Raw genomic sequence first — 1,076,923 nt, 5'->3', positions numbered from 1 at the left:
AATCGCAAAGGAGATGTCACCCATTGAATAACATTGGTCCGAGTGCAATCCAATTTTTTATCGGAATGCACTGGTCCGTTTTTCTCTCAAGTGAGTATGAGCCCTTAGAGACATATGACAGTGCAATATATAGTAGAGCCCTTATTACTGATATATGGCACTTGGAACAACAAATTAGAATGAGTCATCCTGAGCCAATCTATGTAACTGCAGGAAGTTTCTTACTGGGTGGATACGAAATTCTCTACATTCTTCTTTAATGAAGTGCTCAGGCACAGAAAACATTTTTTGTGTGAAAGCATACTTACATCTATGATAACTATAGTGTTCAGTGATACTGTTAAATAGTTGTACAGCTGAGAGCAACTATTGCTTCAGGCCACAGCAAATATGCCAGGCTACTACATGTGATTTTTTGTAGTGATCATACTGTTGTTTTGTTGTTTTCCTTACAGAAAATTACAGAGGCAAAAAAAAGGCACTTTTGCATATGAGGGTATTGTAACCCTATGAACACCCTAATTCCTGATGTGAATCACAAATGTGATATGAACATAAAGTAGCAGAAAAAAGATGTGCTGGATACTTTGTATTTTGGAATTGTCTATGACTCAGTATGATATCTTGTACATAAGAGAGAACATTATTCAGCTAGGTGGGAAGCATACATACCATATGGAGGTGTGAGTTCATACCTAGGACAAAATGCCAGCAACTAACTAAGCAATGGCAGATATACCGTAATTTGATTTGATCACAATAGTATGATAATTGAACAGAAGAAGGTCAAATTCTGTGAAGGAGATAAGAGTTAGTATATACGGTATCTGGTAAATGTTGTCACACCGAGGTCTCTAGCTTAGGCTACTTTCACACATCAGGTTTTTGCCGTCAGGCACAATCCGGCGAATTTTGAAAAAAAACGGATCAGGTTTTTTTTCCACCGGATCCGGTTTTTTCTCATAGAGTTGCATTAGCGCCGGATTGCGCCTGATGGCCACACTTTTCATCCGTTTTTTGCCGGATCCGTCAAAAATGATTTTTCCAGCGGACGGACAAAACGTACAGAGGAACGTTTTTTCTGTCCGGCGAAAAAAAAACGCACAGCGACGGTTCCAGCGATAAACGGATGAAACGTGTGGTGAAATGAGTTAATCCGGCTACCGATTCCGGTATTTTTACACTGAGCATGCCCCATAGCTTTGCATTCCATTTTGGAGTCCCTCTCCCTTTCCCTCTCTCTCCCCCCCGGAACAGGAAGTCCAAACTCTATGTCCAGTAAACAAAAACGGTTCCAGCAAACAAAAGACGGATCCGGCGCATCGGTTTTTCACAATTTGCACTGGATCCGTTTTTTAAATTCGCCGGATTATGCCTGAAGGCAAAAAACTGATGTGTGAAAGTAGCCTTAAAGGGAACCTGTCAGCAGTTTTGGCCGATATAAGATACGGCCACTGCCTTTTAGGGCTTATCTACAGCATTCTATAATTCTGTAGATAGATAAGCCACCGGTCTGGCCTGAAGGATAAGAAAAATAAATTTTATTATACTCACTTGGGGGGGGGGGCGGTCTGGTCGAATGGGTGTCGCAGGTCTGGGTCCTGCGCCTCCCATCTTCTTGCGATGCCACCCTCTTGTTGCTTCATCGCTCTCCAGCATCGCGCTCCTGCGCAGGTGTACTTATCGGAGCCCACCTCAAAGTGGGGAAGTCTACCTGCTGACGTACTATCCCGTCAGCTGGCAGAAAGGGGTTAATGCTGGAAAGGAAGCTAAGTCGACATAATGTGTGTTCCTTGTGCTGGCGCCAGGAAAGGTCAGAGAGGCTTATCTTTCAGGGTACATTGAGGGCTTATCTACAGCATTATAGAATGCTGTAGATAAGGCCTTGATGCCAGTGGCCGCAGCTCATTCTCGAATTTTGGGGTGACAGACTCCCTTTAAGCCCTTAATGACCACCATTACATCTTTTTATTGACCTACGATATAAGAGACTAGCATTCCCTGACGGGTGATAATCCGGCAGCTGTCAGCTATACAATATACATGACAACTTGCTGCATCAGCCACGATCAGTGTTGGCACCGACCATGGCCGTTTAACCCCTTAGATGCTGCTGTCAATAGTGACTACAGCATCTAAATGGTTAACAGAATGCGGAAGCTACCTCTTTAACCCCATTTGCAATCTGAGATCATGATTGTGTTGTTCTGATGTTTGCCATGGCAGTTCATGGCCAAATAACGACATTAGCGTCTGCCAGCTATAGAGCGCCCTGTGAGGTTGTCAAAATTTAGATGGCAAAATAAACTTTTTTTGCATTGATTCCTGAAAACAGCTGAAGGGTTAATGAAATACTTGAAAGCAAGGGGTGCAATTTTTGAAATTGTATCAATTTTGGGGGTTTCCAATATATAGAACCCCCAAGGTCACTTCAAAACTGAACAGGTCTCTATAAAAAATTTGTTTTGTAAATTTCCTTAAAAAAATGAAAAGTTACTGCTACATTTTTAAACCTTCTAAAATGCTATCAAAATAAAACATTTTACAAATGGTGCTGATGTAAAGCAGACATGACGGAAATACTATTTTTTAATGTTTTTGTGTGGTATGACGATCTGGATTTTAAGGGATAAATAACTCAAAGTTTGAAAATTGCAAATTATTTAAAATTTTGGCCAAATTTTGGATATTTATATAAATAAACGCAAAACATATCAGCCTAATTTTACCATTATCATGAAATATAATGTGTCATGAAAAAAACAATCTCAAAATCAATGGGATATATAGAAACATTCCAGAGTTATTACTACATATAGTGACACTCATCAGATTAAAAAAAAATTGGCCCGATCACTAAGGCATTAAAACCAAGTGTTCCTGGGTCTGCCTTTGGGAGCAGCTGAGTGAGCCGACCTGCCACACAACCAAGTCTGGCTGTATGCTTTTTACACACAACTGGTGCAGTGTAAATGGCATATAATATTTCACTCCTGAAAAAGCTTTGCAGAATTACTATTGAAGGAAAATTGTCCCACCTCAGATGGACCTGATACAGTGCAGTAGCAATATAGCGATGATGTTGCTAACCTACCAAGGCTGTTTGTATGCTTATGACTGGCTCAATATAAATTGCGTATAATATTAATATTTCCCTGCTCAGAACAATTTGTATGATTAAGAGCAAAAAGAATATTATTAGCCCTGAGAAGGACTTTTGGTATGAGTTGCAGTAGAAAGGACGTGAAATTAACCTTATCCTGTCCTATACTATCCCTTCAGCATAATCTCTCCCTAAGTTATGCTAACAGCAGTATGAATATTGATTATAATTAGCCCTAATAAGGGCTGTTATTGCAGTTGAAAGAAATAATGATGTCTAATCCCTGCCTATATGCATCTAAAACTCTGCTTCTAGCTAAGCAGCCAGCACCTTTTCCAGTTCTGCCTGTGTCTGTTAGCACACTCTGCTGAGCATGACATCACGGGTCTTTTATAGACCCAATGATACTATGCGGCCAGCCAATCACAGTAATGCCACAGCCATGATGGCTACGGCATTACAGTGACTGGTAGGCAATCCCCACATGTTTACTGGATGTCTAACAAGCGCCAAACGTGTGTGGCGGGGACTTGAGATTGCAGATGAGCATTCAAAAATACTCACCGAGTAACGAGCATCTTGCTCATCACTGCCTCTGATATTTTCCATGGTTGCTCTTCCGTGGACTGCAGTAGGCAAAAGATTTTAGGTGGATATAAATTATGAAACGTGGCACAGGGCATTAGCCATGGGCGAGATACTAGTTTTCCACACCCCAGCATGCTACTTGAAAATGGTTATCCTGGCTGGGTGTGTGGACTATGACTATCTCGGCGATTCGCCACTGCAGACCGCATGGTGCGGTTGTACTCGGCTGGCCAGAACTGGGTCCGGTTGTTGCGGAATAAATCGAGGAAGACCATAGTTAATAAATTAGCATCTTTTTATTGAAGAATAATTTAGTAGGAACTATGCGCAGAAGATAGTAGGTAAAAATCTTCATGGACATTTCATTAGTAACACACAACATCACACACGTTTACTTCCTTTCTGAAATAGTTCTGGGACACCATTTTGGAAACTGGACCTCTCGGGGAACTGATCTAGATATGTGGTGAGCACATTGAACCCTCAAGTGCTTCACTAAAGTTTATAATGTTGAGCCAGAAAGATAAAAAAATAAAAACACATTTTTCCCACAAAAATGTTATTTTAGCCAGAAATTTTGAATTTTCATAAGGGCAACAGGAGAAATTGCATCAAACAATTTGTCGTGCAATTTCTCCTGTGTATGCCGATACCTCATATGTGGGAGAAAACTACTGTTTGGGTGCACGGCAGTGTTGGAAGGGAAGGAGCGTCATTTGACTTTTTGAATGTAAAATTTGCTGGAATCATTAGCAGACGTCATGTCCCATTTAGAGAGCCCCTTATGTTCCTAAACAATAGAAACCCCCCACAAGTGAACCCATTTTGGAAACTAGACCCCTCAAGGAATGCATTTAGATGTGTGATGAGCACTTTGAACCCCCAAGTGCTTCACAGAAGAGTTTATAACATTGAGCCATGAAAATAAAAAAATCATATTTTCCCCACAAAAATGTTATATTAGCCACAAATTTTGCATTTTCACAAGGGTAACAGGAAAAATTGCACCATGCAATTTGTTTTGCAATTTCTCCTGAGTGCGTAAATACCCCAAATGTGGTGGAATACTACTTTTGAGGCACAGTGCAAAGCTCAGAAAGGAAGAGGCTCCATATTGGAGTTCAGATTTAGCTGGAATGGTTTGAGAGCGCCATTGGCAGAGCCCCTGAGGTGAACTCATTTTACAAACTACACTCCCCAATGAATTCATCTAGGGGTGCAGTGATCATATTGACACTACATGTGCCTCACAGAATTTTATATCATTGAGCTGTGAATTACACTTTTAACAATAAAATGTTGTTTTAGCTCCAAGTTTTTAATTTTTCTAAGAGCTAATAAGAATTTTTATTACAACACACTGAGGTCCAATTTTTCCTGAGTGCACCAATACCCTACATGTAAGGCTACTTTCACACTAGCGTGGTTTTGCCTACGTCGCAATGCGTCGTTTAGGAGAAAAAACGCATCCTGCAAAGTTGTCTGCAGGATGCGTTTTTTCCCCATAGACTTACATTAGCGACGCATTGCGACGTATGGCCACACTTTGCATCCGTCGTGCGACGGATGCGTCATGTTTTGGCGGACCGTCAGCACAAAAAACGTTACATGTAACTTTTTTTGTGCGTCGTGTCTGCCATTTCCGACCGCACATGCGCGGCCGGAACTCCGCTCCCTCCTCCCCGGACATTACAATGGGGCAGCAGATGCCTTGAAAAACTGCATCTGCTGCCACCGTTGTGCTTTTATTTCACAGCATGCATCGGTACGTCGGGCCGACGCATGGCAACGGCCCCGTACCTACGCTAGTGTGAAAGTAACTTTTAATTGCCAGTGGGACACTATTCGCCAGATTCTTACCAAACATTGGCCCATCCTCCAAACTGATCCGATCTTGAGGAAAGAAATTTCCACAAGACCATTGATCACGGCTAGGAGAAGTAAAAACCTTAAGGATCAATTGGTGAAGAGCCACTATGTGGTTCCCCAGAAAAGTCCCTTTGGCAATTCAAAACAAAGGTGGGGATGTTTCACTTGTGGGAATTGTTTGGCGTGCAATTTGCACAACATCATAAGGGCTAAAACCTTTACAAATATGGATGGTACTCGGGAATACACTAATAACCATTATATCTCCTGTACCACTTCATATGTGATTTATTTTGCGCAGTGTCCCTGCTCTAAGGTCTATATTGGCCTAACTTCCAGGGAACTGCGCATTAGGGTAAGGGAGCACGTCAGGGACATACTCGCGGCAAAGGAGGTGGAGGACCTTTTGCTGCTGAAGACCCTGCCCAAACACTTTAGGCTATGCCACAACTCTGACCCACATGGCCTTAAAGTGAAGGGAATCGATAGAATACATGGGGGCATAAGAGGTGGAAATCTGAAGCAAATGCTAGCACAGGCCGAAACCAGATGGATCGTGGAGCTTGGCACTATGTCCCCCAGTGGCTTAAACGAGAAACTGAGCTTTGCCCCGTACCTGTAATCCCTGCTTGTTTTTAATTTTGTTGTGTCTTTAGCTAATGTGTTTTATTGTTGTATTTTTTTATTTTAGTAATCCAATTATATGAAACCTCATACTTTGCTATGGCTTGAGATATGGTTCCCCTATGATGATTAAGATCTTGCACTCACTGACAACCTTTGAAGATCGTATGAAATCCGACTTGGTTGCACCATATGTTTGAAGAATCCCCCGAACTAACCTGGAGGCTATAAATCTGTGTTTGTTTATTTAGATTATATATGATCTTTCTCGCTTTTGAATGCCCCTTGATCATTGTGTGATATATCACTGCTTGTATTTATTTATTTATTTTTTGAACATTTAAATGATCTAAATATAGGGGAAGCGTAGGGAGATATGCGATCCTTCTCATTAGTATGCACGGGTTAGGGCGGGATATCTGCATTATCCTAATCCATCAAGAGAAAGGGCTGCGCACTCGCGCATTACAGTAGAGGCTGGTGTGTGGGATAGTTGGACTTCAACAAAATGGCGACGCGCATGTGCACCACACCCCGGGATCCGACATCTTTTTGAAGGCCTCTTTAACTCTGGCGTGCAGATATGACGTCACGGGGGATTTCCTCCCTGCACGCAGAAGCTGAGTGCCAGCATTAGATGCACCTGGGACCCGGGGGCGGCGGCGCCGTGTGCGACACACTACTGGGCAATAGGTGAGTGGGGATAATATATAAGCCAGCAACTATGTAGACATGACATGCACAATCATCTTTTTCTCCCTTGAGAAAGCGGAAGACGCGAAACGTACATCGGGACGTGTGTGATACTAAGGACGGGCTCACCATATGGGTATGTGTCAGGCATTCTATATGTGTTTAATTGGACCGGGAACTTGGCACTATGCACTTTAGGTCTATTTAGACTAGGGCTTATATATTTGGGATGCCCATATGTTATGACACGGACTATATGATCCCAGAAGCCTGTATACTATTTCCTGTATCACTTTTTTGTGCTTTAAACTTGGGTACTCATCCTTTCCTCTTAATGAATATGAGATTTTGGTATTTTCTGTGTTTTTAATAATAAAATTTGTTAATTTTTCTAAACACTTTTTGCGAGAGTGGTGTGTTTGGGTACTTGATACCCGGTTGTTAGATTATGCTAGTGTGAAAGTAGCCTAATCTGGATATATTTTTCAGGCACAGTGCAAAGCTCAGAAGGGAAGGAGCGCCATATTACAGTGCAGATTTTACTGTTATGGTTCATGGGTGCCATGACCCACTGGGAGAACCTCTGCAGTGACAGCACAGCAGAACCCCCCATAAGTGACCCCATTTTACAAACTACACCTCAATAAATTCATTTAGGGGTGCAGTGATCATATTGACACCACGGGTGTGTCACAGTATTTTATACTATTGGGCAGTGAAGAAAAAATAATTATGGTTCATTTTTAACACCAAAATGTTGTTTTAGCCCCAAATTTTATATTTTCACACAAGACGTAGGTAAAAATGGCACCATAATTTGTCCCACAATTTCTCCTGAATGTAGAAATACCCCAAATGTGGCTGTACAGTAGTGCTTTGCCAAACGGAGAGACTTAGGAGGCACGGAGCGCTATTTGCCTCCTTGAGCGCATATTTTCCTAGACTAGTTTGCGGACACCAGATACAGAGACACTAATTGATAGAGCAGAATTCTCCCCCAAGTGACTCATTTTGGAAATTATGCCCCTTTGGGAATTTATCTACAGGTGTAGTGACGATTTTGATTCCATGGTGTTTTCCAGAAACAAGCAGCAATGAATGTTGCAGAGTAAAAATTGCAAACTGCTGTTGTAGTGACCAGTACGTTGTAGTGACCAGTACGTTGCAGTGACCAGTACGTTATGCCCTACTCATGCTTCTGGAGACATGCACCCGTAAATTAGGCGGGCTCTCATTGCTTCAGAAGTGCCAAACATCTGGACGCTATATGTGGTTTAGGTACACTGTGGGGCTCAGAAGGGAGGGGGCATTTGAATTTGGGAGCACAGAATTTGCAGAATTTCTTTTGTGGGCAGAGGAGCCATTTAGCTTTTCCAGAGCCTTTGTACTACCAGTAAAGTGGAAGTCCCCTATATTTCCGTTAACAGATGACTGACCTGAGTGAGGACTTGCTTTTTTTGTGGATTGAGTTGAAGCTTTTATTGGGAACATTTTACCTAACGTTTGGGATCACATTTATCCGCTGCTCTACGATGAGCAGTTACATCGAAGTTTACTTCTAAATATCTAAATGATGTGATTCATATGGAACCCCCGAGGGATCCATTCACTGTAATGAGGCAGCAGAGTTACTCTGGATTCTGTGTGGCCTCTGTTCAGCATCCACAAGTGCACAAAACTGTGGCCAACTGCACTTTTACGCAATCTTAAAAAGACAGATAGCGTCGGATCATAGGTCCTATGGCGCCCACTGTGCCTCCATCTGCCTCATTATAGGGAATCTTCCAAAAGGGGGTTCCGTATAAATCACGTATTTCAGATATTTGCACGGAAACCCCAGTGTAAATTTTCAGCGCTTGAGAGGCAGAATGAACAAAATAGCAAGAATTTGTTTTATTGTTTACTTTGCTCCTCGTGTTTTACAATTGATTAGATTACTTTATTCTTCGGGTCGGTGCGATCACAATGATACCAGATTTATATTGGGATTTTATGTTTGGCAGCTGTTACACACTAAAACATGCTTTTTATTGCAAAATCTAGTTTTTGCATCACCATATTTTGAGAGCTATAATTTTTCCATATTTTGGCCCACAGAGTCATGTAAGGGATTGTTTTTTTGCGGGCGAGTTGACGTTTTTATTGGTACCATTATCAGACGCATGACATTTTTCGATTGTTTTTTATTCTGATTTTTGAGAGGCAAAATTAACAAAAAACAGCAATTCAGCAATTTTTTTTATGCCATCCTGCGCGTAATAAAATTGATGAGGCAGCTTTATTCTTTAGGTCAGTACGATAACACTGATACCACATTTATACAGTTTTTTTTATGTTTTGGTGGTTTTACACAATAAAAACTTTTATAGAAAAAATTATTATTTTTACATCGCTTTCTTCTGAGAGCCATAACGTTTTTATTTTTCTGGTGCTGGAGCTGTATGGCAGCTTGTTTTTTGTGGGACAAGATGATGTTTTCAGCTATACCAAGTTAAGATATATTCTTCTTTTTGATCGCGTTTTATTCCACCTTTTGTTTGATGGTATGATGATAAAACATTGTTTTTTGCCTTGTTTTTATTTTTTTACGGTGTTCACTAAAGAGGTTAACTGGTGGACAGTTTCATAGGTCGGGTCGTTCTGGATGCGGCGATATCAAATATGTGTACTGTTATTGTTCATATTTTTTTTCATTAAAATATTTATGGGTACAATATATATTATTTTTTAAATATTTGCATAATTTTTAAAAAAATGTTTTCTATTTTTTTTTTTACTTTTTTACTTTGTACCTCTATGGGATTTTCATTTTTTGCAGGCTGATCATTTGTATAGCATGGGGATGCCAACTGTCACTGCTGCAGTGACAAAGTTGCTGATCATGCTCTGAGCATGATCAAGCAACTTTGCTACCTCTGGTGACCCGGATGTCGTCATGACGACATTGAGCCACCATGGCAATGATCAGGTCCCCACAATGACGTCGTGTGGTCTCTGATCCAAAGGCAGAGTTGCTGTTTCTTGCTGTTGTTTATGTTAGGAGCATTGAAGGGGTTGTCCAAGTTTGTGAAGGGTCTGCAGTCATTCTATGTGACTTCAGACTTCTGAATTCTGAGGGGATGTGTCCACGTTCAGGAAACGCTGCGTTTTTGATGCTGCGTTTTTCCGCAGCGTCAAAAACGCAGCGTCCAGATGTTACAGCATAGTGGAGGGGATTTCATGAAATCCCGACTCCACTATGCATTAAAAAACGCATGCGTTTTTGCCGCGAAAACGCATGCGCGGTGCGTTTTTTCAAAACGCAGCATGTTGCTACAATGAGCAAAACACGCAGGCACACCTCAGGTGACCTGCCAGTGACCTCAGGTGCAGTTTTGGTCAGGATTTTACCTGCATAAAATCCTGACCAAAGCCTGAAGCAATCCTGAACGTGGACACATACCCTTATAGTGCACGCTGTCAGGATTCTCTGGTGCCTGCGATTTGCATACATGTAGTCACATGCCGACCAGACATTCGAGGCCTCGCTAATTGAAAATGAACTGAGTGATGCCGGACCCGTCTAGTAGGGTATGTTTCCACGTTCAGGAAACGCTGCGTGTTTGATGCTGTGCAGAGCCGCAGCGTCAAACACGCAGCGTCCAGATGTTACAGCATAGTGGAGGGGATTTTATCAAATCCCGTCTCCACTATGCGTGGTAACACGCACCCGGCGGCCCTGCGATAACGGACATGCTGCGCGTCTTTTTAGATCGCAGCATGTCCGTATACCTTGCGATGACGCTGCACAATTTTCAAACTTTTTTTTTTTTTTTTAATTTATGAATACCATCAAAACGAATAATTAAATGCACAATATGGATGTAATCATGGTGCAGCGCAGGTGCCGCCGGTGGTGCCTGCCTGCAGAAGGGGATTTAAAAAAAAAAGTATATATAATATTCATTATGTAGACTAGAGAGCAGGTCAGTGAGGGATCAGTGACCTGTCAGAAGCCATACTGGTTAATACCTAATCAGAGCACCACATGAAGACCCCCACAGGCCGCCCCGGAGCACGAGCATATCATTATCTCAAAACTGAAAATAAAGATTAAGCAACAACCACAAGACGGATTTAATCAACTCAGGTATCATTTTAATCAGAATAATGGCGTCAACCTGACACTGTGTGTAGGTTACTGTGCACAATCCTGCTGACAGGTTCCCTTTAATGAACGACTATCACCTACTTGTTTCTTGATTGGCAGTCGTTTACATCAGCCTGTTTAAACTGGCAGATCATGCGACAGATGCGCACTGAGCGATCTGTCATAGATCATTTCGTTTGCTGCCTTTGTTCTTGTTTACACAGACTGAGGTGCTGCCGAGAACAATGGATCTTTTATGTAGCCCTAAAGATCATTTCACCTTAGGGTACCGTCACACATTGAAATTTCCATCGCTACGACGTTACGATTCGTGACGTTCTAGCGATATCGTTACGATATCGCTGTGTCTGACACGCTACTGCGATCAGACACCCTGCTGAGAATCGTACGTCGTAGCAGATCGTTTGGAACTTTCTTTCGTCGCTTGATCACCCGCTGACATCGCTGGATCGTTGTGTGTGACAGAGATCCAGCGATGTCTTCGCTTGTAACCAGGGTAAACATCGGGTAACTAAGCGCAGGGTCGCGCTTAGTAACCCGATGTTTACCCTGGTTACCAGCGTAAACGTAAAAAAACAAACCGTACATACTCACCCGTCGGTGTCCTTCAGGTCCCTTGCCGTCTGCTTCCTGCTCTGAGTGCCGGCCGGAAAGTGAGAGCAGATCACAGCGGTGCTGCGCTCTGCGCCTCTCACTGTACGGCTGCACTCAGTCAGAGCAGGAAGCAGACGGCAAGGGACCTGAAGGACACCGACGGGTGAGTATGTACTGTTTGTTTTTTTACGTTTACGCTGGTTACCCGGGGACTTCGGCATCGCTCCAGCGCCGTGATTGCAACGTGTGACCGCAGTCTACGACGCTGGAGCGATGATTATACGACGCTGCGACGTCACGAATCGTGCCGTCGCAGCGATGAAAATTTCAATGTGTGACGGTACCCTTATTACGACCAAGCACTTCACTAATCGTCTGGTGATCGGCAGCCTGTTTAGACTCTATAGGAGTATTTGTGCACCAATAATCCTGCAGTGTATGAAATCTGGTGTTGACTCAGGGGGGCTGAATACAAATATACGTCATAAATAAAAATATATATATATATATATATATATATTTAGAAAACCATGTATCATTTTCTTTATACTTTACAAATACTTGCTACTTTGTGTTGGTATATCACAGAAAATTCCAATAAAATTAATGTAAATTTGTGGGTATAATATGAAAACATTTTGGAAAAGTTCACTGAATACTTTTTCAAGGCACTTTATATAGAACAATGCATCTGCCATCCCTCTGCATCGTGCTATATAGGACTGAAGTCTTACCTCCCGATGAACCTCATATCCAGAGGTATTTTCTATCTATGATCATATACTGTATGCTATCTTGTTTCTTAGGCTATGTGCACACGTTCAGGTTTTTTCGTGTTTTTTTCGGGATAAAAACGCTATAAAAACTCATTAAAAACGCATACATTATGCATCCTATCATTTAGAATGCATTCTGCATGTTTTGTGCACATGGTGCGTTTTTTTCAACGAAAAAAATGCATCGCTGTAAAAAAAGCAGCATGTTCATTAATTTTGCGGATTTTCCGCGTTTTTCCCGCAATTTTATGCATTTGGAAAAAAACGCACAAAAAACGCGTCAAAAACGCATGAAAAAACGCAAAAAAAACGCATGCGGATTTCTGGCAGAAATGTCCGTTTTTTGTCAGGAAAATTTCTGCAAGAAATCCTGACGTGTGCACATACCCTTATTCCCATAGCTTTATCAATAGGTTATTTGTTAAATTGATCTAATATATAATTGCCTAAGGGTCACTTCCGTCTTTCTGTCTGTCTGTATGTCCTTCTGTCTGTCACGGATATTCATTGGTCGCGGCCTCTGTCAGTCATGGAAATCCAAGTCGCTGATTGGTCGTGGCAAAACAGCCTCGACCAATCACTGCCCGGCGCCCGCATACACCCCTCCGGTCACCGCTCACACAGGGTTAATGCCGGCGGTAACGGACCGCGTTATGCCGCGGGTAACGCACTCCGTTACCGCCGCTATTAACCCTGTATGACCAAGTTTTTTACTATTGATGCAGCCTATGCAGCATCAATAGTAAAAACATCTAATGTTAAAAATTATTTAAAAAAATAAAAAATCATTATATACTCACCTACGCCGCCTTTCCCGCTCCTCGCGATGCTCCGGCCGGTCCATGCAAGCGGCACGTTCCGGTGGTAAGGATGGTCTGGCAGAAGGACCTGCCATGACGTCACAGTCATGTGACCGCGACACGGTCATGTGACCGCGACATCATCACAGGTCCTGCGCGAGAAGGACCTGCCGTGACGTCACGGTCATGTGACCGCGACACGGTCACGTGACCGCGACGTCATCACACCCTGGGACCGGAAGCTGCCGCCTGCACCCCACACATGCGACAGAGCTACAACGCGCCTGCGGAAGGTGAGTATATGTTTATTTTTTATTTTTTTAACCTGTGACATACGTGGCTGGGCAATATACTACATGGGCTGTGCAATATACTACGTGGCTGCGCATTATACTACGTGGCTCTGTGCTGTATACTACGTCACTGGGCAATATACAATGTAACTGGGCAATATACTACGTGACTGGGCAATATACAACGTGACTGGGCAATACACAACGTAACTAGGCAATATACTACGTGACTGGGCAATATACAACGTAACTAGGCAATATACTACGTCACTGGGCAATATACAATGTAACTGGGCAATATACTACGTCGCTGGGCGATATACTACGTAACTGGGCAATATACAATGTAACTGGGCAATATACAATGTAACTGGGCAATATACTACGTGGCTGGGCAATATACTACGTGGCTCTGTGCTGTATACTACGTCACTGGGCAATATACAACGTAACTAGGCAATATACTACGTCACTGGGCAATATACAACGTAACTAGGCAATATACTATGTCACTGGGCAATATACTACGTCACTGGGCAATATACTATGTCACTGGGCAATATACTATGTCACTGGGCAATATACTACGTCACTGGGCAATATACTACGTCAGAAGAAAAAAAAAAAAATGAGACAAAACCAGCTCACCTACTAGGCATTTGTTGTGGGGAAGCCCGGATGACGTGCAGTCTTCACGTGAGGCAATAGAACAAATAGAGGAGAAAATCCAGCTTCCAAAAATATCAAAATTTATTAAAGATAAAATCCAAAGTCCAAAAACATGGTTCACAGGAGAAGAAATAGCAGCAAGCTACATGTTTCGAACAATAAGTTCTTTTTGAAAAAGAACTTATTGTTCGAAACATGTAGCTTGCTGCTATTTCTTCTCCTGTGAACCATGTTTTTGGACTTTGGATTTTATCTTTAATAAATTTTGATATTTTTGGAAGCTGGATTTTCTCCTCTATTTGTTCAATATACTACGTCACTGGGCAATATACAACGTAACTAGGCAATATACTACGTCACTGGGCAATATACTACGTGGCTGGGCAATATACTACATCACTGGACAATATACTACGTCACTGGGCAATATACAATGTAACTGGACAATATACTATGTCGCTGGGCTATATACTACGTAACTGGGCAATATACTACGTGGCTGGGCAATATACTACATCACTGGACAATATACTACGTCACTGGGCAATATACAATGTAACTGGGCAATATACTACGTGGCTGGGCAATATACTATGTCACTGGGCAATATACTACGTCACTGGGCAATATACAATGTAACTGGGCAATATACTACATCGCTGGGCAATATACTACGTCACTGGGCAATATACTACGTAACTGGGCAATATACTACGTGGCTGGGCAATATACTACTTTACTGGGAAATATACTACGTCAATGGGAAATATACTACGTAACTGGGCAATATACAGGTCCTTCTCAAAAAATTAGCATATAGTGTTAAATTTCATTATTTACCATAATGTAATGATTACAATTAAACTTTCATATATTATAGATTCATTATCCACCAACTGAAATTTGTCAGGTCTTTTATTGTTATAATACTGATGATTTTGGCCTACAACTCCTGATAACCCAAAAAACCTGTCTCAATAAATTAGCATATCAAGAAAAGGTTCTCTAAATGACCTATTACCCTAATCTTCTGAATCAACTAATTAACTCTAAACACATGCAAAAGATACCTGAGGCTTTTAAAAACTCCCTGCCTGGTTCATTACTCAAAACCCCCATCATGGGTAAGACTAGCGACCTGACAGATGTCAAGAAGGCCATCATTGACACCCTCAAGCAAGAGGGTAAGACCCAGAAAGAAATTTCTCAACAAATAGGCTGTTCCCAGAGTGCTGTATCAAGGCACCTCAATGGTAAGTCTGTTGGAAGGAAACAATGTGGCAGAAAACGCTGTACAACGAGAAGAGGTGACCGGACCCTGAGGAAGATTGTGGAGAAGGACCGATTCCAGACCTTGGGGAACCTGAGGAAGCAGTTGACTGAGTCTGGTGTGGAAAGGCGTGTGCAGGAAATGGGCTACAGGTGCCGCATTCCCCAGGTAAAGCCACTTTTGAACCATAAACAGCGGCAGAAGCGCCTGACCTGGGCTACAGAGAAGCAGCACTGGACTGTTGCTAAGTGGTCCCAAGTACTTTTTTCTGATGAAAGCAAATTTTGCATGTCATTCGGAAATCAAGCTGCCAGAGTCTGGAGGAAGACTGGGGAGAAGGAAATGCCAAAATGCCTGAAGTCCAGTGTCAAGTACCCACAGTCAGTGATGGTGTGGGGTGCCATGTCAGCTGCTGGTGTTGGTCCACTGTGTTTCATCAAGGGCAGGGTCAATGCAGCTAGCTATCAGGAGATTTTGGAGCACTTCATGCTTCCATCGGCTGAAATGCTTTATGGAGATGAAGATTTCATTTTTCAGCACGACCTGGCACCTGCTCACAGTGCCAAAACCACTGGTAAATGGTTTACTGACCATGGTATTAATGTGCTCAATTGGCCTGCCAACTCTCCTGACCTGAACCCCATAGAGAATCTGTGGGATATTGTGAAGAGAAAGTTGAGAGACGCAAGACCCAACACTCTGGATGAGCTTAAGGCCGCTATTGAAGCATCCTGGGCCTCCATAACATCTCAGCAGTGTCACAGGCTGATTGCCTCCATGCCACGCCGCATTGAAGCAGTCATTTCTGCCAAAGGATTCCCGACAAAGTATTGAGTGCATAACTGAACATTATTATTTGATGGTTTTTTTGTTTGTTATTAAAAAACACTTTTATTTGATTGGACGGGTGAAATATGCTAATTTATTGAGACAGGTTTTTTGGGTTATCAGGAGTTGTAGGCCAAAATCATCAGTATTAAAACAATAAAAGACCTGACAAATTTCAGTTGGTGGATAATGAATCTATAATATATAAAAGTTTAATTGTAATCATTACATTATGGTAAATAATGAAATTTAACACTATATGCTAATTTTTTGAGAAGGACCTGTACTACGTGGCTAGGCAATATACTACGTGGTTGGGCAATATACTACGTGGCTGGGCAATATACTACGTCACTGGGCAATATACTACGTGGCTGGGCAATATACTACGTGGACATACATATTCTAGAATACCCGATGCGTTAGAATCGGGCCACCATCTAGTTTACTGATATTTTGCCTTTTCTATCCTTTAGGTGCCTTTTTAAGGAATAATAAGGCTATGTGCACAGGTTCAGGTTTTTTTCGCGTTTTTTCGCGATAAAAACGCTATAAAAATTCATTAAAAACGCATACATTATGCATCCTATCATTTAGAATGCATTCTGCATGTTTTGTGCACATGGTGCATTTTTTTCCGCAAAAAAAACGCATCGCGGTAAAAAAAGCAGCATGTTCATTAATTTTGCGGATTTTCTGCATTTTTCCCGCAATTCTATGCATTTGGGAAAAAAATGCGTCAAAAACGCATGAAAAACCGCAAAAAAAACGCATGCGGATTTCTGGCAGAAATGTCCGGTTTTTGTCAGGAAAATTTCTGCAAGAAATCCTGACGTGTGCACATTCCCTAAGGCTAAGCAAAAGTTTAGCAGGGATGCCATTATGCAATTTTTGGGGTAATAACTTCCGCGGCTCAGGTAGGGGTTTAGTATTAGGGTCTTACAGGGATACAATAGGCGCCCTCTCCCCTTCCTACTCTATTGTTTTTGCAGGGTCCTCTTGTTCTCCCTCTTTATATGTCTAGTTTTATGGTGCTATTTGTCTATGTAATAACAAATTTACTAATGTTTAAAGGGGTAATTTTTCTATTGCTATAGAAAATGTATTTGGCCTATATTTTTGGATGTTATAAATATGGATGTCATACAGATGGAAATTGGACCATCCGTTTTTTCATATGGCCATCTGAACGTGACCAAGAGTTTGAAGAATATGTATGTGATCAATTTATTTTTCACAGCATAATACGTGAACAAGTGTAATGTAATCCATTTCATAAAAAGAGCCTACTAATTACATCTAGACCTACACCGAATTCTAACAGTATCATTGATGAAAGACTGCTATCTAACTTCACTACTTTTAGAGTCTATTAAAACATACAAAAAGGAAGCTCATAACCACTGCAAAGAAGCTTCTCATTACACCATTCTTTTGTACTACTAAATTAGATCAATCCTTTGTCTAGAATCATGACAGTGCGAACCCTTCTGAGTCATCTGTTTGATTTTCTATTATGTAGGAGCAGCACACAATAATGAATCACTGAAAAGTAATGAGATGCTTAGAGCAGCGCACCCATACCGGGATCACCAGAATATAAAATCTATCTATGAGCACACCAGTCTGTGGCTTCCTGGTGGTTTTCCTCATAAGACAATCATTTATACACTGGAAAATGATGGGGAATTACACAGTATATTGCCATACATATATTAAATAAGTGTCTTTTTTCACTAATTTTGGGGTGCTGGTGGTTTACATTTTAAAGTTTCATAACTAGCCATGTCAAACAAATGAGTAGTGGCTAGGTATGGAAGCAGCACTCCAACATTTTCCAGTGAAGAGGCAGTTGTCTATTCTCACATGAAAAGTTTCAGCTTAACTCAATGATGCCTTTGTCAAGCATACATTCTTCTCAATGAAATATACAGTTGTGTTCAAGAGTTTACATACCCCAGCAGAATGTTTGCTTTCTTGGCCTGCTGTTCAATCTAGGAATGGGGCATCAGGGCTATGAGAAGGGGTAGGCAGGGTAGGCACCTACTTAGGGTGACACCTTCTGCCTACACGAGGGGGTGCACTTTGGAAAAAAAAATTCTGATTGTCTGTGGTTGCTGCAGACATTCAGCACAGTGACGGCCGGGCGCCGGCATGGAGGTAAGCGATGACACCACTCATGCCTCTCTCTGTCCTTCTCCCCAGTCATTGCTCCCTCCCTGCATTCAATTGCATTTGCGTCTATCCCATGCGAATGCAATTACTGTGGTCACCGCCCAGGACAGTATCAGAGGAGCTGTCATCTTGCCCACTCCGCCAGGATCTCCGGCAAGAGGCAGGCCACTTCCGGCCTGCACCTAGTTGGAGAAGGCACACGCAGGGTGATGTTAGATGGCAGGGTGCAGTGACATCATTGTTCCATCCAATGCCCACTGCTGCACGGGGGAGTAAGTGGACGAGAACCAGGATTATGTGAGTATGACGTTTTTTTCATATTACTGTGCAGGGTTGCATAAAATGAGGGGAGTGGCTGTGCTGAGGAGGGAATTAAAAGGAGGGGAGGGGCTGTGATGATGGGGGAATAAAATGAGGTGAGGAGCTGTGCTGATGAGGGAAATAAACTGATGGGCTATGCAGATGAGGGGATAAAATGAGGGGCTGTACAGATGGGAGGAATAAGCTGAGGGGTTGTGCTGATGGGAGGATAAACTGTTGGACAGAGGTAGAGGGTGGAACTAAGGGCTCTGCAGATGTTGGCGAATAAACTGACAGGTTGTGTAGATGTGGGAGTATAAACTGACAGGCTGTGCAGATGGGGGAATAAGCTGAGGGGCTGTGCAGATGGGGGAATAAGCTAAGGGGCTCTGCAGATAGGGTAATAAAATACGGGACTGTGCAGATGGGGGGAATAAGCTGAGGGGCTGTGCAGAGGGGGGAATAAAATGAAAAGCTGTGCGAAGGGGGAAGAAAATGAGATGTGCAGATGGGGTGAACAAAATGAGAGGCTGTGCAGATGGGAGAATAAACTGACGAGCAGTGCAGATGAGGGCAAATAAACTGACGAGCTGTGCAAATTGGGGGGGAATAAAATGAGTAGCTGTGCAGAGGGGGATAAAATGTGAGGCTGTGCAGATGCAATTCATTAAGGGGCTGTGTAGATGGTAGAATAAGCTGAGGGGCTGTGCAGATGGGGAATATAATAAGGGGCTGTGCAGATGAAGGGAATAAGCTGAGGGGTTGTGTAGAGTGGGAATAAAATGAGGGGCTATGCAGATGGGGAGCATAAACAGCGAGATGCAGACTCGCGACCGAGCCAGAGTTGTGGCTGAGCTACTCAGCTGTATACCTCTGGGTTCACACCAAGTGGGATCTACAACCTCGTCATCATCCTCTCTGTTCTCACACTCCTCACGCTGAAAATCACCCTTCTCTTCCTGCCCTGACACTACACTACAGTACAGTCCACGTGCATGTCTGGTATCTCGTTAGGATCACCTCCAACCCCAGTGGTCTGGTGATGAGGGTCTGGATTCTGCTCAGACCCTACTTCGTCCAACCCCGGATCCAACATGAAAAAAATTTGGGCATCGGTGCAGATGCTTTCCTCTTCTGGATTCTGTGAATCTTTGGAGCAGACCTCTGATGCCCATAGACTAGAATGTATGAACAGTTCTGCAGATTGTCCCATATGTGGTTCCCCACAGTCAGTTGGTCATTTGGAAACGGGTGATTGGGGTGCCAACTTTGAAGATTGTACTGTGTGTGATGTTAAGGTGGAGGAAGAAGAGGAGAGGCTACTTGATGCAGCGCTTGCCATCCACTGTAGCACATGCTGTTTCTGAGCCTCATCTACAAGGCGTACCGCTGTGCGGCTGCCAAGAAGAGGAGTGGAGTAGCCCGTCCAGTAACAGATGATGTCAGTGGTCTTTGGATAGGATGAGATGGTGTTCGTTCAGTTGACCTTTCATTAGCATGAACACCTAACCCACATACATGTCAAACACCAAGCCTATTCCCCCTTCCACCACGACCTCGCTTTTTCCCCATTCATGTAGTATGTACCCTTCCCCTCTTTTAACCTGCTGTTTCACAACCTTAGGCCCACACCTCTCAGTCACCTGTCACTAAATTAACATTCACTATTAATTTTCTTAGATAGTGTGTCTGAACAACACTCTTATACCTAACGATTTTTAACAGGAAATGTAGCCTCCTGATTCCTCACTGCAACACAGTTTTATCCAAAACTATTTGAATTAGCAAATAGGGTCTCCTGGCTGAAAACCAATATTAGGCCTAACAATTTTGAAGAGGAAATGTGTCCTCCTAATTCCTCACTGCAACATAGATTTATCACAAACGATTTGGATTAGAAAATAGGAACTCCTGGCTGAACGCCTATATTGGCCTAACGCTTTCTAAGAGGAAATGGGACCTCCTCATTCCTCACTGCAACACAGTCTTTACCCAAATGAATCGATTAGCAAATGGGGCCTCCTGAAACTGAAACACAGTTTTAGTTAGATGCTGGAAGATCGATTTCACACAGGAGAGGATACTATCTAGCTAACTGGCATATTCACTTTAAGCAGCAGCAGCAGTAGAAGGAGCAGCTCTCTGCACTGTGACACTAAGAAAATGGCGACAGCAAAACAAGATGTAGACAAGGACATGTGACTTCGGCAGCCAATCATAGAAGACTTTGTGTCATGACGACATGGATGGTTTCTGCACCCTGATTTTGCTGCCCTAAGGTACACACATTAAGTTATTAACCCCTTTACCCCTAGGGTGGTTTGTATGTTAATGACCAAGCCAATTTTTACAATTCTGACCACTGTCCATTTTTAAGGTAATAAGTCTGGAACGCTTCAATGTATCCCGGTAATTCTGACACTGTTTTATCATGACACATTGTACTTCATGTTAGTGGTAAAAAAATGTTTTATATGACTTGCGATTATTTGTGAAAAAACTGAAAATTGGCAAAAATTTAGAAAATTTTGCAATTTTCCAACTTTGAATTTTCATGCCCTTAAATCACAGAGATATGTTACACAAAATACTTAATAAGTAACATTTCCCACATGTCTACTTTACATCACAATTTTGGAACCCAATTTTTTTTGTTAGCTATAAGATTTAAAAGTTAAACAGCGATTTCTTATTTTTACAACACCATTTTGTTTAAGGACCACCTCACATTTGAAATCACTTTGAGCGGTCTATATGACAGAAAATACCCAAAAGTGAGACCATTCTAAAAACTGCACCCCTCAAGGTGCTCAAAACCACATTCAAGATGTTTATTAACCCTTCAGGTGCTTCACAGGAATTTTTGGAATGTTTAAAAAAATGAACATTTAATTTGTTTTCACAAAAAATTTAATTCAGACCATTTTTTTTTATTTTAGCAAGGGTAACAGGAGAAATTGGACCCCAAAAGTTGCTGTGCAATTTGTTCTGAGTATGCCCACTGTTTGGACGCATGGTAGAGCTTGGAAGGGTAGGAGAACCATTTTACTTTTTCAAAGCAAAATTGGCTGGAATTAAGATCGTAGAAAAAGAGAGTGGGCACTCACCATCTGCTAATATTCAGTCTTTATTATGACCACATGTCATTAAACCAAGGAAGAAATGAAAACTCGTCTGACGGAGAATCAATGGACAACCCTGGATAAGAAATTGGATTGCCACCATCTTGTTATCCAATCAGATATTAAACAACGTAAACGCGACAAGTTTATACGCGATAAAGCAGACTTTGACCAAGGATTGGTGTTTTCTTCGAATAAAAATAGAAACACACAAAACCATCAAAGATTTCCTACATATAGATTCAAGAATAACAGACATGGAAAGAAAACCATTAAAAGAGACTATTTAACTACAGATTCAGATTCCAGTAACACAGAGGAACCCGTGGCAACAACCAGCATGGTTTCCCAAGATCCTCCTCCGGTACCAGCAGTCCCTTTAGACGCAGGACGCGCCAAGGGGGTAGGGGGTACAGATCAAGAGAATTCAAGAAAAAGGAAACAAGTATCGTGGAAACGACCCTCTCAGCATATGCACCGTTAACTACAATCATTAATTTGTCTTCCCACGAACTTAATGCAGCACTCCAGTCACTCTTATCAAAAGGGTTAAATTTTTGTTTACCAGAAAAATTTGACATTGTTGAGTTTAGGATTGATTTGTTTAAGGCTGTAAGAAAAATCCATGTGTTCAAATTTTTTGCCACCCAACCGGGTACAGAAAAAGAGGTACACCCGGGGGAAGTTCCCTGTACAGTGGGCCCTTTGGGGTTTATGGTAGATTATAATACAGATAAGAATATAAATAAAGATGCGCAATTGTTACTAAGATTAACTGATTCCAACATAACAACGTGTGCACCTGCATCTAAAACAAATATCCCGTTTACAGGGGGAGTACAATCGACATATATGCCTCCTGTGACTCCCGGTAACCTTATAGATGTTTTTGAGAGACAAGTCCTACAAGAGGTAGAAGCCCTTATTTATCGTGAATCAACTCCCAATTTGACTCAAACAGAGCAGAGGGCATTAATGGACATAAAAAGTTGGTCGGATGTGGTAATCCGTACGGCGGATAAGGCTACTTTCACACTAGCGTCGTGCACTGCACATCGCTATGCGTCGTTTTGTAGAAAAAACGCATCCTGAAATAGTGCTTGCAGGATGCGTTTTTTCTCCATAGACTTGTATTAGCGACGGATCGCGACGGATTGCCACACGTCACAACCGTTGTGCGACGGTTGCGTCGTGTTGCGTCGGTCCGTCGCTACCAAAAAACGTTGCATGTAACGTTTTTTGGTGTGTCGTGTCCAGCATTTCCGACCGCGCATGTGCGGTCGGAACTCCGCCCCCGCCTCCCCGCACCTCACAATGGGGCAGCGGATGCGTTGAAAAACTGCATCCACTGCCCCCGTTGTGCAACGCTTGCACAGTATGCGTCGGAACGTCGCATTGCGACGTGCGTCGTACGACGCTAGTGTGAAAGTAGCCTTCGTGGGGAAATACAGTTCTCCTTCCAAAGGAGATGTATATGATAGAAGCCAATAAGCAATTACTGCAAACAAAAACGTATCAGCAGTTAAAAAATGACCCCACAACTAAATATAAAAATGAGCTACGCTCTTTGCTGAGGACACAGGTAGAGACGGGAACCTTATCTAAAACACAGGCAGAAAAACTTCTTCCTGAGTACCCCCAAAAACCCCTGGGGTATCACGTCCCGAAAGTCCACAAATCATTAACAGAGCCGCTTGGCCGTCCTATAGTGTCAGGGATAGGCTCTATAACAGAGCCTCTGCCACGCTATTTAGATTGGTTACTCCACCCTTTGCTTCTCGATATCCCTTCCTATATAAAGGACACAAAACATTTTTTGGAGCTGCTTAGGGAATTCACATGGCAAGAGGGCTTCAACTTAACATCAATAGATGTAGAGAGTTTATATACCCGTATACCACAACAATTGGCAGTAGAAGCTGTGGAAGAAATCTTGTCGTACACAACAACAGATGAGAATACAGTGAGGTTCATTAAGGATGCCCTTTTTTTTGTACTCACACACAATGCGTTCCGGTTTGACTCCAGGTGGTACCTTCAAATAGAGGGTACCGTCATGGGGACACCTGTCGCATGTACATTAGCTAACTTGTTCCTGGCGGTTTTTGAAAACCGGTTTGTCTACACAGAAAGCAATCCTTTTTTAAAACATATAAAATTATACCTCCGTTTTGTGGATGACGTGTTTATAATATGGGACAGAGATAGCAATTCTTTCAATAAATTTGTTGAGCACTTGGGACAGATTAACAATATGAACATGAAATTTACCTCAGTTTTTGGGGGGTTAAATTTGGAATTTCTGGACGTCAAGGTTAGTGCAGAAGAAGGGAGGCTACACACAGAAATCTTTTGTAAGATTACAGCAACTCCCTATTACATTATGGGAGTGCACATCCATATTACATGAAGAATTCCCTCCCCTTTAGTCAGTTCTAAAGGGTAAAACGGGTAAATAGTGATGAGAAGAAATGCAGGCAACAGACGCGTGTAACGCCCACAGGGCGTGGGGAAATATAGTGGACTCACTAGACCACTGATGGAGCAGTGGTAGCTGTATACCCGGTACACAAGAGACAGGAGAATGTGCTTCCAAAAAGCAAAGGTATTTATTTAAATGAAAAACAAACAGAAAGAGCTGCCTGAGAGAAGAACCCTCTGGACCACAACACAGAACCATGTAGTGGAGCACCGGGCAAGGTGTACCCCTATACAGGGATTCCCCCGTCACAACACCAGATGGCCAAAATGCCGCAGTACCCGGACCAGAGGGACGACCCGTACAGACCGTTTAAACAAGATGGTGGAACTCAGGCTCAGTCAATGAAGAGGATCCTGGAAGCTCTGTGAAGTTTTTGGAAAGGCTGATCCAGCCGGCAGCCAAATCTGGATGGTTCAGTGAGGAGCAGCTTAGCCAGCCAGGAGTGGAAACCGGAGAGTCCAGGAGGATCCAGAATAGAGAACTGCCAGCGGAGGATACTGAGGAGACAGAGGGATTAGCAACCAGAATTAAAACTATACTTAGCAGAGCAGAGCACAGCAGAGTGTGGCCTGAGCAGAAGGCCACAAACAATGGAATGAACACATTGCCCAAGCACCTCCCTTAAGGGGAGGGTGCTTTTTATACACAGAGCATCACAACACAGACAGCCCTAATAACGAACAGGTGTCCTGCTGTTTCAAGTATGTGCAGGAAGCAGGGCGCGGCTCCTAAGAGCATTTCCAGGAGACCTGCCAAGAGGATGCAGGTTCCTAGCAGAGAAAGAAGCCGCTGATCGTCTGGAGCCACGGACAGGGTGAGTAAGGCTGTGTGATAGGCGCCGGTCTCCCTGCACAGCGGAGACTGGACCTGCGGCTGAGGGCATGACAACGCGTGAGTTATATGACAGATTTAGAGCTATAGGTTACCCCCGGTCAACACTAGATAAAGCCTTAACTAGGGCCTGTGAATCGGGAGCTCAACCTCCCCAGGGAGTACAAAGAGAGAATGCACAGAAAAGATTCACTTTTAGCTTTACCTTCGGACCCTAAGCGTATGTGCACACGTTGCGGATTTTGCTGCGGATCCGCAGCGTTTCTGCAGCTGCGGGTCCGCAGCAGTTTCCTATGAGTTTACAGTTCAATGTAAACCTATGGGAAACCGAAAACGCTGTGCACATGCTGCGGAAAAAAACGCGCGGGAACGCAGCGGTTTACAATCCGCAGCATGTCACTTCTTTGTGCGGAATCGCGGCGATTCTGCACACATAGGAATGCATTGATCCACTTACTTCCCGCATGGGGCTATGCCCACCATGTGGGAAGTAAGCGGATCATGTGCGGATGGTACCCGGGGTGGAGGAGAGGAGACTCTCTTCCAGGCCCTGGGAACCATATTTGTGTAAAAAAAAAAAGAATTAAAATAAAAAATAATGATATACTCACCGCTCAGCACTGCACGCGGCCGTCCGGTCGCAGGGTTGCTATGCGAGCATGACCTGCGATGACGTCACAGTCACATGATCGTTACGTCACGAAGGTCCTTCTCGCGTAGCATCTTTGGAACCGGACCGCCACATGCAGCGCCGAGGAGATCGGGATGTCGGAGGGTGAGTATAACCATTTTTTTTTATTATTTTTAACATTACTATTGATGCTGCATATGCAGTATCAATAGTAAAACAAGTGCAGGAGTAAACCCGCAGTGGAAACTGAAAGACAAACCGCGATAAATCTGCAGGGATAACTGTCATGAATCCACACCGCTGCCACCAATTTGTCACGATTCCCACCGTGACCGTCACCCCTACGTCACGGATCGGAGTGACTTTAGGCCAACAGATGGCTATCACATGTGCAGGGGCTTATCTTATGTATCCCTCCACTGCTACAATGTGATGAAAAAAAACACACACAAGGCTATTGACCTCCTAGTTTACAGCAGGGGCTTATTTTAGGTATCCCACTGCTCTTCAATATACCACGAACTGCAGGGATTTATGTATATCCCGCTTTCAGTTCCACTTGAAACTTGCAGCTCTCTGGCCCCCCCTTACTCTCAGGTCAGATTAGGTACTGCACCTAGGGTAATTAGTCGCCAGAAAGGCTGCCTGCTATGTACTGGCTATTGGGCACGCTGCAGGAGGCGATATAACTACTCCCACTCAGGCAGGAACAATAATTATCAACGCCGCAGTCGCTACGATTCCCAACTACCCGGTACAAAGGTATGCTGCCACCAGCTTCGATTAAACGGGTCCGAAGCTAACCCAAAACAGTAGCGTAATTCCCTTCAGAAGGCGTAAGGTACGTTTTAGAAGAGGAAGCACGAACTAGTAATTTATATATTTTACTCCGAAAGTTTAAGGCAGTGTTTACAAAAAGGCATATAAAGATGTTACAATATGAGACAATTGACAATGTGCAAGGTAATTATAAAATAAAGGGATCAAATGAGAAAAGGTAACACTCACATGTTCTCAGGACATTGCAGGCAACCAGGCTAGTGGGTGGAGTTCCATATGTCCCAATGCATCAGGACTGGCAGTCAGGACTCCTCAGATAAGACTCAGACCGACTCTCACAGACTCTGAAGCCTGGGTAAAGTGGAGTCACTTAAATAACCACAGCCTTGTGTCATCACTAACAGGGCTGGTTTCCTTAGCCCCTCCTATCTCTTCAGTCTTAGGAAATTTAACACAAGTTTGTCTAATGCCTGTATCTCCGCTATAGAACATGTCAGAATCATAACACACCCAGCATTCATCTTGTATTAACATTGGCGTTCTAATGAGACCAAATTTGTGCTATTTGTGACGCACAGTTCCAGAGAAATCCATACTCTGTTCCTGTTGGAACTAGAAGCCCGCGTTTACCGTGGCCGATAGATCCGCCGATGGAGATTCACAAACTGGACGTAGTATTTTCCTAGCCTCAACCGTTGGTCCAATATCTCACTATAATGGAACAAAAGACTTCTCATGGATTTTGGAGAACTTCTATACCAGTTCTAGCTGGAGGAAAGTTTGAGCCAACACAAGCGATCGTAAATATTCTTTTGGGAGGGGCATGAAGAGTAAGTTGCTCAAAGTCTGGAATTTACAGCCAGAGCAATAAAAGCTCTTCTACCCCCATTGAAAAGAAAAGCTAAATCCTGAAGTAAAAGGGGGGTCAACGCCCACCCTATAGGTGCTGGCAATGGGAGACTAAAACTTATATTATATTTCATACAATATCGTGACAATAACCGCAGCGGTTTTGCCCTGCAGATTTATCAAATCCGCTGCGGGAGAACCCGCAGAGGACCCTTCCTACGTGTGCACATAGCCTTAGATTCGGCAATAAGAGTGGCTGTCAGGAAGAACTGGCATTTACTAGAAAAAGATCCTGCCTTAACAGAAGTGACCAGTAGGGGTCCCTTATTTGCATGCCGTCGGGGAAAAAATTTAAAAGACATTTTAGTTCATAACAATATCAGCACCACCCGATCTACTTGGCTACAAGAGGGGACTCCCCAGGGTAACTATAAGTGTGGTCACTATAACTTTTGCGGATATCATATGATCGACAAATTAATAAAGTTGGGTCCAGTTACCCATAAGGTGAGGCAATTAATTTCATGCAGGACTACGTACACAGTATATGCCTTGTTCTGCCTGTGTGGATTTTACTACATCGGGAAAACTATTAGACCATTGTTCGTGAGGTTCAGGGAACATTTTAATTCGATCAGCACTGGTAAGGGTGTTCCCCGATTAATATCGCACACATACATACACACCATGGAGGGGACGCGTCAGTATTGAGATTTGCTGGATTAGAAAGGGTGGCTTTACCTGAACGAGGAGGGGACCACAATAAATTACTTTAAAGGAGAGAGGGGAGGTGGATCATGAGGGTTGATGCTACGGGACCCATGGGGTTAAACGAGAGGTTGGATATGTCCATATATTTATAAAAGGGGATTTCGCAATATAATGTGTTGTTAGTTTCAAGATTTTGTGTTTAAAATTCTGTATTGATACGAGGTACTCATTCTCAATTTGTTTTTAACATTTTCAAGTTTTTATTGAATTAGTAGGTATTGTGATGATGCAGGTGAAGGGGTGTTAACCTAGTGGTGATTTCCGCTATATGGAGTCCACCCACTCACTATCTGCATCAAGACCCGTAGAAGCGCGGCAGCGCGAAACGGCCGTCGTCTTGTGATATCACGTTTCTCCCTGCTGTTTCTGCAATTGACATGTGGTCATAATAAAGACTGAATATTAGCAGATGGTGAGTGCCCACTCTCTTTTTCTACGATTTTGCAATTCATGGACTTTTTTCTGTGGTGGCACCTGATTTCTGCAATTGGCACATACGCTGGTTATCTGACATACATGGGTGTAGGTGCATCCACTAGCAGTTGGTGCGGCAATCTGTTTTTCTCCTCTTGGGCCAATTGGCTGGAATTAAGATCGAACGCCATGTCGTATTTGGAAAGCCCCTGATGTAACTAAACAATGGAAACTCCCCACAAGTGACACCATTTTGGAAACTAGACCCCCAAGGAACTTATCTAGATGTATGGTGAGCACTTTGAACCCCCAAGTGCTTCACAAAAGCTTATAACGTAGAGCCGTAAAAATAAAAAAATCATATTTTTTCACAAAAATGATCTTTTCGCCTCCAATTTTTTTATTTTCCCAAGGGTAATGGAGAAGCATCTATAAGACACCTAGCCATTACTAATCCTATAGTTGTATGGTAAATAAAGCTTTTTATTGTTATTTCCACATGTGGCCACACGATCCTGTGCTTCTGTCTGCCATCAACCGTCCAGGGTGAGCTGGTTTTCTCTTTATTTATGAGCAGCTATGTGGGCCAGATTGCACCAAAGATTGAAATCTTAGGTGCATACAGATAGGAGATCAGAAGAAGCCTGAGAGCCTGCCAATCACTTGTCGGCATGGAGTTAATGCAGGGCTGGCCGTTTGGGCAGAGATAGCTCTGAAGAAAACCAAATCATGGTACAGTCTGTCCAATATGGGGGGCTGTATGATTGGTATACAGGATTCAGACCCTTTAGATTTCCAAAGTTAACTGTTCCTTAAAGAGGATGTCCACAACTAGGATAACCCCTTCTCGATCTGAATGTTTGCCTCGTTAAAATAAAAACACTTATACTCACCTCCGGTGCCTTCGCTGTTCCAGTGGTGTCAGCACTCGTGTTCTCAGCACTCACATGAGGTTGTTACGTCATATGAGCCCTGCGCCTAATCAGCGCTGGCGTCAATGTCCCCGCCTTCGAACGTATAAGTAGTCAAGAGGAAGTGAGTGTCCATCTGCAGCTCTCACTACCTCTTGATTACTTCTTCAATTCCTAATTCCAAATTCTTCATCTTTATTCCCCCCAATCTGCACATCTTAAGGCTGGGTCAGTCACTTCAGCGCTAATTGAGTGAAGGGCTCACTTGACATAACATCACATCACAACGTGAGTCCCGGGAACGCAAGTGCCAACACCGCTGGAGCAGCACCAGCATGGGAGGTGAGTATAGGTGTTTTAACCTTAATAGGGGCAAACATTCAGATCAAGAAGGGGTTGTCCTTGTAGTGGACAACCCCTTTAAAGCGAACATTTCACCAGGTTTGGCCGATATGAGATACGGCCACCACCTTTCAGGCCTGATATACAGCATTCTTTAATGCTGTATATCTGCCCCAACCCAACCTGAAAGAGTTGAAAAAGACCTTTTATTATACTCACCTGCGGGGCGATCCATTCCTAAGGGTGTCGCTCTTCTTGGTCTGGCGCCTACCTCTTTCTTGCGATACCATCCTCCTTGTTGCTTCAGGTGGATGATGCGTCCCTATGTCGTCCACACAGTCTCTCTAGCAATGCGCTCCTCTTTTTTTTCTCCTCTTGGGCCAATTGGCTGGAATTAAGATCGAACGCCATGTCGTATTTGGAAAGCCCCTGATGTAACTAAACAATGGAAACTCCCCACAAGTGACACCATTTTGGAAACTAGACCCCCAAGGAACTTATCTAGATGTATGGTGAGCACTTTGAACCCCCAAGTGCTTCACAAAAGTTTATAACGTAGAGCCGTAAAAATAAAAAATCATATTTTTTCACAAAAATGATCTTTTCGCCTCCAATTTTTTTATTTTCCCAAGGGTAATGGAGAAGCATCTATAAGACACCTAGCCATTACTAATCCTATAGTTGTATGGTAAATAAAGCTTTTTATTGTTATTTCCACATGTGGCCACACGATCCTGTGCTTCTGTCTGCCATCAACCGTCCAGGGTGAGCTGGTTTTCTCTTTATTTATGAGCAGCTATGTGGGCCAGATTGCACCAAAGATTGAAATCTTAGGTGCATACAGATAGGAGATCAGAAGAAGCCTGAGAGCCTGCCAATCACTTGTCGGCATGGAGTTAATGCAGGGCTGGCCGTTTGGGCAGAGATAGCTCTGAAGAAAACCAAATCATGGTACAGTCTGTCCAATATGGGGGGCTGTATGATTGGTATACAGGATTCAGACCCTTTAGATTTCCAAAGTTAACTGTTCCTTAAAGAGGATGTCCACAACTAGGATAACCCCTTCTCGATCTGAATGTTTGCCTCGTTAAAATAAAAACACTTATACTCACCTCCGGTGCCTTCGCTGTTCCAGTGGTGTCAGCACTCGTGTTCTCAGCACTCACATGAGGTTGTTACGTCATATGAGCCCTGCGCCTAATCAGCGCTGGCGTCAATGTCCCCGCCTTCGAACGTATAAGTAGTCAAGAGGAAGTGAGTGTCCATCTGCAGCTCTCACTACCTCTTGATTACTTCTTCAATTCCTAATTCCAAATTCTTCATCTTTATTCCCCCCAATCTGCACATCTTAAGGCTGGGTCAGTCACTTCAGCGCTAATTGAGTGAAGGGCTCACTTGACATAACATCACTTCACAACGTGAGTCCCGGGAACGCAAGTGCCAACACCGCTGGAGCAGCACCAGCATGGGAGGTGAGTATAGGTGTTTTAACCTTAATAGGGGCAAACATTCAGATCAAGAAGGGGTTGTCCTTGTAGTGGACAACCCCTTTAAAGCGAACATTTCACCAGGTTTGGCCGATATGAGATACGGCCACCACCTTTCAGGCCTGATATACAGCATTCTTTAATGCTGTATATCTGCCCCAACCCAACCTGAAAGAGTTGAAAAAGACCTTTTATTATACTCACCTGCGGGGCGATCCATTCCTAAGGGTGTCGCTCTTCTTGGTCTGGCGCCTACCTCTTTCTTGCGATACCATCCTCCTTGTTGCTTCAGGTGGATGATGCGTCCCTATGTCGTCCACACAGTCTCCCTAGCAATGCGCTCCTGTGCAGGCGTACTGCTCTGCCCTGAATAGGGCAGAATAAAGTACTGCAGTGCGCAGATGCCAGGAATGGTCAAAGAGCCCCAGCATCTGCGTGCTGCAGTACTTTACTCTGCCCTTTTGAGGGCAAAGAAGTAGGCCTGCACAGGAGCATGTGCACAAGAACACTGTGTGGATTATGTAGGGACACGTCATCCACACAAAACAGCCACCGGTCTGAACTTCCTGCCCAAGAGGTAGTACCTAAGAGAGTCCAACGCACACTTGATGGCTAAACATTCCTTCTCTATGTAGTAGTTTTTCTCGCAGGATGACAACTTTTGGCTGAGATACATTATGGGGTGCTCTTCCCCATTCACCTCTTGAGACAAGACAGGTCCCAGCCCGATATCCAATGCGTCCATCTGGAAACAAACTCTTTGGAGAAATCCGGTGCAATCAGCACTGGCTGTTTGCACAGGGCCAGCTTCAGTTCCTGGAAGGCCGTCTCAGCTTTTGGAGACCACTTCACCATAGCCAACTTTGTCCCTTTAAGGAGGTCTGTCAGAGAGGCAGACATTCTCTGCACCGATATCAGACTTGGCCTGCAAACAAGGAGCTTCCACGGGTTCTCTGTCCTGCCACAATTTGATGAGGTTCACGTGGTAAACCTGGTAGCGCTTCCGCTTCCCCGGTTGGTGCATTTTATAGTTGACCTCACCAACTTCCTCCACTACCTCATAGGGACCCTGCCACTTGCCAAGAATTTGGTCTCCACCGTGGGCACCAGCACAAGTACTCGATCCCCTGGGTAGAACTGTCTTATCCTGGCGGACATATTATACACTCTGGACTGGGCTTCATGAGCTTTGAGTAGGTGCTCCTTCACAATGGGCATCACGCTGGCAATCTTCTGTTGCATCTGGGTGACATGCCACTTCCAGGAGCCCTCAAGGGTGTCATCTATAGAGCAGTTCGAATGGGGAGAAGCCAGTGGAAGCTTGGGTGACTTCCCGGATGGAGCACAACAGGTAAGGAAGCAGACAGTCCCAGTCTCAGCCATCCTTCACTGCTTTTTTTAAGATGGCCATCAAGGTTTTATTGAACCATTCTACCAAGCCATCTGTCTGTGGATGGTAGACCGAGGTCCTGAGTTGTGTGATTTGTGGGGATTTGCACAACTCCTTCATCACCTTTGACATACAGTAAACAGGGTCAGCTTCTTCCCCTGTTCAGCGGTCACTGGTACTGCTCATTAAAGTTATGAATATGGACTCCACTCCCATAGGGGTGAAGCCGCATATTCATTACTGTAATGAGCGGTACCATGTGACCGCTCACTACAGGAAAAAGCTCCACTCCCGGAGACATGGGACATGTGGGGACCACATTAAGATCACAGATTTTTCGTAAACCCACAAGTACGAATAGTTTACTTAGATGGGAGAGACACCATCCAAAGGCTCTAAAAAGTGGCATTCCTAAAGGCCAGTTCTTGAGGCTAAGGAGGAACTGCTCTGACATGGATGTCTTCCTTAAACAAGCGGTGGATATGAAGAAAAGGTTCACCGAAAGGGGGTACCCAAGAGGTATCATTGAGAAGGCTTATAATCATGCTCTTGTACAAGATAGAAATTCTCTGTTACAGACACAATCTCGGAACCATGAGGAAAGTCTAACTCCAACTAAAACTAGAATCATTGGAACATTGTTTGTCAGAATAACAGGATAATGAAAATTCTCTCCAAACATTGGGACATACTAACAGCTGACCTTGTGGGCCCCCGGCCGCTTATAACATATAGAAGGGGTCGCTCACTTAGGGACAAACTAGTACGCAGTAATTTCAAGAGATCAGCCCCGATGGGCACTTGGTTGGATCGTAGAACCTGTGGCTTTTTCAGATGTGGAGATTGTGTCAATTGTAAATATATGCGGCCGTGTAGATCGATTAAGAGTGTATCTAATGGTAGAGAATACTACCTGCGTGACTTCTCTAATTGTAAAACCAGTGGTGTGGTATGGTATGTGGCCACATGTGGGTGCCCCAAAAACTATGTGGGGAAAACAAGAAGAGAGATGAGGAGGAGGGTGGGTGAGCACATTGGGGATATTAGACATAAACGTGATACCCCCATCGCCAGACACATGAATGAGATACATGGTGGCAATGTGAGTGATATCTCATTCAGTATCATTGAAACATTTACCCCGAATCCCCGAGGTGGGAATTTCAACAGGCTGCTGTTACAGAAAGAATGTGCCTGGATTTACCGCTTTAACTGTATTACCCCAAGGGGTTTGAATGAATATACATCATATGCGTGTTTTCTGTAAAGGAAACATTACACTGGGGAACACAATTTTTTAAGAGTTAGGTCAGACAACTGTTCTTAATTAATTTTTGGATGCTGAATTGGAGCGCCCCCACACCGCCGCAGGGCCGAGGGGTACCCGGAGCCGGGCCTCTAGGTCTCAGTCCTGGGGTTGTCACGGTGGCTAGACCCGGTCCGTGGCCCTGTCTGTCAGTGGGGGACGTCCGGTGCAATAAGTGATGTTATAGCGGTGCAGTTGTGGGGTGCAGGTCGCGGTAAATAACGAGGACACCAGGTTGCAGTCTCTTTACCTCTTTACTGAAGCTCTCTGGGTCCTCAGTCCGGAATACGGCTCACCAGGCTGCGCAAGTCCGGCCGGTCCAATGGCACTTCCAGAGCTCTCCTTGCAGGTGGAAATCGGTGCCTTCCTTCTAGCGCTATGTGTTGCAGTCCTTCCCTGCTGTGCTTACGGAAAGTACCCCACAACTGTTGTGTCTGTTTCTCGTGTTCCCTCACAACAACTTAATTCGCAATGATCTTCCTCGTCCCTCCAGATACTATGGTAGGAACGCACCCGTATGACGGGGAGGCTCGGAGATCTTCCGGGACTCTATCTGCGCCCCTCTCCTGTTGGTACCCCCCTTTGCCTTCCTGGGTGATGCGTGAGACAGTCCGCCTCAAGCTAACTGCCCTGCCGTAGGTCTGAGGTATGGCTTGAAACTCTTTACCTCCTCGGCGTTCCGGCCACCGGTAGTGCGCCTCAGTAAGGTGCTGCCTCTTTCAGCACAACCCTCACTGGTATCTCCTTTCGCTTGATTTCGTTTCTCACTCAGCACAATCTATCTCGCTTCTTAGTCCTTCCTTGGGCACCGCCGCTATGCTGAGCAGGCACGGTCCCTTTACGTTCTTTCCATGCCAAGCCTCTGCCAGGATCCCACCCCTGGCAGAGACCCTACAGTCTCTCCCTTCACAACACCCTCTGCCACCAGGTGTTGCTCCGTTCAATCCCGTCAGCGTTCTCTCTAACTTCCTGCCTGACCCCCAGTTTACCCACTATGGTGGGGAGTGGCCTAATGAATAGCACCCTTAGCTCCCCCCGGAGGCCCAGCTGTGAAATGTATTGGTGACTGTGATACCTGCTCAGAGAACTCCTTCCGTGCCATCGAACGCAGCATGGCCCCCCTTAGTGGCTGAACCATGCTACTGCAACAACCAGGACTCTGGGGCGCTGCACTCCCCCCTGGTTAAACACAGTACTCCGGGACTGGGAAGAAAAACAACAATACAGGTTAGCAAAAAGACATACAATTTTGTTGAGTGCAAATAACAATAAGTATACTTAAGTAGGCTTCCCTTTATGGGAGGTGAGGACACTTGTAACGTTACAAACATAATTAACCTTATAATTTACAGAGTATAAATAACTTCTGTTACCCAACCGGGTATTCTATTTAGTGCAATTTTTTGAAATAATAACTTAACATTGCCTTTAAGAAACTCACACTCTTAGTCTATCAAAGGCCTTCCTATAATCACATTATAAGGCATTTCAACTTTACATTCTCCTTCTTGTGAACCTGCAGGACCGCCTGTCCCTACGGCACCAGGCCTACTGCCTCTCCTTTCTTCTACAGGACCGCCCTGTTCAGCCAGGGCCTACTGCCTTTCGCTACTATACACAGTATAGACATAACATTCCTTTCGGTGGAAGAACTCTGAGCCAGCTCTACTCGGCCCCTTTAAGGACTCACTCTCTAACCCCTACGGGTTCACTCTCTGTCCTTAGCAATAAAGTAACTTTTCAATGGGGACGCAGGGTTTACCTTCTATCCTCACCCTCATTATTACTTCTCTTACTTTCAACTATGCAGACCTCTACTTCTACCCCTACGGGCTCTCTGCATCTTTTCTCTCTGCAAAACATTATTTAGACATTTCAACAAATTCAACACATATAACTTAGCATGTAAAACAGTTACATTTCTTTTCAAGGCATCATTATGGCATTACTGTTCTGCAACAGTATCTCTCTCAAGTTCAGTTTCTCACATCCCCTTTAAGAGGAGACCAAGTCTTTCTAAGGTAGCTCGTCTCCTCAGCCTACCGGCCCAGGCAAAGGTTCCGGTATGGTATCTTCGCAAAGTGTCTTTAACTAGAACCGGTAGGAAAGGTATCTTCACAAAGTGTCTTTGGCTCAAACCAATAGGGAGCACCTTTAAGAAGGTGCAAACTATTTACAAGAAAGTTCAAATCATGCACAGTCCATGATTTCGCAGTTTTTATAACATTGTGGAACAAAAAGCAAAAATGAAAGTGAAAGCAAAAATAAAAAGCAATAGGGATCCCGGGTAAACAAAGGGATCCCTTTAAGAGTTAACCCAGGACGGGTTTTAGCAGCACAACAGCAAGGAAATAAACAATTAACTATTTACAGTTTCAGGTTTCCGAGGCTTAGTTGGACGGCTTCCAGGGCTGCACCTGGCACTTAACCCTTCCTGGCCTGGGCAAAGTGAGGTCCAGGGTTACACCCAGTGCTGGACAAACGCCGTTAATCCGTCTTTCATGTACGATTAAATCATGCGCAGCGATGGAGGTCTGCGCAGCTTGAGTATGGGCATCTGCTGCAGCAGAGGTAGCGGCTGCTGCAAGATCAGTCACTGGAACGGAGTCAGCAGCTGTGGCACTAGCAGTCGCTGGGGTGGTGTCGGTCGTCAGGGCAGGGTGGCTCTTCATACCTGCTTCAGATGCGGTTCCTCCGGTGCCGGTCTGCTCCGTCTCCGCTGGGGACTGGAACGCTGGCTGCAGGGCCTTGTTCTGCGACACTGTCATCTCTGCTTGCAGCACCTCGCTTTCCGGCAGGGCCTTGCTTTCCAGCTTCGGAGCGCTGGGACTTCTTCCCTGCTCCGGACCAGATGAGGCTGCCGACAGATGTCCGGTGAGGCTCCTGATGATGGCCTTCTTCCACCCGGCCTCGGTGCTCAGCTGCGTCCGCCGGGGTCGGTCGCTGAGCTCGTCCACTCCGGCCTGCAGGAATTCAGCATCAGCGGTGGAGGCCTGGTTGCGGTGCCCCTCCGGGTGGCTGGGGGAGTCCTCTGCTCCGACCCCACGCTCCGGCTCCGGGTGGCTCGCCATGGCGTCCTCCTTGTCGCTCGCTCCTTCTTCCTGGTCCTTTTCCCGCTCTCTTCTTCGTGGGCGGTTTCGTTTTCGTTGTCTCTGCCCACCATTAAGGATCAGGAGGCGGATCTCGGCTGCTGACGGACACGTCCTCAAGGGGCCGAGATATTTAGACTGGGCGGCCATTGTCTTTCGCGCTCTTCAGCTCGGCTACGCCCACTCCACGCCCCTCTTCTCTTCCTGCGCTCTCCTCAGCGCTGCAATGGCGGCGGATTTTGGCGGCAAATGGCACAGCACACAGTCTTGCAATAAAGTACAGTCCAAGCACAGTAAATCACAGTCTCTAGGCACACATGACCTGATTCTTCAGGCTTAAGTAGATCCTGTTCATGACGCCAAATTGGAGCGCCCCCACACCGCCGCAGGGCCGAGGGGTACCCGGAGCCGGGCCTCTAGGTCTCAGTCCTGGGGTTGTCACGGTGGCTAGACCCGGTCCGTGGCCCTGTCTGTCAGTGGGGGACGTCCGGTGCAATAAGTGATGTTATAGCGGTGCAGTTGTGGGGTGCAGGTCGCGGTAAATAACGAGGACACCAGGTTGCAGTCTCTTTACCTCTTTACTGAAGCTCTCTGGGTCCTCAGTCCGGAATACGGCTCACCAGGCTGCGCAAGTCCGGCCGGTCCAATGGCACTTCCAGAGCTCTCCTTGCAGGTGGAAATCGGTGCCTTCCTTCTAGCGCTATGTGTTGCAGTCCTTCCCTGCTGTGCTTACGGAAAGTACCCCACAACTGTTGTGTCTGTTTCTCGTGTTCCCTCACAACAACTTAATTCGCAATGATCTTCCTCGTCCCTCCAGATACTATGGTAGGAACGCACCCGTATGACGGGGAGGCTCGGAGATCTTCCGGGACTCTATCTGCGCCCCTCTCCTGTTGGTACCCCCCTTTGCCTTCCTGGGTGATGCGTGAGACAGTCCGCCTCAAGCTAACTGCCCTGCCGTAGGTCTGAGGTATGGCTTGAAACTCTTTACCTCCTCGGCGTTCCGGCCACCGGTAGTGCGCCTCAGTAAGGTGCTGCCTCTTTCAGCACAACCCTCACTGGTATCTCCTTTCGCTTGATTTCGTTTCTCACTCAGCACAATCTATCTCGCTTCTTAGTCCTTCCTTGGGCACCGCCGCTATGCTGAGCAGGCACGGTCCCTTTACGTTCTTTCCATGCCAAGCCTCTGCCAGGATCCCACCCCTGGCAGAGACCCTACAGTCTCTCCCTTCACAACACCCTCTGCCACCAGGTGTTGCTCCGTTCAATCCCGTCAGCGTTCTCTCTAACTTCCTGCCTGACCCCCAGTTTACCCACTATGGTGGGGAGTGGCCTAATGAATAGCACCCTTAGCTCCCCCCGGAGGCCCAGCTGTGAAATGTATTGGTGACTGTGATACCTGCTCAGAGAACTCCTTCCGTGCCATCGAACGCAGCATGGCCCCCCTTAGTGGCTGAACCATGCTACTGCAACAACCAGGACTCTGGGGCGCTGCAGAATCTAGAAATGATCTGTTTTTCTCTATCACGTCAAGTTTTTGAACTATAGGATTTTTGTCTTCTCAAAAATATGTAAACTACTGTACCTAAAAAGTGTTGTTTTTTTTTTAGATAGTACAAATATGAACAAAAAATGAAATATATAAGAAATAGGCATGACAAATATGTTTTTTAACACTATCATGTTTTTTTTTACAAAGGATATTTTTAAGGTAAAAATGTACATTTTTAGCTTTTTCTGGAGTGTTTAACTTGAGGACAATCACGTTTGATGCTCCAGCAATAGTCAGCCATCATATGTACATCCCATCTACCCTGGTAACGGTCTTCCATAACCTTCAAATCTTGGTGAAATCGTTCACCTTGCTCATCGCTAACAGCACCAAGATTTTATAAAAGATTTTTCATAAAAGATATATAAATTACAACTAAGCGCCCAATGTAAAGAAAAGCTATCACAAATCCTATTTATTCCTACTATGATGAATTTTTTGTGCAAAGATATTGATAATTATGACGTATTGGGAGCTGCACACACCTCTCACCACACTGTCTCAGTTGTGACTACTCTTACAAGTTGCCACGTAGCTCTATATGAGTCGAATTGTAATCAGATAACAAGTCTTATTACAGATATCAGTGCAATTGTGCTTCTCTGGCAGGTAAGTTGTGGAGGAAAAACTTGACGTGCTAGAAAAAAAGTGACTACATTTTTGGAATCAGCATGCCAATTTTAGTATAAATCAGCTCAAAAACCTAACTCAACAGAAATTTTTTTTCAAATTGTTCCCCAGTGTTATTGATACTGATGTTCTTTTCTCTCTGAGGTCAAGCTGAAAAATATGATGAATTTAGTATGCCCAATTTTGTCATGAGAATTATAGAATGCTGTGTGCTTAAAGCCTGTTTTTGTGCCTCTTGAATAACCAATCTTGTATTACGAGGGGATTCCTGTATAATATGTATAACTGTGCTTGTCGTGTGATAGCTTTCTATCCCATTAATTATAGGACTCACAAATTATTGTGTTTTATCAACTGGAATCAAAGATGACAGATCATTAGTGTTGAAGATCAACTTAGGGTACCGTCACACAGTACCATTTACATCGCTACGACGGCACGATTCGTGACGTCGCAGCGATCGTATGATTATCGCTCCAGCGTCGTAGACTGCGGTCACACGTTGCAATCACGGCGATGGAGCGATGCCGAAGTCCCCGGGTAACCAGGGTAAACATCGGGTAACTAAGCGCAGGGCCGCGCTTAGTAACCCGATGTTTACCCTGGTTACCAGCGTAAACGTAAAAAAAACAAACAGTACATACTTACATTCCGGTGTCTGTCCTCCGGCGTCTCAGCTTCTCTGCACAGACGTCACCGCTGTGCTCGCTTTCTGGCTGGCCGGCGCTCACAGTGCAGAGAAGCTGAGACGCCGGAGGACAGACACCGAAATGTGAGTATGTACTGTTTGTTTTTTTTACGTTTACGCTGGTAACCACGGTAAACATCGGGTTACTAAGCGCGGCCCTGCGCTTAGTTACCCGATGTTTACCCTGGTTACAAGCGAACACATCGCTGGATCGCTGTCACACACAACGATCCAGCGATGTCAGCGGGTGATCAAGCGACGAAAGAAAGTTCCATACGATCTGCTACGACGTACGATTCTCAGCAGGGTCCCTGATCACTGCTGCGTGTCAGACACTGCGATATCGTATGGATATCGCTAGAACGTCACGAATCGTACCGTCGTAGCAATCAAAATGGCACTGTGTGACGGTACCCTTAGGATAATTGATATAAGTGGTGCACCCCTGCACAACAAATGGAGATGGGGTGCAAAACCTGGTCAGTAAATGAAACACTATAAACACAAAAGAAAAAAGACTCGACCAATAATGGTATGCACACCCATAAAATATGTGAAAATATAAAAAAATGTTTAATTACACCTCAAAGAACATGACAAACATATAAAACCATTTAAAAAGGTCTGAATACAGAACCATGAGTCACCACCCCTAAGCACAAATATCATGAAATAACAACACTACATGGATAAAGTGCTATATATGTACAAAATGTATCCTGTCTAAACATGTAACGTTCCAATATGACATACATGAATATATAAAGGCCGAAACAAATGCATACGTAAACCTGTAGTCGTACACTGACAGATAATCTAGCAATAAAATTACTGCAATTCAGTGTTTGGTATATAACAGTATAAAGTGTTACATCAGCATGCTGTTTAGCCAAGATGATGGCAGTACCAAGATAGGTATATACATGCGGGCTACAAGCATGTGCTAAAAAGCCTCTAGTATGACATACATGAATATATAAAGGCCGAAACAAATGCATACGTAAACCTGTAGTCGTATACTGACAGATAATCTAGCAATAAAATTACTGCAATTCAGTGTTTGGTATGTAACAATATAAAATGATATATCAGCATGCTGTTTAGCCAAGATGATAGCAATACCAAGATAGGTATATAGATGCGGGCTACAAGCATGTGCCCGAAAGCCTCAAATAGGCATACACTGGTACTCCCCTACAATCAAATAATAACCCAATGGGTGCCAAGATGTAAGAAAAGATGGGGGGAGTAAAGAGAGGAAAAAATATTCCAAAGGAACGGCATGAACTCTGAACAATGGTATACCATGAGCCCAGATACCTAATGGAGACAGGAAACAGGCTTAAGGGGTGAGGCGAGAGCCCCACGCGAACCATTGTTCAGAGTTCATGCCGTTCCTTTGCAATATTTTTTCCTCTCTTTACTCCCCCCATTTTCTCTTACATCTTGGCACCCATTGGGTTATTATTTGATTGTAGGGGAGTACCAGTGTATGCCTATTTGAGGCTTTCGGGCACATGCTTGTAGCCCGCATCTATATACCTATCTTGGTATTGCTATCATCTTGGCTAAACAGCATGCTGATATATCATTTTATATTGTTACATACCAAACACTGAATTGCAGTAATTTTATTGCTAGATTATCTGTCAGTGTACGACTACAGGTTTACGTATGCATTTGTTTCGGCCTTTATATATTCATGTATGTCATATTGGAACGTTACATGTTTAGACAGGATACATTTTGTACATATATAGCACTTTATCCATGTAGTGTTGTTATTTCATGATATTTTTGCTTATAGGTGGTGACTCGTGGTTCTGTATTCAGACCTTTTTAAATGGTTTTATATGTTTGTCATGTTCTTTGAGGTGTAATTAAACATTTTTTGATATTTTCACATATTTTATGGGTGTGCATACCATTATTGGTCGAGTCTTTTTTCTTTTGTGCTTATAGTGTTGAAGATCTACTTAAACACCCATTTGTCAATCTATATTGTTGAGATATATCGCTGATTAATATGCGTGGTAATAATACAATGAAATGAGCCCCTCCTCCTCTCTGCACCTTCCCCCGTTTGCTCCATTCTCGGTATGGTACATCTAGTAATAGGAGTGCCTGTATATCAAGGCCCTTGTGTATATGGGTCTATTCTCATCGCAGGTAAAATGGTTGCTGGCATACATCTGGACATGCGCGATATGAGCCATCAAAACTGCCCTTCGGCAAGATGGCGTCTAGATTACCCCCGGACATGCGCATTATACAATCCTCGGCAATATGGCCGCGGGAATAGAAGCGGACATGCGCAATAATCTGGGCCATTCGAGCTCCAGGAAAATGGCCTCGAAAGTACTTCCGGATTTGCGCAATGCCGTCCATACACGGACCAGCTTACCATGTGCGATGGACGCCGGATCTATTTCCGGTGTAGTGGAGCCTGTGTACATCTGCCTATCTGCCGCGGGGTATCGGTGAGTCATTGATTACAATTTTTTAGGGGTTTAAGCAACCACGTTTTAATAGAATGCCATATACACACAGTGGTCCCTCTTTGGTGAGGCTCTGGTTTTACCTCTAGTGGCCAGGGTGCCCTCTCCCGATTGGTATAGGGTCCACCATTATAATCTATAAATAGTAGTGACATGGGTGGTCACCATGCAGCATCTGTCTATCCAAGCCTCCTGATGATCCAGATTGGTGAAACGCTTTGAGGCATGAGGCACTGGTCCTCAAGAACACCGTATATGATGAGTACCTCATTGCTATAACTGGCATTTTTTCTATATCATGGTCTGGGTGTGCGGCGTGTTATGTATACTGCATAAATCCCAAATTGATCCTACCTTTAATCAATGATTGTTATTTTATATGTACCTATTATGCTATACATCTAAGAGCCAATGGTCCAGTAATAGGGTCACCGTTAGGGTGAGCCTTCGTGGAGTGTGGGCGCCGTTTCCGCTGTACAGTAGGGTGCCAACCCCCACAGTTAGGTAGGCTGTTACAGAACAGGGAACAGTTCTAGAGAGGTACTCCCTGTGTGTATTATGCACTTTTTTGCACTTTAGGGAATTTTGTTATTCACTCTGCCTCACACTGTCTATTGAATGCTATATTAGGCAATCACTGTCTTTTTCAATTTTCCTGTCATGTGAGATTGGGGTATAATTGCATCACATTACTCAGACCGACCGCATAGGAGTAAGAGGGTCAGCCGTCGTGGAGCGGGGGCGCCTTTCTCGAATCAATCTTAGGGTGCCAACCTCCGCTGCCTAGGCAGGAAAAATTTAGTGTACAAACAGTGTGAGGGACAGTTGCAGTTGAGCACGGTTGTCTGTATTGTGTTGTGTGGTTAATGGTTATAAAATATGTATAATAAAAACTAGTTTTATCTACTATTATCCGTTAGGGTACAAGGTTTCTCTTTAATGTTTTTTCTTGGATTTCTATAACCTTGGTGGTTTATCCAAATTTTCTAGTTTGGACTTCCCGGATGGAGAACAACAGGTAAGGAAGCAGACAGTCCCAGTCTCAACCGTCCTTCACTGCTTTTTTTAAGATGGCCATCAAGGTTTTATTGAACCATTCTACCAAGCCATCTGTCTGTGGATGGTAGACCGAGGTCCTGAGTTGTGTAATTTGTGGGGCTTTGCACAACTCCTTCATCACCTTTGACATACAGTAAACAGGGTCCCTTGGTCCATCAGGATCTCTTTAGGCAACCCTGTTCTAGAGAAGACATGGACCAACTCACAGGCAATATACTGTATATACTCGAGTATAAGCCGAGATTTTCAGCCCAAAAAAATGGGCTGAAAGTGCCCCTCTCGGCTTATACTTGAGTCATGGAAGGCAGGGGGGTCGGCAGGTGAAGGGGAGCAATGCCTGTCACATACTCACCTGCTCCCAGCGCGGTCCCTGCATGTCCCACCGTCTTCGGGCATGGCAGCTTCTTTCCCTGTTCAGCGGTCACTGGTACCGCTCATTAAAGTTATGAATATGGACTCCATTCCCATAGGGGTGGAGCCGCATATTCATTACTGTAATGAGCGGTACCATGTGACTTCTCACTACAGGAAGAAGCTGCCACTCCCGGAGACATGGGGCATGCGGGGACCGCGTCAGGAGCGCCGGGAGCAGGTGAGTATGTCATATTCACCTTTCCACGTTCCACCGCCGCCTCGTCCTCCGCGTCCTCTGCAGTGACTGCTCAGGTCAGAGGGCACGATGATGTATTAGGTGCGTGCCGCCCTCTGCCTGAACAGTCCATGCGGAAAGACGGGACGCTGAGGAGCAGCAGGCAGCGACGAGAGATGAGTATGTCATTTTTTTTTTTTTTAGTGCAGCAGCAGCATTACATGTGGCACAATGTTATATGGAGCGTCTATGGGGCCCTAAAGAACTGCATGGAGCATTATATGGGGCATCTATGGGGCCAAAACTGCATGGAGCATTATATGGGGCATCTATTGGGCCATAAAGTACTGCATGGAGCATTATATGGGGCACCTATGTGGCCGTGAAGAACTGCATGGAGCATTATATGGGGCATCTATGGGGCCATAAAGAACTGCATCGAGCATTATATGGGGCATCTATGGGGCCATGAAGAACTGCATGGAGCATTATATGGGGCATCCATGGGGCCATAAAAAACTGCATGGAGCATTGTATGGGGCATCTATGGGGCCATGAAGAACTGCATGGAGCATTATATGGGGCATCTATGGGGCCATAAAAAACTGCATGGAGCATTATATGGATCATCTATGGGGCCATAAAGAACTGCATGGAGCATTATATGGGGCATTTATGGGGTCATAAAGAACTGCATGGAGCATTATATGGGGCATCTATGGGGCCATAAAGAACTGAATGGAGCATTATATGGGACATATTTGTATATGGAGCATCTTATGGGGCCATAATGAACTGTATGGAGCATTATATGGGGCCTATTTTGTATGGAGCATCTTATGAAGCCATAATGAACTGTATGGAGCATTATATGGGGCCTATTTTGTATGGAGCATCTTATGGGGCTATAATGAACTGTATGGAGCATTATATGGGGCCTATTTTGTATGGAGCATCTTATGGGGCCATAATGAACAGTATGGAGCATTATATGGGGCTCCTGATTCAATATGGATATTCAAAAACACTTAACCTACTGATGTCTCAATTAATTTTACTTTTATTGGTATCTATTTTTATTTTTGACATTTACCGGTAGCTGCTGCATTTTCCACCCTAGGCTTATACTCGAGTCAATAAGTTTTCCCAGGTTTTTGTTGCAAAATTATGGGGGTCGGCTTATACTTGGGTTGGCTTATACTCGAGTATATATGGTACTTGGCAGAGGAGTTACGTAGTGGAATGGCCTCTGGATATCGCATATCATAGTCCAGTATCACCAGGATATACTGATGTCCTCTGGCTGACTTGACCAGGGGTCCCACTAGATCCATGGCTATGCGATCACACGGTACCTCAATAATGGACAACGGCACCAAGGGGCTACAGAAACGGGCCACTGGGGAAGTCAGCTGGCAGGTGGGACAGGACCTACAGAAATTCACAATATCATGGTGACACCCGGGCCAGTAGAACATCTGGAGGATCCGTTCCTGGGTTTTCTCTACGCCCAGGTGACCATCTAACACATGTCTATGGGCCATGTCTAACACTCTGCATCTGTATGGTCCTGGCACCAGTAACTGCTCAGTTACCTCCCCTCTCAGCTTGGTGACCCGATATAGTAATTCCCCATTCACGGCAAACTGTGAGTAGCGAATATCCGCCCCCAGCTTTTGAGCAACCCCATAAAGTACCGTTACATTCTCAAATGCCCCTTTTAGGGTAAAATCCCTGAGTTGGGAGGTCCCGAAGTTTCCCCCGGACACCTCCAGCTCAGGGACGTTGGCCTCAGTGGATGATGCCTCATCCCCATCGCCAACAAGCACACAAAACGGAAACCAGTCATCCGCAACCTGCGATGAGGTTTCTTTGGGAGCACCCTGGCTGTTGTCCGGAAAACCAGACGTCCTTCCTTTTCCCCACAAGTCCCAAAATAACACAAAGTCCCGCCCTATTATGATAGGGTGCAATAGGTCCTTGACCATGCCGACCTCATGGGACTCGGTGCCACAGTTTGTTTTTATGACTACCTGGGCCACAGGGTAGTCCTTCATGTCGCCATGGATACAGCAGACGCCCAGCCTCTTTCCAGGAATCAGCCAATATGGAATTGTGGCCCTCACTAGGGTTACCAAACTTCCTGAGTCCAGCAAACAAGTCACTTGCACCCTGTTTACTGTCACGGGGCATGCCTACAGCCCTGCTCCCGCTTGGGGAATGGCACTGCAGGTCAGATAGGCAAAATACGAGCAGCGCTGTCCTGGGCTGCAGTCCATTGGCTCAGTGGTCATGGGACAACGGGTGGCTATGTGGCCAGGGCTATGACTCCTCCATCACACTACACTATGGGAAGGGACCTTGGGCACTACCTCCGGTACTTGGTCGCCCCCAGGTGTGACTCTAGTTCCCCTTGTTTGGGTGTCTGCCCCGCTTTGGGAACCCCAGTATGGAGATGCCCTGCCCCCTTGCTTTCCCAAGGACCTCTCAACCAATTGGTACCTCTCCACAAAGCTCACTAGGTCATCAGCATTACAGGGATCTCCCTGGGCAACCCGGTATTGCACTGGCCTGGGTAGAGAGTGTATCAGCCTGTCCATAACAACTTTCTCCACCATGTGTGCTGGGGCAGAGAATTCTGGTTGTAACCATTTTTGGACCAGGTGCAGGAGATCGAACATTTGGGACCAGGTAGGGTTCGTCACTGTGATATGCCCACTCATGCACCCATTGCGCCCTGACAGTCAAAGTCACTCCTTGGCGTGCCAAGATCTCAGCCTTTAACTTGGCATATTCTTTTGCGTCATGCAACGCCAAGTCATAATACGCCTTCTGCAGTTCACAGGTCAAATATGGCGCCAGAACCTCAGCCTACAGCTCCAGATACAATTTCTCCCGCTCCACCACCCTCTCGAAAACAGTCAGAAACACCTTAACGTCATCCCCCGGGGTCATCTTTTGCAATGCCTTTCTTCCCCTCTTCCGGACATGGGCGTCATCAACCGGGCCTGGGTTTGGGGCGCTCGTCCTGCCCTGGAAGGCGGTTAGCACAAGCTGCATCTGCCCCAACACTAACCCTAATGGAAAAAAATACATTTTTTTATTTTATTATTTTTACCTAACTAAGGGGGTGATAAAGGGGGGTTTGATTTACTATTTTTTTTATTTTGATCACTGTGATAGGGTCTATCACAGTGATCAAAATGAACCAATAGGAAAAATCTCCTAATGTTGCCAGGTGCCGACCAGCAGATCTCAGCATGCACCCGTCATTTTCTTCCTGGAAGAAGACGTCGAGGGCCGGGGGATAGAGCTGGAGAGTCTAGGGGTACTGGAGGTATCGGGGGAGTTTCGGGGGACCCCATTTCTCTCTCCTCTGGTTTGCTAGATGATATCAGAGGAGAGAGAAATGAATGGGAAATCGGACCTTTTTTTTTTTAAGATCGCGAGACTGGGGATGGTAAAAAAGACCCGAATCATTTTCTGATGCTGGGGGGTGCTATAACCTTATTTCTCAGTGCCCTTAAAAAGCAGCACTGAGAAATAAGTACCCTTAACTGCTGCCGTTTAAAAGGCGTATCAGTGGTAGTTAATGAGTTCATTTTTTTGTTTTCATTTTGTGATTTGTTTTTAAATAGTCTTAGCAATTTTTTTTAACTTTTTATAACTTTTTTACTTCATTCTTGTATGGGATTTCAATTTTTATTTCTCTGATGGCTGGTCTCATGCATTGCAGTACATATGTATTGCAATGCATGATACCTGTTACCTTTACACTGGCATATCACCTGTTAGACCCTGCTGGTGGCTGAGTCTAGCAGGCCACTGTCGATGGCAGACTCGGAGGTCATCATGTGACCTAAGGCTGCCATGACAACCCTCGGTGCCAAAGAGGTAAAGAGAAGGAGCCCACTCCCTCTCATAAATCCCACGATCGCTATTGATTGTGGCCTCTAGACGATAACATGGGGCTAATATCATTGGTTGAAATAATTGTTTTTTCAGCACAACTTTTTTGACAACGGATTGCTTCTGGATCCGTTCTAATGGATGATTACTGGACATATGAACATAGTGGTAATAATACAGCTCTGCTAATCAACAGATCTGTCACTCAAAGAGTAGTGCGCCCCCTGCCAGAAATTAGGAAGTGAGGAGTGCAGAATTTTGAGCTACTCAAGAGACAACTTAAGAATATTCCTTTAACTAACATGAGTTTACAGCACTGAGTATTGGAGCCTTCAGATGACACTGAAGAAATTCCACCCTTGGCAGCAGTATTTGTGTCATGAGTTCAGCAGATTGTGACGCTTCAGATGCCAGGGAACTTCGGGGTTACAGAATTACATGGAAACTTGGATTTCGATTGAAAGGTTATTTTCTCATGTCATAAACCAACAAAACAACTTTACCAGGTAATAGAAAAAAAAGTATGTAGTGAGATGGATATATTAATCTTCTGACACGGTCTGTGTAACCAGTCCAGAAAGGCTCACATCACTACAAGATGTATTTATAGAGATGCTGCCTTCGATTTATAGCAACTGTTACACAATAATTAGCCTAATTTCTGCCATATGGCAAAGCTCAGGGGTCTCCATGGTGTTGCTCCCCTGTAGCCTTGGGCCAAGCTAAAGCCTCTTTATTGCAATCTACAAACTGCTTACGATTTGGAAAAGAGTGAAGTTGATGGTCTGTAGCATGCTGATGGGATTTTAGAGTAATTATTAGGTACTCTTATTTTCTGAGACCGTTCTTATTTATAATCAAAGTTCACAATAACTGTACATGACAGAGTGTTCCATAGTTCTACTTACTGAATGTATACAGTGGTGGTCAGTGTTGCCTGTATTAGGCTGCCATCACACTAGCAGTATTTGGTCAGTATTTTATATCAGTATTTGTAAGCCAAAACCAGGAGTGGGTGATAAATGCAGAAGTGGTGATGTGCTTCTATTATACTTTTCCTCTATTTGTTCCACTCCTGGTTTTGGCTTACAAATACTGATGTAAAATACTGACCAAATACTGCTAGTGTGACGGCAGCCTTAGGCTGTATCTGAGATACCTTACACAGGCCAACATTAGCAATGAGAGCCTTATAACTGTCTACACTGTGCTCGTTCTTCAGCTTAACCCCATTTTAGTGAATGCAACATGAAGCACAGATCACGGACTGCAGTAATTTTATTTCAGCACCTAAAGCTGACTTTTATACATTCTAATACTGCTCATTTAAAAGGGCTCTGTCAGGACAGATTAACTGTTTAACCAAGCAGCTAAGAAGGTGTATATAAAGGTTTGACCCCGCTGTGAAGAACTGAGGTTCTACTTGGTTTGAACAGTCATTCTGTGCTGACAGGAGTCCCTTTAAATATACTTTCCCACCTGATCTTTTTCCCGTAAATCTCCTCCCACCCCTTTTCCTTGATTGACAGCTCTGGCTTCATAGAGCCAGATAAGAGTGAAGATACTGTAGATGGAAAGCAAGTAGGTGGGAAGGTGTATGGAAATGACTGACCACATCATGATGCACAGAGCGCCTGTACTTGGTTTGAACAGTCATTCTGCGCTGACAGAATCCCTTTAATCGGTGTCACGTTAGTGTATTGCATATTGCATATTGCAGCAACTCTGGGCTGGGCTGCACAAAGTATTAACAAATCTACACCAGTGTTACCCAAACTCCAATCATCATGGACTCCCAAATTGTCATGTTTTCAGGATTTCCTGAGTATTGCACAAAAGATGGATTTCTTATCAAGGCATACGGAATTGACACAGATTCCCTCACCTGACTAATATTAATAAAATCTTAAAATCATGATCTGTTGTTGGAGGATTGAGGGCAGGGGTCATGAGGGCTGGAGTTTGGGAAACACTGATATACACCATACATTTTTAAAGGGGTTCTCTGGGAATAGAAAAAAAAATTGAATGGCATTATGAATTAATTCATGCCTAACTTTCTTTAGAACGAAAATCACTATAAACCACCATTTTGTTATGACAGGAACCAGTTCTAGGATGTCTGGATGGGAACCTGTCAGCATGTGTAGTAAGAAGCTCTGCTTCCCCTTCATGTGATCAAGAGTAAGATGTGAGTCCAGTGGATATTCTAATCTAATAATGGTGATACCAGGGGTTCTGAGGTAAGAAGACACCGCTCCCACTGCTCTCCATCCTGTCTATCTGATCTAATGGTGGAGATACCAGGAGTCCTAAGGGAAGAAGAGGCTGCTCTCGCTGCTGTCCACTAAATCTATCTGATCTAATAATGGAAATACCAGTAATACAGAGGTAAGAATAAGCCGCTCACACTGCTGTACACCTTGTCTATCTGATCTAATAGTGGAGAAACCAAGGGTGCTGAAGTAAGAAGAGACTGCTCACGCTGCTGTCCACCAAGTTTATCTGATTTAACACTTGTCACACTAGCAGTCTTGGGGTAAGAAGAGGATGCTCACACTGCTGTCAACCTTATCTAATACTGGAGACACCTTGGGTGCTTAGGTAATAAGAAAAAACACATTCTGCTGTCCACCCCGCCTATCTGATCTAATATTGAGCTGAGATAAGAAGATATTTCTCACACTGCTGTCCACTCTATGTATCTGATTTACTACTGGAGATATCAGTGGTACAGAGGCAAGAAGAGGCTGCTCACACTGCTGTCCACCCTGTCTCTCTGATCTTATACTGATGAAACAAGGAATACTGAGGTAAGAAGAGTTTCCTTTTACTGCTGTCCACCTTATGTACCTGATTTAATGCTGGAGATACCAGTAGTTCAGAGATAAGAAGAGGCCGCTTACATTGCTGTCCACCCTGTCTTTTTGACCTAACACTAGATATCAGAAGTGCTAAGGAAAGAAGCTACTCACACTACTGTCCACCACCTCTTGAATGCCGAATGGCTGCTGTGACCCGGAAATATCCTATACCACATAATGTCCAGCTATGTCCCGGTCACAGCAGTGGATCTTTGTACACTTTTATTGGTGAACCCATTTAATTAGCAAGGGGGAGTACACCTGTCTTGGCTTTTGTATCAATAGGACATTATTCCATCTTGTCCATGCTTAGTAAGCTCTCCCATCTACTGTATAACATATTTACGATCCATTATCAATTTGATGAGCAGTCGATCAAGTCCAAGGGTATTTGTCTGAAATTCGCATTTTTACTTGCGCTCAAACATTTTGAGATTCGATTCATTATTCGCAAAAAAAATAAAAATTGCTGAGAACTATTTCCCACACTGCATCACTGCATCCATCAGAGACCGTTCGTCATTTTGCATTGACCCATGGGCCTCCCCATAATGCCCTGCCGCTATAACATCTTCCAGATTAAAGATGACACTTTACCATGATGTCCCACCCTGGGACAAAGTAAAAAAGTAAAAAAATATATATTTACATGTGAAAAAAAAAAAAATCATGAATAAATAAAAATAAATATTGTTCCAATAAATAAATTTCTTTATGTAAGTAAAAAAAAATAAAATAAAAGTACACATATTTAGTATCGCCGCGTCTGTAACAACCCGACCTATAAAACTGTCCCACTAGTTAACCCCTTCAGTGAACACCGTAAAAAAAACCAAAAACTAGGCAAAAGACAATGCTTTACCATCATACCGTCGAACAAAAAGTGGAATAACATGCGATCAAAAAGACGGATATAAATAAACATTGTACTGCCGAAGACGTCATCTTGTCCTGCAAAAATGAGCTGCAAAACAGCGTCATCAGCGAAAAAATTAAAAAAGTTATAGCCCTTGGAATAAAGCGATGCAAAAATAATTATTTTTTCTATAAAATAGTTTTTATTGTATAAAAGCGCCAAAACATAAAAAAAGATATAAATGAGGTATCGCTGTAATCGTACTGACCTGAAGAATAAAACTGCTTTATCAATTTTATCAAACGCATAACGGTATAAATGCCCTCCCCCAAAAGAAATTCACAAATTGCTGGTTTTTGTTAATTCTGCCTAACAAAAATTGGAATAAAAAGCAATCAAAAAATGTCACGTGCCCGAAAATGAAACCAATAAAGATGTCAACTCGTCCCACAAAAAACAAGACCTCACATGACTTTGTGGACCAAAATATGGAAAAATTATAGCTCTCAGAATGTGGTAACGTAAAAAATATTTTTTGCAATAAAAAGCGTCTTTCAGTGTGTGACAGCTGCCAAACATAAAAGCCCGCTTTAAAAACCCACTATAAATAGTAAATCAAACCCCCTGTTATCACCGCCTTAGTTAGGGAAAAATAATAATAAAATAAAAAAATGTATTTATTTCCATTTTCCCATTAGGGTTAGGGTTGGGGCTAAAGTTGGGATTGGGGCTAAAGTTAGGGTTAGGGTTGGTGCTAAAGTTAAGGTTGGAGCTAAAGTTAAGGTTAGGGTTGGGGCTAAAGTTAGGGTTGGGGCTAAAGTTAGGGTTGGGGCTAGAGTTGGGTTTAGGGTTTGGATTATATTTATGGTTGGGTTAGGGGTGTGTTTGGGTTAGGGGTATGGTTAGGGTTGGGATCAGGGTTAGGGGTGTGTTGGGGTGAGAGGTGTGTTGGGGTTAGGGGTGTGGTTAGGGTTAGGATTAGGCTTAGGGGTGTGTTGAGGTTAGGGTCGGAGTTAGAATTGGGAGGTTTCCACTGTTTAGGCACACCAGGGGCTCTGCAAACGCAACATGACGTCCGATCTCAATCCATACAATTCTGCGTTGAAAAAGTAAAATGGTTCTCTTTCCCTTCCGAGCTCTGCCGTGCGCCCAAACAGTGGTTTACCCCCACATATGGGGTATCAGCGTACTCAGGACAAATTGGACAACAATGTTTGACATTCAATTTCTCCTGTTACCCTTGGGAAAATACAAAACTGGGGGCTAAAATATCATTTTTGTGAAAAAAAAAGATTTTTTATTTTCACGGCTCTGCATTATAAACTTTAGTGAAACACTTGGGGGTTCAAAGTGCTCACCACATATCTAGATAAGTTCCTTGGGGGGTCTAGTTTCCAAAATGGGGTCACTTGTGGGGGTTTCTGCTGTTTAGGTACATCAGGGGCTCTGCAAACTCAACGTGACACCCACAGACCATTCCATCAAAGTCTCCATTCCAAAACACCACTTCTTCCTTTCTGAGCTCTGCCATGCGCCAAAACAGTAGTTTTCTCCCACATATGGGGTATCAGCATACTCAGGACAAATTGCACAACTTTTGGGGTCCAATTTCTCCAGATACCCTTGGGAAAATACAAAATTGGGTGCTAAAAGACCATTTTTGTGGGGAAAAAAAGATTATTTAATTTTCATGGCTTTACATTATAAACTTCTGTGAAGCACTTGGGCGTTCCTTAGGGGGTCAACTTTCCAAAATGGGGTCACTTTTGGGGGGTTTCCAATGCTTAGGCACATCAGGGGCTCTCCAAACGAGACATGGCGTCCCATCTCAATTCCAGCCAATTTTGCATGGAAAAGTCAAATGGCGCTCCTTCCCTTCTGAGCTCTGCCATGCGCCCAAACAGTGGTTTACCCACAAATAAGGGGTTTCTGCGTACGCAGGACAAACTGCACAACAATGTTTGGGGTCCAATTTCTCCTGTTACCCTTGGGAAACTAAAAAATTGGGGGCGAAAATGCATTTTTGTGAAATAAATAGGATTTTTTATTTTTACGGCTCTACATTATAAACTTCTGTGAATCACTTGAGGGTTCAAGGTGCTCATCACACATCTAGATACGTTCCTTAGGGGGTCTACTTTCCAAAATGGTGTCACTTTAGGGGGATTTCCACTGTTTAGGCACATCAGGGGCTCTCCAAATGCGACATGGCGTCCTATCTCAATTCCAGCTAATTTTGCATTGAAAAGTCAAATGGCCCTCCTTTCCTTCTGAGATGTTCTATGCGCCCAAACAGTGGTTTACCCCCACAATATGGGGTATCGGCATACTCAGGACAAATTGTACAACAACCTTTGCAGTCCAATTTCTCCTGCTACCCTTGGTAAAATAAAACAAATTGGATCAGAAGTAATTTTTTTGTGAAAAAAAGTTAAATGTTCATTTTTTTAAACATTCCAAAAATTCCTGTGAAACACCAGAAGGGTTAATAAACTTCTTGAATGTGGTTTTGAGCACCTTGAGGGGTGCAGTTTTTAGAATGGTGTCACACTTGGGTATTTTCTATCATACAGACCCCTCAAAGAGACTTCAAATGTGATGTGGTCCCTAAAAAATAAATGGTGTTGTAAAAATGAGAAATTGCTGATCAACTTTTAACTCTTCTAACTCCCTAACAAAACTAAATTTTGGTTCCAAAATTGTGCTGATGTAAAGTAGACATGTGGGAAATGTTACTTATTAAGTTTTTTGTGTGACATATTTCTGTGATTTAAGGGCATAAAAATTCAAAGTTGGAAAATTGCGAAATTTTCAAAATTGTCTCCAGATTTCCGTTTTTATCACAAATAAACTCAAGTAATGTCATGGAAATTTTACCACTATCATGAAGTACAATATGTCACAAGAAAACATTCAGAATCACCGGGATCTGTTGAAGCGTTCCAGAGTTATAACCTCATAAAGGTAGGGATAATGGTGTGCACTCAGGTTAGGGACAAGGAGGTGCTGGTAAAACAGACCGTGTGGTCCAGTCAATCATATGGAGAAAATTAAGTAATTTTCTCCATATGATAACCTCATAAAGGGACAGTGGTCAGAATTGTAAAAATTGGCCCGTTCATTAACATGCAAACCACCGTTTGGGATAAAGGGGTTAAACTGTGTTTGCGACTTGTATCCTAATTAATCATGTGATCCCATTTAATTATATGTTCTGAATAATTGCTCCTTAAATTTCATTGGTTGGTGTTCCTTTGTATACCTACTCCTGCCCACAGTTTGTATACTGCCACCTGATGAAGACGGAGCTGTTCCGTCAAAATGCGTTGTGGATTTTAATAAACAAAGAAACTTTTAATCTCTTCATCTGTGTCCTGTGCGCTCCCATGAGACCGGAGTATCCTGCAATTCAAACTTTACCAATCTGACATTATGTGTCCCCAGGGGTGCGAAGCATCACATTGGTACAAGTGGGGAGACCTTACCACATGATCTCGCTAACATGATATTAATGTCACGTGGGGTGGCAAGTTATGGATCATTCACAAGTAGTGGCAGCGGTGAGATTCTGCATGATCTCTCTGGTGCCATCCTTCACAGGTATCTACCTTATTCTCATTAGTTGTTGATTGGAGCTGCACAGTGATTTTACCATAAATCAACACAGTATCTATACATGAAAGGATGGCTGTGAAATGCTGGCACATAGCATTTTTGCTGACTGAGGACTTGCTATGAGGCTTCAAAATTGGCCAAGTAGGCTTCAGCTTTATGCATACATTGTTACGTCGGCCCCTTGCACGCCTTCTAAGTGCTGCCCTACTCATTGTGTGTTTCGCTCTGCTTCATCCAGTATCTGATCATCACTCTAAGTTGCCCTGTGCTGGTGGTGAGTCATGGGGAGGGGCGCATCGGAACTCTGCAGGAATTTGAATCCACTCTTCCCTGCAGAGATTTGCTTCCACAGCCTATCACCTGCTAGCAGGTGATAGATCAGACGACCCCACCCTCCATTCCTCGTGCAAATGTTGATTCCTAGTCTGCTAGCACCTTGTTTAAGCATATCGCCATATTTTATCCCCTGTAATCTACCCAGCCCATTTACCCGTTCTGTTTGACTTCTCCATCCCTGACTCAGGCTTTGAATCTATGAACCTGTGCTGCCTGCCCCAACCTTGGGCCATCTGACCACGCTTTTATCTCATCCTCCTCTACCTCGTACCTGTGTCTCTGACCCTCCGGATGGCTGCAGAAGACCCAGGGACTGCCGTGGAGTGGAGAGCTATGTGGAAGCTGCTGAATGTCCAGGGAAACTTTTCCTTCTCGTATCATTCGCAAACCAATGGGCAAGTAGAATGGGTTAATCATATTCTTGAAAACTACCTTTGCCAGTTTAACTCTTCCTATCAGGATGAATGGGTATAACTACTCTCCTGAGAGGAGTTTTCCTACAATAACCACGTCGTAAAGTCTTCCGGAGCATCTCCATTCTTTGTGGTATACATATCCCAGCATCCTCAAATGCCTTCTCCTATATCTGTTTCATCTGGGGTACCAGCAGCTGATGCCTCGTACAGTGACTTTCTACAGATCAGCAACTCAGGTTTTACATACACCCAAAATTGTTGGTACCTTTCTGTTAAAGTAAGAAAAACTCACAATGGTTACTGAACTAACTTAAAACTGACAAAAGTAATTTTTATTTTCAATTCATGAAAATCAGACATTGCTTTTGAATTGTGCTTTAACTGAAACCCCCCCCCCAAAACTATGGAAAATAGCCTGGATAAAATGATGGTATTCCCAGAAAAGATTGATAACAATTTAACCATACGGACATGTTAGACCAAGGTGTGTCCTGTAATTACCATCACAGATGTCTACAAACTTGTAATCAGTTAGGCTGCCTATTTATAGTGTGAAAAATAGTCACTGTCCTGTTTGGTGTTCCTGTTACTACAGTTGCACATTTTATTCAAAACCTGCCTGGATGTGGGAAGGTTGATGACTAACTGAAGAGCTAAGAGCCCAGAACAACTTCCAAAGAGATTTGAGATGATCTCGAAGGTTAAATTACATTAGTGTCAGATCGCAGCATCCATTTCTGTCTTGGTCAAAGTGCACTTTATGAAAGACGACTGAGGAGGAATCCACCGTTGAAAGCAAATCATGAAAAAGCAAGAATGAATTTTGCCAGAATGCAGTTTGACAAGCCACAAATCTTCTGGGAGAATGTCCATCGGACAGATGGGAAAAAGTAGAACTTTTTGGCAAGTCACATCAGATCTGTGACACTTGTAAGTGCAGCACCCCAGAGTCCTGGTTGTTGCAGTGCTGTGGCTCCGCCACTACGGGGAGCTATGGTGCGTCTGATTGCACTAGGGAGTTTCTCTGATCAGGTACGCTCACACCACACTTCACACTCCGGCCACCAGGGGGGGTGGTCCTATCTAGTAGGCCACTCCTCACAACTCTGGTAAAACTGGGGGTTGGACAGGAAGACAGGGAGAAGTAGCTGGGAAGAGCTAGTGAGAGGACCTGTCAGGGATGGGATCCTGGCAGACTCCTCAGAGCAGAACTAACCAGTAAACAACGGGAATACAGAAAAGGAGAAATACCAGAAGGGGTCTTGCTGTTAGACCGAGGCAACATCCTTCTGAGGCGCAAACAGTCGGTGGCCGGAACGCCGAGCAAGTAAGAGACTTTAAGTACATTGCAAACCACGGCAGGGCAGCTAACTACAGGTTGGCTGTCTCACTTAACACCTAAGCAGACAACGGAGGCAGCTGTGGGAGAGGGGCGACTCTAGGGTCCCGGAAGAACTCCAGGCCTACCCCGTCATACGGGTGCGTCCTACCATATCACCTGGAGGACGGAGAAGGAACAGTAGAGACAGAAAGAAACAGTTGTGAGGACTATCCCGGGAGCTCAGCAGGGAAGAACTACAACACACAGCGCTAGAAGGTAGATACTGATTCCCACCTGTAAAGAGAGCTCCTGATGTGTCGTTGGACCGGCCGGTCTCTGAAAACCCAGTTAACAGCGCTCTGGACTGAGGTCTCCCACATCTTCAGTAAAGAGGTAAAGAGACTGCAACCTGGTGTCCTCGTTATTTACCGCGACCTGCACCCCACAACTGCACCGCTATACCACCGTTAACAGCACCTATCTGCAACGGACGTCCCCCACTGACAGACAGGGCCACGGACCGGGTCTAGCCACCGTGACAACCCCAGGACTGAGACCCAGAGGCCCGGCCCCGGGTACCCCTAGGCCCTGCGGCGGTGTGGGGGCGCTCCAATTTGGCGTCACGAACAGGATCTACTTAAGCCTGAAGAATCAGGTCATGTGTGCCTAGAGACTGTGATTTACTGTACTTGAACTGTACTTTATTGAGAGAACTGTGTGCTACTGCTTGCCGCGGAAAGTTACCGCCAAAATTTGCCATTGCCGCGCGCAGAGGGAGGAGCCTTAGCTACGTGGGCGGAATCGGCCAAAAGAAGCGCGGAACGGAAAGCGCGGTGAGACGCCAATCCCGGAAGAGGAACTCCGACCTCCAGCAGGTTAGTGGGAGGAAGGGACGGCCATGTCCGAGTCGGGAGGAGAGGAGGTGGCGGTCGCAGCCGCGGACGCAGGGGCAGCTCCGGTCCCCGCAGCGGGCGAATCCGCGGCCCTAATACCGCCACTGGCTGCCGCAGAGCCCGCTGCCCCCATCAGCCAGTCGGACACCGCCGCTAACGCAAAAGCCATAATGCCCTTCTCCATGCCCTACCTGCCCGGAGCGACCTGGCTCCCACGATACTCTGGGGAGGCGCATACATTCACTGACTTTAAAGAAGGGCTCTGCAGCCTACTCGAGTTCTATCCCCTAACCGAGCCTCAGAAGGTCCATATGATAACCGGTCAACTCTTTGGGGCGGCTCTGAGAGAAGTGAAATCCTGGCCCGCTGAGGATAAAGGAACTGCACAACAGATTTTCGCCAAGCTTAAAGCCACCTTTGATACTCGCACTGCCACAGAGATTAAACTGACTTTCTATGGATGCAAACAGAGGTCGCAGGATAGCTTACGGGACTATGCCCTTAATCTCCAGGAAGCGATGCGGGCCATTAAGCAGAGTGACCCCGGCAGCATGCAGGATGAGGATAAAACCCTGAAGGAGCGGTTCATCGAGGGGCTCCTGTGCAGTCACCAGCGGGGCCAATTGCACTTCCTGGCCATGCAAAATCCAGACTTGACTTTTGCGCAGTTTAAAGATAAAGCTATCCAGGCATTGCAGGAGCGGCAGCCCAGCCGCGCAGTGCCACCCAGGCGCCCCGCTCTCACCTACCACCAGGAGGTGGCATCGGATACCCCAGTTGCCGCGGAGGCCGACGCCCAGAGCTTCGAGGACGACTCCCCTGCAGGACTCCGTCTCCAGATGCAAGAGCTAACCAAGAGCGTTGCTGCCCTGGCCCGGACGGTGCAGTCCCTACAGGAGGCCCCCAAAGAGAAGATCCAGTTGGCTTCCAGCCCGGAGGATGTCCCTTGGATGCGACGGAGGAGGACTCCGCCGACCAGGAGCCGGCCCGACGATCGCTTCCACCAGGATGGACGACCCATCTGCCGCCGCTGTCATCAGGTGGGCCATCTTGCAAGGTACTGTCCTTTAAACGAGCAACCCCTGGGGCAAAGGGCCAACCCCCAGGAGTAGGACGGTCAGGCCCGCAGCATTGGAGAACCAAGTATATTGGAGGACGACCAGTTCTCCCTGTAGTGATTGATGGAATCCCCTTGAATGCTTTGCTGGACACCGGTTCTCAGGTGACGACTATACCTTACGTGCTCTACAAACGGTATTGGGAGGACGCTGATATTACTCGTGGCCCTGACGATGATTTCACCATAATCGCCAGTAATGGTCAGCCGTTGCCACAAGTGGGGTATAAGGAGGTCACCATCAAAGTGGGGCGGGTGGAATTGAAAGCCCAAGGGATTGTGATTGTAGATATTGATCGTCGAGAATGTAATCCCATGATGACTCTTGGTACTAATGTTATAGAAAATTGTCTTGCAGAAGTGATTGTTTTGTTGCAACAGGTGGCAGAAAACGCTGGCCACAGTGAGCAACGTGCCCTGCAGAAGGAAATCAGAGCTCTGATGCAGAGACAGCAGGTAGAGCTGACTGGTGGTGAGATTGGTCGTGTCACTGTAAGTGATTCAAACCCCATCGCGATACCTCCCAAGAGTGAAATGTTAATATGGTGTCGAGCAGCCATAGGCCTCAGGGGTAAGGACTACCAGGCCTTGGTGGAACCTGTATATTCAGACAATAGGCCTACTGTTCTGACAGCCCGGGGGGTGGTTGACGTCTGACAGGGGAGAGTGCCCGTACGTGTCCTCAATTGTGGGGAGGAAGAGGTCCACCTAACCATGTATACCACGCTCGCCAAATTGTTCACTGTCAATAATAGTGTAATACAGACACCTGAACCCTTGGTCCCGTCAAACGTGGCGGAGAACAAAGGTTCTGCAGAGCACTCGAAAGACTGGTGTCGGGAACTGCATGTGGGCACTGACTCCACCCCGTCTCATCAAATACAGGGGGCTTACAGGGTGGTACACGAGTACGAGCAGGTATTCAGCAAACACCCCTCAGATTTTGGGCAGGTGAAAGGGATCCAACATCACATCCCCACGGGAGATCATCGACCCATAAAAGAGAGATATCGCCCTGTACCCCCAGCTCATTACCAGTGTGCCAAGGACATGTTGCGGGAAATGAAGGAGGCTGGGGTGGTGAGAGACAGCTGTAGCCCCTGGGCAGCTCCGTTAGTCCTCGTTAAAAAGAAAGATGGTACAATGAGGATGTGTGTTGATTACAGGCAGTTGAATCGCATTACACATAAGGACGCATACCCACTGCCCAGGATAGAGGAATCTCTGGCTGCTTTAAAATCTGCTAACTACTTCTCTACCTTAGATCTCACGAGTGGGTACTGGCAGGTTCCTGTAGCAGAGGCGGACAAGGAGAAGACGGCCTTCACGACACCAATGGGTCTCTGCGAGTTCAACTACATGCCCTTCGGACTGTGCAATGCTCCAGGAACGTTCCAGAGGATGATGGAGTGCTGCCTAGGACACATGAACTTTGAAACTGTGCTGCTGTATTTGGATGATGTCATTGTCTTCTCTAAGACCTACGAAGACCATCTGAAGCACCTGGCCTAGGTGTTCGAAGCCCTGTCCAAATTCGGCTTAAAGGTGAAACCGTCCAAGTGTCATCTGCTCAAACCTAAAGTGCAGTACCTGGGCCATGTGGTGAGCGCTGAAGGAGTGGCCCCAGACCCCGACAAGGTCACAGTGATCAAGGACTGGCCAAAGCCTAGTGACCTCCACGAAGTCCGGCAGTTCCTCGGGTTGGTAGGTTACTATCGGAGATTCATTAAGGATTTCACCAAGAAGGCCGCACCCTTGCAAAATCTGCTGGTGGGCCAACCAAAGAAGACCAAGGGGAGGAAAACCACCTTTGATTGGAACGAAGAGCTGGAGGAATCCTTCACCTGTTTGAAGTCGGCACTGACGGGAGAAGAGATACTGGCTTACCCCGAATACGATCAACCGTTTGTGCTGTACACAGATGCCAGTAATGTGGGATTAGGAGCCGTGCTGTCCCAGGTTCAGAACGGCAAAGAAAGGGTGATCGCTTACGCCAGCAGGAAACTCCGTCCCACGGAAAGGAACCCTGACAACTATAGTTCCTTTAAGCTGGAATTCCTGGCCCTCGTCTGGGCAGTGACAGAGAGGTTTAAGCACTACCTGGCCTCCGCGAAATTCACCGTCTTCACGGACAACAATCCGCTAACGCATCTGGGTACTGCCAAACTCGGGGCTTTGGAACAGCGGTGGATGGCCCGGCTGTCCAACTATGATTTCACCATCAAATATCGGGCAGGACACCAGAATGCCAATGCCGATGCTCTGTCCCGAATGCCCAATCTACCAGAAGTGGGAGAAGACCCGGAGGCACTTGAAGAGGTGGAGCTGCCTGCCTTCCATCGCCCCAAAGCCACTCAGAACTCTCACCATGTGAAGAACAGGCACAAGAACCAACCGGATGCCACGCTGAATCCCCTGCCCCACCACGGATGGGCAGAAACCCAGGATAGTGACCCCGCGGTCCGTCAGGTGAAGGAACTCTTGACGCAGGCTGGGTTGCACCCTGGCCCAGATGATCCACAAGAAACTCAACAGCTGTGGAAGGGGAGAAGCAAACTGTTTATCCATGATGGCAAGTTGTGCAGGAGGAGCATCGACCCACGTACTCATGAATTGGTGTGGCAGATAGTGGTGCCAAGGCGAGATGCGCCCATGGTTCTGGGAGCCTACCATGATGGAGCCGGACACTTCGGATGGAGGAAGCTGGAGAAGCTGCTCCGAGGGAGGTTCTATTGGATTGGCATGAAGAGAACCATTGAGAAGTGGTGTCAAGAGTGTGGTCCGTGTAGTCTGCGAAGGAAGGACCGTGACAGTCAACGGGCTCCCCTGCGGCCTATCATCACCAAACGGCCGCTCGAACTGGTCGCGCTGGATCATGTGAAGCTGACGCCTAGCCGGTCGGGCTATATCTACGCCCTTACCATCGTGGACCACTACTCCAGGTTTTTGGTGGTTGTGCCTGTCAAGGATCTAACAGCTAGGACTGCCGCCAGGGCCTTCCAGCAGCACTTTTGTAGACCCCATGGCTACCCAGAGAAAGTACTGACCGATCAGGGGCCTGCATTCGAAGCGGAAGTGTTCCAAGAATTCTGCCAGTTGTACGGGTGTAAGAAGATCAGAACTACACCGTACCACCCCCAAACCAACGGGATGTGCGAGAAGATGAACCAGGTAGTAATCGATTTATTGAAGACCTTGCCTGTGGAGGAACGGAACCTGTGGCCGACAAAGTTGCCTGACTTGGTGGATATGTACAACCACATCCCAGTAAGTTCCACTAACTGTACTCCAGCGTACCTGATGCGAGGAAGGTCTAGTCGGTTACCCGTTGATCTGGACATGGGGGTCCTAGTACCCGAAGATACCTCGCCGGCGGCAGATTGGGATACAGAAAGGCAGCGAAGATACCGCGAAGTACAGGAGTGTGTGGAGAGAAGTCTCGCCCAGGCTAGGCAGAAACAAGAAAGGGACTACAATCAACACGCTCCTGCGATTCCCCTGTCACCTGGTGAGCAAGTGCTTAAACGAAAGAGGAGGTTACACAAGCTTGATGACCAATGGGAAGCGGAACCGTATACCATCTTGCCATCCGACTTCGACAACACTAAGGTCTGTCTCATCAGCAAGGACAGAGGGGAGACCTCGACAGCGGTATCCAGGGATCACCTTAAGGTCTGCCCCGATAAGTTGAAAGAGAGGGGCACGGCCCCAGAAATCTCCCCGCCGGTGGAAAAGGAGAAGATGTTCCATACTGTCCTTGGTGATTTTCCCCAGTCCTGGACTCAGATAAATCAGGCCATCGCGGTACCTGTTCTAACGTTTCCACAGCCGGACCCACCAGAAACAATGGTGGTACCAGATCATCCGGTCCCGCAACCTCAACAAGCCTTGCCTGAAGAAGCCATGCCAACCGTTGAACCGGCAAATCCTCCCTCTGCTATCAGTGAGCCTGCCGTACCCACTGTTGATAGCAGCAGCTCTGAGAGCCCCAACCTGCCAGTGCTACCCAGACTCACTAGAAGTGTAGTTAGAAAACAGCGCACTACACCAGCGGTAGCAAGCATAGCGGGCCCTGTTAGACCAATAGCAACCCCTGCGCTGCGAAGGTCCACACGCAGCACTCAAAATCAAACTCCCCTCCGCTACAAAACTTGGAGGTATTGATAGGGCTGCTATGTAATTGAAAATGTTTGTATGCATATCCTTTTGTTACAGGTTTTTAAATGGACACTAGAGTAATGGACGGTGAATTGCTCAAAAACTTCCACAAGGGGGGCCCCCTTTGTTTACCCGGGGTCCCCGCTGTTTCAACCACTGAACTGAGAGTCATAAACTGTGCATGACCAAACTTTCGCAACGTTCAAGAATCCTCACCTCCCGTAAAGGGAAGCTCTGTTATGTTCAATTGTTATGCTATTTCAAAAATTTGTGTGTTTTCTGTTAACATGTATTATTGTTCTTGTTTTCCCAGTCCCGGAGTACTGGATTTAACCGGGGGGGAGTGCAGCACCCCAGAGTCCTGGTTGTTGCAGTGCTGTGGCTCCGCCACTACGGGGAGCTATGGTGCGTCTGATTGCACTAGGGAGTTTCTCTGATCAGGTACGCTCACACCACACTTCACACTCCGGCCACCAGGGGGGGTGGTCCTATCTAGTAGGCCACTCCTCACAACTCTGGTAAAACTGGGGGTTGGACAGGAAGACAGGGAGAAGTAGCTGGGAAGAGCTAGTGAGAGGACCTGTCAGGGATGGGATCCTGGCAGACTCCTCAGAGCAGAACTAACCAGTAAACAACGGGAATACAGAAAAGGAGAAATACCAGAAGGGGTCTTGCTGTTAGACCGAGGCAACATCCTTCTGAGGCGCAAACAGTCGGTGGCCGGAACGCCGAGCAAGTAAGAGACTTTAAGTACATTGCAAACCACGGCAGGGCAGCTAACTACAGGTTGGCTGTCTCACTTAACACCTAAGCAGACAACGGAGGCAGCTGTGGGAGAGGGGCGACTCTAGGGTCCCGGAAGAACTCCAGGCCTACCCCGTCATACGGGTGCGTCCTACCATATCACCTGGAGGACGGAGAAGGAACAGTAGAGACAGAAAGAAACAGTTGTGAGGACTATCCCGGGAGCTCAGCAGGGAAGAACTACAACACACAGCGCTAGAAGGTAGATACTGATTCCCACCTGTAAAGAGAGCTCCTGATGTGTCGTTGGACCGGCCGGTCTCTGAAAACCCAGTTAACAGCGCTCTGGACTGAGGTCTCCCACATCTTCAGTAAAGAGGTAAAGAGACTGCAACCTGGTGTCCTCGTTATTTACCGCGACCTGCACCCCACAACTGCACCGCTATACCACCGTTAACAGCACCTATCTGCAACGGACGTCCCCCACTGACAGACAGGGCCACGGACCGGGTCTAGCCACCGTGACAACCCCAGGACTGAGACCCAGAGGCCCGGCCCCGGGTACCCCTAGGCCCTGCGGCGGTGTGGGGGCGCTCCATAAGCATCACTTCTCACAGACAAGCCGTAAGGCAGGGGAGTCAAGAAGTCCTGGGTCAAATACTAAGAGAGTATGTCATAAACAGAGGGGCAAAACAAAGGAGTAAACAGGTCACAGTTCAAGATCAGAATTCCGGGGAGGTAGCGGATCGAGACAAACGGGCTAGGAAAATGGATGTCACACACAGCTAAAAACATCAAAGAATGGCTAAGAGCAAAGCATTGGACTTATTCCAAAGTGCCAACACTGTAAATGAAAATGGGGTTTCTAAAGTGGACAACCCCTTTATTTCTATCTGCACAGTGAATGTACAGGTCCTTCTCAAAAAATTAGCATATAGTGTTAAATTTCATTATTTACCATAATGTAATGATTACAATTAAACTTTCATATATTATAGATTCATTATCCACCAACTGAAATTTGTCAGGTCTTTTATTGTTTTAATACTGATGATTTTGGCCTACAACTCCTGATAACCCAAAAAACCTGTCTCAATAAATTAGCATATTTCACCCGTCCAATCAAATAAAAGTGTTTTTTAATAACAAACAAAAAAAACATCAAATAATAATGTTCAGTTATGCACTCAATACTTTGTCGGGAATCCTTTGGCAGAAATGACTGCTTCAATGCGGCGTGGCATGGAGGCAATCAGCCTGTGACACTGCTGAGATGTTATGGAGGCCCAGGATGCTTCAATAGCGGCCTTAAGCTCATCCAGAGTGTCGGGTCTTGCGTCTCTCAACTTTCTCTTCACAATATCCCACAGATTCTCTATGGGGTTCAGGTCAGGAGAGTTGGCAGGCCAATTGAGCACAGTAATACCATGGTCAGTAAACCATTTACCAGTGGTTTTGGCACTGTGAGCAGGTGCCAGGTCGTGCTGAAAAATGAAATCTTCATCTCCATAAAGCATTTCAGCCGATGGAAGCATGAAGTGCTCCAAAATCTCCTGATAGCTAGCTGCATTGACCCTGCCCTTGATGAAACACAGTGGACCAACACCAGCAGCTGACATGGCACCCCACACCATCACTGACTGTGGGTACTTGACACTGGACTTCAGGCATTTTGGCATTTCCTTCTCCCCAGTCTTCCTCCAGACTCTGGCACCTTGATTTCCGAATGACATGCAAAATTTGCTTTCATCAGAAAAAAGTACTTGGGACCACTTAGCAACAGTCCAGTGCTGCTTCTCTGTAGCCCAGGTCAGGCGCTTCTGCCGCTGTTTATGGTTCAAAAGTGGCTTTACCTGGGGAATGCGGCACCTGTAGCCCATTTCCTGCACACGCCTGTGCACGGTGGCTCTGGATGTTTCCACACCAGACTCAGTCCACTGCTTCCTCAGGTTCCCCAAGGTCTGGAATCGGTCCTTCTCCACAATCTTCCTCAGGGTCCGGTCACCTCTTCTCGTTGTACAGCGTTTTCTGCCACATTGTTTCCTTCCAACAGACTTACCATTGAGGTGCCTTGATACAGCACTCTGGGAACAGCCTATTTGTTGAGAAATTTCTTTCTGGGTCTTACCCTCTTGCTTGAGGGTGTCAATGATGGCCTTCTTGACATCTGTCAGGTCGCTAGTCTTACCCATGATGGGGGTTTTGAGTAATGAACCAGGCAGGGAGTTTTTAAAAGCCTCAGGTATCTTTTGCATGTGTTTAGAGTTAATTAGTTGATTCAGAAGATTAGGGTAATAGGTCATTTAAGGCCCCGTCTCACATAGCGAGATCGCTAGCGAGATCGCTGCTGAGTCACAAGTTTTGTGACGCAACAGCGACCTCAGTAGCGATCTCGCTATGTGTGACACGTACCAGCGATCAGGCCCCTGCTGCGAGATCGCTGGTCGTGTCAGAATGGCCTGGACCTTTTTTTGGTCGTTGAGGTCCCGCTGACATCGCTGAATCGGTGTGTGTGACACCGATCCAGCGATGTCTTCACTGGTAACCAGGGTAAACATCGGGTTACTAAGCGCAGGGCCGCGCTTAGTAACCCGATGTTTACCCTGGTTACCAGCGTAAATGTAAAAAAAAACAAACAGTACATACTCACCATCTGTTGCCCGTCAGGTCCCTTGGCGTCTGCTTCCTGCTCTGACTGCCGCCGTAAAGTGAGAGCACAGCAGTGACGTCACCGCTGCGCTCTGCTCTCAGTGTACGGCGGCACTCAGTCAGAGCGGGAAGCGGACGGCAAGGGACCTGACGGGCAACAGATGGTGAGTATGTAGTGTTTGTTTTTTTTGGTAACCAGGGTAAACATCGGGTTACTAAGCGCGGCCCTGCGCTTAGTAACCCGATGTTTACCCTGGTTACCCGGGTGCTGCAGGGGGACTTCGGCATCGTTGAAGACAGTTTCAACGATGCCGAAGTCGTTCCCCTGATCCTTGGTCGCTGGAGACTGTCTGTGTGACAGCTCCCCAGCGACCACACAGCGACAAAACAGCGACGCTGCAGCGATCAGCATCGTTGTCTGTATCGCTGCAGCGTCGCTGTGTGAGACGGGGCCTTTAGAGAACCTTTTCTTGATATGCTAATTTATTGAGACAGGTTTTTTGGGTTATCAGGAGTTGTAGGCCAAAATCATCAGTATTAAAACAATAAAAGACCTGACAAATTTCAGTTGGTGGATAATGAATCTATAATATATGAAAGTTTAATTGTAATCATTACATTATGGTAAATAATGAAATTTAACACTATATGCTAATTTTTTGAGAAGGACCTGTATTGTAGCAAAGGGGGAAAAAAAGGTTTGTTAGCACTAACCACAGGGAGCAATCACACTCAGACAAACATCCCATTATGGTACAGGCCTTAAAGGTAAGGTACCGCGTTTGTAGATCATTAATAAAAAACTGTAATGTAGCATAACATGCTGCTATAACCAAGTTTTAAATGCATGTGAAACAGATTTTGTGTGTTATATGTGTTTAAAGAAGGAACTGGGGGCTGACATCTTGGTTTTGCAGCAGTAGCAGGGCACTAACAGTGTTATTTTACAGCACCCCATGGACATAGGAGATAATAGACCGGCGCTGACCCTATCTTTAACATTGGAGAGGCGTTAGCAGTGAGCTGGGCACGCCTCTGTGGGCTGCACAACTCACTGCTGTAGGTGTGACTAGCAGCCATTTTATTATAGCCCAGTGCTCTCTGCCCAGCTCCACTTACTCTCTATCACAGGAGCTCCATTCACTCCATTAAGCTGCATTCCCAGCGTGCAGAGAGAGGTGACACCTGACACCTCTCTCTGCCATACAATGTATCTCTCCCCTCCCTCCACAATGCCTGGCCATTCACTGCAGACCTGGAGCTCCTTCTTATCTTACTGAGGGATGAGTCACAGACAGCTCTGCACAGACAATGCTGCTGTATGTGGACACACCACATAAACTAACTGTGCTTCTGATGCAGTAACTGCTGGTGATAGCAGATCACAGGGCAGTCACACACAAAATGGCTCTGCCCTGTGATGCTGCTCTTCATTCTGCCCCAGGGATATTAGACCACCCAAAAGGGGAGGGAAATGCTGATGTCAGCAGTTACTGCCCAGATTTTCCAGCTAACAGTAAAGCTGGTAAGTCTTACTATAGCTGCTTGAGGTCTAAAACGGAAAATGCTCCCCCTAGTGGTCAATATATATATTTGTAAGAAAATATATAATATTTCTCACATAGAAATGTTTGCAAACAGTGCAAACATTGCATTAGTACATTTTATTTACTATTTTAAGCTTAATTTCACAAAAAAACAAACTACAAGAAAACTGGTGGCACCTTCCCTTTAAGGAAGTGTATTCACATGGGAAATGGTCATATGTCATTCTGGAAAGCTACTCTTCCCATGTACCTGCTATCCATGAATAATAAAATGAATGGACATATGACTGTTTCCATGGATTACATTTTCTGAAATTAGATGATAGTGTGTATTATGTTCAAAAATCTATGAATAATAATAAAAAAAACCTGCACTGTCATACTGATTATAAATTTGTGCAGATCTAATATGTGAGCAATAGAATCACACATAACTGGGTGTAGAATGTATTTACTATTACTTCCACTAGATGGTGACAGAACACAACATTCATTACTATTTCTGTATTACTATTGATGGAAATGGAGGTGAGATCTGTAAAAGGCTGGACTCACACATGCAGTTTTCTGGGCATTTCTTATGCTGTTTTTCAAACCAAGTACAGGGTTGAACCTCAAAATGAGTAAACATGTATTTAGTTCTAAAAAAACGTAATCAAAAGGCTCCTGGTATTATCTGAAATCACCGTGGATTAATTTCACTGCACTAATTTCAAAACAAAGAGCGATATTCACCGCAATCAGTTACTAGGAGAATGAATGGTAACATTAACACTGTGTTCACAGGCAGCATAAATGCTGCATTTTTTTCTGCTGTTTTTTATCCACTTGTTTTCTGCATATGTCCACACCATAATAAACCTCTTATCTAATTATTGCATTTTTGCTTCTTTTTTTCCTCTTTATTTGATGTTCTTAAAAAAGCAATTGTATTTTTTCCGAGTTGTTTTTTTTTCAGGCTCCAAATATGGGCATACAGAGATAAACAACAGAAAAACAAAACACACACAAAGTTCAACAGCATCTTCAGATGCAACAGTGAGCATGAGTTTTCAGGAAATCACATCTACCTTGTTTGGAGGCTTAGGCCACGTTCACACGTTCAGTATTTTTGTTGGCAGCGGATTAATCTGTACTGTTAAGCCGTTCAACAGTGAATATATTATATATTTATACAGGAACAAAGATAACAACACTTACAACTGGTATTATAGTTTAGGATTTTAGTACCTGTCAGCTTGCAAAGTGAAAGTAAAGTGTGCTCTAGTTACACACACAGTGAGCAGGAACTTCCTGTTTGTTTTTTTTCTAACAATGTAAGCAATATAGCACTATTGCTGGAGGCAGAAACTCATGCACTATTAAATAGTAGTTGTTACAATATATACAATAATCAGTGTTATTCCAACAATTTTACCTCAGTATTTGTAATCCAAAACCAGGAGTCTGATTTACAATTTCTCTCTCCTCTTATATGATCTAGCATATCAGAGAAGGGGGAAATGGGGTCCCCCCTTGGGTACCTCCTCCATCCTCGGGCCCTCCTGTTCCATCCCCTGGCCCTCCGCATCATCTTCCTGGAAGAAAATGGTGGGTGCATGCGCAGTGCACCTGCCCAGATCTGCCATCCGGTACCCGGCAACAATAGGAAATTTTTCCTATTGGTTCATTTTGATCACTGTAATAGATCCTATCACAGTGATCAAAATAAACAAAAAATAGTAAATCAAACCCCCTTTGTCACCCACTTTGATACATAAAATAAAATAATTGTATAAAAATAATGCTGATTTTTTTTTGTTAATTTTCCATTCTTTCCAGTTAGTCTTAGGGTTGGGGTTAGGGCTGTGGTTAGGGTTGGGGTTGTGGTTAGGGTTGTGCTGGCTGTTATGACCCCAATGGCAGAGGGTCTCAGGAATCAATACCAAGTCTGCAAACACAAAAAACCAGCTCATAGGGCAGTGGTAACTGGGCTGACCATATATCTAATCCTAGCACCACAAATAGAAGTAGCTGGGGAACGTGCCTACGTTGGTTCTAGACGTCTCGCGCCAGCCGGAGAACTAACTAACCCTAGAAGGGAAAAGAAAGACCTTTCTTGCCTCCAGAGAAAAGACCCCAAAAGTTGGATACAAGCCCCCAACAAATAATGATGGTGAGGTAAGAGGAAAAGACAAACATAAGAATGAGCTAGGTATTTAGCAAAGAGAGGCCCACTAGCTAATAGCAGAATATAGTAAGATGACTTATATGGTCAGCAAAAACCCTATTAAAATATCCACGCTGGATATTCAATAACCCCCGAACCGTCTAACGGCCGGGGGGAGAACACCAGCCCCCTAGAGCTTCCAGCAAGGTCAGAAATCACATTTAGTACAAGCTGGACAAAAATAGTAGCAAAGCAAGTAACTCAAAAAACAAAGAAGCAAGACTTAGCTTAATTTTGCAAGAGCCAGGACCAGCAGACAGGAGCAACAGAAGGATCTGATTACAACGATGCCAGGCACTGGACTAAGGATCCAGGAAGTTAATATAGCGACACCCCTGGACTAACGACCCAGGTGAGTGCCAAACAGAAAAAAGACAATCCCAGAGTCATACCACTAGTGACCACAAGAGGGAGCCAAAAAGTCTAATTCACAACAGTACCCCCCCCTTAAGGAGGGGTCACCGAACCCTCACCAAGACCACCAGGGCGATCAGGATGAGCAACGTGAAAGGCACGAACTAAATCGGCCGCATGTACATCAGAGGCAACCACCCAGGAATTATCCTCCTGACCATAGCCCTTCCACTTGACCAGATACTGAAGCCTCCGCCTGGAGAGACGAGAATCCAAGATCTTCTCCACCACGTACTCCAACTCGCCCTCAACCAACACTGGAGCAGGAGGCTCAACAGAAGGAACCACAGGTACAACGTACCGCCGCAACAAAGACCTATGGAACACGTTGTGAATGGCAAACGACACAGGAAGATCCAAGCGAAAGGACACAGGATTAAGGATTTCCAATATCTTGTAAGGACCGATGAAGCGAGGCTTAAATTTAGGAGAGGAGACCTTCATAGGAACAAATCGAGAAGACAGCCATACCAAATCCCCAACACGAAGTCGGGGACCCACACCGCGGCGGCGGTTGGCAAAACGCTGAGCCTTCTCTTGTGACAACTTTAAGTTGTCCACCACATGATTCCAGATCTGCTGCAACCTATCCACCACAGAATCTACCCCAGGACAGTCAGAAGGCTCCACATGTCCCGAGGAAAAACGAGGATGGAAACCAGAGTTGCAGAAAAATGGCGAAACCAATGTAGCGGAACTAGCCCGATTATTAAGGGCAAACTCAGCCAACGGCAAGAAGGTCACCCAATCATCCTGATCAGCAGAAACAAAACCCCTCAAATAAGCCTCCAGAGTCTGATTAGTTCGCTCCGTTTGTCCATTAGTCTGAGGATGAAAGGCAGACGAAAACGACAACTCAATGCCCATCCTAGCACAAAAGGATCGCCAGAACCTGGAAACAAACTGGGATCCTCTGTCAAACACAATATTCTCAGGAATGCCGTGTAAACGAACCACATTCTGAAAGAACACAGGAACCAGATCGGAAGAGGAAGGCAGCTTAGGCAAAGGTACCAAATGGACCATCTTAGAAAAGCGATCACATACCACCCAGATGACAGACATGCCCTGAGACACCGGGAGATCTGAAATGAAATCCATGGAAATGTGTGTCCAAGGCCTCTTCAGGACAGGCAGGGGCAAGAGCAACCTGCTGGCACGCGAACAGCAAGGCTTAGCTCGAGCACAAGTCCCACAGGACTGCACAAACGACCGCACATCCCGTGACAAGGAAGGCCACCAAAAGGACCTAGCCACCAGATCTCTGGTGCCAAAAATTCCCGGATGCCCTGCCAACACCGAGGAATAAACCTCGGAAATGACTCTGCTGGTCCACTTATCAGGAACAAACAGTCTGTCAGGTGGACAAGAGTCAGGTCTACCAGCCTGAAATCTCTGCAACACACGTCGCAAATCCGGAGAAATGGCTGACAAGATAACTCCCTCTTTAAGAATACCAACAGGTTCTGCGACTCCCGGAGAGTCAGGCACAAAGCTCCTTGAAAGAGCATCAGCCTTCACATTCTTTGAACCTGGTAAATACGAGACCACAAAGTCAAAACGGGAGAAAAACAATGACCAGCGGGCCTGTCTAGGATTCAGGCGTTTAGCAGACTCGAGATACATCAAATTTTTGTGATCAGTCAAGACCACCACACGATGCTTAGCACCCTCGAGCCAATGACGCCACTCCTCAAATGCCCACTTCATGGCCAACAACTCCCGATTGCCACATCATAATTCCGCTCAGCAGGCGAAAACTTCCTCGAGAAAAAGGCACAAGGTCTCATCACAGAGCAACCAGGGCCTCTCTGCGACAAAACGGCCCCTGCCCCAATCTCAGAAGCATCCACTTCAACCTGAAAGGGAAGTGAGACATCAGGCTGGCACAAAACAGGCGCCGAAGTAAACCGGCGATTCAACTCCTGGAAAGCCTCCACGGCTGCAGGAGCCCAGTTAGCAACATCAGAACCTTTCTTGGTCATATCCGTCAAAGGTTTAGCAATGCTAGAAAAATTAGCAATACAACGACGGTAGAAGTTAGCAAAACCCAAGAACTTCTGAAGACTCTTAACTGACGTGGGTTGAGTCCAATCATGAATAGCACGGACCTTGACTGGGTCCATCTCCACCGCAGAAGGGGAAAAAATAAACCCCAAAAAGGGAACCTTCTGTACTCCAAAGAGACACTTTGAGCCCTTAACAAATAAAGCATTCTCACGCAAAACCTGAAACACCATCCTGACCTGCTCTACATGCGAGTCCCAGTCATCAGAAAAAAACAGAATATCATCCAGATAAACGATCATAAATTTATCCAGATACTTCCGGAAAATATCATGCATAAAGGACTGAAACACTGAAGGAGCATTAGAGAGCCCAAAAGGCATCACCAAGTACTCAAAATGACCTTTGGGCGTATTAAACGCGGTTTTCCATTCATCTCCTCGCTTAATGCGCACAAGGTTGTACGCACCACGAAGATCTATCTTGGTGAACCACTTGGCACCTTTAATTCGGGCAAACAAGTCTGACAACAGAGGCAAAGGATACTGAAATTTAACAGTGATTTTATTCAAAAGCCGATAGTCAATACAAGGTCTCAAAGATCCGTCCTTCTTGGCCACAAAAAAGAATCCCGCACCAAGAGGGGAAGAGGAAGGACGGATATGCCCCTTCTCCAGAGATTCCTTGATATACGAACGCATTGCGGTATGCTCAGGTACAGACAGATTAAATAGTCTTCCCTTAGGAAATTTGCTACCTGGAATCAAATCTATGGCACAGTCACAGTCCCTATGAGGAGGCAGAACACTGGACCTGGACTCGCTGAACACATCCTGATAATCAGACAAATACTCAGGAACTTCCGAAGGAGTAGAGGAAGCAATAGACACCGGCGGGGAATCACCATGAATACCCTGACAGCCCCAACTTGACACAGACATTGCCTTCCAATCCAAGACTGGATTATGAGTCTGTAACCATGGCAAACCCAAAACGACCAAATCATGCATTTTATGCAGAACAAGAAAACGAATCACCTCCCGATGTTCAGGAGTCATGCACATGGTTACCTGTGTCCAAAACTGCGGCTCATTTTCCGCCAATGGCGTAGCATCAATACCCCTCAGAGGGATAAGATTAACCAACGGCTCAAGAACAAAACCACAGCGCTTGGCAAATGACAGATCCATAAGACTCAGGGCAGCACCTGAATCCACAAACGCCATAACAGGGTAAGAGGACAATGAGCAAATTAAAGTCACAGACAAAATAAATTTAGGTTGCAAATTACCAATGGCGACAGGACTAACAACCCTTGTAAGGCGTTTAGAGCATGCTGATATAACATGTGTAGAATCACCACAGTAAAAACACAACCCATTCTGACGTCTATGATTTTTCCGCTCATTTCTGGTCTGAATTCTATCACATTGCATCAAATCAGGTGTTTGTTTAGACAACACCACCAGAGGATTAGCGGTTTTGCGCTCCCGCAAACGCCGGTCAATTTGAATAGCCAGCGCCATGGAATCATTCAGACTTGTAGGAATGGAGAAACCCACCATCACATTCTTAATGGCTTCAGAAAGGCCATTTCTGAAGTTTGCGGCCAGAGCACACTCATTCCACTGAGTAAGCACGGACCATTTCCGAAATTTTTGGCAATACACTTCAGCTTCATCCTGGCCCTGAGAAATAGCCAGCAAGGCTTTTTCTGCCTGAACCTCAAGATTGGGTTCCTCGTAAAGCAATCCGAGCGCCAGAAAAAACGCATCAATATTTGCCAATGCCGGATCTCCTGGCGCTAGCGAGAAAGCCCAATCCTGAGGGTCGCCCCGTAAAAAAGAGATAACAATTTTAACTTGCTGAACTGAGTCTCCAGATGAACGGGGTCTCAGAGATAGAAACAATTTACAATTATCCCTGAAATTCCTATAGAAACAATTTACAATTATCCCTGAAATTCCTAAACTTAAATCGGTCTCCAGAAAACAGTTCAGGAATAGGTATTTTAGGTTCAGACATAGGACCACTGGTAACAAAATCTTGTATTCTTTGCACACGAGCAGCAAGCTGGTCCACACTTGTAATCAAGGTCTGGACATTCATGTCTGCAGCAAGCTCAAGCCACTCAGAGGTAAAGGGGAGGAAGAAAGAAAAAAAAAAAAATTCAGAATTTCCTTTCTTATATCCCACTTCTGCAATGCATTAAACATTCAATGTTGGCCTGGCATACTGTTATGACCCCAATGGCAGAGGGTCTCAGGAATCAATACCAAGTCTGCAAACACAAAAAACCAGCTCATAGGGCAGTGGTAACTGGGCTGACCATATATCTAATCCTAGCACTACCAAATAGAAGTAGCCGGGGAACGTGCCTACGTTGGTTCTAGACGTCTCGCGCCAGCCGGAGAACTAACTAACCCTAGAAGGGAAAAGAAAGACCTTTCTTGCCTCCAGAGAAAAGACCCCAAAAGTTGGATACAAGCCCCCAACAAATAATAACGGTGAGGTAAGAGGAAAAGACAAACATAAGAATGAGCTAGGTATTTAGCAAAGAGAGGCCCACTAGCTAATAGCAGAATATAGTAAGATGACTTATATGGTCAGCAAAAACCCTATTAAAATATCCACGCTGGATATTCAAGAACCCCTGAACCGTCTAACGGCCGGGGGGAGAACACCAGCCCCCTAGAGCTTCCAGCAAGGTCAGAAATCACATTTAGTACAAGCTGGACAAAAATAGTAGCAAAGCAAGTAACTCAAAAAACAAAGAAGCAAGACTTAGCTTAATTTTGCAAGAGCCAGGACCAGCAGACAGGAGCAACAGAAGGATCTGATTACAACGATGCCAGGCACTGGACTAAGGATCCAGGAAGTTAATATAGCGACACCCCTGGACTAACGACCCAGGTGAGTGCCAAACAGAAAAAAGACAATCCCAGAGTCATACCACTAGTGACCACAAGAGGGAGCCAAAAAGTCTAATTCACAACAGCTGGCATTAGTGTTAGAGTTGGAGCTATAATTGGGGTTTTTTCGAAAGTAAAAAAAAAGTGATAACGATGTGATGGCTAGTGTTGAGCACAAGTGTTCATTACTCAAGTTTGCATTGGATGCTCTGGTATACACCGAGTATCGCAGATCCCCACATGGTTTTTTTGGGGTGTCTAACAGCCACAAAACATGCGGGGGTCGGGACTCAAATATGTCACTCACACCTGCGATATTCGATGCATACCTGAGAGCCTGATGCAAACTGGAGTAGCGAGTACTTGCACTCAATACTATTAATGACATATTCAGTATGATGACCTAATGTTATCAAAATCTGTGTCATACCTGTGGGTTCAAAATGCTCACCATACCCCTGGATAAAATCCTTGAGGGTTGTAGTTTCCAAAACAGGGTCAATTGTGGGGGGTTTCCACTGTTTAGGCATATCGGGGGCTCTCCAAAAGCAACATGGCACCCGCCATTGATTACAGAAAATTTTGCTTTTAAAAAGTCAAACGGTACTCCTTAAATTCTGAGCTCTGCCGTGCCCCCAAATAGTGGTATTCAACCACATATGGGATATCAGCGTACTCAGGAGAAATTGCAAAACAAATTTTGTGGTCCATTTTCTCCTGATACCCTTGTGAAAATAAAAAAAATTGGGGTCTAAAGTAAATTTTTTGTGAAAAAGTTACGTTTTTTTTTTCTTTCCACATCCCTTCTTTTCCTGTGAAGCACCTGCAGGGTTAATAAACTTCTTGAATGTGGTTTTGAGCACCTTGAAGGGTGCAGTTTTTAGAATGGTGTCACTTTTGGGTACTTTCTGTCGTATAGACCCCTCAAACTCACTTGAAATGTGAGGTGGTCCCTAAAAAAATTGGTTTTGTAAATTTTGTTGGAAAAATTAGTAATCGCTGGTCCACTTTTAACTCTTATAACATCCTAACAAAAAATTATGTTTCCAAAATTGTCCTCATGTAAAGTTGACGTGTGGGAAATGTTATTTCTGAACTATTTTGACATATCTCTCTAAATTTAAGGGCACAAAAATTAAAAATTTAAAAATTGCTAAATTTTAAAATTTTGACAAATTTCCATTTTTTTCATAAATAAGTGCAAGTCATATCAATTAAATTTTACCACTGTCATGAAGAACAATATGTTATGAAATAGCAGTCTCAGGCCATGTGCACAAGTTCAGTATTTTTCGCGGTTTTTTTCGCTATAAAAACGAGAAAAAAACGCGAAAAAAACGCTTACATATGCCTCCCATTATTTTATGTGTATTCCACATTTCTTGTGCAAATGTTGAATTTTTTTCCGCAAAAAAATTGCATCGCGGAAAAAAAACCAACATGTTCATTAAATTTGCGGAATTGCAAATTCCGCACACCTAGGAATGCATTGATTTGCTTACTTTCCGCATGTGGCTGTGCACACCATGCGGGAAGTAAGCAGATCCTGTGCGGTTGGTACCCAGGGTGGAGGAGAGGAGACTCTCCTCCATGGACTGGGCACCATATAATTGGTAAAAAAAAAGAATTAAAATAAAAAATAGTCATATACTCACCTTCGATGGCCCCCGGAGTCTTCCCGCCTCACAGCGGTGCATGCTGCCGCTTCCGTTCCTATAGATGGTGTGTGTGAAGGACCTGCGATGACGTCGCGGTCACGTGACCGCGACGTCATCGAAGGTCCTGCACACACACACCATCCATAGGAACGGAAGCCGCTGAGGAGATCGGCTGTCTGCAGGTGAGTATAACCATTTTTTTTATTATTTTTAAACTTTCTATCTTTTACTATTGATGCTGCATAGGCTGCATCTATAGTAAAAAGTTGGTCACACTTGTCAAACACTATGTTTGACAAGTGTGACCAACCTGTCAATCAGTTTTCCAAGCGATGCTACAGATCGCTTGGAAAACTTTAGCATTCTGCAAGCTAATTACGCTTGCAAAATGCTAAAAAAAACGCAAAAAAAAAAAGATGATTTCTTGCAGAAAATTTCCGGGTTTCTTCAGGAAATTTCTGCAAGAAATCCTGATGTGTGCACATACCCTCAGAATCAGTGGACTACATTGAAGCGTTCCAGAGTTATTACCACATAAAGTGACAATGGTCAGAGTCGTAAAAATTGGCTTGGACATTAAGGGGTTTACAGACAAAATCTTGAGTAAAAACAATTAGTAATTACCCTGCACTAAGTAAAGAGTATTAGCACATGTACATAGCATAGCGTACTTAGCTCACACTATTTTGATAAAAAAAAGTATAAAAGTAATCCCACCTTCACAAAGTATACATGTACACTATGTTCCAAATTATTATGCAAATTACATTTTTATCAGATTTTCCTAAATGGTCGGTGCAAATGACAGTCAGTCTAATAAAAGTCATCACCCGTTAGATTATACATTGAATTTTATTGAAGAAACCTCCCAATGATAACAGTATAATCTCCAAAATGAATAAAAACTCAAAATGCAGTGTTCCAAATTATTATGCACAGTAGAATTTCTAAACATTTGATATGTTTTAAAGAACTGAAAATGCTCATTTGTGGAATTTGCAGCATTAGGAGGTCACATTCACTGAACAAAAAAGCTATTTAATGGCAAAACATCCCAACAGGCCAAGTTACATGTTAACATAGGACCCTTCTTTGATGTCACCTTCACAATTCTTGCATCCATTGAACTTGTGAGTTTTTGGAGAGTTTCTGCTTGTATTTCTTTGCATGAAGTTAGAATAGCCTCCCAGAGCTGCTGTTTGGATGTGAACTGCCTCCCACCCTCATAGATCTTTTGCTTGATGATCCTCTAAAGGTTCTCTATAGGGTTGAGGTCAGGGGAAGATGGTGGCCACACCATGAGTTTATCTCCTTTTATGCCCATAGCAGCCAATGACTCAGAGGTATTCTTTGCAGCATGAGATGGGGCATTGTCAGCATGAAGATGATTTTGCTCCTGAAGGCACGTTTCTGCTTTTTAGACCATAGAAGAAAGCTGTCAGTCAGAAACTCTATATACTTTGCAGAGGTAATTTTCACACCTTCAGGAACCTTAAAGGGCCCTACCAGCTGTTTCCCCATGAGTCCGGCCCAAAACATGACTCCTCCACCTCCTCGCTGACGTTGCAGCCTTGTTGGGACATGGTGGCCATCCACCAACCATCCACTACTCCATCCATCTGGACCATCCAGGGTTGCTCAACACTTATCAGTAAACAAGACTGTTTGGAAATTAGTATTCATGTATGTGTGGGCCCAATACAATCATTTCTGCTTGTGAACACTGTTTAAGGGTGGCCGAATAGTAGGTTTATGCACCACAGCAAGCCTTTGAAGGAGCCTACACCTTGAGGTTCGAGGGACTCCAGAGGCACCAGCAGCTTCAAATATCTGTTTGCTGCTTTGTAATGGCTTTTTAGCAGCTGCTCTCTTAATCCGATGAACTTGCCTGGCAGAAATCTTCCTCATTATGCCTTTATCAGCACAAACACATCTGTGCTCAGATACAGCCACAAATCTCTTAACAGTACGATGATCACGCTTATGTTTTTGGAAAATTTCTAATGTTTTCATCCCTTCACCAAGGCATTGCACTATTTGATGCTTTTCAGCAGCAGAGAGATCCTTTTTCTTTCCCATGTTACTTGAAAACTGTGACCTGCTTAATAATGTGGAACATCATTTTTAAGTAGTTTTCCTTTAATTAGAATCACCTGGAAAACCAATTATCACATGTGTTTAAGATTGATTTCAGTGATCCATTGAGCCCTGAGACACAATACCATCCATGAGTTTATTTGAAAAACAAAACAATTAAATCTTTATGACACAAATCCAATTTGCATAATAATTTGGAACACAGTGTATTACTGCTATTTATTACTTACTGCAGTGTATTTGTTTATTGTTTTTATTCTAGATTTTTTTCTGTCAATGCTCACAGTATGCACCTACACATTGCACAGATTAATAATAATAATAATAAGAAGAATTTTATTTATATAGCGCCAACATATTCCGCAACGCTGTACAAATTATAGAGGGGATTTGTACAAACAACAGACATTACAGCAACAACAAAATCACAGTTCAAAACAGATACCAAGAGGATTGAGGGCCCTGCTCGCAAGCTTACAAACTATAGGAAAAAGGGAGACATGAGAGGTGGATAGTAACAATTGCTTTCGTTGTTCGGACCAGCCATAGTGTAAGGAGCGGGTATTCATGTAAAGCTGCATGAACCAGTTAGCAGCCTCAGTATGTAACAGTACAGACACAAAGGGCTATTAACTGCATGAAGTGTATGAGAACATCATGTGAGGAACCTGGTTATGTTTTTGTTTTTTAATGGGCCACACAGGGATAGTTAGGTTAATGTGCTGAGGCGGTAGGCCAGTCTGAACAAATGCGCTTTTAGGCCACGCTTAAAACTGTGGGGATTGGGGATTAATCTTATTAACCTGGGTAGTGCATTCCAAAGAATTGGCGAAGCACGTGAAAAGTCTTGGAGACGGGAGTGGGAGGTTCTGATTATTGACAATGCTAACCTCAGGTCATTAGCAGAACGGAGAGCACGGGTAGGGTGGTAGACTGAGACCAGGAAGGAGATATAGGGTGGTGCTGAGCCATGGAGTGCTTTGTGGATGAGGGTAATAGTTTTGTACTGGATTCTGGATTGGATGGGTAACCAGTGTAATGACTGGCACAAGGTAGAGGCATCAGTGTAACGGTTGGTGAGGAATATAATCCTGGCACTTATTGCACTTATACCAACAGGTGTGCCAGCCCATTTCCTTGGTTTTGCTTTAGTTCCTTGTAGTCTGTATGGATCGCCCCCCAGGGCTAGGGGTTACTTGGCACCAGGTCCTTCGGTTCGCAGTGGGGATGTCACGGTGGCTGACCCGGTCCATGGCCCTAGGGACATCCGTATTAAAAGGGAAAGGTCTTTAAAGGGATAGTGTTCGTGATGCCACCTGTGGTATTCGGTCAGGGTGACCGACGCTGCTTAGGGGTCCGCTGGGGTGATGTTATGGCAGCTAGATGGTATACCTTCCCACAGGTGAAGTATGTCCCCAGGGCTTCCCAGAGTGTAGATGGTGGATGGTGTGCAGTGAATAACGAGGACACAAGGTTGCAGTATCTTTACCTTTTACTGAAGGCTTCGGTGTCCACAGTCCAGGGCACCGGATCACAGGGTAGGCAGAGTCCGGCCAGTCTGGAGGCAAATCCAGAGTCCCCTTGTCCAGGTGGAATGCAATAGTCTTCCTATGCGCCCAGTAACACAGTAGGTTCCCACTTGCATAAGCTCTAACGAGGTCCTCACTGTTATTACTCCTCTCACTGTTCCCCGTAGTCGGATAGAACAAAACCCGTATGACTGATGGCCTGAGGCTTGTTTATAGGGACCCTAGAGACGCCCCGACCCCCACAAGTTGCCACCGTGTCTTCTTAGGTATTAAGGTCGGTCAGCCAACTTGGAATTGACTGTCCTGCCAGTCTCTGAAGCAAGGCGTAGAGCACTTTACTCCCTCGGTATTCTGGCCACCGGATCGCGCACCAGAAGGATGCCGCTTCTCTTCGGTCACTATCCTCTCTGGTATCCACTTGTTGCTATGCCTTTGTTTCTCACTCGCTGCAATACACTTCCTTTCAATGTCTGTTTCTTTGGATGCTGCCACACGTGGGGCAGGCGCAGCTCTGTGGACCCTCGTCCTCCTCAGACCGCAGTCTGGATCTGACTGGACCTCGCTCCAGCCAGCTTGGTCTGGAGACCTTTCGCTCTCAGTCTCCAGCCAGGAACTCCCTAACTTTCCCTCCAACTACCAGTTTTACCTAACTGTGTGGAGTGGCCTAGTAGATAGAACCTTTGCTCCCCCTGGTGGCTGGAGTGTGAAGTGTGGTGTGTGGTTGTGATATCTGGACAGAAGATCTCCTTTATTGCCATCAGACGTAATATCACTCCCCCTGGTGGAAGAATGACATTACTGCAACGACCAGGACTCTGGGGCGCTACATGTACATATAGGGGTGTTAACTCCATTTTTAGACTGGGCATCTTGTCTATATAGCTTTCCACGTGTAGATGCAAAACAGTCAGGCCTGGGTCCTGCTCTGCTCCCATTTTTTGAGGCCTGCTGGCACATAGACAGGTGAAATACTAGAGATAGTACTATTTGACTGGGGTACACCTTTTTGTGGTGGGATTATGCTTTTTTGATCAAAAGAGTGTTAACTAAGTGCCCTATGTTATTTTTATGTTCTATTACTATTTACTGACTTATTCCAGGGTGTTCAGTTTATCTTCTGTCCTTAAAATGGTGGAGGAGCATGTGACCAGACCTGTTCATTTGCCTCTAATAAAAAATTGTCTCTCATGGGAAATCTGCTTTTCTATAACAGGAGGGTAATTAGCAAGTGGGACCAAATGCTTCAGTAACTTTTGGCAAATGGTTCTGTGACATCTAGAGATTACTGGAGAACATGCCAGAGGAGTGTACCTGCAGTAACCAGTAGATGAAGCCAAAACATCTCATTAATGCAAAGAAAATCGGAACTATTGCTTGGGGCATAGCTGGGGTACATTGTGTAGCTTGCATACAGGGGAACAGTCAGGAGCTAGCTGTAGCGCAGCATCTGGTGGGGACAGTAGGCCACCTGAGCAGTGTCAGGAAGCTGTAAAGGAGGGAGACAGGCTGTGACTGCTCCTAGGAGACGGTTGACAGGCTGAGCGGCAACGCACAGAAAGAGACTGTGTATAGGACAGTGAGAATCTGACACCAGGGACTTCTCGATAAAGAGAACATGTACAAGCTGCAGTGCTGGAAAAGAGGACAGCTGTCATACATCTGCCTCGGCTTGGCAGGGCTTCATCACCTTAACCTATGGCTGCAGTCCCCTTCTGTAGTCCACTCTGGGTTTAACAAATGGCCAGCCATGCTCCCATGTGATTATCTGCCTAGGCCAGTATAAGGCCCACAAAAACACACACCTGCTTCTGGGTATTAATACTCTTAGTTATGTTTGTTCCACTGTGCTCCACTACCTGCTCCTGTGCTGACCCTGCCTGCCTGAGGCTTCCAGTGCTTAAAGCAGTCACTATTGCATCAATGCCGTGAACCTGGGCTTAGAGGATCCACCTCACAAGGTGAGCCCTATAAGAGCACTCTCAGAAGTCGTAACTAGTGATGAGCGAGTGTACTCGTTGCTCCGGTTTTCCCAAGCATGCTCGGGTGTTCTCCCAATTATTTGTGAGAGCACGGATATTTAGTTTCTATCTCCGCAGCTGTATGATTTGCGGCCTATAGACAGCTTGAATACATGTGAGGATTTCCTAACAAACCAGGCAGCAGCAAATCCTGCAGCTACAGAGACAGAAACGAAATCTCCGAGCACTCACAAATACTCGGAGACCACCCGAGCATGCTCAGAAAACCCGAGCAACGAGTACATCACTAGTCGTAACTACAAGACCAGGAGGACCTACATCCACCATCTCTGACTGAAAGTATACCAAGTTCAAAGGGAATCTGTCACCTCATTTTGGCCCTATAAACTGCGGCCACTGTCATCAGGGGCTTATCTACAGCATTCCGTAATGCTGTAGATAAGCCCCCGATGTAACCTGAAAGAGAAGAAAAACAAGTTAGACTATACTCACCCAGGGGCGGTCCTGGTTCAGGTCTGATGGGCGTCGCAGGTCCGTGTCCGGCGCCCCCATCTTCATACAATGTCGTCATCCTCCTTGCTTCTGTTGCGGCTCTTGCGCAGGTGTACTGATTTGCCCTGTTGAGGGCAGCGTAAAGTATTGCAGTGCGCTGGCGCCGGGCCTCTCTGACCTTTCCCGGCACCTGCGAGAATTTCGTCTGCACAGGAGCCACGACAGAAGCAAGGAAGAAGACGTCATCGCATGAAGATGGGAGGTGCCGGACCAGGACCTGCGACGCGACCTCCCCAGGGTGAGTATAGTCTAAAGGTACCGTCACACTCAGTGACGCTGCAGCGATATAGACAACGAGCCGATCGCTGCAGCATCACTGTTTAGGTCGCTGGGGAGCTGTCACACAGACAGCTCTCTCCAGCGACCAACGATCAGGGGAACGACTTCGGCATCATTGAAACTGTCTTCAACGATGCCGAAGTCCCCCTGCAGCACCCGGGTTACTAAGTGCAGGGCCGCGCTTAGTAACCCGATATTTACCCTGGTTACCATTGTAAAAGTAAAAAAAAAAACACTACATACTCACCTTCTGATGTCTGTCACATCCCCCGGCGTCCGCGCTGCTGGTCAGAGCTTCCTTCACTGAATGTGTCAGGGCCGCCAGAGCACAGCGGTGATGTCACCGCTGTGCTCGGCTTTACGGCCGGCACTGACACATTCAGTGCAGGAAGCTCTGAGCAGCAGTGCGGACGCCGGGGGACGTGACAGACATCAGAAGGTGAGTATGTACTGTTTTTTTTTTACTTTTACAATGGTAACCAGGGTAAATATCGGGTTACTAAGCGTGGCCCTGCGCTTAGTAACCCGATATTTACTCTGGTTACCATTGTAAAACATTGCTGGCATCGTTGCTTTTGCTGTCAAACATGACGATACACACCGACCTAACGACGAAATAAGGTGCTGGCCTTCTAGCTCCGACCAACGATATCACAGCGGGATCCAGATCGCTGCTGCATGTCAAACACGATATCGCTATCCAGGACGCTGCAACGTCACGGATCGTTGTCGTTCTCGTTGGAAAGTTGTTCAGTGTGAAGGTACCTTAAGGGTACTGTCACACAGTGGCACTTTTGTCGCTACGACGGTACGATCCGTGACGTTCCAGCGATATCCATACGATATCTCTGTGTCTGACACGCAGCAGCGATCAGGGACCCTGCTGAGAATCGTACGTCGTAGCAGATCGTTTGGAACTTTCTTTCGTCGCTGGATCTCCCGCTGTCATTGTTGGATCGGTGTGTGTGACACCGATCCAACGATGCGTTCGCTTGTAACCAGGGTAAACATCGGGTTACTAAGTGCAGGGCCGCGCTTAGTAACCCGATGTTTACCCTGGTTACCATCGTAAAAGTAAAAAAAAACAGTACATACTCACATTCCGGTGTCCTTCAGGGTCCCTTGCCGTCTGCTTCCCGCTCTGACTGACTGCCGGACGGAAAGTAAGCAGAGCACAGCGGTGACGTCACCGCTGTGATCTGCTTTCACTTTACGGCGGCACTCAGTCAGAGCGGGAAGCAGACTGCGAGGGACCCTGACGGACACCGGAATGTGAGTATGTACTGTTTGTTTTTTTTTACTTTTACGACGGTAACCAGGGTAAACATCGGGTTACTAAGCGCGGCCCTGCGCTTAGTAACCCGATGTTTACCCTGGTTACCCGGGGCCTTCGGCATCGTTGGTCGCTGGAGAGCTGTCTGTGTGACAGCTCCCCAGCGACCACACAACGACTTTCCAACGATCACGGCCAGGTCGTATCGCTGGTCGTGATCGTTGGAAAGTTGCAGAGTGTGACAGTACCCTAACTTGTTTTTCTTATCTTTCAGGTTACATCAGGGGCTTATCTACAGCATTACAGAATGCTGTAGATAAGCCCCTGATGGCGGTGGCTGCAGTTTATAGGGCCAATATGAGGTGACGTTCTCTGTAATATTGTAGGTCCGTGGCACCTATTCTGAACCCATCCAATTAAAGATACTTTGAAGATAACTTTGCTATTTTCGGTTTTGACGATGATTACTGTAATTTTCTCTGATCTCAGATCTGATGCTATTGCCGCCTGTCCATCTGCATCTTACACGCTTCCACCAGCAGCCATTGTAGAAACAAAAGTGCTTTGAAGTCTGTGAAGGAAATTGTACAAAGAAGATAGTGGCCAATCCCCTCCAGGCATTCTTTGCCTCTCTACCCTCATGATGCAATTGCGATGTGCCATTGGGTTGCCATGGCAGCCATAGTCCTGCTGAAGGCCCCCATTGCTGATATCTTGGTGCTTGAAGATTGTGATTTTGATTTTATACTGCAATATTGAAACATAAATGTAAATAATACATGGGACCAAATGTCCACAGGTTTAAGTTCTCTGGCGAACAAATAAAAAAATAAAAAGGAATAAATTTTTTTTTTACAATTTTAAAAACTATTAGAAACATAAGTTTCAATAATCCCCTTTCCCCTTTTCCTGTCCCAAAGTATTTTAAACATTAAGCATACAGCCATGTTCTGATCTATCAAGTCTGATCTATCTTAATATTAAATTATTTAACTCTTGAGGTAAAAAAATCAAAACGCCAAAATTGCTGTTTTTGGTTTACAGTACCTCACAAAAAAATGCAATAAAATCCAGTCAACTGGTACCGATAAAAACTACCGCTCTGCACTTTTAAAAAAACAAGCTCTCAGACAGATCTACTGTTGAAAAATTCAAGTTTTCGGAAAGTGGTTACTACACAAACCAAGTGTTTTTATTTTATTTTATTTATTTATGTTTTTTACAAAAGTTCAGATTTTTTTAATCCCCTAATCACCACCGGTATTTGGCTTTGCAAAACCTTCACTCCTGACGAATTCCTTCTTCATTTGTCAACAATCTACAGATACAGGAGAATATTATAATTGCAAGAGAGGCATGTTGTATTCCACATGTCAACGAGTGGCCAAGAAAGGTTGTGCTCATCCGTATAGAGTCGCTGGCCTTCAGGAATTCAAAGGGACTGATCAAGAGAAAAGAATTTGTTATTGTCAGTAGTTTCAGACCTTTATTGCTGAAAAAGATAACATATTGGATTACATATGGTACTTTGATGAAGGCTGGTTTCACCTATGTAGCTATGTCAATTAAACCCCCCCGTATTTGGGCAGTTGACAATCACCCACGCGCTTCATGCAACACTACTTCATCCAGAAAGATTACAGTGTAATCTCCAAGGGACTGTGGCCACCAAGATCACTTGATGTAACACCGCTGGATTTTTTCCTTTGGGGCCAATTGAAAGGTCGGGTGTACAGTAACAAGCCACGAACATTGCAGGAACTCTGAGAGAACATACAGCGAGAAATTCAGGCTATGACCCCAGATGTCCTGTGGAATACATTCAACAATACGGAATGGTGTGTGCAGGCTTGGATGCGAACTGTGGAAATTTTCAACACCTGCTTTAAATCATCAGTTTCTCATGAACCAAGGTATGTACAGTCTAAACTTCAGTATGATAGGTCTTCTCTTTTAGAAGTTACAGCAATTTTTCTGGGTAAAGTAGAGAGTGAATCACCCTTTACTATATACTGCATAATGACAGTTGACTGCGGTGTTTAAGTAATTAAAGGGGTATTCCCATCTCCATGATTCTATCCAAATATCTGGTAGGTGTAATAATATTAATACTAGCAAATACCTCCTATAAGAAATGTAGGATAGTTCTTCTGATTTGCTATGTTGCTTACCCCATTTTCAGGGCACTGCAGTAGGTTAAGTACCCATTGTTACAACCACTCATATAGTGATAGTTAGCTGTTAGTGGTTATAATAATGGATACCTAAGCAACTGAAATGCCCTGCACATGAGGTAAGAGACATAGCGAATCAGAAGAACTATACTGAGCGCACTGTTACTGGACACAAATCTCTACAAAGACCAGGATTTATATTAGTACCATATGGCAACCATATAGTGGTAGATACCAGTCCTGCAGAACATATAAAATTACAGTACAGTTATAGATGACCTTTATCTTATGGAGTCATTCACTTTTCCCATCTTTTCCATCTGGTCCAGACAGACATGACAACTTCTCCAGCCAGGACTTGTATGCAGAGATTACAACAAAGACGTATTTGACTTCTCATATTTTCAGCACATCACCATCTATTCCCAACCTGTACAAATTCCTCATCCTACTTATACCGCAACACTGAGCCGCTGCTGCAGTATATGTGCCTATTACTGCACCTGCTGTTGTTTGCAGGAATACCTACTCTATAGCAATCGTATCAGACCAGCAAAAACGCAGTCACAGACACACTTTGCGCTAGCCACCACTGCTACGCAAGTCCTTTACAGAGCCCTTATGCTACCTATGGCCTAATGCCTACCAGAGAGAGTGAACCCCTACAATACATCATGATGGGCCCACAGCTCCCCTGTACATAGTATAATTCACCAACAGCTCCTCTTTAAACAAATTAATGTTCCCACAACTGTCCTCTACACAGCATAATGGGCCCACAGCTCACATGTAAACAGTATGGTGGTCCTGCAGCTCTGCTATACACAGTATTGTGAGCCCGCATCTTCCCTATACACAGTGCAATGGGTCCACAGCTCCACTAAACATAGAATAATTACCCCACAGTAGCCCTCAGACTGTATAATGGCCCCCACATTAGTTCCCAAATAGTATTATGGTCCACACATTAGTCCCAAACTGTATAATGGTCCCACACATTAGCTCCTACACTGTATAATGGCCCCTACATTAGTCCCTAAACTGCATAATGGCTCTTGCATTAGTCACCTAACTATATAATGGCCTTTGCATTAGTCCCCAAGCTGTATAATGGCACCCACTTTAGTCCATAAGCTGTATAATGGCCCCCACATTGGTCCCAAGCTCTATAATGGTTCCTGTATTAGTCTCCAAGCTGTATAATGGCCAACCACAATGTTTCTGGCTCTCCCCCAACTATGTATAATGGTTCCACACTGTTTATGATGCCCTCACATCACACCACAAGCTTTAATAAAAAAAAAATCACAAGTTCACCTAATTCAGGATCCTGATGAGTCCAGTGGCAAGGCAACATGCTGTCTTAGCTCCGATGCATGCACAGAACATCAGAATCCCGGCCTAAAAGTGGAGCACCCCGGCCAGGGCCGTGGGGTACTTGGTACCGGGTCCTGCGGTTCACAGGGGGATGTCACGGTGGCGACCCGGTCCGTGGCCCTGGGCGCCCATGTAATAGGGAAAGGTCTTTAAAAGGAATAAAGTTTATGTTCGTGATGACACCTGTGGTATTCTGTCAGTGGGGACCGACGCTGCTTTAAGGGGTCCACTGGGGTGATGTTAAGGCAGCTAGATGGTATAACTTCCCACAGGTGAAGTATATCCCCAGGGCTCCCGGTGTGTAGATGGAGGATGGTCAAAGGCGCAGAAAAAAATGAGGACACAGGTTTGCAGTCTCTTTACCTTGTTTACTGTCAACTTCAGGCAGCCACAGTCCAGGGCACCAGATCACAGGGCAGGCAGGGTCCGGCCGGCTTGGAGACAAGTTAGGAGTCCCCTTATCCAGGTGGAAATCAAAAGCCTTCCTCTAGCGCCGTGGTGTTGTAGTCCCTTACTGCCTAGGGCTTCACATAAGGTCCTCAAATATGTTATCTCTCTCTGTCCCCCGGATAGGATAGGACATAACCCGTATGACTGGTGGCTTGAGGCTGTTTAGAGGGACTCTAGCACGGCCCAGCCTCTGAGGGATGCCACCGTGCCTCCTGGGTGTTAGGTCGGACAGGTAACGTAGAGTTCAGCTGTCCTGTCGGTCTCTGATGTAAGTCATAGAGGTCCTTACAACCTCGGTTTTCCGGCTACCGGTCTCTGCGCATCAGAAAGAGGCAGCCTGCTCGGGGCTGGTCTCCCCCTGGTATTCTCTCTTGTGCTTTGCTCTCCTGTATGCTCTCTGCAATGTATTCGGCTTTCTGAATGTCTCTTTCCAGGAACTGCTGCACTGCAGCTACACAGCTCCATAAAACCCTCCTCTGCCTCAGACTGATCCAGTCTGTTTCCTGGCAAGAACTCACTGAACAATGTTCTTTCCTTCTCAGTTTTCTCTTTCTCCTATCGTACCAGCTTCGTCTCAGCTGATGTTCCACGACAAGCTCCCTTCTGGCAATCTCTCTCTCTAGCACATCTTTCTGCTTCCTTTCCCTCTGTCTCTCTGACAGGAACTGACTAAAATTGAAACTAACTTTCCCTCCAAACTACCAGTTATATATGTATGTATATATATATATATATATATATATATATATATATATATATATATATATATATATACAGTTAGGTCCATATATATTTGGACAGAGACAACGTTTTTCTAATTTTGGTTATAGACATTACCACAATGAATTTTAAACAAAACAATTCAGATGCAGTTGAAGTTCAGACTTTCAGCTTTCATTTGAGGGTATCCACATTAAAATTGGATGAAAGGTTTAGGAGTTTCAGATCCTTAACATGTGCCACCCTGTTTTTAAAAGAGACCAAAAGTAATTGGACAGATTAAATAATTTTAAATAAAATGTTCATTTCTAGTACTTGGTTGAAAACCCTTTGTTGGCAATGGCGGCCTGAAGTCTTGAACTCATGGACATCACCAGATGCTGTGTTTCCTCCTTTTTGATGCTCTGCCAGGCCTTCACTGCGGTGGTTTTCAGTTGATGTTTGTTTGTGGGGCTTTCTGTCTGAAGTTTAGTCTTTAACAAGTGAAATGCATGCTCAATTGGGTTGAGATCAGGTGACTGACTTGGCCATTCAAGAATATTCCCCTTCTTTGCTTTAATAAACTCCTGGGTTGCTTTGGCTTTATCTTTTGGGTCATTGTCCATCTGTAGTATGAAATGACGACCAATCAGTTTGGCTGCATTTGGCTGGATCTGAGCACACAGTATGTCTCTAAATACCTCAGAATTCATTTGGCTGCTTCTGTCCTGTGTCATATCATCAATAAACACTAGTGACCCAGTGCCACTGGCAGCCATGCATGCCCAAGCCACCACACTGCCTCCGCCGTGTATTACAGATGATGTGGTATGCTTTGGATCATGAGCTGTACCACGCCTTCGCCATACTTTTCTCTTTCCATCATTCTGGTAGAGGTTGATCTTGGTTTCATCTGTCCAAAGAATGTTCTTCCAGAACTGTGCTGGCTTTTTTAGATGTTTTATAGCAAAGTCCAGTCTAGCCTTTTTATTCTTGATGCTTATGAGTGGCTTGCACCGTGCAGTGAACCCTCTGTATTTACTTTCATGCAGTCTTCTCTTTATGATAGATTTGGATATTGATACGCCGACCTCCTGGAGAGTGTTGTTCACTTGGTTGGCTGTTGTGAAGGGGTTTCTCTTCACCATGGAGATTATTCTGCGACCATCCACCACTGTTGTCTTCCTTGGGTGCCCAGGTCTTTTTGCATTAATGAGTTCACCAGTGCTTTCTTTCTCTCTCGGGATGTACCAAACTGTAGATTTTGCCTCTACTAATATTGTAGCAATTTCTCGGATGGGCTTTTTCTGTTTTCGCAGCTCAAGGATGGCTTGTTTCACCTGCATGGAGAGCTCCTTTGACCGCATGTTTACTTCACAACAAAACGTTCCAAATGCAAGCACCACACCTCAAATCAACTCCAGGCCTTTTATCTGCTTAATTGAGAATGACATAACAAAGGGATTACCCACACCTGTCCATGAAATAGCCTTGGAGTCAATTGTCCAATTACTTTTGGTCCCTTCAAAAACAGGGTGGCACATGTTAAGGAGCTGAAACTCCTAAACCCTTCATCCAATTTTAATGTGGATACCCTCAAATGAAAGCTGAAAGTCTGAACTTCAACTGCATCTAAATTGTTTTGTTTAAAATTCATTGTGGTAATGTCTATAACCAAAATTAGAAAAATGTTGTCTCTGTCCAAATATATATGGACCTAACTGTATATATATATATAGTGAGTCACCTAGTAAATAGGATCAAAAGCTCCCCCTTGCGGCCTGGAGTGTGAATGTGTTGCATGTTTGTGTTACCTGGTTACAGTTATCCCTTCTTGCCTTCAAGCGTAACATCACTCTCCCCGTGAGGAAAGCGATGCTACTGTGATGACCAGGACCGTGGGGCACCACAAAAGCACCACGCTGAGACTTTGATGTCCAGTGCTTGCACCGACGCCTCAGCAATTCTGTAGACTGCACGCTTAAAGCGACCTCCAGTCCACAGAATGGAGGACAGTAGTGCAGGGAGATAATGTCTCCCTGCTTTACCGCAGGGCTTAACTGTATAGGCATGCTGCGCATACCGATACAGTTAAATGTAGCACCCCTTCTGCACCCCTGGTAACTATGCTGCCAGCTGAGAGGATTCTGAAGTCTGCATTTATTTAGAGTAACTGCAGACTTGTCATTTTAGCTCTGAAAGCTGTAGTGACAGATGACTGCAATGCAACACAGCCTACGACTGCCTTATATGAAGTCTCAGCTCCTTCCTTCACGAGGGAACATCACACTGGTCCTACTCCTAGCATTATGTTCTGGAGTTGCATAATCTACAGTGGCCGGAACCCTCTGGTCTTCAGTGAACAGGTGCATGGCCACATTGATTTTGTCATGGAACCAGTGGCACGGCTATTTTTCCAAAATGTTCTATTAATAGTCCAATTGTGTTACAACCCTGCCGGCATCACTGCATGGCCTTCCATCCCCCACCTGCCTGTGCCATGCTTTGAGATCTGTCTGCTACCGGCTCCATGCCGTGTGCTTCATGGCCGCTTGCTCTGTGTACACTTCCTGGCTGTGTGCATAGGGGGCAGCACTGGCAAATCCGGATTTTTAATGAGACTGTGTACACCTCCCTATGGTGTCCCCAGCCAATTGCCTAGAGGCCTCTGATACTTAAGGCATCCTTACACATTGGAGGATGCCTAAGAAAACTATTTCCCTCAGTTAGTATTTGCTACTGAGCTGCCAGGTCGTGTTCTGTCTCTGAGGGCTGCAATACACAGGCCTATATCCGTGTTCTGTTTGTGTATCTGTGTCTGTTCTTGCCTGAATTCTGGTTTATGTCTGTTCCTGTTCCTTCTTTGTTTGTTTGCCATTCCCATTCTGTTGTGTGTACCTCTGCCTTACCTCTCTGCTCTGTTTGCCACTACCAGTGGCTCTGCACCTCTTAGCTCTGCTTTCCACAATTAGTGGCTCTGTGCTTCTCTGCTGTGTTCGCCACTGCCGGTGGCTCTGTGCTTCTCTGCTTTGAATTTCAAACAAAAAAAGAAAAAAGCCAGCTCACCGATAGATGTAAGAGGCACGGAACTTCGTCCTGACACGACGTAGTAGAATCCCAAAAACAAAGAAAAGTTGTTCCAGCTTCTTGATAAAATTTTGTTTTTAATCCAACATATTAAAATCAAAAAGGACACACTCCTGGGACAATGCCATAACACATGTGAAGAGAGCTATGCGTTTCGACCTGACGGTCTTTGTCACAGCTGTGACAAGCTGTGACAAGCTGTGACAAAGACCGTCAGGTCGAACCCGTAGCTCTCTTTTTGATTTTAATATGTTGGATTAAAAACTAAATTTTATCAAGAAGCTGGAACAACTTTTCTTTGTTTTTGGGCTTCTCTGCTTTGCTTGCCACAACCTGTGGCTCTGTGCTTCTCTGCTTTGCTCGCAACGACCTGTGGCTCTCCGCCTTCTGGCTTTTGGTTCTACCTCCTGCAGTTCTGGCTCTTGGGTCTGCCTCCTGCGGTTCTGGCTCTTGGCTCTGCCCCAGCGTCTCTGCTCTTGGCTCTGCCCCCAGCGTCTCTGCTTTTGGCTCTGCCCCCAGCGACTCTGCTCTTGGCTCTGCCCCCAGCGTCTCTGCTCTTGGCTCTGCCCCCAGCGTCTCCGCTCTTGGCTCTGCCCCCAGCGTCTCTGCTCTTGGCTCTGCCCTCAGCAACTCCGCTCTTGGCTCTGCCCCCAGCGTCTCCGCTCTTGGCTCTGCCCCCAGCGTCTCCGCTCTTGGCTCTGCCCCCAGCGTCTCCGCTCTTGGCTCTGCCCCCAGCGTCTCCGCTCTTGTCTCTGCCCCAGCATCTCCACTCTTGGCTCTGCCCCCAGCGTCTCCGCTCTTGGCTCTGCCCCCAGCGTGTCCGCTCTTGGCTCTGCCCCCAGCGTCTCCGCTCTTGGCTCTGCCCCAGCATCTCTGCTCTTGGCTCTGCCCCCAGCATCTCTGCTCTTGGCTCTGCCCCCAGAGTCTCCGCTCTTGGCTCTGCCCCCAGAGTCTCCACTCTTGGCTCTGCCCCAGAGTCTCCACTCTTGGCTCTGCCCCCAGAGTCTCCGCTCTTGGCTCTGCCCCCAGCATCTCCGCTCTTGGCTCTGTTCCCAGCGTCTCTGCTCTTGGCTCTGCCCCCAGCGTCTCCGCTCTTGGCTCTGCCCCCAGCGTCTAGGTAAGCTACTTAGTTACGCCCCTTCCAGGGTAATCTGGTCAGTGGTCCAGTGAGGCCACACCCCCGGACGCCCACGCCAACCAGTCAGCGCAAGCGTTACAGATTGCTCAGGCCATGGTCCCCGCTGAGTCCCATGAGCCGTCGCTCTCGGAGGGAGATGAACTTTCTTCTAGTCAGCATAGGCGAAGGAAAAAAGTTTTTACCCGATCAGGATTCGAGACTGTTTATGCAGTATATCGATTCGTAGTCTCTTGGCTCTGCCCCCAGCATCTCCGCTCTTGGCTCTGCCCCCAGCGTCTCTGCTCTTGGCTCTGCCCCCAGCGTTTCCGCTCTTGGCTCTGCCCCCAGCGTCTCCGCTCTTGGCTCTGCCCTAGCGTCCCCGCTCTTGGCTCTGCCCCCAGCGTCTCCGCTCTTGGCTCTGCCCCCAGCGTCTCCGCTCTTGGCTCTGCCCCCAGCGTCTCCGCTCTTGGCTTTGCCCCCAGCGTCTCCGCTCTTAGCTTTGCCCCCAGCGTCTCCGCTCTTGGCTCTGCCCCCAGCGTCTCCACTCTTGGCTCTGCCCGCAGCGTCTCTGCTCTTGGCTCTGCCCCCAGCATCTCCGCTCTTGGCTCTGCCCCCAGCGTCTCCGCTCTTGGCTCTGCCCCCAACGTCTCCGCTCTTGGCTGTGCCCCCAGCATCTCCACTCTTGGCTCTGCCCCCAACGTTTCTGCTCTTGGCTCTGCCCCCAGCATCTCCGCTCTTGGCTCTGCCCCCAGCTTCTCCGCTCTTGGCTCTGCCCCCAGAGTCTCCGCTCTTGGCTCTGCCCCAGAGTCTCCCTCTTGGCTCTGCCCCCAGAGTCTCCGCTCTTGACTCTGCCCCCAGCATCTCTGCTCTTGGCTCTGCCCCCAGTGTCTCCGCTCTTGGCTCTGCCCCCAGTGTCTCCGCTCTTGGCTCTGCCCCCAGCGTCTCCGCTCTTGGCTCTGTCCCAGCATCTCTGCTCTTGGCTCTGCCCCCGTTCAGCAACTAGCCATACAGGTCCCTACCTGTTTCAAGATACCCTCCAGTCTGAATAGGTTCTTACCTTTTTCCATACACCCGCCTGTATATCAGTTCCTACCAGAGTATAAGCCATGTCCATCTAACAAGCCAGCCGTGCCTGTCTGCCAGAGTGCCGGCCGTGCCTGCCTGCCTGTGTCTCCATCAAGCCCGTCTGCCCATCAGGGCCTCTGCTGTACCCATAAGCCAGCCAGTGTCACAGCTGTGCCTGCCTGTGTTCTGTCCCCTGGTGGGATCAGCATCCGCAGCCAGACACCACCCTGGAGTGGTAGCTACCTGCCGCACAAGTCTGATCTCACCATCAGAGGCTCCAGCGAACACCTAGGAAGCTACTTAGTTACGCCCCTTCCAGGGTAATCTGGTCAGCGGTCCAGTGGGGCCACACCCCCGGACGCCCGCGCCAACCAGTCGGCGCAAGCATTACAGATTGCTCAGGCCATGGTCCCCGCTGAGTCCCATGAGCCGTCGCTCTCGGAGGGAGATGAACTTTCTTCTAGCCAGCATAGGCGAATGAAAAAAGTTTCTACCCGATCAGGATTCCAGACTGTTTATGCAGTAGATCGATTCATAGTCTCTGATGAAATGTATAATCAGCTTGTGGCTTATGAAAAACTCCTTCCGAAGCCTCCGCCAAGATTCTTTGGGGATCCAGAGGAGTGCATGGAGTTCCTGGAGCATAGCTTGCTGTATATCGAAGCGAATGCTTCCGATTTCACCTTTGATCGGGCCAAGGTGGGATTCCTAATGTCCTACCTAGCAGGAGATGCATTGAGTTGGATTAACCCCTTCTGGGAAGCAAGGGATCCTATCCTCTCAGACCTTGAGGCCTTCCTGATGGTCTTCCTTAAAGCCTTCAAAGTGCGTAAGAAAGCTCCTCCTGCAAAGTCTTCCCTCACTAGATCCTAGAGGCAGTCCAGACGAGCGAATCCCCAAAAGAAACCGCCACATCAGACCAAGTCCGTCCAAAACCCGCCTGTTCCTCTATTTGTCCCAGCAGCAACCCAAGCAAAACCCAAGAAGGCTGATAAAAGTGGGCTGGTGAAGCAGCAGCCCAAATCCAGCCACAAGAAGGGAACGCGGTATCGCTGCAGTTGCAAGGAACATCCAAACGGTCTCTGCCCTGTGGATCTTAAACTCCAAAACCCTGGGCGAGCAGGAGAGGCTGCCCTGTTGTGAATTTGGTTTCTGGGCTCCACCGGTGGTCACTGGTGGTACTGAACTTGTGTGCTTCATCCCCTCTGTTCACCTGTTTCCATCAGGATGTGGGAGTTGTCTATTTAGCCTTGCTCCTCAGTCATTTCTATGCCGGCCATCAATGTTACCAGAAGCCTTTCTGTTGCATGTTCCTGCTCCTAGACTACTATCAGCTAAGTTGGACTTGTAGTCCTAAGTTTGTTTTGCATTTTTGTTCCAGTTCTCTGTGATTGTTTATTTCTGAGGCTGGAAGCTCTTGTGAGCTGGAATTGCCACTCTGGTGTCATGAGTTGATATTAGAGTCTTAAAGTAATTCCAGGATGGTGTTTTGAAAGGGTTTTCAGCTGACTGTGAAGTTCCCTTTTCTGTCTTCCTACTATCTAGTAAGCGGACCTCAATTTGCTAAACCTATCTTCATACTTCGTATGTCAATTTCCTTTGAAATCACCAACAATATATGTGGGGGCTACTGTCTGCCTTTTGGGGAAAATTTCTCTAGAGGTAAGCCAGGTCTGTATTTTCCTCTGCTAGGGTGAGTCAGTTCTCCGGCTGGCGCTGGGCGTCTAGGGATAAAACGTAGGCACGCTACCCGGCCACTGTTATTTGTGCGGTAGGTTTAGCTCACAGTCAGCTCGAGTTCCCATCTTCCAAGAGCTAGTCCTTTTTGTATGCTTTACTACGTTCTCTTGCCATTGAGAACCATGACAGTTTGGCCGGCCAAGGGTTAAAATTATTGGCAGAAGAAAGGAGAGAAAAGAAGTCTGCAGAGAATTTTTTTTTTTTTTTTTTTTTCTGGGTTTGCTCATTAGTTGATTCACTAGCTTCTCTGCTTACTGCAGCCTTCGTCTCTCTCTCCTTCTAATCCTTGAATGGTTCTGACTTCACCTGATGAAAATGGATCCTCAGGGTTTAGCTACAGGTCTGAACAATCTCGCTATGAAGGTTCAAGGTTTACAGGATTTTGTAATTCATGCTCCTATATCTGAACCTAGAGTACCTTTGCCTGAATTTTTCTCCGGGGATAGATCTCGCTTCCAGAATTTCAAACATAATTGTAAATTATTTTTGTCTCTGAGATCTCGCTCCGCTGGAGATCCTGCACAGCAGGTCAGGATTGTAATATCCTTGCTCCGGGGCGACCCTCAGGATTGGGCATTTGCTTTGGCACCAGGGGATCCTGTGTTGCTCAATGTGGATGCGTTTTTCCTGGCTTTGGGGTTGCTTTATGAGGAACCTCATTTAGAGATTCAGGCTGAAAAGGCCTTGATGGCCCTGTCTCAAGGGCAAGATGAGGCTGAAATATACTGCCAAAAATTTCGTAAGTGGTCTGTGCTTACTCAGTGGAATGAGTGCGCCCTGGCGGCGAATTTCAGAGAGGGTCTCTCTGATGCCATTAAAGATGTTATGGTGGGGTTCCCTGTGCCTGCAGGTCTGAATGAGTCCATGACAATGGCTATTCAGATTGATCGGCGTTTGCGGGAGCGCAAACCTGTGCACCATTTGGCGGTGTCTACTGAGAAGGCGCCAGAGATTATGCAATGTGATAGAATTCTGTCCAGAAGCGAACGACAGAATTTTAGGCGAAAAAATGGGTTATGCTTCTATGGTGGCGATTCAACTCATGTTATATCAGCATGCTCTAAACGTACTAAGAAGGTTGATAAGTCTGTTTCAATTGGTACTTTACAGTCTAAGTTTATTCTATCTGTGACCCTGATTTGCTCTTTATCGTCTATTACCGCGGACGCCTATGTCGACTCTGGCGCCGCTTTGAGTCTTATGGATTGGTCCTTTGCCAAACGCTGTGGGTTTAATTTAGAGCCTCTGGAAGTTCCTATACCTCTGAAGGGTATTGACTAAACGCCATTGGCTAGTAATAAACCACAATACTGGACACAAGTAACTATGCGTATTAATCCGGATCACCAGGAGATTATTCGCTTCCTTGTGTTGTATAATCTACATGATGTGTTGGTGCTTGGATTGCCATGGCTGCAATCTCATAACCCAGTCCTCGACTGGAAAGCTATGTCTGTGTTAAGCTGGGGATGTCAGGGGACTCATGAGGACGTACCTTTGGTTTCCATTTCGTCATCTATTCCCTCTGAGATTCCGGAATTTTTATCTGATTATCGTGACGTTTTTGAGGAGCCTAAACTTGGTTCACTACCTCCGCACAGAGATTGCGATTGTACAATAGATCTGATTCCGGGTAGTAAGTTTCCAAAGGGTCGTTTATTTAATCTATCTGTGCCTGAACACGCTGCTATGCGGGAATATATTAAGGAGTCCTTGGAAAAGGGACATATTCGTCCTTCGTCATCTCCCTTAGGAGCCGGTTTTTTCTTTGTATCTAAAAAAGATGGCTCTTTGAGGCCGTGTATTGATTATCGGCTTTTGAATAAAATCACGGTTAAATATCAGTATCCTTTGCCACTGCTTACTGATTTGTTTGCTCGAATAAAGGGGGCCAAGTGGTTCTCTAAGATTGATCTTCGTGGGGCGTATAATTTAGTGCGAATTAAGCAGGGGGATGAGTGGAAAACCGCATTTAATACGCCTGAGGGCCATTTTGAGTATTTAGTAATGCCTTTTGGTCTTTCAAATGCCCCTTCAGTCTTTCAGTCTTTTATGCATGACATTTTCCGTGAATATTTGGATAAATTTATGATTGTGTATCTGGATGATATTTTGATTTTTTCGGACGACTGGGACTCTCATGTCCAACAGGTCAGGAGGGTTTTTCAGGTTTTGCGCTCTAATTCCTTGTGTGTAAAGGGTTCTAAGTGCGTTTTTGGGGTTCAAAAGATTTCGTTTTTGGGGTACATTTTTTCCCCCTCTTCCATTGAGATGGACCCTGTCAAGGTTCAGGCTATTTGTGATTGGACGCAACCCTCTTCTCTTAAGAGCCTTCAGAAGTTTTTGGGCTTTGCTAATTTTTATCGTCGATTTATAACTGGTTTTTCTGATGTTGCTAAACCGTTGACTGATTTGACTAAGAAGGGTGCTGATGTTGCTGATTGGTCCCCTGCTGCTGTGGAGGCCTTTCGGGAGCTTAAGCGCCGCTTTTCTTCCGCCCCTGTATTGCGTCAGCCTGATGTTACTCTTCCTTTTCAGGTTGAGGTCGACGCTTCAGAAATCGGAGCTGGGGCGGTTTTGTCGCAGAAAAGTTCCGACTGCTCCGTGATGAGACCTTGCGCGTTCTTTTCTCGTAAATTTTCGCCCGCTGAGCGAAATTATGATATTGGTAATCGGGAGCTCTTGGCTATGAAGTGGGCTTTTGAGGAGTGGCGTCATTGGCTTGAGGGGGCTAGACATCAGGTGGTGGTATTGACTGACCACAAGAATTTGATTTATCTTGAGTCTGCCAGGCGCCTGAATCCTAGACAGGCGCGCTGGTCGTTATTTTTCTCTCGGTTTAATTTTGTGGTTTCTTACCTACCGGGTTCTAAAAATGTGAAGGCGGATGCCCTTTCTAGGAGTTTTGAGCCTGATTCCCCGGGTAATTCTGAACCTACAGGTATCCTTAAGGATGGAGTGATATTATCTGCTGTTTCCCCAGACTTGCGTCGGGTCTTGCAGGAGTTTCAGGCGGATAGACCTGATCGTTGCCCGCCTGGTAGAATGTTTGTTCCTGATGATTGGACCCGTAGAGTCATATCGGAGGTCCATTCTTCTGCGTTAGCTGGTCATCCTGGAATCTTTGGTACCAGGGATTTGGTGGCTAGGTCCTTCTGGTGGCCTTCCCTGTCGCGAGATGTGCGAGGTTTTGTGCAGTCTTGTGATGTTTGTGCTCGGGCCAAGCCTTGTTGTTCTCAGGCTAGTGGATTGTTGTTATCTTTGCCTATTCCGAAGAGGCCTTGGACTCACATCTCCATGGATTTTATTTCTGATCTCCCTGTTTCTCAGAAGATGTCTGTCATCTGGGTGGTGTGTGACCGTTTCTCTAAGATGGTTCCATTTGGTCCCCTTGCCTAAATTGCCTTCCTCATCCGAGTTGGTTCCTCTGTTTTTTCAAAATGTGGTTCGCTTGCATGGTATTCTGGAGAATATCGTGTCTGACCGGGGAACCCAATTCGTGTCTATTCGTATTTGGCGAGCGTTCTGTGCTAGGATGGGCATTGATTTGTCTTTTTCGTCTGCTTTCTATCCTCAGACTAATGGCCAGACCGAGCGAACTAATCAGACCTTGGAGACTTATTTGAGGTGTTTTGTGTCTGCGGATCAGGATGATTGGGTTGCCTTTTTGCCCTTGGCGGAGTTTGCCCTCAATAATCGGGCTAGTTCTGCCACCTTGGTTTCTCCTTTCTTCTGTAATTCGGGGTTTCATCCTCGTTTCTCTTCCGGTCAGGTGGAGTCTTCGGATTGTCCTGGAGTGGATGCTGTGGTGGAGAGGTTGCATCAGATTTGGGGGCATGTGGTGGACAATTTGAAGTTGTCCCAGGAGAAGACTCAGCATTTTGCCAACCGCCGTCGTTGTGTTGGTCCTCGTCTTTGTGTTGGGGACTTGGTGTGGTTGTCTTCTCGTTTTGTCCCTATGAAGGTTTCTTCTCCTAAGTTTAAGCCTCGGTTCATCGGCCCGTACAAGATATTGGAGATTCTTAACCCTGTGTCCTTTCGTTTGGACCTCCCTGCATCTTTTTCTATTCATAATGTCTTCCATCGGTCATTGTTGCGCAGGTATGAGGTACCGGTTGTGCCTTCCGTTGAGCCTCCTGCTCCGGTGTTGGTTGAGGGTGAGTTGGAGTACGTTGTCGAGAAGATCTTGGACTCCCGTGTTTCCAGACGGAGACTTCAGTATCTGGTCAAGTGGAAGGGCTACGGTCAGGAGGATAATTCTTGGGTGACAGCCTCTGATGTTCATGCCTCCGATTTGGTCCGTGCCTTTCATAGGGCTCATCCTGATCGCCCTGGTGGTTCTGGTGAGGGTTCGGTGCCCCCTCCTTGAGGGGGGGGTACTGTTGTGAATTTGGTTTCTGGGCTCCCTTGGTGGTCACTGGTGGTACTGAACTTGTGTGCTTCATCCCCTCTGTTCACCTGTTTCCATCAGGATGTGGGAGTTGTCTATTTAGCCTTGCTCCTCAGTCATTTCTATGCCGGCCATCAATGTTACCAGAAGCCTTTCTGTTGCATGTTCCTGCTCCTAGACTACTATCAGCTAAGTTGGACTTGTAGTCCTAAGTTTGTTTTGCATTTTTGTTCCAGTTCTCTGTGATTGTTTATTTCTGAGGCTGGAAGCTCTTGTGAGCTGGAATTGCCACTCTGGTGTCATGAGTTGATATTAGAGTCTTAAAGTAATTCCAGGATGGTGTTTTGAAAGGGTTTTCAGCTGACTGTGAAGTTCCCTTTTCTGTCTTCCTACTATCTAGTAAGCGGACCTCAATTTGCTAAACCTATCTTCATACTTCGTATGTCAATTTCCTTTGAAATCACCGACAATATATGTGGGGGCTACTGTCTGCCTTTTGGGGAAAATTTCTCTAGAGGTAAGCCAGGTCTGTATTTTCCTCTGCTAGGGTCAGTCAGTTCTCCGGCTGGCGCTGGGCGTCTAGGGATAAAACGTAGGCACGCTACCCGGCCACTGTTATTTGTGCGGTAGGTTTAGCTCACAGTCAGCTCGAGTTCCCATCTTCCAAGAGCTAGTCCTTTTTGTATGCTTTACTACGTTCTCTTGCCATTGAGAACCATGACACTGCCCTAGGCGAGAGTACTTCTTCTCCATCAAAATCAAAGACTGTGTCTCTGTTTTCCAGGAGCTTTGGCGTGGTAAAGTCGTCAGCCATTTGGAGTTGGTGTGTGGTCTCCATCATACAGCTCCAAAACCCGGTGAGGGCGATGTCTGAAGATGGTCAAGCCCTATTCAAGAACAGTCTAGTCCTTCAAGGACAAATACAGCTCCAGGTTGGAGCCTTGTATTCGAAGACATTTGTCTTCCGTATGCTGTCTATTATGCCCATGGGTCATTCTGAGTCAAGGACTCTACCACCTGCTCTGGTCAAGAGTTCCAGCAAAATGCTCCGTTTGAATTTACCCAGTCGCGAGAAGTGTCTGGTTCCCATACGTCAAAGACAGTCAACTGTGTCATCTTCTTCTTCTAAAGCTGGTCAGCTAGTCGTTGAGTCAAGGTGTGCTGACGTCACCAAAGATGGGGAAGCGGTGACTATCTCTCCAGTGACTATATCAGTAATTTGTTAGTCGTCAAGTCAAGGTGTGCTGACGTCACCAAAGATGGGGAAGCGGTGACTATCTCTCCAGTGACTATATCAGTAATTTGTTAGTCGTCAAGTCAAGGTGTGCTGACGTCGCAAAAGATGGGAAAGTGGTGACAATCTCTCCACACAACTCCAAAGACTATACCTATAACCTGTTCATGGAAACATCCTGCCTGATGCATCAACTTACTCACCCTGTGCCATGCTGTGAGATCTGTCTGCTGCCAGCTCCATGCCATGTGCTTCATGGCCGCTTGCTCTGTGCCCCTTTTTGAAGAAGCATCTGGCGAAATGGCATCGTCGGGGTGGTGGCACCTAAATCTTTTACCTCATTAGCTCTCAGGCACTTTATGTGAGTATCTACACGTACTGTATGTTTCACTTTTGTCCTGTTCAGTGAGTGCAAACCTCTCTGTTTTTGTGTAGTGTTAGACACAAGGAAGCCCTATCACTGCTTTGCACATGCATTTTATATGGTAATTATGGGTGGTACCTAGACACACTAAAAAGGACTATGAGTGATATTTTTCATTAAACCTATGAGCTGATGTCCACTTGGATTAATTATATATGGTGTTTTTTTATTGGTATGTGTCACTGTATATTAGTCCTGCTTGAATTTTTAAATCTGTTTTAATATTTGAAATAAATACTTGTTATTTTATTTTTGAATGTACCCTCTTTTTCCCTATTTTTATTAGGGAAGGTGTAGATTCTATAGAAACCAGATTGCAATGTGTCTGTTCTTTTTTAAGATAATTGAATAGTGAAATAGAAGGCTATAGCGGAATCACAGCTTTAGCTACCATCAACCATCAAGTATTCTGGTTGAAATGGTAGAGCTAGAAAATGGATTTACTCTTTACCCTGGAGAATGAATATAAGATCTTTGCAAATTGGAACATTAGGGTAAACAGCACAAAGGTCAGACCCACTAACCTCAATTTTTGGTAATCCCCTCTGATCACTAGCCTATAAAACTAACAGATCCCTAGCACTCCCACATTCACACGTACATATGAATACAATTTCCAAAAAGTCCAACGACTCCAACATGTTTGGAAAATTAGGCTAGGAGTATATTCATGTAGGAGTTGAGAACCCATTCTATGTTTTTCATTCTAGTCAACTCAAAGATTCTGAATCTTTACAAAAAAAGAAATGACCATCAGCATCTGGAAATGACCCAAACTGAATCAATCATGTTAATCTTTATCAACACATCTAATCTCAAGAACATATAAGCATTTACAAATGGAACAATCAGTCCCCCCTTTGATGAATAGGGAAATATGGGTTACAGTAACGAATAGAAAGTGTAGCTCTACCTTCATAGCAACATAGAGGGTCCACACAGGTATTTACCAGCAAAAACTGAATAACAAAATACTTAGATGTTATGTTGTCCTAGGTATTTTCTCAATGTATAGATCAGGCTACATTTCTTAAATTTTGGGCATGTCTACTGATTCAATTGTTTTGGATAGAAGTGATTTATATAATAAATACTTGTTTGAAAATGGAGAACCCCGATGTATCTTTACTTTCCATTTTCCCATATCACAAACAACAAACTTAATTGTGATCTTGCTTTTGGTAGTCAGAAGTACCGTGTCTTTCGGTTCGGGGGATGTCACGGTGGCCCGACCCGGTCCGTGGCCCTTTGAGGGACGTCCAATAAAAGGAAAAGTTTGTATAATGTTCGTGACGCCACCTGTGGTATTCGGTCAGGGTGACCGACGCTGCTTAGGGGTCCGCTGGGGTGATGTGATGGCAGCTAGATGGTATACCTTCCCACAGGTGAAGTGTATCCCCAGAGCTTCCCAGAGTGTAGATGGTGATGGTGGTTGATGTAAGGCACAGTGAATAACGAGGACACAAGGTTGCAGTCTCTTTACCTTTACTGAAGACTTCAGCATCCACAGTCCAGGGTACAGACCACAGGGTAGGCAGAGTCCAGCCGGTCCGAAAGCAAATCCAGAGTCCCCTTATCCAGGTGGAAATCAGTAGCCTTCCTCTAGCGCCTGTGTGTTGTAGTACTTCCCTGCTGAGCTTCTCGGTAAGGTTCTGGCAACTGTTGTAGATGTTCTAGATGTTATTTCTCTCTCTGTCCCCCAGATGGTATGGATAGGACAAACCCATATGACTGGTGGCCTGAGGCTTTTTACAGGGACCCTAGACACGCTCCAGCCTCCACAAGTTGCCACCGTGCCTCCTGGGTATATGGTCGGGCAGCCAAAGTGGAATTAACTGTCCTGCCAGTCTCTGAAGTAAAGCGTAGAGACTATTACTCCCTCGGTGTTCCGGCTACCGGCTTCTGTGCATCAGAAGGAGGCAGCCTCTTACAGGGCAGAACTCCTTCTGGTTATATCTCCTTGTGCTAAGACTTCGTTTCTCACCTGCTACAATACACTTCTCTTCGTGTCCTTTCTTAGGATGCTGCCGCATGTGGGGCAGGCGCAGCTCTGTGGCTTTCTGTCTAGGCCTCTGACAGGATCCCACCCCTGTCAGGGACCTCTCTGTCTGCAGCTCTGTGATGTTCCTCCTTCCCCTCTGTCTGCCTGACAGGGTGCTGCCTGGGTGAAGCCCAGTCAGCTCCTGACCCGATGTTACCTGGGCGAAGCCCAGTCAGCTTCTGTCTAACTTTCTATCCAGCCCACCAGTTTTACCTAATTGTGAGGAGTGCCCTAGTGAATAGGAGCAAAGCTCCCCCTGGTGTTCTGGAGTGTGAAGTGTGGTGTATGGTTTGTGATACCTGGTAGGAAGATCTCCTTGATTGTCATCAGACGTAATATAACTCCCCCTGGTGGAAGAATAACATTACTACAACGACCAGGACTCTGGGGCGCTGCAGTAGCCATTATGATCCTCACCCAACATAATTTCCTTAGCAGGCTCTGGTGTATCACCCATAAAATATTAGTGATGGCACTAAAACCAAAATGGACTTTCTTTTGGTATGTGTCAGGTGAATGGAGCCATATGAATAAATCTATAGGCCAGTGCATTCACCAGAACATACTCTACAAACATATCATGAATGTTCCATAGCCTATAATTTATTGATATCAGTAGGAGTACTTTGGGGTATTCAGTTTTGTTGATCAGTCTGCTCTACTTCTGTTGTAGGCCATGCTGTGAACCTATAGTTACTGTGGTAGATCGGCTCACTCGGCTTCACATAGAGGTAGACACAGGAACACTGTCTTTTTAAATCTTCCACTGGATTATTCTGGTACTGCATAAACCAATGCAGAATTAGCAATGTAAAAACGACCTTTCTGGCTAACGGGAAAACAAAAAAACAAAAAGCACATTCCGCTGCACAGATCCACCTACTCAGGAAACAAAACAAAGCAATGTGCTTGGTTTGAACAGTCATTTTGAACAAACAAACTCAGTTTAACCCCTTAGAGACAGAGCCAATTTGGTACTTAATGACCAGGCCAATTTTTACAATTCTGACCCACTGTCACTTTATGAGGTTATAACTCTGGAACGCTTTAATGGATTCTGAGATTGTTTTTTCATGACATATTGTACATCATGTTAATGGTAAAAATTCTTCGATATTACTTGCGATTATTTATGAAAAAAAGGGAAATATGGCGAAAATTTTTAGCAATTTTCAAACTTTGAATTTTTATGCCCTTAAATCAGGGAGATATGTCACACAAAATAGTTAATAAATAACATTTCCCACATATCTACTTTACATCAGCACAATTTTGGAAACAATTTTTTTTTGTTAGGAAGTTATAAGGGTTAAAAGTTGACCAGCGATTTCTCATTTTTACAACAAAATTTACAAAACCATTTTATTTGGGGACCATCTCACATTTAAAGTCACTTTGAGGGGTGTACATGACAGAAAATACCCAAACTTGACACCATTCTAAAAACTACACCCCTCAAAGTGCTCAAAACCACATTCAAGAAGTTTATTAACCCTTGACGTGCTTCACAGCAACTGAAACAATGTGGAAGGAAAAAATGAACATTTAACTTTTTTTTGCAAACATTTTACTTCAGAACCAATTTTTTTTATTTTCACAAGGGTAAAAAGAGAAAGTGAACCCCAAAATATGTTGTGCAATTTCTCCTGAATATGCCGATACCACATATGTGGGGGTAAACCACTGTTTGGGCGCACGGCAGGGCTTGGAAGAGAAGGAGCGCCATTTGACTTTTTCAATGCAGAATTGGCTGGAATTGAGATCGGACGCCATGTTGCGTTTGGAGAGCCCCTTATGTGCCTAAACAGTGGAAACCCCCCACAAGTGACACCACTTTGGAAACTAGACCCCTTAAGGAACTTATCTAGATGTGTGGTGAGCACTTTGAACCCCCAAGTGCTTCACAGAAGTTTATAACAAAGAGCCGTGAAAATAAAAAAAATCGCATTTTTTACACAAAAATGATCTTTTCGCCCACATATTTTTATTTTCACAAGGGTAAGATGAGAAATTAGACCATGAAAGTTGTTTTGCAATTTCTCCTGAGTACGTCCATACCCCATATGTGGGGGTAAACTGCTGTTTGGGCGCACGGCAGAGCTTGGAACAGAAGGAGCACCGTTTGACTTTTTCAATGCAGAATTGGCTGGAATTGAGATGGGATGCCATGTCGTGTTTGGAGAGCCCCTGATGTGCCTAAACAGTACAAACCCCCCACAAGTGACACCATTTTGGAAACTAAACCCAATAGGGAACTTATCTAGATGTGTGGTGAGCACTTTTAACCTCCAAGTGCTTCACAGAAATTTACAACATAGAGCCGTGAAAATAAAAAATCCTTTTTTTTCCCTCAAAAATGAATTTTAGCTCACAATTTTTTATTTTCTCAAGGGTAACCGGAGAAATTGGACCCCAAAATTTGTTGTCCAGTTTGTCCTGAGTACGCTGATACCCCATATGTGGGGGGAGACCACTGTTTGCGTACACATCGGGACTTGGAAGGGAAGTAGTGACGTTTTAAAATGCAGACTTTGATGGAATGGTCTACGGGCGTCATGTTGCATTTGCAGAGCTCCTGATGTACCTAAACAGTAGAAACCCCCCACAATAGACCCCATTTTGGAAACTAGACCCCCCAAGAAACTTATCTAGATGTGTGGTGAGCACTTTGAACGCCCAAGTACTTCACAGAACTTTATAATGCAGAGCAGTGAAAATAAAAAAAATCCTTTTTTTTTTCCTCAAAAATTTTTTAGCTCACAATTTTTTATTTTCTCAAGGGTAAGAGGAGAAATTGGACCCCAAAATTTGTTGTCCAGTTTGTCCTGAGTACGCTGATACCCCATATGTGGGGGGAGACCACTGTTTGCGTACACATCGGGACTTGGAAGGGAAGTAGTGACGTTTTAAAATGCAGACTTTGATGGAATGGTCTACGGGCGTCATGTTGCATTTGCAGAGCTCCTGCTGTACCTAAACAGTAGAAACCCCCCACAAGTGACCCCATTTTAGAAACTAGACCCCCCCAAAGAGCTTTTCTAGATGTGTGGTGAGCACTATGAACCCCCAACTGCTTCACAGAAGTTTATAATGTAGAGCCATGAAAATAAAAAAACATATTTTTTCCACAAAAATTATTTTTCACCCCCAGATTTTTACTTTCACAAGGGTAACAGGAAAAATTGGACCCCAAAATGTATTGTTCAATTTATCCTGAGTACACTGATACCTCATATGTTGGGAGGACCACTGTTTGGGTGCATGGCAGAGCTCGGAAGGGAAGGCGCGCCGTTTTGGAATGCAGACTTTGATGGAATGGTCTGCGGGTGTCACATTACGTTTGCAGAGCCCCTGAAGTATCTAAACAGTAGAAACCCCCCACAAGTGACCCCATTTTGGAAAATAGACCCCCCAAGGAACTTATCTAGATGTGTGGTGAGCACTTTGAACGCCCAAGTGCTTCACAGAAGTTTATAATGCAGAGTCGTGAAAATATATATTTTTTTTTCCACAAATATGTTTTTTTATCCCCCAATTTTTTATTTTCCCAAGGGTAACAGGAGAAATTGGACCCCCAAAATTTTTTGTAGAATTTGTTCTGAGTACGCTGATACCCCATATATGGGGGGGACCACTGTTTGGGCACACATCAGGGCTCGGAAGGGAAGTAGTGACATTTTAAAATGCAGACTTTGATGGAATGGTCTACAGGTGTCATGTTGCATTTTCAGAGCCCCTGATGTACCTAAACAGTAGAAACCCCCACAAGTGACCCTATTTTGGAAATTAGACCCCCCAAGGAACTTATCTAGATATGTCGTGAGCATTTTGAATACCCAAGTGCTTCACAGAAGTTTGACGCAGAGCCATGAAAATAATAAATCATTTTTTTCCGCACAAAAATGATTTTTTAGCCCCCAATTCCCAATTTTTTTTTATTTTGGCAAGGGTAACAGGAGAAACTGGACCCCAAAAGTTGTTTTCCAATCAGTCCTGAGTAAGCTGATACCCCATATGTGGGGGTAAACCACTGTTTTAGCGCACGGCAGAGCTCAGAAGGGAGGTAGCACCAATTGACTTTTTGAACGCAAAATTGGCTGTCACGTTTGGAGACCCCCTGATGTATGTAAACAGTGGAAACCCCCCAATTCTGACTCCAACCATAACCACAGCACACCCCTAACGCTAATCCCAACCCAATCCATAACCCTAATCAAAACCCTAACCCAAAACACCCCTAACCCTATGGCATAACCCTAATCACAACCCTAACGCCAAAACACCCCTAACCCTAATCCCAACACTAACCCATATCAAATCCCTAAGCCCAACATACCCCTAATCATAATCTCAACCCTAACCTCAAACCTAACCCTAACCCCAACCCCAACCTTAAAGGGAACCTGTCACCCCCCCCAGGCGTTTGAAACTAAAAGAGCCTCCTTGTGAATAAATCAGAAGACACTGCGGGGCTGGGATTCACAGGCAGGGCGGCTGCACAGGCGCAGTCAGCTAGACTGCATATGAGGACAGAGGACGGGCAGCGCTCACTGCGCCTGCCCAAGGCATGACAAAAGAGCACAGGCGCCAGCTGATTTCAAAACAGCGCTGAGGAGGCGGCGCCCGGCACCAAAAAGACTTGAGTGACGGCTGTGTGGCGTCTGCAGCAGGGGGGGAAAGGCCTGCCTCCAGGACTGAAGAAAGGTATTTAGGACAAATTACAAAACGGATTATTTCTGCAGTTACAGCACCAATAACTAAAAGAGCCACCTTGTCAGAATGCAGCATTACTGCTGCACAAGGTGGCTCTTTTAGTTTCAAACGCCTGGGGGGGTGACAGGTTCCCTTTAACCCTAATCCCAAACCTAACCCTAATCATACAAAACATAACCCTAATGCCAACCTTAGCCCTAATACCAACCCTAACCCTAATCCAAACCCTAATCCCAACCCTAACCCTAACTTTAGCCCCAACCCTAACTTTAGCCCCAACCCTAACCCTAACTTTAGCCCCAACCCTATGCCTAACCCTAACTTTAGCACCAACCCTAATCCTAACTTTAGCCCTAACCCTAACTTTAGCTCCAACCCTAACCCTAACTTTAGCCCCAACCCTAACCCTAGCCCTAACCCTAACCCTAGCCCTAACCCTAACTCTAAAAGGAAAACAGAAATACATACTTTTTTATTTTATCATTTTTTCCTAACTAAGGGGGTGATAAAGGGGGGGTTATTTACTTTTTTTTATTTTGATCACTGTGATAGGATCTCACAGTGACCAAAATAAAACAAGAGGAAGAATCTTCTTCTGCCTGCCGGCACATCAAAGCGGGCGCACTGCACATGCACCCGCCATTTTCTTCCCGGAGGAAGAAGCCGGCGGCCAGAATGGGATGGAGGAGGACCCAGGGACACCGGTAAGTATAATAGGGTCCCCGAATCCCCCTATTTCTCTGTCCTCTGATGTGCGATCACATCAGAGGACAGAGAATGACACGCAGCTTTTTTTGCGTTCGCCGGTGAACGGTTAATTACAGGCGATCGCAAAACAGGGGTCGGTAAAAACCAACCCCGGTCATGTTCTTTGTGGTCTCGGCTACCCCCGGCAGCCGAGACCCCAAATATCTGATAGGGTGCCGGAAAAAGATGGCGGTGCCCATCGGGAGCCACAAGGAGCATCGAGGGAGACGGGTGAGTATCGGGGGGCTATTGGGGACCCCATTTCTCTGTCCTCTGATGTGCCATCACATCGGAGGACAGAGAAATTAAATGGGAAATCGCGGTTTGTTTGTTTTTATGCGGCCGCCGGTAAACGGTTAATTACCGGCGGTTGCAACCCGGGGTCGGTTAAAACCCCCCGAATCATGTTCTCTGGGGTTTCAACTACCCTTGGCAACCGAGACCCCAGAGAAAATCTGACTCTGGGGGGCGCTATTCACTTTTTCCACGGCACCGTTAATTAACGGCGCTGTGGTTTAAGTATCCTTAACTGCCGCCGTTAAAAGGCGTATCGGTGGTCGTTAAGGGGTTAAGCAGTTGGATATTATGAATTTTAATGCAATAGTTTTTAGAATGTTCACATTATGCTCTAATAAAATATTTTAAGTCCCTGGAGAATTGTCAGTAAGTGCCTGAGACTGACAGCTTGTTTAGTGGTAGAAAAACTACGATGTGACTTTGAAGAACAGATGAGATAATTGGGCATTAACCTTAAAGACTGTGATAGTGTTATTGTAGTGCTATTATTGTTACATTTGCAGCTCATGTTATATAACAGTAGCAACAGACACGGCAAACACTAATACCACATTCTCAACCATAGACAGAATGGTGTTTGCTGCTGATCATGTCACAGGCTCACTGTTTACTAATGCTAATATATTATTACAGTGTATTAAAATATATTGCAGCTGCATAATCTATATTCATAGCTTATTGTCAAACCTTGCATTGGTCTAAACACAAACAGAGCAGAAATCCTCCTAATGTCATGTGATTAAGTAGTGTAATGAGCCAATAAGTAATGCAATCAGATAGACAGAAATAGAAGAGCTTATCACTGCGAACCATCTCTTGCAGTCAGAAACAAAAAGCATTTAGTCACTAGAACTGACCAACATTTCCACATACTGAGAAATGGTAAGAGAATGTGGAACATAGTGACTTATTATCATTATAGCACTTAATCAGATGATGCCGCCAGAGCATATCACATGTGATGAGAACAGTATGCCCAGCCAACAACTTTCCATAGCCGTTAGTGTTCTTAGAATGATGTAGTACTAATTGCATTATCTGTTCATGTGTTTTATTCTTTTAAATTAAAATAAACCCTCTAGATCAGTGGTTAGCACTGCAGTCTTGAAGTGCTGGGGTCCTAGGTTCAAATCCCACCAAGGACAACATCTGCAAGGAGTATGTATGTTCGCCCAATGTTTGCATGGGTTTCTTCCCACGCTCCAAAAACATACTGATAGGGAATCTATATTGTGAGCCCCATTGGGGACAGTGTCAATAATTTTTGTAGAGTGCTGTGGAATTAATAGCACTATATAAAAGAGTAAAATAAATAAATAAAATAAATAGATCAGGGGTGGGCAGTTTATTTTCCCAAGGGACCACATGAGAGACCATGACTGTTGTGGAAGGCCAAACCAATGCATTCAAATTCGGTTCAACTTTGTCATTAACATATTATTATTATTATTATTTCATATTAATATTATTGCTTATTATTGAACAGATCAAAACCATATTATTATTATTATTATTTATTTATATAGCACCATTGATTCCATGGTGCTGTACATGAGAAGGAGTTACATACAAATTACAGATATCACTTACAGTGAGCAAACTAACAATGACAGACTGGTACAGAGGGGAGAGGACCCTGCCCTTGCAAGCTTACATTCTAGGAAAGAAGAGAAATCCAGCTCCGGAAGGAAAATAAAAAATTCTTTAATTCAAAATTTTAAAACAAAAAAAATAGTTTTTAAAATTTTGAATTAAAGAATTTTTTATTTTACTTCCGGAGCTGGATTTCTCTTCTTTCCTGTTATGGCAGTCAGCGTGTAGCAGAGACGCTTGTCCATGCTCGAATCTCTTTCAAGGACTATGAAAGCATCAAAAGGGGTGAGCTGATTTTTCCTTCTTTCTCACAGAGCTTACATTCTACAGGATGGTGGGGAAGGAGACAATAGGTTGAGGGTTGCAGCAGTTCCGGTGTTGGTGAGGCGGTACCTCCGGTAGTGGTGAGGAGGCAGGGAGGTCAGTGCAGGCTGTAACTTTCCTGAAGAGGTGGGTTTTCAGATTCCGTCTGAAGGATCCGAATGTGGTTGATAGTCGGATGTGTTGGGGCAAAGAATTCCAGATGATTGGGGATATTCAGGAGAAGTCTTGGAGGCAGTTGAGTGAGGAGTGAATAAGTGTGGAGGAGAGAAGGAGGTCTTGGGAGGACCGGAGATTACGTGAGGGAAGATATCGGGAGATTAGTTTAGAGATATATGGAGGAGAAAGGTTATGGATGGCTTTGTAGGTCAGTATTAGTAATTTGAACTGGATACACTGAGGGAATGGGAGCCAGTGAAGAGATTTACAGAGGGGGGAAGTGGAGGAGTAGCGAGGAAAGAGATGAATTGGGCAGCAGAGTTCATGTCTAGCTTGAGTTCATATGAGTTTATGCCACCAGGGGGCGCATCACCGCAAGTCTACGAAGCTACGTTCCCCTGCATCCCATTCATTCTCCAGTTTTTACAGCCAGGGGCAGCTACATTAGCAGGCTCCTGGTTGTAAAATTATTTAACCCCTTCAGATGGATTTACATCATTGGACATGACTGTACGGCGGACAGGTATGAGATATTGTTGCTTTTTTATTTTCCCTTTTTTTCAGATGACAAGGGTTGTGAGTTGGATTGAGAGGACAATAAAGATGTTAAAACCCCATGTGTATTTATTTCATTAAAATACTTTATTCATAATGTTTGTGTGATTTTTTTTAACTAACCCTTTATTACTATTGGATTAATAATGGATAGGTGTCTTATTGACATCTCCCATTATTAACCAGGCTTAATGCCACCTTACATTAGCAAGGTGACATTAACCCTTTATTATCCCATATCCCACCGCTACTCGGGAGTGGGAAGAGAATGGCTAAGTGCCAGAATAGGCGCATCTTACAGCTGTGCCTTTTCTGGGGTGGCTGGGGGCAGACTTTTTAGCCAGGGGGGGGGACAATAACCATGGTCCCTCTCTAGGCTATTAATATCTGCCCTCAGTCACTGGCTTTCCCACTCTGGCAGAAAAAATTGCGCGGGAGCCCATAACAGTTTTTTCTGTGATTCAACCCTTTATTTTAACACCTAGAGCTCCCAAATTTTGCACAGAGACACTTCTTACATTATTAATGAGGAATATGTAAAAAAATAAGGGATATGAAATGGTTTACTATATGTAAACCATGTGTCATATCCTGTCGGGTTTGAGAAGGAGATAGCAAAAGCAAGCAATTGCATTAACGGCTTTTCTGCTATCTAGCTCTGTATTAAATATATATATATATATATATATATATATATATATATATATATATATATATATATATATATATATATATATATATATATATATATATATATATACAGTACCGATCAAAAGTTTGGACACACCTTCTCATTTAAAGATTTTTCTGTATTTTCATGACTATGAAAATTGTAAATTCACACTGAAGGCATCAAAACTATGATTTAACACATGTGGGATTATATACTTAACAAAAAAGTGTGAAATAACTGAAAATATGTCTTATATTCTAGGTTCTTCAAAGTAGCCACCTTTTGCTTTGATGACTGCTTTGCACACTCTTGGCATTCTCTTGATGAGATTCAAGAGGTAGTCACCGGAAATGGTCTTCCAACAATCTTGAAGGAGTTCCCAGAGATGCTTAGCACATGTTGGCCCTTTTGCCTTCACTCTGTGGTCCAGCTCACCCCAAACCATCTCGATTGGGTTCAGGTCTGGTGACTGTGGAGGCCAGGTCATCTGGCGTAGTACCCCATCACTCTCCTTCTTGGTCAAATAGCCCATACACAGCCTGGAGGTGTGCTTGGGGTCATTGTCCTGTTGAAAAATAAATGATGGTCCAACTAAACGCAAACCAGATGGAATAGCATGCCGCTGCAAGATGCTGTGGTAGCCATGCTGGTTCAGTACGCCTTCAATTTTGAATAAATCCCCAACAGTGTCACCAGCAAAGCACCCCCACACCATCACACCTCCTCCTCCATGCTTCATGGTGGGAACCAGGCATGTAGAGTCCATCCGTTCACCTTTTCTGTGTTGCACAAAGACACTGTGGTTGGAACCAAAGATCTCAAATTTGGACTCATCAGAGCAAAGCACAGATTTCCACTGGTCTAATGTCCATTCATTGTGTTCTTTAGCCCAAACAAGTCTCTTCTGCTTGTTGCCTGTCCTTAGCAGTGGTTTTCTAGCAGCTATTTTACAATGAAGGCCTGCTGCACAAAGTCTCCTCTTAACAGTTGTTTTAGAGATGTATCTGCTGCTAGAACTCTGTGTGGCATTGACCTGGTCTCTAATCTGAGCTGCTGTTAACCTGCGATTTCTGAGGCTGGTGACTCGGATAAACTTATCCTCAGAAGCAGAGGTTACTCTTGGTCTTCCTTTCCTGGGGCGGTCCTCATGTGAGCCAGTTTCTTTGTAGCGCTTGATGGTTTTTGCAACTGCACTTGGGGACACTTTCAAAGTTTTCCCAATTTTTCGGACTGACTGACCTTCATTTCTTAAGGTAATGATGGCCACTCATTTTTCTTTACTTAGCTGCTTTTTCTTGCCATAATACAAATTCTAACAGTCTATTCAGTAGGACTATCAGCTGTGTATCCACCAGACTTCTGCTCAACACAACTGATGGTCCCAACCCCATTTATAAGGCAAGAAATCCCACTTATTAAACCTGACAGGACACACCTGTGAAGTGAAAACCATTTCCGGTGACTACCTCTTGAAGCTCATCAAGAGAATGCCAAGAGTGTGCAAAGCAGTCATCAAAGCAAAAGGTGGCTACTTTGAAGAACCTAGAATATAAGACATATTTTCAGTTGTTTCACACTTCTTTGTTAAGTATGTAATTCCACATGTGTCAATTCATAGTTTTGATGCCTTCAGTGTGAATTTACAATTTTCATAGTCATGAAAATACAGAAAAATCTTTAACCCCTTAATCCCATATGACGTACTATCCCGTCAAGGTGACCTGGGACTTAACTCCCAGTGACGTGATAGTACGTCATATGCAATCGGCCGCGCTCACGGGGGGAGCGTGGCCGATCGCGGTTGGGTTGTCACTGACCGCTCCTAGCACATTAACCCCTGAAACACTGCGATCAAAAATGATCGCAGCGTTCCGGGGGCATAGGGAAGCATCGCCCTGCGGGCTTCCCTGAGACCCTCGGTACAAGGCGATGTGCTCACCTTGTACCGAGCGACTCCTCCCTGCAGGCCCTGGATCCAAAATGGCCACGGGGCTACTTCCGGGCCCTGCAGGGAGGTGGCTTACAAGCGCCTGCACGGAGCAGGCGCTGGTAAGCCTGCAGCCCTTCTTGTCAGATCGCTGATCTGACACAGTGCTGTGCAAAGTGTCAGATCAGCGATCTGACCCTATAGTGTGATGTCCCCCCTGGGACAATGTTGTAAAGTAAAAAAAAAAAATATTTAGATGTGTAAAAAAAAAAATTAAAAAAATCCTAAATGAATAAAAAAAAAATATTGTTCCCATAAATACATTTCTCTATCTAAATAATATAAAAAAATAAAAGTACACATATTTTTATCGGCGCGTCTGTAACGACCCCACCTATAAAACTGTCCCACCAGTTAACCCCTTCAGTGAACGCCGTAAAACAAACCAACGAGGCAAAAAAACAACGCTTTATTATCATACCGCCGAAAAAAGTGGAATAATACGCAATCAAAAAGACAGATATAAATAAACATAGTACCAATGAAAACATTATCTTGTCCCACAAAAAAAGAGCCGCCATACAGCATCATCAGCAAAAAAATAAAAAAGTTACAGTCCTCAGAATAAAGCGATGCAAAAATAATAATTTTTTCTATAAATTAGTTTTTATCATATAAAAGTGCCAAAACATAAAATAATATATAAATGAGGTATCGCTGTAATTGTACTAACCCGAAGAATAAAACTGCTTGATCAATTTTATCAAACGCGGAACGGTATAAACGCCCCCCCCAAAAAAAGAAATTCATGAATAGCTGTTTTTTGGTCATTCTGCCTCACAAAAATCAGAATAAAAAGCAATCAAAAAACGTCACGTGCCTGAAAATGATACCAATAAAAACATCAACTCGTCCTGCAAAAAACAAGACCTCACATGACTCTGTAGACCAAAATATGGAAAAATTATAGCTCTCAAAATGTGGAGATGCAAAATCAATTTTTTGCAATGAACAGCGTCTTTTAGTGTGTGACAGCTGCCAATCAAAAAAATCCGCTAAAATACCCGCTATAAATAGTAAATCAAATCCCCCTCCATCACCCCCTTAGTTAGGGAAAAATAATAACATTTAAAAAATGTATTTATTTCCATTTTCCTATTAGGGTTAGGGTTAGGGCTAGGGCTAGAGTTAGGGTTAGGGTTCGGGTTAGGACTAGGGTTAGGGCTAGGGTTAAGGCTAGAGCTAGGGTTAGGGCTAGAATTAGGGTTGGGGCTAGGGTCAGGGCTAGGGTTAGGGTTGGGGTAAAGTTAGGGTTAGGGTTGGGGCTAAAGTTAGGGTTAGAGCTACAGTTAGGGTTGGGGCTATAGTTAGGGTTAGGGTTGGGGCTAAAGTTAGGGTTAGGGTTGGGGCTAAACTTAGGGTTAGGGCTACAGTTAGGGTTGGGGCTAAAGTTAGGGTTTGGATTACATTTACAGTTGGGATTAGGGTTAGGGGTGTGTCACGGTTAAGGGTGTTCAGGGTTAGGGGTGTCATTAGGGTTGGGATTAGGGTTAGGGGTGTGTTGGGGCTAGGGATGTGGTTGGGGTTAGGGGTGTGGTTGGGGTTAGGGGTGTGGTTGGGATTAGGGGTGTGGTTGGGATTAGGGGTGTGGTTGAGTTAGGGTTTCAGTTAGAATTGGGGGTTTCCACTGTTTAGGCACATCAGGGCTCTCCAAATGCGACATTCCTTCCTTCCCTTCCGAGCTCTCCCGTGTGTTCAAACAGGGGTTTACCCCAACATATGGGGTATCAGCGTACTGAGGACAAATTGGACAACTTTTGGGGTCCAATTTCTCTTGTTACCCTTGGGAAAATACAAATTTTGGGGGCTAAAAAACATTTTTGTGGGAAAAAAATGATTTTTTATTTTCACGGCTCTGCGTTATAAACTGTAGTGAAACACTTGGGGGTTCAAAGTTCTCACAACACAAATCTAGATAAGTTCCTTGGGGGTCTAGTTTCCAATATGGGGTCACTTGTGGGGGGTTTCTACTGTTTAGGTACATTAGGGGCTCTGCAAACGCAATGTGACGCCTGCAGACCATTCCATCTAAGTCTGCATTCCAAACGGCGCTCCTTCCTTTCCGAGCTCTGCCATGCGCCCAAACGGTGGTTCCCCCCACATATGGGGTATCAGCGTACTCAGGACAAATTGGACAACAACTTTTGGGGTCTAATTTCTCCTGTTACCCTTGAGAAAATACAAAACTGGGGGCTAAAAAATCATTTTTGTGAAAAAACATGATTTTTATTTTTACGGCTCTGCATTATAAACTTCTGTGAAGCACTTGGTGGGTCAAAGTGCTCACCACACATCTAGATAAGTTGCTTAGGGGGCCTACTTTGCAAAATGGTGTCATTTGTGGGGGGTTTCAATGTTTAGCCACATCAGTGGCTCTCCAAACGCAACATGGCATCCCATCTCAATTCCAGTCAATTTTGCTTCAAAAATGGCACTTCTTCCCTTCCGATCTCTGCCATGCGCCCAAACAGTGGTTTACCCCCACATGTGGGGTATCAGCGTACTCAGGACAAATTGTACAAATTCTTTTGGGGTCCATTTTCTCCTGTTACCCTTGGTAAAATAAAACAAATTGGAGCTGAAGTAAATTTTTTGTGAAAAAAAGTTAAATGTTATTTTTTTTTTAAACATTCCAAAAATTCCTGTGAAACACCTGAAGTATTAATAAACTTCTTGAATGCGGTTTCGAGCACCTTGAGGGGTGAAGTTTTTAGAATGGTGTCACACTTGGTTATTTTCTATCATATAGACTCCTCAAAATGACTTCAAATGTGATGTGGTCCTTAAAAAAAAATGGTGTTGTAAAAAAGAGAAATTGCTGGTCAACTTTTAACTCTTATAACTCCATAACAAAAAAAAAATGTTGGTTCCAAAATTGTGCTGATGTAAAGTAGACATGTGGGAAATGTTACTTATTAAGTATTTTATGTGACATATCTCTGTGATTTAAGGGCATAAAAATTCAAAGTTGGAAAATTGCAAAATTTTCAAAAGTGTCGCCAAATTTCTGTTTTTTTCACAAATAAACACAGGTAATATCAAATAAATTTTACCACTTTCATGAAGTACAATATGTCATGAGAAAATAATGTCAGAATCATCAGGATCCGATGAAGAATTCCAGAGTTATAACCTCATAAATGGACAGTGGTCAGAATTGTAAAAATTGGCCTGGTCATTAACGTGAAAACCACCCTTGGGGCTTAAGGGGTTAAATGAGAAGATGTGTCCAAACTTTTGATCTGTACTGTACACTGTGTTCCAAATTATTATGCAAATTGGATTTCAGTGTCGTAAAGATTTAATTGTTTTGTTTTTCAAATAAACTCGTGGATGGTATTGTGTCTCAGGGCTCAATGGATCACTGAAATCAATCTGAAACACATGTGATAATTAGTTTTCCAGGTGATTCTAATTAAAGTAAAACTACTTAAAAATGATGTTCCACATTATTAAGCAGGTCACAGGTTTCAAGCAATATCGGAAATAAAAAGGATCTCTCTCTTCCTGAAAAGCATCAAATAGTGCAATGCCTTGGTCAAGGGATGAAAACAATAGATATTTCCCGAAAACTTAAGCGTGATCATCATACTGTGAAGAGATTTGTGGCTGAATCTGAGCACAGACGTGTTCGTGCTGATAAAGGCAGAATGAGGAAGGTTTTTGCCAGTCAAGTTGATCGGATTAAGAGAGCAGCTGTTAAAAAGCCATTACAAACCAGCAAACAGATATTTGAAGCTGCTGGTGCCTCTGGAGTCCCTCGAACTTCAAGGTGTAGGATCCTTCAAAGGCTTGCTGTGGTGCATAAACGTACTATTCGGCCACCGCTAAACAGTTTTCACAAGCAGAAATGGTTTTAGTGGGCCCAGACATACATGAAGACTAATTTTCCAACAGTCTTGTTTACTGATAAGTGTCGAGCAACTGTGGATGGTCCAGATGGATGGAGTAGTGGATGGCCACCATGTCCCAACAAGGCTGCGACGTCAGCAAGGAGTGGAGGAGTCATGTTTTGGGCCGGAATCATGGGGAAACAGCTGGTAGGGCCCTTTAAGGTTCCTAAAGGTGTGAAATTGACCTCTGCAAAGTACATAAAGTTTCTGACTGACAACTTTCTTCCATGGTATAAAAAGGAGAAACGTGCCTTCAGGAGCAAAATCTTCTTCATGCATGACAACGCACCATCTGAAGCTGCAAAGAAAACCTCTGAGTCATTGGCTGCTATGGGCATAAAAGGAGATAAACTCATGGTGTGGCCACCATCTTCCCCTGACCTCAACCCTATAGAGAACCTTTGGAGTATCATCAAGCAAAAGATCTATGAGGGTGGGAGGCAGTTCACACCAAAACAGCAGCTCTGGGAGGCAATTCTGACTTCATGCAAAGAAATACAAGCAGAAACTCTCCAAAAATTCACAAGTTTAATGGATCCAAGAATTGTGAAGGTGATATCAATGAAGGGGTCCTATGTTAACATGTAACTTGGCCTGTTAGGATGTTTTGGAGTTAAATAGCTTTTTTGTTCAGTGAATGTGACCTCCTAATGCTGCAAATTCCACAATTGAGCATTTTCAGTTCTTTAAAACATATCAAATGTTTAGAAATTCTACTGTGCATAATAATTTGGAACAGTGCATTTTGAGTTTTTATTCATTTTGGAGATTATACTGTTATCATTGGGAGGTTTCTCAATAAAATTCAATGTATAATCTAATGGGTGATGACTTTTATTAGACTGACTGTCATTTGCCCCGACCTTTTAGGAAAATCTGAGAAAAATGTAATTTGCATAATAATTTGGAACATAGTGTATATGTGTGTGTCAATGACATATATATATATATACCTATTCTATGTGTAGACATTTATCTTATCTGTTCTATTCTAACCTATCAGTGTGATTTTAATGTACACCGCACTGAATTACCGGCTTTTCTATAGAACACCGGTGCGTATTTCTCACAAGTCACAAGCATGGTCCGTGTGTAATCCGTATTTTTCTTGCCCCATAGACTTTAATTGGCGGATTTTTTTGCGCAATACGCTGACAAACGCATGCTGCTATTTTCTCAGCCCGTAAAACATGGCCGAGAAATATACGGCAGATAGGAGCTGCCCCATAGAGAAACATTGGTCCATGTGCAATGCGTTGTTTTTGCGCCTCTCATATGTCCGTATTCCTCTCTAGTGTGACCCTGGCCTAACTGTTTGGGGTTGTAGGATAGGGAAGATACAAGGGTTGTGAAGTAGGCCTGTTTAGCAGAGGTGAGAGCAGATCTGAAAGCAAGTGTTGCCTGTTTGAATGCAGTGAAGTCGTCTTGCGAATGTGTTTTCTTCCAACACCGCTCTGCAACCCTGGACACTTGCTGGAGCTTTTTAGTGGTGTTATTGTGCTAGGTTTGTCTGTTGATATGTCGCACTCTGCCATGAACAAGAGAGGCAACCGCGTCAATAGCTGAAGCGAAAGTGGCATTGTGGAAAGCCGTAGCACTGTCTGTGTCATGGTGTGAGGATATGGATGCCAGTGGTAGGACAGAGTCAGAGAGTGTGTGGGTGTCTAGGTGTGCAAGGTTTCTGCGGGGGTGCGCATGTTGTTGGACATGGGTGACAGGTGAGGAGGACAGGGATGAGAAAGTGAGTAGATGGTGGTCGGATAGAGGGAGAGGGGAGATGGTCAAGTTAGATAGAGAGCAGAGACGGGTGAAGACCAGGTCTATTGTATGTCCATCTGTGTGGGTGGCTGAGGAAGACCACTGAGAAAGTCCAAAAGATGAAGTAAGGGACAGGAGTTTGGAGGCTGTTGACTGAAGGGTATCAGTGGGGATGTCGAAGTCACCTATGATGATAGTGGGAATGACAGTGGAAAGAAAGTGAAGAGGCCAGGTAGAGAATTAATAATTTATTGATTTTTGTAAAGCTTTTAAAATGCAGCAAATCATACAGCTCCTGATTTTTGGCCCTAGTGCTATGATGAAGAGCTTCCACCAAAGCAGATAGCAATGAAATTGAGATGTCGGGTTAAAGTGTGGAGGGCAGCCGTGGCATGCGACCTGCGAGTCACTGCTTTAATCCCTTTTGCTGTCTCCTTCCGTGGGCTTGATAGGAACAGCCAAAGGGCCATATGTGGCCCCCCCAGGCTGTAGTTTGTTCAGGTCTGCTCTAGATCATATTTACCACCTGGTTTTCCCAAGAAATGCACAAAATGCTAAAGCAAAATTATCACGAAAGCATCGAATGTTTCACCGTTCTGTTGCTGTTAGGATAAGTCTACACGAGCGCATAAAAAATCATCCGAGTTTCATCCCAAGACAATAGTCAATTTTCATCTGAAATGTCATCTGTATGGCATCCATCTATACATCAGCAGTTATTAAAATATAGAAAACCAAATACAGTCACCTTAGGGGAAAAAAATGCAAAGAGTCCATAAAAATCGCATCATATACGGTCGCTCCTCAGTGGATTGTGTCACACAGGATGGAATTAGATACACAGACTTTATCAAATGCTGGGTTTAGATTCATGTGGTGCATCACACATGGCATTAGATACATATACTGTATCACGTGCTGGAATTAGATTTACAGAGTGTATTACACAAGACGTGATTAGATACACGGAGTGTACCACACAGGATAAGGTTAGATACAGGGCTCAGTGTAGTACATCACATGATGGGAATAGATACAGGGCTCAGCAGAGTGTATCACAGAGGAAGGGATTAGATACCCGGAATGTATGATGCGGTGGGATTAGATACACGTAGTGTATCACACAGGATGGGATTAGATACATACAGTGTATCACACATGTATGGGTTAGATACGCAGAGTGTATCAAACAGGATTGGTTTAGAAACACAGAATGTATCACATGGGATGAAATTAGATACAGAGAGTGTATCACACAGGATTAGATACAGTGGGTGCGGAAAGTATTCCGACCCCTTTACATTTTTCATTTTTTGTTTCATTGCAGCCATTTGGTAAATTCAAAAAAGTTTTCACATTAATGTACACTCTTCACCCCATCTTGACTGGAAAAAAAAACAGAAATGTAGACATTTTTGCAAATTTATTAAAAAAGAAAAACCGAAATATCACATGGTCATAAGTATTCAGACCCTTTGCTCAGATACTCATATTTAAGTCACATGCTGTCCATTTCCTTGTGATCCTCCTTGAGATGGTTTTACTCCTTCATTGGAGTCCAGCTGTGTTTAATTAAATTGATAGGACTTGATTTGGAAAGGCACACACCTGTCTATATAAGACCTCACAGCTCACAGTGCATGTCATACCAAATGAGAATCATGAGGTCAAAGGAACTGGCCAAGGAGCTCAGAGACAGAATAATGGCAAGGCACAGATCTGGCCAAGGTTACAAAAGAATTTCTGCAGTACTCAAGGTTCCTAAGAGCACAGTGGCCTCCATAATCTTTAAATGGAAGCAGTTTGTGACCACCAGAAGTCTTCCTAGACCTGACCGTCCATCCAAACTGAGCAATCATGGGAGAAGGGCCTTGGTGAGAGAGGTAAAGAAGAACCCTAAGATCACTGTGGCTAAGCTCCAGAGATGCAGTAGGGAGATGGGAGAAAGTTCCACAAAGTCAACTATCACTGCAGCCCTCCACCAGTCGGGCCGTTATGGCAGAGTGTCCCAACGGAAGCCTCTCCTCCGTGCAAGACATATGAAAGCCCACATAGAGTTTGCTAAAAAACACATGAAGGACTCCCAGACTATGATAAATAAGATTCTCTGGTCTGATGAGACAAAGATAGACCTTTTTGGTGAAAAATCTAAGCAGTATTTGTGGAGAAAACCAAGCGCTGCTCATCACCTGCCCAATGCAATCCCAACAGTGAAACGTGGTTCACCTTCCAACAAGACAATGACCCTAAGCACACAGCTAAAATAACAAAAGAGTGGCTTCAGAACAACTCTGTGACCATTCTTTACTGGCCCAGCCAAAGCCCTGACCTAAACCCAATCGAGCATCTCTGGAGAGACCTGAAAATGGCTGTCCATCAATGTTCACCATCTAACCAGATGGAACTGGAGTAGATCTGCAAGGAAGAATGGCAGAGGATCCCCAAATCCAGGTGTGAAAAACTTGTTTCATCATTCCCAAGAAGACTCATGGCTGTACTAGCTCACAAGGGTGCTTCTATGTAACACCCCAGGTTCCTGGTTGTTACAGTGGCATTGCTTTCCTCATGGGGAGAGTGATGTCATGCTTGGAAGCGAGGAAGGATTCCTTTTATCAGGTATTCACAAACGTGCAACATGTTCTTAATCCAGGCCAGAAGGGGAAGCTCTGATCCAGTTTGTGGGTGGCTCCCCTATATATATTCTGGCTGGAGGGAAAGTAGTCAGTCTGTGAGAGAGACAGAGGAGTCAGGAAGGCTGAAGGGGCCGTGCAGCCACGTGAGGTGCTGCAGCCCCTGGAAGGGAGAGAAGGACGGAATAAGTTGTAGAGAGCGTGAAAGAGGCACAAGAGGGTGAAGAACTGGAGAGAGAAGCTGCAACTGGGCTTCCTCCATGCGGAGCGCAGATACCGGTAGCCGGAAGACTGAGGTTGTGGGGGTAACTCTATGCCCCACGGCAGAAACCGGCGGACAGCAGACTGCAAGTTACCTGTCCACCATTAACGCTCAAGGACACAGTAGCAAGTAGAGCCCGGGTCGTGATAGAGATCCTGTAAAAAGGCTACCTGTTGCATGGGTAGTGTCCTACCAACAAGGGGGACAGAGAGAACACGTGAGGACCTTGTGTGAGGCCTAAGGCAGCAAGGGACTACAACACCACAGCGCTAGAGGTAAGGCTTCCAACCCCACCTGGTAAGGGGGATTCCAGATTCGCTTCCAAGCCATACCTGTACCTGTGATCCGGTACCCTGGACTGAGGCTGCCCGAATTCATCAGTAAAGAGGTAAAGAGACTGCAACCCTGTGTCCTCCATTTCTTTCTATACCACCTACCAGCTGTCCCAACTACCCCGGGAGCCCTGGGGACCTAGCTTCACCTGCTGCCATAACATCACCCCAGAGGACCCCTTTAAGCAGCGTTGGTCACCCCTGACCGAGTACCACAGGTGGCGTCACAAACTTTTATTATTTCACAAACCCCTTTTAAAGACCGTCCCTTTCACTTGGGCGCCCAGGGCCATGAACCGGGTCACCGCTGCCGTGACACAACCCTTTAAGTACCGGACCCGGTAACGAGTACCCCACAGCCCTGGTGGGCATTCAATCTACTCAATACTGAGCAAAGGGACTGAATACTTATGACCATGAGATATTTCAATTTTTCTTTTTTAATAAATTTGCAAAAATTTCTATATTTCTGTTTTTTTCAATCAAGATGGGATGAAGAGTGTACAATAATGAGAAAAAAAAATGAACTTTTTTGAATTTACCAAATGGCTGCAATGAAACAAAGAATGAAAAATTGAAAGGGGTCTGAATACTTTCCGTACCCACTGTACATGGAGTGTATCACAGGGCTCAGCATAGTGTATCATTTGATGGGATTAGAGACATTTCACACACAGCCAAGTGGACAGTGTCACACATGAATGTACTGGATGTACAGATCAGCGGACAGTGTTACACATGACATGATGGGTCTCAGGGGCGGACACTGACAGCTTGGGGCCCCTGTGCAAAAAATATGTCTGAGACCCCCTTCCTGCCTGGCATATCGCTTGCGATGAGGGGAATCTGGTTATGGAACCCACCGGAGCTTCGGGCTCTGAGCAACAGGCCAGATTGCCCTCATTATCACAGTTCACACGGCACCATAACAGTTCTATTTGGGCTGTCACACCTCAAAAAAAATATATATATATTGTTACTGAGCTGGAGATTTATATCTCTGTTAGGATTTGGTTCTGCTGAGCCCAACCATGTATATATAATATTATATGTTTGGTATGTATACCATCTGGTGTCTGATAAAGGGTTATTCCCCAAATAAATCAAGTTATCCTTCAGTCCCGATGATAAGGGATAACTTACTGACTTTTGGAGGACTGACCACTGGGACCCCCAGCAATCCTGAGAACAGGACTGCAGCTCAGCCATGAATAGATTGTAGGTGTGCATTCTTCACTTCTGATCTATTCATTGTCAATGGCACTGATGGAAACAGCTGAGCGAATCGCTCAGCATCTCAGGATGAGTCGGCAGACCCCTGTTCTCAGAATCCCAGAGGGAGAGGCAGTGGTTGGATCCTATGGATCAGAGAAAACTTGATTGTTTGGTGACTAACCATTTAAAGAGCTAGGTTGATTTCCCTATTCTTTACAATTACAGTATCATACAAGAACCAAAAACAAATATGTTCACATACACAAACACATACACACGTGTATATACATAAACATACATACATACATGCACACACACTCATATACACATAGATACACACACACACACATATTATAAACACATACATACACATATGCATACACATACATTCATAAACAGAGACGTACATGAACATACATGTATAAACACATACATACACATGTATAAACATACATACACATGTACAGACAGTCACACAGGGCCGGCTCCAGGTTTTCATGAGCCCCGGAGGAAAGAGTCTCAGTGGGCCCCTTTAACACATACCACGATTCATAATGCACAGATAAGAAATATAGGTATAGTACAATGCCAAAGATTTCACTTACTTCTTACATTAGATGAGCGATATCTAGTGTAAATTCTATAATAGCTCAGAAACCGAACAGTGTAGTCCTCCATACAGTATTTTGGGCACCACATAGTCCTCCATACAGAATAACAAGCCTCATATATTGCTCCATACAGTATAATAAGTCCCATATATTGCTCCATACAGAATAATGGGCCCCATATATTGCTCCTTACAGTATAATAAGCTCCATATATTGCTCCATACAGAATAATGAGCCCCATATATTATGTCATACAGTATAATGAGCCCGATATAATGCTCCATACAGAATAATGGGCCTCATATATTGTTAAATACAGTATTATGGGCCATATGTATTGCTCCATGCAGAATAATGGACCCATACACAGTATTGCTCCATCTACTATATAATTGTCTAAGGGTCACTTCCGTCTTTCTGTCCTTCTGTCTTTCTGTCTGTCACGGATATTCATTGATCGCGGCCTCTGTCTGTCATGGAATCCAAGTCGCTGATTGGTCTCGCCAGCTGCCTGTCATGGCTGCCGCGACCAATCAGCGACGGCCACAGTCCGATTAGTCCCTCCCTACTCCCCTGCAGTCAGTGCCCGGCACCTGCTCTATACTCCCCGCTTTCACCGCTCACACAGGGTTAATGCCAGCGGTAAAGGACCGCATTATGCCACAGGTAACTCACTCCGTTACCGCCGCTATTAACCCTGTGTGACCAAGTTTTTACTATTGATGCTGCCTATGCAGCGTCAATAGTAAAAAGATCTAATGTTAAAAATAATTAAAAAAAATAAAAAATCATTATATACTCACCTTCCGCCGCCTTTCCCGCTCCTCGCGATGCTCCGGTGACCGCTCCATGCAAGCGGCAGGTTCCGGTGGCAAGGATGGTATGCGAGAAGGACCTGCCATGACGTCACGGTTATCACAGGTCCTGCGCTCATACCAACCCTGGGACCGGAAGCTGCCACGTACACCGCACACAGGGCCAGGACTTCAAAGGGCCTTCAGAAGGTGAGTATATGTTTATTTTTTATTTTAAGTCTGTATACTACATGGCTCTGTGCTGTATACTACGTCGCTGTGCAATATACTACGTGACTGGGCAATATACTACGTGGCTGGGCAATATACTACGTCGCTGGGCAATATACTACGTTACTGGGCAATATACTACATGGCTGGGCAATATACTACGTCGCTCTGCAATATACTACGTGGCTGGGCAATATACTACGTGGCTGGGCAATATACTACGTAGCTGGGCAATATACTACGTTACTGGGCAATATACTACGTGGCTGGGCAATATACTACGTGGCTGGGCAATATACTACGTCACTGGGCAATATACTACGTCGTTGGGCAATATACTACGTGACTGGGCAATATACTACGTGGCTTGGCAATTTACTACGTGGCTGGGCAATATACTACGTAGCTGGGCAATATACTACGTGGCTGGCAATATACTACATGACTGGGCAATATACTACGTGGCTGGGCAATATACTACGTGACTGGGCAATATACTACTGTACGTGGCTGGGCAATATACTACGTGGCTGGGCAATATACTATGTGGCTGGGCAATATACTAAGTGGCTGGGCAATATACTACGTGGACATGCATATTCTAGAATACCCGATGCGTTAGAATCGGGCCACCATCTAGTAGAGAATAATGAGCCCCATAAATTGATCCATATAGCATTAAGGGCCTCATATATTGATTCATACAGTATAATGGACCACATATAATATTGCATGGGGAATAATAGGCACCGTGTATTGCTCCATACAATATAATGGACCTCATATAATGCTCCATACAGAATAACGGGCCCCATATAATGCTCCATACAGAGTAATGGACCTCTTATAATGCTCCATACAGAATAATGTGCCCCATATAATGCTCCATACAGTATAATGGACCTCATATAATGCTCTATACAGAATAATGGATCCCATGTAGCACTTCATACAGAATAATGGACCTCATATAATGCTTCATACAGAATAATGGATCTCATATAATGCTCCTTGCAGAATAATGGGCCCCATATACAGTTGTGGCCAAAAGTATTGACACCCCTGCAATTCTGTCAGCTAATACTCAGTTTCTTCCTGAAAATGATTGCAATCACAAATTCTTTGGTATTATTATCTTCATTTAATTTGTCTTAAATGAAAAAACACAAAAGGGAATGAAGCAAAAAGCAAAACATTGATCATTTCACACAAAACTCCAAAAATGGGCCAGACTAAAGTATTGGCACCCTCAGCCTAATACTTGGTTGCACAACCTTTAGCCAAAATAACTGCGACCAACCGCTTTCAGTAACCATCAATGAGTTTCTTACAATGCTCTGCTGGAATTTTAGACCATTCTTCTTTGGCAAACTGCTCCAGGTCCCTGATATTTGAAGGGTGCCTTTTCCAAACTGCCATTTTTAGATCTCTCCACAGGTTTTCTATGGGATTCAGGTCTGGACTCATTGCTGGCCACTTTAGAAGTCTCCAGTGCTTTCTCTCAAACCATTTTCTAGTGCTTTTTGAAGTGTGTTTTGGGTCATTGTCCTGCTGAAAGACCCATGACCTCCGAGGGAGACCAAGCTTTCTCACACTGGGCCCTACATTATGCTGCAAAATTTGTTGGTAGTCTTAAGACTTCACAATGCCATGCACACGGTCAAGCAGTCCAGTGCCAGAGGCAGCAAAGCAACCCCAAAACATCAGGGAACCTCTGCCATGTTTGACTGTAGGGACCGTGTTCTTTTCATTGAATGCCTCTTTTTTTCTCCTGTAAACTCTATGTTGATGCATTTGCCCAAAAAGCTCTACTTTTGTCTCATCTGACCAGAGAACATTCTTCCAAAACGTTTTAGGCTTTTTCAGGTAAGTTTTGGCAAACTCCAGCCTGGATTTTTTATGTCTCGGGGTAAGAAGTGGGGTCTTCCTGGGTCTCCTACCATACAGTCCCTTTTCATTCAGACGCCGACGGATAGTACAGGTTGACACTGTTGTACCCTCGGACTGCAGGGCAGGTTGGACTTGTTTGGATGTTAGTCGAGGTTCTTTATCCAACATCCGCACAATCTTGCGTTGAAATCTCTTGTCAATTTTTCTTTTCCGTCCACATCTAGGGAGGTTAGCCACAGTGCCATGGGCTTTAAACTTCTTGATGACACTGCGCACGGTAGATACAGGAACATTCAGGTCTTTGGAGATGGACTTGTAGCCTTGAGATTGCTCATGCTTCTTCACAATTTGGTTTCTCAAGTCCTCAGACAGTTCTTTGGTCTTCTTTCTTTTCTCCATGCTCAATGTGGTACACACAAGGACACAGGACAGAGGTTGAGTCAACTTTAATCCATGTCAACTGGCTGCAAGTGTGATTTAGTTATTGCCAACACCTGTTAGGTGCCACAGGTAAGTTACAGGTGCTGTTAATTACACAAATTAGAGAAGCATCACATGATTTTTCGAACAGTGCCAATACTTTTGTCCACCCCCTTTTTTATGTTTGGTGTGGCATTATATCCAATTTGGCTTTAGGACAATTCTTTTTGTGTTTTTTCATTTAAGACAAATTAAATGAAGATAATAATAACAAAGAATTAGTGTTTGCAATTATTTTCAGGAAGAAACTGAGTATTATCTGACAGAATTGCAGGGGTGTCAATTCTTTTGGCCACAACTGTAATGCTCCATACATAAAAAAAATATATAATCAAATACTTACCTCTCTCTCTTCCCCTGCTGTTCCAGGCTCCGTTGCTCCGGGCTTCTCAGCATCTTCTCTGCCGTGCACAGTACAGAGGGCGCGCTGTAGTGAAGTCATCACGCGTTCTGCCCTGAGACACCAGAGAGTCATGGACACTGGAGCTGCAGAGGAACAGGGAGAGGTAAGTATTTCAGTTTATAGCAATGGGGGCCCGGTGCCAGCGCCCACACAGGGCCCTCCCGACTCATGGGCCCCATAGCGTGCTGGTGTCCTTGACGTTCCCAGGGCCTGCAACGCCATTCCTCCACCACCACAGAACTGATGCATGCATGCCGATGCCAAATCGCATAATGACACAGCACAGCCACACCCATGATGTTCTTCTCAGCCCCACCCATTCCAGGGTGGGGTCGCTTCCAGTCGCTCCTCCTATTACTTTTCGAGTCACTTCAGTAGGCATAGGGGTAAATTTCTTTGGTGCCTCCTCTGGAGGCGTCGCTCAAAGGATCTTCATGCCACTTTAGCGCACTCACACCCACGACAGGTACAATTACAGTTATAGTCCTTTTTGGCACCACTCACTGCCATCTTGGTCACCATCTTTGCTGTGTCAGTCCTTAGTAAATTTATGGTAATATCCAAGTTTTCTGCCATCTCCAGGGCATCCATACCTTCTGAAGTTGCGGTGTTAGTCATGTCCAAATATTTTCTTCTTTCTTCATCGCCGCAGCGGCTTCACCACCATAAGGGGCAGTGAGATCCTGCCGACTACGCCAATTGTAGGGGTCGGGGGCCAGAGCAGCAGCCATGGCCATCAGCAATCCCTGTATCACTCTCTGGCCCCCTTCCCGCATCAATCCACATTTCTCTGCTATGTTACCTCTGTGCTGTTTCTCTGCGCTATCTGGACTTGCCCGGTAGGGGGATGTATTCCTCACAGACAGTTCCAAAATAAAGGAGACACACTCCGGCTTAACTTCAATATGAACTTGTTTACTCAGCACAACTTGCTCCGATACAGGCACTTCGGGTATCACAGTCAGTACCTCCTTTTCTGCCCGTGCTCTGTCCTCTTCTTCTCTATATTCAGCCCCGGGTCGGACCATATCTTCCGGTCCCACAGAATCTATTCCATCCAGAATTCTTGCCTCACATGGGGGAGTCCTACACCGCTTTGCACGGTTCTAAGAACTGCTGCCTAGGCAAAGATCTGCCACATCTTGCTGGTGCTCCCCGGCTGAACAAACTTCTCTCTCTCTATGGGGACAGACTCCTTTCAGCTGCATCCGCAGCACTGCCACACTTCTTCCTCCTAGAGAAACCTTTCTGTGCAAGCTGCTCTATGCTGGGCCCCTCTCTTGTAACGTTGCGGGGCACAGCGACTTCTGACCAGGCAGCCCTGTGAGCTGCACCGGCGCCCAGGCCCTGACTGACTAAACTAGGAAGCTTACACTATTTTAATGCCACTGTGCCCCTCCTACTCCAACCATATGCTACAGTGCCCCCCTCTAATGGCCAACTATGGACACTATGCCCCTAACACTATACTGGGCCCGGGGACAACTTTCCCTACAAACTATATGTGCATGGAATATATAGAGCAATATACAGACAGTATAGCAATGCTCTTGTACACGGTGGTAATACACTTTATGTGTAGTAGTACCACCTTGTACAAACACATTAATAACACACATATATATATATACAGTATATACAGTATATATACAGTACAGACAAAAAGTTTGGACACACCTTCTCATTTAAAGATTTTTCTGTATTTTCATGACTATGAAAATTGTAAATTCACACTGAAGGCATCAAAACTATGAATTAACACATGTGGAATTATATACTTAACAAAAAAGTGTGAAACAACTGAAACTATGTCTTGTATTCTAGGTTCTTCAAAGTAGCCACCTTTTGCTTTGATGACTGCCTTGCACACTCTTGGCATTCTCTTGATGAACTTCAAGAGGTAGTCACCGGAAATGGTTTTCACTTCAAAGGTGTGGCCTGTCAGGTTTAATAAGTGGGATTTCTTGCCTTATAAATGGGGTTGGGACCATCAGTTGTGTTGAGCAGAAGTCTGGTGGATACACAGCTAATAGTCCTACTGAATAGACTGTTAGAATTTGTATTATGGCAAGAAAAAAGCAGCTGAGTAAAGGAAAACGAGTCACCATCATTACTTTAAGAAATGATGGTCAAGCAGTCCGAAAAATTGGGAAAACTTTGAAAGTGTCCCCAAGTGCAGTTGCAAAAACCATCAAGCGCTACAAAGAAACTGGCTTACATGAGGACCACCCCAGGAAATGAAGACCAAGAATCACCTCTGCTTCTGATGACAAGTTTATCCGAGTCATCAGCCTCAAAAATCGCAGGTTAACTGCAGCTCAGATTAGAGACCAGGTCAATGCCACACAGAGTTCTAGCAGCAGACACATCTCTACAACAACTGTTAAGAGGAGACTTCATGCAGCAGACCTTCATGGTAAAATAGCTGCTAGGAAACCACTGCTAAGGACAGGCAACAAGCAGAAGAGACTTGTTTGGGCTAAAGAACACAATGAATGGACATTAGACCAGTGGAAATCTGTGCTTTGCTCTGATGAGTCCAAATTTGAGATCTTTGGTTCCAACCACCGTGTCTTTGTGCAACGCAGAAAAGGTGAACGGATGGACTCTACATGCCTGGTTCCCACCATGAATCATGGAGGAGGTGTGATGGTGTGGGGGTGCTTTGCTGGTGACACTGTTGGGGATTTATTCAAAATTGAAGGCATACTGAACCGGCATGGCTACCACAGCATCTTGCAGCGGCATGCTATTCCATCCAGTTTGCATTTAGTTGGACCATCATTTATTTTTCAACAGGACAATGACCACAAACACACCTCCAGGCTGTGTAAGGGCTATTTTACCAAGAAGGAGAGTGATGGGGTGCTACGCCAGATGACCTGGCCTCCACAGTCACCAGACCTGAACCCAATCGAGATGGTTTGGGGTGAGCTGGACCCAGAGTGAAGGCAAAAGGGCCAACAAGAGCTAAGCATCTCTGGGAACTCCTTCAAGATTGTTGGAAGACCATTACCGGTGACTACCTCTTGAAGCTCATCAAGATAATGCCAAGAGTGTGCAAAGCCGTCATCAAAGCAAAAGGTGGCTTGTTATGGTTCTCAATGGCAAGAGAACATAGCCCAGCAAACATGAGTACTAGCTCTTGGAAGGATGGAAACTAAACTGACCATGAACTAAACCTGCCGCACAACTAACAGTAGCCGGGTAGCGTTGCCTACGTTTTTATCCCTAGACGCCCAGCGCCGGCCGGAGGACTAACTAATCCTGGCAGAGGAAAATATAGTCCTGGCTCACCTCTAGAGAAATTTCCCCGATAGGCTGACAGAGGCCCCCACATATATTGGCGGTGATTTAAGATGAAATGACAAACGTAGTATGAAAATAGGTTTAGCAAAATTGAGGTCCGCTTACTAGATAGCAGGAAGACAGAAAGGACACTTTCATGGTCAGCTGAAAACCCTATCAAAATACCATCCTGAAATTACTTTAAGACTCTAGTATTAACTCATAACATCAGAGTGGCAATTTCAGATCACAAGAGCTTTCCAGACACAGAAACGAAACTACAGCTGTGAACTGGAACAAAATGCAAAAACAAACGAGGACAAAAGTCCAACTTAGCTGGGAGTTGTCTAGTAGCAGGAACATGCACAGAAAGGCTTCTGATTACAATGTTGACCGGCATGGAAGTGACAGAGGAGCAAGGTTAAATAGCGACTCCCACATCCTGATGGAAACAGGTGAACAGAGGGGATGATGCACACCAGTTCAATTCCACCAGTGGCCACCGGGGGAGCCCAAAATCCAATTTCACAACAGTACCCCCCCCTCAAGGAGGGGGCACCGAACCCTCACCAGAACCACCAGGGCGATCAGGATGAGCCCTATGAAAGGCACGGACCAGATCGGAGGCATGAACATCAGAGGCAGTCACCCAAGAATTATCCTCCTGACCGTATCCCTTCCATTTGACCAGATACTGGAGTTTCCGTCTGGAAACACGGGAGTCCAAGATTTTTTCCACAACGTACTCCAACTCGCCCTCAACCAACACCGGAGCAGGAGGCTCAACGGAAGGCACAACCGGTACCTCATACCTGCGCAACAATGACCGATGAAAAACATTATGAATAGAAAAAGATGCAGGGAGGTCCAAACGGAAGGACACAGGGTTAAGAATCTCCAATATCTTGTACGGGCCGATGAACCGAGGCTTAAACTTAGGAGAAGAAACCCTCATAGGGACAAAACGAGAAGACAACCACACCAAGTCCCCAACACAAAGCCGAGGACCAACCCGACGCCGGCGGTTGGCAAAAAGCTGAGTCTTCTCCTGGGACAACTTCAAATTGTCCACTACCTGCCCCCAAATCTGATGCAACCTCTCCACCACAGCATCCACTCCAGGACAATCCGAAGATTCCACCTGACCAGAAGAAAATCGAGGATGAAACCCCGAATTACAGAAAAAAGGAGACACCAAGGTGGCAGAGCTGGCCCGATTATTGAGGGCAAACTCTGCTAAAGGCAAAAAAGCAACCCAATCATCCTGATCTGCAGACACAAAACACCTCAAATATGTCTCCAAGGTCTGATTCGTCCGCTCGGTCTGGCCATTTGTCTGAGGATGGAAAGCAGACGAGAAAGACAAATCTATGCCCATCCTAGCACAGAATGCTCGCCAAAATCTAGACACGAATTGGGTTCCTCTGTCAGAAACGATATTCTCCGGAATACCATGCAAACGGACCACATTTTGAAAAAACAGAGGAACCAACTCGGAAGAAGAAGGCAACTTAGGCAGGGGAACCAAATGGACCATCTTAGAGAAACGGTCACACACCACCCAGATGACAGACATCTTCTGAGAAACAGGAAGATCCGAAATAAAATCCATCGAGATGTGCGTCCAGGGCCTCTTCGGGATAGGCAAGGGCAACAACAATCCACTAGCCCGAGAACAACAAGGCTTGGCCCGAGCACAAACGTCACAAGACTGCACAAAGCCTCGCACATCTCGAGACAGGGAAGGCCACCAAAAGGACCTTGCCACCAAATCCCTGGTACCAAAGATTCCAGGATGACCTGTCAACGCAGAAGAATGAACCTCAGAAATGACTTTACTGGTCCAATCATCAGGAACAAACAGTCTACCAGGTGGGCAACGATCAGGTCTATCCGCCTGAAACTCCTGCAAGGCCCGCCGCAGGTCTGGAGAAACGGCAGACAATATCACTCCATCCTTAAGGATACCTGTAGGTTCAGAGTTACCAGGGGAGTCAGGCTCAAAACTCCTAGAAAGGGCATCCGCCTTAACATTCTTAGAACCCGGCAGGTAGGACACCACAAAATTAAACCGAGAGAAAAACAACGACCAGCGCGCCTGTCTAGGATTCAGGCGTCTGGCGGACTCAAGATAAATTAGATTTTTGTGGTCAGTCAATACCACCACCTGATGTCTAGCCCCCTCAAGCCAATGACGCCACTCCTCAAAAGCCCACTTCATGGCCAAAAGCTCCCGATTCCCAACATCATAATTCCGCTCGGCGGGCGAAAATTTACGCGAGAAAAAGGCACAAGGTCTCATCACGGAACAATCGGAACTACTCTGCGACAAAACTGCCCCAGCTCCGATTTCAGAAGCGTCGACCTCAACCTGAAAAGGAAGAGCAACATCAGGCTGACGCAACACAGGGGCGGAAGAAAAGCGGCGCTTAAGCTCCCGAAAGGCCTCCACAGCAGCAGGGGACCAATCAGCAACATCAGCACCCTTCTTAGTCAAATCAGTCAATGGTTTAACAACATCAGAAAAACCAGCAATAAATCGACGATAAAAGTTAGCAAAGCCCAAAAATTTCTGAAGACTCTTAAGAGAAGAGGGTTGCGTCCAATCACAAATAGCCTGAACCTTGACAGGATCCATCTCGATGGAAGAGGGGGAAAAAATATATCCCAAAAAGGAAATCTTTTGAACCCCAAAAACGCACTTAGAACCCTTCACACACAAGGAATTAGACCGCAAAACCTGAAAAACCCTCCTGACCTGCTGGACATGAGAGTCCCAGTCATCCGAAAAAATCAAAATATCATCCAGATACACAATCATAAATTTATCCAAATAATCACGGAAAATGTCATGCATAAAGGACTGAAAGACTGAAGGGGCATTTGAAAGACCAAAAGGCATCACCAAATACTCAAAGTGGCCCTCGGGCGTATTAAATGCGGTCTTCCACTCATCCCCCTGCTTAATTCGCACCAAATTATACGCCCCACGGAGATCTATCTTAGAGAACCACTTGGCCCCCTTTATGCGAGCAAACAAATCAGTCAGCAGTGGCAACGGATATTGATATTTAACCGTGATTTTATTCAAAAGCCGATAATCAATACACGGTCTCAAAGAGCCATCTTTCTTAGCCACAAAGAAAAAACCGGCTCCTAAGGGAGATGACGAAGGACGAATATGTCCCTTTTCCAGGGACTCCTTTATATATTCTCGCATAGCAGCATGTTCAGGCACAGACAGATTAAATAAACGACCCTTAGGGTATTTACTACCCGGAATCAAATCTATGGCACAATCGCACTCGGAGGTAATGAACCAAGCTTAGGTTCTTCAAAAACGTCACGATATTCAGTCAAGAATTCAGGAATCTCAGAGGAAATAGATGATGAAATGGAAACCACAGGTACGTCCCCATGCGTCCCCTTACATCCCCAGCTTAACACAGACATAGCTTTCCAGTCAAGGACTGGGTTATGAGATTGCAGCCATGGCAATCCAAGCACCAACACATCATGTAGGTTATACAGCACAAGAAAGCGAATAATCTCCTGATGATCCGGATTAATCCGCATAGTTACTTGTGTCCAGTATTGTGGTTTATTACTAGCCAATGGGGTGGAGTCAATCCCCTTCAGGGGTATAGGAGTTTCAAGAGGCTCCAAATCATACCCACAGCGTTTGGCAAAGGACCAATCCATAAGACTCAAAGCGGCGCCAGAGTCGACATAGGCATCCGCGGTAATAGATGATAAAGAACAAATCAGGGTCACAGATAGAATAAACTTAGACTGTAAAGTGCCAATTAAAACAGACTTATCAAGCTTCTTAGTACGCTTAGAGCATGCTGATATAACATGAGTTGAATCACCGCAATAGAAGCACAACCCATTTTTTCGTCTTAAATTCTGCCGTTCACTTCTGGACAGAATTCTATCACATTGCATATTCTCTGGCGTCTTCTCAGTAGACACCGCCAAATGGTGCACAGGTTTGCGCTCCCGCAGACGCCTATCGATCTGGATAGCCATTGTCATGGACTCATTCAGACCCGCAGGCACAGGGAACCCCACCATAACATCCTTAATGGCATCAGAGAGACCCTCTCTGAAATTCGCCGCCAGGGCGCACTCATTCCACTGAGTAAGCACAGCCCATTTACGGAATTTCTGGCAGTATATTTCAGCTTCGTCTTGCCCCTGAGATAGGGACATCAAGGCCTTTTCCGCCTGAAGCTCTAACTGAGGTTCCTCATAAAGCAACCCCAAGGCCAGAAAAAACGCATCCACATTGAGCAACGCAGGATCCCCTGGAGCCAATGCAAAAGCCCAATCCTGAGGGTCGCCCCGGAGCAAGGAAATCACAATCCTGACCTGCTGAGCAGGATCTCCAGCAGAGCGAGATTTCAGGGACAAAAACAACTTGCAATTATTTTTGAAATTTTGAAAGCAAGATCTATTCCCCGAGAAAAATTCAGGCAAAGGAATTCTAGGTTCAGATATAGGAACATGAACAACAAAATCTTGTAAATTTTGAACTTTCGTGTTGAGATTATTCAAACCTGCAGCTAAACTCTGAATATCCATTTTAAACAGGTGAACACAGAGCCATTCCAGGATTAGAAGGAGAGAGAGAGAGAGAAAGGCTGCAATATAGGCAGACTTGCAAGAGATTCAATTACAAGCACACTCAGAACTAAAGGGAAGGGAAAAAAAAAAAAAAAATCTTCAGCAGACTTCTCTTTTCTCTCCTTTCTCTGTCAATTAATTTAACCCTTTTTGGCCGGTCAAACTGTTATGGTTCTCAATGGCAAGAGAACATAGCCCAGCAAACATGAGTACTAGCTCTTGGAAGGATGGAAACTAAACTGACCATGAACTAAACCTGCCGCACAACTAACAGTAGCCGGGTAGCGTTGCCTACGTTTTTATCCCTAGACGCCCAGCGCCGGCCGGAGGACTAACTAATCCTGGCAGAGGAAAATATAGTCCTGGCTCACCTCTAGAGAAATTTCCCCGATAGGCTGACAGAGGCCCCCACATATATTGGCGGTGATTTAAGATGAAATGACAAACGTAGTATGAAAATAGGTTTAGCAAAATTGAGGTCCGCTTACTAGATAGCAGGAAGACAGAAAGGACACTTTCATGGTCAGCTGAAAACCCTATCAAAATACCATCCTGAAATTACTTTAAGACTCTAGTATTAACTCATAACATCAGAGTGGCAATTTCAGATCACAAGAGCTTTCCAGACACAGAAACGAAACTACAGCTGTGAACTGGAACAAAATGCAAAAACAAACGAGGACAAAAGTCCAACTTAGCTGGGAGTTGTCTAGTAGCAGGAACATGCACAGAAAGGCTTCTGATTACAATGTTGACCGGCATGGAAGTGACAGAGGAGCAAGGTTAAATAGCGACTCCCACATCCTGATGGAAACAGGTGAACAGAGGGGATGATGCACACCAGTTCAATTCCACCAGTGGCCACCGGGGGAGCCCAAAATCCAATTTCACAACAGTGGCTACTTTGAAGAACCTAGAATATAAGACATATTTTCAGTTGTGTCACACTTTTTTGTTAAGTATATAATTCCACATGTGTTAATTCATAGTTTTGATGCCTTCAGTGTGAATTTACAATTTTCATAGTCATGAAAATACAGAAAAATCCTTAAATGAGAAGGTGTGTCCAAACTTTTTGTCTGTTCTGTATATATATATATATATATATATATATATATATATATATATATATATATATATATACACATATATATATACTCTTAAAGGGGTCGGGGAGAACAAGGGAACAAAACATATCTACATCCCCTACATACCTACGCTTACCTTAATTGACTTGTTTGGTTTTTGATTGTTTCCCATTCTTCTTTTTTTTGGGTCCGCCACTTGGATTATTGGTTTTATACATGTAATCTTATCATTTTATTTTATTTTTTATTTTGTATATCTCGCCCCAGTACGTGCACATTTTTATACAGTACTACTGTTTGCCACTATCATTGAATATAGGTATATCTTTTAATCGAATATTGCTTGTCTGGACTTTCATGGCTATCCATTGTCTTTGGGTGTTTCGATTGGTTACAGTGTCAACCATGATGGGACTGGATGCACAGCTCAGTGGACAGTGTCACACATGAATGGACTGGATGCATGGCTCAGTGGACAGTGTCACACGTGAAGGGACTGGATGCATAGCCCAGTGGACAGTGTCACGCATGATGGGACTGGATGCATGGCTAATCTGGCCACGACACACATCATGGGACTGTTTGCACAGCCCAATTGGACAGTGTTACACATGATAGGACAAGATGCATGGCCCAACAGACCATGTCACATATGACATGATGGGATTAGATGGATGGCTCTTCTCAGTGCAACACCTTATTCAGATGTATGTAATGCTGGGACATCTGAATTAGGCTTTACTTCTGACTTCTGATGCGCTTTGCCAATGTAGCAGTAAAGCCTCATTCAGATGTCCCTGCACACACAGACATCTGACTGAAGTGTTACAGTGACTGAGCATAGCCAAGTCAGCTTACACTGCTCTGCTCTGAACACTGTGTTAACAGCAACGGTGAGCACAGGCTGACAACATACTACTAATACCAGGCTACCAAGCTGTTTTCACAGCTGGAGCTCCTTAAACTGCCACAGCTCATCCTGGACACGCCGGCTCCACAACATCACTGTATCCATAGCTCCCAGTCCCAACTGTTCCTCATTGTGCGTGACAGTCCTGGTTTTGATGCTTTTCCCCGCTGTCCTGCACGGGACACTCTGCTTCTCACAGACAACAGGAGAAGCAGCCGTCACATGCCCCCTTGTGTTAGGCCAAGCCCCTTCCTTATGTTCCTGAGTCTTCCAGTGTGCGTGTGCGGTACAGTTCAGAGAGGGAGGGAGAGAGAGGGGGCACTTCTTTGACGTACATAACACAGTTACCACCTCACCAGGGCTTACCTGCCGAACACAGCCTGGGTGCCGCAATGTAAGCAGACCAGTGGGCTGGAGCTAATGCCTGGCTAGTAATCCTGCGTGGAATGAGTGGGGCTGAGCAGGGTGGGATAGACACTCACACAGCCTCCTCTGTTTGCCTTGGCTGCTCAGTGCTGTGATTGCAAAATGACAGATGATCACCAGTAGTCAATGTCACAGACGACACCAGTGCATTGCAGAGGAGGAGCAGCTGCAGCTCCCTGGGAGAGGGCGACGACGCTAGGTAATCAATGTGGCTGCTATTTTTCCCCACGCATAAAGGGCTAAGCCTGTGACACTGTATCATCATGTGCTTATAATGAGACAGCAAATCATGGCACAATTCAATTGCTCAACACAAAAATTATAAGCAGCTCCGCTCGGTACACACACACATGCGGCTCCACTCGGTACACTTTGTACACACACACGCGGCTCCGCTCGGTACACCTCGTACACACACACATGGCCGAGTGTGTATGAGGTGTATGGAGCGGAGCTGAATGTGTACAAGGTGTACGGAGCGGAGCCGTGTGTGTATGAGGTGTATGGAGCGGAGCTGAATGTGTAGGAGGTGTACGGAACGGAGCTGTGTGTGTATGAGGTGTACGGAGTGGAGCCGTGTGTATGAGGTGTATGCAGTGCAGCTAAATGTGTATGAGGTGTACGGAGTGGAGCCACGAGTGTACGAGGTGTACGAAGCGGAGCCGCGTGTGTGCAAGGTGTATGGAGCGGAGTGCATGTGTACGGAGCGGAGCCATGTGTGCAAAGTGTACGGAGCGCAGCCGCATGTGTAGGAGTAGCTATGTGTGGCCATTATACGGTATGGAGCATCATGTGTGGTCATTACACAGTATGGAGCATCATGTGTAGCCATTATACAGTATGGAGCATCATGTGCAGCCATTATACAGTATGGAGCACTATGTGTGGCCATTATACAGTATGCAGCATCATGTGTGGTCATTATACAGTATGGAGCATCATGTGTGGCCATTATATAGTATGCAGCATCATGTGTGGCCATTATACAGTATGGAGCATCATGTGTGGTCATTATACAGTATGGAGCATCATGTGCGGCCATTATACAGTATGGAGCATCATGTGCGGTCATTATACAGTATGGAGCATTATGTGTGGCCATTATACAATATGGAGCATCATGTGTGGCCATTATACAGTATGGAGCATCATGTGTGGCCATTATACAGTATGGAGCATCATGTGTGGCCATTATACCGTATGGAGCATCATATGCAGTCATTATACAGTATGGAGCATTGTGGGGCCATTATACAGTATGGAGCATCATGTGTGGCCATTATACAGTATGGAGCACTGTGTGGCCATATTTTTTTGTTTATAATTATTCTTTATGAAACAGTGTGATCAGTAGTGCTAAATGGGTGTGGTTGGGACGTGGATATGGGTGTGACTAGTTATGAATGGGTGTGGTCAGTGGCGTGGCCTAAAATTAAAACGTTATCCCTCTTTCCCATCTTCAAAAGTTGGGAGGTATGCTGTATCACCACATCTCCTGTTAATCCTCGGTGACAGGGGGAAGTTGTATTTCAAAGCACCGCTCTGAACTGCTCTAAAATGGTGCCTGGCTCCTTACACAGATGTGTACTGGACAGCCAAGGGACCATGCTCAGTACACAGAGAGATGCAGTCACTAGGAGATGTGGTCACACACTGACTGCATTCTTCTATGTACAGCAGACACTTACACATCAGCAAATAAACGTGGCAGCCCCCTGCAGGTGCAGAAAAAAAATAGTGCAGGATAAATGTGATCCCAAATGTTATGTAAAATGTTCCCAATAAAAGCTTCAACTCAACCCACAAAAATAGCAAGTCCCCACTCTGGTGACACTGATCTGAGTGGTAAAATTTGGCCTGATACAAACAGGCTTGGGAGATAAAGGGGTTAAAACAAAATGATACAGTTAGAATCCGAACATTGTGGCTGTGTATATGTGGCTAGTCTGAAAATTGCAAGATTTCTATTTTTTATTTTCAACACAGACTGTGATATGTAAAATAAAAATTGCCTAAAGTAAAAAAAATACACTTAACTTAAAATCCAAATTTAAATAGGTCATTTTCTGATGATGGCTTCCCTTTAAACAACTTGTGAGCAGCCGCAATACACATTTTTTGAAAGTGAACTACAACAATACAGTAGCATACTCTGCAAGTGAATGTAACAAATGCTCCATACCATAAGTATAATAAAAATATTGGCATGAAAACATCCAAAAGCAGTCACTCCACTTGTGTGTTATACAGGTAAGGGAGCAGCTGACTAACTGCAACTGCCGGCGATCACGTGTGCCACTACTTAAGAAAAATGAATATTCACCGCATTCCACTCCCATGGGTGTGGAATGTGGTGAATATTCATTCCCGCTAGTAACGGCACATGTGATGGCCTGCAGTTGCAGGAAGTTGGCGGCTTACACTGTGCGCGCTACTGAAGAGCAATGAATACTTACTGCTCAGCGCACACACAGTCTCGGCGTGCAGAGCAGTGAGTATACTGGCAGCTGCCCTTCGGCTTGCAAGCAGCGTATGACATCCCTGCCATGTGCTGCTTACACGCACAAAGCAGCTGCTGGCGTCAGAACAAGATGCCGTGAGGGAGTGCCGGAAGGTAAGTGTAATGGTTTGGGTTTTTTTTTTAAAGTTTTCTGATGGAGCCATGCCTACCAGGATGGGGGTGGGGGCCAAACATACCAGGATAAGGATGGGGCCATGCATACCAGGGCAGGAATGGGGGCCAATCATACCAGGATGCTAAAGACAAATGAATATTCATTGCCCTCCACGCCCATGGGCGTGGAATGCAGTGAATATTCATTTCTCTTTAGCAGTGGGCACAGGAGTTAGCAGCAGCAGCCGGCTCCTGCATCTTTGATCAGCTGCTCTGCCACTCCACATTTTTGGAAGAAAAAAGTGCGTCTAAATAGTCCAAAAAATACGTAACCTATAGACACTTATATGTGCACATGTGCAGTTTCAGCATCCTGTGATACATAGAAATCTTTAATTTAATATCCGCCATTCCCGAGCTGAGTACCCCACCAGCCGCTTGTTTCCCTCACTGCGGCAATGATTCATATGCCATATGAACGATCATTGTCATATATATGGACATACTGTCATTTCTGTACAGGACATTTAATTTCTGAGTTACTTTTCAGCTCTCTTTTTGATAACTATATTACCACCTTCATTTTTAACATGAAATTCAACACCTACAGACAATATCTAGAGAAAATAATATGGTAATGCAATTACAGAGAGACTGCAGAGTCGGGAATGGGTGATGACAGATGACTGTGCTGTACATTGCATAGGGAAATTGTGTTTGACCCCTTGAAAGGTTTTCTAAGTTCAAGAGCATTTATTTTATAGTTAATATGCTTCTTAATGGGCTCCTGTAACACAGTGTAAGTATTAACTACTATTAATAAGATGAACTTCAGCATTCATATGAGCAGCTCTATAAGGAGCTTTAAAGCGATGGAAGAGGAAATGATCTGTAAGATTTCCTTACATTTTCTCCCCATATACTTATGCATAAACACTGGTTATTTAAAGGGAACCTGTCAGCACAGAATGACTGTTCAAACCAAGTACAGGTGCTCGATGCATCGCGGCAGAGCCAAACATATATGTACACCATCCCATCTGCTTGTTTTCCCTCAACCTCCTCCCTTTTCTGGCTCTATGAAGCCAGAGCTGTCAATCAAAGAAGGAGGGAGGATGGAGAAGAAGTACAACAAGCAGGAGGGAATTTAAAGATAGGCCCACAACCAGGGCCGGACTGGCCATCGGGCACTTCTGGCAAATGCCAGAAGGGCCGGTGCCAGTAGTGGGCCGCTGCACTGTTCCTCCCCCTCCCCCCCCGCCAGTGCCGCCAGTGCCGCCGCCGCATTTAACTATACCGGCGCTATGACGCCGGTATAGTTCAATGCAATGATCGAGGAGAGAGCGTCACCTGACGCCCCCTCTCCCATCATTCCCCGCTCTGCCTCTGACACTGCGGGTGCGCGATGACGTCATATCATCGCGCACCTGCTGTGTCCCGGGCAGACTGCAGCCGCCGAGACAGGAGACAGGAGCCAGGAGCAGCGCGCAGCGCGGGCAAAAGGAAAGGTGAGGAGAGTGTTTTGGTTTTTTTAACTGGACTGTGGGGCCATTATTGGGGGGGGGGGGGGTGACGAGATGTGGACTCTGCTGTATATACCCCTGTGTGGGCTCTGCTATATACACCCCTGTGTGGGCTCTGCTGTATACACCCCTGTGTGGGCTCTGCTGTATACTGTGTGGGCTCTGCTGTATACTGTGTGGGCTCTGCTGTATACACCCCTGTGTGGGCTCTGCTGTATACTGTGTGGGCTCTGCTGTATACTTTGTGGGCTCTGCTGTATATACCCCTGTGTGGGCTCTGCTGTATACTGTGTGGGCTCTGCTGTATACTGTGTGGGCTCTGCTGTATATACCCCTGTGTGGGCTCTGCTGTATACTGTGTGGGCTCTGCTGTATATACCCCTGTGTGGGCTCTGCTGTATACTGTGTGGGCTCTGCTGTATATACCCCTGTGTGGGCTCTGCTGTATACTGTGTGGGCTCTGCTGTATACTGTGTGGGCTCTGCTGTATATACCCCTGTGTGGGCTCTGCTGTATACTGTGTGGGCTCTGCTGTATATACCCCTGTGTGGGCTCTGCTGTATATACCCCTGTGTGGGCTCTGCTGTATATACCCCTGTGTGGGCTGGGCTGTATATACCCCTGTGTGGGCTGGGCTGTATATATCCCTGTGTGGGCTGGGCTGTATATACCCCTGTGTGGGCTGGGCTGTATATACCCCTGTGTGGGCTGGGCTGTATATACCCCTGTGTGGGCTGGGCTGTATATACCCCTGTGTGGGCTGGGCTGTATATACCCCTGTGTGGGCTGGGCTGTAAATACCCCTGTGTGGGCTGTGCTGTATATACCCCTATGTGGGCTGGGCTGTATATACCCCTATGTGGGCTGGGCTGTATATACCCCTATGTGGGCTGGGCTGTATATACCCCTATGTGGGCTGGGCTGTATATACCCCTATGTGGGCTGGGCTGTATATACCCCTATGTGGGCTGGGCTGTATATACCCCTGTGTGGGCTGGGCTGTGCTGTATATACCCCTGTGTGGGCTGTGCTCTATATATCCCTGTGCGGGCTGTGCTGTATATACCCCTGTGCGGGCTGTGCTCTATATACCTGTCATGATTCCCAATGGCAAGGGAACGTAAGAAACATATAAGTAACGAACGAGCTCTCGGGTGATGGAAACTCGAGTTGACCGTGAGCTAAATCTACCACACAACTAACAGTAGCCAGGGAGCATACCTACGGCTTCCTATATGCCACGCGCCAGCCGGAGGACTAACTACGCCTGGTAGAGGAAGAAACAGACCTGGCTTACCTCTAGGGAAATACCCCAAAAGATGATAGCAGCCCCCCACATGTAATAACGGTGAATTAAGAGGAAAAGACATACACAGTATGAAAGTAGATTTAGCAAAGAGAGGTCCACTTACTAGATAGCAGAAGGATACAAAAGAGGACTTCACGGTCAACTGAAAACCCTTTCAAAAACCATCCTGAAATTACTTTAAGACTCCTGTGTCAACTCATGACACAGGAGTGGCAATTTCAGCCTGCAAGAGCTTCCAGCTACAGAGAATTACAAAAACTGCAAACTGGACAAAAGGTACAAAACAAAAGGACAAAGTCCACTTAGCTGATCAGCAGACTAGTAGCAGGAAAATGCAACCAAAGGCTCTGGTTACAATGATGACCGGCAAGGAAATGACTGGAGAGCAAGGCTAAATAGGAAACTCCCAAACACTGATGGAAGCAGGTGAACAGAAGCAGCAAAGTGCAAACAAGTCACCAGTACCACCAGCAACCACCAGGGGAGCCCAAAAAGCGGATACACAACAGTACCCTCCCCTTAAGGAGGGGGCACCGAACCCTCACAAGAACCGCCAGGGCGATCTGGATGAGCCCTATGAAAGGCACGAACCAAATCCGAGGCATGAACATCAGAGGCAGTTACCCAAGAATTATCTTCCTGACCATAGCCTTTCCATTTAACCAGATATTGAAGTCTCCGTCTTGTCCCCAAATCCGATGCAACCGATCCACCACCGCATCCACTCCAGGACAATCCGAAGATTCAACCTGACCAGATGAAAAACGCGGATGAAACCCTGAATTGCAAAAGAAAGGAGAAACCAAAGTGGCAGAACTAGCCCGATTATTAAGAGCAAACTCCGCCAACGGCAGAAAGGCAACCCAATCATCCTGATCCGCAGACACAAAACACCTCAAATAAGTCTCCAAAGTTTGATTAGTTCGCTCCGTCTGGCCATTGGTCTGAGGATGGAATGCAGACGAAAAGGACAAATCAATGCCCAACCTGGCACAGACTGCCCGCCAAAATCTAGACACGAACTGGGTACCCCTGTCAGAAACGATGTTTTCCGGAATACCATGCAAGCGAACCACATTTTGAAAAAACAGAGGGACCAACTCAGATGAGGAAGGCAACTTAGGCAATGGCACCAAATGAACCATTTTAGAAAAACGGTCACACACCACCCAGATGACAGACATCTTCTGAGAAACAGGGAGATCCGAGATAAAGTCCATAGAGATGTGCGTCCAAGGCCTCTTAGGAATAGGCAAGGGCAACAACAACCCACTAGCCCTAGAACAACAAGGCTTGGCCCGAGCACACACATCGCAAGACTGCACAAAAACACGCACATCTCGAGACAGGGAAGGCCACCAGAAGGATCTAGCCACCAAATCTCTGGTGCCAAAAATTCCCGGATGACCTGCCAGAGTATAAGAATGAACTTCCGAGATGACTCTAGTGGTCCAATCGTCAGGAACAAACAGTCTACCAGACGGACAACGATCAGGTCTATCCGCCTGAAATTCTTGCAAAGCACGTCGCAGATCTGGAGAGACAGCAGACAAAACCACCCCATCCTTAAGGACACCAGCAGGTTCAGAATTCCCAGGAGAGTCAGGCTCAAAACTCCTAGAAAGAGCATCTGCCTTCACATTCCTAGAACCCGGTAAGTACGAGACCACAAAATTAAACCGGGAAAAGAACAACGACCAACGTGCCTGTCTAGGATTCAGGCGCTTGGCAGACTCCAAATAAATTAAATTCTTGTGATCAGTCAAAACCACCACCTGATGTCTGGCACCCTCAAGCCAATGACGCCACTCCTCAAATGCCCACTTCATGGCCAAAAGCTCCCGATTACCAACATCATAGTTTCGCTCGGCGGCCGAAAATTTTCGCGAAAAGAACGCACAAGGTCTCATCACTGAGCAGTCGGGACTTCTCTGCGACAAAACCGCCCCCGCTCCGATCTCGGAAGCATCGACCTCAACCTGAAAGGGAAGAGAAACATCAGGCTGGGGCAACACAGGGGCAGACAAAAAGCGGTGCTTAAGCTCCCGAAAGGCCTCCACAGCAGCAGGGGACCAATTGGCAACATCAGCACCCTTTTTAGTCAAATCCGTCAGAGGTTTAGCAACGCCAGAAAAACCAGCTATAAATCGACGATAAAAATTAGCAAAGCCCAAGAATTTCTGGAGACTCTTCAGAGAAGTAGGCTGCGTCCAGTCGTAAATAGCCCGAACCTTGACAGGGTCCATCTCAATAGAAGAAGGGGAAAAAATGTACCCCAAAAAGGAAATTTTTTGAACCCCAAAAACACACTTTGAACCCTTTACACACAAATAATTCTCCCGCAAAACCTGAAAAACCCTCCTGACCTGCTGAACATGAGACTCCCAGTCATCAGAAAAAATCAAAATATCATCCAAGTACACAATCATAAATTTATCCAAATATTCACGGAAAATATCATGCATTAAGGACTGAAAGACAGAAGGTGCATTAGAAAGGCCGAAAGGCATTACCAAATACTCAAAATGGCCCTCAGGCGTATTAAATGCGGTTTTCCACTCATCCCCCTGCTTAATTCGCACCAAATTATACGCCTCACGAAGATCAATCTTAGAGAACCACTTAGCCCCCCTTATGCGAGCAAACAAATCAGTCAGCAAAGGCAACGGATACTGATATTTGACTGTAATTTTATTCAGGAGTCGATAATCAATACAAGGCCTCAGAGAGCCATCCTTTTTAGAGACAAAGAAAAAACCGGCTCCTAAAGGTGATGAAGAGGGACGAATATGTCCCTTTTCCAGGGACTTCTTAATATACTCGCGCATAGCAGCATGTTCAGGTACAGATAGGTTAAACAAACGACCCTTTGGAAATTTACTGCCAGGAATCAGATCTATGGCGCAATCACAATCCCTGTGAGGAGGGAGTGAACCAATTTTAGGCTCTTCAAAAATATCACGATAATCAGACAAAAATGCCGGAATCTCAGATGGAATAGATGACGAAATGGACACCAAAGGAGTGTCCCCATGAGCCCCCCGACATCCCCAGCTTACCACAGACATAGCTTTCCAGTCAAGGACTGGGTTATGAGACTGCAACCATGGCAATCCAAGCACCAAAACATCATGTAAATTGTACAACACAAGGAAGCGAATCACCTCCTGATGGTCTGGAGTCATACGCATAGTCACTTGCGTCCAGAACTGTGGTTTATTACAAGCCAAAGGTGTAGAATCAATACCCTTCAGAGGTATAGGGACTTCCAGAGGCTCTAAATCAAACCCACAGCGCCTGGCAAAGGACCAGTCCATAAGACTCAGAGCGGCGCCAGAGTCCACATAGGCATCCACGGTAATAACTGATAATGAACAAATCAAGGTTACAGACAAAATAAATTTGGACTGTAAAGTGCCAATTGAAATAGACTTGTCAACCTTCCTAGTACGTTTAGAGCATGCCGATATAACATGAGCAGAATCACCACAATAGAAGCATAACCCATTTTTACGCCTATAATTCTGCCGCTCGCTTCTGGACATAATTCTGTCACATTGCATTTTCTCTGGCGTCTCTTCAGAAGATACCGCCAAATGGTGCACGGGTTTGCGCTCCCGCAAACGCCGATCAATCTGAATTGCCATTGTCATGGACTCATTCAGACCTGTAGGCGCAGGGAACCCGACCATAACATCTTTAACGGCATCAGAAAGGCCCTCTCTGAAATTTGCCGCTAAGGCGCACTCATTCCACTGAGTAAGCACAGACCATTTATGAAATTTTTGGCAGTATATCTCAGCTTCATCTTGCCCTTGAGATAGGGCTATCAATGCTTTTTCAGCTTGAATCTCCAAATTAGGTTCCTCATAAAGCAACCCTAAAGCCAGGAAAAACGCATCCACATTGAGCAACGCAGGATCCCCTGGTGCCAATGAAAATGCCCAATTTTGAGGGTCACCTCGCAGCAAAGAAATTACAATCTTAACCTGCTGGACAGGATCTCCTGAGGAGTGAGGTCTGAGAGAAAGGAATAATTTACAATTATATTTGAAATTCAGAAACCGAGATCTATCTCCGGAAAACACCTCTGGTGTAGGGATTTTAGGTTCAGAAATAGGAGTATGCATAACAAAATCTTGTAAATTTTGAACCTTCGTAGCAAGATTATTTAAACCTGCAGCCAAACTCTGAGGATCCATCTTTAAACAGGTGAGCTCCAAGCCATTCAAGGATTATAAGGAGAGAAAGGCAAAGGCAGTAATTAGAGCTGAAATACAACTGATCCAACTATGGAGCAAGCATAGGGGAAACAAACAAACAAAAAAAAAAAATTACAGACTTCTTCTTTCTCTCCTTTCTTCTGCCAATAAGTTTAACACAGGCCGGTCATACTGTCATGGTTCCCAATGGCAAGGGAACGTAAGAAACATATAAGTAACGAACGAGCTCTCGGGTGATGGAAACTCGAGTTGACCGTGAGCTAAATCTACCACACAACTAACAGTAGCCAGGGAGCATACCTACGGCTTCCTATATGCCACGCGCCAGCCGGAGGACTAACTACGCCTGGTAGAGGAAGAAACAGACCTGGCTTACCTCTAGGGAAATACCCCAAAAGATGATAGCAGCCCCCCACATGTAATAACGGTGAATTAAGAGGAAAAGACATACACAGTATGAAAGTAGATTTAGCAAAGAGAGGTCCACTTACTAGATAGCAGAAGGATACAAAAGAGGACTTCACGGTCAACTGAAAACCCTTTCAAAAACCATCCTGAAATTACTTTAAGACTCCTGTGTCAACTCATGACACAGGAGTGGCAATTTCAGCCCGCAAGAGCTTCCAGCTACAGAGAATTACAAAAACTGCAAACTGGACAAAAGGTACAAAACAAAAGGACAAAGTCCACTTAGCTGATCAGCAGACTAGTAGCAGGAAAATGCAACCGAAGGCTCTGGTTACAATGATGACCGGCAAGGAAATGACTGGAGAGCAAGGCTAAATAGGAAACTCCCAAACACTGATGGAAGCAGGTGAACAGAAGCAGCAAAGTGCAAACAAGTCACCAGTACCACCAGCAGCCACCAGGGGAGCCCAAAAAGCGGATACACAACATATACCCCTGTGCGGGCTGTGCTCTATATACCCCTCTGCGGGCTGTGCTCTATATACCCCTGTGCGGGCTGTGCTCTATATACCCCTGTGCGGGCTGTGCTCTATATACCCCTGTGCGGGCTGTGCTCTATATACCCCTGTGCGGGCTGTGCTATATTATGCAGGCTGTGCTATATACTATGCAAGTTGTGCTATATACTATGCGGGCTTTGCTATATACTATAGGGGGTATATTATATTCTATGGGGGAGGCCATGTTATATACTATGTGGCTGTGTTATATACTATTACGGGGGTATATTATATTCTGTAGGGGAGGCTGTGTTATACTATGGGGGTATATTATATTCTATGGGGGAGGCTGTCTTATACTATGGGGGGCTGCATTATATATTATGGGGAGGTGGGCTGTATTATATTCTATGGGGGGCTGTATTAGATTTTATGAGGGATGATTGCATCATACTCTGATGGGGCTGCATTATATTCTATGGGGAGGTGGGCTGTATTCTATTCTATTTGGGGCTACATTAAATTCTATGCGGGGGCTGTATTATATATATATATTCTATGAGGGGTGATTTCATAATACTCTATTGGTGGGGCTGCATTACATTCTATGGGGGGTTACATTATACTCTGTAGGGTGGTGGCTGCATTATACTGTATGTGGGCTGCATTATAAAGTATCGAGGACTATGGGGAATACGTTATACTATATGAAGAACTATGGGGTGCATTATACTATGGGAAGTGAATTGTACTACATGGATGACTATGGCGGTGCATTATACTATATGGAGCACTATGAGGAGTGTATTATGCTCTGTGGAGGACTGAGCAGTGTATTTTAATATATGGAGGACTATGGTGCACATTATAATATATGGAGGACTATGGGGTATATTTTACTAAACAAGTAAAATGCTGCATATTCAGATTGTTTTTGCCGGAACAAAAATCATTGTTCTCAGCAGCACATCGCCATCGTAAACTGTAGATGTGCTGCTGATAACATGATACTGTATGGTGATCTGTTAGTGATCGTTCTGTCCCATCATTCTGTCTCAGACGGTGGAAAGAGGCCGGGAAACAAGCGTTGAACAACTTCAGTATGGTCGATCAAACTCATTTAGCGGCCTGAGATCAGCGCATGTAAGTAAATACAACCGAAATGCTTTTGTGTGATGTGCAATATGTTAGCATTTGGGGCCCCATTTTAAACTTTGCCTAGGGCCCCACTTTGCCTAAAACCGGCCCTGCCTACAAGTGTACAAAGGTATTATACAGTCACCGTGTGACATGTGGGCCTGTGTAACTTCAAATGCCAGGGCTGAATTTTAGTCCCAGTCCGGCCCTGCCCACAACTATTTCAATGATAGGCCTGCATCATGAAGCACAGAGCTGTGGGACATAGTTTCAACAGTCATTCTGTGCTGACAGAGTCCCTTTAAAGGGATCTTGTCACCATTAAAATGTATTACAATCTGAAGGCATCAAGCCTCAGAACTGAGCAGACTGATATGTCGTTTCTTAAGAAAAGATTCAGTATAACCTGTGTTTTAATCTTTTAATCCTCTGATCTCTCTGGAATGTTTGGTCCATTGGGCGGTTCTATCTGTGATTGACAGTTATCCCTGTATGCACATTTACACAAAGAAAGCTATCAGCCACTGATAGGATCACCCGCTGGACTGCAAATCCCAGAAAGAGCAGAGGATTAAAAGAGTAATGTAAAAGAACACCAGAGAAGTCAGCTCACCAACGATGAAAACACCCGTGTTACAAGGAGGAAAAGCACACGGAGCGCATGCGCGGCCGAAACTCCGCCCCCTCCTCCCTGGACATTACAATGGGGCAGCGGAAGCGTCGTAAGACTGCTTCTGCTGTCCACGTCGGGCATTACTTTCACAATGCGCGTCGGCACATCGGGCCGACTTTAGTGTGAAAGAAGCCTAACAAGGGAGGAGCCCCAAAAATATAAGATAAAATCTAACTTTTTATGAGGATAATTAAAAAGAGACTAACAACAATCGAAAAACACAAACACCACACTAAAAAGTGCACTCCAGGTCAACCCTATAACATATTCTAGCCTTTGTTTCTGCCTACCAGCGAAGGTTGAAACCCTCAATTATAACTATGCAATTGGCACCCCCGCTCATCAGCAGCTGTCCCTGTCTGCCATAAGATGCAGACAGGATAAGTGACTTCCCGGTAAGTGACGGCAGGTACGCAATCATATAATCATATCACATCATCCTTGGGGTTTGTCACAAAGAGAACCAAGGCAAGAAGACAGAATATAGCAGTGGGAACAAAATTATCCTGTGAATTTAATCAATTGCTGGAAATAGTGGACCTAAGTGCAATATTGTGGCACCCCAGGAGTTTGGGTACCACAGTGGCACTGCCTTCCTCTCGGGGAGGGTGATGCCATGCCTGGAAACGAGGAGGATCCCATTGACAGGTAACCTGTACATGCAAAACGTTCTGACTCCAGGCCAGAAGGGGGAGCTCTGAACCCAGTTTCAGGGGAGCTTTCATATATATATATATATATATATATATATATATATATATATATATATATATATATATATATATATTCATATATATATTCTGGCTGGGAGGAGTTAGTGAGTTCTGTAGGGACACTGAAGGAGGAAGGAGCACAGGAGAATTAAGGAGCTGGAAGGGAGCTGTGACTGGGCTCCTTTCCAAGCTGAAGCGCAAGAATCGGGCTCTGGGAGCCCAAGGCTGTGTGGGACTTCATGCCCCACAGCAGAAACCGGAGGGCAGGAGACTGAAAGTGACTTGCCCTCATCTACACCCTGAAGTACAGCAACACACAGAGCCCGGAGTCACCGTGGATAGAGACCCCTATAAAATGACTCTCGTTGCCTACCATACAGGAACGGTCTCAGGACAGAGAGTGAGAGAGGACCTTGAAAGAAGCCATAGGCAGCAAGGGACTATTATACAGCGCATAGTGGAAGGCTCTCAATCTGACCTGACAAGGGGGGTTCAACTCGTTTCCAGGCTGTCTGGACTCCACCGTCACCTGTTGCTGGTCCCATGGACTGTGGCCGTAAACCACCAGTAAACGGGTAAAGAGACAGCAACTTTGTGTCCTCTGATTATTTCTGGCACCACTCTATCTTTGCCAAATACACCAGGAGCCCTGAGGTCCCAGCTTCACCTGTGGGAAGCCATACCATCCTTTCTGCAGTGCCATCACTCCCAGAGGACCCCTTTAAGGCTATGTTCACATTTGCGTTGTTGGGCGCAGCGTCGGCGACGCGATGCAACCAACAACGCATGTACACAACGCAGTGTTTTTGCGACGCATGCGTTGTCATAAGATCCTACAGATCGGGACTTTCGGCGCAGGGAAAACGCTACAAGTAGCGTCCCCTGTGCCCTGTCTTGTGCGTCTATATGAATCATGCGTCGTAAAACACAGTACAACGCACACCGGCGCATGTCCATGTGCCCCCCATGTTAAAGATAGGGGCGCATGACACATGCGTCGGTATGCGCCCAAGAACGCAAATGTGAACGTAGCCTAAGCAGCGTCCGTCACCCCTGACCAAATACCCCAGGTGGCGTCATGAATATTCTTATTTCAATAACCCCTTTAAAGACATTTCCTTTAATTTGGACTCCCAGGGTCATGGACTGGGTCGCTGCCACTGTGATTTCCCCTTTAATGAACACCAGACCCGGTTCCGAGTACTCCTAGGCCCTGGCGGGCGCTCCAACTTACTGATATTCCAGTCGAAACCTAAAAAAACAGATTCTGACCACACACGTATTATAGGGACATTTTATTGTCAGTGTTTAGCATCTATTTGTGTGGGACTCTGTTTTTTTCCTGGTTTATTACCACAGAGTCTGAGCAGCTGAGGGGAGGTAGCACTGGAGAGAGGGAGTATGAGTCATATATGGCTTTGTTATTTTTATATATTATTTGGTGGAAGGGCAAATACAGACAGAAGAGGACCCCTTTACAACAACATTATATGTGCTCCATGCAGACCAATAATGCATCTCTATGCATCAGCAACAGAAGTTCTGATTTGAGGTCCACTTTTCCAAAAGTGGAACAAAATTCACTCCATTAGGCTCAATCTGAACCCCCGTCATTAAAATGAATCAACAGCAAAGTCGATTTTTTGTTTTGAATTGTTGATAGAAACACTTCTTGATATGAAAAGGCTGACCAATAGAGATGGGCACATTTATTAAAGTGGAATTGAATTCTACTTGATTTTTACAAAAATCCACGTTCTGCAAAATAATTTTATAATTTCTAAATTTTAAAAAAATGTTTGCGGCCATCATCACGCTAAACAGTAATCATACCCACAACTCATCTCACTGCTCACTTCTCTGGCCACCTCGCTGCTACCCGCCTGCTGTCTGCTCCTCTGTGCCTCTATCTTGTCGCATCTCCCACTGGGTATTCACTTTAGGCCAGAGTTTTTGGCAGGAAGCAGGCCCCAGAGTTCACTGTGGATGGTACAGGGCCTACTAGGAGCAGTTAGTCCAGACCCACCGTGAACATGGAGCACCAACTTCTGGCTTCAGGCTTCGGATGTCACTGTGCATATATAATACACATCTGGCAGGAGGGTTGACAACATGGAGGCGTGAAGGACAGGGCAGCCAGGGCCACCATCATGGCATTACTGCTCTGATTGGCGTATGGGGCCCAGTGGGCAGAGGGGGCCCGCATCGGGCCCCATCTCATCTGCTCACCGGGCCCCCCCTACAGGCGCTGCGGCACGCTACTGACGTGTGTGACGGCGCCCGCACGTCAATAGTTAACAGCCGCCAGCCAATCGGAGGCTGGCAGCTGACCAGCCGCAGCGTGCACTTTGCCAGCGTCTGACTTCATTGTCAGCCGCCGGCGAGTGCGCGCTTCACCAGCGTGGAGTGAGTGAGCTTCGCCCACCGCAGGAGCGCGGCCAGGTAAGAAATCAGGGGTTTTTTTGAGAGTGGCGATCCAGCGGGCCCCGGGGCAGAATGCTGGACATGCTGGGGCAGAGATGCTGGACATTGGGGGCAGAGAATCTGGACATACTGGGGCAGAGATGCTGGACATTGGGGGCAGAGATGCTGGACATTGGGGCAGAGATGCTGGACATTGGGGGCAGAGATGCTGGACACACTGGGGCAGAGATGCTGGACACACTGGGGCAGAGATGCTGGACAAACTGGGGCAGAGATGCTGGACACACTGGGGCAGAGATGCCGGACACACTGGGGCAGAGATGCCGGACACACTGGGGCAGAGATGCCGGACACACTGGGGCAGAGAGGCCGGACACACTGGGGGCAGAGATGCTAGACATTGGGGGCAGAGATGCTGGACACACTGGGGCAGAAATGCTGGACACACTGGGGCACAAATGCTGGACACACTGGGGCAGAGATGCTGGACACACTGGGGCAGAGATGCTGGACGTTGGGGGCAGAGATGCTGAACACATTGGGGGCAGAAATGCTGGAGACACTGGGGGCAGAAATGCTGGAGACACAGGGGGCAGAAATGCTGGAGACACTGGGGGCAGAATGGAGATACATGCATGATTGGAGACATGGGGCAGAATGAAAGACATGGGGGCATGATTGGAGGCACTGGGGCAGGATTGGAGACAGATTGTGCAGGATCATGGGGCAGGATGGATACGATGGAGACAGATGGGGCAGGATGGGGAGATCATATGGGGCAGGATGGGGAGATCATATGGGGCAGAATGGATACGCATGAGGGCAGGATGGGAGAACATATGGCTGACGCCAGGAATGAGACACACGGGTGCCAGGATGGGGAATATTATTACCATAGGGGCTAATTAAGGGATATTATTACTGCAGTGATGTATTTATTTTATTTTTTGAGTATACTGTTTTAAATTGTGGGGGCGGTCCTGTTACTGTGTAGAGTGATACTATGTCGCCTTTTTTTCTTCATGTGGTGTAATGTAGAAGTTGGGAAAAATTAAGTAATGTGTTCTGCAAGCGGAGCTCTAGATAACTGTGTTATTTTCTGCAGAGGCAAGTCCTGGCTGGAAGAAGTGACGGCGGTCTGTGCTGGATAAAAGTTGAAAGATGAATGACTTCAACTAGAGACATCACTGGTGAGTCAGTGTGTTACCTGTACACTGACACTATACACTGTATACTATATACAGAGCTCCTGTGTATAATGTCACCAGTGATCACTGTATTACCTATACATTATATACAGAGCTCCTGTGTATAATATCACCAGTGATCACTGCATTACCTGTACACAGACACTGCATACTAAGTACAGATCCTGTGTATAATGGCACTTATGGTGATGGTATTGTGTTTTTTTATTACTGATCAGTATTGTAGTATTTGGTCACTTTGTGGTGGTAATATGTGGTCTGGTCATGGTGCGGTGGTATTTGTCCCTTGTATGTGCTATTTGCTCACTATATGATAATAATATGGTGTCTGGTCATGGTGTTGTGGTATTTGTTCCTTGTATGTGATGTTATTTGATCACTGTGGTGGTAATATGCGGTCTGGTCATGGTGTAGCGGTATTTGTTCCTTGTATGTGATATTATTGGTCATTTAAAAAATTGAAAAATAAATAAAAATATACCTAAATTGTATTACATATTTTAACAAATATTTAATAGGTTACAGCAGAGTAGGGCCCGGCCAAAAGTGTCTACCATGTTATGGTGGTGGCTTAAAAAATCTTTTGGCAAAAACAAAAGCTGCCGGCTATATGTGTGATCTGGTGATGGGAACTGTTAATGCGTGATAGGTGAGAAGTGGAGTTTTTCCAAGAGAGAGCGGTGGGACTGTGGACAGTTCGATTGGTGGAGCATGGAGTCAGGGCTGGGGTGGAGCCTGGGCGGAGTCTCAAGGGGGCCCCGAAAAATTTGCCATTATGGGGCCCCGAAATTTCTAGTGGCAGCCCTGAAGACAGCAGGCAGAGAGCAGCAGGGGTGTCCGAAGAAGTGAGCGATGAGAAATTATATTTTCTTATTTTTAACTATTTGCTGGCTGCTTACCTCTGGCTGCCCCTGCTGCTCACTGCCCACTGTCTGTTCCTCCAGTACTGATAAAAAAAGCAATCCATTTAATGTCTGCTCAGACCTGCTAATTTCCATTGGGGTAGAGAACAGCTCTGTACAGTACCTTTTCAGGCTTAGTATGTCCTAAAAGGCTCAAACAGCTATAAGGTACTTCACTGAATATTAGTTTATATACCAAATTAATGAAGTTTTCCAGTGTCAGGCAAAACGTGCCTGAGGGTAAAAGGAATAAAATAATAAAAATGCCTATTAGATCCCTCTGCGGTTCCAGATACTCCAGTTACTGATCATTGTGTAGTTGGCTACAACAATAATGAGCCATCTACCACATGTGGCCACTACAGCCAATTACTGGCCTCATCAGAGGGGGTGAGGGTTGCGTGCTCACACAGTAGACTCTTGATGACGTTTTGAAATTCGCCCTAACGATCTGCACGTGTTCACCCTCTTATGAGATGACTCCAGGTAGTCATTCTGCTCAGGCACCAAATCATCGCCTGGGGTTGTCTACATGGAGGGGCCAGTGCACCACATCTGACGAGACAACCCCGGGAAATGATTCAAGGGGTGCACAGAATTTAGGGCAGGGGAAATGAGGAGTGATCTGTTAGTCAAAGGCTGAAGGGCGGCGATGGGTGGTGAAATGAGAAAACGAGAGCTGGAAGTGCAGTGTCTGCTCAATGGGCTTGCAATTAAAACTTCCAAGGTGGATTGCTCTACAATTTCTAAGCTAAACGCTCCAAGAAAGGTTTGCATTTAACTAGCATTAAAGGGCCTTGACAAACATGCCTTTAGTTAGGGGTCTCATTTCCTGATGACCGACCTTAAGGGTATGTGCACACGTCAGGATTTCTTGCACAAATTTCCTGAAGAAAACCGGAAATTTTCTGCAAGAAATCCGCATTTTTTTTAGCGTTTTTTTCCCGTTTTTTTAGCATTTTGCAAGCGAAATTAGCTTGCAGAATGCTAAAGTTTTTCAAGCGATCTGTAGCATCGCTTGGAAAACTGACTGACAGGTTGGTCACACTTGTCAAACATAGTGTTTGACAAGTGTGACCAACTTTTTACTATAGATGCTGCTTATGCAGCATCTATAGTAAAAGATAGAATGTTTAAAAATAATTAAACAAAATTAAAAAATGGTTATACTCACCCTCAGCGGCATCCGTTCCTATAGATGGTGTGGTTCAGGACCTTAGATGACGTCGCGATCACAAGACCGGTCACATCACCGGTCTCGCGACCAATCACAAGACAGCGACGTCATCACAGGTCCTTCACCACACCATCTATAGGAACCGAAGTGACAGCATGCAGCGGTGAGAGGCGGGAACACTCCTGGGGCCATCGAAGGTGAGTATATGACTATTTTTTATTTTAATTCTTTTTTTTTGACCAATTATATGGTGCCCAGTCCGTGGAGGAGAGTCTCCTCTCCTCCACCCTGGGTACCAACCGCACATAATCTGCTTACTTCCCGCATGGTGTGCACAGCCCCGTGCAGGAAGTAAGCAGATCAATGCATTCCTAGGTGTGCGGAATCCCCGCAATTCCGCATTTTTAATGAACATGTTGCTTTTTTTTCCGCGATGCGATTTTTTCGCAGAAAAAAATGCAACATTTGCACAAAAAATGCGGAATACACTGTAAATAAAAGGAGGCATATGTTAGCGTTTTTTTTCGCGTTTTTATAGCGAAAAAACGTGAAAAATACTGAACGTGTGCACATGGCCTTAAGTCAATGATTAGATATGCAGTGACAAGTAGTGATAGTGAACAACACATCATCACTGCAGCCAAATAAATAGTGACCGGCGGGGTGGACCAGAGCAGCAGCACCAGGAGTAGCAGGGGATTGAGCAAATTAGTATTTTGTTTTTTATTATTTTATATGGGCAAATTTCAGCCTTTTCCTCTTGGGAAATACGCTATAGAGGCAATAGAGTAGAGGCCATTTATAAACGACATCTACTGTAAAAATGTGCTAGTTTCATATATCAGACTCTAATGTTTATTTATAGCCTCAACATTTACAACTATTAACATATAAATAAAATGTGAAGGATAAATAATTTAAACTGCAACCAAAATAAATAGTCAATGCATAAAAATGATCCTGTCCAGGAATATTCAGCGTCATGTATTAAGTTCATACAGTGGAGGAAATAAGTATTTGATCCATTGCTGATTTTGTAAGTTTGACCACTGACAAAGACATGAACAGTCTATAGTTTTAAGGGTAGGTTAATTTTAACATTGAGAGATAGAATATCAAAAATAAAATCCAGAAAATCACGTTGCATAAATTATATAAATTTATTTGCACTTTGTAGTGAGAAATAAATATTTGATCCCTTTGGCAGACAAGACCTAATACTTGGTGGCAAACCTCTTGTTGGCAAGTACAGCAGTCAGACATTTTTTTGTAGTTGATGATGAGGTTTGCGCACATGTCAGGAGGAGTTTTGGTCCACTCCTCTTTGCAGATCATCTCTAAATCATTAAGATTTTCAGGCTGTTGCTTGGCAACTCAGAGCTTCAACTCCCTTCATAAGTTTTCTATAGGATTAAGGTCTGAAGACTGGATAGGCCACTCAATACCTTTAATGTGCTTCTTTTTGAACCACTCCTTTGTTGCCTTGGCTGTATGTTTTGGGTTATTGTCTTGCTGGAACACCCAGCCATGACCTATTTTTAATGTCCTGGCAGTGGGAAGGGGGTTGTCACTCAGGATTTTATGGTACATGGCTCCATCCATTCTCCCATTGATGCAGTGAAGTAGTCCTGTGCAGTTAGCAGAGAACACCCCCAAAACATAATGTTTCCACCTCCATGCTTGACAGTGGGGACGGTGTTCTTTGGGTCATAGGCAGCATTTCTCTTCCTCCAAACACAGCGAGTTGAATTAATATCAAGACCTCAATTTTTATCTCATCTAACCACAGCACCTTCTCCCAATCACTCACAGAATCATCCCAGTGTTCATTGGCAAACTTCAGACAGGCCTGCACATGTGCTTCTTGAGCAGGGAGACCTTGCAGGCACTGCAGGATTTTAAACATTTACAGCGTAATATGTTACCTTGGTGATTGTGGTCCCAGCTGCCTTGAGATCATTAACAAGTTTCCCCCATGTAGTTTTGTGGTTCAAGTGTTTTTATTAAACTTTTAAACATAACAACAAACTTTATGCATTAATTTTGTATTGATATATGCTTCATCTATAGATACATATGAAGGAACATGGGGAAGGGAAGTGGTGAGATGGGGGAAGGGGGGAGAAAGGGGGAGGAAAGGTAAAAGAAATAACCGTAGTGTAGACAGACTATTATTGCTTGTAAAGATTTGTCTCCTAATCTGTCTTGTTGTCACCAGCTTCGATTTTCCTATATTAAAGGTAAACTTATATACACGTAAGGAATGCATCAACATTCCGTAACTCCACAATTAACAATTAACTTTGGTATATGGTGTTCCAAATATTCCACTTTTTTTTATATTTATGTATACAATCGTTCATTATAGCAAATTTAAGATCAAGCGCATTGTGTGTTTGTAGCCTGTCCACAACGTCATGGAGCTTTGGGGGTTCAAGTCTCTTCCAGAATGCAGCAATCAGATTTTTTGCAATCAACAGGATATGGATGATGACATGTCTTGTGGAAGGGTGGATGTCTTCCAAGTTCAATGAGAACAGTAGGCCTAGCGAAGAGAGAACAAAGTCTCTGCTAATCAGTTTGCTGATGTATTCCGAAATTTCTCTCCACAAACCCCCAAGTTTCGGGCACGACCAAAAGACATGCAACATGTCACCTTTTCCTCCACAACCTCTCCAACATAATGGGGACTCGTCCTCCCTGAAATGTGCAACTCTGGAAGGTGTGAGATACCACCTGGTTAGAATCTTGAGATAGGACTCATGCAGAGGAATCAAAATTGTTGACGCATAAGTGTAGTTAATGGCAATCTCCCACTTTTTCCTAGACACCCTAAACTGTAATGCCTTCTCCCATTTTTGTATGTACCGATTTTTCCCAAACTCACTGTCCTTATTAAAAAACCTGTATATGAATCTTGTACTCCAGAAAATCTTATGTGTAGTATTTTTGAGGAGGAGGTGGGAAATTTCTGATTTAATAGTAGCTCTACCCAAGAATTTTTTTATTAAATCCTTTATTATGAAGAACTGCATGATTTCTTCCGATGGGATGTTAAATTTTTTCTTTATTTCTGAAAAGGTCTTGATCTTATTATCACAGACCAGATCACCCATCTTGTCTATACCCCCCTTTATCCAGTTTTCTGGGAAAGTGGTCCCGAAGGCAGTAGCTATTAAAGTCAATGGAAGTTTGTCTCCAGGGTTCCCCTCTGTTTTGTCCTTTTGGTTGGTCAGGGATCCCCAAGCACATACAATTGCCGATAAGATAGGATGTTTTGATTTATGAATATTTAGATTAAATATATGTTCAAGGAGGATTCTCTTTATTGGTTTGGTATCATGAATCTGCCCCCATGTAGTTTTAGGCTGATCTCTCACCTTCCTCATGATCAAGGATACCCCACAAGGTGAGTTTTTGCATGTTGCCCCAGATCGATGTCGATTGACAGTCATTTTGTATTTCTTCCATTTTCTTACTATTGCACCAACAGTTGTCTGCTTCTCACTGAGCATCTTACTTATGATTTTGTAGCCCATTCCATCTTTGTGCAGGTCTATGATCTTGTCCCTGACATCCTTATAAAGCTCTTTGGTCTTGCCCATGTTATAGAGGTTAGAGTCTGACTGATTTTTGAGTTTGTGGACAGGAGTCTTTTATAAAGGTGACTATGTAAGACAGCTGTCTTTAATGCAGGTATGAGTGGATTAGGAGCGTCTAACTGGTCTGTAGGAGCCAGAACGCTTAATGGTTGGTAGGGGATCAAATAGTTATTTCTTACTGCAAAATGCAAATAAATTTATATAATTTATACAATGTGATTTTCTGGATTCTATTTTTGATATTCTATCTCTCAATATTAAAATTAACCTACCCTTAAAATTATAGACTGTTCATGTCTTTGTCAGTAGACAAACTTACAAAATCAGCAAGGGATCAAATACTTATTTCCCCCACTGTATATGCCTGCTGTGTGAAGTCAGCTGGACCTGCTCATCAGTCTGAATCCTCAATATGTTTTCCTGAAAAATATTAATTCAGTAATTGAAAATGAGCACATTTTTCAGTAATCAACTATGAGTAGTTCTTACGCCCGCAGGGCGTGAGGATGTATAGTGGACTCACTAGACCACTGATGGTGCAGTGGTAGCTGTATACCCGATACACAACAGACAGGAGAATGAGCTTTCAAAAACCAAATATATTTATTTAAAGGAAGCTAAACAAAAGGGAGAGATGCCTGAGGGAAGAACCCTCTGGACCACGACACTGAACCGCGTAGTGAAGCACTGGGCAAGGTATACCCCTATATAGGGATTTCCCCGTCGCAACACCAGGTGGCCTAAATGCCGCGTTACCCAGACAAGAGGGACGACCCATACATACTGTGTATAAACAAGACAGTAGAATACTGACTGTCGGTGGAGAGAATCCCGGAAGCTCTGTGTAACCCCGGAAAGGCTGATCCAGCTGGCAGCGATATCTGGATGGTTAGGATGGTGAGGAGAGGCTTGGTCAGCCTGGGGTGGAAACGAGAGTGTCCAGAAGGATCCAGGATAGGGAACTGCTAGTAGAGGATTCTGAGGAGACAAAGGTATTAGGTTATGTGTACACGTTGCGGATTTGGCTGCGGATCTGCAGCCGATTGGCCGCTGTGGATTTGCAGCTGTTTTTCATGCATTGTACAGTACCATGGAAACCTATGGAAAACCTAATGTGCTGTGCCCATGGTGCGGAAAATACCGCACGGAAACGCTGCGTTGTATTTCACAGAGCATGTCAATTCTTTGTTTGGATTCCGCAGCGTTTTACACCTGTTCCTCAATAGGAATCTGCAGGTGTAAAGCCTGTGGTGTGACTGGTGGTCATGTGGTTAATGGGAGGTATGTATCACAGGGATGGATGCTCCCTGCGATGTAACCCGGAGTGTTTTTGCACATAAAGCAATAAGGAGTTGCTTAGTATATTTGGGTCCGGGTTACGGGTAGCTATGAGAGATGGGAGGGTCTGGCTACCCATATACCTCATCCCTAGGTAAGGGGCATAACCATACCTATCTATATGTGTTTCAGGACCTGTGGTGATGTCACAACCACATGTCTAATCATGTGATGGGTTCCTAGGTGTGGTTTCAGGCTACCTAATGGAGGTGTGTTTGGCACATGGGAGTGAGTGTGTGGGAGTCTGGCAGGGTGGACACACTTCCAAGTGTCCCGGCTGGACAGTACTGAGACAGTGTTTAGGCTAGAGAGCCTGCGTGCTGGACATAGCACAGCCTGTGTTCCCCCAGACCCGAGAGAGCGGAGCTCTACTATGGACATTAAGAATTCATCTGTCTGACATAAGACTGTTTATCGTTTGTTCATGTTGCTATGTGGTTTATGAAGCAATAAACCCTGTGAACTTTTAATGGAACGTGTCTCCTGAGTGTCACCCGCCGCACCTGAGCGAGTACAACCCCTACAATTGGTGTATCGAATGCGGGCAAAAATCCAAGGAGCACATGTTGCAGCGCTGGCTGGTCTGAGCCAGAAGAGTGGACAGTCTTGACAACCGTGAGTAAATACTGACTGAGGTCCATAAGAACTGTTGTTTATGGGATACCTCTGAGGAGAAGAGGGATCCGGGAACCTGTGTGGCCGGCCGGTAACAGACAGGAGTCTGTATTATTCTGACCGGGGTCAGTGAGAATTGTTGTTTGTGGGATACCTTCGAGGAGAAGAAGGTTCCAGGAACCTGTGTGGCCGCCACCAACAGGTAACGGACAGGAGTCCGTGTGATACTGACCGGGGTCAGTGAGAGACTGTGTTTTTTATAAAGCATGTGTGCAGGTGCTTGTTGTGGACCGGCGAGTCCATGTATTTCTTTTTTTTCCCTTCTCTGATCAACTTGCTGTGGCTCGGCAGGGCCACGAAGGCTGAAGGCGTCTGGCGGTAACTCGGCGGGGTTACGAAGTTTGCTGTGGATCGGCGGGTCCACGAAGTCTGCGGTGGTTACGTGAAGTGCAGTTGCAGCAAAAGGTTCTGCAGCAGCCGGAGTTGCGGTGGCAGCAGCAGCAGTTTGTGATCAGCAGCCGGAGGTGCTGGTGGTTTGTGTCTGCAGCAGGAGCTGTGGTAGCACCAGTAGGAACTGGTGAAGTGTCGGAAAAGACATTGCTGGACCAGGTCGTGCAGACTCTTAAAGGGCCAGTGCCGACCTAAAGAGACATATACTGTGGAACTGTTGGGGCTTGAGAGTACTGTGGGGAAGTCCGCGGGATGTACCCCAGAGTGGGGTGGTGTCCCTAAAGGGGGTGGAGTCCCAAAAACAGAGCGGTGACCCAAATAATTATGGTTGGCCAAAAAGGGGCCGGGCATCCCAAAAAAGGGGTGGCGTCCCAAAAGGGGGTAGTTGCCCAAAAGGGGGTGGAGTCCCTAAAGGGGGTGGTGACCCTAAAGGAGAAAATAGCCCACAAGGGGGAGGTGGCCCTAAAAGGGGCAGAGTCCAAAAAGGGGATAGTGACCTAAAAAGGGTGGAGCTTTCAAAAGGGGCGGCACTAGATACCGCAGTAGACATGTCTGGGGAACAGCAGTGTTTTTGTTTTGCATATTCCGAGTGCGGCATAGACTTCCCATTTGATAACAGGCCACAGGTGTGTACTGTTATGTTACACCATGAAGGAGTATCTGGACGGCTGGACTCAAAGACTCAGGTGACTCTGACAAAAACTCCTCTCGTTTTCTGTCTAACCGAGAAAAAGGTCAATGTTCGCTGCATTCATGGGGTCACTGTTGATTATACTGTGGACAGAGTGATCATTGATATGTCCAAAAATCTAGAGTGCCAAGGTGGCGGTATAACACCAGACTTGTTCTACCCCTTTGAGAGGGGCCGGGACTTTGTGATCTTTGAGGACATATGGGAAGTTGACGAAGTGTGGGGTTGTTCAGAGGAGAGACGGAGTGGTCATATTGAAGCCCCACTACAGCAGCAGGCTGTGGGGATTCCTGTTAATGGGATGTGTAAAGAGGAAGTAGCGCCACCTAATGTCAATAGTCCAGAGTTACGGGTGACCGGAAGAAAGTGTGGGTCTGACACCTGTTTAAGTGGGGACTTGTTGTTCCAGGATGACAGGATGAGAGGGAGTGACTCCTATTCAGACTTTGACTCAAACGCAAGGGGAAAAGAGTGCAGTAAGGGGTAGCCAAGTAAAAATGACACATCTTCATCTCGTCGCGGGGGCCGCGGAAAGACGGGGTCACGTGCAGATCACGTTATCGTCCCTGATGAGGGGGTTACTTTGTCTCTGACAAACCCTAGCACTGAGGTTAGTTAGTGACGGGCTGGGGTTAGAAGAGACCTGTAGTAGACTCACATCTGCAATGCCCGGAAAGAGTGAAGTGGCTCAGTATGATGAAGGCTCCAGAGTACCTGATGCTAAAAAGATGGAGAACTCTGAAGTTACCAAGAGTCAAGAGGTATCTAAGAGTAAACAGACAGAGAGCCCTGCAGAGGCCATTGATGTGGATGCAGAAACAGGTGGAACTCTGAAGAGGCAGAGTGTGGGTGGGCAAGAGACCCGATCTGACAGTTTAGTTAAAGAACTGGTGGTGCGACATGTGCTAGCCATAAGAGAGCAGGACCATAACATAGAGCTGCTTAAAGAAACAGTCGAACAAGAATCTGTCCTGAGGCAAGCAGTTGAGCACAGAGTGGGTGACCTAGAGAAGGAAGTCTCTGAGCTCAGAGGTCACCTATCAGTGTGTCAAAACATGAACAAGGCCATACTGAAAGATTTGGAGGTGATCAGAGAGGCCCAAGAGAAGAATCAGCAGGAGCTTCTCCAGAAAGAGAATGAGCGTTACTGCTTAGTAGAAGAGCAAGATAAAGTTTTCCGAGAGCTCAAGAGAAAGGAGACTAATCAACAGCTCCAGAAATCCACGGATGACCGGGAAATCGAACTGTTGCGCTCTCCCGATCTGATCGCTATGAATGAGAGTGAGCTGGAGAGGCTGACCAAAGAAGGGGCCTCCACGGAGGAAGAAATCCAGCAAGGGAAGTGCCACGCATATGGCCAAACAAAGGACATCGAGGTCTTGGAAAACTGCGTTGACGCTAAGGACGAGGAGGTCCAACGATATGACCAAGAAGGTGAGATTTCGATCTTCAAGTGCGTAATAGATGTACCCGAAGACATGCAAGAAGCGTGTGCCAGTGAGGAGGTGCATGAAGCATTTAAAAAGGCGGTCGAAGCGTGTAGGGTGCACTGCACGCCTGAGACTCATCAACTGGTCATACTTTCAACTAGGGAAGTCACAGTGAAGCGGGTGGCTGTCCTGAGAGAGATGCATCTACAATGCCTCCGCACAAAACAAATGATCACGTTGAAGAATGAGGAAGCCGCTCGACGTCTGGAGCTAGTGAGAGAAGCTCAAAATCGGCTCGGCTTGGTGGAAGACATCATTCTGGTACCCAGAAATTTGGTGGGAAAAGTCATCGGAAGGCTTGGGCGAGTGATGCAGGAGATTGTAAATAGATCCGGTGTGAAGAGACTGAGGGTTCTGGGTGATGACAAGGCCCAGGTCGTGGGTGAAGATGGGATGGTTCCATTCCTTGTTGTCAGATCCATCGAGAGTCTTGAAAATATCTGGATGCTGCTGGGGTATCGCATGGGTTACCTAAAAGAAGTTGAGCAGCTAAGATGTGAGAGGGAGCAGATCGATATAGAACTACAGGAAATGGCAAACAGATTGCCTCAACTTTCAACTCGCGGTATAGAGAGGCGCAGAAGTTCGCATAAGACCGGAAGTCCTCAAGCTGAAGCTAACAGAGGACATAGAGAAAAATGGATGGATTGCTCTCCAGGCAATAAAGACCATGGGAGAAGGTGGCCTGATGAAACAGGTAGAAGCAGTGATGCCTCAGTTAGCTCAGGGCTAAGTGACCTAAGTGGGAGACCCTGTAGCGGACGAAATGACAAAGAGTCAGACCAGACAGGACGTTTGGTTACAAGGGGATTATGCCTACTTACTGACCGATGGAGGCGGGGAAGGCCTAATAGATTGTTGACGCTGAAACATGAGGCGACAAAGTCTGATAGCACATTGTTCACAGACAGGGATGTGGTGACAGTGACGGACTATGTCTCAGGAGCTGACGCTCAAAACCAATTGGGAAGGCCCTCTCGATGGGTTGAGCAAGATTATGTGGGCGCCCTGTCTCGAGGCTCTCGGTTTAGGACAAGTGTTCAACCCCACAGGTTTGAACAGAGGGGGGAATATGTGGTGTGACTGGTGGTCACGTGGTTAATGGGAGGTATGTATCACAGGGATGGATGCTCCCTGCGATGTAACCCGGAGTGTTTTTGCACATAGATGAATAAGGAGTTGCTTAGTATATTTGGGTCCGGGTTATGGGTAGCTATGAGAGAAGGGAGGGTCTGGGTAAGGGGCATAACCATACCTATCTATATGTGTTTCAGGACCTGTGGTGATGTCACAACCACATGTCTAATCATGTGATGGGTTCCTGGGTGTGGTTTCAGGCTACCTAATGGATGTGTGTTTGGCACATGGGAGTGAGTGTGTGGGAGTCTGGCAGGGTGGACACACTTCCATGTGTCCCGGCTGGACAGTACTGAGACCGTGTTTAGGCTAGAGAGCCTGCATGCTGGACATAGCACAGCCTGTGTTCCCCCAGACCCGAGAGAGCGGAGCTCTACTATGGACATTAAGAATTCATCTGTCTGACATAAGACTGTTTATCGTTTGTTCATATTGCTATGTGGTTTAGGTAGCAATAAACCCTGTGAACTTTTAATGGAACGTGTCTCCTGAGTATCACCCGCCGCACCTGAGCAAGTACAACCCCTACAAGCCGCAGGTGGAATGCGCACAAAAACCGCAGGAAATCCGCAGTAAATCCGAGGTAAATCCGCAGGTATAATGCAGTGCGTTTTACCTGTGGATTTTTCAAAAACGGTGCGGAAAAATCCGCACATGAATCCGCAATATGTGGACATAGCCTTAGTATAACGCAAGTTACAGACTTCAATTTGCATTGCGCAGCAGAGTGTGGCCTGAGCAGGAGGCCACGATCCTAACAATTAACACGTTGCCCAGGCACCACCCTTAAGGGGAGGATGCCTTTTATGTACAGAGCATCACAGCACAGACAGTCCTAATAGAGATCAGGTGCCCTGCTGCTTTAAGTATGTGCAGGAAGCGGGGCACGCCTCCTAAGAGCATTTCCAGGAGACCTGCCAAGGGGATGCAGGTTCCTAGCAGAGAAAGGAGCCGCCGATCTTCTGGAGCCACGGACAGGGTGAGCAGTACAAGTGGAGCTGCGTGATAGGTGCTGGTCTACCTACAAAGCGGAGATCGGACCTGCGGCTGAGGGCATGACGGTAGTACATACAGCGAGTGAAATATTGAACACGCTATCAATTTTCTAAGTAAATATATTACTAAAGGTGCTATTGACATGAAATTCTAACCTGATGTCTGTAACAATCCATCCAGTCCACTCTGGAAATTCTGGTAAAGAAATCAAACCACAGATGTCCATAAATTAAGTTTTGTTGAATGCATTACTGATAATTTTCTTGGAAACAATTGTACCTGCTAATTCCAGGTCCTCTGTAGCTCTCCACAGGTGGTCCTTGGCTCTTGGACAACTCTTTTTCTAAGTCTTTATTACTCCTCTGTCTGAATCCTATGAGGAGCCCCTGGCTGTGACCATTTTATGGTGAAATGATGTTCTTTCCACTTCCATATAATGGACTCAACAGTGCTCACTGGAATCTTCAGTAGTTTGGAAATTCTTCTGTAACCAAGGCCATCAGTATGTTTTGCAACAATATGATTACAAAGGTCTTGACTCATGAGACAGCTCATTGGTTTCACCCATCATGAGATGTTTCTTGTGTGGCACCTTGGTGATGAGACACCTTCTTATAGGCCATCAGTTGAACCATCTGGTATTATTTTTCATTAAGTGGCAGGATTGCTTTCTAATTACAGAGAGATTTCAACTGGTGTTATGACTTTCCATAGCTTTTTGCATCTCTCTTTCTTCCTGTGTTCAATACTTTTTCACTGTGTCATTTCTCATTATAACTAGTGTTGAGCATTCCGATACCGCAAGTATCGGGTATCGGCCGATACTTGCGGGTATCGGAATTCCGATACCGAGATCCGATACTTTTGTGATATCGGGAATCGGTATCGGGATTAATAGCAATGTGTAAAATAAAGAATTAAAATAAAAAATATTGCTATACTCACCTCTCCGACGCAGCCTGCACCTCACCGAGGGAACCGGCAGCCTTCTTTGCTTAAAATGCACAGTCTGCTGTATTATTGGAGATTTGTGATGTAACATATAATCTGGCCAGTAGAGGGCAGTGGCACTTAGAGCACAGGGGGGGGGGGGCGCGGGGGAGTTGGCAGTTAGTCAGCGGTTGGAGGGAGGCGAAGAAGAAACCGGAGGTAATTGGAGTATTGGAGTAGCAGATCCTTAGGGAAAGTCTGGATAGAGCAGTGCGACTCTGGATCTGTTGTTGGTGACTCTGGGATGCCTTGTTCAGCTTGAAATGAGTCAACTTGGTGAGGACAACCTAGTACACAGCATCTTGGGCTAGACCACGTGAGGGCTCATCTCTAAGGACTTAGGGAAGCCCTACATTGGAGAGATCAGCATTCCCTAAGAGCTTCAAAATGGCATTTCTGATTATTTGGAACTCAGTTCAGCAAGGAACCTTCTACTTCAGTTTCAGGAAGTACCAGTGCCATCTTACATCTGGATATATATGGACATACAGTACAGACCAAAGTTTGGACACACCTTCTCATTTAAAGATTTTTCTGTATTTTCATGAAAATTGTACATTCACACTGAAGGCATCAAAACTATGAATTAACACATGTGGAATTATATACTTAACAAAAAAGTGTAAAACAACTGAAAATATGTCTTATATTCTAGGTTCTTCAAAGCAGCCACCTTTTGCTTTGATGACTGCTTTGCACACTCTTGGCATTACAGAAAAATCGTTAAATGAGAAGATGTGTCCAAACTTTTGGTCTGTACTGTATATAAATAGCCGTATAGAGGTCTAGTTAGTTAGGAAAAAAAAGGCTTCTTTTGTAAAAGACAATTTGAAAATTGCTCCAAATAGGCGATTACTACAGTTTTATTTATGCATAGAAATAGTTAATTGAATTGTATTTTGCTTGCATAGTGTACCTGTGTATACTTTCAGAGTTATTGAGAGGAACTGCTGTCATTGTATTTGTTTAGTTTACCTACCATCTTTTCATTTGTTTTTATAAACTGGTTAGTCAATATTTATATTATATTATCTAATCTTTGTTCATGTCGGCTGATTGCTGCTGTACCCCTCGTCCCAGTTCTTGGGTGTTTTGAATGGGCAGTGGAAGAAAGGCTATCTCCCCTGAAAAATATACTTCAAAAGGATCTGCATTTGGATTTCGACTGTCTAATCATTTTCTACCCAACATCATCTGTTGGAGGAGGAATTGGAATGTCCCAAAACACATCAGATGGTCAACTGGCCAGACCCCTCCAAACTTTACTTAAGGTCTCCATACATATTTGTTTAAAGCTATGTGCACACGTCCGGAAACTATGCAGAAATTTCCTGAGAAAATCCTGAGGTTTTCCGCAGGAATTCTGCACGCGTTTTTGTCGCGTTTTTATTGCGTATTTTGCAAGTTTTTTTGTGCGGATTTTTCACTTTTTTCCGGAGGATCCCAATGCAATAATATAGTGGGAAATCCACTTAAAATCTGCAAAATTAATGAACATGCTGCGTATTTTTCCGCATGTGTTTATTTTGCGGAAAAAATGCAACATGTGCACAAAAATTGCGGAAATCATTAAAAATGATGTGATGCTTAATGTATGCGTTTTTTAAGCCCTTGCCACATTAATCAGGTAGTGGCCTACTCTGCTCTTCCTATTGAAAATACATGAACGCCCAGCTGAGCTTCAGGATAGATCTACTATATATGTATCTATACTCTGCATAGGATTGATGAGCGCATGCACACCATTTCATTCCTTTTTTTTTTTATAAAATATTGCTCAGTTCACAAGAGGGACTTTGAGCACGCTGCACTATTTAGTCTGCCAATTTTGACAGAATCTGCGACAGTGGCTCCTAACAAAATCCTCCAATGCAGATGTGAATGAAGCCTTAGAAGTATTTCTCTACTGTGGCAAGACACGGAACAAGCAGTTGAATTTCCACATTAATTACATACAGTTTTGCAATTACTGAATCTTACTTAGCTGCTAGAACAAAATTTTCTGCTTCTGCTTCCTCTCTTGTCCTCCATCAAAGCATCATTGCTGCTGTAAAATAAAGGTTACATAGAATACATTTGTAGGATTATGAAATCAACACGAGAACATATCATTGCTCATTTGCAATGCAGAACCTATTCCCTCAGAAACCCAATCATCTGAGCATATATTCATCTGCATTCAACAATAGCAGTATTATTGTTCAACGTGTGATTCATATTCTTGAAAATAGAGTAGTATATCAAGCTGTATTGGTGTGGAAAAAATACACAATATTCTGAAAAAAAGAAAATAGCAACAAAGGCAGATACATTAAATAGATGGATAGATAGATGGATAGTTTTCTATTTATGTATGTCTTGTATCTATCAGATAGATAGATAGATATGGGATAGATAGATAGATAAATTGTTACAAGATACGTACTAGATCGATTAGATAGTCAGTCACAAGATACATACTAAATAGATAGATAGCCTATGTACGGTATCGTTGAGTTAACGGTGCGATTCATTGAACGGGAGTATAGCAGACTGATTGTTAAAAAAGCGTATCATAGGGCGAAATATTCAGCCCGTAATCGCCTGCTATATAAACCCCAAAGAGATGAAATAGGCAAGGGTGGGGATCAATTGAGGTTCATCACTACGTTCCATCCCCAGGCGGATAAAGTGAGACTAGCACTCACTAAGGCCTGGCCTATCCTTTTAACTGATCCTACCATCAGTAAATTTCTCCCCAAAAGACCTTTACTGACCTTTAGACGGGCAAAAAAATTGAGAGACCTCCTTTCTAAAAGTCATTACACAGCACAGGGACCAAGGACATTCCTGGACAACATACCAGCCTCAAGGGGTTCTACCCCATGCGGCCGTTGTATCGCATGTCCATATATGGACAGATGTGACACGTTTACTAACTCGAATGGGTCTAGGGTATATACCATCAGGGAACGCATCACTTGCATTTACAGATATGTTGTCTATTATGCCACTTGTCCCTGTGGATTAATTTACGTGGGAATGACAACAAGGCAGTCAAAGGTTAGAATCAGGGAGCACGTCTTGGGGATTGAGGCAGCTGTTACACAAAAGGATGTTTCCTTATTAAATACGATTCCGAGGCATTTTCGGAGTCATCATCAAGGTGATAGTTCCCTTTTCAGGGTTCGTGGCATTGACATGCTCAATGTCAATATCCAAGGTGGGAATCTTTTCAAACGTTTGGGCCAGTTAGAGACGCGATGGATTTGGTCCCTTAATACAGTAGATCCATTGGGCCTTAATGAAAATATAAGTTAAGCCCCATTTCTGTAGTCGTCACATTGCTGTACACAGTTTGCTTTTCCGCATCATGTTTGTATTTTTATATGCTTTTAACTGTCTTGTCTTATTTAGGATTGTCTAACATAGCCTATTGAGTTGGGTGGTTTCCACTGGATTTCGATGAGGCTTTGAAGTTTGAAGCTAGAAGTGGATGGACAACAGTCAGAAGAGAGAATGAATAAATGAATTATTTTCTATGCCTTATTGTATTATAAAGACTTGTATTTGCTACTATTTGGATATCCATGCCTGTTTGTCACCCTTTATGGGTGCTTGTTAATTTTTTCTACGTTTATACTACACACCACTAGGTGTACATCTACTAGTTTGTATGTAATAGCACTCTATATTGTGGATGTCCTGTTATAGCTGCGTTTATAAGTGGGCTTTGTATTTGTCTTCCTATGCATTGGATGAGCTTTTTATATCATATACTTTAGACTTTGGTTTGCCATATATTATCCGTGCCGGTCAACACAGCTATCATCAGGTGATGTGCATACTTTGATTTGTTCGTAGGTATATTCAGCCACAATTCGGGTTGCCATTTATATAATGGAGACACTGTTATTGGTCACACTACCTACCATTGGGTGGCTTTCAGTATTTCTGTCTGCCACTATACGTTGCACTTTACTTTTACACCTTTGAACTGTTTGTTTCCTGGCATGAGGGATTGCCAACCTTGGGCTTTTTTATACATGGTGTTGATGGCAGTTTCCATCTTTTAGCCCTGCTGTACACTGTCTGTCTGGACTTTTTATGCTAATTTTGAATAAAGTATTATATGTTTTGGCTTTCACGACTGCATGGTTGTCTCTTGTTGTTTTTGATATGTACTGTATCTATCCCATATCTATCTTTCGATCTATCTATCTCTCTAATATCTATCTACCCCATATTTATCTATCTACTGTAGCTATCTACAGTGGGAAAAATAAGTATTTGGTACTTTGTCAATTTTGCAAGTTTTCCCACCTAAAAAATAATGGAGAGATCTGTAATTTTGATCTGAGGAATACTGTTGATGCTATATAAATGAAGAGATTACCCTACTTCAACTGTGAGAGACAGAATCTAAAAATAAAACCAGAAAATCACATTGCATGATTTCTAAATAATTAAATTGCATTTTTTTGCATGAAATAAGTATTTGATCACTTACCAACCAGCAATAATTCTGGCTCTCAAAAATCTGTTAGTTCTTCTTTAAGAAGCCCGCCTTGTCCGCACTAATTACATTTATTAATTGCACCTATTTGAACTCGTTACTTGTATAAAAGACACCTGTCCACACACTCAGTCAATGACACTTCAATCTCTTCAACAGGGCCAAGACCAAAGAGCTCTCTAAAGACATCAAGAGCAAAACTGTAGACCTGCGGAAGGCTGGGATGGGCTACAGGACATTAGGCAGCAAAAAAGAGCCCACACAGGACATGCAATATAAATGAAATAAAAGGGACAAAAAATGGAAAAGAACTATTGTAAAAATGCCTTTATTGAGGTGAATGGCAAATTGATACAAAGTGCAAAAGTGCCCGCGCAAAAATAAAATAAATTAAAGTCTTATTAGAAATAATACCATAAAAAGTCAGGGACCGCACAAGGAAATCCTGAAAATACAGTAAAATAGTATAAATGTAGAGAAAAATAGCAATAAATATATTGGATTATAGAGTGATGAGAAATAATTGAATATTCGAGTATAAAATATAAATAAATCACAAAGGTATATCCAGTCATAAATAGTGCTGAACCATGAATCAATCGAATTGAAAATAATATACTGACTAATATCAATATACCTAATTTGGACGTGTCGTTGTGTCTGTGCACAATGAGTCATCCACAGCTGAACAGTAACTTAGGTATCCATAGTTACTACGACTAGCAACTAACTGCCTGGGTGTAACCATGGATACCAAAGGAGAGGAGCTCTCCCTGGTGGCAAGTTAAGGCATAAGCCTTTTTTGCAACACTCAGGCAACACTGAGGCAACAGTGTGAGGCAACATTGCAAAGATGGATCAAATTGAGCACGCTGCTGCACGTAGAGAAGCGAATCACATACGGATGCGTAACCTGCGTCTTAATGAAAAATAAGGCGTCCATACCAGTGGATCAAGATCGACAAGAAAAAAATCACCCTGTTGCAGTACTATGCATACAGGCTTGCTATTCGTGACGAGTTCAATCCCCTTTTAAATGCTGGGAAGTTGACGCAACAATTTATCGTTGAACGTTACGTCAAAATTGAATCTGACAGGATCGAATATATAAAACAAAATCAAAAGGCATTACGCATCGACAGTTATGCCGGATCACATCCATAATGCTGCATTACACCAAGGGCTAAAAGCTGGGACACCAGTAATTTTACCATCCACTTTCATTGGAAGCCAATCAATGTTGAGATATGTGCTTCAATAAAAAGTGTTAAATATCTTTTCAAATATCTATACAAAGGACATGACTGTGCCAATATCAAGTTTGATACATTAAACTGGAATGAACCAGCCATGTACCTAGATTCTCGGTATATAAGTGCCCCATGAGGGCATGTGAAGAATCAGAAAAATGAAGTGTTTTTCGAAGATGGTAATGTGGATATGGTTATATCGGACTCAAAAGCCTCTACTCTGCAGGCTTATTTTGAGCTAAACAGAGTTGACACTTCCGCCCGTCAGTATTTGTACAGTGAAATCCCTGAACACTATGTCTGGGATAGAAAAGCTGTACCAGAAGGATGGAAAAAAAGACGGGCTCAATTTGGGAAAACAATTGCCCGAATGTATACAGTCTCTTTAACAGATGGTGAGCTGTATTACCTAAGACTCATTTTACTTCCCGTAAGAGTAGCAAAGTCTTATGCTGACTTAAAGTCTGTCAATGGAGTCGTACATGACACGTATAAAAATGCGTGCATTGATCTTCATCTTTTGGAACACCATTCCCAATGGGAAGATAGTATAACGGATGCAATCGCTTTCCAAATGCCCTACCAACTTCGCAAATTATTTGCTATAATTTTTGTATATGGGGAACCAGCTAAACCATTGGCATTATGGCAAAAATATAAAACCGAATTTATGGAGGATTACACCAGGCGATATACTTCAGAAATTGCTGAGCAACTGGCTCTTTGTGATATTAATGAAGTGCTCTTAAGCAATAAAAAGTCCTGTGCTGACTATGGATTGCCACCTCCAGTAAATGTTCCAGATGAAATACTGGACCAACTGAATTATGCTGTACTAAAGCAGGAGGCTGAGCAATTGAAAGGTATGCTTAATGAAGCTCAGAAATCAGCTTTCAATGCAATTATGCAAGCAGTCAATGCTGCATCACAGCCAGACGACACTAGCTGACACTTTTTTTTCTGGACAGCCCAGGAGGCAGTGGGAAGACATTTTTGTACAACTGCTTGCACAAGACACTACAAGCAGAAAAGAAGTATACTTGCTCAGTAGCCTCCACTGGATTTGCGACTACATTACTGGAAAATGGAAGCACCTACCATTCCAAGTTTGGCCTTGGAATTACAACAAATGAGACCACATTGTCAAAAATTAAGCCAACCTCACTTCAAGCAAAGAAGCTTAGGGAGTTCATCTGTCGTTATTTGGGACGAAGTAACAATGACTCCCTGTTTTAATATGAACGCTGTGGATAATTTGTTCCAAGACATATGTTGAAAAAAAAGACCATTTGGTGGAAAAGTTTTCATAAACGGTGGTGACTTTCGTCAAATCCTACCAATAGTGGAAGGTGGAAAAAGAGCCCAAATTGTACAGTCCACCATTAAATACTCAAAATCCTGGAATCAGTTTTCACGGTTCCAGTTACAACAGAATATGAGAACATCTCAGGATGAAGTTGAGTACAACTCATGGTTACTGAAACTTGGCAATGGAGAGTTGTCAAATGTATTTGGTCTAGCAGAAGAGACAATTGAAATCCCGAATTCTTTTATTGAAGAGGGTGATTTTATTACAACTATTTTTGATGACTCAATTGAGATTACCGATGCAACAGTAGAAGCAATTGCCAATAAAGCAATTCTTACGCCATTGAATGATGACGTTCACGCCTTGAACGACAAAATTCTTAGTCAAGTTCAAGGTGAACACTCAACATATTGCTCCGTTGACACAATTGCGGAAGAGGAGGGTGTGATTCTCTCAGATTACCCTGTAGAGTTTCTTAACTCTTTGAATCCCACTGGGATGCCTCCTCATGAACTAAAGCTGAAACCAGGAGCTGTAATTATGCTCCTGCGTAATCTTAACAGAAAGCGTGGCCTTTGTAATGGTACAAGGCTTTATGTGAAAAGCTTAAAAGCCATTGCTTTAAATGGAAAAGCAAAGGGTCAGACAGTTCTTATTCCAAGAATTGACCTGATTTCCAAAGATAAAAATTTGCCAGTCCAGATGTGACGGCGTCAGTTCCCTGTCATGTTGACTTTTGCACTGACCATCAATAAATCTCAGGGACAGGCCTTGGATATTGTAGGAATTTATTTTCCTCTCCCAGTGTTTTCACATGGGCAGTTATATGTGGCTTTCTCCAGGAGAAGGAAAAGCCAACAAATAAGGGTCAAAATATTTGAGACACAGAAGCAAGGTAAACTTATTCCTAACATTGACAAATGGTTTACTGTCAACTGTGTGTACAAAGAAGTCTTTTATTAAGCTTTTTAACAATTGTAAAAGCCAAAAAATGTTGTACACAAAAGCGGGACTAACTCCTAGCCGCGGTCTATGGACCAAACATTGGGCAAGGGCAGGGCCTTGGGGACAGATCCCAAATGCACTCAACCATGAGAAATAGCTTACGCTCAGGAACATTAAGGAATAGCGCTATCGGATAGCTCTACCCGTTCATTTACTTTAGGAATACGGCTATGGGATAGCTCTACCCGTTCACTTTCTTCATGGATAGCGCTATGGATAGCTCTACGCGAACAGTATTAACTACAGAGCTTTTTCATACACAAGGTAGGAGTGGCAGGAGAGGTACACCAGGTTTTTATGTTTACTACTAGCCTGCACATACGCCAGTCTGGTGCGTGGGTACACCCCATTGCGAAGTCAGTCTGCTGCATGGTTACACCCCATTGCGTGGTTCGTAATCACAGCGTGCGCCCGAAAGGATCGCAATCACTCGTACAATGCTATATCCAATCACATTCCCAAACAGTTGTGCACTAATGGAGATAATAATCATAAATCCCCCAGTCAGGAAAACATGGTTGAAGAGGGCTGACTGCAAAAATCATGTGCAAAATAGCCACTCATAAGTGAAAGCAACCCAAAGCAGTGAGGGAGATGCTGTGAAAGAAAAATCAAATAATACCTGGCAACAGGAAAGATGACGGTCCCCGATAAAGTGCGGACACATCCCGACGCACGTTTTGGAACTGCGTCCTTCGTCACATGTTTTCCCGACCGAGGGATTTATGATTATTATCTCCATTAGTGCACAACCACTTGGGAATGTGATTGGATATAGTATTGTATATTAGGCAGTATATTATTTTCCATTTGATTGATTCATGGTTCAGCATTATTTATGTTTGGATATACTTTCGTGATTTATTTGTATTTTATACTCGAATATTCAATTATTTATCATTCATCACTCTATAATCCAATATATTTATTGCTATTTTTCTCTACATTTATACTATTTTAAAGGTATTTTCTGGATTTTCCTTGTGCGGTCCCTGACTTTTTATGGCATTCTAATAAGATTTTAATTTATTTTATTTTTGTGTGGGCACTCTTGCACTTTGCATCAATTTGCCATTCTCTTCAATAAAGGCATTTTTACAATGTTCCGTTTTTTTGTCCTTTTTATTTCATTTCTATTGCGTTTGGTAGTAAAATCTAGATTATATGTTTTTAATGTTTTTCTGTGTCATAAATAAAGATTATTATTATTATTATTTTCACATGGCCTAAACTTATGCATAGTGCTGTTGTGCTTTCTTTTTTCTTTATCTATCTATCTATCTATCTATCTATCTATCTATCTAGACATCTATCTAGACATCTATCTAGACATCTTGTATTCTGGTACCTAGTCTGAAATAGTTTTCTTTGAATGCTAGTAGCCCTATGCTTTATAATTTGTGCAGCTGCCAGAACTAAGTATATCTCAGTATTGCTGACTCTGATTAACCGAGCTTCCGACCCCTGTTTCTCATCAGCTGTAAATGAACAGATGGCGGCACATGCACAACTCTGTGTTCATTCCTATGGGAGTTTTGAAAGTAGAGAAGCAAGCATTTTTATCTCTATTTGGAACTCCTATGGAAGTGAATGGAGAAAGCTGCGAATGGGCACCCAACTCTCCTTTCTGAGCAGATGAAAGATGGGTACGGCCACTAATTTTAAAGAATTAGTCTCCTTCATAGCTTACCCTACACAGCTCATTACTTTTCCTCTTTTCCTATGCCACTGGTCAATCCTGTCGGGGACTGAAGTAAGATTTATGGAGTTTCAGACAGAAACGCATGCCACTCCTCAGACACTCCAGGTTCATGAAGAAGTGTGCTTCTTGGCCATAGTATAACCATGGGGAGGCTACAGTGCTTGTTCAAATGTGGCTCCTTGAAGCAGCTACCATATATACTCGAGTATAAGCCGAGATTTTCAGCCCTTTTTTTAGGCTGAAAGTGCCCCTCTCTGCTTATACTTGAGTCATAGTCCCGGGGGTCAGCGAGGGAGGAGGATCGGCGGCTGTCACATCATACTCACCTGCTCCTGGAGCGGTCCCTGCATCTCCGATGGTCTCCAGGCGCCGGCAGCTCTTCCTGTTTTCAGAGGTCACGTGGTACTGCTCATTAAAGTAATGAATATGGACGCGACTCCACTCCCATAGGGGTGGAGCGCATATTCATTACATTAATGAGCGGCACCAGTGACCGCTGAATACCGGAAACAAGCTGCTGGCGCCAATACCATCTGTCAGTGAGAAGCTGCCAGGGACTGCGCAAGGAGCAGGTGAGTATAATGGGGGAGGATGAGCACTGCCATATTCACCTGTTCCCGTTCCACCGCCGGGCGCAACTCCGTCTTCTGCATCCTCTGGCTGTGACGTTAAGGTCACAGGGCGCGATGACATGGTTAGTGCGCGCCCTCTGCCTGAACAGTCACTGCAGAGAGCTGGAAGACGGAGCGACGAGAGGTGAGTATGCCATTTTTTTTTATCGCAGCAACAGCATATGGGGCATATTACTCTATCGAGCATTTTATGGGGCCATAATCAACCTTTATGCAGCACTATATGGGGCAAATATTTCTATGAAGCATCTTATGGGGCCACAATCAACCTTTATGCAGCATTATATGGGGCAAATGTTTCTATGGAGCATCTTATGGGGCCATTATTAACCTTTGTGCAGCATTATATGGGGCATATTTTGTTTGGGGCATCTTATGGGGCCCATCATGAACTGTATGGAGCATTATATGGGGCCTATTTTGTATGGAGCATCTTATGGGGCCCATCATGAACTGTATGGAGCATTATATGGGGCTCCTGATTCAATATGGATATTCAAAAACACTAAACCTACTGATGTATCAATTCATTTTACTTTTATTGGTGTCTATTTTTATTTTTGAAATTTACCGGTAGCTGCTGCATTTCCCACCCTAGGCTTGTACTCGAGTCATTAAGTTTTCCCAGTTTTTTGTGGCAAAATTAGAGGTCTCAGCTTATACTCGGGTCAACTTAAACTCAAGTATATACGATAACTGGCCATCAATTTTAATGAACCGGAAGCCTGCATTAGTGCTAAAATATTCAGAAAAGCAAAGGTAAAAAATAGCTTGAGCATTAGTTGTGGGACCGTCAATTTATTGGTGATCAGAACAGAACTCCAAAAATAAAAAGTTATTGATGGAAAGATTGATACATTGGACTTTATTTTACAGAATTTTTGTCAAGATCAAAAGCTTCAGAGGAATAGTGTATACTGTAATACGATACATAGTAAACGTGCTAGAAATGTCTGGGGCAGCACCAATACTATTTTCATGTACTCTTTCAGTACTCTTCATTCTTTCAGAATAGTATTTTCTAAATCTTGATAATCTTCACTAAATTTGTTCACATCCAGCAATGATATAGGAATCAAGTATTGTAAAACTGTAAAATGAACTCTAGAAGTAAAATCAAGCAAAATTAATATAACATTGAAGCCTTTGTTTAATTAGAAACTGGTAAAACACAATGTTACACATAGAGATTAACCCCTTAAAGCAATGTGCTTGTATATCATTGCGGGGGGACCCTGTTTATGGAGCTCGGGTGCTGAGCTTCGTCCTCATGTGGTTAATGCTACATTACATAGCTATGTCTAACAGCAGTGGCCCATAGCTGAGCTCCAATCACTGCTATAAACCATTTAAAAGGAGTCTGTCACCCCCAAAACGCGAAGTAAACCACTTATACAAGAATGTAGGGGACTTAGCAGCTATATCATATATATAAAATTGCATTGACTTGAGGGCAGCACAGTGGCGCTGGAGTCCTGGGTTCAAATCCCACCAAGGACAACATCTGCAAAGAGTTTGTATGTTCTCTCAGTGTTTGCGTGGGTTTCCTCCAGGTACTCCGGTTTCCTCCCACATTCCAAAGACATACTGATAGGGAATTTAGATTGGGAGCCCCATTGGGGACAGCGATGATAATGTGTGCAAAACTGTAAAGCGTTGCGGAATATGTTAGCGCTATATAAAAATAAAGATTATTATTATTAGGGGTATTCTATGCACCATTACCCTCCCCAAGGGCTCATCGCACCACTACACCCCCTTAATTTGCATAACGAGCACTGTCAGGACTTGATTGACAACACTTAAGTGAGTGCTGTTTGAGCTCCGTGAGCAGCTTTCCATGGACATTCCAGCCACCCACAAGTAGCGTCACTGCTGGCTTCCAACGGTGGCTCCTGTCTGCAGTGCAATATCGAACGGTGGCCACAGTCAGGAGCCAGCAATGGCACTATGTGAGTCAGGCTTCACAGTCCGTCCAGTGGTCAATCAAGATGTGACAATGCATTAAAATGCAATCAAAATGCTGTATCTACTTCAAGTTGGTATCAATAAAACCATCAGCTCTCCTCACAAAGCACAAGCCCTCCCGCAGCTCAAGTGACTGGAAAATATTAATAATTAATAATTTAAGCTTCTAATTTTTTTTTTACCACTTAAATAAAAAAAAAATATCCACAAGTTTAGTATCGCCATAAACATAATGACCTGGAGAATCGTAATGGCAGATAACATTTTACCATACAATGGATCACATAAAACAAAACACAAATTAAATTTTTTTTCACCATTTCTTCAGCTTGGATTTTTTATTTCCATTTTCCAGTACATTGTTTTGAAAAATTAATGTCATTAAAAACTGCAACTCGTTTTGCAAAAAGTATGTGCTCATAAAGTTATGTCAACAGAAAAACATGGTCCTCAATGGTTTAATATTATACAAAGATAACACAGAGCCCAATGAATTATGTGACCACATTGCACCTCAGTTAGCCTCAGATTTCATAGTAAGGTTTTTCCTTACTGATTTCATGAGAATTTATGCAAAAAATGCAGCTATCTCCATGTTATAGGGCAAAATATGGTGCCTCATTCAATGGTACACGAAGAGCCTATGGGTCCATAAGACAAGATTATATGGACCACGTGTGTGCATATAGGCTCCATAAATCAGAGGAAGTAGGCACAGAAGGAGAATAAAGTCTATAGGTACCTTCACACTAAACGACTTTGCAACGATAACGATAGCGATCTGTGACGTTGCAGCGTCCTGGATAGCGATATCGTTGTGTTTGACACGCAGCAGCGATCAGGATCCTGCTGTGATATTGCTGGTCGTTGCTGAAAGTCCAGAACTTTATTTGGTTGTCAGATCGGCGTGTATCGTCGTGTTTGACAGCAAAAGCAACGATGCCAGCAATGTTTTACAATGGTAACCAGGGTAAACATCGGGTTACTAAGCGCAGGGCTGCGCTTAGTAACCCGATATTTACCCTGGTTACCATTGTAAATGTAAAAAAAAAACAGTACATACTCACCTTCTGATGTCCGTCAGGTCCCTGGCCGTCTGCTTCCCGCACTGACTGTGAGCGCCGGCCCGGCTTAGTTTACCCTGGTTACCCGGGGACTGGCATCGTTGGTCGCTGGAGAGCTGTCTGTGTGACAGCTCTCCAGCGACCACACAGCGACGCTGCAGCGATCGGCATCGTTGTCGATATCGCTGCAGCGTCGCTTAATGTGACGGTACCTTATGACGTGCCCCTCATTTGTTAACAAATCTCAACATACTACAGAAAGCAAGCCCACATAAAAAGAAAAGCAAAAAAGAGGAGCAGCGCAGATCCAAGTACATGCAAAATATGACAATCTTTATTAAGTGTAATTATACAGAAGAAAGCAGACAAACATCCATATAAGTTAAAAGCATCTAAAATAAGTCATAAACCCACATGACAACAGAAAATTTGTCTTTATCCCAGCAGAGCATCCTGTACCTTAGAAGGTATTACCCCAAAAATTTGCCAACATTAGTGAAGAAGAGACACAACAAAACTTATGATGGGACATCTGGAAAAGTCCCAAGTAGTAACAACCCTGAAGTCACCTAACAGTTCAGAAATAACATGGTAATGCATGAAATCTTCAAGAAAAAGCACATGAGAGAAAGAAGCCATAGATTGAAGCAATAAATCTAAAATTTAGCAGCCCAGGGTAAGTCATTCTATTGGAACGCTGAAACCCCATGCGTATCGTTCTTTGCACAACCTCATCAGGGATACTATATAAGATACAAATAAAAGATTATGAATACCTTTATGTCCAGAGATCAACTGGTGACACTCTTGTGGAGATATAGATGTTCTTGGAGCATAGGACAATGTGCTGACGAGAGCCATGAACCTCTAAGCCAAATAAAAGATTATTTAACCCAACAAACCAACATTTTGCTCATGACTCAGGTGACTGGCAGCCTGTTTACACTGCACGATTATCGGGAACTGATCACAGCTAAGATAATTGTGCAGTGTAAATTCACTTTTACTTTTCCACCACTTGCCAGGGGTCTAGATTTTTCATAGTCTCTACAATGTATCTGCATTTATCCCTACTGGCCCACAAGGATTTTGCTTCTCAGACTTGTTTGCATCACTCAGATCCACATTGGTTACTTACCTTATTGATCACAAGCCACGAGCAGATGTACAGAGCTAATGAAAAGGACTTGCGATAATACATCCCAGCCATTATTGGTTAAAGAAATATGTGAAGTAAAAGGGCGGATACTGTCAGGTCGCTGCGAGAGAGAAGACGAGCTGGGCCGAAATAAGACAAAAGTTCAATTAACACTACGCGTTTCAAGGACGGTCCGTCCCCTTGATCAGGTGAGTGCAAACACAAGGCATCACTACTTGCCTTTATATGGGTCAGTGAAAAAATACCAATTATATTAAAATAAAATGTATACATGTAAAAAGTATATGTAAAAGGTTGATAAATAAAAAAAAGTTATAAAAATAAGATCCATTCTATAAGACAATCCACACACAAGAGTACAAAAACAATATAAAAAATATAGTAAAAATGAAAAAGTGATCATGTACTCCTTAGATTTGGATTTAATGATACATTTTATAATTGGATTAAGCTACTTTACTGCAGACCACAAGCAAATGTTCTTGTGAACGGTATATTATCAGAATATTTTGATTTAGGCAGAGGAACCAGACAAGGATTCCCCTATCACTGATGCTTTTTGCCCTGGCAATTGCGCCTATTACTCTTAAAATTAGACAGAACTCTATGGTAGCGGGAACCAAAATAAACTCCAGATCGGATAAAGTTGGATTGTATACTGATGAACTGATTCTTTTTTTATCCAATGCAGAGCAATCACTTCCAAGAGCAATTAATCTAATAAATCACTTTGGGGGTTTATCAAGTGTTAAAATAAATTGAGATGAGTCCTCAGTTATGCCGTTCAAAGATAACACACCTGGATCGAAGGCCTATGGATTACAAGTAGTTAAAAAATGTAAATATCTCGATATAGTTATCAACAAATGCCTAGTTATAAATTTAAAAGATAATGAATACCCCCTAACTGATATGCTGTAAAGGAAATGCGAGAAAAGGTCCCAGTTTCCCCTTTCAGTAGTGGAAAGAATCAATTTTCTCAAAATGATAATTCTTCCAATATGTCCTCACTATACTGGGTCACTTCTCTATTAGGATTCCCAAGAGATTACATAATATGATGGCGCCACACCACAAAAAAAACGATACCAGAGTCAAGCTAGTATACCAAAATACAAATCGACTTTATTAATAGATTACACAGACATTAGTGAGCAAGAAGGAAGGATATAATCCATATCCCAGAAAAATGCTATGCAGCAAAAAAATTACAACCTTTAGTCGAGACATTGCCATCCTTCCTGAAGGATACGGGTGACCTTTTGAGGAGAGTTGACGGTATTCAATTGGAGAGTGACATGTTGTTGATAACAGCGGACGTTGAATCGTTATATACGAGTATTCGCCATGAGGACGGCCTTCGGGCTATAAGATTTTTTCTTAGTATTTCTAACCTACCAGCGGACATTGTGGAGTTGGTTTACGATTTGTTGAAATTTGCACTCACCCATAATTTTTTTCTTTTCAAAGGGTCCTTCTTCCTGCAGCTCCAGGGAACAGCTATGGGGGCTCCCTTTGCCCCGGCATACGCCAACCTGTTCCTGGGGCTGTGGGAGAGGGACCTTTCCCTGCCGAATGTATCATCGTCAATGTGCCGCGTCCTTTCTTGGACGCGGTACATTGACGACATATTGATCATCTGGCAGGGATCTGAAGAACTACTACAGGACTTCATGTCAGCACTGAATAACAATGATCGTAATATTTTTTTAACGTACACTTGTAGCAGTGAGGGCGCAGAGTTCCTTGATGTCCGTTTGACACGTGATGTCAAAGGTGAGTTGCAGACAAATATTTATCGTAAGCCAACGTCCACTAATTCTTTGTTGCATGCCTCCTCATCACATCCTAGCCACATGATCCAATCTATACCCACTGGGCAGTTCCTACGACTTCGTAGGTTATGCTCAACCGAAAATGATTTCATGATGCAGGCACAGGAACTGAAAGGTAGGTTGACAGAACGTGGATACAGCAACCGCATGATAAAAAAGGCCTTTAATAGGGCCAAGCATGCGTCCAGACATGGTCTACTATATGACTCTAGGGTCAAGAAGGATCGGGATATTGTCAAATTTGTCACCAATTTCCATTCGCAATTTCCCATGATGAGGAGAGTTTTGGATAGGTATTGGCATATCCTGAAAGCGGACCCAGTAATTTCTCGCTTTATCCCGGAGAGGGCTGTGTTGTGAATTAGACTTTTTTGGCTCCCTCTTGTGGTCACTAGTGATATGACTCTGGGATTGTCTTTCCTCAGTTTGGCACCCACCTGGGTCGTTAGTCCAGGGGTGTTGCTATATAAACTTCCTGGATCCTCAGTCCAGTGCCTGGCATCGTTGTAATCAGATCCTTTCTGTTTGCTCCTGTCTGCTGTTCCTAGTTATTGCAAAATTAAGCTAAGTCCTGCTTCCTTGTTTTTTGGTTATCTGTATTGCTCTTATTTTCTGTCCAGCTTGTACTAAATGTGATTCCTGATTTTGCTGGAAGCTCTAGGGGGCTGGTATTCTCCCCCCGGGCCGTTAGACGGTTCGGGGGTTCTTGAATATCCAGCGTGGAAATTTTGATAGGGTTTTTGCTGACCGTATAAGTCATCTTACTATATTCTGCTATTAGTCAGTGGGCCTCTCTTTGCTAAATATCTAGTTCATTCTTACGTTTGTCTTTTCTCCTTACCTCACCGTTATTATTTGTGGGGGGCTTGTATCCAACTTTTGGGGTCTTTTCTCTGGAGGCAAGAAAGGTCTATCTTTTCCCTTCTAGGGTTAGTTAGTTCCCCGGCTGGCGCGAGACGTCTAGAACCAACGTAGGCACGTTCCCCGGCTGCTGCTATTTGTGGTGCTAGGATTAGATATACGGTCAGCCCAGTTACCATTGCCCTATGAGCTGGTTTTTTATGTTTGCAGACTTGGTATGTACTTTTGAGACCCTCTGCCATTGGGGTCATAACAGGGCTGGCATCGCGGCCAGGCGATCCAGGAACTTACGTGATCTGTTGGTTCACAGTCACTATACCAGTGAGCCTGGAACCACGTTCCTGGATCAGTGGCCGGGGAGAAATGGATGTAGGCCTTGTGGACACTGTGTCGCCTGTGTTGATCGCTGTGACATGTTCACTAACTCAAGTGGATCTCGGCAATTTTCCATACGTAAATGTATTACCTGCTCCAGCAGGAATGTTATTTATTACGCACGGTGTCCGTGCGATAAAATCTATGTCGGAATGACAACACGGCAGTTTAAAGTACGGGTTAGAGAGCATGTCAGGGGGATCATTGCGGCAGGCAACGCTGATGATCCATCCATGTTGAAAACTCTACCCCGACATTTCTTGAAATTTCATGGCGGTGATGCCAGCCTCCTCAGAATTAGAGGGATTGACATGTTGGAGGTTGGGATCCGTGGTGGGGCGAACTTTAAAAGACTGGCTCAGATTGAGTCCAGATGGATTTGGACCCTGGATACGGTCCATCCAAAAGGATTAAATGAAAACATCAGTTTCACCCCGTTCCTCCGATCATAGGGTTATGCTGTGGGGTTGGGTACCATGTCCTTGGAGGATGCTATGTGTTTTTATTGGTTTCTAATTTTGTTTTTATGTTTTTAGTATTTGTATATAGATGTGTTTTTTCGGGTACTGAGCCTGGAGTGAGTCGTGTTTATGAATGCTGAAGAGCCCACTGGAAGTGCCACATCTTTGTTTGGTCGCCAGAGGAATTATGCCGCTGTGTCTCCCATTTAGGATACAGACATGATGAAGATATAAAGAGGGATGCTAAAATCACAGACATGGACATATAGCATCTTCCCTCTATTATTTGACTTTGTATATACTGTTTGGGGGATGCTATATGCATAGCCTTCCTATTTTGGTGTGGGGATTTAGATATAGAAATGGCACATTATAAGTCTTATATGGGGACATGTTAAATATATCTAATTTATTGAATATTTGTTGTAATATATTTTCATTGTTAGTATTGTTATGATATATGATGTGCTGCTAATTGGCGGCTTTACCGCTGGAATCGCCATATGAACAACCCAATTTTGGTCCACAGTAATATCAGTGGTTTATTTCTGTCATATTGCCGTGTTTATTTATTTCTAGTCCCTGGCATTTATGGACTGACATTGAATGAGTCCTGACATTTTGATACCGTGGTACTCACCTGATGCGCCATCCAGTGTCCGGAGGTTGTGGTCATGTGTTGCCCCCGTGATCACTCCTCAGGCACATGGAGGCTGCGTCTGTTGTGATCATGGTTGCCTAGGGTACGTTATGGCATTTCCGGCTATGCGCAGTAGGTGCTATTTCTGTAATTATCCCTGGATACATTGCAGCAGTGGGTGGCTTGCTTCCGTGCCGGGGAGGAGTGTGGAGACCATGTGGGGCTCCCGGGTTTGCCTCCTCTTCCCCGGCTATGATTGCTGGCGTCCACAGCGGCTGCTATGGAAACGGACCGACACTTCCGGTTATCGTGGGACACGTACATCCGGTCTCGGCCTTTTTAAACTCACACTCCTATGTAAGATGGTATGCCCCCTGACGAAGGTGCTTCACCGAAACGCGCGTTGGGGCGGGCGCACATCCCCTGGACATCCTGACTGCATCAAGCTACCGGTAATTATTATGGTATAATTGTGAATTATGGTATGCATAAATATCTTCTCTAAGCCTGGGCCTTATAGCTGTTTGTTCAGCGGCAATGTGCCTTGATATAATGGTGGCCATTCATTAATTTGCTATAGAGTGGTATTGTTCCAGGGTATGTGCTCCCTTGCGTTTTTTGCTGCATAGCATTTTTCTGGGATATGGATTATATCCTTCCTTCTTGCTCACTAATGTCTGTGTAATCTATTAATAAAGTCGATTTGTATTTTGGTATACTAGCTTGACTCTGGTATCGTTTTTTTTGTGGTGTGGTGTTTATAACATTGACGATGAGTCACATTGTCCTCCGCTTATTTTTGCTATATTGAGGATTATATTGATAATGCGGATGTGCTATTTAAGTTACTACATAATATGATGGCGGCATTCCTATAGGGTTCGTCGAGGCCCAAACTTAACATTGTACCCCTGCCGAGGTCTAAGTGTCAAGGTGGTCATGCGGTACATGATTTATTTCTACATTATCTAGCTGGTCAATTCAATTGTGTTATTTAAAGAGTTTGTTCAGTGGTGACAAGCGAACTAATGCAGAAGCTCATATTTTGTAGTTTATGAATGGGAACTCAGTATGGGCAACACTGGAGGGGTCCTATAAACCATCAAAAGTATTATTGTTTGCGCATAGATTGACGATACAGATTTGGAAGGGACGTAAACAAATTTTGAAATTCATTAATCAAATTTGTGAGATTCAGCTATGGGATGACCCCAAGCTTCCACACCTTAAAATATTACACACCTTAAAATATTACATGATCCAGTATTCTGGAAAAATTATGGTATAAGAACCCTCGATAAAGTTTTCAAAAGCAAAACTGTATTATCATTCAATTAAACTATGGGTGGGGAACCTTTTTTCAAACCGGGGGCCATTTGGAAATTTCTACCATCATTCGGGGGCCACACAAAAATGACCACCTTGAAAATTACCCCGGTATATTTAGTTAAACAATTAATTACGGTAACTCACCCTTAATGTGATGGCTGGAGCTGCTTCTCTTTGGTGCAGCTGTGAAGTTAGTTGATACTGATCATGTTGCTTCTCACAGCTGCTTTTCCAGGTTTGTGTCGGCCAGGAGAGCAGTCAACTTTTTGTCATAATAAGTTTTGTAAATCATATACATCACCATAGGAGATGGTATGAAAAGGAGAACCAAGAGTTTACTAAATATAACCATTTATTACATCAAAAGATTTAATACATAATAAAAAAATGGATATTATACATCAAATACATATTATGTGAACTACCCAGGTGAGTACCATTTACTAATCCAATGCATTAGCCTGTTTAGTTATATTTGGTTACCCTCTGTGGACTTCCGGTCAGTTGTACTCACCTGGGTAGTTCACATAATATGTATTTGATGTATAATATCCATTTTTTTAATTATGTATGAAATCTTTTGATGTAATAAATGGTTATATTTAGTAAACTCTTGGTGCTCCTTTTCATATAATCTGTGTATGAGTGATTCTAAATAGTTGGATATATTCAAATCACTGGTATTTTTCTAATGAACCATAGGAGATGGGACTACACTGTGTGCAGAATTATTAGGCAAGTTGTATTTTAGAGGATTATTTCAATTATTGATCAACAACTATGTTCTCAATCAACCCAAAAGACTCATAAATATCAAAGCTTAATATTTTTGGAAGTTGGAGTGTTTTTTTTTTAGATTTGGCTATCTTAGGAGGATATCTGTTTGTGCAGGTAACTATACCTGTGCAGAATTATTAGGCAACTTAATAAAAACCAAATATATCCCCATCTCATTTGTTTATTTTCACCAGGTAAACCAATATAACTGCACAAAATTTAGAAATAAACATTTCTGACATGCAAAAACAAAACCCCCCAAAATTAGTGACCAATATAGCCACCTTTCTTTATGATGACACTCAACAGCCTTCCATCCATAGATTCTGTCAGTTGCTTGATCTGTTTACGATCAACATTGCATGCAGCAGCCACTACAGCCTCCCAGACACTGTTCCGAGAAGTGGACTGTTTTCTCTCCCTCTAGATTCCTAATATAAATGGACTAAAGAGTGTATTCTTGTTTATATTTTAAATTATATAGACCTTAATCTTAGATTTATTTATATAACCTTGATATTGAAACAAGTCCAATGTTTTCAACATTCATCTATACATCAATATATCCTACTGTATTACAGTTATACATGTTATTAAGAATGTGACGTAATATTTGAAATATTATTTTGAATGGACATCTGTCAATGTTGGTAACAACATAACAAAAAATGTCCTGTTATTGTTTGTACAGTTTATCCTGAAGTATTTTTCAATAAAAAAAAGTTTAAAAAAAATGAAAAAGGGAATAAACTCTCTCTCTCTATATATATATACAGTATATATATACATATATAATATATATTGTAGCATAGCGACTGGTCATGTGAATGATGGATGGTATGTATCGCAGAGGTGGGTGGCCCTGTGATGGAAGCCTGGGTATGTTTTGCTCAAGCAGATCTACTGCTGAGTGGTTTGTTTACATTGGGAAGGCTTCCAGGTGATTGGAGAGATGGGTGGGTTCAGTCACCTACAAACCCAGCCAAAGAGGCGTGTCTGAACACGTAAGATGGTTTTGTGTGTAAGGACCTGTGGTGATGTCACGCTCACCTGACTAGCCATGTGACAGGTACCTGGGTGTGGTTACACCTATGTAAAGGAGGTGTGTGTAGCACATGGTGAGAGAGATTGAGTGAGTGTGTGAGTGTCTGTCATCTCAGTACCAATGCCTTTTGGCTGATGTTTTGGTCACTTTTGAATGTTGGTTGTGCTTTCACACTCGTGGTTACTGCAGCTTATCCAGGATGTCACATCAATGCGAGCTGTGGCAAGAAGGTTTGCTGTGTCTGTCAGTATTTGTGGCCTGTTGGAGGTCATTTTGCAGGGCTCTGGCAGTGCTCCTCCTGTTTCTCCTTGCACAAAGGCTGAGGTAGTAGTCCTGCTGCTGGCTTGTTGCCCTCGTACGACCCCCTCCACATCTCCTGGTGTACTGGCCTGTCTCCTGGTAGCGCTTCCAGCCTCTGGACACTACGCTGACAGACACAGCAAACCTTCTTGCTACAGCTCGCATTGATGTGCCATCCTGGATGAGCTGCACTACCTGAGCCACTTGTGTGGGTTGTAGAGTCCGTCTCATGCTACCACGAGCGTGAAAGCACAACCAACATTCAAAAGTGACCAAAACATCAGCCAGAAAGCATTGGTCCCCAGCTGCAGAACCATTCCTTTATTGAGTGTGTCTTGCTAATTGCCAATAATTTCCATCTGTTGTCTATTCCATTTGCACAACAGAATGTGAAATTGATTTTCAAACAGTGCTGCTTCTTAAGTGGACAGTTTGATTTCACAGAAGTTTGATTTACTTGGAGTTATATTCTGTTGTTTAAGTGTTCCCTTTATTTTTTTGAGCAGTGTGTGTGTGTATATATATATATATATATATATATATATATATATATACACAGTACAGACCAAAAGTTTGGACACACCTTCTCATTTAAACATTTTTCTGTATTTTCATGACTATGAAAATTGTACATTCACACTGAAGGCATCACAACTATGAATTAACACATGTTGAATTATATACTTAACAAAAAAGTGTGAAACAACTGAAAATATGTCTTATATTCTAGGTTCTTCAAAGTAGCCACCTTTTGCTTTGATGGCTGCTTTGCACACTCTTGGCATTCTCTTGATGAGCTTCAAGAGGTAGTCACTGGGAATGGTCTTCCAACAATCTTGAAGGAATTCCCAGAGATGCTTAGCACTTGTTGGTCCTTTTGCCTTCTCTCTGTGGTCCATCTCACCCCAAACCATCTCGATTGGGTTATAATAATAATAATAATAATAATTTTTATTTATATAGCGCCAACATATTCCGCAGCGCTTTACAACTTATAGAGGGGACTTGTACAGACAATAGACATTACAGCATAACAGAAATCACAGTTCAAAATAGATACCAGGAGGAATGAGGGCCCTGCTCGCAAGCTGACAAACTATGAGGAAAAGGGGAGACACGAGAGGTGGATGGTAACAATTGCTTTAGTTATTTGGACCAGCCATAGTGTAAGGCTCGTGTGTTCATGTAAAGCTGCATGAACCAGTTAACAGCCTAAGTATGTAGCAGTACAGACACAGGTTCAGGTTTGGTGACTATGGAGGCCAGGTCATCTGGCGTAGCACCTCATCACTCTCCTTCTTGGTCAAATAGCCCTTACACAGCCTGGAGGTGTGTTTGGGGTCATTGTCCTGTTGAAAAATAAATTATGGTCCAACTAAACGCAAATCGGATGGAATAGGTGCTGTTGTAGCCATGCTGGTTCAGTATGCCTTCAATTTTGAATAAATCCGCAAAAGCGTCACCTGCAAAGCATCCCCACACCATCACACCTCCTCCTCCATTCATTGTGTTCATTAGCCCAAACAAGTCTCTTCTGCTGGTTGCCTGTCCTTTGCAGTGGTTTACTAGCAGCTATTTTACCATGAAGGCCTGCTACACAAAGTCTCCTCTTAACAGTTGTTGTAGAGATGTGTCTGCTGCTAGAACTCTATGTGGCATTGACCTGGTCTCTAATCTGAGCTGCTGTTAACCTGCGATTTCTGAGGCTGGTGACTCGGATAAACTTATCCTCAGAAGCAGAGGTGACTCTTGGCCTTCTTTTCCTGGGGTGGTCCTCATGTGAGCTAGTTTCTTTGTAGCGCTTGATGGTTTTTGCTACTGCACTTGGGGACACTTTCAAAGTTTTCCCAATTTTTTGGACTGACTGACCTTTGTTTCTTAACCCCTTCACCCCCAAGGGTGGTTTGCACGTTAATGACCGGGCCAATTTTTACAATTCTGACCACTGTCCCTTTATGAGGCTATAACTCTGGAACGCTTTGACGGATCTTGGCGATTCTGACATTGTTTTCTCGTGACATATTGTACTTCATGTTAGTGGTAAAATTTATTCGATATAACTTGCATTTATTTGTGAAAAAAACGAATATTTGGCGAAAATTTTGAAAATTTCGCAATTTTCCAACTTTGAATTTTTATGCCCTTAAATCACAGACATATGTCACGCAAAATACTTAATAAGTAACATTTCCCACATGTCTACTTTACATCAGTACAATTTTGGAACCAAAATTTTTTTTTGTGACGGAGTTATAAGGGTTAAAAGTTGACCAGCAATTTCTCATTTTTACAACACCATTTTTTTTTAGGGACCACATCTCATTTGAAGTCATTTTGAGGGGTCTATATGATAGAAAATACTCAAGTGTGACACCATTCTAAAAACTGCACCCCTCAAGGTGCTCAAAACCACATTCAAGAAGTTTATTAACCCTTCAGGTGTTTCACAGGAATTTTTTGAATGTTTAAATAAAAATGAGCATTTAACTTTTTTTCACACACAATTTATTTCAGCTCCAATTTGTTTTATTTTACCAAGGGTAACAGGAGAAAATGGACCCCCAAAGTTGTTGTACAATTTGTCCTGAGTATGCTGATACCCCATATGTGAGGGTAAACCACTGTTTGGGCGTATGGCAGAGCTCGGAAGGAAAGGAGCGCCATTTGACTTTTCAATGCAAAATTGACTGGAATTGAGATGGGACGCCATGTTGCGTTTGGAGAGCCCCTGATGTGCCTAAACACTGAAACCCCCTACAAGTGACACCATTTTGGAAAGTAGACCCCCTAAGGAACTTATCTTGATGTGTGGTGAGCACTTTGACCCACCAAGTGCTTCACAGAAGTTTATAATGCAGAGCCGTAAAAATAAAAAATCATATTTTTTCACAAAAATGATCTTTTTGCCCCCAATTTTTTATTTTCCCAAGGGTAAGAGAAGAAATTGGACCCCAAAAAATGTTGTGCAATTTGTCCTGAGTACGATGATACCCCATATGTGGGTGTAAACCATTGTTTGGGCGCATGGCAGAGCTTGGAAGGGAAGGAGCGCCATTTGACTTTTCAATGCAAAATTGACTGGAATTGAGATGGGACGCCATGTTGCGTTTGGAGAGCCCCTGATGTGCCTAAACATTGAAACTCCCTACAAGTGACACCATTTTGGAAAGTAGACCCCCTAAGGAACTTATCTTGATGTGTGGTGAGCACTTTGACCCACCAAGTGCTTCACAGAAGTTTATAATGCAGAGCCGTAAAAATAAAAAATCATATTTTTTCACAAAAATGATCTTTTTGCCCCCAATTTTTTATTTTCCCAAGGGTAAGAGAAGAAATTGGACCCCAAAAAATGTTGTGCAATTTGTCCTGAGTACGCTGATACCCCATATGTGGGTGTAAACCATTGTTTGGGCGCATGGCAGAGCTTGGAAGGGAAGGAGCGCCATTTGACTTTTCAATGCAAAATTGACTGGAATTGAGATGGGACGCCATGTTGCGTTTGGAGAGCCCCTGATGTGCCTAAACACTGAAACCCCCTACAAGTGACACCATTTTGGAAAGTAGACCCCCTAAGGAACTTATCTTGATGTGTGGTGAGCACTTTGACCCACCAAGTGCTTCACAGAAGTTTATAATGCAGAGCCGTAAAAATAAAAAATCATATTTTTTCACAAAAATGATCTTTTCGCCCCCAATTTTTTATTTTCCCAAGGGTAAGAGAAGAAATTGGACCCCAAAAAATGTTGTGCAATTTGTCCTGAGTACGCTGATACCCCATATGTGGGTGTAAACCATTGTTTGGGCGCATGGCAGAGCTTGGAAGGGAAGGAGCGCCATTTGACTTTTCAATGCAAAATTGACTGGAATTGAGATGGGACGCCATGTTGCGTTTGGAGAGCCCCTGATGTGCCTAAACATTGAAACTCCCTACAAGTGACACCATTTTGGAAAGTAGACCCCCTAAGGAACTTATCTAGATGTGTGGTGAGCACTTTGACCCACCAAGTGCTTCACAGAAGTTTATAATGCAGAGCCGTAAAAATAAAAAATCATATTTTTTCACAAAAATGATCTTTTTGCCCCCAATTTTTTATTTTCCCAAGGGTAAGAGAAGAAATTGGACCCCAAAAAATGTTGTGCAATTTGTCCTGAGTACGCTGATACCCCATATGTGGGTGTAAACCATTGTTTGGGCGCATGGCAGAGCTTGGAAGGGAAGGAGCGCCATTTGACTTTTCAATGCAAAATTGACTGGAATTGAGATGGGACGCCATGTTGCGTTTGGAGAGCCCCTGATGTGCCTAAACATTGAAACTCCCTACAAGTGACACCATTTTGGAAAGTAGACCCCCTAAGGAACTTATCTAGATGTGTTTTGAGAGCTTTGAACCCCCAAGTGTTTCACTACAGATTATAACGCAGAGCCGTGAAAATAATTTTTATTTTTTTTCTCAAAAATGATTTTTTAGCACCCAGCTTTGTATTTTTACAAGGGTAACAGAATAAATTGGACCCCAAAATTTGTTTTCCAATTTGTCCTGAGTACGCTGATACCCCATATGTGGGGGGGAACCACTGTTTGGGCGCATGACAGAGCTCGGAAGGGAAGGAGCGCCATTTGGAATGCAGACTTAAATGGATTGGTCAGCAGCCGTCACGTTGCATTTGCAGAGCCCCTGATGTACCCAAACAGTACAAACCCCCCACAAGTGACCCCATATTGGAAACTAGACCTCCCAAAGAACTTATCTAGATGTGTTTTGAGAACTTTGAACCCCCAAGTGTTTCACTAAAGTTTATAGCGCAAAGCCGTGAAAATAAAAATTCTTTTTTTTTTTCACAAAAATGATTTTTTAGCCCCCAGTTTTGTATTTTCACAAGGGTAACAGGATAAATTAGACCCCAAAAGTTGTTGTCCAATTTGTCCTGAGTACGCTGATACCCCATATGTGGGGGGGAACCACTGTTTGGGTGCATGACAGAGCTCGGAAGGGAAGGAGCGCCATTTGGAATGCAGCCTTAAATGGATTGGTCTGCAGGCGTCACGTTGCATTTGCAGAGCCCCTGATGTACCCAAACAGTACAAACCCCCCACAAGTGACCCCATATTGGAAACTAGACCTCCCAAGGAACTTATCTAGATGTGTTGTGAGAACTTTGAACCCCCAAGTGTTTCACTACAGTTTATAACGCAGAGCCGTGAAAATAAAACATCTTTTTTTTCCCACAAAAATGATTTTTAGCCCCCCAAATTTTTATTTTCCTAAGGATAACAAGAGAACTTGGACCCCAGAAGTTGTTGTTCAATTTGTCCCGAGTACGCTGATAACACATATGTTGGGGTAAACCCCTTTTTGGGCGCACGGGAGAGCTCGGAAGGGAAGGAGCACTGTTTTACTTTTTCAACGCAGAATTGGCTGGAATTGAGATTGGACGCCATGTCGCGCTTGTAGAGCCCCTGATGTGCCTGGACAGTGGAAACTCCCCAATTCTACCTGAAACCCTAACCCAAACACACCCCTAACCCTAATCCCAACGGTAACCCTAACCACACCCCTAGCCCTGACACACCCATAATTCTAATCCCAACCCTAATCCAAACGTAAATGTAATCCAAACCCTAACCCTAACTTTAGCCCCAACCCTAACTTTAGCCCCAACCCTAACTTTACCTCCAACCCTAGCCCTAACCCTAACCCTAACCCTACCCCTAACCCTAACCCTAAACGTGACTGAAATACGTGGCACTGAAATACGTGGCACTGAAATACGTGGCACTGAAATACGTGGCACTGAAATACGTGGCACTGAAATACGTGATACGTGGCACTTAAATACGTGGCACTGAAACACGTGGCACTGAAATACGTGATACGTGGCACTGAAATACGTGGCACTGAAATACGTGGCACTGAAATACGTGGCACTGAAATACGTGGCACTGAAATACGTGGCACTGAAATACGTGGCACTGAAATATGTGATACGTGGCACTGAAATACGTGGCACTGAAATACGTGGCACTGAAATACGTGGCACTGAAATACGTGGCACTGAAATACGTGGCACTGAAATACGTGATACGTGGCACTGAAATACGTGGCACTGAAATACGTGGCACTGAAATACGTGGCACTGAAATACGTGATACGTGGCACTTAAATACGTGGCACTGAAACACGTGGCACTGAAATACGTGATACGTGGCACTGAAATACGTGGCACTGAAATACGTGGCACTGAAATACGTGGCACTGAAATACGTGGCACTGAAATACGTGGCACTGAAATACGTGGCACTGAAATACGTGGTACTAAAATATGTGGCACTGAAATACGTGATACGTGGCACTGAAATACGTGATACGTGGCACTGAAATATGTGATACGTGGCACTGAAATACGTGGCACTGAAACACGTGGCACTGAAATACGTGGCACTGAAATACGTGGCACTGAAATACGTGGCACTGAAATACGTGGCACTATGACTGTCAGAAAATGTTCATTAAACGGTTAGGGGTGAGGTTAGGGGTAGAGTTAGGGTTAGGGTTTGGATCCCTTTATCACCTTGATGGTGGTGGGTGGCTTTTCAGTGTGTTTAAATGCATGCGTTTTTAACGCAAACAAACGCATGTGCTTAAAAACGCAAGAAAATACTGCAGGTTGTATTTCTGAAAATGAACGCATGCAGAAAAAAAACGCATGCGTTTGAAAACGCGACCAAACGCGTACAAAAAAACCGCATGCGTTTTCAATGTTAAATATAGGGAAGAAACGCATGCGTTTTTTTGTGCAAAAAACGCTGCAGACAAAAACGCAAGTGTGAAACCAGCGACGCTTTTTATAGCAAAAAAGTTTTTGCGTCTCCACATTTTGAGACCTATAATTTTTCCACATTTTGCTCCACAGAGTCATGTGAGGTCTTGTTTTTTGCGGGACGAGTTGACGTTTTTATTGGTAACATTTTCGGACATGTGACCGTTTTTGATCGCTTTTTATTCCGATTTTTGTGAGGCAGAATGACCAAAAACCAGCTATTCATGAATTTCTTTTGGGGGAGGCGTTTATACCGTTCCGCGTTTGGTAAAATTGATAAAGCAGTTTTATTCTTCGGGTCAGTACGATTACAGCGATATCTCATTTATATCATTTTTTTATGTTTTGGCGCTTTTATACGATAAAAACTAAAATATAGAAAAAATAATTATTTTCGTATCGCTTTATTCTCAGGACTATAACTTTTTTATTTTTTTGCTGATAATGTTGTATGGCGGCTTGTTTTTTGCGGGACAAGATGACGTTTTCAGCGGTACCATGGATATTTATATCAGTCTTTTTGATCGCGTGTTATTCCACTTTTTGTTCGGCGGTATGGTAATAAAGCGTTGTTTTTTGCCTCGTTTTTTTTTTTTTTTTCTTACGGTGTTTACTGAAGGGGTTAACTAGTGGGGCAGTTTTATAGGTTGGGTCGTTACGGACGCGGCGATACTAAATATGTGTACTTTTATTGTTTTGTTTTTTTTATTTAGATAAAGAAATGTATTTATGGGAATAATATATATTTTTTTTTTATTATTTATTTAGGATTTTTTTTTTTTTTTTTTTTTACACATGTGGAAAATTTTTTTTTTAACTTTTTTACTTTGTCCCAGGGGGGGACATCACAGATCATTGATCTGGCAGTGTGCACAGCACTCTGCCAGATCGACGATCTGCTGTGCAGGGCTGCAGGCTTACCAAGTGTCTGCTCTGAGCAGACACTCGGTAAGCCACCTCCTTCCCTGCAGGACCCGGATGCCGCGGCCATCTTGGATCCGGGACCTGCAGCCAGGAAGGAGGTAGGAGACCCTCGCAGCAACGCGATCACATCGCGTTGCTCCGGGGGTCTCAGGGAAGCCCGCAGGGAGCCCCCTCCCTGCGCGATGCTTCCCTATACCGCCGGTACACTGCGATCATGTTTGATCGCGGTGTGCCGGGGGTTAATGTGCCGGGGGCGGTCCGTGACCGCTCCTGGCACATAGTGCCGGATGTCAGCTGCGATATGCAGCTGACACCCGGCCGCGATCGGCCGCGCTCCCCCCGTGAGCGCCGCTGATCGGTGATGACGTACTATCCCGTCGGCGGTCATACGGGCCCACCCCACCTCGACGGGATAGTACGTCAAATGTCGGGAAGGGGTTAAAGTAATGATGGCCACTCGTTTTTCTTTACTTAGCTGTTTTTTTCTTGCCATAAAATAAATTCTAACAGTCTATTCAGTAGGACTATCAGCTGTGTATCAACCAGACTTCTGCACAACACAACTGATGGTCCCAACCCCATTTATAAGGCAAGAATTCCCACTTATTAAACCTGACAGGGCACACCTGTGAAGTGAGAACCATTTCCGGTGACTACCTCTTGAAGCTCATCAAGAGAATGCCAAGAGTGTGCAAAGCAGTCAACAAAGCAAAAGGTGGCTACTCTGAAGAACCTAGAATATAGGACGTAATTTCAGTTGTTTCACACTTTTTTTGGTAAGTATATAATTCCACATGTGTTAATTCACAGTTTTGATGCCTTCAGTGTGAATATACAATTTTCATAGTCATGAAAATACAGAAAAATCTTTAAATGAGAAGGTGTGTCCAAACTTTTGGTCTGTGTTGTGTGCCTATATATATATATATATATATATATATATATATATATATATATATATATATATATATATATATATATATATATATATATATTGCACTAGAACATGATTAGCCCACGTGAAATCAGAATCAGGCTTCTAGATAAATAGCTTACAATACACCATTACATATTGATTTTAGAAACAGACATGAAGAATACAATCCATTACAAGAGAGGATAATTATACAAGGAGTAATGATATAAAGGACATAACCTTGTGAGAAATGTGTATAATCAGCGTGTATGCGCAATAAAAATATTAAGCCCTTTCGGGCACAAAGTGGCTAATTTAAAAATCCAAAAGGATTCCCTATTATTCAGTCTTTGAAAGCAGTCGGGAACAATATCCTGTACTTGCTCTAGTAAGGTCATATGTAAACTAGCAGGATTTTTTTGATGGTATATTAAAAAATGACTTGACGAATTATGGTCTGTTATCACATTTCAATGTTATGTCTATGTTTATTCATTCTGCTATGAATGAGTTGAATGACTGAAAACTGTACCCACTCTCCAGTAAATAACTGACAAAGAATGAATTGCAATTCAAAAATTCATTAATGGGAAAGATCTCCCCAGTTACTCTAGATTAAAACTTTTTACAACCTTGATACAGCGTAAAGCAACATAAACATTTGGTGTTCCAACCCCAAAATAACCCCCTTAGTTCTGGGAATAGTAAAGACTGACCATGTGTCTTAAATGGCCTCTTGGTCTCAATGATACGACTAAGGGCAAAGTAGTTTTTTTAACTTTTATGCCTTCTAAAAATAATATTGGAAGTTTGTTGCAAATTCGCAGCCAAAACAGGATCATTCCCCAAATTAAACCATTATTTCTTCAACAGGACCATGATGGCAATACGAGACTCGGTGAAAGTGGTGATAAAACTTTATCTAATTTTGTCATCAATCATAACATCTTTACATGACATGACATAACATGATTTACAGTTAGCTTTGTCACTCATTCTGGCCTGTCACCACCTGAAGAAGATTCTTAGTCCTTCTATCCCTCAGAACCTGTTCATAAACCTCTTATGTGTGACTCCTTCCAGAAATCGTCATTATTGGTACAATTTTTTTGAATATGCCAATATTGTCCGTATAGCACAATTTTTATCCATTTTAGAAGATATCCACTGGAATAGTCTAAATAACTGTTGACATTCACCTTCTTGAAATACGTAGATGTATAGATCCCACCATCATTATTTTTCTAGATAACCAGGTCAAGGAAATCAATACATTTTTCCGAGAAAGTGGCAGTAAATTCCAAACCCCATGGATTTACATTTTGATCAATAACAAAGGACTTAGCCTCATCATGGCTTCCTGTCCAAATAAAGAATAGATTATCTATAAATCTCCTTTACATATATTCACCTCTCTCACAGTGCCCTGATGGTATCTTCCCTTTAACTTCATTCATCTTCATGTTACAGTTCCAACGATAGGTGTTTGGTGCCGGTGGACGGTGCAGCAGTGATCCAGGAGAGCCACATTTACTGAGTTCACTGTTGTGCCTGATCAGCACAAGTCTCATAGGAGAGAGAAGTGTCCCCTCCTCACTATGATTTGTGTAATAGATCTTCACATGGAGCTCTCATCTCTCATTTTTTCTTCCTGCATTACTGGTTAAAGAGAATCTTTTGGTAGGATGAACCCTCTTTAGCCACTTATATGGACATGTGGGTCATAGAAAGCTTAATAAACTGACATTTTTATACAGTATCTGCGATCCGATGTCTTATTCCAGAGAAATCCATTTTTTTTCTTATAGGTTAAATGAACTGTTAAGATCTATGTGCCAGACACTGATCTGCATGAGAACTTGCCTCCAGATATTATTTTAAACAAAAGGGGGCATTACCAGCGTGAGGCATGTAACATTAGAACTGAACTTTGTCTCCTTATAAACACATTTGCTGCAGCTCTCACAGCTCTGCTATATTGCAACACTGGCTGCCTGTGAGATGGAAGCTGAAGCAGTGAGGGGAACCAGCAGATGTTCCAGTTATAATCACACACAGCTCTGCAGTGAGATCAGGAGAGCAGAGAGTGGACAGTAAATGGCTCACACTAGTAATGCCTCCTTTCATTTAAAATAAGTTCTGGAGGCAGATTCTCATCCAGACCAGTGTCTGCAGATCAGTACCGTAGATCAGAACAGCTCATTTACATATAAGAAAAATGTGTCTTTCTCTGGGATAAGACAACATTGGATCGCAGATATCAAGATATTGTTTTATTCAGTTTTCTTTGACCTACATGCCCATATATATGGCTCAGGAGGGTTGATCCTTCTGCCAAATTCCCTTTACATGGCAGCCCACCGAAACTCCCATGCCAACCTCTTATATAGCATAATTCTTTCAGCCCCAGACCACTGTTGCTCAAAAGTCAGCACTTGTCTGCTGGCATCTAATTTCACGTCCTCACAGACCTTTCCATAACATCTCTGGCCCACCGGTAACTCCAAATGATAAAACAGCAACCCCTTTGATGCCAAACTTCCACAATTTATGTGTTCTATCTAGCTCTCACATTTACCAACCACTCTTATCCAGCCATCTTTCAGTGGTTCTTCATCTCACTACATAGATGACAATTTCTACTTCTAAACATGACCTCAGGCTATACCTTGCTCAATTCAACTGTACTCCTGTCCAGTACCTCATGCCATAAACCAAACACTTCTTGGTAGAATCAAACGTCACAATTTATAGGCTTTCTCTAGTCCATTTTTATTTATGTAGTAATGCAGTGCAACAGTGTTACCACGCACCATCACATACCCACGCATTAACCAAAATACAAACTGGCACTTAAAATTCCAGAAGCAACAACTTTAAACCAAAATTACAATAACTGATAATAAAAAAAAATTCAAAATTGTACTTTTCCTGTGCAAACCACGAAATATATTCTGTAAGAATCAGTTGCATTGCTACTTTGAAACACGAGTGTGTGTTAATTATTCAGAGCAGTCTACTGGAACAAAATGGCTGACAATTGCATCTTAATTATGGTATCCTACCTCATCGCATTATTGAAATACTTTCCTTGTAAAAAGCCATCAGATGAAATGTGAAGTGTTCCCTCTTGAATTGGATTTTAACACAATTAGTTTTTCTTGTTCTTTTTTTGCATGTATGCATTACTGAAGAGCATAGAACTTAATAAAGACAGTGGGTTATGGGACTCTTGAATCTAATCTACACCATTAATAGGCATCTATCTGTTGGCCAATCTACTTATACTAAAGTTATTTTTCTTTAAACTGACTTCCTGTAAGATATAGCTATAACTAATAACATTTATTTCAGATTTATTTTAAAACTCATTTACCATGTGGTGGCTAAAAATCTAACATGTGGGTAATAAAAGGCAATTTTAGGTTGATACAATGCAATAATACTAGAAGATGTAGTTCAATCATACTGTCCCCTTTGTAGAAAAGCACCCCCCAAAGTAAGATGTTTCCCCCATCATGCTTCACTATTGGGATGGTGTTCTTTGCATTGTACTCATTTTTCTTCTTCCTCCAAACACAGCTAATGGAGTTGATACCAAAAAGTTCTATTTTGGTCTCATCTGACCACTTGACCTCTCACATGCCTCTTCTGGATCATCCAGATGGTCATTGGTCAACTTCAAACTTCTAAGTCATTATTATTCTATGACTAAGGGCAGAAATGCCTGGAATGCGTAAGCATCACAGTTTGTTTGAACTATGGGCTGTGAGGCAGTACATATAAATACATATGACCATCTCATGGGTAACAAGAACAATGAAGGACACAGATAAAAAGTCCAAGAGTCCACACAAATAGAATAAAGTCCGACCAGAGGAATCAAGTTCTTAGGGCTAATAAGCCATGTAGTAAAATATGTATATGTCCTTAGAGACCACTAATCAAATAAGTAAACAAAAGATTTATCCACACCCATAATGGTCGCAGTGTGGAAGCGGACTGCCAGCCCCTACACAAGTTTTGCGTAGGCTTCTTCGGCCTGTATTTTGTTTGTAAGCTTGGAAATTAAAACTACGCTTTTACTTTGAACTTTCCTCGTTCACTGTCTCATTACTGCATAGCATGGACACCGCTGCACTACAGGGCATACAGGTAATAGAAATATTAATCGAGTCTTACCTTTATGCCTCATAGTTGCTGTCTAGATGTGAAGAAATATACTTTTATTTCATAATGTTAATGATTTTTTCCAGCCTCCGGGGCGTGAGGTACAAATTGTTGAGTGAGTGCAGGGTGCATGTGTGTGATTTTGTCTCAGGATTCAGGCACCACAACTGCACATCACAGCATCACAGGTCAGTGTGATGTACATGAGAAGGGGGGATGATAGTATAATGAAGAGCGGAGGCAGGGATTTCTTTGAGGCACCTACGGCCTGAAGCCTGGAAGAAATAATTAGCATAATGAAATAAATGTCTTTTTCTCTGCATCTAAATAGCAACTATGAGGCATACAGGTAACACTCCATAAACATTTATTTCTATTACCTGCATGATCATAGTAATAGCTGAAAGGTGTCCCAGGGTGTCCATAAAAGTGTGTCTCTTGTGGGCCTTACAGTGGTCTGCGACAGTATTTACCCATTTGCCATTTTTCATGTTTTATTAACTCACAACTTGGAATTTCATTGGCTTTTTTGAGAGAAAGCATCAGTTCATGTAAAGAACATGCCTTCAACTGTGAAAGTTTGGTTTTCTTTATAATAGGACAAAATAACTGAAAACTTCAGTGTGCATAACTATTCACCCCTAAAGTCAGGAGTTTGTAGAGCCTCCTGTTGATGCAATTACAGCTGAAAGTCTCTTTGGATAAGTCGCTATGAGTTTCCATTGGGATTTTTGCCCATTCCTCAAGGCAAAACTGCTCCAGCTTCTTGAAGTTAAATGGTTTCCTTTGGTGAACAGCAATCTTCAAGTCTGACCACAGATTCTCAATTGGATTAAGGTCTGGGTTTTGACTAGGACACTACTTTCCATGTGATGATAACGGATTTGATGGTGCTCTGAGGGATCATCAGAGATTGTGATATTTTTTATATCCCAACCCTGACTTGTACTTCTCAACAACTTGGTCCATGACTTGTTTGGCGATCTCCTTGGTCTTCATGGTGTTGTTTAGTTAGTGGTGCCTCTTGCTTAATGGTGTTCCAGCATCCGTGACTTTCAGAAAAGGTGTATATATACTGACAGACCATGTGACACTCCGATTACACACAGGTGGACTTCCTTTCACTAAGCATGTGACTTATAAAGGCAATTGTTTGCACCAGAAATTTTTTAAGGCATTCATCATAAAAGGGATGAAAACATATGTATATGCCAATTTTGTAGCTTTTTGATACCATAAATTTAATTTATGCCTATAATGCCTGTATGTTTCTCACTTCACTTTAACAACTTAGCCTATTTAGTGCTGATGCAGCACAAACAAATCGGATTACAACAATATTTAAACACAGGTTGTAATGTAACAAAATAGGTTAAAAGCCAAGAGGGTGAATACTTACCCAAGCTATGTATATAGGCCTAGGTAGATGATTACATAGGAGCATGCCAAGTTTAGCAGACCAGGGTGAAGGGAGCAGAACCCAGACTCGGGAAAGGTGTCTAACACATAGCTCTAACATAGTAGTGGAACAGCAAGTATCACAGAGTGTGCGCAAATTTTTTTTTTTGGTTGCGCTTTTCATAATTGATGTTGCATGAAATGTGACATGCACCAAGCTGAAAGTTAGACACGTGCTGTAATGTTTTTTGAATCTCAAAGGGTACATCCAAAGCATCATCTACCCAATGGTAGAATGGGATGTCTCTACCTGCTGGCAACATGGAGAACAACTTGAAAGAATGGTAAGTAGTTGTATAACATGTGATAATAGAATACTGATTCTACAAAGTCATAACTGAGTCATGGTCAAAGTCACAGGAGGATAGCATGACCAGCTTCTAAAGGTGCAATGGCTGGAGGAAATACTTTACCGATCATAACTTCATGACTTTATATAAAAATGTCAGGAAGTTACTAGATTATTGTTAGAACTGTATAGATATGGGTTTACAAATCCACTAGATGGAGTTAGAGGTAGAGTAACATGCATTATTGTACATGCTATGGAATAGATGACTAATGAATACAGCTTCAGAATGTTCTTCAGGGATAATCCTGGAATTTCCAAAGGTGAGAAGATCTATAATGAGTGATGTACATTAAATGGGGAATGTCCCAGTGGGGAATACTAAAACACATGACATTCCACACGCTATCTTGTTCAGTCCTGCCCAGATAAATTAAAATGTATGAGTATATGAACATAATAGGACCATGTCTTATTTGGTAGATAGATAGAAAGATAGATAGATAGATAGATAGATAGATAGATAGATAGATAGATTATTCAATTATTTTACTTTTATTTTTATATTAGTCGCATTTGGACTTGATCTTCATTTTAGGCATCTCTTTACACAAAAGATATAAGAAGAGCAGATAATACATTAGTAAAAATAAGAATATAAGTGCTTATAATATTGTAGATGACCTGTATCCTATCTTCTACCAATTGACCAAGGACTATAAACTTGCCTCAAATCTATTTCACACCTCAACGTATAATCTGTAGGTAACTAAATTACTGTCATTGACAATTGTAGGTCAATAACTTTATCCCAGCTACTGGTGATGCACTAGCTATGCTTAATCCTCCATTGCTAGGCTACAACCACATAGTATGCCACCTTATCACTAGAAACCATGTTTTCTTATTTATCTCAAGACAAATCTAATTCCTCTTCCTTTTGCCAGTTGCTCCTGTCTTAAGTAGTTAAAGGGGTTCAGTAGGATTTTGTCAGGACTCTGAACATTTTTTATTACCTTTTGTGCATTACTGCCCTTTTCCAAGATGGCGTCTTTGGTCTCATGTGCACTGTGTCTTCCTGCTATAAAACTCCACCCCAGCCTTCAGTCTGTGCTAGAGTATTCTGCCTTGCTTCCAGCTCCTGACCTCTGGTGACTCCCTGGCTATATACCTGCTCCTGTGAACCTGTGGGGTTATCCTGCTACTCTGCTCTGAGTTCCTGCTGCATACACCAGTTCCAGTAATCCTCCTTCATCTGCTGCTCGTATTTACTTCCATCTGCATTTGCTGGACATGTAAGCTGTTTCTGCTCTGCAAGAACCTGAGACTATTACCCAGGCCTCCCTGGTTGAGCTAAGATATTATTTGAACTGCCTTATAAACATATCTATCTGTGTTTTGGACTAAGCAAGGACTTATTCGTGTCAAGTATCCTCAAGAATAATTGTGCTTCATAGACTTTCTGCGTGATTGCATTTTCCTCTGAAGTTTCCTATAGACTGCTAAGCTGCATTTAATATTTACTCCAAGTGTTGTGGACTTGAGTTTCTCTCTGCACCTGTTTGAATCACCGTGTGATAATATAGACTTTACCACTTATAAAACTGTGTCCTGTAGTTGTCTTGTTCCACGCAAAGAGTCTCCTGAGTTATCCCCCATAATTATTACAGGATACTCTAGCCTAAAAAAAAAAAGGAGACTGCTGGAACAATGACTGCAGAAGGCAGACTAGAGCAGGTGTTTTCCATAATTAGATCACTGCAGAAAGATGTGGAAGGTCTGCAAAAGAAGTTTGGAAGCTTTGAACACAATCAACAAGTGTTTGGACAGACTTTGCAGGACTTAAGCACCCGCATGGCAGCCCAGGAAAACAAACTTGCTGGCATAGAGTCCCAGTATGGACTGGCTTTTCAGGACATAAGCACGCAAATAGCTACACAAGCGACTTTTTCCCTCTGGGCAACCGCCACCAGCTAGCCCACCTAAGTTGCCCCCATTCAGATTTAATGGTGATCGCGACAAATTTCGTGGCTTTGTGAATCAATGTATGCTATATTTTGATGTGCATGCTGACCGTTTTCCTAATGATAGATCCAAAGTATTGTGTGTAATAATGCTGCTGACCGCACGAGCGCTCGCCTGGGCGAATCCGATGATTGAGTGACCCACGGTTAAATGACTTGGATGATTTCTTGGCCGCTATGGCATTAATGTTTGATGACCCTAATCGCCATGCAACCGCTGAATCTGCTTTATTGTCTTTACGCCAAGCAAGACGTTCTGTTATTGAGTATGCTACTGAATTCAGGAGATTAGCGGTAGATACCAATTGGGACAGTTATGCACAATTGCCTATTTTTAAAAGGGGTCTGTCTAGTATTGTAAAAGATGAACTAGCTCGCTCTGAGTCACCACAAGAGCTAGAGAAATTTATAAAGCATTGTGTGCGCATTGACATTCGCCTTACTGAGCGTAGGCAGGAGAAGTTTGCTGCATATAACCGTATTTCTAACTTTTCCCTTCCTTCCAAAGAGCCTGCAGGTAAAACCTCTCGGGAGGTGGAGGCGGTGCCCATGCAAATTGATTCCGTTCAGAGGCGCGAGATCAATGAGCGCCGGGAGCATCGCCTTCGTGAAAGTCTATGTTTCTACTGCGGCCAGTCTGACCACTTCTTGATCAATTGTCCTGTGTCCTAGACGGCCTAACAAGGTGCTAGCAGCAGTAGGGGAGTATGACAACTGTGATGATGAATCTGACATCTCTGAATGTAGCCTGCCTTTAAATGCTGTATTCCATTCACTTTCTGTGACTTCACCCCCAAGGAGCTTAAGGAAAAGAACTCTCACTGTTCTCTCCCTATTAAGATCCTGTGTTCAGGACAGTGAATTTCCAGTGCAGCTATGATTGACTCTGGTGCAGGTGGCAATTTCATAGATATCGCATTTGCCAAGGAACATGGTATTGAAATTCAGCAAAGAGCCTCTCCAATTACCATGGAAACAGTGGATGGGTCACCTTTAATCTCTGGGCCTGTGGATCAGGAGACTGTACCCCTTGAAATTTTGTTGGAGCCTAATCATCAGGAGCAACTTTCTTTCTTGCTAATTTCTTCTCCTCATTTTCCTGTGATTTTAGGCATTCCTTGGTTGCGTTCTCAGAACCCAATTATCAACTGGGAGACCAAGGAGATTATCTTTCCAACAAGGAGCAACTCAGCGTTAACAGAAGCTGTCCCTGAGTTCACGGCTACGGAACCACATGTACAGGTATTTTCTTTACCTCCAGCTTATAAAGAGTTCTCTGACATCTGTGACAAGAAGAATGCAGATCAGCTTCCTCCACACAGGCATTATGACTGTCCCATTGAGTTGCTTCCTGGTGCAGCTATTCCTTTTGGTAACGTATACCCTTTGGCGGCACCTGAGCTTTAAGCCTTAAAGGAGTATATTGATGAAAATCTGGCCAAAGGCTTCATACGTCCTTCTTGCTCACCAGCAGGGGCACCTATCTTTTTTGTAAAGAAGAAGGATGGGACCCTGAGACCCTGTGTTGACTATCGGGAACTCAATAAGGTAACCGTACGAAACCGTTACCCTTTGCCTCTGATTCCAGAATTACTGGAAAGAGTCCACCATGCTAAGGTGTTCTCTAAACTGGATCTTCGTGGGGCTTATAATTTGGTGCGTATTCGTCCAGGGGATGAGTGGAAGACAGCATTCAGATGCCGGTATGGACACTTTGAATCTCTTGTGATGCCCTTCGGGCTTTGTAACGCCCCTGCAATGTTTCAACACCTTGCTAATGACATTTTCAGAGATTTGTTGGACCAGTTTGTAGTGATCTATTTGGACAATATACTAATCTTTTCTGACTCTCTACAGGAACATGAAGAACATGTCAAAACTGTTTTAAGACGTCTGAAAGAGAACCATCTGTATATTAAGCCAGAGAAATGCGAGTTCCATCGTTCTGAGATACAGATACAGGTTATATCATCTCTCCCCAGGGGCTGAACATGGAATCTGGTAAGATTCAGGCTATCCTTGACGGGCCGGTACCCAAGAACGTTAAGGAGGTCCAACGTTTTGGTTTTGCAAATTTCTACAGACGCTTTATTCGAAATTTTTCTGATATTGTTCGTCCCATTACTTCCTTGACAAAGAAGGAAAAGCCCTTTAAGTGGTCATCACCACTTAAAAAAAATGGTCTAAGAGCAAGAAAGGTGATAAAATAATAAAAAAGGTGTCTCCACCACAAAAATCACATACATCATTCACATCATTTGGCTGTGAGACCAGTGATTGGCTGCAGCAGTTAAAAGGAATGGTGGTCATGACTTGTCACTGCATCACTGCTGTTAGTCATCGAAGTATCATCATTGGAGTGCGGGGGGGGGGGTGATTGAATAATGTATGAATAACTAAGGTAGCAGAGCTTGCAATTTATAGAATGAATGAATTAGGGGCAATGATGGGTTTCTTTATTCTCAAGATTAAGTAAGATATCCTCATCAGAGTGGTGACCATTAAACATATTCCCTCAATTAAGCAAATTAAACTACATCTACTATAAAGCAGGTGAATATGGACAGGAGCATTGCAAGAGCTGGCAGCATTAACACCAACACCATAGGTAATGAATTTACTTCAACGCCTTTCTCTAGACAGATAGGAAAGCTTCTATGGTTGTTTTCGTGATCCATCCACATATTGTATACAGTGGTGGGTCTCAATACAAAACCTCCAACAGCGCCCCCAACTATCATGCGTCTTTCTAAGTATTGGTCTTCTGATGGGCTAAAGGGACATTTGGGCACCATAGGCTCTAGAGCCCGGGTGTGACTACAACCTCTGCGCCCACTACAGTTTAACCCCAGCATACATATAACATGTAAGATTAGTTAAAGACGTGCACACGTTTATTTGCTCTGAATATAGGGGTTTACAGTCATTGTGTTCATTTAGGTTACTCATTCTTATAGGTGTTATGTGTAACTGAAATAGCAAGGGGTTAATGCCATAACATTATTATAGGACACAGGACTTGGTCATGGGACCTAATACGCAAACAAGTGTCCTAATGGAAATCCCATTTATTTCCAGTCTGCTGTCTGCACGGCGTCAGTACTCTACACGGCGAGCCGTATTTATAGTGTAACCTGCAGCACGCTGTTTAATCACAACATAATAATGATACCGGAGGATGTGGGTGAGTGACTGAATGACAGCGAAGAAAGGGAGGAGTTTTGCAGGGAGAAAGGAGGAGGACAGAGGGAGATATTGAGGTAGGAGAAGGAGGGAGAGACATTGCTGGGTGGAATACTAATCAAGCTAGTTCTCAGTCTGCAGCAGCCTAGCTGCAGACATATACACACACAAGAGACGCTCACACTACACATGAAGCCTTTCTCTGTCATGCATGCCTACTGACTACCCAACACTCACAGTTATGCCAGCTATACCTCGCCAATGGTGGTACATCGTTTGCCACCACTGACTCATGACCTCCATCACTTTGTCTTCTAAGCTATAGTGGTAAACCATACACCTCTGACCCTCTAAACCTCTGCTTCTACAACTTTTATGCCTCTATCCAGTTATTCCGCAGTCTCCGCTCTATTCTCGGCTGATGGCTTTTGATGGCAGCGACAGCTGGAGCTCACATCAACTCCAATTCAACTCTTTTCACTCTTTTTTGTTCTTCAAGTTTAACTACGTCTTGTGTCTTCTGCTAGAATAAAGGAAGTCTGGAGGATCAGGGCTGCTCCCATGGCAGGATTATTAGCATCATTAAGTTTCCTCTGTGCAGTCCCTCTCTTTGCTCTAGTTAAAGCTTTGATCTCTCGGTCTGAAGACTCAGATGGACGTGTGCAGAGCAGATTTTGAATCTGTTATAGACGAGCTGTCATTTTCTTTCCCTTTTCTCTGTCAAGTGGAATAAAGCACCATTTGTACATCTCATTCAACTTGGCACGAAGCAATGCAGATGATCCACAGGTCCTAGTTGGTACCTTGCTCAACAGCAGTTGCATGTGGATGCCAGAGACCATCGGTTAACCTTCGCTTCATTAATCACAGTAATTGCCAACTATTCTCAGTCTGAACCTGTAGGTGACATGCAGTCCCTTATTTCTCCTGTGACCAAGGCTATTTTAGTAGCTTTGTTCATTTTTGCCATTTTGTTGATTCTATATGTGATCCTGTGGTATATCTGCCGAGATGTGGATTGTGATCATGGGATTTAATCTAGGATGTTGGGCAATGGATTAGACAACAGAGTTGGCCACATAAGGAATAAAAGAGCCTCTCAATAACCACTATTTTTAATGAAAAGCAAAGACCAGAAACTGACCTTCAGAACTCAGGGTGACCTGGTAAGTCATGTTTTGTCATTCCAAGGAAATTGTATGTAACTTAATACTAATGAATGTAAGTAGGTGCTAATGTCCCTACGTAAATGAGATTCTTCAAAATACGTACAAAAATGGCAATGTTATTGCATACATGAACATAACCTTTATTACACATTTCTTAAAACATTTGTGAAAAACTGAGTCATGAATATGGTCAAATTCAAGCAAAGATAGAATTGTATTAAATTGGGGCAAATATACAGAAGAACATTTTTATAAATATGGGACTATCTCAAGGTTCCTACAAAAGGTTAGAGGTCATTTAGGACAACTCGTAAGGTTAACAGGTGCAGTATCCACACAGCTGTTAGAGCTACTTCACATTTCGCTTGATAGCTTTGGTTACAAATTGGAATTTTAAAGCTGAGTTTATTCTACAATATCATTGATATCACAATGTGATAATGTCTTTATAATAATGAAAATATTTTGAAACAAACAAACTGAATGTGACTTTAGAAGAGCCAAATGGAAATTTTTTTCTTGGTAAACATATCCATATCTTGTTTGCCTACACAAATCTTTATAAACGTTCACATATTTAACCCAAGGTGTCAAAAATGTGTCAATGCCTTGAATGTTTCAATGCAGTCTTGATATCAACATGAGGCACATAACATACACATGATTTCTTTCGTCTTGGAACATTAAGGGAGACAGGGAAGGACGAGAAGCACGACAATGCTTTGCAGTCCACATTGATATGCAAGGGATAACAGCAGCGTTCTCAAGCTGATGATGAAGGATAACCATTGCAATACAGGCAGAGGAGTAACTGCAAAGGCAAATAGTTTATCAACATGCAGCCCAAAATGCTCAGAGCAAAGATGGCAGGCAGGTGGACTGGACACAGCTCCTTTGCATGGGGTATATTTATGAAAATACACTGTGTCCTCAAGAAAAGCTAAGCTCAGGCATTACCATTTTATTCAGCGTTCTATCAAAGCCTCCGGCACCGGCAGCTTTACTGTGCATGATAAACACACATCGCACAGGGACCACAATGACTATAATTTATATTTCTCATCAAGACGTAGCAAAAAAAAAATGTTGATTTATTGAACAGGCATTATTAAACCTTAATGTTTTGGTCTAGCAGGGTTTTAAAGTTTATAAAAGGTATTGACTATGTGTAGGGGCACAGGTACAGTATCAAATATGCTTAGTGATTAATCCTAATTTTTACTACATTTCCAGATTACCTAAAGCATCCCCTTTTCCATATTCCTCAACTGTCAACCAGCATGTTTTTCTTACATATCTTCCCAACCGACTATCACCAAGATGATCACTGAAGGCCAAAATGACCATAAAAATGATCAAGGCAGGGGTTACATGGGTCACCAAAACACCTTTCTTTCCAAACATGCTTAAAAGATATAAGACAAATTAAGTTGATATGAGAAAATCAATGATAAAAGAATAAGAATGGAATAAGATATATCAACGATGCAACAAACCCAATGTTTACATTCCCAATCAAGAAATCTGAAAATACCTGCGTGTCCATAAGAAACATGCAGTGTTTCATACTGTGGAGTTACAACTAACCTGTTGCATACTGTATGAATTTGTCTCCTTGAAAGCTGTTGATTTAATGATTCGTGGGCTAATAGGAGGTTTCCCTGAACACACATTTAATGGATTTCCTCTGCCAGTTGACAGCTGTCAAAAGACTGCTGTATGGGAAGTGAGCGGATATCGTCTGGAGAAGGAATGCTAGCTGAACTGCAAAATTCTCCTTGCTCTTAAAATATAAATTACTCCATTTCATTATATGTTGTGTATTTTCCAATACTGGACTTGCTAAGGTTCTTAGATGTTTAAAATGACTGAGAGAATAGACATGCCATGTTTATAGTGTATCATGTCCTTTGTGCCACTACTGCTAGTTAGTAGTAAATTTATAAATATCTGCTCAGGATTGTTGTCATGGGTAGATGAGCACAAAAAACATTGTACACAGCACAATTTTGGAATAAAAGACATTCTTTAAGAAAAAAAATATTTTTAAAAGAAAGATATTGTAAGCTCTGTTTCCCCTGACTTCTGAATAAACATAATTATTGAGGATATCTACTGTTTATATGTCATATTAAGACATAAGGACATTATAGAGGGGGCCCAATAACTGCCTTTGTGGGCTCGAGTGAAAAGCTGCTCTACATCAGTTGGACCCATTTCGTGGGTTTAAGAACTCTTTGCAGTATATTCACATAAAGTCTGTCATGTACTAATACTAAATTTCCTGGTAGCAGCTTTCCCCCACAAAATTGGTGTTTTTGACACTGGGAGTGGGGTGCATTCTGAGAGTACTTGTCTTTGATAAGATATACCTTTTAAAGAATTAATCAGAAATCCCCATAAAAAGCTAATTGAAATCTGATTGGAGTGGAACAAAAAGATTTGCAGGACCATGGTCCAGTGTCCATGTTGTTACGCTGTAGCAGATGGACCAGGACAGTGCAAACATATTCAAGTGCCAGCATGCTGGTAATGTCTTTTGATTACTAAGTCTCCACGATGTTATGTTATGACGGCCATCGCGCTGCAATGTGGAGATGTTGCATAAACCTAGTTGCCAGAGGGGCACATAATGCCATAAAGAGAATTGCTGGCACAGAAGTGAACACTGCCCTGCTCTCAACTGCAACATGAGCCTGGTAGTCAAATCTCTTTGCTCATTTTAATCACTTTATAATTTCCCTCATTTAAGTAAATAAAGAGACATTTTAAGAACTTTAGTATAAACACTTGGAAAAACAAACTAATTTTGATTTAACATTTTACTTTTCACAAAAATTAATTCAAATTAAAACTTGTACTACTCATAAGGCTTCACTTTCTCAACATTGCAAAATATTCAAGTAATGGTTTTAGTAATGCAAAGATTTAGGGCTTAGTTTTGAAGACCAGTGGGTGATGACCTGAAAAGTAGAAATCATAAATATACCCAATTAGAGCAGTGGGAGTTACATAAAAGCAAAATAGGCTCAAAGAATAAATATTATTAATGCTCTCTTTGATCTGTCTTAAGTATATCACGTTGTATAGTTGCCAACTCTCCCACATGTTCAGAAGACTCTTAGAATAAGGGGGAATTTCCAAGAAGAGTCAGCAAATCTCCCAGGCTCTACTAAACCTAACAGAAACTTCTAGCAAACTAGCTGTTCTGGGACATTTCTTCATTCAAGAAGGCCCTAAATTGGGCATGGAGAGGAGGGGAACTAGTGTTGATGTATATTGTTTCAGATAATAATAATAATCTTCATTTATATAGCGCCAACATATTCTGCAGCACTTTACAGTTAAACAGTTTCAAACACAATAGTCATAAGTAACAGCATTAACAATAATATTGTCATGGTTTGGACAGGGTTCATGCCCTGCCCTTTTAGTGTTAATTGTTTGTGGCCTCCGTTTGGATCTGGGAGGGATATTTATATCCACTGTGAACCTGGATTTCCTGTCAGTTATGCTTTCGTTCTGTCTCTGAGTCTGACCCCTTGGTGTGCATGTGCATACTGCATTTATTTGACTGCTTTCCTTGATTCTGACCTCCTGGCCTGTCTGTTCTGACTTTGTCACCTTGCATCTCTTTTGGTACTTCATTGCTTGGTTAAGCTCCCTGACCTCCAGCTTTCACCTGACTATTCTTGTGTCTCACCCCCGGTACCTCATTGTCCTCCCAGGCACGTTTGACTTCTCTCCGGCGCCGTCCGGCTCCCCGGCTCTCTGGCACCTGCCTCTGCCCTCGGCCACTCCCCCTCGGTCACGTGGTTCAGGTGAGTCCTCCGCCACTCTGCTCGTGTCTTCCTTACTGCGGCAAGCCACCCATCTGGCGGCAGGTACACCTGGGGATCGTGACAAATATAATGATTAAAGCAAAATAAAACAACCCTGCTCGTGAGAGATTACAATCTTCAATGAGGTGGGGGAGATACAGAGTACAGGTGTGTATTTACAATGAAGGTCCAGCCATCTTCAGGGGTGGGGGCTAGGTGGAGATAGTGAATGGGCTACACACGCACACTTACACATAAAATGACTTTGATTAGGGAATGTGATAGGCCGCTCTGAACAAATGTGCTTTGAGGGAGGGCCTAAAACTGTGCAAGTTATGGCTAGTCCTAATTTCTTGGGGTAGAGCATTCCAGAGGATTGGTGCAACACGGGAGAAGTCTTGGAGTCGGGAGTGGGAGGTACGGATTAGTCCAGAGGTTAGTCGAAAGTCGTTTACAGAGCTCAGCGATCGGCTAGGCCGATAGACAGAAATGAGGGAGCAGATGTAAGGGGAAGGGGTAAAGTGATGCCAGAAACATCTAGCATGCCATGACAACGGTAAAGTGATACTAGTTGTTACCAATCACCATCAGTCTGCGTATCATACAGGAAACATAGTACTGATGAGATGTAGTCAGTATCACAATCACAAATAATTATTTACACGCAGGTACCTTATAGGTGATATCATCTCTGATTGGAGTCTTAAAAATAACAGAGTCATTAAAATGCTCCTGAATGAAAATATTTGCCCATGCTGTACCCATGAATAATTATTGCCCCTCACTGCTTCCTGCACAAAATATGACTAATAATGTCCCTCTTACGGTACATAATTTCCACACTCTCCTCTACTGTAAAATATTGCATGCATACCATCCATTCCTATGAACAATAAGATACCGTCTGCCCTTAAGAACAATAGCCTCTACACTGCCTGCTCTTATCAACTATAACACGTCATCACTCCTTATAATGTATAACGTAACCCTTAAAAACTATAACTATCACACTATTCTTGCTTAATGCTGTCTTCACTGTTTCCCCCATACTGTACCTATCTCCACACTGTCCCCTTCAGTCTCTCCTCATCTTCAGTGTGTCCCTCTCTCTAGTCTGCCACCTCTCTATACTTTCCCTTCTTTATACTGTGCCTCCTCTCTATATTTCCCCCACTCTGCACTATGCCTCCTCTCTACAGCCACTGATACAGAATATAATCACCCCCACAGCTCCACATACATAGCCTCTCATACACTGTATGATGGTATCCATAGCCCTCTTATACACAGTATGATGCCCCATAGCCCTCATATACAGTATGATGACTCATAGCCCCTATACAAAGTATGACGGCAAATGGCTCCTGTATACAGTATGATTTCCCACAGTATGTTCCCCAATGCAATGTACGATGACCTCACAGTACATTCCCCCGCACAAAGTATGATGCCTCATAGCCCCTATATACAGTGTTAAGCCCAATAACCTTCCAATGTACAGTATTATATCCCATAAACACAATATTATTGCCCCATGATATATTCCCGTATGGTGAAATCACAACCACCAACTACTGGGCCGCATGATAAAAAGACAAAAAAGAGCTATTACTTACAAAATCCAGGTTATTCATCCATCTCCTCTTATGGATTGTCTTGTACAAAACCCAGATTATTCATCCATCTCCTCTTATGGATTGTCTTGCACTGGGCTGTTGCAATAAGGATGTCATCGCTCAGCATCCCCAGCACAGCACTATGTCCAGAAGTGGTCTGTGGCATACAAGAGTAACTGGCAGAGCAGGGAGTAGATTACTTTTTGTGCCGCAACAGCTGTTAATAATAATAGTGTCCTGAGGACACCAATACTGTTAAAAGTTTTGCAGGCCCTGTTCCCAGGAGACGGCAAAGTGCCATCCCCTGAGAGTCACCTCAGATTGCTGCCTGAGACGAGATGCTGATCTTGTCTCATAGAAAAGTGGGCTTGCCCATCAGTGGAGGCAAAGGTGGAAATACCATTGGTGTAATGGCCCTACAAGTAAAGGGGTCCTCCTCTCAAGTAGCAAACAGAATTTGTAGTGACAAGTACACTGTAGTGACCAGTATGCTGCAGTCACCAGTACGCTATGCCCAACCCGTGCTTCTGGAGGCATGCACCCATTAAGTTAGGAAGGCTCTCATGACTTCAGAAATGCCAAACGTGGACGCTATATGTGGTGTAGGTACACTGTGGAGCTCAGAAGGGAGGAGGCATTTGGATTTGGCAGCAGAGAATTTGCTGAATTTCTTTTGGAGGGTGAGGACCCATTTCACTTTTCCAGAGCCTTTGTGCTACTAATAACGTGCAAGCCCTCTATATTTCCAATACTAGATGACAGACCTGAGTGGGGACTCACTTTTTTTGTGGACCGAGTTGAAGCTTTTACTGGAAACATTTTACATAATGTTTGGGATCACATTTATCCGGTGCTCTACCCTGAGCACTTACTTTGGGATTTCCATCTAAATCTCTGAGTGACATGTTTCAGATGAAACCTCTGAGGAATCCATTCACTAATGAGGCAGCAGAGTTACTCTGGACTCCGTCTGGCCTCTGTTTAGTTGTGTCCTTCTTTTCAGAAGTGCACAAAACTGTGTCCGATGGCACTTTTATGCAATCCTAAAAAGACGGACATCGCTGGATCACAGGTCAGACGGAGTCCACAATACCTCCATCTGCCTCACTATAGGGAATCTTCCTCCAGGGATTCCATCTGAATCACGTATTTCAGAGATTTACACGGCAACCCTGATGCAAGAGCTCAACGCAGAGCGCAGGATAAATGTGGACCAAGCCTTACTGTGAACTTTGGGAGGCAGAATGCAAAAAATCAACAGCAGGTGAAGAATGGGTTTTATTTATTTTTTACGCCATTCCTCATGCGGTATAAGTGACAATGCAACTTTATTCTTCGGGTCGGTGCAATTACAGCGATACCATATTTATATTGGCTTTTTATGTTTTTCTGCTGTCACACACTAAAAGACGCTTTTTATTGCAAAAAATAAGTTTTTACATCACCATATCCTAAGAGCTATACTTTTTCCATATTTTACCCACAGAGTCATGTGAGTGCTTGTTTTTTTGTGAGACGAGTTGACGTTTTTATTGGTACCATTATCGGGCACATGACATTTTTGATCACTTTCTATTCCAATTTTTGAGAGGCAGAATGAACAAAAGCCAGCAATTCAGAACATTTTTTTTGGGTGGGAGGGGTTTATGCTGTTCCGTGAGAGGTAAAATTGTTAAGGCAATTTTATTCTTCTGGTCAGTACGATTACAGCAATACCACATTTATATCTTTTTTTATGTTTTGACGCTTTTACACAATAAAAACTATTTTATAGAAAAAATCATTATTTTTGCATCGCTTTATTCTGAGAGCTATAACTTTTTTATTTTTCCACTGATGGAGATGTATGATGACTTGCTTTTTGCGCGACAAGATGACATTTTCAGCGGTACCACATATATTTATATCTTTTTGATCGTATTTTATTCTACTTTTTGTTCGGCGGTATGATGATAATGCATTGTTTTTTGCCTTTTTTAATTTATTTTCTATGGTTTTCACAAAAGGGGTTATCTAGTGGGATAACTTTATAGGTTGTGTCTTTGCGGACGCGTCTATAACAAATATGTGTACTTGTTTTGTTTATTTTATTTTCAAACAAATATTTATTTATGGATGCGATATCTTTTGATTTTTTATTTTAGATTTTTTAAAAAAATATATATATTTTTACAATTATTTAAAACAATTTTTTAAAAATCTTTTATCATATTTTGCAGGCTGATTGGTTGTACAGCATGGGGATGCAGCACATTCCTGTGCTGTACAAGCTGTCAGCTCTGCCCTGACAGAGAAAGTTGCTGATCATTCACTGCGCATGATCAAGCAATTTTCCTAGCTCTGGTGACCCGGATGTCATCTTGACGACATTGGGTCACCATGGTGATGATCGGGACCCCGCGTCATGACGCGGGATCTCCCATCCAAGGGCAGAGGGGCTGTCATCCCTTTGCTGGCTCCCAGAATGCTGCGATCACGTTTGATGCGATGCGTGACCGATCATGGCACTTAGTCGGGCACAGAATCAGCTGACACCCGGCGGTGATCATAGCTCGTGTGCATAGGCAATCACGATGACATAATAATCTATTATTATTATTTAGCTTTAATCTACATTAGATCAGCAGGTAAAGTAAATGGAAAGAGGTGCAGAAATCATGAGGTAGACAACATGTCACTGACTTAACTGGTTAGATCCAAATAAGTGAAATATTAGACATTTTTTTAAACATTTTACACAACTTGTAAGTAACGTCCTTCCAACAAGTCCATTGAAGAACTTCAAATCATGATTGTATAAATCTATATAGTGTAAAACTGAAGTGCTTTGGGATGAGGGTGCTAGACTTAGTCGTGCCAAAAGCTAACATTTCTTGTGGTTCAGCTGTTCTGTCATGTCAGTTGCTTCCATTTAAGATTGTTGTCATTCTGCACTACTAGTTTCTTTTTAGATTCAGGTCACAGATGGGAACCCTGATGTTATTATGCAGAATCTGCTGGCAGAAGAACCAAGCTTTCCTTTAATAATTATCCACTGTTAGGTTCTGAGGACTGTGAAGCAGCTCCGGAGCATGCAGGTCACTCATCATAGTTGTATATCGGAGCTTTCCTCAGCAATCACCACAATCATCCATGCGTTCTTTGGCAAAGGGAAGTTGGACAGAACAATTTTTTTTTTTTAATCAGAGCTGATTTCTTTCCTGACTTTAACCCATAAACACTGCTATAACTCGGTAGTGTGACCTGAATTAGTGACCTAACTTACACTCTTTTTTTTCTATAGAATTTAATCACGATATGACAGTTTCCATTTATATAATTACACAATTGTGAGATATTATCAGGGTAGAAAAGCTGCGAAAGAGTGGATAATGCACCAAAGTCATTTAGACTACTGTACATCACCTTTGGATCAACTAACACATTTAACATAGTAGTTCCTAAGTATACTTCCATTACCTCAGTGTGCACATCATCTGTCATGTGATAATAGACAAAAGGTGGGTTAATCCAACTTACAGGTGCTTCTCACGAAATTACAATATCATCAAAAAGTTAATTTATTTCAGTTCTTCAACACAAAAACTGAAACTCATATAGATTCATTACAGAATGTTCTATTTCAAGTGTTTATTTCTGTTAATGTTGATGATTATGGCTTACAGCCAATGAAAACCCAAAAGTCATTATCTCAGTAAATTAGAATATTTTATAACACTAGCTTGAAAAATGATTTCAAAATCAGAAATGTTGGCCAATTGAAATGTATGTTCAGTAAATGCACTCAATACTTGGTCGGAGCTCCTTTTACATCAATTACAGCATCAATGCACCGTGTCATGGAGGCGACCAGCCTGTGGCACTGCTGAGGTGTTATGGAAGCCCAGGTTGCTTTGATAGCATCCTTCAGCTCGTCTGCATTGCTGGGTCTGGTGTCTCTCATCTTCCTCTAGATAATACCCCTGTCAAGACTCTGAACATTTTTTACCTTTTGTGCATTACTGCCCTCTTCCAAGATGGCATCTTTGGTCTCATGTGCACTGTGTCTTCCTGCTATAAAACTCCACCCCAGCCTTCAGTCTGTGCTAGAGTATTCTGCTTTGCATCCAGCTCCTGACCTCTGATGACTCCCTGGCTATATACCTGCTCCTGTGAACCTGTGTGGTGATCCTGCTACTCTGCTCTGAGTTCCTGCTGCATACACAAGTTTCCAGTAATCCTCCTCCATCTGCTGCTCGTGTTTACTTCATCTGCATTTGCTGGACATGTAAGCTGCTGCTGCTTTGCTATAACCTGAGACTATTATACAGGCCTCCCTGGTTGAGCTAAGATATGATTTGAACTGCCTATAAGCATATCTATCTGTGTCTGGACTAAGACAAGGATTTATTCGTGTCAAGTATCCTCAAGAATAACTGTGCTTCATAGACTTTCTGCTTGATTGCATTTTTCTCTGAAGACTGCTAAGCTGCGTTTATTATTTGCACCAAGTGTTGTGGACTTGAGTTTCTCTCTGCACCTGTTTCAATCACCGTGTGATAATATAGACTTTACCACTTATAAAACTGTGTCCTGTAGTTGTCTTGTTCCATGCGAAGAGTCTCCTGAGTTATCCCCCATAATTATTACAACCACATAGCTATGGGGTTAAGGTCAGCAGAGTTTGCTGGCCAATCAAGCACAGTGATACTGTTGTTTTTAAACCAGGTATTGGTACTTTTGGCAGGACAGGTGACAAGTCCTGCTGGAGAATGAAATTTCCATCTCCAAAATGCTTGTTGGCAGAGGGAAGCATGAAATGCTCTAAAATTTCCTGGTAGGTGGCTGCGCTGACTTTGGTCTTGATAAAACACAGTGGACCTACACCAGCAGTTGACATGGCTCTCCAAACCATCACTCATTGTGGAAACTTCACACTAGACCTCAACCAGCTTGGATTATGTGCCTCTCCACTCTTCCTCCAGACTCTGGGACTTTGATTTCCAAATGAAATGCAAAATTTACCTTCATCTGAAAACAACACCTTGGACCACTGAGCAATAGTCCAAGTTCTTTATCTCCTTAGCCCAGGTATAATGCTTCTGGCATTGTCTATTGGTCATAAGTGGCTTGACACAAGGAATGCGACACATGTAGCCCCTGTCCTGGATACGTCTGTGTGGTGGCTCTTGAAGCAATGACTCCAGCAGCAGTCCACTCCTTGTAAATCTCCACCAAATTTTTGAATGGCCTTTTGTTAACAATCCTTTCAAGGCTGCGGTTATCCTGGTTGCTTGTGCGCCTTTTTCTACCACATTTTTCCCTTCACTCAACTTTCCATTAATATGCTTGGATACATCACTCTGTGATCAGCTAGCTTCTTTAGCAATGGCCTTTTGTGGCTTACCCTCCTTGTGGAGTATGTCAATTACTACCTTCTGGACATCTGTCAAGTCAGCAGTCTTCCCAATCATTGTGGGGCCTACTGAAGCAGACTAAGGGACATTTTTAAACTCTTAGGAAGACTTTGAAGGTGTTTGTTGTTAATTATTCTAATTTACTGAGATAATGACTTTTGGGTTTTCATTCGCTGTAAGCCATAATCATCAAGATTAACAGAAATAAACACTTGAAATAGATCACTCTGTTTGTAATGACTCTATATAATATTTGAGTTTCACATTTTGTATTGAAGAACCCAAAGTAAATTGATGATTTTTCTAATTTTGTGATAAGCACCTTTACATGGCACAGAAGCAGTGCATAGGCATGATCCAAGACTAAGGTGTGCACAAAATATAAACTCAGGTCTCGTAGTCCAGTCAGAGACCAAGCCACTATATGATGCACATAGCAAAATATATCATTATCCTCAATGACTGACCCAAAGAAGAGGATGCAGGTGATCCAAATAGCTCAACCACATCTGATTGGAGTCAGCCGTTACAATGTAGTAGAGATTTATTGGGAAGTGACAGCTGACTTACTCTTTTATCAAACTGTACTGTCTTACCAAGTGAGTGACTCTTGTTTGCAAATGGTGAATTGATCACACCTTGGTCTAAATGTATGCCTGATGGACACGCTACATGTACCTCCCAGGCATGTGCAACTTTTTGCCATGCAGTTCCACATGTCTAGCTTTGGAAAAAAAACATACTGCACGGTATATGCTTCTTTGCATGAAGTTCCTTTATTTGAAAGCAGTTAGTCACAAGTATGCTTAAAGAAATACTCATATTGTCTATTCTATTGGTTATAATTGTAAGTCGTAAAATAAAAGTTAAAGGAGTTCTCTGATGAAAACAAGTTTTTGAGTCCGACTATTGGGATCTACACCGATCAGCAGAACGGGCACTTTTATCCCCATTAGAATAGAGTGGAGTGCACATACTTGACTGCTGCTTTTTCCATTCCTTATGAGGCTGCTGAGTGCTGCACACGACTTTATCTGGCAGTCCCATAGAGAATAGGTGGAAGGACAATTGGGATTGTACACTGCCACTGCATTCTAATGGGGGAAAAAAAGTTCTCCGCCATAGAAAAATTATAGCAAATCAGTGGTGTCCCAGCAGTCAGACAGCCACTGATCAATGTGGATAAGCGATAACTTGTTTTCACTGGAGAACGCCTATAAGCGTTATCATGCTAAATGTTATCTTAGGTCACCCTAAGAGTTTCAGAGCACTGCAAGGACATATATTCACAATACACGTTTCAAATTCACACCAATTCGAAGAACATGTCCTGTTCGAAATGCGTATGGTGAATATGCCGTTTTTCCTCCCATGTTCTCTCCCTCCTTTTTTCCAAATATCCTTTGGCAAATGTTTTTTGGATCTTTCCTTTTTAAATGATGAAGAATACAGTGGGTACGGAAAGTATTCAGTCCCCTTTATATTTTTCATTCTTTGTTTCATTGCAGCCATTTAGTAAATTCAAAAAGTAAATTTTTTTCTCATTAATATACACTCTGCACCCCATCTTGACTAAAAAACCCCCCAGAAATATAGGAATATGTGCAAATTGATTAAAAAAGAAAAACTGAAATATCACATGGTCATAAGTATTCAGACCCTTTGCTCAGTATTGAGAAGAAGCACCCTTTTGAGCTAGTACAGCCATGAGTCTTCTTGGGAATGATGCAACAAGTTTTTCACGCCTGGATTTGGGGATCCTCTGACATTCCTCCTTGCAGATCCTCTCCTGTTCCATCAGGTTGGATGCTGAACATTGTTGGACAGCCATTTTCAGGTCTCTCCAGAGATGCTCAGTTGGTTTTAGGTCGGGGCTCTGGCTGGGTTAGTCAAGAATGGTCACAGCGTTGTTCTGAAGCCACTCCTTTGTTTTTTTAGCTGTGTGCTTAGGGTCATTGTCTTGTTGGAAAGTGAACCTTCGGCCAAGTCTGAAGTCCAGAGCATTCTGGAAGAGGTTTTCATCCAGGATTTCTCTGTACTTGGCCGCATTCATGTTTCCTTCAATGGCAACCAGTTGTTCTGTCCCTGCAGCTGAAAAGCACCCCCCATATCATGATGCTGCCACCACCTTGTTTCACTGTTGGGATTGTATTGGGCAGGTGATGAGCAGTGCCTGGTTTTCTCCACACATACCGCTTAGAATTATCACCAAAAAGGTCTATCTTCGTCTCATCAGACCAGAGAATCTTATTTCTCATAGTCTTGGAGTCCTTCATGTGTTTTTTTGCAAATTCTATGCAGGCTTTCATATGTCTTGCACCGAGGAGAGGCTTCCGTCGGGACTCTCTGTCATAAAGGCCCATCTGGTGGAGGGCTGCAGTGATAATTGACTTTGTGGAACTTTCTCCTATCTCCCTACTGCATCTCTGGAGCTCAGCCACAGTGATCTTGGGGTTCTTTTTTACCTCTCTCACCAAGGTTCTTCTCCCACGATTGCTCAGTTTGGATGAACAGCCAGGTCTAGGAAGACTTCTGGTGGTCCCAAACTTCTTCCATTTAAGGATTATGGAGGCCACAGTGCTTATAGGAACCTTGAGTACTGCAGAAATTCTTTTGTAACCTTGACCAGATCTGTGCTTGCCACAATTCTGTCTCTGAGCTCCTTGGCCAGTTCCTTTGACCTCATGATTCTCATTTGGTCTGACATGCACTGTCAGCTGTGAGGTCTTATATAGACAGGTATATGCCTTTCCAAATCAAGTCCTATCAGTTTTATTAAACACACCTGGACTCCAATGAAGGAGTAGAACCATCTCAAGGAGGATCACAAGGAAATGGACAACATGTGACTTAAATATGAGTGTCTGAGCAAAGGGTCTGAATACTTATGACAATGTGATATTTCAGTTTTTCTTTTTTAATAAATGTGCAAAAATGTTATTTCTTTTTATTCAGTCAAGATGGGGTGCAGAGTGTACATTAATGAGAAAAAAATGAACTTTTTTGAATTTTCCATATGGCTGCAATGAAACAAAGAATGAAAAATTTAAAGTGGTCTGAATACTTTCCGTACCCACTGTAAATCTTGGATTTTATTTGTAATGTATCAGGAGCTGGATCAAACTTTTTTTTCCTACATATGTCCAAATGATCATTGTACCCAGCCAGTGGTCTTAGTCGTGATGCTTGTGAGTCGCCCTCCTGGGCCGTGGGGTACTCGGTATCGGGTTCGGTTGCTCTTAAAGGGGATGTCACGGTGGCAGCGACCCAGTCCGTGGCCCTGGGCACCCACTTAAAGGGGGAACGGTCTTTTAAGGGGTATTGTGAAAGTCTATTTTCGTGACGCCACCTGTGGTTCTCGGTCAGTGGGGACCGACGCCGCTTAAAGGGGTCCTCTGGAGTGATGATATGGAGGCTAGATGGTGACGCTTCCCACAGGTGAAGCGGGGTCCCCAGGGCTCCCAAGGTATGTGGCAAGGATGTTGTATGCCGACTAATAAGTGGAGGACACAAGTTGCGAAGTCTTTGCCTGGTTTACATGTGGTAATCAGCAGTCCCGGGTACCAGATACGGGTGTTCTGTGGTCCGGCCGGCTCGGAGGCAATGGGAGAATCTCCTTCCCATTTGAGGTCTGTGAGCCTTTCCTCCTTGCGCTGTTGTATGAGGTCCCTGCTGCCTGAAGCTTACTGGCAAAGTCCTCTTTTCCCCTATCCTGGAACAGGTACCTGCATGACGGGTGGCTTGAGCCATTTTAAAGGGACTCTATCATGCCCCACTAAAGCCTCGGGTGCCCGGTTTCTGCACTCTGGTTCTGAGGGTGCCCGGTCGCAGTTCCCCTCTGACCTCCTTATCTCTCCTCTGCTCCTTTCCTCTGTAGCTCCACCACATTCAACCCTTCGGGTTCTCTGTCCCTCCTGGATCTGTAGCTCAATCCTGGCTGCCAGCCCCGCTGTCTGCTCTGCGTCTCTCCTAGAGGTCTGATGAGTTGTAGAATGTCAGGTGCACCACTATCACACAAAAATCCACAATATGTAAGTAAATACTAATAAGGGTGCTACAAAATGCATAGAAGTGTATAACTCTGAAAAGAACCTGAAAATGCCTATGCATAAATATGTGCACACCTTTTATATGAAAAGATACAAACTTTATTATAGCAAAAATACACTAACCAATTTAAAATCATTTAAAAAAAAACACATACAGAACACACCCTTCTCCATAAAGAGGCACATGACCCAAATAAGGTCCAATATTATACTATTGGTTAGCAATCAACAGACATATAATAGTAACAGAGGCAAGAGTTGGGCGTCCCCAAGAGAAAAAACCAGTCAGATATACTTGCATTAAATGAAGGAAATGCTGTTAACAAGCAGTATAAAACTGCACAATGAAGGTGAAAACGAAAGTAACACAGGACCTCATGGACTCCGGAGCACGGGAGTCTAATGTGTATCCAAACACAAATGTGTAAGAGACCCCCAGAGATCCTAATGCTGCCTAAAGCAATAATCTGGTAGCAGCTGAGTGTACCCGGAGCAGGAAAAAGCCTCTGAGCCTGTGCCAATAGAAATTGAGTGCCAAGAGCCACCAAAGTATCAGGAGGCCGTGGAGCCAGGGGAAGGGGGTGGGAAAGGTCCCACGCGTATCACTGCCGCTGTGCAGCTTCGTCAGGGAATGAAAGTCAGTGGTGAACATCGGCTATATATACAAGAAAGATAATTGAAAATGCTAGTTACCATTGTCGGGATCTCCCACCGGAGAACCGGAACTGGATCGGGGGGTAGATGCGCAAGCGCAGTAGTGCGGGAGGAGATGTATAAACAACAGGTAAAGTCCGCGGTTGGCGCATGCGCCGATGGCAGAGTCGGCTATGAGGTAAAGAATGAATGAATCAGAGCGAGCGCGGTGTGCAGCCGCACAGCAAGGAAGGGGGAGGGAATACAGATACATCAGGATGCCGTAAATATCAAGGGAAGAACAGGGGAAATACTTGGAAATTCTGAAAGCGTATATGATCCATCATAGAGGATGGCACAATAGAGATCTAGAGAACCTGAAAAAATGATACAACCATATAATTAACCCGGCCAACAGAAAAATAAATAAAAATAAAAATAAATATAGAAAATGATAAATAGAAAAAGGATATTAAAATAAATAAAAGAAATAGAAAAAAGAAGAATGAAGTGAAAATAAATGAATACAAGATGAGACATAAATAATAATACCTGATAAATAACCAAAAAACAAAAAGAATAAGAGTATTGATACCATAATAACGTATTTACGGTATGGATACCATAATACACATGACCAAAACATAAATATACTCAGTCACTCAAAAAGTGATGAAGAATAATAAAGAGTCCCTGAGCATCCAGAGGTTCCCATCATGTCCAGTGTAAGACGTGGTGTCATCATCGATAATCATGGATCCAAGATATTCCAAAAGGTAGTAATATGGAAAGTATGATGACCACAAAAGTGGACAAACGAAGCCTAAATAAAGCCTGAAAAATTCTAGTCCGACAACCAAGTTCCAAGATGAAACCATTCCTCCTTTTAGTCCCAGTATATCAGTCTTAGTCCTATCCCAAGAATCCAGTGTAGAGCAGCTCCTCGTTCAAACCAAATGGTGAGATGGTTTTTAGACGAAAAATCCAGCGAGCTTCATGCTGCAGTAGTAATCTCACTCGGCTACCACCCCTTTCATTGCCCCGAATTTTCTGTAGGCCAAAAAAGCAGGTGTTAGTAGGTTTGCCCCCATGCACCCTCGGATAGTGTGCCGCTATTGGAGTTAAGACCTTACCCTTCTTGGAGTCTGAGAGGGCAAGATTGATGGTTGACAAATGTTTTTGCGCCCGTCTTCTCAGCTCTTGTGATGTCTGGCCTACATATACTTTTTTACAAGGGCAAACAATAGCATAAATTACGAAACTCATCTTACAATTAATGTATTGATGTAAAGAATATTCCCTATTGTCAAAGGGGTTAAGGAAACGGTCTCTTGTAGGGGGCATGAAAGGGCAAACCGTGCACTCACCGCAGGGGAAGGAGCCCCTGAGGTGAATACCACGATTAAGTTTGATGACTGGACGAGTGAAATGGCTCCTAGTAATGATGTCCCGTAGATTAGGAGCCCTTTTTGCAGTCATGAAGGGTCTAGAACCCACACAAGTAGATGTTTGGGCATCTGAGGTCAGGATGTCCCAATTTTTAGTTAGGATGCTCCTCACGTGATTCCAGTTAGTACTGTGTTCCGTAATAAATCTCACTGTGGAATCCTGTGGACGAGGATGCGATATCAAAAGGGCCTCCTGATTGAGAGTTCTAGCACATTGATAAGCTGTAGATACTGTCTTCTTCGGGTATCCCCTCTGATACAATCTCTGGGTAAGGTCTTTAGCTTGTTCCCTGAAACAGATGTCGGTTGTGCAGTTGCGTCGTGTTCGAAGAAATTGCCCCACAGGGATCCCGGTCCGAGTATGCAGGGGATGGAAACTCTGGAATTGTAAAAGATTATTAGTAGCCGTTGGTTTACGGTACAAATCTGTAACCAGGCTATCTCCATCCACAGCAACTGTAAGGTCTAAGAAAGTTGCTGAATCCCGAGAACAAGAAGAAGTGAGAAAGATGTTCAAAGAATTGTCATTGAGTTCCCTCAAGAACTGGGTACAAGATTCCTCAGTACCTACCCAAATGAAAAAGATATCGTCCAAATAGCGATGCCAATGCTTAATGTAATCCAAATAGCCACGAGAACAAAAGACAATCGTCTCCTCCCACCATCCAAGGAAGAGGTTTGCGTAAGCCGGTGCGCACCGCGCACCCATTGCCACACCTGATACCTGCTTGTAGTAAGTCCTGTCAAAAAGAAAATAGTTGTAATGCAAGACAAAGCTGAGGAGGTCCAAAATAAAAGAATCGTGGAGACGGTTGGTGCCACTAAGACGATCAAGAAAGTGAGAAAGTGCCTGGATGCCGTGAGCATGACTAATATTTGAATAAAGTGATTCGACATCACAGGTCACTAAAAGTTCTTGGCCTGTTAATTTGATATTACGGCAAACATGAATGAAATCCGGAGTGTCCTTGATAAAGGATGGTAAAGCTGAAGCAATGGGCTGTATGAAAAAGTCAATATAGGTACAAACCCGTTCACTCATGCTACCTATACTAGACACAATAGGTCTGCCCGGTGGCTTATGAATATTCTTGTGCACCTTGGGCAGGAGGTAGAAAGTAGGAGTGACCGGGTTATCCACCCACATATACTTCTTTTCATTTGGAGATATAATCCCCATAGAAGCTGCTTGATTAATCATTTTATGCAGTTTGCCTAGAAAAACCCCCGTTGGATCCGACGGTAATCTCATGTAGAATCTTTGATCATTTAGTTGTCTATTAGCTTCTTCCAGATACATATATACATATGGGAAGGCCATAAAACTATATTTCCCCCCTTGTCGGCTTCCCTTATAATGATTGCATCATTATTTTTCAAGGAGGTAATCGCTTTTCTTTCTTGCCATGAGAGGTTATTGGTATTACCAATACTAGGTGGAAGCCGCAAAATATCCCTTTTAGCGGACTCAAAGAAGAATTTTACCGCTGGTACCAGAGAAAAGGATGGAGCTAAGGAGGACTTAGTTTTATATGGAAACCTTCTCCTACCTGATGGTGTATTGCTTTCTTCCAGAAGGTCCAGAAGATCCTGCAGAACTTGTTGCTCATCAATGGAAGTAGTTTGAAGGGCTTCCGGTTTTTTATGGATAACCTGAAAGATCAATTTTCTACAGAATAAATATAAATCCTTAATAAGGTCAAATTTATCCGTGGTTCTAGTAGGAGAAAAAGAAAGACCTCTTTGCAATACAGAAAGTTCAATTGGAGGCAGTTCGTAATCCGATAAATTTATTACCTGTAAAGCTACAAACTGTACCTGTGAAGATGTTTCCGCTGGAGGAGGGTAAGCAGGAATGGCTAACGGCGCTTGGTCCTGTAATTGCGACGATAGGGTGAGCTCGGACCCTTTCGGTTGGTCTGGCGTTTTCTGAGGCTTCTGACGCTTGCCTCCACGCTTGGTCCTATGTCGAAGTCGCTGCCCCCCGACGATAAAAAATCACTCGAGCTAGTCGCACCAGCCATAGTCCCTGGAGAGGTTAATGTGTGGGTGGTAGGCAATTGTTTCCATGGACGAGAATTTCCTGAGTGTCTCCATTTAAAGGCCCTTTGATTATCGAAATCCAGGCGATCTCTCTGGAATTTCTTTTGCTTACGGTCCCTAATCTCCTTCTCGAATTTATCCAAAGTTTCAGGGAACAAGCTAAAGACCTTACCCAGAGATTGTATCAGAGGGGATACCCGAAGAAGACAGTATCTACAGCCTATCAACGTGCTAGAACTCTCAATCAGGAGGCCCTTTTGATATCGCATCGTCGTCCACCGGATTCCACAGCGAGATTTATTACGGAACACAGTAGTAACTGGAATCAGGTGAGGAGCATCCTAACTAAAAATTGGGACATCCTGACCTCAGATGCCCAAACATCTACTTGTGTGGGTTCTAGACCCTTCATGACTGCAAAAAGGGCTCCTAATCTATGGGACATCATTACTAGGAGCCATTTCACTCGTCCAGTCATCAATCTTAATCATGGTATTCACCTCAGGGGCTCCTTCCCCTGCGGTGAGTGCACGGTTTGCCCTTTCATGCCCCCTACAAGAGACCGTTTCCTTAACCCCTTTGACAATAGGGAATATTCTTTACATCAATACATTAATTGTAAGACGAGTTTCGTAATTTATGCTATTGTTTGCCCTTGTAAAAAAGTATATGTTAGGCCAGACATCACAAGAGCTGAGAAGACGGGCGCAAAAACATTTGTCAACCATCAATCTTGCCCTCTCAGACTCCAAGAAGGGTAAAGTCTTAACTCCAATAGCGGCACACTATCTGAGGGTGCATGGGGGCAAACCTACTAACACCTGCTTTTTTGGCCTACAGAAAATTCGGGGCAATGAAAGGGGAGGTAGCCGAGTGAGACTACTACTGCAGCATGAAGCTCGCTGGATTTTTCGTCTAAAAACCATCTCACCATTTGGTTTGAACGAGGAGCTGCTCTACACTGGATTCTTGGGATAGGACTAAGAATGATATACTGGGACTAAAAGGAGGAATGGTTTCATCTTGGAACTTGGTTGTCGGACTAGAATTTTTCAGGCTTTATTTAGGCTTCGTTTGTCCACTTTTGTGGTCATCATACTTTCCATATTACTACCTTTTGGAATATCTTGGATCCATGATTATCGATGATGACACCACGTCTTACACTGGACATGATGGGAACCTCTGGATGCTCAGGGACTCTGTATTATTCTTCCTCACTTTTTGAGTGACTGAGTATATTTATGTTTTGGTCATGTGTATTATGGTATCCATACCGTAAATACGTTATTATGGTATCAATACTCTTATTCTTTTTGTTTTTTGGTTATTTATCAGGTATTATTATTTATGTCTCATCTTGTATTCATTTATTTTCACTTCATTCTTCTTTTTTCTATTGCTTTTATTTATTTTAATATCCTTTTTCTATTTATCATTTTCTATATTTATTTTTATTTTTATTTATTTTTCTGTTGGCCGGGTTAATTATATGGTTGTATCATTTTTTCAGGTTCTCTAGATCTCCATTGTGCCATCCTCTATGATGGATCATATACGCTTTCAGAATTTCCAAGTATTTCCCCTGTTCTTCCCTTGATATTTACGGCATCCTGATATATCTGTATTCCCTCCCCCTTCCTTGCTGTGCGGCCGCACACCGCGCTCGCTCTGATTCATTCATTCTTTACCTCATAGCCGACTCTGCCATCGGCGCATACGCCAACCGCGGACTTTACCTGTTGTTTATACATCTCCTCCCGCACTACTGCGCTTGCGCATCTACCCCCCGATCCAGTTCCGGTTCTCCGGCGGGAGATCCCGACAATGGTAACTAGCATTTTCAATTATCTTTCTTGTATATATAGCCGATGTTCACCGCTGACTTTCATTCCCTGACGAAGCTGCACAGCGGCAGCGATACGCGTGGGACCTTTCCCACCCCCTTCCCCTGGCTCCACGGCCTCCTGATACTTTGGTGGCTCTTGTCACTCAATTTCTATTGGCACAGGCTCAGAGGCTTTTTCCTGCTGCGGGTACACTCAGCTGCTACCAGATTATTGCTTTAGGCAGCATTAGGATCTCTGGGGGTCTCTTACACACTTGTGTTTGGATACACATTAGACTCCCGTGCTCCGGAGTCCATGAGGTCCTGTGTTACTTTCGTTTTCACCTTCATTGTGCAGTTTTATACTGCTTGTTAACAGCATTTCCTTCATTTAATGCAGGTATATCTGACTGGTTTTTTCTTTTGGGGACGCCCAACTCTTGCCTCTGTTACTATTATATGTCTGTTGATTGCTAACCAATAGTATAATATTGGACCTTATTTGGGTCATGTGCCTCTTTATGGGGAAGGGTGTGTTCTGTATGTGTTTTTTTTTAAATGATTTTAAATTGGTTGGTGTATTTTTGCTATAATAAAGTTTGTATCTTTTCATATAAAAGGTGTGCACATATTTATGCATAGGCTTTTTTAGGTTCTTCTCCTAGATGTCTGCTCTCCTTGGTCTCCCTGGACCAACTGTCTCTCTTCTCCTCCAGACCAGGAAGCCTATAGCTCAGAGAAGCTCCCCTGAATCTGGGTCCTGAGCTCCCCCTTCTGACTTGGATTTGGAATGTGTTGTGTGTGGGTGCCTTACCTGGTAAAGAGAACTCCATTGCCTCTAAGCATGATATTACCCTCCCCAAAGGGAAGGCAACATCACTGTAGCAACCGGTTACCTGGGGTGTTACACTTGCGTGTACAGAGATGACCACTAAGGCTAGGGACTCTCCGCACTGAAGCGGAGTAAACAAAGGCCAATAGAGTGGTTTCGAGTTTACAAATCAGAATTACCTTTTTATTTTAATACATTTCTTGCTATTAGACTGTTTTTTTTTTCTTTTACTCTGGGACAAATGCTTCAAAACCTCCAAAAAGTTTTTACATGATATAACACCTCATCTGAGTCACAGAGCATGTACAAAACACAACCACAGGGGTAAACTCTGGATACTCCTCAGACGACCACTGTGTTTCTTAAAGGAAATCTATCAGCAGTTTTATGATATGTAATCAGAGAGCAGCATAATTTAGGGGCGAAGACCCTGATTCCAGTGATATGTAACTTACTTGGCTATGTTTTGCTGATTCAATAAAATCTGTGCTTTTTTTGAAAAGGTTATTATTAGTGTTGAGCATTCCAATACCGCAAGTATCGGGTATCGGCCGATACTTAGCGGTATCGGAATTCCGATACCGAGATCCGATACTTGCCGCGTATCGGATACCGGAATCGGAAGTTCCCAGGATTCAAACTGCACAAATTTGCACGAATTCAGCCAATGAGAATGATTCCAAGTGTGGGCACATCCTGTTCAGCATGGAGGGCATGAAACTACTGGCAAGGCTGTGATTGGCTGCTGAAATGATGTCATGCTGCAGTTTAAAAGTCTCTGGCGCCATTTTGCGCTCACTCTGCTGTGAATTCAGTTAGTGAAAGGATGCTGTTTGCTGACTGAGGGCCAGTTTAGAGATAGCGATTTGCTTCATTGTTCTTTTCCAAGGCTAATTTAGCAACCGCTGTGTTCACCTACTAATCACCTTGCTTTTGCCTTGCAGGGCTGTTTTCACAGCGATCTGCAAGGTCTGTGTGTGTGTGTGTGTGTGTGAGTGCAGCCCACTCTCTAGTCTGTGTGCAGCCAATAGGCCATAGCTGGTTGTATTCAGTTCAGGGAGGGAGGTTCATTGCCTCATACTGTTCTATTTTTTTTTTTTTTTTCAAGTAGTGTAGTCTGCTGCTCATTTTTTCTAATAATTCCTATTAGTGACTTTCCACCCGTATCCAGCTAACTTGTGGAAAAACACTACATAGGATAAAGTAGAGGAGGTTTTTTGGGCCTTGCAGCGCCGTTTACGGCTGTCTGCACGGTCTCCGTGTGACTGCAGCTCGCCCTGTAGTCTGTGAGCAGCCATAGCCTGGTTGTATCCAGCTCAGGGTTCTTCACTGCGTCATACTGTAAAATCAATTTTCCTTTTGTTTTAAGTAGTGCAGGCTGCTCCACATTTTTCCAAAAAATTCCTATTAGTGTCTTTCCACCCGTATCCAGCTAACTTGTGGAAAAACACTACATAGGATAACGTAGAGGAGGGTTTTTGGGCCTTGCAGCGCCGTTTACGGCTGTCTGCACGGTCTCCGTGTGAGTGCAGCTCTCTCTGTTGTCAGTTCAGCCCCCAAAAATAAATAAATAATAAAGTTCACCAAACACACCACTTTACATTTCTGTAGGCCACATTAGCTCATATTAAAGTCTAGTCCACACTTTAGAAAATTAGTGTTTCCTATACCTGTTAGGACTCGGAGCTGTTCAGGAATAAGCACACAAAGCCGTTAGTACTTTTCTGCTTATCTTTATCAGTCAACCAAGATGAAGAAGGCAGGGAGTAAGGCACGTGGGCGTGGGCGCGGAGCAGGGAGAGGACGTGGGGATTCTGTGCCTGCTGCGGGCACCGGTGACTCCTCAGCACCCAGTTTCACCAGGGAACAGTCCTTCATGCGCAGCTTTGTCGCAGAGCGCCGTACACCGCTGCTGCGTGAAGAACAAATTGAAGCCGTTGTCGGATGGATGGCAGCTAACGCATCGACTTCAATTAGTGCCACATCCTCTCAGACACAGAGCACTGGAGAGCACCCATCTGTCTCTTCACCACCTGCCAAATTGCCCAGGCAGACAGAGAGACCAGGACAGGAGCCGTCTCTACTTCTGTTCTCTGAATCTCTTGGCTTGGAAACAGGGGGCCAGCCAATCAGCATTGGAGAAATGGAAGAAGAGGCAGGGTGCAGTGATGCCCAACAGCTTTTTCTCTCTGAGTCTGAAGAGGCGGGTGGGCCAGTGCCTCCGGTCACCACATCGCAGGACGCATCCGCTGATGACACTCAGGTGCCACTTTCTGGTGCATGCTCTGCTGCTGAGACTACCAAGGAGGAGCAGTTGATGGCAGAGGGTAGTGTAGATGATTAGGTCCTTGATCCATCTTGGCGTGAGGGACAGGAAGGTGGTGGGAGCAGCTCTGAGGAAGAGATTCCCCGAACGGGCCAAAGAGGGAGAGGGAGGGGGAAGACTGCGGATCCTGCAGCCTCCGCTTTGGCACCCGTTAGGAGCATGTCTCTTCCAAAAGCCAAAAAGGGCGCTCCCAAGACTTGCAGTGCCTGGTCCTTTTTTGACACAGTTGCAGATGACATTTGCTATGTCAAATGCAAGGTGTGTCATCACAAAGTCAAAAGAGGTCGAAATGTCAGCAACCTCAATACCTCCAACATGTGGAAACATGTGCGCACCAGGCACGTGGCGGAGTTCGAAAAACACACTGAAGAGCTAGGCCAACCAACAGCGGCAGCTACCACCTCTTCAGCTCGTGTTGCCTCTTCCACCAGCTCACACGCAGCTGGTTCGGCTTCCTCCCAGGATCGCCGTGGAAGAACCTCTGGCCCTGTTGTCCAGAGACCCACTGTAATTCCACCCGCAGCACCACGTTCCCAGTCATCCACACACTCCCAGCCCAGTCTACAGCCATCGGTAGTACAGGCATGGGAGAAAAGGCGGCCTTTCTCGTCAAACCACCCACGAGCACAGGCTCTGACTGCAGGCATTGCCAAACTTCTGTCACTGGAAATGCTGTCATTCAGGCTGGTGGAGACTGACAGCTTCCGTGACTTGATGTCATTGGCAGTCCCACAGTACAATGTGCCCAGCCGCTTTTACTTCAGCAGGCAAGCTGTCCCTGCCCTGCACAAGCATGTGGAGGGACACATAAAACACGCGCTACTGAACGCCGTCAGTAGCAAGGTCCACCTCACCACCGATGCGTGGACCAGTCAACATGGACAGGGGCGATACCTTTCCCTCACTGCCCATTGGGTTAATGTTGTTGAGCCGGGTACAGATCGTGCGAGTGGCGCAGGACGTGTCCTGCCCACTCCAAGGATTGCAGGAATCCATTCTGTACGCATTGACTCCTCCTCTTACACCAGTTCCTCAGAATCATCGCTGCAGGAGCCGTCACAGTCCACCTCCACATGGACCCGTGATGAACGTTTACCTGTTACGACCGACATGAGCACAGCCGTGGCCAAACGTCAACAGGCCGTCTTGAAATTAATTTCTTTGGGGAATCAAAGCCACACAGCGCAGGAGCTCTGGAATGCCATCAAGCAGGAGAGCGATGTGTGGTTTGCGCCAGCGAATCTCCAGCCAGGCATGGTAGTGTGTGATAATGGCCGAAATCTGGTGGCAGCTCTGGGCCTCGGCAACCTCACTCACATCCCATGTCTGGCACATGTGCTCAATTTGGTCATGCAGAGTTTTTTGAGGGACTATCCGGATCTTGATGCACTGCTGCACAAGGTCCGCCTAGAGTGTGCTCACTTGCGGCGTTCCAGCACGGCAAAAGCGCGCATTGCGGCTCTGCAGCGCCGACACCGCCTGCCGGAACATCGCATCATATGTGACCTACCTACCAGGTGGAATTCCACGTTACATATGTTGGAGCGGTTGTGTGAGCAGCAGCAAGCTGTAATGGAGTACCAGCTGCATCAGGCGCAAAGAAGTCGCACTCCGCGCCGTTCAGACTTCACAACCACAGAGTGGGCCACTATGAAGGACGTCTGCCAGGTTTTGCGTCCCTTCGATTATTCCACGCGGATGGCGAGTGCAGATGATGCACTAGTCAGCATGACTGTCCCCCTTATCTGCCTGCTTGAAAAATCACTGCAAGCGCTAAGGGATGATGTTGTGGAAGAGGTGGAGGATGAGGATTCACCATTTCCATCATCTTCTGGACAGTCAGCACCACGTGGTTCTTCACAAACGCGTAGGCAGGGGACACTTTGTGAGGAGGATGAGGAGGAGTCAATGGAGGAGGAAGACATCCATCCAGAGGAGGGAGTTACACAATTGTCCAGTACTCAGTGTGTACAGCGAGGGTGGGGTGATGACGAGCGGGCAGAGATCACGCCTCCAGCAGGGGACAGCGTTTCTTGGCCAGTTGGAAGTCTGCAGCACATGGTGGATTACATGCTGCAGTGCCTGAGAAACGACCGCCGCATCGCCCACATTCTCAACATGTCTGATTATTGGGTGTTCACCCTCCTCGATCCTCGCTACCGGGACAACGTAGAAAGCCTCATCACACCGTTGAACCGGGAGCGAAAAATGCGGGAGTACCAAGAGACACTGGTGAATTCCATCATCTTCTCCATTCCAACTGAGAGAAGTGCTGCTAGTGCATTACAAAGCAGCTCAGTGCGTCCAGGCAGTGAAGGAGGCTCTGCACAAAGAGGGAGCAGAAGCAGTGCCTCTGCCCAAGGCAAGACCAGTATGGCCCAACTGTGGCACAGTTTTGTGTGCCCACCACAAAAGTCTACACCATCACAGACGGCTCCAGTCAGCAGGAGGCAACGGTTCCGTCAGATGGTGACAGACTACATGTCTTGCCCTCTTGCTGTACTCCCAGACGGCTCTTCCCCTTTCAAGTTTTGGGTCTCAAAGCTGGATACATGGCCAGAGCTAAGCCAGTATGCATTGGAGGTGCTGGCTTGCCCTGCGGCTAGTGTACTATCGGAACGCGTCTTTAGTGCTGCAGGTGGTGTACTAACTGACCGTCGCATGCGACTATCCTCCGATAACGTTGACCGGCTTACTTTCCTGAAAATGAACAAGGCCTGGATCTCGCAGGAATTTGCCACTCCTCTTCCTGATTAAATAATTAGATGACTGTCTACAGTATCCAGGTCTCCTGTTGTGTTCATCTTTCTACCACCTGAACTTAAATTCCTGGGCTCCAACACCGCCAGTTGAGGCTCAGAAGTGCCGTCTGCACAGTCAAAACATACGACCAAGTGATATTGGGTTTCAGTAACGTCAGCTGATCCCCAGCTGTGTAGCCGGCAATGTGTCCTGCGACCGCCACGCTGACACAACAACTTAAATGTAAGGGAACCTGTCCCCCCCCCCAAGGCGTTTGTTACTGAAAGAGCAACCTTGTGCAGCAGTAATGCTGCACAAGGAAAAGGTAGCTATTTTTGTTTTGCTCCTTGCACGCGCAGAACTTAACACTTATAAAATGTGTCCACTGATACCGTAAAAGCGTCCCGGAGGTGGGACTTTCCTTCGTAATGTGACGCAGCACAGCCGTCATTCTTACCCCCCCCGGCGACATGCACCGGCTCCTCAGCGTTGTTTGATTCTGTCTCGAAGCCTGCGCTGTTATGTTATCCCTTGGCCAGGCACACTTAGCGCTGCCCGTCTTCTGACATCATTTGGTGTCAGGCTGGCTGCGCCTGTGCGGCCGCGCTGGCCGATATCCCGCCTCACAGTGTCTTCTGATTTAATCCCACTGCAGGCCTGAGATCCATGGACATGCGCAGTGCATATCTGAACCTCCGCCTCTCACTCATCTCCCTACGCCTTCTTCAGACTGTGCGCCGTCAGCTGATCCCTAATAGCATGCCACGGCCGTGACGCCGCACAGTCTGAAGAAGCCGTAGGGAGGGGAGTGAGAGGCAAGGATATGCACTGCGCATGGCCACGGATCCCAGGCCCGCGGTTGGATTAAATTAGATGACACTGCGAGGCGGGCTCTCGGCCAGCGTGTCCGCACAGGCGCAGCCAGACTGACACCAAATGATGTCAGAAGATGGGCAGCGCTAAGTGTGCCTGGCCAAGGGATAACATAACAGCGCAGGCTCCGGGACGGAATTAAACAACGCTGAGGAGCTGACGCACGGCGCCAAGGGGGTAGGAATGACGGCTGTGCTGCGTTATATTACGAAGGAAAGTCCCACCTCCGGGACGGTCTCACGGTATCAGGGGACACATTTTATAATATGTGTTTAGTTCTGTGTTTGCAAGGAGCATAATGAAAAGAGCCACCTTTTCCTTTTACATCCTTTGTGCTGCACAAGCTGGCTCTTTCAGCTACAAACGCCTTGGGGGGGGGGGTTAAAGGTTCCCTTTCGACTTTCTCCAATTGGGCTTCGGCCTACACTGTGTTCCTCTGCTCCTCCTGCTGTCCCTGGGCTCCAACACTGCTAGTTGTTGTCCAGAAGTGCTGTCCGCACAGTCAACAGTCGCTCCTCTGTTATTGGGGTTCAGTAACGTCAGCTGTTCCCCAGCTGTGTGTGTGGCAATCCCTCCTCTCTCCTCCACCTCCTCCTCCTCCTTCTGTCCCTGGGCTCCAACACCGCTAGTTGTTGTCCGGAAGTGCTGTCCGCACAGTCAACAGTCGCTCCTCTGTTATTGTGGATCAGTAACGTCAGCTGTTCCCCAGCTGTGTGTGTGGCAATCCCTCCTATCTCCTCCACCTCCTCCTCCTCATCCTGCTGTCCCTGGGCTCCATCACCGCTAGTTGTTGTCCGGAAGTGCTGTCCGCACAGTCAACAGTCGCTCCTCTGTTATTGGGGTTCAGTAACGTCAGCTGTTCCCCAGCTGTGTGTGTGGCAATCCCTCCTATCTCCTCCACCTCCTCCTCCTCATCCTGCTGTCCCTGGGCTCCAACACTGCTAGTTGTTGTCCGGAAGTGCTGTCCGCACAGTCAACAGTCGCTCCTCTGTTATTGGGGTTCAGTAACGTCAGCTGTTCCCCAGCTGTGTGTGTGGCAATCCCTCCTATCTCCTCCACCTCCTCCTCCTCATCCTGCTGTCCCTGGGCTCCAACACCGCTAGTTGTTGTCCGGAAGTGCTGTCCGCACAGTCAACAGTCGCTCCTCTGTTATTGGGGTTCAGTAACGTCAGCTGTTCCCCAGCTGTGTGTGTGGCAATCCCTCCTATCTCCTCCACCTCCTCCTCCTCATCCTGCTGTCCCTGGGCTCCAACACCGCTAGTTGTTGTCCAGAAGTGCTGTCCGCACAGTCAACAGTCGCTCCTCTGTTATTGGGGTTCAGTAACGTCAGCTGTTCCCCAGCTGTGTGTGCGGCAACGTGTCCTGCAACAGCCACGCAGACACAACAACTTAAATTTAAGGGAACCTGGAAGCCCCCCCCCCCCAGGCGTTTGTTACTGAAAGAGCCACCTTGTGCAGCAGTAATAATGATGCAAAAGGAAAAAGTGGCTCTTTATGTGGTGCTCCTTGCACACGCTGAACTTGACACTTATGAAATGTGTCCCCTCACACCGTTAAACCGTCCGGTCGGAGGGACTTTCCTTTGTCATGTGACGCAGCACAGCTGTCATTCTTACCCCCTTGGCGCCGTGCGCCGCCTCCTCGGCATGAGCAGTGCATATGTTTGCCTGTCCCTCATCTCCTTCGGCCTTCTTCAGACTGTGCGGCTTCATGGCCGTGGCATGCGACAAGGGATCAGCTGACGCCGCACAGTCAGAAGCAGGTGTAAGGACCCGAGTGTGAGAGGCGAACATATGTACTGCGCCACGCCATGAATCCCAGCCCCGCAGTGTTTTAACAATGTAAAGACACTGCGGGGCTGGGATTCATGGTCATCGCGAACCGCACCGGCCAACATTAAATGCTGTCAGAAGATGGGCAGCGCTAACAGCGCAAGGCCAAGGGATAACACGACAGCGCAGACTCCTGTGCAGCAAATAACGACGCTCAGGAGGCCGCGCACAGCACCAAGGTGGGATTTTTGACAGCTGTGCTGCGTCTCATTACAAAGGGAACTCACGCCTCCAAAACAGTTTGACTGCTTAAGGCCTAAATGTTATACGTGTTTCTTACTGCGTGTGCAAGGAGCAAAATTAAAAGAGCAACCTTTGACTTGTGCAGCATTACTGCTGCCCAAGCTGTGGCTCTTGTAGTTTGTAACCCCTGAGGGGGGGTTAAAGGTTACCTTTAAAATCGGTTCAATTAGGCTTCGGCCTACACTCTGCTCCACCTGCAGAGCCCGGGCTCCAACACCGCTAGTTGCTGTCCGGAAGTGCTGGCTGCACAGAGCAAAACACACGCCACTCTGTCAGTGGGGTTCAGCACCGCCAGCTGTTCCCCTGCTGTGTAGCTGGCAACGTGTCCTGCAAACGCCACGCAGACACAACAGACCCAAAGCTGACGCCAGTGCAGGCTTCGGCCTACACTCTGCTCCCCCTGCTGACCCTTTGCTCCAACACTGCTAGTTGGGGCTCTAGGAAGACAAGCTTGAATAGGTCCCCATCCTGGTTCCAGCACCGTCAGCTGGTTCCGGGCAGAGCCTTTGGCTTAGGTGCCTCCTTCTGGGTATCCGAGTTCCACCAACGTCAAGTGGTCCTTGGTAGTGCTTTCAGGCACGGGTACCTCCTGCTTAGTAACCGGGTTCCAGTAACGTCAGCTGGTCCTCGGTAGTTCCATTGGCTCTTGGACCTTCGGCTACCCATCCGGGTTCCAGTACCGTCAGCTGGTTCTCGGCAGTGCCTTTTGCTCTTGTACCTTCTGCTCCCCATCCTGGTTCCAGTACCGTCAGCTGGTTCCGGGCAGAGCATTTGGCTTAGGTGCCTCCCTCTGGGTATCCGAGTTCCACCAACGTCAGGTGGTTCTTGGTAGTGCTTTCAGGCACGGGTACCTCCTGCTTAGTAACCGGGTTCCAGTAACGTCAGCTGGTCCTCGGTAGTTCCATTGGCTCTTGGACATTCGGCTACCCATCCGGGTTCCAGTACCGTCAGCTGGTTCTCGGCAGTGTCTTTTGCTCTTGTACCTTCTGCTCCCCATCCTGGTTCCAGTACCGTCAGCTGGTTCCGGGCAGAGCCTTTGGCTTAGGTGCCTCCCTCTGGGTATCCGAGTTCCACCAACGTCAGGTGGTCCTTGGTAGTGCTTTCAGGCACGGGTACCTCCTGCTTAGTAACCAGGTTCCAGTAACGTCAGCTGGTCCTCGGTAGTTCCATTGGCTCTTGGACATTCGGGTAGCCATCCGAGTTCCAGTTCCATCAGCTGTTTCTCGGTATTTTCTCAGCCTTCTTGTACCTTCTGCTACATTTCCAAGTTCAAGAGACTAAAGACGATGACCCGGAAGACCACCCCCAAGATGACGACGACACCAGAGACGACAACCACTGAGATGACTACGACCCTGGAGACGATGACCCTGAAGACCACCCCGATGACGACGACTCCGGAGACGACGACCCTGGAGACGACGACGACATGGGAGACCGAGAAGCAGAAGAACAAGAGGCTGCAGAACAAAGAGCAGAAGAACATTAAGCATAAGACTAAATATCAGAGCAAAAGATATTATCTAAATTATAAGCAGAAGAAGACTAAGCAGTGTATGGGGGTGAGTCCGTTCCTCCTCGTGGTGCCCCTGGATAAAGCCTGATGCTGCAGGCCAAACTGAACGCGGACAAATGTAACTCTTTTGTGACAGGCAGAACGGAAGGTGTAATCTTCAAACTTTTATAGATAACAACTAATGCCTGTCACAAATAAGAATATGATGAAGAAGTTGAATATGAAGAAGATAATAGTTAAATAAAAGAATATGAACAATATAGAAAAAAAAAAAAATTATAGGTAGAAGATGAAGAAGAAGATGAATAAGGTGAAGAAGTTGATGTCAAAGAAGCTGATGATGAGGATAATGAAGAAGAAAGTGTGGGAGAAGTAAAAAAGAAGGTGAGGGGCGTGGAAGTAGTGAAACATCAATATCTGACAAAATAAAAAAAAAACTAATATAGTCAAAATCTTTCTAACGCCGAACGTCATAAAAAAAAAAAAAATCCTGCTATTCTATTTGATTGGGCTAAACCTCTGTGCCTTTAATGTCTCCACCACCTCCCCCAATACATCCTACATTATTGTTAGTTGTTTTCCTTCATGTAGAATGAACCTACAAGGAAAGAAAGGGTTTATTTTAATTCCGATATTTTCGTCCCATTGACTTGCATTGGGATCGGGTATCGGTATCGGATTAGATCCGATACTTTGACGGTATCGGCCGATACTTTCCGATACCGATACTTTCCGATATCGGAAGGTATCGCTCAACACTAGTTATTATGACTACAGGACTAGGTGTCTCGTGCCACCTAGTCAACTGATGTGTGTAACTCCGCCTCTAGCACTGAGTATCAGCTTTCTGTCAATATACATTGTATATGACACAATATACAGGGCTCAGCATTTTGAGCTCTGCTAGTTCTGCAGCCGAGCAAACTGTGAACTAAGGCTGAAGTCACACTAGCGAGGAATACAGACGAGTGCTATGCAATAAAACATCGCATGGCACTCGGACCACTGTTAATCTTTGGGGCAACTCCCATCACCATTTTTTTTCTCAGCCATATTATACATGCAAGTGAAATCGCAGCATGCTGCGATTGTCACCGACACTCGGCCGAGTCTCAGCGCATCTATGGGTGCGAGTGACACAGCGCACATCACTCGGATATCACTCCGGGGAGATAAGAAAGTTTGTACTGTCCCTGCCCTCATAAATTATAAATATGAGATGCCCAGTGCAGTTCTATTACCTTTATAACACTTGTACTTCAGTGTGACAGGAGCTGCTCCTCACTGCTTCCCCTTTCCATCATGTACAATATCTCACACAGCAGTGTGAAGCTCCCCTCTGTAGCAGCCAGTCCGAGGAGAGGGGGCGAGGCTTGCTCCTACCTTTTACTAGCAGCAGCTAGCCCCCTATTAATGTCTCTTTCACTGCTACAGGGAACGAGTGGGATTGGCCAGGGACGTGGCCTGCCCCCGACTTATATTAGTAGCCAGCCCCTGATAATGTCTATTTAACTGCAGGGCTACTAGGAGGGAGCAGGCAATGCCCTCTCACGTCAGACTACAGACAGGGAGACATCATCAGGGGCTGGTGTGACATCAGCTGCTCTTCCTTGCTCACCCCTCTGTCTGGGACATTACAGTAGTGTGCAGCTGCATGCTTTTATCAGCCAGTCCCCATGATAATAGCTGTTTCTCTGCAGAGAACCGGGGGTCAGCCCCCCAAATCCCCTCATTTCCTGTGACAGTGAAGGAGACATCAGGGGCTGGATTCTGCTACTAAAAACCAGGAGCCTTGCCACCCTCTTCTCAGACTCAGACTGACTGTTATTCACAGCAGGGAGCTTCCCACTGCTGTGTGACATATTGTCCCAGACTGGAGGGGTGGGAGCAGTGAGGAGCAAATCCTGTCACACTGAATTATAAGTGTAATAAAGATAACAGAAGTGCACTGGGCATCTCTTCTTTATAGTTTATAAGGGCACGGACCTTACAAAATTTTGTAATCTCCCAGGAGTAAGCATTTGAAAGCAGCAGATATCCTGAACGCACAAAAAAGGAAAAAGCAGAACATTTACCCCATTGTGGGAACATGGCTTATTTTATTGTTTGGTTTTTTTATAGCGTCAATGTAAGTTTAATAGAGAATAATTTATGACATGCTCGATCAAATACTGTGTTAAAGAGGCATTCTCCCCTAGACATATTGCAGTATTTTCCCCTAAACACAATGCATTGATTTATTACAGCACTGCCAGATTGTGTCATTCTAGACAGAAGCCTTTACATACACTAGTCCCTGGGGTGGTCACCTCTACTACCTAGTACAGAAACCCAATATGGCTCCTTTTTAAAACAGACTGTAGGAAGTGGTTTAGTACAGGATATTGATATTATCGGGTCAGAATAGCAATGATTTGCCATTATACTATAACCATAGTTCCAGTGATCAGATCAGACCTGGCAGCCTTTGGGTTCCCATCTACAATTTGCATCCACATAAATGCAATAAAAGTTGAATATAATTATTTGTAAAGGCATAATAATGTTTATTTCCTGCATGTACAGCAAAAACAAGAATAAGCAATCTGTGAATGTGGGAACAGACCAAATGCAGACCATGCATTATTCATTTCTTATTTTGATTTCACGGCCATATGAGGAATGCATTTGTTTTATCACTAAACATAAGATTTTACAGTGTTAAAATACAAAAATGTAAAGCTTAATAAAATGCACAATTGCTTGTGTTTTCCCTTTTAAGCTCATAAACAATGTAGGTATTATTTGCATGCTTTCATATTTGTGATTTCACAGAGGAATTACTGTTTTATATCGCCAATCAAGACCAAATGAATGTGCAATTATGAGAAGGTCACTGGGGGCAATGTCCGTGTTTTCTGCCATATATTGTACTGTATAAACAAAGAACATGAATTATCCGTAGTCATTAAAAAAATGCTATAGCCTAGCATTTGGTCCTCAGGTCAAGATCTCGAGACTGCACTGTATGCAGATTTGCTTCCATATTTAATCAGTCATGTAATTCTATGGAAGCGCTCCATACATACTATAAATGCATATATTTAGGCCTAGAACGCAACCATAGGAGCACATGACATGCATTTTTAAACAAGACTGACAGTAAGCTTAACCTCTACTGTGGGTAAAATCCTGGAGGGCATTCTAAGGGTACTGTCACACAGTGGCACTTTGATCGCTACGACGGTACGATCCGTGACGTTCCAGCGATATCCATACGATATCGCAGTGTCTGACACTCTACTGCGATCAGGGACCCTGCTGAGAATCGTACGTCGTAGCAGATCGTTTGAAACTTTATTTCGTCGCTGGATCTCCTGCTGTCATCGCGGGATCGTTGTGTGTGACAGCGATCCAGCGATGCGTTCGCTTGTAACCAGGGTAAACATCGGGTTACTAAGCGCAGGGCCGCGCTTAGTAACTCGATGTTTACCGTGGTTACCAGCGTAAAAGTAAAAAAAAAAAAACCGTACATACTCACATTCCGGTGTCCTTCAGGTCCCTTGCAGTCTGCTTCCCGCTCTGACTGACTGCCGGCCGGAAAGTAAGATCTGTGATCTGCTTTCACTTTACGGCGGCACTCAGTCAGAGCGGGAAGCAGACGGCAAGGGACCTGAAGGACACCGGAATGTGAGTATGTACGTTTTTTTTTTTTTTACTTTTACGCTGGTAACCACGGTAAACATCGGGTTACTAAGCGCGGCCCTGCGCTTAGTAACCCGATGTTTACCCTGGTTACCCGGGACCTCGGCATCGTTGGTCGCTGGAGAGCGGTCTGTGTGACAGCTCTCCAGCGACCACACAACGACTTTCCAACGATCACGGCCAGGTCGTATCGCTGGTCGTGATCGTTGGAAAGTTGCAGAGTGTGACAGTACCCTTAGGGATGCTATACTGGAGTATCTGAAGAGGAATAACCTCATGACCCAATACCAGCATGGGTTTACTAGGGGCGGTCCTATCAGACAAATCTGATCAATTTCTGTGAGGAGGTAAGTTCTGGACTGGACCAAGGGAATGCAGTGGACGTAGTGTATATGGACTTTTCAAAAGCTTTTGATACGGTGCCACACAAAAGGTTGATACATAAAATGAGAATAATGGGGATAGGGGAAAATATGTGTAAGTGGGTTGAGAGCTGGCTCAGGGATAGGAAACAAAGGGTGGTTATTAATGGAGCACACTCGGACTTGGTCGCGGTTAGCAGTGGGGTACCACAGGGGTCAGATCTTGTAGGGGGCATACAGAGTGGAATTTCAATATTTGCAGATGACACTAAACTCTGCAGGGTAATCAATACAGAGGAGGACAATTTTATATTACAGGATGATTTATGTAAACTAGAAGCTTGGGCTGATAAATGGCAAATGAGCTTTAATGGGGATAAATGTAAGGTCATGCACTTGGGTAGAAGTAATAAGATGTATAACTATGTGCTTAATTCTAAAACTCTGGGCAAAACCATCAATGAAAAAGACCTGGGAGTATGGGTGGATGACAAACTCATATTCAGTGGCCAGTGTCAGGCAGCTGCTACAAAGGCAAATAAAATAATGGGATGCATTAAAAGAGGCATAGATGCACATGAGGAGAACATAATTTTACCTCTATACAAGTCACTAGTTCGACCACACTTAGAATACTGTGTACAGTTCTGGTCTCCGATGTATAAGAAAGACATAGCTGAACTGGAGCGGGTGCAGAGAAGAGCGACCAAGGTTATTAGAGTACTGGTGGGTCTGCAATACCAAGATAGGTTATTACACTTGGGGCTATTTAGTTTGGAAAAAGGAAGGCTTAGGGGTGATCTTATGTTAATGTATAAATATATGAGGGTGAAGTGTCCGAGGGCAAGGCCGCCCATGCATATCCATGATCTGGCCCAGCAAAACCTCCACACTCAGATTCCATCTTAACAAACATATCTTTACTGTTATACATTTTTCTTAACACAGCAGAACACAATAATAGACAGTACAAAGTATGCTTATTCACAGAAATAACGTGTAATAACAAACTATCCCTCACTGTCCCTATCCACACGTTACCAGTTCCTTTGCTCCAAGAGGTTATCTTCCCACGTCGCAGGCCTGTCGGTCACAGCAGGGAGATGCTCCAGCCGAAGAGAAAAAAGGAATTAAACAAAACTTTGTCTCTCAGGTCCAGACTGTAGTCCTTGGGGTTCAGCAGGTAGGGGTGGAATGTTCGGCCTCTCAATAGAGGACCCGCTTACAGTTCATGAGCTCCAGGATCTGTGAAGATGTCACCGCTGAGTGCTCCGCAGTGTGGGTGCTGGGAACAATCTGGATGTCAGCTTCCAAGAGAGAGGGGTAATCCAGGCAATCTTCTATATCGCATCTACAGGAGGACGCCAGCACACACAGACTTCTCTCTGCACCCAAAAGTTTCCCGGGCTCTCTCTTTTCCTCCCCTTCCTATTCACATGACACAACAGGGGGAAGTTTAGCCAATACAGTTTGTTTCTCTGTAATCACATTCGGCATAGGTATAACTTCTGGCCACACGGGGGCAGTGTCTGTCACAGATTCTATGTCAATGATAACAGAACAGTCACAGCCGGCCGCTCACTACACGCCCCCCCACTCAAAGGTTGGCAGTCCCTGTCAACGACTGACTCCAGGGCGGCGATGGCTGTGGAGGTTGTAGGACCCGGCTGTGAAGAGGGCCACACATATTGGTCTCTGTAGGACTGTCCCGGGGGCACTCCTGCGGTGGTCCTCGCTGTCCGCCTAACGGGTGCTAGTCTCTCTCCCCGATCGGTCACCCCACTCTCTGCCCCAGTCGGTAAGTCAGTCGAGGAGGTAAGGGGTTCAGACGCGTCAGTCAGGCGAGCAGGGGTAGTGATGTCTTCCACCTCTACATCCCCGGTATCGGTGTCTCCCACAGTATTAGTGATATCCGTCTCTCTAGGCATTATAGGAGGGGAGTCAGGCTGAGAACGACAGGGGCGCAACATGTTACGGTGCAGGGTGCGGAGGCTGCCGCTGTCTTCGCCTTGTACTTGGTAGACGGGGCCACCAGGGTACGGGTGTCCAATTATTCGATAGACTTCGGTCTCCCACTTGGGCCGGAGTTTTCCTTGCGGTTTCTTTATACGAACTAGGACTAGTTGACCCACACTCAGTAGGTCTTCTTGTACTGGAAGTGGATCAGCGTGGACCTGGTCCTGGATCTGCTGTTCCACCAGCCGGTAGACAGTTTCCATCCTTTGACGGTGTGCTTGTAGCCAGGAAGGATAGGTACCACAGGTGTCTTCATCAGAGTTAGACAGGTGTAGCTCATGGATGCCTTTGCCTGGGCGACCAAAAAGAAGGGTGTAAGGCGTGTATCCGGTGACAGAATGGACTTGATTGTTATAGGCCCACAGCAGTTCTGGGAGGAATCGAGGCCTGTCGGGCTTTTTGTCTACTGCTAAGGTTCGGATCAGTTGTAAGAGGGTCCGGTTGAAACGTTCACACGCGCCATTCCCTTGTGGATGATACGGGGTGGTCCTGGACTTCTTGATTCCATACATCTGCTGAAGTTCTTCAATGACTCGCCCTTCGAAACACGCCCCCTGATCAGAGTGCAGCCGCTCCGGACACCCGTAGACCCGAACAAAGTGTTGACAGATGGCCTGTGCAGCTGATTCGGCAGTCTGATCTTTGGTAGCAACAGCGACGGCGAATTTCCTGAAGTGGTCCACCATCACCAGACAGTACTGGTAGCCACTATTCGCCGTTCCGATCAACAGATAGTCCACCATCAACAACTCGAGGGGCCTGGATGTGCTAATAGTCTGGACGGGTGCACGCTGCTCAGTAGACTTGTGGAGTTCACATGTACGACATCTTAGGCAGACGTTTTCAACCAGCTTACGGAGTCCTGGGCAAAAAATGAATTGCTGGGTCCACCGGAGGGTCTTGTCTATGCCGAAGTGGCCGTTCCTTCTGTGGGCTTCAGCCACCATCTCATGGGCTAGCTGCACCGGGACGACAATCTGCAAACATTCTTCCAGCATATGGGATAAAAGGGCCCTGCGATACAAGACTCCATCCTTCACGATCAGCCGATCCCATTTGGCAAGTAGGGCAGAGGCCCTGGTTGATAGTCGGGCCCTTACTTCGGAGGGTGGTTTCTCTTGTGTCTTCACGTACTGTTTCAGTAAGACGTGTTCAGGGTCTCGATCTTGAAGCTTGGCCCATTCTTGTTGGGACAGGGGGGACCCCACTACGGCTTCGATCCCACCTACAGCATACTGGCGGCTATCTTCTATTTGTTTAGCTAGCCGGGCAAAGTCGGGCAGTTCATCTTCCTCCAACTCTTCATCCCAGTCCCCTACCGGCGGGGATGATGTCACTCTGGAAAGGCTGTCAGCATTCTGATTCTCCGTCCCCACTCTGTATTTAATTTTGTATTGGAATCTAGAGAGCCTTGCCATCCAGCACTGTTCCATTGCCCCTAGTTTGGCATTTTCTAGGTGGACAAGAGGATTGTTGTCTGTCACGACCAGCACCTCCACCCCTGTCAGGTAGCCAGCAAATTTCTCTGTCATAGCCCAGGTCAGGGCCAGGAGTTCCAGGCGGAAAGAGCTGTAGTTGACGGGGTTCTTTTCGGTGTCACAGAGGGATCTACTGGAATAGGCTATTACGCGTTCCTTGTTATCTTGGACTTGGGAGAGGACCGCCCCGAGACCTTGAAGGCTGGCGTCGGTGTATAACTGGAACGGCAAGGTGTAGTCTGCATATGCCAGAATAGGGGGTGATGTCAGAGCAGCTTGAAGCGCCCGGAAGGATTTTTCTTGGTCGGGCCCCCAGCTGATGCGTCGTCCTCTGGGACTGTTCGCGGTCCCTCGGAGGGTCTCATGCAGTGGTTCCGCAAGCCGGGCAAAGTCCTTGACAAATCGGCGGTAATAGCCCGCTAGCCCCAGGAAAGCCTGGACTTCTTTGATGGTAGTTGGCTGTTGCCACTCTTGGACAGCTGCTATCTTCTCTGGAGAGGGTTGGACACCTTCGGCCGAGATCCGGTGTCCCAGGTAATCGATCTCCTGCTGGAATAGACGGCACTTGCTGGGCTTCAACTTCAAGCCGTGTTTCTTCAAGCGCTGGAACACTTTACCAAGCTTGTGAAGATGATCCTCGAAGGTGGCGGAGTATACCACGATGTCATCAAGGTATATCAGCGTGAATTTGAAGTTGAAATCTCCCAGACAGCGTTCCATCAGTCTCTGAAAGGTCCCTGGTGCGTTATTCAAGCCAAATGGCATCCGGTCAAACTCGTACAGGCCCATGGAAAGGATGAAGGCGGTCTTTTCTCTGTCCTTCTCACTCATGGGGACCTGCCAATATCCACTGGCCAAGTCTAGAGACGAAAAATATTTGGCCTTTTTCAGGGCGGTCAGTGACTCTTCGATCCGGGGGAGTGAATAGGAGTCCCGGATCGTGCAAGCGTTCAACCGACGGTAGTCTACGCAAAATCTCAGGGATCCATCTTTCTTTTTGACTATCACCACGGGTGCAGTCCATGGGCTCTGGCTTTCCCGCACCACTCCGGCGTGTAGCATAGATTCTAAGAGGCTTTTCACCTCCTGGTATTGTTGAGGTGGTATTTGTCGGTACCTCTCGCGAATAGGGGCAGCATCGCCCGTGGGAATCTCGTGTTGGATACTGGTGGTGCACCCGAAGTCGGTGTCATGCTTTGCAAAGGAGTCTTGGTGTTCTCGCAGTAGTTTCTCCATTTGAGACACTTCCTGTTTGGTGTACTGGGACGGGTCCAGTTGCACTTTTTCCAGTAGTTTTCGCCCAATGTCTTCATCATCTGCTTGAGCATTTATGGCTGAGACAGTTACCGTCCAGCCATCTTCTGTAGACGGGGTGAATTGTAAGGGTCCCATGGGGTTCACTTCTGTGGGTAGAGCATATACTCTGGCAAGTTGCATGCCAGCCTCAAGAGCTACACCTACGTCTGCGGTGTTGTTTAGCCTGACAGGGACTCTTACATTCCTCACGATGGCTAGGGTGCGGGCGACTAGTGGGTTTAGCTTACTCCCACTTGGAGCCCTCGGCTCGATTAACACTTCAACTCCTTCAAGTTGTCGGTTGGTGTTAAGAGGCAGGGAAATGACTGTCTCTTTTTCAGCGGGCAAAGTAATCCGGGTACAGCGGGGCACTTTAATGGCTGCTAGGGGTAGTTGTTCCTTTGCCATCTGTTGAAGTCCAACGGTCCGGATTACGCGTTGGAACGCCAGACGAGTCGGTTTATGTTTGGTAACTTTCTGCCAGTACTTGGGCCCTTTTCTTGTCAACAGCATAAGGTCCAGGTCTTTCAAGATATTCATTCCGATTATCACTGGGGTCTCGGAGCCGAAGCCTTCCTTGACAATGACGATTCCTCGTTTCCCTAGGTCTTGTCCGCAGGCCTTCGTATCCATCCAGGCGACTCCGGTTACTGGAATAGGTAGGTTATTAGCCGCAATAATCTTAATGGTGGTATCTGGATCACAAGCAGTTCTTGGTTTGAGGTACTTTTCATAAAACTGTTCAGAGATCGTGGTCACTTGCGACCCAGTGTCCATCAATCCTTGCACTGCAACTCCCTCCAGAATAACTTCAAGTGTAGGACTACTCGAGGCGAGAGTACTCCATTGCTGGCTCTGTTTTTCTACACCCCATTCTCTGTCCCCCCCTGCTGCTCGAACCTCAGCTGCAGGGGTGTCTAGTTTAACGGCGGCCATTGTGGTGAGACCTGGCGTGGTGGCTCTGCTTGTGGATGTAGCTGATATTCTGTTCGTCGTGGTAACTGATGGTTTGTTCGTTGAGGACAATGATTCGCCCTATAGCGAGGGTCACCACATGACCAACACGGTCCCGCGGGACGGCTAGGTCGTATCCGCTGGTCTCTCTGTCGTTCTAGTGTTAACTGTGACACCTGTTGCTGTAAATCTGCTACCATCTGTTTCAGCTCCTCGGTGTCACTGTTGGGCTGTTTACTGTCTAATATGGATCTGCACGCAGCGCTTTGAGTCCCCACATCCATGACGGGTCCCCTAGAACGTTCTATGGCTTCCTGCTTGACTTCAGCGAAGGTGAGAGTCGGCGTCATCCGAATCAAGTCCTGTAGCGTACGGTTAAGATACTGGTCTCTCAGCCCTGTAACGAATTGGTCTCTCAGTACCAGGTCACGAGGAGCTATAGTAGCCAGTTGTTCCCCTTTTGCACAGACTTGTTCAAGGAGTACTTGAAGGGCTTTTGCATATTGGGGAATGTCCTCCCATTCAAGCTGTGTCCATCTGAAGAACAGGTATCGCAGTGTTCCCTGGTACGTAGTAGGTCCATAGGTCTTTTCCAGCACCTGCACCAAGTCCTCCAACGCACGCTGCCCCCTGACCGTCTCCAGTCTGACTGTCGTCCATGCCTCCCCCTCTAGCGTCAGTACCGCCATTTCTGCCAAGGTCTTAGGGTCAATATTATACATTTCTCCCAGTATCTGCACTTGTTCCGCCCACTCTGGTACGGGGTAGTTTCGCCCGCCAAACTTCCTGACCTGGTTTACAATGGACACCGGCGGCGGTTTCTGACTGTACACTGGGCCTGGGTGGGAATCTTGCTGGGCACAGATCCTGCCGACTACGCCAGATGAAGTGTCCGAGGGCAAGGCCGCCCATGCATATCCATGATCTGGCCCAGCAAAACCTCCACACTCAGATTCCATCTTAACAAACGTATCTTTACTGTTATACATTTTTCTTAACACAGCAGAACACAATAATAGACAGTACAAAGTATGCTTATTCACAGAAATAACGTGTAATAACAAACTATCCCTCACTGTCCCTATCCACACGTTACCAGTTCCTTTGCTCCAAGAGGTTATCTTCCCACGTCGGAGGCCTGTCGGTCACAGCAGGGAGATGCTCCAGCCGAAGAGAAAAAAGGAATTAAACAAAACTTTGTCTCTCAGGTCCAGACTGTAGTCCTTGGGGTTCAGCAGGTAGGGGTGGAATGTTCGGCCTCTCAATAGAGGACCCGCTTACAGTTCATGAGCTCCAGGATCTGTGAAGATGTCACCGCTGAGTGCTCCGCAGTGTGGGAGCTGGGAACAATCTGGATGTCAGCTTCCAAGAGAGAGGGGTAATCCAGGCAATCTTCTATATCGCATCTACAGGAGGACGCCAGCACACACAGACTTCTCTCTGCACCCAAAAGTTTCCCGGGCTCTCTCTTTTCCTCCCCTTCCTGTTCACATGACACAACAGGGGGAAATTTAGCCAATACAGTTTGTTTCTCTGTAATCACATTCGGCATAGGTATAACTTCTGGCCACACGGGGGCAGTGTCTGTCACAGATTCTATGTCAATGATAACAGAACAATCACAGCCGGCCAGCTCACTACACGGGGACAGTACAAAGACCTTTCTGATGATTTTTTTAATCATAGACCTGAGACAGGGACAAGGGGGCATCCTCTACGTCTGGAGGAAAGAAGGTTTAAGCATAATAACAGATGCGGATTCTTTACTGTAAGAGCAGTGAGACCATGGAACTCTCTGCCGTATGATGTTGTAATGAGTGATTCATTACTTAAATTTAAGAGGGGACTGGATGCCTTTCTTGAAAAGTATGTTACAGGTTATGTATACTAGATTCCTTGTTAGGGTGTTGATCCAGGGAACTAGTCTGATTGCCATATGTGGAATCGGGAAGGAATTTTTTTCCCCAGTGTGGAGCTTACTCTTTGAAACATTGGTTTTTTTTGCCTTCCTCTGGATCAGCATGTTCGGGCATGTTAGGTTAGGCTATGGGTTGAACTAGATGGACTTAAAGTCTTCCTTCAACCTTAATAACTATGTTACTATGTTACTATGGGGAGCGTGGCTTGCCTATGGCCGGATAGGAACCAGAGAGGCAGAGCTCCGACATTCTTTCAGCAAAAACCTGATATAGAGGCATAAAAATAATGGCGAAATCCCGGAATGAGATGCAAGACAAGATCCTCGTCGGCTGCAGCACCTCTGAACAGAGGAAAAGGCGAAATTACCTGCTTTTTCAAGCACTCCACGCTCCAGCAGACCGGAGACATGCTATCCAAGATGGTGCCGGCTGGCATTCCTCGTGCGCAGCAGGAGAGTGTGACGGAGGCCCAAGGCTGCAGGATCTCGACAGGTACCAGACGGGAAGAAAGCGGGAACCTGAGGGGGCAATGCTGCTCCAAAAGATACCTCATCCCCTGTGTCATGTCAGGTTCAGCAACCTAGACACTGAGAGCTCCCTGTCACCATCATCCTCCCCCCCGCAGCACATCCTCTGGGCATGGGCGAACCTCGCAGGTGCAGATAGCAGATGAGGAATGGGACTGGAAAGCACATATTAACCCCTTCATGACCTTGGGATTTTCCATTTTTCCATGTTCCTTTTTCACTCACCTCCTTCCCAGAGCCATAACTTTTTTATTTTTGCGTCAATATGGCCATGTGAGGGCTTATTTTTTGCGGGATGAGTTTTACTTTTGAATAACATCATTGGTTTTAGCATGTCGTGTACAAGAAAACAGGAAAAAAATTCCAAGTGCGGTGAAATTGCAAAAAAAAGTGCAATCCCACACTTGTTTTTTGTTTGGCTATTTTGCTAAGTTCACTAAATGCTAAAACTGACCAGCCATTTTGATTCTCCAGGTCATTACAAGTTCATAGACACCAAACATGTCTAGGTTTTTTTTATCTAAGTTGTGAAAAAAAATTCCAAACATTGCTAAAAAAAAAAATTTTCTGATACCCGTAGCGTCTCCATTTTTCGTGATCTGGGGTTGGGTGAGGGCTTATTTTTTGCATGCCAAGCTGTCGTTTTTAATGATACCATTTTGGTGCAGATACGTTCTTTTGATCGCCTGTTATTGCATTTTAATGCAATGTCGCAGTGACCAAAAAAACATAATTCGGTTGTTTTGATTTTTTTTTTTGCTACGCCGTTTAGAGATCAGGTTAATCCTTTTTTATATTGATAGATTAGGCGATTCTGAAGACAGCGATACCAAATATGTGTACATTTGTTTTTTTTAATTGTTTTATTTTGAATGGGGCGAAAGGGGGGTGATTTAAACTTTTTTTTTTTTTCATAAATTTTTAAACTTTTTTTTACTTATGCCATGCCTCCATGGGAGGCTAGAAGCTGGCACAACTGGATCGGCTCAGCTACATAGGAGCGATCATCAGATCGCTCCTATGTAGCTGAATTACAGGCTTGCTATGAGCACTGACCACAGGGTGGTGCTCACAGCAAGCCGGCATCAACAACCATAAAGGTCTCTAGGAGACCTCAGGTTGTCCTGCCGAAGCATTGCTGATCATGTGACGGGGGTCCACGATGCGCTCATTTCCTGCCAGAAGCAGTAGTTAAATGCCGCTGTCAGCGTTTCATAACTACCAATGTACCTAAATGCAACTCTAAATTCTATCCAGTTTGGTACCATTGCCCTCATCCCTCCCGCAAGGTATGTAGGGTTTCAATTGCCTTTCACAAGGCATTTCAACCTAAGGTAGTTGATACAAAGATAGACCCGGAGGGGAGGTTTATTTTTCTCAAGCTTTATATATACGCTGGCTAATATGTATTTTCCAAACCAGGGTCAAGTGAGTTTCGGTTCTGGGGTCCTGCGATTGCTGACAAACTTTGCAGATGGCTCCAACATCTAACATCTAGTTTTCTAACGCATCGGGTATTCTAGAATATGCATGTCCCCGTAGTATATGGACAATGATGATTCCAGAATTCGCGGCAGACTGTGCCCGTCGCTGATTGGTCGATGCAACCTTTATGACATCATCGTCGCCATGGCAACCATTATGACATCTACGTCAATACTGTGCCAGTCGCTGATTGGTCGAGGCGAATTCGCGGCAGACTGTGCCCGTCGCTGATTGGTCGAAGCAAACTTTATGACATCATCATCGCCATGCTGTGCCCGTCGCTGATTGTTGTGGCCCGATTCTAATGCATCGGGTATTCTAGAATATGCATGTCCCTATAGTATATGGACAATGATGATTCCAGAATTCGCGGCAGACTGTGCCCTTCGCTGATTGGTCGAGGCAACCTTTATGACATCATCGTCGCCATGGCAACTATTATGACATCTACGTTGATACTGTGCCCGTCGCTGATTGGTCGAGGCCTGGCGGCCTCGACCAATCAGAGACACGGGATTTCCATTATGACATCATCGTCGTCATGCTGTGCCCATTGCTGATTGGTCGAGGCCTGGCGGCCTCGACCAATCAGAGATGCGGGATTTCCAGGACAGACAGACAGACAGACAGATGGAAAAACCCTTAGACAATTACTGTATACTAGATTGTGGCCCGATTCGAACGCATCGGGTGTTCTAGAATATGCATGTCCCCGTAGTATATGGACAATGATGATTCCAGAATTCGCGGCAGACTGTGCCCGTCGCTGATTGGTCGAGGCAACCTTTATGACATCATCGTCGCCATGGCAACCATTATGACATCTGTTATGATCCTTAGTGGTAGAGGATCACAAATTACTCCAGCTAAGTAACAAACGTAGGACAAGCTCTAGGGAGGTGGCAAACTGGACTGACCGAAAATCTGAACCTATCCAAACACACTAGAAGTAGCCGGTGAACGTGCCTAAAAAATCCTAGACGTCTCGAACCAGCCTGAGGAACTAACTACCCCTAGAGAGAAAGAAAGACCTCTCTTGCCTCCAGAGAAATAATCCTCAAAGATATAGAAGCCCCCAACAGATAATAACGGTGAGGTAAGAGGAAGGCACATACACAGGGGTGAAAGCAGATTCAGCAAATGAGGCCCACTAATACTAGATAGCAGAAAATAGAAAAGGGAATCTATGCGGTCAGTAAAAAACCCTTACAAAATATCCACACTGAGATTTCAAGAACCCCCACACCAACTCACGGTGTGGGGGGAGAAACTCAGTCCCCTAGAGCAACCAGCAAGCGAGGAAATCACATTTTAGCGAGCTGGACTAAAAACATAATGAACACTGATAATCAAAAAATGATCAAACAAAAACTTAGCTTGTCTTGGAGAGACTGGGAGCAAGGTAGACACAAGGAATCTGAAGAGCACTGAATACATTGATAGCAGGCAAGGAACTGAGTATCCAGGTGAGCTAAATAAGAAACCAACCAAGGATAACGAACCAGCTGATGCTGCAACCTGCAGAAAGACAACACTACACAGTACCGCTTGTGACCACTAGAGGGAGCCCAAAAATAGAGTTCACAACAGACATCTACGTCGATACTGTGCCCGTCGCTGATTGGTCGAGGCGAATTCGCGGCAGACTGTGCCCGTCGCTGATTGGTCGAGGCAACCTTTATGACATCATCGTCGCCATGCTGTGCCCGTCGCTGATTGGTCGAGGCCTGGCGGCCTCGACCAATCAGAGACGCGGGATTTCCAGGACAGACTGTGGCCCGATTCTAACGCATCGGGTATTCTAGAATATGCATGTCCCCGCAGTATATGGACAATGATGATTCCAGAATTCGCGGCAGACTGTGCCCGTCGCTGATTGGTCGAGGCAACCTTTATGACATGATCGTCGCCATGGCAACCATTATGACATCTACGTCGATACTGTGCCCGTCTCTGATTGGTTGAGGCCGCCATTATGACATCATCGTCGCCATGCTGTGCCCGTCTCTGATTGGTCGAGGCCCGGCGGCCTCGACCAATCAGAGAGGCGGGATTTCCAGGACAGATAGACAGACAGACAGACAGAAAGACAGACAGACAGACAGACGGAAAAACCCTTAGACAATTATATATATATATATATATATAGATATATAGATATATAGATATGAAGTGCGATGGACCCAGTTCCCACCATAAATATAGGACGATGGCACCAGTTGCCTATGTATATATATATATATATATATATATATATATGTATAATGATGGCCCCAGTTCTCCCCAAATATCTAGTATGATGGCCCCAATTCTCCCCATATATCTAGTATGATGGCCCCAGTTCTCCCCATATATATAGTAGGATGGCCCCAGTTCTCCCCATGTATGTAGTAAGATGGCCCCAGTTCCCCCATATTTTTCTCCTCCGGTCAGCAGAGCTGCATGAGGCAATAGTGTCATTGCGCCGCCTGCGTCAACACACTGAAGTCTCAGAAAGCTGCGGTCTGCAGCTTATGAGACAGACCAGGGTTTCCACTAGGAATTTCAGGGCCCCATACTGGCAAACTTTTCGGGTTCCCTTGAGACTCCGCCCAGGCTCCACACCAGCTCCACCTCCACTGTCCCACTGCTCATTCTTGGAAAAACTCAACTTCTCCACCACATCCTCACCGATCATATATTAAACAGTTCCCATCAAACACCAGATCACATTCATAACCAGCAGCTTTTGTTCTGGCCAAAAAAATTTTTAAGTTGACACCACGACACGGTAGACTTTTTCGGCCGTGCCCTACTCTACACTAAACTATGAAAAATAAATATATTTTTATGAATTTTTCTTTAAGGGAATGAGTGACATACATTTACATTTTTTTAAACAACCATAAATACCACATACAGTACAAGGGACAAGTATCGTCACACCATGACCAGACCACACATTACCACCACATAGTGACCGAATAATACCACATACAAGAAACAAATACCTCCACACCATGACCAGACCACATATTACCACCACATAGTGACTGAATAATACTACTTAAAAGGAACAAATATAGTGATGAGCGAGTATACTTGTTACTCGAGATTTCCCGAGCATGCTCGGGTGTCCTCTGAGTATTTTTTAGTGCTCGGAGATTTAGTTTTCAGTGATGCAGCTGAATTATTTACAGCTGTTAGCCAGCATAACTGCATGTGGGGGTTGCCTGGTTGCTAGGGAATCCCCACATGTAATCAAGCTGGCTAACAGATGTAAATCATTCAGCTGCATCACTGAAAACTAAATCTCCGAGCACTAAAAAATACTCAAAGGACACCCGAGCGTGCTCGTGAAATCTCGAGTAATGAGTATACTCGCTCATCACTAAACAAATACCAACACACCATGTCCAGACCACATATTACCACCACATGATGACCGAATAATACCACATACAAGGAACAAGTACCGCCACACCATGACCTGACCACATATTACCACCACATAGTGACTGAATACTACAATATTGATCATTAATTTAAAAATAACCCACAATACTAAGTGCTATTGTATACAGGAACTCTGTATTTACTGTCAGTGTACAAGTAATACAGTGATTACTGGTGACATTATACACAGGAGCTCTGTATATAGTGTCAGTGTACAGGTAATACAGGGATCACCAGTGCCAGTGACATTATACACAGGAGCTCTGTATATACAGTTAGGTCCATATATATTTGGACAGAGACGACATTTTTCTAATTTTGATTATAGACATTACCACAATGAATTTTAAGCAAAACAATTCCGATGCAGTTGAAGTTCAGACTTTCAGCTTTCATTTGAGGGTATCCACATTAAAATTGGATGAAGGGTTTAGGAGTTTCAGCTCTTTAACAAGTGCCACCCTGTTTTTAAAGGGACCAAAAGTAATTGGACAATTGACTCCAAGGCTATTTCATGGACAGGTGTGGGCAGTCCCTTCGTTATGCCATTCTAAATTAAGCAGATAAAAGGCCTGGAGTTGATTTGAGGTGTGGTGCTTGCATTTGGAAGGTTTTGCTGTGAAGTAAACATGCGGTCAAAGGAGCTCTCCATGCAGGTGAAACAAGCCATCCTTAAGCTGCGAAAACAGAAAAAAAAAACATCCGAGAAATTGCTACAATATTAGGAGTGGCAAAATCAACAGTTTGGTGCATCCTGAGAAAGAAAGAAAGCACTGGTGAACTCATCAATGCAAAAAGACCTGGGCACCCAAGGAAGACAACAGTGGTGGATGATCGCAGAATAATCTCCATGGTGAAGAGAAACTTCTTCACAACAGCCAACCAAGTGAACAACACTCTCCAGGAGGTAGGCGTATCAATATCCAAATCTATTATAAAGAGAAAACTGCATGAAAGTAAATACAGAGGGTTCACTGCATGGTGCAAGCCACTCATAAGCATCAAGAAGAAAAAGGCTAGACTGGACTTTGCTAAAAAAAAAAACAACTAAAAAAGCCAGCACAGTTCTGGAAGAACATTCTTTGGACAGATGAAACCAAGATCATCCTCTACCAGAATGATGGAAAGAGAAAAGTATGGCGAAGGCGTGGTGCAGCTCATGATCCAAAGCATACCGCATCATCTGTAAAACACAGCGGAGGCAGTGTGATGGCTTGGGCATGCATGGCTGCCAGTGGCACTGGGTCACTAGTGTTTATTGATGATGTGACACAGGACAGAAGCAGCCAAATGAATTCTGAGGTATTCCGAGACATACTGTGTGCTCAGATCCAGCCAAATGCAGCCAAACTGATTGGTCGTCATTTCATACTACAGATGGACAACGACTCAAAACATAAAGCCAAAGCAACCCAGGAGTTTATTAAAGCAAAGAAGTGGAATATTCTTGAATGGCCAAGTCAGTCACCTGATCTCAACCCAATTGAGCATGCATTTCACTTGTTATAGACTAAACTTCAGACAGAAAGGCCCACAAACAAACAGCAACTGAAAACCACCGCAGTGAAGGCCTGGCAGAGCATCAAAAAGGAGGAAACACAGCTTCTGGTGATGTCCATGAGTTTAAGACTTCAGGCAGTCATTGCCAACAAAGGGGTTTCAACTAAGTACTAGAAATGAACATTTTCTTTAAAATTATTTAATCTGTCCAATTACTTTTGGTCCCTTTAAAAACAGGGAGGCACATGTTAAGGAGTTGAAACTCCTAAACCCTTCATCCAATTTTAATGTGGATACCCCCAAATGAAAGCTGAAAGTCTGAACTTCAACTGCATCGGAATTGTTTTGTTTAAAATTCATTGTGGTAATGTCTATAACCAAAATGAGAAAAATGTTGTCTGTGTCCAAATATATATGGACCTAACTGTAGTATACAGTGTATAGTGTCAGTGTACAGGTAATACACTGACTCACCAGTGACATCTCTAGCTGAAGTCCTTCATCTTTGCTCTTCTTATTCATGCAGCACAGACCACTGTCACTTCTTCCAGCCAGGACTCGTCTCTGCATAAAATAACACAGTTACCTAGAGCACCGCTTCCAGAGCACATTCCCCACTTTTTCCCTTTCTTCTACACAACACATCTGAATACAGAGGTCCACCCTCAATCAATATATAATTGGTTATTATTATGCAACCTCATAGATTGTAAGCTTACGAGTCCCCCATCATGTGCAGTCCCCCTTACCTCCCACTTCATGTGCAGTCCCCTTTACCCACCACTTCATCATGTGCAGCCCAACTCCCCCACTTCATCATGTGCAGCCCCACTCCTCCTTCATCATGTGCAGTCCTCCTTAACCCCCACTTCATGTGCAGCCCCACTTCCCCTTCATCATGTGCAATCCCCCTTACCCTCCACATCATCATGTGCGGCCCCACTCCATCATGTACAGCCCCACTCCCCCCACTTCATCATGTGCAGTCTCCTTTAACCCCCAAACTCCATCATGTGCAGCCACACTCCCCCTTCATCATGTGCAGCCCCATTCCATCATGTGCAGCCCCACTCCATCATGTGCAGTCTCCTTAACTCCCAAATTCCATCATGTGCAGCCCCACTCCCCCTTCATCAAGTGCAGCCTCCTGTAACCCCCAAATTCCATCATGTGTGGCCCCACTCCCCTTCATCATGTGCATTCTCCTTTAACCCCCAAATTCCATTATGTGTGGCCCCAATTCCCTTCATCATGTGCAGTCTCCTTAACCCCCAAATTCCATTATGTGCGGCCCCACTCCCCTCATCATGTGCAGCATTCTTTAACCCCCAAATTCCATCATGTGCAGCCCCACTCCCCTTCAACATGTGCAGTCTCCTTATCTCCCAAATTCCATCATGTGCAGCCCCACTCCCTTTCATCATGTGCAGCCTCCTTTCACCCCCCAAATGCCATCATGTGCAGCCTCCTTTAACCCCCAATTTCCATCATGTGCAGCCTCCTTTAGCCCCCAATTGCCATCATGTGCAGTCTCCTTTAACCCCCAAATTCCATAATGTGTAGCCTCTTTTAACCCCCCAAATTCCATCATGTGCAGCCCCACTCCCCTTCATCATGTGCAGCCTCCTTTAACCCCCCAGATGAAACATGTGCAGCCTTCTTTAACCCCCCAAATTCCATCATGTGCAGACTCCTTTAACCTCCAAATTCCATCAAGTGCAGCCTCCTTTAACCCCCAAATTCCATCATGTGCAGCCTCCTTTAACCCCCCAAATGAAACATGTGCAGCCTCCTTTAACCCCCTAAATGAAACATGTGCAGCCTCCTTTAACCCCCCAAATTCCATAATGTGCAGCCTCCTTTAATTCCCCAAATTCCATCATGTGCAGTCCTCCTTTCACCCCCCATATTCCATCATGTGCAGTTCTCCTTTCACCCCTTCTTCATTTGCAGTTACCCACCATTTAATTCATTTTATAAAAAAAAAAAAAAAAAAGTTTTTTTATACTTACATCACCACTCGCTCCCCTGCAGCGCCTCTCTGCTTCTAGTCTCCTGGTCAGGACATGTCGGCGTGTGCGGGAGCTGTGCAGCCGTCAAGGTGACAGCCGCGCACAGCTCCCGGACCCGGCGTGGACGTGTGCGCTGACTGTGACTGCTGTCGGCCGCGTCACAGTGCAGCGCGCACAGCCACGCACAATTTGATGTGCAGCTGTACAGCCACCACCAGGCGGCCGGCCCTGAGCAGCTGCTGGGGGAGCGGCCCGGGGAGCATTTGCATCTTTGCCACCCGGCCCAGCCCGCCTCTGGGAAAGGGACTGATTGATTCTGTATTTGTCTCTTTCATTTGTTTAATATGTAATGTTTTCAGATGTTACAAAAAATACTTTAATTGTTTAATAAAAATATATTGAATGATAAACAAGACTGACATGCACACAAGTGCCGTCCTTGAGGTCTTTGATTGGAGAAAAAATTGGCAAGAAAATTATATTACACAATTTACTGTATATGCAACCAGTTCTTAGAATAAATAGACCATTACATCAGCATAACTTCTTTTATAATGTTGATCCACTAAATGTTACAACTTAAAGTGGATCTGTCACCACATTCTACAATATACCATTGGAACTGATGTATTTAATTTGAAAGTCCATGACAAAATATCTCTTTAATTTTTTAAAATGTTAATCTAAATATCTGCTCATCTAGTCTGATTGCCAGGTCATCAGTTTCCCTACTCCCTACTGCTGAGGAAATCTCACACTGCTCCTTACAAGCTGCAGCTGTCAGTCATTCTAAGAGGGATGAGATTAAATCCACTTGGACACATGAGTTTGTCATTGTCAAGAGACGACACCGGAGGGGTCACTCATATCCCACCGCTGCCACCAATTTGTCAAGGAGGGGACACCGGAGAGACCATACAAAGTCCCACCGCAGCCACAAATTTGTCAAAGATCTCAGCCGGGAAGGTCGTAAAGATCCACTGCGCTTATATGTTTGGAGCGAACAGCTCTCTGCTGCCCCTATCATCCAGACAATTACGCAATTCCCTGACTATCAACAGTGGAGGCTGCAAGCTGTTTCCACTTTTAGGCCATTTATTGGTAAACTAACAGTGAGTATATGGTACATACACGATTTTTATACAGGCTGACTGGAGGGCTGGTTCTGGTAGCATATGGCTTTGGGGTGCAGGATACAGAACAAAAGGAACAGAACTATTAGATTTTATATTTAATCCAAATGATAAGCAGTGTTTTTAAAAAATATGCAAAAGATTTTAGAAAGTGGACAAAGCAATATAACATATATAGTTACATAAAATAAAACAGGTGAAACAAAAGAAACTTATGATTCGGCCTAGCGAAGGAGAGCGCTTCGATTGAAAACATCCAGGGAGCGGGAATCATGCATACAACTGATATGTATCTCTCTACATTAACCCAGATCAAAATGTGTCTTGAGACCTTTCATCAGCACTCGAGTTACACCCACACATCAACCTTGATGTCCTCCCATGGACCAGATTGTAGGATGTCCTCAGCCCTTCAGGATTTTATAAAATTCCCAACTTATATGAAAACTTCACTCCTGATGATCGCAGAAGTTCAAGATCGCTGCCATTTCTTAATCAGGATTTTAGCTTACCACAGAGACCAAACTTTACATGGCTTTTGTCAGAGATCTGTCCACTATTGATTTGTGATTTATAAGCATGGCCTACAGTTATGAAAAAACATGCATCTTCTTCGCAATTCGTCCTGAACCTGAAAAATGTATGTCCCATCACTATCGGACTTATTCAAGCCTCAATATTCATAATTTCTTTCTGAGACCCCCAAGTCTAGGAGGAACAATAGCTTCTTGCACTTCTCGATGTACCTTTGTTATCCAGACCTCTCAAAATACCTTTTCTGTCTCAATTACCTGCCCAATCTATATACCTTTGTCTAAGCACAATAAACATCCTCCTTGGCACTGCCAGGATCTCTCTTACTTCCAAAAAGGGGATTGCCTGCATTTTAACTAGGGTTGTCACTTCACAAATATACATAACTTCCCACTTCTTTATGTCCATTATACCAGTCTATTTCAAGAGACTCAGACTGTCAGCTACTGGTTTCCTTACTGGAAATCTGTGTAAAAGGGAAAGATAGAGGGGGTGAAAGACCAGATATTTTAATATTTTCTATGACTATGTACTATGAGGATTATGCATTTTGTGATGGATTTACGACATATGTACATGAGTCTCATCGGGAAATCTGGTGCCAGAACTATTTTACACTGGATTTAATCAGTAATGGCAAACTATCTAATGTGAACTCTCAACAGACAAATATTGTCAGGATAAAAAAAGAATTGGGTCTGTTGAATTTCAATGCCCAGAGATGTCTGCCAGTGACGTACTCTACTCTCATGATTAAAAACACTTTAGCTCTCAGCCAAATTAAGCTTTCCTGTGTATGGTGAAGTTGGGAAAGATAGCTGTTTGCCAACAGCTATTAAGATGCATTGTAATAATTATAGGGGATAACTCAGGAGACTCTTTGCGTGGAACAAGACAACTACAGGACACAGTTTTATAAGTGGTAAAGTTTATATTATCACACGGTGATTCAAACAGGTGCAGAGAGAAACTCAAGTCCACAACACTTGGTGCAAATAATAAACGCAGCTTAGCAGTCTTCAGAGAAAAATGCAATCAAGCAGAAAGTCTATGAAGTACAGTTATTCTTGACACGAATAAATCCTTGTCTTAGTCCAGACACAGATAGATATGCTTATAGGCAGTTCAAATCATATCTTAGCTCAACCAGGGAGGCCTGGTTAATAGTCTCAGGTTATAGCAAAGCAGCAGCAGCTTACATGTCCAGCAAATGCAGATGAAGTAAACACGAGCAGCAGATGAAGGAGGATTACTGGAACTGGTGTATGCAGCAGGAACTCAGAGCAGAGTAGCAGGATCACCACACAGGTTCACAGGAGCAGGTGTATAGTCAGGGAGTAATCAGAGGTCAGGAGCTGGATGCAAGGCAGAATGCTCTAGCACAGACTGAAGGCTGGGGTGGAGTTTTATACCAGGAAGACACAGTGCACATGAGACCAAAGATGCCATCTTGGAAGAGGGCAGTAATGCACAAAAGGTAAAAAATGTTCAGAGTCCTGACATGCATGTTCAGCGTGGTGTAGGGCAGTAGCCATGGTCGAGTCACTGGCCTCTTAATTCTATGCCCTGGCGCACTACATGAAAGAGTGGGTCCTACCTCAGTGTAAGTGCTGTGAGGGCCCATGCAGGCTACCTGTAGCTGGTGGTGTGGGCTGGCCAGGATCATAGGTTCCACAGTTCAACCAAGGAGACTGCCGTCAAATATAGAGTCTTTACTTGGCAAACAATATATACAAGTGATAGCGGTTATAAAGCCTTATGGACATTTCCTCTACGGTATAAAGCATTCTTCCCTCACACCATTTTCTTACTCTGTAGATCTACTACCGGGCTTTGCAGCTTGTCTGTTTCACCCTACATGACCAAAGCCTAGCTTGTCTACCACAGTCCTGATCAGCAAGTCTCTCTACCTGTTCAGCAGTTCTGCATCCTATTTCTTCCACTACTGGTGCCATGGATCTACTGCTTGTGACCTGCACTAGTCCCACAAACTCAGTCCTGAAAAGGTCCATTTTCTTCGGTGTTTAGCAAGCTCAGGGTTTCGTGACTCAGCATCGTATCCACAGATGTATCCTCCGGAATGCCACTGTGACTAGTCAGTGACCTCTATTTGTGGATCTAGCTATCCCCGCTACTCAGTCTCCTCTTGACTGAAGATCATCCCTATGGCAGCACTGCCTGTGTCACTCTCCAAACCCCATCTAGCTATATATAGGAAGCAGTCACTCGCCAGAACACTAATCCACTCCCACCATGGGCTAGTCCCAAACATTTACACTATCCTTACACTAATGTCACTTATCTAGCTACAGTCACTATTTTATACTACATATCTTATGTCCTAATCCCTAAACTATGTCTTACACTGTACATTACCAAAATTACTATATCACACGGGAACATATCATATGACCCAATATATACAAATGATGCATGACACATTATATACAAGGCAATTGGTGTCTTCAGGGGTAGGAATGCAACAGTCCCGTCCACACCCCTTACACATTGATGCCTTAAGGTGAATTGTGGTCAAGCGGCGAGAGTATTTCTGCAATCTCTCTATTTTCAATAGAGCTACATTAATAATTTTTCAACTCATGATGTCTCATAAAGAGACACTTTGTTCCTGCCAGTAGAAGTCCATGCAATTACACTATATTGATGTCTATGCATATTCAGTACCAGTACCACCACTTGATTAGACAGAACAGACTGCAGCTAATTGGGTCTTGGTTTTAGAAACAGAAATTAGATCATGACAAAATTCCAAAGAAGTGATTAGCTCATACATGAATTGGGAACAGGTATGAACATGTAAGGCCACGTTCACACTCTGTGGCGTGCTCTGCAGGTTCTCCCGCAGCGGAATTGATAAATCTGCAGGGCAAAACCGCTGTGGTTATCCCTGCAGATTTATCGCGGTTTGTTCCGCGGTTTCCGCTGCGGGATTACTCCTATACTATTGATGCTGCATATGCAGCAATATGCAGCATCAACAGTAATGTTAAAAATAATACAAAATTGGTTATACTCACCCTCCGATGTCCGGATCTCCTCGGCGCTGCACGCGGCACTCCGGTTCCAAAGATGCTGTGCCGAGAAGGACCTTCGTGACGTCACGGTCATGTGACCCGGGCGTCATCACGGTCATGTGACCGCGACGTCACCGCAGGTCCTGTTCGCACAGCAACTCTGACCGGCCGGCCGCGTGCAGCGCTGAGAGGTGAGTATAACATGATTTTTTATATTTATTCTTTTTTTTACCCCAAATATGGTTCCCAGGGCCTGGAGGAGAGTCTCCTCTCCTCCACCCCGGGTACCACCCGCACATTAACCGCTTACTTCCCGCAACGTGGGCACAGCCCCATGCGGGAAGTAAGCGGTTCAATGCATTCCTATGGGTGCAGAATCGCAGCGATTCTGCACAAAGAAGTGACATGCTGCGGGTTTTAAACCGCTGCGTTTCTGCGCGGTTTTTCCCGCAGCATGTGCACAGCGGTTTGCGGTTTCCATAGGGTTTACATGTAAATGGAAACGCTATGGAAACTGCTGCGGACCCGCAGCATCAAAATCGCCGCGGTTCCGCGGTAAAAACCGCAAAGTGTGAACATGGCCTCAAAGCTTTCTAGACCTTTGTTCTGGTGTTTTTGTACAAAAGAGGGCAGGGGGTAACAGTGAACTGGATCACCACTTAGCTTCATACACTATGAAATAAAAAGAGTTTGTTTCTATCAACAATATACTGTACCAGTCATGTAATCTATGGGAGATCCAGTCCCACCATAATGGTTCTCTTCCCTAACAACCCTTAAAGTGAATCACTTTTTGAGAAACATATGCCTTATATGAAAAGAGGTTCATCATGAGACCACCCACCACTTTATTTTTTAGCACAACTCGGTATTTTGAGAAAATATTGAGTTAGGAGAAATAGTTGGAAATGACAACTATTAGTCTTTATACTCAGTCATATTTCAATAGAACCAGAAGGCTCCAGTAAAACCCAAAATTATGTGTGTGATTACATGGCTCTATGTCTGAATCAGCTAGCACATCTTGGTGTGTCCAGCATAACGCCATGGAAATACATTTGGGATGAATCAGATATCATACATATTGCACACAGACAATTATTGCCTTATCAGTAAAATATACACAGATGTTCATGGTGACAGTTTGCATCAGATGTTGTTCTGGTATATTATGAAAATATACAGAAAAGTGTATTTTAGGAACATAGTGGTATCTAATATCTAATTCTACTTAGTTGTTCCTTCTGATTTGACCCCACATTTGATCTCCAAGTCTACGCCATTGTTAGATGTAATTGGATGTGTAGAACTCAGCTATACCAGGCTTACTATGTCCCATAGGAATCAATACAGATTTTCTGCTTACATTTTTCCTTCTGAAAGAACATTTGCTAAACTAAAAAGAAACTATGAGTGCTGGATCATGCCCTTACAATATAGCTTAAAAAAGCAGATCCAAATATAAATGAACAGCATCTGGCAATTTTCATTCCCTCACCTTAGATAATAATCAGCTTTTCTCTGAACTTTCATTTGGCATGTAGAAGTCAGTGACTGCAGCATAACACATAATAACATCCACACTGACAAAGGAAACAAAGCCGTAAGAGAAATGTTCGGCAACAAACAATATGTGTATACTGTATACAATATGTGTGTATGATCTGCAGTGTGCAATGTAGGTATGTACTGTATACTATCTACAGACTACAGTACACAATATGTGTATACAACATGAAATATATGTATACCATCTGCAATATACAATGTGTATATTATTATGTGTATACTGTTTACAGCATACAATTTGTGTATAATGTCTACATCCAGGGGTGGATTAAAGGTAGCCAGGGCCCGGGCAGTTTAGCGTTCATGGGACCCCGAGCTTAATTTTTGTGCAGATCATCGTCCTTTGTAAATAGGACTCACACTTGTGAACGTGGACTAAACCTTTGAATGGTGCAGATACAGAAAAATATTTGCAGCCAGTAACTTACACATGATGTCTCATCTGATTAAAGCCATTTTCTTTGTTACTTCTCCGTGTTGTCAAAACTTCTTGTCGACATCTTAAAGCCGTGATGTGGTGACTGCAGAATCTGCCACACTGTTCACTGCGCCCCTGAAAATAAAAACATCACATATACATCACATATACATGTCCCTCATTTTTTATATACAGTTTTATAAACATTTTTCATACCCAGGCAGAATTTTTGCTTTCTTGGCCTTTTTTCAGAGAATATGATTGATAACACCAAAACTTTTTCTCCACTCATGGTTAGTGGTTGGGTGAAGCCATTTATTGTCAGACTACTTGTGTTTTCTCTTTTTAAATCATAGTGACAACCCAAAAACATCCAAAAGTTCACACAACCCATTTCTTAATATCGTGTATTGCCCCCTCTAACATCAATGACAGCTTGAAGTCTTTTGTGTTAGTTGTGGATGAGGTTCTTTATTTTCTCAGATGGTAAAGCTACACACTCTTCTTGGCAAAAAGCCTCCAGTTCCTGTAAATTCCTGGGCTGTCTAGCATGAACTGCGTGCTTGAGATCTAACCAGAGTGGCTCAATGATATTGAGGTCAGGACACTGAGATGGCCACTCCAGAACATTGACTTTGTTCTGCCTTGTGTTTTGTATCGTTGTCATGTTGGAACGTCCAAGTACGTCCTATGTGCAGCTTCCGGGCTGATGAGTACAAATTTGCCTCCAGTATTTGCTGATAACATGCTTCATTCATCTTTCGTTCAACTTTGACCAAGTTTCCTGTGCCTTTGTAGCTCACACATCCCCAAAACATCCGCGATCCACCTCCGTGCTGTACAGTAGGATTGGTGTTCCTTTCATCATAACACTTGTTGACCTCTCTCCAAATATAACATTTATGGTTGTGGCCAAAAAGTTCAATTTTGGTCTCATCACTCCAAATTACCTTGTTCCAGAAGTTTTCAGGCTTGTCTCTGTGCTGTTTTGTGTATTGTAGGTGAGACACTTTGTGGCATTTGCACAGTAATGGCTTTCTTCTGGCGACAGCCCATTTTTCTTCAAGTGCCTACTTATTGTGCATCTTAAAACAGCCACACTGCTAGTTTTCTGAGAGTCCTGTATTTCAGTTGATGTTATTTGTGGGGGGTTTTTTTGCATCCCGAACAATTTTCCTGGCAGTTGTGAGCGACATTCTTGTTGGTCTACCTGACCGTGGTTTTGTTTTTACAGAGCCCCTGATTTTCCATTTGATAATCACAGTTTCAACGCTGCTGACTGGCATTATTAATTCCTTGGATATCTTTTTGTATCCCTTTTATACAGTTCAACTACATTTTCCCTTAGATACATTGACAATTCTTTTGCTTTCCCCATGACTCACAATCCAGAAACTTCTGTGCATGTTATCAGGCCAAAATCACCAGAGTATGTAAAATTTTGATCAGGGTCATTTGAGTGTTTTGGGTTGTCATTATGATTTAAAAAGAGAAAGCACAGTAGTTTGACAATAAATGGCTTCACCCAACCAGTAACCATGTGTGGAGAAAACGTTTTGGTGTTATCATTCATATTCTCTGAAAAAAGGCAAAGAAAGCAAAGATTCTTCTGGGGTATGTAAACTTTTGAGCAGAACTGTATATATATATATATATATATATATATATATATATATATATTTATATATATTTATATATATATATATATATATATATATACAGGTGCTTCTCACAAAGCAATCCACTCCTTGTGAATCTCCCCCAAAATTTTGAATGGCCTTTTCTTAACAATCCCTTCAAGGCTGCGGTTATCTCGGTTTCTTGTGTATCTTTTTCTATCACACTGTTTCCTTTTACTCAACTTTACATTAATATGATTGGATACAGCACTCTGTGAACAGCCAATTTCTGTAGCAATGACCTTTTGTGGCTTACCCTCCTTGTGGAGTGTGTCAATGACTGCATTCTGGACATATGGAGTGCCCTCTAGGACTGTGGGGTACCCGGTACCGGGCCGGTTCTGTTCTTAAAAGGGGTTGTCACATGGCAGTGACCCGGTCCGTAGCCCTGGGCGTCCGATAGAAGGAAAAATGTGCAGTGGGAATAAAGTCTAATAAAGGAATGTTCTTGACGCCACCTGTGGTAATCGGTCAGAGATGACCGACGCTGTTAAAGGGGGATGATATTATTGCAGCAGGGATGGTATAGCTTCCCACAGGTGAAGCTTAGCCCCAGGGCTCCCGGTGTAGTAGGCAAAGATGGTAGATGGTGTCGTGCCAGAAAGAATTAGAGGAAACAAGATTGCAGTCTCTTTACCTTTTACTGGTAGTATGCAGCCACTGTCCAGGGTACGGATCACAGGTGATGGTGAGGTTTGACCAGCCTGGAAGCTATTTGAAATCCCCCTAGCCAGGTGGGGTTGGAAGCCTTCCTTACTGCGCTGTGTTGAAGTGCCTTGCTGCCTAAGCCCTCACATATAGTCCTTACATTCTTTCTGTCCTATTAGCAGGACAATAATCCATATGGCAGGCAACTCAAGCCTTTTTATAGGTGTCCCTGGTTGTAGCGACTCCAAGCTCTATATGCTGCTGTGCCTTCAGATGTAGTGGTGGACAGGCGACTTGAAATCTCCTGCCTGCCGGTTTCTGCTGTGGGGCATACAGTTACCCCCACAACCTTGGAATTCCAGCTTTCGGTTTCTTGCGCTTTATCTGGGGTGAGCCCTCTCGCAGCTCCACTCCCAGTATCTTTCCTCACCTTTGCTTCTTCTCCTCTCACAGTCTCTTACAATCTGCTCTGTCTCTCTCTTCTCTTTCCAGGAGCTGCAGAACCTTGTGTCTGCATGGCCTCAGCTCTCTTTTTCACTGACTCACTAACTCCTCCTCCAGCCAGAATATATATGTGCATGTTACCTGTTAAAGGGATCCTTCCTCACTTCCAGGCATGGCATCACCCTCCCCATGAGGAAGGCAATACCACTGTAACAACCAGCTTCCTGGAGCGTTACACATATGTCATGTCAGCAGTCTTCCCCATGATTGTGGAGCCTAATGAAACAGACTAAGGGACCTTTTAAAATGCTTAGGAAGCCTTTGCAGGTGTTTTTTGTTAATTATTCTAATTTACTGAGATAATGATGTTTGGGCTTTCATTCGCTATAAGCCATAATCATCAACATTAACAGAAATGAACACTTGAAATAGAGCACTCTGTTTGTAATGACTCTATATGATATATGAGTTTCAATTTTTGTATTAAAGAACTGAAATAAATAAATATACTTTTTGATGATATTCTAATATTGTGAGACGAACCTGTTTATATCTACTGTATATTTGCTAACTGACTAAACGCAACTATTAGCACAAAAGGAAGCAGTATGCTGAGTAATACATAACCATACTAACCAAGGTTTAATCAACAAAAATAGTTGCACACATTAGTGGTGATGCACAATCAGATCGTTCATCAATGGATTTTCAGCTACAGGTATTTAAATAGAGCACATTACAGATTTGGTTAAATTTACAGAGTTTTAGAAGTCATGTACCATGTGGTTATACCATTAAGCCTGGCGTGAAAACCGTGCTGTTGTTGATGTCCAGCTTGCAGAAGAGACTGGAGACTGATGCAGTGCATCCAATCTGAGGTGGAGCGAGGACTGTGAGCGTAGAGCCAGGAGTGCTCCCCTCCGATAGCGTCCCTGGATGCAAGGCAGGAAAAAAGCAGTAACAAAGAATTTTACTCAAGATCTTAGAATCATAGAGTCATAGTATGTTAGAGTTAGAAGGGATTTAGTGTCCAACTCCCTGTTCAACGCAGAATTCACAAAACCATCTCAGACAGATGTCTGTCCAGCCTCTGTTGGAAGACTTCCATTGAAGGAGAATTCGCCTACTCTCATGATAGCCTGTTTCACTCATTGATCAACCTCACTGTCAAAAAGTTTTTTCTAATATCTAATCTGTTTCTTCTCCCTTTCAGTTTAATTCCATTGCTTTTTGTGTTTCCATGTGCAATTGAGAATAATGACGATCCCTCTACACTGTGACATCCCTTCAGATATTTGTAGACAGCTATCAAGTCTCCTCTTAGCCTTCCTTTTTGCAAGCCAAACATTCCCAGATCCTTTAACCGTTCCTCATAGGACATAGTTTGCAGTCCACTCACCATCCTGGTAGTTCTTCTCTGAACTTGCTCCAGTATTTCAATGTCTCTTTTAAAATGTGGAGCCTAGAACTGGACACAGTTTTTCGGTTGAGCTACTACAGATGAACTACTTGGCTTACAGCATCATCATATACACAGTCTCTGCAATTCTCATCTAAAACTCAGTCTCTCTATGGGACACAAGATAACAGGACATGTATCTGCATTCGCCCTGCTTTTGATCGCTGCACTTCTGGCACAAGTGTCTTCAGCAGGTGTACTACCAAACTCATACAAGAAACCTTATAATACTGTTGGCAACTGCACACCATACATGTATTTCACAATCTCAGTCGCAACACCTCACTGTCCATGTATTTCACAATCACAATGGTAAATTTGTTATCATCCACTGACACATAGGCCTCTCAGTTGATAGAGCACAGAGACCTTTGCCTGGAATTACGGTAAATAGTCTCTCTTTGCTTCAAGTGGCATCCTCTTAAAGATTCTTATCAGGGCTGCCAATAGTCCAGAGATTTCAGGACAGTCTATAAAATAGAGCACTTTTTTCCTCTGTCCATAAAAAAAAATTCATGTGCCTGTAAATTTTTGGAATTTAGACAAGTTTGTTCAAATTTTTATTACTGTAGTTATCATCGTTTTGCAGTTCACAGTGAATGCATTTGCTTTCATATCAGAATTATGGGTTGTAGAAAGGGATAAATTACAGTCTTAGCGATTATAATGGTTTTCCAATGTATCCATAATAAATGTTGGTTGTCTATGATACATTGTCCAGAAAAAAAAATCAAGTTCACAACCCTGCTTGTCATCTTCACTCTCTTCTTTCCCTCCTTGGGACAGCCATAACTCCCTCTATCAGGACAGTCACAAAAGGCAATTTCCCTGGTGTGCACTCATTCCATGTACAAGTCAAGGGTTCTAGCAGGCAGAACTCATTCTATCTGCTCCATATGCCTTCTATACTATGCCCTTCCATGTTTGGTCCCTCTCAGTTTAAGGGTGCATTCACACATCCATGTGAATGTCAGTACCCTGCCCATACCCGTGAATACGTCCTATTCTAATCCTAAACACCATATCAATATATGACCTGTTCTGAGTTTCACCGATCTTGTTCTTGGATTCGTCATTTTCATTGATGTGTGAATAAATCTGTGAAACTCTATGGGTCCAACAGCTAAAATATCGGACATTACTCAAAGATTTTACACAAATGTGTGAATGCACCCTTAAATCAGACAACAAACTTACTGTAACTTTTGGCTGGCTGTTTGTTAGTGTCAGCATGTATCAGTACTCTTGAAAGACACAGCAGACATAGGAAATGAAAATGAAATTATAAAGAAACAAATGGAGTGAGCCTAAGTCCCGGAGGGAATGCTCTTGAAGTAAAGGCCCAATGAATCTTTTAAGAAGGTTAGCAGAATACTCATTTTGTAACCTCTTACATGAAGCAGAGGTGTGCTGTTTTTTGACTATTCTGGGACTTGTATTAGAAAAAAAGTTGAAGCCAATCCTGCTGCAGAGGGTTTGGTAACTAACTAGTAAAAGAGAGATCCCTGTTATATAATAGACACTGAAGCTACTGCAGAATCTCAATCAATAGTTAGAAGAGGAGAGGGAACTTCCTCCAAAAGTTAACTTTAAGAGACTACTTCTATGGGAGGAGATAGCCAGTTTCTAATGTACCACTAATCTTTGTATAAGCATCAGTTTCTGATATAATACCATTTAGGATCATTAACAAGATGCACGGCACAAAAAATAAATTGTGCACAACTCACAGTACAACAAACTTTTCTCTGTTAAGACTGATTTACATGTTTATGCTTCACTTATGGGTTTTATCCATGTTCTTTATGCACTCATCATTGTCTATGCTTATGTTCACATGTCTGACATTGTGCCTTCTTCAGGTGGCTCACTAGTATCTACAATTAGCTATAGCGTGAAATAATCACCACTATTATTGTACCCTCAGGGTTAACAATGTAAACTAGCTTGGAGGATACCCCTATAATAAAACTTAACTTTTAATAAAACACATAAAATCTAAACAACTCAACTGACAAAAACCAAAAAAGTGCTCATGTGAACCAGTGCTCAAAAGATAAAAATTGGTTAGCAGAGCGGTATGCCTCTCCGATAATAGCAGACATATGGTCACCATAGAATATCTCCCAGTATCCTTAACTGGAGGTCCATAGTCCACGTGTAGGGATAGGGGCTGGGTTTGGGGTGATATCTTTCTTCCCTGTTATACCCGTTCGAACTCCTGTCCTAACAAGGACAGGCCCCAAGTGATCCCTAACTATGGACTCCACCAGAACATGGACTAGTAGTAGGAGAATCTGCTACTAGTCCATGTTCTGGTGGAGTCCATAGTTAGGGATCACTTGGGGCCTGTCCTTGTTAGGACAGGAGTTCGAACAGGTATAACAGGGAAGAAAGATATCACCCCACACCCAGCCCCTATCCCTACACGTGGACTACGGACCTCCAGTTAAGGATACTGGGAGATATTCTATGGTGACCATACGTCTGCTATTATCGGAGAGGCATACCGCTCTGCTATCATTGGTGAGATCCAACCAATTTTTATCTTTTAAGCACTGGTTCACATAAGCACTTTTTTGGTTTTTGTCAGTTGAGTTGTTTGGATTTTATGTGTTTTATTAAAAGTTAAGTTTTATTATAGGGGTATCCTCCAAGCTAGTTTACTACGTCACACTAGTATCCCATCCCCTGATGATGCTGCTAAGGTGGTGAAACATGTTGGGGAAATAATTGGAATGTGTGTTGCTTTTACGCACCCCTTTGGGCATATGGACATAACTGCACACCTTACGCTGGTGTGGTAGTAGTAGTTGAGCACCTGCTACATGTGGCTGTTGTCCACTCTACTAAACAGTTGAGCTTAGTCTACGTTCACATTAGCGTTCGGCGCCGCAGCGTCGGGCGCCGCAGCGTCGCCGCATGCGTCATGCGCCCCTATATTTAACATGGGGGCGCATGGACATGCGTTGTGCTGCGTTTTGCGATGCATGCGTTTTTTTGGCCGCAAGCATTGGGCGCAGAGAACGCAGCAAGTTGCATTTTTTTTGCGTCCAACTTTCGGCGAAAAAGGACGCATGCGTCGCAAAACGCAGCGTTTTAGCGTGCGTTTTGTTGCGTTTTTGTTTGCGTTGTGCGTTGCGTCGCCTTAAGCCTAGGTTATAAGCAATTTAGATGCTGCTGTCATTCTTTGACAGTGACATTTGAATTACATCACAACTGGTGCGCGCACATCAACTCCCCATGACGCGATCGCAGGGCACCGATGGGTTTCTATGACAGCCAGGGTCTGCTGAATGCCCCCATCATTGCCACTTTGGTCTTCCTCTGATGCTTTGCTATATGCTGAGCTTCAAAGGAGACTGCAATTTACACTGTATACTACAATACATTGCAGGCTCAGGTCCCCTAAAAATAAAGGGAAAAAAGAAAAGTTTTTTTTAACCCCTTCACAACCTTGGATGTGTCTATACGTTCAGATTGGTAGGTACTTACTGATCTTGACTTATTGATATGTCATGGCGATTTTGAGTGTATAGGAGATGCCACCAGCTGTTCAGCTGTCATGATAGCTGACACCCAGCACTCACTGCCAGGAGTAGTGCCTGCTCCTGACTGTTTAACCCTCTAAATGCTGCAATAGATATTGATTGCAGCATTCAGAAGTCATGCAAAGGGAGGAGGCTCTCTCTGCCTCCACAGTGTCATCATGAGGGTCAATCGTTGCCATGGTGACCCAATGTCATCATGATGACATCCGCTTCACCAGGCACTAGCAGGTTGATTAGATCATGCGCCGCAGTATGTGATCTAACTAACTTGTGTTAGTGCAGCACTGACAGTTGTAAAGCATAGCATTGCTAAGTTTTAAAACTGTGATCAGAGTGCTGAAAGTGAAAGTCCCATAGTGAGATTAAAAATTATATAAATGTGGTATCGCTGTAATTGCACCGACCAGACGAATAAAGTCGTCTAAATCAATTTTATTGCATGAGGGATGGCATAAAAAAATAAATAAAACCAATTCTTCATCTGCTGTTGATTGTGCAATTTCTCCTGTTAACCTTGTGAAAATTCAAAATTGGGGCTAAAAGAACACTTTTGTGGGAAAAATTTTATTTTTTTATTTTCACAACTCATCGTTATAAACTTCTATGAAGCACCTGGGGGATCAAGAGGCTCACCACACATCTAGATACATTACTTGAAGAGTTTAGTTTACCAAATGGAGCCACTCGTGGGGGTTTCCATTGTTTAGGTACATCAAGGGCTCACCAAACGCGACATGGAGTCCGCTAATGATTCCAGCTAATTTTAAGTTCAAAAAGTCAAATAGCACTCTTTCCCTTCCGAGCTCTTACATGCGCCAAAACAGTTCCCCCCCCCCCCATATATTGGCATACTCAGGAGAAATTGAACAACAAATTGTATGGTGCAATTTCTCCTGTTATCCTTGTGAAAATGCAAAATGTGGGGCTAAAAAACATTTTTGGAGGAAAATTTGATTTGTTTTTATTTTCACGACTCTACATTATAAACTTTTGTAAAGCACCTAGATGTTCAAGGTGCTCACCTCACATCTAGATACATTCCTGGTTTATTCTATTTAGGCACATCAAATTCTCTCCAAATGCGACACGGCGACAACTAATGATTCCAGACAATTTTACATTCAAAAAGTAATCGTTGCCTCCTTCCCTACTGAGCCCTGCCTTGCACACTATCAATCGTTTTTCCATCCATATGTAGCATAGGCATACTCAGGAGATATTGCACAATTATTATTAGGGTCCATTTTTTCCTGTTACCTTTGTGAAAATAAAAAACTTGGGCTAAATGAACATTTTTGTGGAAAAAATTAGATTTTGTTTATTTTCATAGCTCAACATTATACATTTTTGTGAAGCACCTGGGGATACAAGGTTCTCACCACACATCTGGATAAGTTCCATGAAGGGTCTAGTTTCCAAATTGGGGTAATTTGTGGGGGGTTACCACTGTTTAGGCACATCATGGGCTCTCCAAACGCGACGTGGCGTTCGCTCTCAATTCCAGCAAAATTTACATTAAAAAAGTCAAGTGGTGCTCCTTCCCTTCCGATCCCTGCCGTGCTGCCAAACCGTAGTTTTCCTCCTAATGTGGGGTATTGGCGTGCTCAGGAGAAATTTCACAACAAACTTTGGGATCCATTATATCCTGTCTCCCTTCGGAAAATAAAAAAATTGGGGCCTAAAGTAAAATTTTTGTGAAAAAAAGTTAAATGTTTATGTTTTCCTTCCACATTCCATTAATTACTGTGAAGCACCTGAAGGGTTAATAAACTTCTTGAATGTGATTTGGAGCACCTTGAGGGATGAATTACAATGTGTCACAAAAAATACTCAGAATCAGTGGGAGCCATTGAAGCATACCAGGGCTGTTACCACATAAAATTTCACTGGTCAGAATTGTAAAATTTTGCCTGGTCATGAAGGTGGAAATAGACTTGGAGGCTGAAGGGGTTAAAGTATATATATATATATATATATATATATATATATATTTATAAAAAAGGAACAGCACAACAATGTTACTTATCTTCGGGTGCAAAGCCTCCAGGCAACCTGCCCACTGGTCGTCCACATTCCACAGTTAACAAAAAAGAGGAAGGCAGCACTCCATGGTTTCCAAAAAGGTGTAGGATTTATTCAAGCCCACATATCAGTGTGACGTTTCAGCTCTACTGAGCTTTTCTCAAGCCTCAAGCCTTTGCTTGAGAAAAGCTCAGTAGAGCTGAAACGTCGCACTGATATGTGGGCTTGAATAAATCCTACACCTTTTTGGAAACCATGGAGTGCTGCCTTCCTCTTTTTTGTTAAATATATATATTGACATGATGGCATCACACAGTTGCCGCAGATTTGTCGGCTGCACATCCCAAAGATGCTCCATACAAGGCAGGATGGATCCATGCTTTCATGTTGTTTACGCCAAATTCTGACCCTACCATCCGAATGTCGCAGCAGAAATCGAGACTCATCAGACCAAGCAACGTTTTTCCAATCTTCTACTGTCCAATTTCGATGAGCTTGTACAAATTGTAGCCTCAGTTTCCTGTTCTTAGCTGAAAGGAGTGGTACCCGGTGTGGTCTTCTGCTGCTGTAGCCCATCTGCCTCAAAGTTCGACGCACTGTGCGTTCAGAGATGCTCTTAGGCCTACCTTGGTTGTAACGGGTGGCGATTTGAGTCACTGTTGCCTTTCTATCAGCTCGAACCAGTCTGCCCATTCTCCTCTGACCTCTGGCATCAACAAGGCATTTCCGCCCACAGAACTGCCGCTCACTGAATTTTTTTTCTTTTTCAGACCATTCTCTGTAAACCCTAGAGATGGTTGTGCGTGAAAATCCCAGTAGATCAGCAGTTTCTGAAATACTCAGACCAGCCCTTCTGGCACCAACAACCATGCCACGTTCGAAGGCACTCAAATCACCTTTCTTCCCCATACTGATGCTCGGTTTGAACTGCAGGAGATTGTCTTGACCATGTCTACATGCCTAAATGCACTGAGTTGCCGCCATGTGATTGGCTGATTAGAAATTAAGTGTTAACAAGAAGTTGGACAGGTGTACCTAATAAAGTGGCCAGTGAGTGTATATATATATATACACACACACACAGTGACATGTAAAAGTTTGGGCACCCTTTGTCAAAATCACTGTTGCTGTGAACCGTTAAGCAAGTCAAAGACAAAATTATCTCTAAAAGGGATAACGTTAAAGATTACACATTTCTTATGTATTTTAAGCAATATATATATATATATATATATATATATATATATATATATACATATATTTTACATTTTGAAAATTGCAAAAAGGAAATAGGCAGAAGCAAAAGCAAAAGTTTGGGCTCCCTGCATGGTTAGTATCTAGTAGCACCCCCTTTTGAAAATATCATTTATAAACGCTTTTTGAAGCCAGCCAAGAGTCATTCAATTCTTGTTTGAGGGATTTCATCCAGTCTTCCTTGGAAAATTCTTCCAGTTCTGTGAGATTCCTGGGTCGACTTGCATACACTGCTATTTTGAGGTCTAGCCACATATTTTTGATGATGTTCAGATCAGGGGACTGTGAGGGCCATTGTAAAACCTTCAGTGCCTTTTGAAGTAGTCTATTGTGGATTTTGATGTGTGGTTAGGATCATGATCCATTTGTAGAAGCCATTCTCTTTTCAACTTCAGTTTTTTACAGATGATGTTATGTTTTCATCAAGAATTTGTTGAAATTTCATTGAATCCATTCTTCCCCATACCTGTGAAATGTGCCCCCTGCCATTGACTGGAACAAAACCTCAAAGCATGACCGATTCACCCCCATGATTAATGGTTGGCAAGATGTTCTTTTCCTGAAATTCCTGAAATTATGTGCCCTTTTTTCCACACATACTTTTGATTATTGTGGCCAAACAGCTCCATTTTAACTTCATCAGTCCACAGGATTGTTTACAAAATGCATCAAGCTTGTTCAGATGTTCTTCTACATACTGCTGATGCTGACTTTTTGGTGAGGATGTAGTAAAGATTTTCTTCTGACTCTTCCATGAAGGCCATATTTGTGAAGGTGTTTCTGAACAGTAGAACAATGTATCACAACTTCAGAGTCTGCTAAATTGTCCTGAAGGTCTTTTGCAGTTAAAAGTCAAGCAGGGGTTCTGATCTACCTTTCTAGCAATCCTATGAGCAGCTCTCACTGAAATTTTGCTTGGTATTCCAGACCTTATCTTGACCTCCACTGTTCCTGTTAACTGCCATTTCTTAGTCTACGTTCACATTAGCGTTCGGCGCCGCAGCGTCGCCGCATGCGTCATGCGCCCCTATATTTAACATGGGGGCGCATAGACATGCATTGTGCTGCGTTTTGCAACGCATGGCCGCAAGCGTTGGGCGCAGAGAACGCAACAAGTTGCATTTTTTTTGCATCCAACTTTCGGCCAAAAAGGACGCATGCGTCGCAAAACGCAGCGTTTTAGCGTGCGTTTTGTTGCGGTTTTGTTTGTGTTGTGCGTTGCGTCGCCGACGCTGCGGCGCACAACGCAAATGTGAATGTAGCCTTAATTACATTCCAAACTGAAAAAGGGCAACTTGAAAACACTTTGGTATCTTGTTATAGACTTCTCCTGCTCTTTTGACCTCCACCATTTTCATTTTCACAGTGCTAGGTGGCTGCTTAAAAGAACCCATGGTTGCTGTTTTGGCACAATGTTAGAGGAGGCTGGGTTTTTGCAAAGCTTTGAAATTTGCATCACTTGTACTTTCCTAATGATGATAGTGAACAAGTTACTGTATAACCCTAACAGGCTAATTAAGGTCTGAAACGTTGGTTAAAATGATCTGAGCACAGAAATCTCCTAGGGTGCCCAAATGTTTGCATCAGCCCATTTTACTTTTTGTAATTTTTAAAATGTAAAAATTGACAATATATATTTCTTTAACCTAAAATACAAAGGGAACGTGTCATTTTTAACTTTATGTCTATTAGAGATCATTTAATCTTCAACTTGTTCAACAATTCACTAAGACAGTAACTTTAACCAGTGGTGCCCAAACGTTTACATGCCACTGTGTTTTTATATACATATATTTAAATATATGCATACATATATATATATATATATATATATATATATATATATATATATATATATATACATATATATATATATATATATATATACATATATATATATATATATATATATATATATATATACACACACACATCTGAATCAACCATAATTAAAGAAATGTAAAAGATAAACATGCTTTGCATTGTTATGTCTGTAAAAATTAGATCAATGAAAATATGAAATGAATTAACTCGACCGGTAAACATTGTAACATGAAAAATAATCATACTCCAGAAGTAATCTTTTTTGGTCACCACCACACCTACCCTCAAAATATACAATGATTATGGACACCAAGGTGGTGTAAATCGAAATGTCAGCTCATCATGGATCAAAGAAGTCCTCATAGAGCTCCATGGATAGAAAAGTAAAAACTTTACAGGTCTCAAAAAATGATGACAAAAAAAACCATTTTTATATATACTTCTGAATTTTTTTCACCACTTAACAAAAATATATGCAAGTTTGATATCAGCGTAATCAAGTCGTAGTGACCTGGATAATCAGGTTTCACCTTACAATGAACACAGTAAAAACAAAACTCAAAAAAACATGGCAGAATTGCATATTTTTAGCCATTTACCAACACTTTGATTTCCTTTTTTACTCATTATTCAGTACATTGTATGGTATGGAGTCATTTAAAACTACAACTTATTCAGCAGAAAACAAGCCCTCACACAGCTATGTTGACTGATAATTAAAGAAGTTATGGATTTTGGTATAATAATACTGTTGAGAAACATCTTTGGAGTGCTATACCCAGATTACAATTAAAGCACATCTTGTGCGGTTTTATTTAGAGGTCTATTAGATAATATTAGCAATGCCAGCATTATTAAACTACATCACCCCGTATAAAATTAATTTGGCTATAGGAATGAGATAGTAATGTTTTAGAATGGAACAATAAGGACGAGGCTTTATTGGCCAGTAGTGTGGGGCTAGTATCTAGTGGGGCTTCAGCCCTTTGAGAATTTAGTTACGCTTCCAGTTTATCTTTATTTTACCAAGAATATTGGGAACATAATTTTGTGGCACGTGCTAATACACAGTGCAATATTATATAATCTCCTTCTGCCTTTATCAAAGACTGCATAGCTCTCCTGTCCACAACATTGCTGCTGGCAGAGATGCATGTGATTAGACCTGTTCACTAGCCCACTCTAATTGAAAAACACTAGACATGGGTAAGCTATTTCTTAATTGGAGTCCAATGGAGAGATCTGGTCACATGCTCCCCTGGCAGTAGCCTTTTTTTTCTAAACGGTATTTTTTTCCAAACTTTATAAAAGTATATAATACAAAATTTAATAAGGCAGAAAAAATATGCCTAGGCAAATATCTGAACATTAAGTGTCACAATTATGCACAAAATTACAACTAAAAAGCTGGTGGCAGCTCCCTCAAAGAGAACACAGCACGCCTGTAGGCGGGGAAGTCAAGACTGATAGCTGCTGCCCGAATTATCACTGTTTCATAAATTGTGCACTGGGGGCTAAAGAGAATCCTGTGTGTGGTGTTAATTAGGTCAACCAAGCTGACAAACTAAGGCCCCTTTCACACATCAGTTTTTTGCTGTCAGTCGCAATCTGTCGAATTTTGAAAAAAACGGATCCGGTGACTGATGCCGCCGGATCCGGTTTTTTTTCATAGCCTTGTATTAGTGACGGATGGCCTCACGTTTCATCCGTCGTTTGCAGGATCCATCGAAAATTGTTTGTCTGTCGGCCAGAGAAGACAGACATAGTAACGTTTTTTGTCTAGGTTGAAAAAATTTAATTTGCTGGAATGCAAGCCCATGGCGCCAGATCAGTCAAATGATGGAATCCGGCAACGGATTCCATTTTTTTTAACTGATCATGCTCTGATCCAATTAGCCAGATCCGCTAGTCGGATCCGTCAAAAAAACGAATCCGTCGCATCAGTTTTTCACAATCTGCGACAGATCCATCGAGCCAACGGATTGTGACTGATGACAAAAAACTGATGTGTGAAAGGGGCCTAACTCAAATAAGAGGATAGTCCAACAAAAACTTCCAACAGGCATAAAGAAAACAGGATAGAGGGCAACAAATAAGGAGGGTGGTGGACAGAGATCCTGAGAGAGAATCAGGGGAGAAATCCACTTCTAGATATAATTACTGGGATGGGTTGAAAGGTCTGACTTCAGATAAGCACAGGGAGGTGCTTAGTCCATACATTGGCCCTAGTTTGCTTAGTTGCTAAAAGTATGTAAGAAATTAGGGTACTAGCATGTGTGAGAACACTTTGAATATGACTATGGAGTAAAGCCTCCCAAGGGCTTTAATAATACTGTGGCCTGTAATGGAGAAATCATATGTGGTACATTTTTCCTGGGACCTGACAACCTCTATAGCAGTTAGGTGAGTGAATGGTTATTGTCTATGCTATCCTAGTTCAGGGTAAGTACAACTGCAAAAGAACCTTGTAATTGGTTTCTAATATCATGGCATTAAGTAAGCCTCTAGAAGTGGATGGTCAAATTTTGGTCCAATCTGCATCCATCGGAGAGACGCCAAGGTCAGATTTCCATCTGAAAGCATCATGCTACAGCTGTCTATAGCTCTGCATGGTTCCCCTCCTTGCACCATGCAGGGACACCGGCTTACTCTTGCCCAGCCGCAGGAGCTGCCTCCTCCTTCCCTGTGGGCACCGCAGTTTGTTCTGGCGATGCGGCTAGTGTGCACATGTGCACACTCCCCTGCTTTTATAGGGGCTGCGCATGCACATAGTAAAATGCCCCAAGCTAAATTGGATTGGCAGCTGCAGTATCGGCGTATGCCTAGGAGTGCTACCAGGTGGCTACCAGCAGCCCAGTCTGTCTCCACAATCAGGAGCTCCAGTGAACACCAGGTAGCCGCTTAGCTTTGCTCCTTCCTAGGCAGGTTTGCCCCTGTGGCACATTGGGTCCACGAACCACATGCACCACCTGCAAGTGTGACACATTATTGAGGTATAACCTGTTAGATGCTTGTGGAAAGTGAGTATAAAGTAGTGAGACAATTCCAAGCAAGTAAAAACTTTGGCGGTATCACTGTTCGAATGGTGTGAAAGGTATTGGGGGAGAGATCGGTCTAAGGTGTGAACATATAGCCCTTAAAAGATATGTTTATTAATCAAATATAAAAGTAACACCAAAAGAAAATCCAAGTACGCAAAATTGTGATGAGCCACACATGGCCTAGGAAACCCTACGTGTCCACTGTCATCCCTACCTGTCAGTGGAGGTTGGCACCCTAAAAAACGATGTTTGGCGCCCCCGCTCAACAATGGCTGTCCCTCACTTACCCTGCAGACCCTGTGCTTATAGATATGCAGGTAGCCTAGAACAGACAATGAACAACTAGGCTAAGGGTCAGGATGGGAAGCTGGAGTATACGTAGTAAACAAAGATAAAAGTACTTATCATGCTGACGTTGATGGATATCAGATGCTTCTATGCCCCTTCCTCGACACGGTTCTCCTTTGGTTCATCAGAAGGCTGGTATATTCATGAGAGGTATAGATGCCTATAGATGCTCATAAGTTGATTAGAGGCCCATGGTGGTCGGTCTAAGTAAGGAGGAAGCAAAGTGTTTTAGTAGATAATATCTGCATGCTGTAATAATTATAGGGTATAACTCAGGAGACTCTTTGCGTGGAACAAGACAACTACAGGACACAGTTTTATAAGTGGTAAAGTCTATATTATCACACGGTGATTCAAACAGGTGCAGAGAGAAACTCAAGTCCACAACACTTGGTGCAAATATCAAATGCAGCTCAGCAGTCTATAGGAAACTTCAGAGGAAAATGCAATCACACAGAGTCTATGAAGCACAATTATTCTTGAGGATACTTGACACGAATAAGTCCTTGCTTAGTCCAAAACACAGATAGATATGCTTATAAGGCAGTTCAAATAATATATAGCTCAACCAGGGAGGTCTGGGTAATAGACTCAGGTTCTTGCAGAGGAGAAACAGCTTACATGTCCAGCAAATGCAGATGGAAGTAAACACGAGCAGCAGATGAAGGATGATTACTGGAAATGGTGTATGCAGCAGGAACTCAGAGCAGAGTAGCAGGATAACCCCACAGGTTCACAGGAGCAGGTATATAGCCAGGGAGTCACCAGAGGTCAGCAGCTGGAAGCAAGGAGTTTTATAGCAGGAAGACACAGTGCACATGAGACCAAAGACACCATCTTGGAAAAGGGCAGTAATGCACAAAAAGGTAATAAAAAACGTTCAGAGTCCTGAAACATGCTTTACCTGAAGATAGTTTGCATATCTCTTATAAATAAGAGAAAGGTTTAACCCCAAAAGTGGAGAGTAAGTGATGAAGTGATGAAGTACACATGTGGAATACCTGTGATGAATCTCAACCTGGGAGAGGGAGATATAACTCATTGATGCAAAGAGAAGCGAGGGGGAAGAAGGAGGAGATAAGTAAAGCAAAGTATTTAATTGGAATTCATATCTTTAGATAATGAGACATAATAAGATTGACAATACGAGGCTGTCATGTTAGTGGGAGCCACAGTACAGTGTCTAAATAAAAGGTGGTGGAATTCCAGGGCTTCCAGAGAAAGTCATAATGGACTTTCACACCAGCAGCCAGTTTGTGGAGCTCCCTGCATTTTATGAGGAAGGCTGCACTAACAAGTGTAGTATAAGAACAGAATAATATTTGGGATTGAGAGTCCTCAGTGGTTGATACCTTTTAATGGCTAACTGAAAAGATGGTAACAAATTGCAAGCTTTCGAGACTATTCAGGCCTCTTCATCAGGCATAGACTAATAAAACATCTGAAGTATCACATACAGTGCCTTGCGAGAGGAGTTTGTTTGTGTGAATATAGGGCTGGCATATAGCCACTAGAATTCCGGCACCTCCGGAGAGTTGTTTGAGTGCTGTTGCTGAGTGTAAGGCCACTGTACACTACCTGCACCGTTAGTTAGCTGTGATCCTCTGTGAGGTTAACAGGGCACAGCTTTATCTTTAAGCCCGGCGACTCTGTGAAGTAACAGAGTTCGCTCCTATACAGACCGGGAGATGGAACCCCTGTCTATTCAGGCGTTGTACCGCCATATAGTGCTGCCATTTACTAGCAGCAGGTTCCACTCCTGTACAGTGGACCCCGGGCTGCGAACGCACCTATATTATCTCTATATTTACTCGGTGCGTTCTGCCAGCCCTAACACACTGTACAAGCGATTGTATTGAAATGGAAGGAGTATCATACCACTGCAAATCTACAAAGATCCGGCCGTCCCTCTAAGCTTTCATCTCAAACAAGGAGAAGACTGATCAGAGATGCAGCTAAGAGGCCCATGATCACTCTGGATGAACTGAGATGTATGAGATCTACAGCTGAGGCAGGACAGTCTGTCCATAGGACAAAAATCAGTGGTACACTGCACAAATCTGGAATTTATGGAAGAGTGGCAAGAAGAAAGCCATTTCTCAAAGATATCCATAAAAGTGTTGGTTAAAGATTGCAACAAGCTACCTCGGAGACACACCAAATATGTGGAAGAAGGTGCTCTGGTCAGATGAAACCAAAATCGAACTTTTTGGCAATAATACCAAACGATATGTTTGGCGTAAAGGCAACACAGCTCATTACCATGAACACACCACCCCCACTGTCAAACATGGCGGTGGCAGCATCATGGTTTGGGCCTGCTTTTATTCAGCAGGGACAGGGAAGATGATTAAAATTGATGGGAAGATAGATGGAGCCAAATACAGGACCATTCTTGAAGAAAACCTGTTGGAGTCTGCAAAAGACCTGAGACTGGGATGGAGATTTGTCTTCCAACAATATAATAATCCCAAACATAAAGCAAAATCTACAATGGAATGGCTCACAAATAAATGTATCCAGGTGTTAGAATGGCCAAGTCAAACTCCAGACCTCAATCCAATCGAGAATCTGTGGAAAGAGCTGAAAACTGCTGTTCACAAGCGATCTCCATTATTATTATTATTATTATTTATTGTTATAGCGCCATTTATTCCATGGCACTTTACAAGTGAGGAGGGGTATACAAAATAAAAACAAGTACAATAATCTTGAACAATACAAGTCATAACTGGTACAGGAGGAGTGAGGACCCTGCCCGCGAGGGCTCACAATCTACAAGGGATGGGTGGGTCCATCAAACCTCACTGAGCTCGAGCTGTTCGCCAAGGAAGAATGGGCCAGAATTTCTGTCTCTCGATGTACAAAACTGATAGAGACATACCCCAAGCAACTGGCAGCTGCAATCGCAGCAAAAGGTGGCGCAACAAAGTATTAAATTAAAGGGACTCTGTCACCTGAATTTGGAGGGAACAATTTTAAGCCATAGGGGCGGGGTTTTCGGGTGTTTGATTCACCCTTTCCTTACCCACTGGCTGCATGCTGGCTGCAATATTGGATTGAAGTTCATTCTCTGTCCTCCATAGTACACACCTGCGTAAGGCAATATTGCCTTGTGCAGGCATGTACTACGGAGGACAGAGAATGAACTTCAATCCAATATTGCTGCCAGCATGCAGCCAGCGGGTAAGGAAAGGGTGAATCAAACACCTGAAAACCCCGCCCCTATGGCTGAAAATTGTTCCCTCCAAATTCAGGTGACAGTCTCTTTAAAGGGGCCGAATAATATTGCACCCCCCACTTTTCAGTTTTTGAATTTCCACAAAAATGTTAAATAACCAATAAATTTCATTCAACTTCACAATTGTGTTCCACTTGTTGTTGATTCTTCACCAAAAATTTACATTTGGTATCTTTATGTTTGAAGCATGATATGTGAGAAAAGGTTGAAAAGTTCGCAAGGCACTGTATTTATACACAACACAGCACAAAACTATCATTGAGGGAGTTGTGTCCATAAATATTGGAACAGTTCGTAGATAAGGAGTGAGTGTTTTATTGTCCTCTGATTGGAGTCTGGTTCTGTATTATGATGCCTCATAAGGTCTGAAGTGCAAATTCCTTAATTGATTAATCAATTAAGGAATTTGCACTTCAGACCTTATGGGGCATCATAACACAGAACCAAATCCCAATCAGAGGACAATAAAACATTCACTCTTTATGTAAATGTTCCAATATTTATGGACGCAACTGTTTATCACTCTCCCTTAATGACAGTTCTGTGCTGTGTTGTGTATAAATATGTGATTCTTAAGATGTTGCATTAGTCTATGCCTGACGAAGAGGCCCGAGTAGTCTCGAAAGCTTGCAATTTGTTACCATCTTTTCAGTTAGCCATTAAAAGGTATCAACCACTGAGGACTCTCAATTCCAAATATTATTCTATCTACTGGCTAACACGGTACAAACATATATATCTTTCCTGTATAAGAACAGAAAATTCTTACATATTAGTAAATGTCAAAAATCATGTCACCAACACATTTGTTAAAATATAGATAAAGTAGCCAACTCCAACATAATATGATAAATATTCTATACAACACCAGAAGCAATCACTGACCCATGTAGGTATAACAACTCATGTAACTATCATTTATCCGGAGAACAATGAGTAGAAAAATACCAAACCATCAAATTTAGATTAAATAACTATTTTTATTTCATGCCATAGAACTAAAACATAAATACCAATAAATACAAAGGTCATATATATAATTTCATGTGAATCACACTAAAGTGCAAGTTTATGACACAGGGTGGAGTAGGTCAAGCTGCAATTGCTAAGGCAAACAATGGGATATCATCATGTTTCATATATATTATATACTGATTTAATTCATATATTTGATACTGAAACTGATTCTTTCCCCCTTATATTGCCATGTTAACACCATCCACAATGGATGGCTAATGAAATAAGGTGCCAATTGCTAAAACCCATTATCCACATCATGTTCTGCAAACAACTTAATTCCTCATTTATGTACTCAGAAAAGTAATGTCATTTACCCATAGTGAGATGAGGCGTCCTATTTCCAGCCTGTGTCAAGGTCCCCAACGCTGCGTTTCGCGTGCAACGTGTGCCGCTTCCTCAGGGGGCGTGAGGAAGCGGCACACGTTGCACGCGAAACGCAGCGTTGGGGACCTTGACACAGGCTGGAAATAGGACGCCTCATCTCACTATGGGTAAATGACATTACTTTTCTGAGTACATAAATGAGGAATTAAGTTGTTTGCAGAACATGATGTGGATAATGGGTTTTAGCAATTGGCACCTTATTTCATTAGCCATCCATTGTGGATGGTGTTAACATGGCAATATAAGGGGGAAAGAATCAGTTTCAGTATCAAATATATGAATTAAATCAGTATATAATATATATGAAACATGATGATATCCCATTGTTTGCCTTAGCAATTGCAGCTTGACCTACTCCACCCTGTGTCATAAACTTGCACTTTAGTGTGATTCACATGAAATTATATATATGACCTTTGTATTTATTGGTATTTATGTTTTAGTTCTATGGCATGAAATAAAAATAGTTATTTAATCTAAATTTGATGGTTTGGTATTTTTCTACTCATTGTTCTCCGGATAAATAATATGATAAATAGTACAGGAAAACATTACGTTAAGGCATTGATCTCTTCAGGAGAGATTTTTCCTTTAAACTTATACAGAAAGGCTTACATAATATTGACTGGCAGATGGTATTTCTATATGGTTATGTGTAAAATTATCTATTGAAATTAAATGTCAGCCTAATTAATATTAAATCTAGGTATTTATGAAATACCAAAAAATGATCAAAAGGGCACTTTAAAGGATGTCCAGTCAAATCTCAACAACTAAGGAAAAACTGATACAAACTGAGATAAAACATAATCTTATCATATTTTTAAATGTAAGTATGGAGATATATCCAGGTGTGAACTTCTACAGCACTAATGTTTATACATAGGTGGTAAATCAAATTCTCTAGCAAGAATGGATCTGCTCATTTTTCCCCTTTTCATATTTTTAATTATCTTATAAGGGGTAACACTATTATATTGTCAGCAGTGTTGGAATAGAGTTCATTGGACCACCAGAGGAAATGATTTTGAGGGTCATCTACAGGTCTGCTTTTCATCGCATCTTAAACTTTGATGTTTTTATTGCACATATATGAAATATAATCAATAAGGTCTAAAAAATGATTTGTAAATGAACCCATAAAAATGCACTATTAGTGGTGAATGGCTAACTCCAAATTAGGCATGGCATTGTGTTACAGCCTCGAACCAACTCTTTTGGTGTTCTGGAGGACTGTTCAACTCCATTTCACTTGTTAGATGAATTAATTTGCGTACTGTGAAGATCTGAGGTTGTGGGCTGTAATAATCACCTAGTCAGGTTAACAATGCAATTATTTTCTTATTCCTTACGTTCATGGTCTTACAACAACTCCAGGTAGATGGCCAAAATAAATTACCCTCAGTCCACAAGATCCCAACCCGGGTCCGGTAGTTCCACTGCACCCAACCTCGACGATTGATGTATCCCACCAGTATAATCTGTAGTCACAGTCCATGCTCCTCCAGATGACCGATACCACTACCACATCTAGCACATCTATCTATCTTCAGCCAGCAGCAACAGTCCTTAGGATAGTTCCTCAAATTCAGAAGACAGATAACACGACTGTAGCACATGTATCCAGTTCCAGCCAGCAACTGTTCTCTAATCTCCATATACCACCCATACATTGGCACCAGGACCTCAGCAACAGATCCTCGCCCCTCGAAGTCACCGCACCAACTCACTCAAAAATGTTGGCTTCTTGTTCGCCCTCTCTCAGGATCAGCACCCTGGATGGGCAGAAGTGTTCACACTCTCCCCCTTAAACATGTGCTGAGGAATTTTCCAGAAGCCCAGTCTCCAGCCTGTGTGCAGAGTTGTGTATTAGGGATGCTCCTTGCAGAGAGGAACAAAGACACACATGCCTCCAAGCAGATGCAGGACAGAAATGCTAATGTAGGCCTTATGTATACATGAGATCTAGCCCCTACGTCTTCCTCTGCTTACTGTCACTGAATGGAAACATTGATTCATAAAGCTGAACACTTTCCAGGAGAGATTTGAGCACATTAAACTGACGAGGAAACAAATCTCTCATAAGCACAACAATAAGATCGACGTACCAGTGCTCCGTGCTGGAAAAGTCCATGGTCAGCTCCTCACACATGCATTTATACATAACATACAATAATACAATATGCCAAATGTTATTATTTTTGCTACTGAAGAAAATGAAAGCATTGGCTATTGCCCCATATCACTGCTCCCATTTACTTCCAAGCTCCTTGAGCAGCATGTCCATGCTCAACTTTCCTCCCACCTCTCATCTAACGCTCTCCTTGACAACCTCCAATCTGGCTTCCATAACTATACTACATTTCTAATTGAATGTATTTGCTAATATTATTATTATTATTACACTTACTACATATTGGAATATGATCTTGGAGAAGAGAATACCCTTTCAATGTCTTTGTTTCAGAGTTATGGGCTTTCGTAAATATATCAATTAAAATTTCAATGATTTATTATTTTACGCCAATGCATCCATAAAAATGTTGACTGTCCGTGATTTTTTGAAAAGCTGTCCAGAAAAAGTAAAAACTTAAGTAGGCAACCCTGATCCTACCGATTATTACAGTGCTTTTTGTGACACATTGTACTTTATGTTAACAGTAAATTTAGGTCAATATGTTTTGAATTTATTTCAAAATCCTTCAAATTTACAAAAAACAATTGGAAAATTTGTACTTTTCAAATGTTGAATTTGTCTGTCTTTCAAACAAGTAGTCCTACCATACAAAATAGTTAATACTTAACATTTCCAATATTTCTACTTTATGATAGTTGTATTTAATAGCTGACAACTCCCGCTTCACGTGTATGCTAAGCTCCTGAGCCCGCACAACCCAACTGTTATCATAGTACAGCAGTTTTTGTGAAAGAGGAAGCGGTTAAATAAACCTGCAATGGGAAATAACCACATTTTCTATTAGTACAAAGGACAAAATAGGATATTGTAGGAGCTTGAGAGCTGAGGAAAAGGGGTATGCAGAATACTATAATACCAAATAAATAGAAGAAGTATACCTGTGGGGGATCTAACCTACAATGGGCTCATGGATAAAGTTCAAGACTGAGCATTAACCCCTTTGCGTATATGGGCGTAACTGTCATCCTTGAGTGACCATATGTGGAGGTGGAACAGAAACTAGTCTTCCTCCACATGCAGCTGATATCTGTTTTATTACATCACCCGCTGTCTCTGACAGCAGCAGCCAGAGCTGAGTTCTGGCAGGAGCCAATAACTATTTAAAGCCACTGTCAGTCTCTGACAGCAGCATTTAAATAATGTCACAGGCTGTGTGTGATGGCTCCCATCGGAGCCCCGCGATAATGCAAGCTGTGATAACTCTATAAACCTGATCACTAAGTGTCTTAATGAGAAACAAAAATTACCAGAATTGAAATGTTTGGTCACCACACCTCCCTAAGAAAAGACAATAAAAAGTGATTAAAATGTCATATGTTCCACGAAAATGGTATCAATGAAAACATCAGTTTGCCCTGCAAAAAAACAAGCCATCACACAGCTCCACAGATGGACATGTAAACCAATACAGGTCTCGGAAAATAGCAACACAAAACTAACCAAATTCTGATGAAAATTAGATAAAAACACTAATGAACAACGGTGATTTTACGTACGAGAAAAAATGTTAAGATATGGGGCATTGAAATGGCATTAAAACTCCTACTAAAGCCTCATTGAGACGTCCGTGATTTCTTTCATGCATAAAAATGCGGACCATTGTACATCAGTGTTTTGGATTTGAGTTTCATCAGTATATCAAAGTTTCACTGGTAATTTTCATTGAAGACAAAAATAAATAAGTAAAGAAGAAAGCTTCTCCTACCCATTGCTGATGCCTCCGATACCTTTCATAGACTTGGGTGATTTTGATCAGTGACTTGAATCAAAAACATGATTTTCTGCTGACTGCTTGGTCCAGAAAATACACAGACATGTGAACAGCCCCATTGACTGTAATGTGCATATGTTTTATTCAAGAAAACACAGATAAAATACTTATGTCAAAAAATAAATGGGTCTTAACCAATAAACACAAAAAGAGCAAAAAAAAAATTGATATTTTTGGGTGCAGAACATATTGAATATGGAATTTGGAATTGTAAACATGTTTGGCATTGCCGCATCAATAAAAGTCTGATCTATCAAAATATAAAATGATTTAACCTTTATTATGAATGTCGTAAAAAGAAAAAAATTAAAACACCAGAATTTGGACTTTTTTTGGACCCTGCACCTCCCCAGAAGTGCAATAAAAAGTGATTAACACATTGTATGCACCCCAAAATGGTATCAATAAAATGTCAGTTTGCCCTGCAAAACACAAGCCTTACCCAGCTCCATCGGCACAGTTAAAATTGATCACATTTTTTTCCCAGCAAAAATAAAAAAAACTACACAAGTTTGGTATAAATGTAAATGTACAATATTTTTTTAAATCCCTTTAGATGACTTGAACCTGCAATCATCATGGCTGAGGCTAGGCTTCACTAGAATATTAACATGACAGCAATTGGGGCCTTCAGCAACACATGGTACAAATTATAGTGGTGTTAAGGGGCTAACAGCAGCAATCGGAGCTCAGATCCAAACTTTATAACAGGTAGATGTTGGCGCTGTTATACTACTTAAAATAGTTGTTGCTTAGTCAACTGTCCTACTTTGTGTACAGTGGCACCTTGAATAAGATTAGGGGTCTCTCGATTGTTTTAGTTGACATAGTGGGTGAACTGCCCCATATGTATTATATTTCTTGAAAAGTTCACCTAATAATAGATTCACTTGAAGAAATACATCCAGAAGATTAGTTAAATAGTATTGAAATTGTAAATCAAATTATTGTGATTTTTTTTTATACCTGTAAAATAATCGGGTGGTGCTAAATTGTAAGTAAAGGTGACAACAAGAAGTCCACAATTAACTAGATAAATGATAATGTAACCTCTTGTGACTTTGACCTATCTCAAAGATCAAGATGCTGAATAACTAGGGAGCATGGTAAAAAGATATTAAGTAACAAAGCGTTTGGAATGGTAATGAGGATATTTAATTTGATCTCCCATCTGGCTACTTTTTAATAATGTTGTTGGCATGCTTCCATGTTTTCTAATATGCTACCAGAAACTAAGAAAATCCATTACTCGAAGAAGGAAACATCGGCCTTTCAGGCTATTAACATATTATTCAGCAGGCTATAAACACAAGTATTTAACACCTAAGCCTTAGAGGCAAAATTACATTGTAATATTTATACAGCTTCATAACTTGTAAAATGACATGAGAAATACCTTTATATCATTTATTGTATTGAAATTTAAAGTACTGTATATTCATCAAATTCCACATTGTTCACGCTGGTCTTGATGAGGGGGAGGGGTTGAGTCATATGCGCCTGATTCATTAAGAGGAACATGCCTTTTAATGAATTGGTGCCTTAAAAGTGTTGTGTACCTCTGTACGCCTCACCACAAATCTTACTCTATAGCCACAAAAGGTGGGTTGATGAACCTCTAATTCATGTGGCAAGGAAGAGACTGGGTGCTAATTCAAATGGAGCAGGCCAGATTACTCCTTACTTCATCAGAAAATGAATATTGTATAATTAAATAGCTATGGGCGGACATATAGCCCGTGCAGTCAGTGCAGCTGCCCCGGGCCCATAGGTGGAGGGGGCCTCCTGCAGGGTGATTAATAATGAGAGCAATCTGACACAAGTCTCCGAGGGGCCCATGGCCATATTGCCTTCATCATAAGCAGCAGGCAGGGATCGTTCCTGCAGCTACACTGCCTACAGTAGAAAATGGCAGCAGAGCTGCAAGAACTCGTCTTCAGCTTCCTGCCCGGCGCTTTCTCTGTGACACAGGCGCACGCGTCAGCCGTTTGCGCGCATCTGTATCATTTAGAAAGTTCCCGGGAAGAAGGAGGAAGACATGCTGTGGCAGGGTAACGTACGGAGAGGAGAGTAAGTTTGTGTGAATGTGTTGTTGTTGTTTTTTTTTTTATACAATGCAGTGGGGAGCCAATACAATAGGGAGTCTATACAACGGGGGAGCACTGTAAGAGGCCACATGTTTGGCATTATTGTAGTGGAGAGAAAGCACTTAAAAATTTACGGTGTGCGTATTGCCAGAATTACAAGCTGGGCACAATGTATAGGGGTGCTACAATATATGAGAGCTCTGCACTATAAGGGGGTGCAATGAATGGCTACTAAACTAGCATATTTGCAGTTCTTCAGGAAAAAATCCTGGCATAGATGTTACAATATAGTCACTGAATGAATTCATTGAGGGGTGCATTTCTACAATGGGGTCACTTTTGGGGCTTTTCTGCTGTTCTGGCACCTTTGGAGCTCCACAAATGTCCGCAAAGTATTGTACCAAAATCATTGCTCCAAAAACCAATAGAGCTCCTTCTTTCTCAGCTCTGACATGTGGCCCAACAGTAATTTCTGACTACATATGGGGCAGCACCGAATTCGGGAGAAATTGCGCAACAAATTACGTGGTCTAGTTTTATCTTTTAACCCTTGTGTACCTGATGAATTTGCCGCAAATACAAAAATTACATTTTTACCATTAAAATGTCATATTTCCACATTTCAATATTATACAATTCTGTGAGGCACCTGTGGGTTCAAAATTCTCACTACACCTCTAGATGAATCCCTTAAGCATTGATATTTCCAATATGGGGTCATCTGGGGGGTTCTACTTTTCTGGCACCTCAGAGGGTCAGCTAATGGAGCCCATAATCTATTCAAACAAAATCTGTGTTCTAAAAGCCAAGTAGCACCCCTTCCCATCCAATCCCTGCCATGTGCTCAAACAGTAGTGTACAACAACATATGGGATACTGCCTCATTCGGGAAAAATGTGCAACAAATTGTGGGGTCTGTTTTCTCCAAATATCCATTGTGAAAATGACAAATTTGAGGCTAAAACAACATTTCTGTGAAAAAAAATGAACATTTTCAATTTTACATCAGGGGCTCTCCAAATGCGGCATGGTGTCTGCATTTGAATCCAGCTATTTTTGCATTCAAAAAGTCAAACTGTGCTCTATCCCTTTTGAGCCACTCCATGCGCCCAAACAGTAGTTTTAAGGTACCTTCACACTAAGCGACGCTGCAGCGATAGCGACAACGATGCCGATCGCTGCAGCGTCGCTGTTTGATCGCTGGAGAGCTGTCACACAGACCGCTCTCCAGCGACCAACGATGCCGAGGTCCCCGGGTAACCAGGGTAAACATCGGGTTGCTAAGCGCCGGGCCGCGCTTAGTAACCCGATGTTTACCCTGGTTACAAGCGTAAAAGTAAAAAAACAAACAGTACATGCTCACCTGCGCGTCCCCCAGCGTCTGCTTCCTGGACTGACTGAGCTCCGGCCCTAACAGCACAGCGGTGACGTCACCGCTGTGCTTTCACTTTCACTTTAGGGCCGGAGCTCAGTCAGTGTCAGGAAGCGGACGGCGAGGGACGCGCAGGTGAGCATGTACTGTTTGTTTTTTTTACTTTTACGCTGGTAACCAGGGTAAACATCGGGTTACTAAGCGCGGCCCTGCGCTTAGCAACCCGATGTTTACCCTGGTTACCAGTGTAAAATATCGCTGGTATCGTTGCTTTTGCTTTCAAACACAACGATACACGGCGATTGGACGACCAAATAAAGTTCTGGACTTTATTCAGCGACCAGCGACATCACAGCAGGATCCTGATCGCTGCTGCCTGCCAAACGAAACGATATCGCTAGCGAGGACGCTGCAACGTCACGGATCGCTAGCGATGTCGTTTCGTGTGAAGGTACCTTTACTCAAATATTGAGCATCTGCACACTCAGGAGAAATTGTACAACAAATTTTTTGGCCCATTTTATCTTGTTACCTTTGTGAAAATAAATAAATTGGGGCTAAAAGTACATTTTTTGTGGATAAAATGTGTTTTTTTAATTTTCTCAGCACTACGCTATAAACTAATGTGATGCACCTGGGGGTTTAAGGTGCTCACCACATAGCTAGATACATTCATTGAGAGGTCTAGTTTCCAAAAAGATGTCACTTGTGGAAGGTTTCCAATGTTTAGACATATCAGGGGCTCTCCAAATGCAACATGGCATCTGTTCTCAATACCAGCCATTTTTGCGTTCAAAAAGCCAAATGGTGCTCCTTCCTTTCCAAGACCTGCCATGCACGCAAGCAGTGGATTTCCTCCTCATATGGGGTATTAACGTACTAAGAAGAAATTGCACAACAAATTTGGGGGTCCATTTTCTAATGTTACCCTTGTGAAAAGAAGAAATTTGGGACCAAAGTAAAATTTTGGTGAAAAAAGTAAATGTTCCTTTTTTCCTTCCAAATTGCTTTAGTTCCTGTGAAGCATCTAACATAGTAACATAGTTAGCAAGGCTGAAAAAAGACATTTGTCCATCCAGTTCAGCCTATATTCTGTCAGAGTAAATCCCCAGATCTACATCCTTCTAAAGAACCTAACAACTGTAAGATACAATATTGTTACGCTCCAGGAAGACATCCAGGCCTCTCTTGAACCCCTTGACTGAGTTCGCCATCACCACCTCCTCAGGCAAGGAATTCCAGATTCTCACTGCCCTAACAGTAAAGAATCCTCTCCTATGTTGGAGGAAAAACCTTCTCCTCCAGACGCAGATAATGCCCTCTTGTGACCATCACATTCCTTGGTATAAACAGATCCTCGGAGAGATATTTGTATTGTCCCATTATATACTTATACATGGTTATTAGATCGCCCCTCATTTGTCTTTTTTCTAGACTAAATAATCCTAATTTTGCTAATCTCTCTGGGTATTGTAGTTCTCCCATCCCCTTTATACATTTTGTTGCCCTCCTTTGTACTTGCTCTAGTTCCATTATTTCCTTCCTGAGCACCGGTGCCCAAAACTGTACACAGTACTCCATGTGCGGTCTAACCAGGGAATTGTACAGAGGCAGTATAATACTCTCATCATGTGTATCCAGACCTATTTTAATGCACCCCATGATCATGTTTGCCTTGGCAGCCGCTGCCTGGCACTGGCTGCTCCGGGTAAGTTTATTATTAACTAGGATCCCCAAGTCCTTCTCCATGTCAGATTTACCCAGTGGTTTACCGCTCAGTGTGTAATGGTGATAATGATTCCTTCTTCCCATGTATATAACCTTACATTTATAATTGTTAAACCGCATCTGCCACCTTTCAGCCCAAGTTTCCAACTTATCCAGATCCATCTGTAGCAGAATACTATATTCTCTTATATTGACTGCTTTAGGCTGGTTTCACACTTGCGTTTTGATCTGCAGCGTTTAAAAAAAAAAACGCATGTGGTGAAAAAAACGCATGGAAACGCGTGCAAACGCTGCGTTTTTTAGACGCATGCGTTTTTGCATGCAGAAAAAAACGCGGCGTTTTGCCGCGTTTACATGCGTTTTTTCCTGCGTTTGCGTTTAAGCGCATGCTGGGAAGTGTGTGACAGCTGCCAATCATCAAAATCAACTAGAAAACCCACTATAAACAGAAATAGCTAGGGTTAGGGTTAAGGTTACGGTTAGGATCCCTAGTAACCCTAACCCTAACCCTAACCCTAGGGATCCTAACCCTAACCCTAACCCTAAGGGTTAGAATCCTAACCCTAACCCTAAGGGTTAGGGTTAGGATCCCTAGGGTTACTAGGGATCCTAACCTTAGGGTTAGGGATAGGGTTAGGGTTAGGATCCCTAGTAACCCTAGGGTTAGGGTTAGGGTTAGGGTTTTCTTGTTTTTTCTTGTGGTTAGGGTTAGGGTTTTCTTGTGTTTTTCTATAAAAACGCAATGCAATGCAAACGCAATGCAAGCAAACGCATGTGCTTAAAAACGCATGCGTTTACATAGAGAGCAATACATTTTTTTGCCGCGAATAAACGCATGCGTTTTTTTGCGGCAAAAAACGCTGCTAGAAATTACTACAGGTTGCATTTCTGCAACTAAACGCACGCGTCAAAAAACGCATGCGTTGCCGAAAACGCGTCAAAACGCATGCTAAAAACGCATGCGTTTTTAATGTTAAGTATAGAAAAAAAACCGCATGCGTTTTTTAGCGCTAAAATGCTGCAGATCAAAACGCAAGTGTGAAACCAGCCTTACATAGTTTTGTATCATCTGCAAATATTGATATTTTACTGTGTAAACCTTCTAGCAGATCATTAATAAATATTTTGAAGAGAATAGGTCCCAATACCGACCCCTGTGGTACTCCACTGATCACAGCGAACCAGTTAGAGAATATACCATTAATAACCACCCTCTGCTTTCTATCACTAAGCCAGTTACTTGCCCATTTACACACATTTTCCCCCAGACCCAGCATTCTCATTTTGTGTATCAACCTCTTGTGTGGCACGGTATCAAACGCTTTGGAAAAATCAAGATATACCATGTCCAATGACTCACCTTGGTCCAGTCTATAGCTTACCTCTTCATAGTTTGTATGTTCTGCCCGTGTTTGCGTGGGTTTCCACCAGGTACTCCGGTTTCCTCCCACATTCCAAAGACATGCTGATAGGAAATTTAGATTGTGAGCCCCATCGGGGACAGCGATGATAATGTGTGCAAAAACTGTAAAGCACTGCACAATTTGTTAGTGCTATATAAAAAATAAAGATTATTATTATTCATAAAAACTGATTAGATTGGGTTTACAGGAGCGATTCCTCATAAACCCAGGCAGATATGGAGTTAAACAGTTATTTTCATTGAGATAATCCAGAATAACATCCCTCAGAAATCCTTAAAATACACTGCTCAAAAAAATAAAGGGAACACTAAAATCCCACATCCTAGATATCACTGAATGAAATATTCCAGTTGTAAATCTTTATTCATTACATAGTGGAATGTGCTGAGAACAATAAAACCTAAAAATGATCAACGTAAATAACAACTAATATCCCACGGAGGTCTGGAGTTGGAATGATGCTCAAAATCAAAGTGGAAAATGAAGTTACAGGCTGATCCAACTTCAGTGGAAATGCCTCAAGACAAGGAAATGATGCTCAGTAGTGTGTTGCCTCCACATGTCTGTATGATCTCCTTACAATGCCTGAGTATGCTCCTGATGAGGCGGCAGATGGCCTCCTGAGGGATCTCCTCCCAGACCTGGACTAAAGCATGTGCCAGCTCTTGGACAGTCTGTGGTGCAACATGACTTTGGTGGAAGGTGCGAGACATGATGTCCCAGATGTGTTTAATCAGATTCAGGTCTGGGGAACGGGCGGGCCAGTCCATAGCTTCAATGCCTTCATCTTGCAGGAACTGCTGACACACTCCAGCCATATGAGGTCTGGCATTTTCATGCATTAGGAGAAACCCAGGGCCAACCGCACCAGCATTTGGTCTCACAAGGGGTCTGAGGCTCTCATCTCGGTACCTAATGGCAGTCAGGCTACCTCTGGCGAGCATATGGAGGGCTGTGCGGCCCTCCAAAGAAGTGCCACCCTACACCATTTCTGACCCACTGCCACATCGGTCATGCTGAAGGATGTTGCAGGCAGCAGATCACTCTCCACAGCATCTCCAGACTTTGTCACGTCTGTCACATGTGCTCAGTGTGAACCTGCTTTCATCTGTGAAGAGCACAGGGCATCAGTGGCGAATTTGCCAATCCTGCTGTTTGGTGGCTAATGCCAAGTGTCTTGCACGGTGTTGGGCTGTGAGCACAACCCCCATCTGTGGATGTCGGGCACTCAGACCATCCTCATGGAGTCGGTTTCTAACCATTTGTGCAGACACATGCACATTTGTGGCCGGCTGCAGGTCATTTTGCAGGGCTCTGGCAGTGCTCCTCCTGTTCCTCCTTGCACAAAGGCTGAGGTAGCGGTCCTGCTGCTGGGTTGTTGCCCTCCTATGGCCCCCTCTACATCTCCTGGTGTACTGGCCTGTCTCCTGGTAGCGCCTCCAGCCTCTGGACACTACGCTGACAGACACAGAAAACCTTCTTGCCACAACTCGCATTTATGTGCCATCCTGGATGGGCTGCACTACCTGAGCCACTTGTGTGGGTTGTAGAGTCCGTCTCATGCTACCACGAGTGTGAAAAGACAGCCAACATTCAAAAGTGACCAAAACATCAGCCAGAAAGCATTGATACTGAGATATGGTCTGTGGTCCCCACCTGCAGAACCACTCCTTTATTGAGTGTGTCTTGATAATTGCCAATAATTTCCATTTATTGTCTATTCCATTTACACAACAGCATGTGAAATTGATTGTCAAACAGTGTTGCTTCCTAAGTGGACAATTTGATTTCACAGAAGTTTGATTTACTTGGAGTTATATTCTGTTGTTTAAGTGTTCCCTTTATTTTTTTTAGCATTGTATTTTACCAACAATAGAGGTTAGACATACTAGCCTATAATTTCCAGATTCACTTTTAGAGCCCTTCTTGAATATTGGTACCACATTTGCTATGCGCCAGTCCTGTGGAACAGACCCCGTCGCTATAGAGTCCCTAAATATAAGAAATAATGGTTTGTCTATTACATTACTTAGTTCTCTTAGTACTCATGGGTGCATGCCATCCGGACCCGGAGATTTATCTATTTTAATCTTATTTAGTCGGTTTTACACCTCTTCTTGGGTTAGATTGGTGACCCTTAATGTAGGGTTTTCTTTGTGTCTCTGCATTTCACCTAGCATTTTATTTTGCACTGTGAATACCGTGGTGAAGAAGGTGTTTAATATATTAGCTTTTTCCTTGTCATCTACAACCATTCTTTCCTCACAATTTTTTAAGGGGCCTACACTTTCACTTTTGATTCTTTTACTATTGATATAGTTGAGGAACAGTTTGGGATTAGTTTTACACTCCTTAGCAATGTGCTTCTCTGTCTCCTTTTTGGCAGCTTTAATTAGTTTTTTAGATAAGGTATTTTTCTCATTTTAGTTTTTTAAAGCTCCAACGGTGCCATCCTGCTTTAGTAGTTTAAATGCTTTCTTTTTACTGTTAATTGCCCCTCTTACTTCTTTGTTTAGCCACATTGGGTTTTTCCTATTTCTTGTCCTTTTAATCCCAAAAGGTATAAACCGCTTACAGTGCCTATTTAGGATGTTCTAAGACATTTCCCATTTATTATCTGTATCCTTATTTCTGAGGACATTGTCCCTGTCAACCAGATTAAGTGCATCTTCTAGCTGGTCAAATTTTGCCTTCCTAAAGTTCAGTGTTTTTGAGACTCCCTGACAAGTCCCCCTAGCGAAAGACAAGTGAAACTGTACAATATTGTGTACCATTGACCTTGAGGAAGACGCTCTAAGCATCGATATGCATGGGTCTTAGCACTGACACAGTCTGCCATGTTAATAACTGAGGGGTGACCAACCTGATAGTGTTGGGGTAAGACACTGGGATTTTTTGGTGTAATCCCTGGTGAGCAATTATTTTTGGAGCATTTGATCTCCTCGTGCTCTATGGACATTCAGGTTTTTCCTCGGCTTTGGGTGTTATTTTCGGACACCTATTTGCACCGATTTCAGATTGCATTCAGATGATTCAGATTACAGAATGCTGTAGATAAGCCCCTGATGCTGGTGGGCTTACCTCACCAGCCATTTGGGGGGTGACAGGTTCACTTTAAGGAAGAGTTTTCAGCAAAGCTCAATCAATAGAGGCAGTACGACAAAGTAACTCCTCTATACACAGCAAGTTAGGGTCTGAATAGGCCACAGTGGCCACTGCAATATTTCTCATTTTTATTTTAATACTTATTAAGATATGGAAAAAAAAGTATTAAAAAAATGACTCGTACCACTGCTCAATTCTAAATGGAAACCATTAATGATCATCATAAGGAACCAATAATGCAATTTATTAAAGATTTGTATTACTTAATATTGCATATCTCTATGGGATGTTTAGTTTTATCTCAACTAAAATGTTTTTTTAAGCTTTTGTTTCTTTAATTTTTAGTGAACACATTTTTAAATTACTAACAGAAATTAGAGGAATTTGGATCATTTCACACATGGTTAGATTCTAAGATTCTCCACAGGGTTAGAGCTACTTACTCTCACATATAAAGTACTGCAACTTGTGTACATACAAAGCATACATTTATATTTCTTACTTTGCTTGAATGGACACGGTTACCCTAGAATACTTGCTCCCAAGTGTAATTATCTATACTGGGCTGAAAACAATAGAGGTATGAGATCAGATAGGCGCTGGAATTTATTAGAGCGTAGCAAATCAAAGGAAAGTACTTGTTAGCTATAGCACAAGAAAATATACTGACTGGAACGAACGGTACACTCTATAGTGTTTCGCAATGTCGTGTAATTGACTTATGGTATGACCTCGGGAAAGAATAATGCACAACTGGGTCCAAAAAAAAAGTGTTGAAATAGTCCAGCTCGTTTTCCTTTAGTCAGTAGTACGCTTCATAGATACTTATAATTCTGAATTTATTTGTAAGTTCTAAGGTAGATGCAATTACTGTCACACGCTATCACCCACAACTACTACTTCATGCAAGTCAATGGAATGTCATAAGTCAATGGAATGCCATACAGAGTGCTGACCGAAAAGGCTTCTACCCTACTAGTTACATAGAGCTTATAATTCAAAATGTCCTAAGCATTCATTTTAAAGAAAATACATATTTTCTATATTAAGTTTAAGTTTTATCTGACAACTAAAACACCTTGTAACACAAGTGTTTTCCAGACAGAAGACAGTGGAGCTACCTTTTCTCGGAGCATCACCTAATAATCTTTTTTGGTCACATAAAATGCACTCGAAGTGTCATACAATGTAAGGTTGCCAAGATGCCAAAACAAACGAAAAGAAACATGACTTGTCTAAAAGCATCATAGCTGACCTGTTTATCTACAAGGAGGCATAGTGATTATTTCCATGACTATTGCTAGAATGCAACACCTATCTATCGCTAAAAATAATAATAGTATACGTATAGCATTAGTTTACTTTCCATGTAAACTCAAATAATGGCAAAGATTTGGGACTCTTCATTGTTGGTCAGTTGATTAAGGACTAGACTTATTTTTATTTTTCGTTTAGCTATTAATCAGCCTTTACAGAATGAATTTTTGTAACGTATTTGATTTTGGTTCTTCAGATTCAGACACCACATTGCAGTGCTGTTTTGACTGCCTAGTTCACATCTACTGTTCAGCAAGAGTCCCTCCTCTATGTACAATCAGAGTACAGAAGTGTCCCAGCCTAAGCCTCTCTGCCCCCATCACTTGCACTCAGTCAATGAAGGCCCTAACACACAGTTGTAAATGGAGCAGTGATCATTGCTGACCAGTGGTTGAATGCAGACTGTTAGGGAGCATGAACAAGGCAGTTAAAACAGCACTGTAGCACTTACTTTATATGTGTCTTTTATGTTAGCTAACTGCCATAGATAAGTTCTTTTGTAAATACTTTGCTTCCCCAAATCCTTCTGTAACCTGAGCTGCACTTCTGGACACATGAACCCTGGCTGATCACATGATCCATGGCTGAGAATCTTCTGACTTCCTGTGATTTTATGTCAAATTCTCCCTGAGTTCCTGATCTTGGAATCTGACGTGACATCATATTCATGTGACTTTCATGTTGTGTGGGTGGGCGGAGCTCTTTTCAGCAGGGCTGTGCATGCAGATGCAAACACAGCTCTCCCATCTCCCTACACATTTCTCCTTCCATAGTTCTCTCTTTTTTTCTGTATGTATTTGTTTTACTCACTTTTAGGGTGCAGTCAGACTGCAATATTATTTGCACGAGGATCGCAGCGCATTACTCGTGTAAGAGGGTGTTGCTGTTATGGACAGTTAAGGAACACGCTGTCATTTAAGAGACTGCACCCCCTTGTCTGGTGTGATGGAATGTTCTGCTTTTCCCCTGCAATAGATTGTGTGAATGAGCTGGACTGTGCAGATGGCAGGGGTGGAGCCTGAACAGCCTGTGTGAGCTGAAGCTGCTGCAGAGAGAACTTTGTGCTGTTTTCTGCAAGAGAGGACCCACAGCCTGTAACGGAGTGGACTTGTGAAATTTGACAGACTTTTCCGGGTGCAGTGAGAGTGCCTGTCCTGTGTGAGTTTGAGAAGCCAAGAAGATACCGAGAAAGGGATTTACAGTTTCCAGAAGCACCTCCAGGACCCAGAAGCAAAGAGAAGACCACGTTTCACGGAGCTGGCAGAAAGCCGTGCGCACCACCATACTAGACTGTTGGGGGCCCCCGGGACTGGATCTGAGTCCCCAACGTCACCGTGAGTTTGTTCCTGTTTTGTGCACATGTTAGGGCCTAGTGTAGGCTTCAGTAGTCAGTACACGGGAGCTGTGTGGCCTGCTTAGTAAAGGCCAGGGAGGTTATACATAGGGTAGCATCATTATTTGTTTATTGCTTGCATTTACTTGTGTGACGTATGTTGATTCTGTAATAGTTGTAGCACCATGCTATTTTATGGACAAGCCAAAGAATATAACTCTTGTAAATTATCTTTTGCCATTGCATAACCCTGCTTGCAGCACCACTTGAAGCGATGGCTGGGGGACCACCACGGTGCAGGAAGACTACCGTACACAAGATGAGGTGCAAACAACAAAGGGTACATTTATTTGAAGGCAAGGAATGAAGTGGATGAGGAAGATGCAAACAGGGGTATGCAATGGCAAGAGATAATTTACAAGTTATATTCTTTAGCTTGTCCATAAAATAGCACGGTGCTACAACTATTACAGAATCAACATACGTCACACAAGTAAATGCAAACAATAAACAAATAATGATGCTACTCTACGTATAACCTCCCTGGCCTTTACTAAGCAGGCCACACAGCTCCCGTGTACTGACTACTGAAGCCTACACTAGGCCCTAACATGTGCACAAAACAGGAACAAACTCACGGTGATGTAGGGGACTCAGATTCAGTCCCGGGGGCCCCCAACAGTCTAGTACGGTGGTGCACACGGCTTTCTGCCAGCTCCATGAAGCATGGTCTTCTCCTTGCTTCTGGGTCCTGGAGATGCTCCTGGAAACTGTAAATCCTATTCTCGGTACGTTCATGGCTTCTCAAACTCACACAGGAGAGCCACTCTCGCTGCACCCGGAAAAGTCTGTCAAATTTTACAAGTCCACTCCGTTACAGGCTGTGGGTCCTCTCTTGCAGAAAACAGCACAAAGTTCTCTCTGCAGCAGCTTCAGCTCACACAGGCTGTTGAAGCTCCACCCCTGCCATCTGCACAGTCCAGCTCATTCACACGATCTATTGCAGGGGAGAAGCAGAACATTCCATCACACCAGACAAGAGGGTGCAGTCTCTTAAAGTGACAGTGTGCTCCTTACTGTCCATAACAGCACCACCCTCTTACACTCGGACTGGCCATTGGCGCTCCTGAACTGAGCGTGATAGCATGTATTTCTATGCAGCTGACATGCTCCGGTCAGGAGAGCAGTCAGTCCGAGGATTGAGATACGATCCTCATGAGTGTAGACACTGCAGTCTGCCTGCACCCACATACTGCCATTATTTCCACATAGCTTTACAGATATAGTCATCATTGTCCGCAATGGGGCTCACAATCTAAACTCCTTATCAGTAGATCTTTGGAGTGTGAAAAGAAACTGCAGTGCCCGGAGGAAACCCACATAAATACGGGGAGAACATACAAACGTCTTGCAGATGTTGTCCTTAGTGGGATTTCAACCCAGGACCCAGGCACCACAAGGCTACAGTGCTAACCACTGACCAAGTGTATACGCATATACATACATACCCTTCTACATTCCCTGTGTAATATATACATACTGTGATGGTGTGATATGCTATGTGGGTATCATTTTTCTGTATATTTCTATTTTACTGATTATCATGGTGTTAGGGTACCGTCACACATTGAAATTTTCATCGCTGCGACGGCACGATTCGTGACGTCACAGCGTCGTATAATCATCGCTCCAGCGTCGTAGACTGCGGTCACACGTTGCAATCACGGCGCTGGAGCGATGCCGAAGTCCCCGGGTAACCAGGGTAAACATCGGGTAACTAAGCGCAGGGCCGCGCTTAGTAACCCGATGTTTACCCTGGTTACCAGCGTAAATGTAAAAAAACAAACAGTACATACTCACCCGTCGGTGTCCTTCAGGTCCCTTGCCGTCTGCTTCCTGCTCTGAGTGCAGCCGTACAGTGAGAGCAGAGCGCAGCACCGCTGTGATCTGCTCTCACTTTCCGGCCGGCACTCAGAGCAGGAAGCAGACGGCAAGGGACCTGAAGGACACCGACGGGTGAGTATGTACGGTTTGTTTTTTTACGTTTACGCTTGTAACCAGGGTAAACATCGGGTTACTAAGCGCGGCCCTGCGCTTAGTTACCCGATGTTTACCCTGGTTACAAGCGAAGACATCGCTGGATCGCTGTCACACACAACGATCCAGCGATGTCAGCGGGTGATCAAGCGACGAAAGAAAGTTCCAAACGATCTGCTACGACGTACGATTCTCAGCAGGATCCCTGATCGCAGTAGCGTGTCAGACACAGCGATATCGTAACGATATCGCTAGAACGTCACGAATCGTAACGTCGTAGCGATGGAAATTTCAATGTGTGACGGTACCCTTACTGTATCTTGTAGGATGAGTTGTTATTTGCCATCTGATATTCTCCCCACAGTTCTGTATTGTATGCTAATGACATGTTGACCTAGCTTGTTGAAACAATGACCCCCTGTAGTGCCTTAGGGTACTGTCACACAGTGCAATTTTGATTGCTACGACGGCACGATTCGTGACGATCTCGCAGTGTCTGACACGCTACTGCGATCAGGGACCCTGCTGAGAATCGTACGTCGTAGCAGATCGTTTGAAACTTTCTTTCGTCGCTGGATCTCCCGCTGTCATCGCTGGATCGTTGTGTGTGACAGCGATCCAGCGATGCGTTCGCTGGTAACCAGGGTAAACATCGGGTAACTAAGCGCAGGGCCGCGCTTAGTAACCCGATGTTTACCGTGGTTACCAGCGTAAAAGTAAAAAAAAAAAAAACGTACATGCTCACCATCTGATGTCCGTCAGGTCCCTTGCCGTCCGCTTCCCGCTCTGACTGCCGGCCGGAAAGTGAGAGCAGATCACAGCGGTGACGTCACCGCTGCGCTCTGCTCTCACTGTACGGCCGGATCTCAGTCAGAGCAGGAAGCGGACGGCAAGGGACCTGACGGACATCAGATGGTGAGCATGTACGTTTTTTTTTTTTTTACTTTTACGCTGGTAACCACGGTAAACATCGGGTTACTAAGCGCGGCCCTGCGCTTAGTAACCCGATGTTTACCCTGGTTACCCGGGGACTTCGGCATCGCTCCAGCGCCGTGATTGCAACGTGTGACCGCAGTCTACGACGCTGGAGCGATAATCATACGACGCTGCGACGTCACGAATCGTGCCGTCGTAGCGATCAAAATTGCACTGTGTGACAGTACCCTTAATCCACCAGGCACCTTTGTCAGGTGTGGGAGGCCTGAAAACAGCCCCAACCTGTCTGACTACTTCTGGACATAAGGAGAGGACAGGGGCTGGGGGGAATTGAGATCCTGTGTGGACCGATGATGTGAAGATAGCACGTCAGAGAGAGAAAGAAGAGAATATGGACTGTTATCCTCTGTGCTGGATTGTTAGACTTTTATCCTGTTACTGAAATGCATTCGTGTTCTGGAATATTTTATCCTTTGTGTGATGGATCGTATATATGGACCTTTCGTGTTTTGCCTAAATAAAGGTCTTGGAATTGTTCACTATTCTCTTGCTCTGTTGATTGTGTGATACCGGAGAAGGAACCTATGACAACTGGTGGCAAGCAGCGGGATCAACAGAGCGTAACCTAATGGAGAACCACACACAGAGTGAGTACAGAAATTGGACTGTATCCAGTTTACAGGAGAGAGCCAGAGACCTGGGCCTGAACTACCAGGGACTGACTAAAGAGGCCTTAATTGATCTACTGGTGGGTGCTAGCCAGACCACTTACTCCCATATGTCTGAAGGATGAGCACTGGAGACTAGGACCCCCACCCCAAAAAGCCAGTGGGTGGTGAGGTACAAAGAAGAGATGGCGGTTCTGGGCCCAGGCCTCTCTCAGGAGTACAAGGAGGAGGCGCCCGCCGGGCACAGCGGAGACAAGAAGCAATGGAGCTTGAAAGAGGGAGTAACGCAATGTGGAATGTAAACCAAATGATCCGGGAGCCTGTACGGATCACCCAGACAGAGTTTAAGCCATTTGATGAGGCTTCCGGAGATGTGGAGGGGTTCTTCAAGGACTTTGAGCAGCAGTGTGCTGTTTTGGAGGTGCCCCACTCTGGCTGGATGCGTTTGTTAGTGGGACTGTCAGGTCTCTGAACATTTTTTACCTTTTTTGCATTACTGCCCTTTTCCAACAAGGCGTCTTTGGTCTCATCTGCACTGTGTCTTCCTGCTATAAAACTCCACCCCAGCCTTCAGTCTGTGCTAGATTATTCTTCCTTGCATCCAGCTCATGACCTTTGATTACTCCCTGGCTATACACCTGCTCCTGTGAACCTGTGTGGTGATCCTGCTACTCTGCTCTGAGTTCCTACTGCATACACAAGTCTCCAGTAATCCTACTTCATCTGCTGCTTGTGTTTACTTTATCTGCATTTGCTGGACATGTAAGCTGCTGCTGCTGCTGCAATAACCTGAGACTATTGACCAGGCCTCCCTGGTTGAGCTAAGATATGGTTTGAACTGCCTTATAAGCATATCTATCTGTGTCTGGACTAAGTCAAGGATTGATTCGTGTCAAGAATCCTCAAGAATAACTGTGCTTCATAGACTTTCTGCTTGATTGCTTGTTTCTCTGAAGTTTCCTATAGACTGCTAAGCTGCGTTTATTATTTGCACCAAGTGTTGTGGACTTGAGTTTCTCTCTGGACCTGTTTGAATCACCGTGTGACAATGTATACTTTACCACTTATAAAACTGTGTCCTGTAGTTGTCTTGTTCCACGCAAAGAGTCTCCTGAGTTATCCCCTATAATTATTACAGGATAATCTAGCCTACAAAAAAAAAGGAGACTGCTGGAACAATGACTGCAGAAAGCAGATTAGAACAGGTGTTTTCCATAATTAGATCTCTGCAGAAAGATGTGGAAGGTCTGCAAAAGAAGTTTGGAAGCTTTGAACTCAATCAACAGGTGTTTGGACAAACTTTGCAGGACTTGAGCAACCGCATGGCAGCCCAGGAAAACAAACTTGCTGGCATAGAGTCCCAGTATGGATGGGCTTTTCAGGACATAAGCACGCAAATAGCTGCACAAGTGACTTTACCTTCTGGGAAACCGCCACCAGCTAGCCAACCTAAGTTGCCCCCATTCAGATTTAATGGTGATCGCGACAAATTTCGTGGCTTTGTGAATCAATGTATGCTATATTTTGATGTGCATGCTGACCATTTTCCTACTGATAGATCCAAAGTATTGTGTGTAATAATGCTACTGACCTCACGAGCGCTCGCCTGGGCGAATCCGATAATTGAGTCTCGTGACCCACAGTTAAATGACTTGGATGATCTCTTGGCTGCTATGGCATTAATGTTTGATGACCCTAATCTTCGTGCAACCGCTGAATCAGCTTTGCTGTCTTTACGCCAGGCTAAACGTTCTGTTATTGAGTATGCCACTGAATTCAGGAGATTGGCGGTAGATACCAATTGGGACAGTTATGCACAATTGCCCATTTTTAAAAGGGGTCTGTCTAGCATTGTAAAAGATGAACTAGCCTGCTCTGAGTCACCACAAGAGCTAGAGACATTTATACAGCATTGTGTGCACATAGACATTCGCCTTACTGAGTGTTCAGGACAGTGGATTTCCAGTTCAGCTATGATTGACTCTGGTGCAGGTGGCAATTTCATGGATATCGCATTTGCCAAGGAACATGGTATTAAAATTCAGCAAAGAGCCTCTCCAATTACCATGGAAACAGTGGATGGGTCACCTTTAATCTCTGGTCCTGTGGATCAGGAGACCGTACCCCTTGAAATTTTGTTGGAGCCTAATCACCAGGAGCAACTTTCTTTCTTGCTAATTTCTTCTCTTCATTTTCCTGTGATTTTAGGCATTCCTTGGTTGCGTTCTCAAAATCCAATTATCAACTGGGAGACCAAGGAGATTATCTTCCCAACAAGGAGCAACTCAGCGTTAACAGAAGCTGTCCCTGAGTCCACGGCTATGGAACCACATGTACAGGTATTTTTTTTACCTCCAGCTTATAAAGAGTTCTCTGACATCTGTGACATAAAGAATGCAGATCAGCTTCCTCCACACAGGCATTATGACTGTCCCATTGAGCTGCTGCCCGGGGCAGCCATTCCTTTTGGTAACGTATACCCTTTGGTGGCACCTGAGCTTCAAGCCTTAAAAGAGTATATTGATGAAAATCTGGCCAAAGGCTTCAGACGTCCTTCTTCCTCACCAGCAGGGGCACCTATCTTTTTGTAAAGAAGAAGGACGGGACCCTGAGACCCTGTGTTGACTATCGAGAACTCAATAAGGTAACTGTACGAAACCGTTACCCTTTGCCTCTGATTCCCGAATTACTGGAAAGAGTCTGCCATGCTAAGGTGTTCTCTAAACTGGATCTTCGTGGGGCTTATAATTTGGTGCGTATTCGTCCAGGGGATGAGTGGAAGACAGCATTCAGATGCCGGTATGGACATTTTGAATCTCTTGTGATGCCCTTCGGGCTTTGTAACGCCCCTGCAACATTTCAACACCTTGCTAATGACATTTTCAGAAATTTGTTGGACCAGTTTGTAGTGATCTATTTGGACGATATACTAATCTTTTCTGACTCTCTACAGGAACATGAAAAACATGTCAAAACTGTTTTAAGACGTCTGAAAGAGAACCATCTGTATATTAAGCCAGAGAAATGCGAGTTCCATCATTCTGAGATACAGTTCTTAGGGTATATCATCTCTCCCCAGGGGCTGAACATGGAATCTGGTAAGATTCAGGCTATCCTTGACTGGCCGGCACCCAAGAACGTTAAGGAGGTCCAACGTTTTATTAGTTTTGAAAATTTCTACAGACGCTTCATTCAAAATTTTTCTGATATTGTCCGTCCCATTACTTCCTTGACAAAGAAGGAAAAACCCTTTAAGTGGTCATCACAGGCTCAAGAAGCTTTTGATCCACTGAAGATCTGTTTCACATCAGCAACGCTGTTGATACACCCAGATCCAACACTTCCTTTCATTGTGGAGGTGGACGCTTCTGATAATGCTTTGGGGGCTATTCTCTCCCAAACAACTGGAGAGAAGGGTCTGCTACATCCTTGTGCTTTCTTTTCCCGTAGACTAACCTCAGCAGAGAAGAATTACGATGTGGGAGACAAGGAATTGATGGCTATTATTGCGGCTTTCAAAGAATGGAGGCATCATCTGCAAGGAGCTGCACAACAGATCATAGTGCTAACTGACCATCGCAATCTAGAGTTCCTTAGATTTGCTAGATGTCTTTCTCCTCGTCAGGCTCGTTGGAACTTATTTTTAAAGCAATTTAACTTTGTTATCTCGTACCGTCCAGGTTCTCGTAATGGGAAGGCTGATGCTTTATCCCGAATCCATGCTGCGGATTCCGTACCTGGAGCCCCATCCAAGACCATTCTATCTGATGCCAATTTCATCGGAGTTATCCACGATCAGGACTTGTGGAAGGAGTGCAGGGAGGCATATGACGGTGATGTATTTCTGGCCAACCCACCTGTGGTTATTAATCTTGTCTTTAAGGGTGGCATGTGGTTCAGAGATCGACGTATCTACGTCCCTGAGGTCGTCCATCTGCAGATCCTCAAGTTGGTACATGACTCCAAGTTGGCTGGTCACAGGGGGGTACAGAAGACACGAGAGTTCCTGAGCTGATTCTTCTGGTGGCCAACTTGCCTGAAGGATACCAAGGACTATGTTCTCTCTTGCGAGGTATGTGCTCGTTACAAGACTCCTCATGTGATACCTACGGGTCTTCTACAACCATTACCTGTTCCGTCCTGCCCTTGGGGGTCTATATCAATGGACTTTATTGTGGAGCTGCCTACATTGGGGGGCATGAATACAATCATGGTGGTAGTTGATCGTCAGGCTAAAGCTGCTCATTTTGTTCCATGCACCGGCCTCCCCTCAGCTAAAGATACAGTGAACTTGGTTATACAGAATGTCTTACGGTTGCGTGGGGTTCCGAATGAGATCATCTCTGACCGTGGAGTACAGTTCACTTCAAGATTCTGGAAGGGGTTTTGCTCTGCACTCAATATTAATGTCTGTCTCTCTTCCGCTTATCATCCCCAGACAAATGGTCAGACTGAGCGCACCAACCAGATGCTGGAACAATATCTAAGATGCTATGTCAGCCATCTCCAGGATGATTGGTTGGAGTTGCTGCCATTAGCCGAATTTTAATATAACAATTCTCAGAGCGCCTCCACTAAATTTACACCTTTCTTTGCCAATCTGGGTTATCATCCGTGTATCTTACCTAGGTCTCCAATTAATTCTCTGGTTCCGGCAGTGGAGGAAAGGCTGACCTCGATGAGGCAAAATCTGGAGGTTCTGAAGGAATCCCTGACCACAGCTCAAGAATGTTATAAGAGATCGGCTGATAGATTCCGTAAACCTGCACCCATGTTCAAAGTAGGAGATTCCATGTGGTTAGCAACTAAGAATCTGAAGTTAAACGTTCCTTCACAAAAACTTGGACAGAAATTCATTGGCCCTTTCAAGATCAACGGTATTGTGAGCTCTGTGGCCTGCCGGCTGAAGCTGCCTAGGACTATGAAGGTACATCCAGTTTATCATGTATCTTTACTAAAGACTGTATCTCCTAATACCTTCCAGGGACGTGTTGTTGGGCAAGAACAATTTGTGGTGGAGGAAATTGTTGATTCCAGGATTCGCAGGAATCGGCTCCAATATCTGATAAGATGGGAGGGATATCCCCCTGAGGAAGACTCTTGGGAACCTGTGGAAAACATCAATGCCCAACAGAAGATTTCTCGTTTTCATCAGAGATTCCCTGAGAAACCAGGTCCAGGATCGTCCTGAGGCCGCTTCTAAGGAGGGAGTAATGTCAGGACTCTGAACATTTTATATTACCTCTTGTGCATTACTGCCCTTTTCCAAGATGGCGTCTTTGGTCTCATGTGCACTGTGTCTTCCTGCTATAAAACTCCACCCCAGCCTTCAGTCTGTGCTAGAGTATTCTGCCTTGCATCCAGCTCCTGACTCTGATGACTCCCTGGCTATATACCTGCTCCTGTGAACCTGTGTGATCCTGCTACTCTGTTCTGAGTTCCTGCTGCATATACCAGTTTCTAGTAATCCTCCTTCATCTGCTGCTCGTGTTTACTTCCATCTGCATTTGCTGGACATGTAAGCTGTTGCTGCTCTGCAAAAACCTGAGACTATTACCCAGGCCTTCCTGGTTAAGCTAAGATATTATTTGAACTGCCTTATAAGCATATCTATCTGTGTTTGGACTAAAACAAGGACTTATTCGTGTCAAGTATCCTCAAGAATAATTGTGCTTCATAGACTTTCTGCGTGATTGCATTTTCCTCTGAAGTTTCCAATAGACTGCTAAGCTGCATTTAATATTTACTCCAAGTGTTGTGGACTTGAGTTTCTCTCTGCACCTGTTTGAATCACTGTGTGATAATATAGACTTTACCACTTATAAAACTGTGTCCTGTAGTTGTCTTGTTCTACGCAAAGAGTCTCCTGAGTCATCCCCTATAATTATTACATTTACTCTTCCAGGGGCCGGTTTTCGATCCACAAGTGAAAAGACTCCATTTAACGGCTTGGAGTTTGAGTGGTCATTATTAAAAAATAAAGGCTTCTCCTCTAATTTGGTTGATACCCTTTTAAAAAGTAGAAAGCATATAACAACAACAATCTACTCTAGAACCTGGAGAAAGTTCCTGACTTCCTCAGATTTTAACATCAGTGAAGGGGTACTGATACGCCAAATATTAGAGTTTCTGCAGAGGGGGTTAGAGTTAAATCTCTCCACAAGCACACTGAGAGTACAGGTGTCAACACTTGGTGCCCTGTTCTTGTGTAATATTGCTAACAATTATTGGGTGTCAAGAATCATTAAAGGTACCGTCACATTAAGCGACGCTGCAGCGATAGCGACAACGATGCCGATCGCTGCAGCGTCGCTGTTTGATCGCTGGAGAGCTGTCATACAGACCGCTCTCCAGCGACCAACGATGCCGAGGTCCCCGGGTAACCAGGGTAAACATCGGGTTGCTAAGCGCAGGGCCGCGCTTAGTAACCCGATGTTTACCCTGGTTACCAGCGTAAAAGTAAAAAAAACAAACAGTACATACTCACCCAGCGTCCCCCAGCGTCTGCTTCCTGACACTGACTGAGCTCCGGCCCTAACAGCACAGCGGCTTTCACTTTCACTTTCGGGCCGGCGCTCAGTCAGTGTCAGGAAGCAGACGCTGGGGGAGGTATGACGCTGGGTGAGTATGTACTGTTTGTTTTTTTTACTTTTACGCTGGTAACCAGGGTAAACATCGGGTTACTAAGCGCGGCCCTGCGCTTGATAACCTGATGTTTACCCTGGTTACCAGTGTAAAACATCGCTGGTATCGTTGCTTTTGGTGTCAAACACAACGATACACGGCGATCGGACGACCAAATAAAGTTCTGGACTTTATTCAGCGACCAGCGACATCACAGCAGGATCCTGATCGCTGCTGCGTGTCAAACTAAACGATATCGCTAGCGAGGACGCTGCAACGTCACGGATCGCTAGCGATATCGTTTAGTGTGACGGTACCTTTAGGCAGTCGGTAGAGCTAGACCATTACATAACAATAAAATGGTACCGTGGGACTTAAATCTAGTCCTTTCTTTTCTAACAAAAGACCCCTTCGAGCCCTTAAATGAAGCCTCAATCAAAATGTTATCTCTCAAAACAGCTTTTCTGATAGCTATAACATCAGCTCGCAGAATAGGAGACATCCAGGCACTTTCTAGACTTCCCCCGTATATGGAATTTTTGCAGGATAGAGTTATCCTCAGGCCAGACCCAGCCTACTTACCAAAGGTAGCATTGCAGTTTCACAGATCGCAGGAGATGGTTTTACCATCATTTATCCCTAATCCTTCTAACCCTAAAGAAAATGAACTCCATACATTAGATGTCAAGAGATGCCTTTTATAATATATTTCAGTTACTAATGACTGGAAGAAAGATAATGCACTATTCCTATCCTTCCAAGGTCCTAGGAAAGGGGTTAGAGCGTCAAAATACACACTAGCTAAATGGATTAGGGAGGCTATCTCTCTGGATTACACGGCAGGTGGGGGTCCGGCTTTGCAGAATCTGAGGGCGCATTCCACCCGAGCCATGGCATCATACTGGGCAGAAAGGTCTGGAGTGTCAATCGACCAGATATGTAAGGCGGCCACATAGTCATTCCCTTCCACCTTTTTTAAACACTATCGGTTGGACTTGGGGTTCTCCTCAGATCTCACCTTCGGGTTAAGGGTGCTGCAGGCTGTGGTCCCTCCCTAAAATGGCTTACATCTCTGTAAATCTCTCGTGGTGCTGTCATGGGAGTCCGAATAAAGCATTAAGCTACTTACTGGTAGTGGCATTTTTCAGGGCCCATGGCAGCACCCTTAGTTCCCTCCCTATTCATGTGGGGGTTGCACTTCCTTTAAGTAAAAAAAAAAAAAAATGGGGTGTCTCACATGTGATATCTGGATTGTTACTTTATTAAAGATATTGTGTTTAACTGTATATAATATTGTGTTTGCCTGTCATTAACTGCGGTAGTCCTCTCAGGCTCTGTAATACAACTGATACGTGGGAGAGGTGCCGCCCTTTTGTATTTGTGGGTTTCCTGTTCCTAAGGGGCGGATCCCCTCTCTTGTGGTGCTGTCTTGGGCCTCCGAAAAACGCCGCTACCAGTAAGTAGCTTAATGCTTTCTGGGAGCTGCAGCTCTGAGGGCATGCACAGATCCATTAACCTTCCGTTTTCCTCAGACTGTCTGGAACTTTCTTCTCTCTCACTTTCCCTACAGACTACCAGTTTTATATATGTGGGGAGTGACCTAATAAATAGGAGCTGAAGCTCCCCCTGGTGGCCTGGAGTATGAATGTGTTGCATGTTTGTGATACCTGGATGCAGTTATCCTTTCTTGCCTCCAAACGAAGCATCACTCTCCCCGAGAGGAAAGCAATACCACTGCGACGAGCAGGACCCTGGGGCACCGCACAAGCATTTTAGTGCTCACTCATCACTACCTATAACTATAAAACAGTATAAAATTAGAACTCTTGTTTGGTCAGAAAGATTAGTATTTAGTTAGTTATCAAAAGAAAAATATTAAGATAGTGTTAAAGTAGCATTGTGTTTTTTTAAAATTCATTCTGTCATTATCCCTCCAATACAAAAGAATGCAGCTGATATTACCTTATGATCCTATCTGGAAATTTATGGTATGCTTCTCTACAAATAGGTCATGTAACCCCATGGGAATTACATGTCATTATGTTCTCTGAAAAGGGTCAGCATCTCTGTCAATAGAACTGTTTGCATGATGCAATTGCATAAACTGTACCACATACATTCTCCACAAGGGGGAACAGAAGCCCACATCAGATACCGATAATGACTGCAAAGTGCCTTTAACACAGTGATAATGCAGGACATTACATCCTAGCCTCTCTCACTGTATATTGATAATCTATTAGTTTACTCAAGAGTATATAAAGGGAAAGATAATCACAGTGTAATCTCACTGGACTATTCATGTAATGCTGTGCTGACGCATCATGGGATTTATAATAGGACATAGAAGAAAAGCCTGGTTGACGAAAGCTAGGAATTAAGATTGAGACTAAAGAAATTAAAAATAAGGTTTAACCATGTGGAAATAGATGTAATGGACATAAGAGTAGTGAAGAGAATGATTGACAATCAAGTGGAGGTGGGGTGCAGCAATAGAACAAAAAAATAGGAGTTCTTCTTTAAATACCGTTTTCCTCATTACCCCCCAAAAAAGGCATGAGGAACTAATATGTTTGTCCATGGACCCGGGGCATCCAGCTAACAGGGAATCTGTCACCTCATTTTGCAGCTATAAGCTTCAGCCACCGCCATTAGGGGCTTATCAACAGCATTCGGTAATGCTGTAGATAAGCCCCTGATGTAACCTGAAAGGTAAGAAATACAAGTCTGAGTCCGGCACCTCCCATCTTCATGCGATGACGTCCTCTTCCTTGCTTCTGTTGCGGCTCCTGCACATGCATAATTCTCTGCCCTGTTGAGGGCAGCGTAAAGTACTTCAGTGCGCTGGTGCTGGGCCTCTCTGACCTTTCGCGGTGCCTGCGCACTACAGTACTTTGCTCTGCCCTCAACAGGGCAGAGAATTACGCCTGTGCAGGAGCTGCAACAGAAGCAAGGAAGAGGACGTCATTGCATGAAGATGGGAGGTGCCGGACACAAACTGCGACGCCCATCGGACCCGAACCGGGACTGCCCCTGGGTGAGTATAATCTAACTTGTTTTTCTCATCTTTCAGGTTACATCAGGGGCTTATCTACAGCATTACAGAATGCTGTAGATAAGCCCCTGATGGAGGTGGCCGCAGTTTATATCGGCAAAATGAGGTGACAGATTCCCTTTAATATATTGATATAGTAAAAGTCAATTCCTTGCCGTTGCCTACAGAAGTCCAATCTGGTGTTTAGCCCATCTATGACCCATCTTTATATTTTTTTTATATTTATGTAATCTATTCATAAAGAATGAACTGTAATAGTCATTTCATAAACGACACATTTACGGTATATGATATTTGTATATTGTGCCCTATAAAAGCCACAACTTCTAATTCAATGGAGAATGGCCTTTGTAACCCTTAATAGAATTTATCCCAAATCAAACATTTTATCTGGAATATATTTTTATCCTTGGTTACTCTCTATACTTTTCTCTCCTGACTTTTATTGTAATGAAATATTATATTGTTTTTGGATGATTTTATAAGCCGAGCATAGTCGACTAATTCATATTCCAGCAGGTGATGATTGTTCTTATGTGTTTATCCAACTCATTATCACTGTAATATTCATATGTGCTGAATATATAATGCGTGAGATAAAGGAATATTTGCATAAAATTTAATAGTGTTCTAGATAAGTATCTTTTCGTCTGAATACAAAATTGGTTATTACCGAATATTTGCATGCTTCAATGTGAATGATACTAGAATTAGAGTCATGACCTCAATGTACTGTTTTATATTTAACCATCATTTACCACAGAGCAATGGTACTTTACCAAAACATTCTTGTCAAAGAAGAAATTAATCTTCAATCATCTTTAAATAATTGACATCTATAATAGATGCAGCTTTGAATGATGAGATTACATTTTAGTGGAATACAGTCTAAGGATGTATAGAACTATATCTAAAGATCACGAGGATAAAGTGCGCCAATTGTTAAAAAATGAACTATCACTTCTTTGTCAATTGTATATGAAATGAAAAAAAACAAAATGTACAATAGGCTCTTTTTATATATAAAATAATTGTATTTCTATTACAATAATCTAACACAGTGCAAAGAATAAGCAGAGAGAAATGTGGGCTACTAAAGTCTCACTGCTCTTTAGACTACACAAGAAACATATTTCTCATAAAATCCACCCTGTCATCACACCAGACATAGTTTAGTATATATCCGCAATAAACTGCGACAGACTTGTACGATGCGAAGCAGATATGCTTTTATGGAGAAAACAGCATAAGGTAAGTATCCTTTATGTCAGTGACAGCCAGCGTTTCAATATATTTCTGCACCTTTCTCAAAATTTGTTCGATATGACTTGCATATATTTGTGAAAATATTGGAAATTTGGTGAAAATTTAGAAAATTTTGCGATTTTCAAACTTTTCACTTTTATGCCCTTAAATCAGAGAGTTGTCACACAAAATAGTTAATAAATAACATTTCTCACATGTCTACTTTATATCAACACAATTTTAGAATTTTTTTTTTTTGTTAGGAAGTTATAAAGGGTAAAAGTTATTAAAAAATTCTAATTTTTCCAACAACATTTACAAAACCATTTTTTTAGGGACTTTTTGGATTTGAAATTTGCTAGAATAATTAGTGGACGCCATGTCGCGTTTGGAGAGTATCTGAGGTGCCTAAACAGGGGAAATCCCCCACAAGTGGCTAGACCCTTCATGGAACTTATCTAGATGTGTGGTGAGCACCAGTAATCCCCAGGTGCTTCACAAAAGTTTATAATACTGAGGCCGTGAAAAAAAAAAAAATTCACACAAAAATGTTTTTACCTCTAAATTTTGCACTTTCACAAGGGTAACAGAAGAAATTGCACCATACAATTTGTTGAGCAATTTCTCCTGAGTGCGCCGATACCCCATATGTGGGGGAAAACTACTGTTTTAGTGCACAGTGGGGCTCAGAAAGGAAGGAGAGTCATTTGACGTTTTTAATGCATAGTTTGCTGGAAACATTAGCGGCACCACGTCACGTTTGGAGAGCCCCTGATGTGCCTAAACAGTGGAAACCCCCCACAAGTGACCCCATTTTGGAAACTAAACCCATCACGGAACTTATCAAGATGTGTGGTTAGCATCTTGAACCCCCAGGTGCTTCACAGAAGTTTATGTTGAGCTGTGAAAATAAAAAAAAACCTTCAAAAAATGTTCTTTTAGTCCCAATTTTTTTTCCACAAAGATAACAGGAGAAAATGCACCATAAAATGTATTGTGCAATTTATCCCGATTGCCGATACACAAAATATGGAGGAAAACTACTGTTTGTCCGCACGGCAGGACTTGAAATGGAAGGAGTGTCATTTTGGAACGCAGATTTTGATGGAATGTTCTGCAGGTGTCATATCGCGTTTGGAGAGCACCTGATGTGCCAAAAGAGAGGCTACCCCACACAAGTGACCCTATTTTGGAAACTATACCCCTTAAGGAATTTATCTAGAAGTGTGGTGAGCACCTTGAACCCCTATATGTTTCACAGAAGTTAATAATGTTGAGCCATGAAAATAAGAAAATCAATTTTTTTCCCACAAAAATGTTCTTTTAGCCCCATTTTTTTCACAAGTTATACAAGGAAAATGGATCCAAAAATTTGTTGTGCAATTTCTCCTTAGTACACCCATACCCCATATGTGGCTATAAAGTATTGCTTAGCCATGCGGCTCGACTCAGGAAGAAGGATGGAGCTCTATTTTCCTCCTGGAGGAGAGCTTGTGCTAGAATAGTTTGCGGACTCAATATACAGAGCCCCTAAGTGCGAGAAGAGCGGAATCCCCCCTCATGTGACCCCATTTTGGAAATTATAACCCTTTGGGAATTTATCTACAGGTGTAGTAACAATTTTGACTCCATGGGAGTTTTCGAGAAACAAGCAGCAATGGATGTTGTTGAGTGACATTTGCAAAAAGCCATTGTGGTGCTTTTATGATGTAGTCCCCAGTACGTTGCAGTCTTCAGTACGTTGTGGAGCCCGTACATTGTGCCCAGCTCATGCTTCTGGAGACATGCACTCATAAATTAGGCTTGCTGTCATCACTACAGAAATGCTTCATATGTGGACACTAAGGCCATGTGCACACGTTTTCAGTTTTCCATGCGGTGTACAGTACAATGTTAACCTATGGAAAACAAAAACTGCTGTGCACATGCTGTGGAAAGAACCGCGCGGAAACGCTGCGGTTTATTTTCCGCAGCATGTCAATTCTTTGTGCGGAATCCACAGCGGTTTGACACCTGCTCCGTATTAAAAATACGCAGGTGTAAAACTGCAGCAGAATCCGCACAAAAACCGCAGCAAAACCACAATAAATCCACAGGAAAAACGCAGTGTTTTTGCCCTGCGGATTTATCAAAATCAGTGTGGAAAAATCCGCAGACCAGTCCGCAGCATGTGCACATAGCCTAAATATGGTTTAGACAGAGTGGGGTTCAGAAGGGAGGGGGGCATTTGAATTTGAGAGTACAGAATTTGCTGAATTTGTTTTGTGGGGCAAGGAGCCATAGCGCTTTTCCAGAGCCTTTGTGTTACCAGTAACGTGGAAGCCCCCTTTAGTTCCGTTGGTGGACCTGAATGGGGACTTGCTTTTTTTGTGGATTGACTTGAATCTTTTGTAGGGAACATTTTACATAACATTTGAGATCACATTTATCCAGCGCTCTATGCTGAGCACTTACATTGGGGTTTACATCTAATTCTCCAAGTGACGTGATTCAGATGAGACCACTGATAGATCCATTCACTATAATGCGACAGCAGAGTTACTCTGGACTCCATCTGGCCTCTGTTCAGCGATATCCTTCTTTTCAGAGGAGCACAAAACTGTTTTCGACTGCACTTTTATGCATGTCTAAAAAGACGGATACCACCGGATGATAGGCGGCCACACGTCATCCCAGTGCCTACATCTGCCTCATTATAGAGAATCTTCCACCGGGGATTCCATCTGAATCACATTTTTCAGAGATTTACATGGAAATGGAAAGTGCAAAGAGCAGAATAAATGTACGCCAAGCTTCACTGCGATCTTTGGGGGGCAGAATAAACAAATCAACAATATATGAAGAATTGGTTTTAATTATTTTGTACACCATTCCTCGTGTGGTATAGGTGATTAGATTACTTTATTCCTCAGTTCGGTGATACGGGTCGGTGATACAGTGATACCAGATTTATATTGTTTTTTTTTGTTTGGCTGCTGTCACACACTAAGAGGCACTTTATATTGCAATATCTAGTTTTTGCATCACCATATTTTGATAGCTATAACTTTTCCATATTTTTGCTGACATAGTCATGTGAGGGCTTGTTTTTAGCGTGACGAGTTGACATTTTTATTGGTACCATATTTCGGCATATGCCATTTTTTGATCGCTTTCTGTTCCAATTTTTGTGAGGTAGAATGAACAAGAACCAGCAATTCAGGAATTATTTATTGGATTTTTTTATGTTATTACGCGTGTAGTAAAATTAATAAGGCAGCTTTACTCTTAGGGTCAGTATGATTACAGCAAGTCCTCATTTATTTGTTTTTTTTAATGTTTTGGCGCTTTGACCCCAGAAAAATTATTTAATAGAAAAAATAATTATTTTTGCATCGCTTTATTCTGAGATCTATAACTTTTACATTTTTCCACTGACAGAGCTGCGTGGCAGCTTGTTTTTTGTGGGACAAGATGATGTTTTCCGCAGTACCATTTTTATGTAGATTGGTCTTTTTGATCGTGTTTTATTCCACTTTTTGTTGGCGATATGTTAATAAAGCATGTTTTTTGCCTTTTTTTGTACAGTATTTACTGCAGAGGTTAACTAGTGGGACAGTTTTATAGGTCACATCATTCCGGATGCGGCGGTACCAAGTATGTGTACTTTTTATTTTTATTTTAGTTTTAACATAAATATATGTATTTATTGGATTAATATGTTTTCTTTTTTGTTCTTTATTTTGTGATTTTTTTACAAAATATTTTTTATCTTTTTTTTACATTGTCCCAGAGTATTAGAGCAGCCTCTGGCATGCATTTAGGAGGCGTGTCAGCTTGTGATCTCAGTTGTGATGCGCCGTTGAGGTTTGCTTGTCATCGCTGGGTAATGCGCTCCACTTATTATGCGTCTGTAATCAAAAAAATGGTTTGTGTTGTCATTTTCTGAGACATGTAGCTTTTATTTTATTTTATTGATAAAGCTGTGAAAGGGGGAGATAGTAAGTGCAAAATACTGCAATTCTTGTGTTTTGATGTTTTGTTGCACTATGGCATTTACTATATGGATTAAGCAATTTTTTTATTTGGTCAGTTTGGACTTTTATGGAGGCAGTGATTGAGAATATGTTTATTTTTTAATATCTTTATAAAGGGACTAAAGGTGCTTGATTTGAATTTTCTTTTATGATTTTTAAGATTTTCATTTACTTTTTTATTTTATCTCATTAGTGGACCTTTGATCAATTGATCACTTGTCTCATATACAAATGCTTCTCACTAAATTAGAATATCATCAAAAAATTAATTTATTTCAGATTAATTACAAACAGAATGATCCATTTCAAGTGTTTAGTTCTGTTAATGTTGATGATTATGGCTTGCATCCAATGAAAACCCAAAAGTAATTATCTCAGTAAATTAGAATAATTAACAAAAAAACACCTACAAAGGCTTCCTAAGCATTTAAAAACGTCTCTTAGTCTGTTTCAGTAGGTTCCACAATAATGGGGAAGACTGCTGACTTGACAGATGTCCAGAAGGCAGTCATTGACACACTCCACAAGGAGGATAAGCCACAAAAGGTGATTGCTAAAGAAGCTGGCTGTTCATAGAGTGATGTATCCAAGCATATTAATGGAAAGTTGAGTGGAAGGAAAAAGTGTGGTAGAAAAAGGTGCACAAGCAACTGGGATAACCGCAGCCTTGAAAGGATTGTTAAGAAAAGGCCATTCACAAATTTGGGGGAGATTCACAAGGAGTGAACTGCTGCTGGAGTCATTGCTTCAAGAGCCACCACACACAGACATATCCAGGACATGGGCTACAAGTGTTGCATTCCTTGTGTCAAGCCACTCATGACCAATAGAAGATGTCAGAAGCGTCTTACCTGGGCCAAGGAGATAAAGAACTGGACTGTTGCTCAGTGGTCCAAGGTGTTGTTTTCAAATGAAAGTAAATTTTGCATTTCATTTGGAAATCTAGGTCCCAGAGTCTGGAGGAAGAGTGGAGAGGCCACAATCCAAGCTGTTTGAGGTCTAGTGTGAAGTTTCCACAATCAGTGATGGTTTGGGGAGTCATGTCATCTGCTGGTGTAGGTCCACTGTATTTTATCAAGACCAAAGTCAGCGCAGCCATCTACCAGGAAATGTTTTAGAGCACTTCATGATTCCCTCTGTTGACAAGCTTTTTAGAGATGGAAATTTCATTCTCCAGCAGGACTTTGCACCTGTCCACACTGCCAAAAGTATCAATACCTGGTTTAAAAACAACTGTATCACTGTGCTTGATTGGCCAGCAAACTCACCTGACCTTAAACCCATAGACAATCTATGGGGTATTGTCAAGAGGAAGATGAGACACAAGACCCAACAATGCAGACTAGCTGAAGGCTGCTGTCAAAGCAACCAGGGCTTCCAAAACACTTCAGCAGTACCGCAGGCTGATTGCCTCCATGCCACACTGCATTGATGCAGTAATTGATGCAAAAGATATTGATTGCAATTACTGAACATACATTTCAGTAGGCCAACATTTCGGATTTTAAAATAATTTTTCAAGCTGGTGTTATAAAGTATTCTAATTTACTGAGATAATGACTTTTGAATTTTCATTGGCAGCAAGCCATAGTCATCAACACTAACACAAATAGACACTTGAAATAGATCACTCTGTAATGACTCTATATAGCATATATACTCATGTATAAGCTGACCCGAGTATAAGCCGAGGCACCTAATTTTTTGCCACAAAAAACTGGGAAAAAGCATTGACATGTGTATAAGCCAGGTATGCATTGTCCCCTCATCCCCATCCTGGTATGCATGATTCCTCATCCCCATCCTTGTTTGCATGGCTCCTTATTCCCATCCTTGTTTGCGTGGCTCCTTATTCCCATCCTTGTCTGCGTGGCTCCTTATTCCCATCCTTGTCTGCGTGGCTCCTTATCCCCATCCTTGTATGCATGGCTCCTTATCCCCATCCTTGTATGTGTAGCTCCTTATCCCTATCTTTGCATGCATGGCTACTTATCCCCATCCTTGCATGTGTGGCTCCTTATCCTTGCATGCGTGGCTCCTTATCCCCATCACTGCATGTGTGGCCCCCATGAGAAAAGCATAAAAAAAATGCTACTTACCTTCCCTGCGCGCCCTCGCAGCATCTTGTTCTGGTGTCAGCACCTCCTGCGGCCGAGCGATCACGTGTCCCCACTCATTGAGGGAATGAATATTCACCTCTCTCCACGCCTATGGGAGTAGAGAGAGGTGAATATTCATTACCTTAATGAGCGGGCACCCGTGATAGCCCTGCAGCTGCTGGAAGCTGGCGGCTGTAACTCTGTGAGCCATAGGAGAAATGAATATTCATTACCAGTGCAGTGAATATTCATTTCTCTTTAGCAGCGGGCACAGGAGTTAGCCGCAGCTGCCAGCTCCTGCCTCCTGTGACCAGCTGCTCCGCAGCTCGCCCTCCCCGTCTTTTGGGACAATGACCCGTGTATAAGCCGAAGGGGGCATTTCCAGCACAAAAACATGTGCTGAAAAACTCAGCTTATATGGTAATATATGAGTTTCACTTTTTGCATTGAAGAACTCAAATAAATGAACTTTTGGATGATTTTCTAATGTAGTGATAAGCACTTGTACTGCAATACTGCTTTATGGCAGTATGTAGTTGAAATCAGTCCTGTGGGTGGCCTTTTACATAACTACCAATGTGACAGCCATAGGGGTCCTTCATAATGCTCTGGCTGTGACGCCAAACAATTAAAACCACACGATTGTGTCAGAGGAGGTGGAGTGGTGGGGGACTCAGGGGCACTCAGAGAGATGCGTCCAGTGACTATGTGCCTTAAATGCAGATGTTAGAGATTGACAGTGGCAGTTAAGTGGTTACTAGCAGCTTAGCTGATTAATGCTGTTAGAAGCAGATGCTGGCTGTTTAATAAATCTGTCATCGGCCAGGTACAATGTACGCCTCTCTATTCACCCGTATCCAAAATGTGACATGCATGTATGGCGGATGTCCAGAAGGGGTAAAATTTCCAGATGAGCACTGCACAGCCTAAAAGTCTCTTGGCACTCTCCACAGGGAGAAACATTACACCTTAGATCCCTTGTGTGGGCATCTCACCCAGCCAATCAGATCTCCTGCTATGCATTAATGCTGGGTATACACCACGAAGAACATGTCTGCAAATGGCTTTCTGGTTTAACTTCTTATCCTAAGCCATGTGGCAAGGCTCGTTGAAGGGTCGATATTAACTTTTATATTGCTATATCCAATAGGAGGCACTACAGTTCAAGTCCCCTTCCTTACTGAGGAGACATTTTGCATACTTAAATTCCCGAAAGAGCATTGGCATATAAGTCTCTATATGCTGGCTTGGCACTCTTCATGAGGAAAAATGTTCTCTTTTTTGCTCCCTCTCAGAGGTCTTTCACCAAGCCAAATTAAATTGCACTGATGAGGGATGAACACCCTGAAACACATATCTGCAAATGGAGCGTCTGGTTTGGTTTTTATTATAAGTATGTGGCAAGGCTCATTAAAGGGTGGTTGATATTGGCTTTTAGCGGACACTAGAGTTGAAGTCCTCTTCCTCTCTGAAGAGGTTATATACATGTGAAAGTGATATACACAGTAATCTTTCTACATGTGAGAGTAATACACAGTACTTACAACATGTACAATGCAAATAACCTCTTCCAAGCCTAAAGTACAGAAGTACATTGCATAGAAACATATTTACATGACACATACCGTACATTATTCAGAAAGTGATAATGCCAGCTTCCACCTTTCTACAGGCATACCACATATATGCCATGTGTGCATCTGCCCTTAAAGGAAATCTGCCAGATGATTTTTGCTATGCAAGCTGAAGACAGCATGCTGTATGGGTTTGCTTGTAATGATTGTTTTAACACCTGGAGCCTATCATTGCAGGGACAGCAGTGCGTGCATGTTAGTCCGACACACCCCCTGTGATAAGCAGCACACTGTCTATAAACATAAACCGAGGTGGGCGGGGTTAGCTCCCTCAGCTGTGCTGCATTCTAAATCTAAAAACGCTGATTGTTTCAGAATGACTACACCCTGTAATCTAAGTGATACATCGTTGTATTCAGCTTATCTTTGCCTACATCAGGCTGCTTTTAGATGAAATAACAAAAACCTGCTGACAAATTCCCTTCAATGTATTGTTCCCAAAATGTTTATAAGTTATATAAGACTATAGCATGTGATTCCCTTTTGCGTATGGCTTATGTATTACCTTATTTGATCTTGTATCTCAGTTGTGGTGTCTTTAATTCATTAGCATCTTTTCTCTTTTTACTTTTAGCTTTTTTCGCTGGGACACTTAAAACTTGTATGTCTACATTATGATGGAGAATGATCCTCTCTGTATACGACTGCCAGTAATGCTCAGAAGAACGCTGTGGAGAACAAAGGATATGTTTGTTTTCATTCTGATTTGTTAAATGTCTTTTTATTGTGTATGTTCTTTAATGCTGGTGAATGTTACAACTAATCAAACTAAACATATCTAAATGATAATATTGAAATAAAAACAATGAATATCTTATGTTTAGAAAGCACACATTGCTTATTGAACCTGTTACAAAGAAAATGTGTTTTATGCTGGCACCTTGCTTAAAATGATGTGCGGCATAGCACAAGCCATAAGTGACAGTACACACAGCAGGAGACTGCTACCTACTCCAGTTCCAGCCATCAAAATGCCTGTGTTTGTCTGTAGGCTGCAGAAAGGATATCAGCCTATTGTTTTGTCCGCTAAAGTGCTAAAGAGCAGGACGTCGCTTCAATGTATTCAACACAACTTTTCATTATGAAATATAACAAAGTACACTATATATGAGTATGTTTACTGTTCTTTCCATCCTGGCACATTGTCAGCTTTGGCAATACAGTACTATCCATGCTGCATCTTTAAAGGGTAAATTAATATTGACACAACATGGTATATAAATAATAAAATAAATGATGTCTATTTTTATGCATTACTTTGTAATAATATTCCTGATTTAAGACACTTATCTTTATTTCCTATGTCCAGTGTATGGAGTGTACGCACTGTTTTGTCAGATTGTCCACCATCCACATCATTTATATTTTACTTGAACCAAACGTCACTAATTCGCCCAATAACAAATTATTAATGATGAATACCAGTAGGCAATATTTGAGTGATATGTTCCCTTTAAAGGGAAACCATCAATACATATCAGCTAATGTGCAGTACAAATTGCCACAAATGTGATACTGTGAAATTATTATTTTATTATAAAATCTTCATTTTGTCTACTGTTTATATTATTTCTCTATGTGAGCGGGTATAAGAATTATTGTACCTACATGTGTTGTTATCATTTTATATACCTGCAATAAATGCCAGCTCTACAAAAGTGTTGTAAAACATTGCGTGAAAAATATTGTTAGCCTCTGAATTAAAGGGATTTTCCAGTTTCAATATACTTCTTTCATTGTAATTGATAAAAAAACTGGACCTCCTCATCACTACCGAGTACCAAAACCTATTCAAGGGGTTGTCCAAACATGGCAGGTTTCCTATGGAAACATAACTACACCTGTCCATCGGTCATTTCTGGTAATGCTGCTTAGCTCCACTAAAGTGTTTTAGGCTGAAATGCAATACCACACATGACCTGTGAATAGATGTGGCACTGTTTTATGTGGCCCTTATTCAGTGCAATAATGGAAACTTGCACTAATGCAAATGTCAGGTGCCAATATGAGCCATAAAAGTCTGGTCACTTATTAAATGCCCAGTCACCTTTCTTTAAGGCACCAAATCACCTACAACCACCAATGTAATTTTCTGTCAATTGTGAGTAAGTTGTCAGAAAATGTTAACACTGGAGAATCCCTTTAACAAAGCAGAGGTTTCACAGTTTTATATGGTGTTTCTCTTTATTTTTTTGTGTACAGAGATGTCTGTTATTCTGATTTGTCCTTTGCCGCTTAATTTACATGTTTCTTCTAAATAAAAGCATTTTGTATTTATTGTTACTACTGTGTTTTTCTGTCTAATCACATGTAACTATATGCTATAAATTTATTTATTCTGAAATCCATATATCAGTGTTGATTATCTAACATTTATCTTTAAAGAGTTTTTCCCATCATTAGAAACTAGATGGTGGCTGGATTCTAATGTATCCGGTATTCTAGAATATGTACTGTTTGTAGTTTATTTATGAAGTTATCAGAATAATGCAATGAATACAGAGGATTCGGCAGGCCGGGCACGACCAATTAGCGAAGCGTGATTCAAATACCGCGCCAATTCGCGGCCAGACTGCGTCTGTCGCTGACTGTTTGCGGCCGGTCGGGCGCGACCAATCAGTGAAGCCAGGTCGAGCTCCAGGTTTTTGAGGGCCCTGGCGAAAGAGTCTCACAGCCCACATAGCATATAACACATCCCACGTAGTATATAGCACAGTCACGTAGTGTATATAGCACATCCACATAGTATATAGCACAGCTACATAGTATATAACACAGTTATGTAGTATATAGCACAGCCACATAGTAAATAGCACAGCTACATAGTATATAACACAGCCACGTAGTATATAGCACAGCCACGTAGTATATTGCAGCCACGTAGTATATTGCACAGCCACGTAGTATATAGCACAGCCACGTAGTATATAGCACAGCCCACGCAGTATATAACGCAGCCCACGTAGTATATAGCACAGCCCATGCAGTATATAACAGCCCATGCAGTATATAACACAGCCCACGCAGTATATAACACAGCCCACGTAGTATATAGCACAGCCCATGTAGTATATAGCACAGCCCATGCAGTATATAGCACAGCCCATGTAGTATATAGCACAGCCCACGTAGTATATAGCACAGCCCACGCAGTATATAACACAGCCACATAGTATATTGCACAGCCATGTAGTATATTGCACAGCCATGTAGTATATAGCACAACCCAAGTAGTATATAGCACAGCCAATGCAGTATATAACACAGCCACGTAGTACATTGCACAGCCACGTAGTACATTGCATAGACATGTAGTATATAGCACAGCCCAAGTAGTATATAGCACAGCGACATGGTACATAACACACCCCATGCAGTATATAACACAGCCCATGCAGTATATAACACAGCCCGCGCAGTATATAACACAGCCCATTTAGTATATAACACAGCCCACGTAGTATATAGCAATGTGGGCACCATATCCCTGTTAAAAAAAAAAGAATAATAAAAAAAAAGTTATATACTCACCTTCCAGCCCAGGCCTTTAGCGACGCTCAGTTCCCAGTAATGCCTTGCAGCAATAGCCCGTGTTGATGTAGCGGTCTCGCGAGACCGCTATGTCATCTGGGGTCATTGCCGCAATGCATTCTTGGGACTGGAGCATCGCGAGGAGTGGGAAAGGCTGCCGCGGATGGTGGAAGGTGAGAATATAATGATTTTTTATAATTATTATTATTTTTAACATTATATGTTTTTACTATTGATGCTGCAAAGTAAAAAGTTGGTCACACTTACAGAGTTAATGGCAGCATTAAAGGACTGCGTTACACTGTGTTATGCCGCGGTGTAACGCAGACGTTTAACGGACTGCTAAATCACTATGTGGGCACTGAATGGAGGGGAGTATGGAGGGGGCACTGAATGGAGGGGAGTAGGGAGGGGCCAATTGGTGGCCAGACTGTGCCTGTCGCTGATTGGTCATGTAGTATATAGCACAACCCAAGTAGTATATAGCACAGCCAATGCAGTATATAACAAAGCCACGTAGTACATTGCACAGCCACGTAGTATATTGCACAGACATGTAGTATATAGCACAGCCCAAGTAGTATATAGCACAGCGACATATTATATAACACAGCCCATGCAGTATAAAACACAGCCCATGCAGTATATAACACAGCCCACGCAGTATATAACACAGCCCATGTAGTATATAACACAGCCCACGTAGTATATAGCAATGTGGGCACCATATCCCTGTTAAAAAAAAAAGAATTAAAAAAATAGTTATATACTCACCTTCCAGCCCAGGCCTTTAGCGACGCTCCGTTCCCAGTAATGCCTTGCGGCAATAACCCATGTTGATGTAGCGGTCTCGCGAGACCGCTATGTCATCTGGGGTCATTGCCGCAATGCATTCTTGGGACTGGAGCATCGCGAGGAGTGGGAAAGGCTGCCGCGGATGGTGGAAGGTGAGAATATAATGATTTTTTATAATTATTATTATTTTTAACATTATATGTTTTTACTATTGATGCTGCAAAGTAAAAAGTTGGTCACACTTACAGAGTTAATGGCAGCATTAAAGGACTGCGTTACACTGTGTTATGCCGCGGTGTAACGCAGACGTTTAACGGACTGCTAAATCACTATGTGGGCACTGAATGGAGGGGAGTATGGAGGGGGCACTGAATGGAGGGGAGTAGGGAGGGGCCAATTGGTGGCCAGACTGTGCCTGTCGCTGATTGGTCATGTAGTATATAGCACAACCCAAGTAGTATATAGCACAGCCAATGCAGTATATAACAAAGCCACGTAGTACATTGCACAGCCACGTAGTATATTGCACAGACATGTAGTATATAGCACAGCCCAAGTAGTATATAGCACAGCGACATATTATATAACACAGCCCATGCAGTATAAAACACAGCCCATGCAGTATATAACACAGCCCACGCAGTATATAACACAGCCCATGTAGTATATAACACAGCCCACGTAGTATATAGCAATGTGGGCACCATATCCCTGTTAAAAAAAAAAGAATTAAAAAAATAGTTATATACTCACCTTCCAGCCCAGGCCTTTAGCGACGCTCCGTTCCCAGTAATGCCTTGCGGCAATAACCCATGTTGATGTAGCGGTCTCGCGAGACCGCTATGTCATCTGGGGTCATTGCCGCAATGCATTCTTGGGACTGGAGCATCGCAAGGAGTGGGAAAGGCTGCCGCGGATGCTGGAAGGTGAGAATATAATGATTTTTTTTAATTCTTATTATTTTTAACATTATATGTTTTTACTATTGATGCTGCATAGTAAAAAGTTGGTCACACTTGCAGGGTTAATGGCAGCATTAACGGACTGCGTTACACCGTGTTATGCCGCGGTGTAACGCAGACCATTTAAAGGACTGCTAAATCACTATGTGGGCGCTGAATGGAGGGGAGTATGGAGGGGGCACTGACTGGAGGGGAGTAGGGAGGGGCCAATTCGCGGCCAGACTGTGCCTGTCGCTGATTGCTCATGCCCAGCAGGCCGCGACCAATCAGCGACATGGGATTTCCGTGACAGACAAACAGAAGGAAGGGGACCTTAGACAATTATATATATAGAAGACTAGATGGTGGCCCGATTCTAACGCATCGGGTATTCTAGAATATGTATGTATGCATGTATATAGCAGCCACATAGTATATAGCACAGGCCACGTAGTATATGGGAGGCATGTAGTGTATAGCAGATAAATAGTACATAGCCTGTGCTATATACCATGTGGCTGCTATATACATACATATATATTGTAGAATAATGCGTTAATACAGGCCACGCAGTACATAACACAGCCCACGTACTATATAGCAAAGCCCACGCAGTATATAGCACAGCCCCGCAGTATATCACACAGCCCATGTAGTATATAACACAGCCCACGCAGTATATAGCACAGCCCCACAGTATATCACACAGCCCACGTAGTATATAACACTGCCCATGTAGTATATTGCACAGCCCCCCGCAGTATATCACACAGCCCACGCAGTATTTAGCAGTGTGGGCACCATATATAATTAAAATAAAAAATAGTTCTATACTCACCCATCGGGATACACCGAAGCTCCGTTGAGCCGTGCGCGGCTGCCACCATCTTCCGTTCCCAGTATGCATTGCGAAATTACCCAGAAGACTTAGCCTTCTGGGTAATTTCGCAATGCATCTCTGGGAACGGAAGATGGCGGCAGCCGCGTGCGCCTCGGCGGACTACGGAGGGTGAGAATAGCAGGTTTTTTTATTTTTATTAATATTTTTAACATTACATTTTTTTACTATTGATGCCGCATAGGCAGCATCAATAGTAAAAAGTTGGGGACACACAGGGTTAATAGCAGCGGTAATGGATTGCGTTACCCGCGGCATAACACGGTCTGTTACCGCTGCCATTAACCCTGTGTGAGCGCTGAATGGAGGGGACTCGGGAGTATGGAGCGGGCACCGGGCACTGACTGCGGGGAGTAAGGAGCGGCCATTTTGCTGCTGGACTGTACCCGTCGCTGATTGGTTGTGGCCGTTTTGCCGCGACCAATCAGCAACTTGGATTTCCATGACAGACAGAGGCCGCGACCAATGAATATCCGTGACAGACAGAAGGACAGACAGACGGAAGTGACCCTTGAACAATTATATAGAAGATGAGTATTGACGGATGGTGCTTGTAAATACAAGCAATTTTGCAAGGTACTGCTTATTAAAATTTTCAGCCATTCTTGAGGTATTAACATTTTTCTTTTCGCTCCTTGGTTACTGGGAGACCGACCAACACTGCTAGACCACAGAACATAGAAAAGGCCCCGTCACACACAGCGACGCTGCAGCGATACAGACAACGATGCTGATCGCTGCAGCGTCGCTGTTTTGTCGCTGTGTGGTCGCTGGGGAGCTGTCACACAGACAGCTCTCTCCAGCGACCAACGATCAGGGGAACGACTTCGGCATCGTTGAAACTGTCTTCAAAGATGCCGAAGTCCCCCTGCAGCACCCGGGTAACCAGGGTAAACATCGGGTTACTAAGCGCAGGGCCGCGCTTAGTAACCCGATGTTTACCCTGGTTACCAGCGTAAATGTAAAAAAAAAAAAACAGTACATACTCACCATCTGATGTCCGTCAGGTCCCTTGCCGTCTGCTTCCTGCTCTGACTGAGTGCCGCCGTACAGTGAGAGCAGAGCGCAGTGGTGACGTCACTGCTGTGCTGTACTTTCACTTTCACTTTGCGGCGCTCAGTCAGAGCAGGAAGCAGACGGCAAGGGACCTGACGGACATCAGATGGTGAGTATGTACTGTTTGGTTTTTTTTACATTTACGATGGTAACCAGGGTAAACATCGGGTTACTAAGTGCGGCCCTGCGCTTAGTAACCCGATGTTTACCCTGGTTACCAGTGAAGACATCGCTGGATCGGTGTCACACACACCGATTCAGCGATGTCAGCGGGACCTCAACGATCAAAAAATGGCCCAGGCCATTCCGACATGACCAGCGATCTCGCAGCAGGGGCTGGGTCGCTGGTACGTGTCAAACATAGCGAGATTGCTACTGAGGTCGCTGTTGCGTCACAAAACTTGTGACTCAGCAGCGATCTCGCTAGCGATCTCGCTAAGTGAGACGGGGCCTTTACAAGCTCTTTTCTTTTGAGCTGATAAGCACTGTTTTCCAGCTGGTCAGGATCGCGGGAGCGCCTTGTTACCTCCTAATCCCAGCCAAATTCGGTATAGTGCTTACAATCTAGACTGCGGCAGTGGTCAGTCTTCTAGGCTACAAGTCATAAACAAAAGAAAAGACTTAATATCTGAATATTGGATTGTAATTTACTGCTTTTTAAAATATGCAAAGTGCTTGTTTTCACAAGCATTATCCATCAATATTCATCTACTAGCTGAAGAGCCCAGCGTTGCCCGGGCATAGTAACTAACTGTGGTTAGTTATAACAAATTATGTTTTCTTTGACACAATATTAACCCCTTAACGCAGTTAAGGTGCCTTATTCCTCCTGCACCTCATGCTCCTTCTTTTTAAGCAGCCTCCTCCTGCACCTCACGCTCCTCCTTTATACACAGCATTTTTCTGCAGCACAGCTTTTCTCCTTTAGGCCATGTGCACACGCAGCGGGTTCCATTGCGGAATTTTCCGCAGCAGTTTTGATAAATCCGCAGTGCAAAACCGCTGCGGTTTTTCCTGTGGATTTATCGCGGGTTCTATTGCGGATTCTGCTGCGGGTTTACACCGGCAGTTTTCTATTGGAGCAGGTGTAAAACCGCTGCGGATTCCGCACAAAGAATTGACATGCTGCAGAAAATAAACCGCTGTGTTTCCACGCGTTTTTTCCGCAGCATGTGCACTGCGGATTGCATTTCCCATAGGTTTACATGGTACTGTAAATGCATGGGAAACCGCTGCGGATCCGCAGCTGCGGAAACGCTGCGGATCCACAGAAAAATCCGCAGCGTGTGCACATACCCTTATAGTCGCCTCCTCCGGCAGCACCTCACACTAATTGCAATAAAACATATCGTATACACAGCCTACTTCTTCTTCTGCAGCACCACACTTTTTTCCTTTAGACCTCTTTCATACGTTATTTGGTCAGTATTTTTACTTCAGTATTTCTAAGCTAAAACTTGGAGTAAAACAATCAGAGGAAAAGTATATTAGAAACACGTCACCACTTCTGTATTTTTCTCCCATACGTGCTTTTGGCTTATAAATGCTGAGGTAAAATACTGACCAAATACTGAACATGTGAATGAGGTCTTATACATAGCCTCCACCTGCAGCGCCTCACTCTTCTCTATACACAGCCTCATACTGCAGCACCTCATTTCTCTCATTTTCCCCCTCACACCTGTCATTTTCCTATCACTCCACTATTTTCCCCGATCACTCGACTATTTTCCGCGATCACTCCACTATTTTCCCCTCACTCCACTATTTTCCCCTCACTCCTCTCATTTTCACCTCACTCCTCTCTTCCCCTCACACGTGCACAGCAACTTCCTGTTATGAGCACAGTGGTGTAATCCATGAGGCTCCTCCCTTTCCCACGACGGAGCAAGATGTGGCCTGTGCCTGCTGCGCACTGATACTCTGAAGGCGGCGGCCCTGATTGTAGCTCGCAGCAGCTGGGACGTCACAGCCAGTGAGTTTTGCAGTGTGGCTTTCGAGGTGAATGTGTCTCCTCCTGTGTTCGCTAACAACGTGGGTGTAATAATTATAGGGGATAACTCAGGAGACTCTTTGCGTGGAACAAGACAACTACAGGACACAGTTTTATAAGTGGTAAAGTCTATATTATCACACGGTGATTCAAACAGGTGCAGAGAGAAACTCAAGTACACAACACTTGGTGCAAATATCAAATGCAGCTCAGCAGTCTATAGGAAACTTCAGAGGAAAATGCAATCATGCAGAAAGTCTATGAAGCACAATTATTCTTGAGGATACTTGACACGAATAAGTCCTTGCTTAGTCCAAAACACAGATAGATATGCTTATAAGGCAGTTCAAATAATATCTTAGCTCAACCAGGGAGGTCTGAGTAATAGTCTCAGGTTCTTGCAGAGCAGAAACAGCTTACATGTCCAGCAAATGCAGATGGAAGCAAACACGAGCAGCAGATGAAGGAGGATTACTGGAACTGGTGTATGCAGCAGGAACTCAGAGCAGAGTAGCAGGATAACCCCACAGGTATACCAGAGGTCAGGAGCTGGATGCAAGGCAGAATACTCTAGCACAGACTGAAGGCTGGGGTGGAGGTTTATAGCAGGAAGACACAGTGCACATGACACCAAAGACGCCATCTTGGAAAAGGGCAGTAATGCACAAAAAGGTAATAAAAAATGTTCAGAGTCCTGACATTACTCCCTCCTTAGAAGCGGCCTCAGGACGATCCTGGACCTGGTTTCTCAGGGAATCTCTGATGAAAACAAGAAATCTTCTGTTGGGCATTGATGTTTTCCACAGGTTCCCAAGAGTCTTCCTCAGGGGGATATCCCTGCCATCTTATCAGATATTGGAGCCGATTCCTGCGAATCCTGGAATCAACAATTTCCTCCACCACAAATTGTTCTTGCCCATCAATCACCACAACCTGCGGAGGTGGCACAACACGTCCCTGGAAGGAATTAGGAGATACAGACTTTAGTAAAGATACATGAAAAACTGGGTGTACCTTCATAGTCCTAGGCAGCTTCAGCCGGCAGGCCACAGAGCTCACAATACCGTTGATCTTGAAAGGGCCAATGAACTTCTGTCCAAGTTTTTGTGAAGGAACGTTTAACTTAAGATTCTTAGTTGCTAACCACACGGAATCTCCTACCTTGAACATGGGTACAGGTTTATGGAATCTATCAGCCGATCTCTTATAACAATCTTGAGCTGTGGTCAGGGATTCCTTCAGAACCTCCAGATTTTGCCTCATCGCAGTCAGCAGTCAGCCTTTCCTCCACTGCCGGAACCGGATAATTAATTGGAGACCTAGGTAAGATACACGGATGATAACCCAGATTGGCAAAGAAAGATGTAAATTCAGTGGAGGCGCTCTGAGAATTGTTATATGAAAATTCGGCTAACGGCAGCAACTCCAATCAATCATCCTGGAGATGGCTGACATAGCATCTTAGATATTGTTCCAGCGTCTGGTTGGTACGCTCAGTCTGACCGTTTGTCTGGGGATGGTAAGCGGAAGAGAGACAGACATTAATATTGAGTGCAGAGCAAAACCCCTTCCAGAATCTTGAAGTGAACTGCACTCCAAGGTCAGAGATGATCTCATCCGGAACCCCATGCAACCAAAAGATATTCTGTATAACCAAGTTCACTGTATCTTTAGCTGGGGGGAGGCCGGTGCATGGAACAGAATGAGCAGCTTTAGTCAGGCGATCAACTACCACCATGATTGTATTCATGCCCCCCGATGTAGGCAGCTCTACAATAAAGTCCATTGATATAGACCCCCAAGGGCAGGACGGAACAGATAATGGTTGTAGAAGACCCGTAGGTGCCGCATGAGGAGTCTTGTAATGAGCACATACCTCGCAAGAGAGAACATAGTCCTTGGTATCCTTCAGGCAAGTTGGCCACCAGAAGAATCGGCTCAGGAACTCTTGTGTCTTCTGTACCCCCTGTGACCAGCCAACTTGGAGTCATGTACCAACTTGAGGATCTGCAGACGGACGACCTCAGGGACATAGATACGTCGATCTCTGAACCACATGCCACCCTAAAAGACAAGATTAATATCCACAGGTGGGTTGGCCAGAAATACATCACCGTCATAGGCCTCCCTGCACTCCTTCCACAAGTCCTGATCGTGGATAACTCCAATGAAATTGGCATCAGATAGAATGGTCTTGGACGGGGCTCCAGGTACAAAATCCGCAGCACGGATTCGGGATAAAGCATCAGCCTTCCCATTACGAGAACCTGGATGGTACGAGATAACAAAGTTAAATTGATTTAAAAATAAGTTCCAACGAGCCTGACGAGGAGAAAGACATCTAGCGGATCTAAGGAACTCTAAATTGCGATGGTCAGTTAGCACTATGATCTGTTGTGCAGCTCCTTGCAGATGATGCCTCCATTCTTTGAAAGCCGCAATAATAGCCAGCAATTCCTTGTCTCCCACGTCGTAATTCTTCTCTGCTGAGGTTAGTCTACGGAAAAAGAAAGCACAAGGATGTAGCAAACCCTTCTCTCCTGTTGTTTGGGAGAGAATAGCCCCCAAAGCATTATCAGAAGCATCCACCTCCACAATGAAAGAAAGTGTTGGATCTGGGTGTATCAACAGCGGTGCTGATGTGAAACAGATCTTAAGCCGATCAAAAGCTTCTTGAGCCTGTGATGACCACTTAAAGGGCTTTTCCTTCTTTGTCAAGGAAGTAATGGGACAGACAGTATCAGAAAAATTTTGAATGAATCATCTGTAGAAATTTGCAAAACAAATAAAACATTGGACCTCCTTAACGTTCTTGGGTACCGGCCAGTCAAGGATAGCCTGAATCTTACCAGATTCCATGTTCAGCCCCTGGGGAGAGATGATATAACCTAAGAACTGTATCTCAGAATGATGGAACTCGCATTTCTCCGGCTTAATATACAGATGGTTCTCTTTCAGACGTCTTAAAACAGTTTTGACATGTTCTTCATGTTCCTGTAGAGAGTCAGAAAAGATTAGTATATCGTCCAAATAGATCACTACAAACTGGTCCAACAAATCTCTGAAAATGTCATTAGCAAGGTGTTGAAACGTTGCAGGGGCGTTACAAAGCCCGAAGGGCATCACAAGAGATTCAAAGTGTCCATACCGGCATCTGAATGCTGTCTTCCACTCATCCCCTGGACGAATACGCACCAAATTATAAGCCCCACGAAGATCCAGTTTAGAGAACACCTTAGCATGGCAGACTCTTTCCAGTAATTCGGGAATCAGAGGCAAAGAGTAACGGTTTCGTACGGTTACCTTATTGAGTTCCCGATAGTCAACACAGGGTCTCAGGGTCCCATCCTTCTTCTTTACAAAAAAGATAGGTGCCCCTGCTGGTGAGGAAGAAGGACGTATGAAGCCTTTGGCCAGATTTTCATCAATATACTCCTTTAAGGCTTGAAGCTCAGGTGCCGCCAAAGGGTATACGTTACCAAAATGAATAGCTACCCCAGGAAGCAGCTCAATGGGACAGTCATAATGCCTGTGTGGAGGAAGCTGATCTGCATTCTTCTTGTCACAGATGTCAGAGAACTCTTTATATGCTGGAGGTAAAGAAAATACCTGTACATGTGGTTCCGTAGCCGTGGACTCAGGGACAGCTTCTGTTAACGCTGAGTTGCTCCTTGTTGGGAAAATAATCTCCTTGGTCTCCCAGTTGATAATTGGGTTCTGGGAACGCAACCAACGAATGCCTAAAATCACAGGAAAGTGAGAAGAAATTAGCAAGAAAGAAAGTTGCTCCTGATGATTAGGCTCCACCAAAATTTCAAGGGGTACGGTCTCCTGATCCACAGGCCCAGAGATTAAAGGTGACCCATCCACTGTTTCCATGGTAATTGGAGAGGCTCTTTGTTGAATTTCAATACCATGTTCCTTGGCAAATGCGATATCCATGAAATTGCCACCTGCACCATAGTCAATCGTAGCTGCACTGGAAATCCACTGTCCTGAACACAGGATCTTAATAGGGAGAGAACAGTGAGAGTTCTTTTCCTTAAGCTCCTTGGGGGGTGAAGTCATAGAAAGTGAATGGAATACAGTGTTTAAAGGCAGGCTACATTCAGAGATGTCAGATTCATCATCACAGTTGTCATACACCCCTACTACTGCTAGCACCTTGTTAGGCCGTCTAGGACACTTAGGACAATTGATCAAGAAGTAGTCAGACTGGCCGCAGTAGAAACATAGACTTTCACGAAGGCGATGCTCTCGGCGCTCATTGATCTCTCGCCTCTGAAAGGAATCAATTTGCATGGGCACCTCCTCCACCTCCTGAGATGTTTTACCTGCAGGCTCTTTGGAAGGAAGGGAAAAGTTAGAAATACGGTTATAAGCAGCAAACTTGCAGCTAGAGACTTCAAATGTCTCTAGCTCTTGTGGTGACTCAGAGCGAGCTAGTTCATCTTTTACAATACTAGACAGACCCCTTTTAAAAATAGGCAATTGTACATAACTGTCCCAATTGGTATCTACCGCTAATCTCCTGAATTCAGTAGCATACTCAATAATAGAACATTTTGCCTGGCGTAAAGACAATAAAGCAGATTCAGCGGTTGCACGGCGATTAAGATCATCAAACATTAATGCCATAGCGGCCAAGAAATCATCCAAGTTATTTAACCATGGGTCACGATACTCAATCATCGGATTTGCCCAGGCGAAAATGCAATCATGCAGAAAGTCTATGAAGCACAATTATTCTTGAGGATACTTGACACGAATAAGTCCTTGCTTAGTCCAAAACACAGATAGATATGCTTATAAGGCAGTTCAAATAATATCTTAGCTCAACCAGGGAGGTCTGGGTAATAGTCTCAGGTTCTTGCAGAGCAGAAACAGCTTACATGTCCAGCAAATGCAGATGGAAGCAAACACGAGCAGCAGATGAAGGAGGATTACTGGAACTGGTGTATGCAGCAGGAACTCAGAGCAGAGTAGCAGGATAACCCCACAGGTTCACAGGAGCAGGTATATAGCCAGGGAGTCACCAGAGGTCAGGAGCTGGATGCAAGGCAGAATACTCTAGCACAGACTGAAGGCTGGGGTGAAGTTTTATAGCAGGAAGACACAGTGCACATGAGACCAAAGACGCCATCTTGGAAAAGGACAGTAATGCACAAAAAGGTAATAAAAAATGTTCAGAGTCCTGACAGTGGGATGTGTGGATGAGGCTTTGTGTGTGGAGTGAGTGGTGCTATGAGGAGTGGGCGGGGCTATGTGGAGTGGGCGTGGCTTGATACATATACACACATATACATACACTCAGCTTTATAGATGTATAGTGTAGATGTGCACACGCAACGGGTCCAGGGGAGTTGATGTGCAAGGCCGAAGGTATTGCAGTGAATGAGCTTGGAGAATCAAAAGATAGGACACACAATAAAGCTCAGCAAGATATTTTGCTTTAATGAAATGTGAGTGGGGGTTATTTAAACCCCTGAACAGAGAGGGCTTTATGCCAAGAAGCAAGCAACTGTTTTCTAGGATTTAGAGATAGATGTGTTTAGGTGTCTGGTTTGATTCAGTTTTAGGCACTTGAAATGTGTAGTCACGGTTTCTGTATTCTAGAAGATCTGACATGTTCCTGTACCTGTACTTCGGGGGCTAATCCATCCTGCCAGACTTATTAACTTTCCACTGGATTCCGCACATCAGATAATTTTGGGCTTCTTTGAACTCACAACATTCTTTCTTCCCTCAGAAGGGGTCTTCTTGAAAATGCAGCCTTTATTTTACAAAAGAAAAGCACATTTAGAACTGTCATAGGAATAAAACATATAAAACATCACTACCCATGGTTGGAAAAGGTAATTGACTATCTGAGTTCCCGAAGGGCTAAATCCTGTAAAAATATGAAACCAGTGATGTTCAAGGTGACCTACAGATGAACACAAATGCACCAGCTTATCTTTAACAAAAATTGCATCTGTCAGAGCTTCTTGTAAAGAGGGGTTATGATCCTTTATATGGAAATTGTAATCAGGTGTTTCTACTAGCTTGATCTTTATGAAAATCTACTTCTAAATTTTCATGAAAAATAAAAGGTTTAATGATACCACTTTAAATAGGTTACATTTGTCAACAACCAGAAAAGAGTCATGTTGTGAGTTATTGGTACACAAAATTATACTTACATCCAGCTTTAGGGGAGTTGTTACTACACACCCCAACTGCTTTGTCCAGAGGTGTATCTAGGTGTTCTGGCACCTGGGGCAAGAATTCAGTTTGGCGCCCCCCCCCCCCCCCCTCACCAAGGACATATGAGATTTGCACACTTAGTCATGTACCGACGAGCCTCTCTCCCTAATGCTCTCAATGTTCAGTGAAGAACTGAGAGAAGCAGAAGAGAAGCTCGTTGCCACAGAACCATAAATATGAATGTCGCATATGAGTGAAGTGTCCATGTGATGACCACTGGAACCTGCAGAGCTGAATCCTGACATTGCAGCTTCTGAATTCTCACAACTAATACACTGCACACTTTTAGGATTCTCCCTTGCTGGTGGACAGTCATGTCAGCACAAGCTTGTGATTTGTATACTTCTGGCCACATTCCGACTAGAGGTGCCTGGCCTCGCTCAGTTCATTTTCATTGAGTGAGGCCACACATGACTAGTCAGCATGTGACCCCATGTATGTAAATCACCAGCACGAGAGAATCCTGACAGCGTGCAGCGTGCACTGTGAGAATTCAGAAGTGTGCAGTCATGAAGAATGACTGCAGACTCATTACAAACCTGGACATCCCCTTTAATGCTCCTAACATAAATAAAAACATGAGAGTTAGTTAGTATCACAAATAACATTTACAACCAGGTACCTTATAGATGATGTCGTCTCTGGAGTCGTTCTCCTTCTTTTCTTCATCTTGTCCAGACCCCATGATGGGTTTTCTCATCCACAGCCGTCTCTGCAGACTTCCATCTTCTCCCCTCTTTTGCAGAAAATCTCCACATGATGCCCTTAAAGATACAAGTGCATTATAATGCTTCTGAATAAAAAATTTCCCCTCACTATATTGTCTGCACAAAATGACCCCCACATTGTCCCTCTTATGGTACATTCTCTTTACGCTGACCTCCCCTTTCCATACCGGCCCCCTCTTCACACTGTCCTCTCATACTGTGCCCCCCCCTATAGGGCCCAGTATTTGTACTGTACTCTCTCATTACACTCCCCCTCCTTGGTATACTGTCCCCTCCTGGCTGTGCCCTTACACTGTCCCTCCATACTACGCCCCCATTACTCATTTTCTATTCTATTCTCATTTTTCTATTCACTTTTCTCCCCCATACTGTCTCCTCACACTATTCCCCTTCCTCCTCATACTGTCTCTTCTCACATCCCCCCTGTTCACCATAATGTCTCCTCATATATTTACCCCCTCACTTTCTATACTGCCTGCTCACCTGACTCTCCATATTGTGTCTGCTCACATCCCATCACCCTCACCACATACATCTTTCACATCGCTACTCATACTGTGTCCGCATACTTTCCCCCGTTCGCTCCCCATACTTTCTGCACCCATCCCTCCATACTGTTTCCTCATACATACCCCCCATTCCCCTGTACTGTTTCCTCATACATGCCCCCCATTGCCAAGTACTATTTCCTTATACATGCACCCCATACTGTTTCCTCATACATGCCCCCCATCTCCTCCTTTGCTCTTCATTTTGTGTCCTCAAATCTCCCCCACACAATAAATCCCCCATCCCCACTCCAATTCTCCCTACACATAATAACTCCCCCATCCTCACTCAAATTCAACCCCCATGCACTTAGTCTTTGGTGTCTTCAGCTCCACTGGAGCACTTACCACCAGTGTTCGCCTATGCAACGCTGGCGAGTGACATTAGCAGCGTGATCACATGATCTGATCACGCTGCTCGCGTCGCTCTGACCCAGCAGTCAGAGCCTCAATTGTACTCGCTTCTGTAAGATGCGAGTACAATTGATCCCTGGGAATCGGCGCGCTGCAGCTTCTCTGTGCTGTCAGCTTGACAGTCGGCGTAGAGAACAGCCGACTCCCAGTCCTGGGGGCGGCAGAATGCAGCCGCCAAGGGAGACACTGTGGACCGCCGCATTAGGCTGCGCTCGGGACACATGCCCTGGCTGTCCCCCCTAGATACGCCTCTGTCTTTGTCAGATTAATGTATGCCTCTTCACAACAAGTCTGATTATTTTTAATACTTCCAACACTATTTGGCCTGGGGTTCACCCATATGTCTTTATCAAAACAATACATAAAAGGATTTATGTTCTCATTTTTGAGGGATATGTCTTTTACAGTGACTGGCGTGAATCCAATTGGTTCTTCAGCTGGATTTGGTATGGATCATCATAAGGGGCTCCAGGGATTTCCTGACGTGTCTTTTTGCCATAGCCAGATCTCCAGGCCTTAGATCATGAGTCCTGTTTGAATCTGTAATGGAAGAAAAGACCTGCTTTTGCAGAGATGTTAGAATATGCATAGGCAGCATCAATAGTAAAAAGTTGGTCACACTTGTCAAACACTATGTTTCACAAGTGTGACCGACCTGTCAATCAGTTTTCCAAGCGATGCTACAGATCGCTTGGAAAACGCTAGCATTCTGCAAGCTAATTATGCTTGCAAAACGCTAGTGTTTAGCGGGAATACGCATGCCAATTCCGCATGCGATATACCCGCGGCAGGAGTTGCGGAATTGCCGCGGAAATTTCCGCGGAAATTCTGCAACGTGCGCACGTAGCCTCAAAGTTCCATTCAGCCATTCCACCGTACCACTGTTCTATGGGTGGTATGGGTGTGAAAGGCTTGCTCTACCCCTAAGGAGGTCAGTATCTTTTGTAGGACCTCTGCAGTGAAGTGAGTACCTGTATCACTCTCTATCAGATCAGGAATCCCATACCTGCAGACAACCTCAGCTATACGTTTCTTAGCTGTATTTTTCGCATTAGCCTTGGTTACCAGAGATACCTCTTCCCATCATGGAAACAAGTCAATGTAAACCAACACGTATTCATAAGTACCTCCTTTAGGTAACCGATTGCACAGTACTTTTATTCCAGAATTTCAAAGCAAGGCAGATAACTGCAGGGCTATGACACCCCTCCTTCTCCCTTTTCGTCCTACCTATGATTTTAGTTCATCTGACTCATACAGGGAAACGAGAGGAGCTTCTACCCTTTATTCACAACCAATGCAGAATTCTATGAGGTGGAATCCTTCAGCTATTCTTTTACATACTCTACAGACGAACCACAAACTAAAACATACTAGTGCAATTATAAACATTATAAACAGTACCATCTTTATGCTGATGACACACAACTATACATGTCATCCCCTGACCTTACCCCCGCTGTACTACAGAACGCCAGATAGCCCTCTATCTGAAACTCAACCTCTCCATAAGTGAACTTTTTCTTCTCCCGTCGTCTACTTACCTCCCTAAATCTGACATTTCCCTCTCCGTGGGTGGCACCATAATAACACCCTGGCAGTAGGCACGTTGTCTGTGTATTATGTTTGACACCAATCTCTCCTTCACATCCCATATACAATCTCTTGCCGCTTACTCTTAAAGAACATCTCTAGAATATGCCCTTTTATCACCATGGAAACAACAAACACCCTCACTGTCGCCTTGATCCACTCCCACCTGGACTACTGCAACGCTCTATTAATTGGCATCCCCGTTACTCGACTTTCTTCTCTCCAGTCCATACTTAATGCAGCAGCCAGGGTCATCCATCTGGCTAATCGATACTCGGATGCGTCTGCTCTTCGCCAATCGTTACATTGGCTGCCCATTCATTATAGGATCCAATTCAAAGTACTTGTTCTCACCCACAAAGCTCTCCAGAGTGTGGCACCCCCTTACGTCTCCTCTTTCATTTCTGTCTATCGGCCTAACCAACCACTGCACTCTGTAAATGACTTTCAACTAACTTCTGCACTAATCTGTACCTCCAACTCCCGACTCCAAGACTTCTCCTGCGCTGCACCAATCCTCTGGAATGCTCTACCCCAAGAAATTAGTACTATCTACAATTTACATAGTTTTAGGCGCTCCCTCAAAACACATTTGTTCAGAGTGGTCTATCAGGTTCACTAATCAAAGTCATTTTATGTGGAAGCGTGCATGTGTAGCCCATTCACTATCCCCATCTATCCCCCACTCCCTCAAGATGGCTGGACCACCTAATTGTAGATTGTAAGCTCTCATAAGCAAAGCAGGGTTGTCTAATTTTGCTTTAATTATTGTATTGTTAACATTGTTACTTATGATTTGTGTTTTGAAATTGTTAGGGTAAGTTCACACAGGGCGTTTTTGCTGGGTTTTTTTCTGCAGCAAAACCTGATCTTCTTGGCAGGAAAGAAGCTGCGTCAAAAATGCAGGTGTAGGTGCGTTTTTTGGTGCATTTTTTCCATGCGTTTTTTACTCTTTGTGCATGACAATAAAGTTGAGTGCCCCCAGAGAAAAAATAAAACTTCCTGTAGATATATAGAATGAATAGATAGAATGAATAGATAGATAGATAGAATGAATAGATAGTTAATAGAAAAATAGATAGATTCATAGAATGGATAGAATAGATAGATAGATAGATAGATAGATAGATAGATAGATAGATAGATAGATAGATTACCTGCAGTAACCTTTTCACTGGCATTTCCCCACGGTCCAGAGGTTACCTCAGGTCAGACTGTGAGGGAGCGCAGGCTCAGTGATGTCACCGCTAGTTACTGAGCTTGCGCCCGCTGCCTATCATTCTTTCCCCAGCAGTTTATAGCCGGGAGCGGTCGCATTAGCAGCGCTCCCGTTTGTAAACTTTAGCTCCCCCAGATATGGATTACTGTGTGGGACACTCATTATATTGGACTGCGTTGTCGAAGGGAGTATTTGTGTTGGTTTATTATTTTTATTTTTATTACAGGAGATCGAGGGCGTCGCATGGATTACCGAAATAATAAAATGGTTAAACTGTGTGGTGTTTTACTTCATTAAAGGACTTTATTCTGGCTGTGTCTTTATTTACATGTGACAACTATAGGATTAGTAATGGATAGGAGTCTTATAGATGCTTCTCCATTACTAAGCTGTGGGCTTAATGTCACTGGTGACATTAACCCCACAAATAGTACCACGCTTGCCTCCACTACAGCAACAACCAAAAAAAGGAACCAAAGACAGTCATGAAGTCCCATAAAAAAGTATAAAATGTATTAAATATATATGAGTAAAACCAGAAAATACAGGTACAGCGGTGATGAAAAAGGAAACTGAGACGAACCCAATGGTCACACAGCACAAGGGCAAAAAGTAGTTCACCCGCACCTGCATATCTAAATTAACTTATACTGCAAAACCACATATCAAAGTTCATATTAATGTCTGGCAATCAAGCTCAATAAAAATTATGTAGCAGCAAAGTAACACAGTAACATACCTAGTGGATGCAGGAACAACGGACACAGTTGCCCACCCCGACGTGTGTTTCGGAGCCTAAAGCTCCTTCCTCAAGGGGCATGTGTGCAGGTTGAAGAGACCATGTTTACATACACCTCCATATACCTGACTGAGAGTGCGCCGCCACCTGTCACGCTGCGCCACACGCCAACGCCGTCACACGCCGCGCCTCCCCCATCATCCTGCGCCGGACTCATGCGGGCCCACGTGATCCAGCTTCAGACAATAGAGAGGAGGACAGCAGTGCCGAAAAGCATGGCGCAGGACGCAAGCGCGAGAGGGGAAGCACATTGCAGCCATATTGGAAATGGGCAAATGCAGAAATACGTAAATATATAATATCAAAACAAAAACAACCCGCATACAGATGTGAGGAGTGGATAAGAGCATTTACATAGCAACCACATATAATCGTATACCCCCTTACACCATCAATCCCCATAACGCTTAATTTTAAACAGATAGGCCATATCAGTATATATAGGAGGTATACATACACAATAAAAACAAAAATACATTACAGTAGACACATAAAACACATGGACAATCATCGCCAAAAACAATGGCAAATCCATATCTGTTTTAAATATCATTATGCATTATATACACATAATTATGTGTACATACACATGCACAATGAACAAAAGCCAAGAGGTTATTAAAGGGGCGAATATCCCCAACATAGAATGCTTGAAATCAGACTACAATTACACTAGCACCCGAAATATCTTTTAATTATTCAAATGATGCATGCACAATTACATGCACACATATACATATGACATGTCAAAAAAAGCACCGTATAAATCCACAATCATAGCATATATCAAGCAAAAGAGGAACACATAATAATAGAGAGATACATGGTTTGGGCAAATTCTAAACACGAAAGAGGCGTCCATATAAACCCGACGAAACCATCCTTGAATGATACTCCGATATCCACACCCTCACCTCAGTATATCAGCACTAAAGAAAATAATAAAAAGAACATTAATCAAAAAAATAAAAACATATTAAGAAACAACATGTGTGCCAAGGTCACACACCAAAAAACAGCAAGAGGGGATCACAGATAGGAAGCAAATGAAATATTCTCATTCAATCCATCCGGATGAACGGTATGCAAGGTCCAGATCCACTTTGTTTCAAGCCTAGCCAGACGTCTAGTGAGATCACCTTCCCTAATGTTAATATTAAGGAGGTCAATTGTCCGTACCTTCAATAGTGTTGAGTCACAGCCGTGATATTCCTTGAAGCGCCGCGGAAGGGTTTTTAACCCCTTCATGACCTTGCCGTTTTTTGCAATTCTGACCAGTGTCCCTTTATGAGGTAATAACTCAGGAACGCTTCAACGGATCCTAGCGATTCTGAGATTGTTTTTTCGTGACATATTGGGCTTCATGTTAGTGGTAAATTTAGGTCGATAATTTCTGAGTTTATTTGTGAAAAAAACGGAAATTTGGCAAAAATTTTGAAAATTTCGCAATTTTCACATTTTTAATATTTATTCTGTTAAACCAGAGAGTTATGTGACACAAAATAGTTAATAAATAACATTTCCCACATGTCTACTTTACATCAGCACAATTTTGGAAACAAATTTTTTTTTTGCTAGGAAGTTATAAGGGTTAAAATTTGACCAGTGATTTCTCATTTTTACAACAAAATTTACAAAACCATTTTTTTTAGGGATCACCTCACATTTGAAGTCAGTTTGAGGGTTCTATATGGCTGAAAATACCCAAAAGTGACACCATTCTAAAAACTGCACCCCTCAAGGTGCTCAAAACCACATTCAAGAAGTTTATTAACCCTTCAGGTGTTTCACAGCAGCAGAAGCAACATGGAAGTAAAAAATGAACATTTAACTTTTTAGTCACAAAAATGATATTTTAGCAAAAAAAAATTTATTTTCCCAAGGGTAAAAGGAGAAACTGGACCACGGACGTTGTTGTCCAATTTGTCCTGAGTACGCTGATACCTCATATGTGGGGGTAAACCACTGTTTGGGCGCACGGCAGGGCTCGGAAGGGAAGGAGCGCCATTTGACTTTTTCAATGAAAAATTGGCTCCAATCTTTAGCGGACACCATGTCGCGTTTGGAGAGCCCCCGTGTGCCTAAACATTGGAGCTCCCCCACAAGTGACCCCATTTTGGAAACTAGACCCCCCAAGGAACTTATCTAGAAGCATAGTGAGCACTTTAAACCCCCAGGTGCTTCACAAATTGATCCGTAAAAATGAAAAAGTACTTTTTTTTCACGAAAAAATTATTTTAGCCTCAATTTTTTCATTTTCACATGGGCAACAGGATAAAATGGATCCTAAATTTTGTTGGGCAATTTCTCCTGAGTACACCAATACCTCACATGTGGGGGTAAACCACTGTTTGGGCACATGGTAAGGCTCGGAAGGGAAGGAGCGCCATTTGACTTTTTGAATGAAAAATTATCTCCATCGTTAGCGGACACCATGTCGCGTTTGGAAAGCCCCTGTGTGCCTAAACATTGGAGCTCCTCCACAAGTGACCCCATTTTGGAAAGTAGACCCCCCAAGGAACTCATCTAGAGGCATAGTGAGCACTTTAAACCCCCAGGTGCTTCACAAATTGATCCGCAAAAATGAAAAAGTACTTTTTTTTCACACAAAATTTCTTTTAGCCTCAATTCTTTCATTTTCACATGGGCAACAGGATAAAATGGATCCTAAAATTTGTTGGGCAATTTCTCCTGAGTATGCCGATACCTCATATGTGGGGGTAAACCACTGTTTGGGTGCACGGCAAGGCTCGGAAGGGGAGGCGTGCCATTTGACTTTTTGAATGGAAAATTAGCTCCAATCGTTAGCGGACACCATGTCGCGTTTGGAGAGCCCCTGTGTGCCTAAACATTGGAGCTCCCGCACAAGTGGCCCCATTTTGGAAACTAGACCTCCCAAGGAACTAATCTAGATGTGTGGTGAGCACTTTGAACCCCCAAGTGCTTCACAGAAGTTTATAACGCAGAGCCATGAAAATAAAAAATAATTTTTCTTTTCTCAAAAATGATTTTTTAGCCCACAATTTTTTATTTTCCCAAGGGTAATAGGAGAAATTGGACCCCAAAAGTTGTTTTCCAGTTTCTCCTGAGTACGATGATACCCCATATGTGGGGGTAAACCACTGTTTTGGCACACGTCGGGGTTCGGAAGGGAAGTAGTGACGTTTTGAAATGCAGACTTTGATGGAATGCTCTGCGGGCGTCAGGTTGCGTTTGCAGAGCCCCTGATGTGCCTAAACAGTAGGAACTCCCCACAATTGACTCCATTTTGGAAACTAGACCCCCAAGGGAACTTATCTAGATGTGTAGTGAGCACTTTGAACCCCCAAGTGCTTCACAGAAGTTTATAACGCAGAGCCGTGAAAATAAAAAATGTGTTTCCTTTCCTCAAAAATATTTTTTTAGCCCAGAATTTTTTTATTTTTGCAAGAGTAACAGGAGAAATTGGACCCCAAAAGTTGTTGTCCAGTTTCTCCTGAGTACGCTGATACCCCATATGTGGGGGTAAACCACTGTTTTGGCACACGTCGGGGTTCGGAAGGGAAGTAGTGACGTTTTGAAATGCAGACTTTGATGGAATGCTCTGCGGGCATCAGGTTGCGTTTGCAGAGCCCCTGATGTGCCTAAACAGTAGGAACTCCCCACAAGTGACTCCATTTTGGAAACTAGACCCCCAAGGGAATGTATCTAGATGTGTGGTGAGCACTTTGAACCCCCAAGTGCTTCACAGAAGTTTATAACGCAGAGCCGTGAAAATAATAAATGTGTTTCCTTTCCTCAAAAATATTTTTTTAGCCCAGAATTTTTTATTTTTGCAAGAGTAACAGGAGAAATTGGACCCCAAAAGTTGTTGTCCAGTTTCTCCTGAGTACGCTGATACCCCATATGTGGGGGTAAACCACTGTTTGGGTACATGCCGGGGCTCGGAAGGGAAGTAGTGACGTTTTGGAATGCAGACTTTGATGGAATGGTCTGCGGGCATCATGTTACGTTTGTTTGCAGAGCCCCTGATATGCCTAAACAGTAGAAACCCCCCACAAGTGACCCCATTTTGGAAACTAGACCCCCCAAGGAACTTATCTAGATGTGTGGTGAGCACGTTCAACCCCCAAGTGCTTCACAGAAGTTTACAACGCAGAGCCGTGAAAATAAAAAATCATTTTTCTTTCCTCAAAAAAGATGTTTTAGCAAGCAATTTTTTATTTTCACAAGGGTAACAGGAGAATTTGGACCCCAATATTTGTTGCCCAGTTTGTTGTGAGTACGCTGATACCCCATATGTGGGGGTAAACCACTGTTTGGGCACACGTCAGGGCTCGGAAGGGAAGTAGTGACATTTGAAATGCAGACTTTGATGGAATGGTCTGCGGGCGTCACATTGCATTTGCAGAACCCCTGATGTGCCTAAACAGTAGAAACACCCCACAAGTGACCCCATTTTGGAAACTAGACCCCCGAAGGAACTTATCTAGATGTGTGGTGAGCACTTTCAACCCCCAAGTGCTTCACAGAAGTTTATAACGCAGAGCCGTGAAAATAAAAAATAATTGTTCTTTCCTCAAAAATTATGTTTTAGCAAGTAATTTTTTATTTTTGCAAGGGTAACAGGAGAAATTGGACCCCAACAGTTGTTGCCCAGTTTGTCCTGAGTACGCTGGTACCCCAAATGTGGGGGTAAACCACTGTTTGGGCGCACGTCGGGGCTTGGAAGGGCGGGAGCACCATTTGACTTTTTGAACGCAAGATTGGCTGGAATCAATGGTGGCGCCATGTTGCGTTTGGAGACCCCTGATGTGCCTAAAACAGTGGAAACCCCTCAATTCTAACTTCAACACTTACCCCAACACACCCCTAATCCTAATCCCAACTGTAGCCATAACCCTAATCACAACCCTAACCCCAACACACTCCTAACCACAACCCTAACCGCAACACAACCGTAACCCTAATTCCAACCCTAATCCTAACCCTAATCCCAACCGTAACCCTAATCCCAACCCTAACCACAACTGTAACCCCAACACACCCCTAACCCTATCCGTAACCCTAACCACAAGCCTATTCTTAACCCTATTTCCAACCCTAGCCCTAATTCCAACCCTAACCCTAAGGGTATGTGCCCACGTTGCGGATTCGTGTGAGATTTTTCCGCACGATTTTTGAAAAATCTGCAGGTAAAAGGCACTGCGTTTTGCCTGCGGATTTACAGCAGATTTCCAGTGTTTTTTTGTGCGGATTTCACCTGCGGATTCCTATTGAGGAACAGGTGTAAACCGCTGCGGAATCCGCACAAAGAATTGACGTGCTGCGGAAAATACAATGCAGCGTTTCTGCACGGAATTTTCCGCACCATGGGCACAGCAGATTTGGTTTTCCTTAGGTGTACATGGTACTGTAAACCTGATGGAAAACTGCTTCGAATTCGCAGCGGCCAATCCGCTGCGGATCCGCGGCCAATCCGCTGCCAATCCGCTGCGGATCCGCGGCCAATCCGCTGCCAATCCGCTGCAGATCCGCGGCCAATCCGCTGCGGATCCGCTGCAGATCCGCGGCCAATCCGCTGCGGATCCGCGGCCAATCCGCTGCCAATCCGCTGCAGATCCGCGGCCAATCCGCTGCGGATCCGCTGCCGATCCGCGGCCGATCCGCTGCAGATCCGCGGCCGATCCGCTGCGGATCCGCTGCCGATCCGCTGCGGATCCGCGGCCGATCCGCTGCGGATCCGCGGCCAATCCGCTGCCGATCCGCTGCAGATCCGCGGCCCATCCGCTGCGGATCCACTGCGGATCCGCGGCCGATCCGCTGCGGATCCGCAGCCGATCCGCTGCAGATCCGCGGCCGATCCGCTGCGGATCCGCTGCGATCCGCGGCCGATCCGCTGCGGATCCGCGGCCGATCCGCTCTGTGTGCACATGCCATAACCCTACCCCTAACCCTAACCCTACCCGTAACCCTAACCCTACCCCTAACCCTACCCCTAGTTCTAACCCTAACCCTAGTGGTAAAAGAAAAAAAAATATTTTCTTTATTTTATTATTGTCCCTACCTATGGGGGTGATAAAGGGGGGGGTTTATTTATTATTTTTTTATTTTGATCGCTGTGGTAGAACCTACCACAGCGATCAAAATGTACCTGTAACGAATCTGCCAGCCTGCAGATTCGGCGGGCGTACTGAGCATGCGCTCGCCATTTTCCAAGATGGCGGCGCCCAGCGAGGAGACGGCCGGACACCGGGAGGATCGGTAAGTATGAGGGGGTGGAGGGGGGGTGGATCGGAGCACAGGGGGGGGGATCGGAGGACGGGGGAGCGGACAGGAGCACGGGGGAGCGGACAGGAGCACGGGGGAGCGAACAGGGGGACGGAGGGGGGTACCTGACAGAACGGACGACTGGGGAGGAGATCGGGGGCGGTGGGGGGGGCCAGTACATGATTTCCAGCCATGGCAGATGCTATTGCAGCATCGGCCATGGCTGGATTGCAATATTTCACCATTTTCATAGGTGAAATATTGCAAATTGCTCTGATTGGCTGTTGCACTTTCAACAGCCAATCAGAGCGATCGTAGCCACGTGGGGGCAAAGCCACCCCCCCCTAGGCTGAAGTACAACTCCCCCTCTCCCTGCAGATCGGGTAAAATAGGAATTAACCCTTTCACCCGATCTGCAGGGATGCGATCATTCCATGACGCCGCATAGGCGTCATGGGTCGGGAAGGGGTTAAAGTGGCAATATCTAAACATGTAGTTGCCGCCTGTATGCCCAATACGTGCGCCCTAACATGAACCTTGAGTTGTCTCGTGGTTAGTTCTACATATATCAAACCACAGTGACATGTGGCGTAGTAAATAACGTACCTTGAGGTACATGTTATATGTTGTTTTATTGTAAAATTTATTGTCCCATCAAAGTTCGTGAAGGAAGCACATCGTTTGATATTAGGGCATGCAATGCACCTTCCACATGGCATACATCCTATCCGTCATGGAGCACTATCAAGGGATGTAGGTACAGGCTGGCCGGTGTAATGACTCCGGGTCAATTGATCTCTTAGATTCCTGGCCCTGCGAAACGTGATAGCTGGCATAACAGGGAGAAACTTATTGATAATAGGGTCTGCCTGTAGGATCGGCCATGCCCTCTTTAGAGCTGACCTCACTCTAGCATGCTGAGGATGGTATGACGTAATGAATCTAATCTTATCTCCAACATTGGGCCTATCAATGCTATTTTGTAGAGTAAATTATTGCGGACAGAATATTTCGCTCGATGGTATGCTCTTTTCAATATACGTCTACTATATTCTCTCATCCAGAAGTGAGTAGTAAGTTCCTCTGCTCGAACTTCAAAATCATGGTCATTAGAGCATATATGACGTAGTCGTAAAAACTGCCCACAGGGATAGACTTAATTATATGCTGTGGATGGCATGAGGTGGTGTGCAGAAGGGTATTAGTTGCTGTTTGTTTTCAAAAGATGTCTGTCTGTGCCATGACCCCCGCATCTCTCCAAATCGTGACATTCAAAAAGTCAATCCCATTTGCATCCCACACCGGGGTGAGACGTATGTTCACATCATTGCTGTTTAGGGCAGATATAAACTGCAGAAGATTGATGGAGGTGCCTGCCAGACAAAGAAGATATCGTCAATGTAAAGTGCCCATAATACGACACGGTCAATTGACCCCTTTTTTTTGTCGGACAAGAAAAGATCCCTCTCCCACAGTCCAAAGAACAGATTAGCATAGGTGGGTGCACAGGGAAAGTGGGAAGTCGTAGGCAAAGTGCCAGAATTGGGCAGCTGCGGGCTGCTATTTTTAGGCTGGGGGGCCTATATCAATGGCTGGTTGTCAAAAATGGGGGGGACCTCACGCGAATTTTTTAAATTATTTATTTAAATAATTAAAAAAAAAAAAAAAGCACGAGGACCCCTTTAATCTTTATAACCCCCCTAGCTGGGGGGTTGCAGCCCCCAGCTGTGAGCTTTGTCTGGCTGGTTATCAAAAATAGGGGAACCTACACCATTTAAAAAATATATATATATATTTTAATTATTTATTTATAGCGCAGGAGCCGCAGATGACAACTCCCATCTGCTGCTCCTGCTGTCACTGTAATTAGTGTTAGCAGGTGTCAGATGATGGGATCAGTAGTCACATCAGCTGACACCAGTGACCAGAGGTAAACTTTATACCTCTGATCACAGCTGAGTGGTCCCGCTGTCTTCTGACAGTGTGGGAACCGTGGCTCTCTGACTGGCGGGGATGATTTCCCCGCCAATCACAAGCGGTGTTTGCTGAGCTGTAATGCATATGACAGCATGTCAAACACTGTATTGTCAGGCCCCCCATTCAAGTGAATGGGGTTCGGGTCCACTCTGCTGGATGACAGGCTGCATGAATGCACCATGCAGCCTGCCATCTAGATGTAGCAGAGCGGAGTGTGAGGTCACATCCGGCTGTCCTTGACTTTTCTGCAGCAAATATGCTGCAAGAAAAGACAACCTGCGTATTTGCATCGTTTTTTCACCATCCATTCAAGTCAATGGGTGAAAAACGCTGACAAAAAAATGCTGAAAGAAGTGACATGCTCTATGTCCAAAAAACGCAGCAAAGCCCAATATCCTGATGACACAAAAAAAACCAATGTGTGTGCATGAGATTTCTGAAATCTCATAGGCTTCACTGGTACTGTAAAAAGCTGCTGAAAATTAGCATAAAAAAGCAGCAAAAAAAAGAAGCAAAAAGGCCCTGTGTGAACTTACCCTTAACCTTTAAAGCGCTGCGTAATATGTAGGCACTATATAAATAAAGATTATCATTATTATTATTATTATTATAAACATCACAGAAGCAAACAACAGCGGTAGATTTCCTGGGAGAATGGCATCATTTACTCACACATCAAATCTCTTTTTATACAGGATTATTATACAACTCACCCAGATCAGAAAACATCACCAGGAAGGTACAGATAAATTGTAAGAAAAAGTTTCTTACCTTGCTGTTTGTAAACATCCGTTTTATGTGTTTATCCTGGGAGAAAGCAATCAAAGTAGACCGAAAGGGAGTAGTTGTTGTTCGGTCCCTTTCTGGTGCCAAAATTTACTGTGTGAGCAAACAGCCCAGTGGAGTTAATGTGCAAGGCTGGAAAAGAGGTTTTGCAGCAAAGAGAGAATCAAAAGACAAGACACATAATTATTTTCAGCAAGAGATTCCGCTACAATGAAATGTGGGTGGGGATTATATACGCCTCTAAACGTAGAGGGCTTTATGCCAAGAAGCAACTGTTTTCTGGTATTTACAGATAGATGTGTCTAGGCGCAGTAGCGTAGCTACTGGGGGGGCAGAGGGTGTGGGTGCCCCGGGCCCGGTGCTCTGAGGGGGCCCACCTGGAGCTATGCTACTGTAACTGTATCTGCGCACGCAGGGCGGCGATACAGTTACATTCTGCGGCAGAGCAGGGAGAATCGATCTCCCTGCTCTGCCGCTAGGGCCCCTGAGCAGGCAGGGGGGGCCCGGTGCCAGCAGTGGGCCTCCCGCCATCATTGGAAGATCAGCTGTACCGGCATTAAGTGCGCTCCTTCTCCCATCATCCCCCTGTCAGTGTCGGCGTCTGACGTTGCTGACACTGACAGCGAGCGTGATAACGTCATTGCTCAGGAGTAGGGTTGAGCGACTTTTATTTTTATAGGATCGGGTCGGGTTCTTTCTCAAAAGTCGGGTCGAGTGAAATCGGCCGATCCTATAAAAAAGTCGGGGTCGGGGTCGGCCGAAACGCGAAACCCAATGCAGTGCAATGGGATACTATGGTTCCCAGGGTCTGAAGGAGAGGAAACTCTCCTTCAGGCCCTGGGATCCATATTTACGTGTAAAATAAAGAATTAAAATAAAAAAAATTGATATACTCACACTCTGACGCGCCCTGGTAGTAACCGGCATCTTCCGTTCCTAAAAATGGCGCTTGAAAGACCTTTCGAATGCTTCACGGCTTGTGATTGGTTGCGGCGGCCCACGTGACCGCTGAGCGACCAATCACAAGCCGGTGACGTTATTCTCAGGTCCTGTTCTGGTTCTCAGGTACATGAGAATTAGGTCACGGCTTGTGATTGGTCGCTGAGCGGTCACGTGGGCCGCCGCGACCAATCACAAAGCCGTGACGTCATCGGAAGGTCCTTCACGCGTTCATTCTTAAGAAGGAAGGCTGCCGGAAAGAAGCAGGGCACGTACGAGGGTGAGTATATACCTAATAGGAATATACTCACCCTCGGCTTCTTTCCGGCAGCCTTCCTTCTTAAGAATGAACGCGTGAAGGACCTTCCGATGACGTCACGGCTTTGTGATTGGTCGCGGCGGCCCACGTGACCGCTCAGCGACCAATCACAAGCCGTGACCTAATTCTCATGTACCTGAGAACCAGAACAGGACCTGAGAATAACGTCACCGGCTTGTGATTGGTCGCTCAGCGGTCACGTGGGCCGCCGCGACCAATCACAAGCCGTGAAGCATTCGAAAGGTCTTTCAAGCGCCATTTTTAGGAACGGAAGATGCCGGTTACCAGCGGCGATGTCCAGGCTGCGTCGGAGAGGTGAGCATATCAATATTTTTTATTTTAATTCTTTATTTTACACTTAAATGTGGATTCTGATACCGATTTCCGATATCGCAAACATATCGGAACTCGGTATCGGAATCCCAATACCAGATTCAGAAGATCGCCGACCTCATGGCCGACCCCACACAGGGGTCGGGTCGGGATTCATGAAACCCGACTTTGCCAAAAGTCGGCGACTTCTGAAAATGGTCGACCCGTTTCGCTTAACCCTACTCAGGAGATCAGCGGGAGCAGCACAGGAACCAGGAAGAAGAGAGGTATTTATTTATTTTTTATGGGTGCTGCTGCTTTATTACAGGGTCTGCCTATGGGGGGGCTGCCTTATTACAGTGTCTGCCTATGGGGATCTGCTGCCTTATTACAGGGTCTGCGAATGGGGATCTGCCGCCTTATTACATTGTCTGCCTATAGGGGGGCTGCCTTATTACATGGTCTGACTATGGGGATCTGCCGCCTTATTACAGGGTCTGCCTATGGGGATCTGCTGCCTTATTACAGGTTTGCCTATGGGGATCTGCTCAGCCTTATTACAGAGTTTCATAAGTAGAGCTAATGGCCTATGTAAATGACACTTCCATTAAGTCAACACATTTCAAAAGAAGATCAAAAACGGAAGTCAATGTCATCAGATCTATAGACTTATAAATTTTATTGAATATTTAAAAAAACACACAAAATCCAAATATTAAAAAGTACCTAACACTGGAGACAACAAATGCAAAAAGACCGCACAAGAGCAGTCACGTGGCACGTATAATATAAATATGTGTATATAAAAGTCTATACATATGCATGGGATGCCTGTTTAAATGATTTTTATCCCTTTTAGTGTTGCCACAGGTGCTGGATATAGAAATAAATTGCTCATATATATAGAGCTATTCCAGCACTGAAGTAGCGCTGCACCACTACTCTGGAGGTGTAATGATTATACATACAAGGTAAAGTGCCTAGTGCATTGTATCCTATAACTACCACAGACATGAGGGTACAGCTGCTAAGTGATAAAGGGGGCAATGTTGTTGTATGGCCTCGGAAGCAATATGAGAAAGAGGCCTTCAGACAACTCAGAGACACCACCTGCTACAAGAGATTAACGTATAATCCAACATCTGCTTTTCAGAGTGAACTTTACAACATACTGGACAGAGCCTATCAGGAAGGAACAATAACCAAAGAGCTAAGGGATAATTTAATACCTACTTACCCAAGAACTGCATGTATATACTTTATACAGAAAGTGCATAAGAGTCTGTCTAATCCACCAGGACGACCAATCGTCTCAGGGAACGGAAGTCTATGTGAAGTCACATGTAAGTACCTAGACTATCATTTGAAACCCATTGTTCAAAATTTACCGTCACATATTAAAGATACTGTTGATGTTTTGGGGAAAATTGAGGGTATTCCAATGGAGGAGGACATGTAGCTTGTCACGCTCAACGTGGAATCGTTGTATACCTCGATCCAGCACAAAGATGGTATACATGCAGTACAAACGTTCCTCACAATGTCTAACTATGATGCAGAATTGATTGACCTTCTCATGTCCCTACTAAGATTTGCACTTGAACATAATTATTTTATTTTCAAAAACACTGTGTATCTACAAAAGCAGGGTACTGCTATGGGGGCGGCTTTTGCCCCCTCATATGCAAATCTTTTTTTAGGGGCATGGGAAAGGAGAATCTTCTTTACCAACCCTATGGCAGACATTGAAAAGGTTCTGTTTTGGGCCAGATTTATAGACGATATTCTTATGATCTGGCAGGGCACTGAACAAGAGCTTATCTCCTTTGTAGGCACCCTGAACAACAACAACATCAACGTAAGGCTAACATGCAAATATAGTCAGCAAAATATTGAATTCCTTGATATCCTCATATTCAAGGGGCTATCAAATGTATTGGAAACAGATGTATTTCGTAAAGAGACTGCTGTAAATTCTCTCCTACATGCCTCTTCTTCCCACCATCATCAAGTGGTAAAAGCCATACCAACTGGTCAGTTCCTGCGGATCAAGAGAATTTGCTCAAATGACTATCTATTTAACAAGCAGGCAGATGATTTGGCTATGAGATTCAAAAACCGGGGATACTCAAATAGGAGCATCAAAAGAGCCCGCAAGAGAGCAGCGGTGGAGAACCGAATGGATCTTCTTCAACCAAAAACTAAACTTAACAAACAGGACAACGTGACCAGGTTCATATCAACATACAACGAGAAATGGATGGATATGAAGAAGGCCCTTAATAAATATTGGGCAATTTTAAAAACTGACCAAGTATTGACAAAATATATTGGCAACACTTCATCCATCACATATAGAAGATCTCAAAATTTAAAATATATGCTGGTACACAGTTACTACCCTGGTGAAGAACCGAATAAAGCGTTTGGCTCAAGAGGACCCAAATGGGGTTTCTTCCCCTGCAATGACTGCATAGCCTGCCTGTTATGACCCCAATGGCGAGGGTCTCAGAGATATCAGCAAGTCTGCGAAGTACAAAAATCCAGCTCATAGGGCAGTGGCAACTGGGTTGACCATATATCTACTCCTAACGCCAACACTAGAAGTAGCCGGGGAACATGCCTACGTTGGTCGCTAGATGTCTCGCGCCAGCCGGAGGACTAACTACCCCTAGAAGAGGAAAACAAAGACCTCTCTTGCCTCCAGAGAATAGACCCCAAAAGTAGGATACAAGCCCCCCACAAATAATAACGGTGAGGTAAGAGGAAATGACAAACACAGAGATGAACTAGGTTTAGCAAAGAGAGGCCCGCTTACTAATAGCAGAATGTAGTAAGATAACTTATATGGTCAACAAAAACCCTATCAAAAATCCACACTGGAGATTCAAGAACCCCCGAACCGTCTAACGGCCCGGGGGGAGAACTCCAGCCTCCCTAGAGCTTCCAGCAAGGTTAGGATACAGATTATGTACAAGCTGGACAAAAATGCAAACAAAAACAAATAGCAAAAAGCAAGAAAGCAGACTTAGCTTAATTTAGCAGGAACCAGGATCAGTAGACAAGAGCACAACAGATTAGCTCTGATATCAACGTTGCCAGGCATTGAACTGAAGGTCCAGGGAGCCTATATAGCAACACCCCTGACCCAACGACCCAGGTGAGCATACAAGGGATGAATGACATACCCAGAGTCAAATCACTAGTAGCCACTAGAGGGAGCCAAAAGGTAAATTCACAACAGTACCCCCCCCCCTTAGTGAGGGGTCACCGAACCCTCACCAAGACCACCAGGGCGATCAGGATGAGCGGCGTGAAAGGCACGAACTAAATCGGCCGCATGCACATCAGAGGCGACCACCCAGGAATTATCCTCCTGACCATAGCCCTTCCACTTGACCAGGTACTGAAGCCTCCGCCTGGAGAGACGAGAATCTAAGATCTTCTCCACCACGTACTCCAACTCGCCCTCAACCAACACCGGAGCAGGAGGCTCAGCAGAAGGAACCACAGGCACAACGTACCGCCGCAACAAGGACCTATGAAATACGTTGTGAATGGCAAACGACACCGGAAGATCCAGGCGAAAGGACACAGGATTAATGATTTCCAATATCTTGTAAGGACCAATGAAGCGAGGCTTAAATTTGGGAGAGGAGACCTTCATAGGAACAAATCGAGAAGACAGCCATACCAAATCCCCAACGCGAAGTCGGGGACCCACACCGCGGTGGCGGTTGGCAAAACGCTGAGCCTTCTCCTGTGACAACTTCAAGTTGTCCACCACATGACTCCAGATCCGCTGCAACCTATCCACCACGGAATCCACCCCAGGACAGTCAGAAGGCTCCACATGTCCCGAGGAAAAACGAGGATGGAAACCAGAGTTGCAGAAAAATGGCGAAACCAAGGTGGCGGAACTAGCCCGATTATTAAGGGCAAATTCAGCCAACGGCAAGAAGGTCACCCAATCATCCTGATCAGAAGAGACAAAACACCTCAAATAAGCCTCCAGAGTCTGATTAGTTCGCTCCGTCTGTCCGTTAGTCTGGGGATGGAAAGCGGACGAAAACGACAAATCAATGCCCATCCTACCACAAAAGGATCGCCAGAACCTGGAAACAAACTGGGATCCTCTGTCCGACACAATATTCTCAGGAATGCCGTGCAAACGAACCACGTTCTGGAAGAACACAGGAACCAGATCAGAAGAGGAAGGCAGCTTAGGCAAAGGAACCAGATGGACCATCTTGGAGAAACGATCACATATCACCCAGATGACAGACATGCCCTGAGACACCGGAAGATCCGAAATGAAATCCATAGAGATGTGTGTCCAAGGTCTCTTCGGGACAGGCAAGGGCAAGAGCAACCCGCTGGCACGAGAACAGCAAGGCTTAGCTCGAGCACAAGTACCACAGGACTGCACAAATGACCGCACATCCCTTGACAAGGAAGGCCACCAAAAGGACCTGGCCACCAGATCTCTGGTGCCAAAAATTCCCGGGTGCCCTGCCAACACTGAGGAATGAACCTCGGAAATGACTCTGCTGGTCCATTTAGCAGGCACAAACAATCTGTCAGGTGGACAAGAGTCAGGCCTACCAGCCTGAAATCTCTGCAACACACGTCGCAGATCTGGAGAAATAGCTGACACGATAACTCCTTCCTTAAGAATACCCACAGGTTCAGCGACTCCAGGAGCATCAGGCACAAAGCTCCTAGACAGAGCATCGGCCTTCACATTCTTAGAACCTGGTAAATACGAGACCACAAAGTCAAAACGGGAGAAAAACAATGACCAGCGGGCCTGTCTAGGATTCAGGCGTTTAGCAGACTCGAGATACATCAGATTTTTGTGATCAGTCAAGACCACCACACGATGCTTAGCACCCTCGAGCCAATGACGCCACTCCTCAAATGCCCACTTCATGGCCAACAACTCCCGATTGCCCACATCATAATTTCGCTCTGCCGGCGAAAACTTCCTAGAGAAAAAGGCACAAGGTCTCATAGTAGAGCAACCAGGGCCTCTCTGCGACAAAACGGCCCCTGCCCCAATCTCCGAAGCATCCACCTCAACCTGAAAGGGAAGTGAGACGTCAGGCTGGCACAAAACAGGCGCCGAAGTAAACCGGTGTTTCAACTCCTGGAAAGCCTCCACGGCAGCAGGAGCCCAGTTAGCTACATCAGAGCCTTTCTTGGTCATATCCGTCAGCGGTTTAACAACGCTAGAGAAATTCGCGATAAAACGACGGTAGAAGTTAGCAAAACCCAAGAACTTCTGAAGACTCTTAACTGACGAGGGTTGAGTCCAATCATGAATAGCTCGGACCTTGACTGGATCCATCTCCACAGCAGAAGGGGAAAAAATGAACCCCAAAAAGGGAACCTTCTGTACACCAAAGAGACACTTTGAGCCTTTTACAAACAAGGAATTTTGACGCAAAATCTCAAAAACCATCCTGACCTGCTCCACATGCGAGTCCCAATCATCAGAAAAAAACAGAATATCATCCAGATAAACAATCAAAAATTTATCCAGATACTTCCGGAAAATGTCATGCATGAAGGACTGAAAAACTGAAGGTGCATTAGAGAGCCCAAATGGCATCACCAAGTACTCAAAATGACCTTCGGGCGTATTGAATGCGGTTTTCCATTCATCGCCCTGCCTAATGCGCACAAGGTTGTACGCACCACGAAGGTCTATCTTGGTGAACCACTTGGCACCTTTAATCCGGGCAAACAAATCTGACAACAGCGGCAAAGGATACTGAAATTTGACAGTGATCTTATTTAAAAGCCGATAGTCAATACAAGGCCTCAAAGATCCGTCCTTTTTGGCCACAAAAAAGAATCCCGCACCAAGAGGGGAAGAAGAAGGACGGATGTGCCCCTTCTCAAGAGACTCCTTGATATATGAACGCATCGCGGTATGTTCAGGTACCGACAGATTAAACAGTCTCCCCTTAGGAAACTTACTGCCAGGAATCAAATCTATTACACAGTCACATTCCCTATGAGGAGGCAGTGCACTGGACTTAGACTCGCTGAAGACATCCTGATAATCAGACAAATACGCCGGAACTTCCGAAGGCGTAGAAGAAGCAATAGACAAGGGCAGGGAATCTCCATGAATTCCATGGCAGCCCCAACTTGACACTGACATAGCCTTCCAGTCCAAGACTGGATTATGGGTCTGTAACCATGGCAAACCCAAAACAACCAAATCATGCATTTTATGCAGAACAAGAAAACGTATTACCTCCCGATGTTCGGGAGTCATGCACATGGTAACCTGTGTCCAAAACTGCGGTTTATTTTTTGCCAATGGCGTAGAATCAATACCCCTAAGAGGGATAGGATTTTCCAATGGCTCAAGAACAAATCCGCAGCGCTTGGCAAATGACAGATCCATAAGGCTCAGGGCAGCACCTGAGTCCACAAACGCCATGACAGGATACGATGACAGTGAGCAAATCAAAGTTACAGATAGAATAAATTTAGGTTGCAAATTACCAATGGCGACCGGACTAACAACCTTAGTAAGACGTTTAGAGCATGCTGAGATAACATGTGTAGAATCACCACAGTAGTAACACAAGCCATTCTGGCGTCTATGAATTTTCCGCTCATTTCTAGTCAGGATTCTATCACATTGCATTAAATCAGGTGCCTGTTCAGACAACACCATGAGGGAATTTGCGGTTTTGCGCTCCCGCAACCGCCGGTCGATTTGAATAGCCAGGGCCATAGAATCATTCAGACCTGTGGGAATGGGAAAACCCACCATCACATTCTTAATGGCTTCAGAAAGGCCATTTCTAAAATTTGCAGCCAATGCACACTCGTTCCACTGGGTCAGCACGGACCATTTCCGAAATTTTTGGCAATACACCTCAGCCTCGTCCTGGCCCTGAGACATAGCCAGCAAGGCTTTTTCTGCCTGAATCTCAAGATTGGGTTCCTCATAAAGCAAACCGAGCGCCAGAAAAAACGCATCAATGTCAGCCAATGCTGGATCTCCTGGCGCCAGCGAGAAGGCCCAATCCTGAGGGTCGCCCCGTAAAAAAGAAATAACAATTTTTACTTGCTGAGCGGAGTCTCCAGATGAACAGGGTCTCAGAGACAAAAACAATTTACAATTATTCCTGAAATTTCTAAATTTAAATCGGTCTCCGGAAAATAGTTCAGGAATCGGTATCTTAGGTTCTGACATAGGATTTCTGGTAACATAATCTTGTATGCCCTGCACACGAGCAGCAAGCTGGTCCACACTTGTAATCAAGGTCTGGACATTCATGTCTGCAGCAAACACAAGCCACTCAGAGGTAAAGGGGAAAAGAAAAAAAAAAATGAGAGAGAAAAAAAAAACTCAGAATTTTCTTTCTTATAATCCCGCTTCTGCAATGCATTTAACATTTAATACTGGCCTGGCAAACTGTTATGACCCCAATGGCGAGGGTCTCAGAGATATCAGCAAGTCTGCGAAGTACAAAAATCCAGCTCATAGGGCAGTGGCAACTGGGTTGACCATATATCTACTCCTAACGCCAACACTAGAAGTAGCCGGGGAACATGCCTACGTTGGTCGCTAGATGTCTCGCGCCAGCCGGAGGACTAACTACCCCTAGAAGAGGAAAACAAAGACCTCTCTTGCCTCCAGAGAATAGACCCCAAAAGTAGGATACAAGCCCCCCACAAATAATAACGGTGAGGTAAGAGGAAATGACAAACACAGAGATGAACTAGGTTTAGCAAAGAGAGGCCCGCTTACTAATAGCAGAATGTAGTAAGATAACTTATATGGTCAACAAAAACCCTATCAAAAATCCACACTGGAGATTCAAGAACCCCCGAACCGTCTAACGGCCCGGGGGGAGAACTCCAGCCTCCCTAGAGCTTCCAGCAAGGTTAGGATACAGATTATGTACAAGCTGGACAAAAATGCAAACAAAAACAAATAGCAAAAAGCAAGAAAGCAGACTTAGCTTAATTTAGCAGGAACCAGGATCAGTAGACAAGAGCACAACAGATTAGCTCTGATATCAACGTTGCCAGGCATTGAACTGAAGGTCCAGGGAGCCTATATAGCAACACCCCTGACCCAACGACCCAGGTGAGCATACAAGGGATGAATGACATACCCAGAGTCAAATCACTAGTAGCCACTAGAGGGAGCCAAAAGGTAAATTCACAACACCTGCCCAAACATGCAAAAGGCTTCAACGTTTAAATCCAGTGATGGCACTAGAAATTTCACCATCACACAACATATAACATGCAACACGGTGGGTGTTATATACTATGCCACATGTCCATGTGAGAAGATTTACGTTGGCCTTACATCTAGACCATTAAAAATCCGTGTAAGAGAACATTACAGAGATATTACCAATGCCCAAGGGGTAAATGACATATCAGTGCTTAAGCCAATACTAAGGCACTTTAAACAAGTTCATAACTGTAATGCTAGTCAGCTGAAGGTATCAGGGATTGATAAGGTCTTTATTGATCAGCGAGGTGGAAATTGGAGAAAAATTCTAGCACAGTTGGAAACCAGATGGATTAAAAGGATTGACTGCATCAACCCGAAAGGGTTAAATGAGAAATTGAGTTTTGCCCCTTTTCTTTAATTTTAAAATTGTCTCTATGTATGTTTTTGTTTTATTTTGCTAATTTGTATATACATGTTTTTAACTGTGTCTTTTTCAGTTTTATTTAGGTATCACTTACCAGTTGTTGGTGACTGGGCTGGTTGTATGGAGTGATTGGAGGGCTGCGTACTGTCCCTTGGAGATGTATCATTTTCTGGGTCTTCACGGTGACGGATGGGGAACCTCTTTGGAACCTATAGAGAGATAATTTAAAGAAAGAAGCAAACAACGTTTAAGGAAAATGTGAATCAAAGACAACTAAGTGGATATGGTTGAGTGATGGACTTTATTGGAGTTTTTTCAAACTTTGAGCCATACCCACTATGGGACCTAAGTAGTGAGAAATGAAGTTAAACTACAGTATGTGTATACCATCTGGAATATGTATTTGCACTTTATCTATTCAATACATAAATCGGGTATAATTTTTATTGTATTGTTCTGTTGTTTATATGGTGTGTGTATAGAACAGAAGTAGACCTATTCTAGTGACTTATGTATCCACCTATAGGTATAGACCAGAATAGGTCCTTATTCACAATAGCTTGTTTAAACTTTAGCTTAGTTGGGCACATCTGGCCTTACTAATTGGTGGGTTGCGGTCCTGTATGAGCCTGTAGACTCAATGAGATTCCTAAACCTGAGGCTTTATAGATTAGGAACATTGCTTCGTTCAATATATGGGTCACGGTCCTGTGTGGACCTTTATATATGTAAAGGGTGGGCCACAGATTCACTGCACGGCCATTGGGATTAATATTTTCCTACTCACCATGGGGGCACTGATATGTAACAATAATATGAACACATCACTCAGGATGAGAACCTGGCACTGTATTTATTTATGGCACTATTTATGTAGTGTTCCCGTTAAAATATGGGTTCACGGTTTTGTGTGGACTTCTGCACACACAAGGCGGTTTATAGATTCACTGTATATCTAGTGGGGACACTATTCCCTTATCACTAACTACATTTAAGTTTTAATTCACTTTTTGGAATAAATTTTATCACATACTGTTTACCATATCCGAGTCCCTTAGTATGTGCACTATTTGTATATCCGCTATATCCACGGAGAAATGTATGGTACTCATCTCCATAACAGTTCTCTCTCTGAGGTATCCTTACTGGTGGTTGGTTTCCCTGCCGCTGATCGTGTTGCCACGCTGCTGTGGCAACGCGTCCGTGACGCCGCTGACTCCGCCCCCGGTCCTGATGCGTCGGACTAGGGGGTGTGGCGGTGGCGTGGGACGCCGACCTGCGCGTGCGCGGCGGCATGAGATAGCGGCCGAGTGCCACCACCACTTAAGAGCCACATAAGAGGCACAGTTATTCCTCACGTACTTGTCTTCCTCCCTCCATCGTCTTGATTCGCTCTAGTGGTGATTATTATCTGCAGTTGCGCGGGTCGCCGCGCTGCCATGGTTACGCGTCCATGACGCCGCTGACTCCTCCCCCTGATGTCTCAGGCAGGGAGTGAGGAAGTGGCGTAGGACGCCGACCTGCGCATGCGCGGTGGCCGGCTTCAACAATAATGGCCTAATTAACCAACCTCTATAAAAAGCACTACATTTGACACCTCAAACATACATTCCCCCGGACGAAGCTAGACGCGAAACGCGCGTTGGGGCTCAGGACCGCACAATCAGGTTATGTAGCACAGTTACTTTATATATTTAACCTTTGTCTACTACTTGTGTATGTATTAAAGTATATGGGGTCAATAGACTGTTGACTACTTAGATGCTCCCTCACTTAGCAGCTGTACCCTCATGTCTGTGGTAGCTATAGGATACAATGCACTAGGCACTTTACCTTGTATGTATAATCATTACACCTCCAGAGTAGTGGTGCAGCGCTACTTCAGTGCTGGAATAGCTCTATATATATGAGCAATTTATTTCTATATCCAGCACCTGTGGCAACAGTAAAAGGGATAAAAATCATTTAAACAGGCATCCCATGCATATGTATAGACTTTTATATACACATATTTATATTATACGTGCCACGTGACTGCTCTTGTGCGGTCTTTTTGCATTTGTTGTCTCCAGTGTTAGGTACTTTTTAATATTTGGATTTTGAGTGTTTTTTTAAATATTCAATAAAATGTATAAGTCTATAGATCTGATGACATTGACTTCCGTTTTTGATCTTCTTTTGAAATGTGTTGACTTATTACAGAGTTTGCCTATGGGGGCTGCCTTATTACAGAGTCTGCCTATGGGGATCTGCCGCCTTATTACAGGGTCTGCCTATGGGGATCTGCTGCCTTATTACAGGGTCTGCCTATGAGGGGCTGCCTTATTACAGGGTCTGCCTATGGGGATCTGCCGCCTTATTACAGGGTCTGCCTATGGGGGGCTGCCTTATTACAGGGTCTGACTATGGGGGCTGCCTTATTACAGGGTTTGACTATGGGGGCTGCCTTATTACAGGATCTGCCTATAGGGGTGCTGCCTTATTACAGGGTCTGACTATGGGAACTGCCTTATTACAGGGTCTGCCTATAGTGGTGCTGTCTTATTACAGGGTCTGACTATGGGGGTGCTGCCTTATTACAGGGTCTGACTATGGGGGTGCTCCCTTATTACAGGGTCTGACTATGGGGGCTGCCTTATTACGGGATTTGCCTATAGGGGTGCTGCCTTATTACAGGGTCTGACTTTTGGGGTGCTGCCTTATTACAGGGTCTGACTATGGGGCTGACTTATTACAGGGTCTGACTATGGGGGCTGACTTATTACAGGGTCTAACTATGTGTGCTGCCTTATTACAGGGTCTGCCTATGGGGCTGCCTTATGCTATAGAGACTGCCTATGGGGAGTGCATTATACTATATTGTGGACTATTTGGTGCATTATGCTACTGTATATGGAGGTTATCTAGGGGGCAATCATACAGTATGGAGATTACAGTGTGGGGGTCATTTTACAGTGTTGGAGCCATCAAACAGTTTGGAGGCTACTAAGGAGTCAGTATACTGTGTGGGTAGTACTATACAGTGAGGGGGCATTATACTATGTATAAGAGACCATCATGCTGTGTACAGGAGAGCTGTACAGGGGGAGACTCGGGACATTATTAAATGTAAAGTGGGGACTTATTGTTATAGGGGAACTCAGGTTACTGTAGCTATCAAAGGGGCACACAGGGCATTATTACTTTCTACGGGGCAAAATATGGGCACTGTTTTCTAGGGCACTTGCACCCAGCATTACTATATTATAGAGAGGTGCTTTAGAATTTAGAGGGCACAGAGAACCACACAGCAGGGGCAGTAATAGGGACACATATGGCAGCAGAGGTTCAGTATTGGGGTATCAGGTGCAATAATAGGGACACATGCGGCAGCAGCGGCTCAGTATTGGGGTATCAGGGGCAGTAATAGGAACACATACGGCAGCAGCGGCTCAGTATTGGGGTATTAGGTGCAGTAATAAAGACACATATGGCAGCAGCGGCTCAGTATTGGGGTATCAGGTGCACCAATAGGGTCACATAGGGCAGCAGTGGCTCAGTATTGGGGTATCAGGTGCAGTAAAAGGGACACATACGGCAGCAGTGGCTCAGTATTGGGGTATCAGGTGCAGTAATAGGGAGACATACGGCAGCAGTGGCTCAGTATTGGGGTATCAGGTGCAGTAATAGGGAGACATACGGCAGCAGCGGCTCAGAATTGGGGTATCAGGTGCACCAATAGGGTCACATAGGGCAGCAGCAGCTCAGTATTGGGTATCAGGTGCAGTAATAGGGGGGACACATACAGCAGCGGCGTCTCAGTATTGGGGTATCAGGTGCAGTATGTTATGGTTCTCAATGGCAAGAGAACATAGCCCAGCAAACATAAGAACTAGCTCTTGGAAGGATGGAAACTAAACTGACCATGAACTAAACCTGCCGCACAACTAACAGTAGCCGGGTAGCGTAGCCTGCGTTTTATCCCTAGACGCCCAGCGCCGGCCGGAGGACTAACTAATCCTGGCAGAGGAAAATATAGTCCTGGCTCACCTCTAGAGAAATTTCCCCGAAAGGCAGACAGAGGCCCCCACAAATATTGGCGGTGATTTTAGATGAAATGACAAACGTAGTATGAAAATAGGTTTAGCAAAATTGAGGTCCGCTTACTAGATAGCAGGAAGACAGAAAGGGCACTTTCATGGTCAGCTGAAAACCCTATCAAAACGCCATCCTGAAATTACTTTAAGACTCTAGTATTAACTCATAACATCAGAGTGGCAATTTCAGATCACAAGAGCTTTCCAGACACAGAAACGAAACTACAACTGTGAACTGGAACAAAATGCAAAAACAAACAAGGACTAAAGTCCAACTTAGCTGGGAGTTGTCTAGCAGCAGGAACATGCACAGAAAGGCTTCTGATTACAATGTTGACCGGCATGGAAGTGACAGAGGAGCAAGGCTAAATAGCGACTCCCACATCCTGATGGAAACAGGTGAACAGAGAGGATGATGCACACCAGTTCAATTCCACCAGTGGCCACCGGGGGAGCCCAAAATCCAATTTCACAACAGTACCCCCCCCTCAAGGAGGGGGCACCGAACCCTCACCAGAACCACCAGGGCGATCAGGATGAGCCCTATGAAAGGCACGGACCAAATCGGAGGCATGAACATCAGAGGCAGTCACCCAAGAATTATCCTCCTGACCGTATCCCTTCCATTTGACCAGATACTGGAGTTTCCGTCTGGAAACACGGGAGTCCAAGATTTTTTCCACAACATACTCCAACTCGCCCTCAACCAACACCGGAGCAGGAGGCTCAACGGAAGGCACAACCGGTACCTCATACCTGCGCAATAATGACCGATGAAAAACATTATGAATAGAAAAAGATGCAGGGAGGTCCAAACGGAAGGACACAGGGTTAAGAATCTCCAATATCTTGTACGGGCCGATGAACCGAGGCTTAAACTTGGGAGAAGAAACCCTCATAGGGACAAAACGAGAAGACAACCACACCAAGTCCCCAACACAAAGCCGAGGACCAACCCGACGCCGGCGGTTGGCAAAAAGCTGAGTCTTCTCCTGGGACAACTTCAAATTGTCCACCACCTGCCCCCAAATCTGATGCAACCTCTCCACCACAGCATCCACTCCAGGACAATCCGAAGATTCCACCTGACCAGAAGAAAATCGAGGATGAAACCCCGAATTACAGAAAAAGGGAGACACCAAGGTGGCAGAGCTGGCCCGATTATTGAGGGCAAACTCCGCTAAAGGCAAAAAAGCAACCCAATCATCCTGATCTGCAGACACAAAACACCTCAAATATGTCTCCAAGGTCTGATTCGTCCGCTCGGTCTGGCCATTAGTCTGAGGATGGAAAGCAGACGAGAAAGACAAATCTATGCCCATCCTAGCACAGAATGCTCGCCAAAATCTAGACACGAATTGGGTACCTCTGTCAGAAACGATATTCTCCGGAATACCATGCAAACGGACCACATTTTGAAAAAACAGAGGAACCAACTCGGAAGAAGAAGGCAACTTAGGCAGGGGAACCAAATGGACCATCTTAGAGAAACGATCACACACCACCCAGATGACAGACATCTTCTGAGAAACAGGAAGATCCGAAATAAAATCCATCGAGATGTGCGTCCAGGGCCTCTTCGGGATAGGCAAGGGCAACAACAATCCACTAGCCCGAGAACAACAAGGCTTGGCCCGAGCACAAACGTCACAAGACTGCACGAAGCCTCGCACATCTCGAGACAGGGAAGGCCACCAGAAGGACCTTGCCACCAAATCCCTGGTACCAAAGATTCCAGGATGACCTGCCAATGCAGAAGAATGAACCTCAGAAATGACTTTACTGGTCCAATCATCAGGAACAAACAGTCTACCAGGTGGGCAACGATCAGGTCTATCCGCCTGAAACTCCTGCAAGGCCCGCCGCAGGTCTGGAGAAACGGCAGACAATATCACTCCATCCTTAAGGATACCTGTAGGTTCAGAATTACCAGGGGAGTCAGGCTCAAAACTCCTAGAAAGGGCATCCGCCTTAACATTCTTAGAACCCGGCAGGTAGGACACCACAAAATTAAACCGAGAGAAAAACAACGACCAGCGCGCCTGTCTAGGATTCAGGCGTCTGGCGGACTCAAGATAAATTAGATTTTTGTGGTCAGTCAATACCACCACCTGATGTCTAGCCCCCTCAAGCCAATGACGCCACTCCTCAAAAGCCCACTTCATGGCCAAAAGCTCCCGATTCCCAACATCATAATTCCGCTCGGCGGGCGAAAATTTACGCGAGAAAAAAGCACAAGGTCTCATCACGGAGCAATCGGAACTTCTCTGCGACAAAACCGCCCCAGCTCCGATTTCAGAAGCGTCGACCTCAACCTGAAAAGGAAGAGCAACATCAGGCTGACGCAACACAGGGGCGGAAGAAAAGCGGCGCTTAAGCTCCCGAAAGGCCTCCACAGCAGCAGGGGACCAATCAGCAACATCAGCACCCTTCTTAGTCAAATCAGTCAATGGTTTAACAACATCAGAAAAACCAGCAATAAATCGACGATAAAAGTTAGCAAAGCCCAAAAATTTCTGAAGACTCTTAAGAGAAGAGGGTTGCGTCCAATCACAAATAGCCTGAACCTTGACAGGATCCATCTCGATGGAAGAGGGGGAAAAAATATATCCCAAAAAGGAAATCTTTTGAACCCCAAAAACGCACTTAGAACCCTTCACACACAAGGAATTAGACCGCAAAACCTGAAAAACCCTCCTGACCTGCTGGACATGAGAGTCCCAGTCATCCGAAAAAATCAAAATATCATCCAGATACACAATCATAAATTTATCCAAATAATCACGGAAAATGTCATGCATAAAGGACTGAAAGACTGAAGGGGCATTTGAAAGACCAAAAGGCATCACCAAATACTCAAAGTGGCCCTCGGGCGTATTAAATGCGGTTTTCCACTCATCCCCCTGCTTAATTCGCACCAAATTATACGCCCCACGGAGATCTATCTTAGAGAACCACTTGGCCCCCTTTATGCGAGCAAACAAATCAGTCAGCAGTGGCAACGGATATTGATATTTAACCGTGATTTTATTCAAAAGCCGATAATCAATGCACGGCCTCAAAGAGCCATCTTTCTTAGCCACAAAGAAAAAACCGGCTCCTAAGGGAGATGACGAAGGACGAATATGTCCCTTTTCCAAGGACTCCTTTATATATTCTCGCATAGCAGCATGTTCAGGCACAGACAGATTAAATAAACGACCCTTAGGGTATTTACTACCCGGAATCAAATCTATGGCACAATCGCACTCCCGGTGCGGAGGTAATGAACCAAGCTTAGGTTCTTCAAAAACGTCACGATATTCAGTCAAGAATTCAGGAATCTCAGAGGGAATAGATGATGAAATGGAAACCACAGGTACGTCCCCATGCGTCCCCTTACATCCCCAGCTTAACACAGACATAGCTTTCCAGTCAAGGACTGGGTTATGAGATTGCAGCCATGGCAATCCAAGCACCAACACATCATGTAGGTTATACAGCACAAGAAAGCGAATAATCTCCTGGTGATCCGGATTAATCCGCATAGTTACTTGTGTCCAGTATTGTGGTTTATTGCTAGCCAATGGGGTGGAGTCAATCCCCTTCAGGGGTATAGGAGTTTCAAGAGGCTCCAAATCATACCCACAGCGTTTGGCAAAGGACCAATCCATAAGACTCAAAGCGGCGCCAGAGTCGACATAGGCATCCGCGGTAATAGATGATAAAGAACAAATCAGGGTCACAGATAGAATAAACTTAGACTGTAAAGTGCCAATTGAAACAGACTTATCAAGCTTCTTAGTACGCTTAGAGCATGCTGATATAACATGAGTTGAATCACCGCAATAGAAGCACAACCCATTTTTTCGTCTAAAATTCTGCCGTTCACTTCTGGACAGAATTCTATCACATTGCATATTCTCTGGCGTCTTCTCAGTAGACACCGCCAAATGGTGCACAGGTTTGCGCTCCCGCAGACGCCTATCGATCTGGATAGCCATTGTCATGGACTCATTCAGACCCGCAGGCACAGGGAACCCCACCATAACATCCTTAATGGCATCAGAGAGACCCTCTCTGAAATTCGCCGCCAGGGCGCACTCATTCCACTGAGTAAGCACAGCCCATTTACGGAATTTCTGGCAGTATATTTCAGCTTCGTCTTGCCCCTGAGATAGGGACATCAAGGCCTTTTCCGCCTGAAGTTCTAACTGAGGTTCCTCATAAAGCAACCCCAAGGCCAGAAAAAACGCATCCACATTGAGCAACGCAGGATCCCCTGGAGCCAATGCAAAAGCCCAATCCTGAGGGTCGCCCCGGAGCAAGGAAATCACAATCCTGACCTGCTGAGCAGGATTTCCAGCAGAGCGAGATTTCAGGGACAAAAACAACTTGCAATTATTTTTGAAATTTTGAAAGCAAGATCTATTCCCCGAGAAAAATTCAGGCAAAGGAATTCTAGGTTCAGATATAGGAACATGAACCACAAAATCTTGTAAATTTTGAACTTTCGTGGTGAGATTATTCAAACCTGCAGCTAAACTCTGAATATCCATTTTAAACAGGTGAACACAGAGCCATTCCAGGATTAGAAGGAGAGAGAGAGAGAAAGGCTGCAATATAGGCAGACTTGCAAGAGATTCAATTACAAGCACACTCAGAACTGAAGGAAAAAAAAAAAAAAATCTTCAGCAGACTTCTCTTTTCTCTCCTTTCTCTGTCAATTAATTTAACCCTTTATGGCCGGTCAAACTGTTATGGTTCTCAATGGCAAGAGAACATAGCCCAGCAAACATAAGAACTAGCTCTTGGAAGGATGGAAACTAAACTGACCATGAACTAAACCTGCCGCACAACTAACAGTAGCCGGGTAGCGTAGCCTGCGTTTTATCCCTAGACGCCCAGCGCCGGCCGGAGGACTAACTAATCCTGGCAGAGGAAAATATAGTCCTGGCTCACCTCTAGAGAAATTTCCCCGAAAGGCAGACAGAGGCCCCCACAAATATTGGCGGTGATTTTAGATGAAATGACAAACGTAGTATGAAAATAGGTTTAGCAAAATTGAGGTCCGCTTACTAGATAGCAGGAAGACAGAAAGGGCACTTTCATGGTCAGCTGAAAACCCTATCAAAACGCCATCCTGAAATTACTTTAAGACTCTAGTATTAACTCATAACATTAGAGTGGCAATTTCAGATCACAAGAGCTTTCCAGACACAGAAACGAAACTACAACTGTGAACTGGAACAAAATGCAAAAACAAACAAGGACTAAAGTCCAACTTAGCTGGGAGTTGTCTAGCAGCAGGAACATGCACAGAAAGGCTTCTGATTACAATGTTGACCGGCATGGAAGTGACAGAGGAGCAAGGCTAAATAGCGACTCCCACATCCTGATGGAAACAGGTGAACAGAGAGGATGATGCACACCAGTTCAATTCCACCAGTGGCCACCGGGGGAGCCCAAAATCCAATTTCACAACAGCAGTAATAGGGTCACATATGGCAGCAACGGCTCAGTATTGGGGTATCAGGGGCAGTAATAGGGACACATACGGCAGCAGCGGCTCAGTATTGGGGTATCAAGTGCAGTAATAGGGTCACATGGCAGCAGCGGCTCAGTATTGGGGTATCAGGTGCAGTAATAGGGACACATACGGCAGCAGCGGCTCAGTATTGGGGTATCAGATGCAGTAATAGGGACACATACGGCAGCAGCGGCTCAGTATTGGGGTATCAGGTGCAGTAATAGGGACACATACGGCAGCAGCGTGTAATAATTATAGGGGATAACTCAGGAGACTCTTTGCGTGGAACAAGACAACTACAGGACACAGTTTTATAAGTGGTAAAGTCTATATTATCACACAGTGATTCAAACAGGTGCAGAGAGAAACTCAAGTCCACAACACTTGGTGCAAATAATAAATGCAGCTTAGCAGTCTATAGGAAATTTCAGAGGAAAATGCAATCAAGCAGAAAGTCTATGAAGCACAATTATTCTTGAGGATACTTGACACAAATAAATCCTTGTCTTAGTCCAGACACAGATAGATATGCTTATTAGGCAGTTCAAATCATATCTTAGCTCAACCAGGGAGGCCTGGTTAATAGTCTCAGGTTATTGCAAAGCAGCAACAGCTTACATGTCCAGCAAATGCAGATGGAAGTAAACACGAGCAGCAGATGAAGGAGGATTACTGGAACTGGTGTATGCAGCAGGAACTCAGAGCAGAGTAGCAGGATCACCACACAGGTTCACAGGAGCAGGTGTATAGCCAGGGAGTAATCAGGTTAGGAGCTGGATGCAAGGCAGAGTACTCTAGCACAGACCGAAGGCTGGGGTGGAGTTTTACAGCAGGAAGACACAGTGCACATGAGACCAAAGACACCATCTTGGAAAAGGGCAGTAATGAACAAAAGGTAAAAAATGTTCAGAGTCCTGACATTACTCCCTCCTTAGAAGCGGCCTCAGGACGATCCTGGACCTGGTTTCTCAGGGAATCTCTGATGAAAACGAGAAATCTTCTGTTGGGCATTGATGTTTTCCACAGGTTCCCAAGAGTCTTCCTCAGGGGGATATCCCTGCCATCTTATCAGATATTGGAGCCGATTCCTGCGAATCCTGGAATCAATAATTTCCTCCACCACAAATTGTTCTTGCCCATCAATCACCACAGGCTGCGGAGGTGGCACAACATGTCCCTGGAAGGTATTAGGAGATACAGGCTTTAGTAAAGATACATGAAAAACTGGGTGTACCTTCATTGTCTTAGGCAGCTTCAGTTCAGCCGGCAGGCCACAGAGCTCACAATACCGTTGATCTTGAAAGGGCCAATGAATTTCTGTCCCAAGTTTTTGTGAAGGAATGTTTAACTTCAGATTCTTAGTTGCTAACCACACGGAATCTCCTACCTTGAACATGGGTGCAGGTTTACGGAATCTATGAGCCGATCTCTTATAACGTTCTTGAGCTGTGGTCAGGGATTCCTTCAGAACCTCCAGATTTTGTCTCATCGCAGTCAGCCTTTACTCCACTGCCGGAACCGGATAATTAATTGGAGACCTAGGTAAAATACACGGATGATAACCCAGATTGGCAAAGAAGGGTGCAAATTTAGTGGAGGCGTTCTGAGAATTATTATATGAAAATTCGGCTAACGGCAACAACTCCAACCAATCATCCTGGAGATGGCTGACATAGCATCTTAGATTATGTTCCAGCGTCTGGTTGGTACGCTCAGTCTGACCATTTGTCTGGGGATGGTAAGCAGAAGAGAGACAGACATTAATATTGAGTGCAGAGCAAAACCCCTTCCAGAATCTTGAAGTGAACTGTACTCCACGGTCAGAGATGATCTCATCCGGAACCCCATGCAACCGAAAGACATTCTGTATAACCAAGTTCACTGTATCTTTAGCTGAGGGGAGGCCGGTGCATGGAACAAAATGAGCAGCTTTAGTCAGGCGATCAACTACCACCATGATTGTATTCATTCCCCCCGATGTAGGCAGTTCCACAATAAAGTCCATTGATATAGACCCCTAAGGGCGGGACGGAACAGGTAATAGTTGTAGAAGACCCGTAGGTGCCACATGAGGAGTCTTGTAACGGGCACATACCTCGCAAGAGAGAACATAGTCCTTGGTATCCTTCAGGCAAGTTGGCCACCAGAAGAATCGGCTCAGGAACTCTTGTGTCTTCTGTACCCCCCTGTGACCAGCCAACTTGGAGTCATGTACCAACTTGAGGATCTGCAGACGGACGACCTCCGGGACGTAGATACGTCGATCTCTGAACCACATGCCACCCTTAAAGACAAGATTAATATCCACAGATGGGTTGGCCAGAAACACATCACCTTCATAGGCCTCCCTGCACTCCTTCCACAAGTCCTGATCGTGGATAACTCCGATGAAATTGGCATCAGATAGAATGGTCTTGGACGGGGCTTCAGGTACGGAATCCGCAGCATGGATTCGGGATAAAGCATCAGCCTTCCCATTACGAGAACTTGGACGGTACGAGATAACAAAGTTAAATTGATTTAAAAATAGGTTCCAACGAGCCTGATGAGGAGAAAGACATCTAGCGGATTTAAGGAACTCTAGATTGCGATGGTCAGTTAGCATTATGATCTGTTGTGCAGCTCCTTGCAGATGATGCCTCCATTCTTTGAAAGCCGCAATAATAGCCAGCAATTCCTTGTCTCCCACGTCGTAATTCTTCTCTGCTGAGGTTAGTCTACGGGAAAAGAAAGCACAAGGATGTAGCAGACCCTTCTCTCCAGTTCTTTGAGAGAGAATATCCCCCAAAGCATTATCAGAAGCGTCCACCTCCACAATGAAAGGAAGTGTTGGATCTGGGTGTATCAACAGCGGTGCTGATGTGCAACAGATCTTAAGCCGATCAAAAGCTTCTTGAGCCTGTGATGACCACTTAAAGGGCTTTTCCTTCTTTGTCAAGGAAGTAATGGGATGGACAATATCAGAAAAATTTCGAATGAAGCGTCTGTACAAATTTGCAAAACCAATAAAACGTTGGACCTCCTTAACGTTCTTGGGTACCGGCCAGTCAAGGATAGCCTGAATCTTACCAGATTCCATGTTCAGCCCCTGGGGAGAGATGATATAACCTAAGAACTGTATCTCAGAACAGTGGAACTCGCATTTCTCCGGCTTAATATACAGATAGTTTTCTTTCAGACGTCTTAAAACAGCTTTGACATGTTCTTCATGTTCCTGTAGAGAGTCAGAAAACATTAGTATATCGTCCAAATAGATCACTACAAACTGGTCCAACAAATCTCTGAAAATGTCATTAGCAAGGTGTTGAAATGTTGCAGGGGCGTTACAAAGCCCGAAGGGCATCACAAGAGATTCAAAGTGCCCATACCGGCATCTGAATGCTGTCTTCCACTCATCCCCTGGACGAATACGCACCAAATTATAAGCCCCACGAAGATCCAGTTTAGAGAACACCTTAGCATGGCGGACTCTTTCCAGTAATTCGGGAATCAGAGGCAAAGGGTAACGGTTTCGTACGGTTACCTTATTGAGTTCCCAATAGTCAACCCAGGGTCTCAGGGTCCCATCCTTCTTCTTTACAAAAAAGATAGGTGCCCCTGCTGGTGAGGAAGAAGGACGTATGAAGCCTTTGGCCAGATTTTCATCTACAAGAAGCAGCTCAATGGGACAGTCATAATGTCTGTGTGGAGGAAGCTGATCTGCATTCTTCTTGTCACAGATGTCAGAGAACTTTTTATAAGCTGGAGGTAAAGAAAATACCTGTACATGTGGTTCCGTAGCCGTGGACTCAGGGACAGCTTCTGTTAACGCTGAGTTGCTCCTTGTTGGGAAGATAATCTCCTTGGTCTCCCAGTTGATAATTGGGTTCTGAGAATGCAACCAAGGAATGTCTAAAATCACAGGAAAATGAGGAGAAGAAATTAGCAAGAAAGAAAGTTGCTCCTGATGATTAGGCTCCAACAAAATTTCAAGGGGTATGGTCTCCTGATCCACAGGCCCAGAGATTAAAGGTGACCCATCCACTGTTTCCATGGTAATTGGAGAGGCTCTTTGCTGAATTTTAATACCATGTTCCTTTGCAAATGCGATATCCATGAAATTGCCACCTGCACCAGAGTCAATCATAGCTGAACTGGAAATCCACTGTCCTGAACAAAGGATCTTAATAGGGAGAGAACAATGAGAGTTCTTTTCCTTCAGCTCCTTGGGGGTGAAGTCATAGAAAGTGAATGGAATACAGCGTTTAAAGGCAGGCTACATTCAGAGATGTCAGATTCATCATCACAGTTGTCATACTCCCCTATTGCTGCTAGCACCTTGTTAGGCCGTCTAGGACACTTAGGACAATTGATCAAGAAGTGGTCTGACTGGTCGCAGTAGAAACATAGACTTTCACGAAGGCGATGCTCCCGGCACTCATTGATCTCGCGCCTCTGAACGGAATCAATTTGCATGGGCACCTCCTCCACCTCCCGAGAGGTTTCACCTGCAGGCTCTTTGGAAGGAAGGGAAAAGTTAGAAACACGGCTATATGCAGCAAATTTCTCCTGCCTACGCTCAGTAAGGCGAATGTATATGCGCACACAATGCTGCATAAATGTCTCTAACTCTTGGGGTGACTCAGAGCGGGCTAGTTCATCTTTTACAATACTAGACAGACCCCTTTTAAAAATAGGCAATTGTGCATAACTGTCCCAATTGGTATCTACCGCCAATCTCCTGAATTCAGTGGCATACTCAATAACAGAACGTTTAGCCTGGCGTAAAGATAACAAAGCAGATTCAGCGGTTGCACGGCAATTAGGGTCATCAAACATTAATGCCATAGCGGCCAAGACATCATCCAAGTCATTTAAACGTGGGTCACGAGACTCAATCATCGGATTCGCCCAATTGTTGATTGTGTTCAAAGCTTCCAAACTTCTTTTGCAGACCTTCCACATCTTTCTGCACTGATCTAATTATGGAAAACACCTGTTCTAATCTGCTTTCTGCAGTCATTGTTTCAGCAGTCTCCTTTTTTTTTTTAGGCTAGAGTATCCTGTAATAATTATAGGGGATAACTCAGGAGACTCTTTGCGTGGAACAAGACAACTACAGGACACAGTTTAATAAGTGGTAAAGTCTATATTATCTGTTGTGAATTTACCTTTTTGGCTCCCTCTAGTGGTTACTAGTGATTTGACTCTGGGAATGTCTGCCATCCCTTGTATGCTCACCTGGGTCGTTAGGTCAGGGGTGTTGCTATATAAGCTCCCTGGACCTTCAGTTCCATGCCTGGCAACGTTGTAATCAGAGCTAATCTGTTGTGCTCTTGTCTACTGATCCTGGTTCCTGCTAGATTAAGCTAAGTCTGCTTTCTTGCTTTTTGCTATTTGTTTTTGTTTGCATTTTTGTCCAGCTTGTACATAATCTGTATCCTAACCTTGCTGGAAGCTCTAGGGAGGCTGGAGTTCTCCCCCCGGGCCGTTAGACGGTTCGGGGGTTCTTGAATTTCCAGTGTGGATTTTTGATATGGTTTTTGTTGACCATATAAGTTATCTTACTACATTCTGCTATTAGTAAGTGGGCCTCTCTTTGCTAAACCTAGTTCATCTCTGTGTTTGTCATTTCCTCTTACCTCACCGTTATTATTTGTGGGGGGCTTGTATCCAACTTTTGGGGTCTATTCTCTGGAGGCAAGAGAGGTCTTTGTTTTCCTCTTCTAGGGGTAGTTAGTCCTCCGGCTGGCGCGAGACATCTAGCGACCAACGTAGGCATGTTCCCCGGCTACTTCTAGTGTTGGCGTTAGGAGTAGATATATGGTCAACCCAGTTACCACTGCCCTATGAGCTGGATTTTTGTACTTCGCAGACTTACTTGTTCCTCTGAGACCCTCGCCATTGGGGTCATAACAGTTTGCCAGGCCAGTATTAAATGTTAAATGCATTGCAGAAGCGGGATTATAAGAAAGAAAATTCTGAGTTTTTTTTTTTTTTCTCTTTCTCATTTTTTTTTCTTTTCCCCTTTACCTCTGAGTGGCTTGTGTTTGCTGCAGACATGAATGTCCAGACCTTGATTACAGGTGTGGACCAGCTTACTGCTCGTGTGCAGGGCATACAAGATTATGTTATCAGAAATCCTATGTCAGAACCTAAGATACCGATTCCTGAACTGTTTTCCGGAGACCGATTTAAATTTAGAAATTTCAGGAATAATTGTAAATTGTTTTTGTCCCTGAGACCCTGTTCATCTGGAGACTCCGCTCAGCAAGTGAAAATTGTTATTTCTTTTTTACGGGGCGACCCTCAGGATTGGGCCTTCTCGCTGGCGCCAGGAGATCCGGCATTGGCTGATATTGATGCGTTTTTTCTGGCGCTCGGTTTGCTTTATGAGGAACCCAATCTTGAGATTCAGGCAGAAAAAGCCTTGCTGGCTATGTCTCAGGGCCAGGACGAGGCTGAAGTGTATTGCCAAAAATTTCGGAAATGGTCCGTGCTGACCCAGTGGAACGAGTGTGCATTGGCTGCAAATTTCAGAAATGGCCTTTCTGAAGCCATTAAGAATGTGATGGTGGGTTTTCCCATTCCCACAGGTCTGAATGATTCCATGGCCCTGGCAATTCAAATCGACCGGCGGTTGCGGGAGCGCAAAACCGCAAATTCCCTCATGGTGTTGTCTGAACAGGCACCTGATTTAATGCAATGTGATAGAATCCTGACTAGAAATGAGCGGAAAATTCATAGACGCCAGAATGGCTTGTGTTACTACTGTGGTGATTCTACACATGTTATCTCAGCATGCTCTAAACATCTTACTAGGGTTGTTAGTCCTGTCGCCATTGGTAATTTGCAACCTAAATTTATTCTATCTGTAACTTTGATTTGCTCACTGTCATCGTATCCTGTCATGGCGTTTGTAGACTCAGGTGCTGCCCTGAGTCTGATGGATCTGTCATTTGCCAAGCGCTGCGGTTTTGTTCTGGAGCCATTAGAAAATCCTATCCCTCTTAGGGGTATTGATGCTACGCCTTTGGCAAAAAATAAACCGCAGTTTTGGACACAGGTTACCATGTGCATGACTCCCGAACATCGGGAGGTGATACGTTTTCTTGTTCTGCATAAGATGCATGATTTGGTTGTTTTGGGTTTGCCATGGTTACAGACCCATAATCCAGTCTTGGACTGGAAGGCAATGTCGGTGTCAAGTTGGGGCTGCCATGGAATTCATGGAGATTCCCTGCCCTTGTCTATTGCTTCTTCTATGCCTTCGGAAGTTCCGGCGTATTTGTCTGATTATCAGGATGTCTTCAGCGAGTCTAAGTCCAGTGCACTGCCTCCTCATAGGGAATGTGACTGTGCAATAGATTTGATTCCTGGCAGTAAGTTTCCTAAGGGGAGACTGTTTAATTTGTCGGTACCTGAACATACCGCGATGCGTTCATATATCAAGGAGTCTCTTGAGAAGGGGCATATCCGTCCTTCTTCTTCCCCTCTTGGTGCGGGATTCTTTTTTGTGGCCAAAAAGGACGGATCTTTGAGGCCTTGTATTGACTATCGGCTTTTAAACAAGATCACTGTCAAATTTCAGTATCCTTTGCCGCTGTTGTCAGACTTGTTTGCCCGGATTAAAGGTGCCAAGTGGTTCACCAAGATAGACCTTCGTGGTGCGTACAACCTTGTGCGCATTAAGCAAGGCGATGAATGGAAAACCGCATTCAATACGCCCGAAGGTCATTTTGAGTACTTGGTGATGCCATTTGGGCTCTCTAATGCACCTTCAGTTTTTCAGTCCTTCATGCATGACATTTTCCGGAAGTATCTGGATAAATTTTTGATTGTTTATCTGGATGATATTCTGTTTTTTTCTGATGATTGGGACTCGCATGTGGAGCAGGTCAGGATGGTTTTTAAGATTTTGCGTGAAAATTCTTTGTTTGTTAAAGGCTCAAAGTGTCTCTTTGGTGTACAGAGGGTTCCCTTTTTGGGGTTCATTTTTTCCCCTTCTGCTGTGGAGATGGACCCAGTCAAGGTCCGAGCTATTCATGTTTGGACTCAGCCCTCGTCAGTTAAGAGTCTTCAGAAGTTCTTGGGTTTTGCTAACTTCTACCGTCGTTTTATCGCAAATTTTTCTAGCGTTGTTAAACCATTGACGGATATGACCAAGAAAGGCTCTGATGTAGCTAACTGGGCTCCTGCTGCCGTGGAGGCTTTCCAGGAGTTGAAACGCCGGTTTACTTCGGCGCCTGTTTTGTGCCAACCTGACACCTCACTTCCCTTTCAGGTGGAGGTGGATGCTTCGGAGATTGGGGCAGGGGCCGTTTTGTCGCAGAGAGGCCCTGGTTGCTCTACTATGAGACCTTGTGCCTTTTTCTCCAGGAAGTTTTCGCCGGCAGAGCGAAATTATGATGTGGGCAATCGGGAGTTGTTGGCCATGAAGTGGGCATTTGAGGAGTGGCGTCATTGGCTCGAGGGTGCTAAGCATCGTGTGGTGGTCTTGACTGATCACAAAAATCTGATGTATCTCGAGTCTGCTAAACGCCTGAATCCTAGACAGGCCCGCTGGTCATTGTTTTTCTCCCGTTTTGACTTTGTGGTCTCGTATTTACCAGGTTCTAAGAATGTGAAGGCCGATGCTCTGTCTAGGAGCTTTGTGCCTGATGCTCCTGGAGTCGCTGAACCTGTGGGTATTCTTAAGGAAGGAGTTATCTTGTCAGCTATTTCTCCTGATCTGCGGCGTGTGTTGCAGAGATTTCAGGCTGGTAGGCCTGACTCTTGTCCATCTGACAGATTGTTTGTGCCTGCTAAATGGACCAGCAGAGTCATTTCCGAGGTTCATTCCTCAGTGTTGGCAGGGCACCCGGGAATTTTTGGCACCAGAGATCTGGTGGCCAGGTCCTTTTGGTGGCCTTCCTTGTCAAGGGATGTGCGGTCATTTGTGCAGTCCTGTGGTACTTGTGCTCGAGCTAAGCCTTGCTGTTCTCGTGCCAGCGGGTTGCTCTTGCCCTTGCCTGTCCCGAAGAGACCTTGGACACACATCTCTATGGATTTCATTTCTGATCTTCCGGTGTCTCAGGGCATGTCTGTCATCTGGGTGATATGTGATCGTTTCTCCAAGATGGTCCATTTGGTTCCTTTGCCTAAGCTGCCCTCCTCTTCTGATCTGGTTCCTGTGTTCTTCCAGAACGTGGTTCGTTTGCACGGCATTCCTGAGAATATTGTGTCGGACAGAGGATCCCAGTTTGTTTCCAGGTTCTGGCGATCCTTTTGTGGTAGGATGGGCATTGATTTGTCGTTTTCGTCCGCTTTTCATCTCCAGACTAACGGACAAACGGAGCAAACTAATCAGACTCTGGAGGCTTATTTGAGGTGTTTTGTCTCTTCTGATCAGGATGATTGGGTGACCTTCTTGCCGTTGGCTGAATTTGCCCTTAATAATCGGGCTAGTTCCGCCACCTTGGTTTCGCCATTTTTCTGCAACTCTGGTTTCCATCCTCGTTTTTCCTCGGGACATGTGGAGCCTTCTGACTGTCCTGGGGTGGATTCTGTGGTGGATAGGTTGCAGCGGATCTGGAGTCATGTGGTGGACAACTTGAAGTTGTCACAGGAGAAGGCTCAGCGTTTTGCCAACCGCCGCCGCGGTGTGGGTCCCCGACTTCGCGTTGGGGATTTGGTATGGCTGTCTTCTCGATTTGTTCCTATGAAGGTCTCCTCTCCCAAATTTAAGCCTCGCTTCATTGGTCCTTACAAGATATTGGAAATCCTTAATCCTGTATCCTTTCGCCTGGATCTTCCGGTGTCGTTTGCCATTCACAACGTATTTCATAGGTCCTTGTTGCGGCGGTACGTTGTGCCTGTGGTCCCTTCTGCTGAGCCTCCTGCTCCGGTGTTGGTTGAGGGCGAGTTGGAGTACGTGGTGGAGAAGATCTTAGATTCTCGTCTCTCCAGGCGGAGGCTTCAGTACCTGGTCAAGTGGAAGGGCTATGGTCAGGAGGATAATTCCTGGGTGGTCGCCTCTGATGTGCATGCGGCCGATTTGGTTCGTGCCTTTCACACCGCTCATCCTGATCGCCCTGGTGGTCTTGGTGAGGGTTCGGTGACCCCTCACTAAGGGGGGGGTACTGTTGTGAATTTACCTTTTTGGCTCCCTCTAGTGGTTACTAGTGATTTGACTCTGGGAATGTCTGCCATCCCTTGTATGCTCACCTGGGTCGTTAGGTCAGGGGTGTTGCTATATAAGCTCCCTGGACCTTCAGTTCAATGCCTGGCAACGTTGTAATCAGAGCTAATCTGTTGTGCTCTTGTCTACTGATCCTGGTTCCTGCTAGATTAAGCTAAGTCTGCTTTCTTGCTTTTTGCTATTTGTTTTTGTTTGCATTTTTGTCCAGCTTGTACATAATCTGTATCCTAACCTTGCTGGAAGCTCTAGGGTGGCTGGAGTTCTCCCCCCGGGCCGTTAGACGGTTCGGGGGTTCTTGAATTTCCAGTGTGGATTTTTGATATGGTTTTTGTTGACCATATAAGTTATCTTACTACATTCTGCTATTAGTAAGTGGGCCTCTCTTTGCTAAACCTAGTTCATCTCTGTGTTTGTCATTTCCTCTTACCTCACCGTTATTATTTGTGGGGGGCTTGTATCCAACTTTTGGGGTCTATTCTCTGGAGGCAAGAGAGGTCTTTGTTTTCCTCTTCTAGGGGTAGTTAGTCCTCCGGCTGGCGCGAGACATCTAGCGACCAACGTAGGCATGTTCCCCGGCTACTTCTAGTGTTGGCGTTAGGAGTAGATATATGGTCAACCCAGTTACCACTGCCCTATGAGCTGGATTTTTGTACTTCGCAGACTTACTTGTTCCTCTGAGACCCTCGCCATTGGGGTCATAACAATTATCACACAGTGATTCAAACAGGTGCAGAGAGAAACTCAAGTCCACAACACTTGGTGCAAATAATGAACGCAGCTTAGCAGTCTATAGGAAACTTCAGAGGAAAATGCAATCAAGCAGAAAGTCTATGAAGCACAATTATTCTTGAGGATACTTGACACGAATAAATCCTTGTCTTAGTCCCGACACAGATAGATATGCTTATTAGGCAGTTCAAATCATATCTTAGCTCAACCAGGGAGGCCTGGTTAATAGTCTCAGGTTATTGCAAAGCAGCAACAGCTTACATGTCCAGCAAATGCAGATGGAAGTAAACACGAGCAGCAGATGAAGGAGGATTGCTGGAAACTTGTGTATGCAGCAGGAACTCAGAGCAGAGTAGCAGGATCACCACACAGGTTCACAGGAGCAGGTGTATAGCCAGGGAGTAATCTGAGGTCAGGAGCTGGATGCAAGGCAGAGTACTCTAGCACAGACTGAAGGCTGGGGTGGAGTTTTATAGCAGGAAGACACAGTGCACATGAGACCAAAGACACCATCTTGGAAAAGGGCAGTAATGCACAAAAGGTAAAAAATGTTCAGAGTCCTGACACAGTGGCTCAGTATTGGGGTATCAGGTGCAGTAATAGGGACACATACGGCAGCAGCGGCTCAGTATTGGGGTATCAGGTGCAGTAATAGGGTCACATATGGCAGCAGTGGCTCAGTATTGGGGTATTAGGTGCAGTAATGGGGACACATATGGCAGCAGCGGCTCAGTAATGGGGTATCAGGTACAGTAATGGGGACACATACGTCAGCAGTGGCTCAGTATTGGGGTATTAGGGACAGTAATAGGGACACAGACGGCAGCAGCGGCTCAGTATTGGGGTATCAGGTGCAGTAATAGGGACACATATGGCAGCAGCGGCTCAGCATTGGGGTATCAGGTGCAGTAATAAAGACACATACGGCAGCAGCGGCTCAGTATTGGGGTATCAGATGCAGTAATGGGGACACATATGGCAGCAGCGGCTCAGTAATGGGGTATCAGGAACAGTAATGGGGACACATACGTCAGCAGCGGCTCAGTATTGGGGTATTAGGGACAGTAATAGGGACACAGACAGCAGCAGCGGCTCAGTATTGGGATATCAGGTGCAGTAATAGGGTCACATACGGTAGCAGCGGATCAGTATTGGGGTATCAGGTGGAGTAAAACGGACACATACGGCAGCAGTGACTCAGTATTGGAGTATCAGGTGCAGTAATAGGGAGACATACGGCAGCAGCGGCTCAGTATTTGGGTATCAGGGGCAGTAATAGGGACATACTGCAGCAGCGGCTCAGTATTGGGGTATCAGGTGCAGTAATAGGGAGACATACGGCAGTAGCGGCTCAGTATTGGGGTATCAGGGGCAGTAATAAGGACATACGGCAGCAGCGGCTCAGTATTGGGGTATCAGGGGCAGTAATAGGGTCACATACGGCAGCAGTGGCTCAGTATTGGGGTATCAGCAGGATGAGGAGTTTGTGCAGGTTGGGAATAGATGGTGATAGTGCTGGAATGTGAGAAGTGAAATGTATCTTTGTTGTATTCTCTGCAGATGAGTTGTAGCTGGAAGAAGTTTTCATGTCGGTCTGGGCCAGATGGAAAAGAAGGGAAAAATTAACGATTCCATCAGAAAGGACGCCAGCGGTAAGTCATTATCTGTAACTGTGCAGTGATCTGTTATATGTTCTGTAGGGCTGGTATCTACCACTGACCATATGGCGGTAATATCCATATTGGTCTTCATATAGAGACTAGATGGTAGCCCGATTCTAACATATCGGGTATTCTAGAATATGTATGCATTTTATTTATGAAGATTTTACAATAATACATTGAATACACAGGATTCGGCCAACCGCGACCAATTAGCGAAGCGTGGTTCAAATCCCGCGCCAATTCGCGGCCGGACTGTGCCAGACGCTGATTGTTCGCGGCCGGCCACGTAGTATATAGCACAGCCACATAGTATATAATAGCCCATGTAGTAAATAGCACAGCCATGTAGTATATTGTACAGCCATGTATTATATAGCACAGCCACGTAGTATATAGCACAGCCACGTAGTATATAGCACAGCCCATGGAGTATATAGCACAGCCCACGTAGTACATAGCACAGCCACGTAATATATTGCACAGCCACGTAGTATATAGCACAGCCATGTAGTATATAGCACAGCCCACGGAGCATATAGCACAGCCACGTACTATATAACACAGCCCACAGAGTATATAGCACAGCCCACAGAGTGTATAACAACTCACATAGCATATAACACAGCCACGTAGTTTATAACAGCCCACGTAGCATATAACACAGCTCACGTAGTATATAACAGCCCACGCACGCAGTATATAACATAGCCCACGTAGTGTATAACACAGCCCATGTAGTGTATAACACAACCCACGTAATATATAACAGCCTACGTAGTGTAAAACACAGCCCACGTAGTATACAGCACAGCCCACGTAGTATATAACAGCCCATGTAGTGTATAACACAGCCACGTAGTATTTACACAGCCCGCATAGTATATAGCTCAGCCACGTAGTATATTGCACAGCCACATAGTATATTGCACAGCCCGCGTAGTATATAGCACAGCCACGTAGTATATTGTACAGCCACATAGTATATTGCACAGCCCACGTAGTATATAACACAGCCCACGCAGTATATAACACAGCCCACGTAGTATATTGCAAAGCCCACGTAGTATATTGCACAGCCCACGTAGTATATTGCACAGCCTACACAGTATATAACACAGCCCACACAGTAAATAATACAGCCCATGTAGTATATTGCACAGCCCACGTAGTATATTGCACAGCCCACGTAATATATAGCAATGTGGGCATTATATCCCTGTTAAAAAAAGAATTAAAATAAAAAATAGCTATATACTCACCTTCTGTTGGCCCCTGGATCCAGGCGAAGCGTTTACTGATGCTCCGGTCCCAAGAGTGCATTGCAGTCTCGCGATTTGATGACATAGCGATCTCGCGAGACACCTACGTCATCATCTCGCGAGATCGCAATGCATGGAGCGGTCACCGGAACGTCAAGAGTAGCGTGAAAGGCCTGTTCTGGATCCAAGGGGGCGACGGACAGTGAGTATATAACATTTTTTTTATTATTATTTTTAACATTAGATCTTTTTACTATTGATGCTGCATAGGCAGCATCAATAGTAAAAAGTTGGTCACACAGGGTTAATAGCAGCATTAACGGAGTGCGTTACACCGCAACATAACGCGGTCCGTTAAAGCTACCATTAACTCTGTATGAGCGGTGACTGGAGGGCAGTATGGAGCGGGCGCCGGGCACTGACTGCGGGGAGTAAGGAGCGGCCATTTTGCCGCCGGACTGTGCCCGTCGCTGATTGGTCATGGCTGTTTTGCCGCGACCAATCAGTGACTTGGGATTTCCATTACAGACAGACAGAAAGACATACAGAAAGACATACAGACAGACAGAAAGACAGAAGTGACCCTTAGACAATTATATAATAGATTATCTTTAGTAACAGTGCAGCCGTCTGCTGAGGTTCTCCTCCACTATTAGGGCGTGTCACCGAACTGTAATCAAGGTTACCTGGTTAGGGTACCAGAGGTAGCTGAGACCATGGAGAACACAAATGAGGGCCGGATTTTCTGGTCCTGATCACTTGCTCGCCGTTATTCAATGAATAACGGCGATCACGTAAAAGTAAACGTGTGCTAGCTACGAAAAATATTTATTTTTCTTCTCACACGATATATATGTCAGAGGAGAGAGAAATTATGATTGTTAAAGTTGGGGTTAGGGTTTTTTCAAAACAAAAAAAAAATGATGACGATATGATGACTAGTGCTGTTGAGCTCAAGTGCTCGCTACTCGAGTTTGCATAGGGGTCACTCAAGCACCCGCGATACTTGGTGCATACCTGTGCACTCCGATGCAAATTCGAGTAGCAAGCACTTGCGATCAACACTAATGACGACATATTCAATATGATGACCTAATGTTATCAAATTCTGTATAGTACCTTTGGAATTCAAATCCTCACTATATCACAGAATAAAATCCTTCAGGGATGTAGCTTCCAATATGGGGTCACTTGTAGGGGGTTTCAACTGTTTAGGCACATCAGGGTCTCTCCAAATTTGACATGTTGTCCCCTCTCGATTCCAGACATATTTGCGTTCAAAAAGTCAAATCCCTTCCAAGCCCTGCCGTGCGCCCAAACTCTAGTTTTCTCGCACATATGGGTTATCGACGTACTCACGAGAAATTGCACAAAATGAACAAATTTTGAGGTCCATTTTCTCCTGTTTTGCTGGTGAAAGTAAAAAAATTTGGGCTAAAGCTAAATTTTTGTCAAAAAAAAAGTTCATTTTTTCCTGCCACATTCCATTAATTGCCGTGAAGCACCTGAAGGGCTGATGTAAAGTAGACATGTGGGAAATGTTATTTATTAATTATTTTAGGTGGTATAACTATCTGATTTAAGGACATAAAAATTAAAAATTTGAAGATTCAGAAATGTTCAAATTTTTGGTCAAATGTTCAATATTTTCATAAATATACACAAATCTTATCAACCAAAAGTTACTGCTAGCATGAAGTACAATAGGAACAGTCTCAGAATCAATGGGATCTGATTATAACAGAGGAGAGAGAAATAAATGGAAAATCGGATTTTTTTACAGTTGCCGTTATTCGGTGAATAACGACGATCACAACACTGGGGACGGTAAAAACCGACCCGAATCATGTTCTCCAGGGTTTCAGCTATCCAAGATAGCCGAGACTCTGGAGATTTTCTGATGCTGGGGGTGCTATAACCTTATTTCTCAGCGCCGTCAAAAATCGCTGAGGAATAAGTACCCTTAACTGCCGACATTAAAAGGCATATTGGCAGTCGTTAAGGGGTTAAATAAGAAGGTTATAGCATACAAAACTGTTAATAAATAACATTTCCCATATGTCTACTTTACATCAGCATCATTTTTTAAACTTTTTTTGTTAAGAAATTAGAAGGGTTAAAAGTTTATCAGCAATTTCTAATTTTTCCAACAAAATTTACAAAACCAATTATAAATAATTGAAGTGACTTTGAGGGGCCTATATTACATAAATTACCCAAAAGTGACAACATTTTAGAAACTGCTCCTGTCAAACTGCTATAAACCACATTCAAGAAGTTTACTAACCCTTCAGAGTGCTTTACTGGATTTAAGGCATTGTAGAAGAAAAAAAATACTTTTTCCCTCAAAAATATTGCTTTAGTCCTAAATTTGCATTTTCACCAGGGTAATGGGAAAAAATGGATTCTATAGTTTGTTGTGCAATTTCTCCTAAATACGCCAATACCCCATGGCAGGGCTCAGAAGGGAAAGAACGGCAATTGATTTTTGGAGAGCAAAATTGACTGAAATAGATAGCGGGTGCCATGTTGCCTTTGCAGAGCCCCTGGCGAGCCTAAACAGTGGAATCTGTTATCTAGAAATGTGGTGAGCACCATAAACCCACAGGGGCATTACAGAATTTTATAACGCTGAACCTTGAAAATTAAAAAATAAATTTTTCCCTCAGAAATGTTGCTTCAGCCCCAAATTTTTGATTTTCACAAGGGTAACAGAAGAAAATGGACCATACAATTTGTTGTGTAATTTCTCCTGAGCATACCAATACCACATATGTAGAGTAAAACTACTGTTTGGACATATGACTAATCATGTATGTCCATAAGTGAACAATTAAGTGCTAGTCACTTTACACTTAATATATACCCAAGGTCCCTATGAGCAAAAAGTAGAGCTGAATGATTAAACAGATTGTAGCTTAACATTAAAAAGAATATTATTTACTGAGACAAATAAATAAAATTACAACATAATATTAACAAACAAGGGAAAAGGAACCTCTAAAAAGGAGGGAAACAAAAAGAGCTAAATCCCCTATGCAACAATTGAGTAAACTACAGTGTGTACCGAAATATTTAAACCCCTTTACATTTTTCACTCTGTTTCATTGCAAAAATTTCTACATTTCTGTTTTTTTATCAGTCAAGATGGGGTGCAGACTGTACATTAATGAGAAATAAATTAACTTTTTTGAATTTACCAAATGGCTGCAAGGAAACAAAGAGTGAAAAATTTTAAGGGGTCTGAATACTTTCCGCACCCACTGTAGATCAGTCTGTTGGGCGAAATCCCAAATATAAGCAGTTAATAAGTATCAAAGGATTCTGTACTACTGAGAGGGCAAATAATTATAAAATACTAATGCAATAGTACTGACAGAAGTGCAGAAAACTAGATTAATGTGTTTGGAATGATTAAGTGATTAAGTTTCACTTATGTATACCGCTTGAAATAAGAACATATATATAATAAATATAATTTATTGCTTTTGGGTACTACACTATTTGGAGATATTATTATTATACAGTCTGTTCCAGTATGTAGATAAGGAGGGTAAGCTACTTGTGATTTGTTTACTGAATATATATGTATTCCACTAATAACTATTGCACATGCACTTTATTATATGTATGTTCTTATTTAAAGTGGTATACATAAGTGAAACTTATGGCAGAGCTCGGAAGGGAAGGAGAGTCACTTGAATTCTGGAGTGCAATTTTGGCAGGAATAGATTGTGGATGCCATGTCACATTTGAAGAGCCCTTGACATGCCAAAAAAGCAGAAACCCCCACAAGTGACCCATTTCTGAAACTACACCTCTTGAGAAATTCACCCTGCTTTACAAGAGTTAATGCAAGGTGGAATGAAAAAATTAAAATTTTATTTTTTCCCTCAAAAAATGTTGATTTATCCCCAAATTTTTCATTTTCACATTGGCAACAAAGAAAATGGACCACACAATTTGTTGTGCAATTTGTCCTGAGTACACCAATACCCTATATGTGGTGGAAAACTACTGATGGGGCACATGCCATGGCTCAGAAGGTAATGAGCGCCAATTGGCCAATTGAATTATGGATCGCAATTTTGGCTGGAACAGATTGTGAATGCCCCCGTTATGCCAAACCCCAGATGCATGAAAATAATAGTGCAGATTTTACTGCTATGGTTTGCAGGTGCTATGACTCACTGGAAAAGACCTTGAAGTGCCAGAACAGCAGAACCCCCATAAATGACCCCATTTTACAAACTACACCTCTCAATGAATTAATCTAAAGGTCCAGTGTTCATACTGACACCACGGGTGTGTCATAGAAATTTATGCCATTGGGCAGTGAAGAAAAAAAATAGAATTACACTACCGGTAATTGGGTTTCTAAGACCCTCCACAACAGCACACAGAAGGTTGCCTCCCCATCCTAATTAGGGACAGGAAACAAGAGGTTTAAATAGCCCTCCCCTTCCCTCAATCCCCAGTGCTTTCCAAGGGCACACAAAATGAATGCTTGAGTTTTTTATTTATACTAAGGAATCCAATGAACATGACTTATTAGGGGAGGAAATTACCTGTGCTGTCATGGAGGGTCTTAGAAACCCAATTACCGGTAAGTGTAATTCTTTTTTCTCTAATCCCCTCCATGACAGCACACAGGAGAAATGCCAAATGGTTAGGGAAGGACTGCAGGACTTTCCTGCCAAAAGCTAGATCTTTTATAGACATTAGATCTAATCTGTAGTGTTTAGTGAAGGTATGGACCGAGGACCAGGCAGCAGCTCTGCAAATCTGCTTGATGGATGCATTGGACCTTTCTGCCCAGGAGATGGCGACAGCTCTAGTAGAATGGGATTTTAGTGATTCAGGAGGAGATTGGTTCTGATTTCTATAAGTGTCCATGATTGCTTTTTTGATCCAATTCGCCAGAGCTCTTGGAGGCTTTCTTTCCCTTGTTTGGTCCACCATACTGGACAAAAAGATTCTGATCTTTCCTCCAAGGTTTTGTTTGATTGAAGTAGAAGAGAACAGTCCGTCGAACATCCAGAGAATGGAATCCTGTTTCTCTCTTGTCTTTTGGATTATCACAGAAGGAGGGTTGAATTATTTCTTGGGACCTGTGGAAGTCAGATGACACTTTTGGTAAAAAAAGATGGGTCTAGGCGAAATATTATTCTGTCGTCCAGAATTCTTAAATAATGCACCTTGATGGATAGGGCCTGAATCTCATCCACCCTTCTTGCCGTTGTAATGGCTACAAGCAGTGCCGTTTTCCAGGATAGTCTGTCTATCTGGATCTGGTCCATAGGTTCGAACAGTGGAATAGTTAGACATTTCAGTACTATATTCAAATCCCAAGATGGGACTGTGTTGAATTTCCTTGGACAGATTCTGGAGGCAGCTGACATGATCCTCCTTATCCATCAATGGTCTGCCAGGTTCTGATTGAAGTAGGTGCTCCGGGCCGACACCTGGACCTTCAAGTTACGTGGTTTTAGTCCTTTAGATAGGCCATCCTGTAGAAAGTCTAGGATTTTTGTCATGTCAGGGTGAAAAGGATCCATATCACACCGAGAAGGTCTTCCATACTTTGGAATAGATAACATTTGTGACTTGTTTTCTACTTTTCTGTAAAGTGGATATGATAGCATCAGAGAGGCCTCTGGCTCTCGGGATTGTGGTTTCAGAAGTCAGGCTGCCAAGCGTAGGCTGTGGGGAGTCGGGTAAAAAATGGGACCTTGATGTAGAAGGTCGTGGTCCAGTGGCAGGGTCAGAGGTTCTTCTGAGCTCATCAGTTTCAGAGCTCCGAACCAGCTCCTCTTTGGCCAGATTGGGGTGATCAGGATGGTTTTGACCCTGTCTGTTCTGACCTTTTGCAGAGTCTTTTGTAACAACAGAATCGTAGGGAATGGCTTGAAGTTCCACGGGTGAGCGAACGCATCCACCTTTGATTGGGTTTTGTTTGGACCTATGGAGAAATAATGTTGTTTTGGCATTTTCTCGGCTTGCGAATAAGTCCACCTCTGGGAGACCCATTTTTTTGTTATATACTGGAATACTCACAAATTGAGGCTCCATTCCCCTGGGTCTATATCTGTCCTGCTCAGAAAGTTTGCTTCGATGTTGTCGGATCCTTTTAGGTGGAGAGCCGACAAAGACAGGAGGTGATATTCTGCCCAACAAAAAATTCTTGCTGAGACCTGCTGCAGACTCTCAAATTTTGTGCTGCCTTGATGACAAAGATGGGCTATGTTGATCATGTTGTTGGAGTAAACTCGGACATGAGTTCCCCGGATTATTGGTTTTGCTGCCCTCAGGGCTTCCTCTACCACTCTCAATTCTCTGAAATTGGAGAACTGGTCATTCATCGGTTTGGGCCAGATTCCCTGAAAGGCTCCCTGAGATGTCACTGCTCCCCAACCACATTTGCTGGCATCTGCTGCAACTGACCTCTTCTGGGGTTTTAGGGTGCGAACCCTTGATTTTACGCATAATTGCTTGGTGACCAGAAGAAATGATTTCTGGTTTTGGGAATCTAGGAAGATTTCTAAAAAGACTTTCTTGGTTGGTGGGTTCAGGTCTGATTTCCCTTGATTTACAATCCAGCCTAAAGATATTAGGGTATGTAGGACTGACCAGAGATGCCCTCTTAGAGTGGTACTGGAAGGAGCCATAATGAGAAGGTTGTCCAGGTAGGGGACGATGCAGATGCCTTGTGTCCTGAAGAAGGCTACTACTTCCACCATAATCTTTGTGAATGTTCAGGGTGCCGATGATATGCCGAAGGGAAGTACCTTGAACTGGAAGTGACGTACTTCCCGGCCTAGAGAGACCGCAAATCTCAGATGCCGAGGGTAGGTTGGATGGATAAGTACATGGTAGTATGCTTCTTGGAGGTCTATGGTGACTATGGCAAAGTTCTTCCCGATCAATGGTATTATAGTTTTTACCAATTCCATTTTGAATCATCGATATATGATGTATTGGTTTAGCCTCTTCAGGTTGATGATGACCCGGTAATCCCCACTCGGCTTTTTTATAAGAAATACTCGGGAATAATGGCCTTGTGTTGTGAATTCCGTTCTCGGGCTCCCTCCTGTGGTCGTGAATGGTACTTTGTTGAGTTCTGTTCGTGGGCTCCCTCTGGTGGCTTTGAGTGATACTGCTGGTCTTTAGCTGGGCTCCCAGCTGCCTCATTTTCTGCTATGCTGGCTGCCTATTTAACTCCGCCTGGATCTTTACTTGTTGCCAGCTGTCGTTGTATTCAGTATTGGTTCAGATCTCTCTGGGACTTCCCTTGTGACCTGTCTCCTCCAGGAGAAGCTAAGTTCATGCTAGTTCATTTTTGCTCATTGCTTTTGGAAAATGTTTCTCAGTATATGTTAAGTTCAGTCCAGCTTGCTTATATGCTATTTCCTTGCTCGCTGGAAGCTCTGGGGTGCAGAGTTGCGCCCTCACATCGTGAGTCGGTGTGAGGGTCTTTTTGTATTCTCTGCGTGGATATTTTTGTAGTATTTTATACTGACCGCACAGTTCCCTTGCTATCTTCTTCCTATTTAGTATTAGTGGGCCTCCTTTGCTAAAACCTGTTTTCATTCCTATGTTTGTATTTTCCTCTTAACTCACCGTCATTATTTGTGGGGGCTGCCTTTACTTTGGGGAAATTTCTCTGAGGCAAGTGAGGCTTTATTTCTCTCTAGGGGTAGCTAGCTCTCAGGCTGTGAAGAGGTGTCTAGGGAGAGTTACGTACGCTCCACGGCTGCCTATAGTGTGTGTGATAGGATCAGGGTTGCGGTCAGTAAAGTTCCCACATCCCCAGAGCTTGTCCTATATTTCTGGTTTACCTATCAGGTCATTCCAAGTGTTCCTAACCACCAGGTCCATAACAGTACAGCTGGCCAGAAAGTGTTAATGCATCGCAAAAGAGGGATAAGAGAAGTTCTGAGCTCATTTTTTTTTCTCTGCAGTGTGTTTTGCCTCTCTCCTCCCCTTAATCTCTGGGTGGTTCAGGATTCAGCTGCAGATATGGATATTCAAAGTCTGTCCTCTAGTGTGGATCATCTCACTGCAAGGGTACAAAGCATTCAGGATTATGTAGTTCAGAATCCTATGTTAGAGCCTAGAATACCAATTCCTGATTTGTTTTCTGGAGATAGATCTAAGTTTTTGAATTTCAAAAATAATTGCAAATTGTTTCTTGCTCTGAAACCCCGCTCCTCTGGTGACCCTACTCAGCAAGTTAAAATTATTATTTCTTTGTTACGTGGTGACCCCCAAGATTGGGCATTTTCCCTGGCGCCAGGAGATCCTGCATTGCTAAATGTGGATGCGTTTTTTCTGGCGCTTGGATTGCTTTATGAGGAACCTAATTTAGTAGACCAGGCAGAAAAAATCTTGCTGGCTCTGTCTCAGGGTCAGGATGAAGCGGAGGTTTACTGCCAGAGGTTTAGGAAGTGGTCTGTGCTCACTCAATGGAATGAGTGTGCCCTGGCAGCGATTTTCAGAAAGGGTCTTTCTGAAGCCCTTAAGGATGTTATGGTGGGGTTCCCCACGCCTGCAGGTCTGAATGAATCAATGTCCTTGGCCATTCAGATTGATCGGCGTTTGCGGGAGCGCAAACCTGTGCACCATCTGGCGGTGTTCTCTGAGCAGAAGCCTGAGTCTATGCAATGTGGTAGGATTCTGACCAGAATTGAAGGGCAAAATCACAGACGTCAGAATGGGTTGTGTTTTTACTGTGGTGACTCCACTCATGCTATCTCTGATTGTTCTAAGCGCACTAAAAGGTTCGCTAAGTCTGTCACCATTGGTACTGTACAGCCTAAATTTATTTTGTCTGTTACTTTGATTTGCTCTCTGTCATCCTACTCTGTTATGGCTTTTGTGGATTCAGGCGCTGCCCTGAATTTGATGGATTTGGATTTTGCCAGGCGCTGTGGTTTTTTCTTGGAGCCTTTGCAAGTCCCTATTCCACTAAGGGGAATTGATGCTACGCCATTGGCCAAGAATAAGCCTCAGTACTGGACTCAAGTGACCATGTGCATGACTCCTGCACATCAGGAGGATATTCGCTTTCTGGTGTTACATAATTTGCATGATGTTGTCTTCTTGGGGTTGCCATGGCTGCAGGTTCATAATCCAGTGTTGGATTGGAAATCGATGTCTGTGTCTAGTTGGGGTTGTCAAGGGGTACATGGCGATGTTCCTTTGGTGTCAATTGCTTCTTCTACTCCTTCTGAAGTCCCTGAATTTTTGTCGGATTACCAGGATGTATTTGATGAGCCCAAATCCAGTGCCCTACCTCCTCATAGGGATTGTGATTGTGCTATAAATTTGATTCCTGGTAGTAAGTTCCCTAAGGGTCGACTTTTTAATTTATCTGTGCCAGAGCATGCCGCTATGCGGAGTTATATAAAGGAGTCCTTGGAGAAAGGGCATATTCGCCCGTCCTCGTCACCCTTGGGAGCAGGGTTCTTTTTTGTGGCCAAGAAGGATGGTTCTCTGAGACCCTGTATAGATTATCGCCTTCTTAATAAAATCACGGTCAAATTTCAGTACCCTCTGCCTCTGCTGTCCGATCTGTTTGCTCGGATTAAGGGGGCTAGTTGGTTCACCAAGATAGATCTTCGAGGAGCGTATAATCTTGTGCATATAAAACAGGGCGATGAATGGAAAACAGCATTTAATACGCCCGAAGGCCATTTTGAGTACTTGGTGATGCCATTTGGGCTTTCTAATGCCCCTTCTGTATTTCAGTCCTTTATGCACGACATCTTTCGAGAGTATCTGGATAGATTCATGATTGTATACCTGGATGATATTCTGGTCTTTTCTGATGATTGGGAATCTCATGTGAAGCAGGTCAGGATAGTATTTAAGGTCCTGCGTGCTAATGCCTTGTTTGTGAAGGGCTCTAAATGTCTCTTTGGAGTCCAGAAGGTTTCCTTTTTGGGCTTTATTTTTTCCCCTTCTACTATCGAGATGGATCCAGTTAAAGTCCAGGCCATTTATGATTGGACTCAACCTACATCTGTAAAGAGTCTTCAGAAGTTCCTGGGCTTTGCTAATTTTTACCGTCGCTTCATCACTAATTTTTCTAGTGTGGTTAAGCCTTTGACTGATCTGACCAAAAAGGGTGCTGATGTGACAAATTGGTCTTCTGCGGCCGTTGAGGCCTTTCAGGAGCTGAAACGTCGGTTTTCTTCGGCTCCTGTCTTGCTCAGCCGGATGTTTCTCTCCCTTTTCAGGTCGAGGTTGATGCTTCTGAGATTGGAGCAGGGGCCGTCTTGTCTCAGAGAAGCTCTGATGGCTCTGTGATGAAGCCATGTGCTTTCTTTTCTAGAAAGTTTTCGCCTGCCGAGCGTAATTATGATGTTGGTAATCGGGAGTTGTTGGCAATGAAATGGGCATTTGAGGAGTGGCGACATTGGCTTGAGGGAGCCAAACATCGTGTGGTGGTCTTGACGGATCACAAGAATTTGATTTATCTGGAGTCGGCCAAGCAGCTAAATCCTAGACAGGCTCGATGGTCGCTGTTTTTCTCCCGTTTCGATTTCGTGGTTTCGTACCTTCCGGGCTCTAAGAATGTGAAGGCTGATGCCCTTTCTAGGAGTTTTGTGCCTGACTCTCCGGGAGTTCCTGAACCGGCTGGTGTCCTCAGAGAGGGGGTAATTCTGTCTGCCATCTCCCCTGATTTGCGGCGGTTGCTGCGGGAGTTTCAGGTCGATAACCTGACCGTTGTCCACCGGAGAGACTGTTTGTCCCTGATAGATGGACCAGTAGAGTTATTTCCGAGGTTCATTGTTCAGTGTTGTGGGTCATCCTGGGATCTTTGGTACCAGAGATTTGGTGGCTAGATCCTTTTGGTGGCCTTCCTTGTCGCGGGATGTGCATTCTTTTGTGCAGTCCTGTGGGATTTGTGCTCGGGCCAAGCCTTGCTGTTCTCGTGCCGGTGGATTGCTTTTGCCTTTGCCTGTCCCAAAGAGGCCCTGGACGCATATTTCCATGGATTTTATTTCGGATCTTCCAGTCTCTCAGAGGATGTCTGTCATCTGGGTGGTTTGTGACCGTTTTTCTAAGATGGTCCATTTGGTGCCCTTGCCTAAATTGCCTTCCTCCTCTGATTTAGTTCCGCTGTTTTTTCAGAATGTGGTTCGTTTGCATGGTATTCCGGAGAACATTGTGTCTGACAGAGGGTCCCAGTTTGTGTCCAGATTTTGGCGGTCCTTTTGTACTAAGATGGGCATTGATTTGTCTTTTTCTTCGGCTTTCCATCCTCAGACAAATGGCCAAACCGAACGAACTAATCAGACCTTAGAAACTTATCTGAGATGTTTTGTTTCTGCTGATCAGGATGATTGGGTGACTTTTTTGCCTTTGGCTGAGTTCGCCCTCAATAATCGGGCTAGTTCGGCAACTTTAGTTTCTCCTTTTTTTTGTAATTCTGATTTTCATCCTCGTTTTTCCTCAGGGCAGGTTGAGCCTTCTGACTGTCCTGGTGTGGATTCTGTGGTGGACAGGTTGCAGCAGATTTGGAACCACGTAGTGGACAATTTGACGCTGTCACAGGAGAAGGCTCAGCGCTTTGCTAACCGCCGTCGCTGTGTGGGTCCCCGACTTCGTGTGGGGGATTTGGTTTGGTTGTCTTCTCGTTATGTTCCTATGAAGGTTTCCTCTCCTAAGTTTAAGCCGCGTTTCATCGGTCCTTATGAGATCTCTGAAATCCTCAATCCTGTATCATTTCGTTTGGACCTCCCAGCATCTTTTGCCATCCATAATGTGTTCCATAGGTCATTGTTGCGGAGGTATGTGGTGCCTGTGGTTCCTTCTGTTGATCCTCCTGCTCCGGTGTTGGTCGAGGGAGAATTGGAGTATGTGGTGGAGAAGATCTTGGATTCTCGTATTTCGAGACGGAAGCTTCAGTACTTGGTTAAATGGAAGGGTTATGGTCAGGAGGATAATTCCTGGGTTGTTGCCTCTGATGTCCATGCTGCCGATTTGGTTCGTGCCTTTCATTTGGCTCGTCCTGATCGGCCTGGGGGCTCTGGTGAGGGTTCGGTGACCCCTCCTCAAGGGGGGGGTACTGTTGTGAATTCCGTTCTCGGGCTCCCTCCTGTGGTCGTGAATGGTACTTTGTTGAGTTCTGTTCGTGGGCTCCCTCTGGTGGCTTTGAGTGATACTGCTGGTCTTTAGCTGGGCTCCCAGCTGCCTCATTTTCTGCTATGCTGGCTGCCTATTTAACTCCTCCTGGATCTTTACTTGTTGCCAGCTGTCGTTGTATTCAGTATTGGTTCAGATCTCTCTGGGACTTCCCTTGTGACCTGTCTCCTCCAGGAGAAGCTAAGTTCATGCTAGTTCATTTTTGCTCATTGCTTTTGGAAAATGTTTCTCAGTATATGTTAAGTTCAGTCCAGCTTGCTTATATGCTATTTCCTTGCTCGCTGGAAGCTCTGGGGTGCAGAGTTGCGCCCTCACATCGTGAGTCGGTGTGAGGGTCTTTTTGTATTCTCTGCGTGGATATTTTTGTAGTATTTTATACTGACCGCACAGTTCCCTTGCTATCTTCTTTGTTGTGAAATTGGATTTTGGGCTCCCCCGGTGGCCACTGGTGGAATTGAACTGGTGTGCTTCATCCTCTCTGTTCACCTGTTTCCATCAGGATGTGGGAGTCGCTATTTAGCCTTGCTCCTCTGTCACTTCCATGCCGGTCAACATTGTAATCAGGAGCCTTTCTGTGCATGTTCCTGCTGCTAGACAACTCCCAGCTAAGTTGGACTTGTCCTTGTTTGTTTTTGCATTTTGTTCCAGTTCACAGCTGTAGTTTCGTTTCTGTGTTTGGAAAGCTCTTGTGATCTGAAATTGCCACTCTGATGTTATGAGTTAATACTAGAGTCTTAAAGTAATTTCAGGATGGTATTTTGATAGGGTTTTCAGCTGACCATGAAAGTGCCCTTTCTGTCTTCCTGCTATCTAGTAAGCGGACCTCAATTTTGCTAAACCTATTTTCATACTACGTTTGTCATTTCATCTAAAATCACCGCCAATATTTGTGGGGGCCTCTGTCTGCCTTTCGGGGAAATTTCTCTAGAGGTGAGCCAGGACTATATTTTCCTCTGCCAGGATTAGTTAGTCCTCCGGCCGGCGCTGGGCGTCTAGGGATAAAACGCAGGCTACGCTACCCGGCTACTGTTAGTTGTGCGGCAGGTTTAGTTCATGGTCAGTTTAGTTTCCATCCTTCCAAGAGCTAGTTCGTATGTTTGCTGGGCTATGTTCTCTTGCCATTGAGAACCATAACAGTTTGACCGGCCCATAAGGGTTAAATTAATTGACAGAGAAAGGAGAGAAAAGAGAAGTCTGCTGAAGATTTTTTTTTTTTTTTTCCTCAGTTCTGAGTGTGCTTGTAATTGAATCTCTTGCAAGTCTGCCTATATTGCAGCCTTTCTCTCTCTCTCTCCTTCTAATCCTGGAATGGCTCTGTGTTCACCTGTTTAAAATGGATATTCAGAGTTTAGCTGCAGGTTTGAATAATCTCACCACGAAAGTTCAAAACTTACAAGATTTTGTTGTTCATGTTCCTATATCTGAACCTAGAATTCCTTTGCCTGAATTTTTCTCGGGGAATAGATCTTGCTTTCAAAATTTCAAAAATAATTGCAAGTTGTTTTTGTCCCTGAAATCTCGCTCTGCTGGAGATCCTGCTCAGCAGGTCAGGATTGTGATTTCTTTGCTCCGGGGCGACCCTCAGGATTGGGCTTTTGCATTGGCTCCAGGGGATCCTGCGTTGCTCAATGTGGATGCGTTTTTTCTGGCCTTGGGGTTGCTTTATGAGGAACCTCAGTTAGAACTTCAGGCGGAAAAGGCCTTGATGTCCCTATCTCAGGGGCAAGACGAAGCTGAAATATACTGCCAGAAATTCCGTAAATGGGCTGTGCTTACTCAGTGGAATGAGTGCGCCCTGGCGGCGAATTTCAGAGAGGGTCTCTCTGATGCCATTAAGGATGTTATGGTGGGGTTCCCTGTGCCTGCGGGTCTGAATGAGTCCATGACAATGGCTATCCAGATCGATAGGCGTCTGCGGGAGCGCAAACCTGTGCACCATTTGGCGGTGTCTACTGAGAAGACGCCAGAGAATATGCAATGTGATAGAATTCTGTCCAGAAGTGAACGGCAGAATTTTAGACGAAAAAATGGGTTGTGCTTCTATTGCGGTGATTCAACTCATGTTATATCAGCATGCTCTAAGCGTACTAAGAAGCTTGATAAGTCTGTTTCAATTGGCACTTTACAGTCTAAGTTTATTCTATCTGTGACCCTGATTTGTTCTTTATCATCTATTACCGCGGATGCCTATGTCGACTCTGGCGCCGCTTTGAGTCTTATGGATTGGTCCTTTGCCAAACGCTGTGGGTATGATTTGGAGCCTCTTGAAACTCCTATACCCCTGAAGGGGATTGACTCCACCCCATTGGCTAGCAATAAACCACAATACTGGACACAAGTAACTATGCGGATTAATCCGGATCACCAGGAGATTATTCGCTTTCTTGTGCTGTATGGCCTACATGATGTGTTGGTGCTTGGATTGCCATGGCTGCAATCTCATAACCCAGTCCTTGACTGGAAAGCTATGTCTGTGTTAAGCTGGGGATGTAAGGGGACGCATGGGGACGTACCTGTGGTTTCCATTTCATCATCTATTCCCTCTGAGATTCCTGAATTCTTGACTGAATATCGTGACGTTTTTGAAGAACCTAAGCTTGGTTCATTACCTCCGCACCGGGAGTGCGATTGTGCCATAGATTTGATTCCGGGTAGTAAATACCCTAAGGGTCGTTTATTTAATCTGTCTGTGCCTGAACATGCTGCTATGCGAGAATATATAAAGGAGTCCTTGGAAAAGGGACATATTCGTCCTTCGTCATCTCCCTTAGGAGCCGGTTTTTTCTTTGTGGCTAAGAAAGATGGCTCTTTGAGGCCGTGCATTGATTATCGGCTTTTGAATAAAATCACGGTTAAATATCAATATCCGTTGCCACTGCTGACTGATTTGTTTGCTCGCATAAAGGGGGCCAAGTGGTTCTCTAAGATAGATCTTCGTGGGGCGTATAATTTGGTGCGAATTAAGCAGGGGGATGAGTGGAAAACCGCATTTAATACGCCCGAGGGCCACTTTGAGTATTTGGTGATGCCTTTTGGTCTTTCAAATGCCCCTTCAGTCTTTCAGTCCTTTATGCATGACATTTTCCGTGATTATTTGGATAAATTTATGATTGTGTATCTGGATGATATTTTGATTTTTTCGGATGACTGGGACTCTCATGTCCAGCAGGTCAGGAGGGTTTTTCAGGTTTTGCGGTCTAATTCCTTGTGTGTGAAGGGTTCTAAGTGCGTTTTTGGGGTTCAAAAGATTTCCTTTTTGGGATATATTTTTTCCCCCTCTTCCATCGAGATGGATCCTGTCAAGGTTCAGGCTATTTGTGATTGGACGCAACCCTCTTCTCTTAAGAGTCTTCAGAAATTTTTGGGCTTTGCTAACTTTTATCGTCGATTTATTGCTGGTTTTTCTGATGTTGTTAAACCATTGACTGATTTGACTAAGAAGGGTGCTGATGTTGCTGATTGGTCCCCTGCTGCTGTGGAGGCCTTTCGGGAGCTTAAGCGCCGCTTTTCTTCCGCCCCTGTGTTGCGTCAGCCTGATGTTGCTCTTCCTTTTCAGGTTGAGGTCGACGCTTCTGAAATCGGAGCTGGGGCGGTTTTGTCGCAGAGAAGTTCCGATTGCTCCGTGATGAGACCTTGTGCTTTTTTCTCGCGTAAATTTTCGCCCGCCGAGCGGAATTATGATGTTGGGAATCGGGAGCTTTTGGCCATGAAGTGGGCTTTTGAGGAGTGGCGTCATTGGCTTGAGGGGGCTAGGCATCAGGTGGTGGTATTGACTGACCACAAAAATCTAATTTATCTTGAGTCCGCCAGACGCCTGAATCCTAGACAGGCGCGCTGGTCGTTGTTTTTCTCTCGGTTTAATTTTGTGGTGTCCTACCTGCCGGGTTCTAAGAATGTTAAGGCGGATGCCCTTTCTAGGAGTTTTGAGCCTGACTCCCCTGGTAATTCTGAACCTACAGGTATCCTTAAGGATGGAGTGATATTGTCTGCCGTTTCTCCAGACCTGCGGCGGGCTTTGCAGGAGTTTCAGGCGGATAGACCTGATCGTTGCCCACCTGGTAGACTGTTTGTTCCTGATGATTGGACCAGTAAAGTCATTTCTGAGGTTCATTCTTCTGCGTTGGCAGGTCATCCTGGAATCTTTGGTACCAGGGATTTGGTGGCAAGGTCCTTCTGGTGGCCTTCCCTGTCTCGAGATGTGCGAGGCTTCGTGCAGTCTTGTGACGTTTGTGCTCGGGCCAAGCCTTGTTGTTCTCGGGCTAGTGGATTGTTGTTGCCCTTGCCTATCCCGAAGAGGCCCTGGACGCACATCTCGATGGATTTTATTTCGGATCTTCCTGTTTCTCAGAAGATGTCTGTCATCTGGGTGGTGTGTGATCGTTTCTCTAAGATGGTCCATTTGGTTCCCCTGCCTAAGTTGCCTTCTTCTTCCGAGTTGGTTCCTCTGTTTTTTCAAAATGTGGTCCGTTTGCATGGTATTCCGGAGAATATCGTTTCTGACAGAGGTACCCAATTCGTGTCTAGATTTTGGCGAGCATTCTGTGCTAGGATGGGCATAGATTTGTCTTTCTCGTCTGCTTTCCATCCTCAGACTAATGGCCAGACCGAGCGGACGAATCAGACCTTGGAGACATATTTGAGGTGTTTTGTGTCTGCAGATCAGGATGATTGGGTTGCTTTTTTGCCTTTAGCGGAGTTTGCCCTCAATAATCGGGCCAGTTCTGCCACCTTGGTGTCTCCCTTTTTCTGTAATTCGGGGTTTCATCCTCGATTTTCTTCTGGTCAGGTGGAATCTTCGGATTGTCCTGGAGTGGATGCTGTGGTGGAGAGGTTGCATCAGATTTGGGGGCAGGTAGTGGACAATTTGAAGTTGTCCCAGGAGAAGACTCAGCTTTTTGCCAACCGCCGGCGTCGGGTTGGTCCTCGGCTTTGTGTTGGGGACTTGGTGTGGTTGTCTTCTCGTTTTGTCCCTATGAGGGTTTCTTCTCCCAAGTTTAAGCCTCGGTTCATCGGCCCGTACAAGATATTGGAGATTCTTAACCCTGTGTCCTTCCGTTTGGACCTCCCTGCATCTTTTTCTATTCATAATGTTTTTCATCGGTCATTATTGCGCAGGTATGAGGTACCGGTTGTGCCTTCCGTTGAGCCTCCTGCCCCGGTGTTGGTTGAGGGCGAGTTGGAGTACGTTGTGGAAAAAATCTTGGACTCCCGTGTTTCCAGACGGAAACTCCAGTATCTGGTCAAATGGAAGGGATACGGTCAGGAGGATAATTCTTGGGTGACTGCCTCTGATGTTCATGCCTCCGATTTGGTCCGTGCCTTTCATAGGGCTCATCCTGATCGCCCTGGTGGTTCTGGTGAGGGTTCGGTGCCCCCTCCTTGAGGGGGGGGTACTGTTGTGAAATTGGATTTTGGGCTCCCCCGGTGGCCACTGGTGGAATTGAACTGGTGTGCTTCATCCTCTCTGTTCACCTGTTTCCATCAGGATGTGGGAGTCGCTATTTAGCCTTGCTCCTCTGTCACTTCCATGCCGGTCAACATTGTAATCAGAAGCCTTTCTGTGCATGTTCCTGCTGCTAGACAACTCCCAGCTAAGTTGGACTTGTCCTTGTTTGTTTTTGCATTTTGTTCCAGTTCACAGCTGTAGTTTCGTTTCTGTGTTTGGAAAGCTCTTGTGATCTGAAATTGCCACTCTGATGTTATGAGTTAATACTAGAGTCTTAAAGTAATTTCAGGATGGTATTTTGATAGGGTTTTCAGCTGACCATGAAAGTGCCCTTTCTGTCTTCCTGCTATCTAGTAAGCGGACCTCAATTTTGCTAAACCTATTTTCATACTACGTTTGTCATTTCATCTAAAATCACCGCCAATATTTGTGGGGGCCTCTGTCTGCCTTTCGGGGAAATTTCTCTAGAGGTGAGCCAGGACTATATTTTCCTCTGCCAGGATTAGTTAGTCCTCCGGCCGGCGCTGGGCGTCTAGGGATAAAACGCAGGCTACGCTACCCGGCTACTGTTAGTTGTTCGGCAGGTTTAGTTCATGGTCAGTTTAGTTTCCATCCTTCCAAGAGCTAGTTCGTATGTTTGCTGGGCTATGTTCTCTTGCCATTGAGAACCATAACACTTCTTCCTATTTAGTATTAGTGGGCCTCCTTTGCTAAAACCTGTTTTCATTCCTATGTTTGTATTTTCCTCTTAACTCACCGTCATTATTTGTGGGGGGCTGCCTTTACTTTGGGGAAATTTCTCTGAGGCAAGTGAGGCTTTATTTCTCTCTAGGGGTAGCTAGCTCTCAGGCTGTGAAGAGGCGTCTAGGGAGAGTTATGTACGCTCCACGGCTGCCTATAGTGTGTGTGATAGGATCAGGGTTGCGGTCAGTAAAGTTCCCACATCCCCAGAGCTTGTCCTATATTTCTGGTTCACCTATCAGGTCACTCCAAGTGTTCCTAACCACCAGGTCCATAACAGCCTTGGCCCTGCTGTGCTTCAGGAACTGATGATATTACTGCGGAGGATAGCATCTGCTAGAGTTCTGTATACAGAATTTTCTGAAGCCTTGAAGATGGAAGATGTGTCACCTCTATTTTTACTCCCTTTCTGAGTCCAGGATTTTTTGGTCTGATGTTATCTCTTGCCAGTTTGAGCAGTAGCTCGAAATTCTGCCCCCTACTTGTTCGGCGTCATTTTCTATCTGAACGGGGGTTCTAAAAGATATTTCTTCCTTTACCTTCCTTTTGGGTAGCTCCATCATCTGGTTTTACCTTTCCCTCTGTATTGAGGGGTCTGAGTTTGAGGTGGACGAAATGGCTTCTTCTTGACTGTTTTTGGCTCAGGAAGATTTTTCTTTTTCTAGGTTACTTTCTTCAGTAATTTGTCCAGTGCAGAACCAAATACGTATTCACCTTTGAAGGGAATAGAGCATAGTTTAGATTTGGATAGGATGTCACCGCTCCACATCTTTAACCACAGAGCCCTTTGGGTGGTGTTGGAGAATACCGACGTCCTTACAGCAATGCAAACTGACTCAGCATAGGCGTCTGACTCAGCAGAGGCTCTCCATCTTGCGGTCAAGTGGATCTTTAAGTTGAGAGGAGTCTTCAAATGGTAGTGTAATTTTCTTGCCTACTTTAGCCACCTGGATATCCACTTTAGGGATTTCAGTCCAGCACTTAGAGATGTTCTCATCTAGGGGAAAGTGATCCTTTCTGGGAATTCCCATTCATCCAGGATTAAATTTTGGAAATTGTCATGGATAGAAAAGATCATCTTTAAACCTCTTCTTTTCTGTACCTAATTAGGATAAGGAGGTCATGGAGGGTATTGGAGAAAATTACATTTTTACAACAAAAATTTTATTTAGCCCCAAATTTTACATTTTTACATGGGAAAATGGGTAAAAGTGGCACCAAAATTTGGCAGTTTCTGATGAACATGGAAATACCCCATATGTTACTGTACAGTACTGCTTAGCCACAAGGCAAGACTTGGGAGAACAGATGCCTCCTGGAAAATAGATTTTACTAGAATAGTTTGGGGACTCCAATATACAGCATCCCTAAGTGCTAAAAGAACAGAATCCCCCTCAGAAGCAGATTGATATCACCCAGCTGTCATAGCACACAACTCCCAACATTCTTCATCCTGTGCGTGCTGTCAGACCTGTGTGAGTGCAGGGAGCATCTGTTTGCAATCGCACTCACACAACTCTGACAGAGCACGCAGGTGAAGCAGAACGATCCCACCCACTGTCACAACTGTTTGAGTGCGGGAAGTGTGTTTTCTATCACTGCACATGCTTCTAAGCATTCTGCGAGCGCAGGGAGATTTTCACATACATAGCGCACGCTGGAGGCTCTCTTTTTTTAAGATGACAGGAACTGCACATGAGAGACTAGCTGATCGGCCATTGTGATGGATGGATAAAGCTTGCAGAAGGAGTAAAAAGACAAAAGGTTATTTTTTGAACGGAGCATAATTTTTAATAACTGTAAATTGCAAAAACATTTACATATTTTCTGCTTAATTAAACATATCCTTTAGTGTGGCACAACCCCTTTAAGTTGTGGAAAAAAATATTGGAAATTCATAAATCAAAATTTTTTTGCCTTGTGTCAACATTTTCCGTGGCTTATTTTTTGTGCCTTGAGCTGACGTTTTTCCAGATACATTTTGGGGTCGATACGATGTTTTGATCACCTGACTGCATTTTATTCCAATATTGCAGCTGCCAATAATTCTGAGGTTTCTATTTTTTTACCTAGGTGACTGTTATCATGAAGGCCCTTTGAAATACAGCATGTAACTGGGCTTCAAAGGAGACCACGATTTTTATGATGTAGAGCAATATTGTGGTATTGCTGTGCATAGTACAAGCAATCAGATGAACGCAGGTTCAAGTCCCCTGAGAGGACTAATAAATACGCTAAAGAGTTAGAGAAAAATAATGTAAAAAAATGAAAAAAAGGAATAAAATATCAAACCACTACTTTTTCCCCTTAAAAAAATGAAGATGATAATTTAAACATTGTCGCATCCATAAAAGTCGGATCTATCAAAATATAAAACTAAGTGAACTGATTGGTAAACACTGTAAACAGAGAAATACATTAAAAATGCCAAAATAGCTTTGTCACAATACCACAAAAGAATGCTATAAGAAGCAATCAAAATGTCAGATTGTCCCAAAATGGTATCAATAAAACATCTCACCTCACAAAAAATTAGCCCCCACTCAGCTTCATTAACTAAAAAATGAAATCACTACGGGTCTCCGAAAATGGCAACACAGCGCAAACATTTGTTTTTAATTTTATTTTTTTTAACAAATTCAGATTTTTTTTCACACCACTAAAAATATAAGAAAATGGAGAAGTTGTGTATCAATATAATTGCACATAATTAGGTCCTAAACCTACTGTGCATTTTTTCCCGTTTTCCAGTACACTATGTGGTAAAATTAACTGTGTTATTAAAAGTACAATTCGTGCCACAAAAACAAGATCTCATACATCTATGTGGACAGAAGTATGAAAAAGCTATGGCTCTTAGGAAAAGAAAAGTAAGAAATGAAAACACATAAACGGAAATTATAGGGAAGGGGATAATATGTTAAATATAAAAGGGTCTGATACTAATCTCTAATTTACTCTACTGTTAACTGTGACCCAGTCAGAGTGTGATCCATTAATAACCACTGTTTGCCATCACAGAGCCGGCTCTTAACCCAATGACCCATATTTTAACCTAGTCCTATCATTCTCACTTTATGTACCAACCTGTAATGTGGTGCCATACTGATAGGCAACATCCACAGCTTTACCCTGATATAGTTTGAAACTTAAAGGGAACCTGTCACCTCAAATTGGCGGGATATGTAAATGCCTTTTTACCTGTCCGATGGGCAGAGTTTCGTCTTCATTTCTCCACCCCATAAGTCCCTGTTGTCCGCAATATGTTCGAGAATTAGAGTACTTGTCCTCCCCAGTTTGTGCGTGTGCAATGCAATCTTCGCTCGCGCACGCACAGTATGCTTTGCCCAACTGCGGGCAAAGCCGAAAAGCTAAAAAGCATTGCGCCCGTGCACTATGTCCCAGAACACAGCAAAATACTTCCGGGACATAATGCGAGGGTGCATGCGCAGTAATGCTTTTCGGCTTTGCCCGCAGTTTGGCAAAGCATACTGCGCGTGTGCGAGCCAAGATTGCATTGTGCACGCGCGAACTATGGGGGACAAGTACTCTAATTCTCGACATATTGTGGACAACAGGGACGTATGGGGTGGAGAAATGAAGACGAAACGCTGCCCATCGGACAGGTAAAAAGGCATTTACATATCCCGCCAATTTGAGGTGACAGGTTCCCTATAACTCCTCATAGAAGCTTTTCAGATTAATTTGTCAGGACCAATCCTTCATGAAATCATGTTGGTTCAACTCCAGGATAGCAAACCCTCAAATATTTTACCAACAGTAGAGGTTAAACTTCCTGGACTATAGTTTCCAGGCTCGGTTTTTGACCCATTATTGAATACTAGCTGAAGAGCCCGGCTGTTGTGAAATTGGATTTTGGGCTCCCCCGGTGGCCACTGGTGGAATTGAACTGGTGTGCATCATCCTCTCTGTTCACCTGTTTCCATCAGGATGTGGGAGTCGCTATTTAGCCTTGCTCCTCTGTCACTTCCATGCCGGTCAACATTGTAATCAGAAGCCTTTCTGTGCATGTTCCTGCTGCTAGACAACTCCCAGCTAAGTTGGACTTTAGTCCTTGTTTGTTTTTGCATTTTGTTCCAGTTCACAGCTGTAGTTTCGTTTCTGTGTCTGGAAAGCTCTTGTGATCTGAAATTGCCACTCTGATGTTATGAGTTAATACTAGAGTCTTAAAGTAATTTCAGGATGGTGTTTTTGATAGGGTTTTCAGCTGACCATGAAAGTGCCCTTTCTGTCTTCCTGCTATTTAGTAAGCGGACCTCAATTTTGCTAAACCTATTTTCATACTACGTTTGTCATTTCATCTAAAATCACCGCCAATATTTGTGGGGGCCTCTGTCTGCCTTTCGGGGAAATTTCTCTAGAGGTGAGCCAGGACTATATTTTCCTCTGCCAGGATTAGTTAGTCCTCCGGCCGGCGCTGGGCGTCTAGGGATAAAACGCAGGCTACGCTACCCGGCTACTGTTAGTTGTGCGGCAGGTGTAGTTCATGGTCAGTTTAGTTTCCATCCTTCCAAGAGCTAGTTCTTATGTTTGCTGGGCTATGTTCTCTTGCCATTGAGAACCATAACAGTTTGACCGGCCCCAAAGGGTTAAATTATTGACAGAGTAAGGAGAGAAAAGAGAAGTCTGCTGAAGATTTTTTTTTTTTTTCCCTTCAGTTCTGAGTGTGCTTGTAATTGAATCTCTTGCAAGTCTGCCTATATTGCAGCCTTTCTCTCTCTCTCTCCTTCTAATCCTGGAATGGCTCTGTGTTCACCTGTTTAAAATGGATATTCAGAGTTTAGCTGCAGGTTTGAATAATCTCACCACGAAAGTTCAAAATTTACAAGATTTTGTTGTTCAGGTTCCTATATCTGAACCTAGAATTCCTTTGCCTGAATTTTTCTCGGGGAATAGATCTTGCTTTCAAAATTTCAAAAATAATTGCAAGTTGTTTTTGTCCCTGAAATCTCGCTCTGCTGGAGATCCTGCTCAGCAGGTCAGGATTGTGATTTCCTTGCTCCGGGGCGACCCTCAGGATTGGGCTTTTGCATTGGCTCCAGGGGATCCTGCGTTGCTCAATGTGGATGCGTTTTTTCTGGCCTTGGGGTTGCTTTATGAGGAACCTCAGTTAGAACTTCAGGCGGAAAAGGCCTTGATGTCCCTATCTCAGGGGCAAGACGAAGCTGAAATATACTGCCAGAAATTCCGTAAATGGGATGTGCTTACTCAGTGGAATGAGTGCGCCCTGGCGGCGAATTTCAGAGAGGGTCTCTCTGATGCCATTAAGGATGTTATGGTGGGGTTCCCTGTGCCTGCGGGTCTGAATGAGTCCATGACAATGGCTATCCAGATCGATAGGCGTCTGCGGGAGCGCAAACCTGTGCACCATTTGGCGGTGTCTACTGAGAAGACGCCAGAGAATATGCAATGTGATAGAATTCTGTCCAGAAGTGAATGGCAGAATTTTAGACGAAAAAATGGGTTGTGCTTCTATTGCGGTGATTCAACTCATGTTATTTCAGCATGCTCTAAGCGTACTAAGAAGCTTGATAAGTCTGTTTCAATTGGCACTTTACAGTCTAAGTTTATTCTATCTGTGACCCTGATTTGTTCTTTATCATCTATTACCGCGGATGCCTATGTCGACTCTGGCGCCGCTTTGAGTCTTATGGATTGGTCCTTTGCCAAACGCTGTGGGTATGATTTGGAGCCTCTTGAAACACCTATACCCCTGAAGGGGATTGACTCCACCCCATTGGCTAGCAATAAACCACAATACTGGACACAAGTAACTATGCGGATTAATCCGGATCACCAGGAGATTATTCGCTTTCTTGTGCTGTATAACCTACATGATGTGTTGGTGCTTGGATTGCCATGGCTGCAATCTCATAACCCAGTCCTTGACTGGAAAGCTATGTCTGTGTTGAGCTGGGGATGTAAGGGGATGCATGGGGACGTACCTGTGGTTTCCATTTCATCATCTATTCCCTCTGAGATTCCTGAATTCTTGACTGAATATCGTGACGTTTTTGAAGAACCTAAGCTTGGTTCATTACCTCCGCACCGGGAGTGCGATTGTGCCATAGATTTGATTCCGGGTAGTAAATACCCTAAGGGTCGTTTATTTAATCTGTCTGTGCCTGAACATGCTGCTATGCGAGAATATATAAAGGAGTCCTTGGAAAAGGGACATATTCGTCCTTCGTCATCTCCCTTAGGAGCCGGTTTTTTCTTTGTGGCTAAGAAAGATGGCTCTTTGAGGCCGTGCATTGATTATCGGCTTTTGAATAAAATCACGGTTAAATATCAATATCCGTTGCCACTGCTGACTGATTTGTTTGCTCGCATAAAGGGGGCCAAGTGGTTCTCTAAGATAGATCTTCGTGGGGCGTATAATTTGGTGCGAATTAAGCAGGGGGATGAGTGGAAAACCGCATTTAATACGCCCGAGGGCCACTTTGAGTATTTGGTGATGCCTTTTGGTCTTTCAAATGCCCCTTCAGTCTTTCAGTCCTTTATGCATGACATTTTCCGTGATTATTTGGATAAATTTATGATTGTGTATCTGGATGATATTTTGATTTTTTCGGATGACTGGGACTCTCATGTCCAGCAGGTCAGGAGGGTTTTTCAGGTTTTGCGGTCTAATTCCTTGTGTGTGAAGGGTTCTAAGTGCGTTTTTGGGGTTCAAAAGATTTCCTTTTTGGGATATATTTTTTCCCCCTCTTCCATCGAGATGGATCCTGTCAAGGTTCAGGCTATTTGTGATTGGACGCAACCCTCTTCTCTTAAGAGTCTTCAGAAATTTTTGGGCTTTGCTAACTTTTATCGTCGATTTATTGCTGGTTTTTCTGATGTTGTTAAACCATTGACTGATTTGACTAAGAAGGGTGCTGATGTTGCTGATTGGTCCCCTGCTGCTGTGGAGGCCTTTCGGGAGCTTAAGCGCCGCTTTTCTTCCGCCCCTGTGTTGCGTCAGCCTGATGTTGCTCTTCCTTTTCAGGTTGAGGTCGACGCTTCTGAAATCGGAGCTGGGGCGGTTTTGTCGCAGAGAAGTTCCGATTGCTCCGTGATGAGACCCTGTGCTTTTTTCTCGCGTAAATTTTCGCCCGCCGAGCGGAATTATGATGTTGGGAATCGGGAGCTTTTGGCCATGAAGTGGGCTTTTGAGGAGTGGCGTCATTGGCTTGAGGGGGCTAGACATCAGGTGGTGGTATTGACTGACCACAAAAATCTAATTTATCTTGAGTCCGCCAGACGCCTGAATCCTAGACAGGCGCGCTGGTCGTTGTTTTTCTCTCAGTTTAATTTTGTGGTGTCCTACCTGCCGGGTTCTAAGAATGTTAAGGCGGATGCCCTTTCTAGGAGTTTTGAGCCTGACTCCCCTGGTAATTCTGAACCTACAGGTATCCTTAAGGATGGAGTGATATTGTCTGCCGTTTCTCCAGACCTGCGGCGGGCCTTGCAGGAGTTTCAGGCGGATAGACCTGATCGTTGCCCACCTGGTAGACTGTTTGTTCCTGATGATTGGACCAGTAAAGTCATTTCTGAGGTTCATTCTTCTGCGTTGGCAGGTCATCCTGGAATCTTTGGTACCAGGGATTTGGTGGCAAGGTCCTTCTGGTGGCCTTCCCTGTCTCGAGATGTGCGAGGCTTCGTGCAGTCTTGTGACGTTTGTGCTCGGGCCAAACCTTGTTGTTCTCGGGCTAGTGGATTGTTGTTGCCCTTGCCTATCCCGAAGAGGCCCTGGACGCACATCTCGATGGATTTTATTTCGGATCTTCCTGTTTCTCAGAAGATGTCTGTCATCTGGGTGGTGTGTGATCGTTTCTCTAAGATGGTCCATTTGGTTCCCCTGCCTAAGTTGCCTTCTTCTTCCGAGTTGGTTCCTCTGTTTTTTCAAAATGTGGTCCGTTTGCATGGTATTCCGGAGAATATCGTTTCTGACAGAGGTACCCAATTCGTGTCTAGATTTTGGCGAGCATTCTGTGCTAGGATGGGCATAGATTTGTCTTTCTCGTCTGCTTTCCATCCTCAGACTAATGGCCAGACCGAGCGGACGAATCAGACCTTGGAGACATATTTGAGGTGTTTTGTGTCTGCAGATCAGGATGATTGGGTTGCTTTTTTGCCTTTAGCGGAGTTTGCCCTCAATAATCGGGCCAGCTCTGCCACCTTGGTGTCTCCCTTTTTCTGTAATTCGGGGTTTCATCCTCGATTTTCTTCTGGTCAGGTGGAATCTTCGGATTGTCCTGGAGTGGATGCTGTGGTGGAGAGGTTGCATCAGATTTGGGGGCAGGTAGTGGACAATTTGAAGTTGTCCCAGGAGAAGACTCAGCTTTTTGCCAACCGCCGGCGTCGGGTTGGTCCTCGGCTTTGTGTTGGGGACTTGGTGTGGTTGTCTTCTCGTTTTGTCCCTATGAGGGTTTCTTCTCCCAAGTTTAAGCCTCGGTTCATCGGCCCGTACAAGATATTGGAGATTCTTAACCCTGTGTCCTTCCGTTTGGACCTCCCTGCATCTTTTTCTATTCATAATGTTTTTCATCGGTCATTATTGCGCAGGTATGAGGTACCGGTTGTGCCTTCCGTTGAGCCTCCTGCTCCGGTGTTGGTTGAGGGCGAGTTGGAGTACGTTGTGGAAAAAATCTTGGACTCCCGTGTTTCCAGACGGAAACTCCAGTATCTGGAAGGGATACGGTCAGGAGGATAATTCTTGGGTGACTGCCTCTGATGTTCATGCCTCCGATTTGGTCCGTGCCTTTCATAGGGCTCATCCTGATCGCCCTGGTGGTTCTGGTGAGGGTTTGGTGCCCCCTCCTTGAGGGGGGGGTACTGTTGTGAAATTGGATTTTGGGCTCCCCCGGTGGCCACTGGTGGAATTGAACTGGTGTGCATCATCCTCTCTGTTCACCTGTTTCCATCAGGATGTGGGAGTCGCTATTTAGCCTTGCTCCTCTGTCACTTCCATGCCGGTCAACATTGTAATCAGAAGCCTTTCTGTGCATGTTCCTGCTGCTAGACAACTCCCAGCTAAGTTGGACTTTAGTCCTTGTTTGTTTTTGCATTTTGTTCCAGTTCACAGCTGTAGTTTCGTTTCTGTGTCTGGAAAGCTCTTGTGATCTGAAATTGCCACTCTGATGTTATGAGTTAATACTAGAGTCTTAAAGTAATTTCAGGATGGTGTTTTTGATAGTGTTTTCAGCTGACCATGAAAGTGCCCTTTCTGTCTTCCTGCTATTTAGTAAGCGGACCTCAATTTTGCTAAACCTATTTTCATACTACGTTTGTCATTTCATCTAAAATCACCGCCAATATTTGTGGGGGCCTCTGTCTGCCTTTCGGGGAAATTTCTCTAGAGGTGAGCCAGGACTATATTTTCCTCTGCCAGGATTAGTTAGTCCTCCGGCCGGCGCTGGGCGTCTAGGGCGTCTTACTCCTCTCATTCCCCCCTAACTCTTGTCATTTTGACCTCACATCTGTCATTTTCCGATCACTCCACTATTTTCCCTCACTCCTCTCAATTTGCATTCACACCTTTTCATTTTCACCTCACACCCCTCATTTTCACCTCACACCTCTCATTTTCCCCTCAGTATATACATATTTGTCATCTCCCTTATATATAGTATACACCTGTATGTCATCTCCTGTATATAGTATATACCTGTATGCCATCTCCCCTGTAAATAGTATATACCTGCTGTATGTCATCTCCTTCTGTATATAGTATATACCTGTATGTCATCTCTTCTGTATATACTATATACCTGTATGTCATCTCCTCCTATATATAGTATATACCTGTATGTAATCTTCTGTATATAGTATATACCTGTATGTCATCTCCCCTGTATATAGTATGTTCATGTATGTCACCTTCTCCTGTTTATACTATGTACATGTATGTCATCTCCTCCTGTATATAGTATATACCTGTGTGTCATCTCCTCTGTATATAGTATATACCTGTGTGTCATCTCCCCTGTATATAGTATATACCTGTGTGTCATTTCTGTTGTGTATTAGACTTTTTTGGCTCCCTCTTGTGGTCACTAGTGATATGACTCTGGGATTGTCTTTCCTCAGTTTGGCACCCACCTGGGTCGTTAGTCCAGGGGTGTTGCTATATGAACTTCCTGAATCCTCAGTCTGGTGCCTGGCATCGTTGTAATCAGTCCTTTCTGTTTGCTCCTGTCTGGTCCTGGTTCTTGCAAAATTAAGCTAAGTCCTGCTTCCTTGTTTTTTGGTTATTTGCATTGCTCTTATTTTTTGTCCAGCTTGTACTAAATGTGATTCCTGATTTTGCTGGAAGCTCTAGGGGGCTGGTATTCTCCCCCCGGGCCGTTAGACAGTTCGGGGGTTCTTGAATATCCAGCGTGGAAATTTTGATAGGGTTTTTGCTGACCGTATAAGTCATCTTACTATATTCTGCTATTAGTCAGTGGGCCTCTCTTTGCTAAATATCTAGTTCATTCTTACGTTTGTCTTTTCTTCTTACCTCACCGTTATTATTTGTTGGGGGCTTGTATCCAACTTTTGGGGTCTTTTCTCTGGAGGCAAGAAAGGTCTATCTTTTCCCTTCTAGGGTTAGTTAGTTCTCCGGCTGGCGCGAGACGTCTAGAACAAACGTAGGCACGTTCCCCGGCTGCTGCTATTTGTGGTGCTAGGATTAGATATATGGTCAGCCCAGTTACCACTGCCCTATGAGCTGGTTTTTTGTGTTTGCAGACTTGGTATTTACTTCTGAGACCCTCTGCCATTGGGGTCATAACAGTATGCCAGGCCAAAGTTGAATGTTTAATGCATTGCAGAAGTGGGATAATAAGAAAGGAAATTCTGAGGTTTTTTTTTTTTTTTCTCTCTTTCTTCCTCCCCTTTACCTCTGAGTGGCTTAAGCTTGCTGCAGACATGAATGTCCAGACTTTGATTACAAGTGTGGATCAGCTTGCTGCTCGTGTGCAGGGCATACAAGATTTTGTTACCAGTAGTCCAATGTCTGAACCTAAAATACCTATTCCTGAACTGTTCTCTGGAGACCGATTTAAGTTTAGGAATTTCAGGAATAATTGTAAATTGTTTCTATCTCTGAGACCCCGTTCGTCTGGAGACTCAGCTCAGCAAGTTAAAATTGTTATCTCTTTCTTGCGGGGCGACCCTCAGGATTGGGCTTTCTCGCTAGCGCCAGGAGATCCGGCATTGGCGAATATTGATGCGTTTTTTCTGGCGCTCGGATTGCTTTACGAGGAACCCAATCTTGAAATTCAGGCAGAAAAAGCCTTGCTGGCTATTTCTCAGGGCCAGGATGAAGCTGAAGTGTATTGCCAAAAATTTCGGAAATGGTCCGTGCTTACTCAGTGGAATGAGTGTGCTCTGGCCGCAAATTTCAGAAATGGCCTTTCTGAAGCCATTAAGAATGTGATGGTGGGTTTCTCCATTCCTACAAGTCTGAATGATTCCATGGCGCTGGCTATTCAAATTGACCGGCGTTTGCGGGAGCGCAAAACTGCTGATCCTCTGGTGGTGTTGTCTGAACAAACACCTGATTTGATGCAATGTGTTAGAATTCAGACTAGAAATGAACGGAAAAATCATAGACGTCAGAATGGGTTGTGTTTTTACTGTGGTGATTCTACACATGTTATATCAGTGAATAAACAGAAAAACAACGAAAAAACACATAGCTAAAACAGATGTAAATATGGAAGCCGTAAAGACTAGCCAGGAGTTGAAGCTATGAGAAAACCTAACAGGACTATAGTACGAAACAAGTCGCTAATTGGAAGCAGCAAAAGAATGTGGGTCACACGGACCCAAAAACAACGACCAGTAGTTCCAAGTATGACAATGTATGTAAAATAAATAACTTTATTTCTTCACAAAATTCATATCAATTCCATAACATACATTATATAAATAAGGTGCAGGTGAGTATCAGGTGCTACAAGGTGTGCCAAAGCACCGCATGAACATAAAAACAAGCAGTTAAGGGGCGCACGGGACCCAGGACATATACACCCATCATAATCAAAACCTGTGCCGACAAGGGGTTAATGAATAAATACATGTATTGCACATAGTAGGCTGTAAGAGCCCTTACTGGGACTTGACAGAACGTCCTCTTAGTGCAGATAGCGGTGATAACTATCATATAGAGAAAAATCCATTCAAGGCACAGTCAATATGAGTATACTTTACCTCTAAGTAGAGAGCAGGGTGGGATGTCCACAGGGACCGTGCGTCCTCCCCGACGCACGTTTCGGTTTAACACCTTCCTCAGGGGGCATGTTCAGTGTGGCTAAATCCGTAATTATATAGTCACACAAACAGGAAGTAACCGGGAACAACCCGGAAGTACCTAACGGTGACTATAGCAACAGCTTTCTGTTACCCTGGAGGGCTTACAGCGGCAATATGATGAAATATTATGGATCGGGGTATGCGCCGCAGACCGCCGACCACCGGACAAACACAGGGCCCTGTGAAGTCCAGTGGCGGATGCACACACGGCGCAAATACCAACCGAAAAGAGAGGGCAAAATTGCGCATGCGCGGATGATACGCAATACCGGAGCCGCCATCACACACCAGGGAAAACACTGCCCAAACACTAGTGAGTATCAGTAATAAAATACAAAATTAAATAGCAAACATCAGACAATGGTGCTCATAAAGGACACATTAAAACAAATGAAAAGATCTAAATGATGTGCGGAAACCACAACATTAACCATTTACAGACTATATTCTGTGATTGCAGGACCAGGGAAGACAGGGAAGGGGTAAGGGGAGAAGGAAGGGAAAGACGCGCCTAAAATACGATCTCAAGTGTGGATATACATAAATAAAGCTCCAAAAGTCCATTAAAAATCCTCCAGTTATCACATAAATTTCAGTGTATATCACATTCTGTGCCAAGGAGGCTCCACAGTAGAAGATATTGGTCTATAGGACAATTAGGATAAGAGACTGATAGTCAGTCTGTAGATGTATTTTAATATACATAGAGTTCCCAACTGTCCTTCCAGGCATACAAAGAGTATTGGAGATTCTAATGGCATTAGAGCTTTGTGCCCAATTCGGCTCCGTAGTAGACGCTAGGAGGTACCCTCATCCATTTGTTCACAGATATCCAAGAGAGCAAAAACAGAACAATTGCGCTAAGCCTAAAACACAGAACACAAAAATACGTAAATAAGTACAATAAGTAAAAACAAAGATAAAAAGGAAACCCAAAAAATAATAAAACAGCGGTGTGCCGCAAAGATGTACCCAGAGGACAGTGATCACAAGAAAGGTGAGAAACTTAGTGTCTCATTGAGGCCCCGTGGATGAACCGTGTCCAGGGTCCATATCCAGCGAGACTCTAACTGGGCCATACGTTTGGCCCAGTTAGAGTCTCGCTGGATATGGACCCTGGACACGGTTCATCCACGGGGCCTCAATGAGACACTAAGTTTCTCACCTTTCTTGTGATCACTGTCCTCTGGGTACATCTTTGCGGCACACCGCTGTTTTATTATTTTTTGGGTTTCCTTTTTATCTTTGTTTTTACTTATTGTACTTATTTACGTATTTTTGTGTTCTGTGTTTTAGGCTTAGCGCAATTGTTCTGTTTTTGCTCTCTTGGATATCTGTGAACAAATGGATGAGGGTACCTCCTAGCGTCTACTACGGAGCCGAATTGGGCACAAAGCTCTAATGCCATTAGAATCTCCAATACTCTTTGTATGCCTGGAAGGACAGTTGGGAACTCTATGTATATTAAAATACATCTACAGACTGACTATCAGTCTCTTATCCTAATTGTCCTATAGACCAATATCTTCTACTGTGGAGCCTCCTTGGCACAGAATGTGATATACACTGAAATTTATGTGATAACTGGAGGATTTTTAATGGACTTTTGGAGCTTTATTTATGTATATCCACACTTGAGATCGTATTTTAGGCGCGTCTTTCCCTTCCTTCTCCCCTTACCCCTTCCCTGTCTTCCCTGGTCCTGCAATCACAGAATATAGTCTGTAAATGGTTAATGTTGTGGTTTCCGCACATCATTTAGATCTTTTCATTTGTTTTAATGTGTCCTTTATGAGCACCATTGTCTGATGTTTGCTATTTAATTTTGTATTTTATTACTGATACTCACTAGTGTTTGGGCAGTGTTTTCCCTGGTGTGTGATGGCGGCTCCGGTATTGCGTATCATCCGCGCATGCGCAATTTTGCCCTCTCTTTTCGGTTGGTATTTGCGCCGTGTGTGCATCCGCCACTGGACTTCACAGGGCCCTGTGTTTGTCCGGTGGTCGGCGGTCTGCGGCGCATACCCCGATCCATAATATTTCATCATATTGCCGCTGTAAGCCCTCCAGGGTAACAGAAAGCTGTTGCTATAGTCACCGTTAGGTACTTCCGGGTTGTTCCCGGTTACTTCCTGTTTGTGTGACTATATAATTACGGATTTAGCCACACTGAACATGCCCCCTGAGGAAGGTGTTAAACCGAAACGTGCGTCGGGGAGGACGCACGGTCCCTGTGGACATCCCACCCTGCTCTCTACTTAGAGGTAAAGTATACTCATATTGACTGTGCCTTGAATGGATTTTTCTCTATATGATAGTTATCACCTCTATCTGCACTAAGAGGACGTTCTGTCAAGTCCCAGTAAGGGCTCTTACAGCCTACTATGTGCAATACATGTATTTATTCATTAACCCCTTGTCGGCACAGGTTTTGATTATGATGGGTGTATATGTCCTGGGTCCCGTGCGACCCTTAACTGCTTGTTTTTATGTTCATGCGGTGCTTTGGCACACCTTGTAGCACCTGATACTCACCTGCACCTTATTTATATAATGTATGTTATGGAATTGATATGAATTTTGTGAAGAAATAAAGTTATTTATTTTACATACATTGTCATACTTGGAACTACTGGTCGTTGTTTTTGGGTCCGTGTGACCCACATTCTTTTACATGTTATATCAGCATGCTCTAAACGCCTAACAAGGGTTGTTAGCCCAGTCGCCATTGGTAATTTGCAACCTAAATTTATTTTGTCTGTGACTTTAATTTGCTCATTGTCTTCCTACCCTGTTATGGCGTTTGTGGATTCAGGTGCTGCCCTGAGTCTTATGGATCTGTCATTTGCCAAGCGCTGTGGTTTTGTTCTTGAGCCGTTGGTAAATCCTATCCCTCTTAGAAGTATTGATGCTACGCCATTGGCAGAAAATAAACCGCAGTTTTGGACACAGGTAACCATGTGCATGACTCCTGAACATCGGGAGGTCATTCGTTTTCTTGTTCTGCATAAAATGCATGATTTGGTCGTTTTGGGTCTGCCATGGTTACAGACCCATAATCCAGTCTTGGATTGGAAGGCAAGGTCTGTCAAGTTGGGGCTGTCAGGGAATTCATGGTGATTCCCCGCCGGTGTCTATTGCTTCCTCTACTCCTTCGGAAGTTCCTGAGTATTTGTCTGATTATCAGGATGTATTCAGCGAGTCCAGGTCCAGTGCTCTTCCTCCTCATAGGGACTGTGACTGCGCTATAGATTTGATTCCAGGTAGTAAATTTCCTAAGGGAAGATTATTTAATCTGTCTGTACCTGAGCATACCGCAATGCGTTCGTATATCAAGGAATCTCTGGAGAAGGGGCATATCCGTCCATCCTCTTCCCCTCTTGGTGCGGGATTCTTTTTTGTGGCCAAGAAGGACGGATCTTTGAGACCTTGTATTGACTATCGGCTTCTGAATAAAATCACTGTTAAATTTCAGTATCCTTTGCCTCTGTTGTCGGACTTGTTTGCCCGGATTAAAGGTGCCAAGTGGTTCACCAAGATAGATCTTCGTGGTGCGTACAACCTTGTGCGCATTAAGCAAGGAGATGAATGGAAAACTGCATTTAATACGCCCGAAGGTCATTTTGAGTACTGGGTGATGCCTTTTGGGCTCTCTAATGCTCCTTCAGTGTTTCAGTCCTTTATGCATGACATTTTCCGGAAGTATCTGGATAAATTTATGATTGTTTATCTGGATGATATTCTGTTTTTTTCTGATGATTGGGACTCGCATGTGGAGCAGGTCAGGATGGTGTTTCAGGTTTTGCGTGAGAATGCTTTGTTTGTTAAGGGCTCAAAGTGTCTCTTTGGAGTACAGAAGGTTCCCTTTTTGGGTTTTATTTTTTCCCCTTCTGCGGTGGAGATGGACCCAGTCAAGGTCCGAGCTATTCATGATTGGACTCAACCCACGTCAGTTAAGAGTCTTCAGAAGTTCTTGGGTTTTGCTAACTTCTACCGTCGTTTTATCGCTAATTTTTCTAGCGTTGTTAAACCTTTGACGGATATGACCAAGAAAGGTTCTGATGTTGCTAACTGGGCTCCTGCAGCTGTGGAAGCTTTCCAAGAGTTGAAGCGCCGGTTTACTTCGGCGCCTGTTTTGTGCCAGCCTGATGTCTCACTTCCCTTTCAGGCTGAAGTGGATGCTTCTGAGATTGGGGCAGGGGCCGTTTTGTCGCAGAGAGGCCCTGGTTGCTCTGTAATGAGACCATGTGCTTTTTTCTCTAGGAAGTTTTCGCCTGCTGAGCGGAATTATGATGTTGGCAATCGGGAGTTATTGGCCATGAAGTGGGCATTTGAGGAGAGGCGTCATTGGCTCGAGGGTGCTAAGCATCGTGTGGTGGTCTTGACTGATCACAAAAATCTGATGTATCTCGAGTCTGCTAAATGCCTGAATCCTAGACAGGCCCGTTGGTCATTGTTTTTCTCCCGTTTTGACTTTGTGGTCTCGTATTTACCAGGTTCAAAGAATGTGAAGGCTGATGCTCTTTCAAGGAGCTTTGTGCCTGACTCTCCTGGAGTCGCAGAAGCAGTTGGTATTCTTAAAGAGGGAGTAATCTTGTCAGCCATTTCTCCGGATTTGCGACGTGTGTTGCAGAGATTTCAGGCTGGTAGACCTGACTCTTGTCCACCTGACAGACTGTTTGTTCCTGATAAGTGGACCAGCAGAGTCATTTCCGAGGTTCATTCCTCGGTGTTGGCAGGGCATCCGGGAATTTTTGGCACCAGAGATTTGGTGGCTAGGTCCTTCTGGTGGCCTTCCTTGTCACGGGATGTGCGGTCATTTGTGCAGTCCTGTGGGACTTGTGCTCGAGCTAAGCCTTGCTGTTCTCGTGCCAGCGGGTTGCTCTTGCCCTTGCCTGTCCCGAAGAGGCCTTGGACACACATTTCCATGGATTTCATTTCAGATCTTCCGGTGTCTCAGGGCATGTCTGTCATCTGGGTGGTATGTGATCGCTTTTCCAAGATGGTCCATTTGGTATCTTTGCCTAAGCTGCCTTCCTCTTCCAATCTGGTTCCTTTGTTCTTTCAGAATGTGGTTCGCTTACACGGCATTCCTGAGAATATCGTGTCTGACAGAGGATCCCAGTTTGTTTCCAGGTTCTGGCGATACTTTTGTGCTAAGATGGGCATTGATTTGTCGTTTTCGTCTGCCTTTCATCCTCAGACTAATGGACAAACGGAGCGAACTAATCAGACTCTGGCGGCTTATTTGAGGTGTTTTGTTTCTGCAGATCAGGATGATTGGGTGACCTTCTTGCCGTTGGCTGAGTTTGCCCTTAATAATCGGGCTAGTTCCGCCACTTTGGTTTCGCCATTTTTCTGCAACTCTGGTTTCCATCCTCATTTTTCCTCGGGACATGTGGAACCTTCTGACTGTCCTGGGGTGGATTCTGTGGTGGATAGGTTGCGGCAGATTTGGAATCATGTGGTGGACAACTTAAAGTTGTCACAGGAGAAGGCTCAGCGTTTTGCCAACCGCCGCCGCAGTGTGGGTCCTAGACTTCGTGTTGGGGATTTGGTATGGCTGTCTTCTCGATTTGTTCCTATGAAGGTCTCCTCTCCTAAATTTAAGCCTCGCTTTATCGGTCCTTACAAGATATTGGAAATCCTTAATCCTGTGTCCTTTCGCTTGGATCTTCCGGTGTCGTTTGCCATTTACAACGTGTTCCATAGGTCTTTGTTGCGGCGGTACGTTGTACCTGTGGTTCCTTCTGTTGAGCCTCCTGCTCCGGTGTTGGTTGGGGGCGAGTTGGAGTACGTGGTGGAGAAGATCTTGGATTCTCGTCTCTCCAGGCGGAGGCTTCAGTATCTGGTCAAGTGGAAGGGCTATGGTCAGGAGGATAATTCCTGGGTGGTTGCCTCTGATGTGCATGCGGCCGATTTAGTTCGTGTCTTTCACGCTGCTCATCCTGATCGCCCTGGTGGTCTTGGTGAGGGTTCGGTGACCCCTCCTTAAAGGGGGGGTACTGTTGTGTATTAGACTTTTTTGGCTCCCTCTTGTGGTCACTAGTGATATGACTCTGGGATTGTCTTTCCTCAGTTTGGCACCCACCTGGGTCGTTAGTCCAGGGGTGTTGCTATATGAACTTCCTGAATCCTCAGTCTGGTGCCTGGCATCGTTGTAATCAGTCCTTTCTGTTTGCTCCTGTCTGCTGGTCCTGGTTCTTGCAAAATTAAGCTAAGTCCTGCTTCCTTGTTTTTTGGTTATTTGCATTGCTCTTATTTTTTGTCCAGCTTGTACTAAATGTGATTCCTGATTTTGCTGGAAGCTCTAGGGGGCTGGTATTCTCCCCCCGGGCCGTTAGACGGTTCGGGGGTTCTTGAATATCCAGCGTGGAAATTTTGATAGGGTTTTTGCTGACCGTATAAGTCATCTTACTATATTCTGCTATTAATCAGTGGGCCTCTCTTTGCTAAATATCTAGTTCATTCTTACGTTTGTCTTTTCTTCTTACCTCACCGTTATTATTTGTTGGGGGCTTGTATCCAACTTTTGGGGTCTTTTCTCTGGAGGCAAGAAAGGTCTATCTTTTCCCTTCTAGGGTTAGTTAGTTCTCCGGCTGGCGCGAGACGTCTAGAACCAACGTAGGCACGTTCCCCGGCTGCTGCTATTTGTGGTGCTAGGATTAGATATATGGTCAGCCCAGTTACCACTGCCCTATGAGCTGGTTTTTTGTGTTTGCAGACTTGGTATTTACTTCTGAGACCCTCTGCCATTGGGGTCATAACACATCTCCCCTGTATATAGGATATACCTGTGTGTCATCTCCCCTGTATATAGTATATATGTGTGTGTCATCTCCCCTGTATATAGTATACACCTGTGTCATCTCCTCCTGTATATAGTATATACCTGTGTGTCATCTCCTCCTGTATATATTATATACCTGTGTGTCATCTCTCCTGTATATAGTATATACCTGTGTGTCATCTCCTCCTGTATATAGTATATACCTGTGTGTCATCTCCTCCTGTATATAGTATATACCTGTATGTCATCTCCTGTATATAGTATATACCTGTGTGTCATCTCCCCTGTATATAGTATATACCTGTGTGTCATCTCCTCCTGTATATAGTATATATCTGTATGGTGCATTTTGAGTATTTGCAAGTTTTGTGTGAGGCAACTTTTTGCATGTGTTGCAACTTTTGTGCATGTGGCAATTTTTCCGCGTGTCCAAGCTTTGTGTGTGGTGAGTTTTGCATGTGTGGCGAGTTTTGCGTGAGCCTAGTTTTGCATGTGGCGAGTTTTGCGCGTGGCGAGTTTTGAGCGGCGACTTTTGTGTTTCGACTTTTATGTGGCGAGGTTGGTGTATGTGTGGTGAAATGTGTGCTGAGGGTGGTATATGTGTTCAAGCACGTGGTAGTGTGTGGCGCATTTTGTGTGTGTGTTCATATCCCCGTGTGTGGTGAGTATCCCATGTCGGGGCCCCACCTTAGCAACTGTACGGTATATACTCTTTGGCGCCATCGCTCTCACTCTTTAAGTCCCCCTTGTTCACATCTGGCAGCTGTCAATTCGCCTCCAACACTTTTCCTTTCACTTTTTCCCCCATTATGTAGATAGGGGCAAAATTGTTTGGTGAATTGGAACGCGCGGGGTTAAAATTTCGCCTCACAACATAGCCTATGACGCTCTCGGGGTCCAGACGTGTGACTGTGCAAAATTTTGTGGCTGTAGCTGCGACGGTGCAGATGCCAATCCCGGACATACATACACACATACATTCAGCTTTATATATTAGATGGCACCACATTTGCTATGCACAAGGGTGTTGTACATACCCTAGTATTATGGAATCCTTGGATATTAGAATAATTTGTCTGCTTATAATGGAACTGTGTAAAGAATTAGCTTGCGGTTCCCTGTCTCCTGTGTGACATGGACGCTTCAGACACTCTAAGACACAGTTTACACCAATCAAACTGGCAACAACTGATTTTGCTGGTTCTGTATATAAATCAGCAAACGAAAAACACATAGGATTCAAAATAAAATCCTAGGCCAGAAGGCCGCTAATTATTCACACAAATCCTGACTCAGAGCTGTGTCTAGTGCACAGCTTCCCCAAACAAACAATTGCTTTACTTTTTTAGTAACACAGCAGTTTTCTCAGGTGCACAGAAAGTCATCGGCATATCGACTCTCTTCTCTTTTACACCCTACTTCAGCACTATATGTGATTAGCCACAAATATTCCTAAAGGGAATCTGTCAGCAGTTTGTTTATGCAATCTGGGAGTAGCACAGTGTAGGACAAGAAAGCCTGATTCCAGGGATGTATCTCTTACTGGACTGCTTGGTGAAGTTTTCATAGAATCCCTGTTCTCTCTGCTGTAGATGTAGCAGGGGTCAGAATGTATGACCCTGCCCATGTCCAATTTGCAGCTTCCTGTATACAGTGTACATTGTCAGCAAGCTGTCAATCATTGGTGTGGTTGGGTTATGCAGATTAGCTGGGCTGCTGTGCACACGAGACCTAGTCCATCTGTGATAATCTCCTGCTGATAAAACACTAATTGTATTGAAGCTACAACACACAGCCTAGAAAGTCACACATGGCTGGAATCAGGCTCTCCTGCCCTATATTATGCTGCTCTTAGATTAAATAGCAAAAATACTGACAGATTCCATTTAAAGCTTGGAGTGTCTCAAGAGCAGGGAAAATAGAAAACATACCCTCAACAAGGCATCTGCATTGCCAATCTGATATACAGGTCTGTGCTTTAAAAGAAAAACTGTTATTTTATAATTACATAAATCAGTGGATCACTCATCTGTTTGTCTCACAGTTCTGACACAACTAGATGAGTGAGACCTGGTCCTTAACCCCTTCATGACATGCACCAAATATACACGGCCGGTAGCTGCGTTCCAGGAAAGCTCCATATATATCGCACAGTGACCGATTCACATTGCAATAAATATACAGCTCTGGCAAAAATTAAGAGACCACTGCAAAATTTTCAGTTTGTCTGATTTTTCTCTTTACAGATATATTTTTGAGCAAAATGTAAATTGTTCTTTAATTCTATAAACTACTGACAAGATGTCTCCGAAGTTCCAAGCAATAAATTTTGTATTTTCTAAAAAAGAGAAATGGTCAAACTAACGAAAAAATACAATACCTCAAATAATGCACAAAAAAAAAAGTTCATAATCATTTAGAAATAACAATATTAACGTTTTAACTCAGGAAGAGTTCAAAAATCAATATTTTGTGGAATAACCATGAGTTTAAATCACAGCTTTCATGCATCATGGCATGCTTTCCACCAGTCTTTCACACTGCTTTTGGGTGACCTTATGCCACTCCTAGTACGTAAATGTAAGCAGTTCTTTGTTTGATGGCTTGTAACTGTCCATCTCCCTCTTGATTACATTCCAGAGGTTTTCAATGGGGTTCAGGTCTGGAGATTGGGCTGGCCATGACAGGGTCTTGATGTGGTGCTCCTTCATCCACACCTTGATTGACCTAGCTGTGTGGCATGGCGCATTGTCCTGCTGGAATAAACAGTCCTCAGAGTAGGGGAACATTGCCTGAACAGAAGGAATCAACTGTATTTCCAGGATAACATTGTATGCGGCTTGATTCATACGTCCTTCGTAAAGATTAACCTGCTCAATTCCAGCCTTGCTGAAGCATCCCCAGATCATCACCAATCCTCCACCAAATTTCACAGTGGGTGCAAGGCACTGTGGCATGTACGCTTCTCCAGGTCTCCATCTAACCATTAGACGACCAGGTGTTGGGCAAAGCTGAAAATTAGACTCATCAGAGAAGATTACCTTACTCCAGTCCTCTATGGTCCAATCCTTAGGGTCTTTGGCAAACTTCAGCCTGGCTCTCCTTTGCTTCTCACTGATGAAAGGCTTTTTTCTAACTTTACATTACTTGAATTAGGTCACGGCTTGTGATTGGTCGCTGAGCGGTCACGTGGGCCGCCGCGACCAATCACAAAGCCGTGACGTCATCGGAAGGTCCGTCACGCGTTCATTCTTAAGAAGGAAGGCTGCCGGAAAGAAGCAGGGCACGTACGAGGGTGAGTATATACCTAATAGGAATATACTCACCCTCGGCTTCTTTCCGGCAGCCTTCCTTCTTAAGAATGAACGCGTGAAGGACCTTCCGATGACGTCACGACTTTGTGATTGGTCGCGGCGGCCCACGTGACCGCTCAGCGACCAATCACAAGCCGTGACCTAATTCTCATGTACCTGAGAACCAGAACAGGACCTGAGAATAACGTCACCGGCTTGTGATTGGTCGCTCAGCGGTCACGTGGGCCGCCGCGACCAATCACAAGCCGTGAAGCATTCGAAAGGTCTTTCAAGCGCCATTTTTAGGAACGGAAGATGCCGGTTACCAGCGGCGATGTCCAGGCTGCGTCGGAGAGGTGAGCATATCAATATTTTTTATTTTAATTCTTTATTTTACACTTAAATGTGGATTCTGATACCGATTTCCGATATCGCAAACATATCGGAACTCGGTATCGGAATCCCGATACCAGATTCAGAAGATCGCCGACCTCATGGCCGACCCCACACAGGGGTCGGGTTTCATGAAACCCGACTTTGCCAAAAGTCGCGACTTCTGAAAATGGTCGACCCGTTTCGCTCAACCCTACACACAGGAGGTATGGGGCCCAAGACCTGAACCTAAAAAGCCAGAAGGAAGGTATTTAATGATCAGTCATACATATCTGTTCATAAAGCTTTTCATAAAGAAGTCTGGGTGAAGATCCCGAGTGGTACCAGGGAACAGTGAAGCAGGGCTGTATTAGAGCAGCAATACTAGTCATTGCAGCATGACAGGAAAACAGTTGAGCGATTCTGTTATTACCTGGTGGATGCAGGTGTGGCACACTCCCTGACGCACGTTTCAGATCTTAGTCCTTTGTCAGGGGGGGTCTACTTCATGGAACCGGGGGTTTTAATATAGGGGGTCGAAGCGCCAATTGGTGGAGTCCGGAGAGAAGTTGGTGCATGTGCGCTGGGAGGATCGAGGTAAAAACCCCCATCGTCATGTGACCGATGATGCCGAGTCACATGATCGCAACTCGGAGGCATGTAGATGCCGGGGCGGGACTAGCCCTATCGGAGAATGCAATGGTGACTAGGATGTGGCATGTGTAACGCTGGAAATGAGTGGCAGATACTGATGGGTCAATCATGGAAGAAATAAAGGGAGAAGTAGAGGGTGAATGATGTTGAAAGAAATCTAGGGACATGATGACAAGGGGTTACAAAGAGGAAGGAGGACAATGATGGGTTGTGTAAGGACCTGGCCAAGTGATGAAACAAGGTGAGGGAGCTGAGAAGGGAATTGTGTGTAGGGTAACATTATGGGGCATTAACCCCTTTGTGACTGGGTCAAATTTTTAAAATCTGACCAGTGTCACTTTATGTGGTAATAACTCTGTAATACTTCAACAGATCCCAGTGATTTTGAGTTTGTTTTTTAATGGCACATTGTAATTTATGATAATGGTAAATTTAGGTAGATATGTTTTGTTTATTTATAAAAAATATCAGAAATTTGACAAAAATATTAAAAAATTCCAGCTTTAAATGATAATCCCTTTAATCCAAATATTCATACCATAGATAAACATTAATACAAAACATTTCCTTCACGTCTGCTTCTCATCAGCACCATTTGTAAAATGTTATTTTATTTTGTTAGCATTTTAGGAGGTTTACAAATGTAGCAGTTCATTTTTCATTTTTTCAAGGAAATTTTACAAAATGTATTTTCTTTGGACCTATCCAGGTTTAAAATGATTTTGGGGGTCCGGGTTAAGCTCCTTTTTGCTTAGGAGGGAGGCTGAGTGGATTCTATGAACACAAGCGCAGGGTCCAGCAGGCTTGAATGATAAGGTGGATATGTCTGTTTTCTTATGATTTAACAATATCTGTTCATCTGGGGACTTTTTTATATTCTGCACATATACAGTCATGGCCAAAAGTATTCACACCCCTGCAATTCTGTCAGATAATACTCAGTTTCTTCCTGAAAATGATTGCAAACACAAATTCTCTGGTATTATTATCTTCATTTAATTTGTCCTAAATGAAAAAAACAAAAAAATAATTGTTCTAAAGCCAAATTGGATATAATTCCACACCAAACACAAAAAAGGGGTGGACAAAAGTATTGGCACTGTTCGAAAAATCATGTGATGCTTTTCTAATTTGTGTAATTAACAGCACCTGTTAGGCTACTTTCACACTAGCGTCGTGCACTGCACATCGCTATGCGTCGTTTTGCAGAAAAAACGCATCCTGCAAAAGTACTTGCAGGACGCGTTTTTTCTCCAGACTTTTATTAGCGACGCAGTGCGACGCATTGCCACACGTCGCAACCGTCGTGCGACGGTTGCGTCGTGTTGCGTCGGACCGTCGCCACCAAAAAACGTTGCTTGTAACGTTTTTTGGTGCGTCGTTCCCGTCTTTTCCGACCGCGCATGCATGGCTGGGACTCCGCCCCCGCCTCCCCGCACCTCACAATGGTGCAGCGGATGCGTTGAAAAACAGCATCCGCTGCCCCCGTTGTGCGGCGCATTCACTGCTAGCGTCGGTACGTGGCAACGACGCAATTCGTCATGCGTCGTCCGACGCTAGTGTGAAAGTAGCCTAACTTACCTGTGTGTTATGACCCCAATGGCGAGGGTCTCAGAGGAACAAGTAAGTCTGCGAAGTACAAAAATCCAGCTCATAGGGCAGTGGTAACTGGGTTGACCATATATCTACTCCTAACGCCAACACTAGAAGTAGCCGGGGAACATGCCTACGTTGGTCGCTAGATGTCTCGCGCCAGCCGGAGGACTAACTACCCCTAGAAGAGGAAAACAAAGACCTCTCTTGCCTCCAGAGAATAGACCCCAAAAGTTGGATACAAGCCCCCCACAAATAATAACGGTGAGGTAAGAGGAAATGACAAACACAGAGATGAACTAGGTTTAGCAAAGAGAGGCCCACTTACTAATAGCAGAATGTAGTAAGATAACTTATATGGTCAACAAAAACCCTATCAAAAATCCACACTAGAATTTCAAGAACCCCCGAACCGTCTAACGGCCCGGGGGGAGAACTCCAGCCTCCCTAGAGCTTCCAGCAAGGATAGGATACAGATTATGTACAAGCTGGACAAAAATGCAAACAAAAACAAATAGCAAAAAGCAAGAAAGCAGACTTAGCTTAATCTAGCAGGAACCAGGATCAGTAGACAAGAGCACAACAGATTAGCTCTGATTACAACGTTGCCAGGCATTGAACTGAAGGTCCAGGGAGCTTATATAGCAACACCCCTGACCTAACGACCCAGGTGAGCATACAAGGAATGGCAGACATTCCCAGAGTCAAATCACTAGTAACCACTAGAGGCAGCCAAAAGGTAAATTCACAACAGTACCCCCCCCTTAGTGAGGGGTCACCGAACCCTCACCAAGACCACCAGGGCGATCAGGATGAGCGGTGTGAAAGGCACGAACCAAATCGGCCGCATGCCCCAATCTCCGAAGCATCCACCTCCACCTGAAAGGGAAGTGAGGTGTCAGGTTGGCACAAAACAGGCGCTGAAGTAAACCGGCGTTTCAACTCCTGGAAAGCCTCCACGGCAGCAGGAGCCCAGTTAGCTACATCAGAGCCTTTCTTGGTCATATCCGTCAATGGTTTAACAACGCTAGAAAAATTTGCGATAAAACGACGGTAGAAGTTAGCAAAACCCAAGAACTTCTGAAGACTCTTAACTGACGAGGGTTGAGTCCAATCATGAATAGCTCGGACCTTGACTGGGTCCATCTCCACAGCAGAAGGGGAAAAAATGAACCCCAAAAAGGGAACCCTCTGTACACCAAAGAGACACTTTGAGCCTTTAACAAACAAAGAATTTTCACGCAAAATCTTAAAAACCATCCTGACCTGCTCCACATGTGAGTCCCAATCATCAGAAAAAAACAGAATATCATCCAGATAAACAATCAAAAATTTATCCAGATACTTCCGGAAAATGTCATGCATGAAGGACTGAAAAACTGAAGGTGCATTAGAGAGCCCAAATGGCATCACCAAGTACTCAAAATGACCTTCGGGCGTATTGAATGCGGTTTTCCATTCATCGCCTTGCTTAATGCGCACAAGGTTGTACGCACCACGAAGGTCTATCTTGGTGAACCACTTGGCACCTTTAATCCGGGCAAACAAGTCTGACAACAGCGGCAAAGGATACTGAAATTTGACAGTGATCTTGTTTAAAAGCCGATAGTCAATACAAGGCCTCAAAGATCCGTCCTTTTTGGCCACAAAAAAGAATCCCGCACCAAGAGGGGAAGAAGAAGGACGGATATGCCCCTTCTCAAGAGACTCCTTGATATATGAACGCATCGCGGTATGTTCAGGTACCGACAAATTAAACAGTCTCCCCTTAGGAAACTTACTGCCAGGAATCAAATCTATTGCACAGTCACATTCCCTATGAGGAGGCAGTGCACTGGACTTAGACTCGCTGAAGACATCCTGATAATCAGACAAATACGCCGGAACTTCCGAAGGCGTAGAAGAAGCAATAGACAAGGGCGGCGAATCTCCATGAATTCCATGGCAGCCCCAACTTGACACCGACATTGCCTTCCAGTCCAAGACTGGATTATGGGTCTGTAACCTGTTGTGAATTTGGATTCTGGGCTCCCCCGGTGGCTACTGGTGGAATTGAACTGGTGTCTTCATCTTCTCTGTTCACCTGTTCCCATCAAGATGTGGGAGTCGCTATATAACCTTGCTGCTCTGTTAGTTTCTTGCCGGTCAACAATGTTATCAGAAGCCTCTCTGTGCTTGTTCCTGCTCCTAGACAACTACTAGATAAGTTGGACTCTTGTCCATGTTTGTTTTTGCATTTTGTTCCAGTTCACAGCTGTAGTTTCGTTACTGTGTCTGGAAAGCTCTTGTGAACGGGAATTGCCACTCTGGTGTTATGAGTTGATGCCAGAGTTTTAAAGTAATTTCTGGATGGTGTTTTTGATAGGGTTTTCAGCTGACCATGAAAGTGTCCTTTCTGTCTTCTGCTATGTAGTAAGTGGACCTCAAATTTGCTAAACCTATTTTCATACTACGTTTGTTATTTCATCTCAACTCACTGCCAATACATGTGGGGGGCCTCTGTCTCCTTTCGGGGTATTTCTCTAGAGGTGAGCTAGGACTAATATTTTCCTCTGCTAGCTTTATTTAGTCCTCCGGCTGGGCTGGGCATCTAGAATCAACGTAGGCATGCTACCCGGCCACTGCTAGTTGTGCGTTAGGTTTAGTTCATGGTCAGCTCAGTTCCCATCTTCCAAGAGCTAGTTCCTATATATGCTTATGCTATGTTCTCTTGCCATTGAGATCATGACAGTTTGACCGGCCAGCAAAGTGTTAATTGTTTGGGCTGAAGCAGGAGAAAAAGAAGTGTTGAAGGGAAATTTTTTTTTTTTTCCCCTCAGAGTTTTGCTGCCTAGCCCTTAATTGCTGTCTAGCTGCTTCTTACCTCCTCTTAACCCTTGAATGGCTCTGTGTCCACCTGTTTGTAATGGATCTTCAGAGTGTAACTGCAGGTTTGAATAATCTCGCCACGAAGGTACAAAATTTGCAAGATTTTGTTTGTCATGCACCTGTATCTGAGCCGAGAATTCCTTTGCCGGAATTTTTCTCGGGGAATAGATCCGGGTTTCAGAATTTTCGAAATAATTGCAAATTATTTTTGTCTCTGAAATCTCGCTCTGCCGGAGACCCTGCACAGCAGGTCAGGATTGTGATTTCCTTGCTCCGGGGCGACCCTCAAGACTGGGCTTTTTCATTGACACCAGGGGATCCTGCGTTGCTCAATGTGGATGCGTTTTTTCTGGCCTTGGGGTTGCTTTATGACGAACCTCATTTGGAGCTTCAGGCAGAAAAAACTTTGATGTCCCTATCTCAGGGGCAAGATGAAGCGGAAATTTACTGCCAAAGATTCCGTAAATGGTCTGTGCTTACTCAGTGGAATGAGTGCGCCCTGGCGGCGACTTTCAGAGAGGGTCTCTCTGATGCCATTAAGGATGTTATGGTGGGGTTCCCTGTGCCTGCGGGTCTGAATGAGTCCATGACAATGGCTATTCAGATCGATAGGCGTTTGCGGGAGCGCAAACCAGTGCACCATCTGGCGGTGTCCACTGAGAAGTCACCAGAGAGTATGCAGTGTGATAGAATTCTGTCCCGAAGCGAGCGGCAGAATTTTAGACGGAAAAATGGGTTGTGTTTCTATTGTGGTGATTCTACTCATGTTATATCAGCATGCTCTAAGCGCACTAAAAAGCTTGGTAAATCTGTTTCCATTTGCATCTTACCGTCTAAATTTATTCTATCTGTGACCCTGATTTGCTCTTTGTCATCTATTACCACGGACGCCTATGTCGACTCTGGCGCCGCTTTGAGTCTTATGGATTGGTCCTTTGCCAAACGCTGTGGGTATGATTTAGAGCCTTTGGAGACTCCTATTCCTCTGAAGGGGATTGACTCCACCCCATTGGCTAATAATAAACCACAATACTGGACACAAGTAACTATGCGTATTAATCCGGATCACCAGGAGATTATTCGCTTTCTGGTGCTGTATAATCTACATGATGATTTGGTGCTAGGATTGCCTTGGCTGCAATCTCACAACCCAGTCCTCGACTGGAGAGCTATGTCTGTGTTGAGCTGGGGATGTAAGGGGGCTCATGGGGATGTACCTGTGGTTTCCATTTCATCATCCATTCCCTCTGAAATTCCTGAGTTCCTGTCTGACTATCGTGACGTCTTTGAAGAATCCAAGCTTGGTTCGTTACCTCCGCACCGAGAGTGCGATTGTGCCATAGATTTAATCCCGGGTAGTAAATACCCAAAGGGTCGTTTATTTAATCTGTCTGTGCCTGAACATGCTGCTATGCGAGAATATATAAAGGAGTCCTTGGAAAAGGGACATATTCGTCCATCGTCATCTCCCTTAGGAGCCGGTTTTTTCTTTGTGTCAAAAAAAGACGGCTCTTTGAGACCATGTATTGATTATCGGCTTTTGAATAAAATCACTGTTAAATATCAATACCCATTGCCGTTGCTGACTGATTTGTTTGCTCGCATAAAGGGGGCCAAGTGGTTCTCTAAGATTGACCTTCGTGGGGTGTATAATTTGGTGCGAATCAGGCAGGGGGATGAGTGGAAAACCGCATTTAATACGCCCGAGGGCCACTTTGAGTATTTAGTGATGCCTTTTGGTCTTTCTAATGCTCCGTCAGTTTTCCAGTCCTTTATGCATGATATTTTTCGCGATTATTTGGATAAATTTATGATTGTGTATCTGGATGATATTCTGATTTTTTCGGATGACTGGGACTCTCATGTCCAGCAAGTCAGGAGGGTTTTTCAGGTTTTGCGGTCTAATTCTTTGTGTGTGAAGGGTTCTAAGTGTGTTTTTGGGGTACAGAGGATTTCCTTTTTGGGATATATTTTTTCCCCCTCTTCCATTGAAATGGATCCTGTCAAGGTTCAAGCTATTTGTGATTGGACGCAGCCCTCTTCTCTTAAGAGTCTTCAGAAATTTTTGGGCTTTGCTAACTTTTATCGTCGATTTATTGCTGGTTTTTCGGATATTGCTAAGCCATTGACCGATTTGACTAAGAAGGGTGCTGATGTTGCTGATTGGTCCCCTGATGCTGTGGAGGCCTTTCGGGAGCTTAAGCGCCGTTTTTCCTCTGCCCCTGTGTTGCGTCAGCCTGATGTTGCTCTACCTTTTCAGGTTGAGGTCGACGCTTCTGAGATCGGAGCTGGGGCAGTGTTGTCGCAGAAAAGTTCTGACTGCTCCGTGATGAGGCCTTGTGCCTTCTTTTCCCGTAAATTTTCGCCCGCTGAGCGGAATTATGATGTTGGGAATCGGGAGCTTTTGGCCATGAAGTGGGCTTTTGAGGAGTGGCGCCATTGGCTTGAGGGGGCCAGACATCAGGTGGTGGTATTGACTGACCACAAAAATTTGATTTATCTTGAGACCGCCAGGCGCCTGAATCCTAGACAGGCGCGCTGGTCATTATTTTTCTCTCGGTTTAATTTTGTGGTGTCATACCTACCGGGTTCTAAGAATGTTAAGGCGGATGCCCTTTCTAGGAGTTTTGAGCCTGACTCGCCTGGTAACTCTGAGCCCACAGGTATCCTTAAGGATGGAGTGGTATTGTCAGCCGTTTCTCCAGACCTGCGGCGGGCCTTGCAGGAGTTTCAGGCGGAGAGACCTGATCGTTGCCCACCTGATAAACTGTTTGTTCCTGATGATTGGACCAGTAGAGTCATCTCTGAGGTTCATTCTTCTGCGTTGGCAGGTCATCCTGGCATTTTTGGTACCAGGGATTTGGTGGCAAGGTCCTTCTGGTGGCCTTCCCTGTCACGAGATGTGCGAGGCTTTGTGCAGTCTTGTGACGTTTGTGCTCGGGCCAAGCCTTGTTGTTCTCGGGCTAGTGGATTATTGTTGCCCTTGCCTATTCCTAAGAGGCCTTGGATGCACATCTCGATGGATTTTATTTCAGATCTGCCTGTTTCTCAGAAGATGTCTGTCATCTGGGTGGTGTGTGACCGTTTTTCTAAGATGGTCCATTTGGTTCCTCTGCCCAAGTTACCTTCTTCTTCCGAGTTGGTTCCTCTGTTTTTTCAAAATGTTGTTCGTTTGCATGGTATTCCTGAGAATATCGTTTCTGACAGAGGGACCCAATTCGTGTCTAGATTTTGGCGGGCATTCTGTGCTAGGATGGGCATAGATTTATCTTTTTCGTCCGCTTTCCATCCTCAGACGAATGGCCAGACCGAGCGGATTAATCAGACCCTGGAGACATATCTGAGGTGTTTTGTGTCTGCTGACCAGGATGATTGGGTTGCTTTTTTGCCATTGGCGGAGTTCGCTCTCAATAATCGGGCCAGCTCTGCCACTTTGGTGTCCCCGTTTTTCTGTAATTCGGGGTTTCATCCTCGATTTTCCTCTGGTCAGGTGGAATCTTCGGATTGTCCTGGAGTGGATGCTGTGGTGGAGAGATTGCATCAGATCTGGGGGCAGGTGGTGGACAATTTGAGGTTGTCCCAGGAGAAGACTCAGCTTTTTGCCAACCGCCACCGTCGTGTTGGTCCTCGGCTTTCTGTTGGGGATTTGGTGTGGTTGTCTTCTCGTTTTGTCCCTATGAGGGTCTCTTCTCCTAAGTTTAAGCCTCGGTTTATCGGCCCGTATAGGATATTGGAGATTCTTAACCCTGTTTCCTTCCGTTTGGACCTCCCTGCATCCTTTTCTATTCATAACGTTTTTCATCGGTCATTATTGCGCAGGTATGAGGTACCGGTTGTGCCTTCCGTTGAGCCTCCTGCTCCGGTGTTGGTTGAGGGTGAGTTGGAGTACGTTGTGGAGAAAATCTTGGACTCTCGTGTTTCCAGACGGAGACTCCAGTATCTGGTCAAGTGGAAGGGATACGGCCAGGAGGATAATTCTTGGGTGAATGCATCTGATGTTCATGCCTCCGATCTGGTTCGTGCCTTTCATAGGGCCCATCCTGATCGCCCTGGTGGTTCTGGTGAGGGTTCGGTGCCCCCTCCTTGAGGGGGGGGTACTGTTGTGAATTTGGATTCTGGGCTCCCCCGGTGGCTACTGGTGGAATTGAACTGGTGTCTTCATCTTCTCTGTTCACCTGTTCCCATCAAGATGTGGGAGTCGCTATATAACCTTGCTGCTCTGTTAGTTTCTTGCCGGTCAACAATGTTATCAGAAGCCTCTCTGTGCTTGTTCCTGCTCCTAGACAACTACTAGATAAGTTGGACTCTTGTCCATGTTTGTTTTTGCATTTTGTTCCAGTTCACAGCTGTAGTTTCGTTACTGTGTCTGGAAAGCTCTTGTGAACGGGAATTGCCACTCTGGTGTTATGAGTTGATGCCAGAGTTTTAAAGTAATTTCTGGATGGTGTTTTTGATAGGGTTTTCAGCTGACCATGAAAGTGTCCTTTCTGTCTTCTGCTATGTAGTAAGTGGACCTCAAATTTGCTAAACCTATTTTCATACTACGTTTGTTATTTCATCTCAACTCACCGCCAATACATGTGGGGGGCCTCTGTCTCCTTTCGGGGTATTTCTCTAGAGGTGAGCTAGGACTAATATTTTCCTCTGCTAGCTTTATTTAGTCCTCCGGCTGGGCTGGGCATCTAGAATCAACGTAGGCATGCTACCCGGCCACTGCTAGTTGTGCGTTAGGTTTAGTTCATGGTCAGCTCAGTTCCCATCTTCCAAGAGCTAGTTCCTATATATGCTTATGCTATGTTCTCTTGCCATTGAGATCATGACAGTAACCATGGCAAACCCAAAACAACCAAATCATGCATCTTATGCAGAACAAGAAAACGTATCACCTCCCGATGTTCGGGAGTCATGCACATGGTAACCTGTGTCCAAAACTGCGGTTTATTTTTTGCCAAAGGCGTAGCATCAATACCCCTAAGAGGGATAGGATTTTCTAATGGCTCCAGAACAAAACCGCAGCGCTTGGCAAATGACAGATCCATCAGACTCAGGGCAGCACCTGAGTCTACAAACGCCATGACAGGATACGATGACAGTGAGCAAATCAAAGTTACAGATAGAATAAATTTAGGTTGCAAATTACCAATGGCGACAGGACTAACAACCCTAGTAAGATGTTTAGAGCATGCTGAGATAACATGTGTAGAATCACCACAGTAGTAACACAAGCCATTCTGGCGTCTATGAATTTTCCGCTCATTTCTAGTCAGGATTCTATCACATTGCATTAAATCAGGTGCCTGTTCAGACAACACCATGAGGGAATTTGCGGTTTTGCGCTCCCGCAACCGCCGGTCGATTTGAATTGCCAGGGCCATGGAATCATTCAGACCTGTGGGAATGGGAAACCCACCATCAAATTCTTAATGGCTTCAGAAAGGCCATTTCTGAAATTTGCAGCCAATGCACACTCGTTCCACTGGGTCAGCACGGACCATTTCCGAAATTTTTGGCAATACACTTCAGCCTCGTCCTGGCCCTGAGACATAGCCAGCAAGGCTTTTTCTGCCTGAATCTCAAGATTGGGTTCCTCATAAAGCAAACCGAGCGCCAGAAAAAACGCATCAATATCAGCCAATGCCGGATCTCCTGGCGCCAGCGAGAAGGCCCAATCCTGAGGGTCGCCCCGTAAAAAAGAAATAACAATTTTCACTTGCTGAGCGGAGTCTCCAGATGAACAGGGTCTCAGGGAAAAAAACAATTTACAATTATTCCTGAAATTTCTAAATTTAAATCGGTCTCCGGAAAACAGTTCAGGAATCGGTATCTTAGGTTCTGACATAGGATTTCTGATAACATAATCTTGTATGCCCTGCACACGAGCAGTAAGCTGGTCCACACCTGTAAGCAAGGTCTGGACACTCATGTCTGCAGCAAACACAAGCCACTCAGAGGTAAAGGGGAAAAGAAAAAAAAAAATGAGAATGAGAAAAAAAAAACTCAGAATTTTCTTTCTTATAATCCCGCTTCTGCAATGCATTTAACATTTAATACTGGCCTGGCAAACTGTTATGACCCCAATGGCGAGGGTCTCAGAGGAACAAGTAAGTCTGCGAAGTACAAAAATCCAGCTCATAGGGCAGTGGTAACTGGGTTGACCATATATCTACTCCTAACGCCAACACTAGAAGTAGCCGGGGAACATGCCTACGTTGGTCGCTAGATGTCTCGCGCCAGCCGGAGGACTAACTACCCCTAGAAGAGGAAAACAAAGACCTCTCTTGCCTCCAGAGAATAGACCCCAAAAGTTGGATACAAGCCCCCCACAAATAATAACGGTGAGGTAAGAGGAAATGACAAACACAGAGATGAACTAGGTTTAGCAAAGAGAGGCCCACTTACTAATAGCAGAATGTAGTAAGATAACTTATATGGTCAACAAAAACCCTATCAAAAATCCACACTGGAATTTCAAGAACCCCCGAACCGTCTAACGGCCCGGGGGGAGAACTCCAGCCTCCCTAGAGCTTCCAGCAAGGATAGGATACAGATTATGTACAAGCTGGACAAAAATGCAAACAAAAACAAATAGCAAAAAGCAAGAAAGCAGACTTAGCTTAATCTAGCAGGAACCAGGATCAGTAGACAAGAGCACAACAGATTAGCTCTGATTACAACGTTGCCAGGCATTGAACTGAAGGTCCAGGGAGCTTATATAGCAACACCCCTGACCTAACGACCCAGGTGAGCATACAAGGAATGGCAGACATTCCCAGATTCAAATCACTAGTAACCACTAGAGGGAGCCAAAAGGTAAATTCACAACACCTGTGGCACCTAACAGGTGTTGGCAATAACTAAATCACACTTGCAGCCAGTTGACATGGATTAAAGTTGACTCAACCTCTGTCCTGTGTCCTTGTGTGTACCACATTGAGCATGGAGAAAAGAAAGAAGACCAAAGAACTGTCTGAGGACTTGAGAAACCAAATTGTGAGGAAGCATGAGCAATCTCAAGGCTACAAGTCCATCTCCAAAGACCTGAATGTTCCTGTGTCTACCGTGCGCAGTGTCATCAAGAAGTATAAAGCCCATGGCACTGTGGCTAATCTCCCTAGATGTGGACGGAAAAGAAAAATTGACAAGAGATTTCAACGCAAGATTGTGTGGATGTTGGATAAAGAACCTTGACTAACATCCAAACAAGTTCAAGCTGCCCTGCAGTCCGAGGGTACAACAGTGTCAACCCGTACTATCCGTCACCGTCTGAATGAAAAGGGACTGTATGGTAGGAGACCCAGGAAGACCCCACTTCTTTCCCCGAGACATAAAAAATCCAGGCTGGAGTTTGCCAAAACTTACCTGAAAAAGCCTAAAACGTTTTGGAAGAATGTTCTCTGGTCAGATGAGACAAAAGTAGAGCTTTTTGGGCAAAGGCATCAACATAGAGTTCACAGGAGAAAAAAAGAGGCATTCAAAGAAAAGAACACGGTCCCTAAAGTCAAACATGGCGGAGGTTCCCTGATGTTTTGGGGTTGCTTTGCTGCCTCTGGCACTGGACTGCTTGACCGTGTGCATGGCATTATAAAGTCTGAAGACTACCAACAATTCTTCCAGCAGGACAATGACCCAAAACATACTTCAAAAAGCACTAGAAAATGGTTTGAGAGAAAGCACTGGAGACTTCTAAGGTGGCCAGCAATGAGTCCAGACCTGAATCCCATAGAACACCTGTGGAGAGATCTAAAAATGGCAGTTTGGAGAAGGCACCCTTCAAATATCAGGGACCTGGAGCAGTTTGCCAAAGAAGAATGGTCTAAAATTCCAGCAGAGCATTGTAAGAAACTCATTGATGGTTACCGGAAGCGGTTGGTTATTTTGGCTAAAGGTTGTGCAACCAAGTATTAGGCTGAGGGTGCCAATATTTTTGTCTGGCCCATTTTTGGAGTTTTGTGTGAAATTATCAATGTTTTGCTTTTTGCTTCATTCTCTTTTGTGTTTTTCCATTTAAGACAAATTAAATTAAGGTAATAATACCAAAGAATTTGTGTTTGCAATCATTTTCAGGAAGAAACTGAGTATTATCTGACAGAATTGCAGGGGTGTGAATACTTTTGGCCATGACTGTATGGTTTTAATTGTGTTTAATTCATGTTGTCATTAATCTAAGTTATAGCAGGTGGATTGTAGTCTCCATTGGATGTGGATGACTTTGGGAGTGGGACGGTTCTGTTTGTTCACCTGTACATGAGCCCTGTCACTTCCTTTCCACCTAGGGACCCGTAGAAGCGCATGCTGGCGCGAAACGGCCGTAGTCCTGACGTTGTGTTCACATTGATCGCTCCTGCTTCTGCTGTTTTCCTATGGTTTGCACCCAGGGATCCTGTAGTAGGTATTAAAATTAGCCAAAGCTTTTAACCCTTCAGCTACGGTCTATATATGCATGGCTGTGTCAATTCTTTTTTGTCTTCAGCGTGTTCAGTGTATTTCTAGCATTACCTCTGGGTAGATTGTATTGGTAGCACAATTATCAGTTGCTGTTATATCCTAATTTTAACCCTGTTTAATGTGGTGTCTAGCTTTATAGACCATGAAGCATTAGTGTGTCGGTTATCACTTACATATAGGGCTTTCCATGGCAGACAGGGACAGCAACCGAGGAGCGGGGGGCGCCATTTGCATGTATATATCTATACGGTATCGAACTCTGCTGATAGACAGTAATAAAGGCTAGGAAATTTGTATAGGGTTGACCTAGAGTGCATCTTCTTGTGTGGTGTATGTCTTTTTATGTTTTTGAAGAATAAAAATAAGTGAAAGCAGTCACAGGGGAGCGCAGAGGAATCAACCCAGGGAAGGGGAGATGTCGAGCACCACCGCAGCTCCAGCTGAATACCTCCAAGGGAGGATAAGAGCATATGTCAAACAGAAATCAGTCCCAGGAACGCTGAAGGAAACTCAGACAACATATGTAGTTTACCACAACGCGTTTCGACGGTAACATTTTTATGTTTTTGGTCCCTTTTAATTATCTTCAATAACAGTTCGATTTTATTATATTTTTTTATTTTTGGGCTTTTTCCATAGAGAGTATTAGATTAACGGACGTCACAGTGTTAGTGATATCTGATTTTGTTTTAGAAAAAAAAATTGTTAGTACAGGGTAGTTTCATAGGAAGGGAGGTAGCGTATTAGCGTAGCGGATTTCGAGTTGATAGTGACGTCCAATTTGCATTTAGAAAAAAAGTCTTTACTTTTTTCTCTACTTTTATAATAAATAGTACTCTTTAGACAATTCCCACATAATACACACGTAAAACAACCACTTACACACACATCCTCAGTGTTTTAAAGAATAAAATAAAAATGGCCCATTCGTCAAAAAGTCTCTATTCACCAGAGGAGGGATACACTTTCCTTGCCTCTGACAGGAATTCAGGCAGTGAGGAAGATCCTCCTCTTCCTCATCTAGTGAGGAAGGACCCCCACGTAAATCAAATATATAAAAGAAATTGAATAAGTCCCTCAGTGGTGCTTAAGCCTTTTTTTTCTTTTGCCTGATCTGTTAATGGCACCTACCAGTTTTCCTTAGTAAAGTTTGATTTTGTGAAGTACCTGGCGTGAACTGGTCTATTAATCAGCTCATCCATTTGAGTCATTGGATAAGCATCAAACTTTGTCACGGTATTCAGCTACCTAAATTCATTGCAGAACCGTAAACTGCCATCAATATTTGGGATTAAGACTATAGGACTAGACCAATGACCATAGCATAATTCTATAACCCGCAATTTTAGCATCATTTGCACCCCCTCTGCAATTGCTTTCTGCCAGACCTCAGGTAACGTATAAAGCTTTTGGTTTACCCTTAGCCCCCTGATTCCTTTATGATGTGATGTTTTAATGCATTTGTTATGCCTCGGACCTCAGAAAATGTATTCCTATTGTTTTGTACAAACTCCTTTACATGATAACAAGTCTGACATTTTTACATCAGAGACATTAGAACTACAATCCCTTTTGTGAGAAATGTTGACAGCAGCCAACACCTCCCGATCCCGATTTACCAATAGTAAATTGGTGGGCTTGGCACTTACCTCGCTGATGTACCCAGTAAGTTACCTTTCCCACCTCCTCTACAATTTCATAATGCCCTTGCCATTTAATCAGAAATTTACTTCCCACTGTGGGAACAAGGACCAAGACCCTTTCTCCGGGGTTGATGTTCCTTATCTTAGCTGACCTATTGTAAACCCAGGACTGACATTCTTGGGCTTGCTGAAAGTGTTCCTTTACAAGGGTCATAACTTTTTTAATTCTATACTGCATTTGGGCAATGTGGGTATAATTTTTTTGTATGTGGAAGCTTCCCGCTCCCAGATTTCTTTGGCAACATCAAGAAGAACTCTGGGATGTGTAATGCGGCAGTGTTTACACTATGCGGTAATGAGGCAGTGACCCAGTAAAGTTCAAGGCAAATGTCTATATTTTCCAAAACTCACAAAGTAAAGGCAAACGGTATCCTCTGGATTACAGCCGAGGCGTCAAAACCGGTTGCCGTGAGCGACTGTACGAGCGTGTCATGCTGAGGTGTGCCAGGCGTTTTGCTTTCCTTGGCTCTGTGTTAGCTTCACACAAGCTAAATGTTGCAGGGCCACCTGCTCTGTAGCTTGCAAACAAACACTGACACACCCAAACCTTTGCTGCAGGTTTTTTTTAAATGGGATCTGTGGTCATGGGTCACTTGTAAGACCCGGCTGGAGGGAGTGAACTTCCCCACAACCATCCTGCAGTTCACTCCAAAAATAATAGCCTATGCTGGGTTTCCTTAAAGCTGCCTTGGCCAAATAGCTTGACCAAGTCCAAACTTACCGTATATACTCGAGTATAAGACGAGATTTTCAGCCCAAATTTTTGGGCTGAAAGTGTCCCTCTCGGCTTATACTCGAGTCACGGTCGGCGGCAGGGTCGTCGGGTGAGGGGGAGAGAGGTCTGTCATATACTCACCTGCTTCCTGGGCTCCTGGCGCTCCCCCTGCCTGTCCCATGGTCTTCGGGTGCCGCAGCTCTTCCCCTGTTCAGCGGTCACATGGGACCGCTCATTAAAGTTATGAATATGGACTCCACTCCCATAGGGGTGGAGCCGCATATTCATTCCTCTATTGAGCGGTAACGGAGACAGCTGACATAGGAAGAGGCTGCGGCACCCAGAGACCAGCTGTCTGGGATAAGGAGCCAGGGACGCCGGGAGCAGGTAAGTATGTCATGTTTACCTGTCCACGTTCCACCCGCCGGGCGCCACTCTGTCTTCCCGTCCTCTTGCTCTGACTGTTCAGGTCAGAGGGCGCATGTTGTGAACTCCGTTTTCAGGCTCCCTCTTGTGGTCACAGATGGTATTGTGTGACTTTGGTTTTTTGGCTCCCCCTGGTGGTTTGGTTTATTATCCTGCTGGTCTGGCTGGATCAGCTGCCTCGTTATTCACCAGGGAGGCTCCTATTTAGCTCTGCTTCACTTCCACTTGTTGCCGGCTGTCAATGTATTCAGTGCTATTCTGATTTCTCCTGATTATCTCGTTTTCTGCCTCTTCAGGATAAGCTAAGTTCTGTTTGAATATTTTTTGCTCATCTGCCTGCAATATGATTTCTGTGTATGATGAGTCTAGTCCAGCTTGCTAATATGTGATTTCTTTTTGCTGGTAAGCTCTGGGTTACGGAGTTGCTTCCCCCGCATCGTTAGTTGGTGCGGGGGCTCGAGCAATCTCTGCGTGGATATTTTGAATAGGGTTTTTTATTGACCGCACAGTTCCCTTCCTATTTTCTGCTATCTAGTATTAGCGGGCCTCATTTGCTAAATCTGATTTCATCTCTGCGTTTGTGCTTTCCCCTTAACTCACCGTTAATATTTGTGGGGGGCTATTCTATATCTTTGGGGTCATTCCACTGAGGCAAGAGAGGACTTTCTTTCCCTCCAGGAATAGTCAGTTTCTCAGGCCGTGAAGAGACGTCTAGGATTTTTAGGTAACGTTCCACGGCTGCCTATAGTTGTGTGCGGATAGGATCAGGTTGCGGTCAATCTAGTTACCACTTCCCCAGAGCTAGTAGTCTGTTCAGTTACTTAGCTAGTCCAACCTGCGATCCTTGCCACTAGGATCATAACAGTACAGCTGGACGGTAAAGTGTTAATTGCATGGCAGAAGCAGGAGAAAAGAAGCTTGGAGATATTTTTTTTTTTTTTTTTGCTGCCGTGTGTCTAGCTGCTGTGTGTCTGGCTTCTCTCCTCCTCTTAATCTTGGTGTGGCTCTGAGTTCAGCTGCTGATATGGATATCCAGAGTTTAGCCTCCAGTGTAGATCATCTTGCTGCAAGGGTACAAAGTATTCAGGATTTTGTTGTGCACAGTCCTATGTCAGAGCCTAGAATACCTATTCCGGAGTTGTTTTCTGGAGATAGATCTAGGTTCCTGAATTTTAAGAACAATTGCAAGTTGTTTCTTTCTTTGAAACCTCGTTCCTCTGGGGATTCTGTTCAGCAAGTTAAGATTATTATTTCTTTCTTGCGTGGTGATCCTCAAGATTGGGCTTTCGCATTGGCTCCAGGGGATCCTGCATTGCTCAGTGTGGATGCGTTTTTTCTGGCCCTTGGATTGCTCTATGAGGAACCTAATCTTGAGAACCAGGCTGAAAAAGCGTTGTTGGCCCTCTCTCAGGGGCAAGATGATGCAGAGGTGTACTGCCAGAAATTTCGGAAATGGTCGGTGCTTACTCAATGGAATGAGTGTGCCCTGGCTGCAAATTTCAGAAAAGGTCTTTCTGAAGCCATTAAGAATGTCATGGTGGGGTTCCCTACGCCTGCAGGTCTGAATGAGTCAATGACTCTGGCCATTCAGATTGATCGGCGTTTGCGGGAGCGCAAACCTGCGCACCATTTGGCGGTGTCTTCTGAACAGACACCTGAGTCTATGCAATGTGATAGAATTCTGACCAGAAGTGAACGGCAAAATTATAGACGGCAAAATGGGTTGTGCTTTTACTGTGGTGACTCAGCTCATGTTATCTCAGCATGCTCTAAGCGCACAAAAAAGATTGATAAATCTGTCACCATCGGTACTTTACAGCCTAAGTTTATTTTGTCTGTTACCCTGATTTGTTCCCTGTCATCTTACCCGGTTATGGCTTTTGTGGATTCAGGTGCTGCCCTGAGTCTGATGGATTTGTCATTTGCCAGGCGCTGTGGTTTTGTTTTGGAGCCTTTAAAATTCCCTATTCCACTAAGGGGAATTGATGCTACACCATTGGCTACGAATAAACCTCAGTACTGGACACAAGTGACCATGTGCATGACTCCTGTTCATGAGGAGGTGATTCGCTTTCTTGTATTGCATAATTTGCATGATGTTGTCGTGTTGGGCCTGCCATGGTTGCAGACTCATAATCCAGTCCTGGATTGGAAAGCAATGTCTGTGTCAAGTTGGGGTTGTCAGGGAATTCATGGCGACGCTCCTGTGGTGTCAATTGCTTCATCCACTCCTTCTGAGGTCCCTCCGTTTTTGTCAGATTACCAGGATGTATTTGATGAGCCCAAACTCAGTTCTCTACCTCCTCATAGGGATTGTGATTGTGCTATAAATTTGATTCCTGGTAGTAAGTTTCCTAAGGGACGACTTTTCAATTTGTCAGTGCCGGAGCATGCTGCTATGCGGAGTTATATAAAGGAGTCTTTGGAGAAAGGACTTATTCGCCCCTCCTCCTCCCCTCTTGGTGCGGGGTTCTTTTTTGTGGCTAAGAAGGATGGTTCCTTGAGACCTTGTATTGATTATCGCCTTCTAAACAAAATCACGGTCAAATTTCAGTATCCTTTGCCATTGTTATCTGATCTGTTTGCTCGCATTAGGGGGTCTAGTTGGTTCACCAAGATAGATCTTCATGGTGCGTATAACCTTGTGCGTATTAAGCAGGGTGATGAATGGAAAACTGCATTTAATACGCCCGAAGGCCATTTTAAGTACTTGGTGATGCCTTTTGGACTTTCTAACGCTCCTTCTGTCTTTCAGTCCTTTATGCACGACATCTTCCGCGAATATCTGGATAAATTTATGATTGTGTATCTGGATGATATTCTGGTTTTTTCGGATGATTGGGAGTCCCATGTTAAGCAGGTCAGGATGGTGTTTCAGGTCCTGCGTGCCAATGCTTTATTTGTGAAGGGCTCAAAATGTCTTTTTGGAGTCCAGAAGGTCTCTATTTTGGGTTTCATTTTTTCTCCTTCTGCTATTGAGATGGACCCAGTCAAGGTTCAGGCTATTCATGACTGGACTCAGCCTACATCTGTTAAGAGTCTTCAGAAGTTCTTGGGATTTGCTAATTTTTACCGTCGCTTCATCGCTAATTTTTCTGGTGTTGTTAAGTGTTATGGTTCCCAATGGCAGGGGAACATCAGAAACATAGAAAAACGGACAAGCTCTCGGGTGATGGAAACTAGAGCTGACCGCAATGCTAAACCTATACACACAACTAATAGTAGCCAGGGAACGTGCCTACGTTTTCGCTAGACGTCTCGCACCAGCCGGAGGACTAACTACCCCTAATAGATGAAACACAGTCCTGGCTTGCCTCCAGAGGAAAATTCCCCACAGGAGATAGTAGCCCCCCACATATAATAACGGTGAGTTAAGGAGAAAAGACAAACGTAGTATGAAAACAGATTTAGCACAGCGAGGCCCACTAACTAGATAGCAGAAGGATACAATAGTGGACTTCGCAGTCAGCTACAAAACCCTATCAAAAACCATCCTGAAATTACCTTAAACTCATGTGCCAACTCATGGCACCGGAGTGGCAATTTCAGCCAACAAGAGCTTCCAGCTGCAGAGAATCACATAGCTGCAAACTGGACAAAACATACAAAAATAGACTAAGGACAGAAATGTCCAACTTAGCTGGTCAGCAGACTGGGAGCAGGTACATGCAACAGAAGACTCTGGTTACATTGATGGCCGGCATTGGAATGACTGAGGAACAAGGCTAAATAGGAAACTCCCACATCCTGATAGAAACAGGTGAAAAGCTCACAAGACACCAGTACCACAAGCGACCACTGGGGGAGCCAAATAACCGAATCACAACAGTACCCCCCCCTTAAGGAGGGGGCACCGAACCCTCACAAGAACCACCAGGGCGATCTGGATGAGCCCTATGAAAGGCACGGACCAAATCAGAGGCATGAACATCTGAAGCTGAAACCCAAGAATTATCCTCCTGACCGTAGCCCTTCCATTTAACCAGATATTGAAGTCTCCGTCTGGAAACACGGGAGTCCAAGATTTTCTCCACCACGTACTCCAATTCACCCTCAACCAGCACAGGAGCAGGAGGCTCAACAGAAGGCACAACTGGCACCTCATACCTCCGCAATAACGACCGATGGAAAACATTATGGATAGCAAAGGATGCCGGGAGGTCCAAACGAAAAGACACAGGGTTAAGAATTTCCAAAATCCTATAAGGACCGATGAACCGAGGCTTAAACTTAGGAGAAGAGACCCTCATAGGGACAAAACGGGAAGACAACCACACCAAGTCCCCAACACGAAGACGAGGACCAACACGACGATGGCGATTAGCAAAATGCTGAGTCCTCTCCTGGGACAACTTTAAATTGTCCACCACCTGACCCCAAATACGATGCAACCTGTCCACCATAGTATCCACTCCAGGACAATCCGAAGATTCCACCTGACCAGATGAAAAACGAGGATGGAACCCCGAATTGCAAAAGAAAGGGGAAACCAAAGTGGCAGAACTGGCCCGATTATTAAGGGCAAACTCTGCCAACGGCAAAAAGGTGACCCAGTCATCCTGATCAGCAGACACAAAACACCTCAAATAAGTCTCCAAGGTCTGATTAGTACGCTCCGTCTGGCCATTCGTCTGAGGATGAAATGCAGACGAAAAAGACAAATCAATGCCCATCCTGGCACAAAACGCCCGCCAAAATCTGGACACAAACTGAGATCCCCTGTCAGAAACTATATTCTCCGGGATACCATGCAACCGAACCACATTCTGAAAAAACAGAGGCACCAACTCAGATGAGGAAGGCAACTTGGGCAAAGGTACCAAATGAACCATCTTAGAAAAACGGTAACACACCACCCAGATGACAGACATTTTCTGAGAAACAGGGAGATCAGAAATAAAATCCATAGAGATGTGTGTCCAAGGCCTCTTAGGAATAGGCAAGGACAACAACAATCCACTAGCCCGAGAACAACAAGGCTTGGCCCGAGCACAAACATCACAAGACTGCACAAAAGTACGCACGTCCCGAGACAGGGAAGGCCACCAGAAGGACCTAGCCACCAAATCCCTGGTACCAAAAATTCCCGGATGACCTGCCAACGCAGAAGAATGAACCTCCGAGATGACTCTACTGGTCCACTCATCCGGCACAAACAATCTACCAGGCGGACAACGATCAGGCCGATCCGCCTGAAACTCTTGTAAAGCATGTCGCAGGTCAGGGGAGACAGCAGACAACATCACCCCATCCCTAAGGATACCCGTAGGTTTGAAATCACCAGGGAAATCAGGTTCAAAACTCCTAGAAAGGGCATCAGCCTTCACATTTTTAGAACCTGGCAGATACGAGACCACAAAATTAAACCGAGAGAAAAACAACGACCAGCGCGCCTGTCTAGGATTCAGACGTCTGGCCGACTCAAGATAAATCAAATTCTTGTGATCAGTCAAGACCACCACCTGATGTCTAGCACCCTCAAGCCAATGACGCCACTCCTCGAATGCCCATTTCATCGCCAAAAGCTCCCGATTACCAACATCATAGTTTCGCTCGGCGGGCGAAAATTTTCGAGAAAAGAACGCACAAGGTCTCATCACTGAACCATCTGAACTTTTCTGTGACAAAACCGCCCCCGCTCCAATCTCGGAAGCATCAACTTCCACCTGAAAAGGAAGTGAAACATCAGGCTGGCGCAACACAGGGGCAGAAGAAAAGCGGCGCTTAAGCTCTCGAAAGGCCTCCAGAGCAGCAGGAGACCAATCGGCAACATCAGCACCTTTTTTAGTCAAATCAGTCAAAGGCTTGACCACGCTAGAAAAACCAGTTATGAATCGACGATAAAAATTAGCAAAGCCCAAAAATTTCTGAAGGCTCTTAAGAGAAGTCGGCTGCGTCCAGTCACAAATTGCCCGAACCTTAACAGGATCCATCTCAATAGAAGAAGGGGAAAAAATGTACCCCAGAAAAGAAATCTTCTGAACCCCAAAAACACACTTTGCACCCTTTACTAACAGAGAATTGGTCCGCAAAACCTGAAAAACCTTCCTAACCTGTTGAACATGAGACTCCCAGTCATCCGAAAAAATCAAAACATCATCCAGATACACAACTATGAATTTATCCAGATATTCACGGAAAATATTGTGCATAAAAGACTGAAAGACCGAAGGGGCATTCGACAAACCAAAAGGCATTACCAAATACTCAAAATGGCCCTCGGGCGTATTAAATGCGGTTTTCCACTCATCCCCCTGCTTAATTCGCACCAAATTATACGCACCGCGAAGATCAATCTTAGAGAACCACTTAGCTCCCTTAATGCGAGCAAATAAATCTGTCAGCAATGGCAAAGGATACTGATATTTGACTGTGATCTTATTTAAGAGTCTATAATCAATACAAGGTCTCAAAGAACCATCTCTTTTGGCTACAAAAAAGAACCCTGCTCCTAAAGGAGATGAAGAAGGACGAATATGTCCTTTTTCCAAGGACTCCCTAATATACTCTCGCATAGCAGCATGTTCAGGTACAGACAGATTGAATAAACGACCCTTAGGAAATTTACTGCCAGGAATCAAATCTATGGCGCAATCACAATCTCTGTGAGGGGGAAGAGAATTAAGAGTAGACTCCTCAAAAACATCACAATAATCAGACAAAAAAGCCGGGATCTCAGAGGGAATAGATGAAGCAATGGAAACCAAAGGTGCGCCCCATGATTTCCCTGACATCCCCAGCTTAGTACAGACATTGTTTTCCAGTCAAGGACTGGGTTATGGGTTTGCAACCATGGCAATCCCAGCACTAATACATCATGTAGATTAAACAAACACAAGGAAGCGAATCACCTTCTGATGGTCTGGAGTCATACGCATAGTCACTTGTGTCCAGTATTGTGGTTTATTACTAGCCAATGGTGTAGAATCAATACCCTTTAAAGGTATAGGGACTTCCAGAGGCTCTAGATCAAACCCACAGCGTCTGGCAAAGAACCAATCCATAAGACTCAAAGCGGCACCAGAATCCACATAAGCATCCGCGACAATAGAAGATAACGAACAAATTAAATTCACAGACAAAATAAACTTGGACTGCAAAGTGCCAATAGCAGAGGATTTAGCAACTTTGTTTGTTCGTTTTGAGCATGCTGATATAACATGAGTTGAATTCCCACAATAAAAGCACAACTTATTTTTGCGCCTATAATTCTGTCGTTCGCTTCTGGACAGAAAACTATCACATTGCATACTCTCTGGTACCCTCTCAGAAGACACCGCCAAATGGTGCACAGGTTTGCGTTCCCGTAAACGCCGATCAATCTGAATAGCCATTGTCATGGACTCATTCAGACCCGTAGGCGTAGAAAACCCCACCATGACATCTTTTACGGCATCAGAGAGACCTTCTCTGAAATTTGCCGCCAGAGCGCACTCATTCCACTGAGTAAGCACAGACCATTTTCGAAATTTTTGGCAATATATTTCGGCTTCATCTTGCCCCTGAGAGAGGGCTATCAAGGCCTTTTCAGCCTGTATCTCTAAATTAGGTTCCTCATAAAGCAACCCTAAGGCCAGAAAAAACGCATCCACATTGAGCAATGCAGGATCCCCTGGCGCCAATGAAAATGCCCAATTTTGAGGGTCACCCCGCAATAATGAAATCACTATTTTAACCTGCTGTGCAGGATCTCCAGCAGAGTGAGATCTCAGAGAAAGAAACAATTTACAATTGTATTTAAAATTCAGAAAACAAGATCGATCTCCGGAGAAAAACTCTGGTAAAGGAATTTTAGGTTCAGACCGAGGAGCATGTATAACAAAATCTTGTATATTCTGAACTTTAGCAGCAAGATTATTCAAATTTGTAGCCAGACTCTGGAGATCCATATTTCAACAGATAAAATCTGAGCCATTCAGGGGTTAAGAGGAGAGGAAAGCAGGAGACTGCAATTAGAGCTGGAGTGCAACTTCAGAGAATAAAAAAAAAAAATTCCACACAGTTCCTTTTTCTCTCCTGCTTCAGCCCATAGATTAAACATGTAGGCCGGCCATACTGTTATGGTTCCCAATGGCAGGGGAACATCAGAAACATAGAAAAACGGACAAGCTCTCGGGTGATGGAAACTAGAGCTGACCGCGATGCTAAACCTATACACACAACTAATAGTAGCCAGGGAACGTGCCTACGTTTTCGCTAGACGTCTCGCACCAGCCGGAGGACTAACTACCCCTAATAGATGAAACACAGTCCTGGCTTGCCTCCAGAGGAAAATTCCCCACAGGAGATAGTAGCCCCCCACATATAATAACGGTGAGTTAAGGAGAAAAGACAAACGTAGTATGAAAACAGATTTAGCACAGCGAGGCCCACTAACTAGATAGCAGAAGGATACAATAGTGGACTTCGCAGTCAGCTACAAAACCCTATCAAAAACCATCCTGAAATTACCTTAAACTCATGTGCCAACTCATGGCACCGGAGTGGCAATTTCAGCCAACAAGAGCTTCCAGCTGCAGAGAATCACATAGCTGCAAACTGGACAAAACATACAAAAATAGACTAAGGACAGAAATGTCCAACTTAGCTGGTCAGCAGACTGGGAGCAGGTACATGCAACAGAAGACTCTGGTTACATTGATGGCCGGCATTGGAATGACTGAGGAACAAGGCTAAATAGGAAACTCCCACATCCTGATAGAAACAGGTGAAAAGCTCACAAGACACCAGTACCACAAGCGACCACTGGGGGAGCCAAATAACCGAATCACAACAGTTAAGCCATTGACGGATTTGACCAAGAAGGGTTCTGATGTTACTAATTGGTCTCCTGCAGCTGTGGAGGCCTTTCAGGAGCTGAAGCGCCGGTTTTCTTCGGCTCCGGTCTTATGTCAGCCGGACGTCTCCCTTCCTTTCCAGGTCGAGGTTGATGCTTCTGAGATTGGAGCGGGGGCTGTTTTGTCACAGAGATGCTCTGATGGCTCTGTGATGAAGCCATGTGCTTTCTTTTCAAGAAAGTTTTCGCCTGCCGAGCGGAATTATGATGTTGGTAATCGGGAGTTGTTGGCTATGAAGTGGGCATTTGAGGAGTGGCGACATTGGCTCGAGGGAGCTAAGCATCGTGTGGTGGTCTTGACTGATCACAAGAATTTTATTTATCTCGAGTCGGCCAAGCGGCTGAATCCTAGACAGGCTCGTTGGTCGTTGTTTTTCTCTCGTTTTGATTTCGTGGTCTCATACCTGCCTGGTTCGAAGAATGTGAAGGCTGATGCTCTTTCTAGGAGTTTTGTGCCTGACTCTCCTGGTGATTCAGAGCCAGCTGGTATCCTCAGAGAAGGGGTGATTTTGTCTGCCATCTCCCCAGATTTGCGACGAGTGCTGCAGGAGTTTCAGGTGGATAGACCTGACCGTTGTCCACCGGAGAGACTGTTTGTCCCGGATAGATGGACCAGCAGAGTTATTTCCGAGGTTCATTCTTCAGTGTTGGCAGGCCATCCTGGGATTTTTGGTACCAGAGATTTGGTGGCTAGGTCCTTCTGGTGGCCTTCCTTGTCACGGGATGTGCGTTCCTTTGTGCAGTCTTGTGGTATTTGTGCTCGGGCTAAGCCTTGCTGTTCTCGTGCCAGTGGCTTGTTGTTACCTTTGCCTGTCCCGAAGAGGCCTTGGACGCACATTTCCATGGATTTTATTTCAGATCTCCCTGTCTCTCAGAGAATGTCGGTCATTTGGGTGGTGTTTGATCGTTTTTCTAAAATGGTCCATTTGGTGCCCTTGCCTAAGTTGCCTTCCTCCTCCGAGTTGGTTCCTCTGTTTTTTCCAAACGTGGTTCATTTGCACGGGATCCCTGAAAATATTGTTTCCAACAGAGGATCCCAGTTTGTGTCTAGATTTTGGCGGACCTTTTGTGCTAAGATGGGCATTAATTTGTCTTTTTCGTCGGCCTTCCATCCTCAGACGAATGGCCAAACAGAGCGCACTAATCAGACTTTGGAAACCTATTTAAGATGTTTTGTTTCTGCTGATCAGGACGACTGGGTAACATTTTTGCCATTGGCTGAGTTTGCCCTTAATAATCGGGCTAGTTCTGCTACTTTGGTTTCGCCTTTTTTTTGTAATTCAGGGTTTCATCCTCGATTTTCCTCGGGTCAGGTGGAGCCTTCTGACTGTCCTGGAGTGGATGTTGTGGTGGATAGGTTGCATCAGATTTGGAATCATGTGGTGGACAATTTGAAGCTGTCACAAGAGAAGGCTCAGCGCTTTGCCAACCGCCGTCGCTGTGTGGGTCCCCGACTTCGCGTTGGGGATTTGGTGTGGTTGTCTTCTCGCTTTGTTCCTATGAAGGTCTCCTCTCCTAAGTTTAAGCCTCGGTTTATCGGTCTGTCATGGTTCCCAATGGCAAGGGAACGTAAGAAACATATAAATAACGAACGAGCTCTCGGGTGATGGAAACTCGAGTTGACCGTGAGCTAAATCTACCACACAACTAATAGTAGCCAGGGAGCATACCTACGGCTTCCTAAATGCCACGCGCCAGCCGGAGGACTAACTACGCCTGGTAGAGGAAGAAACAGACCTGGCTTACCTCTAGTGAAATTCCCCAAAGATGACCGCAGCCCCCACATATATTAACGGTGATTTCAGGGGAAAAGACATACACAGTATGAAAGTAGATTTAGCAAAGAGAGGTCCACTTACTAGATAGCAGAAGGATACAAAAGAGGACTTCACGGTCAACTGAAAACCCTTTCAAAAACCATCCTAAAATTACTTTAAGACTCCTGTGTCAACTCATCACACAGGAGTGGCAATATCAGACCACAAGAGCTTCCAGCAACAGAAAATGACAAAACTGTACACTGGACAAAAATACAAAAACGATAAGGACAATAAGTCCACTTAGCTGATCAGCAGACTAGTAGCAGGAACATGCAACCGAAAGACTCTGGTTACAATGATGACCGGCAAGGAAATGACTGGAGAGCAAGGCTAAATAGGAAACTCCCAAACACTGATGGAAGCAGGTGAACAGAAGCAGCAAAGTGCAACCAAGTCACCAGTACCACCAGCAACCACCAGGGGAGCCCAAAAAGCGGATACACAACAGTACCCTCCCCTTAAGGAGGGGGCACCGAACCCTCACAAGAACCGCCAGGGCGATCTGGATGAGCCCTATGAAAGGCACAAACCAAATCCGAGGCATGAACATCAGAGGCAGTTACCCAAGAATTATCTTCCTGACCATAGCCTTTCCATTTAACCAGATATTGAAGTCTCCGTCTGGAAATACGGGAGTCCAAGATCTTCTCTACGACGTACTCCAATTCACCCTCCACCAGCACAGGAGCAGGAGGTTCAGTAGAAGGAACCACCGGTACCTCATATCTCCGCAACAACGACCGGTGGAACACATTATGGATAGCGAAAGATGCCGGGAGGTCCAAACGAAAGAAAACAGGGTTAAGAATCTCCAAAATCCTATAAGGACCGATGAACCGAGGCTTAAATTTGGGAGAAGAAACCCTCATAGGGACAAAACGGGAAGACAACCACACCAAGTCCCCAACGCGAAGGTGGGGACCAACACGACGACGACGGTTAGCAAACTGCTGAGTCCTCTCCTGGGACAATTCCAAATTATCCACCACTTGTCCCCAAATCCGATGCAACCGATCCACTACCGCATCCACTCCAGGACAATCCGAAGATTCAACCTGACCAGATGAAAAACGCGGATGAAACCCTGAATTGCAAAAGAAAGGAGAAACCAAAGTGGCAGAACTAGCCCGATTATTAAGAGCAAACTCCGCCAACGGCAGAAAGGCAACCCAATCATCCTGATCCGCAGACACAAAACACCTCAAATAAGTCTCCAAAGTTTGATTAGTTCGCTCCGTCTGGCCATTGGTCTGAGGATGGAATGCAGACGAAAAGGACAAATCAATGCCCAACCTGGCACAGACTGCCCGCCAAAATCTAGACACGAACTGGGTACCCCTGTCAGAAACGATGTTTTCCGGAATACCATGCAAGCGAACCACATTTTGAAAAAACAGAGGGACCAACTCAGATGAGGAAGGCAACTTAGGCAATGGCACCAAATGAACCATTTTAGAAAAACGGTCACACACCACCCAGATGACAGACATCTTCTGAGAAACAGGGAGATCCGAGATAAAGTCCATAGAGATGTGCGTCCAAGGCCTCTTAGGAATAGGCAAGGGCAACAACAACCCACTAGCCCTAGAACAACAAGGCTTGGCCCGAGCACACACATCGCAAGACTGCACAAAAACACGCACATCTCGAGACAGGGAAGGCCACCAGAAGGATCTAGCCACCAAATCTCTGGTGCCAAAAATTCCCGGATGACCTGACAGAGTAGAAGAATGAACTTCCGAGATGACTCTAGTGGTCCAATCATCAGGAACAAACAGTCTACCAGACGGACAACGATCAGGTCTATCCGCCTGAAATTCTTGCAAAGCACGTCGCAGATCTGGAGAGACAGCAGACAAAACCACCCCATCCTTAAGGACACCAGCAGGTTCAGAATTCCCAGGAGAGTCAGGCTCAAAACTCCTAGAAAGAGCATCTGCCTTCACATTCCTAGAACCCGGTAAGTACGAGACCACAAAATCAAACCGGGAAAAGAACAACGACCAACGTGCCTGTCTAGGATTCAGGCGCCTGGCAGACTCCAAATAAATTAAATTCTTGTGATCAGTCAAAACTACCACCTGATGTCTGGCACCCTCAAGCCACTGACGCCACTCCTCAAATGCCCACTTCATGGCCAAAAGCTCCCGATTACCCACATCATAGTTTCGCTCGGCGGCCGAAAATTTTCGCAAAAAGAACGCACAAGGTCTCATCACTGAGCAGTCGGAACTTTTCTGCGACAAAACCGCCCCCGCTCCGATCTCGGAAGCATCGACCTCAACCTGAAAGGGAAGAGAAACATCAGGCTGGCGCAACACAGGGGCAGACAAAAAGCGGCGCTTAAGCTCCCGAAAGGCCTCCACAGCAGCAGGGGACCAATTGGCAACATCAGCACCCTTTTTGGTCAAATCCGTCAGAGGTTTAGCAACGCCAGAAAAACCAGGTATAAATCGACGATAAAAATTAGCAAAGCCCAAGAATTTCTGAAGACTCTTCAGAGAAGTAGGCTGCGTCCAGTCGTAAATAGCCCGAACCTTGACAGGGTCCATCTCAATAGAAGAAGGGGAAAAAATGTACCCCAAAAAGGAAATTTTTTGAACCCCAAAAACACACTTTGAACCCTTTACACACAAAGAATTCTCCCGCAAAACCTGAAAAACTCTCCTGACCTGCTGAACATGAGACTCCCAGTCATCAGAAAAAATCAAAATATCATCCAAGTACACAATCATAAATTTATCCAAATATTCATGGAAAATATCATGCATTAAGGACTGAAAGACCGAAGGTGCATTAGAAAGGCCGAAAGGCATTACCAAATACTCAAAATGGCCCTCAGGCGTATTAAATGCGGTTTTCCACTCATCCCCCTGCTTAATTCGCACCAAATTATACGCCCCACGAAGATCAATCTTAGAGAACCATTTAGCCCCCCTTATGCGAGCAAACAAATCAGTCAGCAAAGGCAACGGATACTGATACTTGACTGTAATTTTATTCAGGAGTCGATAATCAATACAAGGCCTCAGAGAGCCATCCTTTTTAGAGACAAAGAAAAAACCGGCTCCTAAAGGTGATGAAGAAGGACGAATATGTCCCTTTTCCAGGGACTCCTTAATATACTCGCGCATAGCAGCATGTTCAGGTACAGATAGGTTAAACAAACGACCCTTTGGAAATTTACTGCCAGGAATCAGATCTATGGCGCAATCACAATCCCTGTGAGGAGGGAGTGAACCAATTTTAGGCTCTTCAAAAATATCACGATAATCAGACAAAAATGCCGGAATCTCAGATGGAATAGATGACGAAATGGACACCAAAGGAGTGTCCCCATGAGCCCCCCGACATCCCCAGCTTAACACAGACATAGCTTTCCAGTCAAGGACTGGGTTATGAGACTGTAACCATGGTAATCCAAGCACCAAAACATCATGTAAATTGTACAACACAAGGAAGCGAATCACCTCCTGATGGTCTGGAGTCATACGCATAGTCACTTGCGTCCAGAACTGTGGTTTATTACAAGCCAAAGGTGTAGAATCAATACCCTTCAGAGGTATAGGGACTTCCAGAGGCTCTAAATCAAACCCACAGCGCCTGGCAAAGGACCAGTCCTGTTATGACCCCAATGGCGAGGGTCTCAGAGGAACAAGTAAGTCTGCGAAGTACAAAAATCCAGCTCATAGGGCAGTGGTAACTGGGTTGACCATATATCTACTCCTATCGCCAACACTAGAAGTAGCCGGGGAACATGCCTACGTTGGTCGCTAGATGTCTCGCGCCAGCCGGAGGACTAACTACCCCTAGAAGAGGAAAACAAAGACCTCTCTTGCCTCCAGAGAATAGACCCCAAAAGTTGGATACAAGCCCCCCACAAATAATAACGGTGAGGTAAGAGGAAATGACAAACACAGAGATGAACTAGGTTTAGCAAAGGGAGGCCCACTTACTAATAGCAGAATGTAGTAAGATAACTTATATGGTCAACAAAAACCCTATCAAAAATCCACACTGGAAATTCAAGAACCCCCGAACCGTCTAACGGCCCGGGGGGAGAACTCCAGCCTCCCTAGAGCTTCCAGCAAGGTTAGGATACAGATTATGTACAAGCTGGACAAAAATGCAAACAAAAACAAATAGCAAAAAGCAAGAAAGCAGACTTAGCTTAATCTAGCAGGAACCAGGATCAGTAGACAAGAGCACAACAGATTAGCTCTAATAACAACGTTGCCAGGCATTGAACTGAAGGTCCAGGGAGCTTATATAGCAACACCCCTGACCTAACGACCCAGGTGAGCATACAAGGGATGGCAGACATTCCCAGAGTCAAATCACTAGTAACCACTAGAGGGAGCCAAAAAGGTAAATTCACAACAGTACCCCCCCCTTAGTGAGGGGTCACCGAACCCTCACCAAGACCACCAGGGCGATCAGGATGAGCGGTGTGAAAGGCACGAACCAAATCGGCCGCATGCACATCAGAGGCGACCACCCAGGAATTATCCTCCTGACCATAGCCCTTCCACTTGACCAGGTACTGAAGCCTCCGCCTGGAGAGACGAGAATCTAAGATCTTCTCCACCACGTACTCCAACTCGCCCTCAACCAACACCGGAGCAGGAGGCTCAGCAGAAGGGACCACAGGCACAACGTACCGCCGCAACAAGGACCTATGAAATACGTTGTGAATGGCAAACGACACCGGAAGATCCAGGCGAAAGGATACAGGATTAAGGATTTCCAATATCTTGTAAGGACCAATGAAGCGAGGTTTAAATTTGGGAGAGGAGACCTTCATAGGAACAAATCGAGAAGACAGCCATACCAAATCCCCAACACGAAGTCGGGGACCCACACCGCGGCGGCGGTTGGCAAAACGCTGAGCCTTCTCCTGTGACAACTTCAAGTTGTCCACCACATGACTCCAGATCCGCTGCAACCTATCCACCACAGAATCCACCCCAGGACAGTCAGAAGGCTCCACATGTCCCGAGGAAAAACGAGGATGGAAACCAGAGTTGCAGAAAAATGGCGAAACCAAGGTGGCGGAACTAGCCCGATTATTAAGGGCAAATTCAGCCAACGGCAAGAAGGTCACCCAATCATCCTGATCAGAAGAGACAAAACACCTCAAATAAGCCTCCAGAGTCTGATTAGTTCGCTCCGTTTGTCCGTTACTCTGGGGATGAAAAGCGGACGAAAACGACAAATCAATGCCCATCCTACCACAAAAGGATCGCCAGAACCTGGAAACAAACTGGGATCCTCTGTCCGACACAATATTCTCAGGAATGCCGTGCAAACGAACCACGTTCTGGAAGAACACAGGAACCAGATCAGAAGAGGAGGGCAGCTTAGGCAAAGGAACCAAATGGACCATCTTGGAGAAACGATCACATATCACCCAGATGACAGACATGCCCTGAGACACCGGAAGATCAGAAATGAAATCCATAGAGATGTGTGTCCAAGGTCTCTTCGGGACAGGCAAGGGCAAGAGCAACCCGCTGGCACGAGAACAGCAAGGCTTAGCTCGAGCACAAGTTCCACAGGACTGCACAAATGACCGCACATCCCTTGACAAGGAAGGCCACCAAAAGGACCTGGCCACCAGATCTCTGGTGCCAAAAATTCCCGGGTGCCCTGCCAACACTGAGGAATGAACCTCGGAAATGACTCTGCTGGTCCATTTAGCAGGCACAAACAATCTGTCAGATGGACAAGAGTCAGGCCTACCAGCCTGAAATCTCTGCAACACACGCCGCAGATCAGGAGAAATAGCTGACAAGATAACTCCTTCCTTAAGAATACCCACAGGTTCAGCGACTCCAGGAGCATCAGGCACAAAGCTCCTAGACAGAGCATCGGCCTTCACATTCTTAGAACCTGGTAAATACGAGACCACAAAGTCAAAACGGGAGAAAAACAATGACCAGCGGGCCTGTCTAGGATTCAGGCGTTTAGCAGACTCGAGATACATCAGATTTTTGTGATCAGTCAAGACCACCACACGATGCTTAGCACCCTCGAGCCAATGACGCCACTCCTCAAATGCCCACTTCATGGCCAACAACTCCCGATTGCCCACATCATAATTTCGCTCTGCCGGCGAAAACTTCCTGGAGAAAAAGGCACAAGGTCTCATAGTAGAGCAACCAGGGCCTCTCTGCGACAAAACGGCCCCTGCCCCAATCTCCGAAGCATCCACCTCCACCTGAAAGGGAAGTGAGGTGTCAGGTTGGCACAAAACAGGCGCCGAAGTAAACCGGCGTTTCAACTCCTGGAAAGCCTCCACGGCAGCAGGAGCCCAGTTAGCTACATCAGAGCCTTTCTTGGTCATATCCGTCAATGGTTTAACAACGCTAGAAAAATTTGCGATAAAACGACGGTAGAAGTTAGCAAAACCCAAGAACTTCTGAAGACTCTTAACTGACGAGGGTTGAGTCCAATCATGAATAGCTCGGACCTTGACTGGGTCCATCTCCACAGCAGAAGGGGAAAAAATGAACCCCAAAAAGGGAACCCTCTGTACACCAAAGAGACACTTTGAGCCTTTACCAAACAAAGAATTTTCACGCAAAATCTTAAAAACCATCCTGACCTGCTCCACATGCGAGTCCCAATCATCAGAAAAAACCAGAATATCATCCAGATAAACAATCAAAAATTTATCCAGATACTTCCGGAAAATGTCATGCATGAAGGACTGAAAAACTGAAGGTGCATTAGAGAGCCCAAATGGCATCACCAAGTACTCAAAATGACCTTCGGGCGTATTGAATGCGGTTTTCCATTCATCGCCTTGCTTAATGCGCACAAGGTTGTACGCACCACGAAGATCTATCTTGGTGAACCACTTGGCACCTTTAATCCGGGCAAACAAGTCTGACAACAGCGGCAAAGGATACTGAAATTTGACAGTGATCTTCTTTAAAAGCCGATAGTCAATACAAGGCCTCAAAGATCCGTCCTTTTTGGCCACAAAAATGAATCCCGCACCAAGAGGGGAAGAAGAAGGACGGATATGCCCCTTCTCAAGAGACTCCTTGATATATGAACGCATCGCGGTATGTTCAGGTACCGACAAATTAAACAGTCTCCCCTTAGGAAACTTACTGCCAGGAATCAAATCTATTGCACAGTCACATTCCCTATGAGGAGGCAGTGCACTGGACAGACTCGCTGAAGACATCCTGATAATCAGACAAATACGCCGGAACTTCCGAAGGCGTAGAAGAAGCAATAGACAAGGGCAGGGAATCTCCATGAATTCCATGGCAGCCCCAACTTGACACCGACATTGCCTTCCAGTCCAAGACTGGATTATGGGTCTGTAACCATGGCAAACCCAAAACAACCAAATCATGCATCTTATGCAGAACAAGAAAACGTATCACCTCCCGATGTTCGGGAGTCATGCACATGGTAACCTGTGTCCAAAACTGTGGTTTATTTTTTGCCAAAGGCGTAGCATCAATACCCCTAAGAGGGATAGGATTTTCTAATGGCTCCAGAACAAAACCGCAGCGCTTGGCAAATGACAGATCCATCAGACTCAGGGCAGCACCTGAGTCAACAAACGCCATGACAGGATACGATGACAGTGAGCAAATCAAAGTTACAGATAGAATAAATTTAGGTTGCAAATTACCAATGGCGACAGGACTAACAACCCTAGTAAGACGTTTAGAGCATGCTGAGATAACATGTGTAGAATCACCACAGTAGTAACACAAGCCATTCTGGCGTCTATGAATTTTCCGCTCATTTCTAGTCAGGATTCTATCACATTGCATTAAATCAGGTGCCTGTTCAGACAACACCATGAGGGAATTTGCGGTTTTGCGCTCCCGCAACCGCCGGTCGATTTGAATTGCCAGGGCCATGGAATCATTCAGACCTGTGGGAATGGGAAAACCCACCATCACATTCTTAATGGCTTCAGAAAGGCCATTTCTGAAATTTGCAGCCAATGCACACTCGTTCCACTGGGTCAGCACGGACCATTTCCGAAATTTTTGGCAATACACTTCAGCCTCGTCCTGGCCCTGAGACATAGCCAGCAAGGCTTTTTCTGCCTGAATCTCAAGATTGGGTTCCTCATAAAGCAAACCGAGCGCCAGAAAAAACGCATCAATATCAGCCAATGCCGGATCTCCTGGCGCCAGCGAGAAGGCCCAATCCTGAGGGTCGCCCCGTAAAAAAGAAATAACAATTTTCACTTGCTGAGCGGAGTCTCCAGATGAACAGGGTCTCAGGGAAAAAAACAATTTACAATTATTCCTGAAATTTCTAAATTTAAATCGGTCTCCGGAAAACAGTTCAGGAATCGGTATCTTAGGTTCTGACATAGGATTTCTGATAACATAATCTTGTATGCCCTGCACACGAGCAGTAAGCTGGTCCACACCTGTAATCAAGGTCTGGACATTCATGTCTGCAGCAAACATAAGCCACTCAGAGGTAAAGGGGAAAAGAAAAAAAAATGAGAAAGAGAAAAAAAAACTCAGAATTTTCTTTCTTATAATCCCGCTTCTGCAATGCATTAAACATTTAATACTGGCCTGGCAAACTGTTATGACCCCAATGGCGAGGGTCTCAGAGGAACAAGTAAGTCTGCGAAGTACAAAAATCCAGCTCATAGGGCAGTGGTAACTGGGTTGACCATATATCTACTCCTATCGCCAACACTAGAAGTAGCCGGGGAACATGCCTACGTTGGTCGCTAGATGTCTCGCGCCAGCCGGAGGACTAACTACCCCTAGAAGAGGAAAACAAAGACCTCTCTTGCCTCCAGAGAATAGACCCCAAAAGTTGGATACAAGCCCCCCACAAATAATAACGGTGAGGTAAGAGGAAATGACAAACACAGAGATGAACTAGGTTTAGCAAAGAGAGGCCCACTTACTAATAGCAGAATGTAGTAAGATAACTTATATGGTCAACAAAAACCCTATCAAAAATCCACACTGGAAATTCAAGAACCCCCGAACCGTCTAACGGCCCGGGGGGAGAACTCCAGCCTCCCTAGAGCTTCCAGCAAGGTTAGGATACAGATTATGTACAAGCTGGACAAAAATGCAAACAAAAACAAATAGCAAAAAGCAAGAAAGCAGACTTAGCTTAATCTAGCAGGAACCAGGATCAGTAGACAAGAGCACAACAGATTAGCTCTGATAACAACGTTGCCAGGCATTGAACTGAAGGTCCAGGGAGCTTATATAGCAACACCCCTGACCTAACGACCCAGGTGAGCATACAAGGGATGGCAGACATTCCCAGAGTCAAATCACTAGTAACCACTAGAGGGAGCCAAAAAGGTAAATTCACAACACAGTCCATAAGACTCAGAGCGGCGCCAGAGTCCACATAGGCATCCACGGTAATAACTGATAATGAACAAATCAAGGTTACAGACAAAATAAATTTGGACTGTAAAGTGCCAATTGAAATAGACTTGTCAACCTTCCTAGTACGTTTAGAGCATGCCGATATAACATGAGCAGAATCACCACAATAGAAGCATAACCCATTTTTACGCCTATAATTCTGCCGCTCGCTTCTGGACATAATTCTGTCACATTGCATTTTCTCTGGCGTCTCTTCAGAAGATACCGCCAAATGGTGCACGGGTTTGCGCTCCCGCAAACGCCGATCAATCTGAATTGCCATTGTCATGGACTTATTCAGACCCGTAGGCGCAGGGAACCCGACCATAACATCTTTAACGGCATCAGAAAGGCCCTCTCTGAAATTTGCCGCTAAGGCGCACTCATTCCACTGAGTAAGCACAGACCATTTACGAAATTTTTGGCAGTATATCTCAGCTTCATCTTGCCCTTGAGATAGGGCTATCAAAGCTTTTTCAGCTTGAATCTCTAAATTAGGTTCCTCATAAAGCAACCCTAAAGCCAGGAAAAATGCATCCACATTGAGCAACGCAGGATCCCCTGGTGCCAATGAAAATGCCCAATTTTGAGGGTCACCTCGCAGCAAAGAAATTACAATCTTAACCTGCTGAACAGGATCTCCTGAGGAGTGAGGTCTGAGAGAAAGGAATAATTTACAATTATATTTGAAATTCAGAAACCGAGATCTATCTCCGGAAAACACCTCTGGTTTAGGGATTTTAGGTTCAGAAATAGGAGTATGCATAACAAAATCTTGTAAATTTTGAACCTTCGTAGCAAGATTATTTAAACCTGCAGCCAAACTCTGGGGATCCATCTTTAAACAGGTAAGCTCAGAGCCATTCAAGGATTATAAGGAGAGAAAGGCAAAGGCTGTAATTAGAGCTGAAATACAACTGATCCAACTATGGAGCAAGCATAGGGAAAAAAAAAAAAAAAAAAAAATTACAGACTTCTTTTTTCTCTCCTTTCTTCTGCCAATAAGTTTAACATGGGCCGGTCATACTGTCATGGTTCCCAATGGCAAGGGAACGTAAGAAACATATAAATAACGAACGAGCTCTCGGGTGATGGAAACTCGAGTTGACCGTGAGCTAAATCTACCACACAACTAATAGTAGCCAGGGAGCATACCTACGGCTTCCTAAATGCCACGCGCCAGCCGGAGGACTAACTACGCCTGGTAGAGGAAGAAACAGACCTGGCTTACCTCTAGTGAAATTCCCCAAAGATGACCGCAGCCCCCACATATATTAACGGTGATTTCAGGGGAAAAGACATACACAGTATGAAAGTAGATTTAGCAAAGAGAGGTCCACTTACTAGATAGCAGAAGGATACAAAAGAGGACTTCACGGTCAACTGAAAACCCTTTCAAAAACCATCCTGAAATTACTTTAAGACTCCTGTGTCAACTCATCACACAGGAGTGGCAATATCAGACCACAAGAGCTTCCAGCAACAGAAAATGACAAAACTGTACACTGGACAAAAATACAAAAACGATAAGGACAATAAGTCCACATAGCTGATCAGCAGACTAGTAGCAGGAACATGCAACCGAAAGACTCTGGTTACAATGATGACCGGCAAGGAAATGACTGGAGAGCAAGGCTAAATAGGAAACTCCCAAACACTGATGGAAGCAGGTGAACAGAAGCAGCAAAGTGCAACCAAGTCACCAGTACCACCAGCAACCACCAGGGGAGCCCAAAAAGCAGATACACAACATCGGTCCTTATAAGATTTTGGAAGTCCTTAACCCTGTGTCATTTCGTTTGGACCTCCCGGCATCGTTTGCTATTCATAGTGTGTTCCATCGGTCGTTGTTGCGGAGGTATGTGGTGCCTGTGGTTCCTTCGGTTGAGCCTCCTGCCCCTGTGCTGGTTGAGGGAGAATTGGAATATGTGGTGGAGAAGATCTTGGATTCTCGTATTTCTAGACGGAGGCTTCAGTATTTGGTTAAGTGGAAAGGCTATGGTCAGGAGGATAATTCCTGGGTTGTCGCCTCTGATGTTCATGCGGCCGATTTGGTTCGTGCCTTCCATGTGGCTCACCCTGATCGCCCTGGGGGTTTTGATGAGGGTTCGGTGACCCCTCCTCAAGGGGGGGTACTGTTGTGAACTCCATTTTCAGGCTTCCTCTTGTGGTCACAGATGGTATTGTGTGACTTTGGTTTTTTGGCTCCCCCTGGTGGTTTGGTTTATTATCCTGCGGGTCTGGCTGGATCAGCTGCCTCGTTATTCACCAGGGAGGCTCCTATTTAGCTCTGCTTCACTTCCACTTGTTGCCGGCTGTCAATGTATTCAGTGCTATTCTGATTTCTCCTGATTATCTCGTTTTCTGCCTCTTCAGGATAAGCTAAGTTCTGTTTGAATATTTTTTGCTCATCTGCCTGCAATATGATTTCTGTGTATGATGAGTCTAGTCCAGCTTGCTAATATGTGATTTCTTTTTGCTGGTAAGCTCTGGGGTACGGAGTTGCTTCCCCTGCACCGTTAGTTGGTGCGGGAGCTCGAGCAATCTCTGCGTGGATATTTTGAATAGGGTTTTTTATTGACCGCACAGTTCCCTTCCTATTTTCTGCTATCTAGTATTAGCGGGCCTCATTTGCTAAATCTGATTTCATCTCTGCGTTTGTGCTTTCCCCTTAACTCACCGTTAATATTTGTGGGGGCTATTCTATATCTTTGGGGTCATTCCACTGAGGCAAGAGAGGACTTTCTTTCCCTCCAGGAATAGTTAGTTTCTCAGGCCGTGAAGAGACGTCTAGGATTTTTAGGTAACGTTCCACGGCTGCCTATAGTTGTGTGCGGATAGGATCAGGTTGCGGTCAATCTAGTTACCACTTCCCCAGAGCTAGTAGTATGTTCAGTTACTTAGCTAGTCCGACCTGCGATCCTTGCCACTAGGATAACAGGCGCAATGACGTACTAATCTGCGCGCCGCACTTTGCCTGAACAGTTAGTGCGGAGAGACGCCGAGACGGGACGCTGAGGAGCTGCGGGCAGCAAGAGAGGTATGTCATTTTTTTTTATTGCAGCAGCAGCAGCAGCATTATATATTGCACAGCTTTATATGGAGCATCTATGGGGCAATAATGAACGGTGCAGAGCATTCTATATGGCACAGCTTTATAAGGAGCATCTATGGGACAATTATGAACGGTGCAGAGCATTCTATATGGCACAGCTATACAGTGGGGCAAAAAAGTATTTAGTCAGTCAGCAATAGTGCAAGTTCCACCACTTAAAAAGATGAGAGGCGTCTGTAATTTACATCATAGGTAGACCTCAACTATGGGAGACAAACTGAGAAAAAAAAATCCAGAAAATCACATTGTCTGTTTTTTTTATCATTTTATTTGCATATTATGGTGGAAAATAAGTATTTGGTCAGAAACAAACAATCAAGATTTCTGGCTCTCACAGACCTGTAACTTCTTCTTTAAGAGTCTCCTCTTTCCTCCACTCATTACCTGTAGTAATGGCACCTGTTTAAACTTGTTATCAGTATAAAAAGACACCTGTGCACACCCTCAAACAGTCTGACTCCAAACTCCACTATGGTGAAGACCAAAGAGCTGTCAAAGGACACCAGAAACAAAATTGTAGCCCTGCACCAGGCTGAGAAGACTGAATCTGCAATAGCCAACCAGCTTGGAGTGAAGAAATCAACAGTGGGAGCAATAATTAGAAAATGGAAGACATTCAAGACCACTGATAATCTCCCTCGATCTGGGGCTCCACGCAAAATCCCACCCCGTGGGGTCAGAATGATCACAAGAACGGTGAGCAAAAATCCCAGAACCACGCGGGGGGACCTAGTGAATGAACTGCAGAGAGCTGGGACCAATGTAACAAGGCCTACCATAAGTAACACACTACGCCACCATGGACTCAGATCCTGCAGTGCCAGACGTGTCCCACTGCTTAAGCCAGTACATGTCCGGGCCCGTCTGAAGTTTGCTAGAGAGCATTTGGATGATCCAGAGGAGTTTTGGGAGAATGTCCTATGGTCTGATGAAACCAAACTGGAACTGTTTGGTAGAAACACAACTTGTCGTGTTTGGAGGAAAAAGAATACTGAGTTGCATCCATCAAACACCATACCTACTGTAAAGCATGGTGGTGGAAACATCATGCTTTGGGGCTGTTTCTCTGCAAAGGGGCCAGGACGACTGATCCGGGTACATGAAAGAATGAATGGGGCCATGTATCATGAGATTTTGAGTGCAAACCTCCTTCCATCAGCAAGGGCATTGAAGATGAAACGTTGCTGGGTCTTTCAACATGACAATGATCCAAAGCACACCGAAGGAGTGGCTTCGTAAGAAGCATTTCAAGGTCCTGGAGTGGCCTAGCCAGTCTCCAGATCTCAACCCTATAGAAAACCTTTGGAGGGAGTTGAAAGTCCGTGTTGCCAAGCGAAAAGCCAAAAACATCACTGCTCTAGAGGAGATCTGCATGGAGGAATGGGCCAACATACCAACAACAGTGTGTGGCAGCCTTGTGAAGACTTACAGAAAACGTTTGACCTCTGTCATTGCCAACAAAGGATATATTACAAAGTATTGAGATGAAATTTTGTTTCTGACCAAATACTTATTTTCCACCATAATATGCAAATAAAATGATAAAAAAACAGACAATGTGATTTTCTGGATTTTTTTTTCTCAGTTTGTCTCCCATAGTTGAGGTCTACCTATGATGTAAATTACAGACGCCTCTCATCTTTTTAGGTGGTGGAACTTGCACTATTGCTGACTGACTAAATACTTTTTTGCCCCACTGTATATGGATCATCTATGGGGCAATAATCAACGGTATGGAGCATTATATATGGCACAGCTTTATATGGAGCATCTATGGGGCCATAATGAACGGTGCAGAGCATTATATATGGCACAGCTTCATATGGAGCAACCTATGGGGCAATAATGAACAGTATGGAGCATTATATGTGGCAGTTTTATTTGGAGCATCTATGGGGCAATAATGAAATGTATGGAGCATTATATATGGCACAGTTTTATATGGAGCATCTATGGGGCCATAATGAAATGTAAGGAGCATTCTATATGGCACAGTTTTATATGGAGCATCTATGGGGCAATAATGAATGGTGCAGAGCATTCTATATGGCACAGCTTTATAAGGAACATCTATGGGGCAATAATGAACAGTGCAGAGCATTCTATATGGCACAGCTATATATGGATCATCTATGGGGCAATAATCAACGGTATGGAGCATTATATATGGCACAGCTTTATATGGAGCATCTTATGGGGCAATAATGAACAGTATGGAGCATTATATGTGGCACAGTTTTATGTGTAGCATCTATGGGGCAATAATGAAATGTATGGAGCATTATATATGGCACAGTTTTATATGGAGCATCTATGGGGCCATAATGAAATGTATGGAGCATTCTATATGGCACAGTTTTATATGGAGCATCTATGGGGCAATAATGAACAGTATGGAGCATCTATTTTTATTTTTGAAATTCACCGTTAGCTGCTGCATTTCCTACCCTAGGCTTATACTCGAGTCAATAAGTTTTCCCAGTTTTTTGTGGCAAAATTAGGGGGGTCGGCTTATACTCGGGTCGGCTTATACTCGTTTATATACGGTACTTTTATTCTGCGCTATGTCTATAATTGCAATGCACTCCAGCGGCGGCTCAATACATGTCGCAAAGTGACTGTCCAAGTGTGACACGACCCAACAGGTGGTCGGTCACAAAATGGTGGAACTCACAAGGGAACACCGGGGACATATTAATAACAGTGGGCCCTGTGATAGGGAACGGGGAAATTGACACCACCTGCACTCTTCTAAGGATGTGCCCTAATCTTCCTGATGTCCCTATACAGGTTCTTTCAACCTGTCGCCGAGCAGGATACCTTAGCCTTAGCATCCACCAGATTGAGTCCTACTCCACTGTCCACTAGCACTGGAATATTCTCACTTACCCCACCAACAACCACCTCAGCAGGTGAGGTACACTGAGATGAGAAAATGGAGGAAATATATACTGGTCACCCTGGTGCAGTTACTTTGGCACGCGCTGGGCAAACATTGATAAAATGATCGGTCTGCCCACAGTAAAAACATGCCCCCACTCCACGGCGAACCCAAGGCAACCCAGTTTGGAAACCAACTCCTCCCACCTGCATGGGTTCGTCCACCTGCCCAGGTGTGTCCTCCTCCCTAGCAAGGACCACAGGGGGCACATTTGGTGTATGCCTCTCCCTCAAGTATCTATCCACCCAGATGGCAAGGGACATGGCAGCCTGCAACGACCTGGGGGCGGCCTACTGCACCAGAGTATCTTGCAACCTAGGGGACAGACCCTGCACAAAATGGCTCCTAAGGGCAGGGTCATTCCACTGTGTGTCTGTGGCCCATCTCCTGAACTCTGAACAGTACTTTTCAGCTGGCCGGCCCCCCTGCTTGATCTTATGGAGTCAGGATTCCGCCAGGGAGACGCATTCAGGATCACCATACAAAAGTGCCAGAGCCGTAAAAAACTCATCCACCGACCGTAGGGATGGTGAACCTGTCGGTAGGGAGATAACTCAGGATTGGGGATCACCCTTAAGAAGGGAAACGATGATTCCCACCCATTGTTCCTCACTCCCTAATGAATGAGGGCGGAGCCTGAAGTATAACTTGCAGGCTTCCTTAAAAAAAAATGTATCTCTCCCTCCAGAGAACCTGTCTGGGAGAGATATCTTGGGTTCTGGTTGAGCCAGTACCTGAGCCGATGCCCAGAACCCCACCAATTGCTGCAGCTGCTGCACCTCCTCACCATGCAGCACCTTACATTCCTCGGTGAGGGTCTGTAGCAATTGGGAAAAGGCTTGCATTTGAGCCATGGCTCACCAGAAAAAATAGGATGGTTGGTTATAATGTCACGAAGTGACTGTCCAAGCGTGACAGGACCCAACGGGTGTTCGGTCACAAAACGGCGGAACTTACTAGGGAACACCGGGGACACAATAACATCGATGGGCCCTACGATAGTTAACGGGGGAAATGGACACCACCTGCACTCTCCTAAGGATGTGCTCTAATCTTCCTGACGTTCCTATACAGTTTCTTTCAACCTGTCGCCGAGCAGGATACCTTAGCCTTAGCATCCACCAGATTGAGTCCTACTCCACTGTCCACTAGCACCGGAATATTCTCACTTATCCCACCAACAACCACCTCAGCAGGTGAGGTACACTGAGACGAGAAAATGGAGGAAATATATACACCCTGGTCCCCCTGGTGCAGGTACTTTGGCACACGCTGGGTAGATATTGATAAAATGATCGGTCTGCCCACAGTAAAAACATGCCCCCACTCCACGGCGAACCCAAGGCAACCCAGTTTGGAAACCAACTCCTCCCCCCTGCATGGGTTCGTCCACCTGCCCAGGTGTGTCCTCCTCCCTAGCAAGGACCACAGGGGGCACATTTGGTGTATGCCTCTCCCTCAAGTATCTATCCACCCAGATGGCAAGGGACATGGCAGCCTGCAATGACCTGGGAGCGGCGTACTGCACCAGAATGTCTTGCAACCTTGGGGACAGACCCTGCACAAAATGGCTCCTAAGGGCAGGGTCATTCCACTGTGTGTCTGTGGCCCATCTCCTGAACTCTGAGCAGTACTTTTCAGCCGGCCGGCTGTTGTGAACTCTGTTTTCGGGCTCCCTCTTGTGGTCACAGGTGGTATTGTGTGAGTTTTGTTTTTGGGCTCCCCCTGGTGGCTTTGTTTGTTATCCTGCGGATCTGTGGCTGATCAGCTGCCTCGTTATACACTAGGGAGTTTCCTATTTAGCTCTGCTTCACCTCCACTTGTTGCCAGCTGTCGATGTATTCAGTGCTATTCTGATCTCCCCTGATTATCTTCGTTTTCAGTCTCTTCTGGAGAAGCTAAGTTTCTGTTTGATTATTTTTTGCTCATCAGTCTGCAATATGATTTCAGTGTATGATGAGTTTAGTCCAGCCTGCTAATATGTGAGTTCTTGCTGCTGGTAAGCTCTGGGGTACAGAGTTGCTTCCCCCGCACCGTTAGTTGGTGCGGGGGCTCGAGCAATCTCTGCGTGGATATTTTGCTAAGGGTTTTCTATTGACCGCACAGCTTCCTTCCTATTTTCTGCTATCTAGTGTTAGCGGGCCTCATTTGCTAAATCTATTTCATCTCTGCGTTTGTGCTTTCCCCTTAACTCACCGTTAATATTTGTGGGGGGCTTTTCTATATCTTTGGGGTCATTTCTCTGAGGCAAGTAAGGACTTAACTTTCCCTCTAGGAATAGGTAGTTTCTCAGGCCGTGAAGAGACGTCTAGGATTTCCAGGTAACGTTCCACGGCTGCCTATAGTTGTTTGCGGATAGGATCAGGTTGCGGTCAATCCAGATACCACTTCCCCAGAGCTGGTCTTCGGTTTAGTTACTTAGCTAGTCAAACTTGCGATCCTTGCCACTAGGATCACAACAGCCGGCCCCCCTGCTTGATCTTATGGAGTCAGGATTCCGCCAGGGAGACGCATTCAGGATCACCATACACCAGTGCCAGAGCCGTAAAAAACTCATCCACCGACCATAGGGATGGTGAACCGGTCGGTAGGGAGATGGCTCAGGATTGGGGATCACCCTTAAGAAGGGAAACGATGATTCCCACCCATTGTTCCTCACTCCCTAATGAATGAGGGCGGAGCCTGAAGTATAACTTGCAGGCTTCCTTAAAAAAAATGTATCTCTCCCTCCAGAGAACCTGTCTGGGAGAGATATCTTTGGTTCTGGTTGAGCCTGTACCTGAGCCGATGCCCAGAACCCCACCAATTGCTGCAGCTGCTGCACCTCCTCACCATGCAGCACCTTACACTCCTCGGTGAGGGTCTGTAGCAATTGGGCAAAGGCTTGCATTTGGGCCATGGCTCACCAGAAAAAATAGGATGGTTGGTTATAATGTCACAAAGTGACTGTCCAAGCGTGACAGGACCCAACGGGTGGTCGGTCACAAAACGGCGGAACTTACTAGGGAACACCGGGGACACAATAACATCGATGGGCCCTGCGATAGTGAACGGGGGAAATGGACACCACCTGCACTCACCTAAGGATGTGCTCTAATCTTCCTGACGTTCCTATACAGGTTCTTTCACCCTGTCGCCGAGCAGGATACCTTAGCCCTCTCTCACCCTGCACCTATCCCTGGGTAGGGAATTGGCAGGTGAGAGCACTGGTCCCACCGCTGCACTCATAAAACATAAAGGGAAAGTTTAGACAAACAAGGTATAAGCAAACAACACTTAGCTTTCTCTGCTGCAATGCACAGTACAGCAGAGTAATGCACCAGGTAAGAATATTCAGCAGAAGAACCACTGCACTCCGAAAACTCTTTCCACTTGCTTGCTTGATCTCCAGAAGGACCTGTATAACCAACACTCAGCTGGTGCATCAGGTGACCTAATGAAGGATGGTGGGAGTGGTCACCCTCTTACAGACATAGCCTCCCTTCATGACACAGATGATGCTGCTGCCACTTTTATAATACCACAATAACAGCAACACTCGATTCAGCCGCTGTTGTGAAATTGGATTCTGGGCTCCCCCGGTGGCCACTGGTGGAATTGAACTTGTGTGCATCATCCTCTCTGTTCACCTGTTCCCATCAGGATGTGGGAGTCTCTATATAACCTTGCTCCTCTGTCAGTTTCATGCCGGTCAACAATGTAATCAGAAGCCTTTCTTTGCATGTTCCTGCTACTAGACAACTCCCAGCTAAGTTGGACTTTCGTCCTTGTTTGTTTTTGCATTTTGTTCCAGTTCACAGCTGCTGTTTCGTTACTGTGTCTGGAAAGCTCTTGTGATCTGAAATTGCCACTCTGGTGTTATGAGTTAATACTAGAGTCTTAAAGTAATTTCTGGATGGTGTTTTGATAGGGTTTTCAGCTGACCATGAAAGTGCCCTTTCTGTCTTCCTGCTATCTAGTAAGCGGACCTCGATTTTGCTAAACCTATTTTCATACTACGTTTGTCATTTCATCTAAAATCACCGCCAATATATGTGGGGGCCTCTGTCTGCCTTTTGGGGAAATCTCTCTAGAGGTGAGCCAGGACTGTATTTTCCTCTGCTAGGATTAGTTAGTCCTCCGGCTGGTGCTGGGCGTCTAGGGATAAAACGTAGGCACGCTACCCGGCCACTGTTAATTGTGCGGCAGGTTTAGTTCATGGTCAGTTTAGATTCCATCTTCCAAGAGCTAGTTCTTATATATGCTGGGCTATGTTCTCTCGCCATTGAGAATCATGACAAGCCGCCCCACTCATGTATAGCAAAACTCGTACACTTAACAGGCAGCCCTGGCTGACCAGTGTGACCAAAGAACTGAGATGGGCTTCCAGGATCGCTAAGCCCGATATCTCTTCTCCCTTATGCCTCCAAATTACTGGAACACGTCCATCTTGAACTGTCCTTCCACCTCTCCTCCTGCTCCTTCTTTGACCGGTTACAATACGGCTTCCGACCCATCACTCAACTGAAACTGCCCTAACTAAAGTCACCAACAACCTACTAACTGCCAAGAGCAAGCGACACTACTCTGTCCTCCTTCTCCTAGACCTGTCTTCTGCCTTTGACACTGTGGACCATCCCCTTCTGCTACAGATCCTCTCATCTCTTGGCATCACAGACTTGGCCCTATCCTGGATCTCGTCATATCTGAGACCGAACATTCAGTGTCTCCCTCCCCCACACCACCTCCTCACTTCACCCCTTGTCTGTTGGTGTTCCTCATCGCTCTGTTCTAGGACCCCTACTCTTCTCCATCTACACCTTTGGCCTGGGACAGCTCATAGAATCCCATGGTATGCAGTACCATCTCTACGCCGATGACACGCAGATCTACCTATCCGGACCTGACCTCACCTCCGTACTTACCAAAATAAAATCCCACACTGTCTGTCTGCTATTTCAGCCTTCTTTTCTGCTCGCTTTCTAAAACTGAACATGGACAACATAGAATTCATCATCTTTCCCCATATCACTCTACCGCTCCACCAGACCTATCCATCAATGTCAATGGCTGTTCACTTTCTTCAGTCCCACATGCCCGGTGCCTCGGGGTGATCCCCGACTCTGCCCTGTCAAGCCACAAATCCAAGCCCTTGCCTCCTCCTGCCATCTTAAACTCAAAAATATTTCCCGGATCCGCGCATTCCTTGACCGCAACAACACAAAAACACTAGCGCATGCCTTTATCATCTCCCGCCTTGACTACTGCAACCTCCTACTCTCTGGCCTCCCCTCTAGTACTCTGGCACCACTCCAATCCATCCAACACTCTGCTGCCCGACTAATCTACCTGTCTCCCCACTATTCCCCAACCTCTACCCTATGCGAAGCCCTTCACTGGCTTCCTATCACCCAGAGACTCCAGTTCAAAACCCTTACAATGACATACAAAGCCATCCACAACCTGTCTCCTCCATATATGTATGACATGGTCTCCCGGTACTTACCTACACGCAACCTCCGATCCTCTCAAGATCTCCTTCTCTACTCCCCTCTCATCTCTTCATCCCACAACCGCATCCAAAACTTCTCCCGTGCTACCCCCATACTTTGGAACTCTCTACCCCAACACATCAGACTCTCGCCTACCATAGAAACCTTCAAAAAGAACCTGAAGACTCACGTCTTCCGACAAGCCTACAGCCTGCAGTGATCCTCAACCTACTGAATCGCCACACAACCAGCTCTATCCTCTCCTAGTGTATCCTCACCCATCCCCTGCAGACTGTGAGCCCTCAAGTGCAGGGTCCTCCCTCCTTATTTTCCTGTGTGCCTTGTTTTTTGCTCATGTATTTGTCTATATTTGACCCTTTTCACATGTAAAGCATCGTGGAATAAATGGCGCTATCAAAATGTATAATAATAATAATCAGCTGACCCAGCAGCAAAACAATGCAATAACACCAGTGGCCACCGGTGGAAAAAACTGCATAAACCCCTGATGACCAGAAAGGGAAAAATGTTTTAGTCAGAGGAAAACCAGGTCTGCCACAGATCCAAACATGGATCGTGATAATATGTTTCAATGCTCATCCTGGGGGATACATACTGTCCCTTGCACATAATTCCCCTCAGTGCCTCACAGATGTTAACCATAAAATATCTTAAAAGGAAAAAAATCGTAGATGGTTGGGGACAATTCCATATAGCAAACATGAGATAAGGTAAAAAACTGCCCCAATGTTTCCCATCCATTGAAACAACTCTTTAAATCATCCCTAAGAAGTGCATCTCCAGATCCCTATCTAGGAACATTATGCCTGTTTTTAGGGAATCTGTCACCCCAAAATTCGCCTATGAGCTAACGCCTCCGGCATCAGGGGCTTATCTACAGCATTCTGTAATGCTGTAGATAAGCCCCCGATGTAACCTGCAAGGTAAGAAAAACAGGTTATGTTCGGGTCCGATGGGTGTCGCGGTCCGGCTCCTCCCATCTTCATATAATGACGTCCTTTTCTTTGCTTCCTGCCACGGCTCCTGCGCAGGCGTACTTTGTCTTCCTGTTGAGGGCAGAGCAAAGTAGTGTAGTGTGCAGGCGCCAGGAAAGGTCAGAGGCCCGGCGCCAGCGCACTGCAGTACTTTGCTCTGCCCTCAACAGGACAAATCAGTACGCCTGCGCAGGAGCCACAGCAGGAAGAAAATAAGAGGATGCCATCGTATGAAGATAGGAGGCACCGGACCCAGACGGTGACGCCCATCGGACCCGAACAGAGCGGGATCGCCCCTGGGTGAGTATAATATAACCTGTTTTTCTTATCTTGCAGGTTACATCGAGGGCTTATCTACAGCATTACAGAATGCTGTAGATAAGCCCCTGATGCCGGTGGCCTTAGCTTATAGGTGAATTTTGGAGTGACAGATTCCCTTTAAATGTACGGTAATAGTCAATTATAGAAATATGCAAATATAAATCACCGTGAGTGTCTGATACATAGTGTGTGAGATAAGTATTGAACAAGTCACCAAATTGTTAAGTAAATATATTTCTAAAGGTGCTATTGACATGAAATTCTCACCAAATGTCGGTAATAACACATCAGATCCAAACAGGCAAAGAAATAAAACCACTGATGTCCATTAATTAAGTTATGCGCAATAAAAACAAATGACACAGGGAAAAAGTATCAAACAAAGTACAAAATGCCATGGAAATTCATGATACCAGCTAAAGTCTATCAATAATTAGAAAGTAATCCTGACACTTACCGGAAAATCATATCATTTGGTTCAACTGATGGCCTATAATAAGGTCCCTCATTACCAAGATGCCGCACAAGAAGCATCTTATGAAGCGTTAAACCAGTGAATTGTCTCAAGACCTTTGCAACCTTATTGTTGGAAAATAAATTGATGGCATTGGTTACAGAAAAATGTCTAAACTACTGAAGGTTCCAGCTGAATCAAAAGCATGTTCAAGAATGTTTAAAGTTTTCTATCAACATTTAGACAATCCTATGAAATACTGGGATAGTATAGTCTTGTCAGATGCTTCTATAATTTGTGTAACTAACAGCACCTGTAACTTACCTTTGGCACCTAACAGGTGTTGGCAATAACTAAATCACACTTGCAGCCAGTTGACATGGATTCAATTTGACTCAACCTCTGTCCTGTGTCCTTGTGTGTACCACATTGAGCATGGAGAAAAGAAAGAAGACCAAAGAACTATCTAAGGACTTGAGAAACCAAATTGTGAGGAAGCATGAGCAATCTCAAGGCTACAAGTCCATCTCCAAAGACCTGAATGTTCCTGTGTCTACCGTGCGCAGTGTCATCAAGAAGTTTAAAGCCCATGGCACTGTGGCTAACCTCCCTAGATGTGGACGGAAAAGAAAAATTGACAAGAGATTTCAATGCAAGATTGTGCAGGTGTTGGATAAAGAACCTCGATTAACATCCAAACAAGTTCAAGCTGCCCTGCAGTCCGAGGGTACAACAGTGTCAACCCTTACTATCTGTCGGCATCTGAATGAAAAGGGACTGTATGGTAGGAGACCCAGGAAGACCCCACTTCTTACCCCGAGACATAAAAAAGCCAGGCTGGAGTTTGCCAAAGTTACCTGAAAAAGCCTAAAACGTTTTGGAAGAATGTTCTCTAGTCAGATGAGACAAAAGTAGAGCTTTTTGGGCAAAGGCATCAACATAGAGTTTACAGGAGAAAAAAAGAGGCATTCAAAGAAAAGAACACGGTCCCTACAGTCAAACATGGCGGAGGTTCCCTGATGTTTTGGGGTTGCTTTGCTGCCTCTGGCACTGGACTGCTTGATCGTGTGCATGGCCTTATGAAGTCTGAAGAATACCAACAAATTTTGCAGCATAATGTAGGGCCCAGTGTGAGAAATCTGGGTCTCCCTCAGAGGTCATGGGTCTTCCAGCAGGACAATGACCCAAAACACACTTCAAAAAGCACTAGAAAATGATTTGAGAGAAAGCACTGGAGACTTCTAAGGTGGCCAGCAATGAGTCCAGACCTTAATCCCATAGAACACCTGTGGAGAGATCTAAAAATGGCAGTTTGGAGAAGGCACCCTTCAAATATCAGGGACCTGGAGCAGTTTGCCGAAGAAGAATGGTCTAAAATTCCAGCAGAGCATTGTAAGAAACTCATTGATGGTTACTGGAAGCGGTTGGTCGCAGTTATTTTGGCTAAAGGTTGTGCAACCAAGTATTAGGCCGGCGTCACACTCAGCGTGTGAAAATACGGTCCGTTTTTTACGGCCATAAGATGCAGAAATGTTCCCAAAATAGTGGTCCGTATGTCATCTGTAGGCAGGGTGTGGCAGCGTATTTTACGCATGTCATCCTCCGTATGTAATCCGTATGGCATCCATACTGCGATATTTTCTCGCAGGCTTGCAAAACCGACATCTAATGGATTTATGTGCTCAAATGTTCGTTAAAACATATATACAGTATCTATATATATATATATATATATATCATTGAGACACATATATATATCTATCTATATATATATATATATATATATATATATATATATATATATATATATATATATATATAAAGGCCTATTAAGAAAATAAATAGGCCACAGAATGTTCAGTTCAAACCAATAATTTATTATAAATACCTGAGATAAAAACTCATTACATAACATATACATTTCCCATAATATACATTTTTTATTATATATACAGAATGCCTCCAATCCAAAAACTAGTTCCATGTGAAGTGCAGCAGACCACAAGGAACAATTATAGTATATGATGAAGTAAGTCTAACTTTTTCCTCAATTTATTGTGGACCTAATTGATGGGTACCATGGCATGTAATTTACCTAAACAAGGCCCAATGGACCATGCTAGAAATACCAATATATAGATATATATCCTATTTTCTCCAACAACCTAAAAGGCTTGCATACTAATATATATCAATCTATCGAAAAAATATATATAGTCTAGCTATACAATAAAGTGCCACTGTGCATATGCATATAGTTGTTACGCCGAGGTTGCCTACACGGCTCATATATCTGTACACATGTGCATAAATTTGCCACAACAGTCAATAAGACTTGTATGCCGATATATACCGGTTTGTCTGTTACAACTTGTTCCCTTGGGTTTTTGAGGATTATCATTGAAAGCAATATACAGGCTATTTCTGAAATCGAAAGTGAGTTGGAAAAATTGGAGGAAACTATGAAAAAAGAAATAAAAAAGGAACCGTTGGAAACCTGGTCCAATGAGTTTAATAGCGATATGGAAAAATGGGAAAATTAAATATGCTAGAGAAAGAGCAAAAAATATCAAAGGGATTTAAGAGACTATGAGGAGAATAAAGTCTACAGGTGGCAATGGAAAAAGAGCCACACTGAAACTGATAGACAACGACGGCCGTCGTTGAGCTCAATGTCATCTATGTCAGAAACAAGTACTACCAGTAATAGTCGGGGGTCTAACATGACTACCAGGTTTGGCGCACGTAGAAATGAACAAATGAGACAGAGTGACATATTTGTAAGAACATCTAAATATAAAAATGACAATTTTAAGGTAATAAATTTGTCCAATCATCTTCTCACAGATACCCAATGTAAAATTTTGGCCAAAGGATTAGCTTTTTCTCCCTCCCAATATCTAGATCCATTCATAGCGATCAAAGACCTCCATCTATTTTCGCGGAAAATGATTTTAAAAAGGATGCATTATAGATCAGAACTAGATGACCTTTTTCCATCTACTCAAGAAAAGGAAGCATTGGCTGACTTTGAAGCCCTTGCCGAGGAGAATAGCACCACATCGGTAAGCCAAAAATTCCACACGACACTCTTAGGCAAATCTAAGAAATTTCCTCCTCTCAGCTTGTGCCCCGCGATCAATGTATTCACCAGATTGGTGACCACCGATATTGAAAAACTGTGCCAACAAGGTTATGGCGTTTCTAATTGTGGCAAGGCTGAGAGGGAAGCAATTGAGTCATTAACTAACCTTACCGATGTGGTGTTCAAACCCTCGGACAAGGGCGGAAACATAGTCATCTGGCCTAATGCTATGTATGAAAAAAAAGCTATGAAACTACTGAACGATAGGGAATGTTAAAACTGACTAGGAATCCTATGCATTCCTTTCAGAATGAGTTAATCCAGATATTGGAGGAAGCCTTTGCCATTGGAATCATCCCCCAAAAATTCCTGGATGTTATTAAAGAAATGCATCCGCGACTCCCGACCCTATATTTGATCCCAAAGGTGCATAAGGACCCCATGGACCCTCCGAGGAGACCGATAATCTCTGGAAATGGAGGTTTATGTGAGGTGATTACAAAAGTCATTGACCATCATTTGAAACCCTTGGTGAGCGATTTGCCTTCCTACATACAGGATACTAATTCGGCATTACGTAGGATAGATGGCATTCAGTTAAATGCGTCTGCAGTTATGGTTACTGCCGACGTAGAGGCACTTTACACCTCCAATAGACATTGCAATGGGCTTCGGGCAGTCAGCTGGTTCTTGAATTCTAGCAATATGGACAAGGACATGGTTCAATTGTTAATGCAGCTTCTCGAATATTTTCATCTTCAAAAACCAAACTTACTTGCAACTCCAGGGTACGGCGATGGGGGCCAATTGTGCCCCCTTGTATGCCAATTTGTTTCTCGGGGCTTGGGAACGGGAGATTTTTGTCTGTGAACCAATATCTCATTCCAGCCAGGTGACTGGCTGGATGAGATATATAGATGACATTTGGTTCATATGGGAGGGCCCAGTGGAAGATTTGGGTGTGTTTATGAACTGTCTTAATAAAAATGATGTCAATGTCAAACTCACTTTCAAATTTGGTAGAGAGGTGGACTTTCTTGATTTAACCATCGGGGCAGATGATAAGGGTAACCTGTATACTAACTTGTATAGGAAACCCACTGCCTCCAACTCATTTCTACATGCGACATCATCTCACCCACAAGGTACAATCAGGGGTATTCCTGTAGGTCAGTTTTTGAGAGCCAAAAGAATATGTACCAAACCAGAAGACTTTTTAGAACAGTCCAGGGACCTGGCAAACCGCTTCCAGGAAAGAGGATATAGTAAGAGAAGCATAAGAAGGGGGTATGTAAGGGCAGACAGGAGTTCCAGAGTTGAATTACTATATGGTACAACTAGATCAAGTACTGTTGGGAAAACAGACATAGATCAGGTTAGAATGATCACTACATACCATAATAAATGGCATCAATTTCGGGAAAATTATAGAAAAACATTGGAGTGTCCTGTCCACAAATCCGATCCTCAAAAAAATTCTCCCAAAAAGGCCACAAATTACTGCCAGAAGATCCAAAAATTTATCTGACACTCTGGTTCACAGTTTTTACAATCCAATTAAATCAAACAAAAAACAAATGGAGGCTGCCAATGCTGGGTTTTAACCATGTGGGCTCTGTAAGGCTTGTGCCAATACAGTTAAATCTAAGAGTTTTGTTAACATTGATGGCACAAAAAAATATAATATTAGGAAGTGTATAACATGTTCTACCAAAGGAGTCATCTATCACGCCACCTGTCCATGTAAAAAAATTTATATCGGCCTCACCACCCGTGAATTGAAGGTTCGAATAAGAGAACACTGCAGGGATATTGAAAAGGAAAAAACAGCTGAAGATTTAACCAATTTAAAAACTTTACCAAAACACCAGGAAATATCATGTCTGCAGTACTGTGGGTTTGGTGATAAAGGGCATAGATTCATTAACCATGGGAATACGGGGTGGTGATATTAGTAAAACTTTGGCTCAGATTGAGAGCCGGTGGATATATAGACTGGGTACTTTGGCGCCCCAGGGTTTAAATGAGGGTTTTGGATTCGGAGCCTTTCTGTAGTTACAAGATTTTTGTAGTCACAAGATTCACGTTTCCATTAGTCCGATACAGTTTTTAGGTTTTTTTTGTGGGTTTTGTATTTTATTTAGTTTCATGATTTTAATGTTGTTCTTTTCATTCTCTTTTCATGACTTAGTTCCAATGGATATCTATTAAATTCCAGTTTTCCGCCATCAAATAAATCAATTTAAAAGGAACCCATGACATGGGTTTATGGACGTTCTCGTGCCCACATGTCAATCATCTTCAGCTACGATTGGACCTCCATCGGATCTGTCTGATGAAATTGGACCTTGACTATGGCACCTTTTTTCAAAAAATTATTCACATGTAATATATTGTACTGTTACAATTATGTATTTTGATCTTTCTATCATATATCTATGTACTTAGCACGTAGCACTTTTAGTAGTCAATCACATTATTATTTTAGGGTCATAATTATGTTTTGTTGTACCATTATCATATTCAGCACATCACATTAGTATTTTTCATCACCAGTTGAAGTACTGGTATTTATTATTCACTCATCATTTTACATGTTCAGGATGTGCGCATGGCACTGGTACCACAGCTGGTTCTTCTCACCCGCGGTAATTGAGTTGGGATACCCCCATTCCACCCCTATCTTGGGCTGGCGTGTGGGCCCTGCCACCTCCGCGGGAGCGTAGATCTCTTTAGCTTGGGGCCCAGAGGCACATGCGCCACAATATCCTGTTTTGATTTTTCTCTATTCACGTATAGATCACTATGTGTGATCACCCAGGGCAATATTAGATTTAGTATGGAAGGTGCCAATTTAATTAATGAATTCAGATTTGACGGGGAGAGGTATACTCTTGGGTCCACAATGTATATAGATATGTGGCACATGGGTATAGATATTATCCATGTCGTGGGTTCCGCTCAACTTTGAAATGTTAATAATAATTTTTGATCTTTTGATTTACTATTATATGTGATATGTGATGGGTATCGGCGCACCCGATAGTCTAACACTTTAGCTCCATAGATGCACACTGTATTTAGTGTGTGGCTGGACATATTAAATATATATAGAATGACTTTCTCAGCCATAGATATTATTTTTGTTAGGTAGCGTGGCTGAGTAGAATCACATTACCAAATGTCTGGCGTTTCAATATGTGGCAGTCCGCGGTAATTTTTATTGATCGACCAATAGTATGTCACACACTTTTGCAGTAACGTATTAGCGCCTGAATATGTGGTGAGTTAGTTCACTTGCAGCTCTATAGATGCCTGGTGATGAGATACTTGGTTCTGCAGCGCGTACTATATCGAGTGGGCGGTTTCGAGTGTCCTGGAGCGGTCCTCTGTCTGGGATAGTTAGGGTTATGTACGGTTATGTTAATACGGTTGTGTAGAATCAAGGCCACTAAATGTGCTGCGTTTCAACATGTGATGACCAGGCTTATTTGTGGTATGTGGGCTGCTTGGCAACAGGATGGTTTATATCCTCTGCAGTTATGCATTAGTGTTTGTGGTGTCTTAAGCTTACCTGTAGCTTTATGGTTGCCCGGTGACGAGATACTTGTTTCTGCAGCTGCGCACTATATCTAGTGGGCGGTCTGATACACGGAGCGTCATGGGGCGGTTCTCCATCCAGGAGAGTTTGGGTTGCTAGACAACGTGGCGCCGCTATGTCATTATGGCCATGCAGAATTACGTCATTATATGTTTGCGCTCTATTATGTGGTGGTCCGGTTTATATTGGTACGTTGGTTGCCGGGTAATGGTTGCCTGGCGACAGGACATTTGTATTTACAGCCGCGCACTACATTTAGTGAGCGGTCAGACACTGGCGGTGTTACGGGGCGGTTCCCTGTTCGGGAGCGTCAAGGTTGCTAAGCAATGCAGCACAATCATGTTATTGGACGTCTGGTGCTCCGGATACAACACTGGACCGTTTCACATATGTGTGGTAATTAGAGCTTTTAGCACAAAGTTGATTGGTTGGAGACTGGTTTAAATAGACCCTCATTTCCTCCTTCAAGTACATGCCCCCGGAAGAACTTATCGAAACGCGCGTAGGGGTTTCTTGCTGGTTCCGTGTGTGAGTCCACAGGAGGTAACTATGACCTTATGGATTTATCGCAGGTGTGCTTGTTGTTGACCGTTTGATTACAACTAACAACTTGGATGCCAATAGGCAGTCTAGCACTTTGTTTTCTTGCACTGTAAATATATTAGAATTAAAAAGCCGTATAGGTAACTTTGGCTCGGTAGCGGTGCATACGTGCATGTTGGTATATTGAGTATATAGTTAGATCACTGGTGGTGTAACAGACAAACCGGTATATATCGGCATACAAGTCTTATTAGCTGTTGTGGCAAATTTATGCACATGTGTACAGATATATGAGCCGTGTAGGCAACCTCGACATAACAGCTATATGCATATGCACAGTGGCACTTTATTGTATAGCTAGACTATATATATTTCTTCGATAGATTGATATATATCAGTATGCAAGCCTTAGAGGTTGTTGGAGAAAATAGGATATATATCTATATATTGGTATTTCTAGCATGGTCCATTTGGCCTTGTTTAGGTAAATTACATGCCATGGTACCCATCAATTAGGTCCACAATAAATTGAGGAATAAGTTAGACTTACTTCATCATATACTATAAATGTTCATTGTGGTCTGCTGCACTTCACATGGAACTAGTTTTTGGATTGGAGGCATTCTGTATATCATCATACAAAATGTATATTATGGGAAATGTATATGTTATGTAATGAGTTTTTATCTCAGGTATTTATAATAAATTATTGGTTTGAACTGAACATTCTGTGGCCTATTTATTTTCTTAATAGGCCTTTTTTTATGTCATTGCTTTGGATGTGTTCTTTATATATTTTGGACTAATATGTATAAACATATATATATATATATATATATTTCATACAGCGCTAGCTATCATAAAAGCCAGTAATTCAATTGCCGGCTTTTGCTCTCTCCTTCCCAAACCCAACATGATATGAGACATGGTTTACATACAGTAAACCATCTCATATCCTATTTTTTTTTGCACATTCCACACTACTAATGTTAGTAGTGTGTATGTGCAAAATTTGGGCCTTTTAGCTATTAAATTAAAGGGTTAAATCGCGGAAAAATTGGTGTGGGCTCCCACGCAATTTTCTCCGCCAGAGTGGTAAAGCCAGTGACTGAGGGCAGATATTAATAGCCTAGGGAGGTACCATGGTTATTGGCCCCCCCCCCTGGCTAAAAACATCTGCCCCGAGCCACCCCAGAGAAAGCACATCTGGAAGATGCGCCTATTCTGGCACTTGGCCACTCTCTTCCCACTCCGGTGTAGCGGTGGGATATGGGGTAATGAAGGGTTAATGTCACCTTGCTATTGTAAGGTGACATTAAGCCAGATTAATAATGGAGAGGCATCAATTATGGCACCTATCCATTATTAATCCAAAAGTACGAAATGGTTAAAAAAACACACACATTATTACAAAGTACTTTAATGAAATAAAGACACAGGGTGTTTTAATATTTTATTAGACTCTTATTCCACCTGAAGACCCTCGTTCTGTAAAAAAGGAAAAATTAAAAAACAATATCCCATACCTTCCATTGTTCTGGTCACATCCCACGATGTAAATCCATCTGAAGGGGTTAAAGCATTTTACACCCAGGAGCTCTGCTAAAGCAGCTGTGCTCGTGGTTGTAAAGACGGGGAATGAATGGAGTGTAGGGGAATATCCTGTAGTTACCTTGAGTCGCGGTGATGCGCCCTCTGCTGGATGTCCTTATATGAACTCTAGCCTGGGAAAAGTTCCCACGCTGCGACGGATGTGTCGTGTTTTGGAGGACCATCAGCACAAAAATGCGTTCCATGTTATGTTTTTTTGTGCGTCGTGTCCACCATTTTCGACCGCTCATGCGCGGCCGAAACTCCGCCCCCTCCTCCCCGGAACTCACAATGGGCAGCGGATGCATTGTAAAACTGCATCCGCTGCCCACGTTGTGCTACCTTAACACACTGTTCGTCGGTACGTCGGGCCGACGGCCCGTACCGACGGACTAGTGTGAAAGTAGCCTTAGTGTTAAAGGGGGGCACTGTAGAGTAGATTGTGTTAAGAACTGGTTTCAGTCAGAGTAGTGACAGTTGAGAAAGGGGGCGGAGCCAGGGTAGTGGTAGGGAGAGTGCCTTCCTGAGGTAATTTTCAGTTACTGGGAGGAGCTAGATCAGAGTGAGAGGAATTATTCTAGAAAGTTTTCAGTTGTGAATAGGACAATGAACAGAGAATATTAGAAGGGTGACATGTCTGGCTTCATGACTGGAGTGATCTGGGCAGTTGGAGTGGTCAGCGGTTAGGCGTTTGGGAACTTCTGTCACGTCCGGGAATTACAGTCCGACAAAGATTAGAAGCGTAATCCTGTAATTTCGCCTAAGGAAGGGGAAAGTGGACAGGGAGCGTTGGGGAACAGCTAGGCTGACAATCCAGAAAACTGCGGGAATGGAGATCACGGTACCAGATGATGTGTTCTCAGGAAGGACAGCTTAGAAGGTGAAACATTTGTGACATGTGATGACTGTGGGACGGTGTCTGTAATGCAACTGAAGGAGTTAAGTTCTGTTGAAAATGAATCTGGAGAGTAATTGCGTGTTGCTGAGACAAATCGGGACTTTGCAGTCTGAGGAGAATGCTGACCCACAGGTGGGTGAAATACATTGCAAACACAGCACACCACAAGGACAGTATATTAATGCAGCGGGGCACCGGGGTGTGATGGAACAACAGCAGCCCCTCACCATGGCTACCACCCTGGCTCCCTTTACAAAGTGGTGTAGTCGGCAGGATTGTGATGCCTTGCATTTGGAAAATGGAGAAACCCCTGAAACGGCAAAGATGGCGGCCTTTAAAGACTTTAAAATGGCGGATGATGGCAAAGAATCTGGAGATAGCTCCGCCCATCATGGAGATTCTTAACTGAAAATGGCGCGGAAATCCGTCTGGCAGAGACTGTGGCCTGAGGCGAGAGCAGTCCCCCCTGTGAGCGGTGCCCAGCTGCGGTGGGCGCAGCAAAAGAAATCTAATTTCCAGCAGCAGATTCCTGGGGAATGGGAGATCTCGGCGGAGCTGGGGCAGCCAGGAGGAGCAATGGCTGGTCGGCAAACCAGCAGCCTGCTGATGCATACCAACCTGGCTTACGGGTTTGGATTTATCCGCCAGACCTGCACCAATGCAGGATCCATTAGGCACAAGAGGACCCTGAGTGAAGGAGATAATCACCTTCATCAAGGAGACCCTCGGGGGTACGTGGTGGCGGTTGCTCTGCTACCACCTGAGGATGACCCAGAACTGCATGTGCATCAAGAACGGGAACGTGCAAGAGCTACCAGTGCCTCTCTGCGGTTGTTGGTGCTGGAGGATGATCCGTCAGCAGCAGCTCTGGAGTCACAGGTGACTGCTGGAACGCGGGCATGGAATCCAGTATCTGAGGGGTATGAGTTGAGTGGTCCCTCTTAAAGAGAGAATAGTTGTGCTGGATTCACATTATAAAGTAATACGGGACTGTTCTGCGTCCCTGAGGGCAAGAGCCCTGGAATGATGTGAGGGACTACTGTATTCTGTGGGCAGGAGCCCAGAAATCAGTGCGGTGAGAATGGCCACAGTTAAAGAATTGTTCTGAACTGTTTTCCCCCCTCCAAGTTTTGTTGCGCCCTTTCTGCTGGATTGCATGACTCGGACCTTATGAAGAGACGGTGCCCTATGGACTGTTGTCGAGCTGTGTGTGGCTGTTCTGGGGACTGTGATAACATCTGTTAAATGTCCTTGTTTAGCCTGAATTTTTTTGCAGGAGGTAAACTGAGAAGCACAAGTTTTAAAGGGACCGTGGTCTGAAAATAGGAGGGGGCAACATATGCAGGATGACCTGATGAGTGAGCCGGGTCAGAAGAGAATGGACTGCATGCTCATAGACAGTTGGAGCTGTAGTAATTTGGCCATGAAGAATAGAGTGTACATTCAAGGCAGTTAAAGGACTGGTCAGTGGACCTAGAGTCCTGTGGAGAACTGTGTCTGTTTGGATACCATAAGCAGAGGGACCGGTGTCAAGTGGACCCGTATCCTTGTCTGGAGAACCTGAGGATCGATCCGGGATATACAAGGACTGTGCTCACGTGATGGTGAGCTTGCGAGAAAAGAATTGAACTGTATGTTCCGTGCGGTACCAGTCCTGACCAAAGACAGGTCAAACGTGGTGGAGTGGAACAATGGACTCTAATGTGAAGACTAGTATTTGTTGTAGTTTAAACATGTTTTAATAGAATGTTTTTACATGTCTTTGCATTTCATCTGTACCAGTACCGCATGGTCAGGGACAACCATGGTTTTAGGAGGGAGGTATGTAAGGGGGTGTGCAGGCGACTGGTTTGGGCCTTGCATTCCTGTGCATGGCTAATGAAAATGGGTATGTTTTGTGTTTACTGTATACCCTGTGTAGTTTATGATAGTTGACACTGTTTAACATAATGTCTGACACTGTTCTGATACGTGTTAGGGACAGGAATGGGGACAGTTAGGGGCAGTGGCAGGTCAGCATTGGTAAGGGTTATGGCAGTGTAGTTGTGGGTTAGTATTAAGGGGGGCACTGTAGAGTAGATTAGATTGTGTTGAGAACTGGTTTCAGTCAGAGTAGTGACAGTTGAGAAAGGGGGTGGGGCCAGTGTAGTGGCAGGGAGAGTGCCTTCCTGAGGTAATTTTCAGTTACTGGGAGATTAGAAGGGTGACGTCTGGCTTCGTGACTGGTGTGATCTGGGCAGTTGGAGTGGGTAGCGGTTAGACCTTTGGGAACTTCCGTCACATCTGGGACCTACAGTCCGACAAAGATTAGAAGCGTAATCCTGATACAGGAAAGATATGTATCTTGGTACCGTGTTAGCCAGAATATAGAAAAATATTTAGAATTAGGTATCAACCACTGAGGACTCTCAATTCTAAAGCGTAATGCTGTAATTTCACCTAAGGGGAAAGTGGACGGGGAGCGTCGGGGAACAGCTAGGCCGACAAACCAGAAAACTGTGGGAATGGAGATCACGGTACCAGATGATGTGTTCTCAGGAAAGACCAGGGACAGCTTAGGTGAAACATCTGTGACATGTGAAGACAGTTGGACGGTGTCTGTAATGCAACTGAAGGAGTAAAGTTCTGTTGGAAATGAATCTGGACTTTGAAAGTAATTGCGTGTTGCTGAGACAAATCGGGACATTGCAGTCTGAGAAGAATGCTAAGACCATGTTCACACGTTGCGGATTTTACTGCGGATTGGCAGCGTTTTTCACACTGTGGATCTGCAGCAGTTTCCCATGCGGTTTACAGTACCATGTAAACCTATGAGAAACCCAATCCGCTGTGCACATGCTGCGGAAAAAAAGCGCGGAAACGCGGCGTTTTTTTCCGCAGCATGTCAATTCTTTGTGCGTATCTGCAGCGTTTCTGCATCCATTGACTTGCATTGAGTCAGGCACATCCGCAGCAAAACCGCAGATGTAAAAAAAGATCTGCGGTTTAGCTATGGAGGAAACGTTGCAGATCAGAAGGGAGTGTGTGGGCGGAGACTGTGTGCGTGCAGGGTCTGCGGGGGTCTGTGGAGGGCTGCCGAGGTCTGTGCCGGGCTGCAGAGGGTCTGTGCGGGGCTGCAGGGGGTCTGTGAGGCTGTGCGGGGGTCTTTCAGTGTGTGCAGGCATCGTCTGATGGGACTACAAGTCCCATCGGGCTATGCCTGCTACAGTGACAGTGATTGACACCTTAGCCAATGATGGGACAGTAGTAGTCCCATCATCCGGCTAATGTGTTGAATATAAAACCAAATACATACTCACAACATACATACAGTACATACAACATATGACATACATTACATACATTTGACATACAACAGTACATACAACATATGACATACAGTACATACAACATATAGCACATACAACAGTACATACAACATATGACATACAGTACATATAACATACAATACATACATCTTACAGATGCGCCATTTCTGGGGCGGCTGGTATTTGTAGCCCAAGGGGGGGGGGGGCAAATATCCATGGCCCCTCTCTGGGCTATGAATATCAGCCAGCAGCTGCCTGCATAGCCTTTCTGTCTATAAAATATAGGGGGACCCCACATAATTTTTTGGGGGGTCCCCCTATTTTAATAGCCAGTAAAGGCTACGCAGACAGCTTCTGGCTGATATTCATAGCCTGGGAAGGGGCCATGGGTATTACCCCCCCTTCCCAGGCTACAAATATTGGCCCCGGCTTTACCCCTCTGGCACACCATTTTTTTTTTTAAACATGTTCATTAATCAACATTGGCCTTGCTAGTATATAACTATGGATATATCTATAACTATATATCTTTCTACAGATATATTTATAGATAGATCTATAGATACATAGATATATCTATCCACATATGTATCTGGCTACTTTCACACATCAGGTTTTTGCTGTCAGGCACAATCCGGTGAGTTTTGAAAAAAACGGATCCTTTTTTTCTCATAGTTGCATTAGCGCCGGATTGCGCCTGATGGCCACACGTTTCATCCGTTTTTTGCCGGATCCGTCAAAAAAGCTGTTTCCGGTAGACGGAGAAAACGTACAGAGGAACGTTTTTTCTGTCTAGCAAAAAAACGCCCAGCGACTGATCCGGCGAAAAACGTATGAAACTGAGATGTGAAATGATGAAACCGGCCTCAGAATCCGGTTTTTCATGCATTTTGCCATTCAAATCATGCACATTTTCCGTTCTCTCAGTTGCATCAGTTTTTCACTATTTGCAACGGATCCGTTTTTTTCAAAAATTCGCCGGATCCTGCCTGACGGAAAAAAACTGTGCCACCCTGGTTTAAAGGGACCAAAAGTAATTGGACAGATTCAATAAATTTTAAATAAAATGTTCATTTTTAGTACTTGGTTGAAAACCGTTTGTTGGCAATGACTGCCTGAAGTCTTGAACTCATGGACATCACCAGATCCTGCGTTTACTACTTTTTGATGCTCTGCCAGGCCTTCACTGCAGTGGTTTTCAGTTGCTATTTGTTTGTTAGCCTTTCTGTCTGAAGTTTAGTCTTTAACAAGTGAAATGCATGCTCAATTGGGTTGAGATCAGGTGACTGACTTGGCCATTCAAGAATATTCCACTTCTTTGCTTTAATGAACTCCTGGGTTGCTTTGGCTTTATGTTTTGGGTCATTGTCCATCTGTAGTATGAAACGACAACCAATCAGTTTGGCTGGATCTGAGCACACAGTATGGCGGCTCTGAATACCTCAGAATTCATTTGGCTGCTTCTGTCCTGTGTCATATCATCAATAAAGACTAGTGACCCAGTGCCACTAGTAGCCATGCATGCACAAGCCATCACACTGCCTCCGCCGTGTTTTACAGATGATGTGGTATGCTTTGGATCATGAGCTGTACCACACCTTCTCCATACTTTTCTCTTTCCATCACTCTGGTAGAGGTTGATCTTGGTTTCATCTGTCCAAAGAATGTTCTTCCAGAACTGTGCTGGCTTTTTTATATGTTTTTTTTTTAGCAAAGTCCAGTCTAGCCTTTTTATTCTTTATGCTTATGAGTGGCTTGCACCGTGCAGTGAACCCTCTGTATTACTTTCTTGCAGTTTTCTCTTTATGGTAGATTTGGATATTGATACGCCGACCTCCTGGAGAGTGTTGTTCACTTGGTTGGCTATTGTGAAGGGGTTTCTCTTCAGCATGGAGATTATTCTGCGATCATCCACCACTGTTGTCTTCCGTGGGCGCCCAGGTCTTTTTGCATTGATGAGTTCACCAGTGCTTTCTTTCTCTCAGGATGTACCAAACTGTTGATTTTGCCACTCCTAATATTGTAGCAATTTCTCGGATGGGTTTTTTCTGTTTTTGCAGCTTAAGGGTATGTGTCCACATGCCGTTTTACATCCAGAATAGCAGCGGATTGAACGCTGCGTGGAGCCGCAGCGTCCAGATGTTACAGCATAGTGGAGGGGATTTTATGAAATCCCGTCTCCACTATGCGTGGTAACACGCACCCGGCCCCTGCGATAACGAACATGCGGCGCGTCTTTTTAGATCACAGCATGTCCGTGTACCTTGCGGCGAAGCTGCGCCTCCGTAAGGTAAATCACAGGGCCCTATGTGTGGGGTGCGATGATGCCGGATGTGTGCAATGAACACATCCGGCATTATCGCGTCTCCAGAAGGGGGCGGAGCTTTGGGCAAGTTTGCCGCTCCGTCCAAACCGCCGGCCATCCTGAAAGTGGACACACACCCTTAGGATGGCTTGTTTCACCTGCATGGAGAGCTCCTTTGACCGCATGTTTACTTCACAGCAAAACCTTCCAAATGCAAACACCACACCTCAAATCAACTCCAGGCCTTTTATCTGTTTGAGAATGACATAACGAAGGGATTGCCCACACCTGTCCATGAAATAGCCTTGGAGTCAATTGTCCAATTACTTTTGATCCCTTTAAAAACAGGGTGGCACATGTTAAGGAGTTGAAACTCCTAAAACCTTCATCCAATATTAATGTGGATACCCTCAAATGAAAGCTGAAAGTCTGAACTTCAACTGCATCTGAATTGTTTTGTTTAAAATTCATTGTGGTAATGTCTACAACCAAAATTAGAAAAACATTGTCTCTGTCCAAATATATATGGACGTAACTGTAGATATAGATCTATTTATATATCCATCTGTGTGTGTAATGGGAGTGTGAATTGGACAAATGTAAGGCTACGTTCACATTTGCGGTCTGCGCCGCAGCGTCGCCGCATGCGTCATGCGCCCCTATATTTAACATGGGGGCGCATGGACATGCGTCGCACTTGCGTTTTGCGCCGCATGCGTCACTGCGGAGGCGCAGAGGACGCAGCAAGTTGCATTTTTGCTGCGTCCAAAATCAATGAAAAAAAGGACGCATGCGGCGCAAAACGCAGCGTTGTGCATGCGTTTTTGTTTGCGTTGTGCGTTGCGGCGCCGACGCTGCGGCGCACAACGCAAATGTGAACGTAGCCTAAAAGAGGAGGTTGGACAAGAAATTACATCACAATTTATTTTTTTTTACTCAATAATACATCTTTCTTTAGCTTTCAAAAAAAAGAACCAAAAACGCGCCATAAATGCATCAAATCCGCACCTGGGTTTTCTGCCAAGAGATACAGAATCCGCACAAAAAAATTCCAGAGGCAAATCCGCAATGTGTGCACGTACCCTTAGGTGGGTGAAATATACTGCAAACACAGCACACCAGAGAAAGGACATTCTAATTATGTAGCGGAGCGTCAGGGTGTGGAAATACAGAAGCCCCTCGACATGGCTACCACCCTAGTCCGTTACACATACAATAAAAAATATTAAGAAATACATACCATAAGACAATTTACACATTATACACGTTAATTTGCATTATTTTTTACAAGGTAGTAATTCCAGAGATACAGTATATACCGTATATATTTTGCCATTTAGGTCCTTTCCTTATTTTAGGTACTTAACTAGCTTACGACACTTTACACATGTGAACTCTGAAGTCTAGAGATCCAAGTAACCTACCTGTTCAGTGTGCATGCTCCGCTATTCACCTACCTGGCATCTCCGCAAGCGGCCCATTGTTTAAGTCTGCACGCACGCCATCTCTCAGACTGCATGCGCTTGCGTTCCATGGCTGCACACTGATGTGCCCATTTCCATTGGGTGATGTTTACTCCCCTGACGAAGGCATGCCGCCGAAACGGGTATAGCGGCAGTGGCACCATCACCAGGGCATTGGTAAGTTTGAACTTTTCCTATGTTCAGCTCCACTTCTTGTTCAGTGTTAATATGTTGTTACTGACTAATGTTTCTAGTTATTGTAACATGGACACGTCACATGGTTTGATAGACTCTAAGCTGATTGTATGAATCAATAGTGTCCTTTTTCCCCTCGGAATAACTACAGGGGAACACTGTATGGTATGATTACTGTTATATTATAATCTTAGTATTACCAGCCCTGTGGTGGTGCCACATTACATCGGTTTGGCTCAACTGCAAGCATTATTGGCTACTCTTAACTATAATGTATGTTTTTAAGTACAAATAAAGATTGTCATAGTGATTGTTCATAATACGCTGTTGTTTATATGATTACATGTATTTAGCGTAGAACAGGTGTTTCTATTATCCGATTTGGATGCAATAGTTTTCTGAATATTTCCTTCAGTTTACAGTGTGTTGTGTCCTTTAGCTGGGGGTAACAATCTGATGTGCATATGTGAACTTTGAAGTCTAGAGATCCAAGTAACCTACCTGTTCAGTGTGCATGCTCCGCTATTCACCTACCTGGCATCTCCGCAAGCGGCCCATTCGATACGTCTGCATGCACCCCATCTCCCAGACGGCATGTGCTTGCGTTCCATGGCTGCAAACTGATGTGCCCTTCTCCACTGGGTGATGTTAGTACGACGCATGCGTAGCTATCAGGACTTTCGCTTTATACTCCATATATTCATGTCATTTAATCACATACATTGCATTACATGATGCACACACACACCCCTCCAGTTCCAGCACTTCGATTGGTCAATTCTTCTAATTTAATCCTGTCCACCCCCTCTTCAACACACGACTCCTGACGTAGAGCAAAACGTGGATTGGGGCGACAGGGACAGCACATACATCTCATATAAGTGGTACTTTCAATCAATATTCTATCACACTGCTTGTCAGCTTGGATTAAAAGGGAAAAGATTATCCCAGTGTATATGAGCTTTTAGGGTATGTGCAGATCAGTAATAGGTTGGATGCTGCGTACTTGTGTAGTGTCCAGATGTTACAGCATATCCCATGCCACAATGCGTCTACAGACGCCTGCGGCTCACCTGCGGAGACAGACATGAGGCATGTCTCTCCAGACCGCAAGAGAAATTTCACCAATAGAATGTATTGGACACGGTGAATCTGCACGGGTCAGTGATCACATGCGGCATCACCTGCGTTCAATAAACGGCAGCGTTGTGAGCACAACAAACATACACTGCGTCTAAAGCGCTGCCACTTCCTGATCGTCTGCACACTGTTAAAGTCAGACGGCTAATTTGAGTTGCTGTTTGGATTAGTGAGTGCTTCACCATGTGTATAGGCGCTAAATGTCCCTTCATTGAGGACAGCAGCCTCTCTCATTGCAGTTATTCATATTTTTTTTTCTTATTTTATTTTGTCTAAATAAAAAGTATTTCATATAACCAGTACTCCTTGGTTCTTCATGTAACAGTTTTTCCCAATTTTTGATTGAAGGGATCAACGATCATGGTACAAGGTACAATGAGAGAGCACCCCTATTCAGACGGATTGCTGAGCGAACATCCCTGAAAAGTCATTGTGCATACACCGATAGGGAGGGAACAGACGACTCCTGCAAAAACACAAAGAAAAGGTAAAAAAAAAAATACAAACCAAGATGCTGAATTGTTCCCTAACTCTTCAGCGTCCCCCCAGCAAGTCTGTAACCTCCACCCAGAGGATTAGCTACTCCGACAGGACTTCTTAACCGGCCACCAGGGAAGCACTTTTCCCCCGGCAGGCTCCTTTGCCCAGCGGCCGGCCACTAGGGCGGCACTTTTCCCCCGGCAGGCCACCAGGGAGGCACTTTCCCCCGGCAGGCCACCAGAGAGGCACTTTCCCCCGGCAGGCCACCAGGGAGGCACTTTCCCCCGGCAGGCCACCAGGGAGGCACTTTACCTCCGGCAGGGCACTCTTTCCCCGGCATTCCACCAGGGCAGCACTTTCCCCCGGCAAGCCACAAAGGCAGCACTTTCCTCCAGCAGGCCACCAGGCAGGGCTGGCGTCAGCACCCAGGCAAGTTCTGGTGCCCTAGCGAGACAGGGGGGCCCATTTTGACAAGCTTGACCAACTTTTTCCTATTGATGCTGCCTATGCAGCATCAATAGTAAAAAGGCATGTTTAAAATAGTAAAAAAAAATAAAAAAATCGTGCTATTTCCACCTACCGGCGGCCCCCACAGCCTTCCCGATCCTCGCAATGCTCCCGTTCCCAGTGATGCCTTGCGAAATGACCCCAGATGACGTAGGATCACACGAGACCGCTACGTCATCACAGGTCATTGTCGCAAAGCATCACTGGGAACGGGAGCTGGCGGGAACATCGCTAAGGCCTGGGCTGGATCTGGGGGCCGCCAAAAGGTGAGTATATAACTATTTATTTTAATTCTTTTTTTAACAGGGATATAGTGCCCACATTGCTATATACTATGTGGCTGTGTTATATACTACGTGGCTGTGCTATATACTAGGTGGGCTGTGCTATATACTACGTGGGTTATATACTATGTGGCTGTGCAATATGCTACATGGCTGTGCTATATACCACGTGGGCTGTGCTATATGCTACGTGGGCTGTGTTATATGCTGCGTGGCTGTGCTATATGCTACGTGGCTGTGCTATATGCTACGTGGCTGTGTTATAAGCTACATGGGCTGTTATATGCTACGTGGGATTTATGGTACGTGGCGGTGCTAAATACTACGTAGCTGTGCTATATGCTACGTGGGCTGTGCTATATGCTACGTGGGCTGTGCTATATGCTACGTGGGCTGTGCTATATGCTACGTGGGCTGTGCTTTATGCTACGTGGGCTGTGCTTTATGCTACGTGGGCTGTGCTTTATGCTACGTGGGCTGTGCTTTATGCTACGTGGGCTGTGCTTTATGCTACGTGGGCTGTGCTTTATGCTACGTGGGCTGTGCTTTATGCTACGTGGGCTGTGCTTTATGCTACGTGGGCTGTGCTTTATGCTACGTGGGCTGTGCTTTATGCTACGTGGGCTGTGCTTTATGCTACGTGGGCTGTGCTTTATGCTACGTGGGCTGTGCTTTATGCTACGTGGGCTGTGCTTTATGCTACGTGGGCTGTGTTTTATGCTACGTGGGCTGTGTTTTATGCTATGTGGGCTGTGTTTTATGCTATATGCTACGTGGGCTGTGTTATATACTACACTAGATGGTGGCCCGATTCTAACGCATCGGGTATTCTAGAACAGAGGTCCCCAACCTTTTTTGCACCAGGGACAGGCTTTAAGCAAGACCAGTTTTCCATGGCCCGGTGGGGGTGGGGCAGGGGCGGGGCTTTGGAGGGATGGAGCTTAGTGCATACTTATCATATAATTATGACATTTATAATGAGAATGTGATTCAACTTACCATAGGTTCAGAATGAGTGGGAGCACCAGGCTTGTTTCCCTGGATCAGTGGGAGCACTGGGCTTGTTTTCCTGCAACAAGACGGTCCCATCTAGGGGTGATGGGAGACAGTGAAACCCGAAGTGTGTTCCTTATGTCCAGTCTACTCCGTAATCTCGTTTTTGCTGTTGTCATGGCAGAAAACCCAGTTTCACAAAGATAGGATGTTGGAAAAGGAAGCAGAGTTTTCAGTGCTTTGGTGGCGATCCCAGGATATTCAGCCTTGACTTTAATCCAGAATGTTGGGAGATTTGAAGTCTCAAATATACTTTTAAGGCTACCATCATTTGCAATCTCAAGCAGTTGGTCTTCTTCAAGCACGGACAAGGTCGATTCACCTGGCTTGTTCACAAATGGGTTGCGAATCCATTCCTTCCTAGTTCGTGGGTCTTTTGTGGTCGGAAAATAGCGCTCAAACTCTTCTGAAAGCTGAGATAGGTGATCATGCACCAGCTGGGAGAATGAAGGCACAGGCTCGGTCTCTTCCAAAATTCCTGCTAATGTATGAAACATGTCAAATATCCCTGTTCTCACTCGCCGTCCCCACACTTCCAGTTTGGCTTTAAATGCAGCAACTTTATCTGCCAACTTGAAGGCAGTTGTCATTCTCCCCTGAAGTGACAGATTAAGTTCGTTCAAAAAGTTGAATATGTCACATAAGTAAGCAAGTTTTGTGACCCATTCTTTACTACTGAAATGTGCTGCAAGTGGCGATTTTTTTTCTAAAAGAAATCTATAAAGCGGGTCTCGTAACTCAAAAACTCTGGCCAGTGCTCTACCTTTAGAAAGCCATCTGACTTCTGTGTGTAGGAGAAGACGTTTGTGATCCGCGTCCATCTCCTCACAGAGCTGCTCGAACAGACGTGAGTTAAGGGCATGTGTTTTTATGTGATTAATAACTTTAATCACATCTTGCAAAACGCTGTTAAGTTCAGGTGACATTTTTCGGCTTGCCAGCATTTCTCTATGGATGACACAGTGCGTAGACTCGCATTCAGACGCAAACTCTTTGACCCGGGTAGTTAAACCAGAAAGCCGTCCAGTCATGGCAGCTGCTCCGTCTGTGCATATACCGACACAAAATGACCAGTTTATGTTTCCTGATATGTAATCATCCAAAGACTTGAATAGTTCTGCACCTGTGGTGTTGGCTGGCAACAATAATGCACATAACATATCCTCATGCACATCCTCCTGAAAAATATATCGCACATAAACAAGCATCATTGCCTTGTTGTCAACGTCAGTAGACTCGTCAACCTGGATTGCGTACCATGGTGACGCATTAATCCTCTCCAACAATTGTACCTCGATGTCTTCTGCTATTTCATTAATTCGTCTAGTCACAGTGACAGTGCTCGCTGAAAGAGGAACCTGTGCCACTTTTTTAACCGCAGCCTCTCCTAAAAGTTCCTGGCAAATGTCCTTAGCGGCAGGCAGGATCAACTCTTCACCAATAGTGAAGGGCTTCTTAGCCTTGGCAATGCGGTTAGCCACTAAGAATGATGCTCTCAGAGCAGACACATTTGTTGATGTGGTGGCCTTCAATAATTGCTTCTGTCCTTCTTGTTCGCGTTTTTTTCTTTCAAAAAACTCCAAAGGCTTGTCTTTTGATGCAGGGTGCTTGGTCTGTAAGTGGCGAAGCAGTTTTGAAGGCTTCATGGCCTCGTTGGATAGCCGGTCGCCACATATCAGACAGAGTGGGCTTGGGGCATGTGAATCGCCAGTTGCGATGAACCCATAATTTAAGTAGGACTCATTGTATTTTCTTTTAAATGCAGCTTTCTTTTTTTTAGCAGTCATGGAGTCTTCATCTGTCTCATTGGGTCTTTCTTCCTTTTCAAAGAAGCTCTTCAGTGATGTTTGTTTTTTACTCATTTTACAAGGGTTAGAGGTGAAGGCGTAGTGGGCCCCTAACACAGAAAGATGGCTACTGCTACTGGAGACGGGCACTGATGATGATGACCACCACTACTGCTGCTACTGGAGACGGGCACTGATGATGATGATGATGACCACCACTACTGCTGCTGCTGCTACTGGAGACGGGCACTGATGATGATGATGACCACCACTACTGCTGCTACTGGAGACGGGCACTGATGATGATGATGACCACCACTACTGCTGCTACTGGAGACGGGCACTGATGATGATGATGACCACCACTACTGCTGCTACTGGAGACGGGCACTGATGATGATGATGACCACCACTACTGCTGCTACTGGAGACGGGCACTGATGATGATGATGACCACCACTACTGGTGCTACTGGAGACGGGCACTGATGATGATGACCACCACTACTCAGGGTCTCGGTGGTGCCGAAGTAACAGCCCAGCTCCTCTCCGCAGCAGATGTTAGGCCCGAAGCAGTGACCCTTGTTCCTCGATCCGCAGGGAATACAATAAAAAGGAGAGAAGACATCACCTGCTGTACCAGCCTCCGCCAGAGAGTGGCGCTGTGCGACACATACTACCAGTAATCAATGTTTTTGACTTTCTATTTAGGCATGCTGGTTGTTATAGTCCCACAAGCGATAGGTCAGCGACCACTATCCTGCACTGATACATTATTACGAACCCTCTGCTGTGTGATGGTTCACTAATAATATTGTAACTCAGATGTAGCAGGGCTGGATTTGTTCTTTTTCTTTCGCTCCTTGACAGTTTCCTGATCATTCCATAACATTTCCTCCGGCACGGCGGTGCGGATGTAGCAGACCTGTGTTAGTCATTGATCATGTGCTCTCAAGAGAAGTTAACGGTCCACACTGCACTGATAAAAGTACCACAAAGCTTTAGCATGAGGCCATATGTAGCAGAGAGGAATGTGTCACTTGTAGATTTCATACACAGAGTGATTCATTTGTCGGGTTTATGAAACACTGAACACAGATGTAGCAGAGCTGATGGTGTCACAGCAGAGTACATTCATTAATGATTAATCAATTGGTTTTTTACTGATGTAGCAGAGCTGAGTTTGTTATTTATTAAGTTTCATGGCCACTTCATGAAATCCTATCAACAAAAACATATTCAGCACTGCTACATCTTCTATACCCCAGCTCCCCACACATGGACCCTGCACAGCCGCCGGTAATACCTTCATTCAGAGGGGTCCAGCCCGCTGTTCCCGCACACACGCACAGGCCGGATATGACTCACCCATGGTGACTCCGGAAATACATGGTGACGTCACGGAATGGGAGGAGCTGCGGCTGTGGAAGCCGCCCGCCCTGCTCGTACAGCGGGAGATGGGAGGAGGGAGTGGCGGATGATGGGGAGGAGACTTCCGCCCGAACTCCACGGCCGCCCACCCAAGGGGGAATGACGAACGCTGCGGCGCTGGAGTGTGACAAAATGGAGGCCGCACAACCGGCGTGTTTAGCCGCTAAAGTAGCTGTCAGCGGCGCCGCGGACCGGCTGATAAACCCCAACGGCCTGGTCCTGGTCCGCGGACCGGCGGTTGGGGACCTCTGTTCTAGAATATGTATGTATGTGTATAGCAGCCACATAGTATATAGCACAGGCCAAATAGTATATAGGAGCCATGTAGTATATAGCAGACAAATACTACGTGGCCTGTGCTATATACTATGTGGCTGCTCTATGCATACATACATATTGTAGAATACCCGCTGCGTTAATACAGGCCACGCAGTATATAACAGTGGCCACGCAGTATATAACACAGCCCACGTAATATATAACACAGCCCACGCAGTATATAGCAGCCACGCAGTATATAACACAGGCGACGTAGTATATAACACTGGCCACGTAATATATAGCACAGCCCACGCAGTATATAGCACAGCCCACGTAATATATATAGCACAGCCCACGCAGTATATAACACTGGCCACGCAATATATAGCACAGCCCACGCAGTATATAGCACAGCCCCCGCAGTATATAACACTGGCCACGTAATATATAACACAGCCCACGCAGTACATAACAGCCACGCAGTAGATAGCACAGCCCCCACCGTATATAACACTAGCCAAGTTATAACACAGCCCACGCAGTATATAACATAGCCACGTTAGTATATAGCACAGAGATTTAGTATATAACAGAGCCTACGCAGTATCTAACACAGCCCACGTAGTATATAGCAATGTGGGCACTATATGCGTGGTTAAAAAAGACTTAAAATAAAAAATAAACATATACTCACCTTTCCGAAGGCCCCTTGTAGTCCTGGCGCCTGTGTGCGGTGCACACGGCAGCTTCCGGTCCCAGGGTTGGTATGAGCGCAGGACCTGTGATGACGTCGCGGTCACGACCGTGCCGTCATGGAAGGTCCTTCTCGCATAGCATCCTTGCCACCGGAACCTGCCTCTTGCACTGCCGAGGACAGCGGGCGACGTCGGAGGGTGAGAATAACCTTCTTTTATTATTCTTATTTGTAACATTAGATCTTTTTACTATTGATGCTGCATACGCAGCATCAAGAGTAAAATGTTGGTCACACAGGGTTAATAGCGGCGTAACCGGAGTGCGTTACACCGCGCTCCAGTAACGCTGGCATTAACCCTGTGTGAGGGCTGACTGGAGGGGAGTATGGAGCGGGCACTGACTGCGGGGAGGAAAGAGTGGCCATTTTGCCGCCGGACTGTGCCCGTCGCTGATTTGTCGTGGCAATGGTCGTGGGCATTTTGCCACGACCAATCAGCGACTTGGATTTCCATGACAGACAGAGGCCGCGACAAATGAATATCTGTGACAGACAGACGGAAGTGACCCTTAGACAATTATATAGTAGATGACTGTGCTATGTGCTACGTGGGCTGTGCTATATGCTACACATTTTGCACTTTTACAAATGTTCTACGTTAATACTTTCTAATGTTTACTTTAAAAAGTTTTCCAATAAAAAAATTGTCAATCAATGTATGCAGTTTTTTCTTTGCAGCAAGTTCAGCTAACAATAAAATGCCTACTGGTAACTGAGGAACAGGGAGTAGGTCACAAAAATTGGCATATAAGGGGTTGATGTATATAAAGCCCCTCTGCTGTATGGTATTGTAGAATTTACACTATCACTCACGTAAGGCTTCTTTCACACTTCCGATGTTCGGCGGCCGTCACAATGCGTTGTTGTGACGTACTGACAGATGTCAGGAAAATAAAGAAAAATGGATCCAACGCATCCAGTTTCTTGATGGATCCATCGCATGAGGAAGTGCCTGAATTCGTAGGGAGGGGGAGAGAGAAAGAGAATTTCCCCAGACTAGAAAATCCTTCCAGGCAGGCTCAGAATAGAAAAACGCAATACGTCGCAGGATTCCTGCTTTTCACAGGCAACGACGCATCCTGCGTCCATAGGCTGCCATTATAGTCAACGACATATGCCGCAGAATGCGTCGTTGCACATTTTTCCGACACTGACAACAAACGTGTTATTGAACGTTTTTTCAAGACGACGTGCCGTCAAATTGTGCAGGATCCAGTGCGCGGCGGACGAAAAGCGTGGCCATGCGTTGCTACTACAAGTCTATGGGAAAAAAAAACACATCCTGCGGGCAAATTTGCAGGATGTGTTTTTGTTTACAAACCAACGCATTGTGACGGGGAATGCACGACGGAAGTGTGAAAGAGGCCTAAAAAGTGAAATCTGGCACTGTACTATGCCTATAGTTCTCTGCTGTATCTGTGCATCATGAACCGTGGTATGTGTTAAAGGGGCCCCCTGGAGCCGGCTCTGCCACCAGGGCAGCGCTTCCTCCCCGCCGGACACCAGGCCACCACTTTCCCCACCAGGCCACCACTTTCCCCACCAGGCCGGCGCTTCCCCTGGCGGCGGGGGTTCCCGTGGGAGTGACGAGCACACGCCCCATCGCCGGCTCTAACACTACAGCAGCCATGTGCCGTGTGCGCCTCGTCCTGCCGGCGCTCAGGAATTACTATATCGCGATGAGAGTGCTCCTGCAGCAGCTGCTCGGCCGGGCCTTCCCACTACCAGGTCAGACAGAGGCAGAAATGGCAGCGTCTGTATGTGATTATTAGCCGTAACGCGTGTCCTGCCAGAAGATGTCGCATATCGTGCATGTCGTGACGTCATCGCCAAGCGCGTTGAACGAGAAAGGACAGTCGAGACACAACGTTCATTATATCGCGATAGCTCCGTGACTGCTCTGGCGAGCGAGGGCTGTGACCAATCGTCTGCGACATACTGTCCTCAGTGCAAGGGCCTCGCGACGAGAGCTGCGCTGGTCGGGACAGGTGTGTATCCCACAATTGCGTTATTATAGACGTGCGATATATAGATACACGGAGCTGGAGGGGCGCACGATAGTGGGGAGAGGGGGCATGGGAGAAAGCAGGCGGAAACCGCGCGACCTTCAGCTGCTCTCGGGACTACACGCAGACTCGCTCAGTCGTCGGGGAAGGAAGTGCGAGCAGTGACGAGGCGGTGTTACCTCAGCGAGCGGCGCGGGAAATCCCGCCGGGACCGGAGAGCTGCAGCGCGCGCTCCCGACACTGCGAGCAGTGCACCGTCTGCGGGAGTCTCCTCAGGTCACCTCTTCCCGCACACTGCCATCCGGCCCCCTGTCCCGACATCCGGCCCCCTGTCCCGACATCCGGCCCCCTGTCCCGACATCCGGCCCCCTGTCCCGACATCCGGCCCCCTGTCCCGACATCCGGCCCACTGTCCCGACATCCGGCCTGTCACTAGTGTGCTGGCTCACCTGCTGAACCTGTACTGCATGCAGCAGTGATGTAATATCCCTAGTGCAAGGCTGCTTTCCCTCCTGAAAGTGCCCCAGCCGCGGCCCGTACCCCATTCATACCCCAGCAGCGGCCCTTACCCTATTCATGGCCTGTACCCCATTCATAGCCCATACCCCAGCCGCGGCCCATACCCCATTCATGGCCCGTACCCCATTCATAGACCATACCCCAGCCGCGGCCCGTACCCCATTCATGGCCCGTACCCCATTCATAGACCATACCCCAGCCGCGGCCCATACCCCATTCATACCCCAGCAGCGGCCCTTACCCTATTCATGGCCTGTACCCCATTCATAGCCCATACCCCAGCCGCGGCCCATACCCCATTCATGGCCCGTACCCCATTCATAGACCATACCCCAGCCGCGGCCCGTACCCCATTCATGGCCCGTACCCCATTCATAGACCATACCCCAGCCGCGGCCCATGGCCCATACCCTATTCATAGCCCATACCCCAGCCGCAGCCCATGGCCCATACCCTATTCATAGCCCATACCCCATTCATAGACCATACCCCAGCCGCAGCCCATGGCCCATACCCTATTCATAGCCCATACCCCATTCATAGACCATACCCCAGCCGCAGCCCATGGCCCATACCCTATTCATAGCCCATACCCCATTCATAGACCATACCCCAGCCGCGGCCCATACCCTATTCATAGCCCGTACCCCATTCATAGCCCGTACCCCATTCATAGCCCATACCCCAGCCGCGGCCCGTACCCCATTCATGGCCTGTACCCCGTTCACGGCCCATACACCACCAATTTGTTCTGCATTGTTGTAATGAAGCGCAAACCAATATAAAAATAAATGTAAATTGACAGACTCATTTTAGTCAGTTGAAATATCCAGACCTCGGCTATAATAATATTATCTATTATTAATATTGGTTAACCTTTTACCCAAGTTTCAGAAAATTAATATCAATATATTTTGTGTTTGTTAAAAAAAACTTTTGTTAATAATAATAAAAAAATTAGTGATATTGTGCAGTTACCATTTCACTGTAGTAAATTCGTTCTCACTAATTATTGGGCATTTATGAAGGAGCCGGTCTAAGAAAAATAGGGAGTCAGACCCTCAACGTAGTGACTCCAATGCCCTAATACTGGCCAGTCCACTTAATACAAATGTATGTAGCGAGTCTGCGCCCCCTGGACGGTTTCTGCCCGACAGTAAGTAAAATACATACATACCCTCCGGTCTCGGCTCAGACAATGGCGAATCCTCGCAGTGCACAGAGCATGCGCTGGGGGACTCATAACTCTACAGACACACAGAGGGACTGCAGACTTACCGATTTTGACCGGACAACCCCTTTAACGGCAAGCACATGAATTTCAGCAGGTCCTATTCATATGAATGGGACAGTTGTAGAAATTTCTCAGTTTTAAAGGGAACCTGTTTGTCCCTTTAAGCAGAGCATATATGAGGTGATATTTGCATGCAGAACAAGTGTACATCACAGGTAAGGTTCGTGCGCTTTTTCCCACGTTCGTTGGTCCTGTCAGGGCTTATGTCCAAACTTCCCAACCCCCCACATAACTGGTTTTGGGCATATGCACCACCTGGGCCACAGACAAAAACGGTGTTGATAGTCAATGTGTGCTCTGTTGTGCATCACTTTTAAGTGTGTACGCCTACTTGGGACGGATACAGACGTTCTCGGCTCACATCCGTGTGACGTGTCTGCAATTTGTTTTTAAAAATCATCATTTACATACTATAATACTCTATGTAAATTAAAGCTAGTTGTCATCAATAAAGCAATCTTATATAATTACTAGATGGTGGCCCGATTCGAACGCATCGGGTATTCTAGAATGCACAGCCACGTAGTATATAATACAGCCCACATAGTATATAGCATAGCCACTAGCAACCAAAATCCCATGTACATACCGTACTTAGAGACCAGGGTGGCAGAGAATATCTGTCTGCAAACCCCCCCAAAAAATCAGCTCCAAAAAGTATCAGATAACAACAGGAGGACAAAAAGAGCAAACTGGTTATATCTAAAAGATATCATATCATTTTATTATATCATAGAAAAGGTAAAATATCACAACAATATATAGAACACCAAAAAACAATGCAGACTGTTATGAACCCCACCCACACCTATCCCCACCCCACATATACACTTCAATCCCTGGAAAAATAAATAAATAAAGGTCCAAAGACCGTAACTCAAGGAAAAGACAGTGCGTCCAAACATGGACGTCAGGGAAGCAGCATGCATGAACCAGATGATCGGGATAAAGTTACACCCGTCTATCTAACATCTAAGGTGCAATAGTGCATGGCAAGAAATGCAGCGCTTACCAACAGATGAGTGAAAACGAGGAGGGGGGTGGATGGAGGGTCCCGACAAGCGTTTTGCGGCAGCTAGAGGCTGCTTTCTTAAGGGAGTGTGTCTCAGGACCCTCCATCCACCCCCCTCTTTGTTTCCACTCATCGGTTGGTAAGCACTGCATTTCTTGCCATGCACTATTGCACCTTAGATGTTAGACGGGTGTAACTCTATTCCCGATCATCTGGTTCATGCATGCTGCTTCCCTGACGTCCATGTTTGGACGCACTGTCTTTTCCTTGAGTTACGGTCTTTGGACCTTTATTTATTTTTCCAGGGATTGAAGTGTATATGTGGGGTGGGGATAGGTGTGGGTGGGGTTCATAACAGTCTGCATTGTTTTTTGGTGTTCTATATATTGTTGTGATATTTTACCTTTTCTATGATATAATAAAATGATATGATATCTTTTAGATATAATCAGTTTGCTCTTTTTGTCCTCCTGTTGTTATCTTATATAGCATAGCCGCATAGTATATTGCACAGCCCACGCAGTATATAACAGCCCACGCAGTATACAACAGGCACATAGTATATAACACAGGCACATAGTATATAACACAGGCACGTAGTATATAACACAGGCACGTAGTATATTGTGACAGCCCTTGAGATATTTGTAGACAGCTATTAAGTCTCCTCTCAGTCTTCTTATTTGCAAGCTAAACATTCCCAATTCCTGTAACCGTTCCTCATAGAACATGGTTTGCAGATTGGTCGCTCTTCTCTGAACTTGCTTCAGTTTGCTGATGTCTTTTTTAAAATGTGGTGCCCAAAACTGGACACAGTATTGCAGGTGAGGTCTGACCAAAGAGGAGTAGAGAGCAATAATGACTTTGCATGATCTAGACTGTATGCTTCTGTTAATACATCCAGAATTGCATTTGCCTTTTTTGCTGCTGCAGCACACTGTTGACTCATGTTCAGTTTATGATCTATTAGTATACCCAATTCTTTTTCACATGTGTTGCTTAGCCCTATTCCTCCCATTCTGTATATGCTTTTTTTATTTTTATTGCCCAGATGTAGTACTTTGCATTTTTCCTTGTTAAAAACCATTCTGTTTTTGCTGCCCACTGCTCGAGTTTATTTATATCTTTTTGAATCTTCTCTCTCTCTCTTTAGTATTAGTATTTGTATTATTTAACTTGATCAGCAGAGCTGTGGGGGGTCGGTAAGCCAAACCACCGACTCCGGCTCCTCAATTTCCCTGACTCCCGACTTCACAGGACTGATCACTACTGAGCATGTACATAAAATGCAACACAGATTCATCTCAACTATGACACCACAGCATTTCCTCACTACTGAGCATGTACACACAGTGCAGCACAGATTCATCTCCGCTAAAAGCTGTGATCCTTAGACCAGGAACAGAACAGACAATTATAGAACATTTCAGAACTTTCCCAAACTATGAAAACATTTGCAACTCATATTGCATTGCACTACTGAACCCAATTTACTATATATTTTAGGAGTTGGTCCATCTCATACTGACTCCAACTCCACCAAAATTGACACAGACTCCCAAGTCCACAGCTCTGTAGATCAGTAAGCGCGATAAAAGTCAGAATGCAGTAAAACAGTTGTAGAACGTCTATTTTGTTTATATTTTTACCAATAAAGAGTTAATGAAAGTTTGTCATATCCCAAAATTATTCCACTGTCAAATACAACTCACACCCAAGCAAAACAAGCCCTCATCACCATCTCCTCCTCCAAAAAAAAAAAAGTTCAGGCTCCTAGAATGTGGTAATAATTAGAAAGTGGAAAAATAATGGTTTGTCACAAAGGCTAAGGCTTCTTTTACACTTGCCGTGATTTTGCGGCTCCAATAGATTTCTGTGGGCCGCAATAATTCCACGGCGCGCCGTTCAGCCGTGAGAGCCGTTTTTACTGCTGTGAAAAAAGATTGAGCTTGCTCGATATTTTTCATGGCTTAAGGACACGGCCTCCATTGTAAATCACTGGGGCCGCAAAAAAACAACGTAAGGTTTTTTGCGGTGCGCTGTCACTTCCGGTTTTGTTTTTTTCCAATAATTTTGCTATAGTATTGGGAACCTGGAAAACGGCGATCCGCAAATTTTTTGCTGTTTGTTATTGCTGCAGACCTTGAAAATTGCGGCTATACCGCCCGCAAAAAAGACCCGCAAAAACGGGCTGCAAAAGACACGGTATGTGTCAAAGAAGCCTAAAGCTGCCTGATGCCAAGGAGGTAAAGGGTCTTCAGAACTACAAATACCTAGTTACTTTATTCTGTGGTTTAAAGGGAATCTGTCTGCACAAAATGACTGTTCAAACCAAGCACATATGCACATGTGGTGTAGATAAACAGTTCAGTGTTCCTTCCCACCTACTTGTTTCCCATCTTTTTCTGCCCCTTCTTTATTGATTGACAGATCTAGCTTTACATGATCCAGAAAAGAGTTACCGTAGGTGGGAAGGTGCACTGAATTTTTTAGCTGCACCAAGGGTACACCGAGTCCCTGTGCTGAGTTTCAACAGTCATTTTGTATTGACAGACTTACCAGTAATTTGTACTTGAAAAATAATACATGCAAAACATATCTAGTTGTTATTCCTCTTGTGCATTAGGCTGCATTCACTCCGTGTGTAACACCTCGGAGTAGTGCAGTCCGCTTTTGATATTTTTTTATGCGCAGCACTCTTAGGGTACCGTTACACTAAACGATTTACCAACGATCACGACCAGCGATACGACCTGGCCGTGATCGTTGGTAAGTCGTTGTGTGGTCGCTGGAGAGCTCTTACACAGACAGCTCTCCAGAGACCAACGATGCCGAAGTCCCCGGGTAACCAGGATAAACATCGGGTTACTAAGCGCAGGGCCGCGCTTAGTAACCCGATGTTTACCCTGGTTACCATTGTAAATGTAAAAAAAAAAAACACTACATACTCACCTTCTGATGTTTGTCACGTCCCCCGCCGGCGGCTTCCCGCACTGACTGTGTCAGTGCCGGCCGTAAAGCACAGCACAGCGGTGACGTCACCGCTGTGCTCTGCTTTTACCTTACGGCCGGCGCTCACAGTCAGTGCGGGAAACAGACGCCGGGGGACGTGACAGACATCAGAAGGTGAGTATGTAGTGGTTTTTTTTTTTACATTTACAATGGTAACCAGGGTAAACATCGGGTTACTAAGCGCGGCCCTGCGCTTAGTAACCCGATGTTTACCCTGGTTATAAGCGAACACATCGCTGGATCAGCGTCACACACGCCGATCCAGCGATGTCAGCGGGAGATCCAGCAACGAAAGAAAGTTTCAAACGATCTGCTACGACGTACGATTCTCAGCCGGGTCCCTGATCGCTGCTGCGTGTCAGACACAACGAGATCATATGTATATCGCTGGAACGTCATGGATCGTGCCGTCGTAGCGATCAAAGTGCCACTGTGAGACGGTACCCTTAGACATAGTGTACCATAGATATGTTCACATATCCGCTACAGTCTCAGGGTGAGATTATGGTGATTCAGAGCACGTCCTAATCTGATCTAATTTTGCAGATCAGACTTGGTCGTGAAATGTGTGGATTCTTACTAAAACGGATGTTACGGAACTTAGTTTGAACATTTGAACAGTCATTCTGTGCTGACACAGTCCCTTTAAGGCTATGTGCACACGTTGCGGAATTGCTGCGGCAATTTCGCTATTCTCTACCGCAGGAAGAATTGGCATGCGTATTCCCACTAAACACTAGCATTTTGCAAGCGTAATCAGTTTGCAGAATGCTAGCGTTTTCCAAGCTATCTGTAGCATCGCTTGGAAAACTGATTGACAGGTTGATCACACTTGTCAAACATAGTGTTTGACAAGTGTGACCAACTTTTTACTATTGATGCTGCCTATGCAACATCAATAGTAAAAAGATATAATTTTAAAAATAATAAAAAAAATTAAAAATCGTGATATTCTCACCTTCCAGCGGCCCCCGCAGCCTTCCCGATCCTCGCAATGCTCCCGGCAACTCCTGTTCCCAGCGATGCCTTTCGACAGTGACCCCAGATGATGTAGCATCACGCGGGACCGCTACGTCATCACAGGTCATTGTCGCAAGGCATCACTGGGAACGGGAGCTGCCGGGAGCATTGCTAAGGCCTGGGCTGGATCCGGGGGCTGCCAGAAGGTGAGTATATAACTATTTTTATTTTCATTTTTTTTTTAAGGGCCTGGAGGAGAGTCTCCTCTTCTCCACCCTGGGTACCATCTGCACATGATCCGCTTACTTTGCGCATGGTGGGCATAGCCCCATGCGGGAAGTAAGCGGATCAATGCATTCCTATGTGTGCGGAATCGCCGTGATTCCGCACAAAGAATGAGCATACTGCGTATTTTTCCGCAATGCGATTCTGCCGTGGAAAAATACGAAGCATTAGCACAGATTTGCGGAATCCCATTGAATTCAATGGGTTGTGTTGTGTCGCGTTTATCGCAGCAATGTGTGCACATAGCCTAACAGTCGCGGTTCTGTAATGTTGCCTTCTTCAGCCGCGAGTGGTAGCGCAGCTCCTGAGCCACTTCCACTCATGTGGACTGTGGACCCCTACCCAGAACATTTGTTCATGTCCTAATGTGGTAAGGTGTTAAGTAGAAAATCACAAGTAAACCTAAAGTGTTCTAGCCACTTTGTACAAAGAATGTATACTGAATATCGTTCTATGTAAATAGATAAAAACATAAACGGTAATAGATATGCAGGAGTATTCATGGTAGCCCAGTATGTGTGGCTATGTGTTTAGATAATTTGTTTATATAAAATGTGTGTACACTGGCTTCCACTTATTAACCCCTTCATGACCTTGCCGTTTTTTGCAATTCTGACCAGTGTCCCTTTATGAGGTAATAACTCAGGAACGCTTCAACGGATCCTAGCGATTCTGAGATTGTTTTTTCGTGACATATTGAGCTTCATGTTAGTGGTAAATTTAGGTCGATAATTTCTGAGTTTATTTGTGAAAAAAAATGGAAATTTGGCAAAAATTTTGAAAATTTCGCAATTTTCACATTTTGAATTTTTATTCTGTTAAACCAGAGAGTTATGTGACACAAAATAGTTAATAAATAACATTTCCCACATGTCTACTTTACATCAGCACAATTTTGGAAACAAATTTTTTTTTGCTAGGAAGTTATAAGGGTTAAAATTTGACCAGTGATTTCTCATTTTTACAACAAAATTTACAAAACCATTTTTTTTAGGGACCACCTCACATTTGAAGTCAGTTTGAGGGTTCTATATGGATGAAAATACCCAAAAGTGACACCATTCTAAAAACTGCACCCCTCAAGGTGCTCAAAACCACATTCAAGAAGTTTATTAACCCTTCAGGTTTTTCACAGCAGCAGAAGCAACATGGAAGGAAAAAATGAACATTTAACTTTTTAGTCACAAAAATGATCTTTTAGCAACAATTTTTTATTTTCCCAAGGGTAAAAGGAGAAACTGGACCACCGACGTTGTTGTCCAATTTGTCCTGAGTACGCTGATACCTTATATGTGGGGGTAAACCACTGTTTGGGCGCACGGCAGGGCTCGGAAGGGAAGGAGCGCCATTTGACTTTTTGAATGAAAAATTGGCTCCAATCTTTAGCGGACACCATGTCGCGTTTGGAGAGCCCCCGTGTGCCTAAACATTGGAGCTCCCCCACAAGTGACTACATTTTGGAAACTAGACCCCCCAAGGAACTTATCTAGAAGCATAGTGAGCACTTTAAACCCCCAGGTGCTTCACAAATTGATCCGTAAAAATGAAAAAGTACTTTTTTTTCACAAAAAAATTATTTTAGCCTCACTTTTTTCATTTTTACATGGGCAACAGGATAAAATGGATCCTAAATTTTGTTGGGCAATTTCTCCTGAGTACACCAATACCTCACATGTGGGGGTAAACCACTGTTTGGGCACATGGTAAGGCTCGGAAGGGAAGGAGCGCCATTTGACTTTTTGAATGAAAAATTATCTCCATCGTTAGCGGACACCATGTCGCGTTTGGAAAGCCCCTGTGTGCCTAAACATTGGAGCTCCTCCACAAGTGACTCCATTTTGTAAACTAGACCCCCCAAGGAACTCATCTAGAGGCATAGTGAGCACTTTAAACCCCCAGGTGCTTCACAAATTGATCCGCAAAAATGAAAAAGTACTTTTTTTTCACACAAAATTTCTTTTAGCCTCAATTCTTTCATTTTCACATGGGCAACAGGATAAAATGGATCCTAAAATTTGTTGGGCAATTTCTCCTGAGTATGCCGATACCTCATATGTGGGGGTAAACCACTGTTTGGGTGCACGGCAAGGCTCGGAAAGGGGAGGCGTGCCATTTGACTTTTTGAACGGAAAATTAGCTCCAATCGTTAGCGGACACCATGTCGCGTTTGGAGAGCCCCTGTGTGCCTAAACATTGGAGCTCCCCTACAAGTGACCCCATTTTGGAAACTAGACCCCCCAAGGAACTTATCTAGATGCATAGTGAGCACTTATAACCCCCAGGTGCTTCACAGAAGTTTATAACGCAGAGCCGTGAAAATAAAAAAATAATTTTTCTTTCCTCAAAAATGATTTTTAGCCCAGAATGTTTTATTTTCCCAAGGGTAATAGGAGAAATTGGACCCCAAATGTTGTTGTCCAGTTTGTCCTGAGTACGATGATACCCCATATGTGGGGGTAAACCACTGTTTGGGCACACGTCAGGGCTCGGAAGGGAAGTAGTGACATTTGAAATGCAGACTTTGATGGAATGGTCTGCGGGCGTCACATTGCATTTGCAGAGCCCTTGATGTGCCTAAACAGTAGAAACACCCCACAAGTGACCCCATTTTGGAAACTAGACCCCCGAAGGAACTTATCTAGATGTGTGGTGAGCACTTTCAACCCCCAAGTGCTTCACAGAAGTTTATAACGCAGAGCCGTGAAAATAAAAAATAATTGTTCTTTCCTCAAAAATTATGTTTTAGCAAGTAATTTTTTATTTTTGCAAGGGTAACAGGAGAAATTGGACCCCAACAGTTGTTGCCCAGTTTGTCCTGAGTACGCTGGTACCCCAAATGTGGGGGTAAACCACTGTTTGGGCACACGTCGGGGCTTGGAAGGGAGGGAGCACCATTTGACTTTTTGAATGCAAGATTGGCTGGAATCAATGGTGGCGCCATGTTGCGTTTGGAGACCCCTGATGTGCCTAAACAGTGGAAACCCCTCATTTCTAACTTCAACACTAACCCCAACACACCCCTAATCCTAATCCCAACTGTAGCCATAACCCTAATCCCAACCCTAACCCCAACACACCCCTAACCACAACCCTAACCCCAACACACCCGTAACCCTAATTCCAACCCTAATCCTAACCCTAATCCCAACCCTAACCCTAATCCCAACCCTAACCACAACTGTAACCCCAACACACCCCTAACCCTATCCATAACCCTAACCACAAGCCTAATCTTAACCCTATTTCCAACCCTAGCCCTAATTCCAACCCTAACCCTAAGGGTATGTGCCCACGTAGCGGATTCGTGTGAGATTTTTCCGCACGACTTTTGAAAAATCTGCAAGTAAAAGGCACTGCGTTTTACCTGCGGATTTACAGCAGATTTCCAGTGTTTTTTTGTGCGGATTTCACCTGCGGATTCCTATTGAGGAACAGGTGTAAAACGCTGCGGAATCCGCACAAAGAATTGACATGCTGCGGAAAATACAACGCAGCGTTTCTGCACGGAATTTTCCGCACCATGGGCACAGCGGATTTGGTTTTCCAAAGGTGTACACGGTACTGTAAACCTGATGGAAAACTGCTACGAATTCGCAGCGGCCAATCCGCTGCGGATCCGCGGCCAATCCGCTGCGGATCCGCGGCCAATCCGCTGCGGATCCGCATCCAATCCGCTGCGGATCCGCGGCCAATCCGCTGCGGATCCGCGGCCAATCCGCTGCGGATCCGCAGCCAAATCCGCACATGCCATAACCCTAACCCTACCCCTAACCCTAACCCTACCCGTAACCCTAACCCTAGTTCTAACCCTAACCCTAGTTCTAACCCTAACCCTAGTGGAAAAAAAAATATATATATATTTTCTTTATTTTATTATTATCCCTATCTATGGGGGTGATAAAGGGGGGGGTTTATTTATTATTTTTTTTATTTTGATCGCTGTGGTAGAACCTACCACAGCGATCAAAATGTACTTGAATGGAATCTGCCGGCGGGCGTACTGAGCATGCGCCCGCCATTTTGGAAGATGGCGGCGCCCAGCGAGGAAACGGCCGGACACCGGGAGGATCGGTAAGTATGAAGGGGTGGTGGGGGGGTGGATTGGAGCACAGGGGGGGTGATCGGACCACAGGGGGGAGCGGACAGCAGGACGGGGGAGCGGGCAGGAGCACGGGGCAGCGCAGCACAGGACGGAGGGGACCGGACCCCATAACGGAGGACTGGGGGGGCGATCGGTGGGGTGGGGGGGGATCACATCAGTATTTCCAGCCATGGCCGATGATATTGCAGCATCGGCCATGGCTGGATTGTAATATTTCACCTGTTTTTTAGGTGAAATATTACAAATCGCTCTGATTGGCAGTTTCACTTTCAACAGCCAATCAGAGCGATCGTAGCCACGGGGGGGTGTAGCCACCCCCCCTGGGCTGAAGCACCACTCCCCCTGTCTCTGCAGATCGGGTGAGATTGGAGTTAACCCTTTCACCCGATCTGCAGGAGCGCGATCATTCCATGACGCATACACTGCGTCAAAGGTCGTGAAGGGGTTAACATGTATCTTCATTGCCAAAGCAGAAATGTGCGCATTCATAGCCCATAGCAGCATGACTAAAGGCTTGTGGACCTCCTCCTGGTACCCCTTCTGATTATTAGGCACCGTGCAAATGTCATCCTTATGGCAAGATGCACACGTGACCGATCGCTCTGGGCCTAATCAGAAGACATATCTGTAGGTAAGAGGAGATGGTAGAAAATAATAGCAAGCTAATTCCTTTTCCTAGAAAAATAAGGCACTACAAGATCTTAATTGATGAGGTTCACATGGCTGTGGTCTGCCGGCCACAGACTACAAACTGGTCTGCTGGACCAAAGTCCTGCCAATTATTTTGCTCAACTCTACTTGTTGGTTTAACCCCTTCTCCCCTCAAGCCTATTTTCACCTCCATGAATAGGCCAAATTTTACAATTCTGACCAGTGTCACTATCTGGTAATAACTCTGGAAAGCTTCAATGGATCCCACTGATTGTGAGACGTTTTTTTCGTGACATATTGTACTATGTTAGTGGTAAAATTTGTTCGATATGACTTGAGTTTATTTGTGAAAAAATTGGAAATTTGTCGAAAATGTATACATTTTCATACTTTTCATTTTTATGCCTTTATACCAGATATGTCACACAAAATAGTTAAAGCACAATATTTCCCACATATCTACTTTAAATCAGCACCATTTTGAAAGCTAGATGGGTTAAAAGTTGACCAGCTATGTCTCATTTTTCCAACAAAAAAATGTACAAAATCTTTTATTTAGGGACCACATGACATTTGAAGTGACTTTGAGGGGTCTATATGAGAGAAAATACCCATAATTTACACCATTATTAAAACTGCACCCCTGAGGGTGCTCAAAACTACATTCAATAAGCTTATTAACCCTTCAGGTGCTCACAGGAATTTTTGGAATGTGGAAGGAAAAAAAATGAATATTTAAATTTTTTTTTCACTAAAATTTTTAGACCCAAATTTCTTTATTTTCGCAAGGGTAAAGCCCCCGTCACACTAAGCGAGGTCGCTAGCGAGATCGCTGCTGAGTCACAAGTTTTGTGACGCAACAGCGACCTCAGTAGCGATCTCGCTATGTTTGACACGTACCAGTGACCAGGCCCCTGCTGTGAGATCGCTGGTCGTGTCGGAATGGCCTGGACCTTTTTTTGATCGTTGAGGTCCCGCTGACATCGCTGAATCGGTGTGTGTGACACGGATTCACTGGTAACCAGGGTAAATATCAGGTTACTAAGCGCAGGGCCGCGCTTAGAAACCCGATGTTTACCCTGGTTACCATCGTAAATGTAAAAAAAAACAAACACTACATACTCACATTCCGGTGTCCGTCAGGTCCCTTGCCGTCTGCTTCCCGCACTGACTGACTGCCGGCCGTAAAGTGAAAGCACAGCACAGCGGTGACGTCACCGCTCTGCTGTTAGGGCCGGCGCTCAGTCAGTGCAGGAAGCGGACGCCGGGGGACGCGAAGGTGAGTATGTACTGTTTGTTTTTTTACATTTTACACTGGTAACCAGGGTAAACATCGGGTTACTAAGCGCGGCCCTGCGCTTAGCAACCCGATGTTTACCCTGGTTACCCGGGGACCTCGGCATCGTTGGTCGCTGGAGAGCTGTCTGTGTGACAGCTCTCCAGCGACTAAACAGCGACGCTGCAGCGATCGGCATCGTTGTCTGTATCGCTGCAGCGTCGCTAAGTGTGACGGGGCCTTAACAGAAAATGGACCCCAAAATTTGGTGTGCAATTGCTCCTGAGAACGCCGATACTCCATATGTACTGCTTGGGTGCAATGCAGGGCTCTTAACCCTTTCTCAACGCAGCCCTTTTTTGTTTTCGCTCGCCATCTTCCCAGAGCCATAACTTTTATATATTTCCATCAATATGAGGGCTTGTTTTTTGCAGGACGAGTTGTAATTTTGAACGACACAATTGGTTTTACCATGTCGTGTTCTAAACTCCAAGGGCGGTGAAATTGCACTAAAAAAAGTGCGATTCTGCACCTGTTTTTTTTCTTCACCATGTTCACCAAATGCTAAAACTGACCTGCCATTATGATTCTCCAGGTCATTATGAGTTTGTAGATACCAAACATGTATAGATTGGATTTTTTTTACCATTTTAATAAAAAAGTTTGTTGAAAAAAAAAAAAAAAAAAAAAAAAAATTATATATATATATATATATATATATATATATATATATATATATATATATATATATATATATATATATATATATATATATATATATATATATATATATAGCGTCATTTTCCGAGACCCATAGCGTCTCCAATTTTTTTGTGATCTGGGGCTGGTGAGGACTTTTTTTTATGCGTGCCGAGCTGACGTTTTTAATAATACCATTTTGGTGTAGTTCTTTTGATCGCCCGTTATTGCATTTTAATTTGACTTTTTTTTCGATACGCCTTTTACCAATCGGGTTAATTCTTTTTCTAGCTTGATTGATTGGTCGATTCTGAACGCGGCGATACTAAATATGTGTATTTTTTTTTTCATTGTTTTATTTTGAATGGGGGTGATTTGAACTTTTATATTTTTAAAAACATTTTTTTTTTACTTTTCACTTGCTTCAATAGTCTCCGTGGGAGACTAGAAGCTGAAATTACCCGATCACCTCTGCAACACACAGGCGATAATCAGATCGCTTGGGTGTAGGAGAAATGCTCACTTACTATGAGCACCGACCACAGGGTGGCGCTTATAGCAATCTGGCTATTACAACCAAAGAGATCTGGAGACCTCTGGTTGTCATGCCGACCCATCGGTGACCCGCGATCATGTGACGGGGGTCACCGATGGCTGGGATTAGTGATGCACTTCCGGCGCGATCACAGTAAATGCCCGCTGTCAGAGATTGACACAAAAAACAGCTGACATGTGCCGGAAAAGATGTGAGCTCAGTGCCAGAGGGACACGACATGCACCGTACATGTACGGCGCATGTCGTGAAGGGGTTAAAGGGATCCTGTCAGAAGGATTGTGTACAGTAACCTACACACAGTGTCAGGTCGGTGCCGTTATACTGATTACAATGATACTTTGGTTGATGAAATCCGTCTTGTGGTTGTTGTTTAATCTTTATGTTCAGTTTTGAGTAAATTATATGCTGATGTCCTAAGGCAGCCCTCACTGACCTGCCCCTAGTTGGCATAATGAATATATGTACATACCGTACTTTAAAAACAAAAAATACCCTTCCGCAAGCAGGCGCCAGCCATGGCACCTGCACTGCAGCATAATTGCATGTTTAATGTGCAGTTGATAAATGTGCTTTATGGTTTCCCAAGGAGTATAAAAAAAATTCATTTTAAAACGGCGCCTGTGCAGTAGCAGCTATCAGTGTATTTGTATGATCTGATGGCTGCTACTGCAAATGCGCTGGCTGCACCATCTTGCTAGAGAAGAAAAAAAAATTCCTCCTCCAAGATGGCGCCGCCTGCGCAGTAACAGTTATCGGCAATGGCCAATAGCTGCTACTGCACATGCGCCGGCGGCGTTGTGTTGCTAGAGAGAGAAAAAAAATCCTCCAAGATGGCGCTGCCTGCGCAGTAGCAGCTATCGGCGATCACTGAAAACTGAAAATAAAGATTAAAAAACAACCTCAAGACGGATTTCATCAACCCAAGTATCATTTTAATAAGTATAATGGCGCCGACCTGACACTGTATGTAGGTTACTGTGCACAATCCTGCTGACAGGTTCCCTTTAAGGGAACAGCATTTCTCTGTTTGAATGCAAACTTGGCTGGAATTGAGAGCGAATGCCATGTTGCATATGCAGAGCCCCTGATATGCCTAAACAGTGGAAACCCCCCACAAGTGACCCCAATTTGGATATTGAGTCCCTCAAGGAATTTATCTAGGCTTGTGGTGAGCACATTGACCCCCCCAGGTACTTGTACTTCACAGAAATTTATTACATTAAGCGGTGAAAATAAAAAAATCACATTTCCCACTATTTCTGCTGAATCTAGACTTATCCCATATGTAGCTGTACAGTATTGCTTAGCCATACGGAGAGACTCGGGATGGACCGAGCACTATTTCCTCCTGGAGTGCAGATTTTCTTAGAATAGTTTGTAGACTCCATATACAGAGCCTCTAAGTGCTAGAAGAGCAGAATACCCCTTGAAGTGACCCCATTTTGGAAATTATACCCCTTTCGGAATTAATCTACAGGTGTAGTAACTATTTTGACTCCATCGGTATTTTCCAGAAACAAGCAGCAGTGAATGTTGCTGTGTGAAAAATGCAAACTACTGTTGTAGTTCCCAGTATGTGGTAGTGACCATCTAATGCTACAGGAAACATGCTCCCTTAAATTAGGCGGGCTCTCATCGTTACAGAAAGGTCAGACATGTGAATGCTAAATGTGGTTTAGGCACACTGGGGCTGAATTTCCTTGGGGAGGCGAGGGCCATTTTGCTTTTCCAGAGCCTTTGTGTTACCTTTACCAGTAATGTGGATGCCCCCTATATTTTCATTGACCAATGACAGACCTGAGTGAGTGCTTTTTTGTGGATTGAGTTGAAGCTTTAATTGACAACATTTTACATCACATTTGGGATCACATTTATCCTGCACTGTATGCTTACCTCTTATATCGGGGTTTCCATCTAAATCTTCAAGTGACGTGATTCACATGAAGGATCCATTCACTATAATGAGGCAGCAGAGTTACTCTGGACTCCGTCTGGCGTCTGTTCAGCTTTGTCATTCTTTTCAAAAGTGCACAAAACTGTGACGGGCCGCGTTTTTATGCACGCCTAAAAAGACTGATGCCGCCAAATCCACAGTGCCTCCAACTGCCTCATTATAGGGAATCTTCTGATGGGGTTACATCTAAATCTCTGAAATACATGATTTACACTGAAACCCCAACGTAACCGACCTGGACGTATGGATATGTCAGAGATCGTGAAGGGGTTAAATGCTAGTCTGTTATATACTTAATTTATGTGATGAAGAGATCTGACTACCTCAAGAGTATACGCTACTGCAGTCCTGTTCTATCATGAAGTGGAGGTGCCCAAATGAAATCTGCTGCTATCTTGCATTTCTGTAGATGAACTGCTTTGGGGCTCATGGTGACACGATCTATTTCTAAGGAATCTGTTTACAGGATTGTGCTATCTAATCTGGGAGTACCATGATGTAGGGGCCTAATTACAGCGATATGTCACTTACTGGGCTTTGTTTTTTTGCTTCAATACAATCTGTGTTTTATCAGCAGGAGATTATTATTACAGGACAGCTGGCCTTGAGCCTCCTAGTCCAACCATGCGCACATTAGCAGCTTTTTGTGACTGGCAGCTGTATACAATGTATAATCAGTGGTGTGGGCAGGGTTCTCTGCTACTAGATCTGCAGCAGAGAAAATGGTGACTGTATCACAACTGCTGCACCCAGTAAATAAAGTGATACATCACTGGAATCAGGGTCTCTGTCCCTACCTCATGCTGCCGTCAGATTACTTGGCAAAAACCTTTTGACAGATTACCTTTAAAGCCAGTGACTGGCATGTAGCCCAGCCTTTGAAACCCCCTTTTGCAAACTTTCTGTGGATAAAAGCTTCTTGATCTCACAGAATGGATTCAATGCCGTTTCAGCTCTTTCACGGAGCCTTAATAAATTTGTGTTCATGGAGCTCACACTGTAGCGAGACTAAATGATTAACTTTTTTTTTTCTTTTCTGTATCTGTTATATAGTGGTAGAAAATAATCGCCAGTTAATTCCTTTTCCTAGAAAAATAAAGCACTACAAGACTAAAGGCTCATAGTTGACCTCTGGCCATGGTTACCACCTTGTTCTTACATGATCTTTATGGACAAGGAATAATAAAGTTGTGGGCTGTGTGCTGTATTACTGAACTAGGCTTCCATAACCAGTGTTAACCTGACTGTGTACATAGGAATAAGGTTAAGTGCACACATCCGGTATACGGGTCTCTGTGGTGGACACATGCCTCAATGTCTATACTGACTGTGCCCGTGGTTGGGCTCATACCTCCTGAGCATATGTGCCCACCAACAGTGTGGATCAAACCTAATGACCACTAGAGTTCAATAAAAAGACTTGCAGGACCCTGGTCTAATGGACACATCTTAGTTCATGGCTTCCAGACCACAGCACTGTGTATTTCCTACTATCTGCAGCATCCCAGGCATCTCTTTTACTTAGTAGGACCTTATCACGCCATGCGTATAATGAGTGGCATTGTAATAATGTTATAGTGCCTACTAATCAGAAATGGCGGCCACGGACTAGCAACGTTACTACTGGACTAGGATCCTGCAAATCTTTTTGCTCATTTTGCTTTTGTTTTAGAAAACACCCTTCTTGGCCCATGAACAATGTTTATCACTTATCTATTGGCTCGGTGACAAATTTACAGTTGGTTTGACCTCTACTGATTACGAGAACCAGTGACTCAAGTCCCTCTTTTGAATTGAATGGTGGTCCCAACATTGGTCCACCCAAAGCATGATATTGAAATGCTGTATATGGTTATTTCTAATAATTGCACATGGGACCAACATTCTCCTAAACCGTGTATAGGCCCCTCAGTGATCATACATTTATACTTCCCTTTTAGATTAGTGCAAGCACACAACATTTATAACCTAAGTTCAGTATTGGGACATTGTTAACGTTAGTGAGATGCTAATCTTTATAAGTGGCCATGTTTGAAACCTTGTTAAGCAGATAAAGATATTTTATTTGCAGTAAACTGTTTAAGGGGTGGTCCGAAACTCTTACTTTTTCATCCTAAATGTATGTCTAGTGCCAGAATCTAATATTTTTCTAATGTACCTTAATTAAAAGTCCATATCATTCCCTACCTACTCTAAGGTTTTTTTTTTTTTTTTTTTACTGCTCTCTGTGTGATGAGAATCTCACTGGCGCAGCCTCTGCCCCCACCCAGAAACGAAGCGTCATTAGTGACATCCATTTCAGGGGCTAGGCTAGTCCCTACTCCACTGAGCATTGGTCAATTGTCAAATCCGATGGATGTTCAGTAGAAACTTGTCACTGTTCACTATTCTTCTCGGTGCACTTTGACAATGCGCTTCCTTGCCAGCTTTGATGAGAAGTGACGAGCCAGGGAGAGATCACACTGTCAGTGTGCTTTGCAAAGAGAGGACAAGCGCACACAAATCAGACCTACCCACAGAAGTGACATCACTTGTGGTGGTGGCGGCGCTCATCTCTACTTGCTCATTCTCTCCGTACAATGTGCAATGACAGTGCTCTCTTTTGTCACTTCTCTACAGAACCAGCAAGTGAGCTCACTGTCACTGTCCATATTGCAGTGACAAGAATCTACTGAGCATACTTTGAAATTGACAACCATTGCATGCTCAGTAGAGTAGGGACTAGCCCAGCCCTTGAAATGTATGTCACTGATAAGGATTCATTTCAAGATAAGAGTCTGCAGCACTGACCGTACCCTGTGCCTCTTGATGACAACTCGCTTGAGTATCCCAGCTTGCACAGAGATTCTCAACTGAAGCATCATCATACAAGAAGTAAAAAAAATAAAAATAAAGCAGTTAAGAGTAGTAATGGAATGATGGGGACTTTTATATTATAGTTTATTTGAAAATATATTAGATCATGGCACGAAAAAGAGAGACCTTTAGTATTAAAATTATCTTTAGTTTTGGACCACCCCCTCCTCGTGATGCAATTAGTTTTGCTTCCTGATTTTATCTCTTGTCTTCCTGCCGTTAGCAGGTACTCATTAATGAGTGAAGTCTTAACTGAAGACTGGCACTTTCAACATTATGGAGGTTAAAAGCAGTGAAGTTGTACAGTCTGACCTTAACCTTGTTGCACATCCTAGAGCAAAGAGTAAAGTATGGAAGTATTTTGGATTTGACACAAATGCTGAGGGATGCATTTTGGAATGGAAGAAAATCTATTGTCGCATCTGTATGGCTCAGATAGCATATTCTGGGAATACTTCCAACCTTTCTTACCACCTCGAGAAGAATCACCCAGATGAGTTTTGTGAATTTGTGAAAAGCAACACAGAGCAAATGAGGGAGGCATTTGCCACAGCTTTCTCAAAGTTGAAACCGGAAACATCCCAGCAAGTTGTTCAAGAAACTTTAATAATGAAAAGTAGCCATACTTTTGACAAGAAACAGCTTGAGGTTTCATCCGCTGTGGTTAATTTGATATGTGAGGGTATGTTTCCTGCTTCTATATTGGATGAACCTACTTTCAAATGTCTTCTAAAAACTATGGATCCTAGGTATGAAATTCCTAGCCGGAAATACATATGCAGTCGTCTGTTGCCGGAGAAGTATCACACTGTTAGAGATGTTATACTAAAAGAGTTGGTGGATGTGTTGTGGTGTGGTATTTCCACTGACATGTGGAAAAGTGAAAGCCAGAAGAGATCATACGTAACCCTTTTTGTCCACTTTTTAGCCACTGGTGTTTCTCATTCTTTTACCATAGGCTCCCGATGTTTGAAAACACTTGAAGTACCCGAGGAAAACAAAGCGGAGTCAATTACTAGAGTATTGTATGAAACCTTTATAGAGTGGGGAATTAGCGCAAAAGTATTTGGCGCTACCACTGACTATAGTAAAGACATTATAAAGGCATGCTCTCTTCTGGATATTCCCATAAACATGCCTTGTGTGGGCCAGACATTCAATAAGGGAATACAGCAAGCTTTTCAACTCCCAAAGGTCTCTGGACTTCTTTCAAGGTGTAGAAAGTTGGTGGAATATTTTCAGCAATCGACAGTTGCGATGTACATGCTCTGTGAGAAGCAAAAGCAGCAAAACACAATTTCTTGTATGCTCATAAGTGACCGTGTTTCCTGGTGGGGCAGCACACTTGCCATGTTACAGCGTCTTAAGGAACAGCAGTTCACCATAGCAGGTGTCTTGGTTGAGGATAGTAATAACCATCATCTCATGCTAGAATCTAGTGAGTGGAATACAATTGAAGGCCTTGTTGACCTCCTGCAACCTTTTAAGCAAGTTGCGGAAATGTTGTCAATGTCAAAGTATCCCACTATAAGTATGGTAAAACCTCTCCTACACATGCTACTTAACACTTCTTTGAATATCAAAGATACAGACTTAAAAGAAATCAGCATGGCCAAGGAGGTCATTGCCAAAGCTTTGTCAACTACGTATCAGCAGACACCAGAAATAGATATGTTCTTGAATCTTGCAACGTTTTTGGATCCCAGGTACAAAAGACTTCCGTTCCTATCTGCGTTTGAACGTTCTCAGGTTGAAAATCGTGTTATTGAGGAAGCCAAGGCCCTGCTAGACAGAAGCAAGGAAACCACAAGATCTGAGGATAAAGTATTTCCAATTACAGAAGAACCTCCAATGAAAAAATTGGTGGTGTCATCCACTCCTCCTACTTCAAGCAGCATCAATAATATGTTAGCGGAAATATTCTGCCAGTCTGGGCCTCCAGAAGATCAAGAGGAGTGTCATGCACAGGTCGTTGAGGAGTTGAGCAATTTTAAATCCCAAAAAGTTCTTGGACTAAATGAGGATCCACTGAAATGGTGGTCTGATCGTTTGGCACTATTTCCTCTTCTACCAAAAGTTCTCCAAAAATATTGGTGCATTTCTCCCACAAGAGTCTTTCCTGAACGTCTCTTTAGTTCATCAGTGAACGTTGTAAATGCCAAAAGAAACCGATTGGCTCCTGCTCACGTGGATGAGCAAGTATTTCTGTATGAAAATGCGCGAAATTCTTCAGTAGCCGAGCCAGAAGATGACGATGAAGGAGATTGGGGACTGCAACAAGAACAGTTTTTTAATTTCAGTGACTCCGTCCCTGTAGGCAATAGTTTCTTCTCGATTAGGGATAGCGGGTTTATTTAAGATTTACCTTGGTGGTGCAGCTTTAATTTAATGAAATCTGTGTACGGTATATATTTTATAAGCTCTGCTGTTTGTCTTTTGGGCTACCATTAAGATTTTATCTAGTCACATTTTTTTTTAATCAATTTGTTTTTTTACACTAAATTTAGGTCTTAACATCACAAATGTAATAAACAATTTGTCCTTTTTTAACGTAGTGGATGTTTATCCTCATTGTATATTGCGGATTTCAAGGACTTGTTTATTCTGCTGCTAAAGTAACGTACAGTATTGAGTTTCATTGTTTTAACTGCGTTAATTTTATTAGCATGATCAAGCCAATATATCATTGTCAGTGCTGTGTAAATGGTATTTGTTAGTACGCTTGGTTAAATAGATGAAGATACCCTAATTCTTAACAACGTTAGTTACGTTTTTTTTTCTTTTCTGAGGGTAGTCCTTGCTATAAGTTTGGGTATGCACAGGGATTTATTCTCTGCATGATTGTGGGTGACGACTGCAGTCTACTAATGCAGAGTTTAATGGGACTCCAATGTTCCTCTGGACTGCAGCCTGTAGCAATAAGTGTGGCTCAGTCTTTGCTATAGAAACCTTTGCGAATCATGTTGCTTCTTAACCCCTTAGTGACCGGGCCCAATTTTTCAAATCTGACATGTCTCTTTATGTGGCAATAACTCTGGAATTGAACATATCAAGATTTTTTTTTGTGACATTTTATTTTATGGTAATGGTAAATTTAGGTATATATATATTTTGAGTTTACAAAAATCAGAAATTTGTCAAAAAATTCAAAAAATTTGCAATGTTCAAAATTTGAAGGATTATCCCTCTAAGGCCACATTCACAGGTTCAGTATTTTACATCAGTATTTGAAAGGCAAAACCAGGAGTGGGTGATAATACAGAAGTGGTGATATGTTTCTATTCTACTTTTCCTCTTGATTGTTCTTCTCCTGGATTTGACTTACAAATACTGATGTAAAATACTGACCGTGTGAACGTGGCCTAATCCAGAGAGTCACACCACACAGATAAATAATAAGCGGGTGTCCGCTGCGTCCAAAGCGCTGCCATTCCGGACTGTGGAAACATAGCCTACAGCTTATAAGTAATGGCTGGTGAAACACCACAGGTATCAGGTTTTGCTGCGTTTTTTGTGTCAAAACCTTAAAGGGAACCTGTCACCCCCCCAGGTGTTTTTAACTAAAAGAGCCACCTTGTGCAACACTAATGCTGCATTCTGTCAAGGTGGCTCTTTTATTTGGGGTCCCTTCCAACGCTGAAATATTTGTTTTTATAATTTGCCCCTCATACCTGTAGTCTGTCCTGGGGGCATGTCTTTTCCCCCCGGACACAAACGCCTCCCAGCCATCCCTCAGCCCCTCTGTGCATTGGGCGCCGCCTCCTCTGCAGTCATTAACATCCCCGGCGCCTGCGCTGTAAGTTCCCATCATGTGATGGGAGTCGTAGGGCAGCACAAACTGCGCATGCCCGAAAAAAAAAACTTAAAGCCAGAATTGAGCCCTTCTTTTCCTCGCCCAAGAATTTTCAACTCCTTTGGCATGGTTAAAAGTTAATTTTTCATTCATATTAATTTTGGGATATTACTAGCACTTGTTTTGTCATCCAGCTTGTCCTATTGCAAGAGGATTGTGAACACCACAGCAGTGTTTTTTTATACTTTCCTTCGTTAAATAAGATTTGGTTCAGGTGATCAACTAATCAGAAGCACATTAAGTAGAATGGGGTATCCTCTGGTTGGAATTCAACTGACACTGAAAGGAATGGCTGTCAGACATGTAGAGATGGTGATTTTTAGAAAACTGTGCAGTGGTCTCTTAATTGTTGCCAGAGCTGTATCTGCAGGTTGTGAGACATGACAGGTACCTATGTTCGTATAGTACATACCAATACCCTTTTAAACACATGCTTGTGTAAATCAGAAGGTTGAAGAGCAGGGAGAAAATGGACTGCTCTGATCTAGTCATCTGGCCAGAGTCGTGGCAGTCACAGTACTCCTGTGCTGGGCTATGACAGCACCCACTGTTCCCTGACGGAGGTCCTACTCAGCCTGTCCACCTATTTATATTTGCGCTATATATGTTTTATGAATAGATTAGAACCACATATTATACAGATGCTAGATGTTTTCATTTGTTTACGGTGACTAGAGCTCCTCTTTGAAGTGAAAGTATCACTTTGACTTTTTTTTCTCTCTAATGAACACCTCCTGCTTTACAGCAGCTACGTGCAGCATGGACAACAATAGACTGGAGATGTTCTTTGATTCTATAAATGTTTTCTAGGCTTTTATCTAATTAAAACCTTTGTAATTCTGATTAAAAGATATCCACAAATGATCAGTCTAAGGCTTATTGGCAATAAAACTTCAACATTTCAGTGTCATGAAAAACAAAATCTTAAGCCTGTATTAAATATAAAATCTTAATTTTAAACAATAGCCAATTATCAATGATGTATTCCCTTCAAGAGCAGTTGCCTTTAAAGGGAATCTGTCAGCAGATTTTTGCTATTTAATCTGATAGCAGTATATTATAGGAGCAGAGACCCTGATTCCAGGGATGTGTCACTTACTAGCATGTGTGCTGACTTTTCAATAGTGTTTTATCAGCAGGAGGTTATCATTGCAGGACTAGGTGTGACATGCACAGCAGTCCAGCTAATCTGTGTAACCCCGCCCCATCGCTGAATGGCCATTTGCTGGAGTGTACACAGGAAGCTGCCAATCCCTGTTGTGGGCGGGGTTATAAACAGGTGAGCATTCTGACCACTGCTAAAAACATGGATCTTTTAAAGGGAACCTGTCACCACGTTTTTGGAAGATGGGATAAAAATAGCGTTAAATAGGGGCAGAGGTGGGCGTTACATTAGTGTGTGTGTTATGCGTTTATTACCCACCTAAGTTGCCGAAATACCTTTGCAAAGTCTCCGTTTTCGCCTGTCAATCAGGCTGGTCAGGTCACATGGGCGTGGTGTCTTCACCCAGATTTGGCGTAGTTTTCCGTTGGTGGCGTAGTGGTGTGCGCATGCCCAAAGTCCGGAATCCTCTTCCAGGGGATTTAAAATAGCGCGGTGTTCGTTATTGCATTGGTGATCGGTGGGCGCGGCCATCTTCCTTTGGCCGCGCGTGCGCAGAAGCGGCGCTCTGCTGGCCGCGGCTTCAGGAAAATGGCCGCGGGATGCCGCGCGTGCGCAGATGGATATCGCGGCGGCCATTTTCCTGAAGCCGCGGCCAGCAGAGCGCCGCTTCTGCGCACGCGCGGCCAAAGGAAGATGGCCGCGCCCACCGATCACCAATGCAATAACGAACACCGCGCTATTTTAAATCCCCTGGAAGAGGATTCCGGACTTTGGGCATGCGCACACCACTACGCCACCAACGGAAAACTACGCCAAATCTGGGGGAAGACAACGCCCATGCGACCTGACCAGCCTGATTGACAGGCGAAAACGGAGACTTTGCAAAGTTATTTCGGCAACTTAGGTGGGTAATAAACGCATAACACACACACTAATGTAACGCCCACCTCTGCCCCTATTTAACGCTATTTTTATCCCATCTTCCAAAAACGTGGTGACAGGTTCCCTTTAAGAACTGCACCAAGCAGCACAGTAAGGATGCTTGCACACTGCGTTCAGGCATTCGTTCATTGGCTTTGTCGGGGCTTACATGTCAAGTTGCTCAAATATTCATGTTCATTTTGTGACTTGTTGTTTCTGTCCGAATGTACAAATAAATGCGATTAATTTGTACAAGCATTTAGCTATTATTAAAGTGCTTTACCTCTACACCACTGCTTTTATTGAGTCACAGTGAATATTTCTGAAATCATACATAATGATGCATCATTGCTCTATTTAGTTCCTACTAGTAAAATAAGGTTTCATTTTTTTGTTTAAATTAAATCGAATTCCAAGAGGTTGTGAAGCAATATATACATTGTAAATTATTTACATTACAAAACATCACTTTCTGAGAGCTGCATGCCAACCTCTGCAGAACGTCCCTCCAGGCTCTACTTGCCTTCCAGATGCAACAGCTCCTGGCCAAGCATGTGCAGCCAACGCAGACTCCCTCAGCTGGCTTCTTGCACAGCTCTTCTATGCCTTCACCACTGACCGTGTATTGTATATTTAGAATACGCTCTATTCTTCTCTGGTCACGAGTCTGTCAGCCCTGATTTTATCTCCTGCCATGTCAACATGGCTGCATGTCTGTTTTTACATAATTAATCTGTTAGGCTACTTTGACACATCAGTTTTTTGCAAATTTTGAAAAAAAACGGATCCGGCTAAAGTTGCCACAGGATCCGTTTTTTTCTCATAGACTTGTATTAGTGATGGATGGCCTCACGTTTCATCCATTTTTTGCCGGATCCGTCGAAAATTATTTTTCCGGCGGACAGAGAAAACGTACATAGGAACGTCTTTTCTGTCTGGTGAAAAAACGGCCAGCGATGGATCCGGCGGAAAACGTATGAAATGTGAGATGAAATGATCGAATCCGGCGGCCGAATCCGTTTTTTTTACACAAATCATGACATGCCTCCCCAAATCATCACTGATTGAGGAAACTTCACACTAGACCTCAAGCAGCTTGGACTGTCTGTCTCCACTCTTCCTTCAGACTCGGACGACAAGCTTTTTGGAGATGGAAATTTAATTCTCCAGCAGGACTTGGCACCTGTTCTCACTGCCTAAAGTACCAATGCCTGGTTTAAAAACAACAGTATCACTGTGCTTGACTGGCCGCAAAGTCGCCCGACCTTAACACCATAGAGAATCTATGAGGCATTGTCAAGCAGAAGATGAGAGACACCAGACCCAACAATGCAGACAAGCTGAAGGCTGCTATCAAAGCCACCTGGGCACCAAGTATTGAGTGCATTTACTGAACATACATTTCAGTAGGCCAACATTTCGGATGTTAAAATCATTTTTTCAGGCTTGTGTAATAAAGTATTCTGATTTACTGAGATAATGACTTTTGGGTTTTCATTGGCTGTAAGCCATAATCATCAACATTAACACATTAACAGAAATAAACACTTGAAATGGATCACTCTATAATGACTCTATATAATGAGTTTCACTTTTTGTATTGAAGAACTGAAATAACAACTTTTTGATATTCTAATTTTGTGAAAAGCACCTGTATATAGTAGAAGATAAGATCTGGCAGGCACAGTTGTGTACTAGTCCATAAAGTGCACAGAAGAATAGTATATTCTAATCATAAATTAGCTTGATCATGTGCCAGATTTCTGTGGTTGATGTTGCTGAGCTAAGCACAGTATAGCAGAGCTGTGTTCTTTGCAAGTTTACACATTCGTCAGCTGTTTTCTGGTACAGTTCTAAGTTTTCATTTCAGAGATGAGGTGATGGTGGGCACGCAGGTGTGAATGGGGGGGGGGGGGGTCCTGAAGCACTGAGGAGAAGTGCTGCTGGGAAATATAGTTTAAGCAGTGTATGACCAGTGCTGCTCACTAATCTATGTGAAGATGCACAGTGGAACAGGCATTTTTATGTTGGGTTTGGTCTGTTTATTAATGAGTATGCATTTATCTCCTCGCATTGGTTTGTGAACCTCCTCAATTCCATGGAATGTGAAGAAGCTCAGATCCTCACCATGTATTTGAGCAAAGTGCGGTTATATAGTCTGAGAGAAGGTTTCTGATACTAATTTTGAGGCCCCGCTCTATAGCAGACATGCTATATTTAGTACGTATGATTATATAAATAACATATGAGTAGGGATAAGTGGACCCGTGGAAGTTTGGGTTCTGGTACTCAGCCTTTATTCCAAAGTTCGGTTCTAGTAACAACTGTACCAGAATCTGAACCCTGTTGAAAACAATGGGGACCCGAACTTTTGAGCTGGAAAATTCTATTTCTCTCCTCTCTCATTGCAATGGACTTCCGGGAGAAGTCAATGTACGGAGTTTAGCACCAGACACTAACTGTTCGGTACGTACCCTGAACTTTTAAGCATATGAGATATTACAAGTAATGTAGTTGTGAATACAAAATTGCTTATTATTATTACACTTGCCCGAGCTTCTCTTTCGACCATAAACTGACTTGAGTTAAATCACTGCTGATACATGTGCCTTCATGAAATCCAGGCTTTTAAATTGTTAAACAGACCAAGCCATGGATTACTTTATTCCAATTCTCATGTTATTCCATGTAGTTTATATCCAGAAAGTAATTTTTATTTTCAGTAATTTCAGCAAGGCAGTGGATTGATTTTCTAGCCATTGATTCTTTGAAGCTATTGAGTGGTAAATCTCGATTTCTGCTCCAAGGGGTGACTTGCGTTTTGCGCACTTCAGTGAAGTTCATCCTGCATGAGTCTTTTGTATCTTTTCTGAACACGTATTTAATATCTATGGCCTTCATAACATCCAGATCTTAAAGTAAAATATCTTGCAGTGAGTATGGTAAGCCAAGATTTCCAGGCTTTCTGAATGAGTCATTTTAATATACGGAATTTTTTGGACTATAAGACGCAGCGGACTATAAGACACACCCCAAATTTTCAGAAGTAAAATAGGGGAAAAAAAAGTCAAATGGGGGTCCGTCTTTGGCTAGTGTCACACTAGCGAGGAATACGGACGAGTGCTATGCTAGAATAAATCGCATAGCACTCGGACCAGTATTAATCTATAGGGCAGCTCAAATTACTGTTTTTTTTATCTGGGCCGTATTATACGTGCAAGTGAAATCGCAGCATGCTGCGATTTCATGCGTATATCGGTCGTGACTTGCCAATGCAAGTCAATGGATGCGAGAAAAAAAACCGCACAGCACTCGCACAATCAGTGCTGTCCGATTTTTACGCATCGGTGTCCTTTGAAAAGCCGGCAATTCATATGCAGCTACTGTAAAAATCACACTGGCATGTTAGAATAGATAGAATACATATAAACACTTAGAATAGGTGTATATACATAATATACAGTTATGTCCATATATATTTATACAGAGACAACATTTTTCTCATTTTGGTTGTAGATATTACCACAATGAATTTTAAACTAAACAATTCAGATGCAGTTGAAGTTCAGACTTTCAGCTTTCATTTGAGGGTATCCACATTAAAATTGGATGAAGGGTTTAGGAGTTTCAGCTCCTTAACATGTGCCACCCTGTTTTTAAAGGGACCAAAAGTAATTGGACAATTGACTCCAAGGCTATTTCATGGACAGGTGTGGGCAATCCCTTCATTATGTCATTCTCAATCAGATAAATGGCCTGGAGTTGATATGAGGTGTGGTGCTTGCATTTGGAAGGTTTTGCTGTGAAGTAAACATGTGGTCAAATGAGCTCTCCATGCAGGTGAAACAAGCCATCCTTAAGCTGCAAAAACAGAAAAAACCCATCCGAGAAATTGCTACAATATTAGGAGTGGCAAAATCTACAGTTTGGTACATCCAGAGAGAAAGAAAGAAAGCACTGGTGAACTCATCAATGCAAAAAGACCTGGGCGCCCATGGAAGTCAACAGTGGTGGATGATCGCAGAATAATTTCCATGGTGAAGAGAAACCCCTTCACAACAGCCAACCAAGTGACCAACACTCTCCAGGAGGTCGGCGTATCAATATCCAAATCTACCATAAAGAGAAGACTGCATGAAAGTAAATACAGAGGGTTCACTGCACGGTGCAAGCCACTCATAAGCATCAAGAATAAAAAGGCTAGACTGGACTTTGCTAAAAAAACATCTAAAAAAGCCAGCACAGTTCTGGAAGAACATTCTTTGGACAGATGAAACCAAGATCAACCTCTACCAGAATGATGGAAAGAGAAAAGTATGGCGAAGGCGTGGGACAGCTCATGATCCAAAGCATACCACATCATCTGTAAAACTCGGCGGAGGCAGTGTGATGGCTTGGGCATGCATGGCTGCCAGTGGCACTGGGTCACTAGTGTTTATTGATGATATGACACAGGACAGAAGCAGCCAAATGAATTCAGAGGTATTCAGAGCCATACTGTGTGCTCAGATCCAGCCAAATGCAGCAAAACTGATTGGTCGTCGTTTTATACTACAGATGGACAATGACCCAAAACATAAAGCCAAAGCAACCCAGGAGTTTATTAAAGCAAAAAAGTGGAATATTCTTGAATGGCTAAGTCAGTCGCCTGATCTCAACCCAATTGAGCATTCATTTCACTTGTTAAAGAATAAACTTCAGACAGGCCCACAAACAAACAGCAACTGAAAACCACCGCAGTGAAGGCCTGGCAGAGCATCAAAAAGGAGGAAACACAGCGTCTGGTGATGTCCATGAGTTCAAGACTTCAGGCAGTCATTGCCAACAAAGGGTTTTCAACCAAGTACTAGAAATTAACATTTTATTTAAAATTATTTAATCTGTCCAATTACTTTTGGTTCCTTTAAAAACAGGGTGGCACATGTTAAGGAGCTGAAACTTCTAAACCCTTCAACCAATTTTAATGTGGATACTTTCAAATGAAAGCTGAAAGTCTGAACTTCAACTGCATCTGAATTGTTTTGTTTAAAATTCATTGTGGCAATGTCTATAACCAAAATTAGAAAAATGTTGTCTCTGTCCAAATATATATGGACTTAACTGTATATATACGTCAGTGACACATATATATCTTTATATTTGATAGAACGAAGATTAGCCGGTAATTCATCTGTCGGCTTCTGTAAAATCAATGCATGAGCCGACAGGATAGAAGACATGGTTTACATACAGTAAATAGATGCAGAATAGGTAGATATATCTATACCATTAGTATAGTGTGTGCATGCAAATTAGGGGACATATATGTAATTAATAAAAGATTAGTTTTTGGGGAAAAACTTGCGTGGGCTCCTGCCCAATTTTCCAAACCAGAGAGGGAAAGCCAGCAACTGGGTGCAGATGTTTATAGCCTGGGAAGGGGGTAATACCCATGGAGCTTCCCAGGCTATTAATATCAGCTCACAGCTGTATATTTAGCCTTTACTGTCTATTAATATAGGGGGGCCCCAAAAAAATGATGTCGGGTTCCCCTATAATTAATAACCAGGAAAGGCTATGCAGACAGCTGTGGGCTGATATTCATAGCCTAGGAAGAGGCCATGGCTATTGCTCCCCACCCTGGCTACAGACACCAGCTCTCAGCCACCCCAGAAATGGTGCATCTCTAAGAGGTGCCAATTCCGGCACTTAGCCATTCTCTTCCCACTTGCCCTGTAGAGGTGGCAATACCTTTGTATTGTAAGGTGACATCAAGCTGGCTTAGTAATGGAGAGGTGTCAATAAGACACCTATCCTTTACTAATCCTATAGTTGTTAGAGATTTAAATAAAGACACAGCCAGAATAAAGTATTTTAATGAAATAACACCAGTTTCCCATCTTTATTATTCAGTAACCATGTGACGTCCTTGTTCTTCTGCAATAAACGTAAAATAAAGCAACAATATACCATAAGAAGAAAATGTCCAGCTTCACCGAATCAGTGAAAAAAAGTTTTCTTTATTCACAAACTTAAATATGGACTTGTCATGATTAAAGGGAACCTGTCACCCCGTTTTTTCCGTATGAGATAAAAATACTGTTAAATAGGGCCTGAGCTGTGCATTACAATAGTGTATTTTGTGGACCCCGATTCCCCACCTATGCTGCCGAAATACGTTACCAAAGTCGCCGTTTTCGCCTGTCAATCAGGCTGGTCTGGTCAGATGGGCGTGGTGTCTTCCCCCAGATTTTGCTTATTTTTCCGTTGGTGGCGTAGTGGTTTGCGCATGCCCAAGTCCAGAATCCACTGCACAGGGGAGGGAAAAGAGCGCGATCTGCGCTATTCCCCTGGTGATCGGTGGGGGCGGCCATCTTGCTGTGGCCGCGCGTGCGCAGATGGAGCGCTCTGCTGCACGGGGCTTCAGGAAAATGGCCGTGGGATGCCGCGCGTGCGCAGATGGAGATCGCGGCGGCCATTTTCCTGAAGAAGAGTTCGCATCTCTGCTTCAGGAAAATGGCCGCCGCGATCTCCATCTGCGCACGCGCGGCATCCCGCGGCCATTTTCCTGAAGCCCCGTGCAGCAGAGCGCTTCATCTGCGCATGCGTGGCCTCAGGAAGATGGCCGCCCTCACCGATCACCAGGGGAATAGCGCAGATCGCACTCTTTTCCCTCCCCTGTGCAGTGGATTCTGGACTTGGGCATGCGCAAACCACTACGCCACCATTGGAAAACTAAGCAAGATCTGGGGGAAGACACCACGCCCATCTGACAAGACCAGCCTGATTGACAGGCGAAAACGGCTACTTTGGTAACGTATTTCGGCAGCATAGGTGGGGAATCGGGGTCCACAAAATACACTATTGTAATGCACAGCTCAGGCCCTATTTAACAGTATTTTTATCTCATACGGAAAAAACGGGGTGACAGGTTCCCTTTAAGGGATCTTAGTCTCCAGAAACGCGTTGAGATTCGTACCCATATGGTTTGTGCTGAAGTTTGTATCCTCCATATTTAAGTTTGTGAATAAAGAAAACTTTTTTTCACGGATTCGGTGAAGCTGGACATTTTCTTCTTTTGGATTCTACACGCCTGGGCACAGTGGGTCCGTGCTCCAGAAATTCAGCTTATGCATCACGGGTGAGCTGGTTTATATTCCTTCTCTTCAACAATATACCATACCTGTCTGTCGCTGTGTCCTACGCAGTGATCTATTTCTGGGGAAAGCACAGTTTGCAACCAGGACGGTGTCAAGATGCGACCGCCCCGGTTGAAAACTACTGGTGATTGAATGAGATGCTGCTGACGCGGCATCAGTGACTAGCTGTGACGTCACTGATGCTGCCCTCCCTGCCGTCCTGACCTGCGCTGAACTCTGGAGCATGGGAAAATGCCTGTACATTCTCCCACGCTCCAGAGTTCAGTGTGAGTCAGGCCGGCAGGGAGGGCTGCATCAGTGATGTCACAACTATTTACTGATGCTGCGCTGGCAGCATCTCATTCATTCACTAGTAGTGTGCAGCTGGAACGGTTGCATATTGGCACCCTCCCGGTTGCTAACTGTATTTTCCCCAGATATTGATTACTGCGTGCGACACAAGGACGGACATGTATGGTATATTGTTGCTTTATTGTTTTATGTTTATTACAGAAGAACGAGGTCGGCGCATGGATTAGCTGAATAATAAAGATGGGAAACTGTTTAGTGTTTTCTTTCATTAAAATACTTTATTCTGGCTGTGTCTTTATTTAAACCTGTAACAACTATAGGATTAGTAATGGATAGGTGTCTTATCTTGTCTTATCCACAACTATTACCCCACTTGCCACCCCTACAGGGCAAGTGGGAAGAGAGAGGCTAAGTGCCAGAAGTGGCGCATCTTAGAGATGCACCATTTCTGGGGCAGCTGAGAGCTGGTGTTTGCAGCCAGGTTGGGGAGCAATATCCATGGCCTCTTCCTAGGCTATGAATAGCAGCCCAAAGCTGTCTGCATAGCCTTTCCTGGTTAATAATTATAGGGAGACCCGACATTTTTTGGGGGGCCCTTCTATTTTAATAGTGTTATGATCCGGTGGTAGGATCACCAAACTGACCTGATAGGTAAACCTGAATAGTTGGACAAGCTCCGGGGATGTGGGAACTATACCGACCGCAATCCTGATTCTATCCACACACACTAAAGGCAGCCGTGGAGCGTTACCTAAAAACCTAGACGCCTCTTCACAGCCTGAGAAACTGGCTACCCCTAGAGAGAAAGCAAAGCCTCACTTGCCTCAGAGAAATAACCCCCAAAGTTTAGACAGCCCCCCACAAATAATAACGGTGAGTTAAGGGGAAAATACAAACGTAGGAATGAAAAACAGGTTTAAGCAAATGAGGCCCGCTAACACTAAATAGACAGAAAATAGCAAGGGAAAAAACTATCCACGCAGAAAGTACAAGAACCCCCACACCGACTCACGATGTGAGGGGCGCACTCTGCACCCCAGAGCTACCAGCAAGCGAAAAATCACATATAAGCAAGCTGGACTGAACAAATCATATACTGAGAAACATTTTCAAGGAAACAATGAGCAAAAAGAACTAGCAAGACTTAGCTTCTCAGAAAGAGACAGGTCACCAGGGAAATCCAGGAGAGGTCAGAACCAGTACTGAATACAACGACAGCAGGCAACGGAATTCACAACAAATAGCCAGTAAAGGCTAAATATACAGCTGTGAGCTGATATTAATAGCATGGGAAGCTCCATGGATATTACCCCCTTCCCAGGCTATAAACATCTGCCCCCAGTCACTCGCTTTCCCTCTCTGTTTTGGAAAATTGCGCTGGAGCCCACGCCATTTTTTCCAAGAATTGTTTTATGCAATACATTTACAGTAAGCTGCACACATAATATACTAATTGTATTTGTCACACACATCTATATATCTACCTATTCTGTATGTATGTAATCCATCTTTTCTATCCTTTTCTTCTATCTGTCTATCTAATATTTATATACATACTGTATATATATATATATATATATATATATATATATATATATATATATATATAATGTTTTGAAGACTATTTGGTTTTAACATGATGTGTATTACAATGCGATTTTAACATGAGCTGTTACATACAAAGAGCTGCTGTATGTAAAAGCTCATGTTAAAATTGCATTGCGTACGGATTGCATACGGATACGAGATGGGAGGAAATCGCATTATTACATTGCAAGCAGATTACGCATGTATCACCATATGGAGAACATTGGTGCGATTCTCGGCTGTCAAAATCAGACCGATTTTTAAAAATTTTTTTTTTATACGTTGAGTGTGACTCCGGTCTTACAGTCTGAATTCAGTTTACCAGGAAGGGGTTTCGGCACAGGTGGAGGAGTGGTCACAGGGGTTGTTCGGTGGTCCAGGCTGGTGCTGTGGCCTCCGGGAAATCCCATCCCAGGCTGGTGCGGTGGTGCTGCTCTGAGGTGCTCTGTGGTGTGGCGGGGCCCCGCCGGATTTTTGCGACAGGTGCTCTGTGGGACGGCGGTGGCAGTAGCCTGTGGGGAGATGGGGCTCCGCCGGCATTTTGTGAATGCCCGGAGGCCTGCGCAGATCTATTCCTGCGATGCGGAGGCCTCTAGAAAAATGGCCGCCTGGGGCAGTGCATGCTCAGACATAGATCTCGGCAACGATCTCGGCGTGGGCTCCCGTGCAATTTTCTCCGCCAGAGTGGGAAAGCCAGTGACTGAGGGCAGATATTAATAGCCTAGAGAGAGACCATGGTTATTGGCCCCCCCATGGCTAAAAACATCTGCCCCCAGCCACCCCAGAAAAGGCACATCTGGCAGATGCGCCTATTCTGGCACTTAGCCTCTCTCTTCCCACTCCCCTGTAGTGGAGGGATATGGGGTAATAAAGGGTTAATACCACCTTGCTAATGTAAGGTGACATTAAGCCTGGTTAATAATGGAGAGATGTCAATAAGACGCCTATCCATTATTAATCCAATAGTAGTAAATGGTTAATTTAACACACACACATTAGGAATAAAGTATTTTAATGAAATAAAGACACAGGGTGTTGTAATAGTTTATTATACTCTTAATCCAAATGACAACCCTCGTGTAAAAAAGGAAAAATAAAAAAACAACAATATCCCATACCTTTCCGGAGCTCAGTCTTGTCCCACGATGTAAATCCATCTGAAGGGGTTAAATAATTTTACAGCCAGGAGCTCTGCTAATGCAGCTGTGCTCCTGCCTGTAAAAGCTGGGGAATGAATTGAAAGCAGGGGAACGTAGCTACCTAGACTTGCGGTGCTGCGCCTCCTGCTGGCAAAACCTCATATGAACTCGAGCGTGGGAATTTTTCTGAATATTTTCTCACGCTCGAGTTCATGAGTTTATGCCAGCAGGGGGCGCAGCACCGCAAGTCTAGGTAGCTACGTTCCCCTGCTTTCAATTCATTCGCCAGATTTTACAGTCCAGAGCACAGCTGCATTACCAGGCTCCTGCTTGTAAAATTATTTAACCCCTTCAGATGGATTTACATCGTGGGACATGACTGTAACGGCGGAAAGGTATGGGATATTGTTGTTTTTTTATTTTTCCTTTTTTACAGAACGAGGGTCGTCATTTGGATTAAGAGTATAATAAACTATTACAACACCCTGTGTCTTTATTTCATTAAAACACTTTATTCCTAATGTGTGTGTGTTTTATTAACCATTTACTACTGTTGGATTAATTATGGTTAGGTGTCTTATTGACGCTTCTCCATTATTAACCTAGCTTAATGTCATCTTACAATAGCAAGGTGGCATTAACCATTTATTACCCCATATCCCACCACTACAGGGGAGTGGGAAGAGAGGCTAAGTGCCAGAATATGCGCATCTTCCAGATGTGCCTTTTCTGGGGTGGCTGGGGGCAGATGTTTTTAGCCAGGGGAGGCCAATAACCATGGTCTCTCTCTAGGCTACTAATATCTGCCCTCAGTCACTGGCTTTCCCACTCTGGCGGAGAAAATTGCATGGGAGGCCACGCCAGTTTTTTCCACGATTTAACCCTTTATTTTAACAGCTAGAGCCCCAAAATTTTGCACACATACACTACTAACATTAGTAGTGAGGAATATGCAAAAAAAAAAAAAAAAAAGGGATATGAAAAGGTTTACTGTATGTAAACCATGTCTCATATCCTGTCGGGTTTGGGAAGGAGACTAGAAAATACCTTAGGCATAAAATAGATAATTTTCTCTAAATCCTTATCGTCTTTGCACCATTCCTTTTAAGGGCAATCTCATGTGCATGGCTAACTTCTAAAAGGTTAACCCTGCCCTGCTTTTTTTCCTGACCTGACATTAATATGGAAAGCCACTGGTGCACAAAGACAGGGCAACGAATGGTCTTGTCTAATTATCATTTTACAGAAATTCTCATCATTTTTACAGTCTACTTCTCTGAACAGACAAGCAAACACCAACTGTTGTTTAATTATTAACCCCTTCACACACCCCAGCCTATTTTCACTTTTCTGACACGACCAAATTTTTGAATTCTGACCATTTTCACTTTATGTGGTAACACCCCTGGAACACTTCAAAGGATCCCAGTTTTTTTTTCGTGACATAGTATACTTCATGCTGGTGGTAAAATTTGTTCGATGTGTTGCGTTTATTTGTAAATATAACAGAAATTTGGCGAATATTTCGCATTTTTCAAACTTTTTATTTTTTATGCCACACAAAATCGTTCATAAATAAGATTTACCACAGGTCTACTTTACATCTGCATAATTTTTTTTTACATATATATATTTTTTTAATTTTCAGTTATTTTTTATTTGTTTAAAAAAAAATAAAAAAATTTAGGAACACATCAAGTTGAAGTGACTTTAAGTGGCATATTTGACAGAAAATACCCAAAATTTAAAGCAGTGTGGAAGGAAAAAAATTAATATTTTACTTCTTTCACATAAAATGTTACTTTATCCCCAAATTTTTCATTTTCACAAGGGTAACAGAAGAAAATTGACCCCAAAGTTTGTTGTGCAATTTTTATGGAGTATGCCGATACCCCATATGTGGGCGAAAATTACTGTTTGGGTGCATGGCAGGGCTCGTAAGGGAAGGAATGATGTACATACTTTTATGGAATGGTCTGCAGGCACCATGTTATATTTAGAGAGCCGCTGATGTGCCTAAACAGTGGAATCCTCAACAAGTTACCCCATTTTTGAAAACTATACTTCTCAAGGAATTATCTAGAGGCATAATTATAGTAACGATAATAATGCTTTTGATGTTACTTGTGTATGAATTTATAATCTTGTGGTATGTGTAAGTTGTGCGGAGTACATCAGATTATAAAAGTTTGTTGTATCAACAGGGAAAAAAACTAATTTTATTAATTTATGAACCTGTCGTATGCTTTCAAACAAATGCAAAGTCCAGGTTTCTCAGGGCAGGTTTCACAATGATAAATTTCATATTCCTCTCTTGGAACATACTATACAACTTTTTTTGTGTTCTTCCCTTCTTCGCTGTTTGGGGAACCTTACCGGGAAAATGTTTACCTGGTACGATACGGGCACCATCAGTTTCAGAAGTAGTGGGACCCTCACCTTCCTGAGTGCCAAACATTAGGGCCTTGATGACTACCTCCTGAAATTGAAGTAGGGTCTCCATATTGCTTACAGATTGAAACAGCACAAAAGAATTGTACAGTGCCATCTGTACAATGTGCACGGCCAACTTTTTGTACCGTACTTTAGCTTTTTTCATGGCACTATATGATTTGAGGACCTGATCTGAGAGATCTACACCCCCCATGAACTTATTATAATTCAGGGTACAGCATGGATTGGGACTAATGTTGTGGCACCTCGGACAGCAACGGGAGCTGTTGTCGCGTTGTATGGTGGTCAAAATAAGGACATCCCTCTTGTCCTCATTTGATAATCAGTATGTTGTCTCTGCATTGGGCTCTGCTGTCGCCCCTTCTAAGCAGTTACCCAAGTAGCGGCTTGGGGACGCCTGTCTGATTTCTTTTCACGGGGCCGTATGTACTTGTACCTCTGACAGAGGGTCTTGAAGTGTGGGATGCTAATGTAAAAGTTATTTACGTAGGGGTGATGCCTGTTATCTAGCAATGGGTGCAGCAAACCCCACACAATTTTCCCTATTGCCCGCATGACGGGGCATTCAGGTTGGTCAATTTGGATGTCCCTTCCTAGACCCTAAATCTGTGGGTCTACCATGAGGTACTCTTGCACAGCTTGCGCAGTTTAATTCCGTACCTTGCTTTCTTACTGGGCAATTTTTGTCGGGATTTTAACCTTCTTTTGAATTGAACCAGTGATTCATCTATATAGAATGTCCCTTTTCTGCAAATTTTCTGCTGAAATGTTAATTTACTAGCTAAATTTATTTAGAAGATCAAAGTTAAGATCGTCTCAGAAAGGACACAGCACATTATCACTATAATGCAAACATTTTCGGATTGCTTCAAATTATGTCCTTTTCCAGGCCATATGGAAAACTGATGTGCTCTATATAGTACAGTGGCATATAAAAGTTTGGGCACCCCTGGTCAAAATTACTGTTATTGCGAACAGTTAAGCATGTTGAAGATGAAATGATCTCTAAAAGGGCGAAAGTTAAAGATAACACATTTCCTTTGCATTTTAAGCAAAAAAAAATAGTCCTCTTTTACTTTTTAAAAATTACAAAAAGGAAAATGGTCCAGTGCAAAAGTTTGGGTATCCTTGGAGTTTTGTGTGTCCAGAAATCTTTGACCAATGTTTCAGACCTTAATCAACCTGTTAGGGTTATGGCTTATTCATGATCATCATTCAGACAGGCCAGATTATGCAAATTTCCCAGCTTTATAAAAACCCAGTCTCCTCTAACCTTGTGCCAAAAACCCCCAGCAGCCATGGATTGTTCTAAGCCTCTGCTTAGCACTCTGAAAATGGTGCAGGCCCACAAAGCAGGAGAAAGTCATAAGAAGATAGCAAAGCGTTTTCAAGTTTCCCTTTCCTCTGTAATTAAGAAATGACAGTAACAGGAACAGTGGAGTCCAAGATAAGGTCTTGAAGACCAAGCAAAATTTCAATGAGAGCTGCTCTTAGGATGGCCAGAGGGGCAAATCAGAATCCCTTTGACTGCAGAAGTCCTTCTGAAAGATTTAGCAGATTATGGAGTTGTAGTACATTGTAGTACATTGTTCTACTGTTCAGCGACACCTGCACAAATTTGGCCTTCATGAAAGAAGCATCAGGTGAAAACCTCTCCTGTGTCCTTACCTTAAAATTCAGCATCAATAGTATGCAAAGGAACAGCTAAACAAACCTGATGCATTTTGCAAACAAGTCCCATGGACCGATGAGGTTAAAATAGAACTCTTTGGCTACAACAATCATCACAATAATGTGTGGAGAAAAAAAGGCACATAATTTCAGGAAAAGAACATCTCACCTACTATTAAGCATGAGGGTGGATCAATCTTTGGGGTTGTGATGTAGCCAATAGCATAGGGAACATTTCATGAGTAGAGGGAAGAATGGAATCCATGAAATTTCAACACATTCTTGATGCAAACAACACCATCTGTAAAAGGCTGAAGTTGAAAATTGGATTGCTTCTACAAATGGATAACAGTCCTAAACACATATTAAAAGGTGCAAGCTAAAGGTTTTACAATGGCCCTCACAGTCCCCTGATCTGAACATCATTGGAAATCTGTGGCTAGACATAAAAATAGCAGTGCTTGCAAGATGACCCAAGGTTCTCACAGAACTTGAAGAATTTTCGAAGGAAGAATGGATAAAAATATCTTAAACATGAATTGAAATACTCTTGGCAGGCTATAAAAAGTGTTTGCAAGCTGGGATACCTTCAAAAGGGGGTTCTAATAGGTACTAACCATGCAGTGTGCCCAAACTTTTTCATCGGCCCATTTTTCCTTTTGTAATATATAACATATAATATCACGTTTTTGCCATTTGTGGAGAATTGCTCTCGTTGTGACACTCTGGAGTCCCAAAACTTTAGAGATTGTTTTTTTTTAACCTTTTCCAGACAGATAGATCTCAATTACTTTGGTTCTCATTTGTTCAAGAATTTCTTTAGATCGCGGCATGTTGTCTGGCTTTTGAGGATCTTGTGGTCTTCTTCACTTTGTCAGGCAGGTCGTACTTAAGTAATTTCTTGATTGAGGACAAGTGTGACAGCAATCGGGCCTGGGTGTGGCTAGAGTACTTGAGCACAGCTTCCCAAAGTTGTGATAAACCACAGTTAATTTATGTTTTAAGGGGGAGGGGCAAATCACTTTTTCACACAGTGCCCTGTAGGTTTGGATTTCTTTTTAACAAAGACTTTAACAAAGACTTTTATTTAAAAGCAGAATGTTTTGTTATCTTTGTCTAATATTTAAATTTGTTTGGTGATCTGAAACATTGGAGTTTGACAAACATGCAAAAGAATAGGAAATCAGGAAGGGGCAAACATTTTTTTCACACAACTGTGTGTGTATATACACAAGTGTTTCTCACTAAATTAGAATATCATCAAAAAGTTAATTTATTTCAGTTCTTCAATACAAAAAGTGAAACTCGTATAGTCATTACAAACATCTATTTCAAGTGTTTATTTCTGTTAATGTTGATGATTATGGCTTACAGCCAATGAAAACCCAAAAATAATGATTGTATTTTCTGAGATAATGAACAAAAACACCTGCAAAGGCTTCCTAAGCATTTAAAAAGGTTCCTTAGTCTGTTTCAGTATGCTCCACAATCATGGGGAAGACTGGTGACTTGACAGATGTCAAAGTGGCAGTCATTGACACACTCCACAAGGAGGGTAAGGCTACGTTCACACGATCCTTTTTTTCATCCTTTTTTTTTCAGGTCCTGTTTTGAAAAACCGCAGCTAAATTCAGCGCTGATTTTAGCTGCGGTTTTTGATCCTTTTTCTTCTGCGGATTCCACTGCGGGTTTCCAAATGCAGTTTCCTATTGGTGCTGCTGGAAACCCGCAGCGGAATCTGCAGAAAGAAGTGACATGCTACTTCTTTTTTCTGCAGGCAAAACCGCTGCGGATTTGCCTGTGGAAAAAAGGATCGTCGGCACAGCGGGTCCTTTTTTCCATTGGGTTACATTGTACTGTAACCTACATGGAAAACTGCTGCGGATCCGCAGTGCAATTCCGCTGCGGATCCGCAGCAAAAACCGCACCGTGTGAACATAGCCTAAGCCACAAAAGGTCATTGCTAAAGTAGCTGGCTGCTCAGAGTGCTGTATCCAAGCATATTAACCCCTTCACCCCCGGAGCTTTTTCCGTTTTTCCGTTTTCGTTTTTCGCTCCCCTCCTTCCCAGAGCCATAACTTTTTTATTTTTCTGTCAATTTGGCCATGTGAGGGCTCATTTTTTGCGGGACGAGTTGTACTTTTGAACGACATCATTGGTTTTACCATGTCGTGTACTAGAAAACGGGAAAAAAATTCCAAGTGCAGTGAAATTGCAAAAAAAGTGCAATCCCACACTTGTTTTTTGCTTGCCTATTTTGCTAGGTTCACTAAATGCTAAAACTGACCTGCCATTATGATTCTCCAGGTCAGTACGAGTTCATAGACACCAAACATGACTAGGTTCTTTTTTACCTAAGTGGTGAAAAAAAATTCCAAACTTTGCAAAAAAATAAATAAATAAAATTGCGCCATTTTCCGATACCCGTAGCGTCTCCATTTTTCGTGATCTGGGGTCGGGTGAGGGCTTATTTTTTGCGTGCCGAGCTGGCATTTTTAATGATAGCATTTCGGTGCAGATACGTTCTTTTGATCGCCCGTTATTGCATTTTAATGCAATGTCGTGGCGACCAAAAAAACGTAAATCTGGCGTTTCGATTTTTTTTTTCATTACGCCGTTTAGCGATCAGGTTAATGCTTTTTTTTTATTGATAGATCGGGCGATTCTGAACACGGCGATACCAAATATGTGTAGGTTGGGCTTTTTTTTTATTGATTTATTTTGATTGGGGCGAAAGGGGGGTGATTTAAACTTTTATATTTTTTTTATTTTTTTCACATTTTTTTTTACTTTTTTTTTTAACTTTTACCATGCTTCTATAGCCTCCATGGGAGGCTAGAAGCAGGCACAGCCCGATCGGCTCTGCTACATAACAGCGATCATCAGATCGCTGTTATGTAGCTAAAATGCAGGTGTGCTGTGAGCGCCGACCACAGGGGGGCGCTCACAGCCACCGGCAATCAGTAACCATAGAGGTCTCCAGGACCTCTATGGTTACAATGCACAAGCATCGCCGACCCCCGATCATGTGACAGGGGTCGGCGATGCGCTCATATCCGGCCGCACGGCCGGATGCGGTAGTTAAATGCCGCTGTCTGAGTTTGACAGCGGCATTTAACTAGTTAATAGCGGCGGGTGATCGCGATTTCACCCGCCGCTATTGCGCGCACATGTCAGCTGTAAAAAACAGCTGACATGTCGCGACTTTGATGTGCGCTCACCGCCGGAGCGCACATCAAAGCGGGGGTCCCGACATGTGACGTACTATTACGTCACATGTCGGGAAGGGGTTAAAAGGAAAGTTGAGTGGAAGGAAAACATATGGTAGAAAAAGGTGCACAAGCAACCAGGATAACCACAGCTTTGAAAGAATTAAGACTCTGTCTTTCAAAAATTTGGGGGAGATTCACAAGTAGTGGACTACTACTTCTGTAATTGCTTTAAGAGCCACCACACATAGATGTATCTAGGACATGGTATACGAGTGTCGCATTCCTTGTGTCAAGCCACTCATGACCAATAGACAAAGTCATAAGCGTCTTACGTGGTCCAAGGTGTTGTTTTCAAATGAAAGTAAATTTTGCATTTTATTTTGAAATAAAGGTCCCAGAGTCTGGAGGAAGAGTGGAGTGGCACACAATCCAAGCTGCTGGAGGTCTAGTGTGAAGATTCCGCAATCAGTGATGGTTTGGGGAGCCATGTCAGCTACTGGTGTAGGCCCACTGTGTTTTATCAAGACCAAAGTCTACCATGACATTTAGAGTACTTCAAGCTTTTTGGAGATGGAAGTTTAATTCTCTAGCAGGACTTGGCACCTGTCCTCACTGCCAAAAGTGCCAATATCTGCTTTAAAAACAACAGTATCACTGTGCTTGATTGGCCAGCAAACTCGCCTGGCTTATCCCCATAGAGAATCTATGGGGTATTGTCAAGAGGAAGATGAGACACCAGACCCAACAATGAAGACGAGATGAAGGCTGCTATCAAAGCAACTTGTGCTTCCATAACACCTCAGCAGTGCCACAGACTGATCACCTCCATGCCACGCCACATTGATGCAGTAAATGATGCAAAAGGAGCCCCGTCCAAGTATTGAGTGCATTTACTGGACATACTGTACATTTCACTAGGCCAACATTTTTTAATTTAAAATAATTTTTCAAGCTGGTGTTAATTATTCTAATTTACTGAGATAATGATTTTTGGGTTTTCATTGACCGTAAGCCATAATAATCAACATTAACAGAAATAAACACTTGAAATAGATCACTCTGTTTGTACTGACTCTATATAATATCAGTTTCACTTTTTATATTGAAGAACTGAAATAAATTAACTTTCTGATGATATTCTAATTTTTTGTGAGAAGTACCTGTGTACCTTTGCCATTCTCAGATTCAGCTTGTTTCACTTTTTTTAAATGACATTTTTCTTCTTGATGACACTTGTGCTGGGTACATTCCAGCGCTTGCTGCTTTGTTTATAGGCGTGATAATGGAGAATGCCTACTGTTATGAAGAAAGAACATTGGGTAAAATCAAAGTTTATTATTTATGACTCTAATTACACACCACTCTCTAGCCGCCTTGTTCCATGAAGTAAATATGAGGCTGTGGAAAGCTAAAATGATTTGCTTCATAAAAGATCCCAATTATGAATTATTTTGATTTGTCTTTTATAGTTGCTGGTTTTTCAGCTTTCGATGGATCCCTGCTGGGCTCTTATAGTAACTTCTGAATAAGTTACATATTTTTTTAATCTAAACTTTAATGTTTTCTTATTTTTTAATGGTTCAACTTTCTGCAAGACATTTTTAAGTTATTAAATAAAAATGAATTGACTTTAGTTTTATTTTATTGCATTTCTTTAGAGACAGTCATATTTATTGATAAAGCAAGTGAAAATCTCACCGCTAACTTCTCTGGCTTGTACGTGGCCGGGAGTCCTGGCTCACTGTTAAGAGGCTGGAGATGCGGTCTGCAGCGGCAGAAAGAAAAAGACCAAATAGCGGTCAAAGAGGTCAGCTTCGAGTATATTAGGATTTTTTTTTTTTAACATCCAACATTCGTGCATAAGTCAGATGTTTGTAAGTAGGGGAAGTGACTGTTTATGGACCAGTAATATAGAAGAAAACAGGGGATCCTAGAGTGGGGAAATTAAATGTTTGATACACTGCTGATTTTTGCATGTTTTCCCTCCTACAAAAAATAGAGAGGTCTGTAATTTGTATCGTAGGTACACTTCAACTGTGAGAGAGAGAGAATCTAAAAATAAAAAACAGAAAATCACATTGTATGATTTTTACATAATTAAATTGCATTTTATTGCATGAAATATGTATTTGATTACCTATGGAAAAACAGAACTTAATATTTGGTACAGAAACCTTAGTTTGCAATTACCGAGGTCAGACCAGACGTTTCTTGTAGTTCTTGACCTAGTTTGCACACACTGCAGCAGGGATTTTGGCCCACTCCTCCATACAGATCTCCAGATCTTTCAGGTTTTGGGGCAGTCGCTGGGCAACATTGAGTTTCAGCTCCCTCCAAAGATTTTCTATTGGGTTATTATCATTATTATTATTATTTATTATTATAGCGCCATTTTTTCCATGGCGCTTTACATGTGAGGAGGGGTGTACATAATAAAAACAAGTACAATAATCTTGAACAATACAAGTCACAACTGGAACAGGAGGAGAGAGGACCCTGCCCGCGAGGGCTCACAATCTACAAGGGATGGGTGAGGATACAGTAGGTGAGGATAGAGCTGGTCGTGCAGCGGTTTGGTCGATTGGTGGTTACTGCAGGTTCTAAGCTTGTCGGAAGAGGTGGGTTCAGGTCTGGAGGCTGGTTCGGCCACTCCAGGACCTTGAAATGCATCTTACAGAGCCACTCTTTAGGTGCCCTGGCTGTGTGTTTTGGGTCATTGTCATGCTGGAAGACCCAGCCATAACCCACATTCAGTGCTCTGCGGTAGTTCGGCTCACTCAGATGTGCACAGAAGTAGGCACAGGAGCACTGTTTCTTTAACATCTTCTCTGGTTTATTATATATGCAGCATAAACCATAGTGAAGTAAAAATAAACAGCCCTTTTGGGGCAAAAACAGGAAAACAAAGCAAAGTGGTAGCACAAAGCACATTCCTTGTGGTAGCAGGGATCTGCCCACTCAGGATTAGCAAAACACACGGTTCAGGTTAGCACAAACATGACCATTTCTCTGCAGTTAGCATCTCCAAACACACTGAACACTGCTTCAGAAGGCCGACTATTTCAACCCCAGACCACACCCTGGGGTGGGGATAAAGTGGACAACCTCCCACCTGCTCTTTTGTCCACAAAAACCCAGCCTTTAAAATGTCCGATTAACTTCTCTCAACACCTAGTGTGCTGGAGCAAACTTCTGGGTTTCAAATCACTGACGCTAATAGCCTCAGTGAAACGTATCTCCCCACCAGCACTTTGCCAGTGACTTTGTCACAGCCCTTACTGAGGAAAGGAGGTTGTTGGCCAAAATCTTGCAATACATGACACCATCCATCCTCCCTTCAATACGGTGTAGTAGTCCTGTCCCCTTTGCAGAAAAGCATCCCCAAAGTATGGTGTTTCCCCCACCATGCTACATGATTGGGACAGTGTTCTTCCGATTGTACTCATTCTTCTTCTGACAATCACGGCGAGTGGAGTTGATACCAAAAATATCTATTTTGGTCTCATCAGACCACATGACCTTCTCCAATGCCTCCTCTGGATCATCCAGATTTTCGTTGGTGAATTTCAAACAGGCCTGGACATGTGCTGGCGTGAGCAGGGGACCTTGCATGCCCTGCCGGATTTTATTCCATGACATTGTAGTGTGTTACTAACGGTACTGATTGAGACTGTTGTCCCAGCTCTCTTCAGGTCATTGACCAGATTCTCCCGTGTAGTCCTGGGCTGATTCCTGACCTTTCTCAGAATCATCCTTACCCCACGAGGTGAGATCTTGCATGGAGCCCCATACCGAGGAAGACTGTCAGTCATCTTGTGTTTCTTCCATTTTCTAATAATTGTGCCAACAGTTAATGCCTCGTCACTAAGCTGCTTGTCTATTGTCCTGTAGCCCATCCCAGCCTTGAGCAGGTCCACTGTTTTGTCACTGGTGTCCTTAGACAGCCTCTTTGGTCTTGGCCATAGTGGAGAAGTTGGAGTGTGATTGAGTGTGTGGACAGGTGAATACAGGGAATGAGTGTAGAGTAGGAGAGCTTCTTAAAGAAGCACTAACAGGTCTGTGAGAGCCAGAAGTTTTGCTTTTTAGTAGGTGATCAGATACTTATTTCAGGCAATAAAATGCAATTTAATAAAAAATCGTACAATGTCATTTTCTGTTTTCTTTATTTTTAGATTCTGTCTCTCACAGTTGAAGTGTACATACGATAAAAATTACGAACCTCTCCATTCTTTGTAGGTGGGAAAACTTGCAAAATCAGCAGTGTATATCAAATACTTATTTTCCCCACTGTATGCTGCTTCTCTGGTGGCATTTGCTGACTGGTGGCGGCAGTGACATCACAACTACAGCGAATGTGATCCTAACTGCAATCTTATGGATGAAAAAAATACTGTTCCTCACATCCATTTTAAATATAAAATAAAGTGATCGGTACTCTTGTATTTAACCCCTTTCTGTCATTAGACGTACTATTCTGTCCATGTGGGGTGGGCCCTACTTCCCAAGGATGGAATAGTGCTTCATGCCCTTTAATGCGACACTGCGACTTAAGTCGCAGTGATCGCATTAAAATTCCGACGCCATCTTACCTGGAGGAAGATGGTGTCGGCATCCTAGGGCCTGTCTCCGCCCCCCCGGCCTCCCGATCGCTGTGATTGGCTGTTCAATTCTGAACAGCCAATCGCAGCCTTTCCCATTGTTTCAGCCAATCAGATTGGCTGAAACAGTGAGGTCCCAGGCTAGGATCGAGTACCGATGTACTCAATACTGGACCGGTGCCTGGCAACGCCAGGCATCGGTTAAAACCCCCCGGATTAGCGCGATCGGCGATCACATCGATCGCGCCAATCACCGCGCTGTGCCCTGCCTGTAACTTCGTGCTCCGGAGCCTGCCTGCTGTGCCCTGCCCTGATCATATTCCGGAGCCTGAAGCTACCGATTGGCGCGATCGATGTGATCGTCGATCGCGCCAATCACAGGGCACAGCGGCGGTGTTACTGCGCTATGCCCTGCCTGTAACTTTGTGCTCCGGAGCCTGCCTGCTGTGCCCTGCCCTGATCATACTCCGGAGCCTGCAGCTACTGATTGGCGCGATCTATGTGATCATCGGTCGTGCCAATCACAGGGCACAGCAGCGGTGTGACCGCGCTGTGACCTTCCGGTGACCTGCCTATGATCGGAGCTGTGAGCTCCGATCATAGGCTGGTGCCTAGCAACACCGGCATCACCAGGGCCTCCTCTGATTGGTGGGATCGATGTGATCATCGATCCCACTAATCACAGGTCACAGCAGCGGTGTGACCGCTCTGTGACATGTCTCACCTGCCCCTGACCTGTCTGACTGCTCTGCAGGAATCCTCACACTTGGTGAGGATTCCTGCAGAGCGGTCACGCCGAGAGATCCCCTCCTGTGCTGAGACTTGTGATGCCACAGTAGCCTGTGACACCACAAATCTTGCTAAAGAAAGAAGAGAGGCTACAACCGTAAGTGTTGATACCCCGATCCCGGCCCGATCTATCTTCATCCCCCCACCCCAATCCCACAATCCCCCCTTCCCTTTCCCCCTGCACCCCCACCTTGCGCCGTATCCGTGCCCAAATTTAGCAGCCGCCGAGCATTGATTGGTGATGCAGTTCACCGATCAACACTCGTGCTCGCTTTTTTTTCACCCCCTTAGAGCCGCCGAGCGTTGATTGGTGACGCGTCTAATCCGTGCCTTCCCTTTTCTTTTTTTTTTTTCCCCCATCCCTGTGCGCTCACCCAGCCGTCGCGTCTAATCCGTGCCTTCCCCTTTTTTTTTCCCCCGTTCCTGTGCGCTCACCCAGCCGTTGCGTGTAATCCGTGCCTTCCCTTTTTTTTCCCCCCCATCCCTGTGCCCTCACCCAGCCGCTGCGTCTAATCCGTGCCTTCCCTTTTCTTTTTTTTTTTCGCATCACTGTGCGCTCACCCAGCCGCTGCGTCTAATCCGTGCCTTCCCTTTTCTTTTTTTTTTCCCCCATCCCTGTGCGCTCACCCAGCCGCTGCGTCTAATCCGTGCCTTCCCTTTTCTTTTTTTTTCCCCCATCCCTGTGCGCTCACCTAGCCGCTGCGTCTAATTCGTGCCTTCCCTTTTCTTTTTTTTTTTTCCCCCCATCCCTGTGCACTGACCCAGCCGCTGCGTCTAATCCGTGCCTTCCCTTTTTTTTTCCCCCATCCCCATGCGCTCACCCAGTCGCTGCGTCTAATCCGTGCCTTCCCTTTTCTTTTTTTTTTCCCCATTCCTGTGCGCTCACCCTGCCACTGCGTCTAATCTGTGCCTTCCCTTTTTTTTTCTCCCCATCCCCATGCGCTCACCCAGCCGCTGCGTCCAATCCGTGCCTTCCCTTTTTTTTTTCCCCATCCCTGTGCGCTGACCCAGCCGCTGCGTCTAATCCGTGCCCTCCCTTTTTTTTCCCCCATCCCCGTGCGCTCACCCAGCCGCTGCGTCTAATCTGTGCCTTCCCTTTTCTTTTTTTTCACCCATGCCTGTGCGCTCACCCAGCCGCTGCGTCTAATCCGTGCCTTCCCTTTTTTTTTTTCCCCATCCCTGTGCGCTCACCCAGTCGCTGCGTCTAATCCGTGCCTTCCCTTTTCTTTTTTTTTTTTCACATCCCTATTCGCACACCCAGCAGCCGCCGAACTCTGATAAGTGACACAGTTCACTTATCAGAGCTCTCGTGCGTGCCGTTTTTTTCACATCCCCGTTCGCAAACCCAGCAGCCGCCGAACTTTGATAAGTGACGCGGTTCACTTATCAGAGCTAAGGCCTGCTGTTTTAGACTTTTCCTTTCACAGGTATTTTTTTCTCCCCATTTGCTTTTTTTTTTCCTTTGTCTTTTTCTTTTCAGAATAGTTTGCACCAAACACTATTCCCCCCACACGTACACATAGTTACCAATAAAGTACACCCAAGCATCATACTCACAAAAAAAAAGTCCCGCTTGTCCCGTTCGTCCCAACAGCTCTATTCAGTGGAGGAGGCATATTCTTTCCTTGCCTCCGACACTGATAGCGAGGGAGAGGATCCCACTTTTCTTTATTTTTCTGATTCTTCCTTATACTCTTCCCACTCCTCATCTTCCTCCTCTGGCCCTGCGGAACCGCCACGCAGACGTCGCAGGACAGAAGCAGTGCCCATCATTCATGACGATGAAGATGAGGCAGGGTCCACTCCTGAAGATGAACCAGCGTGCCCCTCTTCGGACCCCGTATGGACCTCGCCCCCCGAAAATTACGAGCCACTGATTCCTGATTTTGTGGCAGAATCAGGAATCAGGTTTGACACCACCGGCCTCACAGAAATAGACTTTTTCAAAGTCTTTTTCTCTGAGAATTTTATTAACCTCATGGTGGAGCAAACTAATTTGTATGCTCGTCAATTTTTGGAGCAAAACTCCGGTTCATCATATTCTAACTGGTCTCCTGTAGACGCAGTTGAAATGATGCAGTTTTGGGGCCTGATCCTTCATATGGGGCTCCTGAAGAAGCCAGAAATTTGGCAATATTGGAGCGTTGATATTTTATACAACACTCCAGTGTTCCGAATGGTCATGGTCTGGATGCGTTTTGAGGCCATCTATAAGTTCCTGCATTATTCCGATAATGCACAGTGTCCCACACGAGATGAAGCCAACTTTGACCGTCTGTTCAAAATTCGGCCTGTCATCGAACACTTCAACAAAAAGTTTGGTGAAGTGTACGTGCCCAAAAGGGACATCTGCGTGGATGAGTCCTTGGTTCATTTTAAGGGGCGGCTCAGATTCCGTCAGTACCTGCCCAGCAAAACGGCCAGGTACGGAATAAAACTCTACAAGCTGTGTGAGAGTACCTCAGGGTACACCTACAGCTTTAGAGTCTACGAAGGGAAGGACAGCAGGATTGAACCCCCTGAGTGTCCCCTTGTCCTGGGAGTGAGTGGGAAAATGTGTGGGATTTGGTGCACCCACTGCTGGATAAAGGTTATCACCTCTACACTGATAACTTTTATTCCAGCATCCCACTCTACAAATCCCTCTCTGCGCGAGGTACCGCAGCCTGCGGTACTGTCCGCAAAAATCAGAGAGGCCTCCCAAAAACGCTACTTGGGCAGATGCTCAGAAAAGGTGAGAGCAAAGCCCAATGTAGCGGCCACCTGCTGGTGGTCAAGTACAAAGACAAGAGGGATGTCCTTCTCTTGACCACCATACACGGTGATGGCAGCGCCCTCAGCATTGTACGAGATACCTCTACACAGGTCTGCAAACCGGACTGTGTACTGGGGTACAACAAAAACATGGGGGGCGTTGATCTCTCCGATCAACTCCTCCAACCATACAGTGCTTTGAGAAAGGCCAAGGTGTGGTACAAAAAGCTGTCCGTGTACATCGTACAAATGGCAATGCTCAACGCTTTCCTGCTGTCACGATGTGCACGCCACACCGATACGTCGTACCTTCAGTTCCAGGAGGTAGTGGTTAAGGCCCTGATATTTGGCACGAGGGAAGGAGCGGGCCCCAGTACTTCCGGAACTGAAGGTGCTCGTATCGTACCAGGTCAGCATTTCCCGGGGGAGGTCCCGCAAACTGGAAAAAGAGGTAAGTCGCAAAAAAGGTGCCGAGTGTGTTACAAAAGGGGAATATGCAAGGACACCATTTATCAATGCGACACCTGCCCCGTAAAACCTGGCCTGTGTATGAAGGATTGCTTCAAATTGTACCACACCTCCATGCACTACTAATTTACTTTACAGAAAACAGTAGATTAGTTCCAAAAAGGGGGCACATCTATGTAAGTTCATTGGGGGTCTAGTTTACAAAATGTCACTTGTGTTTTTTTTTTTTTACTGTTTAGGCACATCAGGGGCTCTGCATACGGAACATGACGCCTGCAGACCATTCCATCAAAGTCTGCTTTCCAAAACGTCACCACTTCCCTTCCGAGCCCCGACGTGTGCCCAAACAGTATTTTTTCCCACATGTGGGGTATCAGCGTACTCAGCACAAATTGGACAACAACTTTTGGGGTCCAATTTCTCCTGTTACCCTTGGGAAAATTAAAAATTGGGGACTAAAAGATCATTTTTGTAGGAAAAAATAGGATATTTTATTTTCACACCCGGGCGTTATAAATTTAAGTGAAACACTTGGGGGTTCAAAATTCTCACCACTCACCTAGATAAGTTCCCAATTAGGTCTAGTTTCCAATATGGGGTCACTTGTGGGGGATTTCTACTGTTCAGGCACATCAGGGGCTCTGCGAACGGAACATGACGCCCGCGTACCATTCCATCAAAGTCTGCTTTTCACAACGTCACTACTTCCCTTCCGAGCCCCGAAGTGTACCCAAACAGTAGTTTTCTCCCACATGTGGGGTATCAGCGTACTCAGGACAAATTGGACAACAACTTTTGGGGTCCAATTTCTCCTGTTACCCTTGGGAAAATTTAAAAATTGGAGACTAAAAGATAATTTTTGTGGGAAAAATAGGATTTTTAATTTTCACGTCCGGGCATTATAAACTTCTGTGAAGCACTTGGGGGATAAAAGTGCTCAAGACACATCTAGATAAGTTTCTTAGGGGGTCTAGCTTCCAAAATGGGGTCATTTGTGGGGGGTTTCCACTGTTTAGGCACATCAGGGGCTCGCTAAACGCGACATGGCGTCCGATCTCAATTCCAGCTAATTTTATCTTGAAAATGTCAAACAGCGCTCCTTTCCTTCTGAGCCCTGCAATGCGCCCAAACAGTGGTTCCCCCCCACATATGGGGTATCAGCGTACTCAGGACAAATTGGACAACAACTTTTGGGGTCCAATTTCTCCTTTTACCCTTGAGAAAATAAAAAATTGGGGACTAAGCGATCATGTTTGTGGAAAAAATAGGATTTTTTATTTTCACGCCCGGGCGTTATAAACTTCTGTGAAGCACTTGGGGATAAAAGTGCTCACGACACATCTAGATAAGTTCCTTAGGGGGTCTAGTTTCAAAAATGGGGTCACTTGTGGGGGGTTTCCACTGTTTAGGCACATCAGGGGCTCGCCAAACGCGACATGGTGTCCGATCTCAATTCCAGCCAATTTTAGCTTGAAAATGTCAAACGGCGCTCCTTTCTTTCTGAGCCCTGCCATGCGCCCAAACAGTGGTTCCCCCCCACATATGGGGTATCAGCGTACTCAGGACAAATTGGACAACAACTTTTGGGGTCCAGTTTCTCCTTTTACCCTTGAGAAAATAAAAAATTGAGGACTAAACGATCATGTTTGTGGAAAAAATAGGAATTTTTATTTTCACGCCCAGGCGTTATAAACTTCTGTGAAGCACTTGGGAGTTCAAAGTGCTCAACACACACCTAGATAAGTTCCTTAGGGGGTCTAGTTTCAAAAATGGGGTCACTTGTGGGGGGTTTCCACTGTTTAGGCACATCAGGGGCTCGCCAAATGCGACATGGCGTCCGATCTCAATTCCAGACAATTTTAGCTTGAAAATGTCAAACGACGCTCCTTTCCTTCTGAGCCCTGCCGTGCGCCCAAAAAGTGGTTCCCCCTCACATGTGGGGTATCATCGTACTCAGGACAAATTGGACAACAACTTTTTAGGTCCATTTTCTCTTTTTACCCTTGGAAAATTAAAATTATTGCTGAAAGATCATTTTTGTGACTAAAAAATAAAATGTTCATTTTTTCCTTCCATGTTGCTTCTGCTGCTGTGAAACACCTGAAGGGTTAATAAACTTCTTGAATGTGGTTTTGAGCACCTTGATGGGTGCAGTTTTCAGAATGGTGTCACTTTTGGGTATTTTCTGCCACATAGACCCCTCAAAATGACTTCAAATGTGAGGTGGTCCCTAAAAAAAATGGTTTTGTAAATTTTGTTGTAAAAATGAGAAACTGCTGGTCAACTTTTAACCCTTATAACTTCCTTGAAAAAAAAAAATTTGTTTCCAAAATTGTGCTGATATAAAGTAGACATGTGGGAAATGTTATTTATTAACTATTTTGTGTCACATAACTCTCTGGTTTAACAGAATAAAAATTAAAAGTTTGAAAATTGCAAAATTTTCTAAATTTTCACCAAATTTCCGTTTTTTTCACAAATAAACGCAAAAAAGTTATATCGAAGAACTTTTACCACTATCATGAAGTACAATATGTCACAAGAAAACAATCTTAGAATCGCCAAGATCCGTTGAAGCGTTTCAGAGTTATAACCTCATAAAGAGACAGTGGTCAGAAATGTAAAAATTGGCCCGGTCATTAACGTGCAAACCACCCTTGGGGGTAAAGGGGTTAATATCACTTTGTTGGAGGCCTTGTATTATGAGCTTGTAAAACAAAACATGACTTATTGCCTCTACTATGGCTCAGTTGATTTCCTAACACCTACAATAGAGCATGATATATAAAAATTCGGTTGCGAGCACTTGAATGTCTTCCTTGTAGGTGAAATAGGATACAAAAATTACAGATATTGCAAGTTGTGCAAAAATTATTTGGTGTATTTCAATGAAGTTGCTGTTTTGTACGTTTCTGCACAGATAATAATAGTTCACTGTGCATCAAAAAATAAAGAAGCTGCCTAGATCAATGGTAAAGCTTAAAAACATTGAATACATCAAAAGAGAGCATAGAAGCACATAACCATAAAATAACAAGATTTTATTGAAACATACGTAAAAGCAATGTAATAAGAAATGTAAAAAGTGGGGATAGAATTATGCAAAAAAGAGACCACCAAAAAGGCAATAAATTGTGATGCTATCAAATTATACATGAATTTTACAATAAATACGTGTGTAAATCATGTGCAAAATTTATTATATTAAGGAAAAAATGCAATTAAAGGAGTCTAAAAAGGGCTTCTTCACCATGTAGTTTACGACCAAGAATAAAAGGAAGGCGGTGTGCACATGAAAATTATCTCAGATGTTTACCAAGATGTATGCATCCTTGGGTAAATAATTCTCAGTAGATGTGAGGAAACTAAGCAATAAGAAGGCTATTCAAAGGATAAATAAGGATAAAGAAGTGTAATCCTTTATACTAGATAAATAAGACCAAGTGGTTCAATAAATACTTAATGTCCTGAATAGTTTAGCAGCCTAAATATGAGGTAGTCCACACATGAAAGTCATTTTAAGCAATATTTAGAGGAAAACATACTGAGTAATTACCTTTGGGTAGTAGCGGCAACCCGACGCGTGTTTCGCGTGTAGCTTCGTCTGAGGGGGAGTGTGTCCTGATATACAGTTGGACTAGTAGTATTTGGAATGGGACAAGATTTTGATAATTTAGTCTTGGTATAATGGATTTGATGCAAAAGTGTCAGAATTAGTGATGAGCGAATATACTCGTTACTCGAGATTTCTCGAGCACGCTCGGGGGTCCTCTAAGTATTTTTTAGTGCTCGGAGTTATAGTTTTTAGCGCCGCAGCTGAATGATTTACAGCTACTAGCCAGCATAAGTACATGTGGGGGTTGCCTGGTTGCTAGGGAATCCCCAGATGTACTTATGCTGGCTAACAGATGTAAATCATTCAGCTGCGGCAAGAAAAACTAAAACTCTGAGCACTAAAAAATACTCGGAGGACACCCGAGCATGCTCGAGAAATCTCGAGTAACGAGTATATTTGCTCATCAGTTGTCAGAATGTGACTGAAGTGTAAACTTTCAGCTTTAAAATAAGGGCTTTTGTGACATAATGACTTGCAAGTTATTACTGCCACCTCAATTATCTAAGGTTCAAAAATAATTCGACAAACTAGCATAATTACAGATATGATACTAACATTGTAAAAAAACAAAAATCATGTTTATTACTATTTATAGATGACTATCAAGTGATTTACTTGAAATCCTGTGTCAAGAGTTCCTCGCTTGGAAGTTTTACCTAAGCCATGTCTGTTGCCACTTAAGAAGTCTACTGCTTTATGGAAGGTCTTGTTTCAATGCACTTTAGTACTTTTCGTTGATCTTCCAGGCCCTTTGTTCCTGCTGAGTTAGGGTAAGTTCACATTTGCGTATATGTGCGCATCGTATCATCTGCATGCACAAACGCATGCAAAAACGCATGCTTACGCAGCGTTTTTTTATCCACATCAGCTTACGCATGACGCTGAAAAAGTGCATGCGTGTGCGTTGTTTATGCGCATGCGTACGGTATTTCCAATGTTTTCCAGTAGCTTTTCGCTGACATCAGACACCCAATGGGCGTGTCTCATGGGATATATATATATATATATATATATATATATATATATATATATATATACATACACACACACACACACCTTATTTTTCGGACTATAAGATGCACCTGATTATAAGACGCACCCCCAAATTTGGTGAAGAAAAAGAGAATTTTTTTTTAATGTTAAATGGGGGTCTGTCTTATAATGCCAATGTCCGTCTTACAAATCATATGTCCCTCATCCTGGTATCTATATAACCCCCATCCTTGTGCTGGCACATGCCCCCCTGGTTACTATATGCCCCCTGTGCTGGCAGGCACATGCCCCCCGGTCACAATATGCCCTCTTGTGCTGGCAGGGACATGCCCACCTGTGCTGCTGGCAGGCACATGCCCCCCAGTCACAATGTGCCCCCCTGTGCTGCTGACAGGTACAGCCCCCCCGGTCACTATATGCCCCCCCAATGCTGCAGGCAGGTACAGGCCCCCCTGGTCACTATATGCCCCCTGTGCTGCTGGCAGACACATGCCCCCCCCTGTGCTGCTGGCAGACACATGCCCCCCTGTGCTGCTGGCAGACACATGCCCCGCTGTGCTCCTGGCAGACACATGCTTCCCCCCCTGTGCTGCTGGCAGACACATGCTTCCCCCCCTGTGCTCCTGGCAGACACATGCCCCCCTGTGCTGCTGGCAGACACATGCTTCCCCCTGTGCTGCTGGCAGGCATATGCCCCCCCCGTGCTGCTGGCAGGCACATGCTCCCCCCTGTGCTGCTGGCAGGCACATGATAAAATAACAAACACTTAACTCACCTTTCCCTGATGGCTCCGTGCTCACAGCTCCTCGGTTGCGCTTCCTGTTTCCCAGGCATCGGATCATGTGACCTGGGCACACAGTGATTTCATCACTGTGCTGTGACGATCACATGATCGGATGTCAGCACAGACACAGGAAGCAACCGAGGAGCTGTGAGCACGGAGCCGTCAGGGGAAGGTGAGTTAAGTGTTTGTTATTTTATCATGTGCCTGCCAGCAGCACGGGGAGGAGCATGTGCCTGCCAGCAGCACAGGAAGGGGGAAGCATGTGCCTGCCAGCAGCACAGGGGGGGCACATAAGTGTGACCGGGGGCCATAACCATGATGGGAGTGGGGGGGAGATGCAGGCACATGTAATATTCACTGCTCTCCTGTGAATCAACTCGGCACAGGTTCAGCACCGAGGTGATGGACAGCAGGTGCAGTGAATATTACATGAGGCTAATGAGCAGGAGCACAGAACCTCCTGCTGTCTCAGCAGCCCGCAGGCAGCCCCCCCGCCCAGCTCCCTGACACCACTCCAGTGCCGCCCCCCTCCACAGCACAGCACACAGATTCGGATTATAAGACGCACCCCCCACTTCCCCAAAAAATTTTGGGGAACAAAAGTGCGTCTTATAGTCCGAAAAATACGGTATATATATATATATATATATATATATATATATATATATATATATATATATATATATATAGACACACTGCACTGATGAAACCATAGTCTTTGGCTGCTTTATCAACTTGCAAGGTGTATCTTGACATGGACAGCTTCTATGAAGACTGGATTTACAATTGAAATTGGCTACTGCCTTTGCTTGTCAAAAACAAAGAAGAAGAGAAAGACGGAGTCGATATTGGCAACACCCCATCCTTGAACTCAGAGAGAGCTGTGGAGCATACCACTCCTTGTACACAGAGCTGCGGCAAAACCCTCAGAAGTTTTTAGAGTACACAGCTTTTATGACTTGTATCATGTCCAAGGATCAATCGCCAAGCAGGACACACAGCTGTGTCAAGCAATTCCTGCTGAGGAACAGCTGTTGGTCACCCTGAGGTACGTAATTTTGAAAACAAACACCTGTCATTAGTATTATTGTAATAAAAGCCATGTACTGTTTTTTTTCCCCTTTTTTTCTAAAAGCCATTTTTTTTTTTTTTCAAAAGCTATGTAGTGACTTATTTTTCTCATTTTCTGTTTTACAGATTCTTGGCTACTGGAGAGATATTATCATCCCTCCAATTTCAATTCATCATTCGAGTCTCCACACTGTCTGGGATTATTGGAGACACCAGCCGTGCTTTAGGTGAAGTTCTGCGTCCAGAATTCCTCCCACAACCCACAACTGAAATCTGGTTGAAAAATGCAGCCAAATTCCAGGAAATGGGTAATTTTCCTAACTGCTTGTGGGCTATGGACAGAAAACACATTAGGATTATAAAACCTTCTGGTAGTGGAAGTAAGTACTTCAATTATAAAAAATACTATTCCATTGTTCTAATGGCGATTGCCGATGCTCAGTGTAGATTTGTCGCCGTAGACATTGGGTCATTTTAACGAGGAAATATTTCACAAACTTTCAAAAACTCGGACATGGGCCAACGATTATACGGTAATGATTTTAATTTCCCACAGCCACAGCCTTTTCCCAACACTGAAGGACCACCAATGCCATTTGTTGTGGTTGGGGATGAGGCCTTCCAAATGTGTGCCAGCTTCCTTAAACCGTATTCAAGTCAGGACTTAAATCACACACAAAAAAATTTACAACTTCTTTGGATTGCTGGTATGTAAATGGCGCATTTTGGCAATATCTATTAATCTAAAAATTGAGACTATTGATGAGGTTGTGAAAGCATGTGTTCTACATAACTACATCATGCCAAAAGAGCGGCCCAAGTTAGAAACTGAGGAACCTGTAAAAATTGCATGATTACCAAAGTCACTCTCTGAGGACTACTGTGGAAGTTGCCCAGATTAGAGATAAGTTTGCTGATTCCTTTGTGTCTGAAAATGGACGTGTGGAATGGCAAGACACAATGGTTTAAGCAACTAAGTAAAATTTACCTGTGAGTGTAAAATCCATCTGTAATTTTCAAGTGTACATGTCTGTAATTTTAAAGTGTACATGTTATGTTAAAATGTACATGTAATTTTCAAATGTACCTGTTATATTAAAATTTACCTGTTCTATTTAAATGTACCTGTCCTGTTATATTCAAATGTGTTTCATTAAAACTTACAAGTTTCCTGAAAAAAAAAATAGACACATGTATGTTTTTTGTGGCGGCGCAACAATCAAAGAAAACACAAGATATTTTTGAAAAACAAAGTACAAATTTTATTAACAATAATTACAAAAAAAAGTGTGGTAAGGTTCGGCGTGGTGATTGGGTTTAGGGTCTGGGTGTATCAGAGGGTGAAATGGGATGGACCTTGGGGTTGTGGAGCTGTGAGGATTGGGTTCTAGTTGAGGAAGGGGTTACAGGGGAAGGGGAAACAAATTGAAGGATAGGATCAGGGATGGGAGTGGACACATTGGGGAAGCAAGATAGGGAAACATTTGTAGGTGGAGGTGGTGGGTCCAATTTTGGGAGGGATTTCTGTCTCTGGGTCTTCGTCCTGGTCTTAAGATGATGTGTTTTTGTCCTCTTTTTTGTTTGCCCAGTGGGAGTGGTTGCCTCTGTTGAAGTTATTGGCCATGGTGCTGGAGTGGGCAGGAGTGCTGTACTCGGGAGCGTGGCGGATCGGTGAACTGGAGGTGGTGGTGAGTGGGATAGTTCGGTGCTGTGGAAGTTGGAAAGATGATTGGCTGCTGGTAATATCCTCCGGCCTGGGGATGGAAGCTTTAACCCCTTCACCCCCAAGGGTGGTTTGCACGTTAATGACCAGCCAATTTTTACAATTCTGACCACTGTCCCTTTATGAGGTTATAACTCTGGAACGCTTCAACGGATCTTGGCGATTCTGACATTGTTTTCTCGTGACATATTGTACTTCATGATAGTGATAAAATTTATTCGATATAATTTGCGTTTATTTGTGAAAAAAACGAATATTTGGCGAAAATTTTGAAAATTTCGCAATTTTCCAACTTTGAATTTTTATGCCCTTAAATCACAGACATATGTCACGCAAAATACTTAATAAGTAACATTTCCCACATGTCTACTTTACATCAGCACAATTTTGGAACCAAAATTTTTTTTTGTGACGGAGTTATAAGGGTTAAAAGTTGACCAGCAATTTCTCATTTTTACAACACCATTTTTTTTTTTAGGGACCACATCTCATTTGAAGTCATTTTGAGGGGTCTATATGATAGAAAATACCCAAGTGTGACACCATTCTAAAAACTGCACCCCTCAAGGTACTCAAAACCACTTTCAAGAAGTTTATTAACCCTTCAGGTGTTTCACAGAAATTTTTGGAATGTTTAAATAAAAATGAACATTTAACTTTTTTTCACAAAAAAATTATTTCAGCTCCAATTTGTTTTATTTTACCAAGGGTAACAGGAGAAAATAGACCCCAAAATTTGTTGTACAATTTGTCCTGAGTACGCTGATACCCCATATGTGGGGGTAAACCACTGTTTGGGCGCATGGCAGAGCTCGGAAGGAAAGGAGCGCCATTTGACTTTTCAATGCAAAATTGACCGGAATTGAGATGGGACGCCATGTTGCATTTGGAGAGCCCCTGATGTGCCTAAACATTGAAACCCCCCACAAGTGACACCATTTTGGAAAGTAGACCCCCTAAGGATCTTATCTAGATGTGTGGTGAGCACTTTGACCCAACAAGTGCTTCACAGAAGTTTATAATGCAGAGCCGTAAAAATAAAAAATCATATTTTTTCACAAAAATGATCTTTTCACCCCCAATTTTTTTTTTCCCAAGGGTAAGAGAAGAAATTGGACACCAAAAATTGTTGTGCAATTTGTCCTGAGTACGCTGATACCCCATATGTGGGTGTAAACCATTGTTTGGGCGCAGGGCAGAGCTCGGAAGGGAAGGAGCGCCATTTGACTTTTCAATGCAAAATTGACTGGAATTGAGATGGGACGCCATGTTGCGTTTGGAGAGCCCCTGATGTGCCTAAACATTGAAACCCCCCACAAGTTACACCATTTTGGAAAGTAGACCCCTTAAGGAACTTATCTAGATGTGTGGTGAGCACTTTGACCCAACAAGTGCTTCACAGAAGTTTATAATGCAGAGCCGTAAAAATAAAAAATCATATTTTTTCACAAAAATGATCTTTTTGCCCCCATTTTTTTATTTCCCCAAGGGTAAGAGAAGAAATTAGACCACAAAAGTTGTTGTGCAATTTGTCCTGAGTACGACGATACCCCATATGTGGGGGTAAACCACTGTTTGGGCGCATAGCAGAGCTCGGAAGGGAAGGAGCGCTATTTTACTTTTCAATGCAAAATTGACTGGAATTAAGATGGGATGCCATGTTGCGTTTGGAAAGCCCCTGATGTGCCTAAACATTAAAAACCCCCACAAGTGACACCATTTTGGAAAGTAGACCCCCCAAGGAACTTATCTAAATGTGTTGTGAGAACTTTGAACCCCCAAGTGTTTCACTACAGTTTATAACGCAGAGCCGTGAAAATAAAAATTCTTTTTTTTTCACAGAAATGATTTTTTAGCCCCCAGTTTTGTATTTTCACAAGGGTATCAGGATAAATTGGACCCCAAAAGTTGTTGTCCAATTTGTCCTGAGTACGCTGATACCCCATATGTGGGGGGGAACCACTGTTTGGGCGCATGACAGAGCTCGGAAGGGAAGGAGCGCCATTTGGAATGCAGACTTAAATGGATTGGTCTGCAGGCGTCACGTTGCATTTGCAGAGCCCCTGATGTACCCAAACAGTACAAACCCCCCACAAGTGACCCCATATTGGAAACTATACCCCCAAGGAGCTTATCTAGATGTGTTGTGAGAACTTTGAACCCCAAGTGTTTCACTACAGTTTACAATGCAGAGCCGTGAAAATAAAAAATCTTTTTTTTTCCCACAAAACTTATTTTTTGGCCCCCAGTTTTGTATTTTCCCAAGGGTAGCAGGAGAAATTGGACCCCAAAAGATGATGTCCAATTTGTCCTGAGTACGCTGATACCCCATATGTTGGGGTAAACCCCTGTTTGGGCACACGGGAGAGCTTTGAAGGGAAGGAGCACTGTTTTCCTTTTTCAACGCAGAATTGGCTGGAATTCAGATCGGATGCCATGTCCCGTTTGGAGAGCCCCTGATGTGCCTAAACAGTGGAAACCCCCCAATTATAACTGAAACCCTAATCCAAACACACCCCTTACCCTAATCCCAACAGTAACCCTAACCACTCCTCTAACCCAGACACACCAACCCTATTCCCAACCATAAATGTAATCCAAACCCTAACCCTATCTTTAGCCCCAACCCTAACTGTAGCCCCAACCCTAGCCCCAACCCTAGCCCTAACCCTAGCAATAACCCTAGCCCTATCACTAGCCCTAACACTAGCCGTAACACTAGCCCTAACCCTAGCCCTAACCCTAACCCTAGCCCTAACTCTAGTCCTACCTCTAGCCCTAACCCTAACCCTAATGGGAAAATGGAAATAAATACATTTTTTAATTTTTTTATTTTTCCCTAACTAAGGGGGTGATGAAGGGGGGTTTGATTTACTTTTATAGCGGGTTTTTTAGCGGATTTTTATGATTGGCAGCCGTCACACACTGAAAGACGCTTTTCATTGCAAAAAATATTTTTTGCATTACCACATTTTGAGAGCTGTAATTTTTCCATATTTGAGTCCACAGAGTCATGTGAGATCTTGTTTTTTGCGGGACGAGTTGACGTTTTTATTGGTTACATTTTCGGACACGTGACATTTTTTGATCGCTTTTTATTCCGATTTTTGTGAGGTAGAGTGATCAAAAACCAGCTATTCATGAATTTCTTTTGGGGGAGGCGTTTATACCGTTCCGCGTTTGGTAAAATTGATAAAGCAGTTTTATTCGTCGGGTCAGTACGATTACAACGATATCTCATTTATATCATTTTTTTTATGTTTTGGCGCTTTTATACGATAAAAACTATTTTATAGAAAAAATAATTATTTTGGTATCGCTTTATTCTCAGGACTATAACTTTTTTTTTTTTTTGCTGATGATGCTGTATGGCGGCTCGTTTTTTGCGGGACAAGATGACGTTTTCAGCGGTACCATGGTTATTTATATCAGTCTTTTTGATCGCGTGTTATTCCACTTTTTGTTCGGCGGTATGATAATAAAGCGTTGTTTTTTGCCTCGTTTTTTTTTTTTTTTCTTACGGTGTTTACTGAAGGGGTTAACTAGTGGGGCAGTTTTATAGGTTGGGTCGTTACGGACGCGGCGATACTAAATATGTGTACTTTTATTGTTTTTTTTAATTTTATTTAGCTAAAGAAATGTATTTATGGGAATAATATATATATATTTTTTTCTTTATTTAGGATATTTTTTTTATTTTTTTTTTACACACATGTGGGGAATTTTTTTTTTACTTTTTTACTTTGTCCCAGGGGGGGACATCACAGATCATTGATCTGACAGAGTGCACAGCACTCTGTCAGATCGACGATCTGCTGTGCAGGGCTGCAGGCTTACCAAGTGTCTGCCCTGAGCAGACACTCGGTAAGCCACCTCCCTCCCTGCAGGACCCGGATGCCGCTGCCATCTTGGATCCGGGACCTGCGGCGAGGAGGGAGGTAGGAGACCCTCGGAGCAACGCGATCACATCGCGTTGCTCCGGGGGTCTCAGGGAAGCCCACAGGGAGCCCCCTCCCTGCGCGATGCTTCCCTATACCGCCGGTACACCGTGATCATGTTTGATCGTGGTGTGCCGGGGGTTAATGTGCCGGGGGCGGTCCGTGACCGCTCCTGGCACATAGTGCCGGATGTCAGCTGCGATAGTCAGCTGACACCCGGCCGCGATCGGCCGCGCTCCCCCCGTGAGCGCGGCCGATCGGCTATGACGTACTATCCCGTCGAGGGTCAGATAGGCCCAGGTCACCTCGACGGGATAGTACGTCTAAGGTCACAGAGGGGTTAAGACTGCTGCTGGGACTGCCGCTGCTGAAATACATATCTGTAAGCAGCCTGGCAGGACTGCATGACGTCCAACTGGAGTTGAGGCATAAGCATAAGGTTTTCCAACACGCTCCGCTCAAAGGCTGAAAAAAAAAATGTTGCCCTGGTCTCTCAAGGTCGGCTTCCACGCGATCAATGTATATGTTGACATCCTGTAAAAGTGTGTTCACATGGGTGAACCCACTCTTCAGTCTATCACCAAGCACCCTAATCCTGTCCTGGAAGACCGAGCTTAAGTGCATAAACTCGGGCATGCCTACCCTTTCCCAGGCCCTCTGCCGCTGACGAGAAGACACAGCAGAGGAATAGGACTGAGAGAGAGGAAAATCCAGATGGACTGGCTGCCTTTTCCCCAGCCTGTGAAGCCTGCCAGCTTGCTCCTTCGCTGGTGGATGGTTCGAACTGTGTCTGTTCGGTGGCTAGTCGATGAGGGGCAGCTTCAACAAAGGATGATCCAAGATGTGTTGTACTGCACCAGGTTCCATGTGGAAAAGAAAAGAAACACATTAGTAAAAAAAAATACATGTTGTGTTGTGCTGCTCCAGGTTCTGTATGGAAAAGAAAATCAAACATTTTAAAAACATAAAAAAAAAAATTATATATACTTACGTTCACGTAGCAAGTGCAGGCCTCAGGAAAGCAAGGTTCTTGTGGTATTTGTATTTTCTTTACCTTGGTGCAGCACCACTTTTAGCCCGATTATCCTCTCTCATGTCCTTGTTGAAGCGGTCCTTCATCGAACGCCAGCAGATTTTGATTTTCTGAAGGGAAAAAAAGGGAAAAATTAATTGTAAAAGAAAACCATTAACATTTTCACTGCCGCTTCAGACCACATTGCAGTACTTACCACTAGGGTTGAGCGAAACGGATCTGACATTTTCAAAAGTCGCCGACTTTCAGCAAAGTCGGGTTTCATGAAACCCGACCCGATCCCACTGTGGGATCGGCCATGCGGTCGGCAATCTTCGCGCCAAAGTCTCGTTTCATATGACGCTTTCCCCGCCATTTTTTCAGCCAATGAAGGAGTGTGGGCAGCGTGATGACATAGGTTCCAGCTTGCTTTGTGCGGCGTCACAGGGGGTAAAACCGCCATCTTAATGTTTGGGATATAGCGATTTGCACAGTGAAACAAACTTTGCAGGGACGGAGGAGAGGGAGAGAGAAAGAGAGAAAAAAAAAAATTGCATTGGGTTTCGTGTTTCGGTCGGCCCCCCCGACTTTTCACAATAATCGGCCGATTTCACATGATCCGACTTTCGAGACAGTCGGGTTTCACGAAACCGGACTCGATCCTGAAAAAGCAGAAGTCGCTCAACCCTACTTACCACAATCATTTCTGGCATGTGGCGTGGCACTGTCCCAATCATCCAGCAGTGATCTTGCCACTTCTTCCCAGAGTCATCGAATTATCTCATTGTCGGAGTGCTGACGGCCACGGGTGTCCCACAACGGTACTCGCTCTTGGACAAGGTTGATGAGTTTCTCATTGTCAATATCTTGATTGGCTTCTTCCCTTTGTGGAACCTACAGATTAAAAAAGTAAAACTGAAAACAAATTCTATTACAACTCTGCTGAAATGAATACTACACTCCGTCTTTCCCCCTGAGACACATGTGCTCGACGACCCTGGGAAACATAATTTTCTTTTGACTGCTCCAGCTCGTCCCCACTGGAAGGTACCTGTAAAGAAAATACATGATTTACTACATGTATAGTATTGCCAGTCAATACATACCAATCAGTAATCAAATGTGATTTACATAGTCAGCATCATGTCCGCCTTCGGAAGCTTCAGTGGAGGACATCTTGTAATAGCTGGCAGCAGTAAAGTGAAACACTAGAGAAAAGAACAGAGAAGAAAAATTAAAGTTGTTAAGAGCCAGTCAGTAGTCCAACAGCATAGCAGTCAGCACAGGCCAGGGACAAATGGCAGCACCAGGAGACAACCACAGCACCAGGAGACAAACGAAGCACAAGCAGAGTCGACCAGTCTACAAGGAACAGAAAAACCAGTGAGAGAGACAGACATTGTCAAAGGTTCTATACTTACATAGCCAGTGTTGTCCTCACCAGGCCAGCGGCACCAGGAGAGACGCCAGCACCAGAGACCAATGGCAGCACCAGTAGAGATGACAGCACAAGAGACAGGTGGCAGCACCAGGACACAACCAGTCTAAAGGAACAGAAAGAAAAATTATGAGAGACACATTTTCAAATGCTCTATACTTACATAGCCAGTGTTGTCCTCACCAGGCCAGCACCAAAAGAGATGGCAGCACCAGGAGACAACCAGTCTTGTGCTTCCGTACAGAGAGTCGAAAAGAGTCTTGAGCTTCAGTGCTGATTCTTGGGCTTCAGTGCTGAGTCTTCTGCTTCTTTGATGAGTCTTCTGCTTCCAGCAAGAGTCTTGAGAGTATTGCACTACTTGTCTTCAGACCCCCTTCTATACATCAGGGATTTTGCAGGTGGTGACATAATTTCCTGGACCTTCTCATTATGAAGTGCGCATGCTTATCGAACGCAGGCGAATGCATGTCCTTGCTCACGCTTGCATTCCCATAGACAGTAAGGCATTGTTCTGATGCACTCCATCCGCATAACTGACCCCTCAAAAAATGCAACATGTTTCGTTTGCCAGAACCTGCCACACACCGATAAACGACGCAGCAGACACATACAAGCACATGTACGTCATGTTAAAGATAGGTAGCCATGACGCATGCGGATTTGTGCGGATGATACACTGCGTACAGAGACAGAAATGTTAAACCACCCTTATCCAGCACATTATTTCTTAGAATGTTCTAAATGGTTGAATTGGCCCTTCTTAAGATGTTTGCTAATTTTCTGATAGTTTGGGGTTTGTTTTTTTTCAGCTAAATGATATGACACCTTTTTGGTCCACATATAAAAAGGTTTCCATGAACAGCTGCCAAACTTAAATTTAACACTCTTCCTCTCTTAAGAGGCTGTTTGCATTCCAAGAGGAGCATTGCATGGCCTATAAGTTTCCTTAGTTTCCTTTCGGAGGAAACATTCCCTTTTAAACCCCCAGTCAGAGACCTCTCACTTAGCCAAATCAGATCTTCTGCTTTGCCCTGAGGAGGGGCAAACACCCCAAAACACGTGTCTGCAAATGGAGTTTCAGGTTTGGCCTCTTATCCTAAGTCATGTGGCTAGGCTCGTTAAGGGATCAATATTAATTTATAGGATTGCTACATCCAATTGGTGGGTTTAGAAATGAAGTCCTTTTCTTTTCTGAAGAGGCAATTTGCACCTTTTATCACCCTAATAAAGGCTACCCTAGATCATAAGCTAATCAGTTAGCTGTCGAATAACTTACGACCTTGTGAGAATGGAGGTATTTTGTAGAACTGCGGTACAAATAAATGAAGCAGCTCACCGTTTGTTTTCTTTGAAATCTATGTGACTTGTCTATTGATGTAAGAAATCATATTGTTACACAGGAGATTAAAGTAATTTAAAAAAAATCAAGACTTTATTGATATCACAACAAAAACAGGGTCTAAACATACTTTAATAATGTGTCAGGTAGGAAGAAAAAACAAATGCTTGAAAAAAATGTATATACCATGGGAAATGGTTAAATATGAACCTTTAAAAAGAAACATAGTCTGGTTGAGTGATGTCCCGTTTGGATGCGGTGTACTTTAGAAGTGCAGCCAATTTATTATCACTGATGTGGAAATTTTAGTGTTGAGGTATATTTATAATGTCTCCTTAATAGCTCATTAACTTCAGATACATCTTGTTCTTGCTCTTGCTCTGTTACTGTACACGTCAACATTTATGTATGAATAGGATCAGCATAAATTATATCTGTAAAATAATTTTGGAAACTAGCAAGCTGTGGCGTCATCTGAATCTCCTATTCCTATAATAGATTATCAGTTCATGGATTTTATTCACACTAAACGGGTTAAGTTAGGTCATCAGGCACCACATTGCTCTATTTGCTCCCCAGTATCTACACTCCAGTCCTCACCTATCGTATAAGATATGAGGGTGCATCCTACAACAGCGATGTTCTGCAGAAGAATTTCATTTTTAAGCAGGCTAAAAACTTCCAATATTACACATGGACAAACTTATAGTGGAGTCAACAGTCCAAGTCTGAGGTTAATCTTGTGGCCTTTTCTTTGCGCCTGACTTCATTACATTATTTCCTCTTTAAATAGTACTACTAAACCTCTGGAGGTGCAGAGAGGTCCACTGCAATTTCAGTTAAAACGTATTAAAAGTTAAAATTTAAAATAATGAAAATATAAAGAGTAAGCCTTCTCAGACCAGTCAAGAGGCTACTCCCAAAAACCAAGAACCCCTTCCCCCCTAATTGTTTTGAAACATCGAGAACGGGGATCGGTCACATCGTCTTAACAAAATCACATTAGAGATGAAAGGTGGCACCCCATGCCCCATAAAATACCTCCCTGTTCAGGTAAGTAATCCCTCTCCAAACCTGAGTACTTCAGAGTCTGCATCGTGTACGTCTCGGACATGTTTTAGAAGTCTGGTGAAACCTTTTCCCGATATGATAGATTTAAGGAACATTTTAAAGTCTAAGGCTAGGTTCACATCGCGTTATTACCATCCGTTTAATGGATCTGTTAAATGGATGCGCTAACGCTGTTGCCCAAAATCTCTTCTTTTCTACAGTCGCACTAACACATGGTACCATTGTTGTGCAATAGAGGTCTATGCACCGCGAATGCATCTGTTCGCTGTGCTTTAGACCTAACGTGCCCGACAACACGGTAGACCGCGTTCGAGGGTGTGTCACAAAGCAACGCATCATCGCTAACGCATGCAGATTTTGACATGCGTTAGGATGCATTACGATAATGTATGGCAATGGGTGCGTTATCGGATCCGTTACATGGCGTAAGTGCCACTTAGTAACGGATCCGTTAAACGGATCGTCCTAACGCAATGTGAACCTAGCCTAACGTAGACGGGTCTGATTGTTTTCCCATTATAATTTAAGGTACAAGGACTAAAAGTTATGTATGCAACAAATTGAGTTTTACTGGAGATGAAATAAGAAACCCGGTGTGTTATTGTTACCATGGAACCGGTGAAATTCCCACTATCTTGGATTTATTCAACCAATTTTTAGATTCCTTTCTTATGCAGTTTCTGACCAATCTAGCTTTTAAATTTAAATGGACAGTGACTGTGAAGGGATAAGTGCACAATGGGGTAATACCTTAATATAGGAGACAGTAAAAACAATAGATTTGCTCACCTTGGGTGGTTGTGTGAAGACACAACCACTAAAGGTTTAGATAGCCAACTGCCCTATGGCTGGGGGAGAGATCCGCCAGAGGGAAATTACCAAAACAAAAAAAAACACACTTTAAAATTGCCGGTGCTGCTGAAATGATGTCTCTTGCTGCGATATTGTTAGAAAGTTCTTTATTGTCCACTGCGTGTTTCAATGCCGTACTGTCATCTTTATCAAGTGTAGAAAAAAACAAACAGTCCTAATCTCTAGTATTAAAATTTTACCATTTGTTAGGTGTTTTTATCTTGAGTTTTGTCTGTTTAGTGGCCAGTGTGAACATGCGCCTACACGCTGCGTTCACACCAACTTGTATTCCAGTTCATCTCTTCAGGTTTTTTGTTTCAGTTTTTCTTGCATTCTGTGCAGATAAAGCAATGGCCTCCCTTTTCTTTGAGCTGGGCATTACATTCATGTAGTTCCCCATGCCTGGGTGTCATTTAGCTGGGACTCGGTCTCTCTCGGCCCTTATTCACATGCACATCACTTAACAAATGATAAGGTTTTAATACTAGAGGTTAGGACTGTCCCGAGTATGGTCACCGTGATATGATGGGAAGGCTATTATATTTTCATGCACTATTGCTGTGTATCTATTTACTGCAGGGTATTTGCTGATTGTTTTTATCTTAGGTTTTGTCTGTTTAGTGGCCAGTGTGAACATGCACCTACACGCTGCATGCACACCAACTTATATTCCAGGTCATCTCTCCAGGTTTTTTACTCTTCAGAAAGATGCTTAGCAAGCTTTGTATGGAATTATAAAGTTTGTTATTCAGACTGATTAATTTTACGTTTTGCAATAATCACATATAAGATAAAGTATGAAATTATTTCGAGATATTCAAGTAAATTACTATTTCTACCAGCCAGCTGTATAACTTTCTGCTTGCTGCTACAAAGAAATCAAACTTAATTTTATAAGACAAACCTTTTATAATGCCTTGCTGGCTGCACATGACAAGAGCATTTTTTTTAAAACATTTTTCTCAATCTAATCTTATTAAAAGGAACCTGTCATGTCCCCCATGCCCTCCAACCACCAGCATCAGACTATTTGTTGCTAATACCCTGCCTAACCAGCCCTGTATAGTGTTTAACATCTCGACCAATGTTTAAAAAAGGCTTTATAAACTTTATACTTCATATTCTTTGACTAGTTGATGTTGTTTTCCCCAGACTAGTCTTGTCCCTCACAGCATGTTATCACCCACCTGTGGGCAAGATAACCTGATTGGCAAGAGCCAGTGTCATTGCCAGCTCTCTGCTAATCTCGCTCATGTGCTCAACTTTCTGTACCTTCGTCATTGCGCCTCTAACGCCGAGTGTACGGTTCCCGGCTTCAGAGGCGCATGTCAGGAGGTGAGGAAGACACGAGTGTTGCAGGGAGCTGGCGAGCGATGTTATCATGCCCACAGGGTCGGCATAATAACATACTATGAAGGGCAACTAGTCTAGGGAAAACAACAACCCATCAACTAGTCAAAGGTCTAATTAGCATATGAAACGCAAAGTTTATAAAGCCTTTTTGTCAACTTGTGTTGAGGTGTTAAACACTATAGAGGGCTGGTTTGACAGGGTATTGGCAACAAATAGTCTAATGTTGGAGGGTGTCAGAACTTCCGAACCCCTAGAGTGGACCCACAGTACTGCGACAACGAACCTCCCAAGGGCGAGCTAACCAGATGGACCACCCCCTATACAGGGAGCGTTAGGGGCAGGCCCGAGGGAGACTATTGCCGCGGAAGCTGATACCGGGGAACAGGAAGCAGGAGACGAAGGACGCGGAAGTGGCTAAGATGGAGACACAGGACTGAGTGACAGTGACTGAAACACAGTGGACTGGATATGATGGACGACCAGGACAGACAGGGAATGGCGGAGACACAGGACAGACTAGATAAGGCGGACAACCAGGACAGACAGGGAAAGGCGGAGAGACAGGACGGACTGGATAAGGCGGACAACCAGGACGGAGAGGATAAGGCGGACGCCCAGGACTGACAGGGAATGGCGGAGACACAGGACGGAGCAAGGTACGGAGGACCTGGGTCAAATGCGGACAAATGACAAACAGGCAAAGAGCAGAGGAAGGAGTCACCTTATATACAAGAGGTGCTGAAGGACTTCCGAGTCAGAGTCCTCCCAGGATCATAGAGAAAGGGTATGGAGCGCCTGTAGGTCAGGAAAGAGAGGTGCGTGTGCGCAGAGAGGTGCTGGAGTGAGGAGTGCGCATGCGCACCCGCCGAGAACCAGGAAGAGGATGTGTGCTGGCAGGAGGAGCTCGCCGCCGTGGGTGAGAAGAAGCGGAGAAGACGGCGGCGGACCCGGCAGCTGGAGGAGCAGGTAAGTATGAGCTGGAGCAGCGGTGGACCCGGCAGCAGAGGCGGCCGTGACAGAGGGTATGGGGGACCTAGCAGGTTCCCTTTAAAGTTTTTGCCACCGAATCGGAGAGAAGCATAATGTAGAGACAGACCCTAATTCCATCAATGTGTCACTTATCAGCAGGGGATAATCTCTAGTGAACCAGATGCCATACAGTCCTCCACTTTCATGGGCTCTCTGTAACCCTGCCCTCACCATTGATTGGAAGCTTTCTGCCTATGCACAGAGTATATAGAAAGATTCCAATCCGTGTTGGGGGCGGGGTGATACAGAACTCCGCATTCAGAGAAGTGCTTGATCTGCAGCAGATTTAACAGTGATGTTATCAAAAGTGCAGCAAACAGACTGGTAAGTGATACATTGCTGTACTCAGGGTCTCTGCCCCAACATCAGAAGGGGTAGCAAGAACCTGGTGACAAATTCCCTTCAAGGCCTCATGTACCTGGTTGAATTACGTTCCTGTACAAGTTCTGAGTTGGACATAGCTGTAATCTCGACTGATACTGTATTTCCATATGACCATAATTTCATATCAAAGCGTTTGTCAAATTCCTACAAATTCATAGGAGAGCGTTGAAGCTATTGCACCATTATCAGATGCCACATTGTAACGGTATTATTTCCTATTGGCAGTGCACCGTAGCATATGGCGGCATGACACCCCAGCACATGCACCGCCTGTAATCTGGAACCATCAGTTCTCCAGTTGTTGTTACACACGTGACTTTGCAGCTGTCTATATTTGTCCTTGAACCCTTTGCAAATGTAACTATATTATTAGCTTTTTAATAGCCCATTGGTATTTCACATTTACTTACAAATTAGTATTGGCAAGTTTCTATTGATTTTACATAGCCTATATATTATGTGTTTTCCATATTTTTAACTCGGATTCAAAAATGTACTTAGTTCCTATAAATATCACATTCACTTTCTATAAACTTTCATCAAGAAATTGTAAATAATAATCACAAGGGTATTTATAAGTGCAGAAAGCCCATTGTGTTTCACAGTGAATTACTATTTTGATAAGCGTTTATAAAGGATGCATACACATTTTTATTTACTATGCATCTGATCTAAACGAATAGATACTTGGTGAAAAATGATTGGTTATTGGTTATATTGCTGTAACCCATCCTCCATTTTCCTCAGTGAAAAGAAAAAAAAGATAAATAGTGAACTAATAAAACATCAATTTAGATTTACAGAAATGAAAACATGAGTGTCTGTGCCCATCCCAACTATTCCTGCGTCTGTCGCTGGGCAGCACTGTGCCTTCGTTACAGGTAATGCAGGCAATAATAAGTTAGTACTGTGTGATTCTCTGGGACTTCTGGTACATCCAGTAAACTGAAGTGTTAACCTCTATCTACAGTTTGTGTTACCTCCTTACTATTATTCCTGAGCGGGACTGCTTGCTGTTTAATCTCATGGATCCTTGTTCCACACTACCAGTTCTAAAGTTCACTTTGATCTGGCCCATTTCCCTGCTCTCTGCTTCTGTAGTGCTCTTTTGATTATTCAGTTTTTTTAACTTCAGCCTGTATTTTGACAATCTGCTTACAATCACATTTTGTCCCTGACCTTGACCTTCTGGTAACTACACCGCTTGACAACCCTTTCTACTAGCCTGCTCCACTGGCCAGCAACCTGCTACATGATGCTGTATCAGAGACCCCTTTGTAAGTCCATATCCATGTAGATGTGTTGAAGCGTAAAGATCAGGATGACCTTGAGATCGGGTAGATGGAGTGTTTAGATTTAATCCTGTCCATGGCAGCCCTATTAAGAGCCATCAGGCTACCATGTACAGTGTCCACAGGACCTGTGAATTGACTTTATATAGTTTCTGACTGGTTTTACTTAAATGCAATACAGGTTCCCGCACCATTAGTATCATAAATCCTTTAATAATGTAAGTTTTAGTTTTTAGACTTACAGTCAGCTTGGGACTGATGGCTATAATACAGACATACAGTGGGTACGGAAAGTATTCAGACCCCTTTACATTTTTCACTCTTTGTTTCATTGGAGCTATTTGGTAAATTCAAAAAAGTTCATTTTTTTCTCATTAATTTACACTTTGCACCCCATCTTGACTGAAAAAAAAGCAAATTTAGAAATGTTTGCAAATTTATTAAAGATGAAAAACTGAAGTATCACATGGTCATAAGTATTCAGACCCTTTGCTCAGACACTCATATTTAAGTCACATGCTGTCCAATTCCTTGTGATCCTCCTTGAGATGGTTCAGTGGAGTCCAGCTGTGTTTAATTAAACTGATAGGACTTGATTTGGAAAGGCATATACCTGTCTATATAAGACCTCACAGCTCACAGTGCATGTCATACCAAATGAGAATCATGAGGTCAAAGGAACTGGCCAAGGAGCTCAGAGACAGAATTGTTGCAAGGCACAGATCTGGCCAAGTTTAAAAACAAATATCTGCAGTACTCAAGGTTCCTAAGAGCACAGTCGCCTCCATAATCCTTAAATGGAAGAAGTTTGGGACCACCAGAAGTCTTCCTAGATTTGGCTGTCCAGCCAAACTGAGCAATCGTAGGAGAAGAGCCTTGGTGAGAGAGGTAAAGAAGAACCCCGAGATCACTGTGGCTGAGCTCCATAGATGCAGTAAGGAGATGATAGAAAGTTCCACAAAGTCAACTATCACTGCAGCCCTCCACAAGTCGGGCCTTTATGGCGGAGTAGCCCAGCAGAAGCATCTCCTCAGTGCAAGACATATGAAAGCCCACATAGAGTTTGCTAAAAACACATGAAGGACTCCCACACTATGAGAAATAAGATACTCTGGTCTGATGAGATGAAGATAGACCTTTTTAGAGATAATTCTGAGCAGTATGTGTGGAGAAAACCAGACACTGCTCATCACCTGCCCAATACAATCCCAACAGTGAAGCATGGTGGTGGCAGCATCATGCTATGGGGGTGTTTTTCAGCTGCAGGGACAGGATGACTAGTTGCCATTGAAGGAAACATGAATGCGGCGAAGTACAGAGATATCCTGGATGAAAACCTTTTCCAGAGTGCTCTGGACCTCAGACTTGGTCAAAGGTTCACCTTCCAACAAAACAATGACCCTAAGCACACCATTAAAATAACAAACAAGTGGCTTCAGAACAACTCTATGATCATTCTTGACTGGCCCAGCCAGAGCCCTGAACTAAACCCAATTGAGCATCTCAGGACAAAACTGAAAATTGTTGTCAACCAATGTTCCCCATCCAACCTGATGGAACTGAAGAGGATCTGCAAGGAAGAATGGCAGAGGATCCCCAAATCTAGATGTGAAAAACTTGTTGCATCATTCCCAAGAAGACTCATGGCTGTACTAGCTCAAAAGGGTGTTTCTTCTCAATACTGAGCAAAGGGTCTCAATACTTATGACCATGTGATATTTCAGTTTTTCTTTTTTAATAAATTTGCAAAAAATTTCTACACTTCTTTTTTTCAGTCAAGATGAGGTGCAGAGTGTACATTAATGAGAAAAAAATGAACTTTTTTGAATTTACCAAATGGCTGCAAAGAAACAGAGTGAAAAATTTAAAGGAGTCTGAATACTTTCCGTACCCACTGCATATAATTGCTAACAAGAAGTCAACTTAAACTGTGATCATTTTCCCTTGTAACTTGTGTCTTTTCTCAAATATATTAATGTGTAGTGTTTAATTTGAAAGCAAGTGTAGAGAGATCTGGCAAAAGATCATACCAAGCAATGTCATCATCCATGCTGATTTTTTCCCATGTAATGTAAACATTTAATAATCTGAAGGATGAGCATTTTGAAAATCTTAATGATTGTTCTTCACATAAATAGATTTTCACATACTATATTATGGTTCTCTTAGTCAATGAAGGGGGTACCCACTCAGGACCGTTACCTATCAGGCAGAGGGGAAAGTGTCAACAAAGAGTGCCTCACTTTTGAGTACTTGGGGCTTCTATAAGCTACACACCATCAATTAGAATCATTTTCTATACTGTGGAACTGCAAGGACATGAAATAATTGTTACCAGTTTTCCTGACATATTATAACTGATTACTGGAGCACTTGGCCACATGACACCTTTTAAGTAACTTATTGTTAGGGAGCCCTTCAAACACAGATGCTCTATCTGAAGCAGCCAGTCTCTTTAGGCTGTGTGCCCATGTTGCGTTTATGCATTTCTGCCGCATTTTTTGCCACAGCGGAAACGCATAAAAACGCCTAAAAACCGAATTCCCATGCAATCTTATGGAATTCCGCAGTTAGCTGTGCCCATGCTGCATATTTTTCTGCTGCGGAATCGCATAGCGGTAAAATCTGCAGCATGTTCATTATTTCTGCGGAATCGCAGCGATTCTGCCTCCATACGATTGCATTGAAATGCTCACTTTACGCATGTGGCTATGCCCACCATGCGTAAAGTGAGCACTTCATGTGCAGATGTTATGCAGGGTCAGCAGGAGAGGAGACTCAGGCCCTGGGATATATATGCAGCGCCCCAGAGTCCTGGTCGTTGCAGTACTGTTGCTCCGCCACTAAGGGGGGGCTATGGTACGTCTGATGGCACTGAAGGAGTTCATCTGACCAGGTATCACAGACACATACATTTCACAGTCTGGCCTCCAGGGGGAGCTAAGGGTTCTATGTATTAGGCCACTCCTCACAATCTGGTAAAACTGGGGGTTAGGCAGGAAGTTAGATGAGAAAGCTGACTGGGTTGGAACCAGGCAACACCTTGTGGCAGAGGGTGTTGTAGGGGAAGATTCGGAGGGGTCCCTGTCAGGGGTGGGATCCTGACAGAGGCCTAGCAACCAGAGAGAACGTTACGGGACCGCGCCTGCACGATATAGCGGCGGTACCCCAAGAAAGGACAAGAAGCGAGGTATATTGTGCTAAGTGAGAAACGAGATCAACGCAACAAGGAGAATACCAGTAGGAGTCGTGCTGTAAGACGAGGCAACATCCTACTGAGGCGCATAACCGGTGGCCGGAACGCCGAGGAAGTATAGAGCTCCAGGCCAAACTTCAAACCTACGGCAGGACAGTCAGTTATAGGCGGGCTGTCTCACCCAATTGACCTAGGAAGACACAGGGGGGTAACAACAGGAGTGGGGCGACGCTAGAGTTCCGGAAGAGCTCCGAGCCTCCCCGTCATACTGGTGCGTCCTATCCATAAGATCTGGGGGACATGGAAGAACATCAGAATCGAGTTGTGAGGGAACACGAGAAACAGACACAACAGTTGTGGGGACTATCCCGTGAGCACAGCAGGGGAGGACCGCAACACACAGCGCTAGAAGGTAGGCACAGATTTCCACCTGCAAAGGGAACTCTGGAGGTGCCATCGGACCGGCCGGACTTGCGCAGCCTGGTTAACCGTATTCCGGACTGAGGACCCTGAAGCCTTCAGTAAAGAGGTAAAGAGACTGCAACCTGGTGTCCTCGTTATTTACCGCAAGCGGCACTTCACCACACCATAACGACATCCCATACCACCACCTTCATTGTACGCCCCTCAGCAGGGTCACGGACCGGGTCTAGCCACCGTGACAACCCCAGAGCAGAGACTCAGAGGCCCGGTACCGGGTACCCCTCGGCCCTGCGGCAGTGGGGGCGCTACATATATTTCTGTAAAAAAAAATAAAATAAAAAATATGGATATACTTACCTTCTGATGGTCCCTTGGAGTCCTCCCGCCTCTCAGCGGTGCACGCGGCGGCTTCCGTTCCCAGGTATGCATTGCGCGAAGGACCTGGGATTACGTCACGGTCACGCGACCGTGACGTCCTCCAGGAGCGCCGCTAAGGGGATCGGGGGCCGTCGGAAGGTGAGAATAAACATAATTTTTATTTTTTTATTATTTTTAACATTCTATCTTTTACTATTAATGCTGCATAGGCAGCATCAATTGTAAAAAGTTGGTCACACTTGTCAAGCACTATGCTTGATAAGTGTGACCAACCTGTCAATCACTTTTCCAAGCGATGCTTCAAATTGCTTGGAAAACGCAAGCATTCTGCAAGCTAAAAATACTTGTGTTTTGTGGGTTTTCTCAGACTGCTTCTCATGCTTCCTCCACCCTCAATGTAGAATATTCGCTCTCTGTGATGGAAGTCCCTGTTGCCTGAAGCGAGACAGAGTGGAGCTGTATTTTTTTTCTTTTTCCAGAGTAAGTGTTTTATTCAGAAACCAGGTGGAAGCAATGGCTCTTAAAGAAGCTATACCATAAAACTTTTTATTGTTTGAACCTCTATAAATGAAGAAATAATAATAATTTTTATTTATATAGCGCCAACATATTCCGCAGCACTTTACAATTAGCGGGGACATGTACAGACAATAAATTCAATACAAGTTAAGACAATTTAAACAGTGACATTAGGAGAGAGGTCCCTGCTCGCAAGCTTACAATCTACAATGAAAGAAACAGAGTAGAATTCTCTGATAAAGATTTATAGTTTTTTAATGTTTTTCTTCTAAAACATATAGCCCACGAGGCCGTCAGGTCCGACAGGTGACGCTGGTCTTGTTCTGGTGCCTCCTCTCTTCTTGAGATGCCATCTTCCTTCTGTGCTTCATGTGAATGACGCGTCCACGTCATCCACACAGTGTCCACGACATCGCGCGCCTGCACAAGCGAATTTCTCTTTGCCCTGTCAGTGCACAGGCCAAAGAGCCCCGGCACATGCACACTGCAGTACTTTACTCTGCCCTGGTCAAGGCACAAAAGCACTCTTACACAGGAGCGTAATTCTGGACTCTGTGTGAGTGATGTAGGATGTGTCATCCACACAAAGCACAGAAGGAGGATGGCATCGCAAGAGCTGAGGAGGCACCTGACCAAAACCCGGTACGCCCATTGGACCCAACTGCCCCCCAGGTGAGTATTATAAAAGGCCGGATTGGGGGCATATATTACAGGGCTTACAGGTACTGGTCCTATCTCATACTGAATGGGACAAACCTGGTGACAGGTCCCATTCAAGTTCCCTTTAACCCTATAGATTCTCACAGAATTAAAAGTAGAAAGTCCAGACTATATTAAGCGGTTGGTGCTTCACTTGTTCATATCTGGCGACACAGAAAATCTGATAACTGTACATGTGCTATGTGTAACATTTATTTAATCTGTCTATTTGAAGTAAGAATGATAAAAAGCTGAATCATTAAAAATCTGCCCTACCCAAGCTCAGACTGGCCCATAGGGTAACAGGGGAATCCCCTGGTGGGCCCCTTGTGCAGATCTGGGCCCCTAACCCCACTAAATGGGCAGTTCTTGGCATAATTCACTTGATTCACTCTGTTCAGAAAAAAACAGCATCTCAGCATTCATTAACCACACTACCCAGTTTATTAATATATATGGATATAGGTAAATTTGTGACCACGGGTAGTATAATATTTGTATGCAGGTGAAAAATGGGCCCCTCAAAGTCAGTGTTACTGGGGGGCCCTTAGCACCCCAGACCGACACTGACCCTACCTCTTTCTGATATGACCTACCAGGACGGTGTTTATTTTCACTTATTTGTATATAGTTTATTATTCCTCTGCAATGTCTTGACTTGCTACTGTTTAGCATCAAAGTGTTTTATATAATTACTAGATTGAGTTGAAGTTAGCATTCATTGTTTTATTCTTTGTTATTAGTGTTGGGATTTTTACAAATGTTAAAGGGATCCCAAGCTGGCAATACATACTCAACACATTGCCTTGTAAGAGATTTATCCCCTTTTAAAATTTGCATATTTAGCGTTCTTATCTCTGACTTCATTGTACAGAAATGGAAAGTTTACTTAAATATATTTATTGGGGTACTTTGTGCACCCCTGGTGTGGCCCAAGAGGCTCAGTGCACCATTCTGTTTGATAGCCACTGCTGTCAATCACCAATTTGGAAAACCTGTGGGCAGTACTGTGCACTGAGCCTCTAGGACACACCAAGGGTACACCGAGAAGTCTGATTAGCATATTTGATTTACTGCCATTTAACCACTTAAATGCTGTTGTCAATCTCTCATAACACCATTTAAGTGGCGCTTTACTGGTATAGTGCTTAAAGCCTACAACACAATCATGGGCTGTTGATGAGATGCCATGGCAGTCTGGGACCTGCTTAAGGTCCCATTCATCATCATCTTGGTGCTCTGGCCAGTTCAAGGCCCCTTGGGACTCTATGAAAGAAAATTAAAAGTAAAAAAATGGTGGTAAAGATATAAAAAAAATGTAAAAAAATAACATTTTGAATCAACCCCCTTTTGCCATCCACTAATAAAAATGAGCATATTCTGTGTTTTAAAAGTCTGATTTATCAAAATATAGAATTATTCAACCCGTAAGTTAAGCATTATAAACAAAATAATAATTGAAATTCCAGAATTGTCCCATGTATTACAAAGTGCAAGCAAAAAAAGACACCGATCCATTAACTGAAAAATTAGAAAATTGTGGGTCTTGAAAAATGGTGACACTAACCAAGCTTTTTCTTAACGATTAAAATATACAAAACTATACACATTTAGTATTGCTTTAATTATGAACTTGGCCTGAAAATGTTGCCCTGTCATTTTTACGTCATAGTGTAAAAACAAAATCAGTTCTTATTTTTAGTAGGTAAACTCAATTTATGATATTTATCAGTATAATCTTTTATCAGCTGTATCTTAGATTTTTTTTATCATACTTGGCTGCAAATTATCTCCAAATTCAACATTTAGCCTGTCTGCAGCTGCATCTAGGACAGGGTCCCCAATGTGTGGCTCACGATCCCATGATGTTTAGCTCATAGCTGTCTGCCAGCTTGCTACATTAGCACCAAACTGGCAAACCGCTAAGAAGAGCAGATCTCCATATGTAGACTTTTCTGAGTAGATCTAGAAGCTCATATGATTGGTGGTAGTGGGGTAAATAGTCCCCCTATATAATTTCCCTATATGAAGGTGATATGATACCAGTCAGGGGGGTACTTGAAGCTGGATGCAATAGTGTGGTAAGTGTGCTTAATGTAAGACTACTGAATCGGGGTAAAGTGGGCCCTTCTGGGTGTAGGTATCTTGCCTACAAAGGAAGGGGCACAAGTCATGGCGTGCTTATTGTGGGGAAGCATTGGCTGTCTTGATCCCACTTTTCTCGGTCTCACTACTGTGGAGGGGTTGTGGCGTTGAATATCGCTCGCAACCATCTCTCAGAGCTTTCGCTATAAGAAAGGTTCGGGACACTTCTCTAGAGGGAGCTTATGAGGTTTCTGAATACTGTTTATACATTGCATTCAGTTATGGGCTCCTAAGGGCTTATTCAGACTTCAGTGAATTTTCTTGTATGCTAAAAATGGTTGTTAGTTTCATCAATGATTCTTAACAGAATGTCATCAGCGTTTGGTCAGTGTCCGTTTTTACCATCAGAGTTTGGTCAGAGTTTTTCTCAGATGGAAAAAAAAACTGATGATGGTTTGTCAATCTTCTCCTATCAAACAGTCCGTGAAAAATGGACATTAACGGATGGTCTCGAAGTGCTTTGTGATTTTATTCATGGACCCATAGACATGCTTTGCTAAGTTTGATGCAACACTCGGATAAATATCGGACAAGTCTCTGATTGTGTGCAGACCACTCTGTCAGAGGAAAAAGTCAGACACATGAACTGCCCCATAGACCATCATGGGTATGCGTGCTATACCTCAATAACACTGATGACACTCGTATGAGAATAACACATGTCTGAATGAGCCCTAAGATATATTAAGAAGTTGGCTCAAGACTTTGGACCGATTTAAATAATACAAGAACATAAATGGGCTTCTATTTTTAGAATTCATTATAGCCTTTCCTATCACGGTTTCTAATTACTCCTTTTTAATGTATATTTGTTATTCTAGAAGCTAAAGTGGGGAAGAAAATGTCAAAAATACAATTACAATTCAATATTTCTGACTCATCATTTATATTCATTTTTCCTTATTTTTGTTATGTCTAATAAATGTGTAAGGACTCCTTGTGTCACAGTAATTGGATAGATGCTGCGTCATAGAGATATACGGTATATATGAAATGACATTAAATATGTGCAGTGCAGATGTGTGCCACTTACAATAGAAATATAATCTTGCACTGACCATTCTCATAATTACTGGGTTATACTTAGATCATTTAATACACACCATAAGAACTGATTGTGAAGCAGTGTCACAACTTGGTAACATTAAGGTAATGTCTGTTCTTAAGTAATTGCTCTAAAGTATTTACCAATGTTTGATTTCTTGCAGTTCTCCCTCGACAAGATGGAAAAATTGCTATGGTCACTGGAGGTGCAAAAGGCATAGGATACTACACTGCAAAACATTTAGCAAGACTTGGAATGCATGTGATAATAGGTAGGTCCTTAATTTTCCCTTGCCCTGCTCTCATTGCTGTAAAATTATAATGGGGGCCAACAGGAAATCCCAATGTCGCTATTTCAGAATAGACAGTGCTAGCATTAACTGACATGAAGATAGGTGTTATGACTCACCAGGTGAGGTGGATCCTCCAAGCCAGAGATCTGTGTGGGCTCTCGGACCACGGGCGTCAGTGCAGTAGATCGGAGAGGGACACGGACAGTTGAGGAACAGGAGACCGTAGTCAGGAAGGCGGAGTGTGGGAGACTGAAGGCAGGCAGAAAACATCAGGAAACCGCAGGCAGTCGAAGTGCAGGAAACTGCAGGTGTGTGGAGGACGTCAGGAAAACCGCAGGTGGGTGGAGGACGCCAGAAAAACTGCAGGCAGGCGGAGTACTTCAGGAAACCGCAGGTAGGTGGACGATGTTATGAAACCGCAGGCGGGTGGATGGAGTGCAGTATGAGGTCCAGCAGCGCGGAAGTCTTAATGTAAAGGCTCAGTGAGATTGCCGTATAACACAAACGACTATTGCTCTGACTGACCGTTGGCTCTCCTTACTCGAGCTTGACAGCATGCATTTCTATACAGCTGTCATGCTCGGGTCAGGAGACCCGCTGGTCAGTCTATGCACTGCGATGCGATCATTGTCCGCTTTATATGGCCGTTTGACTGCGTCCTAATGACATGACACACGGTGTGTCTCAGTGATATTTATATAGGCCTGGGCAGATGCTCACATGGGATGACACTGGGCCATCTGCAAAGCCCAACATGGAACACATCAGAGTCCAGTAAACCGGGGTAGAGGGAAGCAAGGCACAGATTTGGGATAGGTGCTTAACAATAGGGTGCAGTACCCAGATTGAACTCTCTGCAAGGAGAAACGTTTCCCCTTACACCTCCAGACAGAGGCCACTCAGCTAGCCAAATCAGATTTCCTGCTTTGCACCAAGGAGTGGTCCCACCTCAGAACCTGTGTCTGCAAATAGAATGTCTAGTTTGGCTTCTTATCCTAAGTCATGTAGCTAGTCAAGCTAAAGGGTCGATAATGACTTCTAGGATTGCTTCATCCAGTGGGTGGCGTGGGAGTTCTGTTCCTTCTGAAGAGGCTATTTCAACATTATTGTAGTCATTCTTGGAGTCCTGGCTGAATGTGTAGTCATGACAAGTAGCATACAGATGCAATGTAACCAATAAGCCACAGCACTCCAATGTAATGTAAAGTAGAAATGTTTTTATTGAGAGATCAGCGTTGGTTTAGAATCCAAAACATGAATGACAGCCAGTGTTTCGATCTATTCCTAGACCTTTCTCAAGGCCTGGGTGAGGTAGTTACCACATGTGTAACTGTCTCCATGGATGCATTGCATTAGAGTGCCGTGGTTTACTGCTTACGTTCTTGGATTTCTTTGGTTCCTACCACATCTTGACTGCCTACAATATTTCTTTTGCATACAGAAGCAACATCAGGAGTCAAATCAAGAGAGTTGTAGCAGAGAAAACCTTTGGTGAACACTGGTACCTAAATAACATGTTGAGGCACAGGGAAGTATCCACATTAGGCTTAGGCTACTTTCACACTAGCGTTTTTTGCAATACGTTGCAATGCGTCGTTTTGGCGAAAAAACGCATCCTGCAAAAGTGCTTGCAGGATGCGTTTTTTCACCGCGACGGTTGCGCTGTGTTGTGGCGGACCGTCGGCAGCAAAAAACGTTACATGTAACGTTTTTTGCTGCCGACGGACCGCCATTTCCGACCGCGCATGCGCGGCCGGAACTCCGCCCCCACCTCCCCGCACCTCACAATGGGGTGGCGGATGCGCTGGAAAAATGCATCCGCTGCCCCCGTTGTGCGGTGTATACAACGCTAGCGTCGGTAACCTCGGCCCGACGCACTGCGACGGGCCGAGCCCGACGCTAGTGTGAAAGAAGCCTTAAGGGGGTGTTTCAGTATACAAAATGAACATTTTCCATATTGAGTAAATATATTTTTTAAATTGTTTCTCAAGCAATAACCTCTTATTTACTAACCCTAAATGTGATGCTGAAACCTCACTGCCTGGGATTACAACCAGTACTTACATATCCTTGATAGAGCAGAAGAATTTCTTCAGAATGTTGCAAGAAATTTTCAGTGTTCCCGCAGAAGCTAATGACAGAGTAGAAATAACTACTCATTATGGTCAAGAGAATCCCCTTTCAATGTACCTGCAGAAGAAGAGAAATTGAAGCATGTGACCCAAAGAAGCAGGAAGATGAGAAGGCAGTCAGTACCCATGCCGCTAAAGAACTGCTACCAGGCTCTCACGCAGGACAACTACCAGATGTACATCAAAAAAGTGCTTTCCCACAAAGACCACTCCATTAAGCAATCAGAAGCCTCTTGAAGGGAGAAAAAGAAGTGCTGTGGTGAAGAAGAAAAGGAGTGTGGTGGTCGTGGAGAATTCCCTACTTAGAGGAACAGAAGCCACTATCTGCAGACCAGATATCACCTCATGAGAAGTGTATAGGGATGAGCGAATCCGTAGAAGTTCAGGTTCGGCTGAACTTGAGAAAATGTTTAATTTAGGTAGCAGAAATTGACCCAAGCCCCATATAAATCAATGGGGACCCGAACATTGGTGCTGTACAATGGTCTTAGTAAGGGCTAGTGGGCTGCAAAAGAAAGCAAGATGGGGGTAAGAGCAGGACAATTGCCCTGCAAACAAATGTGAATAGGATCATGATTTAAAATAGCCTATAGAATTCAAACTAATAGTCTTGAACCAGGAGGCGGAGGTCTAAGTGGAGGAGTGGAGCAGTGCCTTGGGTGTATATTTTACTGTACTTGTTAGTAAATAAATTTAAAAAATGATGTGGGCTCCCCACTATTTTTAATAACCGGCCAACCAAAGCGGACAAATGTGAGCTGGTGTTGTTATTCTGGCTAATATCCATAAAAGTTTCCAGCCTATTAATATCAGCTCACAACTGTCTGTTTTAGCCTTTACTGGTTATTAAAAAGGGGGGCCTCACTAATTTTTTTGGGGTCCCCCCTTTTTAATAACCAGCAAAGTCTAAACAGACAGCTGTGAGCTGATCCTAATAGGCTGGGAAGGGTCCATGGATAAAGCCCCCTCCCAGACTAATAACACCAGCCCTCAGCCGCTCCATTAGATGCTTCAATTCTGGCACTTGGCCTCTGCTCTTCCCGCTTGCCCTGTGTGTTAGTAAGCGCAGTAATTGTTTTTGGGGTTGAAGTCTCTTGATGAAATCTTTTTACATCAGATGTCTTTCTAAAAAAGTATGACATAATGATCATGGGAGATTTTAACTATCCAGATATTTGTTGGGAATCTCTCTCAGACAAAAGTAATACATCCAGAAAATTCTTATTTTCTGTAGCTGACAACTTTATCTTTCAAAAGGTAGAAGAGAGAACAAGAGGATCTGCCACCTAGGATCTAATTCTTATCAGCAGGGAGGAAATAGTTAAGGAACTATAGGTGGCTGGGAATTTAGGAGGCAGCGATCATGCTATCCTTGAATTGTGGATTACAAGAGGAGGAAGACCTGCGAGGACTCAGACTTTAAGGTTGGAGGATTGAGTGGGGGCAAGAATATCTTTCCAATTTCTTTTGTTATTTAATTCTAAGTTTAGTGTTAATTTTAAAGGGGTTCTCCATCACTAAAACACATTTTGCTCAAAAGTGCTGTTAAACCTTTCTATAGCAGAAGTATGTCATCCTGAGGTTTCTTTCTTTATTTCTTTATTTTTTGATCCCCCATACTAGTATTTCTACTGGCAGATCTGGTTCTTTCTGTGCAGCACTTCCAGCTGCGCTGGTTTCGGCCACCGCCTGGCAGCTCTCTGCATTACCTGCTATCAGAGCTATAGTACTGTGTGTGGCATGAGCTCCCAGCCCTCCTTCTCCCTCTTGGGTCACTCTTGTGTATATATTGCTGGGTGCGTGCTGTGATTTGACAGCCCTCGCTGTCCTACCTACTGTGTCACTGTGTGTGATTTTTACAGTTTGCATATTTAATTTCCCAGAGGATCATGCATAAGTCTCCTCACTCTGACATGCCAGGCCTAGCTTGTCACACTTCATGAGGAGAAACTTTATCTTTAGATCTCAGTATTAAGCCTCTCCTACAGCCAAATCAGATCTCATACTTAGCATCAACGAGGGGCAATCACCAAGAAACACCGTGTCTGCAAATTGAGATTCTGGTTTGGATTTTATCCTAAGTCCTATTGCAAAGGGTCACCAGTGACTTTTGCTACTTCCAGTAGGTGGCACTAGAGTTCTAGTCCTCGTCCTCTCAGAAGAGGTAATTTACATATTTACATCCTTTTCTCAATATAGCGCCTTTCCTCCTCTGTTATCAGTTTCGGACCTGTGTGATCTCCCTCTCTTTTGGTCCTGTGTGAGCTCCCTCTCTTTCGGTCCTGTGTGATCTCCCTCTCTTTCGGTCCTGTGTGAGCTCCCTCTCTTTCAGTCCTGTGTGATCTCCCTCTCTTTCGGTCCTGTGTGATCTCCCTCTCTTTCGGTCCTGTATGAGCTCCCTCTCTTTCGGTCCTGTGTGAGCTCTCTCTCTTTCGGTCCTGTGTGTGCTGCCTCTCTTTCGGTCCTGTGTGAGCTCTCTCTCTTTTCGTCCTGTGTGATCTCCCTCTCTTTCGGTCCTGTGTGATCTCCCTCTCCCTCTCTTTCGGTCCTGTGTGATCTCCCTCTCCCTCTCTTTCTGTCCTGTGTGAGTTCCCTCTCTTTCGGTCCTGTGTGAGCTCCCCCTCTTTCGGTCCCGTGTGAGCTCCCTCTCTTTCGGTCCTGTGTGAGCTCCCTCTCTTTGGGTCCTGTGTGAGCTCTCTTTCGGTCCTGTGTGTGCTGCCTCTCTTTCGGTCCTGTGTGAGCTCTCTCTCTTTTCGTCCAGTGTGATCTCCCTCTCTTTCGGTCCTGTGTGATCTCCCTCTCCCGCTCTTTCGGTCCTGTGTGAGCTCCCTCTCTTTCGGTCCTGTGTGAGCTCCCTCTCTTTCGGTCCCGTGTGAGCTCCCTCTCTTTCGGTCCCGTGTGAGCTCCCTCTCTTTGGGTCCTGTGTGAGCTCTCTCTCTTTCGGTCCTGTGTGTGCTGCCTCTCTTTCGGTCCTGTGTGAACTCTCTTTCTTTTGGTCCTGTGTGATCTCCCTCTCTTTCGGTCCTGTGTGATCTCCCTCTCCCTCTCTTTCGGTCCCGTGTGAGCTCCCTCTCTTTGGGTCCTGTGTGAGCTCCCTCTCTTTCGGTCCTGTGTGAGCTCCCTCTCTTTCAGTCTTGTGTGAGCTCCCTCTCCCTCTCTTTCGGTCCAGTGTGAGCTCCCTCTCTTTCGGTCCTGTGTGAGCTCCCTCTCTTTCGGTCCTGTGTGAGCTCCCTCTCTTTTGGTCCTGTGTGAGCTCCCTCTCTTTCGGTCCTGTGTGAGCTCCCTCTCTTTTGGTCCTGTGTGAGCTCCCTCTCTTTCGGTCCTGTGTGAGCTCCCTCTCCCTCTCTTTCGGTCCTGTGTGATGTCCCTCTCTTTTGGTCCTGTGTGAGCTCCCTCTCTTTCGGTCCCGTGTGAGCTCCCTCTCTTTCGGTCCCGTGTGAGCTCCCTCTCTTTGGGTCCTGTGTGAGCTCCCTCTCTTTCGGTCCTGTGTGAGCTCCCTCTTTTTCGGTCCTGTGTGAGCTCCCTCTCTGTTTCTATCCTGTGTGAGCTCTCACTCCCTCTCCATACTGTGTCATTTGGAGCTCTAGTTCTGCTTGGGCCTCATTCAGCCATTGCAATGAAAAGGAGAATCTGTTTACGTACAAGAAAATCACTGATGGAATACTAATGGTAAAAATTTAAACACTTACCAAACACTGATGAAATTCGGATTAAAACACTAATGACACTTGGATCGTTTTTGGAGTATGTGAAAAGCCACAAATGTCTGAATGAGGCCTATTGCTGGAATCTGCCCTCTCTTTCGTAGTCTGCCCCAGACTGTCTGATCATGGAGCAATGGCACAGTAGCCGGCTTTACATTTACTGAGAGCGCCAGGCTAAGGCTACGTTCACATTTGCGTTGTGCGCCGCAGCGTCGGCGCCGCAACGCACAACGCAAACAAAAACGCAGCAAAACGCATGCACAACGCTGCGTTTTGCGCCGCATGCGTCCTTTTTTTTCATTGATTTTTGACGCAGCAAAAATGCAACTTGCTGCGTCCTCTGCGCCCAGACGCGGGCGCCGCAGGGACGCATGCGGCGCAAAACGCAAGTGCGACGCATGTCCATGCGCCCCCATGTTAAATATAGGGGCGCATGACGCATGCGGCGATGCTGCGGCGCCCGACGCTGCGGCGCACACCGCAAATGTGAACGTAGCCTTAATCCCATCCCTGCATGCTTAGAATAGATAACTGTAAGCCCTGCACCAGCAGTGCCATGGATTCTCATAATAGAACACAAGGAGTGATGGATGGATCAGGGCTAACCGCAGTCTGAGCACTAGCAAGGCTATGGCAGTCGTCATTGATAATGTTCTGGTTCAGGAAAGGAGAGTATGCAAATAATTCTAAAAATTATTTTACTTCTATAGCACCAACCTATTCTGCAGCACTTTACAATTCTGAGAAGACATGTACAGACAATATAAGACAGTGCAGAGTAACACATAATTCGACAATTACCAAGAGACAGGACCCTGCTAACAAGCTTACAATCTATGAGGAAGTAGGGGAGACACAAGACAGAATCGTCCAGGATCTGTATAAGTACAGATCAAAAGTGCTATTGATTGTATGAAGGGTGCGGAGACAGACGAGGAGGGACCAGATTCTGTGGAAACTTTAGGAAGTGAGAACAGTGAATAGTTAGATTAGTGAGGTGAGGTGATAGTCTAAAGAAAACTGTCTCATGAGTAAGGGTATGTGTCCACGTTCAGGAAACGCTGCGTTTTTGATGCTGCGTTTTTCCGCAGCGTCAAAAACGCAGCGTCCAGATGTTACAGCATAGTGGAGGGGATTTCATGAAATCCCGACTCCACTATGCGTTAAAAAACGCATGCGTTTTTGCCGCGAAAACGCACATGCGGTGCGTTTTTCAAAACGCAGCATGTTGCTACAATGAGCAAAACACGCAGGCACACCGCAGGTGACCTGCCAGTGACCTCAGGTGCAGTTAAGGGTGGTTTCACACTTGCGTTTTTGTCTGCAGCGTTTTTTGCACAAAAAACGCATGCGTTTTTTCCCTATATTTAACATTGGAAACGCATGCGTTTTTTGTACGCGTTTGGTCGCGTTTTCAAACGCATGCGTTTTTTCTGCATGCGTTCATTTTCAGAAATGCTACCTGCAGTATTTTCTTGCACGTTTTTTTTGCTGCGAAAAAACGCATTGCTGTCTATGTAAACGCATGCGTTTTTAAGCACATGCGTTTGTTTGCGTTAAAAACGCATGCGTTTTTTTTTGGAAAAAAACAGAAAACACACTGAAAAGTCACCCACCACCATCAAGGTGATAAAGGGATCCAAACCCTAACCCTACCCCTAACCTCAACCCTAACCGTTTAATGAACATTTTCTGACAAAGTGCCACGTATTTCAGTGCCACATATTTCAGTGCCACGTATTTCAGTGCCACGTATTTCAGTGCCACGATATTTCAGTGCCACGTATTTCAGTGCCACGTATTTCAGTGCCACGATATTTCAGTGCCATGTATTTCAGTGCCACGATATTTCAGTGCCACATATTTCAGTGCCACGATATTTCAGTGCCACGTATTTCAGTGCCACGTATTTAGGGTTGGGTTAAGTGTAGGGTTAAATGCGTGGCACTGAAATATTGTGGCATTTACGTGAAATACGTGGCACTTAAATACGTGGCACTTATATACGTGGCACTTAAATACGTGGCACTTATATACGTGGCACTTAAATACGTGGCACTTATATACGTGGTACTTATATACGTGGCACTTATATACGTGACACTTATATACGTGGCACTTATATACGTTGCCACTGAAATATCGTGGCACTTATATACGTATATACGTATATAAACGTATTTCAGTGCCACGCATTTCAGGTTAGGGTTAGGGGTAGGGGTAGGGTTAGGGGTAGGGTTAGGGGTAGGGGTAGGGTTAGGGTTAGGGGTAGGGTTAGGGTTAGGGTTTTTTGTTTTTTTCTTGTTTTCTTGTGGTTTTCTATAAAAACGCATGCGTCTAAAAAACGCATGCGTTTTACTGCGTTTACATGCGTTTTTTCACACATGCGTTTTTTTTAAAAACGCATGCAGATAAAAATGCAAGTGTGAAACCAGCCTAAGACTGCCTGGTGCAGTCGAAACGGGTCGACTGGTTAATGTCGACCATGTAAATGTTTCTTATGTATGCACTGTATTTTCTTTTGGAAAAGAAAAGGAAAATCCAGTCCTGTTGAGCTGGACTCCAATTTTTTCTATTTACCTACGGTAATATTGGGTTAAGAAAGGTTAGCAAAGGGAGGAAACACAAGGAGTTCAGTTTTTGAATGATCTAGTTTCGGATAGAGGGAGGACATGATGTTATTGAAAGCAGAGAGACAATCTCTGGTATTTTCTCTTAATGCGGGGGTAGTGTCAGGAGAATATGTGTATAATTGGATGCCTTTAACGTAGTGGTGCTGCTGAAAACCAAATCGACTGATGATTTGTCCAAAAGGGGCACTATGTAAGGAGAAGAGGAGGGGACCTGGACTGAACTGAATTGTCACCTTTTCATGAGCTGAGTCTGGCACTCACTGCTATAGTATTCTCTAGCACTCAGGAGTCCTGCACTCTGTCTACGGCAGTGGTGGGGGACCTCAGGCCAGTGGGCAGTTTACGGCCCATGATTACCTTTTATCTGGCCCTGGGCTGTTTCCTAGGGACTGCAGTGTTTGGGCAGAAGCTGTGTTTTGATAGAAGCCAACCCTTTTATTTTCTTCTTGCTTTGTGAGCATGTGAATGCAGCGATCACTACTGAACATTGGGCATGTGCCGGGAAAGATTACGTCCTGACACCAGTGCCAGAGTCCGGACGTACTTTGTGAGCGGAGATAGTGCGCTGTTTGTACGGCCCCCGCAGAATGGTATAAATATCCAAATGGCCCTTGGCAGAAAAAAGGCTCCCACCCCTGATCTACGGCATATAATTGTGTAACTGCTTTTACTAAGCTAGCAGAGGGGTCAAATCTTTTACGGCATGACAACTGCCAGTTATCTGTTATCAGATTCTCCCATAATGATTCTATGAGATTATCCATACAATGACTGCGCCGTGCTGCTCTCCATGGAGCAATGGTATTAGTCCAAATACAGTAAGATATGTTTAGTAGGCAAAAGTGAGTTTCCTTAACAGGGCTGTGGATACATGATGAAGAAAGCTCCGTCTCCCATTTTCCTTTCTTTTCCTGCATTTCGGATCTGTTCTGTATAGCATGATCCTTGATGAGAATCTATTCTAATTCCAAGCGTTACAGTTATTCTGTTGTTTCAGTGAATACAGGGATTCTGAGCAATGACGAGCAGTTCACTTGTCTCGTTTAGAAGGAAAGAGAAATTTGAAAAGGGGGTAAATGATTTTTCTGTAATATACGGTATATACTAGTTTATCATATATGCCAACACTGTAATTGTTTGGGGAAAAAATGTAACCAATAGGCACATGACTTATGATAATGTGGCGTTAGTTATTGTTCTTTTATTTTCTTAATCCATAAGAACTTCATTCTCTGTAAAACAGCCAGCATTATACAACAATTGTTATCATTTCATTGTAATTCAAGCAATAAATAATTCTGTAATCCATTGCAGTGGGGAACAATGAAACTGATGGCAATGAAGCGGTGACAAGAATACAAGAAGACACCATGAATGAGAAAGGTATGCGTTGTCTATGGAGTCAATGCCATGACTGCCGGGGAGCTAATGGAGCAATCTCTTGAATAGTTACACTTCTTAGCCGACCATAAGACTTGTGCTTCAACTTGACTTTTCTTTGTCATGCCAAGGTTTAGCGGCTTTGAGAAGTCATAAATATACATTCCTTCTATCTTGGATGTCCATTTGCATTCATTCTATGGAAATGTATTCTTAGTCATCAAAAATGGGAAACTTCAGTTTTACAGATGTGTACAGATTACAATATGCAGGAAAACTGATGTTTACAGAGATATGTGTCCATCCTTATCTTTTCTTTGATTTGGATAAGGACTCAGTTCTGATGATACAAATGTAACATAATACTGCAACATGCTAGCAAATGGTTGACAAACTGCAGTTCACATTGAATCCACTGGGTAGAACACATATAGCTTAGACATCTAGTGACAGCCTCACAGAATAATGTTTTTTATTTTAAAATAGAAGTGTATTTTTAAAGGGAATCTGTCACCCTAAAAATAGTATATGAGCTAAGGCCACCGGCAAACATTACAGAATGCAGTAGATAAGCCCCTGATGCTGGTGGCCTTAGCTCATATACGATTTTTGGGGTGACAGATTCCCTTTAACAAACTTTGCATAAAACATTAGCACAGGTGATTATTAGTGATGAGCGAATATACTCGTTACTCGAGATTTCTCGAGCACGCTCGGGTGTCCTTCGAGTGTTTTTTAGTGCTTGGGGATTGCTTTCATCGCCTCAGCTGGATGATTTACAGCTATTAGCCAGGCTGAGTACATGTGGGGGTTGCCTGGTTGCTAGGGAATCCCCACATGTAATCAAGCTGGCTAATAGCTGTAAATCATTCAGCTGCGGCGAAGAAAACGAAATCTCCGAGCACTAAAAAATACTCGAAGGACACCCGAGCGTGCTCGGGAAATCTCGAGTAACGAGTATATTCGCTCATGACTAGTGATTATAAGAAATTTTTATCTTAGCAGAGAAATTCACCTCCTTCCCCACTAATTAGATACTTCTTCCTTCCCCCTGCCTCTAAAATGTGTCTTCCACTGTGAAAAAGCAGCTCAAGTCCATCCTGCTTAGAGGAGACAGACGGTAGGTGTCATGCCACACAGCCATCATCCTCTATGGAGAGTAGAGAGTCGAGAGGGAGAAAGAAAAACATTGTGCAGAGCTTAGTAACAAGTGTTCAGAGGTTGATTCAGATCAGAACACTCAGCTCTGCTGTATAATATCCTCCATGTTGCTGCAGTTTATCTCTGTCGGCTAAAAATGAACGGAGAGCATGGTTCCCTCAGTTGTGTGCTGCGCTATATACAGGAGAGACCAGTGCAGCCCCTCTCCATCCTGCAGCAAACAGTGCATTGCATGTAAGGCTACTTTCACACTTGCATCGTTTGGCCTCCGTCGCAATGCGTGGTTTTGGGAAAAAAACGCATCCTGCAAATGTGCCCGCACAATGCGTTTTTTCTCCATAGACTTGTATTGCTGACTGATCGTGACGTATAGCCATACGTCGCGTCCGTCGTGCACTGGATGCGTCGTGTTTTGGTGTACCGTCGTCACGAAAAAACGTTCAAGGGAACGTTTTTTCGTACGTCGGGTCCTGCATTTCCTACTGCGCATACCGTGCATGTGCGGCCGGAACTCCGCCCCTTCCTCTCCGGGACATTAGAATGAGCAGTGGATGTGTTGAAAAACTGCATTCGCTGCCCACGTTGTGCCGAATTTTCACAACGTCCGTCGGTACGTCGCGCCGACGCTTAGCGACGGTCCCGTACCGACGGAAGTGTGAAAGAAGCCTTAGAGATAGCACATGCAGCAGTTAATTTATATCCTTCATTCTCACATATTTTAACTAGTGAGTTTAAACACCCCTTCAGTGATGACAATTCATATTACCAAATGACCCTACGGGAACATGACTTTTATTATTGTTATGTTAAAGTGGTAAAGTCTGGTTATAATTAGAAAAGTGAGCCTGTGTTATTTCTATATAAAGTAAGATCCCTAGATCCTGCACACTTACAGTTGAAACCAGAAGTTTACATACACTATATAAAAAGGCACACATTCATGTTTTTCTTAATATGTGACATGAAATCATAATAAACCTTTCCCGTTTTAGGTCCGTTAGGATTACCATAATTAATATTTGCCAAATGCCAGAATAATGAGAGAGAGAGAGAATGTTTTAAGGCATTTTTATTACTTACTGCAAAGTGAAAAGTTTACATACACTATGATTTCTATGCCTGTAAACAATTCTAGACTGCCCATATGATGATGTCAGGTGTTTGGAAGCTTCTGATAGGTTTTTTTGGCAACATCTGAAAGAAATCAGGCAATATGTCAGGAAGAGAATTGTGGTCTTTCTCATCCTTGGGTACAATTTCAAGATACCTGCAGGTGCCTCTTTCATCTGTACAAAGAATTATACGCAAGTAGTGTTGAGCGATACCGTCCGATACTTGAAAGTATCGGTATCGGAAAGTATCGGCCGATACCGGCAAAGTATCGGATCCAATCCGATACCGATACCCGATACCAATACAAGTCAATGGGACTCAGGTATCGGACGGTATTCCTGATGGTTCCCAGGGTCTGAAGGAGAGGAAACTCTCCTTCAGGCCCTGGGAACCATATTAATGTGTAAAAGAAAGAATTAAAATAAAAAATATTGCTATACTCACCTCTCCGACGCAGCCTGCACCTTACCGAGGGAAGCGGCAGCGTTCTTTGTTTAAAATTCGCGCTTTTCTTTCCTTTACTGAAGTCCCGGCTTGTGATTGGTCGCGTGCCGACCATGTGGCCGGGACGCAACCAATCACAGCAAGCCGTGACGTAATTTCAGGTCCTTCAGGATTTTAAAATTACGTTCCGGCGTTGTGATTGGTTGCGTCGCAGTCACATGGGCAACGCAACCAATCACAGCAAGCCGTGACGTAATTTCAGGTCCTTAAGGATTTTAAAATTACGTCCCGGCTTTGTGATTGGTTGCGTCGCAGTCACATGGGAGACGCAACCAATCACAAGCCGTGACGTCACGGGAGGCTGGACACGCGCGCATTTTAAAATGGGCGCGTGTCCAGCCTCCCGTGACGTCACGGCTTGTGATTGGTTGATCGCGACGCAACCAATCACAAGCCGGGAGGCTGGACACGCGCGCATTTTAAAATTTTAAAATGCGCGCGTGTCCAGCCTCCCGGCTTGTGATTGGTTGATCGCGACGCAACCAATCACAAGCCGGGACGTCACGGGAGGCTGGACACGCGCCCATTTTAAAATGCGCGCGTGTCCAGCCTCCCGTGACGTCACGGCTTGTGATTGGTTGCGTCTCCCATGTGACTGCGACGCAACCAATCACAAAGCCGGGACGTAATTTTAAAATCCTTAAGGACCTGAAATTACGTCACGGCTTGCTGTGATTGGTTGCGTTGCCCATGTGACTGCGACGCAACCAATCACAACGCCGGAACGTAATTTTAAAATCCTGAAGGACCTGAAATTACGTCACGGCTTGCTGTGATTGGTTGCGTCCCGGCCACATGGTCGGCACGCGACCAATCACAAGCCGGGACTTCAGTAAAGGAAAGAAAAGCGCAAATTTTAAACAAAGAACGCTGCCGCTTCCCTCGGTAAGGTGCAGGCTGCGTCGGAGAGGTGAGTATAGCAATATTTTTTATTTTAATTCTTTCTTTTACACATTTTTACATTAATGTTGTTTCGATACCGATACCCGATACCACAAAAATATCGGATCTCGGTATCGGAATTCCGATACAGCAAGTATCGGCCGATACCCGATACTTGCAGTATCGGAATGCTCAACACTATACGCAAGTACAAAAAAGGTGGGAATGTCCAACCATCACACCATTCAGGAAGGAGACAGGTTCTGGGTCCCAGATATGAACGTGCTTTGGTCTGATATGTGCATATCAACCCAAGGACAAAAGCAAAAGACCTTGTGAAGATGATGACAGAAGCTGGTAAGATTGTGTCAATATCCACTGTAAAATGAGTACGGTATCAACATGGGCTGAAAGGCAACTCTGCCAGGAAGAAGCCATTACTTCAAAAGAAACATAAACAAGCCAGATTAATGTTTGCAAATGCACACAGCAACAAAGACCTTCATTTTTGTAGACATGTCCTGTGGTCTAATTGAACAAAAATGTAACTTTTTGGGCATAATGACCATTGTTTCGTTTGGAGGAAAAGGTGTGAAGCTTGGAAGCCTAAGAACACCATCCCAACAGTGAAATACGGGGGTGGCAGCATCATGTTGTGGGGTTGTTTTCTCGCAGGAGGGACTATTGCACTTCACCATATAGATGACATCATGAGAAAAGAAGATTATTTGGCAATACTGAAGCAACATCTCAAGACCTCAGCCAGAAAGTTAAAGCTTGGGCGGAAATGGGTCTTCCAAACGGACAATGAACTGAAGCTTACTGCCAAAATGGTAACCAAGTGGCTTAAGGATAACAAAGTGAATGTTTTGGAGCGGCCATCACAAAGCCCTGATATCGATCCTATTGAAAATTTGTGAGCAAAGCTGAAAAGCAGGCACGAGCAAGGCGACCTACAAACCTGGATCAGTTTTGGCAGGAGGAATGAGCCCAAATTCTGACCAACTATTGTGAGAAGCTCGTGGAAGGTTATACCAAACATTTGACCCAAGTCATTCAGTTTAAGCGCAATGGTAACAAATACTAATGAAATGTATGTAAACTTTTGACTTTGCAGTAAGTAATAAAAATGCCTTCAAATATTCTCTCTCATTATTCTGGCATTTGGCAAATATTAATAATTATAGTAATTCTAATTGACTTAAAACGGGAAAGGTTTATTCTGATTTCATGTCAGATACTGAGAAAAACTTGTGTTTGTGTCTTTTTACATAGTGTATGTAAACTTCTGGTTTCAACTGTAGCTGATCCACCTAAATACATTCCTGAAGCTTTGCTACCTTGTTTATATCAAGGCAGCAGTCCATGGGTTGATACAGCATAATCAAAATATCTGTAATCTATGATATACACAGGTTTCACTAGTGTATATAATTACAGATAAAGGGATAAAACATAAGTATGTCCCAAACCCCAAAACTAAGGTATGGCTGTGCCATTGATTAATGACCCCAAAATGCATTATAGCTTCCAGTGTTATCTAGGTGTGCACCTTGATGTTTGCGCAGGTACAGACAGAACTTCTAATGAAGTTTATGCTCTTTTCTGATGTATTTCTACCCTTTGTAAATATTATATCTTTCTGTAACACAAGTCCATTTTTATTATGTTGACTACAAGATTAAGCAGAAGCTGTACGCTGTGATTGATTTATTAATATTTCATAGACTGGCTAGGTGACCTTGTGTGAATACTGCAGTATTGCTCCCCATATTACATCATTTCCACTTTGGATGACTTAATTAGTTTTTTAGCATTTTCATTAAAGCAGCAGTGGGTGAAATACATTCTGGGTTTACTAGGTGACATAATGGAGGGTGCTTTTCTCTGGAACTTGTTCTGTCACCAACGCTGCTTTCTACAAGTTTTGCTGATAATTAATAGGGCATGCTGTCTGCAAATAAGAGGGAATCACATTATCACTCACCTCACTTTAAAAGGTTTTTCTGTGATTTTTTATTTAATCACTAAAATGACAGCTGTCACAAACTACTCCATATACACAAAGATCAATCACTGAGTACTGATCTTGGGGGGGACAGAAATGGAAAAAAAAAAACTAACAAAAAGCAAAAGTGAAATACATTGAACCTCTAAATAATAAAAGGTATGTACTTCTATAAAGTGTACATAATATTAGACTGTGCAATCATCCCTATCTAGTGCCAGGAGTGGCAGGTAGAAGAGGGGTTTCCCATCTTATAAAGTATTGGCATTTAGGATATGCCAATTTATGATCAGTTGCGGTCTGACATCTAAGACCCCAATCGATCCTGAGAATTAATGGGTTACTCCCAAGCAGTTTAATAGTTAAAATTGCAAAGTCCTTGTAAAAAATCCTCTCCATTCTCATGAAGAGAGGAATTTTAATTTTATTGTGTACTACTCATCACCCATGTTACCAGCCACTGCTGCAGTCTGTCCGCGTTAACCACTTTTCTGGGCAAACATAACAGATCTTTCCAATAGAGCTTGTAGATATAGATTGGGAAAATTGTGGTACATTTCTGCGCTGCTGAATCACTAGAATTCCAGAATTATTAGTACATGCGACTTTATTATTCCACGCGTTTCAGAGTTCAAGACTCCTTCATCAGGAAACACCACAGGAACATGTATGTTGATGTTCCTGTGGTGTTTCCAAATCTGTATCTAACGGCTGGTCCTTCCTGGACTCGTGGATCTGCTGCAGCGAATCTTTTCAATGCTTCAACTCGGCTACATCTGGTGAGTGCAATCCTATGGATTAACCTTTTAACCTTCTCAGATAAGACACTATTTGCGCTCTTTCCTTCAACAGTTTTCATACAATAGAGCTTGTAAGCGATGCTCTGAAGCTGGCAGGATCTCTTGCAGTGGCCAGCTTTACTTGCACTGATCTCCTCCAGTGCTGCAGAGGCTGAAGCTACCTTGGCCTTCAACATCTGAAAGTGCACAAATCAGAACAGCAATTCAACTATGCAGCTGGTCTAAACTGCCAAGAAGGTAGTCTAGAGACTGGGGGGCTGTTATAATCAAAACATGAGACAAACCCTTTGAGGGGATGCAGCTCTCGTTTACCTCTGCATCCACTATTAAAGGGGGTTTCCCACGGGCAAGGTTCATTGTAGTGAATAGATCTCTGAATAATAATAATTTTCACAATTGGATATGTTTAATAAAAGTTCATGTGCTGAGATAATCTTATATACAAGTGCTTCTCACTAAATTAGAATATCAAAAATTTAATTTATTTTAGTTCTTCAATACAAAAAGTGAAACTCATATATTATATAGAGTCATTACAAAGTGATTTATTTCAAGTGTTTTTTTCTGTTACTGTTGATGATTATGGCTTACAACAAATGAAAACCCAAAAGTTTTTAGCTCAATAAATTAGAATAATAAACAAAAAAACACCTGCAAAGGCTTTCTAAACGTTTAAAAAGGTCCCTTACTCTGTTTTAGTAGGCACCACAATCATGTGGAAGACTGCTGACTTGACAAAAGGTCATTGCTAAAGAAGCTGGCTGTTCACAGAGTGCTGTATCCAAGCATATTATAGAAAGTTGACTGGAAGGAAAAAGTGTGGTAGAAAAAGGTGCACAAGCAACTGGGATAACTGCAGCCTTGAAAGGATTGTTAAGAAAAAGACAATCAAAAATTTGGGGGAGATTTACAATGAGTGGATTGCTGCTGGAGTCATTGCTTCGAGAGCCACCACACACAGATGTATCCAGAACATGGGCTACAAGTTCCGCATTCCTTGTGTCAAGCCACTTGTGACCAATAGACAACGCCAGAAGCGTCTTACCTGGGCCAAGGAGATAAAGAACTGGACTGTTGTCAGTGGTCCAAGATGTTGTTTTCAGATGAAAGTAAATTTTGTATTTAATTTGTAAATCAAGGTCCCAGAGTCTGGAGGAAGAGTGGAGAGGCCACAATCCAAGCTGCTTGAGGTCTAGTGTGAAGTTTCCACAATCAGGGATGGTTTGGAAAGCCATGTCATCTGCTGGTGTAGGTCCACTGTGTTTATCAAGACCAAAGTCAGCGCAGCCATCTACCAGGAAATTTTAAAGCACTTCATGCTTCCCTCTGCCAAAAAGCTTTTGGAGATGGAAATCTCATTCTCCAGCAGGACTTGGCACCGTCCACACTGCCAAAATTACCAATACGTGGTTTAAAAACAACAGTATCACTGCGCATGATTGGCAGCAAACTCACCTGACCTTATCCCCATAGAGCAGGGGTCTCAAACTTCATTCTTCGAGGGCCTCAAACCATGCATGTTTTCAAGATTTCCTTAGCATTGCACAAGGTGCTGGAATCATTCTGTGCAGGTGACTAAATTATCACCTGTACAATACAAGGAAATCCTGAAAACCTGACCTGTTTGCAGCCCTCGAGGAATGTAGTTTGACACCTCTGCCATAGAGAATCTATGGAGTATTGTCAAGAGGGCGATGAGAGAAACCAGACACAACAATGCAGACAAGCCGAAGGCTGCTATCAAAGCAACCTGGGCTTCCATAACACCTTAGCAGTGCCACAGGCTGATTGCCTCCATGCCATGCTGCATTGATGCAGTAATTCATGCAAAAGGAGCCCTGACCAAGTACTGAGTGCATTTACTGAACATGCATTAGGCCAACATTTCAGATTTTAAAATAATTTTTCAAGCTGGTATTATAAAGAATTCTAATTTTGTGAGATAATGACTTTTGGTCTTCATTGGCTGTAAGCCATAATCATCAACATAAACAGAAATAAACACTTAAAATAGATCACTCTGTTTGTAATGACTCTGTATAAGGTATGAGTTTCACTTTTTGTATTGAAGCACTGAAATAAATTAACTTTTTGATGATATTCTAATTTTGTGAGAAGCACTTGTATGTGCCCCTGATGTATGCTGTGTAATGGCTGTGTCTGACCGTCTGATCATACCACAGCTCTTGGGCAGGGGGGGAAGCAAAGAGAGTATACAGACACTACAGCATGGGATCACATCCTATTTTCTAAGCAATGTTTTACCTGAAAGAATCGGCTGTGATCCCTTGCTGTAATGTCTGTATACTCTTTTGCGTCCCCCCAGGAGCTGTGGTATGAACAGACTATGTCTCTTTACAGTCAGATACAGCCATTACACAGTACATAGAAGGGGCACATTTAGGACCCATCAATAAAATTGTCCAGGTTGTTCTGTTGATGAAGCGGTGACTTGCCTTTTTTCTGGTGCGCTATTTTTTCTGTTAGCCTTCATTTCTAAGAACAAGAATATACTGTCGAGTTTCACATGAAAGTTCTTTTTTTCTGGCCATTTTGAGAGTTTAATGGAACCAACAAATGTAATGCTCCAGATTCTCAACTAGCTCAAAGGAAGGTCAGGTTTATAGCTTCTCTAATCAGCCAAACTGTTTTCAGCTGTGCTAACATACTTGCACAAGGGTTTTCAAGGGTATTCTAACCATCCATTAGCCTTCTTACACAGTTAGCAAACACAAAGCACCATAAGAACACTGGAGTGATGGTTGTTGGAAATGGGCCTCTATATACCTTAGCTTCATTGAAAAAAACTGTACTTTTCTTTCAAAAATAAGGAAATTTCTAAGTAACCCTAAACATTTGAATGGTAGTGTATACGTTTGGACTTTTATGAACACTGCAATACAACATATACCTATTTTATAACACTTTTTTTTTCTTTTTTTTTATAGAGGGATACATTGGATGATGTTAATCTTTATATTTTTTATTTTCTAAAACCTTTTATTTTTTTTACGTGATATGTTCTCTTGAGGACTTTAAACTTGCAAACCGTTCACATGTAGCTTTCAAAAAATGGCTGGAAAAATGTTTAAATTTAAAAAAACAGTGCAAAAATCTTGTGTGAACCCCATCAATGGAGAACCTTTCCATCATGGAATATTCATTTTATTGGGACCAAATTTTTGTGTATTTTGCCTATTTTAGATTTAGTTTTAATACTTTTAACAACATTGGAGCTGAGTTTCGAGTTCCCTCAACAATAGCTTTACAATAGGTATACAAAAACCACACCAGCGCTAACCTAAAAAAGAAGAATGAAACACTCAGCAGCTGGAATCGAGACAGGAGGTGCCGAAAACACGGTCGTAGGGATGATGCAAGCTGAAAAGATGATTCGAAACCACGCTTGAGGAGGTAAAAGAGCCTGTAAAGGTAAGTATGAGATAGGACATACAAAACAGAGCATACATAGACTGCCCTGTAGGTGTGTGTCAGTGGGCGCGATGCCCAAGACAATAGGACGAGAAATCTGCGTCTAAGAGGTGCCCCGACCCTTACACGCCAAGAGCTGGTCACCTACGGGACGCTGCACTGAACCCCAGATGGTGCTGCTGATGGGCTGTGAATCTAACTGACAGGTGTATCGGTATAGGACTCACCGGATGGATGAAGCGGTCGAGGCCGATAGCTGGAGAGTCCGCAGCGGCAGGAGAGAGATGGGCGTCGGTATGTTTTGGCCCCAGCATCGCTCCGTAGCTAATTTTGTGACGTCATACGCCAGACAGTCCTGTCGGCTATTTTTTCCCCTTTCCTCCTGCACGCATCCAGAGACGCCACCGGCCGGGGTCTCTCTGGTTCTGCGTAGCACCTCATCACCTGCCCTCCGCCGACGCCCATCTCTCTCCTGCCGCTGCGGACTCTCCAGCTCTCTGCCCGACCGCTTCATCCATCCGGTGAGTCCTATACCGATACACCTGTCAGTTAGATTCACAGCCCATCAGCAGCACCATCTGGGGTTCAGTGCAGCGTCCCGTAGGTGACCAGCTCTTGGCGTGTAAGGGTCGGGGCACCTCTTAGATGCAGATTTCTCGTCCTATTGTCTTGTGCATCACGCCCACTGACACACACCTACAGGGCAGTCTATGTATGCTCCGTTTTGTATGTCCTATCCCATACTTACCTTTACAGGCTCTTTTACCTCCTCAAGCGCGGTTTCGAATCATCTTTTCAGTTTTACAATAGGATTTTACAAAGTAGTATTGGAATTATATATATATATATATATATATATATATATATATATATATATATATATATATATATATATATATATACACTCACCGGCCACTTTATTAGGTACACCATGCTAGTAACGGGTTGGACCCCCTTTTGCCTTCAGAACTGCCTCAATTCTTCGTGGCATAGATTCAACAAGGTGCTGGAAGCATTCCTCAGAGATTTTGGTCCATATTGACATGATGGCATCACACAGTTGCCGCAGATTTGTCGGCTGCACATCCCAAAGATGCTCCATACAAGGCAGGATGGATCCATGCTTTCATGTTGTTTACGCCAAATTCTGACCCTACCATCCGAATGTCGCAGCAGAAATCGAGACTCATCAGACCAAGCAACGTTTTTCCAATCTTCTACTGTCCAATTTCGATGAGCTTGTACAAATTGTAGCCTCAGTTTCCTGTTCTTAGCTGAAAGGAGTGGTACCCGGTGTGGTCTTCTGCTGCTGTAGCCCATCTGCCTCAAAGTTCGACGCACTGTGCGTTCAGAGATGCTCTTAGGCCTACCTTGGTTATAACGGGTGGCGATTTGAGTCACTGTTGCCTTTCTATCAGCTCGAACCAGTCTGCCCATTCTCCTCTGACCTCTGGCATCAACAAGGCATTTCCGCCCACAGAACTGCCGCTCACTGGATTTTTTTTCTTTTTCGGACCATTCTCTGTAAACCCTAGAGATGGTTGTGCGTGAAAATCCCAGTAGATCAGCAGTTTCTGAAATACTCAGACCAGCCCTTCTGGCACCAACAACCATGCCACGTTCAAAGGCACTCAAATCACCTTTCTTCCCCATACTGATGCTCGGTTTGAACTGCAGGAGATTGTCTTGACCATGTCTACATGCCTAAATGCACTGAGTTGCCGCCATGTGATTGGCTGATTAGAAATTAAGTGTTAACAAGAAGTTGGACAGGTGTACCTAATAAAGTGGCCGGTGAGTGTGTATATATATATATATATATATATATATATACTGCAAACTTGCCCATTTTTATTATTTTAACAAACAACTCTATTTCAGTTGTCATTGGAAAAGCATTCAATACATGATGAAGCAATTTTGGTTTTGTATGAATGGCTATTAGATGCATATAAATGAACCATAATTACCCTAATTGTAGTATTTTGGCCATGCACATATATAAATATTGTTCTAGTGTAGAAATCACTGCCGATTGCCGGGAGTCGAATGCTCTTTTCAGATTGAGAACAATGGAAGTGGTTTGAAAAGCTTTAGTAGTGACTTGATTGTAAATGACTTACTGAGCCAATTCAATCAATAGAAAGCAAAATCCCCATTCGTGAAAGTCTGGAGTTACACACATTTATTATTATAGTCTTATTTTATGTGGTAAGCAGTTTTGTGTAATCTGTATACAGAATTATTCCTGTGATAATCAAGATCTATTTAGAAATATCATAGAGGCAACAACTGTAGCTGCTTGGGGCTGGTGGAGGAGAATGGCTCATTCAGCATGGGCAATTACAACAATAGGAAAGGCAGCATAAGCAAAGTAGGAAAACTGGAGGCCAGTATCACGATTCCACCAGTCACAGTGTCCTAGGGACACAGTGAGTGACAGCTCAGCTGACCTAGCGCAGCATGCACCTGATTCTATGTCTGTATTGTGAGTGGCAACTCAAGCGTCCAATCTGGCCACGCTTGCTCAGTTTCCTGCAGGTGTCACCCTAGTCTGAGTGATTAACTGGCTATTTAACTTGCTGACAATGGTCAGACCATTGCCAGTCATAGCTTTGCTTGGTGGAGTGTGTGCCTCACCTCGGACTTTGCCTTTTGATTATACTTTTGTATTGCCCCTTTGGCTTTAACGCACTCTGACCTTTGCTGCCTGACTTCGGACTTTGCCTTTTGACCATTCTTTTGCCTTACCCTTTAACCTTTGACATGTTCTCCCTGTGTCTAACCCGGGACTCCTTAACTTCCTTAATGGAAAGGAGGAATTCAGCGAAGAAACATGTATGAGTTTAAAACTTAGCTTTTAATTAAGCCATATAAAATGCTCCATAAAGAACTAGTAGGCAGTTGAACAGTACAAAAAAGGAGGTCACAGACCTACGCGGTTCGACGGATTGGGCATGATGAAGACAATCTGTTGAAACACGAAGGTCTGTGAACTCCTTTTTTGTACTGTCCAGCTGCCTACTAGTTCTTTATGGAGCATTTTATGTGGCTTAATTAAAAGCATACAAGTTTCTTAGCTGAATTCCTCCTTCCCTTTGATGTCTATGCCACAGCTGGCTTCATTCATGCGAGAAACTCCATGCTCCACACCCTGTAAAGTGAGCGGGCTCTCCACATTATTTTTTCAGCCTTGACTTTCTTGTCTCACTGCTTGTCCATGAGAAGTGACTCAGCGACACAATCAGGCTGAGGATAAGGTCTCATTTAGATGCCCTTTTTTTTCATGTACACGAAGAAAAAAACAGGACGATTTTCATCACTATTTTTGTTAGAAAAAACCTTATATATGAACAGTACTATAGACTATAATGGGCACGTGTTCTAGCCATGAAAAATGGACGTCTGAATGAAGCCTAAGGCTTGCTGATCAGTTTCATAAAAATATTCTTAAAACTGTTGTCTACTACTTGGGCAACCCCTTCTCAATCAGAATGTTTCCCCCTTTATACAATATTAGCAGCTATATTCATCTTAGGTGTTGGTACCATTCCAGTGGTGTCGGCCCTGACTTTCCCGGGGCTCACGTGATATTAGCTCACGTGACATAACAATCAGTAGCCACTTCACTCTCTCCTCTTTATGACAAATAAGTCATCGAGAGGAAGTCAGGTCTGTGCCTGCTCTTTTACTTCCTCCCGATGTCTGAGGGGAGTGTGAAGCGGCCCCTGATTGGTATCTCGTGTGAGTCCTGGAGCCACTGGCAGTGGAGGAGAGTATAGCTGCTATTATTTTATAAGGGGGGTAGCAAAGTGATACAGAAGGGATTGTCCGAGTAGTGAACAACCACTTTAAGAATATTTTTTACAAAACTGTTCAGCATGCCTTGGGCTTCACTCAGACGTCCATTTTCTATGGATAGAACATGTACCCATTATTGTCTATACTTATGTGTATTTGTCAAAGTTTTTCTGCAGGGTTTGTGTGACATAATAATGTCTTGCGACCCAGGGAGAGGCAGTGCCGAGACCACAGAAATAGCACTGGAACCATAGGTGAGTATAGCTGCTTTTATTTAATATGAGAAAAACATAGTGATTGATAATGGGTTGTCTGATTAGTGGTCAATCCTTTTAAATATGCATCTAAGTTTACTTCCAACAGGTGGCGCTATAGAGTTAAGTCCTCTTTTTCTCAGAAGAGGCAATTTGAATATTTAATTTCCCAGAGGAGCATTGCATGGCGAATAAGCCTCCTTACCTTGACAAGCCAGCTGGTATGTCACTCTCTATAAGGAGAAACGTTACCCCTTAGACCCCACTCCAGAGCCTCTCACCTAGCCAAATTAGTTCTCATGCTTCGTACTGACGAGGGCCAACAGCCCGAAACACCGTGTCTGCGAATTGAGATACTGATTTGGCTTTTATCCTAAGTCATATTGCACGACTCGTTAAAGGGTTGATTGTGACTTGTAGGATCGCTACTTCCAACAGGTGGCGCTATAGAGTTTAAGTCCTCTTTTTCTCAGAAGAGGCAATTTGAATAATAAGTTTAGATGAAACATTTTCTATCCTAGAATGTCTGGTGCCTGGCAAACCTCACTGCATATATTATAATGCAATATGCTAAAAATGAAATTGAAAAGTAAAGATTCTCTTTTGGGACAAATTTTAATAAAAAATGCAACTGCAATTCAAAACAAGTTGAGATGCTGTTTAAATTGTGTAGAAAAACAAACAAACAAAAAAAACAAACATCCATTTGTAAATCTTTTTTTACGGATTGTCGGCCTTGTCCTTTGTGCACATGGATTTCCCCATAATCTCTTAATATTTTGATGATATTATGTATTGTAGATGATGGGCTATTCAAAAGTATTTTTTTTTATTATTTTATGTTGAGAAACAATTTTTTAACTATTTCACAATATTTAGACATAGTTGTTCACAGATTTTTTTTAACCATCTTTGCTTCTGAGAGACCCTGCATCTCTAGCATGCTCTTTTTATGCACAGTCACGTGGCTGTTCCAAAGAGTCAGTGTAGGGTATTATTTACAAATTGCAATAAGACAAATGAACCCTAACTAAAGATTCCTAAAATATAACCTTTTATTTATTCTATTAATATAGGGCTAATGTGCAATATTAACCCCTTAACGACCGCCGATACGCCTTTTAACGGCGGCCGCTAAGGGTACTTAACGGCGCTGTGGAAAAAGTGAATAGCGCCCCCCAGAGTCGGATTTTCTCTGGGGTCTCGGTTGCCGAGGGTAGCCGAGACCCCAGAGAACATGATTCGGGGGGTTTTTACCGACCCCCGAGTTGCGATCGCCGGTAATTAACCGTTTACCGGTGGTCGCAACAACAACAAAAAAACGCGATTTGCCATTTAATTTCTCTGTCCTCCGATGTGATCGCACATCGGAGGACAGAGAAATAGTGTCCCCGATGGCCCCCAATAGCCCCCCAATACTCACCTATCTCCCCCGGTGCTCCTCGTGGCTCCCGATGGGCGCCGCCATCTTTTTTCCGGGAAAAAATGGCGGGCGCATGCGCAGTGCGCCCGCCGCCCGGCACCCGGAAGATCTTTGGGGTCTTGGCTGCCGGGGGTAGCCGAGACCCCAAAGAACATGATCGGGGTCGGTTTTTACCGACCCCGGTTTTGCGATCGCCGGTAACTAACTGTTTAGCGGCGACCGCAAAAAAAAAAAAAAAAGCGATCTGTAATTCTCTGTCCTCTGATGTGATCGCACATCAGAGGACAGAGCAATAGGGGGATTCGGGGACCCTATCATACTCACCCGGTGTCCCCGGGTCCTCCTGCGTCTCCTCTTGCCGGCCGGCTTCTTCCTCTGCAAAGAAAATGGCGGGCGCATGCCGGCCGGCAGGAGAGACGAGTTGGGGCTTAAATTAGGGTTAGGGCTAGGGTTAGGGTTAGGTTTAGGTCTAGGGTTAGGGCTTGGGTTAGGGCTAGGGTTGGGGCTAAATTTAGGGTTAGGGCTAGGGTTAGGGTTAGGCTACTTTCACACTAGCGTTTTTTGGCTTCCGTCGCAATGCGTCGTTGGAGAAAAAACGCATCCTGCAAAAGTGCTTGCAGGATGCGTTTTTTTCTCCATTGACTTGCATTAGCGACACATTGCGACGGATTGCCACACGTCGCATCCGTCGTGCGACGGATGCGTCGTGCTTTGGCGGACCGTCGGCACAAAAAAACGCTACATGTAACTTTTTTTGTGCGACGTGTCCGCCATTTCCGACCGCGCATGCGCGGCCGGAACTCCGCCCCCGCCTCCCCGCACCTCACAATGGGGCAGCGGATGCGTTGAAAAAACAGCATCCTCTGCACCCGTTGTGCGGTGCTTACAACGCTAGCGTCGGTACGTCGGCTGTTGTGAATTCTGTTCTCGAACTCCCTCCGGTGGTTATGAATGGTACTTCGGCGAGTTCTGTCCATGGACTCCCTCTGGTGGCTGTGAGTGGAGCTGCTGGTTCTGAGGTTCTGTCCTCAGCTGACCTCGTTTAGTCCTAGGCTGGCTGCTCTATTTAACTCCACTTAGATCGTTACTTGATGCCAGCTGTAAATGTCCTAGTACTGGTTCAGTTTGCTCTTGGATCTTTCAGATGACCTGTCTACTCCAGCAAAAGCTAAGTCCCTGCTAGCTTATTTGTTTACCACTGTTTTCTTTTCCAGCTTGCTATCATGATTCTGCCTGGCTAGCTGGAAGCTCTGGGATGCAGAGTGGCACCTCCACGCTTTGAGTCGGTGTGGGGTCTCTTTTGCACACTCTGCGTGGTTTTTTGGAAGTTTTTTATGCTGACCGCAAAGATACCTTTTCTATCCTCAAGTCTGTTTAGTTAAGTCTGGCCTCCTTTGCTGAAACCTATTTCATTCCTGTGTTTGTGACTTCCATCTTAACTCACAGTCAATACGTGTGGGTGGCTGCCTATTTCTTTGGAAAATTTCTCTGAGGCAAGTTAGGCCTTATTTTCTATCTTTAGGGGTAGTTAGCTCTTAGGCTGTGAAGAGGCGTCTAGGCAGAGTCAGGTACGCTCCACGGCTATTTCTAGTTGTTGTGATAGGTTTAGGGGTTGCGGTCAGCAAAGCTCCCACTTCCCAGAGCTTGTCCTGTATTACTAGTTTGCTCATCAGGTCATTCCTAGTGCTCCTAACCACCAGGTCATCATAACAGTACAGCTGGCCCGTAAAGTGTTAATGCATCTCAATAGAGGGATAAAGGAAGTTCTGAGACCATTTTTTTTTCCTCTGCAGCGTGTTTTGTTTTTCTTTTCCCCTAAATCTCTGGGTGGTTCAGGACACAGGTGTAGATATGGACATTCAAGGTCTGTCCTCTTGTGTGGATCATCTCACTGTAAGAGTACAAAGCATTCAAGATTATGTAGTTCAGAACCCGATGTTAGAACCCAGAATTCCAATTCCTGATTTGTTTTCTGGGGATAGATCTAAGTTCCTGAATTTCAAAAATAATTGTAGACTGTTTTTTGCTTTGAAACCCCGCTCCTCTGGTGACCCCATTCAGCAAGTAAAAATCATTATTTCTTTGCTACGTGGCGACCCTCAAGACTGGGCATTTTCCCTTGCGCCAGGAGATCCTGCATTGCGTAATGTAGATGCGTTTTTTCTGGCGCTTGGGTTGCTTTATGATGAACCAGATTCAGTGGATCAGGCAGAGAAAATCTTGCTGGCTTTGTGTCAGGGTCAGGATGAAGCGGATGTATATTGTCAGAAGTTTAGAAAGTGGTCTGTACTCACTCAGTGGAATGAGTGTGCCCTGGCGGCAATTTTCAGAAAGGTGAGCGCAAAACTGTGCACCATTTGGCAGTATCTTCTGAGCAGAGGCCTGAACCTATGCAATGTTATAGGACCTTGACCAGAGCTGAACGGCAAGAATACAGACGTCAGAAGGGGCTGTGTTTTTACTGTGGTGACTCCACTCATGCTATCTCTGATTGTCCTAAACGCACTAAGCGGTTCGCTAGGTCTGCCACCATTGGTACGGTACAGCCAAAATTTCTTTTGTCCTTTACTCTGATTTGCTCTTTGTCATCCTATTCGGTTATGGCATTTGTGGATTCAGGCGCTGCCCTGAATTTGATGGACTTGGAGTTTGCCAGGCGCTGTGGTTTTTTCTTGGAGCCCTTACAGTATCCTATTCCACTGAGAGGAATTGATGCTACGCCTTTGGCCAAGAATAAGCCTCAGTACTGGACTCAATTGACCATGTGCATGGCTCCTGCACATCAGGAGGATATTCGCTTTTTGGTGTTGCATAATCTGCATGATGTGGTCGTTTTGGGTTTGCCATGGCTACAGGTCCATAATCCAGTATTGGATTGGAAATCAATGTCTGTATCCAGTTGGGGTTGTCAAGGGGTACATGGGGATGTCCCATTGTTGTCAATTTCGTCTTCTCATCCTTCTGAAGTCCCTGAGTTCTTGTCAGATTACCGGGATGTATTTGATGAGCCCAAATCCAGTGCCCTACCTCCTCATAGGGATTGTGATTGTGCTATTAATTTGATTCCTGGTAGTAAGTTTCCGAAGGGCCGACTGTTCAATTTATCTGTGCCAGAACACGCCGCTATGCGGAGTTATGTAAAGGAGTCCTTGGAGAAAGGGCATATTCGCCCGTCGTTGTCACCGTTGGGAGCAGGGTTCTTTTTTGTGGCCAAGAAGGATGGTTCCCTGAGACCTTGTATAGATTACCGCCTTCTCAATAAAATCACCGTTAAATTTCAGTACCCTTTGCCGCTACTGTCTGATTTGTTTGCTCGGATTAAGGGGGCTAGCTGGTTCACCAAGATAGATCTTCGAGGGGCGTATAATCTTGTGCGTATTAAACAGGGCGACGAATGGAAAACAGCATTTAATACGCCCGAGGGCCATTTTGAGTACCTGGTGATGCCATTCGGGCTTTCTAATGCTCCATCTGTGTTTCAGTCCTTTATGCATGACATCTTCCGAAAGTACCTGGATAGATTCATGATTGTATATTTGGATGATATTTTGGTCTTTTCGGACGATTGGGAGTGTCATGTGAAGCAGGTCAGAATGGTGTTCCAGGTCCTTCGTGCTAATTCCTTGTTTGTGAAGGGGTCTAAATGTCTCTTTGGAGTTCAGAAGGTTTCATTTTTGGGCTTCATTTTTTCCCCTTCTACTATTGAGATGGACCCTGTTAAAGTTCAGGCCATTTATGATTGGACTCAGCCTACTTCTGTGAAGAGCCTTCAGAAATTCCTGGGCTTTGCTAATTTTTACCGTCGCTTCATCGCTAATTTTTCTAGTGTTGTTAAACCATTGACTGATTTGACCAAGAAAGGTGCTGATGTGGTCAATCGGTCCTCTGCGGCCGTTGAGGCTTTTCAGGTGTTGAAGCGTCATTTTTCTTCTGCCCCTGTGTTGTGTCAGCCAGATGTTTCGCTCCCATTTTAGGTCGAGGTGGATGCTTCTGAGATTGGAGCAGGGGCTGTTCTATCTCAAAGAAGTTCTGATGGCTCGGTGATGAAACCATGTGCTTTCTTTTCTAGAAAGTTTTCGCCTGCTGAGCGCAATTAAGATGTGGGCAATCGAGAGTTGTTGGCTATGAAGTGGGCGTTCGAGGAGTGGCGACATTGGCTTGAAGGAGCCAAGCATCGCGTGGTGGTCTTGACTGATCACAAGAATCTGACTTATCTCGAGTCTGCCAAGCGGTTGAATCCTAGACAGGCTCGATGGTCGCTGTTTTTCTCCCGCTTCGATTTTGTGTTTTCGTACCTTCCGGGTTCTAAAAATGTGAAGGCTGATGCCCTTTCAAGGAGTTTTGTGCCTGATTCTCCGGGAGTTCCTGAGATGGCTGGTATTCTCAAAGAGGGGGTAATTTTGTCTGCCATCTCCCCTGATTTGCGGCGGGTGCTGCAGGAGTTTCAGGCTGATAGACCTGACCGTTGCCCAGCGGAGAAGCTGTTTGTCCCTGATAGATGGACTAGTAGAGTTATCTCTGGGGTTCATTGTTCGGTGTTGGCTGGTCATCCTGGAATCTTTGGTACCAGGGATTTGGTGGCTAGATCCTTTTGGTGGCCTTCCTTGTCACGGGATGTGCGTTCTTTTGTGCATTCTTGTGGGACTTGTGCTCGGGTTAAGCCCTGCTGTTCTTGTGCCAGTGGGTTGCTTTTGCCCTTGCCGGTCCCGAAAAGGCCCTGGACGCATATTTCCATGGATTTTATTTCAGATCTCCCTGTCTCTCAAAGGATGTCGGTTATCTGGGTGGTTTGTGATCGCTTCTCTAAGATGGTCCATTTGGTGCCTTTGCCTAAGTTGCCTTCCTCCTCTGATTTGGTTCCGTTGTTTTTCCAGCACGTGGTTCGTTTACATGGCATTCCGGAGAACATCGTGTCGGACAGAGGTTCCCAGTTTGTTTCGAGGTTTTGGCGGTCCTTTTGTGCTAAGATGGGCATTGATTTGTCTTTTTCTTCGGCTTTCCATCCTCAGACAAATGGCCAAACCGAACGAACCAATCAGACTTTGGAGACATATCTGAGATGCTTTGTTTCTGCTGATCAGGATGATTGGGTGTCCTTCTTGCCTTTGGCTGAGTTCGCCCTTAATAATCTGTAATTCTGGTTTCCACCCTCGTTTTTCTTCAGGACAGGTTGAGTCTTCGGACTGCCCTGGTGTGGATTCTGTGGTGGACAGGTTGCAGCAGATTTGGACTCACGTGGTGGACAATTTGACATTGTCCCAGGAGAAGGCTCAACGTTTCGCTAACCGCCGTCGCTGTGTTGGTCCCCGACTTCGTGTTGGGGATTTGGTTTGGTTATCGTCTCGTTATGTTCCTATGAAGGTTTCGTCTCCTAAGTTTAAGCCTCGTTTTATTGGTCCTTATAAGATTTCTGAAATTCTTAATTTTGTGCCGTTTCGTTTGGACCTTCCAGCTTCTTTCGCCATCCATAATGTGTTCCATAGGTCGTTATTGCGGAGATATGTGGCTCCTATGGTTCCCTCCGTCGACCCTCCTGCCCCGGTGTTGGTTGAGGGGGAGTTGGAGTATGTGGTGGAGAAGATTTTGGATTCTCGTATTTCGAGACGGAAACTTCAGTACCTGGTCAAGTGGAAAGGTTATGGTCAGGAGGATAATTCTTGGGTGGTTGCCTCTGATGTTCATGCTGCCGATCTTGTTCGTGCCTTTCATTTGGCTCGTCCTGATCGGCCTGGGGGCTCTGGTGAGGGTTCGGTGACCCCTCCTCAAGCGGGGGGTACTGTTGTGAATTCTGTTCTCGAACTCCCTCCGGTGGTTATGAATGGTACTTCGGCGAGTTCTGTCCATGGACTCCCTCTGGTGGCTGTGAGTGGAGCTGCTGGTTCTGAGGTTCTGTCCTCAGCTGACCTCATTTAGTCCTAGGCTGGCTGCTCTATTTAACTCCACTTAGATCGTTACTTGATGCCAGCTGTCAATGTCCTAGTACTGGTTCAGTTTGCTCTTGGATCTTTCAGATGACCTGTCTACTCCAGCAAAAGCTAAGTCCCTGCTAGCTTATTTGTTTACCACTGTTTTCTTTTCCAGCTTGCTATCATGATTCTGCCTGGCTAGCTGGAAGCTCTGGGATGCAGAGTGGCACCTCCACGCCGTGAGTCGGTGTGGGGTCTCTTTTGCACACTCTGCGTGGTTTTTTGGTAGTTTTTTATGCTGACCGCAAAGATACCTTTTCTATCCTCATGTCTGTTTAGTTAAGTCTGGCCTCCTTTGCTGAAACCTATTTCATTCCTGTGTTTGTGACTTCCATCTTAACTCACAGTCAATACGTGTGGGGGGCTGCCTATTTCTTTGGGGAATTTCTCTGAGGCAAGTTAGGCCTTATTTTCTATCTTTAGGGGTAGTTAGCTCTTAGGCTGTGAAGAGGCGTCTAGGCAGAGTCAGGTACACTCCACGGCTATTTCTAGTTGTTGTGATAGGTTTAGGGGTTGCGGTCAGCAAAGCTCCCACTTCCCAGAGCTAGTCCTGTATTACTAGTTTGCTCATCAGGTCATTCCTAGTGCTCCTAACCACCAGGTCATCATAACAGTCGGCCCGACACACTGCGATGGGCCGAGTACAACGCTAGTGTGAAAGTAGCCTTAGGCTTCTTTCACACTTGCGTCGGTACGGGGCGGTCGCAATGCGTCAGCCCGACGTACCGACGCACGTTGTGAAAATTGTGCACAACGTGGGCAGTGGATGCAGTTTTTCAACGCATCCGCTGCCCAGTCTATGTCTTGGGGAGGAGGGGGCAGAGTTACGGCCACGCATGCACGGAAATGGCGGACACGACGTACAAAAAAAAGGTTACATTGAACTTTTTTTGTGACGACGGTCCGCCAAAACACAACGGATCCTGTCATGATTCTCAATGGCGAGAGAACATAGCCCAGCATATATGAGAACTAGCTCTTGGAAGATGGAAACTATACTGACCATGAACTAAACCTGCCGCACAACTAGAAGTGGCCGGGTAGCATGCCTACGTTTTTTTATCCCTAGATGCCCAGCGCCAGCCGGAGAACTACCTAATCCTAGCAGAGGAAAAGACAGTCCTGGCTCACCTCTAGAGAAATTTTCCCAAAAGGCAGACAGAGGCCCCCACATATATTGGCGGTGATTTTAGATGAAATGACAAACGTAGTAGGAAAATAGGTTTAGCAAAAATCGAGGTCCGCTTACTAGATAGCAAGAAGACAGAAAGGGCACTTTCATGGTCAGCAGAAAACCCTATCAAAACACCATCCAGAAATTACTTTAAGACTCTAGCATTAACTCATAACACCAGAGTGGCAATTTCCGCTCACAAGAGCTTTCCAGACACAGTAACGAAACAGCAGCTGTGAACAGGAACAAAATGCAAAAACACACAAGGACAAAAGTCCAACTTAGCTGGGAGTTGTCTAGTAGCAGGAACATGCACAGAAAGGCTTCTGATTACATTGTTGACCGGCATGAAACTGACAGAGGAGCAAGGTTATATAGCGACTCCCACATCCTGATAGGAGCAGGTGAACAGAGGGGATGATGCACACAAGTACAATTCCACAAGTGGCCACCGGGGGAGCCCAGAATCCAATTTCACAACAGTACCCCCCCCTCAAGGAGGGGGCACCGAACCCTCACCAGAACCACCAGGGCGATCAGGATGAGCCCTATGAAAGGCACGGACAAGATCGGAGGCATGAACATCAGAGGCAGTGACCCAAGAATTATCCTCCTGACCGTATCCCTTCCATTTGACCAGATATTGGAGTTTCCGTCGGGAAACAGGAGAGTCCAAGATCTTTTCCACAACGTACTCCAACTCACCCTCAACCAACACCGGAGCAGGAGGCTCAACGGAAGGCACAGCCGGTACCTCATACCTGCGCAACAATGACCGATGAAAAACATTATGAATCGAAAAGGATGCAGGGAGGTCCAAACGGAAGGACACAGGGTTAAGAATCTCCAATATCTTGTACGGGCCGATGAACCGAGGCTTAAACTTAGGAGAAGAAACCCTCATAGGGACAAAACGAGAAGACAACCACACCAAGTCCCCAACACAAAGCCGAGGACCAACACGACGACGGCGGTTGGCAAAAAGCTGAGTCTTCTCCTGGGACAACTTCAAATTGTCCACCACCTGCCCCCAAATCTGATGCAACCTCTCCACCACAGCATCCACTCCAGGACAATCCGAAGATTCCACTTGACCGGAGGAAAATCGAGGATGAAACCCCGAATTACAGAAAAACGGGGACACCAAGGTGGCAGAGCTGGCCCGATTATTGAGGGCGAACTCCGCCAAAGGCAAAAAAGCAACCCAATCATCCTGATCCGCAGACACAAAACACCTCAAATATGTCTCCAAGGTCTGATTAGTCCGCTCGGTCTGGCCATTAGTCTGAGGATGGAAAGCAGACGAAAAAGACAAATCTATGCCCATCCTAGCACAGAATGCCCGCCAAAATCTAGACACGAATTGGGTCCCTCTGTCAGAAACGATATTCTCCGGAATACCATGCAAACGAACAACATTTTGAAAAAACAGAGGAACCAACTCGGAAGAAGAAGGCAACTTAGGCAAGGGAACCAGATGGACCATCTTAGAGAAACGGTCACACACCACCCAGATGACAGACATCTTCTGAGAAACAGGCAGATCCGAAATAAAATCCATCGAGATGTGCGTCCAAGGCCTCTTCGGGATAGGCAAGGGTAACAACAATCCACTAGCCCGAGAACAACAAGGCTTGGCCCGAGCACAAACGTCACAAGACTGCACAAAGCCTCGCACATCTCGTGACAGGGAAGGCCACCAGAAGGACCTTGCCACCAAATCCCTGGTACCAAAGATTCCAGGATGACCTGCCAACGCAGAAGAATGAACCTCAGAGATGACTCTACTGGTCCAATCATCAGGAACAAACAGTCTACCAGGTGGGCAACGATCAGGTCTATCCGCCTGAAACTCCTGCAAGGCCCGCCGCAGGTCTGGAGAAACGGCAGACAATATCACTCCATCTTTAAGGATACCTGTGGGCTCAGAATTACCAGGGGAGTCAGGCTCAAAACTCCTAGAAAGGGCATCCGCCTTAACATTCTTAGAACCCGGTAGGTAAGACACCACAAAATTAAACCGAGAGAAAAACAATGACCAGCGCGCCTGTCTAGGATTCAGGCGCCTGGCAGACTCAAGGTAAATTAAATTTTTGTGGTCAGTCAATACCACCACCTGATGTCTGGCCCCCTCAAGCCAGTGACGCCACTCCTCAAAAGCCCACTTCATGGCCAAAAGCTCCCGATTCCCAATATCATAATTCCGCTCGGCGGGCGAAAATTTACGGGAAAAAAAAGCACAAGGTCTCATCACGGAGCAGTCGGAACTTCTCTGCGACAACACCGCCCCAGCTCCGATTTCAGAAGCGTCGACCTCAACCTGAAAAGGAAGAGCAACATCAGGCTGACGCAACACTGGGGCGGAAGAAAAGCGGCGCTTGAGCTCCCGAAAGGCCTCCACAGCATCAGGGGACTAATCAGCAACATCAGCACCCTTCTTAGTCAAATCAGTCAATGGTTTTACAACATCAGAAAAACCAGCAATAAATCGACGATAAAAGTTAGCAAAGCCCAAAAATTTCTGAAGACTCTTAAGAGAAGAGGGTTGCGTCCAATCACCAATAGCCTGAACCTTGACAGGATCCATCTCGATGGAAGAGGGGGAAAAAATGTATCCCAAGAAGGAAATCTTTTGAACCCCAAAAACACACTTAGAACCCTTCACACACAAGGAATTAGACCGCAAAACCTGAAAAACCCTCCTGACCTGCTGGACATGAGAGTCCCAGTCATCCGAAAAAATCAGAATATCATCCAGATACACAATCATAAATTTGTCCAAATAATCGCGGAAAATGTCATGCATAAAGGACTGGAAGACTGAAGGGGCATTTGAAAGACCAAAAGGCATCACCAAATACTCAAAATGGCCCTCGGGCGTATTAAATGCGGTTTTCCACTCATCCCCCTGCTTGATTCGCACCAAATTATACGCCCCACGGAGATCAATCTTAGAGAACCACTTGGCCCCCTTTATACGAGCAAACAAATCAGTAAGCAGTGGTAACGGATATTGATATTTAACCGTGATTTTATTCAAAAGTCGATAATCAACACACGGCCTCAAAGAGCCGTCTTTCTTAGACACAAAGAAAAAACCGGCTCCTAAGGGAGATGACGAAGGACGAATATGTCCCTTTTCCAAGGACTCCTTTATATATTCTCGCATAGCCGCGTGTTCAGGCACAGACAGATTAAATAAACGACCCTTAGGGTATTTACTACCCGGGATCAAGTCTATGGCACAATCGCACTCCCGGTGCGGAGGTAGTGAACCAACCTTGGGTTCTTCAAAAACGTCACGAAAGTCAGACAAGAATTCAGGAATCTCAGAGGGAATAGATGATGAAATGGAAACCAAAGGTACGTCCCCATGAGTTCCTTTACATCCCCAGCTTAACACAGACATAGCTCTCCAGTCGAGGACTGGGTTATGAGATTGCAGCCATGGCAATCCCAGCACCAAAACATCATGTAGATTATACAGCACCAGAAAGCGAATAACCTCCTGGTGATCCGGATTAACACGCATAGTCACTTGTGTCCAGTATTGTGGTTTATTACTAGCCAATGGGGTGGAGTCAATCCCTTTCAGAGGTATCGGAGCCTCCAATGGCTCCAAATCATACCCACAGCGTTTGGCAAAGGACCAATCCATAAGACTCAAAGCAGCGCCAGAGTCGACATAGGCGTCCGCGGTAATAGATGACAAAGAACAAATCAGGGTCACAGATAGAATAAACTTAGACTGTAAAGTGCTAATTGAAACAGACTTGTCAGGCTTCTTAGTACGCTTAAAGCATGCTGATATAACATGAGTTGAATCACCACAATAGAAGCACAACCCATTTTTTCGTCTAAAATTCTGCCGCTCGCTTCTGGACAGAATTCTATCACATTGCATATTTTCTGGCGTTTTCTCAGTAGACACCGCCAAATGGTGCACAGGTTTGCGCTCCCGCAGACGCCTATCGATCTGAATAGCCATCGTCATGGACTCATTCAGACTCGCAGGCACAGGGAACCCCACCATAACATCCTTAATGGCATCAGAGAGACCTTCTCTGAAAATCGCCGCCAGGGCGCACTCATTCCACTGAGTAAGCACAGACCATTTGCGGAATTTTTGGCAGTATATTTCAGCTTCATCTTGCCCCTGAGACAAGGACATCAAGGCCTTTTCCGCCTGAAGCTCTAAATGAGGTTCCTCATAAAGCAACCCCAAGGCCAGAAAAAACGCATCCACATTGAGCAACGCAGGATCCCCTGGTGCCAATGCAAAAGCCCAGTCTTGAGGGTCGCCCCGGAGCAAGGAAATTACAATCCTGACCTGCTGTGCAGGGTCTCCGGCAGAGCGAGACTTCAGGGACAAAAACAATTTGCAATTATTTTTAAAATTTTGAAAGTGAGATCTATTCCCCGAGAAGAATTCAGGCAAAGGAATTCTAGGCTCAGACATAGGTGCATGAACAACAAAATCTTGCAAATTTTGTACCTTTGTGGCGAGATTATTCAAACCTGTAGCTACACTCTGAAGATCCATTTGAAACAGGTGAACACAGAGCCATTCAAGGATAAGAAGGAGAGAAAGAGAGGAAGGCTGCAGTATAGGCAGACTAGCAAGTGATTCAATTAAGAGCACACTCAGAACTAGAGGGAAAAAAAAAAAAAAAAAAAATTGTAGCAGACTTCTTTTTTCTCTCCTTTCTCAGCCAGTAATTTAACCCTTTTTTTTGGCCGGTCAAACTGTCATGATTCTCAATGGCGAGAGAACATAGCCCAGCATATATGAGAACTAGCTCTTGGAAGATGGAAACTATACTGACCATGAACTAAACCTGCCGCACAACTAGAAGTGGCCGGGTAGCATGCCTACGTTTTTTTATCCCTAGATGCCCAGCGCCAGCCGGAGAACTACCTAATCCTAGCAGAGGAAAAGACAGTCCTGGCTCACCTCTAGAGAAATTTTCCCAAAAGGCAGACAGAGGCCCCCACATATATTGGCGGTGATTTTAGATGAAATGACAAACGTAGTAGGAAAATAGGTTTAGCAAAAATCGAGGTCCGCTTACTAGATAGCAAGAAGACAGAAAGGGCACTTTCATGGTCAGCAGAAAACCCTATCAAAACACCATCCAGAAATTACTTTAAGACTCTAGCATTAACTCATAACACCAGAGTGGCAATTTCCGCTCACAAGAGCTTTCCAGACACAGTAACGAAACAGCAGCTGTGAACAGGAACAAAATGCAAAAACACACAAGGACAAAAGTCCAACTTAGCTGGGAGTTGTCTAGTAGCAGGAACATGCACAGAAAGGCTTCTGATTACATTGTTGACCGGCATGAAACTGACAGAGGAGCAAGGTTATATAGCGACTCCCACATCCTGATAGGAGCAGGTGAACAGAGGGGATGATGCACACAAGTACAATTCCACAAGTGGCCACCGGGGGAGCCCAGAATCCAATTTCACAACAGGATCCAGTGCACGATGGACGCGACGTGTGGCCATCCGTCGGTAATACAAGTCTATGGGCAAAAAAGGCATCCTGTGGGCACTTTTGCAGGATCCGTTTTTTGTCCAAAACGACGGATTGTGACCGATGCCACACGACGCAAGTGTGAAAGTAGCCTTAGGGTTAGGGTTGGGGCTATAGTTAGGGCTAGGGTTAAGGTTAAATTTAGGGTTAGGATTGGGGCTAAAGTTAGGGTTAGGGCTAGGGTTGGGGCTAAAATTAGGGTTAGGGTTGGGGCTAAAGTTAGGGATAGAGTTGGGATTAGGGTTAGGGTTTGGATTATGGTTGGTATTAGGGTTACGGTTAAGATTAGGGTTACGTTTGGGATTAGGGTTGGGATTAGGGTTAGGGTTGGGATTAGGGTTAAGGTTAGGGTTGGGATTAGGGTTAGGGGTGTATTGGGATTAGGGTTAGGTTTGAGGTTAGGGTTGAGATTAGGGTTAGGGGTGTGTTGGATTTAGGGTTTTGATTAGGGTTATGGTTAGAGTTGAGATTAGGGCTGTTTTGGGGTTAGGGTTGTGATTATCGTTAGGGTTGTGATTAGGATTATGGATCGGGTTGAGATTAGGGTTAGGGGTGTGTTGGAGTTAGGGTTGGAGTTAGAATTGGGGGGTTTCCACTGTTTAGGTACATCAGGGGGTCCCCAAACACGACAGACAATTTTGCGCTAAAAAAGTCAAATGCTGCTCCCTCCCTTCTGAGCTCTGCCGTGCGCCCAAACAGTGGTTTACCCCCACATATGGGGCATCAGCGTACTCGGGATAAATTGGACAACAACTTTAGGGGTCCAATTTCTCCTGTTACCCTTGTGAAAATAAAAACTTGGGGGCTAAAAATCTTTTTTGTGGGAAAAAAAATATTTTTTTATTTTCACTACTCTGCATTATAAACTTCTGTGAAACACTTGAGCATTCAAAGTTCTCACCACATATCTAGATAAGTTCCTTAGGGGGTCTAGTTTCCAAAATGGGGTCACTTGTGGGGGGTTTCTACTGTTTAGGTACATCAGTGGCTCTGCAAACGCAACATAACGCCCGCAGACCATTCTATCAAAGCCTGCATTCCAAAATGGCGCTCCTTCCCTTCCGAGCTCTGCCGTGCGCCCAAACAGTGGTTTACCCCCACATATTGGGTACCAGCATACTCAGGACAAATTGGACAACAACTTTTGGGGTCCAATTTCTCTTGTTACCCTTGTGAAAATAAAAATTTGGGGGCTAAAAAATCTTTTTTGTGGGAAAAAAATATATTTTTTATTTTCACTACTCTGCATTATAAACTTCTGTGAAGCACTTGGGCATTCAAAGTTCTCACCACATATCTAGATAAGTTCCTTGGGGGGTCTATTTTCCAAAATGGGGTCACTTGTTGGGGGTTTCTACTGTTTAGGCACATCAGGGGCTCTCCAAACGCGACATGGCGTCCGATCTCAATTCCAGTCAATTTTGCATTGAAAAGTCAAATGGCGCTCCTTTGCTTCCGAGCTCAGCCATGCGCCCAAACAGTGGTTTACCCCCACATATGGGGTGTCGGCGTACTCAGGACAAATTGTTCAACAACTTCTGGGGTCCATTTTCTCCTGTTACCCTTGGTAAAATAAAAATTTGGAGGCAAAAAGATCATTTTTGTAGAAAAAATTTGATTTTTTTATTTTCACGGCTCTACGTTATAAACTTCTGTGAAGCACCTGGGGGTTTAAAGTGCTCACCACACATCTAGATAAGTTCCTTAAGGGGTCTAGTTTCCAAAATGGTGTCATTTGTGGGGGGTTTCCACTGTTTAGGCACATCAGGGGCTCTCCAAACGTGACATGGCGTCCGATCTCAATTCCAGCCAATTCTACATTGAAAAAGTAAAACGACACTCTTCTCTTCCAAGCTCTGCGGTGCGCCCAAACAGTGGTTTACCCCCACATATGGGGTATCGACGTACTCAGGAGAAATTGCACAACAACTTTTGTGGTCTAATTTCTCCTGTTACCCTTGTGAAAATAAGAATTTGTGGGGGAAAAAATCATTTTTGTGAAAACAAATGCGATTTTTTATTTTCACGGCTCTACGTTATAAACTTCTGTGAAGCACTTGGGGGTTCAAAGTGCTCACCACACATCTAGATAAGTTCCTTAAGGGGTCTAGTTTCCAAAATGGTGTCACTTGTGGGGGGTTTCCACTGTTTAGGCACATTAGGGGCTCTCCAAACGCGACATGGCGTCCGATCTCAATTCCAGACAATTCTGCATTGAAACAGTCAAACGGCGCTCCTTCACTTCCAAGCTCTGCGGTGCGCCCAAACAGTGGTTTACCTCCACATATGGGGTATCGGCGTACTCAGGAGAAATTGCACAACAAAATTTGTGGTTAAATTTCTGTTTTTACACTTGTGAAAATTAAAAAAAATGGTTCTGAAGTAAAATGTTTGCAAAAAAAAGTTAAATGTTCATTTTTTTCTTCCACATTGTTTCAGTTCCTGTGAAGTACGTAAAGGGTTAATAAACTTCTTGAATGTGGTTTTGAGCAGCTTGAGGGGTGCAGTTTTTAGAATGGTGTCACACTTGGTTATTTTCTATGATATAGACCCCTCAAAATGACTTCAAAGGTGATGTGGTCCCTAAAAAAACCATGGTTTTGTACAAATGAGAAATTGCTGGTCAACTTTTAACCCTTATAACTCCCTAACAAAAAAAAAATTTGTTTCCAAAATTGTGCTGATGTAAAGTGGACATGTGGGAAATGTTATTTATTAACTATTTTTCGTGACATATCTCTCTGATTTAAGGGCATAAAAATACAAAGTTTGAAAATTGCTAAATTTTAAAAATTTTCGCCATATTTCCGTTTTTTTCATACATAATCGCAAGTAATATCGAAGAAATGTTACCACTTACTTGAAGTACAATATGTCACGAAAAAATCTCAGAATCAGCGGGATCCGATAAAGCGTTCCAGAGTTATAACCTCATAAAGTGACAGTGGTCAGAATTGTAAAAATTGGCTCGGTCATTAAGTACCAAATTGGCTCTGTCACTAAGGGGTTAAAGTCACATAAGTTTGTGTTAGTCAATATTATTGGAAAACTTTTCCTTTTGTTTCCACAAATAATTGGTAATGACTAATTTCTGCTGAAATACGTCTTCAGACCTTTAAATGGAACCTGTCAGCAAGGTTGTGCACAGTAACCTACAGTGTCAGGTTGGCGCCGTTACACTGAATAAATTGATACTTTAGTTGGGTCGCTGATCCCTCACTGACCTGCCCCCTAGTTTGCAAAATGAATGCCTAACATACTGAAGAAAGAGACAAAATACACTTCATAGAATGATAGAGTTGGAAGGGTCCTCCTGGGTCATCTGGTCCAACCCCCTGCTCAAAGCAGGATTCACTAAATCATCCCAGACAGATGTCTGTCCAGCTTCTGTTTGAAAACTTCCATGAAAGGAGAACTCACCACCTCTCATGGCAGCCTGTTCCACTCATTAATCACACTAACTGTCAAAAAGTTTTTTTCTAATATCTAATCTGTGTCTCCTCCCATTCAGTTTCATCCCTTTACTTCTAGTCTTTCCTTGTGCAAATGAGAATAAAGGTAATCCTTCTACAATGTGACAGCCCTTGAGATATTTGTAGACAGCTATTAAGTCGCCTCTCAGTCTACTTTTTTGCAAGCTAAACATTCCCAAATCCTGCAACCGTTCCTCATAGGACATGGTTTGGAGGCCGGTCACCATTCTGGTCGCTCTTCTCTGAACTTGCTCCAGTTTGTTGATGAGGTTAGGTCTGACCAAAGAGGAGTAAAGGGCAATAATGACTTTGCGTGATCTAGACTGTATGCTTCTGTTAATAGATCCCAGAATTGCATTTGCCTTTTTTGCTGCAGCATCACACTGTTGACTCTTGTTCAGTTTATGATCTATTAGTATACCCAAGTCTTTTTCACATGTGCTGTTGCGTAGCCCTATGCCTCCCATTCTGTAAATGCTTTTTTCATTTTTAATGCCCAGATGTAGTACTTTGCATTTTTCCTTGTTAATAACCATTCTGTTAGTTGCTGCCCACTGCTCCAGTTTATTTATATCTTTTTGAATCCTCTCTCTTCTCTAGTATTAGCTATCCCTCCTAGCTTTGTGTCATCAGCAAATTTAATTAGTGTACCCTCAATTTCTTCATCTAAATCATTGATAAAGATGTTAAAAAATACAGGGCCCAGGAAGAACCCTGTGGTACCCCACTTGAGACATTTTTCCAACCGGATGTGCCGCCCTTTACGACCACTCTTTGGGTCTGATCACTAAGCCAGTTATGAATCCACCTAACCGTTGCCTTGTCCATTCCATACTTAGTCATTTTTCCAATAAGGATGGTGTGAGATACTTTGTCAAATACTTTGCTGAAGTCAAGATATACTATATCTACAGCATTTCCCTGATCCACCCAGTCAGTGATTCTGTCATAGAAGGAAATTAAGTTAGTCTGACATGACTTATTAGTTACAAACCCATGCTGACTCTGGTTAATCCGTTCATTCTTATCTAGGTACTTACATACATGTTGTTTAGTAATTTGTTAAAAGATCTTTCCTGGTATGGAAGTCAGACTCACCGGCCTAAAGTTCCGTGGGTCCACTTTCTTTCCCTTTTTGAAGATAGGAACGACATTTGCTCTTCTCCAGTGTTCTGGGACTTCTCCTGTTCTCCAAGAATTTTCAAAGATTATATAGAGTGGTTCAAAAATTTCTTCTGCTATTTCCTTCAGTAGTCTGGGGTGTAGTTCATCTGGACCTGGAGACTTGAGTTCATTTATGTTAGCTAAGTGTTTCCTCACTCTGTTTATAGTTATCCTGGATTCTTCTACTCTTTTAATAGGACAGTGAAGATCAGTTGATGTTACATTTCCTGTCTGAGAGAAAACAGATGCAAAATAGGAATTCAAAAGTTCGGCCTTCTCAACATCCTTTCTTAGCATTTCATAATTTTCATCCTGTAAAAATCCTATAGCATCTTTGACTTTTTCTTTTACTTTACTTCTACAAGCAGGTGCCAGCCATGGCACCTGCTCTGCAGGATAATCGCATGGTTAGTGTTGCAGTAATACATTTTCTTGATGTTATCCAACTAGGGAAAAAAAAACAATTTGAAAATAGTGCCGCCGCGCCTGTGTAGGGTTCTAATGTCTATTTCCCTTCTCTCCAGGTCTCACAGACAAATTTTTCAATATATTCCTTACCTCACAATGACTCAACAATGATAGAATTAGAATTACAAATAAAATTTGGCTTTTCTAAAGGTTATTAAATCTCAGGATTAATAGGTCTTACGAACAAAATTTCCAATATATTAGTCACCTCATAATAACTCAGCAATGACACATTAGAGTTTTCAAATAAAATTTAGCTTTCCTAAAGATTATTATTAGAACACAGGATCAATTGACCTCAGATTATTCCTTCCTTACAAAATATAATATTAAATTCTGTAATCACATTCACGTGAAATTTTCACTGATAGATGTCAATAATAGAATGGAACATAACAATGACAAGTAAGTATAAGTGTTATGAATTTTGCTTTTCTGCAATAGTAACCTCCATAGATTCAGAGTCACCTAAAATTATTATTCTTAAAGAAAGGCTGTATAGGAAAAGCCCTCATTGAAACCCAAAGGACTGTGGGAACTAACCCTAAAAATCCATCTGGACTCCTCTAGTAGGAGCAGCTTATCCAGGTCCCCTCTCTGTGGGCCCAGAGCCAAATGTTGAATCCCCTAAAAACGAAGATTCAAATGATTCAATGCATGTGTTGTCTTCATATGTAATAATAATGGTGTATTTACTATGGTGGCTTTATAAATTATGAATGAGTCCTATAGATAGTCCTATTCCTGTTGTTCATCAATAGCATGGTACATTTTCTCTCACAAAAACAGAACCTAAAGGAACTTCTACTGTAAGTGACACAAGTCTTCTCTACTAATAGTTCCTCCTTGATACAGAGTGATATTAAATCATCTTTTAGTAATTTATTCAAAACATTTAAACAGAGTAGGGCTTGGTGGGAAGTTGCAAGCCATTAGACATATCTCCAAAAAAAAGATTGTATATAGAGGTTCGAGAGTACAATTTACTCCTAACGCACACAGGGAAGATCTTAATTTCATAAAGGGATAGGAACAATTATTAATTGAAAACTGGTTAAGTATGATTAACTATTTTTTAAAGTATGAAAGCTGAATTTAACTAAAATTAATATGTACAGCTTGAAAAAGAGGTAAATGAATGAATTTATTTTGCATCCTGATTATGGGAAATTTAAATCAAATTTGCAAAAGTAACCTCGAAAGTTTCAAAAGGGAAATAAAGCAGCAAACATCAGAAATATATTAGAGAAAATAATAACCCGTATACTACCTGTCCGCTGTAGTCCAATTAATAACGAGTGTACCACGACGATCTCCCGTATAGAACAGTGACATCGGGTGATGTCACTGCTTTGTAGGACCCTCAGTGACACACTGACAGGAGACAATGGCTCCTGCAGTGTATCACTGAGAGGTTACCTTAGGACAAAGGCTCACTTTATGGCAATTGCTGTGTGGGAAAATTTCTCACCCAGCAATGCCATAAGTGAGGCTAGGGACTATTTTTTTACAGCGGCGGAGGAATACCTTCCTCCCGTCATTGTGTTTCTGGGGCCCCTGGTGAGTGGTCGCAACAGCTGTTGCTGCCGTTCTCCACGGGAGATCGTTGTGGGACACTCGTGGATTTCTGCGGACAGGGAGTATATTGGTTGTTTGTTTTTTTCATCTTTTCACAGATGACACTGGCTTCGGGGATCAAAATGACAAGTAATGGTGAGTATGTACTCTATGTTTAATGTACTTTATGTCTATATGTATGTCATGTATGTAATGTATGAATGTACTGTATGGAGTATGTATGGAGTATGTATGGAGTATGTATGGAGTATGTATGGAGTATTTTTTTTTTTTTTCATTCAACACATTAGCCGGATGATGGGGCTACTACTGTCCCATCATTGGCTACTGTGTCAATCATTGTCAGTGTAGCAGGCATCGTCCGATGGGACTTTTAGTCCCATCAGATGATGCCCGCACTGAGGCACCCCGCACGTCGCACAGACACCCCGCACGCCGCACAGACACCCCGCACGCCGCACAGAGACCCCGCACGCCGCAAAGAGACCCCGCATGCCGCAAAGAGACCCCGCACGCCGCAGAGACACCCCGCACGCCGCACAGACACCCCGCACGCCGCACAGAGACACCACACGCCGCACAGAGACCCCGCACGCCGCACAGAAACCCTGCACGCCGCACAGAGCCCCAGCACGCCGCACAGACCCCAGAGAGCCCCGGGAGGCCCGCACAGAGCCCCGGCAGGCAGGTACACATCCCTGGCAGGCCCGCACAGACCCCGCCCGCACACACAGACACTCACAGTGTCCGCCCACACTCTTCCCCCTCCGGAACAGGATGTAGAAGGACAGAAAGGGCTTATTTACATTCCGATATTTGTGTCCCATTGACCTTCATTGGTATCGGGTATTGGTATTGTCGATATCCGATATTTTTTGGATATCGGCCGATCCAATCCAATACCGATACTTCTGGATATCGGAAAGTATCGCTCAACACTAAACAGGACCCAAAGCACACAGCTAAAAACATATATATATTTCTTTGGTTCAGTGTGTTTTGACTTCCCCAGGATTATGGTGTGGAATGGCATAATGTATGGTAGCGGGGCTCTATGGTCTTCGTACCAGTTGAACTAACTGCTCAGCCTTACATTGATTTGGTTGTGATACCAGCCTTTTTTTAACAAGACAACACCAGGCCACATGTTTCTTGAACTACAGTGACCAGGCTGTGTAACCTAAGCATGTTCTCATGGCCTGCAGTGTCTCCGGATCTGTCTCTTTTGCGCATGTCTGGAATGTCATTCGTCAGCAATTGCAGAGGAAGCTGCCTGAAGTGGACCTTGGTGATTTGTTTGTGATTTTGGTGATTGAGCATGGCAGAACATTCTTCAGATAACCATTAATAGCTTCATTGACAGTATGCCAAGGCATATAAGTGTATTTTTGCACGTGACACTTATAGTCAATACTGAATACTGCAAGATGTTTTGAACATTTTGCTTCCATTTTTTCATTATGTGCATATAATTACAATGTCTGTCAATCCTATGATGACCGTAATTCCATGTCTTGGAGTTGCAGTTTCATTGTTGAATGTAAATAGGAAGCTCATTATAACCTCCGAGCCTCACAGGGGATTTCTAGAGCGGTAATAGAACTATGTGTGTGTACAGTACTACAGTCCTATATCATACAGGTCAGATGAGGGATTTCTACAGGATCTGCGCTGCAAAGCCAGCTGTCTTTCTGATGACAATCTAACAGGAGATGCACATGTAGCATGTCCCATAAGGGACAGAATTTACTGATAGGTCAGACAACCTGTCAGATGCAATATTGCAGTCATATCAAATACTATGCCATATCAAATCATCCTGAATTCCACATAGCCTTGGTCTAACAGATATTCTTCCTAAGGTACCAAGTCTAAGTGTATTTATTTTCCAGCTATTTCCTAGCAGCAGAAACCTAAAAACAGCCTTTGTAAAAGCAGCATTGTGGACGTCAGACACTCGGCCTTTAGCTTCCATACGTGAAATAATAACACATAAGTAAGTGAAATAGTGTTCATAACATCTAAAAAGATTTCATGGGGATATAAGCTACTGAAATTTGTATTAACATCAGGCAGTGCATGCCACCGATGCAGCTAATCAGCAGTCTCTGTTTTTGGTTCCATATAGATTTTCATAGTGGAAAAATCTGCCCTGTGTACAACTACCCTTGAAGCAAATTTTCTAAAGATGGGTGGATAAGGGTGAACTACAAAGAAAAATATCCACCCATCTTTCCAGCACAAGGTTTTAATTTGGAGCAATGTCTGGTCTCCTTTACTCTCCCCATTTACATGAGGCCTGGTTTGGCACATGGAGAGGTAGGACAATAGTGTTTAGGGACCATCCATATTTAAGGTACACCATGACGTGGTTGGATGGCTCAAAAACGCTAGCCAAGTGCAATAAGTTGTTAATGTTTATAGCAATATTGGAGTTCATGTATCATTAGCCCTTTCACGACCTATAATGTATAGGTATGTGATAGGTAGCCTCCCTCTGTTTGATGTGGGCTTCGGCGCTGAGCCCACATCTTTTCAGGCACGTGGCTGCTGACTGGATCAGCTGTCATGTGCACTTAACAGCCGCGGGTGGAATCACCATCCACCCACAGATGTTAACATGTTACAAGCTGCTGTCAATCTCTGACGGCGGCATTTAAAATGCACTCACCAGAAACACAAACCATCGCGGCGCTCCAATGGGTTGGCTTGACAAACAGAGGTCTGCAGGAGACCCCGTAGTTTTCATTGCCCATATGCCATGAATTCTGCCCCGTGGCTGGCATTCATAGCAGATGTTCATTTCTGCTACACATAGCACAAGCGATCAGAAGATCGCAGCCTCAAGTCTCGTGAGGAGACTATTGAAGCAAGTACAAAAAAAGTTTTTAAAAATATACAAAAATGAAAAAATATAACAGCTTAACGCCTTTACCCCCAAGGGTTGTTTGCACTTTAATGACCGGGCCAATTTTTACAATTCTGACCACTGTCCCTTTATGAGGTTATAACTCTGGAATGCTTCAACGGATCCTGGTAATTCTGACATTGTTTTCTCGTGACATATTGTACTTCATTATAGTGGTAACATTTCTTTGATATTACCTGCGTTTATTTGTGAAAAAAGCAGAAATTTGACGAAAATTTTGAAAATTTACCGATTTTCCAACTTTGAATTTTTATACAATTAAATCACAGAGATATGTCACACAAAATACTTAATAAGTAACATTTCCCACATATCTACTTTACATCAGCACAATTTTGGAACCAAAAATTTTTTTTGTTAGGGGTTATAAGGGTTAAAAGTTGACCAACAATTTCTCATTTTTACAACACCATTTTTTTTTGGGACCACATCTCATTTGAAGTCATTTTGAGGGGTCTATATGATGGAAAATACCCAAGTGTGACACCATTATAAAAACTGCACCCCTCAAGGTGCTCAAAACCACATTCAAGAAGTTTATTAACCCTTCAGGTGTTTCACAGGAATTTTTGGAATGTTTAAATAAAAATGAACATTTAACTTTTTTACACAAAAAAATTACTTCAGCTCCAATTTGTTCTATTTTTACAAAGGGTAACAGTAGAAAATGGACCCCCAAAGTTGTTGTACAATTTGTCCTGAGTACGCTGATACCCCATATGTGGGGGGGGGTAACCACCGTTTGGGCGCATGGGAGAGCTTGGAAGGGAAGGAGCGCCATTTGGAATGCAGACTTAGATGGAATGGTCTGCAGGCGTCACGTTGTATTTGCAGAGCCCCTAATGTACATAAACCGTAGAAACCCCCCACAAGTGACCCCATTTTGGAAACTAGACCCCCCAAGGAACTTATCTAGATGTGTTGTGAGAACTTTGAACCCCCAAGTGTTTCACTACAGTTTATTACGCAGAGCCGTGAAAATAAAAAATCCTTTTTTTTTCCACAAAAATTATATTTTAACTCCCAGTTTTGTATTTTTCCAAGGGAAACAGTGTAAATTGAACCCCAAAAGTTGTTGTCCAATTTGTCCTGAGTACGCTGATACCCAATATGTGGGGGGGAACCACCGTTTGGGCGCATGGCAGAGCTTGGAAGGGAAGGAGCGCCATTTGGAATGCATACTTAGATGGATTGGTCTGCAGGCGTCACGTTGCATTTGCAGAGCCCCTGATGTAACTAAACAGTAGAAACTTCCGATAAGTGACCCCATATTGGAAACTAGACCCCCCAAGGAACTTATCTAGATGTGTTGTGAGAACTTTGAACCCCCAAGTGTTTCACTACAGTTTATAATGCAGAGCCGTGAAAATAAAAAATATTTTTTTTTTACACAAAAATTATTTTTTAGCCCCCAGTTTTGTATTTTCCCAAGAGTAACAGGAGAAATTGGACCCCAAAAGTTGTTATCCAATTTGTCCCGAGTACACTGATACCCCATATGTGGGGGGGAACCCCTGTTTGTGTGCACGGGTGAGCTCGGAAGGGAAGGAGCACTGTTTTACTTTTTCAACGCAGAATTGGCTGGAATTGAGATCGGACGCAATGTCGCATTTGGAGAGCCCCTGATGTGCCTAAACAGTGGAAACCCCCCAATTATAACTGAAACCCTAATCCAAACACACCCCTAACCCTAATCTCACCTGTAACCCTAACCACGCCCCTAACCCTGACACACCACTAACCCTAATCCCAACCCTATTCCCAACTGTAAATGTAATCCAAAGCAAAAAAGTGGAAAATAAAACGTAACTTTTAATACACAAAAAGTCAATAAAAACAGTCACCCAAGTGAACACTTAATACGGGGCCAAGTCACCACCATATATAATGGACTAGGAAAAAATGACAGGCCCTAGACAGGATTAAAAGTTTCCGACAATAGATGCGGAATCAATCTGAGATAAGGTTTATAGAGAAGCTGTACACTAGTCATATAAGACAGCGACCAACCCTATACAAACAGACGCATATAGAAACAATAAACAGTAATGAGCATATACAGAAAAATATGCATACTGTAACTGTAAAAAAAAGGAACGGTCTCACCAATTCCCTAGGGCAGGCATCGGAGCACCGGGTGTTCTTTTGTCAGATAAACATCCGGTTGATGAAGAGATGACAATCCCTCTGTCAATCCCTATGGGGCTGCAATAAGCTATCCCCCAAGCTCCTGCCCTTACAAGGGCAGTCCACATCTACCCCTGTAAACATATGCCCTGCACTCTCCCTATGTTGTCCCGACGCGTTTCTTCCAAGCTCAAGTCATCAGGGGAATTGCTTGTGTGAGGAGATTAAGTGCTAGTAACAGAGGGACAAAAAGTCCTGCCGCCCTCTATGCTGTCCTGCATAGCTTATTGCAGCCCCATACGGATTGACAGAGGGATTGTCATCTCTTCATCAACCGGATGTTTATCTGACAAAAGAACACCCGGTGCTCCGATGCCTGCCCTATGGAATTGGTGAGACCGTTCCTTTTTTTACAGTTACAGTATGCATATTTTTCTGTATATGCTCATTACTGTTTATTGTTTCTATATGCGTCTGTTTGTATAGGGTTGGTCGCTGTCTTATATGATTAGTGTACAGCTTCTCTATAAACCTTATCTCAGATTGATTCCGCATCTATTGTCGGAAACTTTTAATCCTGTCTAGGGCCTGTCATTTTTTCCTAGTCCATTATATATGGTGGTGACTTGGCCCCGTATTAAGTGTTCACTTGGGTGACTGTTTTTATTGACTTTTTGTGTATTAAAAGTTACGTTTTATTTTCCACTTTTTTGCTTTGTTGTGCCTAATTAGTAGTGGGATTATCTGTAGGAGTTACACTCTATATACAGACATTGCCTTGCTTTGTAAATGTAATCCAAACCCTAACTTTAGCCCCAACCCTAACTGTAGCCCTAACCCTAGCCCCAACCCTAGCCCTAACCCTAGCCCTAACCCCAGCTTTAGCCCTAACCCTAGCCCTAACCCTAGCGGGAAAATGGAAATAAATACATTTTTTTAATTTTTTAATTTTTCGTAACTAAGGGGGTGATGAAGGGGGGGTTTGATATACTATTTATAGCGGGTTTTCTAGCGGATTTTTATGATTGGCAGCCATCACACACTAAAAGACGCTTTTTATTGCAAAAAATGTTTTTTGCGTTACCACATTTTGAGTGCTATAATTTTTCCATATTTTGGTCCAGAGAGTCGTGTGGGGTCTTGTTTTTTGCGGGACGAGTTGTCGTTTTTATTGGTAACATTTTCGGGCACGTGACATTTTTTGATCGCTTTTTATTCCGATTTTTGTGAGGCAGAATGACCAAAAACCAGCTATTCATGAATTTCTTTTGGGGGGTGTGACAAAACACTCCGGGATCGCCTTTGCTGGGGTCAAAGGTCACTTGGTTTGTGCATTGAATTCTGAGGCGACAGCAGGTTTCCAAGATGACTGACCTCAAGTCAGGTTTATTTAAAGTGAAAGCAAATACAGAAAACAAAACATAAAAATAAATCCTAGCCTCTCCGGCGCTAACTAAACAAATACGTTCCTATCTAACAACTGGGGGGGCTTCTCCCTCCCAGCTAACATTACATAGATCATGAGCACAGCTCCCACTCACGTTTGTCTCACACAGACAGGCATTCTGTGTGCCCCAGGCTGACACCTGAAACCTCCAGCTGGTCAGCCTTTATTCCTGCACTTATTAACCCCTCGGTATCCTGAAGATACTGAACGGCCTAATTCACATAGGACAAATACCTGGGCGAGATATACCTGCCCCCGACTACCAGACCGACATGACTCTTACATATCCTCCCCCCATGCTCAGACCACTCAGGTCGAGCAAGAATACTCTCGAAACAGTGTACTTGAGACAGGGCATCAGCGTTCCCCATCTGCACCCCGGGGCGGTGCTCCACCGTGAAAGAGTAAGCCTGCAGGGCAAGGAACCACCGGTTTACCCGACTATTACGGTCCTTGTGGAGATGCATCCACTTGAGAGGGGCATGGTCCGTGACCAGCCTAAACTTCCTACCTGCCAGGTAATATTTGAGGGAGTCGAGAGCCCATTTGATGGCTAGGCACTCTTTTTCAATCACGGCATACCTCTGCTCATGTACATTCAGTTTCCGACTGAGGTAGAGGACCGGGTGTTCGACTCCGTCCCTTACCTGGAAAAGTACAGCTCCGAGACCAGTATCAGAAGCATCAGTTTGCACCACAAACTCGCTGCTGAAATCAGGAGTCACTAGTACGGGCTGAGAGCACAAAGCCCGTTTCAGACTGTGGAAGGCCTCTTCAGCCGCTGAGGTCCATTTTACCATGACGGAATCCCTCCCTTTGGTAAGATCCGTCAAGGGGGTAGCCATGGCTGCAAAGTTGGGTATGAACCGGCGATAATAGCCGGCAATGCCCAGGAAAGCTTGATCTTGTTTCTTGTTCACTGGTTGCGGCCAGCCCTGAATTGCCTGTATTTTGTCGATCTGGGGTTTAACCACTCCTCTGCCAATCACGTAGCCCAAGTATCGGGCTTCTTCAAGGCCGATGTGACATTTCTTGGGATTCGCCGTTAAGCCTGCGTCTCTCAGGTCATCAATCTCCGCCTGTACCTTCCGGAGGTGAGCTTCCCAGTCCACGCTGTAAATTTTGATGTCGTCTAGGTAGGCAGAAGCGTACTGCCTGTGGGGCCTCAAGACTCGATCCATCAATCTCTGGAACGTTGCTGGGGCCCCGTGAAGTCCAAACGGCATGTAGATATACTGGAACAGCCCTTCCTGTGTAGCAAATGCTGTCTTCTCTCTGGCCGCCTCGGCCAGAGGGATCTGCCAGTACCCCTTTGTTAGATCCAGGGTCGTAATGTATCTGGCTTTACCCAGCCGATCTATCAACTCATCGACCCGGGGCATAGGGTAGGCATCAAATTTAGAAACCGCATTCAGTTTCCTAAAGTCATTGCAAAACCGTATAGAGCCATCCGGCTTAGGTATCAACACGATTGGACTGGACCAGGCGCTGTGCGACTCTTCAATGACTCCTAAATCCAACATTGCCTTCACCTCCTGGGAGACGGCTTCACGGCGTGCTTCCGGAATCCGGTATGGCTTCACATGAACTGTGACACCAGGCTCTGTGACAATCTCATGTTTCACTAGCCTAGTCTGGCCAGGTTTTTCCGAGAAAAACTGTTGGTTCTGTAACAAAAACTGCTTAACCTCAGATTTTTGTCGTTCAGAGAGAGTCTCGGCAATCTGCACCTCCGGTACGGTAGGTGAGCAAACCGGACGGGGCAGATCCGCTGTTAGGGCAGCGCGGTCTTTCCAGGGTTTTATCAGATTCACATGATAAATCTGTTCTGGTTTTCTCTTACCAGGCTGGTGCACTTTATAGTTCACTTCTCCAACTCGTTCCATGACCTCAAAGGGGCCCTGCCATTTCGCCAGAAATTTACTATCCACCGTAGGGATTAGGATCAACACCCTATCCCCGGGTGCAAACGTACGGACCTTGGCGCCTCTATCATAACTTAGCTTCTGGGCTCCCTGGGCCTGTAACATATGTTCCCTAACAATGGGCATGACAGCAGCAATACGGTCCTGCATTTGCGTTACATGGTCTATCACCGTTTTAAAGGGGGTGACTTGACCTTCCCAGGTTTCTTTTGCGACGTCCAACAGTCCACGGGGACGACGGGCGTATAATAGCTCGAAAGGCGAGAACCCTGTGGAAGACTGGGGAACTTCCCTAATGGCAAACAGCAAATAGGGTAACAAGTAATCCCAGTTCTTCCCATCTTTGTCTATCGCCTTCCGGAGCATCTGTTTTAAGGTTTTATTGAACCGCTCAACCAACCCATCTGTTTGAGGGTGATAGACAGATGTACGCAACGGATCTATTTGTAAGAGTCTGCAGAGCTCTTTCATTACCCTCGACATAAAGGGAGTCCCCTGGTCGGTGAGTATCTGTTTTGGAATTCCTACCCGACTAAACACTTGCACCAATTCTTTGGCGATCGTTTTGGTAGCAGTGTTACGCAAAGGGATGGCTTCCGGGTAGCGAGTGGCATAGTCCATGATGACGAGGATATGTTGGTGCCCACGTGCGGACCGGGGAAGGGGCCCAACCAAATCCATCCCAATTCTCTCAAAAGGGACCCCAATGATAGGGAGGGGTACCAAAGGGCTACAGTACCGAGGTTTGTCGCCGAGATTTGGCACTCTGGACAGGACTCACAATAGTTATGCACCTCATTGTGTATTCCAGGCCACACAAAACAATGCAATATTCTTTCTGTGGTTTTTTGTACCCCCAGATGTCCCCCCATTATATGTCCGTGGGCCAGGTCCAGTACCTTCCGCCGATAAGGTTTGGGTACCACTAACTGCTGCACAGTGTCTTCCCCTTTTTTTTCTACCTGGTAGAGTAAATCATTTTCAAGAACCATGTATGGGTACGCTAGCCTAGTGTCAGGTTCTACGGGTACGTTATCTATCATTTTTACATTTTTCCTAGCCTGAGTCAGGGTAGGATCTTTCATTTGTTCGCTGTGGAAGTCATCCAACTGGACTTCCAAATCGGGCAGGCAGGGTGCTGGATGGCTGTCTGCCTCCGCCCCTCGCTGAGTTTCCTCAGTTTCCTCAGTTTCCCCCGCCATAACTGAGAAGGGGAACTGAAGGTTAGATTCAATAACCTCCCCAGCAACATCTTCCTGTGGGGTCTCGTCTAGGAACTCGGGACCTCCAGATGGCATGGGGGAAGGTTCACAGCTACGGTGAAGGAGCAACTGATTCTCCCATAACTGCCAGAAATGGGGGAAATCCCTGCCCAAGATTATATCATGTAACAATGCGGGAACGAGTCCCACTTTGTGTTGCACAGACCCATAGGGAGTGGAAATCGATATGACCGCTGTTAGGTACGAGCAGGTGTCACCATGCACACACGTTACAGAAAATTTGTCAGACGAACCAGACGGAAGTGCCACCAGACTAGCTTTCACCAGAGTCACCACGCTTCCAGAGTCTAGTAACGCCACAACACTTTTCCCATCAACAGATAATTCACACAGGTGTTTTGCTATATCACTTTGACCCGCTTTCACATTCACCAGCCGTGTAACCAAAGACATGCGTTTCTTAGAGTCTATAACATCGCACTGCATGGGTTCAGTGGTAACAGGACAGTTCGCAGAAACATGGCCCTTCTCACGGCAACAAAAACACCTAACAGGCCCCCTACTGAGACCACCGTCCCATATTCTCGGTCTCGGAGTGCGAGCAATCCCGGGTTCCTCCCCCACAGTTTTTGGCGATTTTCCTTCACCCGTAGTCGCTGGAACAGTCTTACCGGTTCCACGAGGACAAGGCACAGACCGGGTGCTAGCGGTTTTGTCGGGAAGTCCTTCTGCCATGGAATAACGCTCGACCAACTCCACAAGTTGATCCGCTGTCGTGGGATTTCCTTGGCTTACCCACCTTTTCAGCGCTGGAGGTAGCACTCTCAGATACTTATCCAGGACAACCCGCTGGATTATTTCTGGGGTTGTCAGTACCTCGGGTTGCAGCCATTTCTTTGTCAAATAAATCAGGTCGAACATCTGAGACCGCAGCGGTTTATCTGGCTGGTATGTCCACTGATGTACCCTCTGTGCACGGACAGCCGTCGTTACACCTAGCCGGGCCAAGATCTCAACTTTCAGCTTCTCAAAGTCCTGAGCGACTTCCGGGTCCAAGTCATGGTAAGCTTTTTGGGCCTCGCCGGAGAGAAACGGAGCAATCAAATCGGCCCATCGTGCCTTCGGCCACTTCTCCCTCAACGCCGTCCGCTCAAACGTTGTCAGGTATGCTTCGACATCATCTTCTGCAGTCAATTTTTGCCAGTACCGACTCACATGGATCCTTCTGGACTCTGCTTCCGGGTCTACCTCAGGCATGCTCACCAGGCGCTGCGCCACCTGTTGGAGAAGGTGGCGGTCTGCAGCCGTCATGTCCACTAACTCCTTCAGCTGTGCGGCCATCAAGCGATTAGCTTCATGCTGTGTGGCAGTGGCCTGCACTAGGGCTTTCACCACATCTTCCATACTGTCGCCTATGCCACGTGTTGCCCGCATTCTCCACCACAATGTGACAAAACACTCCGGGATCGCCTTTGCTGGGGTCAAAGGTCACGTGGTTTGTGCATTGAATTCTGAGGCGACAGCAGGTTTCCAAGATGACTGACCTCAAGTCAGGTTTATTTAAAGTGAAAGCAAATACAGAAAACAAAACATAAAAATAAATCCTAGCCTCTCCGGCGCTAACTAAACAAATACGTTCCTATCTAACAACTGGGGGGGCTTCTCCCTCCCAGCTAACATTACATAGATCATGAGCACAGCTCCCACTCACGTTTGTCTCACACAGACAGGCATTCTGTGTGCCCCAGGCTGACACCTGAAACCTCCAGCTGGTCAGCCTTTATTCCTGCACTTATTAACCCCTCGGTATCCTGAAGATACTGAACGGCCTAATTCACATAGGACAAATACCTGGGCGAGATATACCTGCCCCCGACTACCAGACCGACATGACTCTTACAGGGGGCGCTTATACCGTTCCGCGTTTGGTAAAATGGATAAAGCAGTTTTATTCTTCGGGTCAGTACGATTACAGCGATACCTCATTTATATCATTTTTTTATGTTTTGGCGCTTTTATACCATAAAAACTATTTTATAGAAAAAATAATTATTTTTGCATCGCTTTATTCTGAGGACTATAGCTTTTATATTTTTTTGCTGATGATGCTGTATGGCAGCTCGTTTTTTGCGGGACAAGATGACGTTTTCAGCGGTCCCACGGTTATTTATTTCCATCTTTTTGATCGCATGTTATTCCCCTTTAATTTGCCGGTATGATAATAAAGCGTTGTTTTTTGCCTCGATTTTTTTTTTTTACGGTCTTCACTGAAGGGGTGAACTAGTGGGACAGTTTTATAGGTCGGGTCGTTACGGACTCGGCGATACTGAATATGTGTACTTTTATTGTTTTTTATTTTTATTTAGCTAAAGGAATGTATTTATTAGAACAATATTTTTTTATTATTATTTATTTAGGAATTTTTTTTATTTTTTTTTACACATGTAATTTTTTTTTTTTTTACATTTTTACTTTGCCCCCAGTGGGGGACATCACAGTAAAGTGACAGATCGCCGATCTGACACTTTGCTGTGCACTGTGTCAGATCGGCGATCACACAGCACAGCAGGGAGGCTTCCCGGCGCCTGCTCTGAGCAGGCGCTGTAAAGCCACCTCCCTGCAGGACCCGGATGCAGCCCCGCGGCCATTTTGGATCCGGGGACTGCAGGGAGGAAACGCTCGGTACAAGGTGAGCACATCGCCTTGTACCGATCGTCTCAGGGAAACCCGCAGGGAGCCCCCTCCCTGCGCGATGCTTCCCTGTACCGCCGGAACACTGCGATCATGTTTGATTGCAGTGTGCCGGGGGTTAATGTGCCGGGGGCGGTCAGTGACCGCTCCTGGCACATAGTGCCGGATGTCAGCTGCGATAGTCAGCTGACACCCGGCCGCGATCCCCCCGTGAGCGCGGCCGATCGCGCTGGACGTACTATTCCGTCCTTGGGAAGTTGGGCCCACCCCACATGGAGGGAATAGTACGTCCGATGACAGAAAGGGGTTAAATTACTCCATACTGTATTTTTCGGATTATAAGACACTCCGGATTATAAAACGCATCCCAAATTTTGAGGAGAAAAATTGAATTTTTTTTTCTTTTTTTTTAATAAAATGGTGGTACTTCTTATCCATGCATCTTATTGCTTACTGGGGGTGGTGGCTGAGTGCTGAGATCTTATCTCCCGAGATCTTAGTCCCGAGATCTCCATCTGCGCTTGCGCCGTTCCCCGGTGGTCATTTTCCCGGAGTCCACAGCACATGAAACCATGGAACTGCGAGGGGCTCTGGCCTTTCTCAAAATGTCGGCAGAGCTACCTTGCAGCACCGTAGACTCCTGCAGCAGCGCCGGACACCCCCTCATCCCAGCCTGCAGCCACGGTACCGGTAAGGTATATCCGCATTATAAGACGCACCCTCATTCCCCCAAAATGTTTTGGGAAAAAAGTGCTTCTTATAATCCGGAAAATATGGTATTTGGGAGTTTTTGGTATTGATATGTTCAATCTATCAAAATATAAATAGAATTAATCTGATTGGTAAACAGCGTAATGAAAAAAAAATCAAAACACCAGAATTACTGTACTTTTTTTGGTCTCTGCAACATTGGAATAAAATGCAATAACGGGCGTTGAAAACATTGTATCTACACCACAATGGTATCATTAAAAACGTCAGCTCGGTGCTTAAAAAATAAGCCCTCACTCACATCCCGGAATATGAAGACCCTACAGGTCTCAGAAAATGGCACCATTTTTTTTACCACTTAAATAAAAAAGTACATAGACATGTTTGGCATCTGTAAACTTGTAATGACTTGGAGAATCATAATGGCAGGTCAGTTTTAGCATTTAATGAACATGGTAAAAAATGCAAAATACAATTGTGGAATTGCCCTTGTGTTTGCAATTTCACCGCACCTCGAATTTTTGTTCCTGTTTTCCAGTGCACTATATGGTAAAATCAATGGTGTCATTCAAAAGTAAAACTCATCCCACAGAAAACAAGCCCTCACATGGCCATATTGATGGAAAAATAAAAAAATATGGCTCTTTGAAGAAGGAGAGGAAAAAACGAAAAAGCGAGAACAGAAAATCCCAAGGTGGTGACGGGGTTAATCTCAGTGTACTGACGTACAGTATGTGTATATGTTTGTTTATCGGCCTACACAGCAGAGTTGTGCACTTGTATGTTAATGTAATACTAAAGGTGTGTGGGCCCTATTTTTACATGTCTCACAGTTAGCAAGATATCACTTTATTCAGCTCCCTATGACCTGCAATCCTATACACACAGCTTATTGGGGTTGATCCTTCTGACAGATTCCTTTTAAACATCATTTTGCATTTACTCAGTAACTAGATCTGACATCCTTTTCTGAAAAGCAGTCACTGCAATCCTAATAGTAGCCATGGCGATTTTTCCACCACTTTTGACTATGGATCCCTAAAGTGGTAATATGTGCGAAGTATGGTCTGTGAAGCTGGAAATATTTATAATTAAACATCAGTACAGTGCAAGCGAATGAAGCATTTGAGCAAAGCGTGTGACACCACTCAGCATAATGGCGGTTTTATAGTTCTGTGAAGCAAGAATCATGCTGGAATCACAATTCCACATGCAACCATTGGTTTTCCAGACCTGAGCTGTCTCCTTAACTCCGGTCAAGAGACCTGGCGGTTGGACCAGGTGGTCTAATCCTAGTATGGTCACCAGCCTCACTGTTAGACCTGCTTCACATGTCCTTCATTCATAGTCCGAGTATGGACTACGATGTCTGGACTATTGCGGGTCTTCTGACTCTAACTTAATGGCTTCATACCGTATATGCTTATGAGGCTATACCCCTGTCTGGTCAATACATCGCAGGTCTGTACTCGCACTATGAATGATGGATTTGTAAAACCGGCCTTATTTAAAGCTAAAAGAGGAGGTGTAGCTGAAAGGAGGAGCTATTCACATGTATGTTTTACTTTGTTGCCCCTACCATTGACTAGTATACCCCAACAATGGACAGAAGGAATGTCCAGTCCTTCAGCTTACATTAACACTGTATATAGAAATGAATCTTTTTTGATGACTGTAATATAACACTTATATACTGTAAGTTGCATGTACATATACTGTGCTGCTTACTCGGGCAGAAAGCTGACACTGGAATTGACCATTTCATATGGCTTTGATTACCACTGAGACACTCCATTGACTCCATCACTAGCATAACATTTTGGATCCAGAAAAATCAATAGCAATTTATGTCATAAATGAGAAGCTGGTGTCTTTATAGTCGATGGAAAAAGTGGCAAACCTACTTGGTTATTACACATGAGCAAATAGGGAAAAACGCTATCACATTAATAGAAGATAATGAAAGTCCTCTTCAGCAAAAAACATTTAACTTATCACTGCTCAGGGTCATAATTTGTAAAGAAATACTGAACGTATGTTTAGTAAATTCTACTTGTGCAGCGTTTATCAACTCCAGTCCCCTAGACCCACCAACAGGTCATGTCTCCAGGATTTTTTAGTATTGCCCAGGTGATGGACTTGATGTTGAGCAGGTAATGAAATTGTCACCTTTGCAATATTAAGGATATCCTGAAAGCTTGACCTGTTGGTGGGTCTTGAGGACTGGAGTTGAGAAACACTATACTAGTGGCTTAGTCCTGTTGAAGTTTTCAGTTAACTTAGGACTTTATTTGAAATATAATGTTAATGTTTATTATATGCTGCTCTTGCTTGGTATTCTAAGCCCATGATCTGGTCATACACTTAAGGACAAGCTTTTAATTCATGAGTCGTCCATGGATTTTGGGTAGTAGATATATGCTCAGCGGTCATAAAAGGATACGATTATGTTCACAGTTTGATCAATTACAACTATACCAAGTGGTAAACTTTAGACCACTGGCAACATGAGTCAGAATGGGTTAGAAGGCAACAGGACTTTGCTAGAGGATTTGCAGGGATGAGAATACTACTGTGTTGACCTCCATCTTCTCAGACTTTATATTTCTTTATATTTTGTTAAAAGGGTTGGTCTTTTATTTATTACACATGATTTTGTGTCAGTTACTCTCCGCCTTTCAAACGTGCTGCCCGCTTGTTTGTACTGCATCCTGTTCTCAAGATGGCAGTCGATGGAGGAGCACGCAGAAGACTCTTCCAATTAAGAAACAATGCAAAAGGGAAAGCTTTTTTTTCAATTGGAGACTGATGGTCAGATCTGGTCACATGCTCCTCCATAAGCATCTATCTTGAGAACAGGCAAATTGTGTTTTGTTTTTTAAGGAAGGGTGAACTAACGAGTACTGATATATTCGTACATACCACAAAATCATGTTTCCCAACAAAACTTCTCTGAGCAAGTGACAATTCAAAAGCTGTATTCTAGTCACCGGTGGTGATGTAAATGTCTAGTTGTATTTTCAGACTACACAACTTTGGTGTTTCTATATGGAAAAAAGTTGCAAGTGACCTTGCTGTTATGTTAGAAATTCCTGCTTATATCTCATGCATTCAAGGAAATAGTTGTCAAAAAATTGTCTAACAAATTTCCTACTGAACAGGATTGAGCAGCCTGTAATGTCTAAGAGTACCTGCAGGCTACAGAAGACAGTTCACATTAATTCATAAAACTCAATTACAAAAATGAATTTTAATCGATACTTGAAATACATGAGAAGAATGCCTCTGTGCGGACAATTATTAGGCGATTTGTAGTTTTCATGATGAATTTTATTATTGAACAACTATAGTGCTGTCGGTCAATCCAAAAGCTTAATAAACCTGAATATTTAAAAAAGTAAAAGTGGGGTGGTGTGTTTCTTAGTAGAATATCTGTGTGCATACTTTTTGGGCAACTATTAGTGTGAAGAATTATTATGCAACTAAATGAAAACGTAAATTTTCCCATCTTAATTGTTTTCATCTGTTAAAGTGAGAATAATAACAAAACAGCTTAAAATGTACAAAATACATTTCACAAAATATATTATCAGTGACCAGTATAGCTGCCTTTCTTTTCAATAACAGTCCAAATAAGCCTTCCATCCATGGAGTCTGACAGTTTCTTAAACTGTTGACGATTAAAATTTCCGGCAGCAACAATCACAGCCTCCCAGATGTTGATCACAGAGGTGACTGTTTTCCTTTACTTTTAATCCCCCGATCAGGCCCTTACCAACATCCGCCCGCCATACATGTCTGGTGCAAGTCAGTAGTGGGTGTATAGATTGAGCACACAGGTAAGCTTTACCTTTACCAAGCAGGTGATGGCTGTGGTTTACAGTCAGGACCTGCTTCTATCAGCTGCACATGGGGAGGACCTTCACCCACAACTGTTAACCTGTAAAATGCATGGGAGCGTGTCATTCTATGTAGCCATCTGCGTGCCCGTGGTGCGATCGGAAGGCGCTGACGAGTTTCTATGACAGCAGGGGGTCTGTTGAAGACATTAGTGCATGTAATTACGAAGCTCCCTTGAAACCCAGCCTGTGCCCAGGGTTCAAGGAGACCATGATTTTATGATATACAGCAATATTGTGATATTGCTGAATATAGTACAAGCGTTCAAACTATCGCAGGTTTAAAGGGTTTCTGTCACCCCCAAAATCGTATATGAGCTGCTCCACCGGCATCGGGCTTATCTGCAGCATTACAGAATTCAGGTTACATCCCCCGATGTAACCTGAATGATGAGAAAAAGAGGTTAGATTATACTCACCCAGGGGTGGTCCCGCTGCGGTCCGGTCCGATGGGCGTCGCTGTCCGGCGCCTCCTATCTTCATACGATGACGTCCTCTTCTTGTCTTCTTGCCACGGTTCCGGCTCCGGCGTACTTTGTCTGCCCTGTTGAGGGCAGAGCAAAGTAAGTACTGCAGTGCGCAGGCGCCGGGAAAATTTAGAAAGGCCCGGCACCTGCGCACTGCAGTACTTTACTCTGCCCTCAACAGGGCAGACAACTTGTCCCACAAAAAAACAAGCCCTCATATGGCTATATTGACAGTAAAATAAAAAAGTTATGGCTTTTGAAAAAAGGGAAGGAAAGAGTGAAAAACATTGAAAATCGCAATGTCATAAAGGAGTTAATGTCTATACTAACTAGCCAAGCAGTACAGTAATGGTGCATTGTCCTGCTTAAAAATCAGGGTTTTCAAGATTAGAATAAGGAAGCACAGGACAAAAAGATATATGAACTGTATACCTAGTTATAGAAGAGATAAGGTAAGTATGAATATATCTATAAATATCTAGGCATACGCATCGTAGGAAAATAATGCCTATAGGACTAGTCAGTAAAGAACCACAGAAACCTATAAAAGCACAAAAGGAACTCCTAATGGAGTTTGCCGAAACGTGTGTTGACGCTGACTCCACTGAAACAAGGGAGCTCCTACCTACATAGTTTGTATATATTAGTACAGTAATCTTACTTATCTATCTGCATGTGTTTCTTATATACTATAGATCATATCTCTCGTATGAGATGTGTTTGGCAGAATTGCTTATAACCTCTGGATAACACATGGTTAACACTGGGCTATAGAGACAATCATATGATATATTAGCCCGTTTTTACCCATATGCCAACTGTTATATGTGTGTAGAGCCAGCTACATAGCTAACAGCTGTTCATATTATGCAGCTTACTGTCTCGCATGCATTCAGGTAATTTTATGATGGATTGCATTCTACATTGAACCATATTTGTATGGTGTTATTGTTTCCATTAAACCGTATGCCTTCCTTGATGTACATGATTCTTTTATAATTTTATTTATGCTTGGGTGTGCACCCCTTTCCTTTTTATGCTGTGCACCATTAATTAAATATTTATCTGCTACATTGATGTGATTTATGGACTATATGGTCGTCATTTCTTGAAAGCTGCAGACTTTTTCCTGTACCGCTCTTTAAAGGGATCCTGTCAGCAGGATTGTGCACAGTAACCTACAGCCAGTGTCAGGTTGGCGCCGTTATACTGATTTTGTGATACCTTGGGTAATGAAATATGTCTTGTGGTTGTTGTTTAACCCCTTCCCGACCTATGATGCATACGCTGCATCATGAAAGTCGGTGCCAATCCGACCTATGACGCAGCATATGCGTCATGGTTTGATCGCGTTCCTGCGGGTCGGGTGACCGGGGTCAATGAAAAGTCACCCGACCCGCAGGTACGTGAGGACCTCTAGTTGACCCCAGGGGGGTGGCTTTGCCCCCCATGGCCATGATCGCTCCTGTGACCTCTGTTTCACCCCCTCCAGCTCTGATTGGAGAAAGCGTCCATGTGACGCTTTCCCTCCTATCAGATGTGGAGGGGCGGAGTGAAACATGTCTGACATCACTCTCCAGCTTCATCCCTTCCGTGGAAGCTGAAGAGTGAGGTTCCTGCCTGCTGCCCCCACCGCTTGATCGCCGCTGCTAACTCCTGATCGCTGCCGCTGCCTAATCGCTGCCACCTTCCGATACTCCCCCTTCTGCCTCCCGCTCCACCCCCGTCCGATCCCCCCCACCGTCCGATGCCCCCTCCCGACCTCCACTCCCTCCCACGCCCCAGAAATCACCCCCCTGCCCAGTGATCACCCTTCCCTGCTGTAGGCTCCTACATCTCCCCTGCCCCCTCCTTCCCCCCCGCTCCTGGCAGCCACCTTCTGCCCCCCTGATCACCCCCCCTGCTGCTGCTGGCTCCTGCATCTCCTCAGGCCCCTTCGCCTGACAGCTCCCTCTTGCTCCGCTGATCGCCATCTGTCCGACTTCCGGTACTCCCCCCGCCTTCTGCCTCCCGCTCCCCCCACGACCTCCACTCCCTCCCACGCCCCGGAAATCACCCCCCTGCCCAGTGATCACCCTTCCCAGCTGCAGGCTCCTACATCTCCCCTGCCCCCTCCTTCCCCCCGCTCCTGACAGCCCCCTTCTGCCCCCTGGTGATCACCCGCCCCATTGATCACCGTGATCACCCCCTGACCACCCCCCCCTGCTGCTGCTGCCGGCTCCTGCATCTCCTCAGGCCCCTTCGCTTGACAGCTCCCTCCTGCCCCGCTGATCGCCCCCGTGCCACGCTGATCACGCCCGTGCCCCCCTGATCGTGCCAGTGCCCCGCTGATCGCGCCAGTGCCCCGCTGATCGCTCCCGCGCCCTGCTGATCGCTCCCGTGCCCCGCTGATCACTCCCCTTGCTGCAGCTGCCAGCTCCTGCATCTCCTCAGCCCCCTCCTGCAGTAGAAAGTTTCACTAAACACTCCACATACACACACACACATGCACACTATAATAAAGTTTAGTTTTTTTACACACACACCACACACACAATGTCCGGCTCATGCCAGTTACAAAGGCTGTACTCGGCAGAGGAGGCATATTCTTTTATTGCCTCCGAAGCTGATAGTGAGGGAGATTACCCTACCTTTCTCTATTCCTCCCACTATTCCTCCTCCAGTGACACGGACTCGCCACCACCAAGAAGTCGCAGGACGAGAAATCGTCCAGAGCCCAGGGAAGAAGAGACGGAGCCCAGGGAAGAAGAGTCGGAGGCCGGTGGAAAAGACCCACAGCCAAGTGTGAGTAACTCCCAATCTAGTGCTAGTCACGCCCAATCTAGCACTAGTGCCCCCACCTGGACCCCCGTCCCTGAAAATTTTGCTCCACAGATTCCTGATTTTGTTCCCCAATCAGGAATCCAGTTCCAGACTGGCAACCTCCGGGAAATAGACTTTTTCAAAGTCTTTTTCTCGGAGTCAATTATCAGTCTTATGGTGGAGCAAACCAACTTGTATGCCCTGCAATTTTTTGCCGAAAACCCTATTTCTTCATTTTCTACTTGGAGTCCCGTTGACTCAGTAGAAATGATGAAATATTGGGGACTGGTCCTTCACATGGGGATTGTGAAGAAACTAGAAATTTGCCAATACTGGAGTACTGATATTTTATATCAAACTCCAATATATGGCATGATTATGATTCGCAAAAGTTTTGAGGCGATTTATAAATTTCTCCATTTTAGGGACAATACGGACATCCTTCCCCGCGATAAGCCGAATTTTGATAGACTGTTCAAAATTCGGCCAGTTGTCGAACACTTCAGCAACGAGTTTGCTGAAGTGTACATTCCCCAAAGGGAAATTTGTGTGGATAAATCCCTCATCCAATTCAAAGGGAGGCTTCAGTTCCGTCAGTACCTGCCCAGCAAGAGGGCGAGGTACGGGATAAAGCTCTATAAGATCTGTGAGAGTACCTCAGGGTACACTCTCAGCTTTAGGGCTCATTTCCACTTGCAAGAAACACGTCCGTGTCTCGCATGTGGAAACCAAGCTGTGGCACCGGCACTTTGGAGCAGAGCGTGCAGCTCCATGTGTTCCTATGCGGCCGCACGCTCCACTCTGTAGTGCCGGCGTCACAGCTTGGTTTTCACATGCGAGACACGGACGTGTTTCTCGCAAGTGGAAATGAGCCCTTAGAGTTTATCAAGGAAAGGACACCAGGATCCAGCCCCCAGAATGTCCACCTGCTCTGGGGGTGAGTGGGAAAATAGTATGAGGTTTGGTCCACCCACTGCTTGATAAAGGTTACCATTTGTAGGTTTATAACTTTTATACAAGCATCCCACTCTTTCAATCCCTCTCTGCCAGAGCTACCGCAGCTTGCGGTACTGTGCGCAGAAACCTGAGGGGTCTCCCTTTGTCTCTAATTGAGCAGACTCTCCCAAAAGGTGAGAGCCGAGCCCAATATAGCGGCAACATGCTTGCGGTCAAGTTCAAACACAAAAGGGATGTTTTTTTCTTGACAACAATCCATGGTCCCGGCACCACGGCCACCACCGTTCGAGGTACGCAAGCACAGGTCCACAAACCGGACTGTTCCCTGGGGTACAACAAACACATGGAAGAAGTTGATCTTTCTGATCAAGTCCTCCAGCCCTATAGTGCCATGCGGAAGGCGAAGGTGTGGTATAAAAAACTGGCTGTGCACATCGTACAAATGGCACTGTATAATGCATACGTGCTATCACGATGTGCAGGCCAGACCAACAACAGTTTCCTTGAGTTCCAAGAGGCGGTGATAAAAGCCCTGATGTTTGGAGACTAGGAAGGAGCGGGCCCCAGCACCACTGGAACTCAAGGTTCCCATATGGTACCAGGGCAACATTTTCCTGGTGAGGGGCGAAAAAGAAAAAGGTGCCGGGTATGCTATAAAAGGGGGATAAGAAGGGAAACTCGTTTCCAATGTGAAACGTGTCCCGACAAACCTGGACTGTGTTTGAATGAATGCTTCAGAATTCATCACACGTCCGTGGACTAGACACATCCTGATATTATTCCACTACAGAACTCCACACCAGCCTGATATACAAAATACACCACACACACCAACCTGACGTACACTACACCACACACCGACCTGACGTACACTACACCAATCACACCAACCTGACCCTAACGTCAGGTTGGTGTGTGTGGTGTAGTGTATGTCAGGTTGGTGTGTGGTGTGGTGTACATCAGGTTGGTGTGTGTGGTGTAGTATGCACCACACACACATCATCCTGACGTACACTACACCACATGTACACTACACACCAACCTGATGTACACTACGCCACATTCACCAACCTGACACTACATCAGTTTGGTGTGTGTGGTGTGTACGTCAGGTTGGTGTGTGGTGTGGTGTACGTCAGGTTGGTGTGTGTGGTGTAGTATACACCACACACACACCTGCCTGACGTACACTGCACCACATGTACACTACACACCAACCTGATGTACACTACTCCACACTCGCCAACCTGACTCTACTGTACGTCAGGCTGATGTGTGTGTTGTAGTGTATGTCAGGTTGGTGTGTGGTGTGGTGTACGTCAGGTTGCTGTGTGTGGTGTATGCTACACCACGCGTACACCAACCGGACGTGTACTACACCACATGTACACTACACACCAACCTGATGTACACTACGCCACACTCAGCAACCTGACACTACATCAGGTTGGTGTGTGTGTGGTGTAGTGTATTTCAGGTTGGTGTGTGGTGTGGTGTACGTCAGGTTGGTGTGTGTGGTGTAGTATACACCACACACACCAACCTGACGTACACTACAACACACACACAGCAACCTGATGTACACTATGTATGTCAAAAAGTCAAATGGCGCTCCTTCCCTTCTGAGCCCTGCTGTGTGCCCAAACAGTGGTTTACCCCCACATATGAGGTATCAGTGTACTCAGGAGAAATTTCCAAACAAATTTTAGGATCCATTTTATCCTGTTGCCCATGTGAAAATAAAAAAAATTGAGGCTAAAAGAAAATTTTTGTGAAAAAGTACTTTTTCATTTTTACAGATTAATTTGTGAAGCACCTGGGGGTTCAAAATGCTCACTATGCATCTAGATAAGTTCCTTGGGGGGGTCTAGTTTCCAAAATGGGGTCACTTGTGGGGGTGCTCCATTGTTTAGGCACACAGAGGCTCTCCAAACGGGACATGGTGTCCGCTAAAGATTGGAGCTAATTTTTCATTCAAAAAGTCAAATGGCGCTCCTTCCCTTCCGAGCTCTGCCGTGCACCCAAACAGTGGTGTACCCCAACATATGAGGTATCAGTGTACTCAGGAGACATTGCTTAACAAATTTTATGATCCATTATATCCTGTTGCACATGTGAAAATGAAAAAAATTGAGGCTAAAAGAATATTTTTGTGAAAAATAGAATTCACCCGCCGCTATTAACTAGTTAAATGCCGCTGTCAAACGCTGACAGCGGCATTTAACCGGCGCTGATGATTGCTGCTATGTAGCAGAGGCGATCGAGTTGTGCCAGCTTCTCAAAAGTAAAAAAAAAGTAAAAAAGTTAAAAAAAAGTGAAAAAAATAAAAAAAATATAAAAGTTTAAATTACCCCCCTTTCGCCCCATTCAAAATAAATCAATTAAAAAAAAATCAAACCCACACATATTTGGTATTGCCACGTTCAGAATCACCTGATCTATCAATAAAAAAAAGCATTGACCTTATCGCTAAACAGCATAGCGAGAAAAAAATTCGAAACGCCAGAATTACGTCTTTTTGGTCGCCGCGACATTGCATTAAAATGCAATAACGGGTGATCAAAAGAACTTATCTGCACTGAAATGGTATCATTAAAAATGCCAGCTCGGCACGCAAAAAATAAGCCCTCAACCGACCCCAGATCATGAAAAATGGAGACGCTACGGGTATCTGAAAATGGCGCAATTTTCTTTTCTTTTTTTTATTAGCAAAGTTGGAATTTTTTTCACCACTTAGACAAAAAATAACCTAGTCATGTTAGGTGTCTATGAACTCGTAATGACCTGGAGAATTATAATGGCAGGTCAGTTTTAGCACTTAGTGAACCTAGCAAAAAAGCCAATCAAAAAACAAGTGTGGGATTGCACTTTTTTGTAATTTCACCGCACTTGGAATTTTTTCCCGTTTTCTAGTACACGACATGCTAAAACCAATGATGTCGTTCAAAAGTACAACTTGTTTCGCAAAAAATAAGCCCTCACATGGCCATATTGACAGAAAAATAATAAAGGTTATGGCTCTGGGAAGGAGGGAAGCGAAAAACGAACACGGAAAAACGGAAAATCCCAAGGTCATGAAGGGGTTAAGGTCACCATGGCTCAGTTGATCAAAGCTATTTTAGTGGTCAGAGGAAGACCTACACAATATTAGTCAGGGGGGGGGGGGTTCACGTTATGACTGAGCAGTGTATATTGCAGTAAAATGTTCACTACTTTTGTTTTCCCTGAGTTTTTTTTCATTTATATTAATTATTGACCATTATCTTATTAATTTCACAATAATTGGTGAAAAAAGAAATTTCTAACAGATATAAGGTTCCAAGTGACAAAATAAATCAAATCATTTTCAAACATTACTTTGACCGTGATGGCAAATAATAAAACCCGTGTCAGGTTTTATATTGCAGATAGAACAATCTGTGGCTTAGTGGCGCTGCCCGACAGACGTGGCCTTGGGCACTGTGTACTATTATCAAACCCGATTCCCTCTTATTTTCTCATAGTTTTTTTATCTCGTTCACTGTGCAGGGAAATTTCTCCTTTCAGATTGAATTTTTACATTAATACAATGCACACAGGGGCTAACATGCCTAAAGAACTGAGGGTGAGGACTGATTGGGTTTATTTAAAGCACCTGTAGAAATATTTTTCATCTGATTACCGAAAAAAAAAATGTATACATTAATTTTAGAATACAAATTACATAGGGCTGTCCCCATCTGGGAGATCTATATCCTATGGATAAGAGATGCCATTATCCAGTAGACACTCGTGCTGGGCGCAGCATCGCGAGAATGGGGCCTCAATGTGGGGGGACCACGTTGAAAGTACATGGTATATCCTATTGATATGCATCTGATAGACTGAGTGTTTAAATATCAGTCAGACTACATTCACATGAGTCGAATTCGATCTAAACCAATGCGATATACCCAGGCAAGGTAATAGGGTGTCCACTTCCAAATTCAGGTGCTTCAGAGACTATTCACATGGAAAAAAATCTGTGATAATGAATGGCATACTAGCTGTGCTTCCATATGGGAATGTTGGCGGGTAAGGCTGCCGTCACACTAGCAGTATTTGGTCAGTATTTTACATCAGTATTTGTAAGCCAAAACCAGGAGTGGAACAAATAGAGGAAAAGTATAATAGAAACATATGCACCACTTCTGCATTTATCACCCACTCCTGGTTTTGGCTTACAAATACTGTTGTAAAATACTGACCAAATACTGCTAGTGTGACGGCATCCTTAGTCCAATGGGGAAAAGCCCTATAGCAGTTGCACAATAATGCAAACTACAAATGTTATATAAATTCAAGTGAATAAAAAGTCACTTTGCAATATATAAATAATAATAATAATAATAATTTTTATTTATACAGCGCAAACATATTCCGCAGCACTTTACAAATTATAGAGGGGACTTGTACAGACAATAGACATTACACATTACAGCATAACAGAAATCACAGTTCAAAACAGATACCAGGAGGAATGAGGGCCCTGCTCGCAAGCTTACAACCTATGAGGAAAAGGGGAGACACGAGAGGTGGATGGTAACAATTGCTTTAGTTATTTGGACCAGCCATAGTGTAAGGCTCGGGTGTTCATGTAAAGCTGCATGAACCAGTTACTGCCTAAGTATGTAGCAGTACAGACACAGAGGGCTATTAACTGCATAAAGTGCATCAGAACATGATGCGAGGAACCTGTTTTTTTTTTTAAATAGGGCACACAGGGATAGTTAGGTTAATGCATTGAGGTGGTAGGCCAGTCTGAACAAATTAGTTTTTAGGGCACGCTTAAAACTGTGGGGATTGGGGATTAATCATATTAACCTAGGTAGTGCATTCCAAAGAATTGGCACAGCACGTGTAAAGTCTTGGAGACGGGAGTGGGAGGTTCTGATTATTGAGGATGCTAACCTGAGGTCATTAGCGGAGCGGAGGGCACGGGTAGGGTGGTAGACTGAGACCAGAGAGGAGATGTAGGGTGGTGCTGAGCCATGGAGTGCTTTGTGGATGAGGGTAGTAGTTTTGTACTGGATTCTGGAGTGGATGGGTAGCCAGTGTAATGACTGGCACAAGGTAGAGGCATCAGTGTAACGGTTGGTGAGGAATATGATCCTGGCAGCAGCATTCTGGACAGATTGGAGCGGGGAGAGTTTGGTAAGAGGGAGGCCGATTAGTAGAGAGTTACAATAGTCCAGACGAGAATTAATAAGTGAGACAGTAAGAGTTTTTGCAGAGTCGAAAGTAAGAAAAGGGCGAATTCTAGAAATGTTTTTGAGATGCAGATAAGAAGAGCGAGCCAATGATCGGATGTGGGGGGTGAATGAAAGCTCGGAATCAAGGATGACCCCAAGACAGTGGGCATGTTGCTTTGGAGTAATGGTGGAACCGCACACGGAGATGGCAATGTCAGGCAAAGGTAGGTTAGTAGAGGGAGAGAACACGAGGAGTTCAGTTATATATAAACCTCACACCTGTGGACATATCGCAAAATGTTTAGGTACTAGGATGTGGCAGAGTTAGGCCTCATTCAGACGTCATAGATTTTTCTTGTACAAGAAAAACGGTTAGGCCATGTGCACACGTTCAGTATTTGGTGCGTTTTTTTACCTCCGTATTTGTAAGCCAAAACCAGGAGTGGGTGATAATACCGAAGTGGTGACGTTTCTGCTATACTTTTCCTCTGATTGTTCCTCTCCTGGCTTTGGCTTACAAATACTGAGGTAAAACATAGGTACAAGTGCTATCCATGAAAATCTGGTAACACGGCTATATTTTACTGTTTACTGTGAGAAGTTAAGAATTTATTTTTTAATATGAGAAAAATGGACGCAATAAGGATTATAAAAAAACTGACAGACCAAAAATGGATTCAGCACACTGGTAAGAAAACATTTTCAAGTATGTGGGAAAAAAACATGATACGATGCAGCCTTAAAGCAAAAGCCAGGATAGCTCTCATATGAAGAAAAGCGCAATTGTGAATAAATGAGCCATTAGGGTAATACTTCTAGAGCCTCTTATCTATATTGACTGGTCTTGCTTTGTTGCTCTTGACTTGCAATATGGATCAAAGTCAGATAGATATATCTCCATTTTTATATTTTTGCTTTCAGTCGCACTGCAAAAAGAGGAAAAAAAAAAAGACTTGAGGGTATGTGCACACATTTAGGTTTTTTCACAGTTTTTGTGCATTTTTTCGCGATAAAAAAGCTATAAAAACTCATTAAAAATGCATACATTATGCATCCTATCATTTAGAATGCATTCTGCATGTTTTGTGCACAAGAAAAACAGATGAGACTCAGCCCAAACTCTGATCACAGTCTGATTAAAGTAATCTGTCTGTTGTTCTTGTACTCGGAGGGCATTAGAGTGTGATCACATTTTCACAGACTGACACATAGGAGAAGGTGGAAAACTTTTTTTTTTCTCCACATACAAGAAAGCATGAGAAAAACAGACATCTGAATGAGACCTTAAGATTCCCATTACTGTTGATGCACTCTGCCCATCACTTATGTAATATTGCCCCATAGCCAACATCCAAAACTTGTGCAAAAATCTTGTTTTCCACAAAACATTGATGTTCAGTGGGCTTTTAACCAGAGACATTTCTATGAATGGATGAATGAATCTTTTGATCATAGACCCATTACAACAATCAGTGTGTTCTTACTCAGGCTATGTGCACACTTCAGGATTTCTAGGATAAATTTTCCTGACAAAAACCGGACATTTCTACCAGAAATCCGCATGCATTTTTTTCGCAGAAAAAAACGCATCGCGGTAAAAAAAGCAGCATGTTCATTAATTTTGCGGATTTTCCTCGTTTTTCCTGCAATTCTATGCATTTGGAAAAAAACGCACAAAAAAAGCGTCAAAAACACGAAAAAAACGCATGCGGATTTCTGGCAGAAATGTCCGGTTTTTGTCAGGAAAATATCTGCTAGAAATCCTGAAGTGTGCACATAGCCTGAGTAAGAACAAACTGATTGTTGTAATGGGTCTATGATCTGTCAATAAAAATAACTGTTAGTACACGCACAAGAAACTGATGATGTGTGAAAGAGCCTTTTCACAGCAAAAATAGTAAACCATTCCCTAAGAAAAACTAAGCAGTATGTTTGGTATCACTATTTTTGCAGCGACTTGTATAATAAAGCTAACATACTATTTATACGGCACTTTTATACTGGTTTACTGTCGCTGAGCCAGGTGCTTGTGTGTTTGTCACATAAGTATTACCAAAGAGCTTCCTATTCATCGATTACTCGCGTACATTAAAAACCGCAAATAATTGTTAGTCAAAGTATATTAGAAAACTGGATAAATGAGCTTTGAGCTGTTTGCAATAAATGACATACAGTACCTCATTAAGTCAGCCTTGTGAACTTTTCTGTTTTCTACAGTGAGATTTTGTTGCAAATATCCTAAAATTCACACTTTGAGTTTACACCTTGTTAGATACAGTAGCACATTCCTTAGTCATTTTTTGTGAGTTCATCTTTTCTTACCTTTTTTATTTGCAGGTCTTTGCTGTTAGCAAATCTCTTTACATTCACGTGTTTCGTGTCTTTTGTTTGTCTTCCCTATTTGGACTTCTCTTTTTTTTCCTGTTCAGATCCCTCCAGCACAGAACGAGCTGTGCTCCACTGTCCCCCTACAATTCTCTAGGTGAAAGAAACAATGTACTGATAGTGATGATTACATGGGTGAGAAGCTTCTCATTATGTGAAAATCTTGTGACTCCAAGATGTTTTTGCAGGTTTTGATGGGGAGAAACCAGAGGAAGTCGTCAAGTGCACGCCATCTGTGCTTGTGCATTTTCCCTTTTTAGGCCTTATTCAGACATCAGTGTTTCTCGTACGAGTGCCTATTTGTCATTTTCGTGGATAACACTCAGGGCCGGCAGATGAGGCAGCTGCCTAGGGCTCCCGCTCCCCCAGGGGGCACCAGACAGTGGCGTGACGCTAATAGCAGCCACTATGGGGTTCATGAGCCAGGGTGCCCGGCGCCAGCACCAGACCACCCCGCGCTGCATTGAACTGTATCATAGATGCTGATACAGTTGAAAGCAATAATGGAGGAGAGGGCTTCAGATGACGGTGAGTGAGTTTGTGGTGGCAATAATACTGTAGAACTGCAATATATTCTATGGGGGGGCTGCATTATATTCTATGGGGGATGTATTATACTATATGAGTGGTTTAATTATATTCTATGGGGGCTGCATTATACTTTATCGAGTATTATGGGGTGCATTATACTATGTGGTGGCTGCATTCTACTCTATTGGACTATGGGCAATGCATTATACTATATGTACTATATGGGACTGCATTATACTGTATCGAGGACTATGGGGAATGGATTATACTATATGAATAACTATGGGGTGCATTATACTATGTGGAGTGCATTGTACTTCATGGAGGACTATGGGGGTGCATTATACTATGCAGAGGACTATGAGGAGTGTATTATACTATATGCAAGACTATGGGGGAGTGTGTTATACTATATAGAGGACTATGGGATATATTATACCTTATGGGGAGGATTATGGGGTGTGCATTATATAATATGGAGGACTGTCATGCATATTAACCTATATAGAGGACTATGGGTGTATTATACTAAACAAGCAAAATGCTGACTATTCATCGATTAATTGGATTGGACAGATTGATCTACTAGTGACCATTCTGTTCCATCATTGTTCCTCAGCTGGTGTAAAGAGGCTGGGAAACAAGTTTCTGTGTGATGGTGCAGTATGTTTGCATTTGGGACCCCATTTTATACTTTTGCCCAGGGCCCCACTTTGCCTAAAGCCGGCCCTGATAATACTTGTACCTATGATAGTCAATGGGGCTGTTCACATGTTAGCTTTTTCCTCGGACACAGTGGTCCATTTATAAAAGGATTGAATCAAAATCAGCAATATAAGTCTATGGGTCTGTTAAAAGCCATTCGAGTGAGGACTGATTTTTACGGACTGACACATGGGAGAAGGTGGAGAAATTTTTTTTTCCTCCACATACAAGAAAAACAGATGAGACTCAGCCCAGACTCTGATCAAACTCTGATCAAAGTCTGATTAAAGTAATCTGTCTGTTGTTCTCGTACTCGGAGGGCATTAGAGTGTGATCACTTTTTCACAGACTGACACATAGGAGAAGGTGGAAAACTTTTTTTTCTCCACATACAAGAAAGCATGAGAAAACAGACATCTGAATGAGACCTTAAGATTCCCATTACTGTTGATGCACTCTGCCCATCACTTATGTAATATTGCCCCATAGCCAACATCAAAAACTTGTGCAAAAATCTTGTTTTCCACAAAACATTGATGTTCAGTGAGCTTTTATCCAGAGGTATTTCTATGAATGGATGAATGAATCTTTTGAAATTAGAATTTACCAGCTTTGCCGAATTCTCCTCCAAAATTTGATTTGCCACAAACCTCTAATTCTACGGAAAACACGTGTTTAACACTCTGCGGTCTCCTAGGTTTGCATTGAACCTCTTTTGCGCTCTTTAACCTCCTTCATGACATCACAGTTTTCTGTTTTTGCATTTGCGTTTTTTCTTCTCCTTCTTCCAAGAGCCGTAACTTATTTTTCTGTCACTATAGCCATATAAAAGCTTGTTTTTTCTCAAGGGGAGAAAGCGTGCATAATTGCAGCGAAACGCGCGTCGGGGTGGCACCCAATTCAGGGGACTCCAGTACCTGGTGAGAGGTTCGCTATGTGTTATCCCTATGTTAGATTTTATGCCATTTGGCTTTTTATGGAGGTTTATTAAGGGATTTCTCAAAGGCCAGAGCTAACCTTGGGCTTATCACAAGCCTGATCCTTATGGAACAAATAGAATTGTTTAGATCCATTGACGGTGGGTGGAATTAATAGGCTTGGTGGTTCTGGGGTTTTTGCAGGTGGCAGACCTTTCTTTCCTTATTTATATATGTAAATGTGAATTTCATTGATATTGTTATGGATATGGTACTGGATGTCAGCTAATGGTGTCCTTATTTGGTGTACTTTTACATGTGTGTATTTCTTAGTGATTTTTTAATCAAAAAATAACGCTCCTGGTGTTCTCCTTTGGAATATGTCCATTTGCTCAGAGGTCAGGGGACAATAGGCAGCTATGGACCATGACATCTGCAGCATATTACATCCTCCAATGAGACCCTCGGCATGACCTTTGTTGCCCCATTGAACTTGGGATGCCCCACCCCCTTTTTAACTTCTGACCCCCTATATGGAGTGGGATAACTCCCCAAGGAACCGTTGACCTCCTGATAACTTTCAACTAAGTCATCGAAGTTCCGACAATCTCTGGGCCACCCAAGTCTGCATCGGACTCACAAGGAAGTGCACAAACCGGTCTATTACAACTCGCTCCACATCTGCGCTGGGGTAGAGGACTTTGTCCAATGTAGAAATTTAAAGGTAAAAGGAAATCCAAACCCACAGGGCCCTGTGTGAAAAAATAATTGTCCCCTAAGCCTAATAACTGGTTGGGCTACCCTTAGCAGTAGCATCTGCTACAATTGGGATATATATATATATATATATATATATATATATATATATATATTGTACATTTTAAGTTACTTCCCTTGTACAGGTAGATACGATGTTGCATATTTTTGCAGGGTTGTGGCAGAAGAAAGACCCATAATTCTGGAGTTTAGATTTTTCTTTTCCCAGCGCACCATTTACTGATCAGTTTATTTCATTTTGAATTTTGATCGAAGTTATATGGACTTACTAAGAGCAAATATGTGTACTATTAAAAAATAAATAAAAATAGGGGAAATGGTAGATGATGTGAATTTTTATATATAGTTTTTTTTTTTACTTTTTTCATTACTTTATTTGTTAGACTTGTACCTGCTATCCTTTACTTGCTTGTACTATATACAGCAATACAGCAGTATTGCTGTATATATAGTAAAACTCACAGTCTCCTTTGAACACTAACTAGAAAATGGCGTTCAGAGTAGTTCCCTTATCATGGGGGTGCTGATTGGCGCTTCGAATGATGAGTCGCCCTTCCGGTACACTGTAAATTTTGCTGTCATAGATTGACCACAGCATTTAACAGGTTAAAAATCATAGGAAGAGCACCACTTCATGCACAGTTATTAGAGACAAATGATGGCTGAATATCACAGCCATCATTTGCCTGCAAATATGTGGGCTCAGTTCATATGTTGGCTAAATGATTAATGCAAAAACAGCCTTATTAATATCTAAGTGGCCTCAATCTCCCTGGCTAGGGGAAATCGGATGGTAACCAATAGCTGTATGCAGGTGGCGTGTACAGGTGTAATATTGATTTATTATAAAGTATACACTTTGCGAGGCAGACAGTTGTGTTTAAATTTCTATATTGTGGAGATTTTTTAAATTTTGTCCTTAAAAAAACAAACAAACAGTGGCTCACTTGTATTATAATCCAGGAAACAAATGTTCGGTGGCACACAAGCCTTGTTATCAGGATTTTTGTTTAGTAGCAAAATTAAGACCGAGGGATATGTAAATGCCCTCATTGTTTGCTGTATGTGAAGAAAAATTCTGACGACTTAGACAACCCTCTTCTTATTCACTATGTTTCATCCGGTTGTATCTGATTTTCGGAGGGCGGGAATAGTGAAGCCCCTGCTGATTGGCCGCAGGGATCGTGTGACATAACGATGTCAGATGATCCCCTGGAGAGCTAGTGCCAACACTGCTGGACCGGCACCGGAGGGGAGCATACGTGTAAATATTTTACAAGAAGGTAACAAAGGGATTGAAAAAGGGGTTGTCCAGGCTGTGTGCTCACAATGAGTTTTTGATGCTGCGTGTTTTCCTTGTGTCAAAAACGCAGCGCCTTACAGTTTCACTATAGGGATGCATAGAAATCTCATGGCCACTTTGCTTTTTTTTTTTTTTACTAAGTGGAGTCTGACCTATGGCACAGGTTTTAAATCCGCAATATGTAAATTTTTCTTGCGAGTACTCTAAGTTTGTGTGCAAACTTTTCCCACAGACTTGCATTAGATGTGGAAAATCCACAGGTAAAAAAAAGCACATACATTTTTAGTGCGTTTCCACAGCGGAAAAGCTTTGGAGACACATGTAATTCTCACGTGACTGTATAGGTAATAACGTTTTGTCAGATACTATGAAGTATTAGAAACAAAGCAGCTTTGTTTAAAACATGACACCAGAAAGACAAATAACGCAGCGTCAAAACACGACTACAGCTTATGTAAAAAAAATGCACTTAAAAAGCAGTGAAAAAAACCCTAGTAACCTAATTTACTTAACAGGTGCAGAAAATCTGCAGAATATAAAACTCAACCTTAAGCTCATCATGGGAGCGTTCTATATATCACACATGGATATCCTGTGAATTTAGCATTAGTGTATAAGATGGGGTTTGTGTCATTGCCTTCAGTGCATGGTGGGTTAAATACTTTGGTAATTATATATTAGATAATACTGACTGCAGATTTTTTATTAGGACTGTTTGTAGGACTTAGTGGCCAGGAGGGAATAATGTGTAAGCTGTAACTATGCTGTACGTGTGACTCACAGCAATTTACAAAGAAACCAAGTAATATATTATCAAGTTTCCTAAAAATATATTTCTAGCATGATGTAATCATTAAGTTTGTGTTCTGATATGTACAGTGATACTAAAATATAAATTCTCTGAGAAGATCACCCCCAAGACCAGATTTGTTTATAAAGGAGTCCCCCCTCCAGTATACCATTTTCACTGCATTTTTCTTTAGGTTTTTGTCATCTCAAGTGGTCTCTATTAGGTAACATGAAATGCATTGGTTGTCTCTTGTAAATGTTACCTGCCTTTAGGTGTGATCTATTAAAGGGGTTATCGTTATTATTCTTCAGTATGGGGCTAAGAAGTATCAGGCAGGTAGTTGCTAATCACCTTCCTCTTCTGCCCTGTGCCAATCTTTGCCGACTCAGATCAGTCAAAGACCGCTCCTGCCGGCGATTCTGCAGCTTCTGCTGAAACCATGTCGATAGAGCAACTTCTTCTTTTCTGCTTGGCTCTGTGGACAGGGCATCAGCGCCAATGTCAGGCTGTTTGACATCCGGCTCTCCACTACCTAACTGCGGGGAGGAAACTATCAGTCATCATGAAGTTGGCAGTTGTCGCAGCTGCCAGGTACATATGAATTGACCGATTTTTCCTATTTTCTAAAGCAGGAATGCAATTCGAATTTCATATATTTCATGTTTGCATGCTTTAGCACTGCAGAGTGCTACTTTATTTTGTTAGTTACATATGGAGATCGCTACTATTAGTAAGCACCTGTACACACCTGATTTCTGTTTGGAAGTCACAGACAGTCTTTTGCTATTTGTAGACAGAGCAGACCTAGAAGGAAAAGCTCTGCTCTCTTGACAAAAGGTGAAATGAAGTGAGGGAATTGCTGGCTGAGACGGCAAAGATCTTCCCCCATATAACAGACAGGTAGTAAGCAAACATGCCTCATGCACAAAAGTAATAATAGTCCTGGATAACCCCTTTAAGCAGTTTTATGATTGATGAATTGGAAGCAGGAAACTGTTGTGAATTCCGTTCTGGAGCTCCCTCCTGTGGTTGCTAATGGTATTTTTGTGGGTTCTGCCCTTGGGCTCCCTCTGGTGGTTTCGAGTGGAACTGCTGCTTCTTTGGGTAGCTGTGGCAGCTGCCTTCACTAATCGCCTTGCCTGGGTTTGTTATTTAAACCTGCTCTGGGCTTTAGTTCATGCCAGCTGTCAATGTCCTTGGCTTGGATTTTGTTCTCTCCTTGCATTTCTCATATGGCCTGTCCTTGTCAGCAAAAGATAAGTTTTTGCTTGTCCTTGTTTGTCCATTTGCTTGGATTCTATTTCTCTGCAAATATGTCTCTTTTTGTCCAGCTTGTCACTATGTCATATTCAGGCTAGCTGGAAGCTCTGGGAAAGCAGATTTGCCCCTCCACACCGTGAGTCGGTGTGGAGTTCATTTTTGTAAGCTCTGCGTGGATTTTGTAGTTTTTAATACTGACCGCACAGTATCCTTTTCTCTCTGTCTATCAAGTTTAGTATTGGCCTCCTTTGCTGATATCTGATTTCATTTCTGTGTACGTCATTTCCCTCTTCACTCACAGCCAATATTTGTGGGGGGCTATCTTTCCTTTTGGGGTTTTCTCTGAGGCAAGATAGCTTTCTATTTCCTTCTTTAGGGGTAGTTAGTTCTTAGGCTGTGAAGAGGTGTCTAGGGAGAGTTAGGAACATCCCACGGCTATTACTAGTGTTGTTGTTAGGATTAGGGACTGCGGTCAGTAGAGATTCCACCTTCTCAGAGCTCGTCCCATGTTGCGTTTTAGCCACCAGGTCATATCAGTGTGGCCTCTTAACCACCAGGTCATAACAGTACAGCTTTTTTAAATGCATCTCAAAAGAGGGAAAATAAAGTTCTGAGCCATTTTTTTTTTCCTTTGCAGCTTGTTTTGTCTTTTTTTCCCCTTAATCTCTGGGTGGTTCAGGATTTTGGTGCTGATATGGAGGTTCAGGGTCTGTCCTTGCGCGTGGATCAACTCGCTGCAAGGGTACAGAGTATCCAAGATTATGTTGTCCAGACTCCGGTATTAGAGCTTAGAATTCCTATTCCTGATTTGTTTTCTGGGGATAGATCTAAATTTCTGAATTTTAAAAATAATTGCAGATTGTTTTTTGCTCTGAGACCCCGTTCCTCTGGTGACCCCATTCAGCAGGTGAAGATTGTTATTTCTTTGCTGCGTGGCAACCCGCTGGACTGGGCATTCTCCCTTGAGCCAGGAAATCCTGCATTGCTTAATATTGACGCATTTTTTCAAGCGCTCGGATTGCTGTATGACGAGCCTAATTCTGTGGATCAGGCAGAAAAAACTTTGCTGGCTCTGTGTCAGGGTCAGGAAGCAGTAGAAGTATACTGCCAGAAATTTAGAAAGTGGTCTGTGCTCACAAAATGGAATGAGTATGCCCTGGCAGCGATTTTTAGAAAGGGTCTTTCTGAAGCCCTTAAAGATGTTATGGTGGGGTTTCCTACACCTGCTGGTCTGAATGAGTCAATGTCTTTGGCCATTCAGATTGATCGGCGCATGCGTGAGCGCAAGGTGGTGCACCATATGGCAGTGTCCTCTGAGCAGAGTCCTGAGCCTATGCAATGTGATAGGATTTTGACTAGAGCAGAAAGGCAGAAATTCAGACGTCAGAATGGCCTGTGTTTTTACTGTGGTGATTCTGCTCATGCTATTTCTGATTGCCCTAAGCGTACTAAGAGGGTCCCTAGGTCTGTTACTATTAGTACTGTACAGCCTAAATTTCTCTTGTCTGTTACCCTGATTTGCTCATTGTCGTCCTTTTCTGTTATGGCATTTGTGGACTCTGGCGCTGCCCTGAACTTAATGGACTTAGAATTTGCCAAGCGCTGTGGTTTTTCCTTGGAGCCTTTACAGAGTCCTATTCCCTTAAGGGGGATTGATGCTACGCCATTGGCCAAGAATAAACCTCAGTACTGGACACAGTTAACCATGTACATGGCTCCAGCACATCAGGAAAATATTCGCTTTTTGGTGTTGCATAATTTGCATGATGTTGTTGTGCTGGGTTTTCCATGGTTACAGGTACATAATCCAGTGCTGGATTGGAGATCTATGTCTGTAACTGGTTGGGGTTGTCAGGGGATACATAGTGATATTCCTTTGATGTCCATTTCCTCGTCCCCTTCTTCTGAAGTTCCTGAGTTTTTGTTGGATTTCCAGGATATATTTGATGAGCCCAAGTCCAGTTCCCTGCCTCCTCATAGGGACTGCAATTGTGCCATTAATTTGATTCCTGGCTGTAAGTTCCCTAAGGGCCGACTTTTCAATCTGTCCGCTATGCGGAGTTATGTAAAGGAGTCCTTGGAGAAGGGGCATATTCGCCCGTCTTCGTCACCATTGGGAGTCTCATGTGAGGCAGGTTAGGATGGTATTTCAGGTCCTTCGTGCTAATGCGTTGTTTGTGAAGGGGTCTTAGTGCCTCTTTGGAGTTCAGAAGGTTTCTTTTTTGGGTTTCATTTTTTTTCCCTCGGCTATTGAAATGGACCCTGTTAAAGTCCAGGCCATTCATGATTGGACTCAACCTACATCTGTAAAGAGCCTTCGGAGATTTTTGGGCTTTGCCAATTTTTATCGCCGCTTTATTGCTAATTTTTCTAGTGTCGTGAAGCCTCTGACCGATTTGACGAGGAAGGGCGCTGATGTGATGAATTGGTCCTCTGCGGCTGTTGAGGCCTTTCAGGAGCTTAAACGTCGTTTTACTTCTGCCCCTGTGTTGCATCAGCCAGATGTTTCTCTCCATTTTCAGGTTGAGGTTGATGCTTCTGAGATTGGGGCAGGGGCCGTTTTGTCTCAGAGAAATTCTGATGGCTCTTTGATGAAACCGTGTGCTTTCTTCTCCAGAAAGTTTTCGCCTGCTGAGCGTAATTATGATGTCGGCAATCGGGAGTTGTTGGCTATGAAGTGGGCATTTGAGGAGTGGCGACATTGGCTTGAGGGAGCCAAGCATCGCGTGGTGGTCTTGACTGATCATAAGAATCTGATTTACCTCGAGTCTGCTAAGCGGTTGAATCCTAGACAGGCTCGGTGGTCTCTGTTTTTCTCACGTTTTGATTTTGTGGTCTCGTATATTCCGGGATCTAAGAATGTGAAGGCTGATGCCCTTTCTAGGAGTTTTTTGCCTGATTCTCTGGGAGTTCTTGAGCTGGCTGGGATCCTCAAGGAGGGGGTGATTCTTTCTGCCTTCTACCCTGATTTGCGGCGGGTACTTCAGGAGTTTCAGGCTGATAAACCTGACCGCTGTCCTGTGGGGAAACTGTTTGTTCCTGATAGATGGACTAGCAGGGTAATTTCTGAGGTTCATTGTTCGCTGTTGGCTGGTCACCCTGGGATTTTCGGTACCAGAGATTTGGTGGCTAGGTCCTTTTGGTGGCCTTCCTTGTCGCGGGATGTGCGTTCGTTTGTGCAGTCCTGTGGGACCTGTGCTCGGGCTAAGCCTTGCTGTTCCCGTGCCAGTGGGTTACTTTTGCCTTTGCCTATTCCTGAGAGGCCCTGGACGCATATTTCCATGAATTTTATTTCTGATCTTCCTGTTTCTTAGAAGATGTCTGTCATCTGGGTGGTTTGTGACCGGTTTTCTAAGATGGTCCATTTGGTACCGTTGCCTAAGTTGCCTTCCTCCTCTGATTTAGTTCCATTATTTTTTCAGCATGTGGTTTGTTTGCATGGTATTCCGGAGAATATTGTGTCTGACAGAGGTTCCCAGTTCGTTTCCAGGTTTTGGCGGTCCTTTTGTGCTAAAATGGGCATTGATTTGTCTTTTTCTTCAGCATTCCATCCTCAGACAAATGGCCAAACGGAGCGAACCAATCAGACCTTGGAAACCTATTTGAGATGCTTCGTGTCTGCTGATCAGGATGATTGGGTGACCTTTTTGCCGTTGGCCGAGTTTGCCCTTAATAATCGGGCTAGTTCGGCTACCTTGGTTTCGCCTTTCTTTTGTAATTTTGGTTTTCATCCTCGTTTTTCATCAGGGCAGCTTGAGCCTTCTGACTGTCCTGGTGTGGATTCTGTGGTGGACAGGTTGCAGCAAATTTGGACTCATGTGCTGGACTGTTGTGAATTCTGTTCTCGAACTCCCTCCTGTGGTTATGAATGGTACTTCGGCGAGTTCTGTCCATGGACTCCCTCTGGTGGCTGTGAGTGGAGCTGCTGGTTCTGAGGTTCCTCCTCCAGCTGACCTCGTTTAGGCCTTGGCTGGCTGCTCTATTTAACTCCACTCAGATCATTACTTGATGCCAGCTGTCAATGTCCTAGTACTGGTTCAGTTCTCTTGGATCTTTCAGATGACCTGTGTACTTCAGCAAAAGCTAAGTCCCTGCTAGCTTATTTGTTATCATTGTTTTTTGTCCAGCTTGCTATTATGATTTCGTCTTGTTAGCTGGAAACTCTGGGATGCAGAGTGGCACCACCGCGCCGTGAGTCGGTGTGGTGCTCTCTTTTGCACACTCTGCGTGGTTTTTTTTGTTAGTTTTTTATGCTGACCGCAAAGATACCTTTTCTATCCTCAGTCTGATTAGTTCAGTCCGGCCTCCTTTGCTGAAACCTATTTCATTCTGTGTTTGTGACTTCCATCTTAACTCACAGTCAATATATGTGGGGGCTGCCTATTTCTTTGGGGAATTTCTCTGAGGCAAGGTAGGCTGTATTTTCTATCTTTAGGGGTAGTTAGCTCTTAGGCTGTGAAGAGGCGTCTAGGCAGAGTCAGGAATGCTCCACGGCTATTTCTAGTTGTTGTGATAGGATTAGGGCTTGCGGTCAGCAGAGCTCCCACTCCCCAGAGCTCGTCCTGTATTACTAATTTGCTCATCTGGTCATTTCTAGTGCTCCTAACCACCAGTTCAATCATAACAGGGGGCTATCTTTCCTTTTGGGGTTTTCTCTGAGGCAAGATAACTTTCTATTTCCTTCTTTAGGGGTAGTTAGTTCTTAGGCTGTGAAGAGGTGTCTAGGGAGAGTTAGGAACATCCCACGGCTATTACTAGTGTTGTTGTTAGGATTAGGGACTGCAGTCAGTAGAGATACCACCATCTCAGAGCTCGTCCCATGTTGCGCTTTAGCCACCAGGTCATATCAGTGTGGCCTCTTAACCACCAGGTCATAACAGTAAACATGAGAAAGCTTAAAGGGAACCTGTCACCTGAATTTGGCGGGACCAGTTTTGAATCATATGGGCGGGGTTTTCGGGTGTTTGATTCACCCTTTCCTTACCCACTGGCTGCATGCTGGCTGCAACATTGGATTGAAGTTCATTCTCTGTCCTCCGGAGTACACGCCTGCGCAAGGCAATATGGCTCGGGGGAGTGCAAATGGAGGGGAGGGGAGCAGGGATCAACGACGGCCGTTTCGTGCTATTGCAGCGCTTCTACGGGTCATTATGTAAAATGTTGCCTACAAAAGTTTCAAATCAGTCCACAAAAAAACAAGTTCCCACTCAGGTCCATTACCTGTTAATGGAAATATAGGGGGCCTACACGTTTTTGGTAGTACAAAGGCTTTGGAAAAGCGCTATAGCTTCTCGCTCCTCAAAATAAATTCAGCATATTTTGCGCACTCAAATCCAAATGCCCCCTCCCTTCTGAGCACCACAGTGTGCTTAAACCACTTTTAGTGTCCACAAGTTTTGCATATTTGTAGTGATGACAGCCTGCCTAATTTACAGGTGCATGTCTCCACAAGCATGATCTGGGCACTATAATGTACTGGTGACTTCAACGTACTAGGGACTGCAACATACGGACACCACAATGGCAGTTTGCAATTTTCACTGAGCAACATCCACTGCTGCTTGTTTTTGGAAAATATGTCAATATGATCACTGCACCCATAGATTTATTAATTGAGGTGTAGTTTGTAAAATGAGGTCACTTATCTGGGGTTTCTACTTTTCTGGCTCATCAGGGGCTCTACCAATGTGACATGGCACCCTTAAACCAGTCCAGCAAAATCTGAACTCCAATATGGCGCTTTTTCCCTTCTGAGTTTTGTATGGTGCCACATATGTGGTATCGGTGTACTCAGGAGAAATTGCTCAACAAGTTTTGGGGTTCATTTTTTGTGTGGAAAATGTGATTTTTTTATTTTCACCACTCAACGTTATAAAATTTTATGAAGCATCTTGGGGGTCAAGGTGCTCACCACACATCTAGATAAATTGCTTGAGGGTCTAGTTTCCAAAATAGGATCACTTTGGGGGAATTTACACTGTTTAGCCACATCAGGGGCTCTCCAAATGCGACATGATTACAGCAAATTTTTAATTTGAAATGTTAAATGATACTTCTTCCCTTCTGAGCCCTGCCGTGCGCTAAGGCTAGGTTCACATTGCGTTAGTGGGTGATCGCTAACGGACAGCGTTGCACGGCAAAAATGTCGCAATTAACGCCATGCAACGGGTCCGTTAGCGCACCCATTGACAGCAACGTTGTTTCAGCCTGAAGCGCATCGCTAGCGCGTGCCTTTTTCGGCTCGCGCTAGCGATGTGCCGTTCTTTTGTGGCACGCCTCGGACGCTGCTTGCAGCTTGGGATCTGCGAGAGCGGGGACGTTAGCGCGGCCCCTACAAATACATTGCATTAGCACAATCAGCTAGCGCTAGCGCTAAACGGATTGCCCTAACGCAATGTGAACCTAGCCTAAACAGTTTTGTCCCACATATGGGGTATTTGTGTTCTCTGGTGAAATTGCACAACAAATTTTGGGGTCCATTTGTTCCTGTTACCCTTGCGAAAATAGCTAAAAATTTGGGTCTAAAGTTAAATTTTTGTGAAAAAAGTAAATGTTCATTTTTTTCTTCTTCCACATTCCATTAATTACCATGAAAAACATGAAGGGTTAATAGCATTTGAATATAGTTTTGAACACCTCGAGGGGGGCAGTTTTTAGAATAGTGTCACTTTTAGGTATTTTCTGTGGGTTAGGCCCCCCAAAGTCACTTCAAATGTGAGGTGGTTCCTTAAAAAAAAATTGTTTTGTAAATTTTGTTGGAAAAAATAAAAATCGCTGGTCAACTTTTAACCCTTATAACTTCCTAACAAAAAAACTTTTGTTTGAAAAATTGTGCTGAGGTAAAGTAGACATATTAGAAATGTTATTAACTATTTTGTGAGACATAACTCTGATTTAACGGCATCAAAATTAAAAGTTTGAAAATATCACCATTTTTCAAATTTGCGCCAAATAATCCGATATTTTCACAAATAAATGCAAGTCACTTCGAACAAATGTTACCACTAACATGAAGTAAAATATGTGACAAGAAAACATTCTCACAATCTTTGAAATCCATTGAAGCGTTCCAGAGTTATAGCCACATAAAGTGCCACTGGTCAGAATTGAAAAATTTGGTCTGGTCAGGAAGGTGAAAACAGGCTTCCGTATGAAGGGGTTAAAGGACAGTATGTCCACAGGCAGGTGAGGTGCAGAGTACACACAGCAGCTTAACCCCTTAACGACCACCTATACTCTTAACGGCGGTAGTTAAGGGTACTTAACCCACAGCACCGTTAATTAACGGCGCTGTGGAAAAAGTGTATAGGGCCCCCAGAGTCAGATTTTCTCTGGGGTCTCGGTTGCCGGGGGTAGCCGAGACCCCAGAGAACATGATTCGGGTCAGTTTTTACCGACTCCCGGGTTGCGATCGCCGGTAATTAACCATTTACCGGTGGCTGCAAAAAAAAAAATGTGATTTGCCATTTAATGTCTCTGTCCTCTGATGTGATCTTATCGCACATCAGAGGACAGAGAAATGGGGTCCCCGATCACCCCCGATACTTACTCGTGTCCCGGTGCTCCTCGTGGCTCCCCGTGGGCGCCGCCATCATCTTCTGGCAAAAAAATGGCGGGCGCATGCGCTGTGCGCCCGACGGCCGGCATCGGGCAGATCTTTGGGGTCTCGGCTGCCGGGGGTAGCCGAGACTTCAAAGAACATGATCGGGGTCAGTTTTTACCAACCCCTGTTTTGCGATCGCCGGTAATTAACCATTTAACAATGAGGAAGATTCTTCCTCTTGTTTCATTTTGGTCACTGTGATAGGATCTATCACAGTGATCAAAATAAAAAAATTGTAAATAACCCCGCCTTTATCACCCCCTTAGTTAGGAAAAAATAATAAAATAAAAAAGTATGTATTTCCATTTTACAATTAGGGTTACAGTTGGGTTAAACTGAGTTGGGCTAGGGTTAGGGTTGGGGCTGAAGTTAGGGTTAGGGTTGGGGCTAAAGTTAGGGTTATGTTGTGAATTCTATTCTCGAGCTCCCTCCTGTGGTTATGAATGGTACTTCGGCGAGTTCTGTTCATGGACTCCCTCTGGTGGCTGTGAGTGGAGCTGCTGGTTCATTCTCCAGCTGATTTCGTTGAGGCCTTGGCTGGCTGCTCTATTTAACTCCACTCAGATCGTTACTTGATGCCAGCTGTCAATGTCCTAGTACTGGTTCAGTTCTCTTGGATCTTTCAGATGACCTGTCTACTTCAGCAAAAGCTAAGTTTCTGCTAGCTTATTTGTTATCATTGTTTTTTTGTCCAGCTTGCTATCATGATTTTGTTCTGTTAGCTGGAAGCTCTGGGATGCAGAGTGGCACCACCGCGCCGTGAGTCGGTGCGGTGGTTTCTTTTGCACACTCTGCGTGGTTTTTTGTTAGTGTTTTATGCTGACCGCAAAGATACCTTTTCTATCCTCAGTCTGTTTAGTTAAGTCTGGCCTCCTATGCTGAAACCTGTTTCATTTCTGTGTTTGTGACTTCCATCTTAACTCACAGTCAATATATGTGGGGGCTGCCTATTTCTTTGGGGAATTTCTCTGAGGCAAGGTAGGCTGTATTTTCTATCTTTAGGGGTAGTTAGCTCTTAGGCTGTGAAGAGGCGTCTAGGCAGAGTCAGGAACGCTCCACGGCTATTTCTAGTTGTTGTGATAGGATTAGGACTTGCGGTCAGCAGAGCTCCCACTTCCCAGAGCTCGTCCTGTATTACTAGTTTGGTCATCTGGTCATTTCTAGTGCTCCTAACCACCAGTTCAATCATAACAGGGTTAGAGTTGAGGTTAGGGTTAGGGTTGGTCTTAGGGTTGGGATTAGGGTTAGGTTTGGGATTAGGGTTAGGTTTGAGATTAGGGTTAAGGTTAGGGTTGGGATTAGGGTTGGTATAAGGGTTAGGTTTGAGGTTAGGGTTGAGATTAGCATTAGGGGTGTGTTGGGCTTAGGGTTTTGATTAGGGTTAGGGTTGGGATTAGGGTTAGGGGTGTTTTGGGGTTAGGGTTGTGATTAGGGTTATGGTTAGGGTTGTGATTAGAATTATGGATTGGGTTGGGGTTAGGGGTGTGTTGGGGTTAGGGTTGGAGTTAGAATTGCTAACGCGACAGCCAATTTTGCGCTCAAAAAGTCAAATGATGCTCCCTCCCTTCTGAACTCTGCCGTGCGCCCAAACAGTGGTTTACCCCCACATATGGGGCATCAGTGTACTCAGGACTAATTGAACTACAACTTTTGGGGTCCAGTTTCTCCTGTTACCCTTGTTTCAGTTCCTGTGAAGCACGTAAAGGGTTAATAAACTTCTTGAATGTGGTTTTGACCACCTTGAGGGGTGTAGTTTTTAGAATGGTATCAAGTTTGGGTATTTTTTTGTCATGTACACCCCTCAAAGTGACTTTAAATGTGAGATGGTCCCTAAAAAAATGGTTTTGTAAATATGAAAAATCGCTGGTCAACTTTTAACCCTCATAACTTCCTAACAAAAAAAATTGTTTCCAAAATTGTGCTGATGTAAAGTAGACATGTGGGAAATGTTATTTATTAAGTATTTTGTGTCACATATCTCTCTGATTTAAGGGCATAAAAATTCAAAGTTTGAAAATTGCTAAATTTTGAAAATTTTCGCCATATTTCCATTTTTTTTTCATAAGTAATATCGAAGAAATGTTATCACTATCATGAAGTACAATATGTCACGAAAAAACAGTCTCAGAATCAGTGGGATCCGTTAAAGTGTTCCAGAGTTATAACCTCATAAAGTGACAGTGGTCAGAATTGTAAAAATTGGCTCCGTCATTAAGTACCAAATTGTCTCTGTCACTTAAGGTACCTTCACACGAAACGACGCTGCAGCGATAGCGACAACGATGCCGATCGCTGCAGCGTCGCTGTTTGATCGCTGGAGAGCTGTCACACAGACCGCTCTCCAGCGACCAACGATGCCGAGGTCCCCGGGTAACCAGGGTAAACATCGGGTTGCTAAGCGCAGGGCCACGCTTAGCAACCCGATGTTTTCCCTGGTTACCAGCGTAAAATGTAAAAAAAACAAACAGTACATACTCACCTGCGCGTCCCCCGGCGTCCGCTTCCTGCACTGACTGACTGACTGAGCGCCGGCAGTAGCAGGGCACAGCGGTGACGTCACCACTGTGCTGTGCTTTCACTTTCACTTTGCGGCGCTCAGTCAGTGTGGGAAGCAGACGGCGGGGGATGCGAATGTAAGTATGTACTGTTTGTTTTTTTTACATTTTACACTGGTAACCAGGGTAAACATCGGGTTACTAAGCGCGGCCCTGCGCTTAGTAACCCGATGTTTACCCTGGTTACCAGTGTAAAATATCGCTGGTATCGTTGCTTTTGCTGTCAAACACAACGATACACGGCGATCGGACGACCAAATAAAGTTCTGAACTTTATTCAGCGACCAGCGACATCACAGCAGGATCCTGATCGCTGCTGCGTGTCAAACTAAACGATATCGCTAGCCAGGACGCTGCAACGTCACGGATCGCTAGCGATATCGTTACAAAGTCATTTCGTGTGAAGGTACCTTAAGGGGTTAAAGGACAGTAGTCCCACAGGCAGGGGGCAGAGTATACAGTGTTTGTTTGTTTTTTGCACAGTGCGCAGTCACTATCTGTTCCTCACTCCGAGCATAATGCACAGGCCGGATCACGTGTTGTATCGGCCAATCACAGTATTGCCAATACTTGGCATAGCTTTGATGGCTTCGGAAGTGCCCATAGCCTAAAAGTTTGTTGATTGGCTGCTCTGCAGCCTTTCAACAACCTATATTAGACTGGCCAACCCTTACAGGAAACCATACATACAATAAAAAATTCAGGTTCGTTCATCAAAACTCTTGGTAAGGCACATTTCGAACCTCGTTGGTCTTTTACCAAAGCTTTAGTAAAGAACCTAAACTGGCACAATAATGTATTATGTGTCCACTCATTCTTGCGAATCAGTGTTGTGTAAAATTATATACGTGACTCACTCCACTTTTCCAGTGATCAACCAGGTTAGGAAAACTGGATCAATAGATTGTTGAGTTGTCTTTAGACTAATAAATGATTGTCCAGCTGTAAAAGCCTAAAATGTTGGATTTCTATTAATGATGAGAGAGTATACTCGTTGCTCGGGTTTTCCCGAGCACGCTCGGGTCATCTCCGAGTATTTGTGACTGCTCGGAGATTTAGTTTTCCTTGCCTCAGCTGCATGATTTACAGCTGCTGGACAGCCTGAACACATGAGGGGATTCCCTAACAAACAGGCATTCCTCACATGTATTCAGCCTGTCTAGCAGCCGTAAATCAGGCAGCTGTGGCAACGAAAACTAAATCTCCGAGCACTCACAAATACTCGGAGACCACCCGAGCGTGCTCGGGAAAACACGAGCAACGAGTATACTCGCTCATCACTAATTTCTATTAATAAGCATTGAAACAATAGAAACAACAAATAGTTAAATGGAATTTGTCTTGAGACTCAAACCCCTAATCAGTTTATAGAGTCATGTAGCTCTTTGGAAGATAAGCTAATCTATACAATATTTTTTTATGATGCACTGATTCATGGCCACAAAATCCACACTTTAATCCAAGAGTCCTAAGTGCTTTTGCTATAATAAAAGCACTTCCTGAGTATCTGCCTCCCCAGTTCTAGTATCTGCCTAGCACCTCCTTCTGCTTACCTGAGAACTCACTGGCTAGATTACACAACTATTGCACTATTACTATTGTCAGTCAAGCAAAAGAGGTGACCCTAAGCTGGTAATAGAGCGGGGGAGGCAGAGACTCAGGATGTGCTCCAATGACACCCAGAGCACTTAGGCTATGTGCACACGCTGCGGATTTTGCTGCGGATCCGCAGCGTTTCCGTAGCTGCGGATCCAGAGCAGTTTCCCATGCGTTTACAGTACAATGTAAACCTATGGGAAATGTAATCCGCAGTGCACATGCTGCGGAAAAAAATGTGCAGAAACGCAGCGGGTTACATTCCGCAGCATGTCAATTCTTTGTGCGGATTCCGCAGAGGTTTTACACCTGGTCCATTATAGAAAACTGCAGTGGAATCCGCACAAAACCGCGGTAAATCCACAATAAATCCGCAGGAAAAAAGCAGTGCTTTTGCCCTGCGGATTTATCAAATCCGCTGCGGAAAAATCGGCAGTGGACCTTTCTACGTGTGCACATACCCTTAAACCTTATTTTCATATGGAATAAACTGTGGATTTTTCAGCTATGAAGAAGCAAATTTTATGCATAAAAGTATAACGTGGCTTATTTCTTGAAAAATAGGAAGTATATAACCATATAACCTGTTTGGGGGAAGGATTCGTTCTCATGACAGATTTTCTTTAAAGATGCTTAAAATTAAATTTTGCAATGAAAAGTGTCTTATTTTCTTGATGATTCTTTAGGATTATTGAACCTGATGATTAAGTAATTGGTTTCATTTAACACTTACAATTTGATGTGGCGTTATATCCATTTAATACACCTCAGTAATCCTGTGTAGGACAGAAATATACTCTACACCCAAATACATGCACAGGAAATATATACAGTATAAAAAGGGGTAAATAATAGAGGACGAAAAAAAGAGGGCTTGTGTCTTTGTACAATCAGATTAAAAGCTAATGCAGGGGTGTCATAGAATGTGGACTTTACTTGGGTCATCTCAATCTTCTGCCACTACTTCCTCCATCCGTATTATGAATTTGACCACCGTTGCTAACTCTTCTACAATCAGAGAGTCACTTTTTCCCCAATGCCAATCAATGTAATTTTCCATGACTGCCAGTCGCTTACAAATACGAAGCAATTAAAAAAAAAAAAGCTGGGTGATAACCTGGCTTGTAAATGCTAAAATGTCATAATTAAACTAAAACATAGGAGGTATGAACGCTAACAGCGAAACAACCAAAAAGAATTTTTAACTTGACAGGATCATAAAAATTAAAGATTTATATATTTGGAGTGTCTTGTTTTAATGAGAAAATGCTCAAAGTTGTTCTGAAGAAAGGAAAAAAGGTTTTATATCAACTACACTAGACGCCGTTCCATTCTCCATTCTCTGTTTACCCCAGTCTCAGGCACCCACCATTGTTGTTCTTCTCTTTACTTCTTGGATACTTGAAGATTAACCAAGACTACTCCTAATGTTATGGTATTCTTTGCCCCCCAAGAAAAAAAAAACAAAGACACAATCACATGGCCTATCTCCAAAACAATGTTCTGCAACCAGATACAACATATGGCTGCACATATGTATGGAAGACGTGGCACCGGTGTGAACCAGCCTTCTCTGCTGTATGTAAAGCAGAAGATTAATAATATTCTTCATGTTAATCAGGTAAACATTCCAAGTCCACATGCTAAATATCTCAACATATACAATGTGACGTTCTGTGCAGTATTGATGCTGTAGTGTTTTTCTAAGTCTCTCGTGCTAAGAAAATTACAATGGGAAAGAAAGCACTTAGGTTACATAAGTGTCTTCTCTGCGACTATCTCAGAAAAGTCTTTCCTCCCCATTCTTCCTACAAGCCCATGTTGCTACTTCCCAGTGGAGAAGTGTGGCTATTTTCAGCTCTTCAGTTCTTGTTACAAAAGAAAAAAACATGGAAAACAAAACAGATAGAGGCAAGAATAGGAAAAAAGACAACATGATCAAAACTCCCTCAATAATCAGTAAAAGACATCTGAATTCTCAAACAAAGTTTTGAAAACCACAAATTGCCTACATATATGTATGTGTGTATATATATTTGTACAGTATTTGTAATATATATGTATATATATATTTAGTACAGACTAAAAGTTTGGACACACCTCATTTAAAGATTTTTCTGTATTTTCATGACTATGAAAATTGTACATTCACACTGAAGGCATCAAAACTATGAATTAACACGTGGAGTTATATATTTAACAAAAAAGTGTGAAACAACTGAAAATATATCTTATATTCTAGGTTCTTTAAAGTAGCCACCTTTTGCTTTGATGACTGTTTTGCACACTCTTGGCATTCTCTTGATGAGCTTCAAGAGGAAGTCACCGGGAATAGTTTTCACTTCTCAGGTGTGCCCTGTCAGTGGGATTTCTTGCCTTATAAATGGGGTTGGGACCATCAGTTGTGTTGTGCAGAAGTCTGGTGGATACACAGCTGATAGTCCTACTGAATAGACTGTTAGAATTTGTATTCTGGCAAGAAAAAAGCAGCTAAGTAAAGAAAAACGAGTGGCCATCATTACTTTAAGAAATGAAGGTCAGTCAGTCCAAAAAATTGGGCAAACTTTGAAAGTGTCCCCAAGTGCAGTGGCAAAAACCATCAAGCGCTACAAAGAAACTGGCTCACATGAGGACCGCCCCAGGAAAGGAAGACCAAGAGTCACCTCTGCTTCTGAGGATAAGTTTATCCGAGTCACCAGTGTCTGAAATGGCAGGTTAACAGCAGCTCAGATTAGAGACCAGGCCAATGCCACACAGAGTTCTAGCAGCAGACACATCTCTACAACAACTGTTAAGAGGAGACTTTGTGCAGCTGGCCTTCATGGTAAAATAGCTGCTAGGAAACCACTGCTAAGGACAGGCAACAAGCAGAAGAGACTTGTTTGGGCTAAAGAACACAAGGAATGGACATTAGACCAGTGGAAATCTGTGCTTTGGTCTGATGAGTACAAATTTGAGATCTTTGGTTCCATCCACTGTGTCTTTGTGCGACGCAGAAAAGGTGAACGGATGGACTCTACATGCCTGGTTCCCACCGTGAAGCATGGAGGAGGAGGTGTGATGGTGTGGGGGTGCTTTGATGGTGACACTGTTGGGGATTTATTCAAAATTGAAGGCATACTGAACCATCATGGCTGCCACAGCATCTTGCAGCGGCATGCTATTCCATCCGGTTTGCGTTTAGTTGGACCATCATTTATTTTTCAACAGGACAATGACCCCAAACACACCTCCAGGCTGTGTAAGGGCTATTTGACCAAGAGGGAGAGTAATGGAGTGCTACGCCAGATGACCTGGCCTGTTGTGGATTCTGTTTTTGGGCTCCCTCTGGTGGTTACGGCTGGTACTGGGTGACTTTGGTGGGTTGCGGTCTCTGGTTTCCACCTGTCCATCAGAGGCTGGGTATTTCCTATTTAACCTGGCTTTCCTGTCATTCCCTTGCCGGCTATCAATGTACTCAGATGTGCTCAGTTTGGTTCCTGACTACCTGCTCCCAGATCTCTCAGGATAAGCTAAGTTTTGTTTTTCAGTTGTTTGGTTTTTTTGTCCAGCTTGCTAATTATGACTCTATGCTAGCTGGTAGCTCTAGTGGGCTGAGGTTCTCCCCATGTGCCATGAGTTGGCACATGGGTTCTTGTAATCTCAGGATGGTTTTTGATTAGGGTTTTTTGCTGACCGCTCAGACCCCTTTTGTATCATTCTGCTTTCTAGTTATAGCGGGCCTCATTTTGCTAAATCTATTTTCATCTCTATGTGCGTGCCTTCCTCTCATTTCACCGTCAATACATGTGGGGGGCAACTATACCTTTTGGGGTTAATTCCTCTTGAGGCAAGCTAGGTCTTTATTTCCTCTGCAGTGCTAGTTAGCTCTTAGGCTGGCGCGTGGCGTCTAGAATCAACGTAGGCACGCTCCCTGGCTATTTCTAGTTGTGTTTGTCAGGAGTAGGGCAGCGGTCAGCCCAGATTCCATCACCCTAGAGCTCGTCCGTTATTTATGTTATTTTGCTTGTCCAGTGCGATTCCCAGCCATTGGGATCCATGACAGTATAGCCGGCACACAAAGTGTTAATTGTTTGGGCTGAAGCAGGAGAAAAAGAAGTGTTGAAGGGAATTTTTTTTTTTTTTTTTTTTCCCCTCAGAGTTTTGCTGCCTAGCCCTTAATTGCTGTCTAGCTGCTTCTTACCTCCTCTTAACCCTTGAATGGCTCTGACCTTAGCTGTTTAACATGGATGTCCAGAGTTTGGCTTCCAGCCTGAGTAATCTTGCTACAAAAGTTCAAAACATACAGGATTTTGTTGTTCACACTCCCATGTCTGAACCTAGAATTCCTATTCCAGAGTTTTTTTTTGGAGATAGATCTACCTTCCTGAATTTCAGGAACAATTGCAAATTGTTTCTTTCTTTGAAATCTCGCTCCTCTGGAGACCCTGCTCAGCAGGTTAAGATTGTAATATCTTTCCTGCGGGGCGACCCTCAGAATTGGGCATTTGCATTGGCACCAGGGGATCCTGCATTGCTCAGTGTGGATGCGTTTTTTCTGGCACTGGGATTGCTCTATGAGGAACCTAACCTGGAGATTCAGGCTGAAAAGGCTTTATTAGCCCTCTCTCAGGGGCATGATGAAGCGAAAGTATATTGTCAAAAATTTCGGAAATGGTCGGTGCTTACTCAGTGGAATGAGTGCGCCCTGGCTGCAAACTTCAGAGATGGTCTTTCTGAGGCCATTAAGGATATTATGGTGGGGTTCCCTGCGCCTACAGGTCTGAATGAGTCTATGGCTATGGCCATTCAGATTGATCGGCGTTTACGGGAGCGCAAACCTGTGCACCAGTTGGCGGTGTCTTCTGAACAGGCACCTGAGACTATGCAATGTGATAGAATTCAGTCCAGAAGTGAACGGCAAAATTATAGGCGGAAAAATGGATTGTGTTTTTATTGTGGTGATTCAGCTCATGTTATATCAGCATGCTCTAAACGCACAAAAAAGGTTGATAAATCTTTTGCCATTAGTACTCTGCAGTCTAAGTTCATTTTGTCTGTAACTCTGATTTGTTCACTGTCATCCATTTCCGTTGATGCCTATGTGGATTCGGGCGCTGCCATGAGTCTTATGGATTGGTCATTTGCCAAACGCTGCGGTTTTAGTCTGGAGCCTCTGGAAGTTCCTATTCCTTTGAAGGGAATTGACTCTACACCATTGGCTATGAATAAACCGCAGTACTGGACACAAGTGACCATGCGCATGACTCCCGTTCATCAGGAGGTGATTCGCTTCCTTGTACTGTATAATTTACATGATGTACTAGTGCTTGGTTTGCCATGGTTACAAACTCATAATCCTGTCCTGGATTGGAAAACAATGTCTGTGTTAAGCTGGGGATGTCAGGGGGTTCATGATGATGCACCTCTGATTTCAATCGCTTCATCTACTCCTTCTGAGGTCCCTGCGTTTTTGTCTGACTATCGGGATGTTTTTGAGGAGCCTAAGCTCAATTCGCTCCCTCCTCATAGGGATTGTGACTGTGCTATAGAATTAATTCCTGGCAGTAAGTTCCCTAAGGGTCGTTTATTTAATCTGTCAGTGCCAGAGCATACTGCTATGCGGAATTATATTAAGGAGTCCTTGGAAAAGGGACATATTCGTCCATCTTCGTCCCCTCTGGGAGCAGGTTTTTTTTTCGTGGCAAAAAAAGATGGTTCCCTGAGGCCTTGTATAGATTATCGCCTTCTGAATAAGATTACAGTCAAATATCAGTATCCATTGCCATTATTGACTGATTTGTTTGCTCGCATTAAGGGGGCTAGGTGGTTCACTAAGATAGATCTTCGCGGTGCGTATAATCTTGTGCGGATAAAACAGGGTGATGAGTGGAAAACCGCATTTAATACGCCTGAGGGCCATTTTGAGTATTTGGTAATGCCTTTTGGACTTTCTAATGCTCCTTCAGTCTTTCAGTCCTTTATGCACAATATTTTCCGTGAATATCTGGATAAGTTTATGATTGTGTATTTGGATGATATTTTGGTGTTTTCTGATGACTGGGAGTCTCATGTTCTACAGGTCAGGAAGGTGTTTCAAGTCCTGCGGGCCAATTCTCTGTTTGTGAAGGGCTCAAAATGTCTCTTCGGAGTCCAGAAAATTTCTTTTTTGGGGTACATTTTTTCTCCTTCTACTATTGAGATGGATCCCGTCAAGGTTCAGGCGATTTGTGACTGGACACAACCTACATCTGTTAAGAGTCTTCAGAAGTTCTTGGGTTTTGCTAATTTTTATCGTCGGTTCATTACTAATTTTTCCAGTGTGTTAAACCTTTGACTGATTTGACTAAAAAGGGTGCTGATGTTGCTAATTGGTCTCCTACGGCTGTGGAGGCCTTTCAGGAACTTAAGCGCCGGTTTTCTTCTGCTCCTGTGTTATGTCAACCAGATGTTTCACTTCCTTTTCAGGTTGAGGTTGATGCTTCCGAGATTGGAGCGGGGGCGGTTTTGTCACAGAGAAGTTCCAATGGCTCGGTGATGAAGCCATGTGTGTTCTTTTCTAGAAAATTCTCGCCCGCCGAGCGCAATTATGATGTGGGTAATCGGGAGCTTTTGGCCATGAAGTGGGCATTTGAGGAGTGGCGTCATTGGCATGAGGGTGCTAGACATCGTGTGGTGGTCTTGACTGATCACAAAAATCTGATTTACCTTGAGTCTGCCAGGCGTCTGAATCCTAGACAGGCTCGTTGGTCGTTGTTTTTTTCTCGTTTCAATTTTGTGGTTTCATACCTGCCAGGTTCAAAGAATGTGAAGGCAGATGCTCTTTCCAGGAGTTTTGTGCCTGACTCTCCTGGAGACTCTGGGCCTACTGGTATCCTTAGGGATGGGGTAATATTGTCCGCCGTCTCCCCAGACTTGCGACGTGCATTGCAGGAGTTTCAGGCGAATAAACCTGATCGTTGTCCACCAGAAAGACTGTTTGTTCCGGATGATTGGACCAGTAGAGTCATCTCCGAGGTCCATTCTTCTGTGTTGGCTGGTCATCCTGGAATATTTGGTACTAGAGACTTGGTGGCCAGGTCTTTTTGGTGGCCTTCCTTGTCAAGGGATGTGCGCACCTTTGTGCAGTCTTGTGAAGTGTGTGCTCGGGCTAAGCCTTGCTGTTCTCGGGCCAGTGGGTTGTTGTTATCCTTGCCTATCCCGAAGAGGCCTTGGACGCACATTTCCATGGATTTTATTTCTGATCTCCCTGTCTCACAGAAAATGTCCGTTATCTGGGTTGTGTGTGACCGCTTTTCTAAGATGGTTCATTTGGTACCCTTGCCTAAGTTGCCTTCCTCCTCTGCAGTTGGTCCCTTTATTTTTTCTGAACGTGGTTCGTTTGCATGGGATTCCGGAGAATATCGTTTCTGACAGGGGATCCCAGTTTGTGTCTAGATTTTGGCGGACGTTTTGTGCTAAGATGGGCATTGATTTATCTTTCTCGTCTGCATTCCATCCTCAGACGAATGGCCAGACGGAGCGAACTAATCAGACCTTGGAAACTTATTTAAGGTGTTTTGTTTCTGCTGATCAAGATGACTGGGTTGCCTTTTTGCCACTGGCCAAATTTGCCCTTAATAATCGGGCTAGTTCTGCTACTTTGGTCTCTCCTTTCTTTTGTAATTCGGGGTTTCATCCTCGTTTTTCCTCTGGTCAGGTGGAGCCTTCGGATTGTCCTGGAGTGGACGTGGTGGTGGACAGGTTACATCAGATTTGGAATCAGGTGGTGGACAATTTGAAGTTTTCTCAGGAGAAGACTCAGCAGTTTGCTAATCGCCGTCGCCGCGTGGGTCCCCGACTTCTTGTTGGGGACTTGGTGTGGTTGTCTTCTCGTTTTGTCCCTATGAAGGTCTCTTCTCCTAAGTTCAAGCCTTGGTTCATCGGTCCTTATAAGATCTTGGAGATTCTTAACCCTGTGTCTTTTCGTTTGGATCTCCCAGCATCGTTTGCTATTCATAATGTGTTCCATCGGTCGTTATTGCGGAGGTATGAGGTGCCCGTTGTTCCTTCGGTTGAGCCTCCTGCTCCGGTGCTGGTGGAGGGAGAATTGGAGTATGTTGTTGGGAAGATCTTGGATTCTCGTGTTTCCAGACGTAAACTCCAGTATTTGGTTAAGTGGAAGGGTTATGGTCAGGAGGATAATTCCTGGGTGGTCGCCTCTGATGTTCATGCGACTGATTTGGTCCGTGCCTTCCATAGAGCTCATCCTGATCGCCCTGGGGGTTCTCGTGAGGGTTCGTGACCCCTCCTCAAGGGGGGAGTACTGTTGTGGATTCTGTTTTTGGGCTCCCTCTGGTGGTTACGGCTGGTACTGGGTGACTTTGGTGGGTTGCGGTCTCTGGTTTCCACCTGTCCATCAGAGGCTGGGTGTTTCCTATTTAACCTGGCTTTCCTGTCATTCCCTTGCCGGCTATCAATGTACTCAGATGTGCTCAGTTTGGTTCCTGACTACCTGCACCCAGATCTCTCAGGATAAGCTAAGTTTTGTTTTTCAGTTGTTTGGTTTTTTTGTCCAGCTTGCTAATTATGACTCTATGCTAGCTGGTAGCTCTAGTGGGCTGAGGTTCTCCCCATGTGCCATGAGTTGGCACATGGGTTCTTGTAATCTCAGGATGGTTTTTGATTAGGGTTTTTTGCTGACCGCTCAGACCCCTTTTGTATCATTCTGCTTTCTAGTTATAGCGGGCCTCATTTTGCTAAATCTATTTTCATCTCTATGTGCGTGCCTTCCTCTCATTTCACCGTCAATACATGTGGGGGGCAACTATACCTTTTGGGGTTAATTCCTCTTGAGGCAAGCTAGGTCTTTATTTCCTCTGCAGTGCTAGTTAGCTCTTAGGCTGGCGCGTGGCGTCTAGAATCAACGTAGGCACGCTCCCTGGCTATTTCTAGTTGTGTTTGTCAGGAGTAGGGCAGCGGTCAGCCCAGATTCCATCACCCTAGAGCTCGTCCGTTATTTATGTTATTTTGCTTGTCCAGTGCGATTCCCAGCCATTGGGATCCATGACACTGGCCTCTACAGTCACCAGACCTGAATCCAATCGAGATGGTTTGGGGTGAGCTGGACCGCAGAGTGAAGGCAAAAGCGCCACCAAGTGCTAAGCATCTCTTGGAACTCCTTCAAGATTGTTGGAAGACCATTCCCGGTGACTACCTCTTGAAGCTCATCAAGAGAATGCCAAGAGTGTGCAAAGCAGTCATCAAAGCAAAAGGTAGCCACTTTGAAGAACCTAGAATATAAGACGTAATTTCAGCTGCTTCACATTTTTTTGTTAAGTATATAATTCCACATGTGTTAATTCATAGTTTTGATGCCTTCAGTGTGAATGTACAATTTTCATTATATATATATAAAACACATAACTTATACAGTCTACGGTGTCCATAAAGAGACTAAAAATGTCCTATGTGCATAACATTAACCTTTGTTAACATCTGTCTTTCTCTCTCTCTCTCTCTATATATATATTTATACAGTATATAAGTTATTTGCCTTCACGTACATGAGTATGTATCAGTCACATGGGACCTTTGTCAAGTGAAGAAAAAGTGCAGTTTTTCTTGGTTTGACAAAGGCCCTGTGTGGCTGAAATGTTGCAATTTTTCCTTTGTGTACACTGGGGTCAATAAAAATAATTTTTAATTAATTTGAATTTTTGGAGTGCTCCAGTAAGCTAGTGGGAATAATTAAAAAAACTTGTTACCTGCAGATTAACCCTGTATCAGCAGGTAGGCTTCATTCACACTTTAGTATTTTTGCATGAGTATTTCATCAGTATTTGTATGCCAAAGCAAGAAGTGTCTCCAAAACACAGAACAGGTGTCAATCTTTCAATTATAGATTTTCTCTGTAAGTTCCACTACTGGCTTTGGCATGCAGACACTGATGCAAAATACTGACTAATATATGAGGCCTATGTAGCGTTTGTGGAGGTGACAGGTTCCATTTGATGCTTTCACTTGAAAATCCTCAAAGTTCCTCTCCTATCCCTTTCATGGATTTCACCCGCCAGCTGAAATTTTATGAAAATTGACTATGGGGTTTGTAATTGGGGGTATCTAATAGACACCACTCCATTACTAACCACTGGGCTTGATGTCAGTGGACAAAAAACAACTGACATCAACCACACCACTATTATCCCACTTGCCACCACACCAGAGCAAGTTGGAAGAGTGGTGGCTAATAGTGATGAGCGAATATACTCGATACTCGAGATTTCCCGAGCACGCTTGGGGGTCCTCCGAGTATTTTTTAGTGCTCAGAGATTTAGTTTTCATTGCCGCAGCTGAATGATTTACATCTGTTAGCCAGCATAAGTACATGTGGGGGTTTCCTGGTTGCTAGGGAATCCCCACATGTAATCAAGATGGCTAACAGATGTAAATCATTCAGCTGCGGCAATAAAAACTAAATCTCCGAGCACTTAAAAATACTCGGAGGACCCCCAAGCGTGCTCGGGAAATCTCGAGTAACGAGTATATTCCCTCATCACTAGTGGCTAAGTATCAGAATTGGAACATCTAATGGGTGTGCCATTTGTGGGGTTGCTAAGGGTTGATGCTTTTAGTCTGGGATGGGGCCATGGCCCCGTCCCAGCCTATTAATATCAGAAGCATATGTTTATGAATAAGCAGGCACCGTCAATCAATGCAAGAATACTGGGATCACCCAATGCATACAAAACAACAGAGCACAAATCAAAGAAAAAGTGTATGCATAAAAAAGAAGGGGATCACCAAAAGGATTTTTTTTTTTTAAGTGTTTTATAAGAATTCTTTTTATTGAAAACCACCACATACAAAAACCGTTAAAAACATTTAAAAAATACACAACTCCGATTACAATCAAAAGAGCATGGGCCATACAAATGATGTGTACAATACACCAGAGTTCTACATGCCATAATATTTGATAGTTAACAAACCTCTAAATAGTAGCCCGATGCAAAGATTTGCAGATAAGAATAAATAAATGCAGGCTGGTAGCAATCACAAAATATATACAAAATATACCTGCTGCTATCATATAGTAAGTTTTAGATATTCAAACCATCCTCTTGTGAGAGCGTTATATGAAACCAGTCAGCTGCAAGGACCTCATTAAGCATAGATTTAAATTAATGAAGCTAACAAGTAATGTGTAAACCGCTGACACGTAAGCAACATAATACCCTTATCACAATTACCAGATAATAATTTAGACCCATATGGGTATAATGGTCCATAAAAAGTGCAAACAAAGGCATAAGGCAAAATGAGGCATAAAGATAGAGAGACTGCCACTTGAGATACCAATGAACCAGTAAGACCAAATACTTTACCCATTTCTAAGGTCATGGTCGCCCCCCATGTGGCAGAACAGTCAGGCAGAGTAGTTACTAGAGCATGCTTGAGAAAGACACCCTGTGGTGTCGATACGCGTGGATCCCCTTTTTATGCATATGCAGCGCCCCAGAGTCCTGGTCGTTGCAGTACTGTGGCTCCGCCACTATGGGGAGCTATGGTACGTCTGATGGCACTGAAGGAGTTCATCTGACCAGGTATCACAGACACCAATATATTTCACAGCCGGGCCTCCGGGGGGAGCTAAGGGTTCTATTCACTAGGCCACTCCCCACCATAGTGGGTAAACTGGGGGTCAGGCAGGAAGTTAGTCAGAAGCTGACTGGGTTGGAACCAGGCAACACCTTGTGGCAGAGGGTGTTGTGGGGGAAGATACAGTAGGGTCTCTGTCAGGGGTGGGATCCTGACAGAGGCTTAGCAACTTGAACGAACGTAACGGGACCGCGCCTGCTCAGGATAGCGACGGTGCCCAAGGAGCGACTAGAAGCGAGATAGATTGTGCTGAGTGAGAAACGAGATCAAAGCGATAGGAGAATACCAGTAGGAGTCGTGCTGTAAGACCGAGGCAACATTCTACTGAGGCGCACAACCGGTGGCCGGAACGCCGAGAGAGTATTATAACATTCAGCTTCAAGCAATACTCTAAGCAGCGGCAGGACAGTCAGTCTCAGGCGGGCTGTCTAACTCAAATCACCTATGAAGTCTTGGGGGGCAACTTGTGGAGAGGGGCGTCTCTAGGGTCCCGGAAGAGCTCCGAGCCTACCCGTCAAACGGGTGCCGTTCCTACCCGAACCTCAGGGAGGGACGGAGGATTAGCAGAACATCATCTAGTCGAGTTGTGAGGGAACTTAAGAAACAGACACAACAGTTGTGGGGACTTTCCGTAAGCACAGCAGGGAAGGACCACAACACATAGCGCAAGCAGGAAGGCACAGATTTCCACCTGTGCAGAGAACTCTGGAGGTGCCATTGGACCGGCCGGACTTGCGCAGCCTGGTGAACCGTATTCTGGACTGAGGACCCAGAGATCTTCAGTAAAGAGGTAAAGAGACTGCAACCTCGTGTCCTCGTTATTTACCGCGACCTGCACCCCACAACTGCACCATCATCACCACTTATTGCACCGGACGTCCCCCACTGACAGACAGGGCCACGGACCGGGTCTAGCCACCATGACACCCCCAGAACTGAACAGAGACTCCCAGAGGCCCGGCTCCGGGTATCCCTTGGCCCTGCGGCGGTGTGGGGGCGCTCCAAACTTGGCGTCACGAACAGGATCTACTTAAGCCTGAAGAATCAGGTCATGTGTGCCTTGGAACTGTGATTTATCGTGCTTGGACTGTGCTTTATTACAAGGACTGTGTGTTGCCACTTGCCGCCAGAAGTTCCCGCCAAAACCGCCGCCATTACAGCGCTAAGGAGAGCGCAGGAGAAGAAGAAGGGCGTGGAAGTGGGCGTGAACAAGCTGAAGAGCGCGAAAGACAATGGCCGCCCAGTCTAAATATCTCGGCCCCTTGAGGACGTGTCCGTCAGCAGCCGAGATCCGCCTCCTGATCCTTAATGGTGGGCAGAGACAACGAAAACGAAACCGCCCACGAAGAAGAGAGCGGGAAAAGGACCAGGAAGAAGGAGCGAGCAACATGGAGGCCGCCATGGCCAGCCGCCCGGAGCCGGAGCGTGGGGTCGGAGCCGAGGACTCCCCCAGCTACCCGGAGAGGCACCGCAGCCAGACCTCCACAGTTGATGCTGACCTCCTGCAGACCGGAGCGGACGGGCTGATCCATCAACCCCGGCGGATGCAGCTGAGCACTGAGGCCGGGTGGAAGAAGACCATCATCGGGAGCCTCGCCAGACGTCTGTCGGCAGCCTCATCTGGTCCGGAGCAAGAAAGAAGTTCCAGCGCTCCGAAGCCAGAAAGCAAGGCCCTGCCGGAAAGCGAGGTGCTGCAAGCAGAGATGACAGCGTCGCAGCACAAGGCCCCGCAGCCTGCGTTCCAGACCCCAGCGGAGACGGAGCAGACCGGCACCGGAGGAACCGCATCTGAAGCAGGTTGGAAGAGCCACCCTGCCCTGACGACCGACACCACTCCAGTGACTGCTAGTGCCACAGCTGCTGACTCCGTTCCAGTGACTGATCTTGCAGCAGCCGCTACCTCTGCTGCAGCAGATGCCCATACTCAAGCTGCGCAGACCTCCATCGCTGCGCATGATTTAATCGTACATGAAAGACGGATTAGCGGCGTTTGTCCAGCACTGGGTGTAACCCTGGACCTCACTTTGCCCAGGCCAAGAAGGGTTAAGTGCCAGGTGCAGCCCTGGAAGCCGTCCAACTAAGCCTCGGAAACCTGAAACTGTAAATAGTTAACTGTTTATTTCCTTGCTATTTTGCTGCTAAAACCCGTCCTGGGTTAACTCTTAAAGGGATCCCTTTGTTTACCCGGGATCCCTATTGCTTTTTATTTTTGCTTTTACTTTCATTTTTGCTTGTTTGTTCCACAATGTTATAAGAACTGCCGTAATCATGAACAGTGCATGATACAAACTTCTTGTACATAGTTTGCACCTTATTAAAGGCGCTCCCTACTGGTTTTACTTAAAGAAGGACTCTTTGTGAAGATACCACACTGGAACCTTTGTTGAGTATGGACTGGTAGCTTGAGAAGACACGCTACCTCATAGAGACTTGATCCCCTCTTAAAGGGGATGTTCATCTACGTACCTATGAGTAATACTGCCTTAAAACAGTAAAGTGATGATGATGCTTTGAAAGACAATGACACTGTTTACATGTAAAAGTTATATGTATTGAACTGGTTAACTGTAGGAGAAATGTTGATAATGTTGATAGAAAATGGGGATAGAAGGTAAACCCTGAGTCCTCCGTGAAAAGCTAGTTTGTTGAAAGAAAGAGTTAATAATGTGTTACCGAGGACAGAAAGTGAACCCGTAGGGGTTAGGTAGTGAGTCCTCCTAGGAGCCATCTGAGGAAGGCTCAGTAGTCCTAAACGGAAAGTATGTTATGTTCTATACTATGTATAGTAGTAGAAAAGACAGAAGGCTCGGGCTGAAAGGAGCGGTCCTGTAAGAAAGGAGAGGCAGTAGGTCTGGTGCCGATGGGACAGGCGGTCCTGCAGATTTAAAGAAGGAGAGTGAAAAAGTTAAATTACCTTATAATGTGATTATAGGAAGGTCTTTAGTGGATTTAGAGTGTATGTCCTTAAAGGCAATGTTAAATTATTGTTCAACAATTTTGCACTAAGTAGAATACCCGGTTGGGTAAGAAGAGTTAGTTATAGCATGTTGCTATGATATTTAACCATGTTTGTAACGTTCAAGTGTCCTTACCTCCCATAAAGGGAAGCCTGTTCAAGTATACTTACTGTTATTGCACTCAACAAAACTGTATGTCTTTTTGCAAACTTGTATTGTTGTTTTCTTCCCAGTCCCGGAGTACTGTGTTTAACCAGGGGGGAGTGCAGCGCCCCAGAGTCCTGGTCGTTGCAGTACTGTGGCTCCGCCACTATGGGGAGCTATGGTACGTCTGATGGCACTGAAGGAGTTCATCTGACCAGGTATCACAGACACCAATATATTTCACAGCCGGGCCTCCGGGGGGAGCTAAGGGTTCTATTCACTAGGCCACTCCCCACCATAGTGGGTAAACTGGGGGTCAGGCAGGAAGTTAGTCAGAAGCTGACTGGGTTGGAACCAGGCAACACCTTGTGGTAGAGGGTGTTGTGGGGGAAGATACAGTAGGGTCTCTGTCAGGGGTGGGATCCTGACAGAGGCTTGGCAACTTGAACGAACGTAACGGGACCGCGCCTGCTCAGGATAGCGGCGGTGCCCAAGGAGGGACTAGAAGCGAGATAGATTGTGCTGAGTGAGAAACGAGATCAAAGCGATAGGAGAATACCAGTAGGAGTCGTGCTGTAAGACCGAGGCAACATTCTACTGAGGCGCACAACTGGTGGCCGGAACGCCGAGAGAGTATTATAACATTCAGCTTCAAGCAATACTCTAAACAGCGGCAGGACAGTCAGTCTCAGGTGGGCTGTCTAACTCAAATCACCTATGAAGTCTTGGGGGGCAACTTGTGGAGAGGGGCGTCTCTAGGGTCCCGGAAGAGCTCCGAGCCTACCCGTCAAACGGGTGCCGTTCCTACCCGAACCTCAGGGAGGGACGGAGGATTAGCAGAACATCATCTAGTCGAGTTGTGAGGGAACTTAAGAAACAGACACAACAGTTGTGGGGACTTTCCGTAAGCACAGCAGGGAAGGACCACAACACATAGCGCAAGCAGGAAGGCACAGATTTCCACCTGTGCAGAGAACTCTGGAGGTGCCATTGGACCGGCCGGACTTGCGCAGCCTGGTGAACCGTATTCTGGACTGAGGACCCAGAGATCTTCAGTAAAGAGGTAAAGAGACTGCAACCTGGTGTCCTCGTTATTTACCGCGACCTGCACCCCACAACTGCACCATCATCACCACTTATTGCACCGGACGTCCCCCACTGACAGACAGGGCCACGGACCGGGTCTAGCCACCGTGACACCCCCAGAACTGAACAGAGACTCCCAGAGGCCCGGCTCCGGGTATCCCTCGGCCCTGCGGCGGTGTGGGGGCGCTCCACATACACTTTTTCTTTGATTTGTAGCCTATTAATATCAGCCCACAGACTGTTTAGCCTTTGCTTGTTAGTACAGTAAATATAGGAGAAACTCTGTTATTTTTTGGGAGTGTCCCCACTATAACAGCCAGTAAAGGCTAAGCAAACAGCTGTGCGTTGTTAGTTAATACCCTGGGAACCTTTCTGGCTATTGTCCCCTTCACTGAATATTGACGCCAGCTGTTGGTTTTCCCTCAGCTGGATAGGAAAAGTAAAGTGGACCCCACACCATTTTTTTTTAATGTAATTATTTATTTAATACGTGCGATACACAGACGGCTGGTGCTGACTTAATGTCTCATCAGCGTCGCCTGGTCTCTCTGATCGCAGGGAGCTCAGGCGACGATGATGAGAGCTGCATTCAGCACCTGGCACCTTGGAACAGCACTATCTGTACTGCTTTTTCCCAGGGGCCTGTATGTGTCACACTGATGCGGCACACGGATGCCACATGTATGTTACATGCATGTTACACACAGATACATTTAGGGTATGTGCACACGTATTGTTGAGATCTGCGGATTTTTCTGCAGCGGATTTGTGAAAACTGCAGGTAAAAGGCACTGCGTTTTACCTGCGGATTTCCTGTGGAATTACCGTGGATTTACCGGGGTTTTTGTGCAGATTCCACTGCGGTTTTACACCTGCGGTTTTCTATTATGGAGCAGGTGTAAAACTGCTGCAGATTCCGCACAAGGAATTGACATGCTGCAGAATGTAAACTGCTGCGTTTCCGCGCATTTTTTTCCGCAGCATGTGCACTGCGGATTGCGTTTCCCATAGGTTTACATTGTACTGTAAATGCATGGGAAACTGCTGCGGACACGCTGCGGATCTGCAGCAAAATCCTCAGCGTGTGAACATAGCCTAACACGGATAGCACCGGTGCTGTTATTTACCAGTAGCAGAAATATCTGTCATGGTATATGAAGCGACCCAACGGGTGATTGGTCAGCAGATGGTGCAACACACTCAACGGGATGATATTGGGGAGAGAAAGGCCCTACAGATAGGTAAATGGGGATGGTCACCAACTGAGCTCAAAACCTGTGCCTGTCCCTGCACTCCCCTAGCGCCCTAAGCGGGTCCTTCCCCTTGCCGCCGTCATGAACCTAAGTCCCTCGCTGTCACCTAATACTGCCCTGGCTAGTGCACTGGCAGGTAAGGGGCACTAGCCGCACCACTGCAGATAATACCACAAGGGACATTGACAATCACCAAGGGGACAAGGTGAAAATACAGCACTTAGCTTCAAGACACCGCTGCCAAGCTCCATACCGCAGATAGCACAGCAACAGGGCTCCAAGCACCAGTAGTGGCTGGCATCAGAGAGCTGCTCCTGCTAGGCTGGTCTCTAAAGATAAACTCTATCACCAACAGTCAGCTGATGCATCAGGTGACCATTTAAAGGATTGTGGGAGTGGTTACCACCACATCAGCTGACCCAGCAACACTGCAGTTACACCAGATTGCCAGCAGGGGGAAGGGGGAACTGACATTAACCCCCGATGGACTGAAAGGAAAAAAGCTACATTTAAACAAAGTGGAACCAGAGCTGCCACAAATCCAAAAATGGATTGTGACCATATCAAAACGTGTGAAGGGAGCCTTTTAGAGTTTGCTATGTTGTACACAGATTGTTAATAAATTGCTGTCACAGCTGACCTGATTAATGTTGGTGCTTTTTATTTATGATGGAAATGATTTTAGAATAGATTACTTTTAAGTGTTGTGGAAGCTAATGTCAGCACAGACATAGAGTATATTAATTGTACTGCCGTGTAAAGCGTCAGCCAAGAAGATGATATATTTATCATAGTTATATGAGCTAGAGCTACAGTAAGATAAGATTTATTTCCACTCACATATTATACACTGCTGTGCAGTGATCACCATTCACACTAGGCAGTCCTTGTCCCCATTGTTCTCACAATCTAATTTCAAACACCAAATTCACAGGAAACCAATTAACCAGTATGTGTTTGTGTTGGAGGGAACTAAAGTCCATGGAGATAAAATACAGAAACATGCAAACTCCATGCCGCAGTGGTCAGGACCTCCGTGCTGACCACTGAGACATCGTGCTGCCTTGATCTCGGACTACAAACTGGCTATCTTATGTTCTTAAACAAGTTTTTGGCTTTGGTTTATATTTTTATATTTGGCTTCATTTTTCTACATAATATATCATTATATGTCACAGCAGGTTGTGTTTCTAACTTTTCTAAATCTGGTACCTCCTAATCAAAGAAATTACCTCCAAAGCTATGGCCCACCACAAGGTCAAGAACATGTACTTATCTGGCAGTATATCAAATTGTGATGTTGTCACTAATTCAGCATTTATTATTATTATTATTATTTATTATTATAGCGCCATTTATTCCATGGCGCTTTACATGTGAGGAGGGGTATACATAATAAAAACAAGTACAATAATCTTGAACAATACAAGTCACAACTGGAACAGGAGGAGAGAGGACCCTGCCCGCGAGGGCTCACAATCTACAAGGGATGGGTGAGGATACAGTAGGTGAGGATAGAGCTGGTCGTGCAGCGGTTTGGTTGATTGGTGGTTACTGCAGGTTGTAGGCTTGTCGGAAGAGGTGGGTCTTCAGGTTCTTTTTGAAGGTTTCGATGGTAGGCGAGAGTCTGATATGTTGTGGTAGAGAGTTCCAGAGTAGGGGGGATGCACGAGAGAAATCTTGTATGCGATTGTGTGAAGAGGAGATAAGAGGGGAGTAGAGAAGGAGGTCTTGTGAGGATCGGAGGTTGCGTGCAGGAAAGTACCGGGAGACGAGGTCACAGATGTATGGAGGAGACAGGGTGTGGATGGCTTTGTATGTCATGGTTAGGCTTTTGTACTGGAGTCTCTGGGTAATGGGGAGCCAGTGAAGGGATTGACAGAGGGGAGAGGAATAGCGGGGGGACAGGTGGATTAGTCGGGCAGCAGAGTTTAGAATAGATTGGAGGGGTGCGAGAGTGTTAGAGGGGAGGCCACAGAGCAGGAGGTTACAGTAGTCGAGGCGGGAGATGATGAGGGCATGGACTAGGGTTTTTGCAGATTCTTGGTTTAGGAATGTACGGATCCGTGAAATATTTTTGAGTTGGAGGCAGCAGGAAGTGGAAAGGGTTTGGATATGTGGTTTGAAGGAGAGATCAGTGTCAAGGATTACCCCAAGACAGCGGGCTTGTGGGACTGGGGAGAGTGGGCAGCCGTGAACTGTAATGGATAGGTTCGTTGGGGAGGTCGCGTGAGATGGGGGAAAGACGATGAATTCTGTTTTGTCCATGTTAAGTTTTAGAAATCTAGCGGAGAAGAAGGATGAAATAGCAGATAGACATTGAGGGATTCTGGCTAGAAGGGTGGTGATATCTGGTCCAGAGATGTAGATCTGTGTGTCATCAGCATAGAGGTGATACTGAAAGCCGTGAGATTCTGTGAGCTGTCCCAGGCCAAAGGTGTAAATGGAGAAGAGCAAGGGCCCTAGAACTGAACCTTGCGGGACTCCGACAGATAGGGGGCGAGGTGAGGAGGTGGTGTGTGAGTGGGAGACGCTGAATGTCCGGTCTGTTAGGTATGATGAGATCCAGGATAGGGCCAAGTCTGTGATGCCAAGGGATGAGAGGGTCTGGAGCAACAGGGAATGGTCCACTGTGTCAAAGGCAGAGGACAGGTCCAGGAGGAGGAGGATAGAGTAGTGCCGCTTGCTCTTGGCGGTTAATAGGTCATTGGTGACCTTAGTTAGGGCAGTTTCAGTGGAGTGGTGTGACCGGAAGCCAGATTGAAAGCGGTCGAAGAGGGAGCAGGAAGATAGATGGGAGGACAGTTCAAGATGGACGTGTTGTTCCAGTAGTTTTGAGGCATAGGGGAGAAGTGATATAGGGCGATAGCTAGATACAGAGGATGGGTCAAGAGAGGGCTTTTTGAGGATAGGTGTGATTGAGGCATGTTTAAAGCTTGAGGGGAAAACACCAGTTGTTAGTGATAGGTTGAAGAGATGGGTTAAGGTTGGGATGAAGATTGTGGTGAGGTTTGGGATGAAGTGGGATGGGATCGGATCAAGTGCGCAGGTGGTGAGATGCGATCTTGAGAGTAGAGTGGAGAGTCTGTCTTCTGTAATGGTGGAGAAGTTGGTTTTGGAGGTGGAGGGCTGGGTAGTTGGGAGGAAGGGTTCTGGGGGTTGTCGACTGAAACTGTCTCTGATGTTCTCAATCTTCTGCTTGAAAAATGAGGCAAAGTCTTCAGCAGAGATGAGTGGGGAGGGAGGAGGCGCTGGGGGGCGGAGGAGAGAATTGAAGGTGTTGAATAACTGTTTGGGGTTGTGGGACAGGGAGAAAATAAGAGATGAGAAGTAAGTTTGTTTTGCATTTATGCATTATCCAACAACACATGCATGGAGAGCCCAACAAACAGGCTTTCCATGCATGTGCTGTGACTGTGACTGTGACACAGCTATGAGACATGCAGCTGCGGCACCGATCAGGTGATCAGCCGGCGCGCTCCATGTATCCGGGTTCCCTCTGCAACTTGTTCGGCAAGCGCTATAGCTTGCCTAATAAGCCCGAATAAAATTTGCTCAATTCTAGCTACAACCACTCATATAGTGACGTTTAGTTAGCTGCTGATGGCCATAACCATGGATACCTAAAGGCCTGCTATGCCTGCCCATGGGGTAAGCGACATAGTGAATCAGAAGAACTATACTACATTTGTAATTTGAGGTATTTGTTAATATTATTATTACACCTGCTACATATTGGAATAGGATCTTGGAGATGGGAATATCCCTTTAATGCAAATTCCTATACAGTAGGATTAATGTCACCACCCACCTCGCATGTGATTAATTTCAGCGACTCCCACTTCAAGAAATGTTGCCACTTAGGTACAGGTGAACTAATGATGTCATCTACCCAGTTACAAATATATCTATCATTCTCCCTGAGAGCAAAGTACAATTAAAGTAGAATGAATCTACTAGAAATGTCATAAATGTGTAACTGGGGGGATGCTCTGACCAGCCATACCTGACGGTCTTGATTGAAGCCAGTGAGGAGTGATCAGTCTTTGTCTGTTTTAGTTAGTGCTCCTTCATTATCCTGTACATGTCCGACTCCTGCCAGACATGAAATCATTGCATAGGTAACTAAGTGCCCATTGCAGTAATGAGAGACAGCACACAACCCCCTTAAAGGTGTGTTGAAGTAAAACCCCATTATCGCCCCCTTTAAAATCAGTGTTGCGGCCTAGTTACGCGCTGAATGGGTTTTCCTACTGTATTGCAAAATTTCAAAATGAGAAAAACTAGAAAGTGATTACATTGTGTGCCAGAACATTGACCAATAAATCAAGCTGGTTTTTTTACATCTTTACATTTTTTATCTTTTGCAGGGTGCAGCCAGGCCCTGTAGTATTGTCTTGGGGAATCAGGGTGTCAGGTCTTGTGGGGTGCACTTATAGTGTGATCTAATAGTATGGGTGTCACTAAGCCGGACACTGTGCGCTACACGTACCTGTGTGACTGGGGCTCTATACAAGCCTCACATGTGTAATAAAAAAAATAAAATATATATATACAGTATATATATATATATATATATATATATATACTGTATATCTATACACACTGCTCAAAAAATAAAGGGGACACTAAAATCTCACATCCTAGATATCACTGAATGAAATATTCCAGTTTTAAATCTTTATTCATTACATAGTGGAATGTGTTGAGAACTATGAAACCTAAAAATTAGCAACGTAAATCACAACTAATATCCCACGGACGTCTGGAGTTTGAATGATGCTCAAAATCAAAGTGGAAAATGAAGATACAGGCTGACCCAACTTCAGTGGAAATGCCTCACAACAAGAAAATGATGCTCAGTAGTGTGTGTGGCCTCCACGTGCCTGTATGACCTCCCTAGAATGCCTGGGCATGCTCCTGATGAGGCGACGGATGGTCTCCTGAGGGATCTCCTCCCAGTACTGGACTAAAGCATCCGCCAACTCCTAGACAGTCTGTGGTGCAATGTGACATGATGTCCCAGATGTGTTCAATCGGATTCAGGTGCGGGGAATGGGCGGGCCAGTCTATAGCTTCAGTGCCTTCATCTTGCAGGAACTGCTGACACTCCAGCCACATGAGGTCTGGCATTGTTCTGCATTAGGAGGAACCCAGGGCCAACTACACTAGCATATGGTCTCACAAGGGGTCTGAGGATCTCATCTCGGTACCTAATGGCAGTCAGGCTACCTCTGGCGAGCACATGGAGGGCTGCATGGCCCTCCAAAGAAATGCCACCCCACACCATTACTGACCCACTGCCAAACCGGTCATGCTGAAGGATGTTGCAGGCAGCAGATCGCTCTCCACGGTGTCTCCAGACTCTGTCACAACTCCTCCAAGCGGTTTGTCCAAGAATAAGATGAGCTGTTCTCAGGAGGGATCACCTGATACTCAGAGCTGCAGCTGACCAAAGTTCATAGTGTATGAAGATGGTGCCCGATAGCTCCGAACGCTGTGCACTCTCTGGCCTATTTTGGGTATTTCTGCTCAACCGCCATAGAAATAAATAGAATCCGAGCTGCATTACTAAAGAAGAGCCACTAGACAGTGTGAGAAGTTGTGGTGTTACCCCTCTGGACACCTTAAGCTTCAGGCATCCGCGGCTCCAGGTATCAGCTGATCACAGGGATCACGGGTGTCAAACCCTCAGGATTCTGATATTAATCACCAATCATAAGACAAGGTCATCAATATCTTTGTCCCAGACAACTCCTTTATATATCCATGATGATCTTCAAGGTGTCCACCTTGGAGCAAATTTGGTTCACCTGATGTAGTTTGTTCTGAACTAATGTATATAATGGTACAGCTACTGTATTTTAAGTGTAACTAAAGTTCTAAATCATTTTCATATACTGTAGACTCTTTTAGTACTGGTGATCGATGGGGGTGTTGAGTCCTGAGATCTCCACCCATTGATCAAACCACAGGACAGAAGTTTTCAGCTTACGCATGAGCATGTGCACAATCTTGTGTACACCAATAGACTTTCTATTGACCCTGTATGCTGCAGTGCCCATGTACAAGCTGAGTGCTTCTGTCCTGGGGTTTGAGTGGTTATTCGTGGTTTCAGAACCCAGACACCCTATGATCAACAGTCTTCAGAAGAACTACAATATATCAATTAATGTTTTAACGTTTAGGTACACCTTGAGTGTTCATAGGTTGTTGGTTATCCAATTCCTCTGCGGATGACTTTTTTCTGTGTTTCATTCCCGCATGTCAGTGATGTTATCATGGGAGAACGATGCTGAAGGAGACAGAGTTGGACTCCTTGTAGAAGTCAGCGGCCTGTGCAGTTTATGTGCTGCCTGGTACATCAAAACTTGGGAAAAAGGTCTGAGAAAGAGTGAAAGCAAATATAACAGTTTTATTAAGAACCACTCTAGCGCTAACCTAAGCGATAATTAATATTCTTTTAAAAATTTTAGCAAAATTGAAGTTCTGTTTAAATTGTTACTATATTTTTTTAAGGTGTTGTTCACATTTATATTCTAATCTTTGATTTTCTGCGTTGTTATCAAGGCAAATAAGAGGATTCAGGTAGAGAATGGATCCATTACATGATGCACAGGAAAGAAATGGACACATTTTGCACCGACAGACACAATTTTGGTCTTTGTCAAGATTCCAAGATGATACGGTATACCTGTCATTTTATAGGAAAACAAGAGTGCCGCATGCAAAGAGCAGATACCATAGGGAATTTGTTGCGGTCCTGAATCTTTAAACTGGGAGCTTGAATGGGATATATGGGAAAATATATAATTCTTTTTTTTGAAGCATGATAATGCAGAGCAAGTAATTATGATGAATAAATGCCCAGCAGGGGACGATTTTGGCCCACTAACATGCACTGTTGGCCAGAAACTCCAGCCCAGCCCGTTTTTGGCCTATTCATAAAAAAAAATTAAGGCGTCAGTGATTTTTTTGGAAGCTGAAGAAGCTGCTACAGATTATAGCCGTAATTCTCATCTTTTTACAGTTAACAGTAAACGCTCTGATGTCTTAATGTCAGAGTTATGGGCTGTCGACCTGGATCACTTATAATCATGATGATTTATTATGGCTTTCCAATGTGTCTGTAAAAAATATTGGATGTCCGTGATTTTTTGATAAGCTGTCCAGAAAAAATAGAAAATCTATACGGTAAGTTAGTAAATCGCTACTCGTTTACTGACCTGTTCACACAAGGCTGTCAGTCTGTATGGGGAAGAATCATTACTAACACACAGCATGTTAGCAGTACATCTCCATTTACACAAGCAGCATGTTTACGGGAATCTGTGTTCTTATGAACGCTTGTTCGATGATTATCGCATTGTATAAGGGGCATTAGCTCCCAATTCTTGGGGCTGTGTATATGGCGGTATATCTGGTATTCAATATATATAAATTGGACCGTGTACATGGCGGTATATCTGGTATTCAATATATAAATTGGGACCGTGTACATGGCGGTATATCTTGGTTGCAATGTATAAATTGGGGCTGTGTGTATAGCGGTGTATCTTGTTTGCAATGTATAAATTGGGGTTATGTATATGCCGGTATATCTTGTATGCGATGTATAAATTGGGGCTATGTGTATGGCGGTATATCTTGTATGCGATGTATAAATTGGGGCTATGTGTATGGCGGTATATCTTGTATGCGATGTATAAATTGGGGCTGTGTGTATGGCGGCATATCTTGTATGCGATGTATAAATTGGGGCTATGTGTATGGAGCTTTGTCTTGTTTTCAATGTAGAAATTGGGGCTATGTGTATGGCGGTATATCTTGTATGCGATGTATAAATTGGGTCTGTGTGTATGGCGGTATATCTTGTTTTCAATGTAGAAATTGGGGCTGTGTGTATGGCGGTATATTTTTTATGTGATGTATAAATTGGAGTTATGTGTATGGCAGTATATCTTGTATGCGATGTATAAATTGGGGCTGTGTGTATGGCAGTATATCTTGTATGCAATGTATAAATTGGGGCTGTGTGTATGGCGGCATATCTTGTATGCGATGTATAAATTGGGGATGTGTGTATGGAGCTATATCTTGTTTTCAATGTAGAAATTGGGGCTATGTGTATGGCAGTATATCTTGTATGCGATGTATAAATTGAGTCTGTGTGTATAGCGGTGTATCTTGTTTGCAATGTATAAATTGGGGTTATGTATATGCCGGTATATCTTGTATGCGATGTATAAATTGGGGCTATGTGTATGGCGGTATATCTTGTATGCGATGTATAAATTGGGTCTGTGTGTATGGCGGTATATCTTGTTTTCAATGTAGAAATTGGGGCTGTGTGTATGGCGGTATATTTTTTTATGTGATGTATAAATTGGAGTTATGTGTATGGCAGTATATCTTGTATGCGATGTATAAATTGGGGATGTGTGTATGGAGCTATATCTTGTTTTCAATGTAGAAATTGGGACTATGTGTATGGCAGTATATCTTGTATGCGATGTATAAATTGAGTCTGTGTGTATGGCGGTATATCTTGTTTTCAATGTAGAAATTGGGGCTGTGTGTATGGCAGTATATTTTTTATGCGATGTATAAATTGAAGTTATGTGTATGGCAGTATATCTTGTATGCGATATATAAATTGGGGCTGTGTGTATGGCAGCATATCTTGTATGCGATGTATACATTGGGGATGTGTGTATGGAGCTATATCTTGTTTTCAATGTAGAAATTGGGGCTGTGTGTATGGCGTTATATCTTGTTTTCAATGTAGAAATTGGGGCTGTGTGTATGGCGGTATATCTTGCATGAAATGTATAAATTTGGGCTGTGTGTATGGTGGTATATCTTGTATGCAACGTATAAATTGGGGCTGTGTATATGGCGGTATATCTTGTATGCTATGTACAAATTGGGGCTGTGTGTATGGTGGTATATTTTGTTTGCAATGTATAAATTGGGGCTGTGTATACGGCGGTATATCTTGTATGCAATGTGTATAAGTTGTTTTCCTATAGGCGGTGTATGCCGGTACGGTGATACACATCACAGCCTCCCACTGCGGGTTACATCAGAATATACTGTACCTCTGATGGAAACCTCTGATGTGATTGGAGCGGAGACAATTTAGATAAATTCTAGTTGCAGCTTGATCACAGAGTAAATCAGACATTTTTCATCATCATCACATTTTCAATAAACATTTTTAGAAACCTATTAAGACAGAAGTGAATAATCCTCAGAGATAACATTGTGGAGAGAGGCAGCACAGACTTCTATGATTAATTATGTGTGAAATGAGGTACCAGTCACAATTCTGCTCCTGAGCAACTGCAATAGTTGTAGATTAGCCATGTTGACATGTTTTACTGTAAGGAGAACTTTGATAATGTTATGTATATTTCATCCCGTTCCAACTTGAAAGAATAAACCAGCTTTTAAAGCTCCAATCTACAATTTAAAGGTAAATCTATGTCCAAAAGCAAATTTTTAGCCACAAGGAACTTTTGTTGCGTTTTTGATGCTGCAGAATTTCTGCTTGCATTATTAGGTTACTTCTGTTTTTATTGCGTTTTTTTGGACTTTTTTACATGCGTTTTTATTGTGTTTTTTTATGTTGCTTTTTTGTCTCTTGTTTGTGTGTCATACTTTAAATAAAGCTGATTTGTGTTTGATACTTCCTGGTATTTGGCTCTGACAAAACTTTATTGCTATACTTAGGTTTGGATTACTTGCGTTTTTGATGCATTTCCGCTGCCGAAACCATTTAGGCTATGTGCACACTTGGGATTGGGGTGCAGAATTTTCTGCACAAATTCCACATCTCCTGGCAGAAAACGCAGGTGCGGATTTGACGCGTTTTTTATGCGGATTTTGAGCGTTTTTGTTGCGGATTTTCTGCGTTTTTTACCCCTGCGGATTTCTATAATGGAAGGGTTCAGAAACGCTGCAGTTCCGCACAAAACAAGTGACATGCTACTTCTTTTGATCCGCAGCAGTTTTCATGTGGATTTTTCCGCACCATTAGCACAGCATTTTTTCTATTGATTTACCTTGTACTGTAAATAACTTAGCGGAACTGCAGCATTTCTGCGCGGAAAAATCCGCTGCGGATCCGCACTAAATCCGCATCGTATGCACACAGCCTTTAAACAGATGTGCATTTTTTACCCTTGGAATTTCTGCACCTGATGCAAAACTACTGGTAAAATCCACACCGAAAACGCAAGAGAATTTGACATACGGTGGATTTGAAACACGTACCATAGGTCAGTTTATGCTGTGTTAAAAAGAAGCACATTTGGGCAGGAGATTTCTATAAATCCCATCCAGTTTAGACGCTATGGTTTTGACATAGAAAAATATACAACTTCAAAAACTCACCAAAATCTCATTGTGGGAACGTAGCATTTGTTTTAGATATTAGGTGATAAAGTTGAGATCTGTGTTACTGATTTAGGCCGGGGACACACACAACGTATAAAAAAACGGTCCGTTTTTCACGGACGAGAATCGCACAAATGTTTCCCAAACAGTGATCCGTGTGCAGTGCGAGGATGCGATTTCCTCGCATCAAATGATCCTTTTGACATCCGTGTGACATCCGTATGGCATCCGTATGCCGAGATTTTCTCGCAGGCTTGCAAAACCGACATCTAATGGATTTATGTGCTCAACTGTTCGTTAAAACATATATACAGTATATATATATATATATATATATATATATATATATACACTCACCGGCCACTTTATTAGGTACACCATGCTAGTAACGGGTTGGACCCCTTTTGCCTTCAGAACTGCCTCAATTCTTCGTGGCATAGATTCAACAAGGTGCTGGAAGCATTCCTCAGAGATTTTGGTCCATATTGACATGATGGCATCACACAGTTGCCGCAGATTTGTCGGCTGCACATCCCAAAGATGCTCCATACAAGGCAGGATGGATCCATGCTTTCATGTTGTTTACGCCAAATTCTGACCCTACCATCCGAATGTCGCAGCAGAAATCGAGACTCATCAGACCAAGCAACGTTTTTCCAATCTTCTACTGTCCAATTTCGATGAGCTTGTACAAATTGTAGCCTCAGTTTCCTGTTCTTAGCTGAAAGGAGTGGTACCCGGTGTGGTCTTCTGCTGCTGTAGCCCATCTGCCTCAAAGTTCGACGCACTGTGCGTTCAGAGATGCTCTTAGGCCTACCTTGGTTGTAACGGGTGGCGATTTGAGTCACTGTTGCCTTTCTATCAGCTCGAACCAGTCTGCCCATTCTCCTCTGACCTCTGGCATCAACAAGGCATTTCCGCCCACAGAACTGCCGCTCACTGGTTTTTTTTTCTTTTTCGGACCATTCTCTGTAAACCCTAGAGATGGTTGTGCGTGAAAATCCCAGTAGATCAGCAGTTTCTGAAATACTCAGACCAGCCCTTCTGGCACCAACAACCATGCCACGTTCAAAGGCACTCAAATCACCTTTCTTCCCCATACTGATGCTCGGTTTGAACTGCAGGAGATTGTCTTGACCATGTCTACATGCCTAAATGCACTGAGTTGCCGCCATGTGATTGGCTGATTAGAAATTAAGTGTTAACAAGAAGTTGGACAGGTGTACCTAATAAAGTGGCCAGTGAGTGTATATATATATATATATATATATATATATATATATATATATATATATACATACATACATACATACATACATATACATATATATATATATATATATATATATATATATATATATATATATATATATATATATACTAGATGGCAGCCCGATTCTAAAGAATCGGGAGTCTAGAATCCATATATACTTTATTTATTCAAATGTAAGAATAATACAATTAATAAATAATAGTAAGAAAGAACAAAAAATGGCTGCACTCACCAGCTCTTGACAATTCTTGTTATTTAAGGTACAGTTACACAGGATCCATGAACATGCTTATGAGGGGAGGAATGAAAGACATCAGACAACAACTTTGCGTGTTGTGGCAAATGCCACAACAACGGTTCTTTGCTTAAGAACAATAATGTAAATAATAAATAATATGTATCAATAACTATGTATATTGGTATGTTCTATGACATTTTAAAATATTTCATTATTATGTGGAAAAGCTCTTAGTACCCATACTGGCGCATACTTGTGTGCCCATCAGGTATTTTCACAGTAATTTTACATCTGATGGGTTGGTATGAAACGTTTTTAATCATCTCTTGGGCTTAGCTAAGCCTTCATTTTAAATAATTCTAATAAGTACAACAGAAATAAAAGCCTTTTTGTGTATCCAAATTTTTTGTGTTTATTTTTACAGAAGTGTAAAATTTAAGAAATCAACGTTCATAGTACACCGATGGGCTAATATAAGCATGCCCATCAACCACGTCACGGTAGCCTTTGAACTGATGGGTCCTAACTAACTGATTCCTATTTCTTAATACTCAAACCTCTTTCACATCTGCATGTTTCTGATATTTGCAGAAGTAATGTTAAAAACAATACAACTTCCACACTTGGCACCAAAGAACTGACCTACAACACACTTTCAGCAAGTGCCATGCAATGTAGATGAAGCTTGGAGTTAAATTGCAGTAAATGCGGCAAACGCGGCTTCGACAATTGCATTAAATGCAGCCACAACAAAAACACTGGTAAGTGGAGATTTTGTGGCGAAAACTGCAGAAACCACATGTGCCGCACCTGCCGCAAGTGAAGTACAAATTCCGTATACATTGCATGCAACTTACAGCAAGAGTGGCGTGGGTCAGCCCTTAGGCAGGAAGTGCAGAAATAGCCTTTTTTCCACCATAAATTCTCCAAATAGCAGAAAAATGTTGATGTGAAAGCAAAATCTCTATTCTTTCCCTATCTATCTAAATATGTACCTATCTATATATCTATTTCTATGTACAGAACACACCTGGAGATAGAGATGTGTGTGAACAGCCATCCCACCCGTCTCTTACCTGTTCACAAAAACCTCACCCTTTTTAAAAACAAAATGAAATCTCTCAGCAGCTATACTGCTGGAGCTTCAAATACAGGTTCCTATCACCAAATACAGGCATTTGGATGATACACATCTTACATCTTGTACTTAATGTGTGTTCTACTTACCTATAAAAATATGTATTGATATATCATATTTCTAAATTTATGTAGATATGATATAGAGTTATTAACCCTATATGCTAATGAGTACGTATGTTATATACGTATTTCCTACATAAGTACTTAAAATCTATATGTCTATGGCTACACTAATTTTTTTTTGTTTTTGTTTTTTTTCCTTATCTCTATACATAGAATTTGCCTATTGCTGTCTATGTTATTAGAAAAACTGAATAATGAAAAAAAAGAAAAGTAACTTTAAACTAAAATATTTTTGTAGATAATATTACGTGTGAAGACTTTAGTACTATCAGCCAATAATTGTCCTTGAAGTGGTGTATTAACCACTTTAACCCTCACATTGCAACATTGCTTCACCCTGGAAAAAGCAACATACAATTGACCATGGGCAAAAGCAGGTTCTGGTAGATAAATGCCAACTCAATGGAGGGTCTGGCCTTGAGATTTATTTATGGTCATTGCAAATGCGGGCTTGATGGGAAATTGTCTCCGTCTTAATTTAAAAGGTAATCCAGTCTCTGATGGACACAAATCAATTCGTGGAATGAATACCACATTTCCTGCTGCTGACCCACTAATTACTTTAGCCAGTATGATATTGGCATGTAAGGCAGTGACAATGAGCCGCGTACCATTGCAGAGACCTTTGTTCGTGTTCAGATTACGTAATAACATGACAATGGTGCCAATTTTAAGTTTCAGCCGATGTGAAGGCATTCCAGTTGGTGTTAGTGAATTCAAAAACTCAAGTGGGTATTGATCGAGGTCATCAGCTTCATCAGGATCGATGGAATCATCACTGATATATTCAGTATAGTCACCTATCAATAAATCCATGACTTGGGAATTGACTTTCTCAACGTCCTCATTTTTTGGACATAAAATTGCATGAGATGCAGCTGTATTTATGCTTTCGGTGTCATTCACATCAATACAAAGATTATCTCCAAAAATTTCAATTATTAAAGAGCCAGTGCATACCATGTCTGGAGGAATTTCAATTACATCATCTCCAAGGTTATGTTCATTAGATAGTTCACCATTTCCCAGTTGAAGCAACCAACTGCTGTAGTGAGGATCAATGGAGCGCATGTTGTTAATAAGTGGCAGGCGAGTAAAATGTTGCCAGTGTTGTGAATATTTTATACAGCTCTCTACAACATCAGTTCTTGTCCCATGAGGGATGACAGGAAGACATTGTCTAAAGTCGCCTCCAAAAACAATCACTTTACCTCCAAACGGTGTTTTTTCTTTGTGAGCTACATTTGTTGTCATGACATCACGTAAAACTCTATCAATGACATGCAATGCATATTTGGATAGCATTGTGCACTCATCAATAATAAAAAGTTTAGTGCTGTGCAAATCTTTTGCTGCATCGGTATCATTCTTAATCCTGGAAACAGATGTTTCATTCGCAGGAATTGGAATCCCATAAAGAGAATAAATGGTTCGTCCACCTTGTAGCAAGTTGGCGGCAATTCCAGTAGTGGCAGCAGGTGACACAATGTCTCCTTGTCCTCTTAGCTGATGTAGGAGTAGATGATATAGGTACGTTTTTCCGCTGCCACCAGGACCATCAAGGAAAAAACACTTTGCTGTAGAATTAGTGTCTTCTAAAGCTTGAGTGATAGCATCAAAAGCAAAAAGTTGGTCCTCATTTAGAGTAGCTTTCATTTCAGCAGCTGCTGATAACTCATAATCTTTATCATACTGTGGGAGGAGGTGTTGTTTCTTGACTGGACGTGGCAAATTAAAATCAGTATAAGTTTTGCCATGAGCTTTAAGAACATGTTGGACATCTGTCATAGCATAGCCTTCACAATTGACACACTCCAGAGTGTCGGAGTGGTATGCATAGCAGTAGTCTTCTACAAAGTGTTCCTTAAATTCATCCCATTAGTCCCGAGGTTTAGCTGGAGGACCAAAAATACAAATGTAGGCAAACATGTCACGTAGCTGTGCTGGCATTTTGAGAATACTGGCATCAAGTAATGTATTTCTCCACAGACTATCATCAAATAGTAAGCCAAGAGCTAATGCCGCATCTTTGAAGGTTTCATGTGTGACTCCGTGTACAGTTTTTATGCTGTCAAAACTGGTTGCACCTTTGACATGTAACAATAACAATCTTAAATAGTAGCGTTCTTGGTCTTTCACACTGACAGTATACATTCGTCCAATCACAGAACCACCTGCTCGCTTTCTAACTTCCCAAGAACCTTCTTTCCAAACATAGTTTTCGGGAATTTCACGGTATAAATAAATATGAGCATGATGGTCGTTCTGATTAAGCTTGAAGTAGGCCATAAGTGTAGAATTTTGATGGAGCTTTTGTTTGATGTTTCCAATAGAGTCATCCTCATGAAAATAGAGTGGCTGAGAATGCGGTAGATGTACAGCAAGGCGAATGATGCTATGAGATTGTTTATGCATTGGATATGAGAATATTCGCCAAGCTGCCTCTGGTGCACTGACATATCTTGAATCCATGAATTGGTGTGTTTCATCATGTTGGATGTTAGTCTGGCAGATTTCAAGATTGGCTTTATCATGTCCTTTGTAGACGTATTTAAATAAATATTTCACAGCCTGAATGGAACCACAAACTTCGACATTTATATGGCACTTGTATTTTAATAGCAGGAACGGATTATATGGAACCACCCACGAATTGTCAATCATGTTAGAATGGTGTTGAAAAGATGGGCCAAAGTGTCTGCGATAAGTAGGATAGGCGTCCTTAGCTATGATGGTTCTTCGTTGCAAATCTTTAGGGAAACCTTTTGTACACTTCCCCAGATCCATACAGGGAGAATTTGGGTTGTGTTCTCCACACGGACCATGAATCATATGTTGGAGAACAATTTTATGGAGCTGACGGTAGTGGGTAGGATTGGGAATTTCAGCCCACACTGTATTGTCTATGTCCTCCTCAGTCCTTAATTTGGAGTTGCTGTCCAGAATAATCAAAATGTGAGCGTGTGGAAGGCCACGTGTTTGAAATTCAATTACATGAACCATAGCGCAAACTTTCCCAAATAATCTGTTGTTAATGTCTTTTAAGAGTGCTTCCAGTTTTATTTTGAAAACACGTGCCACCAAATCAGGTCTATGTTCCACACGCTGCCAAGGTTCCAAATTCTCAGTAATCTCATTCCATTTTGGATTACAGGTCATGGTGATGAATAGATCAGGACGACCATATTTAGTCACAATAGCCATGGCATCCTGGTACCGCTGCTGCATATTCCTGGGACTGCCTTCAAACGAAGATGGTAAAATGACCGTTTTTCCAATGGGGATGCCCTTCTCAATGGATTTTTTCTGGAGATGTTCCTGGAGTACACAATAATCCTCTACTTTCAAATCCTTTTGGTGTTGACGGATATAATTTAGGCGATTTGCCTCGATTTTCACATAAGCATCCACTAAGTACTGCTGAGTGAGTTTGCCACCATTCAGGAGTGGATTAAACTGATTACGGACAGACAGCACATAGCAGTAATATTGCAGTTGTGTAACTCTGCGTGGACTTTGCCCTTGTTGCTTGAGGCCATCATGCCAGCCCTGGTCTCCGTAAGGGAAAAATAAAGGATAGAGTAAAGCATCTAAATTACTGTGTAGAATGCTGACCTGTTGTGTTCTTGGCGCCAAAGGATTTTTGGGGTCCGGTTGTAAATGTATTAAAATATCACGATTAAATGGTGGCTCTCCATTGTCCTTTTCAAATACGACAGCAACTTCATTGACAGTTGGATTATTATATCGGCGAGGGTCTTGATTCCGATCTTGTTTAAGGGCCATGATGATATTTGGCATGAGAGTGCCATTAGCTTCAGCTTTAAGATGTTCTTCATGTTCCACATCTCGTAACATTTTGTAGGCAGCAACAAAGGGATTCACATTGTCTAACTGAAGAGCAATTATACTCATCAAAGTGGGATGACATTTTTGATTTTGTTCACAGTTTAAACGTTGTTCATTCGCGGTAGCGGTATCCAAAATATACAGTTGGGCATAAGCTGGAACTTGATCATCACTGGGATGTAGGGTTCCAGTACGATGATATATTTGTCCATGTATACGGAAACAGTAAGGGCCATGTCCAGGTGGAGGGGATATATTGGCACCCATGGAGGCGAAAGCAAATGAGCTGTTAATACTACGAATATTTTCCATGAGATTCTTACTGAACTCACTCTCCCCTGTCAGCAATCGTTTAAAGACCTCGGGATATTGGGGTATAGGTATATGCACTTTACTCTTGTGACAACACAGAGTAAAATTTTTATCTGCTGGTATCTCAGCATTAAAATGTAATGCTTGACAATGTTCACATAAATAGTTCATAGGACCACAGGAGTGTTCTACTATGGTACTGTCATCATTAGTAAAACCTGTAGGATGTTGAGGTACAGGTTGTGGTAACGGAGCATTGGAATGTTTCTTTAAGCCAACATATATAAAGCGTGGACCTGGTAGAGGATCTTCACTGTCCACAGATTCAATCACTGAGGAGTTGGAAGGTGTATCGTGGTCAGGGTTTATTAATATGGAGGTGCAAGCGGTTTTTTTGCGCCGTTCACGGCGTGCACCAGCTGCATTTGGTAATGGTTTGTTTGTTGCCTTAGAAGAGTCAGGTGTGAAGCATGTCTTATAAGCAGACTTAACGGTGTACAGGCGACGGCGTTTATCATTTGGAGTGTAAGTAGGACAGTGTTTGCGCTTACATGCAGATTTACCAATGGTTAAATGAGCTTCAGGCTGCACACATTCTATGAATGGAGACAAAGAAGCTGTATTGTGGGCAGAATCTATGACTGAGGACGTGGAAATATTATGTTTGCAACGTTGAGAGCGTGCAGCAGCAGCTTTATTACTTAATCGATTAGTTTTGTCCTCAAAAGACTCATTAGTAATGCGTTTATTGCAAGCAGCATTAACAGTGTCCAAGCGCTTCTGTCTGTCCTCTGTAGTCTCGTTAGCACGCTGTTTGCGCTTACGTGCGGCATCGGTGGCTTTTCGCTCTGCGTCATTGGTATACTTATTATCAGACCTGATGTTACGTGCGCCATCAGCAGCTTTGGGCTCTGTGTCATTAGTATACTTAACAGTGTCCAGGCGCTTGCATCTATCCTCTGTACTCTTGTTAGCACGCTGTTTGCGCTTACGTGCAGCATCGGTGTCTTTTCGCTGTGCGTCATTGGTATACTTATTATCAGACCTGATGTTACGTGCGCCATCAGCAGCTTTGGGCTCTGTGTCATTAGTATACTTAACAGTGTCCAGGCGCTTGCATCTATCCTCTGTACTCTTGTTAGCACGCTGTTTACGCTTACTTGCAGCATCGGCGGCTTTTCGCTCTGCGTCATTGGTATACTTATTATCAGACCTGATGTTACGTGCGCCATCAGCAGCTTTGGGCTCTGTGTCATTAGTATACTTAACAGTGTCGAGGCGCTTGCATCTCTCCTCTGTACTCTTGTTAGCACGCTGTTTGCGCTTACGTGCAGCATCGGTGGCTTTTCGCTCTGCATCATTACCATACTTTATATCAGACCTGATCTTACGTGCGCCATCAGCAGCTTTGGACTCTGTGTCATTAGTATACTTAACAGTGTCCAGGCGCTTGCATCTATCCTCTGTACTCTTGTTAACACGCTGTTTGCGCTTACGTGTGGCATCGGCGGCTTTTCGCTCTGCATCATTACCATACTTTATATCACACCTGATCTTACGTGCGCCATCAGCAGCTTTACACTCTGTGTCATTAGTATACTTAACAGTATCCAGGCGCTTGCATCTATCCTCTGTACTCTTGTTAACACGCTGTTTGCGCTTACGTGCGGCATCGGCGGCTTTTCGCTCTGCATCATTACCATACTTTATATCACACCTGATCTTACGTGCGCCATCAGCAGCTTTGGGCTCTGTGTCATTACTATACTTAACAGTATCCAGGCACTTGCATCTATCCTCTGTACTCTTGTTAACACGCTGTTTACGCTTACGTGCGGCATCGGCGGCTTTTCGCTCTGCATCATTACCATACTTTATATCAGACCTGATCTTACGTGCGCCATCAGCAGCTTTGGACTCTGTGTCATTAGTATACTTAACAGTATCCAGGCGCTTGCATCTATCCTCTGTACTCTTGTTAACACGCTGTTTGCGCTTACGTGTGGCATCGGCGGCTTTTCGCTCTGCATCATTACCATACTTTATATCAGACCTGATCTTACGTGCGCCATCAGCAGCTTTACACTCTGTGTCATTAGTATACTTAACAGTATCCAGGCGCTTGCATCTATCCTCTGTACTCTTGTTAACACGCTGTTTGCGCTTACGTGTGGCATCGGCGGCTTTTCGCTCTGCATCATTACCATACTTTATATCAGACCTGATCTTACGTGCGCCATCAGCAGCTTTACACTCTGTGTCATTAGTATACTTATCAGTATCCAGGCGCTTGCATCTATCCTCTGTACTCTTGTTAACACGCTGTTTGCGCTTACGTGCGGCATCGGCGGCTTTTCGCTCTGCATCATTACCATACTTTATATCACACCTGATCTTACGTGCGCCATCAGCAGCTTTGGGCTCTGTGTCATTACTATACTTAACAGTATCCAGGCACTTGCATCTATCCTCTGTACTCTTGTTAACACGCTGTTTACGCTTACGTGCGGCATCGGCGGCTTTTCGCTCTGCATCATTACCATACTTTATATCAGACCTGATCTTACGTGCGCCATCAGCAGCTTTGGACTCTGTGTCATTAGTATACTTAACAGTGTCCAGGCGCTTGCATCTATCCTCTGTACTCTTGTTAACACGCTGTTTGCGCTTACGTGTGGCATCGGCGGCTTTTCGCTCTGCATCATTACCATACTTTATATCACACCTGATCTTACGTGCGCCATCAGCAGCTTTACACTCTGTGTCATTAGTATACTTAACAGTATCCAGGCGCTTGCATCTATCCTCTGTACTCTTGTTAACACGCTGTTTGCGCTTACGTGCGGCATCGGCGGCTTTTCGCTCTGCATCATTACCATACTTTATATCACACCTGATCTTACGTGCGCCATCAGCAGCTTTGGGCTCTGTGTCATTACTATACTTAACAGTATCCAGGCACTTGCATCTATCCTCTGTACTCTTGTTAACACGCTGTTTACGCTTACGTGCGGCATCGGCGGCTTTTCGCTCTGCATCATTACCATACTTTATATCAGACCTGATCTTACGTGCGCCATCAGCAGCTTTGGACTCTGTGTCATTAGTATACTTAACAGTATCCAGGCGCTTGCATCTATCCTCTGTACTCTTGTTAACACGCTGTTTGCGCTTACGTGTGGCATCGGCGGCTTTTCGCTCTGCATCATTACCATACTTTATATCAGACCTGATCTTACGTGCGCCATCAGCAGCTTTACACTCTGTGTCATTAGTATACTTAACAGTATCCAGGCGCTTGCATCTATCCTCTGTACTCTTGTTAACACGCTGTTTGCGCTTACGTGTGGCATCGGCGGCTTTTCGCTCTGCATCATTACCATACTTTATATCAGACCTGATCTTACGTGCGCCATCAGCAGCTTTACACTCTGTGTCATTAGTATACTTATCAGTATCCAGGCGCTTGCATCTATCCTCTGTACTCTTGTTAACACGCTGTTTGCGCTTACGTGCGGCATCGGCGGCTTTTCGCTCTGCATCATTACCATACTTTATATCACACCTGATCTTACGTGCGCCATCAGCAGCTTTGGGCTCTGTGTCATTACTATACTTAACAGTATCCAGGCACTTGCATCTATCCTCTGTACTCTTGTTAACACGCTGTTTACGCTTACGTGCGGCATCGGTGGCTTTTCGCTCTGCATCATTACCATACTTTATATCAGACCTGATCTTACGTGCGCCATCAGCAGCTTTGGACTCTGTGTCATTACTATACTTAACAGTGTCCAGGCGCTTGCATCTATCCTCTGTACTCTTGTTAGCACGCTGTTTACGCTTACGTGCGGCATCGGCGTCTTTTTGCTCTGCATTATTAGTATACTTTATATCAGACCTAATCTTACGTGCGCCATCAGCAGCTTTGGGCTCTGTGTCATTAGTATCCTTACTATTAGAGCTCATGTTGGCTAAGCTAAACAGCTTTAAGCGTGGTGGTGGCAAACAACAGGTTAATAAGAGGCAGTGTCAGGTAGTAGGAAAATAGCCAGTTAATAATAGGCAATAGTTCTTTGCAGGAATACAGATATTAATAAATAGGCAGTTTATATTGCAGAGAAATTGCTGGGCAATAATGGACAATGTCCTTATGTGGCAAATAATAGAGCAATATACCCAGTGTGGCAAAGAAGAGGTTAATAAACGGCAGTCTCTCAGTATAACAGTCAGTGAATAATAGGCAGTATATGGAGAAAACACCAAACAAAAGTTCAAAATTGGTGTGAAAATGTCACTGAACCACTTCACAACTAAATATATATAGTTTTGGTAAATGGTATTATCATTTTTTTGACGAAATTCGTCAGGAGCTTGAAGAGCGACGTCACTGGGACCGCCTCCACGCAGTAAAAACTTGCTGTGAGGTAAAAATTCAAAAATCACACCAAAATGGCGGGCGGAGTGTGACACAGTACGGCACATTTCTGATTGGTCGCTCGCGGCAGGCGGCAACCAATCAGAAAAGTGCCGCGCACCACGAAGGCATATATCTTTGTCCACCCTGAGCGGGTGTAGGACGCTGGTGACGTCACTTATCTCCGGACATTATCTCCGGACAAAGCCACGGAAGTTGGCACAAATTGCCGGAAGTAGTATTCTAGGCAATTATATATTAGATTTTAATGTTATCAGTGTTTACCTTTGAACGTTTATATTGTATTGTCCTGTCACCAGCCATGTGTACGATTATCGGCCGAAAGCCTCTCTGGAACCAATAATCACCCCATGTAAAGGTATCTTTATAAGTTAAAGATTCAGAATACTATGACTTTTATCATATCCTGAACAGTCAAGTTTTTTATGAACCGTTAAGGTTTTCTGGTTGAAGTAAAAAAAACTCTGAGTGTTTACAGTTTGAAACCATAAAATGTTGAAAAATTATGTCATTCTTGAGTATATCACTCAATGGTGCTCATAAACGTGTCAAATTTGATCTATAATATACTTTAATATACGTTACTTTAATCTTTAATATACTTAAGAACAGGGCCCCAGACATCACACAGGGGGTCTGAAACACCGCACAGTGGTCCAAAATATCGCTGTGCTCTGCCTGGGGCCCCATATGCTGCCTGGGGCCCCTGTGCTCTGCCTGGGGCCCCTGTGCTCTGCCTGGGGCCCCATGTTCTGCCTGGGGCCCCTGTGCTCTGCCTGGGGCCACTGTGCTCTGCCTGGGGCCCCATATGCTGCCTGGGGCCCCTGTGCTCTGCCTGGGGCCCCATATGCTGCCTGGGGCCCCTGTGCTCTGCCTGGGGCCCCATAGGCTGCCTGGGGCCCCTGTGCTCTACCTGGGACCACTGTGCTCTGCCTGGGGCCCCATATGCTGCCTGGGGCCCCTGTGCTCTGCCTGGGGCCCCTGTGCTCTGCCTGGGGCCACTGTGCTCTGCCTGGGGCCCCATATGCTGCCTGGGGCCCCTGTGCTCTGCCTGGGGCCCCATATGCTGCCTGAGGCCCCTGTGCTCTGCCTGGGGCCACTGTGCTCTGCCTGGGGCCCCATATGCTGCCTGGGGCCCCTTTGCTCTGCCTGGGGCCCCATATGCTGCCTGGGGCCCCTGTGCTCTGCCTGGGGCCCCATATGCTGCCTGGGGCCCCTGTGCTCTGCCTGGGGCCCCTGTGCTCTGCCTGGGGCCCCATGTTCTGCCTGGGGCCACTGTGCTCTGCCTGGGGCCCCATAGGCTGCCTGGGGCCCCTGTGCTCTGCCTGGGGCCCCTGTGCTCTGCCTTGGGCCCCATATGCTGCCTGGGGCCCCTGTGCTCTGCCTGGGACCACTGTGCTCTGCCTGGGGCCCCATATGCTGCCTGGGGCCCCTGTGCTCTGCCTGGGGCCCCATATGCTGCCTGGGGCCCCTGTGCTCTGCCTGGGGCCCCATAGGCTGCCTGGGGCCCCTGTGCTCTGCCTGGGGCCCCTGTGCTCTGCCTTGGGCCCCATATGCTGCCTGGGGCCCCTGTGCTCTGCCTGGGACCACTGTGCTCTGCCTGGGGCCCCATATGCTGCCTGGGGCCCCTGTGCTCTGCCTGGGGCCCCATATGCTGCCTGGGGCCCCTGTGCTCTGCCTGGGACTACTGTGCTCTGCCTGGGGCCCCATATGCTGCCGGGGGCCCCTGTGCTCTGCCTGGGGCCACTGTGCTCTGCCTGGGGCCCCATATGCTGCCTGGGGCCCCTGTGCTCTGCCTGGGGCCCCATATGCTGCTTGGGGCCCCTGTGCTCTGCCTGGGGCCCCTGTGCTCTGCCTGGGGCCACTGTGCTCTGCCTGGGGCCCCATATGCTGCCTGGGGCCCCTGTGCTCTGCCTGGGGCCCCATGTTCTGCCTGGGGCTACTGTGCTCTGCCTGGGGCCCCATAGGCTGCCTGGGGCCCCTGTGCTCTGCCTGGGATTACTGTGCTCTGCCTGGGGCCCCATATGCTGCCTGGGGCCCCTGTGCTCTGCCTGGGGCCACTGTGCTCTGCCTGGGGCCCCATATGCTGCCTGGGGCCCCTGTGCTCTGCCTGGGGCCCCATATGCTGCCTGGGGCCCCTGTGCTCTGCCTGGGGCCCCATAGGCTGCCTGGGGCCCCTGTGCTCTACCTGGGACCACTGTGCTCTGCCTGGGGCCCCTGTGCTCTGCCTGGGGCCACTGTGCTCTGCCTGGGGCCCCATATGCTGCCTGGGGCCCCTGTGCTCTGCCTGGGGCCCCATATGCTGCCTGGGGCCCCTGTGCTCTGCCTGGGGCCCCTGTGCTCTGCCTGGGGCCCCATTTTCTGCCTGGGGCCACTGTGCTCTGCCTGGGGCCCCATATGCTGCCTGGGGCCCCTGTGCTCTGCCTGGGGCCCCATATGCTGCCTGGGGCCACTGTGCTCTGCCTGGGGCCACTGTGCTCTGCCTGGGGCCCCATATGCTGCCTGGGGCCCCTTTGCTCTGCCTGGGGCCCCATATGCTGCCTGGGGCCCCTGTGCTCTGCCTGGGGCCCCATATGCTGCCTGGGGCCCCTGTGCTCTGCCTGGGGCCCCATATGCTGCCTGGGGCCACTGTGATCTGCCTGGGGCCCCATATGCTGCCTGGGGCCCCTGTGCTCTGCCTGGGGCCCCATATGCTGCCTGGGGCCCCTGTGCTCTGCCTGGGGCCCCTGTGCTCTGCCTGGGGCCCCATGTTCTGCCTGGGGCCCCTGTGCTCTGCCTGGGGCCACTGTGCTCTGCCTTGGGCCCCATATGCTGCCTGGGGCCCCTGTGCTCTGCCTGGGGCCCCATATGCTGCCTGGGGCCCCTGTGCTCTGCCTGGGGCCCCATATGCTGCCTGGGGCCCCTGTGCTCTGCCTGGGGCCCCTGTGCTCTGCCTGGGGCCCCATGTTCTGCCTGGGGCCACTGTGCTCTGCCTGGGGCCCCATAGGCTGCCTGGGGCCCCTGTGCTCTGCCTGGGGCCCCTGTGCTCTGCCTTGGGCCCCATATGCTGCCTGGGGCCCCTGTGCTCTGCCTGGGACCACTGTGCTCTGCCTGGGGCCCCATATGCTGCCTGGGGCCCCTGTGCTCTGCCTGGGGCCCCATATGCTGCCTGGGGCCCCTGTGCTCTGCCTGGGACTACTGTGCTCTGCCTGGGGCCCCATATGCTGCCTGGGGCCCCTGTGCTCTGCCTGGGGCCACTGTGCTCTGCCTGGGGCCCCATATGCTGCCTGGGGCCCCTGTGCTCTGCCTGGGGCCCCATATGCTGCTTGGGGCCCCTGTGCTCTGCCTGGGGCCCCTGTGCTCTGCCTGGGGCCACTGTGCTCTGCCTGGGGCCCCATATGCTGCCTGGGGCCCCTGTGCTCTGCCTGGGGCCCCATGTTCTGCCTGGGGCTACTGTGCTCTGCCTGGGGCCCCATAGGCTGCCTGGGGCCCCTGTGCTCTGCCTGGGATTACTGTGCTCTGCCTGGGGCCCCATATGCTGCCTGGGGCCCCTGTGCTCTGCCTGGGGCCACTGTGCTCTGCATGGGGCCCCATATGCTGCCTGGGGCCCCTGTTCTCTGCCTGGGGCCCCATAGGCTGCCTGGGGCCCCTGTGCTCTACCTGGGACCACTGTGCTCTGCCTGGGGCCCCATATGCTGCCTGGGGCCCCTGTGCTCTGCCTGGGGCCACTGTGCTCTGCCTGGGGCCCCATATGTTGCCTGGGGCCCCTGTGCTCTGCCTGGGTGTAGGACACTGGTGACGTCACTTATCTCCGGACATTAGCTCCGGACATTAGCTTCGGACATTAGCTCCGGACATTAGCTCCGGACATTATCTCTGGACATTAGCTCCGGACAAAGCCACGGAAGTTGGCACAAATTGCAGGAAGTAGTATTCTAGGCAATTAATCTCCGGACATTAGCTCCGGACATTAGCTCCGGACATTAGCTCCGGACATTAGCTCCGAACATTATCTCCGGACATTAGCTCCGGACAAAGCCACGGAAGTTGGCACAAATTGCAGGAAGTAGTATTCTAGGCAATTATATATTAGACTAGATGGCAGCCCGATTCTAAAGAATCGGGAGTCTAGAATCCATATATACTTTATTTATTCAAATGTAAGAATAATTTGGTGGGCGGGGACCCTCGGCCTCCGATTTGGTTGGCGGGGCCCCACGGCCTCCGATTTGGTGGGCGGGGTCCCTCTGCCTCCGCTTTGGTGGGCGGGGCCGCTCGGCCTTCGATTTGGTGGGTGGGGCTCCTCGACCTCCAATTTGGTTGGTGGGGCCTCTTGGCCTCCGATTTGGTAGGCGGGGCCCCTTATCCTCCGATTTGGTGGGCCGGGACCCTCGGCCTCCGATTTGGTGGGCGGGGCCCCTCGGCCTCCGATTTGGTGGGCGGGGCCCCTCGGCCTCCGATTTGGTTGGTGGGGCCCCTCGGCCTCCGATTTGGTGGGCGGGGACTCTCGGCCTCCGATTTGGTTGGTGGGGCCCCTCGGCCTCCGATTTGGTGGGCGGGGACTCTCGGCCTCCGATTTGGTGGGCGGGGACTCTCGGCCTCCGATTTGGTGGGTGGGGACCCTCGGCCTCCGATTTGGTGGGCAGGGCCCCTCGGCCTCCGATGTGGTGGGCGGGGCCCCTTGGCCTCCGCTTTGGTGGGCGGGGCCGGGCTCCTCGGCCTCCGCTTTGGTGGGCGGGGCCGCTCGGCCTTCAATTTGGTGGGCGGGGCTCCTCGGCCTCCGATTTGGTTGGCGGGGCCCCTCGGCCTCCGATTTGGTGGGCGGGGCCCCTCGGCCTCCGATTTGGTGGGCGGGGACTCTCGGCCTCCGATTTGGTGGGCGTGGACCCTCGGCCTCCGATTTGGCAGGCGGGGCCCCTCGGCCTCCGATTTGGTGGGCGTGGACCCTCGGCCTCCGATTTGGTCGGAGGGGACCCTCGGCCTCCGATTTGGTGGGCGGGGACCCTCGGCCTCCGATTTGGTGGGCGGGGACCCTCGGCCTCCGATGTGGTGGGCGGGGCCCCTCGGCCTCCGCTTTGGTGGGCGGGGCCGGGCCCCTCGGCCTCCGCTTTGGTGGACGGGGCCGCTCGGCCTTCGATTTGTTGGGCGGGGCCCCTCGGCCTCCGATTTGGTTGGCGGGGCCCCTTATCCTCCGATTTGGTGGGCGGGGACTCTTGGCCTCCGATTTGGTGGGTGGGGCCCCTTATCCTCCGATTTGGTGGGCGAGGGTGTTGTGAATTTGGATTCTGGGCTCCCCCGGTGGCTACTGGTGGAATTGAACTTGTGACATCATCTTCCCTGTTCACCTGTTCTGATTAGATCTGGGTGTCGCTATATAACCTGGCTTCTCTGTTAGATGCTTGCCGGTCAACAATGTTATCAGAAGCCTCTCTGTACTTGTTCCTGCTCCCAGACATCTACTAGATAAGTTGGACATTCGTCCATGTTTTGTTTTTGTATTTTGGTTCCAGTTCACAGCTGCAGTTTCGTTACTGTGTCTGGAAGGCTCTTGTTGATCAGGAATTGCCACTCTGGTATTATGAGTTAATGCCAGAGTCCTAAAGTAATTTCTGGATGTGTTTTGTTAGGGTTTTCTACTGACCATGAAAGTATGCTTTCTGTCTTCTGCTATCTAGAAAGCGGACCTCAAATTTGCTAAAACTATTTTCCTGCTGCATTTGTTGTTTCATCTCATATCACCGCCAATATATGTGGGGGGCTTCTGTCTTCTTTTTTTTGGGCATTTCTCTAGAGGTGAGTCAGGTCTTATATTTCCCTCTGCTAGCATTATTTAGTTCTCCGGCCGGCGCGGGGCATATAGGGATAAAAAGTAGGACATGCTACCTGGCTACTTCTAGATGATGCGGTAGGTTTAGTTCATGGTCAGTATAGTTACATCTTCCAAGAGCTTGTTCCTATAGAGGCTTATGCTAGTTCTCTGGCCATGGAGATCATGACAGTTTGACCGGCCCACTAAAGGGTTAAAATCCTTGGCTGAGAAAGGAGAGAAATAAGAAGTCTGCTGAGAGTTTTTTTTTTTTTTTTTTTTTTTTTTCTGTGCTCTTAATTGGATCACTTGCCAGTCTGTCTATGCTGCAGTCTTTCTTTTTTTTCTCTCTCCTTATAATCTTTGAATGGCTTTGTGTTCACCTGTTAATAATGGATCTTCAGAGTGTAACTGCAGGTTTGAATAATCTCACCACGAAAGTACAAAATTTGCAAGATTTTATTATTCATGCTCCGGTATCTGAGCCGAGAATTCCTTTGCCGGAATTCTTCTCAGGGAATAGATCTAGCTTTCAGAATTTTAGAAATAATTGTAAGCTATTTTTGTCCCTGAAATCTCGTTCTGCTGGAGACCCTGCACAGCAGGTTGGGATTGTGATTTCCTTGCTCCGCGGCGACCCTCAAGACTGGGCTTTTGCATTGGCACCAGGGGATCCTGCGTTGCGCAATGTGGATGCGTTTTTTTTGGCCTTGGGCTTGCTGTATGAGGAACCTCATTTGGAACTTCAGGCAGAAAAAACTTTGATGTCCCTATCGCAGGGGCAAGATGAAGCTGAAATTTACTGCCAAAGATTCCGTAAATGGTCTGTGCTTACTCAGTGGAATGAGTGTGCCTTGGCGGCTACTTTCAGAGAGGGTCTCTCTGATGCCATTAAGGATGTTATGGTGGGGTTCCCTGTGCCTGCGGGTCTGAATGAGTCCATGACAATGGCCATTCAGATCGATAGGCGTCTGCGGGAGCGCAAACCAGTGCACCATCTGGCGGTGTCCACTGAGAAGACGCCAGAAAGCATGCAGTGTGATAGAATTCTGTCCAGAAGCGAGCGGCAGAATTTTAGACGGAAAAATGGGTTGTGTTTCTATTGTGGGGATTCTACTCATGTTATATCAGCATGCTCTAAACGTACTAAAAAGCTTGATAAATCTGTTTCCATTGGCACTTTACAGTCTAAATTTATTTTGTCTGTGACCCTGATTTGCTCTTTGTCATCTATTACTACTGACGCCTATATCGACTCTGGCGCCGCTTTGAGTCTTATGGATTGGTCCTTTGCCAATCGTTGTGGGTATGATTTAGAGCCTTTGGAAACTCTTATTCCTCTGAAGGGGATTGACTCCACCCCATTGGCTAATAATAATAAACCACAATACTGGACACAAGTGACTATGTGTATTAATCCGGATCACCAGGAGACTATTCGTTTTCTAGTGCTGTATAATCTACATGAGGATTTGGTGCTGGGATTGCCATGGCTGCAGTCTCACAACCCAGTCCTTGACTGGAGAGCTATGTCTGTGTTGAGCTGGGGATGTAAGGGGACTCATGGGGACGTACCTTTGGTGTCCATTTCATCATCTATCCCCTCTGAAATCCCTGAGTTCCTGTCTGACTATCGTGACGTCTTTGAAGAACCCAAGCTTGGTTCACTACCTCCGCACCGTGAGTGCGATTGTGCTATAGATTTAATTCCGGGTAGTAAATACCCAAAGGGTCGTTTATTTAATCTGTCTGTGCCTGAACATACTGCTATGCGAGAATATATAAAGGAGTCCTTGGAAAAGGGACATATTCGTCCATCGTCATCTCCCTTAGGAGCCGGTTTTTTCTTTGTGTCAAAAAAAGACGGCTCTTTGAGACCATGTATTGATTATCGGCTTTTGAATAAAATCACGGTTAAATATCAATACCCATTGCCGTTGCTGACTGATTTGTTTGCTCGCATAAAGGGGGCCAAGTGGTTCTCTAAGATTGATCTCCGTGGGGCGTATAATTTGGTGCGGATCAGGCAGGGGGATGAGTGGAAAACCGCATTTAATACGCCCGAGGGCCACTTTGAGTATTTGGTGATGCCTTTTGGTCTTTCTAATGCCCCTTCAGTCTTCCAGTCCTTTATGCATGATATTTTCCGCGATTTTTTGGATAAATTTATGATAGTGTATCTGGATGATATTCTGATTTTTTCGGATGACTGGGACTCTCATGTCCGGCAAGTTAAGAGGGTTTTTCAGGTTTTGCGGTCTAATTCTCTGTGTGTCAAGGGTTCTAAGTGCGTTTTTGGGGTTCAGAGAATTTCCTTTTTGGGATATATTTTTTCTCCCTCTTCCATTGAGATGGATCCTGTCAAGGTTCAAGCTATTTGTGATTGGACGCAGCCCTCTTCTCTTAAAAGTCTTCAGAAATTTTTGGGCTTTGCCAACTTTTATCGTCGATTTATTTCTGGTTTTTCGGATGTCGTTAAGCCATTGACCGATTTGACTAGACAGGGTGCTGATGTTGCTAATTGGTCCCCTGATGCTGTGGAGGCCTTTCAGGAGCTTAAGCGCTGTTTTTCTTCTGCCCCTGTGTTGCGTCAGCCTGATGTGACTCTTCCTTTTCAGGTTGAGGTCGACGCTTCTGAGATCGGAGCTGGGGCAGTGTTGTCGCAGAAAAGTTCTGACTGCGCCGTGATGAGGCCTTGTGCCTTCTTTTCCCGTAAATTTTCGCCCGCTGAGCGGAATTATGATGTTGGGAATCGGGAGCTTTTGGCCATGAAGTGGGCGTTTGAGGAGTGGCGCCATTGGCTCGAGGGGGCCAGACATCAGGTGGTGGTATTGACTGACCACAAAAATTTGATTTATCTTGAGACCGCCAGGCGCCTGAATCCTAGACAGGCGCGCTGGTCATTATTTTTTTCTCGGTTTAATTTTGTGGTATCGTACCTACCAGGTTCTAAGAATGTTAAGGCGGATGCCCTTTCTAGGAGTTTTGAGCCTGATTCACCTGGCAACTCTGACCCCACAGGTATTCTTAAGGAGGGAGTTATCTTGTCAGCCGTTTCTCCAGACCTGCGGCGGGCCTTGCAGGAGTTTCAGGCGGATAGACCGGATCGTTGTCCGCCTGATAGGCTGTTTGTTCCTGATGATTGGACCAGTAAAGTCATCTCTGAGGTGCATTCTTCTGCGTTGGCAGGTCATCCTGGAATTTTTGGTACCAGGGATTTGGTGGCAAGATCCTTCTGGTGGCCTTCCCTGTCACGAGATGTGCGAGGCTTTGTGCAGTCTTGTGACGTTTGTGCTCGGGCCAAGCCTTGTTGTTCTCGGGCTAGTGGATTATTGTTGCCCTTGCCTATTCCTAAGAGGCCTTGGACACACATCTCGATGGATTTTATTTCAGATCTGCCTGTTTCTCAGAAGATGTCTGTCATCTGGGTGGTGTGTGACCGTTTTTCTAAGATGGTTCATTTGGTTCCCCTGCCCAAATTGCCTTCTTCTTCCGAGTTGGTGCCCCTGTTTTTTCAAAATGTTGTTCGTTTGCATGGTATTCCTGAGAATATCGTTTCTGACAGAGGAACCCAATTTGTGTCTAGATTTTGGCGGGCATTTTGTGCTAGGATGGACAATTTAAAGTTGTCCCAGGAGAGGACTCAGCTTTTTGCCAACCGTCACCGTCGTGTTGGTCCTCGGCTTTGTGTTGGAGATTTGGTGTGGTTGTCTTCTCGTTTTGTCCCTATGAGGGTCTCATCTCCTAAGTTTAAGCCTCGGTTCATCGGTCCGTATAAAATATTGGAGATTCTTAACCCTGTTTCCTTCCGTTTGGACCTCCCTGCATCCTTTTCTATTCATAACGTTTTTCATCGGTCGTTATTGCGCAGGTATGAGGCACCGGTTGTGCCTTCCGTTGAGCCTCCTGCTCCGGTGTTGGTTGAGGGTGAGTTGGAGTACGTTGTGGAAAAAATCCTAGACTCCCGTGTTTCCAGACGGAGACTCCAGTATCTGGTCAAGTGGAAGGGATATGGCCAGGAGGATAATTCTTGGGTCACTGCATCTGATGTTCATGCCTCTGATCTGGTTCGTGCCTTTCATAGGGCCCATCCTGATCGCCCTGGTGGTTCTGGTGAGGGTTCGGTGCCCCCTCCTTGAGGGGGGGGTACTGTTGTGAATTTGGATTCTGGGCTCCCCCGGTGGCTACTGGTGGAATTGAACTTGTGACATCATCTTCCCTGTTCACCTGTTCTGATTAGATCTGGGTGTCGCTATATAACCTGGCTTCTCTGTTAGATGCTTGCCGGTCAACAATGTTATCAGAAGCCTCTCTGTACTTGTTCCTGCTCCCAGACATCTACTAGATAAGTTGGACATTCGTCCATGTTTTGTTTTTGTATTTTGGTTCCAGTTCACAGCTGCAGTTTCGTTACTGTGTCTGGAAGGCTCTTGTTGATCAGGAATTGCCACTCTGGTATTATGAGTTAATGCCAGAGTCCTAAAGTAATTTCTGGATGTGTTTTGTTAGGGTTTTCTACTGACCATGAAAGTATGCTTTCTGTCTTCTGCTATCTAGAAAGCGGACCTCAAATTTGCTAAAACTATTTTCCTGCTGCATTTGTTGTTTCATCTCATATCACCGCCAATATATGTGGGGGGCTTCTGTCTTCTTTTTTTTGGGCATTTCTCTAGAGGTGAGTCAGGTCTTATATTTCCCTCTGCTAGCATTATTTAGTTCTCCGGCCGGCGCGGGGCATATAGGGATAAAAAGTAGGACATGCTACCTGGCTACTTCTAGATGATGCGGTAGGTTTAGTTCATGGTCAGTATAGTTACATCTTCCAAGAGCTTGTTCCTATAGAGGCTTATGCTAGTTCTCTGGCCATGGAGATCATGACAGCGGGGACCCTCGGCCTCCGATTTGGTGGGCGGGGACCCTCGGCCTCCGATTTGGTGGGCGGGGACCCTCGGCCTCCGATTTGGTGGGCGGGGACCCTCGGCCTCCGATTTGGTGGGCGGGGACCCTCGGCCTCCAATTTGGTGGGCGGGGACCCTCGGCCTCCGCTTTGGTGGGCGGGGCCGCTCGGCCTTCGATTTGATGGGCGGGGCTCCTCGGCCTCCGATTTGGTTGGCGGGGCCCCTCGGCCTCCGATTTGGTTGGCGGGGCCGCTCGGCCTCCGATTTGGTGTGTGCTCTGCCTGGGGCCACTGTGCTCTGCCTGGGGCCCCATATGCTGCCTGGGGCCCCTGTGCTCTGCCTGGGGCCCCATATGCTGCCTGGGGCCCCATATGCTGCCTGGGGCCCCTGTGCTCTGCCTGGGGCCCCTGTGCTCTGCCTGGGGCCACTGTGCTCTGCCTGGGGCCCCTGTGCTCTGCCTGGGGCCACTGTGCTCTGCCTGGGGCCCCATGTTCTGCCTGGGGCCACTGTGCTCTGCCTGGGGCCCCATAAGCTGCCTGGGGCCCCTGTGCTCTGCCTGGGACCACTGTGCTCTGCCTGGGGCCACTGTGCTCTGCCTGGGGCCCCATATGCTGCCTGGGGCCACTGTGCTCTGCCTGGGGCCCCATATGCTGCCTGGGGCCCCTGTGCTCTGCCTGGGGCCCCATATGCTGCCTGGGGCCCCTGTGCTCTGCCTGGGGCCCCTGTGCTCTGCCTGGGGCCCCATGTTCTGCCTGGGGCCCCTGTGCTCTGCCTGGGGCCACTGTGCTCTGCCTGGGGCCCCATATGCTGCCTGGGGCCCCTGTGCTCTGCCTGGGGCCCCATATGCTGCCTGGGGCACCTGTGCTCTGCCTGGGGCCCCATATGCTGCCTGGGGCCCCTGTGCTCTGCCTGGGGCCCCTGTGCTCTGCCTGGGGCCCCATGTTCTGCCTGGGGCCCCTGTGCTCTGCCTGGGGCCACTGTGCTCTGCCTGGGGCCCCATATGCTGCCTGGGGCCCCTGTGCTCTGCCTGGGGCCCCATATGCTGCCTGGGGCCCCTGTGCTCTGCCTGGGGCCACTGTGCTCTGCCTGGGGCCCCATAGGCTGCCTGGGGCCCCTGTGCTCTGCCTGGGACCACTGTGCTCTGCCTGGGGCCCCATATGCTGCCTGGGGCCCCTGTGCTCTGCCTGGGTGTAGGACACTGGTGACGTCACTTATCTCCGGACATTAGCTCCGGACATTAGCTCCGGACATTATCTCCGGACATTAGCTCCGGACAAAGCCACGGAAGTTGGCACAAATTGCAGGAAGTAGTATTCTAGGCAATTATATATTAGATATACAGTTAGGTCCATATATATTTGGACAGAGACAACATTTTTCTAATTTTGGTTATAGACATTACCACAATGAATTTTAACCAAAACAATTCAGATGCAGTTGAAGTTCAGACTTTCAGCTTTCATTTGAGGGTATCCACATTAAAATTGGATGAAGGGTTAAGGAGTTTCACCTACTTAACCCCTTCACCCCCAAGGGTGGTTTGCACGTTAATGACCGGGCCAATTTTTACAATTCTGACCACTGTCCCTTTATGAGGCTATAACTCTGGAACGCTTTGACGGATCTTGGCGATTCTGACATTGTTTTCTCGTGACATATTGTACTTCATGTTAAAGGTAAAATTTATTCGATATAACTTGCGTTTATTTGTGAAAAAAATGGAAACTTGGCGAAAATTTTGAAAATTTTGCAATTTTCCAACTTTGAATTTTTGTGCCCTTAAATCACAGACATATGTCACGCAAAATACTTAATAAGTAACATTTCCCACATGTCTACTTTACATCAGTACAATTTTGGAACCAAAATTTTTTTTTGTGACGGAGTTATAAGGGTTAAAAGTTGACCAGCAATTTCTCATTTTTACAACACCATTTTTTTTTAGGGACCACATCTCATTTGAAGTCATTTTGAGGGGTCTATATGATAGAAAATACTCAAGTGTGACACCATTCTAAAAACTGCACCCCTCAAGGTGCTCAAAACCACATTCAAGAAGTTTATTAACCCTTCAGGTGTTTCACAGGAATTTTTGGAATGTTTAAATAAAAATGAACATTTAACTTTTTTTCACACAAAATTTATTTCAGCTCCAATTTGTTTTATTTTACCAAGGGTAACAGGAGAAAATGGACCCCCAAAGTTGTTGTACAATTTGTCCTGAGTACGATGATACCCCATATGTGGGTGTAAACCATTGTTTAGGCGCATGGCAGAGCTTGGAAGGGAAGGAGCGCCATTTGACTTTTCAATGCAAAATTGACTGGAATTGAGATGGGACGCCATGTTGCGTTTGGAGAGCCCCTGATGTGCCTAAACATTGAAACTCCCTACAAGTGACACCATTTTGGAAAGTAGACCCCCTAAGGAACTTATCTAGATGTGTGGTGAGCACTTTGACCCACCAAGTGCTTCACAGAAGTTTATAATGCAGAGCCGTAAAAATAAAAAATCATATTTTTTCACAAAAATGATCTTTTCGCCCCCAATTTTTTATTTTCCCAAGGGTAAGAGAAGAAATTGGACCCCAAAAAATGTTGTGCAATTTGTCCTGAGTACGCTGATACCCCATATGTGGGTGTAAACCATTGTTTGGGCGCATGGCAGAGCTTGGAAGGGAAGGAGCGCCATTTGACTTTTCAATGCAAAATTGACTGGAATTGAGATGGGACGCCATGTTGCGTTTGGAGAGCCCCTGATGTGCCTAAACATTGAAACTCCCTACAAGTGACACCATTTTGGAAAGTAGACCCCCTAAGGAACTTATCTAGATGTGTGGTGAGCACTTTGACCCACCAAGTGCTTCACAGAAGTTTATAATGCAGAGCCGTAAAAATAAAAAATCATATTTTTTCACAAAAATGATCTTTTTGCCCCCAATTTTTTATTTTCCCAAGGGTAAGAGAAGAAATTGGACCCCAAAAAATGTTGTGCAATTTGTCCTGAGTACGCTGATACCCCATATGTGGGTGTAAACCATTGTTTGGGCGCATGGCAGAGCTTGGAAGGGAAGGAGCGCCATTTGACTTTTCAATGCAAAATTGACTGGAATTGAGATGGGACGCCATGTTGCGTTTGGAGAGCCCCTGATGTGCCTAAACATTGAAACTCCCTACAAGTGACACCATTTTGGAAAGTAGACCCCCTAAGGAACTTATCTAGATGTGTTTTGAGAGCTTTGAACCCCCAAGTGTTTCACTACAGATTATAACGCAGAGCCGTGAAAATAATTTTTTTTTTTTCTCAAAAATGATTTTTTAGCCCCCAGCTTTGTATTTTTACAAGGGTAACAGAATAAATTGGACCCCAAAATTTGTTTTCCAATTTGTCCTGAGTACGCTGATACCCCATATGTGGGGGGGAACCACTGTTTGGGCGCATGACAGAGCTCGGAAGGGAAGGAGCGCCATTTGGAATGCAGACTTAAATGGATTGGTCAGCAGCCGTCACGTTGCATTTGCAGAGCCCCTGATGTACCCAAACAGTACAAACCCCCCACAAGTGACCCCATATTGGAAACTAGACCTCCCAAGGAACTTATCTAGATGTGTTTTGAGAACTTTGAACCCCCAAGTGTTTCACTAAAGTTTATAGCGCAAAGCCGTGAAAATAAAAATTCTTTTTTTTTTTTCACAAAAATGATTTTTTTAGCCCCCAGTTTTGTATTTTCACAAGGGTAACAGGATAAATTAGACCCCAAAAGTTGTTGTCCAATTTGTCCTGAGTACGCTGATACCCCATATGTCGGGGGGAACCACTGTTTGGGCGCATGACAGAGCTCGGAAGGGAAGGAGCGCCATTTGGAATGCAGCCTTAAATGGATTGGTCTGCAGGCGTCACGTTGCATTTGCAGAGCCCCTGATGTACCCAAACAGTACAAACCCCCCACAAGTGACCCCATATTGGAAACTAGACCTCCCAAGGAACTTATCTAGATGTGTTGTGAGAACTTTGAACCCCCAAGTGTTTCACTACAGTTTATAATGCAGAGCCGTGAAAATAAAACATCTTTTTTTTCCCACAAAAATGATTTTTAGCCCCCCAAATTTTTATTTTCCTAAGCATAACAAGAGAACTTGGACCCCAGAAGTTGTTGTTCAATTTGTCCCGAGTACGCTGATAACACATATGTTGGGGTAAACCCCTTTTTGGGCGCACGGGAGAGCTCGGAAGGGAAGGAGCACTGTTTTACTTTTTCAACGCAGAATTGGCTGGAATTGAGATTGGACGCCATGTCGCGCTTGGAGAGCCCCTGATGTGCCTGGACAGTGGAAACCCCCCAATTCTACCTGAAACCCTAACCCAAACACACCCCTAACCCTAATCCCAACGGTAACCCTAACCACACCCCTAGCCCTGACACACCCATAATTCTAATCCCAACCCTAATCCAAATGTAAATGTAATCCAAACCCTAACCCTAACTTTAGCCCCAACCCTAACTTTAGCCCCAACCCTAACTTTACCTCCAACCCTAGCCCTAACCCTACCCTTAACCCTAACCCTAACCGTGACTGAAATACGTGGCACTGAAATACGTGGCACTGAAATACGTGGCACTGAAATACGTGGCACTGAAATACGTGGCACTGAAATACGTGATACGTGGCACTTAAATACGTGGCACTGAAACACGTGGCACTGAAATACGTGGCACTGAAATACGTGGCACTGAAATACGTGGCACTGAAATACGTGGCACTGAAATACGTGGCACTGAAATAAGTGGCACTGAAATATGTGATATGTGGCACTTAAATACGTGGCACTGAAATACGTGGCACTGAAATACGTGGCACTGAAATACGTGGCACTGAAATATGTGATACGTGGCACTTAAATACGTGGCACTGAAACACGTGGCACTGAAATACGTGATACGTGGCACTGAAATACGTGGCACTGAAATACGTGGCACTGAAATACGTGCAACTGAAATACGTGGTACTAAAATATGTGGCACTGAAATACGTGATACGTGGCACTGAAATACGTGGCACTGAAACACGTGGCACTGAAATACGTGATACGTGGCACTGAAATACGTGGCACTGAAATACGTGGCACTGAAATACGTGGCACTGAAATACGTGGCACTGAAATACGTGGCACTATGACTGTCAGAAAATGTTCATTAAACGGTTAGGGGTGAGGTTAGGGGTAGAGTTAGGGTTAGGGTTTGGATCCCTTTATCACCTTGATGGTGGTGGGTGGCTTTTCAGTGTGTTTTCTGTTTTTTTCGATAAAAATGCATGCGTTTTTAACGCAAACAAACGCATGTGCTTAAAAACGCAAGAAAATACTGCAGGTTGTATTTCTGAAAATGAACGCATGCGTTTGAAAACGCGACCAAACGCGTACAAAAAAACCGCATGCGTTTTCAATGTTAAATATAGGGAAAAAACGCATGCGTTTTTTTGTGCAAAAAACGCTGCAGACAAAAACGCAAGTGTGAAACCAGCGACGCTTTTTATAGCAAAAAAGTTTTTGCGTCTCCACATTTTGAGACCTATAATTTTTCCACATTTGCTCCACAGAGTCATGTGAGGTCTTGTTTTTTGCGGGACGAGTTGACGTTTTTATTGGTAACATTTTCGGACACGTGACCGTTTTTGATCGCTTTTTATTCCGATTTTTGTGAGGCAGAATGACCAAAAACCTGCTATTCATGAATTTCTTTTGGGAGAGGCGTTTATACCGTTCCGGGTTTGGTAAAATTGATAAAGCAGTTTTATTCGTCGGGTCAGTACGATTACAGCGATACCTCATTTATATCATTTTTTTATGTTTTGGTGCTTTTATACGATAAAAACTATTTTATAGAAAAAATAATTATTTTGGTATCGCTTTATTCTCAGGACTATAACTTTTTTATTTTTTTGCTGATGATGCTGTATGGCGGCTTGTTTTTTGCGGGACAAGATGACGTTTTCAGCGGTACCATGGATATTTATATCAGTCTTTTTGATCGCGTGTTATTCCACTTTTTGTTCGGCGGTATGGTAATAAAGCGTTGTTTTTTGCCTCGTTTTTTTTTTTTTTTTCTTACGGTGTTTACTGAAGGGGTTAACTAGTGTGGCAGTTTTATAGGTTGGGTCGTTACGGACGTGGCGATACTAAATATGTGTACTTTTATTGTTTTTTTTTTTAATTTAGATAAAGAAATGTATTTATGGGAATAATATATTTTTTTTTTTTCCATTATTTTGGAATATTTTTTTTTATTTTTTTTTACACATTTGGAAATTTTTTTTTTTACTTTTTTACTTTGCCCCAGGGGGGGACAATACAGATCGGTGATCTGCCAGTTTGCATAGCACTCTGACAGCTCACCGATCTGATTGAAGTGCAGGCTGCTTCACAGTGCCTGCTCTGAGCAGGCTTCTGTGAAGCCACCTCCCTCCCTGCAGGACCCGGATCCGCGGCCATCTTGGATCCGGGTCTGGAGCAGGCAGGGAGGGAGGTAAGACCCTCGCAGCAACGCGATCACATCGCGTTGCTGCGGGGGGCTCAGGGAAGCCCGCAGGGAGCCCTCTCCCTGCGCGATGCTTCCCTGCATCGCCGGCACATCGCGATCATGTTTGATCGCGGTGTGCCGGGGGTTAATGTGCCGGGGGCGGTCCGTGACCGCTCCTGGCACATAGTGCCGGATGTCAGCTGCGATATGCAGCCGACACCCGGCCGCGATCGGCCGCGCTCCCCCCGTGAGCGCGGCCGATCGGCTATGACGTACTATCCCGTCGGCGGTCATACGGGCCCACCCCACCTCGACGGGATAGTACGTCAAATGTCGGGAAGGGGTTAACATGTGCCACCCTGTTTTTAAAGGGACCAAAAGTAATTGGACAGATTCAATAATTTTAAATGAAATGTTCATTTTTAATACTTGGTTGAAAACCCTTTGTTGGCAATGACTGCCTGAAGTCTTGAACTCATGGACATCACCAGACGCTGTGTTTCCTCCTTTTTGATGCTCTGCCAGGCCTTCACTGCGGTGGTTTTCAGTTGCTGTTTGTTTGTGGGCCTTTCTGTCTGAAGTTTAGTCTTTAACAAGTGAAATGCATGCTCATTGGGTTGAGATCAGGTGACTGACTTGGCCATTCAAGAATATTCCACTTCTTTGCTTTAATTAACTCCTGGGTTGCTTTGGCTTTATGTTTTGGGTCATTGTCCATCTGTAGTATGAAACGACGACCAATCAGTTTGGCTGCATTTGGCTGGATCTGAGCACACAGTATGGCTCTGAATACCTCAGAATTCATTCGGCTGCTTCTGTCCTGTGTCACATCATCAATAAACACTAGTGACCCAGTGCCACTGGCAGCCATGCATGCCCAAGCCATCACACTGCCTCCACCATGTTTTACAGATGATGTGGTATGCTTTGGATCATGAGCTGTACCACGCCTTCACCATACTTTTCTCTTGCCATCATTCTGGTAGAGGTTGATCTTTGTTTCATCTGTCCAAAGAATGTTCTTCCAGAATTGTGCTGGCTTTTTTAGATGTTTTTTAGCAAAGTCCAGTCTAGCCTTTTTATTCTTGATGCTTATGAGTGGCTTGCACCGTGCAGTGAACCCTCTGTATTTACTTTCATGCAGTCTTCTCTTTATGGCAGATTTGGATATTGATGCGCCTACCTCCTGGAGAGTGTTCTTCACTTGGTTGGCTGTTGTGAAGGGGCTTCTCTTCACCATGGAGATTATTCTGCGATCATCCACCACTGTTGTCTTCCGTGGGCGCCCAGGTCTTTTTGCATTGTTGAGTTCACCAGTGCTTTCTTTCTTTCTCAGGATGTACCAAACTGTAGATTTTGCCACTCCTAATATTGTAGCAATTTCTCGGATGGGTTTTTTCTGTTTTCGCAGCTTAAGGATGGTTAGCTTCACCTGCATGGAGAGCTCCTTTGACCGCATGTTTACTTCACAGCAAAACCTTCCAAATGCAAGCACCACACCTCAAATCAGCTCCAGGCCTTTTATCTGCTTAATTAAGAATGACATAACGAAGGGATTGCCCACACCTGTCCATGAAATAGCCTTGTAGTCAATTGTCCAATTACTTTTGGTCCCTTTAAAAACAGGGTGGCACATGTTAAGTAGCTGAAACTCCTTAACCCTTCATCCAATTTTAATGTGGATACCCTCAAATGAAAGCTGAAAGTCTGAACTTCAACTGCATCTGAATTGTTTTGTTTAAAATTCATTGTGGTAATGTCCATAACCAAAATTAGAAAAATGTTGTCTCTGTCCAAATATATATGGACCTAACTGTATATGTCATTGAGACACATATATATATATATTCTGTATTTATATTTAATTCAGCGCGATATTTGTGAAAAGCCGGTAATTCAATTGCCGGCTTTTCATTTCTCCTTCCCAAACCCGACAGGATATGAGACATGGTTTACATACAGTAAACCATCTCATATCCCCTTTTTTTTGGCATATTCCACACTACTAATGTTAGTAGTGTGTATGTGCAAAATGTGGGAGCTGTAGTGTGTAAAATAAAGGGTTAAATCGCGGAAAAAATTGATGTGGGCTCCCGCGCATTTTTCTCCGCCAGAGCGGTAAAGCCAGTGACTGAGGGCAGATATTAATAGCCAGGAGAGGGTCCATGGTTATTGGCCCCCCCTGGCTACAAACATCTGCCCCCAACCACCCCAGAAAAGGCACATCTGTAAGATGCGCCTATTCTGGCACTTGGCCACTCTCTTCCCACTCCCGTGTAGCGGTGGGATATGGGGTAATGAAGGGTTAATGCCACCTTGCTATTGTAAGGTGACATTAAGCCAGATTAATAATGGAGAGGCGTCAATTATGACACCTATCCATTATTAATCCAATTGTCTGAAAGGGTTAAAAAACACACACACATTATTAAAAAGTATTTTAATGAAAGAAACAAACAGGTTGTTTTAGTATTTTATTGCTCTCTCAATCCATCCGGAATACCCTCGCTTGGCAAAATAATAAACCCACAATATACATACCCTCTGATGAACTGTCACGTCCCACGAGGTAATCCATCTGAAGGGGTTAAATCATTTTACAGCCAGGAGCTGCGCTAAAGCACTCGCTCGTGGCTGTAATCCCCCGGGTGCTGAAAGGAAAGTTGAGTGATCTTTACTTACATTGAGTTGCGGTGAGGCGCCCTCTGGTGGATGAACTCATATGAACTCGAGCGTGGGAACTTTTCCAAGGCTCCAGTTCATGAGTTCATCCAGCAGAGGGCGCCTCACCGCAACTCAATGTAAGTAAAGATCACTCAACTTTCCTTTCAGCACCCGGGGGATTACAGCCACGAGCAAGTGCTTTAGCGCAGCTCCTGGCTGTAAAATGATTTAACCCCTTCAGATGGATTACCTCGTGGGATGTGACAGTTCATCTGAAGGTATGTATATTGTGGGTTTACTATTTTGCCAAGCGAGGGTATTCCAGATGGATTGAGAGAGCAATAAAATACTAAAACAACCTGTTTGTTTCTTTCATTAAAATACTTTTTAATAATGTGTGTGTTTTATTAACCATTTCGTACTATTGGATTAATAATGGATAGGTGACATAATTGACGCCTCTCCATTAATAATCTGGCTTAATGTCACCTTACAATAGCAAGGTGGCATTAACCCTTCATTACCCCATATCCCACCGCTACACGGGAGTGGGAAGAGAGTGGCCAAGTGCCAGAATAGGCGCATCTTCCAGATGTGCCTTTTCTGGGGTGGCTGGGGGCAGATGTTTGTAGCTAGGGGGGGCCAATAACCATGGACCCTCTCCTGGCTATTAATATCTGCCCTCAGTCACTGGCTTTACCACTCTAGCAGAGAAAATTGCGCGGGAGCCCACGCCAATTTTTTCCGCCATTTAACCCTTTATTTTACAAGCTACAGCGCCCACATTTTGCACATACACACTACTAACATTAGTAGTGTGGAATATGCAAAAAAAGGGGGATATGAGATGGTTTACTGTATGTAAACCTTGTCTCATATCATGTCGGGTTTCGGAAGGAGAAATGAAAAGCCGGCAATTGAATTACCGGCTTTTCTAGAGAACACCGCTGCGTATTTCTCGCAATGCACACGCATGGTCCGTGTGTAATCCGATTTTTTCTCGCACCCATAGACTTGCATTGGTGAGTCTCGGCCGAGATACGCTGACAATCGCAGCATGCTGCGATTTCACTCGGATCCTGAATACGTCGGAGAAAATATCGGATGATGGGAGCTGCACCATAAATTAACATTGGGCCGAGTGCTATGCGATTTTTTATCGCATAGCACTCGTCCGTATTACGGTCTAGTGTGACCCCGGCCTTAGAAGGGATGTGTACAGTTTTGTAACCACCTTTCACCTTTTTATGCTCCCATGCATCTTAAAAAAAAAAATACAAAATAAGCAACTCTGCACATTAAGTCAGTGTGCACTGGTTGTCTGATAGACACCTCTCTACTACTAACCCCAGGGTTTGATGTCAGCTGTGTTTTTGGACAATTCACAGCAGACATCAACAGCAACTACCATTACACCAATTGCTACTGCACGAGCGCAATTAATAAGAGCCGTGAAGTGGCACTTCTGGGGCGGCTGCAGGATGGTGTTTTTAGGTTGGATGGGCCCAATACCCAGGGACCGTCCCAGCCTGATATTATAAGCCCACAGCTGTCTGCTTTATCTTTGCTGGTTGCAAAAAAATGAGGGAGAAACTGCGTTGTTTTTTTTTCATTTATTTATTTATTCATAAAAAGCTGTGCTATGTAATAATATGTAATATGGGTATGTCTGTATGTCTATATCTATTATCTATGTAACTCTATTATCTATCTATATAGCTTTCATTGCAGTCCAAAAACACAGGTAAATAAGCACATGCGAAAACACATCATAAAAGCTGAAAAAACTTGTGTTTTTGCCTCTGAGGTTTTCCTGCCAAGAGATGCAGAAATGTCTGCATCCAATACTCAATGTGTGCACGTAGTCTAATTTTACAGTTCTGTATGTCCTGGTTCCTTCTGTATGTGTTTCCATCATTACAACCTAGAAAAAAAAAACTATAATTTAGTCTGGTTCTCTGTGATCTTTTACTTTTTTTTCTTTGCCAACGTACAGACTGTAGAGAGAAGCAAGTCACACATATATGCATGTATATATCACAGCTGTGCATACAATTTGTCAGCAGTCTGCATATATCATCAAAGCTTTGATGCCAGGGCACTTGCTAAAAATTTTTGCAACTTTTCAAAGCTTTATACACAACTCGAGAATTTGTATAAGCTTTATGATGAGGCGCACACAGAGATACCGCCACAATGCGCCTCGCCTGATTCGTTGTGAAGCAAGTGCCTCTTACTGATTCAGGCGCCTCACACTCTCTTAAGCCACTTCATCAAGACTTGGATGAAAATATACTGCTGATCTTGATGATTTGGGGCTTACTTTTTTCTTTTTTTTTCCATTCTTTTATATTTTACTTTCTTGGTCAAGTTTTTACAGAACTCTAAAATCTCTTACAGTTTATTCCCAAGTTCATAGTAAAATGTTATCTACCATCGCCGTTGTATAGCACTACCCCCACTGGCAAAAACAATGGCAGCATGATCACTTTCATGTAGTCATTTAGGTATAATTTTTACCACATGCAAGAAGGGGTCAACCTATTAGTTGTCCTCCACCATAGTTGGCCATATTAGAGAGGGTCACTGTCAGAGGTGGCACTGCTAACTGGTATCATTGGGATCTGTATAATTTGTGGTCATCTCATTTTTTTTATTATTGGTAATTGCCATGTGATCCCTGTACAATATAAGAAAACTAACATAACTCTATGGTTTCCTGTTAATATTTTTGTATTGAGACCTAGAAACTTTGGAAATACCTCGAATGTGCACCCAGTGAGAGTGGTCTACTTTTTGGAAATTTTTAGTCATTGTTTCAGTTTGTTACCGTCAAAACTGTTTGTTACAAATTTACAGGATGGTCATTTTTGGTTAAAAAGGATTGTTCCCTTGTGAATGGCAGACCTACTGACAATCAGTTGTCCAATCCAAGTCTGGCAGCTGGATGCACCAGCAATCTGATGATTTTTCTTGGGGGAAGTTGTGGGCTGATGCACCTTTTTCTAATTTTGCATGTCGTCCTTTCAATAACGGACATGATAGACCTTACTCTCTCCAGCCATAGGACTTGCACAAATGTAGGAAGTAGTTAGTGGAAGTTGGGCTCGGTACAAGGGTTAACGTACTGATGACTTTAAAATTTGGTGATCCCTGTAGTTTAGTAACCTTGGCCAGATATTTTGATACACTGATGAAGTGTTCAGTGGTTCTAAACTTGATTTATCTGAGCTCGGAGATCTATCAGCTTGTAGCCTGGCTGTTTGCCCAGATCCCGGTTGTACACTTAGTTCTGCGTAGCGAGAAGATACCGTCAGACTCACATAAGTAAAGCTCACTTTTCTCATGATACTGCTCTGGAACCTTAGGAACACAGTACAACATTGGAGTGAAATCCTTGAGGAATGCTATAGCAGGGCTTATAAATTAATTTTAATAACAAAAAACAGGAAAATGTTTGTGAACCCGAACAATGCAGCACAGATGTTCCTCTGTCAAAAATAAATCACATGAGATCAATCCGGCATTGTACTTGTTTCTTGGGGATATATTAGTTTAGATTTGTGAATAATCGACTTTAATGTCTGCAAACAACATTTTAAGAGTCTGTTCTGAACTTAGGTTTGCCATTAAATTTACAATCAGAAAATAGTTTTCTCTATGAAGCTCATGTATCAAAATCTGAATAAATGAAACTGTGGTAAATGAACAATGAAATGCAAAATATTCACCTTCTAGCACTATATCCTGTTGTTTAAGTGAAAATGAATGTGCTAATTATGAAAATGCATCGTTATAGCTGTCGGAGATATATATATATATATATATATATATATATATATATATATATACACTGTGTTCCAAATTATTATGCAAATTGCATTTAAGTGTCATAAAGATTTAATTGTTTCTCTTTTCAAATAAACTTGTGGATGGTATTGTGTCTCAGGCCTCTATAGTTCACTGAAATCAATCTTAAACACATGTGATAATTATTTTTCCAGGTGATTCAAATTAAAGGAAAACTACTTAGAAATGATGTTCCACATTATTAAGCAGGTCACAGGTTTCAAACAATATGGAAAATAAAAAGAATCTTTCTGCTGCTGAAAAGTGTTAAATAGTACAAGGCCTTGGACAAGGCATGAAAACATTAGCTATTTCGCGAAAACTTAAGAGTGATCATCATACTGTGAAGAGATTTGTGACTGAAACAGAGCTCAGACGGAGTTCATGCAGATAAAGGCATAATGAGGAAGGTTTATGCCAGACAAATTCATTGGATTAAGAGAGCAACTGCCAAAATACCATTACAAAGCAGCAAACAGTTATTTGAAGCTGCTGGTGCCTCTGGAGTTCCTCAAATCTCAAGGTGTAGGATCCTTCAAAGGCTTGCTGTGGTGCATAAACCTACTACTATTCGGACACCCCTAAAGAGTGTTAACAAGCAGAAACGGTTGCTGTGGGCCCAGACATACATCAAGACTAATTTTCAAACAGTCTTGTTTACTGATGAGTGTCGAGCAACCCTGGATGGTCCAGATGGATGGAGTAGTGGATGGTTGGTGGATGGCCACCATGTCCTAACAAGGCTGCGACGTCAGCAAGGAGTTGGAGGAGTCATGTTTTGGGCCAGAATCATGGGGAAACAGCTGGTAGGGCCCTTTAAGGTTCCTGAAAGTGTGAAAATGACCTCTGCAAAGTATATAGTTTCTTACTGACAACTTTCTTCCATGGTATAAAAAGCAGAAATGTGCCTTCAGGAGCAAAATCATCTTCATGCATGACAATGCCCCATCTTATGCTGCAAAGAATACCTCATTGGCTGCTATGGGCATAAAAGGAGATAAACTCATGGTGTGGCCACCATCTTCTCCTGACCTCAACCCTATAGAGAACCTTTGGAGTATCATCAAGCAAAAGATCTCTGAGGGTGGGAGGCAGTTCACATCAAAACCGCAGCTCTGGGAGGCTATTCTGACTTCATGCAAATAAATACAAGCAGAAACTCTCCAAAAACTCACAAGTTCAGTGGATGCAAGAATTGTGAAGGTGATATCAAAGAAGGGTCCTATGTTACCATGTAACTTGGCCTGTTAGGATGTTTTGGAGTTAAATAGCTTTTTTGTTCAGTGAATGTGACCTCCTAATGCTGCAAATTCCACAAATAAGCATTTTCAGTTCTTTAAAACAGATCAAATGTTTAGAAATTCTACTGTGCCTCATAATTTTGAACAGTGCATTTTGAGTTTTTATTCATTTTGGAGATTATACTGTTATCATTGGGAGGTTTCTCCAATAAAATTTGATGTATACTCTAACGGGTGATGACTTTTATTAGACTGACTGTCATTTACACCGACCATTTAGGAAAATCTGAGAAAAACGTAATTTGCATAATAATTCGGAACATAGTGTATGTATATATTAATACATTATCGCCAAATACATTTAATAGAAATAGAGATTATTTATAAACTCCTGGCTACCTTCATTTGCCACTAGAGGGAGTTAATATTTATACACTAAACTCAATAATAAAGGCGTATACAGAAAACTCCCCTGCTCCCCCTAGTGGTGGCTGCAGTTAGCCAGGAAATAGCATTTAAAGGGAAACATCTCATATAAAATTCTATTTGCCTGCACATATCAGATTAATCTGTAGGTTAATAGCATTCTAAAGCTGTGCGAACAGTGAACTGTGGCCTGGCTACTGGGGAGAAATTAACTTTATTCCTCTCAGCAGCCTCCGGCTTTCAGTCTTGTAGGCATGGCTGGCGTGGCCCCGGTCACCACTCAGTACATAGTGAGCGGCGGCTGTAAGCATGCCCTGTCAGTGACTGACAGCTTGCTGAATAGTGCATCAGTGCTGAGTCGGCTGTCATTTAGTGCGAGGCATTTTTACAGCCCCCGCTCACTATGTTTTGAGTGGTTACTGGAGCAGTGCTGGCCTCTGGGGGCTCACTGGTCAGCAATATGCGAATATTACATTACCATCAGTCACAAATTTCCCTATATCTCTATGCAATAATAAACTGGGTAGTTTGTTGAATGACTGATCAGATTCTACTTTTGTCTGTACAGAGAGAATCAAATATATTGCGCCAGCTACTGTTAGGGTTAGGGATCCGCAGCGGATTTTTCCGCGCAGAAACGCTGCAGATCCGCACTGTGATGTTCAGTATAATGTTATTCTATGGAGAAAAAAAAAGCTGTGAAGACGGTGCAGAAAAATCAGTGCAGAATTGCTGCGGATTTCAAAGAAGTGCATGTCACTTCTTTTGTGCGGATCTGCAGCGTTTCTGCACCCCTCCAAGTTAAAAATCCGCAGTGGCAAAAACCGCAGAAAATCCACACAAAATCCTCATAAAAACGGCACAAAATCCGCATAAAAACCACGGCAAAACCGTGACCGCGGATTCTGCCAGGAGCTGCGGATTTTGTGCATAAAATTCTGCACCTCTTTTCTTACGTGTGCACAGAGCCTTACTGTTGGGGGGTAACTAGCTTACTCCTGCGCAGGGGCCAACCAGGAGATACACCTCTTCTCCTGTGGGACAGTCTGAACCTGGTCAAACTAACAAAGGCCAATAGAGGGACTCAAAATTGCATTAAAAATGGTCTCCTATGGAAGTGAACTTCTATTATAACAATTTTATTTTTATAGCGCCAACATATTCCGCTGCACTTTACATTTTATAGGGGACTTGTACAGTCAATAAAGACATTAAAGAAAAACAATAATCACATCAATCAACAGACACCAAGAGAAATGAGGGCCCTGCTCGCAAGCTTACATTCTATGAGGAAAAGGGGAGACACCAAAGGTGGATGGGAACAATTGTTTTCATAGTTCTGACTAGCCATAATGTAGGAATTGGGTGTTCATGTAATGCTGCATGGACTGGTTACCAACCAGTATGTTTAAAAGTACAGACACAGATGACTAATAAATGCATGAAGCATATGAGAACAGGTGATACGAGGGTCCTAGTTCTAGAAGAACATATCCAGTATGTAAAATGTATGTCGGGGAATAAAAAATTTTCAAGTGAAGTTGTCTTCTCAAAAATTTTCAAGTGAAGTTGTCTTCTCAAATAATCTGTACGTAATACAATGATGGTCTCAAAGCAGAAGTAACATACCATATATAAGTGTTTATGGGTACATGCATAAAATATAAAACTGTGATGATTTAATTTACCGCCTGGGGCTATGGAGTGACGAGGTTCACCATTGCATGCAGTAAAATAATTTACCTTAGGAAGCCGATAACCTCATTCTTACACCATGGGCATATGTGCACACACTTCTACTGCAAGTCCAGTCAGAGTTCAATGTTTTTTTTCCTCCAGGTTTTGTAAATAAAGCATTAAGGAGTTCTGCATTGATAAGTGCTTACATTCTGTTGTATCCATGCAGCTTTTATTTGCTGCTAAGAACAAATCTAGAATCGGTGAGAGTGAACCGTAATGGGGGCCGCAGACTCCTCAGGACAAGCCTGCATGCACTGAATTCTGTATAAGAAGCTGGTTCCTGCAGCCGGTCACACAAGACCAGTTGTTGGTTTCTCTCATTTGTTCTGTATTTGCTATCAGCTATGAAATATTAAAAGCAAGTGTATAATAAAGTATGTGCCCCTCACAATGTCAGACTTTTTACCATAAATTTGGATCGGTACAGAACTCCATTGTTAATTGTTTTAAAAACATATGCAAAAATCTAATCAAAAGTCTACTGCCCAGTAATATATCCATTAGTAAAAGCAGGTGACACAAGTACCTACATCTCCAAGTGATTTATTTTCCCTAATAGGACAGACTAGCCTTGCGTAAATAAAGCTTAGAGACTATGAACTTTTTTCACTGATTTTCTTTTACTGTTCATTTGCTTCCTTCCTGCAAAATTGAGCAACTTACTAAATTACCGTATATTCATTAAATATTTCCTAACATTCTGCTGTAGAGTCTGGGCAAATCCTTAGGGTGCTTTCACAATGTGTTCAAGAACATGTGTCTGAACATCCGCAAAACGGGATTAGGACGTATGTGCCGATGGGGCCACAGAATGTAATGATGCCAGCAAAGTGTAATGATGCCAGCAAAGTGAACGTGCATTCTGACGTGCATCATCTTTTGCACTTGAGCGGACACTCAGACGTAGTAGTTTGCTTCTGAGTGTCTGCCTTCAGTAGGTGTACACTCCCGAAAATGGTGCATGACATCTGCCAACACCATTACAGTCTGTGGTCCCGTCGGCGCATACGTAAGTCCGAATCTCGTGTTGCTGGGGGGTTTGGACTTATGTTCCGATAGGGCAGGGGTGGGGAACCTCAGGCCCCAGGGCCATTTACAACCCTCGATAACCATTTATCAGACCCTCGACCAGATTCTCCGGGACTGCATTCTTGGGCAAGGAGCTGTATTTTGATTGCCACAAGCTCATTAATTTCTTCTTGCTCTGGTAGCATACACACACAGTGTTCACTGTTGTGAACTCTGTTTTTGGGCTCCCTCTTGTGGTCACAAGTGGTACTGTGTGAGTGCTGTCTTTGGGCTCCTTCTGGTGGCTCTTTGTGTCTTTCTGCAGGTCTGAGGCGGATCAGCTGACTCGTTATCTGTTAGCTGGTTTCCTATTTAGCTCACCTGGACTTTCAGTGTTTGCCTGCTGTCGATGTATTCAGTGCTATCTTGATCCTCCTGAATTCCTTCGCTATCAGTCTCTCCAAGAGAAGCTAAGTTTTCTGTTTGGTTATTTTTTGCTCATTAGTGTTCAATATGTTTCTTTGTTATTTACTTGTCCTTGTCCAGCTTGCTAATATGTGATTTCCTTGCTTTCTGGTAGCTCTAGGGGGCTGAGTTTCTCCCCTCACACAGTTAGTTGGTGTGGGGGTTCTTGTATTCTCAGCGTGGATATTTTGTATAGGGTTTTTTACTGACCGCACAGTTCCCTGCCTGTCTTCTGCTATCTAGTATTAGTGGGCCTCATTTGCTGAATCTGTTTTCATTTCTACGTTTTGTATTTTCCCCTTACCTCACCGTTAATATTTGTTGGGGGCTTACTATATCTTTGGGGTCATTTCTCTGAGGTAAGTGAGGTCTTACTTTTCTCTATAGGGGTAGCAAGTTTCTCAGGCTGCGTCGAGACGTCCAGGAATTTAAGCACGTTCACCGGCTACCTTCAGTGTGTTTGGTTAGGATCAGGTTTTGCGGTCAGTCCAGTTACCACCTCCCTAGAGCTCGTTCTATGTTCAGTAACTTAGCTAGTTCATTCTGTGATCCTCAGCCACTAAGGATCATAACAGTTCACTACTGAACACTGAAGGGCGTACAATGAAAGATTACGTCCTGACACCAGTGCCAGAGTCAGGATGTACTTTGTGGGCAGAGTTTGTATGGTCCCCGAAGGATGGGATACATATCCAAATGGCCCTTGGCAGAAAAAAGATTCCCCACCCCTGCGATAGGGCCACTGAGCTTGTCTCTGAACGCAATTTGAAAGCACTCTTACTTAGCTGGCTATAATGCTGAATCTGACACTGAAAGTGTTGTTTGGTGAAGATAATTTACCACCTGCCCAAAGGAAAGGTGACCACTTATAGATTGGTATGAGTCTGCAGTGCTTGGCAGCCACATAAAGAATGATTTGAGCCACGGCTGAGCATTTGCACTATTGCACCATTCTAGCATGCGTAAAATCAATGTGGGTCCCAGCAGCTGTAAGTAAACGCTAGAGATGAGCAGATCGCTTCGTACAACCCCGGTCCACAGTCCAGGTCAATGCTTTCTGGCCGTAGAAAGGAAGCTACGTGAACTTTCTCAGCTTCCGCGTACCTCTGTGTGACATTTGAATTGCTGGTCTGGTGTGGTGACTTCTCGCTTGCGCAGCTAATCGTAAGCTGAGCCTGGAATTCTGAGGGTAAAGAAATTCGCACAGCTCCTGTCCATGTCTAGAGAGCACTGACCTGGACCACCGACTCGGGTTATGGGAAGCGATCTGCTTATCTCTAGTTAACACCCTGTGGCTACATGAGAACTTATTTTCACTTCTCAACCCTCTCAAGTCCACAGTAAACTGCTTCTGGTTGCTGTCAGCTCATGGCTGATCTCATCTCCTTCTTTAACTCTTCAGAGTACAGCTTTCTTAGAGGAGTCGAAGAGAAGAGGTACCCCGCTCAGCAGGCAGTATTAGAGAGCAGCGAACCGATGGCGGTTCCTGTAAGATAATGCAGGGGATCACCTAGGATGTGCTGTGTCACAGTACACATACTGCAGAATGTGTAAGTGCAGGAGGGGGATCCTACATCATAGTTTAGTAATGTAGCAGGACACCCATTGCAGAATCTGAAGAGGGAGATTACACACAGACCGCACAGAGGAGAAAAGATTCTACAACTCTATAGACCAAACATTTCTAACGGGGGCTTTGTGATAAATAACTTACCGTATTTTCCGGCGTATAAGACGACTTTTTAACCCCTAAAAATTGTCCCAAAAGTCGGGGGTCGTCTTATACGCCAGGTACGGCATGTACAGGGAGCGATCCTGGATGTTCCCAGGGTCTGAAGGAGAGGAAACTCTCCTTCAGGCCCTGGGATCCATATTCATGTAAAAAATAAAGAATAAAAATAAAAAATATGGATATACTCACCCCTCCGAGAAGCCTGGCTGTCACCGCTGCAAGCGTCTGCCTCCGTTCCTAAGAATTGCAGAGCGTGAAGGACCTTCGATGACGTCACGGTCAGGTGACCGGTCACATGAGCGGTCACGGACCAATCACAGGACTGCGACGTCATCGAGGGTCCTTCATGCTCTGCAATTCTTAGGAACGGAGGCAGAAGCTTGCAGTAGTGACAGCCAGGCTTCTCGGAGGGGTGAGTATATCCATATTTTTTATTTTTATTCTTTATTTTTAACATGAATATGGATCCCAGGGCCTGAAGGAGAGTTTCCTCACCTTCAGACCCTGGTAACCACACGCCGTATAAGATGACTGGGTGTATAAGATGACCCCCGTCTTATACAGCGGGCATATCCCAAATTCCATATTTTATATGGAAAAGATGGGGGTCGTCTTATACGCCCAGTCGTCTTATACACCAGAAAATACGGTACATCCACGAAGGCCTTAAAATTGTTGAGGATAGGAAACATCAAGTATATTCTAAAATATTACCTTATTTTTCGCTTTATAAGACACTCCGGATTATAAGATGCACCCCAAATTTTGAGGAGAAAAATAGGAAAACATTTTTTTTAATAAAATGGTGGTGCTTCTTATAATCCATGCATCTTATTGCTTACCAGGGGTGGTGGCTATGGTGAAGTGGGGACCCAGGGTCTCTGCTGGAGGAGGCAGGAGTTGGGTGATACTGCAGGCCGTAGGCTGGGATGAAGGGATGTTCGGCAGTGCTGCCAGTGTCTGGCGCTGCTGCCCAGTGCTCTGTGGGTGTCTCCGGTGCTGCGGGTGCCCGGATGGCACTGCCCGGTGCTGCTGCTGCGGCGGTCTCCAGTGCTGCCTGGGCTCTGCCGACATTTTGTGAAAAGCCAGAGCCCCGGGAGTCCCATGATTTCCTGTGTGGTGGACTCCGTAAAATGGCCGCTGGGGGAGCGGCGCATGCGCAGATAGAGATCTCGGCACTGAGATCTCTGGAGATGAGATTTCAGCGCTGAAATCTCATCTCCCTAGATCTCAGGGCCGAGATCTCCATCTGTGCATGCGCCACCCCGCCCGGCAGCCATTTTCTAGGAGTCCACAGCACAGGAAACCATGAGACTGCTGTGGTGGGCCCCTGCAGGACCAGAGACTGCCGCAGCAGCATCGGGCAGTGCCGGACGCGCATCCGCAGCACCAAAGACACCCGCAGAGCACTGGGTAGCAGTGCCGGACACCCGCAGCACCGCTGGACACCCTTCATTCCAGCCAGCGGCCTGCAGCAATGGTACCGGTAAAGTACATTTGCATTATAAGACGCCCCCCATTTTCCCCCCATATTTGGAGGAAAAGTGCATCTTATAATCCAAAAAATACGGTATAGCTTTACAGTATACAATGGTTATGTTTTATTAAAGATTGGACAACTACAAACTGGGGATTCTCTGGGTACTGCGAACTAAGTGAATGAAACTTGAGTAGGAAACCTTTCCTATTTAGCTGCCAGAATCGCTTTCTTCCACCCGTAATGTCGCCTCTGGTCCTTACTATGATCTTTGGAAGGAATAAGTCATGTGCCAGTCCTCTGTACTGACCACACATGTTTTTCATACATATAAATTAGATCCCCTCTGATGGTCTTTTTTTTTTTCTAATGAAGGATTCTAACTTCTGAATATCTTTTTTACAATGTGGAGCCCAAAACTGGATTCCGTATTCTAGATGTAGCCCCATCAGTGATTTATAGAGGCGTTTTAATACATTGGGATCATAGGATTTTATCTCTTTTTATATGCTCTAAAAAGTTTGCGCTAGTTGGACATTCTAATGTTAGATTTCCTGATGTCATCCCCAATATTTCCTGCTTTTGGGATATGTTCTCCTCCTGCAGTTTAATGGGGAGCAGATCTAACAATGGTTCTCCTCCACAACGCACATGATGTCGATCACCGTATTAACAGCCAGCATGTATTGGCGCCAATAAGGCGATGCGTCTACACATGCTAACAGACAATTTTTGTAAGAATTCATCAATTTGTACAGTTTTGCCGTGATGTCCATGCAAATTCTTTACTCGCTCCCAGCAGTGTATCCCTGTTCTGATGGCATAGGACAAAGCCATTTTCTCTGTATTAAAATGTCTGTATGATTTATAGTGTTGACAACATGCCTCATGCGCCACATAATAGGATAGCGCTGCTGATGCCAAAACTGAACTGTTTTTAAGCTATTATGTTTTTTTTAATGAAACCAGCAAATATAGCATTGTTGTGCTGTATTATGTGGCTTATATCCTATATGGGATGTGTGTATGGAAATGTATTGTCTATACAGTGATTTTCAATGAATAGTGTATTTTTTACCTGCAGTGGTGATTTATTAAGGCAACTGCTGCTTAATAAATATCCTGCTGTGCTTGTGTGCTGCAGCTCGTACCTGTTCTCCGCAGGCTAAATGTTGCGGCTGCGACCACAAACGTGGCCGAGCCGACACCTCCACGTCGCCAGACCATGATGACGTGGGCGAGCGTCCCAAAAAGGAACGCAATGTGGACCCACTGGACCACAGAGTAACCTGGACCTACCCAGACTAGGGAACGGTAGCGAGCAGGGTCTGTGGCAGCTGAGCATGTGAACAAGATGTAGATATGCAGAACTAGACTACACCGCACAACTTCAGGTATGAAGAAACAAAGTTTACTTAAATGATAGCACAGTACATAACAAGAACATAATGATGTCAGGATCCCGATTCCACATGTCTAGGAAGGGTACACGACTCAGACGTCAGACAATGGCGGGAGTCATCACGGGTTGATGCAGTCCAGGGTCATCTGGCACGGGCATACTAGGACAGCCAATCTTTCAGGCCTAGGACATAGCACAGGCTCAGCAGGAGAACATCAGACACCGATCCCAGAAGGATGTCATCTCGGGGTGGACCTCAGGACCACAGGCGGGACATCAGGATCACAGGCAGGACACCAGGATCACAGGCAGGACACCAGGATCACAGGCAGGACACCAGGAACACAGGCAGGACATCAGGAACACAAGCAGGACATCAGGAACACAGGCAGGACATCAGGAACACAGGCAGGACATCAGGAACACAGGCAGGACATCAGGAACACAGGCAGGACATCAGGAACACAGGCAGGACATCAGGAACACAGGCAGGACATCAGGAACACAGGCTTAGATGGACGTCTGACGATGGCAGGAGTCATCACGGGTTGATGCAGTCCAGGGTCATCTGGCACGGGCATACTAGGACGGCCTCTCTCTCAGGCCTCAAGCATAGCACAGGCTCGGCTGGAGAACATCAGACACCAGGCAGGTGTCATCACGGGGTGATGCAGTCCAGGGTCATCTGGCATGGGCTAACTAGGACGGCCTCTCTCTCAGGCCTCAGGCGTAGCACAGGCTCAGCAGGAGAACATCAGACACCGATCCAGAAGGACGTCATCACAGGCAGGACATCAGGACACAGGTAGGACATCTGGAAACAGGCAGGACACATGGACACAGGCGTGGCAGCCCAGGGAATCAAGACATCGGACAATGAAAGGACATCAGGAATACCGGAAAGACATCTGGGACACTGGCGTGGCAGCCCAGGTCATCGGCTGGGACACTGGCGTGGCAGCCCAGAAATCAGGACATCGGACACCGGAAGGACATCAGACACAGGCTGGACACTGGCGTGGCAGCCCAGGTCATCGGCTGGGACACGGAGGGCACAGGACCAGGTAGCGGAGGTCATCAGGTTCATAACTTCGGCCATCAGGCTCCGGACATCAGACCTAGGAAGGAACTCAAGCGTGATGGTGCTAGCTCCGCTGGACTGGAACTGGGCCAGACAGGGTTAGCACCGCATGGAAGACTGAGCACAGAATAGTAAACGCTCAGCAAGAACACCGAACTCCATCTTTGAAAGATGAGCCCGGAAAGTTCAGTCACAGGGTGCGGGGTGCCAGACACAATAGGACTTAAGAAACATAACAGAGACAGGATCAGGTACTGGATATTCAGCCTCCAGGATAGGCGGATCTGGGTACTCTGCCCCCAGAACAGGCGGGTAAACAAGACACAAACGGATCTGGATATACAGCCTCCAGGATAGGCGGATCTGGGTACTCAGCCCCCAGAACAGGCGAGAGACAGGCATCAGCTCTCCCAGAACTTACTGCAGACAGAACGGGAGCTGGATACCTCACAAGGCAAGACACAGAAACACAATGCAATGCTCTGGCAACGCCCAGTAGCAAAGAGGAAGTTTATATAGGAGCTGCTCCTCAGCAATAGGCTGAGGAAGCAACACAGGTGCACACTCAAACCCTGATAAAAGCAGGGTAGGTGTGGCCGCGCGCACCCTAAGCACAAACAGAAACCATTATAGCACTGACAGCACAGGAACTGAGGCTTAGGGCACCTGGCAGCGGCTGCTAGCCTGGACACACGTGAGAAGCCATGCACCAGCTGCAGAGGACCTCGCAAGCCAAGGCTAGCTTCCAAGCGGCAGCCAGGGACCGCACATGCGAGTGGCCATGCAGCAGAGCAGAGTCATCACAGCACATGTACAGCTACGCAGCGGTGGCAGGGAACTGAGCAGCATCCATACAGGTAACAGACAACAGTATCCCTGCACATTAGGGGGAGAGGAGCAAGGGTTAAAGCAGAGATATGCAAAAGTAACGCCGAAGAAACGAGGTATAAACCCAGCGGCGTTACACTAAATAACAAGATTAGACGCCACCAGCTCTTCAAGCACATAAACTGTTTGTTGACTGTGGAACGAGGCTTTTGATATTCTGTCTGCATCTCGGCCTGTGCTTCACGCTTTTCTTACTCCATCATCTATAGTGTTTCATTCTATAGTTTATTTTTTGCAGAAAATCCATATACTTTTCTAGTGTTTGCATTTATAAGGGTACTCATCGCTTTCTGGGTTATGCACAAGCATCATCTTGGGAGATATTTTCAAGACTGTACAATTCAAAGTGGATTTCTGCTTTCACAGACTAAGTATTAATGTTGTTCTGTTTTTTTTAAGAGCTTGTGACCCTGGGTTAATTTTTATTGTAAATTGTGTCTTTTGTTTAAAATTTTGTGTTATCAAAAACTGTTGGCATTTGGCCTAGAAATGTGTTTTGGGTCTGTAACATTTCAGGCCTGTCACTTTAAGGATCAGTGCCCGGAAATCCTGGGTGATTACAGCATAGGCATTGCATGACACCATTGTGATTGGGGTGTTGCAGTCATTAATTAGCTTAAAAGGGGTGGTCCGGCCTTAAGCTACAAGTGTGCCGTTACTGCGATCTGTGCCGGTGCTAGGAGCTGTGGGTGTGTGACTGCAAGTATGTGATTTGCAGTATATATGACCATTTTACTGCACGGTCAGACACCGCTATTACACAGTACAATACAGGGTCACGTTTTTAAGATTATCTCATGTATTGCCAAGCTTTTAAAACTAAGGTTCAGATACAGGTTTAAAGAAGGCTACTACTTGCGATATAACACAGTTTTATTTCAAAGTGCAACATTAAAGGAATAGTATGATTGAATAGTATGATTGCATACTCTTTTGTATATTTTAACATACAAAGGTTAAGTACATATAAAGATTAAGTACATATACTCACATCATCACCAAGGATCTTTTAAACATCATCCGTCTCAGAGAAGCAAGCACCAAGTCAGAGAACCCCTGGAAAATTCACAACACTGCACGGGCATCCCAACTTATGTATCACAACACTGTACACGTATAAGTACAGGTACCCAACTTTCTCCTTCTGTTTTAGTCATGTTTCTCAGGCCTTATATAGCAATGTACACTGTGGAACTCTGGTTTCAGCCTCACCTTTCAGTGGCCAGCTTTTGGGATAAGATGAATCAGAGACACCAGGCAAACATCAGACAGTGGGCAATAAAAACATAGAATATAAAAGCTCACAAGGATTACATAAGTCCACAAAAGACAGACCTCCATGTTTTGCAATAGCAAACAAAAAACATAGAACTATTTGTAAGATAAAAGCTTTCAGACAATGAAGCAAACAGTTCTCAAGATTGTGTCACTATGAGCATTGTCTGTCTGTAAATGTATGACCAGCGATGCTGCTCTGTCAAGGTCTGAAAGCATACTGTGTATTTCAATATGGGCTCAAAATATCAATTTTTATGTTTACACTACATCTCAGCACATGAACCTTTTTTTAACATAACCAATTGTGGAACTTATTTTTTTCCAAAATGTACTGATTAACCCCTCTGTGACCTTAGACGTACTATCCCGTCGAGGTGACCTGGGCCTATCTGACCCTCGACGGGATAGTATGTCATAGCCGATCGGCCGCGCTCACGGGGGGAGCGCGGCCGATCGCGGCCGGGTGTCAGCTGACTATCGCAGCTGACATCCGGCACTATGTGCCAGGAGCGGTCACGGACCGCCCCCGGCACATTAACCCCCGGCACACCGTGATCAAACATGATCGCGATGTGCCGGCGGTGGAGGGAAGCATCGCGCAGGGAGGGGGCTCCCTGCGGTTCTCCCTGAGCCCCTCGCAGCAACGTGATGTGATCGCGTTGCTGCGAGGGTCTTACCTCCCTCCCTGCCTGCTCCAGACCCGGATCCAAGATGGCCGCGGATCCGGGTCCTGCAGGGAGGGAGGTGGCTTCACAGAAGCCTGCTCAGAGCAGGCACTGTGAAGCAGCCTGCACTTCTCTCAGATCGGTGATCTGTCAGAGTGCTATGCAAACTGGCAGATCACCGATCTGTATTGTCACCCCCTGGGGCAAAGTAAAAAAGTAAAAAAAAAAAATTCCAAAATAATGAAAAAAAATATATATATATTATTCCCATAAATACATTTCTTTACCTAAATAAAAAAAACTAAACAATAAAAGTACACATATTTAGTATCGCCGCGTCCGTAAAGACCCGACCTATAAAACTGGCCCACTAGTTAACCCCTTCAGTAAACACCGTAAGAAAAAAAAAAAAAACGAGGCAAAAAACAACGCTTTATTATCATACCGCCGAACAAAAAGTGGAATAACACGCGATCAAAAAGACAGATATAAATAACCATGGTACCGCTGAAAGCGTCATCTTGTCCCGCAAATAACAAGCCACCATACAGCATCATCAGCAAAAAAATAAAAAAGTTATAGTCCTGAGAATAAAGCGATGCAAAAATAATTATTTTTTCCATATAATAGTTTTTATTGTATAAAAGCGCCAAAACATAAAAAAATAATATAAATGAGATATCGCTGTAATCGTACTGACCCGAAGAATAAAACTGCTTTATCAATTTTAAGAAACGCGGAACAGTATAAACGCCTCCCCCAAAAGAAATTCATGAATAGCTGGTTTTTGGTCATTCTGCCTCACAAAAATTGGAATAAAAAGCGATAAAAAAATGTGATGTGCCCAAAAATGTTACCAATAAAAACGTCAACTCGTCCCGCAAAAAACAAGACCTCACATGACTCTGTGGACCAAAATATGGAAAATATATAGCTCTCAAAATGTGGTAATGCAAAAAATATTTTTTGCAATAAAAAGCGTCTTTCAGTGTGTGACGGCTGCCAATCATAAAAATCCGCTAAAAAACTCGCTATAAAAGTAAATCAAACCCCCCTTCATCACCCCCTTAGTTAGGGAAAAATAAAAAAAATGTATTTATTTCCATTTTCCCATTAGGGCTAGGGTTAGGGCTAGGGTTGGGGCTAGGGTTAAGGCTACAGTTAGGGTTGGGGCTAAAGTTAGGGTTAGGGTTGGGGCTAAAGTTACGGTTAGGGTTTAGATTACATTTACGGTTGGGAATAGGGTTGGGATTAGGGTTAGGGGTGTGTCAGGGTTAGAGGTGTGGTTAGGGTTACTGTTGGGATTAGGGTTAGGGGTGTGTTTGGATTAGGGTTTCAGTTATAATTGGGGGGTTTCCACTGTTTCGGCACATCAGGGGCTCTCCAAACGCGACATGGCGTCCGATCTCAATTCCAGCCAATTCTGCGTTGAAAAAGTAAAACAGTGCTCCTTCCCTTCCGAGCTCTCCCGTGTGCCCAAACAGGGGTTTACCCCAACATATGGGGTATCAGCGTACTCAGGACAAATAGGACAACAACCTTTGGGGTCCAATTTCTCCTGTTACCCCTGGGAAAATACAAAACTGGGGGCTAAAAAATAATTTTTGTGGGAAAAAAAAAGATTTTTTATTTTCACGGCTCTGCGTTATAAACTGTAGTGAAACACTTGGGGGTTCAAAGTTCTTACAACACATCTAGATAAGTTCCTTGGGGGGTCTAGTTTCCAAAATGGGGTCACTTGTGTGGGGCTTCTACTGTTTAGGTACATTAGGGGCTCTGCAAACGAAATGTGACGCCTGCAGACCATTCCATCTAAGTCTGCATTCCAAATGGCGCTCCTTCCCTTCCGAGCCCTCCCATGCATCCAAACGGTGGTTCCCCCCACATATGGGGTATCAGCGCACTCAGGACAAATTGGACAACAACTTTTGGGGTCCAATTTCTCCTGTTACCCTCGGGAAAATACAAAACTGGGGGCTGAAAAATAATTTTTGTGGGAAAAAATTTTTGTTTTATTTTTACGGCTCTGCATTATAAACTTCTGTGAAGCCCTTGGTGGGTCAAAGCGCTCACCACACATCTAGATAAGTTCCTTAGGGGGTCTACTTTCCAACATGGTGTCACTTGTGGGGGGTTTCTACTGTTTAGGTACATTAGGGGCTCTGCAAACGCAATGTGACACCTGCAGACCATTCCATCTAAGTCTGCATTCCAAATGGCGCTCCTTCACTTCCGAGCCCTTCCATGCGTCCAAACGGTGGTTTCCCCCCACATATGGGGTATCAGCGCACTCAGGACAAATTGGAAAACAACTTTTGGGGTCCAATTTCTCCTGTTACCCTCGGGAAAATACAAAACTGGGGGCTGAAAAATAATTTTTGTGGGAAAAAATTTTTGTTTTATTTTTACGGCTCTGCATTATAAACTTCTGTGTAGCCCTTGGTGGGTCAAAGCGCTCACCACACATCTAGATAAGTTCCTTAGGGGGTCTACTTTCCAACATGGTGTCACTTGTGGGGGTTTCTACTCTTTAGGTACATTAGGGGCTCTGCAAACGCAATGTGACGCCTGCAGACCATTCCATCTAAGTCTGCATTCCAAATGGCGCTCCTTCCTTTCCGAGCCCTCCCATGCGCCCAAACAGTGGTTCTCCCCACATATGGTATATTATCGCACTCAGGACAACTTGGACAACAGATTTTGGGGTCCAATTTCTCCTGCTACCCTCGGGAAAATACAAAACTGGGGGCTAAAAAAATAATTTTTGTGGGAAAAAATTTTTGTTTTATTTTTACGGCTCTGCATTATTAACTTCTGTGAAGCCCTTGGTGGGTCAAAGCGCTCAAAACACATCTAGATAAGTTCCTTAGGGGGTCTACTTTCCAAAATGGTGTCACTTGTGGGGGGTTTCAATGTTTAGGCACATCAGTGGCTCTCCAAACGCAACATGGCGTCCCATCTCAATTCCTGTCAATTTTGCATTGAAAAGTCAAACGGTGCTACTTCCCTTCCGAGCTCTCCCATGCGCCCAAACAGTGGTTTATCGCCACATATGGGGTATCAGCGTACTCAGGACAAATTGTACAACAACTTTTGGTGTCCAATTTCTTCTCTTACCCTTGGGAAAATAAAAAATTGGGGGCGAAAAATAATTTTTGTGAAAAAATATGATTTTTTATTTTTACGGTTCTGCATTATAAACTTCTGTGAAGTACTTGGTGGGTCAAAGTGCTCACCACACCTCTAGATAAGTTCCTTAGGGGTCTACTTTCCAAAATGGTGTCACTTGTGGGGGGTTTCAATGTTTAGGCACATCAGGGGCTCCCCAAACGCAACATGGCGTCCCATCTCAATTCCAGTCAATTTTGCATTGAAAAGTCAAATGGCGCTCCTTCGCTTCCGAGCTCTGTCATGCGCCCAAACAGTGGTTTACCCCCACATATGGGGTATCGGCGTACTCAGGACAAATTGTACAACAACTTTTGGGGTCCATTTTCTCCTGTTACCCTTGGTAAAATAAAACAAATTGGAGCTGAATTAAATTTTTTGTGAAAAAAAGTTAAATGTTCATTTTTATTTAAACATTCCAAAAATTCCTGTGAAGCACCAGAAGGGTTAATAAACTTCTTGAATATGGTTTTGAGCACCTTGAGGGGTGCAGTTTTTAGAATGGTGTCACACATGGGTATTTTCTATCATATAGACCCCTCAAAATGACTTCAAATGAGATGTGGTCCCTAAAAAAAAATGGTGTTGTAAAAATGAGAAATTGCTGGTCAACTTTTAACCCTTATAACTCCCTAACAAAAAAAAATTTGGGTTCCAAAATTGTGCTGATGTAAAGTAGACATGTGGGAAATGTTAGTTATTAAGTATTTTGTGTGACATATCTCTGTGATTTAAGGGCATAAAAATTCAAAGTTGAAAAATTGCAAAATTTTCAAAATTTTCGCCAAATTTCCATTTTTTTTGCAAATAAACGCAGGTAATATCAAAGAAATTTTACCACTATCATGAAGTACAATATGTCACGAGAAAACAATGTCAGAATCGCCAAGATCCGTTGAAGCGTTCCAGAGTTATAACCTCATAATGGGACAGTGGTCAGAATTGTAAAAATTGGCCCGGTCATTAACGTGCAAACCACCCTTGGGGGTGAAGGGGTTAAAATGTACTTTCTTCATGGGAAAACCCCTGTATTTATATAATATAGCTATATGTGCGACAATTTGAGTGTTTTTCTGTGACTTTTCATGCAAAGCTCGTAATTTATGTTTTCCTTTTATCCACATGATTTGTCTTACTGCGGAGTGCAACCAGGTCTGGGCCAAAAGTTAGACATAGAGAAAAAATTAGTTCAGCATTGCACTGCTTAATGTTGACCAATAATTACAGTGACATGTAAAAGTTTGGTGAAAATTACTGTTAGGCTGTATGCACATGTTGCAGATTTTTTGCGTTTTTTTCGCTATAAAACGCGAAAAAAACACATACATTATGCATCCCATCATTTAGAATGCATTCCACAATTTTTGTGCGAAAAAAACGCAGCATGTTCATGAATTTTGCGTTTTTTTGCGGATTTCCCACTATATTATTGCATTGGGAACCTCCAGAAAAATCCGCAAGAAAAACGCACCAAAAACGCGGTAAAAATGCATGCGGATTTCTTGCAGAAAATGTCCGGTTTTGCTCAGGAAATTTCTGCAAGAAATCCTGAAAGTGTGCACATAGCCTTATTGTGAACAATTAAAGGAAACCTGTCAGCAGGATTGTGCTGAGTAACCTACAAACAGTGTCAGGTTGGCACCATTATCCTGATCAAAATGTATCTTAGTTGATGAAATTAGTAGATGTACTAATAAGGGGATAGATAGAGTAGACAAAGGGAGTGTGACACAAAGGGTTAATGAGGGATTATGGCGGCCTGTGTCAGGTCTTTCCTTGGTTTCTCAGACTTAGAACAGGAAGGTAAGACTCTGCCTACATTTTAATCAGTACAACAGTGGCAACATGATATTGTCTGTAGTTTTCTTAGCAAAGTCCTGCTGAGAGATTTGCTTTAACTGTTCACAATAACAGTAATTTTGTCCAGGGGTGCCGATACTTACATGCTACTGTGTGTTCTTGCTCAGACTGATTGAATTAGTCATTATTACCGGAGGACCAGGGATCAATTAACAAAATCTTTTATGATGCAAATCCGACACTTGTGACTATGCCCTTGGGATTTTACAATTTGGTTTAAATTAAAAGTAAGAAAAGGAAAACTGGCATTCCCTAATTTGGAAGTTTTGTTTATTTTTTATGGAAGACATTCCAATATGAATAAATATAGACAGCGGTCCACGTTCAAAAACATTTCAGCAAAGGATGTATCCTTCTATATTTTTAAAAAACACTCTTTTTCGGTGATTACTTTGTATCTCCGTTCATACTGCACCCACACACACAAATGATACACCATTTGAAAGGTAAACCATACATCCACGATGTTATCACAAAAAACATTTTAAACATTAATTTTCATAAAGCTGCAGTAAGGAAAAATGAACTGTAGGTGGCACCACACTGCCCCCAAAGCATACTAATACAAAAGCTGAAACAAATCCTAACATTTGCCTGGAGGGCTTTCCAGCTTGCCGAACTCCTTGCTCAGCCGATTTCAGGCAGGAACATATTTGCTACATATGTGGAAGTAGAATGAAAGTATAACTTTACCTGTTTAAGACTTCAGCTTTAAAATTGAAGATATAAATGAATGCAGCATAAAAGGGACCGGACAGGTTCTGAACCATCAGATTTTCCGTATTATTAGACAGTCATTGAAAAGTCTATCTTCCTTCTAAGGTTGCAGCTTATTGGTGACCTGGAGTCACCTCTGGCTCCAAGTAAAAAACTGCAGAGTTGACATAACTCAGGCTGTACATTGTTTCCCGATGGGAGAGATTGGTGGAAACAACCGTGCAAAAATTGAAAAAAAAAAAATATCCAACCGTAGGGGAAAAAAAGTTAAAATAATCTGCAGATATTACTTTTTTTTGTAAAGGGTTATTCACAATTATTATACAATGATGTAAATACACTCAGTTATGGGGTCAATTCTGCTTTATCATTTTTACTGTCACTGCTTTACTGGGAGCTGCTCCGTTCACATACATAGGGCTGTGTTGCACTTCCCTACGCAGCAGATAGATGGCAGTGCTGCTGTGGAGGGGGGAAAAAAGCTGCTGCCCCGGTTCTTTTGCAAGGTCCTGACAATCAGCCCCTTTCTGATCATTAAGTAAAATACCATTATGTTTAATGTTGAGGGATCACATTTAGGCTGGAGTGACACAAAACGTATAAAAAAAATCGGTCTGTTTTACACGGACGACAATCGCAGAAATGTTCCCTGAACAGTGATCCGCATGTCATCTGTGTGCAGTGCGAGGATGCGATTTTCTCGCATGTAAGCATCAGTATGACATCCGTATGGCGAGATTTTCTCGCCGGCTTGCAAAATGGACATATAGTGGAGCCATGGGCTCAAATATTCGTGAAAACATATATACAGTCCATATATATAAACTGCTCAAAAAAATAAAGGGAACACTTAAACAACAGAATATAACTCCAAGTAAATCAAACTTCTGTGAAATCAAACTGTCCACTCAGGAAGCAACACTGTTTGACAATCAATTTCACATCGGGTTGTGCAAATGGAATTGACAACAGATAGAATCCCATAGAATGTAAGTCCGCAAGGACAGGGTCCTCTCCCCTCTGTACCAGTCTGTCACTGTAAACTTGTTTACTGTAAACGATATCTATAACTCTGTATGTAACCCCTTTCTCATGTACAGCACCTTGGAATTAATGGTGCTATATAAATAAATAATAATAATAACAGATGGAAATTAATGGCAATTATCAAGACACAATCAATAAAGCAGTGGTTCTGCAGGTGGGGACCACAGACCACATCTCAGTACCAATGCTTTCTGGCTGATGTGTTGGTCACTTTTGAATGTTGGTTGTACTTTCACACTCATGGTAGCATGAGATGGACTCTACAACCCACACAACTGGCTCAGGTAGTGCATCTCATCCAGGATGGCACATCAATGCGAGCTGTGGCAAAAAGGTTTGCTGTGCGTCAGTGTAGTGTCCAGAGGCTGGAGACGCTACCAGGAGACAGGCCAGTACACCAGGAGATTTGGAGTGGGCCGTAGGAGGGCAACAACCCAGCAGCAGGACCGCTACTTCAGCCTTTCTGCAAGGAGGAACAGGAAGAGCACTGCCAGAGCCCTGCAAAATGACCTCCAGCAGGTCACAAATGTGCATGTGTCTGCACAAACTGTTAGAAACCAACTCCCTGAAGATGGTCTGAGTGACTGACATCCACAGATGGGGTTGTGCTCACACCCCAACACCGTGCACGATGCTTGGCATTTGCCACAGAACACCTGGATTGGCAAATTCGCTACTGGCGCCCTGTGCTCTTCACAGATGAAATCAGGTTCACACTGAGCACATGTGACAGAGTCTGGAGACGCCGTGGAGAGAGATCTGCCTGCAACATCCTTCAGAATGAGCAGTTTGGCAGTGGGTCAGTAATGATGTGGGGTGGCATTTCTTTGGAGGGCCGCACTGCCCTGTATGTGCTAGCTAGAGGTACCCTGACTGCCATTAGGTACCGAGATGAGATCCTCAGACCCCTTGTGAGACCATTTGCTGGTGCAGTTGGCCTTGGGTTCTTACTAATGCAGGACAATGCCAGACCTCATGTGGCTGGAGTGTGTCAGCAGTTCCTGCAAGATGAAGGCATTGAAGCTATGGACTGGCATGCCCGTTCCCCAGACCTGAATCCAATTGAACACATCTGGGACATCATGTCTCACATCATCCACCAACGTCACGTTGCACCACAGACTGTCCAGGAGTTGATGAATGCTTTAGTCCAGGTCTGGGAGGAGATCCCTCAGGAGACCATCTGCCGCCTCATCAGGAGCATGCCCAGGCATTGTAGAGTGGTCATACAGGCACGTGGAGGCCACACACACTACAGAGCATCATTTCCTTGTCTTGATGCATTTCCACTGAAGTTGGATCAGCCTGTAACTTAATTTTCCACTTTGATTTTGAGTATCATTCCAAATCCATACCTCCATGGGATATTCATTTTGATTTACATTGATCATTTTTATGTTTTATTGTTCTCAACACATTCCACTATGTAATGAATAAAGATTTACAACTGAAATATTTCATTCACTGATATGTTATGATCCGGTGACCTTGGAGCCGCATGAGACTTTCTCTGGAGTAGGTGGAACCTGTACTGACCGCAAACCCTAAACTGTCACCGCAACTAGAAGTAGCCGTGGGGTGTACCTAACACATCCTAGACACCTCGACACAGCCGGAGGACTAAATACACCTATAGATGGAAATGGGAATTCTATCTTGCCTCAGAGCAGAACCCCAAAGGATAGGCAGCCCCCCACAAATATTGACTGTGAGTATTAGAGGAAAGACACACGCAGGCAGAAATCAGGATTTAGCAAAAGAGGCCTCGCTAGCTAAATATGAAAGGATAGGACAGAATACTAAGCGGTCAGTATTAAAACCCTAAAAATATCCACAGCAGATAATACAAAAATTCCACCATCTAACTAAAGACATGGAATGTATATCTGCATCTCCTGAGAATCCAACTTGACTGAAATATCCAAACACAGTCTAAGCTGGACAAGAAAAAACATTGAATAGTACTGAATTGTAAAGCACACAGCATGTGTGCTGTAGAAACAAAACCAGACACTTATCTTTGCTGATTTGGCAGCAGGGCAGGAGGAACCAGACAGAGATGCAAAACCTCCAAGAACAATGGACAACTGGCAAGGGCTAATGAATCCTGCACACCTAAATATCCCAGTCAGAGCTGCAATCAGCAGGGACACCTGCCCAGGATTGCAACCCAGGGACAACTGCATTACTACCAACAACCACCGGAGGGAACCCAAGAGCAGAATTCACAACAGTACCCCCCCTTGAAGAGGGGTCACCGAACCCTCACCAGAGCCCCCAGGCCGATCAGGACGAGCAAGATGAAAGGCACGGACCAAATCAGCAGCATGGACATCAGAGGCAAAAACCCAAGAATTATCCTCCTGGCCATAACCCTTCCATTTAACAAGGTACTGAAGCCTCCGCCTCGAAAAGCGATAATCCAAAATCTTCTCAACCACATACTCCAACTCCCCATCAACCAACACAGGGGCCGGAGGATCAACAGAGGGAACAACGGGCACCACATATTCCCGCAATAAAGATCTATGGAAGACATTATGGATAGCAAAAGAAGCCGGAAGGGCCAATCGAAAAGACACCGGATTAATAATCTCAGAAATCCTATAAGGACCAATAAAGCGAGGCTTAAACTTAGGGGAAGAAACCTTCATAGGAACATGATGGGAAGACAACCAGACCAGATCCCCAACCCGAAGCCGGGAACCAACACACCGACGACGGTTAACAAAACGTTGAGCCTCCTCCTGAGACAATACCAAATTGTCCACCACATGAGCCCAAATCTGCTGCAACCTGTCAACCACAGAATCCACACCAGGACAGTCAGAAGGCTCAACCTGCCCTGAAGAAAAACGAGGATGAAAACCAAAATTACAAAAGAAGGGCGAAACCAAGGTAGCCGAACTAGCCCGATTATTAAGGGCAAACTCGGCCAATGGCAAGAAAGCCACCCAATCATCCTGATCAGCAGACACAAAGCATCTCAGATAAGTTTCTAAAGTCTGATTAGTTCGCTTGGTCTGGCCATTTGTCTGAGGATGAAATGCGAAAGAAAAAGACAAATCAATGCCCAGCTTAGCACAAAAGGCCCGCCAAAACGGAGAAACAAACTGGGACCCTCTGTCGGACACAATATTCTCCGGAATACCATGCAAACGAATCACATGCTGAAAAAACAACGGAACCAACTCAGAAGAGGAAGGCAATTTAGGCAAAGGCACCAAATGGACCATCTTAGAGAACCGGTCACAAACAACCCAGATGACAGACATCCTCTGGGAAACCGGAAGATCAGAAATAAAATCCATAGAAATATGCGTCCAGGGCCTCTCAGGGACCGGCAAAGGCAAAAGCAACCCACTAGCACAGGAACAACAAGGCTTAACCCGCGCACAAGTCCCACAGGACTGCACAAAAGAACGCACATCACGTGACAAAGAAGGCCACCAAAAGGACCTACCAACCAAATCTCTAGTACCAAAAATACCAGGATGGCCAGCCAACACAGAACAATGAACCTCAGGAATCACTCTACTAGTCCATCTATCAGGAACAAACAGTTTCCCCACTGGACAGCGGTCAGGTTTGTCAGCCTGAAATTCCAGAAGAACCCGTCGTAAATCAGGGAAAATGGCAGAAAGGACCACCCCTTCTTTCAGAATTCCGACCGGTTCAAGGACCTCAGGAGAATCAGGCAAAAAACTCCTAGAGAGGGCATCAGCCTTAATATTCTTAGAACCCGGAAGATACGAGACCACGAAATCAAAACGGGAAAAAAACAAGGACCATCGAGCCTGTCTAGGATTCAGCCGCCTGGCAGACTCGAGGTAAATCAGATTTTTATGATCGGTCAAGACCACAATATGGTGCTTAGCTCCCTCGAGCCAATGTCGCCACTCCTCAAATGCCCACTTCATAGCCAACAACTCCCGATTGCCGACATCATAATTGCGTTCAGCGGGCGAAAATTTACGGGAAAAGAAGGCACACGGTTTCATCAAGGAACCAACAGGATCCCTCTGAGACAAAACGGCTCCTGCCCCAATCTCAGAAGCGTCAACCTCAACCTGAAACGGAAGAGAAACATCTGGTTGACGCAACACCGGGGCAGAAGTAAATTGGCGTTTAAGCTCCTGAAAGGCAGAGACAGCCGCAGAGGACCAATTCGTCACATCAGCGCCTTTCTTCGTCAAATCGGTCAAGGGTTTAACCACACTGGAGAAGTTAGCAATGAAACGGCGATAAAAATTAGCAAAGCCCAAAAATTTCTGAAGGCTCTTCACAGATGTGGGTTGAATCCAATCATGAATGGCCTGAACCTTAACCGGATCCATCTCTATAGATGAGGGAGAAAAAATAAAGCCCAAAAAAGAAACCTTCTGCACTCCAAAGAGACACTTAGACCCCTTCACAAACAAAGCATTATCACGAAGGATCTGAAATACCACCCTGACCTGTTTCACATGAGACTCCCAATCATCGGAAAAAATTAAAATGTCATCCAAATATACAATCATGAATTTATCAAGATAAGTCCGGAAGATATCGTGCATGAAGGACTGAAAAACAGATGGAGCATTAGAGAGCCCGAATGGCATCACAAGGTATTCAAAATGGCCTGCGGGCGTATTAAACGCAGTTTTCCATTCATCACCCTGCTTAATACGAACAAGATTATATGCCCCCCGAAGGTCAATCTTAGTAAACCAACTAGCCCCCTTAATCCTAGCAAACAAATCGGAAAGCAGAGGTAAAGGGTATTGAAACTTGACCGTGATCTTATTCAAGAGGCGATAATCAATACAGGGTCTCAAGGAGCCATCCTTCTTAGCAACAAAAAAAAATCCTGCTCCCAACGGTGAAGAAGATGGCCGAATATGTCCTTTCTCCAAAGACTCCTTAACATAACTCCGCATGGCGGTATGTTCAGGCACAGACAGGTTGAAAAGTCGGCCCTTAGGAAACTTACAGCCTGGAATCAAGTCAATCGCACAATCACAGTCCCTATGCGGTGGAAGGGAACTGGACTTGGGCTCATCGAATACATCCTGAAAATCAGACAAAAACTCTGGAATTTCAGAAGTGGAAGAAGAGGAGATTGACATCAAAGGAACATCATTATGAACCCCCTGACATCCCCAACTAGTCACAGACATAGACTTCCTGTTTAATATTTATTTTATTTTCAAACAATAACACATAACAACAAAAACATACATTAATTCCATTACAAATTATAATCATAATAATATATATATATATATATATATATATATATATATATATATATATATATATATATATATATATATATATATATATATATATATATATATAAAAAAATCCAACGGCTGTGTTAGGGCAAATAGTATTTACTCACAGACCAGGTTTGCCAAATCTTTGCTACTTTTTTTCTCCTAATGCGAGACTGAGACAACATTAATTCATATTTACAGTTCACATTCAGCTTTTCGGTCAGCTCTTTTAGGGTTGGAGGAAAGGTCTCCTTCCATTTTCTAGCCACCAGTGTCCGAGCTACTATCAATATATGTGATATCAACCCTCTAATTTGTTTAGGAAATATTTCCAAACCGATGTGTAAAATCGCCATTGAGGGTGTAATTTGTGCCATTACCCCCGTAATCTCCATAATCAGCTTTCACACAGACATAGACTTCCAATCCAACACAGGATTATGTGCCTTCAACCACGGAAAACCCAGCACGATAGCATCATGTAAATTATGCAACACCAGGAATCGACAATCTTCCTGATGGGCTGGCGCCATGCACATGGTCACCTGTGTCCAGAACTGGGGCTTATTTTTAGCCAAAGGTGTAGCATCAATGCCCCTTAAAGGAATAGGGTTCTGCAAAGACTGCAAAGGAAAACCACAATGCCTGGCAAACTCAAAGTCCATTAAGTTCAAGGCGGCGCCTGAATCCACAAACGCCAAGACAGAAAATCATGATAATGAGCAGATCAAGGACACAGATAATAAAAATTTAGGTTGTACAGTACTGATGGTAAATGAACTAGCGATCCTCTTTGTACGCCTAGGGCAGACTGAAATGACATGAGAAGCATCGCCACAATAAAAACACAACCTATTCTGATGTCTGAATCCCTGTTGTTCCGTTCTAGACAGAATCCTATCACACTGCATTGACTCAGGCATCTGCTCTGAGGACAAAGCCACAGCGCGCATAGTTCTGCGCTCCCGCAGAATAGAATCACTCAGACCGAAAGGCGTGGGAAACCCCACCATAACATCTTTAACGGATTCAGAAAGACCCTTTCTGAAAATTGCCGCCAAAGCATCATCATTCCATTTAGTCAACACAGACCATTTTCTAAATTTCTGACAATACAATTCGGCCGCTTCTTGACCCTGAGACAGGACCAACAAGATCTTCTCCGCTTGATCCACAGAATTTGGTTTATCATATAATAAACCTAAAGCCTGAAAAAAGGCGTCTACATTAAGCAAGGCCGGATTCCCAGATTCCAGGGAAAATGCCCAATCCTGAGGATCACCACGCAGCAGGGAGATGACAATTTTAACCTGCTGAATGGAATCACCAGAGGATCGAGGTCTCAGAGCAAAAAACAGTTTACATTTGTTTTTAAAACTCAAAAATTTGGACCTGTCCCCAAAAAACAAATCAGGAGTAGGAATCTTAGGCTCTAAAACTGGAGTCTGAACAATATAATCAGAAATACCCTGTACTCTAGCAGCAAGCTGATCTATACGAGAAGCTAATCCCTGAACATCCATGCTAGCACAAGACTCCTCAGCCACCCAGAGAAAAAGAGGGAAGAAAAGACAAAGCAGGCTACAGAAAAAAAAATGGCTCTTTCTTCCCTTCTTCTGAGATGCATTTAACTCATTGTTGGCCAGTTTTGCTGTTATGATCCGGTGACCTTGGAGCCGCATGAGACTTTCTCAGGAGTAGGTGGAACCTGTACTGACCGCAAACCCTAAACTGTCACCGCAACTAGAAGTAGCCGTGGGGTGTACCTAACACATCCTAGACACCTCGACACAGCCGGAGGACTAAATACACCTATAGATGGAAATGGGAATTCTATCTTGCCTCAGAGCAGAACCCCAAAGGATAGGCAGCCCCCCACAAATATTGACTGTGAGTATTAGAGGAAAGACACATGCAGGCAGAAATCAGGATTTAGCAAAAGAATACTAAGCGGTCAGTATTAAAACCCTAAAAATATCCACAGCAGATAATACAAAAATTCCACCATCTAACTAAAGACATGGAATGTATATCTGCATCTCCTGAGAATCCAACTTGACTGAAATATCCAAACACAGTCTAAGCTGGACAAGAAAAAACATTGAATAGTACTGAATTGTAAAGCACACAGCATGTGTGCTGTAGAAACAAAACCAGACACTTATCTTTGCTGACTTGGCAGCAGGGCAGGAGGAACCAGACAAAGATGCAAAACCTCCAAGAACAATGGACAACTGGCAAGGGCTAATGAATCCTGCACACCTAAATATACCAGTCAGAGCTGCAATCAGCAGGGACACCTGCCCAGGATTGCAACCCAGGGACAACTGCATTACTACCAACAACCACCGGAGGGAACCCAAGAGCAGAATTCACAACAGTGATATCTAGTATGTGGTATTTTAGTGTTCCCTTTTTTTTTTTTTTTTAACCCCTTCCCGACATTTGACGTACTATCCCGTCGAGGTGGGGTGGGCCCGTATGACCGCCGACGGGATAGTACGTCATCACCGATCAGCGGCGCTCACGGGGGGAGCGCGGCCGATCGCGGCCGGGTGTCAGCTGCATATCGCAGCTGACATCCGGCACTATGTGCCAGGAGCGGTCACGGACCGCCCCCGGCACATTAACCCCCGGCACACCGCGATCAAACATGATCGCAGTGTACCGGCGGTATAGGGAAGCATCGCGCAGGGAGGGGGCTCCCTGCGGGCTTCCCTGAGACCCCCGGAGCAACGCGATGTGATCGCGTTGCTGCGAGGGTCTCCTACCTCCTTCCTGGCTGCAGGTCCCGGATCCAAGATGGCCGCGGCATCCGGGTCCTGCAGGGAGGGAGGTGGCTTACCGAGTGTCTGCTCAGGGCAGACGCTTGGTAAGCCTGCAGCCCTGCACAGCAGATCGTCGATCTGGCAGAGTGCTGTGCACACTGCCAGATCAATGATCTGTGATGTCCCCCCCTGGGACAAAGTAAAAAAGTAAAAAAAAAATTTTTCCACATGTGTAAAAAAAAAAAAAAAAAAATCCTAAATAAATAATAAAAAAAAAATATATATTATTCCCATAAATACATTTCTTTATCTAAATAAAAAAAACAAAACAATAAAAGTACACATATTTAGTATCGCCGCGTCCGTAACGACCCAACCTATAAAACTGCCCCACTAGTTAACCCCTTCAGTAAACACCGTAAGAAAAAAAAAAAAAAAACGAGGCAAAAAACAACGCTTTATTACCATACCGCCGAACAAAAAGTGGAATAACACGCGATCAAAAAGACTGATATAAATATCCATGGTACCGCTGAAAACGTCATCTTGTCCCGCAAAAAACAAGCCGCCATACAACATTATCAGCAAAAAAATAAAAAAGTTATAGTCCTGAGAATAAAGCGATACGAAAATAATTATTTTTTCTATATTTTAGTTTTTATCGTATAAAAGCGCCAAAACATAAAAAAATGATATAAATGAGATATCGCTGTAATCGTACTGACCCGAAGAATAAAACTGCTTTATCAATTTTACCAAACGCGGAACGGTATAAACGCCTCCCCCAAAAGAAATTCATGAATAGCTGGTTTTTGGTCATTCTGCCTCACAAAAATCGGAATAAAAAGCGATCAAAAACGGTCACGTGTCCGAAAATGTTACCAATAAAAACGTCAACTCGTCCCGCAAAAAACAAGACCTCACATGACTCTGTGGAGCAAAATGTGGAAAAATTATAGGTCTCAAAATGTGGAGACGCAAAAACTTTTTTGCTATAAAAAGCGTCGCTGGTTTCACACTTGCGTTTTTGTCTGCAGCGTTTTTTGCACAAAAAAACGCATGCGTTTTTTCCCTATATTTAACATTGAAAACGCATGCGGTTTTTTTGTACGCGTTTGGTCGCATTTTCAAACGCATGCGTTTTTTTTCTGCATGCGTTCATTTTCAGAAATACAACCTGCAGTATTTTCTTGCGTTTTTAAGCACATGCGTTTGTTTGCGTTAAAAACGCATGCATTTAAACACACTGAAAAGCCACCCACCACCATCAAGGTGATAAAGGGATCCAAACCCTAACCCTAACTCTACCCCTAACCTCACCCCTAACCGTTTAATGAACATTTTCTGACAGTCATAGTGCCACGTATTTCAGTGCCACGTATTTCAGTGCCACGTATTTCAGTGCCACGTGTTTCAGTGCCACGTATTTCAGTGCCACGTATCACATATTTCAGTGCCACGTATCACGTATTTCAGTGCCACGTATCACGTATTTCAGTGCCACATATTTTAGTACCACGTATTTCAGTGCCACGTATTTCAGTGCCACGTATTTCAGTGCCACGTATTTCAGTGCCACGTATCACGTATTTCAGTGCCACGTATTTCAGTGCCACGTATTTCAGTGCCACGTATTTCAGTGCCACGTATTTCAGTGCCACGTATTTCAGTGCCATGTATCACGTATTTCAGTGCCACGTGTTTCAGTGCCACGTATTTAAGTGCCACGTATCACGTATTTCAGTGCCACGTATTTCAGTGCCACGTATTTCAGTGCCACGTATCACGTATTTCAGTGCCACGTATTTCAGTGCCACGTATTTCAGTGCCACGTATTTCAGTGCCACGTATTTCAGTGCCACGTATTTCAGTGCCACGTATTTCAGTGCCACGTATTTCAGTGCCACGTATTTCAGTGCCACGTATTTCAGTGCCACGTATCACGTATTTCAGTGCCACGTGTTTCAGTGCCACGTATTTAAGTGCCACGTATCACGTATTTCAGTGCCACGTATTTCAGTGCCACGTATTTCAGTGCCACGTATTTCAGTGCCACGTATTTCAGTGCCACGTATTTCAGTGCCACGTATTTCAGTCACGTTTAGGATTAGGGTTAGGGGTAGGGTTAGGGTTAGGGTTAGGGCTAGGGTTGGAGGTAAAGTTAGGGTTGGGGCTAAAGTTAGGGTTGGGGCTAAAGTTAGGGTTGGGGCTAAAGTTAGGGTTAGGGTTTGGATTACATTTACGTTTGGATTAGGGTTGGGATTAGAATTATGGGTGTGTCAGGGCTAGGGGTGTGGTTAGGGTTACCGTTGGGATTAGGGTTAGGGGTGTGTTTGGGTTAGGGTTTCAGGTAGAATTGGGGAGTTTCCACTGTCCAGGCACATCAGGGGCTCTACAAGCGCGACATGGCGTCCAATCTCAATTCCAGCCAATTCTGCGTTGAAAAAGTAAAACAGTGCTCCTTCCCTTCCGAGCTCTCCCGTGCGCCCAAAAAGGGGTTTACCCCAACATATGTGTTATCAGCGTACTCGGGACAAATTGAACAACAACTTCTGGGGTCCAAGTTCTCTTGTTATCCTTAGGAAAATAAAAATTTTGGGGGCTAAAAATCATTTTTGTGGGAAAAAAAAGATGTTTTATTTTCACGGCTCTGCGTTATAAACTGTAGTGAAACACTTGGGGGTTCAAAGTTCTCACAACACATCTAGATAAGTTCCTTGGGAGGTCTAGTTTCCAATATGGGGTCACTTGTGGGGGGTTTGTACTGTTTGGGTACATCAGGGGCTCTGCAAATGCAACGTGACGCCTGCAGACCAATCCATTTAAGGCTGCATTCCAAATGGCGCTCCTTCCCTTCCGAGCTCTGTCATGCACCCAAACAGTGGTTCCCCCCCACATATGGGGTATCAGCGTACTCAGGACAAATTGGACAACAACTTTTGGGGTCTAATTTATCCTGTTACCCTTGTGAAAATACAAAACTGGGGGCTAAAAAATCATTTTTGTGAAAAAAAAAAAAGAATTTTTATTTTCACGGCTTTGCGCTATAAACTTTAGTGAAACACTTGGGGGTTCAAAGTTCTCAAAACACATCTAGATAAGTTCCTTGGGAGGTCTAGTTTCCAATATGGGGTCACTTGTGGGGGGTTTGTACTGTTTGGGTACATCAGGGGCTCTGCAAATGCAACGTGACGGCTGCTGACCAATCCATTTAAGTCTGCATTCCAAATGGCGCTCCTTCCCTTCCGAGCTCTGTCATGCGCCCAAACAGTGGTTCCCCCCGACATATGGGGTATCAGCGTACTCAGGACAAATTGGACAACAACTTTTGGGGTCTAATTTATCCTGTTACCCTTGTGAAAATACAAAACTGGGGGCTAAAAAATCATTTTTGTGAAAAAAAAAAAAGAATTTTTATTTTCACGGCTTTGCGCTATAAACTTTAGTGAAACACTTGGGGGTTCAAAGTTCTCAAAACACATCTAGATAAGTTCCTTGGGAGGTCTAGTTTCCAATATGGGGTCACTTGTGGGGGGTTTGTACTGTTTGGGTACATCAGGGGCTCTGCAAATGCAACGTGACGGCTGCTGACCAATCCATTTAAGTCTGCATTCCAAATGGCGCTCCTTCCCTTCCGAGCTCTGTCATGCGCCCAAACAGTGGTTCCCCCCCACATATGGGGTATCAGCGTACTCAGGACAAATTGGAAAACAAATTTTGGGGTCCAATTTATTCTGTTACCCTTGTAAAAATACAAAGCTGGGGGCTAAAAAATCATTTTTGAGAAAAAAAAAAAAAAAATTATTTTCACGGCTCTGCGTTATAATCTGTAGTGAAACACTTGGGGGTTCAAAGCTCTCAAAACACATCTAGATAAGTTCCTTAGGGGGTCTACTTTCCAAAATGGTGTCACTTGTAGGGAGTTTCAATGTTTAGGCACATCAGGGGCTCTCCAAACGCAACATGGCGTCCCATCTCAATTCCAGTCAATTTTGCATTGAAAAGTCAAATGGCGCTCCTTCCCTTCCAAGCTCTGCCATGCGCCCAAACAATGGTTTACACCCACATATGGGGTATCAGCGTACTCAGGACAAATTGCACAACATTTTTTGGGGTCCAATTTCTTCTCTTACCCTTGGGAAAATAAAAAATTGGGGGCAAAAAGATCATTTTTGTGAAAAAAATATGATTTTTTATTTTTACGGCTCTGCATTATAAACTTCTGTGAAGCACTTGGTGGGTCAAAGTGCTCACCACACATCTAGATAAGTTCCTTAGGGGGTCTACTTTCCAAAATGGTGTCACTTGTAGGGAGTTTCAATGTTTAGGCACATCAGGGGCTCTCCAAACGCAACATGGCGTCCCATCTCAATTCCAGTCAATTTTGCATTGAAAAGTCAAATGGCGCTCCTTCCCTTCCAAGCTCTGCCATGCGCCCAAACAATGGTTTACACCCACATATGGGGTATCAGCGTACTCAGGACAAATTGCACAACATTTTTTGGGGTCCAATTTCTTCTCTTACCCTTGGGAAAATAAAAAATTGGGGGCGAAAAGATCATTTTTGTGAAAAAATATGATTTTTTATTTTTACGGCTCTGCATTATAAACTTCTGTGAAGCACTTGGTGGGTCAAAGTGCTCACCACACATCTAGATAAGTTCCTTAGGGGGTCTACTTTCCAAAATGGTGTCACTTGTAGGGAGTTTCAATGTTTAGGCACATCAGGGGCTCTCCAAACGCAACATGGCGTCCCATCTCAATTCCAGTCAATTTTGCATTGAAAAGTCAAATGGCGCTCCTTCCCTTCCAAGCTCTGCCATGCGCCCAAACAATGGTTTACACCCACATATGGGGTATCAGCGTACTCAGGACAAATTGCACAACATTTTTTGGGGTCCAATTTCTTCTCTTACCCTTGGGAAAATAAAAAATTGGGGGCGAAAAGATCATTTTTGTGAAAAAATATGATTTTTTATTTTTACGGCTCTGCATTATAAACTTCTGTGAAGCACTTGGTGGGTCAAAGTGCTCACCACACATCTAGATAAGTTCCTTAGGGGGTCTACTTTCCAAAATGGTGTCACTTGTAGGGAGTTTCAATGTTTAGGCACATCAGGGGCTCTCCAAACGCAACATGGCGTCCCATCTCAATTCCAGTCAATTTTGCATTGAAAAGTCAAATGGCGCTCCTTCCCTTCCAAGCTCTGCCATGCGCCCAAACAATGGTTTACACCCACATATGGGGTATCAGCGTACTCAGGACAAATTGCACAACATTTTTTGGGGTCCAATTTCTTCTCTTACCCTTGGGAAAATAAAAAATTGGGGGCGAAAAGATCATTTTTGTGAAAAAATATGATTTTTTATTTTTACGGCTCTGCATTATAAACTTCTGTGAAGCACTTGGTGGGTCAAAGTGCTCACCACACATCTAGATAAGTTCCTTAGGGGGTCTACTTTCCAAAATGTTGTCACTTGTAGGGAGTTTCAATGTTTAGGCACATCAGGGGCTCTCCAAACGCAACATGGCGTCCCATCTCAATTCCAGTCAATTTTGCATTGAAAAGTCAAATGGCGCTCCTTCCCTTCCAAGCTCTGCCATGCGCCTAAACAATGGTTTACCCCCACATATGGGGTATCAGCGTACTCAGGACAAATTGTACAACAACTTTGGGGGTCCATTTTCTCCTGTTACCCTTGGTAAAATAAAACAAATTGGAGCTGAAATAAATTTTGTGTGAAAAAAAGTTAAATGTTCATTTTTATTTAAACATTCCAAAAATTCCTGTGAAACACCTGAAGGGTTAATAAACTTCTTGAATGTGGTTTTGAGCACCTTGAGGGGTGCAGTTTTTAGAATGGTGTCACACTTGAGTATTTTCTATCATATAGACCCCTCAAAATGACTTCAAATGAGATGTGGTCCCTAAAAAAAAATGGTGTTGTAAAAATGAGAAATTGCTGGTCAATTTTAACCCTTATAACTCCGTCACAAAAAAAAATTTTGGTTCCAAAATTGTACTGATGTAAAGTAGACATGTGGGAAATGTTACTTATTAAGTATTTTGCGTGACATATGTCTGTGATTTAAGGGCACAAAAATTCAAAGTTGGAAAATTGCAAAATTTTCAAAATTTTCGCCAAATTTCCATTTTTTTCACAAATAAACGCAAGTTATATCGAATAAATTTTACCTTTAACATGAAGTACAATATGTCACGAGAAAACAATGTCAGAATCGCCAAGATCCGTCAAAGCGTTCCAGAGTTATAGCCTCATAAAGGGACAGTGGTCAGAATTGTAAAAATTGGCCCGGTCATTAACGTGCAAACCACCCTTGGGGGTGAAGGGGTTAAGCAGTATATATGTATATATACCATATATACTCGAGTATAAGCCGAGAATTTCAGCCCATTTTTTTAGGCTGACATTGCCCCTCTCGGCTTATACTCGAGTCATTCCCAGGGGTCGGCAGGGGAGGGGGAGCTGCAGCTGTCTAATCATGCTCACCTGCTCCTGGCGTGGTCCCTGCACATCCCTGGTTCTCCGGGCGCTGGCAGCTTCTTCCTGTTTTGAGCGGTCAGATGGTACCGCTCATTACAGTAATGAGTATGGACCCGACTCCACTCCCATAGGGGTGGAGCCGTATATTCATTACTGTAATGAGCGGTACCATGTGACCGCTTAATACAGGAAGAAGCTGCCGGCGCCCGGAGAACCAGGGACATGCAGGGACCGCACCAGGAGCAGGTATGTATAACGGGGGCATTGCGCTATGTTCACCTGTCCCACATTCCACCGCCGGGCTCCGTCTTCTGCATCCTCTGCAGTGACGCTCAGGTCAGAGGGCGCGATGACGCAATTAGTGTGCGTGCTGCCCTCTGCCTGAACTTCAGTGCAGAGGACGCAGAAGACACAGCTGCGCCCAGCGGTGGAACGAGGGACAGGTGAATATTGCAATTGCCGGGGGCCTGAGCGACGAGAGGTGAGTATGTAATTTTTTTTTTATTTTTTTTTAATCGCAGCAACAGCATATGGAGCAAATGTGTCTATGGAGCATCTTATGGGGCCATAATCAGCATTTGTGGAGCATTATACAGGGCATATGTCTGTATGGAGCATCTGATGGGGCTATAATCAGCATTTGTGCAGCATTATATGGGATCAATGTCTGTATGGAACAACTTATGGGGCCATATTCAGCATTTGTGCAGCATTATATGGGGCAAATGTGTCTATGGAGCATCTTATGGGGCCATAATCAGCATTTGTGCAGCATTGTATGGGGCAAATGTCTGTATGGAGCATCTTATAGGGCCATAATCAGCATTTGTGCAGCAGTATATGGGGCAAATGTCTGTATGGAACATCTTATGGGGTCATAATCAACATTTGTGCAGCATTAAATGGGGCATCTTTTAATATGGAGCATCTTATGGGGCCCATCATGAACTGTATGGAGCATTATATGGGGCTCCTGATTCAATATGGATATTCAAAAACACTTAACCTACTGATGTCTCAGTTAATTTTACTTTTATTGGTATCAATTTTTTTTTTTTTGACATTTACTAGTAGCTGCTGCATTTTCCACCCTAGGCTTATACTCGAGTCATTAAGTTTTCCTTGTTGTTTGTGGCAAAATTAGGGGGGTCGGCTTATATTTGGGTCGGCTTATGCTCGAGTATATACGGTGTGTGTGTATATATATTTATATATATATATATATGTATAATTATAATTTCATTATATATAATTAGACAGTGAGACACATACCTCTCTGTGTTCATCATCTCATCTGACCAGCCTGAGAGAGGATTTGTTTTATCGGAAACGTTGCCACGCCACAGGGCATTAAAGTCCTTTTTTTTACATCTTTTTGTGCTTTTTTCCCTTTTTGTTCATTGTCTGGAAGGCCATTGGAATGCTGGTCAGGGAAGCGTACACGCTTTAAGGTATTTTTGCTGGTGCTGTGCTATATAATATCTGGGCTGTGTTATATACTGCGTGGGCTGTGTTATATACTGTGTGGACTGTATTATATATTACGTGGGCTGTGTTATATACTGTGTGGCTGCTATATACTACATGGGCTGTGTTATATACTGCGTGGGCTGTGTTATATACTACGTGGGCTGTGTTATATACTGCGTGGGCTGTGTTATATACTATGTGGACTGTGCTATATATTACATGGGCTGTGTTATATACTGCGTGGCTGCTATATACCACGTGGGCTGTGTTATATACTACGTGGGCTGTGTTATATACTGCGTGGGCTGTGTTATATACTACGTGGGCTGTGCTATATATTACGTGGGCTGTGTTATATACTGCGTGGCTGCTATATACTACGTGGGCTGTGTTATATACTGCGTGGCTGCTATATACTACATGGGCTGTGCTATATACTTCGTGGCTGTGTTATATGCTACATGAGCTGTGTTATATACTGCATGGGCTGTGTTATATACTGCGCGGGCTGTGTTTTATACTGCGTGGCTGCTATATACTACGTGGGCTGTGCTATATAACACGTGGCTGTGTTATATACTACGTGAGCTGTGTTATATACTGCGTGGGCTGTGTTATATACTTTGTGGGCTGTGTTATATATTACATGGGCTGTGTTATATATTACATGGGCTGTGTTATATACTGCGTGGTTGCTATATACTATGTGGGCTGTGCTATATACTACGTGGCTGTGTTATATACTACGTGAGCTGTGTTCTATACTGCGTGGGCTGTGTTATATACTGTGTGGCCTGTGTTATATCCTGCGTGGCCTGTGCTATACATTACGTGGGCTGTGTTACAAACTACGTGGCTGTGTTATATACTGTATGGCTGCTATATACTACGTGGCTCCTATATACTATGTGGCCTGTTCTGTATACTATGTGGCTGCTATATACATACATACATACATACATATTCTAGAATACCCGATGCCTTAGAATCGGGCCACCATCTAGTATATACACTCACTGGCCACTTTATTAGGTACACCTGTCCAACTTCTTGTTAACACTTAATTTCTAATCAGCCAATCACATGGCGGCAACTCAGTGCATTTAGGCATGTAGACATGGTCAAGACAATCTCCTGCAGTTCAAACCGAGCATCAGTATGGGGAAGAAAGGTGATTTGAGTGCCTTTGAATGTGGCATGGTTGTTGGTGCCAGAAGGGCTGGTCTGAGTATTTCAGAAACTGCTGATCTACTGGGATTTTCACGCACAACCATCTCTAGGGTTTACAGAGAATGGTCCGAAAAAGAAAAAAAATCCAGTGAGCGGCAGTTGTGTGGGCGGAAATGCCTTGTTGATGCCAGAGGTCAGAGGAGAATGGGCAGACTGGTTCGAGCTGATAGAAAGGCAACAGTGACTCAAATCGCCACCCGTTACAACCAAGGTAGGCCTAAGAGCATCTCTGAATGCACAGTGCGTCGAACTTTGAGGCAGATGGGCTACAGCAGCAGAAGACCACACCGGGTACCACTCCTTTCAGCTAAGAACAGGAAACTGAGGCTACAATTTGTACAAGCTCATCGAAATTGGACAGTAGAAGATTGGAAAAACGTTGCTTGGTCTGATGAGTCTCGATTTCTGCTGCGACATTCGGATGGTAGGGTCAGAATTTGGCGTAAACAACATGAAAGCATGGATCCATCCTGCCTTGTATGGAGCATCTTTGGGATGTGCAGCCGACAAATCTGCGGCAACTGTGTGATGCCATCATGTCAATATGGACCAAAATCTCTGAGGAATGCTTCCAGCACCTTGTTGAATCTATGCCACGAAGAATTGAGGCAGTTCTGAAGGCAAAAGGGGGTCCAACCCGTTACTAGCATGGTGTACCTAATAAAGTGGCCGGTGAGTGTATATAATTAGTCAGTGAGACACATACCTCTCTGTGTTCATCATCTCATTAAATACATTTACATTTGACCAGCCTGATTTTCCTGAAATTGCCTGCGCCCCCGACAACCAATGTGCGAAAATTTTGCACAGGCCAATTAGTATATTATTAAAGGAATTTTTCTTTAAATACAACCCTTGTCTGTGTACTCTCAAGCATTTGGATTTCATCAATGAGCCATAGCTGAGAGCATCTCACATTCTAGCGAGCCAGACCAGTCCATGCGTTGTAAGGTGGATTGTTTTTCTTGTCGTAGAGTATATTTTTAAAAATATTTTTGCTGTGTTTTTTTTTCCTCCATATCACCATTAATAATCTTTACATTTTCACACTGGCCACTTGGGCTTTTTTTTAGACACCTTACTCCCTGTCCTTTCAGGAAGAGTTTACATAAGGCTTGTTATCAATAAAGGCAGGACCACAATGATGAGTAACACCCCTATGTATACAGCTGACCCTTCTCCCATCCTTCACAATGATCTTTGCACACGCTCATTAGATGCTTTAATACAAAATAGATGGTCAGAGTCTGTTCAATGCTGCCAATGTACATGTGAGTTTGATGAAACAACAGGAAGATAGGTTCTTAAAAAAGCCCCATTGTGACCATTTCTGATTTTTATTTTTAACAAAGAATAGTATGGGGAAAATAGCATTTTTTTTAAAACCTATTTAGCATAAAAATCCTGATTTAAATAAAGGGTCATTTTTGATGGCACACTCCTTTTAATCATTGTACTTAATATACTGTAGTTATAAACATAGAAGTAATTACTAAATGCAAGTATGGAAATATATTGAGATAGATGAATCTGTTTATAAATCAGCAATGAAAAAAAGTAATGGCTGCGTCAACAGAATATAATATGTATAGCGTACTTCCACCAGTGACCTCCAAGTATCTAAAGCCTTCCCAGTCTATGAAAGGCAATTATTTAAATGGACTGTGGTATTGTTCTTAGTGCCGCAACCTATAAGCCCAAGCTGTCTCTATAATGAAGGATTACTTTGTGATTTCTTTGATTGTTTGCCCTTTTTTTGATAGTGGATAATATATACATTTCTCATTTTATGCTGCTTTTTATAACCACAGAACAGAATTATAATGCAATGCACTGAGCACCTGTGATCCGAAAATAGGAAATAAAAGTAGAAAATCCTCTAATGTGAAAGTGCCCTAAAATGGCACAGAAGGTAAAGAACAAAGCTGTCCTCAATCTCTTCTGACAAATGGGCAGATGCTGTAAATTTGCTCTCACTTGTGTTGAGCTGTGCGGAGTGTCTGATGTGAGGTGACAGACATCCTTTATCAGATCACTAAGCAAGAAGCTGCAAACACGAGACATGCATTGACCTTTCCCTTCCGAATCCCCGGAGAGAGAATTACACACGCTGTACATAAGCACACTTTATTTAGACTTTATTCAAACAACACAGATAGCATCAGATTTCCAGTTTTTAGCTTATTTTTTTTATATCAAGTCAGAAAAATCCAGTGTTATTGGAAGTGAGCAAACCTAGAATTGTGACGCATAGATTTAGAATTTTATCTACATCGTTTATTATTTTGTAATTAATATAATCCAGCGCTGCACTCGTTATTCTTCACTCTTCAGTGCTGAAATCGCCAAGTAATTCTGCTGCCTCAGTGTATACACAGCATGTATCTATGTATTATGCTTCCTTATACAGCTCATATTGGAGTATACAACAGCTGCAGACTTATGCTGAAGAGGTTATTTTGAGCAGACAGCAGATGGCGCTGTGTTAGTTGTTAGTTAACGCTGTTCTATGTGAACTCTTTGGTTTTGTTTGTGTCACATCTCTCCTGTACTTTTATGTTATGCAGACAATGGTGGTGGAAACTCAATACAGATGTTGTACTTGGTGGAATTTAAAGCCAGGATCCCAGCACAACAAGACAACAGTGCTAACCACTAAGGCGCTGTGCTGTCCAGGAAAATGGCAAAGGGTAGCACATTTATTTTTTTTTGCTTATTAGCATCTACACATTTCTATAGCTAAAGGGTATAACCCTTAATAGGGTGCATAGGCCCCCCATTCCTCAAGGCCAGTGATGTTCACACCTGTCTTGATGAGGGGGCGGCATCAAGAGGCATGTGACCCCGAATCATGTGCATCTTAAAAGTGAATGACTTGAGCAAGATTTGTGGCGGAAAGTAATTCACAGCTTGTCATGAAACAGCTGACGGAGCTTTGCCATACCCTGTCTTATACCCAGTACTGCCCATGTTGGCGGGGCTGACTGAAAATGACATGAAAACAACTCAATTCTTGATGCAACTTATATTGAGCAAAAATGAGGCAACTTTACAAAGTGTTTTACATAAGCACTTAGAAGGAGTGAGGTCATACAGTCCCTGTTGAGTCCTTTTAAAACCTATTTTAGGCTGCGTTCCAGTGTATGTTCGCTGCGTCCATAGCGCTGCCGTCTATAGAACATAGGTGAATCATCTGTGATCACTGACCCATGTGGATTTATCGCATCCAATACATTCTATTGATGTAATTTCTGTTGCGGAGACTCGCGTCTCCACAAGAGAAGTTGACATGCTGCAGTCTTCAAAGATGCGCCACATGTCAGTGTTCACTGGTGATCTGCAGACTATGCATGCACAGTGGACATAGGATTTCTAGAAATCCCATGTCCACTATGCTGTAACATCTGGCCACTGCATAAATATGCAGCGTCAAACCTGCAGCAGTTCCTGATCGTGGGCGCGGGCCCTTAGGAATATTTTTTAGGACACTGATGCTTTAGGACTATCAAGTCTTCATTTTGACCTTCAGGTTTACTGTCTTTACTGCTCTCAGGTAGATTTGTAGATTCATTTATGCTGCAAGATTATTGTGAATCAACTTTAGGAACTTTCATAGATGGTAATTGTGCAGTCTAAAGAGGCGGCCAAACACCTAGTGAACACTCGTTCCAAGCAAAACACTTGTTCTTTGGGTGAAATTACCTTTTGGTTTGCGCAAAAGATGATTGTACTTGGCAGCACATCGTCCTATGTATGCAGAACATGCTCTGCCAAGAAAAGTGACAGCCTATGCGCACTGAGTGAGCTATTACATATTTTTTAGAGCACATCTAAAGTGCAGTTACCCATTATAAATAAGCTATTAACCCCTTTCCGACATGGGGTGTAATAGTACGCCCATGTCGGAATCCCTCCCTTTGATGTGGGCTCCGGCGCTGAGCCCGCATCTTTCCCGGCATATGTCAGCTGTTTTGAACAACTGACATGTGCATCTAACAACCGCGAGTGGAATCGCGATCCACCCGCAGCTGTTAACCTGTTAAATGCCGCTGTCAATCTCTGACAATGCCTCATTAGGTGCTGTATGTAGGATATATTGATATTCTCTCCTAGAAAACAACACCTCTCTATATATATAATGTCTGATGGAACATGCCACTTTTTTCCCATTCCCATAAAACTCTTTATGGATATATTCACATGTTGCGTTTTTGCTGCATTTCTGCAGGCAAAAGCTGGTCTATTAGCGATAAAGAGGCTGCTCAAAAAAAGCATGTTTTGCTGCGTTTTTGCTGCATCCCAAAAATTCAACTTTGCTTCCACCACAGAAGCATGAACACAGGTTACCAATGCATGACAAATGTGAAACCATTTTTGGAAAAAGGGCAATTTGATCAAATTATTTAGTGCAAAAAGATTTTTATGTGTGATAAAATAGTGACTATTCTGGGCAAAAAAGTTCACATGAGTTCATGAAAAACCACACAATTACAAATGTAACAGCGGGGGGAGGTGAATTGGTTGGAAATAGTTTACCTAAAACATAAACAGAGCATTACGTTTGTAGGACACTGTTTATTTTCACACTTTGGTCAGTCCCTGAGTTGGTCAGGCATTGTTCAATTTCACACCTTGGTTGGCCAATGTTTACTTTGTGCACAACACTAATTTAATTTAATAATTAAACTGTACTAATCCCAAGCTTCCATTCCAAACTGCCATAAGCACCAAGGCATTATGGTTTAAACTTGGGAAAATCACAAAAATAAAAGGACATAGTGCTGTACCTGCTTTTTTCACTTTGTTGCGTATTTGCACTTACCATTGTTTTTATGGGTGAAAAAAGCTGAGAGAAGTGACATGCTGCAGTTTCAAAAAATGCATCAGTTTTCCAAATTAGGAAACTAAAACCAATGTGTTTGCATGAGATTTGTGAAATCTCATAGGCTTTGCTGGTATTCTAAAACGTAGTTTCAAATTTGCATTAAAAAATGCACCAAAAATCTGACGCTAAAACGCAACGTGTGAACATAGCCCATCAGGGCCAGAACAAGGTATTTTGGTGCCATAGGCAGATGAACAGGGAGTATGTTTTCATAGTTAGATATGGAATCATTGATTGCTTGCAGACCATTTACACGATAACAAGGAAAAGTAGCAATATTCATCCCTTAAATCCTATATTTTAAATGTCAAACTCAAGGGCTGTTATGGAAACTAATATTGCTTAACTATAATGGGGGCCGTTTGGTTTCAATTAAAGGTGTGCAGCATTTGGCGGATACTCCAATGAAAGCTAAACAGACCATATAATAAAGGGATACATATGATGGTTTTTATGTCCGTCATATAACAAATTCAGTTTGCAACAAAACTGACTGTGGTTCTGGTGATGTATTCATGTGCTGATGGTAGTTCTGGTCTCATATTCCTGTACTGATGGTGGTTGTGGTGACATCTTCATATAGTGATGCTTGTTCTGGTGCTTTAATCATGTACTATTGATGGCTCTGGTGATGTATTCATGTAGTGTTGATGATTATTTTGATGTATTAATCGCCTGAACCATCATCAGTACATGAGTGCGAAACCAAAATCATCATCAGTGCATGAATACATCACCGTAACCATCAACAGTACATAAAAACGGCAAAAAAGCAAACTAATAGGTCAATAGAACCACAATTTGTACATGAATACATCACTAAAACCACCATCAGTTGATAAATACATCAACAGAGCCACTATCAGTATATTAATGCACCACCTAAACCTCCATCAGTACATGAATGCATCACCAGAATCATCTTCAGTACATGAACACATCACCAGAATCACCATCAGTACATGAATGCATCACCAATCTTGGTACAGCAATCAATTATAATGTCAAATCAGACCCATACACATTTGTATCTTATGAACATGCAACTCCCAGTATGTCCTAAACAATAGTAAGGAGATGCTGGGAGTTGTTGTTATCAGACTAGGGACCATAAAGTATGAACAAGTAAACATTTACATCCATGTACCTTATGGGTGACCTCTTCTCAGATTACAGATATACAGCTCCTCTGTTCCTGTCCTGGACAGAGCTGACATCTATTGTATTCGTGTGTTACAGATGGGAATACAATTAGGTGCAGGACAGAAGCGATGGCTGGGGCGCATGCAGAGTTAGATGAGCAATGTTAGTGACTGACACGGCTCCCCTGTGTGCCCGCATCACTGTACTGAATGCCTGTGGCCGGAGGAATTCACCAATGTAAAGGTTTTTTTTCTCCAAAATGCACCCCTTTTGGGTTAACAGGAGGTAGCGCCCTAGGAAGTTGCGTACCCTACCCTCCCGGCACTTCTCCTTATGCTGTTTTGTGAAATCATTGACAAAAGTACTGAAAAGGCCCACTGAGTGCCCTAATGCCACTTTTTACTAAATTGAGCCACAACATGACTTCTGTGCATAATCAGTGAATGTGCCTCATTACCTTGATATACTGCTTAATTCCTTTATAATCCGAAATGTTGATTTTTATATTATTTGATTATTATTAATGTCTATCAATCCTGATATTTTCGTACTTCCACTACTTTTCTTTCTTGGTGTTAGAATTTCAATGTTACGGAGTCTATATGGAAACACTTCTGATTCGCAGTAGACAAAGCAAGTCATGCTAAAGTAAGATGATACCATGCCAAAAATAGTAGTGTGTAAAAGTATTGAAAAATTACATGAGCATCCCTTGGTTCTTTCCTGGCTTTCTTGCCTGGAGCCCCATCAGTTTCTCTATAATGATTGGCTGCAGAGGTCACATGGGGCCAGACCTATAAGGACAAGAAAAGAGAGCCATGGAAATGTGAGGGGAGATGATACAAATACAGTAAATTATTTTTATTGAAAACTTTGTAGAAGGTGCTTTTGGGGGGTTGGTGAGGTTCTAGATTTTGTTACATATTTTGTGGGTGATCTGCCACAAAATCTGAAACATTTTGGGTTTGTTGCAGACTTTCAAGGGTTCATCCATTTTACGACATAAATCACATGGCACAAATGTGAAATTTGCACTACATGTCAATTTTTTGAGCAGGCAGCTTTCTTTTCCATTTTGCATCTAACCCAATTCTTTGTTGATTTTCCGTCCAGAAGCATGAACAGAAAATCCACTGTATTATACATATGTGCTCCATCTTCGGTGTTTCGGTATTGATAGAAAAGAGAACAGAGTTCATATATCCTGACGCTATTAGGTCTGTAAGGGCTTGTTTCCACTTGCGAGAAACACGTCCGTGTCTCGTATGTAGAAACCAATCTCTGGCGCCGGCACTCCAGAGCGGAGCGTGCGGCCGCATAGGAACACATGGACCTGTATGCTCCGCTCCAAAGTGCTGACATCACAGCTTGGTTTCCACATGCGAGACACGGACGTGTTTCTCGTAAGTGGAAACAAGCCCTAATTCTGAAATGCAGCTGATGTCATATTTCCCCCTTATGTGTGTTATTTACTGGTTGAAACCTGTTGGAGGTTTGGGATATACATTGTGTGCTGTGCCTCCATAAACATGAAGGAGTGGGCCATATCATACCCAACACTGAATGGGAAATCGTAGGGAAGTGCGTCAACATCTCATCAGAATGACAAGAGGGAGCACACAAGGGAGTGAGCCAAGGGTCTCTTATCTTAGGAGGACTGCATCATCTTTGTTGTGTTTTCATCTCGCTATCTGATCAATCTCACATCTGGACTCTTTTCATTCAGTAACATATTGTATGGCTTCACAATCTGTCTGAATTCAATTAAGAACATAATGGAAGCTGAATGCTTGTGTCTCTCAAAAGAAAGAGCTTTCATTTGTATTTTTCCATTGGTAATGAGTTTATAGGCATCACATATTTGATGCCTAGGATAAAAAATAACAAAAGGAAATCGAATATCACATGAAGAGGATCAATCCATGTTCAGTTGTATGGCTTTACTGGGTTTCTCTGATCTGTACCTTTTTTTAATGTTTAGTATACATCTGCTAGTTCAACTGAAGTGCGTTCTACATTGCTAAAAAAAATGAAGCTTCACAGTGAAACCCGGGTTATTTAAATCTTAGAGATATCATATTGTCCAGTTAGGAAGAATAGGTAATTGTGAACCAATTCTACTTGCTTTGGTGCAAATGAGAGTGTGACCACAGAGGCACTAGAGAGGTAACAGCAAGACTCACAGTAAAAGAATAGTTTTTAAGGTGGTGGTCACCATCAAATTCCTTTATCCTTATTCTTCTTGAATAATTTTTTTACTAGTTTTTGTGTTTTTCTAGTATCTTTGCCACTCGTGTTAGCATGAGTTGTTATCTAAAACCTATTTAGGTTGCACAGGTAGTTCAGCTCCTCTACAGTGGAAAATCCATTGCAAGAAGGTCTCAAAAGCATGGCGTAGATACCAGGACCTGGAAAGGGCAATAGAAAGGCATTGGACCTAGTAGCAGGACTGGTATCTTCTTTTTTTGTGCAAGGTGTAAGACGAGGGACCAACATACCATAATGCGACTTGTCCTTCTAGCCCAGCACCATTCAGCTTAATTGATATTCACCAGAGAACATCAGAATTTTCAGGTCTGACATTGCTGCCTTGTTCAGTTTACAGATAAGAGCAGGTTTACACTGAGACCAAGTGACAGGCGTCAACGAATCTGGAGTCACTGTGGTGAATTTCATTCTGCCTGAAACATTATCCAACAATACTATTTTGTAAGTGCATTAGTTATGGTTTGAGGATGCAAATCCTTGAAGGTTCCCACAAACCTCAAAATGATACCCAAGGAAACCCTGACTGGTGACTCAGTTCCTTAGATCCATTGTCAGACCTTAAGCTGATGCAGTGGAACCTGGGTTCTTCCTATGCTGGAATGACAATATCTGGCCTCATATTACCAGAGTGTGACAGTTCCTTGATGATAAAGCATTGATGACACTGACTGTCCCTAACATTCTCTAGATTGAGAACTTCTGGGACTTTATGTATCAGTGCATCCAGTGCTGCCACGTAACACCACAGACCATGAGATCAATGATGCCCTGATCCAAGTCCAATAAAGGATTTTCCAGGACACCTTCACCATCTCATAAGTAGCCACATTGAAATTTACACAAATTATATCTGCCTGTGATTCCAGTTTTTTACTTTAATTTTCAGGGTGAAGTATTTTAATTGTATATGTCTAATAAATATACTTTTGAAGTATGTAATACTTGGGGTATTACTGGCAAAGCTGCTGAGTTACTTGCCCTGGGATCGCATGGCAATCCTTGGCAAGCTCTCCTGACATGTATGTGATAGCATATATTTCTATACAGCTGTCACTCTCAGGTCAGGAGAGCAGACGGCCAGTCCGAGTATTGCGATGTGATTCTCAGGCATAAGGCAGTCTGACAGAATCAGTGACACCTAGGCAGAGGGGTTGGTGGGATTATGGGCGGGGTAAAGGGGTGAATATTCATTTCTATTTACATATGCTTGACTTGCAGGCACACGACAATATATTTGTCCGGGGCTTGCAGCAACACAAATGGGGCCACGTAGAGAAATGAAGGTTACATATTCTGAAAGCGCTGCCCAAGCCTTATTTTATGATACTATCTTATATTACACAAAAATCACCTGACAGATTCCCTTTAATTACAAGTTGGATCTATACTAGTGGATCTATGCTGGTGTTTCCAGTAGAAGAAAGACAAATGGTAGCTCTATGGGGCAGAACAATCAAAACACAAGAATAGTCCTAAGTGATATTTAATTCCAACAAGGTATAACACACCATAACTGTTGAGGTCGTTCAGAAGGACTGCCCAGAAAGTAGGAGAGGTGGTCCTGAGCCATCAGTTGGGCAACCTGCCCCTAGATGTTAGAATTGCATGGCTAAAACTTCACTCGGACACAAGTTGTTTTTTTTAATATACTTCCTGCTGTTCTGAATTGTGAAGCTCCTCCTTGCATTTCATGTTTTTAAGTTTCTTGAATGTTGTATTTTCACCATGAAGCATATAAGAGGCATTGTGGTACACTACACTATATTTTTAAAGGGTTGTACAGGACTGTAAGATTAATGGCATATGCTTAGGATATATTGACAATATCCGATCGGTGCGGTCCGACACCACCTGAGTTGCAGCATAAAGGACCGACTGCAGCAGACTGTAGTGAGCTGCGGTGTTGCGACTTCTTGCACGGTTTACTTGCGGTAGCAGCGGGATTTGTGAACAGCCTTTATGAGGCAGATGTCAAATGTACTCATGGAAAAATTTCCTTACCAACTACAAAGTGGCAATTAGATTAATTCCTTGGATCAACAACCTGAAGCCATCTACTACATTCCCTCCAGGAAGGCTTCCACACCCCCTTACGCTCATTCAACAAATTAACCTTTGCAGCTTCACAATTTACTGTTCCTATATTTCATAGAGTCTTTATCCTTAGATGCCACAACATGAAAATTGGAACAGACAGATCAATAATACCTGACAAAACAATTACCCAAAATGAAATAAACAGATTAGAATGACTAACAGCCTGATTACTATTAAAGCTATTACCATGTGTTAAATGCAAAGTAATCATATCAGGGTATAGCTGGCAGATATCTGGGACATCATTCTATTTTCTTCTGCCCTTGGTACCTAGCGGACTATTTGTAACGAGGCAAATAAGGTGTCACAACCGATTAGCTCTAATAATTATCTGACCAAATGCTCAGGGATTGAGCTGTTTACTTTTTCACAGTGAAGCGTCGCTTTCTGGTAGAACCCGTAACTCTGATAATTTAGCATTATTTTTCTTTTAATAACTTGCATCCAGATTAAATCTGAATGTAACCTCTGGTGACCCAGCCTACACAAGCCTTTGCCTTTTTTACATTGATTGTTTCCCTACAGCCACAAAAAGACTTTTCTTTCTTGTTGAATTACGGTAGCCTCTTTATGCCTTTAGTTACCGTTCCCATTGTCATCATATTGGGCTCCTATAATTCAATAATTCTTTTTTATGAGGATGAGAAAAGAAATTTCATAGTTGTGTTTTTATGTTATTTACTTTGTGGTGCAAGTAACATATGAACTTCAGTCTACGGGTTGGTTTGTATTTTGCCATAATTCGTTTGGATACTTATTTTCTTTACCATCGTTTTGGGCTTTAATAAATAAAGTTTAGTGAGCAACTTTTTACATTTGTAGAGAAAACACTAAATCCATTATCATTTTTTGGAGAACTCCTGGCTGATATCGTAACCTAACTAGGAGCCGATGGGCTGAATGAGGTAGCCTATCCTTCTATCGAGACATTTCGATACTATGATTGCTGTTGACCGTGTCATCTAACTCAACGTTCCCGTAATGGACTTTTGGTGAGTTTTTGATGTTGCAAATTTTCTGCACCTATTAAGTGGTAAATTAGGTTACTTGCATTTTTCATTCCTTTTTTGTGTGTTTTTTTTTACATTTGTTTTATCGTATTTTTGGCACTGCAGTTTTGTCTCTTTGACGTGTCATGTTTAAAACAAAGATGCTTTGTTTTTGATACTTCCTGGTATTTGGCTTTGTCAAAATGTTACTGTCATGTGGGAATTAAACGTGTTTTTGATGCTTATCCACAGAGGAAAACGCACAAAGAAGGCATTTACATTTTTTACTTGAAGATTTTCTGTATCTAATCCAAGTCTATGGTGAAAATCTACACACAAAACTCAGCGTACCTGCAAGAGAAATTGACACATGTTGAAGATTTGAGGACACAAATTTTAAAGTGGGCACCATAAAATAATATACGTAGTAAATGATGTGGGTTCACTACCAAGCATGTATAGTGTATATCCTAATTATAAAGAGAAAAGCACATGCTAAAAAGGTTGGAACTCCACCAGGTAGAATTGTTATCAAAAAAGTTTATTTCCACATAAAGATACTACACACATTTAAAATCATTTAAAATTACTCCAAAGAGTAAATTGCTCCAAATAATCCATAATTTGTGCAGAATACACCTAGTCACACAAAATATTGACCAACATTAACAAAAATTGCTGCTCAAGATTTAATTAGTAGTGCCGCAAGTGCTGCATATCCATATACATACAGAAATTTCCAATAAACAGGACCTTTAGGTTGGCGACCTTAATACACAGAGATTATATCATATAGGCTCAAAACACTTTCCTTTAAAAGGACAACCATAAATAGTACAGCATTCTCATAAATTATATCTGCTGATATTTGTAATACACACCGGTGCATTTGTGTGCACCTATTGTTAGATCTCCAGAGATACCCATATACATAATAGTGACAATACAGATCCTAGAGACCCGTATAGGGGCCCGTTTTGTCAAATGTTATGTTAGGAAAATGTTATATACTTTACCCTAACCAGTCCTCTGCGGTCGCCCCCTGGTCCCTTACAGCAGCTGTGCAGCCTGATGGAGTTTTTAGAAGCCCACGCGTTCCGACACACACGGGTGTCTTTCTCAAGGTGAGTGTATCCCAAGTGTGGATTTGTATCTTTTTATATTGTATCAATCTTATTTACCTTTCTCACAGGTGTGAGAAGCAGGTGACGGCGTCGGCGTCCGCGTGTTGGTACCTGACCCGGAAGTGTAGATCCAGGGTCATTTCTTTACTACGCGCTTGCGCATTAGTACATATTGTTTTCTTCCCCTCTCCCTCTCGCTCCATTTGGTATGCGCAGGCGCGTGTGAGTCCGGGAGGATATTTTATCCTAACCCTCGCTTGTGCGTGCTGATAGTTGCGCCTGCGTACTGGTTTCTCAACTTTTTATTTGTGTACGCTTGCGCAATAGCCTTTGATGGTAATACTACGAGGACAGGTATACATGCCTATTATTTTACATCAAAAAGGCACCTATGGCCACATCTCTGGATTGCAGTCTTTTAAAACCTTATGCTTGAGCGCCAAAGCCAATGTTATTGTTGTAACCGTGAGATACTATAGTACTCACTCACAGTATCTAAAGTGCTGCTGTTCTATAATTCTATACCCCAATATCGTTGTTTATCCAAAGTTAAAAATAAAATAAAGGTGGACTACTAGATAAATATATACCAGGTTTGTGATATCTATATACCATATGTAGACCTAGATTTCATTATGGAACTGGAGCACTTGTAATCCCACAATAGTGTTGGTCTTCCTATGTGGTACAGTTGAAAAAGCATAAAGTCCTAGGCTGAGTAGCCAGATTATACCAAGGAGGAGGAAAACACAAGAGGGTTTTTCAAGGTTTCTCCCAGGGTCTTCATCATAGGTGGCTGGATTTCCAAAGTCTTTTATGTTTCATTGGGCCCATTCGATAGACTCCCACTACAGGAAGATGGAGAAATGGAAAAACAAAGGGGACAAAAAAACAGAAGAAAGTTTTTGTTGTTTTAAGTTTTACAAAAAGCATGTAGACGCAGTACATATATAAAGAGATTAAGCTTATTTTCCTATGGTCAAACAAGGAGGGGCCATTCAAATCATTTCTTTTTGTAGAAGCCAGAGTATAACAGCTCCTCATTGAGACCATAAGGTGCTAAGCTGTCTAGATCATATATCCATCTGGCTTCTCGACGCAAAAGTTCCTCTGTTGCATTGCCACCTCTTATATTAATATTTACCCCTTCTAGGCCCATGACTCTGAGGGAATCTCCCAAGCCCGCATGGGCTTCTAGAAAGTGGGCTGCCACTGATGTTAACGCTTTTCCTTTTAATTTATCAGATCTAGCGGTGGCTATGTTGGACAAATGTTGTTGTATTCTGCGTCGTATCTCTTGTGTTGTCTGTCCAACATAGATTTTGTCACAGCCACAGAACAATGCATAAACAACATTGCGTGAACGGCAATTAAAATAAGTTTTTGATTGTATCTGTGTGGGCAAGTGTCTAACTGTAATTCCCCTGCTGGCAATCATTTTTGGGCAGATAGAGCAACTTCCACAAGGATAGGATCCTCTATTTGGGTGACCAGTTCTCAATTTGGTGGTTGGGCGTCTATAGTGACTATTGGACAAATAGTCTTTTAGATTTTTCGCCCTCCTTGCTACTATTTTAGGTCGATCCCCTGTGAAGGGTCTTAGTTTTGGTTCACTTCTCAAGATGCCCCAGTTTGCATTAAGAATGCGGTATATATCACTCCACTGGTTGTTAAATCTAGTGATCAGATTGACTACATTTGAGCTTGGTCTTACCCGTGGTTTTAGGGCCTCTTCTCTTGTCCTCTCCCTTGATGACTCAAATGCCCTTGAGATGGTTCCACGAGGGTACCCCCGTTCGCGAAATCTGTTGGTCAAATGGCGGGATTCCTCCAGAAAGTCCTCTGTGCGGCTACAGTTCCTCCTCAGTCTGAGGAATTGTCCTTTTGGGATGCCTCTTTTTAGGTGCATTGGGTGGAAACTATCAAAATGGAGAAGATTGTTGGTTGCTGTCCGTTTTCGAAATAGAGTGGTAATGATCCGGTTGTGGTCAATCTTCAGTTGTAGATCTAGAAATTCAACAGATATAGTGGAAAAACACGATGTTAGTTTTATGTTCCAATCATTGTTGTTAAGCCCCTCTATGAATTTGTGCAGATTTTCAGTTGTCCCTGACCAGACTATGACTATGTCGTCTATATACCGTAACCATTTTACCACATATATAGAAAACTCCTCCAATCTTTGTACATGTGTCTCCTCCCACCATCCCATAAAGAGGTTAGCATATGAGGGCGCACATTTGGCCCCCATAGCTGTACCAGAGGTTTGTTTGTAGAAGTCCTTGTCAAACACAAAGTAGTTCTTTTCAAGAACAAATTTGAGCAATTTCAGGATGAAGGTATCATGTGCCCTATCTCCTGTGGATTGTTTGCTTAGAAAGTAGGAAGTTGTTATCATACCCAGATCATGTCCGATATTCGTATATAGCGCCTCCACATCTAGAGCCACTAGGATAGCATTGTCAGGAATTTCTAAACTTTCACAGATTTCTATAAGATGGGATGAGTCTCGCACATAAGAATCCAAGGACTTCACCAGCGGCTGTAAGAAAAAATCCAAATAAGAGCATGGTTTCTCATACAGTCCCCCTAGCCCCGAAATAATCGGTCTACCTGGTGGCCTATCAATGGATTTATGAACTTTTGGCACTAAGTAAAATGTTGGAATAACCGGATGAGTTGTAATCAAATAGTCTCGTTCTCTCTTATTTATTGTGCCTGTGCAAAAGGCTCCTGTGATCAATTTGTCCAATTGGTTTTTGAATATTGATGTTGGATCAGATGGTAATTTTTGATAATATTGGACACTATCTAGTTGGCGTCTTGCTTCCTGAAGATACATGTCTTTAGGCCATAGCACAATGTTTCCACCCTTGTCTGATTCCTTGATTTCAATCAGATCATTGTTTTTTAAATTTGACAGTGCTAGTTTTTCCTCCTTCGTAAGATTATTCTGGCCATGTTTGTCCAATTGGAGTCTTTTGATGTCTCTGCACATGGTCTCAAAGAAAATTTGTATAGTTGGAAACATTGAGAATTTGGGGGTTGCCTGTGATGGCAATCTGCCATTAAAGCGTCTCCTTCCCTGGTCCCCGTCGTTTTCAGACAATAGGTCTAGTAAGTCCCTAAACGTTTGTCTGTCTTGGTCTGGTAACTCATCTACTAATGATGGTTGGTGGTATAACATTTTAAATGTCAACTGTCTGCAGAAAAGGTAAATGTCTTTGGTTAATTCGAATTTGTCTAGACCGCTCATGGGTGAAAAAGACAAGCCCTTTGTAAGTAAATTGGTTTCTATTTGTGATAATTGATATGTTGAGAGGTTGATAATCCTAAACCTATTTGTGTCATTACCTATTTTTACCACAGAGCAATGAGTATTTAGAACCGTTTCCGGCTGTTGAGACGCGTGGTCCTCTTCGAACTCGGGGACCAAAGTCTCAGATTGCGGTTTCTTCTGGCTCGGGTGTTTAGGTTTTCTTCGCCCCCTTCTATGCTGCTTTCCCTGTCGCTTGTGTCTGTTGATAAAAAATCACTACCGGCACTAGGTCCCACTACGTTCTTGGTGGCGCCCTCCCCTTGATATGTTATTTTAGTGGGAGTTCTCCTATTGCCCTGGTGGGTCCATCTATACATCCTTTGTTTTTCCATGTCCAGTTTATCTCGCTGAAACTTATTCTTTTTCCCTCTAATTATGTCCTTTTCGTATTTGTCAATAATTTCTTTAAGATGCATTTTGAACGGCTCTATTTGGGTTTTACTATCAAAAGTCTCTAATTCCCTTTCTTTTTTGTTAATGTCCTCTTTAGTTTTTGTCAATACTAGCCTGTCTTGATCTATTAACATGTCAATGATTATGTATGAGCATCTCTGCAGACCATTCTCCCAGGTAGTTTTAAACTCCTGCTCCACTTCCCATGCTGGGAATATTTGGACTCTGAGGCCCCGTGGAACCAGTCCTAGTTATAATTAGAGGGAAAAAGAATAAGTTTCAGCGAGATAAACTGGACATGGAAAAACAAAGGATGTATAGATGGACCCACCAGGGCAATAGGAGAACTCCCACTAAAATAACATATCAAGGGGAGGGCGCCACCAAGAACGTAGTGGGACCTAGTGCCGGTAGTGATTTTTTATCAACAGACACAAGCGACAGGGAAAGCAGCATAGAAGGGGGCGAAGAAAACCTAAACACCCGAGCCAGAAGAAACCGCAATCTGAGACTTTGGTCCCCGAGTTCGAAGAGGACCACGCGTCTCAACAGCCGGAAACGGTTCTAAATACTCATTGCTCTGTGGTAAAAATAGGTAATGACACAAATAGGTTTAGGATTATCAACCTCTCAACATATCAATTATCACAAATAGAAACCAATTTACTTACAAAGGGCTTGTCTTTTTCACCCATGAGCGGTCTAGACAAATTCGAATTAACCAAAGACATTTACCTTTTCTGCAGACAGTTGACATTTAAAATGTTATACCACCAACCATCATTAGTAGATGAGTTACCAGACCAAGACAGACAAACGTTTAGGGACTTACTAGACCTATTGTCTGAAAACGACGGGGACCAGGGAAGGAGACACTTTAATGGCAGATTGCCATCACAGGTGTTGTGAATTTGCTTTTTGCTCCCTCTAGTGGTTACTAGTTTTTTGACTCTGGTTTTTCTGTCATTCCTTTTATCCGCACCTGGGTCGTTAGTTAGGGGTGTTGCTATATAAGCTCCCTGGACCTTCAGTTCAATGCCTGGCAACGTAGTTATCAGAGCTAGTCTGCTGTGCTCTTGTCTACTGATCCTGGTTCCAGTTATATCAGCTAAGTCTGCCTTTTGCTTTTTGCTATTTGTTTTGGTTTTGTATTTTTGTCCAGCTTGTTCCAAATCTATATCCTGACCTTTGCTGGAAGCTCTAGGGGGCTGGTGTTCTCCCCCCGGACCGTTAGACGGTTCGGGGGTTCTTGAATTTCCAGTGTGGATTTTGATAGGGTTTTTGTTGACCATATAAGTTACCTTTCTTTATTCTGCTATCAGTAAGCGGGCCTCTCTGTGCTAAACCTGGTTCATTTCTGTGTTTGTCATTTCCTCTTACCTAACCGTCATTATTTGTGGGGGGCTTCTATCCAGCTTTGGGGTCCCCTTCTCTGGAGGCAAGAGAGGTCTTTGTTTTCCTCTACTAGGGGTAGCTAGATTCTCCGGCTGGCGCGTGTCATCTAGAATCAACGTAGGAATGATCCCCGGCTACTTCTAGTGTTGGCGTTAGGAGTAGATATATGGTCAACCCAGTTACCACTGCCCTATGAGCTGGATTTTTGTATTCTGCAGACTTCCACGTTCCTCTGAGACCCTCGCCATTGGGGTCATAACAGTTTGCCAGGCCAGTATTAAATGTTTAATGCATTGCAGAAGAGGGATTATAAGAAAGAAGATTCTGAGTTTTTTTTTTCTTTTTCCCCTTTACCTCAGAGTGGCTATGCTTGCTGCAGACATGAATGTCCAGACCTTGATTACAAGTGTGGACCAGCTGGCTACTCGTGTGCAGGGCATACAAGACTATGTTATCAGAAATCCTAGGTCAGAACCTAAAATACCGATTCCTGAACTGTTTTCCGGAGACAGGTTTAAGTTTAGGAATTTCGTGAATAATTGTAAATTGTTTTTGTCCCTGAGACCCTGTTCATCTGGAGATTCTGCTCAGCAAGTAAAGATTGTTATTTCGTTCTTACGGGGCGACCCTCAGGATTGGGCTTTTTCGCTGGCGCCAGGAGATCCGGCATTGGCTGATCTTGATGCGTTTTTTCTGGCGCTCGGTTTACTTTATGAGGAACCCAATCTTGAGATTCAGGCAGAAAAGGCCTTGCTGGCTATGTCTCAGGGGCAGGACGAGGCTGAAGTGTATTGCCAAAAATTTCGGAAATGGTCCGTGCTGACACATTGGAACGAGTGTGCACTGGCCGCTAATTTTAGAAATGGCCTTTCTGAAGCCATTAAGAATGTTATGGTGGGTTTTCCCATTCCCACAGGTCTGAATGATACTATGGCACTGGCTATTCAAATTGACCGGCGGTTGCGGGAGCGCAAAACCGCAAATTCCCTCATGGTGTTGTCTGAACAGACACCTAATTCGGTGCAATGTGATAGAAAAACCGCAAATTCCCTCATGGTGTTGTCTGAACAGACACCTGATTTAATGCAATGTGATAGAATCCTGACTAGAAATGAGCGGAAAATTCATAGACGCCGGAATGGCTTGTGCTACTACTGTGGTGATTCTACACATGTTATCTCAGCATGCTCTAAACGTATAGCTAAGGTTGTTAGTCCTGTCACCGTTGGTAATTTGCAACCTAAATTTATTCTGTCTGTAACTTTGATTTGCTCACTGTCATCTTATCCTGTCATGGCGTTTGTAGATTCAGGTGCTGCCCTGAGTCTCATGGATCTTTCATTTGCTAAGCGCTGTGGTTTTACTCTTGAACCATTAGAAAATCCTATTCCTCTTAGGGGTATTGATGCTACACCATTGGCAGCAAATAAACCGCAGTATTGGACACAGGTTACCATGTGCATGACTCCTGAACACCGCGAGGTGATACGTTTCCTGGTTTTACATAAAATGCATGATTTGGTTGTTTTAGGGCTGCCATGGTTACAGACCCATAATCCAGTCCTGGACTGGAAGGCTATGTCAGTCTCAAGTTGGGGCTGTCGTGGTATTCATGGGGATTCCCTGCCTGTGTCTATTGCTTCTTCTACGCCTTCGGAAGTTCCGGAGTATTTGTCTGATTATCAGGATGTCTTCAGTGAGTCTGAGTCCAGTGCACTGCCTCCTCATAGGGACTGTGACTGTGCTATAGATTTGATCCCAGGCAGTAAATTTCCTAAGGGAAGACTGTTTAATCTGTCGGTACCTGAACATACCGCTATGCGTTCATATATCAAGGAGTCTCTGGAGAAAGGACATATTCGTCCGTCTTCTTCCCCTCTTGGTGCGGGATTCTTTTTTGTGGCAAAAAAGGACGGATCTTTGAGACCTTGTATTGATTATCGGCTTTTAAATAAGATCACTGTCAAATTTCAGTATCCTTTACCGCTGTTGTCTGACTTGTTTGCCCGGATTAAGGGTGCCAAGTGGTTCACCAAGATAGACCTTCGTGGTGCGTACAACCTTGTGCGCATTAAGCAAGGTGATGAATGGAAAACCGCATTCAATACGCCCGAAGGTCATTTTGAGTACTTGGTGATGCCTTTTGGGCTCTCCAATGCGCCTTCAGTTTTTCAGTCCTTTATGCATGACATTTTCCGGAAGTATCTGGATAAATTTTTGATTGTTTATCTGGATGATATTTTGTTTTTTTCTGATAATTGGGATTCGCATGTGGAGCAGGTCAGGTTGGTCTTTAAAATTTTGCGTGAAAATTCTTTGTTTGTCAAGGGCTCAAAGTGTCTCTTTGGTGTTCAGAAGGTTCCCTTTTTGGGGTTCATTTTTTCCCCTTCTGCTGTGGAGATGGACCCAGTCAAGGTCCGAGCTATTCTTGATTGGACTCAGCCCTCGTCAGTTAAGAGTCTTCAGAAGTTCTTGGGCTTCGCTAACTTCTACCGTCGTTTTATCGCTAATTTTTCTAGCATTGTGAAACCTTTGACGGATATGACCAAGAAGGGCTCCGATGTAGCTAACTGGGCTTCTGCTGCCGTGGAGGCTTTCCAGGAGTTGAAACGCCGGTTTACTTCGGCGCCTGTTTTGTGCCAGCCTGACGTCTCACTTCCCTTTCAGGTTGAGGTGGATGCTTCGGAGATTGGGGCAGGGGCCGTTTTGTCGCAGAGAGGCCCTGGTTGCTCTGTTATGAAACCTTGTGCCTTTTTCTCTAGGAAATTTTCGCCTGCCAAGCGAAATTATGATGTGGGCAATCGGGAGTTGTTGGCCATGAAATGGGCATTTGAGGAGTGGCGTCATTGGCTCGAGGGTGCTAAGCATCGTGTGGTGGTCTTGACTGATCACAAAAATCTGATGTATCTCGAGTCTGCTAAACGCCTTAATCCGAGACAGGCCCGCTGGTCATTGTTTTTCTCCCGCTTTGATTTTGTTGTTTCGTATTTACCAGGTTCAAAGAATGTGAAGGCCGATGCTCTTTCTAGGAGCTTTGTGCCTGATGCTCCTGGAGTCGCTGATCCTGTTGGTATTCTTAAAGATGGAGTTATCTTGTCAGCTATTTCTCCGGATCTGCGACGTGTGTTGCAGAGATTTCAGGCTGATAGGCCTGAGTCTTGTCCACCTGACAGACTGTTTGTCCCGGATAAGTGGACCAGCAGAGTCATTTCCGAGGTTCATTCCTCGGTGTTGGCAGGTCACCCGGGAATTTTTGGCAACAGAGATCTGGTGGCCAGGTCCTTTTGGTGGCCTTCCTTGTCAAGGGATGTGCGGTCATTTGTGCAGTCCTGTGGGACTTGTGCTCGAGCTAAGCCTTGCTGTTCTCGTGCCAGCGGTTTGCTCTTGCCCTTGCCTGTCCCGAAGAGACCTTGGACACATATCTCCATGGATTTCATTTCTGATCTTCCGCTATCTCAGGGCATGTCCGTTATCTGGGTGATATGTGATCGCTTCTCCAAGATGGTCCATTTGGTTCCTTTGCCTAAGCTGCCTTCCTCTTCCGATCTGGTTCCTGTGTTTTTCCAGAACGTGGTTCGTTTGCACGGCATCCCTGAGAATATTGTGTCAGACAGAGGATCCCAGTTCGTTTCCAGGTTCTGGCGATCCTTTTGTAGTAGGATGGGCATTGATTTGTCGTTTTCGTCTGCTTTCCATCCTCAGACTAATGGACAGACGGAGCGAACCAATCAGACTTTGGAGGCTTATTTGAGGTGTTTTGTCTCTGCTGATCAGGACGATTGGGTGACATTCTTGCCGTTGGCTGAGTTTGCCCTTAATAATCGGGCTAGTTCCGCCACCTTGGTTTCGCCTTTTTTCTGCAACTCTGGTTTCCATCCTCGCTTTTCTTCGGGTCATGTGGAGCCTTCTGACTGTCCTGGGGTGGATTCTGTGGTGGATAGGTTGCAGCAGATCTGGAATCATGTGGTGGACAACTTGAAGTTGTCACAGGAGAAGGCTCAGCGCTTTGCCAACCGCCGCCGCGGTGTGGGTCCCCGACTACGCGTTGGGGATTTGGTATGGCTTTCTTCCCGCTTTGTTCCTATGAAGGTCTCCTCTCCCAAATTTAAACCTCGTTTTATTGGGCCTTACAAGATATTGGAAATCCTTAATCCTGTATCTTTTCGTCTGGATCTTCCTGTGTCGTTTGCTATTCACAATGTATTTCATAGGTCTTTGTTGCGGCGGTACATTGTGCCTGTAGTTCCTTCTGCTGAGCCTCCTGCTCCGGTGTTGGTTGAGGGCGAGTTGGAGTACGTGGTGGAGAAGATCTTGGATTCTCGCCTCTCCAGGCGGAGGCTTCAGTACCTGGTCAAGTGGAAGGGCTATGGTCAGGAGGATAATTCCTGGGTGGTCGCCTCTGATGTTCATGCGGCCGATTTAGTTCGTGCCTTTCATGCCGCTCATCCTGATCGCCCTGGTGGTCGTGGTGAGGGTTCGGTGACCCCTCACTAAGGGGGGGGTACTGTTGTGAATTTGCTTTTTGCTCCCTCTAGTGGTTACTAGTTTTTTGACTCTGGTTTTTCTGTCATTCCTTTTATCCGCACCTGGGTCGTTAGTTAGGGGTGTTGCTATATAAGCTCCCTGGACCTTCAGTTCAATGCCTGGCAACGTAGTTATCAGAGCTAGTCTGCTGTGCTCTTGTCTACTGATCCTGGTTCCAGTTATATCAGCTAAGTCTGCCTTTTGCTTTTTGCTATTTGTTTTGGTTTTGTATTTTTGTCCAGCTTGTTCCAAATCTATATCCTGACCTTTGCTGGAAGCTCTAGGGGGCTGGTGTTCTCCCCCCGGACCGTTAGACGGTTCGGGGGTTCTTGAATTTCCAGTGTGGATTTTGATAGGGTTTTTGTTGACCATATAAGTTACCTTTCTTTATTCTGCTATCAGTAAGCGGGCCTCTCTGTGCTAAACCTGGTTCATTTCTGTGTTTGTCATTTCCTCTTACCTAACCGTCATTATTTGTGGGGGGCTTCTATCCAGCTTTGGGGTCCCCTTCTCTGGAGGCAAGAGAGGTCTTTGTTTTCCTCTACTAGGGGTAGCTAGATTCTCCGGCTGGCGCGTGTCATCTAGAATCAACGTAGGAATGATCCCCGGCTACTTCTAGTGTTGGCGTTAGGAGTAGATATATGGTCAACCCAGTTACCACTGCCCTATGAGCTGGATTTTTGTATTCTGCAGACTTCCACGTTCCTCTGAGACCCTCGCCATTGGGGTCATAACACACAGGCAACCCCCAAATTCTCAATGTTTCCAACTATACAAATTTTCTTTGAGACCATGTGCAGAGACATCAAAAGACTCCAATTGGACAAACATGGCCAGAATAATCTTACGAAGGAGGAAAAACTAGCACTGTCAAATTTAAAAAACAATGATCTGATTGAAATCAAGGAATCAGACAAGGGTGGAAACATTGTGCTATGGCCTAAAGACATGTATCTTCAGGAAGCAAGACGCCAACTAGATAGTGTCCAATATTATCAAAAATTACCATCTGATCCAACATCAATATTCAAAAACCAATTGGACAAATTGATCACAGGAGCCTTTTGCACAGGCACAATAAATAAGAGAGAACGAGACTATTTGATTACAACTCATCCGGTTATTCCAACATTTTACTTAGTGCCAAAAGTTCATAAATCCATTGATAGGCCACCAGGTAGACCGATTATTTCGGGGCTAGGGGGACTGTATGAGAAACCATGCTCTTATTTGGATTTTTTCTTACAGCCGCTGGTGAAGTCCTTGGATTCTTATGTGCGAGACTCATCCCATCTTATAGAAATCTGTGAAAGTTTAGAAATTCCTGACAATGCTATCCTAGTGGCTCTAGATGTGGAGGCGCTATATACGAATATCGGACATGATCTGGGTATGATAACAACTTCCTACTTTCTAAGCAAACAATCCACAGGAGATAGGGCACATGATACCTTCATCCTGAAATTGCTCAAATTTGTTCTTGAAAAGAACTACTTTGTGTTTGACAGGGACTTCTACAAACAAACCTCTGGTACAGCTATGGGGGCCAAATGTGCGCCCTCATACGCTAACCTCTTTATGGGATGGTGGGAGGAGACACATGTACAAAGATTGGAGGAGTTTTCTATATATGTGGTAAAATGGTTACGGTATATAGACGACATAGTCATAGTCTGGTCAGGGACAACTGAAAATCTGCACAAATTCATAGAGGGGCTTAACAACAATGATTGGAACATAAAACTAACATCGTGTTTTTCCACTATATCTGTTGAATTTCTAGATCTACAACTGAAGATTGACCACAACCGGATCATTACCACTCTATTTCGAAAACGGACAGCAACCAACAATCTTCTCCATTTTGATAGTTTCCACCCAATGCACCTAAAAAGAGGCATCCCAAAAGGACAATTCCTCAGACTGAGGAGGAACTGTAGCCGCACAGAGGACTTTCTGGAGGAATCCCGCCATTTGACCAACAGATTTCGCGAACGGGGGTACCCTCGTGGAACCATCTCAAGGGCATTTGAGTCATCAAGGGAGAGGACAAGAGAAGAGGCCCTAAAACCACGGGTAAGACCAAGCTCAAATGTAGTCAATCTGATCACTAGATTTAACAACCAGTGGAGTGATATATACCGCATTCTTAATGCAAACTGGGGCATCTTGAGAAGTGAACCAAAACTAAGACCCTTCACAGGGGATCGACCTAAAATAGTAGCAAGGAGGGCGAAAAATCTAAAAGACTATTTGTCCAATAGTCACTATAGACGCCCAACCACCAAATTGAGAACTGGTCACCCAAATAGAGGATCCTATCCTTGTGGAAGTTGCTCTATCTGCCCAAAAATGATTGCCAGCAGGGGAATTACAGTTAGACACTTGCCCACACAGATACAATCAAAAACTTATTTTAATTGCCGTTCACGCAATGTTGTTTATGCATTGTTCTGTGGCTGTGACAAAATCTATGTTGGACAGACAACACAAGAGATACGACGCAGAATACAACAACATTTGTCCAACATAGCCACCGCTAGATCTGATAAATTAAAAGGAAAAGCGTTAACATCAGTGGCAGCCCACTTTCTAGAAGCCCATGCGGGCTTGGGAGATTCCCTCAGAGTCATGGGCCTAGAAGGGGTAAATATTAATATAAGAGGTGGCAATGCAACAGAGGAACTTTTGCGTCGAGAAGCCAGATGGATATATGATCTAGACAGCTTAGCACCTTATGGTCTCAATGAGGAGCTGTTATACTCTGGCTTCTACAAAAAGAAATGATTTGAATGGCCCCTCCTTGTTTGACCATAGGAAAATAAGCTTAATCTCTTTATATATGTACTGCGTCTACATGCTTTTTGTAAAACTTAAAACAACAAAAACTTTCTTCTGTTTTTTTGTCCCCTTTGTTTTTCCATTTCTCCATCTTCCTGTAGTGGGAGTCTATCGAATGGGCCCAATGAAACATAAAAGACTTTGGAAATCCAGCCACCTATGATGAAGACCCTGGGAGAAACCTTGAAAAACCCTCTTGTGTTTTCCTCCTCCTTGGTATAATCTGGCTACTCAGCCTAGGACTTTATGCTTTTTCATATAAACCAAAGAAAAAATGGACGCCAAAGCTAAAAGTAACAACTTTATTAGAGGATTATTAAGACAATACATAAATGTACAAATAAATATATAAATAAAAACGATGCAATGGAAAAAATGAAAGGCAACACTAGTGCCACGTACAAAGTAACAAGCTACCCAGCAGAGAGAGGTTGGTATATCTTAGTCCCACAAAGGTATACAAAAGGTGCAATGATAAACTTATATAAGCCTTATATATTGGTGGTGACATAACCAACCAGACATTAAGTCAGAATTGTTCATGTAATAGCTTGCTGGTAATAATCAGGTGCGGGGAGAAACTGAGTGTGCAAATAGACTGGAGTATAAATAAATAAATAAGTAAAATACAATGCAATATCTAATACAAAAAATAATGATGTGGCAAACAAGCCCTATCCCGCCAAACCATCCTCAGCACATCAGTGCACATATATAGGGAAAGTCCCGAAAGGGTATGAGGGAAAGACAGTATACTTACTAAATATTAGATGCACACACAGAATCCCCCTGCGGCCGTACGTGGACAGAGGAGCCCCGACGCGCGTTTCGCAAATGCTGCTTCCTCGGGGGGCGATGTAATCAAGCTATTACATGAACAATTCTGACTTAATGTCTGGTTGGTTATGTCACCACCAATATATAAGGCTTATATAAGTTTATCATTGCACCTTTTGTATACCTTTGTGGGACTAAGATATACCAACCTCTCTCTGCTGGGTAGCTTGTTACTTTGTACGTGGCACTAGTGTTGCCTTTCATTTTTTCCATTGCATCGTTTTTATTTATATATTTATTTGTACATTTATGTATTGTCTTAATAATCCTCTAATAAAGTTGTTACTTTTAGCTTTGGCGTCCATTTTTTCTTTGGTTTATATGATCATTTGCGATGGCGGAGCATTTACTTTGAGTGCCCATATTATAGGTATACTGCTTTTTCAACTGTACCACATAGGAAGACCAACACTATTGTGGGATTACAAGTGCTCCAGTTCCATAATGAAATCTAGGTCTACATATGGTATATAGATATCACAAACCTGGTATATATTTATCTAGTAGTCCACCTTTATTTTATTTTTAACTTTGGATAAACAACGATATTGGGGTATAGAATTATAGAACAGCAGCACTTTAGATACTGTGAGTGAGTACTATAGTATCTCACGGTTACAACAATAACATTGGCTTTGGCGCTCAAGCATAAGGTTTTAAAAGACTGCAATCCAGAGATGTGGCCATAGGTGCCTTTTTGATGTAAAATAATAGGCATGTATACCTGTCCTCGTAGTATTACCATCAAAGGCTATTGCGCAAGCGTATACAAATAAAAAGTTGAGAAACCAGTACGCAGGCGCAACTATCAGCACGCACAAGCGAGGGTTAGGATAAAATATCCTCCCGGACTCACACGCGCCTGCGCATACCAAATGGAGCGAGAGGGAGAGGGGAAGAAAACAATATGTACTAATGCGCAAGCGCGTAGTAAAGAAATGACCCTGGATCTACACTTCCGGGTCAGGTACCAACACGCGGACGCCGACGCCGTCACCTGCTTCTCACACCTGTGAGAAAGGTAAATAAGATTGATACAATATAAAAAGATACAAATCCACACTTGGGATACACTCACCTTGAGAAAGACACCCGTGTGTGTCGGAACGCGTGGGCTTCTAAAAACTCCATCAGGCTGCACAGCTGCTGTAAGGGACCAGGGGGCGACCGCAGAGGACTGGTTAGGGTGAAGTATATAACATTTTCCTAACATAACATTTGACAAAACGGGCCCCTATACGGGTCTCTAGGATCTGTATTGTGAAGGAACAGATGATTGGCCTCGGGGAGACCAAAACATCCAACACCGCAGAGACACCATCACGTGTTTCTCAACGCAGTGATCCAGAACACTGCCCCCATCCCTTATGGGAAATATGCAAATGCATGTAGGATAGCTGCGGAGACACCATCACGTGTTTCTCAACGCAAGCAGTGAATAGCCAGACCTTTCACCGGGAAGGAACAACCACGGGAAGGGCAGCATCCAATAAAGGAAAACATCCAATACTGGAAAACCACCTATGCCAAGCATGGTATCCATCCACAGACAGCTGTTTCGGGGTGTTTGCCCCTTATCAGTGTGGAGTAGGAATCTGGCTATTAGGAGCAGTGCCTAGTAAAAGGCTGTGAAGGAACAGATGATTGGCCTCGGGGAGACCAAAACATCCAACACCGCGGAGACACCATCACGTGTTTCTCAACGCAGTGATCCAGAACACTGCCCCCATCCCTTATGGGAAATATGCAAATGCATGTAGGATAGCTGCGGAGACACCATCACGTGTTTCTCAACGCAAGCAGTGAATAGCCAGACCTTTCACCGGGAAGGAACAACCACGGGAAGGGCAGCATCCAATAAAGGAAAACATCCAATACTGGAAAACCACCTATGCCAAGCATGGTATCCATCCACAGACAGCTGTTTCGGGGTGTTTGCCTCTCATCAGTGTGGAGTAGGAATCTGGCTATTAGGAGCAGTGCCTAGTAAAAGGCTGTGAAGGAACAGATGATTGGCCTCGGGGAGACCAAAACATCCAACACCGCGGAGACACCATCACGTGTTTCTCAACGCAGTGATCCAGAACACTGCCCCCATCCCTTATGGGAAATATGCAAATGCATGTAGGATAGCTGCGGAGACACCATCACGTGTTTCTCAACGCAAGCAGTGAATAGCCAGACCTTTCACCGGGAAGGAACAACCACGGGAAGGGCAGCATCCAATAAAGGAAAACATCCAATACTGGAAAACCACCTATGCCAAGCATGGTATCCATCCACAGACAGCTGTTTCGGGGTGTTTGCCCCTCATCAGTGTGGAGTAGGAATCTGGCTATTAGGAGCAGTGCCTAGTAAAAGGCTGTGAAGGAACAGATGATTGGCCTCGGGGAGACCAAAACATCCAACATCTAGGATCTGTATTGTCACTATTATGTATATGGGCATCTCTGGAGATCTAACAATAGGTGCACACAAATGCACCGGTGTGTATTACAAATATCAGCAGATATAATTTATGAGAATGCTGTACTATTTATGGTTGTCCTTTTAAAGGAAAGTGTTTTGAGCCTATATGATATAATCTCTGTGTATTAAGGTCGCCAACCTAAAGGTCCTGTTTATTGGAAATTTCTGTATGTATATGGATTTGCGGCACTACTAATTAAATCTTGTGCAGCAATTTTTGTTAATGTTGGTCAATATTTTGTGTGACTAGGTGTATTCTGCACAAATTATGGATTATTTGGAGCAATTTACTCTTTGGAGTAATTTTAAATGATTTTAAATGTGTGTAGTATCTTTAGGTGGAAATAAACTTTTTTGATAACAATTCTACCTGGTGGAGTTCCAACCTTTTTAGCATGTGCTTTTCTCTTTATAATTATGTTGAAGATTTGAAACGCGCACTGCAGGTCTGTTTAGGCTATGTGCGCACGTTGCTTATTTGCTTACAGAAATTTCTGCATCTTTTGCCGCAGTTATGTATGCACATTTGCTTGCAGAAATTTCTGCAAGGTTTCTGTATCTCTTGCCGCAGTTTTGTATGCGTTTTTTTTTCAGCCATTTTTTAACCCCTTCATGACCTTGGGATTTTCCGTTTTTCCGTGTTCGTTTTTCGCTCTCCTCCTTCCCAGAGCCATAACTTTTTTATTTTTCCATCAATTTGGCCATGTGAGGGCTTATTTTTTGCGGGACGAGTTGTACTTTTGAACGACATCATTGTTTTTACCATGTCATGTACTAGAAAATGGGAAAAAAATTCCAAGTGCAGTGAAATTGCAAAAAAAGTGCAGTCCCACACTTGTTTTTCGTTTGGCTTTTTTGCTAGGTTCACTAAATGCTAAAACTAATCTGCCATTATGATTCTTCAGGTCAGTACGAGTTCATAGACACCTAACATGACTAGGTTATTTTTTATCTAAGTGGTGAAAAAAAATTCCAAACTTTGCTAAAAAAGAAAAAAAATTGTGCCATTTTCCGATACTCGTAACGTCTCCATTTTTCATGATCTGGGGTCGGTTGAGGGCTTATTTTTTGCGTTCCAAGCTGGCGTTTTTAATGATACCATTTCGGTGCAGATACGTTCTTTTGATCGCGGCGACCAAAAAAACGTAATTCTGGCGTTTCAAATTTTTTTCTCGCTACGCCGTTTAGCAATCAGGTTAATGTTTTTTTTTATTGATAGATCGGGCGATTTTGAACGCGGCGATACCAAATATGTGTAGATTTGATTTTTTTTTATTGATTTATTTTGATTGGGGCGAAAGGGGGGTGATTTAAACTTTTATATTTTTTTAATTTTTCCACATTTTTTTTAACTTTTTTTTTTTACTTTTGCCATGCTTCTATAGCCTCCATAGGAGGCTAGAAGCAGGCACAACACGATCGCCTCTACTACATAGCAGCGATCTGATGTTCGCTGCTATGTAGTAGAATTGCAGGTGTGCTGTGAGCGCCGACCACAGGGTGGCACTCACAGCTGCCGGGGATCAGTAACCATAGAGGTCTCAAGGACCTCTATGGTTACTATTCTGAAGCATCGCCGACCTCCGATCATGTGACGGGGTCGGCGATGCGCTCATTTCCGGCCGCCCGCCCGGAAGCGGTAGTTAAATGCCGCTGTCTGCGTTTGACAGTGGCATTTAACTAGTTAATAGGCGCGGGCAGATCGCGATTTTGCCCGCGCCTATTACAGGCACATGTCAGCTGTTCAAAACAGCTGACATGTCCCGGCTTTGATGCGGGCTCACCGCCGGAGCCCGCATCAAAGCGGGGCTTCTGACCTCAGACGTACTATCCCGTCTGAGGTCAGAAAGGGGTTAAGCTAAATAAAGATGTTAAAAAAATGTTTTGTGATGTAATTTTTTGGTTCAACACCACGTTTTTCATTTTGATGCAGTAGTGCAGTAGCATCAGAGTAATGGGATTTAGGACTTGGTATCAGCAGCTGTCATTAACACCATGCCCTAGGCTTAGTAATGAAAAGGTATCATCCCGACACCCTCATTACTAAGGCGGTAAGTAAACACAAAGACACATACAGACATTGTCTGCAGCCTATGTAGGAGCATTAACAGAATGAACCTACATAGGGTGTAACCAAGCAGCAACTCTTAACTTGAAAATGAAAAAAAAAATGTGCATGGGCTCACGTAGTTTTCATAACTAGCAGAGGGAAAGTCGATGGCTGAGGGCTAATGTTCTGCTCGGGTCCATATGACCCGAAATGAAATTTGACACCCTGCAGATTATTTATTATGCAGATCTGAAACTTGTGATTAATTGACTTTTTCTCATAGTTATGCCTCATAACTATGAGGAAAAGTCAATCACAAGTTTCAGATCTGCATAATAAATACTCTCGTATCTATATTTTTCAGTAATTTTGTCTTATTTTGTTGTTCGTTTCACAAAAGAAGAAAATCAAATGTTCACAGTTTAGGTATGTTCATTATATGAACTGATGCAAACTCTCTAAAAACTTTTGAAATTCCAGGTTGTGAGGTAGCAAACCACGTAATATGCCAAGTGGTTTGAATACTATGAGTGGTTGTAACCATGGATACCTAAGCTATTCCATTATTCTGCACATGGGGTAAGCATATCAGAAGAACTATACTACATTTCTAATTGGAGGTATTTGCTAATTTTAATATTATATCTACTGCATATTGGGATAATATCTTGAAGATGGGAATACCTATTTTAAGGCCGTGGGGTCTGTGCCTCACCACAAATCATTTCATTGTCATTTAAAGCTTAAGAAGATTGATTGGTCTTGCCTAAAGCTTTCACACCATTATGAGTCTAAGTGAGGGTAAACCGTTACTGCATATACTATCAAGGTGTTGTTTCATGGCGTTACACCAGCCTATTGTATGACATTGCTCCTTCACCACTAGGTGTCTGTGTGTCGGATAGGCCAGTACATGGTTTCAAAATTATCCCTGACCACTCATAATTATAAGTTTGTAGTGTGTATGGTATGAACATTTGCTAGAGAGCAGTCTCAAGTATGACTGTTCAAGTCCACAGTCTGAGTTCCTTCCACCACTAAAACTTAAAATAACATCTGGCAGTTAAATTTATAGCAACTCCTTTCTGGCTTCAGAATGTGATCTACGAGACCTTTGACAAGGCCAATGAGACAAACAGTTCTGAAATACTGCTAAACTTATTTGAGCCTTCGAGATACTCCAAAACGAGACCGACCCTTTACTCCCTTGCAACAGACTCACAAGTCTCTGTGAATTTATCTTTGAGTGACCCTCTTAGGGCTTTCAGCTTTAAGATCTCTCTCTTCCTCCTCTCCACCCTCTCCTCCTCCTCCTCTCCTCCCTCTCCTCTCCTGTTCTCTCTCTCCTCCTCCTCTTCCTCCCCCCTCCTCTCCTTTCCTCTCCTCTCTCACTCCTCCTCCTCTCCCTCTTTTCTCCTCTCCTCTCTCTCTTTCTCCCCTGGGTTATATGTATGCATCTTCACTAGTGATGAGCGAACGTGCTTAGATGAGGTGTTATCAGATCATGCTCCTGTGCTAACCATGCTCGTGTGTTAACCATGTGTCTTCAGCGTGCTTGAATAATATGTTTGAGTCCTTACAGCAAAATATTTCACGGCTGTTTGATAGACAATCCCTGCATGTGTTGAGGCTGTCAAACAGCCGTGAATCATGCAGAATCAGGGACTCAAGCATATTATTCGAGCACGCCAAAGACACGCGGTTAGCACACAAGCATGCTCGGATAGCACCTTACCCGAGCACTAATTCTTCACCTCTTCCCCTCTGCAAACACTGCAATGCAATCTGTCAGTCATTACACCATCAGACTTCAAGTCATAAGTAGGCCACATTACTTGTTTCCTCCGATGTACATGTCCTCCTGCAACAGGAAGGCATCCAGACGTGCCATTCCAGGTGTCACCAACTAACACAGTAATGATGACATTGTTGAGATCAGTTTGCCAGTTCCTACTTTTCAACGATAGGGATGTTACAATGCAAGCAATGTCTTCATCATGATTCTTTATTTCTTTTTGGTCATGCCTTTATCATGCAGATGATGCCATAGTGCAGTATCGCATTTACTGGCTCCATCTGCAGTTATTTATAAGGCCGAATTACAACTTTTCATTGTTTGCTGTTCCTATGCATATTACTAATTGGGGGCATTGATGAGAATGTGCATGTATACAACTGATGTATTGTGAAATCTGAGCTGGTGCCTGTCCCCTCTATTCCCACTAAGCTCATCGGCCGACACATTCGATGGCCCTGAGAATCAGTTCCCACTGCCAGTAATTGTCTAGCTAGAACTAGTTCTTGTATGCATCTTAGTTCCTATGTCTAATGGATACTCCTGATCCTCACTTTGGCTTGTTTACTGACAATTCTTTTGCCTGATAATTTTGTACCTCTTGATTTCGACCCTACTATCTAACTATTCTTGCCAGATTGTAGCACCAATTAAAGGGTGAAGGCCAGGGCAACTACCAAGATTCAATAAATCAATAGGCCAGTGCCCAGCCTGTTTGTCGTAGCCACCATTTTTAGAGCTGCCAGCTGACCACAAACCAGGTCAATAGATCTGCATTTATAGCTATTAGAAATATTTAATGCGACAATGACAATAAATCTGGACTGTGACGTGAACACACAGGTATGACCGTGTGATATGGTACTGTGTGGTTGGAAAAGAATGAAACACCATTGCCTTTTCACTGATATTAGTAGCTTTGTGATTAGGTACAAATGGCAGATTCTTTTAAAGTCACTAATTAGATTCTTGGAATTATTAAGTGACAAGCTATTTCCATTCCAACTGGCAGCTATAAAGTCTTTTAATTGATTTTGTAAGATATTTTTTTTCAACAAGCAATCTTCCTGGTATGTACAGCTCTCACACTTTCCTAATGATTAATAAGCCAATAGATTTTAATTACTTACTTGCCAATATCATCCCAATTACTGATATGCAGGAAAGCCAGAATTGGCTGCCACAGAAACATAGAGCTGAGAGAATGGATTACCATCTGCAATTTTTTGTATCTTGCTTAAAGAGCTCTTAATTAGCTCACCAGCATTCATTACTGTGATTTCTTCTAAATGGTGCTTTGGTCTTTTTAAGCTTTTACTGGATTAATGAGGCGACTGCATCTCTTGGTCACGCACAAGTAATCTGTATACATGTATTGTTTGTAATTTTGAACATGAACTAATCTAACATTGATGCCTCATTCAGTTACCCATTTACTCACATTTGTGTAATATTTGCATTTTTCAGCGAAAGAACATGTACCCACCTCTGGGGGCAGTCTATAATTTTTTATTTTTTTTTTCAAATGTCTGCAATAAAAGCCCCCAAACAAACAGACAGGTCCATAGTGTGCACTATGCGGTGGCAATAAATCCACACCATAGTACCACCACATGTGTACTATGTGGTGGCAATTAGAGATGGGTGAACCGAACAGTAAAGTTCAGGGTCCGTACCGTACACCTAGTGTTCGGGCATGGACTTTTGTAGGAAGTCCTTATTACTGTTCGGTTTCAGCAGCCTGAACATCCGGTGTTTCCCATGCTGTCATCTGCATAACAGCGCGAGAAACACCAGCGGCTCTAACCGGCGGTAAAATTATCATTGCAGGTCAGAGAACGAGCAGTTGTGACCGGTGTTAAAAGCGTTATCTTCGGTCACAGAACTACTCTCATCAGCCTACGCCTGCTGTCGCTGATAACAGCGAGAGCAGGTGCCACTGATGGGATTATTCATAAGCTGGCACCAGTGCTATAAATAAATAAATTTAAAAAATGATAACTATCACAGGCAAAATTGACAGCTGCGGGCTGCAATCCTCAGTTGTCAGCTTTATCATGCTGGTTATCAAGAATGGAGGGGTCCCATACCATATTTTTTTTTAAATTGTTTTTCTGGGTCGTCGTGGCACAGTAAGGATTATCATCGCAATTGATAGCTGAGGGATATGGTTATTTATTATTTTCATTTTTTTCCAGGGGTCATGGGCATTGGTGGATTAGGCGTAAGGTAAGCATAACTGTGCTTTTTTATTTCAAAGAAAGTAGCCTGTGTCATTATTTCGATTAAAAGATTTTATTCTTGCTGGGTCTTTTTTAGAATCTAAATGGGATTAGTAATGGGGATGTCTTATAGACTCCTCTCTATTACTAACATGTGGGCTTGATGTCAGTGGCCATAAAATAGCTCACATCAACCCCACAACGATTAACTCGCTTGCCACTGCATCAGTGCAAGTGGAAAGAAGCAGGATAAGTGCCAGAATTGGTGCATCTAATAGATGCGCCTTTTCTGGGGTTACTGCGGCTTGCTATGTTTAGGCTGGAGGAGGCAATATCCATGGCCCCTTACCAGTCTGAGAATACCAGCCCATAGCTGTCTGCTTTAGCTTGGCTGGTTGTCAAAAATGGGAGGGTTCCCAGGCCATTTTTTCTTAAATTTATTTAAATTAAAAAAAAAACCGTCTGAAATCCCTCTATTCTTGATATCCACCTTTGATAAGACTTACAACTGGGGGTTGAAGCCTGTAGCTGTAAGTTTTGCCTGCGCTGATTATCAGAAATAGAAGAGACCCCACTTCATTTTTTTTTTTTTTTTAATTTAATTATAGCACAGGCACCGACTGATGAATACTCACTCCCGCATGGGAGTAGCACTGTCTCTTCAACCCACGCCTGTGACCATTGGTAACCTTTTTACTGTCGGTCACAGCTGCTGGCTCACGCTCTGTCCGGCAGTTATGATCTTGCTGCCGATCAGAGCCCATGTTTGCTGCGCTGTCATGAAGATGGCAGTGTGACAAACAACGGATGTTCGAGCCCCAATCATGTGAATGGGGTTCGGATTTGAATATTGTTCTGATACCCGAACCAAACTTTTTTTACATGATCAGCCGAACCCACCGGACCTGAACTACCACGAGTTCACCCGTCACTAGTGGTTATAAATCCACACTCTTATCAGTTTTCAAAGAATTTAGCACTGTTGTCTTTTTCATATGTTGTGTATTGCTTTCCTGTATGGCAATGTGCACAGGGCATTGTGGTTGATACAAGATGAAGGGGAGTGTGTTCTCCATTATATGATTGTAGCATAGTAATGTCATAGTATATGGATATTGCACATTGGTGGCACAATAGTGGGATGATGCATATCTTTAAATCATAGTAGAGTAATTACACAGTTATGCCACAGTATAGGAATATTGTGTATACTGATGTCTCAATACTGTAATCATGTACACAGTGGTATCAAAGTTGTGAGATACTACATAATGTGACATTACACAGAGATGACACAGCACAAGATTAATCCACACAGTGATCTCAAAGTACATGTACACAGTATTAAGAATAGCCAGATGCTGCATACATTGAAATAATAGCACAGTAATACAAGCAGTGATGTCCCAGCACAGGGCTAATGTGTACAGTGATGTCACAGCACAGGGCTAATGTGCGCAGTGATGTCATAGCACAGGGCTAATGTGCGCAGTGATGTCATAGCACAGGGCTAATGTGCGCAGTGATGTCATAGCACAGGGCTAATGTGCGCAGTGATGTCATAGCACAGGGTTAGCCTATGTGCCCACATTGCAGAATAGAAGCAGATTTTTCTGCTTCAAATCCGCACTCCCTAGGCACGGAAAACGCTTGCGGATTTTAATGCATTTTTGTCACATTTTTCTTGCGTTTTTTCCAAACATTTTTTTATACATCTCTATGGCAGTGGAATCGCCGTGATTCCGCAAAATTAATTAACATGCTGAGTACTTTTCCGCGATGCGATTCCGCTGCGGAAAAATACGCAGCATGGGCACAGCAATTGCGGAATGCTATTAAAATTAATGGGATGCATTCTCTAAGCATTTCCACAGTGGAAAAATGTGTCAAATGCTTAAAAAATGCAACGTTGGCACTTAATGTGCGCAGTGATGTCACAGCACAGGGCTAATGTGCGCAGTGATGTCACAGCACAGGGCTAATGTCTGCACTGATGTCACAGCACAGGGCTAATGTGCACAGTGATGTCACAGCACAGGGCTAATGTGCACAGTGATGTCACAGCACAGGGCTAATGTGCGCAGTGATGTCACAGCACAGGGCTAATGTGCGCAGTGGTGTCATAGCACAGGGCTAATGTCTGTACTGATGTCATAGCACAGGGCTAATGTGCACAGTGGTGTCATAGCACAGGGCTAATGTGCGCAGTGATGTCACAGCACAGGGCTAATGCGCTCAGTGATGTCACAGCACAGGGCTAATGTGCGCAGTGATGTCATAGCACAGGGCTAGTGTGCGCAGTGGTGTCACAGCACAGGGCTAATGTGCGCAGTGATGTCACAGCACAGGGCTAATGTGCGCAGTGATGTCACAGCACAGGGCTGATGTGCGCAGTGGTGTCATAGCACAGGGTTAATGTGTACGGTGATGTCCCAGCACAGGGCTAATGTGCGCAGTGGTGTCACAGCACAGGGCTAATGTGCGCAGTGGTGTCATAGCACAGGGCTAATGTCTGCAGTGATGTCACAGCACAGGGCTAATGTGCACAGTGATGTCACAGCACAGGGCTGATGTGCACAGTGGTGTCATAGCACAGGGCTAATGTGCGCAGTGATGTCACAGCACAGGGCTAATGCGCTCAGTGATGTCACAGCACAGGGCTAATGTGCGCAGTGATGTCACAGCACAGGGCTGATGTGCGCAGTGGTGTCATAGCACAGGGCTGATGTGCGCAGTGGTGTCATAGCACAGGGTTATTGTGTACGGTGATGTCACAGCACAGGGCTGATGTGCGCAGTGATGTCATAGCACAGGGCTAGTGTGCGCAGTGGTGTCACAGCACAGGGCTAATGTGCGCAGTGATGTCCCAGCACAGGGCTGATGTGCGCAGTGATGTCACAGCACAGGGCTGATGTGCGCAGTGATGTCACAGCACAGGGCTAATGTCTGCAGTGATGTCACAGCACAGGGCTGATGTGCGCAGTGGTGTCACAGCACAGGGCTGATGTGCGCAGTGGTGTCATAGCACAGGGCTGATGTGCGCAGTGGTGTCATAGCACAGGGCTAATGTGCGCAGTGATGTCATAGCACAGGGCTAATGTGCGCAGTGATGTCATAGCACAGGGCTAATGTGTACGGTGATGTCATAGCACACGGCTAATGTGCGCAGTGATGTCAAAATTGTGGTATGATGTGTACAGTGGGCTTCCCACACAGGATAGTACAGACAGTGACTGTTCTGGAATAATGTTGACAGCAGTGTCACAGTAGAAGGATAATGCACACAGTAAAACAACAGGAGTACCACATACGCACAGTGAAAAAACGTAGGATGAAAATAAGATGTCATGGAAATGTAATGCATGGGGTCCCATAGTAAAATGTTGTCATAATATTCTCCATAGATCATAATCTTACCCCTCTGTACAGATGGTTCCCCACTCTTGTAGGGCCCATAGCACCTGCTAATTTGGTAGTAACACCCATGACTGTAATTTTAATAGTTGGTGTCCTGTCACTCCAGATCCACTTCTGAGACTGTATTACGAGATTACAAGGACTATGAGGGGCACGTGACCTCCGGCTCTTCTGTTGACCTCTCTTGTGCAGAAGCTAAATATCTGTATCCCCCGGTATATTTTTCTGGTAGCCTGATGATTAATGCGTCTATAATATAAGAACAGGCTGCTGCTGAATTGTCTGGGTTTTTTTTTCTATCTGACCATTTTTCATTTTGTCTTCTTTTTGATGTTATCATAAAATATATCCCTCGCCCACATTCACTGTGCCGATAAGAAGCTTGGCTTAAAATGAAATGATTCATGTGATAAACTAAGGCCTGATATTGTGTGCAAACAATGGGGTCTCCAGTCAGTAGCAGCGCGGGCAGTCTCTTCAGACACTAATGAATTTCCTCCCTCTGTGATGTAATGAAATGTATGTACACAGTACGGACCAGTGTGACCCCGACCGGCAGCATGGGTGCTTTGCTACACGCGGTCTTTCCACCTGGCTTTGGCAGTGATTTATTTTGGCGTTTCTGAAGATAAATGACTCGCTATACAGGCGACCTGGTCTAAAAATATCACACAATTAAACATAAATGCCATGGTTTCCAAAAGTGACATAATAATTCGGGTGTTATTTCTGTGGAAGAATGTCAAAAAGTTAATTGAAAAGCTGGAAACAATTTAGTATATGTTGTAATTCTAAAGACATCTATTGGACAGCAGAGATTAGTTTGGTACATGAAGAGACAAGAGGTTGTTTTATGTCTCTGGGCAGTTTTGTTGTTTTATAAATGCGCCCATTTTTACTTTAATAACAAGTAGCTATATGCCAGGATAGTGGGGTTTGCAAGATGTGCAAAATTTGCTTCGTCTGCCTAGAGCTTGGCAGCAGATGGTGTACTTAGCTGTGTGCATGTGGCATCATAGAAAACAGGCCAAGACAACAGAAAAGGGCAAGAATAAGGAGGTAAAGTGAAATAATGACTGTGATCATGACTTATTAAATTAAAGGGGCAAAACCTAGAAGGAAATGGTCAAGGACATGGGCTTCCACATTAACTTGGTGTGTACCTGAGCAGATCATTGTCAGCCTATCAAAGATATCACAGAGGTTGTTGTATTTCAACAATCACTGTTCAGACGGCAAGACCCCAATAATGAGCTGATTGAGGGATGAGGGAGTTACCCTTTTCTGCCGTTTTCACGGTTGGTGGTGACTGCTTCAAGGTTAAAGTGGAATACATTATTTCTGCGATTGAAGTTAATGGATGAATTGGATCCTCTCGGTGAGATCGCTATGATTAATGGGACAGAACTTGCATGAAGTAAAGGACCCCAATCAGTGTCTTTCTGCTTTTTGGTTGTAAACAGTAAGACAATTATACATCACATCAGATAAGTCATTTATCTCAGGACTTACCCTTTTAACTTACTACTTCCACCATGAAGCGGATACAGTGAAGAGCCCTTGTAGTGGTAAGTTGAGTTCTAACAGTTTAATTTGTGTTAAATGCAAAACGAGTCTGCCACTCTGTATTAGGCTATCTCTGTGACCGCCAACACGTCTTTTTACTGACCTGAGATATAAGAGACTAGCCTCCCCATACAGGTGACAATCCAGCAGCTGTCGTCTATACACTATAGCTGACAACTTTCTGTATCAGCCATGACCAGTGTTGGCACCGTCCTTATCTGTTTAACCCCTTAGATGCTGCTGTCAAAAGTGACAACATCATATAAATGGTTAACAGTGTATGGAGGCTTCTTCTTTAACATCATCAGCACCCAGAGATCAGGGTTGTGTGGTCCTGATGTTTGCCATGGCAATTCACAACCAAATAGCGGCCTTAGAGTCTATCGGCAATAGTGGCCTGCTCAGAAGTTAGCGACATTTAGGTGGTAAAAATGCACTTTTTAATTTCTGTCATGTCACTTTGTATTAATGCCTGAAACTAACCTGAAGGGTTAATAAACTACCTGACAGCAGTTTTCAGTATGTCACAGGGTGCTGTTTTTAAAATGGTATCATTTTGGGGTTTTTTCCAATACATATAAAGTCACTTCAAACTTGGATAAGTCCCTAAAAAATAAATGTTGGAAATTTCCTTGAAAAAAATGAAAAATTACTGCTACATTTTTAACCCTCGTAAAATGCTAACAAAATGAAATAGCATTTTACACATGGTGCTGATTTAAAGCAGACCTGAGGGAAATGTTATTTATTAATGTTTTTCTGTGGTATGGTATGACGATCTGGATTACAGGGATAATCATTCAAAGTTTGAAAATTGCAAATTTTTTTTTTTTTATATGCAAATTGTCTCTTCTGAGAAAAAGAGGACTTAGCTCTATAGCGCCACCTGTTGGAAGTAGCGATCCTACAAGTCACCATCAACCCTTTATCGAGTCGTGCAATATGACTTAGGATAAAAGCCAAATCAGTATCTCAATTCGCAGACACGGTGTAATTTTGTTTTACAATTTTGTCACATTTTGATATTTTTTTATAAATAAACACAAAACATATCAACCTAAATTTATCATTGCCATAAATTATAATGTGCCACGAATAAACATTCTCAAACTCAATGGGATTTGTTGAAGCGTTCCCGAATTACCACGTAAAGTGACGCTGGTCAGATTTAATAAATTTTGCCCTGTCACTAAAGGGTTAAGGACTCAGTTTGTATTCCTGCTGTCACTACTTGGACTTTTCAAGAATGAAATGCTTGGAGTTATGGGAATCATGATCCCTCTTGATTTTTCTCACCTAAAGGCTTGGTAACAAAAGCTGCCGATGTTATCGCTTCCCACGATAGCCTTGCAGAATGCCTCCTCTGTTGTGCAACCTAATGAAGGCAGAGATAGTTTATGAGATTGTCTGACCCGTAGTCCTGACAGCATGCCAAGAAGCACATACACATTAGATGGCGGTGGGCCGAACAATGCTAAGGTTCATTATTCTGACCGTCAGCTGTTTCTCTGATACAGAAGAACACTAGTTTGGCTAAGTGCTCTTGTGTTTTCTGTGGGAAAGCCATACGGAGACATCTCTGCTGGCGACTAGTCTCCGGTAGAACAAAGAGATTGCAAACCCCCAACGGTCAGATGGCCAACACCTCCATACAAAGTATTCTGCAATCAAGTGTTTGGAGTTTCTTGCCCCTCAACAGTGCAAGTTACTGATTAGCTGGATGAATGTATATTCCCTACATATACTTTTTATCCCAAGGAGCATTGCCTGGTCTATAAGTCTACTTACATCAGCTGGTGGTCTTCACAAGGAGAAACATTAAATGTAAATCATAGTTCTGATATGATATCAAAATCCTCTCCATAGCCCCAGCCTTTTTGGAGACACGTTCGCCAGTAATTTCATTTTTTATGTCTGGAGGACAGTGAGGTGTGCATTTCATTTAATGCAGCCTGACTTTGAGGTAGGTCATTTTAATTTATATACTTAGCTTTTTCTTTTGGAAGAATAAGGATTTGACTTTTACATATATTTTTTTCTATCTGAACTTGAATTGAACTCTAATGTCTTTGAAGCTTAAAATAAGGTTTTGAAGATGTCTTCAAATGAGGCATTTAAACTTTAATGATGTTAATAGATTTGACAATGTCTTTAGTATCATTGTCCACCTTCACCATTATGAAAATGTTACATATTAAGTTAAACTGCTAAACCTGATAATTGTGTTGGCAGAGGTGACTAATGATGGGGGAAAAGAAATCATCTCTTTCAATTACTGTTACAGATTACATTGTAGATTGTAAGCTGTCACGAGCAGGGTCCTCTTATTTTGTCTTATTTTGCTTTATTACTGTATTGTTAACGTTGTTACCTATGACTGTTGTGTTTGAAACTGTTAAACTGTAAAGCGCTGCGGAATATGTTGGCGCTATATAAATAAAGATTATTATTATTATTATTACATATTCAGATTGCTACAGTTGTATACATAGACATTCATTCATGCAGTTGTTGAGCATCTCTGTTTGGATGTACCACCCAAAACCTGCACTTAGGATTGCTATCTGAGATGTTTCAACCCAAAGTGCTCCTTGCGGACATCAAATATAAACCATCGGAGGCTAAAGGCTTTTTGTGGTTGAAAGGGGGGGCATAATCTATTGGCGCAAAAGCTCTTCAGAGATATATTATTTATATATATATATATATATATATATATATATATATATATACACAGTGGGGCAAAAAAGTATTTAGTCAGTCAGCAATAGTGCAAGTTCCACCACTTAAAAAGATGAGAGGCGTCTGTAATTTACATCATAGGTAGACCTCAACTATGGGAGACAAACTGAGAAAAAAAAATCCAGAAAATCACATTGTCTGTTTTTTTATCATTTTATTTGCATATTATGGTGGAAAATAAGTATTTGGTCAGAAACAGAATTTCATCTCAATACTTTGTAATATATCCTTTGTTGGCAATGACAGAGGTCAAACGTTTTCTGTAAGTCTTCACAAGGTTGCCACACACTGTTGTTGGTATGTTGGCCCATTCCTCCATGCAGATCTCCTCTAGAGCAGTGATGTTTTTGGCTTTTCGCTTGGCAACACGGACTTTCAACTCCCTCCAAAGATTTTCTATAGGGTTGAGATCTGGAGACTGGCTAGGCCACTCCAGGACCTTGAAATGCTTCTTACGAAGCCACTCCTTCGTTGCCCTGGTGGTGTGCTTTGGATCATTGTCATGTTGAAAGACCCAGCCACGTTTCATCTTCAATGCCCTTGCTGATGGAAGGAGGTTTGCACTCAAAATCTCACGATACATGGCCCCATTCATTCTTTCATGTACCCGGATCAGTCGTCCTGGCCCCTTTGCAGAGAAACAGCCCCAAAGCATGATGTTTCCACCACCATGCTTTACAGTAGGTATGGTGTTGGATGGATGCAACTCAGTATTCTTTTTCCTCCAAACATGACAAGTTGTGTTTCTACCAAACAGTTCCAGTTTGGTTTCATCAGACCATAGGACATTCTCCCAAAACTCCTCTGGATCATCCAAATGCTCTCTAGCAAACTTCAGACGGGCCCGGACATGTACTGGCTTAAGCAGTGGGACACGTCTGGCACTGCAGGATCTGAGTCCATGGTGGCGTAGTGTGTTACTTATGGTAGGCCTTGTTACATTGGTCCCAGCTCTCTGCAGTTCATTCACTAGGTCCCCCCGCGTGGTTCTGGGATTTTTGCCCACCGTTCTTGTGATCATTCTGACCCCACGGGGTGGGATTTTGCGTGGAGCCCCAGATCAAGGGAGATTATCAGTGGTCTTGAATGTCTTCCATTTTCTAATTATTGCTCCCACTGTTGATTTCTTCACTCCAAGCTGGTTGGCTATTGCAGATTCAGTCTTCCCAGCCTGGTGCAGGGCTACAATTTTGTTTCTGGTGTCCTTTGACAGCTCTTTGGTCTTCACCATAGTGGAGTTTGGAGTCAGACTGTTTGAGGGTGTGCACAGGTGTCTTTTTATACTGATAACAAGTTTAAACAGGTGCCATTACTACAGGTAATGAGTGGAGGAAACAGGAGACTCTTAAAGAAGAAGTTACAGGTCTGTGAGAGCCAGAAATCTTGATTGTTTGTTTCTGACCAAATACTTATTTTCCACCATAATATGCAAATAAAATGATAAAAAAACAGACAATGTGATTTTCTGGATTTTTTTTTCTCAGTTTGTCTCCCATAGTTGAGGTCTACCTATGATGTAAATTACAGACGCCTCTCATCTTTTTAAGTGGTGGAACTTGCACTATTGCTGACTGACTAAATACTTTTTTGCCCCACTGTGTGTATATATATATATATATATATATATATATATATATATATATATATATATATATATATATATATATATATATATATATATATACAGGGCAGACCAAAAGTTTGGACACACCTTCTCATGTAAAGATTTTTCTGTATTTTCATGACTATGAAAATTGTACATTCACACTGAAGGCATCAAAACTATGAATTAACACATGTGGAATGATATACTATATACTACTATATACTAACAAAAAGGTGTGAAACAACTGAAAATATGTCTTATATTCTAGGTTCTTCAAAGTAGCCACCTTTTACTTTGATGACTGCTTTGCACACTCTTGGCATTCCCTTGATGAGCTTCAAGAGGTAGTCACCGGGAATGGTCTTCCAACAATCTTGAAGGAGTTCCCAGAGATGCTTAGCACTTGTTGGTCCTTTTGCCTTCACTCTGCGGTCCAGCTCACCCCAAAACCATCTTGATTGTGTTCAGGTCTCGTGACTGTGGAGGCCAGGTCATCTGGTGCAGCACCCCATCACTCTCCTTCTTGGTCAAATCACAGCCTGGAGGTGTGTTTGGGGTCATTGTCCTATTGAAAAATAAATGATGGTCCAACTAAATGCAAACCGGATGGAATAGCATGCCGCTGCAAGATGCTGTGGTAGCCATGCTGGTTCAGTATGCCTTCAATTTTGAATAAATCCCCAACAGCGTCACCAGCAAAGCACCCCCACACCATCACACCTCCTCCTCCATGCTTCACGGTAGGAACCAGGCATGTAGAGTCCATCCGTTCACCTTTTCTGTGTCGCACAAAGACACGGTGTTTGGAACCAAAGATCTCAAATTTGGACTCATCATAAAGCACAGATTTCCACTTGTCTAATGTCCACTCCTTGTGTTCTTTAGCCCAAACAAGTCTCTTCTGCTTGTTGCCTATCCTTAGCAGTGGTTTCCTAGCAGCTATTTTACCATGAAGGCCTGCTGCACAGAGTCTCCTCTTTACAGTTGTTGTAGAGATGTGTCTGCTGCTAGAACTCTGTGTGGCATTGGCCTGGTCTTTAATCTGAGCTGCTGTTGACCTGCGATTTCTGAGACTGGTGACTCGCATAATCTTATCCTCAGAAGCAGAGGTGACTCTTGGTCTTCCTTTCCTGGGGCGGTCCTCATGTGAGCCAGTTTCTTTGTAGCGCTTGATGGTTTTTGCCACTGTACTTGGGGACACTTTCAAAGTTTTCCCAATTTTTTGGACTGACTGACCTTCATTTCTTAAAGTAATGATGGCCCCTTGTTTTTCTTTACTTAGCTGCTTTTTTTCTTGCCATAATACAAATTCTAACAGTCTATTCAGTAGGACTATCAGTTGTGTATCCACCAGACTTCTGCACAACACAATTGATGGTCCCAACCCCATTTATAAGGCAAGAAATCCCACTTATTAAACCTGACAGGGCACACCTGTGAAGTGAAAACCATTTCCGGTTCTACCTCTTGAAGCACATCAAGACAATGCCAAGAGTGTGCAAAGCAGTCATCAAAGCAAAAGGTGGCTACTTTGAAGAACCTTGAATATAAGACATATTTCCAGTTGTTTCACACTTTTTTGTTAAAGGGGCACTGTCACCCCCTCCAGCCATTATAAACTAAAAGAGCCACCTTGTGCAGCAGTAAAGCTGCATTCTACCAAGGTGGCTCTTTTAGTTTTTGTTGCTGTTTTTCCCAAAATAAAGCGTTTTTTAACTTCTCCAAAATACCTTTCTTTAGACCTGGAGGCAGGTCTGAACCCCCCTCTTTGAAGCGCCAAACTGCCATCAGTCATATCTTCTGGGGCGATGGTTGCCGCGCCCTCAGCGCTGTTTTCCTCGGAAATGCGGCGCCTGCGCTGTGCTCTTCTGCCTTGGGCAGGCGCATTGAGCATTGGCCGTCTGACCTCACCTGCTGGGTTGCAGACTGCGCCTGTGCGGGCAGTGCGGCCACCCAGCTACTAAATCCCCGCCCCGCAGTGTGTTATGCATTATGCACAGTGCGGGGCTGGAAGGCGGGGGACCTGGGGAGCGTCTGACAAGCGCAGTGCGCATGCCCAGGAATCCCAACCGCAGTAGAAACCTTACTATATATATCATGGTTATGCCATAAAATAGCCTTTTCTTCTATGTATGAATAGGAGTTATTTCCCAATAATGCAGTAATACAACATATTATATTCTTGTGAATAGATGCACAGTGCTTTCTCCAAATTGAATTGCTTGTTCTCAAAATTAGGATGTATATGAGCACAGCATTTTCTTTTTTCGTTAGCCAAAATTCTATGATTAATTTTTTTGGCAATAGTGTAAAATGGAACAGAAACTTCACTGCTTCTCGAAAGCCTTTGAAGATGTATTTATAAATGTATTTTCTTCCTTCTCAGTGGGATTTTTATTCTGTGATTTGGCTTCCTTGAAGTCCATACGGAATTGTGTACAGAATTTCAAAGCAAAAAAACTGGATCTCCATCTCCTGGTTAATAACGGTGAGTCATTGCTTCATCTTACCATTTAGTTCTGGATTGTTTTGTAATCATGAATGATTTCCTTTTGTATTACGGTACGTTGTCATGTGTTATACCACAGGTATTGTAAACTTGTATTTGGCCTTTAGAGGATAGTAACAGAAGATTTAGATTAATAATCCTATTTGCTATAATTGTCTCCAGGTGACAAATTGTAACTTGCTATTGAGTACAGGATAGTTTGTCAGGATCTCAATGGGGATTCAATACTTTCTGAACTTGAATCTCGTTTGCTGTGCTAGAGATGCATGTTACTCATGTGAAATTGGTAGCTGATGGACAGCGACAAGAAAAAGGAAATGTCTTCTATTCCACATGCCATAGCCAGTGCCTTGATGAAAAGACAAATAAAAGAGTTAATGTCATTTATGCTGGCCATATGTTCATTTAGACGGATGCTGATATCAAGCATAAAACGATCTCCAGAAATAGTATGGGCCATTTATTTTGTTTTTTTTCTACATTTCTCAACACTGTAATTGCAACAAGGGAATGTCGTGGAATTATAAAAATCACAGGACCGATAGACCTGTTAATAATATGCAAATTATAGAGAGATGGAAACAAAATTTTCAAAACCTCTACTTTTATTCAGTATTAAGTATGCATGCCTCACACAGATATAAACGTACTTACACACATTGACTGCTACCAAAGAGGTTATAAATGATTGTCAAAGGAATATTGTGCTCCGTTGAAAGTAATTGGGCAAATTATCAAGATCCGCTGCTGGCAGTTATCTTAGCAATTACCACCTAATAACAACCCAAAAGTGCTTGATCGGATACAAGTCTGGAGAGACTGCAGGCCTTGCTAGCATATTTTGACCACACAGCCTGCTCAAATTAGTATGAAGCAACATGTGGCCTATCGTTATCAAGTTGTCTCCTAGGACATGTTGAACAAATATCCATACCACTAGTTCCACAAGCAAATCAACATAACTCCGAATGGTTAGTGTACCTAGAATAAAGAATATAGGGGTCTACCTACCATAAATTATACCACCCCACACCATTATCCTGGGAATAGGACCAGGGTAACATTCTCTCATAAAGGCCTTTTCATGATGTTGCTCATGTGGTCACCAGACTATTTGTGGGCTATAATTATGTCTGGAGATGAGTGGATCAATTTGCGGGACTCTGGTCCAGCGCGTCCAGGTCAGTGGTACCTGGTGGCTAGGTGGGCGTTCGGTTAATCTTTTACCTTCCTATGTCACCGGTGCAACTTTTGATTAGCCATGGCTGGCATGACATCATCTGTGCATCATGCCAGCCCTAACAAATCAAATGGCGCACTGAAAACATCGGTAGCTAAGAGATTTGTGAGACTTCCATCTAGCATCCAGGAACCACTGACCAGAACACTGGAGTCCAGAGTCCTGTGAAATGAACTACTCATCTCAAATTGTGTCTAAGACAAAAGCAGGACTCATCGCTGAAGAGGAAAGACGTCCATTCCAGCCTCCATTGTCAGGTGTCTCTGCACCATGATAACTTTTGAAAGGAGTGGCATGAGGTCGATGAAAGACTGGTAGCTGGACATCTGACTAGTAGGCTAATATTGTGCAAACACCGTCTGATGGTTTGTGTAGACAAGGTTTGATCCCTAAGCTTGGTGTGAGACGTCCAATTTCACTTGCAGTTCAGCCATTACACACCAGTTTTTTAATCCAGCAGACCTCTTTGCACCTGTTACTGTCATTCTACTTTATTGTTGTTCTCCCAATCAATGGGTTGGCTTACATGAGTTGCGATTTGCTGAAGTGATAAACCAAGGTCTCTCAGTTCAAGAATTTGACAAGCAGGAGGCATCACATAATCATGCCACAGAGCTTAATACAATTTTGATGTTTCATGTGGCTAAAAAGATAATAGCTTTCAGTCTGGCTCTTATGCCCCTCCCACATGCCACAGATTGGAGCTAGGTGCTTGAAAATGTTATCATTTGCAGATCTTAGTGACACTTTCTACTTAGTTGCATAACCTTGTCTCTTCTCTTTCTTAGAGATGCAATTTAAATGTTGAGTAATTGGTCGGATGCAGCTGGATAACTAGCAAACACTGGACTGCATAGCAGACTTATAAATTGGATCATTTACCTTAAACATCAACATCACAGAATGAAATGCACATTGTGTGGATTAGGACAATCCTGTATTGTGAAAAAATAGCCTAATAGTAGGAAATGTGATAATTTGAAAAAATAACCATTACTCACTGGTAAATCCCCTGCTGCTTCAGTGCCGACATTTCGGGGTTGCCTACCAGTCACTGTTTATTGCAGTGATAATGGGTATGAATATGGGAAGAATCTTCAGTTCTTTTTCTATTTCTTTATGCTGAGTGGATTTTTTATCGGCTGGAATCAGATCCCATATGTATATATAGTAAAATGCTCTTATTTTGCATTTTCTCATAAGTTACAATTTTATCTATAGTTGTATTGGCGCTTTTCAGTTTTCGCCTGTATTGCTAATACAGCTTAAAATGTTATACAACCTAGTAAAAAAAAAAACACCTTTATTTTGTATAATCAAGCGGCACCCATGTCTGATACCCTGATTTCCCATGTTGACTTGAGGCTGAGCATGCTGCAAAATGTGTTATTTATGCAAGATGGTGCTGGATCTTCAGTGTGAGTCTGGCACCATGGGTCTAACAGTGGGAGGAACTGAAGAGGAGAGTGTCACATGTTGTGGCGCGGAGTGATGAGAGACTGTCAGTGAGTCACATGACTGTGATGAAGATGGACGTTTTCCAGCCCAGAGATAAGTAATAGTGCTAAAGACAGGAAGTGAAAGCTAGATTCATAGAGAAGTTGGAATATCTGTAGGCCACATTATGTTGAAGTACAGTCAGTGGGCTAGAATCCCCACCATATTGACAGGCAGAGAAGGATAGCGAGATACCAAAGTGAAGATGGAATAGAAGAGTTTCCACAGTGAGAAGTGGTTTAGATCTATTTAGGCCTTGCTACCAAACCCGCCTTAAGTTCCATAAAAATCGAAGCTCAAAAATTCACAAAAAACTTGGTAAACTGTAACGTTACTCATCATTTCCTGGATGAGATGAATACTTGTCTTAGAACTATAGAATGTTAGAGTTGGAAGGGACCCCAAGGGTCATCGTGTCCAACCCCCTTCTCCATACAGGATTCCCTAAACCATCACGGACAGATGTCTGTCCATCCTCTGTGTGAAGACTTCCATTGAAGGAGAACTCGCCACCTCTCACGGCAGCCTGTTCCACTCACTGATCACCCTCCCTGTTAGAAAGTTATTTTTTCTGCTATCTAATCCGTATCTTGTCCATTTCAGTTTCATTCCATTGCTTCTCACGTTTCCATGTGCAAATGGGATAATGATGATCCCTCTACACTGTGACATCCCTTCAGATATTTGTAGACCGCTATTAAGTCTCTTCTTAGCTTTCTTTTTTGCTGCACTTCCTGGAACCCAAGATGCATATCAGGGGAATCTTGGGGAAATATAGTAATCCCCAACCACTTGACTTCTGAATCCTTACAGCATATGGTGCACACGCTGTTAGGATTCTCCGGTATTGCTGATGCGAGTGGGCGGTCACGTGACTTTAGTTATGTGATTTGCATACATACTATCACGTGCCTGTAAGGGGGTGCAGAAACTGTTCCACGTCCCTATCCCCTTGAAGTAGAGTATAATGTTTTACTGCCGTGTATATATGTCATACTGCTATGTGTTATGTATGTAGAGATAGGGTAAGTGTAGTACCCTGAATCGGACACTAGATGGGGGACTTTTTATTCATGTGACGGGAGACCAGGGCGCATTAAAGCACTTACACTCGGCCACGACGGCCCTGGTCCTCACTCACATGCCGACTAGATGTGCTTGCCTCTCTTCTTCATGTCTAGTTGGAATCTGAAAGAAAGTAAGCAAATTGCATACTTGCAGTCGTGTGAACGTAGACTCTCACCAGGGAGTCATGACAGTGTTTGCACCACACACTCTTAGGATTCAGTATTCTGCAGTCATAGAGCGTGCTTGCAGACTTTTACCACAAGGCTGAACAACCCCTTCTGGTTTTCAGCTCTCAATCTTAAAGTGAGCACTCTCTTTTAATTTTATTACAAATAGTCCTTACATATAAACTGCTGTTTTTGCAAAAGACTTATTAACCAAGTAGTGACTTCATTAGTACCTCCTTTCTTCAGAGACTATAGACTTCTTCATGTCATCATATATTCTTATATTTCGGTTCATAAATTTCCTAAATTATATATGACTACTGGATCTGCACATCGTTTGCTCTCAGCATGGCTGTTAACTGCAATCATTTAACAGCAATACGGGGTGATAAAATGAGTGATGTTGATGTTGACATCACGTCTACAGAGTGGAGGTTTCTTTTCCCCTCCATTCTGTTGACACGGCGGGACTTCAGACGTCATTCTGATTGACAGCCGGATTCCTGCTACCTTACTGGGGGAGCTGGCTGTCAATCAGAATAACTTTAAGGCCGGTGTCCCACTTGCAACTGCAATGTGAGAAACTTGTGTGAGTCTCTCGCCTCAATACTCGGCACTGCCGCCAGCACTCGGGGCCGGAGTATGCGGCTGTATTTCTATGCATGTATTTCTAACGGTCCTGTCCAAACCGCCGGCTGCAGTGCCGGGTATTTAGGCAAGATACTCACGCCAGTTTCTCGCATTGCAGTTGCAAGTGGGACACCGGCCTAAAAGTCATGCCCCGTATCTTCAGCAGAGGCAGCTAAATCGCCTGCAGGAGCGTTCTGTGACCGCTCTGTGCAGGTAAGAAAGGCGCTGGACACAACAGGCAGGTAGGTACCAACTGACTGTTAGTGCATAGGCACATTTTTTGTTTGTCATAAAGTCGCAAATTTCCCTTTTATTTTGCTTAGCCACAACAGATCAATGTATGATTTTTTCAATGTGCGGTCGATGCCTCTTTTCTCCACAGTTATGACTAAATATTAAATACAGTAGTCTTATTTTTGAGCCTTGCATGGTTTTACACTTTTACTTTCTGTTCTGTTTTGGAATATGTATTAGAAGCGCGTCCAAACAACCACCGAGATGCTCTCAGCAAATAATGACTGACGAACGGCTCGCTGCCAGGGTTTGGGCTAGAAAATCACTCACGCTGAACCAATTTCAGAATTACCGGCGCCTCGCAGGACATTAAGTCTAATGGTGATCTGTAGTCGTCGGTGGCCACTGAACTGCAGGCAATGTTGCAGACAACTAAAGATTAAACTCCATAATTGAAGTGGCTCAGACAATTGAGCTAAAGGGTGGCAATAATCTTTAAGCCAAGTTATAGCAATAAAGCTGTTTAACCTAAAGATAAGGTTGTATTAGAGAAAAAATAAATCACCCGCTGTAATATCAGCCCTTACCATAAGCTGTAAGCTTATTTAGTATTTATGCAGCAGAATGAAGCAGTTCATTACAATACATCTAGCACGCTGAAAAAGTAAACGTATTTATAATAAAAAAATTTAAAAAAAACAACAAAAAGCTGCACAGTTGGCCTCCATGTCTGTACTTCCTGCAGTCGAGCAAAAGGGTGACCAGATGTTTCCAGCTTCATCTGTCTCGGCAGAGGTGGTCAATGTCTACTCTTGAGGAGAGGAGATAGCAAAGCAAATAGCTAATTAAAGGGAATATGTTGTTAGAAAATGACCTACTGTTTAAATCAGATTTTTGTGTTACATGTATTTTTTATTTTTTTAATTTTTCATATCATCGCTTCATAGTTTTTAATGTTGAAGGTAGACTTAATGTGATGTCTGTAACTGAAGTGGTGGAACTACTGTGCCATGGTCCGAGGAGAGACTGGCGGGGCGCAACTATGTGAATACCTGACTCTTCACTAGAGCCAGTGTTGGTGGGGTTAGACTTGACTCCAGATGTGTACAAGGTGCTACTCCAGACAATGGATGCACGGCAGCTGATCTTCAAGGGTCAGGGAGCTTGAACGGCTCAGAAGGAGAGTACAGCTGGTACAGGCAGGAACACAGGAACCGCAGGTGCTGACAGGAAAGGCTGGTATACATGCAGGCATAGGCAGGTGCAGGCTGGTATACAGGTGAGCATGGCAGGTGCAGGCTGATATACAGGTGAACATAGCAGGTGTAGGATGGTACAGCTGGTATACAAGCAGGTACTGGCAGGTGCAGGCTGGTATGGCAGGTGCACGCAGGGGCGGCAAACACATCTGGTATATAGGTAGGCGCAGGCAGGTACAGGCAGGCACTGGAAGACAAAATAGAACAGGGGACCTGAGAACTAGCAAGCGTGCATCAAGCAGTGTATACATGTTGCTCATGCACCTCCCAACAGGTGGAAGTACCTTACATAATAAGTATCTCCCAGCCATTTGCTGGGAACACTTTAGGACGGTGTGCACTGTCCCTTTAAGAAGGTGAGCGCGTGCATGTTTGCGCCTTAAGCACAGTCTACGGGGATCTTCGAGCCGTGCGCAGACTCCAAGCAGCATCAAGATGAGGAGGAAGTGCATAATGGGGACCGCGGCAGTAAGTCTGTGTCCCTTCTGGGGGATGGAGGAAGTGGGAAGTGTGCAGGGATGCTGGCACTACAGTACACCCCCTTTACTACCCCTCTTCTTCAGACCTGCAAGAAATCTCTCCAGGAGTTGCGGATCATGGCATGACCTCTCCTCAGGATCAAACCCCTTCAGATCAACAAAGGATTTTCCTCTTACACTCTTGGTGGCTATAATATTCTCTACCTCAAAAACATCTTCAGTGCTAAGAGGAGCAGGAGTACTACCTGGGTCCATGAAGAAGGGACTGAAAATAACAGGCTTAAGGAGAGACATGTGAAGTGAAATGGGGATTCAAAGAGAGGCCGGGAGTTTAAGTTTGTAAGCTACTGCATTAATCTGTTTAAGAACCTAGAATGTACCAGTGAAGCGAGGACCCTATTTATGCAAGGGTAATTTGATATGGACATATTTTGAAGAAAGCCAAATATCCACAGGGCAAAGGAGAGGTGGGTCCAGACGTATCTGGTCTGCATGTCTCTTCATCCGTTTGGAAGATTTGGTGTCCTCCAAGATCTCAGAAAAGCCCTTTAGAAGAGTTTCAACAACTGGAATGTCAATGGTAGCAGATACAGGAAATGGAATATTTTGGTGTTGATCATACACCACAAAAGCTGGGATTCAGCTGAGGTTTCACTCACATCATTGTGGTATGAGAATTCGGCCCAAGGCAGAAGTTCGGCCCAATCACTGTGGTGAGCATTGATAAAGTGGCGTGGGTAGTTGGTCAGAATCTGGTTAACCCGCTCTTTGTGGCTATTGAACTGCGGATGGTAGGCTAAAGAAAAGTCCAAGGTGACAATCAGTAGTTTCTCCAGAAGTGAGAAGTAAACTGGATGCCTCTATCAGAGACCATATGGTGAGGTTACCCATGGAGGCAAAAGATATATTGAATTAACTTCTTGGCAAGCACAGGAGCAGATAAGAGGCTGGACAGCCAAGTAAAATGGGTTACCCTAAAGAAGCGATCCACAACTACCCAGATGATGGTACTGCCTGGCAGTACTGGATGATCGATGATCAAATCCATTGAGATATGCTGCTATGGATCAGATTGTATGGGCAAAGGAATTACACACAGGAGGGACAGGCCGAGACGAAATCCGCTATATCCTTGCACAGTGATGGGCACCAATAGTGCTGTGAAATGAGAAGAGCTGTTTTCTTGTCTGGTATGACCAGCCTATTTGGATTAGTGACCCCAGTGAAGCACGTGCTTCCTGTCCAATTCAGAAACCCAGGCTTTTCCAAGTGGGACCCGAGACAAGACCAGTGGAGCAACAGTAAGCATCTTTAAGAGTTCAACGATGCTCTGAGGCCTCTCCTCCTGGTCCGAAGACAGAAAAGACCTGGAAGACCTGGAAAGCGCATCCACTTTGATGTTCTTGTCTGCCGGCCGGAAGTGAAGGACAAAATCAAAGTGGGCAAAGAACAAAAACGATCTGACTTGATGCCGATTTAGGCGCTGTGCGGACTGCAGGTAGGCCAAGTTTTTGTGATCCGTATAGATAATTGCAGGATGAACTGCTCCCACAAGTAGAAAGTGCCACTACTCCAGATCCAGCTACAATTTCTAAAGAAGCCCAAGCACTCACGTATTGATGAATAAAGCTTTAGGGTACTGTCACACATTGAAATTTCGATCGCTACGACGGCACGATTCGTGACGTCGCAGCGTCGTACTATTATCGCTCCAGCGTCGTAGACTGCTGTCACACGTTGCAATCACGGCGCTGGAGCAATGCCGAAGTCCCCGGGTAACCAGGGTAAACATCGGGTTGCTAAGCGCAGGGCCGCGCTTAGTAACCCGATGTTTACCCTGGTTACCAGCGTAAACGTAACAAAAACAAACAGTACATACTCACATGCCGGTGTCTGTCCCTCGGCGCTGTGCTTCTCTGCACTGTGTAAGCACAGCGGCCGGAAAGCACAGCGGTGACGTCACCGCTGTGCTCGCTTTCCGGCTCTGGTGCTTACACAGTGCAGAGAAGCTTTCGCCGAGGGACAGACACCGGCATGTGAGTATGTACTGTTTGTTTTTTTTACGTTTACGCTGGTAACCACAGTAAACATCGGGTTACTAAGCGCGGCCCTGCGCTTAGTTACCCGATGTTTACCCTGGTTACCAGCGAACACATCGCTGGATCGCTGTCACACACAACGATCCAGCGATGACAGCGGGTGATCAAGCGACGAAAGAAAGTTCCAAACGATCTGCTACGACGTACGATTCTCAGCAGGGTGTCTGATCGCAGTAGCGTGTCAGACACAGCGATATCGTAACGATATCGCTAGAACGTCACGAATCGTACCGTCGTAGCGATCGAAATTTCAATGTGTGACAGTACCCTTAGTCCAATAAACACAAAATCCAATAAAAAACTCTTTCAGCCAATCCCATGCTTTCATCAACAATGGGAAAAAAAGGTTTGTACAACATAACAAAAGGGAAGGGACATCTTCACTGAGAATTACACAAAAACTTATAATAATATACATGACATATTATTATTATTATTATTAATAATTTATATAGCACCATTAATTCCATGGTGCTGTACATGAGAAAGGGGTTACATACAGGGTTATAGATATCGTTTACAGTAAACGGGTTTACAGTGACGGACTGGTACAGAGGGGAGAGACATATGATGATGTGCATAAATAATGTATATTCATCAAACTTATGTCCATTAATAAATCCATTTATACGGTTCTGAAATTGTTCTTCCAAAAAAATGAAAAAAAAAAATAAAATATATATATATACAGGGTGGACCATTTATATGGATACACCTGGGTGGGCCATGTATATGGATACACCTAAATAAAATGGGAATGGTTGGTGATATCAACTTCCTGTTTGTGGCACATTAGTATATGGAAGGGGGAAAACTTTTCAAGATGGAAGGTGACCATAGCGGCCATTTTGAAGTCAGCCATTTTTTAATGCAACTTTATAAATGGCCCACCCAGGTGTATCCATATAAATGGCCCACCCTATATATATAACTCCTCTTGTTGAAGGAATGTACAGTATTAATGGATTTATTAATGGATATACCGTATTTTTCGCTTGGTAAGATGCTCTGGATTATAAGACGCACCACAAATTTTGAGAAGAAAAATAGGAAAAAAATGTTTTTTTAATAAATTGGGGGGGCTTCTTATAATCCATACATCTTATTGCTTACCAGGGGTTGTGGCTGCGGTGGATCAGGGTCCCAGGGTCTTTGCTGGAGGCAGGAGTGTAGAATTGCTGCAGGCTGGGATGAGGGGGTCTGCAGGGGGGGCTCCTGTGCTGCAGGGGGGCTCCTGTGCTGCAGGGGGGCTCCTGTACTGCTGGGGGGCTCCCGTGCTGCAGGGGGGCTCCTGTGTTGCAGGCTGGGATGAGGGGATCTGCAGGGGGGCTCCAGTGCTGCAGGGAGGCTCCGGTGCTGCAGGGGTGTCTCCGGTGCTGCGGGGGTGTCTGGGGTGCTGCGGGGGCTCTGCCGACATTTTGTGAAAGCGGCGCATGCGCAGATGGAGATCTTGGGACCAAGATCTCGAGAGATGAGATCTCAGCGCTGAAATCTCATCTCCCAAGATTCTGGAGGCCATTTTCCTGGAGTCCGTCACACAGGAAAGCATGGACGAACTGACGGGTGGCTCTGGCCTTTCACAAAATGTCGCCAGAGCCCCCCCGCAGCACCGGAGCCTCCAGAATCACCCTGGGCAGCAGCGGACAACCGCGGCAGCGGTGGCGGACAACCGCGGCGGACACCCCCTCATCCCAGCCTGTAACGGTAAGCGGTATATCCGCTTTGTAAGACGCACCCCCATCCCCCCCCCCAAATTTGGGGGAAATAAAGTGCGTCTTACAAAGTGAAAAATACGGTAAGTATAAATATATTTATGTATATCATCAAGAATCATGTATATCATTATGCATTTCATTTTGACCATGCAATATTATTTACATTCCTTTTTATTAGTTTATACAATTTTGTGTTGTTTCTTTGTAATTCTCAGTGATGCCACTTCCCTTGTGTTACTCCTTACATGTTGTACAAACCATTCATTACCATTGTTGGTGAAAGTCTAGGATGGACTTAAATGTATCCTCATTGGATTTGTGTGTTTATTAGATTAAAGCCTTATTCATCATCATGTGAGTGTCGGGACTTCTTTGGAAATCATGTGTTGTATTTTCCTTGCGCACCACTTCAAACGGAGTGCCTATCCCTTTTGAACATTACAGAAGTTTTACTTGAGTCCATCAAGTTTAACCTATAGCCTAGCATGTTGATTCAGAAGACCGTCATAGGCAAAAGTTTTCAGACGGACACATTTTTTGATTTTCAAAAAGTTTGCCACTTCACTGTTTTTATACCGTTTAGTCAGGTGTTTCTACACTATAATGAAGTACAATTATAAGCATTTCATACGTTTTTAAACTTTCAGTAACACATACATAGTTTATGCAAAGACTCAATATTTACAGTGTTGAGTTGTTGACACTTATTTTTAAGAACTTCTACAACTCACCCTAGCATGCATGCTTTTGGGCCAAATCTTGACTGATGGCAACTCATCATTGCCTAATCAGTGCTTGTTTTTTTTAATCACAATTTCTGTGTTTTTATTTGCCAGCTCACTGTTACAGGATTGACCACAGGTAATAGGATTGAAATCTGGGTAGTTGCCTGGATGTGAACTCAAAGTTTCAATGTTTTCTTCATCAAACCACTTAGTTATCACATTTACATTGTAACATGGTGCTCCATCATGCTCGAAAAGTCATCACCAAATTACTCCTGGATCCTCTGGAGATGTTTCTATTGCAGGATGTTAAGATCCCATTCTTTATTCATGGCAGTGTTCTTTTAGGCAAAATAGTCATTGAGCCCACTCCCTTGAATGAAAAGCAACCTCGTACATAAATGGTCTCAGGACTATTGGTAATACTCACCTCTTCTTCTTTGGACATTCTGTCAGATGTCCCAAACAGTCCAAAGTGCGCTTCATTAGAGAAAATAAGATTACTGCAGTCCAATCCCTATACTTTCCACAGAAGTTCAGTCAGTCCATTATGTCTTTCTTGGAGAGAAGTGGGTTCAATGCTGCCCTTCTGGATATCAGGACACCCTCCAAAAATCTTCAACTGAGGGCTGGGATGAGCTTCAGGCAGGGTAGGCACCTGCTTAGGGCTCTGCCTCCTGCCTTCCTGAGGGAGGTGCATTTGGGGGAAAAGAAAACTAAAACATGAATGTCTGTGGCCGCCCAGCATCTTCCGCCAACCGCAGACATAGAATCATAAAATATGAAAGTTGGAAGGGACCTCAAAGGTCATAGTGTCCAACCCCCTGTTCAATGCAGCGCAGGATTCACTAAACCATCTCAGTCTGTCCAGCCTCTTTTTGAAGACTTACATGGAAGGAGAACTCACCACCTCTCGTGGCAGCCTGTTCCACTCATTGATCAATCTCACTGTCAAAAAGTTTTTTTTCTAATATATAATCTGTATCTTCGCCCTTTCAGTTTCATTTCATTGCTTCTTGTGTTTCCATATGCAAATGAGAATAAGAATGATCCCTCTACACTGTGACATCCCTTAACAAATTTGTAGAAAGCTGTAAAGTATCCTCTTAGCCTTCTCTTTTGCAAGCTAAATATTCCCAGACCCTTTAACCGTTCCTCATAGGACATAATTTGCAGTCTCCTCACCATTCTGGTAGCTCTCCTCTGAACTTGCTCCTGTTTTTCAATGTGTTTTATAAAATGAAGTGCCCAGAACTGGACACAGTATTCCAGATGACCAAGGAGGAATGGGGGGGGGGGGGATAATTACTTCACATGAGTTATACTTCTCTTCTAGAAATGTCTTATTTGTTGCTGCATCATACTGTTGACTCATGTGCAGTCTTTGATCTACTAGTATACCCAAGTCTTTTTCTCACGTGCTGTTACTTAATTCTGTTCCTCCAAATCTGTAGATGTAATTTTCATTTTTTTCACAGATGTAGAATCTTGAATTTCTCCCTCTTACATACCATTCTATTAGTCACTTCCCATTGTTCAAGCTTATCCCTCCTAGCTTAGCATCGTTTGCAAATTTGATTAGTTTACCTTTAATTTTTAATAAAGATTGTAATGTGTAAAAAAAATGCCAACTTAAAACAAATGCATTTAACACAAAAAACTTCTTTAACCAGTAGGTCATTTTTTCAATCATACCTTCTCTTTAAGAATATGTGGGAATATACTGTATACAGTGTGTGATGGGGACACATCTGTAATTTTACTGATGAGAAACAAGAGAAGCGATACTGTTGTCGTTACTATTGAAGAGGATGGTGGGGAGGTCCTTCTCCTAGTATGGAGGAAAAGAGGGCTCTTTGTTGCTACAATTTTTTGGGGAAAAGGGAGATCATTCTATTATTACTCAGGAGAGCAAGGAGGTGGGGAAAACCATGATGGCATTATTTGTGGACAAAAGGGGGACTGTTTCTTCTACTTCTGCTGCTACTACTAATAGAGCAAGCAGAACCTGGTGCTGCTACTAGTAGAAGGGTATGGAGGACCTGCTACCACTGTTTCTGGGGAAGGAGAGGGGCTCACTCCTGATCCTCTCTTCACATATCTAAACAAAGGTTATTCTTCAAATTGGTTGAAGGCTCTTTAAGAAAAATCCTGATCCTACTAGGATGAACAGCATATAAAATAATATAAAGAGGTGGAGCAGGAATGCAGACCTGTGGATCCAGATCCTTCCTTTATATTCGAATATACTGGATCCCTGTACATAGTGTTTTTTTCTTGTAGCAGAATCTTATATTCAGTTTTTTTTTCCGAAGACTGAAAGTAACAATGCGGAAATATATAGAACAGAAGCCTAGCCCATAGGGTGCATATCTGAGAATGAAACCTTCTTCTTCTGAAGACTATCTGCCATGTCTGAGACACTTTGTTCTCTCCTCGCTGTTCGTTTTTCCACTGACATTACCTGACAGCAGCAATTTATGTTTGTAAACTAGTCATTTATGTTTGATGTGTTGTTGTCCTATTTGGAAAGCCTGCCAATGATAAACGGCTGAGATAAAAGGACAAATTGCTTCATTGCCCTGGTTTTGAAATGTTTAATGTGTAGCTAAGAATGGTCATAAATTACAGCAAGTGTTCACGCATTTACATCTATACTACTGTATATGTGCAGGTGATTTCACCTAAAACAAGGTCACCCTTAGCTTATTGCTTTATATGTTTATGTTTAGATTTACATACCATCATACAGTGATTTATGCTTATGTGTGTATGACACTTAAAGGGATTGTCTCAAGTTCATAAATTGGTAAAATTGCAAACCACTTGTAAAAGCAAGCAACTCTGCAATTTACTGGTCTCCTTTCTCAATAATGGAGGTACTTTAATTTTTTTTTTAGTTTACAGTTTGTTGCCAAGGTTACCGTCCACCTTACAGTCCTAGCATAGCCGGCTCTATGCTTCACAACTTGCTTAAACTGGCCAGATGGCTGTATTTGTATAACCTCCGTACCCCAGCTTTTATTCCATGTTGTACAGGAAATCTGCCTCTGCTAGCAGCTTGGAGAAACCACAGCCTAGCCAGACCCCTAATATGTTCTTAAACAGTGCATGGTAAGTACAGACACTTAAAAAGGTTATCCGAGAAATGTGCTAAAATAAATAATTAAAATAAATAATAATCATTTAAATATTTTTCTAAATACCTTTTATATAGCAAAAAGGTTTTCTTTATCTTTATCAGGTGTAAAATCCCGACAGAGTGCAGTAGATAAAGCACACCTTTTTGCTATATAATATTGAAATGTATATTATTGATTTTATTTATTTAATTACATTTTTTGATGAACCCCTTTAAATTTGACTAACAATTTGTACCTTTTATATTGCCAACCACCACGGGAAAAGGGACAAAAACTAGGGTGAGAGTAGTTCTTGCTCTGTATAAGGCCTTATCAGTTTAATATATTTTTATCTTACCATTCGCCTATACCCATTTCCTCCTTTTCACCCCGCTATGATACATTTATGAAGTGATAGACCTTAAGGCATATCTATTGGCTTGATTCTATTTGGATAGGTATTGGCTCAACTGGTGTGTTGCTGTTATGCAGTTTGGTGATCCTGCTTTACTCATCTTCACATAAGTGTCTATATATTGTGGTAGATTGGCTCACTCAGCTGCACACAGAGGTAGACACAGGAACACTTTAGGGTATATAATGGCTAGATCCGTTATCCACCGGTAATCCTGTGAGTAGCCAGTGGTGGCAGTGGGAAAAGCGCCTGGAGTAGCCCGCTGTCGGTCAGCGGGCTATGTACCCTAAGTTGAGTGCTAAGTTTTGTTCACATTACTCAACAACCTATGTACGTCCTGGCAACTCTGAAAACACATCTCGGTTTCGTTGAAGCAGTTCTCAGCACTGTTTTTCTGGGCTGGTGACAGTGTCTCTGCCACTGTGACATCCTCAACCTTAGCTTCAGGATTGGCCCCCAGGCACGTAGCTGGTATGGCTTTCTTCTCCCTAGTTGGTAGACCTTGTAGTTGACGTCACTCAACTTTTTGACCATGTCATATGGCACTTGCCACTTAGCAAGGAATTTTCCACCATGGGAATCAACACCAACACCCGATCTCCAGAGCTAAACTGTCTCAGTCTCGCCATCCAATTGTAGACCCTTGCTTGGGCCTCCTGTGCTTAAAGGAGGCTCTCCCTCACAATTGGCATCCCCTTCATGATCCTGTCTTGTATCTGGACCACTTTCTTGATGATGCTCCTGTGAGGTGTTACTTCAGCTTCTCATGGCTCCTTCGCAATGTCCAGAAATCGCCGAGGGTGCCGTCCGTATAGCAGCCCAAATGGTGAGAACCCCGTAGAGGCATGTGGGACTACACTAATAGAGAATAACAGGTATGGGAGTAGGCAATCCCAGTCTCGGCCATCCATCTCCCTAACCTTCTTAAGCACGGACTTTAGGGTCTTGTTGAACCTCTCTACCAGGCCGTCCATCTGCAGATGGTACACTGACATCCTGAGTTGTGTAATCTGGAGAGCCTTACACAACTCCCTCATCACTTTGGACATAAAGGAGTTGCTTGATCTGTCAGAATCTCTTTTGGCAGGCCCATCTGGGAGAAAATATGGACTTGTTCTCAGGCTATACTCCTGACAGAGGAGTTTCTGAGTGGTACCGCCTCTGGGTACCGTGTTGCATAGTCCATCCCCACTAGTATGTATTAGTGCCCCCCTGGCAAACTTAACTAGGGGGCCGGCAAGGTCCATTGCAATCCAGTCAAATGGAATTTCTATCGTGCAATGACACTAGAGGATTCCAGAACTGGAATACGGAAGCAGGGTAAGGGACATACATGTATACCAGGATGGTGAGATTTATATACCAGTATGGGGGACATACAGTATATACAAGGATGGGGGACATATATACCTGTAAGGGGCCCAGGATGGGTGGTACAGTATGGGGGACATTACCACATAATGGGGAGGAGGGGCAACACTTATGTCCATATAGGATTTAGAATGCTAATAGGGCCCACACATGTGACCAACATGCGGGGAGAGCCAGGCTCACAACCTTGTGTATTCTACTTAAGATTATAACCAGCCGTGGAACCACCCCATAATCAATTATTACACGTTGGTACAAGGACATTAATTACTGTAAGTGACAATGTAGAATTATTAGTACATACCAGTTAGGATCTTCAGAAAATAAAAAAGGAATTACCGGTAACTACCCTGACAACAAATTTCTCTAAGGCTTTCAGGTCTTACACCCTCTGATAGGTTTCTCCAGAATTATGAGCTTCCAAGCAATTAATCCCTTGGTGTTCTAACATTTTGAAGCTTCACCTGTAATGTCACCTCTCACTTTTACAAAGTCGAGCCATTGAACTCTTTTTCTGAACCATTTTCTATACTCCAGATATTCATGCAGAACCTTCCTACCTTTCTGCACAGAGAAGATAAGACCAATCCTAACATTTAGAATGTAAAATCTGACTTCCCAGAGCTGCTGCTGCAGACATTATTGTCTGGATGTTTCTACATAGCCTCTAGCTAATGTGCACAGCCACCAAGATGTGACTTGTGCAATGTCACTTGGAGGTCAATAAACTCTTGAGAATCGCATAAAAGGCAGGAATGAAGGGCACGGATGAGTGGCACAAGGGCCATTTCTTTCTGACATGATACAAACCTTGGTGCCAGAGAAAATTAAATTAACATTTAGCAATTCATATTAAAATTATATTTTCACTTCCAGCATAAATGAGTTGTAGAGCTAGACTTCAGATAAAAAGGAATCCGCTCTTTCTTCATCTGCCTGCTTTATATTACTTGGTAGTAGACAGCCAGCGCCATGTCTTAGGGTACCGTCACACATTGAAATTTCCATCGCTACGACGTTACGATTCGTGACGTTCTAGCGATATCGTTACGATATCGCTGTGTCTGACACGCTACTGCGATCAGACACCCTGCTGAGAATCGTACGTCGTAGCAGATCGTTTGGAACTTTCTTTCGTCGCTTGATCACCCGCTGACATCGCTGGATCGTTGTGTGTGACAGCGATCCAGCGATGTCTTCGCTTGTAACCAGGGTAAACATCGGGTAACTAAGCGCAGGGCCGCGCTTAGTAACCCGATGTTTACCCTGGTTACAAGCGTAAACGTAAAAAAACAAACCGTACATACTCACCCGTCGGTGTCCTTCAGGTCCCTTGCCGTCTGCTTCCTGCTCTGAGTGCCGGCCGGAAAGTGAGAGCAGAGCGCAGCGACGCTGGAGCGATGATTATACGACGCTGCGACGTCACGAATCGTGCCGTCGCAGCGATGAAAATTTCAATGTGTGACGGTACCCTTACTCTCCATGTAGGATTTTGCCATTTGTTGTCTACGCCGAGCCTAATGGAAAGTGCAGCATGGAAGATGTTAAACTGTTGCAAATGGAGCAGACGTGATAAAGGATGGAATAACGGAAGGGGAATCCTTGTCTTCTAATGCATGCAGATGACATTTTTCTTTCACGGAGGATTTCCGTGGCGGGTGTAATACTCTTCAGGCAGTGTGTGGGCGGAAGAAAATGGATTTTCTACGAGGAGGAAATATTCCATTGAGGAATGCTATGCCGAGCCTTCAGCAACACATTAATATAGCAGTCATGTCACTTCTGCCTCTAGAATTACATTTCCTTTGTGCATAATATATCATTTATTACAGCAGAGTGTGTAAATAGTTCCCATCAGTTTTTTCCTACTTTTTAATGTTTTACTGCCTTTCTTTTCTGGTAGCGGCAGGATGTCTGGCTCATCCAATGACGCACAGACAGGAGGAGGTATTTTTCAATGAAGCCGCTTACATAACTGAAGTTTATGATGTCAGTGTGAATAAATAAATAAATAAATTGTTGCCCATCTTAGGGCTAGGACGACTGAAGGGACCCCCTCCACAATGTGCGCATCCCGGAGGTCCTATTCTTAGCACGTCAGCTGTGATTCTTTGCAGCACGGTGGCTCAGTGGTTAGCACTGTAGCTATGCAGTGCTGGGGTCCTGGTCCATATCCCACCAAAGACAACATCTGCAAGGAGGTTGTATGTTCTCCCTGTGTTTGCGTGGGTTTCCTCCAGGTTCTTCCGTTTCCTACCACACTCAAAAACATAATGATAGGGAGTTTAGATTGTGTGTCCCATTGGGGACAGCAATAATAATGTATGTACAGCGCTGTGGAATATGACAACGCTGTATAAGCAATGCATAATAATAATACCTCATCTAAGAGTAGCATTGCGTAGGGAAAGAGACCCTGATTCCAGTGATGTATCAATTAGTTTACTGGGAACAGCAGTTGTGATACAATCATTGTTTTCTCTGCTGTAGATGTAGCAGAGCTCAGAACAATAACCCAATCCACATCACTGAATGGCAGCTGTCTGTGTACATTGTGTATGGACAGTAAGCTCGTGCTCAGTAATGGGGTCGGGGTTGGACTAGGGGGCACAGGCAGTTAGTCCGGCAATGATCTTCTCCTAGTGATCACACACTGTATTGAAGCAACAGCACACAGCCTAAGTGACACATCACTGGAATCAGTGTCCCAACCGCTATCCCATGCTGTCCTCAAATTACAGAGCAAAAATCTGTTGATAAATTCCCTTTATGATTTTCTTATTATTATGCCTTTTACAAAATTAGGCATCACAATCAAATAGAAAAACAACAGTATAAACTTATTGTAACACACTTTGTCTGCTTGTTTAATTACTGATTTATTCATATTTGGCGAATTTTCAAGCATATTTCTACAGGTTGACTTAAAGTTGGAGGAGAAGGTTCATTTACACCCCAAGATTAACCATGTAGGCTGCCAAGCGAGCAATACACTTGATCATTAGGTAAAATGATATTTGGGCTGCACAAAATTTATAATCATTGTTCTCGGCAGCACATCGCACTGTGTAAACAATGGCAGCCTATGTGCACCGAACCCTCTATTGCAGGTCAGCCATCACCTTAATATACTGACTATTAAAGACTGCCTACTAGTAAATACAGGGTGTCCGGAAAGTCATGGTGCACTTTTGACCAGTCACTGGAAAGCAACAAAAAACGATAGAAATGGGAAATCTGCTCCAAATAAAAGAAAATCTCTCCCAGTTTCATACCTATTCAGTGCAGTTCGATGTGGGCTCCAATTGTTGCCATACACACATCCAAATGATAGTGAAGTTCTTGCCACATACGGGTAAGGACGTCTGGTGTAACAGAGTGAATACAGTCCGTGATTCTCTGTTTTAAGTGATTACCGTAATGTCGTTGATGCCAAGGTATGTGATCTTTTGATCAGGGTCATTTGGATGTTTTGGGTTGTCATTATGATTTAAAAAGAGAAAACACAGTAGTTTGACAATAAATGGCTTCATCCAACCACTAACCATGAGTGGGAAAAAACACCAAAACTTTATCACTCATATTCTCTGAAGAAAAGGCCATAAAGCTGTATACAGCTATAGGAATACCTTGAAAACCCCACAAACATGGAATAGCGTGCTGTCTGTGGATCTCTAGAGGACATTTCCAAGCTGAAGTAATAAATCCTGTGTGATCACAGCAGTATCTGCACAGATCCAATTTACTTGTCTCCCAGATGTCATAGTAGAGTTGTGACGGATGTAGTTTGAGTTAGCACACTTGTGGAATTAGTGACTGAGCTGCATCTCCGCTATAACATGGTTTACTGTGATAACAATTTACCTTTCTTGTATTGGTTAGCTGAGAGGTTCGAATCTTCAAAAAATATTGCTTTCCATATGCGCTGTAAATCTGCATCTGGGAAGATTTTATTTTTTGTATACTTTAAATGGCATATCCATAGAATATCTAATTTTGTTTTATCACTTTACCCTTTAATCACTATTTTTTTCCGGACCACTGATCTTGATGATTTTAATTGTTTTTAATCATGATGTCAATGGTCCAAAAAGGGATGTTCTGCAGCACCAAATGAAGGTAGTTAATACTTAGCTTTGAATCATATAGGATAAAAATGGTGTAATGTGCGCATATTAAATAAGCCATAGTGCTTATGTGTTTAGAAAAAGTATTTAAATGAAGTCTTTGACTAGTCAATGAGGCGTTACAGTCCCCAGACTAGTAGACCCACTTAGCATGTTACCACGCCCCAGTGGGCTTGATAACATGACTTACAAGCCCCGGTGTCATCGACAGCGCTATGCAAACCTCGAAAATTTGTGCAGCTTCTTTCCTGCAATAAATTGAGCCTCTGAATCTGGGTGTATGGGTCCCAGCTTCAGAGAGACGCACAGCACATGATCGAAAGTCTTCTGTTAATCATGATTGTTTTTCTACCCGAAACAAGTAAGCATGTTTGTTTGTTTTTTAATATGTGCTCATTCTACCATTTTTTTTATCCTATACCATTAAAAGATAAGTTTTAACAACCTATTTTGGTGCTGGAGAACATCCCCATTCGGATTATTGAGAGCTATGTGACCTGGAAGCCAGACTAGTGCATACTCTTCAGACCACAGACTGTTTACCCTGGAAGTTCCGGAGTGGTGAGCTGAATTGGCACTTTTTCTAATATTTTGTTATTAAAGGGAACCTGTCACCCCCACTGGCATCAGGGGCTTATCTACAGCATTCTGTAATGCTGTAGATAAGCCCCCGATGTATCCTGAAAGATGAGAAAAAGAGGTTAGATTATACTCACCTGGGCAGGCGATCCGATGGGCGTCGCGGTCCGATCCGATGGGCGTCACGGTCCAGTTCCTCCCATCCTCTTACGATGACGTCCTCTTGTCTTCACGCTGCAGCTCCGGCGCACGCATGCTTTGTCTGCCCTGTTGAGGGCAGAGCAAAGTACTGCAGTGCCCAGGTGCCGGGCCTCTCTGACCTTTCCCGGTGCCTGCGCACTGCAGTACTTTACTCTGGCCTCAACAGGGCAGACAAAGTACGCCTGTGCCGGAGCCACAGCGTGAAGACAAGAAGAGGACGTCATCGTAAGAAGATGGGACGCGCCGGACCGGACTGCGACACCCATCGGACCAGACCGCAATGGGACCGCCCCTGGGTGAGTATAATCTAACCTCTTTTTCTCATCTTTCAGGATAGATCGGGGGCTTATCTACAGCATTACAGAATGCTGTTGATAAGCCCCTGATGCCGGTGGGCTTAGCTCACCTTCGATTTTGGGGGTGACAGGTTCCCTTTAATAATGTCCAGTTGTATGTCAAAAATAATTGTATGGTTTGCTCATGTTTAGTTTTCGAGTGTGTTTGTCCTTCTGGCGCTATTCCTTTTAGGTTTATAGCATAAGACATGCCTCAAATGTCTGAAAAGTGTGTATCCCCTCTCTTAGATTCCCTATATTTTTAGAGACAGTTCATATAGCACTCTCCTACAAGAGGTGTGAAGTGAGAGGTGGTTTAGAGGTATACAGTGGCATAAAAAATAAAGTAATAAAATAATAAAAATTACTGTTATTGTGAACAGTTAGCAAGTTGAAGATGAAATGATCTCTAACAGGGCCAACGTTAAAGATGACACATTTCCTTTGTATTTTAGGCAAAAAAATATATATTTTATATTTTAAAAATTACTAAAAGGAAAATGGGCCAATGTAAAAGTTTGGACAGCCTTGGAGGTTTGTGTTCTCTGATAACTTTTACCAAGGTTTTAGACCTTATTTAGCCTGTTAGGGTTATGGCTTGTTCACTGTCTTCCTTAGGAAAGACCGCGTGATGCAAATTTCCAAGCTTTATAAAAACCCAGTCTCCTCTAACCTTGTGCCAAAAAGCAGCAGCCATGGGTTCTTCTAAGCAGCTGCCTAGCACTATGAAAATGGTGGAGGCTCACAAAGCAGGAGAAGGCTTTATAAAAATAGCAAGACATTTTCAAGTTGCCCTTTTTTTCAATTCACAATATACCATATATACTCGTGTATAAGCCGAGATTTTCAGCACAATTTTTTGTGCTGAAAACGCCCCCCCTCTTATACATAAGTCAATTGTCCAGAACGCTGGCAGGAGCCGCCAGCTGTGGCACAGTGACAGCTGCAGCTGCTGGTTAAAAGAAGAGCTCATACTCACCCTCCGATGCTGCATTTCCATCTCTGCATCTCCGTTGTCCCGGCACGACGGCTCTCCTCTCCTGTGCTGAGCGGTCACGTGGTACCACTTATTAAGGTAATGAATATGGATGTGTCTCCACTCCCATAGACGTGGAGTTCATATTCATTACCTTAATGAGCGGTACCACGGAACTGCTCAGCACAGGAGAGGAGAGCCGCCGGGACAACGGAGATGCCAGGGATGGAGATGGAGGCGCGAGAAGGGTGAGTATGATGGGGAGAATGGGGGAAATGTGTGCCATGCATACAACCATGACACGGGGGAAGCCGAGCCATGGGGGAGCAGAGCAATGCGGGAGCGGGGGAGCTGAGCAATGCGGAACGAGGGAGCCATGCATACATCAGGGGGAGCCACACACACCAGGACAGGACAAGGGAGCCACATACCAGGGCAGGAAGGGGAAGCCACATACCAGGACAGGAGGAGCCACGCATAGCAGGACAGGACAGGGGAAGCCACATACCAGGACAGGACAGGGGGAGCCACATACCAGGGCAGGACAGGGGGAGCCACACATAGCAGGACAAGGATGAGGGGACAATGCATACCCAGCTTATACTCGAGTCAAGAAGCTTACCCAGTTTTTGTGGCAAAAGTAGGTGCCTCAGCTTATTCTTGGGTCAGCTTATACTCGAGTATATACTGTACGGTAATTAAGAAATGGCACACAACAGGAACAGTAGAAGTCAAAATCAGGTCTGGAAGACCAAGCAAAATTTCAGTGAGTGCTGATCATAGGATTTTGTAGAGAGACAAATCAGAACTCCTGCTTTTTACTGCAAAAGACCTTCAGAAAGATTTAGCAGACTCTGGAATTTTGGTATATATTGTTTTACTGTTCAGAGACACCTGCACAAGTATGGCCTTCATAGAAGAGTCATCAGAAGAAAACATCTCCTGCCTCCTCCTCATAAAACTCAGCATTAGAAATATGCAAAAAAACATCAACGCATGCCTGATGTATTTTGTGGACTGATGAGGTTAAAATAGAACTCTTTGGCCACAATGATCAAATGTATGTGTTTAGAAAAAAAGGGCACAGAGTTTCAAGAAAACAACATCTCGCCAACTATTAAGTATGTGGGTTATCCATCATGCTTTGGGGTTGCAGCAAATATAATGGGGAACATTTCATGGGTAGAGGGAAGAATGGATTCAATGACGTTTCAACAAATTCTTGATGCAAACATAACATCTGTAAAAAAGCTGAAGTTAAAAAGAGAATGGCTTCTACAAATGAATAATGATCCAAAACACACTGTTAAGTCCACAATAAACAACCTCAAAAAGCGCAAGTTGAAGGTTTTACAATGGCCCTCACAGTCCCCTGAACATCATTGAAAATCTGTGCCTAGACCTCAAAATAGCAGTGCATGAAAGATGACCTGTGATCTCACAGAACTGGAAGAATTTCCAAGGAAGAATGGATGGAAATCCCTCAGACAACAATTAAAAGACCATTGGCTGGCTACAAAAAGCATTTACAAGCTGGGATACTTGCATAAGGGGGTGCTACTAGGTGCTAAACATGCAGTGTGCCCAACCTTTTGCATCAGCCCAGTTTCCTTTTTGTAAATTTTAAAATGTAAAAGATGCACATTTTTGTTACAAAATTTTGGAGGAAAGTGTGTGTGTGCGTGTGTGTGTGTGTGGGGGGGGGGTGTCATAGTCCAGATGTGCCTTATATAGTGCCTTATACAGTATATGTGGCACGGATGTGGTTTGTGGAACCACTGTGCCATGGACCACAGAGAGCCTGGAGGGGCATGACTAAGCAAGCACTTGACTGTTCACTTGAGCCTCTGATGGTGAGGTTATACTTGGTTCTCGATGAACACCAGGTGCCACTCCAGGACAGACCAACGGACACACAGCAGCTGGACCCAGAGGACAGACTGGATGGAGCAGTAGGCAGAGTTTGTATCAGAGTGTCAGGCAGGGTCTGCATCAGAGTGCAGCAAACAGGATTTGCACCAGAGTGCAGCAGGCAAGATTTGCACCAGAGTGCAGCAGGGACTAGTATGTAACCTTACACAACATAGACCGCAAAACAAGAAGGTTGCTCAGGCACCACCGCAGTCGGGAGGGCTAGAGGCTCAGCTGGAAGTTCTGCTGGAAGCATGCAGAGCATGGGGAAAGGAAGAACCGACCGCAGCACGGGTGAGTGAAGTGACATGCCAGAGACCCTGCCTGTCAGATCAGGGCTCCGGCGTGGTGCTAACAATATGTCCCCTGTGGATGGGAGAGGAGTGGCAGTGGTGGAGGAGCGAGTCACAGGAGGCGCCCAAACTTTTACATGCCACTGCAGTGATAAACATATAAGACAGTTTACTGTATGTTAATACTGTATATGAGGTGCAATTATATTCTATTAGGTGGTATTATCTAAAATCTATGACATATATAGATATATTACTGTTCATCTTGTATCATATATGCATTAGGTAAAGAACAAGTAGATAACCTTGAAAAAATCTTAATCATGACCCTATAATAAGAATATTGTGCTGGTCCACAGGCTAATGTCAATGAGTCATTTCACAGCCCACCCTTATACAAAGCTTTGGCAGCTTAATCTGTTTCATCCAAATCAGTCTATGCCAGTACACTTTGATTATTAAACTACACGGAGTACATCTGCTACCATGATTTGTTCAACTGTTGCCGAACACGTTATGTCCTCATAAAAATGAAAAATTGCAGTGTGTTCTCAATCCATTTAAAATTGGATTTATTTGATTTTCTTGTTTGTTTGGATAAAAGAACTTTGAACATGCAGTGTTATTAAACTACAGTACAAGACAAAATCATAAGCTGTTTCCAAATCTGCCGCCCCTCACCTAAAATTGGAAATCGCTCTTATATCTGTTTATGGCGTTTATTTATTGATATTACCAGATTAGTATATTTTATTAAAATTTATGACAAAGCATCGTAGTGCGCACAGTAAAACAATGAACCAATCTGTGGTGCCTATCTAATAATATTGGACAGAACAGCCCTGTTATCTCTACTGTGATAAAGGATTGTAGATTATCCTGGATCTGCATGCCTTTAAAAATTTTGCCCTTCACAAATGTTACCTTCTTCTTCAAATACTGTATGTACAGTGGGTATGGAAAGTAGTCAGACCCCTTAAAATTTTTCACTCTTTGTTTCATTCCAGCCATTTGGTAAGGCTTCTTTCACACTAGCGTCGGGCTCGGCCCGTCGCTGTGCGTCGGGCCGACGTTCCCGACGCTAGCGTGGTCTCCGCCGCACAACGAGGGCAGCGGATGCATTTTTCCAGCGCATCCGCTGCCCCATTGTGAGGTGCGGGGAGGTGGGGGCGGAGTTCCGGCCGCGCATGCGCGGTCTGAAAAGACGTTTACGACGGAGCAAAAAACGTTGCAAGCAACGTTTTTTGCCCCCGACGGTCCGCCACTGCACGACGCACCCGTCGCACGACGGGTGCGACGTGTGTAAATCCGTCGCAATGCGTCGTCTAATATTAGGCTATGGGGAAAGAACGCATCCTGCAAACACTTTTGCAGGATGCGTTTTTTCGGCAAAACGACGCATTGCGACGGATTTCAAAAAACGCTAGTGTGAAAGTACCCTAAATTAAAAAAAAAAAAATCTCATTAATGTACACTCTGCAACCCCATCTTATATAGTAACATAGTTATTAAGGTTGAAGGAAGACTTTAAGTCCATCTAGTTCAACCCATAGCCTAACCTAACATGCCCGAACATGTTGATCCAGAGGAAGGCAAAAAAAAACCATGTGGCAAAGAGTAAGCTCCGCATTGGGGAAAAAAATTCCTTCCCGACTCCACATACGGCAATCAGACTAGTTCCCTGGATCAACGCCCTATCAAGGAATCTAGTATATATACCCTGTAACATTATACTTTTCCAGAAAGGTATCCAGTCCCCTCTTAAATTTAAGTAATGAATCACTCATTACAACATCATACGGCAGAGAGTTCCATAGTCTCACTGCTCTTACAGTAAAGAATCTGCGTCTGTGATTATGCTTAAGGCTATGCGCAGGAAAGAGGTGCAGAATTTTCTGCACAAAATCTGCATCTCCTGGCAGAATCCGCAGCCGCGGTTTTTATGCGGAATTGATGCGGATTTTGTGCGGATTTTCAGCGGTTTTTGCCGCTGCGGATTTTTTAACATGGAGGGGTGCAGAAACGCTGCAGATCCGCACAAAAGAAGTGACATGCACTTCTTTAAAATCCGCAATTTCGCACTGATTTTTCTGCACCATCTGCACAGCTTTTTTTTCCCCCCATTTAATAGCATTGTACTGTACATCACAGTGCGGATCTGCAGCGTTTCTGCGCTGAAAAATCCACTGCAGATCCGCAGCAAATCCGCATTGTGTGCACATAGCCTAAACCTTCTTTCCTCCAGACGTAGAGGATGCTCCCTTATCCCCTTCTCAGGTCTAGGAGTAAAAAGATCATTAGAAAGGTCTCTGTACTGTCCCCTCATATACTTATACATTAAAATAAGATCACCCCTTAGCCTTTGTTTTTCCAAACTAAATAGCCCCAACTGTAATAACCTATCTTGGTATTGCCGACCGCCCAGTCCTCTAATAACCTTGGTCGCTCTTCTCTGTACCCGCTCTAGTTCAGCTATGTCTTTCTTATACACCGGAGACCAGAACTGTGCACAGTATTCTAAGTGTGGTCGAACTAGTGACTTGTATAGAGGTAAAATTATGTTCTCCTCATGAGCATCTATGCCTCTTTTAATGCATCCCATTATTTTATTTGCCTTTGTAGCAGCTGCCTGACACTGGCCACTAAGGGTACCGTCACACAGTGAAATTTCCATCGCTGCGACGGCACGATCCGTGACGTCGCAGCGTCGTATGAATATCGCTCCAGCGTCGTAGACTGCGGTCACACTTTGCAATCACGGCGCTGGAGCGATGCCGAAGTCCCCGGGTAACCAGGGTAAACATCGGGTTACTAAGCGCAGGGCCGCGCTTAGTAACCCGATGTTTACCCTGGTTACCAGCGTTAACGTAAAAAAAACAAACAGTACATACTCACATTCCGGTGTCTGTCCCCGGCGTTCTGCTTCTCTCCACTGTGTAAGCGCCATAGCCGGAAAGCAGAGCGGTGACGTCACCGCGTCACCGCTGTGCTCGCTTTCCGGCCGGCAGGCGCTCACACAGTGCAGAGAAGCTGAGACGCCGGGGACAGACACCGGAATGTGAGTATGTACTGTTTGTTTTTTTTACGTTTACGCTTGTAACCAGGGTAAACATCGGGTTACTAAGCGCGGCCCTGCGCTTAGTTACCCGATGTTTACCCTGGTTACAAGCGAACACATCGCTGGATCGCTGTCACACACAACGATCCAGCGATGTCAGCGGGTGATCAAGCGACGAAAGAAAGTTCCAAACGATGTGCTACGACGTACGATTCTCAGCAGGATCCCTGATCGCTGCTGCGTGTCAGACACTGCGATATCGTAACGATATCGCTAGAACGTCACGAATCGTACCGTCGTAGCGATGGAAATTTCACTGTGTGACGGTACCCTAAATCTGTTTGTTGTCCACCCATACACCCAGGTCTTTTTCATTAATGGTTTTGCCTAGTGTTTTCCAATTAAGCACATAGTTATACATCTTATTACTTCTTCCCAAGTGCATGACCTTACATTTATCCCCATTAAAGCTCATTTGCCGTTTATCAGCCCAAGCTTCTAGTTTACATAAATCATCCTGTAATATAAAATTGTCCTCCTCTGTATTGATTACCCTGCAGAGTTTAGTGTCATCTGCAAATATTTAAATACTACTCTGTATGCCCCCTACAAAGTCATTAATAAATATGTTAAAAAGAAGAGGACCCGATACTGACGCCTGTGGTACCCCACTGCTAACCGCGACCCAGTCCGAGTGTGCTCCATTAATTACCACCCTTTGTTTCCTATCCCTGAGCCAGCTCTTAACCCACTTACACATATTTTCCCCTGTCCCCATTGTTCTCACTTTATGTATCAACCTTTTGTGTGGTACTGTATCAAAAGCTTTTGAAAAGTCCATATACACCACGTCCACTGTGTGTCCTTGGTCCAGACCGGAACTTACCTCTTCACAGAAACTGATCAGATTAGTCTGACATGAACGGTCCCTAGTAAACCCATGTTGATAATGGGTCATGAGGTTCTTCTTCTTCAGATACTCCAGCATAGTACCTCTTAGAATACCCTCCAGGATTTGAAAAAAAAACTGACTGAAAAAAACAGAAATGTAGAAATTTTTGCAAATTTATTAAAAAAGAAAAACTGAAATATCACATGGTCATAAGTATTCAGACCCTTTGCTCAGTATTGAGTAGAAACACCCTTTTGAGCTAGTACACCCATGAGTCTCCTTGGGAATGATGCAACAAGTTTTTCACACCTGAACTTGGGAATCCTCTGCTATTCTTCCTTGCAGATACTCTCCAGTTTCGTCAGGTTGGATGGTGAATGTTGGTGGACATCCATTTTCAGGTCTCTCCAGAGATGCTCAATTGGGTTTAGGTCAGGGCTCTGGCTGGGCCAGTCAAGAATGGTCACATAGTTGTCCTGAAGCCACTCCTTTGTGATTTTAGCTGTGTGCTTAGGGTCATTTTCTTGTTGGAAGGTGAACCTTTGTCCAAGTCTGAGGTCTAGGGCACTCTGGAAGAGGTTTTCATCCAGGATATCTCTGTACTTGGCTGCATTCATGTTTCCTTCAATGACAACCAGTCGACCTGTCCCTGCAGCTGAAAAACACCCCCATAGCAAAATGCTACCAACACCATGCTTCACTGTTGGGATTGTATTGGGTAGGTGATGAGCAGTGCCTGGTTTTCTCCACAAATACCGCTTAGAATTATCACCAAAAAGGTCTATCTTCATCTCATCAGACCAGAGAATCTTATTTCTCATAGTCTGGAAGTCCTTCATGTTTTGTTTTTTTTAAGCAAACTCTATGCAGGCTTTCATATGTCTTGCACTGAGGAGAGGCTTCTGTCAAGCCACTCTGCCATAAAGGCCTGACTGATGGAGGGCTGCAGTGATAGTTGACTTTGTGTAACTTTCTCCCATCTTCTTACTACATCTGTGGAGCTCAGCCACCATGATCTTGGAGTTCTTCTTTACCTCTCTCACCAAGGCTCTTCTCCCACGATTGATCAGTTTGGCTGGACGGCCAGGTCTAGGAAGACTTCTGGTGGTCCCAAATTACTTCCATTTAAGGATTATGGATGCCACTGTGCTCTTAGGAACCTTGAGTACCGCAGAAATTCTGTTGTAACCATGACCAGATCTATGCCTTGCCACAATTCTGTCTCTGAGCTCCTTGGCCAGTTCCTTTGACCTCATGATTCTCATTTGGTCTGACATGCACTGTGAGCTGTGAGGTCTTATATAGACAGGTGTGTGTCTTTCCAAATCAAGTCCTATTAGTTTAATTAAACACAGCTAGCCTCCAATAAAGGAGTAGAACCGTCTCAAGGAGGATCACAAGGAAATGGACAGCATGTGACTAAAATATGAGTGTCTGAGCAAAGGGTCTGAATACTTATGACCATGTGATATTTCAGTTTTTCTTTGTTATTAAATTTGCAAAATTCCTACATTTCTTTTTTTTTTTCAGTCAAGATGGGGTGCAGAGTGTACATCAATGAGAAAAAAATGAACTTTTTTGAATTTACCAAATGGCTGCAATGAAACAAAGAGTGAAAAATTTAAAGGGGTCTGAATACTTTCCATACTCGCTGTACATCAGTACTGGGATTATTAAAGGGAATCTGTCAGCAAGATTTCACCCCCAAAACTATTTATATATGCAAGTAGATCTTTCAAAGACCAGTCCAGCGATACATTTACATTAGTGATGAGCGAGCATGATAATAAAGTATCTTCAGCATGCCTGTTTGTTAGGGTACCGTCACACAGTGCCATTTTCATCGCTACGATGGCACGATTCGTGACGTTCTAGCGATATCGTTACGATATCGTTGTGTCTGACACGCTACTGCGATCCGGATCCCCGCTGAGAATCATACGTCGTAGCAGATCGTTTGAAACTTTCTTTCGTCGTCTAGTGTCCCGCTGTGGCGGCATGATTGCATCGTGTGACACAGGTTGTATACGATGTGCGCACAGTAACCAACGGCTTCTACATCGCAAATACGTCATGAAATTATCGCTCCAGCGCCGTGTATTGCAACGTGTGACCGCAGTCTACGACGCTGGAGCGATAATCATACGACGCTGCAACGTCACGAATCGTGCCGTCGTAGCGATGAAAATGGCACTGTGTGACGGTACCCTTAGGCAATCCCTGCATGTGTTGTGGCTGTCGAACAGCCACGAGACATGCAGCCATGGCTACTCGGATATAGTATTTGAGCACGCCGAAGATACCCTATTAGCACACGTCCCTCCTACATTTTAGCTGTCAATAGTTTGGCTGATCATTTGACTGGTAGCTGTCTTGCCCAACTCTCCCATATACAAGTGCTCTTGTTTTGCCAAGTTTTCATGTGTTTTGTGTTAACCTTATCCGAGCACGCTGGCTCATCACTACTTTACATGGCCAGTCCATTCCACTGATACTGAGAAATCATCATTTGGTTTAATATGAAAATGAGGCAGATTATTAAAGAGCTATCTGTAGATCTGAAGCTTCTGTCAAACCAACTCTACACCACACCAACCCAGCCTCCGCCTGTCACGGGAAGCCTAGGTAGGCAAGAGCTAATAACCCAGGCCCCTGCGATTTCCCTCAACTCTGGGAAACCCTGACTGACCCTTCTCCCAGAGTTTACACTGATGGTGTGCATGTCTGGGCCTCCACCCTCAACCTGTCTCCTGTTTCAACCTTAGGCTGAAACCAGCACCCACCACCCAGTGAAGAGACCACACACCAATACCCACAGTTAGCACAGACAAGGATAACGGAAAATATGCACCACGCCGCAGTCACACAGGAATACACTATAAGTGCACAGGGCAACACAATACAAATAAAGGAAGGAGAAAATATGACAAAGGGAAATACACCACCGGATACGAAACTCCTTCTTCTAGACCACCACTCCAGACCGAGATAATCAAGCACACGACAGAAGCTATAATCGGCGACGCCCAAAGCCCAGCAAAACTATTTAAAGGCAGTGGGCGTGACTCAGCCCTCAACCCGAGTACCAGCCAGATTAACCACGGATAATCTGGATCGAATCTAACCGGCGCCACTGAGCATATAGCGGAAGAATGAGGTATTACCGCTGTCTGTCGGATGCCCTAGTGTGAACAGCGTCCAAAATGACAGTACCCCGCCTTCTACGAGGGACCTCAGGGCCCTCACGACTTATAGGACCCGGCTTGTCCGGATTGCGGCGGTGAAACATACTGACCAGCCGGTCCGCATGTATGTCCGAAGCTGGTACCCAAGACCTCTCCTCCGGCCCATAACCACGCCAGTGTACCAAGTACTGTAATGTGTGGCGCACCACACGAGAGTCAACCACCTTGGAGACTTCAAACTCTAAATTGCCATCCACCAAGACTGGAGGAGGCATTGGCACCATGTCCACAGAACCCACCACCTTTTTTAATAAGGATCTGTGGAACACGTTGTGAATCTTATATACCGTAGGGAGCTCCAATCGGTAAGCTACCAGGTTAACGATGGTGGCGACCCTAAACGGACCAATAAACCTAGGACCCAATTTAAGGGATGGTATTTTAAGTCTTATGTTTTTTGTGGACAACCACACCCAGTCACCCACACCCAGGTCCGGACCTGGCACACGTCTACTGTCAGCCACACGTTTGTACCTAGCACCCACGCTCAACAGGCGCTGTTTCACTTTCCTCCAGACGGATGACAGTTGTGCTTCTAACATGTCCTCCTCCGGAATGCCGGATGAGCCCTCCTGACTCAAAGTACAAAATTGAGGATGATGCCCGTAAACGCAAAAGAACGGAGACTCCCCAGAAGATTCCTGGCGGTGATTATTTATGGCAAACTCAGGCAAAGGAAGGAACGTCGACCACTCCTCCTGGTTGTTGGAAACAAAACAGTGTAAGTACTGCTCCAAATTTTGGTTCATACGCTCAGTCTGACCATTTGACTGAGGATGAAACGCCGAAGAATGCGACAACTTGATCCCCAGCCGTGAGCAAAATGCTTTCCAAAATTTTGCCACAAACTGAGTATCCCTATCAGACATGATGTCAGACGGAACCCCGTGAAGTCTGACCACCTCCTGCACAAATACCTGAGCCAGAGTCTTAGCGTTAGGCAACGAAGGCAAAGACACAAAGTGCGACATTTTTGAGAAACGATCAACAATCACCAAGATGACCGTGTTCCCAGCAGAGCGAGGCAAGTCTGTAATAAAATCCATGGAGATCTCCGTCCATGGCCTACTGGGTACCTCGAGAGGAAGTAGTGTGCCAGCAGGACGGGAGCAGGGCGTCTTAGCCCTAGCGCACGTGGTGCATGCTGACACGTATGAGACCACGTCCTGTCGGATTTTGGGCCACCAAAACCGATGCGACACCAACTCCAAGGTACCCCTAACCCCTCGATGGCCAGCCAGGACAGCATCATGATGCTCACCCAACACCTTTAGGCGAAGATGGAGCGGTACAAAGGATTTGTTAACGGGAAGCTCAGGTGGTACCTCCTCCTGAGCCTCGGCAATCTCAGCCTCAACCTCGGTCGTGAGAGCCGAGACCACTACACCCTTTTGGAGGATGGGTACCGGTTCTTCCCGAGGTTCTCCCCCCGGAAAACACCTGGACAACGCATCTGCCTTAGTGTTTTTAGACCTAGGTCGGTAAGTGACAAAAAAGTTGAACCGCGTGAAAAACAATGCCCAGCGAGCCTGCCTGGGGGACAGACGCTTGGCTGACTCCAAATACAGCAGATTCTTATGGTCGGTAATAACAGTAACCTGGTGAACCGACCCCTCCAAAAAGTGTCGCCATTCCTCAAAAGCCAACTTGATAGCCAACAACTCCCTGTTGCCTATATCATAGTTACGTTCAGCGGACGACAGTTTCTTGGAGAAATAGGCGCATGAACGCAAGTCGCTCAAGGATGAGCCTTGAGACAGCACCGCCCCCACTCCAACCTCAGATGCATCGACTTCCACAGTAAATGGTTTCGATACATCTGGTTGCACCAGAATGGGAGCTGAGGCAAAACTGGTTTTCAGAAACTCGAATGCGCGCACAGTAGCCTCAGACCAGTACCTTTTTTTGTCATGTCAGTGAGCGGTTTAGCAATGATAGAAATTTTTTTAATAAACTTTCTATAATAATTAGAAAACCCCAGGAACCGCTGGAGCGCTTTTAGGTTATCAGGACGTTCCCAACGCAGCACCACTTGCACCTTAGCGGCGTCCATTTTGAACTCAGAAGCGGACACAATATAACCCAAAATAGGCAACTCCTGAACCGAAAATACACATTTCTCCAGTTTAGCATAGAGCTTATTCTCTCTGAGCAGCTGTAACACCTGCCTAACATGCTCTAAATGAGTATCACGGTCGCATGAATAGATGAGAATGTCATCAAGGTACACAATAACGAATTTTCCCATGACATGAGAGATCACATCGTTTATGAAATGCTGAAAAACAGCAGGCGCGTTTGTCAAACCAAATGGCATCACCAGATTTTCAAAATGACCCTAAGGAGTATTAAAAGCCATTTTCCACTCATCACCTTGACGGACTCTTATGAGGTTGTACGCCCCCCTGAGGTCAAGCTTAGAGAACCACCTAGCACCAGCCACCTGATTAAACAGATCAGGTATCAGTGGCATAGGGTATGGGTCACGAACCGTAATCTGGTTTAACTCCCTGAAATCCAGACACGGGCGTAATCCGCCATCTTTCTTCTTAACGAAGAAAAACCCCACTGCCACAGGCGAGGACGAAGGCCTGATGTGCCCTTTGCTCAGACTCTCAGCGATGTAGTCTTTTAAGGCTTGCCTCTCAGGACCAGAGATGTTAAACATCCTAGCTTTCGGTAATTTGGCCCCTGGTTTTAGCCTAATAGTACATTCATAGGGGTGATGTGGTGGCAATTCTGAAGAAGCCTTCTCACAGAACACATCCGCGAAGTCCTGCAGTGACTCAGGAATGCTAGGAGTCACAGCGGACACACATGTGGCCAGGCAATTCTCCTGGCAAAATCTGCTCCACTGAATTATGTCCTGAGTTTTCCAGTCAATCACCGGGTTGTGTACAGCCAACCATGGAAAACCCAGAACCATTTGAGCAGGAAGATTACTGAGCACCTTACATGTAACTTGCTCAGCATGTAGGACCCCAATGTGGAGTTTAACCTCAGCCACAAACTCAGTAATCTCCCCCTGTGGGAGAGGAGCGGCATTGATGGTGACCACCCGGATAGGATGAGGCAGTTTTTCGATCCTGAAACCGGCTGTTCGTGCAAACTCCTCATCAATGAGGTTAGTGGCTGAACCACTATCCACAAACACAGTAATAGGTAGCTCTCTGCCAGAGACCACAACCTTGGCAGGGAGCATGCATTGACAAACCACTATGGAGGATGTGCATAAACTCAGATCGGCCTCCTCCACACCCTCTGAGCTTCGTAGTTTTTCCACCATTGCGCTTTTCTTAGATAGCAGAGGACAAGTTTCAACATAATGACCAGTTTTACCACAGCAAAAACAGGCTCTCTGCTTCCTGAGCAAAGGGGCAAGATGCTTCACATGTGACACCCCTGCGATCTGCATAGACTCCGTGGGCTCACCTGCAGCAACCTCACGTGTATCCACGCTCTCTTCCATAGGCGGCGTCTCTTGCACCCCCTGACGCAGACGGCGATCAATATGGATAACAAGACTCATAGCGGATTCTAGAGAAACAGGAGTCTCATACATCAGAAGGGCTTTTTTAACCCTTCCTGAAACCCCATGAACAAACTGACTCCGCAGTGCAGGATCATTCCACTGTGAGTCTACCGCCCAGTGGCGAAATTCAGAACAATAATCCTACGCCATACGCTCCCCCTGGCAAATAGCACGAATTTTAGATTCTGCTCGCCCCATTCTGTCAGGATCCTCGTAAATGAGTCCAAGAGCAGAAAAAAAACTCTCCACTGAGTAATATGCAGCAGAATCAGATGGTAAAGAAAACGCCCATGCTTGAGGATCCCCGTTCAGTAATGACAACACCAGACCCACACGCTGAGCCTCATTACCTGAGGAGATAGGACGCATACGAAAATACAGTTTACAAGATTCACGAAAAGTAACAAATTTACTGCGTTCCCCAGCAAACCTTTCAGGCAAAGGAAACTTTGGCTCAGCAACTCTGCCTGCAGATTCAGCTTGCACATTAGATACTACTAGACCCTGTTGCTGAACTGCCCCCTTCAGCTCAGTGACCTGCAGGGACAGCGCCTCCAACTGGCAGGTTATGGAAGTCATGGGATCCATGGAATACAAAAATATGGCCAATTATAATGTCACAGGAAGCCTAGGTAGGCAAGAGCTAATAACCCAGGCCCCTGCGATTTCCCTCAACTCTGGGAAACCCTGACTGACCCTTCTCCCAGAGTTTACACTGATGGTGTGCCTGTCTGGGCCTCCACCCTCACCCTGTCTCCTGTTTCAACCCTAGGCTGAAACCACCACCCACCCACCACCCAGTGAAGAGATCACACACCAATACCCACAGTTAGCACAGACAAGGATAACGGAAAATATGCACCACGCCGCAGTCACACAGGAATACACTATAAGTGCACAGGGCAAAACAATACAAATAAAGGAAGGAGAAAATATGGCAAAGGGAAATACACCACCGGATACGAAACTCCTTCTCCTAAACCACCACTCCAGACCGAGATAACCAAGCACACGACAGAAGCTATAATCGGCGACGCCCAAAGCCCAGCAAAACTATTTAAAGGCAGTGGGCGTGACTCAGCCCTCAACCCGAGTACCAGCCAGATTAACCCCGGATAATCTGGATCGAATCTAACTGGCGCCACTGAGCATATAGTGGACGAATGAGGTATTACCGCTGTCTGTCGGACGCCCTAGAGTTTCAACAGCGTCCGACATGACACCGCCTGCTTGAGTTATTGCCTCGAGGTCAAGTGATTTCAGGCAAACGAGTCATAAGTTAAGTAAGAGGAGGTGGTGCTGGGTGGAGAATAGAGCTGATGTGACGAAGGTTTCAGCCTCATTTGTATGTCAATTGAAATGCTGATTGAGGAATAGACTGGCGATGTAAAGGTATTGCTGGAATTGTCTTTCAAAAATCTACATGCACATATAAATAATTTGGTGGTGGGGTGAAAATCCGCTGACAGATTCCCTTCAAGTCCCTCCTACATTTTAGCTGTCAATAGTTTGGCTGATCATTTGGCTGGTAGCTGTCTCGCCCAACTCTCCCATATACAGGTGCTCTTGCTATGCCAAGTTTTCATGTGTTTTGTATGAGAGAGCAGCTGCCATATGTTTCTGATAGTGGCTTACCTCTAGAAAATGAAGAGAGCGTCAGTTTGAAATTGGACATACTGGATCCATATCTTTCACAACAGCATATGTCTAGAAGAGTTGGAGGCACACGTACCCATTAAAATGTCAGACAACTTGTCGATATTGTTAGTCTGTTGCAGGGGTGGGGAACTTCAAGCCCTAAGGCTATTCACGTGGCCTGGGCAGATTCCTGGGAACCACAGTGCTTGGCCGGTGGCTGTGTTTTGATAGCCACTGGCCTCTTAATTTCTTCTTGCTCTGTGAGCACACACATGCAGTGATCAATACGGAATGCTGAGGTGCGTGCAGTGAAAGATTACTTCCTGACACCAGTGCCAGCGTCAGGACGTACCTTGTGGGCAGAGTTGGAGTGTAATTTGTACGGCCCCCGAAGGATGGTATAAATATCCAAATGGCAGCTCCTCACCCCTGGCCTACTATGTAGGCAGAAGCTTTAGACTAAATGCACACAATTCTTATTTTCACTGTATAATAAAGTAACAGCTAAGTAGATGACATTTTAATAATCTCATCTACATATTGCCGACATTTTCCATGTATAAATTTGCAGCATATCAATTCTTTTTGCAGATTTTCTTTGCAGATTTCAACCTCTGCATTTCACAGGGTGAAGTCCACTGCACATGTACAGCAAAATAAACATGTAACATGTGCAGAATGTGCTGTGGAAATGCTGTGGATGTGTTAAAGAAAATTTGCATCATACACACACTGAAGACAGGAAGGATACCTGCTGGTTTGTGCAGGGAAAATCCTCAGCAGACTAGCGGGCCAGTGAATTTATAACCCTCATTCACTTGCTGAGAACTTAGAAAGAAATACAGTGAATATATACCCTGCAGTAAGTAAATAGTAGTAATACTCGGTTAGCACTGTTTTGACCGTAGCAGCACATGAATGCCACCCCAACGCGACAAGGTGCACCCAATCAGGATGGTCACGGTGGGATGGCTTTTTTATTCTCTTTTGATCATAATGGTGTCATCTAAGTGCCCTATGTTTTTGACATTTATTACCACTACTTATGTACTTACTGTAGGGTATCTGTTTTTAGTCTAGGTTTTGACTGTTAATGGCCATAGTGTGAATGTGTTGGCCCGTGTTTGTTTGTTTTTTACAGAAATATGATTTTTAAATTTCCATCATAGTCATTCTGTTCTGGATTTGTCATGGATTTTCACAATGGGCATTACCTCTTTCAATGAAAAATTGGGGAAATTTAAAGTGAATCCATATCAAAATCAGTGTGGAACTGTAAGGCTATGTGCACACGTTGCGGAATTGCCACGGAAATTTCAGCAGCAATTCTGCAACTCCCTGCCGCTGGAAATACGCATGCAAAATTGGCATACATTTTCCCGCTAAACACTAGCTTTTTCCAAGCGATCTGTAGCATCGCTTGGAAAACTGATTGACAGGTTGGTCACACTTGTCAAACATACTGTTTGACAAGTGTGACCAACTTTTTACTATTGATGCTGTCTATGCAGGAAGGTGAGAATATCACGATTATTTATTTTAATTCTTTTTTTTTTACAGGTATATGGTTCATAGGGCCTGGAGGAGAGTCTCCTCTCCTCCACCCTGGGTACCCAACCGCACATGATCCACTTACTTTGCGCATGGTGGGCATAGCCCCATGCGGGAAGTAAGCAGATCAATGCATTACTATGTGTGCGTAATCGCCACGATTCCACACAAAGAATGAGCATGCTGTGTATTTTTCCGTGATGCGATTCCCCCGCTGATAAATATGCAGCATTAGCACAGCATTGCGGAATCCCATTGAATTCAATGGGCTGTGTTGTGTATGCGGCAAAAACGCATACAATCCACAACATGTGCACATAGCTTAACAGATTTTTTCATAAATTCAGCCCTCATTGACAACAAAATCTGATCCCGAATGTTTCCATCTCGTGAATGTGGTCTTGAAGCAAAACAACAGATTTTAGCGTAAAATCAGAAAAGCTATTTAGAGTATTTGTGTCCAGGCTCGGACTGACCCATAGGGTAACAGGGGAATTCCCCAGTGGGCCCCTGTGCAGTTCTGGGGCCCCAACCCCACTGTATGAGCAGTACTTGGCATAAGTCACTTGATTCACTCTGTACAGAATAAAGCAGCATCTCATCATTCATTATGCAGGTGAAGTGTGCCCCCCCCAAAGTCAGTGTTACTGGTGGACCATTGGCATCCCAGCTTGACACTGTCTCTAACATTTTTGTTGCATGTTCCACTAAAATGTCGCAAACTTTCAGACCTATATAAAATCACTCCAGGTTGAGACTGATGTACATTTGTGCTAACATTTTACTCAGTTAATAAATAACATCTGGAAACAATAAATCCACCCACAACAATGAACAAAAGAAGAGGCAAACAAGTGAATACTTATAAAATAGACTTTCAAAAAGTGCAAATTAAATGGAGAATAAGGTACAAATTAAAAATAAAAACGAGAAAAAACAAAAAGCACTTTAAGAAAAAGGCACAAATTCAATCATGAGCTGAGCGTTATGTGTGCAAACAGTTTGCTACTTTACAGACCTCCGTTACAGATCGTCTATCTTTCTAATATACCCAAAGGACCCTTTGCTCACTACTTGGAATGCCCCTTCTAGTTGTAAATAAGGACAGAAAATGTATCAACCTCGAATCTCGGCTGTCTACTTTTTATTAACTTTAATAGGAAATGAATGACTTTTTTTCCATCACTGTATTTTAAATGAGCACAGAGAAAAAAAAAACTTTTATCATCTGTGACAGATGGTAAGTACTAATCAAATACACCATGTTCCGAATTATTATGCAAATGACATTTTTGTCTGATTTTCCTAAATGGTCGGTGCAAATAACAGTCTGTCTAATAAAAGTCATCACCCGTTACATTATACATCGAATTTTATTGAAGAAACCTCCCAATGATAACAGTATAATCTCCAAAATGAATAAAAACTCAAAATGCACTGTTCCAAATTATTAGGCACAGTAGAATCTCTAAACATTTGATATGTTTTAAAGAACTGAAAATGCTCATTTGTGGAATCTGCAGCATGAGGAGGTCACATTCACTGAACAAAAAAGCTATTTAACTCCAAAACATCCTAACAGGCCAAGTTACATGTTAACATAGGATCCCTTCTTTGATATCACCTTCACAATTATTGCATCCATTGAACTTGTGAGTTTTTGGAGAGTTTCTGCTCGTATTTCTTTGCATGAAGTCAGAATAGCCTCCCAGAGCTGCGGTTTTGATGTGAACTGCCTTCCACCCTCATAAATCTTTTGCTTGATGATGCTCCAAAGGTTCTCTATAGGGTTGAGGTCAGGAGAAGATGGTGGCCACACCATGAGTTTATCTCCTTTTATGCCCATAGCAGCCAATGACTCAGAGGTTTTCTTTGCAGCATGAGATGGTGCATTGTCAGCATGAAGATGATTTTGCTCCTGAAGGAACGTTTCTGTTTTTTATACCATGGAAGAAAGTTGTCAGTCAGAAACTCTATATACTTTGCAGAGGTCATTTTCACACCTTCAGGAACCTTAAAGGGCCCTACCAGCTGTTTCCCCATGATTCCGGCCAAAAACATGACTCCTCAACCTCCTTGCTGACATCACAGCCTTGTTGGGACATGGTGGCCATCCACCAACCATCCACTACTCCATCCATCTAGACCATCCAGGGTTGCTCGACACTCATCAGTAAACAAGACTGTTTGAAAATTAGTCTTTATGTATGTCTGGGCCCACAGCAACCATTTCTGCTTGTGAACACTGTTTAGGGGTGGCTGAATAGTAGGTTTATGCACCACAGCAAGCCTTTGAAGGATCCTACACCTTGAGGTTCGAGGGACTCCAGAGGCACCAGCAGCTTCAAATATCTGTTTGCTGGTTTGTAATGGCTTTTTAGCAGCTGCTCTCTTAATCCGATGAACTTGCCTGGCAGAAACCTTCCTCATTATGCCTTTATCAGCACAAACACATCTGTGCTCAGATTCAGCCACAAATCTCTTAACAGTACAATGATAACTCTTAATATCTAATGTTTTGATCCCTTGATCAAGGCATTGGACTATTTGATGCTTTTCGGCAGCAGAGAGATCCTTTTTCTTTCCCATGTTACTTGAAACATGTGGCCTGCTTAATAATGTGGAACTTCATTTTTAAGTAGTTTTCCTTTAATTAGAATCACCTGGAAAACTAATTATCACAAGACTGATTTCAGTGATCCATTGAGCCCTGAGACACAATACCATCCATGAGTTTATTTGAAAAACAAAACAATCAAATCTTTATGACACTTAAATCCAATTTGCATAATAATTTGGAACACGATGTAAGAAAGTATGATTGAAACACTGACACTGTGAAGTGTCAAAAATGCCCTGTGGGTGATAGTGATCCTCCGGTAAAGCTTGGATGTGTGGGTAGTGTGTGTATGATGGCCGGCTTTTGACAGATATGTAATATGAAAGGAGTATAATTAGGTAAAGAATATAGGCCGGTGGACATCTGCCAGACACCTTCGGAAACTCAATACTGTAAATGAATTTTAGGGGTCTCATTACGAAGGGTATGAAGTGACTACATTTACATTCCTTGCAGTATAATATACAGTAGTATATGGAATTACCATCTATATTCTATATTTTACTTTATTATTGCATTTTTTACTATAGCTAAAACTAACCTATATCCTCTTATAAATGTGAAGTGAATGGGATTTATGTTTCCTCCATTCCAATCTGCTGTCTTTACTAAGCTGCGGAATGTGTCATCCATCACAAGTTTCTCTATTTGTCTTGTGCACATCTCTCCGTATAGTGGAGCTAATGTGCCATTATTATGAGTAACCGTCTGTTTGCGGCTCTGTGATGTCCCACGGTTATATGAGATTGCTCACACCTAGAATAATCTTTCCCTCCCATTGGTGGCCAGTGACTTTGTTTTATACAGGGTTTTGATTACAGTGATAAAGAGATAGAGGCACTGTTTACTGGTGAGAAATGTTGTATCCTCTAGTAAGGAGATGAAATCAATATGTGAAGATGTCGTAATTCATTGTAAAAGAACATTTTGTGGATAATGCTATGTAGAAGTGTATATACTAACAGCATCCATTCCTTTAAAGGGTTATTCCCATCTTCATTGTGGTCTTAATTGAATAGTGCTTTTGAAAATAAGTATTTTCAATAATTCTTCCTCCCTCTGATTAATGTTTTCATGGTTTGTTTATTTTTTATTTTTGGTTTATTGTCCAGAGCACTGGCCCGAGGTCTAGCATTGGTGGTCGAACATCTGCAGTGCTTACAAGCTCTTTCCAATAGAGCTTGTAAGTTCTACTGTGAAGCTGACTGGGATTTCTGAAGCACACTGTTATTTCTTGATCCCACCCAGCATCAGTGCCACTGCGCTCTTCCGATGCTGCTACATGAGATAGAGACAGCTTTACCTAGCATCAATGCCACTGCACTCCTCCGATGCTGCCATGTGAGATGTCCATGCCTAGCATCAGTGCCACTGCACTCCTTCAACGCTGTCATATGACATGCGTATGCGTAACTGTAGTGCCACTGCACTACTCCAGCAATGCAATATGAGATGGGTATGCCTAGCTGCAGTGCCACTGCACTCCTCTGACGCTGCCATATGAGATGGTATTGCGTATACAAATATATAAAGTGGGCACCATCCACTAATAAAAGTATTATATATTCGTGGGATCACCTACTGTATATGCATGAGTAACCAAGAGCAAAATAACAAAGAGAAAAAAGCACATGCAAAAAATTCAGGATCACCATAATGTTTACAATACAAAAAGTTTTTATTATTGGTTTATTTTATTTCTGGTTTGGAAAGAATCAAAACTTTTTGTATTGTTAACATTGTGGTGATCCTGAATTTTTGCATGTGCTGTTTTCTCTTTGTTATGAGATCGTCTGTGCCACTGCACTCCTCCGACGCTGCCATATGAGATGGGTATGCCTAGCGTCTGTGCCACTGCACTCCTCCTACGCTGCCATATGAGATGGGTATGCCTAGCGTCTGTGCCACTGCACTCCTCCGACGTTTCAATATGAGATGGGTATGCCTAGTGTCTGTGCCACTGCACTCCTGACGACAGAGTCCTACTAATAATTATGGACACTGATCCCTTTTAAATATCCTCCCAGATGGTGACACGGTGTAATAGAGAATTGTATCCATTATACATATTTCCTACCATTATAATGTGGAGCACTTTAATACACTTGAGTGGATGATTCATATTTGGGAGTGGTTTGGGTAACAGTGGTATATAATAATAACAATCATCTGGGATTTGGAAAAGGAGAACTTCAAATAATGAGCTTCTCAAAAGAAAGGGACATCTGCATCTTAAATTATCTCAAGACTTTCCCCAAATTTTCACTAAATATCCTTTGTGTAGTAAATTTAATTTAGTGCCGTGTTCAGAAATAATCCCTTTTAGTAACAGCATGCATTTGGTATGAGAACATTTGAATTTTTGTTATAGTTTTACCCCATCACAACTTTGCCGCGCTAATTGCTATGTTACATTTTTGGCACATTATGATAATTTGTCGCCATTTGCACTCCGGAGAAAAGGTAACCTTCAGACAGATTGCGTTTTGCACAGCCTATTTTCCTCTGTGTAATATAAAAGCCCAATGTTCGACTCATTTTCTCTAGAACAACACTTTACAGACAATCTGCCATTACGCTAACACCTGCTCTTTGGATTTTTTATTATTCCTCCACCACTTTATTTGAGAAACTACATAGTCAATAGATGCTAACAAATTCCAAACTACAGAAAGAAAATTAAGGCCTTCTAAAATCACAGAGAACGTCGCCATGAAAAACGTGCATAAAAGTTAATAGCAGTCTGAGTCTTTTCAAAATCCAGTATAAACTAAGGATTAAACTGTGGGTTCACCTTTGGCTGACTTACAAAACATACAAGTAACCACTATATGCAATGGTCAATTAAACGGAGCGTATAATTTGATAATTACACACAATTTATTTCTACATTTTTGGTGGTAATTATTGTCCACATAAAAATAAAACACTGAACTATTCCAGTTTTCATACTTTCAACTAGAACACACAAAACAGCTGCTAATTTATTTTTTCTGTCCCTGACAAGCTTTGCTGTTTTGACTGGCCAGAATTAGCAGAGCCATCTCATTGTCATTAGTAGCCATATCCATGTTACTGCTAGAAATCTAATAAAAGTAGCACAGTAACAATATACACACAGATTAGGCTCTGTATGGCTTTACCCTGTCACTACCTGGTGTCTGGGGAGGGGATATGTACAAAATCACTTTCCCGAGACTATAATAATCTGTAACATATCTCTGACAACGTCTAGTCATCAAAATTGCTTTAAAACATTCCCATTGTGCTGTATTGTCCCTGCAACAAATATAGGAAGGAAATGTAGCCACCCAGGGAAAGTTTTGACTTACATCTAAACATAGAAATAATACTTAGAATTTGTCTAATATTTCCATCTGTTCATTGCATGTATGGCAGACCCTCACCAATCACTCACATCTCAGAGGCAGAATCACTGAGCTCACACCCAGAGTGCTGTATGGGCTCAATATAAAGTCTGTACACTCATACAGCACTCTGTATACAGGCTCAGTGCGTCTCTATTGCTGGAGCTGAGCAATTTTTCCTACCTGAACAGCGCACAATGGGATTTTTGAGCAATAGGTAAGGACCCAGATGCCACCAATCTGTCACAAAAGATGGACATATTGGAAAAAAAGAACAAAAGATAGGTATACGTTCATGAAAATGAAGTTAAAGAAAGTCTATCATCCTAAAATGCTAAATTGGCATATTCTTGTAGGGAGCCTAGCTCCTGTAAAAACCATACTAGCACTGTACATGGTACTGTATCTGAAAAAATAACTTTTAATTCATATGCAAATGATGGGTGAACCTTCATGTGGTCAAGAGTGTGCTGCACCGTTGTAAGGAGGAGAGCCAGCCTTGGTGTGCCTTGTCCGGGACGAGTCCGGAACCATCGGTGCTGTCACCCAAGTTGCAGGGGAAAGAGCTTAGTGCCCCGGACAGCCCTTTGAACTGGAGATCAGGGGGGCGTGAAGGGTATAAGAGGGGAACAGTGCACGGAAACAGGAGCTCGGTTGGCGGGAAGCTGTAGTGTGCGGAGGCAGAGTGAGAGCCCTCATTCTGTACAGTCAGGACAAAGTAGGCTCAAGTCAGAGAGGCCTACGGAGACTTACCGGAGATTGTAGGAAGAGACGACATCTAAGAACCCTCACATCCACCCCCGTAGTGTCACTGAACATGAGTGAGCCCTCCCCATGACCATTCCACCGGGGACACGGTTTTAGACTCGACATCCCGGCTGTGAACCGAGTGCGGCCATTGTACGTATACTCTCCCACCTGTATTAGCGTTGTGCCGAGCGTGACCCATCGTGGAACCAGGACCCCCAACAACACTGGAACCCAGGACCCATCTTGGATCAGGACGCCGCCGGATTCTTCAAGCGTTCAGGCCGGAACGCCACTGCTATCTTCAGAGAGACTGATCCGCAACACTACCGGACTGATAAGTTTGTCACCTTTGTACTTTCATCAACCCTTCATTGCCCCTGCTATACCTTCGTCCACCAGACACAGTTTTATTAGTCTTATCCTCATTCGCTTTCTCCCTGCGTGGAGTAACACTTTCATTAAATCCCCCTGTTAACCTTTGTTATGCCTCTGACCGTTACTGCATCCTGGTACCTGCTCACACCGTTACGCCACCTCAATTGTGTATTGGGGAACCTCCGCTATGTTTAATTGCCAGTACTCACTTTCCAGAGCGAGTACTGTCTGAATGCTGACGGTGTGTGTGCACATGTGTACTGACATTTCCTGTTCCTTTGATGGGTTGCAATCTCCTCCATTTGCTGATGCCACTACCTACACTACTATACTTTCAGAGAGGGGTTTTCTCACGCTGCTCGCTACACTTCTGGGTGTAATAGTGTAGCAAGCAGCATCAGCAGAAAGAAGACAGGGAAGACAGCACGCCCCGTCACTGTGCACGCTGCCAGGGACAGGCAATGTCGGTACACATGTACACGCACACCATTAGCACTCAGACAGTTCTCGCTCTGGGAAATGAGTACTGTCAATTAGACACAGGGGAAGGCCCCGATATGCAACTTGGTACTGTCAATTAGATGTGGGGGAAGGCCCCCGATATGCAACTTGGTACTATCTTTAGACGCAGGGGAAGGCCCCCCAATATGCAACTGCGTACTGTCAATTAGATGTGGGGGAAGGCCCCCGATATGCAACTGTGTACTGTCAATTAGATGCAGGAGAAGGCTCCCGATAGGCAACTGCGTACTGTCAATTAGATGTGGGGGAAGGCCCCCAACATGCAACTGAGTACTGTCAATTAGATGCAGGAGAAGGCCCCCGATAAGCAACTGCGTACTTTCAATTAGACGCGGGGAAGGCACCCAATATATAACTGCGTACTGTCAATTAGGTGCGGGGGAAGGCCCCCGATATGCAACTGTGTACTGTCAATTAGATGCGGGGGAAGGCCCCCGTTAAGCCACTGCATACTGTCAATTAGACGTGGGGAAGGCCCCCGATATGCAACTGAGTACTGTCAATTAGATGTGGGAGAAGGCCCCCGATATGCAACTGGGTACTGTCAATTAGATGCGGGGGAAGGCCCCCGATATACAACTGCATGCTGTCAATTAGATGCGGGGGAAGACCCCCGATATGCAACTGTGTACTGTCAATTAGACGCGGGGAAGGCCCCCGATATGTAGCTGCATACTGTCAATTAGACACGGGGTAGGCCCCCCGATATGCAACTGAGTGTTGTCATTTAGATGCAGAGTGAGGCCCCCGACATGCAAATGAGGTGGCGTTTTGGTGCATCAAACTCATGTCCATGGAAAGGTGTATTATAGCTGTCTCATTTACATATGAACTAAACATTTTGTCAGTCGTTCATGACATAAAACCAGAATTAGCGCCTGAGCTAAAGAATGTCTTAAGCCTGAACATGCTGCACATTTCCAAGATCTAGAAAAGTCCTGCTTTGAAGGCATGTCCTATTGTCAACCTAGAATAGCCCACCCCAGTTATCCTCAGGATTGGTTGGAAATATTACCATTAACTCAAAGACATTTCTAGACTTTATAGTTGATTTGTCTCTGCAGCTCACAATACAAGCTGCACACATAAATCTTTGTTCTGTTGAGGCTGGTGTGTTAGCTGCTAAAACTCATGTCAGAATACTTGTGTACTCCTGCAATTACAACTTAAAGGATTATACTGCCGTACTGATATGGATTTTCAGGGTAAGTACACAAGCCCCATCAGGTCTAAGCTAACTCCTAATGTATGCAGTTTGTATTGTGAAGTCTGGTGTGGTGACCGATCGGCTATTATTACTTAGTACAGATGTTTTTCTACTCCAAATGGTAATTACAGTTGTGTTTTATTCCACTGTATATCTCATGTAATAAATAACTATGCCCACTCACCATCTGCTGTACCTTTTTTTGTTTCTTGTAGCTGGTGTCATGTTTTTCCCAGAGCGAATAACTGAAGATGGCTTTGAGGTGCACTTTGGCGTAAATTATTTAGGTCATTTCTTACTGACAAACCTCCTCCTGGACACTTTGCGGAAGTCTGGTACAAGTGATTTCAATGCTCGGATCGTCACAGTTTCTTCAGCCACCCACTTTAATGGGCAGGTGGACTTTGAGGCTCTACAAAGCAGGTAAAATCTAGAAAAGAACTACATTTAACCAAAATGAGTTACGTCACACAATACAGCGACTACTGAAAATGGGCCTGAATGTCAATGTGAATGGGATAAAATCTTCTACACCTGTGCAGATGCAGCAAGACTCCTGTAGGGAGCGCCACTGAGCACTTTCATGTTCTCATGTTCTAAATTCGGCATATAGACCCGTATTTATCACTGTGTCTGCTCCTACTTTTTAGACACACTTTTCTGTACTGTCTAATATTTTTCAGTCTTTCATGTGGCAAGTTTATTAACCATTTGTGCTAAAATATATAGAATATATTGAATGACAAGTCATGCTTGTCAGTTTGAAAAACTGGATTGAAATGTGGCCATGGCTTACTGCTCAGCCAGGATAAACTCGCAATGCTCATCATTGAATTAAAGACCATTTTTTCTTGTTTTTGTTCTTAAGTAATGAAAAAAATAAATTGTTTGTGTCGCCATTTTCCAAGACCTTTGACGCTCTCATTTTTCCATCGATGGAGCTGTGAGGGCTTCTTTTATTGTGTTAAAACCTGAACGGTTTATAAATACAACATTTTGATTGGTTCCTATTGCTTTTTTTTTTTTTTTGCAGAGTTGTAGTGACTGAAAAAACACAAATCATAGGTGTTTCTGTTTTTTTTTTCCTCTATACAGCATTTACCAATCAGGTGAATTAATTTGATGTATTGATAGATCAGACTTTTACGTACACAGTGATATCGTACATGATCCATAGGCCGGGATCTGTCACATGGCTGATAATACAAAATGACTGTTCATACCAAGCACAGGCGCTCAGTGCACCCTTGGTGTGGCCGAGAAGTTCAGTGCATCTTCACACCTATTTGTTTTCCATCTATCTCTGCCCTCCTCTTCCTTGAGTGCCAGCTCTGACTTTAGAGACGCTGTTGGAAACATAGATGAAAAACAAGGGAAGTCTGTCTGCACAAAATGACGGTTAAAACAAAGTATACAAGCTCAGTGTACCCTTGGCGTGGCCAAACATCTAAGTACAGGTTTACACCTATTTGATGAAAAATAGAAATCTTGCAATTTTCACACTGGCCAGTGGGGCTTTTTTAGAATGTAATTTTCATAAAGGAAACAACATACTGTATATACATAGCCACAATGGCCAGACCCAGCTCTATATTATGTTTTGAAGCTAGTAATTAGCGTGTGCAAAAGTCATTGTCTATCCTGTGCTATCAGCTGTATATAAGTGAAGTTACGTGATGTCCTCACAACCCTTCCACACAAACATTATGATGCCACCAGTAACCCCTCCGTAGAATTATGCTCTCCACACGATACGATGGACCCCACAAACTCCCCTATACAATATAATAACCCCCACAGTCCCCCACACAAAGTATGATGGGCCATACAGCCCCCACACAATATAATGCTCCACAGTGCCCGCACGCAAAGTATGACGGGTCCACAGCTTCTCATTCACAGTGTAATGAGCACCCACAGCTCCCCCACACAGTATGATGTATGCCACAGCCCCCCGCAATTAGTTTGATATCTTTAACGGCCCTCCATATAGTATGATGAACCCCAGAGCCACACACAGTACGGTGGACCTCACAGAACCCCACACTTAGTATGATGCTCCCACAGCACCTACACAGTATGGCTAGGTTCACTTTGCGTTAGTGCCATGTGTTTAATGGATCCGTTAAACAGATGCGCTAACGTTGATGCCCAAAATCTCTTTTTTTCTACAATCGAGTTAACGCATGCGCTAACGCATGGTACCATTGCTTCGGCATGCATTAGTAATGGAGGTCTATGCACAATTAACGTGTCCGTTCGCTGTGCGTTAGACCTAACGTACCTGAAAACGCGATAGACCGCGTTTGAAGGTGCGTCAGAAAGTAACAGACCATCGCTAATGCATGCCGATTTTGACATGCGTTAGGATGCGTTACGATAATGGATGGCAATGGGTGCGTTATCGTATCCGTTACATCGCGTTAGGGCCACTTAGTAACGGATCCGTTAAACGGATGACAGAGTCAGAGTTGGAGTCACGGTTGGAAATCAGGGAAATTGAGGAGTCTGAGTTGGAGGTTTGGCTTACTGACTCCACAGTCCTGCATAGCACACCACACATAGTATGATGGTCCACATAGTTCCCTACTCGCTGTATGATTATTTTTCTTACCGTGATGAAGTCAAATTCCCTAACAAAGTGGTTTACAAGTTTCATAACTTTCCATGCTGGACAAAATTCTAAAGCAAAAATTAAAAAAGCTAAAGCCTAGTTATTCTTTAAATAAGGCCGGGGTCACACTAGTGTATGGCATCCGATGCGATCTGCTAATGTCACTCGGCTCAAACTCTGCTGCATGAGACAATCACAGCACAGCTGCGGAGGAGACTGAGAAAGTAATGTCTCCATCTCCTCCATTGCCGGGGTCACGCTGCACTCGGATCACATCCGAGTGCAGTCCGACGTTTCACACGCATCCATAGACTTGTATGGGTGCGTGCGATCTGATTCTCGGGTGCAATCACAGCGTGCTGCTCTTGTTTTCTCATGGTGAATCGGCATGAGAAAATAATGGCAGATCTGAGCTGCCCCATAGTTTAACATTGCGCCGAGTGCAATGTGATGTTTTATTGCATAGCACTCAGACATGTTACACACATGTACATTTACAATTGTACAATTGAAGGTTACATGACCTTCAATTGTTGATATATTGATAACTGACAAATACCATGTTTATGATGATTGAGATACTACAATGCCGCTGTATGCACTGTGACACTGCCTGGTGCTATGTTTGTCTTTGTATTGTATGGAAAAAGTGATAGAAATCTTAGAATGAAAAAAAAAAACAAGAATCAGCAGTAGAATTGTTTTAAAGGTCGAAATTCACTTTAGGAACTGATTTTTATTAATCCAATGTATCCTGAGCCTTATAATAACACAAAAGCCCAAACGCTGGGCTCCGATCTAGTAATCTGCCTAATATACACCCCGTCTTGCGAGGGTTGAGAACTTACAACACTTACTTGTCATTGTCCACAATTTTCAGATGCTGCTATATACCGTACTGTATGGGAAGGATTTAGGATTTGGTGCGGGTCCATCTACTGAAAAACCACAAAATACCCAAATGCACCATCACCGAATCATTCATGATGGATTTCACCTTGTTCTTTTTTTAATTGTTTAATTTAGATAATTGCTGTCATTTGTCTGTTTATTTGTGACACTCCATATGTGAACTGAATAACAGTAATAATGGGTTCTGTAGGAAATACAAAGTTCTGTTTGCACATTATTGCAGTAAGTTGTTAGAACCTCAATGTAATATTTAGGGTCTTATACTCTGAATGTTCCTGTCCGATATCCTTCTGAGACATACTACAACGTCATCGTGATGCAGAATGCAGTTCGGTCCGTCTGTTGAAGAAAATATAACACAAGAAAAATTAGGTCACTTCTAGCTACTCTGGAGAAAATGGCAAGGCGAGTAATAGCTCTTGGCAGGAAAAAGGGTAATGTGTTCTGGAGTGTTTGTTTCTCCTATAATCACCTCTCTCAGCTGGTGACCTTGGGAGAACCGAAATCACAAGTCACTTCACATTACTCTGCAGTGGATGTAGATCGTCACCGAGACAGCTGAGCTTATAGCTAAAGACTGCTAGAAGAGGGTCAGTTATGATCATCAAAAATCATCAAAAAATAATATTCCATAATATTCCTGGATTGCACAATAACAATTGTTATTATTGAAAGTTGATCAAAGACATTAATTAAAAAAATGTTTATAGTCACTGATTCCAGATCACTATTTTTTCTCTATTTGCTTTATATGTTCTAGTAGCACTTTTGTTATTGGTGACTCTCAGCTGGGTGGCCTCCTGTTATGATCCGGTGACCTTGGAGCCGCATGAAACTTTCTCTGGAGTAGGTGGAAACTGTACTGACCGCAGATCCTGAACTAACACCGCAACTAGAAGTAGCCGTGGGGTGTGCCTAACAAACCCTAGACACCTCGACACAGCCGGAGGACTAAATACCCCTATAGATGGAAATAGGAATACTACCTTGCCTCAGAGCAGAACCCCAAAGGATAGGCAGCCCCCACGAATATTGACTGTGAGTAGGAGAAGAAAAGACACACGCAGACAGAAAACAAGATTTAGCAAAAGAGGCCACTCTAGCTAAATAGGAAAGGATAGGACAGAATACTAAGCGGTCAGTATTAAAACCCTTCAAAACATATCCACAGCAGATAATACAAAAAATTCCACAATCTAACTAAAGACGTGGAATGAATATCTGCAACCCCAGAGAATCCAACAAGACTGAGAAAATACTGACACAATCTAAGCTGGACGAAAAACACTGAATAGCACAGAATTATTAAGCACACAGCATGTGTGTCACAGAAACAAAACCAGACACTTATCTTTGCTGATTTGGCAGAAAGGCAGGAGGAACCAGGCAGAGGTCCAACACCTCCCAACAACAATTGACAACTGGCAAGGACTAAAGAATCCTGCACACCTAAATACCCCAGTCAGAACTGCAATCAGCAGAAACACCTGACCAGGACTGAAACCCAGGGACAACTGCATTACCACCTACCACCACCGGAGGGAACCCAAAAGCAGAATTCACAACAGTACCCCCCTTGAGGAGGGGTCACCGAACCCTCACCAGTGCCCCCAGGCCGATCAGGACGAGCCAGATGAAAGGCACGAACCAAATCAGCAGCATGGACATCAGAAGCAAAAACCCAAGAATTATCCTCCTGGCCATAACCCTTCCATTTGACAAGGTACTGAAGCCTCCGCCTTGAAAAACGAGAATCCAAAATCTTCTCAACCACATACTCCAACTCCCCATCAACCAACACACGGGCACCACATATTTCCGCAATGAAGATCTATGGAAGACATTATGGATAGCAAAAGAAGCCGGAAGCGCCAATCGAAAAGACACCGGATTAATAATCCCCAAAATCCTATAAGGACCAATAAACCGAGGCTTAAACTTAGGGGAAGAAACCTTCATAGGAACATGACAGGAAGAAAACCAAACCAGATCCCCAACCCGAAGCCGGGAACCAACACACCGACGACGGTTAGCAAAACGTTGAGCCTCCTCCTGAGACAACACCAAATTGTCCACCACATGAGCCCAAATCTGCTGCAACCTGTCAACCACAGAATCCACACCAGGACAGTCAGAAGGCTCAACCTGCCCAGAAGAAAAACGAGGATGAAAACCAAAATTACAAAAGAAAGGCGAAACCAAAATAGCTGAACTAGCCCGATTATTAAGGGCAAACTCGGCCAATGGCAAAAAGGCCACCCAATCATCCTGATCAGCAGACACAAAGCATCTCAGATAGGTCTCCAAAGTCTGATTAAGGTACCTTCACACGAAGCGACGCTGCAGCGATAGCGACAACGATGTCGATCGCTGCAGCGTCGCTGTTTGGTCGCTGGAGAGCTGTCACACAGACCGCTCTCCAGCGATCAACTATGCCGAGGTCCCCTGGTAACCAGGGTAAACATCGGGTAACTAAGCGCAGGGCCGCGCTTAGTAACCCGATGTTTACCCTGGTTACCAGCGTAAAATCTAAAAAAAACAAACAGCACATACTTACATTCACGTCCCCCTGCGTCCACTTCCTGACTGACTGAGCGCCGTACAGTGAGAGCAGAGCGGTGACGTCACCGCTGTGCTGCTTTCACTTTCACTTTGCGGCGCTGAGTCAGAGGAGGAAGCAGACTGCAGGGGACGCAATGTGAGTATGTGCTGTTTGTTTTTTTTACATTTTACGCTAGTAACCAGGGTAAACATCGGGTAACTAAGCGCGGCCCTGCGCTTAGTAACCCGATGTTTACCCTGGTTACCAGTGTAAAATATCGCTGGTATCGTTGCTTTTGCTTTCAAACACAACGATACACAGCGATCGGACGACCAAATAAAGTTCTGGACTTTATTCAGCGACCAGCGACATCACAGCAGGATCCTGATCGCTGCTGCGTGTCAAACGAAACGATATCGCTAGCGAGGACGCTGCAACGTCACGGATTGCTAGCGATATCGTTATAATGTCGTTTCGTGTGAAGGTACCTTAAGTTCGCTCGGTCTGGCCATTTGTCTGAGGATGAAATGCAGAAGAAAAAGACAAATCAATGCCCAGCCTAGCACAAAAGGCCCGCCAAAACCTAGAAACAAACTGGGAACCTCTGTCGGACACAATATTCTCCGGAATACCATGCAAACGAACCACATGCTGAAAAAACAACAGAACCAAATCTGAAGAGGAAGGCAATTTAGGCAAAGGCACCAAATGAACCATCTTAGAAAACCAGTCACAAACAACCCAGATAACCGATATCCTCTGGGAAACCGGAAGATCAGAAATAAAATCCATAGAAATATGCGTCCAGGGCCTCTCAGGGACCGGCAATGGCAAAAGTAACCCACTAGCATGGGAACAACAAGGCTTGGCCCGCGCACAAGTCCCACAGGACTGCACAAAAGAACGCACATCACGTGACAAGGAAGGCCACCAAAAGGACCTACCAACCAAATCTCTGGTACCAAAAATACCAGGATGACCAGCCAACACAGAACAGTGAACCTCAGAAATCACTCTACTAGTCCATCTGTCAGGAACAAACAATTTCCCCACAGGACAGCGGTCAGGTCTGTCAGCCTGAAATTCCTGAAGAACCCGCCGTAAATCAGGGGAAATGGCAGAAAGGACCACCCCTTCTTTCAGAATGCCGACCGGTTCAAGGACCTCAGGAGAATCAGGCAAAAAACTCCTAGAAAGGGCATCAGCCTTAATATTCTTAGAACCCGGAAGATACGAAACCACGAAATCAAAACGGGAAAAAAACAAGGACCATCGAGCCTGTCTAGGACTCAGCCGTTTGGCAGACTCGAGGTAAATCAGATTCTTATGATCGGTCAGGACCACAATACGGTGCTTAGCTCCCTCAAGCCAATGTCGCCACTCCTCAAACGCCCACTTCATAGCCAACAACTCCCGATTGCCGACATCATAATTGCGTTCAGCAGGCGAAAACTTGCGGGAGAAGAAGGCACACGGTTTCATCAAGGAACCAAGAGAATCCCTCTGAGACAAAACGGCCCCTGCCCCAATCTCAGAGGCGTCAATCTCAACCTGAAACGGAAGGGAAACATCCGGTTGGCGCAACACCGGAGCAGAAGTAAATCGGCATTTAAGCTCCTGAAAGGCAGAGACAGCCGCAGAGGACCAATTCGCCACATCAGCGCCTTTCTTCGTCAAATCGGTCAAGGGTTTAACCACCCTGGAGAAATTAGCAATGAAACGGCGATAAAAATTAGCAAAACCCAAAAATTTCTGAAGGCTCTTCACGGATGTGGGTTGAATCCAATCATAAATGGCCTGAACCTTAACCGGATCCATCTCTATAGATGAGGGAGAAAAAATGAAGCCCAAAAAAGAAACCTTCTGCACTCCAAAGAGGCATTTAGACCCCTTCACAAACAAAGCATTGTCACGAAGGATCTAAAATACCATCCTGACCTGTTCCACATGAGACTCCCAATCATAGGAAAAAATCAAAATATCGTCCAAATATACAATCAAGAATTTATCAATATAAGTCCGGAAGATATCATGCATGAAGGATTGAAAAACCGATGGAGCATTAGTGAGCCCGAATGGCATCACAAGGTATTCAAAATGGCCTTCGGGCGTATTAAACGCAGTTTTCCATTCATCACCCTGTTTAATACGAACAAAATTATATGCCCCCCCGAAGGTCAATCTTAGTAAACCAACTAGCCCCCTTAATCCTAGCAAACAAATCACAAAGCAAAGGTAAAGGGTATTGAAACTTGACCGTGATCTTATTCAAGAGGCGATAATCAATACAGGGTCTCAAGGAGCCATCCTTCTTAGCAACAAAAAAAAATCCCGCTCCCAACGGTGAAGAAGATGGCCGAATATGCCCTTTCTCCAAAGACTCCTTAACATAACTCCGCATGGCGGTATGTTCAGGCACAGACAGGTTGAAAAGTCGGCCCTTAGGAAACTTACTGCCTGGAATCAAGTCAATCGCACAATCACAGTCCCTGTGCGGTGGAAGGGAACTGGACTTGGGCTCATCGAATACATCCTGAAAATCAGACAAAAACTCTGGAATTTCAGAAGAGGAAGAAGAGGAGATTGACATCAAAGGAACATCATTATGAACCCCATGACAACCCCAACTAGTCACAGACATAGACTTCCAATCCAACACAGGATTATGTACCTGCAACCACGGAAAACCCAGCACGATAACATTATGCAAATTATGCAACACCAGAAATCGACAATCTTCCTGATGGGCTGGCGCCATGTGCATGGTCACCTGTGTCCAAAACTGGGGCTTATTTTTAGCCAAAGGTGTAGCATCAATCCCCCTTAAAGGAATAGGGTTCTGCAAAGGCTGCAAGGGAAAACCACAATGCCTGGCAAACTCAAAATCCATTAAGTTCAAGGCGGCGCCTGAATCCACAAACGCCATGACAGAAAATGATGACAATGAGCAGATCAAGGACACCGATAACAGAAATTTAGGTTGTACAGTACTGATGGTAAATGAACTAGCGATCCTTTTTGTCCGCTTAGGGCAGACTGAAATGACATGAGAAGCATCGCCACAATAATAACACAACCTATTCTGATGTCTGAATCCTTGTCGTTCTGTTCTAGTCAAAATCCTATCACACTGCATTGGCTCAGGAATTGGCTCTGAGGACGACGCCACAGCGCGCACAGTTCTATGCTCCCGCAAGCGCCGATCAATCTGAATGGCCAGAGACATAGAATCACTCAGACCGGAAGGCGTGGGAAACCCCACCATAACATCTTTAACGGATTCAGAAAGACCCTTTCTGAAAATTGCCGCCAAAGCATAATCATTCCATTTAGTCAACACAGACCATTTTCTAAATTTCTGACAATACAATTCTGCCGCCTCTTGACCCTGAGACAGGGCCAACAAGGTCTTCTCCGCTTGATCCACAGATTTCGGTTCATCATATAATAATCCTAAAGCCTGAAAAAAGGAGTCTACATTAAGCAAAGCAGGATTCCCAGATTCCAGGGAAAATGCCCAATCCTGTGGATCACCACGCAGCAGGGAGATGACGATTTTAACCTGCTGAATGGAATCACCGGAGGATCGAGGTCTCAGAGCAAAAAACAATTTACAATTGTTTTTAAAACTCAAAAATTTGGACCTGTCACCAAAAAACAAATCAGGAGTAGGAATCTTCGGCTCTAAAACAGGAGTCTGAACAATATAATCAGAAATACCCTGTACCCTAGCAGCAAGCTGGTCTACACGAAAAGCTAATTCCTGAACATCCATGCTAGCACAAGACTCCTCAGCCACCCATAGATAAAGAGGGAAGAAAAGACAAAACAGACTACAGAAAAAAAATGGCTCAACACCTTTCTTTCCTTCTGAGATGCACTTAGCTCATTATTGGCCAGTTGTACTGTTATGATCCGGTGACCTTGGAGCCGCATGAAACTTTCTCTGGAGTAGATGGAAACTGTACTGACCGCAGATCCTGAACTAACACCGTAACTAGAAGTAGCCGTGGGGTGTGCCTAACAAACCCTAGACACCTCGACACAGCCGGAGGACTAAATACCCCTATAGATGAAATTAGGAATACTTCCTTGCCTCAGAGCAGAACCCCAAAGGATAGGCAGCCCCCACGAATATTGACTGTGAGTAGGAGAAGAAAAGACACACGCAGGCAGAAAACAAGATTTAGCAAAAGAGGCCACTCTAGCTAAATAGGAAAGGATAGGACAGAATACTAAGCGGTCAGTATTAAAACCCTTCAAAAAATATCCACAGCAGATAATACAAAAAATTCCACAATCTAACTAAAGACATGGAATGAATATCTGCAACCCCAGAGAATCCAACAAGACTGAGAAAATACTGACACAATCTAAGCTGGACAAACAACACTGAATAGCACAGAATTATTAAGCACACAGCATGTGTGTCACAGAAACAAAACCAGACACTTATCTTTGCTGATTTGGCAGAAAGGCAGGAGGAACCAGGCAGAGGTCCAACACCTCCCAACAACAATTGACAACTGGCAATGACTAAAGAATCCTGCACACCTAAATACCCCAGTCAGAACTGCAATCAGCAGAAACACCTGACCAGGACTGAAACCCAGGGACAACTGCATTACCACCTACCACCATTGGAGGGAACCCAAAAGCAGAATTCACAACAGCCTCCACAGCTTAGTGTCAAAGGGGCGTGTACCTTATCTGCTCTCACTGTCCAATCAGTGTCCACCAGCATTATCTCATTTGCATACACGTGAGCTGCACACAGGCATTGTACTCCTATCCTACAGGGTAGGCACACTGGAAATCATGATATTCATTTTTTATACTTTGCACTGATTATATACATCAAAAAACTTATACTAGTTTATATTTATTCAATGTACATGGTGCATATGAGGTGATCCGGCTAGGTGTGTAAGGGGGATAGGCGGAAAGCTGAGCTCCAATCCCAACTGGGATGGTCAAGCATAGGAGTGCTCCGGTTTAGACCTTCCATTCAGCTTGGACTAGAGACCAATAAGAAGCCTTGCAATGGTGTCAGCCTCAATCCCCCAAGGCCATGTACTTGTATGTGCAGGGCAGCCATGTGGTGGCAGCAGTTGTGAGGGGAACAGGAGGCCTGGAGGACAAGCCACTGGCATTAACTGGTGCAGATCTGTAGGAGGTGTTTGCCTTCAAACTAGGGAAAGCTAGACAAGGAACAGCGAAGGAGTTTGACAACAATGAACTTGAGGAGGAAGGCAGGGAGTGAACACTGTTGAGAGCGAGCGGTGGTCCCAGGCTACCAATCATGTCACTGCCCTCTCTTACACATTTTATGAGCTCTTGCTGCCTATCTGTTAGCAGCTAATAAGGGGATCAATTTCATGGCTACTTGTAGGATTGAGAGATGCATTTGCTGGATCCACTCAGAAACTGTCCTTGATGACGGAAGAGTTACAGAGCAGCTTAGAACCATTGACACTGAGCGGTGGGGCCTCCTGCCCAGTTGACAATTTATTCATCAATTTACATGCTAGGAAAAAAATATAACAGTGATCTTACTAGAGAAGCCAATGGGTTTTAAAATAAAATATAGGTGCTTTAGAATTAGAGGTCGGGAGAAAAATGTGTTTTGTCAGTTGTCCCCTTCAAGTGATTCTCCGACATAGTAACTTGGTAAGTTATGATGGGTACCAGGATCGGCGAAGCTTTATATAAGTAATCTGCAATACTAATAGGTTCACATCACAAGTAAATATTTCTCTGCTGGATATTAGCATAATTTCTTATTTGGAAAGATAAAATTGGTCAGTGGAATTTTGTAAAACAAAATTATAGTAATTGATTTCTGAGCTTTTTTGTTCTCCATTTCCTTTGGTAGCGCCATTGTTACATTTTTCACTCTGTATATTCATCATTGAGTACATTGACAATGGGTCTGTCTCCACAACCCAGTGTTAAAGGGGCGTATGCCCGAGTGTGATTTTGGATTGGCAGAGAGGAAAGGGAGAGAGGCGTAATGAGTGGATGAGTAATGAGTACAGTAGATTAACCAGGCAGTAGGGTTAAGGATGAATTGGAATGATGCAACTGTCTTACTTGGAAGGCTATGGAGAACAATAGTAGTCTAGAGAGGAGGAGAGCATGAGCAAGCATTTCTCAAGGTTGAGAAAGTTGCAGATGTTAGAAATGTTTTAAAGATCGAAGATGAAGGAGCTGTATGGGTGTGAATGGGTGATCTAAAGGGTTGAAAATAACATTTATCCTATTCTTGTTAGATAGGGAAAAATATTGAGCAATAATTTGTAATAGTTCTAGTCAGAGGAGTATATAAATTTGGTCTTGTCCTTTTTGAATTTTAGGAAGTTGAATGAGGGGAGAAATTGATAATTTTGTAGCCAGAGAGGTAAATTTGAGTCATCAACTGAAAAAGTTTTTTTTTTAAGAGCTGTTCTACACCAACACAAACAGGTAATCCCTACATGTGTCGTGGTTGTTAAACAGCTGCAAGACTTGCAGCCAATCGGACGTGAGCACATTTTTCGAGCACGCCAAAGTTACTTGGTTAGAGCACAAGCATGATCAGATGACACCTTACCCAAGCACGTTTGCTCATGACTAGTTGATATGTTATGGCAGGATTCACCTCCAGTAGCATTACTTCTAAACAAAATGGCACCATATAGAGCATCATATGGCAGCACATGAAGTTCCTGCGGCTTTGTAGTACAAAGCCGCAGGGGACATAGTCTTTCACCATATAGCCTCCTGCACATGGCTCTGCTGGTGTATGTACAGTTGTGCTCAAAAGTTTACATACCCCTGCAGAATTTTTGCTTTCTTGGCCTTTTGTCAGAGAATATGAATGATAACACCAAAACTTTTTCTCCACTCTGGTTAGTTGCTGGGTGAAGCCATTTATTGTCAAACTTCTGTGTTTTCTCTTTTTAAATCATAATGACAACCCAAAACATCCAAATGACCCTGATCAAAAGTTCACATACCGTGGTGATTTTGGACTGATATCATGCACAGAAATAGACACAAATGGGTTTGAATGGCTACTAAAGGTAACATCCTCACCTGTGACCTGTTTGCTTGCAATCAGTGTGTGTGCATAAAAGCTGAGTGAGTTTCTGGGATCCAGACAGACTCTTGCATCTTTCATCCAGCCACTGATGTTTCTGGATTTTGATTCATGGGGAAAGCAAAAGAATTGTCAACAGATCTACGGGAAAAGGTAGTTCAACTGTATAAAACAGGAAAGGGATACAAAAAGATATTCAAAGAATTGATAATGCCAGTCAGCAGCGTTCAAACTGTGATTAACAAATGGAATATCAGAGGCTCTGTAAAAACAAAACCACGGTCAGGTAGACCAACAAAAATGTCCACAACTGCTAGGAAAATTGTTCGGGATGGAAAGAAAAACCCACAAATAACATTAGCTGAAATACAGGACTCTCTGAAAACTAGCGGTGTGGCTGTTTCAAGATGCACAATAAGATCAAGGGGAAGTGGGGGGGACTTCTTTCTGATATGCAGGAGGAGGAATGGGAAGACATTCTTGAATCCCCGATTAAAGTTTCCCCGTCAGTTAATAACAGGATGACTTAACTATACATAATACACCAATCATATTTAACTCCAACAAGGCTTTTTAAGATGGGTTGGTTTCCAACGTTAGAGTGTATGCGATGTCACTCCTTAGATGCAGACTTTATTCACATGATATGGAGTTGTCCCATTGTTCTTCACTACTGGAAGGAGGTAACATCGCTACTAACATCACTGCTGTCAATTCCGGTTCCCCTTAACCCCCTAGTCTGCATATTTGGAGTATGGGAGGAGGAGACCTGGGATCATTACATTGATACTTTCTTACGTGAGACGCTCTTTATGGCACGGAAGGTACTGGCTTTGCGGTGGATGGGGAACACGGGTCCATCCACGAGGACGTGGATTGAGTTGGTCAACTCGATTATTCCATATGAACGCACGTTATATCAGAACAGAGGGTGCCCGGGTAAATTTGAAAAAATCTGGGGTAGGTGGAATTCATCCCATCTTACTCAGTAGACTTGTTGTGGATTGGGGATATCGCATGGAGGATCGGGTACGAGGTACGGCGGCAAATTAGTAGTTAGAGTAGATATAGTTTTAATTCAAGTGTTTAGGTTTTCTGAGGTTCTCCATTGATATGATTCATATGTTACAATCGGTCCAATAGCCTTAATAATCACAATATATCTTTGGTTATGATCGACAGTTGTGTTTTGTTATATACTTAATAATTTACAATTTGTATGTACCACGTATTGTATTCAACGATCTCGGATGCAAAATGTTTGTAACATTACTTATTCTGTTGTTAATAAACGAATTAAAAAAAAAAAGATGCACAATAAGGAGGCACTTGAAGAAAAACTGGCTTTATGGTCGAGTTGCCAGAAAAAAAGCCATTACTGCGCAAATGCCACAAAGTACTTCGCCTACAATATGCAAAACAGAGGCAAGCCTCGAAACTTCTCGAACAAGGATAATTTGGAGTGATGAGACCAAAATTGAACTTTTTGTCCACAACCATAAACGTTACATTTGGAGAGAGGTCAGCAAGGCCTGTGATGAAAAGAACACCATTCCTACTGTAAAGCACGGAGGTGGATTGCTGATGTTTTGTTGATGTGTGAGCTACAAAGGCACAGGAAACTTAGCCAACATTGAAGGAAAGATTAATGCGTTATCAACAAATACTGGAGGCAATCATCAGCCCTGAAGCTGCGCATGGGACGTACTTGGACGTTCCAACATGACAACGATCCAAAAGACAAGGCCAAGTCGACCTGTGGCAATCTCAGTCTCCTGACCTCAATATCATTGACAGACTCTGGGGAGATCTCAAGCTTGTAAGACAAATAAGAGTTCAAGAACGAACGGCACTAGGCGGTTTTACAACGGCTCATGTGATGGTAAACATAGGATCCTAATTAGGACTTTTGTAGCACATGAGTGATCAGCAGTGCACTGGAGGTGCTCAACGAAAGTTCATAGCATGGTGTAGAAAAAATAAAGAGAGACGTGGCACTCACCCAGTTTCTGCTATAATTCAATGTCCTTTATTCATCCTTATGGCAATAAGGACATAACGTGGAGAGGCGGCTGGTATACGAAAGGGTGCGGGGAGTAAGAGGAGGACGACGGCCGTTTCGCGCCGATGCGCTTCAACGGGTCCAGCTTATTGCCATAAGAATGAATAAAGGACATTGAATTATAGCAGAAACTGGGTGAGTGCCACGTCTCTCTTTATTTGATCTCAAGCTTGTGTTCATGCTAGACAACCCAGGAATTTACAGGAAGTGGAGGCTTTTTGCCAAGAAAAGTAGGCAGCTTTACTATCTGAGAAAATAAAGAACCTCATCCCACAACTACCACAAAAACTTCAAGCTGTCATTGATGTTAAAGGGGGTAATACATGGTATTAAAAAATGTGGTATGTGAACTTTTGATCATGGTCATTTGGATGTTTTGGGTTGTCATTATGATTTAAAAAGAGAAAACACAGTAGTTTAACAATAAATGGCTTCACCCAACCACTAACCATGAGTGGAGAAAAAGTGTTGGTGTTATCATTGATATTCTCTGAAAAAAGGCCAAGAAGGCAAAAATTCTGCCGGGGTATGTAAACTTTGGATCACAACTGTATACATCATATAGACTGTCACTTGCTTATAACAAATGCTGCAATTTTATTGTAGCTTGTAAAGAAATGTTTCTTAAACCGTTAGTAAAGATTTTTCTAAAACCTGTTAACGCTGTGAACGTCATGTAGAATAATAATTGGCAGCACAGTGTTTTCTTTCACAGGCGGTTCACAAGGGTCACCTCCATATTGATGCTCAAATTACCACCTTAGCTTTACATTTTATATCATTCAACAGAAAAACAACATATAATATATAAAATCTCTAAAAGCAATTTTAACTTTATCTAAAAATAGTTTAGAATTGAAGGTCTTGTTTTCGATTACCAAGGGGGTAATGTGCCTCAGCAGAAAAGGATTACGAGAGGCTCAGGAAATCCACTTGATGTTACCTTCTGAGAAAATAGGGGGCATTAAGTGTTAGCCAAGATTGCGTCAATCTTGTCGGCTGGGCTTTTGATGGTAATTTCATGTGTAAGAGCTTTGGGGAACAAAATATTATAACATTTGTATTTAAAAGTATTAAGCAATGCTGTCATCAGGGCAGATCGATGAATAGATCAATATTTCAGAACTCTGCCCCCTGAGTGTGCTGTTTAGATCGGATTCTGTGGATTGATTTGTTCTTCTCGCTCTTTACTCTGTGACTCAAGCTGTGGAGAAAATACAAGCTTGTCTTCTTAGAATTTTGATGAAACAGTTTTTGTTCATTTTCATGAAACTTGTTACTAAGCAATCTTATAAAAAGTAAACTTCTTTCTATCTTTTGTATATCATTATCTATCATTGTATTCATACCAAGTCCTGATTTGGTTGTCACAGATATTTGGTGGCAATCAAATCTCCACCGATACATAGCATAACAAGAGCTTTTCAGCGTTCACAAAATACAAATTTTAACCTCTAATTTATGTGAATACTTTTCTGCCCTATGGTGACAAAAGTATTCTGGGAGTGATACCTTTATTGGCTAACCAGAAAATAATATGTTTGCAAGCTTTCAGAGCACAATGGCTCCTTCTTCAGGAAAGATTACAAATAGATTAATAAGAAGAAAGCACAGCATTTAAAGGATACTACAGGAGAACATTTGTTAGGGGGTGGGACCTCTAATTTTTTAATAAATACAGCTGAAACCAAAAATTTACATACACTATAGAAAAAGACACGTATGCATGTTTTTCCCGTTTTAGGTCAATTAGGATTACCATAATTATTAATATTTGCCAAATGCCAGAATAATGAGAGAGAGAGAATGTTTTAAGGAATTTTTATTACTTACTGTAAAGTCAAAAGTTTACATAGATTTCATTAGGAATTGGTGCCATTGCCCTTAAACTGAATGACTTTGGTCAAACGTTTGGGATGTCCTTCCACAAGCTTCTCACAATAGTTGGTTGGAATTTGGGCCCATTCCTCCCGACAAAACAGGTGTGACTGATCCAGGTTTATAGATCGCCTTTCTCGCACCTGCCTTTTCAGCTTTGTCCATAAATTTTCAATAGGATTGAGATCAGGGCTTTGTGATGGCCACTGCAAAACATGGACTTTGTTATCCTTAGCCCCTTTCCGACATCGGGCGTAATAGTACGCCGATGTTGGACTCCCTCCCTTTGATGTGGGCTCCTGCGCTGAGCCCACATCTTTTCTGGCACGTCAACTGTTTTGAACAGTTGATATGTGCCTCTAACAGGAATGGGTGGAATCACAATTCACTCGCGGCTGTAAACTAGTTAAATGCCGCTGTCAATCTCTGACATTCACATTTAACACAGGCTTCCCGCAAGCTCACCGGAAATCCCGTCCATCGGCGTCCGTATCATATGACCGTGGGTTGCCGAAGGGTTGGCATCACATCCAGAGGTCTGCAGCAGACCTCTATTGTTGTCACTGCCGGATTGCTAAGACTGCCGCCCGATGGTCAGCACTCATAGCAAGTGAGCAATTCTGCTACATACAGGCGATCCGATCATTGCCTGTATGTAGAAGAGCCGATCGGGCTATGGCAGCTTCTAGTCTACCATAGAGACTATTGAAGCATGCCAAAACTTTAAAAAAAAATCTAAAATTTCAAATCACCACCCTTTCACCCCATTAAAAAAAAACAATAAAAAAATCAAACATACACATATTTGGTATCACCGCGTTCACAATTGCCTGTTCTAGCAATATAAAAAAAAATTAACCCCATCACTAAACTGCATAATGAGAAAAAAAGGTCAAAATGCCGGAATTACGTTCTTTTGGTCGCCGCAACATTGCATTAAAATGCAATAACGGGCGCTCAAAAGAACGTATCTGCACCAAAATATCAGCTTGGCGCGCATAACATAAGCCCTCACCCAACCCGAGATCATGAAAAATGGAGACGTTATGAGTATCAGAAAATGGCGCAATTTTTTTCACAATTTTTGGTGCTTTTTTTTTTCACCAGTTAGATAAAAAAGCTAGACATGTTTGGTGTCTATGAACTCGGAATGACCTGGAAAATCATAATAGACGGTCAGTTTTACCATTTAGTGAACATGGTAAAAAAAATTAAAGCAAAAAACAAGTATAGAATTGCACTTTTTTTGCAATTTCACTGCACTTGGAATTTGTTTCCTGTTTTCCAGTACATGATATGTTAAAAACAATTGTGTTGTGCAAAAGTACAACTCATCCCACAATAAACAAGCCCTCACATGGCCATTTGGACCAAAAAATTTAAAAATTATGGCTCTGGGAAGAAGGGGAGCAAAAAATGAAAATGCAAAACAAAAAAAAACCTTTGGTCATTAAGGGGTTAAACCACTTTGTTACCATTTTGCCAGTATGCTTCGGGTCATTGTCCATTTGGAAGACCCGTTTCTGCCCAAGTTTTAACTTCCTGGCTGATGTCTTCAGATGTTGCTTCAGCTTTGCCACATAATCTTCTTTCGTCACGATGCCATCTATCTTGTGAAGTGCACCAGTCCATCCTGCTGCAAAACAACCACACAACATGATTCACATTACTGTAGAACACGGCCGAGTACTATGCAAGAAAACAATGCATAGCACTCAGCCCAGTGTTAATCTATGGGGCAGCTCACATCAGCGTTTATTTTCTCAAGCGCACTCGGCTTGCATGTAAAATTGCAGCATGCATTGAATGTACCTGTATATCATCTGAGACTCGCCAATGCAAGCCCAGTGCTGTCTGATTTTTATGCACCCGTGTCCTTTGAAAAGCCGGCAATTATTTTGCCCCATACAGTAAAATCACAGAGTGACAGGTTAGAATAGAATAGATAGATACACATAGAATACATAGATTTTTAGATGTCAGTGGCACACACACATGTATATGTATATATTTTACATAGATAGATAGAAAAGCCAGCAATTCATCTGCCATGTACTGTAAAATCCTAGCAGGAGCCGACAGCATAGAATAGATAGATTACATACAGTAAATACAAATAGAATAGGTAGATATACAGATGTCAGTTACAAATAAAATTAGTACAGTGTGTATGCAGCTTACTGTACATGAGATTAATTAATAAAAGATTATTTTTCTGAAAAAAATGGTGTGCGCTCCTGCGTAATTTTCTTAACCAGCAGAAGGAAAGTCGACGGCTGGGGGCTGATGTTTCTTGCCTGGGAAGGGGGTTACACCCTTGGAGCTTCCCAGGCTATTAATATCAGCTCACAGCTGTATACTTAGCTTTTACTGGCTATTAAAATGGGGGACCCTAAAAAATAACCATCAAAAGCTATGCAGACAGCTGTGGGCTGTTATTAATAGCCTAGGAAGGGGCCATGGATACTGCCCACCCCAGGCTAAAAACATCAGTTCTCAGCCACCCCAGAAAAGGTGCATCTATAAGATGTGCCAATTCTGGCACTTAACCTCACTCTTCCCACTTGCCCTGTAGTAGTGGCAAGTGGGCTGATAGTTGGGAGGTTGATGTCTCCTTTGTATTGTCAGGTGACATCCCCGATGTTAGATGTTAGGAAAAGGTGCATCTATAAGATGTTACAATTCTGGCACTTAACCTCACTCTTCCTACTTGCCCTGTAGTAGTGGCAAGTGGGCTGATAGTTGGGAGGTTGATGTCTCCCTTGTATTGTCAGGTGACATCCCCGATGTTAGTAAAGGAGAGGTGTCAATAAGACACCCCCATTACTAACCCCCTAATCATATCGCATAAAAACACAGACACCCATAAAAAGTCCTTTTAGTTGAAAGAATGACAGACTCCTTTTAATAAGTCTTAATTAAACCATACTTACAACCTCACCCTTTCTACCGACACCATTGTCTTCTGAAAAAGAGTTAAACAAACAACCAACCATATTCCTCACCTTTCCGCAGAGATGATAGTCCATTTGTCCCACGATGGGTCTAGCTCTGCTAGATGGCAGGCTGCATGATGCGACCATACAGCCTACCATCCAGCAGAGACACTGAACACTGTGTGCTCAGTGTCTCCCTGTGAACTTTTATTACCTGTCTGATGGCACCGCAAGTGTGAGAAAGTTCTCCTGTGCGCGGTGCCGTCAGACAGGTCCTGAGAGTTAATAGCGAATGAACTCCTTTCACCTTTCTGATGTCAGCGTAAGTGCTGTAGGATGGTGTTCTTAGGCTTCCAAAATTCTCCCCTTTTCCTCCAAACATAATGATGGTCGTTACACCCAAAAAGTTCAATTTTAGTTTTATCAGACCAAAGGACATGTCTCCAAAAATTAAAGTCTTTGTTCCTGTGTGCATTTCCATACATTAATCTGGCCTTTTTACATTTCTTTTGGAGTGGTAGCTTCTTCCTGGAAGAGTGACCTTTCAATCCATGTTGATAAAGTTCACTGTGGATATTGACACAATCTTACCAGCTTCCCCCATTATCTTCACAAGGTCTTTTTCTTTTGTCCTTGGGTTGACATGCACATATCAGGCCAAATCAGATTAATCTCTGGGACACAGAACCAATCTTCTTCCTGAGCGGTGTGATGGCTAGACATTCCCATCTTTTTTGTACTTGCATATAATTGTTTGTACAAAAGAACAAGGCACCTTCAGGTATCTTAAAATTGTCCCCAAGGAGGAGCCAGACTTGTGCAAGTCCACAATTATCTTCCTGATATATTGCCTGATTTACTTAGCTTTCCCATGATGCTACACAAAGAAGCAGTGTTTCAAGTGTGCATTAAAATACATCCACAGGTGTGTCTCTAATTAACTCAGATGTTGCCAAGAAGCTTCCTAACACATGACATCATCATATGCGCAGTCCAGAATTGTTTAAAGGATGTATGTGTTTGAGAAAAACATATATATGTGTCTTTTTATATAGTTTCAACTGTAAGTAAGGTTTGGGTGTGTGGACATGTTAAGTATTTACTGCATTTTTATCATGTTTTTTACCTTTCAGTTTTGTAACAAAAACAGAAGAATTTGATAGTATCATTAGCCCCTTCATGACATATGATGTAAACTTATGTCATAAACTTATGTCATATGCTGCCAGCTCCTGGTCTTTCATGCAGCTGCGCATGCCGAGCCCACATTTTGCCCCTACATTATGGCAGAATTTTTCAGCTGTCATGTGCCTCTAACAGCCATGGGTGACATGGATCTCCACCTGTGATTGTTAACCTGTTAAATCCCGCTGTTTTCCAGGGCTGTGGAGTCGGAGTCATGGAGTTGGAGTCGGTATAAAATGGATCATCTCCGAATCCTAAAATATATAATAAATTTGGTTCAGGAGTTCAGTGCAGGATGTGATGTAATCATGTAAATGTTTTCAGAATAATTTGGGAAAGTTATGAAATGTTCTATAAATGTCTGTTCTATTCCTGATCTAATGATCTCTGCTTTTAGTTGAGATGAATCTGTAAGGTAGTCCTGTGGAGTTGGTGTCGGTGGTTTGGCTTACTGATTCCACAGCCCTGATTTTAGCACACGTAGACAGGGGCGCACGTCATTTCACGCTCCCATCTGCACTTCCCTGATGTAATGACAGAGCACCGATGGGTTGCCATGCCAGCTGAAGTTCTGCGGAAAACCCCCTTGCCTGTCATTACAATCCTCCTGCGAAAGGGCGTTCATAGGAGATCATGATGCGCTAGTAAGTATTGCACAGGGCATCGGATGATCGCAGCTTCAAGTCCCCTGGAGCGACTATTAAATCTGTTAAAGAGTGAAAAAAGTTAAGTTCAAATCACCTCTCCCTTTTGCACCAATAGGGTAAGTTCACACAGGGCGTTTTTGCTACGTTTTTTTGCTGCGTTGTTTTATGCTAATTTTCAGCTGCTTTTTACAATACCAGCAAAACGTATGAGATTTCAGAAATCTCATGCACACACATTTGTTTTTTGTTTGATCAGTATTTTGTGCTTTGCTGCGGTTTTTGAACAAAGAGCATGTCACTTCTTTCAGCGTTTTTTCACCCATTGACTTGAATGGGTGCTAAAAAAAAACGCAGCAAAAACACAGCAAAAATGCAGGTATCATTATTTGCTGCATTTTTTGCTGCTGAAAATCCAAGGACATTAGCATGGACAAAGAGAGAAAAAAATGCACCAAATACGCAAGACAAAACGCACCAAAAAACCTGCGGTTTTGACGCAGATTCTTTCATGCCAAGATGATCAAGTTTTGCTGCAGAAAAAAAAGCAGCAAAAACACCCTGTGTGAACTTACCCTTAACCCCTTACTGACATCGGACGGGATAGTACGTCCGATGTCCGCTCCCCTGTCCGCTCCCCTGCTTTGATGCAGGGCTCCGCGGTGAGCCCGCATCAAAGCCGGGACATGTCAGCTGTTTTGAACAGCTGACATGTGCCCGCAATAGCGTCGGGTGAAATCACCTGCCGCTATTAACTAGTTAAATGCCGCTGTCAAACGCAGACAGCGGCATTTAACTACCGCATCGGGCCGGGCGGCCGGAAATGACGGCATCGAGCATGTGGGATTGCACTTTTTTTGCAATTTCACCGCACTTGAAATTTTTTTCCCGTTTTCTAGTACACGACATGGTAAAACCAATGATGTCGTTCAAAATGATGTCCCGCAAAAAATAAGCCCTCACATGGCCAAATTGACGGAAAAATAAAAAATTTATGGCTCTGGGAAGGAGGGGAGTGAAAAACGAACACGGAAAAACGAAAAACCCCACGGTCATGAAGGGGTTAAGAGTAAAACCATTCAAAAAATTACACATATTTGGTATCATTACATTCATAAAATCTATCAAAATGTAAAATAAATTAATTTGATCGGTAAATGGCATAACAAAAAAAAAAAATCAAAACACCAGAATTACGCTGTCCTGGCTGCTGCAACATTACATCAAAATGCAAAATTGTTTCTACCTCCAAATGGTATCAGTAAAAATGTCAGGCCAGGAAGCAAAAAATAAGCTCTCACACAGACCTGTATCCCTAAAAATGAAACCGTTCTGGGTCTCAGAAAATGGCAGCAAAAGCAAAAAAAAAATTTCTTACAAATTTCCGAATCTTTTTTCACAACTTAAATAAAAAAAAAACAACTATACATATTTAGTATCTTCATACTTGTACTGACGTGGAGAATCAAATTGCCAGGTCACTTTTACCATATAGTGAACACGGTAAATAAAACCCCCCAAAATTTGTAAAATTGCTGTTTTTGCAATTTTAATGAACTTGGAATTTGTTTCTGTTTGCCAGTACACTATGTAGTAGAATGAATGGAGTCATTTAAAAGTTCAACTCGTCACTCAAAGGACAAGCTCTCCAAGATCTGGGATAAAGTCGCTAAAATTGACGGCGCAGTGGCTAAATCTTTGAAGAGGTCTTCTATGGCCTTTGAGTATTCCGGTGTGCTTAGGGATCCGCTAGACAAAATAGAGGATGGGTTTCTTAAGCACACCTGGGAGGCAGCTGCTGGCGTTCTTAAGCCAGCAATAGCTAGAACCTGTGCTGCCCGCTCTCTTATGACTTGGTTACAAAAAATAGAGGAGCAGGTTTAGGACAAGACCCCAAGGGATAAAGTCATGGCCATTATGCCTCTGTTACATGGAGCGGCAGTTTTTCTTGTGAACACTTCTACAGACTCGTGAGGCTAGCGGCTAGGTCAGCAGGCCTGTCAAATGCGGCCAGACTGGCCTTATAGCTAAAGGGTCGTCCTGGGGATTTGCAATAAAAAAATAGACTTTGCTTCATTCCATGCGATGGACAATATCTTTTTGGGAAGAAATTAGAGGACATCTTGGAAAAAGCCGGTGACAAAAAGAAGGGCTTTCCTGGATTCCCTACTGATGCTAGGAAACCTTCCTTTCGGAGAAGAAAACTTAATAGGGAACGTCCTCCGGGAGAGAGAAGGAAGTGAGAGTTCAAGAGCAGAAAGGAGTCCGGTTTTATGTTCGGCGAGCCCTCTACATCTTCCAAAAATCCCTCCCATTGACGCCACGTCAGCTGTAGCAGGAAGGCAGGAAGCAGGAGGGAGAGCAGGAAGGCTCTCCCTCTTTCTCCCTGCCTGGGTGAATATCTCTCCCAGTGGCTTTGTTCGTCTGCCACATCAGACCTTCATAGTGACACCTCTTAGGAGGTCAACAAAAGAAAGACTTGCCCTGGAAGCCGAGATCATGGGACTCTTGGAAAAACAAGTTTTGTGCAAGATCCTGAAGATCCCCTTCTTTTTGATAAAAAAAAAAAAACAGATAGTTCCCTTCAGAACTATTATCAATCTGAGGAAACTCAACCGGTGGATGGTTAATCACTCCTTCTAGATGGAATCGGTAACCATGGCTATAAAGCTGTTATATCACAACTGTTTCATGGCAGTCGTTGATTTGAAAGATGCATATTATCACATCCCAATCCATCCAGACCATCAAAAGTCTCCCTAATACCCTATTAGCGGCCCTCTCAGCCTATTATCTTGAGACTCCTTGCTGACCGTGCACAGACATTTAATATATCCCCTGCCGCCTATCCATATCCTGAACCCAATTACAACTGGTGGATCAATGGTGATGCCCTTGATCAGTGAGAGTGCTTTCAAAAGAAAATAAAGAACTTGCCTAGGCAGTAGACTGAGGTTGTCAAGAAAAAAAGTCCTTGCCCTCTTTAAAGAAAAGTAGGTATGTCCTGTGGTATACATTAATTTTCCATGTCTTCATAGGCTTCGCCATCAGTTTGTAGTGGCAGAAGTTCAGGGTTGAAGTTTTCCTTTTACCTACTGTCAGGAGCCCCAGTTTTCTTTTATTTAACACCTTTTTTTCTCTTTGCCGTAATAATTTCGTAATAATTTGTCATAGTTTACAAGTCATTTCTGTGAACTGCCATACTATTGTGTCGCTGATAATTGCACACCCCCTGTAAAAATAAAGTTTAATGTCTTGGGGATGTAGACATTTTTTTTTTCACTGTGTTTTTCCCTTTAGCCTTCAGAAGCCATTTTTATTTATTTTTTTCCATTGGCCATTCGGGCTTGCTCTTTACGTGTAGAGTTTAGTTGTGCAGTAGATCATTTATTTTACCATTTAATATATTGAAAAATAAGAAATAAAATTGGGTGTATTGTTTAACGTTTACTTTGCCTTAAAAATGACATTACCTTTGTTCGGTACAGTTATGCTTAGAGATGGGCAAACCCGAACAGTAAAGTTTGGCGTCCATACCGAACACCTACTGTTTGGACACGGACACCAAGCACGGACTTCTCCAGGAAGTCTGTGTTACTGTTTGGATTTGGCCTCCCGAACACTGGGTATTTCTCATGTGCATGACAGTCCGGCAAACACTGCCTCTGATCGGCGGTAAAATTATTAGCGCTGGTTAGACATCAGTGGTTCCCACACTGTCAAATGACAGCATGAGACCGCAGCTGTGATCGGAGGTAAAAAGTTTACCTCTGGTCATTGGTATTAGCTGAAGAGACTACTGCACCCATCAGCCGACGCATGCTGCTGCTAATAACAGCAGCCGCAACCCTTTTTATGCTTGTTAGAAACTTGCAGGAAATGACAAGGTCAGATAGATACAACTGTGAGATGGAGCTGTAAGTTTCCAATCAGCATAAAAAGGCTCGTTATCTTCTTAAGCATCAAAGGAAACGGAATCTATTTAATATGAAACGGAATCCATTTAATATGAAACATAAACACACCGACTAAATGCAAGATCTGTGATTCACAATATATAGTGATTTTCTAGCCCCAGATCTCGCAGGAGGACATGACTCACTTGCACTCACTGGCAACATTTTCAGGGGTCCCTTGAGACTCTGCCCAGTGCCATTATACACAGGAGATCTGTACTTAGTATGCAGTGTCTGTGTACAAGTAATACAGTGATTACTGGTGATATTATACACAGGAGCTTTGTATATAGTGTACAGTGTACTGGTAATACAGTGATCACCAGTGACATTATACACAGGAGTTCTGTATACAGTATCAGTGTACAGGTAATACAGTGATCAACAGTGACATTATACACACGAGCGCTGTATATATTGTACAGGTTATACAGTGATCAATGACATTATACACAAGAGCTCTGTATATAGTGTCAGTGTAAAAATACAGTGATCACTGGTGACATTGTACACAGGACCGCTGTATATAGTATACAGTGTATAGTGTCAATATCCACTTAAGGTTAAATACTGCATGGTACAAAAATCCTAAAACATAATAAGTACCGAAAACATAGGACCATAACTTGACTGATCATCATATAACCTATATAGCTCAGAAAAAGATGACATATAGTCTAAAGTAGAAATATAACCAAATCTTTATTATTAAAATTATTACACCAGGCATGAAGAAATGAAAAAACAGAAAACAAAATCAAAAACAAGCTGCACAGGCACTGGCAGGAGGCCTGTGACAGGCGGTCAGATAATCACTCTAATGGTGGGCCAGAGCTCAGAGTGTGCATCCAATAATTACAAAGGCTTAATGCCAAGCACACTTCATATTACAATACGTCAGGTCTGCAAGCTAAATGCCGTGGCCATGGAACAATGAACATATAACAGTACATGCTAGGTTACCAGGAACCACAACGCCACGCATATGGTAAAGTGAGCAGAACCCATAACAAGACAATGATTAACCCACCGCAATTGAAGGAGACCTCTCCTGGCACACGCCTCCGCCCCAACGCGCGTTTCGGTGAACAACCTTCGTCTTTTTCTGAGCTATATAGTGTATAGTGTCAGTGTACAGGTAACACACTGATTCACCAGTGACATCTCTAGGTGAAGTCCTTCATCTTTGCTTTTCATCTTCATCCAGCATAGACCGCCATCACTTCCTCAGGAAATAACACAGTTATCTAGAGCACCGCTTGCAGAACACATTACTTAATTTTTTCCCAACTTCTACATTACACCAGACGAAGAAAAAAAAAGGCGACAGTGTCGCTCTGCACAGTAACAGGACTGCCCCCCCCCCATTTAAAACAATATCCTAATAAAATAAATACATGACTGCAGTAATAATATCCCTTAATTAGCCACTGTGGTAATAATATCCCCCATCCTGGCCCCCATGTGTCTCATCTCCAGATGTTCTCCCATCCTGGCCCCATATGTTCTCAAATCCAGACCTCGTCAGTATCCATTCTGCCCCATGTGATGTCCTGTGATCCTGCCCCATCTGCCCCGTGATCCTGCTTCATCTGTCTCCATTGTATCGATCCTGCATCACGTTTCTCCATTCTTTCCCCGTGTCTCCATTCTTGCCCCCTGTGTCTCCATTCTTCCCCCCGTGTCCATTCTTTCCGCCTGTGTCTCCATTCTTGCCCCTTGTTTCCATTCTTGCCCCCTGTGTTTCCATTCTTGCCCCGTGTCTCTATTTTTCCAATGTCTCCATTCTTCCCCCCTGTTTTTCCCATCCTTGCCCCCTGCCGCTTTCAATAAAAATAAAAAAACGTTCTCGTTACCTTGCTGCGCTCCTGCGGTGATGTTCCCTCCATGCAGTTCAAGCGCGCATACGCCGTAAATGTGCGCGCAGATGTCAGCTGCCAACCTCCGATTGGCTGGCGGCTTTTAACTGTTGCCGTGTGGTCCCGGGCTTTAATCCCAAGTCATATTGCACCACGACTCGTTAAAGGGTTGATTGTGACTTGTAGGATCGCTACTTCCAACAGGTGGCGCTATAGAGTTTGAGTCCTCTTTTTGTCTGAATTTCAATTTGCATATTATGTAATAAGTTGAACTCAGTGGACTTCTGTCTTCTTCCAACCTTAAAGATATAAAAAAAAATCTCTTCCCCAGTATTGTAGACATGTGCAGATGAATGTGACAGAACTGTGTTACTGACGTTTAGTAGCTTAAAGCTTTCCTCCTTAAGTCGCCTATATAAAATGCAGAGCAGAGCAAACTCTCTGCTCTAATACTGTGAAATGTTTGAAGACTGCTTCCATGGCTTAGCATAAGCCGTTTCATTTTCACCAATCTGAAGTAGGAAGCTTTTTTTCTTTTATCGATATGACTGATTTTTGCGGCTGGCAGAGAAAAAAGGAAATGCTGCGGGTGGTGACATTTACATTTGTTCTGTTTTTGGTAATATTCTAGGAAATATATTGTAATATCAAATGTAGAAATAACTGAACTAGTAACACTAAAATACAATAATAGAATTATGTCATAAAATTCATAATAAAAAAATATTACTAATATTATTAAAGGGAATCTGTCACCAGGTTTTTGCTACCCCATCTAAGAGCAGCGTGATGTAGAGACAGAGACCCTGATTACAATGATGCATTACTTACTTTACTGGGTGCTGCAGGTTTGATTAAAAACTGCTGCAATCTACCAGTTCTTTGAATACTGTGCGCTGTATAACCCCGCCCACACTGTGCATAAGCAGAAAGCTGCCAATCAGTGGTTGGGGGTGTGGTTGGACTATCTGGCAGCAAGCCAAGTAGTCCTCTAGTGATAATATCCTGCTGATAAAACCAATGATTTTATAAAACCCACACCAAGAAGGCCAATGAGTGACACATGGCTGGAATCAGGGTATTTGCCTCCACATCATGCTGCTCTAATATTAGATACCATAAACCTGCTGAAAGATTCACTTTAAAACTAATGTTGTACATTACTTAATACTTTTTTTCTGTTTGTCCACAGCCAATGTTATTCAGCCCATGGTGCTTATTCTCAGAGCAAGCTCGCCCTTGTGTTATTTACCTATTATCTACAACATCTGCTGAGTCTAGAAGGTAGTCACGTGACGGCTAATGCTGTGGACCCTGGGGTTGTTAATACTGACCTCTACAAGCATGTGTGGAGTCTGGGGAGATTTGTGAAATGGATGACGGGCTGGCTATTTTTAAAGGTAGGTACTTCTAAATTAAAATGTCACTTTACATTTTCATTCTGTTCCACTCAATTTATTCATCAGTCTTGATTGGTTGAGATCGGACTTTTAGGAACAGCTCAAATCAGTACAGTGAAGGGTCACAAAGAGCTACTGTGTCTTCTTCACTTTACATAGGCATAAAGGCATGGTCCACACAGTCAGCTGTGGCGGATACCGCTGCCCATCCCACTCAAGAAAATTGTTAATTTCTGTTCTTATTTTACTAAAAACTGCAAATAAAATCTTGTAAAAATAACAGCAGGTATAAATACATCATAAGATAACTGCAGGTAAGTTCCCTGTCAAGAGTTAGAGTATATAAAACATTTTCTCCCAATTTGAACATACATATTGTTTAGGGTATCTCACCACAGTATGCCACCAGAATTCATAGATGTGACGATTACCGTCATATCAGTGCCAAACACTTCTTGTGAACGATAATCCAATATCCCTCATTAATATTGCTACTAAGATCTTTATGTCAGTTTTATTTAAGAGGTTTAATATACTTTTGGGCAGCACAGTGGCTCAGTGGTTAGCACTGCAGCCTTGCAGCGCTGGGGTTCAAATCCCACCAAGGACAACATCTGCAAGGAGTTTGTATGTTCTCCCTGTGTTTGCGTGGGTTTCCTCAGGGTACTCCAGTTTCCTCCCACATTCCCCAAAAAAACCATACTGATAGGGATTCTAGATTGTGAGCCCCATCTGGGACAGCTATGATAATGTATGCAAACTGTATAGCGCTACGGAATATGTTAGTGCTATATAAAAATAAAGATTACTATTATATACTTTTACCACATTTGGTGAAAGTGACCAAGTTTGGTCCATCATGCAGGTCTGGCTTTAGATATTGGAAAATCCTTCAAAAACATTTTTTGGTGCCTATGGACAACTTCTTCGGTTGCTTAACTCCATCCCCAAAGCCTTAAATTCTTAAATTCTCAAGTGAACTTCCCTCCTATCCCAAATGTATTTTCCTAGTGGTACACAACAGAGTTGTCCACTTTCCCCTGAAACCAAGAAAAATGCACGCAAGCTGTAGTCCTCTAGTGATAATTTCCTGCTGATAAAATACTCATTGTATTGAAAGAACAGCACACAACTTAAGTGACACATCACTAAAATGGGTGGCTTAGCTCCTACGTTATGCTGTTCTCAGATTACATAGCAAAAACCTGCTGACAGATTCCATTTGAGACCTTGCCCTTTTTCGTTTTTGCTTTTCTGTTTTTCACTCCCTTTCTTCCCAGAGCCATAACTTTTTTATTTTTCCATCAATATGGCTTGTTTTTTGCGGGACAAGATGTACTTTTGAACTACACCATTGGTTTCCCTTTCGTGTTCTCAAAAATGGGGAAAAAATTCCAAGTATGTTAAAATTGTAAAAAAATTTCATAGACACCAAACATACCTAGGTTCTTTTTTATTTACTGTATATACTCGAGATAAGCCGAGATTTTCAGCCTATTTTTTTAGGCTAAAAGTGTCCGTCTCGGCTTATACTTGAGTCATTGTCCCAGGGGGTTGGCGGGGGAAGGGGAGCGGCAAGAAGGCGGCTGTCACATCATACTCACCTGCTCCCGCCACGGTCTCTGCACTTCCTTGCTTCTCCGATGGTCTCCAGCGCCCGCAGCTCTTCCTGTGTTCAGCGGTCACATGGTACTGCTCATTAAAGTAATGAATATGGACGCGACTCCACTCTCATAGGCGTGGAGTGCATATTCATTACTTTAATGAGCGGTACCATGTGACCGCTGAACACAGGAACAAGCTGCCGGCATGCGCCGGAGACCATCAGAGAAGCAGGGACCGCGCCAGGACGGTGAGTATGATGGGGGAGGGTGAGCCATGCGATATTCACCTGTCCCTGTTCCACCTCCGGGCTCTGTCTTCCGCGTCCTCTGGCTGTAACGTTCAGGTCAGAGGGCGCGATGACGTGCTTAGTGCGCGCTCTCTGCCTGAACAGTCACTGCAGAGTCCCGGATGACACAGCGGCGCACAGCGGTGGAACGGGGACAGGTGAATATCGCAAGTGCCAGGAGCCTGAGCCAGCGGCGACATCGGAACTTGGCTCCCAGCGCCGAGAGGTGAGTAGGTCATATTTTTTTAAATAGCAGCAGCATACGGGGCATATTTTTCTATGGAGCCATCAACCTTTGTGCAGCATTATATGGGGCATAATATACTATGGAGCATCTTATGGGGCCATCATTAACTTTTCATGTAGCATTATATGGGGCATATTTTAATATTGAGCATCTTATGGGGCCCATCATGAACTTTATGGAACATTATATGGGCTCCTGATTCAATATGGATATTCAAAAACACTTAACCTACTGATGTCTCAATTAATTTTACTTTTATTAGTATCTATTTTTATTTTTGAAATCTACCAGTAGCTGCTGCGTTTCCCACCCTAGGCTTATACTCAAGTCAATAAGTTTTCCCATTTTTTTGTGGCAAAATTAGGGGTCTTGGCTTATACTCGGGTTGGCTTATTCTGAAGTATATACGGTAAGTGGTTAAAAAAAAATCCAAAGTTTGTTAAAAAAAAAATTAAAAAAATTGTGCCATTTTCCGAGACCCTTAGCGTCTCCATTTTTTGTGATCTTGGGTTGGGTGAGGGCTTATTTTTTGCTTGCCGAACTGACGTTTTGTATTGATACCATTTTGGTACAGATAAAATCTTTTGATCGCCCGTTATTGCATTTCAATGCAATGTTACGGCGACCAAAAAAACGTAATTCTGGCGTTTTGACTTTTTTCTCTCTACGCCGTTTAGCGGCCGGCTAGTGGGCTTGTCCGACAAGAGGGCGAACAAGAGTATGTACAGGGAGGCCGCACCCACTGGCCGGGGGTATGTATAACTCATACATACCCTCCGTTACAGGGACTGCAGACTTATCAGTTTTGACCAGACAACTCCTTTAAGCACAATTCTATTGCTGTAGAACTGAGTGACTATTGGACTCTATCATTTGTTCTAACCACCATGTACAGGAGTCTCTTTACATTTCGTAACTTTTATATTCTGACAGAGGCTGGCTCCAGGTAATCCTCCTACCTTGTGGTATACAGGTCCTTCTCAAAAAATTAGCATATAGTGTTAAATTTCATTATTTACCATAATGTAATGATTACAATTAAACTTTCATATACTATAGATTCATTATCCACCAACTGAAATTTGTCAGGTCTTTTATTGTTTTAATACTGATGATTTTGGCATACAACTCCTGATAACCCAAAAAACCTGTCTCAATAAATTAGCATATTTCACCCGACCAATCAAATAAAAGTGTTTCTTAATACCAAACAAAAAAACCATCAAATAATAATGTTCAGTTATGCACTCAATACTTGGTCGGGAATCCTTTGGCAGAAATGACTGCTTCAATGCGGCGTGGCATGGAGGCAATCAGCCTGTGACACTGCTGAGATGTTATGGAGGCCCAGGATGCTTCAATAGCGGCCTTAAGCTCATCCAGAGTGTTGGGTCTTGCGTCTCTCAACTTTCTCTTCACAATATCCCACAGATTCTCTATGGGGTTCAGGTCAGGAGAGTTGGCAGGCCAATTGAGCACAGTAATACCATGGTCAGTAAACCATTTACCAGTGGTTTTGGCACTGTGAGCAGGTGCCAGGTCGTGCTGAAAAATGAAATCTTCATCTCCATAAAGCATTTCAGCCGATGGAAGCATGAAGTGCTCCAAAATCTCCTGATAGCTAGCTGCATTGACCCTGCCCTTGATGAAACACAGTGGACCAACACCAGCAGCTGACATGGCACCCCACACCATCACTGACTGTGGGTACTTGACACTGGACTTCAGGCATTTTGGCATTTCCTTCTCCCCAGTCTTCCTCCAGACTCTGGCACCTTGATTTCCGAATGACATGCAAAATTTGCTTTCATCAAAAAAAAGTACTTGGGACCACTTAGCAACAGTCCAGTGCTGCTTCTCTGTAGTCCAGGTCAGGCGCTTCTGCCGCTGTTTATGGTTCAAAAGTGGCTTTACCTGGGGAATGCGGCACCTGTAGCCCATTTCCTGCACACGCCTGTGCACGGTGGCTCTGGATGTTTCCACACCAGACTCAGTCCACTGCTTCCTCAGGTTCCGGTCACCTCTTCTCGTTGTACAGCGTTTTCTGCCACATTGTTTCCTTCCAACAGACTTACCATTGAGGTGCCTTGATACAGCACTCTGGGAACAGCCTATTTGTTGAGAAATTTCTTTCTGGGTCTTACCCTCTTGCTTGAGGGTGTCAATGATGGCCTTCTTGACATCTGTCAGGTCGCTAGTCTTACCCATGATGGGGGTTTTGAGTAATGAACCAGGCAGGGAGTTTTTAAAAGCCTCAGGTATCTTTTGCATGTGTTTAGAGTTAATTAGTTGATTCAGAAGATTAGGGTAATAGGTCATTTAGAGAACCTTTTCTTGATATGCTAATTTATTGAGACAGGTTTTTTGGGTTATCAGGAGTTGTAGGCCAAAATCATCAGTATTAAAACAATAAAAGACCTGACAAATTTCAGTTGGTGGATAATGAATCTATAGTATATGAAAGTTTAATTGTAATCATTACATTATGGTAAATAATGAAATTTAACACTATATGCTAATTTTTTGAGAAGGACCTGTACATATATATTTCCGTATAATACTTTGAATAAATAAATCTTGGACCCAGTTTGACTTCTGCTTTGTAATTGAAGCAGATCCACTATATCGCTTACTGACTGCAGCAAGACTGGATTATTCGTGCTCCCAAATATTAATTGCATAGAAGTTAATATAAATTGTAGAACATGAACTGAGTCACCATATTCCGCGCCTGTGTGTTGCGGAGCATAGCAGGAAGCAATTTGCAAATAAATCATTGTGCGGTATGGCGTCGTGAGTCTAAAAGTGTGACTTGCAGTGTATGGGAAATTAGACTTTGTTGTAGCAGCAGGGAAGCGTCTGTTGTACTCGGGATTCTGCGCTGTTCAGAAATGATCAAAGCTGAAAATATTATTTCATTAGGTTGTGATGTGATTATTATTTTTTTTTTTACAATTAGTTATTGACTATTTGGCCTTAATATGACTCTGCTATATTTGAAGGGGTGATCCGGTTATAACAAATTATCACTTGTCAACATAGTGCTTGGCTATCTTTGTCAGTGCCATGGACATTTAATATGGCGGCAGGGCGCTGCACTTCACTTTTTAACTGGTGAACACAGCTGTCAAACCCCCCACTGATTCCACAAAGATCACCTTTCCAGTGGATATTTATACTTTTGAACACTCTTTTCTGAAGTCTGGAGGTTTGTCTGTGGGCAAAGGATGGGCGCCATTCTAAACAATTCAGAGTGATTACCAACCAGTCAGATTACAGCTCTCACTGGTAAATTGTATAGTGGAAGTAGCAGGTTTCCTGGTTATGACAGCAATATCTTCACATTTCATTTAAGTACTCCAGTTTTTATCATCACAATCCAAATGAGATAATTTCCAAATTTGTCTTTTTATTAAAGCGGTTGTCATAGAAATAAATATTGATTTACTAGGTAACATTCAATTGGTCATTTGTAAAATGCTCCTGTGTCTATTCATTACTGGTAGATACTTATTATGCCGCACCCAGGTTTTTTTTAATTCTTTTTCAACACATACACCTGGTGTGGTGGAGCGGGTGGTCGCACATGCTCAGTGGAGGTCGCACATGCTCAGTGGTGGTCGCACATTCTCAGTGGAGGTCGCACATGCTCAGTGGTGGTCGCACATGCTCAGTGGTGGTCGCACATGCTCAGTGGTGGTCGCACATTCTCAGTGGTGTTCGCACATGCTCAGTGGTGGCCGCATGCTGCCAGGCTTCTCTTTTACACAGGGGATAGATTTCTCTTTTGACTTCTTCTAACAGCAATATCTGTGCATCAATTTATTTTTTTGATCTTCAGCTGTCTAGTTCTCTTAATACAGTAGCCTTAGCCATCTATTTAGATGTGTGCATTGAAGAAGATCTGGCTTGCCTGTTTTAGCAAATACCGTATATACTCGAGTATAAGCAGACCCGAGTATAAGCCGAGACCCCTAATTTTGCCACAAAAAACTGGGAAAACTTAATGACTCGAGTATAAGCCTAGGGTGGGAAATGCAGCAGATACTGGTAAATTTCAAAAATAAAAAGATACCAATAAAAGTAAAATTAATTGAGACATCAGTACGTTAAATGTTTTTGAATATTCGTATTGAATCAGGAGCCCCATATAATGCTCCATACAGTTCCTGATGGGCCCCATAAGATGCTCCATATAAAAATATGCCCCATATAATGCTCCATAAAGGTTAATGATGGCCCCATAAAATGCTCCATACAAAAAATATGCGCCATATAATGCTTCACAAAAGTTAATGATGGCCCCATAAGATGCTCCATAGAAAAATATGCCCCATATAACGCTGCTTAACGGTTAATGATGGCCCCATAAGATGCTCCATAGAATAATATGTCCCTTATGCTGCTCCATAAAGGTTGATGGCCCCATTAGATGCTCCATAGAATAATATGCCCCATATGCTGCTCCATAAAGGTTGATGGCCCCATAAGATGCTCCATAGAATAATATGCGCCATATGCTGCTCCATAAAGGTTGATGGCCCCATTAGATGCTCCATAGACTAATATGCCCCATATGCTGCTCCATAAACGTTGATAGCCCCACTAGATGCTCCATAGAATAATATGCCCCATATGCTGCTCCATAAAGGTTAATGGCCTCATAAGATGCTCCATAGAATAATATGCCGCATATGCTGCTCCATAAAGGTTGATGGTCTGAAAAAGATGCTCCATAGAATAACATGCTCCATATGCTGCTTCATAAAGGTTGATGGCCCCATAAGATGCTCCATAGAATAATATGCTGCATATTCTGCTCCATAAACGTTGATGGCACCATAAGATGGTCCATAGAATAATATGCCCCATATGCTGCTGCTGCGATAAAAAAAATATATAAAAAATGACATACTCATCTCTTGTCGCTGGGGGAGAGGTGCCGGTGTCCTGAGCAGGCAGGAACACCGGGTGCTATGGAGCCAGGTGCTGGAGTCGCTGCTGGCTCAGGCCCTCGGCACTTGCGATATTCACCTGTCCCCGTTCCACTGACGCGCACTGCTGTGTCTTCCAGGTCTCTGCAGTTACTGTTCAGGCAGAGGGCGCGCACTAACCACGTCATTGCGCACTCTGACCGTCACAGCCAGAGGACACGGAAGACAGAGCTCGGCGGTGGAACGGGGACAGGTGAATATCGCATGGCTCACCCTCCCCTGACGTGGTCTCTCTGCAAGTCCCTGCTTCTCCGATGGACTCCGGCACGCACCGGCAGCTTGTTCCTGTGTTCAGCGGTCACATGGTACTGCTCATTAAACTAATCAATATGCTCTCCACGCCTATTGGAGTGGAGACGCGTCCATATTCATTACTTTAATGAGCAGTACCACGTGACCGCTGAACACAGGAAGAGTTGAAGGCGCCGGAGACCATCTCAGAAGCAGGGACGTGCAGAGACCGTGCCAGGAGGAGATGAGTATGATGTGACAGCTGCCACTCCTGCCGCTCACTCTCCCCCGCTGACCCCCTGGGACAATGACTTGAGTATAAGCCGAGAGGGGCACTTTCAGCGTGAAAAAAGGGCTGAAAATCGCAGTTTATACTCGAGTATACACGGTACTTATATTCCTCATAAAGTAATTCTAAAACGAGTCTGGACTTTGCATTCTGCTACTCCTTATTTTATTCCCCTAGGATATGTATAAATGCATTGACAACTGGATATTAGCATTCCGTCACAATAATATAACCTGGAATGAAAAAATGAATGTATAACTTGTGTTAAGTAAATGGATTGTAGTAACTCATGTAAAAAACATAAACAATTAATTAAAAAAAAGCGTAAAAGCCATCCCACCACAACAAGGGGTACCTAATCAGAATGTTCCTTAACTCTAGTATTGCAGCTCACTATGTGACAGCAGACCTCAAAATGGGTGCCGATAAGGACCCTGGCATGTTTTACACCCACCTTTTGAAATAATTAAATAAAAGGTGCACAGCCCAAAAGTGGGGAATATAGCCCCAAATGTAACAACTGAAACAATACCAAAAAGATGGGGCAGCATGCCTGGTGATACTAGTGTAATGTGTAGGTGCAAATTCACACTGTGGCCATTAACAGACAAATCTAATCTAGAAAAAAAAAATTAATGTATACCCTTCACTAAAGGGTAAATAGATAGTAGTAATACATGTAATAAAAAACACTACTTAGTTGACTTTTTTTTATCAAAAGTCATTCCACCATAACAAGCTGTACCCAGTCAGGATGATCCCGAACTTTAGCAATTCACCTCTCTATGTGTCAGCAGGCCTCAAAATAGACTGGGGCTGAGAAAGAGCTAGATCCTACTTTGTTATAGACACACTGTCTTAACCTATCCAATCAGTCCTGATAGTGTCAGGTTGTATAGTGACACCAGTGATGGGAGAATGGTAATGTCCAGTCATTAAATTAGCATATTTTCAGTAAGAATAATAGAGGAAAAGCACAATTTAGCATTCGAAGATCAGATGTCCAAGAATTGTTATTTCAGGGGCAACAGAGGTATTAAAAGAAACCTATAACAGGTGTGGCTCGTGAAGCTCTCAAATTTGCTGTTGAAGTGGTGGCAGGTTAAGTGGAGTCAATTCACACTGGCAATCCTGTAATAGATGGCTGAGCCTAATCTACCAAAGCAGCTCTCTCTATGGCTAATAGCGGTTGTAGAGCTTATGGGTAGACGTTGTCTACTTCTAACAACCACTTTAGTAAAATTGCCACCAAGTCAGATTACCCAGAAAAGATCTTTACACATGCCTACAAAGCACTCATAAAATTGTCTTAATTCAGTGTGTGATTACATTTACAGTTGTTTGAAAAAGTTTCCTATTCTTCTGCATGTTTGTCACACTTTAATGTTTCAGATCACCAAACACATTTAAATATTAGACAAAGATTATAAAAGTAAAAACACAGAATGCAGTTTTTAATTTAAGGTCTTTATTATTAAGGAAAAAAGAAATCCAAACCTACAGGGCCCTGTGTGAAAAATTGATTGCCCCCTAAACCAAATAACTGGTTTCTGGGCCACTCTTAGCAGCAACAACTGTAATAAAGCATTTGCGATAACTAGCAATGACTCTTTTACAATGTTTTGGAGGAATTTTGACCAAATCATCTTTGCAGAATTGTTGGAAATCAGCCACATTGGAGGGTTTTGAAGTATGAACCGCCTTTTTAAGTTCATGCCACATCATCTCAATCAGATTAAGGTCAGGACTTTGACCAGTCTTAATAATAATAAATAATAATCATTATTTTTATATAGCGCTAACATATTCCGCAGCGCTTTACAGTTTGCACACATTATCATTGCTGTCCCCAATGGGGCTCACAATCTAAATAGTCTTAATTTTGTTTTTCTTAAGCCATTCAGAGATGGACTTGCTTGTGTGTTTTGGATCGTTGTCCTGCTGCAAACCCAAGTGCGCTTCACGAATAGAATAGAATAGAATAGAATAGAGTCTGGATATTCTCCTTCAGGATTTTTTCGTAGACAGAAGAATTCATGGTTCCATTTCCCACAACAAGACTTCCTGGTCATGAAGCAGCAAAACAGCCCCAGACTATCACATTACCACCACCATATGTTACTGTTGGTATGATATTCCTTCTATGTTACTTCCTGCTGTGTTACTTCTATGCCAGATATAATGGGACATACACCTTCCAAAAAGTTCAATTTTTGTCTCGCCATTCCACAGAGTATGGTCCCAAAAGTCTTGGAGATCATCCGGAGGTTTTCTGTCAAAACTAAGATGAACCTTTATGTTCTTATTGCTCAGCACTTGTTTTTACTTGGAACCCTGCCATGCAGGCCATTTTTGCTCAGTCTCTTTCTCATGTCTTTAATACTGACCTTAACTGAAGCAAGTGAGGCCTGCAATTTTTTGAGTGTTGTTGTGGGGTCTTTTGTGACCCCTTGGATGACTCGTCGCTGCACCCTTGGGGTGATTTTGGTTGGCTGGCCAGTTCTAGGAATGTTCACCACTGTTCCATGTTTTCACCATTTTTGAATAATGGTTCTCACTGTGGTTTGCTAGTGCCCAAAGCTTTACAAACAGCTTTATAACCTTTTCCAGACTGATACATCTCAATTACTTTGTTTCTCATTTGTTACAGAATTTCTTTGGATCACGACATAATGTCTAGCATTTGAGGAACTATTTAAGTGATTTCTTAATTGAGAACAGGTGTGACAATAATCAGGCCTGCATGTGGCTGGGGAATTTGAGCTTCACAAAGATAGTATAAACCACAGTTAATTTGTCTTAGGGCTGTCCCACACGTCCAGATAATTCCGGTACCGGAAAAAATCGGTACCGGAGTTATCCGTGTCCATGTGCCCGTGAGCTCACGTAGGCCATACGTGCGGCACACGTGTGCCGCCCGTGTGGCGAGTGGGTACCACACGGAGCGTGCAGGAGACAGCGCTAAAGTTTAGCGCTGTCCCCTGCATCGTGCTGAAGCCGCGATTCATATCTTCTGTGCAGCAGCGTTTGCTGCATAGAAGATATGAATAATAGCGTTCAAATGAAAGATCTATCTGTCCGCCGCCCCCCCACCCCCCGTGCGCCCCCCCGCTGTTCAGAAAATACTCACCCGCATCCCTCGTCGGCTGTCGCTCCTTCCTGGTCTGGCCGCGACTTCCACTGTATGCGGTCACGTGGGGCCGCTCATTTACAGTCATGACTAGGCGGCTCCACCTCCCATAGGGGCGGAGCCGACTATTCATGATTGTAAATGAGCGGCCCCACGTGACCGCATACAGTAGAAGGCGCGGGGCAGAGAGGAAGCAGCGACAGCCAACGTGGGAGCGGGTGAGTATTTTCTTAACAGCGGGGGGGCGCACAGGGGGTGGGGGGGGCGGCGGACACATAGATCTTTCATTTAAACACTATTATTCATATCTTCTATGCAGCAAACGCTGCTGCACAGAAGATATGAATCGCGGCTTCAGCACCATGTGGGGGGGACAGCGCTTACTGTAGTGCTGTCTCCGGCACGCCACACGGAGAATGTCCGTGTGAGGTGCGTGTTTTACACGGACCCATTGACTTTAATGGGTCCGTGTAATACGTTCGCTTCCACGAACACTGACATGTCTCAGTGTTTGGCACACGGAGACACGGTCCGCAAAAAATGAATGACATCTGCACAGATGCATTGATTTTAATGGGTCTACGTGTGTCAGTGGCTCCGGTACGTGAGGAAACTGTCACCTCGCGTACTGGAGACACTGACGTGTGAAACCGGCCTTAAGCAGGGGCAATAATCACTTATTCACACACTCATTTAATAATAAAGACCTTCATTTTAAAACTGCATTTTGTATTTACTTGTGTTACATTTGTCTAATATTTAAATATGTTTTGTGATCTGAAACATTAAGGCTAAGTGCACACGTTGCAGAATTGCCGCGGAAATTTCTGCGGAAATTCTGCAACTCCTGCCGCGGGTATATCGCATGCGGAATTGGCATGCATATTCCCGCTAAACATTAGCGTTTTGCAAGCATAATTAGCTTGCAGAATGCTAGCGTTTTCCAAGCGATCTGTAGCATCGCTTGGAAAACTGATTGACAGGTTAGTCACACTTATCAAACATAGTGCTTGACAAGTGTGACCAACTTTTTACTATTGATGATGCCTATGCAGCATCAATAGTAAAAGATAGAATGTTAAAAATAATTTAAAAAAAATGGTTATTCTCACCTTCCGCAGACAGCCGATCTCCTCAGTGGCTTCTGTTCCGTCATGTGACCGCGATGTCATCGCAGGTCCTTCACACAAAGCATCTATAGGAACGGAAGCGGCCATGTGCACCGCTGAGAGACGGGAAGACTCCGTTGGCCATCGAAGGTGAGTATATCACGATTTTTTATTTTAATTCTTTTTTTTTTTAACAATTATATGGTGCCCAGTCCGTGGAGGAGAGTCTCCTCTCCTCCACCCTGGGTACCAACCGCACATAATCTGCTTACTTCCCGCATGGTGTGCACAGCCCCGTGTGGGAAGTAAGCAGATCAATGCACTCCTAGGTGTGCGGAATCCCCGCAATTCCGCAAATTTAATGAACATGCTGCGTTTTTTTCTGGAATGCGATTCCGCTCATGAAAACAACGCAGCATGTGCACAAAAAATGCAGATTGCATTCTATTTAATAGGATGCTTAATGTGAGCGTTTTTTTCGCGGTTTTATAGCGAAAAACCGTGAAAAAAACACGAAAAATCTGCTATGTGTGCACACAGCCTTAAGTGTGACAAACAAGAAAAGGAATAGGAAATCAGGAAGGGGCAAACACTGTTCACTTATGAATATCTTTGTATCTATCAAAAAGAAACAGATTAGAGCATTCCGGCTCCACATGTTCAGTCGGAGTCTTTGAATCTCAGAGTTCTTTTTTTGCTTTCCATCTGCTCCAGACTTTATTAATTTTGCAGCAACAGCATAAATGTGGAATCCCCTGTGGACACTGAATGCAAAGACTATGACACAGATGGGGATTGGTAGCATAAGGCCAAGGAATACCTGAAGGTCACAGTCCTCTACTGAAATGACCCTGCAAGGAAACCTTTTTGTTTTCAGTGACTACTATGAAAAAAATCTCCTTTATTTCTTGATCATTCTTGTGATTTCTGATGTGGTGTATAGATTGATTTATTTGGGGTCCTATACCTTTTCTTTCTTCTGTCCTATTTGAAGTATGTTTCATCTTTTTCAATACATTGCATCAGCTACAGTAAATTGAGAGGAATAGGCCGCGTCTTCTCCGCTGATTACGCGGCTTCAGACAAGCATATGGAAAATCATCAAATTTTCATCTGTACTGTCATCTATATATTATCCATGTGTCATTTGTAAGTCCATTTTTCGCATCTGTATTACATCCACACAACATCCATTTTTATTCAGCAGCCGTTAATAAAATTTGCAGCACTTAAGTCCAAATACAATTTCCTATGTTAAGAATTGTGATGCAATTGCATGCAATGCGAATGATGTATATGGTATCAGATTTTATTTTGCACCCTTAGGCTTCTTTCACACTTCCGTCTTCTGCTGTGCGTCGGTGTGCAGTAAAATGACGTATCGACGGACGTCACAAAAATAGTGAAAAACGTGCGTGACGCATCCAGTGTAATGACGGATGTGTTGTTTGTGTTGTTGCCACAATTTCAATGGAGAAATCCGAAAGAGAGAGAGAGAGATTTTTTCCCGGATCTGAAAATCCTTCCGGGCATCCTCACAGGGGGAAAATGTGATACGTCGCTGGATTCCTGTGTGTGACGGACAGCGACGGATCCTGCGCCCATAGGCTTCCATTATAGCCGACGACGGACCTGTCGCTGATCGATTTTCCGACGTGTAGGAAAAACATTCCTCTGAACGTTTTCTCCGCACAACGAACCGCTATTTTCTGACGGATCCAGTGCACGACGGATGAAACGGATGGCCATCTGTCACAATCCGTCGCTAATATAAGTCTATGGGAAAATGCAGGATCATGCATTCTCAAAAAATGATGGATTATAACGGGAGCTGAAAGACGAACGTGTGAAAGAGGCATTAGACTTGAATAGGCGAGTCTAATTCAAAATCCAGTCGAGACTGCTGCATGCTGTTATTTTTTCCCAAGGACACTCGGTCCGTGCGTAAAAACTGCCATGTCATCAGCTATATTGAATACCATCGGTGAGTATGCTGACTGCGCTCTCCCATTTTAATACGGACATATAATCTACTCATCTGAATGAATACACTAGGATATTACTTAAATGCTGTACAATCAATGCTTTAAAATATGAACCTCTTATTTTTTGCCTTGAAAGTTTAGTTATTAATTTCATCGCTGTGTTCCAAATGTAATGAATTTTAAATTTGCCTGTCCATCTGGCCATATTAGGGCTCGATGTTTTGCTTGAGAAATTGTTTTTTAAAATATCATCGTTTTGGGGGCACATATCAAGTATAGAAAAACTTTAAGGGTATGTCCCCACGGTCAGTAAATGCTGTGGGTTGGACGCTGCTTACATCTGCAGTGTCCAACCCGCAGCGGCTAGATATTACAGCATAGTGGATGGGATTTGAAGAAATCCCATCTCCACTATGCGTGCAGGGACGCCTCTGGCTTCCCTGTGGAGTCGGACATGTGGCGCGGCTTTTGAGACCGTAGCATGTCAATTTATCTTGCAGAGATACTCTGTCTCCACAAGATACATTTCCCGTCCAATGTATTGGGCGCGGTGATTCCACATGGTTCAATGAACTTATGCGGAATCACCTGCATTCAAAAGCCGGCAGCGCTTTGGACAGAGCTCAGTCACTGACAGAGCAAATTGGCTCAGTCACTAAAGGGTCAAACAATAGGTTATTTTGCGATGATATCTTCTCTCTAAGACCAAGTTAGGCCTGGTCCTTAGGGTATGTTCACACGGTCAGGAACGGGCAGCGCTTTGGACGCAGCACATGTCCGCTCTGTCCAAAGCGCTGCCTGTTTTTTTTACAATTCTGATCAGTTTCACTTTATGAAGTTATAACTCTGGAACGCTTGAACGTATCCCACTGACTCTGATTGTTTTTTTGTGACATATTATACTTCATGATAGTGGTAAAATTTCTTTGATATGACTTGTGTTTATTTAAAAAAAAATGGAAAGTTAGAAAAAACTTAGAATATTTTGCTATTTTTACATTTTTAATTTCTGTGCCCTTTGTTGACCAGCAATTTCTAATTTTTCCAACATTTACAAAACCATTTTTTTTTAAAGGACCACATCACATATGAAGTGACTTTGAGGGACCTATATGACAGAAAATATCCAAAAATGACACCATTCTAAAAACTGCACCTCTCAAGGTGTTCAAAACAACGTTCAAGAAGTATATTAACCCTAAACATATAACTTTTTTCACAAAAAAATTATTTAGACCCAAACTTTTTTATTTTCACAAAGGTAAAAAGAGAAAATGTACCACAAAATTTGTTGTGCAATTTCTCCTGAGTACAACGATACCCATATGTGGGGGAAATCCACTGTTTGGGTGCACGGCAGTGCTCATATAGGAAGGAGCGCCAATTGTCGCTTTAAGCGTAAAATTGGCTGGAATCGAGTGCGAACGCCATGTTGTCTTTGGAGAGCCCCTGATGTGCCTAAACAGTGGAAACCCCCCACAAGTGATGCCATTTTTGAAACCACACCCCTCAAGGATTTTATCTAGGGTATAGTGATCATTTTGACCTTGCAGGTACGACACAGAATTTGATATAATTATTCATATTCATTAGTCATATTGAATATGTCGTAATTAGTGTTGAGTGCAAGTGCTCGCTACTCCAGTTTTTTTTGTGATTGCCGTTATTTGGGGCCTGATCGTGTTCTCCAGGGTCTCAGCTACCCAGGTAGCTAAAACCCCATAGATTTTCTGACGCTGGAGGGCGCTATACCCGTATTTCTCAGTTCTGTTAAAAAGCAGCGCTGAAGAATAAGTACCCTTAACTGCCACCGTTAAAAGGCGTGTTGACCTTCATTAAGGGGTTAAGCCAAAGTTTTGTGTTAAATGTATCTTTCTTTTTTTTTAGTTTTTTGCCAATTTTTTTTACACTTTAAATACTGCATGACATATCCATCTATCTATCTGTCTATCTAATGAAAAAATGTTGGAACAGCATCAAATATGCAAAAATAGGGTGCAAAGCCTCCCAAACAACTATCCCGTTGTCATGTAGATATTTGCAAAAAAGAAAAGCAGGCAGCACTCCAATAGTTTAAGTGAAAAAATAAGTGGACTTTATTAGTCCGTTTATTGTGGCAACTTTTCGGCTGTGAACAGCTTGTGAAAGGTTGTTCACAGCCAAAACATTGCCATACCAGATGGACTAATAAAGTCCCCTTTTTTCACTTAAACTCTTGGAGTGCTGCCTGCTTTTCCTTTTTGCAAATATCTATATACAGTGGGGCAAAAAAGTATTTAGTCAGTCAGCAATAGTGCAAGTTCCACCACTTAAAAAGATGAGAGGCGTCTGTAATTTACATCATAGGTAGACCTCAACTATGGGAGACAAACTGAGAAAAAAAAATCCAGAAAATCACATTGTCTGTTTTTTTATCATTTTATTTGCATATTATGGTGGAAGATAAGTATTTGGTCAGAAACAAAATTTCATCTCAATACTCTGTAATATATCCTTTGTTGGCAATGACAGAGGTCAAACGTTTTCTGTAAGTCTTCACAAGGTTGCCACACACTGTTGTTGGTATGTTGGCCCATTCCTCCATGCGGATCTCCTCTAGAGCAGTGATGTTTTTGGCTTTTCGCTTGGCAACACGGACTTTCAACTCCCTCCAAAGGTTTTCTATAGGGTTGAGATCTGGAGACTGGCTAGGCCACTCCAGGACCTTGAAATGCTTCTTACGAAGCCACTCCTTCGTTGCCCTGGCGGTGTGCTTTGGATCATTGTCATGTTGAAAGACCCAGCCATGTTTCATCTTCAATGCCCTTGCTGATGGAAGGAGGTTTGCACTCAAAATCTCACAATACATGGCCCCATTCATTCTTTCATATGTACCCGGATATATATCATATATATGTTTCCTTTATAAATATATGACACACCACTGTCAAAAAGTGCATAAGTGCGATGAAAATTATTATAGATACATTAAGTGCATCACAACTGCATAAAACTGCTATCAAGAAAGTGCAACAATGCAATGAAAAGTGCTAAAGTCAAATTGTCACCAAAAAACTGCTATGTGCAACAATAATATGCAGTAATCAATCAAAAAGTGCTGGAGTGCCAGTAAAATAAAACCGTTTCAAAGTAGCAGGTAAATATTGCCAATAGATTAAGGGCTCCTCATACCTATGTGTGCTCCTGGTCCCTACGTGCGTTCCGGCGCTTGCCTTCTTCCGGGGGGCGTATGTTGCACTTTCTTGATAGCAGTTTTATGCAGTTGTGATGCACTTAATATATCTATAACAATTTTTATCATACTTATGCACTTTTTGACAGTGGTGTGTTATATATTTATAAAGGAAAGATATATATATACATATATTATATTTGGGTCTCCTACAATATTATTATATGTGCTCCTATTATCAGCTATATAGATACAATAATATAGATACAATATATTAATTTTATAATTTTGTGTATTATTTTCAATAAAATAAAAATGTTAATATTGTTAATCTTCGCACTATTTCTTTGGGAGGATTTATTGTTTATTGGTGCATGACAAGTAGTTTATACATACAATTGGTTTCGTTTCTGATTTATTATTTATCTGTGATAATATGGAGCCTGCTTAAAGTATTCCTGAAAGGACAGGAACTTTGAGTCTTAACTCGCCAGTGTGAAAATTACAAGGTAAGCCCTGTTTTTTAATAAACATTGCAAATATAGAAAATTATTTTTTCACAATATATTAGGCTTTGATCTATCTCTGACCCACAGGCCATTGTTAGGCCTTTTTGCCATAACAACTATCATCTCTCCACTATTGCTCTGTGGTAAACCAGAGAGGCAGTCGTCAAACTCCTTACATGCAGCGGTCGTAATTGACCGTGGCATGTAAGGAGTAAATTAAGCTTAAGCCGCTATAAATACTGATATCACTCATTTCCTTCTGCTGTATGTCTGTTAGCAGTGGGGAATAACCCCATGGTGTAGAGTTATTGGCTTTTCATGTCCTAATGGAAGGTTGCCTATCAATTAGGATGCGATGACACAATCCTGTGACTGCATATGGTTAATTTTCTTTTTAAGGGAAAAAAACAAAAAAAAACAATCCCACTTTTTTTTTCTGTAAACAACGTTCACTGCAGTATAAAAAAAATCATGTTTATTCTCTTCTGCGGTCATTGTCATATAAATGTATATAGTTTTTTATGTTTCCCAACTTTTGCACAATATAAACATATTTATTTATTTTTGTGATGGCACATTCTGTAACCCTTAATTGTAGAAGAAAGGAGATCCAGCTCAACGATGCAGTGAAAAATCCATAACTTTATTCACTTCCAATAGTATAGTGTAAGGATGAAACATCAGCGTGCAATAGAATAAAATCCAAGATCAACGCGTTTCCGGTGGCACAGCACCCTTAATCATGTACCCTGTAATCATTAAGAACCCTTAATTGTACAGGGCTAACACACTGTTAATGTATGTTACTTTCCTGTGTGGGTGGCTACAGTTAAGGGAATACCAATTATGTATCTTTTTTTAGGAAAAGATAGATAGCAGATAGCAAAAAAAGGGGAATAGCACAAGGATACTTATCTTCGGGTGCAAAGCCCCCAGACAGCCAGTCCACCGATCATCCAAGCTTCATAGAATTTCAAAAAAAGAGGCAGCACTCCATTGTTTCAATATAAAACTGTGCAGGGTTTAATGTACCCACATGTTCAGGCAACGTTTCAGCTCCAAAAAGGCATGAGAAAGGCTCATTTGGAGCTGAAACTTTGCCTGAACATGTGGGTACATTAAACCCTGCACAGTTTTATATTGAAACAATGGAGTGCTGCCTCTTTTTTTGAAGTTCTATATATATATATATATTTTTTTCCTTTTGTATTTTTTATATGATTCAATATTTTATTTTACATATTTTTCTTAAAGTTTTATAGGCATTATAGGGAATGTGATCATCATGCTATCAATTGATCGCTTCATTAATATCATGTAATACTTCTAAACTAGAAGTTAAAGGGAACCTGTCACGTCATTTGTAGCATCTAACGTGTCCCCAGTGCGTTGTTAATGATGCAATGTGCTTCACTAGCGCTGTTTTTTTTTTTCATTAAAATTGCCAGTGTAATCCTTAGCAAAAAGCACTTTATATAGTTATATCTTACCTGCTCATTTAGTCATAGGGGTGTGCTTCATTACGATCAGTCAGGGTTTTCGCCGCTTACACAATTTAAATTACGTTCCCGGCACACTCGGTGAGCCGCTCATCACGGCGCATGCGCAGCTCCATGATCAACAATGTGCAAGTGCGGCTCCTCAAATGCGCATTGCCCAAACACGGCAACCAAATTCCCACTGCGCAAGTGCCGGATTTCGAGTACCATCAGCACAAACCCAGGAACATAATTCAAATTGTGTGGGCGGCGACAACCCTGACTGAACGCAATGAAGCACACCGCCATGACTTAAAGAGCAGGTAAGATATAACTATATAAAGTGCTTTTTGCTAAGGATTACAGCAGTGATTTTAATGAAAAAATAACTAATAACACACTGGGGACACTTGAGATGCTACAAATGATGTGACAGGTTCCCTTTAAATAAAGTAAACTGGAGTCAAACATGTGCACAACTTTTTTCAGTTTGCAGGATTCCTTCATGTTTCTGAAACAAATAAGAGAAAGATGTCTTGTAGAGAACATATCCGGGCACTGGGCTTATTCCATGGGTGGGTTTGACTTATTTTTTTTTCCTGTTGTAGAAATCAACGGGAAAGGGGTCTTAGTGCAGCCAGTTGTCTTATAGTCAGATGCAAGAAAGTGAGAAGAAGCCACAAGACAATGGATATTTTTTTTATTCACTTAGGTGCTTTGTAACTTTGTATGCTTTATCTACTTTACTCTCTGTCCTTCTGCCTACATGCTTATTCCTAGTACTGTTTGTGATTTCTCTATGGAAAAGGATGTGCTATAGGCTAAAAACACATTCCATTGGCTTTTTGACCCTGACCGCATTTCTGGAGAAAATTGCAATATATTGACAGTATGTAACCTTGGCATGTGTTGATGAACTTTACAAGTATTAGATAAGGCAAGGCTGCATAGTTCAGTTTTTGTAGAGAAATTCCGCTGCATTAATATTACATCGTTCTGCCTCACTTTCTTTACCACCCATATGGGAAAACTTATTTTATAGTTTTCTCATCTTTCATGTAGACATTAAAGTCTTGCCTTCAGTCATGCCGGCACAAGGACCTCTCGGTTCTTGAATCTCTTGAGCTCTTGGCACACTGCTGTTCAGTATGATGAGTCAAAGTTTGGAATGTAAAAAAGAGATGTATAGGCAGAATACAGAATGTATTCTAGTATGGCCTCCTTGGTATTTTCTAGCAAATAAAACCTTATAAAACTCTCTAATGAGAAAGCATTTAAAAAAATTATATTTAAAAGGAAGGAAGTATTGTTATGGGAAATAAAGCAGGACATCTAAGCGACATCTAAGAAGAAAATGTTTCCAAATTTATCTAAGCGACATCTAAGAAGAAAATGTTTCCAAATTTCTTACAGATGTCTTTCAAGTAATGTAGTATAGAGCTAATCGGGTGACACAGCACTCTCTCTCGGTAATGTGTTTGGATAATGTGTTCTGTCCGTTCAACACAAGAAATAAGAATGCACATAGAGCACCGCCACATGAATAGGGATCTGCCTAAAAAGCATGCCAGACAAGATTAGGAATGTGGGGAAAAAGAAGTGTGCCAAACATGGAATCACCTACACTATTTATTGATCAATATCTAGACAAAGAACAGACCACATACAAAATTAAAAACAATTAAAACAGCCAAAGGTCTATATATGCAAGCCATGTTATATCCAGGATGTTTAACCTCTAATGTCTGCCAAAATCAGATACACTGGACACAGAAACAGAAAGAAACAAAACAATTTCCCAAAGGTGTACTGGTATGGATACTTGAAATAATATCATAGCTAATATAGCAAAGCTGATTAAAAAGTAAACCAACTGAGTATGAGCGAGGGTACTCAGATAAGGTGTTATCCGAGCAACTTGCTTCCTAATCGAGTATTTTCGGTGTACTCGAAAAAATGCTCAAGTAGCCAGATCTGCATGTCTTGCGGCAGTTCGACAGCCACAACACATGCAGGGATCGCCTGCCTGATAGGCAATCCCTGCATGTGTTGTGGCTGTCGACCAACTGCGAGACATGTCTCCGTGGTGACTCGAACATTTTTTTCTGACCATACTCGATTAGGACACCTTATCTGAGCACTGATAAAGAGCAATATGTGGCAAATCAGCATATGTATAATTTACTTAATATTTTAGGAGGATTTAAGATTTATGCCCAACATTATTGCTGGCTTAGGTGGGTATTTTTTACATAGGTTGGGTGGAAATGCCTTGTTGATAACCAAATACTTATTTTCCACCATCATTTACAAAATAAATCTTGCCAAAGCAGACAAGGTGATTGTCTGGATTTGTTTTCTCATTTTGACTCTCATAGTTGTGGACTACCTATGATGTCAATTACAGAACTCTCTCATCTTTTTAAGTGGGAGAACTTGCCCAATTGGTGGCTGACTAAATACTTTTTTCCCCACTGTATGTCCAATGGGACAAAAAATTACAAACAGTGTTAAAACGACAATGGACATATATGTGACAAAGACTCAACATATCTGTACTGAGCACAAGTACAATGGTTAAGTCTAATGAAGCTACAGTTGTGTGAAAAAGTGTTTGCCCCCTTCCTGATTTCTTATTCTTTTGAATGTTTGTCACACTTAAATGTTTCAGATCACCAAACAAATGTAAATATTAGGCACAAATAACACAAGTACACACAAAATGCAGTTTTTGAATGACGGTCTTAATTATTAAGGGAAAAAGAAATACAAACCTACAGGGCCCTGTCTGAATAATAAGTTTATCACATCTTTGGGAAGCTGAGTTCAAATTCCCTAGCTATACCCAGGCATGATTACTGCCACGTCTTTTCTCAATTAAGAAATCAATTAAAAAGGACCTGCCTGACAAAGTGAAGTAGACCAGAAGCTTCTCAAAAGCTAGACAAATGCAAAAGTAATTGAGATCCATCAGTCTGGAAAAGGTTATAAAACCATTTGTAAAGCTTTGGGACTCCAATGAACCACAGTGAGAGCCATTATCCACAAATGGCAAAAACATGGAACAGTGGTGAACCTTCCTAGGAGTTTCCGACAGACCAAAATTACCCCATGAATGCAGCGACAACTCATCCAAGAGGTCCCAAAAGACCCCACAACAGTATCCAAAGAACTGCAGGCCTCAGTTAAGGTCAGTGTTCATGACTCCAACATAAGAAAGAGACTGGACAAAAACAGCTTGCATGGCAGAGTTCCAAGACGAAAACCACATCTGGTGTAGACGTAACACAGCATTTCAGAAAAGGAACATCATACTAACAGTAAAATATGGTGGTGTTTGTGTGATAGTCTGGGGCTGTTTTTCTGCTTTGCTGCTTAAGGACTTGAAAGACTTTCTGTGGTAAATGGAACCATGAATTCTACTGAAGCACACTTGGGTTATGCAGCAGGACAGTGATCCAAAACACACCAGCATGTCCAGCATGTGCATGTCCACAAATGGCTTAAGAAAAATGAAATTAAGACTTTGCAGTGGCCTAGTCAAAGTCTTGACCTTAATATGATTGAGATGCTGTGGTTTAACATTGAAAAGTCAGTGCATGCTTGGAAGCCCTCCAATGTGGCTGATTTACAATGTGGCTGATTTACAACAATTCTGCAAAGATGAATGGGCCAAAATTTCCCCAGAGCGTTGTAAATGACTCATTGCCAGTTATTGCAATAGCTTGATTGCAGTTGTTGCTGCTATGGGTGGCCCACCAGTTATTAGGTTTAGTGGGCAGTCACATTTTCACACAGGGCCTTGTAGGTTTGTTTTTTTTTCCCCTTAATAATAGATATCTGCATTTATTTTTTTGTGTTTACTTGTGTTATCTTTGTCTAATATTTAAATATGTTTGGTGATCTCAAACAGTATGACAAACATGCAAAAGAATAGCAAATCGGGAAAGGGCAAACACATTTTCACACAACTGATAGTACAGATAGAGCAACAGTTAAACTCCTGATATACATGGGATAACAATGTTTCCTGCATATAATAGCATCTACAACAATTGACAGTAGTGCAAAGTAATATACTACCAGCTCAGTGATGGAAATCGCACATCCCCAAGCTTGTAAAGCTAAGATTAAAACATGAAATAGATGACAAAAGGTCTGTGCATACAGGCAAAATTATACAGGATGGAAAACCCCACACATATCGCCACAGGCTTTGTGATTTCATCACGGATGATATTCTTTGTCTAGATATTTATCAATAAATGGTGTATTTTGTAGGTAATCCCTTGCTTGGCATGCTTCTTTTTTTCTCCCATATGATGGGTCAACGTAATGGGCTTAAAGAAGACCTGTCAGCAGGTCAAAAGTGGCCACTTTATACATTTAAATCACATATTACACTAAACATCAACTTTAGTAGTAACACCTGTTCTGCAATTGCAGCCTCCCTGCATGAAAATTAGACACATGATGCTTGATGCGGCACATAACGTCAAGTCAACATATTTTTCATAAAGCTAAAAGAAAAAAGGGTTTGGTACCATGTTAGCAAGTTGAAAAACGAATGCTCTCAGTGGGAAAATCAAGATAATCTTGTAGTTATGATAACTTTTAATGGCTGACAAAAATAAAATGATGTTACAAAGCAAGCTTTCAAGACTTCTTAGGTCTCTTCCTCAGGCATGGTATAACAAAGTTTCTGAAGAAACACAGATATATGCACGCAAAAAAAACAAAAAAACAGAGGCATAGCATAATAAATGGACACAAACTGAGCTCAGAGAATGAATCCTTAATTGGAATAGACTAGTGGTGGTGGTGTGAAAGTTGTATTGTCTGAATAGCCAAGTAATGTCAGAGGCCTGGTGCCCTCACTGTCTTTGGAACAGATTTCTCAGATTCTGTAGTGAGTCATAAATCGTCCTGACAGATTTAGTCCTGTGTGGAGGAAATCAAAGAATGTAATCACTTTGTATTCCCAAACCCTTCAATATTTTTGTGTTTTAAAGTTGCCTTTTAACATGACAACTTTCGTATTGTTTATGTTGTGTCCTGGATCACAGAAATGTTTGGCGACCGGTATTTTTTTTTTTTTTATCTGTAATCGTGTGGTGAGGAGACCTCATCCTTGCTCTCAGTTTCTGTCCTGTTTCGCAGACATAGAGACCCTCAATAGGACATACAGTCCACAGAATTAAGTACAACACATTGGAAGAGGAACATGTAAATGTCCAGGGAATCTTAATTATGCAAGTTGCCTCTTCTGAGAAAAGGAGGACTTAACTCTATAGCGCCACCTGTTGGAAGTAGCGATCTTATAGTCCTGCTGTGTGTTGGGAATCTGTATTCTGTTTTTGGTCTCTACATGCGTGCAGGTTTTGCAGCTCTTCACATTGCAAGGATAAGTTCCTCTTGGTGTATCCGAGTGCATTGAACTTAGGATTGTGATGTTTCTTGTCAGCAGGATTTTTCTAAGTAAACTACAGGCATTGTCAGTGTTAAACTGATTAAAATGATAACTTGGGTGAAGAAATCCATCTTCTAGTTCTTGTGTAATCAGTGTTAGAAGTTATCAGTTAATGATATGCCCATGCTCCAGGATGGGCCTGCAGTCTTATCTTCCTGCTCTAAGCCAGAGAAACCAAGGAAAGACCAGCCCACAGGCCTGCCCCGAATCACAACACAAATATGTTCCTCATCACAAAAACCTTAGCAGGGAGCATGCACTGAGAAACCACCATGGAGGATATACATAAGCTCAGTGGTCTCCTCCACACCCTCTGAGCTTAGAAGTTTTCCGCTGTTGCGTTTTTCTTAGGCAGCAGAGGACAGATGTTAATTAAATGACCTGTTTTACCACAGTAAAAACGGGCTCCCTGCTTCCTGAGCTCAGGGACTGGACGCTTCACATGTGACACCCCTGCGATTTGCATAGGCTCCGTGGGCTCACCTGCAGCAACCTCACGTGAACCTAAACCCTCTCCCATAGGCGGTGTCACATGCTCCCTCTGACGCAAACGGCGATCAATGCGGACAACCAGACTCATGGCGGAATCTAGAGAAGCAGGAGTCTCGTACATCAGAAGGGCTTTTTTAACCCTTCCAGAAATCCCATGTATAAACTGACTCCGCAATGCTGGATCATTCCATTGTGTATCGATCGCCCAGCGACGAAATTCAGAACAGTAATCCTCTGCAACTTGCTCCCCCTGGCGAATAGAGCTTATCTTAGATTCTGCTAGAGCCATTTTGTCAGGTTCATCGTAGATTTTCCCAAGACAGGAAAAAAAAACTCTCCACAGAGTCAAATGCAGCAGAATCAGATGGCAAAGAAAACGCCCATGCTTGGGGATCCCCACTCAACAATGACAACACCAGACCCACGCGCTGATCCTCATTACCTGAAGATATCGGGCGCATACGGAAATATAGTTTGCAAGCTTCACGAAAAGAAACAAATTTACTGCGTTCCCCAGCAAATTTTTCAGGCAAAGGAAATTTAGGCTCAGCAACTCTTCCTGTCGCTCCAGCTTGCACATTAGACACTGCTAGTCCTTGTTGCTGTACTGCCCCCCTTAACTCCGTGACCTGTAGGGACAGCGCCTCCAACTGGCGGGTTATGAAAGTCATGGGATCCATGACAAAACACAAAAAAAAGAAACCCCTTTTTTTTTTCTTTCTTTTTTTTGTGTTGTTGGGCCGATTATAATGTCAGGGAGAGACTAGGTGAGCGAGAGCTAAAAACCCGGGCCCCTGCAGTTTCCCTCAGACTAGGGAAATCCTGACTGACCGTCTACCTGGAGTTTACGCTGAAGGTGTGCATGTCCAGGCCTCGAACCTCACCCTGTCTCCTGAGCTCAGCCCTAGGCTGAAACCTCCGCCCTCCACCCAGTGAAGATGTAATTCCCCAATACCCACAGTTAGCACAGACAAGGATAAAGGAAAATATACACCACGCCGCAGTCACTCAGGAATACACTATAAATGTGCAGGGCAAAATAAATACAAATATAGGAAGGAGTAAATAAGACAAAGGAAAATACACCACCAGCAACGAATCTCCAACCACCAGCTCTCCTCACCAGACCGAGATAACAACGCACAAGACAGAAGCTATAATCGGCGACGCCCAAAGATCAGGAGAACTATTTAAAGGCAGTGGGCATGGCCCAGCTTCCAATCCAAGGATTAGGTAAATTAACCCCGGAACAGCTAGATAAAATCTAGCAGACACCAATGAGCAAATAGTGGTCAAAAGCGGAATTACCGCTGTCTGTCGGACGACCTGGTCTGAACAGCGTCTGACATGACAGTCACGTCCACCAAAACACGACGCATCCGTCGCACGACGGATGCGACGTGTGCCTATCCGCCGCGATCCGTCGCTTATTCAAGTCTATGGGCAAAAAACGCATCCTGCAAGCACATTTGCAGGATCCGTTTTTTGCCCATAACGACGGATTGCGACGGACCAAAAAAGACGGAAGTATGAAAGTACCCTAAGAGCATTCATGTTTTCTATGGATTAGTTCCAGTGTAAATCCCCATGCATATTGGAAAAACTGTTGCTATCTCTTTAGTATGATCTTCGTGATTCACTACCTGGGGCAACTGATTCACAGATCAGATAAACTTGTGGTGTTTACTGGTGCAATGGTTTGGAACATATGCAGACTATGATGTAATCAACAACGAAAAACCAGGGAAGGGGGGATCTTGTGGGTATAAATATCAACTAAAGAGTCATTCAAACAGGCTTTGCACTGTCAAACAATCAGCAAAACTAGTGCTCCTACTGGTGTGTCAGCACATAATTGGTCATTACTTTGCACAGATGTGCAATAATGGCAGACAACCAGTTGAAATGTCATTGCAGTCTATGGGAAATTGGATCACTGAGCAAAATTCTTATTTGTCTGTTCATGCCGTCTTTCCCAGGAAATTTGATTCTCAGAGATGTTTTTGTCCATTTTAATATCCTTTATTGTGCTCTGGAGTTTCTCTAGCCCACAGAACATAATAAATGTAATATGTAAACAATAAATACGGTTACAAACCTTACCATTCACCCACTCTGGCGCTTCTCACCGACACTTGTCCAGCCCTCACCACATCTTCTGATACCCCGCTGCTCACACTGGACTCCCGGGTCTTTCACGTTATGCTAGGACATCCAGGTGTCAGGCCTGAGAGTATTCTGAGGGAGCATGCGGAAGGTCATCACATCAAGAAAGTCCGAAGTCCTGGCTCGATGTGAGAGGCCGGGGATTCCAGCACTAGTGGTGGTTGATCAGAGGATGGGCAAAGGACCAAACAAATGGGTGTGAGTAGTGGAAGGCTCAGCGAGCTGAGCACAAAGGTGAGTATAAGGATTTTTTTTGTATTACTTAGTGTTTTGATGACTCTTTATGGTTCAGAAAAGAATGGCGGCCAGTGGAAGACATTTACAAAAAGTCCACAATTTGGCAAATACATATTTTTGGAAAATTTGAGTATAATTCAATTCCACTTCAATTTATTCTCTCAACCCTACTCAGGTCAGAATTTGGTACAAGGACATGAATTGATGAACCCTTCCTGACAATCCTGATGACAGAAAGACATTTTCAGCCAATGTCCCATGCCACAAGGTTGTGTAGTCATGGACTAGTACCAGTGACATGACAGTGAGTTTTCTTTTTATCTTCTCTGGTCTTCACAAAACCAGATGTTAATTCTATAGAGCATCTCTGGGACAAAGTAAATTGGGCTGTTAAAAACTTGTCAATACTTTCAACTACCGTAATTTTTGGAAACTGTGGGAAGCTATCCACAGGCTAATATTCTTGAATGTTGAATTCAACAGCTGGTGAAATCTATACAACAGCAAATTTCTTTAGTTCTATAGGCCAAAATGAGGTAATAAGTTCTATTATATGGGCATCTGCAATAAGGTGGCCATTCAACCTATAGTCCAATCCAAGCAGAACAGCTAACACGAATTTATGGCAAAACAGTGCAAATTAATTGTACATCCGGTGATGCCAACAGTTGTTGTTTTGAAGGTGCTCCCACTTTTTCAAACTATAGAAAAGTCATAAATGGTAATGTGAGTATTATGCCTTATGTTCTTTTACATAAATGTAAGCTGTTTTTCTTATAAGCCTTTATCAATGTAGATAGATGGTCAATAAGTAGATAAACTCATGGTGTGGCTCCCATCTTCTCCTGACCTCAACCCTATAGAGAACCTTTGGAGTATCACCAAGCAAAAGATCTATGAGGGTGTGAGGCAGTTCACATCAAAACAGCAGCTCTGGTAGGCTATTCTGACTTCATGCAAAGAAATACAAGCAGAAACTCACAGGTTCAATGAATGCAAGAATTGTGAAGGTGATATCAAAGAAGCGCTCCTATGTTAATATGTAGCTTGGCCTGTTAGGATGTTTTGAAGTTAAATAGCTTTTTTGTTCAGTGACTGTGACCTCCTAATGCTGCAAATTCCACAAATGAGCATTTTCAGTTCTTTAAAACATCAAATGTTTAGAAATTCTACTGTGCCCAATAATTTGAAACGGTGCATTTTGAGTCTTTATTCATTTTGGAGATTATACTGTTATCATTGGGAGGTTTCTTCAATAAAATTCCATGTAAACGGGTGATGACTTTTATTAGACTGACCCATATGTACCGACCATTTAGGAAAATCCGAGAAAATGTCATTTGCATAATAATTTGGAACATAGTATATATATATATATATATATATATATATATATATATATATATATATATATATATACATACATACAGTATATATACAGTGTGCATATATATATATTTATATATATATATATATATATTCATCTGAAAATGAAAATTATCTTTTAGAGATTATGTATGAACACCTAGGGATGAGGCTGGAGAAAATGTAGAAACTTTTAAATTATCTGTACATTGAAGAATGCAGTGTATCTTTCTTACCACCTAGTCCTGAGTGTTTGGGATTATTCCCATCTCGCCTTCTACCTGTGTGGAAATTAATTAAAGTCTTGAATCTATTTTGCCAACTTCTTTATTTTAATATAAACAAGAGTAATTCTTTCATGTACATGCACTCGTCCGTGTTAGCTTTTCGTTTTATGCGTGCTAGAAATATTTCCTTCAAATATAATCTTAACAAATAACAGACATAAGGTAATTTATACAGTATTTGCTGGGGGCAAACACCATGGAGAAGGCTGTGGGAATCCTAAATACACTCTGCCAAGGGCTCAGCTATAAATGAGCTCACAGATAAGTGCAAGATGAAATGCTGGAGGAAATTACAATTGCAGTCAGAAATCACCCTAGGGTCCATTGAAAATCTTGTTTTATCTCAGTTTTTTTTATATATATAAGATTGTTGTGTTGGATAAAAGATGTAAGACTTAAATCAAGTGTATATATATACACTTTATAAAAATGCAATATATTTTCAACCAGTATATACACTGCTCAAAAAAATAAAGGGAATGCTAAAATACCACATCCTACATAGATATCATTGAATGAAATATTTCAGTTGCAAATCTTTGTTCATTACATAGTGAAATGTGATGAGAACAATAAAAGCAGTCATCAAAGCAAAAGGTGGCTACTTTGAAGAACCTAGATTATAAAGCATAATTTCAGTTGTTTCACACTTTTTTGTTAAGTATATAATTCCACATGTGATAATTCATAGTTTTGATGCCTTCAGTGTGAATGTACAATTTTCATAGTCATGAAAATACAGAAAAATCTTTAAATGAGAAGGTGTGTCCAAACTTTTGGTCTGTACTGTATTGTATATGGGAAAAATCTGAAACTTTAATTGGGCAGCATACAGCGTATCTGGGGGTCTAAAAATGAATGGCGATTACCTACCGAAACTGTATTTTATTAAATAAAAGTATCCACTAACATGTAAAATTGTAAAATGTAATTTTACATGTCAAAGGTACCCATAGTCTTGAAACATAAATAGCACATCCTGTGCATGTGACACAAAAGCCCAATAAATCAAATGGAACAGAAACCGAAGAGACAAAAATGTGCAAATAGGGTCTTATCTGGTAGCCAAGTAGTATGGAATATTAAACGTATGTGCACCTGAGAGGGTTGTGACAATCACAACTCCTATGGAAGCAGCTAAAGGCTTCTGCAGGACCATCAATGAGATACAATGCAATAGATGTGGAATACAGTGGTTCACAGTTCACGCTGCCCAAGGTTGAAAAGTGTGATCTCACGCAACAATGGTGAGGCATGAGGGCGTTTTATGTCAACGCGTTTCAAGATTTTGAAACCTCTTCTTCAGGACCAAACCACTAAGAACTTTTGAACCTTTGGCAGTGCGGACTCAGAACCACCGTATTCCACATCTATTACAAAAGTCCAAAAGGTGCAGATACCACCTATGAGTTCCTTAACTATTGGGCTTGCAGTGTTCAAGTGATTCCAATGTGTCAGTTTGCAACCACTGTAGTCCCCAAAAAGGTGGCTACTAGTGATGAGCGAGTGTGCTCGTTACTCGAGTTTTCCGAGCATGCTCGGGTGATCTCCTAGTATCTTGGGCGTGCTCGAATATTATGTTTGTGTCTCTGTAGCTGCATGTTTTGTGGCTGCTAGACAGCTTGGAGATACTTGGAGAACTCCCGAGCATGCTCGGAAAATGCGAGTAACGAGCACACTCACTCATCAATAGTGGCTACGGCATTTCTTTAAACTTTTGTACTGAACATGGCTTTTTAGAGAAAGCGCCAACATGACATGTAATAATTGCCATCTTTCTCAATAACAAAATGATTGTTCCTGTATTTTTAACAAGATAGTCATGTCATGTTATTCCTAAAAAAAGTCATCTCCCCCATTGTTATTTAATTTAAATAAAAAATGAAAAACCTCCTACATTTTCCTTTTATTTTTTATCACAAATCCTTATGCACTCAGAATCTCCATCTTAATGTTTGCAATACAATTGGTCTTCCACCTATATCTTTCTCTCCTCAGTAGCTTATTAATAGAGGCAGAGACAGCTTACTGGATGGCAATTCAAAACTATTCATGTGCACACAATGCTCTATATAATCTGTGTTCTTTTTTTACTATAAAAATATAAATCCCCTTGTAAACTGGCAGGCTGGGCCATAGAACCCTTTGTGTAACTGTAGACCTTTATTTTTTTATTATTGATAGCGCAGAATGCTTTTATATCTGCGAATGTATAATACAGCATTGAAAAATATACAGCTAATTATAAATAATAGGTATTATAACAAGCCAATAACGTATTGACAGAACAAGGATGACTGCTACTATGGTATTGTACGGGAGCAGTTCAGGTTATTAAACTTACAATCTCTGTAGTAACCATAAACATAATTTTATTAGTTGTGTATAATTATGTTTATCCTAATTGGTTTTAATGCTAATTTACTAGTGCTTTGTCCCATATCTCAGGAACATTTTAAGGCTCAGTCTACACAGTGGCATGGGGTAGTACAAGGACTCAATGCTTTCCTAATCCTAGAAAAGTCATTTGACCTTCAAATGTTGCCTGCAACTTTTTGGTTGTTGCGGTTGCTCAAGAATTGCGCTGGAATTTTACTATTGCAGGCTACTCTCTGGTAGCTCCAGAATAGTACCTTATTTCTAGCTCAGTGAGTGTGCTAATGGCATCAGGCGCAGCCACACAATTACTATTTCATACTACAGTAACATCACCTTAATAGCTGGTATGTTTTTCCAAGTGAAAGCAAGGAAGACTTGTACTAAACCCCTCAGTGCTAATTTTTCAGCTAAAACCAAATTCTGAATTCAAGGCTTGTGTTTCACTGAAAGTGTGATTCTTGTAATTTTGAGATAGATATGCAAACCAATTTTTCTTTCTTAAAGATAAATTGTGAAACTTAAGCGTAACCGTCATTTTAATTTTTATTTTATAAATGAATAGTACACATGAAAATATGCAACTTTGTAATACATCTTTTCAGAAAAAAATTGCTTCTTTCTCTGCCAGAACTGATCAGTCATTATCAAAATTTTCAATTCTGAGGTTGTCATGTCTTCACAGAAATGCATGTTACCGGTTTTACTTATGCCTTTGTAAACATCATTGAATTTACTGTCTTTTGATGACTTATCCAACAACGCCATCTGTTGACATGTTCTTTTATGGCAGCCTGTATATTTCTGCTTTATTTCTTATGGTGCAGACTAACTGCTGCTCCTTAGGCTTCCGTAGTTTCCTATCTGCGTCTTCACTAGCCTCGTCCCTTCCTTTTCTGCAGCATCCATCTTGGCCTGTTGGAAGCTGACGTGCTGATTGTCTCTCTAGATGTCAGCTATTTTGGTTGCTTACCTCCATATAGCACAGTCAGTGAGTTATGTTCCCCCTGTTAGTGTCACCGTATTGTATGATGTAGCTGCTTCGTTCTTCATAATGTTTTATTAAACAGTCTCTTCTGCCTTTATAGCGATCTCCGCCACTCGGCATGTTATGTTGTGTGTTACCTGTACCATATGTAATGCTATGTACCTCAGATATGTTGCATATTTTGTACTGAGTACTTTCATTTTTCTTGTAGTTTTACACTGATTCGATCAATAAAAGTTGTAAAGGACCCCCTGCGTCTATCTCAATACATTGATAGGAAAGAGTTTAAATGTCTGCCAACTCATTCTCCCTGAGCAGAGTGAGGGTGCCAGAACAGAGGTAAAATCTGTATTCAGTGAAGACAGATTGTTACAATTCTGAGGTAGGAGACAGCAGTTGCTACTGAGGAGATTCTATGTAGACAGCAGGAGGAGCTAATAACTGATCAATTCTGGAAGGGAAAGAAGCAAGTGTTTCCGACAAGATATATTACAAAGTTGCTTATTTTCATGTGTACTATTCAACACAACATTTTAGCTATCAAAGTGTATATATTGGTTGACATAAAAAAAATTTCCCTGCCTCATTACTCTAAAATTCTTATATTAGACAGGTACACATGCCTCCTGAATTCAGTGGCAAATTGCAGGTGCTTACTTTTGAGACTTAATTGTACCTAGATTTTTTGGTCCCATCCTATTTTGTCATGGAAGCGAGTGACTTCCCGATCAATGCAGTATATATACAGGTGCTTCTCACAAAATTAGAATACCATCAAAAAGTTAATTTATTTCAGTTCTTCAATACAAAAAGTGAAATTCATATACTGTATTATATAGAGGAGACCTGGGCAAAGTGTGGCCCACGGGCCACATCCTGCCCTTTGGCTGTCTCAGTCCGGTACGTGGACTGAGACAGCCAAAGTGCTGGAAAACAGAAGTGCATGGGCCACACCGTGCCCACCCTCTCACTGTCTCCATCTGCGCTGATATCATTGGTGGAGGAGGGGTCTCTGGCCACTTCCTTCAACAATCAGAGTGAAACAGCTGACGTGATGACGGCATTTCATCGCGTCAGCTGTGTGCTTCAGAGAGTCAGCACATCGGAGGCAGGGAGAGAAGCAGAGCATCGGGGAACGGGACCGAGGTGAGTATGTGGTGGTCAGTTTTTTCATGTGTATGGGATGTTTGGGTGGGCATGGGGAGTCTATGGGGGTGTCGTGTAGCACAAGGGGAGGCCATTGGGGTGTAGTGCTGCACAAGGGAAGGCTATGGGGTGTTGTGCTGCACAAGGAGAGGCTATGGGAGTGTTGTGCTGCAAAAGGGGATGCTATGGGAGTGTTTTGATGCACAAGGGGAGACTATGGGGTGTTGTGCTGCACAAGGGGAGGCTATGGGAATGACATGCACATGGGAAGACTATGGGAGCATCGTGCATCACAAGTGAAGGCTATGGGGGCGTCGTGCTTCACAAGGGGAGGCCATGGGGGTCTTGTGTGGCACATTTGTAGGCTGTGTGGGGCATGTGCAGAATATGGGGAGGCTGTGTGGTGCTCATGCTGTATATATGGCAGGCTCTGTGGGGCTCATGCAGTAAGTAGTGGGTACGGAATGTTTTCAGACCCCTTTAAATTTTTCACTATTTGTTTCATTGCAGCCATTTGGTAAATTCCAAAAAGTTCATTTTTTTCTCATTAATGTACACTCTGCACGCCATTTCAACTGAAAAAACAGAAATGTAGAAATTTTTGCAAATTTAATAAAAGAAAACTGAAATATCACATGGTCATAAGTATTCAACCCTTTGCTCAGACACTCATATTTAAGTCACATGCTGTCCATTTTCTTGTGATCCTCCTTGAGATGGCTCTACTCCTTCATTGGAGGCCAGCTGAGTTTAGTTAAACTGATCGGACTTGATTTGGAAAGGCACACACTTGTCTATATAAGACCTCACAGCTCACAGTGCATGTCAGACCAAATGAGAATCATGAGGTCAAAGGAACTGGCCAAGGAGCTCAGAGACAGAATTATGGTAAGGCACATATGTGGCCAAGGCTACAACAGAATTTCTGCAGTACTCAAGGCTCCTAAGAGCACAGTGGTCTTCATAATCCTTAAATGGAAGACATTTAGGACCACCAGAATTCTTCCTACACCTGGCTGTCCAGCCAAACTGAGCAATTCTGGGAGAAGAGCCTTGGTGAGAGAGGTAAAGAAGAGCCCGCATAGAGTTTGCTTAAAAACACATGAAGGACTCCCAGACTGTGAGAAATAAGATTCTCTGTTCTGATGAGATGAAGATAGACCTTTTTGGTGATAATTCTAAGCGGTATGTGTGGAGAAAATCAGGCACTGCTAATCACCTGCCCAGTACAAACCCAACAGTGAAACATGGTGGTGGCAGCATCATGCTATGAAGGGTGTTTTTCAGCTTCTGGGACAGGACGACTGGTTGTCTTTGAAGGAAACATGAATGCGGCCAAGTACAGAGATATCCTGATGGAAACCTCTTCCAGAGTGCTCTGGATCTGACTTGGCAGAAGGTTCACCTTCCAACAAGACAATGACCCTAAGCACACAGCTAAAATAACAAAGGAGTGGCTTCAAAAGAACTCTGTGACCATTTTTGACTGGCCCAGCTAGAGCCATGACCTAAACCGTGCTGAGGTGTTATGGGAACTCAGGTTGCTTTGATAGCAGCCTTCAGCTCGTCTACATTGTTGGGTCTGGTGTCACTCATCTTCCTCTTGACAATACACCATACATTCTCTGTGGGGTTAAGATCAGTCGAGTTTGCTAGTCAATAAAGCACAGTTATACTGTTGTTTTTAAACCAGGTATTGGTACTTTTGGCAGTATGGACAGGTGCCAAGTCCGGCTGGAGAATGAAATTTCCATCTCCAAAAAGCTTGTCAGCAGAGAGAAGCAAGAAGTGCTCTAAAATTTCCTGGTAGACGGCTGTGCTGACTTTATTCTTGATAAAACACAGTAGATCTGCACCAGCAGATGATGGCTCCCCAAACCTGTCCAAATATTAGAAAATTGCGGACAGCACAACTGATATAGGGATGCCCGTCCTAGTTCCAATGCACTCAAATGGAAAAGTACATACCACAGCAAAGTGAAGGATAGCCTCCTTCATGCTTGAAAAAGACCTACAGTATATGGTTGAAACGTTGCATTTGGCACAATAAAGGACTTTTTATACTTCAGCTGGATTGGATGCTGTCCTTCACTTTGCTATGGCTCCCCAAACCATCACTGATTGTGTAAACTTCACACTAGAGCTCAAGCAGCTTGGATTGTGTGCCTCTCCACTCTTCCTTCAGACTCTGGGACGATTTCCAAATGAAATGCAAAATTTAGTTTAATCTGAAAACAACACCTTGGACCACTGAGCAACAGTCCAGTACTTTTTCTCCTTGGCCCTGATAAGATGCTTCTGGCTTTGTCTATTGGTCATGAGTGGCTTGACACAAGGAATGCAACACTTGTAGCCCTTGTCCTAGATATGTCTGTGTGTGGTGGCTCTTGAAGCAATGACTTCAGCAGCAGTCCACTCCTTGTAAATCTCCCACAAATTTTTGAATGGCCTTTTCTTAACAATCCTTTCAAGGCTGCGGTTATCCCGGTTGATCGTGCACCTTTTTCTACCACATTTTTTCCTTCCACTCAACTTTTCATTAATATGCTTGGATATAGCACTCTATATATGGCCAGCTTCTTTAGCAATGACCTTTTGTGGCACACCCTACTTGTGGAGTGTGTCAATGACTGCCTTATGGACATCTGTCAAGTCAGCAGTCTTCCCCATGCTTGTGGAGCTTACTGAAACAGACTAAGGGACCTTTTTAAACACTTAGGAAGCCTTTGCAGATGTTTTTTGTTAATTATTCTAATTTACTGAGATAATGACTTTTGGGTTTTCATTGGCTGTAAGCCATAATCATCAACATTAACAGAAATAAACACTTGAAATAGATCCCTGTTGTGAACTCTATTTTTAGGCTCCCTCTAGTGGTCACAAGCGGTACTGTGTAGTGTTGTCTTCTGCAGGTTGGCTGCATCAGCTGGTTCGTTATCCTTGGTTCGTTTCCTATTTAACTCACCTGGATACTCAGTTCCTTGCCTGCTATCAATGTATTCAGTGCTCTTCAGATTCCTTGTGATTACCTTGCTCCCAGCCTCTCCAAGACAAGCTAAGTTTTTGTCCGTTCATTTTTTGATTATCAGCATTCATCATGTTTCTTGTCCAGCTTGCTAAGATGTGATCTCTTCGCTTGCTGGTTGCTCTAGGGGACTGAGTTTCTCCCCCCACACCGTTAGTTGGTGCGGGGGTTCTTGAAATCTCAGTGTGGATATTTTGTTAGGGTTTTTTACTGACCGCACAGACCCCTTACTATTTTCTGCTATCTAGTATTAGTGGGCCTCATTTGCTGAATCTGTTTTCACCCCTGTGTATGTGCCTTCCTCTTACCTCACCGTTATTATTTGTTGGGGGCTTCTATATCTTTGGGGATTATTTCTCTGGAGGCAAGAGAGGTCTTTCTTTCTCTCTAGGGGTAGTTAGTTCCTCAGGCTGGCTCGAGACGTCTATGATTTTTTAGGCACGTTCACCGGCTACTTCTAGTGTGTTTGGATAGGTTCAGATTTGCGGTTAGTCCAGTTTGCCACCTCCCTAGAGCTTGTCCTATGTTTGCTACTTAGCTGGAGTAATTTGTGATCCTCAACCACTAAGGATCATAACAGATCCCTCAGTTTATAATAACTCTATATAATACGAGTTTAACTTTTTGTATTGAAGAACTGAAGTAAATTAACTTTTTGATGATATTCTAATTTTGTGAGAAGCACCTCTACGTCATGGCGATCGCCGACACACATTGGGCTGTGCCAGGGCAATCGCCGCCAGGTGTTCAGCGTACATCACAGCTGACAGCTGACTCTTTCTGCCATGAACGGTGCTCGCACCTCTCCCACCAGTTTAACCTTCTAAATGCTGTGATCAAAATTAGAGGATAGGGAGAGGGAGGGACCTCCTCCCCTACAACGGCACTATGGTGACTTATGACAGCTACTGCCTCACCAGCCTAGCAATCTTGTTAAACCATGTTAGACAATGCTCTAAGGCATGGTCTAACAAGCTTGTGTCAGTGAAGAACTGACTTTTCTAAAGCATTGCAATGCTTTAGATCTGCGATAAGACTGCTCAATGTGAAAGTCCCATAGAGGAACTAAGTAAAAAGGTAAAAACGCGATGAAAAAAGTGAATGTAAATAATAATGGTACCATAATGGTTCCCCTGAAAATGTCATCTTATCCAGCAAAAGAGCAAGTTGCCATACAGCTCCATGAGTGGAAAAATAAAAACGCTATTGTTCTCAGAATACAGTGATGCAAAAATAATTATTTTTTCTATAAAAGTTTTTATTGTGTAAAAGCTCCAAAATATAAAAAAAATTATATGAATGTGGTATCACTGTAATCCTTCGGATCCGAAGAATAAAGATGCCTTATCAATTTTACGATACTCGGAAGGGCATAAAAAAAACTAGTTCTTGAATTAGTGGTTTTTGTTCATTCTACTTCCCAAAAATCGGAGTAGAAAGCAATAAAAAATGTTATGTGACCGAATATAGTACCAATAACAATGTTAACTCGTCCCACAGAAAACAAGCCTCTGTTGACTCTACGAGCAGAAATATGAAAAAATTATAGATCTCAAAATATGGCAATGCAAAATCTTGTTTTTGCAAAAAAAAGTTTATTTTTACTGTAGCCAATCATAAAAAAACTGTATAAATCTGGTATAGATGTGATCTCACCGACCCGAAGAATAAAGTCGACTAATCACTTATACCATACAAGGAACAGTGTAAAAAAGTAAAAATAAAACCAATTCTTGAGCTGCTGTTGATTTGTTCATTCTGCTTCTCAAATATTGCAGTAAAGATCCGCTCATATTTATATTTGCTCATGCTGAGCACTTACATCGGAGTATCCGTGTAAATCTCTGAAATACGTGATTCAGACGGAACTCCCAGTGGAAGATTCCCTATTATGAGGCAGATGGAGGCACTGTGGATGCCTTATGTCCTGTGATCCGGTTGTGTCTGTCTTTTTAGGCGTACATAATTGCTCTGTCCACCACAGTTTTGTGCACTTCTGAAAAGTATACCTTTGAGCAGAGGCAAAACAGAGTCCAGAGTAACTCTGCTGCCTCATTATAGTGATTGGACCGGTCGGGTGTATCATCTAAATTCAGAGATTTAGATGGAAACCTTTGTAACTGCTCAGCTTAGAGCTCAGGATAAATGTGATACCAAACTTTATGTAAAATGTTCCCAATAAACGCTTCAAATCAATCCACAAAAAATCCACAAAAGTCACCACTCAGGTCCATCATTTGTTAACAGAAATTCAGGGGACTTCCATGTTACTGAAAGCACAAATGCTTAGTTAACCCCTTTCTGCCAGCTGACAGATCCCCTGCTTTGAGGTGGGCTCCAGCGGTGAGCCCACCTCAAAGCCGCGACATGTCAGCTGTTTTGTACAGCTGACATGTGCGCGCAATGAGCGCGAGTGGAATCGCGATCCGCCCGCGCCCATTAACTAGTTAAATGCCGCCGTCAAATGCTGACAGCGGCATTTAACTAGCGCTCCCAGCCACATTGCCATAACAACCAGAGGTCTCCTTGAGACCTCTATGGTTGTTGATGGCTGATTGCTTTGAACGCCACCCTGTGGTTGCGTTCAAAGCAACCCTGCATTCTGCTACATAGAGGTGATCTGTGCTTCACCTCTATGTAGCAGAGCCGATCGTGTAGTGCATGCTTCTAGCCTCCTACGGAGGCTATTGAAGCATGCCAAAATTAAAAAAAAAAGTGTTTAGAAATATGAAAAAATAAAAAATATATAAAAGTTCAAATCACCCCCCTTTCGCCCCAATCAAAATAAAACAATAAAAAAAATCAAACCTACACATATTTGGTATTGCCGCATTCAGAATCGCCTGATATATCAATAAAAACAAAGGATTAACCTGATCGCTAAATGGCGTAGCGAGAAAAAAAACAAAACTCCAAAATTACGTTTTTTTTGTCGCCGCGACATTACATTAAAATGCAATAACGGGCGATCAAAAGAACATATCTGCACCAATATGGTATCATTAAAAATGCCAGCTCGGCACGCAAAAAATACGCCCTCACCCGACCCCAGATCATGAAAAATGGAAACGCTACGGGTATCGGAAAATGGCGCATTTTTTTTTTCTTTTTAAGCAAACTGTGGATTTATTTTTACCACTTAGATAAAAGAGAACCTAGACATGTTAGGTGTCTATGAACTCGTAATTACCTGGAGAATCATAATGGCAGGTTAGTTTTAGCATTTGGTGAACCTAGCAAAAAAGCCAAACAAAAAACAAGTGTGAGATTGCACTTTTTTTGCAATTTCATCACACTTGGAATTTTTTTCCCGTTTTCTGTTACATGGCATGGTAAAACCAATGGTATCGTTCAAAAGTACATCTCGTTCTGCAAAAAATAAGCCCTCACATGGCCATATTGATGGAAAAGTAAAAAAGTTATGGCTCTGGGAATGAGGGGAGTGAAAAACGAAAACGAAAAAACGAAAAAAGCTCCGGGGGTGAAGGGGTTAAAGCACTATGGCTCCTTGCCCCCTGATTGAAATTTAGAAAATTCTGCACTCCCAAATCTGAATGCCCCACCTCTGTTGTTCTGAGCCCCATAGTGTCCCTAAACCACATTAGGGTCCTCATGTTTGGCACTTCTTTAACAATGAGAGTCCTCCTAATATATGGGTGCATATCTCCAGAAGAACAAGCTGGAAATAATGTACTGGGCACTACAATAGCAGATTTGCAATTTCCACTCCGCAACATCCACTGCTGATTTTTTCTGGAAAACACCCATGGAGTCAAAATCATCACTTCACTTGTAGATACATTTCCAAAATGGGGTCACTTAAGGGGAGTATTCTTCTCTTCTAGCACTTAGAGGCTCTGTATATGGAGTACGCAAACTATTCTAGGAAAATCTGTGCTCCAGGAAACCGAGTTTCCCCGGGTGGCTAAGCAGTACTGTACAACCACATTTTTTATACAGCTTGTATATATGTGGGGATTCCCTAGCAACCAGGCAACCCTCACATGTACTCAGGCTGGCTAGCAGCCGTAAATCAAGCAGCTGCATCGACAAAAACTAAATCTCCCAAGCACTAACAAAACCCGAGCAAGGAGTATACTCGCTCATCATTAATAGTAAAATGGAGTTCCTTATGAGGGGTTTGCTGTTCTGGCTCCTCACGGACTCTCCTAGTGGGTCATGCCTTCCTCAAACAATAACAGTAAAATATGCACTATAATATGGCTCTCCTTCCCTTCTGAGCTTTAAACTGTGCCTGAAAGTAGTTCCGATTACATGTAGGGTAGTGGCGCATGTGGGAAAAATTGTACAACAAACTGAGATGTCCATTTTTTCCTATTAGCCCTTAATTATTCTTTCTTCAACGCCCAATGGTATCAAATTCTGTGAGGCACATATGGTGTCAACATGCTCACTGCACCCCTAGATAAATCCATTGTACATCAAATTTAAGGGTCCATTTTCTGCTGCAATCCTTTTGAAAATGAAAAAAATTGCAGCTAAAACATTTTGTGTGAAAAATAATGTTTTTTCATTTTCACAGTTCAACATTGTAAAATTCTGTAAAGCACCTGTGGAATCAAGGTGCTCGACATACATCTAGATAAATTCCTTAAAGGGTCTAGTTTCCAAAATAAGGTCACTTGTTTGTTTTTTTTTTCACTTTTTAGGCTGGGTTCACACTGCGTTGCTGGTGTCCGTTAGACAAACTACGTTACACAGCGGCATAACGCGGTGTAACGTAGTCTGTTTAACGCCGCCATTGACTCCAATGTCGGACGCATCACTAGCGCCCGCCCACAATGGGCGTGCGTTAGGGATGTGCCGTCATTGAGTGACAGACCCTGAGAGCGGGCTGCAACGTTTCCGGGTCCATCACTGCTAGCGCAGATAGAGCTAGCAGATGCTCTATCTGCGCTAGCGTGCTGCCATACCGGCACTTACATTTACAGCAGCCCGTTACCGTATGTGTTGAACGGGCTGCTGTAAACGTAATGTGAACCCAGCCTTAGGCACATCAGGGGTTCCCCAAACACAAAATAGCATCCATTTTCGATTCCAGACATTTTTTATTTCAAAAAGACAAATGGTGCTGCTTCCCTTCCAAGCCTTGCCATGTGCCCAAACATACCCAAAAAGAAAAGGAGTATTCAGTCCAAAATTCGTAAAAATGTATATAAATTTATTAAATAATCGATTAATGACATACCAAATTCATATAACAAACATGTACATAAGGAGGGATCAAGTCAGCCACAGGTATCACAGCAAAAATGTCATGAAGCCATAAAGTGCCTAGTGCTCATAATTACTATAGGAAGCATTCACAATATACCCCTATTCTAGGATACATTAGCCGAATATGTATTCATTGCTCAGTGGCAACATTGTAATATATAGCAATGCTTATTAGGAATGCTTACCCATATAGTGGTATAGTGCCGAACCCGTGTCTCTCCGCTACCGACGCGCGTTTTGCTGCTCTTTTTCAAGGTGCGGTCACCTTGGTCGCCCGATAATGATCTCTAAGGTAAGACTGCTGTCCTTGCCTCCTTGGATGTAACCATCGCGTATGATGTACTTCCCGGACCTGACTGTTGACTTCTAATTGGCGAGACCACTCCATATCTTTTTGTAAAGAAGTTATATTATCATATGGGGGATACTGTTCACCCATTTCTAGTTACCTTTCCCTTAACTACTTACTCGAGCAAACATTATAGCCAGTAGATAAGATTACAGAGCTGCCTTTGTCACATTTTTTCTGACCACTGTCAGTATAGCTAACGGTCTAGCTTTATTGTATTGCTTGACTAAGTTATTTGTATTATTTGTTGTATATTGCGGTAGTTGGGGATAGTCCAGTCACTTTACGTATAGCCCAGTATAATATGTATCCAATTCTCCACTAGTAGACGCCTTGATGGTATCAATCTGCCAATCATTATAGGTGTCCTTTGCACCCGTTATATTTTGATCATTCATTATGCCTATTGTGAGAATGCTTTGTGAAGTATATCTGTTTAATATATTTTTGTATAAAGTACTAAGCTTCTCTGTCTACCTCAGAATTTGCACTGAGGTTGGAACATTCTTTTTTTTCTAGCAGCACCTTCTTTTATTATATTTATTAAAAGCTATGTTTTATTCTCACCCTTTGCTAAATACACTATTTGACTTGTGAGAGACCCTCTTGAGTGGGTTTAATACTCACACAAATTTTGCTGGTTCACCATCCCTCTGCATAGAACGATGTGGGTATAGTACCGGAATATGGCATTGGGAAGTCTTTCTCCATTCATTGAGATCAGCTAACACCCTAGAGGATTCAAGGGCCAACTGGAGTTCCTTCGCTCGGTTGGTGGAACACAGACTTGGAAGATGCCACCGCTTTGATGTTCCCTTCACCAGACCACCTAGAACCTGAAAATACCTTCTCTGGTCCATCATCAGCCTGGTCTCCAAGATGACAGAGGAGATACCTTGGAGCAGATCATTGGAAGAATTGTTGAGACTATGTGGGGACATCACCTCCAATTCCCTTCCTTCAGAGATGCCAGCACACAGCGAGTCGGTGACTAGCAGACCTGGCAGAGAAGATGGCTCTAGTTGTTTGGAAATGACTTGCCTGTTTTTTGGTAGGGCTCATCCTTCACTTAACAGCACTCTCACTGGATTCTGGAGCTGTGGACAGGAATCTGACACCGACCCTTCCCAGCTTGCAGCACAAACTTTCCTGCTGAACCAAAGCCTCCACTTGCCACGGATACAGTCACAGTCATCAGTGAAGAGAGAATGCTCCTGCCAAGGACAGCCTCTCCTACATGCCCAAGGATTTGGAGTTTTTTAGAGTTCTCAGGACAAAGATCATCAGGGTGTTCCTCACATCTGCAGCGATAGCACAATTTCTTCTCATGTCAGAGTTCTGGCTACTGCTCAGCCAGCCAAACACTATGAACCTTCATGAATTCTGCATGGGTAGCTGCCCCAACAAGCTGAGGAACGGATGATCTTTGGAAGGACTGGAAGCTTGTAAAGGAAGATGTTGTAGAAGATTCTGGATTTGGCTCATTCAAGCCCTTTTGGAAGGCCACCTGTAATACCTGCAGGTCCGAGGTGATAGGAGACCCTCTTTCCTATATGGGGTTGAGCCATGCTTGGGCATGTCCTGCTAGGTAAGACATTAGGAAAGCCACCTTGATTCGATCAGATGAAAACTGCATAGGTGCCATCAATAGCGTTACTGGTTCTCCGTAAGCTCATGAAGTGACATCACCTATTCATGTGGAAAGTCAAGCTGGCCAGTAATTGGAGTGAGCCTTAAGTTGTCGTCCTCCCTCCTCTTGCCATGCTTGTCTTTTTGTCAGTCAGGCCACATCCTTAAGTAGTACCTGTTCGGTGTCATTACAATCTCCATTTTCATCCTTCTCTTCAGCAAATCCTACTTAAGGTATACCCCTTCTTCCTGCTCCATCACAGCAGCAAATATTCATCCTTGATTGTGTATTGAAGAAACAAGATTACGCTCCCAGTCATCCACTGGTTTGCAAGTTTTACTTGTGTCTTTTCAAATAGCTGGTGGTGGTGTCACTCCCTTACCAGCTTGAGGATTCTGCTGTCTCTTGAGAAATGTGAGTGTGGGCTCAGCATCTCTGCCTACTGTTCTTACATGCAAGAGATTGTAGGCTGCTTTTCTGGACTTGTCTGTAACCTCTAAAGTGCACTGCACCCTAGATAATCGGAGCGGCTATTATGACCAAGGACAATAAATGAGTTTCATGGATCACTGGATGAATGTTTTTAGTGATAGTGTTGCATCATCACGACGAGAGCTACATCTTTTTCCTCCACCAGATGGTTATCTGTCTCCTCTTACAACTCCTCAAGTTCCGATTAAAGTGACATGAACCCATTCCCAACAGTCACAGGATACATTGTTGATTTTATACACGAACTGCTTTAATTTTGCTCATGCATGGCATAGCAGTTTTACAGCTTGAAGGCTTGCGTGAGAAGAGCCGCTGTGGTAAGTTGTTCTACAGCTGTGGCAAATATTAAGAGACCACCACATCAAAACCATGTCATGGGCAGCCCAATCTCCAGACCTGAACCCCATTGAAAACCTCTGGAATGTAATCAAGGGGATGATGGATAGTCACAAGCCATCAAACAAAGAAGAACTGCTTACATTTTTGCTCCAGAAGCAGTGTGAAAGACTGGTGGAAAGCATGCTAAGACGCATGAAAGCTGTGATTAAAAATCATGGTTATCCACAAAATATTGATTTATGAACTCTTCCTGAGTTAAAACAATAGTATTGTTGTTTCTAAATGATTATGAACTTGCTCTCTTTGTATTATTTGAAGTCTGAAAGCACTGTTTTTTTTTTGTTTTTTTTTGACCATTTCTCCTTTTCAGAAAAAAAACACAAAATGTATTGCTTGGAAACTCAGAGACATGTTGTCAGAAGCTTATAGAATAAATGAGCAATTTACATTGTACTCAAAAATATACCTATAAATAGAAAAATCAGACAAACTAAACATTTTACAGTGGTCTCTTAATTTTTGCTGTATGTGTAGGAGGTGCAGCTTTATCCAGGGCACTTTCCAGTGCTTCATTATAATGTTTCAGAGCAGAGTTAGGACATGAGAGAGAAGAAAAAGGCCAATGATGACTGCAAATTCTTCTTAGGTTTCTGAGTTTTAATGGCACATATCTACTATATAATTGTCTATGGGTCACTTCCGTCTGTCCTTCTGTCTTTCTGTCTGTCTGTCTGTCATGGATATTCATTGGTCGTGGTCTCTGTCTGTCATGGAAATCCAAGTCGCTGATTGGTCGTGGCAAAACGGCCATGACCAATCAGCGACGGGCACAGTCCGGCGGCAAAATGGCCACTCCTTACTCCCCGCAGTCAGTGCCCGCTCCATATTCCCCTCCACTCAGCGCTCACACAGGGTTAATGGCAGTGGTAACGGACCGCGTTATGCCGCGGGTAACGCACTCCGTTACCGCTGCTATTAACCCTGTGTGTCCAACTTTTTACTATTGATGCTGCCTATGCGGCATCAATAGTAAAAAGATCTAAGGTTAAAGATCCGCTTCGCCTGGATCTGGGGCCAATGGAAGGTGAGTATATAACTATTTTTTATTTTCTTTTTTAACAGGAATATGATGCCCACATTGCTATATACTACGTGGGCTGTGCTATATACTGCGTGGGCTGTGCAATATACTACGTTGGCTGTGCAATGTACTAACTGGGCTGTGCAATATACTACGTGGGCTGTGCAATATACTATGTGGGCTGTGCAATATACTACGTGGGCTGTGTAGTGTACTACGTGGGCTGTGCAATGTACTATGTGGGCTGTGCAATATACTGCTTGGGCTGTGCTATATACTACGTGGGCTGTGCAATATACTACGTGGCCTGTGTTATACACTATGTGGCCTGTGTTATACGCTACGTGGGCTGTGTTATACACTATGTGGGCTCTGTTATACACTACGTGGACTCTGTTATATACTATGTGAGCTGTGTTATATGCTACGTGGGCTGTTATACACTCCATGGGCTGTGCTATATACTACATGGCTGTGCTATATACTCTGTGGGCTGTGTTCTCTACTATGTGGCTGTGCTATATACCCGTGGGCTGTGCTATATACTCCGTGGGCTGTGCTATATACTCCGTGGGCTGTACTATATATTATGTGGCTGTGCTATATACTACGTGGCTGTGCTATATACTACGTGGCTGTGCAATATACTACGTGGCTGTGCAATATACTACGTGGCTGTGCTATTTACTATGTGGGCTGTTATATACTACATGGCCGGCCGCGAACAATCAGCAACAGGCGCAGTCCGGTGTATTCAATGTATTATTCTAAAATCTTCATAAATAAACTACATACATATCCTAGAATACCCGATGCATTAGAATCCGGCTACCAGCTAGTAATTTTATAAGTGTGATTAGTAGGGGTGTCCTGAGCGGGGTGATAGGGTTTCAGTCAGAGAGCGGGAGTGGGAAGTTAGTAAAATCATGCACTGAGCAGAGCCAGGCGAAGATCAGGTCCAATGTATTCCCATTTTCATGAGTAGGACAGTTAGCTGTGAAAGGCTGAGTGGAAGTTAAAGATAAAATATTAGTGGCAGATGGGGAGAAGGGATTATCATTAAGGATGCTAAAGTCCCCCATGATGAGAGTGGGGATGTCACAGGCTAGAAAGTGTGTAAGCCAGGTGACAAAGTTATCCAGGAACTGATGGGAGGGGCCAGGAGGGCGATACACAACTGCCACTTGCAGAGAGAAGGTCTGGAAAAATCTGACAAAAGATGAAAAGATAAGTGAGTGTACTGGGTGGATAACCTGAAAAGTACATTTTACTGTAAGGAGCAAACCAACACCTCCACCTAGTCAATTCTCAGGTCTGGCAACATGTGAAAAATGTAGGCCATCATACTAGAAAGCAGCAGTGGTGTCCGACTGGTAAACCCAGGTTTCAGTAAGAGCTAGAAGGTTAAGAGAATTTGAAAGGAAAAAGTCATGGATATAGGAGAGATTTCGTTACATGCTGACCTCGAGTTCCAGAGGGCACAGTTAAAGCAGACAGGAGAAGGCATACAAAATATATTATTGAGATGGAGGGTTTCTGAGTTCAACAAATGAGTTAAACTTAATATTACAAGTAGGGCCTGGGTTAGGGGAGATAGCTCCTGCAATGAGGAGAATGAGAACAAAGAGAGTGAGCAAAAATGGTTCAATAATTTGTGAGACTGTCTGTTTTGTTATATGGTGGGAGTGAATGGATCTGTGTGTTAGCAGCATATTGCCAACCTGGAAAACAACACCTTTGAACTATTTATTGTGCTTCTGAAACTGTTTCTAATTTTTTTTTGCTATGTAGCAGGGCACATTATCGAAAAGTATTGAAAGAAGCACCTTTACCATCATACCTTTACCATTCAGGAATTACTTGATAAAAATGTTTACCCCTTAACGACAGCCAATACTCATTAAAATGGCGCCCGCTAAGGGTACTTACTCCCTCATTGCCGTTTTAAAACAGCAATTGGGAATAAGGCTGTAATGCCCCCCAGAGTCTGAAAATCTCCGTGGTCTAGGCTACTGGCTATGTGGTATGATGACCCCACAAACCCTATACAAAGTATGATGCCCCATAGCAACCAACACATTTAGATGGTCACCACAGCCCCCCATATTATGGTATTCACCGCAGCCCCCAATAAACAGTTTGAGGTATGCCACAGACCCATAAAGAATGATGTCACCTGCAACCACCCCATTAAGTTTGATTCCCCCCATAATCACCTCATACAGTATGAAGGACACCACAGTCCCCCACATAGTATAATATACCCTATACACCTCCACACTGTATAATGTCCACCACATCTCCCATACACTATGAAGATCCCCCAAAGACCCCTATGTAGTATGATGGTCCACCCAACAGACCCCCATACAGTATGATGTTCCCCCCAAGAGCCCCCTATATAGTATGATGGTTCCTCAAACTGCCCCACTCCACAGCCACCCATATAATATAGTAGTCCCCCAAAAAGGACCATATATAGTATGATGGTCTCCTCCCCAAACAGCCCCCATATAGTATGATGATCCACCAAAACAGCCACTAAATAGTATGATGGTCCCCCAAACAGCCCCCATATAGGATGATGGTCCCCCACAGCCCCCAAAAACAATAAAAAATCCTTATACTAACTTAATCTTGGCTCCTTGTTCTCCACTCTCCTATTCTGTCCTGTCTCAGTGGACGCAGAGGGTGCAATGCAGTGACATCATCGCACTGCTGTCGATGTCCGCGGCCTGCCTAAGTAAGCGACGGAGCCTTCGGTCTGTGGTCCTGTCACAATTGTTGATAGTATCCGCTTTCTAGCCCATCTGGCATTTGCCAGAACTGTCAGTCTTGCTCTGTAGTCCAACAAGGCAAGGTTTATTAGATCCATAAACCCTGGAGGGTCTTTAACCCAAGCATCCTTGCTCTGGCACAAAGGTAAATGCATCGAGAAAGTACAGTACATACTGTTGGTACTCGTCCAATACTCCAGCAGGAATACATCCAAAACTTCAGGAGGTATAAATCCAATACTCAAGCAGGTATATGTCCACCCACACGCAGGGTCAGTATGAGATCTCTCCAGGTTCAATACTCTGGTAGACGGTCAACCATTTAATGGTCCTTTTTCTCTCTAGAACCAAAAGACTTCTCAGCTCCTCAGCTGACACCCAGTCACTCCACTCAGAGAGAAACCCTGGCTTGTCACTCTCCCAACTACAGCTCACATGGCTGGTTTCTCACAAGTTCCACCACACTCACCTCTGTTTCAACGTCCAACAAACTCACTGATTCACCAGCAACACACGCTGAACCCATTTTCCTGGTTCTTACAGTGAGTAAGACTCGGGAAGGGTTGAAACAAATGTATTTTGTCTCCCACAATGCAGTGCAGTGAAATTACTCCTATTTCTCTGAAATATGCCAGTAATTCAATGTAAAACATAGATGTTGGTAATGCAGAAGCTAGTCTGATTTATTCTGTCAGTAGGTCAGGCAGCATGAATCATGTCACAGGTTCCCTTTAATGTTTGGGTGGTTAGTATATAATCACATTTTAAACAGATTATGTAGCACTGCGTCTACGGCTGGAATGTTATGGATGATATTATATTGAGCGGTATGTTGATGCATTATGGTTGTGAAGTGAAGATAAAAGATGAAAGGATCTGAAGGAATGTGTGAAGAGGAGATGAAACAAAATTGTGACCATGTACTGACTTCAACACCATTGTAGAACCAGTATGTGGTAGTTTGAATGATTAAAGAATCATTTGTTTGGTTTCCTGCTTGATACAACCAACTCTATGAAGTGTCATCTTCTATGAAATTCAAAGGCTGGCAAGTATCAGGTGAAATATGCATGGCGGTGGAACATGCACGCTAGCATTTCTCTAGCGACGGAAACTGCCTAAAGTCATTGGCTTATTGACAATCCTATTTAGAAAGGGATATCTCTGAAGTATTTTTTTTGGTTTTTATTGAGGTAGATGTTCCTTATCCAGATTAGGTATTGTATGTGATTAGCAATACACGGGTTTAATCTTCTCCTTGGCCAAAACAGCAAATGCTTTTGACTGATAACAGAATCTATTTCTTTTTTTCATTAGCAGATTGAAGAGGAGATCAATTATTCCATGAACCTTTCTAAAAAAGTGATTAAAACCTGCATCCACCTTTTTTGAGCTTGCTTGCATAACTAAATTCCAATCAGTAAGCGAAGGACAGCTCCAAGGCAGGGAACTTGATAAGACAGTAATTCGATAATTTCCAGGGTTTGCGTTTGACATTTAGCCCCTGGTGTCATACAGTTCTGTATGAATCAATAGCAGTTACGGTATTCTTTTTATATAGTGTCCATATTTTCAGAAATTCAAGGCTTTACAAAGGACGAGTAGCAGTGGCTCAGATTGTATTTTTTTGCATGCAGTTTTAGTATTTTCTTCTTCTACTGATATTAAGCATAAAAATGTCCGATTTGCTTTCCGCTGTCACGTCCAACATCTTGCTTTTGCTTGCCGTGATATACCGTGTGTACTTTTTTATTCTGGCACAATGTGAATCTTATTGTTCATGATGTTCCTCGCTGGAACAAAGAAAATGAAAATCACTTTGTATTCATACCCAGAGCGGCCGCCAGCGTACAGCAGTTGCATTAGCTCAGCATGTATGCCCAAGAACAGACTACTAAAGTATTGAGTGATATTAAAACAGAGGTCTATATAAATAGAACGAATCGAGTCAAAGCAAATAAATAATGTCTTTTTTTCCAATGCATCCTGAAATTGCCTTTTCCACAACCTCATGCGGGGAGATTCAGCCAATCCTATGTGACTATGGTGTCACTGGTCCTTCAGAAGGAAAGTTTTAGTCTTCTATCCCAGTATTAGTATCTTCTGAGAGATAATAACGTACAATGATAGGAAACAGATCACTCATTATCTGATTGCATTCTGTGATCAAACAAGTGATGTATCTGCGGATACTCTCATCATCATCATATATTCCCATGAAGGCTATGGACACAACATTTTTTATATTCTATGACGTTCTGACTGCAATGTTAATTAAAGGTGCATTGTAACTGGCAGATAACAGCTCTCCATGTAGACACAGCTCTCCCTTCAGACACAACTCTCCCTATAGACACAGCTCTCCCGCAGACACAGCTCTCCTTGCGGACACAGCTTTCCACGCAGACACATCTTTCCCTGCAGACACAGCTCTCCCTGCAGACACAGCTCTCCCTGCAGACACAGCTCTCCTTGCAGACTCAGCTCTCCCTGCAGGCTCAGCTCTCCCTGCAGGCTCAGCTCTCCCTGCAGGCTCAGCTCTCCCTGCAGGCTCATCTCTCCCTGCAGACACAGCTCTCCCTGCAGGCTCAGCTCTCCCTGCAGACACAGCTCTCCCTGCAGACCCAGCTCTCCCTGCAGACCCCGCTCTCCCTGCAGACTTGGCTCTCCCTGCAGACACTGCTCTCCCTGCAGACACAGAGCCAATAATTATATTACCTCTATTTATTTAACCTGCGGGTGGCTTGCCTGAAGTGACTGGCCGTTAAGTGATCCTTCAAATTCAAGTGATGCTTACTTTGAAGTGATGCTTCATTGTAAGATGGCAAGTGGGTGTTGCTCTTACCACCCAACTCTGTGCAGGGCGATTGGCATTTGCCAAAGAACACCAAGGTTGGCAGATTCAACATTGGCGCTCTGTGCTCTTCACGGATGAGAGCACACGTGGCAGAGGGAGTAGGGGAATAATTTTTATTTCTGGGGCTGTTGTTATGGTCTGGTGCTTTATGCAATAGTTTTATAAAAGTGCCCTGTACAGGAGCTTGTGCTATGCCTGTGTGTGAAGTTATGGAATAGAGTGTGAGGGGTTTAGGTGGTGTTACCTGGGGTGTAGTCACTGCTATCATGCAGACCAGCGCAACGGATGGTGGGAAATGTAATCAAAAGGGAGCAGAGGCTTCTGAAGAGAAAGTCATGGGTGTGACAGCAAAGCTGCATAGGGAGGAAGCAGAAAGGTATAAAGCAGCATGAAACTGTCACAAAAGGTATATTGGGTTCTACAGGGGAATTATCCTTAAAGGGACTCTGTCACCTGAATTTGGTGGGCCCTGTTTACGGTCCGATGGGCGGTGTTTTCTGTCATTCACCCCTTCCTTTCCCGCTGGCCGCAATATTGTCTTGAATTTGATTAGGCTTCCTCCGTAGTACACGCGTGCGCAAGGCAATCTTGCCTTGCGCGCACGCGCAGTATGCTTTGCCCAACTTCAGGCAAAGCCGAAAAGCATTAGTGCGCATGCGCCGGCGCACTATGTCCCGGAAGTATTTCGCTGTGTACCGGGACATAGTGCGTCGGCGCATGCGCACTAATGCTTTTCGGCTTTGCCCGCAGTTGGGCAAAGCGTACTGCGCGTGCGCAAGGCAAGATTGCATTGTGCACGCGTGTACTACGGAGGAAACCTAATCAAATTCAAGACAATATTGCGGCCAGCGGGAAAGGAAGGGGTGAAAGAAAGAACAGAAAACACCACCCATCGGACCGTAAACAGGGCGCGCCAAATTCAGGTGACAGAGTCCCTTTAAGCATTTTTGGCAAAATGAGTAACCAAGTTATGGTAGTAGATAATCTCTTTTAACAACCACCAAACAGCTCCTATGTAGCTACTGTATCTTTTGAACTATAAGACGCACCTTTTCCCCAAAAAATTTATGGGAAAATGGGGGGGTGTCTTATAGTCTGAATGTACTTACCAGGAGTGTGATGGCAGCAGGAGTCGGGCGATTCTGCCTGCTCTGGGCTGGGAAGAGGGGGTGTTCGGTGGTCCAGCACTGCAGGGCGATGATCTGACTCCCATCCCAGGCTGGTGGAGCAGGTTCGGTGGTGTGGGGGCTCCGCAGACATTTTGTGAAAGCCCGGAGCCCCTGCACTTGCAGTGCTGCAATGCTGTGTCCTCTGGGAAAATGGCTGTCGGAGGCAGCGCATGTGCAGATTGAGATGTCTAGAGACGAGATCTCAGTGCCGAAATCTCAATCTGCGCAAGCGCTGCCTCCGGCGGCCATTTTCCCGGAGGCCACAGGATTGCAGCAATGGATGTGAGGGGGTCTGGGCTTTTACAAAATGTCGGCGGAGCTCCCGCACCACCGAGCACCGCCGAACCTGTCGCACCAGACTGGGATGGGAGTCAGATCATTACCGCTTCACCAGCACTGCCGATACCCCCGTCCCCGGTAAGTTGAATTCAGACTGTATTAATTTTTTCCCCTAGTTTCCTTCTGAAAATTTGGGGTGCGTCTTATGGTCCGGTGCATCTTATAGTCTGAAAAATAGTTATTGGCAGTCCTTTATTTAGCTCAGTGCTTTTGCAAGACTGATACAATTCCCCCAGACCTTTTTGCTACTGGTTCTGTTGGCTCTTTTTGCTTTCCTCCTCCCTTCTCTCAATGTTAGAAATAGCATCAGGGAGAGGGAGGCCTCAGAATAAAGTATGGCACAAGGGCAAAGAACACAGACTTTAGGAAAGGAGGAAAGTGCATCAAAAGAGCATTGAGGGAAAGCTTGTGCTGATATATCAGCAGTAGTCGTATATGGCCTCAATTACTCAGAGGGACTTTTCCACAAGAGTAAAATCTGAAACTTGGGCCAGAAATTGATCATATGTAAAAAATCATTTTTTTCTTGACAAAGGTGCCGCCAAGGTACCAAGGCTTCTGAAGAACTAGTCCTACCAAATTGAGTTTAATGCAAAACTTAAAGTGGTTAATAATTATTGTGTAACGAGAAAATAATTCACATTTAAAATAATTTGTGTTTCAAATCGTACATTTTCATGATGCTTGCTGTTAGTATAACAACTAAAGGCGACAGTGTTCATAGTATATTTATAGTTGGTTATTCTCACACTGTAGGAGCATAGGGGTACATGGTGTTGAATTGAAGGCGTTGTGTGATGTTTGTATACAGATGACGTATCCTTTATTTCGGTCTGTAGTATCAGATCAGTGGTGTTTAAAAACTTGGCACTTCCACTGATCATCTGTGTGTAGCAAATATTTCAGCCGGACATACACAGTGTACAAAGCTGGAACAGCATGGCTTCTTACACTGTGTAGTGTCTGTTCTTACATACTGTAGCTCAGCTCCTATGCACTCCATGAAGAGCTGGGCTACAGTAGACCAGAACGGCCAATACACAGTGTAAGAAGCCATGCTGTTACAGCACACATATTCCGCAGTTCTCGCCTCTGCTTCCCTTTCACTTATTCTGTCCCATGTCTGAGTCTGAAAAGTCTCATCCGTTAAATTATAGCTCCACCAAAGTCTTCTGTAATCAAGGAAATATTAAATGTGAATTCTCTTATCCTTCTGATAACTATAACTTTTCTCATGATTGGAGCTGCTCTATACTGTAAATTTCAGTGTATCAAATATAGAATTATTATCGTAGTAGACTTCAAAATGAAATGGTATTTTGATGAAGAATATAATGCAGTTGACACTAATTCTTCACAGTTTTATCTTACTGGTATGAACAGAATTGTGCCATTCTGTATATGTTAATTGTCTATATCACTAGTTTATACAATTACTGATCCCAGCAGACCTTCACAATTACTGCAAGAATGGGACTGAAGACCCTTTGGCTTTCCCTATTCCCAGGAGTGTTTTTGACCAATCTCCCTGCAGGGAACTGCAATTTGGCCCTACACTGAGCCCTGTAAAAGTATTCATACCCCATGAACTTTTCTACAGTTTTTCACAGAACACCCCCAAACGTAAATGTGTTTTATTAGGATTTTATGTGATATATCAATATGAAGTATCAAGTATTTGTAAAGTGTAAAAGAAGTGATACTTGGTTTACTAAGTATTTTAAAAGTATTAATCTGAAAATTGTGATATGCACCTGTATTCACCCCCCCCCCCCCCCCCGCCCCGAGTCAATACTTTGTAGGACCACCTTTTGCTGCAATTAATGCTGCAAGTCTTTTGGGGTATGTCTCTACCAGCTTTCCACTTCTAGGGGCTGAAATTATTTCCCATTCTTCTTTACAAACTAGCTCTTGCTCAGTGAGAGTGTATGTGAACGGCAATTTTCAAATCTTGTCACAAATTGTCTATATTATTTATAGGACTTTGATTGGTCCATTAAAACACATGACTAATCTTTGATCGAAACCATTCCATTGTAGCTCTGGCAGGATGTTTGGGTCATTATCCTGCTGGAAGATGAACCTATGCCCCAGCCTCATGTCTTTTCCAGCCTCCAACACGTTTTTCTCCAGGATTGCCCTGTGATCAGCTTTATCCATCTTTTCATCAACTCTGATCAGCTTCCCTTTCCCTGCTGAAGAGAAGTCTTCCCCCAGCATGATGCTGCCACCACCATGTTTACCGTGGGGATGATGTTTTGAGGGTGATCTGCATTGTTAGTTTTCCACCAAACATAATGTTTTGCATTTAAACCAAAATGTTTTACTTAGGGTCTAATCTGACCAGAGCACCTTCTTTCACATGCCAGCTGTGTCCCTAAGGGCTTGTTTCCACTTGTGAGAAACACGTCCGTGTCTCGCACGTGAAATCCAAGCTCTGGCGCCGACACTCCAGAGCGGAGCATGCGGCCGCGTAGCAACACATGGAGCCGCACGTTTTGCTCCAAAGTGCCGGCGCCAGAGCTTGGTTTTCACATGCGAGACAGGGATGTGTTTCTCGCAAGTGGAAACAAGCCCTTACATGTTTTTTTGCCATCTACAAACTGAACCTCTTGTTGCTTGCTTTTCAAAATCGCTTCTTGCCAATCTTCCATAAAGGCCAGATTTGTGGAGTATAGGACTAATAGTTGTCCTGTGAACAGATTCTCCTACCTAAGTTGAGGATCTCTGCAGCTCCTACAGAGTGACCATGGGCCTCATGGCTGCTTCTCTAATTAGTGCTCTTCTTGGGATGTCAGTGTGTGTGGACGGCCAAGTCTTGGTAGGTTTGCAATTGTACAATATTTCTTCCATTTTTGGATGATGGATTGAACAGTGCTCGATGAGATGATCAGAGTATGGGCTATTTTTTTCATAATCTAAGCCTGATTTACTCTTCTCTACAACTTTATCCCTTACCTGTGTGATGTGTTTTTTGGTTTTCATGATGCTGTTTGATCACTAATGTTCTAAAACAAACCTCTGAGGCCTTCACAGAGCAGCTGTAGTTAGTTATACCGAGAATAAGTTACAGGTGAACTCAAGTTGCTAATTATGTGACCTGGTAATTGGTCGCTCAGGATTTTATTAAGGGTTATCTGACTACAGGGGATTGAATACATGTCACAATTTTTCAGATTTATATTTTTTAAGTAATTAGAAATCCATGCATTGTGTCCTTTACACTTCACAAATACTTATTACTTTGTATTGGTATATCAAATAAAATCCAAATAAAATACATTTAAATTTGTGGGTGTAATGTGAAAAAATGTGGAAAAGTTCAATGGGTATGAATATGTTTTCATGGCACTGTAAAAGTGAATATGCAGTGAACTCTGAGCACAGAAGTATGGTAGACTTAGGTGAGCTCATCTATTATGTTCCCCAACCTCACGCCTTCTTGCTTGCTGGGGGGCAATGTGCTCCTGAATATTGACAGTTTGAACCATTGGTATGGTTGTGCTCTTGGACTGAACTATACGCTTTTTGATCCTCCGAGCAAAGTCAGATTTTATTCTGCAACTTCGGAGGAGCACTTAGGCACTGCAACTGGACTGATGAAGCATGCCAGCTTCAGAGCAGAGCTTGCAAGCGTGCACACCTTGCCTAACTGTACACCTCTGACAGTCTAATCTAGGCATCAGGCAGTAAATTGTATAATTAAAAAATCCCTACATATTTGAGGATTTGTTTTTACAAGCACATTACATAGCACTGTGTACCTACAATTGCTCATTTTGCCTTTCTACATAGTTAATTCTTCTCTTTTCCATTAGGTCTATGACATCACGTGATTGAGAACTGACTAGCTGAATCCTTCTATGCTCTGTGTAGTAACAGGAGGTCAGTTTTCTCTGCACTAGTCATGAGTCAATGCAAAAGTATATGGCAGCGGGGAGGAGTGGAGCAGCTGCGTCAGGAGCTGAAGAGGGGAATGATGAATGCAGGGACAAGAGACTTCCTGTTTCTACATAGATCAGAGAAAAGAGAAGAATTTGCTTGGTGGAAAGGCAAAATGAGCAGTTTTAAGTACAATATGATGAATGCAATATATTAAGAGAGTGAAAACTTTTATGGGAATGCTTCTTTAAACAAGATGAGACAACCCATTTAAAAATATAGTACAATAAAGTATTTTGGTATATATATTAAACTGTTTTATAATATAAAAATGTATAAATATTTTGGTTCCCATAAATACCTGAGCTATAACATTATCAGTTGTTTAGCACATATAGCGAACACATTAAATTAAATACCACATTTTGTGCAATATAAGATGCACCCCACATTTTGAGGTGCAAAACAGGAAATAAAATTTTTATATAAAAAGTGGGGCGTCTTTTAACCCATTACTTGCCAAATTAAAATTTTTACAAGTGCAGATTTTTCAGAAAAGTGCGTCCCAATATTCAATTAAAAATGACAATGACAAGATTTCCTATTTTAACAACATTCATTTTACAAACACAACACAAAAAATTGGACCTAATTATAAAAATTATAAAATCTTAGTTGCTAGAAGCTAAAGATTAGGCGTCCCAAAAAAAGGACATTGGTAGATAATGGGTTAATCCGTTTTAACGGTAGGTTACCAGGGGCAACAGTGGAGTGAGGTCACAAGAGGCAGAGTTGCTTCTTCAAGAAGCTGGCGGTTGCAGGAGTGAGGCGATGCTGCAGTGCCAGGGTGCTCATTAGATTTCAGCGCCGGTGAGCAGAGTTCCCTTTCCCATTCAGTTCCCTGCGGTGGGTTTTGGGAAAATGGCTGTTGGAGGCTGTTCATGTACTGAATGAGATCTCGGAAAACAACATCTCATCTCCCAAGATCTCAATTTGCACCTGCGCCGCCTACGGAAGCCATTTTCCCGAAGCTCTCCTCTGGGAACTGAATGGGAAAAGGGACTTTGCTCACTGGCGCTGATATCTAATGAGCACCCTGGCACCGCAGCATTACATTCCTGCCACCGCCGGCCTCCTGATGCAGAGACCCTGCCCCCAATAACCCCACTACACCATCACCGCAACTCCCATAAACTCGCTTCGGATTTTAAGAAGCACCCCCATTTTCCTCCTAAATTTGGAGGGAAAAAAAGTGCGTCTTATAATAGGAAAAATACGGCAAGTAAATAACAATGGCAACATTTCTACCAAGTCTGCAAAAAAGAAGTCTTCACCCTGCGCGGTAAAAAGATAAAAAATGTTATTGCTCTCAGAATTAAGCACCATGCAAAGATTTCTTAAAGAAAGGATATTTATTTTACAAAAGTAGTCAAACTTAAAGAAGCTTTATACCGTATATACTCGAGTATAAGCCGAGATTTTCAGCCCGAAAAAATGGGCTGAAAGTGCCACTCTCGGCTTATACTCGAGTCATGGAAGGTGGGGGGGGGGGGGGGGCGGGTGAGGGGGAGAGACGACTGTCAAATACTGACCTGCTCCCGACGCTCCTGACGCGGTCCCCGCATGTCTCACGGTCTTCGGGCAAGGCAGCCTCTTCCTCTGTTCAGCGGTCCTGGTACCACTCATTAAAGTTATGAATATGGACTCCACTCCCATAGGGGTGGAGCAGCATATTCATTACTGTAATGAGCGGTGCCACATGACCGTTCACTATAGGAAGAAGCTGCCGTGCCCAGAGACCGTGGGACATGCAGGGACCGCACCAGGAGCAGGTATTTCATATTCACCTCCTTTCCGCGTGCCACCGCCGCCTCGTCTTCCGCGTTGACTGTTCAGGTCAGAGGGCGCGATGACGTGTTAGTGTGCGCGCCGCCCTCTGCCTGAACAGTAAGTGCGGAGAGATGGGACGCTGAGGAGCAGCGGGCAGCGACGAGAGGTGAGTATGTCATTTTTTTTTTTCAGTGCAGCAGCAGCATTACATGTGGCACAATGCTATATGGAGCGTCTATGGGGCCATAAAGAACTGCATGGAGCATGATGGAGATGACCTGGATGTGGCTGTGATCTCACACACATTACACACATTATGTGACGTAATATCAGATATAAGGAGCGGGATCTATGTGGAGGGTCCTGCAGACATATTACTGGATGTAACCACAGATGCTAATAATGTCCTTATATCAAAGGACCTGAAAACTGCGACCGGGACACAAAAGAAGCAGAAACGTCCAGAAACAGCAGAGAGATTCCAGAATGATCAGGTGATGAGCAGGAGGGGATTTACCTCAGGACGACATTACTAGGATGTGGAGGGCAGTAGATCAGGGTGATGGAGTGTGGGGATGTGTTATCCCAGTATAGACAGGAGGGGAGGTCAGTAACTGATTGGAGATAATAACAAGTCCTGGTGTTTGAGGAGATATGATAATAATCAGTTTTCAGTGAGTCATGACAGTGAAGAGATCTGGTTACCTGACAAGATCTCCAGTGATAGGTTCAGGATATGTCTGGATTATGAGGACGGGCAGTTGTCCTTTTTATGAGCTGTGTGACCCCATCAGACACTTACACACCTTCACTGTCATCTTCTCAGAGCCCCTTCATGCTATATTATATGTATATGATGGTTGTTTGACAATAAAGAAAACACGAGTGTCAGTGACAGGTGATTATATCTATAGACGGGGTATGTAATTACTGAGACCTTTGGCCGCAAGTTTTTTTTAACCCCTTCCTGACCTGGCCAATTTCCGTTTTTTGTTTTTTTTCCTCCCCTTCTTCCAGTAATCATAACATTTTCATTTTTTCTGTCACCATAGATGTATGGGGCTTGTTTTTTGCCGGACGAGTTGTACTTTTGAATTACACCATTCATTTTACCATATAGTGTAATGAAAAATGGAAAAAAATTCCAAGTGTGGTGAAATTGTGAAAAAAATGCAATTCTGGCATTGTTTTTTGGGAATTGTTTTTACGCTGTACATTTTATGGTAACAAATGATCTGACAATGTGATTCTCCTCATCAGTAGGATTACAGTGATACCAAACTTGTGCAGTTTTTTATTATTTTAATAGTGACAAAAATCATAAATATGTAAAAAAAATTCTGATTGTGTCGCCATTTTCTGAGACCCATTAGGTTTTAATTTTTAGGTTTCTAGAGCTGTGTGAAGGATTATTTTTTTGCAGGGCAACACAGTGTTTATATTGATATCATTTTGATCTCTCCTTACAGCATTATTTTGCGATGTTGCAGCAACCAAAAAAGGCGCAAATTGGGCATTTTTAATTTTTTCTGTTTACTGCGTTTACCAATTGTTTAATTATTTTATATTTTGATAGATTGGACTTTTATAAATGCGGCAACATCACATATACACCATATTCCAAATTATTATGCAAATTATATTTTTCACGGATTTTCCTAAATGGTCGGTGCAAATGACAGTCAGTCTAATAAAAGTCATCACCCGTTAGATTATACATCAAATTTTATTGAAGAAACCTCCCAATGATAACAGTATAATCTCCAAAATGAATAAAACCCCACAATGCAGTGTTCCAAATTATTAGGCACAGTAGAATCTCTAAACATTTGATATGTTTTAAAGAACTGAAAATGCTCATTTGTGGAATTTGCAGGATTAGGAGGTCACATTCACTGAACAAAAAAGCTATTTAACTCCAAAACCTCCTAACAGGCCAAGTTACATGTTAACATAGGAACCTTTCTTTGATATGACCTTCACAATTCTTGCATCCATTGAACTTGTGAGTTTTTGGAGAGTTTCTGCTTGTATTTCTTTCCTCCCAGAGCTGTTGTTTTGATGTGAACGGCCTCCCGCCCTCATAGATCTTTTGCTTGATGATACTCCAAAAGTTCTCTATAGGGTTGAGGTCAGGGGAAGATGGTGGCCACACCATGAGTTTATCTCCTTTTATGCCCATAGCAGACAATGACTCAGAGGTATTCTTTGAGCATGAGATGGGGCATTGTCATACATGAAGATGATTTTGCTCCTGAAGGCACATTTCTGCTTTTTATACCATGGAAGAAAATTGTCAGTCAGAAACTCTATATACTTTGCAGAGGTCATTTTCACACCTCCAGGAACCTTAAAGGGCCCTACCAGCTGTTTCCATATGATTCCGGCCCAAAACATGACTCCTCCACCCCCTCGCTGACGCTGCAGCCTTGTTGGGACATAGTGGCCATCCACCAACCATCCACTACTCCATCCATCTGGACCAACCAGGGTTGCTCGACACTCATCAATAAACAAGACTGTTTGAAGATTAGTCTCCGTTTTTTCATCAGGTGATTATGGCAACTCCACATACTGCTATTTATTTGTGCATTGGTGTGTGTGCCACCACTTCCCCTGACAAAGCCCTTTCCACTAGGGTGATACGCATGGGGCCACGGTCTTCACTCCACTCACCTCCTGCATTTGAGGGGTCTTGCCCTCTTTCACACGTGGAGCATTTGGTAATTTAACCCTTTACCTTTCAGGCTTTTACTGAGTTCTCTTGGTTTCATTATGCAGATGACCCTTTATATATATTGTCTTTGGTCATATTCTGTGGTCTTACCTATGGGGTCCTTCCCTACCTTGGGGGGCCCTTTTCATTGATGGGCATGTTATTGTCCACGTTAGGTTTGCAGAGTTGCACCACATAGCCCCATGAGCCAGTAGGTCTGAGATTGGTTTATATGCATATATGTGTATATTGGGCGCTATAACATGTACTTATTTTTCTGAGTGGATTGATTCTTGTCTGGTTTTAATTATGTTTTAATATTTTGTGTGGCGTACCAATAAAATATACTGTTAATTAATTTTTTATACAATCTTGTGGTGTGCATTTATTGCAGTAGTGCTTTCTCTTTTTTGGCCATTATTGTTTACCACTGAGCTTGCACCCCTAGTTTTCCTTTTCCTCTGGTATCTTTGTATATAGTGGTATGCTTGGTTTCTCTATAATCATATAATGCTCCATAGCCACATGCCACAGGAGCCTGATGGGCGACAAGCCTGGAGGAGGAGTGAGGCCTGTGTCTGTCTGTATGCCTGTATGATGTGCAGATCTGTGTATATCAGTGTGTATGACTGTATATATTTATGTATTTTTGTGAATTTGTATATGTACATGTCTGCATGTTGTGTGTGTGTGTGTACATGTCTGTGTATTGTGTGTGGGCATTTCTGCCTCACATATATTCTGCTTATTGGACATGTGTCCCGACGCGCGTTTCGCCAGTATACCAGCTTTCTCTAAGGGCCCTTCCAGCGTGTGCTCTGTCTTGCTGACAGCCTTCTAATGTGCGCGGCCATGCACAAGAGAGTCTTGCAGCGCTGGAGACCTGGGTTCAAATCCCACCTTGGACAACATCTGCAAGGAGTTTGTATGATCTCCCCGTGTTTGCGTGGGTTTCCTCCGGGTTCTAAGGTTTCTTCCCACACTGTAAAGCGCTGCGGAATATGTTGGCGCTATATAAATAAAATTATTGTTATTATTATTTTTATATGGGGCATCTATGGGGCCATAAAGAACTGCATGGAGCATTATATGGGGCATCTATGGGGCCATAACTGCATGGAGCATTATATGGGGCATCTATGGGGACATAACTGCATGGAGCATTATATGGGCCATTTATGGGGCCATAAAGAACTGCATGGAGCAATATATGGGGCATCTATGGGGCCATAAAGAACTGCATGGAGCATTATATGGGGCATCTATGGGGCCATAACTGCATGGAGCATTATATGGGGCATTATATGGGGCCATAACTGCATGGAGCATTATATGGGGCATCTATGGAGCCATAACTGCATGGTGCATTATATGGGGCATTATATGGGGCCATAACTGCATGGAGCATTATATGGAGCATCTATGGGGACATAACTGCATGGAGCATTATATGGAGCATCTATGGGGCCATAAAGAACTGCATGGAGCATTATATGGGGCATCTATGGGGCCATAAAGAACTGCATGGAGCATTATATGGAGCATCTGTGGGGACATAAAGAACTGTGTGGAGCATTATATGGGGCCTATTTTGTATGGAGCATCTTATGGGGCCATAATGAACAGTATGGAGCATTATATGGGGCTCCTGATTCAATATGGATATTCAAAAACACTTAACCTACTGATGTCTCAATTAATTTAACTTTTATTGGTATCTATTTTTATTTTTGACATTTACCGGTAGCTGCTGCATTTTCCACCCTAGGCTTATACTCGAGTCAATACGTTTTCCCAGTTTTTTGTTGCAAAATTAGGGGGGTCGGCTTATACTTGGGTAGGCTTATACTCGAGTGTATACAGTAATTTGGTTATTGCTGTAATCACTATGTGGTAGAAAGAAAATTTACATGTTAGTTGTACTACATAGTGAACACTATCAAAATGAGAAACCACCAAAAAATAGCAGCCTTTTTTTCCAAAAAGATAAAAAAGTTTTTTAATACATTATATTTACCCCAAAGTGGTGCCCAAAAAAATACAACTCTTCTTGCCTAAATAGAATAATGGTAACATTCAGTTTTGTTTATAAAGCATTTAGAATTCTAATATTAGTAGATTATCGGATTCTGTATGATCTTGATTCCTGACTGCAGCCCTGTTAGGTTATGTTCCCACAAGGAGCTTTCGGTGAGCATTTTTATATTGCAGATTTTCTGCACCTGTTAAGTAAAGTAGGTTACTTGCATTTTTCATTGCATTTTTGAGTGGGTTGTTTTTATTGTGCTTTTTGTCTCTTTTTGTAGTGTCATGTTTTTGATACTTCCTGTTATTTGACTTTGAAAAACTTTACAGATACAGTCATTTGTGGATTGCATGCATTTTTTTATACGTTTCTGCTGCCCAAATGCACTAAAAACGTTTTTTACCTGCGGATTTTCTGTGTCTAATGCAAGTCAAAGGGAAAAATCTGCACTTAAAGCTCAGCGTACCCGCAAGAGAGCTTGACATGTTCTACCGTACCGCAGGTCAGTTTACACTGACTAATGAAGCACAGTGGGCATGAGATTGCTATATATCCCAACCATTTTGCTGGAACTGTAAGACTCTGCGTTTTCGGTGCAGCAATAATGCACAGCATCAAAAACTCATCGTAAGCACATAGCGTAAAAAGCTAGTGCTAAATTAGATGTGGTACCTTCTAACCGTGTTCTCTAATTATATTGCTAATGTTTGTGAGAGGCAAAGAAAGTGTCCAGGAGCCTTTTATTCTACTAATAAAAAAACATTAATAAAAATTACATTACTTTTACGTTTTTTGGGTGAAGGCGAGTGTGGAGTTACCACTTATCCCCTATTTATAATATAACATTGAACCGCAGGTCCTCCAGTGATTGCAAGAACGGAGAGTTGCAGCGGATGCTTGCTTTGCTCAATTCATTGTCTAGGGGACTGTGGAAGAAAGCACGGAGCCTTCCCTTCAGGTTCTCATTATTTCACATTTCAAATCTAAACTAGTAAGCTACACTAGTCATTTGTGATTCATAGGGAAATTTCCTTATTCCATGTTATTAAAAAAAATAATGTTGGCTAAGACTAAAGGCCCAATTATGCAAATTACTCTGGCGAATCCTCTCTTTTACAGTACCTGATGTAAAGGCGCAGCTGGACTTTTCCTATAAATCCTGACTCTCAAAGATCTCATTAATTAGGTGCAGCTTTGTTAACATATTCTCTTTGAAGGATACTTAGCATTTCTGTCACTTGCTTTGAAGCTCGTTTCTGTCTAAAAATATTTCAAGGTGACAGAAAATCACAGAGCTCTGATCTCCGTTTAGATAGTACACAGCCGACTCTACTCACTGACCTTCCAATCACAAAATGGCGATGGAGCCATATAGATGGACATCGATGGTCTCCACAGGACCACCGTCATGTTAGCATCTCGCAAATAACAGCCTTGATAAGATTTTTAAAATGCTAAAACCTAGCCCAATTTCTTGTTGCTTATTTACTATGGTAATGTTCTTTACCTATTTATGAATATATTTCTACAATCATTCACTTTCAGAAATAGATCTGCTTCAAAATAGTGTTGATCACATATATAACATGTGTTGATTTAAAAACTATATTATATACAATTAATCTGTTTTTACTGAAAATTTGACATGTAAAGTCAAAATAAGTACACAAGCCTCATCAGGTCCAATACATATATTTACAGTCATATGAAAAAGTTTGGGCACCCCTATTAATCTTAAGCTTAATGTTTTATAAAAATGTTTTTTTTTGCAACAGCTATTTCAGTTTCATATATCTAATAACTGTTGGACACAGTAATGTTTCTGCCTTGAAATGAGGTTTATTGTACTAACAGAAAATGTGCAATCTGCATTCAAACAAAAATTGAAAGGTGCATAAGTATGGGCACCCTTATCATTTTCTTGTTTTAAATACTCCTACCTACTTTTTACTGACTTACTAAAGCACTTTTTTTGGTTTTGTAACCTCATTGAGCTTTGAACTTCATAGCCAGGTGTATGCAATCATGAGAAAAGCTACTTAAAGTGGCCACTTGCAAGTTGTTCTCCTGTTTGAATCTCCTCCGAAGAGTGGCATCATGGGCTCCTGAAAACAACTGTCAAATGATCTGAAAACAAAGATTATTCAACATAGTTGTTCAGGGGAAGGATACAAAAAGCTGTCTCAGAGGTTTAACCTGTCAATTTCCACTGTGAGGAGCATAGTAAGGAAATGGAAGAACACAGGTACAGTTCTTGTTAAGGACAGAAGTGGCAGGACAAGAAAAACATCAGAAAGGCAGAGAAGAAGAATGGTGAGATCAGTCAAGGACAATCCTCAGGCCACCTCCAGAGATCTGCAGCATCAACTTGCTGCAGATGGTGTCACTGTGCATCGGTCAACTATACAACGCACTTTGCACAAAGAGAAGCTGTATGGGAGAGTGATGCGAAAGAAGCCGTTTCTGCAAGCACGCCACAAACAGAGTCGGCTGAGGTATGCAAAAGCACATTTGGAGAAGCCAATTTCTTTTTGGAAGAAGGTCCTGTGGACTCATGAAACCAAGATTGAGTTGTTTGGTCATAGAAAAAGGCGTTATGCATGGCGGCAAAAAAACAAGGTGCGATGTATAGTTGACCGATGCACAGTGACACCATCTGCAGCAAGTTGATGCTGCAGCTCTCTGGAGATGGTCTGAGGATTGTCCTTGACTGATTTCACCATTCTTCTTCTCTGCCTTTCTGATGTTTTTCTTGTCCTGCCACTTCTGGCCTTAACAAGAACTGTACCTGTGTTCTTCCATTTCCTTACTATGTTCCTCACAGTGGAAATTGACAGGTTAAATCTCTGAGACAGCTTTTTGTATCCTTCCCCTGAACAACTATGTTGAATAATCTTTGTTTTCAGATCATTTGACAGTTGTTTTGAGGAGCCCATGATGCCACTCTTCAGAGGAGATTCAAACAGGAGAACAACTTGCAAGTGGCCACTTTAAGTAGCTTTTCTCATGATTGCATACACCTGGCTATGACGTTCAAAGCTCAATGAGGTTACAAAACCAAAAAAAGTGCTTTAGTAAGTCAGTAAAAAGTAGGTAGGAGTATTTAAAACAAGAAAATGATAAGGGTGCCCATACTTATGCACCTGTCAAATTTAGTTTGAATGCAGATTGCACATTTTCTGTTAGTACAATAAACCTCATTTCAAGGCAGAAACATTACTGTGTCCAACAGTTATTAGATATATGAAACTGAAATAGCTGTTGCAAAAAAAACTATTTTTATACAACATTAAGCTTAAGATTAAAAGGGGTGCCCAAACTTTTTCATATGACTGTATTAATGCATGTAGTTTGCATTGAATTCTTGTGACAGAACAGCTTTGGATTCAATTCCTGGTGGCAAAAACAACTTTTGACATGCTTTAAAAGATGCAGATTGTCAGTTCATGTCCGGACTTCAGCTTAACAACACCTGAAAGCCATTAAAGACTCACTGCCATTGTGGGAACTGCTTTCCAAAATTTTTTTTGCAGAGTGAAGCGTATTGCTTTATAGTCAAGTCATCACTAAAGGTTAGTTTCGCTGTAGGTTTAAAAATGAGATTTCTTTTTAATAGTCGTCAGAAAAATGTTTTTGGCTACTAGTTATCACTAGTGTTGAGCGATACCTTCCGATATCGGAAAGTATCGGTATCGGAAAGTATCGGCCGATACCGTCAAAATATCGGATCCAATCCGATACCGATACCCGATCCCAATGCAAGTCAATGGGACGAAAATATCGGAATTAAAATAAACCCTTTATAAACTTGTAGGTTCATTCTACATGAAGGAAAACAACTAAGAATAATGTAGGATGTATTGGGGGACGTGGCGGAGATATTAAAGGCACAGAGGTTTAGCCCAATGTAATAGAATAGCAGGATTTTTTTTTTTTTTATGACGTTCGGCGTTAGAAAGAATTTGACTATGTTAATTTTTTTTTTTTTTATGTCAGATATTGATGTTTCACTACTTCCACGCCCTTCACCTTCTTTTTTACTTCTCCCACGCTTTCTTCTTCATTATCCTCATCATCAGCTTCTTTGACATCAACTTCTTCACCTTATTCATCTTCTTCTTCATCTTCTACCTATTATTTTTTGGGTTACATTGTTCATATTCTTTTTATTTTACTATTATCTTCATCATATTCTACTTCTTCATCATATTCTTATTTGTGACAGGCATTCCCGTAGTTGTTATCTATAAAAGTTTGAAGATTACACCTTCCGTTCTGCCTGTCACAAAACAGTTACATTTGTCCGCGTTCAGTTTGGCCTGCAGCATCAGGCTTTATCCAGGGGCACCACGAGGAGGAACGGACTCACCCCCATACACTGCTTAGTCTTCTTCTGCTTATAATTTAGATAATATTTTTTGCTCTGATATTTTGTGTTATGCTTAATGTTCTTCTGCTATTTGTTCTGCAGCCTCTTGTTCTTCTGCTTCTCGGTCTTCCAGGTCGTCGTCGTCTCCAGGGTCGTCGTCTCCGGGGTCGTCGTCTCCGGGGTCGTCGTCATCGGGGTGGTCTTCAGGGTCGTCGTCTCCGGGGTCGTCGTCATCGGGGTGGTCTTCAGGGTCATCGTCTCCAGGGTCGTCGTCATCACGGTGGTTGTCGTCTCTGGTGTCGTTGTCATCTTAGGGGTGGTCTTCCGGGTCATCGTGTTTAGTCTCTTGAACTTGGAAATGTAGCAGAAGGTACAAGAAGGCTGAGAAAATGCCGAGAACCAGCTGATGGAACTGGAACTCGGATGGCTACCCGAAGGTCCAAGAGCCAATGGAACTACCGAGGACCAGCTGACGTTACTGGAACCCGGTTACTAAGCAGGAGGCACCCGTGCCTGAAAGCACTACCAAGGACCACCTGACGTTGGTGGAACTCGGATACCCAGAGGGAGGCACCTAAGCCAAAGGCTCTGCCCGGAACCAGCTGACGGTACTGGAACCAGGATGGGGAGCAGAAGGTACAAGAGCAAAAGACACTGCCGAGAACCAGCTGACGGTGCTGGAACCCGGATGGGTAGCCGAAGGTCCAAGAGCCAATGGAACTACCGAGGACCAGCTGACGTTACTGGAACCCGGTTACTAAGCAGGAGGTACCCGTGCCTGAAAGCACTACCAAGGACCACCTGACGTTGGTGGAACTCGGATACCCAGAGGGAGGCACCTAAGCCAAAGGCTCTGCCCGGAACCAGCTGACGGTACTGGAACCAGGATGGGGAGCAGAAGGTACAAGAGCAAGTGTCTGCGTGGCTTTTGCAGGACACGATGCCGGCTGCACAGCAGGGGAACAGCTGGCGGTGCTGAACCCCACTGACACATTGGCTGGTGTTTTTCTCTGTGCAGCTAGCAGTACCGGGCCCCAACTGGCGGTGTTAGAGCCCGGGGTCAGCAGGAGGAGGAGATGGAGCAGAGTGTAGGCCGAAGCCTGCACTGGCGGCAGCTTTTGGGTCTGTTGTGCCTGCGTGGCAGTTGCAGGACACGTTGCCGGCTGCACAGCAGGGGAACAGCTGGCGGTGCTGAACCCCACTGACACATTGGCGAGGTGTTTTTCTCTGTGCAGCTAGCAGTACCGGGCCCCAACTGGTGGTGTTGGAGCCCGGGCTCTGCAGGGGGAGCAGAGTGTAGGCCGAAGCCTAATTGAACCAATTTCAAAGGTAACCTTTAACCCCCCCTCAGGGGTTACAAAGTAGAAGAGCCACAGCTTATGCAGCAGTAGTGCTGCACAAGTCAAAGGTTGCTCTTTTAATTTCGCTCCTTGCACACGCTGAATGAAACACGTCTAACATTTAGCCCTTTATACAGTCAAACTGTGTTGGAGGCGCGAGTTCCCTTTGTAATGAGACGCAGCACAGATGTCAAGAATCCCACCTTGGTGCTGGGTGCAGCCTCCTGAGCGTTGTTATTTGCTGTACAGGAGTCTGCGCTGTCGTGTTGTCCCCTGGCCTAGCGCTGTTAGCGCTGCCCATCTTCTGACATCATTTAATGTCGGCCGGTGCGGTTCGCGATGACCATGAATCCCAGCCCCGCAGTGTCTTAACATTGTTAAAACACTGCGGGGCTGGGATTCAGGGCCTGGCGCAGCACATATGTTCGCCTCTCACACTCGGGTCCTTACACCCGCTTCAGACTGTGCGGCGTCATCTGATCCCTTATCGCATGCCACGGCCATGAAGCCGCACAGTCCGAAGAAGGCGGAAGGAGAGGAGGGACAGGCGAACTGATGCACTGATCATGCCCATCAATCACACCCTCGCAGTCCCAATAAATAAGACACCGAGGGGCGTTGTGTGGGTCAGGGCGGCCGCAGAGGCGCAGCCAGCCAAACAATGATGCCAGAAGACGGGCAGCGCTACCAAGGGGGTTGCAGCGTGTCATTACAAAGGAAAGTCACACCACCGGGACGGTTAAATGGTCACACAGAGGACACATTTCAGACGTGTTTTCAGTTCCACATGTGCGAGGAGAATACGTTTATGAGCCACCTTGCACACATGCAGCATTACCGCTGTACAAGGTGGCTGGATAACGTAAAAACGCCTGGGGGAGGGGGGACAGGTTCCCTTCAATTTCAGTTCTGGTGTCTGCGTGGCTTTTGCAGGACACGATGCCGGCTGCACAGCAGGGGAACAGCTGGTGGTGCTGAACCCCACTGACACATTGGCTGGTGTTTTTCTCTGTGCAGCTAGCAGTACCGGGCCCCAACTGGCGGTGTTAGAGCCCGGGGTCAGCAGGAGGAGGAGATGGAGCAGAGTGTAGGCCGAAGCCTGCACTGGCGGCAGCTTTTGGGTCTGTTGTGCCTGCGTGGCAGTTGCAGGACACGTTGCCGGCTGCACAGCAGGGGAACAGCTGGCGGTGCTGAACCCCACTGACACATTGGCGAGGTGTTTTTCTCTGTGCAGCTAGCAGTACCGGGCCCCAACTGGCGGTGTTGGAGCCCGGGCTCTGCAGGGGGAGCAGAGTGTAGGCCGAAGCCTAATTGAACCAATTTCAAAGGTAACCTTTAACCCCCCCTCAGGGGTTACAAAGTAGAAGAGCCACAGCTTATGCAGCAGTAGTGCTGCACAAGTCAAAGGTTGCTCTTTTAATTTCGCTCCTTGCACACGCTGAATGAAACACGTCTAACATTTAGCCCTTTATACAGTCAAACTGTGTTGGAGGCGCGAGTTCCCTTTGTAATGAGACGCAGCACAGATGTCAAGAATCCCACCTTGGTGCTGGGTGCAGCCTCCTGAGCGTTGTTATTTGCTGTACAGGAGTCTGCGCTGTCGTGTTGTCCCCTGGCCTAGCGCTGTTAGCGCTGCCCATCTTCTGACATCATTTAATGTCGGCCGGTGCGGTTCGCGATGACCATGAATCCCAGCCCCGCAGTGTCTTAACATTGTTAAAACACTGCGGGGCTGGGATTCAGGGCCTGGCGCAGCACATATGTTCGCCTCTCACACTCGGGTCCTTACACCCGCTTCAGACTGTGCGGCGTCATCTGATCCCTTATCGCATGCCACGGCCATGAAGCCGCACAGTCCGAAGAAGGCGGAAGGAGAGGAGGGACAGGCGAACTGATGCACTGATCATGCCCATCAATCACACCCTCGCAGTCCCAATAAATAAGACACCGAGGGGCGTTGTGTGGGTCAGGGCGGCCGCAGAGGCGCAGCCAGCCAAACAATGATGCCAGAAGACGGGCAGCGCTACCAAGGGGGTTGCAGCGTGTCATTACAAAGGAAAGTCACACCACCGGGACGGTTAAATGGTCACACAGAGGACACATTTCAGACGTGTTTTCAGTTCCACATGTGCGAGGAGAATACGTTTATGAGCCACCTTGCACACATGCAGCATTACCGCTGTACAAGGTGGCTGGATAACGTAAAAACGCCTGGGGGAGGGGGGACAGGTTCCCTTCAATTTCAGTTCTGGTGTCTGCGTGGCTTTTGCAGGACACGATGCCGGCTGCACAGCAGGGGAACAGCTGGTGGTGCTGAACCCCACTGACACATTGGCTGGTGTTTTTCTCTGTGCAGCTAGCAGTACCGGGCCCCAACTGGCGGTGTTAGAGCCCGGGGTCAGCAGGAGGAGGAGATGGAGCAGAGTGTAGGCCGAAGCCTGCACTGGCGGCAGCTTTTGGGTCTGTTGTGCCTGCGTGGCAGTTGCAGGACACGTTGCCGGCTGCACAGCAGGGGAACAGCTGGCGGTGCTGAACCCCACTGACACATTGGCGAGGTGTTTTTCTCTGTGCAGCTAGCAGTACCGGGCCCCAACTGGCGGTGTTGGAGCCCGGGCTCTGCAGGGGGAGCAGAGTGTAGGCCGAAGCCTAATTGAACCAATTTCAAAGGTAACCTTTAACCCCCCCTCAGGGGTTACAAAGTAGAAGAGCCACAGCTTATGCAGCAGTAGTGCTGCACAAGTCAAAGGTTGCTCTTTTAATTTCGCTCCTTGCACACGCTGAATGAAACACGTCTAACATTTAGCCCTTTATACAGTCAAACTGTGTTGGAGGCGCGAGTTCCCTTTGTAATGAGACGCAGCACAGATGTCAAGAATCCCACCTTGGTGCTGGGTGCAGCCTCCTGAGCGTTGTTATTTGCTGTACAGGAGTCTGCGCTGTCGTGTTGTCCCCTGGCCTAGCGCTGTTAGCGCTGCCCATCTTCTGACATCATTTAATGTCGGCCGGTGCGGTTCGCGATGACCATGAATCCCAGCCCCGCAGTGTCTTAACATTGTTAAAACACTGCGGGGCTGGGATTCAGGGCCTGGCGCAGCACATATGTTCGCCTCTCACACTCGGGTCCTTACACCCGCTTCAGACTGTGCGGCGTCATCTGATCCCTTATCGCATGCCACGGCCATGAAGCCGCACAGTCCGAAGAAGGCGGAAGGAGAGGAGGGACAGGCGAACTGATGCACTGATCATGCCCATCAATCACACCCTCGCAGTCCCAATAAATAAGACACCGAGGGGCGTTGTGTGGGTCAGGGCGGCCGCAGAGGCGCAGCCAGCCAAACAATGATGCCAGAAGACGGGCAGCGCTACCAAGGGGGTTGCAGCGTGTCATTACAAAGGAAAGTCACACCACCGGGACGGTTAAATGGTCACACAGAGGACACATTTCAGACGTGTTTTCAGTTCCACATGTGCGAGGAGAATACGTTTATGAGCCACCTTGCACACATGCAGCATTACCGCTGTACAAGGTGGCTGGATAACGTAAAAACGCCTGGGGGAGGGGGGACAGGTTCCCTTCAATTTCAGTTCTGGTGTCTGCGTGGCTTTTGCAGGACACGATGCCGGCTGCACAGCAGGGGAACAGCTGGCGGTGCTGAACCCCACTGACACATTGGCTGGTGTTTTTCTCTGTGCAGCTAGCAGTACCGGGCCCCAACTGGCGGTGTTAGAGCCCGGGGTCAGCAGGAGGAGGAGATGGAGCAGAGTGTAGGCCGAAGCCTGCACTGGCGGCAGCTTTTGGGTCTGTTGTGCCTGCGTGGCAGTTGCAGGACACGTTGCTGGCTGCACAGCAGGGGAACAGCTGGCGGTGCTGAACCCCACTGACACATTGGCGAGGTGTTTTTCTCTGTGCAGCTAGCAGTACCGGGCCCCAACTGGTGGTGTTGGAGCCCAGGGTCAGCAGGAGGAGCAGGGGGAGCGGAGTGTAGGCCGAAGCCTGCACTGGAGCAAGTTGAAAGGAAACCTTTAACCCCCCCCCAGGCGTTTGTAGCTGGAAGAGCCATCGTGTACAGCACTAATGCTGGAAAAGGTCAACTTAGCTCTTTTAATTATGGTCCTTGCAGATGCTGAACCTAACACTTATGAAATGTGTCCCCTCACAGCGTTCAACCGTCCGGTAGGTGGAACTTTCCTTTGTCATGTGACGCAGCACAGCCGTCATTTTTACCCCCTTGGCGCCGTGCGCCACCTCCTCAGCGTTGTTTGAATCTGTCCCGGAGCCTGCGCTGTTAGGTTACCCCTTGGCCATGCACACATTTTGCGCTGCCCGTCTTCTGACATAATTTGCTGTCAGGCTGACTGCGCCTGTGCGGGTGCGCTGTCCGAGATTCAGCCTCGCGGTGTCGTCTAATGTAATCCCACCGCGGGCCTGGGATCCGTGGCCATGCGCAGTGCATATCCTCGCCTCTCACTCCCCTCCCTACGGCTTCTTAAGACTGTGCGGTGTCACGGCCGTGGCATGCTATTAGGGATCAGCTGACACCGAACAGTCTTTAGAAGCCGTAGGGAGGGGAGTGAGAGGCGAGGATATGCAGTGCGCATGGCCACGGATCCCAGGCCCGCGGTGGGATTACATTAGACGACACCGCGAGGCTGAATCTCGGACAGCGCACCAGCACAGGCGCAGCCAGCCTGACAGCAAATGATGTCAGAAGACGGGCAGCGCAAAATGTGTGCATGGCCAAGGGGTAACCTAACAGCTTAGAAATAAGCAAAGTCCAGCTCACCATACTGACATTCCCAAGGACTCGGAGCACGGAACCGCTGTGTCAAGGCGTGGACGAACAGAAGAAGAAAGGAGATCCAGCTCAACGATGCAGTGAAAAATCCATAACTTTATTCACTTCCAATAGTATAGTGTAAGGATAAAACATCAGCGTGCAATAGAATAAAATCCAAGATCAACGCGTTTCCGGTGGCACAGCACCCTTAATCATGATACCATCATGATTAAGGGTGCTGTGCCACCGGAAACGCGTTGATCTTGGATTTTATTCTATTGCACGCTGATGTTTTATCCTTACACTATACTATTGGAAGTGAATAAAGTTATGGATTTTTCACTGCATCGTTGAGCTGGATCTCCTTTCTTCTTCTGTAACCTAACAGCGCAGGCTCCGGGACAGATTCAAACAACGCTGAGGAGGTGGCGCACGGCGCCAAGGGGGTAAAAATGACGGCTGTGCTGCGTCACATGACAAAGGAAAGTTCCACCTACCGGACGGTTGAACGCTGTGAGGGGACACATTTCATAAGTGTTAGGTTCAGCATCTGCAAGGAGCACCACGAAAAGAGGCACTTTTTCCCTTTGCATCATTATTACTGCTGCACAAGGTGGCTCCTTCAGTAACAAACGCCTGGGGGGGGGGGGACAGGTTCCCTAAAATTTAACTTGTTGTGCCTGCGTGGCGGTCGCAGTACACGTTGCCGTATACACAGCAGGGGAACAGCTGGCGGTGCTGAACCCCACTAACACATTGGCGAGGTGTTTGGCTCTGTGCGTACAGCACTTCTGGACGGCAACTGGCGGTGTTGGAGCCCAGGGACAGGTGGAGGAGGAGGAGGTTGGAGGAGGTAGGAGGGATTGCCACACACACAGCAGGGGAACAGCTGACGTTACTGAACCCCAATAACAAAGGAGGGACTGTTGACTGTGCGTACAGCACTTCTGGACGGCAACTGGCGGTGTTGGAGCCCAGGGACAGGTGGAGGAGGAGGAGGTTGGAGGAGGTAGGAGGGATTGCCACACACACAGCAGGGGAACAGCTGACGTTACTGAACCCCAATAACAGAGGAGGGACTGTTGACTGTGCGTACAGCACTTCTGGACGGCAACTGGCGGTGTTGGAGCCCAGGGACAGGTGGAGGAGGAGGAGGTTGGAGGAGGTAGGAGGGATTGCCACACACACAGCAGGGGAACAGCTGACGTTACTGAACCCCAATAACAGAGGAGGGACTGTTGACTGTGCGTACAGCACTTCTGGACGGCAACTGGCGGTGTTGGAGCCCAGGGACAGGTGGAGGAGGAGGAGGTTGGAGGAGGTAGGAGGGATTGCCACACACACAGCAGGGGAACAGCTGACGTTACTGAACCCCAATAACAGAGGAGGGACTGTTGACTGTGCGTACAGCACTTCTGGACGGCAACTGGCGGTGTTGGAGCCCAGGGACAGGTGGAGGAGGAGGAGGTTGGAGGAGGTAGGAGGGATTGCCACACACACAGCAGGGGAACAGCTGACGTTACTGAACCCCAATAACAGAGGAGCGACTGTTGACTGTGCGTACAGCACTTCTGGACGGCAACTGGCGGTGTTGGAGCCCAGGGACAGGTGGAGGAGGAGGAGGTTGGAGGAGGTAGGAGGGATTGCCACACACACAGCAGGGGAACAGCTGACGTTACTGAACCCCAATAACAGAGGAGGGACTGTTGACTGTGCGTACAGCACTTCTGGACGGCAACTGGCGGTGTTGGAGCCCAGGGACAGGTGGAGGAGGAGGAGGTTGGAGGAGGTAGGAGGGATTGCCACACACACAGCAGGGGAACAGCTGATGTTACTGAACCCCAATAACAGAGGAGGGACTGTTGACTGTGCGTACAGCACTTCTGGACGGCAACTGGCGGTGTTGGAGCCCAGGGACAGGTGGAGGAGGAGGAGGTTGGAGGAGGTAGGAGGGATTGCCACACACACAGCAGGGGAACAGCTGACGTTACTGAACCCCAATAACAGAGGAGCGACTGTTGACTGTGCGTACAGCACTTCTGGACGGCAACTGGCGGTGTTGGAGCCCAGGGACAGGTGGAGGAGGAGGAGGTTGGAGGAGGTAGGAGGGATTGCCACACACACAGCAGGGGAACAGCTGACGTTACTGAACCCCAATAACAGAGGAGGGACTGTTGACTGTGCGTACAGCACTTCTGGACGGCAACTGGCGGTGTTGGAGCCCAGGGACAGGTGGAGGAGGAGGAGGTTGGAGGAGGTAGGAGGGATTGCCACACACACAGCAGGGGAACAGCTGACGTTACTGAACCCCAATAACAGAGGAGCGACTGTTGACTGTGCGTACAGCACTTCTGGACGGCAACTGGCGGTGTTGGAGCCCAGGGACAGGTGGAGGAGGAGTAGGTTGGAGGAGGTAGGAGGGATTGCCACACACACAGCAGGGGAACAGCTGACGTTACTGAACCCCAATAACAGAGGAGGGACTGTTGACTGTGCGTACAGCACTTCTGGACGGCAACTGGCGGTGTTGGAGCCCAGGGACAGGTGGAGGAGGAGGAGGTTGGAGGAGGTAGGAGGGATTGCCACACACACAGCAGGGGAACAGCTGACGTTACTGAACCCCAATAACAGAGGAGCGACTGTTGACTGTGCGTACAGCACTTCTGGACGGCAACTGGCGGTGTTGGAGCCCAGGGACAGGTGGAGGAGGAGGAGGTTGGAGGAGGTAGGAGGGATTGCCACACACACAGCAGGGGAACAGCTGACGTTACTGAACCCCAATAACAGAGGAGGGACTGTTGACTGTGCGTACAGCACTTCTGGACGGCAATTGGCGGTGTTGGAGCCCAGGGACAGGTGGAGGAGGAGGAGGTTGGAGGAGGTAGGAGGGATTGCCACACACACAGCAGGGGAACAGCTGACGTTACTGAACCCCAATAACAGAGGAGCGACTGTTGACTGTGCGTACAGCACTTCTGGACGGCAACTGGCGGTGTTGGAGCCCAGGGACAGGTGGAGGAGGAGGAGGTTGGAGGAGGTAGGAGGGATTGCCACACACACAGCAGGGGAACAGCTGACGTTACTGAACCCCAATAACAGAGGAGGGACTGTTGACTGTGCGTACAGCACTTCTGGACGGCAACTGGCGGTGTTGGAGCCCAGGGACAGGTGGAGGAGGAGGAGGTTGGAGGAGGTAGGAGGGATTGCCACACACACAGCAGGGGAACAGCTGACGTTACTGAACCCCAATAACAGAGGAGCGACTGTTGACTGTGCGTACAGCACTTCTGGACGGCAACTGGCGGTGTTGGAGCCCAGGGACAGGTGGAGGAGGAGGTTGGAGGAGGTAGGAGGGATTGCCACACACACAGCAGGGGAACAGCTGACGTTACTGAACCCCAATAACAGAGGAGGGACTGTTGACTGTGCGTACAGCACTTCTGGACGGCAACTGGTGGTGTTGGAGCCCAGGGACAGGTGGAGGAGGAGGAGGTTGGAGGAGGTAGGAGGGATTGCCACACACACAGCAGGGGAACAGCTGACGTTACTGAACCCCAATAACAGAGGAGCGACTGTTGACTGTGCGTACAGCACTTCTGGACGGCAACTGGCGGTGTTGGAGCCCAGGGACAGGTGGAGGAGGAGGAGGTTGGAGGAGGTAGGAGGGATTGCCACACACACAGCAGGGGAACAGCTGACGTTACTGAACCCCAATAACAGAGGAGCGACTGTAGACTGTGCGTACAGCACTTCTGGACGGCAACTGGCGGTGTTGGAGCCCAGGGGCAGGTGGAAAAGCAGAGGAACACAATGTAGGCCGAAGCCTGAGAAAGTCGAAAGGGAACCTTTAACCCCCCCCAAGGCGTTTGTAGCTGAAAGAGCCAGCTTGTGCAGCACAAAAGATGCAAAAGGAAAAGGTGGCTCTTTTCATCATGCTCCTTGCAAACACAGAACTAAACACTTATAAAATGTGTCCCCTGAAGCCGTGAAACCGTCCCGGAGGTGGGACTTTCCTTCGTAATATGACGCAGCACAGCCGTCATTCCTACCCCCCCGCCGCCGTGCCCCGGCTCCTCAGCGTTGTTTGATTCCGTCCCGGAGCCTGCGCTGTTATGTTATCCCGTGGACAGGCACACTTAGCGCTGCCCGTCTTCTGACATCATTTGGTGTCAGGCTGGCTGCGCCTGTGCGGCCGCGCTGGCCGAGAGCCCGCCTCGCAGTGTCTTCTGATTTAATCCCACTGGGGGCCTGGGATCCATGGACATGCGCAGTGCATATTTGAACCTCTCACTCCCCTCCCTATGGCTTCTTAAGACTGTGCGGTGTCACGGCCGTGGCATGCTATTAGGGACCAGCTGACACCGAACAGTCTGAAGAAGCCATAGGGAGATGAGTGAGAGGTGGAGGTTCAGATATGCACTGCGCATGTCCATGGATCCCAGGCCCCCAGTGGGATTAAATCAGAAGACACTGCGAGGCGGGCTCTCGGCCAGCGCGGCCGCACAGGCGCAGCCAGCCTGACACCAAATGATGCCAGAAGACGGGCAGCGCTAAGTGTGCCTGGCCACGGGATAACATAACAGCGCAAGCTCCGGGACGGAATCAAACAACGCTGATGAGCCGGGGCGCGGCGCCGGGGGGGTAGGAATGACGGCTGTGCTGCGTCATATTACGAAGGAAAGTCCCACCTCCGGGACGGTTTTACGGTATCAGTGGACACATTTTATAAGTGTTAAGTTTTGCGTGTGCAAGGAGCAAAACCAAAATAGCTACCTTTTTCCTTGTGCAGCATTACTGCTGTACAAGGTGGCTCTTTCAGTAACAAACGCCTTGGGGGGGGGGACAGATTCCCTTACATTTCAGTTGTTGTGTCAGCGTGGCGGTCGCATGACACATTGCCGGCTACACAGCTGGGGATCAGCTGACGTTACTGAAACCCAATAACACTGGGTCGTATGTTTTGACTGTGCAGACGGCACTTCTGAGCCTCAACTGGCGGTGTTGGAGCCCAGGAATTTAAGTTCAGGTGGTAGAAAGATGAACACAACAGGAGACCTGGATAACGTATACAGTGACCTAATTAGTTAATCAGGAGGAGGAGTGGCAAATTCATGCGAGATCCAGGCCTTGTTCATTTTCAGGAAAGTAAGCCGGTCAACGTTATCGGAGGATAGTCGCATGCGACGGTCAGTTAGTACACCACCTGCAGCACTAAAGACACGTTCCGATAATACACTGGCCGCAGGGCAAGACAGCACCTCCAATGCATACTGGCTTAGCTCTGGCCATGTATCCAGCTTTGAGACCCAAAACTTGAAAGGGAAAGAGCCGTCTGGGAGTACAGCAAGAGGGCAAGACATGTAGTCTGTCACCATCTGACGGAACCGTTGCCTCCTGCTGACTGGAGCCGTCTGTGATGGTGTAGACTTTTGTGGCGGGCACAGAAAACTGTGCCACAGTTCGGCCATACTGGTCTTGCCTTGGGCAGAGGCACTGCTTCTGCTCCCTCTTTGTGCAGAGCCTCCACCACTGCCTGGACGCACTGAGCTGCTTTGGAATGCACTAGCAGCACTTCTCTCAGTTGGAATGGAGAAGATGATGGAATTGACCAGTGTGTCTTGGTACTCCCGCATTTTTCGCTCCCGGTTCAACGGTGTGATGAGGCTTTCTACGTTGTCCCGGTAGCGAGGATCGAGGAGGGTGAACACCCAATAATCAGACATGTTGAGAATGTGGGCGATGCGGCGGTCGTTTCTCAGGCACTGCAGCATGTAATCCACCATGTGCTGCAGACTGCCAACTGCCCAAGAAACGCTGTCCCCTGCTGGAGGCGTGATCTCTGCCCGCTCGTCATCACCCCACCCTCGCTGTACACACTGAGTACTGGACAATTGTGTAACTCCCTCCTCTGGACGGATGTCTTCCTCCTCCATTGACTCCTCCTCATCCTCCTCACAAACTGTCCCCTGCCTACGCGTTTGTGAGGAACCACGTGGCGCTGACTGTCCAGAAGATGATGGAAATGGTGAATCCTCATCCTCCACCTCTTCCACAACATCATCCCTTAGCGCTTGCAGTGATTTTTCAAGCAGGCAGATAAGGGGGACAGTCATGCTGACTAGTGCATCATCTGCACTCGCCATCCGCGTGGAATAATCAAAGGGACGCAAAACCTGGCAGACGTCATTCATAGTGGCCCACTCTGTGGTTGTGAAGTCTGTACGGCGCTGACTGCGACTTTTTTGCGCCTGAAGCAGCTGGTACTCCATTACAGCTTGCTGCTGCTCACACAACCGCTCCAACATATGTAACGTGGAATTCCACCTGGTAGGTAGGTCACATATGATGCGATGTTCCGGCAGGCGGTGTCGGCGCTGCAGAGCCGCAATGCGCGCTTTTGCCGTGCTGGAACGCCGCAAGTGAGCACACTCTAGGCGGACCTTGTGCAGCAGTGCATCAAGATCCGGATAGTCCCTCAAAAAGCTCTGCACGACCAAATTGAGCACATGTGCCAGACATGGGATGTGAGTGAGGTTGCCGAGGCCCAGAGCTGCCACCAGATTTCGGCCATTATCACACACTACCATGCCTGGCTGGAGATTCGCTGGCACAAACCACACATCGCTCTCCTGCTTGATGGCATTCCAGAGCTCCTGCGCTGTGTGGCTACGATTCCCCAAAAAAATTAATTTCAAGACGGCCTGTTGACGTTTGGCCACGGCTGTGCTCATGTCGGTCGTAACAGGTACACGTTCATCACGGGCCCATGTGGAGGTGGACTGTGACGGCTCCTGCAGCGATGATTCTGAGGAACTGGTGTAAGAGGAGGAGTCAATGCGTACAGAATGGATTCCTGCAATCCTTGGAGTGGGCAGGACACGTCCTGCGCCACTCGCACGGTCTGTACCTGGCTCAACAACATTAACCCAATGTGCAGTGAGGGAAAGGTATCGCCCCTGTCCATGTTGACTGGTCCACGCATCGGTGGTGAGGTGGACCTTGCTACTGACGGCGTTCAGTAGCGCGTGTTTTATGTGTCCCTCCACATGCTTGTGCAGGGCAGGGACGGCTTGCCTGCTGAAGTAAAAGCGGCTGGGCACATTGTACTGTGGGACTGCCAATGACATCAAGTCACGGAAGCTGTCAGTCTCCACCAGCCTGAATGACAGCATTTCCAGTGACAGAAGTTTGGCAATGCCTGCAGTCAGAGCCTGTGCTCGTGGGTGGTTTGACGAGAAAGGCCGCCTTTTCTCCCATGCCTGTACTACCGATGGCTGTAGACTGGGCTGGGAGTGTGTGGATGACTGGGAAAGTGGCGCTGCGGGTGGAATTACAGCGGGTCTCTGGACAACAGGGCCAGAGGTTCTTCCACGGCGATCCTGGGAGGAAGCCGAACCAGCTGCGTGTGAGCTAGAGGAAGAGGCAACACGAGCTGAAGAGGTGGTAGCTGCCGCTGTTGGTTGGCCTACCTCTTCAGTGTGTTTTTCTAACTCCGCCGGGTGCCTGTTGCGCACATGTTTCCACATGTTGGAGGTATTGAGGTTGCTGACATTTCGACCTCTTTTGACTTTTTGATGACACACGTTGCATCTGACATAGCAAATGTCATCTGCAACTGTGTCAAAAAAGGACCAGGCACTGCAAGTCTTGGGAGCGCCCTTTTTGGCTTTTGGAAGAGACATGCTCCTAACGGGTGCCAAAGCGGAGGCTGCAGGATCCGCAGTCTTCCCCCTCCCTCTCCCTCTTTGGGCCGTATGGGGAATCTCTTCCTCAGAGCTGCTCCCACCACCTTCCTGTCCCTCACGCCAAGATGGGTCGAGGACCTCATCATCTACACTACCCTCTGCCCCCAACTGCTCCTCCTGGGTAGTCTCAGCAGCAGAGCACGCACCAGTAAGTGGCACCTGAGTGTCATCATCAGCTGATGCGGCCTGCGATGTGGTGACCGGAGCCACTGGCCCACCCGCCTCTTCAGAGGAAGACAGAAAAAGCTGTTGGGCATCACTGCACCCTGCCTCTTCTTCCATTTCTCCAATGCTGCTTGGCTGGCCCCCTGTTTCCAAGCCAAGAGATTCAGAGAACAGAAGTAGAGACGGCTCCTGTCCTGGGCTCTCTGTCTGCCTGGGCAATTTGGCAGGTGGTGAAGAGACAGATGGCTGCTCTCCAGTGCTCTGTGTCTGAGAGGATGTGGCACTAATGGAAGTTGATGCATTAGCTGCCATCCATCCGACAACAGCTTCAATTTGTTCTTCACGCAGCAGCGGTGTACGGCGCTCTGACACAAAGCTACGCATGAATGACTGTTGCCTGGTGAAAGTGGGTGCTGATGAGTCACCGGTGCCCGCAGCAGGCACAGAATCCCCACTTCCCCTCCCTGCTCCGCGACGGCTCCCACGCCCACGTGCCTTACTCACTGCCTTCTTCATCTTAGTTGACTGATAAAGATAAGCAGAAAAGTACTAACGGATTTGTGTGCTTATTCCTGAGCAACTCCTCCTAACAGGTATAAGAAACACTAATTTTCTAAAGTGTGGACTAGACTTTAATATGAGCTAATGTGGCCTACACAAATGTAAAGTGGTGTAACTGGTGTGTTTGGTGAACTTTATTATTTATTTATTTTTTGGGGGCTGAACTGACAACAGATAGAGCTGCAGTCACACGGAGACCGTGCAGACAGACGTAAACGGCGCTACAAGGCCCAAAAACCCTCCTCTACGTTATCCTATGTAGTGTTTTTCCACAAATTAGCTGGAGACGGGTGGAAAGACACTAATAGGATTTTTTTGAATAAATTAGCAGCAGACTACACTACTTGAAAAAAAATGAAAATTGATTTGGCGGTATGACGCAGTGAACAACCCTGAGCTGGAGACAACCAGGCTACGGCTGCTCACAGACTACAGGGCGAGCTGCAGTCACACGGAGACCGTGCAGACAGCCGTAAACGGCGCTGCAAGGCCAAAAAACCCTCCTCTACGTTATCCTATGTAGTGTTTTTCCACAAATTAGCTGGAGACGGGTGGAAAGACACTAATAGGAATTTTTTGAAAAAATGTGCAGCAGCCTGCACTACTTAAAACAAAATGAAAATTGATTTGGCGGTATGACGCAGTGAACAACCCTGAGCTGGAGACAACCAGGCTATAGCTGCTCACAGACTACAGGGCGAGCTGCAGTCACACGGAGACCGTGCAGACAGCCGTAAACGGCGCTGCAAGGCCCAAAAACCCTCCTCTACTTTATCCTATGTAGTGTTTTTCCACAAATTAGCTGGAGACGGGTGGAAAGACACTAATAGGATTTTTTTGAATAAATTAGCAGCAGACTACACTACTTGAAAAAAAAAAAAAAAAAAAAAAAAAAAAGAACAGTATGAGGCAATGAACCACCCTCCCTGAACTGAATACAACCAGCTATGGATGGCCTATGTGGCTGCACTCAGACTAGAGAGTGGGCTGCACTCACACACACACACACACACACACACAGACCTTGCAGATCGCTGTGAAAACAGCGCTACAAGGCAAAAGCAAGGTGAATAGTAGGTGAACACAGCGGTTGCTAAATTAGCCTTTGGAAAGCACAAAGAAGCAAATCGCTATCTCTAAACTGTCCCTCAGTCAGCAAACAGCGTCCTGTCACTAACTGAATTCACAGCAGAGTGATCGCAAAATGGCACCAGCGACTTTTAAACTGCATCATGACATCATTTCAGCAGCCAATCACAGCCTTGCCAGTACTTTCATGCCCTCCATGCTAAACAGGATGTGCCCACACTTGGAATCATTCTCATTGGCTGAATTTCTGAATTTTGAATCTTGGAACTTCCGATTCCGGTATCCGATACGCGGCAAGTATCGGAATCCCGGTATCGGAATTCCGATACCGCAAGTATCGGCCGATACCCGATACTTGCGGTATCGGAATGCTCAACACTAGTTATCACTGGAAAACTGTACTATTTAGTGCAATCATTTATTTTTACCCTACTCGAGATTCTAAAATAAAAAGTGAGCTCTAAACTAAAAGTCACAAAATAAATGACTTTAAGGGAACCTGCCATGTCAAAAAAGGCTATTAACCTGCAGATATGGGTTTAATCTGCAGGTTAATAGTGTTCTAAAGATGTGCGGCCGCTTAGCTGGAAGCCTTACTCCTGGGAGGAAATGAACTTTATTCCTACCAGCAGCCTCCAGCTTTCAGTCATAAAAGCGCTGCTGGATGGCTTCAGTCATTGCTCAGTATATAGTGAAGGGTGGCTGTAACCGCACTCAGCACTGACAGCAGCCTCGCTGCCAAGAAGAAATGAACTTCATTCCTCCCAGCAGCCTCCAGCTTTTAGTCATAGAGGTGCTGCTGGATGGCTTCAGTCATCACTCAGTATATAGTGAGGGGTTGCTGTAACAGCGCTCAGCACTGACAGCAGCCTCACTGCCAAGAAGAAATTAACTTTATTTCTCCCAGCAGCCTCCAGCTTTCAGTCATAGAGGTGCTGCTGGATGGCTTCAGTCATCGCTCAGTATATAGTGAGGGGTGGTTGTAACCACGCTCAGCACTGACAGCAGCCTCGCTGCCAAGAAGAAATGAACTTTATTCCTCCCAGCAGCCTCCAGCTTTTAGTCATAGAGGCGCTGCTGGATGGCTTCAGTCATCACTCAGTATATATTGAGGGGTGGCTGTAACAATGCTCAGCACTGACAGCAGCCTCACTGCCAAGAAGAAATTAACTTTATTCCTCCCAGCAGCCTCCAGCTTTCAGTCATAGAGGCACTGCTGGATGGCTTCAGTCATTGCTCAGTATATAGTGAGGGGTGGCTGTAAACATGCTCGGCACTGACTTCAGCCTCACTGCCTAGAAGAAATTAATTTTATTCCTCCCAGCAGCCTCCAGCTTTCAGTCATAGAGGTGCTGCTGGATGGCTTCAGTCATCGCTCAGTATATATTGAGGGGTGGCTGTAACCACGCTCAGCACTGACAGCAGCCTCACTGCCAAGAAGAAATTAACTTTATTCCTCCCAGCAGCCTCCAGCTTTCAGTCATAGAGGCGCTGCTTGATGGCATCAGTCATTGCTCAGTATATAGTGAGGGGTGGCTGTAACTATGCTCAGCACTGACTTCAGCCTCACTGCCGAGAAGAAATTAACTTTATTCCTCCCAGCAGCCTCCAGCTTTCAGTCATAGAGGTGCTGCTGGATGCCTTCAGTCATCGCTCAGTATATAGTGAGGGGTGGCTGTAACCATGCTCAGCACTGACAGCAGCCTCGCTGCCAAGAAGAAATGAACTTTATTTCTCCCGGCAGTCCATGGCTTTCAGCTGGCTGTCAGTCAATTCCAGGGCATTGTTACAGCTGCAACTCAATGAGCGGAGACTGAGCCACACCTGTATGACTGAAAGCTAGAGACTGCTGAGAGGAGTAAAGTTAATCTCCTCCTGGCAGCTGCGCTATCAGTGTAGAGGCCACTCAGCTTTATAACATTATTAACCTACAGATTAGCCCCACATCTGCAGGTTAATAGCATTTTGGGGACATGACAGAGTCCCTTTAAAAACATCCCTTTTTGATGTTGGAATCTCTTTAAATTCAGTATCCTTACACCGGTTGCTTGAAAATTGCTGTAAATGAATTGGAACATCGGAAATCTTGTAGTGTGTTGGAGCTGATCAGTTAGTTATTCTCTTGGATTGATGTCAGGATTGGCCGTTCTCTGTACCCAGCAGACCGGAGTGCATGTAACAAATGGAATCATTTTGGCATTTGAGCATAGCAAGCTGTTATGAGGTTGTTGTGTTTTTTTTTCCTGGAACAGTTAATAGCCAGCAGCCTGGTGTTCTTTTATTTGTATGGTATGGCTGATTCCATCTTATTCTCCGCACTTTCTCTTCACATCCAAGTACTCAGAAAGATTTTCACTTCTGAATGCAGTGCACTATGTTGCATTCTAATAATGTTTTATTACACAAGTACAATAAATAATAAGAAAATATTAAGGCTTGGTTCTGATGATTTCTTTGTCTTTGGGGTTTTGATGTTTTTGTCTATTGGATTAACATTGGCTACAACTCGATATTCTCACCATAAATACCAGAACTCTATATATGGACCCCTATATGTGTCATAGAGATTTATGAGAATTTGAAATAGAAAAGGCAGGTATGCATCCGACCACAGAACAGAGGCGTACACATTAAAGGGGTTAGCCAGAATTATTAAAGTATGGCTTCTTGCTTTCAAAAACAGTATCACGCCTGTACATGGGTTCCGTCAGGTTTAGCAGCTCAAACTCATTGAAGTGAATGAGGAAGAGATGTATTATCACACACAACCTATAGACGAGCAGCTCAGATTATTTTAGGACTGAAAAGAATCCCTCAGTTACGTTTTAGTAATATAGCACCTACAATGCCGTGATAACAAATAATTTAAAAATAATAAAAAAATAAAAACATTTATAATTAGCTGGACAAAAGAAACCTTTAAAAAACAAAAACAGGACATGGATAAAAAAGAGGTGGAGGAAAAAATCAGTGAGAGATTTGTGTGTTAGCCAATTAAGTCGTAATCCAATATCAGAAAAGGCAGAGAAGCGCTAAGGCCAGGTCATGTTGCATTTGGGCGACACCTTTTGAGAAAGACACAAAAGCATGCTCGACCATACTTTTGTGCCTGCCTAAGAATTGCGGACTCTGCTGAAATGTAAGTTCTACGTAGCACAAAGTGATGCCATCTGCTTCATTAAAGGGAACCTGTCACCACGTTTTTGGAAGATGGGATAAAAATAGCGTTAAATAGGGGCAGAGGTGGGCGTTACATTAGTGTGTGTGTTATGCGTTTATTACCCACCTAAGTTGCCGAAATAACTTTGCAAAGTCTCCGTTTTCGCCTGTCAATCAGGCTGGTCAGGTCACATGGGCGTGGTGTCTTCACCCAGATTTGGCGTAGTTTTCCGTTGGTGGCGTAGTGGTGTGCGCATGCCCAAAGTCCGGAATCCTCTTCCAGGGGATTTAAAATAGCGCGGTGTTCGTTATTGCATTGGTGATCGGTGGGCGCGGCCATCTTCCTTTGGCCGCGCGTGCGCAGAAGCGGCGCTCTGCTGGCCGCGGCTTCAGGAAAATGGCCGCGGGATGCCGCGCGTGCGCAGATGGATATCGCGGCGGCCATTTTCCTGAAGCCGCGGCCAGCAGAGCGCCGCTTCTGCGCACGCGCGGCCAAAGGAAGATGGCCGCGCCCACCGATCACCAATGCAATAACGAACACCGCGCTATTTTAAATCCCCTGGAAGAGGATTCCAGACTTTGGGCATGCGCACACCACTACGCCACCAACGGAAAACTACGCCAAATCTGGGGGAAGACAACGCCCATGCGACCTGACCAGCCTGATTGACAGGCGAAAACGGAGACTTTGCAAAGTTATTTCGGCAACTTAGGTGGGTAATAAACGCATAACACACACACTAATGTAACGCCCACCTCTGCCCCTATTTAACGCTATTTTTATCCCATCTTCCAAAAACGTGGTGACAGGTTCCCTTTAAAGTGAAGAGCCCCTTTAGAGATTTTGCCCAAATCCTATTTTTGAGGGCTTCTGTTGCATACCCCAATGGAGACACTGATATGTGCCCTAAATGCTATAGGAACATACTTTTATAGGGAATTTCAAATAAAATATCAATGTACAATGAAGCAATCTAGTGATCCACTGATTCACCCACATAAACTGTCATGGGCATATAATAAATTACAGGATGGGTAAGTATAGTACATAGAAAAATTCAGATAGTTCAAACAGATACAGACCAAAAAAGTCTCTATCAGTGGGGGGAAGGGGTAAGTCCCATGTGTCCTCACCCACCATGGAGTACTGTGTGTCCTCACCTACCCTAGAATACTGTGTATTCTCCAGCTCATCTACACCAGAGTACTGTGTGTCCTCCTCCATACCCACCCTTGAGTACTGTGTGTCCTCCTTTACCTACCCTGTAGTACTGTGTGTCCTTTACCATACCCACACTGGAGTACTATGAGTCCTCCACCTTACCCACCCTGGCGTGCTGTGTGTCCTCCAACCTACGCCTCTTTCACACTTCCATCTTTCTTTTTCCATCACAATGCGTCATTTCGTGAAAAAAATGGATCCAGCAAATGTTTCTGCTGGATCCGTTTTTTTCTCATAGACTTGTATTAGGATTGTGACGGATGGCCTTCCGTTTCATCCATCGTGCACTGGATCCATCGTAAAATTGCTGTCCGTCGGGCAGAGACATTGCACAGAGGAACGTTTTTTCTGTACGTCAGAAAATCGCTCAGCGATGGATCCTGCGCTGTCTGTTGTTGGCTATAATGGAAGCTGTTGTGAATTAGACTTTTTGGCTCCCTCTGGTGGTTACTAGTGATATGACTCTGGGATTTTCTTCCCTCAGTTTGCACCCACCTGGGTCGTTAGTCCAGGGGTGTTGCTATATAAACCTCATGGATCCTTAGTCCAGTGCCTGGCATCGTTGTAATCAGATCCTTTTTGTTTGCTCCTATCTGCTGGTCCTGGTTCGTGCAAAATTAAGCTAAGTCTTGCTTCTTTGTTTTTTCAGTTATTTGCTTGCTCTCATTTTTTGTCCAGCTTGTACTAAATGTGATTCCTGACCTTGCTGGAAGCTCTAGGGGGCTGGTGTTCTCCCCCCGGGCCGTTAGACGGTTCGGGGGTTCTTGAATTTCCAGCGTGGATATTTTTGATAGGGTTTTTGCTGACCATATAAGTTCTCTTACTATATTCTGCTATTAGCTAGTGGGCCTCTCTTTGCTAAATACCTAGCTCATTCTTACGTTTGTCTTTTCCTCTTACCTCACCGTTATTATTTGTTGGGGGCTTGTATCCAACTTTTGGGGTCTTTATCTCTGGAGGCAAGAAAGGTCTTTCTTTTCCCTTCTAGGGTTAGTTAGTTCTCCGGCTGGCGCGAGACGTCTAGAATCAACGTAGGCACGTTCCCTGGCTGCTGTTAGTTGTGGTGCTAGGATTAGATACATGGTCAGCCCAGTTACCACTGCCCTATGAGCTGGTTTTTGTGTTTGCAGACTTGGTAACTATTTCTGAGACCCTCTGCCATTGGGGTCATAACAGTATGCCAGGCCAACATTGAATGTTTAATGCATTGCAGAAGTGGGATTATAAGAAAGGAAATTCTGAGGTTTTTTTTTTTTTTTTTTTCCTCTCTTCCTCCCCTTTACCTTTGAGTGGCTTGTGCTTGCTGCAGACATGAATGTCCAGACCTTGATTACAAGTGTAGACCAGCTTGCTGCTCGTGTGCAGGGCATACAAGATTTTGTTACCAGTAGTCCTATGTCTGAACCTAAAATACCTATTCCTGAACTGTTTTCTGGAGACCGATTTAGGTTTAGGAATTTCAGGAATAATTGTAAATTGTTTCTTTCTCTGAGACCCCGTTCGTCTGGAGATTCAGCTCAGCAAGTTAAAATTGTTATCTCTTTTTTACGGGGCGACCCTCAGGATTGGGCTTTCTCGCTAGCGCCAGGAGATCCGGCATTGGCAAATATTGATGCGTTTTTTCTGGCGCTCGGATTGCTTTACGAGGAACCCAATCTTGAAGTTCAGGCAGAAAAAGCCTTGCTGGCTATTTCTCAGGGCCAGGATGAAGCTGAAGTGTATTGCCAAAAATTTCGGAAATGGTCCGTGCTTACTCAGTGGAATGAGTGTGCTCTGGCCGCAAATTTCAGAAATGGCCTTTCTGAAGTCATTAAGAATGTGATGGTGGGTTTCCCCATTCCTACAAGTCTGAATGATTCCATGGCGCTGGCTATTCAAATTGACCGGCGTTTGCGGGAGCGCAAAACCGCTAATCCTCTGGTGGTGTTGTCTGAACAAACACCTGATTTAATGCAATGTGATAGAATTCAGACTAGAAATGAGCGGAAAAATCATAGACGTCAGAATGGGTTGTGTTTTTACTGTGGTGATTCTACACATGTTATATCAGCATGCTCTAAACGCCTAACAAGGGTTGTTAGTCCTGTCGCCATTGGTAATTTGCAACCTAAATTTATTTTGTCTGTGACTTTAATTTGCTCATTGTCTTCTTACCCTGTTATGGCGTTTGTGGATTCAGGTGCTGCCCTGAGTCTTATGGATCTGTCATTTGCCAAGCGCTGTGGTTTTGTTCTTGAACCGTTGGTAAATCCTATTCCTCTTAGAGGTATTGATGCTACGCCATTGGCGGAAAATAAACCGCAGTTTTGGACGCAGGTAACCATGTGCATGACTCCTGAACATCGGGAGGTGATTCGTTTTCTTGTTCTGCATAAAATGCATGATTTGGTCGTTTTGGGTCTGCCATGGTTACAGACCCACAATCCAGTCTTGGATTGGAAGGCTATGTCTGTGTCAAGTTGGGGTTGTCAGGGAATTCATGCTGATTCCCCGCCGGTGTCTATTGCTTCCTCTACTCCTTCGGAAGTTCCTGAGTATTTGTCTGATTATCAGGATGTATTCAGCGAGTCCAGATCCAGTGCTCTGCCTCCTCATAGGGACTGTGACTGCGCCATAGATTTGATTCCAGGTAGTAAATTTCCTAAGGGTAGATTATTTAATCTGTCTGTACCTGAGCATGCCGCAATGCGTTCGTATATCAAGGAGTCTCTGGAGAAGGGGCATATCCGTCCATCCTCTTCCCCTCTTGGTGCGGGATTCTTTTTTGTGGTCAAGAAGGACGGATCTTTGAGACCTTGTATTGACTTGTCTTCTGAATAAAATCACTGTTAAATTTCAGTATCCTTTGCCTCTGTTGTCGGACTTGTATGCCCGGATTAAAGGTGCCAAGTGGTTCACCAAGATAGATCTACGTGGTGCGTACAATCTTGTGCGCATTAAGCAAGGAGATGAATGGAAGACTGCATTTAATACGCCCGAAGGTCATTTTGAGTACTTGGTGATGCCTTTTGGGCTCTCTAATGCCCCCTCAGTGTTTCAGTCCTTTATGCATGATATTTTCCGGAAGTATCTGGATAAATTTATGATTGTTTATCTGGATGATATTCTGGTTTTCTCTGAAGATTGGGACTCACATGTGGAGCAGGTCAGGATGGTGTTTCAGGTTTTGCGTGAGAACGCGTTGTTTGTTAAGGGCTCAAAGTGTCTCTTTGGAGTACAGAAGGTTCCCTTTTTGGGGTTTATTTTTTCCCCTTCTGCTGTGGAGATGGACCCAGTCAAGGTCCGAGCTATTCATGATTGGACTCAACCCACGTCAGTTAAGAGTCTTCAGAAGTTCTTGGGTTTTGCTAACTTCTACCGTCGTTTTATCGCTAATTTTTCTAGCGTTGTTAAACCTTTGACGGATATGACCAAGAAAGGTTCTGATGTTGCTAACTGGGCTCCTGCAGCCGTGAAGGCGTTCCAAGAGTTGAAGCGCCAGTTTACTTCAGCGCCTGTTTTGTGCCAGCCTGATGTCTCACTTCCCTTTCAGGTCGAAGTGGATGCTTCGGAGATTGGGGCAGGGGCCGTGTTGTCACAGAGAGGCCCTGGTTGCTCGGTAATGAGACCATGTGCTTTCTTCTCTAGGAAGTTTTCGCCTGCTGAGCGGAATTATGATGTTGGCAATCGGGAGTTGCTGGCCATGAAGTGGGCATTTGAGGAGTGGCGTCATTGGCTCGAATGTGCTAAGCATCGTGTGGTGGTCTTGACTGATCACAGAAATTTGATGTATCTTGAGTCTGCTAAACGCCTGAATCCTAGACAGGCTGGTAGACCTGACTCTTGTCCACCTGACAGACTGTTTGTTCCTGATAAGTGGACCAGCAGAGTCATTTCCGAGGTTCATTCCTCGGTGTTGGCAGGTCATCCGGGAATTTTTGGCACCAGAGATCTGGTGGCTAGGTCCTTTTGGTGGCCTTCCTTGTCACGGGATGTGCAGTCATTTGTGCAGTCCTGTGGGACTTGTGCTCGAGCTAAGCCTTGCTGTTCTCATGCCAGCGGGTTGCTCTTGCCCTTGCCTGTCCCGAAGAGGCCTTGGACACACATTTCCATGGATTTCTTTTCTGATCTCCCGGTGTCTCAGGGCATGTCTGTCATCTGGGTGGTATGTGATCGCTTTTCTAAAATGGTCCATTTGGTGCCTTTGCCTAAGCTGCCTTCCTCTTCCGATCTGGTTCCTGTGTTCTTTCAGAATGTGGTTCGTTTACACGGCATTCCTGAGAATATTGTGTCTGACAGAGGATCCCAGTTTGTTTCCAGGTTCTGGCGATCCTTTTGTGCTAGGATGGGCATTGATTTGTCGTTCTCGTCTGCCTTTCATCCTCAGACTAATGGACAAACGGAGCGAAGTAATCAGACTCTGGAGGCTTATTTGAGGTGTTTTGTTTCGGCAGATCAGGATGATTGGGTGACCTTCTTGCCGTTGGCTGAGTTTGCCCTTAATAATCGGGCTAGTTCCGCTACTTTGGTTTCGCCATTTTTCTGCAACTCTGGTTTCCATCCTCGTTTTTCCTCGGGACATGTGGAACCTTCTGACTGTCCTGGGGTGGATTCTGTGGTGGATAGGTTGCAGCAGATCTGGAATCATGTGGTGGACAACTTGAAGTTGTCACAGGAGAAGGCTCAGCGTTTTGCCAACCGCCGCCGCGGTGTGGGTCCCCGACTTCGTGTTGGGGATTTGGTATGGCTGTCTTCTCGATTTGTTCCTATGAAGGTCTCCTCTCCTAAATTTAAGCCTCGCTTCATCGGTCCTTACAAGATATTGGAAATCCTTAATCCAGTTTCCTTTTGCTTGGATCTTCCGGTGTCGTTTGCCATTCACAACGTGTTCCATAGGTCTTTGTTGCGGCGCTACGTTGTGCCTGTGGTTCCTTCTGTTGAGCCTCCTGCTCCGGTGTTGGTTGAGGGCGAGTTGGAGTACGTGGTGGAGAAGATCTTGGATTCTCGTCTCTCCAGACGGAGGCTTCAGTATCTGGTCAAGTGGAAGGGCTATGGTCAGGAGGATAATTCCTGGGTGGTTGCCTCTGATGTGCATGCGGCCGATTTAGTTCGTGCCTTTCACGCTGCTCATCCTGATCGCCCTGGTGGTCGTAGTGAGGGTTCGGTGACCCCTCCTTAAGGGGGGGTACTGTTGTGAATTAGACTTTTTGGCTCCCTCTGGTGGTTACTAGTGATATGACTCTGGGATTTTCTTCCCTCAGTTTGCACCCACCTGGGTCGTTAGTCCAGGGGTGTTGCTATATAAACCTCATGGATCCTTAGTCCAGTGCCTGGCATCGTTGTAATCAGATCCTTTTTGTTTGCTCCTATCTGCTGGTCCTGGTTCGTGCAAAATTAAGCTAAGTCTTGCTTCTTTGTTTTTTCAGTTATTTGCTTGCTCTCATTTTTTGTCCAGCTTGTACTAAATGTGATTCCTGACCTTGCTGGAAGCTCTAGGGGGCTGGTGTTCTCCCCCCGGGCCGTTAGACGGTTCGGGGGTTCTTGAATTTCCAGCGTGGATATTTTTGATAGGGTTTTTGCTGACCATATAAGTTATCTTACTATATTCTGCTATTAGCTAGTGGGCCTCTCTTTGCTAAATACCTAGCTCATTCTTACGTTTGTCTTTTCCTCTTACCTCACCGTTATTATTTGTTGGGGGTTTGTATCCAACTTTTGGGGTCTTTATCTCTGGAGGCAAGAAAGGTCTTTCTTTTCCCTTCTAGGGTTAGTTAGTTCTCCGGCTGGCGCGAGACGTCTAGAATCAACGTAGGCACGTTCCCCGGCTGCTGTTAGTTGTGGTGCTAGGATTAGATATATGGTCAGCCCAGTTACCACTGCCCTATGAGCTGGTTTTTGTGTTTGCAGACTTGGTAACTATTTCTGAGACCCTCTGCCATTGGGGTCATAACAGGAAGCCTATGGACGCAGGATCCGTCACTGACTGTCAAAAGCAGGAATCCAGCGACGGATGCCGTCTTTTGAAATTGTGCATCCGCGGAAGAATTTCCTGTCAGGGAAATTCTCTCTCGCTCTCTATTTTTACTATTGATGCTGCCTATGCAGCATCAATAGTAAAAAGATATAATGTTAAAAATAATTAAAAAAAATAGTGATATTCTTACCTTCTGGCGTCCCCCGCAGCCTTCCCGATGCTGTGTGTCTACCACCTTACTCACCCTGGGGTGTTGTGTGTCCTTCCTGTCATATCTTCTGGAGTATTGTGTTCTCCACCTGACCCACTGTGGAGAGGTGGGGTAGACCACACACATTACTGTCCATTGACATAGACTCTTTAGATTTGTATCTGATTGAATGATGTATTTGAATTTATGTACAGTACTTAGCCATCTTGTAATTTATTTAAGCCCTTGTGGGCCTCTTTATACATTGATTTAATTATTGATATTCCCCATTTGTGCTTTATTTTACTGTTTTGAGACGTCATGATCTAATTAGCTAATATGTATCTTATTGCTTCATTCCTATACTTTTTTTTTGTTTTTAGCCATGTCCTGTGTGTTTTATATATTTTAGAAGTTTTTTATCCAGCTGATTATAAAAATTGTTAATGTTTTATTTTATTTATAGTCTCTGATCCTGTACAAACTATTTTTTGTTTGATGATGCCCCTCTGCTTTTAGGCGTTGTGTGTTTTTACTAAGACAATAACTGGAGTACAAACCAAAGTTAATCAATTTTGTGCTTATTTTTCTTGTCTGAGATTAGGAATAGGTAATTTTCCTGCAAGCCACTATATGTGTTTGCTGTGCAATGGAATTGAGATGCAATACCAGACAAAGTCCATGGCCAAGAGTTGCATGGTTTCTCGATTTGCCTCTGTTCTGTCGAATAATCCAGAACATATTCAGACTATTCATATGAAACCATGTAACAGTAGTTCCCACTAAAAACCATTAAGACCACAGCAACAAATCATCTCTAATTGTATTAACTGCTAAAACTGTATTAGTCCCAACTAGCAAGTGACAAAATATCTAATTAGTCAGATAAAACAGTTTTACATTGTTATCATGGACTTAAAATTATTTTGCGGACTACAAAATCACAATTAGATTGGGTTTTTCTTCTCTTGCCATCTTTTTCATGGACAAAATAAAGATGGGGAACTAAAGCCGCTTTCAGAGCTGCTATATTGTAATTGAATATATTGATGCTTTGTCTTCTTGAAAACTAATATCTTGCCGCTGCATCGGATTCGAAAACATCAATAGGAAATGTGTCTATGTTGCTGATACTGGTAGCTGTACGGATTTTGTTTGGTACCACAGATGTTTTTACTATGTGCATATTTTACACTAATTGTTGTATATACGGTTACATGCTTGTTATGGTGTCCCATAGTGTTCTTTTTTTTCCATTCTTAGAATTTTCACCCTATGTGTCCAGGTCATCATACATGCCCAATAACTTTGACGCCCTGCCATGACTATTCTGTACCAATAAAATACAGTGATTTCATCTAACTTTTATTGAACTAATCAGGTTGACCCTCAGAGTTTTCACCTTCATAACCATTACAATTCTGACGAGTGTCACTTTATGAGGTAATAACTCTCAATAACTTCAACAGATCCCAATGATTCTAAGTTTTTTTTTTCGTGACATATTGCACTTCACAACAGTGGTAAAATTTGTTCGATATTACTTGCGTTTATTTGTGAAAAAATCAGAAATTTGGGGAAAAATTCTCAATTTTCTAACTTGAAAATTTGATGCCCTTAAGCCAGAGAAGTATGTCACATGGTTAATAAATAACATTTACCTCATGTCTACCTTACATAAGCACAGTTTTTGAAACCTAATTTTTTTTTTGTTAGGAAGTTAAAACGGTTAAAAGTTAACCAGCAATTTCTAATTTTTGCAACAAAATTTACAAAACCATTTTTTTTAGAGACCACATCACATTTAAAGTGACTTTGAGGGGCCTGTATGACCCAAAAGTGACACCATTGTAAAAACTGCGACCCTCAAGGTGCTCAAAACCACATTCAAGAAGTTTATTAACCCTTCAGGTGCTTCACGGGATCTGAAGCAATGTGGACGGAAAAACATAACTTTTTTCACAAAAAAATTACTTTAGATCCAATTTGTTTAAATTTCTCAAGGGTAAAAGTAAAAAATGGATATACTCTACCCAAAGTACACAAGGGCTACACCCCTCTCAAAGGGAGACCCCTCTTGTCCAGGATTGGGAGTTTTGGTCATAACATAGGGACCTATTTGGATTACATTTTAAGACCTTTTATTTCCACACTCAAATCCCACATCTGGGACATGATGGATCTCATCCGTAAATTAAAGGGGACCCCCATAGACTAAGGAACAATTCTGGACAGCATTGATGTAGAGGCCTTGTACTCCTCCATACCACATAATTTTGACACTTTTTGGGTGCTAGGGGATGTCAGTTTATCCAACATAATGACTTTGTGATGACCCTTCTTGAATTTATTTTGAGAAACAATTTTTTTACATTTCATGAAAAAAAATTTCCACCAGCTCAGGGGCACTGCCATGGGCAATCCATGTGCACCCAGCTATGCAAACCTGTTCCTGGGCTGGTGGGAGGATACCATAGCTTTTCAGAAGCCCTTAAAGGCTACACCAGACTCATTGATTTATGGGTGAGGTTTATTAAAGATGTCTTTATTCTTTGGAGAGGAACAAAGGATGCACTCAACTCCTTTGTTGACCTCCTGAATATCAACAAGATTAGTCTCAGCTTCACCTTTGAGATTGAGGCAAAGACCTTACCATTCCTTGATGTGGTAATCACAAAGTCAGAACGTGGAGATACCTTAAGTACACCTATATATCGAAAACTAACTTCCATTAACTCAATATTGCGATGGGCTAGCCATCACCCCTTCTCTCAGAAAAAAGATATCCCAAAAGGCCAATACTTAAGATTGAAATGTAATTTCTCGGAGACAAATGCCCTTAGAACCAAATCGGATGATCTGAGAAAGAGATTTTTGGCGAGGGGGTTACCCTGTTCAAGTGCTGAAAGACGCATTTCATCATGCACAGGGGCAAAGAAGGGAGAATTAATTGGTGCCACAAGTTAGGGTAAACACTGTGGAGAAATCTATTTGTCTCATTTCCACTTTTGACAATGGGCCCCTGACAGTAAGGAACATCTTAAAGAAACACTAGAATGTACTCCAGATGGACAAGGACATTGCAGATGTTATTGGGGTGGCCCCACTTATTACATACAGGAAAAGTAAATATTTGGGTAACAGATTGGTACACAATCACTTGTCTCTACCCTCTGGGAATGGAACTTGGCTACCCGAGAAACCAAAGGGGTTCTTCAAATGTGGCACCTGTGTAGCATGTGATTTCATTCAGATTGATAAGGAATTTAACAATGGTCTTACAAATGAGATATTCCAGGTTATTTAATTTCCCAGAGGAGCATTGCACGGCGAATAAGCCTCCTTACCTTGACAAGCCAGCTGGTATGTTACTCTCTATAAAGAGAAATGCTACCCCTTAGACCCCAGTCCAGAGCCTCTCACCTAGCCAAATCAGTTCTCATGCTTCGTACTGACGAGGGCCAACAGCCCGAAACACCGTGTCTGCGAATTGAGATACTGATTTGGCTTTTATCCTAAGTCATATTGCACGACTCGTTAAAGGGTTGATTGTGACTTGTAGGATCGCTACTTCCAACAGGTGGCGCTATAGAGTTTAAGTCCTCTTTTTCTCAGAAGAGGCAATTTGAATATTTCAGGTTAAACATTTCATAAACTGTAAAACCAAAGGTATTCTTTACAAAGCAACTTGTGGCTGTGGTAAATCTTATGTGAGTAAAACAATCATTGAATTCAGGAGAAGGGCGGGGGAACATTTGGTGGATATTCGCAATGGGAGAGATACACCACTAGCCAAACATGTGAACAGTTATTATAAGGGAAATGTTGAGGTCATCAAATTCATGGGCATTGACAAAATCATGAGAGGAGGAGACTTTGATAGAATGGTACTACAAAGAGAATCCCGATGAATCTTTCAGTTGGATACACAACAACCTCATGTGTTAAATTAACTATTAAATCACAGCTGTTTACTGTCATGCACTATGGGATGGACACACATATGTGCATATATCAGAAATGGACAGCAATGGCACCATATATGACATAGTTTTGTCCATAAATGTATAATTGTATTATCTCTTTTTCCCCTTATCCCCCCTTTTTTTCCGCTTCCCTTATCATGAATATCGGTATCTGTGGCAATATTCGTATTGGTTGTCCTGTATATGGAAAACTCAGTCAGCTTAAAACAGAAATTATAGACACATCATACCTTTTTTTTAATAATACCGGACTGTATCTTCATTTAAATCCAGTCTGTTTTTTCTATTTTTCTCCCCATCTACTGACCTTATGTCCATGGAGGAGTGAATGATGGGTATATATACAGCTCTGGCAAAAAGAGACCACCACATCAAAACCCTGTCATGGGCAGCCCAATCTCCAGACCTGAACCCCATTGAAAACTTCTGGAATGTAATCAAGAGTAGGGTTGAGCGACCTTAGCTTTTTTAGGATCGAGGTGGGTTTTGTGAAACCCGACCTTCTCGGATGTCGGATCGTATGGAATCGGCCGATTCTACTGTAAAGTTGGACTCCGGACCCGGAACACGAAACCCAATGCATGTCAATGAAATTATTTTTTTTATTCTCTCTCTCTCTCTCTCTCTCTCTCTCTCTCTCTCTCTCTCTCTCTCTCTCTCTCTCTCTCTCTCTCTCTCTCTCTCTCTCTCTCTCTCTCTCTCTCTCTCTCTCCCCGCAGGAGCCGGAACCTATGTCATCACGCTGCCCACAATTAATTGGCTCAAAAAAATGGCGGGGAAGGCGTCATTCGAAACGCGACTTTGGCGCCAAGTTCGCGTTCCACGTGGCCGACCCACACTGGGATCGGGTTTCATGAGACGCCGACTTTGCCAAAAGTCGGCGACTTATGAAAATGAACGACCCGTTTCGCTCAACCCTAATCAAGAGGATGATGGATAGTCACAAACCATCAAACAATGAACTGCTTACATTTTTGCACCAGAAACGGTGTGAAAGACTGGTGGAAAGCATGCCAAGACGCATGGAAGCTGTGATTAAAAATCATGGTTATTCCACAAAATATTGATTTCTGAACTCTTCCTGAGTTAAAACATTAGTATTGTTGTTTCTAAATGATTATAAACCTTGTTTTATTTGCATTATTTGAGGTCTGAAAGCCCTGGGTTTTTTTAAAAAATTTTGACCATTTTTCTTTGTCAGAAAAAAAATACAAAAATGATTGCTTGGAAATTCGGAGACATGTTGTAAGAAGTATATAGAATAAAAGAACAATTTACATTTTACTCAGTAATATACCTATAATGAGGAAAATCAGACAAACTGAACATTTTGCAGTGGTGTCTTAATTTTTGCAGAGCTGTATATGGATGGAAAACAGAGAAATAGAGATATTGTGCCAATTGTATGATGTTTAGCTAGGTCCTGATATTCATGATACTATTGCTACCATGGATACTAAACATGCGACAATAAAAATTTTGCCTTGTGGTTAGACTCAATGGAGGATATGGTATGTGCGAAACTTTTTGCAGGACATATGGGGTCATATGACTCACCAGATAATACACTGCACATATGCATTTTGGTAGAACATGGTTGCCGTCCACTGACCGGAAATGATGCTGCGCATTGGGTATGCATTCAAGCAGGAACATGGTGCAGTCCAAAAACCGGAAGTGACGATACAACTAGTCACTTGACATCCCGGAGGTCCGGAAGCTGCATCAGTAATGATGTATGAATTCCGATTATATGGACCACCATTATAGAAACTGGAAATGGCGTCAAATGCCATTCTAATGGGATGATTTACCATACATGTATATATAGTACCACAGATAGGATGATGGGACAATCCTTTTCCCCCATATAGGGGCACTGACATAACCTGTCAGCTCTCTGGACTTTACTTGCCACTGCAAGAGCCCATATTATTTATATTTTTTGACCCAATCCCCCACGATGAACCCCACGAATGGAGGGGGAAATGCGTTGAGAGGCTACACAAATCTTTATGGGTAAACTTTGAACAGATACATACTTGGGTACTGACCTTGTTAGGGCAGAGGCAATGCATGGGCACAACGTGGAGTATTAAGAGATCAGAGCAACGTCTTTCTCTATCTATTGTTTATACTTCTTTGCTCCTATGTGGTGAACATGTTGTTTAGAAAAGAAATGAGAACACAACTTTGGTGAGACCAAACCAATTTTTTATTATAAGCATTGTTGAATTTGAGCACTAAAAGTACCTTCACACTAAACGATATCGCTAGCGATCCGTGACGTTGCAGCGTCCTGGCTAGCGATATCGTTGTGTTTGACACGCAGCAGCGATCAGGATCCTGCTGTGATATCGCTGGTCGTTGAACAAAGTTCAGAACTTTATTTGGTCGTCAGACCGGCGTGTATCGTCGTGTTTGACACCAAAAGCAACAATACCAGCTATGTTTTACACTGGTAACCAGGGTAAACATCGGGTTACTAAGCGCAGGGCCGCGCTTAGTAACCCGATGTTTACCCTGGTTACCAGTGTAAAATGTAAAAAAAACAAACAGTACATACTCACCTTCGCGTCCCCCGGCGTCCGCTTCCCACACTGACTGAGCGCCGTAAAGTGAAAGTGAAAGTACAGCACAGCGGTGACGTCACCGCTCTGCTGTTAGGGCCGGCGCTCAGTCAGTGGCAGGAAGCGGACGCCGGGGGACGCGAATGTAAGTATGTACTGTTTGTTTTTTTTACATTTTACGCTGGTAACCAGGGTAAACATCGGGTTACTAAGCGCGGCCCTGCGCTTAGTAACCTGATGTTTACCCTGGTTACCCGGGGACCTCGGCAGCGTTGGTCGCTGGAGAGCGGTCTGTGTGACAGCTCTCCAGCGATCAAACAGCGACGCTGCAGCGATCGGCATCGTTGTCGCTATCGCTGCAGCGTCGCTTAATGTGAAGGTACCTTTACACTTTATGCACGCATTGTCTTGTCTGTTTACATGTGTTTTTTGGCCAATAACTTTTTAGGGTAACTAGTGCAAATTGTCTCTTCAGAGAGGAAGAGGACTAGAACTCTAGTGCCACCTATTGGAAGTAGCAATCCTGGTAACTAGTAAAAGTTATGTTTTAATTTAACTCCTTGCCCTGCTGAAACTTAATTGTACTTATTGGGAAGGTTCATTGTGATCAGTTATATTTGCTGTACTTTAGCTGATATTAAAAGTAAAAAATGGACCCAAAATTTTGTTGTGCACTTTCTACTGAGTACACCGATACCCCATATGTGTAGCAAAACTACTGTGTTGGACATACGCCAGGGCTCAGAAAGGAAGGAGCACCTTTTGACTCCAAAATTGTCTGGAATCGAGAGCAGACGCTTTGTCGCGTTTGGAGAGCCTCTGATATGCCTAAACAGTGGAAACTCCTTTAGCGGTCTAGTTTCCAAAATGGGGTTACATTTTGTGAATTTATCTAGATGTGTGGTGAGCACCTTGATCCCCCAGGTGCTTCTCAGATATTTACAACGTTGAGCTGTGAAAATAAAAATCTACATTTTTCCACAAAAAAGTTTTTTAGCCCCAAATTTTTTATTTTCACAAGGGTAACAGGAGAAAATGGATCTCAAAAATTGTTATGCAATTTCTATTGAGTACGCCAATACCCCATATGTCGGGGAAAATTACTTTTTGGTTGCACGGCAGGGATTGCAAGGAAGGAGTGACATTTTGGAATGCAGACTTTAATGGTCTGGTCTGCCGGTGTCATGGCATGTTTGGAGTAAACAGAGAAACCTGTAAACAGTAGAAGCCCCCACTACTCAGTAAACAGTAGAAACCCCTCACAAAACATTGTTATTGATCTTGTGTTTTCCTGGTATGTGAATCTTATAATGTCGTGGTATATGTAAATTGTGTAGAGTGCATCAGGTTGGCATAACTGAGTAGTGTAGAGTGCATCAGGTTGGCTTACTTGTGTTTTGTAGAGTGCATCAGGTGGGCATGTTTAAGTTGCGTATGTCAGAAATAAATTTAGTAGTCCATGGATTTGTGGTACAGTTTGAAGCATTCTTTTATACATAAACCAGGTTTGTTGGGACAGGTGTCGGATTGCCAAATGGTGTCCTTTCTTATCCCCCTTCTGTAACACACCCAGCACCTTTTTTGAGGTTTCTTTGAGGCTTGAGGGACCTCAGCAGGGAAATGTTGCCCTGGTACGGTACAGGCACCTTCAGTTCCGTAAGTACTGGGGCCCGCTGCTTCCTGACTGCCAAATATTAGGGCCTTAATCACTTCTTTCTGAAACTGAAGGTGTGTATTGGTCTGCATGCACATTGTGATAGCACGAAAGTGTTATATATTGTCATCTGTATGATGTGCACGGCTAGCTTCTTGTACCACATCTTAGCTTTTCTCATGGCACTGTACAGCTAGAGGACTTGATCAGAGAGATCAAATCCCCCATGTTCTTGCTGTACCTCAGGACACAGTCTGATGTGTGGATCTGTATAGAAGAACCTCGTTCAGTGGTGGGAGTGCTGTCAAGAAAAAGATATCCCTCTTGTCCTTGTACTTTACCACCAGCATGTTGTCACTACAATGGGCTCTGTTCTCATCTTTTCACCATTTCTGAGTAGCTGCCCAATTAGCATATTAGGGAGGTTTATCTGATTTTTGCGGAAACTTGGATGGTGGTAGAAAAGTTATCTACATTGAGGTGATAACCTTGATCCAGCAGTGGGTGCACAAATGCCACTCAATTTTCCCTTTCACTCCAAGGACAAGGGGGCTTGAATTTGGGTGTCCTTTCCTTTATAAACGCTAAACCATAAGGTACTCTCACACAGGTTGTAGAGTTTAATTCCGTAACTGTTCCTCTTACTAGGCAGGTATTGTCAGAATTTGAGCCTCCCCTTGAAATGTATTAGGGACTCATCCACACAGATGTCCCTTTGGGAAGCTTACATCTCAGCAAACTATGTTGCTGAAGTGATCAATGACTGGCCGAAGTTTGAAAAGTGTGTCAAAGTTGGGGTTATCTTGAAGAGGATACCATGGTAATTGTTGTAGTGCAAAAATTTGTGAATGGCTTTAAAACTTTTATGAGTCAAAGCCATGCGCATCACTGGAGTGTTATCTAAAACATCACCACTTCGATATTGTCGAAGTTCTGGCTTATTCACTAATCCTATGTGAAGAACAAGACCCCAAAATATCTTAATTTTTTCTGTGTCTACAGGGTTCCCGTTAGAAAATGAAGTAGTGGTGTTTTGGGCCAAAAATTGCTGTGCATACAAATTTGTCTCGGCCACCATGAAATTTACAAAATCCTCAGATAAAAAGCCTTTGAAAAAGTTTATTTCTGTGAGCTCGGTAGTGGCAAATTGAATTCCTGACTGCACCACAAAATGAGTAATTTGTGGCACATAATGTTCGGGGTAAGGTCCATATGATATCAATAACGGTGGGCGCTGTTTCATTTTCTGTCCTGGGAGGTTTGCGTGGCGGTTTGGTATCAGTTGTGGAAGAGGAAAAATAAAGGAAGGTGGCATCTTTTCCCTCACTATCCGTTTGGGAGACAAGAAAAACGTATGCCTCCTCCACTGAATACCATGATTGGAATGAGTGAGACATTTTTTTCACGTATGTGGTGTTTGTGTGTATCAAATTTTATTCAGGTGTGTGTATGAGTTCTTTGTGTAAACTTTTTTTTATTAGAAAGAAAAAAAAAGAATCTAGAAAGAAAAATATAAAAAGAATATAAAAATTTGGTTAAATAAAAAACAAACTTACTAAACGGACATCAGTAAAAAAAAATTACAGAGCTCCCGCAACTGTCACTACACCTGGCTATATTGAGTTAAATATATTGTAGTAGATGCCGATTACTACAGTATGTTTTTCCTGTTCCCTAATCTAGACCTATCAACTAATCTAAATTATTTTTTTATTCTTTTTTCACACAACAAAAAAGCAACTAGATGCCGATCAGTGATGGACCTCACTGATCAGTGCTTGACAGTTGTAAGACGCACACACAGATATGATTATTTTTTCTCACTTTGCTATCTGACACTATCCCTGACTATATTTAGTAAAAAATACTGTAGTAGACGCCAATTACTACAGTACATTTTTTCTGTCCCTAATCTAGTCCTACAAACTAATTTAAATGATTTTTTCTGCTTCTTTCTTTAGTCTTTACTATCTGACACTAACCTTAACTTTATTCAATAAAAAATACTGTTATCTGATTACTACAGTATATGTTTACTGTTCCTAATCTAATCCTATCGACCAATCTAAATTATTTTTTATTCAATTCTTTTTTCACATACAAAAATACCCAACAACCGGATGCCGATAACTGATATGCGTCTCCGACCAGCACTCAACAGCTGTAGGAGGTATGCACAGATGTGGTGCAAAGGAGAAAGGGGGAGAAAAAAATCCTGAAAAACTGCAGGCACGAGTGCCAATCAGTGATTTGCATCACTGATTAGCGCTTAGCAGCTGCAGGACGCATGAACAAGAAAAAAACTGCCAATAAACGAGCGTTAAAGTGTATCAAGCAGATCAGGAGTGTCTTCTTTCTAACTTTCAGGAAGAGCAGCAACACCAGCTGAAGTGATGGCACATGCTTGAAAAAGTCTGTAGCACCACAAGGCCCAGCACAGCATCACAGAACAGCACAATGATTGCTCTGCAAGCCAGAATAAGGAAGTGCAGAGCAGTCCTTGTGGGGTTAGATCACGTCTCTGCACTCTGACTGGTGCAATTGACATCATCATCCAATCACCCCAGTCAGAGCTGGCCCTGGTGAGGCTGCGTTGCTAGCCTCCAGCCTATAATCGATGCTGTTATAAGCACCAATCATCGGCTGGACATCAGTTTTTCAGGCAATTTGATTGCCTTAAACACTGAAATCACTGTGATTGGCTGTTCAGAATTGACGTACTGGGTACATCCAAGGTCGGGAAGGGATTAAATAATGGCAAATTTTAAAAAAAATTGTGTGATCTATCAGAGAAATGTATTAGGGCATCATGGGACGACCACTTAAAGCCCAATTAAAAATAGTGATAATTAAATTACCTGTGAACAATAATAATATTTTTTTAAAAATTGTCCGTGAAAGATTTTACAATTTTCTGATTATTCATCCTTCATTTGTTGCCATATTCTTGTGCAAATTCTGATGTTGTGACTTATGTTTGTGACTGTACAACATTAACCAATACTTCAAATGAGAACAGACATTTTAATGTATGCAAGGGAGAGTTTCCTCTCTGAGCGTTTAGGCTAGGCAGAAATTATTACGATCATTTAGAAATGAATTAATCATACTACTGTATCTAAAGTACATTAGCACTAGACCCATTAGGCATTTCCTAGTACTGACACACAGTACACTGACAAAACACAAGATGCTTACACTACATTCAGTAGACACATTAAATACTACACACAGCATAAAGTATACTAGCCACAGACAGCATAAAGTATACTAGCCACACACACAGCATAAAGCATACTAGCCACACAAAGCAGAAAACAAACTAGCCACACACAGTATAAAGTATACTAGCCACACACAGCATAAACTATACTAGCCACACACAACATAAACCATACTTGCCACACACAGCATAAAGTATACAAGCCACACACAGCATAAACTATACTAGCCGCACACAGCATAAATCATACTAGCCACACACAGCATAAAGTATACTAGCCACACACAGCAGAAAACAAACTAGCCACACACAGCATAAAGTATACTAGCCACACACAGCATAAAGTATACAAGCCACACACAGCATAAACTATACTAGCCACACAGCATAAATCATACTAGTCACACACAGCATAAAGTATACTAGCCACACACAGCATAAAGTATACTAGCCACACACAGCATAAAGTATACTGACAACACACAGCATAAAGTATACTAGCCATACACAGCATAAAGTATACTAGGCACACACAGCATAAAGCATACTAGCCACACACTGCATAAAGTATACTAACCACACACTTGATAAAGTATACTAGCCACACACTGCATAAAGTATACTAACACCATATACTATCACCAGGACTGTGATTAAGAACCCATCGGCCATGAGTTTCCCAGGTTACTTGCCTTTTTTCTCTGTCCCCCATGACGGCACCATGGAGAGAGGGGTTCCGCATCTCTCCCACATCAGTTTGGTTTCATGTCCTTGATAGGGAACCTGCAGCAAGCCTACGTTAGGATCTTCGTGGGAATACCGGGGCCAGTCAGACCGATCCAGGCAGTGGGGGTTCCCTGCCTCGGCTGGCGTGGTTACCCGAAGCGCTACCGCTGGGGTCAGTGGGCCTCTAGGGTGCGTGGGGAGTGGCGGAAGGAAGCAAGACCACCGCTCCCAAAGAATCCTCTTCATGGTGCCCCTCCGGGTGGGGGAGAAGCAGTCCCAGGTAACTGCTCCCCGGAACAAAATCTGCCACCACTGGGGCTCCCGGAGGCCGGGAACCACGAAGCGCGCTCGCCAAGTCGCAATCCTTTACTGGAGGCGGGCCGCCGCAAAGCACCTCTGGGACCGGTTAGTGTGCATGCGCGGGCACGATGACGTGGTTAGGCGCAATGCATGACTGGGTAACCAGTCAGCGCGCACGCGCGGGGCATAATGGTGCGCTGGCAGGGGCAAGACTGGATATTCCAGTCATAAACTATTTAAAGGGGACAGTACTCGGGCCAGAGCTTCTAAATGGAGCTCAGCCAGTGTTCCCCAGGAGCCATGAGCGACCCAGACTTGCCAGAATCAAGATCCCCACAAGCCAGGTCACCACCCCAGCAGCAGCAGCAAAAACGGCGACCACAGGCAAAGGGGAAACAGGCTTCTCATCACCAGCAACATGACACCACTGGGAAAAGACGCTCAGGATCCCAGTACAGCAAAGGCTCCAGCATAGCATCCGGCGTAAGGGAGAATCCTACAGCAGATATGGATCATACCCAATCGGTACTGATTGGTCCACCAGGTGGTGAGTGATCTTCGGGAAAGTTTGCGGCTAACAGAGCCCTATTTTTTTCTGTTTACCTCTTCTTTAGGGGAGAAAAAGTTCAGGGAAATCCAAACACAGGATCTGTGCGCTTTGTAAAGGAGATCTGCCCTCCACGTGGGAAAAAAGACTTTGCAGCTCAAGTGTAGAACTTCCCGAGTTCGCAACAAAGCTTAGGTCACTAATCAAAACCCAGGTAGAGGACACCTTTAGGTCCCTTCAGGAAGGTAAAAAGCGAAGGAAGATCAGACACAGGTCCCCTGAATCTGATTCTAGTAACACAAATAGCAAAGAAAAAGATTCAGATACCTCTAATTCATAATCATCGTCATCTTCCACGGGGGGTCGCAGTTGCTTTCCCCTAGAGGGGACAGATAGCCTCGTTAAGGCAGTTAGAAACACCATGGAATTGGCTGACCCCCACCCCAAAAAATCAGTTCAAGATATGTGTGGAGGACTTGAACAAAAGAAAAGGAGAGCTTTCCCGCTTAATGAAAAAATCCAGGCCTTGATTAATAAGGATTGGAAAAAACCCATAAGGAAGGCCTTACTTACACCCAAAAGGAAATACCCCTTTGAGGACCCAGCATGCTCCTTTTGGGAAAAAGCACCCAAACTGGACGTAGCCATTGCCAAAGCGTCTAAAAAGTTCACCCTTCCATTTGAAGATATGGGAGTCTTAAAAGACCCCATGGACAAAAAAGCAGATGCTTTCCTGAAAGGTTCTTGGGAAGCAGCTGGGGGGCTAAAACCAGCAGTAGCTGGCGCCTGTACATCCCGTTCCCTAATGGTCTGGCTGGATCAGTTAGAATCTCAGCTTAAAGGGAAAACATCTCGGAACATTATGTTAAACAATTTACCAGTAATGAGAGGGGCAGCCGCTTTCCTGGCAGATGCATCTGCGGACTCTATCAGACTTGCTGCTAGATCAGCAGTCTTCTCCAATGTGGCTAGACGAGCCCTTTGGCTTAAATGTTGGCCGGGAGACCTTCAGACAAAATCGAAGCTATGCAACATTCCCTGTAAGGGAGAGTTCCTATTTGGCTCCACTTTAGATGAGATCCTAGACAAGGCAGGGGTAAGAAAAAATCCTTCCCCATCCTCTCATACCCACCCTACAAGTGGCCCTTTCAAACTAAGAGATTCCTCCGTAGAAAGCCACCAAGAACACAAGACAGATGGGAGGACAAAAAAAGAATATGAATAAGGGGTTCATGTTCAACAAAAGCACCAGCGATAATAAAAATCCCTCCCAATGAACTCTTGCCCCAGGTGGGGGGGAAGGCTGTCCCTCTTTCGCTCAGCCTGGGGGAGAATAACCAACAGTGCCTGGATACTGGACATAATAAAATTGTGACTAAAGCTCAAATTCCACACCCTCCCTCAACCATCCTTCCTGATAACATCTCGGAGCTCCTCAATAGAGGAACAACTAGCCCTGGAACAGGAGGTTGCGGGACTGTTGGGGAAGGGAGTTCTTCTGGAGGTTTCCCCTCAAGAAAGAGGGAAAGGGTTTTACTCCCCGCTTTTCCTCAGAAAGAAACCGGATGGGTCCTACAGGACAATTATAAACTTAAAGAGTTTAAACAAACACCTGATAGTGCAGCCATTCAAAATGGAGACAATAAAAAAGTTGGTAAAAATGTTGTTTCCAGTCTGTTTTATGGCAGTGCTAGATTTAAAGGACGCATATTATGACATTCCCATCCACAGAGACTACCAAAAATTTCCAAGGGTAGCAGTCCAAATCAAGGTGGTAATAAGACATTACTAATTTGCGGCTCTTCCCTATGGACATTGCCATAGCCCCCTGGGTGTTCACCAAGCTAGTGGCAGAGGTCATGGCACACCTAAGAGAACAAGACACTCTAATCATCGCATACCTAGATGACTTCCTGGTGATTGGCAACTCCCCCCAACATTGCAAAACCCAGTTAGAGAAGGTCATGTGTTCCTTAAAAGACTTGGGCTGGCTTCTGAACTAAAAAAAATCCAATTTAGTACCAAGCCAGGTATAGGAATATCTGGGCATCACACTAGACTCAGCGAAAAAGGGAGCATAGACACTATAAATTATTAGAAAAAATATATAGATATTTTATTAATCACAAATATCAAAACATGACATACAAACAATTACATACATGACAGAATACATAAATTCCAACATGTGGAGAAGAGGAAAACCAACCAGTACACTAAAGGTAAGGCACACAACCATGATATGACCTGGGTAAGTATCAGAAAAAGGTTTCCTAGGGTATCAATAATCCTACAATGAGGGATCGTCTCCCAAGCACCAAAGCCCCATGTTGAACTAAAAGTCATAACATCCCATGTTTAAACATATAGCTAAGGCAATGTGAACTTACCCATAATAAGTCAAGGTTCCTGTGTGGCCTTCCCACAACCCCTGACGCGCGTTTTGCGTGATCGCTTTCTCAAAGGGGGAGTGATCACTCATGTTTAAACAAGCTTACCTCCCAAAAGTAGCCTCTCGTTTCCACTGATATCAGGAAATTTCCCTTCCCTCCTTTTGCCCGAACCCCAAAAATGAGAGGGAAAAAACCTTACACACATTAGATGTTAGAAGATGCCTGATTCATTACCTAGAGGCCACTAGGGAGTGTAAGGAGGACAGATCTCTTTTTGTGTGTTTTCAGGGTTCACGGAAAGGGAAAAAAGCCTCCAAAAGCACATTAGCAAGATGGATGAGAGACGCCATCAACCTGTCATACACATCAAGTGGGGTGTCAGCCCCGGGGAAAGTTAAAACTCACTCAACAAGAGCAGTGGCAACCTCCTGGGCGGAAAGAGATGGTGCTTCAATTGATCAGATATGTAGCGCTGCTACTTGGTCTTCCCCCTCTACATTCTTTAAGCACTATCAGTTGGACCTAGTCTCTTCTTCGGACCTTACCTTTGGGAAAAGGGTTCTGGAAGCGATGGTCCCTCCCTAAATGTACAGTCTCTGGAATTCTCTCCGTGGTGCCATCATGGGTGACAGAGAAAAATATAGTTACTAGGGTTGAGCGAAACGGGTCTGCCATTTTCAGAAGTCGCCGACTTTTGGCAAAGTCGGGTTTCATAAAACCCGACCCGACCCCTGTGTGGGGTCGGCCATGAGGTCGGCGATCTTCTGAATCTGGTATCGGAATTCCGATACCGAGTTCCGATATGTTTGCGATATCGGGAATCGGTATCGGAATCCATATTTAAGTGTTAAATAAAGAATCAAGATAAAAAATATTGATATACTCACCCTCGGACATGCCCTGGTACTAACCGGCAGCCTTCCTTCCTAAAAATGAGCGCGTGAATGACCTGCGGTGATGTTGCGGCTTGTGATTGGTCGCGAGCGGTCACATGGACAAGCTGCGATGTCATCTAAGGTCCTTCACGCGCTCATTCTTAGGAAGGAAGGCTGCCGGAAAGAAGCAGGGCGCGTCCGAGGGTGAGTATATACCTAATAGGAATATACTCACCCTCGGACGCGCCCTGCTTCTTTCCGGCAGCCTTCCTTCCTAAGAATGAGCGCGTGAAGGACCTTAGATGACGTCGCGGCTTGTCCATGTGACCGCTCGCGACCAATCACAAGCCGCGACGTCACCGCAGGTCATTCACGCGCTCATTCTTAGGAAGGAAGGTTGCCGGTTAGTACCAGGGCGCGTACGAGGATGAGTATATCAATATTTTTTATTTTGATTCTTTATTTTACACATTAATATGGATCCCAGGGCCTGAAGGAGAGTTTCCTCTCCTTCAGACCCTGGGAACCATAGTATCCCATTGCACTGCATTGGGTTTCGTGTTTCGGCCGACCCCGACTTTTTTATAGGATCGGCCGATTTCACTCGACCCGACTTTTGAGAAAGTCGGGTTTCGTGAAACCCGACCCGATCCTATAAAAATAAAAGTCGCTCAACCCTAATAGTTACTTACCGATAAAGGTATTTCTCTGAGCCCATGATGGCACCCGTACATTCCCTCCCTTCACGAGTGGGTGTGCACAGTAGTTTAAATTACGCTAGTACCAAGAAATAATCACGCGGTATCTCTACTTAAACTTTAGTAATGTTAAGTATTTTTTTTTATTAACCTAACGCTCCCTTCATGCTATGTAAACAACTGATGCGGGAGAGTGGTACCACCTTTTATCTGTAGGGTTCCTGTCCTTGATGGGCAGAACCCCTCTCTCTGTGGTGCCGTCATGGGCTCAGAGAAATACCGTTATCGGTAAGTAAATATATTTTTCTAAACTAATGGTTTTATACCATAATTTTAACCATGTTATACATTAAAGATTTGTGTTGTTAAATAATTATTCACCGATGGATCTGTTGCTGAATACCTTTCCCTCTTTGATACTGCTCGTTTGCTGCTAACACGAACTTCTTTCCATGCACGGCCATTAGATTCTACTGTGATGAGCTGGATTTTTTCTACAAAGTTTTTAGTAAATGCCATATACACAACACACTGCTTACACTGTATTCAGTATACACACCACACGCTACATACTGTACACACAAAATAAATGATACCCGCCATGCACTACTCACAGCTTTACGTATACTCACAATACGCTACAGAAACTAAACACTGTTTACACTGACTGTTGTGGACAGCTGATTAACCGACTGAGCTTAAAGGGAACCTGTCACCCGTTTTTCTTGTATGAACAAATACCACCACCTTCATCCGTGCCTGCGCTGCATTCCACACAGCTGGAAATGATCCACTGACCCCCCCTGTATACTAGCGAAAAAACTTTTTGAATTGCTCCCTCGTATGCAAATTTTGGATGGTCCGGTCTGATGGGCATCACTGCTGTGGCGTCTGCTGGACCATGTCACATACACAGTTATGTTTTATGTTCTGCCCGCAGTGCACCTGCACGAGCCAACAATTTCCCTGCGCAGACTCGAGATTTCATTGAGCTATGTGGACACAGATCGCGCCATCCACATCAGTCTAAGCTGGAGGATGGCGTTTAATAGCGGGAAGTAGGGAAAAATGCCGCAGCAATGATGCCTATCGAACAAGACTGTCCGGATTTGCATACAACGTTGGTGCAAATAAAAAGGATTTTTAGGGAATATACAGGGGGAGTCATGGGATAGTGCACAACTTTGTGGAATGCAGCACAGATGCTGATGAAGATGGTGGTATTTGATCACATACGGAAAAAAATGGTGTCAGGTTCACTTTAATTCTGCTCGTTATTACTGTTTTATATCAGCTTTTATCACTTAATCTTAAGAAGCATTAAGTCTGGTGACTCGCTGCTACTGTTAATACATGTAAAGTGTTCTTCCCTGTAGCACCTAATAAAAAAGCATATAATTTACTGCTTTTTATAAAGTTTATATAAAGCCGCAAACTATTCTGTTCTTGTTATTCAGTCATTGAACTTTAACCAACAGCTCACAACACAATATGATGCCCCCACAGTCCTCACACACAGTTTGATATCTCCATATAGTATGATGTTCCTACACAGCTCCCTATGTAGTATGATGTCCCCACACAGCCCCTCAAACAGTACAACACCACAAACCCTCTCATACTGTATAATATCCCTTCACACATTATGATGTCCCACAAAGCCTTCCACACTGTATGCTGTCTCCAAACAGTATAATGTCTCCACAGAGCCCCAACGCATTATATTCCTACACAGCCCCACTACACAGTCCGAAAAAAGCACAAGTAAACAGTATGCCTCCAGAAAGCTTCCCTACACAGTATGATGTCCCCACACAGTATGTATCATGCTTTTACCCAAAGCAAGATGGAGCACGGCGAGACAGGAGGGCGAGGAAGCTCTGCTACTAGGGAAGAATATAGGAGGGCACCCTTAATGCTTGCCTGCACCACCCTGAGCTCCCTAGCATCCCTAGACGGGTTCTTTCGTCCTATGTTGCGATCACCTTCTTGTCTCTGTCTTACCGTAAGTACCACCCTGATTAGTGAGTAGGGCAGCAGGAACGATAGTTCTGCTCTACTGTAAAGACACGGGAAACTGACAGGAATAACAGAAAGCCGCATTCGTACAAAAACACTCTCAAACAATCGAGTGGGAAATAGAGAAGGAAAGGGTAAGGCAAACAAAATGGGTATAGATTAACCTGTAAGGAAAATACCACTAAACAATAGTGAGACATACCCCTAGAGCAATATGCTGTGGGTACGGAAAGTATTCAGACCCCTTTAAATTTTTCACTCTTTGTTTTATTTCAGCCACTCGGTATATCAAAAAGTTCATTTTTTCACATTAATGTACACTCTGCACCCCATCTTGACTGAAAAAAACAAATGTAGAAATGTTTGCAAATTTATTAAAAAAGAAAAAGTGAAATATCACATGGTCATAAGTATTCAGACCCTTTGCTCAGTATTGAGTAGAAGCACCCTTTTGAGCTAGTACAGCCATGAGTCTTCTTGGGTATGATGCAAGTTTTTCACACCTAGATTTGGGGATCCTCTGCAATTCTTCCTTGCAGATCCTCTCCAGTTCCATCAGGTTGGATGGTGAACATTGGTGGACAGCCATTTTCAGGTCTCTCCAGAGATGCTCAATTGGTTTTAGGTCAGGGCTCTGGCTGGGCAAGTCAAGAATGGTCACAGAGTTGTTCGGAAGCCTTGTCTTGTTGAAAGGCGAACCTTGAGCCAAGTCTGAGGTCCAGAGCACTCTGGAATAGGTTTCATCCAGGATATCTCTGTACTTAGCCACATTCATGTTTCCTTCAATGGCAACCAGTCATCCTGTCCTTGCAGCTGAAAACACCCCCATAGTATGATGCTGCCACCACCATGTTTCACTGTTGGGATTGTATTGGACAGGTGATGAGCAGTGCCTGGTTTACTCCACACATACCGCTTAGAATTATTACCAAAAAGGTCTATCATCGTCTCATCAGACCAGAGAATTGTATTTCTCATAGTCTGGGAGTCCTTCATGTGTGTTATAGCAAAATGCGGACTTTCATATGTCTTGCACTGAGGAGAGGTTTCCGTCGGGCCACTGCCATAAAGGCCCAACTGGTGGGGGGGTTACAGTGATAGTTGACTTTGTGAAACTTTCTCCCATCTCCTTACTGCATCCCTGGAGCTCAGCTACAGTGATCTTGGGGTTCTTCTTTACCTCTCTCACCAAGGTTCTTCTCCCACGATTGCTCAGTTTGGCTGGACGGCCTGGTCTAGAAAGACTTCTGGTGGTCCCAATCTTCTTCCATTTAAGGATTATGGAGGCCACTGTGCTCTTAGGAACCTTGAGTACTGCCAAAATTCTTTTGTAACCTTGGCCAGATCTGTGCCTTGCCACAATACTGCCTCTGAGCTACTCGGCCAGTTTCTTTGACCTCATGATTCTCATTTGGTCTGACATGCACTGTGAGCTATGAGGTCTTATATAGTCAGGTGTGTGCTTTTCCAAATCAAGTCCTATCAGTTTAATTAAACACAGCTGGGCGCCAATGAAGGCGTAGAACCATCTCAAGGAGGATCACAAGGAAATGGACAGCATGTGACTTAAATATGAGTGTCTGAGCAAAGGGTCTGAATACTTATGACCATGTGATATTTCAGTTTTTCTTTTTTAATAAATATTCAAAAATTTCTACATTTCTGTCAAGATGGGGTGCAGTGTACATTAATGAGAAAAAATGAACTTTTTTGAATCTACCAAATGAAACAAAGAGTGAAAAATTTAAATGGGTCTGAATACTTTCCGTACGCACTATACATTATGTTGTGTTGATAGTGCTAATGTTCATTACAGTTTGAGTTTTTACTAAACTTATCCTACATTTGTATGATCTATTCTGTTTTCTTTCTGACAAAAACCTAGGAAAAAAACCTGCTAAATGTTATACGTAGTTGATTTTACCACCTCTTATGTGGTCTGTGATCATGAACCACCTATTGAAATAAATCCAAGATGTTTCCATCACTAAGTCTTTAGTCTTCGTCTATTGGGAAAATTACCATAGAGATATATTAATTTTTCTAAGTTTCAATAAATGGGATAAAAGCAGAAAGGTTGTCAGACACTAGGACAATTCCTTAAATAAAGCACTGCCCCTGTGATGCGACAGTCTGCCAATATGCCAGTAGATCCTGCCGGCATGTCCATTGGACATGTTTTGTAGTAGAATTGATGAACATCATGATAAATTTGATGCCATGGGGTAAGACTGCAGTCCATGACATTCTACATGAATCTGTCTGGATTGATTTCCCGTCTGCTACTGCTTTTTTTTGTCTTTTTTAACAAGTATTACGATAATATATTTAGGCATCTGGAACGGTTTCTACTAAAATGACAAATTCTTTAAGACTTGCTTACTATTGACTATTAAATATTAATACCAACATCAAAACTGCTAAACAGTGCTTCAAATGTTTTTCATTATCTTCTCATCCTCTTCTACTAAGATATAGTCATGCAAAATGTAAAAGATGGTAAACAGAATCAGTGGGAAATTCCGATCAAGGGAGATTTAAAAGCCAAAAATAAATGTTTCATGTGTTTTCCATGTCAGTGCTCACCATCACACGCTTTAGAACACGATCCACGCAGTGTTCGGTGAATGTCAAGTTGCAAGTTGTTTTAGGGAATGTGTTGCCTTTAGATGAGACTTCTGAAAAAAAAAAAGTCACATTGCTCGTTATTTTATCAAGGACGTCTTACGTCATTGCTGGACAGGAGCAATGGAGAGATTGCATCTGTGCCTTGCCACCCTTTTTGTAGCAGTGGAATTTTAAAATACCATATTTTTCTGATTATAAGACGCACTTTTATGATCCCCAAAATTAGTGGGAAAATGGGGGTGCGTCTTATAATCCGAACACTGTTCTTACCAAGGGGTCTATGCTGCGGTCCTACGGTGTGAGGTGATAGTCCTGCGCCATTCTTCTTCCCGGGTCCGACTTCTGGCTTCTCACTCAGCGCTGGAGTAGATGGAAGAAACCAAAGATCTCCATCTGCACCTGCCTCTATGGGATGTCTGCAGGAAAATGGCCTCAGATGCGGCACAGGCGCAGATAGAGCTCTCGGCCTGGCCTCGATGGTGTCACCACTGGTCAATAATGCTGCACTCACAGCAGCTCAATCACTATTGGTTTTCAGCCTGAATGGTCACACCTTGGCACCGTCCAGGTTGAAAACTGTTTCTCCTCCAGACATGGATTACGGTGTGGGACAGAACGACCGACAGGTATGGTATATTGTTGTTTTTTTTATTTTATTTTTATTACAGGAGATTGAGGGCTTCGGTGGAATTAGGCGTTAGGTGAGTATAACTGTGATTGTTATTTTTAAATAAAAAAGTAAAAGTGTGTTTTGTTTCATTTCTAATAAAAGACTTTATTCTGGCTGTGTCTTTATTTGCAGTACAATTATAGGATTAGAAATGGATAGGTTTCTTATAGACACTTCTCCATTACTAAGCTGTGGGCTTGATGTCACTTGACAATAGAAAGGTGACACCAACCCCAGAAATATGAACCCCACTTGCCACCGCTACAGGGCAAGTGGGAAGAGCCGGGCAAAGCGCCAGAATTGGCGCATCTAATGGATGCGCCTTTTCTGGGCAGCTGCAGGCTACTATTTTTAGGATGGGGGGCCTATATCAATGGCCCCTTACCAGCCTGAGAATACCAGCTCCCAGCTGTCTTCTTTAGCAAGGCTGGTTGTCAAAAATTGGGGGGACCCCAAGCCATTTTATTTTAAATTATTTATTTAAATAAAATAAGGCTAGGAGACCCCTCTATTCTTGGTAACCAACCTTGCTGAAGCTGATAGCTGAGGGTTGCAGGCCTCAGGTGTGAGTTTTGCCTGGCTGGTTATAGAAAATACGGGGGGAAGCCACACCATGTTTTTCATTCATTTTAGTTATGGTATATTGCAGGTGAGGAATACCCCCATCATCCGCACCTGCTGTCACTGTTATAAGCGGCAGCAGATGTAGGTTGATAGGAGTAATAGTCCAAAAAGCCCCCACCTGCTGTCACTGTTCTGTCTTGAATATAACTCTCATTATTCTCCTCTGCTCGCACCGATTGCCGGCAGAGCAGGGTAGAATGATGACAGCCATCTTCAGCATTCGGCGCCAGGGAACAGCACTTACTGTAGTGCTTCTTCCCCATCGCTGATGCATGTCACAAAGATGACATCCATGTGTGTTCTCCATGTGCACGTGTGTGGGACGTTTTGCCGCCCGTTCTGATGGTAAAAAACGGCCATGTCTATGTGTGGGGCACATGGACATGCGGTCCATGGAAACACACTAACATGTGCACTGACCCATTCATTTGAATGGGTCTACCTGTGCAGTGTCTCCGGTACGTGTGAAAACTGTCACCATATGTAACGGAGACACGGATGTGTGAAAGAGGCCTAAAGCGGAGGAGGCAGAGAAGAGCGATTCTCCTTCTCCTCTCCAGGGATGGATAGTGATTGGTGGAGGGAACTGTTGCTGAGCTGTCTCCACCAATCAGATATCTGTCTCTGCACACTATTTAATGTTGCAACTACGGTACTCACTTTCAGAAAAGGTGAGAAAACAACCCCCATCATCCTTCAGAATATACTGTAGCAATGGGTATCATGGATGGATGATTGGTGTTTTAGCCATATTTAGTGTAAATATACACTGTAATGCAGTGTCCTAAGTGTTTATTGCAAATATGACTACCACCTCCCTCATCTTTCAGAATACATTCATGTATGCAGTAAGTGGGTGTATTGCCAAGGATGAGAGGGAGGTAGTCACAATATACGGTACTGCAGGCACTGTACTGTAATTCACAGATCCCCCACAACAGAGCATCATCAACAGATAATATTTTTGTATTTTATTAAAGGTTTTAGCACACTATGTGGTTCAAAATATTTTTTTCTCATTTTCTTCTTTAAAATCTAGGTCCTTCATATAATCAGGTGCGTCTTATAAAGGGAAAAATACGGTAAATGTTCAGCCTTGAATTCAGTTTGGTTTTAGATTTGAAATTCTGGGCTGATTTACTTCCTAAAAAATTTTTTTATGCAGCAGTTGGGTCAGTTATTGAGGCAGAGCTTGAATTCCAGGCATAACCATAGATTTTTTTATAACATTTTTGCTACATAAAGTCACCAGTCATTTTTGCAGGCAGCCAATCTGTTATCACTTAAAGGGACATTTTCACAATATATATTTCTTAAATATAATTAAATAAGTAGATTGTTTTTTTTAGTTTGTGTGTTTTTTTTCCAATAATATGGAAATACAGATAATTATTTATTTTTCGTATTTTACAGTATTGACCAGTAGAGAAACCAATACGAGTTGAAAAATGTCTACTGTAGATTTGGCCTAGTCCCTCCTCTACTAAAGACCTGACATTTTCCCTACCATTGTGGTTACCCACCAGTAAAGTACAGGTGCTTATTGTTGATCCTGGTGCCAATTGCCATTGATAACAGCACAGGGGCAGACATACCATTAGTGCAACCTGTGCAGTTGCACAGGATCCCAAAAGGTAAAGGGGACCCACTTCCATCTTTGAAATTAGGTGGAATTGTGCATTATGATGAGCTATGGACTGTAAAGAGCCCATATATTGTTCTTGCCCAGGGGCCCTCATTGGGCCACCACTGCCACAGTGATAGCCATTTCAACATGTCTTTGCAGCTACAGGATCTTTTACCCCTAACTCCAATTAGGCTGAAAAATGCACACACCATAGAGCAGATCCCAGCAAACTGCAGCCTGGGAGCCACATCTGGCTTTTTGGCTGTTGTAGTCCGGCTCTCGGACCGAGACAGCCAAAGGGCTGAAACAGTGGCCCACAGGCCACACCATGACCCCCCACGCCCACTGTCCATCTGCCGCCGCCCGCAGTCACCACTATAGGCATCCTCAAGATGCAGAAAACAGTGAAAACATCGGTGAAGGACGGGGCCACCGGCTCAATCTTCCACCTATCAGTGTGTGAGACAGTAGAAGTGATGAAATTATTTCATCACTTTGCTGCTGAGACTTGGTGCACAGGAAGCTGGAGCAGAGTTCCAGGGGAATGGGAGCGATTATGTGGTGTTGTTTTTTTATGTGCATTTGCTATTTATATGTATATACAGTGGGTATGGAAAGTATTCAGACCCCTTTAATATTTTCACTCTTTGCTTCATTGCAGCCATTTGCTAATTTCAAAAAAGTTCTTTTTTGTTATTAATGTACACTCTGCACCCCATCTTGAGTAAAAAAAAACAGAAATGTAGACAGTTTTGCAAATTTATTAAAAAAGAAAAAATTAAAAATATCACATGGTCATAAGTATTCAGACCCTTTGCTCAGACACTCATATTTAAGTTACGTGCTGTTCATTTCCTTGTGATCCTCCTTGAGATGGTTCTACTCCTTCATTGGAGTCCAGCTGTGTTTAATTAAACTGATCAGATTTGATTTGGAAAGGCACACACCTGTCTATATAAGACCTCACAGCTCACAGTGCATGTCTGTTATGGACCTGGTGGTTAGGTGCACCTGGAATGACCTGATGGTTAAACTGAAAGACAGGACAAGCTCTGGGAAGTGGGAACTCTGCTGACCGCAAATCCTAATCCTAACACACACACTAGAAATAGCTGTGGAGCGTACCTAACTCTCCCTAGACGCCTCTTCACAGCCTAAGATCTAACTACCCCTAAAGATAGGAAAATAAGCCTTAACTTGCCTCAGAGAAATTCCCCCAAAGGTAAAGGCAGCCCCCCACATATATTAACTGTGAGTTAAGAGGAAAGTCACAAACACAGGGATGAAACAGGTTTCAGCAAAGGAGGCCGGACTTACTAGATAGACTGAGGATAGGAAAGGAATCTATGCGGTCAGCACAATAAACTACAAAAAGCCACGCAGAGTGTGCAAAAAGACCCCCGCACCGACTCACGGTGCGGAGGTGCCACTCTGCAACCCAGAGCTTCCAGCTAGCAAGGCAATATCATGTTAGCAAGCTGGACAAGAACTTAGCAAGCACTAAGAAACATATTAGTACACCAATGAACAACAAATGAACCAGCAGGGACTTAGCTTATGCTGGAGTAGACAGGTCATCAGAAACATCCGAGAGAGATCTGAACCAGTACCGATACATTGACAGCTGGCATGGAGTAACGATCTGAGTGGAGTTAAATAGAGAAGCCAGCCTAGCCGCAAACGAGGGCAGCTGAGGACACAACCTCAGAACCAGCAGTTCCACTCACAGCCACCAGAGGGAGTCCACGAACAGAACTCGCCGAAGTACCATTCATGACCACAGGAGGGAGTTCGAGAATGGAATTCACAACACATGTCAGACCAAATGAGAATCATGAGGTCAAAGAAACTGGCCGAGGAGCTCAGAGACAGAATTGTGACAAGGCACAGATCTGGCCAAGGTTAGAAAAGAATTTCTGCAGTACTCAAGGCTCCTAAGAGCACAGTGGCCTAGATAATCCTAAAATAGAAGTAGTTTGGGACCACCAGAAGCCTTCCTAGACCTGGCTGTCCAGCCAAACGAACAATCGTGGGAGAAGAGCCTTGGTGAAAAAGGTAAAGAAGAACCCCAAGATCACTATGACTGAGCTCCAGAGATGCAGTAAGAAGATGGGAGAAAGTTTCACAAAGTCAACTATCTCTGCAGAGATCAGGCCGTTATGGCAGATTGGCCCAACGGAAGCCTCTCCTCAGTCTGATAAGACAAAGATAGACCTTTTTGGTGATAATTCTAAGTGGTATGTGTGGAGAAAATCAGGCACTGCTCATCACCTGCCCAATACAATCCCAACAGTGAAACATGGTGGTGGCAGCTTCATGATATGGAGGTGTTTTTCAGCTGCAAGGACAGGACGACTGGTTGCCATTAAAGAACACATGAAAGCGTCCAAGTACAGAGATATCCTGGATGAAAACCTATTCCAGAGTGCTCTGAACCTCAGACTTGGCCAAAGGTCACCTTCCAACAAGACAATGACCCTAAGCACACAGCTAAAATAACATAAGAGTTGCTTCAGAACAACACTGTGACCATTCTTGACTGGCCCAGCCAGAGCCCTAACCTAAACCCAATTGAGCATCTCTGGAGAGACCTGAAAATGGCTATCCACCAATGTTCACCACCCAACCTGATGGAACTGGAGAAGATCTGCAAGGAAGAATGGCAGAGGATCCCCAAATCCAGGTGTGAAAAACTTGTTGCTTCATTCCCAAGAAGACTCATGGCTGTACTAGCACAAAAGGGTGTTTCTACTCACTACTGAGCAAAGGGTCTGAATACTTATGACTATTTGATATTTCAGTTTTTCTTTTTTAATAAATTTGCAAAAATTTCTATATTTCTGTTTTTTTTCAGTCAAGATGGGGTGCAGAGTGTACATTAAGGAGAAAATGAACTTTTTTGAATTTACCAAATGGCTGCAATGAAACAGAGTGAAAAATTTAAAGGGGTCTGAATACTTTCCATGCCCAATGTAGAAGGTTATGTGTGGCTCACACTTTATATATGGAGGCAATGTGGGGGCTCATACTGTATATAGGAGCCCATGTGGGGGCTTATACTGTGTATAGGTAGGCTATGTGGGGCACATGCTGCATATTGTGAATCTATGTGGGGCTCTCACTGTATATTGTAAGGCTATGTGGGAGCTCATGCTGTATGTAGGGAGGCTATGTGGGGGCTAAAAGGGCTAAAGTTAAAGATGACACATTTACTTTGTATTTTAGACCAAAATATGTTGCCATTTTTTTTATATTTTAAGAATTACAAAAAGGAAAATGGGCCAATGCAAAAGTTTGAGTCCCCTTGCAGATTTATATGCTCCGATAACTTTGAGCAAAGTTTCAAACCTTAATTAGCCTGTTAGGGTTCTGGCTTGTTCAACATCATTATTAGGAAAAGGCAGGTGATGGAAAATCCCCAGCTTTATAAAAATCCAGCTTCCTCTAAGCGTGTGCCAAAAAACTTCAGCAATGAGTTCTTCTAAGCAGCTGCCCAGCACTCTGAAAATGAAAATGGTGAAAGTGGAAGCCCACAAAGAAGGAGACGGCTGTAAGAAGATAGCAAAGCGTTTTCGAGGTGCCCTTTCCTCAATTCGAAATGTAATTAAAAAATGGCAGTAACAGGAACAATGGAGTTCAAAATTAGGTCTGGATGACCAAGCAAAATTTCAGTGAGAGCTTCTGGTAGGATCGCTAGAGAGGCAAATCAGAACCCACGCTTGACTGCAAAGACTTTCAGAAAGATTTAGCAGACTCTGAAGTTGTTGTACATTGTTCTACTGTTCTGAGACACCTGCGCAAATATGGCCTTCATGGAAGAGTCATCAGAAGAAAATCTCTCCTGCATCCTCACTATAAAATTCAGTGCCATTAGTATGCAAAAGAATATCTAAACAAGCCATGTTAAAATAAAACTCTTTGGCCACAATGATCAAAGGTATGTGTGGAGAAAAAAGGGCACAGAATTTCAGGAAAGAACATCTCACCAACCATTAAGGGGGTGGATCAATCATGCTTTGGGGTTGTGTTGCAAACAATGACACTGTTAACATTTCACATGTAGAGGGAAAAATTGATTGAATGAAATTTCAACAAATTATTGATGGAAACATAACTGCATCTGTAAAAAAGCTGAAGTTGAAGAGGATGGCTTCTACAAATAGATAATGATCCTAAACACATGTCAAAATCCACAATAGACTACCTCAAAAGGTGCAAGTTGAGGGTTTTGCAATGGCTGTCACAGTCCCCTGATCTGAGCATCATTAAAATCTGTGACTAGACCTCAAAATAGCTGTGCATGTAAGATGTCCTAGGAATCTCACAGAACTGGAAGAATTTTCAAAGGATGAACGATGAAAATCCCTCAAACAAGAATTGAAAGACTCTTAGCTGCCTACAAAAAAGCATTTACAAGCTGTGATACTTGCAAAAGAGGGTGCGGCTAGGTACTGGCCATGCAGGGTGCCCAAACTTTTGCATAGGCCCATTTTCATTTTTGTAATTTTTAAAATGTAAAAAATGACTATATATACTGCTCAAAAAAATAAAGGGAAAATTAAAATACCACATCCTATATTTCCCTGAATTAAATATTCTAGTTGCAAATCTTTATTCATTACATAGTGGAATGTGTTGAGAACAATAAAACATAAATATGTCAATGTAAATCAAGATTAATATGCCATGATGGTCTGTTTATTTTTGTAATGATGCTCAAAATAAAAGTGTAAATGAAATTACAGGCTGATACAACTTCAGTGGAAATGCATCAAGACAAGAAAATGATGCCTAGTAGTGTGTGTAGCCTCCACGTGCCTGTATGTCCTCCCTACAATGCCTGGGAATGCTCCTGATGAGATGGTGGATGTTGTTCTTAGGGATCTCCTGCCAGAGCTGGATTAAAGCATCAGTCAAATCCTGAACAGTCTGTGGTGTAATGTGGTGTTGGTGGATGGAACGAGACATGATGTCCCAGATGTGCTCAATTGGATTCAGGTGTGGGCAGCGGGCAGGCCAGTCCATAGCATCAATGCCTTCATCATGCAGGAACTGCTGACACACTTCAGCCACATGAGACCTAGCTTTGCCATGCATTAGAATGAACTCAGGGCCCAGTGCACCTGCATATGGTGTCACCATGGGTCTGAGGATCTCATCCCAGTACCTAATGGCAGTCAGGGTACTTCTGGCTAGCACATGGATGGCTGTGAGGCCCTCCAAAGAAATGCCTCCCCCACACCATAACTGACCCACTTCCAAACCGGTCATGCTGGAGGATGTTGCAGGCAGCTGAACATTCTCCATGGTGTCTCCAGAGTCTTTCATGCCAGTCACATGTACCCAGTGGGGACCTGCTCTCATCCGTGAAGAGCACATGGTGCCAATGTTAAATCTTCCAATCTTGGTGTTCTCTGGAAAATGCCAATCAACCTGCACTGTGTTGAGCACTTGTAGACATCAGGCCTCTCCTTGTCTACTGTCCTTTCTCCTGTTATCTGCTCCATGCTTTGGATACTGTGCTGACAGACACAACTACCGTTCTTACCACAGCTCGCATTGATGTGCCATCCTGGATGAGCTGCATTACCTGAGCAACTTCTGTGGGTTGTGGACACCGCCTCATGGTACTGTACATTAAATCTAGAGCAATGACAAAATACAAAAGAGACCAAAACAGCCAAAAAGGATGAGAGCGGAGAAATGTTCTGTGGTCACCCCCTCCTTTATAGGGGTTGTGTTGCTAATTGTCTATCATTTCTACCTGTTGTCTGTTCCATTTGCACAACAGGAGCAATTGATTCACAATGCAACTGTGTTGCTTCATAACTGGACAGGTTGATTTCACAGTAGTGTGATTGTCTTGGAGTTGCATTGTGTTGTTTAAGTGTTCCCTTTATTTTTTTGATCAGTGTATTTTTTTCGCCTAAAATACAAAGTTAATGAGTCATCTTTTAGAGATCATTTCATCTTCAATTTGCCTATCTGTTCACAATAACAGTAATTTTGACTAGGGATTCCTAACCTTTTTCATGCCACTGCAAACTATATTTAGGGGGCTATGGTAGGGCTTATATTGTATATATGAGGTTATGCAGAATTATACGTTTTATAGGTTGGGCTGTATGTGGACTCATACTGTATATAGTGGCAAGTCAGCATACTTGTGCTCAATATTATGTGATACATTATACTCATATATTAATGCTAGCTATTGAACCTGTTCTACGCCCGGGTAGCGAGCATTTATATTGGTATATGGTCTCCATCCTGGTATGTGTTGCTTCCATCCTGCGCCCTAATCTTGTCATGTGCTGCTACCATCTTGCGCCCCCATCCTGTCATGTGCAGCCCCCATCCTGTTTTGTGTGCCTCCATCTTGTGATGTGCTACTGTCTTCCTGAGCACTCATCCTGTCACGTGCTCCCATCCTGTACCCCAATCCTGTCATGTGGTGGTCCCATACTCCACCCCAATCCTGTCATGTGCTGCTACCATCATGCGCCCCCATCCTGTCATGTGCTACTCTCTTCCTGAGCCCTCATTCTGTCATGTGCTTCCATCCTGCGCCCCCATGCTGTCATGTGGTGCTCCCATCCTGCACCCCCATGCTGTCATGTGCTGCTCCCTGTTGTGAACTCTGTTTTCGGGCTCCCTCTTGTGGTCACTGGTGGTATGGTGTGCCTTTTGCTTTGGGCTCCCCCTGGTGGCCTTGTTTGTTATCCTGCTGGTCTCTGGCTATCAGCTGGTTCGTTATCCTCTGGGAGGTTCCTATATAGCTCTGTTTTACTTTCACTTGTTGCCGGCTGTCGATGTAATCAGTGCTACTCAGATTCCTTCTGACTACCTTGCTCCCAGTCCATCCAGGATAAGCTAAGTTTTGTTTGCTAATTTTTAGATCAGCAGTGTTTATCATGTTTTCTGTTCCAGCTTGCTAAAATGTAATTCCCTCGCTTGCTGGTTGCTCTAGTGGGCTGAGTTTCTCCCCACACACCGTTAGTTGGTGTGTGGGTTCTTGAAATCTCAGGATGGATATTTTGTAAGGGTTTTTTATTGATCGCATAGACCCCTGCCCTATTTTCTGCTTTCTAGTACTAGTGGGCCTCTTTTGCTGAATCTGATTTCATCCCTATGTATGTGCCTTCTTCTTACTTCACCGTTAATATTTGTTGGGGGCTTCTATATCTTTGGGGATTATTTCTCTGGAGGCAAGCGAGGTCTTTCTTTCTCTTTAGGGGTAGCTAGTTCCTCAGGCTGGCTCGAGACGTCTAAGAATTTTTTAGGCACGTTCACCGGCTACCTCTAGTTGTTTTGGATAGGTTCAGATTTGCGATCAGTCCAGTTACCATCTCCCTAGAGCTCGTCCTTAGTTTAATCACTTGCTGATCTATTTGTGATCCTCCGCCACTTGGGATCATAACAGTACAGCCGGCCCGTAAAGTGTTAATTGCATGGCAGAAGCAGGAGAAAAGAAGCCTTGAGAATTTTTTTTTTTTTTGCCGTGTGTCTAGCTGCTGTGGCTAGCTTCTCTCCTCCTCTTAATCTTGGTGTGGCTCTGAGTTCAGCTGCTGACATGGATGTCTAGAGCTTGGCTTCCAGTCTGGATCATCTTGCTGCTAGGGTTCAAAGTATTCAGGATTTTGTTGTTCACAGTCCTATGTCAGAGCCTAGAATACCTATTCCGGAGTTGTTTTCTGGAGATAGATCTAGGTTCCTGAATTTTAGGAACAATTGTAAGTTGTTTCTTTCTTTGAAACCTCGTTCCTCTGGTGATGCCGTTCAGCAAGTTAAGATTATCATTTCCTTTTTGCGTGGTGACCCCCAAGATTGGGCCTTCGCATTGGCGCCAGGGGATCCTGCATTGCTTAGTGTAGATGCGTTTTTTCTAGCCCTTGGATTGCTCTATGAGGAACCTAATCTTAAGAACCAGGCTGAAAAAACGTTATTGGCCCTCTCGCAGGGGCAAGATGAAGCAGAGGTGTACTGCCAGAAATTTCGGAAATGGTCGGTGCTTACTCAGTGGAATGAGTGTGCCCTGGCTGCAAATTTCAGAGAAGGTCTTTCTGAAGCCATTAAGAATGTCATGGTGGGGTTCCCTACGCCTGCAGGTCTGAATGAGTCAACGACTCTGGCCATTCAGATTGATCGGCGTTTGCAGGAGCGCAAACCTGTGCACCATTTGGCGGTGTCTTCTGAACAGACACCTGAATCTATGCAATGTGACAGAATTCTGACCAGAAGTGAACGGCAAAATTATAGACGGCAAAATGGGTTGTGCTTTTACTGTGGTGACTCAGCTCATGTTATCTCAGCATGCTCTAAGCGCAAAAAAAAGGTTGATAAATATGTCACCATTGGTACTTTACAGCCTAAGTTCATTTTGTCTGTTACCCTGATTTGTTCCCTGTCATCTTACCCGGTTAATGCTTTTGTAGATTCAGGTGCCGCCCTGAGTCTTATGGATTGGTCATTTGCCAGGCGCTGTGGTTTTGATTTGGAGCCTTTAAAATTCCCTATTCCACTAAGGGGAATTGATTCTACACCATTGGCTACGAATAGACCTCAGTACTGGACACAAGTGACCATGTGCATGACTCCTGTTCATCGGGAGGTGATTCGCTTTCTTGTACTGCATAATTTGCATGATGTCGTCGTGTTGGGTCTACCATGGTTGCAGACTCATAATCCAGTCCTGGATTGGAAAGCTATGTCGGTGTCAAGTTGGGGTTGTCAGGGAATTCATGGTGACGCTCCTGTGGTGTCAATTGCTTCGTCCACTCCTTCTGAAGTCCCTACGTTTTTGTCAGACTACCAGGATGTATTTGAGGAGCCCAAACTCAATTCTCTACCTCCTCATAGGGACTGTGATTGTGCTATAAATTTGATTCCTGGTAGTAAGTTTCCTAAGGGACGACTTTTCAATTTATCTGTGCCGGAGCATGCTGCCATGCGGAGTTATATAAAGGAGTCTTTAGAGAAGGGACATATTCGCCCGTCCTCATCCCCTCTTGGTGCAGGATTCTTTTTTGTGGCTAAAAAGGATGGTTCCCTGAGACCCTGTATTGATTATCGCCTTTTGAATAAAATCACAGTCAAATTTCAGTATCCTTTGCCATTGTTAACTGATTTGTTTGCTCGCATTAGGGGGTCTAGTTGGTTCACCAAGATAGATCTTCGTGGTGCGTATAACCTTGTGCGTATAAAACAGGGTGATGAATGGAAAACTGCATTTAATACGCCTGAAGGCCATTTTGAGTACTTGGTGATGCCTTTTGGACTTTCTAATGCTCCTTCAATCTTTCAGTCCTTTATGCATGGTATCTTCCGTGAATATCTGGATAAGTTTATGATTGTGTATCTGGATGATATTCTGTTTTTTTCGGATGATTGGGAGTCTCATGTTAAGCAGGTCAGGATGGTCTTTCAGGTCCTACGTGACAATGCTTTATTTGTGAAGGGCTCAAAATGTCTTTTTGGAGTCCAGAAGATTTCTTTTTTGGGTTTCATTTTTTCTCCTTCTACTATTGAGATGGACCCAGTCAAGTTTCAGGCTATTCATGACTGGACGCAGCCTACATCTGTTAAGAGTCTTCAGAAGTTCTTGGGTTTTGCTAATTTTTACCGTCGCTTCATAGCTAATTTTTCTGGCGTTGTTAAGCCTTTGACGGATTTGACCAAGAAGGGTTCTGATGTGACTAATTGGTCTTCTGCGGCTGTGGAGGCCTTTCGGGAGCTGAAGCGTCGGTTTTCTTCGGCTCCGGTCTTATGTCAGCCAGATGTCTCACTTCCCTTCCAGGTGGAGGTTAATGGTTCCGAGATTGGAGCGTTGGCTGTTTTGTCGCAGAGAAGCCCCGATGGCTCTGTGATGAAGCCATGTGCTTTCTTTTCAAGAAAGTTTTCGCCTGCCGAGCGGAATTATGATGTCGGTAATCGGGAGCTGTTGGCTATGAAGTGGGCATTTGAGGAGTGGCGACATTGGCTCGAGGGAGCTAAACATCGTATGGTGGTCTTGACTGACCACAAGAATTTGATTTATCTCGAGTCGGCCAAGCGGCTGAATCCCAGACAGGCTCGTTGGTCGTTGTTTTTCTCTCGTTTTGATTTCATGGTCTCGTACCAGCCGGGTTCGAAGAATGTGAAAGCTGATGCTCTTTCTAGGAGTTTTGTGCCTGACTCTCCTGGAGATTCAGAGCCGGCTGGTATCCTTAGAGAAGGGGTGATTTTGTCTGCCATCTCCCCAGATTTGCGACGTGTGCAAGAGTTTCAGGCGGATAGACCTGACCGCTGTCCACCGGAGAGACTGTTTGTCCCCGATAGATGGACCAACAGAGTCATCTCCGAGGTTCATTCTTCGGTGTTGTCGGGCCTTCCTGGAATATTTGGTACCAGAGACTTGGTGGCCAGGTCTTTTTGGTGGCCTTCCTTGTCGCGGGATGTGCGTTCCTTTGTGCAGTCTTGTGGAATTTGTGCTCGGGCGAAGCCTTGCTGTTCTCGTGCCAGTGGTTTACTGTTACCTTTGCCTGTCCCGAAGAGGCCTTGGACGCACATTTCCATGGATTTTATTTCAGATCTCCCTGTCTCTCAGAGAATGTCTGTCATCTGGGTGGTGTGTGATCGTTTTTCTAAGATGGTCCATTTGGCGCCCTTGCCTAAGTTGCCTTCCTCCTCCGAGTTGGTTCCACTGTTTTTTCAAAATGTGGTTCGTTTGCACGGGATTCCTGAGAACATTGTTTCTGACAGAGGATCCCAGTTTGTGTCTAGATTTTGGCGGACCTTTTGTGCTAAATTGGGCATTGAATTGTCTTTTTCGTCGGCCTTCCATCCTCAGACGAATGGCCAAACCGAGCGAACTAATCAGACCTTGGAGACTTATTTAAGATGTTTTGTTTCTGCTGACCAGGACGACTGGGTTACTTTTTTACCGTTGGCCGAGTTTGCCCTTAATAATCGGGCTAGTTCTGCTACTTTGGTTTCTCCTTTTTTTTGTAATTCGGGGTTTCATCTTCGTTTTTCCTCGGGTCAGGTGGCCCCTTTCTCTTTAGGGGTAGCTAGTTCCTCAGGCTGGCTCGAGACGTCTAAGAATTTTTTAGGCACGTTCACCGGCTACCTCTAGTTGTTTTGGATAGGTTCAGATTTGCGATCAGTCCAGTTACCATCTCCCTAGAGCTCGTCCTTAGTTTAATCACTTGCTGATCTATTTGTGATCCTCCGCCACTTGGGATCATAACAGCTCCCATCCTGCGCCCTCATCCTGTCATGTAGTGCTTGCATCCTGCACCCACATGCTGTCATGTGCTGCTCCCATCCTGCGCCTCCATTTTGGTTATGTTCTGCTCCCATCCTGCACCCCATCCTTTCATGTGCTGCTCTCATCCTGCTCCCCCATCCTGTCACGTGCTGCTCCCATCCTGCGCCCTTATCCTGCCATGTGCTGCTCCTATCTTGTGCCCCCATGCTGTCATGTGCTGCTCCCATCCTGTCATGTGCTGCTGCCATCCTGCTCCCCCGTTCTGTCATGTGCTTCTCCCATCCTGAGCCCCGATTCTGTCATGTGCTGCTGCCATCCTGCGCCCCATTCTGTCATGTGCTGCTCCCATCCTACCCCCATTCTGTCATGTGCTGCTCCCATCCTGTGCCCCCATGCTGTCATGCTCTGCTCCCATCTTGAGCCCCCATTTTGTCATGTACTGCTCCCATCCTACGCCCCAGTTCTGTCATGTGCTGCTACCATCCTGCGGCCCCATTCTGTCATGTGCTGCTCCCATCCTGTGCCCCCATTCTGACATGTGCTGCACCCATCCTGCGCCTCCATTCTGTCATTTGCTTCTCCCATCCTGCGCCCCCATCCTGTCATGTGCTGCTCCCATCCTGCGCCCCCGTTCTGTCACGTGCTGCTTCCATCCTGCACCCCATTCTGTCATGTGCTGCTGCCATCCTGCACCCCCATTCTGTCATGTACTGCTCCCATCCTACGCCCCAGTTCTGTCATGTGCTGCTACCATCCTGCGGCCCCATTCTGTCATGTGCTGCTCCCATCCTGCACCCCCATTCTAACATGTGCTGCACCCATCCTGCGCCTCCATTGTCATTTGCTGCTCCCATCCTGCGCCCCCATTCTGTCATGTGCTGCTGCCATCCTGCACCCCCATTCTGTCATGTACTGCTCCCATCCTACGCCCCAGTTCTGTCATGTGCTGCTCCCATCCTGCGCTCCCGTTCTGTCATGTGCTGCTTCCATCCTGCACCCCCATTCTGTCATGTGCTGCTGCCATCCTGCACCTCCGTTCTGTCATGTGCTGCCCTATTCTGTCTTGTGCTGCTCTATTCTGTCATGTGCTGCTCCCATCCTGCGCCACAGTTCTGTAATGTGCTGCTCCCATCCTGCGCCACCGTTCTGTAATTTGCTGCTCCCATCCATATGCCCCATACGCTGCTCCATAAAGGTTGATGGCCCCCATAAGATGCTCCATAGTATATGCCTCATATGCTGCTCCATTATGGTTGATGGCCCCCATAAGATGCTCCATTATGGTTGATGGCCCCCATAAGATGTTCCATAGTATATGCCTCATATGCTGCTCCATTATGGTTGATGGCCCCCATAAGATGCTCCATAGTATATGCCTCATATGCTGCTCCATTATGGTTGATGGCCCCCATAAGATGCTCCATAGTATATGCCTCATATGCTGCTCCATTATGGTTGATGGCCCCCATAAGATGCTCCATAGTATATGCCTCATATGCTGCTCCATTATGGTTGATGGCCCCCATAAGATGCTCCATAGTATATGCCCTGTATGCTGATCCATAAAGGTTGATGCCCCCCCCATAAGATGCTCCATAGTATTATATGCCTTGTATGCTGCTGCAATAAAAAAAAATAAATAACATACTCACCTATCGTGACTCCCCGCTAGCTCAGGCCCCCGACACTTGCTATAGTCACCTGGCCCTGATCCAGTGCTGCGCGCCGCTCCGTCTTCCGGGTCCTCTGGCTGTGACTGTTCAGTCAGAGGGCAGCGCGCATTAAGCGCGTCATCGCGCCCTCTGAACTGAACGTCACAGGCAGAGGATGTGGAGGACGGAGCAGCGCGCATCACTGGAATGGGACAGGTGAATATAGCATACTCACCCTCCTGGCACGTCCCTGCTTCTCCGTTGGAGATCGCAGTGTGCGTTCAGTGCTTACGCATACCACGATCTCCTGGGAGCGTCACTCTGTGGGGTCCAGACTGCGCCGGCGCTTGCGCAGTCTATAAAGGCTTCGGACAGAGTGACACTCCCAGCATTATATTATAGATTAATTGTATGTTAATATTAACATTGAGCACAATTAATTTCAGCCTATTGGTTCTGCCCTCCACAACAGTCACGGTCTTTAATGTGGCCTCTCGGGAAAATGAATTGCCAACCCCTGCTTTAGAGTATGCAGAGTTCCCAGCGGATAATGCTCCAGCCTCATTGTAGTCGTATGGTTTGTGTATTTTGTGCATCACCTGAGACATGCACTGAAACACTGCACAGATGCTATTACAGATAGTACCCAAATATTTTTTATAAACATACATAAAACTAACTTCTTTTAAAAACATGATTTTATAAAACCCCAAGTAATGTTAAAAAAAAGTCACATTTAGCTTTGAATATTAAATGCTTGGGCAATTGAAGCGAAATATTCAGCTAAAGGCATTTTGACCATTATTAAAGCTTTATTAACAAATGATTCAGCCAGAATCTTGAACTTGAAAATTACTTGGTGGACAATGACTTTAAAGCAGTGCTACTGGAGTTGAAGGCCGGTGATGGTAAAGGTACCGTCACACTAAACGATATCGCTAGCGATCCGTGACGTTGCAGCGTCCTGGCTAGCGATATCGTTTAGTTTGACACGCAGCAGCGATCAGGATCCTGCTGTGATATCGCTGGTCGTTGAACAAAGTTCAGAACTTTATTTGGTCGTCAGACCGGTGTGTATCGTCGTGTTTGACACCAAAAGCAACGATACCAGCGATGTTTTACACTGGTAACCAGGGTAAACATCGGGTTACTAAGCGCAGGGCCGCGCTTAGTAACCCGATGTTTACCCTGGTTACCAGTGTAAAATGTAAAAAAAACAACTACATACTCACCTTCGCGTCCCCCGGCGTCCGCTTCCCACACTGACTGAGCGCCGTAAAGTGAAAGTGAAAGTACAGCACAGCGGTGACGTCACCGCTCTGCTGTTAGGGCCGGCGCTCAGTCAGTGCAGGAAGCGGACGCCGGGGGACGCGAATGTAAGTATGTACTGTTTGTTTTTTTTACATTTTACGCTGGTAACCAGGGTAAACATCGGGTTACTAAGCGCGGCCCTGCGCTTAGTAACCCGATGTTTACCCTGGTTACCCGGGGACCTCGGCATCGTTGGTCGCTGGAGAGCCGTCTGTGTGACAGCTCTCCAGCGACCAAACAGCGACGCTGCAGCGATCGGCATCGTTGTCTGTATCGCTGCAGTGTCGCTTAGTGTGATGGTACCTTTAGCCGACTGCAGCAGTCTCAGGGTTAACAACATAAATGACTCATTGTGTACTTATTTTAATGTGATGCCGAGTTCAGTAAAGAAATAATACGTAAAATAAGAAATATTTTTAATTACTTTTAATTTAAATAGATAGTGAGGCTCAAATCTGGTCTTTGTCTGTCTGGTGTGGGAAGCCCTGTTTAAAGTCCAAATTTATAAAGCTTATTTCAGCTAGTATACTTAATTTTTTTGACTCTTTTTTCTTTTTTCACTTTCTCTTCTGAAGTTAGTTATTATTCAGTTATAATTGAAACTAGATTATCGAGATAATACCTATTAGAATTTGTGTGATTCAATTAATTCTCAGATTCCATCGGCCATGACAGTGGTGTGTGGCCACTGCACAGGAGCTGGATTACCTTCTTTAACCTTACAGCAGTCACGGCTCTTCTTTTGATTACCTGGCCGAATGTGATGTTACATTTGCATCCCGAAAACAATGATGAAATCATACTAGGCTGGCCAATCAAGAGAAAAGTCTCGGATGCCTGCAGGCAAGAGGCAGTACTCCCACTACCGTACATTAGCCACAGAATACTGTTGTGGCCGATGAAATGGGATGCGCAATACATTAGTCCCAACTCTATCATCCATATATATGCAGAATTACACTATATTCCCTTTTGTTGAAGAGAATCTGTTACAAGGTTTTTGGTGCTGTGGAGAGATTCTAACTCTGGCTAACTGGGCCTCTTTCTATAATTTGATAAATTGCTGCAGCTCTGCTAGTCCTCTAAAGGATGAGATCCCAGTATGTAGTCCCACTTTGATATTCATGAGCTCTGTCGTACCCTGCCCCCTCCAGTGATTGACAGCTATTGGTTTATGCACTGTGTAGGCATTAAGCTATCAATCAATGCCAGGGGCAGGGTTAGGCAGAGCTCATCATTGAGAGAACTAGCAGGTCTCGGGACATAAAACAGTGATTTTGTGAAAGCTACAAATTTAAAGCCAAATAAATAGCACATTGCTAGGCCTCTGTCCCTATTATGTTGTCCTCCGATTGTGAAACATAAGCCAGATAACAGATCCCCTTTAAATGTAATATATTTTTTATTGAATGATGTTGATAAAATCAGCACTGACAGATAGTAATTGGTATTAATTGTGACCATATTTCTTGTAATTTATCACAATACAGAGTGCAGAAGACGGAGCTGCCACCACAATTTATACATCAGTTTCACCAGACCTTGAAGGAATTGGAGGCTGCTACTTATATAATGGTGAAAGGACCAAATCTGCTGATTTGTCTTATAATATAGAACTTCAGAAGAAACTGTGGACTGAAAGCTGCAAGATGGCCACCCTCCCAACTGCATCATAAAGCTTTAAACCGATCTGTTATTATATTAGTTTTTCACCTTCATAAACTCAAGCCTTTCAACATGCGGCCATTGGGATCTTATCTATTGCATGATTCATTTGTGACACTTCTCTCTCGGGAGCCAATATATTTGTTTAGGTATTAAAATTACTGTCATAAAAAAATGGATCAAATTAAGAATTTTGTAATCATAATATTCAAACCGTGTGTAATAGACAAGGTGCAATTTGAATCATTACAGTGATTATATACAACTTTTGCCTGAAGGATTCTGTCCTTTAATTTTGTGCCATGAATATTAATGACTAACTGTGAACTGATCAGGCAAGTTGTATTCATCTTTTTTCAGAAGAGTCCTCTATGAATTCATTATGATGTATGGCTTGCTTTGGGTGTACTGATATGTTTCATACCAAGAGTAGAATTATTCCTTTGACACACATTGCAGCCTTAATAATTGCGATGAGTTCATTAGATATTCACTTGGATGTAATAAGTAATTTCAAAAAGCTTAAGTTCTAGTCATAAGAGATTTGAGAGTTTCTTATTTTTGAGATTATTAAAAGAAAAGAAACTTAGAGATTTTGACACATACGTACTTCTTACCATGTGATGTGTTGGGACTGTAAGGAGTTAATCAATCTTCACTCAGTCTTGCATTCACCTTCCATTCAAGCTGTAAAGTGAGCAAAAATCATATCCCAAAACAATCCACACATGCCAGATACACAACAAGTTGACACCACTCAGCAAGCATGGAGGCAATGAGTCTCCAAAATTTACACTGCTGCCGGACAGTTAAAAGCAAAAGGCCAAACGCTCGTTGGTAGAAAGTCCAAGGGGTCTTTAAACCAGAGAATGACCAAACTTTTTAAAGTTGTATGCTTTAAGATAAAAAGTACAGTGTTTTCAAGAAAAATGTGTTAAGAGGTAAAATAAGGCAACTTACAAAAATGCAAAACCAAAATAAGTAGTATAAATAAGAGGAAGTAACTAATTTTTTTCATTCTGTAGATGCTCTTCTGTTTCCGTTCGGTTAGGAAAATGATGGATCACACTCAGTCTTAGCTGATTCTCACCATACGAACCCCTTTCATTTATTCAAATCATGTTTTTATATCCCAAGACCTGGGCTCAGCACCACTTGCAGTTTGTTAAATAAATATCAAGTCTATAACTGTAAGCCCTCCCATGAAGTTTTTTATTTACACTAAATCTGTATATAGGGTGGGCCATTATATGGATACACCTAAATAAAATGGGAATGGTTGGTGATATCAACTTCCTGTTTGTGGCACATTAGTATATGGGAGGGGCAAAACTTTTCAAGATGGGTGGTGACCTTTTCCAAGCGTGTTCGCTCATCACTGGAGGGCAAAGAAAAAAAGAATACTGTATTCAACATTTCATTTTCTTGTATTCATCCATACTAAAGGTGATGTGGGATGTCCAGTTATGATAACATATATCTGTCTGCCCATATTTTTGAAGCTTTTACCAACCAGGCCTAGATGTCATGGGTAGCACTCTTCCAGCTCAAATACACAACCCCCATTACCTCTAGTTTCTGCTAAGGTTAAGGCATAGTTTGTAATAGTTCACGGTTTTATTGGTCTTTTTTTACAAAATTAAGCATATCGATGTCAGACATATCCATATATTATATTTCCCTCTACACCTACCCCTTTTTCATTGTGCATATGAGACTGACTTACTTGCTATCTCCCAAGCACATCTCTACCACTCCCCCCATAATGAGAGATATCACCCTAATTACCTTTTAAAAAACCTTTCTTATAGTAGTTGTGAAATCCTACTGCTGTAAAATGAGGTTTAATCTGAGCAGATTCCCATTTTCCCCATCTACTCTGTTGGACCAGCCAAATATATTGTGATCACTGTGAAGTTGCTTCCTTAGATGTTTGTCAAGCTGTTATTACTTTCACCTTCACGTGTTCTGGTTTTAGCATCCCATTGCCTTGCAGTGTTCTCAGTATTGGACCTTATTGTCGATAACTATCTGACAACTGCTTTAATTGCCAGATCTACTAGTTTGAGCATCTCCAGAACATGAGACAGGTGCACAAGGTTTTCTTTCCAGGAATTACTTAAAATGGCTGTGTCATCAAGATTATCAAATGCAAAACCTGCAAGCCTTTCTAGTAGTCGATTGACCAATCGTTGAAAATTTGCTGTGGCATTTTTCATACTAAATCACATGACAAAAAAACATAAACTTGCTGTACATATATTTTCACTATCCCTAGCGTCAATTCCTCAAAAGGCAAAAAGGACAAAAGGTGAAGACCCAGACTTCTTTGTAGGAGTAGTGGGGCTTTTCTTATGATCAGGATATGTGATGCTAACATGACCCATCTAGTTACATGTAAAACCTCAGAGTGTATCAATAAAAACATGCATAGGCCCTAGAGGAAGTAGACGACTATTTCCCTGGTGATCACCTGGCAGGATGAGAGAGGGACAGCTACTGCTTTACCTCCCAGCTGAATCTAGTTGACTTCGGATCATCTGGCATCCTGTTGGCAACATAAGGCTGGAATCACATTAGCGTATGGCATGCGGGGCAATATGCTAACAACCCTTGGCTCCAGCTCTTCTGCAAGTGCGAGTCAAGTGTCGGTGCTCTGTGCTCCAATCCTCTTACACATGAGAATCAGAGCACATGTGTGAAGTAGAAAGTAATTTCTCCAACTCCTCCATTGCCGCACTGCACTGAGATATCACCCAAGTGCAGTGCAGCAATGGAAAAGGTGGAGAAATGACTTTCTCCGTCTACTTCACACATGTGCTCCGATTCTCACGGGTGAGAGGATTGGAGCACAGAGTACCGATCTTTCACACGCACCCATAGACTTATATGGGTGCGTGTGATCTGACCCTTGGATGCATTCACAGCATGCTGTGATTGTTTTCGCATGCTGAATTGGCATGAGAAAATAATTATAGATGTGAGCTGCCCCATAGAGTTTCACTGGGCCAAATGCATTCCGATTTTGTTTTATCGGATTGCACTAGTCCGATTACATTGCAAGTAGAGATGAGCCATCTCCCTAGTGTTCGGTTCGGTTCGTCGAACAGGGACGTGTTCGACGAACTGTTCGTCGAACCCCATTGAAACCAATGGCAGGCAAAAACAAACACATACAAACACATGGAAAACACATAGAAAACACCTTAAAAGGTGTCCAAAAGCTGACAAACTGCTCAGAAGACACAACAAACACATGGAAAAGTCACAACTACATATAGTCATGCGAAAAGAAAAGAGGTGGAGGAGTAAAAGGAGGAGGAGACACAGATATAAGCATGTCATGCCCTTCTAAAATCAAGAAAGGCTGGAGTAAAAATCTAAACTCACTCTACCAACACCCAGACGTCTTGACAAAAAAAAGAAATATCTTTAGGTAGAATGGCGACGGGTCCATTCAGAACACTTTCCTTAGAAGACGTAGTAGTACCCCCGTTGGGAGTTGTGCCAAAAAATGAACCCAACAAATTCAGACTAATCCACCATTTGTCATATCCAAGGGGCAGGTCAGTAAACGACAACATCGACGCGGAACCAAGTACAGTACTTTATACTGTACCTCCTTTGACGAGGCAATCAGGCGGGTCAAGAAGTTGGTAAGGGGCACCCTAATGGTTAAAACAGACATTGAGAGGGCGTTCCGGTTACTACCTGTGCCTCCGAATAGTATCCTCCCATTGAGCTGCTTCTGTGAAGGAGCATACTACATAGATTGCTGTTTGCCCATGGGGTGCTCCATATCCTGCTCACTATTTGAGGCGTTTAGTTGCTTCCTCGAATGTGTCGTCATGTACGTTTGTAAGGCGGCACATATTATCCATTACCTCGAAGACTTCTTATGCCTGGGCCCAAAAAATTCGCCACAGTGTGAAAACACGCGGTAGTCCACCTGTGAGAAGGAGAGAGCTGGAGGGAGAGTGGACACCCCAGAGCCGAGGGGTTAGATTGAGAAAGAAAGAAGGCGGTGTAGCTTGCTTCATAGGTGGGGTACTCTGCTGAGTAGCAGAAATTGCTACTAGGCCCAAAAGGATTTCCTGGGCCAGATGCTGTTACAAAATGTTAGTTAGGTAAACAGGCAGTGTAGCTTGCTTCATGGGTGGGGTACGCTGCTGAGTAGCACTAAATTCTACTAGGCCTAAAAGGATTTCCTGGGCTAGATGCCGTTAAAAAATAGTACTTAGGTAAACAGGCGGTGTAGCTTGCTTCATGGGTGGGGTACGCTGCTGAGTAGCACTAAATTCTGCTTGGCCCAAAAGTATTTCCTGGGCTAGATGCCGTTACAAAATAGTAGTTAGGTAAACAGGCGGTGTAGCTTGCTTCATGGGTGGGGTACCCTGCTGAGTAGCACTAAATTCTACTAGGCCCAAAAGGATTTCCTGGGCTACATGCCGTTAAAAAATAGTACTTAGGTAAACAGACGGTGTAGCTTGCTTCATGGGTGGGGTACGCTGCTGAGTAGCACTAAATTCTACTAGGCCCAAAAGGATATCCCGGGATAGATGCCGTTACAAAATAGTAGTTAGGTAAACAGGCGGTGTAGCTTGCTTCATGGGTGGGGTACGCTGCTGAGTAGCACCAAATTCTACTAGGCCCAAAAGGATTTCCTGGGCTAGATGCCGTTAAAAATAGTACTTAGGTAAACAGGCGGTGGGTGGCTGGGCTACTCTGCTGACTAGCAGACACTGAAGCTTTGGAGCAGACATCTGAATCCCAGGCCATAGTATGAGTAAACAACTCTGCAGACGACTCCACCCACCTGGAATTGACGATGGCAACGTCATGTAAAACTCAGCAAGGGGACTAAATAAAAGAGTCTCCATTTTTTCAAAAAATTCGGCCACAGACACCACTTAAGTGGCATCCATTTCGCCAGAGTTTTTTTAAAACGGTTGGTGAGGTGATTTTCAAAAATCATCAAGCTTTTAGTCTCCCCAAGATGACACAGGGGTAGAAAAGTCCTTGCGGATCCAGGATTTGTTCATCTTGATGAACGTTAGTCTGTCTACATTGTCACTGGACAACCGCGTGCGCTTATCTGTCAGCACACCACCAGCAGCGCTGAACACACGTTCAGAGAGAACGCTGGCTGCGGGACACAACAAGATCTCCAAGGCGTGAGTGGCGAGTTCAGGCCATTTTTCAAGATTGGAAGCCCAAAATGAGCAAGGGTCCAGTTCCACAGTCATGGCATTGATGTTAACTTGGAGATACTCTTGTACCATCCTCTCTAGGTGTTGGCTGTGCGTCAGACTTCTTGTCTCCTGTGGCCTTGCAAAGGATGGTCTAAAAAAATCTTGAAACGATTGGAAAAAATTGCTGTTACCAACAGATACGATGTTACTGTTAAGGTTAGAGTGATGACTCGACAGTCCCACGGTTGGCAAGTTAGAACTCAGAGATTGACTACATGCACCACTGGTGTTTTGTGGAAAAGCAGATGTTAGATTCTGTAACAATCTCTGCTGATACTCCTGCATGCGTGAATCCCTTTCTGTGGCAGGAATTGTTTTGCCAAATTTGCTTTTGTACCGGGGATCTAAGAGTGTGGCAACCCAGTAGACGGCATTACTTCGGATTCTGACAATCCGAGGGTCATGTTGCAGGTAGTGCAGCAAGAAGGCACTCATGTGTCTTGTGCATCCAGGAGGACCAAGTCCTTGTTGTCTTGGTGGTGGCGAGGTGAGAATCATGCTTCCTTCGCCTGCCCTCTCCCCCAAACCTCGCACAACAGAAATTTGATCAAGGTCTCCCTCATCTGATGAGTCTTCCATGCCCAGCGCCAGTTCGTCCTCCACTTCTTCCTCGCCTCCTGCACCTTCCTCAACAGTTTGGCTGCTACCATGCGCCCTCGGTAATCCCTCTCCCCCAGCCTCCAATGCCAGCCGCCTTGGTGCTGCCAACCTTCTTGACCTTGGAGATATGATCCCTTCTGCATACGACTCGTCCTGTTCCTCCTTCTCCTCTTGTTCCACCACCTGACTCAAAAAAAATGTGTAAGGTGTGCTCCTGCATGTAAATCACCGGAATGGTCATGCTGATAATGGCATCGTCAGCACTAAACATCTTCGTTGCTATTTCAAAACTGTGCAGAAGGGTGCATAGGTCCCTGATCTGAGACCACTCCTGCAGCGTGATTTGCGCCACCTCTTGAGCTCGGTGGCCCAGGCTATACGTCATAACGTATTGCACCAGGGCTCGTCGGACAGTGCAGACACTGCTCCTAGGCCCAAAACTATTAACTGGATTAGATGCAGTAAAAATTGAGATACACAGGCGGTATAGTTAGTTTCACAGGCGGGCTACTCTGCTGACGTGCAGACACTGCTCCTAGGCCCAAAACTATTAACTGGATTAGATGCAGTAAAAATTGAGGCGGTATAGTTAGTTTCACAGGCGGGCTACTCTGCTGATGTGCAGACACTGCTCCTAGGCCCAAAACTATTAACTGGATTAGATGCAGTAAAAATAGAGATACACAGGTGGTATAGTTAGATTCACAAGCGGGCTACTCTGCTGACGTGCAGACACTGCTCCTAGGCCCAAAACTATTAACTGGATTAGATGCAGTAAAAATTGAGATACACAGGCGGTGTAGCTAGCTTCATAGGAGGGCTACTCTGCTGACGTGCAGACACTGCTACTAAGGCCAAAACGATTTACTGGGTTAAAACAACCTAGAGAATGGATATAAAATATCCGTATTCGCGCTAATAAAAACCCTAATAATAAATATATAAATACCAGAAAGTGCCGCCTAAGATAAATTCATATCTATAGATTACACCTCTCAATAAAGGTAGAGGGAATAGCCCGATGATGAATAAGATGTTCTTAAATAATCTGAATAACACCAGCAGTCTTACCTAGAAAAGCGTTCAAAAATCATAGGCAAGGTGCTTGATTGCAGGCTGTGTTTCCCTACGATGGATGAGGTGCTTAGTTGGATAAGGTGCTTGAAGCTACGTTCTCCAGCGGCGGCTGTTGGCGTGACGCTGAAGATGATGGTAGCTGATTCTTGCTCACATACGTCTCCGAAACGCGTTGACTTTTTTGGTCCCTATCGCCATCCGTAGCGCACTTTCAGTCACGTGGGCGGATACGTCACTCACACCGGCACGCAGGTCCTTTCTCGGCGCCGTTTTCACTTTGCGCACCTGAAAGGACACCGGCCTGCACGGAATAGTATATGCCGCTGCAAGCGCGAGCTCCTCTCAACGTCACGCTGCTATCGGCCGAGGCAGCTGGCGTATGTGAGCAAGAATCAGCTACCATCATCTTCAGCGTCACGCCAACAGCCGCCGCTGGAGAACGTAGCTTCAAGCACCTTATCCAACTAAGCACCTCATCCATCGTGGGGAAACACAGCCTGCAATCAAGCACCTTGCCTATGATTTTTGAACGCTTTTCTAGGTAAGACTGCTGGTGTTATTCAGATTATTTAAGAACATCTTATTCATCATCGGGCTATTCCCTCTACCTTTATTGAGAGGTGTAATCTATAGATATGAATTTATCTTAGGCGGCACTTTCTGGTATTTATATATTTATATATTTATTATTAGGGTTTTTATTAGCGCGAATACGGATATTTTATATCCATTCTCTAGGTTGTTTTTTCTTCATTATACAGTCAATGGTGGTAACTGTTTTATTCGCAGCAGGAATAATAACCCTTTAATACTAGGCGCCACTCAGGTTGTTTTTAGATTTACTGGGTTAGATGCAGTAAAAATTGAGATACACAGGCAGTGTAGCTAGCTTCACAGGCGGGCTACTCAGATGGCTATCAGACAATGCTACTAGCCCAAAAGGATTGGCTGAGCTAGATTACACCAAATGCTGTGACTTAGGGTACTGTCACACATTGAAATTTCGATCGCTACGACGGCACGATTCGTGACGTCGCAGCGTCGTACTATTATCGCTCCAGCGTCGTAGACTGCTGTCACACGTTGTAATCACGGCGCTGGAGCGATGCCGAAGTCCCCAGGTAACCAGGGTAAACATCGGGTTGCTAAGCGCAGGGCCGCGCTTAGTAACCCGATGTTTACCCTGGTTACCAGCGTAAACGTAAAAAAAACAAACAGTACATACTCACATGCCGGTGTCTGTCCCTCGGCGCTGTGCTTCTCTGCACTGTGTAAGCACAGCGGCCGGAAAGCACAGCGGTGACGTCACCGCTGTGCTCGCTTTCCGGCTCTGGTGCTTACACAGTGCAGAGAAGCACAGCGCCGAGGGACAGACACCGGCATGTGAGTATGTACTGTTTGTTTTTTTTACGTTTACGCTGGTAACCACAGTAAACATCGGGTTACTAAGCGCGGCCCTGCGCTTAGTTACCCGATGTTTACCCTGGTTACCAGCGAACACATCGCTGGATCGCTGTCACACACAACGATCCAGCGATGACAGCGGGTGATCAAGCGACGAAAGAAAGTTCCAAACGATCTGCTACGACGTACGATTCTCAGCAGGGTGTCTGATCGCAGTAGCGTGTCAGACACAGCGATATCGTAACGATATCGCTAGAACGTCACGAATCGTACCGTCGTAGCGATCGAAATTTCAATGTGTGACAGTACCCTAACACTTGCACAGCACTGGCTCAGACCTGCCTGGCAAACAGTGCTATGAACTGCTGTAACCTACCCTGAAAAGGACTGATATTACAACTAGTCCTGACTCCTCCCGACTCCCTAAACCTATCTCTCTGACAATTCGCTCCAAAAAAATACTCTTAGTCTGTATAGCACCCACAGCAGCAGCGGTGCCGTCTAACACTAAGCTGCAGCAGTGAGGAAATGGTGGCGACGGGGCAAATGGCTGGTTCTTATAGGGCAAGGACATGTGACATACACAGCCAATGACACATGCCCTTGCTTGTGTGCATCACATGCACATTGCTGTGTGTGTGTGCACTGCTGATAGGCTGAGAGACTGCACCGCCCCTCTAAATGCGGGAAAGAAAAAAAAATGGAGATCGGCGTTATTTCAGCACAGATCTATCCCCGCCCCCCCCGCCCACTATACACTGAAACAGTCCATTAACAATGATAAACAGTTTTAATGTGCAAATCAAGCTAGGCTTTTGGTGAACAACAAAAGAATATAATAAAATCCTAGAACACAAGAAAAACCTACAAAAAACAAGGATCCCTAAAATATAACCTTTATTAAAGCTAAATAAAAAGAACTCTTTCAACAACAATACAACGATACAGAAAAACACAAATTATGTACCTGTTGGGCCCTAGGGGAGCGCTAGACTCCAAACTGCCTAACAGTGGGGGTAGGCACCCTAAATTACTGCGATAGGCACCCCCACTCCTCGTCGGCTCACCCTAAAAAATCTCTAGAGGTCCCTGTAATGCAGGAATCCTGGTGAAACCTAGAAAATCTCTATCGGGAAAACACTACCTGGCAGTGGAGGTTGGCACCCTAATTTGAAGAGGTAGGCGCCCCCACTCAGCTTCGTCTAACCCTAGGGTCCCTCAAAATTCCCTACAATAAGTATGGAAAATGCAAGAAAAATGTCCCAATGCACCCTGGCTCCCAGAAAAGCAAAAAAAACAAAAGTTTTAGCGTTCCCCTAAGGCCCAACAGGTACATAATTTGTGTTTTTCTGTATCGTTGTATTGTTATTGAAAAGAGTTCTTTTTATTTAGCTTTAATAAAGGTTATATTTTAGGGATCCTTGTTTTTTGTAGGTTTTTCTTTTCGTGAACGAACAGTTATCGAACAGAAACTCGAACAGCCGAATTTTAAGCAAATTGTTGGGGTTCGTCGAACGACTCGAACACCGCCCAAAACAGCTCAAATTTGAACTTGGCGAACAGTTCGACTCGAACACCGCTCATCTCTAATTGCAAGTGTGAGCAAGCCCTAAGAGGTTGCAATGTTTCAGCCTGATAAGCAACTTTTGGCTCTTGGTTGCATGCAATTTGTCTTACATCCTTTGGGACCGATGTGAAGAAATTGATCCTCAGCCATGAGAGTCTCTAGTTCCTCAAAGTTGGTAATGGAAAGTCCTCAGATCCACTGACAGAAAATGATCCTCAAGTTACTCATAATATCCACATAGCTATCAGTGGATCCCCGCTGAAGACTTTGAAACTTTTTCTGCTAAACAAAACTGAAATTGTACTTCCTGACTAAGACTTCTTTTATAACTTTGTAGTCCCCATCTAGCTCTGGTAGAAGGTCAATAAAAATATTCAAGGCTTTGCCTGTTAAATCTAGAGCTAGATACTGTGGCCACCCACTGATCATGTGACATGTAGAAAAGTTTCCCCATGTTTCTCCAAAACAGGAACGTTTTCCAAATGGCTTCTTGAATTTATATCTTGGGATAGGAATTGTGGAGAACTGTTATTTCTATGTAATCGGACAATCTCCAGCTGGAACTCTGCAACCTCTCTTGGCCCGAGCATCCACTCTCTTAGCCCAGTTTCCCTCCCAGCTTGTTGATATTGTAGAGCAAAGTGCAGGCAGGCGCTTACTACACTCACATGCACCCAACGGTTGCCAGTTGTAAAGTACCGTTTGTGCCTTCTTGAGAATTGCAGCTATCAGGAAAAGCTATTTCAATGGCAAGTCCATTGAATCAGGCAGTCTCTTTGTTCAGGTGACATAGTAAATACTCTGAATATTGCTCTGTCAAGGTTCCAATCAGCAGAATATTGAGGTGTTGTCTGTTGTGTCAATTGATTTTCATTCACAGAAGTTAATCAGAGATTGTTTGCTGTTCCTGTTGTAAATGGCTGCCATGTCAGTGAACAGCCTCAACCAAGTAAAAGGCATGACAATGGGTATTCATAATGCCTGTGAGTTTCACTTAAAATTGACCATCAAACTTTAATCCCTACCGACTACCTGCCCCCCCCCACGTTCTTTTTGCCCCGTACCCCAATAATTACACATAAAACGTTCGTTTGGATAAATTGGCCACAGCAGCCTTTTTATTAACATTCAAACATAACAGTTTATTAACATTAAAACCCCAGGGAAGGCGGTCCTCGAAGCCCCAAGAATCAACCAACTCATAACCAATCTCCATAATTTGGCCTCCAGGTCGTGTCCTTGCCTCTAGCCGGTAGGCACCAGCTCAGAGACGCTTAAAGACTCGCCTGGCCAATATCCGCCAAAATCCCAAGGCCCCAGTCTTCTCGACTGTATAACCACCATTTACCATTTCATTCTCTAAGCCACACCAGGGGGAGTCCAGGATCTCACACATCCCCCCCCTCCAAGCTGCCATTTCTTAGTACCACCAACTTCGAGGACCTCTTTCCCCCCCCACCACCAACACCAATGTACTGACTCCTCAGACATTTGTGTCCCGCCACACCAGCAGCCCTTTCTCGATACCCTCCTGTATTGCTAGACACCATAAGTCCAAGCCGATGGCATTCAAATGGACACCATCCTTTCTCCAATATTCGCCCGTACCCGACTCCAAATCCAAATGGCGAATTACAAGGGCCCCGTTTTGCACCATAAAACGGAAAACCGCCCTGTTAACTTTTATTCTGGCCCTGTTGATACTCTGTACCGACCGTGCCCCGAACCAAACTTTCCTAGGAACAATATCCGACCATAATACCAACAAGCACGGGAACATAGCCCACAACCTTAAGACATCAAACTTAATGTCGTTGATCAATTCTCTACAAGGGCGTTTACCAAGATCGTTGCCCCCCAAATGGATCACCAATAAATCCGGCACCCGGTCCAAATGCCCAAACTTGTGAAATTCCGGCAGAAGCTGCTTCCAGTACATTCCACTTTTACCGATCCAACGTATGACTGCCGAAGACTTTTCCACACCGAGCTGTCTCCCTTCAGGGCAAACGTCCGCTCGTACCGCTGCCCAAAAGACAAACAAGTGGCCCATAATCCATGCAAGTAAAGGCCTGTTCCCTGAAAAGAAAAAAGACAACAAACCAAAACATAATAACCACAAAACACCACCCGTTCAAATCAACTCCCAATTCAAAACACCCTTCAGACCAAGGACGGGCAAATATACGACCTAAACCTCACGGATTCCCAACGGCCGATCCTTCGCACTACGTCCTCCCCTAAACCTAGTCTGGCCGCTTCCGTAGCTGCACCTATTCTGAACGAATGCCCCGAAAAATTCTTTGCCGAAATGCCCCCTCGCGTCAAACAGCGCTTAAATATAGTAACAAACTGATACCGAGATAAAAACGACCCATCTCCGTGTAACAACAGTGGCTCATCATCCCAGACCTCTCCCTTTGAAAATTCCCTAAAACATAATGCGGGGCACAACGGGGAACCCACAACCTCAAAGAGCACAATTTTACACCCTTTCCCGACTAAATCCGTTCTTGATTGACGTAGCCAAATCACCAACCTATCCCCGTGCAAAACTACATCCGGCCCAGCAACCCCCCTTTTTTATACCTGGAGGGGCTGACCAACTCACCCAATGGAAATGCCCCAAAAAATGCCAGAGCAAAAGCCAATTTAAACAGGATAACCTCCGATTGGTTAGAACAAACCCCTGGCAATTGTTCGCCTATCCCCAGTAAAATCTCATAAGAGACAGGGCGACGCCCATCTAAAGTTTTCCAACCCTTCCGCCACCCTTTCATCACCTGAAGAACCATAAATGATTTAGTTACGTCACGTAACCCCCTAAATTTAAATCCAAATGCCAGACCAGCTAAAAATTGATTAACTTTAGATACCGACCAACCTGAATCCCATTTCTGACCCAGGAGCAACAGCAATTTTTCATCGTCGTGCACGTCTGTGTCCAGCGACGACCCCCAATCCACCCAAGTATTCCATGCCTTAACATAGTGTGACCAAGTCCCTGGCGCCAGTGACCTGGACAATAACTCTCTTACTGCCCCAACGGAAGCTTCCATAAGTCCTCTGGGCAGAACACTCGCGTGAGATCCACTTGAGACACGACATCCGGAACCCGATCCCACTGTGAATGAGAAATAGCGTGAGAAACCAACAAGTTGTTAAACGGCCGGAATTCAGCAGTGACCCATAGATTACACCGTATACCTAACCAAACCACATGCTGCAAGACTCTTAGCAATGCCGAATCTGCGGATGACAGTGAATTTAACGCTTTCACAGCACCCTCAGATTCACAACCGAAACAAAGCTTCATGTTACGAACTTCCGTTCCCCATAAAGATAAAGCAACTGCAATGGGGAACACCAAACACAGCAATCGATTAGCAGATAAACCGTTGCCAACCCACGACGGTGGCCACCGACATGCTAGCCAACTCTCTTTAAAGACCAAACGAAAACCGTGCTCGTCCACCGGGCCGATCGTAAATCCCAACTCCTCCGCAGGCACCACCGGTGCAATCCATAGCGACCTCCCATTATATGATTCCAGAAAAAGCATCCAAACCTTCAGGTCACCTTTCAAGGCCTTCCAAAGCCTGATAAAATGTGACGGGGCCCGAACTCCTACTGTAGCCAAAGACAACCTGCGACAAAAAGCCCTACCCATCGGCATGATACGGCACGCGAAATTCAACTTCCCTAGCAGTGATTGAATCTCGCGCTGCGTTACCTTTCTTAATTCATAGACTCTCTTCACCTCCATTCTCATGCCCACCAATTTGTCATCAGGCAACCGACATTCCATTGCTACCGTATCAATCTCGATGCCCAGAAAACTCAGACACGTTACCGGACCAACCGTCTTGTCAGCAGCTAACGGAACGCCGAACCTTCTCGACACACACTCCATTGAGTGAAGCAACATTGAACAATCCGCGGAATGCGCTGGACCCACAAACAGAAAATCATCCAGATAATGGATGCAGGACTGGAGTCCAGATACATCCTTTACCATCCATTCCAAAAGCGTACTGAACATTTCAAAATACGCACACGACAGAGAACAGCCCATCGGCAAACAACGATCCACATAAAAACCCCCGTTCCAGGAACACCCTAGCAAATGCAAACTATCTGGATTAAGGGGTAGCAAACGAAACGCGGCCTCAATATCGGTTTTAGCCAACAAAGCTCCCTGCCCACAATGTCTAACCCACTCCATAGCCGTATCAAATGACGTATAAAGAACCGAGCACAGCTGTGGGTCAATTCCATTGTTAACCGACAAACCTTTTGGGAACGAAAGGTGGTGAATTAGCCTAAATTTGTTAGCCTCCTTTTTGGGCACTACCCCCAATGGGGACACTCTCAAGCCCTCCATAGGGAGAGACTGAGATGGGCCGGCCATTCTTCCAAGTGACAACTCCTTGTTCAACTTTTCTGTTACTACTTCAGGAAATTCGTAGGCCGATTTTAAATTCTTTTTGGACCACTGCACCTTAACGTCCACAAAAGGTATTGAAAAACCATCCCTAAAACCATTTCGTAATGTTGACCCTGCTTTTTTTATCAGGGTATCTATTTAGGAACCGTTCCATCTCTGCTAGACGCACTGGCGTCACTCCTTTTATCAAATCTGTCTGACCCTTTCTGCTCCCCTCCCCTAAAACATCTTGCCGCCCCGTGAGTACCTCCACATGAGGAACATTTGTGTTTAAATTTGCACTTTGCCCCAAACCTGCAGGTCCCTTTGTTAAACGCGAAACACAGTCCCTTCTGCATGACCACCGAGTGCCCTGACTGTCCTGAACCCCCAGGGGCCTCCAAGAAATGACTGAGTTCCCTGACTTGACCTGACTGGTGCCGTCACCCTCATCCATAAGGAAATATCCTTGTGGTCCCACCGGATATTTGGACGTACCGCTTTTCGTTGGCGGAATTGCTCGTCATATCTAATATCTAATCCAGCCTTGGCCCCCATAAACCCTGTAGGCCTCCCCTATGATATCTAAATAACAAAACAAGGGGGCACAAGTCTCCGGCGATTTTTCCCCTATTACGCTAGCAAAAATTGCAAAAGCCTGTAACCAGTTAGAAAAAGTACGTGGGATCAACCTAAACCGTCTCCTCTCCTCATCCTCCTTTTTAGAATCATCCCTACGGGCCTTATCCAAATTGAAACGCTCTAACGGGAGCAGGGAAAATATTTCAACGTACTCCCCTTTCCAAATTCTCTCTTTCACTTCAGGTTTCAAATGTGCCCCCAAAGGCCCCTCAAAACATATGTACACGTCCCCTCTAGCCGAATCATCTACCCGTACCGACTCGTCTTTTTCTTTGTCCCCACTTTCTGCCGTTGTCGTGATTACCTGCTGCAATACCTCGCTACTTCCCACCGATGCCACCCCAGTCGCCAAAAGAGCCCCCTGCGAAATACTAGATCCTGACCTGAACGAGTCCCCGACTCCCTCCGCCTCCAGGGCCCCCCTCTCCCGAACGTTACCCAGCCACGCCGATAACGGCGATGATTCAGTCTGTCTACCCCTCGTCTCCCACATTTGGAACAAATCCTTTAACCCTTGCATTAAAATACCCGCACCAAGACTAACCCCCCCCCCCACGGAAACCTCCCCTCTACACAAATCAACATTAGGGGCTAGTGATGGCATTAAAGAAGAAAAAACGGCACTCTCACCTGGGTGCTGTGTTCCCAGCAGCCGCTGATCCTGTGTCCAGATGCGATCCGTCAGTTCACGGTCCTCCTTGATGGTGCAGGCTCAGGACCCACGGAGTGGTCCCGCTCCATGGATGGGGCCCACGGCAGATCAAGGCACGCAGCGGGACAACCCTGCTCTGCTGACCTGCCACCCTTGATGAATTCTCCCTTCTGTGCTCTAGTGTCCTCGCCCTCTCTGTAGCCCACATTACCCCTGTATGAACCCCCCCTTGGCTAGATCCCCAGGAGTCCGGAGTATCCACAGCGCTTCCTGCGCTGAAAGGGTTAATAGCAGCAGCCAGTGAGTGGGCAGAGCTAAGCCAGCGCCCATCACTGACCGCTCTGTGCTCTGGGGCCTGTGCTGCTGCCGACTGTGAGCCTCTCACATCATGCTGAGCGGTGGCCCGGATAGATGAGCTCACCGCCGTTCCAGTACCTGGCTCCTGCTCACCGGCTGTCCCTGGTAAGTGTGCCGACCTCCCGCGCCACACCGCTGGTGGAGGCGCGTTTTCTTGCAGGCTCCCGCCCGCTCCTCTGCACTGGCTGCCGCTGCTGAGCCGGGCCCGTTCCTGGCTGGGCACCGGCCGCTCCCCTGCCCGGATCCTGTGGCGCAGACGTTCCCTCAGAAGAAGGGGAGGCCGACACCTGCCCCGCTGCAGGCCCCGCCGATTAGTGGGATTCCTCCCAGCTCCTTGGCAGCGCCCGCTATAGCTGCGGTTAGCTGCTGAAGCCGGAGGGTCCCCTGAGGGGCTCCTCAAATGGCGCCGGGCCCTGGGGGGTGACCTCGGGGCTCAGGCGCTTCGGAGGCCAAGACCTCCGAGGCCGACGGCCCTCAGTCAGGGAAGGAGATGATCCGGATCCCCCCTCAGGAAGCAGGCCTTGTAATGACGCCTGCAACCAGCCTGCGCCCCTTGTTCTAGCCGCATCCCGGAGGTGCTGCAGAATTGCCTCAACCTCCATTATATGTAACCCCACAGAGCTTACTATCTTGTTCAGAGGGGCACCAAAATAGTTGCTCCTCTAAGATGGGTGCCCCCTTTTATAGTCAACCCCCCGTCACCCCCTCCTTCCTGCCCATTTCACCCCCAACCAATCCGTAAGCCCCGATTCAAATAATATCCTCTCCTCACTCCACATTATCGCCCCCTCCTTTCTGCTCACTCCCTATAGGCCCACTCAACCCTGTCATGTCGTCCTCCCTTAAAGGCCTGCGGCCTAGTCCGTCCTCACTAGACAAAAACAGGGGAGGGGAAACTGCAAGTGTGTCTTTAAAAAAGCACTGAGATAGCCCTTGTAGAACTAGTGTACTCCTCACCTGGAAACTGCCAGCCATTTATTGCAGGGAATAATTTCTTAAATCAAGAATTTATGCACTAAACAGTATCCAATTGCTGCTACCAAGTTATCAAATAAGCAATACCAAGTTATCAAATAAGCAATTCTCAGCATGTGGCTTGGGTGCGAATGCAAGGGGTTTATCTTTCCCCACTCACTCAATCTTCCACTCAACTTCCACTCAGGCTGCAAAGTGAGCACAAATAACACCCCAACATGAACACACATCCTGTATTCACAACACACCACTCACATTGGGATGATGAGTCCCTACAGTACATACTGTTGTCCAGTAGTGAAAAGGCCAAACACTTGCAAGAAAAATTTGTAAAAAGACATGAAGAAAAGGTGACATGCAAATATGCAGAACAATAGCTAAAAGTTTCAATCTATAGATGCTCTTCTGTTTCCTGAGTTTAGGAGAATGATGGAGCACACTCAGAGTTAGCTGACCCCCTGCATGTGAGCTCCTTTTTATCTCCAGATGACCAATATTTTTAGTCCTCCTGGACCTTGGTCATGGCCTGTTAGCTAAACAAACCCAACTTTTCCAACCTTTCATCATATGAGAGACCTTCCATCCCTTGTAATAATCTAATTGCCCGCCTTTGAACTGATTCTAACTTCTGAATATCCTTTTTAAAATGTGGAGCCCAAAACTGGATCCCATATTCTAGATGTGGCCTGACCAGTGATTTATAAAGAGGTAACAATACATTGGGATCGCAGGATTTTACCTCTCTTTTCATGCACTCTAAAATCTTGTTTGCTTTTGTTGCTGCTGCCTGACATTGAGTACTGCTGCTCAGCTTACTTGTAACCAGAGTACCCAAGTCCTTCTCCTATTCTGCAGTCCCATGTATACTCCCATTTAATGTATATGCAGCAATAGGATTGCTGCATCCAGGTGCATTACTCTACATTTATCTACATTATATCTCATTTGCCAAGTGTTTGTCCATTAAAGGGAACCTGTCACCCCCAAAATGGCTGGTGAGGTAAGCTCACCGGCATCAGGGGCTTATCTACAGCATTCTGTAATGCTGTAGATAAGCCCCGATGTTACCTGAAAGAGGAGAAAAAGACGTTAGATTATACTCACCCAGGGGCGGTCCCGGTGCGGTCTGGTCAAATGGGTGTCTCCGCTCCGCTCCGGCGCCTCCCATCTTCATTCCATGATGTGCTCTTCGGGTCTTTACGCCGCGGCTCCGGCGCAGGCGTACTTTGTCTGCCCTATTCAGGGCAGAGCAAAGTACTGCAGTGCGCAGGCGCCGGGCCTCTCTGATTTTTCAGGCGCCTGCGCACTGCAGTACTTTGCTCTGCCCTCAACAGGGCAGACAAAGTACGCCTGCGCCGGAGCCGCGGCGTAAAGACCCGAAGAGGACGGCATGGAATGAAGATGGGAGTCGCCGGAGCGGACCGGAGACACCCATTTGACCAGACCGCACCGGGACCACCCCTGGGTGAGTATAATCTAACGTCTTTTTCTCCTCTTTCAGGTAACATCGGGGGCTTATCTACAGCATTACAGAATGCATTACAGAAAGCTGTAGATAAGCCCCTGATGCCGGTGAGCTTACCTCACCAGCCATTTTGGGGTTGACAGGTTCCCTTTAAGTCATCTTATTCAGATTGTTTTGCAACTCAATCCCATCCACAAGGTCATTAATAAAGAGGTTAAAAAGAATCTGTCCTAGCACAGATCCCTGTGGTCCCCACTGCTGACTAGACTATATATCCCATTTGGAGAATGTACCAGTTATGACAACTGTTTCCTGTCATTTAACTAATTCCTTACCAATTTGCATATAGTTTTCCTCAGTCCTTGCATCTTTAGCTTCAGTATAAGGCTGTTATGTGGAACAGTATCAAATGCCTTTGCACAGTCCAGATAAATCACATCAGCCGCATTACCAACATCCAGATTTGCACTTACCTCCTCATAGAAACCCAACATGTTGGTTAGACACGACTTATTCTTCATAAATCCATGCTGGTCGGCAGTTATTATATTCTTATATACAATATATCAATATATTTCTGCAGATCATCTCTGATAATGCCCTAAAATATTTTGCATCCTACTGATGTCTGGCCTACCGGAAGGTAGTCGCCTGGATCCACCTTCTTACCTTTCTTAAATATCGGGAGCACATCAACCATCCTCCAATCCTGTGGCACCATCCCTGTACAAGAAAGTCTAAGATTTTGAGATACAGTGGTCTGTCAATTACTGAACTCAATTCCCTCAGAATCCGTGGATGAATGCATCTAGTCCATGGGATTTGTTAATGCAATCCTCAAGCAGAGGGCTCAGTGCAGAGCATTACTCTAATAACAGCCTAAAACTAGTAGATGTAGTGGAGGACGTCACATTTGCCCATATCTGGGGGACAAAAGCACAATCAGCCGGTATCATGCACATGTTTATGTACATGTAATCCCTTTAAAACATAGCTTTTAATGTTATAAATTTAAAACCCTGACCCAAAAACAAAACCTGGTTAAATACCATATATGATAACTCATCTATATAGCATCCGGCAGTATCGATGACCACATTATTTCCTCCTGATGAATTGTGCTAACGGGGAAACGCGTCGGGAAGACACCAGCACATGCTAAGTTATCTTTCATCATTATCTATCACAATATTCTGGTCGTTTGTGTTGGTCCCTATTGGACTATGGTTTGAATTGATTGTATGTCCATGATGGACATGGGACTAATACAGTTATTTTCAGACTGAATATTGCTTGATTATTTATCTGCTATTTGATGATGTGTTGGATTATCATAATGGTACTTGGGGGTGCCTGTTGAGGTTTTCTGGATATCTATGCATTTTGTGTACTTTTTTCACCACTGCTCTTTACTACATTGTTTTCCCACCTACACTGAGAGGGATATCGTAGGGAAGAGAGGGACAGCCTGCGTTGAGTGGGGGCGCCAATAAACCGTTTCTTAGGGTGCCAACCTCCACAGCAAGGCAGGCGTGAGCAGTAGGTTGTATTGTAGTACCTTAACAGGTGACCCATCTGGTGGTATTTGTATCATATATGGTATTTAACCAGGTTTTGTTTTTGGGTCAGGGTTTTAAATTTATAACATTAAAAGCTATGTTTTAAAGGGATTACATGTACATAAATGAGTCTGATTAGTCCCTATTCCATTTAATTCTTGATTTTTTGGTATCATGCACATGCCCTGGCAGGTGTGATTATTTCCTTATTTTACTCCCTTAAATAGCACCATTAATTCCACAGCTCTTTACAGACATCATCATCTCTGTACCCACTAGGACGAATAATCTAAATTCCCTATTAGTATGTCTTTGAGGTGTGGGAGGAAACTCAATCAAACATGGGGAGAACTTACAAACTCCTTGCAGATATTGGGATTTGAACCTAGGACCCATGGGTGGCATGGCCATAGTGCTAACCACAGAGCCACTGTGCTGCCCATGTTATGATGTGAAGTGATTGACATATAAAATGGTGCACAGTTTGGTAAAAAAAAATTAATAGACCTAATGTGACCAGCCTACAGGAAAGAAAAAAAAGCCTACAGGAAAGATTCAGGTAGTTGCTTAAAGGGGTTTCATCACTACTTGGGCACCCCCTTCTAAGTCTGTTTACCCACCATAAAATAACACTTGTACTCCCCTCTGGTGCTACCATCATTCCAGTGGTGTCTATCCCAGGGATCATGTGTCATTGTTCACAGTGATCGCGTGACATAGTAATATCTTACAATCCCCTGGAGAGCTGGCCCTGGAAGGGAGTGTTTAAGGGTTATTATTTTACAGGGGGAAATATAGGGATTTAGAAGGGATAGTACTGGAAAACCCCTTTAACAAAAGCTAGTGAAGAGAAAGCTCAGGTGATTAAATAGTAAGAATTCTGTTATATTGAGAATGCAGAACTGCAGATGTTTCTTGGAACAACCTTTACGCCTATTTAGTGTAAAATCAACATTGTGAATATATATAAAAGTCTGCCATAGGCATAAATTTCAAAAACCTTTAACAACACATGGGAAACAAGGCAATTTAAATAAACCTCTTATTTTGCTGAATCCGATTGCTTTTTTCCTTTGCATATCTATGGGCAGATTACCTCTTCTAACAAATGTTTTAGCAAATATTTTGCAAATCATCTGTATGTGATCTAATCACAAAAAAACATGAACAAAGCTGCCTTGATGAAGATTGCTAATTTTCCTATATCTTATATGTATAATTGAAATGGTCGTGAAGAGTTAATAGTTAATTCACATTTTCCATCTATAATGTAATCTTGTGTACATGCTAATTCATCAACTGTGACAAATTCAAATGTAAGAAGCCCGTAGCGCTAGGAATACATAAAAGCAGAAAACAATTTTCTAAGGTCATACAGGCTATATTTAAATGCATTGAATGTATAATTTATGACCACAGAAGAGAACAAATGTAATCTATAAGTGCTATAAGACATGTAACGTTCATGTCTATCACTTATATCACTTTGCAATGTGGTCCCCTCATGTCAAGTGCCTAACAATCCAAATACCGCTGTTTCTTATTTTATTAATCCTTTCTTGAGCCAATATTGAAACTTCTATAGTTTACAATCTTATTTACTTTTTTTTGTTAAAGAAGCGATTGAAATGCATAATTTTCCTAACAAATTCATTCAACATTCATTAGTACACCACAATAAAATCTTAGGATAAAATGTAAAGTTCAGACTCTAAAATTCTAATTAATAAGAATTCAATCTCATGTAGGTCTCATAATTCATTAAACATGTCCAGCACCAGCAGACAGTTGACTATAAAAGAGTGTTACTTAGCATGAAATGGAAAGAGGTTTTTTTTAGCAATGGCACTACATGGAAGAGAAATGTCACAATACTTGAGAAAAATGTCTTCAGACAAAGGTAAAGGCTACAAGATTATTAGCCAAACTTTACTTACCAATCAGAATACTGTAGCAAATGTGATACAAAAATGACAAAGATGGATCTGCAACCATCCCACAGAAATGTCCAGGCCAATTAAGAAGGTAACACCTAAACCGTAGTGTTTTCTAATGAGAAGTGTTGAAAAAAGCAACCCAAGCTCACAACAGAAGTAGAAAGTATACACTGCAAAGAAATGGCATGCATGGGTTCTGCCCATGAAGTAAGCATCTTCTAAAGTCCATTCACAAAAAACCCTCCAACAGTTTGCCAGGAACCACAGTGAAAGAACTTGGTGGCAGAGTCCTTATGTGGGGCTGCATGAGTGCTCTTTGTGCGGGAGAGCCACATTTAATTGATGATATCATGAATTTACAGATGTACTGCTCTATATTGATAGAGAAGAGGCTACCATAACTTTGTGCCTTTGGTGGACCTGCACTTTTACAACACGATAATGATCCAAGCCACACATCTTAGGCCTCTGTTGCATTTCTGAAGAAGAACAAGATGAAAGTGATTCAGTGGCCAAGTATGTCTTCTGATCTGAATCTAATTGAACACCTATGGGAAATTCTGAAGAGACAAATTAAGCATCACTCCCAATCCAGCATCCAGGCTCTAAAAGAGATCATTATTGAAGAATGGAAAAAAATTAGATGTAGACAACTTTTTAGTTCTATGCCTAGAAGACTTGATGCTGTCCTTAAAAATCATTGAGGTAATACAAAATACTAAATGTAATAGTTTTTGATGTGAGGTGTATTCATTTTTGCGTCAACAAACAAGTGAAACTGAAGATGTTGTTATGAAAGTTATGTTATTTACCTTCCTTTCATGGTAAAGTTTAAAAATATTCTATAAAACTCAGCCTTGTCAACATTTTGGAAATTGTTCTTGTAGAAAAGTCCATGAAAGCTTCATAAAGTCAGAGAATAAACTGTAGTAAATTCCTCTTTGAAGCAGGGACTGAGGTTTATTAGAGAAGCGCAACAGAGCAGGTACAGAAGACAGGTTAGTTGAACCAGGTGTCCAGACGAGAGGGCGGTGGATGGTCTGGCCCCAGACAACAGTATATGTGGCTTTTTATACATTTTTAGACAAAACAAACAACATACTGCAACAAGATGCTTATGCATTTTAGAACAAAGCATACAATGACACGATGTTACAACATTAACGGGTATTGCCTATTAGTCTCCATAAAGCATTTAGCTAATGTCACTACTCACATAGTTTCTAAAATACTGAAATTTATGTAAATCACTGCTCTTTGCATACTCGCATAATTCTTCAGACACTGACAGTTCTATGGTTCTGGTTTTTAGTTTTACTCTATACACATAGTCATCACCAGGAACTATGTAAGGAGGAAGTGGGGAGAGCACCTTATCGACGCACACGCCGGAGATCACTGGAGCGGAAGTGACTCGCCGATGCCTGGGCAGAAGATCCCTGAATACACTGCTCATAGAAGGAAAGAAAAGGTATGGATTGTGGAGGAAGTGCAGGGTGCCGGCGCGAGATTTCGGCACCACAACTGCACGTCACAGGGTACTGCGATGTGCATGGGAGGAGGTGATATTATAATGAAGAGCGGAGGCAGGGATTTCTTCCACGCACCACACGCCCAGAGCCTAAAAGAAATCATTAGCAAAAGAAATAAAATAAGCTTTCTCAACAAGAAAACCGCTACATTTTTATTACCTGTATACCGGTATTAACAGGTCACATAAGACCCAGGGGGTGACCGATTCCCTTTAAAGAGATGGCTTCCAGCTCTCAGCACTTCACTGAGCTGCACCAGTGACACTATAACACTGAGACAATGTCACCTTTGGCAGGATAGCTCCTCGATGCTTTCAGACCTCATCTGCAATATTGAATGCAAATAGTTTCAATAGGTGCGTACTTGCAAGATTTCACCTAAACCATATTAAGGCCCAAACAATGGGGGTGATTATTAATGCCACTACAAACAACTAATGTATAGCTATAAGACCAATAGGAGTTTTATTTGTCAGAAGAAATGTACACTTTATTTAACAATAATAAAAAACACACACATATAAAAATAGGATGACAACCAGAAACCCATCCCTGAGTACCATACAGAAGATTTGTACAAACATGACCATTTGACATTAATGAACATTATTATCAAAGGATGACTTAATTATTCAAATCCAATAGTATCCATGCAATCCCATCTTGATTAGTGTTGTTGCAGCGCCCCAGAGTCCTGGTCGTTGCAGTAATGTCGCTCTGCCACTAAGGGGAGTGATGTTACGTCTGATTGTACTAAAAGAGTTCACCTGACCAGGTATCACAGTCACACACTACACTTCACACTCCAACCACCAGGGGGAGCAAAGGGTTCTATGTATTAGGCCACTCCTCACACTCGGGTAAAACTGGGGGTTGGATAGGAAGTTAGAGAGAACGCTACTGGGTGAGACCCAGGAAAGACCTGTCAGGCAGACAGGGAGAGAAGGAGGAACATCTGAGCTGCAGTCAGAGGTCCCTGTCAGAGGTGGGATCCTGGCAGAGACTGAGCGAGAGATAAAATGGTACGGAGCTGCGCCTGCACCTCATTGCAGCAGCATCCTAAGAAAGGACAAGAAGCGGAGTATATTGTGGAGAAGTGAGAAACGAGAGCAGAGCACAAGGAGATAATACCAGGAGGAGTCCTGCCCTAAGATCGGCAACATCCTTCTGAGGCGCGTAGCTGGTGGCCGGAACACCGAGGGAGTAATAGGCTCTACGCATTACTTCAAACTAGGCAGGACAGTTAATTCCAAGTTGGCTGCCCAACCTTTAACCTAATGAAGACAACGGAGGCAAATTGTGGGAGAGGGGCGTCTCTAGGGTCCCTATAAAATAGCTCCAGGCCTACCCCGTCATACCAGTCGTCCTATCCATATCATCTGGGGGACGTAGAGAGAGAGAATATCAGAAACATACACGACAGTTGTGAGGACTATCCCGTGGTGCCCAGCAGGGAGGTACTACAACACACAGGCGCTAGTAGGAAGGCTACTGATTTCCACCTGCAAAGGGAACTCTGGATGTGCCTTCAGACCGGCTGGATTCAGCCAGCCCTGTTAGCAGTGCTCTGGATTGTGGATGCTGAAGTCTACAGTAAAAGGTAAAGAGACTGCAACCTTGTGTCCTCGTTATTTACTGCGACCTACACCATCATCATCTACCTTACTGGGAAGCCCTGGGGACATACTTCACCTGTGGGAAGGTATTCCATCTAGCTGCCATAACATCACCCCAGCGGACCCCTAAGCAGCGTCGGTCACCCTGACCGAATACCACAGGTGGCGTCACGAACACCGTACAAACAACAAACTACACCTTGGGCGCCCCTTAGCAGGGCCACGGACCGGGTCAGGCCACCGTGACATCCCCAGAACCGAGACCGAGGGACCCGGTACCGAGTACCCCACTGCCCTGCGCCTGGGGGCGATCCATTGTTAGTTGTCATTATGATGCAGATGACGAAAACAAGCTATGAAAGGACAGAAGGGCAAAATTACGAAAAATATATAAAAATTAGTGATTAAAAATATTCAACAGTATTAAAAATACCTAAAAAGTTACATATTTACAGAAAGAAGGTGAAACTCAAGGTTTCATTATGACTATTCGGAGCCATTGATCCCAACTCCGCAATCCACTTTTTTTTTAGCAAGAAGCTTTTTAATGTTGCCACCACGTAGTCCACCATGAATAATGTCAATGTAATGCTGCCTAAAGGTTCTAGGATTAATCTCATGGAACATTTTTAAAATGGCGTGGCACTGTCTTTATTAACGTTGTGTGTCGACCACTGTCCTTAGCTCACCAATGTCTCTCACATGCTTCCTGATCCTCACGCTCAATTCCCTGGATGTGAGTCCCACATATATCTTCCCACAATCACAAGTTGTGTAATATATCACAGTGAAGCTACCGCATGAGATATATTGATTGATTTCATATTGTCGATTGCCATATGCATTTGAGGAATCGGTGCTGCAAGAAACATTGGTGCAGGCCAGACGGTGGCTGCACGGAATGCTTCTGCTTACAAGTTTGCACAAATCTTCTATATGGTTATTTGATTTTATATTGTCCTGCATTGTGTATGATTGCAATATGTTCATTGATGCATTGGTGATCAAGTCTGTATCTGTACTATACATTCACATGCCAGCTACCGGTGTGCATGTGTTCTGTGCTGCTCCATGCCCCCAGGGACGGTTTTAGACAAAGTGGGGCCCCAAATGCTCACATATTGCACCATTACACAGAAACATTTCTGCTGTATTTATATGCGCTGAGTTCAGGCCACTAAACGAGCGTGATCGACAATATTGAATTCGTTCGACGCTTGTTTTCCATCCTCTTTACTCCAGCTGAGGAAGAATGATGGGTACAGATGGTCCTTGACACAGTATAATGCAGGTCTCATATAGTACATATAGTAAAATGCACTCCCCATGGTCCTTGATAGAGTATACTGCAGCTCCCCTCTGAGTATATTGCAGCCCCCTCACAGAGTATAATGCAACCCATACACACACACAATATAATGTAGTCCCCTCATAGAGTATAATTTAGTTTCCTCATAGAGCATAATACATCCCATTCAGAGTATAATGCAGCACCTTCAGAGTATAATGCAGCCCCCTCAGTGTATAATGCAGGTCCCATACAGAACATAAAATCGAATGCACTCCCCATGGTCCTTGATAGAGTATAATGCACCCCCATAAGAGTATAAAGCAGCACCCAGAGTATAATGCAAACCCACATACACAGTATAATGCAGCCCGCACACACAGTATAATTCAGCTCCTCCCACAAACACACAGTACAGTGCAGCCACCCCCACACACAGTAAAATGAAGCCCCCCACAAACATGGACACATAGCATAGTGAAGCCCCCCACACAGTACAAATTAGCCACCCCCACTAACAGTATAATTCAGTCCCACCACACAGACCCATACACACACAGTATAATGCAGCTCCCCAGAATATAAATCTGCCCTCTCAGAGTATAATGGAGTCCCCACACATCGTATAATTCAACACACATACACACAGTATAGTGCAGCTCCCCAACATACACAGTATATTGCAGCCCCCACACACAGTATAGTGCAGCTTCCCAACATACACAGTATAGTACAGCTCCCCACACACAGAGTATAATGCAACCCCACAGACACAGTATAATGCAGCCCACACACACAGTATAATTCAGCCCCTCCCACAAACACACAGTACAGTGCAGCCACCCCACACACACAGTATAATGAAGCCCCCCACAAACACAGACACATAGCATAGTGAAGCCCCCCGCACAGTACAAATTAGCCACCCCCACTAACAGTAAAATGCAGTCCCACCACACAGTATAGTGCAGACCCATACACACAGTATAATTCAGCTCCCCCAGAATATAAAGCAGCCCTCTCAGAGTATAATGGAGTCCCCACACACTGTATAATTCAACCCCCACACACATAGTGCAGGCCCCACACACAGTATAGTGCAGCTTCCCAACATACACACTATAGTACAGCTCCCCACACACAGAGCATAATGCAGCCCCCACACACAGTATAATGCATCCCCCCACATACACAGTATAGTGCAGCAGACACACACATAATACTTACCTCTCCTACTGATTCCCCGCTTGTCAGGACTCTGAACATGTTTTACCTTTTGTGCATTACTGCCCTTTTCCAAGATGGCGTCTTTGGTCTCATGTGCACTGTGTCTTCCTGCTATAAAACTCCACCCCAGCCTTCAGTCTGTGCTAGAGTATTCTGCCTTGCATCCAGCTCCTGACCTCTGATTACTCCATGGCTATATACCTGCTCCTGTGAACCTGTGTGGTGATCCTGCTACTCTGCTCTGAGTTCCTGCTGCATACACCAGTTCCAGTAATCCTCCTTCATCTGCTGCTCGTGTTTACTTCCATCTGCATTTGCTGGACATGTAAGCTGCTTCTGCTCTGCAAAAACCTGAGACTATTAACCAGGCCTCCCTGGTTGAGCTAAGATATGATTTGAACTGCCTTATAAGCTTATCTATCTGTGTTTGGACTAAGACAAGGATTTATTCGTGTCAAGTATCCTCAAGAATAACTGTGCTTCATAGACTTTCTGCTTGATTGCATTTTCCTCTGAAGTTTCCTATAGACTGCTAAGCTGCGTTTAATATTTACACCAAGTGTTGTGGACTTGAGTTTCTCTCTGCACCTGTTTGAATCACCATGAGATAATATAGACTTTACCACTTATAAAACTGTGTCCTGTAGTTGTCTTGTTCCACGCAAAGAGTCTCCTGAGTTATCCCCTATAATTATTACACCGCTGCTCTGGCCGCTGCAGACTGTTTCATCAGCTGAACTGCTGGCACACGCTGGTGAGTTAGAGGTAGAGGGGGAGTGATGGAAGAGGGAGTGTCATCGGATGCTATCTCCTCCATCACTGTTTTCAAGCTGATAATTTGAATGCGGGGGTTCAGTGCCAGGCCCCTCTTACTCACGGGCCTCCTTTAGGCTTCATTATGTGCAGCTATTAGCAGGGGCCCTAGGCAGCTGACTGGTCTGCCTGCCGCTAAAGCCGACCCTGCATGCCCCCGCACTGCTCTCGGCATCTATGTGGGGCTACACTTACCCAGGAACCTTGGAAATTTGACCTGGGTCCCCAGTCATGTGTGGTCCACCTTGATGGCTGTGGGCGATGCAATTGGAATGCATACGCATGCACCGACAAATCGATTGATCAATGGTGAATTCCGGTCATGTGACTACAGGTCTTGGAAGATAAAATGAGCATGAAAGGTCCCTTATCTTTAATATCCCCCCAAGGAGACTGTAAATACCAGGCAAAATGCATGTTGGGGCTCTATTCTTCTGTATTGGTGACTGCTACTTGGTTCCATATGGGTAAGAGTACAATATTAGGGATATGACTTGCTGAAACATTATAGTATAGGGAACTTTTTTGAACATGGTACTTATATATCCATAGGGACAGTTATAATTATGCTATAGACCGTGCCCATGACACATTGTTTATCCCTTGAACATTTCTGGTATACTTTTTTCTATTGGAACCTACAATTTTGTCATGTGATAAAACCTTACAGGCACTTGTCACTCGGATTGGTTTCTGGTTCTCATACTTTCTTTATATATGTGTGTTTTGCATTATTTTTTCATGGCACATTATAATTTATGATAATGGTAAATTTAGGTCAATATGTATTTTGTACCGCATATTTATAAAAAAAATATAACAAATTTGACAAAAATGTAAAAACATTAGCAATTGTCAAACTTTAAATGATTATCCCTTTAAGGCCAGGGTCACACTAGACCGTAATACGGACGAGTGCTATGCGATAAAAAATCGCATAGCACTCGGCCCAATGTTAATCTATGGTTCAGCTCCCATCATCCGATATTTTCTCCACCGTATTTCGGATCCGAGGGAACTCGCAGCAGGCTGCGATTGTCAGCGTATCTCGGCCGAGACTCGCCAATGCAAGTCTATGGGTGCGAGAAAAACTCGGATTACACACGGACCATGCGTGTGCATTGCGAGAAATACGCAGCGCTACTCTATAGAAAAGCCGGTAATTCAATTGCCGGCTTTGCATTTCTCCTTCACAAACCCGACAGGATATGAGACATGGTTTACATACAGTAAACCATCTCATATCCCCCTTTTTTTTGCATATTCCACACTACTAATGTTAGTAGTGTGTATGTGCAAAATTTGGCTGCTGTAGCTGCTAAAATAAAGGGTTAAATGGCGGAAAAAAATGGCGTGGGCTCCCGCGCAATTTTCTCCGCCAGAGTGGTAAAGCCAGTGACTGAGGGCAGATATTAATAGCCAGGAGAGGGTCCATGGTTATTGGCCCCCCCGTGGCTAAAAACATCTGCCCCCAGCCACCCCAGAAAAGGCACATCTGGAAGATGCACCTATTCTGGCACTTGGCCACTCTCTTCCCACTCCCTGTAGCGGTGGGATATGGGGTAATGAAGGGTTAATGCCACCTTGCTATTGTAAGGTGACATTAAGCCAGATTAATAATGGAGAGGCGTCAATTATGTCACCTATCCATTATTAATCCAATTGTTTGAAAGGGTTAAAAAACACACACACACATGATTTAAAAGTATTTTAGTGAAATAAACACAGCGGTTGTTTTAATAATTTATTGCTCTCTCAATCCATTTTCAAACCCTCGCTTGGCAAAACAATAAACACACAATATACATACCTTCTCTGATGTCCTATCACGTCCCACGAGGTAATCCATCTGGAGGGGTTAACTAATATTACAGGCACGAGCTGCGATAAACCACTCGCTCGTGCCTGTAATCCCCGGGTGCTGAAAGGAAAGCAGTGATCTATACTTACATTCAGTCGCGGTGATGCGCCCCTGCTGGATGTTCTCATGAACTGCAGCCTGGGAACTTTTTCCCACGCTCCAGGTCATATGAGGACATCCACCAGGGGGCGCATCACCGCGACTGAAGGAAATGTAGGTCAATGACCTACATTTCATTCATTCGCCAGGGATTACAGGCACGGAGCACAGCTGCATTTGCAGGGCTCCTGCCTGTAAAATAATTAACCCCTTCAGATGGATTACTTCGTGGGACGTGACGGTTCAGCTGAGGGTATGTATCTTGTGCGTTTATTAGGAATTTAGATTGCTAAGGGGTGGTGTTTTCTCTGATCTTATCAGTAGACAATTACCATAATAGTCTATACAATTACTTCCCTTTCAGTACAGCTGGAAAGAACACAGAGAAATGCATACAATGCATTCGTGTTATGGCGTGAAATAGACCCAAATTGGAACAAAAATAAACTATATAAAAGAAGAATTTTTATAGAGGAGTTGGGAAAATCACTGGTTAGCCCATATATACAAGAAAGAAAAGTAACAGCCAAAGATGATGGCGCGGTAGCCATTGTCAAGAGGATCCAACATCATGCTAAAGAAAGTGAACCAATGGCTTCCACCAGCACTGCTACGATATCCACGGCCTCCAACAGCAACGCAACCTGCCTTGTCCAACACCAACATCAAGTAATCACAAAACAAATATGACATGTTGCAGTTGTGCAAAGTACTTATGCAAAAGACATGTAAAGTATACTTGTGACGAATACAAACAGTAAATTTAGCACCGTGAACCTTATTTACCATTTTATATAGGAAAAAAATGAACTTTTAATTTTTTGTGTTTTTTTTTATATGCTTACATACAGTTTGATGTTATATAAAGACTTTTTTTTTATGTGCAAATGTGCAATATGCGTGAATATTGCAATATGGCCATGTAACATTTTTTGACAAAAAATAAAAAAAAATTATTTGTTTTAATGATTTAATTTTTTTTTTAAAAATGGTGTGGCTCCCATGCAATTTTCTGCACCAGAGAGGGAAAAACAGCAACTGGGGGCCGATGTTTAAAGCCTGGGAAGGGGTTAATACCCGAGGATCTTCCCAGGCTATGAATCTCAGCCCGCAGCTGTATATTTAGCCTTTACCAGCTGTTAAAATAGTGAGACCCTCCCAAAAAACAACTTGGGGTCCCCCTATATTTTATAGCCAGAAAAGGCTATGCAGACAGCTGCGGGCTGATATTCATAGTCCCACTTTATGGAACTGCTGCGTGAGAATTTTCCCATGCAGCGGTGCCGCATGTGACAGTATGAACTCTGCACTCACAGTGGCGGAGGGATACAGTGCGGAAGGATACCATCCGTCATTGTATCACCGGAGCCCCTGGAGAGCGGTCACATCTACCGATGTGACAGCTCTCCACGGAAGATCGTCGTGGGACACTTGTTATAAAATGGATTACATCAGATCAGGGAGTATACTGTTGGTTTATTATTTTTATTTTTTTTTACAGGTGATTGAGGGCTTCGGGGATTAGCTGTATGGTGAGTATGTACTGTATGTTGTATGTACTGCATGTCTATATGTATGTACTGTATAGGTGTGTATGTGTTGTTTTTTTTTACACTTGAACACAGTAGCCGGATGATGGGACTACTACTGTCCCATCATCCGGCTAGCTGTCACTGTAGCAGGCATAGCCGGATGGGACTAATAGTCCCATCGGACGATACCTGCCTATACACAGACACACATAAAATTAAATTCATAAGTAATTTTTTTCAGATATTTACATAACTATTCTGGCCATGTGCAGGAAACTTTGTGTTCCTGCCACCAATGCTCTTTTCCTGGTAAGACACAAGTGTTTAATTCCAGAGCTTCCAGTGATGTATTTCCAGATGTTGCTGCCATGGGCACCTTCTATGAGAACACCCCGAGAGCTCATTCATGTCAGTGTTTGTTGTGTGTGTGCTGTCTTTTTTAATTGAAAGCACACTTACACATTGTAGTGTACTGTCTCCTCATGTATCAAGTTTTTTTTTGTTGTTGGAATTCTGTTTCCTGTCTATGAGGGTTTAATTGCTAGATTTGTATGCTGTTTATAAAGTTAGAAAAAAAAACCTCACAGATGCTCACACAGGGAGAACATGTAACTGTATTTTCTTTTTTTTTTTTTTTTTCTTGTGTCTATGTATGAGAGAAGCACCTTGCTGGAGATGCTGCACAGATAGAGACACACAAATGATTTATTCCTGATCTATTAAGCTTATCATATATTGTTCATGATTGTTCCTGAATAAAGAAGCTCTGGTTTTACACGCTTGGAGAGTATCCTGAATAATCCACTGCTAACATTTTTGCTGAATGGTGTTAAGGCCCCGTCACACTTAGCGACGCTGCAGCGATACAGACAACGATGCAGATCGCTGCAGCGTCGCTGTTTAGTCGCTGTGTGGTCGCTGGGGAGCTGTCACACAGACCGCTCTCCAGCGACCAACGATGCCGAGGTCCCCGGGTAACCAGGGTAAACATCGGGTTGCTAAGCGCAGGGCCGCGCTTAGTAACCCGATGTTTACCCTGGTTACCAGTGTAAAATGTAAAATAACAAATAGTACATACTCACCTTCGCGTCCCCCGGCGTCCGCTTCCTGCACTGACTGAGCGCCGGCCCTAACAGCAGAGCGGTGACGTCACCGCTGTGCTGTACTTTCATTTTACGGCCGGCAGTCAGTCAGTGCGGGAAGCGGACGGCAAGGGACCTGACGGACACTGGAATGTGAGTATGTAGTGTTTGGTTTTTTTTTACATTTACGATGGTAACCAGGGTAAACATCGGGTTACTAAGCGCGGCCCTGCGCTTAGTAACCCGATGTTTACCCTGGTTACCAGTGAAGACATCGCTGAATCCGTGTCACACACACCGATTCAGCGATGTCAGCGGGACCTCAACGACCAAAAAAAGGTCCAGGCCATTCCGACACGACCAGCGATCTCACAGCAGGGGTCGGGTCGCTGGTACGTGTCAAACATAGCGAGATCGCTACTGAGGTCGCTGTTGCGTCACAAAACTTGTGACTCAGCAGCGATCTCGCTAGCGACCTCGCTATGTGAGACGGGGCCTTTACACATTGAACAAAAAGACTCTGACAACCTATATTGTTCTAATTTGTGTATCAAACTTGTCGATTCAAGCTAAGGGGTCAGTAA

General features: G+C 44.0%; 3 protein-coding genes and 2 long non-coding RNA genes across 11 annotated transcripts; 3 read left to right on the top strand and 2 right to left on the bottom strand.

Annotated features, from left to right (window-relative positions):
- Positions 1 to 163,339: 163,339 nt before the first annotated feature.
- On the bottom strand, positions 163,340 to 230,072 carry LOC143815475 (uncharacterized). The gene is made up of 4 exons (XR_013223756.1): positions 230,025 to 230,072; positions 218,162 to 218,339; positions 173,271 to 173,337; positions 163,340 to 164,561 (listed from the first exon to the last, which is right to left on the bottom strand). It is a non-coding gene; the product is annotated as an uncharacterized LOC143815475 (long non-coding RNA).
- On the top strand, positions 213,264 to 334,850 carry LOC143815474 (uncharacterized). The gene is made up of 2 exons (XR_013223755.1): positions 213,264 to 214,446; positions 333,142 to 334,850. It is a non-coding gene; the product is annotated as an uncharacterized LOC143815474 (long non-coding RNA).
- Positions 334,851 to 505,162: 170,312 nt separating this feature from the next.
- On the bottom strand, positions 505,163 to 513,949 carry LOC143815472 (SCAN domain-containing protein 3-like). Of its 2 annotated transcripts, none has more exons than XR_013223754.1 (2): positions 513,671 to 513,949; positions 505,163 to 505,395 (listed from the first exon to the last, which is right to left on the bottom strand). XR_013223754.1 is itself a non-coding variant. In XM_077294695.1 (2 exons), exon 1 carries the CDS (start codon positions 509,113 to 509,115, stop codon positions 507,244 to 507,246), a length of 1,872 nt encoding a protein of 623 aa, XP_077150810.1. In that variant the 5' UTR covers positions 509,116 to 509,464; the 3' UTR covers positions 505,163 to 505,395; positions 507,200 to 507,243. The 2 variants fall into 2 exon arrangements, 1 of the variants encoding a protein (XP_077150810.1); XM_077294695.1 differs by lacking the exon at positions 513,671 to 513,949 and adding an exon at positions 507,200 to 509,464.
- ZBED1 (zinc finger BED-type containing 1) lies at positions 513,076 to 535,217 on the top strand. 4 transcript variants are annotated; one of them, XM_077294690.1, is made up of 2 exons: positions 513,076 to 513,213; positions 532,891 to 535,217. In XM_077294690.1, the coding sequence occupies exon 2, from the start codon at positions 532,944 to 532,946 to the stop codon at positions 535,023 to 535,025; it is 2,082 nt and encodes a 693-aa protein (XP_077150805.1). In that variant the 5' UTR covers positions 513,076 to 513,213; positions 532,891 to 532,943; the 3' UTR covers positions 535,026 to 535,217. The 4 variants fall into 4 exon arrangements, with proteins under 4 accessions (XP_077150805.1, XP_077150808.1, XP_077150806.1 ...); XM_077294693.1 differs by having other exon boundaries at positions 513,109 to 513,213; positions 532,894 to 535,217; XM_077294691.1 differs by lacking the exon at positions 513,076 to 513,213 and adding an exon at positions 513,220 to 513,473 and having other exon boundaries at positions 532,894 to 535,217.
- DHRSX (dehydrogenase/reductase X-linked) lies at positions 513,087 to 1,044,576 on the top strand. Of its 3 annotated transcripts, none has more exons than XM_077294696.1 (7): positions 513,087 to 513,213; positions 595,112 to 595,219; positions 605,024 to 605,092; positions 832,685 to 832,786; positions 880,224 to 880,431; positions 908,870 to 909,077; positions 1,043,202 to 1,044,574. In XM_077294696.1, exons 1-7 carry the CDS (start codon positions 513,114 to 513,116, stop codon positions 1,043,385 to 1,043,387), a joined length of 981 nt encoding a protein of 326 aa, XP_077150811.1. In that variant the 5' UTR covers positions 513,087 to 513,113; the 3' UTR covers positions 1,043,388 to 1,044,574. The 3 variants fall into 3 exon arrangements, with proteins under 3 accessions (XP_077150811.1, XP_077150812.1, XP_077150813.1); XM_077294697.1 differs by lacking the exon at positions 513,087 to 513,213 and adding an exon at positions 568,872 to 569,034; XM_077294698.1 differs by lacking the exons at positions 513,087 to 513,213; positions 595,112 to 595,219; positions 605,024 to 605,092 and adding an exon at positions 760,226 to 760,617 and having other exon boundaries at positions 1,043,202 to 1,044,576.
- Positions 1,044,577 to 1,076,923: the final 32,347 nt, after the last annotated feature.

The sequence above is a fragment of the Ranitomeya variabilis genome, chromosome 3 (assembly GCF_051348905.1).
Source record: "Ranitomeya variabilis isolate aRanVar5 chromosome 3, aRanVar5.hap1, whole genome shotgun sequence".
In the NCBI taxonomy this organism is placed as follows: Eukaryota; Metazoa; Chordata; class Amphibia; order Anura; family Dendrobatidae; genus Ranitomeya; species Ranitomeya variabilis.
This window is presented reverse-complemented; position numbering and strand designations above follow the sequence as displayed.

Bases quoted from the DNA above. Each gene is read 5' to 3' on its own strand.
- LOC143815472 (XM_077294695.1), bottom strand. From the start codon at position 509,115: ATGAGTAAAAAACAAACATCACTGAAGAGCTTCTTTGAAAAGGAAGAA.
- DHRSX (XM_077294696.1), top strand. From the start codon at position 513,114: ATGTGCCGTGTGCGCCTCGTCCTGCCGGCGCTCAGGAATTACTATATC. The intron at 513,214-595,111 runs GTCAGACAGAGG...GATTTCTTGCAG, and splicing joins CCGGGCCTTCCCACTACCAG to TTCTCCCTCGACAAGATGGA. The intron at 909,078-1,043,201 runs GTAGGTACTTCT...ATCACAATACAG, and splicing joins CGGGCTGGCTATTTTTAAAG to AGTGCAGAAGACGGAGCTGC.
- ZBED1 (XM_077294690.1), top strand. From the start codon at position 532,944: ATGGAGGTTAAAAGCAGTGAAGTTGTACAGTCTGACCTTAACCTTGTT.